The sequence below is a fragment of the Heterocephalus glaber genome, unplaced genomic scaffold (assembly GCF_053883595.1).
Source record: "Heterocephalus glaber isolate CG9 unplaced genomic scaffold, H.glaber_assembly_v1.0 deba00001523, whole genome shotgun sequence".
Taxonomy (NCBI): domain Eukaryota; kingdom Metazoa; phylum Chordata; class Mammalia; order Rodentia; family Bathyergidae; genus Heterocephalus; species Heterocephalus glaber.
In genome coordinates this window covers 29,545,785-30,699,217 of record NW_028258327.1, presented here as the reverse complement: position 1 = coordinate 30,699,217, position 1,153,433 = coordinate 29,545,785, and the positions used below count along the sequence as shown (strand labels likewise).

At 38.9% G+C, this 1,153,433-nt stretch overlaps 7 protein-coding genes, 2 long non-coding RNA genes, 1 other non-coding gene and 4 pseudogenes across 30 annotated transcripts; 6 read left to right on the top strand and 8 right to left on the bottom strand.

Annotated features, from left to right (window-relative positions):
* Positions 1-87,110: 87,110 nt before the first annotated feature.
* LOC147825023 (uncharacterized) lies at positions 87,111-93,154 on the bottom strand. The gene is made up of 3 exons (XR_015441465.1): positions 93,101-93,154; positions 88,243-88,467; positions 87,111-87,277 (listed from the first exon to the last, which is right to left on the bottom strand). It is a non-coding gene; the product is annotated as an uncharacterized LOC147825023 (long non-coding RNA).
* Positions 93,155-106,066: 12,912 nt separating this feature from the next.
* Tram2 (translocation associated membrane protein 2) lies at positions 106,067-186,415 on the top strand. The gene is made up of 11 exons (XM_004869036.4): positions 106,067-106,309; positions 151,750-151,813; positions 168,748-168,857; positions 169,262-169,378; positions 175,412-175,470; positions 176,168-176,252; positions 177,208-177,278; positions 178,532-178,636; positions 178,873-179,016; positions 179,899-180,062; positions 181,243-186,415. Exons 1-11 carry the CDS (start codon positions 106,190-106,192, stop codon positions 181,314-181,316), a joined length of 1,113 nt encoding a protein of 370 aa, XP_004869093.1. The 5' UTR covers positions 106,067-106,189; the 3' UTR covers positions 181,317-186,415.
* Positions 186,416-190,781: 4,366 nt separating this feature from the next.
* Efhc1 (EF-hand domain containing 1) lies at positions 190,782-317,204 on the bottom strand. Of its 3 annotated transcripts, none has more exons than XM_087188144.1 (11): positions 315,509-317,204; positions 254,036-254,257; positions 240,101-240,388; positions 234,901-235,050; positions 233,290-233,482; positions 225,181-225,401; positions 219,283-219,420; positions 199,860-200,073; positions 199,290-199,437; positions 192,505-192,715; positions 190,782-191,026 (listed from the first exon to the last, which is right to left on the bottom strand). In XM_087188144.1, exons 1-11 carry the CDS (start codon positions 315,836-315,838, stop codon positions 190,955-190,957), a joined length of 2,187 nt encoding a protein of 728 aa, XP_087044270.1. In that variant the 5' UTR covers positions 315,839-317,204; the 3' UTR covers positions 190,782-190,954. The 3 variants fall into 3 exon arrangements, with proteins under 3 accessions (XP_087044270.1, XP_004869092.1, XP_087044271.1); XM_004869035.4 differs by lacking the exon at positions 315,509-317,204 and adding an exon at positions 257,526-257,726; XM_087188145.1 differs by lacking the exon at positions 315,509-317,204 and adding an exon at positions 257,518-257,632.
* On the bottom strand, positions 253,269-253,439 carry LOC147825022 (U2 spliceosomal RNA; annotated as a pseudogene).
* On the bottom strand, positions 274,249-315,636 carry Paqr8 (progestin and adipoQ receptor family member 8). 3 transcript variants are annotated; one of them, XM_004869038.4, is made up of 3 exons: positions 315,509-315,626; positions 280,540-280,666; positions 274,249-278,877 (listed from the first exon to the last, which is right to left on the bottom strand). In XM_004869038.4, the coding sequence occupies exon 3, from the start codon at positions 278,857-278,859 to the stop codon at positions 277,795-277,797; it is 1,065 nt and encodes a 354-aa protein (XP_004869095.1). In that variant the 5' UTR covers positions 278,860-278,877; positions 280,540-280,666; positions 315,509-315,626; the 3' UTR covers positions 274,249-277,794. The 3 variants fall into 3 exon arrangements, with proteins under 3 accessions (XP_004869095.1, XP_004869096.1, XP_021103442.1); XM_004869039.4 differs by lacking the exon at positions 280,540-280,666 and having other exon boundaries at positions 315,509-315,636; XM_021247783.2 differs by lacking the exon at positions 280,540-280,666 and having other exon boundaries at positions 315,429-315,512.
* Positions 317,205-334,316: 17,112 nt separating the features above from the next.
* Positions 334,317-334,504, top strand: LOC147825021 (U2 spliceosomal RNA). The gene has a single exon (XR_015441597.1). It is a non-coding gene; the product is annotated as a U2 spliceosomal RNA (small nuclear RNA).
* Positions 334,505-386,335: 51,831 nt separating this feature from the next.
* Mcm3 (minichromosome maintenance complex component 3) lies at positions 386,336-405,535 on the top strand. 2 transcript variants are annotated; one of them, XM_004869040.4, is made up of 17 exons: positions 386,336-386,566; positions 387,604-387,716; positions 388,153-388,361; positions 388,842-388,972; positions 391,588-391,826; positions 392,327-392,435; positions 393,263-393,416; positions 393,680-393,811; positions 394,396-394,604; positions 397,163-397,337; positions 397,707-397,833; positions 398,670-398,820; positions 400,798-400,938; positions 402,350-402,453; positions 403,084-403,169; positions 403,630-403,726; positions 404,278-405,535. In XM_004869040.4, the coding sequence occupies exons 1-17, from the start codon at positions 386,489-386,491 to the stop codon at positions 404,474-404,476; spliced, it is 2,454 nt and encodes an 817-aa protein (XP_004869097.1). In that variant the 5' UTR covers positions 386,336-386,488; the 3' UTR covers positions 404,477-405,535. The 2 variants fall into 2 exon arrangements, with proteins under 2 accessions (XP_004869097.1, XP_087044269.1); XM_087188143.1 differs by lacking the exon at positions 386,336-386,566 and adding an exon at positions 386,872-387,034.
* A 22,586-nt stretch (positions 405,536-428,121) lies between these two features.
* Il17f (interleukin 17F) lies at positions 428,122-434,998 on the top strand. Its single transcript, XM_004869060.4, has 3 exons — positions 428,122-428,214; positions 432,877-433,097; positions 434,187-434,998. Exons 1-3 carry the CDS (start codon positions 428,188-428,190, stop codon positions 434,422-434,424), a joined length of 486 nt encoding a protein of 161 aa, XP_004869117.4. The 5' UTR covers positions 428,122-428,187; the 3' UTR covers positions 434,425-434,998.
* Positions 434,999-479,475: 44,477 nt separating this feature from the next.
* Il17a (interleukin 17A) lies at positions 479,476-483,069 on the bottom strand. Its single transcript, XM_021247777.2, has 3 exons — positions 482,986-483,069; positions 481,717-481,928; positions 479,476-480,384 (listed from the first exon to the last, which is right to left on the bottom strand). Exons 1-3 carry the CDS (start codon positions 483,010-483,012, stop codon positions 480,147-480,149), a joined length of 477 nt encoding a protein of 158 aa, XP_021103436.1. The 5' UTR covers positions 483,013-483,069; the 3' UTR covers positions 479,476-480,146.
* Positions 483,070-519,860: 36,791 nt separating this feature from the next.
* LOC110346530 (uncharacterized) lies at positions 519,861-533,542 on the bottom strand. 2 transcript variants are annotated; one of them, XR_002390639.2, is made up of 3 exons: positions 533,392-533,535; positions 532,730-532,896; positions 519,861-521,227 (listed from the first exon to the last, which is right to left on the bottom strand). It is a non-coding gene; the product is annotated as an uncharacterized LOC110346530 (long non-coding RNA). The 2 variants fall into 2 exon arrangements; XR_002390640.2 differs by having other exon boundaries at positions 519,866-521,227; positions 532,730-532,878; positions 533,392-533,542.
* Positions 533,543-542,728: 9,186 nt separating this feature from the next.
* Positions 542,729-546,291, bottom strand: LOC101696985 (AP-1 complex-associated regulatory protein pseudogene; annotated as a pseudogene).
* Positions 546,292-581,929: 35,638 nt separating this feature from the next.
* Pkhd1 (PKHD1 ciliary IPT domain containing fibrocystin/polyductin) lies at positions 581,930-1,095,109 on the top strand. 15 transcript variants are annotated; one of them, XM_087188162.1, is made up of 67 exons: positions 581,930-582,099; positions 584,239-584,330; positions 585,853-585,930; positions 586,542-586,686; positions 594,903-595,011; positions 599,138-599,195; positions 609,544-609,622; positions 610,854-610,928; positions 612,039-612,103; positions 612,617-612,656; positions 613,483-613,553; positions 617,858-617,959; positions 618,645-618,740; positions 620,980-621,121; positions 627,003-627,117; positions 628,047-628,325; positions 629,358-629,447; positions 629,549-629,639; positions 630,279-630,421; positions 644,480-644,610; positions 645,337-645,512; positions 648,421-648,559; positions 650,856-650,980; positions 653,295-653,479; positions 654,365-654,487; positions 656,028-656,133; positions 656,613-656,888; positions 657,570-657,700; positions 660,889-661,024; positions 664,788-664,983; positions 665,654-665,721; positions 666,961-668,562; positions 670,029-670,172; positions 684,237-684,387; positions 714,539-714,632; positions 743,258-743,414; positions 760,454-760,666; positions 783,765-783,975; positions 784,353-784,510; positions 786,649-786,840; positions 790,177-790,302; positions 792,695-792,751; positions 793,015-793,145; positions 802,306-802,418; positions 804,886-804,991; positions 810,900-811,034; positions 821,473-821,614; positions 823,814-824,060; positions 834,835-835,012; positions 836,355-836,550; positions 853,711-853,779; positions 857,446-857,574; positions 894,706-894,843; positions 911,097-911,210; positions 915,050-915,137; positions 949,223-949,377; positions 951,602-951,754; positions 955,800-956,675; positions 957,513-957,681; positions 960,049-960,206; positions 1,037,010-1,038,027; positions 1,047,310-1,047,445; positions 1,048,824-1,048,911; positions 1,056,363-1,056,470; positions 1,064,979-1,065,137; positions 1,069,416-1,069,538; positions 1,088,256-1,095,102. In XM_087188162.1, the coding sequence occupies exons 2-67, from the start codon at positions 584,279-584,281 to the stop codon at positions 1,088,615-1,088,617; spliced, it is 12,018 nt and encodes a 4,005-aa protein (XP_087044288.1). In that variant the 5' UTR covers positions 581,930-582,099; positions 584,239-584,278; the 3' UTR covers positions 1,088,618-1,095,102. The 15 variants fall into 15 exon arrangements, 14 of the variants coding, with proteins under 14 accessions (XP_087044288.1, XP_004869099.2, XP_087044289.1 ...); XM_004869042.3 differs by lacking the exon at positions 714,539-714,632 and adding an exon at positions 677,326-677,545 and having other exon boundaries at positions 1,088,256-1,095,101; XM_087188161.1 differs by lacking the exons at positions 581,930-582,099; positions 714,539-714,632 and adding exons at positions 582,135-582,879; positions 677,326-677,545 and having other exon boundaries at positions 1,088,256-1,095,101.
* Positions 641,380-643,339, bottom strand: LOC101719721 (apoptotic chromatin condensation inducer in the nucleus pseudogene; annotated as a pseudogene).
* LOC106008058 (cyclic AMP-dependent transcription factor ATF-4 pseudogene) lies at positions 766,113-783,757 on the top strand (annotated as a pseudogene).
* Positions 1,095,110-1,153,433: the final 58,324 nt, after the last annotated feature.

The window sequence follows — 1,153,433 nt, the reverse complement described above, 5'->3', positions numbered from 1 at the left end:
GGTACAAGATCCCAATGATGAATGTAACTGTATTGTATACCTAAAATGAACCAATAAACTTAATGAAAAATAAAAAGAATACAGGTTCTTAAAGTAGGTATTGATGACATCCTGGATTTCTACAGGATCTGTTGTGATTTCACCCTTTTCATTCCTAATTGCATGGATGTGAGTCTTTTCTATCCTTCTTTTGATAAAATTGGCTAAGATTTTATCAATTTTATTTAATCTTTCAAAGAACCAACTCTTGGATTCATTGATTCTTTGCACTATTTTCTTAGTCTCAATTGCATTAATTCCTGCTCTGATTTTTCTAATTTCCTCCCTTGTACAAGCTTTGAGCTTGACTTATTCTTCTTTTTGTAGATGTTTGAGGTTCAACATTAGGTTGTTTATTTGAGCTTATTCTGTTTTCCTGTTGTGAGATTTAACTGTTATAAATTTCCGTTAGAACTGCTTTCATTCCACCCTATAAATTCCAGTATGTTGTATTGGTATTACCATTTAATTGTAGAAACTGTCTAATTTCTTCTTTAATTTCATCTATGGCCCCTTGGTTGTTCAGGAGGGGTATTATTTAATTTCCATGTGTTTATGAAGTTTTTATGGTTTCTTTTACTGTTGATTTCCAGTTTCATTGCACTACAGTCAGATATGCATGGCGTAATTTCTTTTCTTTTTCTTCTTCTTGTTTTTTTGCAGTACTGGGGATCAAACTCAGGACCTTGTGCTTGTGAGACAGGCATGGTGCTACTGAGCTAAATCCCCAGCCCTGCATGGGGTAATTTCAATTACTTTGCATTTACTTAAGCATATTCTGTGGACTAGTATGTGGTCTATTTTGGAGAACATCCCATGTGCAGCTGAGAAGAATGTGTATTCTGATGTTGGGTGGACCACTCTGTAGACATCCACTAAGTCCATTTGTTCACGTTTGGTTCAGTGCAGATATTTCTTTGTTGATTTTTTTGTCTAGTTGATCTGTTTACTTGTGGCAGTGGGGTGTTGAGGTCCCCCATTACAATTGTATTAGTGCTTATTTGATTTTTCATGTCTGTTAATATTTGTTTTAGTGCACTGGTATTTGGTGCATTTATACTTATGATTATTATTTCTTCCTCTTGGATTGTTCTCTTCACAAGGATGTAGTGACCTTCTTTGTCTCTCTTAATCAGTCTTGTCTTAAAATCCACTTTTTTGCAAACAGAATAGCTACCTTAGCTTTTTTCCAGGTTCCTGTCATATGGAGTATTGTTTTCCATCCTTTGACTTTTAGTCTATGAATTTCTTTTTGAATTACATGTTTCTTGTATGCAGCATATTTTTGGATCTTGCTTCTTGATCCATTCTACCAATCTGTTTCTTTTAATTGGCAAATTGAAACCAGTTACATTGATGGTTATAACTGATATGTATTGACTTATCCTTGTCGTATTATTTTCCGGCTGTTGGTTCCCTGTCTTTCCTTTCTGTTTAATTGCCTGCCCTGCCTAGTGGCTTCTTTTTATTGGTGTTCTTGAAATTGTGGTCTTCACTATCTCTGTCTAAAATATCTTTCAGGGAATTTTCTAGAGCTGATTTAGTGGTCATGAATTTCTTCAGTTGTTCTTTGTCATGGAAGTATCTTATTTCTTCATTGAATTTAAAAGATAGTTTCGTAGGATACATGAACCTGGGTGGGAGGTTATTTTCTTTCAGAACTTGAAATACTTCACCCCAGTCTCTCCTTGACTTAAAGGTTTGCCTGTAGAAGCCTGCTGTGATTCTAGTGGGCTTTCTTTTTATGAGATTTGTTTCTTTTCTCTAATGGCTTTTAATATTCTGTTCTTGTGCTGAATTTCTGGGATCTTGGTAATTATATCCCTTGATGTAGATTTATTTTGGTCATGGCAAATTAGAGTTCTATATGCCTCACTTATTTCTGTGTCAAATTCTTTTTCAAAGTTTGGGGAGTTTCCAGCCATTACTTCTTTGAACAGGCTTTTTGTGGCATTTGAACTATCTCCAGGTTTCTCATTGACTTCAGTCAATCTTATATTATTTTTCTTTGTATTATCTTGCAGCTGTTGGATTCATTTTTCATGGTCTCTTGTCATTTTAAAAATATCTTTCTCTTCATGGTCATTACCTGCAGTCCTGACTTCTATATCAGAAATTCTGTCTTTCATTCAATCTATTGCATATACTTCCAATGGAATTTTTAATCTCCTGGATGTCTGTTTGACTCCGTTTCATAGATTCTGTTTCTTTCCTATGTTGGGCATTCATAGTTTCCATCATTTTACTAAGCTCCTGTAGTTGTTTTTTTTTTAATCTGTGTCTACTCTAGATTCATTGAGCTTGTCCTACATTTTGAGCATCATTTCTTTTTTACCTGAGAGATCATTCTCTGTATAACCTCATGCATCTGGGGTTTTTTTCTTTTTTTCTTTTTTCTTTTTTACTTTTGCTATCATTTCAGAAAATTCAGGTGGGTAGCTTCCAAATTCCTCTATCTTGTAGTCCCCTAGACTTGTCCTAGGTGGGTTGGTGGTCTGGGATTGCATTTTGCTTATGTGTCATGTCATTTTCTTTTTTTGTTGTTGTTTTATTTTGTTATCTGTGCTGATGCTTGTAAATTTCTTATGCCAGATAGTTTTATCACTAATATCTAGGCTTCCCTACAAAATGTGTATTCCTCTCAGGTGTCTTCTGGGCATATGTGGTTCTTAGTCTTTATGTCTGTCCCAAGATCCTACCTTCCCAATTTATTAAAGATCAGAAGTTGCTATCTATGTGGCTCAGCATCCAGTCCTTTGGTACTAGACTGTGGTAGTAGTTATGTCCTAAGACAATCATAGTGTTGTCATACAAGGAAGAACAACTGATTACAATAGGTATGACATAGTGGCTAAAGTAATACAGTTAGCATTATCAATAGCATCAAGCACAACCTAGAAACTGACAAACTGTGGTAACTATTAATTTGTTACCTTTAACCATATGAGCAAGATCTACCATTACATAACTCAATCCAACATAAACCAGGAACTTATATGCAGTGAGTTTCCCCTTAGTCGAGTGATTTTACCCTGTGTGTCCATGGGGGGTGGATTTAAGAGGAATAAGGAACAAAACAGAGAGATACTGGAGGACAACAGATGATCACCCAAGCTTTGGGAAACTGGAGAAGGGGTCAGGAGAGAAAGCATGAAGGATAAAGCAAAAGACTATCAAGTGAACAGAAAGACAAGAATTGCTTTTCACTCACATGAAAATATCATAAAATGACCTTTAGTTGAGGAGAGAAAGAAGATGAGTAGAACAAGATAAAAATAAAGGTAAAAACCTAAGTAACGAAGGAAAAAACAACAGACAGAAAAAGGAAACAAAACCAACAAAGAAAAAAATTCCTCTGGAGTCCAGTTCTGTGGTGGTGTCCAAGGCAGGTAGTGTCCCAAAACTGTGCTATGTAAACCTGCCAAGTCTGCAGTAGGATTAGTGCTGGGTACTCGTTGATCTTGTGGGAGCTGGGGTTGGTCTTCAGCCAGCAGCTTTCTGCATGTCTCTCTCCATCCCACCCAACCCTCCTACCTTGAGTTGTGTGCCCTCAGGGAGGGACAGCCTGGGGCTGCTCCCAGTCCTATGTACAGTTGGCTCCACTTGGTCTTTGCACACCCTCCTCTGTTTCACCCCCACTGGTGCTTCTCTATCCTGTCCTACTGCTTGTTGTAGGTTGGGGGTTGAGGGTAGGAATGGCTGCTGGGTTCTCCTTCAATCTCCTCTCCAGTAGGTTAAGTGCTGACTTCCCAAGGCTGTTTAAATCCTGTGCATACTTCTGTGTCTTTCTCTCAAGCCACTGGTCACCACTCACTTCTTTCCCTGCCTCTGTTGCTCTGCAGTCCCTAACTTTGTCGTTGGTAGGTTTTCCAGTTAACTGCTATGACAAACAACAGAAGAAAAAAAGGAGAGGAGCTGGCAGCCCATCCATTGGAGAGGGAGCAGATTTCTGGTCGCTGCCCTCTGTGTGTGCAAGCGAAATTTGCTGCCAGGCTGCAGGATTCTCTGTTATGGAGAAAGGCAAAAGAGGGAAGAGGTCTTTTTCCTCAAATCTATCCTGTGGCTTGAGTTAGCTGCAGTTTTTCAGTCCTTCAGTTTCTTGGGGACTTCCAGTGTGGCGATTCTTGCTTGATGCTGCCTGCACAGCTGGTAGCCCTGCAGGCTGATGCTTTTTTTTATGGAGTCCTGTGCCTATGTTTTATTTGATCTACTAGTCTCTTATTTCAGGTTGATTTTGTCATCAGGATGTATATCCCTCTCTTGCTTCCATTACCTGTGTTTTTAGTTGATTTGTCTCTGAGTAGGTCCAACATGACTCCTCTTCAGCTGTGTCGAATCTTTTGCCCATTTTCTAATTGGCTTATTTATTTTCTTACCATTGAGGGGTTTTTTGCTACCAGGGATTGAACTCGGGACCTTGTGCTTGTGAGGCAGGGGCTGGAACCACTGAGCTAAATCCCTGGCCCTTACCGTTGAGCTTTGAGAGTTCTTTGTATATGCTAGATACTAGTCCTTCAGTAGTACACATAAGATATGCAAATGTTTTCTTCCAGTCTGTAACTTCTATTTTCACACTCTCCATAGAATTTTTTGCAGAGCAAAAGTTTTAAATTTTGATATAGTACAATTTTGGAATTTTTGTTTTCCTTTTATGGATTGTACTTAACTCTCTGGCATTATATATATACAGAACAACCATTGAATCAAAGAAAAAGTCCCTCATTATGAATAGTTTTCATATTGAAACTTCCCAAGCAGATGAGGATGTCTACTTCTACTTTGTTTTATTGTATTGGCTTTTGAAATATGTTTGTGGTTTCAGAGACTCCCATGAGATTGTAGGTAGGTTATACCTTCCAAATATTTGAATTTTGAGGCTGCTATTGCTTAACATCAGACCTTGTTCTTGACATTACAGAAAAACTCCTAACAAAGAAAGAGCTTTCTATTTGTGGGGATATGAAGTTGATAGATACTGGGTTGTCGCACACAGGCCATACAACCTCACTAAATAAATAGTTCATCGTGTAAAGAAAAGAAAGGAATTCTTGCCATTATGAGAAGAGATCAGGAGAAGATTCAAATATCCCAATTGGAGATACTATTCATTCATTTAAATGGATGTACTACTTATTCATTTGAATAATAGAACAGAGAAAACATAGGCACAGTTCATGGAGATTAAGATTTATGGACATTATTTAGAATCTCAAAGAGGAAGAAGTTTTGTATGGGCAAAGCAAGGAGTTTTGTTACTGGAAGTTTTCAACCAGAATCTGGACTTAGCAGAGCTATTGTAAAAGTAAGTCAGGCACTAGAAAGAAAGGTAAACTAGATGAACTTTGAGAGCCTGTGTAATCCTGAATGTCTAGGATATAATTCAGTAAGATTCAGAAGTATCTTGGAGAAGAATACAGGCGGGACTAATAAAGTTGGGCAAAGCAGTAAGAAAGAGCCAGATGACTGGGAGAAGGGTTTCTCTATATTCTGTTAGATTTATGGAAGTAAGAAACGACTTAGGGGGGGAATCCATCTCTTGATAAAAGATGAGGAGAAACTGGTCAGTCAGATAGGCTGGACTATTAAGCACTTATAAACTATGAAATCTCAGTGGGTTAATACAAGAAAAGTTTACTTCACAGTTGTGCAAACTCTACCATGGATGTCCCTAGTCAGGAACTGTCCTCCAAGAGTTGACTCAGTGATCCAGGATCCTTCCATCTTGCCTCATGACCCTTCAATACATGGCCTCTAAGGTGTAAATACTTTAGGTATCTCACCCTGGACTGTGACATATATCACTCTCACTCACAACCATAGACAGAGTCAGTTGCACAGCCCACATAATTGCAAGGGAGGCTGGGAAACAGGGAAGACCATACAGAGATAGGTATCTGTACCACAAGCAACCAAAGCCCAAAAGGCTACTATGATTTTACTATGACTCTTGTATTAGTGTTGACGGAACTAAGATCAGATTCCTGATAGGATAACCTATAAGGGTTAAGATGATGGTATTTGAAATCTTCCATGACCTGGTCCTGGACATTGCTTCATCTTTTTCTGCCACCTGCCACCACTACCAAAACCCCCAGAACTGCTTATAGTTCTCCATGCCCATTTTCCCGATACTTTGCCCATACTTCGCCTTACTTAGTTGTGAATACATTCTTCAACTTCTCCAACTCCTCTTTGTCAACTCATTCTTTCACACTTAATTCAAGTATCTTTTCTTTCTGGAAGCTGATTCCAAATTCCTGATCCCTATTCCCTAAATTAGGTTAGGTACCCCTAACATGGTTCCACATTATCCAACCTAGGTCACTACCATCATAGGTACTAAACACTATGTCATCAATTTATGGTTCTGTTTGCCACACTGGATTGTGTGCTTCTTGTAGGAATATTTAAATATCTTAAATTAAAATGTAATCAGAGTTTTTTTGGATGTACACTTACTATATATATATATATATATATATATTTTTTTTTTTTTTTTTGGTACCAGGGATTGAACTCAAGACCTTGTGCTTGCGAGGCAGGCACAGTGCCACTGAGCTAAATCCCTGGCCCACACATATTTTAACACATGCCCATATGTATTAAAATTAAAGTTTTCTTGGTTCTTTGTATGCTGAATAATTTTGGACTATATCCTGAATATTTTGAAAAATCATCTTAATAGACTCTGGGTCTTATTTAAATCTTATGGAATGTTGACATTTTTTGTTTTAACAAGCAATCGACTCAATTGGTTTCAAGATGCAAGTTCTGACCAATCTTTTTGTGAATTGTAGTTTCTGTCAGCTGTTTTGAAAGCCCTTGCATTGCTACTCAGAACCAACTGATGTAATTGCTGCCTAGTGGCAAGTCTGTGTTTGGGCAATGCTCTCTCCCTTAGTTCCTTCTCCACAGTCTATCCAATGGTCCTTAAGTTCAGATCCATGCACACAGGGCTTAAAAATAAGCCCACATTCTTAAATAACTTGATTGCTAGATTTCCAGCTCCCTAGTGACTGAGATCTCCCTGCTATGTTCTGGTTCCCTGATGTTTTCCCCATCTGCTCTGCATTTCCCAACTGTGCCCATGCTTGGGTGGTTGTGGTCACTCACATAAGCAAGATGGACCCAGCACACCAAATTTGGCTTAGATATTGAGACTGATGATGTTGCATATGCAGCAAAAGGTTTAGAAAAGTTTATCATTCATGTGATGAAGCTTTCTTGAGAGGTAAGGATGACCCCCAAGCTGATCTAAACATGGCTGGAAAGAGTCAAGGAAAGAGGCTGGCTTGGTTTCATTGATGGCTGGGGTGAGTGTGTGTACATGTAGGTGGGGCTTGCATGGTCTGAACTTCTCACTGTTGCCAATGGAGCAGCTCAACTGTCACACCAGCTGTGGGATGAAAGGGAGAGGACTTGAAATCTTTCAGCAAACATCAAAACTAGAATCATATTCTTTACTGCAGGGGCTAAGTGCCAGCCTTTTGGGACCACAGGTCTTCCAAGCAGAAAGGAAATTTCCTCTCCCCCAGGGATTCAGTGCTTCTGGGCCATTGTGGTCTGCATTGTGAGAGCTTAGAGAAAAGAAAGTGGAAATGAGGAATTTTCCCCACTCTTGTCAGAACTAAAGGGCTTCTCTCATACCTCTCTCTGTCCCTGCTAATGGCCACTTTGGGCTGCCTTGAGTCCAGGCTAGGGAATACCAAAGGAAAAAACTTGTCAGTCTTTCCAGTTTAGTGCCATCTCAAATTCTTGTTTTTCCCCAACTCATCTATCAAATACTTTTCATGATATTTAAATACTTTGTATATGTAGTCTGTCCAAGTTTTATGAAATAACAAGGTTACTTAGTCCATCTCATACCATCTTATGTACAACCAGAATCCTTTTTTTTTTTTTGAGATGGGGTTTCTCTGTGTTGTCCAGGCTGGCCTTGAACTCATGATCTTCAGCCTCCTGAATGCTGGGATTACAGACATTCCCCACCATGCCTGGTAGACTCTGTATTATTTGATTTCATACATCCTGTGCTCAGCACATGAAAGGGAGTTAATATATGTTCTTTGAATAAACAAAATGAGATTAATGAAGGAGTGAACAAATCAAAGTCTTGTGGTTTATTTACAAATAACATAAAAATACTCTTGTTCCAAAAAACAAATTTCCGCTAACCATGCCATGGTCCATTTTCCTCCATTATCTTTCTGGGAGAATGAGGGACATTATTCAGAGAGACTCTAGCTTAAGTTAATTAAAAAAGAAACAGCAAGTTTTTTATTGTTGAATCCTCAAATCAGATAAGCCTTTGAAAACTCCAAAGCTGATATATCTCTAGAAAACCGGTTTTGAATAAGCTTTCTTAAATTCATTTCCTTCCCCGTTCCAGTATTAAAATAAAATGAAACAAAATTGACACAGCATTTTGATACCAGCAATTCCTTCCATGGCACACTTTATAGTTTTTGCCAAAAGTAGGCTGAACGGCATGTTCAAAAATGACATCATGGAGCCTTGCTTTTCATTCATGCCTTCTCAGAGGTCTGCATATAAATTATTGGACCCATTTGCCATCAGAACTTCCAAAGCCCCATGTAGTTGAACAGGAGGCTCTTTTGTTTCTGCCTTTTTCATGCTAAGCTGCTCTGACCTGTGACTGCAATAGAACTTAGCCAATGAGTCTGTCACGAAATAGACTGCAGCTCAACTTTTCCATTCTCGAATGTGGCTTTGACAGGGATCACAGGAGTCAATGGGACCTATGTGTATGGATGAGATTCCCCAGAGAGTGAGGAAGGGACTAGTGAGTCATGATGTAAAACATCCCAAAGGGAGTCTTCTTCCCTTTTGATTCTGCATCAGGGTGAGGAATTTTGAAAAATTATTCTGATAAGCACAAAATTCCCATTGAGTACTAATAGGGTCCCTGATGGTGAGGAAACCTGAGCATCTGAGAACTGGGACCCATACCCCTTTGACCAGAGGCTACATCAATGGAGAAGGCACCCAGCCAAGTAGGGTGTTCACTCTTCTGGATGTTCAGGGATTGACTTCTTTTGGAAGCACCTTTCACTCTGTCTGATTCCATAAGAATAAATCAGTTATCTACTCTGAGTCATTAAGTGCCATGCTTTTTCTGAGTCTGATTTTCTTTGCTTCTTTTTCTTCTGGGGATGCTTCAGCTTCTTGAATAGCACGTTCTGTCTCTGTTTACCGCAAGTACAAATTGCATTTATATCAGGAGTCCGCTCTTACGGCAGGGTTGGCACCACAAAGAGAAGCTACAATTTTCCATAAATCAACTCCAGTTCCAAGGAGCTCCAGGGAGCCATTCAAGTACTTTTGTTTGTTTGGCTTTTGGTGTTTTGAAGCAGGGTCTCACTATGTAGTCAAGGCTGGCCTTGAGCTCACTATGAAGCCCAGGCTGGCCTTGAACTTGTGATGATTTTCCTCTCTCACCTTCCTAAGAGCTGGGATTACAGATGTACACCACCATGCCTGGCTTCATTCAAGTACTTTGACAGAGTGAGTTTTGTTTTATCTGAGCTTCTTGAGGTTTGCTGCAACCTGGAACTTATTTGGTTATACAAGAATTTTTATGGACAAAAGATTAGTTTGGTCACAAAATCCACTTTCCTCTCGAAAGCACAGTAACCTGCTGAGGTCATCGTCCAGGCAGGCTATTATTTCATCTGCAGTCACAACCTGAGGAGATCTTTGGTCCTCTGAAGGCCTGGTCCCTTCGGGACCTTCCTGCCTCTGCTCCATGCTGGTTGCTCCCTGGGAATGTTCATTCTTTCTGTCTGGATTTAGCTAATGGGGAAGAGAATAAAACTTTCATGGTTTGTGCTTTTTTTTATTATTCCCTTTACTTCTTTTCCAAAATGCAGAGAAAGGGAGATTAGAATCATAAATTCATCTTTACTATGAGCATTGTGAGTCCCCTTTCATGGTAGAGGTTTTCCTTCCTTGTAAAAAAAAAAAATCCACAATTATGCCACATTTGTTACAGAAAAATTAGAAGAAAGAGAGGAAAATAAAAATGAAAGACCATAACCCCCACCCCGCCACCAGATTTCCCAAGTAGAAATCAGGCTTCACTGTTCAGTCTTTCTGAAGACACAGTTTCCTCAGACTAAAGGCCAAAGGGAAGCAGGGATGCCTCTGGGGATGCCTTGCGTGCACCAAAAGTGATGGAGACCAGGTGAGTCCCCCAGGGGTGCATGTATGAAAGCCCCACGTTGACAAATCCTGTCATTGATGCAATGGAGGTTTGAAGTAGAAAATAAGTTGAGTTATATAATAAAACAAAGAGTATTAAATTTCTCACATTCCTGAATTTTTAGATTGAGGTTTGTATGTGCTACGTACAAGTGGAGTTTATAGGGGTTAGAACGTTCAAGGAAAGGAAACCTTTCACAGGAGAGAGAGGCAGGACAGACTGGTCAAGCACAGGGGTCTAAGAAGGGAATTCTAAAAGTCGGCCACGAAATCCAAGTTACCCAGGAGTCAAGAAACAGAAGGACTGAGGCTGGTCAGAGGGAGCCTCCCAAAGAAGCAGGCAAGATGTAGCAAGGCAAAGCTTCCTTAGAAGAGGGTTGAGTATGCACAAATTACTCTTTAAAATATTGTATTCTGTTTCTTTTGTACTTATGTGGGAGACTTCCAGAGACAAGGCCAAGATGCCTTCTGTTCACGAAGGCATCCCCTGAGGGATCCCTGCTCCTTCCTGGCCTTTAGTCTCACTTCTCAAATCACTGATAAGTGACCCAAGGATCCCACATTTCCAGCTCTCTCAGCTCAATTCTTTACTTCTTTGAGATGCAAAGGTTGGATCTTCTCTTTCCACATAAAGCTGGAGAGAGTGAAAGCCACAGTTAAAACTCTGAGGCACAGAGGTCTCTGAGGGCTGTTTCCAGCCTGTGTGCAGGTCCAGCCACATCATTTTCAAACCTGATGTAAAATGCAAATTTGGGGCTGGATATTGGGGGAATGAACCTCCTCTTTCCATGGGCCTACAAAAGACTGGCAACCCAAAAGGAAATAAAACTTCCTGCTGTATGCACTTAGCCCCTGAATTGGGGATGGGCAAGATGCTCTATGGATTGTTTACCAGATGGCTGTTAGACCCACAGTTTGGGGCCAAAAAGCCACTGCCTTGACCCCAGCCCCAGATGCAAAATAGACTCTGATCTTCCATGCACTTGTGTCCAGATCCCCGCCAGATGTAGAGGAAGACAGAGGATTCGCAGCCAGGCAGAGGAAAGTCAAGAAGGGAGGGGAGGGCATATTGTACCAGGAGAAAGGGAAACAGATGGCAGAGAACCCATCTGAGGCGGCAGTGGGAGGCAAGACTGCACTAAGCCAAGGCTTTGAGTCCCTAGAGTTCACAATATTGTCCAGTTAGACTTTACAAGACTAAGAATTTCAAGACATTCACCAAAGACCCCTACACCTGAGTGCAGGACCCTTTTCTGAGCATGGTGCCCTATGTATCTGCACTGGCCACATGCCTGCTCCTCTTTCCTGAACACACAAGAGCCAAGAAAGAGAATCCTCATTTCTCTACATGTACTGTGCCATCTCTTCCTTCTCTTCCTTGATGCAGTGAGATGAGAACAGTTCCAACTGTTGACTGGAGCCGGACGTCATCGCTCACACCTGTAATCCCAGCACTCAGGATGCGGAGGCAGGAGGATCACTGAAACTTTGGCTGCATAGTGAGCTCAAGGCCAGCCTGAACTACATAGTAAGATCCTGTATCAAAAGACCAAACACACACACACATGCAAAAAAAAAAAAGAAAAACAACTATTTTCTGGAATGGGGGACTGGGCAGGGAAAGTAGGGATAACTCCTGAAGTAGTAGCAATGATGCGAAAGCAAAAAACCCTAAATTCAAAAAATATTTTCCTACCACCCAAGCATCAGCTGATTGTAGCACTTCTGAACTCCTGTATATAGTCTGGCATTTGATTCACAGGTGGGCTCGCCTTCGGAACAGCAAAGCCCCTGCCTTGTCCTCCCACCATAGAACTCTTGCTCGTATCTATGCTGGGTGGTCCTTAACTTCTGGGACTGAGGCAGAACAGTTTTGAGGCTTTATGCTACCTGGCCAACCTCCTTCAGAGTTGTATGTTTAAATATAAACAATGATCTTCAAAGTGTGGCATCCAGACCCACACCAGCACCACTTGGGGACTTGTTAAAAATGCAAGCTTTCAGGCTTCACTGAATCTGAAACTCTGGGGTAGAGCTCAGCCATCCATGTTTTGTCTCCAATAATTCTAATGCACAAAGAAGCTTGAGAACCACTGCTCTAAACTGTGTTAGATGGGAGACACATTTCAGGATTCTTCAGTAAGTTTTCATTTATAATCTTTTAAAACAAATATTGGACCTAGTACTCAGGGTTGGCAGTTCAGAACATTCTAAGAAGGTTTGGCAACTCCAAAGTCTAGCCACTAACCACATGCCACAATGCATGGAATTCTTGCATTAGAAATGTATTTCTTTGACATCTTTTCACTGTTTTCTTTTAAAGATAATGGTTCTGTTTATTAAGTTCACATAAAAGTACCCATGATATATATCATATTTTGCTTACCATGGCCTAGGAAAGGAGAGAGAGGACACACAGAAAAGGGAAATAGCTAAACAAAGACGAGTGTTGTCTAGGTGGCAATTTTAGGAAGGCTGGCATTTCTAGAGATTATGGCATCACTAGAGCAAGACAGGTTTTGATTTTTTTGTTGTTTTTTTTTTTTGGTGCCAAGGATTGAACTCGGGTCCTTGCGCTTTTGAGGCAGGTGGCGGAACCACTGAGCTAAATCCCTGGCCCCAAAGACAAGTTTTAATTGAGCCCTATATATTAATTTAAAAATAAAATGGAGAGACTGAAAGAGTGGGTTCAGAGGGCTGGGGATTGAGCTCAGTGGTTCTGCCGCCTGCCTCAAAAGCGCAAGGACCTGAGTTCGATCTCCGGTACCAAAAAAAAAAAAAAATAGTGGGTTCAGAGATGAAAGAGACACATTGTAGATGAGATATCAGTTCATATGCTGCCATTAATTAGCTATAGCCTTTGGTTTATTAAACTCTATTCAAATAAAATGTGGTGGTACATGATATGTGAGACATTATATCAATTAGAATTTAATTTTAAGTGACAAAACCCCCCACCCCAATCTGTACTGGTTAAACTGTTAAGCAAAAAATTAATCTTTTGACTTTTATAATAATAAAAAGTCTAGAGATAGTTCCAACTTCCAAAACAGCTTGACAAGCATTCAGAAGAGGCCAAAAGAATCCAGTTATTCATTTCAATGTCTGCTGACATGGGTGTTAGCTTCATTTTCAGACCACATGGTGACAAGATGGTACCCCAACGCCAGCCAGCATGGCTACATGGTTTACGTCTGGATTTGAGGACAAACCCAAGAGTCCCAACAAACCTCCAAAGTGAGACTGATTAGCTCTGATTTGCCTCCCTTGAATAATGTATGTACCTATCCCTGAGCAGTCACTGACCACAGGAGAAACTATCCCTGGAATGGGTGGGAGAGGGAGGTACCATCAACTCAACTAAAGCCACAGGGGCTGAAAGTGAGGAGCACTGGTTTCCCCACAAACATTCGAGGCTGTTACTGGAAGCAGGGTAATGGATAGGGGTTGATCAAGAAGCCACACTAATCCACCACAAAGATCTCAGTTCCAGTGTTCAGCAGTTCTGTGAAGTCCTGCCATGGCCCAGAGTGCTGGCATAGATGTCCACCAGATGCCTTCCTGAAAGCGCAGGAACCAGGCTGGTGAGGAAGGATTCTTTCTTCTGCTTAGGATAACAACACACATAACCTTCAGCAGTCCTGCCTGATCCTCATATCCTTGTGAAACAAGCCTACAAAATTATTCCACACTCCTGCCTATTCCCTCTACTTGCTGTTCATCCCATCTGTCGTCTGTGCTCAGCAAGTCTCTCTCACTTTGACTCTATCTCCTGTCTGGCTCTCTGCTACCTTGCTCTGGTTCTCCCTTTTTTCATGACTCCCTCCCACCATCTCTATCCTTTTTCTGGGTTTCTCCATCTCTGCCTCATTCTTTGTCTGACTGTTCTGTATCTCTGGCCCCTAAGGACCTACCTGTCACTTTCTCTAACTTCCTACTGCATTCTTTCTGTCTATCTCCCCTTCTCTGCTTTTCTCTGTCTTTCTTTCTTTTTAAAATCAACATTTCTTTTTAGAGTCCAGATAGGACTCTGAAAATGTCCACAAGTCCTGCTTGTTCCAAATGTTTATCAGCAGACAGACCAACACTTCATGAGGATACAGGAGCAATCCTGAAGGGAGGGGAACTTAGGAAAAGGAAGCACTGACGGGCACAGGGGTTATTTAAGTGCAAAACTACATAGCACACATACATGTTAGAGTCATAAACCACCTTTCAGCAGGCACTGAGTGTCTCCATCACAATTAAAGTTGGGTTTGGTTGAAGTTTTGTTTTCCTTAGTTCAGTTTTCCTTTACTGAATAGCTGCTACGTGGATGAAACAGTTTGGACATCTGTAGCTGTATACAGTCTTGGTGCTGCAGCTCACCAGAATACAAAAGGGACCTTGAGCTAATATTACCACAATGCACCCTTGGAAGTCCGACCCTGGTCATAAATCAGCCCCTGTTTTTTTTGTGGTGGTTGTTCAAGTCCTGCTTCTTTGTGGCTAAACACATCTCTGGTGCCCAAATCAATGAGGGCTAACCTGGGCTTTTCTTAGCATTGACCCACAATTTCCAAGTAATAGGAGACATTGCTAGGTTATAAAAATACAATGGGGGCAGGAGAAGGCAATGTATATCCAACAGGTTTTGCACACTGATTTTATTTTCATATGGCTTTTGAAATTTCACATTCTATCCCTAGGACTGGTCTAACCTTGACTACAATTATTCTTTATTTAAGTGTCCCTTCATTTTCAAAGATCAGAATGTTGGTTTCTGGAGTCACCAGCATATCCTTTAATTACTACACTGTAAATGTCAAAACGATTATAAGGTCATAGACTTTAATTAACTTTTGCTTTCCAACTTTGAAACTTATGTGCTTTTTAAAATCAATTTTATTGGTGCATTTAAGGTATACAATATAATGACATTCATCATTGGAAATTTGCACCTTTACATAATCTCTCTTGGTTCTTATTTTTTCCCCATTTCCCTGCCCTCCCTTCAACCCCTCCACCCCTCCCTATTTACAGAGACTTTGTTTCCATTTTTTTCTCATATTAATTCCATTCCCTTTGTTCTTTTTCCCCTACCCCTCCCATTTCCTCTTCCCCTTTGCACCTTTTCTTCCTATTTCATGTTATCTATTATACCTTTTAGTCCTAATTTACACTTTGAGTTTCTCACACTAGAGAAACTATTTGGTATTTACACGTGTGTCTTATTTATTTCACTTAAGAGTATCACCTCAATGTGCATCCATTTAGCTATAAATATCTCTAATTTTTCATTTTTTATGGCTGAGGCATACTCCGTCTTATTAAAGAAAAACTCACATTTTCTTTATCCAGTCTCCAGTTGATGGGCATTTGGGCTGTTGCCAAGTTTTAGCTATTAAAAACTGTGCTGCTATGAATATGGGTGCACATAATATCACTGTGGTATGATTCTTTTAATTCTTTGGGGAAGATACCCACCAGGGGAATAGCTGGGTCAAATGGGACTTCCAGTCCTAGTTCTTCGCGATATCTCTATATTGATTTCCACAGTGGTTGCACCAGTCTACACTCCCACCAGCAGTGGAGCAGGGTTCCTCTTTCCTCACGGCCCTGCCCACATTTAATATTGGGTGATTTCATGATAGCAGCCATTCTTTCTGGGGTGAGGTGGAATCTCAGAGTTGTTTTCATTTGCATCTCTCGAATGATCAGTGATGTTGAACATTTTTTCATATGTTTATTTGCTATTTCTACTTCTTTGTTTGAGAAATGTCTATTCATTTCAGATGCCCATTTTTGTATTAGGTCTTTAAATTTGGGGGGGCGTCTAATTTTTTAAAGTTCTTTATAGATTCTAGATAGTAGACCTTTGTCTGAGGAACAACAGGTGAAAATTTTTTCCCACATTGTGAGTTGTCTCTTCACACTGTTGGTAGTTCCTCTTGCTATGCAGAAGCTTTTTGGTAAGAAGAGATCCCACTTCTTGATTGTTTGTGCTAGTTTACAGGCAACTGAGGTTTTGTTCATAAAATCTTTTCCTACACCAACGTCTTCAAGAGTTCTAATGTCTGTTAGAACTAACCTCTGTTCCAGCCAGTTCAGCATTTCTGTTTTAATATTTAGATCTTTAATCCATTTTAATTTTAGTTTAGTGCATGTTGAGAGATATAGGTCTAGTTTTAATCTTTAGCAAGTTAAAACCCAATTTTTCCAGCACCATTTATTAAAGAGGCTATCTTTCCTCCAGTGAGGATGTTTGGCTCCTTTGTCGAAGGTGAGGTGGCTGAGTGTGTCTGGAGTTGTTTGTACATCTTCTAATCTACTCCACTGGGCTTCAGGTCTATTTCTTTGCAAGTACCATGCTGTTTTTATCATAGTAGCTTTGTAGTATAGTTTCAAGTTGGAGATAGTGATACCCCCTACCTTGTCTTTATTGCCTAGTATTGCTTTTGCTATTCTAGGTCTATTCTTCTTCCAGATGAATTTTTGGATTGTTTTCTCCAGGTCTGTGAATTATGCTGCTGGGATTTCAACTGGGATTGCATTGAATCTGTATAGCAGTTTTGGAAGTATGGCCATTTTCACTATGTTGATCCTTCCTACCCAGGAGCAAGGGATATCTTTCCATTTTCTGATATCCTCTTCAATCTCTTTTTTCAGATTGCTATAGTTTTCAGAGTAGAGGTCTTTGATTTCTTTTGTTAGGTTGATTCCTAGGTATTTCAGTTTTTTGGGTGCTATTATGAAAGGAATTGTTTGCCCCGTTTCTCTCTCAGTGAGTCTGTTATTTGTGTACAGGAAAGCTATTGATTTTTGTGTGTTGACTTTGTATCCAGCTACTTTACTGAATTTGGTTATTAAGTCTAGAAGACTTTTGGTGGAGTTCTTGGGGTCTTCTATATAGAGTATCATGTCATCTGCAAATGATGGCACTTTGACTTCTTTGTTTCCTATCTTTGTTCCTTTTATTTCTTTCTCTTGTCTATTTGCTGTGGCTAATGTCTCCAAAACTATATTGAACAGGAGTGGATATAGTGGACATCTTTGTCTTGTTCCTGATTTTAGTGTGAAGGATTTCAGTTTTTGACCATTGGCTGTTGGTTTTTCATAGAAGGCTTTTATCAAATTGAGGAAGAGACTGTCTATTCCAATTTTTGTAGGGTTTTAATCATAAATGCATGTTGGATTTTGTCAAATGCTTTTTCGGTATCTATTGAGATGATCATATGGTTTTTGTTGTTGGTTCTATGGATATAGTGTATTATGTTTATTGATTTGTGTATGTTGAACCATCCCTGGATCCCTGGGATGAATCCCACTTGGTCAGGGTGTATGATCTTCTTGATGATATTCTGTATTCTATTTGCCAGTATCTTATTAAGGATTTTTACATCTATGTTCATTAGTGAGATTGGCCTATAGTTCTCTTTTTTGGTTGGGTCTTTCTCTGCTTTGGGGATCAAGGTGATGCTTGCTTCCAGGAATGAATATGACAGTATTGCTTCCCCTTCAATTTTGTTGAAGAGTTTAAACAGTAGTAGCAGTAGTTCCTCTCTAAATGTTTTGTAGAATTCAGCAGTGAAGCCATCAGGACCCGGGCTTTTCTTATTTGGTAAGTTTTTAATTATGTCTTCAATTTCATTGATTGATAATTGGGTTGTTTAGAATTTTTAGGTCTTCTTTATTCAACTTTGGTAATTCATACATATCTAGGAATCTGTCCATTTCTTCTGTGTTGTCCATCTTATTGGAGTATAGGTTCTGGAGGTAGGTATTGATGATCCTCTGGATTTCTGCTGTGTGTGTTGTAATTTCACCCTTTTCATTCCTAATTGCATGGATTTGGGCCTTTTCTTTCCTTTTTTTGATAAGGTTGGCTAAGGGTTTGTCAATTTTGTTCATTCTTTTGAAGAACCAACTCTTGGCTTCATTGGTTTTTTGTATTGTTCTCTTAGTGTCCATTGCATTGATTCCTGTCCTGATCTTGTAATTTCCTCCTTTCTGTGAGCTTTGTGTTTGTCCTGCTCTTCTTTTTCTAGAATCTTGAGGTTCAGCATCAGGTTGTGTAATTGAGCTCGCTCTATTTTCCTAATATGAGTATTCACTGCTATGAATTTCCCTCATAAGACTGCTTTCATTGTGTCCCATAAATTTCCGATATGTTGTAATGGCATTGTCATTTAATTGTAGGAACTGTCTGATTTCTTCTTTAATTTCCTCTGTGACCCACTGGTTATTCAGAAGTATGTTGTGCAGTTTCCATGTGTTTATGAAATTCTTGTGGTTTCATTTGCTATTGATCTCCAATTTCATCACACTATGGTCTGATACTATACAGGGATAACTTCAACTCCTTTGCACTTACTTAACATGTTCTATGAGTGAGTACGTGGTCTATTTTAGAGAACCACCCATGTGGAGCTGAAAAGAATGTGTATTCTGGTTTTGTGGTGTCAAACACTCTGTAAACATCTGTTAAGTTCATTTGTTCAAGAGTTTGATTGAGTTCTAGTATTTCATTGTTTATTTTTTGTCTAGTTGATGTATCTGTTTGTGACAGTGGGGTATTGAGGTCCACCACTAATAGTGTATTAGTGCTTATATGTTTTTCATGTCTATTAGTATTTGTTTTCTACAGTTGGGTGCACTAGTGTTTGGTGCATATATATTAATGATTATCATCTCTTGCTGTTGGATTGTTCCTTTTACAAGGATGCAGTGTCCTTCTTTGTCTCTTAATCACTATTGGTTTGAAATCCACTTGATCCACAGAGGATAGCTATTGCTTTTTTTCAGATTCCTGTCACATGGAGTATTGTTTTCCACCCTTTAACTTTCAGTCTTTGAGTTTTTGTTTGAATTAAGTGTGTTTCTTGTATGCATCATATTGTTGGATCTTGCTTCTTGACCCATTCTGCCAGTATATTTCTTTTGATTGGTGAACTGAGACCATTAAAATTGATGGTTATAACTGATATGTATTAACTTATTGTTGTCATGACTTTTTCTTTTTGTTGAATTCTCCCCCTTTGTGTTTAATTTCTTGTTGTGCCTTATGGATTCATTCTACTGTGCTTCCTGGGGTTGTGATCCTTATTGTCTTTTCCTAGGATATTGTCTAAAATTTTTTGGAGTGCTGATTTGGTATTCATGAATTTCCTAAGGTGCTCTTTGTCATGAAAGTATCTTATTTCTCCATCAATTTTGAAAGATAGTTTTGCAGGGTACATCAGTCTGGGTTGGAGGCCGTTTTCCTTTAGGGCTTGAAATATGTCACTCCAAGCTCTTCTTGCCTTGTGGGTTTGTGTTGAGAAGTCTGATGTGATTCTGATGGGCTTTCCATTTTGTGTGATTTGTTTCTTTTCTCTAACTGCTTGTAGAATTTTGTTCTTCTATTGGGTTTCTGGAATCTTGACTATTATATGCCTAAGTGATGATTGTTTTTTATCACAGCTTGTTGGAGTCGTATATTCTTCATTTATCTCTATGTCAAGTTCTTTCCCCCTATTTGGGAAGTTTTCTGCCAGTACTTCTTGAACAGTTTTTTTATGTCACCTGCACTCTCTTTTGTTTCTTCATTGACTCAAGTCAGTCTGATGTTATTCTTCTTTGCATCATCTAGCAGCTGTTGGATTGATTTTTGGGTCCCTAACTATTTTTAAGAAATTTTTCTTTTCCTCATCACTAATTGTAACACTGTCTTCTTTATCTGAGATTCTATCCTCACACTCACTCATTCTGCTGTGTAAACTTTCAATGGAGTTTTTCATCTCCTGGAAACCTGTTTGCATCTGTTTTATGGATTCCATTTGTTTCCTGTGTTGCGATTCCATCATATTCCTCTGCTCCTGTATTTTTTATCTGTGTCTGCTCTAGATTTATTAATCATGTCTTGCACTATGGGCACAATCTCTGCTGTTATCTGAGAAATTATTTCTGATTTCATTTTTTCGAGGCCCTCTTTCATTGCCTGTCCAGGGAGTCCAGGTGGTTCAGTATCAGATTGTTCCATCTCCTTTCCCTTTGGGATTGCCTTAGGTCATCTGGAAGTCTGGTTTTGGGACTTATTTACATGTTTTCTCATTTCAACAGATGTAGCATGCTGTGTCTTTGTTGAGGTGAATCTTTTCTCACCCAGTGGTCTTAAATTCTTAGCAAGCCACTGAGCAGCCTTTACTCTGCTGCTCACCAATACACCAATTCCTGGGTTCAGAGTGCTGGCCTTCTGGATCCCTGAGCTGACCTGTTGCCTGGGTGGGCTTCTGGCTGGGGTCTGTGCACACTTGAGATGGTATCTAGGTGTGCCTCTCACTGGGGCCCATATGTAGCTATTGTCTGGGAGGGCCTTTGGCTGGGGCTTGTGCACCCCAGTTCCTGTTGTCTGCACATGCTTTGGCTAGGGTCACCATACACTTATCAATGGTATCAGGCAAGCCTCTGGGTATTGCTTGTGTGCTTGTACAGCTCTTCTCTAGGCAGGTCCCTGCCTGTGGCCAATGGTATGGCGGACCTCAGGCTGAAGCCAGTGCACCTTTGCAGCCCCTTTCTGGGCAGGACATTGGCTTGGGCAGGTGTGCCCAAGCCTCTGGGATTGGGGAGGACCCCCAGCCGGGATCTGCCTGCAGCTGTGCAGATCTGGGCCACACAGCTACTTCTGGGGTCTGCACGCACTCACCAATGGAATGGCGGGCCTCTCACTTATGAGTTCTAATACAGTAAACAAATTAATTCCTCTGAGTTCCAATTTTCATGTTAGTAAAATAACATGATATGCAGTATGGTGATTGGTACTGGGTGCTAATTAAATATGTTCATTAATTTTAAGACAGTAGTGGTCAGATTTGATTGTCCATTAGAATCTCCTGAAAAGCTTCAAAAAACTTAGAAGCCCAATCTATAGATTAGACCAGTTACATGAAGAATGTCTGGGTCTGAGACCCAGGTAGCAGTGCTTTGAAAACTCTGCCACACATCACTCCAGGGGGCCACACTGTGCAGCAAGACCTGGGAACCAGGGTCTGAGGAGGAGGTTTACATCACCTGTGTGCTTACTTTGTACTTCACCAAGGGACAGAGGCCCTTGTTTTGAAAGTATGTTTCAGGACCCAGAATTTAAACTTTCCTATTCCTATAAACTTATTTAAAATTAAAAGAAAAAAACAATGGGGGGATAGGTAAAAGGTCCTTTATTTGGTTTAACAATACCATATGTATTGAGTATTTCCCAGGTGCCAGTTGTGTGTGCCTTGTAAAATTCTTGCTATCAAGAGTGGGATTTGGGATTTTTAAATTTTGGAATATTTGCATACACATAATGAGACATCTTGGGGATGAGAACTAGGTCTCTACATGAAATTCATTCACATTTTGTACACATATATATCTTATATCTCATACACATAGCCTGAGGGTAATTTTATACAATATTTGTAGTGGACCTGCATTTTGACTCACCTGTCACAGGAGATCAAGGGTGGAAATTTCCACAATGGTATTATGTCAGTGCTCAAGAAGTTTTAGATTTTGGATTAGGGATGTTCACCTGTAGTGCAAACTAGGAGTTTCTGTCTTCAAAAAGTAATCTTTAATTTCAAAAGACACACCATAAGTAAAAAGCAATGCTTTATAACACAAAATCAAAACTTCTCTCTCAGAAGTTGATGTCTGTAAACACACACCATGTCATGTTAATTTTCTGCTGATTATCAGCTCTTCTGCAGGCTGTAATGAGTGTTCTGAGAAGAAGACCAATAGTTAGGAACAGGAAGTTTGCAATAATGTGGGAAGTTTGCTAAAAAAATTATCTGCTAAGGAAATCATTGCAGTGGTCAACATTGCTAACAAAAATACATCAAGCTGACAAAAAAATTTGAACAATCTTTGTGCTCAGTGGGATATGGTGTTTGTTTTCTCCATATTGAAGAATTTAATTTCAAAGGTACTGAGGCCCTCTTATGAGTAGCAAAATACAAATATATTTAAAAGCCTTGCTGAATTCATATTCAGATATTGCTATATAATTTCTCAATCTGTTGCATAGGGTTGAATAATTTTCTCAGCTTTATTGAGGTATAATTGACAAAATGTTCTGATGTATGTATACATTGTGGGTTTTTGTTTGGTATTTTTTTGGTACCGGGGATAGAACTCGGGACCTTGTACTTGTGAGGCAGGTGGCAGCACCACTGAGCTAAATCCCTGCCATACATTGTGAAATTATTACTACATTCAAGCTAATCAACATTTCCATCCCCCCACAAAGTTGCCATTTTTCTTTTTGTGGAGAGAACATTTGAAATGTACTCTTTTCTCAAGTTTCAAATATGTAAGCCATCTTACTGACTATATTCATCATGCTGTACTTTGGATATCCAGTTTATTTACCCTCCATTAATGAAACTTTGTACACTTTGAGTAGCATCTTCCCATTCCCCTTTCCCCGGCCCAGCAGTCTAGTTTACCTGGCTTCTGGGACAGTGTTTTTAATCTAAGAGAGGGCAGGAGGAGGGAGGAAGGGAGAATATTATGTGATTATGTATCTACCTTTATGAATTTCTTCCTTGTTTTGATGGTACTTTGACATCCTCCAGAAATGATACGTGTGTCTTTTTTTCTGCTCTCCACTCTTATTTGTACCCTGTCTGGAGAAGAGATGTAACCTTAGAGAAGAGAGAAGAGGAGGATCCAACTCAAGAGACTTCCTAAAGTGTGGATTGATGAATCCTTGCTCTGCAAACAATTGCTGTGGGGTCCATGTGCAGAGTCTGAGGTCCAGTTCCTGCATCTCCACTTCTCATCATCACTCTCTGGATCTTTATTGTCACAGGCGATACTTGAGGGACAAGCACTCAAGTCTGTTCTGCTGGCTACTCAACTAGACTGCTCTCAGAGAACTTGAAAGTGGCATCCGGCCCTGGTAGCCAGTCTAGTGGGAAAATAGTTGGAGCCAGAAGACCAGGGTTTAAGACTTGGTTTTATTCTTTACCTTCTATATAATACCAGGCAAACACAATCTCTTTGAGCCTTAGTTTTCTCATTATAAAATGAAGGATACTCTATTAGTGTGTTTTCTGTTGCTGTAACAAAATACCCAGTGCTGGTACTTTATAAAGGAAAGAGATGTGTTTAGTTCTCTGTTTTGGAGGTTGAAAGTCCGAGTTGGGCAGCCTCATCTGTTTTGCCTTTGTGTCATAACAGAGAAGAGAAGCAAAAAGGAAAACAATGGGCTGCTTGCAGAAGAGGTCAAACCAAGGAGTGACCTTGGTAACAACCCACTGTCCTCAGAACTAACAGAGTCCATGAGAACTACATTTTTCCCCACTGGGGCCAACACCCGAAATGATCTAATCACTTTCCACTAGGGCCCACCTATTAAAGGTTCCACCACCTCTCAACACTGCCTTACTGAAGACCAAGCCTCTCTCACTTGAAGCTTTGGGGGAAATCACATACAAACTGATGCTAATGTCTGCCTCACAGAATTACAAAGGTTTAGTGAAATATATGGTTAGGTCCTAATGTACAAATGACCTATGTTTTTAACACTTTGAATCTTTAAGTTAGGGAACATCAAGCTTAATGTGAGGAATTTGTAAGTGACGACTAAAGTGAACCAAACTTTTTCTACAAACTTTAGCCTATAAACCTTCCAGTTCTCACTTGGCACCTCCAGCAGATAACACTGAATACTCCAAAAAGAAAGGCAACTTTCACAGCACTCAAGCTTGTTCTTTTCTCTTTTTTTCAGCCGTGGCCTCCAAATCATTCTTTACAAGGGTAAGGCTGGACTTTACAGAGAATGAAGTCTTGTGGCCCTGCAGGGAGTAACAAAGGCAAAAATGGGTCCTTTGTCTATATCAAAACCAAGGAAGGGGAGAGAGCCATGTTTGGGTGCTGCCTGTGCACAGACTGTGGAGCATAGAGTAGGCTGTGGCAGTCACTGCCACACCTCTGCCACCAGCTCACACGAACACTGGCCTCCCAGACAGCAGCTGAGTCCAAGATCAGTGCTTCCCAGTAAGCAGTGGAAACAGACACAACAACAAGGAATGGCTATCCAGAGACTCGCTCAGAGATCAGAAGAGAATGCAAACAGTATTTTCAGCATTAGTTGTTCTAAGATGTTCACGATGTTCCAAGGAGATTAAAGGTGAGAATCAGCCCTCCCAGCTTTACCCACTTTAACTCACCCATCTCCAACTTATGTGTAAGAGTTCACATTAGCCAGGTGTGTTGGCTATCACCTATATTCCCAGCACTGTAGGAGGCCGAGGCAGGAGGATTATAAGTTCCAGCCCAACCTGGGCAATTTACCAACTTAGTGAGACTCTGTCTCAAAATACTACTACTAACAATAATAATGAAAAGGACTGGGGCTGTAACCTAAGGGAAGTAGTGTCAGGGCACTTTGAAATAGGTTAGATATTGCTAGATGACTAATAATGTGGAAACTGTGAGAAATGTATTCAAGGTCACATCACAAATAATTGGGAAAAACAACATTCTAACCAAAATCTGTCTAATTTTTCCATTCATTCATCTTCCAAAACAAAAATGGAGAAAAGTGTAGCATTGACTGCCAAAGTAGTTCTTCCTTTATAAAATGGCAAAACATAGTGAGCTTGCTTCAAAAATCAATCCTGGTCACTCCCTTCTAAAAGGCAGGGTTCACTGGTGAAACACCCTGAAAGATGGAGCCCTGCTGACACTTGAAAATGACCAAGTTTTTCAGTAGGTCCCAGTGGGTTCAATTCTGATGTTCCATTGAAATCTCTGGAAAGGCAAGAAAATGCTACCATTTATAAAGCCAGGAGACCTGTTGAGAGGAACAAAAAAGCTTTTCATTAAAAAGTGAGCACACAATCATTCTTGCTCATGAGCTTGTGGGGACCAGTTGTGATGTGTGTCTTAAGCAATGTATTGCCAATAACTGAAGTTAGCAAATAAATATTCTTAATAGTATGGAGTGCTCATTAGATTAACTTTCTGCTTTTTTTGCGTATTTGAAAATTTACATAATAAAGACTTGTTTCTTTTTAATTTTTCCGATATGTATTGAAGTATGATTTACATGGAGTGAACCAACAAATCTTAAGTCTACAGTTCAGTTAGTCACAGATGTTGGATACAATGTTCTCATCAATATAAGAATATTGCCATAATCCCATCCCAGTCAACCTCTGCACACTCCTACCCCACCCATTACCACTGACCTGGTCTTTTGTCATAGTTGGTTTTGCCTGTCTAGAACTTCTTATAAATGGAATCAGACAATACATATCCTATTGTTTCCAATTTTTTTTCACTCAGTATAACATTACTGAGACTCATCCACATGGTTTGTGTATTAGGAGTTTTATTTCTGATATTGCTGAGTAGCATTCCATAGAATAAACATACACAATTTGTTTCTTCACTCTGCTGGTGGACATTTGGCTGTTTCTAGTTTGTTGTTCTAGTTGTTGAGACCAGAGCTGGGAAAAGAGAAAAGAATAAGGTAAAAGTTTCTGTTGGTGCTTTCTTTTGGTGGGAGCTGCTTGGTTTTTGTTTTGGCGCTGGGATGAAACCTAGGGCCTCATGCAAGCTAAGCATAATCCCAGGCTGATAAAGATTTTTGAAATATAATTTTCTTCCTGAAGTATTCAGTATTATGAGTAGGGCTTCTATGAGCATCAATCTACAAGTCTTTTCTGTGTTCAAATATTTTCATTTCTCCCATATAAGTGCCTAGAAGTATATTTGCTAGGTCATAGGGTAGGTGCGTGTTTAACTTCATTAGAAACTGCCAGACCAATTTCTAAAGTGGTTACACAATTTCACATGCCCACCAGTAATGTATGAGAGCTCTTCTTGCTCCACATCTTGCCAGTATTTAGTACTATCAGTAGTGGTATCTTATCAGGGCTTTACTTTTCATTTCTTCTTCTTCCTCTTTTTTTTTTTTTTTTTTTTCTCTGAGACAGGGTCTTGCTGTGTAGTCCAGGCTGGCCTTGAACTTACTATGTAGGTAAGGCTGGCTTTGAATTCATGGCAATCCTCCTGCCTCAGCCTCCTGAGTGCTGGGATTACAGGCCTGTGTCACCATGCCCGGCTAATTTTCGTTTCTTTAATGACTAAAGGCGTTGAGCACTTTTTCATGTGCTCATTGGCACATTTTCCTTTGAGAAGTACCTATTCAGGTGTTTGCCCACTTGTTTCTCATTTTTGTTTTTGTTTTGTGGTACTAGAGATAGAACTCTGGGCCTTGCACATACTAGGCAAGCACTCTACCACTGAGCTACCCTCAGCTCCACTCACTTGGTTTTTCAACTTAAAAAAATCTCATAATCTCAACCCAGCTATTACCCTCATTAATATCTTGGACTTTAGTCTACACATTTACTTATATACACCAATGTATTTTTTAAAAAATGGATTCATATTGTTATAAACCTCTTTGTAACTTTTTTCCATTTAGTAATTGATAACATATCTTTCCCTATCAGTAAATATTCTTACATGCCGTCTTTATTTTTTTTTAACCATCAATATTCATTGCAACTTTATTCTCAGAAGCCCAGACTGGAAACAATCCAAATGTCTTTCACCTGGTGAGTGGATAAATAAAATATGGTGTCCAGCAATACAATGGAATGCTACTCAGCAATAACAAAGGAATGAATACTAATAATTGTAACTTACATGCCAAACCTCACTCAAGATTCTGCTGAGTAAAAGAAGTTTAAGCCAAAAAATGTAAATCAGGGTTTTGTTTTTTTGGTTTTTCGTGGAACCAGGAATCGAACTCAGGACCTTGCACTTGCGAGGCAGGCACTGGCACCACTGAGCTAAACCTCTGGCCCAAAAATGTAAATCAGAATTTACAAAAATGTAAATCAAATATAGTGACAAAAAAAGCAGTACAAATTCCGTATCATGAATGTTACCATTATGTATATCTAAAATGTACCAATAAAATTAATTTTTTTAAAAAGGTGACAAAAAAGGCACTGGGGCTGAGAGTTGAAGGAAGGATGGACTGCCAAGAGGCAAGATGAAATTTTTTTTTTTGGTACCGGAGATCAAACTCAGGACGCAAGGCAAGCGTCAGAACCACTGAGCTAAATCCCCAGCCCCAAGATGAAATTTTTGAGGGTGACGAAAATGTTCTAGGACTGGAAGCGTAGCTCTGTGGTTGAGCACAGCATGCAAGAGGCTGTGAGTTTGATCTGTGGCATGTATTTGGTACACAAAGAGAAGCATTTGGCGAATTTTGTTTTTGTTTGCAAACTCTGCATCAGGTGATGAACACAACCATGGCTATCTTTTCCAGAATTGTGGACATCTATCTATCTATCTATCTATCTATCTATCTATCTATCTCTATCTATCTATCTGTGATGATTAAGGAAAGCTAGTTAACATATCCATCAGCTCACCAGCCTTTTTTTGGGGGGGGGGCAGATATTTGAAGAAATATTACATTTTGAGCAGCTGAATATTGCAAGAAACTTATAGCAATAAAAACTAATTTATATAAAAAACTTCATAGAGTGATGGCTAGTGAAACTCTTGTTATTCCAGCCCTCAAGAGGCTGAGACAAGAGGATCAAGAGTTCAATCCCAGCCTGGGCTACATAATTCAAATCCAGTCTGGACACATAGTGACACCCCACCTCAAACAACCAAAAAAGAAAACCACCACCAAAAGACAAGAATGTAGTAAGGAGCCTGGAAACACAGGAAGTTGAGGTAAGAGAGGATATGATAGAGTTTAGGTCATAGCAAAAATAGTTTCAATTTGGATTAAACCTATATAATTTAGATTGAAAAAGGTTATTCATCAATAATCCATCATATAATAATGGATTGAACAATTGGAATCAGAGGCTCAAGTAAAGCCAGGACTTTTCCTCTAGTGCTCTGAACTCTGACAGCACCCTAAAGGCATCAGGGGGGTGCTTTATAACTTCCTGTCAGATCAGCAGCAGCCTTAGATTCTCATAAGAGCGCAAACCCTACTGTGAACTGTGTGTGGGAGGAGCTAGGATGTGGTGCTCTTATGAGAATCTAATGGAATAGTAAGAGCAATAAAGTGCACCATGTAATAACAATGGGAATAAACTGCACAATAAATAATGTACTTGAATCATTCTGAAACTTTCCCCTTGCCCCTCATGGAAAAATTGTCTTCCACAAAACCCATTCCTGGTGCCAAAAAGGGACCACTGCCTTATGATTCCAGCTATCATGTTTAGTGCTATGATCTGTTTAAATTAGTATTTGTGTTTGCTATGAAGTTGCTTTTTCTGCCTAGATAGGCAATTGTTCCAACACCATTTGATGGAAATACCTTCTTCCCCTTTGTGTCTTTGGCACTTTGATCAAAAATCAAATATATAGGGACTACCTTTGTACTACATTGTAATCTAGTGATCTGTCATCTGTCTTTATGTCTATGCCACAGTCTTGGTTACCATATCATCAAAGCAATCTTGAAATTAGATAGTGTACATATTCCAACTTTGGTTTTTGTTTTTGTTTTCAGAATTGCTTTATCTCTTCAATTTTCTAGAAAAAAATTACACTCTACTTGGCAATTTCTGTTAAAAAGCCTTCTGGGATTCTGATTAGGCTGTGTTGAATCTATAGATAAATTTTGGGAAAATTTCCATCTTAATAATAAATGGTATGTCTGCCCATTTTTGTTTTTGAGTTTTAGCAATATTTTGTAATTTTTAGAGTATATGGCCTATATTTTATTAAGTGCATTCTTAAGTATTGGGGGTTTTATTATGGTATTCTAAGTAGTTATCAAGATTTCACTCTAATTGATTTTTAAGAATACCATATTTAAGAAATCTCATCTCTGTTTCAGAAGATCAACTTTACTTGCACAGGAGAAACATGAGAAATACCCCAGGTTGTATTCTGTGTTTCTAAATAAATAAATGCTCTGAAAAATCTCCTATATGCAAATAAACCTCCTTTTTTTTCTGACAAAGAAAAAAGATTTCAGCTCTCAGACATTCATTTGCTAATATATAGAAATATAATTGCATTGTGTTTATTAAACTCATACTGCAACCTTCCTAAACTCACATATAACTCTAGTTTTTAAAAGTTACCTAGGATTTTCTGTATATTTGATCATGTCATAAATGAATATAGCTTTATTCCTATTTGCAGTGCTGTGTCTTTTGTGTCTTTTCCCAGTATTATTGCATTGTTTAAGACCTCTAATAGAAGTGTCTAAAACTTCTACTATACATGATAAGGGGGACATATTTGCATTGATCTTAATCTTAGGGAGAAAATGTTTTAATTGTTCACTATTGAATATGCTGTTAGCTACTAATTTTTCATAGATCTTCCTTATCATGTTGAAGAAATTTCCTCCTGTGGTTATGCAGGCTGTTGAACTTGTCAAACGCTTTTCTTGCATTACTGAGATGATCATTTCTTCTTTATTCTGTTAAATTGCATCAATTCATATTCAAATGTTAAACTAACATTGCATTTCTGGAATAAACTCCATTTGATCACTATATTTATTCTTTTTCCATGTTGGTGAATTCAATTTGCTAAAATTTTAAGGAGTTTCCATCTATGTTCATAGCACTGTTGGTCAGTAGTTTTATTTTTTGCAATGTTCTTTTCTGATTTATGTATCATAATCATCTTTGCCTCATAGATGAGTTGCTGAGTGTTTCCTCACTGTCACTACCACCACTTCTTTTTTTCGAAAAAGTATTGTGTAGGGTGGGTATTATGTTTGAAATAACTCATTAGTGAAGCCACTTTGTGTGTGTGTGCATGCATGCGTGTGTGTGCATGTTCACACACACAGCTTATCTTGTTTATGTACATGTTTTCAGGAATCACAGTCTTCCCTGATTACTATCAAGGTCTGCAAACAGCTCTTTTACGTATTTTGTGTGATATGTTAGCTTTTCATCACTGGGAAAAATGCCTGAGATAAACAATTTAAAGGAGGAAAGATTCATTTTGGCTTACATTTTCAGAGGTTTCAGGTGATAGTCAGCTGGCCCCAAGATGTGGAGATATCATTTTGGAAAGGGACAATCAAGGAAAGCTTCTCACTCCATGCCAGCCAGATAGCAGAACACAGAGGAAGACCCAGAGAGAGGAGAGGCCATGGACAAGGCACACCCTTCAGAGCTACTAACTAGACTCGATCGTTAATAACATTATTTCTACTCACTTCATTTCTGATCTGATTTTTTTGTTTTTGAAACATAGTCTTGCTATATGCAGTTCAGATTGTCCCCAGACTCATGGCAATCTTCCTGCCTCAGCCTCCCAAGTGCTGGGATTACAGATGTGTGCTACCATGCCTGGCTTTGATCTGCTTTCTTGTATGGAATAAAAAACAACAAATTTATAGGTGGAGTTATTCTACATAGCTCTGTTATGCTCCAGGAATATGTCTTACATTTTATTCATTATGCTTATTAACAGTAGATTTAAAATTTGAAGACTTTTTTTTAGAGGTTTACATTTTCCAAAAAAGTTATCATTCAAAGGCAAAAAAACTTCTTCTCCCCCCCCCCATTAACTTTATTGGTACATTTTAGGTATACAATACAGTTACATTCATCATTGGGATCTTGTACCATTACATGAGTCTCTTGGTTCTTATTTTTTTTCCCCTTCCCTTGCCCTCCCTTCACCCCCTCCACCCTTCCCTATTTGCAAAGACCTTGTTTCCATTTTTTCCTCTTCTCATATTTTTTCCTTTCCCTTTTTTCCCTTCCCCTAACCCTCCCAATCCCCCTGCTCTTTTAGACCTTTTCTTCCTTTTACACAATATCAGTTATACATTTTTAAAATTACAATATTAAGATCTATGAGACATTACCACAGATTTTACAGAATTTAAAAGGATAGAGAAAGCATATTACAAAAATATTTTTTGAAATAAATTTGACAACTCCTAAGAAGTAACTTAGAAGACAAATTAATGAAACTAACTCTGGAGGAAATATAAAATTTGAATAGCACCTATTAAAGAAAGCATATTCCTAGCTTGAAAACCTACCTATATGACAACAGCAGGCTCATAAACATTTTAACTGATAAATTATATCAAACATTTAAAGCAGAAAAATGAAGGAACACTTCTCCCCTCATTCTAGGAAATCAACATTGTGCTAATCCTAAAACTGGATAAAGATAATAGAAGAAAAAGGTATGAACATAAATAGAAATTTGTTTAACAAAACAAACTCTTAGAAGTCAGATCTGGCAGTACGTAGAAAGTGGTTTTATTATAGGGATGGCAGTGTTGGTTCAGCATTGGAAGATCCACCCCCAAAAGTCATCATTTTAACAGAGGAAAGGAGAAAGCCATATGATCCTGTCACTAGTTGGAGAAAGAGTATTGGACTAAATTCTACAGCTGTTCATGGTAAAAGCTATCAGGAGACTAGAAGTAGAACAGAACCTTCTCAACAGATCAAAGACATGTACTCCATATTTCCAACAAAAACTCCTTCTATGAATGGAGATGATACAATGCTTTCTCCCTAAAGTGGGGAGCAAGGGCATATATGCCTACTCTTCATCTGTCCATTAGACTTTGAAACATAGGTCTAAACCAAAATAGTCTGGCAATAAAATGACACAACTAGGATAGGATTGACATGGCAGAAGCAAAATCTTTATATGTAGATGAAATGATCATCTACAGAGAAAATACTAAGAAATCTCTAGGAGCCCCTAGAACTTGTACTTGAATTTAGCAGGATTAGAAAACACAAGGTATATATAAAAATTCAGGTCTGTGTATACTTGCTATAAATGAAGAACTGGATATTGAAATTTTAAAGTTATGTAGGAGTAAAAAGGACCCAGAAAAGTCAAAAACAAAAACAAAAACAAAAACAAAAACAGTGTTGGAAGACATTTAGCACCCAATTTTAAGACTTCTTCTAAAGCTACAGTAATCAAGGCAGTGTTGGTGTAAGGAAAGACATAGAGATCATTTGAATAAAACAGAGAATCTAGAAATAGAACCACACATATATGGTCCACTGAGTTTTGAAAGATTATTTAACATTAGCATTTTATAGAATATAAACTTGATTCAAGAGCCGAGGAAGAGATAGTGTCTTCAGCAAATGGCACTAGAACACCGGTATCTGTATATAAAAAATTAATCTCAACCCTTTTTTTCCATACTTGAAAATAACTTGAAGGGATCTATGAACCTAAATAACAAAGCCTAAAAGTATAAAATTTTAAGAAGAAATTATAAGGGAAAATATTTATGAATTCAGGGTAGGCAAGAACTGCCTAGGACACAAAAAGCATGATGTATAAAAGAAAAAAAATGATAAATGAGATTCCATCAAAATTTAGAACTTTAAATGACATCATTAAAATGAAAAGTAGTCCTTAAACAGACCATATTTACAATGCATATAACCTATGAGCAGAATATATAAAGAATTCTTAGAGCTCATTAATAGACAACCCAATTAAAATGTAGACATAAGATGATAAATAGCCACTATAGTGCAAGGAATGGTGTGCAACTCTAAAATCAGAAAAATACTAATCAGTACAATAATAAGATTGAATTATACACTCATTAGGGAGATGAAGTCAAAAGTTTTAAAAGCCTTGTCATGACTGTTTCTTTTTGTTGGATTCTCCCCCTTTGCGTTTAATTTGTCACACCCAATGGATTCATTCTGCTGGGTTTCCTGGGGTTGTGATCCACATTGTCTTTTCCTAGGGTATTGTCTAAAATTTTTTGGAGTGCCGGTTTGGTATTCATGAAGTTCCTGAGGTGCTCTTTTTCATCAAAGAATCTTATTTCTCCATCAATTTTGAAAGATACTTTTTCAGGGTACATTAATCTGAGTTGGAGGCTATTTTCCTTTAGGGCTTGAAATACATCACTCCAAGCTCTTCTTGCCTTGAGGGTTTGCATTGAGAAGTCTGCTGTGATTCTGATGGACTTTCCTTTGTATGTGATTTGTTTCTTTTCTCTCAGTACTTGTAGAATTTTATTCTTCTGTTGGATTTCTGGAATCCTAACTATTATATGCCTATGTGTAGATTTTTTTTTGATTAAGGCTAGCTGGAGTCCTATATGCCTCACTTATCTGTATGTCAAGTTCTTTTCTCCTCCTTGGGAAGTTTTCTGCCATCACTTCTGTGAACAGTTTTTGTATGTCATCTGCACTCTCTCCTCTTTCCTCACTGACTCCAATCAGTCTTATGTTATTCTTCTTTGCATCGTCTAGCAGCTGCTGGATTGATTTCTCATGTTCCCTCACAATTTTAAAGCAATTTTTCTTTTCCTCCTCACTAATTGCAATCTTATCTTCTGTATGTGAAATTCTATCTTCACATTGGTTCATTCTGCTGTGCAGACTTTCAATGGAGTTTTTAATCTCTTGGAAATCTGTTTGTATCTCTTTTATGGATTCTATTTGTTTCCTATGTTGGGATTCCATCATGTTCCTCAGATTCTCTATTTTTTTATCTGTGTCCTCTCTAGATTTATTAATCATGTCTTGCACCATGAGCAAAATCTTTGCTGTTATCTGAGTAATTATTTCTGATTTCATTTTTCCCAGATCCTCTTTTGTTGCCAGTTCAGAGAGTGCAGGTGGTTGAGTATCAGAGTGTTCCACCTCGTTTCCCTTTGGGGTTGCTGTAGGTGATCTGGAAGTCTGTTTTTGAGGCTTGTTTATGTGTCTTCTCATTTCCACGGGGCAGGGGGGTGTGCTTCTGGCACCCACGTGGCTCACCTTCTCTGCCCTAGGAGCTTGGGATGGCAGCGGGGGAGCTTCCTTCCGGGTGCTGGGACCCGCTCAGCTTCTCTGCCCTAGAAGCTTGGGATGGCGGTGGGGGAGCTTCCTTCTGGGTGCTGGGACGGGCTGAGCTTCACTGCCCTAGGAGCCTGGGATGGAGGCGGGGAGCTTCCCTCCGGGTCATCTGTTGGATTTTTATTCCCTGACACATGTACTTAAGTATCCAAAAAAACTTCTTTACCACCACCAAAAATAACAACAGTGTGTATATGATCCTGATATCTTAGCAGAAACAAGGTATTTCCTAGTGGAGAGTACAAGGATTGTGCAATTATGTTTGAATCTCCCGCATGTTTTGTCCCTGCTGCTTCTCATCATAGAATTAGGCCATGTAGAAAAGAATCATTTTCTTTTTTCTTTCTTTTTTTTTTACATTGTCCCACAGTACATTTTAATGCAATATTTCTTGCTATAAATAAGATCTTACTGATTTGTAAACTGAAATAAGTCTACAGTTCTTCAAGGTAAAGCAGAATGACATAGTAAATGATTATTTAAAAATTTTAAATCCAGATAAACATATGGCTTCATTATAAACATCCTGTGTAGTCCATTACCAGATTATTTCCATGGTCAACACCGTAAAGATTCATTCTTAACATTGTTTTGGTAAGTTGAAATACAGCAGAAAATTAACATAGTTCAGAAATATTAAGCATATATTTTGGTATATTTTAAACTGTATGGTTACTCTTCCATATTTATAGGGTTCTGATTAACGTTTATTACCCCAAAATTTGTTTTCAATTAATTTTTTACTATTTTTTTTATTAAATTCTTTTATTGGTACATTGTACGTATACAACACAATTACATTTCTCATTGGGAATTGTACCTTTACATGATGCATCTTGGTTCTTATTTTTTCCCCATTCCTAGCCCTCCCTTCCCTATTTACAAAGACTTTATTTCCATTTTTTCCATTTCTCAGCATTTTTCCTTTCCCTTCTTTCCTTTCCCCTGCCCCTACCACTACCCCTACCCCTTTGGACCTCTTCTTCCTATTTTGCATTATCTATTATTCATTCTAATCCTTGGTACATTTTAGGTATACAATATAATGACACTCATCATTGGAAATTTGCACCTTTACATAGTCTCTCTTGGTTCTTATTTTTCACCCTTGCCCAGCCCTCCCTTCAACCCCTCCAGTCCTCCCTATTTACAAAGATTTTGTTCCTATTTTTCCATTTTCTCATATTAATCCCACTCCCTTCTATCCTTTCCCCTACCCCTCCCACTTCCTTTCCTTTTGGTCCTTTTCTTCCTATTTCACATTACATATTATACTTTTTAGTCCTTATTTACACTTTCAGTTTCTCACACCAGAGAAACTATTTGGTGTTTATACATGTGTGTCCTATTTATTTCACTTAAGAGTATCACCTCAGTGTGCATCCACTTAGCTATAAATGTCTCTAATTTCTCATTTTTTATGGCTGAGTAGTACTCCATTTTATTAAAAAACCACATTTTCTTTATCCAGTCTCCAGTTGATGGGCGTTTGGGCTGTTTCCAAGTTTTAGCTATGACATACTGTGCTGCTATGAACATGGGTGCAGATATATCACTGTGGTATGATTCTTTTAATTCTTTGGGGAAGATCCCCAGCAATGGAATAGCGGGGTCAAATGGGACTTCCAGTCCTAGTTCTTTGAGGTATCTCCATACTGATTTCCACAGTGGTTGCACCAGTCTACACTCCCACCAGCAGTGGAGCAGGGTTCCTCTTTCCCCACAGCCCTGCCAGCATTTGTTATTGGTTGATTTCATGATAGCAGCCATTCTTTCTGGAGTGAAGTGGAATCTCAGCATTGTTTTCATTTGCATCTCTCAAACGACCAGTGATGTTGAACATTTTTTCATGTATTTATTTGCTATTTCTACTTCTTTATCTGAGAAATGTCTGTTCATTTCAGATGCCCATTTTTGGATTGGGTCTTTAAATTTGGGAGGTCTGATCTTTTTAAGTTCTTTATAGATTCGAGATAGTAGACCTTTGTCTGAGGAAGGGCTGGTGAAGATTTTTTCCCACATTGTGGGTTGTCTCTTCACACTGCTGGTGGTTTCTCTTGCTGTGCAGAAGCCTTTTAATAAGAAGAGATCCCACTTGTTGATTGTTTGTGCTAGTTCACTGGCAACTGAGGTTTTGTTCATAAAATCTTTTCCTACACCGATGTCTTCAAGGGTTCTACCTAACCTCTGTTCCAACTGGTTCAGAGTTTCTATTTGAATATTTAGATCTTTAATCCATTTTGATTTTAGTTTAGTGCATGGTGAGAGACATAGGTCTAGTTTTAATCTTTGGCAAGTTGAAGCCTAATTTTTCCAGCACCATTTATTAAAGAGGCTATCTTTCCTCCAGTGAGGGTGTTTGGCTCCTTTGTCAAAGATGAGATGGCTGAGTGTGTCTGGCATTGTTTCTGCATCTTCTAATCTGTTCCACTGGTCCTCAAGTCTGTTTCTTTGCCAGTACCATGCTGTTTTTATCACAGTAGCTTTGTAGTATAGTTGCAGGTTGGGGATTGTGATACCCCCTGCCATGTCTCTGTTACCTAGAATTACTTTTGCTATTCTGAGTCTCTTCTTGTTCCAAATGAATTTTTGGATTGTTTTCTTGAGGTCTATGAAGTATGCTGCTGGGATCTCAATTGGAATTGCATTAAATCTATATAGCAGTTTTGGAAGTATGGCCATTTTCACTATATTAATCCTTCCTACCCAGGAGCAGGGGATGTCTGTCCATTTTCTGATATCATCTTCAATCTCTCTTTTCAGAGCGCCATAGTTTTCAGAGAAGAGGTCTTTGATTTCTTTCGTTAGGATGATTCCTAGGTATTTCAGTTTTTTGGATGCTATTGTGAAAGGAATTATTTGCCCTATTTCTCTCTCAGTGAGTCTGTCATTGGTGTAGAGGAAAGCTACTGATTTTTGTGTGTTGACCTTGTAACCAGCTACTTGACTGAATTTGGTTATTAAGTCTAGAAGACTTTTGGTGGAGTTCTTGGGGTCTTCTATATAGAGTATCATGTCATCTGCAAATAATGACAATTTGACTTCTTCATTACCTATCTTTATTCCTTTTATTTCTTTCTCTTGTCTAATTTCCGTGGCTAATGTTTCCAGAACTATATTGAACCAGAGTGGTGATAGTGGACATCCTTGTCTTGTTCCTGATTTGAGTGTGAAGGATTTCAGTTTTTGACCATTTAGTTTGATATTGGCTGTTGGTTTTTCATAGATGGCTTCTATCAGTTTGAGGTAGAGACCATCTATTCCAATTTTTTGTAGGGTTTTTATCATAAATGCATGTTGGATTTTGTCAAATGCTTTTTCTGCCTCTATGGAGATAATCATATGGTTTTTGTCCTTGGCTCTATTGATATAGTGTATTACATTGATTGATTTTCATATATTGAACCATCCCTGCATTCCTGGGATGAATCCCACTTGATCAGGGTGTATGATCTTCTTGATGATCTTCTGCATTCTGTTTGCCAGTATCTTATTAAGGATTTTTGCATCTATGTTCATTAGTGAGATTGGGGTATAGTTCTCTTTTTCAGTTAGGTCTTTCTCTGCTTTGGGGATCAAGGTGATGCTTGCTTCCAGGAATGAATATGACAGTATTGCTTCCCTTTCAATTTCATTGAAGAGTTTAAACAGTAGTGGCAGCAGTTCCTCTCTAAATGTCTTGTAGAATTCAGCAGTGAAGCCATCAGGGCCCAGGCTTTTCTTAGTTGATAAGATTTTAATTACATTTTCACTTTCATTGGTTGATATTGGGTTGTTAAGAATTTTTAGGTCTTCTTCGTTCAACTTTGGTAATTCATATGTATCTAGGAATCTGTCCATTTCTTCTGTGTTGTCCATCTTATTGGTGTATAGGTTCTGGAAGTAGGTATTGATGATCCTCTGGATTTCTGCTGGGTCTGTGGTCATTTCACCCTTTTCATTCCTAGTTGCATGGATTTGGGCCTTTTCTTTCCTTTTTCTGACAAGGTTGGCTAAAGGTTTGTCAATTTTGTTGATTCTTTCAAAGAACCAACTCTTGGCTTCATTGATTTTTTGTATCGTTCTCTTGGTCTCCATTGCATTGATTTCTCCTCTGATGTTTATAATTTCCTCCCTTGTATGAGCTTTGTGTTTGTCCTGCTCTTCTTTTTCTAGAAGCTTGGGGTTCAGCATCAGGTTGTTTAATTGGGCTCCTTCTGTTTTCCTAATATGCATATTCAGTGCTATGAATTTCCCTCGTAAAACAGCTTTCATTGTGTCCCATAGATTCTGATATGTTGTATTGTCATTGTCATTTAATTGTAGGAACTGTCTGATTTCTTCTTTAATTTCCTCTGTGACCCATTGGTTATTCAGAAGTGTGTTGTTCAATTTCCATGTGTTTATGAAATTTTTTGAGTTTCTTTTGCTATGGATCTCCAATTTCATCACACTATGGTCTGATAATGTACAGGGGATGACGTCAATTCCTTTGCACTTACTTAAACATGTTCTATGTGTGAGTATGTGGTCTATTTTGGAGAATGACCCATGTGCAGCTGAGAAGAATGTGTATTCTGATTTTGTGGGGTGGAAGACTCTGTAAACATCTGTTAAATTCATTTGTTCAAGAGTTCGATTGAGTTCTAGTATTTCATTACTTATTTTTAGTCTTGTTCATCTATCTATTTGTGACAGTGGGCTGCTGAGGTCCCCCACTACAATTGTATTAGTGCATATATGACTTTTCATGTCCATTAGTATTTGTTTTATATAGTTGGGTGCACTAGTGTTTGGTGCATAGATATTTATGATTGTCATCTCTTCCTGTTGGATTCTTCCCTTTACAAGGATGTAGTGTCCTTCTTTGTCTCTCTTAATCAGTGTTGGTTTGAAATCTACTTGATCTGCCAAGAGGATAGATACTCCTGCTTTTTTTCGGGTTCCTGTCACATGCAGTATTGTTTTCCACCCTTTAACTTTCAGTCTATGAGTTTCCTTTTGAATTAAGTGTGTTTCTTGTATGCAGCATATTGTTGGATTTTGCTTCTTGACCCATTCTGCCAGTCTATTTCTTTTGATTGGTGAATTGAGACCATTAACATTGATGGTTATAACTGAAACATATTGACTTGTCATTGTCATGACTTTTTCTTTTTGTTTGGTTCTCTCCCTTTCCATTTAATTTCTTGTCATGCCAGATGGGTTCAGTCTGCTTTGCTTCCTGGGGTTGTGATCCTCAATGTCTGTTCCTAGACTATTGTGTAAAATTCTTTGGAGTGCTGGTTTGGTATTCATGAAGTTCCTAAGGTGCTCTTTGTCATGAAAGTATCTTATTTCTCCATCCATTTTGAAAGATAGTTTTGCAGGGTACATCAATCTGTGTTGGAGACTGTTTTCTTTTAGGGCTTGGAATATGTCACTCCAAGCTCTTCTTGCCTTGATGGTTTGTGTTGAGAAGTCTGCTGTGATTCTGATGGGCTTCCCTTTGTATGTGATTTGTTTCTTTTCTCTGACTGCTTGGAGAACTTTGTTCTTCTGTTGTGTTTCTGGAATCTTAACAATTATATGCCTATGTGTAGATTTTTTTTGATCAAGGCTATTTGGAGTCCTATATGCCTCACTTATCTGTATGTCAAGCTCTTTTCCCCTGCTTGGGAAGTTTTCTGCCATTATTTCTGTGAAGAGTTTTTTTATGTCATCTGCACTCTCTCCTCTTTCTTCATTGAGCCCAATCAGTCTTATGTTATTCTTCTTTGCATCATCTAGCAGCTGCTGGATTGATTTCTCATGTTCCCTTATAATTTTGAAGCAATTTTTCTTTTCCTGGTCACTAATTGCAACCTTATCTTCTATATCTGAAATTCTGTCCTCACATTGGCTCATTCTGCTGTGTAGACTTTCAGTGGAGTTTTTCATCTCCTGGAAATCTATTTGCATCTGTTTTATGGATTCCATTTGTTTCCTATGTTGGGATTCCATCATGTTCCTGAGCTCCTCTCTAGGTTTATTAATCATGTCTTGCACTAGGGGCACAATTTCTCCTGTTATCTGAGAAATTATTTCTGATTTCATTTTTTCCAGATCCCCTTTTGTTGCCAGTTCAGTGGGTCCAGGTGGTTGAGTATCAGATTGTTCCATCTCATTTCCCTTTGGGGTTGTTGTAGGTGATCTGGAAGTCTGGTTTTGAGACTTATTTACATGTTTTCTCATTTCAACTGGGGTGGGGGCTGTTGACGACTGCACAGATTACCTCCTCTGAGCTGGGAGAGGTGGGACAGGGGCTGGGAGCAGCGGTAGGGATGGTGACCCAAAAGCCCTTTCCTGTGGGCTGGGAGCAGCGCGAAGGATGGTGTCCGGGAAGCCCCTTCCTCTGGTCCAGGAGCAGTGGGATGGCGGCACAGCAGCCCCTACCTCTGGGCTGGGAGCGGTGGGAGGGATGGTGGCCTGGAAGCCCCTTCCTCTGGGCCAGGAGCAGCAGGACAGAAGGTGGCCCAAAAGCCCTTTCCTGTGGGCTGGGAGCAGCGGGAGGGATGGTGGCCAGGAAGCCCCTTCCTCTGGACCAGGAGCAGTGGGACGGCGGCTCAGAAGCCCCTACCTCTGGGCAGGGAGCAGCAGGACTCAGTACCATGGTCTGGTGGTCCAGTGTCCTCTGCGTCTTTGTAGTGTGGAACCAGGTGGCTGTATAGAGGACAGGGGGTGGGGGTCCAGTGGATTGTTGCTGGGGTGCGAGCTGATTCTGCGTGTTCCGCGCGACTCGGGACCTCAGTAAGGCATGCACAGACCTGCCTGTCTGCGGAAAACTCCAAGAATCATTTTCTAAAATGATTCATAACATCCAGTTTAAGTAGGAGGATTATTGGGTTCATGTCCTTCTGCATAGGAGCTACGTGGAATTAAACCTAATACTCTGCTTATCAGGTCTCCTCTAGGCCAAATCTACTTTCTTAGACAAACAAATATATTGTTTCAGCTTCCTTTTTGGTTTTTAAGTTGAAGTATTAAACAAATGATAAAGTAAAATCAAAAGCCACTAGGCACTGTGGCTTTTTCTTCCTTCTATTTTTTGAAACAGAGTCTCACCATGTAGCCAAAGCTGGCCTGCAACTCACAGTGATCTTCCTGCCTCACCCTGCCCAGTGCTTGGATTATGGGTGAGTATTGCCACAAGCCCAGCTCAGCACCATGGTTCTTGCCTTCTCTTAGGGTAAATGAAATAGTTTGGCCATTGGTCACTTAAAGCACTGCTCAGTGCACTCTGGACCATCTAAGGTCTGAAGGCTGCAACCCAACTCTGGGGCCAAAGGGAGAAATCCTCAGAGCTGGGGGTTACCATGACATGCCACTGTGAACCTTGAAGCAGGAGTAAATCAAATAATAAGGGCATTACAGATTGTTATATTGATACTGTAATTAAGGGTAATGTAATTAAAGGTTAAAAATCTTAAGAGATATTATAGTGTAGAAAACATGTAAAAACATACTAACTGAATGGTTAACACTTAGGAAGCGGTTTTCTTAAAAAAATGCATTATAATGTAATGAAACGATATATTCCTTTGTTAGTGGCAATGGTAATTCTATGATTGCTCCAGATCTATCTTCGTTACTTTTCTCATTGCTGAGACAAAATATCTTAACACCCACAAGTTAAAAGAGGAAAGGTTTATTTTGGCTCACGGTTCTTAGAGGTTTCAGCGCATAGCTGGCATGTTCCAAGGCCGGGTGGTGTTGGGTCCAGTGGGTGGTCTGGCGGGGGGGTAGGTTTCCCCCATAATGACCCTATGCCTCTCTTCAGGTCCTTGCCCTCACTCCAAGGAATGAAGAAGTGGGGCTTTTAACAAGAAGTAGGGAGTCAAGACTGGTATAGTGCAAAGTGAAAGTTTATTTAAAGTGTGGCAAATGCAGAGAAAAGAGAAGAAGAGCTGTCTTAGCAGCAGAGTGATGCTACAAAATAGAGGACATCCCACTTGGGATGCCCAGTGAGTTTGAAGTGTACTTCATATTTATAGGGGTAAATTGGTTTCTAAAAGTAACTGTTTCACTGATTGGGGTAGTCCAGGCCAATCAGGGTCTTAGCCTTTGTTTCTGGAAAGGGGACAAGGTCATCATACAGTAAATATGAGCAATATAAGGACACAGTAGGGTACGTTTTCAGAAGTACATGGTACACAGATAAGCATGTGATGACTTTATAATGTTAGTCATTGTGTTTTGCCCTTGATTTTTATGTTCCTCTAATCTGCCCCTACAGTGGCATGGCAGAGGGGGCATGGCAGAGGAAAAACAGTTCATGGCAGGGTAGGCATGAAGCAGCAGCAGCAGCCTATCTTCCTTCTTTTCCTTTTATATTCCATCCAGGATACAAGCCACTGGTTGATCCCACCCACACCTAGGGTGAGGAGTCCCATTTTCTGCACTCAGAACTATGCTAAACCAATCAGTGGACTAATTTAGTTATCACATACCCTTAATCCAAGTTTACACAAGCCCACAATGGTTCAAAATCATCTGAGCCTTAAAAATTTCAAGTGCCCAGATCTTATACCCAGATATTTGGATTTTTTCTGAGAATTGATTTATGCTGTCCCAGAGGGGTGACAGCTATCGTGTTTCAATGTCTGTTAAGTGAACATACTCTTTGAATAACCTCCATCAATAACCCATCCTCATTCTAAGTAGCTCTCCTCACCTCACCTTCCTTAATCTACCAACTCTGCTCCTTTTATAACTAGATTTTAAATCCCCTGGATTCTCAATCCCACCTATACCAAATTTCTGATCTGTCTAAATTCTGATTATTCCACTTAAGGATATTTCTTAGTGAATCAGGGGAACACACACCATTTCTAGATCAAAAACTAGAAAGCCTTTGTTGTTTTTGATTGTGTAGTAGATTGGTTTGGCTTGGTTTAGTTCATAGATTGGTTTAGTTGAGTTTAGTTTAGTTTAGGATAAGGGTTAGGTTTTTCCTTTTGGCTCTTGATTTTTGCCTTTTTGATGCACACCATTTTCTAGAGTTGACAAAAACACTATGAAATCTAAAGGGAATGGAAGGCTATCTCATTTTAATATTTTGGGGTCCCTTGATAGCTAAGTAAAGCCATGAGTAGCAAGAGATACTTACTTAGGAAGTTGTCCTGAAAAATGGTCAGTCTCTGTGTGTGGAGAAGCTTTGGAAGATAGCTAACACACAGATTCACCCATGGCCATAGTCTATCCATGATTACACTTCTTTCCCATTCATCTCTACATCTTTGTAGGCCCTGATACCATCTACACCACTGAAATTCTAATTCACAGAAACTACTTGGAGATTGGGGAGCAATCTGGATGATTGGGACACTGATGGAGAAATTACCTCCTCAGAGGTAATTCAAATATAGGTCCAAAGGTCTGATCTTTTTCCTGCTGCAATACAAATGGTGGATGATGTTCACAAGCATGCTACTCTTTCACGAACTACCCAAATATCGAAAAAAATAGAAATTTTTCATAGGAAAGTGAGAAATTAGTACAATAGACCTTTTGTCTTTATTCAATATTCAAAAAAATCACTTTATCCATCTGATCACTCAGGATTTCAAAAATTATAACAATATGGAAAATATTGGGATTGTCTAATTTTTAAACTTTATTTAAAAACCAAGACAAGTTATTTTTCAGTATATTTATCCATAGATACATTAACAAGGCAAAGCATTAGGTTGAAGAACAAGTATAAAGTACTTCTGTACCATCTGTTCTATTTTTAAACAATAATATAATAGCATTAATGCAAATTTCAGTCATAACATTGGTTTGAAAATTACATGTATTAGGTAATTATATATATTAATATAAATGCTTATTACATCATTCATTTTTATGCACTACTTAATGCATATTTTGTCTATCTTTTATTCCTACAATAGATCATGTTTTTCACTTAAAAGAAAAAAAGAAACTACAATGGGGTATAGTGATTTCCAGTTTTCTTAATTTTCAATGACACTTTAATAGTGAGGGCCAATTTAGGGCTTTGGAGAAAATAGGGCAAGATATGTGCTTGTTTTCTCTACTTAAAAAAAAAAAAGCATGCCACTTACATCAGAAGTGAGAGTGATTCTATTAAAGGGGTGATCCAGGATCTGCTCTGATTTTTAGTTGGGTGTGTTTTTTTAATCACTAAGGCCATGTGCTATGTATGTGTTCTAACACTGAGCTATATTGCCAGCCCTGCTCTGACTTTTTAAAATCTCAAACTGATATAGTACTTCACTATTATTAGTAAAATAATAAGTACAACGTATTTCAGTTAAAGACCTGGCTTCTATAGTGAGTTCAAGACCAGTTTGAACTACATAGCAAGACTGTCTTAAAAAAAAAAAGACATATGACATGATGGGGAAGTAGAAAAAATTAAAATATACATATTACGTGCATGTATCACCTTCTCATGATGAATGTAATTATTATGTACAAGTGTATGACATGAAAAATGTTCATTATGGTTAGATATTACTCAATACAGATGAAATAAATTCAGCATAATGCTAGGTGAGGCCTAGTTGTAGTGGGCCAAGGAGTGTGACCTGGAAAGATATATTTTCCTCTGCCATAATGTTAGTATCTTGGAGCTAGAAGGCCATGAACTGAACCATCTGAAACTGTGAGCCAAAATAAACTTCTTTAAGCGACGAGTTTCAGCTGTTTTGTCCCAGCCAGGCATGGTGGAACGTACTTCTAATTCCAGCCCTCTAGGAGGCAGGAGGATGGAGCCCAGCCTGGGTAACTTAGTGACTTAAAAAGACTTTGTCCCAAAAGAAAAATTTAAAGGGGTAGTATATACTAAGCTTAATGTGAAGGCCCTGGATTCAATCCCCAGTATGGAAAAAATGTTTTTTGACCTTTAGAGTATATATATTATTTCTCAATCTTTTAGTGTTCTATTTATGTTTTATATTTTCCAATGTAATGGGAATAGTATATATTTTTCTTTCATCTCATGAAGTGAGTCATGATGTTCAAGGGAGGAATCAACAAATTTCTTTACTTGACTATTGGTAATTTTTTTCCAATAATTGAAATTTTCCACTCTGGTGGAAATGAGTTTTCAGGTGTATCCATTCTGTAGCCTGTAGGTTGCTAGCCCCTTCTTTAATATTATAATAACAAATATAAAAATAATGGAAGTTTTGTTACTTATATACATTAACTATAATATATATTTTATATGAGGCTAGGCAATTCCTCTCCACTCAGTGCCAAAGGGGTGGATATGCCTGAAAGTCCTATTTGCAGTGTATATATCAATCAACACTAAATCTTCTTGGTAGATGCTACTTTTGAAAGTTGCACTGGCCATGGTAGAGCACGTGTATTATCCCAACACTTGGAAGAATGAGGCAGGACATCACCTTGAGGTCAAGTCCAACTGGAAGTAAATCATGAGATCTTGTCTCAGCAAAACAAAAAACAAAACAAAAGTTGCAACTTAACTCTTTTCTTCTGATTTATTGGTTTGATGGAGTGTTTTGTTATATTCTTCAGATAACACCTATAAAATTATTTTTTAAAGTATCAAAGTTTGAAACCAGGCAACTCCTGTCTCTCAGGAGCTATTCTCATTCCCCATTCCTATTCCCCCCAAAATTTTCCTACTCTTCACCCTCATTGTTCCTTAGAATTCATCCTTTGACTTTGGGGAACATGAACTCGGGGTAGATGACATCTCGCAGGTTGGGAATTACATTTATTTCCCCTATTTCATTGCTATATCAGTCCCAGCACTTGGGAAAGCTGAGTAGGGAGGACCAAAAGTCCAAGTCCACCTTGGGCAATTTAGTGGGACCCTGTTTCAAAATTAAAATTTTAAAAAGAGCTGAGAATATATAGTTCAGTACAAAGGTCTTATGTTCAGTCCCCAGGGCTATAAAAAATAAAATAAAGGGCCGGGGATTTAGCTCAGTGGTGCTGCTGCTTCGCAAGCGCAAGGACCCGAGTTCGATCCCTGGTACCAAAAATAAATAAATAAAATAAAGTTTTTAAAAGGTTTGAAACCCTGGTTACAATATCAAAGTCCTTAGTATCTGGGATAGTACAGAGGAGTCTGTTCTATGATTCAGTGGTCCCTAACCCTTTTAGCAGCAGGAACTGGGTTCATGGAAAATAATTTTTCCGGGGACAGAGGTGGGGAGGTGAGGGGTGATAGCTTTGGGATGATTAGAGTGTATCAAATTTATTATACCCACTTTATTATGTTATTATATTGTGTACTTAATTTCTATTATTACATTACAGTCTCATAAGGAGCTAGCAACCTGGATCCCTCCCATGCACAGTTCATAGTAGGATTTCCATTCCTATGAGAATCTCAGGCCTGCTGATCTGACAGGAGGAAGCCAGCCATGGGGAGCAGCTGTAATTACAGAGGAAGCTTCACTCCCTCGCCCACCACTCACCTCTTGCTGTGTGGCCCAGTTCCTAACAGGCCAAGGACCAGTACCTGTCCATCACCTGTGGGTTGAGGACCCCTGCAGTAGCTGATAAATCCAGACAAACCTCACCTTATACTGCTAATTCAGCCTATATCCCATCACCTTCAGCAAACCTACAAATCTACAAGTTACTATATAAAAACGTTAGCATTATATTTTCTAATCAAAACTATATTGTACCTGTTACAACTCTTAAGAAATTAATACAATGACTGTGAGCATTATGTATATCTAAAATGTACTAATAAAAATTTTAAAAGGGATTTAGCATTAAATTAAGAATAGTTTAATTGAATAAGGGCATGAAGGAAGCATACATACCCTCCCTGTTCTCTCCTGAAATATGTCCGGATAATCCAAATTTATGATTTACGTAAACCTATGTACAGAGAAGATAAGTTGTAAGGTTCGTGTGTGTGTGTTTAAAAAAACACGCACATAAAATAAATTTTTTCATCTTAACCAATCTAAGTGTTTTGTTTGCTGGTGTTAAGTACATTCACATTGTTTTGCAATAGATCTCTAGAATTTTTTCATCTTGCAAAACTGAAGCTCTGTAGTCACTGAAAAACAACTCCCTGTTTTCTCTTCCCCTAGTCCTTGGCAACCACCTTTCTACTTTCTTTCTCTATGAATCTGACTACTCTAGGTATCTCATTTAAGTGAATCGTACAGTGTTTGTCTTTCTGTGACTGACTTATTCCACTTAGCCTAATGTCCTCAGTGTTCATCCATGCTGTAGCATGTGATAGGATATTGTTCATTTTAAAGATCTAATAATATTCTATTGTATGTTTATCTATTGATGAACATTTGTGTTAATTTCACCTCAGTCATTGTGAATAAAGCTGCAATGAACATGGTGTGTATCTTAGTTACTTTTCTCATCGCTGAGACCCAATACCTGACATCTACAACTTAAAGGAGGAAAGGTTTATTTTGGCTCACAATTTGTAGAGGTTTCAGTCCAAACTTGGCTGACTCCAAGGCAGAGCAACATGGCTGAGGAGAAAAAGCTCATGTCATGGCAAACAGGAAGCAGAAAGGGATCAAGGGAGGGTAATCAACCCTTCCATACCATTCCCCCAGTGATCCACCTCCTCTGACTGGGCTTCACCTCCCAGCATCATATTTAGCTATTAGGACTAGTCCACTGATGAATATCATGCCTCCGTGATCCAATCCCTCCCCTCAAAACCCCTACCTATGAGTGTGTGAGGCTTTGAGGGGGACATCTAGATATAAACTATAACAGTACACAAATAGCTCCTTGAGATCTTACTCTCAGTTATGCTGGCTATACATCTAGAAGGGGATTGCTGGATCATATAGTAATTTTATTGTGGGGCTAGGGATGTAGCTCAGTGGTGCTGCACCTGCCTGGCAACCACAAGGTCCTGAGTTCAATCCCCGATAACAAAAAAAAGCAAACCAAACAAACAAAAAACCTCAAAACTTTGTCAAGGTCATGAAAGTCAAGGAAATTCTAAGGAACTGTCTAGATTGAAAGAAACTAAAGAGACATGACCATAAATACAATGTATGGTAATTTTATTGTGAATTTTTTTGAGGACTGTTCTACCATTTTTCATAGCATCTGCCTGTTTTACATTCCCATCAACCTAGGTTCTAATTTACCTACATCCTCACCAACACTTCTTGTTTTCTGGTTTTTGTTTTGTTTTGTTTTGTTTGATAGTATTCATATTAATAGATGTGACATATTTCTGTATGGTTCAGATATGCATTTTTCTAATGATTAGTGATGATGAGAATCTTATATGCTTATTTTTCATTTGTATTGTTCTTTGGAGAAATATCCAAATCTCTTTCTCATTTTTATTTTATTTTATTATTTATTTTATGCTTTGCTACTAGGGATTGACCCAATGCTTTCTCACTGAGCTACATCCTCAGCCCTTTTTAAAAGATATTTTTATTTCGAGACAGAGTCTTCCTAAATCACTATATACCTGGACTGGGCTCATTCATACATACTTGCAATCCTCCTCCCTTAGCCTCCCAGAGTGCTGGGATTACAGGTGTGTGCCATCATGCTTGGCCTTTACCCACTTTTAAACTGGGTTATTTCCTTCTTTTGTTGTTCACTTGTCATTCTTCACACTCTCTGTATTGTTATGGTTTGTGTCTAGATGTCTCCCCAAAGCCTCATCTGGTCATAGGTGGGGCTTTTTCAGAGGTGGCTAGACTTACAGTGTGTGCCACTAAAATTTGTTCATGGTACAATACTAAGATCAAGGGCACTAAAATTAAGGGTGTGAGCACTACCTGCCCTAAATGGCCTCGATAAGAAATGAGATTAAAAGAGCTGCGGTAGTCCCTTTGCTTCTTTTACTACCTTCTGTCTGCCATAAACTGTTTCTCCTCTGCAATGCCAACCTGCCTTAGCGCCAGCTGATTATAAACTAAAACCTTTACAAACTGTGAGCTAAATGAACCTTTCCCCCTTTAACTTTGGGTGCGGAGTATTTTGTCTCAGCAATGAGAAAAAAGTGAGACATGTGTATTATCCCCTAATCAGATACATGATTTGCAAATATTTTCTCCTGTTCTGCTTTTGGACTGTGTTCATTGTTTCCTTTGATATACAGAAGTTTTAAGTATGGTTTAGTCCTATTGTCCACTCTTGCTTTTGTAGTGTGTGATGTTGGTGTCACATCCAAAAGATCACAGCCAAATCTAAAGTTGTGATTTACCCCATATTTTCTTCTAGGAATTTCAGATATTTTAGGTGTTATATTTGTATCTTTAATTCATTTTTAATTAATGGCTGTATATGGCTTAAATTTAGGGTCCAACATCATTCTTTTGGACGTAGATACACACTTTTCTCAGCACTATTACTCAGAGAGATTGTCCTTTCCACACTGTGTGGTCTTAGCACCCTTGCCACAGGTCATGTGACCATATACAAAAGGGTTTACTTCTGGGCTCTCTATTCTGTCCCACTGGTCCATATGTCTATCTCCATGCCATTACTAAGTGTTTTATAGTATACCATCATTTCATACCATAATTTGGGACTATAAAGGAGATCAAACACTTGTGTTGAACAAATATATAACCCCTCTTTTTTTTTTTTTTTTTTTTTACAAGTTATCTGTTTATGTCTTTTCCATTTTCAAATTAGGAATTTTTTTTGTTGTTGCTATTTGTGTGTTTGGGGAGTCTACTTGTCTTCTTTTGTTTTTGAAGATACTAGGGATTGAGGGCCGGGGATTTAGCTCAGTGGTTCTGCCGCCTGCCTCACAAGCACAAGGTCCCGAGTTCGATTCTTGGTACCCCCCCCCAAAAAAAGATACTAGGGATTGAACTCATGGCCTTCACACTAAGCTATATTCCCAGTTCAGTTTGTTTGTTTGTTTTGAGGCAGGGTCTTGTTAAGTCACTAAGCTGCCCAGGCTGGGCTCAAATTTTCAATCTTCCTGCCTCAACCTTCTAGAGTGCTAGGGTTGCAGACATCCACCACTGTATTTGACTAGGGATTTGTATGCTTTATAACTGAACTCAAAGATTTCCTTTTGTGTGTGGCAGACACCTACTGGCTTCTCTGACTAATACCCTGCTTGAGAATTGCACTGTCCTCTATCCGTATGATTGTCGTGAGACAACCACAATATCACAGTGAACTTCTGACTCTCATTTCCACTCTACTCTTCAGTCAGTTGCTCCTGGTATGAGCATAAATCCAAACTGAGTCCTTCACCGTCTTCCCCAGGGACTTGGAATGAGAACCAACAGAGATGAATCATCCTTTCTCCACATAGGTGGACCAGTTACAGGAAAACTTGGGTGCCATTTGCTCACTTGTGCACTGAGAAACAAAGGTGGGGGTTACATGGAAAGGTAAGTATGAACCAGAGAAGCTCCTATAATGCTCTAGTCTCTGGTTTTAGTAACTGAGGTCCACCCTGCCCTCAGAGCTAAAATTACCCTTTGAACTTAAATTAGTTCAAATGGTTCACTTTTACTTGTAATAAAAAGTACTAACCAATATATATATTTAGTCATTTAGCGAATAAATACAGAATATGTGCAGGTACTGCTCCAGATGCTGAAAATTTAGGAGTCTTGAAAGATGACTCAGTTCCTCTCTTGTGGAGCTGAGTTCAAGAGTCATGGAGGTGGAAAACAAAGAAACAAGTACATACATATGTCAGTTGGGTCAGTGCCGTGGAGCAAAATAAAGCAAGAGCCAGAAGAGAGGCAGCTCAGACCTGGATCTCAAAAGCAAGTGAGGAGGAGAGCCCTAAGGCTGAGGGGACAGCAAAGCAAAGGCCAGGGCGTGGGAATTAAAGCAACAAAGACCAGTGCAGCTGGAGTGGAAAGGAAAAGTGCAGAGGTCAGAGAGGTGGCCTTAGGATACTGAGACACTGGGAAGCCTCTGGCTTCTGCGGGGTGTAGGATGGAAGCCACTGATGTGATAGAGAAAAGAGTCTGCTGGGTGGAGAAAGATGACTCTGTCAGATTCTTTTTGTCACAGATGTTGAAATGCTTTTCAATTCTGCCTTTATCTAATATGGGATAATGGTGGTTTTTGATTTACACAGACAAGACCCTGCTGCCCCTGTGCAGGCTTAAGGCATTTCCAAGTCTTTCCCTGCAACTGTGCAACTCAAGCCTGGGAAAGAGTTTGACTTTTTCTATGTTCAAAATGATCTTTCCTTGTATGATCTCTTTCTTTATGCTTAGAATATCCTTCTCTATGAATAGAAGTTATATTTTTATTAGTACATGTTTGCATTGCTTGTTTTTTTCAAATAAAAATATGTAATTTATGATTATATGGAAATTTTGAGGATGAAACACTGGAAAAAAATGTTGATTTTGTTGTTATTTTCATATGACCAATTTTTTAAAATATCAGTTGAACAGGGCCAGGGATTTAGCTCAGTGATTCCACCGCCTGCTTCACAACAACAAGGACCTGATACAAAAAAAAAAAATGAGTTGAATAATCTTTCTTTTCATCACTGGCTTGGAATATTTCTCTCAAATGCTGTACGTGAATAGAGATAGACTTTTAGACTATGTTCTATTCTATTGCTCTAATTCTTTTGATTTTTATGTCAATATCACCAAATTTTAAAACTAAGGGCTGGGGTTTTGGATGAGCTTTGTGCTATGTTTTAACACAGAATAAAGCGAGAAAAGTCTGAGATGGACATAGTGTCTGTCACTCTTGGAGGCTGAGGCAGGAAGATCACAAGTTTGATCCCAGCCTGGGCAACTTAGTGACTTAGAGAGACCCTGTCGCAAAAAAAAAAAAAAAAAATTAAAAGGGCTGAGATAAAAAGAAGCAAAGCAGAGAAAAAGGACTGAAGATGTAGGTCAGTGTAAAGGCCCACATACTGAAAAAAAAAGTCTTGATTTTTCTTATCAGTCTGTTCTTTGAAGTCAATTTTAGAATTATGTCCTCAACTTCCAACAATAAGACAAAATTTCACTGGGATTTTCATTGAGACTGCCTTAATCTTATAAATTAATTTGAGAATGACTTATTCATCCTTTACAACAATGTGTTTTCTAACAAACAACATAATGTTTATTTATTTCAATTTTATGTTTCCTAATTAAATTTTTGCAATACTGATCCTATGTACTCTAGGATGCTTTATACTTTTCTGCTGCTATTATGAAGATAATTCTTTCACCTTTTAAATTACTAGTCAGTAATTGTTCATCTGTTAGAAAACTAGCCATAACTGGATATTTTATTCACTGTCAATTTGGAGGGTTATTAATTCTTTAAATATATTCACCAAACACTTCCTCGTAATAAAAGTTTCCGTAAGAAAGTCTTCTGCATTTCATTTAGTTATTTGTTTCATGGTTTTAAAACACTAACAACTGAAATTTCTCCTTGAGAAGTCTAAATTTCTTATTTAAATTTTCTTTCTGCAACTAAGGGCAAAGCTCAGTGGTAGAGCATGTGCTTAGCATGCCTGAAGCCCTGGGGTTCAATCCCCAGCACCAAAAACAACAACCCCTCCCCCCCCAAACCACAATTTTTTTCTTTCTTACATGGATTTAGCAGATATCTGGGTGGGATTCTCATCCTAAGTTCTTTTCAATTTAAACTATTAAGACTGATTTGATATTTATTACTATTTTATAAACAAGCAACAAATGCATGAGTACATCTCCTTGTAAAACTTAAATATTATAAATAAAACTAAAGTCCCTGTTTGTCCTTATTCCTTATCCAAAGGAATCAGTTTACTTTGTATTCCAGTGCATTTACTCTCAGAAAAGATAGAGGGCTGGGCAAATTTAGTTTTATCTTCTGTTTTTTGATACATAAATATGGCCAAACTATACACAATTTTCTTCCATTTGCTTTTCTTATTCAACTAGATAACACAAACAGCTATCCATTTGAGTACTTACTAGTATCCATTATAATTTCCTTTTTCTTGTTCATTCAGTTCCACAATATGAGTACTTAAGTTGTTAGCCTTCTTCCATTAATGGATATTTAGGTTGTTTTCCAGTTTTAGTGACTATATACATTATTACAGTATTTATTTGTGTACCTACTTCTTAGGATTGATGGTAATTAATGAAATAGATATTGTGGTTTTTCATTAGGTTCCTAATCTATTTTCAAGGTCTTGAGTTCTGGATTTTTATTCTTTTTTGCACTTTCAAATGGTAAAGCCATGTTAAGCCCTGGAGTAGGACTCCCAGACTTGAACTGGTTAACTCGCAGACCTGGCAGTTGTTTTCTTTACTGGGCAGGGTGATTCCTGGAAATAGGCAAGCAAGCTGCTGCTGTTTGTTTTTTACCCTGTGCCGTTTGACTTGGAACAGTTCTGAAGTCTCTCAGTTCCTGTACATCTAAATGAATGACTGTTTCTGGATACAGGTTGGTTGGTGGTTTTAAAAACCTGGACATAAGCCTCTGTTTTTGGAGGACTCAGTTCTATGTACTTGCTTAAACCATACAAGGGAGCCTTATGTAAGAAACCGTTCGTGACACATCTCAAATGAGCCATGGGAGAGAAGCAATTTCACTGCACCCCACTAGTTATTACCAGAAGACTTGGGTCTAAGATGAAGTTAGTGAGAGAAACATTAAACTACTCATTTTTCACAGTTTAAATTCTTCTGTCCAATAGCTCAGTAATACAAATCACCCTAAAATGCCCCTTACCTCCCTGGAAGGAAGGACCCTTCCTTTGCTCATTTCTGTGTCCAGTGCTGTATGTATTGTTACATACCTACCCCCCCGCCCCCGACAAACCGAAGGGTAGCCTACATGTTTGGACTTATGAGACACAGTGACGGAAAAGAAAGATTCTCAAGTATCTTTGTTTAATATAGAGTAAATTACAACCAAACAAAACCTTGTACTTTGACAACAGATAGTACTAGGTTCAAATACCAGGTTTATTTATTCATAATAAGCAAACATAACCCTAAAACCCCAAGCCAGTTACTTATTCAAGACTCAGTTTTCAAATCTACAGAATGTTACTATGGTTTGAATGTGCCCCCCAAAGTTCATGTGTCTTACACTTAGTCCCCAGTGCAGCAGTGTTGCCAGGTATGATCTTTAAGAAGTGACTAGATTGCAAGCACAAGGTCCCGAGTTCGATCCCTGGTACCTAATGAATAGATTAATGTCATTATCAAGACAGTGGGCTGGTTATCATGGGGGGGATCCCTGGTAAGAGATGAGTTCTGCCCCTTCTTTGCTCCCCTACCCTAATGTGCACGTGCTTTCTTTCCATTGAATGATGCAGCAAGACTACCCTTGCTAGACATGCCCTCTCTACCTTGGACTTCCCAGCCTGCAAAAGTGTAAATATTAATAAATCTAAAGCTGGTGGCACATGCCAGTAATCCTAGCATTTGGGGAGGATCCCAAGTTTGAGCCAGCCCTGGCAGCTTAGTGACTTATGAGGCTCCATTTAAAAAAATTTAAAAAGGCTACAGGTGTAGCTCAGTGCAAAGGCCCCAGGTTCAATCCCTAGTACTGAAAAAAAAAATCCTCTGCTTTTTATAAATTATCTAGTGTCAGGAATTCTGTTAGAGCAACACAAAGTGGGCTAAGAGAAATTTAGTACTAGGAAGTAGGACTGTTACTATAACAAATACCTGATAATGTGGAGACATGTTTGGGACTGGACAATAGGCAGATGCTGGGAAGAATTTGAAGGAGCAGACTAAGAAAAGTCTAGATTTCCATAAGAAGCATATTAAGGGTAATTTTGGTGAGGGCTCAGAGAAAGAGAAGAATTATAGGAAATGTCTGAAACTCTGTAGAGATTACTTAGATGGTCACGATCAGAATGTTGGTAGGAGCCTATAATCTCATAGCACCCAGCAGGCTGAGGCGGGAGGATCACTGTGAATTCAATGCCAATCTGGGCTACATAATGAGTTCAAATCCAGCCTGTATACATACCAAGATCCTGTCTCAAAAAGCCAAAAAAAAAAAAATGATGGTAGAAAGATAGACAATAAAGACAACTCTGAAGAGGTCTCCAGTACAAAAAAGGAACAAGGCACTGACAAAAGAGGTAAAGGCCATGCTTATTATGCAATTGCACCCCGGTGTCCTAGGGCTTTAGGGAAGGTGGAGTTTAAGAGCAATGGGCTAGGATACTTGGCAGAAAAAACATCTAAGTAGCAAAACATTAGACAAATGGTACACCAACACATACTTCACATAGGCTGGCATGAAAGTATGATGATGCCAGTGGCAAATATAATCCTTACCATAAGAATTTAGTAGAGAGTCCCACCAGTAACATACTTATCTGCATTGCTTTAGGAAAACTTCCCATATGATTCTTCTAAGATTCTATGAGAGCTGGAATTTTCAAGGAATGATTCAGTTGGATTTTTCATACTTTGTGGACTAATACAGAAAAATAGATCAGAGATTTTAAAGTTATTAATAACAACCCTAGAAGGAAAAGCCTTATCTGGTAACTTTTCAAAACATTCCATCCTTGTCTCTTCATTCATCTGACAAATATTTACTAAACACCTATTATGTGTGGCTGTATTGTGTGGATGTTATAAGTCATGAATTAGCAAAGTACATTTTGCAGGACAAATCTAGCTTCCTGCCTATTTTTATAAATAAAGTTTTATCAGAACATGACCATTTGTTTATGTTTTATTTATGGTTGTGTCAGAAACCATCTGTGGCCTGAGTACCTTAAAACATTTACTATCTTGCCCTTTATAGAAAAAGTTTGCTGATCCCTATAAGAAGATATATAAGCATGATATTTTTAGGGTTATGAGTATTAGACATATAAGCAAAATTGAATGTCAAGGCAAGCTAATGTATGATTATTAGTCCAAGGTGCTCAAGTAAACAAGAATTGATGACTGCATGCTGGAATGTTTAAAAGAGAGTGAATACAAAATGTGAGGCTTAGAGGGTCGAGGATTTAGCTCAGTGGTTCCGTCGCCTGCCTCGCAAGCGAAAGGTCCCAAGTTCAATTCCCGGTACCAACAAACCAACAAACAAACAAATGTGAGGCTTAAATTTGAAGAGTGGGGAAGATCTGTGTAAAGAGAGTGAGAAAAGAGAAGGGCCGATAGGAACAGTAATGATGTATGGGACAGGGATGTGACGTTCTCTAGATGGCAGCCAAATCTGATCATGACGCTGCTGCTCCAGACCTGTCCAGCCTGAACTCCTTAATCTGGATTATGAGTTACGTAGCCTTGATTCCCTCTTCAGCCTTTCCTCTTGCATTTGCCCTGACACACACATGCACACGTGTGCACGCGCGCGCACACACACACACACACACTTTATTCCATGTTCCTGGTTTCTTCAGTTACTCAAATCCATCATATTCTCATCACCAGACCATTGACTATACCATTTTCCTGTCTGTTACACATTTTCTTCAACTTGTTGCCTAACTTCTGCTCAAACTATGTCACTTGATCATTCAGTTATTAGATTTGTCACTTTCTCAGAGTGACATTCTTTAACTTCTCCAAGGCTACGTTAAACACAGTTCTGTGGGCTCCTGTCATAGCTAGAGCTTTGTTACATCCAATCCTCCTGTCATTGCCATGGTTACTCTTGTTTATGTCCTTGATGAAACAAGAAGCTTGGAATTCAGAAATGATGAGGGGCTGGGGATTTAGCTCAGTGGTTCCACTGCCTGGCTTCCAAGCTCAAGATCCCCAGTTCAATCCCTGATACCAAAAAAAAAAAAAAAAAAAGATGACCCAACTCTTATCACAGCATTGCCACACAAAGGCATCTAATACTTTCTTTCCTTTTTTGGTACTGGGGATTGAACTCGGGACCTTGCACTTTCGAGGCAGGTGGAGGAACCACTGAGCTAAATCCCCAGCCCATCTAATACTTTCTTGACTATATGAATAGAGTGGTGTGCAAGAAAAGGATAGTGATGTCCTTTAATATAGTAATACAGCCAATATGTCCAAGCAGAAATTTTATAATACTGGGGGGTTGTGGGATGTAGGATCAGCAAACAAATTCATTCCAGATTTTAGAAGCCTTTAAACACTCAAATTAAAGATTCACCTTGATCCTGTGATCAGTGAAGAACTATGGAAAGGTTTAACTCCACCAAATGACATGACTAAAACGTTTAATTGGGAGTATTAATTTTTCAGTAGAGTGCTTGATAGAGCAAATGACTAAGAGATTGCATATAGGGGATTAGACTCCAGGAAAACTCCTGAGGATGTGGCTCTTAAGAACCTTTAAGATTCTTGAAGCTTCTTACTGGTGAGCAACAAGTCTTATTCTTATTTCCATCCATCCTAGCTGATACATGGCTTGCATTTTACTGAGTCTCCATAACAGTCACTGAGTGGATGGATGAGGTAGATCAAAAAGGACAGATGCACAGGCTTTGGAAAGGAAGATTTGATAAGACTTGAATGTTTGGTGCCTCTGGAAAGGTGTCGAGTAGAAAATGGTCCTGTTGCTAGAAACTGGGGAGACAGGAAGAGGATCCAGTTTAGAGTACACACTTTTCAGCTTATCTTTTTCCTTGAATCAATGGATGAAAAGCAATTCATTGTCACAACACCCTTATGCCCAAGAAACAATTCATACTATCCCTCCTCTCCCTGGCACATGTAGTGGCCAGAGGAGAGTCTCCAGATGGGGAAATGAGCCACCCAGTCATAAAGCCAGGGGGACTGTCCTAAGAATGCAAGCCTAATGCCCTCCAGGGCTAAAAACTCACTGCACTGAAAAGCAAAGCAAAGGGCATTGTGACATTGGTCACTTTACTTGTTCTTCAGCTTCACATCTAGGTTGAAGGAGATGAAATTCTAATCACCTGTCATTTAGGTAAATGGCAATAGTAAAAGAAAATAAAAACCATGCTGTTCCTAATAGAACCCTTAGTTTCATTTTTTTTGAGAAAAAAAACTTGAGTAAAGAAGTGAAATGTATTGAAAATGGTTAAGTTCAACCAAAAAGAAGGGGTTCATCCAGAAGAGACCCAGAATAGCAAAAGAAATTTTAGGCAACAGAGATATGGCTGGGGGTATTACAATCCCCAATGTGAAACTATATTACAAAGCTACTGTGATAAAAACAGCATGGTATTGGCAAGGAAACAGACCCAAGGATTAGTGGAATAGATCAGAAGATGCAGAAACAACTACAGATATGCTCAGCCACCTCATCTTTGACAAAGGAGCCAACCATCCTCACTGGAGGAAAGATACCCTATTTAATAAATGGTGTTGGAAAAACTGGATTTCAACCTGCCAAAGATTAAAACTAGACCCATACCTATCACCATGCACTACATTAAGATAGAAGTGGATTAAAGATTTAAATATTAGGACAGAAATGCTAAATTTGCTGGAAGATAAGTTAGGTAGAACTCTTGAAGATATTGGTATAGGAAAAGACTTTATGAACAGAACCTCAGTGGCATGGGAACTTGCACAAAGAATCAACAACTGGGATCTTATCTTATTAAAAAGCTTCTGTACTGCAAGAGAAACTACCAACAGAGCCAAGAGACAACCTACATTGTGGGAAAAAATTTTCAGCAACTGTACCTTAGACAAAGGACTACTATTTAGAATATACAAAGAACTGAAAAAAATCAGAACCCCCAAATTCAAAGACCCAATTCAAAAATGGGCATCTGAAATGAACAGACATTTCTCAGACAAAGAAGTAAAAGCAGCAAATAAACATATGAAAAAATGTTCAACATCACTGGTTATTTGAGAGATGCAGACGAAAACAACACTGAGATTCCATCTCACCCCAGAAAGAATGGCTGCTATTAAGAAATCAACCAATAACAAATGCTGATGGGGCTCTGGAGAAAAAGGAACCCTTCTCCATTGTTGGTGGGAGTGTAGACCGGTGCGACCACTGTGGAAATCAGTATGGAGATACCTCAAAGAACTAGGACTAGAGGTCCCATTCGACCCAGATATCCCCCTGCTGGGTATCTTCCCAAAAGAATTAAAAGAATCATACCACAGCAATATATGTGAGCCCATGTTTATATCTGCACAGTTTGTAATACTGAAAGCTTGGAAACAGCCCAAGTGCCCATCAACTGGAAACTGGATAAAGAAGATGTGGGTTTTTTATAAAATGGAGTACTACTCAGCCATAAAGAATGAGAAACTAGAGACATTTATAGCTAAATGGATGCATATTGAGGCCATCCTCTTAAGTGAAATAAATAGGACACACATGTGTAAATACCAAATAGTTTCTCTAGTGTGAGAAACTGAAAGTGTAATTAAGGATACACATGGGTGAAATTGCCTAATAACATTTCTCGGATTGTGTTTCCATCGCGTGTCATATGACTGTATCGAAATTTACATTAGGGAGAAGTTTGGCTTATGTGGAGTCTGCTAGCTAACTGGAGTTTTTTCCCAGACCATTATTTGTTCAGTGTTGGTTTTGGGGATCTTTCTGAAACAAATCACATCCTCTGGTGTCTTGTTGGTGCTTAAGGTGCTTTTTTAAGTTATATGGAAAAATGTTTAAGTGCTTTTCAGTTTTGTTTTGGTTGAGTTCTGCTGTATTTGAATATTATTGTAGTTTTTTTCCCCTTGCATTGTTCTTCTTTGAATGTTTTAATTTTTTGTATCTGTGTGTGTTTGATAATAGTTATTTTTAAAAGTTAAAAAAAAAGAAGGGGTTCAAGTAAAGCCTGGTAAGCTATGTAATCCAAGTTGGAGTTAGGTAAATGGCAATTACCCTCCATACAACTTTAATCTGAGATTTTTTTCCTTTAAGCATAAAAAAGTTGACTTTCATACGTACTTGGCCTAGGGTCTGCGGACGTTGTGTGGCTTCTGTGAACCACATGCTACCCACTGAGACTGCCTGCAGGAACTAGAAAGAAGCCTTTCCCCAACCCAGTCAGGGTGATACACACCTGTAATTCCAACACTCTGGGAGGCTGAGTCAAGAGGGTTGTAAATTTGAGCCAGCCTGGGCAAGTTAGCTACTTAGTGAGAGCCTGCCTCAAAGTAAAAAATAAAAAAGGCTAGGGAAGTAGCTCAATGTGAAAGCCCTGGTTTCAAAAGCCCCAGTACAGAAAGAAAAAAAAAGAAGAATGAGAAAGGGAAGAAGAAGGAGGTGGAGGAGGAAGAGGAGAGGAAAAGGAACAAGGAGAAGGAGAAGAGAGAAGGAGGAGGAGGAAGAGGAGGAGGAGGAACAAGAAGGAGGAGGAGGAGAAGGAGAAGAAGAAGAAGGAGAAGAGGAGAAGGAAGAAAGGGGAGGAGAAGAGGAAGAGGAAGAAGGCAGGAAGAAGGCCTTTCTTTCACAAATGAACTTGCCAGGTCACTCTCCTATTCTGGAGACTCATGGCCATGATTGTTCATTCACTATGTATAGAGGCTTACTTTTTGACTTTTTGTTTTCTTTTTGTTTTATGGGGGTCTCACTATGTAGCCCAGGGTGACCTTGAACTTGTAGCCTCCTTTCTGCCTCAGCTTTCTGAGCGCTGGGATTACAGGCATGTGTTACCATGCCCAGTAGGCTTACTTCTTGTATAGCATTGTGCTGTCTTCTGGAGGTGAGAGGGGATGATAAAGGCTAATATGGATAAAATATCCCCAAATACCTTACACTCTGCTCTGACCCACAGAGTGTATTACCTGGGAAGGCAAAGAGCATAACATTTTAACCAAACACTATGAGGTGCCTCCAAGATATTATATTACCATTTTACAATGTGTTGGAAAATCAAGAGATGATTCAAGTTTGTAGGACAATCGCAAAGCTGTTATGGAGGAAAGAGCTGAGCTGTATTCTTGTTGTTATTATGCAAACCTGGACTGAGGCTAAGCAAAAAGATTCTCGTTGAGTCACCAGGAGATAAAAGTAATTAAGAAATAGATTGCCAGGCTTGTACAACCCCACACTTGGTGTGTAGACTTCCTCTGAATGGCCAATTCTGATATTGCACTGTAGCTTCAGCTTACCAATGTACCCTTTACTGTTTCATTTGTTTGGTTTTTGTTTTTGTGACAGGATCTCACTATGTAGTCCAGGCTGGCCTCAAACCCACAGCGATTCTCCTGCCTCAGACTCTCAAATTCTGGGATTACAGGTGTGTGCCACCATGACCAGCTTTCCTTTACTGGTTTAAGACTTTAACTTACTGAACTATTTTAGAGCAGGTGTGGGCTTTTGATTATTATCATGAATGATTAATTAAGTACCTGGATGACTGGCCGGCAAATGCAAGCCAATGCATTTTAGAATTCTGGATTTTCAAGACCCTTTAACAGAAAATCAGTAGAAAACTGAACACGCTGGACCTGATGAGCAGCCTCAGTGCTGAGACTCTAAAATCAAATAGGAGTTCAAAGGCTGCCACTTCTCTGCTGTGCAGGGCATGGCAGGGAGGAAGCACACTAAGGTGGAATGTAGGGAAGGCTCCCAGCCCCTCCTCCCACACAGGAAAGACACTTTTAGGTACAGAACTGTACAAGGTTGCTCATCTCCTATTCCAATGTAGAAACCATGAGAAATTAAAACTCCAGTACAAGCTTTCTGACGTCATGGATGCTATAGAAGCAGGGAGAGGAATTGAGACCTTCTACTTAAAACCTTGGACAAAAGTAGGGAGAAAAGGCCTCTAGAATCCATCTAGACCTTGTGGTCTGAAGTAGGCAGAGTGATTGGAGTGGTCTCAGAAGCAAGAGCACATCCTCAAGGACAGGCACCACCAGGCCTTTTGTTCACATACAAACTCCTAGCTTCTTAGTCTTCACAGCCTATGCAATCTCCTTACCTTGAGCAAGTTGCTTCTAAATTATACAGTAAGACAACACTGAAGATGTGCCACTTCCATTACTACCTTAGAAAAGTTGGTAGCTTCCATTCTGCTAGAGACCTTCCTGGCCTGAGTGCTTCAATGAGGCAAGGTGTGATATTGGAAAAGCTCACATGGCAAGGTGCTGAGGGTGTCCTCCAGAGGAGCTGAGGTTCAACAACCCACAAGGAACTGAATTCTGCAATCCACCACATGAGCCTAGGAGTGGACCCTTCCCCAGTTGGCCTCTGATGAGATCCCAGCACTGATCCCAGCCACATTACAGGTGCCAGGGCAAAGGACTCTCAACAAAGCCATGCCCAGATGTTGGACCTCACACAGTGAGAGGTAATCAGTGTGTAGCTTTAAGTCTGTCGGGCTTGACCTGGTTGTGAAATGGTTAATGAATATGCTCTTTAATCCAAGCTACATCTGACAAAATACAAAAAAACACAGCAAAACAGGCACCAAATACAGGTGCTGTCTCCCCCCCGACCACACAAAAGCTGTGCTATCTCAGAGCAGATAGAGCACAGAACACAAGATGGGATGTTCCCAACATAGAGATAACAACTACAAAGTACAGCATCTTTTCAATGCCAAGTCACCTGAAAATATCCACACATCTGGCTTGATCACTGCATGAACCCCAACCACAAATATTTTCTCTGACCCCTATACATGATAGACATGCCAGACCTCTCTTCCACTGCCCTATAAAGCTTTCTACTTTTTTTTGTTCAGGGCTGAGGACCTCTTGCTTGCTGTCAGTTCACTTCTGCCCAGGTAAATAAAGTCTGTACCTCTTTGCTTTCACTAGCCTGCTCAAGTGGTCTCATTCCTCTGCTGCTTGTTACAAACCCCCTAAATTTTGGGGTTAATTTGTTACACAGCAATAAATAATTAACACAATAAACAAATGAATACATCCACAAATGAATGAAAGAAACTGAAGGCCTTGCCAAAAGAAGGGGGACTTCAGACTGGAGGAAGCAAACAGAGGTGTTAAGAAAGACAATTGTTAATCCTTTGTGTCTGATGATGTTTCTCTGAGCTACAGAATCTAGAAGTATGGTTGAGGTAAGTCTGGGGATTTAGCTCAGTGGTTTTGCTGCCTGCTGCGCAAGCGCAAGGACCCAAGTTCAATCTCTGGTACCAAACAAACAAACAAACAAAAAAGAAGTATAGTTGAGGGAAAAACTCTCAGAATTTTAGGAATCAGAACTTTACCAGGTCAGCGGATATTTTATATTTCTGGGCCCTATCATATTTCATGAGAATTTGTTTTTATAGATGAATATCAAAGATATATCCTTGATGATGCCAATTTGGATCTGATTTATAATTAGGGAAATGTACAGTCTGGCTTTGGTGACCTTTATTTTGAATGGTCTATATTTTAATCTTGATCCAAGTGGCCCTTGGCTTGAGTCTCACCTCACATATGTTTAGCTGCAGAATAGTCTCAGATTATGTTAATCTAATTACTTTGAGAATGGAAATAGCATTAATGAATTGGAATGGGTTGGTGGGCTTTGATTGTGTCGATAGTCCAAATATAAATACCAACTTTATAAATAGTTATCATAATTAAAAATTTCTCAACACATTTTAAAATGCCAATTCTTACCTTTTCCCTAAATTGATTTCCTTGCTTCAGAGTGATAAAAGGGTATAGAAAAATAAGGATGTACTTTAGAGTACATTCATGTTCCAGTGTTCAGTTTCAATGGATGCCTACAAAAAAAAGTTGCTTTCCTGCCTTCTCGGGTCTCATATTTTTCCTGCCCAGTTACACATGGGAAATGCAATTGCTGATGTAGTTTCTCCTGGGGAAAGCTGTTTAAATAGGAATTGCTAATTACTTTATCACTATGTTATTGTAACCTGCCCAAACAGGTGGGCTAGGAAACCAGGGCTCCTGCTCTGTACCTCCCATTGGTCTGACTTCCTCAGAAGCCCTTGGACACTTGATTACCTTAGCCTGCTTCTCTGAGTTAAACAGTGCTGGAGCTAGGCATGGTGGTGCATGTCTGTAATCCCAGCACTTGAAAGGCTGAGTCAAGAGGATTGCTGCAAGTTTGAGGCCAGCCTGAGCTACACAGTGAGACTCTGTCTCAAGATAAACAAACAAACAAACAAACAAATAATAAATAGTATTGGAGGTAAAGTGCTCAGTCCTTCTCAATCCCTGACCCTCTTCTCTGCTTCAACAAAGTGGAGCTGGGAGTGAGGGACATGTTAGCTACTTGAATCATCATGAAATTAAGAGTAAAGGGGTTCTGGGATTTAGAAAGGGCACTGAGTGCCTTGGTCAGTCCTTCCACAACCCTACCTTCCCCTGTTGCCCAGTTAATCTGGGACTCCCCTCCCCACTGATCCTCGAAGCTAAGTTAGCTACACAGATGCTCCAACATCTGGCCTCTTTCCGGGGTTCTGAGACAAGACCTGGTGCTCCGCTCCTCCAGGCCTCTGGCTAGTATCAAACCATCCTCCACATGGCCCCTGTGGTAGGGTCATTTCCTTTGTCACAGTGGCCCACTCCCCACTCAGTTACTTTCTCTCTTGCCTCAAGAGGGAACATCTGGACTCCCTCCCTATTTTATGGGAACTGAAATGGTCACTGTGACCCCAGATTCCTCAGAAATGGCCCTCTTGCAGAACTTGTATGATCTCCTCCCAGAGTCCAAGCACAAACTAGAAAAAACAAACTAAATGCCTCTGCTGTGGGTATTCCTCTCCACATGCCTCAGATTTTCCCCAAAATGCAGAGATGAGGAATCACAGAATTCACTTCTGGCCTCACATGATGTTCCCCTCCTCCACTGTCCATTCAGGTGGGAGGGAACCTTTCTTTCCGCTTTCTGAATACCTGAAACTTCACTATGTCAAAACCCTTCCTTGCCAACTCATCTCCAGGCTGAAGCTTAATGACGGACAGAGACAGTATGTGAGAAAGACCCACTTACCCTAAAGGAGCTACATCAAGAGACATTTCTAAAATAGTATACCTCTTCTTCAAGCCAACAGGAAATATATCATCTGGTTCAGGATTAAAAAATTCTAACTTGATTCAGATCCAAATGCAGTTAGGAATTTATTAAATGCCAAATATCTGTCAGCCTTTAAAAACGATGAGTTTTCTGCTAGGTACTATATGTTTCATGTATTTCCATTTATATCACACTCTGGGCAAGACAAAAATACAGGGACCCAAAACAGCTCCGTGGTTTGCCTGGGGGTGGAGAGCAGGTGTGATGACAAAGGATCAGAGAGAAACGCTTGGGGATGGCAGAGCTGCTCTTCAGAGTGATCGTGGCGGTGGTTAGGTGATTTCACAGGTTGAGCATCCCTAACCCGAGAATCCAAAATGTTCTGAAATCCAAAACTTTTTGAGTGTGACGGAACATTTCACATTTCCAGATTAGGAACATTCAACCAGTAAATTCCATGTGCATATTTCAAAATCTTAAAATTCCAAAATCTGATTGTTTCTGGTCCCAAGCAATTCAGATAAAGGATAGTTGACCTGTATGTGTTAAAACTCATAGAACTGTGCAATAAAATGGATGGATTTTTTCCTATGTAAATTAGAACTCAACAAATTTGACTTTTATTTTAAAACAATGATAGGCTTTCATATTCATAAGATTCAACTGACAGTTGTTGAGCACTTACAAAGTAATGCAGTGCTGGGGAAGGTGGCACACACCTGTGATCCCAGCACTTAGAAGGCTGAGGCAGGAGGATTACCATGAGTTCAAGGCCAGCCTGAACTACATGGTGAAACCCTGCCTCAAAAAAAAAAAAGTACTTAATGCATTTAACCCTCACAATAATTCTACTTAGAAAGTACTCTTATTATTATCATTTCCATCTTTTAGATAAGGGAATTGAGATCCAGAGAAGTTAAATAACTTGCCCAGGATCACACAGCAAGTACAGCTGGAATTTGGACCCAGATATGTCTGATAACAAAGTCTACAGGATTAACCACTATGTTATATGATCTCTCAAGATAGGTAAATGAGTAACCTTATGTTTGGCCTTTTTAAAGTCTTTAATTCAATTACATTTACTCTCATATCAGATTAAATAAAATTGACAAACCTTTAGCCAACTTTATCCAAAAAAGGAAAGAAAAGACTTAAATCCATACAATTAGGAATGAAAAGGGTGAAATCACAACAGATCCTGCAGAAATCCAGAAGATTATCATACCTATTTCAAGAACCTGTATTCTAAAAAGATGGAAAACACAGAAGATGTAGACAGATTCCTAGATACTTATAATTACCAAAGCTGAATCAAGTATAAATGGTCTTTATCTCAATCTGATAAAAGTCAACAGCCAACATCATACTAAATGGACAAAAACTGAAAGCTTTCATTCTAAAATCAAGAACAAGGGCCTGGGATTTAGCTCAGTGGTGCTGCCATCTGCCCTGCAAGCGCAAGGACCTGACCGAGTTCATCCCCAGTATCAAAAAAAAAAGAAATAAAATCAAGTACAAGACAAGGTTGTCCACTGTCACCACTCTTATTCAATATAGTTCTGGAAACATTAGCCAGAGCAGTTAGACAAGAGAAAGAAAGAAAAGGAATAAGGACAAGAAAGGAAGGAGTTAAATAATCATTATCTATGGATGACATGATACTATACATAGAAGACCCCAAAAACTCCACCAGAAGACTTCTTGATTTAATAACCAAATTCAATAGCATAGCTGAATACAAAGTCAACACTCATGGCCTGGGGGTTTAGCTCAGTGGTGCAGCACCTGCCTCACAAGTGCAAAGTCCTGAGTTTGATTCCCGTACCAAAAAAAAGTCAACACTCAAAAATCAATAGCCTTCCTGACAACTAATAGCAGTCAATGAAGTTGAACATGTAATTAAAAACCTACCAAAAAAGAAAAGCCCAGATCCTGACGGATTCACTGGTGAATTCTACAAGAAACTAGTGAGTTTGTACACAAACAACAAACTCACTGAGAGAGAAATTAGGGAAACAACACCAATCACAATAGCACCTGAAAAAATGAAATACCTAGGAATCAATCTAATGAAGGAAGTAAAAGACCTTTACATGGAAAACTACATTACTCTGAAAAAGGAGATTGAAGTGGGTATCAGAAAATGGAAAGATATCCCAGGCTTTTGGGTAGGAAGAATCAACACAGTGAAAATGGCCATACTCCCAAAATTGTATACAGATTTAACACAATTCCAATCAAAATACCAATAGCATTTCTCATAGAATTAGAGAAAACAATTCTAAAATTCATTTGGAACCAGAAGAGACCTAAGATAGCAAAAGCAATTCTAGGCAACAAAGGTAAGTCAAGGAGCATCAAAATCCCTGACTTGAAATTATACTACAAAACTACTGTGATAAAAACAGCATGGTATTGGGGATTTAGCTCAGCTGTTTCACCACCTGCTGTGCAAGCGCAAGGACCCGAGTTCGATCCCCAGTACCAAAAAACCCCCCAAAAACCAGCATGGTACTGGCAAAAAAATTTAAAAAAACAACCCACAAATAAACAAACAAACAAAACAACAAAAACCAGACCTGAGGATCAATGGAACAGATTAGAAGATGCAGAAACAACTCCAGACATACTCAGCCAACTTATCTTTGACAAAGGAGCCAAATACCTTTACTGAAAGAAAGCCTCTTTAATAAGTGGTACTGAAAAAACTGGCTTTCCACATGTTGAAGGTTAAAACTAGACCCATATCTTTCATCATGCACTAACCTAAAATAAAAATGGATCAAAGATCTAAATATTAAAATGTTAAAATAGAAACACTAAATCTACTTGAAGATAGAATAGGTAGGACTCTTGAAGACATTGACGTACTCAAAGACTTTATGAACAAAACCCCAATCACACAGGAAATATCAGAAAGAATCAACTGTGATCTCATCTCATTTAAAAGCTTTTGCACGGCAAGAGAAACCACCAACAGAGTGAAGAGACAACTCACAATGTGGGAAAATTTTTTTTACCAGCTATTCATCAGACAAAGGACCACTATCTAGAATATGTAAAGAGCTCAAAAAAAATCAGACCCCCTAAATTTAAAGATCTAATCCAAAAATGGGTATCTGAAATGAATAGACACTTCTCAGATGAAGAAATTGAAACAGCAATAAATATATGAATAATTGTTTAACATCACTGGTCATTTGAGAAAAGCAAATTAAAACAACTCTGAGATTCCGTCTCACTTTAGAAAGAATGGCTGTTAACAAGAAATCAGCCAATAACAAATGCTGGTGGGGGTGGGGGAAAAGCAACCCTTCTCTACTGTGGCTGGGAGTGTAGACTGGTGCTATGCTGTGGAAATCAGTGTGGAAATTCTTCAAAAAACTAAAACTAGGGCTGGGGATTTAGCTCAGTGGTTTCGTTGCCTCCTGCACAAGCACAAGGACCCGAGTTGGATCCCCAGCACCCAAAAAAAACCAAAACAAAACACTAAAACTAGAGGTTCCATTTGACCCGGGTAGTCACCTTCTTGGTATCTTCCTGAAAGAATTAAAATCACCATACCATAGCAATAAATGCACACCCATGTTTATAACAGCATAGTTTGTAATAGCTAAATCTTGGAAACAGCCCAAAGGCCCACCAACTGACAAATGGATAAAGATGTGGGGGTTTTTATACAACGGAGTACTACTCTGCCATAAAGAAGGATGGGTTTCAGACATTTATGCCAAATGGATGGACCTTGAGACCATATTCTTAAGTGAAATAAACTGGACACACATGTTTAAATCTTCACTTTTTTTTTTTCAGTACTGGGGATCAAACACAGGACCTTGCACTTGCAAGGTAGGTGGCAGCAGCACTGAGCTAAATCCTGGGCCCTGGACACACATTTAAATACCACATTGTTTCTCTGGTGTAAGAAACCAAAAGTGGAAATAAGGACTAAAATGTATAACAGATACTGGGAAATGGGAAGAAAATATTCAAATGGGATTGGGAACAAGGGAGGAAGGAGCAAGAAAGGAAGGAAGGGACAAGAAAAAAAAGTGAAAATAGAAGGAAAAAATGTAAACAATGCTTTTGTACATAGGCAGGGGAGGGGGCTCACTTCACTTGGAATCTGAACCCAGAGAGGGGGAATGGGAAAAATGAGGCAGGATGTATCATGTACAGGTGCAAATTCCCTATATGAGTGTTATCATTATGTAAGGCTATGAAATGTACCAATAAATGTTTTGCTAAAAAAAAGTGTGGACAGAAAAAGGGAAGTATATACAAAGCCTGTTTCTCCTTCTTTCTCCTTATAAAATTCTTTGCCCTGTTTTCTGATCCCTTCACTCTGAGCCCGGAGTGGGTGTGGCAGAGTTGGAATTTAATGCAAGATCACAGCTCAAAGTCCCTTCCCAACTGTTTTGAATCAGGTAAGACATTTCCAAGAAACACAGTTTCCCCATTTGTGTCTTCTGTTGTGGTTTGGGTCTGAACAGGTGTGTGAAGAGGATGCTGAGAAAAATACAGTCTTCCTTCAGCCAGAGTGGCAGAAAACTTTTCGAACCGCAGATCCTCAGTTGCTACCCAGGCCCACTGATTATGAATCTGCTTTTTATGGAATCCCCAGATGCTCCCAAAGGGGGCCCCCTACCTTTGAGAAACATGGGCCTGTGGAGCCCCTTCCCGGCCTTCTTCAGGTGCTATGGGTTGTCAGGATTTGCACCTCCTTAATGGCGAAACTAGCAATAAAAGTCCCACCTCAGGGGCAGTGAACACCTTTTTCTGGGGCCACCGCCCCTGGTTCTTTGGGGAATCCTTCTAAATCTCCTGACAGTTTGGGGGAGTGCCCAAGAGAAGTTAAGGGACGAAACTAACTCTTTTATTTTGGCGCCCCATCAAAGTCCATTTCAGGATCAGAGCTGGTGTGTTTGCGGGCCCCTTAAGTTATAGCAAATCATTCAGCCAGTGGGGAGCAGGAGGGATATTCACCAAAGAGTTCTTTGAAGTCTGCTGGGGAAGAGCCATAGTGTCCACCACCCCTTCTCCACCATACGGGCTTTTAGTTCCTGCCCCAAAGGATTCCTTTATCCCCTGCTTTTCCACCAGGGGGCCCCCGGAGGCCCAAGCGGGTGTTTGGTGACCAACCCGAAGTGAGTGAGCAGAGATCAAGGACCTTCAGCACACTGCTAGAGAGAAGGAAATAACAGAAGCCAAAACATTCCTAACTGTCCAGTCTCCAGTCACAACCCTGTGTGTTCCTCAGGATGTGTGTCTGAGAGGGATGGGCCCACAAGGGTTGCTTCCCTTAAGGCTTCACTTGGAATCTGAACCCAGAAAGTGTTCCCAGGCAGCCATGCGAAGCTCTCTGCAGAGAGCAGCACCCCCCCTTCCAACACTAGCTGCTCCTAGTGGCAGTGTCACTTTTTGCTCCCCTCATCTGCCTTCTTACAAACTTGACAGGTAACACCCAGCCTATGTGCCCAGGTACTGCGGCTCCTTCTGACTTCCGGCATTTGGTCTTCCCTTCTCTCTTCAGCTCCATCAGGCAATCCTGCTGGTACCCAGCCCTGACCTTGACTATCAAGCCTTCATTTGCCACCTCTCCTCTCTCTTAGGCCTGTCTTCTTAAGCTCTTGGAAACTGACTTGCAAATCTTTCCATGGGAGCATGTGTGACACTTGTGGGGGTTCAGTGCCTGATGCCAAGGGAACAGACTAAGAATGTATAAGGACAACTTTTCCCTGACCTTGGGGAACTTACAAATATCACCCAATTGAACCCACTTGTTTATAAACTAAGCAACTATGTTGGTCTTTTTCTTTGCAGGGGTTGCAAACTCAGGCCCTGGGGTAGCAGAGAACTGCATTCACATCCTAGTTCCCTCTTCTTTAGCTGAATGATCCAGCTTTGTCCTATGAATTTTTAGGCCTCAATTTTTCACTCTTGAAAATAAAGAGAAGCTGGGCTTGTTGGCACACACTTGTATTCCCAGCACCCAGGAGGCTGAGGCAGGATGGCTGCCATGAGTTCAAGGCCAGCCTGGGATACATAGTGAGCTCAAAGCCAACCTGAACTACATAGCAAGACTGTCTCAAAAAATAAAACAGAGATAGCAAATATTTATCAGTTGTTAACTATGTAGAAGGCACTAGTGTACGTGATTTTGTGTTAACTCATTTAATCTTCACTGCATCCTAGTTTTTCAGATGAGGAAACTGAGGTACAAGGGTTAAGGGTCAAGCAGCTAGAAACAAATGGAGCTGGGATTGAACTCAGGCAGTTTCGCCCCAGAGTCTGTATTCTTACTCTTCCTACTACCAAGAATTGAATAGCGTGATGATTATAAAAAAATGCTTTGGGAATGGGAAGCACTGTATAAGAGACTATTACTATTTATCCAACTCTTTTGATATTTGATTTTCAACTGGAATCCTGAATATTGCCTGGCAAGTCATGGAGTTAGGGAATTACTTTAAATTTTCCTGGGCTGGGGATTTAGCTCAGTGGTGCCGCCAACTGCCTTGCAAGTGCAAGGTCCTGAGTTTGATCCCCAGTACCAAAAAAAAAAAAAATTCCTGAAGCCTTTAAATCACTGCTTGCTGTTTGTGTTCCAGAAAATATATGTTGAAGTTCTAGCCCCTCAAAATATAATCTCATTTGGAAATAGAATCAAGTTAAAAAAAATAATCAAGTTAAAATGAGGTCATCGAATGGACTTTATCCAACACGAGTAGTGACCTTATAAAAAGGGGAAATGTGGATACAGCCATGCACCAAGACAAGATGTTGTGAAGACACCAGGAGGAGCCATGGGAAGATAGGGCACTGCAGCGATCACCTCCAAGCCAAGAACACTAAGGCTGCCAGAAGGTAGGAGCAGTGGGGAAGAGATCATCCTAGCCCTCCAGAAGGAGAAGGCCCAGCTGACACTTCCATTTTGGATGTCCAGCCTCCAGAACTGTGAGACAATACATTTCTGTTGTCCTAAACCATCACTTACTGTGCTTTGTTATGTCAGCCATGAAAATGAATGCACTAAGACAATGAAAGGCAGTGGTGAGGGAGGAGAGGGTGAGTGTGATAGCCAGATTTCTGTGTGTGTGTGTGTGTGTGTGTGTGTCTTGATGGTGTGAAAGCCAATCTGTGGGCTCGCCATGCCTGGAGCACTTTCTTCTACAAGGACACATAAGCTAAATCATATATGACCTCCACTGAAAAAGGTAGGAAAGAGAAAAATTCTCTGAGATCATGTACTCTTATATAATCAAATCTGACCCTTTTGGTTCCACAGCGAAAGAAGCAAGCAACAGGGGAACAAAGTTTCCAAGACCCCTTTACCAGTGAGGAACAGAAATGGGACTGGAAAGCTAAGTATGGTGACACATGCCCGCAATCCCAGCACTCCGGGAGGCTGAGGCTGGAGGATCACAAGTTCAAACCCAGCTGGAGGAACTTATCAAGATCTTGTCTCAAATTAAAATAAATGTTAAAAAGGGTTAGGGATGTAGCTCAATGTGAAGGCCCTGGGTTCAATCCCCAGTATCTCAAAAAAGGAAGAAAGGAAGGAAGGAAAGAAGGAAGGGCGGGAGGAAGAAACGGAAAGAGATCTCAACCACCCTCAGAGGCTTGTTTTTGATTGGCAAACAGTTTATTCTTCCTGTGACCTCTGATTTCACAAGATTACATTCTGGTTCCTTCTTTTTTTCTAAGCTTTGGTTGAAATAAGAAAAAAGTGTATGCAGACCTGTAGTGGACAGCCCAGAGTGCCCATGTCCATGTGAGTAGCACCTAGACCCAGAATTAGTGTATCACCAGTCCTCCTGCCCCTCCCGGCCACTGACCAACAAAGAAGCCACTATCCTGACTTCTAACATCGCAGATTGGTTTTGCCTGTTTTTGAGCTTGCTATAAATGGGATTTCACAGTACTCTTTTGTGTCTGGCTTCTTTGCTTCACATTATGTTTGTGAGATTTGTCTGTGTTTTGCGTATCAAGTAGTTCGTTCTCACTGTGCGATAGAGTATCCTACAGTTCTGCTCTTCTGAGCCAAAACAAGATGTACACACACAGAAGTGCCCTTAAAGGAAAAAAAAAGCAACCAAGTTGTTGAAACACACACATGAAGCTGGTTGAATTTACAAATTGGATCCACTTTATTAGCCATCTACTAAAAGCCGCTTTCCCCAGATTACTCCCATATTCCTCTTTCCTTCCTATTTCCTTGGGTTCCTAGAGCTGTGTCACACTAGACTGACCCTAGCAAGGGACTGGAGGTTACCTAGCTGTGTTCCACATGGGTAAGCCCATCTGGACCTCAGGCCTAGATTGTCTCCCACTTGGCCAGTAGGGTTCTGACATCTTCAGCAGCATCATGGACACCTTCATCCACAGCCAGAGAAGCTGCTTTGTACATTTGCAGTTTTGGAGTTATTCCTCTTGACCCTTATTACAGTTGTCAGAGTTTGCCTTTGGAAAAGGCTAGGGCAGACCCAGGTTAGTGAGAGATAGATAGTGTTACCAGCCGCTAGTGATTCAGCTGCTTGCCACCAACCAAATCAAAGGAGGCCATATATTTGTGTAAAAAGAAAAAATATTTACGTATTCAAAGCTAGCTCCAAGGAGATGGAGGGACTTATTTGCTCCCAATCCTCATCTCATCAGGTACAAGTGTGTTGGGGTCTTTTGGGACAATAGACATTTTTAGGCTAGTTTCACCCCTTCCTGAACCCAGACCTCTCTGTTGCCTAAAGGAATGAAATTGGACTTGACCTTCTGGTGTCAGGAGCTTATATTCTGCCCATTCCTCTTGGAGGAAAGGTTGGGGAGCCATGTATGCCCCAGGCCGGAGGAAGTTTGGAAGCCACTTAACTCCAAAGGAAAAAAAAAATCTAACTTCAAAAGTTCCATTTTGCATTGCCAGTTTCAGTAGGGTGAATTCTGCAGAAGAGGCTGGTCCTCTGCTATGTGCCTTCCTCCCCTGGCAACCGCTGTTGTGAATCACTCCCACAGCTCTCTCAGGCTCAGCCTTCCTTCGCAAGCCTGGCCTGTCTGCAAGGGGCTATTTCCTCCTTCTCTCATATCTTCCTTGCCAGACCACAATTTGTCCTGATTTCTTCATGATGACCAAATTATCTGGGGTCTCCTTTTTGCTGGTAACAATGACTTAATCCCAAACTAGGATTTTAGAGGAACCCTGATGCAAATCAGCATGACTGCCTGTCGGAGCTCAAGTCCATATATGGTACAATCTCTGAGCCATGACACTGATAGGGCAGACTGTAATGTAACACAGCTGGTTCACCAGCTGTCCCTCTGCTTGCTGAGTTGTGCTGGCCCACTCCGGTTTCCCCTAAGGTCACTGCTGCACCTATACAAAAGGTGAAGACAGCTACTGCACAGGTCTTTGTGCCCTCAGGAGGCTGCAATTTACTGTTCCCTTCTTGGGCTCCCCAGTTCCTGAGAGGCTGAACTTTCTGGAATGCAACAATCATCTGACTGGCACTTTTCTTCAGTACTCCTGTTGTGAGCATGCCCTAGGAGACAGCTCCACTTAGGGGCTTGTTTAAACTCAAGTGCATAGTACAGTTTTGAACTGGAAGCAGTCACAGGGCCCCACCCTGACCTCAGGCAGAGGTCAGTATTCACAGCCCATACTTGAAGCCCTAGTTATCCTTTGGTCTCCACCCTCAACTATTTTTTGCTTGGCTTTTTGTTCAGTATGAGAAATAGAACTAAGAAAATGTCAGACAGAGAAAAGAATACTGAAATCCGGATTACCAGCTGCATTCAAAGCTCTTAAGTGGATAATCATGTTCTTTTTATTAACATCCTTACCACCATTCCAAACCTATTAAAAGTGAAGCACTATACTAGGCTCTAGCAGCAGTGTGCTGGAGCTGGCTCAAACCAGTTTGTGAGTCCCATTGTTAATTTTCAGGAAATTTGCAAGGTGATTGTTAAATATAGTTATTTAAGATTACACTGCATAAAATTACCAATGAATAAATTAGATTTAAAACAGGTAATAAATATCCCACCTCACCACATCCTAATTATTGCACTCTTGAGGTTATTCGCATGAATGATACCTGTATGGTGGAAATACTGGCTACGGCACATACCCTCCCAACTCCTTGCTCAGTGACATCACAATAGTACCTAGAAACAGCCACAATGGCAGTACACTTAGAAATAAAAGGGCTGAGGATTTAGCTCAGTGGCACTGCGCCTGCCATGAAAGCACAAGGTCTTGAATTCAATCTCTGGTACTACAAAAAAAAGAAAGAGAAAGAAAGAAAGAAAGAAAGAAAGAAAGAAAGAAAGAAAGAAAGAAAGAAAGAAAGGAAAAAAGAAGGAAGGAAGCTGGGTAAGCCACTCCTTTCCCACCATTTAATTCTAAACAGCACCCAATGGTTATTCCTGCTTCCATTATCCTAAGAGAGGTACAAAATCAAATAACAAAAGCCTAGGAGATTGCCATGCTAGGTGGCAGGACATTGGTGCCAAGAAAGATTCAGTAGGAGGCGCCTGAAACTAGAGGTGTCTGGACTGAAATCCTGAGTTATTGGCTCCCTCTTTTCCTTTTTTCCTGTTGCTGCTGCTACTTTTCCCATGATCTTCAATAAACATAGCTATGTACTACTTGCTACTGGGCATGCTTGGCAATTCTTTCTTCGTCATGCAGAAGAACCAGGACTCTTATTGGCCCATTCAACTGTAACAGTGGGATTTGGAAATGTGAGTTCAGAGTGGCCCCTCCCCCCACAAAAGTCGCTCCTTAACCATATACCAGCTTTCCACTGACTTTAGGGGTCAATAGCAAATGAAGCTCAAACCCTGCTTTCAGAGTGCCAGGAGGAAAACAAGTCCTTCAAGTCTTGGGCTGGGCACAGTTTCCTCTAAAATGCTAAATGGGGATGGTAGTAGTGAGAGGACAAAAGAGAAGTCATCCAGAAATCCAAATGAGAGACGTATAATAGCATACTGGTTCTGCCATTCACTAGCTGTGACACCCTAGATAAGTGCCCTCATATTTTGTTTTTGTTTTATTTTGTTTCACTGTACTAGGGATTGAACCCAGGGCCTTCACACTGAACTACATGCCCAGCCCCTTTTGATTTCTTATTTTGAGACAGGGTGTCACAAAGGTGCTAAATTTACCAGGCTGGGCTCCAACTTGTGCTCCTAGCTCAGCCTCCCAGAGTGCTGGAATTAAGGTATGCACCGCCATGCCTGGTTGTTACCATGTGTTTTTAAATCACTTGCAACATAGGGATAATAGCACCTCTACACAAGATCATTAAGAGAATTTAGTGATAAAGATACAAGGGTGTAGAATGTATATATCTGATAGAGGGACCAGTATAAGAAATGGTGTAGGATTAGGGAAGTCAGAACTCAGAGCAGCTCTGGGTTGGCTCCATCTATCAGGTCTCAGTGTCAGGGTGAGGTGCAACCAAGTTCAAGTTGGCAGGAGGTCAGGGAGCTGAGTTCAAACTGGCAGGAGTCAGTTGGAGTGTTGTATGCTGAAAAACTTGGGTCCCAGCCTCACAGCCAGAAACCAGAAGCAGCCTGAATTTCAGTGGAACTAAAGGCCCAGTTTTGCTGGGATTGTCCACCACAGCCGTACTTCTACAGCTGGTTTGCTGGGATCAATCAACATGGATCTTGGCTCTATCTGCCCTCTCTGTCAACCAGGGACAGCAGAGACATGCTCAAAGAGAATATTTTTTCCCTGCTTTTCTACCTTTCTTTGCTTTTTTGTTTTATTTTTTGGCTATTTTTTTCTCTTTTTCTTGATTTCTCTTATTTTAACATGAGTAAGAACATTGTTTCTAGAATTTTTGTTTGTTTGTTTTGTTCTATTCTTGTTTTTTTAATTCTTTCTTTCCTTCCTGTCTTCTTCACCAGTTCCCAAAGTTTGTATACTCTTCCTTTGATCTCCAGCCTTGCTTCTCCTTCCTTTCTCTTCTTCTATTTCTCTATTTTTTCCCCTAACTCATTTTAAGTTATTCCCCCTGAGGATAAAATCACTATACTGAGGGGATTTTTACTGTACACAATTTTCTGGTTTGTTTTAAATTTGGTTATATAACTATAAATCCTGTTCATATGGTTAAAGGTGGCAAATTAACAGTTACTACAGTTTGTCATTTTCTGGGGAGTGTTTCATGCTATTGTTGTTACTGATTGTACTGTTTTAGCCAAGGTGACATAATTGTTCTAATCAGTTTTTCTTCTTTGTATGCAAAGACTGAGATTACCTGAGGGTCATAAACAATATTCTAGGTCAGTGCCAGAGAACCAGGGGCTAGACCAAATAGGGTGCAGTTTCTCATCCCCAATAAATTGAAGAGATAGGATCTTATAACAGACTCAAAACTTGAAAGCCAGCTACATCTGGAAGAAATCTCTGAGAAGTAGTCGTTTCCTAAGGTTTCTCAATATTAGCAATAAAGATACCTACCATAAACAATTTATAAGCATAAACCCAGGAATTAAACTTAAAAAAAGAAAAAGAAAATGAGAAAACATGGAACTAAGCTGCATCCCTAGACTTCCAGCTCACCAAACACAAATCTAGAGGTCAAGGAGGTGGAACAATTCAAAAGGCATCCATCTGAACTCTCTGAAGTGGCAACAGTGGAAGTAACAAAGCAAATCAATGAGGCACTAAAAAAATTAAATCAGAGGGCCTGGGATTTAGCTCAGTGGTTTTGCTACCTGCTGCGCAAGTGCAAGGACCTGAGTTCAATCCTCAGTACCAAAAAAAAAAAAAATTAAATCAGAAATAATTTCTCAGATAACTTCAGAGATGATGACCATAATGAGAGCATGATTAGTGAAGCTAGAGAAGAAACAGATTTTTTAAAAAATAGAGGAGCTTTGGAAAATGATTGAAACCATGAATGCCCAACATTGGAAAGAAATGGAATCCATGAAACAGATTCAATCAGATATCCATGAGACTAAAAATTCTATTGAAAGTATATGCAGAAGAATGAACCAGTGTGAGGACAGAATGTCAGATTTAGAAGATAGGATTGTGGTTAGCAATCATGAAAAGAAAGATTTCTTAAAAATAGCAAGGAACCACAAAAAATCAATCCAACAGCTGCTAAATGATGCAAAGAAGAATAACATAAGATTGATCAGAGTCAATGAAAAAGCAGGAGCTAGTACAAATGACATAAAAAACCTGTTCATAGAAGTAATGGCAGAAAACTTTGCAAGCAGGGAAAAAGAATTTGACATACAGATAAGTGGGGCATATAGAACTTTAATTAGCCAAGGTCAAAAGAAAAATACCTCAAGGCATATAATAGTCAGGGTTGCAGAAATTCAACACAAGAGTAGAATATTAATAGCTGTTAGAGAAAAGAAACAAATCACTTGTAAAGGAAAGCCCATCAAACTTGCAGCATAGTTCTCAATGTAAACCCTTAAATCAAGGAGAGCTTGGAGTGAAGCATTTCAGGCCTAAAAGAAAACAACCTCCAACCCAGATTGATGTACTCTGAAACATTATCCATCAAAATTGATGGATAAATGATACTTCTATGACAAAGAACATCTGAAGAAATTAATAGCCACCAAACCAGCACTTTGAAATGTTCTGAAGAATGTTCTAGAAAGAAATAAGAAAGACTACAATTCCATGAACCTCAACAGAATCAATCAACTAGGCAAGGCAAATAATTAAACAGAGGGGAAAGAAAGGGAACCAAGAACAGGAAAATAACATGACAAGGTTAAGTCAATACATATCAGCTATAACTATCAATGTAAATGGTCTGAATTCACCAATTGAAAGAAACAGCCTGGAAGAATTTATCAAGAAATAAAATCTAACAACATGCTGCATCCAGAAAACACATTGGATTCAAAAAGAAAGTCATAGACTGAAAGTCGAAGGATAGAAAACAATACTCCATCTGGCAGGAACCCAGAAAAAAGCAGGGGTAGCTATTTTATTTGCAAAGTGAATTTCAAGCCAAGACTGATCAAGAGAGACAAAGAAAGTCATTACCTCCTTGTTAAGGGTATAATCCAAGAAGAGATAACAATCATAAATATATATGCATCAAATACCAGCACACTAACTATATGAAACAAATATTAACAAACATGAAAAATCAAATAAGCACTAATACAATTATAATGGGTGACTTCAGTATCCTACTGTCACAAATAAACAGATTAATTAAACAAAAAATCAACAAAGAAATATCAGAACTAAACCAAACTTTTGAACAAATGAATTGAATAAATGTCTACAGAGTGTTCCACCCCACAACATCAGAATACTCATTCTTCTCAGCTGTTCAAAATAGACCACATATACCTCAAACAAAGGATTACTACCTAGAATAAAGAACCGAAAAAAACCAGACCCCTCAAATTTAAAGACCCAATTCAAAAATGGGCATCTGAAATGAACAGACATTTCTCAGACAAAGAAGTAAAAGCAGCAAATAAACATATGAAAAATGTTCAATATCACTGGTTATTCGAGAGATACACATGAAAACAACACTGAGATTCCACCTCACCCCAGAAAGAATGGCTGCTATATCAAGAAATCAACCAATAACAAATGCTGGCAGGATTGTGGGGAAAAAGGATGTAATACACCATATTAACAGAGCCAAGGAAAAAACCAAAAAGTATCTCAATAGATGCAGAAAAGGCATTTGACAAAGTCTGACACCTATTCCTGATAAAAATTCTACAGAAAATTGGAATAGATTGCCTTTGTCTCAATATGCTAAAAGCTGTTTATAACAAACCAATAGCCAACATCATATTAAATAGTCAAAAACTGAAATCTTTCACTCTAAAATCAAGAACAAGACAAGGATGTCCACTGTCATCACTCTTACTCAGTATAGTTCTGGAAACATCAGCCAGAGCAATTAGACAAGAGAAAGAAAGAAAAGGAAGAAGTTAAATTATCAGTATTTGTGGATGATATGATACTCTTTTTAGAAGACCCCAAAAACACCACCAAAAGATTTCTGGAATTAATAACCAAATTCAGTAGCATAGCTGGTTACAAAGTCAACACTCAAAAATCAAGGGGTGGGGATGTAGCTCAGTGGTGCCATGCCTGCCTGGCAAGTGTAAGGTCCTGAGTTCAATTCCCAGTACCAAAAAAAAAAAAAATCAATAGCATTCCTGTACACAAATAACAAACTCATTGAGAGAGAAATTAGAGAAACCACATCTTTCACAATAACACCCCAAAAATAATGAAAAACTTAGGAATCAACCTAATGAAGGAAGTTAAAACCTTTACATTGAAAACTTCAGTACTCTGAAAAAGACTGAAGAGTATATCAGAAAATGGAAAGATATTTCTTGTTCTTGGGTAGGAAGAACCAATATAGTGAAAATGTCCATACTTCCAAAATTGTTATACAGATTTAATGCAATTCTGATCAAAATATCAATAGCATATCTCACAGAATTAGAGGAAAAAATCCTAAAATTTGTTTGGAAGCAGAAGAGACCGAAATAGCAAAAGAAATTCTAGGCAACAAAGGCAAGGCAAGGGGCATCACAATCCCTGACTTGAAATTATATTATAAAGGTACTGTAATAAAAACAGCATGGCCTTGCAAGCACAAGTTCTTGAGTTTGATCCCTGGGACCAAAAACAAAACAAAACAAAACATCAAGAAGGGGCTGGAGATGTAGCTCAGTGAAAATCTTTGGGTTCAATTCCCAGTACTGAAAAGAAACAAAAAAACCCTAAACAAAACACACTTTGAGCCAGGCATGGTGGCCTACACCTGTAGTCCCAGCACTTGAGAGGCTGAGGCAGGAGAATTGCTGAGAGTTCAAGGGCAACCTGGGCTATATAGTGAGTTCAGGGCCCAGCTTGAACTACAAAGGGAAACCCTGGCTCAAAAAAAAAACAAAAAAACCCATCACTGTACTGACAAAAAACCAAAAAACAAACAAAAAGAAAAACAGACCTGAGGATCAGTGGGACAGATTAGAAGATGCAGAAACAACTCCAGACATACTCAGCCACTTTATCTTTGGCAAAGGAGCCAAATATCTTTACTGGAAGAAAGATAGCCGCTTTAATAAATGGTACTGGAAAAACTGGCTTTCCACATGCCAAAGATGGAAACTAGACCCATATCTTTCACCCTACACTAAACAAAATCAAAATGGATCAAAGATCTAAATGTTAAAATGGAAACACTAAATCTTCTGGGAAAATAGAATAGGAAGGACTCTTGAAGACATTGATATAGTCAAAGACTTTATGAACTAAACACCAATCACACAGGAAATATCAGAATCAACAACTGGGATCTCATCTCATTAAAAAGCTTTTGCAGGGCCAGGGATTTAGCTCAGTGGCACCACCTGCCTCATAAGTGCAATGTCCTGATTTCGACCCCAGGTACTGAAAAAAAAAAAAAAAAAAAAAGTTTTTGCACAGCAAGAGAAACCACCAACAGACCACAACAAACCACAGTGTGGGGAAAAAATTTTACCAGCTCTTCCTCAGACAAAGGACTATTATCTACAATATATGAAGAACTCAAAAAAAATCAGAACCCCCAAATTTAAAGATCTAATCCATGGCCAGGGATTTAGATCAGTGGCACCCCTCCTGCCTCGCAAGAGAAAGGTCCTGAGTTTGATCCCCAGTACCAGAAAAAAAAAAATCTAATTCAAAAATGGGCATCTGAAATGAATAGACACTTTTCAGATGAAGAAATAGAAACAGCAATAAATATATGAAAAAATGTTCAACATCACTGGTCATTCAAGAGATGCAAGTAAAACAACATTGAGATTCCACCTCACTCCAGAAAGAATGACTATTATCATGAAATCAACCAATAACAAATGCCGATGGGGCCGCAGGGAAAAAGGAACCCTTCTCCACTGTTGGTGGGAGTGTAGACTGGTGCAGCCACTCTGGAAATCAGTGTGGAGATTCCTCAAAAAACTAAATCTAAAGGTTTCATTTGATCCTAGTATTCCCCTTCTTGGAATCTTCCTGATAGAATTAAGAGCATCATGCCACAGTGATATATACACACCCATATTTATAGCAGCACAGTTTTTTTTGTTTTTGTTTTTGTTTTTTTGGTACTGGGGATTGAACAAAGGACCTTGCGCTTCCAAGGCAGGTGCGCCACCACTGAGCTAAATCCCTGGCCCAACAGCAGCACAGTTTGTAATAGCTGAATCTTGGAAACAGTCCAAATATCCATTAATTGACAAATGAATAAATAAGATGTGGGTTTTCTTTTAACATAATGGAGTATCACTGTGCCATAAGGAAGGATGAACTTGAGACATTTCTAGCTAAACGGATGTACTATGAGACCATACTCTTAAGTGAAATAAATCAGACAGACCTGTTCAAATATTGCATGGTTTCTCTGGTGTAAGAAACCAAAAGTGTAAAAAAGGAGTAAAATATATAATAGATATTTTGAAATAGGAAGAAAATGTTTAAGTGGCAAGAGGAAATAGGAGGGAGGGGGAAAAAAAGAAGGGAGAAGGAAAAAAGAGAATAGAAAAATGGAATCAAAGCTTTTATAAAAAAAAAGGGGAATAGGTATTGAAGAAAAGGGAAGAAAGAGAAAAAAAGAATTAAGATCTATCTTGTAGAGGTACACATTTCATATGATGAATTTTATCATTAGGTGTATCTAAAATGTACCAATAAAATGAATTTAAAATAAATAAAATCATCCATACCCCTAATTGAATCATCCAACCACCCTGCTGGATCTGTCTCCATCTTTCTCAGATTGCAATCACAGGGGCACAGCCCTAGCTGAAGGATCTGACATCAGACCCCCCAGGGGCACTAAAGGATATCAGATAAGCCTTAAAGTCTCACTGACTGTGGCAGTGGGCCATAACTGGTCCTTCCCAAAATAGACTTCATCTCATCTAACCTGATCCTCTGTGGATTTCTTGAGGCAAATAAGATCACTTTACCCAAGTTGGCTCTTTAGATCCCTCCCTCTACAAAGCTACTATCCATCTCCTCCCACCTTCTGATCAGGATACCTTTAACCATCTGGGAACTCCTTTACAGGTATCTAGGTACACTTCCTTCCAGGGCAGTTTAAATGCTATCACATCTGAATATTGCCAAGATAGGGGAAATACCCCTGAAAGACACCCCCTGGCCCAGGGAGGTGCCCCAAAATGCAAATGCCTCAGTGCACCTGATGGCAGAGTCTTCCTAAACCAAAAATTTGCCACTCTTAGCCAAGTGTGTCCTGCACTGTTATAACTAGCCTCACCCCTTGCCCCCTTGATAGTTGCAACTTTTAGCTCTTCCTTCCATATATGGTCCAAATTTGAGGCAGTCCAGCATTTACTCCCTAAACCACCCCCAGACCTCCTCCTCCTCTTGTCCTGATTTGATCACATTAGCTGTCTTTCCCTAGAGACTGGCATCTTCTGGATGTGTGGAGACAAGCCATACATTTGCCTACATACCAAATGGACTGGAACCTGTACATTACGCCTTCTCATTCTCACCCTTTCCTAAGCAACGTCTGATCTACCCATCCCTATCTCCCCCAATGATATACGGCATATGATATAAGACCTCCAAATAATCCAAATAATGTAAGGGAAATATTATAACTCCCAACCCGCTAGATGTCTGACATGCTGAGTTCGTGTTCTCTAAAATCAAAGAATGAATTCTAGGAACAATGGAGATGAAGAGTAGGAAGAATTTATTGAGAGACACAATTTAAGAATTTCATAGAGACAGAAAGGAGACCAAAAAGTGGGTTTCCCACTCATCCCACTTCTCAAAGGTGTTTTATTGAGCAAAGCCATGAGGTGGGTCAGATACAAGGCGGGACAAAGCTCCACCCAACTAATAAGATTGCAAGTATAGTTGTTTAGGTAATATTGATCCAATGGGAAATCATGAGGTGGGACAAAGCTATGATCAACCAATAAGATTACAACTGGTATAGTCACTTAGGTAATATGATTAAATGGGAATCAAATGGGGAAGCTAGTCATATAGCTAATGTACATGGACCAAACAAAGATTTCCCAGAAGGAATGGGCTAGGGAGGTTTTGGGTCCCACAAAAAGTGATTGATTCCTATTTAGAATATTAGTCACTGCTGTTCACCCCTAGAGAAAGTATGTGGATATAGTTGTTCTTTTGCTTGAAGCCTGGCCTTTAGTGAATGAGCCTCAAGCCACAATTCTCTTCAGTGCTGAGGGCCTGGCCTCATAATATTTTCTAACTAGTTTAGCTGACTACAATACCATAATCCATGTCAAGACACAATGCACTGTACAGCTAGTCCCCTTAATGGCCACCCTGGGAATGATCACAGAAACTGTAACAGGAATCAAGACCCTAGAAGTCTCTCTTTCAGAGTTCTCCAGGCTGTCAAAAGAACTCGCCAAGGAACTCAAAGAAGTCTCCAACCAACTGGGACACTTGCAAGACCAAGTAGGCTCCCTGACTTCAGTTGTCCTCCAAAGCCGCGGAGGCCTTGATCTCTTGACAGCTTCACAGGGCAGCATATGTACTCTACACCAAGAACAATGCTGCTTTTACACCAACAAATCTAGTCAGAGACAGGGTAAAATGCCTTTGTGAACGGGCTTCCAAACTCCTTGAGGGCTCTTCCAATTATCTGTTTCCCCTTCCTCTTCGTTGGCTCCTATCCCTCCCCACCTCCTTAATGAGTATTACTCTTTTCCTACTTTTCCCCCCTGTATAATTAATCTACTCCAAAGATCTTTTTGCAGGAATGAATAGTGGCTATCCTGCAGACGACTACTCAAGAACACCTCCAAAAGGCCTTTGCTTCCTCCAAAACATTAAAAAAAAAAACCTTTGTTGCCTCCTCTCAACAGGAAATAACCAAGAAAAGAATGATGACCCATTTTCTTATACCCCTTTTTTAAGGGTAGGAATGATATAGCCTGGACAGGAGCACTGCCAGTTCGAATGAGCCCACCTGTCATCTTAGATAAATGCAGGTTTCATTTCACTTGGGTCACTGAGAACATGTCAGTAGGCCATAGAGAACATGTCAGCATGATATAGGGGAAATAAATACAACTCTCAACCTGAGGATGTCAGATACGCTGAGTTTGTGTCCTTTAAAATAAAAAATGAATTTTAAGGAACAAAGGAGATTAAGAGAAGGAAAATTTATTGAGAGACAGCTCTTGAGAGGCAGGCAGGGACCCAAAAGTGGGTTGCCACAGAGCCCACTCTTTTGAGAGTTTTATAGAGCAAAATCATGAGGTGGGTACAAAATGTGTCAAATTATAATCAACCAATAAGATTATTAGTATAGCCCCTTAACTAATATTGATCCAATAGTAGCAAAGTCATATGTAAGCTATCATTAACCTTGGTTGATAGTCTATAGTTTTAGTAGTTTTAGTAAATGGAAGAAGATGGCCCAGCCCTAATGAAAAATGGTTTATTTATATGGGAAATCTCAAAAAGGTGGTACCAATAAATCTCAAGCTTTTGTTTATCCCTTAGGGAAGAATGTAAATCTGGCCATTGTGATTTTAATCTTTTTCAGATGTGCCTTTAGCCACAGTTTTGATGTGTTTTCCGTCTTTTGCAAAGACTCCCTCCAGGGCCCAGCGCTATAATATTACTATCTAACTTAGCTGTCTATACAAAGCACGTCACAGAGAATACATCAGCAAACCACAAGCACATTTCTCTCACCCACCCTCTCAAAAGCCTGCCCTACCCCCAAAAAACACTATAAAAAAGTCTGTATGAGACACCTCTTTTCTGCTCACACAAAGAGGGCCCTCTTAGGTTTAGCAATAAAATAGCTTGTATTGTAGAGTTCATGTCCCTTCTTTTCTGCTCATAAAAAATGGCCAGTGATTTAGTGAATGTGAATATTAAGACATATTAAGGCTGGGTCTGGGGGTCCCTGAGGCTGAAATAAAGAATGTAGCCAACCCTTTTTGTAGAGTAAATTTGTGGGTTTGCCAACTCTCATTGCAGAAAAAAAAATTTTCAGGAGGCATCAGTAAGAGGCAAGAGAAGTCTTTATTTGACAGAGATAGGATGCACTGGAGAGCAGAGTCTGGGTGCTTGGAGAATTGACACTACAGTTGAGAACTGGGGATATTTTATGTGTTGTGGGTGGTGGAAATCTGTGGAATTTGATAATTTATAGTCTTAGTCTTGTCCAGTCTGTGCCAGAGGGTGGCCCACCTATAGCAAGATAATGGTCCATTCATATGGGAAATCCTAAAAGATGGTCAATTCACAGATAAAATAGGACCAGCCCTGACCTCAGAAGCTAAGCAGGGTCAGGCTTGCTTAGTACTTGGATGGGAGATAGATAAAATACCATTAAGAAGTGAAAAGGGAATGGGCAAACCCATTTGTAGGTGAAAGGGAGTTGCTCAGGTTTACTATGTTCTAGAAGAAGAGAAAAAAAATGAGATTGTGTCTTGATGCTGCATTTTTTCTCAAAAATACAGTTTTTAAAATCCTGATTTCCTTGTTTTCATTGTACTTAGCTTTATTTCTTCTATCCTACCTCAATATCAGGAACGTCGAGATGGACGGAGTGTGGGTATGATGTGACCCTGGAAATTTAGGGTTAACAAGGAGGGAAAAGCTAAGACTGAATGGGACAAGGCTGGGCAGAGTGAGCCACTGTGAAGGCAGCTAGCCATCCAAACAGCCATGTTTGAAGGACAGTGAGTTCTGTCACTGCATGGGTGAGAGTGAGACAGGGAGGTATGGCATGGCTAAAACTGGCTGGGCAAGGAGGAGTGACAAGATCGTGGACCACATGCATAGAACAGTTCCCAATGCCCTGCTCATGGATTTCTCATGAGAACTCAAGCAGGTTTTCAATAGGGTGGTCTAGGCCTGACATCAGCCTGAGGAGTGGTTAATATAAAAAGACAGTCCACATTGAGTTTTTGTCACTGTGTTACCTTGCATGGTGGCCCACCCTCATGTTGTAGGTCGTACCTCTTTTCCTTTTACTTGGCCCAAACTCACTTTGCAGAGCCTGTTTCTTTTCTACCTTTAATAAAACTTTGCTACTGTTTGTACTTGTCTGGACCAATTCTTTGCTCAGGACAGAAAGAACATAGAAATCACCTTCAGAAGGAGATTCCAGAACCCCAAAACCTAGTAACAAGAGTAGGTCCCCCAAAGAGGAGACTGAAACCTTAACTAAGCCTGCCAAATAGATTCTTGACTCTTCTCAAAGAAAAAGAATTTTGGAAGTCATAAGTGAGAAGCATAGAGTGGTTTTATTCTACAGAATTAGAGAAGTATTCACTTACTAACCCTGTGGCGCATGCTTGTAATCCCAGCACTAAGGAGGCTGAGGCAGGAGGATTAAGACTTCAAGGCCAGCTTGCCAGCTTGGGCTACATAAGAGTTCAAATCCAGCCTGTAGTAAAGAGCAAGATGCTGTGTATAAATAAATAGTATTCAGAGAAAAGAGAGTAAGGATGTTATTAGGTTTGGGGGTGCTAGATCTCCCTTCTAGAGGTGTTTTCTAGGTTCTTTCTGTCCAGAGCAAAGAATTAGTCAAGACAAGCATAAGTACACTCTACAGGAGACTGTGGGCTACTGCGAAAGCACACAGTAGCAAAGAGCTCAGTGGTAACTGTCCTTCTCTCTCCCACTGCAGCAGTGGCCTATGGTCTATGCTATCCTATCAGAAACCTACTCTAGTTCTCACCAGATGTCCATGTGCAGGGTTTTTGGGAACTGTTCTGCACATATGTCCTGGGATTTTGTAACTAACAGGTTATGCCTGCTTTCCCAGGTAGCCTTAGCCACGCCATAGCCTTCTGCCTCAAGGGCCCTCAAGAGTGAGGAACACTGTGGCTTGGGGAATATCCTCAACCTCAGCCCATAGCACTTTTCTCTACAGTCTCCTCTTTGTAGTCTTAGAGGTTTCCTTTAAAATGGGTGATCTTGAGGTAGGAGATTAGGGCATGGCAAAGCTGGCTGGGGAAGTAGATGTGACTGTTAATTACAAGATCCCAGAACACATGCACAGAACACTTCCCAAAGCCCTGCACCTGGACCTCTCATGAGAACCCGAGCAGGTTTTGGGGTTTTTTTCATTTTTTTTTGAGGCAGGGTCTCCATTTGTAGTTCAGGCTGGCCCTGAACTCACTATATAGACCAGGCTGGCCTCGAACTCACAGTGATCCTCCTGCCTCAGCCTCCTGAGTGCTGGGATAACAGGCTTATGCCACCACACCCGGCTCTGAGCAGGTTTTCAATGGGATGGCCTAGGCTTGACATCAGTCTGAGGCGTGGGATCCCAGCACTGGCTCTCAGGGCCCATGTACAAGTTCTGGTGGGTTTCCTTGAGATTTGGACAATATAAAGGATGCATACGCGAGGAGCCTGCTGTCATGGCTTTCCTCACAGTAGCCCGACTCCACTTTCTCCAGGGTGTACTTTTATGATGCTTTTTCCTCTTTTACTTGGTCCATGCTCATTCTGCAGAGCCAGTTTCTCTCTTACTCTTCACTTTCATTTTTTCAAATAAACTTTGTCACTGCTTTTTATTTGTTTCATCCAGTTCTTTGTTCAAGATGAAAAGAACCTGGAATCCAACTCCTGAGGGAGAAGAGACCAATTTAGAACCCAATAACATTTAATTAGTGAGCCAGTTTTATTTATTTTTTTAAGCAAAACATTTATTGGTACTTTTTAGATATACCTAATGATATCATAGGGAATTTGTGCCTGTACATGATGTATCTTGCTTCTTTTTTTCCTATTCTTCTCTCCTCCCTTTGACCTCTCTTCCCCTCCTTATGTACAAGTTTGTTTCCATTTTATCCTTCTATTCTCTTTTTTTTCCCCTTGTCCTTCTTTCCCTTCCCTCTCCCCCCTTGTTCCCCTTCTCAATTTGAACATTTTCTTCCCATTTCCCAATATCTACTATATGAGCCACTTTTTTTTTTTTTTGCTACTGGGGATCGAACTCGGGTCCTTGTGCTTGAGCAGCAGGTGACGAAACCACTGAGCTAAATCCCCAGCCCATTTTTTTGGTTTTTTGAGGCAGGGTCTCCCTTTGTAGTTCAGGCTGGCCCTGAACACACTATGTAGCCTAGGCTGGCCTCAAATTCACATCGATCCTCGTGCCTCAGCCTCCCAAGTGCTGGGATTACAGGCATGAACCCTCACACCCAGCTCTATGAGCCACTTTTAGAAGGATCTATCCAATAACAATCTGAGGTTGGCTGTGGTGGTACACACTTGCAATCTCAGCACTTGGGAGGCTGAGACAGGAGGATCGCTGTGAGTTTGAGGCCAGCCTGGGCTACATAATGAGTTCAAGGCCAGACTAAATTACATAGTATATAGTGAGAGTGTATCAAAAATAAACAAGCAGAACAAAAGAGAAACCAAGATGAGTGATCTAAAATGTTTTTCCTAAAACACTCTTGGTTTTTGTTTTTGTTTCTATTTATAAAATGTGGGCTGAGGATTTAGCTCAGTGGTGCTTCACCTGCCTGGCAAGTGCAAGGTCCTGAGTTTGATTTCCGGTACCAAAAAAAAAAACTATTTTAAAAATGTAATATTGAAAACACTGTACTATTGAACTAAAAACTTTGGTTGAGAAGGATATGTACATTCTATATCATAAATGTAAAGTAAAAACTGCAAGCCAATATTATATATTGTGCATCAGCAAACTATATATATAGCAAAGGAATCCAAACATCCATACAAATAATTCATATCAAATTCTTAGAACTGTTCTGGTGAGGGAGCACAGAAGACAGAAGCAAAGAGCCAGATCAATTAAAACAAAATATTCAGGCCTGATGAAGCAGAGTGAGAAGGACAGTGAATATATTACTCTCAAAAATTTGTGTATGTTTTCTTTTTGCTTCCTCCTTAATTTGTTAGTCTGTGTTTGTAACATGTAATAAATACATTCATCATGGGATTGGCACACAGATGTACCACATCGTGACCCTTTTTACTACCCCCCAACTACCTCTGTCTGCATCTCCACATCCCCTTCCTGTCTTCAAAACACCCTGAATCTGCTTCAGCCTTAAGGTCACGTTGCTGCCCTTTACCTTATCAACTAGATTAACTTATGGATTTCTAGTATCTTTGAGGGAGTTGGTTGTGATGGGTCTGGATAGGAAAAAAAAAAAGCCTAGGGAATAAAAGATGAGAAGTACAGATACGGATAACCTTGAGTGACTGACTGTATCCTGAAGTTGCAGTCTTCTTAAAGGCATAACTTTAAAATCACAACTTTCCTAGTCTCCTTTTTTTCCTATCTTTATTTCTTCCATGTTTCCTTAGTTCAGATATAATTCAATCCTTTCCCCAGGACAATCTGCAGGCAGTGTCAAGGGTAGTGGGAGATCTGCCCATTCAAGACTATTCCCTAAGCATAACCAGAAATATAAGGGACACACTCTGCTGCTAAAGAGGGAGCCAAAAGGAACTAGACAGGAGGTCAGAACCAGACAAGTGTGGTGACACACGCTTGTGGTCACAGTACTTGGATGGCTGAGATGCAAGGATCTTCTGAGTCAATGAGTTCATGATCAGTCTTGGGAACATAGAGAGACCCTGTTTCAAAAGAAAAAATCTACAAAGATGAGGGAGGAGGTGGGTATCAGTGCTATAATATGTTCAAAATACTAGGTAGGACAGGCAAGGAGACAGCCAAGTAGCAAATCAAGGCATATTGGAATGGACCAATAATGAAGGGACTGAATTGCAGCTAGGGTAAGTTCAGCCATAAGTAAAAGAACATCTGATTTATGGTAATAGCAATAAAGACACTTAAGTGTGTCACAAGAAGCCTAGAAGTAGATGGTTGTAGGTTAGTTCAGTGGCTCACCACTGGCATCAAAATGTCAAGCTCTTTCTAGCTTTTCACTCTGATCCTCTCACTGCTGGGTTTGGTGTGTCAGCTCTTATCTTGGCCTTGATGACTTATGGTCATATAATAGCTGCCATACCTCATGCCACCTCATCAAAGTAGATAGGTGTAGGGCAAATGGCAATGTTTCTCTTTGTAATCAGGGAGCAAAATCCTTCCTTCAAATCTCAGCAGATTTTCCTTTCATTTCTTTGGCCAGAATGAGTCACATATTGTAGAAGGCAGAATAATACCTTCAAAGATGTTCACATTCTAGACCCCTGGAACCTGTGACTATGTGACCTTACACCACAAAAGGGACTTGGTGATCAAGGGCATGAACTTTGAGATGGCAGGCTCCCCTTGGTTATCTACTGTGCGCAATCTAAGAACACCAGCCCAGCTGCGGGAGGGAAAGGAAAGCATGAGAAGAATTTGTTACTGATTCGGAGATGTAGGGGCCCAACTAGCAAACCAGAGAGAAACTGCTAGGAACTCATAGAGGCCTCCACCTGACAACCAGTAAGAAAATTGAGACCTCAATTCTACAGCTTCAAGAAAGTAAAACCCGCCAATAGATTTTGCTCTTTCCTTAAAAGAGCAGGGAAAACAATCCTCTCCTAGAGTCCTCAGAAAGGACCATAGCTCTGTGGACATCTTGATTTTAGCCATGTTAGACCCACCCTGGACACTGAATCTACATAACTGTAAGAAATAAAATTGCGTTGTTTTAAGCTAAAGTTATAGTGATTTATTACAGCAGGAGTAGAAAACTGGTACACAGGCCTACCACTAAAGCCAGCGATGACAAAGGAGTCTGGGATAATCATGCTTGGCTTAGACTAATTAGGAGTTATCTTCTGAGATTGGCTGACAGGCCAAATTATATGAGTGTGCTATCAAATATCCAAAGAAGGAATGAGGGCAAATTGGTAAAGGGTTAGGAATGAACAAGTAAGAAGTATGGTAGCAAGGGTTGGACAGGAGCAGATAAGCTCCAGGATAGACATGCCAGTTGTTTTCAGCTGTCTTCTGTTCTAATTGATTTGGTTGTTAAACACTTTGACTATTACCCATGTTTGCAGCTAGGTGGCTATACTAATAGGACCCAGAGATCACCCCCTTACATTAGGACCCAGCCCTTATTGTAGTTAAAAACTCAGGGAATGGATATAGAGGTTCTCAGCCTATAGCTGAGCTTCCAGAGTTTAAATGTGGAGAATTCTATTTACTGTGCTTCATCAAACTTGAGATGCTTTCAGTTATATGACACACTATTATTTTATGAGGGGGAAAATGCTGTGAAATAAATAATGACATGATATTAATTGCAGCAAAGACTTCTGAGCAGGGTGTCTTAGTCACTTCCCTCATTGCCAGGACACAATCCTTTGGCTCACAGTTTGTAAAGGTCTCAGTCCATAGTCAGCTGGCTACAAGGCAGGACAGGATAGCCGAGGGGCATAGTGGAGAAGAAGGTACTCACAGCACAAGAGACTTGAAGCAGAGAGTTGAGGAGGAGCTGGGAAGGGAGATGTACTCTTTGGGACACATCCGCAGTAAGCTACCTCTTCTGAGCAGACCCACCTCCTAACAGCAAGTCAGTTATACTGCTCCCATAATCCAATCCCTGCCTATGAGGGCCTGAGGCTTTGAGGAGAATTTCTAGCTATAAAGCATAATACAGAGTGTGTGGTGCTGGTGTCTGATCATATGGACCTTGGTATTGGAAACAGTATTTATGGCTCTGATCAAAGCATGAAAACCACTGCCTAAGATGGTTGGAGAGGCCAACTCTGAGATCACCTTTGAACAGCATGGTCAGCATGTTCACCTTTGCCCCAAAGGAGAGGACACGCTCAAAGGAAAGTTTTCTACTCCTTCCTTTTTTCTTTCTTTATATTTTCTTCTCTCTCTCTCTCTCTCTCTCTCTCTCTCTCTCTCTCTCTCTCTCTCTCCTCTCTCTGTCTCTCCCAACACGATGTCAAGATGTTATAACTTTATTAAGGATAGACACAGTACCTATGTCAGACCAAGCTACTATGGTTACTCTTTTGAAATACCAAAAAAAGATCCTAATTTTCAGAGGGTATATTAGTCAGCTTTCTTGTCACTGAGACATAATACCAACCTCTTATAACTTAAAAGAGGAGAAGTTTTAATTTGGTACAGATTCAGTCCCTGATCTGCTGGCTCCAAGGCGGAGACATCATGGTGGAAGGGGATGGTAAAGCAAAGTGGCTTATTTTCTGTTGGCTGGGACACAGAGCAGGGGAAGAGTGCCAGAGAGGAAGGGACCAGGGGCCAGATATAGACCCCAAGGCCACAGCTTAGTGATCTACCCAAACGTACCCAGAAGTGTGCTCCACCAATTTCCTGAGATCTCAAAGCCAATTAGGTTGAAATGCCATCCTAACTGGCATAGGTGGTAGCACTGTTAAATTCATAACAGCATTTGTGATGTCACAACTGCTGTGCTTCAGGCTCAGACTGTCCTTGATCTGCACAAATTTGCTTGTGACTTAACCAATATTATGTCCTTAACTTCCACACCTGTTTCATCAACCTCCTTCTCTTCACTCTCCTCTTATACAGCTACAATCTGTTTTCTTGAGTATCTGAGACAGCTTCATCTTGAACTTTGAATTCTCAGCAGCTGCTTGCTGAGATAAATCCTTGATTTTGGCTTCCCCCAAAATATATTGGTATCTGAAGCTTTGCTCTTTGTAGACAGCTAGTTTTGTGAGGAAAAAGAGGAATGTCTTGGACGTCTAATGACTAGTAACCCCTGTAACTTGTTGAAGACCCAGTTTGGACATAGCCTTTCGGGGCTTTCTTTTCATTCTGACTCTCTTTTGCTTTTCTGACTCATACTTCAATTTCATGTGCTCTACCAGCCAAGCAGGCCATTGCCTTTTTTTTGTTTGTTTTTTTGTTACCGGGGATCAAACTCGGGTTGTTACGTTTGAGAGGAGGCCATTGTCTTTTAATAACAAGCTCAGTTTGCTTGCCCTGAAGTGCAGGGCATATGTGTCCTTTGAGTCATTACATGATGGACAAGCCATCTTTGCACCTTCCTTGGGATTCTGCCTGGGCTCCAAGGGACAGCAGGGGATTGATCTGGACTATGGGAAAAGTTGCACAGATGGGAGGCTTTAGGGCTCACCAAAGGTCAATGTAGCTTCTATTTCATCCCTTTGCCTAGAGTTGGCTAGGTCCGGAAAATTTGGAGATATGAGTACTTTTATAATTAGGAAAAAAAATCGCACCATCATTGTAAGGTAAGAGCTCTAAGAAATCACCTTAAATCCTTAATTTTTTTTGATTAGGAAACAGGATTGAGAAAACAATGTGGCTGGCCAAAAGTAACTCACCTGAGGAATTGCAGAGCTGGGCTGGAGTCCAGGTTTCCTGCTATCCCCAGGGCACATCAGAGAGGTAATGAGTAATATAGAAATCCCATCCCTGCACACTCTGTATCTGCCTCTTACTAGCCTGCAGCCCCGGGCAAGTTCCTTAATGTCTCTGTGCTTCCATTTCCTTGTTTATAAAATAGGGCTAGTGATAGTGCCTACTGCAGAGCACTGTTGCAATGATGAAATTTAAAAATTCACATGCAGAGCTTAGGCTATCCCCAGCCAGCTGGGGATTGCTCCACAGAGAGTGGCTATCACTGTTATTCTTTTGTGTCTCCTTGGGCTGCCTCCATCTCCTTGATTCTGCTATCAGGTCTGAACTTTGAAATTTAGGGGCAGAGGCACCTATGGAATTTGCTCTGCTTGCTAATCTGGCAAAATCAACAACTCATCTCTGTCCAGCCCTAGCAGAGCCTCTGGAGATGTTAGATCACGGCATGGAGCAGTTTTGTGGGAGAGGCATGGCGTGGGCTGGGAAGGGAAGAGGCTTCTGAGGCTGGGGGAGGGAGTGAAGCACGAAGGGGAAAAGGTGTATGAGCCATGAGGCACCGGGGTGGGCGCACTTGGCATGGGAACAGGGTGTGGAAGGCCAGTAAGGGGGATGTGATGTGGGCATTATGGCTAGAAAGGAAGGAGACTCAGAACCTATGAAAAGGACCATTTTCTGTGGAGCTCAGGAAGGGCCTCTCACAGGGGATTTCCTACCCGGGGCTCTGGGCCTTGGCTGCCTTCCCAGGGCAAGGTGGTGTTTGCTCTGGGAGCTTGTGTACTACATGGCTTTGGTTCAGACACAAACAGTGCCTGCTTCCTTCCCTGGTGCTGCTTCTCCCCAGCCTCGCTCAGCCAAGAATGAACATGCTCTTTCCTTGAACCACACACTCATGCCTCTGCAAGACAAGGACACTTCTGTCAAGGCAGAGTAGAACAGAGGGCTTGGGAACTACAAATAATGCTGTAGGATGGGGAACTCAGAGCTGTGCGGGACAGTTTCAGAGGAATGGGCCCTAAGCATAAGGCATTAGTGTGGCCCCGAGATTGCTGGCCAGCCCAGACCATGGCTATTCAAAAGAGTTCAGAATGGTTTGAAGCAAGACCTTTACTGGTGAGAAGAACCTTAAGGTTAAAAACAGGACAGAAAGAAAGGACAATCAGCTTCCTTTTCCTTTTCTCCTCAATCCCAATCAAAAAATACAGTATGCACTATTGAAAAATCACGTCTCAGAAATAGCGTGTACTTTCTGACAGCATCTGCCAAGATTTCTGATGAGGCTGATAGAAATGTGTTCCATTTTCATGTTGTATAATGAGTAGATGGGAGTCCTTGCACATCTGTTCAGGCAAGATAATGGTCATATTATTACTTGAGGCACTGTGCTGCAAATACAGTCTATTTTTTTATTTCTCCCACCCTGCTCATACCCAGCTTCACTCCTTTTCCTCTCTTCTTTCTTCACTGTTGTGTCTCCTTTCTTCTCATGTTTCCTTTGTTATATTCAGCTTTCCTACTCTCTCTTCATTTCTGTCCACATCTCAGTGCTCTGCTCAGTTTGTAGAAAAGTGTGAGAAGCAGGGACTGAGAGAAAGAATTGTGGCCAGGGGCCGGCTGCTAAGGTCATGAGAGAGGGAAGCCTGTGAGTCCTTCCTCAGTCCTGGTGATTCTTGAATGAAGGGCCCCTCCTACTTGCCAGTCAGAGTCTATCATCCCAGTTAGAGAAACCCCTGGATCTGCCCCATGCCCAACTTCATCAGGGAAGAATCAAGGAATGTGATCCACTAATTCTTTCCAAAGGAAAATCAGATGGAAAGGGTTTAATGTTTTTAACATCTAGGAATATTTTGCATCATAGAAAGATACTTCTGGATACCAAATTGATTTATAAAGTAATGAAATTTTAGTGTTGGAGTATAAGACTAGAGAGTCAGCATATAGGGTTGGATTTCAGAGTCAGCGGAAGCTATCTTTGGGTTTCTCAAATCATTCATTCACTCATTCATTTTTATTTGCTACTATCAGCTGTGTCCCTACTATGTGGCAGGGAATAAGCTGCTTCCTAAGCCACAGAGACAGAAAGATATGATTGTGCCTTTTAGAGCCTGAAAAGACATCCCAGAGTAAACTTCTACTGAACCTAAACATAGCTTTGGTCCTGAACTTATTGCCTGTGTGAAAGCAGAATCCTTAGGACCCTTTCACTACAGAATAACCTTGGGTATCACTTTTTTTTTTCGGTACTGGGGATCAACTGCATTTGCAAGGCAGGGGGTGGCACCACTGAGCTAAACCCCTGGCCCCACCTTGGGTATCAATATAAGGTCGCAATGATATACCTGGTATGGTGACACACACCTGTAACCCTAGTACTCTGGAGGCTGAGCCAGGAGGATCACTGTGAGTTAGAGGCCAGCTTCGCCTACATAATGAGTTCAAGGCCAGCCTGAACTGCATGACAAGACCCTGTGTCAAAAAAAAAAAAAAAAAAAAGAAATAAAAAATATAAAATAAAACAAAAACAAGCATACAGTGACAGTGATAATACACTCCTGCACTTGATCCAGGAATCAATCCATTGACCCATCCACCCTTCCATATATCCACCATCCATCTTTCCAACCATCCATTTATTCATTAATCCATCCACCTACCCATTCATCCACTCAGCCACTCTTTCACGCATCTGTGTATCCATCTACCCCCTACCCATCTGTTCACCTACCTATCCATCTCTGCACTAGTCACTTATCCAGCATCCTTCCAAGGATGTGGTTAAAGTCAATTAGTCAGTGAGGGTCAGGGCACACCTAACCAATTATTGTGGTAGGGAGCCGTGCAAAGACAGGACCCTGGTAGTTGCATGGAGTGTCTACACCTGACAGTCACAAGTGAACAGCTCCTGAACACAGAGCTGTAACCTGAGAAGCTGGGTTCGGGTAAATTTCAAGGACAGGTAACAAAGTTCAGAAGGAGGTGCCTGCATTTAATCAGGATAAGCTTCTCTCAGTATATGAGGCAGCTGCTCAGAGAAGACAGCATGAAAATCAAGTAACAGGGGTTCCTGAATTCTATTTGCCACTGAAAATTTTCTTTCTACAGAGTTGTTTCTTTAGTTTTCCCCAATGCGAAGCCCACTACATCACACTGCTGCCACTCTGGTCATTAATACTTTCCCCTTGTACATAGAAAAATTAAGTACAAGCATTTTCATGGGCAGTTTAAAGTTCTCCATTTTTTTTCCACCCAAAGATGCTCCCCAAATTGGGGAGTTCAGTGCCTGAAATTGTTCCCTGTCTTCTCAAATATTGTATTTTAGTATTTTTTTCTTACGAGAATTCTGATTGAAGTTTACTGTCTCTAATGTCAAGTTGTGTTTCCTTCTAAAAATGCCACCCAAGCAAGCACAAGGCCCTTGGTTCAATCCCCAGAACTGAGGAAATAAGAAAGAAAGAAAGAAAGTCAGATGGTACATTCATTAGTGGTTTGGAATTAATTTGGAAAAGGGAAGTGGGGGGCAGTGGTTAGAGTCTTGGTACTGGCAGGAGTCCTGATTCCCATGCCTTACTCTGCTACTGAGTCACTAGCCCACATGGATAAGGGACTTGGTTTTTCTGAGTTATTGCCTGTCTGCTAAAAGAAGGTGGACATGGGAATGGGATGCATCTTAGTTTCACTCACTCTCATGCTTAGTGTATTTAATACTGAGGCAGGAGATTTGAGCATGGGAAAGCTGACTGGGGAAGTAGGTATGAGCTGTTAATTACAAAATTCCAAGACACAAGTGCAGAACAGTTCCAAAGCCCTGCAAGTGGTCTTCTCCTGAGAAGTCAGGCAGGTTTCAATGAGGTGGCCTAGACCTGACATCAGCCTGAGGAGTGGGTGATACAAAAAGGACAGTCCATATTGAGTTTTTGCCTCTGTGTTCTCTCTCACATGGTGGCCCACTCTCACACTGTAGGGTGTACTTCTTTTTCTACTTTTACTTGGCCCAAATTCACTGTGCAGAGCCTGTTTCTTTTCCTATTTTTAATAAAACTTTGCTACCATTTATGTTTGACTTGATCAGTTCTTTTCTTAGGACAGAAAGAACCTAGAAATCACCTCCAGAAGGGGATTCCAGCACCCAAAATCTGGTAACAATATCTGGAGCATGTACTTTTTTAAACATTCTACATCTCTGAAAGAAGAAAAAAAGAATTCCAGAAACAATCATGCCATGAAAAAAAAAATGGAGTGTGTATTCCATTTCACGGTTCTAAATTTTAAACACAAATGAAAAGTTCAACTGTTTAATGGAAGAATTAAAATAATTTAAGTTGTTTCTTCATTGTCACAATCACTGTGCTATCATTGCTTGTTTTCAATTAGTAATATAAACTGCAAGAATCTATAGTACCATGGATTGAAGACACAAATTGGATAAGTCCAGTCAGATCTGAACAAATGTGTGCATCTGAGACTTCATACTCATATATCTCAGCTGACTGTAGAAATGACAATTCTTAGGATTCAGTGCATGAAGAATGCAATGTTTATCATATGATAAGTCCCTAGAATCTGCTAGGTTGAAGGATGTATACATATATGACTCAACAGTATCTACAACAATTGTTTAGAAGCTGAAGCAGTGGCACAGGCCTATAATCCCAGCAGGTGGATTACAAATTGGAGGCCAGCCTAGGCAATTTAGCAAGATTATCTCAAAATAAAAATAAAAAGGGCTAGGGGTATAGCTCAGTGATAGAGTGCTTCCGTAACATGTGGCAAAAAGAAAAAAGGAAAAAAAAGAAAATTTAGAATTTAGACCATTTGGGGAAGTAGAGGGGAAAGAGTACTTTATCATTGTTTATAATTGTCAATGCATGGTGATAACAAAAAAGCAGATTTAGTCAAGCACGGTGGTGCATGCCTACAACCCCAGCACTCTGGAAGCCTGAGGTAGGAGTATTGCAGCTTTGAATCCACCTTGGAGGATTTAGTGAGACTGTGTCAAAAGGGCTGAGAATGAAGCTCGGTGTAAAGGCCCTAGGTTCAACCCAAAGTACCAAAAGAAAGAAAAGAAAAAGAAAGCCTACTTTAACTTTAACTTTTCAAAAACATTTCATTTTGAAATAATTTTAGATTTACAGGGGCGCCAAAAAGTTAGTATAGAGAGTTCCCATATACCTTTCACTCAGTTTATGTAACTGTGGTGTATTTATCAAAACACAGACATTAACATCAGTGCAATACTATTAATCCAATTGTGGATTTTATGTGGATTGTACCAGTGTTTGCACTAATATATTTTCTTTCTACCCCAAGGTTCAATCTAGCATTTTGCATTGCATTAAGATGTCTGTCACTGTTTTTGAAGTCCATTTACATGTCTATAATCCCTTGTTGTCTGCTCTGGGAGCTACCCACCACAAGCTCCTCCATTCCTTGGTGCACCATTGATTCCATGAAACCTTAGTGATAGTGTGGTAAGGAGATCTGACAAACATGGAGACTCACCCTTTGGTGAAAGGTGCTATAGAGTCTGATACAGTATAGTCAACTTCCAGAGTACAAGCATTTCTATTTTGTCTACGTGGACTATGACTGTTAGGTAGGCGATATTTGCAAGGATCATGTGCCTAGTATATGGAAATCAGAAAGCAAGGCTTTGGGGCAAAAGTGCACATGTCCCGTGAAACGAAGAGGCAAAAATGTGAAAGGTGAAACATTGAAAAAAACAACCGCAATACAGATATTTTGAATGCTTGCTCCATACCATTTCTCCCTTTCCCTTGTCATTGGAATTCTTATTTTGTTCACCCTGCAATATTGGTTTAGGAATGGGCTTGGAATGCAATTCTAGCCAATGAGGTGAGGGGAGGTCTGGGGTTTCTGGGAAATTTTCTTTCACTAATCAAAATGCCCTCTCTTTCTTGCCTAAATTTTGGTCTTGGTGTTTGGGCTACTCTTTGTTGAAGAATAGAATGTCTATAGCTGTGGCAGCTACTTTGTAACATGAAAGACAAGCCTGAAACAAAAGTAAACTCCAGTCCAAAGTGGAAGGAAAATGAGACTCTGGTCATTGATGCATTACTTATTTCTGGGAATGAACTAACTCTCCACTTCTTGTTATATGGGAAAACACATTTTTCTCTTTTTGAGGAACCTGTGGTTATTGACAACAAATGGAAAGGCTTCATCAACACAAAAGCATGCTGTGCTCCATGTTGACAAGGATAGAGATGGCGGTCAGTAGTTTTAGAGCCCATAGCAGCAGCATCTCTCAGTCAATCATGCATTCAACCAACACTATGATAACACAGAGTGTGAGACTATTGTGCTTGGTATTCTAGGAATATGAGAGTACTATATTGCTGTAATCCTAGGGAAGGATTCCTGCCTTGAAAGGCCACACCATCCAATGGGGCTAAAACGCAGAGGCAAGCACACTGATTACAGGAGTCTTGTTATTACGTTAGATATACTGTACTCACAAGATGCTGTGGAAGCCTCCAGACTAGTGCCTTGAAGTTTAGGAAAGGAAAAAGTCCACACTATACTGAAAGGTACTTGTTAGGCAAAGAGAAATGGAACAAGGCAATTGTGAGGGAACAAAGACAGAGAGATTAGAAGCTACAGGTCTGTTCTGGAAAGAGGGAACAGTTCAGTTTAGGTAAGAGTTGATACAGCTGACTTATTGGCAGCCATGACTGGATTGGTACAGAGGAGCACCTGGAGTTTACCTGACAGTGCCATGCTTTGGGAAGCTCGAGAAGCCACGGCATAATCCAGCATAGGGAACTAGGTGCTGGGAGCCCGACTCTCGTCTGAGGCCAGGTTCATTTACCTACTAATTATGTGGCCCTGAGTCATTCGCATGTCTTAGAACAGCTACAAGAAGAGCTTGATTGTAGCTGTCTTGCTTCCTTCACGGGGCAACTGTAAAGTGCAGTATAAATGTGGTGGGTTATTATTTCTTCCACCTCCAGATGTAACTAGATATTTACCCATTCTTAGGTCCTGTGCCTGTCTCAGAGTTTGTGTCTTGGTTCTATTGTGGAGCTGCTCTTTAGCCTCCCCTTTGACCTCACCAGTGTCCTCCTACACTTGTAGTACCTGCAGTATCTTCCCTTGTCTCTTTCCTGGATTATTCTTCTGTATCTCCAAACATATTCCAATCTCAAAAATTAAATACAACTTAGAAATCCTTTCTTAGGTCTTCAAGATTCCTCAAAACACCATTCTTCATTTTCCCCTTTCTTATGAAACCTCTTTAAAAAAAGACTACTATCCTACCTCTTTCTCATCTTCTGCCCAGAGTTAAGTCTATTCCAATGTTCAATTAAAAGTGGTCACTCAGAGGTCATTAGTAAGCCAGGCATGGTGACACATGTCTGTAATTCCAGCACTTGGGAGGCTCAGATAGGAAGATCAAGAGTTTGGGGTCAGCCTGGAACAAAGCATGCCCTTGACAAAAAACCAACCAAACCAAACCAAACAAAAACCCATTGGTGGATGAATCTAGGGTCTTCATCTTCTTGTCCTGTCTCATTTAACTCACCCTTCTACAATGCCTGTGTCATGCCTTTCCACCCACTCTTTCTTTCCTCCTCCTCTTTCTCTCCCTTCTGAGTGTTAGGGTTCACTAGCATTATGCTCACCTCAGGCTTTTTCTCTCACCTAGGAACACTTATTTAATGCTATAGCTTCAACAGTCACACTGAAGAGGAGCCACAAATAGCTTTAGTTCTGGTTTTCCCTCCCCAGTAGTTTCCAAATAAATTGTCCAAGTATGGATTTGAATGTTCTGTGATTCCTCAACCCCAGTTTGGTTTTTTTGTGTGTGTTTGTTTGATTTGCTTTTTGTTTTTTGAGATAGGCTCTTGCTATGTGGTTCAGCCTGGCCTTGAACTCACTATGTATCCCAGGCAGTCCTCAAATTTGCGGTGATCCTCATGCCTTAGCCTCCCAAGCATTGGGATTACAGGCATGTACCACCACACTGGCAACTCCAGCTTGTTTAAAGCCACTCCCCCCATATATATACATATATATATATATATATATATTATCTTTGTGTATACACACACATACACATACACTTTTTTTAGTGTTCATACCATCATTTATGCCATCCTATCCTAAAATTTTTATTCATTCAATTCCCTCATATATTTAAGCAGTCATCAAATCTAATTGTCTAATCCTTGAAACGTCTAAAATAATACACTTATCTTTTACTTTTAAGACTTTGTTTTTTGAGAAGGGGTCTTCCTATGTAGTTCAGGGTGACCTCAGACTCACAGCAATGCTCCTTCCTCAGCCTCCCGAGAGCTGAGATCACAGGCGTGTGCTAACACACCCGGCCAGTGCTCATTTCTTTCTTTCTTTTTTTTTTTGATACTGGGGATTGAACTCAGGACCTTGTGCTTGAAAGGCAGGGGGCAGAACCACTGAGCTAAATCCCTGGCCCCAGTGCTCATTTCTTTGCTGAACTGTTGTAATAGTTTCCCAAGTGATCTTCTTGACATCATTGTACTTAAGTCAAAGTGATCTTCCACATTCCTGATAGTTTTCCTCCAAAGACAAAGCTAGTCATGCTTAAAAATTATCTATTCCTTCCCATTGTTTTAGAATAAAGTCATATTTCTTATGGCATTCAAAACTCATTCTACATTCTTTGTACTAGCAAAATCTGTCAGATAAAGGCTCAGCCCAAATATCCTCTTCCCTACACATTAGAGAGAACTGACTTTCTTTGTACTTACAGTGTACACTTCTCTAATTGTTCTTAAGAGTCACCATCATTGCACCAAATTGTAATGTCTTTGTTTCTTTGAAAATATTACAAGCTCCATCAGTGTGTATTAGTTTCCTCTTACTACATATCAAAACATAAACTCTAGTGGCTTAAAACAGCAAACATTTATTATCTCATGGTTGCCACAGGTCAGGAATTTGGAAGTAGCTTAGGTCTGGTTTGTTCTGGTGTAGAGTGTCAGAAGATGTCAAGAGATCAGTCTGGGCTGGTCATCTGAAGGCTTCCTGGGGATGGAAACTGCTTCCAAATGGCCTCCCTCTCATATTTGGCAAATTGGTGCAGGCTGTTGACAGGAGGCCTCACCTCTTGCTATGTGAACCCTTCTACAGGACCTCAAGTATTCTCACAATGTGGCACATGGCTTCCTCCATAGTGATCTAAGAGAAAGAGAGGAGAAACCCCAAATGCCTTTTGTAGAATAGTCTTGGAAGTCACAGTCTTAGTTACTTTTCTCTTGTTGCTGAGACAAAATACCCAACACCCAAAGTTAAAGGAGGAAAGGTTTATTTAGCTCACGGTTTGTACAGGTTTCAGTTCATAGTTGGCTGGCTCCAAGGCAGAGTGGCACATGGCAGAGCCGTGTCACAGAGAAGAAACAGTTCATTGCATTCAGAAGACAGCAAAAGCAACAAGGGACCCGAACAGAGTCTTTCTGTCCTTTTTATCTGATTCAGACTACTTAGGGTGGGTGGCACTCACACCCTTAATCCTAGTGCCCTTGAGCCTAGCATTGTACCATGAATCAATTCTAAAATTACATACTCTAGATCCAGTCACCTCTAAAAAAGCCCCACCTATGACCACATGAGGCTTTAGGGGGGACATTGAAACACAAGCCATAACAGTCACACACCATCATTTATACCACAGTCTATTTGTTAGCAGTGAGCCACCAACTCCAGCCCCCACTCATGGGAAAGGGAATGAATTGCCAGTTCTTGAAGAGGAGGGAGAAGTATCAAAGAATTTGAGGACCACATATGGATTGTCTTGTATCTTAATATCTTACAACTAGCATGGTGTCTGGTACATAGTAAGTGTGCCACAGACATTTCTTAATGGAATGAATGTGAAAGGGAGATAACTGTAAACAATGGGATCCATGGGTAACTTGTGTGGGGTACATGTAGAAAGGTGGAAGTAGTGGTTGGTGGGAAAGATTCTGAGGTAAGAATTCATGGGATTCACTGGGGATTTAGCTCAGTGGTTCCGTTGCCTGCTTTGCAAGCACAAGGTCCTGAGTTTGATGCCTGGTACCAAAAAAAAAAAAAAGAATTCATGGGACTCAGTGATTGAAAGGAAAAGTTTGGAAATTTCTCCAAGAGGTGAGGTGTTGTCAATTTTTCAGCATTGCAAGTTTAGGCTAAAAGTCCTGGGAAAGTTAACCAATCATATGGGTTGAAATGTTTTTTGGGAACTTGAACTTGAAGAGATATCAATGATGGGTGAAGTAGGCATCTAGTACCCCCTCCCTGGGCTTTAAAATGGCAAACCATGCCTCTTAGAATCTTGTTTCATTATACTTCAAAGGTCAGACTGGTTGTCAGCAGCATGCCAATGTCTATGCCAGCCCCTTACCTCAGGTTTCTCATTTATAAACGTGTTGGATATTAATACTTATTTTCTAGGACCTTGGGCCTGAAGAAACTGACAACATACCACCTTATGCAGGAAATTACCACCACCATTATTATCTATAGGTTGTTATGGAGGAAATGTTACTTTGAAACATTCTGAAAACTGGGATTCCACAGTTTTGACCTATAAAGAAACAAATTTCTTAGGGTTCAACCTAATTGACAAGGATGCCAGTTGAAAATTTGAACACAGCTCTTCACAGAAAATCACTCCAAAATCAGTGATCTTTCTGTTCCTCACAAGGCTAAGGGCCAATTTTAAGAAAAGTAAGTCTTGAGGTTTAATGAGATTTAGTTCAACATAGGCATTACTGTACGTTTTAATTTCCTTGAGAGCCCGATAGGGGAATTAAAGACCTAAGACTGTATGCTAAATGCGCACAGAACAATGTGGAGTTTGGAAGCAAACTTTCTCTAGGAACTCCATCCAGTCTTGGTCACATTTCAGACACTGTCATTTTTAAGAGTTATATTTACTTAGAAGAATAAGCGTGGAACTATTTTTTTTTAAAGGAATAGAAATTAAATACTTCTTCGTTCATTTGCATTTCTATACATCTAGAAATGGGTTAGTTGGCTCCTTCATTACAAGTAGGATTAAATTCACTATTTGCCAATATAAATGATTAAAAAGTCCGTTTGTTTTTCCAGGAGTACTTTTAAGACTTAATACTAAAAAAAGAAACGAAAAATGAGGACATTTCCTTTTTCTTCTGTAGTGTTTATTCCTACACTTCTTCAGATCACCTGGCACTGACGGTAGAATTGGGGTGAGACTTGGAGCACAAATTCCTGGTAGCATGCATAGACTGATGCGGGTCTCCCAGGTCACAGGGCAACCGCAGGCCTCCTCGCTCTCCCCGAAGCGGAACGCAGCGGCCCTGGGGTAGGGCCTTTGTTGCTGGCTGCACAGCGCAACACCAGAGCCGCGCCTTGCCTACAGCCAGCTCTGCGGGGCTGGGTTGGCTGCCCATTCATTCATCGACAGTGCAGGCGCGGCGGCCAATTGAAGGCCCGCCCGAGGTCCCCAGCTCCCGCGACCCCGCGCCGCCCTCAGCCCCCCGCAGGCTCCCCAGCATATCCGGCCCCGGCCTCCGGTCCTTCCCGCGGAGGAGGAGCGGGAGCGCGGAGCGGGTCTGGGCCCACTTCCTGTCCGGAGGGGCGCGCGCGGTGGGCTGAGCACCGCCCCGGACATGCGGCCGGGCGCGGGGCGGGCGCGGGGCGGGCGCGGGGCGGGCGCGGAGCGGGGGACACTAGAGTCACGCCCGGAAGCCCGCAGCGTGGCCGCAGCCTCCCGCGCGGCCCCGGTGGCGCGAGGGTTAAACTCCCGGGGGCGGGGCCGCGGGAGTCGCGTTTAGAGAGCCGGGGCGGCGGGCGGGGGCTGAGGCCCGGGGCCGGCTCCGAGCGGTGGGGTGGGGCGGAGCGGGCGGAGCGGGCGGAGGAAGGGGGCGGGGCCCGAAGTTGTTCCGTGCTGGGCGGCGGGCGGCGGGAGGCGCGGGGCTGGCGGGTTGGGGCTGACGGATCCGGGGCTGGGGAAGTTTGCGCTGCCGCTGGGAGCCAGGGTGCGGGCCCCGCCGGCTGTGCGCGCCCGCTGCCATGGCTTTCCGCAGGAGGACGAAAAGTTACCCGCTTTTCAGCCAGGAGTTCGTCATCCACAACCATGCGGACATCGGCTTCTGCCTGGTGCTGTGCGTCCTCATCGGGCTTATGTTCGAGGTGAGCGGGACTGGGGAGGGGTGCTGGTGCGCCGCGGCGCGCACTCCTTTAGGTCCCCAGGCCTCATCCGAGCCAGGGAGTCTGGTGCCTTGCACGTTATCTGTGCCTCTGGCTTTGTGCACTGTGACCCCCGGCCTGTCCTCAGGTCAGCCCAGAGAGCACCTCACGGCTCAGCTCCCTGCACGAGGTGCCGTGCTCTGTCGCCCCCTCGGGCACCCACCTTATTTCTGCAGCTCGCTGTAGCCCTGAAACCCTAGCCTAGTATCGAACCAGCCGCAGCTCTGCCACCCTGGCCCGACGCGTATGGCTTCCTTTCTGGCGTCCGGGAGCCAAGCCCTGAGACTCCCAGACTCTAGTCATTGCACAACCCCCCTCCCCCCAAGTAGGGGCCACCGGCTATCTTGAGTTCTTCCAGGGGGCGGAACCCTGGCCCTTTCCCATCTCCCTTCTCATTTTCTGGTAGTTTGCATCCTTGCCGCCTCCGGACCGAGCTGCAGGTATTCACGTGTGGCCCTGGCTCCATCCCAGTCTGGCCTTCTGCTGTCCTCTTTTTTTACCATGGTCTAAAAGGCCAGTTGTGAGAAACCCTATGTCACTTTGTAGACTGTCCGATTAGGTCCATGTGTGGCGGACCCAGAGCTGCACCCTATTTACGGGGTGGAGGAGAGGGACAGGGACAGTCTCCACTGTAGCTGCAGGGATGGGGGCAGAGGATGGGATCCCTCTCAGAGAGCAGTGTAGGCCACAGCACAGGAAACTCTAGTAGGCTAGGGTTCAAAATCCAAGGGGACTGATGGGAAGGACTCTGCACTCCTACAGAGTAAGTGAGTTACCCAGAAGTTGGAAGAACTGGAGGAAATCAGGAATGAGTTTGAGGTGGTCTGCCTTGTCTCAGAGTGAGATGTGTAAGTGACGCTTCCCTAGTCTGTTTGGTTCTTCTGTGAGGACTCCTTGGCCTTCCTTTGGGCAGGTTGTTATCTGCTTTCTGGGGGATATGTCTGGAAGCTGTAACCATTTACAAGCTGGTGTAGATAAGAAGGATTCCCGTGGGACTTATTTTTCCTTCCATGACCCTCAGTTGCTGGGTTCCTTGTCTCCTTGTTACAGATGACAAGGGCCCTACTTGGCTGGTGGAGCTGCCCTCAAGCTGGGAATGTTCTTGTGGCCAGGTGAGGGTTGGATGTGTGCATGTGGGCTTGCCTAGGCTTCAGGATGTATCGGAAATAATCCTGATTTGTTTTTGACGGTGCTCTTTCAGTTCAGTGTTTCTCCTCCTCCACTCCATGGCTCTCTGTCATGTATGGGATAGGTCTGGGTCCCACTCTCTGTTGCATTGATGCGCCTGAAAATGGACTGCAGCCTCAGTTCCCCCATTGTTGAAGACATTGGTTAAATCTGTTTTCCTCATAGGAAGGTTTTAACTAAGATCATGTCAGCCAAAGAGACCTGTTTCCTACCAGTAGGAGAGTCAGTTTCTTTTTCCTAGAGCCCTGATATTATTTATAACCATAGTAGCTTAATGAAATAACCAAGGATTTGTTTTACCCAGCTAATATCCTTGTGTCTGTTTGCTGTTCTCCATTCTAAGTGGCCTCTCAGTACCATGTCTCCAGGTTTAGAGGGTATGGCTGGAAAGACACACGTGTCAGCCATAAACCTCATACCTACTGGCTCTGGGGCTGGCCATGTCTCTTACATTGCCTAGGACTTTATGTCTGTGTGCAAGAAAAGGCCGCCTAGCATTTGAGCTTCATAACCACCCGCGCTCCCACCCCCCCACCCCCCAGTCTTGTGGAAAGACCTATGTATTAAACCTGCCTGTCTGTGGAAGTTGAAGGGTGGTAGGAACTGTTCTGCCCTGTACTGATGCATGAGAGAGGCCCGTGGTGAGGAAAAACAAACACAGCTGCTTTCTCTCCCCCTTAGAAATGGACTGGGGAGTATGGAAAGGGCTACCATCCCTGCTTCTCTTTCTGTAGCACCTTGGATGTGCAGGATGTACAGGGCAGGTATCTCCTTGGAGATGTTATAGGATCATCTGGACTGGTCTAGGAATAAGCAGGCTTTGCCTCAAACCTCCAGTATGAAGGGCTTGTGTTTTGTGCTGGGCACATAGGTCCTCACTGTTTCCACCACCAACTGACTGCAGAGATAGGGACTTTGTGTGTGTGTGTGTGTGTGTGTGTGTGTGTGTGTGTGTGTGTGTGTGTATGGGCTGGGGTTGGAACTCTGCTACTCCTACCAAGTGAGAGCAGAGCCTGGTGTGGTGGTACATGCCTGTAATCCCAGCGCTTGAAAGGCTGAGGCAAGGAGGATTGCTGTGAGTTTGAAGACTACATAGTGAGTTCATGGCCAGCCTGAACTACATAGCAAGACCCTGTCTCAAAACAACAACATAAGCATCTTGGACATGATGTGAACATTTTCACTTCATCTTCAGTAAAATGGGGCTCGTAAGAGGATAGAATGTGGAGGTGCCTCAAAACCTAGCACAGGGCTGACTGGATCTTACGCAGGGTCTTCCACATTCTCCCCTAGGGGTGTGTGGGTATATGTGTGCATGTGTAGGGATGCATGTGGCGGGGAGGGTTGGAGTCCAGAACCTAACACAGTTTTTCCTAGAAGGAGGCCAGAAGGAGGTGCTGGGGAATAGGAGGAAGGCAGGGCCAGTAGCCTCCTGACTTTCTGTTTTGGGCCAGGCTAGGTACAGTTCCTTCATCCAGAAGCTGACTGGGGAAAACTCGATTATAATTCTTCCCACCAAGAGTGACCCCCACTCCCCACCACTACTCCTTCTTCTGGGGTCCCTGCACAGTTTGTCAATGAGCTGGGCCCCATGTCATGTACCAGTGCACAGTCCTTCATTGGGCAGTCACAGTCCTTCATGCCCATCTCAGCCCTCAGCAGTGTTCAGGGGGCATTCATTTCCTTGGAACCCTAGGACTTCAGTTGTCTGTCTTCAGGGAGAGGTTGACTACAAGTTCCTTCCCTTGGGATCGCTTCCTTTTGGGAATACCCAGCCCCCTAACTACACACACACACACACACACACACGCGCGCGCGCATTTTGCTTTAGTTTTGGGTCATTCTGTTTCCAAGGCCAGGTTCTTCCCCCTGAACCCAGGTTTTCTTCTGTCATGCAGACTGTTTGGAATAGAGCTGTTCTGTGCAGCCACAGCACTTGGCTAAAAAATGTCAGGAATGTGGAACTCTATTTTCCCCCTCCTTCCTTTCCAGCTTTCTCTTTCTTAACTTTACTTTTGGAGAGGTGGCACAAGGGGGAGGTTTTTCTTTCACAGTTCTGTCCTTCAGTTCTTTCTTAGGAGGAGTCAGGGCAGTGGATCCAGCTGTGTGCGGGTATCCAGTGGGGTGTGTGTATGTATCAGTTTGAAAGTAGCCTCCCCTCTGCTTTTCCTTTCAGGGTCCTGTCTTGTGCCATATTTCCAACAGAGAGAGACAGGAGAAGAGGAAAACTCTTTCATTAGCGGATGGAGCATGAGAAAAAGGGGGGTTCAGGAAGAGAGACAGGAAGCAATTTATATACTACCTTTAAATGTCATTTCAAGACAGAAACTTTTCTTTTTTTTTTTTTTCAGTCTCTGCCTCTGCAGCTGCAGAGAAATGGTTCTGAAATTCTGAGCCTGTCATTTGTAGGTTGGTTTCTGTTTGGTCTGTGATGCCTTGAAGGTTTAGGACCCAGAGGAGCTTTTGGGTTTTGAGCCTGTGACTGCTTTTTAATTGTTTTGGAGGCAGGTGTGGCAGATCTCCCTTTTCTCCAGGACCTATCTTGTTCCCTATTCCTCACACCATGATTACTTGTCAGAGTGAAGAGTTTGCAGCATATACAACGGTAGCGCATTGCCTGCGTCACAGCCTTTAGTGTGTAGGGTCTCTGGCTCTGCTCACAATCTCCTGGACATACCTGTATGTTTCATAACCTGAAATGAGGCTCCCAGTCCTGTCTCTTAATGGTAGCATTGTGAAACAATTCTGCTCTGTCTTGTGAGATGTATGTAAGTGGCACAGACATGCATCTATGGCCATAAGTTGTCTTTCTTTGCCTAACTTCTGACGCACATTTGAAGAAGCTTCTTTGCCAGTATTTATAGTTCCTGATTTTGTGCACCTTGCTCTTTAGCCTGTGATGTCATTCATGAGTGTTATAGAACAGTCAGAGGTCACTTCATTCTCTTGGGTTTGGTGTTGGATTCTCTTGTTTGGTGGGTGGATTTCTATATGCATAGCTCAGTGATTTGAGCAACAGAGCAGAAATTTGAAGCTAGATTTTGATCTGGTCAAGCCTTCATTGTAGCCCTAGCCTATGGTATGCAAGACACAGGCTTATTCCTGTTTCTTCCCTTGGCAGAAAAAAAAATGTGATAGCCAGAAAGGTAGCATTGATCAGTTTGTGAGTTTTTGACCCTAATTGCAGGATGAAGACTCACGCATTTGAAAACACCCAGTATGGTGGCTGGCACACGGGCACTTCTTCCATGGGTCCCAACAGCCACACTGATGATGGATGTTGTTACTGCCATCATCGTGGGATTGGGGTGTTCACCTCCCACCCTCAGATGGTTCACCGGGCCACCCTAGTTATGTTTCTCTTAAGGATGACATGTTTTGAGATGGAGACATTTCCCCCAAGTTCTCCAGCCCTGGCCATCTACTCTTCAAGTGGCCTGATCACTGGCTGTACCTTGAGCCCCTCTTTCCCCTAGGGATCCTTGCGGTGTGGCTGCTTTATGCAGAACATCATTTTTCTCTGACATCCAGCATACAGGCCTTGGGTTCTGGAGGGTCCTCTGTGCTGCTGCTGTGAGCTTTGCAGAGGAGTAAAAACCATGAGGAGACTGCCCCAAAAGCTAAATAGGTGCCACTTTTCTCTTGCTTGCTCTGTTGTCTGAACCTCAGTCGTGCATTTCTCGGAGGCACTATCCAGACTGGTCACAACAGAGCGCCTTAGTCCTGACTGTTTGTAGAATAACATGTGTTGCTATGGTGAAAGCTTCACTCTGGCAGGCATGAACTCCTTTTTGATCTGCTGCTTCATGGGCAGGGGCCCCAGAAATCACTCTGTGGCATAGCTGATGTACCTCTCATTCCCACCCTGATAAATGACAAAGCCAGAGGTTTGATAAGAGTGGATTAGAGTTCCCAAATGACAGAAGTGCTTTCTAATCAGTGGGAGCACTATTAGCAGGCTTTGGTGGGAAACTTTCGTGATATTATCTCTTAACCTTTTTTCCAGCGCTGTGTATCTGGTATCCATTGGTACCTAATAGTTAAAAAGAGTGGGACTGGGAGGGGGCGGTGGTGATGGAGTAAACAGTAAAACTAACGTTGTTCCTGAAAAGCCCTTCTTGTTTCACAACCAGACCTTTATTTTTTCCAGGCTGCTACTTTGCCTCAATTTATCGTCACTGTCTCAAATCTCTCGCAGTAGAAGAGAACCAAACTTAACTTTGTTATAGCTGGTTAATGTTACAATTTAACTATGGTGTAAAGAGCTTTGCAAGCAATTCTTCTGGGTGGTATAAGTTCACATGGCTTTCCCTGCTTTTCAGCAGGGAAGAAATGGGGGCCGGGTCTTGAGGTGAGGGGCTCTGAGGCCTCTAGGCCTTCTGTGAGTTTGTAGGAGCCCAGGGTTAGAAGAGGGGCTGCTCTGTGGTTTGCCACCACAGCCACGTTGCCTCTTGATGTCTTCCCTTGTTTGGCTGGAGGGGTTGGCAGCATTTTACATCTGTGAAATGCTTTACTGGCCTCACCCTGTAATCGGGATGGTTTATGGGGGTTGTCATAACCATCCAGAGCCTGGCTTCTAGAGGAGAGACTTGGCCAAGGACCATCCACTCTGCGTTAGAGACGGAGCCAAAATAAGAATTCAGCAACGTCTGGCTCACATTTAGAGCTCCGCCTGATGCTTCCACGAATGGAGTGTCTATGGAATGTAGCCACAGGCTGCTTTATTTTTCTTTGTCTGAGTGGAATCTGTTTATTACCTGAAAGTAATATCTGTGGGTTGTTGTTCCACATGGAGGCTTTCTGCCTGGAATAATCATTGAAATTTGCATCTCCCTGAAAGGGTTACAGAAAATAACTCAAATGTATGTGTCTATCACATGTGAATATGGGTGAATGGGCAGAAGCTTTACCTACCATTGAGGTTACTGCCTGCTGATACCCAACATCTGTATAAGAAAAGGTGCTTCTGGCTGTCATATGTTCACAGCCCTTATCCTCAGGTTGCTATTGTGGTTGTAACTCAAGGGCACATCTTTTTCCTTACTTTACAAACTCTTAAACTTACATAGGTTTCCCTTAGAAGGAAACCCAAGAGGTCACCTAATGTTTACAGAAGAGAAAATTATGCTTCCCACTCCTGGTTTGGGAGATTGGCCTAGGACACTAATATGAATTTTTGGCAAAAAATGGGGGCTACATCTTCTGACCCATCTCATGCATTTTCTACGCCTGTGCTCACTGGAATTCTCAATTCTTTGAATGCCAGGCTATGTGTAGAAGTTTTGAAATTATATCTTTTTAAAGAGCTCTATGCTTATTTATTTAGCATCTTTTTATTGAGTGCCTGAGTACCTGCTGTGTGACTGTGTTGAAATCTGGGAATGCAAAAACGAATTGAGTGGTACCTGTCCTCAGAGAGATTACAGCGTAGTGTATTAAAACTGATAGCTGGCTGGATGTGGTGGTACATACCAGTAATCCTAGCATTTGGGAGGCTGAGGCAGGAGGATCACTGTGAATTACATAGTAAGTTCAAAGCCAGCCTGAACTACATAGCAAGTAGTCTCAAAAAATCAAAACTAAAACCAACCAACAAATTAAAAACCACTACCCTCTTTGTGGGTAGGAGTCAGGTCTTAAATGAGATATGAGTGGCAGGTGCAACCGTAGACACTTAAGCCTCAACTTAAGTCACTGCCCTTGGTGGAAGGGGTGTCTTATTAAATTGAGACTAACATTCTGAACATGGGGTTGTCACCATTCAGAGAAGAGTGGTGGTTATGCCAAGATACCCTGTGAGGCACCATTGGTACTTTTTTTTTTTAAGCCCGGATCTCACTATTGCTTCTCAGCCTTTTGGCTAAGATCAAGTGAAGACAGGATCTCACTATGTAGTTCAGGCTAGCCTTGAACTCATGTGTATCCCAGGCTGGCCTCAAACTCAAGACAGTCCTCTTGCTTTAGCCTCCCAAGTGCTGGGATCACAGGTGTGTGCCCACCATGCCTGGCTCAGCTGGTACTCTTAAGGCAGTCTGTTGGGGCTGCTTTGTCACAAAAATTCCATAGATTTAGAGGCTCAAGAAACCAATACCTGTTTCTCACAGTTCTGCAGTCTGAGCAAGTCTAAGTTCAAGGCCTGGCAGATTCAGTGTCTGGAAAAGATCTGTTACGTGGATCGTTGCAGCCATCTCTTCTTTGTATTCACACATAGCAGAAAGAAGGGAGGGAAGGGGAAGGGAGAAGCTAATCTCCATGGCTTTTTTTTTTTAATAAGGGCACTAATCCCATTCATGAAAGTTCCTACCCTATGGTCTAATTTCCTGAAGACCTTCCTCCATATGTTGTCACACTGGGGGTTAGGATTTTAACCTAGAAATTTTAAGGGAACACAGACATTCCATCCGTAACAGCCAGTGTGTGCATCCATGTGCTGGGAAGCCTTTTATTGAACGAAAACCTGGCTGAAGTTAGGAGGCTCATCCAGATGTTTTCTTAAGGTTTTGACCATCAAATCCCAACATTATCTGTAACGTTCCTGTTGGGTTGTCAGAGATGATCATCATATGTAGGTGGGAAGGACAAAGTTCTCTGAGTCTCCACTGCTCTGCCTTTGAAATAGGGAGAGGACTTCTTAATAAAACACCTGAATTTTCTTTTCTTTCTTTTTTTTGGTACCGGGGATCAAACTCAGAACCTTGTGCTTGTGAAGCAGGCAACGGAACCACTGAGCTAAATCCCCAGCCCTCTTCTTTTGTTTTTTGTTTTCATTTTGGATGTCATTTTTTTTTTTTTTTTTTTGGTACCGGGGATCGAACTTGGGACCTTGTACTTTCGAGGTAGGCACTGGAACCACTGAGCTAAATCCCCGGCCCTGGTTTTGGTTTTAGTATCAGGGATTGAATTTAGGACCTCAAGCTTGCCAGGCAGACACTGTGCCACTGAGGTACATCCCTGGCACAGCACCTGAATTTTGCAAGGACAGAGGTTTTATTTAATCAATGTGTTCCTTCATCTTTATTATAAAGGTGCAGTAGATATTCTTTCAAAGGGAGCATTTAATTGTTTTTTTTTGGGTACCTGGGATCAAACTTAAGACCTTGGACTTGAGAGGCAGGTGTGGCATCACTTAGCTAAATCCCTGGCCCTTGACTTTTTTCTTTTTAAGGAGAATTCTAAAGGGTTTACTGAGCAACTCACCACCATTATGGAGATTTCTATGCTATTGGGAAGGGAGAAGGGTCTGTCTTGCTCAGGACAATGGGTAGTGATGGAATGTGTGCAGTTGTGCCCCTGCTTCCTGTTTGGACTGCCACCTGGTGATTTGAGGGATTGCAGGACCAGGCAGCACGTGTCAGCGTTCTGGTCCGGGTGCCTGGTGTAGGGCCAGAATCTTCGAGAGAGTAGCATTCAGAGTGAGTGAGAGCATGACTTGAGCTTTGAGGTGCCAGTGATGTGTGGGCAGCTTTTCCTGAAGGTTTAGAGCAGCCTGGGACTCCTGGCTCAAGGAGCAGTCCTTGGATAATAGGCCTCCCCTCCAGCCATTCCTGGAGTCCTGCAGGAAATCACAGGGCCTGTTCCACAATGCCTGGTTTCCGGCTGGGAAGAATTCCTTGGAACTTGGACCAGAATTGAACTTTTTAGCTCTTACACTTCTGGAGTTTAGGGTATGTTTTTTAGTTTGTAGTCTGACTTTGTACCAGATCAACTTTTGACCTCAGTGGGCAAGGAGTAGCTTGTTTGTATGGATTTTGTGACTGTTATTTGGAAGAGGGATGTTGAGATGGAAAGGAGTGGGTGATGGCTTTAAAAAAATTTTTTTTTCTAATCTAGCAGTTTTGTCTCTGGTTTGGGCATGAGGGCAGGAGCATGTGCTTCTCTCCAGAGTCTTCAAGGTGGAGTTGTGGCTAGTGCCCCATAAGGGCCCACCATGGGAGGTGTATGATAGAAGGGGTGAGGACTGGGCCTGGAGTCTTCCAGTAAATAGCAGTGTGGCCCATGCAACACCTTCACCCCTCCTGGCTGCACCTGCTTCACTGGAGTATTGACTGTCCTGTGGCTTGGTTGCACCTCTGGACCATGAGCAGATATAGCAGGGACAGAAAATGTGCACAGGGCTTAAGTTGCCAGTCAGGAGTTAGGAGGAGACTGAAGGAGGCACCTTCCTCTAGCTGTACAAAGACTCAGGACTAGTAACTAGTATGCCTCTGTCAGGTTAGGAGGCTCACTTTCCCATCTTGATTTCATTGCTTATTTGAGTTGAACGGAGGTTCTAGCCCAAATTTAGGGTTGGCATGTAATTACAGCCTAGTGGAACTCAGGTTGGGGGAAGGAAAAAAACCCCATAGATTAGAAAGAAATTGTGGGACCAGGGATTTAGCTCAGTGGTTCTGCTGCCTGCCTCACAAGCACAGGCGCAAGTACCCCAGTTTGATCCCCGGTACCAAAAAAAAAAAGAAAAAAAAGAAATTGTTGTCTGGGATAAGGGGTTGGTGGACTTGGCTTTATGACTTTCATGTTAGGCACCCAGGGCACCTGGGAAGACTAAATGGTGCTCTTTGCGTGGGTAGGTTGGTCCATGGTTTCTATTTTTGTTTTGTTTGTTTGTTTTGAGACAGGGTCTCCCTTTGTAGTTCAGGCCGGCCTCAAACTTGCCATGATCTTCCTGCCTCAGCCTCCTGAGTGCTGTGATTACAAGTGTATGTCATCATGCCCGGCGTGGCCCATAGCTTCTGCTCAGCTAAATCAGGTTTTTTCACCCTAGCCCTCTGAATGTGGTGTGGGGCCCTGGGCTGGAAGGAGTTATTTTCATATTTGATGAAATGGTCATCACATACACACAAGCACTTCTGTGGCTTATTTTTTGAGATCAGTAGGGTGAACCTAGTGACTGAACCTGACCTGTGATCTTCTATCCCCCCAACTCTACACCTCCAGTAGTGTTCTGAAGGCTTTGCTCACCATCTAATACTGTTACTTCTGCAAGTTCCCACTTCATCTCCCATCTCTCTTCAACTGCTCTGACCAAAAATAATGTGCTTTCTTCCTCAAAAGTGATGGGAGTGAATTATAAACAGTACCAGAGTGGAGAAAATACTGTGGCAGAGATGCATCAGTACAATTTTTTTTGAGACAGGGTCTCGCTAGGTAACCCAGGCTGGACTCAAACTCATGAGGATCCTCCTGCCTCAGCCTCCCAAGTGGTGGGATTACAGGGGTGTGCCACCATGCCTGGCTGCATCAGTGCTGTTGACTCTCCATACCTGCACTGACCAATGTAGTAGCTACTTTCAGATTTAGCTATTTAAATATAAACTCATTACAGTAAAATGGAGTTTTTCAGTCATACTAGCCACATTTCAAATACTTGGTAGTACAGATATAGAACATTTTGGTTATCACTGACAATTCTGTTAGACAGTGCTGATCTTCACATTGTCTATGAATTTCTGTCTTAATTACTTTTTTGTTGCTGAGACAAAATACCCAACACTCAAAGTTAAAGGAGGAAATGTTTATTTCAGCTCACAGTTCATAGAGGTTTCAGTCCATAGTTGGCTGACTCCAAGGCAGGGTGGCATGGCAGAGGGGCGTCACAGAGGAGAAGCAGTTCTTGGCAGGCAGAAGACAGCAAAAGCAGTGAAACAGTGAAGCAGCAGCAGCTGCTGCCTTCTTTCTGTCCCTTATATTCCATTCAGGCTGCCTGCCCAAAGGGCAGGTAGCACTCACACCCAGGGCGGGGCACCCTTAATCCCAGTATCACACATCCTAGATCCTGCCACCTCCAAAAGCCCCACTATGACTGCATGGGGGGTTATCTAAATACAACCTATAACAATTTATATTTTGCTTTAATAATAACAAATAGTAAGGGATTCTTGTGATATGGTTCTGTTAAGAGAATGAGAGGGGTCCGGGGATTTAGCTCAGTGGTTTTGTCGCCTGCTGCACAAGTGCAAGGACCCGAGTTCGATCCCTGGTGCCAAAAAAAAAGAAACCATTAGAGGCCATGGATCACAGTGGTTAAGAGCTCACATGGCCCTAATACTGCCTGAGTTTGAAATCTGTTCTACATTCTAGCAGTGCCATCTAGGTAAATTACTTAACTTCTCTGTGCCCCAGTTTCTTCCTTAGTTAAATGGGAATACAGTATGTCAAAGAGTTGTCGAGAGTACTAGAAGTGTTAATACAAACATAGCACTTAGCAGAGGGCTTTGTACAGCTAAGAGCCCAATACATGTTACTTATTGTTATTACTACATTTGCAAAGTGGTGGAATAATACATTAGCTGTGTGCATTTCCTTTCTGTGGCTGCCTCATCTATTGGGAATATACAGTCATACCTTGGTGCTTGACTGCTTTAAAACTTTTCTAACTTGGTAGTCAACGCATTTTGATAGGAAAATTTTGATCTGATACTCATCCTTTGGTACTTAAAACACAAGTTAGAACTTACTGGTATTTTTTTTTCTTAAATTCTTTTATTGGTACATTTTAGGTATACAATACGTTTACATTTATCATTGGGTGCCTGTACCTGTGCATGATGTATCTTGGTTCTTATTTTTTCCCCGTTACCTGTGCACCCTTCACCCCCTCCACCCTTCCCTATTTACATAGATTTCATTTCCATTTTTTTTTTCTTTTCTCATATTTTTTCCTTTCCCTTCTTTCCTTTCCCCTTCCCCTCCCTTCACTCCTACATCTTTGGACCTTTTTTCCTATTTCAGATTATCAATTATTCATGAAAAATTAGAGTCATTTATAGATAAATGGATGCATATCGAGGCCATACTCTTAAGTGAAATAAACAGGACACACGTGTAAATACCGAATAGTTTCTCTAGTATGAGAAACTGAAAGTGCAAATAAGGGTTAAAATGATTAAAACTTACTGGTATTTTAAAAAAATAAATTTTATTTTATCCCATCCCCCCCCAGCCCCCTCTCCTCCCTTTGTATAAAATCTTTGTTTCCATTTTTTCCTTCTATTTTCACTTTTTTTTCTTGTCCCTTCCTTCCTTTCTCCCTCCTTCTCTCTCTTGTTCCCTTTCCCATTGAATTTGTTGGTATTGATTGCCTCGTAACTAGCTACTCTTCCCAACCAAAACAATTTGCGTGGAACTCGTCATTTTTGCTACTCGTCACGGAGGACCAAAACCAATCAGAGTACTAGGAACAATTAAGGATAAGTACCAAGGTACTGCCATAGCTGAGAAACAGGATGCAGGATGGAGCAGCCTGAAAGATGGTCCTGTACCTGTCCTTGGGTGCCGTGTATTCCACCTGCACACACTTCACACAGCCTGATAGAGCATGGTTATCTATTTTCCAAGCTTATAAGAGAGAAAAGAACAAGAAAATGGGGAAAGTGGCTGGGGTAGGATAGGAAGTAGTGGTAGCTGAAAGCTGGGAGGGTTATCCATTATTGAATTCTTGGAAGTCATAAGAAATGGAAAAAAACCCCAAGACTATTTGATATCATTTAGTATATGAACAAACAGCTACAGTAGATTTTTTAAGTTGTTAGGATAGACTAGTACAGTATAATACTTGCTCATAGTGATGCTGTAGTTCCATGACGAGTAAAGAGCATGCAGCACAAGTTGAATATTTCTACTCCCTAAATCTAAAACCCAAAATGCCTCGGAGCTGAAGAAACTTTTTGAGCACTGACATGATGACATAAATGGAAAATTGCACACCGTGAATGAAGCTTAATTTCATGAATAAGTATTAATAATTATTTATAAAAGTATCTTTAAGCATTATAAATGAATTCATTTTTAGTCTTGGGTTTTATTCCCAGGATTTCTCATTATGTATATGCAAATATTCCAAAATCTGAGAAAATCTGAAACCCAGAACACTTCTCACCCTGTATACTCATATAGATTTTTAGAAAGATACACATCCACAGTAACTAATGTTAAAGTTTCAAGCCTAGATCTTTAGTCATACGGAGAATTTGGCTTTCCAGAGTGAGTCATCTTCAGACATTTCTGAGGAGCTACAGTTTTATAGCCCTGAAATAAAAGCAGAGTTGATCTGCAATATACAATATGGATAGCACCCAAGAAATGTGAAAGAAGCATTTTTGGCATTCTAAGTACCCAGCCAGAGAAGTATCCTCATTCAACACTATTCAACCACCTGACCTTTCAGTTTTTTGTTTTTTTTTAAGTCATTCAGCAAATATACCTTCTGTCTTTGAGGCTGTGAAATCTGAAGTGGAAGGCAGCTGACGCATTTGTTGATACAGCTTGCTCTGCTGTGATCATTACTGGAGCTTGAGAAAGAAGAGAATGTGTTGCCTCGAGGCTACTCTTTCCTGCATTTCTTGGGTCCAGATAACTCCAGGCACAGCAGTTATGGCCTTGCCAGATGTCACTGACAGCTTACCACACCTTTAATCTCCAGCTGCAGTGTAGCCAACTGTCACTTGGCTGGTGCCGCTGGCTTCTCAGTCCCAGCCTTCTATGGTGTGGTGCACATGGCCTCCAGGAGGTGAGCTGGTTCTTGCCCCCTCAGTGTAAACCTTGATGAAACAGAGCTTTTGTGAGAGCCATGTTCTAGATGTTGGGGAGACAGGGGAAAAGGACATAACGCCTAATCACAAGGATCTTACTTTTCCCTTTTATAAAGGAGATAGGAAAGAAACAAGCACAGTCACTTGAGCTGAGTCCTCCAGATGAGCTGCCTCACTGGTCACTCTGCCTTGCACATGGTGGGTTCAGTACATGGTGGTCTTCCAGTGGGGCTGCTTTGGGAACATGGTGGAAGGGCTCCCAGCTCAGAATCAGAATAGGTAGATGCTAAGTAAGACAGAGTCAGAGGAGATATGGGAGGATCTGGACAGGGAGCAGCATGTCAAGAGGCTGGGGCTGGTGTGGAGCATTGGGGTGCTCAGCAGGTGAGTGATACAGGATGCACTGGAGGTAGAGACCCATCACAGAGGGCCTTGTGGGTCCTGCCTTGCAGTTCAGACTTTATTCTGGAGGTAATGGAGAGCTTTAGCGTGTTGGAGAGGAGAGTGATATAATACGATTGCTCTGGAGGCTACCATGAAAATGGCTTGTAAGATTGCATGAAGCTAGGGAATCTTGAGTGGAGGCTATGGCACTGGTCCATGTGAGAACTTCCACCTGGAGACCTTTCTGTCTTGATGTCCAGCCAGGAAGTTAGCTCCAGGGGACAGCAGGGACCCACACACCTGCACGTGCACTGGTATTGCTTCTCAGCTCTCTTCCCCATACATTTCATGTGACACAAGCAAGCAGCAAGGCACTTATGTGGGGCAGACATGATGCCTAAAGCTGGGAGGAAACAGCTTTTCCTTAGACATAATTAAAACACAGGCTGCATCGGTGTGGGTCTTGACCTTGAATATGTATATCATCCTGCTTGACTGTCTGTTATGTGTTGCTTTTGCTTGCCTTATCACTAAATCTTCAGGCTTATTAAGATATTTGTTTGCATGTAGTGTGATTTCTGATTTTTTTTAAAGGTAAGATTTTAGTGAGTTAGGACATCTTTTCCCTCTACCTTTTATTTTTTTGTTACATAAGCCATGAAGAAGGTTGCATGTATCTTGACCTTACCCAAGGAAGCTGGTTTTGTTTCTAGTGCTAAGTGGGTGCAGAAGGAATGGGAACTTTCTTTGTGGCAGTGTTTCTTGGGCTAGTGGGGATGAAAGGAGACACAGTGTGGCTGGTGGGCAGAAGAATGTAGGCATAGCCTGTTGTAGCCTTCATTTACCATATGTTGGGTTCTGTCTGTTGTGTACCTGACAGTACCTAATGGAGGTGTCAGTAAATACTTTTTTGAAATGTGTTTGACATAGTGATCTGTCATGTGCTGTCCATCCCTAAACTTTTTTTTTGGTACTGGGAATTGAACTCCAGACCTTGCGCTTTCGAGGCAGGCGGCTGAACCACTGAGCTAAATCCCTGGCCCCCATCCCTAAACTTTTGTAGGCCCCTAGAAATAGATGCAGTGAGGTTTCCCCCTGCCAGATAGAAATTCACCCTAGCTGAATATCTAGGGTCTTCTTTTTTTTTTTTTTGTACTGGGGATGGAACTCAGGACCTCGAGCTTGTCAGGCAGGTGCTGTGCCACTGAGCTACCTCCCCAGCTCCCCGTTTTTTTCTTGAGACAGGGTCTCATGTAGCCCAGGTTGGCCTTGAACTCTCAGCAATCCTCCCAAGTGCTGGGATTGCAAGGATTCGCCACCACTCCTGGCTCTAGGGGTCTTCTTATCAAAGCCAGTGATGACACCCTCGCTTCTATTAGCTTCCCACTCTGATGCAGAACTCTACTCTGCATAGTCTCCAGGGCTGCCATGGAAACCGTCACTTATTCTCCCTTGCCTTGTACCCCATGTTTGTGGCCTGAGCCTGTTGGTTTTACTCCTGAATTGTTCCTGTCTGGTCTTGCCCTTAAATGCTCTTTAACTTAGCTCAGACACTTTCCAGCCCTCACCCAAATGGCCTGGGGCCGGGGCTCCTAGCTTCATCTTCTCTGGCCCTCCCTGTACCCAGCTTCCGAAGATTGTCCTTAAACACAGCTGAGCAAGCAGCTCTCCTACTTGACTCCTCCCAGGTGCCACCTAAAGGCTTGAGGCTTCCTGCCGTCCCACCAGCCTTCCTTCTGGACTCCTCTGGCCCCCTCAGCCCTCGACCTGCCCAGCCCTCCTTGTAGCCAGCCTCCCTGTTTCTGAGCACCTACTTCTCTGCCTTTGTTTAGGCACTGCTGTCTCACATTTCCTTGTCCTTGTCCCTCCTATGTTCTATGAACTCCCTGCCTCAGCCTCTCTCGCTTACTCATTCCTCTAGACTTGTTCTGAGTGCTCTTGCTAAGTGCTGTGCTTGGGGTTGGGCATGAAAGAAGAAAGGCCAAGATCCCGCTGTCTCATCTGGGAGCCCAGAGGCTTTAGGGAGATGAGCCCACTTGTGGGAAGGGGGCATATGTGCTGTGCGCCAGGAAGGGAGCATAGCCCCTTCTGGGAGAGTGAAGGACAATGTACTTGAAACAGGAGAAGTCAGGCTGGGCCTTGAGGCCAGGCAGATGAGCTGGGGAGAGGGGGTGTTCTAGGTAGGAAGAGGGCCCCCAGGGACAGGGCAGGGGTTTCCGCGTTGCTGAAGTGTGTGTACCTGGGAGTGACATGACCAGATTATGCTCTATAAGGTCGGTAATAGCTCCTTGTACTTGCTGTGTGCTTGTTTCCCCTCACCCCAAAGGAATTAATTGTTTTACCCTTTCTCAGTGTGCCCAGAACCTCTGTATCGAACGCATAGTTGATGTGAATTTGCTGGGTTCAGTCCTGGTTATCCGTAGAGCAGCGTGTGTCTTAAGTGGCCTCCCTACTGCTGCTGATCATGTGATGCTTTGATATCCATTCTGTCTCTCCTGGGTTGTCAGGTAACCAGTTAAGAGATGCTTGTGAGAACATCAGGAATGCTGGCTTCTTTAGCCTGTGCCTGCACATGGAGAACCGTAATCTTTTAAGCTGAGAAAAAAAAAATGTTTTTGAATAAGTACTGTTTGTTGGTACATTCACATGACTCAAAAAATCAAAGTCATATAAAAAAAGAATGCATTGTTCTCATCCATTTCTTTCTTCCCAGCACCAAATAACCACTTTTATTAGTTTTGTTACACATCTTCATTGGTGGGGTTTATTTATGCAGATATAAACAACTATAAATATGTAAGGTATATATAGTCTATCAGTATCTATACCCACGTACATATTGTCCCCTTATATAAAATAAGGCATATTGTCTCCAGTTTCACATCTTGCCTATTCAATTAACTCCCAAGTATCTGGGAGGTTTTCCTATGTTAGTATGCAGACAATTTCCTAATTCATATGTAAAGTTGCATAATAGTCATCCATTGTGCAAGTTCACCTAACTCTTTAACCAGTCCCCCTTTGATGGACACTTGGGTTGTACCCAGTTTTTTTTTTTTTTGGTACTGGGGATGGAACTCGGGTCCTTCCTTGCTTTTGAGGCAGGCAGTGGAACCACTGAGCTAAATCCCTGGCCCTAGTCTTTTGTTCTTTTCTTTTCTTTTTTTTCCCCATTAAGTTTATTGGTACATTTTAGGTATAAAATACAGTTACATACATCATTGGGATCTTGTACCATTATGTGAGTATCTTGGTTCTTATTTTTTTCCCCTTCCCCTGCCCTCCCTTCCCTATTTGCAAAGACTTTGTTTCCATTTTTTTCCTTTTCTCATATTTTTCTTTTCCCTTCTTTCCTTTACCCTACCCCTTCCACTTTCCCTGATCCTTTAGACCTTTATTTCCTATTACACAATATCCATTATACATTTTTAAAATTATAATATTAAGATCTAGGAGACATTACCACAGATTTTACAGAATTTAAAAGGATATAGAAAGCATATTACAAAAATCTTTTTTGAAATAAATTGGACAACTTCTAAGAAGTACCTTGGAAGACAAATTAATGAAACTAACTCTGGAGGAAATATAAAATTTAAATAGCACCTATTAAAGAAAGTATATTCCTAGCTTGAAAACCTACCTATATGACAACAGGCTCGTATACATTTTAACTGATAAATTATATCAAACGTTTAAAGCAGAAAAAAGAAGGAACACTTCTCCCCTCATTTTAGGAACCCAACATTGTGGTAATACTAAAACTGGATAAAGATAATAGAAGAAAAGAGTATGAACATAGATAGCAATTTGTTTAACAAAACAAACTCTTAGAATTCAGATCTGGCAGGATGTAGAAAGGGGTTTTGTTTTAGGTATGGCAGTGTTGGTTCAGCATTGGAAGATCCACCCCCAAAAGTTACTATTTTAACAGAGGAAAGGAAAAAGCCATATGATCCTATCACTAGTTGGAGAAAAAGTATCAAACTAAATTCTACAGCTGTTCTTGGTAAAAGCTATCAGGAGACTAGAAGTAGAACAGAACCTTCTCAACAGATTAAAGCCTAGTGTTTGTTCTTATAAGGAACATTGCAGTGAGCTGAGTGTGGGGGCTAGATATGGATAATCCCAGCTGCTTGGGAGGCTGAGGCAGAAGGATTGCAAATTCAACACCAGATTGTGCAGTTTAGCAATACCTTGCCTCAAAATAAAAAAATTAAAAAACAGGGCTGGGAATGTAGCTCAGTGGCAGTACACCTGCCTAGCTTATCTTGCTCCTTCCCTACCGCTTTCTCCTTAGCCCCCGCCCTCTGGTGCTGGGGATGGAACACAATCTCACACATGGCAGACAGGCAGTCTACCACCGAGTCACATTTCAGCCCCTGTCCTTGTCCTTTTAAATACCAGGTTCAAATCATTAGCCATAGACTTTATCATTTACCCATGAGAAAAAAAAAAAAAAATATATATATATATATACATATACACACACACTAGAAGCTCTACCAGTGCCCAGATCTGTCTCACTTGCTCATGTGTTCTCATTTAGCACAATGCCCAGTATATAATGGGAATCAAATTCTTGTTGGATTTTTAAAATTACAGGGGCTGGAGATTTAGCTCACTGGTTCCATCACCTGCCTCGCAAGTGCAAGGACCCGAGTTCAATCCCTTGTACCCCCCCCCCCCCAAATTTCCATCCTTAGGGGCTGGGAATGTAGCTCAGTGGTTTTGCCACCTGCCTCAGAAGCGGAAGGACCTGAGTTCGATCCCCCATACCAAAAAAATAAATAAACAAACAAAAATTACAGTGTTTGGCACACCTGTATAATGGAACTCTTACCTGTTGATTTACCTTCCAGCTCCTCCATGATGCTTCTCGTGCCTATGGCTCTGCATATGAGAGTTCTTTCCTCTTTTCATTTGGCAGCTGTTCCTCATTTACTAGACCACAGTCCACCTTTTCTGTAAAGCATCCCCCATCCTCAGGCATTTGCTGTTGCCTCAGATATCCAAATTCTGTGTGCTTCCTGTGTTGTACTTCCGGGTTTTTTTTTTTTAATTTATTTTTTGTGGTACCAGGGATTCGACCCAGGGTCTAGCACATGCCAGGCATACACTGAACTACTTTTGCAGACTTTTTAATTTTATTTTGAGAAAGGGTCTTGCTTAGCTGCCTACCTCAAACATGTGATCCTCCTGCCTGAGCAGCGGAGATTACAGGCACTTGCCATCATGCCCAGCCTTATCATGGCTCTGATAACCCCACTCTGTGTGAGGCCTCATCTCCCCACACAGGTTTCCCATCAGTTCCTTGAGGCAGCAACGCTTGCTCACCACTGTATCTCCAGCCCCCCAGCGCAGCACTTGGCATTCTGGTGGCTCTTGTGTCATGTTTTTAGTAAGCAAACCTTAAAGTAAAATACTATATTGATAACTGCTTTTCAGAGTTTTTTTTTTTCCTGCATTTTTAGTTGAGCTATTTCACCATTAGCCATTTGAGTATATTCATCAAGGTTTGTACCATCACCATTATCTGATTTCAGAACATTTCCATTATCCCCCAGAGAAGCCTGAGGGCATCTATTTCTCATTGCTTCCACCTCAACCCCCATTCCCACCCCAGCAACCAGTACTACTGGATCTCTACTCTCTCTCTCTGGACATACCATTCTAGACATTTTATGTAAATGGAATCAACACATGTCCTTTTTTTGTCTGGATTCTTTCACTAGCGTAATGTTTTTGAGGCTTATCAATGTTGTAGCACGTATCAGTACTTCGTTTTTATGACTTATGTTCCATTGCGTGGAGATACCATATTTTGTTTATCCATTCATCAATTGATTGACATTTGGGTTGTTTCTGCTTTTTGGAAATTGTGTATAATGCTGTTCGGAACATTCATGTACAACTCTTTTGTGAGGGTATCATGTTTTCAGTTCTCTTGGGGTATATTCCACCTAGAATAGAATTGCTAGGTCCTTAAATAATTTTAATATAGGCAGGGTAACTATATTAAAGTTTGCCTTTTTGATGTAAGAGTTTTATCATAGGCTACTATTGCTCATTATTCTGGGTTCACTCAACAGTTTTTGGAGTTTTATTTGATGGGCTGTGGGACAGTAATTGTGACTCAGGAAAATGGCAGAGTTCATAGGATGGAATTTACTGAAACCTAACCATGTGCCCTGTGCTAACTTTGTGGAAATCCCAAACTGTTCCTTGCTCTGATGCCATAAATTCATTTGATAATAATCTATATATGCATCTACATTGAACCAATTAGGTGAATTATGGTATAGCCACACAATGGGACACTCTCACTATTTAAAGAAGTGGATTTCCACTTTTATGTATTGGCATGGACTGATGTCCTAGAAAAGAACAGGTTTCAGATTAGCGTGTATAGGATGAGCCCATTTTAATAAAAGAACTCATGTTTACTTATGCAAAGGTAAAACCCAGAAAGATCACAGCAGATTGTCAACATTGATTTTATCTCTAAGGAGGTAGATTGTAGAAGACTTGGCGTTTAACTTTGTGTTTCTCTTTTGAAAAGTTTTCTTTTTACAATAGTGCATATAGCTTTTAAATTTATGTGACTCCTCGTAATTCTATTTTGAAGAAAATGCACCTAAGAATTCCATCTTAAGCACTAAGTAGCAGTGTAGAATGTAATACTGTGTATTGGCATACAACTAATGCCTGTATGAATGTGGTGAGCAAAGTAGGCTTTTAAAGCACTCAAGTCCAGAAGTGAGAGAGTTTTTAGATTTTAGCCCTCAGGGAATCTTCCTGAGAGAATGGGGCTTGGCTTGGCCCTTAAAGAATGTAGCATTTATATAGCACTTGACAGTTTGTAGAATCTAGGATAACAAACATCTGTTGTGTTTTCAGTGCTTCCTCTGACTGAGCATGGTAACAAGCACTTTGTCTGTTTTCTGGCCTGGACCTCATAGTCACCCTGGGAGGTGGATACTGTGATCACTCCCATTTCACACATGAGTGAACTGAGGTTTAGAAAGCCTGACCTGACCTGGCTAGAAAGGCCAGGGCCAGAATTCAGAACCCTGTGTCGGACTTCACAGTCAGAGCCTTATACACCATTTTAAACAGGAGACCGAGATCTAGGGAATTCAACTGTCTTGCCCAGGATAACACAGCTGTAAATCAGGAGCGAGGATCTGAACTCAGCGTGGTCTCAGCATCATGTCTATGACACTGAGGTTTCCTGATGTGGGGTCCAGGCTGTTGCAATCCCTGGAGTTGGCAGTGGAAGGCTGGGACATTCACATGCCATACACATTTTTGAAAGCAGTGGCCAGCTTTCTCAGATCTGTGTGACCATCACTTCTAAGTGGTAGGTAAGAGCATCCTACCAGGAAGCTCCTAGTACAGGTTCATGAACCTCCTCCCTCTTGCTGTCACTCGTTCTTTGCATTGCTTGGGTAGGTTTAGAGCCCCATCTCTAGCCTCTTAACACATTTTATTGAATCTTTCCGCTGTAGGATATGGAGGAAAGCCAGGTGAGAGAGTCCCAGTTGCCATCTCTTTGTGACTTTTTGTTTCAATAAATCACAATTCACTGTTGGTAATAGTTGCCTAATTAACCTTCCTGATAGTTCTTAAATCTTTCAACCTGTGCTCTACCAAATTTCATACAGTGAGTATTGGAAGGATTTGAGGACCAACACCTCTTGTTTCTTTTGTTTTGTTTTTTGGTCTATAATTGTCATTATTGTGGTTTTTGAAATTGTGATAAAATACTTGTAACATAAAATCTACCATCGTAACCATTTTGTAATGTATAGTAAGTAGGGTTAAGTGCATTCACATTGTGCAGCCAGTCTCCAGAACTCTTCATTCATTCCACAAACATTTGTTGAGCATCTACTCAGAGATGATTAAGATACACTCCCTGCTCAGACTGATGGGGAAGAAGCATTGGAAAACCAGCGGTAACAGTTCATTATGGCTGGAGTGGTGAGTGCTCCTTGATTCTTGGGATTCCATGCTTGCAGGCAGGACGAGTTATACCTACCCAGTGCTTCTGAGTTGCTGCTCCTCGGGCTTTCTGCCTAGTTGCTTAGAGACTGGGTATTTCACCCCATTGCTCCCTGGAGGAGTTGTGCCATCTCAGCTCTCCAGACCCCCAGGGAGACCAAGTCGGCAGATTTTGCCTGTGTGAGAACTGCTCTGTAGCTGGATCCATGTGGCCCGGGCAGGGGCGGGGCAGGGGAAGGGCACCACTGCCAAAGCCAGAACTGCACCAAACCCCAAATCAACGGTTTGCCCAAATATAGTATCCCTGACTTTCTACCATCATGTTTAAGCTAAATATACTGCCCTTCAGCTTGCAAGCTCAGCTTCCTTCAGGAATGGCTTCTGTGATTATCCCCAAGTGGCTTTTCTCCTTTTCTCATCGAGAAAGTGACCATGGTGACGTGGCCAAAGTCTCAGAGGAGTGACGTGTAAAGCTAAACAGATCAGAGAGGGCTGGCTCCAGATTGCATTTGGTTTTGTGCATTTCCATGGCGACCTCGGCAAAGAGCTTCTTACTGAGAAGGTGTATTATGATTATTAACTCACAGCTCTTCTTCTCCAGAAAAACAGGCTGCAGATATGAGACTCCATTGACTTGCTTGTCTGCAGATGCACTTGGATTCTCTATTACATGTTTCCATGTCCTGTCTGGCTTATAAATACTGGTACATGTGTACAACCCAAGTACAGGTCTTGACTTCAAATTGTCTGATTTTTTCACCCACTCTTTCACTTAACTAGGTAACTTGGTTAAAATATTTAACTGTACCTCAGTTTTTTGTTACTAAAAGGGGGATGAAAATACTTGTACCTACCTCATTGGGCTTTTGGAAGGATCAAGTAAGCTAATAATGCATACATAGCATTTTTACAGAGCCCGATGTTTGTAGTACATGAATATTAATTAATTCCCTGAATTTTGCAGCTGTCATTAAGCAGCCCTTTTCTGCACCTCTAGGTTTTGGTTTTTTTTGGTACTGGGGATCAAACTCGGGTCCTTGTGCTTGTGCAGCAGGTGGCGAAACCACTGAGCTAAATCCCTGGCCCCTGCACCTCTAGTTTTTATATTATAGATTATATGTAGTCTGCACATCCTGGTGCGTCCATCCTCAACAGAAATGGCTTCCATAGCCAAACATTGCTGCCTGCAGCACCAAGGCTGTTCAGAAATGCACAGGATGAGTCAGTTTGCTCAGGGCTTCTCCTTGGTGGCCTGGAGCCCCTTCTCTGTTGCCCCTCTGAGCCTAAGCCCCACAGCCCATGACCTTTTGCATCAGTGGCTCCTGCAGATGCCGAGCCCCAGGTTCAGCCCTGGCCTCTTCCCTTTCTCAAGGATCCTAGAGCTTTGGTATTGCTGTCTCCCTTTCCCACAGGGAAGAAAACTATGAGGTTAAATTACATGGAGATCAGCTGCTTGAACTCCTTTATACTGAAGCGTGACCTAACCACCATAACATTTTTTAAAATAATAGGGCTATTGCGTTTTACAAGTTGTTGTTAAAGGACTCTTTTTGCTGTTTAAATATAACTTATAAAACAGATTTCCTCAAGCTTTTCCACTTAATGCAGTTGATTTAATTTCTGCTGTTTTTATGGCCAAACATTATGGCTTTTCAGGGTTGTAATAAAAATGCACAGATTGAATTCTGATTCTTTTTTCCTCACTCAGTAGTATATCCAGCTGGGCACAGTGGTGCACACCTGTAATCCTGGCACTCAGGAGGTTGAGGCAGGAGGATTGCCATGAGTTCGAGGCCACCTTGGGCTACATAATGAGTTCAAGGCCAGCCTGGAATACATAGCCAGACCCTGTCTTTAAAAAAAGAAAATTCGGGCCGGGGATTTGGCTCAGTGGTTCTACCACCTGCCTCAAAAGCGCAAGGTCCCGAGTTCGATCCCTGGTACCAAAAAAAGAAGAAAGAAAATTCAAATAGTTTGAGATGTGAGCATTCTTAAAAGATGAAGTTATTTCTGAATGCCTGCTAGTAAGCGATTGGTTAGATGAATTTAAAATGCTGACATAAATCTATGTGTGATATCTAAAATAGAGTCATTTTTAAAAAGCAGATTAGAGAGTGCCATATTTATGTGAATAGTTTTGGAAAAAGTGTTTTTGTTTTTTTTCACATTTTTATAGATGATCATCCAAATAATATCAGTGAGAGCTAGGGAGTGTAACTCGGTGGTAGCACACTTGCCTACCACTCGTGGGGTCCTGAGTTGTGTTCCCAGCACAAAGAAGGAAGGATAGAAGGAAAGAAGGGAGGAAGGAAAAAATAGTGTCAGTGGTTTTCTTTGTGTGATAGAATTTTAGATAATTTTAGTTTTTCCATGCTTGTCTCTATCCACTCATATACATATATATTTGTTTTATATATGGACGATCAGAAAGGGGCACATTAAGGCTGTTTCATTTTGGCAGTGGAAAGATGGAAAGCTTGGCTTAGTGGCAAAGCCCTTTGCTTGGAGAGGAAGAAAGGACCTTGGAGGGAGTCAGGAAGGAGCTGTCTCAGGGGCCCAGAGTGGGTGTTATGGGGCAGCAGAAGGGGCTGCAGCAGAGCAGCTGCTAGGTGCTGGAGAGAGGAGCCGCGCCCTTGGTAGGTTCTCACCTACCATGGATGGGTGACAGCTTTGCTTTTTCAGATGCCTTTTGAAGAGTGGCTCTGAGAGTGAAAACAAGTATTTTAAACCGTTCAGCAAAGCCTTTACAAAAGCATCAAGAAAAACTCAAGGTTGATGAGAAATGGAAATGAAACTTCTCAGTTCTACATATTAATAGCACAAGTCACATGAATGAAATGGTCTGTAGTAAAATTTTAAGATTTTAAAAACAGCAATTGAAAATTTCAAGTTGGCACCCTAACACTTAGACCATTGTTGTCCGTTGATAGGCGCTGGGAGTTCTGTGAAGTCAGAGGACTTGATTGCCTCAAAGGATCTCCGGATGCCCAGGGCTGATAGCCTTGGATGGGTAGTGCAGTTCCAGCAGGTAAAAGGTACACATTTACCTGCTGTTGTGTGGAAGAGGAGCTGCTGGTGGTTAGTTATCAACATGTATTTGTTAAAGCCAGTTTATGTAGAGAGGGCAGGGAAATGAAAAGTGCTCAGGCTTGGACTTCCTATATAGAAGATGATATTGAAAATCATAAATAACAGCAACAATTTTTTTAAAAAGTGAATAATTGTTGCTTACTGAATATCTGTGATGTGCTAGGTTAGAGTTTCTAATCCCATAAATTCCCTCAACAATGCTTTTTCATAGATCCCATCTCTATCTACACTGACCAAGCTGAACACTTCTGTTTTAGCCTGAGTGTGGGCAGAATTGGGAACTTAACACAAGTCTTTCTGAATGCAAAATCCAGGGTGCTTTGTACTCCCTGCAAGGAAGTGTGGCCAGGGAATGCTCTGGTGTGAGGGAAGAAAGCAGACAAGGGGCTGAGGTCAGGATGGGGAAAAAAACTAACCTTCAAGGGTAAGTCAAGGCAGAAGAACATGTGGCAGGGAGAACAGAGAGGGGGTGTTCCAGGCAAGAAGAGGGATTCAGAGAATGATTGCAAACAGTTAACAGGTGTGATGCTATGGAAGGATTCCTGGGACAGAAATGCCAGGCCAAACATGCTTCTTTGCATCAGGACTGGTGAAGAGCCTTTAGTGTACTGGAAATGAATAATTGTATATCTGCACCAAACATGTTTGTTGACCTTAGTATTTCATGGAATAATGTCAGAATATCCTTTAGGCCATCCAGGGCAGTTGTACTGAGTTTGTTTGGAAAGTTGTCCTATCAATAATAAAGAGGGAGGGAGGTTCACGAATGCAAGATGGAAGAGTTAGATGTTATCCTTTAAGCAGCAGAGAGACATGGGAGGGGCTGTCTGTTGTGTGTATATGTGTGTGTGTGTGTGTGTATGTGTATATGTATGTGTGTATGTATATGTACATATTTTGCCTGGCAGTTCTAGCTAGTATAGTGGCTGGAGAGGAGGAAGTGGGTTGAGTCCTGGGCAGAAAATCCAACCTCTTCTACAGCCTGCTGAGAGATGAGGGTGTGCAGCTCTTCTGTAGCAGTGGAGTAGAGATGATGGATTTAATAAAACAGTGAAGAAAAAAGCTAATGGAAGCCTGTAGTAGAAGGTGGGGTACTTGCGCTGATACTGGTATACCTGCTCTGCACCTGCTTTGCTGAGTGGAATGGTCCTTAATGGTACACTGTTGGACTTTCCCTAGGTCAGAGGGCTTGGTAGGAAAACTAGATTCGAGCCTCTCTGGGATGGAGGTGGCCGCTGAAGCAGGAGTTCCCAAGGGAGCAAGAGGATCAGAGGCTTGAACCCTAGGTCTGGGGATGAGTCACTGTCCTGGAAGCCTGGGAATGAATACATGGGGGCAAAGGGACCTCAGAGAACCCACTTTCAAAGATAAGAAGGTCTAGGAGGGTGATGGGAGTGGCTGAAGCTGCATGGAGCGGTTAGAGCAGGCCTCCTGAATCCTCCCTTCCTCTTTCCTTGGCTGTCCCTGCTGTGCTGCCTGCTTCCTCTTCCAGATGATACACGTCTAGCCCTTTGAGGTAGATAGACATCCACAGGTGCCTCCGTGGGCCTAGGTGGCTTTCAAACAGGTGTGGCCTTCAGGCCCACCAGCATTCTGACTGAAGTCTGCTTGTTGACAGCCGCTTAGCTTCTCAGGGCAGTGGAAGGGCTAAGTAGCCGGCAGGCCCTGTCCTGTGCGCTGTCCCCTCTGCATCCTTGTCCTCTAGACCTTGCCAGGGAGGCCTGAAGTCTCTCTGTAAGGCTGGAAGCCAGCCTGGCTGCCTGGGACTGCCAGCTGTCTGTGCCCTCCCCTGTCACTGGCCTTGGTTTGGGGCCGGCTGTGGCCCAAGGCCTCCTTGTCAGCACGTGGCTTGGGTTTCCACGTTAACGTTCCCAAATTGGGATCACAGGAGATCAAGTGTCCGGAGTAGTCTGATCACACTGAGCCTTCTCCAGCTACCAGCTGTGAACTTTTCAAAGGGCTGTGTGTAATTGGTTTGGGAGATGCTGCAGGGGACTGAGACAGGGACAAAGAAGCCAGTTTTTGAAAGGAAAAAGAACACATGAACATAACCATCTGGGGCTGTTCGGGTGGGGCAAGGTGCCTAGGCAAGTAGAAACCCCTTCGTATTTTTCCACAGGCTGAGTGAGCCTCCTGTGGTCATCATTGCTGATTCCCCCCAGACCCTCTCTGTGTAAATACAGCCTCTGTCTCCCACCCCCTCCCTCATTATGCATTCCTTTAATCTGACCCATCTCCAGGTCGCCAGCTGGCAGAGATTCAGCAGATTCCAAACCCCAGCTGGTGCCAGAGTGTTTACACAGGCGGGGAGCTTGGCAGACAACTTGCCCCCAAGCTACTCAGCTGTAGGAAAAGGTAGAAAGACATCCCCAGATAAGTGGCCCATTTGTTTGCAGACTTTCCCTCCTTCCTCAGTCACCCTCCCCCTAATGCCCACCCTCAGCCCATTTCCTGCTCTGCCCTTAAAAAACTCCAGCGAAGACTCCCTTTGTGAAAAGGAAGTGACGGGCTGGGGACTCCCTGAGTAATCCCTTCTGTACAGCTACCCTTTATGGAGCATCTGAGGTCCTTGACTTCCTGACTGGCAGCAGATCAGATATTATTTAAAAGACCTTATTCATCAGCATAAAGCCAGTTCCCACTCATAATGGGTGTGGTTATTTCTAAAATAATAATAAAAGTTATGTGGCTAATCAGCCATGTTGACAGTTGCCTGTGATCCCAGCACTCTGGGAGGCTAAGCCAGGAGGATCACAGGTGCAAGCCCAGCCTGGGGCAACTTAGTGACTTAGTGAGACCCTGTCTCCAAAAAAAGGGGGGGAGATGTAGTTCAGCGTGAAGGCTCTGGGTTCAGTCTCAGTGCTGGGGGGAAAAAAGGTATGCAGCTAAGTGTCCACGAACCCAGGACTGATTTATCACTGCAGCCCGAGGTCAGTAGGGTCTTTGTGATCCTGAATCTCCTCATTTCCTTAGCAGAGATCCCCCCCACCCCTACCCCAAAACACTCATGAGGCTTCTGGCCACAGTGGTAGTTCATCTCGATCAGTGTGGGAACAGCCAGTTTTGGGGTGTTCTGCACAAACAGAACTATTGCAGACATTGGTTATCAACATGTGGGTGTGAGAACTTAGGTGACCTTAAGAGTGGCTGTTGGTCTGCTGACCACTGGTTTCATGAGGGATAATACTGGCAAGTGTACATAGAAGGAAGTTTTTCTCAGTGTGTATTGCCAGGAGTTCTGTTGGTGAGGTTAGTTATTATCATGTGGTGTTGGCATTAAGCCTTTAATTTGAGGAACCTGCCTGCAGTAGGGTCCTATTAGAAAAGAGATGGGGCTATTGAGGAATGGTTATTGAAGGGGGCACTGTTAAATAGGGCATGGATTAAATCAGGGGGAACAGATAGGGAACAGTAAAACACTCCAGGGCTTGCAGAAGTGGGGAGATAACCTAAGCCTGGAGGGGCAGTGTGTGGAGTGGACAAGGAACTAAGGCTGAGAACCGAGAGATCCAGAGGTAATGCTGGTGAGAGCTGTAGTTAAAGGAGCAGGGCTGAACCCATGTAATCCCAGCACTTGAGAAGCTGAGGCAGGAGGATCAATGCAAATTCGAGGCCCTGTCTCATAAAACAAATGAACAAACAAGGAGAAGGGCTGGGCAAGGGGCAGATAAGGGGCCGAAGAGGATCACTACCAAAGCTGCCCTGGAGGGAGGAGGTTGTGTAATGGATACCTTCCTTGTGCCCTCTGATCCTCTGCAGATCTGACCCAAAACCCATGGATGTATTCCATAGAAGCCACACTGTGTGCCCAGGGACACTGGGCAGGGTGGAGAATCATTCTGCCCGGGAGCACATACAGATTCTGCTCTGCCTCCTGTTTGAATCCTGTCTCATGGATAATGACATACAGTTGGAAAGGGTGGCAAAGCAAAACCAATGTTCCCCAAATACTACAATCTGTGATGTAATAAGTCAAATAATTTAACACATCTACTTTAAGCTCCTTGCCCTGATTTCTGGTGAGCCCCAAATACCCCTGGTTCGTGAAGAGGCAGCACTGCCTCCTCTTCCTGCTTCTGCTGCTGATTCAGATAATACTCAAGTACCACTTAAACCCATTTCCTTCTCTTACCCTGGTGCTTCCCACACTCAGCCCTTAGGGACCAACGAGAATTTCCAGTGCAGCATAAATGGGTTTCTAATCACTGTATCCAGTTTCCACTGGTCTTTGAATATTTGTCTAACAGGAAACTGCTTCCTTGACAGTTTCATATAGAGGAGCTGAGACTCACTGGTCCATTAGGAAACTGATAAAATTTAATCAGTAAATTATGAAATATGGAACAGGTTTTAGTGGCTACAAAGGAAGAGTTTAAATTATTACAGTGTTATCTCCTTTGAACGATATAGTCATGTCTTGGTGTTGAGTCATTTGGGGAAGCCAAACTTTAAAGTGTGCAAGGTGCTTAATGGTGTCCTCACTAATGAACTCTGAGACAAAGACAGTCTGCCTTGTGGCCCAGCAGCTTTTAAAAAAATTTTTTATTTTATGAAAAAAATGAAACAAATTTTCATAACCAAATAATAAGAAAATAACAACAGTTATTACACTGTGTATTGTTGTGTCTTATACTGAGTAGTGCCTTGAAGATAATGATACCCAGCAGTTTTTTGAAGGAAGGAAGGAAAGAAGGAAGGAATAAATGAATGAATGAATACAATCTTTAAAGGGTCCGAGGGCTGGATTCCTTTAACTTCCCACTTTAGACTAGGTTGTTTGGGACTGATGGGCAGGAGAGATCAGAAATTGGACCACATGTTGAACAGTCCCCCAGAACCACTGTGACTGTGTGAAGCCGGACTGTTCCATCTCCAGGTCTCCTCCGGTGCTGGTCTAACCTTCACCCTGTACTCTGTACATCCTCCTGCCTTAGCTCACCTCTTCCTAGGAATCTTGCAGAGGAGATCCAGGAGTCCCTTGCAAACCCAGAACACTGACAGATATTTACTGTGTTTTTTCTTTGTGCCAAGCACAGCTGTGAATATAAAGACAAATGGACACATGTTCTCCACTCCTCAGCATGGGGAAGTCTCCATTTGCTCTTTGCTTAATCCAGCCTTGACCAATGACATCTTTTCTAATCTTAAAACTGACTCTTCCTGCAGGTAGCATGGTGTTTAGGAGACCAGCTGTCACAGATTGATGAGCGTGGCTTTCAATTACTCTTCTGGGGCTTATTAGCTTTGTGCCTTTGGGCAAGTGCTTTAGCTCCCTGGGGCTCACTTTCTCTGTACATTAGGGCATCTGGGAGGACTAGATGAGACCGTTTGTGTCTCAGAGTGTTCAGAGCATTTCCTGGCTTTTGTAGGTGCTCAGTAGCTAGGAGTGGAGTGGTTCCTTGTAGAATTGGAAGGGGAATGAGGTCATCTCTGGTGGTAGGCACAGTGCCTGGCATGTTGTAAGATCTCACACATTAGATGTCATTGTTACTTTTTGGGGGGTTGTGGCAGATTATTTGAGGTAATTATGTAAAAAACCATAACTTTGCTAGACTTGGAATAAATGTTCAAGGAAATGTGGTTGGTTTGTTTCTTTAAAAGGAAAGTTAGATTGATGGCATAGCCCCTGATTTTTGTCTCCGAACCTTTGCTCTTTTTTTTTTTTTTTTTGGTACCGGAATTCCAACTCAGGACCTTGCACTCTTGAGGCAGGTGGCAGAACCACTGAGCTAAATCCCTGGCCCTCTTTTTTTTTTTTTTTGAGACAGGGTCTCACTTTGTAGTTCAGGCTGGTCTTGAATTCACTATGTAGTGTAGGTGACCCTTGAAATTGGAGTGATCTTCTTGGCTCAGACTCCCGAGTGCTGGGATTGAAGGCATATGCCAGTACACCTGGCTTGTCTCTGAGCCTTTGAAAGAAGGACATGGGTCTTATAATTTTTTGCACCCCCTGTGGCATTGTGCCTTGCCCAGAGCACATCTTAATAAGTATTTTGTGATTAAAGGATTGATTTTTTTGTTGCTGGTGTTATTTTTGTACTGGGGATTGAACCCAGGGCCTTCACACTAAATTATATCTTCAGCCCTTTCATTTTTCATTTTGAGACAAGGTTTCATTAAGTCAGCAAGTTGCCTAGGTTAGATTTGAACTTGTCATGATCCTCCTGCTTGAGCCTCCTGGAATGCTGAGGTTATGCTCTACATTTTTAAAATTCCATTTTATAGAGAGTATTACATGAAGACATGTTTCTGGGAGGTGAAACGGTGTCTTAATGGCCAGCTTTGCGCATGTATGTTCATACACTTGTGCGTGCACACCCGGGCGCACACTTTCTTACTTCTAATGCTTTCCTTGATGCATCTGTTGAGAAAATGTAATGTAGCTATTATGAGGTCCAGGAGGAAGCTGGCAGCCTCACGGTGGCAATCACAGCCACCTTAGTGCCTGGGCCGTGGCTCATGGCCAGCTGCTTATCTGCCTGTCTGAGGATTCTGATTCCAGACCGATCAGTCTGGCCAGAAGGCAGTTACTGCTGAAGACCGATGGGAAACTGGAGGCCTCTCATGGTCCTGGCCCTCTGCATCCTAATCTCTCCTCCTGGGAACACTGTGAATCCATCTGGTGGCCCTGCCCTTCCCTCTGAGGAGGAATGAAAGTGAGGTCAAGGCTGCTGAGAGTGGCTGTATGCATTGGTTCTAAAGAATTCATTCAATTTTCCTAGACCTTTCGTTATTATAATGGGAAGAGAACATTAATTTTGTTTTTGCTTCTCTCCCCCTAAATGCCTATATTCCTCCTCAGCTCCCTGCTGAATTACATCAGTTTAAGGGGTGTTTTCTCAGCTAAATTTTCTGTATATCTAGTTCATACATTGAGATGAGACAAGTGTCAGAATTGTAGAGGGAGCAGGGGCCTTGGAGGGCCATGCTGTCCTTTGGGTATTCTTTCCCTACAGTTCTGGACTTTCTAGAGAAGTAGCTCTGGTGTGAATGTAATTCAGAGAAGCTCCTCCTTCCAGCCCTTTGTTTCTCTGAATACTTAACCTTTCCTCTGCTCTTCCACTTACTAGGTGTATAACCTTGGGAAAGTTGCTTCATCTCTCTGAGCCTTATCTGTACAATGAAGTGCAAATAATATTCCATAAAAAAATATTCCATAGCATGGGTATCGGAATTAAAAAAAATAATAAAGGGCTGGGGATTTAGCTCAGTGGTTTCGCTGCCTGCTGCGCAAGCGCAAGGACCCGAGTTCGATCCCTGGTAACAACAACAACAACAAAAAATAATAAAGTACCTTTCTCCCTATAGCACACAGGCTCAGGCTTCTCCCCTGCCGCCTCTGCTCCCCATCTCTTTGGCTTTCTCTCAGTCGGGCTGCCCTAACAGGCAGTGTACACCCTCCCTGCCTCCCATTCTGTGCACATCCACACGTTTCAGCTTCTGCATCTGATGGATGCCTCATGTATTCCTTCATCCACAAACACAAGGTGTGATAGAAAGATATAGTGTTTAAATTTTTAAAAATTTATTACAATGAAAGATCCATTGCCATTGATCCTCCTCAAAACACACCGCCTCACTCTGAACGAACTTACTCTTGCCATTTTCTTTCTTTTTTTTTGGTACTGGGGATTGAACTCAGGCCCTTGGGCTTTCAAGGCAGGTGGCGGCACCACTGAGCTAAATCCGTGGCCCTTCTTGCCACTTTCTGAAGCAGTTCTGGAAGTCTTCTTTTTGAGTTGATCTGTCATGGCTGCCTCAATGTCTTGAATCAATTCAAAATGCTTGCCTTTCATGGCCATTTTGACTTTGGAGAAGAGCCAGAAGTTGCACGCTGCCAGATCTGTTGAGTAAGGTGGAGGAGGGCACACTGTAATGTTTTTACAAGGCCACCTTTCTGTTGGATGGCACTTGGCCGCAGCATCCACTGTATTTTTGATCAAACCTCATAAAGGCACTCAGAAAAGAGGACTTCCAGAACTGCATCAGAAAGTGGCATGAACAATAGGATAAGTATGTTCGAGAGAAGGGGAATAAAGTATTTTGAAGTAAAGTATGGCAATGTGTCTTTTGTTTTAGTAAATTCTTTAAGCATTCACTATAGGTTTGTATTACACCTTGTATTTCCTGAAGCCCCACTGTGTTCCAAGCACTGTTTGGTATATTGGGACCTGTCCATGAACACAATAAAAACCCTGCCCTGGTGCAGCCCCCATCAGTGTCTGAGGTTAACCAGAGCACCTGGAACATCTGGCACTGCTGAGCAGGCTCCTGGAACCTTGTCCTTTCCTGGCTGCGAGACCCCCTTCTGATGTTCCTCTGGCTTCTCCAACTGTCTCCTCCCTTCTGCCACCCCTAGCTGCATGGTACCCTGTGAATGACTGTCATCACACCCTCACCTTTTATTAAAATTACATGTTTGTTTGTCTGTGTTCGAGATCTGAGCACCATCCTTGACCACACTTAACTTCATGTGCCACCGAGTCTTCTGAAAATCACCCAACACTGTCCCAAGTGTGTCGCTGCCTTTGCGTCCCTTATTTTGTAGCCTCCCAGCTGGTCCTCACTTCCCTTACCTCCCTTCTCCAGCCATCCTGCATACTGGGGCCATGATGAGTTCTCTGCAGAGCAAATCACAATATATTAAACATTGTGAATGCTTCAGAACCCTACATGGCTACCTCTCTTGTGTAGAATAAGTCCAATATTCATACCTGCCATCAAGGGCTCTTCCTAGGACCTGGCTCCCACCAGTCTTCCAAGCTTCCTCTCCTTTCACACACACAGACCATTTCCCTAGGAGTCTTATTTTTCCACTTCTCTGCCTTCATGCTGGTTCCCTCTGCCTGCAGTGCTTTTCTTGTTTCCTTTTTGCTTCAGGATTCAGGTCAGGTAGAATCTCTTGGGTGAAATTTTCTGTGAGGGATGGGGTGGCTTCAAACCCTTTGTTGGGCTGGCCTCTCTGCTGGTCTCCTGCACCACCTGAGTGTGTCCTCTCATAATGATGATTGATAGCTTTCTATCTCTGTAACAAAATACCCAAGATACCTATAAAGAAAAAAAGGTGGTTATTTTGGCTCTTACATTGGTAGATTCCAGTCCATGACTTTGCTTTGGGACTGTGGTAAGACAGCACAGTACAGTGGGAACATATGGTTGAGCAAAACTACCTACTTCATTAAGAGTTAGGGAGCAAAAGAAAAAGGAGAATTGGCAAAAAAGACTCACCTCCCAAAAGTCCCACTAGCTCCCTTTAATGCCACCCTGAGGAGCAAGCCTCAAACACGTGGGGGTTTCAAGGGATTTTAAGATCCAAACTATAGCACTGATTCTTTTGGGTTATGTATTAGTTAGGATAATAAGATTCCTGATGTAGGCCATGTGTGAAGTATAGAGATGTCTATTTTGGCTCATGGCTCTGGAGTCATGGAGTTTGGGCCTCTGGTGGGGGCAGCACTGTGGTGGGACTGTGAGTCCGAAGGAGAGGAGAAGAGGCCTCCCTGTAGGCCTGACCTACTAAAGGCCAGACCACCTCCCAGTAATGCCATCCTGGGGACCAAATCTGTGATACATGGGACTGGGGGATATTTAAATTACACCCAAGCTGTAGCAATTGTAAATGATCTTTTGCATACTGATTTATCTGACTGGTCTCCAAATCTGGCTGCTGTTGCCTGTTCTGCCTGGGGTGGTGTTTAGTGTTTAGTGAGAGAGCCAGCGTTCTGATGTCTAGAAGTTGAGGTGGGAGCCTCCTGTGGAGTCCTGGGATGCCAGGTGGGGTTCTTGATTTTTTTCTCTTGCAAACGCAGGCATGGAGGACTATGGAACAGGATCGTGTGTAGCCCAATGCCTGATCAAAGTAGATGGCAGAAACTATATCCAAAGGTAGTTCTTTAACCTGCCCAGTGCATGCTTTGTGGCCTTGGTTCCTGTCTAGGGGTATGAATGCAGCCAGGGTGGGGGACCATAGCAGTGACTGAAGGAGAACAGAAAGAGCCTGCCTCCTCCCAGGCTTTCAAGACATTGGCTGGGGAGATTCTTCACTCTCTCCCTCCCCTTCTGTGTGTATCTCCTCTCCTCAGGCATTCACCATGGTTGTCTTGGAGAGAGATTATCTGTCCTTCTTGAGGAAAGCTTAAGGTCTCTGGTGGCCAGACAGTTTGGTCTCTACCCATACTCCCTGAACTAGTGTTGTTACATGGGCCCAGAGTCGGGACACCTGGCTTCCTGAAGGACCTTGCTTTGAGACTACATTCATCATCAAGGGGGTTTTGCACATTGAGCCTTGGATGAGGGTTTCTGACGTCTCTCATCAGTCCTGAGGAGCAGCACTAAGTTCAGATGAGTCCCGTGATGCTTGATTTTCTTCCTGAGCTGCTTTCTTCTGAGGTCACAGCCAGACTGCTAGGGTACTGAGGGGCTGAGGCGGAGCCTGGATGCACCAGGCTGAGGAAGAGCACTGTCTTTGTTACTTTTTTTTTGTTGCTGAGACAAAATACTTGACACCCAAAGTTTAAGGAGGAAAGGTTTATTTCGCTCAGTTTGTAGACATTTCAGTTCATTGTTGGTTGGCTCCAAGGTAGGGTAGCATGGCAGAGAAACAGTTCATGGTGGGCAGAAGGTAGCAAAGCAGCAAGATGAGGCCATAGCAGCTTTTTTCTGCCCCCTTTATATTCTATCTAGGCTACTTGGGTTAGGGTGGGTACCAAACCAATCATCCTAGCATCACACACCCTAGATCCAACCACCTCTGAAAAAGCCCCAGCTATGACTGCATGAGGTTTGGGGGACATCTAGATAAAGCCATAACAAGCACCAAGTCTTTTTAGATGTTACTTATAACATCACTTTGAAGTTAATATAATATTTTATAGTAATGTATATAACTGTGTGTGTGTCTGTGGGAGAGAGAGAGAAGAGAAAGAGAGAGGGAGAGAGGGAGAGAGAGAGAGAAATCTTGGGATATGGCCTTTAATCTAAATACTGACTCTTGCCCACACTGAGCTTATTGGCTTTAGGGGTTCAGGGTGACTGGCTGTGGCAGAGGGTGGGTGGTGTTTGCCTGAGCCATGCAGGTGGCAGTAGATCTGTATTCTCTGTTCCTCTGTAGAGGGCTTCCTGGGAGCTCCTGCCTTTTATGATGTCCTTTCCCGTTTCCTCTTTGAAGGTGGTTCAGAATATCTCATTGTGAATACCATTTGCTGAGGAACCCCTAGGGATGTTCGAGTATCTGATGCTTTTCTTTTATTATGGTGTTGGGAATGCAACCCAGAGCCTCCCTCGTGCTAGGCAAGTGCTCTACCACTGAGCTATAACCCTAGCGCCTGGATGGTTTTCACCAACCTTCTTGGCCTTAGTGTAAATCACCTGCATCAGACCATTGCCGTTAAGTTCTGACTCTTAGGTGCCCTAAGGCAGGTGGTGCTTGTTGGGTCTTTGTAGACTCAGGGACTCACTCATGCCAGCCCAGACCGATCCGGTGTTTCCTTAAGGAGCGAATGTGCTGTAGTCACACAGAGTGGTAGATATTGGAGGTGATGCAGGCTAAAGCACACAGAGCAGAGCTCTTGGGCCATGGCATCTTCTAATGCTACCAGAATGGTTGGGGGGGCGATCACGGATCCATCATTTGATGTCTTTTACTGACACCTGCAGTGGAGGAGGGATGTGGGGACTGGGACAATAGAGACTACATCTGACATTTCAAAAACGTGTATATTTGCCTTCCAGCCCCAGTTCACTCAGGTTAAACCTTACCATGGAGGACCCCAAGGCTTCTTGTGAGAGTCACCCTCAGTCCTGCCACCAGGCCAGTGTATGGCCCCTGCAGTGGTGTCACTTTGCTCCCTTTTGGTAGACTTAAGGGTCATTTTCTTGGCAAGCTGGAATGCACATGCTCATGTTCCAAGTAGTAGACTTTCCAGATGCTAGAAAATTCTTGAAAATGATCGTAGATGATGGTCTGCAGACTTGCACCTTCCCACAGTGCAGACACACACATGCAGGTGAATACACCTAGGCCCTCTTCCCTGCCCAGCAATGCGGTCGGAGAGCCCTCGAATAAACTTTTCATTTCACCGAGTATGAGGGAATGCCAGAAGTTCCTTGGGATGATTCTCCCTGGCACTCACTCTTAACACTTCTGATTGACTGGATGTCCCCTATCACCTATAATGATTAGAATTACCCTTGCTTTGTGCTTCTTACCTTATGGGGCCAGTGGCTTTAAAACTGCAATTTAAATGACACTATGATATATTGGTGGAGTGCAGTGAGGTCTAAAATGCTATCTAATCTTAATTGTAAAGGTCATTTACAAGTGAATATTGTATATGCTAAAACATTTTTTTCTGTTTTTAAGTTTTAATTCATTTTAAAGCTGATAGTGATATTCTTAGATGGCCTTTGACCTAATAAAGTAAAATTTTGTCCTGACCACTGTGTGTTTTATTAATATCCACATGCTTAGATTTGAACTCTAACATGTGAGGCAGGAGAGCCATGTTTTAAGAAACTCTTAAAAAAAAGAACATTGATATACTTAAAATTATTAAAAATATTTTGCCAAAGCCTTTTTCTTTCTTTTTTTTAGTGTTTAACTTCCAAAAGGAATGGTTTATAAGCATGTTGTGCTATCCAAATAAGGGAAAAAGCTATGGGAGGAGGCAATGAAGGAGAGTGAATATAAATAAATAATGAGTGTTAGGAATACCTATCCAGAGGGCCAGGGATTTAGCTCAGTGGCTCCACACCTGCCTGCCAAGCGTATGGTCCTGAGTTCGATTCCTGGTACCAAAAAAAAAGAATGAATGAATGAATGAATGAAAATACCTATCCTGGACTCTTTATTTGAGGACAATGAGGATACATGTGTATATGTATCAGGGCATGTATATGTGCATATATAAAATATATACATAATATACATATATACATAGGCTTTCAGAGTGTTCATTTATAAAGCATGATATTTACAAGGCTTTCAGAGAAGGAATGCATTTTGTGCAAATGCATATATTTTATAAAGCTATCTATGGGGCAGATAGGTTAAGTTCAGTTTGTGTAAGAATAGATGATATTGATACAGAGTCTTAAAGTTTAAGTTGTGGATACAAAGGAAGTGGGGATGGGCTGTCCCCAGGTAACCTTCTGTTTTTCAATACTTGATTAACTCCCCAAATTAAGAGCATATAAAATGGCAAGTTTGAGCTCCATGTGTATCTTCTTTTTAAAGTCTCATGTCACAAAGATTTTAAAAACTTCCTGTGTCCCTTTCTAAATTCCTCTTTATCCTACCATAAAGCTTAGACTTTGAACCAGTGAATACAATAAAGCAAGTGATATAGTTTTATTGTGGCTATTCCTCTGGCAAGTTTTCTTAAGCCTTACCTTGTCATTTTTAGTCTAGTACAAGACTACACCCTGGCTGTTGTTAGCGAGTGTATGGAGCGTTGTGATCCCAGCTGGTAGAGTTTGTTGAGGGGTAGCTGTTTTCCTCTGCCCCATTTTCTCTGTCAAGGCAGTTTTTCAGGCAGGGACACCAGAATCTCCAGGTGTTGCTAACAGCCACACAGAAAGGTCCGGTCAGAACTCTGGCCCCTGCATTTCAGACACTCGGCCCTTCCTGTCAGCTGCTCCTCATCCAAAACAGATCTTCAGAAAGTAAGTGAAAAGCATCATTGTCACAGCTTTCTGCCTTTTATTGAGCACCAGAAGGCTACACACCCACATACTTGTGTCCTGCCACCTACACTGTGCATGGAGGTGATCAGTGGACCCATGGGCTCTCATACAAAGCAAAAAGCTCAGAGTGCCAAACTCTCCAGGGGAAGAAAGATTTTACTTAAAACTTATTTTTTAAAAAAAGTCCATTAGTTGGGTATAACTTTCCATTGTTTTCTGTCTGACTGAAATTTTCCTATCCAGTGGCTCAGGAGAAAGATGCAAAATCCATTTTGGGAAAACTTGAGTGGAGATCCTTTGGCTTCTTGAGAACAAGGCTCAGCTGGGGGAAGAGGGGAATTTTAAGTGCTTCCTTTGCCAGCCTCAGTGGGACAGTTCACTTGGCTTTAACCTGTGCTTCTGATGAAGAGAAAATGAGTGCCCTTGCTCTCAGTGATGAAACCGTGCCACTGTATGTCACCCCTGACGTATGACAGAATAGTTCAGACTGGAGCTGCGTCTGTGACAGTAGGTCCTCATTTCCCATCCTAGTCTGTTCCGCCCACATAGCCTCTTCCCAGGGCCAGTGTGTGGATGTGTCTGCTGAGAGAAAAGCAGGATACACTGGACTGCACACAGGGTTTAATTCCTACAGGGAAGTCATGAGACTGCTTTCATCCAGGCTCTCTCTTGTCTTTGGTACCCCATTATCAGCTTGCAAGGAAAGGAGAATGGACCAGGGACTTGGAAGCCAGGGTACTCTGGTGCCCAGGGCTGGCAGGCCAGCAGGTCAGCCCAAGAGGTCTTCCCCTTCCTGGTCACACAGAGATGATAACCAGACCCCATCTTTACTAGGTACAGAAGCAACAATAGATTGTGAACTTTTGGAAAGTTTACCCACCGGAGGCTGTGTTTTGGGCATTGAAGGCCATGTGGAATGAGGAAATGATGATCTTTGAAGCTGAGCGTGGGAAGGGTCTTCAAGGACATTCATTCTAGTGCACTCCTTCAGCCTTATCTTTTCTGAGCCTGTCTGTAAAATGGAGCCATTTCTAGTATTTGCCTTGTAGCATTGTTGAGAGAATGACACACGATAACTTACAATGTCCTGAGAACTGTACCTAGTACTGAGTGAGCCCTTGACGTTAACTGTTGTTACTGCTAATGGATGAGGAAACTGGGGTCCACAGAGGTAAAATAGCTTGTTCGAGGTGACTCAGCTAGCAAACAGCAGACCTGGGAGTGGAATCCACATCCAGTACACTGAGCTAGCAGCAGCAGTTTCACCAGCATTTTAAAGTCATTTTGTAACCAAAAGCTCAGGTTCATGTGCCTGTATTAGAACGTGGCATGTGGAAGAGTTTGGGTTGTGTTACAGCTGTACTAGCACACATAATACATCTGCCTTTGTGTTTGATGCCCTGTTTGAGTTAAAAAGTTTAAGGAAGCCTTCTGTGTGTGTGTGTGTGTGTGTGTGTGTCTGTGTGTGTGTAGCTTGTGGCCCCTCTTACGTAATTTAGTGTTTTCCCTTTGCATTAGTGTATTAGCACATTGTCACTTTTAACCTTTCACCTACTGAGCTTGGCATTTAAAATGCTATTAAACTCAATAATGTTTCCTATAAACAGCCTTATAGGGGTGAGAGATAATTGGAGTGACATTTTTAATAGCCTCTGTTTCTTAGCTGTTTGTGCTGTATAAACCCAACCAGCACTTGTAGAGAGGGACTTGCTAATTATTTGGTCCCTGCTGTGGGTCAGGAAAAGGTTATGGAATGAAGATTTGGAGTGCCACAGGGCCTTTGAAAGCACAAAATGGTTTTTATGCTATAGCTGTGCAAGTAGGATTGCTCTTTTTGGCTAGTGCCTTTTTCTTTTTTGTGTGTATTAGTTGATGTGATGAATTTAGAATATGATCACTTTTTCCTCCTTTGGATGACTGAAAAAGCTAACAGCCAAATTTCTCGCCACTTTTAGCCAATGAATAGGACTTCCTGGAGTGTGTTTTTGTGTATCAGCCTCAGTTTTTGCTCCTTCTCTTTGCCTTTGATATATATCTTATTTTTGCTAGTCTTCCTTTTGATCCTCTCTTCCATTTTATGTTACTGTTCTATGTTATGTTCTGTATTGCATTTGCGCTATATTTGTTTTGGGAACAAGTTTGTAAAAAACCAAATTGGCTGCTGCCTTTTCTGCTTGTGTCATTGTGAGATCTTGAGAGGCTGCTTTACTTCTCTATGCCCCAAGTTTAGTTTCTTCATCTATGAAACAGAAACTGACACCATCTGGCTGAGAAATGGTGAAATGGGAGCAAGCCTAACTGCTCACAAGGAAAGACGCACATTTTAGAATTGATTTCTGCTGCCACTGCCAGGAGGGTAGGGATGGAAAAATACTGGAATCTATTATTTTTTGCCTTAACTCAGAACCCCAAATCCTGTTCTCTTAGACTCATGTTCGGAAACATGTGTTAAGCATTCATCTGTGGTTACCAAATATTATGGCTGCTTTCAGCATGAGTTCATCAAATGGGCATTTATAAGATAACCTACTACATGCCCAGCACTGGATGGAGCCAGGGAGAGAAAACACGTGTGTAGAAGTATAAATGCAGGTGGGTGACAGGCTGAGGGTCAGAGAGCTGAGCACAGCTCTCATGCTCCTGCTCAATTGCTGTGTCCTGGAAATAAGCATATATTACTGAGTCAGCTCTGTCTTTCGCCCTATTCTCCTTCTCCTACAGCTTAGATGCCCATGAAGGAAGAGACAGTTTTAAAAGGAAGGTAAATCCCTTAGAGCTGTACATATAAAATGGGAGAATTTTATGATGTGTAAATTATACCTCAATAAAGCTGTTAAAAAAGAACTTGGCCCTCCTGGAACTGACATTCAGGTTTGCCCTAGTAAATTCGATCCTCATTATTTGTGGATTTTATTCCTGAGAATTTGCTTACTTGTTAAAATTTGTTTGTGACCCCCAATATCAATACTTGGCTCTTAAGGTCAGTCACAAATATACACAGAGAGACAAAAGCTTTTGAGTTTTGTAACATGAGTGCTTCCAGCTGAGGTAAAGGAGGCAGTGTTCTATCTTCTTGTTCCAGGTCTCATACTGTAAATCAGTGTCATTTTCACAGTCTAGTTAGTGTCACAAGGGTTTTTTTTTTTTTTTTTTTTTTTTTTTGCATATTTGTGCTTTTTATTGGGATTTCACTAATCTGGTCCCTCCTCAGTATAGTGCTGAAGTGCTGTCTAGTGTTCTGCGGTAAGTGCTAGAAGGCTGCAATGTGCCTTTTGGAGAAAGTGTGTTATGTAAGCTGCAGTTAGGCCTGAGCTATATATAGTACAACTATTTATCATGAGTTCAGTGTTAATGAATCAACAATATATATTAAATTAGGTGTCTTTGGACAGAAGCACACGTAGCAAAAGGTTATATATTGTATTGATCTACTGGCAAAAATGTGACCAGAGGGCTGGGGATTTAGCTCAGTGGTTTTGCCGCCTGCTGCACAAGCGCAAAGACCAGAGGCTTAGAGGAACTTAAGTTTGTATTACTCCTAGATGTAGCACTTTAATATTCCCTAATTCAGTTTTTGTAGTGACTTCATGAACCGTAGCTACCATGAATAATGAGAATTGGCTATGTACTGTATGCAGGGTTATAGCAAGACTACATGTGGAGCCCCCATACCAAATATCTCTCTAAGAAAAGGCAGTGGTTCTCAACTTGGCTCCATGTTGGAATGCTCTGGGGAGCTGGACAAAATGCCAGTGCTCTCATGGGTTTGATTTAATTTGTTGGGGTATGGCCCTGACATAGAGATTTTAAAAGCTCCTCCAGGAATTCTCATTGAAGCCAAGGTTGAACACTGGTATTCTGCATGTCAAATAATGCTTCTTACAAATGGACACTGGCCATCTGAAGGAGGCTTTCTAGGGGCCCACACAGCTGATGGGAGGCTGATGACCCAAGGGCACTCCTGGGCCAGTACTTCAGAAACCACAGGAGAACTCCATAGGCTTTTGGCCCTAGTCAGCACTTTCTCTGGTCCTGCCCAGCAGACCCAGAGCTCAGGAGAGGGTGTCCACCTGGCTGGGCTCTGACCTGGGAAAAGGATCTCTTCCCTTCATCCTCTCAGGAAGGAGGTGGGCACCAGAAGTGAGCCGACACATAGCCTGTGCCCTAATACATTTGGGGGAGGTGTTTCCCGGGGAACTAGTGCTGTTAGAAGGGGAAAGTAGCTGTCAGATAGGCACAACCTTGCAGGAGAGCCTCCACCCCATGTCTTAAAAGACATGCATTTCTTGAATTGAACCAAATGAAAGACGTCAGCTGATGCTTTGTAGAGTGTTTGGCGAATATTTTCGTTTTGCCTGCCCATCTTTCACCTCTCTCTTTTCTCTCATTTCCATCAGTTCCTCTGACCCACCCTCACAGAGATTTTAGTCTGTGAACACAAAGTGTAACCTCAAAGGAGTCATGGCAGATGACAGAGTTAGATGATTGAGTCCAGGATGAGAGGAGTTCAGAGAGGAGGGCCACTGTGGCAGGAATGGACAGGAGGGCCTTCACGGTGGAGCTAGGTCGAGGTGGTGTGACAGCTGGACAGTTCTCCAAGAAAAGTTGTTGATGACAGAGGACAGCTCAAGTGACAGCCCTGGGGGCAACTCCTCCTGGAGATTGGGAACAAATACAGTTTTGCGAAGCAGGCTTTATTTTTCATCTTATTCAGTAAGCAGGTACTGAGCACTTACTGTATGTATCTGCTTTGTTACTTGAGGGGACATATGAGGATAAGGAGGCAGTGTGACCTCTCCTTGCAGGAGGTGACAGTTTGGTGAGAGCTGTTGGCAGCTCTGTGGAAATGATGACCCAGCAGAAGCATGATGCACATGCTTCTAGTGATGAGGTCATTCTCTGGAGTAGCTAGGAAGCTTTGTGGAAGAGCTCCCCGTTGAACTGGGTCAGGAAGGAGGAGTGAGATTCTGATTGATTCATGGGGGAGGGGTTTATAGAAGGAGGAAACAAAGTGAGAGGGGCCAAAGCCCCTAAAAGGATATAGTGAGTGGAACAGTGGCTGAAACCAGGCACATCTATTAAAGAAAATACAGAGAATTGGTCAGGAACACTTTAAAAGGTCTTAAGAACCAAAGTACTAAATTTTAGGGTGGGGGTTGGGGAAGACCTGTGTGTATAGATGGTGCTTGGATTTCCAAAAGTCCTTCTCATGCCTAACCTCATTTGGGATTTCCCTGCAAGCTTGGTTGAACATGTTTAAGGGATTGGCACAAATACACAGAAAGGACCCTTGAGCATTACTGCCTGTGAGAAGTACATAACACCCGCTGCAGAGTCACAGGTCTTGTTGACTAGGGAGAGCTTTTCTCTTCAAAGAAGAGAGTTGTCTCTGCAGGGTAAGCTGAGGACAGTCACCTCTTACTGGGTGTCCAGAGTTTTATTTGCAATTCCACCCCCCGTGTGCATCCTTCTGACCTCTGTCCTTAGAGAAGAGCCAGTAACCCCTCGTGGGAGAGGTATCTTCAGAGGCCACCGGGGAAGGTGCCTCCTCCTCCCTGGCCTTGGGCCATTTCTCAGAACAGTGTGGGTGGTGTTCTCAGCCACAGCTGCACATCTGGGGAGCTGTAAACAACATTTAACTGGGCCAGTGCCACCACAGTCTGCAGTGCCCAGACCAGCTGAGGTACTACAAATATCCCTGATTTGTAGGCAAGGAACCCAGGCACAGAGTGTGAAGTTATTTGCTCATAGGTACATGGCCATAGAACCAGCATTTGAACCCAGGCAGTTGATTCTAGAGTCTAAGCTTCAAGCCCTCCATTGTTATTTCTCCCCTACTTGTGAAACTGTCATAGTACTGATTTGGCTATTAATAACCAAGTGACAACCACAGTTTTTTCACAGTACAACTAAAATTTTAAAGGAAGCTTTCGAAATAAGCAGACCAACAGTGTTGAGTGTACTGTCTTGTCCCATATTCCCTAGTTGAACAGATATGAAATTAGCAGCTACAATTTTCTATTCCAGAAGCTAAGATTGAAGCTTTTGATGCTGCTGACCAGTGTGCAGCAACGAAAGTGCTAGGGAAACCCAGCTGGTCCTAAGCCCCGGGAAGCTGTTACTTCATTTTCTACAGCTCTGGGTGCACAGAGCTCACTTGATAATTCCGTGATTGAGTGAATGAGTGAATGAATGGCAGGCAGTTTTGAACCCCTTGCTTGGAGCTGTTGGACTGTCAAGCACAGCTTGTTTCTCCACCTGTAGTGAATATAGATACTTTAGGGCCCAAAGTTTTTTGTTCTGTTTTTTGGGTTTTTTTTTTTTTTTAGTGCAAGTATTAGGAGGGGAGTCATGAAAGAAAAATGGAACAAAAACTCGGCAGGAGGTAAAGTCCCTCCTCCAAGAGGTATATGGTCTAAGACGTAGAAGGAATGGGTAACTGCAGTGGTAGATGGCTCCATGTGGCTAAGAAGTTAAACTGGAACTTTTTCCCTTGTTTTACAGGTCACAGCCAAGACTGCCTTCCTATTTATTTTACCTCAGTATAATGTTAGCGTGCCTACAGCAGGTAAGAAAAGTGCTGGTCTCCATCTCCCCTGTTCCACTTAACCCCACAGGACTTGGAACCCCCCCCCCCCAGCAATTGGATAGATATACAACCTGAGTTTCAAGTGTCCTCCTCCCACCATTGTAGCAGTGGCATAGTGGCATCAGCTGGGAATTTTACCCTGTTTACCAGCTGCAGCAATCAGAGGAAAAGCCCTGCCACCTCTGCCCAAAAGCATCCTGTGTTGGCTTCTGTTGAGAACAGAACTTTTGGCACTGTGATCTTTGATTTCTTCTTAAGAATGTGGTCTCCTATTAAATTTTTTCAATGAGGAGGGTGAGCAGGGTGTTTTACTTTGATGGTGCATGGAAATGTGGCTTGGGGATAGTGCTGCCTTCTGACTGAGCAAGATCAGGAGTAGGCCCCGGCCTAGACATGTGTCTTGACACAAGACCATCATGAAGGCCACTAACTAACCCCAGCTGTTGCATCATAAGCAGGCCTGTGGTTTCTAAATATTTCCAAGAGACCAGGGAGCTAGCTAGCTTGGTGCCAGCCATCATACAGTCATTCCAAGTAGTTTCTAGCTCTGGAGCAGCAGGGCCAGGCAGGTGCAGAGCTGGGCTGAGCTGGGGAGAGAGGGGGTCCATCTAAATGGGCAGCTACTACTCCCCGCCAGCCACTCGTTGGCATATAAGTGGTTGTAAACACAGAGTGGCTATGAGTTTTCATATTTTTTCCCAAGAAAATTGGAAGAAATCTCTTTTTAGGTAGAAATACCCCTATTTTTAAATATTGACAGTTAATTTAGGAATTTTGTGCACATCCTGAGGCCCAGCATTAGATGGACTAAACCAGCACATCCGCACACTAGTCCAGCCCTTGGACTGTGGGCCTCAGCCTTGGGGTTCTCAGGTTTACCCCAGAAACCAGGCTTCATTCTTTCTTAGCTGCCTGCCCACGCCCTGACCCACTCCAGCACTGGTGGAAACTGGATTCTGTTGCTCTGTGTCATGTGACCCAAGGTCAAAGTCAGACTTCTTTTTTTTGTTTGTTTGGGTTTTTTTGGTACTGGGGATCGAACTCGGGACCTTGTGCTTGCAAGGCAGGTGGCGGAACCACTGAGCTGAATCCCCGGCCCCAAAGTCAGACTTCTTTTATTCCTGTTACTTGAAAAATCCTAAGATAATCTGTAGATTTGGCTGTACTTATGCTTTAGTGATTATTTTTAAAAATTGTTTTTAATTGTGGTAAAATAGCTGGGCTCATTGGCATACATTTGTACTCCTAGCTACTTGCGAGGCTGAGTTAGGAGAATCACTTGAGCCCAAGGAGTTCCAGTCAGCCTGGGCAGAACAGCAAGAGCCCATCTCAGAATCAAAGATTAAGTTTAACATTAGGTATATTTTGCCATATTTTTATTTTCTTTTTTGAAATGGGGTATTGCTATGTTACCCAGGCTGGCCTGGAACTCCTGGGCTCAAGCAAACCTTCTGCCTCAGCCTTCCAAGTAGCTAGGACTCCAGATACATACCACTGTGCCCCGACCAAAATTTATCATCTTAGCTGTTTTTGAGATTATATTGTAGTGGCGTTAAGTACATTCACATTGTACTACCGTCCATCTCTAGAACTCTTTTTGTCTTGCAGAACTGGAACTGTATAGCCAATAAACAATAACTCCTTATCCCACTCTCCCCCCATCCCTTGGCAACCACCATTCCACTTTCTGTCTCTGAATCAGATACACCTGGTACCTCATATGCATAGAACCATACGTGTTTGTCCTATTGGAACTGGTTAAGAATTTATTTTTAAATAAATATTTTTTTAAAAATAAAGTTACATAAGCCATGTAAAAGACATAGCTAAAATATATGAAATACAGAAAAACATAAGATGAAAACCACACATGACCCCACTGCTCAACAAAAACTGAGGTGTTTATAACACTTTTTTCCCATGTGGACTTTTCCTCATGTCATTAATTACCATTCCATTCAACAAGACATTTTGAAAAGGTTCAGAGTATTTTAAACAGAGACTGCTATAAATTATCTAATCACCTTTATATTATTGGATATTTACATTTCTAGTTTTCTTATTGTAAACTACAGTGAAGAGTCTCATGGCTAAATTTTTGCATTCATTCATGATTATTTTCTCAGGATAAATTCCCATTAGTGGAATTTCTGGGCTCAGTAGCATGTAGATGTTAAAGATCTTATATATGCATTGTTAAAATACCTTCATTATCTATCTAATTAATTGATCAACCTAGACAAAAATTTGTGTGCCTGTTGTGTGCCTGTGTGTAAGGTAATTTAAGGGAAGGATGCATAATAAACAGGTAAATTATACTGTAATGGGACAGGGTGGTGAAGGAAATATGAAAGGCTATGTGATCTGCAAAAATGAGAGTGATGAGAGGAAGATGTCTCAGAAGCTGACTGTTGAGCTGTAGGGGCTTAGGGAGGGTTGCATTGTGAGCATAGGAAAGAGTCTGGGCAGAAGAAGGAACATCCCTGGTACAGGGCACAGGGTCTGCAGAAGCCCTCAGTGAGATAAACACCAGGTGGGCTGCAGAGATGGAATGCAGGCCTGTGCGCCTGGAGCCTTTTTTCAGGGTGAGACTGTTGAATTCTGCTTCTGGATCCTTCTCCCTACCTACAAGAGGCCTTGGTAAGGATACATTAGAAGCCATGCTAGATTGAGGGGGTTTCAGTTACTGTAGAAGAAGAAAAAGCAGTGTTAAATAGTATATCTGTTGTTTGAATCTTGCCATTTGGGGTTATTTGAAATATGACAAGCAAATAATCAAGAGAGACAATGAAATCAGAAGAGCCTGCTTAATTTTGTTTGGAGCTCCTTAATCAACAACCTAATATGGTAATGTTTGGTTTGTAAGAACTGAAGGAAAGCAAACTTCTCATGGGGAAAAAAACCCCCCAAACAACACTTTAAATAAGAGGTCTATTAAGGTTGTGATTTCTAAAGATCTCCTTAGGGCCTGAAGTACTTGGAAATGTATCCTTTTTTGTGTAACGGGTAAATTCTGACTTCTAAGATTTCTTCTTTAAATAGTGTGTAACTTGCTCAACTCAACATTTAAAATCGAATTTTAGTAACATAGGAACTGTTTTCATATGAAATGGTCTGTCATTTCTAAATCCCTGAATCTTCCTCAGCTGAGGCCGTCCAGTGCTAAGGTGAAAAGCTATCATGGCAGTGTCCATGAGGCTCTTTTGTGAATGCTTTCACTGTAACTTTCTTTCTCTGCTGTTTCCCAACTCCCATTCATACTCTCCTAGGGTTGGTGTAACAAACGTACCACAAACTCAGCGACTTAAGCAGTAGAAACTTATTGTCTCACAGTTGGGAGACTAGGAAAAGCCCTTTCTCCAAGCTTCCCGTGGTTCCTTGGCTTGTGGAAGCCCTGCCCACCAGTCTTCACGTGATGCTCTCCATGTACACATCCATCTCTCTGTCCAAGTAGCCCTACTCCATTAGGGCTTCATCTTACATCTGCAAAAACCGTTTCCAGGGGTGGGGATTTAGCTCAGTTCTGACGCCTGCCCTGCAAGCTTAAGGACCCAAGTTTGATCCCTGGTACCAAAAAAACCACAAAACACCCGTTTCCAAATAAGGTCACACTTGAGAATGCTGGGCATTAGAACATGAATATGTGAATTTTAGGAGGGATGTAGTTCAGTCCACACCACCAGCTATAAATGTATGTTTTTGTTACATTGTAATTAGCAAATTAAGATTAAGCTCCATTCAGAGACAGACAGAGTAGTGACAGTGATACAGCCATACATCCTAATAGAGTGCCTGCCATGCTTGTATCCTTCTGGGATCTTTAAGGTCAATAGTGATGAAGGAAGAAAGGTCTTTTTTTTTTTTAAGCCAAATCCTTACTCTGGATTTTTACTTGCTACCCTGTCAGGGTCACCAGACTTGGCAACTACAAATCCAGGACTGCTGGTTAAAGTTGAATTTCAAACTGGGCGTGGGGTGCATGCCTATAATCCCAGCACTTGGGGGGCTGAAGCAGGAGGATTGCTGAGTGTTGGAGGCCAGCCTGGGCTACAAAGTGAGTTCAAGTCCAGTCTAAACTACATAGTGAGACTTTGTCTCAAAAAAAAGGTTGAATTTCAGATAAACAAATACTTTTTTTTGTTTTTAGGATGAGTATATCCCAAGTTATATATGGAACAGAATTACACTAGAAATTCACATTTAAATGGCCACCTCAGAGTTTTGTCCAGTAACCATGCACCCTACCCGGCTCTGGAAAGAAATAAAATGTCAGGTTTCCCATGTTGCCATTAGAGTCATTAGGCTCTTCTTTCTGCTTAAAGTATCCCAGGATATTATGTATTATGGTCAGAAATATATAGACTAAAAGGTCAGAAAGTAATAGGAGTTTGGTTCTTCCCACAACCCTGCTGGCCTCTCTCTCCCGTTACAGAACGGGTGAGCTTACAGGGCACCAAGCATTTATTTACATGGATACTGCACTGGGTTGTGTGCTGAATTGTCCTGGGCAAATGATTAGCATGTGGGGCTCCATCCCTCATCTACAGTGATCGTAGAGAGCAGTGGTCACTGCCTCACCCAAGGGTTACGAAGGGCAAGGTGCCGTGGAGTCCTCTTAAGTGTGTGCTCCTGAGACTTTCCATGGACCAGTATCATGAGCACAACCTGGGAACTTGTTAGAAAAACAGACTCTCAGTGCCCTCACATACCCCCCACATTCGAGTTATATTCAGCAAGGTCTTCAAGGTCCCATTAAAGTTTGAGAAGCTGGCTCTAAATTGCATGGGTGAAAAGCTCCTGTTAGGCTTTCATATAATCTTGTGTTTTTAACTTCCAAGTAAGATAAACCCACTAAATCCAGTAAGTCATTTGCATCTTTCTGTCTCATTTGAGTTTTGATTTTTCTATAAATATTTGGTCTGGGGAGGCTGGGGGAGGTGGGGAGTATCTGAGTGCATTAGGTGCCACTAAGGGCTACAGCCCCCTCAGAAGTCATGAGCATGTTTGTGGGACGGTTGGGTCAGAGTCTTGGTAGCTCAGCCGAGTGCTGCGGAGCCTGCCTGTTCTTCGACACCTACAGCCTAAAGCCGGCAGAGAAGGGCTTGTTTTGCAGGGATCAAAGGCGATAGGATTCCTCCCTTGGCTTTGTGGATCCCATTGGTTTTATCACTAGCATCTGCTGTGTTGCATTTTGCAGCTAGAGATGAAAAGCCCAGGAGCCTTGGCCCTTGTTCTCACAGCTCCTTTAAGGCTGAGATGTGCTGCCCATTAAATGAAAAGCTCAGGCAGATGGCTTTCTTTAAAGCCCCATTCAGCCAAAGGCCTTTGTTCGGGCTCAGAGTGGTTCTTGTTTCCTCTGCTGGTTGGCAGGAATTGGTGTTTTCTCCTGCTTGTGTCATACCCTTGAAAGATTGGCGTCACATACCAAACTGAGCTCTTTTTGTAAGATGAGCTCATGGGGGGCAAAAAAGGAAAGAGACAGGTGGGCAGCGGTAGCTTTGGAGATGGAAGCTGAACTTGATTACAGATGAAAGCTACCCAATCTGGACTTGGGGCCCTTGTAGCTTGGAAGAGACTTGGGTCTCATCTATCCTGGCCCCAAGGGAAGTGGTTTCAGAGTTAATTGATGTACCCAGTGATGCACGGGTGAGAGCAGAGGAGGGTCTGGGCTGCCCACAACCCTGCAGCACCAGGTCCTGGAAAGCTTCAGAAAGGCTGGGTTTGTGGGTGGCATAGTGGGCATAAGGGGACGCTGATCAGGGAGGCAGGGACCTGGCTGTCTTCTGGCTGTGTTGTGCCAGATAGCCACTGAGATCACCTCTGGCCCTCAAGTCCTGTCTGTATGATTAAAGAAAAATAAATCAGTGTGCCTGGCTGTGGGAGCCTCTATCCAGGACTTATCGGCAGCCTGATTTTATTTTTGGCTGATCTTCACCTCCCCATTTCTCCTGATCAGATCTTTACTTCTCTTGCCCAACTACCATCTTTTTTATTTTGGCTAATCACTTTGTTCTTACTGAAATTTTTGTCCTTAGTTTAACAATGGGTTTGTTGAAATTTTTATTTATTTATTTTTATTCATTAAGTTTATTGGCACATTTTAGGTATACAACACGATGACATTCATCATTGGGAATTTGTACCTTTACATGATATATCTTGGTTCTATTTTTTTCCCCTAAATTGTTATTTTTATACAGGCCCTGATTTGTTTTTTTGTTGCTATTGTATGTGATCTTTGAGAGATTATTTTTCCTTGATGGCTTTTAGTGAATATTTGTCTGAAAGTTCACCCCTTCCTACATCTGTAAGCGTTCTTCAAATGTTACAGCCTCCTGAATGCATTTGTCCTGTCCAGTTGGGTCTTAAGAACATGCAGATTTGTAAATTGCAGTGATGTTTTTCCCTTCCTCTCTCCATTTTTTCTTCCCTCCCTCCTTTTCTTCCTTTTTTCCTCCCTCCTCCTTTTTTCTTCCTTCCTTTCCCCTCTTTCTCTTTTCTGCTTTTCCTTGCCCTTCCTCTCCCCTCCACTGCCCTCCTGTCCCCTTCCCTTCCCTCCACCCTATTTTTTCTTTCCTTTCCCTTCCCTTTTTTATGTGGTATTGGGAATTGAACCCCGGGAGTGTCAAGTTACATCCCCAGCCTATTTTATTTTATTTTATAATTTAGTTTAGTTTAGTTTAGTTTGAGAAAGGTCTCCCTGGATTGCCAGACTGATCTTGGGATCATCCTGCCTCAGCCTCCCAAGTAGTTAGTATTATGGGCCGGTCCCACTGTGGCCAGCTATTGTATTTCTTTCTCGAAGGCAACAGAGAGTATTATTACTCTGTACAAAGGAATGGAGCCTCAAGAAAACAGTTCAGAACCTATCAGCTTTCCAAATTCTCTTTAACCCCTTTCTCGTCTTTGCTACATCTTTTCACAGTGTAAAAATATGCTTTTAAAAAATCTCCCTATGGTACTATAAAACTGGAGAAAATGTATTCCAGAGCACCAGCACGAGGTTAAAATGGTAGCTTTGAAAACCTGTCAGTGAGATCTTTAATTCTCTGGACTGGACTGTGCACATGCATGAGTGTGTGTGTGTGCTGTGATAAGAGTGGAGACTGGCTGGCCTAGACAACCGAAGTAATCTTCTTGCAAGTGCAGAAGACCACAAGTCTGAAATCAAGGTGTCAGCAGGCATGGCTCCTTCGGAGGCATCGGGTGAAGGTCCCTTCTAGGCCTCTGTATGGCTGGTAGATAGCTGTCTTTTCCCTATGTCCCTTCACATTGGCTCCCTTCTGTGTCCATGTTTACTTATTTATTATTTGTGGTACTGAGGATCAAACCCCAGGTCTTTCACATGTTAGGCAAGCCCTCTTAACACTAGGCTACAGCGCCAGCCCCCCCCCTTTCCTCCTCTTTCTCTTTTTCTTCCTCTTCCTTCTCTTCTTTTCTTTTTCCTCCTTTCTCCTCCTCTCCTTTCTCCCTTCCTTCTCCCTCATCCCTTTTCCTCCTCTGCCTCCTCCTCTTTCCATGGAGTCTGTGATGCCCAGGCTGGCCTTGAACTTGCCACCCGGTTGCCTCAGCTTCCCAAGTAGCTGGGATCACAGACACGGGCTACTGTGCCTGACACGTTTCCTGTTTTTATAAGGATAGCAGTCATATTTGAACTGCTCCCACCCTAGTGACCTCATTTAAAATTGTTAGCCCTATAAAGACCCTACCTCCAAATAAAGTGGTAGGGATTAAAGGTGTACATACTTCTTTGGGAGGACGGGAGAGCAATGCAACCCATGATCGTGTACCTGTGTGTATGTGTGTTTGTGTGCACATGTGTGGCTGAGACCATCACCGTGCCTGTGGTTAAAATGTCCCTGCTGTGTCTTCCAGGTAGGGAGGCTAGCGTGACCAAGTGGCCTGGGGCCTGGGCTAAGGGACCTGAATTGAGGTCAGAATGCTGCCCTTTGAAGCATGTGTGCCCTGCTCATCCTTTGTGCTCCTCTCCTCCCTCCCACCCTGGGCATGGTGGGGACCTGGTGGGCTTGGCCCCTGGTACTGGCAGGCCTGAGACCTCCACAGGTCCTGTGGGCTCATCTGCTGCTTGTCTCTGAGCCTCAGCTGCTGTGTCAGTAAACAGGGATAACACTCAGGATTACTGTGAGGAGTACATGATGTCATTTTCTAGACACGCCAGTAGAATGCATGGCCAATAAATGGCTTGTAACTGCCATTTGTATTATGTACCCTACATGAAAACTGTAATAGGTGGTAGGGTTTTTTGAGGGGAGGGGGTTGGTGCTGCATAATAACTGCTCTGTCCTTTATCTTCTGATTCTTTCTGTTGGAAACAGTCATACTGATTTATCTGTTTGCACAGCACTACAGTTTATGAGTCAGGTATGTATTTTATTCTTACAGCTTGTGAGAAAAGGTAGTCTTATTCCCATTGTCCAGAAGTATATCTGAGGAGAAAGATGTTGGGACACATGCTAGGTAGTGGCAGCTCCAGAAGTGAGCATTAGGTATTGTCACTCATGTTCCGGGCCACTATGGGAAAAGAAGGGAGGGAGTGAGGAAGGAAAGGAAGGAAAGGAAGGAGGGAGGAAGGAAGAGGGGAGGAAGGCAATAAGGTGAGAAGACATCATTTTAAAATTTTATTTGTGCACATCAGGGAGAATCCGTGGATGCATTTATTTTAAGTTACTCTTTGAGCAGAAGGTATGCTCACGCGGTTCAAGTATAAGCCTGTTTGAAAAGGAGCAGAGAAAAGTCTTGTTCCTACTCTGTCATGTCTTCCTCTTATGTGTTGCACATTCCAGGATTTCTGTTCTGCCTCTAATGTTACAGCACACAATGCAAATACCTATTTTTTTTTCTCTTTTTTTCTTGCAGGTGAAATAGTATTTTTTCTTAGGTATATCACTTCTTTCCACTAAGTAATTATCTTGGGTACCATTTTATAACAACATACAGTACATTTGGTGAAGTATACATATTTTTAATAGTACAGCATGCTGAATTTTTAGTACATACACACCCACATGATCAGAAGCTAGATCGAGACACCACATCCCCTGCTTCCTTATCCCTGTTTGAGGCAGTACCACCTCCCAAAGCAATTGCTGTTCTAAGTCCCCTAATTAGTTTTACCCATTTTTTTTATTTGTCTCTGATTTGCTGGGGGGGGGGGCGGTGTCAGCATTAGTCCTTCTTTAATTTTTAAATGGGTCAGAATCACTTAGAGGTGTTGTTTAAACACAGATTCTGGGTTAAATACAGAAACTCCAGAAGCGTTTTGGATTTCAGATTTTTTAAAAATTTTGGAGTATTTGCGTATGTGTAATGAGCCATCTGACGATTGGACCCAAATCTAAACAACAACATTCATTTATTTTTCATATCTACCTTATACATATAACCTGAAGGTAACTTTATCCAGTAGTTTTAGTGTGCTCACGTTTTAACTTTATCCTGTCGCATGAGGCCATGTATGGAATTTTTCACTTGTGGCTTCATGTTGGTACTCAAAAAATTTTGGATTTTGAAACATTTCAGATTCTAGATTTTCAGATAAGAGGTGCTTACCCTATATATGTGTAGTTTATGTACCAGTTCCCTATAGATTAAAACATGGTAGGTTGTTTTCATTACATTTACTGTTAAAAGGAATGCTGTCAGTGGCAAGTACCTGTAATAATCCCAGCACTGAAAGGCTGAATCAGAAGGATCTTAAGTTCAAGCCCAGCCTGGACAACTTAACAATTTAGCAAGATCCTGTCTCAAAAATTTAAAAAAAGGGATAGGGAGAGACCCCATTCAGTCTGCATACCACAAAACAAACAAACAAACAAAAACAGTGCTATGGTTCAGTGATGGCAGACCTTTTAGTTTTCAGTGACACAAATAGCCCACCGAGACATGTGTGCCATAGGTTTGCCACCACTGCTATCACGCATGGCTTTGTACACATATCATTTTTGTCATGGCAAGTACTAGTTATAGGATAAATTTCCAGAAGTGGAATTGCTGCATCAAAGGTTGATACATTTCTAATCACAGAAATTGCCAAATGCCCTACAAAGAGGTAGTACCATTTTGCACATCCTCACCAGAGTGTAAGGGAGCTTGTTTCCCCACCACCTTAGCAAGAAGTGTATTGTCATGCTTTGGACTTTTGCCAATCTGATAGGTATCAAATGGAGTCTCTGTGTAGTTTTAATTTGCATTTCTCTTCTGTGTAAGGCTGAGCATAAATGTGAAAGAGCCATCTGTGTTTCCTTTTTCTGTGAATCGTATGTTATTGTCTGTTTCTTTTGCCTATTTTACTGTAGGTTTTTTATCTTTTTATCCTTAAGTTCTAGAGGCTTTTTACATATTAGCAAGATAAGCCATTTATGTCTGATCTGAATTGTAAATATGTCACCACATGATCATTTGTCTTTTTTTTTTTTTTTTTTTTTTTTCAAGTATTGCTGGGGATTGAACCTAGAGGGCCTTGACCATGCTAGGCAAGCACTCTACCACTCTGCTACCAGTCAGCTCCATTTGTCTCTTGATTTTGTTCATGGTTCTTGATTTTTTTCTTATCTATATTCTTGAAAAGTGAGATTTGAAATCATAGGAAAATAGAGTTGGCCGTCAGCACAGAAACCTATAGAAGTCAATTTTACAAATCCAGATTGGCAAGGATTAGCAGCAAAGCTGGGAGAGATCGAAGGATCGAAGAAGTTCAGTGATGCTCTTCAAGCAACCAGTTTTTCAGACAAAGGGAGAAGCTTTCTGTGCAGATGCCAAGAGTCTAATGAGTTCTGAAAAGCAGATGGGACAATGGCAGTGAGTAATCACCAGCTCAGGTCAGGAGGAAGCCAGAGGCTGTCCAGTAATATTCAAACAGTGTTGGAAAACGTGAGGCCAGGCAGGCAGGTGAAGCTGCTTACAGTGCATATCTGAAGGAAATAGGAAAATATCTGTTAGTCATAGGAAACAAAACAGGAGGTCAGGAAGAATGTTACTCCCCAAAAGAGACAGCTGCTCACAGAGGTCATCAAAACAGCCAAGGCTCTTATTGATTATTTCAGGTCTTTTAAAACTATGATCAGAGATAAGCAGGCCAAGTGTCACTTTTAATAGGAAGTGGGGTAGGCCTTCTACAGGGGCAGGCTCATTGAAGGCACTTTGTTCCAAGGCTAGATTGATTCCTACAGTAGTAAGCATTTGTGTATCCTGCGGGGAGGTGTTGGAAGAAGACTCAGACTATTGGTGTTGGGAAGGTGTCAGGGTCATCTTGGCCAAAGGTTACAATTCATGGCCTGTGGTCAAAGTTGGCCCATAGGTGTGTTTCCTTTGGGCAATTTAGTGTTGGCCCGTATGATGTTTTTAAACATTTTGAATTAGTCACCAATATTTAAAAATCAGATGATCTCTTGTCAAGATTGCTTTGCCATCTGCCCACACTGGGCTGCACCTCTCCTTTGGCCACAGTGGCTGAGAAGCAGCTTCCCCAGGACCTCCAGCACTCCATGGGACATGAGTTTTGGAGTTTTCTAGTTGCTTTTCCTCTCTGGTGTGCCCTTGACACTGAGGCTGCCTACCAATTGCCATTTATCCCAGTTTTAACTGATGTATTTCTAAGTATTTCTTAAACTTGTCTCTCAAGTGGAGATGTGAAAGATGGACCAAGAACAGCTAAAAGCGTATTTGTGGAAAGGAAGACTGTGGCTTGCTCCCTGCAGTGGGCCTCCCTGTTAAAAGGACATCTCTTAAGACTCCTGGACCACTGTGTTCATTTGTATTGCTGAAATTTTACCTTTTGAACATTTATAATAGGTTACTCCCAAGCAACTGATGTTCTTTTTGAGAGCCTGTGCAGGAAAGGGACCATCTTTGGGGACCAGGAGCTCTAACTTGGATCATGAGAGCAGTTTTATCAGAATTAGTGAAAAAAAAAACCCTCCATTTTTAAAAATTAAAATCACCAGTTGTCAGTTTGTTTAAACAAAGTTCCAATCACTCCAGCTGTCTAGAAAGCAGAATTTATTTTCCTATTCTGATTAAAACAACAAAAAAAAGGAAGATAGCAGATAAGAGTGAAAGCAATTAAGATAATTTGTGTGAATCAGAGGACAGTTTTCCGAATCTGAGTATGAAGTTGTGAGGGACTGGGGAGGGGTAGAGGCCAAACTGGGGCCAGAAACTGGGAGACCTGAGAAATGGGCCATGTCCTTTTGTCTCTGAACTCTGTCTCTTTTTCCACTTCCTTTGCCCATCACATGAGATGATTTCAAAGATCAAATGAGATAATACTTGTTGAAGAATTCTGAAGTAAAAAAGGAGGGCTGCAGAATACAGCTAAAATCCCAGCAGGGACTTGAGAATCATGACCCGCACCTGGTCCATCTGCCGATTCTTTTGATTCCATCACCCAGATCCATCTGATGAACCTGTCTCTCCTGTCCACTGCCCCCTTTTTCCAAGAGGTGTAGGGGTGTCCTCACTCCCTGATCTCCTGTGATCTTTGAGGAGACTTTCTGAATGTCCCACTCCTGCAGGCCCTACCGACCCCAGCCTTGGCACAGATCGCTTATCACACCTGCCTGCTGGTTTTTCGACTGTGTTTTTTAAATTATGGTAATATACATGTAACATAAAATTTACCATCTTAACCATGTTTTTTTAAATAACTTTATTATCACACACACATATAGAAAAAATTAAGACCATTCAAAGAAGAACAATGCAAGGGGATAAAAACTACAATAATATTCAAGTACTGTAGAACTCAACCAAAACAAAACTGAAAAGCACTTAAGCATTTTTCCATATAACTTAAAAAAGCATCTTAAGCACCAACAAGACACCAGAGGATGTGATTTGTTTCAGAAAGATTCCCAAAACCAACAATGAACAAATAATGACCTGGAAAAAAACTCCGGTTAGGTAGCAGACTCCACATAAGCCAAACTTCTCCCTAATTTAAATTTTGATATAGTCATATGACACACGGTGGAAACACAATCTGACAAATATGTTATTAGGCCATTTCATCCATGTGTGTCCTTATTTACACTTTCAGTTTCTCACACTAGAGAAACTATTTGGTATTTACACATGTGTGTCCTATTTATTTCACTTAAGAAGATGGCCTCAATATGCATCCATTTAGCTATAAATGTCTCTAGTTTGTCATTCTTTATGGCTGAGTAGTACTCCATTTTATTAAAAAAACACATTTTCTTGATCCAGTCTCCAGTTGATGGGCACTTGGGCTGTTTCCAAGCTTTCGCTATTACGAAGTGTGCCATTATACACATGGGCGCACATATATCGCTGTGGTATGATTCTTTTAATTCTTTTGGGAAGATACCCAGCAGGGGAACAGCTGGGTCAAATGGGACCTCTAAGCCTAGTTCTTTGAGGTATCTCCATACTGATTTCCACAGTGGTTGCACCAATCTGCACAGCTAATTGCATCTAGAAGAACTGAAACTCTGTATCCCACTGAACAGCAGCTATTTCTTCTTTACCCCTGACCCCAGGCAACACCCATTCTACTTTCTATTTCTATGAATTTGATTCCTCTGGGGACCTCTTATCAGTGGGATCCTGCAGTGGGATCCATCCCATGTTGCAATAGGTGTCAGAGTTGCCTTTCCTTTTCAGGCCGTATAATATTTGATATGTATATGGACCAGATTTTGCCTTATCTGTTCACCCATTGATGGACACTTGAGTTGCTTCTAATGTTTTGCTGTTGAGAATGTTGAACATATGGATGTATAAATATATCATTCAGTTCTTTCACTTTTATACTCAAAAGTTGAATAGCTGGATCACATTGTAATTCTGGTTTTAATTTTTTGTTTTTTGAAACCACCATACTGTTTTCTGTCATGGATACACTAGTTTTCATTCCCTTCAGGCCACAAGGCTTGTAGTGTCTCCACATCCTCACCAATACTTGCTATTGTCTATTTAAAAAAATTGTAACCATCCTAGTGCATGTAAGGTAGTTCTGATGTGCCAGTGACTTGTGATACTGAGCATCCTTTCATGTCCTTATTGGCCATTGGTATGTCTGCCTTAGAAAAATGAGTCCCTTGCCCATGTTTTAATCAAGTTGGTTTGTTTTTGCTTCGATTTGAAGTTTCTTGGCCACTGGTTTTGAAGTACGTGAGAATTTGATGTGTGCTGCTGAGCTCTGAGAAGGCAGGAGCTGTGCCCACTGCTCAATGCCATCTCCACTCCCAGCCCAGGGCCCTGTGTGTGCCCCTGTGTGGCTGATGAGTACACATGGATGCAGCTCTCACAGGGAAATACAGCATGGGCCTGTTCATACAATATTTGTGTGTGTGTGTGTGTGTGTGTGTGTGTGTGTTTTAATTCAATTTAATTTTGTTTTATTTTATTTTACTTGGGGGAGGGCCTAGGGATTGAACCTAGGGCCTTGAGAATGCAAGGCAAATGTTCTACCCCTGAGCTGTATCCTCAGCCCCCATACATTCACTCTTGTTTCAAGAAAGATTTACTTTGGAACCATAGTATCTGGAATAAAGAAAGGCAGGTAGCCCTCAAAAGGCATTAGAACAAATAACTCAAAGCCTGTGATGGGCATTATTTCCCAATTTCAGACAGTGCTTGTTTTGTTGAATATAAATCCAATTTTACCTAATAATAATGATGATGGCTTAATGATGAATCTTCGCATGTGTTTGGTTATTTTATAGTTCCAATCACTTCTCGGCCTTTTGGCTAAGATCAAGTGTAGTATAGTTCCAAACTGTGCTGTTCCCATAGCCCAAGGTAATGGGAGGCTGAGGCAGGAGAATCACAAGTTCAAGCCAAGCCCGGGCAACTTAGTGACTTAGTGAGACACTGTCTCAAAAAACAGAAACAAAAACAAGAAAACCACAAAGGGAAAAAGGGATAGGGATGTAGCTCAGTGTGAAGGTCCTGGGTTCAGTCCCCAGTAAAACACATGCACACACACTCACACTACCATCTAGTTAGTGTCCTTTGAGCCTCCCTTAAGAAGGCATGGAAAATGTAATGGTGTAAATGGTGGGCAGAGGCAAGAGTCTGAGTCACAGGCGTCTCTTCTCCCTCACCTCCAGTGTCTGACCCTGTCAGGTAGGTCAGCTGTCATGTCACCTCCGTTTTATCCCGTGGACTGCCTTCCTCTGCCCTCCTCTGTCTCCTGACATGATTCAGGCCCTGTTGCTCCTTTCCTGGATCACTGAGCAGCTTCCTCTCGGGTGGCCTGACCTCCAGGCATTGCTGCTGTCTGCTCACAGCTGGCAAGTAAACCTTACCAAGCACAAGTTTCATTTTCCTGTTTAATTTGAATTTTGGGTGTTTCTTTGTTGTCTTCAGGGTAAAGGCCACACCCTTTCCATGCTATATGGGCTGTTCATGTCAGCCTCACTGCACCCCCTGCCTCTCTCCGCACTACCCCAGCACCCCCACAGACGCTGCTTCCTGAGCTTAGGATGCCTCCATTACTACCTGCCCATCCCCTGGCTTCTGTGACATCCTATTCATGCTGACCAATGCCCACCCGTATGCTCACCGCAGCTAGAGCTGAGCCCCGACTGTGCCGCCCACTGTGTTTGCCTCTTGACAGTCTGGCCTGTCTGTAGGGTGATTGTCCATTTGTCCACCCCTCTGCTGAACTTGGCCACTAAGGGCAGCAACTTTTATCTTCCTGTTTCAGCTGTGTAAGCCCAGGGTCTCTCCCAAAGTAGGTCTCAGTGGAAAGGAACAGGGAGAGGGAAAAGGAAAGTCTGTCAGATTTTAGAGTTCATGTTCTCTGCTGTTTACTCTGCTGACTGTCCCGTTCTCCCTGTCCAGGGTGGCTGGGGTTAGAGGTGACTCCCAGAGAAATTCAGTTTGGCTTTACTTTGTTCTCTGGCCACCCAGAGACAAAATGACCTGACCTACCTTCTGGTAAACGCATCCCGGCAAAGGGATGACTCATATGCGTGTGACTCAGGGTGAAGCAGCACAGCTGGCCAGGCATAAGAGGACGTGGTCACAGCACTGTGAAGCCCAGGCGGCCTTTCTCCCATCTACTGTTGGCCTGCAGCTGGCTGCTGGGGCCAGGGCTGAATTCTCATCTGTCCTCTGCAAATGAGGCCACAGTGGCAGGGTATTATGAGACTTCAGTCCCTGGGATTCTAATATATCACTGTCATATAGATGATAAGCCCCCATTTGTTGTAAGCTTCTTGTAAGTTAAAGGTACTGTGATAAACATCCACACTACAAATTATCTCATATAATCCTTATACTATTCCAACAGGAAAAATAACAGCAGATACATACATGGCACTTACCATGTGGCAGACACTGTTCTAAATACCTTACACTTATTAATTTATTTATTTCTCAGAATAACCCTATAATACAGGATCTGTTCTCACTTTGCAAGTGAGGAAACTGAGGCACAGAAAAGTTATCTATAGAGGAACTTCAAGGTCACATAGAATGTAAAGGACAGAATTGTAATACAAACTCAGGCACTTCAGCTTCTGATTCCACACTTTGAACCCCCATACTGTGCTTCATCAGTGAAGTGTGGCTGTAGTCCTGTTTTACTGGGCAGGAGATTGAGACTCAGTGGCTTTATTGCTTTCCACAGTCACACATCCAAGGAGTCATGGACCCAGTGGGAGTGTTGATTGCCTCCGCTCCTTGGCTCCTAACTTCTGAGCTCTTGTGCCCAGACCCAGGAGACATATGGTCATAATACCATGAGACACTTCGTCCTCCCCATTGGTGCTTCCCGAAGGCCAAGTCCAGAGTTTGGGTAGGATGTTTGGGAAGAAACTTTCTTTGAAGTTTAGGGCTACAGCAAGTGGGTGGTATTTGATGGCACATTCTACTTCTCATCTCTTCACTTTGGGGTCTGACGGGATCTTCTCACCCCACAGACAGTGAGATGGTGTACTACCACTACGGCCTGAAAGACCTGGTCACAATCTTGTTCTACATCTTCATCACCATCATCTTGCACGCTGTGGTTCAGGAGTACATTTTAGATGTAAGTGACATGTCTAGATGGTGCCACCCTCTGGCGGGTCCTATTGACTGAGCTTCCCTCAGCACATTTTGGTCTCTGCCCCCTTCTACAGCCTTCTTTAATCAGCACAGGAACAGTAGTATTTATTACATTGTCTGAAGGATGACAAGACAGTGTCCTTAGGGATCTGTCATACATAGCATACTTGGGGGATGTTTTCTTCATGTGTAAGCTAAAGATGTTAATCTTGCCTCTATTTCAAAATGTTTGCCTTAAACCAGGCTTACAATAAATGACTTGGGTTATAGACAGTTTCAAGCTTTTAACAGTGTTCACCCACTTTGTGGGGAGGAAACAGGACTTGGACATCTGGCCAATATGGATATACTCGTATATTAATGTGTTGGGTTTTCTTTATTCATTAGAAAATCAGCAAACGACTTCATCTCTCCAAGGTCAAACACAACAAGTTCAATGAATCCGGGCAGCTGGTCGTCTTTCATCTCAGCTCAGTGATATGGTGCTTCTATGTGGTGGTGACGGTGAGTGGTCCCCAGGACTGCAGGACAGTGAGAGCCAGGCACGAGGCAGCCTTACCTCTTAGATTGCTGATAAAAGGCCTGCAAAACCTTTATAGGGAAGAGAAAGAGCCCATTTCTCAGGACTGAAACTCTATTTGCTTCCTTGTGGTATTGCAGTGAGAGGCCAAGTGTTATGGTGCTATTTTATAGCTGGAAAGAGTCACTGTGTTCAAAATAAACACTTGCTAACCTGATATTGCAATAAGCATACCATGTATCTACTTAAGGCTGTATTGTTTTACTTGCCTGTGTATACATGCTATCAGAGGGTAAATATCATGTTCACGCCATTACCTGTATTATTAGATTGAAGAGTCCCAAGCTCAGATTTTGCAGTGTGGCCACAGCCATATGCTTTTGAAGTGGCAAGGATGGCCTGGACTTGGAGGTCCAGCTCCAAGTTCAACACACTTTCTGTTTTCCTGCTTTGGCCTTCCCTAGACAAGGCCAGCATTACCCTGTTCACACGCCAAATCCTGTGAGCGTCAGTGCCAGTCCCACACTTGCCTGCAGGACCAGAAGATTTATCTACCTTGCCTTTCTGCAGTAGGATTCATATTTCAAGTGACTACTGATATAGCACAATTCCTTCATACAAAGGAATATGGACAGTCCTCCGGGTTTTGCTGTAACAAGACTCTGCCTGTCATAGTAGGAAGTGTTTAATTAACCCCACCCTCACCTGGAGCCTCTTCCGTCTAACCTGGTCCAATGAGAAGTTCAGGCCTGGGGCTTGGAAAATTCAGTGACCCTATGACTTCTGAGATTTTCCTTCCTGCCTCCTGCAGATCCTGTACCTTCTTTTTCTGCCTTTATGACAGTGACAAGCTCTCATCACAAGGAACTCTTGTTTCCAGAGCTGAACATGGAATTCTTATTTTCAAAGCAGGAGTCAACATGTCTTTTTGTGTATTGGTTTCATGCCTAATATCATTTCATTACAGAACAGTTTTTCTAAGCAATACTTTAGGAATTTTAAATTTGGGAACTAAAATTTCTTTTCCTCTCAAGCTGGGTACCTTGTTATCCTCCTGGGGGAGACAGGACTACACTGCTTGAGGGGTGCTTCTGCCTTGAACAGAGCACAGGAGTCTCCCAACCCCCTGATGAATTCATGGCCACCTTGAGATGTGGGCTGTTTGAGGCACAAAGGCCTTTGGATACCAAAGGGCACTGAGCTGATGTTTATGAGAAGCACTGCCTCATCTCTGAATCACTTTTACCCTGTCAACCTCACTCCTAGACATTCCACCCAAGCTGTGACACATGGAGACCAGATTTGGAGGCCAGAGCCAAGTTACTAACACCCCTTCCAGCGTGTGACATGCTCAGCTGCTCTGTTTGCTTCTTTCAGTCCCTTAAGGATTGAAAACCTTGATGAAAATTAGGTGGGGAGCATGTAGGGCTTTTCTCAGAAAAGCTGCTGACAGCCTTGTTTTGGTGAGAGCCATTTCCTTACCAGCTTGTTCTGTAGGACATGGGGACCAGGGAACCTTGCCAAGAGAGAGCTCCAGTGACCCCCAACTCCTAGTGTCACCATTATTCCTTGTCTCACCTCCTCTGCCCACATCATCTGTTTAGGAGGAAAGTGATGAACCAGAGAGAGGTAGTTTGTAAATGAGATTTTTTAAAACAGCGGATTTTTTTTACATCATGGTTTTTCTGTTATGCGGCAAATTTTTCACAGTTCTCTTTCTTTCACTCTCCAGCAAAGTGAGTTTTTCAGCGGATCCTGCCAGCTCTACCTTCAGAATGTTCTGGGATGCTGTCCATTGCTTTCTACTTGCTCCAGTACCCTGGGGTGGTGGGGAGAGTTTGCCCCTCAGGGGACATCTGGCATATGCTAGTTGCATTCCCTGAGTGGAGGCAAGGGGTGCTACTGATGTCCTTCATTGTGCTCCACGACAGTCATCTGGCCCTAGATGTCAGTAGTCTCACAAGATATGAAGCCTAAGCCCCCCTCATCTCTTGCCTGGACCACTGATTATCTTCCTTCAGAAGGAGGCTGTTTCCACCCTGGGCTCTCCCATCACATCCACTGTCTGTTTGGCCAGATGAGTCTGTTTAAAACATAAGTCAAATCATGCATTTTCCTGCTTAAAAGCTTCCTTCACAGCTTCAGTGAAATTATTTTTTCTTCCTCGCTCATGTGTCCTGGGTCCTGCCAGCCTTGGTGGTCTCAGCTGAGTGGACACAGCTGTGGTGTTTTCACCCCTGCTCCTCCTGCTGTCCTGGCCATTCCTGCCACCTCGGCTTTGCAGTGGAGGTTCCTCTGCTCAGGTTCTCCAGGCACAGATGTAGTATGGCCAGCTTCTTCCTGCCATCCAGTCTCCACCTAAGAGTTGCATTTTCTGTACTGCCTCTATTACTGGCATCTCTCTGATTTCTGTGTTTATTCTCTGTGTCTGTTTCTCCCACACTGGCCCCTGAGCTACTAGCTAGCAGGCACCATGCTGATTGCTGTACCCCAGTATAATAACTTGAGTATACTAAATGCTCTTGTGAGGATGATAAATAGTTACAAGTGTGTCTTCTTTCTCCAACTTTCAACAGCTTGTTCATAATTAATTGATGTTTTCCATAAACATCATAGATTATTATTTTTTTTGAATACAGGAAAGTTCAAAAAAGAAAGCAAGGGCCCGGGATTTAGCTCAGTGCTTTCGCTGCCTGCTGCGCAAGCACAAGGACCCGAGTTTGATCCCCGGTACCCGCCCCCCAAAGCAAAAATGTACCCCAAATCCCACCCACCAAAAATACCAGCTTCATTTGGGTGTTTGATTTGGATGTTTTTCTCAGCATAGATTCAGGGGCAGTAACAGGACTATGGGGTGATTTTCTAAGAATGTCAACCTGTATCTTTTAATCTGTTTTCAATATACCACTCATTGTTCAAGAAAGTAGAGGGAAAAATAACAGTAAAACTCTTCCACTGGAGAGTGCAGGGTGGGTGGACATTTGGTTTCTTGTCTGATTTCCTTGGGGTGTCTGACTTCATAGTTTGTTGTTGTTTTTTGTATTTTGGTACTGGGGATCGAACTTGGGACCTTGTGCTTGCGCAGCAGGAGCTGGAACCGCTGAGCTAAATCCCTGGCCCCTGACTTCATATTTTAAAACCTAAAATCCATTCGTTGATGAGAACCTGGTGGAAGGAACCCACTGTTCAGAACTGGTTGCTGCTAACAGACTAGTCACTTTTGGAGCAGGTTGGTTAGGTGCATAGTTCTTCAGATGATACAGAGTACATCTGCATCTAGGTAGTGGCTGCCTGTGTTGTCTGATTTCTGCTGTATTTGTGGTTCTTTTTGTTCATAGACTAGCAAGGAATGCTGCTGGGAAAATAGGAGGGATCGCTTCAATGTGTTGAGGCCTTGCTGAGCTCATGGGGTCATGTGGGGAATCAAGAGAACAAAGCACTTCAGGAGTTCCTCCAAACCATCCAGTGAGGCCTGGACTATAGAAGGCTTTGTGGGCACGCACTGTGCTACATTCGGCCTGGGAACTCAGGTACCTTGGTTTTTGTGCCTGAGCTCAGAAGCTGCCCAGCCCCAGTGTCCCATAGACAGCTGCCTGGAGAGAGGGCTAGAAAAGGCTGTTCTCAGAGCAGTGAGTCATTTTCTTCCCACTCCCCCACTGTCCTCCCTCCTCCACCTCCTGCAGTCCCTGCAGGCTGGACTCTTGCAAACAGGCAGTATTTTCCTGGGGAGTTTTCTTGCCTTGCTGTCAGAGTTCTGGCTTCTGTCTCCAAAGTAAGGAGGCCACTCCAAGAGGGCTTCTGTTTAAAGAACTAAGTCCCTTCAGGCTGGAGAGTTCTTGCAAGCTGCTGCTCTTGGCCAAGTCTTTTTTGGGAGGGGAGGTGGAAGGCAGAAATACACCCCCCTTCTCAGTCCCAGAAGTGCCGTTTTTCCTGTGAAACACATTGCTGCTTCCTCCAGAAAGGGACAACCCCCCATTTCCCTGGAAGGAGGCAAAGAACATGTAAGACCAGGTGTTGTGTGCCTGGGGTCAGAGATCCATGAAGGCAGATGTGTGAATGGCACAGAGGGGTGGTGAAATAGCCACAATGTAGTTGTAGGACAACTACAACTCTGCCACCACAAACCACCACCCTAGCACCCAGAGCCTCCCACCTCTGCACTCCAGGGAGGAAGGTATGATAGTGAGATGATAGGCCATAAGATTTGGGTGACACCTTTTCCTTGCAGTCTCAGAGTGACTATAGTGCTCAGTGCATCTGATTGAACCTACTAGTTAGTCACTGTGCTCTTGGAGGCCCAAGGGTGTGGCACCAGGGCTGTGGACTGTAAATGGAATGTATGCTTACAGGTCAGAGGGCACCTAGTGACTCAAGGGTGGTTGGATCAGCTTTCCCTTGGAAATCCAGTTGCACCTCCCAGACACAATGCCCAGAGGGCTTCCCACTAAGCCACGTTGAGCTTCTCTTTCTCCCAAGGTTATAAAGCCCCTTGCCATTAATCCCAGGTTGAACAGTTGAGGTTCTCACCTTTCTCCTCAAAGCTGGAGTTTAGCTGACTTTTTGATTGGTGGAAGGAACTTGCCTGAGGTTCTAGGACCAGGACGTTGGCAGGTCAGCTAGACTTCAGGTGTGCTGAAACATCATCTCATTTCAGGGATGGTTCCCATCGGTTCCTTCATTTCCTTCTTCCTATAAGAGGTCATATTAATCTGACCTTCTCTGAGTGACAAAAGCTCTTGTTTTTCTTTAGAAGAAAAAAAATTGCCTAAAACCTTCATCATCCATTGGTTCACCCAACGTGTTTCTTGGTGTCTTGTGGTATCAGCTGACTCTTGCTGGAGGAGTATTATTTCCTCCTGTGTCTTGTAATCTTGGATTGTAAGCTCATCTTTGACATCTGTGCATGCTTGGGTGAGGGTGTATACCTAAGATATCATGCCCACAACACTGTTGATATGAATTTAGTAGCCTGGTGGTTTCTGGTGTCTATTTAAACTCTAGACCTATAACTTGATGTCACAAGATTTTAAAGTGCATGTTTTTGTTTTCATCCTAGGCCTGGCTGAGCAGACATCTTTTTATTTGTTTATTTGTTTGTTTGTTTATTTTTATCAATAAACACTTTCTACATTATTCTTTCTCTGAAATTGAAGCCCTTTAAAGGGTCCTGATTTTACACTGGGGTCTTGGGTTTCTCCTCCCCAGTACTATCTTCTATTTTGACCTGGGCACAGAAACCTTGGCTCTGAATATGGTAATCCATGCCTGTAATCCCAGCACTCTGGGAAGATGAGGCAAGAGGATCAAAAATTCAAACTTAGCAAATTAGCAAGACCATGTCTCAGAATAAAAAATGAAAAAGGTCCGGGGATGTAGCTCAGGGTGAAGGTGCTAGGTTCAATCTTCAGTGCCACTAAATGAATAAACAAGTAAATAAAGACAAAAAAAATATGCCTTAGTGTGAAGGAACTCACAGCAGTAGAGATACCTGGTGAAACTGATGTAGTGTGATGGGTTCTGCATCTGGATGGATGGGGAGGCCTGCAGGGTCCTGCCATTCTTTTCATCCTGGTGATGTGCAAAGCTTGGCTTGGATTTTCAGCTTTCCAGTGGGTGGAGATTCTAGTGCATCTGCTTATTCATTCTGTAAGCATTTCCTTCATGCCAGGCATAGTATTAGAGACTGCCACACAAACTGTCACATTTATTTCCAACAATAACTGTGAGGGTGGTATTTTTATCCTCATTTTACAGACAAGCTCATGGGAGCTTAGGGTTACTCGTGGACTTGTTCAGCATTTGCAGCTGGCAAATGTCAAACTTGAGTTGAGGCACAGGTCTTCAGACACTAGAGCATGATGCTTCCTACTGCATCGTGACTCTCACCACTAGACAGGTCCTGCCTTGTCACGTCTGTTCCTTCCTCTTTCTAGCAGGTGGCGGCTGAGTGCATCTATGACCCTGGGACTGGTCACATGTCCACATCTGTAAATTCCCTCTCTTCTCTCCTATCACAGGAAGGATACTTAACGAACCCAAGAAGCCTCTGGGAAGACTATCCACATGTGTACCTCTCGTGAGTATTTGCCTGCCTTGGTCTCCAGGGAAGGGTGAGCTGAGCTTGGCTTCTCAGTATGTGGCCAGCTGGTGTGGGGACCAGATCATGACCTGAGCCTATCAGGGCATGGCGTGAGGACAGTAGGCCCATCAGTGTGCTTGACAGGAGAACCCCAGGTGGAATGTCACCTGCACTGTACAGAGCCCCCACAGAACCTTAAGTGCATGGGACAGATGTAAAGCAAAACCCTTTGTAAGGGCCTCTGGCTTTGTGCCTCCTTGCTGACCCCTCACATTCATAGCAGTCTTTGCTGTCTCAGATGGAGCATCCCTGGCCTCTCTGCTGCTGCCAGGACCTGTCCTGACTCCCTCAAGAGGCTGTGCTGTGTTTCTCATAAGGCCTTTCAGAGCAACAGTAGCAAAAAACAGAGAGCTGGGCTCAACCTTCCATTGCTACAAGGGCCACAGTGGCTCACTATATTCAGAGTGGGGGGTTCTGTGTTAGCAGTATGCTGTAATATGTTTGTCTAGACTGTAGAGCCCCCGCGACCCCACAGACTTTAAAGTACTCCTGATTTTTTCCTTGGCTTTTCCTTGTCCCTGTATATGGTCCTGGGTCTTCACTCAGCCTTGGCCATCTTTTCTCTGTGCACTCAGTAGACCCTTTGGGGGCATTTTACTGGATCCCACCCATGTGACTTGCTTTCTGCCTCCAGCTTCCAGGTGAAGTTTTTCTACCTATGCCAGATGGCCTACTGGCTACATGCCCTTCCTGAGCTTTACTTCCAGAAGGTACGGAAGGTGAGTACTCTGCCCATCCTCCTGAGGCCCTGTTCTCCACGTTCCTCCTGCTGTTCCTGTGGTACCCCCTTCCCTTCTTCCAGAAGCAGGAGTGTGGCGGGGGATGGGATGTGCGGGGCTTAAGGAAAACTCTGGGTGAGCCCTGTAGAAGTGCCACAGAGACCCCCAAGAGAGTAGAACACCAGTGTCAGTCCATAGTCTGCATCTTCCACTAGGCATGTGACTTTGGGGAAACCTGACTCCTAGAAAAACGGGAGAGGGTTTTTGCCTTTTTCGCAGCTTTAAATTTTTTAAAAAACATATAAATTTATTATCATTCACTAAACACACACATATACAAAATTTAAAATTATTCAAAGAAAAGCATTGCAAGGGAAAAAAATTATAATAATATTCAAATATAATAGAACTCAACCAAAGCAAAACTGAAAAGTACTTACACATTTTTCCGTATAATTTACGAAAACATCTCAAGCATTAACAAGACATCAAAGGATGATCACATCCAGCCAGCCTCCCCTGCTGTCGCAGCCACTCCTGCTGGGGTCCATGCCTGCTGCTCTGCTGGCTTCACCCCCTGCCTTCCCCGCCGCGCTCCACACTCAACAGGCCCTCCCTCTGCTACAAGCCCAGCCTCTGTCCTTGGTCACCAAGCCAGGCCACTAGGCTGCCCCCGTCTATGCAGGCTGTCATGAGACTCGTCGAGTAGTAATGATGCAGAAGAAGGAGAAAAAAGAAGAAACTTTATTGGTCAGTATTTGACCACTCTGGACTGTTCTGTAAAGTGGCTGGTAACAATAGCACTTTACATTTTGTAGATGTAACCAGTAGCTGGTCTTTAGGCTTTTTTTTTGCAATTGCAATTTTTATTTTATTTTTCGTCCTTTCACATTTCCCCTCCATACCCTGCATCTTCAGCAGGGAACAAGCAGTCACTGTCTGCTCTTGTTTCTAGGAGGAAATTCCTCGCCAGCTCCAGTATATTTGCCTGTACCTGGTCCACATAGCCGGAGCGTACCTCTTAAAGTAAGTGAGGCCCTGAGCAGCCAGGTTTCCTTGCCCTTTTACACCCTTGTGTCTATCCATACAATCATTCAATTAGCAGGCATTTAGTAGGTGCCACCTGTGTGCTGATACCATGCTAAGACTTAGGAGTACAAAGAGAGATAACAATTGCTTTGTTTTCAGTGGTTCATCCCCACCTAGTGGGACAGACAGACTAGGTCAGGACAGTTTACTTCGAGAGGCCCTGTGATTAAGCATGTATCATTGGCCATGGGGAGCCAGGGAAGACTTCTGATGGATGTTGGACTTGAACCATAACTTTGAACATTGAAGGCAGCTGAAGCTGGATTCCTGCTTCACAGGGTCCAGATGCCACTAGAGTTCATAGCCCTGGGCTTCTCTTTTCTTTGGTTTGTAATGAAATGGAAAGTAGTTCACTGTGTGGTGGTTCTAGAAGTAGAAAGCATTACTGTAATGTTTGACCTATGCTTTTATGAAAAGAATCATACTGATGAATAGGCTGCACCATTGACAAATTTGGAGTTGTCTTGGTTTTTATCCCTGCAGGGTAGGAGAACAGCTGGTATTTTCTGTAGGCTGGGACTTGAGAGCTCGCTATGTGTAACTTTTGCTGAGGGCCTGGAGGTCCCTGGACCTGTCTCCAGGGTCTTCATGGTGGTGTGTTGTGAAAATGACTGACTTGGCTTAACAGAGTCTTAGAAGCCTCAGCTTCCATTCTGTCTCCTTTCTGGAGGCCTAAAGCCACGTCAGTTCCCAGATGGGACTTGGAGGGGCACAGGCTGTGTGGCCCAGCTCTGCTCTGGTTTTGGGTGACATGGTCAATGCAGAGTGGGTCTATGGAAGCTGGTCTGTGCTTCCCCCGGCACTGTGTACTGAGGACCACGTAGGAGGTCGCCTGGTGCTCTGCAAGTGGGATGACTGGGATAATGAGAAGCCACACAGCAGGAACCCTTTGTATTTCCACAGTCAGGGCTCAGCAGACTTGATCTGAGCTTCTGTAATGGTCTTGGTTCTGGCAGGGTGCTGAGTGGAAGGTGCAGAGCCTCAGCCAAGGCTGGAATCGGGCAAGGGAACCAGACCTGGATGGGATGAGCAAGACCAGGGGCAGTCTTAGGGAGAATTCCTAAAGGTACAACAGCTAAACTGCATCCTAAAGGACAGGACAGGGCCAGTGAGAAAGTGGAGTCCAGGCACAGGGTTCAGCATGAGCCCAGAGAGTGTGATGGCTTCCTCCCTGCCTTTCCCCTCTGCAGCCTGAGCCGCCTGGGCCTCATCTTGCTGCTGCTGCAGTACTCGACAGAGTTCCTCTTCTACATGGCTCGACTCTTCTACTTTGCAGATGAGAACAATGAGAAGCTGTAAGTGAGGCTGCTGGGGGCCACTTGGGGGGGCTGAGCATTGGAGGCTCCCACCTGGGTGTAAGCTGCTCACCCTAGGTTACTGTCTTCCTGGAGCATCATATTCTAGATATCTTGAACACCTTCCCAGGCCACCCTTGAGGCCTTTTCCTACTCAGGGTTGCTTCTGGATACATAGGTGAGGGTTGCTTCAAGGATCCTAAATGCTGATGTCACTTCTCTGCCTCTGCGAGCAGGTTTAATGCCTGGGCTGCTGTATTTGGGGTCACACGCCTCTTCATCCTCACTCTCGCCGTGCTGGCCATCGGCTTTGGACTGGCTCGCACAGAAAACCAGGCGTTTGAGCCTGAGAAAGGGAACTTCAACACCTTGCTTTGCAGGTAAGTTGGACAGAAGCCTAAGGTGGTGAATCAGGGTTCCCTGGAGCCCTGCCAGGAGCCTCCTGAACTTGGCACAACTTCCATAAAAGGTCAGGAGGTGGCAGACCCTTGAGTCTCCCATACACTGATATTTAGCTGGAAATCTCCAGACATCAGGCCTAAAGGAAGAAGATGCCTTGTCCTTCCTTCAAAACCCTTGTCACTCCCTGGCTGTGGTCTGCTCAGGCTTCAGTCAGGGTCTTAGTCAAGTGCAGATTCCCTTACCTATGCCCAGTTTGTCAGGAGTTTTTCATCCAGTCTCTCACCTGATCATTACAACCATGCATAAGCTCTTTATTGCCAAAATGAAACCCGTTAATATGTACAGCTAGTATGCAAATAATCAAAGATTGTGTATAGGGAGGAACCTGTGGTATCCATGGCTTGGCCAGTGGCCTTCCCTACCAGCAAGGATGGCAGCCAGGAGGCATGTGTTTCCACGAGCCCACAGGCCCTAGAGAGTATGTGATTGTCCACATTTGCTCTACCTTTGAGTGACATGCCAGACAAGAAGCTACTTTTGAAGAATTATTTCTGCCATATCATAATTCAGTTCATTTGAAGCCCACCAATATTTGTGGAGCTTGTATCAGCCTTACGTGATACTGTGGATACTAAAGCAGTGTGGCTGGGGACCCCTGGGCATGGGAGTCATGGGGCTGTGGGCCTGGAGGGCCCCTGTCACTGCCTCCTTCCCATCTCCCCGGATAGGATAGTCCCTTCACACTGCCAGTGTGGCAGAGCACAGCCTTACGCCAAGGCTCCACTCTTCCTGGTAGTAGTAGCCTGCAAGCTGCAGGGTCCCTGCCTTGCCTCCCTGGAGCGCCCCTCTGCCTTCTGCAGGCTCTGCATGCTGCTGCTGGTGTGTGCTGCCCAGGCCTGGCTTATGTGGCGCTTCATCCACTCCCAGCTGCGACACTGGCGGGAATACTGGAATGAGCAGAATGCCAAACGGAGAGTCCCAGCTGTCCCCAGGCTCCCAGCCAGGCTCACCAAGAGGGAATCTGGTGAGTGCCAGCCCCCGCAGCCTGAAGAGCGTGGGTGAGGACTGTTGGGATGGTGGGGAGGACCCAGGGCTCTTGTGCACTTCTCACGCCAGTCCTCCTGCTCCTCCTTCCCGACTGCTTCCCCGGGCCTAGGGCTCCCTGAGTGGCGTGTGGCTGGGCATGGGCCAGGGATAATGTGGGTGGGGCTGGCCCAAACTAGGCCCAGAGCCCTGGTACTTCTGGGCAGGGCAGCAATGGGTGAGGACCTCTGGCGGGAAGCGTGTCCTCAGGGTAGCTCCTGGAGCCCAGCCAAGTTTTGTTGCTGCTGCCACCGCCCATGCACTGTACTCTAGCAGCCAGCTGTGTCCTCATCTGCCCCTGTGCCCTACATCTGGGCCTGCCCCTGCCTCCCGGGTGGGTGGCTCCTCTCTATGCAGAAATGACTCACGGTGACACAGTGTTTAGTGGGCCGCAGGGGTGGGACACCCACTTCTTTGGCCCTTGCACACACTCCAGTAATTACCTGGAGTGTGTGCTTTTCTGCTGTGTACTTCCTGGCCAGCCTTGGGGGCCTGTCTGCAGCAGGATATGTTTTCTGACTCATCTGCTCTTCTCCAAGTGGCCACCTGCTTGGCAAGGGCTCCTGTGTTTGAGGCAGACTTGTGCATAGCTGGGTGTGCTGAGGAGGCAGCCTGGGCAGGGGCAGGGTGTGAGCTCAGCAGATCTAGCACATGGAGGTGTTTCACGGTAATAAAAGATAGCACGCTGTTTCTGCCAGAGTGTTGGGCATCCAAGGAAGGCCTTTCCCTGTGGCCTCCTGTGCCTACTTTTTTTCTGTTGCCACTGTTCTGAGTTGCTAGTGCCCTGAGGGACCTGAGAGGAACCGAGGATACTGGCAGCCTCCAAGTGATGCCAGCCAGCTTCTGCCCTGGTCCAGGGCTGTTTCTGGGTTTCTGTATGTCAGCTGAGGCCACACTGCTAAAGGACAGATAACCAGGCTCCTCAAACAGAGGCACTTATCCAAGACACAGGGGAAGCAGGGCCCTGCTGGGAGCGGTCTGCTGGCTTCCACTGCTGCAGGGAACCACAGCCTGGTGCCCTCCGGCACCCCCACACGCCTTCTCTGGCGCAGGCTACTCTCCATTCTCCTCCACAGTCCCAGTAGAAAGCCCACATGTGTCTCTCTCTCTCCACTCCCCAGGTTACCATGAAAATGGAGTAGTGAAAGCAGAGAATGGAACCTCCCCACGGACTAAGAAACTCAAGTCTCCTTAAGGCCAAAGTGCTGAGAACAGGAATCCTTAGTGGGGGCCTGGCCAGGAGGCAGAGCCCGGGCCCCGCACTGCCTCCTCCTTCCTCCTCGAAGTGCTCCATCTCAGTCCGCAGGAACCTGTCTTCAAAGGGGGTTCTCTTTCTTCTTGGCTTTCTCTTCTTTTTCTTCCACATACCTTTCTCAATAAAGCCAAAAATCTTTCTCTTTCACTCCCTCAAGCCACCTCAAGGCTTCACCTCTGTCCTGTGTTGGGTTTTCTTGAAGCCTAGATTCTCATGGTTCTCCTTCAGCTTACCTCTTCTTTCTCTTCATTCATGGCTGCTTCTTTTTCTTTTTATTTCTTAATTTTACCTTAACGTGCAGTTTCTCTGTCTGATTTTTACAATGGGAGGGAGCTACGGTTGCAGTCCTGCCTGTGAGTTGCAGGAGCTGTCAATCTGGAAGCCTCATGCCAAGGAGCTTTGCCTAGGGCCAGTGGCTGGCCCTGCAGTAGTCCTTGTGTGGAGGGGCAGGAAGAGGAGGGCCGCCCTACTGGATCACAACCTCCTTGGTGCTGATTGATGTGGAGATGTATGATTCCGGTCCCGTGAGAACCAGCTAGAGATGTGGCAGCTGCTGCTGGTTGGGAATGATGCTGAGGCCTTTGGCTCTGGCTTCCAGCAACTCCATCTAGGACATTGTTCGTTCTGTAGGTCTCATGACTGCAGAGAGCTCCTCAGTGCTGGGCTTGGGCTGGAAACCGTCTGCCCTCGATGTGGGGGTACATGCTGAAGGAGGACATGTCTTCCCACTTGTACAGCACGAGCCAAGCGTGGTAAGCAGCCGGCACTTCTGGAAATGTAACGGACAAGACAGGAAGGACTGCACAGTCGACTTGGGCCTTTCTCCACTGGTGCCAGCAGCCATGTGTCTTCCACCATTCACCAGCATTCAAAACCAAACCAAACAGCTGTTAGCAACCTGCCCCAGATGTGCCGGTCTAAAGTCTAGAACCAGCCAGCCCTGTCAGGGCCAACCTTGCTACTTGGACTTCATCTTTCTATCTGCAGAGACCCTAAGCCCCACACCAGTCCCCAGTGTCCCAGGGAGGGTCACCTGGCCACCTTCCCTTTGGCTTCACTTGTTGAGTGCTCTTTGGAGTTGTCATTTGCTGATGTGTGTTGAGCACACCACAGTGTAGAACTAGGACTGATTCAGAGTCACTTTTTGGTTGGATGAGCAGATGGAGCCATGTCGACAGGAATCTTTCTGTCCCCTCCCACCAGTATTCTTTCCTCCCTGTCTATGTAAAGATGGGGCTGTCAGGTCCTTATGGTGCTTTGTGAGGACTTCCAGAGGGGAGGTAGGCTTTCAGAGATCCTGATTAAGAACCTTGAACTCTGTGCTGAGGCAAAGGGGAGCACAGGGTGGCACAGGAATGTTAATGTCACCTGGCATACTAGCGCTCTAGCTGACATCATAGTAGAGACCAGACCTTGGGTTTTTACTGAAAAAGGAGGAGATGGATCTTTTCCTCAAGGGACCTCCCCTTCTCTGTCACCTGCATTACAAAGTCAGACTTACCAGTAACTGAGAGATTTGTTTCCAGACACCATTTTAGACTGTTATCTCTCTGCTCAGGATAAGCACATAGAATTGGGAAGAATACCCTTGGTTTCTTTTGATTATCTTTAGGAAGCAGGATAGCATTTTTGAAAGTAGGCATCTCCTGCTTCCCTCTCTTTCCTTCAGGTTGGTATGAACTCAGAGCTGACGGGCCCCTTAGCCACATGCTCCCTGCCCTGCTTGGAACTGCTTGTGGAGGTGGGGTGCAGCCAGCAGCCTCTAGACCCCCCTCCTCCCCTAGGAGCCTAGCTGAGCTACTGTTGTATGCTGGTGATGTTCTGTGAGAAGGGGACTTCATGGTAGTCAGCCACTGACATCTTGGGTCTAGCAGCCCCATTGTGCATGTAGATCTCCATTGCTCTGTCCCTGGATACTTGGGTACTAGAGATGACATGTCTTCATTCTCCCTAAGTCTTCCACAAGCATCTGGTGCTACCAGTTTATTGTGCCTTGGGTGTGGTACCACAAACCCAGGGGCCAGGGTTGCCTTAGGGACTGTTCCCTAAAGGACAAGTATTTGCTCAGTGACAGGAGATGGTAAAATCTTTCCTGTGTTAAAAGAAAAAGCCATGAGATCATGAATAAGAGTGACTGCTCACCAGCTTGGGCCTCAGAGATGTTTGGGGCGCTTAGAGGGTAATTATAGGCTACTTCCTCCCTGGCACAGTAATGTCATAGCAAAGCCAAGTCATTATCAAGTTGGCACCAGCCAGGCTTTAAGTCACTCAATTCCACTTTATCCTGTGAGTTTGTTGGACTAGCTTGTACCAATTTGAGCATGTTGGCTACTTTCTTCATTCTTGTGAAAGCCCTGTCGGACCCCTCCCGGTTTGAGAGGCCAGCGCAGCACCATCTACCAAGGGGAGAAGATGCCTATCTACCTCAGCAGCCAAGGTGCCTCTCAACATCCCTCCCTGGCCCACCTGTGGGGACACCAGCAGATGGCAGTGGTGGGAGAGCTTGGCCTTTGGTGGAAGGAGCACTCCCTAGTGTTGATTCCCCTCTTGGGAGTTCAGTGATGGGAAAGTTATTTTTAGCATCTGGGCTATGATAGCTGCACTATTAATAATTCTGTGTTCCTCTTAAAGGTTGGGTGGCTCTGGGGGAAAGGGGAGCATGCATAGCCAGGAGGGAAGCTGTCTCTCCCCCTGGTGTCAGTCCTAGCCCTGAGTGTTCCTGGGCCACCAGACATAAAGGTTGCTGAGAAGGTTGCCTATTCCTGTCCCAAAGCAGAACCAAGCAACTCCTAGGAAACCAATTTAGACACCTGTGCTCTGGCCACCTTCATGCTATTCTCAGCTGGAATCCTGGGACTCTTGAGAGCCCTTGGCACCAGGGACCTCTAAGGATGTGCTTCTAGGTTTTCTTTTGGGACCTCCTTCCTCAATCCACCTTGACCTTTTTCTAAGTGGTAAATAAGAGGTAGGAACAGAGAGACAGTGACCTACGGAAATTCCATCATTATACTGTTTCACAGATGCTTTTCTTAAAAGAGGCTTGTTGGCCCCCTGTGGCTGGGGAAGGCCTTCGGGTTTATTTTCTGTGCTTCAGCTTTCCCAGTTGGTTTTGCTGAGGTGGGAGAAGGCCTGGGAGTCTGGACTTAGCTAACTTCCCTTCTCTGCCTAGGAGCCTCCATGTCCCAAGGTAGACAGACCTCAGAACTTAGCCTCCTGTTCTTGCTAGAGAGTGGAAAACGAGCTGGGTGGTCTTTTGCCCTAGCTGCCTCCCAAGTATACAGCCCTTTTCCTTGTGAGAGGCCTTTGGGGCTACTGGACAATGAGGTCATTGTTGGATCACTTAAGTACCAATAGGACCCCTCTCCAGCCAGTGGTTGGCCCTGCTAGGAAGCCTTTGTAGCCTTTCACCCTTCACCCTGCTTCCTGCATGAGGATTACTTCCATGTTCCAGCTCCTGTACCTTCCACCCCACACTGTACAGAGGTCACCCATCCTCACAGCCATGGGGCAGTGGGACCCAGAGGCTGTCATCATTTCATGCTCGGGGCTTCTGTCCTGGTCCTGACAAATCATTCCTTTTGTATCAAAAGTGCCTTACATTGCTGTGTGCCTTCATCTGTACTGTGTGGCCAGCTGGCAGCTGTGGGGGCCATAGAGCTGTTGGGTGCACGCAGCCACAGACACCGTACCTCAGCAGAGGTAATGCAGGAAAGGGACATAGTGACTGACAGTGTCACCTCATCTGTCCCCTCCCCCCAGAGCAGTAGCCTCTGGTGTGATCCCTGCATTGTTTCTGGTTTTTCCCTTGGAACCGCCCCACCATCCCAACCTGGCCAGGTGGCCAAGAAGCCTGTTAGGTAGCTCAAAGTAGGGCCCTGTGCCTTGTACTTTTTACTGAAGCTCAGAGGCTTCAGCACACCTGGCCCCCTGTGCCTCTGGCCCTGCATGGTCCCTCCATCCCAGGGTAGAAACAAAGGTGGCCTTGCTATATCCTCCTCCCACCCATATCACTTCCTAAACAGCCCAAAGTTCCTACGAGGAGGATGTTTACTGGTACTCCCTAGTCCAGGGGCTGCATGTAGATAACCTGTTTGACGGTGGGTCTGGACTGCAGCTGCAAACCTGCTGACTCCCGAGTTAGGTAGACTTGTGTAGCAGCAGCCCTTTCCTGCCCCTTGCCTGCCTGTTCCCATTCCTCCGGGTTGTGCAATAACTGTACCCGCCAGTGGTCTTTCCACAGGCATGTCTGTCCCTTATAACACCCTGCAGTAGGGGGAAAGGGGACCCATGGGAGGGGCCATTATTCCTTACAGAAGATGTGTCAACCGCTTTTCCTTTGTTGCTGTCATTCTCATGATCCTGGGAGGGTTTCTGTGGCACTATTGTAGAACATGTACTATTAGAAGTCCTTACATTAAAAAAATATGTTTTGAAAGGAAAAAACCATCCTCAGGATGGGACCTAAGTCAGTGTCTGGGACTAACATCTGTTTTGATGCCACTGGCATCACCACCACTCTGCTTAAGAACATTCCACGGTTTCTTGCTCCTGTGAAGATGGGAGATGTCTTTTGAGAATTGGCCATGGGTGGCAGGCCCTGTCCACTTGCTAGGATCTGGCTGTGGTGGTACCACCATCTGCTGGGTACAGATTCCAGTGTTTGATGAGACTATAAACCTCACTTTTCAGTTCCTCTGTTTAATAAACGCCTGAAGGATGAGCTGAGGCTGCTGGTACCCAGAGCAACTCATAATGCAAACGTGGGCACATTGTTTTTCTACTTTAGCCTCTTCATGTTATGGACCAAATTGCAACAAGGAACTCAAGGAACATTTGTACCTGCCGTATTTATGCCTTCGTGTAAAAGGGTTGGGGGGAGGGGCATCTTTTTACTTTTGGTGAACTTTTTTCAAAATCCTTTTTCCACTGTTTCTGTCTGGTTTTACAGCAAATTACAGTTTTGTATGGGTTTTTTAAATGTACATTTTTAAACAAATCAAATATTTTCTGAAATAACAATAAAAGGCATAGAATCATCAGTCTGTTCTCTCTGGTCTAATTCCTTCACATGCTTTTATATAATGCTTTTGGCTTTTACTTAAAAATGAGTTTGCATCAATTTTAGCCCTGTTGTCCAAAGTTTTCCACTAGTCATTTCTTTTGTTGTTGTTACCGGGGATCAAACTCTGGTCCTTGTGCTTGGGAGGCAGGCGGCGGCACCACTGAGCTAAATCCTCAGCCCCCACTAGTCATTTCTTACATTGAGATATGGCTGTCCATTGCAGTAATATGAATCAGGGAATTGGAATTAAAGATGAAGAGTCAGTTATATCAAGTACTAGACAGTAATAGGCATTTTCATTTATTGCATAACAGTAAAGTGGAAAGGGGGGTTTTCTTAATGTGGGCAGGATGCTCCAGAAGGAAGTCCAAGTTTAATGCCTGATGTGCTGTGGAGTTATTTGCCTTGGAGCAGATGGGGTTCAATGTATATGGAAAAGGCACTATGTTGGTGACTACCAGAAGATGCCCCAGTATTAGTAATACTGGTGGGCAGTGGGGATTGCTGCTGTCACTTAAATAGCCAGAGCTGTTTTGCTTTGTTTTCCAGAACCATGTGAGAGAGTTTAGGAGATGAGTGCGGTTACAAGGGGGACACTCACAGGGCGTGAGAATGACAGGACACGCTTACTTCAGGTGAGGGTGAGTGCTACTAATACCAGGCACAGTTTGGTGCAGACTTTGCACTGCATGAGGAGCTGGGTGACCCAGCAGTTAACCTTTCTTAGCCTGTTTGTTCATCTGTGTCTTCTCGGTTCGTTTTTGTTATCTGGGGAATGGTCAATGGTGATAGTGAATACTAAGTTCATGGCACAAGTTAAACAGTCAATATATTTTTTCAATGAATGTATTCATACTTAAGTGTCATCAGGTTGCTCCGTGGTCACTTACCCAACATTTAGAGAAGTTTTCTCTACTTGTTGGTCTCATATAGATACAGATTTGATAGACCTTAGTTACCAGATGCTATTTTCGAGGCCTCTAGTGCTACATTCAAGTACAGCCTCACGACTCAGAGCAGCTAACAGGGCCAATCTCTGCCTGACCCGCCAAGCTCCACAGGCAGTTTTTTTTTTTTTTTCTTTTTCTTTTTTTAGGCCTGAAGCCCTTGAAGCCTTCAGCCACCCCAGTCAGTTTTAGATAACATCCTTCAGGTAAATTTGATAGCCAGAGCTACCAGTGTTTCTCCACTGAAAACAGTAACTGGTAATGCTAATATGCTCTGATTCAAGTCCCAGGTGGCCAATTTAATGTGATCATTTCTTCTTCCCACAGCATTGATTGGTGCAGGCCAATGTTCAGCTCTGTTCCATCACTTGAGCTCAGGACTCCAGATGTATGACAGCTGTGACTGTAGCACGTGGTGACTAGTGATATCTAATTTGCCCTGACTTCGGTGGTTCCTATACTTGCTGCCTTGTATAAACTAACAGGTGATAAGTGAGTATGAGGATGCCACATAAATGTCCTGCTGGCTGTGGTCCTTCCCAAAGTAGCTTTCATACCTCAAAATGGTGCTATGAGAGCTTAGCACCCAATCATGGGTAAACTCGGAAGGAGATGGAAGACAAGGAGTGGAAAGTAAGCTTAAGACTTCTAACAACTGGAGCTTCTGACAGTGGGGCTGGCATTGTAATACTAGGCCCCACTGCAGTCACCATTGTACCTAGTGGAAAAAATAAAGGAAAAGAAATGAGTGGTCAGAACTGAAGTGGAAGGGCTGTGAATGCTTGGATTTCAAAGTGAGGGTAAGAGGGTATTAAATGAAACTTTCCCAAATCTCCCTTTCAGCTAAGGCCCAAAGCTGAGGATGAAAATGGGAAGTACTTCCACATGCTGCCAACTGGGTGGATGTTCTGAAGAGGGGCCTGAAGCTTCGGTGAACTTTTCCGCAGGAGGCAGGAGTGATGGAGAGAGAACTGAGAGTGCTATTTTCCTGGTCAGGCTGTCGGCATCTGTGACTGAGGGGATGCTTTTGTTAAAGCAAGACGTGTCCCCTGGACTTGGAGAGCACAACATGCAGGCTAGCTGATTCTCACCTAAAACAAGTCTGAAGGGCAGGGGTTGAGCTGCTTAACTGCACAGCTGAATCAGTCTCTCTGTCTCTCTCTCTGCCCTTTAACTATTCCCAGACCCTAATAGCAGCATGGCTGAATATGGACAAGGGGAGCAGAAGCCAGAGAAAGGAGTAAGTCTGTTCCTCTATCTCAACACATACAGCACACTCTTTTTACTAGAGCCTTCCAGGCCTGGGATAGGCAGGGTACAGCTGAGTATTTAGTTTGTTTAGTAGTGCTGGAATCAAACCTAGGGCCTCGGGCACTGAGCTATGTCCCCACTTCAGCATTTAGTATTTTCTGGATTGAAATGAACTTTTTAATACAGGAAAATGTTTGTTTGTTTGTTTGTTTGTTTTTCGAGACAGGGTCTTGCTTTGTAGTTTTAGGCTGGTCCTGAACTCACTATGTAGCCCAGGGTAGGCTCGAACTCACAGAGCTCACAGCCATCCTCCTGCCTTTGCTTCCTGAGTGCTGGGATAATAGGCATGTGCCACCACACCCAGCCCAAATACATGAAATTTAAAAATAGTTATGAGTGATTTATAAAAGTGAAATGAAATACGGGTTCTTCCTGAGGTACTGTACCAATCTGGAACAGAAAGGGAGTCAATATATTTATAGCCCTTAAAGGAAAGGAAAAAGCAATGGAAGCTCTCTAGCAGTTGCAAGGGGACCCAGGCATCTTGGATCCTATACAACTCTTTTTTTTTTTGGTACCAGGGATCGAACTCGGGTTCTTGCGCTTGCGAGACAGGCGCCGGAACCGCTGAGCTAAATCCCCGGCCCACAACTCTTATTCATTTCACATTTTGGCGTACATGGGAGGAATTTGAAATGTGTGTTTTTATTTGTTTGTTTTTTGGTACTGGGGATCGAACTCGGATCTTTGTGCTTGCAAGGCAGGTGGCAGAACCACTAAACTAAATCCCCAGCCTTGTTTGTTTGTTTTTGAGTCAGGGTCTCGCGATGTAGTTCAGGTTGGCCTTGAACACACAGTGACCCTCTTGCCTCCAACTCCTGAGGAGATGGCATTTTTAAAGATGAAGGTGGTGGCTGATTCCAACTAAAGAGGAGTCCTAGCTCTAAAAGTCAGAGCTCATTAGAGAACTGGTACTAGTCTTTCCTTTCTGGCCACGTTCTCAAAAAGCAGTGTCTGACTTTCCTTCCTTCCTTCCTTCCTTCCTTCCTTGCTTCCTTCCTTCCCTCCTTCTTTCCTTTCTTTCTTCCTTCCTTCCTTCCTTTTTCTCTTTTTCTCTCTTTCTTTCTTTGCTGAAACTGACATAAACAAATACACTTTACATCATAATCAGTAAACATGAACTCAAGTGAAGTTTCATAAAAATATACACCATGCCATGTGTACTGTGCTGATCAGTCTAGAACCACAGCTTGAAAAACATGTAGAATACTTCCCTATAATATTTTGTTCTTTCTTTTTTCTGCTACTGGGGATCAAACTCAGGACCTTGCACTTCTGAGCTGGGTGCAGTGCCACTGATCTAAATCTCTGGCCCTAAAAGACTTAGTTGTTTTAGTTTTTGTACCAGGGATTAAACTCAGGACCATGCACTTGGAAGGCAGGCACAGTGCCGCTGAGCTAAGTGCCCGGCCCTGCTTCCCTATAATACTGGGGGAAGCAGACGGATAGTGGTAGGCCACTGGCTAGTAGCAGCAGTGATACTGTGCACTTATTTCCAACATTGCAAATGTTTCTACAAAAAAATCCACCATTTCTCCTGCTCTTAATTACTCTACATCTTTATCACGGTTTTCCAGAGAAACATAACTACTAGAATTTAGGAGGCAAGAGGGTAAATGTGTGTGTATGACACACAGAGACTGGCTGATTATAAGAAATGGCTCCTGTGATCACAGAGGCTGACAGTTCCCAAGATCTGCAGGGTGACTTGGCTACCTGGAGGTCCAGGAAAGCAGAGGGTGTAGTTCCATTCTGAGTCCAAAAGCTTGAGACCCAGGAGAGCTGCTTTGAAGTCAGGAAAAGGCCAAGTCACAGTTGGAAGGCAGTGGGGCAGGAATCCTGTTATTCAAGGGATGGTCAGTTGGCCTGTTCTATTCAGGTCTTCAGGACTGAACGAGACCCACCCACTTTAGGTCAGGCTATCTGCCTTACTTAGTCACCTATTCAAATGTTAATTCCATCCCAAACACCCTCACACACACTCAGAATAATGTTGGTGGATACCTGGACACCCTATGACCCAGTTAAGTTGACAAAATTAACCATTACAATAGCCCTAACTACCCCTAAAGAGGCACCAGTATAAAATATTTAATCTTAGAATCAATTTAATTTAGACTTCAGCAGTTGTGAAACAAGAACCAAAAAAGAAATACAATTTCAGGAGCTCTATAGATGCCTCTATGAAGAGCACAAGACATATTTCCAAGTTTAGGTCCAACATCAAAAATTTGTATTGTGTTCTCTCACCATCCAGGTCAGTTTGAGAAAGCACGAACAAAGTTATAGTAGTTAATCCTGCCTTCTCCAGGAGAGCACAACCTGATTAACTGCAGAAGAGAGCAGAGAAAAGAAGTAAGACAGACATGCCGGGCTTCCTTCCACTTACTGCACAGTGTACTTAAGCAGAGCTCAGGTTTTATATCCTCGGGATTCTGAAATGATCCTGTGAACCTGGTAGGTAGGTTAGACATTATTCTTGTCTTACACTTAATGAAACCAAAGCTGGATGGAGTAAATGGCTTGCCCGAGAATTCAGGGTTTACATCCATATTCATAAAGGTTTTGTCCTTTGTAACTGTTTTTATATCCAAATATAAGACTTTGTCTATGAAGAACTAACACTCTTAAAAAGCAAGTTTCTATTATCACAGCCTAATAGAAACATCTAATTATGTTACTGCTTAACCCATGCCCCCGGAACTCGGCTGTGACTGGTAACAGAATAATTGTGGTCATCACTATAAGATACATGCATATCTGCCCCCACCCCTTCCATCCCTGTCCCACTTTCTATGATTGCTTCCCATCTCCCATGTCAGTTCCGTGTCTTAAAATTTCTTGAAAATTTAAACAATAACAACAACAACAACAACAACAACAACAAAAAACTAGGCATGTATTCAATCTCACATTTGGGGGACTAAATGGTTTGGCTCACAGGAACAAATATCCCTCCACAGCCCCTCCCCAACTCCCTGCAAATGTTCCTGTCTATTAAAACCAAAAATCATCTCCAAGCTGGTCATTTAGCCCAAACAAAACTTGCCTAAGTAGATTTTTAGCTTCTGAATTTTTTTTTTTTTGGTACCGGGGATTGAACTCAGGTCCTTGCACTTGTGCAGCAGGCAGAGAAACAACTGAGCTAAATCCCCAGCCCTTAACTTCTGATTTTTTTTTATGCTTAAAAACCTTTAAGAAGTTCTGCATAACCTTATTCTTCTTAATCAGTAAAAATGTCTTAAAAGTAAACCAGGGTCCTTGACAATTGGGAGGGTGGATTTTATTCTAACTTCCAAGGGGAACCCTGAGTAAAGAGATTTATAAAGCAAGAAAGGCATGAAACTCCCTCTTCAACTCACTTATGAGAATTCTTGGAGTAAAACTTCATGCCTTCTCCACATCTGCAGCTACTTGTTGCCCATTTGGACAGTGGCCACATTGTCCTTCATGCTGAGCCTACAGACAGGCTCAGATAGGTTCTGGCTATGAAGGGTATCAAAGGCCACCGACTGTCTCATTTCATCAACTTGTCTTTGAGTGTCCCCTTGGCAGCTGTCCCTGGAGGATCATCTCTGCTGCCCTATTTGGTCCTGGCATGTTGGTCTAGCAACCAGTTTGTGTTGTCTAGTCCTGGGCCTGTTTAAAGAGATGCTCTCCAGTAGCAACTTAAAAAAAAGTCAATGCTAGAATTAGGGAAATAGCTATATCAAGGACAAAATAGGAGATCTGATTAAAACATCCTAAATCTTCCCCAGCTAAAATAAATACACATGTGAGTGTCACCCAAACAGCAATCCATACTGACCTCCTTGACCACAGAGTCATCAACTGGGACATTCAGAGAATCACAGATTTTGAAGAATGTCTCTCTGTCCATGTATCCTGAATCTTCCTTGTCATAAATTTGAAATGCTTCATGAATGTTGTCTTTGCATGGATGATCTTTTAGTTGCTTCTGGATTGTGTCTATTAATGCTTCTAGTTCTTGTGTGCCTGGATCCTCTTCAGTTTGCTTGCTGTAAAAAAAGGAAGGAAATGACTGGACATTGGTATTTATTCCTGACAAATCTTATCTCAGTAACCAAAGTTCTTACTCACTGAAGATGAGGAAGCGTCTGATGACAAACAGCTTGACACTGAGGTGACCAATAAGCAAACACTTGCCCACAGAGGCTGCCAGATGACCACCCCTGCATCAGGAAGGCCTGACTGGGCAGTTTTTGAACTTCTCCCTTCTTGCCATCTATTAAATCACTGCACCATAAAGGCCCAAAACTAGCACCAGCACCACCCCAAGTCCGGAATTTGTGGGAATCACATGATTGTCCCTCAGTGCTGTTGCAGATTAGCATTACCTCATGTAAAAATAGATGCATGACTTTTGAAAAATTTATATATAACTATGCAACCAGGAATCTCTTTTAATGTTGTCTCTCAAATTCTCTCTGGTTTTTGTGAAAAGTCATCTCTAGAAGAGACCACTCTGTGTGGTGGTGAGTTTAGGCTTAGCATTTCCTAAAATAGAGATTAGTAACACAAAGCACTAGCAAGGGGAGGGGGTTGTCTATTCTTTCAAAACACAGCCATCAGAAGGAGAAGCTCAATTTCTATTTCCTTTGAAAATGAAGCCACAGTTATAAAATTAAAATTTTTATTAAATTTTTTTTTCTTGAGACAGGGTCTCACTATGTAGTTAAGCTGGTCTTGAACTCACTATGTAGCCCAGGCTGGCCTCAAACTCACTGTGATCCTTCTGCCTCAGCCTCCTGAGTGTTGGGATTACAGGCGTGCGCCATCATGCCTTGCTACAAAATTAAAGACTTTTAGAGCTGGAAAAGACTCCCTCATATTTGTAAATCTTTACAGAATAAAGTGACCAAGCTAAACCCTGTAAGCACACTTCCCTTCTCCAACCATGAGAAAACAGACTTGGAGACCAAGTGACTCATCCCAGATCCCAGCCAGGGCTGGGACCATTCTACTCATCCCAGCCAGGGCCCCTCATTCTACTCCCAACATATTTTTTCAAATATGCCCAGCTCCCTCTTACTGGCCCCACCATTACTTTTTTGCTCTTATTTTTTCATGTACAAAATATTTTAAAAGTTCATAACTGCAAATAACTTCTTTTTAACTTAGTTGCTCTTTTTACCTGCTCATGGCTGCTGCTAAGGGAGGCAAAGAGTGGCATAACTTTTCAGAAGCCATTTGGAAAAAAGGAACAAAAGCCCAGCATGGAATTTCAAAAAAATCTATCTTAAGGAAATAGTCATGGATTGGATGTAAAGATAAATCTATTAGACTATTTTAAGACAGCCTAAATGTTCAAAAATATGGAATTATACTATAGTAAGTTATACTATACTATACTATAATCAAGCAATGGAATAATAATGTAATCACTGGCAATGCTGCAGGAAGAGTAGACTACTCTTAGTGAGAAAATCGCAGCACAAAAATGTCATCATTCCACCATTTTTGGGAAAATGGCAAATAACAAAGACAATAACTCTCCCTCCCTAAAGAAGCCAGATATCTATTACCCTTCGCACAGCAGGGAAAATCCCACAGCATCAGCTGCCTTTGAGCAAGCTGGAGTAAGTGTGCAGACAGATGGCAACAGGTGGCACTGTATGAGGCAGAGTCAGTTAAAGTCACAGCCCCTACTCGATTGTCAGGACCCAAGCCAGGGCCCATTTTGTGAGAGCTCCAAGCTCTGGGGCAAGGCTTGGTTCTCAGGAGCCAACAAGGGAGCACAGGGGCCAGCTGGCTGTGTGCATCAGGGACTGCCAACGAGAAGGGACTGGGGGTCCCAGCATGGTGGGTGAAAACTGTGCCAACACTTTGGCACAAACGTAGCCTTCAATGTGCTACCCTTCTTTTTGTAAAAGAGCACGTGAGTTTGAGTGACTCTACATAAGAGGGATGTCTTGGTTTTTTAATCTACTATAATATTCTGTTATAAGCACCTTTGACAAAGTCTTCCACTTAGCAAGAACTGTTTTTTTTTTTTTTTTTGGTCTTTTTGAGATAGGGTCTCACTATGTAGTTCAGGGTGGCCTTAAACTCACTATATATCCCAGGCTGGGCTTGAAGTCAAGGTGATCGTCCTGCCTCAGCCTCCCAAGTGCTGGGATTACGGGTGCGCACCACTACACCTGGCCACAACAGTATTTCTTTTTGGTGGCAGGCAACTCTGATACCAACACTGTGTGAGAGCTTTAAAATGACCATTTCTACTACAAAGACTCAGCATGAATCACATGCTCCAGTGATGTCAAACCCATTTTCAAGACAGGCAGTCATCTGCTGAGAGATGTGTGGTCAAGACTTTTTGCTAAATAAAAGCAACCCCAATTAATTGGTGCTTTTCTCTGATACAGCAGAAGATTGTATGTAGTACAGAGCCTGGGCTCTGCAAACTGACCACCTGGTTCAAAGTCTCAGCTTTGCCACTAAAAGGCTGAATGATCTCGACTCTTTAGTTCAGTTTCTTCACCTGTAATGTGGGGGTTTTTAAAGGAAGCCACCTCATAAAGATTGTTGAATTAAATAAATAAATTATTACATATAAATCACTTAGTGCCTGACATGGCAGAAACATAACAAATGTTAGTGTTTAACACAGTTTCTTTGACATCCTTGGTAGAAATATCCGTTCACTCATTTAACAACTATTTATTGGACATGTTAGGTTCGTGCTAGTTTTTACATGGGAAAGGAAAAAACTATTGAGTATGATAGCATTTTTTTTTTTTAGTAAGGATACTTCCTGTCTAGTAGGGGAGTTAAGGCAGATTTAAAAGTCACCAAAGGAAGAAATATAACAATTCTGTTTAAGATGGGTAAAGAGGATAGGAAAGCTGGGAAGAGCTGAACCAAGAAGGTGGCACCTGACCTAGACCTTAAAGGATGTGAGGGTTTGGATGTTCAGAATAAAATACACTGTAAATGACAGCAACAGCCTAAGAATGCTTGAAGTTAGTGCGACAAACCCATCTGTCTGGAGTGTAGAGTATGTGGAAATGTGAAATAGAACACTAATTTTGATGGTCATTGGGAACACATTATGGAGATTCTTAGATATTAGACTAAGAACTTCAGAATTTTATTTTTAAGTGATAGCAACTTTTTTAAAAATTAATTTTATTGGTACATTTTAGATATACAATAGTTACATTAAATTTGCACCTTTACAAAATCTCTCTTGGTTCTTATTTTTCCCCCCTCGCCTGCCCTCCCTTCAACCCCTCCATCCCTCCCTATTTACAAAGACTTTGTTTCCATTTTTACATTTTCTCATACTAATTCCATTCCATTCTTTCCTTTCCCCTACCCCTTCCACTTCCCCTTCCCCTTTGCCCCATTTCTTCCTATTTCACATTATCTATTAAACCTTTTAGTCCTTATTTACACTTTCAGTTTCTCACACTAGAGAAACTATTCGGTATTTACACATGTGTCGTATTTATTCCACTTGAGAGTATGGCCTCAATGTGCATCCATTTAGCTATAAATGTCTCTAATTTCTCATTTTTTAGGGCTGAGTAGTACTTCATTTTATAAAAAATCCACATTTTCTTTATCCAGTCTCCAGTTGAGGGGCAACTGGGCTGCTTCCAAGTTTTAGCTATTACAACTTGTCCTGTTATGAACATGGGCGCACATATATCACTGTGGTATGATTCTTTTAATTCTTTGGGGAAGATCCCCAGCAGGGGAATAGCTGGGTCAAATGGGACTTCCAGTCCTAGATCTTTGAGGTATCTCCATACTGATTTCCACAGTGGTTGCACCAGTCTACACTCCCACCAGCAGTGGAGCAGTGTTCCTCTTTCCCCACAGCCCCACCAGCATTTGTTGTTGGTTGATTTCATGATAGCAGCCATTCTTTCTGGGGTGAGGTGGAATCTCAACGTTGTTTTAATTTGCATCTCTCGAATGACCAGTGATGTTGAACATTTTTTCATATGTTTATTTGCTATTTCTACTTTTTTGTCTGAGAAATGTCTGTTCATTTCAGATGCACATTTTTGGATTGAGTCTTTAAATGTGGGAGGTCTGATTTTTTAAAGTTCTTTATAGATTCAAGATAGTAGACCTTTGTCTAAGGAACAGCAGGTGAAAATGTTTTCCCACATTGTGGGTTGTTTCTTCACTCTGTTGGTGGTTTCTCTTGCTGTGCAGAAGCTTTTTAATAGTAAGAGATCCCACTTCTTGATTGTTTGTGCTAGTTCATAGGCAACTGAGTTTTTGTTCATAAAATCTTTTCCTACACCAATGTCTTCAAGAGTTCTACCTAACCTCTGTTTCAGCCAGTTCAGACTTTCTGTTTTAATATTTAGATCTTTAATCCATTTCAATTTTAGTTTAGTGCATGGTGAGAGATATAGGTCTAGTTTTAATCTTTGGCAATTTGAAACCCAGTTTTTCCAGCATCATTTATTAAAGAGATTATCTTTCCTCCAGTGAGGGTGTTTGGCTCCTTTGTCAAAGATGAGGTGGCTGAGCATGTCTGGAGTTGTTTCTGCATCTTCTAATCTATTCCACTGGTCCTCAGGTCTGTTTCTTCACCAGTACTATGCTGTTTTTATCACAGTAGCTTTGTAGTATAGTTGCAGGTTGGGGATTGTGATACCCCCTGCCATGGCTCTGTTGCCTAGAATTGCTTTTGCTATTCTCGGTCTCTTCTTGTTCCAAATGAATTTTTGGATTGTTTTCTCAAGGTCTGTGAAGTATGCTGCTAGAATTTCATTGGGATTGCATTGAATCTATATAACAGTTTTGCAAGTATGGCCATTTTCACTATGTTCATTCTTCCTACCCAGGAGCAAGGGATGTCTTTCTATTTTCTGATATCATCTTCAATCTCTCTTTTCAGAGTGCTATAGTTTTCAGAGAAGAGGTCTTTGATTTCTTTTGTTAGGTTGATTCCTAGGTATTTCAGTTTTTTGGATGCTACTGTGAAAGGAATTGTTTGCCCTATTTCTCTCTCAGTGAGTCTGGTGTTGGTGTATAGAAAAGGTATTGATTTTTGTGTGTTGACTTTGTATCCAGCTACTTGACTGAATTTGGCTATTAAGTCTAGAAGACTTTTGGTGGAGTTCTTGGGGTCTTCTGTAGAGTATCGTGTCATCTGCAAATAATGACAATTTGACTTCTTCATTTCCTATCTTTATTCCTTTTATTTCTTTCTCTTGTCTAATTGCTGTGGCTAATGTTTCCAAAACTATATTGAACAGGAGTGGTGATAGTGGACATCCTTGTCTTGTTCCTGATTTTAGTATGAAGGATTTCAGTTTTAGACCATTTAGTATGATATTGGCTGTTGGTTTTTCATAGATAGCTTTTATCAGATTGAGGTAGAGACCGTCTATTCCAATTTTCTGTAGGGTTTTTATCATAAATGCGTGTTGGGATTTTGTTGAATCCTTTTTCTGCATCTATTGAGATGATCATATGGTTTTTGTCCTTGGCTCTATTGCTATAGTATATTACATTGATTGATTTGTGTATGTTGAACCATCCCTCCATCCCTGGAATGAATCCCACCTGGTCAGGGTGTATGACCTTCTTGATGATCTTCTGCATTCTATTTGGCAACTTCTTAAATGTGAATTCAGAGCCAAGTTCCAGGATGACTGGTCCAGTAGAAGTGTGTAATGAGTTAAGGAAGAGCAAACATGGTAAGATTAGTTAGCAGGTACTGTGGAGGAGTAGGTAAGCAGCAGTGGGTGTACTGAGTGACGGTGGTGCTTACCTTCCCAATATTCATCCTTCCGCTTCTTCCTAATACATTTGGAGCAGCAATTAGGAGTGGCTGTGTGTTATGGTTTAGATCTAAAACATCCCCTAAAGTCTCATGTGTATGGAAGGTGAGGGGATCATAGGGACACTATACCTACCAGTGGATTAATCCACAGATGAGTTCATAGCTGACTGTGCTATAAGGAGGTGGGGCCTGGTTGAGGAAGGCCACTGGAGGGTGTATTCTTACTCTCAACTCATCCCTTACCTGTGTTTGTTCAATGTTACATTTTCAAGGTGGAGCCACCCACCCTGAGCAACTGCAACCCACTGTCACTCTCCAGAAACTCTTTTATTTATTTTTGGTACCGGGGATTGAACTTCGGTCCTTCCACTTGCGAGGCAGGCAGCAGAACCTCTGAGCTAAATCCCTGGCCCCAGAAACTCATATCATCTATGTTGGTTCCATTTTTCCACACCAGTTATCACTTGATCTACTTAATTTACTTATTTGTGTGACTGTCTAGCTCCTGCTCCTTAGTAGGTTAGCTCCACGAGGGCAGCAACTTGTCTATTTTGTTAATAAAGCCCAATGGCCTAGTGATAGCATCTGAAACACAGTCATTCCATTATGATTACTTACTAAGCAAATGAAGTTGAACATTTTTAAGTTATTAGTCATTATAATGGACCCAGGAAACCTTCTGTGTAGGTCTAATAACTCCCACCTCGTGAAAGAAATTTGAAAATCTAAAATGATTACCAATCTGTTTTAGCAAGAATTACTTCCTGAATAGCTTGTGCGTACTGAAGCCAAAAAGGACCCTCAGCAGTCAGACATACTTTTCCAACTCTGGTGCAGCAGCTTCTTGCTTTTGGATACGGTTCTGAACTGATGAGAATGCTTCTGGTGAAAACTGGGCAGCATTGCTCTCCATGTATTTTAAAACATACTCATCTGCATCAAGGATGATGAACCGGTGGCCAAATACTGAGAAAGAATAGCAGTACACTTGGTTTGATTACGTTTCTCTCATGGAATCAGGAGTAAATAATAGGAACCCTCAATGACAAATCCACAGATATGCATTTGTGGCCCAGACTAAAGAATTTTCAATAGCTGTATAAATTTATATGCAGCAGTCTTCTTAGGGTTTAGGAAGTTCAGTATCAACATCTAATAAATGTAACCAATAAATGCAACTGATTTTGCGGGGGGAAATGCACCAAATACAGAGTTTGTTTAAAAAGGAAAGAGATTAAGACATTATGTCATTTATATAAAAATATTAGCTTTATCTCTGCTGAAATATAGCCCAAATGACTCTTACAAAGATTAAGTGAATTAAATCACAATTAAGAAGAACCTATTTGCCCCGCCAGTAGGAAATTCTGATCTGTATTTAGACCCACCCTCAATCACAGCACCAATGAAGAAGTCACCAGGGCCATAGTAGATGGGGTTGTCCACTGGAGAGAGAGGCTTCACAACTCTAGACCTGCCCAGGTACTTGCCCCCAATGATACCAGAATTCCGAACAGGAGGCTCAAAGATACTGATCATATCAGTGGCTAGAAAATAAGAGAAGATAAATCGACGATCTTTGTCTTCTGGAATAGGGGATTCCTAGAAAAGGGAAGAAAGCAGGATTTTATGAGGGTTCATCATCTATCCAGATGCCCCAAATTTAAATGCCTGCAGGAGCCAGGTGTAACATATAAAAGACGCAATTTGGATTCAAGTAATCTAAACATACTGTGTGGGGCGATGGGCACACTGGGAAGGCAGCCTCATCTATGGAGACCTCCTGAGGGCGCTGCCCAACTCATCTCTAGCTGATTGCTGCTTTACGGGAATGTAGACCCAATATTGTTAGATCTTCCCATTTTTCAAGGGAAGACAGAAATTCAAATTACAATTTAAAACCTTTGATTTTTTAAAAATACTGACTCGGGGTCGGGGATTTAGTTCAGTGGTTTTGCTGCCTGCTGCGCAAGCGCAAGGACCCAAGTTTGATCTCCGGTACCAGAAAAATAGTGACTCAACTGTTTTAAAGCAACATGCAGCCCAAACAAAACATACATGTGGGCCACATTCTACCCACAGGCTGCCAGTTTGAGATCTTGTGGCTAATGCTTTATCTAACTTCCTGGACACTAAAACGACTTACGTAAAGTTTACCATTTCTTAAACAATTCCATATATATATGGAATATATGTATATGTATATATATGCATATATATCTTTAGAAATAAAATTTGACAACAGAGGAGTGAGTAATACAAAATCACAAAATTGAAAGTGATCCAAAAAAAAAAGAAAGTGATCCAGAGAAACTATTTGGAGACAAGACTTTTACTAAATCATGTCACTGAGAGCAACTGCACAACTCTTACAGGATAAATTGTGTCTCAGCCAAGTCTTAATACAGTCATGCTTATTCCTGACTAAAATCCTCTCATATTTCCTCTCATATTGCGACTCATCACATATATCCTCATTCAGACTATGCAATAATTAGAGCAATAATTTCTCATGTGTTGAAAAAAAGTCTTTAGGTTTCTCCTTAGTAAAATAATTTTCTTATACAATTCCCTAGTCTACTTTTGATTTGATGCCCATGTAATAAAAAATAAAATTTAAACAAACATTATGATATAATTTAATAAAATTTTAATAAAAAGGGCCGGGGATTTAGCTCAGTGGTTTCTCCGGCTGGTGTGCAAGCGAAAGGATCCGAGTTCGATTCCCGGTACCAAAGAAAAAAAAAGTTTTAATAAAAAGTCAAATCACAAGGGCCGGGGATTTAGCTCAGTGGTTTCGCCGCCTTTTGTGCAAATGCAAGGACCCGAGTTCGATCTCCGGTACCAAAAATCAATCAATCAATCAATCAATCAAATCACATTGCTCCTCCGTTCTTCAAGCATCAGAGGATTTCCATCATACTTCAAACAAAATACAAAGCTCTACGCAGGGGCACATCATGAGGGTTGGAGAGTAGGGGCAATGGTTTACCAGGGTAGGAGAAATATTTCAAAGCTTAAAAGGGTATAAGTTTTTTATTTTGAACTTGGTTTACACTTATAGAAATGTTGTATAATATGAAGAATTATATATTCCTCACCACCCTTCCTCTTATGTTAGCATCTTACTTAATTTTCCCATTAACTTTAATATACATTCACGAATGGATCTCATCTCTAGTGATTATTGCTGTGGCATGTGACTAATGGTAATTTGCTATTTCCCTCTTTTCTCTCACATGTATTAATTAAAATTTTACTGTATGGAGGAGCTGTCTCTTTGAAGATGAGTATTTACTACTGATACATCATTTACTACTGATGTATAAAATATGATCACATGACAATAAAAAGCAACATTGAGTTGGTTTTATTTTTAAATTCCCTGCAATACTGTTGTTACCTGCAGCCTTAGTTACTCAGGGTGCTGTTACTACCCTAGCCTTCAGCCTGGCTACACCATGGATCATGAAGCCTGGTGCTGGCTCTTTTAGTTTTAATTTTTTTGGGGGGGGTGCTACCGGGGATTGAACTCCCGTCCTTGCACCTGCGCAACAGGCAGCGAAACCACTGAGCTAAATCCCGGCATGGTGTTGGCTCTTGTCCTGCCATTTCTACCTCTCTACCCCTCACTTACCACACACTGCACACTGCTCTGGCTGACATGCAGTTCCTCACACCTTTTCTGGTTGGGTCACTCAGTTATTCATTCCATCTTTGCTCACCTGTGATCTCCTCAGAGGAGCTTTCCCCAATTTGCCAGTATAAACAATTTCCCTCCTACCATTCTCTGTCTCTTACTTAATTTTTTTATAGCATGTGTTACTACTTGTCCTTTTATGATATATTTCTTTATAGACTACACTGTAATGCCAACTAGAATGTAAACTCCATAAGGGCAGAGGTTTTTCTATCTTGTTCTCTCCTGTACACTTTATATCTGTTGAAGAATAAACTAATAATTAAGCATATTTGTCCGTACATTTTGTGCATTACAAAGCATATATAACATATCAGGGGCAATGAAATAAGCATACTTATAATAAATAAGAGGTAAGATAAAATGAGCCTATAATATTTTCTTAATACCACAGATGATACTTTCCTGTATGCCTCTTGGAGGGTATACATACTGTTTTAGAGATTATCACTTAAATCATATTTCTTATGTCCCTGTAATGCCTCCCCAAGTTCTTTAGCTAATATGCAAAACAAATTTTGCAGACTTTTTGTTTTAGCCATTTGAGTGATTGAACTTTGCCCCTCACTTGTGAATAATAGAATTATATATTTTGGGCAGGACACAACACAGCACATTTCAAATTTGTATTGGAAAACCATCAAAATAACGTGTAGTATCTAGTGTAAATGAGCTTTGTTCAGCTTTCTTCCATGTTTTTCTCTTCAGTGATTCCTTGGTGGGTAGGACACATATCAGAACTGATTTTTCTTGTGTGGTGGCACAGTTTCTCTCTTGTGCTCAAATTATGTTTCCTAAGCTCTTCTAATGCTTCCCCAAGTCCCTCATCCAGCACTCCTCTCTGAGCCCCAGGCAGTTCACCAGCGTATTTTTACTTAGGCACCAATTGTCTGTCTGAGTTCAGTATCTTTTGTTTTCTCAGAACATGTCTGGTGTCCTTGTCTGAACCCATAGGACTTAATTATGTCTGTCTTTGATCATTTCTCCAATATACCCCCCTTTTAAAAAATATTTCCATCTTATGAAGTCTCACTTCACTCCTAAACCTTTTCCCCTTTCTTTCTTCCTGCAGAACTTTTGTGATGAGCCTAATAAATACAGTTTCTATTTCTGCATGTAGGTCAGGGAAAAACATCTGCAAATTACCATGCCCAGAATATCACTTCTTTTATCCTGGGCATACAAAAATATCCACTATTTCTTAATAGTTCTAAATCTTTTTACTGTGAACTATGACATAGAGAAAACTTCAAAAAACCCCAAAGGTACAGCCTGAAATATTTCCTTACAGTGACCACCCAAGTCAGAAAAACAGGACCAATAGGTCACAGAAGGTCCTCCTCCCATCTGTATTGCCTATTTTTAAATCTTCATATAAATGGAATTACATAACATGTATATATTCATTTGTGTCTGGATTCTTACAATCAAAGTTATGTTTATGTAACACAGTCATTAAAGCTGCCATGTTGAATACTGGGATCCGCTCCAGCAGCTGTTCTTTAATGTACTTTTCCACTAGAGAAATATATTCATTAAAAATGGGAGTGCAGATGAATTTATTCTCCTCTATGTCTTCAAATTCCTGGTTGTACTTGCCCGTGAAATCTCTCTGTAGTAACTAAAACTTGTCATCCATGCTAATGTTCTCTAAATACCCAAATACATCAAATTCTGCATCAGCTGCAAAGGAGGACAGCGCCAAGTTCTCTTCCTCTAGGGTGTCCATCTTCACAGAGCTACATCTACCCATGCAGTGGGTGGGCTGCTCGGGATCTTACCACACTCAGTCCAGGCCCAGCCAGGCTCTGCTCTGTGGAGCCCTCAACCACCTCAAGAGCAATGCAGGTGGCCAACAGGGTGAGGCCTGGCCCAGAGCTCAGAACTTCTACACAAGGGCGGGTTTCAGGGTCTCACCCAGGCCAGGACCCCTTGGTTGGCCAAGCTGCTCCATCCACTGATCTTATTCTTTCCCAACAGTGTTTGGGCAGTTCTTAGTGTTTTGCATCTCATACAGGTTATAGAATCAGTTTGTCAAACTCCGAAAAAATAAAAACTTTGGGATTTTGGTTACAACTGCTCCCCCCCCCCCCATTAAGTTTACTGGTACATTTTAGGTATAAAATAGAGTTACTTTCATCATTGGCATCATGTACCTTTATATGAGTATCTTGGTCCTTATCTTTTTCCCCTTCCCCTGCTCTCCCTTCACCCCCTCCATCCTTACCTATTTGCAAAGACTTTGTTTCCATTTTTTTCCTTTTCTTGTATTTTTTCTTTTCCCTTCTTTCCTTTCCCCTACCCCTCCCACTTCCCCTACTCCTTTAGACCTTTTCTTCCTGTTACACAATATCAATTATACATTTTTCAAATTACAATATCAAGATCTAGAAGATATTATCACAGATTTTACAGAATTTAAAAGGATATAGAAAGCATATTACAAAAATCTTTTTTGAAATAAATTTGACAACTTCTAAGAAGTACCTTGGAAGACAAATTAATGAAACTAACTCTGGAGGAAATATAAAATTTGAATAGCACCTATTAAAGAAAGTATATTCCTACCTTGAAAACCTACCTATATGGCTCATATGCATTTTAACTGATAAATTATATCAAACATTTAAAGCAGAAAAACAAAGGAATACTTCTCCCCTCATTTTAGGAAATCAACATTGTGCTAATCCTAACACTGGATAAAGATAATAGAAGAAAAAAGTATGAGCATAGATAGAAATTTATTTAACAAAACAAACTACTAGAAGTCAGATCTGGCAGTATGTAGAAAGTGATTTTATTATAGGGATGGCAGTGCTGGTTCAGCATTGGAAGATCCACCCCCAAAAGTCATCATTTTAACAGAGGAAAGGAAAAAGCCATATGATCCTGTCACTAGTTGGAGAAAAAGTATTGGACTAAATTCTATAGCTGTTCATGGTAAAAGCTATCAGGAGACTAGAAGTAGAACAGAATCTTCTCAACAGATCAAAGACATGTACTCCATACTTCCAGCAAAAACGCCTTATATGAATGGAGAAGATACAATACTTTCTCCCTAAGGTGGGGAACAAGGGCAGATATACCTACTCTTCATCTGTCCATTAAACTTTGAAATATAGGCCCAAACCAAAATAGTCCGGCAATAAAATGACACAATTAGGATAGGATTGGCAAGGTAGAAGTAAAATCTTTACATGCAGATGAAATGATCATCTACAGAGAAAATACTAAGAAATCTCTAGGAGCCCCTAGAACTTGTATTTGAATTTAGAAGGATGAGAAAACACAAGGTATATATAAAAATTCAGGTCTATGTATACTTGCTATAAATGAAGAATTGGATATTGAAATTTAAAAGTTACGTAGGAGTACAAAGGACCTAGAAAAGTAAAAAGAAATAAATAAAACAGTGTTGGAAGACATTTATTACCTCATTTTAAGACTTCCTCTAAAGCTACAGTAATCAAGGCAGTGTTGGTGTAAGGAAAGACATACAGATCATTGAAATAAAAAAGAGAATCTAGAAATAGAACCACACATATATGGTCCACTGAGTTTTGAAAGATTATTTAACAGTAACATTTTAGAGAACATAAACTCAATTCAAGAGCAGAGGAAAAGATAGTATTTTCAGCAAATGGCACTAGAATACCCGGTATCTGTATATAAAAAGTTAACCTCAACTCTTTATTTCCATACATAAAAATAACTTGGAAGGATCTATGAACCTAAGTATGAAAGACTAAAACTATAAAATTTTAAGAAGAAATTGTAAGGGAAAATGTTTATGAATTTAGGGTAGGCAAGAATTTCCTAGGATGTAAAAAACATGATGTATAAAAGAAAAAAATTGATAAATGAGATTCCATCAAAATTTAGAACTTCAAATGACATCGTTTAGAAAATGAAAAGTAGTCCTTAAATAGACCATATTTATAATGCAAATAACCTATGACCAGAATATATAAAGAACACTTGCAGCTCATTAATAGACAACCCAATTAAAAAGTAGACACAAGAAGATGATAAATAGCCAGTACAGCACACAGAAAGGTGTGCAACACTAGAATCAGAAAAATACTAATCAGTACAATAACAAGATTGAATTATACACTCATTAGGGAGATGAAGTTAAAAGTTTTAAAAGAACAAATGTCAGCTTAGGTGTGAACCAGTACAACTGCTTTGAATACACAGATCAATTTGGAGCAAATATTTTTATAAAATTGAATTTTCTACCCAATGAACATGATATGTCCCTTCATTTATTTAAATCTTTTAAAATTTTCTCTTTAAAAGTTTTAGGTAGTACATACTTCTTGTTTTATTTATTCATAGAAATTCAGTATTTTTGATGCTATAATAATGTATGGTACTTTTAAACTTTATTTTTTGTTTAATGACTTTGCTAACATTGAATATAGATTCTTCTTTATTTTCTACATATATAATTTATTTTAAATAAAGTTTTATTTCTTCTTCAATATTTATACATTTTTATTTCCCTTCCTGTTTTACTGCTGTAGCCAGGAGCTCCAGAAAAATGTTGAACAAAAGGTATAGTAATAGTCTTGCTTTGTTCCTAACCTCAGAGAGGGTACTCTCAACATGTCATCACTATCTGTTATGTGTATAGCAGATTTTTGGTAGATACCCTTATCAGGTTAAGAAAATTCTCTTTTATTCTCTATTTATTAAGGGACTTGTTTTAAAATCATAAAAGATTATTTTACCAAATGCTTTTTGGAACCTATTTTTTTCTATTTTATTCTATCAATGTGTTAATTTTTCACAACTGAAAGAGACATTTTTGGATTTTCATTTTCTGCTGAAATTTTCAATATTACTCTTTATCACCTTAAACATAGTGAACACCATTTAAAAAAAACTTTAAGTTTTAATTTAACATGTCTGTTTCCAAAATTCATGCTCTTAACCACTGATTATATAACCTCTCAAAGGCAGTGTCTATTAAATTAGTCTAATTCAATTTATTACATATAGTAAGTATAAAATGTATTACACTTGGTATCACAGCTAATGCTAAAATTTAATAAGACGTGGTGTCTACTCTTAAGGAAATTACAGTACCTTGTAAAGGCACACATATATATACAAATTATTTAAAAGTAGTTCAGAATTTCACTGATGCTTAATATAGGTTTGTCAAAATTTGAGAAGTACAAGGGAGAAATTAATGATCTAGGAAAGGTTTATGGGGGAGACAGTACTTGGACTTGTACAGGTTCTTGGTTTGGGGTTACTATACCTAATACTGTAGAACCTTATTGAAGGCTGGGTACTAGGTCTAATACTTGTTTGAGAAAACACACAACTCTGGCAGCTGTTATTCTACAGTTTAGATACAAAATGGACAATTGTACAATATGGATAGAGAATAGGATTTTACTATCTAAAAAGTAAAACATCATACTGAATGAGAAAAAACTGAAAACATTTCTTCTGAAGTCAGGACCGAGATAAGGATGGCCACTTTCATTATTTCTGTTCAATATATTACTTGAAATTAGCCAGAGTAATTAGGCAAGAAAAAAGAATACAAATAGGAAAGGAAGAAGTCAAACTATCCCTTTTACTGACAATACAATCCTTTACCAAAAAGATCCTAACAATTCCACCAGAAGACTTTTAGATCTGATAAATTCAGCAAAGTGGCAAGGTACAAATCAACATTAAAAATTAAATACCTTTTCTATACACCAACAATGAATTTGCTAAGAAAGCAAGAAAACATTTTTATTCAGAATGGCTTCAAAAGCTTTAAAATACTTAAGAGTCAACCTAACCAAGGAGTAAAAGACCTCTAAAATTAAAATTACAGAACCTTGAAGAAGACACTAGAAGATGGAAAAACTTCCCATGTTCATGGATTGGCAGAATGAATACTGTTAAAATGGCCAAAGCAAACTACAGATTCAATGCAATTCAAATCAAGATAGCAATGATACTCCTCACAAAACTAGAAAAAAAAAATCTTAAAATTCATATGGAAACACAGAAGACTTAGAATAGCCAAAGCAATACTGAGTAAAAAAGAACAATACCAGGGCCGGGGATTTAGCTCAGTGGTTCCGCTGCCTGCCTTGCAAGCGCAAGGACCCAAGTTTGATCCCCGGTACCAAAAAAACAAAAGAACAATACTGGAGGTATCACAATTTCTGATTTCAAAATATATTTGAAACCAAATACAAGTACAAAACATAGCATGGTACTGGCAAAAAAAAAAAAAAAATCTCACATAGACCAATGGAATAGAGGGTGCAGTGGGGCTGAGGATTTAGCTCAGTGGTGCTGTGCCACCGACTTTGATCCCCAGTACCAGGGGTGGCGGGGAGACTTGACAGCAGAATAGAGGATGCAGAAACAAACCCACATAAACTACAGCCAACTGATTCTTGACAAAGAAGTCAAATACATACTTTGAAGACAAAACAGTCTCTTTAACAAATGGTACTGGGAAAACTGTATATCCATATGTCAAAGATTGAAACTAGATCCCTATATCTCACCCTATATCTCATAAAAACACAATTCAAAATGGATCAAACAACCTACATATGATTCCAGAAACTTTGAAACTCCTAGAAGACAACAGGGAAAACAACTGAAGTCATAGGTACAGGCAAAGATTTCCGGAATAGGACTTCCAGTAGTACAGGAAATAATAGCAAGAATCAAATGGGATTACATTAGATTCAAAAGCCTCTGCACAGCAAAGGAAACAATTAACAAAGTGAAGAGACAGCTGACAGAATGTGAGAAAATCTTTGCTAGCTACTCTTTCAACAGAGGCTTAATATACAGAATATACAAAAAACTCAAAAATTTTTCTTTATCACTATTAATTTCCTTTTATTCCTTAATAGGACCCCCCATCTTACTTTTTCTCCTCCTTCTCATATCCCATTAATTTTTCAAATTATGCTTTTTTTCATTTGCCAATTTCCTACCCCCCCTTAACTATCATAACTACTAAGCTTTATGAATCTGTAGATAAATACTTAACTTTATGCCACTGTTATTGTTAGTAGAAATAAAGTTGTTTTATTTATTGGATATTTACTGTAGGTTAACATTAGGTCAATTTTTGGAATCCTTTATGTTCATATTGTAATTATTGATACCTTTTCTATGGAAAAGGGTAGTACTTTATTGGTCCTTAGGATTTGTCAATATTCAGTTTGTACTTAATGATACAATTGATGCTGACTTTATTAATATAGTCAAGGTGTCATAGCTGCTGCTATTAATTGGTTTTATTGAGATGTCAATTTTTTTTTTGGTATCAGGGATCAAACTCGGGACCTTATGCTTGTGAGGCAGGTGGTGGCACCATGGAGCTAAATCCCTAGCCCAAGATACCAATATTGACACTGTCTAGGTGTCATTAACTGTGACCCATTCCAGGAGAACTGGGTATTGGGCCAAACATGCTGCAACCTCCCATCTCAAGAAAACAGAGATTGATGGATCCTGGGACAGAGGCAAAAGCCAGTAGTTAGCCACACCTACAGAACACCACTGAAAAGTAGACACTAAATAAAGAGGTCACCGTACTAGAAACAAAAATTTCCACTACAATAAACCCACAAGCCTCAACACAAAACAAACAAAAATAGAAACATAAGAAGACAAGCCAACAAAATGCCTCCAAACAATCTTAACTCCCCCAAAGTTGATCTATGAGGCATCAAAGGGGAAGAAACCAAAAGCCTCGCACTCAAATTACCCAAAATGGTATCAAGAGATATTGCAAAGCATGGGGCCAGGGATTTAGTTCAGTAGTTCCGCTGCCTGCCTCGCAAGGACCTGAGTTCAATCCCCAGTACCAAAAAAAAAAAAAGAGATATTACAAAACAGTTCAATAAAGCAAGTGGCAAGATCATAATAGATATAAGACACAAGATATTGGGCCAATTAAAATCACTAATGAGTCTAAAAAAGGCACTAATAAAAAGATAAAAGAGCTAAACAAAATGATGGAAAACATCCATCACCACCATAGAAAAGGAATAGAGCCCATAAAAAGGTTCCAAATAGAAAATCAGGAGATTAGAAATTCTATTGAAAGTACTACTCAGCCATAAAGAATGAGAAACTAAAGAATGAGAGACATTTATAGCTAAATGGATGCACATGGAGGCCATACTCTTAAGTGAAATAAATAGAACACACATGTGTAAATACTGAATAGTTTCTCTGGTGTGAGAAACTGAAAGTGTAAATAAGGATTGAAATGTATAATTGATAATGTGAAACAGGAATAAAAAGTCTAAAGGTGAAGGGGAAGTGGGAGGAGTAGGGGAAAGGAAAGAAGCAAAAGGAAAAAATATAAGAAAAGGAAAAAATGGAAACAAAGTCTTTGTAAACAGGGAGGGGTAGGGGGGTTGAAGGGAGGGTAGGGGAATGGGGAAAAAATAAGACCCAAGATATATCATGTAAAGGTACAAATTCCCAATGATGAATGTCATTGTATTGTATACCTAAAATGTACCAATAAACGTTATGAAAAAAAAATTTTATTGAAAGTATTGACAGAAGTGACCAATGTAAGGACAGAGTCTCTGTCGTCAGTGACCAATTACTGACAAGCATCTTAAAAAACAAGAGAACATGAAAAATCAAGCCAACAGTTTCTACATGATGTGAAGAAGACTAATCTAAGATTAATTGGAATTAGTGACAAATCACAAAATAACAAAATTGCATAAAAACCTGTTTACTGAATAGCTGAAACTTTCCAAATAAGGTAAAGGAATTTAACATAAGATAAATGAGGCTTATAAAAACCCAAATAGCCATCGTCCAGAAAGAATCCCTCTATGACACATTACAGTCAAACTCCTGGAAGTCTAACATAAGAACAGAATCTTAAAAGTGGCTAGATAAAACTAGCAAATCACTTAAAAAGGAAAACTCTTTAGAATTACAGCAGACTTCTCAACACAAACCTTAAAGACAAGGAGAGGCTACAGTGTTTCAAGCCCTAAAAGAAAACAATATCCAACCCTGGCTGACATATCCTATAAAACTATCTTTCAAAATTAATGAAAAAATTAGATACTTTCATGATAAAGAGCACATAAAGAGCTGCCTGGAAAAGAGATGTGCAGGCACTGAGACAAGCAGGCCCCAGCCAGAGCCCCGCCTAGATACCATCATTAAGTGCATGCAGACCCCAGGCAGAAGTCGGCCTGGACAACAGGGGCAAAGGTGATCGGGCCACAGCCAGGGCCCTGCCCAGACACCTGTGGCTTGGGTGTGTAGGCCCCTGCCAGAAGCCTGCCCATAAACTCATAAGCTTTCCTTAAGTGTGTGCAGGTCCTAGCCAGAAGCCCGATCAGACTCCAGCAACTTGGGTGCACAGCCCTCAACCAAAGGCCCTCTGGAACAACAACTATGCAAGCGAGCAGGCCCAAGCCAGAGGCCCGCCTGGAAAACAGTGCAGTACAGGGATCCAGAAGGCCATCGTTCTGGTGTTCTTCCCATCAGCTCTTTTTCTTTCTTTTTTTTTTTTGGTACCGGGGATCAAACTTGTGACCTTGCACTTTCAAGGCAGGCAGTGGAACCACTGAGCTAAATCCCCAGCCCATGGGCCACCATTCTGAACCCAGGAATTGGTGTAGTGGTGAGCAGCAGAGAGAAGGCCTCTCTTAGGCTTGCTAAGAATTGAAGCCCACTGGGTGAGCAGAGTCACCTCAACAAAGGTGGAAATGAGAAGACACATAAACAAGATGCAAAACCAGACTTCCTGATCACCAAAGGCAACCCCAAGGGGCAACAAAATGGAACAATCTGATATTCAACCATCTGGACTCTGAACTGGCAATGAAAGAGGATCTGGAAAAAATAAAATCAGAAATAATTCCTCAGATAACAACAGAGATTGTATCCATAGTGAAAGACATGATTAATCACTCTAGAGCAGACACAAATAAAAAAATAGAGGAGCTGAGGAACATGATGGAATCCCAGCACAGGAAACAAATGGAATCTATAAAGCAGATGCAAACAAATATGCAGGAGATTAAAAGCTCCATTGAAAGTTTACACAGCAGAATGAGCCAATGTGAGGACAGAATATCAGATATAGAAGACAGGATTGCAGTTAGTGACCTGGAAAAGAAAGATTTCTTAGAGAAAGCAATCCAGCAGCTGCTAGAGGATGCAAAGAAGAATAAAATAAGACTAACTGGAGTCAGTGAAGAATCAGGAAATAGTGCAAATGACATAAAGAAAACTGTTCACAGAAGTAATGGCAGAAAACTTCCCAAGCAGGGGGAAAAAATTTGACATACAGATAAGTGAGGCATATAGGACTCCAACTAGCCTTGATCAAAAAAAAAAATCTACACATAGGCATATAGTAGTCAAGATTCCAGAAATCCAACAGAAGAACAAAATACTACAAGCAGTTAGGGAAAAGAAACAAATCACATACAAAGGAAAGAGCATCAGGATACAGCAAACTTCTCAACACAAACCTTCAAGTCAAGAAGAGCCTGGAGTGAAGTACTGCACGCCCTAAAAGAAAACAATCTCCAACCCAGATTGATGGACCCTACAAAACTGTCTTTCAAAATTGATGGAGAAATAAGATACTTTCATGACAAAGAGCACCTGAGGAACTTCATGAATAACAAACCAGCACTCTAAAAAAATTTCAAACAATATCCTAGGAAAGACAATGAGGATCACAACCCTAAAAAGGCCAGCAGAATAAATCCATCATGCAAGATGAGAAATTAAATGCAAAAGTGGAGAATCCAACAACATGAAAAGGTCATGACAACGATAAGTCAATACATATCAGTTATAACCATCAATGTTAATGGTCTCATTTCACCAATCAAAAGAAATAGACTGGCAGAATGTGTCAAGAAGCAAGATCCAACAATATGCTGCATATAAGAAACACACTTAATTAAAAAAGAAACTCATAGACTGAAAGTTAAAGGGTAGAAACAATACTCCATGTGACAGGAACCTGAAAAAAGGAGGAGTAGCTATCCTATTTGGAGATCAAATGGATTTCAAACCAGCATTAATTAAGAGAGACAAAGAATGACACAACATCCCTGTAAAGGGAAACGTCCAAGAGGAAGAAATGAGAATCATAACTGTATATGCACCAGATACTAGTGCACCCAACTATATAAAACAAATACTAATGGACATGAAAAATCAAATAAGCACTAATACAATAGTAGTAGGGGACCTTAATACCCCACTGTCACAAATAGATAGATCAACTAGACAAAAAATAAATGATGAAATACTACAACTCAACCAAACTCTTGAACAAATAGACTTAACAGATATTTACAGAGTCTTCCACCCCACAAAATCAGAATACACATCCTTTTTGGCTGCACACAGGTCATTTTCCACAACAGACCACATTCTTGCTCATAGAACATGCTTAAGTAAATGCAAAGGAATTGAAGTTATCCGCTGTATATTACCAGGTCATAGTGAGATGAAACTGGAGTTCAATAGCAAAAGAAACTTCAAGAATTTCATAAACACATGGAAATTGAACAAAGCACTTCTGAACAACCAATGGTCACAGAGGAAATTAAAGAAATCAGACAGTTTCTACAATTAAATGACAATGCCAATACAACATATCAGAATCTATGGGACACAATGAAAACAGCTCTATGAGGGAAATTGATAACAGTGAATACTCATATTAGGAAAACAAAGTGAGCTCAAATAAACAACCTAATGCTGAAACTCAAGCTTCTAGAAAATGAAGAGCAGGACAAACCCAAAGCTCATACAAGGGAGGAAATTACAAAGATCAGGGCAGAAATCAATGCAATGGAGACTAAGAGAATGAAACAAAAAAATCAATGAAGCAAAGAGTTGGCTCTTTGAAAGAATAAACAACATTGACAAACCCTTAGCCAGCCTTATTAAAAAAAGGAAAGAAGATCAGGAATGTAAAGGGTGAAATTACAATGGACTCAGCAGAAATCCAGAGGATCTTCAATACCTACTTTGAGAACCTATATGCCAATAAAATGGAAAACACAGAATAAATGGACAGATTTCCAGATACATATGAATTACCCAAGTTGAACAAAGAAGACCTAAAAATTCAAAACAACCCAATTATCAATCAACAAAATTGAAAACGTAATTTAAAAACTCACCAACTAAGAAAAGCCCGGGTCCTGATGGCTTCACTGCTGAAATCTACAAGACATTTAGAGAGGAACCATTGCCACTACTGTTTAAACTCTTCAATAAAATTGAAAGAGAGGCAATACTGCCAAATTCATTCCTGGAAGCATCACCTTGATCCCAAAAGCAGAGAAAGACCCAACCGAAAAAGAGAACTGTAGGCCAATCTCACTAATGAACATAGATGCAAAAATCCTAAATAACATACTGGCAAACAGAATGCAGAAGATAATCAAGAAGATCATACACCCTGACCAAGTGGGATTCATCCCAGGGATGCACGGATGGTTCAACATACACAAATCAATAAATGTAATACATTATATTAATAGAACCGAGGACAAAAACCATATGATCATCTCAATAGATGCAGAAAAAGCATTCAACAAAATCCAACATACATTCATGATAAAAACCCTGCAGAAAACTGGAATAGATGGTCTCTGTCTCAACTTCATAAAAGCCATCTATGAAAAACCAACAGCCAACATCATACTAAATGATCAAAAATTAAAATCCTTCACACTAAAATCAGGAACAAGACAAGGATGTCCAATAGCACTACTTCTGTTCAATATAGTTTTGGAAACATTAGCCACAGGGATTAGACAAGAGAAAGAAATAAAAAGAATAAAGATAGGAAATGAAGAAGTCAAATTGTCATCATTTGCAGATGACATGGTACTTTATATAGAAGACCCTAAGAACTCCATCAAAAGTCTTCTAGACTTAATAACCAAATTCAGTAAAGTAGCTAGATACAAGGTCAACACTCAAAAATCAATAGCCTTCCTGGGGTAGGGTCTAAATACCTCACTATCATAAATAGATAAATCAACTAGACACAAAGAAATGTCAGAGTTGAACAAATCATTTGAACAAATGAACTAAATAGACATCGACAGAGTTTTCTATTCAATAGCAGAATGTACATTCTTTTCAGCAGCACATGGAACTTTCCTCAAAATAAACAATATACTAGTCAATAAATCAGCATTAAGTAAATGTGGGTGCAAGGACTTTTTTTTTTTATGGTACCAGGGGTTGAACTCGGGACCTTGTGCTTGCGAGGCAGGCGGTGGAACCACTGAACTAAATCCCTGGCCCAGCATTAAGTAAATGTGAAGGAATTGAAATTATACCATGCTTATTATCAGACCATAGGCAATGAAATTAGAAATCAATGACAAAAGAAAACACAGAAATTATGCAAATGTATGGAAACTAAACAATATACTCTTAGCTAAACAATGGGTTATAGAAGAAATCAAGAGAGAAATAATACAGTTTTAGAACTAAATGATAATGCCAGTACAACATACCAGAACTTATGGTACACAATGAAAGTTGTCCTAATAGGGAAGTTTATAGCTATGAATGCCCATATCACAAAAATAGAGCGAGCCCAAATAAATAACCTCATGATGCATCTCAAGGTCTCAGAAAAATAAGAACAATCCAAACCAAAAGTAGAAAGAAGGAAATTATAAAGATTAGAGTAGAAATCAATGAAATTGACACCAAAAAAAAAAAAAAAAACCAAACCACACAGAATTAATGAATCTAAGAGCTGGTTCTTTGAAAGAATAAACATAATAGACAAACAACCAACCTAACAACAACAAAAAAGAGAGAGCAAAGACCCAAATCAAACCAATTTGAAATAAAAAAGATAAAATCATGATAGACACTGCCAAAATAAAAAACATACTTAACAATTACTTTGTAAACCTGTATGGCAATTGTTTTAGTTACTTTTCTTGTTACTGAGACAAAATCCCTGAAACCCAAAGTTAAAGGAGGAGAGGTTTATTCGGCTCATAGTTAGTAGAGCTTTCAGTCCACAGTTGGCTGGCTCCAAGGCAGGGTGGCACATGACAGAGGAGCATCACAGAAGAGAAACAGTTTGTGGCAAAGCAGAGAAGGCAGAAGGCAGCAAGGAAGTCCAAGTGACTTCAACAGCTTCTTTCTGTCCCTTTTATAGTCGATCTAGGCTACTGAGTTTAGGGTGGGTGCCAAACCAATCAGTGGACTGATTTAGTAATCACACACTCTTAATCCCAGCATCACAAACTCTAGGTCCAGCCACCTCTGAAAAAGTCCCCCTTTATGACTGTATGAGGCTTTGGGGGGACATCTAGACACAAGCCACAACACTGATAAACTGGAAAATTCAGATAAGATGGATAGATTCCTAGATAGATATGAATCATGAAGACCGAAAGAAAATTTTAAAACTCTGAATAATCCAATAACAGGCAATGAAATTGTAGCAGTAATAACCTACCAAGAAAAGACCAAGTCCAGATGAGTTCACTGCTAAATTCTACAAAAACTTCAGGAAGGTCTAACACCAATACTCCTGAAGATTCTTAATGAAATTGAAAGGGAAAGAGTACTCCCAAAGTCATTCCTGGAAGCTACCATTACCCAGATTCAAAAACCAAACAAGAATCCAACCAAAAAGAAAACTATAGACCAATCTCTTTAATGAATACAGATGCAAAAATCCTCAACAAGATACTGGCAAACAGCATGCAATGAATCATCAAAACAATCATTCATCATGACCAAGTAGGCTTCATCCCAGAGATGAAAGGACAATTCAACACACACAGATCAATAAATGCAATATATATCACATAAACAGAAGCAAGGACAAAAATCACATGATCATCTCAATAGATGCAGAAAAGGCCTTTGACAAAATCCAACGTCCTTTCATGATAAAAACATTGAGGGGCTGGGGATTTAGCTCAGTGGCCCCTTGCCTGCCTTGTAAGTGCAAGGTCCTGAGTTCAATCCCCAGTACCAAAAAAAAAAGTAAAAAAATAAAAACATTGAAGAAAATAGGTATAGAAAGACATCTCAATCTGATAAAAGCCATTTGACAAACCTAATGCCAATATCATATTAAATGGGGAAAAACTGAAAGCTTTCCTTCTAAAATCAAGAATAAGACAAGGATATCCTACATCACCACTCCTGTTCAACACAGTACTTGAAACATTAGCAGAAGCAATTAGGTAAGAAAAAGAAATAAAAGGGTTATGCATAGCAAAAGAAGAAGTCAAATTATCATTATTTGCTGATGAGATAATCCTCTACATAGAAAAAAATCTACTAAAAGACTCAGAATTAGTAACCAAATTCAACAATGTAGCAGGATATAAAATCAACACACAAAAATCAACCGTATTTCTGTACACTAACAATGAATCCACTGAGAAAGAAATCAGTGAAAAAATATTCACAAGAGCACCAAGAAAAATTAAATACTGAGGAATTAACATAACTAAGGAAGTAAAAGGCTTTACAACAGAAACTACTATACTCTGAAAAGGAAACTGAAGAGGACATCAGAAAATGGAAAGATACCCCCGTTCTTGGATAGACAGTCAAAATATCCATACTTCCTAAATTGATATACAGATTTAACACAATCCCAATCAAAATTCCAACAGCATTCTTTTCTTTTTCTTTTTTTTTTTTTTGTCATGCCACTCTGTCCCTTCTAGCTCTTCCCTTGTGACCTTGGCCAGGACTATAGACCACAATTATGGGTCCAGCCAAGTGTGTGGTTGCCCACCTGCGCTGTCCGCTTCCTCTCCCTGTGACCACCCTTGGAGCCCTCAGCTTCTCCTGCACTGCTCTCACAGCCCAGACCTATCCTCCTGCAGGTGGGCAGAGGGAGCCCCAGTATCAGTACCTATCCCCTCCAGAGTCCCTGGGCTCCTTCCAGTGGGGACAGGGAAGTCAGAGCCTTCAGCCCTTCCCAAGGGGGACAAGGATGATGATCCAGTAGGTGGAATGTATAGTAGGAGATACAGATTTCTGGGTGGAGATTTTCAGGGATGATCCAGGGGGAACAGAGGCCTGGTCAGAGTCAGTCTGCTCTGGAGGACTTTAGTCTGCTAGTGGTGAAGTGGGGCTTGCAGGGTTGTATTCTCCACAGACACAAAGTGGCTGTCAAACTGCCTGCTTTCCCAGACCTCTGCCCAGGGCCTGGCATTTTGACCCTTTATTTCTAATGCCCCACACTGGAGACCACTGGAATTACAGAATCAGAGCCAATAGCCTAGAAGCCACTCTCCAGGACAGCCCCTCAGCCCTCTCCTGGGCATCCTTTCACTGCTAGAAGGCTCCCCAGTGCCCATGTCCAACAGCATTCTTTACAGAACTGGAGAAAACAGTCCTAAAATTCATAAGGAATCAGAAGAGACCCAGAATAGGAAAAGCAATCCTAGCAATAGCAAGAGCAAAGTGCAAGGATGGGGTGGGTGGAGGAACTACTCTTCTATACTGTTGGTAGAAATGTAAATTAGTACAACCATTATAAAAATCATCATGGAGGTTCCTCAACAAATAGAGCTAAAAAACAAAGCTACCATTTGATCTAGCTCTATCACTTTTTGTTATAGTCCTGAAAGAATTAAAGTCTGCATACTATCCAGTTATCTGTATACCTATGTCTATTGCAGGACAATTCACAATAGCTAATCTGTGGAAATAGCATAAGTGCCCTTCTGCAGATAAATGTATAAAGAAAATGTGGTACATATACAGAATAGAATAGTTCAGCCATAAAGAATAAAATCATGTCATTTATAGAAAAATGAATGGTACTGTAGACTATCATGTTAAGTGAAATAAGCCATGTTGAGAAAGTCAAATATAGCGTATGTTTTCTCATAAGAAGAATCAGGGGGAAATTAAAAAAAAAAATGACAGGCAAGTAGAGGAGGAAGGGGACTGGGGAGGGAGAGGAAAGGGCAAGGGGATTCTGGAGCTGTAAGTATGTTATATACGTGTACACATGTACCAAAATGAAACACACTATTTTGTATAACCAATATGCGCTAATTAGAAAAATAAAATTTTAAAATTAGCCTTACCAGTGCAGCCAAATAACGAAGCACCTTGTTGTCACTCAGCAGCATTTTAATATCTTTTTTTGGAGGTTTTGGAATGAGAGCAAAGCAATTCTGAGCAGAATCTTCAACTAGTCCATAACCATTATACGGAGGTAATTCCTAGAGAAATATAGGGAGCAAGAAGTAAAACAGAAGTCATTTGTGTTCAAATATATTAAAGATAACTATAAGTGTCTTTTAAAAATTATAGGAAACACATTCAAAAACAATTCCTATATATTACAAATGTAGTCAGGAAACATGACCTCACTTATTCTTTTCTTCTTTATGATTTTCATCATGTTCACTGATGACTGAAGTGGCTGACTAATGATGCCACAAAGCAATTGCTAGGGCTAGGTGGAAGCTATTGATGCTGTCCACTGACCCTTTCCTATCAAAGCAGGCCTGATCCCAACTTCTCCCCCAAATGCAGATGACCCTGAGTCATCCTAGGACAATGAGGTCTGTGGGTTTGTCTGTGATCACTTTGTTCTGAGGTGTGGGGTTTTAGCCTGGCAGATTTGGAAAGTGTTCTCTCAGATCACTCAAGTGTGTGTGTTGGATTTGGAGAAGGGTTGATAACCTGATTCATACTTTTTTTTTCTGCCTCCATATTTCTATTACTTTTATTTCTTGGTTTTTGCCTCATAGAAGAAGATGACAGATAAACTTTTTTGGGATCTTGAACCCTTTGTCCACATAGGACTCTCCTAAGGAATCCAAATTTCAGACACAAAAGTTATTTGACAAGCTGCTGTGAAGGTATACATTGAGCTTATATGTTTCATTCAGGTTCCATGAAGTGCTTAAAGCATCCCTGTAGGAAACTAAGATTCATTTACCTAAAATCTTTAGGTGAAAGGCTGTTTTCTTCCTTACCAGCGTTCAGCAAAGAGCAGCAGGGTTCTTTTTCCCTGATTCTTTTTGGCTGTCCTTTCTCAGCAGCCTCAGCTTGTATACCCTTTTACTTGTAGATAACTTTCTCAAAATCTAGTTTTATATTGCTTTCAGGTACTTCATCAAATTAGTCCATACAGTTTGTAGTGCCATTCATTATAGGATATTCCCTCTCGAGAACAAATGATCTAACCACATTCGTTCAAAGTATACTAGTTGGAATACTGACCTCCCTCATCCACTTGCAAGGACTATAGTTAACTATGACCAGAATATGACTAGTGGACTCAGCAGATGGACACTGACCTGATTTGCATCAGTTGTAAAACCTACCCAATGAGGATACAGGTTATTATGAAGAAAGGGACCCAGGGTTGAGATACAACATGCTAAACATTTGCGTTTCTTAGTAGGTTAGGCAGAAACTGCAAGGTAGTGTAACCTGAACTTGTTTTGCATTTGTACCAACATACAATGAGCATATCATGGTTGGAGGTGGCCTGAGAGTTGAAGGATTTTAAGCTTCTGAGTTTTCTCCTCAAATTGCTACTTTGTTTTTCCTGAATCACAACTCACTTCCCTAGCCTGTGGTAAAGACTATCCCTAAACATAAGTCCACATGCCTGAGGTTCTGGTTCCTTTGTTTTTTTTATACTTTCAGCAACTGCCTGGGTTCTGTTCCAAATTAGATAAGCCACTCTGACTGTGGACATCATCACACATCTGCTCATATGATCCACCTACCAGTGTTTCTCCCTGAGCTTTCTTAGTCTAGTACACTTACAGCCTGAGTTTTATAATCCCTCAGATACTCTTTTAGGGGCTACCCCTATCACAGATAAGCTCTTTTGGCTCTAGCTTCCTCCTCCTCCAGATGGAGCAAGCCTAAGATAAAACATATTTGTCCACATTCACATTTACTTACTGCGGACCCAGCAAATCAGTTTGACTTACAAAATTGTCATAATTCTCAAATTAAATATACCCATTTTATCTTCACTTCTGTTCCTGATCATTGGCTTGGCTCTAGCTTTCTCTCTTGACCTGGCTACAGATTCCCATCCTTGGTTTCTTTTTTCTTGGTACCAGGAATTGAACTCTGGGCCTCACACTTGCCAGGCAGGCACTGTACTGCTAAGCTACATCCCCAGTCCATTCCCATCCTTGGTTTCTGTTTATATTGGTTAGGATTAAAATGACTGAAGTGTAATGACTAGGGACATTAACATAGTGCTTAAAAAGTATTGGCTTCTTGGTAAGCAGTGCTCTCCTACTCCTTTTTGACAAAGATTTTCAAGGATGACCTGAGATAGCTTATTTATATTAGAATTACATATTGTGGAGAAGTCACTAGAAATAAAGCCTGAATGTTTCATTATATAGACTTAGATTTATTAAAACAGAGGGGCTTGGATGGGGAAAAACAAACCAGGCAAAATCTACAGAGATTCTTTAGTTATCTCTAAAATAAGCTTTCTCTCCCTTTTCATTCCTTAGAAGATATAAGTAATGAGGATGAGGGACAAAATGTTCTTAGATGCAAAAGCTTTCATTGGATAAAAGAGTGTTGCTATGTGGCAGTCCCTCCCCAACTTACTTCCTTCTTGTATTAATTTTTGACATATAATAGAAATGTCCTTGTACCTTACATTGTGACCCTAGGGAAGTTAAGAGAGAACTTAAACTGTTATCTCACCCTAGCCTTATCTATAAACTAAATTGGTAGAATAGGCTGCTTGATCAAAATCTAGATCTATTCCTAAGCTATTTTCCCCTGGAGAGTACATCATGTGCTGCAAAACAAATTTAGGGGCAAAGGGCTTATTATAATTCTTAAATAATGAGCACATTTTTTGATAAAGAGTTCTATCAGAGAAAAAAGCCTGACAGCACAGGGGTACCACACTTCCTTCCAGAAATTTTATTGCCCCTGGGAACTACCAGCATACCAAAACACAATAATTTGGTTTTGTAATTGTTTTTCTGAAGCTTTGTTTATAAAATTCTTGCCTAGGACATCACTACCTTTCTGGGAAACACTGTACATGTTGCACAGACAATTTTCCTTGGTCCAGTTGAAGAAACACATCACCTGCCTTCTGTTTGTGAGATACTATATTAGGTGCTAGGAGCAGAAAGAAAACTAGGACATAGGACCTGGCCTCAAGGAACTTATAGTCTGGTAGAAAAGATTCTTAAGCAGATACTTAAATACAATAGATGAGTGCTACTGGAGGGAGGTAGACAATATTCCCAAGAACAGAGACAGAAAGCTTTTAGCCTTGCCTGGAGCTTTAGGGAATCCTTTTTGGAGGAGAAGAGGCCCAAGTACTAAGTACTGAAGTATAAAAAAGAGCCATGTGAAGGAATGATGGAAAGGCAGTTCAAGCAGATGGAAGAGAACCAGAAAAAAAATCCAGAGAAACAGAACAGAATCACATGTAATTCAGAATGATTGGTGGCTAAGCACAAGCAAGGCAGGAAGCAAATGTGGTAGAAGACAAGGTCTTGGGCTGGAGGAATTCAATGATTCCACCTTTTTTCATCTTTTCTTTTCATGAGAAAAATCCAATGACATAGTTTTATGTAGATAGCAGCAGTAAAAATATGGAACACAGGTATTCATATCCTATTTTATACATAGGCAAGAGACATAGGTTTGTACGAGTTGCTCCTGCCCTGTTATAGCTTTTAGTCCATGATACTGTACCATCCTACATATAATTTTTATTTGAAATTCTTTACAATATGTGTCTTGGCTAAAATTATTAAGGATCAAGTTTATCAGATTACTACTTTGGAGCATTAAAACTGGCATGAAAACTCAGGTCAGAGGGCAATTTTGTGGTGCACAGAACTGAATTGTGTGGCTCTGTATGGTTCTAAGGACAGCTACGTTGCAATGAAAGAAACACATCTTCCAACATTAATCAGTCTTTCTTTTGCTCCCATTTTTTAAGTGAAAAGATTTGATAAATGGGCAAAGGACAAAGAAATGCCATGGAGTCTGTAATTTCAAAAGATGTCTTTGTTAAAAATCAAAATGAATTAGAATGTTATAAAAGTAATACAAAGGAAAACGCTAAGAAGATGATGGAGTAGGAAGCACCATCTCCCTATCTAAACAGCAATCGGATTGGCAGAATCTACCCAAAGTAACCATTTCAAAACTCTGTACTCTACTGGGGGCTTCTAACTTTCAGGGCAAGGCATGGACAATCAACTGCAGTTAATTTTCACACAGCTCTACCCATCCTATACCCCTAGACTATGGTAGGCAGCCCATGAAACCTGCGCACAGCCAGCGGGAGCCAGATTGGGCAAAAAAGCGCTCTGTCCTCCAAACACTGGTGATCTGTGCTCTGATCAGTAATTGCTACTTCTGATCAGAGAGGTGAAGATGAGAGGCAGTTGGCCACTGTTTTACACCTCACCTGTGGCTGCAAGCCTCTTCCTCTACAGCTGAAATGACTTTCAGGGGGAACTAAAGGGCTGGCATACTATTTTCCACTATTTCGTTGTATTATTTTCCTCTTTTGGAAGCTAGATATTAAAGAGTAGGATATTCAAAAATAACTGCATATATGAGGAGAATTAGAAAATGAATGTGCATGGACTGTTTAATACCACTGAACTATACACTTTAAAATAGTTAAGAAGGAAGGAATATTGTGTATATTTGATCACAAAAAAAATTGGAAAATTTTAAAATAAAATAAAACTTTCAGCTGGGCATGGTGGCACATACTTGTAAACCGAACTTCTTGGGAAACTGAGGCAAGAGGATCACAAGTTCCAGGCTAGCATAGGCAACTTAGTGAGATCCTGTCTCAAAATTAAAATTAAAACAGAAAGGGAGACTGCTCAGTGGTACAGCTCTTTCCTAACATGGGAGAGGCCCTGGGTTCAATCCCCAATTCTTTGAGGAAAAAAAACTTTAAAAAAAAGTAATATAAGGGGCTGGGGATTTAGCTCAGCGGTTTCGCCGCCTGCTGCGCAAGCGCAAGGACCCGAGTTCGATCCCTGATACCAAAAAAAAAAAAAAGTAATATAATCTTTGCTATGAAAAAAATCCACAGAAAGCATAAAAAGGAAGTTTTCTGGTCATTTCCCTCTTCTCCTTCCCATTTCTGCATGTTGAACCAACTACCATTAATAATATGGTAAATACTGTTCCGGGTCTTTTCCTAACCATACATAAGCAGATACAATATGCTGAAATTCATAAAAATAGGACCACATTATAGATACATATTCATTTAAAAATATATTATGGTCGTGCTCACTTCGGCAGCGCATATACTAAAAAATATATATTATGGACTTTCCCCATGTTAATATGCATAGATTTACTTCTTCTTTTATAGGCCTTATACTCTAATTTTATGGATAAATATAATTTATTTTGTCAATGTTCTTATACTTCATTTCACTATAAAATGTATCACTTTATAGTCCTCAGAGCATATTTTCTAGGCCAAAGATATGCAACATTTTATTCAAAAAATTAAAATGATGACAAGTTACCCTTTAGAAAGGTGGGGAGAGGAAGGGATGTAAAAAGAATTATGATGTGTTATGTACATATGTCAATTCTCCATGATGATGAATGAATGTAATCATAATGTACTACAAACATGTACTAACAAAAATTAAAAATAAAAAAAGAAAGGTTATTCTGACTGGCTTTCCTACTAATAGTATATGAAAATTACCATTTCTTCACTGGGAAAACACTAGATACGGTATATCTTTTTAAATTGAATAGATTTTAATAAACCTCATTATTTTGATTTTATTTCTTAGATCACAAATTAGACTGAGGTGCTTTTCATTTGTTTTTCTTCTTTTCTGAACTACTCTGCTACTATACTTTGTCCATTTTTATTAAATACTGTATTCACATAGGGGTTCATTTTCTTTAATTTCTACATAAAGGAAATTATCTTCTCATCACACTCAGAACTACTACTCCATTACCTGTTTTACAGGAGGTGGTTCCGGCTTGCTTACATCTATGCGTGGTAAATCAGGGATTCCAAACTTTTCTCTGTAGTACTGTCGAGTAAACTGATCGCAATCATAAATGAAGAAAGTTCTCCCGAGGATAGTGAGCGGTTTCCCCACAATGAAGTCTTTGGCAGTGTACCATTCTAACACTTCCTGATCAGAGATCTCTAGCACACACTGAGGGAAGTTCTCTAACATAAAGTGGGGTTGGAGAGAAAAGAAGAAGGAATGAGTATAAGAAGAAGGACTGACACACAAGCACCAATATTCTTGAGACTAGGGAAGTACACTCGGGTCAAGAGGCACGGACTCTCCTACATTCTCACAAGAATGTAAGGCTATATATTTGCATCTGTTGACAGGACACATAAATAATATCCCAGATGGTTTTTGTAAAGTCTTTTTCCCATATTCAGCTAGATCTACTACTACAAATCACTAAGCTTAGCAGAATTAATTCTTAGAAGAAATCATTAAAGGAGGAAAGAACAAATGAACTTTTATAGGACACATAAGAGTCTCAGATCTAGGAAGGATGCAAGTTACTTGGTTTGACTTCTCACTCATTCACGTGTGCATGCAACAATTCTTAGTAACTACTCATATGCCAAATATATTGCTAAATACTAGAATTAGAACAAGTAATAATATGGACACAATTCCTGCCTTTGTGGAGAAAATATTCTGTTTGGGAAACAGACACTAAACAATTACATAAAGAACGGTTTCATTTCAGTTGTAATCACTGCTGTTAGGACAGTGTGACCTAGTCCTGGAGGCAGAGGGCAGAGACAGTTAATGAGATGATTACAGTAATCCATTCCTGTGAGAATCAACAGATTTTTAAATGTAGAGTCAGTCTTGCATATTTGGAATAAATCTAGTTTTGTCAGAGTGTCTTATGAGAACTAAAGGTTAACGTGTTTAAGATTGATTCCCTACAGCTTGGCCTTCACAGAAACCATGAGTCAATAAATTCTGGTAGAGTGCTACATCTTAAAGTTATAACCAGCAAGTTTGAATGCAGAACCTTGATCACAATGAGAATGAAAAGTAGACTTGTATTTTCCTAAGTGGTAATTGCTAAGACAGAAAAACAAGAGAAAGACTGTTTCTGCTATATCAGAAATATAAGACTTGATCCCCAGTCTGTTTTCATAGTAAGGAGGTGCTATTATTTTCCCAAACATGCATTGTAAAAGCTCTTGAATCCAAGGATCTTTCTTTGGTGTCTAATACCTAACCCTACCAGATCCTTTTGAGTAGCCCCAGCAAGCAATGGGCAACAGCAGACATAGTTCATAACTGCTTGAGTTTCTCAGTATACAGTGTTCTAGGAGATCTGGTATTTGTGTGTATCCTATCCAGCCATTTGCCTTTTTTGCTCAACAAATTATTTTTTTCATGTATTACCAGGTTTGGTTTACAAGTTACTTTAGGATTTTTGCATCTATGTTTATGAGTGATATTAACTATAGTTTTTCATTCCTATGATGCCTTTGGTTTCACTCACCTGTTTTAAATGAACTAAGGAGTTCTTTTTGTTTTTCTCTGAAAGGGCTCGTGTTAAGCTTAAAAGCTTGAAATTTTCTTTGAGTGTTTGGTAAAAACTATCTATAAAATTTATCTACATCTGGTGTTTTCTCTGTGGGGAATTTAAAAACTGAAACTGTTTCTTTAATGGTTACAGACATTGGTTTTCTATTTCTTCTTGAGCAAGTTACAGTATAGTTTTCTGAAAATTTTTCAGAAATTTTTGAAAATTTTCATTTTCAAATTTATTGGCAGAAACTTTGTATTTTCTTATGTTTAATCCCTGCTGCGTTTTCAAAATATAACTCCTTTTTTATTTTTAATATTTTTTATGTATGTGCCTTCTTTCCCTCACCCTCTGGAAAATCTTATCAATAGTTTGTCATTTTATTAGTCCTTTCAAAGAAACCACCTTTGGTTTAACAAATCACTGTTATATTTGTTTTCAATTTCATTTTTTTTCAGGTTTATTATTTCTTTCATTTTTTTCACTTAAATTCCTTTAGACTTACTGTCATTACTTTTCTTTTAGTGTGTATAAATTATGCAACATTATTGAGCATATACTGCTTCTCCTTTATTTTTCATTAGTTTCTCCAACTAGAATTCCAACTAGACCTATTATGTTTCTGTTCTCCGTATATCTTAAACCTTTTATATTGTTCATCTTCTTTCAGATTGAGCCAGTCTAACAACATACTGAGACTTTCAGAACCTCATGCCCTGTATTCAGCAATATATAGAAGGCATTTCATGTAAGCCAAATAAATACCCACTTTACCTTACCTACAACATAATGGTAACCTGTAGTTACCCTCAACAGAGAACTAGAAACCTTGATACTATAACTCCATCCACAATAAATGTATAACTTTGATTCATCTTAACTATGTAAAAGAAGGTCCTGGAACAGAGAAATTTTGAAAGATATTTGCATAATTTTCTATTAATGTTGAGCCTTGGTATCTACAGATTCCATATCTGAGGATTCAATTACAGTGCAGACTGGAAATATGTTTTCAAAAATATAGCATGTGTATTGAACATGACAGACCTTTATTTCTTATCATTATTCCCTAAACAATGCAAAATAACAACTATTTACATAGCATTTATACTGTATGAGGTAGTTTAAATGATTCAGAGCTATTAAATATATGAGAGGATGTGTATAGGTCATATGCAAGTAGTAGGTTATTTTAACTATTTTATTATAAGGTACCTGAGCATCTTGCAGATTTGGGTTTCCTCAGTGAGATCCTGAAACGAATCCCTTTTGGATACTGAGGGATGAGTGTACTGCCAAACAAAAATTTCCTGCCAGGCTATCTCCTGGACACTCCCAAATATGCCATACTATTCCTAATTCCCAACCCTTGCTCTTGTTGCTTTCTCTAGAGTGCTCTTTCCCTTTGTTCTCTGCCACTCTCAATCTGGGTCCAATATCAGCTCTTCCACAAAGTCTTCTTTAGTCTTTCTGGCCCATATCTCTCTTCATGACATAACTAGATACATAATTAGATAATTAGATACATAATTAGATAATTAATTACATAATTAGATAATCTGGTAAACTTGTGTTATTACTTGATACCTTTATGTATTTATATGATTTATCTCTCCAGTAACAACAAAAGTATCTGAAGGACTGGAGTTGTAGGTGTAGGAGTTAAATTTTCATTTTATCCTCTATAGCTCTTAGCATGTGAAATGGTTGCTATAGCAGGTATTTTACTTATGTTTAACTGAATTTAATAAAAATCAACCATTGGATAAATGCCTTTCAGACTCACTTAGATGCCATTTCTTTACACCACCATTCTAGTTAAAGGAGTTATTTAACTGAGAGGAGCGTACGCATTTTCTATACTGCTGCCTTATGACTAACAATGACTTGCAAAAAGAGATGTTTCCTACCTCTTTTTTTTTTTTTTCCCTAAATTCTTTTTTTTTTTGGTATCGGATATTGAACTCTGGACCTTGTGCTTGCGAGGCAAGCAGTAGAACCACTGAGCTAAATCCCTGGCTCCTTAAATTCTTTATTGGTACATTTTAGGTATACAATACATTTACATTTATCATTGGGTACTTGTACCTGTATATGATGTATCTTGGTTCTTATTTTTTCCCTATTCCCTATCCTCCACCCTTCCCTATTTACAAAGACTTTGTTTCCATTTTTTCCTTTTCTTATAATTTTTCCTTTCTCTTCTTTCCTTTCCCCTTCCCCTCCCACTTCCCCTATCCATTTGGACCTTTTCTTCGTATTTCAAATTATCAATTATTCATTTTAATAATTTTAATCCTTATTTATACTTACAGTTTCTCACATCAGAGAAACTATTTGGTATTTACACATGTGTGTCCTATTTATTTCACTTACGAGGATGGCCTCAATATGCATCCATTTAGCTATCAATGTCTCTAGTTTCTCATTCTTCATGGCTGAGTAGTACTCCATTTTATAAAAAAACCACATTTTCTTTATCCAGTTTCCAGTTGATGGGCACTTGGGCTGTTTCAAACTTTAGCAATTACAAACTGTGCCGCTATAAACATGGGTGCACATATATCGCTCTGGTATGATTATTTTAATTCTTTTGGGAAGATACCCAGCAGGGGAATAGCTGGGTCAAATAGGGCCTCTAGTCCTACTTCTTTGAGGTATCTCCACACTGATTTCCACAGTGGTTGAACCCTACATATGTCACCATGCTGCCTCTCCATACAACTCTGATGAATAATACTTACTGATGAGGCAGAGACAAATCTGGAACCTGAGATTTCAAAGGATTCAGTTTCAGTGAGACTCTACTGTCCATTTTTTAATGGATTTGTTTGTTTAGCTATTGAGAATTTGAGTTCCTTATATATTCTGAATATTAACCCTTTGTCAAAGTTTATTTTGCAAATATTTTCTCCCACTCTATAGGTTGTCTCTTCACATTGTTGATTTTTTCCTTTGTGCAGAAAATTTGTTTGACATAATCTCATTTGTCTAGTCCCCCCCGCAACCCCGTGCTTTGGGGGTCTTGTCCTTCCCAAATCCTTGGCCATTCCAATATCTTAAAGTATTTCCCCTATATTTTCTTTTAAAAGTTTCATAGTTGCATGTCTTACACATTTAGGTCTTCAATCTATTTTGAGTTGATTTTTGTTAACTAGTAAGAGACAGAGGTCTAATTTCATTCTTCAACACATGGACACTCAATTTCCCCAGAACTATTTATTAAGATCTGTCCTGTCTCCAAGTATTCTTAGCACTTTTGTCAAAAATAGCTAGAGGTATGCATGCGTGTGGGGGGGGGGGTTGTTAGGCTCACTATTCTATTCCATTGGTCTATACATCTGTTTTTATGCCAATACTATGTTATTTTGAGTACTACAGCTTTACAGTATATTTTGACATCAGGTAGTGTACTGCTTCCTGTTCCATTCCTTCTCAAGACAGCTTTGGATATTTGCTTTTGTTTGTTTTGTAGTTCCATACAAATTTTAGGATTTTTTTCTAGTTCTGGGGAAAATGCCATTGGTATTTTGATAGATTTCATTGAATCTGTAAATTGTTTTGAGTACCATGGACTTTTTCTTTGAAGACAGGGTCTCTCTGTGTAATTCAGGTTGGCCTTGAACTCACCACAGAGACCAGGCTGGCCTTGAAGTCACAGTGATCTTCCTGCCTCAGCTTCCTGAATGCTGGGATTACAGACGTGTGCCACCATGCCTGGCACTATGGACATTCTAACAATATTGAGTCTTCCAATCCATGGACATGGGATGGTTAAATTTATTCCTAGGATTTTTTTGTACCTATTGTAATTATGATTGATTTCATGATTTCTATTTCAAATAATTTGTCATTGGTACATTGCAACACTGCTGACTTTATAAGTTTATCTTCTATCTTGTAAATTTGCTGAATTCATTCATTGGTTACAGTAATTTTTGGCAGTGTCTGGGGTTTTCTATATGTTTAAGATCATGACATCTGCAAATGACAAACTGACTTACTATTTTCCAATTTGGATGCTTTTTTTTTGTCTTGACTGATCTACTCTGACTAGGATTTTCAACTCTATATTGACTAAAAGTGGTAAAAGTGGAGATCCCTATTTTGTTCCAGAACTTAGAGAGTGTTCTGCTTCTCCTCCATTCAGGATAATGTTAGCTATTGGCTTATAATAAGTGGCCATTATTAAGCTGAAGTACACTCATTCCATATCAATTTTATTCAGTGTTTTTATTATAAAGTGATGTTAACTTTGATCAAGTACTTTTTCTGCATCTATTGAGATGATCACATGGCTTTTGGCTTCATTCTGTGATGTGGTGCATCATATCTATTCCTTTGTATATGTTGAACCATGCTTGCATTGGTGGGAAAAATCCAACTTAATCATAGTCATCTTATTAATGACCGCTAGATTTAGTTTGATAGTATTTTGTTGAGGATTTCTGTATCTATGTTCAATAAGGATAATAACCTGCAGTTTTCTTTTTGTGTGTATCTTTGAATGGTTATTCTATTAGTGTAATGCTGACATCAAAGATTATGTTCGGAAGAATTCTTTCCTCTGTAATTTTTGGGAGGATAATTTAAGAATAACTGGTATAGTTCTTCTTTAAATGTTTGGTATAACTCAGCAGTGAAGCCCTCCTCTCCTGGGCTTTTCATTAGTAGGAGACTTTTTATTAATGCTTCAGACTTGTTACTTATTATTGGTCTATTCTAGTTTTGTATTTCTCATGTCAATCTTGGTAGGATGAATATGTTCACAAATTTGTCCAGTTCTTCTAGGTTATCTAATTTGTGATCATATAGTTGTGCATAATAATTTTAATGTGTCCGTTTTCATCTCTGATTTTATTTGAGTCTTCTCAGTTAATCTAGTTTAGGGTTTGCTAATTTTGTTCATCTTTTTAAAGAACCAGATTTTTTTTCATTGATCCTTTGTAGTTTTTAAGTCGCCATCTCATTTATTTCTGCTCTGATCTTCAGTCTTTCATTGATCTTTTTTAGTTTTTAAGTCTCCATTTCATTTATTTCTACTCTGATCTTTAGTCTTTCCTTCTACTAATTTTGGTTTAGTTTGTTCTTATTTTCCTAGTTCATTGAGATATAGCATAGTTCATTTCAGATCAGCATGAAGTAGAGAGTACCTAAAAAACGGTAATCCATCCTCATCAAGCCTCTGTCTGGGATTAGGGTGGGTCCAGGTGCCTCATTCATAGTAATTCTGTGGTCAAGCACTGTGGGATTCTCACTAGATCTGGGCAGAATCACCATGGTAGCCACAGTCCCCTGTGCCAATAATGTGCAGCTTTTTGACTGAATATGTACCATGTGTACTATGTTGTACATAGATTTCACATTATGTAAATGTTATTGTATTATTTCATTTTACTTTTTTTTACACAGCACTATGCTTTTAACACTCATCTATTTGTTTTCTGTATACATCTTGTTTGTTGCTTCTAACTACTGCATATTCATCAAGATGTACTTTCACTACATTTTGATTATCTTATCTCTCAATGATAAAACCCTCCTAACTTCCCGTCCACAAATAACACCCTTTTAAAATAAAATACTTGCAGGAGGCCAAGCAACACATGTGGCTTGGTTGAATTTAGCCTTTAGACTGTCAAATTTGTTTATAGCCTTTAACCTACACAAATCTCTTATTCTATATGTAGATTTTTTTTTTTTTTTTGGTACCGGGGATTGAGGCGGCAGGTGGCAGAACCACTGAGCTAAATCCCTGGCCCTATATGTAGAATTTTTATCTTCTATTTCCCAAAAATACAGTAAAAAGAAAAAAAAAATCAAGAAAATATTTACAGAATTCTGTCTCCCAACCAAACATGAGAGATGTTATTACATGTGACCAAGAAGACATTTTTGTGGGAGAAAAATTCTTTAACTGCTAAGTGGATAACTAATTCAAGACTACTTATCCTAACAGTAACAGCAGGTATCCACTTACATTTTGTTGCCTTCCCACTCTCCAACATACCAAGTTATTTTAAACAAGCAAAGAAAGAGCCAGAGTCTACACCATGAGACTCTACCTTTGCAAGACATTGGTATGCCTTTCCTGATCTCAAGTTAACTCATACAGAAACTTCCCATTTAGAAAGTAGTTAAGATAAGAACCAAAGTCAGGAAAGCATGTAAGGAAATGCTAAGCTATATTCTTAGATGAAAACAGAGCTGTTTGAAAAATACATTAAAAATCTAATTTTAGATTGCTTCAGTTTTTAATCCTCTGTCTACCTTTCTTAAACGGATCTCCTACTGCTATTTTGTTTTTGTTACCTTGTTCTGAATATCAATCATCCCTACCAGGAGGCATGGCTTAAGTGGGGAGCAAGACAAAGGCAGTAAGTTGTGAGAAAGACATTTGCTGAGCACCCAGGAAAACACAGTGAGAGCCTCTCAAGGGTAAAGAAATAACCACACTGATTAAGTAACTCCTTTAAGATCCAAAACAGCCTCAAGTAACAGAGGATAAATTTATAAGCCTTATATTAAATCAAACATACTTGCATTCTCCACCAAGACCTTGGGAATGCGCTGGCGGTTCATCAGAAGTGGAAAAGGATCTCTCCCATCATTTCGTTCATGGACCTCTCGAATTTCCACCGTATCATCCATAAGATAGTAATGAATAATGTAGTTCTGACATTCACCAAACATGTTGTCAGTATCATCCCAGATCGCATAGAACCGAAGAACCTTTGAGGAATCCAGAGTAGTGACTTAAGTAAGAATCCTAAAAGTGAAGAGTTTAACTCAGCTACATTGGCATTTATATATCAGACAATGATGAAAAGACTAACTGGAAAGACTACAAAGTAATCTCAGATGGTAAAGTGAAAAAAGAAATATTCATCAAAGATATGAAAACACTGGAAATTATGTACCAGATGTCAACAACTGCAAAGAATAATAAAAGATTTATAACTTTGTGCCAAGAAGAACTTACTCTGACCCGAAACATTAATCAATGAATGAGAAGCTGAATTAAAAGAGCAATGGGGTTCTCTATACAGTGGTTTATATGCATTTAAAAAAACAGAGGTGTGGCTGGGGATGATGGTGCACCCCTGCAATCCCAATACTCCGAGAGGCTAAAGCAGGAGGATCACCACAAGTTCGAGGCCAGCCTGGGCTACATAGTGACTTCAAGGCCAGATTAAACATAGCAAGACCCTGTCTAAAAAAAACAAAAAAAAGATACAGGTGAATGGTTTATATATAATTAGTATGGAAAGAATTTTCATTTATTAGCCAGTCTTCTTTTTTTTGCTCCCACACATATTGTAGTAACTGTATCAACACATTCTTTAAATACAAAGTAATAACATATACATAACTAATAACATGGTCTTCTAACAAAATCCTTAGAAGACCATGCTAGCACTAGGTAAAATTTTCTCAACTAAAGAAAGTTAAATTTATAAGGGGGAAAAAAAAGAGCAGCATCCTTCTTCTCTTTCTCTTTAGTACAGAAAGAGAATTCAAATCTGTTATGATTTAAATCTGTTCATAAGGAGGAGGATTAAGAATGTTGGGACAGAGTTGGAAAGTGCACAACAATTTTGTACTAATATGTACTAATAGAAATAATAATATGACATTTAAAAAGAAAGTATTTATAATCCTTTCTCTGAAATTAACTATTTTGATATCAGAGACTGACAAATACACAATAGCTTTGATATTTCCCAATTAATTCACTTAAGGTTTCCCAAAGGATTCCATGAGATTAACTTATTTGGGGGAAAACAAATGGTCAACAGAAATGTAGTGAGAAGCAGACACACCTCGAGTGTTTTAAGATGAAAATATTTGACATGACTCATATGACTTAATTCTACAATGTCTAAAGATCTAATAAAAAACTTAGAGCACACTGCTCGCGAGCAAGGTATATATAACTTACAAGTGCTTAAAAAAAAACAAAACTTAGACATCTCTTAATTAACCCTTCTCTTAACTTCTCTTTCTGTTAACTTCTTAACTAACTTCTCTTAACTAATGCTAGAGGAAACCAGAAAGATAGCTCTGTACACATATGGTTAAACTATAGGTACAATGTTTCAGCACAGAAGGCTTGCCAACAAGTAACCCTCCTGGCCAAGGTCACTTACTTGTTTGTCAAAAGTGAGAAATCTCTTGAGCTGATCAAAGTCCGATGGGGTGACATACTTGCGAAGAGGTTGTTTCCGGAGCTCAGTGTAAGGGTCAAGGACCATCTTCTCTGGTGGATTTAATTCAATTCCTTGACTTTCTAAAAATTCCTAAATATTTCCAAATTAATAATGATCATACTTCTTAGAGTTTCTTAAAGTGATATGTTGACAGTATAAAAATAAGTGTAATAATAATTTCTATGCTATTGCTCAAATTAAACATTAGTTTCAGTTTAAGCTCATCTTAGAAATAAATACTGTCTCCAATTGACTTAATTATATAATGCAGATTATAATTGATAATTTCCTGAAGTATAGTATTCTATATCATAAAATTGCTAGCTGGGTGTGGTGGCACACACCTGTAATCCTAGCACTCAGGGCAGCTACAGCGTAAGGAACACAAACTTGAGTGCAGCCTGGGCAACATAGTAATTTAGCAAGACCCTGTCTCAAACTAAAAATAAAGGAAAAAAAAAAAAAAAGGAAAAAAAATCTAATATGGTGACACTGGTAATATGCTAAGCTAATTGGAAAATAGGCTGGTAAAGAAATTAGATTTGCGGGCCGGGGATTTAGCTCAGTGGTTTCGCAGCCTGCTACGCAAGCGCAAGGACCCGAGTTTGATCCCCGGTACCAAAAAAAAAAAAAAAGAAATTAGATTTGGATGTAAATGTAGACCAATCAAGCAATTAAGTTGGGTTCCCAAGAACAGAGTAAGTTCTAAGATTGAGTAAATATCTGGAACCTAACAATGCTTTCAAACAATAAGTAATTCATACTTGGTATGGACGCAAGGTGCACAATGCCCAAGTTAAACTGAAATCATATTCCAACTTTTCTAACTCCCTTAGAACAAGTATATGACTAAGTTTTTCTCCCTCACCAAAAAGAAAACAAAGTACACCCACTAGTTATTTTAGATCAGAAAATGTTTGAGCAAAATAGGAAGTTTAAGCCGAGTGCTCAAAGCCCACTAGAAAAATAAAAAGAAAGCACCTGAATTTGACAAGATCTTCACTTTTATTTTGCTAATCATAAATATATAATTTAAGAAGGATTATATCTTTTAATACAACTTGACATTTAATCTTCTTAAAAGCACCACCCTATACCTTTGTTGATAATTAGAAAAGAATAATTTTATGATAACCTTATATTCTGTAACTAGAAATCAACCTAAAGAAATCTTTGGGTTTCTTTTAGGAAGTGTGCAGTTTTCTTTTGGACAATTCAACAGAAGATACACAGAACCTGGGGTCAAAATATTAGGGTTCCAGTGATAGCTCTGCTGCTACTTAGCTTGTGGACAGATTATTTAAAGTTTTATTAGGCAGTCTCCAGTATCTGTTCACTATAAAAATATTACAATTTTACCTTGTATTTAAATGATTGAGTTGGAGTTAATGACTAACAAAACTTTCCCCTGAAATAAAGGATTAGAATAACAGCATAATTGATTGAGGAATCTAATGGATGTTTTACTTTACTCCTTTCTCTTTCACCCAATAGACAATCAGGCCCTTTTTTAATCTTACTTTAGGGATTCTGGCAGGAATGACATTTTCCTGAAGTTGACTGTTTTTCCTACGTTTTAGAAAAATCTAAACATTTTGAAGAGATTTGAAAGTATCCCAAAGCAGGAAGAAAAAGGGGAATGCTTTTGAGGCAATAAGAGGAAAGGGAAATTTCCCCAGACTAGAAAGGACACAGGTTGGTGGGTTTAAGAATGGCAGGGCCCTACACATCCCCCATGAGAGTGCTCTGAGCACATGTGCAGCTATAGTTAGGACCATCCAGTCTCAGCCTTCTGAGTTCCAGGATCTTACCTAGTACCAAGCATCAGGAAGGAGCCCCTGGCCATTGCACAATATGGGCCCTGCCTGGATGATGTCTTCAGCCCAGGAGTGGAGCTGTTTTCTTACTATGTTTAGGGCTGGGAATCACTGGCAGAATGGAATGACTAGGAACATGAGCTGTTATACAGAATATTTGCGTGCCCCTCAAATTCATATGTTGAAGCCCTAACCTAAAATATAACTTGTTTGGAGATAGAGCCTTCATTAAAACAAAGTTAAATGAGGCCATAAGGGTGGGGCTCTGATCCAATAGGATTAGTGTCCTTATAAGACACACCAGAAAGATACATGAACTAAGAAAAAGCTATGTGAGCACACAGGGGGAAGTGGGCTGTCTGCAGGTCACGAAGAGGGCCTTCACTGGAACAACCATGGTGGCAGCTCTGATCTCGGAGTTATAGCTTCCAGAATTGTGAAGAAATAAAATTCTGCAGTTTAAGCCACCAAGTCTATGTATTTTTGTTACAGCGGCCCTAATTGTATTTAGGCTCAATTGGTTTTACGTTATTTTTAAAAAACAGTATTTCCTACACATTAGCATTTGTGGAATAGTATTCATATCTGCTCCACTAGCACTAAGGATTCAACAAAAAAAAATTCTAAAGCGGCAGTTTCTGGGGCTTTATATTTTATTTAGAAAAGCATGCAAGGGATGAGGATAGTAGTGCTTCCCTATTCAAATCATCCCATAAAGACAGCTATCTGCCTTACCCACTCATAGGTCCAGCCCAAATGAAGAACATGAAATTGGCTGTTTTATTCTACAGTTTAGACCCAAAGTGTCCTCCAAAAGTCTCATGAGCTTGTGGAAAATGAATGGATCGTGTGGGCTGAAAGTCCTGTTAGGAGGTGGGGCCTGGATGGAAATGGGTCAGTGAGGGGCGACCTGGAAGGGTGTATTTTTTTAAATTTATGTCAGTAACCTAACTTTCTTTCTTTCTTCTTTCTTTCTTTCTGTCTCTCTCTTTCTTTCTTTCTTTCTTTCTTTCTTTCTTTCTTTCTTTCTTTCTTTTCTTTCTCTCTTTCTTTATTATTTGGTACTGGGGATCGAACTTGGGACTTTGCACTTGTGAGGCAGGTGCCAGAACCACTGAGCCAAATCCCTGGCCTTGGAAGGGTGTATTCTTGTCCCCTTGCTTCTCTCTTTTGTCTCTTTGCTTCCTGGCTGCCACTGGGTTGAGCAGTATTCCTCTTTCATGTTCTTCTGCCAAACAGTTTCTGGCTTGGAGCCAGCAGACCATTGACTTAACCCAAGGAAATGGTGAGCAAAAATAAACCTCTCATCCTTTAAGTTACAGGTGTTGGGTAATTTGTCCCAGTGACAAGAAAGTAACTAATGAATTTTATTTAGTATATTTATTTACTTTCTTTGGTGGTACTTGGGATGGAACCCAAAGTCTCACATATGAAAGGCATACTCTATCACTGAGCTACAGCCCTAACCCAGATGTGTAAGTTTTAGATTGTTGAAAATATAATTTAATCTAGTCATTAGTATCTCAAATATACAGCTCTAATCAAACATGTTATTAAAATACTGTACATTGATCTCCATTATTCATGGATTCCAGATTCATGAGTTTCTGTACTTGCTAAAATATATTTGTAACCCCAAAGTCAGTTATTGTCAATATGTAAATTGTCATTTGCAGACAGGTATATAGTGCCAAAGATTTGCATTGCCAAATATATTTATTCTCAGCTGAGATACAGCAAGATGAAGCTCTGCTTTCTTGTTCCAAGTTTCAGATTGTACACAAGTGTCCTTTTTGTATAATGCCATAAGTTTTGCATTTTTTGCTGTTGTTGGTGATTTTGATGTTTAAAATAGTACAGTATTAAAGTCCCCAGTGCAAGAAGGCTGTTACATGCCCTATGGAAAAAAATATGTGTATTAAATAAGCTTCATTCAGGCATGGGTTATATGCCTGTTGGCCACGTGCTCAATGTTAATGAGTTAGCAATATATATTAAACAAGGTTATGCACTGTTTATCAAAAATGTTGTGACCAGAGAGTGGCAAAAATCTAAACCTATACTCCTCCTGGGAAGAATGGTTTAGTATTTGCTAACTTAGTGTTTCTGGTGACTTTACTGGTCACAGGTACTGTGAATAACAAGAATCAACTGTAACTGGGTTGCCTCAACTGGTCAGTAATAAATGTGCACATGCTCAAATTTTCAAAAATATAACTGTAAAAATACTTTAAAGTTTAGATAACTTTTTATAATTTCTCACTGCTGGTATAACAACTCAGAAGCTTCCTATGATAGGTGGATCTCACAAATCTAAAAAGCATGAGATCCAAATATGGTTGAAGGGGACAATATCTCAAAGATGGCCTAGCATCTCTACCTTCTATACTGTTTTTCTCTGATACTATGGAATGTACTGATGCAATGGGTCACTTCTTCACTTCCTTCAAGTCTCTGCTCACAGTGCCTTGCACATGGCAAACAATAAATATTTGTTAAATAAACTGCTAAATAAAATAGAATGAATTCATAGGAGCTTGGCAAACGTAAAAATTAGCCACATTTGGGATGATAAAAGGCATAACATTTTTGCTGTTAGAAGTAATTTTTTGAACTAAGACAAACTTGAGATTTGTACTAAATAAAAGGCCATTACTTCCTCCATGTATGTAACTTAAAGAAAAGTTGTCTTTGTATAAAACAAAATCTAAATTTAAGAAATAGAGAAAGTGAAGGACTTTTCTTGATAGAAAAACTTTTTCTTCATTTAAAATGGTTTCATTTTTTTTTCTCTCTCTCTTTTTTTTTGGTACCGATGATCGAATTTGGGACTGTGCACTTGCGCAGCAGGCGCCGGAACCACTGAGCTAAATCCCTGGCCCAGCACATACTATTTTTAAATGTATATATAAATTGTACAAAAATTGAGGCTTTTATTTGCTAACAGAGACACTACTATTATTATAAACTCAAACTTAAATGGCCAATGCTTTTTCCCTACTTGCACTCCATCAGGGTTATTACCTCCCTGACTCTATTTGAACTATCACTGGAAGTATTTCTTAGCAAATGATTCAGCTATGGTGGAGTTTGATTTTGACTGGATATGTATTAACATCATTCTGGAAGAGTGATGTTATTACATAGCCTTTTCATGTATCAGCACATACACATACACACACATATTTAGTTAACCTGAAAATAATAATTTATGCAGGACAGAATACCAGCGTCTTCCCCTTACCCTAATAAGTGAAAATGTACCTGGGCATAAATTAGAATGATGCCTCAGACCCCACAGCTTCCAAAAACACATACTGTACCTGTGTGAATTGGTCACAGTCGACAATGCGAAAAGTTTTGCCATAAATTGTAATGTCTATTCCTCGATTTAGGTCTTTCCAATGATAATGGTCTCCTACATCATTCTTGGGTAGGCAGTGGCGTTTGATTAACTTGCCTTGAGGGATCCCAGAGTTTTCCACAACTGGCTCTATGACAGACATGCTATCATCTTCTAGATAGTAGTAAATATTCACTTGACGAATTCTATAATGTTCCTCAGTTGACATAGGAACATTTTCTTGGAAATAAGCATCAAATTTCAGCACCTATAATACACAAGGGAAAAAGAAATGATGTGGCATTAGTTTGTCATTGTCATTTGTTATGGTTTGTGTCTAGAGGTCCCCCCAAAGCCTCATGCAGTCATAGGTGGAGTGTTTTCAGAGGTGGCTGGATCTAGAGTGTGTGACACTGGAACTGATTTGTGGTGCAATGCTAGGCTCAAGGGCACTAGGATTAAGGGTGTGAGTGCCATCTGTCCTAAGTAGTCTGGATGGGGCAGAAAGGGGCAGAAAGATGCTGGTAAGCTTGCTTGCTTTGCTTTTGCTGTCTTCTGCTTGCCATGAACTGGTTCTCCTCTGCAATGCCCCTCTGCCAAGCCACCTTGCCTTGGAGCCAGCTGATTGACTGAAACCTCTGCAAACTGTGAGCTAAATAAACCTTTCCCCTTTTAACTTTGGGTGTTGAGTATTTTGTCTCAGCAACGAGAGAAAAGTAACTAAGATATCATCTAAAAAACATAAAATACCCCTCTGAAAAGAAAACCACACAGGGAGTTCTGAGTACTCATCAATCCTATCCTCTAAATCAAGAGTTGACAAACTATAGTTCATGGGACAAATCTACCCTGCCACTCATTTTTTGTATGACCTGTGAGCTATTTTTTTTTTTTTCACACTTAAGTGGTTAAAAATTTTTAAGAGTATTTCATAACACATGGAAATTATATGAAAACATGGAAATTCAAATTGCCCGAAAATAAAGAAATTATGTAATTAATTAAGACATATTTATTAATGGTTGGTCCTCCATTATAAGGAGTGATAAACAAATATGGGCTGCTACTATGGACTGAATTATGACCCTCTTCCCTCTGCAAATTCATGTATTAAAGTCCTAAGGCCAATGTGACTTCAATCTTTAGGAGGTAAGTAAGGATAAGTAGGTGGAGCCCTAATCTAATAAGACTAGTAGATTTTTAAGAAAATAGAAAAAAAAAAAAAAGGCAGCAATTAGTGTAAGCACTGAGAAAAGGCCATGAGAGGATACAGAAAGAAGACAGCTATTTGTTAGTCAGGAAGAGAGCTCTAACCAGAAACAGAATTGGCTATAGCCTTGAACTTCCACTTTGAGCCTCCAGAATGGTGAGAAAAATAAACTTCTACTGCTTAAGTCACCCTGCCCATGGCATTTTGTTATAGCAGCCTAGGTAGACTAACATCACTGTAACAGAGAAAGCAGAAGAAACCCAAAATATTTACTATTTGGTCATTTATAGAAAAGGCTTGCTGACATCTGCTCTCAATACTCAATTTACTCTGTGTTCTTTGGTAAGACAGCTTAAAGGACTTAACTCTACTAGCTTCACCTCCATGTCAAAAGTCTCTTGCAAGCTTTGAATATAATAAAAAACAAGTTTTGGATAGGACCACGATTTTAGGTTTTAGTGTGAAAATAAAGGCTCAAGTCCAATTCTTTAGAAAAGGAGTCCCTTGTAGATACATATTAATGACATACTCATTCTTATTCTATTTGAAATCATCACAGACTATTTGGAGAGTGTGTAAATGCTCTCACAGTCCTCAGAAACATACATATTATACACAACACACCCTTGGTCCTCTGGGAAGCAAAAACATCAACATGAAGTCAAAATGGAACATCTATTGCACATTTTCAAAAATATAAAACAGATGGGCACCATGGCTTGTGCCTATAATTCTAGCCACTTGGGAGGCTAAAATGGGAGGATCACAGATTCAAGGCCATCCTGTGCAACACAGCAAGACTCCATTTCAAAAAAAGAAAAAGCTATATATATGAAACAGTATTATGAAATCATGGTTTGTTTTGTTTTGATAACACTAGGAATTGAGCCCAGGGGTACTCTATCACTGAGCTATATCCCCAGCCTTTTAAAAAATATTTTTTAAATTTTGAGATAGGGTCTCACTAAATTGCCCAGGCAGGCCTCAAACTTGTGATCCTCCTGCCTCAGCCCAAGTAGTGAGAATTATAGGCGTATACCACACACTCAGCTATGTTGAGATTAGTTTTTAAATTTCTGTTACTCTTTTTATATATTTAATATTTGTTTCCAGAGAGAGAAAGTACTGCAGTGATATTTTATGTTGGCAAAAGAGCATACCTGAAACAGTACAAGAACAAGAGAAACAAATCAAGAAGACCCTTAAATATGAAGACACAAGTATAGCTTGATGATTGGAAAGATGAAATAATTCTATGTATGAGTGTTGTTGCTAAAAGGGGTATAGTGTCTACTGTAAAGGACAAAATAGAAACCAAAAGAATAGTGAGACTGTCTCAAAATAAATCAAAAGAAAACTGGCTATCACATAGGAGAAATATAAATATAATGGAATGAAGTCCTTGAAACTCATAAAAAGATGAAATGGCTATCTGCACTAGAATGTTTAAAAGAAAAAATAACAATAAAAGCACAAAAAAGCAAAAGACAAAGATAACATTTTATAAAATAGGAATATGATCATAATAACTGATATATGAAATAACCTGTATTTGAGCCACAGACTAATAAATATGCAAAATGTCAAAGCTAGTCTAACCATATGTATTTTACAAAGAAATGTAGACCCATTCACTGGCTTTAGCTGACTTATTTGGAATTTCCTTCCCTCTTCAAAGCTCATCAAACATCCCACACAGGATGAAAAGGATACAGTCTTTGGTTTGTTTCATGCCGTTTTCCTAGGTCCCATCGAGGGCACCACATAGATAGATACTCATTAAACTGTCATAAAATGATGGACCAAGAAAATGAATGTTTTGTTTAAGAGAGAGTCCTGCTATGTAGTCCAGGCTGCCCTCCAACTTGCAATCCTCGTGCCTCAGCCTCCCAAGTGCTGGGATTACAGGTGCATGTCATGACACCCAGGCTCATTAGTACTTCTTAAAAATCTACTTAGTGGGTTTTGACTACAATCAGATTTTTTAAAAAGAAGTAGTTGAAGTATATATAGTAGAAGTATCATGATGCATGTTATGTTTTATGGCTACAAATAATTCAGTGAAAAAAGTTCAAGATATATGCATATACACATTCATACTGTGGGTATTTATAGTGGTTTGTCCGAGGCCATAAAAGGGGTTAGGACCAGAACTGGGACTGAAACTCTATGAGTCTATTGACTTATAGTCCAATGTTTTCTCCACATATCACACTACTACCCAGATAATAGATACTACAGTGGTTCAAAAAAGGAATCTATGGGGGCTAAAGTTACCAGAGAAAGCTTAACTCAGAAGAAACAGAAAATTTATTAGACTTTGAAGAATGGGAAAGTTTTAGCTAAATAAAAGGGACCAGAGATTCTAGGCAATGGTAACAACAGAAGCAGAGGAAGGAAATCCAGCAGCAGGATGCAGACTATAGTGCAGAGGGAAGTGCTAGGCATGGCAACCAGATGGAAAGCCCCTCTGATATTTCAGATCTGAGTTAATAAATTATCATTAATGGAAAATCTGAGCAAGCCTGCCTGGACTACTAGTGAGCAAGTGGTGAACGGAAGCTAGGAGAGAAAAACACAGTACTAGAGATATAGTGATGACCCCATAGAAATGGAAACTTAGGGAGAAGATATCTTGGGTAGGCAGATGGAGAGCTTGATTTTAGACATCTGAATTTCAGTGATAGCACAAGTTGATATTGTTGGTGGTGATTTAAAATGCACGATTGGGTTTTGGGAAAGAAGCCAACGTTAGAGGATAGAAAAAGATGACTCAAATATTTTGGGCCCAAACAACAGAAAGGATGAAATTACTATGAACTGATAATAATGGGGACCGCTGCAACTCAGCAGATTTGGAGAGGGGATGAGGCAAAATCAGGAGTTCAGTTTGTTTGGGATATCTATTAGATATCAAATAGGCAATTACAGTACATATGTTCAAAGGACATTCAGGCCATGAATCTGGAATTTACCAAGAGTGGGCAGAGATGGAAAAGAGGCCCAAAGGCTGATTCTGGGGCCACAGGTTTGTGTGTGTTAATATAAAAGGCTTATATAAGCAGAATTTTTCTATTGTTTTAAAAATATCTAAGTGACAATGAATTCTTTATGGGCAAACCTAGATTATGCCATATGATCAGTATAGAATAATCCTAATCTCCTGTATTTGTGCATCTATAGAATTCTGACCACATGTTCATTTTCTAAAAATCCAAAAATTTGCCAGGCATGGTGGTGCATGCCTATAATTCCAGCACTCAGAAGGCCGAGGCAGGAGGATTGCCATAAGTTTAAGGCCAGCCTGAATTACATAGAAAGACCCTGACTCAAAAAAACCCCACCCAAAATAAAGAAATAAAAATCTAAATATTCCTTTTGAACCAAAGAAGGCCTAAATAATATACATATCAGTTCTGCTTTATATTCATTTTGTTTCTGTACAGACACGAAATTATGTATATATGGTATTTTGGGAACTCGTCTAAGAAACTGACTACTCAATTAACTGGTTATTTGAGCATTCACTGACATAAAATTTTTATTTTATTTATACTAAAAGCTGTTAAAGAAACAAATCATGTATAAAGGAAAGCCCATTAGAATCATAGCAGACTTCTCAACACAAACCCTCAAGTCAAGGAGAGCTTGGAGTGAAGTATTTCAAGCCCTAAAAGAAAACAACCTCCAACCCAGATTGATGAACCACGCAGAACTATCTTACAAAACTGATGAAGAAATAAGATACTTCCATGACAAAGAACACCTGAAGAAATTCATGACACCAAACCAGCATTCCAATATGTTCTGAAGGACATTCTAGAAAGAGATAACAAGGACTACAACTCCACGAACCCCAAAAGAATGAATCCACCAAACAAGGCAAACAAACAGAGGGGGGAAAAGGGAACCAACAACAGGAAGAATAACAGAACAAAAATAAGTCAATACATATCAGTTATACCCATCAATATAAATGGTCTCAATTCATGAATTTAAAGAAACAGACTAGTAGAATGAATCAAGAAAGAAGATCCAGGAATACTCTGCACACAAGAAACACATTTAACCCAAAAAGAAATTCATAGACTGAAAGTCAAAGATGGAAAACACTACTCCATGTGACAGGAACCCAGAAAAAAGCTGGGGTGGCTGTTCTTTGCAGACAAAGTGGATTTCAAGCCAAGACTCACTAAGAGAGACAAAGAAAGTCACTACATCCTTGTAAAGGGAACAATAAAAGAGTAAGAGATAACAATCATGAGTATATATGCACCAAATACCAGTTCACCCAACTATATAAAACAAATATTAACGGACATGACAAATCAAATAATAATAATACAATTATAATTGGGGACCGCAATATTACATTGTCACAAAGAGATAGATGAACTAGGCAAAAAAATCAACAAAGAAGTATCAGAACTGAACCAAACTTTTGAACAAATGGACTTAGTAGATGTCTACAGAGTGTCCCACCACATAACATCAGAATACACATTCATCTCAGGGGCACACGTTCTCCAAAATAGACCACATGTTAGCTCATAGAACATGCTTAAGCAAATGCAAAGGAACTGAAACTATTCCATTCATATTATCAGCCTATAATGCAATGAAACTGGAATCCTATGAGAGAAATTCATAGAAAAACAGAGCAAATTCATATGAACAACCAAATGTTGACCTCAAGATTTTAGAAAAAGAAGAGCAAGTCAAGCCCAAAGCTCATAAAAGGGAGAAAATTATAAAGATCAGAGTAGAAATTAATGCAATGGGCTAAAAAAAAATCAATGTATCAAAGAGTTGGTTTTTTGAAAGATTAAATAAAACTGACAAAGCCTTAGCTAACCTTATCAAAAAAAGGAAAGAAAAGACTCAAATCTATGCAATTAGGAATGAAAAGAGTGAAATCACAACAGATTCTCCAGCAATCCAGAATATCATCAGTACCTTCTTCAAGAACTTGTATTCTTACAAGATCAAAAACACAGAAGAAATGTACAAATTACTAGATACATGTGAATTATCAAAGGTGAACCAAGAAGATATAAAAATTCTAAATAAACCAATATCAGTCAATGAAATTGAAGATGTAATTAAAAACCTACCAACAAAGAAAAGCCCGGATCCTGATGGATTGACTGCTGAATTCTACAAGAAATTCAGAGAAGATATAATGGTGCTACTTCTCAAATTCTTTAATGAAATTGAAAGAGAAGCAGCATTCCCAAATTAATTCCTGGATGCAATCATTACCCTGGTATCAAAACTAGAGAAAGAGCCAAACAAAAACAGAATGCAGGCCAATCTCCCTAATAAACATAGATGTGAAAATCGATCTTCAATAAGATACCAGAAACAGCATGCAGCAAATCATCAAGCAGATTATACAGAGGGTCAGGAATTTAGCTCAGTAGTGCCACCACCTGCCTCGCAAGTGAGAAGAAGGAGGAGGGGGAGGAGGGGGAGAAGGGGGGAGGGGGAGGAGGAGGAGGAAGAGGAGGAGAAGAAGATTATATACCATGACCAAGTAGGATTCATCCCAGAGATGCAAGGAGGGATGATTCAACATACACAAATCAAAAAATGTAATACACCATATTAAGACAGCCAAGGGTAAAAACCATATGATCATCTCAATAGATGCAGAAAACACCTTTGACAAAGTCCAACACCCATTCATGATAAAAACCCTACAGAAAATTGGGATAGTTTTTATTTCAATCGGATAAATGACAAACCAACAGCCAACATCATACTAAATGGACAAAAACTGAAAGCTTTCATTACAACCAGTAACAAGCCAAGGATGTCCACTATCACCTAGCCTATTTATATAATTCTGGAAACACTAGCCAGAGCAATTACACAAGAGGAAGAAATAAAAGGAATAAGAATAGGAAAGGAAAAAGTTAAATTATCGTTATTTGTGGATGTCATGATATTCTACATAAAGACCCCAAAAACTCTAACAAAGGACTTCTAGATTTAACAACCAAATTCAGTAGCATAGCTGGAACAAAATCAACACTCAAAAATCAATCATATTCTTGTACACAAATAAGAAACTCACTGAGAGAAAAATTAGGGAAGCAACACCTTTTACAATAGCATCTGAAAAAATGAAATACCTAGGAATCAATCTAATGAAGGAAGTAAAAGACCTTTACATGGTAAACTACATTATTCTGAAAAAGGAGACTGAAGAGGATATCAGAAAATGGAAAGACATCCCATGCTCTTGGGTAGGAAGAACCAACATAGTGAAAATGGCCATACTCCCAAAATTGTTATACAGATTTAATGCAGTTCCGATCAAAATACCAATAGCGCAAGTGCAAGGACCTGAGTTCAATCCCTGGTACCAAAAAAAAAAAAAAATACCAATAGCATGTCCCATAGAATTAGAAAAACAATCCTAAAATTCATTTGAAACAAGAAGAGACCTAAAATAGCAAAAGCAACTCTAGACAACAAAGGCAAGGCATGGGGCATCACGATCCCTGGCTTGAAATTATACTACAAAGTTACTGTGATAAAAACAGGAAGGTACTGGCAAAAAAACCAGACCCAAGGATCAGTGGAACAGATCAGAAGACACAGAAACAACTCCAAACATATTCAGCTACCTTATCCTTGACAAAGGAGCCAAACACCTTCACTGGAAGAGACTGCTGGAAAAACTAGCTTTCCATATGCTGAAAATTAAAACTAGATCCATATCTTGCACCATGTACTAAACTAAAATAAAAATGGATCAAAGATCTAAATATTAAAACAGAAACACTAAATCTGCTGGAGGATAGAATAGGTAGAACTCTCGAAGACACTGGTGTATGGAAAGAGTTTATAAACAAAACTCTCATTGCATAGGAAATATCATGAAGAATCAATAACTGGGATCTCATCTTATTAAAAAGCTTTTGCACAGCAAAAGAAACCACCAATAAACTGAAGAGACAATCCACAGTGTGAAGAAAAAAAATGTTTTTGTTCCTCAAAGGACTAATGTCTAGAATATATGAAGAACTAAAAAAAAATCAGAATCTCCAAATTTAAAGATCCAACCCCAAAATTTGCATCTGAAATGAATAGACACTTCTCAGAAGAAATAGAAATGGCAAATAAATATATGAAAAAATATTCAACATCACTGGTCTTTTGAGATGCAAATTAAAACAACACTGATTCTAACTCACTCCAGAAAGAATGGCTGTTATCAAGAAATCAACCAATAACAAAAGCTAGAGGGGCTTTGGGAAAAAGGAACCGTTCTCCACTGTTGGTGGCAGTGTAGACTGGTGCAAGCATTGTGGAAATCAGTGTGGAGATTTCTCAAAAACACTAAAACATTTCATTCAACCCACCTATTTCCCTTCTTGGTATCTTCTCAAAAGAATACACTACAGTGATAAATGCATACCCATGTTTAAAGCAGCGCAGTTTGTAATAGCTAAATCTTGGAAACAGCCCAAATACTCACTAACAGATGAATGGATAATGATTTCGTTATTTTATACAATCCTGCCATAAAGAAGGATAAGCTTCAGACATTTATAAATAAAAGAATCGACATTGAGACCATACTCTTAAATGAAATAAATCAGATACATATGTTTAAATACCACATTGTTTCTCTGGTGTGAGAAACCAAGTGTAAATGAGAACCAAAGTGTACACAATAGATATTGGAAAATGGGAAGAAAATGTTCAAATGAGAAGGGGGGAAAGGGAGGGGGGAGGGGGAAAGGAACGAAAGAACAAGAAGAAAAGAATAGAAGGAAAAAATGGAAACAAAGCTTTTGTAAATAAGGAGGGGAAGAGAGGTCAAAGGGAGGGGAGGGAAATGGGAAAAAAGAAGCAAGATATATCATTTATAAGTACCTATGATGAATGTTATCACTACCTATACCTACAATGTAGCAATAAATGTTTTGCTTCCAAAACAAATGTTGTCAGGATAATATCAACCTTTCCAGGTAGAAAAAAACTTGATGCATTATGGAAAAAAGAAGGAAAAATAATGGGTAGATACTGTGTTTCAAGTTTATTTTTCAGGTGTGGTGGTGCATGCCTATAATCCCAGTAGCTGAGAGGCTGAGGCGGGAGGACCACCACAAGTTTGAGGCCAGCCTGGGCTACATGGTGAGTTTAAGCCCAGGCTGAACTACATAGAAAGACCCTGTCTCAAAAAAAATGGGGGCCTGGGATTTAGCTCAGTGGTTCCGCTGCTTGCCTTGCAAGTGGAAGGTCCTGAGTTTGATCCCTGGTACCAAAAAAAAAAGTATTTTTCATAGACTTTTGCAGAAGACTAGGTGCCCAGTTATACTTTCTAATCTTCTGCATTTATGGATAAGGAAATTAACATTGTGCCTTTCCACATTTACAGAGCTATTGGTAGAAGACCCAGAATGAAAACTCAAGTCTTCTAACTCCTAGGAAACACTTAGAATGCCATAATATGAAAATATCTGTGCTTACTTCAAGATCGAGAGGCAAAAACTATAAATATAAATATTAGTTATAATAAGCCATAATTTTTATTTTACTCTATTACACGTATGTGTCGCATGTTAAGCTTATCAATTTTCAGCACTGACAGAGACAAGAAATTAGTGCTTTGAAGAAAATAAAGGGAAGTGTTAAGAGAATAGAAAGAGACTTGCTTAGCAGAGTGAACAGGAAAAGCCTTGTGTAAGCCACACTGAAAGATGAGATGGAGTCAGCCACTGAAGGGCAGAGGGAAAGTAATCCACATTGGAGAAAGAGCACATGTACAGATGCGGAAGGGTGGAGAGGCTTACAGTTTCAAGAAAACAAGGAAAAGAAATCCCCTGAAACTGAAACACAGTGGGTGAGGAAAAGAGGGGCCCAAGATGAGGCTGGAGAAACAACAGGGAGGGCCAGTTCTAGCTGAGGCTGTGAGGAATTTGTAGAACTGAACCTTGTTCTACGTGTGATAGAAGAGTTTTAAATCAGTATTGACATAATCCATTTTTCAAAAGATAAGCCTGCCGGCTTTATGAAAAGTGAATTTATATTAATAGTGGAGACAGAAGTAAACGGACAGATTAGTTACATGTTTTAGAGGTAGAAATGACAATCTGTTAATAGATGGGATATGGGTTGTAAAGGGAAAGAAGAATCAAAGATGACATTCAGGTTGGGGCCAGAATGCTAAGTAGGTAGATAGTGGTCACATTTACTGTATTGGTTAGCACACTATGATGGCATTTTCCCAAGACATTATATAATCCGAGCTGTGCTTTGGGAAATAAATCAGGCAGTAGACCTCTTATACATACAGACGACATGTGAGGCTAATGCCCCAGGTAAATGGTCATATGGCTTATTTGAACTATAAAAATGATAGAAGAAATGAAAGTGGAACACACGAACTCACTGAATGTGAGAAGAGAAGGAATGATGGCTCAGGTTTCAAGCTTGGATTGCCTGGTGAGGCTACTCAGAGAGCAGATGGAGGGGAAAGGTGATGAGGGGAGTTGGAGACATACGGAATCTGAAGTGCTAACAGTGCATCTAGGTGAAGACATCCCATGGGCAGTGGGATATCAGCCTGGAGTTTCACAGAGGCAGAGTTGAAAATGATACTGGCAGTTGTCTAAATTGAGAAGATACAGTAGTTGAAACCATAAAAGTGGACTACATCTCTCAAGAAAATAATATAAAGAATGAGAATAGAAACTTGAAAATGCTTACAATAACAAAGTTGGGGGGGGGTTGCTGAGAGACAGCAGCTAGATGAGGAAGAAGAAAGTCAGGAGTAGTCTTGAGAGTGACAGAAGAGCAGAGTTTACAGAAGGAAGGGAGGGTCAATAGTACCAGACGCTACAAACAGGCCAAAGAGAATGCTGGCAAAGTAAACCTGTCAAGATTTGTAAAAGTGACAATGGCCACCTAGGAAAAAGTAGTTTTGGGCTTGAAGGTGAGGTGGGTCAGACTAATAATCTGACAGTCAGGTGAGGAATAAAGTTCTCTTGCTTAAAGGAGTCACAGGTAGAAGGGGGGTGTAGGATAGCATAATATGACTCAAACTGGAGAAGGAGTCACAAATTTGTTTTTTTAAATGTATGAAAGTTGAAGATAAAAGAATAACATTGGGAACCCAAAATGGAAAGTTAACCTGGAAAACAGATTATCACAGGTGATGAAAGAGAAAATTATATGAGAAAAAGGAGAAAAGACCAGGGCACACACAGTAGACATCCTGGTCTTGATTATCAAAGAAAAAATGAAGTTATATTCTATATTCTATAAGAAACAGCCCTAAGAATATTCAAAATATGGAGGGCCAGGGATTTAGTTCAGTGGTGCCACTACCTGTCTCATAAGTGCAAAGTCCTGAGTTTGATGCCCAGTACCAAAAAAAAAGAATATTCAAAATATGAACAAATATGTTGGCTATGAAGTACGCTTCCAGATACTCCTTAGAAAATTTGAACTGGGCTGGGGATTTAGCTCAGTGGTTCTGCCTCCTGCCTCCTGCCTCCCAAGGGCAGGGACCTGAGTTCAATCCCCAGTACCAAAAAAAAAAAAAAAAGTAAAGAAAATTTGAACTGACTCAATTCAGAAAAACCATAATGCCCTTATTGTAAACAGTTTCAAAACCACAGATTTTTGGTAAGTATTATTTATATAGAAATTGTAAACATCCCAGTAAATTAGAAAATAAAAAATTAAGTAATATTCTTTTTTCTTTTTTGAGGGGGGACAGGGTCTTACTATGTAGTCTAAGAAGACCTTGAACTTGCTATGTAACCTAGGCTGGCCTCAAACTCATAATCCTCCTGCCTCACAGCCTCCCAAGTACTGGAATTACAGGCATGTATCATCATACCTGGCTTAGTAACATTCTTCACATACACTATCCTTAAATTATGAATATTAAATTAGTATAAATTAATTAACGACAATATAAAATAACAGAAAAATAGCCTATTTCCTACTTATGTATAATTTTCCGTTTGAATTTCATTAATACTTTCTTATGCTATATATCACTTTATCACTTTCTACTTTATAATAGTTATTTGCTATTCTTTTAAGTAAATACTGAATATACTAGAATTTATAACTTGATACATCATTAACCTTCTATCCCATTATTTTCACTATTCTCCCCTTTGTTACCGATTTTACAGTGCCACTGAGCTATAAATAAACATGAGAAAGAAGCAAAAGGAAAACATACAACCAATTATAATATTTGTATTGTTAGTGGATGTTTAAGTTCTGTCTATGAATGGATGTTTGAACACATTCCTGTAAATGAGTTAGCTGAGATGGTAAAGACCAAATGACATGGATTCTGATTGACAGAATGAAAACAATTTTAAACAAAGTGATTATTAATGTAATAGTAGTTCCTCCCCAAACTCTAGCTTACAATAAGCACTCAATAAAAGTTGGCTGACTGGTTGAAAAATGTGGCAGACATTTAAGAGAAAAAATAAAAATTAATATTTTAAAAAAACTAAAAAGGAAAAAAGGCAGATGTGGCAGCCCATGCCTGTAATCCTAGTATTCTGGGAGGCTGAACCAGGAGGATTCCAAGTTTGAGCATGGCCTGGACAATTTAGCAACTTAGTGAGACCCCTGTATCAAAATTTAAAAAAAATTTTAAAGGGCTGGGATGTAGCTTGCTGCAAAGACTCTGGGTTCAATCCCAGTACGGAAGGAAGGAAGGAAGGAAGGAAGGAAGGAAGGAAGGAAGGAAGGAAGGAAGGAAGGAAGGAAGGGAGGGAGGGAGGGAGGGAGGGAGGGAGGGAGGGAGGGGAGGGAGGGGGAAGGGGGGGAGGGAAAGGAAGGGAGGAAGGAGGGAGAGAGGAAAAAGAAAAGAAAAAAGGAAGGAGGGAGGAAATAGTCCGGTAAATTAAGAAAGCTAACATAAAAATTGATTAGTAGTTCTCAGATCCAGTTATATATATATAAATCAGGTGGAAATTAGAATCCACATGAGCTATCATGACATCTGATTATTATAAGTCTATTGATTCTGATGCATAGCTAGTGGTAGGACTACTTCTTTATATTGAAAAGGGATTTACTACACTTGATCTTAGCCAAAAGGCCGAGAAGTGATGAAATGAGATTTACTGACAAAGAAAGCAAGGTTAGTGTGGAAATATCAACAGCTGGAAATAAAAATAAACTCACACTGCAATGCCATAAGGAAATTAAGAAACAATCAAAACTACTACACTACCTTCTGATTATGTAATATCAAATGTGAAATGTTCCCTGAAAACTTACTAAGACAGCCTAGAGAAAACTGACAATAGATGGAATCACTGTTTTCATGCTGTTACCCTGTATTTCACAGATTAAGGACTTGTCATCATTACACAATACAGTATTTTTTAAAAGTGGAAAGCACAGAGCAGGTAAGCATAGGGCAATATGAACATACAAATTTAGATTTCATCTAACTTTTCTTTAACTGTATTTGGAAAATATTCTAGTGAAGTCTACAGGGAGTTATTTTCTGCAATCAGCTTCCGGACTAAAGAAAGCTTCTTTCAAGCCTGAGTTCAGCTGTCTGTGACTAAGGGCTGAGGCATTTGAACAATTTTATCCTCAGAGCACTCTGGGAGCCCTGTGGTTTACTGTTAACTTTCTGCAAGCAGTTGGCTCACAGACATTTGAATTCAAGGAGTTCCCTAAAATCCCAGATGATACCTTCTTGTCAAAAGCCACATATGCAGGAATAAACTCTACAGGTGGAGCCTGCTTAGCTTGGCCATAAGTTAGAAATGGTGCTTTCCTGGCCAACTCATCCAACTCAGCCTGAGACAGCTGCTTAGCCTGAAGCCCGTCCCCACCAATTCCAACTGTTGGGCGTTGTACAACTGCATAGCCATTCCTGTAGCCCAGCGTCTGGCTTCTATGAAAGGCTGTTTTCTAGGGTAAAAGAAAAGAAGTATGTCATTACTAACATTGAACAAGTATTTCTAGGTAAAACAACTAACTTTTTAAAATGTTATAACTTAAACCTTGCTTACAAACATCACAAAACTTATTTCAAAGTTTATTGACATTAAAAGGTTCTGTATTTTAAACTAAAACACTTGAACAAGAAAGGAAGGAGTAGCCATCTGAGCTTAAAATAAAATTTAAAGCTTTACTCTGTAAATGCCCATTTTAACTACCTGCTCATCTTACATAAGACATTAAAATACCATCTCATTTACACTCTTCATTTTTCAATAGTCCCCCTGTTTTTCCTCTTCTCTGAATATCACAAACCATGATCTGGTTCTGTGAATTTTATTTTTGCTATCTTGTTGCAGGGACACATACATTCATGCAACTCTTTGTAAAGCAACTGGATAGCATACATTTAAAGTTTTGAACTTAATAATTCTACCCAATCATTTATTTCAAGGACATTATCCAAAATTATGGGCTTAGAACTATATGCCTGAAGCTGGCCTTAACAATGTTATTTATAAAAGTAAAACTTTAGAAACAATCAAACGATGTGAGTATATGATGGAAATCTCAATGGACTATTATGTAGTCATTAAAATAATGGTTTTAAAAACCATTTAGGAACCTGGGAGAAATGCTTATGATATAGTAAGACCAAAAAGACAACAGGTAAAATTATATGTATACTACAATTATAAGCTTGCAAGCATTTGGATGAAAGGAGAATGGATTTGGTGAATGTCCTCTGTATGTATTATATATTTGTAAATGATGTTGATTTTTTACAATAAATATATTTTTATTGGTAATTGAAAAAAATAAAAGATTAAAAAAAGAGTAGAAAACTCAAAAGTTAACTTGGTGGGTTATCTTTTTCTGTTCTTTTAATATAAGGTCACTTTCAAACTTTATGTAATAATTATAGTTATACATATATATTTAGAATTAATCATGAAATATATATATATATATATTTTTTTGGTGCTGGGGATCAAACTCGGGTCCTTGTGCTTTTGAGGCAGGCAGCGGAACCACTGAGCTAAATCCCCAGCCCTTGAAATATATTTTTATGAAAAAAAAAGTCTTACTAGCCTACTTTCTAATTCCTTTTCTGTCCAGCATACTATCTTTTGAGACTTGTACTAACACAAAAGGTACAACAGAATAAAATTTGCCAAAATACTTATGACCTGTGAACTCTTTAAAAAGTGTTATACAAGCTCAGGGTCACAAATCAGTTGGCAAGAACTCCAGATCCATAACACACAAGATATAGAACAAAATGGGCTGAGCTGACTTGCTCACTGGACAACCTGAATAGCTTCAAATTTCTCTTTTTCTCCTTCTAAAGACAGAAACAGTATCAGTAGGGGCTGAGGATGAGCTTGGTGGTAGAGTGCACACTTAGCCTGTTCAAGGCCCTGAGCTCAATCCCCAGCATAAAAAATTAAGAGACACATCAATGACTGTAGTTTGCTTTTCCTGCTTTGGACAGATGTCTCCAGCATCACTCAGCTATGAATCACGGAGCACATGGTCAACCCAGGCAAGGGCTCCTCATGCCTTCACACCCTCCTTAACATCGTGGCTCAACTTCTGAATACTTTTAGAGTTACACATATATATCTATTCTGTCTCTGCTGAAGTCAGTGACTATGCTTTTCAAATGTCAATTAAGTTAAATTGGTGGACACTCAATCAGATTTCTACAACATGAAGTATGCCCAATGCACAGCTCATCTTGGTTGTACTATAGAAATATATACTGAAGAGCCTGTACTTCCATCTATGTTTATAATCCCCTGAATCAACTCAACCCTGTCTTGTCAGCCCCACTCACTGACACCAAACACTTAAGCTCATTCTGTACATGGCAGGAAAATGCCTACATTTTCTAAATTACATAGAACTGAAGTCCACTGAAACTGAAAATCTGTGAAATTCTGTCTCACTGCAAGAATAACAGAAAAGACTTAGAATCCAAATCCTCTTACCACACTTTCAATTTAAATTAAGATTCATTATCCTGAAGAAAAAAATTGATTAATATTTTATCTTAACTTTATGATTGTGAAGAACTTGAGTTCAAATTATTAAAATATATAAATCACTATTGGCTCATCAATGATAATCATTCTGAATCTCCATAATGATTTTCCAGAACATGTATCTTAGCAACACTATTAGCATTAAAACAAATACTTTATTTAAGAGCTAAACTATGTTAAGAGGAAAAAGAAAACCCAAGAACCTCTTGTTGCATTTGTTTAATTTTGCCTAAAGAACGTGACTGGAGAGAGCAAAACATAATCTAAATAGAAATATTTAATAGAAAATGTCAGAGGAAAAAGTACAGGGCTAACAGCAACTAATCCACTGTAGTTGAGGAAACCCGACTAGGATACCTATCTCTTACAGAGCAGCGAAGGATGGTTTGGTAGGAAGATGAGCAAGTTTAGGAGAAACCAAAATGGAGGAAGGGGAGGGAAGGGGGGAGGAGAGGGAAGAGGGAGGGGCAGGGGGAGAGAGAGAGGAGAGTGGCGGGGAGAGAGACTGGGATCAGATTATAAAAGAGAAGCCGGAGAGAAAAGGGATGCGGTTAAGTGGAAGTTTAAAACAGAAGAGTGGCGATTGCGGAAAAAGACCTGGCAGAAAGAAGCGAATAAGTGGAAATGACACAGAGACAAGACAGGAAGTGGAGCTGGAAGTGGAGAGATTACAAGGTCCAGGATTTGGAGGAGGAAGAGGACAGGACGAGAATGATGGGCCTGGGGAAACTGGACAGGAAGAACCTCAAAATGGAGGGAGCCCAGTGGGTGAATGGGCGGAGGCTGGGGTTAAGGAAGATAAGCAGAGAGACAGGGTCTGGGGTCAGAGAATGAGCTAAAGGTTAGGGACAGCTTGGGAGCCGGGGAGCGGAGGGCACACAGGGACCGACGGGGAGAAGGGGTAGGGGCTGGAGGAGCAGAGCAGTACGAGCGCGACAAGCGGGCTGAGCACGAAGGCTGCCCACTGCCGAGGTGCAGTGCAAACACTAAAGAGGAATGGAGCGGAAGGCAGAAGGCAGAGGGAGGGTGAGGGAGGGTGTGCAGGAGAGGACATGGGAAACTGGGTAGGGAGGAACTCGGAATCGAGGACAGGTTTGAAGAGAGAGAGCGGAGAATAGAGATGCACTAAGTGATGAGTTTTTCGGGGCCACCAGGTGGGGACAGATTGGGGTGGGCACCTACGTCCTCACCGTGGAGTCCCTAAAGGATGTGCCCGGGAGAAAAGGCAGGCCATGCACCGATTTGGACATCATCGCAGCCAGTACGGCCGCCGTCCTCTGAGTCTGGTTTAGCTGAGTACTCTCCGGTTGCCCTGGTGACACGCAGCGTCGGGCGGGGCTCCGTGATCCAGGACCGCCTCCAACAAAGCAAGCCCGCCAGCAGGGGCGGGGCCTGCGGCGCGAGTGAAACCGTCTGCGCCTGCGCCTTCGCCTTCGTTTGCGAGCCCTCAACTTCTCGCGATACTATGGCCGCGGGAAAAGGGGGTGTGTTAGTGGGCACTGAAGAGATGGCCCCGCCCCTTCATCTTTGCTTGGCCTCTCCTGGATCCCTAAAGATGCGGTGGGAGGTGGTGTACTGGGGGAGGATGGGTACAGTCTGGCCTTAGCTCATGCGTGGAGGTCGCGGGCCAGAGCAAGTAGGCAGAATCCTCACCGACCTCACTCCGTAAGATCAGGCACTCCTTTCTCCCAGTTCTGGAAAAGGGATGCTGTCCAGGTTCACACGGAAGGGTAAATAGTTGGTCAGGGTGCAAGTGTTAATATACCCGACACATGCTTTTGTGGAGTGGAGGTTGCTCAGGGATGGTCAGTGAACTGGGGAAATCATCTCGTCTCTAATCCGTGCAGCAGCATCTCTCCACCCTCCCCAGCTTTCTTTATTGTACTGACAATCTCTGACAGCCCCCTCTGTATGGCTTCAAGCCAGCCTTGCATACTTGCTGCTGTTCCCAGTGCAGATAGGTCCGAGATTTTTGTTGGCTGAAGGACTGGAGGGTGCTTATCACGATCTCTGACTTATTCCTGGAGCAGCAATGACTAGATCAGAACCACAAGTGGGAAAATGCAGCTCTTTCAAAGGGAAAGACTTAAGTCATGAGAAAGAAGCAAAAACAGATGAAATACAGTGGGCACCATGGGCATTTTTCACTTGGTGCTTTGTACAGAACTTTTATAGGTTGTTTTTTCCTTAAAAGAAATATAACCCTATTCCTGAAACATTTTCAGGGAAAGAGATAGATATCCAGCAGCATTGGGGAGCTAAAAAATAAAAACAAAAAGTAAACAACCCAGGTGTCCAGAGATTTGTTGAAGTGGGATCCAAAAAAAAAATTTGGTGTTTCTATCCAGCCAGTTTTGGTTCCATAATAGAGTAATAAGCTTGACACAGAGGGCATACCTCAGTGTCATGGGTAGTGTAGTGTCAGTACAGACAGCTGCTTTTTACTTTTACTGCTCCTTGCCAAAGCAAATCTTCCTCTTGGGTTTCACTAATTCGTGTGAAGCTTAGGCAGCCCAGGACATGAATGCAGTAAGTGACAACTAAAGTAGTTAATCGGTGACATTCTATCACACCCTGCCCCAAAGTTACTTTTCAAATAACTCTTCCTCTTTTTTTGCAATAAATATAAGTTTAATAGTATAGATCAACAGGGGAAAAGAAATAAACAGCAGCCAATATTTGATTTTTATCCTTATTACTTTTTCTAGGTTCCCTCTAACTTGATGTAAACTTACAATTTTCAAGGAAATTCCTATTCCATTCCCATTTTATCATAAATAAATTGAATAGTTTTTCTGTTTGTATGATAAAACAGGAAAGACTGTTACATTTGAATAGAAAAGGCACTCCATTTGTGATCAATATCACACAAAATCACATTCCCATTAGAAAACACACATCAACATCACAAAACTAAAAATACACAGGAGATCAATACCATTCAATAAACATTCAAGCTACTTCAGTCTCCCCCCAAAAGGACCAGTACTTCAAAAAACCATAAAGAAAACCCCTGTCCATTTCCAAGTAACTCAAATAGAAGAGACAGCAAGATGCTATGTGTGCTATTTTACCTCTCTCCTGGTCCTTCACTACTTAGAAAACTGCCTGCTCTCCACAGAGACCAAAAATGGGCCTCATTTCTTCTTGGGGGAGAACAAATTCGCTGACACCCTTGTGCAATATGCCCTGTTTCTCAGGAACCCTGGCCCTATACCTAGTTCTGCTTCCAAAGCCTCTTCATGTAGTTCTGGGTAGGACTTGGGATCTGTTCCATTAAGATGGGCCATATGAACTAGGAGTTTCATCTTGCTGGTTTCAGCATGGGCCCTGGACCCTACAGGAAATCATAGCGAGAAGGATCACTGTTAGGAATCTGCTGGTACGTCAGGTACTCTTCCCGTACTAAATCCACAGTGATGAATATCCAGGCTTCCTCAAAATGAATATGCTCAGAGTGAGCTAACATGTCCCATCTTTTCACTTTTTCAGTTAGGTCCTCCTCATTGATATGGTTGCCCTCTATGAAGATTAGAGACAGGGTGAATATAATGATGTCGATTTTGAGAATGATTCTTTCATCATCGCCATCTAGTATCCTACTGTATGTAAGACCCAAAATGGGGACTAGCTCATATGTGTTGCCAGAGTGATTCACTTTCCTGATTTTAATGCCAAAGCCCAGATACATGGACTTACAGAGTTCCCAAAAGTTCAGAGGGAAGTTGTTACAGTAATCATGGGGCAGAACATGCAGCATTTCTTTCATGGTGACCTACTCCTTCTTTTGATACTTGTGGAGCAGAAATGACACCAACTCTCATAACTTGGCATTTAGCACATTTTGCAGGATGTGAGAGAAGCGTGCATCCTGCAAGGAGCTTGAACCCTCACAGGATTGACTCCTTTGACTGGAAGCCATGAGGACAGCAAGAACTTGTTGAGGATCAGAAGCCTTCAAATCTCCAGTGCTGAAAAATAGAGTGCTGAGCAATAGCAATTCAGCTGCTTCAAGAATCCAAACCTAGTGCTCGCTTCGGCAGCACATATACTATAATAAGAATCCAAACCTAGATTTTGAAAAATCACAACTGAGAATTCTCCACTGCACAGTGCAAGGCTAGCAACAGAGGCAGGAATGGGTTATTTTCAGGGTCTCAACTTGGAATGTGGCCTTCTCTCTCACCTTCAGCCCCAAATAACTCTTTCTTTTCTCTTACTACTTCTGGTTCCTGTTCTTGTCCTTTTAAAAAATACTTTTTTCATTTTCTGTTGGTAATGCAGGACTTTAAAACAATAAGAAAAAGCTACAGTGAATTGGTTAGCACTGTTGAACTACTAAAAAGTTTGAAAGTACCCGCCCATTACATTATTATTATTATTAGCCACCAACATAGGATGGAAGCCAGCTAGTGGGAGAACTAATCGAGATGGCAAGATCAGCTTTTCAAATGAGATCAGGTGCATTCAGGGTGGTATGGCTGTAGAGAAGATCGGCTTTTCAAAGTGAAGGTGCTCTGTGACTTCTCTCCACCTCATTGATGTTGAGTACCCAGAATTGTTGGTAACTATAATTTTCACTGACTCTTCATGATAACCTTGGATGTTTGTTAAAATTTACATGATCCTTCCCTGTTCTCTTACTAAAAGTAAATTCCATGCCATGAGGACACATGTGGAAGGACCCTTCCTACCTAACTGCATGAGCGGGTAGGGAAGGAGTTGTGGGGCTTGTGCCTCAACTGACACAACTGTTTCTATGTGAGGAGTGACTTCTGCTCAGATATTGTCTTTCTTTCCCAGAAAAGCATGCTAGTTAAGTGGTTAATAGAGTGTGTTTTACCTACCCTTGTACACCAGAAGTGCATGGGTGCAGAAAACTGTTGGTCTGTGGCCTCATAAAAATGCCACCCCCCTGACAAGCCACTATTATTGCTACTGTTGTTTGAATATGATTTTTTCACTGTGAAACTCATATTGAAATTTGATTGCTGTTGTGGTGGTGTTGGAAGGTGAGACTTTAAGAAGAGACTGGATCATTACTACACTAATGAGTGGATTAATACCTTTCTGTTATGAGTGACTTCTTACTTTCATAGGAGTGAATTAGTTATCACAGAGTAGTTGTCATAAAGCAAGGCTACCCGTCATGTTTGCTCTCTTCTACTTGCCCTTTGATTTTTCTGAGTACTAGGAAATAGAATGTAGCCCTTACCAGAAGCTAAGAAGATGCCAGCACCATGCTGTTGGACTTCCCAGCATCCAGAATCATGAGTCACAATAAACCTCTAGTCTTTATAAATTACCCAGTCTTGGGGCTGGGGATTTAGCTCAGTGGTTTCACCTCCTGCTGCGAAAGCGCAAGGACCCGAGTTCGATCCCCAGTACCAAAAAAAAAAAAATTACCCAATCTCAAATATTCTCTCATGAAAACAGAAAATGAACTATGACAATTATGTCAGTGCTAAAAAGCACAAAGATATATCTGTGAAAAAGGAAACAAACCAGTAAAAATGTCAGGGCTTCAGAAAACTACCTGGACCCTGAGAAGATTTGGTGTGATAAAGAGTTTATATCTGGGGCTGAGGATTTAGCTCAGTGGTTCCACCACCTGCCTCGCAAGCGCAAGGACCTGAGTTTGATCCCCAGTACCAAAAAAAAAAAAAGAGTTTATATCTGGGGCCGGGGATTTAGCTCAGTGGCACTGCGCCTGCCTTGCAATCACAAGATCCTGAGTTTGGGCATCTGAAAGGAACAGACATTTCTCAGACAAAGAAGTAGAAATAGAGCTCAGTCAGTCCCAGCACCTGGAAGGAAGCTCCCCTGCCGCCATCTCAGGCTCCTAGGGCAGAGAAGCTCAGCTGGTCCCAGCACCCAGAAGGAAGCTCCCCGCCTCCATCCCAGGCTCCTAGGGCAGAGAAGGTGAGCCAGTCCCAGAACCTGGAAGGAAGCTCCCCCGCTGCCATCCCAAGCTCCTAGGGCAGAGAAGTGAGCCACGTGGGTGCCAGAAGCACCCCCACCCCATAGAAATGAGAAAACACAAAAACAAGCCTCAAAAACAGAGTTCCAGATCACCTACAGCAACCCCAAAGGGAAACGAGATGGAACAATCTGATACTCAACCACCTAGACTCTCTGAACTGGCAACAAAAGAGGATCTGGGAAAAATGAAATCAGAAATAATTATTCAGATAACAGCAAAGATTTTGCTCATGGTGCAAGACATGACTAATAAATCTAGAGAGGACACAGATAAAAAAATAGAGGATCTGAAGAACATGATGGAATGCCAACATAGGAAACAAATGGAATCCATAAAACAGATACAAACAGATTTCCAAGAGATTAAAAGCTCCATTGAAAGTCTGCACAGCAGAATGAACCAATGTGAGGATAGAATTTCACATACAGAAGATAAGATTGCAATTAGTGACCAGGAAAAGGAAAATTTGCTTTAAAATTGTAAGGGAACATGAGAAATCAATCCAGCAGCTGCTAGACAATGCAAAGAAGAATAACATAAGACTGATTGGAGTCAATGAAGAAACAGGAGAGAGTGCAGATAACATACAAAAACTGTTCACAGAAGTGATGGCAGAAAACTTCCCAAGGAGGGGAAAAGAACTTGACATACAGATAAGTGAGGCATATTGGACTCCAGCTAGCCTTAATCAAAAAAAATCTACACATAGGCATATAATAGGATTCCAGAAATCCAACAGAAGAACAAAATTCTACAACCAGTGAGAGAAAAGAAACAAGTCACATACAAAGGAAAGCCCATCAGAATCACAGCAGACTTCTCAATGCAAACCCTCAAGGCAAGAAGAGCTTGGAGTGATGTATTTCAAGCCCTAAAGGAAAACAGCCTCCAACCCAGATTGATGTACCCTGCAAAACTATCTTTCAAAATTGATGGAGAAATAAGATACTTTCATGATAAAGAGCACCTCAGGAACTTCATGATACCAAACCGGCACTCCAAAAAATTTTAGACAATACCCTAGGAAAAGACAATGAGGATCACAACCGCAGGAAACCCAGCAGAATGAATCCATTGGGCATGACAAATTAAATGCAAAGGGGGAGAATCCAACACAAAGAAAAAGTCATGACAAGGCTTTTAAAACTTTTAACTTCATCTCCCTAATGAGTGTATAATTCAATCTTATTATTGTACTGATTAGTATTTTTCTGATTCTAGAGTTGCACACCATTCCTTGTGGATACTGGCTATTTATCATCTTCTCATGTCTACTTTTTAATTGGGTTGTCTGTTAATGAGCTCTAAGAATTCTTTATATATTCTGCTCATAGGTTATATGCATTGGAAATATGGTCTGTTTAAGGACTACTTTTCATTTTAATGATGTCATTTAAAGTTCTAAATTTTGATGGAATCTCATTTATCAATTTTTTTCTTTTATACATCATGCTTTTTGTATCCTAGGTAGTTCTTGCCTACCCTGAATTCATAAACATTTTCCCTTATAATTTCTTCTTAAAGTTTTATACTTTTAGGCTTTCTTATTTAGGTTCATAGATCCCTTCAAGTTATTTTCATGTATGGAAAAAAAGAGTTGAGGTTAATTTTTTATATATGGATACCAGGTGTTCTAGTGCCATTTGCTGAAAACACTCTCTCTTCCTTGGCTCTTGAATTGAGTTTATATTCTATAAAATGCTAATGTTAAATAATCTTTCAAAACTCAGTGGACCATATATGTGCGGTTCTATTTCTAGATTCTCTGTTTTATTCAAATGATCTCTATGTCTTTCCTTACACCAACACTGCCTTGATTACTGTAGCTTTAGAAGAAGTCTTAAAATTAGGTACTAAATGTCTTCCAACACTGTTTTTGTTTTTGTTTTTAACTTTTCTGGGTCGTTTGTACTCCTACATAACTTTTAAATTTCAATATCCAATTCTTCATTTATAGCAAGTATACACAGACCTGAATTTTTATATATACCTTGTGTTTTCTAATCCTGCTAAATTCAAGTACAAGTTCTAGGGGCTCCTAGAGATTTCTTAGTATTTTCTCTGTAGATGATCATTTCATCTACATATAAAGATTTTGCTTCTGCCATGCCAATCCTATCCTAAATGTGTCATTTTATTGCCAGACTATTTTGGTGGGGCCTAGGTTTCAAAGTTGAATGGACAGATAAAGAGTAAGCATATCTGCCCTTGTTCCCCACCTTAAGGAGAAAGCATTGTATCTTCTCCATTCATATAAGGCGTTCTAACTGGAAGTATGGAGTGCATGTCTTTAATCTGTTGAGAAGTTTAGGTTCTACTTCTAGTCTCCTGATAGCTTTTACCAAGAACAGCTATAGAATTTAGTTTGATACTTTTTCTCCAACTAGTGACAGGATCATATGGCTTTTTCCTTTCCTCTGTTAAAATGATGACTTTTGGGGCTGGATCTTCTAATGCTGAACCAACACTGCCATCCCTATAACAAAACCACTTTCTACATCCTGCCAGATCTGACTTCTAATAGTTTGTTTTGTTAAACAAATTTCTATCTATGTTCATACTCTTTTCTTCTATTATCTTTATCCAATGTTAGGATTAGCACAATGTTGAGTTCCTAAAATGAGGGGAGAAGTGTTCCTTCTTTTTTCTGCTTTAATTGTTTGATATAATTTATCAGTTAAAATGTTTATGAGCCTGCTGTGGTCATATAGGTAGGTTTTCAAGCTAGGAATATACTTTTTTTAATAGGTGCTGTTCTAATTTTATATTTCCTCCAGAGTTAGTTTCATTAATTTGTCTTCCAAGTTACTTCTTAGAAGTTGTCAAATTTATTTCCAAACAAATTTTTGAAATATGCTTTCTATATCCTTTTAAATTCTGTCAAATCTGTGGTAATGTCTCCTAGATCTTAATATTGTAATTTAAAAAATGTATAACTGATATTGTGTAACAGGAAGAAAAGGTCTAAAAGAGCAGGGGAATTGGGAGGGGTAGGGAAGGGAAAAAGGGAAAGGAAAAAATATGAGAAGAGGAAAGAAAATGGAAGCAAGGTCTTTGCAAATGGGGAAGGGTGGAGGGGGTGAAGGAAGGGCAAGGGAAGGGGAAAAAAAAGAAGAACCAAGAGACTCATGTAATGGTACAAGATCCCAATGATGAATGTAACTGTATTTTATACCTAAAATGTACCAATAAAGTTAATGGGGGGGGGGAAGAAGTAGAAATAGCAAATAAATACATGAAAAAATGGTCAACATCACTGGTCATTCGAGAGATGCAAATGAAAACAATGTGAAATTCCACTGCACTCCAGAAAGAATGGCTGCTATCATGAAATCAACCAATAATAAATGCTGGCGGGGCTGTGGGGAAAGAGGAACCCTGCTCCACTGCTGGTGGGAGTGTAGACTGGTGCAACCACTGTGGAAATCAGTATGGAGATGCCTCAAAGAACTAGGACTGGAAGTCCCATTTGACCCAGCTATTCCCCTGTTGAGTATCTGCCCCAAAGAATTAAAAGAATCACACCACAGTGATATATGTGCACCCATGTTCATAGCAGCACAGTTTGTGATAGCTAAAACTTGGAAACAGCCCAAATGCCCATCGACTGGAGACTGGATAAAGAAAATGTGGGTTTTTAAAAAAATAAAATGGAGTACTACTCAGCCATAAAAAATGAGAAATTAGAGACATTTATAGCTAAATGGGTGCACATTGAGGTGATACTCTTAAGTGAAATAAATAGGACACACATGTATAAATACCGAATAGTTTCTCTGGTGTGAGAAACTGAAAGTGTAAATAAGGACTAAAAAGTATAATATGTAATGTGAAATAGGAAGAAAAGGACCAAAAGGAAAGGAAGTGGGAGGGGTAGGGGAAAGGATAGAAGGGAGTGGGATTAATACGAGAAAATGGAAGAATAGGAACAAAACCTTTGTCAATAGTGAGGAATGGAGGGGTTGAAGGGAGGGCTGGGCAAGGGTGAAAAATAAAACCAAGAGAGATTATGTAAAGGTGCAAATTTCCAATGATGAATGTCATTATATTGTATACCTAAAATGTACCAATGATTAGAATGAATAATTGATAATGCAAAATAGGAAGAAAAGGTCCAAAAGGGTAGGGGTAGTGGGAGGGGCAGGAGAAAGGAAAGAAGGGAAAGGAAAAATGCTGAGAAATGGAAAAAATGGAAATAAAGTCTTTGTAAATAGGGAATGGTGGAGGGGGTGAAGGGAGGGCTAGGAATGGGGAAAAAATAAGAACCAAGATGCATGTTGTAAAGGTACAAGTTCCCAATGAGAAATGTAAATGTGTTAAAAAAAAGAAAAAGCACAAGATCCTGAGTTTGATCTCCAGTACCAAAAAAAAAGTTTATATCTCATTTCTTCCAAACATGACCACTGAACATATATTGTACTCCATCTGTACCTACCATTTCCCACTTTGTGGAACAGGAGAAGGCAAGAACCTGACCATCCCTGACTAATAAAGTAGGAAGTGCTATGTTTGGAAGATCATTGCATAAGGCTTGAACTCAGAAGACCATAGAGATATTGTATAATTTTATCAGGTGTTTCAAAGCTTGGAGAATGAAAAAAAATTGAAAAGATCATGCTGGCAGCATCCAAGCTTGGAAAGAGATGTTTGCCAGAGAATCCAGATGGAAGACATACTGCTGGGACAGGCCATGAACAGTCACCAAAATAAACACCTCCTTGTCCATTTTGCCCAGAATTTGTTTTCAGCTCTGTGACATTCTTGCCCTTCGGTATCTGAATTCTCGGGAGAAATCAAATGGTGTTGTCTTTGTGTCCTGGATTATTTGGCAGTTATTTTGGTGTTCTTCCTCCATCTGCTGGATAAAAATGGTACAGTTTGATTTCTGGGGGTGGGAGTGGGGGACAACTGCTAAACATCTACAGGTTTGCAAGTGCTAGGAGTATGGAGAGTGTGTGACTATGAGGATAAGATGGCCTATGAGGATAGCAATGCCCCTCGGTCAGAGTTCTCTCTAACATGCATTTCCTTCACCCTCTGGTTTCTGGAATTTCTTATCTTAAAAGAAGGCCTAAGGGCCAGGGATTTAGCTCAGTGGTGCTGTGCCTTGCAAGCACAAGGTCCTGAGTTTGATTCCCAGTACTGGAGAAAAAAAAAAAAAAAAGATGCCCTGGCCTAGTCAACTACTTTAATCTTTGCAAAGTATGGGAAAGGGAAAGAGAAATATCCAGTAATTGTCAAGCTGATTCTCCAACAGACTTGATCCACAGAAAATCAATTGACATAAAAATGACACAAGTTGGGGTTTAGACTATTCGTGTCTTACTGTGATTGGTTGGCTGGGGTTTGGGTTGCCTGGGGTTTGGGTTGCCTGCTGTTTTTTCGTTCCTTAAATTAAACCCATTCAATGGTTTTAGCTGATTCAGTTGGAATTTCCTTCCTTCTTTGAAGTTTATCAAACACACCACACCAGATAAAAGCTTCTTAAGGACAAAGTCTTTGCTATTTTCATAACATTTTCCTGTCTCCCATCTATGGCACCTTGTAGATACTCATTAAACCATTATAAAATGACCAACCAGGTAAATGAATGATGACTTTTTTCAAATTGCCAATGAATCCTCACTAGTGCTTCTTAAAATTAAGATAATAGATTGTGTCTATGACCAGATTTTTTAAAAGAAGGAATAGAATAGACATTCTCGAGATGCATCCCATGTTGTATGAGTAAATAATAATTCAGTGAATAAGGTTTGAGATGCAAGCATACACACACATTCACATTGTGGGTATTTATTGTGATCAAAGTCAAAAAAGCTTGGCGAACCATTGATGTAATCCAGCCAACTCATTTTACTAATGGGAAATCCCCAGACCAAAAGAGAGTAAAGAACCATTGGTTAATGAGTGGTTCACAATTGAGTATTTCTTATACTCAGTTCTCTCACAGCTATGAAAGATGTTCTTTGTTTAGCACAGGAGAAATGATTAATCTTGGCATCTTGCTTGTGAGAAATCGCCATCATATAGAGAAAGAGAAGTGTGAGAATGATGTGGTCATCATATTGAATACAGTTTTGGATTCCAGATATAGGCAGATAAACGGCATCTTTGAAACGACCAGAAAATGACTTTGATAATCTTTATTCCTGCCAAATACCTGAACCTACTCTTTTTCTCTTAGATGTATACATTATGGAATGGAAAATGAAGCACGGGTTGGATTCTTAGAGTCATATACTTGTTGTGACTGTGTTATGAATATTTGGGTGAATTTGAAGAACTTACCTACTTGAGTCCATTGTTTTTCATCTCTAAAATGACAAGCCAGGATAAGTTAATAATCATGGGGTCGATTTGAAAATCCTGAAAAAGCTGCTGACTCTGGCTCTCTAAGACATATAACATATTCATATATAAATCTTACTTGTAATTTCATGGATTTAATGAGTGAAATCCAGTGGGTCTAGGAATGACTCCAGTGAGCTCTATCCTCTTTGAAATCCATGGAATGAGAAGACCATAATATAGCATCCTAGAAGCAGGATGATGTAATATTTAAGAATATGGCCTACAGCTGGGCTTGGTGGCACATCCACCTGTAATCCCAGATTTCTGGGAGGCTAAGGCAGGAGGATGGCAAGTTGGAGTCCAGCCTGAGTAACTTAATGACTTCGCAAGACCCTGTCACAAAATTTAAAAACATAAAAAATGGGTTGGGGATATAGCTCAGTGCAGAGGCCCTGGTTTCAGTCTCTGGGACTGGGGTGCAGTTGGGAGAGGTATGGCCTACAAGAAGCTCTCCAAGACAAATGACTCCATTCTGACAGTGAATAACCAGGGATATGGCAGGGGAGAGTGATACAGAAGGGGGAAGCTATAGATGAAAAGAGATTTACATAGCATGTTAATCAATTGCTTTGTGGACCCTATTGGGATCCTGATTCAAACAAACTTTAAAATAATTATGATCTTTATGAGATGATTGGGAATTTGATGAACAAGGAACTGTTCAATTTTTAGACATGATGAAAGTATTGTCTTTCAAAGATACAGAAACAATTATTATGGAGAAATTTTTTTTCAAATTAATATGTAAAGGAGCAAATGAGTGGGGATATAGATGAAACTAGATTGTCCACAAGTTGATCATTATTAACATGACCACTTGGGAATTCATTATACAATTCTATATTTGTACATGTTTGAGGTCATCACAGTAAGAAAGCTAAAGTTCTTATCGAGCTTTCCCACAAAAAGAAAAGAGACAGAGGAGGTGGTGGAGGAGAAGATCCAGTTAACAAGTCCAGAAGATTAAGAAGGATCCACTACAGTCTTTTATACACATTCAAGAAATGTGGGAAATAGTTTGAGGACAATGGTTCTTAAAGCAGGTTTAATGGTCTTTATGGATAAACTCTGACATGAATGTTTGTAATATGTCCAGGTCTAGGTTGGATTCTAGAAAAACTATGTTGAGGAATCTCATCATTCGTGTCATTTCAACAGTAGCAAAGTAAGGACTTTTACTTGGCCAGTGTGCCTAGAAATGAAATGAAAACTTTATCTTCAAGCTTACTTCATTTATCAGGGTGAAAGATCTGCATCAACTTTTCTAAACTTTAAACTTTTTCTGAATCACACAATGGTAATAGGGAAATAAACTATGGTTACTTAGTTTTGGTGGTTACAGATATGGAATTTTGAGTTCAAAGGCCTGAGTTTCTGTGAGATTACATTACTTAACAACCAGTAGTCTTGGGAAAATTTACTTCATCTATTCCTCACTTTCCTCACTTGTAACACAGGGGCAATAGTACCTACACAAAGAGTTACGAGAGTCATATGAAAGAATCTAAGAAAACAGCCCAGCTTAGTCCGTAGCAAGTAATGAATACTAAATAATATAAATTGTTGTTGTTATTCCCTATTTACAGACTCTGTCGTGGATGTGTCATCCCATTTCTGCCCAGAGCATTTCCCAGAGCACAAATTAGCATCAACAGAGTGAGGAGATATTCAAAGCCTTTCTAGGAAGTGGAATCCGGCATCTCAGGAACTTTAAAAATACTCTGGGAAGAATCCTGCTATCCTGAGAGTGTGTCCATAGGAACACATTGTTGGGCCAGACTCACAGTTGAAATAATTTAATGATAACTTGGTTTTGTGTAGGATGCAGGAAATAGAATCTTAATATGCAATTAGTAATTAACCCACATAAATAAACAACTACATGGAATTTCTTTGTCATATGCAATCCCCAACACCACAAAAACTACCCAGCATGCCCCTTCCTGAAGTCACAGTAAGTCAAAGTCCTCATAAGGCCTTCAGCCATCCATCCTCACCTCCTGTTCTACTTATCTTCCTTGGTCACGCTGACTTCGTTGCTATTCCTGCCACGTCTTGGCCTAAGAGCTTTCCTCTGGTTGGGTGTGAAACATTAACTAACTTTCCCATGTCTCTTGGTGGTCCTCCCTGATCTTATTTAAAATTGTACACTTACTCCAACCCTCCAGCCTATCCCTCTTTCTTGTTTTCTATTTCTCCTTGGCACCCCATCATCTTCTAACATATAATTTATTTACTTGGTTCACTGTTTTTCCATTGTGGTGGTGTTATGGTTTGTGTCTAGATGTCCCCCCAAAGCCTCATGTGGTCATAGGTGGGGCTTTTTGGAGGTGGCTTGATCTAGAGTGTGTGATGGGGGGATCGAGGTTGTGATGCTGAGATCGATTCACGGTGCGATGTTAGGATTAAGGGTGTCCCACCCTGGGTACATGCTATTTGCCCTAAGGTTGGGTAGCTAGGATAGAATATAAAGGGACAGAAAAGGGTTGCAGTTGCTGCTTGTTGCTTCTCTATTTTGCTGCTTGTGGCCTTGCTGCCTTCTACCTACCATGGACTGTTTCTCCCCTGCAATGCCCCTCTACCATGCTATTTTGCTTTGGAGCCAGCCAACTAGGGACTGAAACCTCTACACACTAAGTCAAAATAAACTTTTCCTCCTTTAACTTTGGGTATCAGGTATTATGTCTCAGCAATGAGAAAAGTAAGACAGGAAGAGATTTTTACGTTTTATTCATTACTGTTTCCTAGGTGCCCAGAAGGAACATAGCCTAGTTACCTAGTGGTGCTCACCATTTGCCAAATGACTTTCAGTCCAAACTTTCATTAATTCAAAAGGCTAGGCCTTGCCTTCAGTGAAGATCTTTCCAGCACAGTATCTCTGGGGGTTTGATTCAGAAAAGGCATTTTATACAACTCTTCCAACATGAGAGATAATGTATTATTGGCTTTGTTTTATGAGCTGGTATCTCAGCCTCAAATTACCTACATAATGTAATTAGAAGGGAGTGTAATGTAACTCTCTTAGTATGCCTGTAAACTGAACTGAAGACCAATTTTGTACCTTGTAAAATGAAAGTATTAGGTTACTTGAATTTGTTAGTTCCTAATTTCTGGGTTTTCAGTAAGTTTTACCTGATACTGCTAATTTACCTTCTGTGATTGACAATATGTTGACAAAAGCCTTATTTTTCCCCTAAAAGGGATTTAACTTTAGTGATGGGGCCATGGATTATCTTTTCTTCTTACTTTTCTACATTTTTCTTTAACAAGCATGTGTTACTTTAAAATGAGAAATAGTTGGGGATGCAGTTCAGTGGTACAGTGCTTGTCTACCATATGTGAGGCTCTCCATTCAATCCCTAGTACCAAAATAAAAAATAAAATTAAAAAATGAGAAATAACCAACAACTTAAAAAACTTATTACCAATCTACTGAGTCTGTATAACTCTTTTATAAAATCCCACGTTCAAATCGCTCTCATTTAAGTTTGCGGGAGAGCAATTCTTTGAGGAATTAACAATCCCAGTGAAAGAGGAGAGGGGGTTTTGGGGATTAGGCAAGATCATCAAGACAAAATGAGTTTCTCATCCAGATTCAAGGTGTTTTCAAGAAACTCACTGGAGAAGAGGATTTGATTTTGTAATCTAGGCCAACAGTGGACAATGGACAATAGACCATGGAACACTAGACAATGGACCTTTGGTGTTTCTGGAAAGCATTTGTGGGGCGAGGAATGTTTTTATTTGGTATCCAAGGAAATCAATTGCATGGATTAAAGTCACTTAACTAAAAAATAGTACAACTTTGGCTACTGATAAGGCATTTAGGGTTAGAAGTTAAAGTAAGATTGTGTTAAAGTATACATAGTGCATAAAAGTGCTTCATACACTGTGAAGGATTACAAATATTTGGTGCTGATGTTTCTGATTAGCTTGGCTCTGAATTATCTAATGGAAAAATGAGTTTAAATGGTACAACTAGTTATGTGACTTCAAACCAGTCACTCTTCCTTTGTTTTCTAGATCAATAAAGACCTTCTGGGCTAACTTGCCTCATACAGTTATTTAGAAGCCTAAGTGGATGTGGAAATGTTTGGGAAAGCATGATGCATGCTAAAATCTGAAGTGTTATTCTGTAGCCTCTGATTTGGCCAAGACTTGCTAGAATCTTAAAATACAGTGACACTACTTATGATGTAAAAAAACCCCTCACATAGGCTGGGGATTTAGCTCAATGGCACCATGCCTGCCTCCAAAGTGCAAGGTCCTGAGTTCAATCCCCAGTACGGGGAGGGGGGACCCTTACCTTAGATATGCTCCCATAGTTAATATGTAAGTGTAGCGATTTTTCTTTTCATATTATTTCCATAAACTTCCATAAAGAATAAAGTTTTTTTTTCCCTTGTTTGTTTTAAAGAAGACAGGTAGAGTGCAGCATGCTGTTTGCAAATTGCCAAATCAGGAACCTATATTCTGGTTGAAGCCTTACATACTCTTCCCTGAAGGATGAAACTTTATGTACCTGGGAGCTCTATATTGCTAGAGGAGATTTAGGGCTTTACACATCTCTGTATCTGGATGTGTAAAGAATCCTCAGACTCAAAACAACCAGAGGACTGTAAGAGGGGGTAGCAAGGCAGCAAAAGTAACAGGAGGTTGAGGTGACTTATGGTGACTGGCTGGTGCCACCAACAGATGCTTAATAAATTCTTCCTGACTCAATAAATGCAGGGTGGACGGTTTGGACAGGAGAAACACTTGTAGTTCTACTGGAGGCTTTACACACAGAAATGCTATTTTATTACCATTAGTGTGATAGTACTACAGACTAAAGCAGCAGTAAACCAGAGAATCACCTTTTGCACAGCTATTTAAATCTAACAGTGAAGACTACAAAAGTCATTTGGTTGATAGATGCCACATTCCACAACATGTTTTATAGTACTTGTTATAGTAGACTTATAGTATAATTCACAATTTTTAATTTAAAATTGTAGCCCATCAATTCAAAATTTTGATATCTTTAATGCTATTGCTTGTGAAACTAGACACATTTATTCAATTAGATTGAAATCCTCAGAGAAACCAACTCCATGGCTTTTTAAGGGGCAGTTTATTCTACTCATAGGTAGGGATTAGGATGTGTGTGTGTATTTTGCGGGGGGGGGCTGGGTATAGAGACTTTAAAAAAAAATTTTTTTTTTTAGAAACTTTTTAAAAAGCTTTAATGTTGGGCTGGGGATTTAGCTCAGTGGTTCCACTGTCTGCCCGGCAAGACCAAGGATCCGAGTTTGATTCCTGGTACCAAAAAAAAAAAAAAGCTTTAATGCTTTTTCATCTAAAATGTATCCTGACCTCCTTCTCCTGGCAATCTTTGTCTAAATAAAATCTTTCTTTAGGATGAGCTTTATCAAGGTGATCCTTGTCAAGGATCTGGTCAAAAAAGGTAGCTGTTTCTTTAAACTATCAACACTACAACAATCTCAATAAAAAATCCACTTAATAGTTATTTGTGTAAGTAGATTTATAGGGAAAGAAAATATTTCCACCTTTTCTGTGCCAAGCAATCAAGCAAAACACAAGAGTGGTACAATTTTAATAGGGAGAAGCTTGGGGGGGGGACAATGGCTGTGCCCTGAGAAATACATGATCGCCATCTGGAGGATTCATTTGAAACAACAAGCAGTAACCAAAGAACCTAATGTTTTCAATAATTAAGGTACGATTTATCAAGAAGTAGGCAACAAAGCCAGGGATAAACTACCTTCTTTAATGTCCCCATACTCCTATTTCAAGCTTCCAGTGTGTGACTCTTTCAACATTGTTGAGATACTTCCAGTCAAAATTGGAAATGAAACTCTACCATTTAAAAAAACCATTTAATTTAAATCAGCTCATCAGCAAATACAGTTCAGGAAGAACTAGACAGGAAGGAATTAAATAGACACCTGTGTTCCTAGTTTACTGTCCTGCTATCTCCACTCCCTATCCTAAGTAATGCCTCATACAAATCATCAGAATTTTATTCACCCAAAGATATAAATGACTTACATTTTAATCAGAAGCATTCACATTTAATAGGTTGAAAGCCTTAATTAAGAGAGGGAGACAGGGAAAGATAATCAGAATTTCTAGTAGATGTCAATTGTTGGAGAGGCTATGGTAGAGTAAGATGACCATCTCCTTTACAAAATTCTTAATTGTTCCTTTTAAACTAATTAGGGTGTCCCTTACTGATACACTTATTTTAATTAAAATGTTTTAAAAGGAGTATTACCCCTCCCCCTAAAAAAGTCTGAGTAATTTAACAACTGCACTTGTTTCTACATTTCTAATGAGATACTAGTATTTTGGGAACATATGGTTTCCTACCTCAATGCTTCTTAATTACCTATTATTAAACAACTTTCTTTTTTCTTTCTTCCTTTCTTTTAAATTCCAGTCATTTGAGGCAATACTTGTGTAAGTATATAAAAATTGTATGGCAGTATCTCGAAGTTTAGTGCTTCTTTCTGTACTTACGGTGCCCTAGACCAGCATTAGTAGTGTGTAGACTGGCAAGGATTTGTGGATGCACTTGAGGGTCACTATCTAGGTCCTGTTGTCTCTTCTAAAAAACATCTGGATGAATGCCGGATATGGTGGCACATGCCTATAATCCTAGCACTGGGGAAGCTGGGGCAGGATCACAAGTTCAGGGCCACCCTGGACTACAAGTGACAAGCTACATTGTCTTAAAACAAACAAAAATCTGGACGATATGATCTAATGATTTCTGCCCACCAATACCACCATAGTTATTTATATTCAAAAGCTTGTTTCACACCTCCCTCCCTTTGTTTTTCTCTCACTTCTCCCATCAGTTTTTTAAAGAAGTTTTTTAATTCATAGTAACAAAAACTATAAATTTTGTCAGATCCCCATTTTAAATTGACCCTCTATGTGAAATGTTTTCACATTTCCCCTATAACTTCGTTTAGTACATGCTCACTTGAGCAGCACATATACTTCGTTCAGTTCAACCCAGTTCAGTTTTGTTAACTTTATTTGCTGTAAATTTGGCCTAGACAACCAGAAACTTGTGTAAGACACTTAGGTAGCATAAAAAGTTCAGCCATTTGAGGACTAACAAGAAATTCATATAGCAAAACAATGTAACTGACAGGATACATGCTTTCTTGATTTAAAGATTATAGGACATCTTCAGGTGACGTTTTTTGCTAAAATACAGATCAAAAGTCTTGATTGATAAATAATTATAACTTTCTGAAGTTTCTTTCAGTCATTGGTTAGACAACAATTTTTTCTATCTCAATAACTCTAAACAAAAAGTTCCATATATGCATATATTAAAGTGTTCATACATTTCCATTTATAAGGCACAAAACTCACCAATCTCTCAAAGAAAAAAAAAGCACAAAAATTTGAAGACAACAAAGTAATTTCATAATAGAGGAGGCTCATCAAACTGGAAGTTAAAACAAGCCACTTCCATTTCTTAGTAAACAGGGATGTTATACTGCTGGGAAACCTAGCCTGTGAAGAGAGGGCTCCTCAGCCCTTTCTTTGATGCAGCTGTTTTCGCTGGATTAGTGCAGAAGTCAGTTCTTAGAGGGGGCTGTGTGGCCAGAACACATTAACTGCAAGTACCACCTATCCCACAGAAGCTGCTGGGCAGCAATGTTACAAACAGAACACTCTGGCTGCAGGACGCCTAATTCACTCATTCCTACTCAAAGGAGGCTTCAGGGACCAACCATAGTGAGCATACATATTTGCTTGTCCCAGGACTTAACTATTTTAAGGTTTCTGCTCTAAACTGAGGCAGAACTGCTTGACTGAGAACCCTGTATTGGGCTAGGTAGGTTGGTCCTTCATGGGGCAGCATCTACATAGAAGACTTGACCTTAAGTTCCTCTTGAAGTAATCAGATCCCCCAGAGAACACTTAGAACAAGTTTACCCTATTAAAGGTGTTTTAAACATGCTAGTCAAATCTGCAGATCCCTGGTGCAACCCCCATATCTACTGGCCTGTAAGGCAGCTCTATTTAATAGCTCTCAAGGCGCTGGGGATGTAGCTCAGTGGTGCCTCACCTGCCTCGAAAGTGCAAGGTCCTGAGTTCAATCCCTGGTACTGGGGGCGGGGTGGGAGGAATGAGTGGAGAACAGAAAAACAATGTTAAATTTGGGCTGGGGCTGTAGCTCAGTGGCACTGCGCCTGCCTCACAAGCGCAAGGTCCTGAGTTTGATCCCTGGTACCGGAGAAAAATAGCTCTCAAGTAATCCTGCAGTCTGCAGTATAAAACAGAAAGGTCCATGACACAAATGGAGCAAGGATATCTATGCTCTGTGGGTGGGCCTCCTGGTGGCTCTTGGCACTGTTCTTTCTAGTACCGTTTACATTGGCATTATATGGAATAAGCTTTCTGAATGCTTACATGGCTCCAAGCATTTCCTAGAGTAAAATTGCTTCATAGTCCTTTTATATTATCATGCAAAATAAGGATGGGAGTAAACAACCAGGCAGACAGTTGTCCTGAGAAAAGGGTGTTAACAATGGATGACAGTAGGGACCAGAAGTCAGATGAATCATGTAATTCATTATGTGTAAGGGTTTCACTGAATCATCTTGAATATTGTGACTTTTCCAGCCAAGGTAATCTGAAATCCAAATAAGACAGGGTCCTCAGCTTCATATGTTCAACTGCCAAAGATCAACACAGTACAGCTATTCCAGTAGGATGAGGACCAGCCCCCTACTTACTTCCCAGCCCAATTCTATTATCCATTTAGTTCTAGGACTTGCCTCTGGAATCCATCGTGAGAATTCTGATAAATTTTCAGGCATGAAGATGGTTCTTTCTAGTTCTGTGTCTCATGAATCTTATCCAAGGTACCTTCCCTTGTAAGGCCAAGACCCAGAAGAAAAAGGAATATTTCTTTTATTAACAACAAAATTCTCGAATCCTTTGGCTTTGAAATGCTGCAGCCATAGTGTATCCTTGGAAATACATATTGATTTAAAAATCAACACTTAAAAATGAAAAGTCAACTTCTATTGTTGCATCAAGTATTCCCCAAATCACAAAGGATCACCTCTATACCTTGCCCCCACCTGCAAACCTCAGGACTCTTTCTTGGTCAGTCTGGCCTTGATTTTGTGCCTCAGAATGGCTGCAGTGGCAGCACTGCAGGCAGCCAAGAAGAAGAAGGAGAGGCAGGCTGTGTAGACAGATGTGGGGCTATGACGCTGTAAGAAGATCTCGTGTCTACCCTGGTAGTCCAGGAGAATGGCCTCCAGCTGTGAGAGTGTGCAGATAGACAGAAAGGCATGGAAGATTTGATGCCCATGCCCCACTATGTCACAGGACCCGGGGAAGTACTTCTCAGGCACTGGGCAGGAGAAGAAGTAAGCGCTGACCAGGAAGAAGAGGATCTGGAGGGTGTGGTACCAGGCTGCCTGTTCCTGGCAGCCAGCCAGGTGGCAGAGAGCCACTCGGTGTGCCACAGGGCTGATGTCTAGGATGAAGGCCAGCCCTGCTGGTACCACTTGACAGATCTTCCTCATAACTGGGTAAGGCCTTCGGTAACGGTACTTGGCGTAGCAACAGCCAGCACAAGATAACCAGCCACAGAAGGCAGCTGCTGGCAAGAAGAAAAGCCAGAACCGCTCGTACCAGGCCTGGTCAGAGCTGTAGAAGAAGTGCGCCAAGGCGCTGCCATACTGGTAAACGCTGACACCAACATAGTCCACGAAGTAGAAGGTGTAGTGGGACAGCTCCGACTTGGACTGCAGCAGGTGAGCCAGAAGGCTGCACGTGAGGTAAGTGATTGAGGACAGGATAAAGAGGAGCAGGGGCAGGGAGTGCGGGGAGGTCCAGGGCAAGGCCACAGCCTCAGCAAAGGCCCAGAATCGCAACAGGACGGCCAGGGCCGCCAGCAAGTGTGTCCAGACATTGACCACCTCGTTGTGTTTCTGAAAGAGGCTGAGGAAATAGTAGCGCCACTCGTGGCCTGTGGGGCGGTAGCCGGCGCGGATGTAGGGTTCTCGGAAGAGCTGGGGCACGTCGGTCTCCGGGACAGTGCGAGGCATCTGGGGAAGGCCTCCCTCCAGGATCTTGGGCAGGCGGCGCAGCTGCGGCCCGCTCACAGACAGTGTGCTCAGGCGCTCCAAGATGGCGGTCGTCATGGCGGCGCCTGGTGCCACCTGAGGAAGAGAGGCAGAGGCAGGTTGGCGAAACTGAGGTGAGAAGGCCAAGGGACTGTCTTATCTTAATGGAACGTGGATTTCTAGTGCGGGAAGGGAAAGCAAAGAGCTGCGGGTAGCGTCTCCTTCACCTATGTAATGATGGTATTTGGAACAACATCCCTCATGACTCCCAGTGTTCTGATTCTGTGTCACTACCCTGGACAATGTGAAGAGGCACACGCACATCTTGTAAAATGAGAGTGTTAGCTACTCTAGCATGATTTTGTGCTAAACAAGATTTAATGATATCTGAAAGGTGATAAAGGCTACTTTTGAAGGATATAGGGTTTTCTAGATGTTATTAAAATGTAATCAACAAGCCAGGTTTGGTAGCAAATGTCTGTTATCCCAACAGGGAAGCTGAGGCAGGAAGATAGCAAGTGGGAGCCCAGCTGGGGCAATTTAGTGACTTAACAAGACCCTGGGTCAAAAACAAAAAGATTAAAAAAAAGTGCCGGGGATGTAGCTCAGTGTGAAAGCCCTGGGTTCAATCCACAGTATTGCAATAAAAAAAGTAATCATTGGGCAGGATTGAAATATTATAAATATACTGAAATACAATAATTGTGAATATTGATAATACTAATGGTAGCCTCTATTTCTTTAGCACCCACCTAATCTTAAGCTATCCATTAAATGCAGTCACACTGGTCTTTGAGTCTCCTGAGTATCTCTGTCCTCTTTGTTGTATGCACAGAGAGACCTGATAGTCCAGGGACACAACCACTGTCACCTTCAACTATCAAGGACTCGACAACAAATGCTGGCCAGGTTGTGGGGGAAAAGGAGCTCTTCTTCATTGTTTGTGGGAATGTAAACTAGGATAACCACTATGGAAATCAATATGGAGAGTCTTCAAAAAACTAAAACTAGAAATTCCGTTTGATCCAGCTATGCCTATTGTGGGTACATTCCTAAAAGAGTTAAAGTCATGTCACAGTGATGCATGCATACCCATGTTTACAGCAGCAAAACTCACAGTAGCTAAATTATGGAGTGGTCTATATGCTCATCAAAAGATGAATAGATAAACTGTGGAATATATATACAATAAAGTACTACTCAGCCATAAAGAGGGATAACTGAATCATTTGTTGGAAAAATGGATGCACCTTGAGACCATACTGCTGAGTGAAATAAACCAGTGAAGGTTAAATATCACATGGTTTCTCTAATATGAGAGGCCCAAAATATAAATATTTTTAAAAATTAAAATGAAAGAGAGATAGTAGAAAACAGAAAGGTAGGCTCTGTGGAGCTGGGAAGGAGATCTAGGAAACGAGGATAGGGGAAGGAGGAGTGGGAGGAGAGGGGAAAGTAAAAATGATCAAGATGCAATATGTATACTTATTAATTCCCCAAGATGAAAGTTATTATTATATATCACAAACATATATTGATTTTTTTAAAAATACGATTCCTTATCTCAGCAATGAAAATGTTGCAAAGATGTAAGTCCTCTATCTGTGTGAAATGGACTTAAATTTCCCTTTGGAAATGAAGGAATGTGAAAAGTTTAAACTTGTGGTCAGAAAGAGGGGGTTATTTTTCCTTTCCTTCACAACTACCTCTTCCCTCACAACCACAACAATGGTAATGAGTCACAATTCTTTTATTTACATTAAATTCAGAAGCCACAGTCTAGTGGGGTCTTGTTCTCCCTTCCAAAACAGGCCTTCTTTCACCAACCCAGAGTGGTCATTGCTTCCAGAAATAGATTTCAAAGGGCCAACTGCAAAGTTTGAGCCTATTTTGGAGGAAACATATTGATTATCATACAGGCACACCCTTCCAGCCTTTGTGGATGCCACTAAAGACCCCTCTCTCACTCCTAGCCTTTGTCTGGACACACTGCCACCCAAGCTAATATAATTTTTTAGCTCAGAATGATATCCCTTGCATAGGGTTCACAACAACTCTGGGACACTTGAAATTTAAATCTTCATTGAGAATCTTCATGAACAGTATAAGTTCAAGTCAATCATTTTGATCAACCTAAGATTTTTAAGAGTGAGGATTATTTGCTCACACTGTTCCAGGCTACAAAGGCCACAGAGGAAAAATAAACTAAGACCCCTGATACCAAGAAGTTTGTAAGAAGACAGCCAAAACCATCAGATGGCATGCAGTTGCATGAAATACAAACAGGTCTGTCTAGAGTACAGCATGCTGGAGGAGCCATGGGAAAAATAGATTTGTATTAGGTCAGAAAGGCTGAATAGAGCTTAGACAAAGAGGATGTTACATCTCAAGAAAGAAGCAAAATACTGAGACAGAGACCACCATAGGAACAGATGACAGGTTCCTAGGCCATTAACCTGTTACTCATTAAAAGCATGATTTGTTTTCTTTTGAGTCAGTGAAGGACTTGAAAACTGCTTTTGCTATTAAAACAACAAATAAAGCAAGACAAAACAATAACAAAAGTGACTTTTCACTTGGGCTTGCTGATACCCAAATAGGTAACTAAAAGCAGAATTTGTATCTTCCTCCTTTACTGCTTTAAAATTTTGAGTCAGATCCTTGCACAAGTCTGCATATAGCCATATTAATCATTTAGGGAGTATTCATGTAAAAATTGGTAATACAGGGTTGATTATCCCTAAATTTATATAACTTATTGCCTTTCAAAAGTGAAGACATGAAGTTCAGAGATTTACAGAGACACTCAACTATCAGTGAGCACGCAGAAGTCTCTAGTCATTGCCCTAAGCCTTGGATTCCAGCAGAACCTCCTGAAAACTGAGACTGCCTGAAACAATCATCTAATAGAGACCAAATTGCCCTCTCAAGTAATGAGTTCTCCAGACCTTCCAAGACCCCAACTGAGGTAATAACCATTCCCTAGCTCACCTCAGCCCCTCTATTAAAACTGACCTTATTCTTCATCAGAGCTCTGCCCCTTTGGCTCCTCAAGATGAAGTCCTTCCCATACTCCCTTACTTTCTTTTTTTTCTTCGTTACTTTCTAAGTCTACCTAATAAATCAGCCTTTACCTCTCACTGACACATCCTGAATTGCTTTTCTGCAGTATTAAGTCAAGGTCCTGCCCAGGCCAAGTTGAGGTGCCCAGTTCCTCCTCAGGGGGACTTCCTTATGTAACCAGCACCACAAAATGGAACTTTAGAAGTTACATTTTTTTCTTTTAGAGATAAGTGACTTCTCTAGACTTTCTCAGGCCTAAGACATAAATGGCTACCTCCACCTTTCCTCAGCCCAGATGAATAGATAGAGTCTGCACATGCTGGCATGAAGAGGTCAAGTCCAATTTCATTTCCCTAGGCAAGGGAGAGAGAGATCTAGGTTCAGGAAGGGATGGAACAAGCCTGAACGTAACTATTGTCTCATTGTAGTCTCTCTCTGCACTGTCCTTTGCTACAAAAGACCCTAACACACCTGTGAGATGGTGATTTGAAGCAAATGTGCCGTTCCATCTCCTTGGAGATAGCTTAGAATAAATCCTTTCTCCTTTTCACCAAAATAAATGGCCCCCTTTTGTGATAGGTAGTATAGCCAGTTAGGTTATAAGTAGAAAACAAGTAAAGGACAGATCCTAAGATGGAATTAGTCTGGTCAGCCTTAAAAGAAAATAGCAGGTATATAGGTTAAGGGTTAACTCAACCCATATAGATCACTAAGCTAAGGAATGTAAGAACAAGGGAAAGGGACCATTGTAGGCTGATTCCCCTTCTCTTTTACTTTCTTCTGTTACACAGCAAGGCTCCTGAGTGGCCCAAGGGTGTATGATGAGTGCATGGTCACTACATGCTCTGTTTCTCTGTAGGTCCTGTTAGAGCATGGACAATCCATACCTAAATTACATAGGCTAAGCCCACCTTGACCTGTTATGACCAGAGACCTGGCCATCTAAATATAAAAGACCCTAGAGAGCCCACTCTGGCAGTCCTTTTTCAGGTCCCCTCCCAACTATTGGGATCTTTCTTTCTTCTTATACTTCCAATAAACACTCCTCTTAACTGCCTTTGTCCATGATTTGATTCTTTGACTTTGTGAGACACCAGCCCAGTTTGGATAGCAACACTTTGATTTCATCAGCAGCAAGCAAATGAACCTAAGCATATGAGCCTAAATGGCTAGAAACACTTGGATCCTGTCCACTGACAATATGAGCGTGGGAATTGAGTGGCTTTTTGGCGAGTCCATCAGCAGAAGGGCTGTTGAGAAATAAGGAAGAGAGTTAGGTAAGGCAGTGGCATTAGTGGAAGCTTAGGTTTGATGTTACAGAAGGAAAAATGGGAATCATTTCTCTTCCCTGAAAGTTTTGGCATTTTAAATGCTTATTTCCCTTGAGCTCTGCAGGATTCCCACAGCTACTCAAAGCCTTCTTCTTTCTGGCTCTGCCTCCACTTTCTTCTCCCACCATCCCTGTCAATTGTGGTATTCCCAAGCTCACCATTGTTTGTTTAAAGTGGAAACTGTAAGCTCTTACCATGCAAACATGACCTTTCTCTGTTGACTTCCTTATTCCAGCCTCCTTAGTCAGTCTATACTCCCCCCAACCCAGTTTTCATGGCCTGAGGCCTGAATCATAATGCTGAGACTTGTTCCAGAGTGCCTCCCACTCTCTCTTCCCAGCAACTCCAGCTCATATTCAACACTCACTCTGCTTAGGAACCAACTCTTCCAGGAAGCCTTTCTTTTTTTATTTGCCTTTGGTTTTTTGAGACAAGGTATTACTGTGTAGTTCAGGCTGGCCCTGAACTATGTTACCCACACTGGCTGATCCGCCGACCTCAGTCACCTGAGTGCTGGGATTACAGGATGTGCCCCCACTACCAGCTCTGGAAGCCTTTCTTAGCCCTTAGAGTGGGTTAGGGCTCTTTCCAGCTCCTATAGTTCCTAGCTTTGCTTCTCTCTATTTGTTCTTTCCTAGAGCCATGATGATTGATTTATTCCATTACTCCTCCATTAGCTACCAGCTCCTTTTAGGACAGATTGTTTAGTGTAGAAGTTCCTATGTTTTAAATAATGTCTGGCATATTGATTATCTACTGAATAAAGACTGACAGGAAAAAGAAATGAAATCTGGCTGTTAATATTTGCTCTACTCTGTTAAACTGTGTGACCATGCTCAAACATTTAACTACAGAGTGTCATTTTTCTCTTTTAAAAGGTGGGTTGGAGGAGGTGATTTCCTATTGAAGATGGACAGGAGAAATAAGATAGGTAAAAAGGAGAAGAGGAAAATTGTAATTTTAAAATTGTACTTTTTTTTGGTACCGGGGATTGAACTCGGGTCCTTGCGCTTGTGCAGCAGGCGGTGAAACCACTGAGCTAAATCCCCAGCCCTAAAATTGTACTTTTAATGAAAAGTGCAGTTAAAGGACATAAACCTTGTCAAAAATTCCTGTGGTCCTTAAAGACTGTTATGGCTTGTGTTTAGATATCTCTTCCAAAGACTCATACTTTTTCGGAGGTGTCTGAATCTAGAGTGTGTGTGATTGATTCATGGTGGGGTTAGGCCCAAGGGCCCTAGGATTAAGAGTGTGAGTGCTACCTGCCCTAAGTAGTCTGATTAATATTAAAAAAGTGCAGAAAGATGCTTAGACTGAATAAAATAAAAGGGGCAGAAAGATGCTTGTAAGGCCCATTGTTGCTTTTGCTACAGTGTGGGCCCCATGAACTGTTTCTCCTCTGTGACGCTTCTCTGCCTTGTGACACTGCCTTGGAGCCAGCCAATTATAGACTGAAACCTCTACAAACTGTGAGCTAAATAAACCCTTTCCCCTTTAACTTTGGGTGTCTGGTATTTTTGTCTCAGCAATGAGAGAAAAGTAACTAAGACAGGACACAATAAATTTCAGACATTTCCTTTTATCTGTAAATGGCTCTTTTTCACCGTGAATAGACCATTTCTTTTTCACCTGTAAAATAGCCTTTTCCCTTATGGATGAGCTACAGCTCTAACACCTGTGAATAGGCCATTACTCCACTCCCCTGCAGAAAGAGCTGTGGCCTTTCATCTGTTTTTTATTTTGTACCAGGGATCAAACTCAGGACCTTGCACTTGCGAGGTAGGCATGGTGCCACTGTGTTAAATCCCTGGGCCTGGCCTTTCATCTGTTGAACCCCCTCTTTCTATAGATTCATAAGTTCTAGAGATTTTCACCCCCAAATCCCCCATAAATATACTCAATTCAAGGCTGTAAGCACCTCTCTTTCCCTTTTGAGAGCCGGCACTCTATTCTTTGAGTGTGTGCTTTTAAAATTCTGCATAATAAATCCCTTTATGCCTCTTACTGATATATCCTAAATATTCTTTTTCTGTGATGGAAGTCAGGGAACCTCAATCTGCCCTTTAGTGGAGTGAATCTAGGTTCCTCACCTCCACTCTGGGGGCCTCCTTGGAACACTGTCCAGTGACACTATCTATTCACTTCTCTGGGAAAACAAAAAGAATAAATAATAATAAAATGGACAGTAGTGTACTAGTACTTTGGAAAGGCAAAACATGAACACTGGAATTCTAGTAATTTATGGAATAAAGAACTCACTGGAGGATATGACTTAGAGTCATGTATACCCTTTTCTCACACACATGCATATGCACAGTTGGCCGTCTCTATCCATGGGTCCTCCATCCACAGACTGAATTAACTGAATTTAAAAAAAATTTGAGAACTCTGTATTAGGTATTATAAACAATCTAGAAATGATTTAAAGAATATAGGAGATGTGCATAGGTTATATGCAAATACTATATCATTTATAAAGGAATGTGAGCATCTTCAAATTCTGGTATTTTTAGAGGCTGTGGAGGGCCTGGAACAAATCCCCCACAGACACCAAGGGCCAACTGCATATATTTTTTTACCTTATAAGTGATTTTAGTGCAATTTTTGAAAATTAAAAAGAAATGAATTTTTTTTTTGGTTAGACTTCAAGTAATCCTTGCCATCTTCCTCCTCTAACTCTCCTTTAAAGATGTGTGTGTGTGTGTGTGTGTGTGTGTGTGTGTGTGTGTGTGTAGTGCTTCGGATTGAATTCAGAGCCCATGCATTCAGCATTTTTAGTTAGACTCAATATATAATGGAATTAGAATTGAAGTTCTATTTATTGAGTACAAAAAGTATACCATGAATTCATTTATTTATAAAAAGTCATAAAATATTACCTCACAACTTGAACTGTGTAGGGATCCAGTCTTAAAGCTTTACCTTAGGAGTCTCTTTCAGAGTATTTAGAAAAAAAATAAAATTCAGGAAAACTGGAGAAAATATTCACAGCAATAAGAAAACTATGGCCAGGCATGGTGGCACATGTATCCCAGCACTCAGAGGCTGAGTGAGGCAGGAGGATTGCAAGTTCAAGATCAGCCTGAGCTAAATTGTAAGACCTTGTCTCAAAACAACAAAAAATAAAAGAAAATCACAGCATTAAATTTGTTTTATTTTTGGCAGTAGTGGATATTGAATCCAGGGCCTATGCAATGAGCTACATTCCTAATCCTTTTTGCATTTTTTATTTTGTGAAAAGGTCTCAGTAAGTTGTTAATTTTCTCAGGTTGGGCTCAAACCTGCAAAAATCCTGCCTCAGCCTCCCAGAGAGCTTGGATTACAGGTATGCACCATCACACCCAACTCAAACAGAGTACTGTATTCTCTTTTTCCCTTTCACTTTTTTTTGGTCATAAATTTATCAGCACATGTTTGCAGTTACATTCACTGTCGAGTTGGTACATGTATATAGCACACCTTAATTCTTTTTATGTTCCCTCCCCCTCCTCTTCTTCCCACCTCACTCCAGTCCCCTAAAATTCCCTAAATTCAGTTTTTTGGTGTTTTTTTGAGACAGGGTCTTGCTTTGTAGTTCAGGCTAGCCTTGAACTCACTGTGTAGCCTAGGCTGGCCTCGAACTCCTGGCAATCCTCCTGCCTCAGTTTCCCAAGTGCTGGGATTACAGGCACTATGCCACCATGCCCTAAACTGAGTATTCTTAAGCTTTGGTTTTTATTATTTAGCTTAGACTGAAGAAAGCTACTTAGAATACACTTTCCTTTCAGTAATGTTAAATAAAACAATGAAATGACATGTTTCTGGTGATTATTGTGATCCCATGAAAACAGTGAAAATATGTTGAATATCCTGAGGATAGAGAGAAAAAAAAACCCCACTTTCTACTACTATACAGTCATAACACTTCACTTCTGTGATCCCCAAATGTGTAGCAGTTTCCTCCCCACCAGCAAATGAGCACTTTACAGCAGACACCAGCTAGGCATCCTCTAATCCAGTTTCATTGTGAAGGATGGTATCAGATCTCACCAGCTGAGGTCTCAGTCATAAGACTGCCCTCCCTCATTTTGATGCTAGTTGCAAGTCTGGGCTGCTAAAACTTCTGACCGACCAGCTTCAAGTGGGGGTTTCTATGATCCTTCTCTTTAGGCTTGATTCATTTGCTAGAGAGGCTCACAGAACTCAGGAAAAATACTTATGTTTACTGGTTTATTTTATAGGACACAAATAAACAGCCAGATGAAGAGATTAATCATATAAGGTCTGGAAGGGTCCCTAGTACCTGTCCCCACTGAGTTGGGCTACAACACCTTTCCAGAATATGGATGAGTTCTTGTTCACATTCCTGAGAATGTACGGAGAGAAAGAGAGAATAATTTTTTTGTTTTTTTTTGAGACAAGGTCTTGCTGTATAGCCCAGGCTGGCCTTGAACTTGAAGCAATCCTTCTACCTCAGCCTCCTAAGTGCTGGGATTACAGGCATGCATCACCACATCTGGTGAGAGAATAATATTTTTAATATTATTTTATTGGTACATTTTAGGTACACAATATAATGACATTCATCATTGGAAATTTACACCTTTACATAATCTCTCTTGGTTCTTATTTTTACCCCTTCCCCTGCCCTCCCTTCAACCGTTCCAGCCCTCCCTATTTACAAAGACTTTGTTTCCATTTTTTCATTTTCTCATATTAATTCCATTCCCTTCTTTCCTTTCCCCTACCCCTCCCACTTCCCCTTCCCCTTTGCCCCTTTTCTTCCTATTTCACATTATCTATTATACCTTTTAGTCCATATTTACGCTTTCAGTTTCTCATACTAGAGAAACTATTCGGTATTTACACATGTGTGTCCTATTTATTTCACTTACGAGTATCACCTCAATGTGCATCCACTTAGCTATAAATGTCTCTAATTTCTCATTTTTATGGCTGAGTAGTACTCCGTTTTAGAAAAAAAACACATTTTCTTTATCCGGTCTCCAGTTGATGGACAACTAGGCTGCTTCTAAATTTTAGCTATTACAAATTGTGCTGCTATGAACATAGGTGCACATATATCACTGTGGTATGATTCTTTTAATTCTGTGGGGAAGATACCCAGCAGGGGAATAGCTGGGTCAAATGGTGAGAGAATAATTTTAATTAACACAGGTCTCACTTTGATTTGGTCTTAAACACCTGGCAGACAAGTATAACTAAAAAGATACATAAAAAAATAATAATACAGGCTATATTAAAAAAGGGGGCTCCAAGAACTACCCTGACCCCTGCTGACAGCTATGCCTGTAACTTAGGACTATCATGGTTCAATGAGGCTTAAAAAAGCCATAGTGGTAGCTATAGAGACATAATAAGTCTTTAAGTTCTTTAACTACAATAGTCCTTCAAAACTACAGAGCCCTCAATCTTCTTATGGCTGGAAACTAAAGCAACTTCCACCTTAAATAACTCACTTCAGGTGGAAGAAGACCTTAAAACCATAAAAGGAAACATCATACTTATAGATGACCTCCATGAGCTGGTAGTCTAGGACCCAGCTGATTTTAATCACTACTCCACTCCTTTAAAAACTGCCTGAAAAGCCTCCACCAGATCAACAAAGTTGGGAAACTCACATAGTTTGGTAAGAGGACATTTTAACTGGTGGCCACATAGATGTGTTCCAAAGCAGTGGCGTTCCCTAACCCATTACAAGGATCTTACGTGATCCTACCAGACTTGAAATACTTGACTCCCTGGGATGAACACTGGATAAGAAATGAGAAGTCAAGGCTGGATGTGGTGGAGCGTGCCAGTCATCCCAGCACTTGGGAGGCTGAGGCAGGAGGAGTGCCATGAGGCTGAGGCCATAGAGTGAGTTCAAGGCCATCCTGAACTACAAAATAAGACCCTGTCACAAAAATCCAGAAAAAGAAAAAGAAATTAGAAGTCCTAACTTCTAGTTCCAGCTCTACAACTAACTGTGACTTAAAAGAAAAGTCACTGACCTCTCTGTACCTCAGCGTCCTTTTCCATAAACTGAGGGTACAATCTACATAAGCTCTACTACTGCCAAGTTTTATAATTCACTTAGGTTATGTTTTGCTTTGTACTGAACATCAAACAGGGTACTGGAATCACCAACAAACAGATCCTAGGACATTACCTCATGTTACTGTGTTTAGGACTCATACACATGGCAGGAAGGTGGCCTGCTGACCATTGGACAGAGAACAAAAAACAGGAATTCTCAACAAAGGGAGAAAAAATGCTTTCCAAAAATCCCAGAAGACCAGCTTCACAGGTCATTGCATAACCATAAATGGGTGAGAAGGAGCAGCAGCCAAAAGGACGACATGATGTACATTTCTAAGGACTACAGCCATGCTTTGACCTGACTTTGAGATAGCAGTGGAGCTGGAAACAATCTCAACTGCCTCCAGGATCCTCCACAGTCATCCATCAAGTGAGAGACTGCTGGGCCCACACTGATCTTTGTAGCCACTTGTGCCAAGAATCCTATCACTGTTTACCAAGTCATATTTTAAAGAGTAGCATCACCAGCAGAGATAATTTCAACATGGATTTGTATTCACCAGAGCTCAATTTATATTTAGGAAAATGTGACAGTATCTCAACATCCCAAATGGAAGATCTGATTGAGAAAATTACACTATATCTATGCAATAGAAGTTTATGTCCTTATGAAATAATTATGTAGTACATTTAAATTTATGGAAAGATATACATGCATATATATATGCTGTATTTTCTGAGATCTCCCTGCATTTAGAACACTGACTTGTACATCAGACATGCTCAAAAAGATTTGTTAAATAAATGAAAAACATTGTTGCAAGGAAAAAGCAGAGTAAAAGTATATGTCCTATTTCTGTAAACATTTAAATATAGTACAGCAAGATTATAGATGTGCATATCATCTGAACAATATTGCTATTTTTAAAATTTTTATTAGTACATGTACATGGCTCATCTTAACTCTTTTTATGTCCCATTCCCTTCTCCTCCCTCCCCCTTCCCTCCATCTGTTGGTCCCCTCCCATTATTGCTGTTGATAGGAAGTGGGTTATAGGGAATGTTACTTCTGGGGCAGATACAGTTATTGGACTGTTTTTAAAACAATGAATCTTTAATTTTGCAATTGGAAAAATAAGGTGTTGTTATTCCGCAGATAGGGATTTTTGATATAAATATGCAAAAACTAGTAAAACTAGTAAATGTATTTTACCAAATAAACTTCCAGTCCTCATAATCACTATCCCAAATTTTGGTAAACCTTGCCTTTGCTATTTATTGATCTTATCATTTGTATCTATTTATAAACAATATAGGGATTGACTTTGCATGATTTTTAAAGTTTATTTTGTTTGGGATTCATTGAACTTCTTTAATCTGAAGGTTTATAGTCAACAAAATTTAGAAAAATTTTGACAAAAACTTTTACTCCTCAAATAACAATCAAGCATTATAGAGAAATACATACATATGTTCATTACTCTGTGGATCTTGAATTTGACTAGTTAGCATACCATAGTATGATTAAAATTATTAAGAGTAAAGTGACTATATTTGCTATAACGTAAACTAATGGTTATGGGACATTACAGGGAGTAAAAAAAGGTCACATATATTAATGCAGCAATCCTGTTCTCTGAAATTGGGAAAGCTTGTATTATACACAATATTGTCAAGAGAGTTTTCCCACAGCATGCAAATCCCAAAGGCCCTAGTAAGCAAATCATTCCAGACCACGTGTGTTTGTGGCATGGGCCGATCCCTGCCTATTAGAAAGGTGAGGTGCACCTGTGTGCCACAGCTATGGCAGGAGCGTGTCACCTTTTGGGATCAGTGACCTCTCCTCTGAGTCTTCTCCTCCATGGCTCCCTGTAATATTCATAACAAGGAAAAGAAAAGACAACCTTTATTTGCTGCTGTGCTCCTGTGGGAAGATAAGCAGAGCACAGTTCCTCTGAGTGTCTTTTTCTCTTGCTCCATCTGGAACCCTTTGGCTAAAATTCCTGACTGCTGTCACTTCCTTTTCCTCCCACACACATGTCAGCTAATCTCACCTGACCAGGTACTGTTTTCAAAACAAACCATTACAGACACAGAAGGCATCTATCCCATGGAATAAATAGCATCTGTGTTGTCTGTCAGGTGGGAGAATTCAGAGGAGCTGGGAAATTTAGAAGAACCCATTAAACAGTCTAAAGCCAGTCAACAGGTCAGCTGCCTGAGGATTATTTTTCTTTTAAGATTTGTTTGGGTAAAGGTAAGCTCTGCTGTCTGAGACTCCTGATAATTAAAGCCTAGGGATAGAAGTCTCCCTGGACTTTTCCATCAGAGTGTACTGACTGGCTTCATTAGGTGGAGTTTGGCTTCAGTCCTGAAGCTGAATCTAGTCTTCAGCCAGCAGGAAGCTTCCACTGATGAGCAAACCTGCCGGGACCTGGGCCAGCCCAGGTGAATCCTGAAGGCAGCTGCTGATTTCCGTAAGCAAGAAATCAATCTTGGAATTGCCCTTCCTATAGCAGAAGAATCTGGTACCAAATGAAGCTGGAGCTTGAAGCACTACATAGATTGCTGCGTTCCCTAGCAACATTAAAGTTAACATTAATCCTTCTGCAGCTGATAAGGTACATTCTCCTGAGGGCACCCAGACATGGCCTTTTAATTTTCTAGCTAGAAGGAAGTAGCTCTATTCTGTTTCTCCTTAGACATCCCCAAGGCCTTAGTTCAAATCTGAAAACCTGGAAGCTGTCTCCAGGACATTTTGATTTCATTTCCCCTGAAGTTACTTGTTCCATCTGTTTCGGTAAGTACAACATCCCACATTATCTCACTACTGTGTCACTTCCGCCTATCTTTAGCCTACTGAGTTACAAGTTCCTTGAGGAACACTAACTTACTCTTCTCCCTTCTCTCCTGTCAGCAAACTATAAGAGTAAAGGTGCCTTAGAATTCATTAATAGATAATAATTATTAGAAAACAAAGTAAAATAAGACGATCTTTGGCCTGCTTCTAAAGATAAAAGCAGTAAGATTTTAGATAATAAAAATGTGGAGTATTTCTCAAAAGGAAAAACCCTTTCATTTGGACATTGTTTATCTGTATGTAGTTCATCTATTCAAAACAATATTTAAATTGCTAATTGGACTTCTAATTACCAACATGTATTTTGGACTTTCATCCCTACCATTGGTATTTATGTGTCCAATAATGCCTAAGCAAAGATTCAGGAAATGGAGAGGCCAGGCAGAAAAAAGATGTAAAATAAAATCGGAGAGAATGAGGAGACCTAATTTCTTACTCTTGTTGCATAGAAGAAAGCAGAACAGTGTCTTGGTTCCCTGAACAAACTCATCCCTTGACTTCTCCAATGTTACTGTACCCTGCTGTGTCTGGCAAAGTCTGCTTCTCTCTTCAATTCTGTTCCAGACAGAACCTCTTCTGTGAAATGCAGCAACAGCCTCAAGCACAATTAAATCACATCCTGTTAGACCTGCTGTCTTAGTCCATTCAGGATGCTGTAACAAAATACCATAGACTAGGTGGTTTATAAATAGCAAATATTTATTCCTTTCAGTCTGGAGGCTGGGAAGTCCAAGGTCAAAACACCAGCACATTTGATTCCTGTTGAGGACTTTTACTTCATATGTTGCTGTCTTCTAGATGTGTTCTCACATGGCAGAAGGAGCAAGGGAATGCTCCACTTTTATGTAGGCATTAATTCCATTTGTCTGATGACCTAGTCACGAAAGGCTCCTAATATCCTCACATTGGGACTTAGGATCTCAACATATGGATTTTTTGGGACATAAACATTCAGTCATTGTGCTCTCTTAACATTATGCTGTAACTGGCTGTATATGTGTCTTCTGTTACACTAAATTGTGAAATTCATTGAGTTGCATAAGGAAGTTACTCAAGACATTTTTAAAAAATATATTTTTTGTTACTTGATTGTGAGTTTAATTGAGGCCCAGATAATTTAAGTGATCTATTCAAAGCCTTAAAGCAAACCAGCAATAATGTATGGTCAACCTCCCTACCTCCGATTCCTGCATCACAAGAGTCCAGCTGGCTGACTGTATCTCAGTAAAAGTCAGTCAGCTACGAAGGAAAAGGAAGTGCTAGATGACAAGAGGGTGTCTTTTTGCCTCTGAGCTGATGATGGACTAGAAATCTTGGATGTCACACATGAGCACCTTTCAGAGCCTCCTTTCCCAGGATATTCCATGAGGAATCTCCTAAAGGTACCCTTGAAGACCACATTCCACTTCCCAGGGTGGCCTTTCTCACAATTTGAAATGATAATTTATAATCAATCAGTAGTTCATTGATCTGGTTAGAAAAATCATTGCAATTGATCTAGTTAAAAAATTATTAGTCATAACGAGGTGTGGTGCATGCCTATAACTCCAGCACTCTGGGAGGCTAAGGCAGGAAAATGGCAAGTTCAAGCCCAGCGTGGCTACCTTAGTGACTTAATGAGACCCTGTCTCAAAAAATTAAAAAAGGGGTGGGGATGTAACTGTGTCAAAGCCCTAGATTCAATCCCAGTACCCCCTGCCCCCCTGAATCCTTTAGGTATCCAGAGGACCTTCATTTGAAAAGTCAATCTACTCAGTTCAGATCAGTCATCAAGAACTATCATAGAACTACAGTTTTATTTCCATTGTGTTACAACTACCCACATGTTTAGTCTGCAATTTCTACAAGTGTAATAATTACCACTCAATTAATTAATTAATTTGCTCCATGAGCTCAGGTTGGAAATTCTTCCTTCTTGATTGCAACACTCCTGATTTCCACCTGTAATATTTCCTCACACCTGCTGAACTCGATCTCTGGGCTCCCCATAACCTCCAGTGCCCAAATCCTTCTTAGTCCACCCACTTCATCTGACTCCAATGCCATCGAATCACAGACCTCACCTGATGCCATGTCACTTGTACTCTAGCCAGAACTTCTCACCCTCCACCGCTATACATTTGCTGAGCCACCCTGCCTAGCTCCACATTGATTATAGTTGAGCTAATTTCATTTTTTTCCCTCACCAAGTATAGTGTAGTGCTATGAGAACTCATAACCTTATGAGATCATTATGATTTCATGCCTTTTAGTCTCAATCAAGACACACTGTTTCCATCTGGAAGTCTCCATTAGAATGCTCAAAACTGTTTAAATGCCAGGCACATGCTTGTAAACCCAGCACTCGGGAGGCTGAGGCAGGAGAATTGCTGTGAGCTTGAGGCCAGCCTGGGCACATAGTGAGTTCATGACCAGCTTGAACTACACAGTGAGATCCTATCTCAAAAAAAATTGTTTAAAGACAAACTTCTGCTATACATACCTAGTTCTGCTATTGATGTGACCAACCTCCTAGTCACCAAGACTTGAAATCAGGAATGAAATTTGTCCTTTCCTTTAAACTCCAGTCATTAAATCTTTTTTTTCCCCACTCAATGCATGTTCCAAAACCTGTTCCTTCTTTCTACTTCTGCATACTTATATCCTATCCCAGCTGCACTGTTAGTGATAGCCTCCTAACTTATCTTGGATCTTCTCATCTTGGGCCCCAGTAGATCTGTTTTTGATTAGACTAAAGTTCACCTCAGAAAAAAAACATCTCCCAAAGCCACTGGTGGTCTTCTCCTTCGTGCCAACAAAAGCTCACATTCCTGAGCCTGGCAGCCAAAACCTTCCATGACCTGGCTCTAATCTGCATCTGCAGGCACCCCCCACTATCTGATTTCAAGCTGGACAAAAGACAGTAAGTAGAACAGAACATGTCAGAGTATATCCCATATGGTAAGAATAAGTACTATTATGAAAGTCCTGCTTCCTAGGTAATAAATGTAAAAATCCACATATCTACATCATTTGTTATTCCTAAACATGCACCAAGACTTTCTTCTTCATCTTAAAATTATGAAGTATTTAAAGTGTATAAGAAAATATAGAGGATAATATAAAAGTTGTTTGTCAAATCTTAGCAAGACCTATTTACTTTAGATTTTAACACATATGTGTGTGTGTGTGTATATATATGCATGCATCTGTCTTATTCATCTATCTCTGTCTATAAAACATACAATGGAGCCAGGTGTGGTGGTGCACACCTGTAATCCCAGCACTCAGGAAGCCGAGGCAGGAGGATCGTCTCGAGTTCAAAGCCAGCCTGGGCTACATAGTGAGTTCAAGGCCAACCAGAACTGCACAGTGAGACTCTGTCTCAAAAAAACAAAACAAAACAAAAAAAACCCCAAAACAAAACATACAATGGAAACTTAGCTTCCCTTCTCTCCCACCAGCAGCAGTCACCATGCATCAAATTGAGTGATTTTCATTCCCAGTGTTTTCAAATAAAAGCATTATAAATTATATATTCATAAACAGTATATACTGTTTTGGATATTTTAACCTTTATACAAGTTTTGTAGCCAACATTCTATAGCCTTCTTTTATTTTGTTTGGTTTTTTTAGCCTTCTTTTATTTAATAAGTTTTGTGTTTTTTTCTACAACAAGTCCTATGATATTCTATTTGATTTTCTCTGCTGAATATTTTCTATTGTGTGAATATACCACAATTTATTTGTCCATCCTCCCATGAATATAAATGGAGATTGTTTCTACTTCTTCATTATGGCAAACAAGGTTGCAATGTCCTTGTCTTCTTGGGTATATGACTATAAGAGGATTCCTTTTCATGTCTTTGCTCAGGTGTATTCAGACTTCTTTACCTGAAATGGCTTCCTCCCCCTCTCTAGCTTAGAAAGTTGTTTATCTACCTCTGAAGGAACCTCTCAGATGCCAGTTCTTCCATGTTTTCCACTTCATTAAGTCAATCCACTATCTTCATCCATTCTCCTGCAACCTTCAGTTTATCATCAGTTAAATTATGCTACCATAAATAACCTTGTCTACAGTTGTCTGGGTATTTTCTCAATGATCCTAGCAGGCCATGAGTTTCTTAGGAAAAATACTGTGTTGCATGGTATTAAAGTCCTTCTCTCCACTTAGAGCCCGGCATAGATGTCTGCCCAGAGTGGACCTTCAATGAATCCCTAATCTGCTAAACTTTCCTTCTTTTGTATTAAGTACTGCTGTCACCATCTAATAATATATACTTATTGATAACTGTACATACCTAGTGGTTGTTAAATTCCCATGTATTATAATTTCAGACTTGTGGGTGTAAAGAAGCTTATCTATCATCAACAGTGTGTGCTGGGAGAAACTAGAGGTACAGGAAGTGTGTTCCCTGAGCTCACTAACTAGCCAGGACTTAGGCAGCTACCTATCCATAAAGAACAAGAAAAATATTCTTCCTCTTTATTGTTAAATTATCCACAATACTTCATTTATGCCAATAATTTTATAAGAATTTTGTTCAGAGCTGGGAATATAATTCAGGGTAACACATGTGGCTAGCCTGCACATGGTCTGGAGTTCAATCCCTAGGATATTCATACTCCCACACACTTTTTGTTGTTGTTCACAACTAAAAGAAATAAAATATTGGACAAATAGGTTACCAAAAACTAGGGTGCGGTGCTTTTCTCAGCAAAGCAATGCTTATTGCCAAAGTGTATAAAGGATGGAGAACAAGTTTCTTCTTCCCCTGTCTAGTTCCTGTAACCTTAGGAAATATTCTACAGCTTTAACCTGATGAGGTTACAAATAGCCACATGTATTTTGAATGGCTTCTAGTGTAGCTTCAGAATCCTGGCTAGGGGACAGGATTGTAGAAAGATACCTGCCCATCTATAGATGTTAATTCCTCCCAATTTCAATGAGAGGAGTGGAGAGGAGAATATTTCTTTCTAGTTCCAAAATAGAGATTCATGCTCACAGTACTTCTTTTTTATTAGAACTGGAAAAGTAAGGTTAAAAATTGCTAAGTGGAAAAATCAGTTCAAGAATCCAATGATAAAACCTCTTTCAGTTTTTTTCATGAGTACAAAGTATTGGCTTAAATGAGGGCAAGTTGATACTTAATTATACAGGCCTCATAAATTCATAACAAAACATGTCTGGGTCACAGAATTTTTACAAGTAGCTCACCATTCCATACCATATGACCTATCATATAGAGAATAACTGAAATAAGTACATTTGAGCTGTCTTTCTTAGTTATGAGTTAACAGGAAGGTCAGCTAAAGCTTTAAAAATTAGTTGTTGTTGTTTATTTTTTTTTGATAGCTGGGATCAAACTTGTGACCTTGCGCTTGTGAGCCAGGCAGCGGCACCACTAGGCTAAATCCCCGACCCAAAAATTAGTTTTACGAAGGTCTAAAGAAGTAAAATTCATACTAGAAAAGAAAAGAATGTTTTCTCAGCTGCCAAGAAGCTATGACTCCTTAGGCTAAATGACAACATGGAAACTTACGAGTAACTGAAAAATAAAACTCCTGGTTTTTACTTCTAGGTTATAGTTTCATTTTAGAAAGGGCCACATATGAGAACAACCATTTATTTTTACAGTAACACAACTCAAGTCTCAGATGACACCTGATTATAACCTATGCAAACGCTACATGAGTGCCTGGATTGTTTTTCCAATCAAGTTGAAATACCTCTGCCCACAGTTCCCGAATCAGCTGTCCACCAATGGATACTTTGCAGACATACACCACATGGTCACTGCCCAGGCACTGCCACGCCACATGTGGAAGAGTTAGACAGATTATAAGAGCAGCCAAGAGACAGTTCCTTCCAGCCCTTCCTCAAATCTCACCTTTTCAAGGAAGCTTCCCAACCACCTCTTGATTTAATACTGCATTTGTAAACTCTCTATCTTGCTCTACTTATTTGTTTTATATAGTACTTGTCATTTTGTGACAATATATATATTACTTTCTCATACTTTTATTCACTGTGTTGAGATACACATAAAATTTATCATCTTTAATGGGCTGGGGGCCAGGGATTTAGCTCAGTGACACTGCACCTGCTTTGCAAGTACAAGGTCCTGAGTTTGATCCCTGGTACCAAAAAAAAAAAATTTATCATCTTAATCATTCTAAGTGTGTAGTTCAGTAGTGCATTCACATTGTACAATAGTACAATGTACATTCACATTGCTGTGAAACCAATTTCCAGAACTCTTTTATCTTCCAAAACTAAAACTCTTTAAACAGCTCCTCATCCCTCTCTCTCTACTATCTTTCCACTTTCTGTCTCTATGAATTGGACTACTCTGGAACCTTATTTCCATGAAAAATCATAGAGCATTTTTCTTTTTGTGACTGACATTTCACCTGAATAATGTCTGCCAGGTTCATCCATGTTGTAGCATGTTTGAGAATTTCTTTCCTTTTTAAGGCTTAATAATATTGCATTGTGTGCATATACCACATTTTGTCTATTCATCCATCTATCAGTGGGTTTCACCTTTTGGCCACTGTGAATAATGTTATGAACATCGGTGTACAAATATCTCTTCAAGGCCCTGCTTTCAATTCTTTTAATATAGACATATCCAGAAGCAGGACTGCTGGATCATATGGTACTTGTTTTTAATTTTTTGAGGAATTACCATACTATGTACATAACAAATTTGGGACCTTTAGAAAGCAACTGCCACTTTAACAAATACTTGCTGAAAGTCTATTTACCATTATTCATTCATATTCAGATGGAAATATGAAGCAAGTAGAATTTGATTTTGTGGAGAGCTGATAAGAAGTCCACGGGAAACTGGGTTGGTAAGCACACACCTGTAATCCCAGCATTCTGGGAGGCTGAAGCAGGAGGATCACAAATTCAAGCCTAGCCTGGGCAACTTAGTGATTTACCAAGACCTTGTCTCAAAATTTTAAAAAGGGCTGGGGATATAGCTTAGGGCCTCCTTCGGTTCAATCGCCGGTATAGAAGAAAAAAAAGTTCCATAGGAAAACTAAAGAAAGGATTTGCAATATGCAGAAAACTTAATTATCTGGAATGGGGTATATCCAGTGCCCACTTAGTATCTCTGCTCAGCCAGAGCCAAGGTTTCTCAAAATGAACACTTCAAAAGGGAGTGAGAATGAAGCTTCCCTCACTGATCCTATTTCTGTACTGTGTTTCTTATTCCTGAGTAAATGGCACCTAGGTGCTCACACTAGAAACCAGAAGTATTTTTTCCCTCTTCTTCACCCAGCACGCCTCTTTATCCAGCTGCTGATAATAATTATCAGAACACACATCAAGCACTTCCTCTGTGGTAGGCTCATTCTATATATTAGCTCATTTATTCCTTGCAGCTAAATGAAATAGAAATCTACTATATTCAGCTATGGTATAGATTAGGAAATAGATAAAGTTCTTTGCCCAAAGTCAGGCAGAAAGTGGTGGAGCCAAAAATCTGTAGCCTTGTAGCCAGGCTCCACAGCCTATGTCCTAAACTTTTATGCTATATGGGAAATGCTTTCTGTTTCAACCTCATTTATTGGAAATCATGCTAAAATGTCTGAGTCCATTTTCCTAAGTGGTAGGTGAATACAATTTTGATAATTCAGAACAGTCCACATTAATATGCAGCTTGGCTAACAGAGATGCCAGTAGTCAAGAAGATTGAACTGTATCTACAGTAAATCCATGACCTAAGTTGTTTAAATAAAAGTCCTAATACCATTGAATTTGCCTATGTTTTGATGATTTTTCTTCAAAGTGGAATATGTAAGTAAAAGTTTAACTGAACACTGTTTTATCAAAGCCATATTGTAGTAGATAGTCATCAATATCAACAAGCCATATCCATTATAAACGCCATAAAGAAAGTTTTCTTCTTTGAGGTTGTATTGATCTTGGAGGCAAAGTGGGCCAGAAGGAAGACAGCCCAAACCCTACTCTTCTCAAATTAAATGAAACACATACTTAAAAATAAACCACAATCCTCTGGCACCAACAGTACCATCTATAAACAGAATAATAATAAAGACTCACAAGTTGGGATTTCTGAGTTAAAGTTGAAAAAAATGAACACAATTACAAGTGTTATGATTAAAGTTCTAGCAAATGTCACTTTTGAATTTTAAGCTTCATTTTCTAATAGCTGATATTATATGTTTATCATAAATTAACATTCAGATAAGGTACACTTTAAAGCCAAAAGGGTATCCTTATCCCCAGAGTGCCATTAGGAAACAAAGGGTACAGTTCCAGTAAGAAACACTTTGGGCCAGTTCACAGATCATACGGGCTAGGAAGACACAAGAACTCAATGTTACCAGAAAGTTCGAGGTCAGCACTTACAGTTTCAATTCTATCATCCAGTGCTCCCTTTGACAAAGGACTGCCTGTATCCACTGAAAAGCCACATTCATTCCCCAGCTCACTACTTCAACTTCACCTGCCACTTATCCCTCCAGAGAATTCAATTCACCATTCCCAAGCAACAAGCAAATGATTATTTGTTGACCTCTTTTTATATGTCATCCGAAAAGATACAGAAAGTAAAGAATAACAGTAAGCCACAAGTAATCTCCACTGAAGTATGACTTTTAGATAAGCATTAATAGATAAAAATGTACCTTTAATTGGAGGAGAGGGTCTCTAAATCTTACCTGAATTTAAAAAATATTCTTAAAATACTTGGCCAATCTAATGAACTGTCTGACCTCTCTGCATCTTTTTCTTCTCCCTCCCCCAACACCTAAGATATAGTTGAGACTTCTAAATGGAAAAGTACTTGTCTGTTCTTACTGTGTTAAAGCATTCCAAAGTGCGTGGGTTTGACTTTTCCTTGCACAAGACTGTAGTGTTGGTTAAAACAACAAAAGAAACCCACACCAATGCACACACAGCATGATCTCACCACCCAAAGACAGCCTGGCATCTTGTCAGTGTTCCTAGAGACAGCCACACTTGAAGTAGCCTGTGCAGCTTATCAGGTGGAAATGATTTCCAGCGACTACAGACTGACCTAAGCCATCCCCACTGTGCAATATGTTATGTGTGATATTGTCATGATCACTTAAAACAGCTTCTGTCAAGGAAGTCTTGTTCTTGTAATGTCTTCAAACTTCTTCAAAAGTAGACGATTATATTAACTGATAATGAGTTGTTTATAATTAGGCAGTGTTTCTTGTTTTCTCATTTCACTAAACTACACTGAACTTAAATTCAGCTTAATGCAATAGCTATACTAGATTAGGAACTCCTCAAAGACAGGCTCTGGTGTTTGATTTCCTTTTATTCTTCTTGAGATTACATTAAGTGTTCCATTTCTCCCAAAAAGGATGACTTTATGTAGTCTTACCGACTAACCAACCCATGTATAAACCCACTGAATGACGTACTGTGAGTTGAAAGGGAGAGTTGGACCTCCAAATACTCTATGAACCATCAGCATTTAAAACATTTGCTTTTGTCCTCTGCTTTTCAGAAATGGTTTGGCATCCCTGAAGGATTCTTAGTCAAAGAGGAGAACTTTAGCTGTTAAGGACCTAATGTGACCACAGGCAAAATGGCTCACAGAGTTTTAGTGTGGGAAGGGCTTTACAGATGTCTTACTGAGGAAATGGCAAACTGAGTTTGGCATTCGTGCCAGCCCTTACGCTTGATGGTTTCCTGGAGTCATGTACTGGGGGGTGTTCCAGGCCTGGACTGAAGCTCAGAGGAAAGGCGTGATGGATTAACAGTGTCTGCCACAGGCTCAGGAGGGAGCTGGGACACAGAGTCATAATTTGCCATCCCTGAGCTGACTCTACTTGAGACAGCTAAGTGGCTTGCACCACACTGTTTTTCCCAGAAGACATTTTTAAAAAGCAGAAGTCATATCAATAGGGAAAAACTGTTTTAAAATATTTGCCACAATAAGTGTTTAAAGAAAATACATGTCTTCTGAAAAGGACATTGACTGAGGTCTTTGTTGGCTTATCCCATGGAGGGACAAAGGTGGAATTTCTGGGCTTTTCCTCAATTGCATTGTGATAGTTATCACTTTTAATGCTCCATGGGTGAGAGCATTAAGGGTTAGTTCTCCAGCAGTTATTTGGCTTTTGTGACAGAGTGGGCAATAAGAATCAAGCAAATGTCAGTGATTCCCAGTGACAAAGTATTAAACAAAAAAGTACTAAGCAAAAAAGCTTGTTTTCACAGGCAAAATATTGAGAATCGGTTTCTTGGACTAACAGAACTCTTTTAATCAATTAATAAACAGTATTTACTTGCTTTCTGCTCTATTCTTGACACTGTGATGGATTAAGTGAATGCATTTAAGGCAAAAGACATGGTCGCTCCCATAGTCAGCTCATCTAATCTCTCTCTTTCCTCTACTGTGGGTATTGAAGTGTGTATGGAGGAGTCAGATCTCTGGAGAGGCAGAGTTGGCCTCACAATATCTCTGTGTTGTCAGCCAACTGGCTCCCACGTGAGGACAACATTTCTGGCAGTAAAAGCAGTATACAGCAGGCAAGAGACCTTGAGAAAAGGCAAGGGAGAGAGAGAAGGCAAGCATGTGATTCTGCAGACAAATAAACGCAATTAACCGTGCTAGAAACCAACTGAAAAGACTCAATGAGAAGACTGATTCCTCCTGCCAAGGGAGAAAACTAAAGGAAAATTCATTTTAAGAGAAACTTTTTAATTGCCTTGGTAACTGTAGCCCAGTGATAGTTGTATTTTCTGCTCTGTTCTTTTTCATTATGGATTTCTACAACATTTTAAACACTATCACAATAATGGTTTCACTGCTTTATCAGTTTTTCTGCCTAGATCCCATTAACATTTCGAGATGATCCTTTCACACTAGAGATGAAACTCAGCCATTCTGTTCCTCTGTACCTAAATAGGCCCAGTTTGCAGCAGTAGTTGGGTGAATTTATGATAATTAGTAGCCATGTCCCTGGAAGTTTGCTCTTCTAGTCTCAGGATCCAGTTCTGTAGTGTAAGGATTAGCCACAGCAGAGGGGTCTAGTGGCAGCTATACGGCGTGGTGATTAACAGGTTCTGGGTCAGGCAGCATGGATAAGAATGCTGACTCTGTCACTTACAAGTTGGGTGATCTGGATCAAGTCAGTTAACCTCCTTATGTCTCACTGTCTTCCTTTAAGAGATTAGACCCCATGGTACCGCAGTAATTGGGCAATTGCAAAATTTAAAGAATTATATAAGAGTTTTATCTTTTAGAATCACATTCTGGAATATTCACAAATGATATGAAATCTGAGATTTGCTTCAAAACAATCTGGAGGTCCTTAGGGTATATAAAAAAGAATTGGTCACAACTAGATAATTATTGAAGTTGGATAGTAAACCCGTGGGGGTTTATTCTACCATTCTATCCACTTCTGACTACTTGAAAATTACTGTAATACAAGTTTTAAGAGAGAAATAGAAGATAATACACTGAAACTGTCAGTATACAACATGTGTTTAATAAATGTAATCTGTTATAGATCAGGGAGGGTCTTGTAGGCATGGTTCCCAGATCACAGAGGCACCCCAACGCCAGCCTGCCTCTCTAGAGACATGGGTGGGTTCTCAGGGGAGAATGGGGTGGTCCCACTGAGAATCTACTATTCACCATCAATAGGAAGTTATTAGCCCTCTATACTTCGGAAGTGTAGTCAGTCAACCACATACATCAAATATTAGTTGCCCTATATCTTTTACAGATACACATAATCACAAGGCAGGAGTAGAGGAGCTGCTAGGTGGCTCCAAACTGATCTATCACCCCAGCGAAAAGCCAAGCACTTCCAAGTTCTAATGGCCTGTGCAGCATGTTTGACACATACATGTGGTTTTGTGGGTATATAAAAATATGCTCAATGAATATGCCCACCCCACTCCACCCCAGTCTATGCATCCAGTGGGTTTAGGGAACCACTTATATGAATTCAGAATCAGTTCCAGAAACTCCCACCTTCCAGAATTTTTTGGATAGGGTGCTGAGCTGGATAGACTGGAAACCTCACCCTGAACTAATTCCATGCTAGATATTAAGAACCCTTAATTAAGTCACATTCCTACCCCACAAGGAACTTGCCATAGGAGCTCTGACACTTACTAACTGTAATGACCTGTTTTCTCATTTGTAACCTTCTAAGCTTGTTGTAGGGATTGGAAATAATGCAATTAAGTGGGAAATACTAATTGCTCAATACATTGTAGCTATTTTATGTCTCTGTAAGCTTTTATGTCTGGATAGATGTGTTATTACCTTTTCTTGTTTGGAATTTGGCTAATATTTAGACCCAGTAATTCTCCAGGGCACAAGATCTACCACAGTCACACAATTATAAATAGTTTAATATTTTCTATTTCATTTTACAAAATGTTCATGCAGCTGCACTCAGTTTTCTTCTCCACAAAGTTGATGTATAGATTAATATGTTGCTGTCATCAGGACCTATATGTTCTCTCCCATGTGATTCATACTTCTGTAAATGCCTGTTGACAGTATCTTTTAAGCTGAAAGAAAAAGTCAGAGGTAAGAAGTAAGGAGAAAAAATGTAATCCAATTTAAGTCCAGCAAGACCACTGTTATTATTATGAATCACTTGCTGACTATCACAGTATATATATTGCTGAGTGTCAGTAGGCAAGATGAGTATAAGAGGGCTGGGGCTTTAGCTCAGTGGTTCTGCCGCCTGCCTCGCAAGTGCAAGGTCCAGAGTTTGATCCCCGGTACCAAAAAAAAAAAAAAAGATGAATATAAGAGATAACTATTCCCTTAGCAAATACCTTTGGTCTTTGGCTTCTCTATGGAAGGTAAGTATTATTTTAAAATCTTTATCTTATCATTACCTAAACTGGCACCCTTTTTCCCCTTATCCTGCTATATTTTTCTGCACAGCAATTTTCACTACCTAACAGTATACATTTACTTCCTGATTATTTGTTTATTGCCTCCTTTGTCCCCTACAAGAGTATATTATGTTACACATGGGCAGCAATCTTGTTCATGTTTGAATCTCTTGCACCTAGAACTTTGCTAAACATGTAGTAGGTCCTTGAGAACTATTTCTAAGGCATGATTTAGTTTCCTTTTCCTTTCTCCAGACACCCTACTGCAAAAAGGGAATTTAAATCTGTGGTCCAGTTTTATATGTATTTCTTAAATACCTGACCACCATGACTCAGTGCAGAATGTGACATGGTTCTAAATAATATGAAGAAAAATGAAACAGAATAAAGTGATTGCCTCAGGTACCATATACCATTCTGATTTTGTCACTTTGCTATTCCTGAAGGCTGTGTTTCCCATCAAAAATATTCTTCTATCTAAATGATACTCCTCTTTAAAAATCTCACTAGGCATGTTTCTTCTGAATTATACTGTGTCAAGAGATCATACTGAAGTCATGCTGTCCTAAACTGAGTGGTGCTGCATCTACCACAAGGGTTGTATGGTCCAGCACACAATTATAAACAGTCCAGAGTTTTCTTTCTCTTTTATAAGAAAAATGTTGGATGCCCCAGTGTCTTACAAGCTCTTAAAATATATATATATAATTTATAAATATAATTTTCTTGTGTCCCTCAAAGTATCTACTACATGGTTAGGTACTTATTAAGTGCTAAAAAATCCCTACAGATGAACTAACAGGCTTCCTATTTGAATCCCACCTATGTGCCTGATTCCTTTTATACTCCAGTAGCACTGGTTTCCTTTCCCTTTCTCTCTTCTCACAAATTCCCTTCTGTGTTAGAGTAACTCTCTACCTGCAGAAGTCTAAGATATTAAGATCCCAGATGAAACAGAAAATCATTAAGGGACTTATGAGTTGACAGCAGCATGTCAGAAGGTGGCTGGACCTCCACGTATATGTCATGAGCATGTTGTCATTCAGGATGTTTTGAGTTGGGGGAAAGCCAGGCAATCCAAGAAACACCTATAGCACTTCATGAACTGATGCGAACTTCTTCATCAAACTGAAATTTGATGAATCAGTTCTAGCTTCATGAAATGCCACCCAGGATCGGTGACATTCTTGAAGCTGTCTATATGACATTTTGGTACTGCAGCTAATCCTATATTAGTCTGGGCATAAAACTGACTCATTCCACTTACTAAAGTTCTTGGGTTCCCTGGCAACTCAAGAGAACCTTGAAAAATCATGTTATGACTTTATCTTAAGTGCAGGAGAAGGAAACTAAGGTGTATGGAATGAATTCACTATGCAAAATATAAATTTTATAATTTGAGAGCCATTACACCCTACCATTAACTTTATATTATCCTTTTTTTCCCCTTTGAACCCAGGGCCTTCATGCTGAACTACATTCTCAGCTGTTTTTTATTTCTCATTTTGAGACAAGGTCTTGCTAAGTTGCCCATGCTGGGCTTGAATTTACCATCCTTCTGTCTCAGCCTCCCAGAGTGCTGGGATTACATACATGCACCCCCTTACCCAACTTCCTCCTCATCAGTTGCTTTAGAATGAGTCCAAGAAGAAAGACAGTTTTCACCAATGAAAAGTTTTGTTTCAAAGGGGATATATATCCCCAGTTGAAGATGGAAGAATATATACATTTCCCATATATTCCCAAGAATATATATATTCTTTTCTTCCATCTTCAACTGGTTTAAGGGTATGCCTGTTTTATTTATCTGACTTTTCTTGAACTTCTTGGATATACTCTTGGACTCAAAACAGCATATGTTAAAGGTAGGGCAAATACATAGTTTCAAGACACTGATGAAAAACATCACATTTTCTATTGTTTGTAAATACAGAATTTTTTCTTCTTTGCTCTTTTTCATTTTTGAATACATTACTCTAGAAGAATAAATATCACCACTTCTGCTGTGAGGTGTGTCTCCAGACCAACAAAAACTCTAAAATCAGAATCCCTAGTTATCTGGTCTCCCTCAAATTCTTATACTGTTAGGAAACAGGGCTTAAAGTCAGGAACCAGGTCAGCCCAGAAAGGAAAATAAGCCTTAGTGCCTCTCCACATATGTTCATAAAATTCTGACATCATTACCTCTATTAAAATTCATCATAATATCATTAATTTATTCAACACGTACTGTTCTGATATGGCATTGAGTCCTCCTCACATAGGAAAGCAGGCATAGTCTATATACACGTAGATGGCTGGGAAGCTGTGGTTCTGTAACTGGCACTGCAAAGTGGAACTTTAAAAGTTAGAATTTTTTCTTTTAGAGATAAGCAGCTTCTCCAAACTTCCTCCTGCTGAGCACATAAACAAGACCTTCTCCTCTCCTCACCCCAAAAGAAGTGACAGAATTCAGATGCCAGGCCTGGGAGCCCAGAGCCCAGTTTCCTTTTCACAAGAAAGAGCAGGAGGAGCTGAAGATGGCTGGAGGCGATAGCTGCACTGTCTCTCTGTGCTCTCCTCTGTTCCTTACTATAAGAGACCCTTGGCCACCTGTAAATGGTGAGATGGTGATTCGAGGCAAATGAGCCCCTCCATCTTCTCAATAGCTTTGAATAGATCTACTTCACCAAAACACACAGCCTCCTTTGACTTTATCAGTGGCGAGCAAATGAACCTGAGAATATGAACTATGACTCTTTACCTGGGCCTACAAATGCCCAATAGATCACTAAAAGTAGATCATCTAAAAGTTGGCAAAACACACTGGGCATGGTGGCACATACCTGTAATCCCAGCACTCAAGAGGCTGAGGCAGGAAGATCACCATCAGTTTAAGGCCAGCCTGACCTACACAGTGAAACCTTGTCTCAATTAATCAAAAAATTAAAAGTTGGCAGAACAAAGTTTATTAGCACTAATTTGCCTAGCCTATCTCATCCCCTTTTAAGAAGAATAACTAAAGTAATTTTCAAGATTCACAGGGACAGCCAGTTATGAGCTTTTACAACATCCAGTTACAGACTTTCCTCCCTGGGAGCAGAGAGCACCTAAAAGTCTTCTTCAGCCATTGTCCTGAATAGCTAAGGGGATCACCTGGCCCCAGAAGCAGCAGAACCTCACAGGACTGAGGCTGTCGCGAAGAAAGTCATTTCATGGGAATGGAACTGCCCCCTGAGCCATGAAGATTTCTCCAGGGCCAGGAAACCAACTCCTTGGCCCAGCCCTGCTAACCCTTCAAAGCTGGCCTCCTGCTTTTGTCAGCAGGTCAGTCTGAACCCCTGCATCACGGTGCACCCCCTCCAGCTTCTACTCAAGCTGGAGTCCTTTCCCTGTCTTCTCTCTTACTTTTCAGTTAAAGCTTCCCCTGCAAATTCTTGTTTTAGTTTTAATTTCCATTATCACTAAAAGCAAGGACCCTATGCTAGCCTGTGACATTAGGATCTGCTAAGTCAGAAGTTCAGAGATCTAGACAGAATCCCTGGTTTGCCATTTTCTCTTTGTGACTTTGAAAAATTTCTTATACACTCTACCTCTAAACTGTAAATTTATTGTCTATTATAAAATCCATGATGATATCAACTTTATGTCTCATAGGATGGTAGCAAAGTCATATTTGACAAGGTATATAAAAGCACTTTGAAAACTGTCCAGCAGTGTACACAAAGAATTATTGAACAAGGCAAATATATCGATATTAAACACTGCTAAAGCTCTAAAACTTTTTCAAATTTCTCTGACTATAACCCATTAGAAGAAACATTCTACACTGCAAGCTACCATATATACCCATTACTAAAGCAGAAGCTTAACAAAATAATACTTATATTATTTTGATATTTTAAATTCTGTTCTCTTTTCTGTTTTTAAATGCAGGTTGTTAATTTCATAAGGCAGTAGTCCTTGACTTTCAGTTACCGGGCATCAGAATAATCTGAGAAGCATTTTACAAAACTGATACCCAGGCCCTACCCACCAAGAGTCTAATGAGTGGTTTTGGGGAGGGCAGGGCAGCTATAGCTGCAGGTTTCTATTGTACACCCAGTACAGAGTCCTATGCATTTCTAACTCACAGGCTGAAAAACCACTTATTTACATTCCTCTCTCCTAAACACTGTCTGTGGCCAGGAAGTTGCCTTGCCCCCAGTCCCACACCCACCCCGCTAAAGATCTGCTTGTTACGGCAATTTGATTACTCTCTGGGCTCCCAGGTGGGTGAGGAAAGCACAGAAGGAAGGGTACCCAAGGAAATCCTGGGCTTCCCCTCCCAGATGGCACGGTAACATCAGGCAAAGCAAAAGCTGGAGCAGATTGAAGTACTTTGTTCACAGTAAAGGTACCCCTACAAGAACGCCTTGCTCAAGTATGAGGGGCTAAGGAAAAACAAAGGGAACCTGCCAGGGCTCCTTGCTGCTCTGAGGAAGCTTGGATCTTGTGCAGACAAGGATATAAGAAGCACCTTCTGAATCCTGAGAGATAAGGTCAGTGAGAGAGGGTTCCGCATTCCAGGTATAGCCCAGATCCAACAGAAAACACTTCTGTCCTCAGTCATCTTTCCTCTATGCAAGAGAACTCTTGGAGATCATCCTCTTTACTTGGTTGGTGAGACCTGCATACTACTCTTAGCTGTCTGGCAGAACCTAGGCCAGAAGCCAGGAGGAACCTTAAGTTTATGCCCTGCCCTACCTTTGGGTATGTGGATGGATTAAGAGACCTGGGTTCTTTCTGTACACAATGGGTTAAAAACCCAGAGCTAGCCATGACAGTGATGCAGGCTTTAATCCAGCACTCAGGAGTCTGGGGCAGGAGAATCAGTGCAATTTTGAGGCCAGTCTGGGCTGTATACCAAGATTCTGTCTTATACCAAGAGATAAGCAACTATATCAAAACAAAACAATAAAACACCCCCCCACACACACACACACACAAAGCTGTGTCTGTTTAAATACAGTCCCTGAATTTTGACCCTGATCTGCTAACTGGTGATTATACTAAGAATGACCATTTGTTGAGTACCTGCTGAGTACTAAGCACTTCATGTACTCTATCTTACTTAACTCCACAGTATGTCTGCAGATATCCGTTTTCTAGATACTCAGGTTAAGTAACCCAGGTGCAGCAACTACCTGATGGTGCTGGGATGCTATCACACTAGGTCCAAGGTTATAGGCAAGAATTTCTCAGAATTATTGACATCTTAGACCAGATAGCTCTTTGTTATGAAGAGCTGCATAATATGCCTAGGGGCATCTTGGTGTCCACCCAGTGGATTATGACAATCAAAATTGTCTTAGAAGGGCTGGGGATTTAGCTCAGTGGTTCTGCCGCCTGCCTCTTATGTGCAAGGACCTGAGTTCAATCCCTGGTACAAAAAAAAAATGTCTTAGATATTGCCAAAAGTTTCCAGGGGTAGGAAGGATCAATTCCCTTCCTGAGAACCACTGGCTAGGCCAAGCTACCCTGTGTGTTGTTTCTTGGTACTTTACAAGTACATAAGCCACATCCCTCCAGGAAAATATGGTGCAGCTATAATACCACCCTAACCTACAACTGTATATCACTATACTGCTTGCCAAGGACTTTTAGAGACATTATCTCTTTTCATGACATATGAGTGCATAGTGAGTCTAATCCTCAAAGAGTTAATCTACCTCAAAAATATGAACACTCTTAAGAGATACTGTACCTGTCTAGCCTGCTACAAGAAGTTGAGGGAAAAGAACATGTAGTGAAATCTGTATTAATCTTCAGCTGCATAAATCATACGGAGAAAAAACGCTTGCTAATGCACAATGATGAGAGCATATTATGTGAACTTCAGCAAGGCAAAGCCTGTGTCTCCATCTCTAGCACCTGCTTGCCTAAAACGTAGATGTCTTAGTCACTTTTCTCATTGCTGAGACAAAATACCTGATACCTGAAGTTAAAGGAGAAAAGGTTTGTTTGGCTCACAGTTTGTGGAGGTTTCAGTTCATAGTTGGCTGGCTCCAAGGCAGGGTGGCATGGCAGAGGGGCATCACAGAGGAGAAACAGATCATGGCAGGCAGAAGGCAACAAGCAGCAAGCTACAAGCAACAAGGATCAGCCCTCTTTCTGTCTTTATAGCTTATCCAGGGCAGGTAGCACTCACAACCTTAATCCTAGCATTGCACTGTGAATCAGTCCCAGCGTCACATCCTTGATTTTGGCAGCTCACACATTAGATCCAGCCACTTCTGAAAAGCCCTATCTGTGACCGCTTGGGGTTTTAGGGGGGACATCTAGATACAAGCAATAACAATAGGGAACTCTCTTAAAATGTTGACATTTTACAAAACATCTCTTTGTAGCAACCCCAAATCACTTGATTAAAGTTAAAATTATTTTCCCATGGGGCCAGGAATTTAACTCAGTGGTTCCGCCACCTGCCTTGCAAGAGCAAGGTTCTGAGTTCCATCCCCGGTACCAAAAAACCCCCCCAAAACAACAAAAAAAGTATTTTCCCACCTTCCTAATTTATATTTATACATAAAGTAAAATTCACAAATTCGAAAAAAATTAATGCCAATATATACAAAACAGTTAAGAATTTACTGCCAGACTTATTCTTCCCTGTTCTTTAAAAAACAAAGCAAAGAAAAGCTCTTAATTGAAAGGAATGTTTACCAGAATTGTCTCTTTCAATACTTGCCAAGAGAACTATAGCTGTTTCATTAGAAAAATGTTTTCATTGGATCCAAGAAAAGAAGTATAAGAGAGACTTTTAAATTCCATTTTTTCTTCAGATTTCACTACTATATCAAACTATAATACAAGCACAATAGGAACAAATGTTCATTTTAAAAATATCTGAATTCAGCCAGGCATAGTGGTGCACATCTGTAATCACAGTACTTGAGAGGCTGAAGCAGGAGGATAGTTGCGGGTTGGAAGATGGCCTGGGCTACACAGAGTTCAAGGCTAGCCTGAACTACATAGCAAGTCCTTATTTCAAAAAAGCAAAAAAAAAAAAAAAATCTGAATTCAAAATAAAGTAACTAGCTCTGGCTGCTTTTAAGGGGACCCTTTAAAGACAAAATGCTACATGGGTAAAAACAAAATTTCTTATTTACATATTCAGTTGAAGTCCAATTGAAAGGAATCATTACCTGAGAATTAAAAATTTGCACACTTCAAAGGAATTTTAATATAAAGGTACCAATAAATAATTTTACTAACAAAAATAGCTAAACTTTTTTGAGCACTCATTATGTGTCCTGCACCAAACTCCGAATTCTATATGCCTTAATTGTATCTAATCTTCATCACAGCTCTTTGAGGTACATATTTAAGAGTATCTTCATTTTAAGGTAAGAAAACTGAGGCCAAAGGAGGGAAAGCAACTTGCCCAAGACTATGGTTAGATACAGCTATGGTTGTATGAAGTTTTATGCTATATAACCTGGAAAAAACTGGAGGAAAAGAAAAGAATATATTCTATTAGTTTCTCGTACTGTGTGACCTAGAATCTTACAGTTGAAATGGACTTTCAGAAGTCATTCTCACCCACTTTCTTTCTTCCATATAAATCCTTTCCCATCAAAACTCAAGCAGCAGGTATTACCTACATGTGGGGTGGCTTTCTGGGTACCTTTGCTTTTTTTTTTTTTGGTGGAAAAACAAGTCTCTGGTTTGTTTTGCTTTCTGTAAAAAGGTGTAGTCATGGAAACTTTTTAGCAGAGTATCAAGGGGTAAAGAAAAGCTTCAGCACAGTACTATGTAACAAAAAGGGACACAATCAACCATTTTTAAAAACACATACTAGAGCATAACCGTCCAAATAAAGATTGTGCTTTTATTATGGTTCAGATCTTAAATGTCCCCAAAAGGCTTGTGTGTTAAAGGTTTGGTCCCGGCTAGTGGCTCTAATGGGTGGGGGTGGACACTGAGGGAGACCTAGTTGGAGTAAGTAGATCACTGGGGGATGTGCCCATAAAATGTATATTGGGACCCTGGACCCCCATCCCCACTCCAGCTGCCAAGAGCTGAACAGCTTTTCTCCATCACATGCTCCTTATTATGAGGCTCTGTCTCATTGCAGGCCCAAAGCAACAGGCCCAAGTGACCAAGGATTGAAACCTCTGAAACCATGGGCGAAAATAAAGCTTTCTTCCCTCTAAATTGATTATTTCAGGTATTTTGTCACAGTGACAGAAATATGACTGTGCTCTGGAGTCATTATTTTCCAATCCTTAATATATACACCATATCTTTACTGGATACCTGTTTTACAACTACCAATTCTTCAAGAGAATGTTCATTATTTTAATGAACATACTCGATCTTACCACCTCAGTTCTCCACCTCAGAAGCCCAGTTTGGCCCCCACTAAGCATTTGGTGCTTTCCCAACTGAGGAAGTTTTGCCATCACTGAGGCAATTCAGTAAACGTGTTGCAAACTGTAAAAGTAACTCTGAAGCAGGAGATCCAAAATTATTCTCAGTCATGACAGCTTCACTAGAATTAGTATACAGCGTGCCAAGAGGAGGCTTCTGAATGGGAGAAAAACTCATCAGAATGTATAAATACAGGCATATTTATTTTAACATTTGGATAAAGAATTGGAATCCTCGGATAGCTTTATGTCCAAGTGAATAAATAATGATGCTGTAATAATGATGATGCAGATTTTTGGTGCAAGGTTCTTACCATTCAATAAGCTATATACACCCCTTTAATGGAACAAAGCCTATCCCTGAAATGATACTTGCAAAATGAATACCTCACTGTCCATTTAACTTGTGCAATTATTAGAGATGTTCTTTTCATGAAAAAACAAACAAACAACAACAACAAAATAGAGGCAATAAATGCTAGTTGCCAGAACTGTCCTTGGTTCTCCCAGGAGGCTCCCTTCAGTAGGACAGAAAGTTGGACCTATCTGCACAACCCAGAAAGGATAGGTAGAAAGGGTAGGTCTTCTCCCTCTCTCTAACTCAGATATCTTCCACTAGAGAAACTCACTTCATAGAATTCCCAGACCCTGGGTCTTCCTGAATAAGTTGCATAAGAAACTAAGCATGCATACTTAACAATATAGGGTAAGTTAATATACTATAGTCAATATTACTTAACTAACTGAAGGTAGTTGTACACCAAAGGCAAACAACAGAAAAATAAACAGACCATGCCCTGGTCGTTTGTTTTTAGATACACATTTAGATCTGCTGAAGTGCTAAGGCTGGTCAGTCTGGCTCCTTTTGGTTGACTTGGTCAAGGGTACAAGGTCCGGGGTGGGTACAGGTGTGGACCATCTTAATAGGCAGTCAAGGGCAGTGTGCCATTTATGCTGGAAACTTCCTACTACCTGTAGTGAAGGAAGCCTTCACTGACATAGACAACCCCAAACTGTCCCATATACCTCCTGTTTACTTGATTCTGGAAGGCAGTGCACTTGTGGGCATGTATGGGTGTGTTGCTGACTTTCCTTCAGTTTTTACTCACAAACGGCCTCTCAGAGTACAGGAGCAAGTTCTACATGTGGTTCTAAAAATTACAAACATCTTTATTATATGAATTATAATAGGCACAGACAGGTGGATATTACTATTCTTTTAGCCCAGGCTCTTCTCTTGCGCAAAAATCACTTCTAACCCAGTTCAGAAGTATGAATAAGATTTAAGGCAAGACAAAGAGGGCGATCCTTTGGTCCATGCACGGGGGCAGGGTGGGGGCGCCCACAGCTGCGCTGGAAGCTCTGAGATCTAGGCTGCTTCAGGTCCCTGCACGAGTTGGCTTGCTAAATTCCCCATATTCCCGGAGTTCGCCTAGTCCTGGGTTCCTAGTCGCCCTTGTCTGGGGTTGACCATATTTGTTGAGGCGTCCACGACCCCATTCCACCAAGGTGACTGAGTTCCCGTGGCTGAAATGTCAGGGTCTCCACCTCACCTGCCACCTCTGACCTTCGGGAGCGTCCCCCCCCCCCCCCGGCGCCGTGCTCTTAAACCAGTCGCCCCCATTTCTCAGCACCACGACTCTCAGCGCGCCCACCGCGAAGCCCCCTCCATCGTTTCGGGGAGAGGCCACTTGATCTGCCCCGCCCTAGTCTTTCCGGGGCTCCCCTCAACGCCCAGTTCTTCCTCTACTCTGGGGTTCCATTCCCCTCTGCCCTGCGGAGGGCGCCCCAAGAACGAGAACGGGACACCCCTGGATCCGCCCTCCAGGGCTCCCCCTCGCCACGGCCCTGACACCTACATTCACTCCCCAGCTTTTCGGGCTCCAGCACCGAAACTCCCAACATCGCCGTCCTGGCCCCTCAGCATCCCTGCCCCAGCCCTGTAGGGCTCGGGGCTCCCCAACACCACGGTACAGATCAGCCGTCCTGCTTCCAGCCTGGGAGGCTGAAAGTCTCAATATTGGGGTCCTTAACTCGCCTTTCCCCTCTCGGGTTCCCAACATTGCAGCTGTAGAACCTCCCTCCAGGCAGGGGTCCTAGGGTTCTCCAACCTCGCGATCTTGGCGGCCCGGGCGGTCCTGATCCCCAGCTGGACCCGCTCCTAGCTCCCTGCTCCCGCGGCGGGACTCACCGTCAGGGGCGGTGGCCGAGCCCCCAGCACCGCCCAGCCCAGTCCAGCCAGGCCTGCAGTCCCACTCCGACTCCCGGCTGAGAGGTTGCAGACGGCTGCTGTAACCACAGAGGGCTTGGTGCGCTGGAGCAGCCGGGAGGAGGGGACCGCGGGGCTGTTGACGCCCGGCTCTGCCCCTCCCAGGGGGCGGGACGCGCATCCCTGCGCACCCCGGCCGCCGAGGAAGTTAACTGACGCCGCTTCCTCCACCTCCGGTTCTGACCGTTGCAGCCCCTCATTGCTCTGCAAAAAACGGGAGGTCTTTGAAAGGCATGGGTTAACTGCTCTCATAGTCTTTCCCTAGTCGCTGGGAGTGTGTGTGTGTGTGTGTGTCGGGGGGACAACTAACTTCACCTGCCATCTCAAGACCGATTTAAATCCTGGCATTCTTTCTCTCCCCGTTCTCATGCGAACCTTCGGAGCCATGCCTATGAAGGATGTCATGCTGTAGTACACATGAAGGCCTTTGAGGACACACTGTCAAACCCCGGGGATGCGCCTGTGCAAGACTCGTGGCTCTGCCATGACTGCATCGCACAAATGCAAACATACACTGCCTCACTGGGAAACCCAAAGAGCCCAGTTCCACCCGTAGATCCCCCAACCACAGCGGTCCTGCCAACGGGGACTCTGCTTGCTGCTCACCCTCTATGCTCTTTAACCATGGGAAATACATCTGGGAAGTAGGGCCATCCACTAACAAATCGACTTAGCTCTGTGGTCAGAAAAGCATGCTGCACTGCCCAGAGAAGAAAGAAGCCCATCAGGGCTGGGAGAGGCCTGTATGGATGTTACTGTAAGAGATTTATCTGCTTCATTACTATTCCAAGACAGACCTAATTTTGGTCTGTTGATTCCTAGCACTTTTTCTTTACACCACCCTGTTTCAGTGACAGGTCTAACAGCATCTCAGTACAGTGTTTTTACTGTTCTACACATTTGGAAATCCACTGTTGGATGGACTCTTCAGCAAAATATCATGAAGCAAAGAAAGTAGGTTCTCTCATAGGATTATTTCATTTCCTTAAGTGAAGATGTTTGGGTTCTGAGCAGGTTTGAAACAGAGTCACAAGCAGGAAAGGGTCCACGGGCCTGTCTTAGGACCATTGCTCTTCTCACAGGATCCCAGTCCAGCACACAGAGACTGGTGGAAATGAAATGGGAGGTCTTGAGCAGTTTTCTGCCTCCATCTTTGCTTCACTCGAAGATGTCAGGGTACTCTCCTATATTCCCCAAAACGTGGGCCTTTGACATCAGCAGGCATTCATTTTTCAGCCAGGGTTCATAGCTGTACAGCAAAGATGATTAAGAGGTGAAGTGAACAGAATTACAGGTGAGCAAATCCAAAGGCCCACCCACAGGCTCAGTCCAACTGAAGCAAGCTACCTAGTGAGAGCTGATGAGCCTGTGAATGCACTGATGGCTCTTGCAGCTTTTTTCTCCTCAAGAATTCTTCTGCCTTAAGAGTCTTACAAGGTAATCACATGATCTTTCTCAGTAGTGACAAGGGTCCCTTTCTAGCCCTTTATCAAAAGTCAGATGTAACCATGTAGGTAACCAGAAGGGATGGTGAGCATTATTAGCTGTGTGAGAGGGGCTTCTGTGTGAGAGAGCCGCTAGATACTAATGGTGTTTTCCCACCTTTTACGCCTCCCTGCCTACTAAAAGAAAAAAAAAAAAAGAAAAAAAAATGACTTTGTTCCTGTGCAAATTCTTTCCACTTTCTAACACGAGGTAATAATCTGCTTCAGTTTGGGCGGTAAAAGTGATGTTTTAGTAATTCTGGACAGGAAAAGTTCTAGAGTGAACTTTCCATTTTGGAATCACAACAAAAGCCAGTTGGATCCATCACAAAGGACTGGCAGAATGGCCTTTGGTATATGGAAATTCACAGCTACCTTCCCTCGATGTAACATTCCCATCAGGCAAAAAATTTGATCTTATAAAAGCTAGCGACCGGCAAGACCTTGGATCTTGCAGTGTTTCCTCAAGAAGAAGGCTCCACTGCTAATCCAGTCAAAATTCTATCAAACACCATTTCCTTTTCAAATTGTCCTGGATAGCTACACACAGACGAAATGATTTAAAAATAGATATGCAAGATTAAAGAGGTATTTTGTCTCCATCTTTTACAAAGTAAGTAGGTCTATTTTATGTTGTATACATACTAAACTGACACTGTTTTTATAAAACTTCTACTTTGTGTTTACATAGCATTGCTTTTCCAAGAAGCTCAGAGCACATGTATTGGCATCATATTGTGAAGCATGATACATTTATGTGATGTAAGAAAGGTAGGAACTGTTAGCCTTACCATAATGAGAAGAAGTGGAAATGTGACTTAGATAAAATAATTTGCCTGGAACATCATATAGTAGTTTATACTTGTCTATCCTATAAGACCTACACGTGAAAACATGCAATCAATAGAATTATTTAAAAGCTCTAATCATTGTTGTTTTCTCTTTCCATTGAATGGAAGAATTGTGGGTCATTAGTTTCTTCACTGACTTGTCAAAGAAGAAGAACTTAGGAGAGGAATAGTGGTTAAAATTGTCGGCTTGGAAGCTAGTCTGTCCTGTGTCTGAAACCCAGTATCATGTCTTTAAACTTCCAGAAAGTAACCTAACCTTTCTGTGCTTTAGGATCCTTATCTGTAACATGGAAGTAACTACCCACTTTCTCTAGTTATTGCTAGAACTAAATGAAATGACACACCTTACACATTTAGCATTGTACATATCACACATGAAGGGTAGGGTTTGAGAATTATGAGTAAAAGGACAATAGCTTGACTTAAGTAGTTGTTTCTGGATCTTTGTTTCAATACTTTCTACTTGAAAACAAGATATAATTTCTCAGAGGACTGCGTGGGAAGAATTCAGGGAAACTTATATAGCTGTATTTTTTTAACCCTAAAGCCAAATCTGTGTTTTCCCTGACATTCTACCTTCACAGAGCTATCCATCCTGGCCATTCCCTTTAGGCTCCCAACCAGCTGGCCACCTGGGGAAAGCAACCATGCTGCTAACTGCATCTGTTTCACATATAGCATGCTAAAGAATTGAGGTTGAATCAGGTTTTTTTCCGGGTATGTGCCTGTTTCTCTTATTTAATTGTGGAATGGTAGGGATTCACTAAAACTAATTTGATTTTCATCTGGAAGTGCTCACTTCTTTTTTTTTTCTTTTTTAATAACAAACAATCAGTTAATTCTGGAAACAAGTAAATTAACACAAGTAGATAGTAGAAAGAAAATGTAGAAATTGCTCCTGGGCCTTCAGTAAGCCTGAGCACATTTAATGTTGTGAGGCTTTGTATCTGATCCCCCACTGTCTGATGTAAAGAGTTTCAGAAGGCAAATACCTAAGGATAAATGATAAAGTGGCCGACCAGGAACTTTTTATATTTTTTATAAAATAGAATTCCTAAATTGCAACAACATCTGATGTGTGGTGTTAATTTTGTTTTTGTTTTTTTATACAGGGTCTCTGTATACAGTGCAGGCTGGCCTTGAAGTCGTAGCCAGGCTGGCCTCAAACTCATGGCAGTCCTCCTGCCTCAGTCTACCAAGTGCTGGGATTACAGGCTTGCACCACCATACCCAGCTGTGTATATTAATTTAATGCTTTTTCCTAAAGTTATAATTAGGAAATACAGTATATAATTGGATCATAGTAATTTAATGGCAAATGAAAGTATGGAGATGAAAAACATGAGATCTTTTCTTATTCTTCAGCAAAAATTTGAAACTAAAAAGCTTTATAACGAATGGCACTGATTGCGCCCCCCCCCCATTAAAAGTTCTGAGAATTTTATTTCTTCTGTTCACTTTGCTCCTGTAGGAGGAGAGAGGAACAAAGGCAATTCCTAAACATCTGGAAAATCAGAAGAATTGGGCCCCAGACTGATGTGAAAAATTTAAAGAAATAAACATTTTTCACTCTGCCCAATTCAGTCTGGACTATGTAATAGGAGAAGATTTTGAAGGGAAATCTCTCAGATTCAGGACTAGAGAAAGAGTCATGTGAACTCATCCAGGACAGAAAACCAAGGCTTGGCCCTGTGGACTTTGTCCCACTGTCAGTTAACCTATGACAGCTATGTGGAAATACTCAGAATCCCCTGAAGGGATGGAGCATTCTCTTCATAGATCTTACAGTTTAAGCCTTTCTCAAGGAGACTTATCTTGGCTCTCAGCTCTTTCAAATAGGATGGGAAGATGAAAATGGCAGTTTTGGACAAGATGAGTAATGATTGCATTATTCATGCTTGATTCTGGCATGGTTTTAGGGTTTTAATGATTTACAAAGGAAAAAATCAATGCATAAATTGACCAATTTAATTCAGCTCATGTTTACCAAGTCTATTTACACTGTAGATGGGTGAGCTAGGGAGCCAAACTGGCTTGTGTATATGGCCATCTCAAAAGCTTCTGAGAATAGATAAAAGTAGGCTGTAACCTTGTCCAGATCTCAGAACAGGGGCACATAAGTTTGGGGTCCTCTCCAGTTCATATTTGTACCACTCAGTGACCTAAATGTTGGGTGATGGTTTGATCAAGGGTGACCTTTGGTTAAAAAAAACACATAGCATTTTGAGTTGACGCCTCCTATACAGGTATATTATCTTGTATTTCTCTTTTTACTTCTTCAGCTCCTCCACTAGACTGTCAGCTCCTATAGAACAAGGTTTGTGTATCTGATATTCACTGTCAAACTCATATGACAGGTTGGTCAGCTTTCCCACTGCTGGACAAGACATCTGACACCTGCAGCTGTAAGGAGGAGAGGTGCCACCATTTCAGAGGATTCCATCTCTGGTTGGCTGGCTCCAAGGCAGGAACATCATGGTAGAGAAGCATGGGAAAGCAAAGTTGCTCACTTTGTGATGACTAGGAACCACAGCAGGGGAACAGCATCAGAGAGGAAGGGGCCAGGGATCAGATACAGTACCCAACATCACTCTTCCATGATTCACCCCACATGCACCCAGAAGTGTCTTTTATTAATCCCCTCTGGGCAGCTTGCAAACCAGCCCAACTGACAATGCAGCTTAACATAGCATATATTATGTATCAAAAAATATTTGTTGAGTGAATGAACCAAATAATGTGAATGCTTCTACTTAGTCAAGAGACCATGATCAATTACTCCAGAACTCTTAGAAGATACTAATATAATCTAGAAATGGACTAAAAGAGAATATGCTGTGGGGTTAGAAACAACAAAGATAGGAAAAAACAAGGAAAAGCATGTTCCCACCTAAGAGAGAGGGAGAAGAAAAAAGGATGAGCAGCAGTAATTGTGGGTCCCCAGCAGGATGTGTTACAGTAATAGACTATTCGGTTTTTTAAAGTGCCACATTGAATAAAGTGAAGTTGCAAAAATTTGACCTACTGAGAGATCATCCTGGATAGTTCAAACTAAAGTAAAATTTTCTTTCATTCTCCCTCCCAACAAGTTTCTCTGATCACTCTCCCCATTAGTCTGAGATCCTCCACTCCATGAGGACATCAGAGAGAACCTGGGGACCCATTCTGGATATGAAGACCCCATTTTAAAAATCCTCTGTTTTCTTTCTTTTTTGCTTTTTGTGGGGTTTTTTTGTTTGTTTGTTTTTAAGACAGAATCTCGCTACGTAGTTCAGGCTGGCCTTGAACTCACTATGTAGCTCAGATTGACCTCAAACTCATAGCAATCCGCCTGCCTCAGCCTCCCTGGTGCTGGAATCACAGACATGCACCAGCACACCTGGCTGAAGACCCCATTTTGGGGCGGGGGGATAGAACACAGGACCTTATGCTTTCAAGGCAGGCGAGGTGCCACTGAGCCAAATCCTCTGCCCATGAAGACCCGTTTTTATTGGGGTTTTCTTCCTAATGCTGCTGAGAGTTTCTGTGAATCACCTGACAACCTGGGATTTTTGCTAGTCTTGGAATCTTGGCAATGCCAAAAGAAGTTCCAGGAAGAAGTAGTCGTAGGGTAAGTAGTTCCTACAGTGAGATAAATGGCTTAGGACTAACTTAACTAAGGTTTATGCATGTGATGGAATATTGTACAGTCTTTCAAAATCATTTAAAGCACATGACAGAGAAATATGCAATCTCATTCCATGGGTTAACAAAGCAAGGCAGGTAAAAAAATATACATATGTATTGCAAAAATACAAAGTGGTGGGAGTGTAAATTAGTACAGTTACTATGGAAATCAGTGTGGACATTCCTCAAAAAAATAAAAATAGAAATTTCATTCCACCCCCAAAAGTAAATAAATAAAAACAAAGAAAAGAAAAAGAAAGCTATTCATACATATTTCCAGAACTTAATTTCCTTTTTATAATTTTCAAAATATCTTTAATAATATAAATACATAAATATTATTCACTGCCCCATGCCAAAGCATAATTTGAATGAGCTATAATTAATTGAATATTATTATAGGAAAAATGGAGTTGATTATAGCAGTTATGACAGTAATATTGAAGTGCTTTATGGGCACCTGTACTTATGAGGTCATAACAAAAACAAATGAGAATCTTTATTCACTTTTAGATTAGATGTTCAAAGAGGCAACCTGCTAAAGGCAACTGTCAGTCACTCATCACCCATGGCTCTCAGAGTGGGTGGCAGAGAGGTCAGACTCTGCCTGCTCAGACTTCTAGGAACCCGAGGTTCGTGGAGGGCACACTGAGTGGAGGACAATGTGCCCTTTTCTTAACAGCTACTAATGGGCACAGCTGACTCCTTCAACCAGTTCCACTGAATCCCGACCAGCTCCCCTCCTCCCACACTCCGCTTTAAAGGCACAATCAACATCTCTTGTCCATGCTAGTAAATCAAGGTGGAAAGAGCATTGTGCCACCTGATTCAATTTTATTGCGATTGCATCTAGCAAGCATTGCAGCAGAATGGTCCTGGCTGCTTTAAATCTTTCTTTCTTCGCCTTTAGGCAAATCAAGTTAGCCCTGATCCTTCTATGTTTCTGACAAGGGGTCAACAAATTGTTCTGGTCAGAAGGGAAGTACCTTATTAAGATACCCTGGGGACACTAAATAAGATTTAGTCTGAGATAAAGGGATACAAGGCTATTATTCAATTTGTGATATTCTATTGTTAATTCTTTTGTCTATCCGAAAATATTTATTGAACACCACCCAGGTGCTGAGAGCATTTTGCTAAGGCCTGAAGATAAAGAGACAAACATGATGTAATTATCATCCTCCTGAACAGTGAAAAGACATATTAAACAATCACAGCACAGTGTTACAAGGGCCGAGATGAGAGAGAGAGAGAGATACACTGGACTGTACAGAAAAACAGAAGAGGGCACCCAGCTCTTTAGCCACATTGCTTTTTAGTGTAGGAGGGTCAGCACAGCTCCAAGGTGAGTCAGGAAAGATGAATGTAATACCCAGCCAAGAGGGGAAGAAAGCCTTCCAGGCTGAGGGAGCAGCAGATACAAAATGCACAGAAGCTCCTAACAGGGAATGACAATGGATAGTGTTCATGGCACGCATGACACTTGCAGGAAATGACAATGCGTAGTGTGTAGGACACATGTGAGTGTGATCCTGGTCACCCCTACAATGTGGAAGGAAGAGGTGGTACAGTCCATGACCAAACAGACTTACTGCTGGTCACTTAATCATACAGAGGGAATTTAAAAGAAGGTAAAACTTTGGTTTCTAGTGGGATGTTCTGACTCACATACAATTCTCAGAGAACAGGTGTTCAGAGGCAGCTTCTCTCTTTTACTCACCTTCCAGTTTCTGTAAGTAGCACCAATATTTAGCATTAATTCTCACAGAGGCCCTGTGTCCGGCACTTTGTATAAAAAGAGCAGGAGAGTTGTCTCTCTATGTCTCCTTTCTCCTTCTCCAGTTCTTTGGTCTATTTAAACTTGTTCCCTCCACTTCCAACTCTGCCCAGGGCCCCACCTCCTTTCATACATTAGTCACTCAATTGCACCCACTTCCTGCTATTGGACCAGGTCAAGTGTTTCAAATCAAGTGGGTGGGGGAGAGAAATCATGAACTGGTTTCAGGATCAAATATCTAAAGCCTGTCATCAGGCCTTTCATGTGGTCTAGTTTAGCACTTGCTAACAAAGAATTTGAAAATCATCATATGAAAAGAAAACCTGACAACTTATTTTCTTTAAGGAGCGTTCTCAACTCAGTGATACATTGACCATGGGGACTGGGGAAGATTGAGGAGAAAGAAAATCTATTCCACCAATGAGAGAGGAACAGTGGCATGTAATATTAGAGAAGGAAGGAGGGATCCTATTGTGAAGAACTTTGCATTTTAGGGAGGAACTTGAACTACATTATGATTTTCCCCCAATATTGGAGAAGAAAGGCAAACACTCCTTCAGGCTTCATGTCATCAAGCACTACATTTGTGGGCCTTTGTTCAGAGGGATCATTTTATAGACTGTATTAGTTAGCTTTATTTTTTGAGACAGGGTTTCACTATGCAGTTCAGGATGGCCTCAAACTCCCCGTAATCTTCATGTTTCAGGCTGTTGAGTGGTGGGATTACAGGTGCATGCCATCATGTCCAGTATTAGTTAGCTTTCTCATCACTGTGATAAAATGTCTGACACTACTTAAAGGAGGAGAGGATTAATTTGGCTCATGGTTTTGGGGGATTCAGTCCATGGTCAGCTAGCTCCAAGGCAGGAATATCCTGGTGGAAGAGCATGGTGGAACAAAGGTGCTTAGTTCATAGCAGTGGGAAAGTAGATCAGTGCCAAAGAGGAAGGGGCCAGGGACCGTACATAGACTCCAAAGACATGGCTCCATGACCCATTCAGATATCCCCATAAGTGTGCCCCACCAATCCTCTGTGTGGATCCCAAAGCAAATCAAGTTGATACTCCATGCTAACCACCACATGGCCCATAGATGTTGGATTACTTGCTATGGAAACAAAACATTATAATCAGGGAACTTATTTAAGAGGATTTTTATTTTGAAAGATCTTATTGGCAGCCATGTGGATAAAGGATCTGAGACTAGCAAGGCTGGGGACAGAAGAAACAAGGACAAGTAAACCAGTTAGGAATGATGTGTAGTACTGTAGAAGAGGGGCAACGTGCACTTGATGGAAGGTGAGGTGCTGTGGATGAAGAGTAGATGCCAGATGCAAAAGGCATTTAGAAGGCAAAAGCAATAGCATTTGGTGACTTATTGGAGATAGGAGGTGGGGACCCATGCTATGCATTCACATATGTTTCCTACAGTGCATTTTCATCTCACTGTGTTGGAATATTTGATTAAGGTCTCCTGTGCAAATGTATGCAGGCTAAAACAATGTGCATCCTGTTCACAGCTGTGCTTCTACTCATAGTCCTGTGACTGATAGAGACAGATCTTTAGAAAGCCTAGATGAATGGATAAATAAATAAATGACATAAAGAACAACCCACACATAGCTGGCCTAAAATACTGAAGCTATCAACTAAGAGAGAAAGTAAAGGAAGAAGAGGAAGTCTGAGTCCAAAGTTGCACCTTTATTTTCATCATGTGGGGTTTGAGTTGTCCATGGAATCTCAAGGGAAGGATTTTAGTTTGATCCAACAGATTAGGGAGCTGTCAGTAAATAGGTGGCCATTCATAGCACAGGGGTAGGCAGGACAACCATATGAAGTGAAGCAAAGGGCATAAAAGTTGAAGTTATTTCTAACCAGAAGGGTGTAGTTTTGTTGGTTTGTTACTATTTTTATTTTTGTTGAGATATAATTCACATACCATAAATTCCTCATTTTAAAATATTCTTAAGTGGTTTTTAGTATTTCCACAGGGTTGTACAATCACTATTTCCATCTAATCTAGAATATTTTTTATCATTATCAAAAGAAACCTTATGCTCCTCCCCTTTTTCTGCCCCCACCCCACCTCTTGGCAACCATGAATTTTCTTTTTGTATCTATGGACTTGTCAATTTGGGATTTAAAAAAAAAAATACACGGAAATCATACAATCATACAAAGCATTTGTGTCTGGCTTTTCCCACTTAGAATAATATTTTCAAGGTTCATCCGTGTTTTAGGATGTATTAATACTTAATTCAGAAGACTGGTATTTAAGCCTGTTGTTTGTTTGTTTCAGTTTGGCTCTTGCTATATTTCCCAGGCTGATCTCAAATGGTGGGTTCAAGTGATCTTCCCTCCTGAGCCTCCATACTACCTGGGACTATGGGTGTACCAACATGCCGGGCTGGTGTTTAATCTTTAGCAATGTTCTTTGCATGCTTATCCTTGACTCATCAGGTTCTCTCAGACCTTTTGAATACATTCCTCAGAGTCCAAATGATAGATACCTTTATCAACTCATAAAATTTAGAAAATGTTTATGCTTAAAAGAGCCACAGAAAATATTCTCAGGTACTCCTTAAAGGCACCCTGCCTAGTCCGGCCGGTAAAATTTCTCTGTCTTCTTAGAATGCAAACTCTTGGGGTCAAAGCTTAGGAGGAAAAAGTGCAGTAATACCTCTCCTTTTCGTTGTTGTTTTTTTTTTTTTGTACCGGGGATCGAACTCATGACCTTGCGCTTGCAAGGCAGGCACTGGAACCACTGAGCTAAATCCCTGGCCCTAGTAATATCTCCTTTAACTAGTCAAAATAATCAGGGTGATGCAAACACTGATTCTTATTTCTTAAACAATTAAATAGTGCAAGCACAACACAATTAAATAATGCAAGTATATTCCATATTTGCATTATGCCAGAATGAGAGTCAGAGAAGGTGAGGGTGTTGGAGAGAAAGGCTCCTAGAGTGAATACAAAGAGATTTACAGTCTTCAACATGTGTGAGTGATATCACACATGAATCTTTAGCTTTCTAGATCTCAGTTTCCTCAATTGTCAAGTGATGATGTAATTTTTAATTTCTCTTCCAACTCTATTTTTAAAGATCTTTATGTATGTATTAAAAATATTCTGCATGCTTTTAATTTTTTGCATATGTATATATATATATATACATACATATATATATATATATATATACTTTAGGGTATGAGTGTGGACACACTGAAGTAGTCCTGGTTGAATTAGTAAGAGACTTTGACTGTGGCTGAGAAGCAGGATTTAATGTACATTTTGGTATGGCAGTTTAAGTCAGTAATTATTAATAAAGACTGTGAATTGGCTAGAGCACATTAAAAGGATTTTCTGCTCATTGCTTTGCTACTGTCAAACCCTTTGAGCATTAAATGATTATTCGACCTTATTATGACATACCCTGTGATTATCTTTTCATCTCATTATGATTTGTGCTGCCACTTTGTACATCCTCTATCCTATTGTAAAGTTGGCAAAGGAAAATGAGGAAACCTAGAATGACTCAAGTCCCCATAGATTTCTGTATCCCTATTTGTGGGACAGTTCTTTTAATGGCTGACTCTCAACCAGGTTGCCAATAGTGTGTATCCTGCCAGGTATAGTAAATGCCTAATGTCTATCCAGATGCTTTGAGGTGCCAAGGTGGAAGAAACATGATCACGGCATGTAGCTACTCCCCGTGTCTGCCAGGACAGAGTGTCTTGCATCTAAAGGCCCATCTGGAATGCTAAGCTGGATAAACTCAACTCTGTCAAGATGTGGACCATAGATTTTTTTTTTAATTTTACTTTATCGGTACATTTTAGGTATACAATATAATGACATTCATCATTGGAAATTTGCACCTTTACATAATCTATCTTGGTTCTTATTTTTTTCCCCTTCCCCTGCCCTCCCTTCAACCCTTCCAGCCCTCCCTATTTACAAAGACTTTGTTTCCGTTTTTTCCCCTTCTCATATTAATTCCATTCTCTTCTTTCTTTTCCCCTACCCCTCCCACTTCCCCTTCCCCTTTGCCCCTTTTCTTCCTATTTCACATGATCTATTATACCTTTTAGTCCTTATTTACACTTTCAGTTTCTCACACTAGAGAAACTATTTGGTATTTACACATGTGTGTCCTGTTTATTTCACTTAAGAGTGTCACCTCAACGTGCATCCATTTAGCTATAAATGTCTCTACTTTTTCATTTTTTATGGCTGAGTAGTACTCCATTTTATAAAAACAAAAACCACATTTTCTTGATACAGTCTCCAGTTGATGGGCATTTGGGCTGTTTCCAAGTTTTAGCTATTACAAACTGTGCTGCTATGAACATGGGTGCACATATATCACTGTGGTATGGTTCTTTTAATTCTTTGGGGAAGATCCCCAGCAGAGGAATAGCGGGGTCAAATGGGACTTCCTGTCCTAGTTCTTTGAGCTATCGCCATACTGATTTCCACAGTGGTTGCGCCAGTATACACTCCCACCAGCAGTGAAGCAGTGTTCCCCTTTGCCCACAGCCCCACCAGCATTTGTTATTGATTGATTTCATGATAGCAGCCATTCTTTCTGGGGTGAGGTGGAATCTCAACATTGTTTTCATTTTCATCTCTCAAATGACCAGTGATGTTGAACGTTTTTTCATATGTTTATTTGCTATTTCTACTTCTTTGTCTGAGAAATGTCTGTTCATTTCAGATGCCCATTTTCGGACTGGGTCTTTAAATTTGGGAGGTCTGATTTTTTAAAATTCTTTTTCTTTTTCTTAAATTCTTTTATCGGTACATTTTAGGTATACAATACATTTACATTTATCATTGGGTGTTTGTACCTGAACATGATGTATCTTGGTTCTTATTTTTTCCCCATTACCTGTGCACCTTTCACCCCTAAACCCTTCCCTATTTACATACTTCGTTTCCATTTTTTTTTTCTTCTCTCATAATTTTTCCTTTCCATTCTTTCCTTTCCCCTTCCCCTCCCACCACCCCTACCCCTTTGGACCTTTTCCTATTTCAAAGTATCAATTATTAGTTATTAATCCTTTTAGTTCTTATTTACACTCTCAGTTTCTCACACTAGAGAAACTATTTGGTATTTACACATGTGTGTCTTATTTATTTCACTTAAGAGTATGGCCTTGATATGCATCCATTTAGCTATAAATGACTCTAGTTTCTCATTCTTTATGTCTGAGTAGTACTCCATTTTATTAAAAAAAACACATCTTCTTTATCCAGTTTCCAGTTGATGGGCATTTTGGCTGTTTCCAAGCTTTAGCTATTACAAACTGTGCAGCTATAAACATGGGTGCACATATATCACTGTGGTATGATTCTTTTAATTCTTTTGGGAAAATACCCAGCAGGGAAATAGCTGGGTCAAATGGGACCTCCAGCCCTAGTTCTTTGAGGTATCTCCACACTGACTTCCATAGTGGCTGCACCAGTCTGCACTCCCACCAACAATGGAGAAGGGTTCCTTTCTCTCCACACCCCCGCCAGCATTTGTTATTGGTTGATTTCTTGATAGCAGCCATTCTTTCTGGAGTGAGGTGGAATCTCAGTGTTGTTTTCATCTGCATCTCTTGAATGACCTGTGATGTGGAGCATTCTTTCATATGTTTATTTGCTGTTTTTACTTCTTTATCTGAGAAATGTCTGTTCATTTCAGATGCCCATTTTTGAATTGGGTCTTTGAATTTAGGGGGGGGTCTGATTTTTTTCAGTTCTTTATATATTCTAGATAGTAGACCTTTGTCTGAGTTACAGCTGTTAAAATTTTTTTCCCACATTGTAGGTTGTCTGTTAGCTCTGTTGGTGGTTTCTCTTGCAGTGCAAAAGCTTTTCAATAAGATGAAATCCCAGTTGTTGATTCTTTCTGCTAGTTTTGTGCTACTGAGGTTTTGTTCATAAAGTCTTTTTCTATGCCAATGTCTTCAAGAGTTCTACCTAACTTATCTTCCAGCAAGTTTAGTGTTTCTGTCTTAATATTTAGATCTTTAATCCACTTAGATCTCAGTTTAGTGCATGGTGATAGATATGGGTCTAGTTTTAATCTCTGACAGGTTGAAATCCAGTTTTTCCAACACCATTTATTAAATAGGCTATCTTTCCTCCAATGAGGGTAGTTGGCTCCTTTGTCAAAGATGAGGTAGCTGAGTTTGTCTGGAGTTGTTTTTGCATCTTCTAATCTATTCCACTGATCCTCAGATTTGTTTCTTTGACAATACCATGCTGTTTTTATCACAGTAGCTTTGTAGTATAGCTTCAAGTTGGGTATTGTGATACCCCCAGTCAAGTCTCTGTTTCCCAGAATTGCTGTTGCTATTCTAGGTCTCTTCTGGTTCTAAATGAATTTTTGGATTGTTTTCTCTAGCTCTGTGAAGTATATTAAAATTTAAATCAGCATTGCATTAAATTTGTATAGTAGTTTTGGAAGTATGGCCATTTTCACTATATTGCTTCTTCCTACCCAGGAACAAGGGATGTCTTTCCATTTTCTTATATCCTCCTGGATCTCCTTTTTCAGGGTGCTGTAGTTTTCAGCATAGAGGTCTTTTGCTTCCTTTGTTAGATTGATTCCTAGATATTTCATTTTTTTGGATGCTATTGTAAAAGGAATTGTTTCCCTAATTTCTCTCTCAATGAGTCTGCTATTTGTGTATAAGAAGGCTATTGTTTTTTGAGCATTGAGCTTGCATCCAGCTACTCTACTGAATCTGTCAATTAAGTCCAGAAGTCTTTTGGTAGAGTTTTTTGGGTCTTCTATGTAAAGTATCATATCATCAGCAAATAATGAGAGTTTAACTTCTTCCTTTCCTATCTATTCCTTTTATTTCGTTCTCTTTTCTAATTGCTATGGCTAATGTTTCCAGAACTATATTGAACAGGAATGGTGATAGTGGGCATCCTTGTCTTGTTCCTGATTTTAGTGTGAAAGTTTTCAGTTTTTGACCATTTAGTATGATGTTGGCTGTTGGTTTTTCATAGATAGCCTTAATCAGGTTGAGATAAAAACCTTCTATTCCAATTTTCTGTAGGGTTTTTTTTTTTTATCATGAATGGGTGTTGGATTTTGTCGAACACCTTTTCTGCATCTATTGAGATGATCATATGGTTTTTGTCTTTGACTCTGTTAATTTTAAGTTCTTTATAGATTCGAGATAGGAGACCTTTGTCTGAGGAACAGCAGGTGAACATTTTTTCCCACATTGTAGGTTGTCTCTTCACTCTGTTGGTGGTTTCTCTTGCTGTGCAGAAGCTTTTTAGTAAGAAGAGATCTCACTTGTTGACTGTTTGTGTTAGTTCACAGGCAACTGAGGTTTTGTTCACAAAATCTTTTCCTACACCAATGCCTTCAAGAGTTCTACCTAACCTTTGTTCCAGCTGGTTCAGCATTTCTATTTTAATATTTAGATCTTTAATCCATTTCAATTTTACTTTAGTGCATGGTGAGAGATATAGGTCTAGTTTTAATCTTTGGCAAGTTGAAACCCAGTTTTTCCAGCACCATTTATTAAAGAGGCTATCTTTCCTCCAGTGAGGGTTTTGGGTCCTTTGTTGAAGATGAGGTGGCTGAGTGTGTGTGGAGTTTTTTCTGCATCTTCTAATCTATTCCACTGGTCCTCAGGTCTGTTTCTTTGTTGCATAGATATTTATGATTGTCATCTCTTCCTTTTGGAATCTTTCCTTTACAAGGATGTAGTGTCCTTCTTCATCTCTCTTAATCAGCGTTGGTTTGAAATCCACTTGATCTGCAAAGAGGATAGCTACTCCGGCTTTTTTTCAGGTTCCTGTCACATGGTATTCTTTTCCACTCTTTAACTTTCAGTCTATGAGTTTCTTTTTTAATTAAGTGTATTTCTTGTATGCAGCATATTGTTGGATCTTGCTTCTTGACCCATTCTGCCAGTCTATTTCTTTTGATTGGTGAGTTGAGACCATTAACATTGATGGTTATAACTGATACGTATTGACTTATCATTGTCATGACTTTTTCTGTTTGTTGGATTCTCCCCCTTTGCATTTAATTTCTTGTCAGGCCTGGTGGATTCATTCTGCTTGGTTTCCTGGGGTTGTGATCCTTGTTGTCTTTTCCTAGGATATTGTCTAAAAATGTGCTGGTTTGGTATTCACGAAGTTCCTAAGGTGCTCTTTGTCATGAAAGTATCTTATTTCACCATCAGTTTTGAAAGATAGTTTTGCAGGGTACATCAATCTGGGTTGGAGGCTGTTGTACTTTAGGGCTTACAAAATGTCACTCCAAGCCCTTCTTGACTTGAGGGTTTGTGTTGAGAAGTCTGCTGTGATTCTGATGGGCTTTTCTTTGTATGTGATTTGTTTCTTTTCTCTAACTGCTTGTAGAATTTTGTTCTTCTGTTGAGTTTCTGAAATCTTAACAATTACATGCCTATGTGTAGATTTTTTTTGATCGAGGCTAGTTGAAGTCTTATATGCCTCACTTATCTGTATGTCAAGTCCTTTTCCCCTGCTTGGGAAGTTTTCTGCCTTCAGTTCTGTGAACAGTTTTTTTTATGTTGTCTGCACTCTCTCCTCTTTCTTCATTGACTCCAATCAGTCTTATGTTGTTCCTTGCATTGTCTAGCAGCTGCTGGATTGATTTCTCATGGTCTCTTACAATTTTAAAGAAAATTTTCTTTTCCTCCTCACTAATTGCAATCTTATCTTCTATACCTGAAATTCTATCCTCACATTGGCTCATTCTGCTTTGTAGGCTTTCAATGGAGTTTTTTTGTTTTGTTTTGTTTTGTTTTTGGTACCGGGGATCGAACTCAGGTCCTTGTGCTTGCACAGCAGGTGGTGGAAACACTGAGCTAAATCCCCAGCCCTCGATGGAGTTTTTAATCTCCTAGAAATCTGTTTGCATCTGTTTTATGGATTCCATTTGTTTCCTATGTTGGGATTCCATCATGTTCCACAGCTCCTCTATTTTTTTTATCTGTGTCTTCTCAAGATTTATTAATCATGTCTTGCATTATGGGCACAATATCTACTGTTATCTGAGAAGTTATTTCTGATTTCATTTTTTCCAGATCCTCTTTTATTGCCAGTCCAGGGAGTCCATGTGGTTGAGTATCAGATTGTTATGTCTCGTTTCCCTTTGGGGTTGCTGTAGGTCATCTGGAAGTCTGGTTTTGTTTACATGTGTTCTCATTTTGACCAGGGTTGGGGGGGCACCTCCTCTGCTGCTGACACCTCTTCTGTGCTGGGAGCAGTGGCACATTGTCCTGGAAGCCTCCTCCTCTGTGCTAGGCGGACCCTAGATTTTGACCTCACCTGAGTTATGACTTTCAATGTACTTGTAGATACATCATTTAAATCTTCTGTTTCAATTCATTTATATAAAATATACTGTTGATTTACTTCTGAAAATCTGTTATTTAGAATCTTATCACTTTGATAGTTTATTAAATATTTTCTTTTGTCACCAAAATAATTATATCTAACCTATTATTTGTTCCCTTCTTTCTATATATGTATATGTTTGGGGTAATACTAGAAATTGAATCTAGGGCCTTTATACTGAACTATATCCCAGGCCCTTTAAAAACTTTTAATCTGAGACAGGGTCTCACTAAATTACTGAATTTCCCAGTCTGGTCTTGAGCTTTCAATCCTCCTGCTCCAGCTTCCCAGAGTTCTAGGATTACAGGCCTTCACCACCATGTTGCCCTTTTATGCTGTATATTTCTTGAAGGAAAAAATAATTAATTATTTTGTATACTGCCTAGAATGCTACCAGGATAGCAGCATTTAACACTAAATCCACTAAAATCTTAAGTATCATAATCATTCATAATGCTAATTTAGCAAAGTTGTATTGACTTTCCCCTAAAGTGTGTATCTGCTTTTGCCTGGCATCTTTTCATTTAGGACCTTGCCCTCCTTTACCTGGCAGTGCTGACATCTTATTCTCTGGCTTATGGAAAGGGAATGGATCCACGATAGCCAGAGTTCCTACCTTCCCCAGTGGCCACAAGGATGGAAATGTACTGCAAAGGAGACCATTTGATGTTTTCTCTAGGACTGTGAGTAGTCATCATTGAAGAGACACTTTTCCTTTGCATCATCCACTTGGCAAGGAATATGCAAACTTAGTGCTGCCACTGGGATATAGACTGCCATTTTCAGTGACCCTGAGACTGAGGCTGTGGACTCAGTTCTGGTGTGCACAATTTAAAGACAATATGCTGGGGGCCGGGGATTTAGCTCAGCGGTTCTGGCTCCTGCCTCGAAAACAGAAGGATCTAAGTTCGATCCCTGGTACCAAAAAAAAAAAAGGAAAGACAATATGCTGGGTGTGGCTTGGAGAAACTTTTGTTAGAAAAAGAGAGATATGGTGCCTTCTATTTTTCCTTCTTCCTGACTTGAATGAAAATATTATGGATTCTCAAATGCAAGAGAATTGCAGAGATAAAAATCCTAGTATCCAGCCACTCAAACATTACCTTGAAGGGTGGCAAATAAATGTAATCCTAGCACTTGGAAGGCTAAGCCAGGATGACTGTAAATTGAAGGGCACTCAGGGCTACATAGTGAATTCAAGACCAACTTGGACTTCATAGCAAGACTTTGTCTCAGAAACAAAAAAGTATTTGTTTCCAGAATAAATCTTTTCCATGAGCAAGGTGCTAGTGATACCATGGAGTGCAGTAGAAGACCTTGGACACAAAAAGAAGCAGATCCCACTGGAATAGAAAAGGAAGCATGGGATATACACAATAATGACATTTGTATTTACTGGAAAAAAAAAAAGAACATGCCTTTCTAATCTCACCGTTTCTCGAAGGAGTTTGGACACAGCTGAAGTAGGTTCTCTGCAAGGCTGAAATCAAGGAGTTTGTCAATGGTAGGGTTTTATCTGGAGGCTCAATTAGGACAGGGCCTGCTTCTAAAATCACTCAGGTTGTAATTGCTTCTCGGCCTTTTGGCTAAGATCAAGTATAAAATCACTCAGGTTGTTGGCAGAATTAATTTTCTTAAAGCTGTAGGACTGAGGTCTTGGTTTGTTGCTGCCTATTGGCTGGAGACTGCCTTTAGCTCATAGTTCCTTGGCAAGTAGGCTTCCTCATTATGCCTGCTTACTTTGCCAAACAAGCAAGAAAAGTGTTCAGGACAGATCTCCCAGAAAGAGGCATCTTATACATAATGCAATGGGAGTGAGATTCTATTGCCTTTGCCAAAGTTTATTGGATTAAAACAAATTATAGATCTCCCCATACTCAAGGAGAGAGAAGCACACAAAGGCATGAACTCCAGGAAACTGAGGTACCTAGATGGGGTGCAGGGGGGCTTATCATCTATTCATCAAACACCACCAGTAGCCAGACCTGGGCCAAATACCCAGCTCAGATACCAGAAGAAGGAGGATGGTAAAACATTCTCGGAAATTAAAAATACAGCTTTCAGTTCACATGAAAATGAAAGACATCCTGGAAATAGAATTGCTGTGATTTGTCAATGACTGAGTATGGAATAGGGAGGGGAAGAAATAAAGATGACTCAGGGCTTTAAAACCAGTGACTGGAAAGAAGACAGGTTATTACTGAATTTGGGAACTCAAGCAGAATGAGAGAGAAGGGAGGAAGATGGAGATTCACTTGAAGCTCCCATAGGATACCGCTGTGGAGCTTCCCACCTGGAGCTCATGACAAGAGGCCCGAGACATATATTTGGACACCGTTTACCCAGAAGCTGATGACACAGCTGAGAGAATGGAAGGCATACTTTTGTATGTAGCAGTGGGTGACCACTTCCCCATACTCTTCCGCTAAAAAAGCTTTCAAATTGCCACTGAAACTCCTTAAGCTTACAGGTCTGTTATGGTTCAGCCCTTGCTTACCTTTCTAGATTTTTTATGGATGATCTCCCTGCAATTCTGTTAAACTACTGACAACCCTAAAAAAAAAAAAACCCAAAAAACGAAACAAAATAAATATGCTTTCTGTTTTCTCTGAGCTTTCTCTTACGATTTTCCCACTGTGTGAAACACTCTCCACTCTTCCATAATCACTGCCTGACTATGTATCTGTCAGGTCTTCATAGAATATGTCTTCCAGACAGTTTTCCATGATCCCAGGGTCCTTTCTTTGTGTTTCCAGAGCATTCTGTCAGCCCCTTTCTGCAGTTCTATTGACACAGTATTGTCATTACCTTTTTTTTTTTTTTTTTGCGACCTGTAAGCTCCTCGCAAGTAGCCATGAGGCCAGGCCTAACATATCTGTAGTTCTTAGTGCAGTTCTCAGTATACAGAAGATGCCCAATAAACATTGCTGCATAATAAGGAATAATTGTTAACATATTTCCTTTTCAGTTAAAACTATTTTGCTTGTTAAGTGCCAGAAAATCCAATCCAAAAAGCTCAAGCAAAAAGGAGCCTTAATGGCTCAGGCAAGTAAATAAGTGCAGACATTGCGGTGCTATCAGGCATGACTTTATGTAGAGGCCCAGATGATGTCACTAGGACCCATGTTTTCTTACCCTATCTTGGTTCTGCTTCCTCTGGCTTAGCTCCATTCACAGCCTGGGTATCATGGTACAAAATGGCCACAGTAACTTCTGGTTTTAACAGCTTTGTACATGCAAGCTCAGTTAAAAAAAGCATTTACTTCTCTTCCAAAAGCATCAGGGAAGTTTCACAGAGTCTTAGTGACTCTGAGGAGTCCTGAGCCCATTTGTGAACCTGTCACTGAACAAAGGTCCAGGAGAATGCAAGGCTCCAATGGGCCAGGCCTGAGTCACATGTCATCCTCAGATCTGCCCCATGAAAACCAATGAGTCATGGGATGAGGGATGAAACTGGAGGTTGAGAAAGGTAGACTCTCCACACAGAAACATTAGACTTGCCCTAGAATTTTATTGAGGGGATCCTGGGTGGTCCATCAAAATCAAATTTCAATTCTTAATGCCTAGTTCATGAGGAAAGGGAGGAAAAAGATCCAGCAAAAAAATTCTAAGTCAAGTGGTCAAAGAAATAGGCAAAGAACTATCAATGTATAATATCATTCAAGAAAAGATGACTTAATATTTGTTTATCAGCTACCATGTGATAGAACTTTGCCTGCAATATTTCCTTTAATCTTCATAATAATCCTGACATACAGACATTATCAATCCAGGCTAACAGTCTCAGGGTAAACTGAGTCTTAGAGAGGACATATGATTCACTCAGGCCACACAGTTAGTAAGTGGTTTAGCTGGAACGGGAGCCTGCATCTGTCCCTGTCTCCTTGAAGTCATGCTGTGAGTGACAGTGAGGCCTGGGCACTTGGCATTTGGGAAGCCAGAGCTGACTTCTATAATGGAAACTTCTATTTCAGGAAAGCTGTGAGAGCCTAGGGCATTGAGTGGTGTAACAATGATAGGAGAAATGATAGAGGCATCAGTAGTTACCTGATTAAATGTGAGTCAGAGGCTGAGACAGGAGGACCTTGAGTTCAAGGCCAGCCTGTACTACGTAATAAGACTCTATTTCAAAAAGGAAAAAAATTAAAAATAAATAAATGTGTTACTTCAATCACAAAATGGGCTCCTCAAAGGCAAGGACCAAGAAGACCTTGTTTGTTTTCACATCTCTAGCCTGGGAGGTGGCCTTGCCATAGTGTCCATCACTAAGCATTTGTAAATTCATGAGTAAAAGCTGTATGAGTGTGAAATGAAAAACTATGTCCCAAGAATAACTGAAGAGATAGGTTAGATTTGCACATATTTCTAGGGCAGGTGGAAAGAGGTTGACAATGAAAGAATGAGTTGATGATGAGGTAAGTCCTCATAAGGTTCAAGATCTGAGGAGGGAGAAAAGCTTTCAGGAAAGTATGGTCTATGGTCTTTGGAAACTCTGGGGTGTAGGGAAGGAAAACCAGAAGCATTCTTATCTAGCATTCCTTAAAAATTAAAAAAGGAAAGGCTTTTACTTCTACAACTCTGTTGAACAGACCTTCAAGACAGACCCAATATTTTAATTCATGTGTCATTCACACAGATCCAGGCATAGAATAGGCACTGAAATAAATGTACAAACTCACTTGATTGAATTGGATATAATTAAACAATCTCTTAAAATTTGAGTACAGCCTATGAAAAGGGCAGCCACAATATAAGCATAATTTGGTGACTTGCAGGGACTTTGGTGGAGTGTTCTGGGAAGATGGCGGATGGCAGTACAAGGTATACGAATGTTTTTGCTGGGCAAATATCTCTTTATTGTTTTCCTTAGCACAAGCTTACAAGCTACTTCTTTAGAACTCCTGGACCAAGGCAGTGATTATTAGGTTGAACATTTGTAACAACAGGTCTGTCTTGGGAAATTACAGTATGTGAGGTCTCAGAGGTTAGTAATCAGGAGGGATTTATAAGCCTCCCCTGGGCCAGAACCAAGGCCGTCCCTCTTAGTGACTGACCCAGCCAGCATTGCCACCTGTTCAGCAGGTGGCAGAGCTGGTCATGCTGCCTCAGCCCACAGGCCCCACTCTGCCCAGCCTCTACATGCCCCTCACAGCACCCAAGAGAGTAAAGCCCCAGCAGGTGCCTCCAGCTACAGAGGGCAGCCTGACCTTGAATTCTTCAGGCTTTAAATTTTGCACCTCTTAGAATGAGGTGACAGGAAAGATGGATGGATGCTGATTAGAACACTGTGAACTGAAAAAATTAATCCACAGTGAAAAACTCATTTCCTCGGCAGTGTTGAGTTTCCAACAGGAATAAAGATAAAGTAAATGGAATGGGGGGTGGGCAGGTTGGGATGAGGGTGCCATTAGTGGGTCCCCTTTGGCCACTAGTAGGTGCTTTTATTGTTATGCTACTGTGATAAAGAATGAAGGAGAAGGGGCTGGAGAGAATAGAGTTTTAATTCTACCTCTTCCTGGTAGTGGGGGGCCAAGGGCAGGGCTGGGCTAGGCAGGAAAACTAGGAACTAACTTGCCCTCCTCCAGGGATTTCTGACCTCCCTGTTTGTACAGGAAGATGGTTTATTTTCAATTATGCTATTCTGGATTCTTTCTTTGCACAGAGTTTGTACATGTTTTCTGCAAAGGCCCAGGGGAAGACAGGCAGGGAGGGAAGTTTGGCGTTGAAGTCAGACAGAATGAGGCTTTGGATATATGAATCTTCTTCAAGCAATGTATTTTCTGTTCCCTTTATTCCTTTCACTTTCCCCAGCTCTGCCAGACACCCTTTCCCCCCGAGCAGGTATATATTAATAAACTGCCCATGTATGGTAGAGTGTCTATTATTGTAACAAAGGCCAGCCCTGGAGAAAACTGCAATAACTTGAGCTTATTTTCACCTTCTCCCCTTCCTGCTGGCTCTGCCCTCCCCACCAACTCCATAGCATAACCCAATTACCGAGGAATTCAGTGAATTTCTGGTTTAATGTGTGACCTTCCCCATGGTATATTTTCATCCTAATAATAGATCTTACATTTTTCTTTCCTGTACATTATCTCATTTGGCCAGCAACCCTATGAAGAAAGCAGTAATAGGCATTATCTCTCAAGAGGTATTTTTATCCACTTATAAAATTTACTGAGTGCTTTTGACTTGCCAGTCCTTGTGCTAAATGCCTTACATACCGTAATAAATCACCAGAGCCATTCTGTGAGGTTGGTAATGTTATACTTTTTTGAAGATAAAAGTAGGTGTAAGTAACTCACCCAAAGTCATACAGCTGACTGGTCGTAAAAATTCAGGACCAAAGCCTGGTCTGGGTAAGCCCAAAACCTATGTTTGTATCTCCTATGCTAGTCCTCCAGTGCAGAAGGCAGGCTAGGTATTAGTATGGCATTTTCTAAAGATCTTTTTCTCTTTTAAAAATGAGAACTATTTTACAGAACTAGCAAATGGGACAGCTGGAGGTGACACTCCTTTCAATAGATGACGCCAAAAGGCAAATTCTTACATTTAGATTGGACCACCATCTTGGATTTCAGGCATAGTTATAAGCAATGGATAATCTTCCCTAAACTCTCAAACCATGTAGCCAACTTCAGATTCTTAAATTGAGTCCGAATAAAGTAGAAGAATCTTCTGAATCTCTTGTAATATGGCTCCTCCCTTCCTAGTCCCCTGAAATTGTTCTGTCAAAATTGGCTGTGGCTTCCTAAGTTATTAACTTTCTGATTATATCTGTGTCAGCCTCTCTAGAGGATTTCATGGCTGACCACTTATTAAAACTCTCCCTTGCCTTGATTTCAGGGTAGCAGTGTTGGTCTTGTTGCCACTTTTCTGGCTCATCTTTCTCAGCTTCTCAGCCTCTTTCAAAGGCCCATGTTTCTCTGATTATCTTAGTCATGGTTCAGGCTCCAAGGACAAAATCCACTTTAGCTAGTTTAAGCAGACAGGAAAATCGCAAGATACTCTTTGGCTTACAGAATTAGTGAAGAAGTACACTCTAGACTGAATTACTAAGAACAAAGCCACAATAAGAACTGAATTGCAGGGGAGTGGCTGCTTCGGCCACAACTAGAAAGTACCTGCTGACTAAGGAACTGCCTCTGCCACTACCAACTCAAGAGTTGGAGTTGCTGTGCACCACACCCACTATAGGGAAAGGGTAATGGGAGTTGCCAGAGACCCCTGCAGAGGTCCTGGCCTCCTGCAAGCCAATACGACGTCCTTGAGATAGAAAAGTGGGAATTGAAAGAAACACAGAACAGAGACTTGAGAGAAACTGAGTCTTGGGCTGATCTAAGCTGCTCTGGGCAGCAAAGACAAAGGACTCCCAGGACGTCCAGTGTTTATTCATTACAAGTGTGGGAAGGGGGGAAGCTGGGCAGGCCTGGGAGACGTGCTGATAACCAGTATCAAGCAAGCAGGACTGCAGACGAGGACACAAGCGTATCTTTGCTGAAAAGAACAGTTAATTCAGAAGGGAAGAATTTAGCTGGAGTCAGTTGATCTTGACTGGGAGTGAACTCAGCCAAGCTGTTACTTCCAATGTAACACAGTTGAATTATGGAGGGGCAAGAAGCTTGTGCCACTGTATCTTGCTAATACTGGACAAAGGTGTCTGCTACGCCCACACAGAGACTGCCTCCTGCACTTCCTGGACCCCGACTTGTTCAGCTGTGGCCTCAGAGCTGTACATAAGCAGTCTAACTGACAGAATCTAAATCACATCCTTGGACACCCTGGCTTCAAGGAGTCTAGGAAATGTAGTTTTTAGCTTTGCAGTATGTGAGGGCACACTAAAAGGAGATTGAAATAGTCATTGAGGCACATAGGCCCTTACATTTTGGTGTTCCTCAGGTTTGTATTCTTAGCCTTTTCTCTTTTGCGATACTGTTTCTGGGTAATTCATGGTTTCAACCACTACCTGCATTATAGCTAACTCAAATCGTTTGCCCGTGCTCCAGACTGGAATGACGAGCCAGCTACTAGATATTGCAGCTCCACTTCCACCAGAGTCATCCTCTCCTTTTTTGTTTTCTGCATTAGTGAGTGGCACAGCCATCTACCCAGTAAACCAAACCTGAAACATTTCTCTGTTCCTCATCTGCTTTACGCACATGGTTGTTGCAGTATGTAGCTGGTCTATATTTTGCAGTTTTCCTACAATTACGTGAGACTACATGGCTACTATGTCCTAATGCAAACATAGGTAGCATGATAAAATCCAGGAAACTGCGCAAACATCATCCATGTTCTTTCCTCATCTGCCAAGTAAATAGAGAGAATGACAGGACACCAGAGGAGAGCACAGTCATAGATGCAAGGAGCCTTGATCCCTGAATAACTCAATGGAACTCTGTAGCCCCAGAACTAGTTTGTTTTGTACTACAGTGTGGGGGTATGTTGGTCAAGAAAGTGCTACTCAGAGCTCCTCCTAGTAGGAGGGACAGAATTTACTATGGCCCCAGCTACTACTGCATTGAACCTGTCATTGTGCTTGTTCCAAGGCTACAATTTCTGTGGACTCTCCCATCCAGTGACTGATACTAATTCAGCCCACCCTTGGAAGACACAGAATTCTTCCAACACTTGGCTGCCTCGTGGATCCATTAGCCTGGCTGAGCCTTTCTTGACTGCACTGACACTTAGGACTCCTCCAATCCAACTCTCCTTCCTTGGCCCTCGCTTTCATGGGTGTCACATTTGCATCATGAAAAGCTCTCTTTGTCTTTTTTATCTTCTTCTTCCCTTTCTTTAACCTTCACAGGCACTCCTTCCAATAAACTCCTTGTGTCTCTAATCTCCTCCAGGCAGCTACTTCTCAGGTGACCCGAACAAAAATAGAAAGATGAATATTTATTATACTGTACTACATAGATTTGAGGATTGTTATGATAGTCTTCCCTAACTTAATATTTATACATTTTAACTTATTATTGAGTTTTCATCTTGTGAAATATATCATCATCAAATATAGTATTACCTCTGTTCATGAACTTAATTCTTTCTATGATTCTGGTTGCAACCAAATTGTAGTGCAATTCTGCAACCAGAATCGTGGAATTAAGTTTGTGAACCAAGGTACCACTGTATAGCATTAAAATATAACATATTTACCAAATCAAGTTTGACAGGATCAAATTTTACACCCCCTCAGTCTATTAAGGAATCTATGTTTTCCCTGTGAGCATGACCCACTATAATGAGGAAGTAAATTTTTTTAAATGCAGAGAAGGAACTAAGAATGTTGCTCAGTGGTAGAACACTTACCTAGGATGAGTGAGGTCCTTATTTACCTCCCAGCACCACAAAACAAAATAAAAAATCCCAAATCCAAAAAAAAAAACCAAACCAAACAAATGGGAAAAAGCCCCCCAAAACACCCCAGAGAACACTAACTTGATTTACATACAAAAATTAAGTTGCATATATTGTTGGCAAGGAAAGGAACAAAGCCAAAAGGTGGGGAATAGGGTCTTTTAGAGTTTTGTACCAGTGGCAAAGAGAGATTTGGAGAGCAGCAGCAGATAGATGGAACCCAGAAATTTGCTGTCCAAATAGGATTTTTAGGAAGTATAATTTTTTTTTTTTTTTTTTTTGGTGCTGGGGATCAAACTCGGGTCCTTGCGCTTGTGCAGCAAGTGGCAAAACCACTGAGCTAAATCCCCAGCCCCCTAGGAAGTATAATTTTTTAAAGTGTAATAAAACTTGCTTTTCATCAGGTTTCTGTAAAGTCTTAAGTTATTCTTCAAGGGCTTGATAGTCAGATTTATATTGTGCATGATATGTGGTGATAAAGCTCAAAGCAGAAGTGTGCAGTCCCAGATTCTTTGCTGGGCTGCACAGGTTTCCCCTGCTTGTTCTGCTACAGGAAGCCTGAAGTGCACACCCTGCCTACTTTTAGCCTAGGTTAGATTCGTGGGGCAGATGAGAGGCCAATTGGCCCCTTATCAGCAGCTTCACTAAGCAAGCCACTCCCAGATTTTTATTTGTTTTGTGGGAGGCCTAGGTCATTCTTCAGGTGGGGAAAATTCCTTGGGACAAATTACTAAATCTGATCAAATGAACACAAAGGGTGTTGGCATTTTCTCCTGAGAAATGTTTTTAATGACTCATTTCTGTCACTACTAAAATGCAATTACAATTTTTTTTTTTTTTTTTTTTTTTTGCGGTTCCGGGTATTGAACACAGGACCTTGCACTTGCAAGGCAGGTGCAGCACCACTGAGCTAAATCCCCAGCCCGCAATTACAATTTTAACCTTGACTGTAGTGGACCCTGTGGTGTTGTGCTGCAGAAGGGCTAATAGCTGACTGCTCCCAGGTAAGCCTTTCTCTCTGTCATTATCCTTAACAAGGGAGACTCTTCAACCATGGTCACTTCCTTTTGCCAGAGATAGCTCACATCCAGTGACTGACTGGTCAACCCCCCCCCCCCCCCCCCCCCCCCCCCCCCCCCGCCGACTATGGGGAAAATTTTTCGGGACCATCTTAGTTCCAGAGAATCAGCTGCAGTGTTTATTGTAAGGGTGTCATAGTCAAGCTTCTCTGTGCTCAATCCTGCTTCTTCACTCTCCTATAGATGTTTATCTAAGAAAAACCCATTCCCAGTATGCCTTATACCTATCAATCTCCTCTACAGAATTTGCTATCCAGGAAACCTAGATTGTTGCACTTGATGGTAGGAATGATGAAAAGCAGCTCTTAAAGGTAGGTCACTCATCAGCTGGCTGGAAATAGAACCTATCGTGGGTGGTTGGTAGAACACTGGTGAAGATGAGCATACAATGGCATTATGATCGTTGACAGTCTCTGCAATGGCTCTTCTTTGGGAAGGAATGCACTGGCTAGCACAATGGAATAAGTATTTGAACAGCAAGAGGGAATTTAATAATTCTAAAGACAATGAAATCAAATGACTGTTCCTGGGGAACAAGTTTTCCTTGGAGAAATATTTTGGTTTACTACCTCTCCCTAATCCACATAATTTTTTTGTGTTTCTCTTTAGTTCTTTTCTCTCTGTCTCAGTTTCTCTCCTTATGTTCTTGTATTTTTGTGATTTTGTTTTTGTATGCCACTGGGGATTGAACCCAGGGCCTCATGCATGCATGGAGCTACATCTCCAGTCACTGATTGTCTTTATTTTTTTTTAACTTAATAGTATGTCATAAAGTGCTATTTTCATATATTATTACATAGTCATCATAATTATATTTTAGTGGTGGCATAACACTTCTTTCAGTTGAGGTAGCATAATTTTTTAAAAACCATTCTTACCTGGGGATGGTGGCTCATTCATTGAGAATGTTTTGGATTGCTAAAAATTTGAAAGACTTCAAAGTGGGGCAAATTTTATTTTGATTCTTTTTAAAGATTCTTTTCAATTCAATTCTTTTTTAAACATTCTTTTCAAAGAAGGTTGAGAAAAACAGAAACCAAAGTTTGAGACTGGTCAGAAGGATTTCAGTCCTCTTGATGCTGTGTTACCCAGTACCTAGAAGTACACACATGATTTCTGCCTTCCACCTGGAACTCCTAGTCTTCAACTCTCCAGGCGTCCAGAGCACTGAACACTGAGAGGCACAGTTCATTTCATTTTGGGCAGATGGTGTTTGGTGACAGAGGAAAGTTCTTGGGTATCTAGAGCAGGTACTTAGCCGGCAGAACTGAGAACTAGACTGAGATGAGATGTTCTAACCTAAAAAATATCACATTATAACCCAGGACTTCAGAAATTTTAAGAGAAATAGATGAGTTAACATTAATGCGACTAGCATTAATGAAACTAGCAGACACTATAAATTATAGTTTTTTTTACCTACTTAGGGTTGGTTGCTGGTGGGTTTTTTGGTGCCGATTGTTGGTTTTTTAGTTTAATTTATCAACAAACATTTATAGAGAAACTAAGCTAAGTGTTGGAGATACAAACATGAATAATAGCTCCTGCCCTCAAGGAAGGTCATAATTTAGTAATTCAGACTGCCACCAAGAGGATTATAACCATATGATTAAAAGACAATGTGGTAAACACAGCTGTAAAAATGGCTTATTGTGACTCATGTGTTTTAGGGTTTGTATTGGTCTGGTTTTCAGGTTTCCACAGCTGAGATAAAATGCCTGACATAAACAATTTAAAGGAAAAATATTTCAGTTCACATGGTTTTAGTATTTTAAAATATCTGGAATTTGCCAGGATTACACACCTGTAATCCCAGAAGGCAGGAAGCTGAAACAGGGAGATCACAAGTTTAAGGCCAACCTAGGGCTACCATAGGTTCAAGGCTGGCCTGGAGTGTACAGTGGGACCCTGACTCAAAACAAACAAAAACAAAATCATGTGCTCAGTTGAAGCAAAATTTAAAAATTAGAGGCTTAAAAATTAGAAAAGAAGCTGGGTATGGTGGCACACACCTGTAATCCCAGCACATGGGTGACTGAGGCAGGCGATCATCATGAGTTTGAGGCCAGCCTGAACTATATAGTGAGGTCTTGTCTCAGAAGTCCTCCCCCAAAAAATTAGAAAAGAAGGGGTTGGGGCCAGGGATTTAGCTCAGTGGCACCACGCCTGCCTTGCAAGCACAAGGTCCTAAATTCAATCTCCAGTACCAAAAAAAAGAGGGGGTAAAAATATTGCTACCTCTAAGTGACATAACTGTATACCTGGCAACTATAAGATAATCAATTAAAAAAACCTATTAACAACAGTAAGAGAATACAGTAAAATGACTCTGTGCAAGATTAATATACAGAAATAATGTACTATCATATATACAAATAAGGAGTTAGAAATATATAGATGCTATCCCACTTACAAAACCCTTAAGAAGATAAAATACCTGGTAGGAACTTAACAAAAGATGCATACTTATTTAAAGAAAAATGTAGAACACAACTGAATAATTTGAATACAAAAGATAATTTGAACAAATGGAAAGTCAAATTATATTCTTGGAGACCATGATGACTCAACATCCAAAAAAGCCGGTTCTTTCCAAATTAATCTATAGATTTAATCCATTCATCCCTTTTTAATTTAAGTAGCAAGCTAATCTAAAGTTTTATGTAGAAAAATGAACCAGTAAAAATGACCAGGAAAAACCTGAAGTTAAAGAGAAGGGACTAGCATATTAAATATAAAAAGTATGCTAAATATTAAAGCATATTGTTAACACAGTTGCAATTTTTAAACAATACTGTATGCTAATGACTAATGAACAAATAGATCATTGGAAAAGAACAGAGAAGCCTAGAATGGACCCAAACCCATGTGAAATCTTGTACTGCATAAAAGTGGCACAGAGCTGAGTTAGTCAGTATGTACTCTCAGGAAGACAGTGCAGCAGACACAGTGGCCTGCCACCCATAGGCACTGTTCAGGACCAACCCGTGGATTCCCCCAAGGCCATAACTGTTGCTAACTATAGGCTCCTGTTGAGTCCCTCCTCAGGAAATGTTCTCAGCAGAGGAAGCTGCTTCACCTAATATTATATCCCAGAGGTAGCTCATATCTAATGCCTAGTTTATTCTCGGGTATAAATTCCTGCTCCCTTTCCCTCAATTTAAGAAAATTCTAAAGCACAATTCCAAGTCCAGAACTCATAGAACTGGCTGACAGCTTTGTTGCCACTGCATCTTCATTCATCCCTTTCTGTCCAATTTTGTTTTCTTTATTCCCTAAGAGGTGTGGAGTAGTAAACTCTTCCTGTATGCAGTGGGTTTCAGAATCTGTCTTTTGGGAAACCCAACCTTATTGGTTTCAAATTTCATGTGTTACACTAGAATAAATTTGAAATTTTATTCTAGTGGATCAAAATTTCAAATGTAAAATTTGAAATTAATTATTTTATTCATTTATTTTTGTGGCACTGGGGATTGAACCCAGGGCTTTCCCACTGAGCTATATCCTATCCTTTTTAATCTTTTTTTTTAAAGTTTTGAGACAGAGTCTCACTGAGCTGCCCAGGTGGGACTTCAACTTGTGATCTTCTTGCCTTAGCTACCCAGAGTGCTCAGATTACAGGTGTGTGCCACCACACTTGGCTCAAATGAAAAAAACCTTAAAAATTAAACTATAAACATTGTAGAAGAAACTAGAGAGGATTTTAAAAATAACTTTAATTGCTTTAATAAGTCTCAGAACCAATTGTTTACACTAAAAAATTTTTTTACACTAAAAAAATTTTGATGAATGAATAAACAAGAAGTGGTATATAGATAAAATGAAATGTTATTCATCTTTAAAAAGAGGAGATTCTTATATAAGTTACAGTATGAATGAACCTTGAAGATATTATGCTAAGTGAAATGTTAAGTAAGCCAGTTACAAAAGGGCAAGCATGGTATAATTCCACTTACATGAAGTCCCTATATAGTCAATTTTTTTTTTTTTGGTACCGGGGATTGAACTCGGATCCTTGCACTTGTGCAGCAGGCAGCGAAACCACTGAGCTAAATCCCCAGCCCAATTTATAGTCAGATTCATAGAGACAGAAAGTGATATGGTGGTTTCCAGGGTTAGGGGAGCAGAGGAAAGAATGAGAAGTCGTCACTGTGCGTGTGGAGTTTCAGTTTGGGAAGATGAGAAGAGCTCTGGAAGACAGATGGTGGCAGTGGTTGCACAACAATGTCAATGTACTCAATGCTACTGAACTGCACACTTACATAGCTAAGAGGTAAATTTTATGTTAGGTGTATTTTATGACAATAAGAAGTTTTAAAAAGAAATTAAATTCTAATATGTGCTGTGATGTGGATGAGACTTGAAAACATACTAGGTGAAATAAAATCTAGGTGCAAAAGGATTCCACTTTTATGAGGAATCCCTAGTGTATATGAGGTACTTAGAGACATCAAATTCGTAGAGACAGGAAGTAGGATAGAGGTTTCCAGGTGCTAGGAGAAGACATAAATGCAGTGTTATTGTTTGATGAGCACAGAGTTTCTGAATGAGATTTATTTTCTGGAAAAGGGTGGTGATGATGGTTGTACAATGTGACTATATTTAATGACAATGAATTGTACACTTAAAAATGGTTTAATTGCAGGGTACTAGAGGCGTAGCTTAGTGACAGAGCATGTGCTTAGTGAGCATAAGGCTCTGGATTTAATCCCCAGCACCTCCTACTGTAGTTAAAATGGTAAATTTTATGATATATATGTTTTATCACAGTAAAAATACATAAGTAAAATTCTTGGCAAAAAAATCCTCCAATTTAAAAGAAACAAAATATTTGCAAATTCTTTTTTCTAAAGGTAGTGAGGTTTTACATTTATTAAAGATATTAAAGATAGGAAAAGAAATACGCTCTGCAGAGTAAATGTGGGCCAATTAAAGTAGGAAAAGAAGTACACTCCGCAGGGTGAGAGTGGGCCACTGAAAGGGGAAGATCACAACGGCCATGAAGTTAATGGCCTCTAGCTTTTGTATTACCCATTCCTCAGGCTGATGTCAGATGTAGGCCATTGTATCAAAAACCTGGTTGATCTCTCACAAGAAGAATTGAATATAGCACTTTCTGGTGGCTCCAGGTGTGGGGCTTTAGGAACTGTTTTTTTCTGAGCACATGTCCTGGATCTCTGTGATTAATATGTTGTTCTTACTTGCCCAGCCACTTTGCCACACTCTAATCTTCTGCCTCATTTCCCCCGAGAGACATAAATCCTCCTAATTCTTTATGAGGTGCTGAGGGTATGGAGGACTCTGTCTTCATATACTTACCCCTGGCTGAAAGGGGCTGTAGGCCCTACCTGCTGGGGATTATGTTCTCTCCAACTACCTGGGATGTTGTGGCTCATTGGCTGGGTTGAAAACCCTGTGAGAAGACAATAAGAAAGAAGTTGGAGCCGGGGACTTAGCTCAGTGGTTCTGCCACCACCTGCCTTGCAAGTGCAAGGTCCCGAGTTCAATCCCTGGTACCGAAAAAAAAAAAAAGAAGGAAAAAAGCAAAAAGAAAAAAGCTGGTGTCTATATGTCAAGAGCTGTTGAGTTACCAGTTCAATGGGAGAAAGTTTGGTGAATTGTCTGGAGTCATGGGATGTAGACTGGATCACCATATGAAGCCTTGAATGGATACACTTTACTATTAAATTGAAGACACAGAACCCAAACATGAGAAGGATCAGAATATTTCCATGTTTCCTGTGGAGGAGAAACTATGGAAAAGAGGGATATTAAAGAGGCTAACAGTGCCCATTTAAGCTGTGGTGGGTTAGGGTCATTAGTGACCCTACTTGTCTGCACCTGAAGCAATACTGGAGTCTTGTTCTTTTGGGGGTTTTTTTGGTACTGGGGATGGAACTCAGGACCTTGCGCTTGTGAGGCAGGTGCCAGAGCCACTCAGCTAAATTCCCTGGCCCCGGAGTCTTGTTCTTTTTGAAGAGGATCCTCCAGTCTTCCAGAGGTTCACAGAGTATGGTAACTTTCTTCTTTTGAGTAGTCTTTTTTTCTCAGACAGTTCAGGTGGGGCTAGTTTTATAATTGCAAGTCAGAGTATGTTTCTCTCCTTGTACAGATTCTAACAAAGAAGATGGTCTGAGCTTGCCAGGGTTAATGTAAGCACAGAATGGGCAAGCTTTGCAGACCCACTGGGTGGTTGCTGCCAGTCCTCATCCAGTGAAAATTCAAGTGACCATTTCCCATGTAGGGTTTTTATAGCTTTTCACTGTGTCCTTGAGGAAAGATCACTTTATTTTCTAGAGTGGTTTTAATAGTTCCTCAGGAACTAGGAATAAGACTACAGTTTTCAGGGAGAGTAAGGGTGCCCTTTTTGCCTCTCTATCAGCTTTTTGATTTCCCAAGGAGACTTTATACATATCTCTTTGGTTTCCTTTCCAATGAATGACAGTGACCTGCCTGAGAAGATAGACTGCCTCCAATTTACTACTAAATATCTTCCTAGTAAGGGAGTAGATCACTGTGAGACAATTAAAAACTCATAGTTATACATTTGGCCTTCTAATTGACATGTGAAAGCAGAAGTAAAAAAGCTCTGACTTCGGCTGTCCTTGACTGCAATTATGGCTATAGATCTAGAAGAAGGTTCTCTAGAGAAGGAAGTTACAACAGAAGCCAAAGGAATTGAAATTGCTTACCCATGACATCCAGGGTCACCCAGGATTTCTTGGACAGGGGAATTGCAGGTTGTCCCAGGCCCCTTTAGCCTTCTTCATAACAGTGGGAGATGAAATGGAAACAAAGTCTTTGTAAATAGGGAAGGGAGCACAGGGAATGGGGAAAAAATAAGAACCAAGATACATCATGCACAGGTACAAGCACCCAATGATAAATGTAAATGTATTGTATACCTAAAATGTACCAATAAAAATTTAAGCAAAAAAAAGAGTGGAAGATGAGGGCTGGCCTAGCCCCTTTCTGGGAGTGGGAACAATCAATCCTCTGGTGCCATGAGTAAGGCAGATTGGCCATCTGACACATAGAGCAGGACCCAGGAGGTGGCTTGGTATAGTCATGTGCTCAGTGTCAAGTTTTCTTGCAGGCCCTGATTGGCCCTGGGTTTTCCTTTGGATGTGCTTAAAGCATTGCCAGTTGCAACATTCATAATTTTGGCCCATCTTTTTTTCTTGGGCCTTCTCCTTTTATCTTCATCTAAATCCCAATTGTTGAACCCAGAAAAGGCTGTGTACAGCAGTTGGATTTGGAGTCTGGGGTATAGCAAGTGACCAGACAAATTAGATGTCTTACCATGAGAGGTCAAAAGCAAGGATCAAAGTTTGAAACCTATCTGCAATCCTACCAGGATCTTCTGAAAATCAGCCTAGCCATTCTTTGCACTGATGGGTATCTGCCACTGAGAAAGGAACTGTACTTGAGAAGTCCTCTCTGCTCCTGGAACCTCTCTCAGAGGCAGGATGAGCTATGACAGGGGTAAGGAGCTCTACTCTGAATATGCCTAGGGGCTTAAGGCTGTCTGAGAAACAGGAGGAGGGAGCCAGAGAATACTGGGTCTCTCTGGGGCTCTAGACTCTGGTGGGGATCTTGAGTCACTTGAAGGCACTGATTTACTGGCTTAAGGAGGTGGTCAAGGGCACCACTCAATGTGATTGCTTTCTAAACAAGTGTGAGAGAGAGTCTCATATCCTCCTGAGAGACAGATGAACATCTGAGGACAGGATCATCAATAATACCAATTCCCTCTTTCTTAGAGGCCTCTTTAAGCACCATAGTCCTTGGGCCTTTCCAGACATAAAGAGCCATAAAAGCCCGAACATAAGGGATTTCACACCACTTTCCTTGTCTTTTGCAAAAAAAGATCTAACTGAAGAATAGTATTGTAATTTAGACTGCCATTTTGTACCTATCTTTTACCACTTCCTAATTTATATTGGACCCACACAGTAATGAAAGTTGTTCTTTTCTCAGATTGTCTGGGTCAGATTGTTTCCAATTTTTAAGGACACAGCCTGATGGTGAAGCCTCTGGGATCTGGTGAGGGTGTTTTCCATGGTGAATCATGGGGCCTCTTCCTGGCTGGCTTTGCCAAATGTTAGCAAGGCTTTGGGGTGCTGTGGACAACTTCTAGGGATGTTTTCTGTGTTCTTGTCATTTTGAACAAAGAACTGGTCAAGACAAGCACAAAAGGTATCCAGGTTTTGCATGTATTAAAGGTACCAAAGGTAAGAAAAGAAATATGCTCCGCAGAGTTAGTGAGGGCCAATTAAAGTAGGAAAATAAGTATGCTCTGCAGGGCAAGAGTGGGCCACTGAAAAAGAGAGAGCACAGTACCCAATATCTACAAACTCTATCAGAATCAAGGGTTAATGTCCCTACAAGGCATTAAGAAAAGACTCAAAGCCCAACAGATAAATGAGAAAGTAACAGAAACAGAGAATTCACAGAAATAAAAATGGCTTTTAAATATATAAAAACATACTCAACTTCTCTTATAAAAAAGGGAAATGAAACTCAAATCACATGAAGATATCAATTTTCAGGTATTAATTAATAAACATGAAAAATGTTTTGTTTTAATGAGCCAACAAGGGTCTGAGGAAACACACACATATATGCCACATCATTGAAGAAAAGTATGGGAAATTCTAGTCCAGGAATTTATCCCATAGGCATATTGTACTTTTGATATAGTACATGTCTTTAAAAAATCATCATCATCATCATCATCATCATTTGTGATACTGAGGACTGAATATTATGGTGCTCTACCACTGAGCTACATCCGTAGCCCATTTAGTTCTATTTTTTTATTTTGAGACAGGTTCTTGCTAAGTTGCTCAGATTGGCCTTGAACTTCCAATCTGCCTGTTTCAGCCTCCCAAAGTATTAGGATTACAGGTATGTGCCACTGTACCTGGCCTTGCAATGTTTGTTGTGATAATAAAAGTTTGGAAATTTGAAAGTCCATCAACAGAGAATTTGTTAAGACATTTAAAAAAGGAAAACAAGTAGCCATGTGTGCTGGTGCACGCCTCTAATCCCAGCACTCCAGAGACTGAGATCAGAGAATGATCTCAAGTCAGTATTCTGCCTGGGATACATTGAAAACAAAAGAAAAGAAAAGAATCTTGTTAGGGGATTTGTGAATTGTGGAGACTCTCACCCTCTTCGGAGAGGATGCAAGTCTCTGAGAAGTTTCAGACCTTATTTGAGTAAGTGGACAAAGCTAGAGATTTTGAATATAGTATATTCAGGAAGGTTGAGTCCTTTCTGCTCTGCAATAGTGCTAAGGCCTGGAGAAGAAATACAGGAACTTTATGGTTAAGATTTAAACAGTTTATTGGGCCGAGGATTTAGGTCAGTGGTTCTGCCTCCTGCCTCGCAAGCAGAAGGACCTGAGTTCGATCCCTGGTACCAAAAAAAAAAAAAATTTAACAGTTTATTAATTCTGAAAAAGTCTATTAATTCTGAAAGAAGTTCCATTTTTCTACACAAAGACTTGCACACAAATATTCACAATTGCCCCAAACTAGACACAACCTACATGTCCATCAGCAGGTGAATTGTAGATGATCTGTGGTATATCCATACGATAGAAACTCACTTAGTAATAAGAGGAACAAACTATAGACAAATCTCAAAAATCTTATGCTCAGTGAAAGAAGCCAATCACAAGGCACCACCATTATGTAATAGTCCATTTACATGAAATGTCCATAAAAGGCAAAGCTGCAGAGACAATAATCAGATTTGTGGGTCCCTAAGGTGAAAAGTGGGGACGGGGTGGGAGGGATATTATTAGGGTGGTGAAAATATTTTCTAAAGCATGTTTATGCTGCTGGTTGCATAATTTGATACTTTTACTTTAAAAATATTGAATCAAGCTCAAAGTGAGTGAATTACAACTTGGAAAATGTGTCAATGAAAGTCATTTTTAAAAAAGTTCCAGTGGAAGATGGTATCTACTTTTGTGGCTTTCAGTCCTCTCCAGTGAGACTTGGTAGGTGGCCCTTTTCTTTTTCTCTTACCTCATAGTTTGCTTTTGCCTGATAGAATTAGCCTCCAGAAGGACTGGAGGATCCAGAGAAAAGATCAGGGAAGTGGGGAGGCCTCTCAGGAGGAGGCCATAGGAAAGGGTGGGTAGGGTTAGGGTGGAAAGGCCCGGGCCAGGGGGAATCTCAGCTTGAGGGGGACTAGCTTCTTCTGCCAGTCTCTGAAGGGAGCTGAGCACACAGTGCCTGAGGCCAGGAGGGGAAGGGCAAACCCACACTGCAGCCTGTGTGACATGCAGGGCTCCTTCTGCCAGCTAAGCAAGGAAGGAGATTATGACTATGTGTTGGAGGTGGAGAAGCTTCCTGTTTTGATCAGTCTTCTTCCTGGTGGTCAAAGAGTGGAGTGGAAGAGTGACAGGGAAAAATAACTCTCAACCTGCCAGATGTCAGATATGCTGAGTTCATGGTCTTACAACATTGAAGAATGAAGTCATGAACCAAAGGAGGAGGTTAGGAATGTTTTATTGGAAATGATAACAAGAAGAATAGGTGCTGGGTTTCCAGGATGGATCCCGAGTGGGTGGCCAATGAGGCTCTTTTTTGGGGGTATTTTATACAGCAAAATCACAATATGGGTCAAACTACAATTAACCTATAGGATTACGAGTATAGTTGCTTAGTTAATATTGATCCAATAAAGAAGGGAAGTGCGTAGCAAGGGTATGTGGCAAGCATCATTTATCATTAATCTAGCTTATGTGTCACTTGTAATCCTAGAAGGAACAAAGACAGCCCTGGAAAGTTGGAATGTATGGGTTCAGATGTTCTGGTCACTCACCTAAGTGTCTGATGCCAATCTGGATTCCCTGGACCAGGTGGTGCTAATTACAGTACAATCTCAAGCTGCTGTTTATCTCTAGGGAGGCTTGCTGGCCTGGCTATCCATCTCCACCCTGAGGCCTGGTCCTCTTCAGATTTGCCTCCAGCCACAATCTTGATGTGTCTCCTCTTCTAAACTGACTCCCTCAAAGGCCCGATCCCTCTCTGCCTATTAATTTCTAACTTAACTGTCTATAATAGAGAAATCAGCTCAAGTCCTGAGCCTGCAGAGGTAATGCCACTCTGGAGCGCACTACTAGTGACAGATGCAATTTGTAAGACAGAGTCAGGGTGGAGCAAGAGGTGGCATAGAGGCCTTGGAGACGGTGATGAGTTCAGGAATTTCAATATGCTGCGGCTGATTCTGTGAGAGTCTAGCAGGAACATTTGACCCAAGCTAGGATATTGCTTTGAGACTGATGGGAAAGAGGGGAAGGAGGGAGGGAGGGCTGAGAGGTGGGAGTGGAGAGGAGAAAGAGACACACACACACACAGTGACACAGAGAAGCAAGGGGACATGACAGTGTTGAAAGGTTGCAGTGTTCCTTAGGAAAAGTGCTACTGTTACCGGACTCTGGGATTCTTGGGAGTCCTTCTAGAGATTCTTTCTAGGTCCTTGCTGTCCTCAACAAAGAACTAGTCAAAACAAGCAAAAAAAGATAGTGAGGTTTTACATTTATGAAAGTTAGGAAAAGAAATATGCTCTACAGAGTGAGGGCGGGCTAATTAAAAGTAGGAAAATAAGTACACTCTGCAGGGAGGAAGTGGACCACTGTGAAAGAGAGAACAGAGTGGCCACCAAGCTTAATGGTGACCATCTTTTGTATCCTCCACTCCCCAGGCTGATGTCAGATCTAGGCTGTCGTATCAAAAGCCTGCTTGATTTCTCACAAGAAGAATTGAAGATAGCATTCTCTGATTGGTCCCAAGTGTAGGGCTTTGGGTGCAGGTCCTGAATCTCTGTGATTGACAGGTCATCATTCACTTGCCTAGCCAGCTGGCCATGACCTAATCTCCTGGATCACTGTGAAAGAAAAGTAGATGGAAGAACCTACAAGGAAGGTGCCAGGTGTGGCATAGGGGCTCAGTCCTTGGCTTTGTGGTCATTCTGATTGGGGCTTTAGTTCTTGGCTGCCTCCCCCTACTTGTTCATCCTTGAAGAAGTCATGCAGCTTTTCGGAGGTTCAATTTCCTCAGCTGTCCAAGGGAGAGACAGCAGTGACTTTTGCACAGAATTTTCAAGAGAGCAAAAGAATGCAACCTGGGCATGGTGTAATCCCAGTATGCCTGTAATCCCAGCACTTGGGAGACTGAGACAGGAGACTCCCCTGCAAGTTCAAGGCCGGCCTGGGCTACACAGTGAGTTCAAGGCCTTCAAGGCCAGTCTGAACTATGTAGTCAGACTCTGTCTCAAAACACCAAAACCAAAAAAAAAAAAAAAAAAAAAAAAAGCATCTAGTGGTTGGTGCAATTCCAGGCACATAACGTATGCTCAATAAACGCTAGAAATTATTGTTATTATCATTTTTTCTTCCTGTCTTAAAAGTCATGAGATTGGGCTGGGGATTTAGTAGCTCAGTAGTTCCGCTGCCTGCCTCGAAAGTGCAAGGTCCCAAGTTCGATCCCCCGTAACAACAACAACAAAAAAGTCATGAGATTGGTCAATGGATTGCATCAGTGTGGCTTTTCCTCTTTCAGAAGCAGCAAGAAGCAGTCACCCCACATGGTGAGAGGTGTCAACATTTCTAGCCCATGCTCTGAGATATGGGTCCCGAAGGACCTGTGTGCCCTACACCAATGAACAGGTGTCCAAAGGCTTACTATTTCCCACCCTATTTTTCCAAACTTGAAACCAGCCAGACATAGGACATCTTAATGACTCATAGCAACCATCTGCAGAGGGGACAAAAGTGCTTTCTGCTCTGGACAGAGGAGGAATTCACAGGCTGTTTTTTACTGCAAACTTCTCCATTAGAATGCCAGGTCTGGCTCCCTGCCTTGGACCTGAACATTGCCAATAACTCACTCTAACCTTTTGAAAGTCTTAATAGCGGCTTCAGTGACTGACAGATTGGCAGGGAGGCAACTTTTTGAGCCTTAAATCTGCACAAATAAATTAGGTGGCTATTTAATATTGGGCATGTTAATCTGTATTAGTAATACAACAGAGAGCATATATACATTATTTAAATGTCTTCTGGCTTCAGTTTTGTAAGATTTATGAGATGGTGGATGTGTTTGCACTTGAATTAAATTAGAAAGATTGGTCATCATCATCTATCGTGTAAACTTAATTTAAGCCTTGAGGCCATTGCTTCCTATTTTCATATGCCAGAGCCTTTATTGCACAGGGGCACACCAAGGTCAGCAAATTGCCTTAGCCAGTAGGTTTTGTTTTCTCTGGGTAGTTCTACTTGTAAGGCTATAGAACCTGAACTTCCTAAGAAATGCCAGTTCTGCAAAATGAACACTGAGCCTGATTTTCACATCTTAGAAAACTCTGACTTTTTAAATAGTTTTAAAATTAATCCCTTCAGTTAGCTGGAGTTGGCTTCTGTTGCTTACTATGAAGAAACTTGAGTGATATAAACTTCTCACTGAACCAGCTTTATCATGTAAAATATGGGTACTGTTAATTACACATTATTTGCCCTCAATTGGATATTAAAATGTTGAATAAGTAGTCTAACTATTTTTCTTGCAAATAATTACCAAGAAATTACTGAACATTTAAAATGAAATTAGACCACTTGTTTTCATCATCACCATTCTTATTTTTTTTCAAAGAAATTTACAGATATTAAAATAAGTAAAAACAATGTCCTTGAGTGGGCTGGAAAGTGATTAAAATAGCCGTAAAGTATTTTATATATCATAATACCTTGAAATATTATAATATCTTGAGTATTATGGACATTGAAATTTTGCTTAGTGAAACAGGCATTATTTCTGAAAAAATATAAGTAGCTTTGAACTTCTAGGAAAGAAGATGATATAAAATGTTCTTGTTTAAGTGTATTACCGTAGACACATAAAAGACTTAGACATATGTCCACATCTAGCCATAAGAGAAAGTAGAAAAGGCAGTCTTTGTTCCAGAAGGCAGGTGGCCACTGAGGATTTTACCTTATGGACCCAGAGGAAAATGGAAATGGGGGTCACTGCCATGCAGGATTCTTTCATACCAGAAAATACAAACACAGAGCTGGGTGCAGTGGCACATGCCTCTACTCCCAGCTATTTGGGAAGCTGAGGCAGGAGAATGAGAGTTTGAAGCTAGCCTGGACAACTTAGCAAGACTCTATCTTAAACAAAAACCCAAAATACAAAAACACATGTACAAGGCCCTGGGTTTGATCCCTAGCACTACATCCACTCCCACACACAATGTGAACAACACTGTCATTTTTCACAAATGCATAGACATTTGCATTTCAGATTCCTCTTTAATTCAAGGTCTTTTTAGTATAAGTTTTGTGTCTAACATGAAATAAGCATTATTCTCACTTCATTGAGTCCTTAAGTCAAAGAAAAAGTATAAAAGAAGAACTAGAAAAGATGAAGACACTTATGGAGACACATGGTCAGAGGACAGCAGTAAATCTAGTGGCTTCCAGAGCCTCCCTACTCAATGATTAGTACTCTGTTGGTAGATGGTGCTATGTCAGGCACATGAGAAAGATGGCAGCAGTATTTGGGCAAGAAACACAAATAATGGAGACTGAAGAACCGTGTCCTTGATTTAGTGAGAGGAAATGTAAACTCACATGCTAGTTACCTCAGATACTTGATGACAGGACATGAAAAGAATAAACCCACGGTTCAAATTGCTCTGAAATTTCACAGGAAACTTATGCTTGTGTTTTCACACTTTTTCCAGTTAAATATTATTTGATGTATGCATGAGATGTTATGTTTTCTTTTCTTTTTTTTTTTTTTTGTATGGGGGATCAAACTCAGGACCTCGCGCTTGTGAGGCAGGCGCCAGAACCACTGAGCTAAATCCCCGGCCCGAGATGTTATGTTTTCTTATCTATGTCAGCTATGGTTCAAAGTCTGAAGTACTTGGAATTTAATAAGATGTAATGATGGATGTAAAAGAATTAAAATTAGGATCCCTGCTTTCAAAGAGCACTTTGTGTCTCAGCCAGGATGACTGCAAGGTTCTGCTGACTAGTCTCCCTGAACACTTTCTCTGCTCTTTGCCCAGTTCACTCTCCACCCTACAATTCATTTCCCACCGCCCACACCTGGCTTCTCATTTCCCTTAGATTCTAGGCATTTCCCCACTGCTGTTTAACTGCTGTTGGAAAATGTGCTTTTCCTCTCTTATTTATTAAACAAATGCTTAATAAGTCCTTACTGCCTGCCAACTGGTACAATTGGCCCTAGATATATAGAGGTGAGCAAAATAGACCCGGTTTCTACCCTCATTCTTCCTTTTGTGAGGCAAGATAAGCTGTAAATAAATAGACAAACATAGATTAGCTCCACATGTTAAGTTCTGCAAAGGCAAAAACAGAAACAAGAACATAGGGGAGCTATGAAATAATCACAGAAGGTACATAAATTACATGGGGTGGAGGGAGGAGGCAGGGGGAGATGAAGTTATCTGAGGGAGTGATATTTGCAGATGCCTGAAGATGGCAGGAGGTAGATCGCCATGCAAAGAATGGCAAGAAAAATATTCCAAGGAACAGCATCTGCAAAGGCCATGAGGTAGGAAGGACAGAGCTGAGTGACTAAAAGAGGGCAAGGAAGGCAAGTAAACTTGGGGGAAGATGAAGCCACTTCTCATCAACTTGAACTCCTCAAGCTGAAGACTTCATTTCACCTTTTGTGTATCATGCCTCACTCTCTCCTGCAGGGGACTGTAATATTGATTATGCTCAAAACAGGCTGTGAAGAGTTAACCTCACAATTAGCTTGTTTTGAGAAGTGAGGCAGGCCAAAGCCCACGTGCTGAGGTCAGAGTAACTTGCACCCGAATTCCGTTCCCACAACTAAAACCTTGTTAATGGAAGGACGTTCTAATTACAACCATATATTTTGTCTACTCTGTTCCTAATTCGAGAATGCTTTGTCTTGTCCTTTATGAGCCTTGTTTACATTAATTTTTATAGAAACTGCACGTAGCTTGCCTTTATCCCAATTGATTGCCAATAAAAGTCAGTGCCTGGGACTGGCCAGGGCCTTTGTCGGTTGCACTGGCATTGATCATCCTGGCACCCCGCTTTCTCTCCTAGTTCTGTCTTTTAATTTTATTTCTCAGGCCTGCATTGTATACTAAGTAGGATACTGGAAGGTAACAGCAGGGGTCTCCAGAACTCATTCTGTGCTAAGGGCAGTACTTAACACATAGGAGGTACAGAGTACGCTGAAGGATTGGACTACCTGTTGATTCATCTTATAGTGACATCAAGCATACATGAGAAATTAGAATCCACTATATAATCATGCATAGCCAAGCAGAAAGCAGTCTTAACACTGGTAGACATTCTTACTCTCAGAGGTGCTACTTTTCTTATGTTGTGAGACATACTTCACTGAACTCACAGTGTACGTCAGTCACTTACGTCGCCATCTATGAGTTGGGTTGTAGGTTTTTTTCCAGGTTTTTTGTTTGTTTGTTTGTTTGTTTGGTACTGGGGATCGTCCTTGCACTTGCACAGCAGGCGGCGAAAACACTGAGTTAAATCCCCGGCCTCTTTTCCAGTTTTTTGAGACAAGGTCTCACTATGTAGCCCAGGCTGGCCTCTAACCTGAAACAATCCTCCTGCCTCAGCCTCCCAAGAACTGGGATTACAGGTGTGTACCACCCTGCCTGGCAGGTGATAACTTGTTATGGCTTGTGTCTTGATGTCCCCCCAAAGTCTCATGCAGTTGTCGTTGGGCTTTCTGCTGAAGTGGGTGAATCTAGAGTGTGTGATGCTAGGATTAAGGGCGTGAGATTACCCACTACATGTGAGTGATTGGTTTGGCACCACCCAAATCTGGGCAGTCTGAACAAGATAAAAGGAGCAGAAAGAAACTGTTAAAGTCCCTTGTTGCCTTTGCTACCTTGTGCGAACCATGTTGTTTCTCCTCTGCAGTGCCTGTTTGCCATCCCTGCCTTGGAGCCAGCCAATTATAGACTTAAACCTCTACAAACTGTGAGCCAAAGAAGCCTCTTCTCCTGTAACTTTGGGTGTTGGGTATTTTGTCTCAGCAATGAGAGAAAAGTAACTAAGATATAGCTATCTAAATTTCATAATGTTAAAATTCTTAGACTTTAAAGATACATACATTAATTTTGATTTTGTAAGGGATGTTTTGTTTTCGTTTTTGAGACAGGGTCTTGCTACATAGCCCAGGTTGGCCTTGAATTCATGATTCTCCTGCCTCAGTCTCCCATGTGCTGGAATTATAGGCATGTGATAACACGCTCATTTTGCAAGATTTTTTAAAAAATATATTTTCGGGCCAGGGATTTAGCTCAGTGGTTCCATTGCCTGCCTTGCAAGCATAAGGTCCCGAGTTTGATCCTCGGTACCAAAAAAAAAAAAAAAAAATACATATATATATATATATATATATATTCTTCTGGGTCTCAAATATTTTTGTAAATCATGGGAAGAACTTTAGGTCCTGAGGACTTTGCCTATATGGGTACAATTCCCTAGAATTAAGGGCTAGACTGTTCAACAAAAACTGTCAGAAGGATTCCTGGAAAGTAGGTATCGGGAACAGGAAGACTCACATACTGTACTCAGGACCTCCTACTTTGCCTGGCCATCAACTACAGATCCTAGTGAACAGAGGGAGTAAGAAGTCACTGCTGGCCTGAGCCTAAATTAAACTCAAAGTTTCTCGAAGTAGAAACTAGTAGGTCAATTTGAAGCACTAGGAAACATAGTTAAAAAGTATCCCTGTCTTTTTAAAGTTTGGAGTACCCAAGATTGTCAGAGTCAGGCATTATGAAGACCAGTGTCAAGCCATTCAGAGAGAAAACACAGGTCTGCTTATATGGTACCAGACACTAAACAAGAGGACATTTCCAGAAGATAAGAGAATTGTTGGAAACCAAAGACAAGACACCATGCACACAGTGGAAGGCAGAAAACAGCCCTGGAGAGACAGATCAGGTTGACAGGCAAGTTCATTAATCAGCTCCAATTTGAAAAATGCCATGTAGAGAAAGGAGGAGTATAGACACAATAAAGGTTATCTTCATCTGCCCAGGCTGCTGTCCTAAAATGCTGTGGACTGGATGGGTGGAACAGCAAAAATGTATTTCTTATAGTTCTGGGGGCTGAAAGTCTAAGATCAAGGTCCTAGCAAGGTAGGTTTCATTCTGAGGCCTCTTGTGTTGGTTGTGGTTGGCCACCATCTTGCTGTGGGCTCACATGACTTCTCATTTATGTGCTGGAGTATAGGGGAGCAGGCTCTCTGGTATTTCTTCTTATAAGAACACTAATCCCATTGTGAGCTTCCAGTGCTCACAACCTCAGCTCAACCTGAAGTACCTTCCAAAGGCCTTACCTCCAAATACCATCACATTGGGAATAAAGACTTCAACATAGGACTTTTCAGTAGGCACAATTCAGGTCATGGCAAAAGGATACACCTAAATTGGGACATGGCTTTTCACAACAGCTGTCATGATGGACAAAGACAAGAATGGGATGCTTAAGAAAACTAAAATGAGTCTTTATAAAAAGGTGGTATAATATTGCAGACAAGAACCAGGGACTTAAGATTCAGATAAATCTGGACTGAATTCCATTTACTAACCAAGTAGGCTTGGATAAGTTATTTAAAATCTCTGTGTGTCAATTTCCTCAGCTATAAAATGGAGATTCAAAATCTCCACTGTAATTCTAAGAATTAATGACTTGAAGTAGCTGACACAGAGAAAAAGCCTTTTAATGGAGCATGGAAGAGACAGGCATGTTGTTCAAGAGCAGTTTGTGATGGAAACCAGTGAGAGAGGACCTGGCTTATGCTGACACACACTGTTCGGTGAGTACTGCTCTCACTGAGTACCTTCCAACTCTGGAATCCTATCAGTCCAGAGATCTGTGAGGAAGCAGACCTTTCATCTCATATGCTTTGTTGTTAACTATCAATCTGTGCTCAGGACTCTCACCCATACTATTTAATCTTCACTACAACCTGACAGCCTAGCAACAACAACAGCTATTATTTTCTCACTTCACAGATGAACAATCTGAAGTTCAAAGAAATGAATAAACTAGCCTAGCCCCTAGAAATGAAATAACCTAGCACTTAGAGGTTCAAAGGAATGAATGACCTTGATCATAGCTCAGAAACGATAGAATCTGGATCTGCACGCAGGACTTCTTGGCTCCCACTTCCAAACACCAGCTTCCCACCTCCAAATACTGTGACATTCAATATTTTTCATCCAAATATTAGGAAGAGGACCCTGAGGCCCAGAATGTGTGGAGCATTGTAAGAGAATGCTGGCTTTGGATGCGCTTATGTCTCCAAGCTTGGACAAAATCCGACTGGGGTCTCAATAGAAGTTATATATGAGAAGACTGTTGGCAGTTGTTCAGGGAGTGTGGAGCCAGGGAGAGCTGCCAGAACACTGTAGATGGGTACACACTGTTCCGTTTTGTGAAAAAGGGAAGAAAGTTGATTCTGCAAACCAGAGATGTGAGTCCTGGGCAATGTTCTTCAAGGTCAATCTACAAACATAAAAAAAGGAAGTAACTGCTGTACCAGCAACTTTTCTCTGAGAAGAAATCATTCTAATTGAAGCTAACTTCCCTTTGTGACGAGGAAAAAGACTTTTATTTAAACAATGCATTCTGCTCATCACAATAAACAAGTTGAAAATGTACAGACAGGTGAATTCATAATAAGTAGAAAAATGTTTTCTGAAATTAATGAAGAATATTAAATTTCATTGTTTCAAAAAATATACTATTTTGATTATTCAATATTTAAAAAATTTGATGTAATTGTAGATTTACATTCAGTAGTAAGAAATAATAAACACCCTGAACACTTCGTCCATCTTTCCCTAGTGATTATATTTGGTAAAACTATAGTAAAATCGGGATATTGATGTTATTACAGTCCACTTATCTTATTCAGATTCCCTCAGCCTGCTTGTACTCATTCACATATGTTTGTGTGTTAAGTGCTATATAATTTCATCACCTCTGTAGTAATGCCTGTCCAACCACTGCAGCCAAGATCTGAACAGCTCCAGCTGAAGAATCATTTTCACTGGGGGAGATGGAACTTTAAGCTGTAAAGGACAAAACAGGGAAAAGAATACTGCAGGTGAGAGAAGAGCAAAAAAGACAGCCAGGGGCATGGACGAATATTGGGTGTGAGGGAGGGCATCTGCTCAATCAAAGGGGAGGATTGCTAAATTATAGATGAGGTAATCAGGTCAGTTAGGCAAGATGCATAGCCACATTATAAACAGCCTGGAACATCAGGAACTGTACCACTTAGACATAAAATAGTATGCTGCCCACCTCTTGGAAGGCATTGAGATACCATTCCTGTGGCCAATGGTGCAAAGAGTCATCGGTGTTTTTGCACATCCTGTTTCTTATGTGTAGAATACTCTTTTCCAGATCCTCTTAGTCCAGCTCCATCTCACCACTCATGTTTCATCTTAAGACCACCTCCTCCTTGAACTTGAGATCTTCCTGCTTCAGATTCCTAAGTGCTAGGATTATGTAAGTCTGTGCCACTGCACCCACCAGAACTTATTTTTTAAAAAATCATATGTATATATTTATCTATTTGTTATTTCTCTCTCCTCACTAGCATATAAGTTTCCCAAGAAAATCAGTCTTGACTCTTTTGCTTACTGCCATAACCTAATGCCATGTAGAATATTGGTGCACATTAGGAACATAATAATAGTTGCTGAAGGAATAAACAGGCTAACAGGCTCTCTGTAGAAGCTGTGCTGTATCTTGCTTTGGAGTTTCCATGAATTTGCCTCTCTCTTTGTTTTCCTGCATTTTATTCTCCCTGACTTTGTGGATTCAGAATGAACAACATAAAATGGGGGAGTTTCCTCATTATGCTAATGAAGACTTTCCACGTTTTACTTCTAACCATACAAATAAATGTCTGTGAGGCATAGTGAAAGCATAAAGGGGTATTATTTGTTAACATGTGATATGACCAGGCTCCAGAAAATATGGTCATGGACTTACAGGTTTTGTGCCTTTATTGAATATTAGGCAGTAGCTGAGTTGCCCTGACTCATAGAGTTCTCCCTCTCTCCCTCTCCCCTCCCTCCCTTCCCCTCTCCTCCTCTCTCTCCTCCTCCTTTTCCCTCTTCCTCTCCTTCTTCTCTCCCTCTCTCCTTTCTCCTTTTTCTATCTTTTCCATCCTAGCTTTCCCAAACCACAGCATGCAGCTCCGTGTCCCCTGCCAGGTGACAACCCATCCTCACCCAGGATCTATCCCTGCATATCATGTCTCCTCTGGCTTGAGGATATGGTTTCAGCTAAGCTCCAGCCTAGAATAAGTGGATAAACTCATGTCTTTCCATTGCTAGGAGCAGAAAGTTCAGTAGCACAAGTGTCCAAGATCTAAAATGACCCCTGTAGTCATGGGTAGTGACCTCTGGAGGACACTTGCTTTTTAATATTCTTTTGCTCCAAAGCCAATTTTGCACCTGGAAGTGCAGACCCCTCAGAGGATGGCAGGAGAGATCCTGAGCGGCCTGGAGTGAAAGGGACCTTGCTGGAGGGTAAAAGAGCCCAAAAGTGGGGCCAAAGGAAAAAATTGCTGAGTCCAGATGGGAGGCAGTCTGGGGCTCCTTGGGCTCTTCTTGAAATTTGTGCCAGCTGGAAATCCTTTTGAAAAAGGAAGGTGGGAGGTGGTGGGAGGAGGAAGGTGGGCAGGGTGGGGTGTACACTTCCCAGAACTTCGGCTGGCTCATGATGCCGCTGTTGGTGCTCAGCGGGAAGCTGAGGCGGATGAGAGGGGGTGGGGACAGCCACTAACTGGTCTCAGTGGTGAACCAGGGAGACAGGTCAGCTAGGCATTTGCAGTAGGTCTTTGGTTCATCTGGGCCCCCAGGTGTACTGCAGGCCTTGACAATCCGAGGTTTTCAAGTGTATAAAAACAATTTTGGGGAGCCAGGGATTTAGCTCAGTGGTGCTGCCACCTGTCTCGCAAGCCAAGGTCCTGAGTTTGAGCCCCAGTACCAAAACCAAACAAACTTTTTTTTGGAAGCCACCGAGCCATGAATAAGATGCAGGTGGAAAAACAAAACTTCGGGAGAATGAACAGATCAGAGCTGCTACTAAAGGTGATCTGTGGAGCAGCTTCTGTGAGAGAAGCTGCAAAACCTAAGTGGAAAAAAAATAAAGCTTTTCTTTTGTACATAGGGAGGGGAGGGGCTTGAGGGAGGGAATGGGAAAAATTTATTTAAAAAAAGAAAAAACTAAAGCTTTTAATCTGTCTTTGTCCACTTCTGTTTTTTAAAGCCACTTGGGAGAGCCCTCACTTTCCCTCCTCTGTTCCCCAACCAACCGATAGAAAGCATCTTATTAGCAAGAGGAGAGCTTGCTCATAGGAAGGCAATGGAATGGGGACAAACTCAGCTGGGGGTGTCCCTCATGAAGCATTTAGAGAGCTTTAAATGGCTTTGTGGAAGGACCTGGCATTTAGGTGGTGACCTGAATGAATAGCTCAGAAGGAAGAAAACTGACTCACTCAGCTCAGACTTGTAAATGTGACTAGGAGGAAGTATTGTAAAGATTGATCCTGAAGATGTCTTACATCAAAGGAAATCACAAGGCAAAGAAAGCAGAACAGAAACATTTCCTCAGAGGGAGTCAGCTAAGTTGTCATTTTATTGTGGACCAGTAAGTCAGGTAGTTACAGGCAGTCCGACAGGGTTAGGCCCAGGGAGAAGTCGGTGCAGAAGATGAGAACACATTACAACCATGGCTGGAGGTGCCTTCCTTCTCAATGAAGGGCAGGCTTCAAGATAGAAAATTGACGACACCCACATACTTCTCCTAGGGATGAACAGCAGTAATTGAAATTCTAAATAGGCGTCAATCACCTGAAGGGGGAACCAAGACTGTAACCCATCCCTTCCTGGAAAGGTCCTCATTCTATCTTCCTTTTCTGCCTGTGACTTGCTTCCCCTTCCAATCCTCATTTAATGAATATTACTTAAATGACTATGTTGTGCCCAGATTACGAAGTCCCAAAGCCCACCAGGAGGCCGTTTCCGATGTAAGCACATGAGGGTCATTTATTCAAGCTTAAGCAGGGACTCCCAATTGTCACCGACACAGCGGATCGAGATTGAGAGCCCCGAGTTCCAAATTAGCAGGGTTTTTATTGAGATTACAGCAAGCTTCGGTCATTAGCAGCCATATGATTGGTTAACATTTAGCAAGTATGAAGTGTAGAATTTTGATTGGCTAGGCTCATTGAGGGTTGAAGGGGATTACGTATAGGTTTTTACAAGAAAAATGGGGACAAAGGTTAGTGGTCTACTGTCACATACTGATGGTCAGCAGACATCCTGACTAATGGTCACGACCACCCTGTGTGGACAGTCAGCACGTTAACAGATTGTCCTATAGATAGTGGGCCCAGGACATTTGTTTCTAGGGCAAACAGATGGCTGAGTAATAAATTTAGGAATCTTGTGTTACAGATTGTGTCTTTTGTCCTAGATCAAGCATATTTTAATCGTTAATGTGAGAGGACAAAGGAGACTACTCCATTTTGGGCAAAATGGAGTCACTCTGGTCTCACATTAGCAAAATGGAGTCACTCTGGTCTCACATTCCCCCCTTCTCATGATACTATAGAGGGCCAATCATGGGCCTCTGGGGGTTAATTCTATTAGATCGGTGGGAACTGGCTGGTATTGAGACCTGAGTACCATCAACTGAACAGTGTTAATTCGTTCCCTGATGAATGAAACTAGTCTATTGAGTATACAAGGTCCAAGGGTTAACAGTAGTAACAGGATAAGCAAGGGACCTAGCAGGGTAGAGATTAGGGTAGTTAGCCATGGGGAGGAATTAAACCAGGATTCGAACCAGTTTTGAGATTGCTCTCTTTCTCGTTTGTGTTTGGCGATACCCTCTCTAACTTTGGCCATAGATTCTTTGACCACCTCTGATTGATCTACATAGAAACAACATTCTTCACCTAAGGTGACGCAGAGTCCTCCCTGTTGAAGAAAAATTAAATCTAGCCCCCTTTGGTTTTGGAGGACTACCTCTGCCAGGGAAGTTAGAGACTCTTGGAGGTGGGAGATGGAACTCTCTAGTCTTTCAATATCTATATCTATGGCTGCCCTTAAATCATTGTAATGTTTATTGTGTAGCACTAGTGATGAAATTCCCGTTCCTGCCCTGTTAGTCCCAAACCTAGGAGAACGGTCAGAGTGATGGCCATTACAGGTTCTCGTTTAACCCTGACTTGGGTCTCAGTCAGGCGACTAAGGATGTCTTTTTCTGAGTGATATAATAGCCGGGGGACTAATTGTACCAGTACACAGAAATCCCTAGTCCTCCTGAGCACTTCTCCATGTACACAGGGGGTGAGTCCAGAGGAGCAGGCCCACCATCTGTCAAAAGGGGGAATGAGATATTTTTTTGATCTAGGCCGAGACGTTTTGTTACAAAGGTGTCGGTGGGAGGCCGGGACACTGCCGACACAAGTTCCTTGTCCAGTTACCGATTGTAGGGTCAGCCTAGCTGTCCCTTTTTGTTGCCATCTGCACTGAGTTGGACTGTCTGATTTAGTGAAATTGTCTAGATAAGCTATTGCCTCATAATAAGGGGGCTTGATATCATAGCATAACCAGCAAGACTGAGTCAGGTCTGGCCTAGACGCATTTAGGGCCTTAAAGGTGTGGACCATCAGTCCCCAAAGGGGGTCTTGGTCCTGGCTACGGTCGACTTTTTCGGCCTGGGTGGCCATTCGAACGGAGGGCAGGAATGTGGAAGTGAAGGTTAGGTTTGGTACCTGTATGGAGGTATTTGTTTCTGGTGGCACAGTCGAGCTTTCCTGGGGAGGGGGCTTGGTAGGTCTGGGAGGGGCTATAGGGACTAGTGCCAGATTTGGCCCTATCAGCTGGGGAGGCCCTATGGCGAGTGGCTCCATTTTTAGTTTTATAGTAAAAAGTAACCCATTATCATATCCACTTTCATATAATCGTAACCCCCAACTGAGGCCTGCCTCCCAATTTGTGAACTTTTTGCTTGGGTCCGTAAAAGTAATACGGATGGGGTTACATAGAAATTGGGTACAGCGGCCGAAGAGAGGGTTGTGTGCCAACTTCTGTTGGGGAATCTTGTTGACCGAAATAAAATCAGTTGTAATGGGGGGTTTCCAAGTTATGGCCCCCGTTGACACACAACCCCAATTTTTGCAAAAGAACTGTTCAGCACCCCCACAAGTTACAATTTGACTTCTAGTACGCCCCCTCCTGGACAGACGTAGAAGGGGGTATCTTGCAATATTGCCCTGCGAATTACATGGTTGCAACCCGGTTTTCGTGAATTGACTGGGGGGAGTGTACATCCCTTTCCTGTCTCCCCACATTCTGGCCTTCCCCTCGACTCTAGGCTCCAGTGTCTGATATCCCAATTGCCGGTGGCCAGCCGACAAAGATCAAACTCTAGGGCAGGTCACCAGGTCAACGGTGGACTCACTTTGGATGAGCTGTTAATAATGTCACCCGTGGAGGTACTAATGATCATCCAAGTTAGATTTAGGGGAGCATGTGGGTTTTGTCCTCCTAATATTGGTGTTAAAAGTACAGTTACCACGATCATGACCGTCGATGACGCAGCTTGAGTTTGAGAGGATTGTCTTGGTCCTTGGACACCTGCCATGATGTAACAAAGTCTTCTAGGACAGCGTGTGGATCCACAGGGCGGACGTGGGTGTAGTGCACCCACGAGGCAATCCCGTCGACCTTGAGAGCAGTGGGCGTGGTCAGGACTGTGATGTAGGGTCCTTTCCAACGAAGCTGAAGGTCCTTCTGTCTGTGTCTCCGGACGAAGACCCAGTCTCCTGGTCGATAGCGATGGGGCTCAGGAGGCGGTCCAGTCTGGTACAGGGCTTCTAATTTAGGCCAGATGTCCTCATGTACACATTGGAGGCTTTTTAAAGAAAGTAGCAACTTTTGGTCATCAAATTCAACAAGCATATTCGATTGAAGGTTGGGAACAATGGGAGGGGGAATTCCAAACATAATTTCAAAGGGAGTTAGTCCCATCTTATAGGGTGAGTTGCGTACCCTATAAAGGGCAAAGGGAAGGAGAATCACCCAGTCACCGCCAGTCTCTAAGGCTAATTTAGGTAAGGTCTCTTTTGGGGTCCTATTCATTCTCTCTATCTGTCCTGAACTCTGGGGTCTGTATGTATAATGTAATTCCCAATCTGCCCCAGTACCTGCGCTAAGCTTTGACTCACCTTGAAAATGAAGGCGGGTCCATTGCCTGTCCCTAGCATTACTGGGAAACCATACCTTGGTAGGATGTCTTCTAAAAGCTTTTTGGCCACAGCCTGTGCCATTTCGTGCTAGGTGGGGAAAGCCTCTGTCCAGCCCAAGTCCTCATGCAGGGCTTCGTCAAAAATGGTGGGAGAGTTTTTAAATCCTTGAGGAAGTCGGGTCCAGGTCAGCTGTCTGTTGAGGCCTCGTTCCGGGTCACTCCATTCAAACGCAAAGATGTGTTGGCTTTTGGGTGTCAGTGGAAGGCTAAAGAAAGCATCTTTGAGACCCAAGACCGTGTACCATTAATGGCTCGGGGGAAGTGAACTCAGAAGGGTGTATGGATTAGGCACCGTAGGGTGGATATTTATAACCCTCTTGTTTACCTCACGGAGGTCCTGCACCGGCCGATAGTCATTTGAATGAGGTTTCTGCACCGGCAGCAAGGGGGTGTTCCAGGCTGATTGACAAGGCCTTAGAATCCCCTGAGTGAGCAACCTTCTGATGTGTGGTTATTCCCTTATGGGCCTCTAGGGGCATAGGGTATTGGCGGACCTGCACAGGGTTTGCTCCTGGTTTTATCTCTACAAACACTGGTGGTCTGTGCACAGCCAGTCCCATGCCCCCAGTCTCTGCCCATGCCTGCGGGAACATGGAGAGCCATTGTTCCATGTCAGAATCAGGAGGGGCCCCTTTCTGATGTAGCAGATATTCATCTTCTAAGCTTATGGTTAACACCTGGATGGGCTTTCCCTCCTGATTAAGGACCTTTGTGCCTCCGGGCTGAAAATGAATTTGGGCCCCTAATTTAGTGAGCAAGTCTCTTCCCAATAAGGGATGGGGCAGTCTGGTATAATCATGAATGAGTGGGTTACCCGGCCCACTCCCAAGTCTACTGTTTTTCGGGTAGTCCATGAATACTTTTTCATGCCTGTGACTTCTTGAACCCAGGAGGTTTTATCAGAAACATGGCCATATGGTTCAAGTAGGACTGAATGTTGAGCCCCTGTATCCAATAGGAACTCGACAGGTTTCCCCTCCACTTTTAGGGTTACCCTGGGCTCGGGGAGGGATGCCGAACCCCATCCCCCCTAGTCATTCAGTTCATCTACAGCCAGGATGGGGGCCTTGGGGTGACTTTCCTGTTGTTTCTTTTTGGGACAATCCTTGGCCCAGTGGCCTTCCTCTTTGCAATGAGCACATTGATTTTTCCCCAGCTGGGGACACTCTCTGCGTCTCCCCTTGTTTTCTCCTTCCACCGCAATCTTTCTTAGTCTACGTTCACATTCCTTTTGTTCTCCCGCAGTGGCAGCCAGAAGGATCCGAGCTAAGTTTCGGGTCTGGCGGTCATCAGCTTTTTCCGTTTCTCCTCTGCGGTTTCTCTATTTTTATACACTTTCTCTGCCGCTGTCACTAAGTCCTGAATACTTTTCTCTCCTAACCTGTCTACCTTCTGTAACTTTCTCTTAATGTCTGGTGCCGCCTGGTTGACAAAATGTATTATTACAGCTGCCTTTGTCTCAATTGCTTCTGGGTCCATAGGAGTATACCTGCGAAAGGCTTCCTGAATTCTTTCTAAGAAAGCAGCAGGGCTTTCATCTAACTTTTGTTGTACATCCCCTACCTTAGCCAAATTGGTGAGCTTCCGTGCCGCCGCTTTGAGACCTCCCAGCAGAGCCTGGCGATAGACCCAAAGTCTCTCCTTACCTTCTGCCGTGTTGAAGTCCCAGTTGGGTCGAGACAAAGGAAAAGAAGTGTTGATAGTGTCAGCATTGGTGGTGGGTTGACCATTGTCACCAGGAACCAATTTCCTGGCCTCATTTTGGATCCTTTCTCGTTCTTCGGTGGTGAACAGAACCTGAAGGAGCTGTTGACAGTCATCCCAAGTGGGCTGATGAATGAACAAAACAGTTTCTAACAGGTTAATCAAATCTCTAGGGTTATCAGAGAAGTTGGCGTGTTGACGGCACCAGTTATAAAGATCACTGGTGGCGAAGGGCCAGTAATGGTGAGGCTGGTTACCATGCTCATCAGGGGGCCCTATCGCTCACAGCGGACAAACAGTAGAGTCCGCCGGACCTGCCGTCGAGGTGGCACGCCGGTGGCAAGTATTCTGGGCAGGGCCATCATGGTTGCCGGCACCCGGTGCCGGCCCTTCTTCCTCAGCCCCAGCTGGGGCCAGGTCATTTCTTTCAACCTGCTGTTGTGGGGGAAGAGAGAGGGAATAAGGGGGAGGGAAAATAAGGTCTTCTTCAGTTCCTCCTTGGAGGACCGGGTAAAGCGGCGCGGTCAGCTTGGTTTCGGTTTGCTTTTTGTCGTCGCGCCCTTTGGGAGTCTTTTCACAGGCTGTCAGGATTATCTTTGGTTGCTGTTTCTGTGGAGGCAAAAAGAGCTTAACCCATGGGGGTGGGTTACAGATTAGAAATTCCCAAATGGCAATGTAGAGAACCTGGTCAGGATGAAGGATGGTTTTACAAACCGTGCATACAACCTGCAAATCAAAAGTTCCCTCGGGGGGCCATCCTACCCCAAGGGTGGGCCACTCCGAGCTACAGAGGGTGATGAACTTAGTTTTTTTAATTTCTAAACTTAGGTTATGAGCGCGGTCCCTAATTTCTTTGAAATGGTCCTCCATGAGGGAAAGAGGGGTAGTCACAGTCTGTCCCATATCTCAGTCCAAGTCAACACAATAAACAGACAAACAAACACAACAGAAAAACACAAAGCAAGACAAAACCATCCTCCGCCCGATTGGAGGCAATGAAAATGGGACGACGGCCTCACGTCGTACCTCGGGAGCGACCCGCACCTTCCCGCCAGGAGTATCACAGACTCGTACTCACAGGGCACTCCGTCCTCCCCTGTGGGATCCAGAACATCTTCCAGGATCCTGGGTTGGCAGCCCTCGCAGCGCGTCCACCTAGACCATCTGCCGACCTTCCCAGAAAATGGGCCCAGACTTTACAAACACAAAAAACACACTCACCAGCCAGCGTTGACCCTCCGGCATGGAGATCCTGAAGGTCTTGGGATCCTGGACGAGCCCCCAAATGTTGTGCCCAGATTACAAAGTCCCAAAGACCACCAGGAGGCCGTTTCCGATGTAAGCACAAGAGGGTCGTTTATTCAAGCTTAAGCAGGGACTCCCAATTGTCACCGACACAGCGGATCGAGATTGAGAGCCCCGAGTTCCAAATTAGCAGGGTTTTTATTGAGATTACAGCAAGCTTCGGTCATTAGCAGCCATATGATTGGTTAACATTTAGCAAGTATGAAGTGTAGAATTTTGATTGGCTAGGCTCATTGGGGGTTGAAGGGGATTACATATAGGTTTTTACAAGAAAAATGGGGACAAAGGTTAGTGGTCTACTGTCACATACTGATAGTCAGCAGACATCCTGACTAATGGTCACGACCACCCTGTGTGGACAGTCAGCACATTAACAGATTGTCCTATAGATAGTGGGCCCAGGACATTTGTTTCTAGGGCAAACAGATGGCTGAGTAATAAACTTAGGAATCTTGTGTTACAGATTGTGTCTTTTGTCCTAGATCAAGCATATTTTAATCATTAATGTGAGAGGACAAAGGAGACTACTCCATTTTGGGCAAAATGGAGTCATTCTGGTCTCACATAAGCAAAATGGAGTCACTCTGGTCTCACAACTATACTTGTAATCTTATTGGTGGACCATAGTTTTGTCCCACCTTATATCCACTTTGTGAGTTTCCATTGGATGAATGTTACCTCAGCAACTATACTTGTATTCTTAATCGATGGGTATAGTTTTATCCCACCTTATACCCGCCTCACCTCATGGTTTTGCTCTGTAAGACTCCCTTGAGAAGCTGGGTCCCTGGCTGCCCACTTGGGACCCCTTCTGTCTCTCTTGGACAGAACCTGTCTTTATCTCAATAAATCCTTCTTACTTTTAATTTCTGTTGTTCCTAGAATTAATCCTTCAATTTTAGAGAATACAAACTTGCCATGTTGGACTGAGTTACATGCCCATATTTTTTATTATGTTTCGTTTTGAGACAGGGTCCTACTAAGCCCCTTAGTTGCCTGGGCTCAAACTTGCAATTCTCCTGCCTCAGCCTTCCAGAGTGCTGTGGTTACAGGTGAGCACCACCAAGCTCGTGAATTTCTCTTCTTTCTTTACAACCTCAGCAGGTGATAGAAGGGTCAGGCTTAACATTCAGAGTGGCTGGTCTGGCAATGGGTGGGGAGGCAATGTTGCAGAGGAAAGGACCCCCAGGGTAGGCTCCACTGCCTCAGAATTTGCTGAGGCTGCTGCTCTTTGTGCTCCTTTATCTTCTGCAGATTGTAGCAGAAACTGCTAGGTGATTCTGTGCAGGTTCTAAGATAGTTGAGCTTGCTAACATCACACAACCCATGTTCTGCCACTAGCTTATGCTAGAGCCTATGATAGGGAGGGACAGAACCAGAGTTATTCTCCTGGCTCCTGTCCAACTAGGCTGACCCACCCCGATTCCAGACTTGTGTAGGATCCACAGAGACTGGCAACCACATGAGGAGTCTCCTTCACTGGTCACAGCCACCTGGATCTATGGCCAAGGAGTGATAAGCATGGACCTGTTAGTCTTGCCCTCTTTTGAAGCAAACAGCAGATTTCCTCTATATAAGCTACAAGTATCTGTGTGCCTCGCTCACTGCAGGGCACTATGCAGCAAATATAACTCACAGTGTTGCAGCTCTAGGTGGTAAAACAGTCAGGCTGAGAAAATCCAGCACACGCCCTGGAAGTTGGAGGCAGATTTATTTCACTGGCAGACTGATGGGGGATTTCTCCACAAAGTGATCACCTGCGTCTTTATATAGATTTGGGAAAGGAGAGGTAAGGATACAGTGGGAAGACACTCAACATTAATTCATTGCTTGAGGTAGATACATTTAGCTTATACAATTGGATAGGAAGGTACACTAGGATTTACCTTATTTACATATGGTGGGAAGCAGGGGTCACAGAAACCCTACTAAGAACAAAGGATGGGGGGGGAACATGTCCGGCAAGTCTGAGTGAGACTCAGATGGACGTATTTTAGGTGTGGGAGTGTTCAGAGCTAGGAGGAGCCATTTGTTTGCTACCCAGTTAGCTACAGCACAGGCTCCTGGTCACAAATCATTTCCTTGTTCAGTACTACTATTATAGATAGGTAAGTTAATTATATATCTTGTTGGCAGGTAGACAGGGGCTCCCTTAAGGCGCCAGCCCTCCAGGAGCCAACACAGCAAGGAACCAACATGAAGAACAATTGAGGGACATTCATTGGTTAGCATTATAAAAAGGAAAAGAAGTACTACTTCCCCTAGAGATAGATAGCAGTGATTGATATTCTAAATGGGAAATTCCTTGTATGTGACTTGTCTTCCCATTTGATCCCCATTTAATCAATATTACCTGGGTGACTGTACTTGTAATCTTATTGCTTGGTCATGGTTTTGTCCCACCTCATGCCCACCTTGTAGATTTCCATTGGGTCTTACAGTTTTGTCCCACTTTGTACCCGCCTCACCACATGGCTGTGCTGTATAAAACATCTTTGAAAAGTGGGATGGATGGGCAACCCACTTTCCAGTCCCCTTTCTGTCCCTCTTAGGCAGAAGCTTTCTTTCTCCCAATAAATGTTTCCTACTCTTAACCTCCATTGTTCTTAGAATTCATTCTTCGATTTTAAAGAACAGGAACTCGCGTTTTGGATATCTAGCAGGCTTGGGAGTTACATCTCTTCCCCCATATCACTACGGTGACTTAGCAAATATCCAAGCATCAGGGCCAGGGATTTAGCTTAGTGGTTCCGGCGCCTGCCTTGCAAGCACAAGGTCCCGAGTTTGATCCCCGGTACCAAAAAAAAAAAAAAAAAAAAAATCCAAGCATCATTTAACCTTCCTCCTGACTTTTGGGCACTTCAATACAGCTCCTAAACAGCACTGCTGGAAGGTCAGCAGGTTTTGAGTTGGCAGGCCAGGGAGGAGGCAGGCTGAAGGTGGGGTCAGCTGCCCTCCAGCAGACCTGTTGCACTCTACATCTTTGTTGGGAAATCCCTTGAGTTGCAACTGAAGAGAACATAGAGTGCCAAGCACAGATAACAGAAAAAACTTGCCAGGTCACACTGCTTTATTTCTTAGAGTAGTCCCACCCATGGCTGTAAGCTCAGCTGACTTCTCTTGAAAAAAATATTGTTATCAAATAGGCCTGGGCTAGCTTTGGAAGGAAAGGCCGGTGTGAGAAAAGGCTCCCGGAGGTCCAAATGTCATCCTGGAACACAGGGAGAGGAAGGATATAAATACTAGTATCAGTATTGTAGATAGGTAAGTGAATTAGATATCTTGTAGGCAGTTAGACAGGGCCAGCACATGAGGAGCTGGCCAACAGGGAGGACAATCAAGACACATTCACTGAAAGCCAGCATTGTAAAAGAAGAGAAACTACCACACCCATGAGCTTCCCCTAAGGATGAATAGCAGTGATTGAGAGTCTAAATAGGTATTAATAACCTGAGTGGGGGACAAAGATCTTCCAAGAAAGATCCCTGACTCACCCCTTTCCACCAAAAATCCTTGCTCATTCCTTGTATGCTTGCTACGTGACTTGTTTCCCCATTGGCTCCCCATTTAATCAATATTACCTAAGCAACTACACTTGTCATAGTCTTACTGGTTGTTCATAGTTTTGTCCACCTTGTGATTTCTCATTGGATCAATGTTACCTAAGTGACTGTATTTGTAATCTTACTAGTTAACTATAGTTTTGTCCCACCTTGAACTCACCTCACCTCATGGCTTTGTCCTATAAAACACCTTTGAGAAGTTGGGTGAGTGGGCAACCCATTTTCTGGTCCCTCTTCTGTCTCTCTTAGACACAAGCTATCTTTTTCTCAATAAATTTTTCCTACTCTTAACCTCTGTTGTTCCTAGAATTCTTTTTTCAATTTTAGAGAACACGAGCTCGCACTTTGGATATCTAGCACGTTTGGGAGTTACATCTCTTTCCCCTGTATCATCAGGACTGCCACAACCCTGTCCTCCGTCTTTGCTACCATGACTCCCTGCCCCCCTCTCAAGAGGTTAAAAAAAAGTCAGGCTTAGGAATCTGTGACATTCCTGGGACCCAGAAGAGGTCCTGTTTCTGGACACTGTTTCTTGACTGTCTTTCTCATCTTCCTGACAAGAGACCTTGTGGGCCATCTAAAACCTGGCTTGATGATACAGCATAGAGCCTGTGAGACCAAAGTGACTCCGTTTTGCTTATGTGAAACCAGAATGACTCCACTTTTGCCCAAAATGGAGTAGTCTCCTTTGTCCTCTCACATTAATGATTAAAATGTGCTTGATCTAGGACAAAAGATACAATCTGTAACAAACCAAAGTTCCTAAGTTAATTACTCAGCCATCTGTTTACCCAGGAAATGAACATCCTGGGCCCACTATCTGTAGGAACCGTCTGTCAATGTGCTGACTGTCAGTGCTGAGTGGTCGTGACCATTAGTCACCGTGTCTGCTGACCATCAATACGTGACAGTTGCCCACTAACCTTTGTCCTTCTTTTCTTTTGTAAAACCTATACGTAATCACCCCTTACCCTTGATGAGTTCACCCAATCAGAAATGTACACTTCATGCATGTTAAGCGCTGACCAATCATTGTAACTGCTAAGTAGAGAATCTCCAAACCTTGCTGTAACTTCTATAAAAACCCCGCTAATTTGGAACTCGGGGCTCTCAATCTCGATCCGCTGTGTCGGTGACAATTGAGAGTCCCTGCTTAAGCTTGAATAAACGACCCTCGTGCGCTTACATTGGAAATGGCCTCCTGGTGGTCTTTGGGACCTCACAATCTGGGCGCAACAAGCCAAAGATGAAAAAGGCTTAAACGTTTCAAATTTTGAGGTCTTGAAAGAGGGCCCATAAATGTGATAAGGCAAAAAAGCAAGGGTTGGAAATCTTAGAGGTTGAATTGGTTAGATTTCCCCATTGCTAGGACAAAATATCTGACATCTACAACTTAAAGGAGAGGTTTATTTTGATTCACAGTTTCAGTGGGTTCCGTCCACTGTTAGCTAGTTCTAAGGCAAAATATGGTGGAAGGTCCTGGCCGAGGGAAACTTTTCACTTCATAGTGGCCAGGAAGGAGAGAGAGAGAGAGAGAGAGAGAGAGAGAGAGAGAGAGAGAGAGAGAGAGAGAGGGAGGAGAGGGAGAGGGAGAGGGAGAGAGAGAGGGAGGGAGGGAGAGAGGGAGGGAGGGAGAGAGAGAGAGAGGGAGGGAGAGGGGCCTGGGATAAGAATACAACCTTTCAGGTCACACCTTAAGTGATCCATCTCTTCCTAATGCACAGTCAGCTATGAACTCATCCATCAATGGACTAATCCACAGATAAATATAGCACTCATCACCTTTCAAACACATGAGACTTTTTTTTTTTGGTACCCAGGATTTATCTCAGGACCTTGCACTGGAGAGGCAGGCAGCACCACCACTGAGCTAAATCCCTGGCCCTAGATATGAGGCTTTTGAGGGGACATTTTAGAACTAAACCATAACAAAGAGCCAAGAAAGCATTTATGACCTGAAGTTATGTATTTAGTGTTTTAATTCAACAAATTAAGGCTGAGTCTGCACTGGACGCTGTGCTAAACACTTAGAGTAAGAAACAGAATATGACACAGTTCTTTGGGAAAGTCAGGTATATAAACACTAATTGTAATAAAAGAAGCCCCCAAGGAAAAACATAAAAGCAAAAAGATGAGGTCATTCTGTACCATTTCTTCTATGGGGGATATGTTGCTGGTGGCTCCCTTGTAAGTAAAGGCAACTGAGATCTGTCTATAACAACCCTTTCTCCTTTTGTCCTCCCTCTCCTTTTTCACTGTTTTCTTTCTCTGTTTCTTTCTCCTTCATTGTCACTCAAGGGTGCTCAAGTGTCACAGTAATAGAACACAGGGTTAAATGAGTTGCTGACCCTTGTTCTGAGGAAACATTTCCCAGTGGAACAGGGACACTCACCTCCATAGTCCTTTGCTGTGGGGAGGGCTTATTACGTTGGCTTATTATTTTGTGAACGGAAGTTTCTCAGGCAATAAGAAATCCAGTTTAATTCCTAATATCTAAACCCATCATAAAAATAACCCAACACGGAGAAAATGAATGGTTTGACCTAATGTGTTTCTTTTGAATTTTAGTTTCTATTATGAAAGGTAAGACTTTGCAACTATTATCAACATCAAACAAGATATTTGGAAAGCCATACTCACCACTTAGATTTTATATATGTTAATATTTTGTCATATTTGTTTCAAATATTTAAAAAGTTAATCTAGTAAGCCAGGTATGGTGACACGTGCCTGTAATTCCAATTTGGGAGGCTGAGGCAGAAAGATCACAAGTTCTTGACCAGCCTGGGCTTTGTATTGACTTCAAGTCTGGCCTGGACTACACAGTGAGACCCAGTCTCAAAAATAAGGGATTAAAAAAAAGGAATTGGGGTGTTTTCTGTACATGTACCAACTCCACACGAGGAATGTAAACTTTATGTCCTGCAAACATGTACCCCCACCAAGAAAAGGAAGGGGATCAAGAGGTGGGTGGAGGGAGGAGGGAGGGAAGGGAAAGGGGGTGACAGAAGGAATTAAGATGTGTTTCGCCGCCTGCCTTGCAAGTGCAAGGGCCCCGGTACCGGAAGAAAAAAAAAAAAAAGAAGAAGAAGATGTGTTACGTACATGTACCAACTTCCCACAAAGAATGTAAACATTATGTACTACACATATGTACTAATAAACTAAAATAAAAATGTAAAAAATCTAATACTATAAAAAAGATTATTGAGAGCAATTAATAATTCATGCCTCTTACTTTGCCCTTCTTCCTTATGAAGTCTCTATCCTGAAGTGGGGTTTGTGTCATTTATTCATATATATATGTGTATATATATGTATATATTAATAACTGTATGTTTTGAAACCTTACTTACATAAAACGTCTAATACTGTGCATATCTTTGCTTCCTGGTTTTTTTACTCAGTGTTCTCTTGATATGGTACCTCCATTGTAAGAATGAACTAGTTTATTTATTGTGAAAAAGGGTCTCCCCATGTAGTTCAGGCTGTCCTTGCACTCACTATGTTGCCCAGATTGGCCTCAAACTTGCGGAAATTCTCCTATCTCAGTCTCCCAAGTGCTGGGCTTACAGGTGTGTGCCATGACACCAGGCTATTTCTTATTTCTTTCTATTATATTTCTTATGTTATTTACCAGGCTTTCCTGCTTTCTTTTTTTCCATTTCTTTTCCTGCCTTCTGTGCATTTATAGTGTCTTTCTTATTCTTTCCACTCTACTGCTTTGGTAATGTATATTCTATTTTAATTTTTCTAATACTTGCTCTTCAATTTTTATTATTAATAACTTCCTCAAAATCTGCATCCTTTTCCCAAATAATACAAACATCTCATGTTAGCATTACCTAAAGATGTGCTGCCTAACATAGTAACTGCTAGCTACTATATTAAATTAATTGATGTTGCATAAATTGATTTCCCTAGTTGCAATAGCCACATTTCAAATGCTCAGTAGCCACTTTTTGCTAACAGCTACCATATTGGACAGAGTAGATATAGAACCTTTCCATCACTATTAGGCAATGCTAGTTATTCTCATCTAGTTTCTATTCTCACGTTAATTGTCATTACTAGCAATATGGATTTTTTGAGTCAATGCTTCATGTTTACCTATTTCTTTGCCCACCATTTTGCAATTATAGGAAAATAAAATATAAATCCTAAGCAAGGAATATCAAATTTTTTTCAGATTATACTTTCCTTTGCCCTACTCTGATCCATTATAGATAATTTCCAAAGCTTTTAACCAATCTATTCATTTATTCTCTCAATTGTAAAAATTTAATATGCTCAAATCTACCTTGTTAAATTTCTCAGGCAGGGGTTGAACTTCCAATCTTCCTGCCTCAGCCTCTCAGAGTGCTGGGGTTTCAGGTGGGTATCACCACACCCAGTTTAAATGGTGGCTCTTATTTCAAGCTGTTATGGGTTAAATCTAAAATATTCCCCAAAATTCTCATGCACTCAGAGGTGGGGCTTTTGGAAGGCAATTGGCATCACGAGGGTACTTTGCTCATCGCGATGGGGCCAGTGGAGGAAGTAATCACTGAGGGTGAGCCTCTGAAGGATATATCTTTCCTCAGGATCCTTCCCGATCTGCTTCCCAGCTGTTACCAGGGGAGGAACTTTCTTCCACCACGATGTTTCTGCCTTGGAACCAGCCTGACATAAATTAAAACCTTTTCTCCTTTAGGCTGTGTATATCAGGTATTTTGGTCACAGTGACAAACAACCTACCAATAGACAAGCTAAATCATAACCTATTTCAAGAGATAGATTTCTGTACTCTAAAGCTATTCAGTCTCAAATGGTAGCCACTAGCCAAATGTAGTGATTGAGCATTTGAAATGTGGCTAGTCTGAATTAGTCTGATGCGGTTAAATATAAAATACACACTAAATTTTTAAGACAGCACAAAAAAGTATAATATTTTTTACACTGATTACATGTCAAAATAGTAATATTTTTGATTCATTAAAACATATTACTAATTTTACCTTTTAAAATATGGCTACCAAAAACTTAAAATGTATCTTTTTTGTTTGTCTTTGAGACAGGGTCTGCTATGTAGTTTAGGCTGGATTTGAATTCACTATGTAGTGCAGGCTGGCCTCAGACTTGTGGTGATCCTCCTGTCTCAGGCTCCTGAGAGCTGGGATTACAGATGTGCACCACCATGCCCGGCTTTAAAGTTGCATTATATTTCTGTTGATCAATAATCATCCAAAGACTCTGGATAGAATTAGTTATACAGACAATCAACTAATGTTTGATTAAGTCGCTTTATCATTTTGTTACCTTAAATTACTGTGACTTTTTAAATGTATCCTTATGACAAAAGCAAACAGATTTATAAAATGGAGTTATTATTGTAAAATTTCATATACTGCTTTGTATTCACTCAATTAGATTTTGATAATTTCTTTCTGCGAATCTGTAGCTTTAAACACTGAAGCGAAGCTCTTCAAATAGATCCTCAGTGAGGCTTTGTGCAGCTGGGAATGGGGATGACTTCTCAAGACTTCTCAAGGATTAAGAAATCAGATCACTGAAATTAACCTTGGTGAATGACAATGAATCACAAACTGTTGGTAGGCCAACTATGCTGTCAAATCTCATGGAAAAATCAGGATGTTCTCTGGCTCCTGAATTTTCCTGCTCTTTTAGCATTTCTAACCTGAAGGACTCTAGGAAGGAAAGGACAGTAACGTAGGAGAGGTAGACTCCAGGGACCATTTGGTATTTCAAAATATCCTTTAAGAATGGAAGAAATGCATCTTCTCCAATTCTACTAATATGGCTTTCCACATTGGTAGAGTTGAGCCAAACAATATCTTGTCTGTGAGTGTGTTACTCTTTTAGCTGACTGGCTTTTGAGCAGACAATATCTTACTCAAGGAAGTATCTGGGTTGGTTCTATTGTAAGTTTTGGGTGGAAGTGGAAAGAGGGCTTGGATTTGGTTGTCTGAATTGTTCCAGAATGCCCTAAAATGCATCCTCACAGTTCTCTCCCCATCCTGTCACCCCCAACCCCCTCCAACCACCATGACCACTAATTAACATTTATTTAATGCTTACTACATGCCCAGAACTTTTCTCAATATTTTACATCTGTTATTACAACACTGAAAACTCAAACAATTCTTTGAGCTAGATGTACCCCATTTGAAAGGTGAGGAAATTGAGGTTTAGAGGGGTTAAGTAAATTGCCTATAGTCACACAGCTAATAAATGGAGAAAACAGAATAACCAACTTTGCCTGTCTTGGTGCTTCACAACTTGGACTACAGCATCTGGAAAAGTTTCTGACTAGTTCATACCAATGCAGCAGACCTACTTGACTGGGGCCATCCTGCACTGGCCAATTATTTCTTAAACTTCCCTAGCACATGGAGACACAGAGTATCCGAACTTCAGTCTTTCGTGGCCCAAGAGTGAGTGTCAAAGGATTGACAATAAGGTAGGTGAGGGATACTTCTGGGGGAGGGACACTCCTAATACAGTGACACCATCATTACTATACACAGAACCAATCAGAGAAGTGCTATTTTGGACCAATCAAAAATTTGTTATTTTCAGGGGCTGGGGATTTAGCTCAGTGGTTCTGGCGCCTGCCTTGCAAGCACAAGGTCCTGAGTTCGATCCCCAGTACCCCCCCCCTCCCAAATTTGTTATTTTCAATCTTTCATTTTAATCTGGTGCTGTTTGCAGGACCAATCAGAAGATGCTCTTTTTCAATCCTTCATTTGCATGTGGGGATAATCAATCAAAAGAAACTAATTTCGATCCTTCATTTCCAAGTAACAGGAAACCAAATGAATTTTTTTCTGACAAGACAGTTTACAGAAGGCATGATGCTAATTGAGTACTTGATAGGCCCACTTTATCAATGCTTTATTTATATAAAAGAAAGATAACCCGAGAATTTTGGATACAGAACACCCCTTTCCCTTGTCCTCAAGAGGGTCCCATGGTAAGCCTTTGTTTATTTTTCCCCATTGGCTCACTGTCTGCAGAGTGTACTTCTTTTCTACTCTTTCACTGCCTTTTCCATATGTCTTGTCCAATTCTTTGTTGTGGACACCAAGTACCTGGGAAGAGCCCTGTGGGATCCTCCATTTGGTAACAATAATGCATTTGATAATAACTAAAACAAGTTATTAACCACAGGGCATCATTTGAAATATTTTTCAACATATAATGTTTATTGGCTTGTATTTTAAGAAGTATTAGTAATGTTTCTTATGGGCTTTGTATTGTGCCTTTGAGTACTTTTTGGTTTCTGAGGATATAAAAAAATGGAAATATTACACATATCTTGCAATCTTTGTTTTCCTCTAGCTTGCTGTAAGCTTCAGGTTTCGAGGGAGCTCTTTGTGTTTGTTTTGCCTTGGCAATCAGCTTGGCTCTACATATACAGGCCTATGTTGGAGTCCAGAGAGAAAGCAAGAATTTGAGCAAATGTGGAAACCATAGTATTAGAGTATATGTGTTTCATTTTGAGTCAGAAGTATGGCAGGTAGTAGGGGTAGCTAACTCACCTGGACTTTGAATAAGATATATACAGATACCCCTAATTTTTCTTTAGGAACAACCTGGTTTCTCTCTGAGCAATTTGGAGGAGTGGGAAATATACTTTTTCTGCTTAACGATTTTTTGTCCTCATGAAAGCAGGAAGAAATATCAATTAAATATCCCTGGACCTTCGTGGCTGGAGATGATGACATTAGGGAAAAATCAAGTCTTTAACAAGGGCTATGGTATGATTAATTCATTAAATGGAATAGTCTTTGCATTCTAAATTTGACATAGGTTCACGGAATGTTATGGTAATATAGATTTACTAGAGATTGTCTAATTTAATTTTACTTATGAGGAAACTGAAGCCCAGAAAAAAAGTGTTAGAATCATAGATATGGGGTCCAAACTGTCACTCCTTTGGACTTTTCAGTGAAAATGACTTGATTTTTTTGCTTAGTATGAACTAAGCTTCCTGGTTCTTTCTTGGTACCGGGGATCAAACTCGGGACCTTGAGCTTGCGAGGCAGGGGTGGAACCACTGAGTTAAATTACCAGCTCTGAGCTAAATCCCCGGCCTGCTTCTTTTAGTGTGAATTTCAAGTTGTTTCCACAGCAGAGATTATTATCAGTATTGCATCCAATATATTCATATAATGAGAATTATAATCAAGTGATAACGATATTAAGTTAATAATTATCTCTTATTGTATTATATATATATATATATATATATATATATATTTTTTTTTTTTTTTTGGTGCCGGGGATTGAACTCAGGACCTTGTGCTTGCGAGGCAGGCGACGGAACCACTGAGCTAAATCCCCGGCCCCTGTATTATGTAATTGCAGATAGGATGGATCTTTATTCTAGGAATCCCCTTCCTCTTTGCCTGTTAACCTATACAAAAGCAAGTAGCCAAGTGAGATTTTTTTTCTTTGATTAAGGTTAGATTAATTTGCTCACTAGGTGGCACAAAACATGAGTAACTAAAAACTGGATAATGATAACTAGAAGTATGTATACACATACAAATAAATGGCACGTGTATTTTGCTTAGACTGATTATACTTAGGATATTTATCAGCACACAGTGGGTCCCAGAGACCTCCAAACACAGCTGTAATCAGTTGGCGAAATTTCAGGGAGTTACCAAATATTTTCTGGGCAATCTGATACTTTAACTTCATGTTCAATAAAATTTAAAAGACATGGGCTGGGGATTTAGCTCCGTGGTTTCGCCACCTGCTACGCAAGTTCAAAGACCCGAGTTCGATCCCCGGTACCAAAAAAATAAATAAATAAATAAAATAAAAATAAATAAAAGACATGTTGGGGCAATGGGCATATTCTTTATTGTATACTGCGTGGTTACACGGGTGTATACCTAGGTAAAAATTCATTGAGGTGTACACTTCAGATTTGTGCCTTTTACTGTATATAAATTGCACCTCCAAAATAAAAATATGATAAAAAACCAACCTCAAAGGACTAAAAACAAACAAAAGCCTGGATATGCAATTGAACTTTTAATAATTATAATTTCGGACTTGCTACAGTTTCTTAATTACTGATTCATACTTAACCAATGGTAGCATGAAACACTTTTTTCCTCTCGTGTTAATCTTTCAGTAAATCAAGTTAAAAGGATCAGTGATCTTTTTATAATGCGAGAAAGTCTTTCATTTAACCGTTTCCAGCTAAGATGGTGTAATAACTTTGTCCAGAATTTTGTATAACAACACGAGACAGTGTGTGTGTGGGATACATACTGAAAATTTTTCTTTCACTTCGCATTCCTCTGTGGCTTTATATTTTTATAGGCAAAAGAGTTCCGAACTAAATAACCTCTTCCTGAGATGCTAATGATCCTATTTTCTGTCTCATAGAGTCTCAAAATCCACCTTTCCCTCCAGGATGCCACTAGAGGGAAGTAAGGATTTGGATACGTTGTAAAAAAGATTTGATTTTACGTTTTCAACACTGCGTTATATTCTTTGACATTTCTTGACGTTTCGTCTCCTTTCAAGAAAAGTCCAAGGGCCGGGGATTTTGCTCAGTGGCACCGCGCCTGCCTCGCAAGCTCAAAGTCGTGAGTTCCATCCTCAGTACCCGCCCCCCCCGCCCCCCCTGCCCCCTCCGCCGCCCCTGCCCCCTCCGCCCCCTCTCCCCAAAGGCAGCATATCACTGGCAGTCAGTGAGTCATATGAAACAGAAATGAAGATATGATAAGTATTTGAGGCCGGAGATTCAGCTCAGTGGCACCGTGTCTGCCTCGCAAGCGCAAGGTCCAGAGTTCAATCCCCGGTACCAAAAAAAGAAAAAGGAAAAGTCCAACTACTGGGCTAATTTGTATTCCGCTGCGAGGCAAAGAACTGCATTTTGAAGACCGGAAAAAGGAGAAAAGGAGAGGACTACAACTCCCAGAATGCAGAGCTTCACCGTCTCGCAGGGCCCTCCTTCCAGCTGCCCAATGGTCAAGGGTCGCGAGCCATCTCTCTGCCCCATTGGTTAGCCTTCCTCCCATTGGTCAGCCTTCCGGTGCCCAGGGCCAAGCAGGGAGGAGAGAAATCTAACACTCCGGATGGCACATTTCCCGCCATTCCGAGGAACCGGGAAGAAAACTGCAAAACGAATCTCCTCATTGGGCACTCGCTATTTCGGCGTCAGAGAATTTATCCAGTAAGATTACATAGCTGCTCCCAGAGTCCCCGCCTCTTCCTCTTGGTACACTTTGGTGGCGGGAAAAAATTGGGAAGTTTTCGCGCTGGGAAGGAGGCACCCACCGGGCAGCAGGCATGGCAGGGACTGTGGTGCTGGACGACGTGGAGCTGCGAGAGGCTCAGAGAGATTACCTGGACTTCTTGGATGACGAGGTGAGGGGGCGCCGGGACGCGGGCTCGGGGCGGCAGTCTGCAACTCGGCGGAGGGAAGCCGCCCCGACCCCGCTCCCAGCCCTGCAGCCGGGCCGGCGTCCTGCAGGGGAGCCTTCCGCCCGATCGGCGAGCCTTCCGCCCTATCAGGCGACTTGCCCGTCTCGCGAAGGGGAGAGTCACTTGTGTGTGTTCAACAGGTGAACTTCCTGCCACTCGCTCTGCATACAAGTTGATGGCGGTGGCGCCCAGGGCGATAGGCCTTAGCAAGTGCCAACAGAAGGGCAAAGCCCGCCTCGCCTTTCGGCCCTTCCGGCCATGTCTGAACTACGGCAAGGTGGGCAGGACTGCAGTGCAGTCGTAGCTGTGGGCCACTTTGTAGAGTGCTTTCCTTGCTGTGACTGACAGACTGTTGGAGGAAAATGACTTCCTAATTTGGTTGCTTTTTTTCCTATACCAAATAAGATACAGGTAAAAAAAATATTTTTTTATATGGAGCTGAAAGGGGGTTTTGTGTGCAGCTCCGTATTTAAAGCTACAAAATGTTAATACAACATCTTGAAAATCTGATTGTAAATAAAAAGCAATTTTTATCTGAGTTTTAAGTTTGCTTAACGTACCTCTTTTATTATTGTATGTATTTGTGTATAACAGTGTTTTGGTGTATAGCAAAATGGCACTACAGGCAAGCAAGTCTTTCTCTTTTCATTAAGTTTACATTTTAGTACAGTTTTTACGAATTGTCCTTCTAGCCTTCTTATGAGCTCATTTTAATTTCCCACTAAATGTTGAGAAATGACAGTGAATAGAAAAGCTCTTGATAACAGAATAAGAACATGGACCATGAGGCAGCCATAATTCTTTACAGGCTCCTGAGGGTGTGGAGTCTGAGGCTAGTGATGAAAGTAAGAAATTGATGAATACCTACTTGGAATTCAGCTCTGCTGCAGAGATTGACTTACTTTATTGACTTATTTACCTGATTTGCTATGAGGTTTTTAAATTTGTGGCTGTTGTGATATACGGTGGCTGTTTTGCAGGAAGATCAGGGAATTTATCAGAGCAAAGTTCGAGACCTGATCAGTGACAACCAATACCGGCTGATTGTCAGTGTGAATGACCTACGCAGAAAAAATGAAAAGAGAGCAAACCGGTGAGTACTAAGGATTTGGCGGGTGGGGGGTATCCTGGCTCTTAAGTGAGAAGGCTTCAACTCCCTTTTGCTGACTGAAACAGACTTCCCAGGAAAGGTCACAGATGGCAGAGGGTTTACCTAGGAGGCCTCATTGCCTCACCTGCTTCTGCATTTTATTTTTATTTTTACTTTTTTTACTTCTAAAAAAGGACCTGGGCATTTCCCTCTGAAATGCCCTTCCAGTGTTTAATCAAATATTTTTACATCTTTGATAAGTTGATTTGGAGTTTGTCCTTAGTTCTGATGTATTTTACAGTCTTACAGGATTGCAGGAGAAAATAGGAGCTGGATTTTCTTTCCTTGACCGTAGTGATCTAAGAATGTTTACTTCTGTTTTGAGGGTTGCTGTTTTTTTGAGTTCTTCCTAATTATTCTTTCTTTTGCCCATTCACAGCCTTCTGAGCAATGCCTTTGAGGAGCTGGTTGCCTTCCAGCGGGCCTTAAAGGATTTTGTGGCCTCCATTGATGCTACCTATGCCAAGCAGTATGAGGAGTTCTATATAGGATTGGAGGGCAGCTTTGGCTCCAAGCATGTCTCTCCCCGGACTCTTACTTCCTGCTTCCTCAGCTGTGTAGTCTGTATGGAGGGCATTGTCACTAAATGTGAGTGGGGTAGACAGGGCACTAAGGAAATAGAAGTAGGATAGGCTTAAGGAGGCTGGGACTGCAGGAGAGGCAGAGTAGATCTGGATAGTTCGTGGCTTCAACGAGGTGGAGCATTGGAATTGTGTCATGAGACTTGGAGGAGCTCAGATGTGCACAATGATTAGGGAGGCTTTGAGTGAGTACTGTGAGCTGGCAGAATAATGAATTTGGCTCAGAGCTGTAGGAGTCTTAGCTCCTAGCAATCTCATTCCAGTACTGAACACCTCCTGTTTCTTAGTCAGGATCAAGGATACTTAACTTTTGCATGAGTTGAGGTGTTCTATATATAAATACAAGAATGAATGACGGATAGTATGGAAATAGCTTAACCTAGTTGGGAAAACAGTATTTGGAATCATCACTGGCTTGTGTGGGTTTGGAGGCCACCTCTGTCATTGTCTAGTTGGATGATTTTATATATACATTTTCCACTTCTAGGCTCTCTAGTTCGTCCCAAAGTTGTTCGCAGTGTCCACTATTGTCCTGCTACCAAGAAGACTATAGAGCGACGTTATTCTGATCTCACTAACCTGGTGGCCTTTCCATCCAGCTCTGTCTATCCTACCAAGGTAAAGGCTGTGAATTAGTTGCGCCTCCTTGGGGTTTGAAGTCACAGATACCTGTTGTGTCCTGTGTATTCCCCCCCTCACTCCAGTAGTGCTGGGAATCAAACCTAGGCAAGTACTCTGTCACTGAGCTATGTCCCCCAGCCCAAAGATGCCTATTTTAATGAAAGTAATTGTGTAGTATCTGAAGTCATCTGGAAGTATGTAGTGTGCAATGTAAGGATTAATTCAAAGGAAAGATTGATTATAAGCTCAAGTTTAATGTGAAAACTCTATAATTTTTCCTTTTAAAGAATTAGCCAGATGTGGTGTTCCATGCCTGTAATTCTAGCACTGGGGAGGAGCATCACCTTGAGTTCAAGGCCAGCCTGGGCTACATAGTGAATTCAAGGCCAGCTTGAACCACATAGTGAGACTCTGTCTCGAAAAACCAAATAAACAAGAAAGAATAAATATTTACTGTAGAAAATTTGAAATATTATGGAAAGATATGGGAAAGCAGTTATCTATATAGAATTTTTAGCAAAGTTATTATAATCAGATATAACTTACCTGCTTTTTAAAAGTAAAATGGGAGGTGTGCTCTATTAATGGTATTGTGTAATCTTTGCAAAAGTTTCACTGGACTTGGGAGAAGGCTGGCATAGAAGGGGCCTCAGACTGCTCGGATCTATCTGAATTGAGAGCAGTGCAAGGCTTTCTTCTTTAATGAGACAAAAGATCATTAAAATTGATTGCTTGATGTCTGAACTCATTCTGTCAAAGATACTCCCCATTCAAATTTTAATCGAGTGCCACTGTGTCCATAGTACAAGTACTCTTAGGGACCATGGGAAACAGGTATGATAAATAAGAGCTAGTTGTCAAGACTGCTTTCAAAGGGAAATCAGACTTACAAAGAATTAAAACAAGACTATCTTAGCATTATAACTGAAATATACTTCAGTTTCTTTTGTCTACCTCCAGATGAAATTGCGAAATTTAAGTGACTTGTTTTTGGTTCTAGTGAGTGATGACTCTTAAGAACTAAGACCCATGTGTCTTGAGGTCAGTTACATTTTCTTTTCTTTTCTTTTCTTTTTTTTTGAGACAGGCTCTTGCTGTGCAGTTCAGGCTGGCCTTGAACTCTTTGCAGCCCAGGCTGGTCTCGAACTTGGAATGATCTGTCTGCCTCAGCCTCCCCAGTGCTGGGATTACAGGTGTCTGCCACCACGCCCGGCTGCCAGTTACATTTTCTAAGTCACCCTGTTCTCTTTGTTATTTCTGCTTTTTACAATTTCTTCTTCAAGGAGTACTCTTCTGCTGATTTCTGTGGCAAGTTTCCTTGGTTGAGAGCAGACACACTAGGCTGTGTCTCCTGGAGATAATCTGCCTTAGAGCTGAAGATCCTGGACTTTGGAGTTTTCACTTGCATGAAGTCCTGGCCCAGCTACTTACTATGTGACCTTGGGAAACTTATTTAACCTCTTCCAGTCTGTTTCCTTGCCCATAAAATGTGGAAAATGCCTGCTTTCTAAGATTTTTTATAATATAATTACATGAGATAATTTTATAAAATAATAACAGTTCCTGGCACATAGCAAGTGTTCAGTAAATGATGGCTATTTTGCTTTTAAAACTTCAAATATCAAAGTGAAATTTCTTACAGAATTTAAGATACATATAAGCTGCTGTAATATAAGTATATAACTCGATGCATTTTTACAAGCTGAGTATATGTGTATAACCAGCATTCAGGCCAGGAAATGGGAATTTACTGAGTCAGAAGTCACAGGGCCGCACCATCACAATGGGTAACAGCACAGATTATTATATAGTATTTGTGTGGCTATACCACATTTATTTAACTATGAACTATTGATGACACAGATGCTTTAGATTTCTGCTTACAGTAAGTCCCTGACTTACAAATGAGTTCCATCTGGGGAGAACGTTTGTAAGTCGGATTCATTCATAAGTCCCAACAAAATGGGTCTTATATACCTTTGACACAGATATACAATGTAAAGCATAAAAGAAACCAAACTTGTACATTACTGCGTTTCCTCTTGCTTCCGGACATGCTGGGCTCTGATTGAGCGCTGTGCTACTGTACACTACTGCACTGTACAGTAAGCACACAGCATCACAACTGTGACAATGTCCGACAGACACGTGAACTACTTCCCTGATTTGTTCGCACCTGGGTAGCGCAAGGTGTGTTCATATCTGTGAAAGTTTGCAACTCGAGTGTTCCTTGTTGGGACTTAATGTATTAGGAATAGTGCTGCTCTGAGTGTTGCAGTGAATGGCTTTGCGTGAATATTTGTATTGAGTGTTACCAAGGGTGGAAAAACTGTCAAGAGTGTAACCATGTACTCACCACCTTTAGTAGGGGGTGTAAGAATCCTAATTTAAATATTAATACAGCTATGGTTCCATCTGAGTATGTGTTGTCCCTTCCATTGATAGTTACTGGGCCAGAGATAGGTAAGGAAGAAGCTGGGGAAGATACTTTTAAAAAATTTCTAGATACTAAAATTTCATGAAGTCATTGCTGAATTATGTTTCCTATACCAAATGAGTGGCATTTTTAAGACTAGATTAAAATAATAATTTTTCTGTGTGCCATTTTCTAGGATGAGGAGAACAACCCCCTTGAGACAGAATATGGCCTTTCTGTCTATAAAGACCACCAAACCATCACCATCCAGGAGATGCCAGAGAAGGCCCCAGCTGGTCAGCTGCCCCGCTCTGTGGATGTCATTCTGGATGATGACTTGGTGGATAAAGTGAAGCCTGGTGACCGAGTCCAGGTGGTGGGGACCTACCGTTGCCTTCCTGGAAAGAAAGGAGGTTATACCTCAGGGACCTTCAGGTAAGAGGACTGCTATGAAGGGTTTGGAATACTGGTGGCAGCTTCTGTTTCCGGTATTATTCTTCCTCCAGTTTGACATATTTCACAGAGCCCTGGCTGACAGGTAGAGTACCCTGGCATTTGGGGTGGGAAACCTCCCTGCCTCTTGTCTGTCAGGTAAAGCTATGTCACTTAAACCATCTTAGGCCCAGAGTAGGAGCTACTGGTGATACAATTATAGCCTCCTGGGACTTTCCTACTTATTCCCCAATCCTCCCCATTTATACTTCTGTCTGAATCTCTGAGTCAGCAGGGATAAATAAATTTCTGAGGTGGGGTCATCAACCTATTTGGGTCATGGACAGAGACTTAGTTGTCGAGTTCAGAACAGCCCCCCCCCCCGCCATTTGATGGTCTAGTTTCATAGCCTTAGATGGCTTACTGCTGCTGGAAGCACTAGCTACTGATTTTGGGAACTGAATGTTATAGCAGGCTTCCTCCTGCTCTCTTCTTTGTCCCAGGACTGTCCTGATTGCCTGTAATGTGAAGCAGATGAGCAAGGACATTCAGCCTTCATTCTCTGCTGAGGATATCGCCAAGATCAAGAAGTTCAGTAAAACTCGATCCAAGGTCTGGGCACCTTTTAGGGATTGGAGGGTGGGAGTGGATTTTCAAGAGTTTTGTTTGAGTGTATGGCTGTCTTTGTACTGAATCAGGAGGAAGGTCAGGGTTTTTTTTCCCTCTGAAGTATTTGTTGCTAGCTTCTTCCAGTTTTGTTCCAATCAGTAAATGAATGAATGTTCTTGCTATTTGGTCTGTAATGTTTCTGTTTAGCTACCTGCTGGACTCCTAAGTGAACCTAATGGAAATGTTAGGATAGGAGATACAATATCAGTGTAACCATGGAGTCTTATTTATTAATAAAGATAACAGCATTGTTACTTAAATTTAAAATGTTATGTTACTTTTGTTTCAGTTCTCCAACTGTTACTCTTTTTTTTCCCTGTAAAGGCAGGCTGTCTCCATTGAGAACTGAACAATATGTACGAATGTGTTGTAAAAGTTACTGGTAAAATGCGGTGTACATTCATATTAAGCCTAAAAAGTTTTGAATTTGGGAAAAATTCTTTTTTTCTTGAAGATTAAACTTCTAAACAAACTTTGGCATCTGAGTTACTTTTGTACATGCTTTGACATTGGTCTGCAAAAGTGATTTATAGCAGAAGCTTTAACCATTAAAAACAACATTTAAGGCCCAGGGATTTAGCTCAATGGTTCCAGCACCTGCCTTGCAAGCGGAAGGACCTGAGTTCAATCCCTGGTACCAAAAAAAAAAAACCCAGCATTTAAATTTATATATTTAACCATTTTCTTTAAACAGAAATGTAAAGCAGAGCTCTGGGAAACCACATTGGTGCTTACCAGGTACTTTACTCCACGGGTTCCTTCTCTTCTAGGATATTTTTGACCAGCTGGCCAGGTCATTGGCCCCCAGTATCCATGGGCATGACTATGTCAAGAAGGCGATCCTCTGCTTGCTGTTGGGAGGGGTGGAACGAGACCTTGAGAATGGCAGCCACATCCGTGGGGACATCAATATTCTTCTGATAGGTATGGTCTTGGGGATTTACTTTAGACTCTTTCTTGCTCTTAACAACGAAGAGTGGGGTTGTGAGGACCTGTAATATGTAAATTGTGTGTTCTGTACATGGTAGTGTTTTAGTCTCATCAGAGAGCAAAAGGCTAAAATGAGTCTTTTTAAAAATCAACCAGTTAGTATGTGTCTCTGTTGTGCCAAGACCTGTGCTGGACAAGCAGAATTTGGTGGGGTGGGAGAGAATTCCTAGAGAATCCTTGTTGTTCCCGTCCCACAGGAGACCCATCAGTTGCCAAGTCTCAGCTTCTGCGGTATGTGCTTTGCACAGCACCCCGAGCTATCCCCACCACTGGCCGGGGATCCTCTGGAGTGGGTCTGACGGCTGCTGTCACCACAGACCAGGAAACAGGTAAGGGTGTCTGAGTCCTTGGCAAAGGCCCAGTGTGGCATTGAGCAGATTCTTTGAATTGGTTTCAAATACTGGCTTGTGTTTGAGGGATACAGTTGAAAGGGCAGTTAAGCTAGATTATTCAGGACTGAGTACCTGAAATGGTGGGTGAATTATTCAAGAGTTTGGGTGACACTCATAAGAATATTTCCTAGAAAGTGATTTGAAAGAATTTCAAAGGAGGAAGCTCAGCAGTTTGGAAGTGCTGTAAAAATGAAGATTGGACTATTATGCACTAGAGGAAGGATTTAAAGACCAGTGAAAAGAGAAGTCTAGTTAAATATTGCCTGAGTGTGGGATGAAGAGACTCTATAAGAAAGTTTATGAGAGGCTAGCTTAGGAGTCAAAGTGAGACAAGAAGATACTGTTCCGATGAGAACTAAAAAGGTGACCCACCAGGTTTCCTGTAAGCCGTGAGCTGAAATTTCTTTAATGTATCTTTTTTGATGCTACGGTGAGAGGGACCTAGAAAGGAGATTGAAATCCCTACCCCCTGTCTTCTATAACCTATGCCATGCACAACTTTTGACCTCTTTTCTTCCCAGGGGAGCGTCGTCTCGAAGCAGGGGCCATGGTCCTGGCGGACAGAGGTGTGGTTTGCATCGATGAATTTGACAAGATGTCGGATATGGACCGTACAGCCATCCATGAGGTCATGGAGCAGGGTCGAGTGACTATTGCCAAGGCTGGCATCCATGCTCGGCTGAATGCCCGCTGCAGTGTTTTGGCAGCTGCCAACCCTGTCTATGGCAGGGTGAGTGGCATCAGGCCCTTAACTGTTGTCCTCGTCTTCATTTGAATTTGCTAAATAACTGAGCCGAGTTTATTCTAGGAGAATAAGAGGCTCAAGACTAAAAGAAATTCATTAACTTACTGTCTTTGGTTTGGAGCACTGGCTCCTGACCCATTCTTACACAGCAGACTTCTGGAGAGCTGTTTATAAATAACTTTTTTAGAAATACAAAAAAGAAGACAAAGTGATCTGTGGTCTCAGAATCCAAGGAAACTCTATTGCCATTAAATTCAAAGTACTACATGCACAGGACAGGAGAATATCTGAGCAAAACCAAGACATAATATGCAAATTAAAAGCCTTGTGTCTTCTTTCCTATCCCTTTTCTAAGAGATATAATCACGTTTGGAGGTTAAAAGAAACAAAAATTTAATTATGTACTGTACCAGCAAATACACTATCTGATTGATAAGAATTACCTCTTTATCTTTGTTTTTAGCATGGCTATGATATGCCTGGGTATAGTCTTTTATATTTAGTCTGCTTGGAATTTACTGAGTTTTGCCTTTCTTTTAAATGATTTTCCAGTATTCTGTTGTATAGACCAGTGATAGCGAACTTTTAATTATATTATTTATTTATTCATTTATTTTTGAGGCAGGGTCTTGCCATGTAGTTCAGGCTCAAACTCACTATCTAGCCCAGGCTGGCCTTGAACTTGCTGTGTTCCTCCTGTCTCAGCTTCCCAAGTGCTAGGGTTACAGGTGTGTGCCACAGTGCCCACAATGCCTGGATGTGGCGAACCTTTTAGAGACCAGGTGCCCAAACTGTTTACGATGTCATCGCCTGACTACTTCTTTCCAAGCATGCACATGGGCCCCGTGTGCACTGTTATCCGGTGCTCTGCTGCTGCGGCACTGCTGGGGTGACTTGGCTCGTTTGCCCACAGAGAGGGCTCTGCGTGCTGGCTACGGCACATATGCCGTAGGTTTGCCACCACTGGAATAGACCTGTAGTAACTTATTGAACTATTTTCTGTTTGATGGGTGTTTGTTCCCCAACCCCACACCAGGCTATTATGAATGAAGCTGTCATGAATATCCTTTTAGCTGTATTTTGTAATACTTTTGGAATCTATAGTCTGAATACCTAGCAATAGATAGAATTACTGGATTAAGTGTTACATGCATTTTTGTTTTGGCAAAGATTGACATTTCCCCTTTTTAAAGATTGCATCATAGGGCTGGGGATTTAGCTCAGTGGTTCTGTTGCCTGCCTTGAAGGCACAAGGTCCCAAGTTCAATTCCCAGTACCAAAAAACCCCCCAAAAAGATTACATCATAATACTTCCATTAACTAGTACTTACACATGCTTTAAATTTGTCACCGTCTTTCCTTCTGTCAGTAATGCAAGATAGATATTTTCATTTTATGGATGAGAACCTGGAGGCACAGATTATATAATTTGCTCAAGAGCCACAAACTAGAAAATGGCAGGGCTGGGATTTGACTCAGCTCAAGCGGTACCCTGGAGTATATCATCCCACAGTATATGGAACACTTACTTTGTGCCTCTTTAAACATACAGATATATGGTTCTTGGGCCAGAGTTTCTGAATCGAAATCTCTGGGTTGGAGGTTTTATTATCTATGATTTAGAAAGGCTATACTGTGTAGCCTGGGCTGAGAACCATAGGTTTTTAAATTAATGGTAATATATGTTTGACCCTGAAGAATGATTAAGAAAATGGTAGGATCTGAAATGTGGTCAAAATCATTCTTATTTCCCACAGGTTGTTAAAATGCTTCTGACTGAAGTGTATGTGAGTGGGTAGGCATCAGTCCAATAGGTTCAGAGTTGGGGCTGTGGATTTAGCTCAGTGGTTCCAGCACCTGCCTCGTAGGTGCACGGTCCCAAGTTTGATTGCCGGTACCAAAAAAACCAAAAACCAATAGGTCCAGAATTGAAAGATAAAGTGTATGTCCTTAAGTCCCACGGAGAAGCTTCCTAGATTGCTAAGACATAATCGCTTATAGGTCACTGGCTGTCTTAGTTGAGATTTATCCTCTCAGCAGGAAACTCCATAGATCCAGGTGACCTCCCAGCTAGCCCTATCTTTATGCCATGTAGTGGGGGAGGAATCATCTTTCAAAGTTGATCCCTCCTTGGAAATGAGAAGAGTAAAATCAAGCTTGGGAAGAATGAGGCTGAGTGTGATACCACACAAAGTCTGTGAGCAGCTCCTGCATGAGGAGGTGGGCTGCTGAGTTTGCCAGGTTACCTGGGCTTTAGCTAAAGAAAGGTTGCAAGTGGAAGAGAGATTTATGAATTTTTTTTTTTGGTGCCGGGGATCGAACTCTGGTCCTTGCACTTGCGCAGCAGGCGGCGAAACCACTGAGCTAAATCTCCAGCCCTATGAATTTTAATAGCTTTAAAATCCTTTAGTTTTTCAGTGCTTCTTGTCTGTTTTGTTCTTGATGATCTAACCTTCCATTCCTACTCTCAGAATGGATCAGACCTCGTTTTGTTTTCTTTCTGTTAATGTTACCTCCACTTTTTTCTTTCTTGTGTTCCCCAGTATGATCAGTATAAGACCCCAATGGAGAACATTGGACTTCAGGACTCACTGCTATCTCGATTTGACTTGCTCTTCATTATGCTGGATCAGATGGATCCTGAGCAGGATCGGGAGATCTCGGACCATGTCCTTAGGATGCACCGTTACAGAGCGCCCGGGGAGCAGGATGGCGATGGTGAGGCCAAGAGAAGAATAGTGCTATGGAAGGCCCCTAAACTGATAGCATTGTCCCAGGCCCAACCCAGGGGAAGGTGGTTCAGTGTCCTGGTTGATGTTGCAGTTGCCCTCGCTTGCCTACCCACCTCCCTTCCTTGCTCTTTGGAGGTTATTCCAAGGAGCACATTTGTTTTTGTGTTCTAGAATACCTTTGAGTATCTTCTGTGGGCCACTCAGTTCTACCTTCATTTGTCATTTCCATGAGTTTGTTTTCTTCTGGGTCCTTGCTTCGTGATTCTTGGTCTCTTTCCTTTGTGTGCTATAGAAGAAGCAGTTTTCCTTAGGTTAAACTCTCTTCCTCTCTTTTCTCCTGTCTTGGGTTTACCAGCTATGCCCTTGGGTAGTGCTGTTGATATCCTGGCCACAGATGATCCCAACTTTAACCAGGACGAGCAGCAGGAGACTCAGATTTATGAGAAGCATGACAACCTTCTGCATGGGACCAAGAAGAAAAAGTGAGAATTCCTTGTATCTCTCAGTGGAGGGAACCTGAGATGAACACACATATGTCTGAGTCTAGTCAGAGTATTATATGCTCAGGCCAAGGGCATGAGTGGAGTCCAAACCATGTGGGCCTGTTTTCTGGGTCCACAGATACACCAGTTCTGTGTATCCTGGCCAATTCTTGGTGGGGGATTTAGTCCACAATCAGATGTTCTAAGGTTTTGGTGACATGCCCATTGGCGGGTGTGTGGTATCTCCCTTATACATGTCATATCATTGTGATGAATTTATGATGAAGGCAGTGGAGACTTTGCAAGTAGATTTGGTTGAAGGAGACGTGATCTAATGCTCAAAGCTTGAAATGTGTGCCTCTGTTTTTGGCCATGATGCAGTAAGAAGCACAGCATAATCTCCAAAGCTGTTTGGTTTCACTACACAGAATTTGGAGTCAGAAAACTGAATCTGAGTCCTCATTGGCTTCCCTGAGTCATAGATTTCCTACTTATAAAATAAGAGAGAAGGGCCGGGGATTTAGCTCAGTGGTGCCAGCTCCTGCCTCACAAGCACAAGATCCCGAGTTCGATCCCCAGCACCAAAAAAAAGAACTAAAAAAAAAAAAGAGAGATAAGATTTACACTCTACTTCCTACCTAAAGTAACTTAATATAAATAACGTGAAAGAGCCTTGTGTGTGTTCCATATAAATGATATTTATGATAATGGGTTCTACGTGGCAGGCATCTCTTTTCTGCTGCTTGGTCTTGACTTCTCTGAGGAGAGGCAAAGCCACTATCCCAGGTAGTGGTAAGGTGTGGCAGGGAAATGGAACTCACTGTGTATGGGTCCAGGGAGAAGATGGTGAGCGCAGCATTCATGAAGAAGTACATCCACGTGGCCAAAATCATCAAGCCCTCCCTCACACAGGAGTCAGCTTCCTACATTGCAGAAGAGTACTCACGCCTGCGCAGCCAGGACAGCATGAGCTCGGACACTGCCAGGGTGAGTGCCCAAGGGCAGCATGGCCTTGGGAGGCCCTTATCCACGTGGTTGGGGCAGGAATCCCTGTTATCTGGAGCTTTGGAAGTATTTAATTTTGTTACTCCTTCTTGGTCTGAAGGGTTCCGGTTGATACAATTTTGATCATTTTGTTCTACAAAGGAAAATGAAATAAGGACTCCAGAGTAACATGGGTATCATTGAGCAAATGAGTGACTTCTGGGAACTGTTCTAGTCTCTCATCTAGGGTGAAAATAACAGCAGCTATCCTCAAGGAGCTCAGATTTGAGTTGAGGGGAAGGGAGAAAGGTAGGTAGGAAAATCACAAATACATATTTATAAATATATATGCCAGTGTGATTCTTGTAAAGGAATGAGTGAATGTGAGTGCAGATGAAGATAACTGATTTTTCCTATATAAGTCCCTGGTTGGGAGGATATGAATGTCCCGAAGGAGTGCCGGAGTGTACAATGTTTGGTCTGGACTTTTGACAGATAACTAGGAGTTAAGTGACCATGATGGTTACTCAAAGCAGTTTCTACTGAGCTAATTTACCTGCCCTTGAATTTATCTAAATCATTTGGGAGCGTTGCAGTTCTTACAGGATTTCACAGTAGAAAGACCCAAGTTCAATAGGCTCTTAGATTTAGACATAATCTCAGGCGATCTACCCAGCCTCACACCTATTGTGTGTTCTGGTATTCCTGCTAGGAACACTCCAGGGACAGCATGGTCAGAACACTGTTGGAATCTGAGAGTAAGCTTTTAGATAAAGCTGCTTTCCCACAACTGCTATGCCTGGGTGCCACTTGTCTTCTTCATGTTAAGTAGCACCCTTTGTTTTTAACTGTCTCTCCCCACACATGAACGGTTCCAGTGTGAAAAAAGATGTTTCACTAAACCGAGAACTGAGCTTAGTAGTAAATCCCTTGATTTGGATTCTCTGGTTCCACTAGTTTAGGATAGGATTTCACTGGGTTTTCAGGTGATTCAGAGAGTGGAACCTGTAATGGCGTATGTAACCTTCAAACTCTGTTAGCTTTTGAAATTATTGAAAGATCTGGGGAGTGTACAGTATTTAAATGTCAGTTTTTTTTTTTTTTTAATGTTGGTTTGGATATTAATAGACATTTAGAAAACTTGGAAGTCGAAGTGAAGAGGATATATCATTGAAGTGTTACATATGGGAGATGGGGAGGCATGATGGAAAGAACCTACCCTGTGTTTGATCCCAAGCCAGCAACTAACTTTTGAACCTTGTACTAATTCTTTCACTGCAGGTCAGTTTCCTTATTCATAAAATTAGGTTAGATAATATCAGGATATATCAGGATTAACTGAAACTTATAAAATACAAAGCCAAGTCATAAATATAGAGATTATGATTTACTAGGCAAGGATCCCATTCAGACAATAGCATTTGAAGAAGAAAAGCACCCTAGTTTGGTGTACACCCACCTCATAAGAACCACTTTCTCTCTGGACTTCAGTGATTATATCCAATTTGTAAAAAGGTGTCCTCAAATTACCTCTCATGCCCCACCCCTTAGTATGACCTTGGACAAATTACATGATGCTCTTGAATATCCCTCATCTGTAAAACTTCTCTAAGTTATTAAGAGGGTGAAATATTAGTGTGAATATTAAAGCAAACTGGCACATTGGAGGCCTGCAAGGAGTTTTATCCTGTCACTTTTGTATGATTTTTAGCCTTTTATCTTTCCAGCTGTTAGTTGCCCAATTTTCTCCTCCCTTGTTCATCTGCTCTTCCCTCCCTGAGCACTCCCACGTACATTTCGTCCATCAGTTTTCTTACTCTTTGAATTTTAAACAGTATCTCTAGAGAATAGAGAGCTCTGAATTCTTTGCTTCGCTCCTGGAGCTTTTCTGGTAGTGTCTTCATTTGCCTTTCTCTGCAGTAGGAATAGTGGGCTTGGCCCAAGAATTCTGTATAAATAATCTTCCTTTGTTCTCCCCAGACATCTCCAGTTACAGCGCGGACACTGGAGACTCTGATTCGATTGGCCACGGCCCATGCAAAGGCTCGAATGAGCAAGACTGTGGACCTGCAGGATGCAGAGGAGGCCGTGGAGCTGGTCCAGTATGCTTACTTCAAGAAGGTGAGGACTCAGATGCCTGGGTGTGAGAGGCTCTTTTTATTAAGTCGCAGGGTGTGCTGGCTTCTCAGCTGACATCTGCATTCGGATTTTCAGCAGAAGGTAGTATCTATGGGGCTAGGGATGTGGCTCAGTGGTAAAGAGCTTGTTTACCTAGCATATATGACGCCTGGAGTTCAGTCCTTAGCACTACACAACAAACAAAGCAGAAAGTTGCATTTGCCTGCCAGTGTTCAGTTTGCCTCGCTCCTGCCTCTAAACATGCAATGGTTCTCAGCCTTGGGTGCACCTGAGACTGAAGTCCAGAGAGACAGAGGTTCTCATGAAATGGGTGTACACCAAATCAGGTGCTTTTCTTTCTAAAATGCTATTGTTTGAATGGGATCCTTGCCCTAGTAAATCATAATCTCTATATTTACAACAGGGCTTGTGTACTTTGTAAGTTTCAGTTAATCCTGATATACCCTGATACTATCTAACCTAAAATACTGATGGCAGGACTCTAGAGATTCTGGTTTAATTGATGTGCCACACATTCAGTCAGCTGCTTCTGTGTCTGGCCTGCTTCCTTTGCATCTTTAAAAAATTTGTGTTTCCAGAGTAATTACCTTGATAATCATCCTCTTCCCTGTGTGTCTTTCCCTGGGCAGTCTCCTCCACTGTCCCACTGGCACCTCACACACTGATGTCAAAAAGAACTTCACAACTTCCTCTCCTTCTCTTCCCTGATTTCTATTTGTGACATTGCATCTGTCATTTTAGAGCCCACAGATCTTGATGCGTTGACTCCCTTTTCTTCATTGCTCACCCCTCCCCCTAGTTGATAATTTGTAGCTCTTGGGGATTTAGTTGTGGACGTGATAAGCTTTTCCTCTTTTGGAGTTGTCCTAAACTTCAATTAAACACCTGGTTTATAAAGAAATGAATTGTTTCCACCTTACCATTATGATTCGGACACCTCATTTGTTTCTTTACTTGGTAAACATTTATTGAGTACTGGACTGTGTGAAAGGCCTCCTACCATTTTTTAACATGTTCAGGATAAGGCCATAATTAGGGTCTCACTACTATGATTATCCCATTGGGCAGCTATTTATTAATTTTATTTGTAAAAAGACCAATAAAAAGTGAGTAGAGTAGATCCGCCTGTATCACCAGTGATGTGATACAAGCCACTGATGGGATAGTCATGCATGTACCACTGGTGGTTCAAGCTGGAGGAATGTGTTAAAGATGCCTCTCAGGCTCTCCTGTTGCTCCTGGTCCTGGAATTTGGGGACAGAAAGGCTAGGGAGGTCACTAGAAATGTGGCAGTCATTTCTGCTGGGTGTAAAGGGGACTCTTATTCAGATTTCTTAATTCAGTTCCCTGCCATCTTTGACCCTCCCAGCTCTCACATTTGCCTTGGTTTTAGGTTCTGGAAAAGGAGAAGAAACGTAAGAAGCGAAGTGAGGATGAATCAGAGACAGAGGATGAAGAAGAGAAAAGCCAGGAGGACCATGAGCAGAAGAGGAAAAGGTGAGGTGGGGCAAGGGGAAGTAAGATGAAAGACTACTGCTGGGGCTTGGAAAGGGGTGGAAGATGTGTCTGGTGCTGCTTGTTGACATCAGGTTCTTCAGGCACCTGCAGGGTTTGAGGATGAAGATAACCCGAGCAAAGGAAGGAGGGAATGAGCCCCTTGTTGCATTTAGTATGATGCTTTGGATCTCATTTCCTACTTTCAAGACATGCTGAATAGCAGGAGCAGTAATCTACTCACTGAAGATTTTGAATAATATATTTCAAAATTCATGAGATTATTTTTTTTCCCTTGTGCCTATGACTGAATTTATAAGAATGGGTGATAGGGAAAAAGAGTCACGGGTGTAGGCCTATTTGCATTCATCCTAATCTGGAGAATGTCTTTCAGAAAAAGTGGCAGTTTGTACAGGCCTAAGTCTGGTGTTTCACTTTGATTGTAGATGGTTTCTTGCCCCCCCCCCCTTTTTTTTTGGTACTGGGGATCGAACTTGGGTCCTTCTGCTTTCAAGGCAGGTGGTGGAACCACTGAGCTAAATCCCTGGCTTCTTGCCCTTTTCGTGGAGGTCAGAGATACAGGGTGGTCCTCCCCAAAGCCTTTTTTTCTTAGCTGCTGTGTGGGTATTTTAGGAGGAGGACTCGTCAGTCGGATGCCAAGGATGGGGACTCCTATGACCCCTATGACTTCAGTGACACAGAGGAGGAAATGCCTCAAGGTGAGCAAGAGTCCCCCAACTGATCAAAGAGGTTGTTACTCTGACTCCTGATATTTTCAGTTGCTCTATGCTCTGTATTTTCCTGTTTGGATCCCTGTTTAGAAACTTGTGTCTAAGAGGCTTGTTCCAAGTGAACTTCAGGGAAAACTCACAGTGAAAACTTTGGAAAACAGGCTTTGTTCATTGTTTGCCTCCTTCTGGATAAACTGCAGTCTTCTGCAAAGCCTAAATATAAGAACCCTTATGTTGAGGATCTCTTACCTCACTGAATCTCTTTGTCATTCCAATGGGGATTTCTCTTTCTTAATTGTTGTACATGGCCCTATAAGAATCACTGCAAGTAGGAGTGTTCACGTGTTCAGTGAGGGGTGGGGAGTGGAGAAGATGACTTTCCTGGTGTTACTGGAAATGGCTTGACCTTGCCATCTTCCCCATTTCTGCAACCTTTAACCCTCTGAAGTGCATACCCCGAAGACTGCAGACTCTCAGGAGACCTTAAAGACTGCAGAATCACAGGAGACCCAGGAATCTCAGAAGGTGGAGCTGAGGGAGTCCAGGTGAGTTGGGGAAGTTGCTTCTGTACTTTGTCAGTTCCAGCCAAGGTGAGGACTGGCCCCAGGGTGAGGGTGTGCAGCACCCACAGAGCTCAAGACTAAAGGCCCTAGGGCAGCCAGTGGTGGCGAACCCAAGGCCCATGTGCTGTAGCCATACTGCAGCTGGCTGTAATCATGGAAAGCTCTGAAAGGTTCAACATCACTGCGCTAGGATTTTAAAACATTTTATACTCTGACTATACTGTCAGATTACAGGAAAGTTGCAAGGATAGTAGAAAGAAATCCTTATAGATTTTACCCAGAATTTCTGTCTTCTGCATTTTACCATCTCCTTGTGGGGTCAGGAAGAAGACTCAGCAAGGTCAAAATTTCTATCGTCTTCCTATATAACCTTGGATCCTTCTCATAAAATAGATTTTTTTCTTACAAATTCTGGCTTTTGTTTTGAGATGAAGAATTTTTACTAAAGTTTCAGAAAACGGTTTTTTCTGTCTGTAAGGAAAACCTCCCTAGCCAAGGTTAACCTTGTCTGTCCTTTCTCCTGTTGTGGGCAGGTTGAAGGCCTTCAAGGTAGCCCTCCTGGACGTGTTCCGGGAAGCTCATGCACAGTCCGTGGGCCTGGCTCACCTCACGGAATCTGTCAACCAGGACAAGGAAGAGCCCTTCTCTGCAGAGGAGATCCAGGCTGCACTGGACAAGATGCAGGATGCCAACCAGGTCATGGTGTCTGAGGGCATCGTCTTCCTTATCTGAAGTCTCATCTCTGAACGCTTTCCCTTCCCCACCCTTGTCTTTGCCTTCATTCCCCAAACATCCGTGTGTGAGAAGCACAAGGTGATGAAGATGGATTGGGACTTGCTGGCAGCTTTGAGAATGGGTGATGATAGCTGTCATCGGGTAGGGTGAGCAGGAAGTGGGGAAGGACTCTGCATCTTCATGGAAGAAGGACTGGGTCACACACCCGCTTCCATCCCCAAACAGACCCAGTGTTATTTTGTGTAAATGTGACTTTTTTTTTTTGTATTAAATTCTTTTATTGGTACATTGTAGGTATACAACACACTTACATTTCTCCTTGGGAATTGTACCTTTACATAATGCATCTTGGTTCTTATTTTTTCCCCATCCCTAGCCCTCCCTTAACACCCTCCACCCTTCCCTATTTACAAAGACTTTATTTCCATTTTTTCCATTTCTCAGCATTTTTCCTTTCCCTTCTTTCCTTTCCCCTGCCCCTCCCACTACCCCTACCCCTTTGGACCTTTTCTTCCTATTTTGCATTATCGATTACTCATTCTAATCATTGCTACATTTTAGGTATACAATATAATGACATTCATCATTGGAAATTTGCACCTTTACATAGTCTCTCTTGGTTCTTATTTTTCACCCTTGCCCAGTCCTCCCTTCAACCCCTCCAGTCCTCCCTATTTACAAAGATTTTGGTCCTATTTTTCCATTTTCTCATATTAATCCCATTCCCTTCTATCCTTTCCCCTAGCCCTCCCACTTCCTCCCCCTTTGCCCCTTTTCTTCCTATTTCACATTACCTATTATACATTTAGTCCTTATTGTGTAAATGTGACTTTTGAGTATGTTTGTGGGCACAGAGGGTTTCTGTTTATCTTTTCTGGTTTTTGGCTTTTTTAATTCTCTTGAGCACTTTGGTCTGGAAAAGGCTTTGAGCTGTTCTGTGCTGGTAGTGGCACTGAGGCAGGCTATGCAGGCCAAGAAAGCTTTCTTTGCAGATTAATGTATGTTTTTGACCTGAATATTTAGGGCACTGAATAAATGGAACTGCTTTGTACACTATGCCTTAATACTTTATGCTTTTTATGTACACATTTAGTTTTGTTTTTCTGGGGAGCTCTGCCTCCTGGATTTGCTGCTACTGTATTTGTACTATGCGACCACAAGGTGGCAGCAGCCTGCTGTGATTTCTTTGGGGATTATGTGTTTTAGCCCTCAGCAGCATCAGCACTTACCACTGATTGAACAAACCAAACCCTGCTGATTTTGAATAGTTACATGACCACAGGAGGCTAGTGAGTGAAAGTCCAGAAGAAAAACTGACTGGCTTTTCTGAGCCTGCATTAAAACCCCAATGTAGAAAAATGATGTGTTTTGTCACATACACTCAAAATCATGAGTTCTTACCCACAAAGAAATCCCCCTATGAGATGCTTTAGGATACCTAGTGTCCAGCCTTTGGGGTTTATTAGCCTTTTGGACAGATGTTTGTGGAAGTGCCAGAACAAGACTTCTCTACTACTGTTGTGTGGTTTGCACAGCTTCCAAAGAACTTCTAAGGTTACTTACAAAATAAAAATTTAAAAATGGGTGACTTTATGGGGGCCTGGGTCACATGATTGGAGGCCATTGCCTGGGGGGCGGATGTGGTTGAGAAGTGCTTGCTCTCGGCTGTAAGATTGTTGAGGTACTTTCTTATCCCTTTTTGCTGGGCCTAGCCCTTTAACCTGAAACCACAAAGCAGAAGGTTTTCTTTGCCTTTTTGTGACAAGAGTATTTTTTTTTTAAAGGGAGGATGAGATTATTGGGGAGTTCAGTTTCATCTTGGTGATTTTTTTTTTTTTTCCCAGATGTGAAGTCCAAGTCCTGTTCAGGGTAATCTAGAATACAATTTCAAAGGAGGGGGCCATAGTCCTGGGAGGAGGAATTGGACCTTGAATCTGGCAGTGAGTCAGAGTGGTGCAAGGTCTAGCAGTGGAGCCACAGTAGGACTTACAGCTTATAGCCACTTACAGTGAGTTAGGGACATGCATGTGTAATATGTGAGCATAAAATAAGTCTGTTACATACCAAATGAGGGCACATACAATAACAGGAATTGAGGGATACTGTATCAGGAGGAGGGTTGCTACTTACAGGATACAACTGTGAAAAAAGGCTAGGGCTTTAGGGGTATCCACACATGATCTGTTCCAAAAGAGATTCTTTATCCTTTGCCTTGGAGGAAATAGGCACAAAGGGGAAAATAAGTGTACCCATCATTTTGGCAATTACAGGTGTCTTAGTCACTTTCTTCTCACTGGGGAAAAATATCTGACATCTACAACTTAACGCAGGAGAAGTTTATTTTGGCCTTCACTTTTTAAAGGTTTCAATCCTAGTCTTCAGGAAGGGTCTGGGTGGAGAAAAGCTGTCATGTCTCAGCTGCCAGGAAGTAGAAGGGAGGAGCCCGGAAGGGAAAGGCACCCTTCCTGGTCACACCCAGAGTGACCCCCATCTTCCAACGAGACCCCACCCCCACCAGCACCTTTAGCCCTGGACTTGTCAGTGGATTAATCTGAGCCTACTATGAGTAGAGCAGCCTCATTATTCAGCCACCTTCCAAAAGCCCCATCTCTGAACACATGAGGCTTACGGGGCATCTAAACCATAGCGCAGGTCTACCTTGTTGACCATTTCCGCCCTCTTCCATCTAGCCAAAGAATAAAGATAGTATATTCAGCTCTCATAATTGATGTTATTTTGTTTTTTTCTGTTTTGGTTATTTGTGGTGCTGAGGATCAATCCCAGGGCCTTGTGAATGCTAGGCAGATGCTCCACTGCAGAGCTACATCCCAACCACACAATAGTAGGTGTTAATTGTATTAAAATAACTTGATTCAGTTGGGGATTTAGCTCAGCGGCACCTCGCCTGCCTCACAAGCACCAGGTCCTAAGTTTGATCTCCAGTACCAAAAAGGAAAAAAAAACAAACTTAATTCAGAAACTCAGTGAATATGTATATTATATTAGTTCTAAGGAATTGCATGTGTAGTGCCCCAACTTGAAGCAACATGAAAGAAGTTGGTAATTGTCAAGTGGCTCTCTGCAGGACCTGGCTTAGGGACCTAAATGAGCAATTCAGGCAGGTGCTCAGCCCACAGGCCAGTGCCACACACTGACCCAAGTTGGTCAGAAAAAAATACTCTTTGCTACATGCTTCATTCCAAAGGGGAAGTTTGCTAAGAAGTAGGTGTACCATCCGAAGTAGTGAAAAAGTGATTTGTGGGGCTTAGAGGAATAAGTTTTTCTGTCTTGAAAAATCATGGTACCTTATTCCTTAACTCTCCTGGACAAATGAAGTGTCAGCATGAAAAAATAGTTTTCAAAATAGTCTATTTGGTGAGAGTTGCTAGATTGTCAGTCTCTGTCACTTACCAAGTAATGTCTGGTGAAACTTGAGCTGCTCTTAATTTCAGGGTTAAAATAATCACTGCCTTGCAGGATGTGTCTTGAGATGAGATCTGAACAGGAGAGCAGGTAGCAAGTGCCTACCTCACATGTAACTACTCCATGGTAGCAGTATTACTGCTCCAATTCCCAGGGCCCGCTATGATAAAAGCATTCGTTTTGGTAAGAATTTCAGACAAAATGCTTTCATCAAACAAGTAGGGGATAGAGGCTCAGTGGTAGGGTGCTTACTTGGCGTGCCCAGGGCCCTGGGGTCAGTCCCCAGCATTCCCCTCTAGAATCTAAAAAAACTAAAACAACTGATTTTGCCCTGTGGTGCATTAACTGATGGTTAACTTGGAACTTCCCAGCTGAACTTAATCCCTGTGGTCTGGGCGTGGAAGACCCACCTGAGCATTGTTGCCAATGGCATGAAATGAGAACAGGAGGGGAAGATTGTTGGCTGTTGATTTTCTGGAAGCTTGCCACAGCTGGTTTTCCTGATGTGAACTTGGCCGTTGTTGTTGAAGGAGCTTGGGGCCTCACTGTCTCTGGGAAGGGCTGCTGTTCTCAAGGGAGTCCTGATCTTCGCCTTGAGCATCATTTCCTGGCCCCAATGCAGATCCCTCAGCCTGGTGGCACAAATCCTTCACCCTGCAGGCGCAGGCTTTCTAGCTTCCACCACTGGCCCTTGGGCCTTCCCGGTGTAGATCCTCCATACGGACAAGCATGAGACATTGCTGTGGGCTCTAGGCCATTGGCTGGATTCGTGGAGGACATTGCCTTGGACTCCAGGCCTTCAGCTGGACTTGTGCAGGACACTGCTGTGGGGTCCAGGCCCTTGGCTGGATCTTTTGGATCTCTGGTGTGTCGATAGATCTCTTGCACTCTGCATTTGACTTTCTGGGTGAATATTATAAAATAATCCTACAAATTATGTGTCCTGTATTAAATCTATTCCCTTGCAAACCCTGACTACAACACATCCTTGCCCTTGTGGTATCCCTGACCTCTTCTCTCTCCTGGCTTTCTCCTCCTTGATGGCACCTGTCCTCCAGTCAGTGTGGCTTGTACTCAAGTACTTCTCATAGGGAAGACCATTACCTAAACCTTGTGTCAGCAGATTCTTCAGCTTTCCTACAATAGCTTTATAAGGTAGAGTCATTCAGAAAACATGGAGAAAGCAGAGCAACTTACAGAAACTAAAGAATCAGCTGGTTATTGTCTTCTCATTTCTCCTGAGTGTCCAAACTAAACCTGCTGTCTGAAAAGATCCCAGACTTCTTGAGGTGAGGTCTGTCCAGAGGGTTTGCTCAGTGGGGTAAGGCTGACTGCCTCGAGATACTCAGTACCAGGAACAGCTCTGTGTTGAGTTTACCCCCTCCTTGCCATCCTCTCCCCTCTCGAGAGCCAGGTAGCACCACTTCTTTCTGGAAGGGGAAGGTGGAACAGTTTGCACAGGCTGCAGAGGAAACGCACCAGAGAGCCCACAGCTGGCAAACGGTAATGAGCCCTGCGCTAGTGCCTTCAGGTTCTTTTTCCGGCGCTGTGTCACCGAGTTCCGTGCCCAGCGAGGTCAGCCACATCCTGAGGGAAGTGCATGGTTTCTTTGTCTGGAAAGTGAGTGGTTGAACTGGGTGGTCTCTGAGGTCCCTCTGGGAATTACACGTATGACTCAATGCCTACTGTCACTTCTACTCACAAGGCGAGTTAGTCCTGCCACCACTATAAACCTGAGTCAGGCTGTGCAGGTCAGAATGGGTCTTTTTTTCTTGTTAGTCATCCCTCCTTATCCTCAGAGGATGCCCAAGTATTTGCATATAACTGACACACATCCTCCCGTATACTTTGTTGTATAAATTATTCATAATACCTAGTAGAATGTAAATGCTATGTAAATGATTGTTACACTGTATCATTTAGGAAATGATAAGAAAAAGGATTTTTCCATTCATCGCAAGGGATTTTACTTAATCCCTAGAAAGACCTTAGAAAAAAGTTAATTTTAATTTGCTGAAATATATACCTACTTTACTTTCTTTCTCAGATCTGACACCTCAGTGATGAGTCTTGGCTTCTAGCTGGTCCATTATTAACCAGCATGCGATCCTAGCTTATTCTCTTCAGTCTTTCCTCGAGGGAGAGAATAAAGATTCTAAATTCTTTTCCTGAATATTTTTACTATTAAGTCCCAAGTATTTTCCCACAGCTTGTAGGAGGATATTAGCCTCTGCTGAGATTTACCATTCTGATAATAGTTCTCCCAGCAGGTACTTTTTGCAGCAAACTAAGCCTTCTATGTTTAAGTACCACTGTTTAACCTTGCCGAGCACCTTGCAATAGAAAGGTCAGCTCTCAGAGTATGCTGTTTCTAATTTAAGTGAATGGACCCTGGAGTGAGAGCTATAATAAAGCCCAATAAAAATCTCCAGAAAACAAGACATACAGTTGGAATTTAACTATGTACATAGTTCCGTTGTTTTGAAAGTACAATTAACTGGCACTGCAAAATGGAACTTTAAAAGTTAGATTTCTTTTGTTTTAGAGAAGCAACGTCTCCAAGTTTCCCCCTGCTGAGCACATATCCAATACCCTCTCCTCTCCTCAGCCCCAAAGAAGTGATGGAATATGTAGATGCTGATGATGCAGGCCGGGAGCCTGGCACCTGTTTTCCTTTCACAGCAGGTATAGACCCCTGCTATGTCCTTCTGCGCCCCGTCCGCTCTGTTCCTTACTATAAAAGGACCCTTATCTACCTGTACACAGTGAGATGGTGACTGAGGCAAATGGGCCCCTCTATCTTAGAGATAGCTTTGAATAAAATGCTTTTTTACCAAAATATGTGGCCTCCTTTAATTGAGTGAGCAAACAAACCTGAGTGTATGGGCCTAAGTGGCCAGTAACACTATGACTAACAAAATAACGGAATATTTGGAAAAATAACAAAAAATAATCACCCTAATGTAACTAGTATAATTTATTTTTGATGAATTTTAAAGCCAATTTTAAGAGTGATTCTTCACATATTCAGTTGTATCAGCAACTGAATTTCAGATTAGCCATTTGAGACTGAGGTCAATCAACAGTAGTCTGTAGGAATTTAGAAACAATATTTTTTAAACTTTGAAAATCTGACGGCAGAAGAAGTGCAAACATTACATATCACATTTAACTCTAAGGATAATACAAAGCAAATTAGAGTCAACATGGAACAATGTGTGCAGATTTCCAAGATCCCAGGCAAATGTTAATTCCCAGAAAGAACAACTTCGTGGACTGAGGTGATTAGGTGAGGAGTGGCCATGTTAAAGTGCTAAGCACCATATAAATGACCTCATTAAATTTTCCTTACCTTCCTGTGAGAGGAATTTTATTATCTCAGTTTTACAGAAAATAGGTCCCAGAAGATTAGATAATTTTCCCAGGATCGCATAGCTAGTAGGGGTGGAGTCTACATTTACATTTAGGGCTGCTTTGATTTGTACCTACTATGTTCCAACTAGCAAAATGTGCCGCTCCCTTTGAAGGGGAGCTGCAGGGATCAGAGCTACATCTGAGTGAACCTGGTGGACAGATGACCCAGTCTAGTCTGCTGAGTCTGTGGGTACCAGTGTTCAGAGATAAAATCGAAAACCTTCCAGAGCTGCTTGAGCTCTGAGCCATTTCAGAAATTTACTCTGAGGGCAAAGAATTCTATCTGACAGTGACTGGTGTTTGCTATTCAGTAGTACCTGAAATTCAGAGTTATTAAGATGGTTTTTTTTTTTTGGTACTGGGGATTGAACTCGGGATCTTGAGCTTGGAAGGCAGGTGGCATAACCACTGAGCTAAATCCCTGGCCCGGGGTGTTTAAAAATTCTCCTGCCAGGTGTGGTGGCGTACACCTGTAGTCCCAGAGCTCAAGAACAGAGGCAAGAGGATCGTAGCGAGTTTGAGGCCAGCCTGGGCTACATAGTGAGATCCTGTCTCCAAAAAAAAAAAAAAAAAAAAAAAAAATCCCCTATCATTAACTTATAGTAAATGTAGAAAAGACAACTTCCCATCACTATGTAATTGAAGACAAGGTGAGAAGTCGGTAGAGGACAGTATCTTAAGAGCTATCATTGAAACCACTTGGCCTGATCTTGTTTTTATTTATCTTAGTACAAAAAAAGTATATAAGATGACATGCAAAAGGTAAAAAGTGTTCAGAATTTAAAAGTAAAGACTGGTTTCATTTCCCACCATTACAGAGAGGAGGCAGAGATGCTGGTTTCTACATGCTTGATCCTGTGGCAGCCTCTACTTTTCCACCTTGTGCTGGCAACTGTGTTCTAGATACCCTCTAGCCTGCCTCTGAGGAATGCAATTTTCCTTCTCTGGGCTTGGAGCTTGAAGATCTGGGGTTTTCAGCTCTGCTATTTAATACCATAGTAGTGCTACTTGGAACAATTTTCACGAACTCTTTTAAGTCTCAGTTTCTTAATTGGTGCAGTAGAGATTTATCATAATCTCATGGAATTCTTGTGAGAACTAAATAAAAAATGTGTCTGAAAATGCTTTGTGAACTAACTATATGGCTTGATTTACAAAGTAGGCTACTAATGTAATCATTTTCCTCCTTTGTCCAAGAAAAAGCTGTTAGTGCTAGATCAGAGAAAAACAGCCCTGGAATTGGAGAAAAGCATCCTCTTATTTGTAGATGAAGACAAGGCATCAAGAGGCTGGGGCCAAATTGCACAGCGGCTATCTGAAGAAAAGCCATTCAACCTCCATCATCAGCCAAGAGGGTTGAGACAGCTTGGTTGTGAAGATCTGGGCATTCCTGAAGTTTAGTGGAGCAGGCAATAAAGGTGAGCTGTTTTGCCTGCCCCTAACTTGGGTACCAGCTCTAGTGGTGCTCTGTAGGGTGTCAAGTGCCAGAGGGTCATAACCAGCTAGGGCTTTCTCTTGAGTTGTTTGCTTAGCATAAAATCCACTTAATTGAGACACCAACACATACAATCTATAGGAAGCTTTTTTTCCAGTTTAAATAAATGCTGGGGTCTGCAGTGCCAAGAATCTTCTCAGAGTCTTTATTTTTCCTATGTCTTTCCTTACCCATCTTCCTATCTCCCAACCTCCATCAAATGCAGCAGAGAGCATCAGAATGAGCCCTTGATTCTTCAAGCTGAACCCTGGCCTGGATCCTTCTAGCTGTCACCTCTGCAAAGGTGAACTGTCCCTCATAGGAAGCCCATTTCATCCTGTCTTACAGCATTTCTACCCAAATTAGGAGAATGTAAGAATCACCATTCTGATTCACATGTAGGCAGGAGTGAAAGTGACACATTTCTCACAAGTGCGGTTGTCTCAGTGCTCTTTCTGGTTCTCCTCCACTGCCTATTATTTTCATTTTAATCAGGATTTTCATGAGAATCACAGTTATTACACAGAATTTTTAGCATTAGGAATCATGCATTTTTCCACAGAAAGGGGAGAAAACCTGAAGACAGAGACAGGAGCTATGCTACCCTGCTTCATATACATGTGCATGTGAATCCACATATATAGGCTCCTACTTCCATGTCATGACTGAGGTGGTGTGATTAATATTTTGTTTGTTTCTGTAGGATCCTAAAGTGGAAGGGACCTTGGAGGTGGTCCAGTTAAAAAGGCCACGCCTGTGCATGACTCTCCCTGGAACATCACTACCAGATGCTCAGCAATCCTTTGTGTGACCATCTGATGACAGTTCAGTCTCTCTCCCTTTTGAAAAACTTCCCAAGTATTTGAAAATATTACTGTCAGTATTCTCCAAAATATCCTCACCTCCATAATTTGGCTACGTGTGTGAGATATATTTGGAATTGAAACCAGTAAGGAACTGGATGCAAGAGGAAATAAATTAATATCAATAAAATCAAATGAAGTGAATATTTATTGAGTACCAGTTATGGACAGAATAATTTGCTGGGGCTCTAAGAGGGGTGGGAACACAGAGAGACAGAGATCATCATTGTCTTTTACAGAGTTTAAAATCCGGAGGACAGATCAGGAGTAAACACTTGAAAACTTAAAAAGCCAAAGTCTATACAAATAGCCATTCAAATGGGCAATAGAAAGGTTGTCTCTGGTTAATTGTTAAATTAAATGTCATGAGAGCAAACTGAGAGTTCCGAAGAGGGAAAGACAAGTGGATTTTCAGTAGGAGTTCATAGATGTTGTGGATGAGGCTGGGAGTTTGTGTAGAACTCAGATGAACAGAGAACTGAAGTGGTCATTCCAGAATAAGAAATTACCCTGCACAGGATGAGGACTCAGAAATAGAAAACACTTTGTGGAGCAAAAGCTGAAAACCTAGCTTGCTTTATGTTATGGTTTATGTCTAGATATCCCTCAAGAGCTTCTTGTGCTCATAGGCAGGACTTTTGGAAAGTGATTGGATCATGAGGGCTTATAGCTGACTCCCTGTTAGGAGGTGTGGTCTGGCTGGAAGAACGGCATGGCCTGGAAAAGTTTATCTCCTTCCCTGGCTCTTCCCTTCACTCTCTGCTTCCCAGCCGCCATGATTTAAGCAGCTTCCTTTCCTCTATGCCCCTTTGCCATGCTGTCCTGTCTTGGAGCCAGCAGACTCTGGACTGAAACCTTTACTGTGAGCCTAGATAAACCTCTCCTTTAATTTGTGGGTATGGTGTTTCAGTGATGAGGAAAATGATTAAGATAGTTTATGTGGAAGTTTTGGGAAAGGAATCTGCTTTAATAAATTCGGTCAAGAACATGCATGAGATTTGAGCCAATGTATAAGGAATTGGTAATTTAATCTAGGGCCAAGAATGGAGTGAAAGGTCTCTTTCTGGCCTGGGACTTGCCAGCCCAACTCATGACCCCACAACTTTGTTGGGTGTCAGTATGATGATTGTGGGGGAAAGCACAGGAGCAAAGTTGCTGATTCCTGGTTCCTGCATAACCCTGGTAGAAACAAGCCGAGGAGAAACTTCAGTGGGAGGAAGCCAGGAAAGTTCGACAGTATTTGGCAGACACTCAGCAGGGCTTTCCCCAGGCATCACATTTTGGTGATGTTTTGACTAATTTGATCCACTTCAACACAGGAAATGAGCCTGGCTGTCAATTAAGTCAATATGTGTATGATACTTCGTGGAGCTGTAGCTGGCCTGTAGTTACTAGAATAGGCCATGCTAGGGAAGCCTTGGCAGAATTTTGACCCAGAACAGCCTCAATTTCCTATTTATACCCACATTTGCCAAAGAAACCTCCAGAGTATAGAGTAGGTATGGTTTTAGCTAGGAGGAAGTGAAGCCCTGAGATTTAAGTTTTCTGCCTTCTTACCTCAGTAGCCTTTCAAGGATATTTGATTGTCAGTTTCTCAGTTTTAGAAAACAATGCATTCAGTGACCCCACTGCAATTTTGTGAGGTTTGTAACTCTTTTCCTGATGTTCCTTAGAGCAGTGCATCTCAGACTTTCATGTGATGTGAATCTCTTGGGTATTTTGAGAGGCCCAGGTTTGTGATTCAGTGTGTGTAGGGTGTGGGCCTCGAGGGTGCTTTCAACAAGCTCCTTAGGGCCGACAAGATAGATGTTGGTCCTGGGATCAACTCTGAGCCGGGTCCTCCTAGACTGCAAGGTCAGGGGTAGTGCTTGCTTTCTCATTCCAAAACTTGCTTGACCCAGTGCTTGCTGCCTCCCCTCCTGAGGCCATGGTCATGGTCACTTTATGTAAAAGCCTTTTTTGTATGTGGAGAATGTTACCTTAGACCTAGAAATCATGAGAGAATTAAAGGTCAATGTAGACAAGGAAATAATTTGAATACTAGACCCAGAATTTAAAAGTTATGTAGTTGTATTAGTCAGCTTTCATCACTGTGACAAAATAACTGAAAAAAAAAGCAATCTAAAGCAGAAAAGGTTCATTTAGGCTCAGAGTTTAAGAGGTTTCAGTCTCTAGTCAGCTGACTCTATTGGGCCTGTGATGAGGCAGAACATCCGGGCAGCAAGGGCAGCAGAAGTGTGTGGCAGAGCAGAGCTGCTCCCCTCATAGCAGCCAGGAGAGAGAGACAGAGGGAGTGAGAAGGGGAGGGGGAGAAGGAGAGGGAGATGGAGAGATGGAGAGGGAAAGAGGGAATGAGAGGAAGAGAACAGGTTACTGGGACTCTTCCTCTTTCTACTTTTGTTCCATTTGGGCTCCCGTTCACCTATTGGATGGTGCCACCTACATTCAGGGCAGGTCTCCCCCATCAGTTTACTGTCCCACAAAACAGTCCTCTCTGCAAACACACTCACTGTGATATAGACACAAGCCGAATAATGAGTATCTACTACCAATATACATTTATGTAACTCAGAAGTGTGCTTTGCTGATTTCTTAGACATTCCTCAGTCCAATCAAGTTAACAGGCTGAACCATCACAAGTTTACCCCTTGTCATCTTGACACCTAATCACATCCCCTTAATCATAATGATCTCCAAATAAATAGTTGTGAAGTCATAATTCTTCCTAACCTGGTATGATTATCCCATGTACAATTGAAAACATCAATTTATTTTCCAAGTCTCATAGTTCTACCATTGTTCAAAAAGCCAAGTCCAAAATCTCTTCTGAAGTTCAGGGCAAACTCAGAGTTGTTTTTTTTTTTAACATGAATTTTTTTCTTCCTCTTAGCACAGAGAGGTTATTTAATAAATGGTGTTTTTGCTGATAAAGAGATAAAATTCAGGCTCAAAAACCTCCTTGGGTCCATGGAATAGATTAGATGTAAAGGGTTCTTCATTTGATGTGGATGTTTCTCCCGTGACTTAAACCCTATTGCACCCAGGATTCTTGTGTAGCAATCTTGAGAACTTCCTTTCCTAAGTCTTCTTTTTCTCTCCTTTTCTTTCTCAGCTTTTGCCTCTGATCCTCTCCCCTGCCAACACCTCCCCACCCTACAATTCTTTTTTATCAGATCAGGAAGTATACTCTTTTAAAAAAGCAAAAGTGGTAGAAGAGAAAGGGCAGAAGGGAGGGAGGGAGGGAGAATAGACAGTCAGACCCACAGAGAGAGAGAGAGAGAGAGAGAGAGAGAGAGAGAGAGAGAGAGAGAGAGAGAGAGAAAGAGAGACTAAAGACAAGTGAGGAAAGAAGGGAAAGGAGGGTGTTATGGTTTATATCTAGATCCCCGAAAGCTTTTGGGAGGTGATTAGATTATGGGAGACTATCCCTGACTTGCTGTTAAGAGGTGAGGTCTACTTGGAAGAGGTGGGTCACAGTGGGCGTGACCCAGAAGAGTGTATCTCCCTTCCTGCTCCTCCCTTGCCTCTCTGGTTCCCTGCCATCATGCAGTGAGCAGCTCTCCTCTGCCATGCCATCCTGCTTTGGAGCCAGCTGACTACTGACTGAAATATGAGCCAAAATAAGCCTCTCCTTCCTTAAGTTTTTGTAGTTGGTTATTTTGTCCCAGGAATGGGAAAGTAACTGAGACAGAAAGCTTTTATTCTTTGTTTACCTAAACCCCAAATAATTCCTAGTCTCATAAACATCACCATATGACAACTCCAATGCTGCATTTTCTTTATTTTATGAAAATAAAATTTCATAACAAAATAATAAGAAAAACAACAGTTAATTCACTGTGCATCATTATCTTTGAAGTAGTTATTCAGGAGTACAAGACATAGACAAGATTCTCTCTTACAAAGAAGAAACAAATAACAGCACAAAACATTCTTTTCAATGAACTAAGAGAACTAGTACTGCATTTTCATCTAACAAATAATCATTACATTTTAAAAGAAGGCTTACATTGTTGTGGTGTGATTTTGTGGAGACTCTAATGAATTTGAATATTTGTTTCAAATAAGAAAAACTTAACAGGTTCAGAGGATCCTAAAAGTAGAAACATTCTTTGGGATTAAAGAACTTGAAAAAATCAGACCGCCCAAATTTAAAGACCCAATCAAAAAATGGGCATCTGAAATGAACAGACATTTCTCAGACAAAGAAGTAGAATTAGCAAATAAACACATGAAAAAATGTTCAACATCACTGGTCATTTGAGAGATGCAAATGAAAACAATGCTGAGATTCCACTTCATTCCAGAAAGAATGGCTGCTATTAAGAAATCAACCAATAACAAATGCTGCCTGGGGCTGTGGGGAAAAGGAACCCTTCTCTACTGTTGGTGGGAGTGTAGACTGGTGCAACCACTGTGGAAATCAGTATGGAGGTGCCTCAAAGAACTAGGATTGGAGGTTCCATTTGACCCAGGTATTCCCCTGCTGGGTGTCTTCCCCAAAGAATTAAAAGAATCATACTACAGTGATATATGTGCACCCATGTCCATAGTGGCCTAGTTTGTAATAGCTAAAACTTGGAAACAGCCCAAGTGCCCATCAACTGGAGACTGGATAAAGAAAGTGTGTGTGTGTGTTTTGTTTTTAAATAAAATGGAGTACTACTCAGTCATAAAGAATGAGAAACTAGAGACATTTATAGCTAAATGGATGCACATTGAGGCCACACTCTTAATATAAATAGGACACACACATGTAAATACCAAATAGTTTCTCTGGTGTGAGAAACTGAAAGTGTAAATAAGGACTAAGAGGTATAATAGATAATGTGAAATAGGAAGAAAAGGGGCAAAGGGGAAGGGGAAGTGGGAGGGGTAGGGGAAAGGAAAGAAGGGAATGGGATTAATATGAGAAAATGAAAAAATGGAAACAAAGTCTTTGTAAATATGGAGGGATGCGGGGGTTGAAGGGAGGGCAGGGGAAGAGGCAAAAATAAGAACCAAGATATATTATGTAAAGGTGCAAATTTCCAATGATGAATGTCATTATATTGTATTCCTAAAATGTACCAATAAAACTAAAAAGAAAGGAAAAGGGGTTTGTGGGGTTTGTAGTTGCTTAGTAACAGATGCTGTCATGTTACCACAATATTTTTCTTCAGAAGGTTACAGAGAGATAGGATTATGAAAGGCAATGGGGTCTAAACGTCTTGTTCTAGGAAATAAGAAGATAAAAACACCATATATTTCATTAGATTGAAGAATTTTTGTGTTTGAGAGAGCAAAGAGCTACAGGTTGAGAATAAAAGCCGTGATATTTTGAGTCCTTTCAGTCTTAATGATCTAATGCTCAATTCACTAATATATAGTGTCCAGGGAAATTAGAAAGAAGAGTTTTAGTATCATTTGGACATAAGACTAGGGTTAAAATAAATCATACAAACAGCTTTTCTTTGGTGAGTAAGATACTGTGAGCTGCAGTTTATTTTTTGAATTTAATTCTTTAGAACACTCTTTAAACCTAGTGTATAATAATGCTATTACCTGTTTTAATGAGAGATCAGAGCCCAGGTGAAAAGTAAAAAGAAACAGAAAATCTTGCAAACTTCTTTAATGTCTACAGCAGTCACTTTAGACTCAGATATGCAACAGAAACAAATAATCTCCTAGTGCCAGGGATTCACAAGACCAGAGGCTCATTTCCTGTCCTTGCTGCCAGACCCAATGTCAGGCCTGGCTGTCAACAGGGAGAGGGCTCAGGAGCTCATCCAGAGATGCTAAGAGATGAGGCACCACCCTCGGACCGTGCTATAATTTTCCCATGTACTTCCATAATCCCAAAGACAGGAGAAGTGAAGTCATGGTGAGTGATCATACATGCATTTTACCTTCTGCTTGGAAGTGACTCATTTCACTTTCACTCACATTGCATTGGCCAAAGCAAGCTGCATAGTAAAGAGGCAAAAAAATAAAAATAGTGTTATACTCTCTTCCTGCAGGTAGAGCAAAACAGCATTTTGGTGCTTTGATGAATGCCTACCATGTTCAACTTTCTTTTCAACAGATATTTGGTTCTCAATCCTTGCGTATGCAACATCTTTACTCTCTTCCCAAGGAAGACCCAAACATTTCATCCAATTACAGTGTCTAGCTCAAATGTAGGGTTTCCAGGTGGTAAACAACAAACAGTTCATCACAGAAGGTCTGGGTGGGTATAGTGGAAGTAGGGAAATAGCAATAAGTACTTCACCTTGGAAAGAGAAAGAATGGGAGGTACAGAGGAGATCTGGTCTTCATCAATTCTGAAATCCTACTCAGCTGGATTGTGGAAACTCATAGCCAGACAAGTTGAATAGCCTTCGACTGCACCCTGCTTCTGTTTTTTGTGGCCCTGGATCTACTTCCTTAGAAGTTTAAATTCTTTTTTCCCCTCCTAGTAATCTCTTTGGTCACATGTGAAAAGGTATTGGTTAATAAACATTTCTTGGGGCCTTAGTTGCTGGTCCTCAGTGATTGGGGACTGAAGATTGGTTCCTGATTAATTTTGGGAACTCTCTCAAAAACTTAGTAAACTTCTTATCTTAGTCAAACATTTTTAAAGACATAATTCCCAGAACATCTGTATTTCTTTGCTGTTTCATTTCTATAACTCTTTCTTCATCTCTTGATTTAATGAGAGATTACTAGAATTATATTCTACATTTTAACTACATTTAAACTACATTTTGTTCTTGTTTTATCTAAATAAAGGATTTTACTTCATGCTTCATCCTGATTCTTGCCCTTAGGAAATTTATTTGGTTGAAAAGTTTTAGTAGGTATTTATCTCTCAAAAGATTTTTCAATTTTGTCTTTTACTTTGGAGGATAGAGTAGTTGTTTCTTTAAACTTGCAGGATGCTAGATTTTTGGATTTTTAAAATTTCCTTTCTGTTTTGTTTAGAAACGTGTCAACTCATTCCCGAGCTCATCTCTTTCTTCTATTCTTTGTCAAAAGCAGAAAATAAAGGGTGGGGATTTAACTCAGTGGTTCCATCACCTGCCTCGAAAGCTCAAGGTCCCGAATTTGATTCCCGGTACAAAAAAAAAGCAGAAAATAATATCCAACACATGCAACTAATATTCTGTTTTTACCAGTTTCTTTCTCTAGAGCTACAAGTTTATTAGGTTCAAGATCTGCCTCCTAAGGTATTGTAGACAATAATTTTGCCAAATATTTTGCCATTATAAAGCACAGATTGTTATTTATCCAGCCTACAGTTTGCCCTTGCAGCTACAGCTGCCACTTGACCATTATTATAACAACACTGTTTAGCCTTTTGTTTTGACAGCACCTCACCTCTGGCATCAACTTCTGTAGCTGAGATATATTTCTATGATATGGCAGCATATCTTGATTAGATTCACCTTTTTTGAACGAGGATAAAATCCTTTGAAGCTGGATTTGTATAAAACTAAATGGGTACATTTATTCCATCAATATCCCCAACAATCTCATGTCATTATGTTGGATTTTAAGCTTATTACTATAGAGCCTGTAATAATATAGTCTATTACCTGCAATAGCAGCTTCAACAAACATGTTTACAAGGTATGATCAAAATATATGTTCAATGTTTAAACGAAAAGAAATTACTACAGCCAAGACATTTTGCCATCAATCCCCCTCAAAATACTCCTCCTTGCTTCAACCAGACCTATCCTCCTGCTGTTGCCACTTTCTGAAGCAGTTCTGGAAATCCTCTTTCATGAGTGTCAAAAATAGGAATAAATATGAGAAAAGCAAAACATGGAAACAAAGTCTTTGTAAATGGGGGGGGTAGAGGGGGTAAAAGGAGGGCAGGGGAAGGGGGGAAAAATAAGAACCAAGATGGATTATGTAAAAGTGCAAATTCCCAATGATGAATGTCATTATATTGTATACCTAAAATGTACCAATAAACTTTTCTTTTTTTTTCCCCCCATTAACTTTATTGGTACATTTTAGGTATAAAATACAGTTACATTCATCATTGGGATCTTGTACCATTACATGAGTCTCTTGGTTCTTCTTTTTTTTCCCCTTCCCTTGCCCTTCCTTCTCCCCCTCCACCCTTCCCCATTTGCAAAGACCTTGCTTCCATTTTCTCTCCTCTTCTCATATTTTTTCCTTTCCCTTTTTCCCTTCCCCTACCCCTCCCAATTCCCCTGCTCTTTTAGACCTTTTCTTCCTGTTACACAATATCAGTTATACATTTTTTAAATTACAATATTAAGATCTAGGAGACATTACCACAGATTTGACAGAATTTAAAAGGATATAGAAAGCATATTTCAAAAATCTGTTTTGAAATAAATTTGACAACTTCTAAGAAGTAACTTGGAAGACAAATTAATGAAACTAACTCTGGAGGAAATATAAAATTTGAATAGCACCTATTAAAAAAAGTATATTCCTAGCTTGAAAACCTACCTATATGACCACAGCAGGCTCATAAACATTTTAACTGATAAATTATATCAAACAATTAAAGCAGAAAAAAGAAGGAACACTTCTCCCCTCATTTTAGGAACTCAACATTGTGCTAATCCTAACACTGGATAAAGATAATAGAAGAAAAGAGTATGAACATAGATAGAAATTTGTTTAACAAAACAAACTATTAGAAGTCAGATCTGACAGGATGTAGAAAGTGGTCTTGTTATAGGGATGGCAGTGTTGGTTCAGCATTAGAAGATCCACCCCCAAAAGTCATCATTTTAACAGAGGAAAGGAAAAAGCCATATGATCCTGTCACTAGTTGGGGAAAAAGTATCGGACTAAATTCTACAGCTGTTCATGGTAAAAGCTATCAGGAGACTAGAAGTAGAACCTAAACTTCTCAACAGATTAAAGACATGCACTTCCATACTTTCAGTGAGAACACCTTATGTGAATGGAGAAGATACAATGCTTTCTCCTTAAGGTGGGGAGCAAGGGCAGATATGCTTATTCTTTATCTGTCCATTCAACTTTGAAACCTAGTCCCCACCAAAATAGTCTGGCAATAAAATGACACACCTAGGATAGGATTGGCATGGCAGAAGCAAAATCTTTATATGTAGATGAAATGATCATCTACAGAGAAAATACTAAGAAATCTCTAGGAGCCCCTAGAACTTGTACTTGAATTTAGCAGGATTAGAAAACACAAGGTATATATAAAAATTCAGGTCTGTGTATACTTGCTATAAATGAAGAATTGGATATTGAAATTTAAAAGTTATGTAGGAGTACAAACGACCTAGAAAAGTTAAAAACAAAAACAAAAACAGTGTTGGAAGACGTTTAGTACCTAATTTTAAGACTTCTTCTAAAGCTACAGTAATCAAGGCAGTGTTGGTGTAAGGAAAGACATAGAGATCATTTGAATAAAACAGAGAGTCTAGAAATAGAATCACACATATATGGCCCACTGAGTTTTGAAAGATTATTTAACATTAGCATTTTATAGAATATAAACTCAATTCAAGAGCCAAGGAAGAGAGAGTGTTTTCAGCAAATGGCACTAGAACACCTGGTATCTGTATATAAAAAATTAACCTCAACTCTTTTTTTCCATACATGAAAATAACTTGAAGGGATCTATGAATCTAAATAAGAAAGCCTAAAAGTATAAAACTTTTAGAAGAAATTATAAGGGAAAATGTTTATGAATTCAGGGTAGGCAAGAACTACCTAGGATACAAAAAGCATGATGTATAAAAGAAAAAAATTGATAAATGAGATTCCATCAAAATTTAGAACTTTAAATGACATCATTAAAATGAAAAGTAGTCCTTAAACAGACCATATGTCCAATGCATATAACCTGTGAGCAGAATATATAAAGAATTCTTAGAGCTCATTAACAGACAACCCAATTAAAAAGTAGACATAAGAAGATGATAAATCGCCAGTATAGCACAAGGAATGGTGTGCAACTCTAGAATCAGAAAAATACTAATCAGTACAATAATAAGATTGAATTATACACTCATTAGGGAGATGAAGCTAAAAGTTTTAAAAGCCTTGTCATGACTTTTTCTTTTTGTTGGATTCTCCCCCTTTGCTTTTAATTTGTCACACCCAATGGATTCATTCTGCTGGGTTTCCTGCGGTTGTGATCCTCATTGTCTTTTCCTAGGGTATTGTCTAAAATTTTTTGGAGTGCCAGTTTGATATTCATGAAGTTCCTGAGGTGCTCTTTATCATGAAAGTATCTTATTTCTCCATCAATTTTGAAAGATAGTTTTGCAGGGTACATCAATCTGGGTTGGAGGCTGTTTTCCTATAGGGCTTGAAATACATCACTCCAAGCTCTTCTTGCCTTGAGGGTTTGCATTGAGAAGTCTGCTGTGATTCTGATGGGCTTTCCTTTGTATGTGACTTGTTTCTTTTCTCTCACTGCTTGTAGAATTTTGTTCTTCTGTTGGATTTCTGGAATCCTAACTACTATATGCCTATGTGTAAATTTTTTTTTGATTAAGGCTAGCTGGAGTCCTATATGCCTCACTTATCTGTATGTCAAGTTCTTTTCTCCTCCTTGGGAAGTTTTCTGCCATCACTTCTGTGAACAGTTTTTGTATGTTATCTGCACTCTCTCCTGTTTCTTCATTGACTCCAATCAGTCTTATGTTATTCTTCTTTGCATTGTCTAGCAGCTGCTGGATTGATTTCTCATGTTCCCTTACAATTTTAAAGCAAATTTTCCTTTTCCTGGTCACTAATTGCAATCTTATCTTCTGTATGTGAAATTCTATCCTCACATTGGTTCATTCTGCTGTGCAGACTTTCAATGGAGCTTTTAATCTCTTGGAAATCTGTTTGTATCTGTTTTATGGATTCCATTTGTTTCCTATGTTGGCATTCCATCATGTTCTTCAGATCCTCTATTTTTTTATCTGTGTCCTCTCTAGATTTATTAGTCATGTCTTGCACCATGAGCAAAATCTTTGCTGTTATCTGAGTAATTATTTCTGATTTCATTTTTCCCAGATCCTCTTTTGTTGCCAGTTCAGAGAGTCCAGGTGGTTGAGTATCAGATTGTTCCATCTCATTTCCCTTTGGGGTTGCTGTAGGTGATCTGGAAGTCTGTTTTTGAGGCTTGTTTATGTGTTTTCTCATTTCCATGGCATGGGGGTGCTTCTGGCACCCATGTGGCTCACCTTCTCTGCCCTAGGAGCTTGGGATGGCAGCAGGGGAGCTTCCTTCTGGGTTCTGGGACTGGCTCAGCTTCTCTGCCCTAGGAGCTTGGGATGGTGGTGGGGGAGCTTCCTTCCAGGTGCTGGGACCAGCTCACCTTCTCTGCTCTAGGAGCCTGGGATGGCAGCGGGGGAGCTTCCTTCTGGGTACTGGGATTGGCTGAGCTTCTCTTCCCTGGGAGCCTGGGATGGAGGCAGGGAGCTTCCTTCTGGGTGCTGGGACCAGCTGAGCTTCTCTGCCCTAGGAGCCTGGGATGGAGGCAGGGAGCTTCCTTCCAGGTGCTGGGACCGGCTGAGCTTCTCGTACCAATAAACTTAATGAATAAAAAATACAGTGAATGTAGCTTCCGAGTGCCATCCAGTGGAAAGACAGGCTTGTAAAAGCATTAGTGTCCTTATCAGTCTTACCCACTGGGTCTGGCACTGTGTGGCTTTTGGCTCTTCCACAAAATCAAAATGACCATGAAAGGTAAATGTTTTGATTTGATACAAGACATTGAGGCAGTCATGTATTGCCACTAAAGACAGAAAAGAGGACTTCTAGAACTGCTTCAGAAAGTGGCAAGAATGATAGTTTGTATTCAAACTGAGGGGGAATATTTTGTGTTCAAAGAGAGGGCTATTAATGGCAATGTGAAATAAATTTAAAAATGTGAAGATTCATCATATTTTTCAATTACATTGCAGAGTTCCAAGGACACCATGAGGCATAAAAAAAGTTTGTTGCTTACACCTGTAACCATAGCTACTCAGGAGTCTGAGGAAGGATGATAGCAACTGTGAGGCCAGCCTGGACAATTTAGTGAGACCCTGTCTCAGAATAAAACTTAAAAACAACTGGGGATATAACTCATTGGCAGAGCTCTTGCCTAAGCTCAAACAAGCCCTGGGTTCAAGCCCTAACAGAATAAACCAATGAGAAACAAACAAAAAACTTACAGAGCCAGGGATTTAGCTCAGTGGTGTTGTTGCCTGCCTTGCAAGCATAAGGTCCTGAGTTCAATCCCCAGTACCAAAAAAAAAAACAAAAACAAAAACCCCCCCAAAACACCCCAAAAACAAAACCTCAAAACTTTCAGATCTGAATGTTTGACCAGCTATAATATTTTACCACCTACAAATCTGTTGGTAAATAATACCTAGAACTACAGAGTTTTCTGGTGTCTTCTTCTATAGGCTCTTGGAAGTGTTGGACAGCTGAATGACAGCTGTGATGCATTACTGCAACTTCAAAGCTGGTGGCAGCATCGTCCAGGTGTATTACAAGGCCAGTCTGTGAAGTATTGTTTCCACATTCTGCTGCATGCTCATCATATATTCATTATTATGTCCCCAACACTATCACATGATTACAGTATAAGAAATAATAAATATTAGATGGCCTAATGATCTGGATATGATGACTCTGTTTAAACTTAGTACTACCTGATTCCTAATAGTTTGGGGTCCTGATAAAATAGTTATTTTTACTCCAAGAGGGGAAACTTTGTGACCATTGGCTGTAAAGGTCAATGTTGCTTCCTTCCTACATAAGGAGCTATTTTGTTTCTTTTGCAAATCATCAAATTCTCTTATATTGAATAAGGTGGTCTCAGTTCATGTGATTTACTTGTTACTCGTTTTAAGATAGCTGGTGTACTCCTCCATGCATCTAAGGATGGCTCTGAAAGGTGCAGATCATTGCAGAAAGTGAGCAACTCAACCCATTCAATTTAGTCCAAGTTAGGGGTCTATTTCATATTTTGCTTTGGTAGCCTGAGTGGCACAAGTAAAGCTATAAGCTAAAAGCGTGCTTCTTAATATCATGAAGCTAGCTTCACTGTGTACATGGAAGGTCGTATCTGATGAGGCCTTAAAGTTCTCTATAAGGTGGGTTTAGGGATTTCAATCTGGCTAGAAAGGGGTCAAAAGCAGACTAGTCTTGAATCTGTGGTTGCATAGAAAATACATTGTTTTAAAAAAAGAACACATTGTTTACATTTAGATTGTATATTTGGGGATGTATATTTGGAGAAAGAGGCTATAGAGATTTTGGGGGAGGGGCTAAAGTTACTCCAAATCTATGAAGCACTAGAAGAATCACCCTAAAACAGGTAAGTTAGTACAAGATAGATGAAATATGAAGTAAGTGTATGAGGAAGGGGCAATGTCTGAAGAGATGACTTGAGAAAGTTCTCTTAGCAGTTAAACTTCTGCTTGTTCCAGAGGCAAAGTCTGCACAGATTCCACAGGTATGAGAGGAGCTATGTGGACCACAGAATTTTGATCAATTTTGGAGCTTCTTCCAAGGAACCCAAGGACAATTTCCTCTTTTTCTTCAGTTAGAGAAAGTGAAGGACAGTTGTTCAGGCTTATTACAGTAGAGGAAAGTAACTATGCTGCTAGAATGTTCTGCCTTTTAAATTAGAGCATGTGTAATTTTACCTGGTCCTAACAGAGATTTTAAAAGTTATTGTTATTTGTTTTGGGAAAATGTCTGTATATCCCTAGAGTATAACACCTGCGTAGAGCATGTGCTAAAATAAGTGTTGACCTCAGCCTAATGTGAAAAAGGAAAAAATCATTCAGAAATTCACAAATCACAAGTAAGAGTGTTTAAAGGCTTCTGTGTGCTAATTCATTTTGGTGAAAAAAATGATCCTTAATCAGAGCTAGCTAGGATAAATAGCCATTATATGAATAATGACTGCAAAGCACTAGTTGGGATCTAATCACAGAGTTAAAGGAAATTAGTTCAGGGAGACCACAAAACCACCTGGGGATATAATATCTGAATCTCTCAATGATGTTATGGTTTTGGGGGGTTTTGTTATCCCATCCATAAAGTGGAATTAAAGACAGTCCTCTTGTTTAATATCAAGTCTTGGTAAGAACGACTTATCTCCTGTTTAAATCATTGTTCATGTTGCATGACTGGAAAGTAGAACATACATTGCGTGACACAAGTGATGGCAATTTGTGAAAGAACCTAAACAATCATGACAGTAATTCATCCCTTTGTTCATCTCTGTAGTCAGTTAAGAATTTTGTAGTCATGAAGGTGATCGGGGTAGAAGTAGGGTAGAAGAACAGGAAGATTTGACCCTTTTTCCGTCATCCCCTTTTAGGGTCCCTCTTTGGTTACCCTTCAGGAAGTGGAATAGAAAAAACGAACTGCATTCGTCAGTGACTCTGGGCCAACCACAACTTAAAGACAGTAAGCAGGTCAATTGAAACAGGGGCACTGATTGCTATAAAACCAACAGGTATTCTCGTTGACACACACAGGCATACCCAGGAGGCCATACTCAGAACAACCTTCCTGTACAGAGCAAGCACCAGAGGGAAATAGCAATGAAAAGCCTGCACAACCCAACCATGGTGAGTAGTAATAATAATTCTACCTTAAGGATAATCAATGCCTAGGATTTCACAAAAGCAGGTAGGCTTCATTGGAGTCTTTAAGAGTATTTTTTAAAAGAAAAAACAAAGCTGACTTTTAATTTTGACTTTTGCCCATAGAGAATAAGAAAAAAATCCCCAAAAAGTTATAATGGGGTTCAAAAAGTATTTCCTAGCCTGATGGTTGCTGCCCAGGTGGTGGTAGCATGTGAAGTCTTTGTTATCACAGACAGGAGGCATGGTCTCTCTGGTGGCCGAACACTATGGAGCTAGACGGCCAAAAACTCTTATTTTATGGTGGGAACCTGGCCAGCCCTTGAGGGGTGTGTACACGTGTATTTTATCCAAGGAAGCTGGGCCACCAAAGGGTCTAATGACACTCCCCTACACTAAGACTGGAGCATGCCCTGGATGGAAGAAGTACAACCACCCAGTGGTGAGCTTTTGGACAGCTCCTACAGAAGGGGAATTTCCTGCGTCTCTGCTAGCCATCATCTTATTCTTCTTAGAGTCAAGATGGGTGCTAATTCCGTGGAAATCTACCCCCTTCTCCTTGGGTTTGGATTCTTGCCTGACCTTAGTCATATAAGTCCTGGGAAGAATTTAACACAGAAGCGTATGAAAACAAGGCTTAGGAAATCACACATCATTTTATTTGCCTCTGTAATTCCTCCTTTTGGTCGTTTTACAAGCTATATAATTTGAAAGAGTTTGGATTTCATGAAAGGTTCATGGCACATGGCAATGATAACACTTTGGTTTTGTATTTATATGTTATTTTAAGGATTACAGGGAATGTGGCAAGGTGCAGCATTTAGGGGCATAGGCTTTCAAGTCAGACAAACCTGGTTCCAATACTCGAAACATGAGGAATTTTGGATTAGTTACCCTCTCTGTGCTTCCTTTTCTTCAAATGTACAGTAAAAAAATTATTGCTTATCCTTCGTAGCATTTTTTGGGGATTAATTGATGTGACTGAGAATAAACAAATCTATTATGGCAAATCTGTGCATGCTTAGCTTTTACTTAACTTGGCTATTGTAATATATAATAACAGGTAAAGATAGAGAAATAATTCAGTAAGTGTTAATTATTAGTTCTATTGTTATTACCTCTGAGATTCTGATCAACCCACTAAAGTGGAGATTACTTTCCCTTCTACACAGAGGAGGAAGAGCTCAATTAAGTGATTATTTAACATCACTGAATACTGTAAACAGAATAATTAAGATAGGAATCTAGATTTTCTGGCTCCAAGCATGGTATGCTTCTCTTTGAATGATTCAGAAGCAAGATTTCTGAATTTACAGCATTTCAAGCAAAACTGCTGAGTAGTTCTGTGCTCCAAATCCATTTGTATTTCTCATTTCTTTGGAGAAATCTGTTGGATTGACAAGAAGGAACATGACAGTGCAAGGGGGATTGGAGTAGGATCAGAAGCTGGGCAGTACAATTGGATAGGAGATACTCAGTAAGTAGTTAAGGCAAATTTTCATGGAGCTCAGAGTGGCTACAATGGGGAGGGTGCAAACTGTTGATGAGCAGAGATGTGAATGTTGAGGTGTTTCTTAGCTAGGCTCAGCTGGAGTGAGGTACAAAGCTAGGGTGGAAAGGTTTGTGTCCTGTTACAGCCCACCTGGAGTTGCTGCTTCTCCTTCCCCTGTTTCCTATTCTGCAGGATGAGAGTGCTATCTGGTTACCTGCTTTATAAAGGGCCTATGAGAATTCAAACCTACAAAATGCTCTGAACTTCTCCCGGAAGAAACAGAGGCAGCCTTATCAGGGCCCCTGCTCTGAATCGCATAACAATTATAGCTTCATGGACACAACAGAGTAACTTGCAGACAGCATCTGATTTTCTGACAAAGGACCATGTTATCTACAACACTTATGCAATTCTGATAGAGCTGCCACGTTGAGTAAAATGCTTGGCTCCTCTAGTGGGAAAAGCTAAGATTAATCTTGATAATAATAGTAATGACATTCAGTGGCAGAAGCACTGACTCTTGACACCTAGGTTAGATGTCTGTTTCCAGAATGCCATAAGCTGGTGAGCCCAATCAAGGTGCTTATTGCCTCTGAGACATAACTCCTTCCCCCAAAGGGGACAGGTGAGACTAACTTTGTGTACTTCACAAAACAGTTGTTAGAATACAATGTTTAAAGAGCTATAAAAGCATTTGCTAAAATACTCTAGGAATATGTAAGTGAAAATAATAATGACTTGTTAGAAGCATGGTAATTTTTACTAAATCACATGATCTGAAGACACAGTTACTTTTAAACTTTGAAATTGAAGATTAGAAGTGATTTAGTGAATACGATACAGAAGAAGAAAAGAAAACTGAAAGGAGGAATTTACTTGAGAAACCTAAGAAAGTGATTGATAGACATGGGAAGCAACCTTAGGGGCTTCTAATTTAAGCTGACTTTTTTGGAAACTTCATAGCACTTTGTCAAGACAGAGGTACATGAAGGTAGATTTCACGTCTATCTTATCTACTGTGTAGTGTTAGTATAATGTCAATGGCTGCCACCTATATGAAATGGTTGTCGTGTGCTGGCAGGACTCTTTGTGCTTTATATGCATCATCTCATTTAATCTTCACATTTTCTCATGGAGGAAACTGAGTCATTCCTGGGAAAGTCCTGGAAGTGAGCGACAGACCCTGGACATTTGACTCTAGGGACTGTGCTGTCAGCCACCACACCGTAGCCAAGTACTGGTTGTTGCATGAATGTAGATGAAGGGAGATCAGCCTCATTTTAGCTTATTTCGGCTGGTCTTGCTTTCAACTTAGTTTTTGCTTAAATTCTTTTATTGGTACATTTTAGGTGTACGATACATTTACATTTATCACTGGGTGCTTTTACCTGTACATGATGTATCTTGGGTCTTATTTTTCCCCCATTACCTGTGCGCCCTTCACCCCTCCACCCTTCCCTATTTACATAGACTTTGTTTCCATTTTTTTCTTTTCTCATAATTTTTCCTTCCTTCTTTCCTTTCCCCTGCCCCTCCCACTTCCCCTACCCCTTTGGACCTTTTCTTCCTATTCCCAAGTCCCCATCAACTGGAAACTGGATAAAGAAGATGTGTTGTTTTTTTTTTAATAAAATGGAGCACTACTCAGCCATAAAGAATGAGAAACTAGAGACATTTATAGCTAAATGGATGCATATTAAGGCCATACTCTTAAGTGAAATAAATAGGACACACATGTGTAAATACCGAACAGTTTCTCTAGTGTGAGAAACTGAAAGTGTAAATAAGGATTAAGACGATTAAAATCAACTTATTTTTAGTATCAGCTACCTCTGTACAGCAAGCTGATCTTTTTATTTGTACTTAATATTTTTTTTTTGCTTCCAGCATCTGCAAAATTTAAAAAAAAAGGCCTTCTTATCAGCATGTCTAATTATCATCCCTAGTTGAAAAGCACAAACCTGAACCACTTCAAGCCCAGAGAATGAAAGCAACTCAGCTTCAGCTCCTGTTCTATATTACAATGGGCTTCATCCATCCCTAGTAAGGGCCAGTGGTGATGGCACAGTGAGCAAAGAATAGTTGAGACAAAGGGAAGCTGGAAAGGATTTTAACTGTTCTTTTGGTTAGGTCTTCACAGACCACTTCCTTTGTTTGTGCATTCCTGTAACACCAGATAAACTAGTGTTTCAATGTTAGCATAAAACATATACATTCCAAAGCTAAAGAGAAATAGATTCCATATTCTCTGTTATGCAACATTAGTGCCCCTGCTTCTTTCAATTACCATGGATAATTGGAACTTTGCTATAGTTGGATTTGCATAATGTTTTTCTTAATGCATTGAGTTAGACTATTGTGTAGTTTAACTATATTGTTCATTTAACTGCATCCTTTCATTCATTCATTCATTTATTCAGAAAGTGCTTATGGAGCACCCCTTCTGTCCACATTGTTCTGCAGGAAGTTACGAGCCAGTGGTTGTAAATCTGACATGGACAAAAATTCTATATTTCTAGGCAATATGAAAATACTGTTTGAGTGATAAATGGTGAAAGCTTTATTATTCAACAATGGTAAACATACTTTTAATTGAAGCACATCTGAGTAGGCCTTGATGGAAGAGTAGAATCTGACAGACAGAGGAGGGGCAGGGGACTCTAAGAGGAGGAATGGGGGAGGAAGGATTCTGTGGGGATTTGTGGGGCATGAGATTGGAATTAAAAACAAAGTATATTATTTATTAATCCTCTCCTTTGTTAGACAGGTTTGTGAGTGTTTTACATTAAACATTCCATTACTCTTTTTAGCATTATTATGAAGTGAGTATTGTTATGTAGTTGGAAAGAAGAGAAATCAAGGGCTTAACAGGGAAGCCAGGATAAGATTTAAACCCAGGCCCAGACTCTGATACCTCTCTGTCTCTCCTTTAGGGGGTCTCAGAGTATAGAGGGCTTCAGTCACCAGGCTAATGTTAGTTTTCAGCTGGGCACCCTGATATATTCAGTATGACTGGTCCCATTCCCAGTCGGGACCTGAGGTCTAGTGAATCCCTAGTCTGATTAAAGAACCAAGAATGCTAGAGCATGCATTGTGTCTTGCCAGCATATAACACCACTGTCTCTAAGCAACTGCAAACCCTCTCTATTTTCCAGGTCAAGTCCCTACTGCTATTGATGCTGGGGATCACCCTCCTAAGGGAGGCGGCAGCTTGGAAAACTCGCGGAGTGGGCAATACTAGTCTCCAAAAGCCTAGCAATTGCCCTCCTCTGGAGGGCAACACTGTGAGGGTCAACACTCGAATCCTCAATCAAAAGCAGGGCATTCTCATCACACATGACTTCCGGAACCGCTCCAGCTCCCCGTGGGATTATAAGTAAGTGCATGGGAGACAGATCTTCACAGTCTTTTGAAAAATATATTAATTTATTTTAACCATTGTCTTGGTTATTTTCTCATTGCTTTGACAAAATATTTGACACCTACAAGTTAAAGGAGGAAAGATTTGTTTGGGTTACAATTTGTAGAGGTTTCAGTCCATAGTTGGGGAGCTTTAGGGCAGGGCAACATGGCAGAGGGGCATCACAGAGGAGAAACAGTTCATGGCATGGCAAGGCAGGCAGAATGCAGCAAAACCAGCAAGGAACAGCAGCAGGAGCAGCAAAAACAAAAGCAGCAGGTCTTCATTTCCCTTTTTTCACTTCCAGGATATCTACCTTTTAGGTGGTGCCACCCATACCCAGGGTGGGCCTTTCCATCATCCACACCCAGAACTATGCTAAACCAATCAGTGCACTGATTTAGGGACAATTAAGAGTGCTTTTGGAGTTGCTTCACAACTCCTCCTATGACAGGAGTCTGTACAGTGGCAGACTAGCTGATTGGCTTTCATGCTTTTATGCTACTAGGCAGTGTTGACTATTGAGGGAACAGTTGAGAGAAGCTGTGAGATTTGCAGATAGCTTGGTTTTCCTATCCATGCAGCAGGCTTCATAGATTGTATGTTGGAAGACCTACTGGTGATGCTCAATCTTTAGGTAAAGGATGAGGACTAATTATCACAATAAAGCCAATAAACATAAACTAAAAGATCTAACATTAATTGTATGTTAATGTTGTCCAGAGGGGTGATTTATAGGCATTTGTATTACTGTTCTCAACAGTTCCATGAGAGAATGATATATGAGAACCCCACTTTCTATTTGAGGAAACTGAATGGCAGGTAGTTAAGCAACTACCAGTGGGTGGCCCCAGTGCCTGTGCAGCCTGGGTGTCTCCAAAGTGCCCATAGGGGGCCGGGGATTTAGCTCAGTGGTTCTGCTGCCTGCCTCGAAAGCGCAAGGTCCCGAGTTTGATCCCCGGTACCAAAAAAAAAAAACCAAAGCAAAGTGCCCATAGGGCTGTGGCCCCTGTTCCTCTTCTCTCCCTTGTCTCACCCTTCTGTCTTGGCTTGCTCCTCCTGCAGCATTACCCGAGACCCCCACCGCTTCCCCACTGAGATTGTAGAGGCCCGGTGCAGACACTCAGGCTGCATCAATGCCCAGGGGCAGGAAGACAGCTCCATGAGCTCTGTTGCCATCCAGCAAGAGATCCTGGTCCTCCGGAGGGAGCCCGAAGGCTGCGCTCACTCCTTCCAGTTGGAGAAAATTCTGGTGACTGTTGGCTGCACCTGTGTCACCCCCATCATTCACCATGTGGCCTGAGAGCTGCACATCAACTCAGTTGGAGAAGCTGGAGCAATGCCATTCCTTATCCAGTGCCCTGCAACAAGTCCTGTCTGATTTCCCATTCTCTCCACTTCTTAAGACTCTTAATAAGCTCTGCATGGAATTCTCAAAGCTTTGTCGTAGATATAGTATTACTTTTCTAGAATGCTTCAGACATGTTCCAGTTCTCCATCCTCCTGAAAGTGCATGGAGGAGCGTTAAGAACCCCATGTCCATTATGTTACATGATGACCACCTCATCATCACGATGACCACTGTGATCTAGTGCTATTCCCTGGGATCTCTGTTCGTGAAATGGAAACAGAAAATACAATCATAATGAATGAGTGTGTGGAAGGGGCTGGGTAGGCTGGGGTGGGATGGTAAGGGTGGGGATGAGGATCTGGTGAATATGTCTATAGGAAGCATTTGCTAAAACGATATTGGTCGGAACTAGTAGGTATTTATATTTGAAAAGGAATTATCCATATATTTATGATCTATTAATCATATAAAAGTTAGCAGAAAAATTAATATATCCAGTAATAATGTAATAAAATATTATTAACTGAAAAATGTTTGAGGTGCTTGTTTCTAGTCTCAAAGATCTCATAGCCCTAAAGATCTTGAAATCCTATATACTGGTCATTTGTGTTTTGTATTTCTTCATTAGAGCACTGGTGTTAGAGTTACTTTATTATTAATGATACCTGAGTGTTAGTTACATGGAGAATTCAGGAAAATGGTGCAAACAGAACTCAGGTTCCCAAGTAACACTTTAATGTTCGAACCTTCTGGATATTTTCTTTTACAAAGCAGATTCTGGCTACATTCCACAGGTGCTACAGAGTAAAGTAAGAAATATATACAGAAGGGCCACAGTGTCAGCAGCTGTCATCTCTGAAACCCCAGTCATTAGGGCCATGTGGTCACTTTAAATCCTCCTCCTTATGACTTCTGTGTCCTTTGAGGGTCACTGATAGTCTTTTGTTCTTCTGTAGGCTTCTTGGGAGCACACCAGCTTCCAGAGAACACCAGGCTTCACGCCTCTCTGGGAAACTCAGAGGTCCTCTCCTGCCTCCCTTGCCCAGACCCAACACACCACATTTTCTCCTTTACTGCCATCATGCTGCTGGCTCAGGGCAGTTCTGCATTGCTGCCAGCTTCCAGCTTCCAGAGAGGAAGTGGAATGTAAGCTCCCCTGCCCATCTGGGACTTGGCTTGAGGATGGGCAGATAGCAGGAGCCTGGCTCCCATTTCTAATTCTGTAATTGGTTGGTACGAGAACAAGAGTGATTGGGGAGGCAGAGTCTTCATTTTTTCCACTTTAGAATCTTCTGCTTAAGGTATAAATACTGGCTTTTGTATTTAAAAAGGTCAGACTCTGGAAATGTAAAAAACCTTTCTTAGCTATAATAAGTTTGCTATAAGCTCCAGAAGTCCATTTAGATGTCCGATTCTGTCCACAGAATCTTCCTTTCTTTGGTCATGTTGGCAATAATAGTTCTATCCCATGGGCCATACATGGAAAAACCCCTCAACCTGGACAGTGGGGGAAGCAGAAAGATGAAAATTGCAGGAGGAAGAAATCACATCTCTGAGTGTATCAAGATACCATCTCATTACGCATGTACACATGTAATTTTAAGGCAGGGTGTTAAATACTATGATCAAGGCAAAAAAATGATAGGAAAACACAGAAAATGAGAGCTGGGAAATTTCAGGAAGGAGATGATATTTGAACTGAGGTGAAGACAAGTTGATCTAGAGGAAGATGAAGGAAAAGAATTTCTTGCATGGGAACAACATAAGCAAGGACATGATATGTTAAGGGGACAGCAAATAGTTTCAAGTGCTCTGATAGTGTTGATATGGGAACACAATGGGGAACATATAGCAAATATTTCCTTAGAATGAATGAATGAACACAGCTGTAGATAAAAAGCAGTAGGCAAATGGACCAATTTTGAGTAGTTTTGTGTACTCTATTACAGGAGTGACAAAGGTAAGGCTGTATTTCACAAGAAAACTTTGGTGATAGTGCGCAAAAGGATCAGAAATCTGAAGGCCAGTTAATATCAGAGAAGGCATTTTTTTTCCTGATGGTAGACTCACATTGTTAGAGTCAGATGGACTCCTGTGGATCACCTGGTCTGTCTTTCTTTTTTGCCAATGTGGCCTGGAGGAATTAGGCGAGTTGCTCACCAACTCCAAGTTCCTGAATTTTCATGCTTCTTTTACAGCAATTCCACAGTTTGTCCAATAAAGACCCACTTCAGTTGCTTCTTTCTATGGCCCAGGGCTGCCCTTGGGAGAGTGTACAGAGGAACTCCATACCCCACATTTTCAAACACACTGTACACAGAATTACCGTAGGCTGGGGCCCCGCCTGAGAGCTGCTTGCCTTTCGGGCTTGTGCCAGGGCTGGCATTTAGGCAATAGCATGGAGGAAGGGAACGGGAAGTAAAAGGAGTTAAGATGTGTTATATACATGTACCAAATCCCCACGATAAATATAATTATTATGTACTGCAAACACGTATGTACTAATAAAAAATTAAAAACAAATTTAAGAAAGGAAATTGCACAACCTCTCCTGCTCACAAGATGGCGCACTGCACCCGTTCAGTCTCAAATTGCTTACCGAGCGGAAAGGAAGCAAATGGCTGCTTCGTGGAAGCCCTTGTTTTGAGACCATGCTGAGCAGAAAGAGCAGGCTGTGTTCTTCACCTGTGGGCCCAGCTTGTTTTACCTGTAGGAGAAATGGACTAGGTAGAGGGTTCAGGTGTTCAATATAATGTTTCCATAGAAAAGTGTGAAGGAAGTGTGGGGAATTATGGTTATTTTACCATTGTTTCTTTGAAGAAACTGACTGGTGAGGTGAGCCTGTGGTATAACATTAACTTTTCCGTCCATTAACTATGCACAAAAACTCTGCATACAGTGCTAGATGCATGGGAGCTTGAAAGAATACTTTATTTTTCAGTGCCAGTATAACATCAAAAGTCCCTTTCAAGTACAAACATATATACACTGTATATATTTTATTCTGACCCCCTTGACCACTAACCTGAGTTATTGTGTACTGTACATATTTATTAATCAATTTTGCTAGGAGAGACTATTTCTAGCTCTGCCAAGGGTTTCTAGCTGTGCCCTGTAAAACAAAGACATGCCAGTCTTCCAAAAATACCTGGCACTCCTTAGAACTGAGATGGGTGGACAATAGAACCACTGTGTCCCGATGAAAGTGTTCCTGGGATGACGTTTCCAGGCTCCCTCCTCACATTAAAGTTAAGTACACAGGTTCCTGCTTTCTCCCTGTTGGTATGCTTCTCCTTTGTACTCGCCTGCGGCTCTCTTGCAGTGTATTGATAAACTTTAACTTTTCTATTTTCCTTGACTATTGGTAAATTCTTTTCCCTCTGCAGCACTGGCCTTCACATGTGCTGTAGGGAGGAGCTTTTCTTTCCAGGGGAGCACCCCATCTGTATTAATTCACATGGTTATAAAATTGCTTTATCCACTTAGTTTGTACATACATACACACACACACACACACACACACACACAGTAGGTTTAAACAAAGGATCTAGTATACTACTCCATATGTGGTTTGTTACTACTTTTCCATTTGTGAAAAGTCAAGGAAAGTACAGATTCAGCACATTGCTGGCCTCCCGCCCTGTTCAATTGTTCATTGTAATTTACTTCCTTGGTATAATTAGGAAGAAAAACATTTTTAGTTCAATAAATTTCAGGAGTGGTACATGTTCAGCTGGTGGTACACGTTAAAGCTGTATGCTTTAAAATATTGACCTATTGCCAGGAGGCCGAGGTAGGATGATTGAAAGTTTGAGTCCAGCCAGGGCAACTTAGCAACTAAGTAAGATACTGTGTCAAACTAAATTATAGAAAAAGGGCTGGCGATATGGTGATATAGTTCAGTGTGAAAGCCTTGGGTTCAAAGGAAGACTATTTTTACATTAAGATGTTTTCCTTGGTATGTGAAATCTAAACAAGAGACAAGAAAGTAGGAGGGAGACTATTATCAGACAAGAGGAAGGGAATAAAGGGGGGGATGTAAGGGTAGGCGCTAGAGGGGACAGATAGGAGTAAAATATAAACATTGAACTCCCCTCAAAGGTGAAACTAAGCGGGGAGGGTGGGGTAGGAGGAGTTGAGGGGGAGGGGAAAACAATGAACGTATGTTATATGTATGTACAGATCTACCAGAGTGAAATCCATTGATCTGTATAACCAATACAAATGTGAAAAAAGATGTTTGGTCTGAAAAATACTGATCTATTCTCTTAAACTCTACAGGCATTGCAGTGATAGCAGAGATCACAGCATAATGACTAAGTGCAAGGATATTACAAGCAGATTATAAGGTACAAATATCAGTTCTAGGGTTTGCTAGATGTGTCTGTTACTAATGATCTGAGCATATTACCTAGATTCTCTTCACCTGCTTTTCCTCAATTATGAAATCAGCATGATACCAGTACCTACTTCAAGGAGGTTTTGATAGGAGAGAATAAAGTAATTCATATAAGATGATAGTGCCGGACAAGGTAAGTGTGTTGTTTAGTGCATTAGATAAAAAGAGAAAAGCCAACCATTGTTCCATCACAATCACATTTCACTTTCAATACTTCATTTTTTGTGTGCTCATTTGTTTCAGAGATATATACAGTACTTTATAAGGCTCTAATTGCAACATACATGCAATTTTGTATTTGGTAATTTTTAACTTGTTATATTTCATATATTTCCAATGTTTCCATAGAATTTTCATAATGGCTTTTAGTGGCTACATAATTCTTTCAAATTGATGAGCCAAAATTTCTTTATTTCTGGAATATAATTATTTCCAATTAAAAATTAAATAATGCTTGTAGCTATTTTAGTTACTTTTTATTGTGAATAATATAATACAAACAGAAGTGTCTCTCTCATTGATTTGCATATTACAATCTTGTTTGTCTTCAAATCTACAGTGTACCTTGGGAAAGTTACTTTCTTTGAGTGTCAGCTTTTCTTTTCTTCTTTTTTTTTTTTGGTACCGGGGATTCAACCTGGGTCTTTGCGCTTGCGCAGCAGGCAGTGAAACCACTGAGCTAAATCCCCAGCCCACAGTGTCAACTTTTTGACTACAAAATGGGTTGATAATAATATCTGCCTAATTGGATTGTGATATGGATATAAAAAGTGGATATATACTTGCAATTATTATCTTCTCTTTGTGAATTGTTCCATTTACTGGTATATAGTGAGACTCTGTCTTTTCCAAACAGTTTTGAAATCAACTTTGTCAGATATTAGAGTAGGTTTCAGCTGTGTGGAGTACATTTTCCATTCTTTCAATCGCAGATGGTGAAACCACTGAGCTAAATCCCTAGCCCCAAATGTATAATCTTTTTTTTTTTTTTTCGGTACTGGGGATCGAACTTGGGACCTTGCACTTGCGAGGCAGGTGGCGGAACCACTGAACTAAATCCCCGGCCCATGTGTTTCTTTGTGAATGAGGTGAGTCTCTTGGGCTAACACAAAGTCAAGTTTTGTTTTTTGATCCAATTTGTCAGTCTGTGTCTTTTGATTGGAGAGTTAAGGCCATTTACAGTGAGTGTTATTATTGAAAGGTATTTACTTACTACTTTTCTAGTGTTGGGCTGGGGATTTAGTTCAGTGATTCTGGCACCTGCCTCACAAGCACAAAGTCCCGAGTTCGATCTCTGATACCAAAAACAAACAAACCAAACTTTTCTAGTGTTTGATTACATTTATTTATTTGTTATTTATATATATTTTTGTTTACCTACTCTCCCAGTGAGATTTATTCTTTCCTTTGAGCTCTTGGGTCATGTTGGCCTTGTCTCTGCTTAGGAATCCCTTGAGTATTTTATTTTTAAATCAAAGCATTACCCAAAGATGGATTTATGAGATGTCCTGGGGTTGTGGCTAACACAAAACTCAGACTTTTGACTCCATTGTTTACCTCTGTGGTTTCCTTGCGTGCTATTTGTAGGTGACACACCACAGCCCTTTGTATGGCCTAAAGACAAGGACAAAACCTTTTTTGTAGTGGTGACAACACCAGAAGCCCTATAACCATTTTCCCCCAACCACATGTTAATGACTTTGACGGAAACCAGCTCTGGGAGGCACAGCTCTGGAAGGGCTTAGTATGCTGAGTGCAGGAGTAGGATCTGAGTGTGACTGTCCCCCTTGGAAAGGACAACATGCTCATGGGAAAGCATTAAATTTTTTTAAACTGCTAATCCATCAGGCTAAAGCTTCCTGGGATTCTAGGTTGCTGTTGATTCCAATTCCTGGGTTTCTCAACATCTGAAAAGAAAAAAACCCCAGATTTCCCACAGACCACTTGTCAAATGACATATTACCTTCTGTGGTCACCTCAAACCCCAAGTAGGATCTATTAAGAAAGCAAAGTTTGCTTCTGCCTCTTACTTTTGACTATGTCTGTATATGAGATGCCAGTTTTCTGGATGTTATATTTGAAAATATGTAGAAAATAGAATTAAGAATAAAAGAAAACAAATCCTTTCTTTTAGATCTGTGTTGCTTAGCTTTGTGAGATCTATCATATAGGATGATTTGGGTTTAATAATTTGGGTGAATTACAGTTCTTGTCATATGGGAGTGAATTTTATTCAGTGAAGTAATAATATCATTACTTCTATTTTACAACATGTAAGGGCCAGGGATTTAGCTCAGTGGTATTGTGGCTGCCTTGCAAGCACAAGGTCTTGAGTTTGATCCCCAGTATAGCCAAAAAAAAAAAAAAAGGTAGAAGTTATTTTACAACATGTAAATAAGGGAGCCCCGATTATTCTCCTTAGTACCAAAGCCCTAACACTTGTTCACTGGTAATAATAGAATAAACCCTCTTCAATTTTTACACACAGTTTTTCATTTAAGCATCATAATTCTGTGAAGTGGGAAATATTAAGTAGCCTCATGAAATAAGAAAAATGAGGCATAGTCTGTTAGTAACTTTCTTTTTTAAAATTTAATTTTATTAGTTACATATTTGCATTAACTCTTTTTTTGGTACCGGGGATTGAACTTGGGTCCTTGCGCTTGTGAGGCAGGTGCTGGAACCACTGAGCTAAATCCCTGGGCCATGCATTAACTCTTTTGGGAAGATACCTAGAAGAAGAATAGCTAGTTTGAAAGGGATTTCTATGTTTAGTTTTTGAGTACCTCCATACTGATTTCCATAGTGGGTATACTAGTTTACATTCCTACCAACAAGGTGGAATGGTTCCTTTATCCCACGGTCTTGCTATTAGCTATTATTTGATTTCTTGATGATAGTCATTCTTTCTGGAGTAAGATGGACTCTCAGTATGGTTTTAATTTGAATTTCTCTAATGGTCAGAGATATTGAATTTTTTTCATATAGTTCTACTTCTGAGAAGTGTCATTTCAGTTGCCCATTATTTGATTGGGTCTTTTATAGTAGGGGCCTATTTGTTTTTAGTTCTTTAATAATTCTAGATATTAGTTCTCAGTACAAGAAATGGATGGAAAAAGTGTTTTCCCATTGTGTAGCTCATTTCTATACTTTTGTTGGTTGTTTCTTTTGCTGTGCAGTTTTTAATTTGACGTAAACCCATTGTTGATTCTCCATGTTATTTCTTGTACAATTGAGGTTCTGTTCAGAAGCTCCTTGCTTACACCTATGTCTTCAAGAGTTTTATCTATTTTATCTTCCAGCAGATTATTTCTCTTTTAGTATTTAGATTTTTGATCTATTTTGATTTTAACTTACTACATGGTGAGAGATATGGGTCAAGATTCAATCTTCTGCATGTGGATAGTTAGTTTTCCCAGCACCATTTGTTAAAGAGGTTATTTTTCCTCCAGTGTATGTTTTTGGCCCCTTTATCAGAGATCAGATGGCTGAATGTGACTCAAATTGTTTCTGTATCTTTTATTCATGTCTGTTTTTGTGTCAGTACCATGCTGTTTTTATCATCATAGCTTTGTAATAGAACTTAAATCCAGGATTGTGATGCCTCCTGCTTTTCTTTTGTTGCCCATGATTGCTTTTGCTATTCTGGGTCTCTCCTGGTTACATAAGAATTTTATGATTATTTCTCTAGTTCTGTGAGCAATGTCATAGATATTTGATTAGGATTACATTTAACTTGTATATCAGTTGTGGAAGTATAACAATTTTGATGTGTATTCTGCCTATGAAGGATCAGGTATATCTTTCCATTTTCTAATATCCTCTTTAATCTTTTTTAGAGTACTGTTGTTTTCGTTTCCTTTTAGAGGTCTTTCACTTCCTTGGTTAGGTTAATTACTAATTATTTAATTTTTCTTGATGTTATTATAAATGGTATTGTATTCCTAATTTCTTTCTCAGTGAGTTCATTATTTGTGTGCAGGAACACTATTGATTTTTGTGTGTTGATTTTGTATCCTGCTACACTGCTGAATTTAGTTATTAATTATAGGAGTCTTAGTGAAATTTTTTGAATCTTCTATGTATAAGATCATATCATCTGCAAATGATGATAATTTGACTTTTTCTTTCCTGTATGCATCCCTTTTATTTCCTTCACTTGTCCGATTGCTCTGGGTAATGTAGAGTACTATTCTAAACAGGAGTGGTGATAGTGGACATCTTTGTGTTCTTCCTGATTTTAGAGGGAAAGCTTTTAGCTTTTCCTCATTTAATATGATTTTGGCAGTAGGTTTGTCATAAATGACTTTATCAGATTGAGATAAGTTCTTTCTATATCTATTTTCCTTAGAGTTTTTTTTATTATGAATGATAAAAAAATGCTAAATTTTGTCAAAGTTTTTTTCTGCACCTGTTGAGATGATCACATGATTTTTGTCCTTGCTTCTGTTTATGCAGTGTATTACATTTATTGATTTGCACATGTTGAACCTTCTTTGTATTCCTGGATGAAGACTACTTAGTAATAATGCATAATCTTTTTAATGATTTGTTGCATTGTTTTTGCCAGAATCTCATTTAGGATTTTTGCTTCTATGTTCATTCATTAAAAAGATTGGCCTGTGGTTTTCTGTTTTAGTTAGGTCCTTGTCTGGTTGTGTAATCAGAGTAATGCTAGCTTTCAGGAATGACTTTGGAAGTACTCCTTCCTTTTTAGTTTCATTAAAGAGTTGAGAGCATTGGCCTTCTATCTTCCCTTAGGTTCTTGAAGAATTCATCAGTGAAACCATCAGGTCCTGGGCTTTTCTTACTGGTAGTTGGTAAGTTTCTTATATTTGCCTCAATTTCATTGCCTATCATTGGATTATTCAGGGTTTTTATATCTCCTTGGTTTAGTTCTGGCAATTCATATGTATCTAGCAATCTATTAATTTCTCCTACATTCTACATTTATTGGAGCACAGGTTGTCAAAATGGTTACTAAAAACCTCTGGGTTTTGGAAGTGTCTGTTGTGATTTCACCTTTTTATTTCTAATTACATTGATATGGATTTTTTCTTTCCTTTTTTGGGTAAAATTGTCTATGTTTTCAAAGAAACATACCTTTGATTCATTTGTTTTATTTTTTGGTCTCAATTTCATTAATTTCTTCTGTGATCTTTATAATTTCCTTCCTTGCATTAACTTTGGATTTGGATTGTTCTTGTTTTTTTAAGAACCTTAGGTGCATTATTAGGTTATTTGGGCTCATTCTGTTTTTTTGATATGAGCATTCATGGCTATAAACTTCTCTCTTAGGAATGCTTTTATTGTGTCCCATAGGTTCTTTTTCTTTTTTTTCTGGTACTGTGGATCGAATTTGGGACCTTGCGCTTGCCAGGCAGGTGGTGGCACCACTGAGCTAAATCCCTGGCCCTCCCATAGGTTCTTATATGCTGTATTGGCATTATTGTTTGATTCTAGAAACTGTATAATTTCTTTCTTGATTTCTTCTGTGATCCACTGATTATTCAAGAGTGTATTATTTAATATCCATGTGTTTACATAATTTCTGTGGTTTCTTTTGCAATTTATTTCTAGTCTCATTATCATAAGATCTGATAGTATATATGAAGTAATTTCAATTCTTTGGTATTTATATAAGCATGCTTTATGGCCTACTATTAGAGCAAGTTCCATGTGCTGCTGAGAAGAGCAAATATTTTGTTGTTGGGTGGAAAACTCTGCATATATAAATTCCATCCTTTTGTTTGAAGGTGTGGTTCAACTCTGACATTTCTTTGTTGATTTTTTTTTTATGTAGTTGATCTACCTATTTGTTTTAGTTGGATATTAAGATCTTCCACTGTAAAATCATGTTGATGATAATCTGATCTTTTGTCTAGTAGTGCTTGTTCTATGAAGTTGTGTGTGCCAGTGTTTGGTGCATATATATTTATAATTGTTATCTCTTCCTTTTGAATTGTTCCCTTAACCAAAATGTAGTGACTTTCTTTGCCTCTTTTGATCAATTTTGACTTGAAGTCCACTTTGTCTGAAAATAGGACAAAATAAAGAAAAAAGAACAAAAAGAAAAAACCCTAAACCCCTAAAACACTAATGACAAAAAGAGAAATGTAGGGCAGGAGATTTAGCTCAGTGGTTCTGTAGCCTGCCTCACAAGCGCAAGGACCTGAGTTCGATCCCCAGTACCAAAAAAAGAGAAATGTACCCAAAAAATTCCTCATTGTGTTTGAATTAGAGGTTTCTTTTCACAGTTTGCAGTATTGGAATCCAGCAAATATGGGGGAGGGATAGTGAGTCACTACTAAGATTTATTTTATTTCCACTAGCATGTTTTTAATTTATGAATTCTGAATCCTTCCCTGTGTTTTCTGCTATGTATTGTCAGTCAGTGGTGTCCACACTAGGGCTATATTCACTCTAGCCACTCTCAGTTTCTTTGTCCATTGGTGTGCCCCAAGCTTTCTGCACCTAGCTTTATAGTCTGTGAGTTTGTGAGGTGCTACCAGTCTACACTGACATTTTGTAGGAGAACTACCACAAAGCACTGTCTGGTACTGGAATCTATCAACCACAGAATCTTTGAGGATCATTCTCTCTGAGTGCTCAGAGAGAGCATGCTACTTTCAATATTTGCTTAGTTATACAATTATGGAATTTTAAGCTTTATAGAAAGATCATTAAAAATGTAAGTAACAGAGCTTTTGGTCCATCTTCTTTCATAAATATGTGAAATTATAATGGACCTCAACTTGTTGGCCTAGAGGAAGTCCAGTCCTTTACCAGACCCTCTTCACAAGGGATTTTAGAAATCTCTGAGCAATATCCTCACTTCCCTCTACTTTTTTCTGAGGTTGTTTACCATCTTGGCCAACTGTTTGGTTTTGGAAACTAATCTCTGCCCTACCCAGGTACCTATGCTAAAGGCCCGGTAACTTTGATGATGTCTAAGACCAAGTTACAAATATTTATAATAGCTTCCACCTTGTTTTTGTTGGATGCTCACTCTAGGGGAGCCAATTGCCATGCAAGTAGCCTAGCTGCACTGAGACTGCCATGCTGGAAAGGCCAGATTTGGGTGTGTGCTTGAGAGTCCCAGATGAGTTCCCAGCTGACAGCCATCATCAACTACCAGGCATTATGAAGTAACCATCTTGGATGCTTGGCTGAGTGGACTTCAATTAATGCAGCCCCAGCCAACATTTGTATGCAATCTGATGAACAGGACCAGCTTCAAAATTTGTGAGTCCCAGAGCAAAACTGAAATGTGTGGCTCCTTGTTAAAAAATTGGGAATGTCAAACAGAGCATTGAAGCAATCATGGATCTCTTTTAAGGATGGGGCTTGGTTTGTCCACACAGATTGTATACCCATGGAGTCAGACTGTTCACAAGAGTCCAAGAGAAAACTGGACCCTTTAAAAAATTTTTTTATCAAAATAAAATGCTTGTGGTTTCACAAGAAGAAATTTTGTTAATAGTAATCACATCAGGCCCCTAATAATAATAATTATTATTTTAGACTCAAAATTATTACACATTCTAAATGTTCACTTAGCCTTAAATTTATGAGTGTAGGTGACAAGATTATGCCTAATTTAACTCTATTTTCTGTTCTTTCATCCACCAGGAATTGAAAATTGTGCCTTTATGTCTCTGCTGAATTTTTGGCTACTTTAACAAACAAAACCTTCCTGTAAACATGCATCAGTATAATAATAAGTAACAGGGTACAAAATATTGATAGTTAGAAAGGTGTTTTTCTACAAAAGGATAGTCTGCAGAGATGTAACTCTGCCTACAGTATTAATGATCTTCTATATCACCTTTGACAAAAAGCAATTTAATCCTCAGAAACTAGCTTTCCAAGTCACTCCATTTTACACTTGTACAATTAAAGTGCCCAACTGTGTGCATTTCTCAGAAAAGAAAAAAAGATTTCAAGACACAGTCCATGCAAAGCAGAGAAAATGTTTCCTTCTTGGAAATGCAGAATTTCTAATTCTGTTATTTACATTCAGATGCTGAGCAAAAAATAAGCCCTTACTTCAAAATTCACTCTGATGTCAAGTAGAGCTGAACTTCTGTTTTTATTTATTTACCAGAACTCTGATTAACTTCTAAGTATTGCTGTGACCCCACAATGTAGTGATGTATTGATATTCATAATGATAACTATTTTGGATTTTTTTCTATATCCTCTAGAGAATATTATGTTCAGTTGTGTTAAAGTACTATGTGTTTCTGAGAGTCTTTGAAAGTAATTCTTGCATAATGTATCAAGCTGATAAAGAACAAATGACTCGCAATGATATCTACAATCTAACATCTGGAGCCTGTGGATGCTACCTTATGTGGCAAAGGGACCTTGTAGATGTGATTAAATTGAGGAGTTTGAGATGGGAAGAGTATCTGAATTATCCATGTGGGCCCTCAACATGATCACAAGGACCCTCAGGAGAGTGGGGCAAAAGGAAATCTGAATACAGAGACAGAAGGCATGTGAAGATGAGATGAGATTCTATGTAGCAGTCTCTGAAGATGGAGCAAAGGACCACAAGCCAAGAAATCAAGGACTGCATTCTTTCCATTTATCCAGAAGCTCATAAAGGCAAAGAGATGATTCTTCTCCAAAGCTCCTAGAGGGAGGATGGCCCTGCTGACACTTTGACTTTGGCCCAGCAGACTGTGAGAGAATAAATGTGTGTTGTTTTAAACTACCATTTTTGTGAACATTTGTTATGAGAGACTAATAAAATGTTATGTGCATCTGAGTATTTTCTTCTTTGAAAATCTTTCTTGTTGGAATAATTCTTCATTGACTTGGATGTGTGATTAGCCTAAGCATTCTGTTCCCTGGCTGGAAGAGCATTATGCAGTCTAGGAATGACTAGGCACAATCTGTTTATAATCTCTATACCACCATTTCATGCTGCAAAATAGTAATTCAGGTGCATTGTCTCCAGGTTTAATTCTATTCAATTATTCTATTATGCCAATTTTCTGTAAACAGTGGTCAGCACGCAATGCAGGCTGGGAAATGCTTCTGACTCAGCTGTCTGGCTGATTCTGAAAGGAGGCACCAAGGATGCCGTTTCAATTTGACTGCTGCATGCTGTGTGGTAGACAATGAAGAGCATTCTGGGATCTGAAGTTGGCTTCTCACATCTGGCTGACATAGGCAACTTTTTACAGTAACCAGAGGGGAAGGAAGTCAGTGTTGGGGGAGTGCTCTTTCCACGAACTTAAACTAAGATGCCTGACCTACATTGCTGGCCTCTGAAATGACTTTCATAGAGGTTCAACCACTCAGAGTGGTTCAAGGTTAAATGCATAAAAGTAAACATTGCATGCCAATCACATTTATATAAAGATTACTTGAAATCCTTTATACTCATCAAGCTTTGAGTTTTCCACTGAAAGGACAACAGGGCAAAAAGTTGAGTGGGTGATTATTTGTCTTTGTGGTCATGCTGTGTTGTGTCATTAGGAAAATCTGCCCCCTCCACGTATACGGGGCACTGTTCTTTCTCCTCTTTGTGAGGCTCTAGAGATATCAGCTATAGCTAAGTCTCAACTTTAGCAAAAGCAACCATTTTCTATATGTGATTTGTGGGACTGTGGGAGGAAATTGTGTCTCCAAAATATGTTTGTGCTCTGGTGAAATACTTTTTGGAATATTACTTTTGAGAGTTTTTGGAAAAACCACTTTTAGGAGGATGATACATGAATGTAGAAAGGCAGATTCCATTTTCTATATCTCCTTCAAAAACTTTACTTTTAAGAGTTCAGCACTATGTCAACCACTGGTGAATTAGAGAACAAGGAATAATACTTTCCATTTATATCATGCTCATGATCTAAAAAGGGAGATAGATTAGCTCAGTGGCACTCGCCTGCCTTGCAAGTGCAAGGTCCTGAGTTCGATCCCTGGTACCAAAAAACCCCAAAACCCCAAAAAACCCAAACCAAAGCCAAACAAACAAAAACATAAAAAGGGAGATAAAAAAGTCAGGAAATATGACCCCTGGTGGTTGAGGTCATCATATTTATTAAATTGATAGATAACAGTTGAAACAAGTTGCCATCCTCCCATCCCTGTGATGATTCTTGGTAGAATCTCAGGTTTCTTCAGTAGCCTGGTTTCTTAGGGAATTACAGTCCTGGTTTGCTCTCCTGATCAACTCCTGCAAGATGCCTGTGCTTGGAGCTGACCTAGATGCTTTGCCTTGTGAGAAGAGTACACTGAGCATTCTTACATCTGATAGAGGTCCCTGAAGATGTGGAGTGACAGAGGGAGGTATCCATAGCACTATGGTGCCACATACTCAACACAGTAGATATTCTTGTTCTTAAACAGTCTTCAGCCACCCCTAGCAGAGAGAAATTCTCAGAAGGAAGCTACGGTGTCTCCCTATAGCTCTGCCCCTGATTCTACCTGTCCTCTTACCTGTACCTCTCACATTCTAGTACTTTCCTTTTGCAGTTTTTTTTTTTTTTTGCTATCTCTTTGTTTCTTTGTTGCCTGCTAAAACAAGTTACCTTGCCTTTTGCATCAAATGTTGCCTTTCAGTTTATCTTGCACATACTTCTTCTCTGGGGACATAATTATGGAATACTTTTAGGGAAAAAGCAGTTAAGTTGGTTGAGGTTTTAAATATAAATTTCTTCTTTCACATGGCTACAGCAAAAAACTCCAGCTGTTCCTGATAAGCTTGCGAGGAGCTTCTCATGGCTATAAGAAAGACGTCTTCTTTAGGGACAACTGAATCCTCACACCCATGAGGCATCATTACTGTTTCCAGTGTTTGTGAGTGCACTGCAAGGTAGCCAGTTTTGCTACCTACTCAATTCTACTAAGATTTCCTCAGATATATCTAACAGACATTCTCATTGGGAGAACTTTTACAAAAGTCACTTGGGTTGTAGACTGTATCACCTGGAGCATCAGCCAAGAAGGGAGAAGTAAACTGCACTTTTACTGGAAGTTCACAGCTGGACCAGCATGAGGCTATGATCCCTGTCATACAAGCATGGTTTGTTTGGCGAAGGAAAGAATAAATGAGAGACCTGGAGTTTGGGGAGTTCAGTGCTTGTTCTTTTGATCCTGCAGTCCCTTTCCCTTCTCATTTACAGGAATCAGGGTGTGTCATTTTGCTAAAACTGAGTTGAAGACAAGCCCCTGTGACATATTTTCTTGCAGAAGAAAGAGGGACTATAAGAGGAGACCATTTCACTGTAAATGAGAGTCAGAATGGTGAAATGCTGGGGAAACCAAAAGTGGTGACATTTTCCAGGAGTATCTAGAAAGTGACCCTGGAAAAACCAATTCCAATTACACTATTGTCACAGAAGAGAAATGCAAGGGTTCAGGAGGCAGGAGTTAGAGGTAGGAGTTAGAGGTAGAAAGCACTGACCACTTCTTCTTTAGATCCAGCCTAGAAAGATGCATCAGTGGCTTCAGCCATTACCATAAAGACTGGAAATGTACCCCCATAAAAAAGACAGACCCCTCTTAGACCCCTTGTTTTAGAGTGGGCTGCTGCTGAATGTTGTACAGAGATTTCGCTAAACAAGTCAGGGCATTGTTTCCTTAGGTAATTTTTCTCAAAATATTGTTGTAACACCTTTGTGCTTGATAAAGTGTTCTCAGAGTTTGTCTGCTGGACATCTTCAGTGGCTAAACTTCTTTTAAGCAGTGGGATCCCACCTAGAAGAAGGAAAAAGGGAATAATGAGTGGCTTCAAGGAAAACGCAGAAGCTGAAAGTGCAGACTTGGGGCAAGGTGCTGGCGGGGGAGGTGGGGCGCAGAAAGGAGCCCTTTACTGAAGGAAAGCATGGATGCTTGGAGGTCTGCAGTTCAGAAAGGTTTTCTGGGGAGCAGAAAGAGAATGAAAGTGAGGTTGGGATCTTGAAGAGAATGAAAATATTGGCACAATGGGTGTGGGAATTGCTCCAGCAGATGTTCCAAAATATGCTCAAATGACAGAACACCCAGGGATCATGTCTGCTGAGACATACTGATAAATTTAATACATATACATTAAGAGTTTCTATCTCAATGTTACATGTTTGTCTGTTTTAAGTTTGCATTGTTCAGACAGATCACATTTGGCTAAATTTACATGCTATAAAATATACTCTGAATCACATGTACTTGAACACTATGTATCACATTGTAAGATGAAGCATGATGCATGTCTTTGAAATTTACCTTTAATGATTTAATGATTTGGCCTGATGAGAGATGAGAGAGCAGCAGAGTCATGCTTATACTTAGGGTATTAGGCCCAATTCACTAAGATGTACTGCTGACATAAACGTGGGCGATTAAGGTCACTGATTATTTCATTCACATTTGGGTATTGAGCCTATGGATAGACTCTGGCCTTATTCTAGTTTTCTCCTTAGTAAACTGCTGAAACCCACTTCAGGGCATTTAAAGAGTAATCCAAAATGAATATTTAGAAGTATCATGCATGTTAAGTAGCAGTTTCTCCATAAGACTAACCAGTCAAACTCCCCCCTCCCTTCTACCTCCCTTCTAATCTTTTTTTGCTTAGGAATTATTTGGGTTTTTTGATCAGCCAGTTTTAGAGAAATTTAGAAAAATCACAACTACAGTAATACCTCAGAAGTATTCCAGGTTGAGTAATGAGTGTGGAATACTTCACTTTTTCAAAAGTGATGAAAAGTTTGTTCTGTGTAGTTTTTCTTCAGCCCTCACCTTGTAGCTGGTGTTGAAGCAGACAAAAGTTCTTAAAAGGAAGGGGACTCCAAAGTCAACGACAGGGGAGAGGGTCTTTTCCTGGCCATGCTATTTCGCCCATGAGAATTTCTACTTTGCTGCAACGCGCAGGGCACATGGTTTGTTTTTCTCCCCTCCTTCCATCTGGACCCGAGAACAGGGCTAACATACTATTGTGGTAAACAACACATGGTGAGCTACAAATTTATCACGAAGGCTATAGACAGTTTGGTTAACCACATGGCTTGCTGAGAGATAAGGGCACCAAGGCTGGAGAGCTGGGGACTTGCTGGGCTTGTGGGAGTCAGCTTGAATGTCATGCAGAGATGAAGTCTAGGTTATCTGGGCCAGTGAAGAGCCTCATTGCTATTTTACTCAGTATAGCTCTCAAGGGCAAAAGTTAAAATCAGATACTATACTACGTGCTCTTCATGTCTTTTTAAAAACTTTGGCAAATAATCTGAAACTCTTGGTTAAAGAAATATGAAACTAATGCTTGAGCCCAACAATTGAAGATATAGTATTTCCCAAATGGAAAAAAATTTATAAAATAAACTGTTGCCTGCAAATATTTTTCTTTTTCTTCTCTGGAATTTATTCTTTGGAAAAATTGTTTGCTCACCTTGGATATAGTGAGATAATATTCTGATTCATAGAAATACAAATATTTTTCTTTTTAAACAGTGCTTTTGCTAAAATTTGGCAGCTGTTAGTTTGAGGTTATATTCTCTGATGGTTGCTTCTTTCACTTCAGCATAGTGCTTTTAAAATTCAGTCATATGCTGTGTTATTAGTTTGTTCTTTTTAATTGTTGAATAGTGTTCCATTTTTGATTACATTCAAATATACCTATTTATATACCAGTTGATAAACATTTAATTGTTCATACATAGTGTTTGCCTGTTTTTACTAAAATTTACATATAGATATTTTGTTGTTTTGGCTATTTTTTTCATTTCAAATACCTAAAAGGAAGATTGCTGAAACTTATGATGTCCGTTGAACTGCCAAACTATTTTCAAAGTGACTTGTCCAAAGACAAACTACAGCAAACATTCTTTAAGAGAGCCTAATTGATTTTATTTGTGATTCTGTTACCTTGTTCTGATCTTATGAGAGTACCTAGGAGCCTTTCTCCTCAGAATATGTGTTTATGATATTAATTTGGTTCTAACTTTATTCTATAGCGCTAAGCCTGCCTTTTACTTTTTTCTTATCTCCAGCTGGGTCATCATTCATCTTTTTATTTTTTATTTTTTTATCATCACTCATCTTTACTTGGAACCCACCCCAGTTGATACTTTTGTGCTTGCTGCCATCACTTAATCTTGGTCATATATCAGAGACTTTGGTCAGTCATCATTACTCCTTCCCATTCTCCTACTGATTTGGGGCTATTAACAATGCCTGCAGATTCTGATAGATCTGTTCCATTTTTGACAAATGTCTTAGAAGAGAGACCTACATTACAGAGGACAACTGAAGCTATGTGATAAGGATGAGAAAAACTTCAAAGGCCATGTTTGTAAACATGACAGGTGAAGTCACAGATGTTAGGAGCATGTCCACATTTATGACTCAAGATAAAGAAGTCAAAGACATACATATATAGAGTGAAAAATATTAGGGAGATGAGGTAGAATGTCACAGTGTCACAGAAATCAAGGCAAGAAGGAAGGAGAAGGCATTTCACAGGGTTAAGGATGAGCAGGGATTTAGGAGATGAGAACTGATAGGATTTCCCTAAATTTGAAATTGAGAGATTATTTGAAATTTTTGAAAGCATAATTTCAGCAAAGTAGTAGAATCAGAAACCAACACACAGAGAATTAGGTAATGAGAAAGTAGAAGAAATAGGGCAGATGTATCTCTCCATAAGTGTGGAGGACATGCACTTACCTTCATCTGACGTACTTTTGGCTCCTTTCAACAGAGGAAGAAGTGGATGTCTTTCTGTGCTTTAGACTTCATCTGCCTCTGTCCAATGAATCTCACTCTCCTGATTGTTCTCCTATATCTTCAACCTCTGACCTTTTCCTCCTAGTTTAATAATATATTCAAGAATTTTCATTTTCCAAAAAATAAACCCCCAAATCTACAATTCACAGGTTCCCATGGTCATTCGTCTTTCACCTTGCTTTTTATAGCCAAGTTCCTAGGAAAAGAGCCTTTTAAAATGTCTTCCATTTCCTACACTTCCAGTAACTCTTTACTCTATTTTGGCTTCCGATACTCCAAAGAAACTTTTTCCTGTAGGATTCAATGACTTCTCATAGCCAGCAGATGCTTTTCAGGTCACACTTACTTGACATTTCTTGGCATTTGTTTCAGCTAAACACTTCATCTTTCTTGGCATTTGTTTCAGCTAAACACTTCATCTTTCTCTAAGTACTCTATTCTGTTGGCTTCTTTTTTCCAACCTTTTTGGGGTACATTGTGAGTAGTTCTTTCTTTGTCTCTTTCATGGACTCATTTCTCTCTTAATCCTTAGGCATCACAGTTATGAAGGGTCAATTTGTAACTGTCAGAATCTTTCATTTTGTAACACCAACGAACCTATGATTTCTGATAATTACATGCCCACACCATGCTTTAGATCCCACCTGCTTTTGCTCAAAGGGCTGTACTCACCAAAGATCTTCAAGTTTAAACTTTTCCTGAGCTTAAGACTCATTACTCCATTTTCCCATGGGACATCCCAACAGGTATATTCCACAGATATCTTAAGCTCAACATGTTCAAAGCGGATTCACCACTTTCATTGACTCCTACTCTCTTGCTCATCTTCCATTCATTATCCTACTTAAAGGCATTGCCTTCTACCCCACTCACTATATTCAAAATATTTCTATTTGGTTCTTTCCAACAACCCTATCAGGCCCTATTGATATTATCCTTACTATTTTAAAAGTACATATCTTCTTGCAATTTCCAGTGCCACTTCTTACCTTCTCCCTCAGGAAAAAAATCACATTATTTTCAATTACTCCATTCAATTTCATTCTTCAAATATATTCTAAACCTACCTGTTATATATGTAAGGTACCACGATAGCAGGGCATACCATCTTCTAATTAAGGATTTTATTCCACCTTGGATGCTTTCTCTTGACTACTTCCTCACTCAGCCACAGATTAGGAGTCTAAACTCTAACTGAGCTTGCTCATTTGCACCTCACCCCACACCCTGGACTTGCTTTTGTGCACATTGTGAAATCCATAATTCTTTAGATTGGATTGGAGTCAGATACATCAATTATGTGATTAAATTAGTATAGCTTCACTGACGTGCAAGTGAAATGGAAAATTCAATAGTCATTGGTGATTATATATCAGAGTTGAGGACTCCAACTCCAACAATATTTAAGCCCATCCCTATTAAGTTCTATAATCATTTTACTATCCTTTGTCCTTATGTTCTGTTTTCCCCCTTAACCAGCTTGTCTCTCATGGCCAATTATCGAAATCACTCTTGTGCATATGTTGTCAGTCCTTTGCCTTTTTTTCCTGGTAATTTTCAACTGGTAAAAATCCCAACCCCTGTTACATTCAAGTCTCCATTTACTGTGTGCTTTAAACTGCGCTGTTGATTATGGCTGGAGAAAATCATGCAACACAGCTGACTGATCTCATTTTAACCCATTAACCTCAACTGGGCCCATAATGCTACTCAAATATCTACTTACCCTCCCACTCTCCTACATTAATTACTATTTCATAGTTTTCTTATCTCCTTGTGCCAGTTATCAATTTACTGGCTTTAATCCCCCAATCCATCTTGGTATACCCTTCAAATCTACAATCCTACCTGCACCATTTCACACTCAGCAGGTGACCTTATTTCTTATTTTATGCAGAAAATAAAAACAACCAGAAGACAATGTCTAAAAGTCCTATACATCTACTTAGAACTCTTGATGAACTGACTGTACTCCTGGCTGAGGTCAACTCCTCCATTTGCTCCATGGTTCCCATCCCTTCACACCTTCTCAGGTTTATTGCTCCAGAGTTCTTTCCCAAAAAAGTGTCTCTGTAGTTCTTGCTTAATTCACATTACTACAGATCTTCCCAAAATGGGAGTGCCACCATGCTATATAAAATTTGTTGGATACAATTAAATGAATTGTTATATTCTTATATAATTCTACTTTCTTCTTAAATCAGTTATATGTGTTTATTTTTCTAAATTAAAAGTAAGGTTATTATGGCTGCTTTGATATCTTGTTGCATCTTCCCCAAGGTAAAATTTTTTAATGCGCTTTTATACAGTTGTACATGATCCAAGATTTTAGTCAGACATTAAGGAGGACTTGCTTTTTTGGCATAATAGATCACTAAATTATGAAATTTTTATATTTGGAGTTCTATAAAAGTACATTTGATTATATTTTTGATCATGAATAATATCATTTTTATTATCTTTTGGCAGAGAAATACACTGGAAGATCATTCAGACTCTTTCCTGCATAATTATTTCATGATTATAACCATATAGTAAGAGTCAGCTAAGGCCTCATTTCTCTATGAGGTCACTGGGTAGGCAAAGGTGAACGAGGCAGCCTTCTCATTTTTGTCTTTCCAGTAATTAACATAGGATCAATGACACATGTGTCCTCAATAAATGTTAGTTGATGACTGAGTCTTCATCACCATCATCATTACCATCACTATCATTCATATTTGGCACATATATGGGTATGAGCAAACTACCATGCATTGTACTCTTTCCAGGAACTTATGAGAGTAACCTACCTGTGGTATTCTGGTGTAAGGCACATGAAACACAGGTCACCTTTGATCTGAGCCTTTTGAGAATGCTTACTTTTAACCACAGACATGTGTAGACTTCTTAGACATCACCAAGAATGAGCTTCAAGCTTTGCTCTCGTGTCAGCTATAGCCTAAAATGTACACCCCTAAGAGCTGGTACGAGAGAATGTGAGGATGTGTAGGACTAAATAAGCACCCACGAAATCTTTAGGCATCTCTATATTTTCAATAGTGAAATACATTTCTTTTGAAAGTCTTTAATATATTTATAATCAGTGCCAGTAATTTAGCCTATGTTTGCTGTGAGATTCAGTCCTTTCTTCACACTTGTTTTCCAACCTCACCCCTTATTTCACTAGACTGTTACCTCTTTGAGAATAGGAACTTCTTTCCTAATCTTTAGATCTCTTCATGGTTTGCTTACTCGAAGTAAATGCTCAATGTAACTTTAAAATAAAGTAATTAGTTTTTATTACATTTGATCTGTGGTACTGTGGAGGAGAGTTGTTATATCTGAGAAAAAAGTAAAGTGTATTTTGTTATTTGGGTTTGCTTTGATGAAGAACAACCCAGTGATGCTGTTCAGTTAGTGAAGCTGTCTCTTCTCTGCAAGCCCATCCATCACTCAGGCTCTGAGATGCCTCATTTGGGTCCAGTCCTTGTTGTACAGGCCCACTGTGAGCTTCTTTTATCACTGTGATAATTTGCAGCACCCCTGCCAAGACATAAGAAAGCAAAAGTCCTGAGACATGGAACACAAAGGGATAGGCTGTCCATGAATGTTGTTGTTGCAGAATTCAAAGCATAAAGTTGGAAGTATGAGACCAGGAATGAATAGTAACAAGCATGCTGTGGTTTGAGAAAGTGTCTTCCAAAAGCCCAATGTGTTGATGGCTTGGTCCCCAGCCTACGACACTTTTGAGAGGTGGTGGAACCTTTTGGAGGTGAATCTAGAGGGAGGAAGTTAGGTCTGAGCAGTTTTACTTCAATGATAAGGTGATTGAAATTCACAGAGCTAAGTAATTTATTCAAATTTACAGAGCTAAATAACAGAGCTAGAATTTAAATCCAACTTCAACCGGTACTGTTTTGTCCAGTAAGCTTAGGGCACAGAATGAGGGACTTTTAAATTTTTACTGCGTAAGAATTTTTGAGAAGTAGAAAAGAATTAATTGGCTGCAAAATGCCAATGGAAGCCAGCAAAGTCAAAGTGAAGTTAAATTACATGCTTTTTCATAAGTGATGAACATGTTAGTAACTGAAATTTATTCAAATAAAATATTTATATATAAATAATGTTTGGGTGTGAAGACATTTTTATGATCGGTGCTAATGTACATGGGCCTTCAAAAGAGAGGTTAAGTCTTTAAAAAGTTGCAAAATGGACTTGTCTATGTACCCTCCCCTCATCCCATGTCTTTTATTCTTTCTGATGAACTTCTATCTCAAACAAACAGACCAGTCAGAAGGAGGGGGAGAGGGAGAAGAAGGAGGAATGGTAGATATTATCTCCTCTAGAGAGATAGTCTCATATTTCCTTTTTACTGTCCATAAGGGCCTAGTACAAAAACATGCACAGTTTCAACATCCAATAAATATTTGAAAAAATGAGAAAACTCATCAAACTACCAAAAAAACAAAAACAAGGACAAAAAACCCACCAAAACATCAAACATGATTAAACTGACATTTCCAGTTCCTGTCACTGATGCTTGATTAGGGCCAACTACAGGGTGGTGACTTTAGGGCAGACTGACCTCCAAGTGGGATAGAAACCTAAGCAAGAGGGAATGGCTGGGACTTTGCAGCAGGAAAATAAATCACCCCAGTGACAAAACCAGACACAGGCAGCAAATGTGGACCCAGTTTGGTTGCCTTTTCCCTGTCCACCCTGACCAGTGCATCAGTGGTGGCCCAGGAGATCTTGTTGGCCATTTTCATTTCCTGGGCATCATCAGCAGTCTACTAGTGCAGTAAACATTAGTTCTTATAGTTATCAAAACAAACATCATTTGTTTCTATTATTATTTTACTTTCTGGATGTGAAACAGAAGTGTATAAATATCAAATAAATTTCCTAAACTCAAAAAATTACAACAGCTGAGGTTGGATTCTGATCAGGAAGGAGTTTATCCTCCTGTATAAACTCTGTATAAAGGGAAGGAGTTTATACTCTGAGCTCTGGTTTGTGGTGGGCTAGAAAAGGCCTCTCTGCCCCTCTGGCTATTACTTATCCCTGTGGGTCTCACTGTGGAAGTAATTATTTTGGGTCATTGGAGATCCACTCTGGAAATTGAAATGTGGCGGGAGTGATGACATGTTAGTGTAAGTCACTCATACCCTGGTGCAGAATGGAAGCCTTCCTGGTATGGAAACATTTCTTGCAAGGAAAGATAGAGAACAGAAAGCTAGGTTTGTTGGGGAGAGGTAAATATAGGGATGCCTTTGGAAGAAGAGCAACCCTGTGTCTCACAATTGTGTAAACCAGTTCAAAATTTACATATTCTTCCTGTTGCACTATAAATCATAGTATCTGTTTTGAAAATGTCAACACTTTGATAGTTACACATCTTATTCCTAAGTTCTTTTCCTCTAGAGGTGGCTCACAGTCACCTCAGTTCTTGAGTTATTTCCCTTGGAAATACAGTCACAGCATGGGGAACTGCAGTTGGCTGTCTGTGACCAAGTGCTGAGAAAGATCCAGCCCAGCCAGATTTCATCTCATTCACAATTTTATCAAGGGAAGACCTGGAGGGCACTTTGAGGATCTTTCAGAGCCCAAGATGTTTGACAATAGATCCTCAGGGAGAGTAGGTGATCCTCCCAGTATGAGGTCAAGCTAGGGGCACTGGGATAACAAGTGAGGGTACAAGCTGTACTTGGAGGTAGAGTGGGCTGCAGAAGTGGAGGAGGCACAGATTTTTCTCTGCCTCTGTTTCAACGTAGAGCCTTTGCTTTGGCTCTAGAAAGTCAGGTCAGACTTTTTTGCTGACAACATAGGAAAGAGCCTGCAGACATGGCCTTTCCCCAGTGCAGCCTGAAGAGGAGGGCTGAGAAAAGGCTTGGCTAGGCCTTCAATTCAGGTATCCCTTCCAGGTATGCCTTCCTCAATGCTGAAGACAGAGGAAGCCCAGCTATGAGGACTAAATGTGGTAACATTAGCAGCATACCAGGCCCTGGCCTGGTACATAGAAGAGCTTGGTAAGTGTGGGACTTCCTTACTTCATCTTCCCATTTGTCCTCATACTTCGGTTGCTGTGCTTTTATATCTGAAGCAAACCTGCTGACAGGAAGGTGAGCCATGGAAATGGAGCTTGGGGAAAATAGAGGATGAAGGAGGGCATGTTTATGGATGTCACATGCTGATGAGGGGTGGGGCAAGATGAAGGCTGAGAAATAACTTGGAATTTGGTAACTTGGAAGTCATTGGTGATGGTAGCAGGAGCTATTCTGGGGGAATAACTGGGTACAAAAGCTTGAATAGAGTGGGGGTTAAAATAGTTTAGGGTCATTCCCAGTTTGAGAGGTGGAAAATTACCATCTCAGCACTTCAATTTGTGATATTTTGATACTTAAAAACTTCTGAACACAGTTTTTCTGTGTCCTTACCTTCATTCCAACACTACTTTTGATACTCTTGAATTGATTTGTCACCTCAGGTATGGCAAGGCTGAGGACACGATGAAGATGTGGCACTGATGACTTCTTTTGATCATTAGTCTATTTGTGTCATTTATGCTCTGAAGTAGACTTGTCAAATTCTTTAATGTGAATGGTTGCTTAATAGTGGTGTAGACACAATACAATACACATGGCTCCAGGCCTTTAATTGTAAGCAGGGGATATGGACAGCATAAAAGGATGAAAATATATGCTTATTTCACTATTGCTATGTGTGTATGAGATCTTTTTCCTGATATTTTTGAGAAGATTTGTTTTTAGAGTGAAGTATTTGCTAGAGTTTGTGGCTTTCTCATCTTGAGTGGATTCTCACTTTGCTTTTTGTCTACTTGAGTGTGCGACCACCAGGGGGTGAAAGAGACCATACCTCTGGTGGCTTGTTTTAGCTGTTCTTGTTTTGTCAATTTGAGGGTTCAGAATTCAGTTGATTCTGTGTTAAGGACATTTTTATAATCTCATTTTGCCCATTCATTGTACTATTGTTTTAAGAATGGAAATAACACATTTAATTCACAAAAATTAATTATTTTTAAAGCTGCAAATTTTCAGATCGTGGGTACTGCTTCGTATTTTAAAAGAAATAGTCACTTAAAGTTAGAAATCATAAAGAAAAAATTTTCTATTCCCCATAATACAGAGTAATTCCTGTTAACATTTTCATGTATTTACTTCCTGTTTTTCAATGTCTTATTTCAAAAAAGTTGAATCAGTCTTTCTCTTACTCATGATTTTTACCTAGGTACTACATTTTGAACATTTAAGAAGGTTTCATGGTCATTATATGCTATGTAAGTTTTTTTTTTTGATATGCTATGTAAGTTTTATTTACAGCGTTTTGTTTTTCTATACATTTTAATTTATTTTGCTGTAATTACTGGGCCAAAAAATATGAATATTTAAAAAGCCTTTAGATAACAATTCCTTTTCACTCTTTTATGGTTACTAGCAATGAATAATTGCTCAATTTAGCACATTATTGTCAACACTATTAAAGTTAAAAAGTAAACTATTTTAATTTGATAGGCAAAATACTGCTTAATGTGAATTTATTTGGTCCATAATGATACTCAATGTAGGAAGGATCAACATAGTGAAAATGGCCATATTTCCTAAACTGCTATATAGATTCAATGCAATCCCAATTGAAATCCCAACAGCATACTTCATGGGCCTTGAGAAAAAAAATCCAAAAATTCATTTGGAACAAGAAGAGACCCAGAATAGCAAAAGCAATTCTAGGTAACCGAGACATGGCAGGGGTATCACAACCCCCAACTTGCAACTATACTACAAAGCTACTGTGGCAAAACAACATGGTATTGGCAAAGAAAGAGACCTGAGGACCAGTGGAACAGATTAGAAGATGCAGAAACAACACCAGACACGCTCAGCCACCTCATCTTTGACAAAGGAGCCAAACACCCTCACTGGAGGAAAGATAGCCTCTTTAATAAATGGTGCTGGAAAAATTGGGTTTCAACTTGCCAAGATTAAAACTAGACCTATATCTCTCATCATGCGCTAAACTAAAATTGAAATGGGTTAAAGATCTAAATATTAAAACACAAATGCTGAAGTGGCTGGAGCAGAGGTTAGGTAGAACTCTTGAAGACATTGGTGTAGGAAAAGATTTTATAAACAAAACCTCAGTTGCCTGTGAACTAGCTAGCACAAACAATCAACAAGTGGGACCTCTTCTTACTAAAAAGCTTCTGCACAGCAAGAGAAGCCAAAAACAATGTGAAAAGACAACCCAAAATGTAGGAAAAATATTTTCACCTGCTGTTCCTCAGACAAAGGTCTACTATCTCGAATCTATAAAGAACTTAAAAAAATCAGAGCTCCCAAATTTAAAGACCCAATCAAAAAATGGCCATCTGAAATGAACAGACATTTCTCAGACAAAGAAGTAGATGTGGCAAATAAACATATGAAAAAATGTTTAACATCACTAGTCATTCGAGAGATGCAAATGAAAACAATACTGAGATTCCACCTCACTCCAGAAAGAATGGCTGTTATCATGAAATCAACCAATAACAACTGCTGGAGGGGCTGAGGGGAAAGAGGAACCCTGCTCCACTGCTGGTGGGAGTGTAGATTGATGCAACCACTGTAGAAATCCGTATGGAGATACCTCAAAGAACTAGGATTGGAGGTTCCATTTGACCCAGGTATTCCACTGCTGGGGATCTTCCCCAAAGAATTAAAAGAATCATACCACAGTGATATATGTGCACCCATGTTCATAGTGGCCTACTTTGTAATAGCTAAAACTTGGAAACAGCCCAGGTGCCCATCAACTGGAGACTGAATAAAGAAAGTGTGTGTGTGTTTTGTTTTTAAATAAAATGGAGTACTACTCAATCATAAAGAATGAGAAACTAGAGACATTTATAGCTAAATGGATGCACATTGAGGCCACACTTTTAAGTAATATAAATAGGACACACAAGTGTAAATACCGAACAGTTTCTCTGGTGTGAGAAACTGAAAGTGTAAATAAGGACTAAAAGGTATAATAGATAATGTGAAATAGGAAGAAAAGGGGCAAAGGGGAAGGGGAAGTGGGAGGGGTAGAGGAAAAGGCAAGAAGGGAATGGAATTAATATGAGAAAATGAAAAAATGAAACAAAGTCTTTGTAAATAGGGAGGGATAGAGGGGTTGAAGGGAGGGCAGGGGAAGGGGAAAAAATAGGAACCAAGAGAGATTATGTAAAGGTGCAAATTTCCAATGATGAATGCCATTATATTGTATACCCAAAATGTACCAATAAAATAAAATTTAAAAAGAAGATTAAAATAAAAGCAAATTAGAATCTCAGTATATATAGGTCAATTTGTGAACTCTAAGCTTCACTAAAGAGTGATAGGGTCATTTGTGGGAGACCCCTAGGCTGGTCAGAATCCTTAGTATTTTACCAGCATGTGCAACTGTTGTTGCTAGTGTTCTGGACACTGTGAGTATAAAGAGATCTGAAGGTGAAAGTTCTTTTAGCCTTTAGAACCTGTAAGATCTCTTAATCCTTCATTTTTGGAGTCCATTGCACCCACACCTGTGCTGATAAATCAATTACACAATACAAAGATATGCACAGCTCATAAGCATACCAGTCTACCTAATATTGCAAATGTATCACTGAGTGGTCCAAGAATATTTACTCATCAGGTACTGTCTGATCTCTACTTTCTCCCCTTCTGTGTCTTGAAGCCTACTCCATTACCTCTCAGTGTCTGCTATGAAAAAGTATAATGTAAATATACATTTTGGTTTCTTATTTTATATATTTTTCCTGAATGAGTCTAATATGTTCTTCCTTCCTAAAATAAAAAATATTTACTGCATTTGCTTATGGTCTCATAATTAATTTTCTCTAAACCTAGTTTTCAGAGTTAAACATTTCTGTAACCTATGAATCTTTTCTCCTATTATAATGGCCCTTATTTCATCTTAATTTATTCAGGTTTCTTCTTTCAAATTTCTGTGGCTCACATATTTTATCTCTGCTCCCTAGTTTTTATATCTATAATCAGTTTATATTCATCAAGTTATTTCTTTTTCAATATTAATCTGAATTTTTAGAAGATCAAATTGATCTTCTCTATCAGTGATTTTGAAAGGGTGATCTAGGGATGGTTGCTAAGGAGAGTTCATTAAAACCAACTGGAGAGATTGTCCCAAGAACAGTCTCTCAAACTCCATCTCTAGAGATTTGATTTTATTTCATCTGAGTTCTAGAAATGCGTAAATATTATGCCAGTTTAATGATGATGAGAAATGGGGAGACTAAGAAGGATAGTTTAGGTAAACAAGAAGCTTTGTTTAACATTGAGTATTAGTCACAGGGAGGGATGAGAAAGGAAAAGAGCCCTGAGAGAGATGTGCTGGGCCCAGCCATGGAGGTATTTTTTTATGTTATGCAAGACAGTTTGGACTTTACACTATAGGTATGGGAGAGTACTGAGGAATGATTAGAGGAGTAACATAATCAGATTTACATTGTAGAGAGAATGTTCTTTCTTTTTTTTTTAAATTAAATTCTTTTATTGGTACATTGTAGGTATACAACACAATTACATTTCTCATTGGGAATTGTACCTTTACATAATGGATCTTGGTTCTTATTTTTTCCCCATTCCTAGCCCTCCCTTCATGCCCTCCACCCTTCCCTATTTACAAAGACTTTATTTACATTTTTTTCCATTTCTCATCATTTTTCCTTTCCCTTCTTTCCTTTCCCCTGCCCCTCCCACTACCCCTACCCCTTTGGACCTTTTCTTCCTATTTTACATTGCTGATTATTCATTCTAATCATTGATACATTTTAGGTATACAATGTAATGACATTCATCATTGGAAATTTGCACCTTTACATAGTCTCTCTTGGTTCTTAGTTTTCACCCTTGCCCAGCCCTTCCTTCAATCCCTCCATTCGTACCTATTTACAAAGATTTTGGTCCTATTTTTCCATTTGCTCATATTAATCCCACTCCCTTCTATCCTTTCCCCTAGCCCTCCCACTTCCTTCCCCTTTGCCCCTTTTCTTCCTATTTCACATGACCTATTATACATTTAGTCCTTATTTACACTTTCAGTTTCTCACACCAGAGAAACTATTCGGTATTTATACATGTGTGTCCTATTTATTTCACTTAAGAGTATCACCTCAATGTGCATGCACTTAGCTATAAATGTCTCTAATTTCTCATTTTTTATGGCTGAGTAGTACTCCATTTTATAAAAAAAACACATTTTCTTTATCTAGTCTCCAGTTGATGGACATTTGGGCTGTTTCCAAGTTTTAGCTATTACAAACTGTGCTGCTATGAACATGGGTGCACATATATCACTGTGGTATGATTCTTTTAATTCTTTGGGGAAGATCCCCAGCAGTGGAATAGCAGGATCAAATGGGACTTCCAGTCATAGTTCTTTGAGGCATCTCCATACTGATTTCCACAGTGGTTGCACCAGTCTACACTTCCAGCAGCAGTGGAGCAGTATTCCTCTTTCCCTACAGCCCCACCCGCAGTTGTTATTGGTTGATTTCATGATAGCAGCCATTCTTTCTGGAGTGAAGTGGAATCTCAGTGTTGTTTTCATTTGCATCTCTCAAATGACCAGTGATGTTGAACATTTTTTCATGTATTTATTTGCTATTTCTACTTCTTTGTCTGAGAAATGTCTGTTCATTTCAGATGCCCATTTTCAGATTGGGTCTTTAAATTTGGGAGGTCTGATCTTTTTAAGTTCTTTATAGATTTGAGATAGTAGACCTTTGTCTGAGGAAGAGCTGGTGAAGATTTTTTCCCACATTGTGGGTTGTCTCTTCACACTGCTGGTGGTTTCTCTTGCTGTGCAGAAGCCTTTTAATAAGAAGAGATCCCACTTGTTGATTGTTTGTGCTAGTTCAGGGGCAACTGAGGTTTTGTTCATAAAATCTTTTCCTACACCAATATCTTCAAGGGTTCTACCTAATCTCTGTTTCAACTGGTTCAGAGTTTCTATTTTAATATTTAGATCTTTAATCCATTTTGATTTTAGTTTAGTGCATGGTGAGAGATATAGGTCTAGTTTTAATCTTTGGCAAGTTGAAGCCAAATTTTTCCAGCACCATTTATTAAAGAGGCTATCTTTCCTCCAGTGAGGGTGTTTGGCTCCTTTATCGAAGATGAGATGGTTGAGTGTGTCTGGCGTTGTTTCTGCATCTTCTAATCAGTTCCACTGGTACTCAGGTCTGTCCTTTGCCAGTACCATGCTGTTTTTATCACAGTAGCTTTGTAGCATAGTTGCAGGTTGAGGATTGTGATCATGTCTCTGTTACCTAGAATTGCTTTTACTATTCTGGGTCTCTTCTTGTTCCAGATGAATTTTTGCATTGTTTTCTCAAGGTCCATCAAGTGTGCTGCTGGGATCTCAATTGGAATTGTATTAAATCTATATAGCAGTTTTGGAAGTATGGCCATTTTCACTATATTATTCCTTCCTACCCAGGAGCAGGGGATGTCTGTCCATTTTCTGATATCATCTTCAATCTCTCTTTTCAGAGTGCCATAGTTTTCAGAGAAGAAGTCTTTGATTTCTTTTGTTAGGTTGATTCCTAGGTATTTCAGTTTTTTGGATGCTATTGTGAAAGGAATTATTTGTCCTATTTCTCTCTCAGTGAGTCTGTCATTTGCATGGAGGAAAGCTATTGATTTTTGTGTGTTGACCTTGTAACCAGCTACTTGACTGAATTTGGTGATTAAGTCTAGAAGACTTTTGGTGGAGTTCTTGGGGTCTTCTATATAGAGTATCATGTCATCTGCAAATAATGACAATTTGACTTCTTCATTTCCTATCTTTATTCCTTTTATTTCTTTCTCTTGTCTAATTGCCATGGCTAATGTTTCCAGAACTATATTGACCAAAAGTGGTGATAGTGGACATCCTTGTCTTGTTCCTGATTTGAGTGTGAAGGATTTCAGTTTTTGACCATTTAGTATGATATTGGCTGTTGATTTTTCATAGATGGCTTCTATCAGTTTGAGGTAGAGACCATCTATTCCAATTTTTTGTAGGGTTTTTTTTATCATAAATGCATGTTGGATTTTGTCAAATGCTTTTTCTGCATCTATGGAGATAATCATATGGCTTTTGTCCTTGGCTCTATTGATATAGTGTATTACATTGGCTGATTTTCATATATTGAACCATCCCTGCATCCCTGGGATGAATCCCACTTGATCAGGGTGTATGATCTTCTTGATGATCTTCTGCATTCTGTTTGCCATTATCTTATTAAGGATTTTTGCATCTATGTTCATTAGTGAGATTGGCCTATAGTTCTCCTTTTTGATTGGGTCTTTCTGTGCTTTGGGGATCAAGGTGATGCTTGGTTCCAGGAATGAATTTGAGAGTATTGCTTCCCTTTCAATCTCACTGAAGAGTTTAAACAGTAGCGGCAGCAGTTCCTCTCTAAATGTCTTGTAGAATTCAGCAGTGAAGCCATCAGGGCCCGGGCTTTTCTTAGTTCATAAGTTTTTAATTACATTTTCAATTTCATTGGTTGATATTGGGTTGTTCAGAATTTTTAGGTCTTCATTCAACTTTGGTAATTCATATTTATCTAGGAATCTGTTCATTTCTTCTGTGTTGTCCATCTTATTGGCGTATAGGTTCTGGAAGTAGGTATTGATCCTCTGGATTTCTGCTGGGTCTGTTGTAATTTCACCTTTTTCATTCCTAATTGCATGGATTTGGGCCTTTTCTTTCCTTTTTCTGACAAGATTGGCTAAAGGTTTGTCAATTTTGTTGATTCTTTCAAAGAACCAACTCTTGGCTTCATTGATTTTTTTGTATTGTTCTCTTAGTCTCCATTGCATTGATTTCTCCTCTGATCTTTATAATTTCCTCCCTTGTATGAGCTTTGGGGTTGTCCTGCTCTTCTTTTTCCAGAAGCTTGAGGTGCAGAATCAGGTTGTTTAATTGGGCTTGTTCTGTTTTCCTAATATGCATATTCACTACTATGAATTTCCCTCATAAGACTGCTTTCATTGTGTCCCATAGATTCTGATATATTGTATTGTCATTGTCATTTAATTGAAGGAACTGTCTGATTTCTTCTTTAATTTCCTCTGTGACCCATTGGTTATTCAGAAGTGTATTGTTCAATTTCCACATTTATGAAATTTTTTGAGTTTCTTTTGCTATGGATTTCCAATTTCATCGGACTATGGCCTGATAATAAACAGGGGATAACTTCAATTCATTTGCACTTCCTTAAACATGTTCTATGTGTGAGTATGTGGTCTATTTTTGAGACTGACCCATGTGCAGCTGAGAAGAATGTGTATTCTGATTTTGTGGGGTGGAAGACTCTGTAAACATCTGTTAAGTTCATTTGTTCAAGAGTTCGATTGAGTTCTAGTATTTCATTAGTTATTTTTAGTCTAGTTGATCTATCTATTTGTGACAGTGGGGTGTTGAGGTCCCCCACTACAATTGTATTAGTGCATATATGACTTTTCATGTCCTTTAGTATTTGTTTTATATAGTGGGCGCACTGGTGTTTGGTGCATAGATATTTATGATTGTCATCTCTTCCTCTTGGATTCTTCCCTTTACAAGGATGTAGTGTCCTTCTTCATCTCTCTTAATCAGTGTTGGTTTGAAATCTACTTGATCTGCCAAGAGGATAGCTACTCCTGTTTTTTTTCAGTTTCCTGTTGCATGGAGTATTATTTTCCACCCTTTAATGTTCAGTCTATGAGTTTCCTTTTGAATTAAGTGTGTTTCTTGTATGCAGCATGTTGTTGGATTTTGCTTCTTGACCCATTCTGCCAGTCTATTTCTTTTGATTGGTGAATTGAGACCATTAACATTGATGGTTATAACTGAAACATATTGACTTGTCATTGCCATGACTTTTTCTTTTTGTTGGGTTCTCCCCATTTCCATTTAATTTCTTGTCATGCCAGATGGATTCATTCTGCTTTGCTTCCTGGGGTTGTGATCCTCAATGTCTTTTCCCAGGATATTGTGTAAAATTCTTTGGAGTGCTGGTTTGGTATTCATGAAGTTCCTAAGGTGCTCTTTGTCATGAAAGTATCTTATTTCTCCATCCATTTTGAAGGATAGTTTTGCAGGGTACATCAATCTCGGTTGGAGGCTGTTTTCTTTTAGGGCTTGGAATATGTCACTCCAAGCTCTTCATGCCTTGATGGTTTGTGTTGAGAAGTCTGCTGTGATTCTGATGGGCTTTCCTTTGTATGTGATTTTTTTCTTTTCTCTAACTGCTTGTAGAACTTTGTTCTTCTGTTGTGTTTCTGGAATCTTAACAATTATATGCCTATGTGTAGATTTTTTTTGATCAAGGCTATTTGGAGTCCTATATGCCTCACTTATCTGTATGTCAATCTCTTCTCCCCTGCTTGGGAAGTTTTCTGCCATAATTTCTCTGAAGATATTTTTTATGTCATCTCCACTCTCTCCTGTTTCTTCATTGAGTCCAATCAGTCTTATGTTATTCTTCTTTGCATCATCTAGCAGCTGCTGGATTGATTTCTCATGTTCCCTTATAATTTTGAAGCAATTTTTCTTTTCCTGGTCACTAATTGCAATCTTATCTTCTATATCTGAAATTCTGTCCTCACATTGGCTCATTCTGCTGTGTAGCCTTTCAATGGAATTTTTCATGTCCTGGAAATCTATTTGCATCTGTTTTATGGATTCCATTTGTTTCTTATGTTGGGATTCCATCATGTTCCTGAGCTCCTCTCTAGATTTATTAATCATGTCTTGCACTAGGGGCACAATTTTTCCTGTTATCTTAGAAATTATTTCTGATTTCATTTTTTCCAGATCCCCTTTTGTTGCCAGTTCAGTGGGTCCAGGTGGTTGAGTATGAGAGTGTTCCATCTCATTTCTCTTTGGGATTGCTGTAGGTGATCTGGAAGTCTGGTTTTGAGACTTATTTACATGTTTTCTCATTTCGACTGGGCCAGGGGGCTGTTAGCACCTGGACGGATTACCTCCTCTGAGCTGGGAGAGGTGGGACAGGGGCCTGGAGCAGCAGTAGGGATGGTGGCCCAAAAGTCCTTTCCTGTGGACTGGGAGCATCGGGAGGGATGGTGGCCAGGAAGCCCCTTCCTCTGGACCAGGAGCAGTGGGATGGCAGCTCAGAAGCCCCTTCCTCTGGGCCAGGAGCAGTGGGACAGAAGGTGGCCCAAAAGCCCTTTCCTCTGGGCTGGTAGCAGCGGGACTCAGTACCGTGGTCTGGTGGTCTGGTGTCCTCTGCGTCTTTGCAGTGTGGAACCAGGTGGCTGCCTGTCTGCAGCGGGGTGACTGGTTGTCTTCCGCATGACTTGGGACCTTGGTAGGGCGTGCACAGACCTGCCTGTCTGCAGTGGGCTGATCTGGTGTGTTCCGTGTGACTCAGGGCCTTGGTAGGGCGTGCACAGACCTGCCTGTCTGCATTGGGGTGAGAATGTTCTTTCTTGAGAGAAGATTTGTGGGGTAATATAATCATATTTATGTTTTAGAATGTTCTTTCTTGAGAAGTGGTGTTGATCAGTGTTGACTGGGTGTCCTCTGCATGACTCGGGACCTTGGCAGGGCGTGCACAGACCTGCTTGTCTGCAGTGGGCTGAGAATGTTCTTTCTTGAGAGAAGATTTGTGGGGTAATATAATCAGATTTATGTTTTAGAATGTTCTTTCTTGAGAAGTGGTGCTGATCAATGTTGATTGCAAAACACAAGTGAGCTGAAATTTGTTGGGAGACATGTCATAAGTAAGTTATCTGCCTTTTTTGGCATGTTACAATGTGAAAATTTATAAAGGACATTTTAAAAAATTGGTATAGATGCATAGGGATTTATATAATTATACAACCCTCACTTGTAATGTAGGCTTTGTTCTTCTAGAAAGTAGCCCCATAACATCTTAACTGCTTGGAATTGTTTGACTGTGATAATATGTCATGCATGGGCTTTCTTTCATCCTGTGTGTGATGGCAGAGGTAATGTTATGTGTTTTTTTTTTCTGGGTCCTGAAGAAAGGCTATCCTTCCCACTCTTACTGGCATCTTACTTACTTGGTTTTTGTGACTCAGTTCTGGCCACTGGAGATTGGTTCTTCAACACTGCATCCATAGTTTTTAGACTTGTCTTTCATTAGCTACTTGTCTAACAGAAATATAACGCTACCAATTTTAATGATAAATTTATAATAGCTGCATTAAAAAAGTAAAAAGATAGCTGGGTATGGTGGTGCATATCTGTAATTCCAGCACTTGAGAGACTGAGGCAGGAGAATCACAGGTTCAAGGCCAGTCTGGGCTACATAGTGAATTCCAAGAGGGCCTGGACTATATGGTGTGACCATGTCTTATAAAACAAAAACAAAAAAGTTAAAAAATGTAAATTTTTAACATATTTAACTCAACAGATTTAAAACATTTCAACATTTGTAAACATAAAAATTAATAAGACATTCTACATTTAAAAAATTATTTATAGAAATTATATACTAGAAATCTAATATATATCTTATACTTATGTCACAACTCCACTGAGATGTTCCAGATTTCAAGTGCTCAATGGCCATCAGTGCTTGGCAGCTGTTGTATGAGACAGTGCAGCTTAGGGTGAGCTGATCTGAGAAGGTGGAACCTGGCAGCCTGGTCCTTCAGTGATGAGGTGGACCAAAGCTCCTAAAAGGACTTGTGTTGGATAGTAACATGCACAGGAATGAATTTTAATTTGGGCTTTACAGAAGCTTTTAATTACGTGCCTTGACTAAAGTCCCTTGAACATTTGAGAGATGTTGAGTTATTAAGTAGAAGAAGCACCCTCCCCCAGCACAGAGGAGGTGAGCAGCTGCCAGAGTCCAGGAGGAGGCTTCCAGGCCACCGTACTACCCCCCTCAGCACAGAGGAGGTGAGCCTCGCAGGTGCATCCCCCCTCCCCTGTCAAAATGAGAAGACATGTTAGCAAGTCTCAAAACTAGACTTTCAGTTCACCTAAAGCAACCCCAAAGGGAAGCAAGATGGAACAATCTGATACTCAAAACTGTCTGGACTCCCTGAACTGGCAACAAAAGAGGATCTGGAAAAAATAAAATTAGAAATAATTTCTCAGATAACAGCAGAGATTGTGCCCATAGTGCAAGACACGATTAATAAAACTAGAGAGGACACAGATAAAAAAAGTAGAGGAACTGAGGAACATGATGGAATCCCAACATAGGAAACAAATGGAATCCATAAACAGATACAAACAGATTGCCAGGAGATTAAAAACTCCATTGAAACTTTATGCAGCAGAATGAGCCAATGTGAGGACAGAATTTCAGATTCTGAAATTTCAGATTCATGGAAGATGAGATTAGAATTAATGACCAGGAAAAGAAATATTTCTTAAAAATAGGAAGGAACCATAAGAAATCAATCCAGCAGCTGCTAGATGATGCAAAAAAAGAGTAACATAAGAGTGTTTGCAGTCAATGAAGAAACAGGATAAAATGCAGGCAACATAAAAAAAACTGTTCACAGAAGTGATGGCAGAAAACTTCCCAAGGAGGGGAAAAGAACTTAACATACAGATAAGTGAGGCATATAGGCCTCCAACTAGCCTTAATCAAAAAAAAATCTACACATAGGCATATAATTGTTAAGATTCCAGAAACCCAACAGAAGACCAAAGTTCTACAAGCAGTTAGAGAAAAGAAACAAATCACATACAAAGGAAAGCCCATCAGAATCACAGCAGACTTCTCAGTGCAAACCCTCAAGGCAAGAAGAGCTTGGAGTGATGTATTGCAAGCCCTAAAGAGAAACAGCCTCCAACCCAGACTGATGTACCCTGCCAAACTATCTTTTAAAATGGATGGAGAAATAAGATACTTTCATGACAAAGAGCACCTTAGGAACTTCATGAATACCAAACCAGCACTCCAAAAAATTTTAGACAATATCCTGGGAAAAGACATTGAGGATCACAACCCCAGGAAGCACAGCAGAATGAATCCTTCAGGCATGACAAGAAACTAAACGCAAAGGGGGAGAATCCAACGAAAAGAAAAAGTCACGACAATGATAAGTCAATATGTATCAATTTTAACCATCAATGTTAATGGTCTCAATTCACCAATCAAAAGAAATAGACTGGCAGAATGGGTTAAGAAGCAAAATCCAACAATATGCTGCATACAAGAAACACATTTAATTCAAAAAGAAACTCATAGACTGAAAGTTAAAGGGTGAAAAACAATACTCCATGTGATAGTAACTCGAAAAAAAGCAGGAGTATCTATCCTCTTTGCAGATCAAATGAATTTTAAACCAAAATCTGAAACACTTCTGGTCCCACGAAATTCAGATAAGGAATAGTCAACTTGTATGTACAAATCTGTTGTGAACATGTGTTTTCATTCCTCTTAAGTAAAAACTTAAGAACAGAACTATTGGTTCTTAACAGTAATACAAGAAATTTCTATATTGTTTTCCAAAATGGTTTTATCATTTTACATTCACATTAGCAGTATTTCAAAGTTCTAAGTGGTTCACACCTGAGCTGACATTTGTTCTTTTAAAACTTTCAATTTCATCTCCCTAATGAGTGTATAATACAGTCTTGTTATTGTACTGATTAGTATTTTTCTGATTCTGGTGTTACACACCTTTCCTTGTGCTGTACTGGCTATTTATCATCTTCTTGTGTTTTATTTTTAATTGAGTTGTCTTTTAATGAGCTGCAAGTGTTCTTTATATATTCTGGTTATAGGTTATATGTGTTATAAATATGTTCTGTTTAAGGACTACTTTTCATTTTCTTAATGATGTCATTTAAAGTTCTAAATTTTGATGGAATCTCATTTATCATTTTTTTTTCTTTTATACATTGTGTTTTTTGTATCTTAGGAAAATCTTGCCTACCCTAAATTCATGAACATTTTCCTTATAATTTCTTCTTAAAGTTTTATAGTTTTAGTCTTTCACATTTAGATTCATAGATCCTTTCAAGTTATTTTTATGTATGGAAATGAAGGGTTGAGGTTAATTTTTTACATATGGATACCAGGTGTTCTAGTACCACTTGCTGAAAACACTATCTTTTCCTCTGCTCTTGAATTGAGTTTATGTTCTATAAAATGTTAATGTTAAATAATCTTTCAAAACTCAGTGGACCATATATGTGTGGTTCTATTTCTAGATTCTCTGTTTTATTCCAAGGATCTATATATTTTTCCTTATGCCAACACTGCCTTGGTTACTGTGGCTTTAGAGGAAGTCTTAAAATTAGGAAATATCTTCCAACACTATTCTTTTTTCTATTGTTTTTCTTTTTACTTTTCTAGGTCTTTTGCACTCCTACATAATTTTTAAATTTCAATATCCAATTTTTCATTTATAGCAAGTATACATAGAGCTGAATTTTTATATATACCTTGTGTTTTCTAATCCTGCTAAATTCAAATACAAGTTCTAGGGGCTCCTAGAGATTTCTTAGTATTTTCTCTGTAGATGATCATTTCATCTACATAGAAAGATTTTACTTCCACCTTGCCAATCCTATCCTAACTGTGTCATTTTATTGTCAGACTATTTTGGGCCTAGGTTTCAAAATTTAATGGACAGATGAAGAGTAGGCATATCTGTCCTTGTTCCCCACTTTAGGGAGGAAGCATTGTATCTTCTCCATTCATATAAGGCATTTTTTCTGGAAGTATGGAGTACATGTCTATCTGTTGAGAAAGTTCTGTTCTACTTCTAGCCTCCTGATAGATTTTACCATGAACAGCTGTAGAATTTAGTCCTAATACTTTTTCTGCAACTAACGACAGGATCGTATGGCCTTTTCCTTTCCTCTGTTAAAATGATGACTTACGGGGGTGGATCTTCCAATGCTGAACCAACACTGCCATCCATATAATAAAACCACTTTCTACATTCTGACTTCTAATAGTTTGTTTTGTTAAACAAATTTTTATCTGCATTCATACATTTTTCTTCTATTAACTTTATCCAGTTTTAGTATTAGCTCAATATTGAGTTCCTAAAATGAGAGGAGAAGTGTTCCTTCTTTTTTCTGCTTTAAGTGTTTGATATAATTCATTAGTTAAAATGTATATGAGCCTGTTGTTTTCATATAGGTAGGTTTTCAAGCTAGGAATATACTTTCTTTTTTAAAAAATTTTATTTTATTGATGCATTTTAGGTTTACAATATAATGCCATTTATCATTGGAAATTTGCTCCTTTACATAATCTCTCTTGGTTCTTGTTTTTTCCTCTTCTCCTGCCCTCCCTTCAACCCCTCCAGCCCTCCCTATTTAGAAAGACTTTGTTTCATTTTTCCATTTTCTCATATTAATTCCATTCCCTTCTTGCCTTTTCCTCTACCCCTCCCACTTCCCCTTCCCCTTTTCCCCTTTTCTTCCTATTTTACATATTTATTATACCTTTTAGTACATATTTACACTTTCAGTTTCTCACACTAAAGAAACTATTCAGTATTTACACGTGTGTCCTATTTATTTCACTTAAGAATATCACCTCAATGTGCATCCATTTAGCTATAAATGTCTCTAATTTCTCATGTTTTATGGCTAAGTAGTACTCCATTTTATAAAAAAACCCACATTTTCTTTATCCAGTCTCCAGCTGATGGGCATTTGGGCCGCTTCCAAGTTTTAGCTATTACAAACTGTTCTGCTCTAAGTATGGATACACATATATCACTGTGGTATGATTCTTTTAATTCTTTGGGGAAGATACCCAGCAGAGGAATAGCTGTGTCAAATGTCACTTCCAGTCCTTGTTCTTTGAGGAATTTCCATACTGATTTCCACAGTGGTTACACTCATTTTGACGGGGGGTGCAGGGGTGAGTTGGGTTGTGGGGATGAGGTGTGTGTGTGTGTGTGTGTGTGTTGTTGGCATCCATGCAGCTCACCTCCTCAGTGCTGAGAGCAGTAGTACTGTGGCTGGAAGCCTCCTTTGTACTGGGAGTGGTGTTACAGTGGCCTGGAAGCCTCCTCTGGGCTGGGAGCAGTGTAGGAATATACTTTCTTCAATAGGTGCTATTTAAATTTTATGTTTCCTCCAGAGTCAGTTTATTTAATTTGTCTTCCAAGGTTCTTCTTAGAAGTTGTCAAATTTATTTCAAAAAAGATTTTTGCATTATGCTTTCTATATCCTTCTTTAATTCTGTAAAATCTGTGGTAATCTCCTCTAAATTTTAATATTGTAATTAAAGCAATGTATAATTGATATTGTATAATAGGAAGAAAAGGTGTAAAGGATTAGGGGAAGTGGGAGGGGTAGGGGAAAGGAAAGAAGGGAACAGAAAAAATATAAGAAAAGAAAAAAATGGAAACAAAGTCTTTGTAAATAGGGAAGGGTGGAGGGGGTGAAAGGAGGGCTAGGGAATGGGAAAAAAATAAGAACCAAGGTACATCATATAAAGGTACAAGATCCCAATGATGAATGTAACTGTATTTTATACCTAAAATGTACCATAAACTTAATGGGAGAAAAAAAGAAAAAAAAAGTAGAAGAAACAAGGCAGAGACACCAGTAAGGATCATATTTGAGTTAGTAAGCTTTCTACTGCTGTGAAAAAATAGTAAAGAAAGTCAACTGAAAGGAGGAGAGTTTATTTTGGCTCACAATTGCAGAGGTTTTAGTCCATAGTTGACTGGTTCCATTGCTGTGGCCCTCTAGTGAGGCAAAGCATTATGGCAGAAGGGAGTTGTAGAGCAAAGCTATTTTACTTCATGGCATCTGGGAAGGTGGGAGAAAGAAGGCATCCTTCTGCTTTTGTTGCATTGGGCCCCCATTCTATTGGATGATGGCACCCATATTCAGGTTGGGTCTCCCACATCAGTTGGCTGACCTACCTGCCAATTATCTCTGGAAACACCCTCATAGACACACTCAGAAGTATGCCTTACTAATTTCCTAGTTGTATCTCAATTCAATCAAGATGAACCACCCAAATATTATTATAAGGTAACTGCAATGGCAACCTTGGAGTTGGAGAGGAGGGAGAGGACAGAAGAGATGTTGATGAAGAGTTCGTCACTGACTAGATGAGAGGAATGATGGGAAGACAGAAAGCTCAGTTTCTGGCTCAGATGAGTAGGTGAGGCCATACCAGGAGCCAGTTTGGGAGTAAGTTTAGTGAGTGTAGTTTTGTCTCTGTTGACTTTAAAGTGTCTGTGGACTACTGATTCAGATTCAGTTCAGCATTGACTTTCCACTATGTGCCAGATCAGGTGTTGATGTTGCTGGTCTCAAGGGACCACAAACTGGTTAAATAAATGAAGCAGATATAATCTGTGGGAGAAATGATGAAAGATATCCAAACTCATCTTGGTATGCAGAAAAGAAAGACCTAATCTAGGATAAGAGGGACTGATGAGTCTGAGAAGCTCTTTAGAGAAAATGATACCAGGCAGGCTATGCATAGAGGTCCAGTACAGCAGAGAGTGGTGAGGACATTCAGGCAGAGAGGAAGCACAGCACAGGAACTGAGGTCAAGAACAGCATGGTGGTTGCCACCAGAACCTTATTACTACAACTGGAACATAAAACACAATGGAGGTAGTGGTATGAGAGAGCAGGAGATGGTTACTGAGAGCACTTTCTGCCACGTTTGACTGTGCCCTGGGCCGATGTTGCAGGATGGGACAGGAGTAGTGGTGGGAGAAACAAGTGGGCAGTTGCAGCAATAACTGAAGAAAGAAATGAGAAAAGATGAAGTCCTGAACCTTGGCAGCATGGTATTGATGGAGTGGAAAGGAGTCTGTTTGAAACATTTGGGAGGTGAAAATAGCTAGTTTGGTGATGTGGGGATGTTAATTATGAGGGAGAGAAAGAGAAAAGATGAGATGAAGAAGGCTCACTAGTTCCTAGCTTGGATGACTGTGTGGACAACAGTGCTGAATGGGGAATGTGAAGACAGAGAAATCAAAGCCTGTCAGGGACGGGAGATGTAGAAAGTGCTATGGTTCAGATATACATTGTCTCCAAAAGATTCTGTGTTTGACTCTTGGTCTCCACTGGGGCAGTGTTGAGGTAGGGGAACCAGTAAGAGGCAGGTCCCAGTGCAAGGTACTCAGAAATGGGGCATCATTGTCAAAAGGGATTAACACTATCTCATGAGCATGCACCAGGTCTCATGAGACCATCTTGAGAATGGATCATTATAAACAAGCTTGGCACCTTCCCTGAACCCTTGTTCTTCAGCACAGGCTCTTGCTATATGATGCCATCCACCACAAGGTCCTTTCCAGAAGCTGAGCAGATGCTGTTGCCTTGTTTTTGTATATGTGCTGCCGAAGCGAGCACATGTTGCCTTGTTTTTGAATCTCTAGAATTTTGAGCTAAATAAACTCCTTTTTCTCTTTAACATTTCCAGCCTCAGGTATTTTGTTACAAGAACACAAAATGGACTAACACAGAAGGCAACTGCCTCTTTGCATCCTCCAAAAAATCTAGTGTAAAATAATGGTTCAGGACCATAGACATATATACGCCCTTCTCTCACCTGTCCTGTAAAACAAAAACAAATTTTTCTTTTCACCACTCAGGGAAGAATAAATAATGAGCAGGTGGTTTTTAGGATGAATTTTGAAGCATGAAGCTGTGAGAACCTGTTAGTGGCAGCTGTATGTCTTTAGGAAGCTGATGACTGAAATAGCCACAAAAACAAAGATGTAAGAGCACAACATAATACTGAAGGGATGGGGGCTGGAGAATTTGACCCCTGGATGTGGAACTTGGAAAGAAGTAGAGAAAGGCTGTAGGCCCCTAGGTGGAGGGACAGCAGGTGGAGGAGCAGGTGGAGGGGCAGCAGGCTGAGGAATGCAGGACTGAAGGGGGGAGCCTTCCAGGAAGCAGGTTGCTTGTGGGTCTGGCTGGAGAATCTCCAGAGACCTCCAGAAGTAGGGCAAGATGGGACATGAGAGGGGGTGGTTATGATTTGAAACTTAAAGCTACTGTGACATTGAATGTGATTCAGTTTTTATTTTACTTGCACTGAACTTTTCTCATGCTTCAAGCTTGTCCTGTCTCACAGGCTGCTTTCTGTGTCCTTGGGTGTGCTGGATCAGAGAAGACAGGTCCGAGGAGTATGGCTGCTGTTACTCTGATGGACCTTAATCTTCAAAGGAAGCTGACTTTGGAGCAGACCCTGGACATACTAGTTTGAAAACAGCATCTCCTCACAGTGCTTCCTTTTTTATGTCAAATTTTAGGTTATATTTTTGGGAGGTTCTTTTATTTTTTCCCAATTGATCTTTTAGTGAATTTTTCATGGCCATTATTTTATTTGCTTAATATAGTTTGGAATGCTTCTGCCCACAGCACTACCTAATAGTGTGAAAGCCTTGCCCTAGGTTGTCTGGAAAGCATCTGAAATTGAGAATTTGTACTTGAGTGGTTCTAGGGCAAGCTGCTCAAAGCCATCTTTTGCTTTGCTCTATTGGTGAATTTGCATACTCTTCTCAGTAGGGAAGAGCTGAATTTGCTGAAGTACAGTTGTCCTGCATTATCTTTGGGGGATTTGTAACAGGCACCCCCCCCCAAGATAACAAAATCTGTGGATGCACAAGACCCTCACATAAATTGATAGTATTTGCATCTAACCTACACACATTCTTTTGTATACTTTAAATAATCTCTAGATGACTTATAATGCCTCACTCTATGTCAGTGCTATGTAAATAGTTCTTGTAGTGTATTGCATAGGAAATAATGACAAGGAAAAAAAATCTGTACTGTATTCAGTACAGATACAACCAACATAGGCCTAATTACATTTCTGATCCCTAATTGGTTGGCTCCAAGGATACAAAATGTATGGATGTGAAGAGCAAAGAATGCTTTTAATGAGAAAGAATAAGGAAACAAATTTTCTTCCCAACTTTTATTATCACAGAGTGATTGTATTACAAAGTTTAACAGAACAGAGTTAGACTTGCCATCTCTCTTATGGAACCTCAATAATTTAAAAGTTTAAGTTAATAAATATGAAACTAGGCTTGTCTTTCTTTTCAGTCACATCATGTACTTCTAAGAGACAAAAAGGAAGAAATCATATACTCACATATATAAAAGCTCAGAAATTTCCAGTTGCCCTTTAATCCTATCTAGGATTTCCCTAGGTGGAACTAACAATCAAACTTTCACCTTTCTCTAAAGACTTAGGAAATAGATTCATAAATAGCTCATATAAATATAGGTTTTACTTTTTAAATAATAAAATTTCCAAGACAGATAATTCATTAAAATGAAATCTTATGCCCCAAAGTAATCTCAGGACATATTAAATACATAAATAACTTGAAGCCCTTAGATAAGCAAACAAGAAGCAAATTAAACCCTCTTCCCTGTTGAGAGAGGACAGTGATTCCGATTCCATCTTGGAACCTTATTACTTCCCACATCTCAATAGGACGAATTGTTTTCAGAATTCTAGTGAGTTTGGTCTGAAGTGGGCTGGGCCTTAGCAGGACGAGAGATCTTCAGCGCTGGGCCTGCTGGACAGAAGCCTAGCTGCTTCTGGCACGCTGTGCTTTGACCAAAGCTCTCAGCCCACGTGGCGGACGACAGGAGTGACACAGGTGCAGCCCACAGTCACCTTCATCTTCTCCAGGCGGAAGGAGAGTGGGCAGTTCTGAGGCTCCCTCCGCAGGACCAGGATCTCCTGCTGGATGGGGACAGAACTCACGTGGTAGTCCTCCTTTCCCTCCGCGTTGATACAGCCGGAGAAGCTGCATTCTGCCTCCCAGATCACAGACGGGTATCTCTCAGGGTCCTCATTGCGGCTGAAGGGGAGACAAAAGTCATGGGGAAAGTGAATTCCAAGTAAAGTAGAAAGTGAATCAAACATGAGTAAACAAAAGGAGGAAAAAAATATCATAAGCACGCAAACTTTCAAAGGGACTGTAGTCTGAAGAACTTTGGGGAACACTTGGACTTGTAACAATTAATTGCAGTGCCAGTGATTGAACTCGCCTTGAGCATGTGAAACACGTACTGTACCACTAGGCTACACTTCCAGCCCCCAAAATTGGATTTTCAAGCACGCTAGTTATTACAGAAAAGAAGACACGATCTTTTCTCCATCTAATTTCTTTGAAGAATGAACAAAATAAGATAGATCACAGAAAGGATTTAAGTGTGACACAAAAGAAAGTTTTAGGGTACATTTGATTGATGAAAAAGTACCAAAGGAAGAGTAGACTTGGAATGATCTAGGAAAAAGGTACATAATTGTCTGTCTGATTTGATGAACTCTGTCTCAGGAAGCAAGGCTACATCAGAGTTTTAATCTCCAGCATTTTCATGAGAAATAGCTGAGAGGAGATATGAAGGGTTAGAAACAAAAGCTTAAGTTCCTTTATTACCTTTCCCTTCCTTTCTCCTCCAGTTGAATATATGATTTTCTTTGACTTTTGATTTATTGGGATGAGGCAAAGAAATCTTATAGGCAGGTAAGTCTGTACATTCCTTATAACTAAAGCTTATTTGCATAAAGTCAAATGATCAAAGTTCATTTTTTATTGACTCTTTGATGGGGTCTAAATACTGGGAATAGTAAGAACATAGCCAGTATAGATGTATTAGGAATTTAGATCAAGACCATCTAATTCAATAAGGAGTAGAAATACCCAATATGATACTTTCTCCCTTATGATTGAGATATATTTTCCCAGGGTTTATATCTCCTTTCCCCAAAAGATAAGCACAAAACCCGGAGTTGATTATTAGTTATTTTCAACAAGTACTCTTAATCATAGGTTTAGTAGAGAGAATTCAAAAATTAATACCCTACATTAAATGTCTAAATTCTTTGAACAAATAAACAATAGACTTGAGGTTTCATAAATATTCAAATAATGACTACTAGTAATTTGGGTTAATGTTTGATGCGAGTGCCTATGAGTTCTAACAGGATAAATGTTAGGAGGTGGGGTGGCCTGTGCTCTGTCAAAAGCAGTCTGCACAATGCAAGTTTGAGAATCACAGCTCTGCACAATCACCCCTCCAGGTTTTGCTGATTTCTGAGTAATATCAGGGTCAGGGTGACTTAACTGTCCATGTGATGCATAGGAGAATTGAAGAACACACAGATTTTATCTGAGACTCTTACATACTGGAGAGTCCAAGGTGATGTGGATCGTTTGTAGTAGTCTGAAGACCTTCTGGAATTCACTTTCTGGGCAAGGGGATTAAAGATGCTCAGGTTGATCTTGACATTCTGGAGAAAGTTCTTGCCCTCAGTAGTTGGACATCCTGGATTTCGTGGGATTGGTATTCCCGCCTTCACTACAGCCATTAGACTCAGCAGCAGCAGCAATGACTGGAACTGCATGGGAAAAAGGAGAAAGATGGGAGACTAGATTAGCCTGTGATTTTTGTTGACAAATTTATTTTGATGACCATATTGCTAATCATAAGACACACTATATTCTGAGAAAATCTATATTAAATTTCAGATAAGTTAAATGAAAAACGACTTAGATGACCCAAATCATGTGAAGACCATTGAATATTACCCATTTTTAATGTCTTTCTTTTGACTTAGGAAAAATATATTATACATTGCCTGGCAGTAATTTCAGTAAAATGCCAAGGCACACCATGTCATCAGCCTGCCAGCAAATACATCAATGTCAGGTCAACGGAAGAATAAATGACTTTGATTTTTCTAGGAGGAAATGTCTTTCTGCACCATTATTCTTAATTCTACCATTCTGCGAAGTCCTATGTGAAGTTAAACATGCACCTTGGAAGAAAGGGCTGTAGAAAATAGATGCAGTGTCAGTAACATGCAACTAAGAGCTAGCACTCCCGTATGTTTTCTGAATACATTTTTCTGAATTCATCATGCATTGATTCTGTAATAAAATTATATTTCAAAATAGACTTTTAAGTTAAATATTTTATAAACATAAAGTCCATTTATTCTAAAGCACAGTTAAACATAAATCTAACTAAAATACAGACTATGGCATAAATATAATGGAAACAAAGTTCGTTTCTACAGGTTTGAAGTTCTCAAGGATGGTAACCCATTTTATTATAGATAAAAAATGCTGTGGGAGAATTGTATTAAATACTTTGAACTCAGGAAAACAGATTGTCAATAAACATTCTTTTTTACTGCACAGCATCATGAGACACTTTTTATGTGGTTTAGCCACAATATAGCAATCTTTCAGTTTTAATCTCATCTTTCAAACTGATGTGTATCAGTTCTTGAAAATGCTGTACAATGATTTAAGTATCTACCCAATGTTTCATTTCTTATCCTACATATACAGTATTCATGGATTTCTACAGAGTCCAGCGTTTCATGCCACAGTCCAGAAATAGAATCTGGTCCAAGTCTAAAGCACAGTGCACATCTGTGCAGTACTCACCATTGAAGAAGACCTCCTAGGAGACATCGCTGCTTTTCCTGGTCAACTGGGGCTGGATGACCTTGTGTCTGCCGTGAGGTGGGCAAAGGGCAGCATTACGTTCTGTCTTTTTATAGGCCTTTGCTTCTTCTGTGGTCACTTACGTTGGTGTGTAGCAGTGGGTTGGGGGGTGACACTATTTTGGTTAAAAGTTCCATCCCCAAATGAGGTCAGAGAAGAACCACCCTTTTATGACGGGTAAAATCTGCTGTAAAGGTAGGTGGGAAGGGCAAAAATTCATGTTTCTAGAGACTTTATCCTCCCCTTGTTCATCAGAGAAATAGTGTTTGTTGGAAGCTGAGCAAAGATGCTTTACTAAGGGTCAACATTTATATTTAAGGACATGTCCAAAGCTGCCATAGAGCTATGCTTTATTTTAGTGGCTCTTATGGAAATAAATGTTTGACATAATTTACAGCTCTTCTGGTGCCATGTGCCTTGATTTGCTACTTGAGCTTTGCTTTCCTCACTAGAGTCCCTGTCCAGAAATTGTAGAGATAATTCCAGAAACTACTTAAGGCCCTGCCGTATAAACAAACTAAATAAAATAAATAATTTAACAATAGGATATATTATATTTAACTGAATTTAACAATTTTGTTGTTTGTTGTATCAGTTGGTATTTACTAGAAAACATATATAACAGATGATATATAAATATATATATGAATTTATAAGATTGGCTTATAGTGGCCACCCACAGAGTAGGATGAGGAAGAGTCCAGAGGGTCTGCCTGCACACTGGAGATTGAAGGATTTAGTTGAAGGTCTGGAGCTCACTGCAGTGTCATCACTGTGGGAGTCCATATCAGGAGGCTGATGGGGCTGTGATGGAAGGCTGAAGAGTCTAGCCAGAAGGCTGAAGGATCCATGCCAGAAGCTGAAGAGTCTGGGCTAGAAGGCGTGACGTCCGAGGTGAAAACGAGAGCTCCTCCAAAGGAACAGAAGCAGCTCATCCTTCCTAATTTCCTCTTTATATGTCTTTATAACAGCCAGATGATGAACAGCTCTAGGGTGGATCTCCCACAACTGAGGGCATGGAATTGCTGAGCTGATTTAGCTAAGCTTGTCTTAACCAAATTTCTCAAGTTGACACAGTCATTTAACCATTACAATTCACCCCTTGTCAACTTGGCACCAGACACATTTCTTTAAACCAGTCTCCAGATATAAAGATGAGCTCATAATTATGCCTAACATGTTATAACTATCCTTCAAACAAACATAAATGCACTAATTCCTTCCCTATAACAGAAGAAAAGTTTTCTTTGGGTGATGCTTGCTCTTAACATTTCATAAAGTGAACATTAAAATGTAGGTTTAACAATCCTTAAGAAGCAATATTAGGAAAGAAATAATACAATTACAGTCCTCATTTCTGTAGCTGATCACAGGGTCCTAGCTGGTATTTAGAACTATCTTCTACTACCCATTCTGTATTCCCTCAGCCTTCAGCAAGCACCTCAGAAGGTCATGATGGAGTGACTCATACTTTCATTCCTGAAGGGTCTGGACCATTTGTCATTCTTCCTGGATTAGGTTGTTGTACTTTTCTACTGACTTTAATAACAGTGGGTGGTAATACTAAGAGGCACCTGAAGGGATCTTTTGCACTTCAAGTATATTCTTCCTTTCCTCCATTATGGAACAGTAGTCCAATTTCCCCTCAATAGTCTGGGTGTATCACCCCTGACAACACTGTGACTCTCTTTTTAGCTTGTTTCCTCAGAGGCATGAGGAGATCAAAATGACCAGGGAGGGGAAAGTCTTAGCTTCCAGTTCAATGATATTGTTGTACTTTCTGGTACAAGCCTTCCCCCTTCTGGAGCTAATACTTCTAAGCCAGCAGAACATAAGGTCATGGGAACAGGAAGCAAAAATTTTGCTAGTGGATCACTGGCCCCTTAATTCCTGGACCTGTGATTCCTAGCTATGTGTGACACAGTACTATATAGTGGATGATGATTCAAAGCATATACAGTCTTTTGAAGAACCTTGCCCAAGCCCTGCAAGCTATTGCCACCTTGCTGGCACTGTAGCTGTGTCTTCAAAAGACCATTCCACCTTTTTATCAACCTAACTGCTTCTGGATGATGAGAAACATGGTAAGACCAGTAAACTCCATGAGCATGAGCCCATTTACTCACTTCTTTAGCCATAAAATGTGTTCCTTGGTCAGAGGAAATCCTGTGTGGAATTCCATGATGGTGGATAAGGCATTCTGTGAGTCCACAGGTGTAGTTTTGGCAGAAGTATTATGTGCAGGGAAGGCAAATCCATATCCAGAATACATGTCTAAGTCAGTGAGGACAAAGTGCAATCCCTTCCATGATGGAAGTGGTTCAATATAATCAACCTGCCACCAGGTTACAGGTTGATCACCCCAGGGAGTGGCACCATGTTGAGAACTCAGTGATTGTCTTTGCTGCTGGCATATTGGGCATTCAGTAGTGGCTGTAGCAGCCTTGGTGAGTGGGAGTCTGTGTTGCTAAGCTCATGTATAACCTCCATTCCTGCCACCATGGCCACTCTACTCATGGGCTCACTGGGCAATGACAGGGGTGGCTGAAGAAGGAGGCTGGCTACTATCCACAGAATGAGTCACCTTATCCACTTGATTGTGAGCATTCACATGGGAAACAAATATTTTTACATCTTGTGCCCATATGGACAGGTCTATCCACAAGCCTCTTCCCCAAATATCTTTGTCACCAATTTTCCAATTAAGTTCCTTCCAAGTTCCTGACCATCCAGCCAGACCATTGGCTATAACTCATGAATCAGTATACAGTCACACATCTGGCCATTTCTCCTTTCAGACAAAATGTACTACCTTATGCACTGCCCAAAGTTTCAGCCACTGTGACAGTCTCCCTTCACCACTGTCCTTCAGGGGTGTCCCAGAAAGGGGCTGTAATGCTACAGCTGTCCACTTCTGGGTAATGCATGCATAATGTACAGAGCCATCTGTAAACCAGGCCCTAGCTTTCTCTTCCTCTGACAGCTGATCATATGGTACACCCCATGAGGCCATTGGTGCATGCTGGGAAACAGAAGGCAATATAGCAGGTGTAGGAGCCATAGGCATCTGGCAACTTTCTCATGTAATTTATTTATACCCTCTAGACTGCTCTGGCTCTTTCGCATATACACCATTTCCATTTAATGATAGACTGCTGCTGTGAGCATCCAACCTTATGACTTGGTGGATCAGATAATACCCAGATCATGATAGGCAACTCAGGGCGCATAGTGACCTGGTGTCCCATGGTCAAGCATTCAGTTTCCACTAAGGCCCAGTAGCTGGCCAAGAATTGCTTTTCAAAGGGAGAGTAGTTGTCTGCAGATGATGGCAGGCCCTTGCACCAAAATCCTAAAGGCCTCCACTGTGATTTACCTATAGGGGCCTGCCAAAGACACCAAACAGCATCTCTACCTGCCACTGCCACTTCAAGTACCATTGGATCTTCTGAATCATATGGACCCAGTGGCAGAGCAGCCTGAATAGCAACCTGGTCCTGTTGGAAAGCTTTTTCTTGTTCTGAGCCCCACTCAAAACTAGCAGCTGTCCAAGTCACTTGGTAAGTAGGCCAGGATAAGACACCTTAAGTGTGCAATGTGTTGTCTCCAAAATCCAATAGGCCCACTAGACATTGTGCTTTTTTTTGGTTATAGGAGGAGCCAGATGCAGCAACTCATCTTTTATCTTAGAAGGGACATCTCTACATGTCCCACATCACTGGACTCCTATAAATTTCACTGAAATAGGATGTTGAATTTTCTTTGGATTTATTTCCCATCCTCTGACTCTCAAATGTTTTACTAACAAAACCAGAGTAGTTGGTACCTCCTGCTCACTTGCCCCAGTAAGCATAATATCATCAATGTAATGAACCAGCATGATACCTCGTGGAAGAGAAAGGCAATCAAGATCCCATTGAACTAAGTTGTGACACAGGGCTGGAGAGCAAATTTAACCCTGAGGAAGGACAGTAAAGGTTCTTGCCAGCTAAAAGCAAATTTTTTCTGATGGTCCTTATGGATAGGTATAGAGAAGGTGTTTGCCAAATCAATAGCTGGATACCAAGTACCAGCAAATGTGTTAATTTGTTCAAGTAAGGAGAACACATCTGGTACCACAGCTGCAATCGGAGCCACCACTTGATTTAGTTTATGATATTCTACTGTCATTCTCCAAGACCCATCCATCTTCTGGATAGGCCAAATGGGAGAATTAAATTAAATGGAGATGTAGTGGGGACCACCACCTCTGCATCCTTCAAGTCCTTGATGGTAGCACTAATCTCTTCGATCCCTCCAGGGATGTGATACTGCTTTTGCTTTATGATTTTACCAGGCAAAGCAACTCTAATGGCTTCCATTTAGCATTTCCAACCATAATAGCCTTCACACTACATACAGGTTAGGGAACCACTGTGAGGATTCTGCCAAGTACTGAGTGTATCGATCCCAATTATGCATTCTGGAACAGGGAAAATGACTACAGGATGGATTCAAGGACCTATTGGACCCACTGTGAGTCAGAGTTTTGCTAAAACTTCATTGATCACCTGACCTCTATAGGCCCCTACTCTTACTAGAGGGCCATAGTGACATTTTAGATCCCTTGGAAAAAGTGTTAGTTCAGAACCAGTGTCCAGTAGCCCTTGAAATGTCTTATCATTTCCCTTCCCCCAGAGTACAGTCACTCAAGCAAAAGGCCTTAGATCCCTCTAGGGAAGGATGGGAGAAAGATTGACTGTATAAATTTTTGGTGTATCAGGATCCTTTCCCAAGGAGATTTGGCCTCCCCTTCATTCAAGGGGTTCTGGATCTATAAACTGGCTCAAATCCAGGAACTGGGTGAGGGGCCATGATTCCCTGTTATTTTAATTTGAAGCAGGTTTCTGTTCATTTGCCCTTAAATTGTTTAGATTATATAAATCTAGTAAAAGTTTTATAGGCTTCCCATCTATTTCACTTCTGGAAATACCATGGCTGATCAGTCCGTGTCATAGATCTACACATCAGATTATTCTGGTCATTGTTTCACTTCTGCTGTCCATTATGGTAAGTATGTGCACCCTGCATTTGGTGATTAAGTGCTGCCATTTGACCTTTGCCACTCCAGGATGCAATCAAGGCCACTGTCCTTAAATTTCCCAATTGAGTAACTGTGATCCCCACTGTAAGATATGGCATACAGAGAAGAGCAATGACAGGGCTCTTCAGGGATGCTGGTTCTTCCCTCATGAATCTGTTTCTCAAGGTGTTAGTGAAGGGTACATTTTCTGGATCATCTCAGTGTAGAGGATTAGGTTTAATATGACAGATCCACTCCAACATTCCCATTTCCCTAAGCTTTTGAATTCCCTCATCAACAGTAAACCACGGAATGTCGGCATCTCTAACTCATTCACAGTGGGCCATCTTTTGTTCCACACTTTTCCCAACCCGCCAAATAAACTATTAGCACCTTTCTTTACTCCACAAGCCGCAGGACTAAATTCAGAATCCCTGCTTAATGGACCCATATCAACAAACTCAGCCTGATCCAGGTGTATATTTTTGCCACCATTATCCCACACCCATAAGATCCATTCCCACACTTGCTCATCAGGTCTCTGCTTATGAGTTACAAAACTCAAGAATTTTTTGGGAGAACAGCAGATCTCTTCATGGGTCACACTATGTACCTCATCTGTATGAGTCTTCTGTGATTTGAGCCTGGTTATAGGCCTGGAGGCAAAAGTGGGTGGTGAAGGGGGTCCTGAGGAGTGTCAGTATTATCTTGCTTGGTCAACACAGGATTAGTTTCCTCAGGTATACTAGAAGAGGCCAACAGCATAGGGAGTGGGGATGGGGATGCCTCTGCCACTGTGGGTGGGGAAATAAATCTCTTCTGGCAAAATAATGTCATTAGGATCTAGAAACTCATCAGCCTCAGCTTCCTCAGGATCCTCCCAAATATCTCCATTGTAGTTTATAGGATCCCATTCTTTACCGATCAGTGCCTTCACCTTTGCTTCAGATACCCTTTAAGACTGGGCATTAAGCTTACATTGTAGTTCAGCCAATTAAATGATGAGGGTCTGTGTTTGGGTCTCTGGAATCTCAGTCCTGTGGCTAAAAGAGGAGATTTTCCTTCAGGACACACTGAGAAGCTTTTAGATTTCTTATGTGTGTCTGGAGCTGGAAATTTGAATCTTTGAGCTTCTTATTTTCCTGTACTACTTTGTCTAGAGATGCTAAGACCAACCAGCTAGCATCATTGTTTCCCACTCTTCCAAAAATATTCAAAATGTTCATGTATGCAGTTGCTAAATTCCTTACATCTCACAACTGGCCAATTAGGATAATCAAATTCACATCAAGGATTATAAGTATTCCCCATAGGAGTAGGAGGAGAGAGAAGACGCATCTGTAGGTCTCATTAAATTAGAGAGCTGACTCTAGGAACCCCTAAAGCCATTAAAGAATTCCATCTTTACAATTCTGTTTCTCTAGAGCCACTTCTGGTACCAAAATCTGTATCAGTATTTACTAGAGAAATGGATAGAACACCAAATATATAAATATATAAATATATATAAGAATTTTACAAGATTTATTTATAATAGCCACCCAAAGAGTAGGATGAGTAAGAGTCCAGAGGGTCTGCCTGCACACTGGAGACTGAAGGATTTAGTTGAAGGTCTGGAGCTCACTGCAGTGTCACCACTGTGGGAGTCCATATCGGGAGGCTGATGGGGCTGTGATGGAAGGCTGAAGAGTCTAGCCAGAAGGCTGAAGGATCCATGCCAGGAGCTGAAGAGTCTGGGCTAGAAGGCAAGAGATGACATTCAAGGTGAAAATGGAAGCTCCTTCAAAGGAACAGAAGCAGCCTGTCCTTCCTCATTTCCTCTGTATAATATCAGCAGTTCTAGGGAGGATCTCCCATGCCCCAGGGCATGGAATTGCTGAGCTGATTCAGCTAAACTTGTTTTAACTAAACTTCTCAAGTTGATACAATCACTCAACCACTGCATATGTCTACTTAGCTCAAGGAATCAAAAATAATGTTGAAGAGACATGAGATTTACTATTTAGGCATGTCTAGCAACTATATATATTTCAGTACTGGGGATCAAGCCTAGGACTTCTCACATACTAGGCAAGTGTCCTACTGCTGACCTATACCCCCAGGCTGGTATATGGTGTTTTGAGATTCAATATCATGAAATTCATTAAGGAGGAGTGAGATGGATATTAAAGAATAAAGGAAGATAGCTGGACACAGTGAGGAAGGAATTGGAGAGGGAGACTAAAGAAAGGTGATAGAAGTGGAGAAAATGAGGCAGTGGGGAGTGGAGAGTAAGAACAAGCAGGAAGAGGATGAATTAAGAGGGAAAACGCAGGAAAGAAAAAGGGATATCTTTCTGTCTTTTTCTTTCTACTCTGTCAGTGACATGACCTTTGACTTCAAAACTTTGAGAATAGTTTTGTCTCAAAATCAGAAAACCAGGACATGGATAATAAAACTAGGGAGGAGGCACCAGTGGATTCAGATGTGGCTGGCTCTATGTCTCTCTTCTTTGTAACTCTCATGGTGCCAAATGTAGCCTTTTTGTAACATGGGTCTTCCCAGTTAGCTTTCGTGTTGCTTCTTCTTTAACACCTGGCTGGGCATTCATATGTCTGTTTACACATTAACTTTTTTGCTAAACTGTGAGCCACTTGAGGACAGATAATTACTGTATTAGTCTTTGTATCATGTAGCAGCATATGTAGTCAATAGCACATGCCCAGTACAGTGGACCCTTGACTTAAGAACTCAACTTGTTCTTGAGGGGTCTGGTTGTAACTCAAGTTGTCACTTGAAGGCTCAGGCTCCTCTACACAGCCTTCAAAATCTGTCTCCTGAATATAGGCAGATCTCAGTGTCCTTATAGAGACCTTGGCCCCAGACTTCTTAATTAACCCCACATAGGAAAAGATGTTATAATGTTCCTTCCAGAACTCTTTAAGGGTTAAATTTGTATCTGAGACCATCTGGAAGCAGAAATGACTGGCATTTGGTTCATAACTCAAGACTTTGTTTGAAAGTTAAAATTAAAATTCCAGTCATAACCCAACTTGTTTGTATGTCAAGCTGGTCATAACTCGAGGGTCCACTGTATTTTGACTGATTGACAGTATGAACAGTACTATTTCAGAAGTTCAGAATCCTGTTACTTTTAATTATCCACCTGCATCCCAATGACCTTGGTAAATATTTAATGCCTTGGCTCTCTATTCTGATCCTTTTGAACATAGTGTGACAAGTCTTACCCTGTTTTGGACACCCTAGAGTGGAGATTCCCTCTTGGTGCTTTTGGGAAGGATGAGGTGGAGAACAATATTCTTGTTATCACTTTCTTTGATTGATGGTGATGGGGGAAAACTGACTAGCCATTCTCCCCAGTGCTGTTTTCCACTTTCTCACATTCTTCCCAGCACTGTTTCCCAGGGTCAGTGAAATTGAGCCTGTGTGCTGTCCTTTGAAATGCCAATTCTTTTTTTGAAATACAGGTGGAGAAATAAGAACACAACAGTGAAATGATTATTTTGACATGGAGGTTGAAGCTGGGGATAATTTCTCAGCAACAGGCTTGAATTGGAAGCCTCTGTCCTTCCAACTAGAGGAGCAATTTGAAGCACAAAGAAGGTGTGCAGAGTGGCTGGGCCTGTTCCTCTGTTTGTCTACAGAGGCAGCCGGCTCAGGGTTGGACCCAAGTCTTGAGATGGAAGGAATGCTGGACTGAGGATTAGAGTGGCTAGAAACTGGATGAGAGGACACCTCTGTTTTCATTGTGGTTCTGCATCTTTGAGGCTTAGTTCACCTTTTTTGAGGCTTAGTTTTCTGCTTTATAAAGTGAGTTTTTGTACCAAGTAGTTTTTGATTGTCACTGATTTTTTTTTTTTTTTTGGTACTGGGGATTGAACTCAGGACCTTGCACTTGTGAGGCAGGCGGTGGAACCACTGAGCTAAATCTCCGGCCCATAGGTCAGGCTATTTTAATCTGATGGAATTTGATCACAAAACTGTTTGGACATCTTTAAAAAAATAAAGCAAATTTTTATGGCCAAAATAGCCTTAAACAACCATGGCATTATTCATGTGAGGTGTCTGATTAAAAAACCTTCTGTCTTTGGTAAGTTCCAAATAGTGTGCAATGCCTGTGTCACTTGGTCAAAGGGATCTTGCTCTGAATACATCCCCCAGGATGACTCAAAGCATGGAGAGTATGGAAGTATGGAAGCTGAGCAAGAGGCCGGAAGATGGATCACATCACATCATCTCAAAACAACCACACTGAATCAGTTTCCCCAGTTCCTAAAGTCTATAATCAAACAGGCCATATGAGCATGTCAATTTCTCCTTTTAGCAATAAATGTTAACCTCATGGAAACCAATCCTCTTCCTTAGGTGAATTTCTCACTAATCTTTTACTGAAACACTGATTTAAAGTGGGTCAGAAAACTTTCCATTTTTTTTCAAACAGATAAATTTAGAATTACATATGTACGCATTAGCAGGTACATGCAAATTTGTTTTACTGATGGCCTTCCTTTTGGTAATGCTGACTTCATCGGATAGTCAAAGAATCAAGGTCAGCAAGTGACTGGTTTCAAGTTTGAACGGATGTCACTGAAAAGCTTGGTCTAAAATTAAACAAGCAAACCAAACCACACATTGTGGTTGGGCTATCAAGTATCAGCTTTATTTTCTTTTGAGCAATTTTGAAGTTAATATGATTTAGACAACCATAGAATGTATTTAAAAGGAAAGATACAGCATTTGAATTTGGAAAAAGTAGATAATTGGTTTTTCGTTTTTAGAGAGAGAATGATATGGTGACATGGTAGCTCCATGAGTTGGAAATATGGTAAAATCAGGATATAATGACGACATATCCCTTAACTTCTTTGGAGGATTTGAGATGATTTATAGCAAAAACTTGGGTAATAAAGTAGAAGCAAATATGAGCCAGGCACAGGGAATGTAGAAATAGAATTGAAAGACAAGATCTGGGCCATATCCAAAGAGAAAAGGAGATATGCACAGTAACATAGTTGTCATTATCAGAAAGAAGCTAGTGAATTCTTTAAAGAAGACATATATTTTTCTTTATCATTAGATTTTTTTTTTTGTACTAGGGATTGAACTCAGGACCTTGTGGTTGGGAGGCAGGTGGCAGAACCACTGAGCTAAATCCCTGGCCCATTTATCATTAGATTTTGAAATAAATTTTCATCAGGGCTTATAAAAGACCTTGGATAGTATAAGGACAAGTTAAGTATGTTTTAAATTCAGATATTCCCCAGGATTGGGTTGCAGCTCTACCTTAGTGACTATATGTCTTTGAGAAAATCACATCATCTACATTTCAGTTTCCTTACCTACAAAATGGAGATAGTAATGAAACATGCCCCATTGGTATGTAGGTGTGACAAATAAATTAAATAATACATGTGGTCTGGCATGTACCATGTGGTCAAGGAATGCTGGTATATGTATGTTTATAGATTTGCTTAGGTGTGACAATTCTTCTGAAGGAAGAAGAACATTAGGTCTGAGGAATACTGGTTGCCTACTCATTTGAATGTCTACTTCTTCTGATTAACAAAGCAGTCTTCTCAGGTAGATAAATTGGAAAACAGGGCTCTAGATAGCAGACTCAAGCATGCTGGTGACTAGAAAAGTCCCTGTTACAAATTATTAGTTTGGATCTTCCAGTTTATGTATTGTTGCATGGAAAATAAATGAATTTTTAAGTTTATATAGTATTGAACTTAACCGTGAACTGTCATTCCATATGTGTCTATAACTCTATTATCTATCTATCTATCTATCTATCTATCTATCTATCTATCATCTATCTATCATCTATTGTCTGTCTAGCTTTCTTTTCCTATTTATCTACTATCTATCATCTATTTCATAATTTCAGCTTTTATTTTTATTTATTTTTAAAACTTTAAAAATTTAGTTTTTAAAATTATAGCTTTTAGAAAAGCTTTTGAAGTATACTTTCTGTTGTTATCACTTGAAATGTTTTGTTTTAGGAAACCTATTTTATTTTACAAAATTAGGCAATATTATAATATTGTTTGTAAGCATTTTCCTTCCTTGCTATACCTTCTAAACAGTTTGCCCCTCAGTTTTAGGTGAGAGAGAGAGAGAGAGATTAGCTACCTAACATCCTGAGAAGTAGAAGAGGAACAGACTGTTTAACCAACTGGCTACTGTTAAATATTAATTTACTACAAATATATATTTTTTTGATTCTCCAGACCATTTCTCCAGAGCAGTAATAATTTTAACAGCTAAGTAGAATTATGTTAGAGCTCTAGATTTGCAAAGTGATGGCATTTGGTTGAAGAGGAGTGTTGTTCATACCAAAAAGCAAAAAAGGTAAAGACACACAGGGTTGTACATGCTTACTTTCACAAGTAGAACAGCCTTTTAAAATTCATAGCACTTGGAAATCATGACTGTTTTTAGTTATAGTTCTACCTCATAAGTGAGCTACTGCAACTCAACTTAATAATAATAAAAAAAAGCAGTGGCAAAATCCAACAGAATGGGTTAGGAGACCAAATCTTGCTTTGTAGTTCTAATAGTATGACATTTTAAATTATAATGGAACATACTTAATATTTAGTGGTTATAGCAGATTAGAATGAAAGATTTCTTTGTTCAGAATCTTACAACTTGCAGTCTTCTGGCTTGTACTTTGCCATGGTGGAGAAAAAAGTATTTTGGTATAACATACTTTCTTACCAATCTTTGCTTGGTAAGAATAATTATAAATTGTGCTGATGCCAGCAGTTTTATTAAGAAAAGTACACTGTCTTGTCCATAAGAATATGAATATAATATAGTATAATCTATTCACAGATGCACAACAATCAAATACAATTATAAAAATATACTTAAGATAAATTGACAGGATCATGAAGCTTGTTAAGAATTCTAGATAATATTATTTCAAGAGCAGTAGTCATTAAGATATCAGCAAAAGTGTTTACAACAAAAAGGGCAATGAGTGCATAAAAAACCAGTAGTTTTCCATAGGGTAGTTACCAAATGTAAATCATATCAATATTGTAACATCAAAGAGCAAGATTGTAATTATTCATTTACTTATTTTATTTAGTCTCTACAACAATGTTCTGTGTATCAATGTTTTCAGTTTGTTACAGAAAAAAAGATCACAGACTTGAGAGTCAGTACTGTCTCTGGTCAATCTCAAGGCAACATCTGTCAACATCTGTCAGCTAGATGATATTCAGCCAGTTCCTGAAACCTGATTCTTAGTTTTCTTGTCTATAAATTATTTTCACCCAGTAAATCTATTTGGTCATATTACCTGAATTTATCCTTATCCATCGTCTCTGTTTTATTGACAGTGTTTGTCTAGTCTTATGCCTATTTCTAGACTGAGAGTACCCCAACATATAATACCCCAAGGATTTTATGATCCTTGCAATGTAGAGATTTCCAGAAAAACAAACAAAGGGTGGTCATAGGGAGGTACCTATATGTCTGTGTTTCACTGAGGATCAAGATAAGATAACTAGTTATAAGGTAATCTGTTAGTGGATTAGATTTTTTTTTTTAAAGGAAAAGTGTTGGAGGAAGTAGAATTTAGGTACACAGAGGGGAATCTTTTATGATGGGTATGAATCAGACTGGTTCTTTGTGTTTTCTACTGAAATAGGACATTATAGTCATAATGCATTTTCAGTATGGGGAACAACTTTGCAGAAGTCATGGGTTTAAATATGAGATCAGTACTGACTTAAACTTTATGAACCTAATACTGAGTATAAGATGGAAATAGGTGAAGATAAACTAATTTTGAAAACATTCTGATGTATATATCATTGTTTTTAATATTAGGCTAGAATTTAATTATCTGTATATGTCATTGGTCTCCTATCAATGCATTTTAAATTCATTCTGCAGTGTTCACAATTCATCAATGCAACAATAAAAATCTTAATTAGATCTTTGCTTAAATACATATTATTATGACATTTTGCATTATTGCTTATATTTTACTTAAAATATTAAAGATTATTGTTTCTTTTTCTGTAATAGAAACTCAAAGTAGCCTAAGCAGAAATGTGAAGTTAAATTACCGGTATAAAGATGCCTCAGTGAAACAAAGGTGAAAATTACAAGCAGGAATTCAGGAAAGTTTTGAAAAAAGAACTAAAAAGCAACATCTTAACTTCTTCTCCTTTGAGGTCTATCTCTCCTCTGCAGATTCTTTTGCTTTCTGTGCTTGTGGCTCGTCCAGTTTCACTCATTGGCCTAACATGAGCTGCCTGTCTCACCAGCTATGGTTGAACAGGATCATTTAGTTCCAATGGGCTGCTGGGGCTACAGCCTGTGGTCAGGTGAATCTGTTCTCAAAGATGCATGGCCTGGGAAGACATTTTAAACAGTATGTGTACTCTATTTTTCTCCTAGAAGAGAGAAAAAACCAAGTAGATGGCAAAGTAGTTTCCTTGCCCCATATCATTAAAGCTTGTAGGCAAGCACATCTCTGGCTCACTGAGCTTTGTTATTCCTTCTCAAAGTGAATGATGTGCCTGCTTTTATTTTGTTAGTGACATTATATGTCAATTGTGTATGTCTATGTGTTACATAATTTACCTATGTAAATATATGTATTTATATAAGTGTACTTATATGTATTCATATATCTGTAAGTTTTTGGTCTCTTGCTGCTTAAACTTTTTAAGTTGTAGTTCTTAGCATTGTGCAAATGGTGAATGTTTAATCCAAGCTTGTTGATTATCTTCTCAGGATGCTCTCTCTGTCGGAGAAGGTTGAAAGCAGACCCATCTATCACCTTTAAAACTAGTTTTGTGGTTTGTGCAGGTCCTTGTGGATTCTTCTGCACCTATGTGATTTTTAGATTTCTCTTTGGTGAGATCTGCTGAATAAAGTTTTGAAACCAAATGTGGGGAGCTTAACATTCAAAAGTGAGAGCCAGGGAGCTAGGGTCCTAGCTGGGCTAAACACAGAATCTGCCAGAGATGATGAGTAAACAGTTATCACAGATGGAATAGTTGCCACAGGTAAGAGACTCACTAATATTCTGCCAGAGAGGTACTTCAGCTAGGTGCTTGGTGTATATATAGGAAGTCTCTACAGAAGCTTTTGTCTAGGAGACTAGATCTCAGCAGAAATGTATTAGTCAGTGACTGCCCTAATTCATTAAACATCTCCATCCATCCATCCATCCACTCATCCCATCCAATAAACATTTGTTGAAGAATTTCCATAAAAGCAGCAGAAATGTACAGAGTTAGAAAAAGTATTTGTTGAGACCCACTCAGAAAGTTCATACACTAAAGGAAAGTTTTGGAGTTTGACATACCATTATTGCAGATAGCTAAGTTATTTAGAAGGTATTATAAGGCAGTTGGGCAAAGCTGGGCCCACAGCATAGAAAACAATTGAGGCACATTCACTGGTTAATAATATAAAAAGAGAGAAACTACTACACTCATCTACTTCTGGGGATGAATAGCAGTGACTAATATTCTCAATAGACATCAATCTCTCTAGCCCATTTCCTTTCTGGAAATTCCTTGTTCATTCTATGTACACTTGCTATGTGACTTGTTTTCTCACTTGATCCCCATTTAAGCAATATTACCTGGGTGACTGTACTTGTAATCTTATTGGTTGATTGTAATTTTGTTCCCCCCTCTTATGTCCACCTTGTGATTTCCCATTGGATCTTATTAATTTGGCTATAGTTTTGTCCCACTTTGTACCCACCTCACCTCGTGACTTTGCTCCATAAAACCCCCCTGGAAAACAGGGCCCCAGACAACCCACTTTCCAGATGTTCTTTCCTGTCCTTCTCAGGCTGTAGCTGTCTTTCCCTCAATAAATAATCCTTACTCTTAACCTCCATTGTTCCTAGAATTAATGCTTCAATTTTAGAGAACATGAACTCATGTTTTAGATATCTAGCAGGTTGTAAGTTATAATATTTCTCTTGTTTGGATTTTTTTTGCTTATTTGGATTACTTGGTGTCCTATATCACCATGATTTTCTGTTACTATTTGCTATGTGACCTTGTCAAATTACTTAATATTCTAAGCCTCAAAGTTCTTCAACTTTGAAATGGCAATAGTAATGATATTAATATCTATATCATAAATTTATTATAAAATTATAATAAATACTATCTAATGCTCTTGGGACAGAGTCATAAATATATTATTATCTTAGATCATCATATTCACCATCAACAACAATGAATTCTTACTAAAATTCAAAATTTTATGCATCATGGATTACATGGGAAAGTAAATTCTGTCTCCTAAGAGCTGCCACTCTGAGCAGGAGATGGCTTCAGATGGGGAGTGTCCACAAAATAACAAGACACCTGAAGAAAGGATAATCCTGGTTATCAGAATGCTACTTATTGCCAAATATAACTTACATATATACTGTGATATAAATATGGACTAGTTTGTTCACTTCTTGTCTGTAGACAGCTAGGTAGCATGTAGATATGGTTCTATATTTATAGTCTGTGGAATGAAAACCAGAAATAATCCCAATAGTTTATCCAATCAATCTTCTACATGTTAAAAGTGATTTTTAACCTCTTTTTCTATCCCTCTCTGTTTGTGTGTTTATCTTTTTCATTAATACCTTAAATTTTTTCAGGATAATTAGACTCAAGACTCGTGAGTTAAAATACTAGCTCTTGTATAACCTATCATATTTAAAGTGAACTATAAAAACTTACTAAACTATAGTTCCTCATCTTTAATTAATTAATTGGTAATTTCTGAAGATGTTATAAACTCACTGTAGGCATTTAAAAATACTGGCTATTGAAGAGAATTGAGATTGGTAATATTTAAGGGGAGAAAATTCGTATTTAGAGATGAATGAGTGGAAACAGTGTATCCTAAATTCTCCATGTACTAAATGTTACAAAAGTAAAGCTTTTTTTTTTTTTGAAAAGGAAATACTTGGGCCAGGGATTTAGCTCAGTGGTTCTGCTGCTGCCTGCCCTGCAAGTGGAAGGATCCAAGTTTGATCCCTGGTACCAAAAAAAGAAAGAAAGAAAGGAAATACTTCAGAAGTAAATGTGCTCAAATTTAACTAAATGAAATTCATTAGTCAATTAGATCTCTTATAGAATTATAAGGTATAAGAAGAGAGTACTGGATGGGTGTCAGGAAACTAAGTACAAATAAGGATAGGGAAAAGATACACATATAGTCTTTATACATATGTATATTGAAAGCTTCATACATAGTTGAGATACTTTCAAAGGTTTGTGAATATGAGAAAAATGACATGTAATGGGGAAAGTATATTGAATAAGAAGAATCTATTGATTTTGAATTTATGCCTTGAGCAACATCCAGTTAGAAAACAATCTGGAAAATGTGTCAAGCATAAGTGTTGGAAATAAAAGAGGGAATGTGACTATAAATAGAATTTGATCTTCATTGTTAGAATAATAAAGATTTTATTATGTGTCTTTAATAAAGTACTTATTTAGTGTCTGTCAGCACTGGGAAAAATAATAATAATTCTTTTTTTTTGAAAAAATAATTATTTTGGGCCAGGGATTTAGCTCAGTGGTGCTGCCACCTGCTTTGCAAGTGCAGGGTCCCAAGTTCGATCCCAGGTACCTAAAAAAATTACTTTTCAAACATTTAATGAAATTTTTAAATAAAAACAGATATATAATTGTGTTTTCTTCTTCCCATGTCTTTGATATAAGATATAACAGTTTTTTGAACTATGATTCATGGTCTACTTAAAGCCTGCCAAAAAAATAAAATCAGAAAGTTTATCATAGTTGAGAATTGTTGGGGATATATAACATCTAAAAATATTCTCTCAATCTAGAGAGCTACTCCACAGAATTAGAAAAAGAGAAAGCAGTGGTCAGGATTTTAGCTCAGTGGCATCATGCCTGTCTAGCAAGCTCAAGGTCCTGAGTTTGATCCCCAGTACTGCAAACAAAACAAACAACAACAACAACAACCACACCAAAAAGAAAGCAGCTTGGACTTTGCAAGAGTAACACCAGAATCTGTGGTGTGCATTACAAGAAATCACTATGGGACTGAAGACAGAAAGAAAGCTTACCCTTTTATAAAATATAGTACACACATGTACTCAAGACAAATAGTAATTAGTCTCCAATAAAAGGTTTAGATGGTATCATTTGTCATACACTTTTCATCTTAATTCACTTGGTAATTAGACTGTATATCTGTGTTAGCTATGGGGTTTACTCAAGGGAAGAATAAACTCATATTTTTATGATAGGGGATAGTTTAGTAGCTTAGAGTGAGATGCCATTTGAAATGAAGTTAGTTCCTACTGCAGAAACTCTGACATAGGGACAATTGTTCCCTTGGTAGTTACACTTCAAAGATACTTTCCAAATTCTTCTAAAGGTCCCAGGTCTTGAAGCTGATAAGAAGCTGTGTTAATATTGATTGTTAACTTGACAGGTTGGGAGATACCTAGAAAAATGGTAAAGCCCACTTTTGGATGTGTCTGCAAGGGTATTTCTTTCTTTTTTTCTCTTAAATTAAAAGAAAGTTTTTATTAGTACATGTTTGGAGTATATAATGATTGCATTCATCATGGAAAGTTGGTACATGTACACAACATAGCTTAATACTTTTTACATTTTCCTTTCCCTCACCTTCCTCCCTTCTCCCTCCATGTCTTGCTTTGTCCTCTTTCCATTTGAGGAAGGTCTATCACCCTGTTTTCTACTATATATCTTTTATTTTGCACTTTAATTTATTTATTCTCTAGGTTTCTCATATAAGAGAAACCATTAGATATTTAAGCTTGTGTGTGATTTATTTAACTTAAAATTATGGTCTCAAGGTCACCAATTTTCTTACAAATGACTCAAATTCATCATAATAGCAGAATAGTAATCCATTGTATATAATTAGTACATTTTGTTTATTCATTCAGCTGTTGATGGACATATAGCCTGATTCCAAGTTTTAGACATTATGAATTGTGTTGCTGTAAACATGGATATGCATGTATCATTATAATATGATGTCTTTAACTGTCTTGGAAAGATATCTGGAAAAGGAATAGCTGGGTCAAATGGAATTTCAGTTTATTTATTTATGATTTTTTTCTTAAATTCTTGTATGGGTACATTTTAGGTATACAATACATTTACATTTATCATTGGGTGCTTGTACCTGTACATGATGTATCTTGGTTCTTATTTTTTCCCCATTCCCTGTGTGCCCTTCACCCCCTCCACCCTTCCCTATTTACATAGACTTTATTTACATTTTTTTCCATTTCTCATAATTTTTCCTTTCCCTTCTTTCCTTTCCCCTTCCCCTCCCTTCACCCCTCCCCTTTTTGACCTTTTATTCCTATTTTAAATTATCAATTATTCATTTTAATCATTTTAACCCTTACTTACATTTTCAGTTTCTCACACTAGAGAAACTATTCGGTATTTACACATGTGTGTCTTATTTATTTCACTTAAGAGTATGGCCTCAATATGCATCCATTTAGCTATAAATGTCTCTAGTTTCTCCTTCTTTATGGCTGAGTAGTACTCCATTTTATAAAAAAAACCACATCTTCTTTATCCAGTTTCCAGTTGATGGGCACTTGGGCTGTTTCCAAGCTTTAGCTATTACAAACTGTGCTGCTATAAACATGGGTGCACATATATCACTGTGGTATGATTCTTTTAATTCTTTTGGGAAAATACCCAGCAGGGGATTTCAGTTTATTTTTGATGAATCCTGATACTGACTTTGACAGTGGTTGTACTAATTTACATTCTCACCAACAATGTGGAAGAATTCCTTTCCTCCCCTACCCTGTGGCCTCTCCAGCACTTGTCTGTTTTGATTTCTTGATAATAGCCATTCTTTCTGGAGTAAAATGGAATCTTAGTGCTGTGTTAATTTACATTTTCTTGAAGGCCAGAGATGTTGAAATTTTTTTCATGTATTTATTGGCTATTTTTACCTCTTCTGAGATGTGTCTGTTCATATCTGTTGCCCATTTTTTAATTAGGTCTTTTATTTTGGAGAAGTCTATTTTTTGAGTTTTTAAATTATTCTAGATATTAATTCTCTGTACAAGTAGTAGCTGGTAAGTTTTTTCCCATTCTGTAGGTTGTCTCTTTACTCTGTTGGTTATTTTCTTTTCAGTGCAGTAGCTTTTTAATTTGAAATGATCATATTTGTTGGTTCTTGACATTGTTTCTTGTGCAGTTGGGTTCTGTTCAGAAATTCATTGGCTATGCTTATGTCTTCAAGAGTTGTACCTATTTTATCTTCTAGTAGATTAAGTAATACCTACTTTATCTCCCAGCAGATTTGATCTTTGATCCATTTTGAATTTTAGTTTGGTACAAGGTGAGAGATCTAGGTCTCGATGCAATCTTATGCATGTGGATAGCTAATTTTCTCAGCACCATTTGTTAAAGAGCCTATCTTTCCTCCGGCATGGTTTTGGTCCCTTTATCAAAGATGCCCGCATGTGTTTGAAGTTGTTTCTGCATCCTATTCTATTCTATCCTATTGATTCACATGTCTGCTTTTGTGACAGTACCATGTTGTTTTTGAAACTGTTCTATTTTGTTGTTTATTTGTATGTTTATATATATTTTGTGTTTCTCATATATGGGAAACCATGTGATATTTGAGCTTGTGTGTCTGACTTATTTCACTTAGCATGATGCTCTCAAGTTGCATCCATTTACCTACAAATGCCTTGAGTTTCTCTTTATGGCAGTATAATATCCATTGTGGATAAATACCACATTTTCCTTATCCATTCATCTGTTGATGGACATATACTCTGTTTCCAAGATCTAGCTATGATAAATTGTGCTGCTATAAACATGGGTATGCATGTATACCTATAATGAAATGATTTTAAATCTTTTGGGAAGATACCTAGAAGGGAGATAGCTGGGTCAAATTGAATTTCTGTTTTTAGTTTTTTGAGCAATCTCCATACTGATTTCCTTAGTGGCTACACTTGCTCACATTCCCACCAACAATGCAGAAGAGTTCCTTTTCCCCCATATTCACACCAGCATTTGTTATTATTAGATTTTTTTGATGATAGCCATTCTTTCTGGGGTAAGATGGTATCTCCATGTGGTTTTAATTTGCCTTTCTCTGATGGTCAGTGATGATAAGCATTTTTCCGTACTTATGGTCATTTGTACTTCTCCTGAGAAGTGTCCATTCATTTTTAGTTGCCCACTTTTTGATGGGGTCTTCTACTTTGGGGAGTGTACTTTTTTTAGTTCTCTATATATTTTGACTTTAGTCTTCTGTTCATGGTATAGCTGGCAAATTTTCCTCCCATTCTGTGACTGTCTCTTTACTTTGTTCGTTGATTCTTTTGCTGTGCAAAAGTTTTTAAATTTGATATGATCCCATTTGTTGATTCTTTTCTTTTGTTGATTCTTGGTATTATTTCTTGCATCATTGGGGTTCTGTTGAGAAAGTCCTTGCCTCTGCTTACGTCCTCAAGAGTTGTGCTTATTTTATCTTCTAGCAGATTAAGTGTTTCTGTTTTAACATTTAGATCTTTGATCCATTTTGATTTTAATTTAGTATGTGGTAAGATACATGGATCTAGACTTGATCTTCTGCATATGGATATACAATTTTCACAGCACCATTTACTAAAGTGCTTTTTTGATGCTATTGTGAGTGGTATTGTTTCCATAATTTTTTTTCAGTGGGATCAGCATTAGTGTATAGGAATTTTACTGATTTTTGTGTTTATTTTGTATCCTGCTACACTGCTGAATTTGTTTAAGAATTCTGGGAGTCTTTTGGTGGAATATTTTGGGTCTTGTATGAAAAGGATCATGTTATCTGCAAAGAATGATATTTTGACTTTGTCATTTCCTACATATATTCCTTTTATTTCTTTCTCTGGCCTGATTTGTCTGGCTAATGTTTTGAGGACTATGTTAAATGGGAGTGATAATAATGGACATTCTTGTCTTGTTTCTGATTTTAGAGGCTTTTTTCTGTGTCTATTGAGATGATCATGTGATTTTTGACCTTGCTTCTGTTTATGTGTTGAATTGCATTCATTGATTTGCATATGTTGAAACATTCTGTACAACTCCAGGATGAAACCTACTTGGTCATCAAGTATGATATTTTTGATGATTTGTCACATTCTGTTCGCCAGTGTCTTGTTAAGGATTTTTGCTTGTATTTTCATTAGAGAAATTGGCCTATAGTTCTACTTTTTGGTTGGATCCTTGTCTGATTTTGGGATTAGGATAATGTTAGCTTCTGGGAATGATTTTGGAAGTCCTTCCCTTTCAGTTTCATTAAAAAGTTTGAGGAGAATTGGTATTATATCTTTCCTGAAGTTCTTGTAGAATTTGGCTGTGAACCTATCAGGTGCTGGGATTTTCAAAGCTAGTAGATTTTTAAAAATTACTACTCCAGTTTCATTGCCTTTTATTGGATTATTCAAGATTTTTAAGTTTTCATGGTTCAGTTTTGGCAATTTATATGTATTTAAGAATCTCTCCATTTCTTCAGAATACTCCAATTATTTACCATATAAGTTTGTAAAGTAGTTGCTAATAATTTTCTGGATTTTTGGCAGTGTCTGTTGTGATTTCACCTTTTTCATTTCTAATTGCAATAATTTGTGTCTTTTCCTTTTTTGGTAATATTGTCTAAGGATTTGTCTATTTTGTTCATTTTTTTTCAAAGAACCAGCTCTTTGCTTCATTGATTTTTTTGGAGGGTCTCTATTTCATTTGTTTCTGGTCTGATCTTTATAATTTCCTTTCTTGTAAAAACTTTAGGTTTAGATTGTTCTTGTTTTTCCAAGACCTTGGTTGCATCATTAGGTTATTTATTTGGGCTCATTCTATTTTTCTGATGTGGGCATTCACTGCTGTATACTTTCTTTGCAGGATTGCTTTGTGTCCCATAGATTCTGGTATGTTGTACTGGCATTATCATTTAATTCTAGGAACTGTCTTGTTTCTTTCTTAATTTCTTCTGACTCATTGATTATTTAAGAGTGTGTCATTTAATTTCCATACATTTGCATAGTTTCTGTTGCTACTGATTTCTGGTTTCATTGCACTGTGATCTGATAATATATGGATCACAACAATTTTGATTCTTTTGAATTTATTTAGGAATGCTTTATTAGCTAGTAAATGGTGAATTTTGGAGAAAGTACTATGTGCTGCTGAAAAGAATGTGTAATCTGTTGTTGTTGGGTGGAATACTCTGTAGATATCTATTAAGTCTATTTGTATTTGGTTCAGCTCTGGGAACCTCCTTGGAAAGCCACATTCCATCATTCTTCACTTCATATAGCTGCAGATAAGTGAAAAGCATGTAAGTCTCCTATTACAGCTTCAGCTCTGAAGTGAGATGCGGATTGAAGAAAATTGATACAGTTTACTAATCTTTAATGAGATTCATTTCAATTTGTGTAAGGCAGACCCAACTAGTCCGTTAAGCACTAGGCCATGGATACTAAAGACTTACAGACCTTGGAGGACTAAAACCCTTTTGCTCCCCACAGAGAAAGAAAGTAGAATGGTCCTAGGCATCTCTGGTCACACATCCATGTTTGTTGTTATTGACTTGTTGAAGAAGTAAAGCAAATTACACTTCTATGTGCATTTTGAAAAGTTGCAGCATGTAGAAAAATATTCATGTGGTAAAAAATTTTCTCATCATTCAACATCTCAAGATGAATCTTGTTAATATTTTTGGTGTATTTCCCTCTGTCCATTGCCTTATGTATTTCAGATTAGCCTGGATATATAATTTTATATCTAACTTTAAAAAATTTAAAATTGTGTGATATTAACTTTTCCATGCTATTGAGTAATGAGACTATTTGTAGTATTCGGCTTTAATATTATGATGAACATCTCTGCAAGAATGTTTCTCTACATTTTAGATTATTTTCTTAGAATTCTAAATATGAAATTTATAGGGTCTGATTATTCATATTTTAAATTTTTTTCATTTTTAATTTTATTGGTACAATTTAGAATTACATAATGATCACATTCATCATAGGGAATTTGTACCTGTACATGATGTATCTTGATTCCTTTTTTCCCCCATTCTCCTCCTCTTCCTTCAACCCCTCTTCTCCTTCCTTATTTACAAAAGCCCTGTTTCCATTTTTTCCTTCTTTTCTCATTTTTTTCTTCCTTTCCCCCTCCCTCCTGTCTAGTTCTCCCTTACTTTTGAACATTTTTTTCTTATTTCACATTGTCTATTATACATTTTGGTCCCTATTTACATTTTCAGTTTCTTACATCAGGGAGACATTGTGATATTTACACACGTGTGGCCAGTGATTCTTCATACTTTTCAGAGTCATGCTATAGCTTATCAAGTTGCTTTCTGGAAACTTGGGTTCCCATTTATGCTCCTACTTGCTGAGAGAGTACATACATGATTTAATTTATTGAAGGAAAGAAAAGATGATTATCCATTTCACTGACTTCTTCCAGGTACTGTCATTATCATAAATAATCTAAACTAAAAGCAGCACTGTCATCAATAACAACAAATATTTTTTTCTTTTTTTTTTACAACAAATATTTTTCTAATTGACATAAGGAACTGTGCTTAACTATAACTTGCATTTTCTTGAAAACTGTGTGAATGGATGATTTTTCTTATGTGTATTAGCCCTTGAATTTCCTTTTCTGTGAATTATCAGCTATTTTTCTGGCCTGGAAATTTGTGGAAAGTATTGTTTCTATTCTGACACCTGGTGCTATGTGAAGGCAGGCTAACATTTGTAAACGGACCTTGTAGGTATGAATAAAGATTTTTAAAATGGGCTCAACTGCAAATCCTAGAGTGATCTTCAAAATCCACTGGAATCTCCAAAGATGATTTCAAACTCTTGGGAAGTAGTGCTCACTATTTTCCAGGGATTTTCTAATTGGCCCATTGGTTTCCAGCATTGACCCTCACTAACCATTTTCCAACTATCTCGGAGGAAGATATTATTATTGTCTCTATTTTTCAGGTGAGGAAAATATAGAATAAAATGCTTAAACAACATGTCTCAAATCAAATCATGAGTAGACCACATAGTTGAACTTTGATCTCTACAATCTGTACATGGAATCCTATTTATTTATTTATTTAGTACATTTTAGGTACACAATATAATGACATTCATCATTGGAAATTTGCACCTTTACATAATCTCTCTTGGTTCTCATTTTTTCCCCATTCCCCTGCCTTCCCTTCAACCCCTCCATCCCTCCTTATTTACAAAGACTTTGTTTTCATTTTTCATTTTCTTATATTAATTCCATTCCCTTCTTTCCTATCTCCTACCTCTCCCACTTCCCCTTCCCCCTTGCCTCTTTTCTTCCTATGGAATCTAATTTTTCACCACTGAGATCATATATCTTTCTGTCCAATCACGTTCCTTTTTTTGAAATCATGTTTCAGCATAATTATCTATTTCTTTCATCAGACTCAGCATAAAAATACAGTTTCCCCGTCTTCATTTCTGGAGGCTTCCATGTCATGTAAAACTTCAGTTAAATAAAGGTGTTACATTTGCCTCTTACTCTATCTTTTGTCATAGGAGTATCTAGAAACTTTTCTCTCCTACAAAGTTCTAGAGAGAGGAATTTTTTTCTGACTCATTAACAAGGCTTTACAAAGGCATGTGCTTAAAAAGGCCATTATAAGATGATCTTGTTGATGCTCCAAGTGGAGGAAGCATTAGTGAACTTGGGCCTGAACTATCTTTCTTATTATCAACTGCTGTCATCTGGTGGCAAATTTGAGGAATAGCAGAAGATTTAGGTGAGACAGTAATTTGCTCTATTTTAGCAAAGTGGACGGAGTATTTTATTGTGTTTGCTTCTAGCTTCAATTGGACCTTGTTTTAAGTGCTTTTCTTTCTATGGCATATTTAGATTAGGCATTTATAATATGCGTAAAATTTTGTCCATGCAAAGTACCTAAAAGAAAAACCATTTATTTTATATTTGGGACAGGGTAAAGACTTAGAGGCAAAACAGTTGCTTTAAGAATTTTTAAACGTGTGTGTGTGTGTTTGTGTGTGCTTGAGTGGTGGTGATTAATTCAATAGAAGGGGTAAAGAAACGAAACAAAACATGCAAGATTAGTCTAAATGTTCCCCATCATATTTTTTGCCTACAAAAATGCATCAATAATTATACGTATATTTATATATTCTTTAGTTACTTAAAGGATATATAGCCTTTGAAAGCTGTTGTCTTGGGTGGTAGGCTTTATCTCTAATATTGGAATCTGCACCCACTTCTACCACAGTGCTTGTACAGCAGGAACTTGTAACTGTGAAGAAAGTGAATGCTCTGTGAGTAAAGGAATGTGCTATGTTGGAAATGGTTCAATTTTATTTTTTGTCTTTTGGGCCTACTGAATGTTCATTTACTTGTAAAATTAACTGTTTTTAAAATTTTAATTAATTTACTGGTTTTCTTCATTGTATAGATATAGAAATTGAGGACAGGAAAATGACATTATTTTGAAGTGTTATGGGAAGTCAGTCATAGAGAATTAGAAGTGAAGTTTTTCACATGACTCTGAATCAGATCTCTAAAAATCAACTTCCTGAAAGCGAAATTAATTAGTCAATTGATCAGTGTATCTTATTTGTTTCTCTGAGTGGCCTAGTTTCATTTTGCTGCCATAACTCTTTGAAAGAATGACATGCTGTTTCCCCAGCTCCTGCTGCCACTGTTGTCACTGAGGGGCACAGGGAGAGCTTGGGGATAGGAGGCAGGGACTTATTCATAGGAAAAGATTCTTTTTGCAAGAAATCTTCATATACAATAATGCATTCATGAGTTTTCATGCTCCTTTCCACTTTTGGATCACAAGGCTGAGCTAATCATTCTCATGTTATTAATCATTAACTTTGGTTTGTTCAAAGCCTTTCTCTCTTTCCCCTTTAGTCTTCCTCTTATTTCCACAGCCTCTGCTCATCGTCTTCCATCTACTCTAGGCAAACTTAATGTTCAATGTGTTTGCTTTGCTTGGATGAGTCCTGACAAAATGTGTATTGATTTGTGCACATGTATTCTTTTTTAAAACTTACCTACGTGATACTCTGTTATTGATCTCACTGATTTTCTTCCCAGGTCACTCAGGACATTCAGCTTGCTGTGTGCACACTGTGGCCATTGCTTCTTACCCTCTGATCCGCATCCATCTTCCTCCCAGCCTCTCTTGCAGTGATGGGTTCTAGGTCATTGCTGGCACCCTCAGGCCCCTGCTTCTACCACAAGTAAGACACAATAAACAACCTGTGCGTGTTCTTTCACATAAGAATGAGAGTTCACAGGCACAAAATAAGGTCATATCTTTTTCACCAAGATGGGCGAGAACTGTTTGGTCTTCACACCCTTCAGAAGTCCATGAGGGATCCTAGATCTAGCTCTAATGTTTTGCAAATCTGGGATGTGTCAAGTAATATCTCAGTTGTTTTCATTACCATTTCTCTGATTACAACTAACTTTTCTTAAAAAAAATCTTTTATTGGTACATTTTAGGTATACAATACATTTATCATTGGGAACTTGTACCTGATTACAACTAACTTTGAACATCTCTTTTAAGACTTGTCAACTTTTTGGATTTCTTCACTTTATTACAGAGTGCTGGGATTTACTTGCACATTATAAACACAGTATCAGTTGTTTAAACTTGTAATACTTGTTTTATGCTGTAAAAGTTCTTCTCTAAATGTATGGTGCATTTGTTAATACTTCCACGGATGTCCCTTATGAACAGAAATCCATAATTTTTATGCAAACAATTTATCTTTTTGCTTTTTGCAGTACTGTGGGTTAAACCCAGGGCCTTTGCACTGAGCTAGAGCCCCAGTCTTTTCTTTAATTCTTCTGCCTCAGCCTCTCAGAGTGCTAGGATTATAGGTGTGACCACCATGCCCAGTTTAAACTCACCCATATTTTTGCTTTTTGGTTGGAGATTTTAAGGAGTGCTTTCTAATAGCTAGGTATCAAAGTTGTTCTACATTTTCTTTTATAACTGTAAAGCTTTACTTTTCATATTAGAATCTTTACTTATAGCCTATATTTGTATGTAATGTTAGACAGAAGTCTGGTTTCATAACTTTCCACAAGATCCAATTTTCTCTACATCATTTTCTAACTACTCCATCTTTCCCCCACTGATATATGGTGTTATTTTAAAAAATCATATTAAGTTTCTCTGTGTATGTAGGTCTATTTGCAACTCTCTCTCTTTTTTTTCATTTGTTTAATTTTCTATTTTGCATCATTCTTACCCTGAAGTAGTTTATTGCTAGAGTTTTATGATAGGTCTTAATGTCTAGTAGGGCAAGATACTCATTTTTTAGGTTGACTTAACCAGCTGTTAACATTTATTCTTTCCTTAAATTTTGACTGAAATTTAATTGGTTCTTAAAAAATAGGTACCAATTCCTTTTGGATTACATGAAATGTATAGTTTAATAGGGAAGATTGACCTCTATATGATATTAACCCACTATTCAGCCCATGGGCAAAGTGTAATTTATTCATATCATTCTCAGTGTCCTTAACTGAATTTAAAAGTTTTCTTCAAAAAGTTCTTGCTTATTACTACGGACCCAACCCACTCTCTAATCTCTGAAAGCTTCCTGCTTCTTTGGGGTGGGGTAATCTGAACCCCTGTATTAGAGTTGCTCCCTCCTGCTATTTAAGGTGGAGTCTTTTCCCCTCTTTTCTTTGACTTTCCAACTAAAGCTTTTTTTTTTTCTTTCTGTTTTTTAAAACTTCTGGATAGTTTTATTGTAACTCCAAATTGTATCTTATTTTTTAAGGGCTAAAAGGTATAACAGATAATGCGAAATAGGAAGAAAAGGGGCAAAGTGGAAGGGGAAGTGGGAGGGGTAGGGGAAAGGAAAGAAGGGAATGGAATTAATATGAGAGAATGAAAAAAATGGAAATAAAGTCTTTGTAAATAGGGAGGGATGGAGGGGTTGAAGGGAGGGCAGGGGAAGGGGAAAAAAATAAGAACCAAGAGAGATTATGTAAAGGTGCAAATTTCCAATGATGAATGTCATTATATTGTATACCTAAAATGTACCAATAAAATTAACTAAAAAACAAATTGTATCTTATTTTTAAAACAAATCTTGTAGTTGGTTATTGCTGATATTGAGAAATGCTATTCTTTTTTCTTTTTTTAACCTTGGTCTTAAATCCTTCCACCTTGTTGAATGTTCTTTTTATTTTCTTTTTCTGTTTTAAAATAGTTTCTCTACTGATTCTGTTGGTATTCATTTGGCAAATAATCATATCATATACAAATAGAGTTTTGTGTCTCTTCTTCCAATGCTTAAATGTCTCCCACACCCCTGTGTCTGGGATTATCAGTGCCCTGTTTGACATAATAGCACAATGGGGTTTGGGGAAGTTCTTTACTTTGCTCCTCATTTTAAGGAAATGCATCAGAGTTTTTCAATGAAATAGTTTGCTTTTATCAAGTAGAAATATAACTTAGTTTGTTAAGAGTTGTTTTTAAAGTTATAGAAAGTTCATGAAGTTGGGTGAATATCTTTTCTGTACCTACTGAAGTAATTATTTTTCTTTCTTACTCAATTAATTCTACCTTTTTTCTGCTAGAGATTGAACTCATGGCTTTGCACATTAATATTAGTCTTTATTAATGGGTTGGAGTACATTGATAGATTTTTAAAATGGTTAGCTATCTTTATCATTTTTTGGAGTCTACCTGATAATGATATATTATTATATTATTAATGTTTTATATTACTATCATTTTATTACCACTTGGATTTAGTTAATATTTTACCTAGGATCATCACCTCCATATTCATAAATGGAAGTGATAATAGGCCAGGTGTGGTGGAGCACACCTGTTATGCCAGCACTTGGGAGGCTGAGGCAGGAGGGATAACTGTGAGTTTGAGGCCAGCCTAGGCTACACAGTGAGTTCAAGGTCATCCAGACTACACAGCAAGACCCTATCTCAAACCTGTACCCCCCAAATAAACAAAAATTAAAAAAATAAAATAAGAAAAGAATTTTCTTGTTTGAAAATTTTAAATGATTTTGGTATCAAGATTATACTCTATTCTCATAAAATGGACTGAATAATATTTGTTCTTTTTCTATTCCCTGGCCAATTTTTAAAGTGCAATCAACTCTATCTTGGTAGCATTCACTTGTAGAGGCTTTTGGGCTTTTGGGTGGTTTTAGAGTACCACTGACATTTCTTTATTACTTTGTTGTTTCATTATTATACAAATTATATTAATAAGATTATAAATTATATATTAATATAATCTAATTAATATGCCACATAATTATATTAATGTTATACATAAATATGTTTATAAGAAAAATACTAAAAAAATGTGTATTCCTTGGAGATTTTTGTGGTCTCTTAGTATGCTAGATATTGGTAGATTGGCCTCTTTTTTTGACTATTGAGCTAGATGGCTTTTGCACATTTACCACCAGTCTGTTATTTTTATGAAGACAATTGTACAACCCCTCTTGAAATGAAACTCTTTGAAATGAGTGGTTGTATTGATGAAAATATATGTTTCAGAAGTGCTGGTCTGTTTAGGAGGTGGGCAGTAAGAATCACCACTTGGGTTCCATTGAGAGACATGAGACAGAAGCTCTAACTCTGATGGTACCTTGACTCTGAAGAAATAGCTTTTAGCAAATTTCTACCCAGTAACCACCAAATACAGATGATTCGTGAAGCAGTAGGCTAACAATAGAATTGCTAAGCTCTTTAGTTTGCTGAACTGTGTTGTATTTCCTCATTCCCTTGGCTATTGGAGAGCTCCTGGTTAGGTTTAATGTTTGATTGGTGTGATCAATTTTTCCCCAAGTTCTGAGTTTCTTCCTGCAGATATTTGAGATCATACTCTGACTTTCTGTGTTTAAGTGCTTGAAAATCTTTGAAAATACCTGTATCTCAAGTACCTTATTCTAGTATTTGATTTTGCAGGTTCATCATCTTCAAAATAGAGACACAGACAGTCATCTGCTAAGCTGTCCTCAGGGTTATATATGATATCGTGGATAAAATGAGAGACCCTAAAGCTGAGGGGCGGATGCAGGGCAGCCTGCTGGGGCTCACTCATTTCCTAAATGATTCACTTCTGCACAACTGCCTGAGAAGGAGAACAAATTCATATTTCAGCAAAATTGTATGTTACTACGTCATGGGCTTTTGGAGTCTCTTATGAAGTGTCAAAGCCTCACTTCGAGAGGTCTACTCACTGTATATGCTGCTGGAGGGAAGGAGGTGTGGTATCAATGGTGGACACAGATGCTGGTTGAGTGTCCTAGCAGGAACGTGCTCTTTGGGGGCCCCCCCTACTCACTTCAGGTCTCACTCCCATGATGCTCTTGGCTTTTCCTGATCTGCCTTTTTTTACCCTTCTTCCCTTCCACACTAGTGCAGAGGGAAGACTTGCTTACTGAGTCCTCCAGTACTTCAGCCACTTTGAAGCTTGGGTGCTCTGTAACATTTCCGCAAATCACTGAGCAACTAGGAGTGAGGTAGTATGCCGGCTCTAGGAGGAAACTGAGGCTCACTCCTGGGGGTGACACTTGCAGATATGGCCCAGCCTGTGAGCCTGTGACCTGTTATGATGTGCAGAATTAAAGCAGAGGCATCCTGGGAAACCCAGCGAAGTGGAGACAGAGGGAGACATGAAGAAAACAAGAGAACGGAATAAGATAACAAAGAGAAATACCTGAAACTAGTAAAGCACTTGGAACTTTTTAGTGTTTACTCTTTCTAATGGATTTTTCTTTTCTAAATTTTTTGCCTCCTGATAATTCTCTTAAGTCAGTTTTCCTGGAAGTTTTTTTTTTTTGAATCTTCTTTCTTCATTGAACCGCCTCTGGCCTACCTTGTTAAGAGTGGCAAATTTGTGTGTGAGAAGACATTACCTCCTTAAGAACTTCCCAACAAGCAACTAGTTATGTGGAAGACATGCAGTACAAGAATATAGTCTTGTATCTGCTTTCAGGGTTTAAAAACCTGTTTTCTTTTCTTTTTCTTTCATTCTGTATCCCATCCTTTTTCCATTTTTGTGCATCCCCTCATCCCTCTTCCTAACCAAGGACACTCTATTCCTCGCACAAGTGTGTGGGGATGAATACATCCTGTTGATAAACTTCAATGGAGGGTGACAGAAAGTACCATTTGCTGTTTGGAAAGGCTAGAAGCCAAAGGAATGTCTGTAATATAAGAAGGTTATTTTCTTGAAGATTCCTTTTCTCTTTTCTTCTTGGGACTTCATTTCTTTATTTCTAAGGAGAGAGAGAGAGAGCGAGAGAGCGAGAGAGCGAGAGAGCACTGTTTTTAGAGTTATGAAATAGGTCTAAATGTCCAAACATCTTGAGATTAAAAAACAGTTGTATCAAAATGGCCACAATAACATTTGGGTACTTGACTAATATGAGAAGAAGAAGAGAAATAAATAAAATTTAAATAACAAAATTAAAGATAAAAGTCTTTTTCTCTCATACAGGTTAATTTTTTTTTATAATTATGAGAAAGAGAGAGAGAGGGAGAGAGAGACTGTGAGATTTCTGCTGCCTAGGCCTCATGGCACACACTTTAGGCCACAAAGGGAGTTCAGTGTTTGGGCACCTCAGGTAGAGCTGTGGGTCACTTGACTCATTTCCTGTTGAGTGCCCTTGGTTTGGGAGGTTGAAGCCCAGGAAAAGCATATTGACAGTTGGCTGTTTTTCTGGGATGGCATTTTTCCAGATATCCAGGGTGTCTGCAGCTGTAGGTTCTGAAAGAGGATTTGGAAAGGTGGGGGGTATGGATGGAAGGGACAGAGGCCATGAGGAGTGTAACGTGTGCAGGACAGCTGAGTTGGGCAGGTCAGGTGGCTACGTGTGCATACTTAATATGAGCAGAGGCCATGGGGTAGAATGACTTCTCCATGAAGCCTAAAGAAGAGAAGAAGTGTGCAGGTTACCTAGAGGACACTACTGGTCAGAATCTGATTGTTCCCTGGTGGCCATCACATCCACTGAGACCCCTTCCTTCAGGTACCTCCTTTGGTCCTGGCCCTCAACGCAGGTCTCTGTGAATGCTGACTGAGAAATATTTAAGACTGTTGTGATAAAGCTACTGGCATATTTCAATAAGGACTAAAGAAAGAGGCACGAGCCTTGAGCTTTTCTTATAAGAAACATGTTCTCTCAATCTGCCCACATCACCTTCACTACCTTCTTTTGACTCCAGAGGCAGGGAGAGAGAAGGCTGAGGTTGGGGGAGGTTAGGAATAGGTTGGGATCTGGGGTGGGTTAAGGTCCAAGCAGGTATAAGTGTGGTGGTAAAAGTAATTCGGTAGTAAGGAAAAGTTATTGGCTTCTTTTTTGAGTTATGAAATGAGTTTAAATGTTCAAACATCTTGAAGTAAAAAACAGTTATATCAAAATGATCACACTAACATTTTAGGCTAATATGAATAGAGAAGTAAGGAAATTTTGAATAACAGCATTAAAAATATTTTTTCTCTCACACAGATTTTTTTTTAGAATTATGAAAAAACAGAAGCTATTGTATGTCTTTCCTAAGTGAAAACAAAATTCATTGTTACTGTTAATTTTATGTTTTAATTTGGGTGCGCCAGAAGGTGCCCCACCATTTGTTCAAACATTTTTCTGGATGTTTCTGTGAGGGGTGAAATTAACATTTACACTGGCGAACTGCTTAATGCTGGTTATCCTCTAATGTGAGTAGGCCTCATCCACGCAAAGGTCTAAATAGAACTATAAGTTGACCCTTATGTGAGAAAGAGAATTCCTCCTGCTGCCTGACTTTGGGCCAGATCTTCTAGATCTATAGCCTCTTGTGGGTCTTTCTCTTGTCAGGTTTCATAATTGTGCAAGCAAATTTCTTACACACACTTAGTCTTACACACACACACATATACACACACATACACACACACACTAATGGTTTTATATCTCTGGAGAGCCCTGACTATTTTATCTGTGGAATGATTTAATTATTTTGCAAAGAAATCACTCTGGTCTGGTTTCCTGAGTGAAGTTGTGGGACATTAGGAAGTTTGGGGTGTGTACTTGTACTTCTTTATTTTGTACATGTAGTACCATAAGTATACTATCAAGAGAACAAGAATTCCTGATATTTCAATTGAAAACCCTAAGTACATGAGATCCATTTATTGACCATGGATAACTAGAAACTATTTGAGGTAGATGAAAATACAATTAGTTTTGCTCATAGAAAAACTCAAGGGGAGATGGGTTTACGTGGGATAGGGGCTGCACTTGGGGAATGGAGGGGAGCTTTCTGGAGTGAGGCTCTGCCAGCTGTGCACACAGAGTTTCTTTCCTCCAAAGGCAGGGCAGCCAGCAGAGAGCCTGTGCTGGGTCTTGCATGGAGTGGCCTCTGCAGGGACCCAATCACCTTCTTCCTGCTCACCCTGCCTGTAGGGACTCAGGGGGCCACTGCGTCAGGGGTGTGTGTACGAGTGTGTGTGTGTGTGTGTGTGTGTGTGTGTGTGTGTGTGAAGTCAATGTCAGGACTCAGCCTTTGAAATAGTAATCAGGCTTCTACCCTAAAGAACAGTCATGTGTAGAACAGGGTTGGCAAAAGCTGATTCACAGTCAACTCCAAACTGAATTTCCAGTAATGACCTCTGTTTTCACCTTCAGTATTTTTATTATTTTTTTCTTTTTTGGTGGGGATCAAAGTGTCTTGGGCTTGCTAGGCAAGTGCTTCACCATCAAGCTACACCCCCAGCCCTATTGTTTTAAATGTAGCAGCTGCTCAATAATAAAAATTGGGGTGAAGAAGAAGGCTACTAGTTTTCATTATAAGCTTTAGAAATTCAAATGTTGAACATGTGTAGCTTTGAGAAAAGTAGAAAATATAAAAATAAAAACCTCTGCTGCTTATTTTTTGCTATAAGTAATACATGCTAAAGGGGCAAAATTCAGAAAGCTTTTCTTCAAAAAGCCACTATCTAGAAATATTTACTGGGCTGGGGATTTAGCTCAGTGGTTTCACCGCCTGCTGCGCAAGTGCAAGGACCCGAGTTTGATCCCCAGTACTGAAAAAAAAGAGAAAGAAATATTTACTGTTGATCTTTGTTCCATATTCTTCTCAGTATAGTCATATACATATTTTATCATTGCATATTAATTATACAGAATAATAGGTTTCATTGTGACATATTCATGCATGCATATATCATACCTTGGTATTAACCACTCCCTATTTTTTAAAAAACAAAAATGGTTCATGTTAATTTGTTTTTGTGACTGAAAAGTGTGTCTTTAGATATACACTAAGTGTCAAAGGGTATTTATCTTATACCTGTGAATTACAATTGTTTGTTTCTAAGTGCAGATTTCAGTGGTAAGTACTTTAGGTAAACAAGGATGTAGGCTATAGGAACTGGGTCTTGGAAACAGCTGGGGCCAGGATTTAAATACCTGCAGGACTTTATGTCTCTTCTTTTTGGTTTCTTTTGGTTCATTCTTCTCTCTTACTGAACACTGCTGAAAAATACTGGGAGCAGTTGTGGAGCTTCACACCTAACCATGTTGGCTTTCCAAGGAAATATACCCCTTATTTTTGCAAACCATGAGTCTAAACTACTCTGCGGGATTGTTTGCATTAGACAGTGGTGCATTAGCCGTGAGAGGCTCTTGTGGAAACCTGGTACTGGAGGTAGGAGTGGGCCCCATTAAGGAGAATGGTCAAGGAAGGGAGGATTCTGGGTAGAGAAGAAGTAACGTCCTCTATGAATGCCTGTTGGTTAACTACACTCTAAAGAGCATATGCCAGTATTCACCCTTGCCAGCAGTGCATGAGCTGCCTGCTGGCTGACAGTCTTTCCAGCATAGGGAATTATCACCAGGAAGAAAACCTATAATGACCTGCATCCAACAGAAACTTCCTGTTTGTCCGAATTTCTGTCAGGTAGACACTGTTTTCATGAGCACTTTCTGGGGAAGAGCTCTTTCTGACTTTGTGTGCTATCTATCATCTTTCACTCTCAGAGATAACGCTCCCCCAATGGCGGGTGGTGAGATCCATTTTGAGGGTGACCCAGAGTCATCCTGCCTGACTAGTGTGACGTCCCGTGCTGCTTCTTACTGGCACAGCAATGTGATTATACAGGAATACACATGAAGGGATGCACAGCCATAGTGAAACCACATGGCCCACTGGGTGGCTTAACCTAGATTTCTGCCCTGCAGTGGGGCTGTGGCAAGATGAGGTGCAGCAGCCCCGGGGCAGGCTGCCCAGGTCTTTGATTTTGTTTGATTTCTTATAAAAATGCAGAGATTGGACTTGTGGGACTTCAGCCACAGAGATTAAGACCACTCAGAGTTATCAGGAACTATGTTTTCTTAAAGGTCCTGTCTTTTCAGTGGTGAGTGCGAGCGGGAACATATTTGCACCCTTCCTGGTTTTATAAAAATGAAACAGAGACTCGAAGGGTGCACTCCAGAGGGGCCAGTGTGCCACCTTGACTTTGGATGCAGACTCTAACTAAAACTATTTCTATCTTGTGGCCCTCAAAGATGTGGCCAACACACTTGTAATCCCAGGATTTGGGAGGCTGAGGCAGGAGGATTGCCATGAGCTCCAGGCCAGCAGCTACATAAAGAGTTCAAGGCCAGCCCATCTCAAAAAAAAAAAAAGATTTGGTGAAAGGATTTGGATGGGAATGTTTTTCTCCTGTTCCCCAAATACCTATCAGAAGTTCTACCACTTTCCAAAGGTACAAAATTGCTTCCCCAACGCTCCAGTAGGTGGGAGGTGGCTGGGTGTCTTCCAACTCCAGCAGATGGTGAGTTCGCTTCTTTTTTTTTTTTATTCCAAGATGGTACTCTTTTATTTTTCCACTATTGTGCATTTTTTCTCATAAAACAATTATATTGGTCCATTTTAGGCATACAATATAATGACATTCATCATTGAAAATTTGCCCCTTTACATAATCTCTTGGTTCTTATTTTTTCCCCCTTCCCCTGCCTTCCCTTCAACCCCTCCATCCCTCCCTATTTACAAAGACTTTGCTTCCATTTTCTCATATTAACTCCATTCCCTTCTTTCCTTTCCCCTTCCCCTCCCACTTCCCTTTCCCCTTTGCCTCTTTTCTTCCTATTTCACATTATCTGTTATACCTTTTAGGGGTTGGCTTCTTTAGAACACAGAGGAAGACATTATTTGGACTAAAGCCTTATGTTGTTTTGTTCAGCATTATCAGGCATTTTAACCCTAAAATATCACATTTGAGAGTGACTCTTCCTCTGCTCTCCTCTTGCCTGTCTCTGCTAGTGTTCATCTAACCTTTAGGTACCTGACCTCTGCCCTCCCAGGTGGAAAACCTCCCCAGGGTTAAGTACACCTAGGCAGCACTGACCATGCCACATGTGTTTTCATGTGGTTTAACCTTTTTGTTCTTTCCATGTCTTCCAGGTGACAGCTCTGCAACTGTGCTTCCAGATCACCCTGCTTCTACCCCTGGAAGTGGATACCTAGCTCTTGGAGAGGCTCCATCGTACCATACAACTGGGGAGGAAGAGAGAAGTGGCCACTCCTTCCCCTTACACTTGCTTGAACCAGTGTGCTATATTTAAGGAAATAAGCAGGGATATTGTAGTTGAACCAGAAGTTACACCATGCCATAGTTTGTGTTTAGAATGAACACGGAAGATGAGTGTTTATTAAGAAGTTTTTATTGAACATCAATTTAGCTTCAGGAACATTGCCAAAGATAAAACCTCTCGAGAACTTATTGTGTACCCAATACTAGTTTTAGGCCTTTACATGTATTTTCATTTCATTTCCATGAATACCCTACAAGGTAGATACTGTTATCAGTGTTCCCACTTTGCTGATGAGAAAGCACAGGTCCAGAGAGGTCAAGCAACTTGCCCAAGGTAGCACAGCTGGTAAATAGGGATTTGAGCCCAGGCAGTCTAGTTCCAGCACACACATCTAACCTCCACTCTGGATTGACTACAGGGCACATACTCCATGGCTTTCTAATACAGGAGGAGGTGTGGTTATGGACTAGATCATAAGAGCACTTATTAAAGAAGGCTTCTCAGACCAGATATTTCAGATAGCAATGGCCGTCTCATGTATGCAGCCGGTCTTAGTAAAACTTGTTATATTCTAATAGGACAGACTAGGAGGAACACATTTTGCATGCTAGTAGAATTAATGGTTGGAATAAAAATAACCTAAAATAAAGTTTTATTTTTTTGAGTACTTCTATTTTTAAAAAATTTGGCCTTCCCCTTCCAGATATGAATACCCCTGGACAAAGCCTTGTCCTCATGTTACTGCCATTTACAACAGCACAATGACAGCAGCTGCCATTTCTTGAGGGCTTATATTTGACTCTTAGCTTTTAAAAAATCTTATAGCTACTTTGAAGTAGGTGTCATTGTCCCTATTTTACAGATGAGAAAACAAAGGGTTATTTGAAGTTAACTGAAACAAATATGTCCTAGGTGTACTTGGTGCGCTATTTAAGAATCACGTCTTGGAACTAGCCATATTCTGACTTGCAGTTACATTGAATTGTGCCATAGTTAAAGTCAATTTCTTTACCTAGGTCACTGACAGCCCTGCCTTCGATGTCTGAGTGTCTTCCCCTGGCTGGCCAGGCCTGCACAAACTCCATCGTGAAAGCCATTACTCACTGTGTGTGTCAAGTTCACGTGTGGCTCTGCTTGTGGGTGCAAAAGATCTGTGTGTTGAGCACCTTGCTCTCATTTGAACCTAGGGCTTCTCTTTTCTGCCTTCCTTGGGAGCATGCAGATATGATGACCAAATGAGAGTTGTTTTTACATGAAAAGTTTTAGCAGGTAATTTCAGCCACAGGTGAGTCTCTTCTGTTTCTCGAAGGACTGGGCATTGCCAGCCCTGCTGTAGCTGGTTGAAGGGGACCAAACCTCTCAGGAAGACGGACTTGGTTCCGTTTGACCAGCCAGAGCAGGGGGCAGTTCCCTCGTGAGGTGATGCAGCCTCGAGAGCAGATACTTTGGAGAGTCCACTGTCCCTCGTCCAGGCCTGTAACACAGAGAGAACCAGTGTTAGCATGTACCCAACCCCAGGATATCCTCGCACAGCAATCAGATATAATTTGTGACAATCTTACATAATTTGTATTTTGCATTGCATGGTTTCAATTTATTTCCTTTCATTTTAATTCTTTGTCAAGTGGAAACATCATGAAGAATAAAAATGATATAGAATTATAGAATATGGAAAATGACAGAATTCCATGATTCTTCCTCTTCCCGTCTTCCAAAGTAAATTTTTTTTTTTTTTTGGTGCTGGGGATCGAACTCGGGTTCTTGCGCTTGTGCAGCAGGAGGCAAAACCACTGAGCTAAATCCCCGGCCCTATTCCAAAGTAAATTTAACATTTCAGTGTACAGTCTTTGAATAGCTTGCATTTTATTTTAAAAATATTTAAATTCAAGTATGACACCTAAGAGAATATATACACATGTATACTTAATGCATATATATATATATATATATATATACACACACCAAGATGTCAAATTTATTTTGGAAGATGGGAGAGGAGAATTATGGGATTCTGTCATTTTTCATACCTATATCCTGTATAACTTTTCCTTTATATTTCTACTTGAAAAAAATTTAATAAATAAACTTTAAGTTGAAGTAATTATACATAATGGTAGAAACATACTCACAAATAACCATCTCCCTTAAAATAAATTTCACTGTTCTGTACTGTACCGTTGAGGATTCCTGAATAGTTTCCTCATTTATCTCTTTATATTTTTTCCCAGACATCACTATAATACCATTTCTTTTTTCTTATAATTTAAATGTTTTTCTTTATAGTTTTTATCATTTATGCATTTCCCTAAAAATATATATACATTTTAATATCATAGATATTTTATGAGTTGATATTTTCATTTAAAATAATATCATTAAGATTCATGCATATTGATGTGGTAGCTATAGTTTATAAATTTTCATTGTTTTATAGTTCCCTATTATGTGAATATACTACAATTGATTTGTTTGTTCTCCCAGCCATAGTCAGTTTGTTTGGTTTGACAAATGGGTGCAACTGACTAAACAGTTTCTCAAGGGAATGAGAAAATCTTTGATTCCTGTAGGTTTTAATGAATACAGTAAGAATTTGCAGGCTGACCTTATAAAGGAAAAGTAAGTGTTGCTTTTCCAGCCCGAAACGTGTGTGGGGAAAGAAACTTATGCTGTGACCTGCCTTTCAGGTGGCACTGAAGCAGCAAGGTTTGAGGTCCATGGAATGGCAGGAGTACCACGGGCTTCTCCCTGTTTCTAGGGAGGTGTGATGAAGGGAGCTGGAGCCATTTAAGGAGACACTCCCCAGAAAGGTGGCCTGGCAGTCTTCATAGTAATGGCAGCAGGGCAGGGAAGAGGTGGGCAGAAAGGATTGTTTGAATGATTCTAGAAAAACTACTCTTTTCCCTTGGGGATAGACATTGCCTGTCCTTTTCTGTACTCTTCCCAATGAAGAGAAATATTATTCAGTGGAAACCATGTGGCTTTGGAGTCACATTTATTTGAGTTAGGATCTCTTACTTTTCTGGTTCTCTTGCTTTCAGGAAGTTGCCTGACATCTGTAAGTTTTAGTTTCTGTGTCCTATACTGTGAGAGAGCATACCTAGCTTACCTGCTTGTCTTGAGGCTTAATGACAAAGAGGGAATGAGGCTCTGGGTCCCTAGTGGGCACAGAGGAGACCGACAGGGGTGGTGGGAAAATCCTGAAGATAATTAATTCTGACTGTTTTGGGGGCCCAGAGTTTCAATTCCAGCCTGTCCTGGGGACATTTCCCTTCCCTCAGCTGCAGGTATTTTCATTCATCCCTGAAGCTGTTCAAAACACTAGTCAGAGAACCTGGTAGTAAACCAGCCAAGAAGATTCTTCCAGATGGACTCCAGTTTGGGAGTTCTGTCTGTCTAGAATAAATAAGATATCCTGAAAGAAAGGCACTCAAGAAAACACTGCTGAAATGGCAGCTAGGTAAAAGCACACTGTGATGGTGGTAAGAAAGCAGGAGTTCTACAAAATATGCCATGGTTTTAGGAGGCTCTGTGCAGGGTGGGGTTGAGGTCTCCTTGTACTGAGTAACCTCCTCTGTTGTGTATCCTTCTGGCTCTGTGGTCAGCATCTTACCTGCTCCATCCTCCTTCCCCCAATGACATATGTGTCTTGGGGCACTGCCAGCCAGCTCGTCCTATAGCCATCTCCTTGCCCCTGTCTTCCAGCTTCTCCTGGGGGAGCATGGCAGTAGGCAGCTGTGAGAGCAGAGGGCAGCTGCACATTCTGAAATCAGGACTGGATAACTCACGTCCAGCTCATAGGTCAGAAGGACCACCTTCGCTCAGGGCAATTCTTCTTTCTAGAAGCTGTTCTTCCACAATCTTTCTCCTCTCCTTTATCCATGGTCTGCTCCACACCCAGCAACAGACGCACCCATGCAACATACCCCCAATTTCTGAGGTGAACCCAATGTCCAGAGTAGGAAAAGGAAAACTCTTTTTACAGTAGGTATGATTTAGGAAAGGGAAAGGGTTGTCATTGGAGGTAAGTACAACCTTGAGGCATTCTCTTATTCTACAAAACACGAAGACCAAGGTCTGTAGCAAAAGGGGCAGCAATTTCTTTTGGAAATATAGGGTACCATGAAATGCCAGTGTCAGACACCTTGTTTATTGAAAGCATCACTGTCAAAGGCAGGGGTTTTTCAATCTTAGCATAGGGACCTTTTGGGGATGGATAATCTTTTGCTGTGTGTGTGTGGGGGGGCTGTCCTGTGCACTGCAGGATGTTAACAGAATCCCTAAGTGCTGCAAGGAAACTCCCAAGTGTGACGACCAAGAAAGTATGCAGGGTTGGCAAAATGTCCCCTTTAAGGTGGAAAGTTACCTCTGATTGACTTAAAACCTTATGCTTCTGTATTTGGTCCTGTAGCTGCCCCAGCTGTAGCAATTCCCTATGTCTTTCTACACCTCTCCCTCTAAGAGTATGTCCTTGGCATGTCTTTGGGTGCAGCTACAACTGCCTGGCTTCTGAAAGATGCCACTGAGTGATGTCTGTGGTGTAGCTGCAGCCTGTATGGGGATCCTGTGCCCTGTGTGCTCTGCATGCCGCCTCTGAGGGGATGGCATCCCAGTCCCCACCTTCCACCCAGCAGATAGGCATGTGCCCCCTCTTCCCACCTTATCTCTTCCCCTTGTCCTCGCCCTGTGCTGCCAGTTCCATTTCACATCTCCCTCCCAGGCATGTCAGCACATGTCGTCGAGCCCTGTGGTGTTGCTTTTGTGATTCTGCTTATGAATTTGGTATAAATTCAGTGAGGTCCCACTTTTATCTCATACATACTCACCCTAAAAACAAGGAGGCAGGGCCTCCAGAGGACATGAAGCCATCTTGGGGCTGGAGCTCAGCGAAGGAAGGACAACCCTCATCCTTCTCCCTTCCTCAGAAGCTCTTTGGTGGGTGAGGCACAACTTTGGGCCATGTGGGGTCTCCTCAGCTCAGCACTGCCCTCTGAGAGTTCAACTCCCTTTGGGTTTGGACTCAGACCTCTGAGAGTCAGAGTTGAGAACACAGGGGTCAGGGACAAAGGAAGAAATGAACTTGGCCATTAGGTGAGAGAATTACTTTTCTTTTTTCTTGTGTTACTGGGGATTGAATCCAAGGCCTTCACACTGAGCTACATCTCTAATCTTTTATTCATTCTTTGTTTTGATACAGGGTCTCACTAAGTCACCAAGTTGCCCAGGCTGGGCCTGAAAGTGTGATTCTCCTGCCTCAGTCTTGTAAAGTGCTGGGATTGAATTCCTATTTTGCCATCTCAACCTTTTCCTCCAATATCCTTGCCTGGAAGTGGTACTCTTCGACAGGGCTGTGGCAGGTAGAAAGAATAGCAGAGCAGGGTCAGAAGATGAGGACCTGAGGTGAGTCCCTCACTGCCGCTGAGGTTTCCTGGGCCTCAGGATGTCTGCCTTTTGTCTACAGTGAAAAGCTTCAGGAGGCCACAGACCCATAGTATAGTTGGTCATTAAGGAGCTATGATTCCGCTTGGTTAGCACAAACAGCCCACTTCAGGAGCAGTGTGAACAGAGGAAGAAGCGAGGAGGGTGCAGGGAAACCTTTGGGAAAGGTGTCCTCTCCCCCTAGCTGGTGTGAGGAGGGGGCATGGAAGGTGGCCACAGACAGGCCTTGTGGGCACCAACCAGTGGCCTGAAGCCCTGGATGGAGTGACGATCTCAAGAGGGGAGAAGGAGGTGTGGCTTGTTGGTGAGGGGGTCAGGGCTGGCTGGTGAGGAAGACGTCAGCAAACCTGTGCTCTGGGCAGGGCCTTGGGGCCGTGAAGAGGCACTTGCCAAAGCCACACACTTCCTTACATTCCATAGTAAAGTAATCCCTATGGGGATATAAAGAAGCATGTGGTCTTGGGAAGCTGTGTCATCCAGAAGCAGCCCAGCTCCTCAGAAGGGGGCCACTCGCCTTTCCTCCTTGCCTAGGTGGGGACCAAACTGCATGCAAACCTAATCCTCCCAACTCCGAACCATTCTGTACTAAATCTGCACTGAGGGATGGCACTGCTTATTGGGACAGAATTTCCTTCCCTACTGTTTGTTCAGAAATAAATGCCAGCAAGTTTTATGGGCTTATTTTGGCACAGTTACCATCTAGCAAATCCTTTGTCATTACCACTAGCAAATTCACTGGTGTTGTACTGTGCATTTCAATAGGATTCTTATTTTCATGTTTGGAATCAGCAAAGAGAAAATTAGACAGAAGAGAGACTCCCAGCAGAGACCCATTCCTCATGTGCACAGAGAGCTACTCCTGTTGAGGGCGTGCCCAGCCCTACTGCACTTCCCACTGCACGCTGCTTGTGAGCTGGGATGCTGCAGCTGCTGCTCAGCATTCCAAGTACAATTGCTCATTGTGGGGATGATTTTTTGTTTGGTTTCTGCTCCCCCAGCCCATTCATCACTCACCCCACAATCTGTGAGGCCCAAGCTGCAGGACAAGGGGGATACTGACAGCTGCGAGACCCTCGGGCTCTGGACCAGCCACCCAGCTTCAGGGAGGTGGGGATATGGGCTTCATGGCATTGCTTTTCTGCCAGAAAACAGGGAGAAGTATGTTAAGAGAAGAATTAGGCCCCAAAGAAGGTTTAAGGCTCAGTGTTGGTGGGAGTGGCTAATGAGATCTGATAACCACAATGGCACTAACAGGTAACTTTCCCAGCACATTTTCTATGGCAGGATTTCCAGTGTTCTGTGTATGTAGGCTCCTTGATTCTTCACTGCTCTATGAAGTAGGAGCTGTTTTATCTGGTTTTACAGATGAGGAAGAGAAGAGTCATAGAATTTACATATAGGTAAAAATAATTCCTTTAAAAAACTAGTCAGATTGGAGGGACATTCCTGAGTCAACATACAGAGAGAAGGTTGGAAGGTAAGAGGTGTTGAGAAAGAAGGAGGGAAAGGAGGAGGGAGAGAGAGAGGCAAGAAGGAGGGAAGGAAGGAAAATACAATGCACTTTGCAATCTGTGTACTGCAGCATTCTGCAGCTTTGCACTTGGGGTACTGGTGGTGGTGATGGCTTAAAAATCATAGTTTTCCTTAGGAAAACAGAAACATCCTTGGCATTCCAGTCAAAATCTTTCTGGCTTGGAAATGGTCCAGTAACTCACTTAATCCAAACCAATGTCTACATGAGGTTCTGCTCTGAAAACAGTTTCTCCCCAGAGTGAAGCACAAGCTTCATATGAGTCAGACTTGGGGGCTGCTCTACCTCCTTCAAGTTTGGGAACAGTGGTCTATGAAAAACACAGTGGCCCAGCTGATGGGGAGGGAAGGGGAGGGACTCAGGTCAGAGGAGGAAATGTGGTTGTGTTTTTGTGAAAATGAAAATGTCTCATATCTCCCAAAGACCCAGAGAGCTTCAGAGCAGGGTCGATGTTCGTTGTGACTAGTAAATGTGGCAGATCAAATCCTCTGAAGTGTGTGGCTTGTGGGTGGTTAGCAGTGAGGATCTGCTTAGATGAGAAGAACCATTCATTGAGTTTTATGTCCAGAGAACTGCAAAGAGCCAGCCTTAAGAGACTTAACTATTCACAAGCCAAGTTGAAGCCCAGAAGGTAGAGAATTTATATAAGAACACAAGTGAAGATTGCCAGGGAAACTATTTGAGATAGCCAAAAGAGTGCTAACCACCCCATGATACTGTCCCCAACACTTGGGTGTGAATTGTTTTGTCTCCATTAAGCCCACTCTCATATGATCACAAGGTGACTTGAAAGTTCACTTCAAAATCTTCAGGAAAGACTTTTAAAGTATTAATATGCTGCTTGGCATGGTAATGCACACTGGTAATCCCAGCACTCTGGGAGGCTGAGGCAGGGGGATCATGAGTTCAAGCCCAGTCTGGGCAAGTTAGTGACTTATTTTGACCCTGTCTTTAAACAAAAGAGGCTGAGGCTGTAGCTCAGTCTGAAGGCCCCCAATACCACAAAAACAAAATAAATTTTAAATACTGTTAATAATCAATTACTTGACAGTTCATGGGTCCAGGAAATGAAATTCTTGTCAATTTAGAACACACAAAATATTCTGAAAATGAAGAGAAAGTTGGGAATATCTATTATAAAAGACTTATTTAAACCCTTGTTGCTCATTCCCTTAAGACAGATTTAAGATTTAAAAATGGAGTAACGGGCAGACAGGGGTGGGGGGTGGGGAGAAACTAATCAACACATTTCAGACAAGGGAAAAACGGGAGGAAGAATTCTAGGATGGGAAACATAAAGCCCTGTTTCTCTGTTCTGCTTAGGGCAGAGGGCATGGATGTGGGGCAGGTGGGTGTGGGGTTTTCCACATTATTTATTTAGTTTGCTATCTGCCTGAATCTCTTGAGTTTGGCACATAGTATTCGTATAAAATATCATGAAATGTGGCATGTTACCTGGTCACTTGTGTGCTGTGTGATGTTGGTAAAATCATCACCTTTCTCTTTGTCCCTTCTCTGGATCCCAGCCCACTTATCTGAAAGTAGCAGTTGTGTAACCCCATCTGCCCTCCAAAGGGTAGGATGAAGATTAATGAGATAACACATGTAAAAGTCTTGAGTTTCTTAAGAGACAGGACAACAGAGCTATAAAATGTCACTCGACATGTTATTGAAAAGATTTATTCCCTACCACGTAACTTGCCCCATAATTGGATAATTGTTCAAAAGCCTTAAATCACTAGGTTGTCCTTTCCCTTGTTCCTGAGTAGTAAACAGCATTTAGAGTCATTCAGGACTTGAGTAACAGTAAAAGTAGCATTAAAAGCATGAGTAGCAATCATGGTTTATTTCCTTAGCTGAGCAGAACATTTACGTATTTGAACATAAATGACCAAGACACTATATTGCGGAGACATGAGGATGGTGAACTCCCATTTATGGCTCTTAGAAAGCCTCTTGGATCTGAGAAAAATCAAGGGAAGGTTGAGACAGGGAGTTGGAATTATAGACTAACACAAAGTTATAGTCTTCAAGGTTATTGGCCACAGAGGGGTACAGGGAGGAAAAGCATGGCTTGGGTGCCTGTGACCTTGAGCAAGCTACTTATCCTTTTTAAGGCTCGGTTTCTTTATCTGCAAGGGGGAATAATAATTCAACAGGAGACTTCAATGAGATAGACTTATACAATGTGCTGTGAACCTACTATTAGAAGTCTAATAAAGGGTACCCTTTTATTTTTAAATTTAATATATTAGTTAATATTAAGGCAGAAGCTGAATCAACCCACTGCATGGAAGTCCTTATACAGTACTTGAATTACTTTAAAGGGTTTATTAACCTAATGGTTGTTTTTATTTAAGAAGTGATTCAAAGATATTTGGGAAAGCTTAAATATTATCAAAATATATTCTTCCTGCAATTTTAGTCTGTTTTAAAAACACAAAAAATGTCTTCATTATGTTTGAAAAGACTTTGTTAAGGAAGCATATTCATCAATATAATCTAACAAGATATCTAATAAGATACTATGGATGCTGAGTTCCAGGGCCTCAGTTCTGTTTTCAGGACCTTCATGAAAGGATTCACACGGTGAGGGGCTTAGACTGTCTGCTTATTGACTGCAAGGCATTTGCTCCTTGACAAAAGCTCTGATGAGCTTGCAGGACTTCTTAGGGTAAGGAGGGGAGACCAGGGCTGTCTGCAGAACCGTTGCCTATAGCTCAGTGAATTAGCTTCCAGTGTAGGCAGCTTCACTCTCCCTATTCCTTAGCCCAGCCAAACTTGCAAGCTTTAAAAAACCTATAATAGTTCGTTAAAATGTGTTTAGAGTGGCATATTTTTAGGGGGGTCAGGGTCCTGCTAGTGTTTGCACAGAGAGAAGCCTGCAGAGACACAGACAATGTCCAAACACACCCCAAATCCAAGGGCTCCTGGCCTTAGGCACCAGTATTTACTCCTGGTATTCTTGGTGCCTGTCCATGAAACAGAAACTATTCTGGAATTGAGCAAGTCAAATCCAAATTATTTGAAACTTGCCATCATCTAGCTGAGGAGTAGGAAATAAAGTAGCCCCCCACTCTCCCAGACAAGCATGAGATTGTATGTCAAGATAGGACTTTATTTTTCCTGGAGCTCAGCCAGAATATCTTGCTATTTCTAAAGGACTGACTAGTTCTGAGTGTTGACTCAGTCATGGGCATGGGTCCCATTTTAACTTCCCAGGGGCAGTAGGAGCACTGCCAGCCCCAAGAGCTGAACTGCTCTTCTTGAAGGAATTCTGCCACCTTTCTCAGAGGAGATGAGTATCGGTGACATCTCATAACCCCTGTTGTGCTGCTCTGATTCTCATCAAGGAGACTTAGAGCCAGAGCTTCAGGGGGTATGGATCAAGAGGAAGAGAGTGCACCACCATTATACTAAGCCATTTACTTGGAGTATTTATCCTTATAACAATCCTTTGAAGTATATTTTATAGGCAGAATGAAACTGTCTCAAGGAGGTTAATAACTTTGGAGGCAGGAAGTGGTTAACGTGAAAATCATACAGCTAGTGAATGGCAGACTTACGACTTGATGTTTCTTTCTAACCCAAAGCACACATTTATCCTAATATGCTATATTTCCTGACCTTGCCTGTCTTAGTACCACTGAAGGACTTAGTAAGAATTCTGTCCCTTACACTCCACTCTAGAGCCATGCAATCAGAATCTCCATGGGACTGGCTAGGAGTCTCCTTGATGACAGGTACTTCCAGGTGAATTCTATGTTCAATAGATTTTGGGAAAGAACCACTGTAAGGGAGGGAGTTGCTTTCAAATCTGAGTGCCATTAGAATCATAAGAGTGTATGCAAACTTTCTGACTTGCTTTTAAACATACTCTAATGAGTGAACAAGGGGGAGAGCCCAGAAATTGTTACTTTTGCAATTACTCCCATCTTACTACATTGCAGGTAGTCAGAGGACTTGGAAAGGTATTGATTAAGTAATAAATAAGAAAGACAGGGTTTTTCAAGTAGCAAAATCATTAACATTGGAAATGACTCACTTCACAACAGTGCAAGGAAAATTATTTAGCTTGGATTAAAGGACGAATTTCTGCAAACATGATGATAAATGGTTAGACCCAGACAAAAGGTAAGAATTAGTAACAGAAAAATCATTCTGATCACTAATATCTTTTTTCCTCCAATGTTCCTGATGCTCAGCTTTCACCTGGAATATTCTTTTCCCTTTTCCCATATTCAGAGTTAAAATGAGTCTTTCTTTAAGGCTCAGTTCACACAACACTTTCTTCTCCAGGTTTTCTGTTTTTCATGCCTATAGTTTGTAACTGGTTGTACAGCGTGCCACATCTATCTTGCAGTCTAGTTCCTGTGTGCCTGAAACGCATGCCTCTCACCCCTCTTAGAGGGCCGGCATCTGCACAACTTTGGTTTTGATTTCTCAGTCTCCTTGGAAAGGTCTTTTGTGGTAAAGAAGATGAAGCTCCCAAAGCCTTTGTTGAGTACCTACTATGTGAAGGTACTGTTCCAAGCAGTGTAGCAAGTAACTTATATTAGAACTATTCCTATATTACAGATGAAAGAAACAAAGAATTGGAATGGAGAAGTTGCTGCTTGTTGAAGATTTTTTTTTTTAGATCTACCCCATAGGTATCACATTTGTTAGGAGATTTGAACACTGTGGGTTCAAGAAATAGCACTTTAAAAAACTTTTACTTTCTAACCTAGAAATCACCTGGATAGCTTCCTAGAATGCAAATTGCTACATCCTCCCACCAGAGCTTCTGATGCAGGAAGTCTGGGGTAGAATTTGAGCATTTGTACACCTAGCATGTTTTAAGTAATGCTTATGCAGGTGGTCTGGGGACCATGCTGAGAACCATAGCCCTAGATCAGTGATCCTGATTCTGTGCAAGCTGAGGGTAGGGAACTGGCCCTTACATTCTCAGATGCATTAAAATGAAGAGGTGATGAGAAGTCAAAGCCAACAGAAGCCAGGTATGAACCCTTCTCATAGGTGTGATTGTCAGTACTTTTCACCAACGAGGGGGCAGACAGGTGGTCAACCAACACTCCAAAGACAGGGAAACTCTGTTCAGGAAGTTGCCCAGGGTTTTTGGCTTGCACAATTCTATGCTCCTTGGAACGATTTCTTTGGTTCCAATATTTACCAATACAAAATGAAGTGACTGTATTTAGTGAGAAGATAGCCTAGCCGAGGGCCCACCGACTCATGACCTTACATAATATGTGCAGAGGGATCGTGATGACAATATGATTCACTGTAATAATACAGAACAACAACAAAGCTTATTAGCTCCAAAATATCTTCCTTTTTTAAAAAAAGTGCTCCTATTAAGTTCAGTGAGGATTAAGAATGGCTTCATGTCTAAGAAGCAAGTCAAGAATCTTGAGTTTTTTTGTCCTACCTTCCCAAAGAAATTCATGGCTCAGGGACTTAGTTTCTTAGTTTTCCCCAAAAGTGTAATAGTTCACATTGTCTTAGTGGGGACACCTGTGGGGTCATCTGAAACCCAGCCTCGTTTACCAATTGAATATTTGAGATAAACGAAAAACTAAAAATAATTTCTTTTAGGTAATGAACCAGCCACTTGAATGAACATGGGAAATCTCTCCTTTCGTTGTCCCTGGGTCTTTCAGGCCCACTCTCTTGGCCCTCTCTGCCTCTGCTTCAAGCATCAGCCAGCACACAGAAGCAGGTCCACCATCAGTATTAGCCAGCAAGGGCTGTTTCTGTCATTCATTTCCCCTCATTACTCTGCCTGTTGGCCCTGAATTCTTGCCATCCTCTCCTGCCTGTTCGAGACACAGAATTTGTAGTTTCACCTGCTTCTGTAGAATGCCATGCTGGCTTTAGATGATAGAAGCAGATCACCTGCAGGTCTTCCCAAAAATTCTCAAAGAAAGAAAGACAGATGGGCGAGGCAGGAATGGCCAGGGGACGATTAGAGGAGAAAGCAGCATGCGGAGCAAGCTCAGCACATACCTGGGGAGAGTCGCAGGCAGGTCCCTCCTTCTCTGTGGGCTTTCTTCCCGCAGGCTTCTGTCCCCATTGACATGTTTAGTAGAGTGTTATTTATTTATTTCCAGGGCTGGCGGTGTTGGCTTGAATTTCTATGCCATCCTGTCAGAATCCTCCCAAGGAAACAGCAGCTGGTGAGCTCAGAAATGTCAGTCAGAATCCTGGCCTAGTTTGGGGCCTTAAAGATTCTTACAGAAAGTTAAAAAGGTTTCTGGGCCAGTGTCTCCTTTGGGCTTTTCCTCTCCTGCTTCTCACCTTTTCCATCTTCTATTTTTTCTTTTCATTTTTTTTTCTACCCCAGTGGCTAGCTGCTTAAATTGCCTGCTTCTGTCTTTCTGATGGTCCCCTCTTGGGTATGGCTGTGGCTCTTCTGGCTCAGCCTGGTGATTTTCTAAGCATTTAGATCTGCGCTTGTGTGCTGATTACTTTGTCTCCTTCTCTTTCCTCTTTCCCTCCTTTCCCTTTCACTCTTATCTCTTTAATCCCTATCCTCTTAGTCACACAGGGAAACCATCTTTTTTATGCACATTGCCTATCCTTACCAAACAGTTGGTCATTTCCCCATCTGGGTCCCAATCACCCATTTGTCTTTATTCTTTCCTCCTGTCATTTTTTTCTAGCTTTACCTCTGACTTGCACGCTGTCTAGATGTGACCTGTGTTCAGATTTCCGCTCCTCTCCTCTTTCTTCTCCTCTCCTTTCCTCTCCCATCCTCTCCTCGCCCATCCTCTCCTTTCCAGCCAATCTCAGTCCCTGTCTCCTCTGTCTCTGCTTCCCAAAGGCTAGCCTCCGCCTTTTTGTATTCTCCAGCCCGCTGCCCACCCCCAGCACACTCTCCCACCTGTTTGTGTCTTTTAAGAGCCTTGGTCATGTCCATGCCTTCTGTCCACCTCAATCACCCTGCTGACGGGCTTCTGAAAGCTGTTAAATTACACCTCTTCAGCTGTCCCATTGCAAAGAGAAATGTCCTTTGCTAAACCCTTTTTCAGATAGGCAGAGCCATATTAGTGTTTCTATTTATGGAATATACTTAAACCATGGATATATTATTTTAAAGAGTAAGATTATTAATTTTTTGAAATGAATGAATACCCATCTTTGATATTGGATTTCTTATAGGGTGTATCAATGTTATGCCACTAAAAATACAGTTCATTTAGCTTGAGTGTAACTTATTTTGGCCGCTCTTCAAATGGGAGAGTGGGTGTGGTGGAGTTAGAAAACATGGGTGGTTTAGGATTTGACTTTTTTCCCCATTTAGTTTATTAGTACATTTTAGATATACAATACAGTTATATTTATCATTGGGATCTTGTACCTTTACATGATGTATCTTGGTTCTTATTTTTTCCCCATTCCCCTGCCCTCCCTTCACCCCCTCCACCCTTCCCCCACTCCACCCTTCCCTATTTACAAAGACTTTGTTTCCATGTTTTTCCTTTTCTCATATTTTTTCTTTTCCGTTCTTTCCTTTCCCCTACCCCTCCCACTTCCCCTACTCCTTTAGACATTTTCTTCCTATTTCACAATATCAGTGATACATTTTGATTCTTATTTACACTTTTAGTTTTTCACACCAGAGAAACTATTCAGTATTTACACATGTGTGTCCTATTTATTTCACTTAAGAGTATTACCTCAATGTGCATCCACTTAGCTACAAATGTCTCTGGTTTCTCATTCTTTATGGCTGAGTAGTATTCCATTTTATAAAAACACCCACATCTTCTTTATCCAGTCTCCAGTTGATGGAGCTGTTTCCAAGTTTTAGCTATTACAAACTGTGCTGCGGTAAACATGGGTGTGCATATATCACTGTTGTATGATTCTTTTACTTCTTTTGGGAAGATGCCCAGTAGAGGAATAGGTGGGTCAAATGGGACTTCTAGTCCTAGTTCTTTGAGGTATCTCCATATTGATTTCCATAGTGGTCACACCAGTTTGCACTCCCACCAACAATAAGGAAGGGTTCCTTTCTCCCCACATCCCTGCCAGCATTGGTTATTGGTTGATTTCATGATAGGAACCATTCTGTCTGTGAGGTGGAATCTCAGCATTGTTTTCATCTGCATCTCTTGAATGACCAATGATGCTGAACATTTTTTCATATGTTTATTTGCCACTTTTACTTCTTTGGCCCAGAAATGTCTGCTCATTTCAGATGCCCATTTTTGAACTGGCTCTTTATATTTGGGGGGTCTGATTCTTTTTAGTTCTTTATATATTCTAGATAGTACACCTTTGTCTAAGGAACAGCTGGTAAAAATTTTTTCCCACATTGTAGGTTGTCTGTTAGCTTGGTTGGTGGTTTCTCTTGCGGTGTGGAAGCTTTTTAATAAAATGAAATTCTAGTTGTTGATTCTTTGTGCTAGTTCCCATGCTATTGAGGATTTGTCCATAATGTTCTTTCCTATGCCAACATCTTCAAGAGTTCTACCTAACTTATCTTCCAGCAAGTTTAGTATTTCTGTTTTAATATTTAGATCTTTAATCCACTTTGATTTTAGTTTAGAGCATGGTGAAAGATAGGGGTCTAGTTTTAATCTTTGGCAGGTTGAAATCCATTTTTTCCAACACCATTTATTAAAGAGGCTATTCTTCCTCCAGTGAGGATCGTTGGCTCCTTTGTCAAAGATGAGGTACCTAAGTATGTCTGGAGTTGTTTCTGCATCTTCTAATCTATTCCACTTATCCTCGAGTCTGTTTCTTTGCCAGTACCATGCTGTTTCTTTTATCACAGTGGATTTGTAGTATAGTTTCAAGTTGGGAATTGTGATACCCCCTGCCGTGACCCTGTTGCCTAGAATTACCTTTGCTATTCTAGGTTTCTTCTGGTTCCAGATGAACTTTTGGGTTGTTTTCTCTAGTTCTGTGAAATAGGGGATTTGGCTCAGTGGCACCATGCCTTCCTCTAGTTCTGTGAAATATTCTGTTGGGATTTCAATCGGGATTGCATTGAATCTGTATAGCGGTTTTGGAAGTATGGCTATTTTCACCATATTAGTTCTTCCTACCCAGGAACAGGGGATGTCTCTCCATTTTCTCATATCCTCTTTGATCTCTTTTTTCAGAGTGCTGTAGTTTTCAGTGTAGAGGTCTTTTGCTTCCTTTGTTAGATTGATTCCTAAATATTTCATTTTTTGGGGGTGCTATTGTGAAAGGGACTATTTCCCTAATTTTTCTTTCAGTGAGTCTGCTATTTGTGTATGAGGAGGCTATTGATTTTTGAGTATTGATCTTGTATCCAGCTACTCTACTGAATCTGTCAATTACGTCTAGAAGTCTTTTGGTGGAGTTTTTTAGGGTCTTCCATGTAGAATATCATATCATCAGCAAATAATGACAGTTTAACTTCTTCCTTTCCTATCTTTATCCCTTTTATTTCTTTCTCTTGTCTAATTGCTGTGGCTAATGTTTCCAAAATTATATTGAACAGGAGTGGTGATAGTGGACATCCTTGTCTTGTTCCTAATTTTAGCATGAAGGTTTTCAGTTTCTGACCATTTAGTATGATGTTGGCTGTTGGTTTTTCATAGATAGCCTTTATCAAGTTAAGATAAAGACCATCTATTCCAATTTTCTGTAGGGTTTTTATCATGAATGGGTGCTGGATTTTGTTGAATGCTTTTTCTGCATCTATTGAGATGATCATATGGGTTTTGTCCTTGACTCTGTTAATATAGTGTATTACACTTACTGATTTACATATGTTGAACCATCCTTGAATCCCTGGGATAAATCCAACTTAGTCAGGGTGTATGATCTTCTTGATGACCCTCTGTATTCTGTTTGCCAGTATCTTATTGAGGATTTTTGCATCTATGTTCATTAGGGAGATTGGCCTGTACTTCTCTTTTTTGGTTGTGTCCTTCCCTGGTTTTGGAATCAAAGTAACACTTGCTTCCAGGAATGAGTTTGGAAGTATTGCTTCCCTTTCAATTTCATTGAAAAGTTTAAAGAGTAGTGGCAATAGTTCTTCTGTAAATGTCTTGTAGAGTTCAGCAGTGAAGCCATCAATCCCTGGGGTTTTCTTTGTTGGTAAATTTTTCATTACATTTTCAATTTCACTGATTTTAATTGGGGTGTTTAGAATTTTTATATCTTCTTCATTCAAATTTGGTAAATCATATGTATCTAGAAATCTGTCCATTTCTTCTGTGTTTTCCATTTTATTAGAGTACAGGTTCTCAAAGTAGGTATTGATGATCCTCCAGAGTTCTGCTGGATCAGTTGTGACTTCGCCTTTTTCATTCCTAATTGCATGGATTTGAGCCTTTTCTTTCCTTTTTTTGATAAGGTTGGCTAAGAGTTTATCGATTTTATTTTTTCTTTAGAAAAACCAACTCTTCGATTTGTTGATTTTTTTGTATCATTCTCTTAGTCTCCATTGCATTGCTTTCTGCTCTGATCTTTATAATTTCCTCCCTTGTATGAGCTTTGGGTTTGTCTTGCTCTTCTTTTTCTAGGAGCTTAAGATTCAGCATTAGGTTGTTTATTTGAGCTCATTCTGTTTTCCTAGTGTGGGCATTCACTGCTATGTATTTACCTCATAGAACCACTTTCATTGTGTCCCATAGATTCCTATATGTTGTATTGGGATTATCATTTATTTGTAAAAACTGTCTAATTCCTTCTTTAATTTCCTCTGTGACCCATTGGTTATTCAGGAGAGTGTTATTCAATTTCCATTTGTTTGTGAAGTTCTTGCAGTTTCTTATGCTATTGATCTCCAGTTTAATTGCACTATGGTCTGGTAATATACGTGGGATAACTTCAATTCCTTTGGATTTACTTAAACATGTTCTCTAAGCTAGTATGTGGTCTATTTTGGAGAATGCAGCAGAGAAGAATGTATATTCTGATTTTGTGGGGTGGAACACTCTGTAGACATCTATTAAGTCCATTTGTTCAAAAGCTTGGTTCATTTCTATTATTTTGCTGTTGACTTTTTGTCTAGATGATCTGTCTATTTGTGACAGTGGGGTATTGATGTCCCCCACTACAATTGTATTAGTGGTTATTTGGTTTTTCATGTTCCCTAATATTTGTTTTGTATAACTGAGGGCATTAGTATTTGGTGCATATATATTTAGGATTGTCATCTCTTCCTGTTGGATTGTTCCCTTTACAAGTATGTAGTGTCCTTCTTTGTTTCTCTTAATTAGTTTTGGTTTGAAATTTACTTTGTCTGCAAATAAGATAGCCCTGCTTTTTTCCAGATTCCTGTCACATGGAGAACTGTTTTCCATCCTTTTACTTTCAGTCTATGCATTTCTTTTTGAACTAGGTGTGTTTCTTGTATACAGTATATTGTTGGGTTTTGTTTCTTAATCCATTCTGCCAGTCTATTTCTTTTGATTGGTGAATTGAAGCCATTAACATTGATGGTTCTAACTGATATGTATTGACTTACCATTGTCATGTTACTTTCCTGTTGTTGGTTCCTTTAAAATTTTTTTCCCTCTCCCTTTAATTTCTTGCCTTGCCTGATGAATTTGCTCTGTTGGGCCTCATGGAGTTGTGATCTTCGTTATCTTTTTCTAGGGTATTGTTTAGAATTATTTGGAGTGGTGGTTTGGTATTCATGAAGTTTCAGGTGTTCTTTGTCATGGAAGTATCTTATTTCTCCATCAATTTTGAAAGATAGTTTTGCAGGATACATCAGTCAAGGTTGGAGGTTGTTTTCTTTTAGGGCTTGAAATACCTCACTCTAGGCTCTCCTTGACTTGAAGGTTTGTGTTGAAAAGTCTGCTGATGTCTTTCCTTTGCATGTGATTTGTTTCTTATCTCCAATTGCTTGTAGTATTTTGTTCTTCTGTTTGGTTTCCGGGATCTTGATTATTATGTGTCTAAGTGTGGATTTTTTTTTGACCATGGCTAGTTGGAATCCAATATGCCTCACTTATGTGTATTTCAAATTTTTTTGTGCTGTTTGGGAAGTTTTCTTTCATTAAATCTGAGAACAGTTTTTTCATGTCATTTGTACTTTCTCCTGTTTTTTCATGGACTCCTATCAGTCTTATATTATTCTTCTTTGGGTCTCCTAGGAGCTGTTGGATTGATTTCTCATGGTCCCTTACTATTTTTAAGAGATCTCACTTTTCTTGGTCACTGACTGTCATCCTGTCTCCTATATCTGATATTCTGTCTTTAGATTGGCTCAGTCTGCTGTGTATGCTTTCAATAGAGTTTTTAATCTTCTGAATATCTGTTTGAATCTGCTTCATGGTTTCCATTTCTTTCTTATGCTGGGCATTCATGGCTTCCAGCATGTTTCTGAGCTCATCTATTTTTTTATCTGTTTCTGTTCTAGAGTCTCTAATCATGTCCTTCATCCTGCTCACCATTTCTGTAATTATCTGGGAAATTATTTCTGTTTTGAATTTTTCTAGAGCCTCACTCATCTGTTTTGTTACTTCCTGTGCTATCAGTTCAGAGTGTCCAGGTTGATTATCAAACTTTTCCACCTCATTTCCCCCAGAATTTGCCTTTTGTGAGTTGGAAGTCTGAGTTTGTGCCTTGCTTAAATGTCTTCTCATTTTGTTTTTGGTACTGTCCTTGGTTTAATTCCTGGGTTGATACTTCGAAGTTTTTTATTGTAAATATCTTTGTTGATGTATTTAGAACACTTATAGAATGATTGCTTCTCAGAGGTGTCTTCCAGATATAGCTTGTCTTTAGGCTTTGTGTCTCTAATGGCTCTGAGGCTATCTCATTTTCATTATACCAGGAAGGTAACTGATTAGATCAATCACAACACCTTAGCCCAAGTGATACAATCAGAAACACAATAGCATCAAGTACCTCTTAGAAAATGACAATTTGTGGTAGTTATTAATCTATCACCTTTAACTGTGTGAATTAAATCAAAATCAAGGACCAATCCAACATATGTTTATAGTGAATAAATTCTTCAATATAGCAACTTTCCCCTTTGGGATGGGGAGTTAGAAGGAGTTGGGGAGGGAGGAATAGGTAAGTAGAAGGATAGGGGAAGGTTAGCAGTGAGGCCAGAGGGCACAGCCAAGAGAAGGAAAGAGAAGAAAAGAAAGATAAAGAAGAAATACAAATTAGCAGCAGAACAGGAACACAAAGGGAGATGAAGAACCATGTGGGACAGCAAAGGAGTAAGGCAGAGAGAGAGAGAGAGAGAGAGAAAGAAAAGAGAAAAGAAAGAAAAAAGTAAAATAAAAATTTTAAAAGAGTAGCAAAGAAGAAAAAAATTAAAAATAAGAGCAAAAAAATAGTGATAATTTTGAAAATAACAAATAAAAGATAAAAATGAAGGGCCTCCTTCAGGGTATGTCTCTGCTGTCACAATAGGCAATTTGGGCAGCAGTGTGCAGTTATAAGTCCATGAGTCTCAATAAGCCAGTACAGACCCGTGAGATTCAGGCAGATTTCTGTCTGCAAGTCCCAAGTTGAGCTCCCTGTCCTCCTGTAGGGCTGAACTCTGCAAGAATCTACTGCAGGTTCTAGCTGCCTTTCCCCTGAAGATAGTCCAGGTTCCAATGGGAGATGATGATCCCTCCAACTTACCAAGCATGGTGGTCTGGTGTGCCTTTATTGCAGAGATTCTCTTCACTTTTCCAGTGGGCTTCAGTTTTTATCAGGGAGCCTGAGAGAGGCCCTCTATCTGTTGTTCCCTTCTGCAGCTCAGGACAATGGTCTTTATGACCCCCTGTGCCTCTGTAGGGTGGACCCAAGTAGCTGTGCAGCTGGGGTGGGGGGTGGGGCCCTGTTGTTGCAGGCACCTGTGCGGCCAGGCTGGAGGCTGGTGGGCAAGCCCAGGGGTCCTCACCAGCTTTGTCTACAGCTTGGTCTCCTGGTTGGAAGTGGGTGGAATGAGCCGGACTGAGCAGGGCACACTTTTCTTTTCTTTTCTTTTTTCTTTTCTCTTCTTTCCAGCATAATGTAAGGCATACAGAGGGCTCTCAATAAGTACCTGTTAAAATAAAACTGGATCAAAAGATTTGCTAAAATTCTACAGTAAAACATAAACCCAACAAAGGATAGCATCTATTAAATGTTGGATTAATCTTTTAGTTCTTTAGAGCTTTACTTGAAGTCAAGAAGGAGCTGATATTAATTTATTAATTTAATGATTTATCTGTATAGGATTCTACTTTACACTTTGAAGCTGAAAAATGAGCCTCAAAGACTTTTGGGGGTGGACAAGTCAGAGAGATATTGACGTTCAAATTTGGAAGATGAAGAATCAGATATATAGGAATGAAGGAACTGCATTGCTAGTTACTGAAAAATCATGGAATCAGACCAAATCTTAGGACCTGAATTAATTCTGTCTTCACCTTTCCCTGCTTTAGGTCAAGAATCTTGGCAATCTTGAAAATTGAGAAAAGAGCTACTTTGTTTTCCCTAAAGTCTCATCTAAACCAGGCTGGTTTTTTTTTTTTTTCTAATGTAAAATTGTGTTTATTCACAATCCTTGAGAAGTTACCATTCCATCAGAAAATTCTTTATGAACCAAAAAGAAGAATTACAATATTAGCTTACGGCAACCAAAAATATACATCTGATGTACATAAAACTTAGAAAGCATTACACAGACAATGTGAAGAGAGTACCTTTAAATATTTCCAGGGACACAGCTGCAACTTAAATTGACATAAATAACAGCATTAGATAATTACTGTATTTACAAATTTCTACGAGATTAAAAAAAGGACAAAATAAAACTACAGTTGTCATTGCCTAGCAGTTCAAATACTGAAAGGGCCACGTGATTTTTGTTTTAATACAGCAAGAACTTTAAATTACTATTTATTTTTGGACCTTCCTATATTTTTGAGAACATGCACTGTCACTGTTGCAAGAGAAGGTAAAATAGAAAGTCTGCTTACTAAAGTCATACTCAGTCCTCAGCAAAATCAAGGAAAGCAGTTAGGGGGTGTTTTACATCTCCTACTTTTCTATCAATGCATAAACTTTAGGGCAAAGAGAGCTGAATTTCCATCACAAAATGTAGTTATGCATAGTTCACACTGCTCTCACCCCTCAGAGCACCTTGTGCTACAAGGCAGAGCACCTCGTGCTACAAGGCAAAGGAAAGGGTAATAAATCAGGGTCTTTCACATTAGAAGGGGTTTTATTTACTTTGAAATACCTTTTTACATTTTCCTTTCTTAAGTCATTCAGAGAATAATATTCTGTGTAAAATCTTTCTAAGATCACTCATTGGAAATACGGAAGTAAAAAGACACCCTAAAAACTTAATATATCAATTTAAAATCAATATAGTTGCATGTAAAAGAAGTATAAATCCTAAATATATTTTTAAAATATTTATTATTAACAACTTAAAACGTCCAAACTCTGAAAGCTTTTTTTTTTTTTTTTATATTTTGTTCAGATTGAATCAGTATCATTATACTAGGATATGTAACAAATGAGAAAGAAACTGATCTTTCAGCATTTCTTAGGTCATCTACTCAAATCAACTGTGCTTCCTATTAGAGAACAGAATTCTAAGAAGTCCTAGAACAAACACTGGTAGGAAAGGGAAACCATCCTATATCTGAACCTGACAATCCCTCCTCATGCTCCCTTCACATCTGCTAAGAATTCACGAAAAAATTCTGTAATATTTTCACAATAGATAAAGAAATAGGCTTGGGAAAGCATTCAAAGTAAAATTAATAAAGATTTTTAAAATGTGAAAATCTCCAAGAGTGAACAGGGATGCTGTATAAAGTTAATAGAAATTTAATTGATAACATGACATTAAATTGGTCTGAAAATGCAGAAGGCAGATGATAAAATTGCACTTAATTCTAAAGCAATTCAGATCTATCCTACCGCTCTTACACCTTCCTAATAAAATGACCATTTGCAGCATGGCTCCTCACTACCCCTTACACAAGGCTCAGCAAACCACAGCTACATTCTGGTTGATTTTTAACATTTGGTCAGAACTGATGAACAGGGTCAAACAGTTTTACACTATCGAATCTGCTGATCGGCATCAGACTGTTTTATGCCAGAATCAGACAGTTCTAACACAGGATTTACAAATCCGGAATACTTGGAATTGCCATTGTCGTCCATTTCGGCCCTGACGAAGTCGTTCTCCCTCTCCAGCCCGTTGGAGTCCTCGGAGGCGGAGATGTGGTTACTTCCGGTCTTCCTGCGGCTGGACGTCAGAGCTGCCAGAAGGATGTCCTTCTCTCTCTTGGAGCGTTCTCGCACCGGAAGCATTCTGTTCATCCCTTCCTCATCTTCCCACTCCAGTTCTAAAGACGTGTTGTTGTCATTTCTACTGGTGGATCTTATTTTGGTCATGAAGTCACAGCTGCTTTCTGTACTTGGTGTCAGCACTGTGGCATCTGAGGAGAGTCTACTACTTTGAAAAACTTCATACCGTGATTTTATATTTCTCATACAAGATTCAAAGTCATCTTCTGGTCCTGAACTCAGATGGTCGCCATTGGTGGGGTGGTGATACTGATGCACAACTCTCCACCTTCCTTGCTCTGTGAACTTTTGCTGCTTTGCTGCCCTGGCTGCTTCACGCTGTGCAGCGTATAAAGCCGCTTCTTCTAGTCTTAACTTCTTTTGTAAGGCTAACTGTTTCCGGATTTTCTTATCAGGATCTTTCTGCTTTTCAGCAATAGAATAATAATGCCTCTCTCATAGGTCAACAGTTTCTTCCTCTGTAAGAGGCCTATGACTGCTTCCTGGATTCTCTCCTTCATCACTTTGTACTAGATTCTCAAACTCTATAGTCAAGTGTTCACCCCTGGAGCATGTTCTAAAGTACTTGGATATTTCAGACCTCTCTGCGTTGGTCACACCATTCTCCCTGCACCACTCCCTGTTTTCCTACTGTCAGATGGCATAGAAATTACATCGTTTGTCTTGGAGAATTTCTCACTTTCTGGGTTTGGCTGTTAGTTTTCTCTTGGCTTTAACTTCTTTCTCTTTCCCCTGTACTTCTTGCACACTCAGAATTGGATTTAAAACCATGATTAGACTGAGATTTAGTTTTGAAGGCAAGAGTCCTTCATATGCAGTCTTCTGTGGAATCAAATCATGAGGGAGCTTTCCCTCCTTTTCCTACATGGAGGTTCAGGTACTGTCAGCCGGATCTACCCACTGAAAGTTCCATTGCATCTTATACCTACTGGTTTTGACAGCCACTGATATGTCCACTGTTCACTTGGCGGGTACACAAATCATGGTTTTCCAATTCTACCATTCTTTACGAATTTATTAGCGATATTAGGAACTTCACAGGAGGATCACAAACAGCTGAGCTGGTCTGTTTTAAGAGGCTGACAAGGGCCGGGGATTTAGCTCAGTGGTGCCGCTGCCTGCCTCGAAAGCTCAAGGAACTGACTTTGATCCCCCATACCCCCCCAAAAAAGGCCGATGAGAAGGCTACTGTAATGGAATGGCAGAGAAATGCTGCCAACTTGGATCATGTAACAGTAGGGGGACTAAGGAGAAGTAGTCTTGAACACCAGGCTGACAGGATTTGGTCATGTACTAGAGGTAGGAATGCATGTCAGGGATGCTGCCCAAGTGTTAGGCCTGCACAAGTAGAGGAATAGAGGTGTCATTTCCAGAGATGAGAGGTAGGAGGTCTGGATTTTTAGATGCCTTGAGCTTGACATTCACACAAAGCTGTGTCTGGGTGAGAGTCCTTCATTAGAATTCCAAGTAGCTCCTAGAAGTTTCCGTCCATAATCAGCTGCTCCAAAGCAGGGTGGATGGCAGACCGGCGTTGCAGAGAAGAAACAACATGGTGCACACATGGCAGCAGAGGCAGCAAGAGAGACCAGGCTGTTGTTTCATGATACAAGTTGATGAGTGAAGTAGGTGTGAAGGTGAAGAGCAGGAGGATTTCCTCCTGAAATTTTCCTAAGAAGGGCTTTTCCCTGTGGACATTTCTAGAAACCAGAAAAAAGATAAAATTAGAACCAGTGTGAACACATTTGCTCACTATTCTTCAAGACTGTTTCATTCAGTTACTTCATTTAGCATATGAAGGAAGCAATGCCAGGTTAACAGTGATACTTTCCCTTGGTCTCAGGATGAGTCTCTGGATAATATGATGATTGCATCCTGTTCAGTGAAGAGCCCTTGGAAGAGCCTTCTCTTTCTGAAGGCCACCACTGAAAGAATGTGGTGAGGGGGTGACTTATTCTTAGAGCCCTTCAGTAGCAAGGAGAACACTTTGTATGTGTAAAGGGAGAGACTTAAGACTGTGGAGGAATGTAGAAAACAGACTACACAGATACAAAATAATTCCAATGCTTTGTAGTGGGCTCAGGTAGTGAATTTCCCAAGGGTGATAGTAATAATAATAATAATAATAAAGAAATCATGGGATGATAATAAAACCTTTGAAATACTGCCAGTGCTACATATTGCAGGGTTTAGACACCAGTGGGCAGCTGTTTGGCTAAATGTGGTCCCCAGTTGTCAAGGACAGACCCTCCCTGATACAGAAGAAACAAATCAACCACGGGTTGTGGAGCACACACACGGTAGTGCCACTTAGGGGTGAAGACTTCAATCATCTCTGCCCTTAAGGAATTAGAAATTTGAAAATTTGCTTGAAATTTTAAGCTCAACCTTAAAATTTTAATTTTGACCATAAAATGGAGGCACACAATGGCTTTGTGAGTGGGGTTGTGTGGATCAAAAGTCAAGTACATTATCATGTGTCTTAGTTGATTGTCCTGTTTCCAACCAAATGGTTGACAGTTGTCAGTTACTCTGGAGCTAGACATCTATGAGGGTATTGTTAGGAATGAACTTGTGTTTTTCACTTCCAACGTGTTTAGTTTCCTCAGACCTAGAAGGTAGGACTTGCCACCTACTGTGTGATTTCCAGAAATCACTGATTCTCACCATAATGTTTTCTTCTAAAACCCAGAGGTGCTAATGATGGAAGTCCATCTCCTATTAGATTTTTTTTTGAGAATTAAAGGAATTAGCTTATTTTGTTTTGTTTTGGTTGTCCTTCTGACATGGTAAGAAACATGTAATGTGTTACAGGGAAGAGAACTTTGGGTTTCATAAAGGTGGACTTTGAAGTAGGTAGAGTTAACCTTGGTGACTGTGGGTTTGAGACATTTGCCCATAACTGGAAAGGGAAGATTTAGTTCAGGCTTGTTATTCTGTAGTAAGGAAATGAAGCCTTGAGAAGAGTTAAAGAAGAGAGAGAGAGAGAGAGAGAGAGAGAGAGAGAGAGAGAGAGAGAGAGAGAGAGAGAGAGAGAGAAAGAGCAACCGAGCTTTCCAATGTCACTCTTGGAATTAGCACCAGAGCCAGGGTCAGAACTCACCAGACCTTTGGCTCCTGATTCATAATCTTATATCCAGCCAGGTTCATTTTTGTGACTAAGATTGTAGAAGATGATTAGTTGTTGGTTAGTGGTATAATACTACACAAATAAAAAGTGTTGTTTTATTGAAATATGTCTCCAATGGGTGGTGGCAGAGGCATGGAGCCTTGGATACCAGCTGCTCCTGGAGGGTTTTTCCAGCTGCTACCATGGTCAGCTCTGTGGTGAAGAATCCCAGAAGTTGGGCATTCAGATAACATTGGGCCAAAGCAGGTCAAAGGCAAAACAGTTGAAGCTATTTGAGGAACAGGTGTAAAGAATGGAAAATTCATTTGGTCAGATGTGTGCTTAAGTCAGCACCACCCCAGTTGCTTGATTTTGGAAGAAAAAAAATCTTTATTCCATGTTCTTTTTCTCCTTTCCTCTTTCCTTTTCATTTTCTTTCTTATTTCTTCTCCTTTCTTTTTTAAATTAACATTTGTGGGTTCTTAAACATTTAAAGAAACTGGAAAAATCATTTCTCTTTAACTTATGAAGAGATATCAAAGGAAAATTGATTATTAGTCAAGTGATCTCTCTTTGCCCTATGCCAAAAGGACATATGATTTTAATGTAGCAAAAGGATTTTAGTTGTTTTATGAAAATTAAGTTTTTTGGCTCCTACTCTGAGACAACTTAATGTTTTCAGATATTTTTTCTCATTTAATTGAACAAAACTGCTGTGTGCTTCATATACACACTAAACTCCAGAGTGGGGTTTGTTTTCTTTATCTTTCATATTTTGCTGCAGTTCTGTATTCAGATTATTATTTTAAAATACATAAGCTATGACTTGCTTGTATATTATTGAATTTTTAAAAATGACATCCCCTAAAACCTTTTAAAATTTGTATCTGAATTTTAAAATTATAACTGTTCAAAGTATTTACTTTCTGTATTGGAAATATGGACATTTGTAGTTCAAATGTCATATTATCTTCAAAGTTACCCAATGAAGTGCAATCTATAGCAATTTGACACCCACCATCTTTCATTAATGAATGACAGAAGCAAGCAAGAAGATTGAGTTGGAAGTAGGCAACATTTACTTTTTTTTCTGGAATCTGTGTTTCCTTGCTTTATTTCCTACAGTACATTTTGTTTTAATGTAGTGTACTGTGTTTGCAAGTGTTTTGTGTGTCATCCTATCAGACTTCTCAATGGCAATGTATATACAGATATTGAAATTAACTTCAGAATAAGACTTTCTAATTAAAAAATAAAAATAGTTTGAATTTCTTGTGAGTCTAGAGCTAAATTTTAATTTTAATTTTGGATTGAATTATCATTATATTTATTACTTTTATATAGTTATGAAAAATAGTATAAATATATTGCCAACAATAATTACAAAATAGAAAAATTAACATTTTGGAAATTTATCTTTTATGAAGTTGGTAAGGCCTTTTGTTTTTCTGGGTATTCATAAATATAGGAACAGATCTCACTAATGGTAAGAGTGAAGGTTCAGTGTAAACTTAACTTTTTCCTTCCACTTACAGACGTGAGCACCAAGAGCAGTTTTTTCACAAATAAATAAGAAGATGGGAATGGAAGGTCTTTTATTGCGGCAGTTTCACAAAATTCTTTGAACTACAAGGGAGTTTTTGACCAAAAACACATAGTATTCTATTATCAAAATTATTATTAATGATCTATCACTTACAACTTGATGAGGTTCTATTTAAAGTTTTTAAAGTTAGAAGATGGCCTGGGATTTAGCTCAGTGGCACTGCACCTGCCTTGCAAGTGCCAAGTCCTGAGTTTAAAGTTGGAAGATGAACTTGTTACCCAGCATGCGAGTGTCTTGCTGGGAGGGGCTCTGGGCCCTGAGTGGGCCCTGCACATCCTTCCATCTGGACCCTGCACATCCTTGCAGAGCACCCCCAGAATGCAAGGCCCTCAGCTCTTTTCACCAGGGCTATTTATTGGAGTAGGTGAAGACCAGAGTAGCTTTTGCTTATATAAAAGTAGTGACTCCCTCACATTCAGCATGACCAAAAGCACAGTGTGTGTAGTACCTATTTAATTCATTCCTGTGTTGCTTGGGAAATAAACACAAACCAACATGCTGCGGTGCTTCTTGTTGTGCTGACAGTAATAAAGGTTGTAGACTCTGGCCCTGGAGTTTCACTGCTTGTGCCAGCATGTACAAAAACAGTCACAGATTATCTTATTTGCTTGAAACCAGGGTAAGTTGCAGGTCTTTACAAACTCTAAGATATTTATTATAATTTCTGAGGATAATGCAAAGAAGGCATTTCTAAGTTTCATTGAATGATGGTTAATGGCACCAGTTAATGTTTCACACAGAGACACTCTGTTTACTATGATAAATTCAAAGTATTGGAAAAATATAAATTTTATTAGCTTCAATGTATATTTTGTCTATATGATATTTTATAGAACATTTAAAAATTTTACTATGTACATGAAGTATATGTTCATCAAAAACTTGGAGCCATAGATTTAGTTAATTCCATTTTTGGGAAAGTCTGCCTGTATAACCACCCATTGACAAACTCAGTTCTTATTGGTCAACTCAATCAGCCAAAATCAACTTATTTGATATCACTTGCCTATCTTTATTTTTTCAATTGAAATAAATATGTTAATGCGCCCTTCTTGGACAACTATTTCATTTCTGAATGTAACAGCAAATTATGAATTTCCTCACATATCTCCTCAAAAACATGGAATTCAGTTCCCCTAACTTCATAACATTTGTTACATTAAAGGCAACATACAGTCTTCTGTGGAAATTTAGACTCAACTTTTTGTCAAATGAAGCTTGTTTATGAATAAAACAGCCTTTCACTGGGGATTTAAAGCATGAACCTGAGTAAGGAAGCCCCCACCCTACTCTGTTTCCGGGCATTGGAACAGCTCCACGGATGGAAGTACTTCACTCTTTCCAAAGAAAGGTTAATCAACACAAATAAAAGTATCAAAATTTGAAAATCACTTCCCTATTATACACCTAGAAAGCCCTTTGCATACTACAATTTTTAATGATAATTCTGCTTTCATGCTGTAATGCTGAACATGGATTATTAACTGGCATTGGAAATATCGCTGAATTCATTAATGTGTAAGGGAGCTATTTTGCCTACTGTAATTTTTGCCACAATTTGCTGAATAAAGTACATAGTGTCTGAATAGAGAACCAGTTTACTGTCAGAAATACTGTTTTTTAGATTCCTGAACCACATTCAGCCCTGCCTCCTGAATATCTCCCTCCACATTTCCAGTGGACATGTCAAACTCTGCATCTCTAGAATTGAGCTCCTAATCTCCAATTCTAAAATAACTATATCTTTAGCCTTTCCTCTCTCTGTTGATGGTGACATTGTTTCATTATTTAGGCCAAAGTCATCCTTAGTTCCTTTCTTCATCTTCACCCCAAATTCAAATTATCAGGAAATCTTATAGGCTCCCCTTCAAAATATATCTAAAGTTGGTCATTTCTCATAATTTCTACCATATCTACCTTATTCTGGGGCACTATCTTCTTCTGTCTGAATTATTGCAATGACCTACTGAAAAACAGCAGAGCCTTGCTTCTGCCTGAGTCTTCTTATAGCTTATTTTCAAGTGAACATCCCAAATGATCATTAAAAAACATATGTCAGATTATGTCCACCCTTTGCCCAGTTCCTTGTAACATGTCCCTCTTTAGTCACAATAAAATCCACTGTCTTTACAATGGCCTACAAGATCCTACATGGTTCTCTCTCTCTCAATTTCCCCATCTCAACCTGTAGCACTCTTACCTTTTTCCTGCCCCCTTCACCACCCTGACTGGAATCTTTGATGTTTCTTCTGCATGACAAAGCTACTTCCACTTTGAGATTTTACTATTCATTGTTTCCTCTGTCTGAAATGTTTTCCATAAATAATACTATGGCTGACACTTTCACCTTCTTCAGGTTTTTGTCACTTTGATGAGACTTACTCTGAGAGTGCAATTAAAAATTGCTACCCATATTCCCTGCCTTAGCACCTGTATTCCCTTTTACCCTCTGTAGGAGGCATCTCTAGATATCCACAGGAATATTCCCCTCCAGGTCTCCACCACCAGTGTAATTCCTTCCCCTTCAGTAACTTGTTTCTAACTGATAGAATATAGCAAAGTTGAGGGATATTACTTTTGTGATTAGCTTATATGAGCTTTTTGTCACTATACTTGACCATGGCAGGACAAAGGATGAAAGATTACTCAGAGTCCATGTTTTACCTTCAAGAGCCCAGAGGGAATGCCTTTTGCCTGTGACTGCTTAGCATGAGAGTCTCAAAACAAAACAAAACAAAACAAAACAAAAAACAGCCCTGAACTGAAGCTTCTGTGGCTTTTTATTGATAGAATCAGGAAGCAAGGATAAAGGACAAAAGGTCAAGAATTCATGTAGAGGACAAGGTAAGGACAGGGTAGTCTGTTACATGACTGACCTTAGGGCTAATCTAAGTAATTAATCAGAGTTTGGGAGGACAAGGCCAGAGCATACATTCCTTAAGGCAATATGTTTTCATCCTACTTGGACTGTGGCCCTGTAGGCTTTTTTTTTTTTTTGCTACTTTTTTTTATTCATTAAGTTTATTGGTACATTTCAGGTATGCAATATGATGACATTCATCATTGGGATTTTGTACCTGTACATGATGTATCTTGGTTCCTATTTTTTCCCCCTTCCCCTGCCCTCCCTTCAACCCCTCCACCCCTCCCTATTTACAAAGACTTTGTTTCTGTCTTTTTCTTTTCTCATATTTTTTCCCTTCCTTTCTTTTAATCTGTAACTATGCACTCTGGGAGGTCTGGGCTTGTGGGTCCAAGGTTCCCTTATCTCTGCCATTTCACACATACCTCTGGCCAATGCTCCCACAGATTTTGACTTCTGTTTTGCTAGCAGACTCTCTATATCACCTTTTCAGTTTACACATTTTTATAAAGTAAGTTTCCATGTGGGAGAAGTTCATGTAAGGGAGAAAATGAGGGACTCTGGTCAGCAACCTGATAGTAACTGAGGCAGTCAGTCAAACAAGTTGTACAGAACTGCACACTGTCTACCATTGCTAAATGAACTTAGAAGTGGATCCTGCCTATCAATTCAGCCTTTGGGTTAGACTACAACCTAGGGCTGACACTCTCATTGCAGCCTTGTGTAAGGCACTGCATGCAGTCAAATTGGGCCCAGATTTCTGTCCCACAGAAATTATGAGATAAAAGTGTATATTGTTCTAAGCTGTTAAATTGCATGGCAATTTGTTATTCATAGTAGATAACTTATACTTCTCTTTATTTTCCCCTGCTAGATTATACATTCAATGAGGGCAGAAGTCTTTGTTTGGTTGATAAGACAACTTAAGTACCCTCAATAGTGCTTCATATTTAGTGGTTATGCATATTTGTTGGATGAATGAATGAACAAATCACTGAATTAGGGAATAATGCTCTTGGCATTTAGCAACATCGTAGCTATCAACAGTATACTAATGTAACTTTTTTTTTTTTTACAATCGTGTAACAGTTTCCATCTCACATGATAAACATTGCTAAATTGTAATACTCTCAGTTTTCATTAACAAAAATGTGTTGGTTTTCAAATCTGGATGTTTGAAAATAAAAGATATTGCAAGACAGTTTATTGTTTATGTCTAATCTTAAGTGACTCTGCTTTGAAGTAATACATTCTTTGATAGTAAGGAAGTAAAAAGTTGCAGTTATTAAAGTTGTCATCACTCCTACTTTTTTTCTATATGCATGTATGTAAACTCTGAACATCCTGGCATCTGTCCAAAATCTGTGTCTAATGGCAGACTATGTACAAACAGAAATACATTAAAGATGGGTAAAATAGGAAGCTTTATTGTAGTTTCATGGAATCTTGAATGAAGAAGGTTTTGCAGACAATAACATTTCAAATTGTTCTTTTGCTTGACACCTCAGAATTTTTTTTACAACTTGAAAAACTTCAACATAAGAGAAACCAAGAGGATTAAAGGTATAGATTTCTGTTTGTGAAGTGTGAGAAACAGAGCTCTGAAAGGAGGTGAAAAGGACAACTAGACAGAGGTAGCAGATGAGTCTCAGTATGGTATATATGAAAGCCAAGGACTAGAAAGTGATTCGCCTAGAACTTTCTATGTCCTTATATCTGGTAGACCGACCCTGTTTACTCTAGTCCTTTGACAACTAACTAGCTGAAAAATGTTTTCGTGGGCTTGGAGCAATGTGGAAAAGATTTGAGGAACGCAGTGGGTATTTTTTATGGCACTCTGGGATAACTTTCTTCACATAAAAAGATTTATTATGGCATGGAGCTAAAATTTTTGTCATTCTCAGAGCTTGTGACATTTGAATCACAAATTCTGTAGGTTTAAGTGAACTTGCATATAAAATGGTGACATGAGTTCCCTCCAGTGGAAAATGTTTAAGATTACAAAAGGAGGCAAACAAATCTAAACTTGAGGCAGAGTCCAGGAGACTGCTCTTTACATTTCTCAATTGTTGTAAACAGTTTCATTCAGAACATCAGATTGCATTGCACCATACTGAAATATACTCTATTTTCAAATAATAGAGTGTTAGTTTCATAAATTCTTTCATATATGTAATTTACATTCCATCTGGAAGTCTTATCATACAAGAATAAAGAGGCTACATTTCTTTCTCTCTCTCTATATATCTCATTAATATTTAATTTGTGTAAATGAATAGACACTAAATTTGTAGAGTGATGTGATCATAGGGAGCATTGGTTATATTGTACAGAAAGTAGTTTGGCATCATTTATCCACTCAGCAGTACTCAAGGAAGGGTGAAGAGGATCTAGCAGAGGCCATTGCAGCTGGTGCATTTATCTGCAACCATATAAAAACCTTCCTGAGAAGTATCAGAAATTTTGGCGTATTTAGCGGGGCACTGTAGGGAGCTAAATTTCTGCTGAGCTTGTAGATAAGAGCAAGTGCAGTGACACTTGGTTAATGATACCACATTTGCCACCACATTCCAGTGAACACTGGGGTCCTGTGAAAACTCAGGTTACATATAAAAACCTTGTGAGCGACAACTGGTAAAATCCTTTCCTTTTTCCTATCAGCTGCTTCTTGAGTTACCAGTGGCCCCCCACCTCTTTCACTAAAAGCAGGGTTAGGAACCACTGTTTTTGCAATGACTCTGGATGAAGTAAGTCTTTCTCTCCTTGATCAGAATCCTCTCCCGAAACCCTCTGGTGGACTAGTTGAGACAGGACTCTGGTGCTCCCAGAAATCATCTGAAGGCCAAATGGGAGGGTGGTCCCCATGATGGTGGCAGGAGAGTGAGGAGGTAAACTGCCTGGCCTTCCCCGTCATCACACAGAGTGGCACTCCCTCCCACCTGTTTCTCCACTTGGCCTGCCCTCCAAGACCAAGACTGGCGAGTTGCCTAGTTAATGTTTAAACCTAAAACCTGTTAAACAGAAGGAAATTCCCCACAGCACAAAAGGCTTTCATGCTGAAATCTCTCTTGTGTTTCTCTTGGGCAGAGAACACTAGACTGTTATCTCAATAATCCCATTTATTCTCTCAGAGAAGAATGTTATTAGCATTTATGCGGAGAAAGAAAAAATTCTAAGACTCTAGGATTTTAAGGCAAGGGGAGGGCACTGAGAGATTAATGGAAGCTGACACCAATGTGGGTCTTGTGTTCTTTGAACACAAACTAACTACAAGGTTGTCCTTGAGGTGTAGTCACAGAACAGCTGGCATTCAATGGGAGACTCAGTGAGAGTAGTTTCTAGAAGGGCCATACCCTGAGCTCTTTTGTGATAAGGTAATCATTGACCTGTCCTAACCACACTGGAAGAATGTTTTGAAATTCTGATTAAATATGGTTAATGTGGGCAACAGGAGAAAAGAATGAAGTAAATGTTTGACATTTAGCCTGTGTACAGGAGGAGAGAAAACTAAAGAAAACTCTACTCAAATAAACTTCACTTTATTTGTAGCTGTATAATAAGAACAAAGGAATATGTATCAGAGGAGTCCACACCTTTTTCCCCTCCTTGGAGTATCCTGCACACCTCTTCTAAGCCTCTATCCTTTCTCCTAGGGGTCTAGAAGTTGGTCTCCTGAGGGGCTGGGAAATAACAAGGATTGATCCCACAGGCAGAAGAAGAAATGCTTATTAGGGTACTTTTCACTGTAGTGTCATGGTCCCTTACAAGCAATCTCTGGAAAGTGGATAGGTAAAATTTCAGTGCAAAAAAGGGATGATGGCCAAAAGATAAATTAATATTTTGCTTACTGATGTCCCCTAATGTATTAGAACTACTGAATGACCGGTTATATTCTCACAGTGGTTGACCTGCTAACGCATCCCAGCTTCCAGACACCTGTGTGCGTCACACAATGCACTGCTCTCCCTCTTCCACACCACAGTTCCATTTTTATCATGGCTCAGGTATATGGCCCAGATATGCAAACTTCTGCTCAGTTCCAGTGGCCTTTCCCTGCCTCTTCCCTAATGGGTCACTCTTGTGCCTGATCATAGCCCCTTCCACAATAAAAATCAACTGTCTATTACATCCATTTTCCAAGTGGTAGTATTCCTTCTTCCTATTTTAGGAGAGCTGATCCTAACCTCTTCAAAGAGGAACTACTTCAACTACTTCACAGTTTTAAGATGAAAAAGGAGACGTGCAACTTTATCTTTTATTAGGGTTTTTGCTATTGTGTAAATAAATTACCTGCATGTGAAATTTGCCTACCCATTTCTGGGCTCCTGCTCTGCACTGAATTTCTAGCAGATCTCAGGGGGCATAGATGTTATTTATGAGTATGTTATGGAATAGATGACATGACAAGCTTCATTCTGTAAGTGACAGTAATTGGCTCAACACCTGCTAGGCTGATGCATCACGGGTAAATAACAAAAGTGCAGGACTGAGGAGCAGGGACACAGAGAGGAAATGCTGTTCCTTCTGGTTGCCAGTTATTGCACTGATTTTGTGAGACGTAATATCGTTATAAGGTAGGGAATGAAGAGACAAGATTACTGTGTTCCTGGCGCTTAGAATTTGTCAGAGAACTTAGACATGTCCTACTCATGCCAGCGATCATCTGGAAAGGAGTCAGAGACAGCCAGGAGGCCTGTGGCAAGCTGTGAATTCTTACAGAGGAATCTCTAAATAGAAGACTGCGAGAGCTTGGGTGCTAAATAAGCCAGTTGTAATCAAGATCATGCTAACTATTGGACAAACTTATGGTGACCCCTGGAAAAGAGTTTAAGAATGATGCACCAAGAAGTTTTCTAATCAAATATGGGAATGTCATATTACTTTTTTAAAGGTTCAGGTTTAGCATTGTAACCATTAAGCTAAACTGAGGGGGGAAAAAAAGAAAAAAACACTTGTATGGTAGAAAAATACAAAGACTATCATAAAAGAAAAATTACATACAGGGAGAAAATATCTGCAATATAAATATTAATTAATAAAGAGTGAGGTATCCATAATACATTCTATGTAGATTTTGAACAAACTGATTAATATATAAAGTGAGATTATAATATAAAAACAGGCAAAGGTTATTCTATCAGCCAAATCTCAGCAGGAAGCAGTGGCTTTCTAAAAGGATTTTAGTGAAGAAGAGTTGAACAAAGGGGCTATGTCCAGAACAGTGACCAGGATTGATAGGATTGTGCATGGGGGCATATACTTGTAATTCCAGCACTCAGGAGGCTGAGGCAGGAGGATTGTCACAAATTTAAGGCTAGTTTGGGCTACATAGTGAGTTCAAGGCTAGCCTAAACTATATAAAGAGATCGTGTTTCAAATAAGTAAGTAAGTAAATAAATAGGGAAACACCTGGAGGCAGAAGGAGAAGGAACAGTGTATTGGAGCTTGAAGAGATCTTGGAGGACCAAGGTCTTCTCTCCTCAGCCTGAGCCACAGCAAGACATAGAAGTAGAAGGAAGGAGAATGGATCTGTGCTGCAGGCGGGTAGACAGAATAAGTAGGATGGTGTTACGGTTTGTGTCTAGATGTCCTCCCCAAAGCCTCATGCAGCCATAGCTGCAGCTTTTTGGAGGTGGCTGACTCTAGGGTGTGTGATGCTGGGATTAAGGGTGCCCCACCCTGGGTGTGAGTGCTACCTGCGCCCAGGGAGGGTAGCCTGGCCTGGATGAAATATAAGGGACAGAAAGAAGGCTTGGTTCTACTGCTTCACTACTTTGCTGCTTTGCTGCCTCGCCTGGACTGTCTCTCCTCTGCCATGTTCCTCTGCCATGCCACCCTGCCTTGGGGCCAGCAGATTGTGAACTGAAACCTCTACAAACTGTGAGCTGAAGTAAACCTTTCCTCCCTTAGCCTCTGGTGTTGGGTATTTTGTCTCAACATCAAAGAAGTAACTAAGACAGACAGATGGTTACAACTAGGAATGATATCTGGAAGTGTAAATAGGAATTATAACATAGTTTAAATGACTTACTTAAAGCCCCTCAATCTTACTAAAAATAGTGAAATGTAATTTTAGCAATAAGATACTATTTTCTCACATTAGACTGGCAAAACTTAAAAAAATATAAACAAAACAATAAACAACTCCATAGTATTATTGAGGATAAGTAGAAATTCCCATACATTATTATTGATATAAATTGAATATTCTCCAGTCTTGGAGAATAATTTGCCATTAACTCTCCATTTTAAAAATGCTCTTTGACCCAGAAATCCAACCTGTAGCAGCAGCACTCATTGAGCAACAGTGGAGCTGAATTAGTGGAACTGACAGTTGTTCTCAGAAGGAAACACCATCTCTGCCCTTCTAGAGGTGACAGTCCCTAAGGGAAGATATCATTCCTTACCCATTGCTTGTAATTTGTGTCCCAATGATATAGGTCAACAAACATTTATGGAGTGCCTGCTGTGTGCCAAGTTCTTATCAGACACCAAAAATACAAAGAAAGTAAACTTGGGCCCTTGTTTTGAGGGCTCATAATCATGTAGTAAGACAGTTATAAGAAAATTTGAATATAAGGCGATAAAGAGGAGGAATAGCAGGAACATTCACAACAAAATTTGGGAGTGAGGAGGAGGAGGAGGAGAGCAACATTCCACCTTGGGATTCAGAGAGGATGCTCTTAGGGAAGTTAACATTTGAGTTTTGAGAGATAAGCAAGGGTTATTCAGGTTGGTGAAGGGGAAAAGGCACTCCAAATGAAGTACCATGGTCAAAGCCTCAAAGCAGGAAACAGAATGGTGTGTTCAGGAGAAATAAGATAGCTTAGTGGATATTATAGCTTCTGCTAGGGTGCAATCACAGGAGGACATATTTTCCTGAAGTTCAGACAAAAGGTACAGAACACAGTTTTAAAGAGATTGGGCATTAGCAAATGTGTAACAGTCCTTGAGAGACACAAATAAATGAGGGGAGTTCTAAGACATCCCCAGATCTCTGTTTTGCAATAGTGTCCTGGGTTTGGTATGGGGAAGGGAACCCAAATAAACCCCAGTGGACTCTCTGAGTTGAGGATGCGGAGTTAAGAATCTTAAGAAACCAAAGTGGTTATATTTCACTGCAAATTACAAAACACTGCCAAGAAAAATGAAAGGAGACCAAATAATGGAGAGATAGGCTATGCTTATGGTTTTGAAATCTAGTATTGTAAACATGTCAATTGTTTTCAAATTATTCTATAATACATTGCAACCCCAAAGAAAATTCCCTAAACTGAGCATCCCAGTAGAAAATGGCAAGCTCATTCTAAAATTCACAAGGATCAAATAATAATTTTTAAAAAGAACAAATTTAGAAGTCTAATATTATCTCATTTCAAGATTTACTATAAAGCTACAACAATCACCTTTGTCTGATATTGGCATTAAAAGAGACAATAGCATAGGATAGCGAGTGCAGAAATAAGCCTATACATAAATAGGCAACTGATTCTAACAAAGGTGGAAAGGAGATCTAGTGGAGAAAGGATAGTCTTTTAACAAGCGAGTCTGGAACAGCTGCATATGCATGTGGTAGGGGAGGGCTGATCCATAGTCTAGCCACATAAAATTATCTCAAAATGGATCATAAACCCAAGTGTAAAACCTAAAACTATAAAACTTCTACAAGAAAAATCCAAGGAAATCTCTGTGACCTTGGGCTATACAAACATTTCTTAGGTACCAAAAGCATGATCCATAAAAGGGAAAAAAGAAAATTAGTCTTCATCAAAATTAAAACAATTGGTGTTTACAAAACCCACTATTGATGGAATAAAAAATAAGAGACTGGGAAAATATTTGCAGATTTTTATAGCTCATAAAGAACTTCTTTCCAGAATATATAAGAGAAATGAACTATTGATAATGTGAAACAACAGGAATACATATAAAAATAATTATACTTAAAGAATTCAGGCAAAAATAATAAACATTAGATAAAAATTAGAGAAATAATTTATTTTAAAACTAGGAAGTACAAGCTAACGCTATAACTACAGGTAGCACATAGTTATTTGCTTGGGGAGATGGGGCTGGAGATGGTTGGGGAGGAGGTATTACAAAGGGCCATGAATGAACTCCTGGGAGTACTGTATAGATATTTTCACTATCATGATACTAGTGACAATTTCAAGGATGTACACATCTGGCAAGAAAGTATCAAACGGTACATTTTAAGTAAGTATAGCTTATTATAAGCCAATTATACTTCAACAAAACTATTAAAATATTGACAGTAACATAATAGAAACTAAGATTGGAAATATAGGAAAAGGACAGATGGTGGAGGGTCTCATATACCCCAGTCTTTACCTCATGCCATACCTCATTGGTTGAATAGTGGCCAGATCACATTTTGAGCCACAGCTTCTGGCAGTTGTTTAGGGGATAAACTGGAGGGCAAGACTAGAAGTATAGTGACTTCCTGCTATGATTTAGATATACATTTTCCCCCAAAGTCTCATATATTCAGAAGTGGGGCTTTCAGAAGGTGATGGAATCAGTGGACTAATCTATTGATGAGTTATAGCTGAACATACATCTGGAGGGGGGGCCTGGTTGGAGGACATGGGTCACTGGAGTCATGATCGGGAAGGTGTACTCTTTTTCTTATAACAACTTCTCATTTTATTTATTTATTTATTTAGGTTTTTTTTTGGGGGGGGTACCAGGGATCAAACTTGGGACCTTGAGCTTGCGAGGCAGGTGACAGAATCACTGAGCTAAATCTCTGGCTCTGGAAGGTGTGCTCTTGTTCCTGGATCCTCTTGTTTCTTTCTGCTTCCCAGCTTCCATGATATAAACAACTTTTGTCCACCATGCCCTTCTGCCATGCTAGTACTGCCTTGGAGCCAGCCAACTCTAGATTGAACCCCCTGAAAGAGTGAGTCAGAATAAATCTGTGCTTCTTTAACATACAGGTATTGAGTATTTTATTCCAGTAATGGGAAAGTGACTAGCATAGAAAATTGGTACCAAGTCAGCGGTGTGACTATACCTGACCATGTATCTCAGAAGCCTTTGGAACTGGTTTGAAGATGTTTGGAAAAGTTTGGAGATGTGAGGTAAAAAAAACCTAGAATGATGTAAGCCAAGTTTAATTGGTGATACTATTTGGAGCTCATAAGACCGAAGAACTCATAGGAATGTGGACAGCAGAGCCTAGGCTCATAAGGTTTTAGTTGGGAAAGAAATTTCTTCTGAAATTTGGACTAGAGGCCATGCATGTTAAATTCTGACAAAGAGATTGTCTACATTTTGCCCATGTCTTAAGAATATGTTAAGGTGATTTGTGTGTGTGTGTGTGTGTGTGTGTGTGTGTGTGTGTGTGTGATACTTAGAATTGAACACAGGGCCTCCCTTAGGGATTACAGTAAAGGAAAGTGTCTGGCTTTTAAAAAAATTTTTTGAGACTTTTTGAGACCCCTACACACTCTTTCTACGTAAGTTGGTCTGGCTTCATAATCATGATCCTCCTGTCTCAGCCTTCTGAGTGCTGATTTGCAGGTGGTGGACTAATTGATCTGGTGGAAGAGATTTCAAGACAGCTCCATGTTCAGAATGTAGCACGGACACTCCTGGCTGCTTTCAGCCAGATCTACAGTGAGAATCAGAAGAAAAAAAATCAGAGTCAAAGATTGTAAAAAAAAATTGGAGTTTGGCAAAAAGAGGAAGTGCCTATGTAATTGGGGCCAAGGAGAACACATTGTGGTGGCACATACCTCTAATCATAGCATTCTGGGAGGCTGAAGTAGGAAGATGGCAAGTTTGAGCCAAGACTAGGCAACTTAGTGAGCTCCTGCATCAAGATAAAATATGTTTTTAAGAAAGGGTGGAGATGTAGCTCAGAGCAAAGGCCCTAGGTTCAATTCTTAGTATCACACGCAAAAGGGGCCCCAGGGTTCCTTGCTCATTCAGGGCTGCTTGCAGTGATTCAGGCACTTAGAGGCTGCTACAGATGTGATTTGTGGGGCCCAACTACTGCTTGAGCTGGCAGCAGACCTTGGAATCCTTGGAAGTGGCAGAATCTAAAGAACATTTGTTGGAGGAAGAGCCCTCATTGATTTAGAAAGAATAGAGGGTAGAGAAGAAATTAGTGGAATGAAGGGCTTTCAGAATGGTCAGGCAAAAGATGTAAGGCTTGACTAAGAGTAGTGGGTGTGGAGAAGGTGAGGTTGCCTGGGTTTGAGAGAAGGGGGGAGGACTTCATTGACTGTTGATGGAGAGGGAGAGTTTAGAAAGATGTCCATTTGGCGAGAATAAGTTCAGTTGGAATATTTTGTGATGCTATCTAGTAGGGTGCATGATTAGTGGCTTTAATTATCAGGGAAGACTTGATTAATTTGCAGATTTGAGCATCAGTGACATCTTTACCATAAGGCAAAGGAGTTTATTGATCTGCTCTTCTATTCCTACAAATATGTATCATGGAACAAAAAAAAAGTGTGAGGAAGAGGCAGGTATAAATCCATCTTCCTGGCTTATTTTTGATCATATCTGCAGAAAGCTAGAGTTGACATTCTATGATGTTTGAAAGGTGATGGCCCAGAAGGAGAAACCCATTAGTCTCTTTCCTTTCCCAGAACATCTTTTATCCTTCTGCTGGGGGTGGCTGGTAGCACAACTCCTGGAAGATATAGGATGATGCATGAGGCTGAGCTGATGGCTGAAATCAAAGAAGCCCCAAACCTGTTCTCAGAGAAGCTGCAGGAGCCATAAATTGCTGGTAGAAGCAGACCCAGTGGCTGGTGATCAAGAGTCAGTGAAACAGAAGCACTCACAACCAGTAGGTTTCCCTTTGGTCCTTGATCCAGCTCAGAGCAGGAGGATTCCAGGTTCTTATTCAGGCCTTATTTTCCTTTGGATTTCCTTAGTTAGGGTGGCAATTTCAACACTCTGCAGAGTGATTCTGCTATTGTGCTGACTTGCATTCCCAAGAGAGCATTGAAGAGCCCCGATCTTGCAATGTTTTCCCCTGGGATTTTCAGGGGCTTCTTACAGTGTTGGTCTTTATGACCTCATAGATGTCATTTTTGCAGATGAGGGAAAATAATCCTGTGAATTTGTCTCTGCTTTCTGGAAAATATAAGATAAAACTTTCACCAACCACATTGAGGGTCTCTTACTAGTCTCTAAGACAGATCATATACTATGCATAAATTGTGTTTTTGTATGAGTAGTGTGTGTATGTGTTGAAAGAGGTGGATTAGTGATGAAGCAAAATTTAAACAAGCATTTTAGTTTACTTGATGTTACCAAAGAGTTTTAAAGAAAGAAGCCATATTGGAACTCACCCTGGACTTTAAAACCACGATGAGGGCAGTAACCTTACATTTTACATAAGCCCTCCCTTCCTCTTCCTATCTTTTACTCCTTCCTTCCTTCCTTCCTTCCTTCCACAAACTTTTATTGAACATCTTCTGTGTGCCTGCTATTAGAGTTAGTGCTGTGGCTATGGAAATGAATCAGAGGCATTCCTTGTCCTTGAGAAGATATGGGCCCTTGCTGTATATTGATAATACCCTCTACACTCAAAAGCAGGTGTGTTTTGTAGACCAGTCAACAATAACTAGCTGTATATTACCTTAGTGCTGTAGCTGACTCACCTTCTTGGTGGCCTCCATGGAGTTCTCCCCTAGCTATGCTATTGGATTTGAGTTGATCCATCCACATTCTGTCATCCATGCCCCTGATGATGAAGGGCAGTCCTTTTATTGATGACTGATTATAGCTGGAGTCAGAGTCTATGGTTCTGGAGGTAGAAAAGTCAGCTGGAATGCAGCTTTGAGAACTTGAATTAATTAATATAAAATCTGAACAATGCATTAGAATTAAGCCCCTCATGTATAATCCATTTATCTTTCTCCTGGGACATCACCATTGTCATATTAGCATGTTCCAAGATCACTAATAAAAATAATACAAACCTGCAGAGGGGAACTTCTCCAAAAAATTGTCTATGGCCTCTGGATCCATGTTCTCATCTTTTACTCTCTCCTTTCTCCAACAGTTGGACTTCTGTTCTCTCTGCAGTGAAATTAAACTTGCAAGGTCACCAATGCTTTTCATACTGCTAAATTCAGCTGTTGTTTTTCTACTCCTATTTATTTGACTTGTTTGGACCACTTGTTGTATCTTCTCAGTTATTTTCTTGGCTATTTCTGTGTTTGTCCAGTAAATATTAGTATGATCCCGGAACCCCAAACTCTGCTGCAGTTATGATCTCTCCCTGGTAATTCTATAGAGCCCAAAGCTTTACATAGTACCCACATGCAGATGACTCAAAGTTCACTTCTCCTCAGCCTTTCTCCTCAGACATTCAGCTTCCTACTTGAAGTCTATGTTTGGAAGTCTACGAAGTAACTCAAATTTAACTGTTTATTCTCATCTCTACTTTATGTTTTTCCCTTCTGCTTCCATATTGCAGGAAATGAAATTCAATAGCTGAGGCCTGAACTCCAGTTTGGTGTCATTTTGTTCGTTTTCCTCACACTCCACAGCCACATTCTCCAAAGTATATTACATAACCATCTCCTCATTCCAGTACTGCTTTATTCCAACATTGCTTGTCCGATTTACGACCAGTTTTGCTTCCCTTCAATCTGTACCTAATCAGCCATAAAAGATTTAAAAATCATAAATCAGATTATTTTAAGATTTAAAATCTTGCACTAGAGTTCCATTTTACTTAAAACAAAATGTGAAAGCTTTATCATGACTGCTCCATAAATTACATGGACCCTGCAGTTTCTCTCAGGTCAGTCCCCACCACCTCCACTCATATACTGTTTGCCAGCCACACTGGCTCCCTTCCATTATGTGGATATTGCAGCTCATGCCCACTTCAGTACCTCTGCATTTATTCCCAGGTGTCCCTGTGGCCATCTTCTACTTTACATTTTCTGTCTGGGTGAAAACATCATTGCCTTAGAATGGCTTTCCCTGAGCTCCTGAAAATGTGAGGCAGCCTTTTCACCCTAGTACCTCATTATGTCTTAATTTTATCAGTATTGGTCATGACCTGAGATTACCTTGTTCACTTATTTATTGTGCATTGCTTATTAATTTTTTGGTACCGGGGATTGAACTTGGGACCTTCTGCTTGCAAGGTAGGTGGCGAAACCACTGAGCTAAATCCCCTGCTATTGTGCATTGCTTATCTTCTGCCAGTAGAATGAAAACGTGGTGCAAGCTCAGATCTTGATACTGTTATCCAACACTCAATTTCCAGGGTCTACAACCAATCTCCAGAGCAGTAGCAATTGCCCTATGTCACACCTCTGCTCATGACCGCTCACATCTTCCCATTTCATGCTGAGTGAAAGGTCTTGTACATTTGATGACCTAAATATCCTTCATGATTGGCAACATCTCTCCTACCTGCCAACTACACTTGCTGAGCTCACTCTTGTCACACTAGCCTGCTTACAAAATGCTGAACATGTGAAGTACGATGCTTTCCCAGAGTCTGTTCTCTTTCTGTCCCTGTGTGAAATACCTGTCCCTGGTATTTGGATACCGACAAATGGATGTTTGTTTCTTCACTCTTTCCTGTCTTTATCTGAGAGCTTCCCTCAGTTTTCTATCACATATTTTAGTCTTCAAAGTGTTATATATTTTACTTATTTTGTTTTCCAAATTTTCTGTCTCTACTTCTAGAATATGAAGGCAAGAATTTTTATCTGTTTCACTCACTATTGTATTTTAGTGCTTGGACAGTGCTTTGCACATAGAAGTTCTTAGTAAACATTTATTGAGTGGATGAAAAATTAAGGTGAGTTTGATAGCCAAATTCTGGATTTTATTAGAAAGTCATTTAATTATTTTAAGAGAAAAATACCAGTTTTATACTTAAAATGATAGATTTAGAGACTTGGGACAAGAGTAAGTGTGGACATCGAGATTTTGCAGGAGTTTGAGAAAGAGATGGTAACCACTTATCTGGGGGTGTGGCAATGTGGATGGTGGAAAGGCATGGATTCATACCAGTCAAGAGCCGGAATCTGCAAGGCTTGGTGAGTAATTACAAGCAGGAAGTTAGGCTGTGTCAAGAACAAATCTAGAGTTTCTGGTTTGAGTACCTGTGTGAATGGTCATTCTATTCCTGGAGACTGAGAACATTGCAGGAGGAAGAGGTTTCAGACAGAAGCTCAAGGGCTCAAAGTCTTTGAATGTGCTGTGTTTCGAGTGTCCGGGAGACAGATGAGTGAAAATACTGTGTTGGGAATTGGATATTCAGGTCAAGAGCTCAGAAGATTTGAGTCATCAGCACATAGTGCATGCAACCATGGAAGTGGATATAAACAAAAACTGGTATCACTCACCTGTGAGACCAAAACTCGACAAATATTTTCACAGTTCTAGCATGGCTATTTCTCTCTGGGAGGGGTCTCTTACTGTATTGCACGTCATGGTACTCAGTGTCCAACCAAGCTCTTATTCCTGCGGAATTCTACCTATGAGCCTCTCATCAGGGTTACTTGGGACATACAGTCAGCCCTCCTTATCTACAGGTTTTGCATATTTGGATCAAGCCAACGGAGGATAAAAAATATTAGAAAAAATTTTTATCTGTACTGAATATGTATGGAGTTTTTGTGTCCATGATTTCCTAAACTATACAGTATAAAATATTTACATAGTATTTGCATTGTCTTGGGTATTATGAGTGATCTAGGGATGACTTAAAATATAGAGGAGGATGTACATGGATTATATGCAAATACTATGTCATTTTATATTAGGCACATGAGCACCCCTGCATTTTAGTATTCTCAGGGGTCTTGGAACTGATCTCCCAAGGATCCTGAGAGATGGCGGCAATTGCAATCCTGCCTTTAGACTCAGTTCAGTTTTAGGTCATTCTGCATTACTCTAACTCTACAGCAGTAATGGTGAACATTTTAGAGACTGAGTGCTCAAACTGCAACCTCAAACTTACTTATCGCAAAGTGTCAACACTGCAATTAAACCTGAATACTCAGGTTTTAGTTTAGAAAAAACAACTGTTATCCAGTGCTCAGCTGCTGGGCTGACTTTATTCATGTGCTGACAGAGAGGTAGCTCGCCACCACTGCTCTAGAGTCAGCTCCATCAACCAAGTGGGTGTAATGGAGGAATGAGGGCATGGTGACAGTCACCTAAACCAGCTGCAGATGACAGGTTTTTTTCCCTTTGGGGCTTTTGCATGTATTGTGTGTAGGACCCCGGTGCCCAGTAGGACTGGAAGCAGGGGGGGAGTAGATGGCTCAAGACATCAAGAGGGTAGGACTAATACAATTATCTCAAATTGCAAAAAGAATCTTAGTATAGGTCCATGAAAACTGTGATATCTTTCAATCAAAATGAATTGGTTGTGGCAAAGCATGCATTAATTGTTTCCCTTTTTCTATTTAAAAGTTTAAAAATTATCTGCTATAAAAATTTTAGTTTAGAAGGGTATATGTGAAAATATAATTCCTTTTTGCTCCTCCTCACATTTTTTTAAGATAGGGTCTCACTATGTAGTTTGGTCTGGCCTTGAATTTACTCTGTAGCCCAGGCTGGCCTTGAACTTGAAGCGATCCCCTGCCTCAGCCTCCGGAGTGCTGGGATTCCAGTTGTGCACCACCACACTCAGCTCCTGTGCTTTTCTTAATAAAAAAAAACAAGAAAAACAACAACAACAAGAACAGCAGCAGCAGCAGCAGCAAAAACTGGTTCAGTTGATTATCCTGTTAAATTTTATTTTAAATTCACTTTGTTGGGTTCATCAACTCAGCATGATTCTCTCTGATTCTGCTCTGGTTTCTTTGGAGCAGCTGTTTGCTATGAATGAATATCTTGCTTGTGCTGTGGTCCTCTGTGTGGCTCCTCTAGGCATCCTCTGACTCCACAGCACCTGGGCATACAGTCAGACCTTTTAATTCTTGGGCAGGAGATGGCATGCTCTGAGGACAGGCAGCTGCCTCCCTTTGGGAGCAGAGGGAGCAGGTGGAGCAAGAGGGCACTGTGCCACCAAATCCTCTGCAGATTTTCCCCCTTCCTCAGCAGAGACTGCCAATCAGGCAGAATACCACAGTGAGATTTTTTCCACTGTGAACAACTGTCCCTGGGACTGTGAGCTGGGGATCACATTTCAGGAATCTCATATTGCCCTTGAGAAGCCATGCTGATGGCTGTCAAGTGTGTGCAAGGGATTAGCAGGCTCCAAAGAGAGGTGATGAGTCACGAGGCCCCAGGGTGGAAGGGGGTCTTCTGAAGGGGCAGCTGGGTGGAGGCGGGTCAGATACTCTCAGTGTTCATTTCAACTTCATGGAAATGAATTATCAAAATCACAACTCACATTTTGAAAAATCGTTTCATTTCAGCTTATTTTTTTGCTTCTCATTTCATTTAAATTTAGTTTCTATATTATGGAATCTAACTTATTTACTAATTTGTCAACATTAACATTGTATTATATTAATGTACCCATTCTTTTCCCTTTATCATCATTTGTCTCAGAAATATGTCATTAGAACCTTAATTCCCAGTATCTTCCATCTCAAATATTTAAATTTCATGTGACATTATGAACGAATACATCCTCTTAGTAAAGATTTCAAGTAACACTAAACTACAGCAGTTGAGGGTACTTTACAGTTTGCATTGCATATTTGTATTTATTCTCTCACCTAATATTCAAAAGAAACAAATCAATGACCTTGGTCTGGACTTTTTGTGAAGTATCTGAAAAATAGAGAGAATGAGAGATTGCAGAGTCTAAGTTTTTTCCTCCTCTGCCCAGGAGCTTCCCCACCACCATGTGTCTGCAGCTTGGGGAAATCAGCTCCCCAAGAGGGTCTCATCCACATGGGGGTAGAGCAAAGAAGTTATTTACTGAAGGAAGGAGTCCTCAGCTTATGCTGGGCATCCGCGTATCTTTTGAAAGGCCCTAGGAAAAGAGTCCCTGCTAATAGACCTTTCCACAGCATTCTGGGGCAAAGGAGGTAAAGGAAGCAGAAGAAGGAGGCTGCCTGTTGGTGGGAGGTGAGAGGCAAATCTGATCTTGTTCCTAAATTAGCTCAGAGACCTTCTGTCACTGCTTAGGAGTCTCTGTGTGGCTCCTGATCCTGGTCAAACCCTTAAAGTCATCCAATTTAATTAAGTTCACTTTTTAGTTCCCATATTAGGGGCTAGAGGCTGTAGGTAGTGATGGTGCACTGATTTGGTGAGCAAGGGCATGGACAGGGATTTCAAGGAGGCGGTCAGTTGGAGTGAAACAATGCACAAACAACCAACACAGGAAATGACACACATCCTGGGTCCATAGCCCTTCATGCCCCTGCACAGCCAGCCCATCATCACTAAGGCAAACCAACCAGGTGGGACGGCTCCTCTCCATTCCACTCCCACCCACTCCCCTCAAACTCTGTTGCACATGTCTTTGAGCTGTTTAACTCATTTTGCCAATATTTCACCTTCAGAAGCATGTTGTTGGGAAGACTTTGAGGTAATGGAGACGAAACTCAGAGAAGGATTTATCTGAGCCTTGCACTGAAATATAGGGCCCAACCTTATCTGCATGCCACTCTCCAGGGTTTGCCTGGGTACAAGGTAAAGGGCTTTGGTTTCATCCCATTCTGTTCCCTGTCCTGATAATATAAATTACTAGAATTATTTCCAATTGCTCCTGAAGGGGGGAATGGGAAAAATCAGCTTATTCTTAAAGCATGGGGTAAAGTGAGGCTCAGGTTTAGTAAAGGAGCGAATGCCAAAGCTGCCAGAAAACTTATATACAGTGTGTCTCAGTTTCCATTTGTCAAGAGCCTCTGATAAGAAAGGGGAATGGGCCTTTGGGAGGCAGTTAGGATGCTGGGCCTCACTTTGCCTCAGCCAGCAGTGTGGGTCTTTGGCAAGTTATTTTCTGTCTCTGGACCTTAGTTTCCTCATCATTAAAATAAGGGGATTAGATGAGCTGATTGATATTGATTATTTTGATAGCTGATAGATTGATAATTTTAATGTCCTTTGATGCCAAATGATGAGCCTCCCAGCCCAGGGTAGCTGCACACACACAGAGCACACGGACATCTTTCTCAGCTTTTAAGCACGTGGGGCTCACTTTTGCTTAGCAACCCCTCCTAGGCTCCCTTTCTTCTCACTTTCCACGAATATAGAACTTTACAGTGACACCTGCTCTCCTTCCTGATTGGATCCCTTCCATCTGATGCCTCTTATCCTCTGAAAATACATCCCTGCTGAGGGATTGCCTGGTGACGATGTCTTTGCTTGTTACCTCAGTTTACCACATGAGACTGAGAAGGACCACTTGAAAAGATGCATTGGAACCTGCACACTGTTACTTGATACCTCTCTGTAGAAGGCAGTGCTCACCTCTTGGGTCCTCTCAGCTCAGAGTTCAGTGAGAAGAATCCTGTTTGCAGGAAAAATGGTGCTGCTGCTTACTTCGAAGGATGTCTTTAAGCTCACTTATTGGCCCTATGTGCACATGCTTTACAGATTAGATCTCTGTGCTTCTTGGGAGAATGAAAGATGCATTAGTATTCAAAAGAATAAGCAGCCTAGACAAGGTAGTTAGTTATTCTAGAAATGATTGAACTCAACCAAACTACAGAAAAATCAATTTTTAAAATCCCACCTAGTGTTTGTTGAATCTATTACTTCACTCAGATAACATATTGGGGCTTTTTACATCCAACTGTGTAAATCAGAATTTCCCAAAGAATGTTGGAAATGCTAGTTCCAAGAAAAATAATGGATTTGTGATGAGACAACTATTTTGGAATTATGTGAATGAATTTCAATAGGATTTCTTTCTTCTGAACCTCTCAGTGGCTCTACGAGGTTGCTATACTTTGTAAGTCTTTAAGAAAGGGTATGACTGAGAATTTTCCAAATTTAATTGACCACAAAACTTGTTCTTTCTTGAATCATTGTATTGGTCAGGGTTCTATAGAGGAACAAAATCAATAGAAAGTATATGTGTAATTTTGTAAAGGGATCTGTTAGGTAGCCTTATAGGATCAGAGATGGGAGCGTCTACAATAGTTGCCCATGGGATTAGAAGCAGAAGAAGCCACAAGGGTCATCTGTATGCTGGAGAACTGGAGGATCCCGTAGCCACTCAGCCCAAGATGCTGGAAGCAGCAGAACAAGAGACATCGAGGATGCAGCACCATTCTAAGGTTGAAGGCCTGGAAGCTTACTGTAAAGTTGTCAGTGTGAGTCTGCATTATTAAAGCTAAAGAAGCTGGAGACTGATATCCAAAGGGTATAGCAAAGACTGGAGCTTTTCAGAAATGGGAGTAGCTCCTTCTTCTTTCCCTATTTTATTTCATCCAGGCCAAAATCTTATTGCTTGGTGCCACCCATATCCAGGGTGGGTCTTCCACTCTCAGTTTGCTGGTCTATGTGTAAATCGTCCACAGACTCATCCAGAACTGTGCTTTACTAATCTGCTAAGTATTTCTTAATCTATTGAAGCTGAAATATAATGATTAATAGTCCGAATAATCTTTCTGAATTACTAAGTTGCACAGAATTTAAGGACAGTCAAATGAAAGAAGTTGCTGTAATGCTACTCATTGAAAATGATTGGTAGGAAGATATTTTTGGGCCAGGCTGGGCACTAAAGAACCTAAAATTTTAAATTTTTGATAGATAACTTTTGTTACTGGGATTTATCTACAACAGTCTGGTTCTATGTTCATCTTTAAGAGCTCAATATTGCTCCAAGAGTGTCAGTCCAATCATGAATTTTCTGTGTAATTGTCTTAAGCTTGGGAAGTGACTTTAGCAGCTTCTTCTTCAAAAAGATTTTTTTAAGTCATCAAAAAGATAATGCTGTTATTGGGCATGGTAACACTTAAAATCTTTTGACAGAGATAATATATAATTGTTTTAAAATGAGAGAATAGAGGTAAACAAAATGAAAAAATTAAAAATAACAAATAATCTTACTGCTTAACAGCTAACTATTACCATTTTGGTAAATATATCCTTTCAGTTTTTTAAATCTACATATGTACATACAAATTCATAGCATCCCACCTCCAGTTAAAAACTTTTCTTGAATTATTTCGGGGGTACATTTTATTTAAATCTCAGTTAAGAACCTGTTTCTTGTATATTTTTGGTCCTTTTGAAGAGGGTGGGTTGAGAGAGAGAGAGTGTGCAATACAGAAGGGATAACTCAGAACTTAATTACCCCACTATTTTATGGATAATTACACCAATGTTGCTAAGAGGCACACATATACTTCTTTTTTTTTATTCTTAAGTTCTTCTGTTGGTACATTTTAGGTATACAATACATTTACATACATCGTTGGGTGCTTGTACTTGTACATGATGTGTCTTGATTCTTATTTTTTCCCCATTCCCTGTGCGCCCTTTACCCCCTCCACCCTTTCCTATTTACATAGACATCATTTCCATTTTTTTCTTTTCTCATAATTTTTCCTTTCCCTTCTTTCCTTTCCCCTTCCCCTCCCTTCACCCCTACCTCTTTGGACCTTTTTTCCTATTTCAGATTATCAATTATTCATTTTAACCCTTATTTACACTATCAGTTTCTCACACTAGAGAAACTATTTGGTATTTACACGTGTGTGTTCTATTTATTTCATATAAGAGTATGGCCTCCATATGCATTCATTTAGCTAGTAATGACTCTAGTTTCTCATTGTTTATGGATGAGTAGTACTTCATTTTATAAAAAAGCCATATCTTCTTTATCCAGTTTCCAGTTGATGGGCACTTGGGCTGCTTCCATAGGCACACATATACTTCTAATGGCACCAAATGGTAGTCTTTCCTGGCTATGTTAGTTCCCTGTGACTGCTGTAACAAAGCACCACAAACTTAATAGATTAAAGCACCACAAACTTAATAGATTAAAGCAACATATCATATAATTCTGGAGAATAAAAGTCCAAAATCAATCTCTGAGTTAAATTGAGGTGCTGGCAGGGCTGTTTCCTTGGGGAAGCTTTGAGGGTAGGGTCTGTTTCCTTCCTTTTTCAGCTTCTGTAGGAATCTACTTTCCTTGGTTCATGGCCCATGTCTTTCATCATCACACTTGATCTGACCTTGAACTTCTTGCTTCTCTCTTAGGAAGACCACTGTCATTACATTGGGCCCAACTGGGTTATCCAGGGTAATCTCCCTTGCCCAGATCTTTAACTTAGTCACATCAGCAAAGTCCTTTTTACTATATAAGCTGACATAATTAGAGCAGGGCTGATTTTCAGCTCTTTATCCTGGCTTTTTATTAGTTTGTTTTAAAATAATTTAAGGTGAAAATTAGGTGTTCATTTTCTGGAAGTCACAGACTTTAAGGCCATGGATTAGTCTGGTAAATCAGAGTTTGTTCGATGGTAGCAGAAAGTCAAGTGAAGCCCTCTCTGTCATCTGCCTTGGCTGACAGCTGTACTCTGGGACTGACATAAAGGGCTTTGGCTATCTACCATACTTGGGCACAAGTGGGCATTCCTGGCATGGTTCAGAGGTAGGTCCCAGAAGCTTTTGTGTACTGTCCTTTCATTCTAAACTTGGGAATTCAGAACTCCAGAGTGTTCCTTCCATATCTCTGCCTTAGCTACGTGTGTTCCCTTTGAAGTTCTGTACCAGTTGTTGTCTATAAATAAGGCATGCCCAGTGGTATCAAAGCCCTGAGATGAAGGAGATGGCTCAATTGTGAGAATACTGAAAGTACAGAACAGTGTTAGGGAATCATCCTGGTTTCATATTTCTTCCTCGATCCTTCTACTTTCTACCTTCAACTTGGTATAAAAACATACATGAAGGCTCCAGAGAGCATAATTAAAGCTCAGTCACACTTGTCAGACTCTTTCTTGCTTCCCTTTAATAAGAAGGAAGATAAAAAAAAGATACAGGTATTTGGATGGAAGTGTAGTAGTCCACATTAGTTCACTTTTCCCGAGCAGCAGGATTCCCTGAATGTCTCCTGGGGAGGTAGCACTAATGAAGCTCCATTTATTAGGCTGACTCTTGTCTTCTTATCTTTGGCTCTGCTCTACTAGGTTATCTCATCTCATTCTCCTAACTGCACTCTAGGGTTGGAGTATAAAAATTTCTGCTTTGCAGAGGGGGAACTATGGCTGTAGAGAGTTTCTATTTCCCTAATATTTCCCTTCTAGGAACACATAGAAATTATTATATGTGAACCTTTCCCTGAGATGAACTGAAATAGCTGCTTAAGGTAGAGTTAACTGGCCTTGGTCTTCAACTGCCCCATGCTGAAGTCAGCAAGAATTCTGCACAGCTGTGGCTGGCTCAAGGTTAAGCCACTTGTCCAAGACTATAAGATGAGTAAATTACAGATTTGAAGCTGTATTTGTCTCATATTTGATTCAGATTCCTCTTTCCTTTTTTAAATAATCTCTTTGGAGGCTCAAACTGAAATCATCATCTTGCCTTTAAACCATCAGCTCTTTCCACATATCTTGCTGTTTTAGGTTGGCTTCCTTAGAAACAGAGCCTGTGTAGGTATTCTTAGACAACATGTTTATTGAGGGAGTGGCCTTTGGAGATAATTTGTAAAGAGACTGAGAAAGGAAGACGAGCAAAGATGTGGTTTAGCTGAAGCCTAACCTCAGCCTGATTCCTTGAGGAGCCCCAGAGAGTAAATGGCACCACAGTTGTCTGTCTTTGAGGCAAGGGGCCCACCTTTCATGTTCCACACAAGTCACTCAATGTTGGGTTGGTTTGAGAGAAGGGTGTAATTTTCAGGGATTGCAGGGCAGTGTAGGTCCCAGTGCAGATGATGATTCTTCAGAGAAGCGCACAGAGAGAAAGGAAAACACACTCACAGCAACCAGGGTGGCCTGGTAGAGGCAGCCTGAGCTGAGCAGCAACATCCCCACTCTATGATCTCAGTGATAACACTATTATCTACGCAGTCGCCCACATCAGGGATCTTACTCAGCTTTGATATTTATGTTGCATTATGTCTTGGTCAAGTTCTCTTGATGTGCACTGGACATGCCAACTTGTTCTTGAGGGAGTTATTAGCATTATAGTATAACTACATCACCATCATTATATTTGCTCTTTTTTCTTGGACCATTTCTTGAACCTCGTTTCCCTTTTTGCAGCCATTTTCTCCTCTTCCACCCTATACAGCCTCCAGAGATAACCTTTTGTGCATGTTTATACCATTATGTCTTAAAAACATGGGTAGCTTTCTAAATCCTATAGAATATAACACTGTTTCCATGGCATGGCCAAACATGCTCTTAATAAGCCACCCTATGCCACATGTTCATTTGTATTTCTCTCTCCCAGTGCTTCTCACAGCCACAGGAAAATGCTCATCTTTTCTCGGATGTCTACTAAAGTTTTGTTGGATGAATTGAATAGTGGCAGATTTGTGCAGAGGTTTACATTTTAGGTTAATAAATGGAGAAATGGTTTATTTCTGAGGGAAAGTATAAAAACCAGGAAACTAGGAAAACAGGGTGCTCTCATTTTGTTTCTAGGTCTGAACCATGTTACCATGACAGGAATTCCACTTTATTTTGTGTTCTACTTGCTTTAACTTAGAATAATCTAATGAATATCTTATCTGATTAAGGTTTACAAAGAGTTAATATTAAATTAAAAAATCATAGTAAAAGACACATTGTCATTAATTCCCCTCAATATACCTTTCCTGGTTCAAACACACTTATCGCATCATTCTTGTCACTTTCTGATGCAGTTCTGAAAGTCCTCTTTCATGAATGTCTGTACGAGTTGTGATAAAAAATAGGGCAAATGCTGCTGCCAAGTGTCATCCAACAGAAAGGCAGGGTCATAAAAGCATTACAGTGTGTAGTACATGTTGAATAAATGATACATTTTTATCCTTAGCTTTCAGCCACAGTAGCCAAATTTGGGGCTGGTGCTTTCCTCTAGTTTTAACTGAGTCACAAGTCGATAAAGATTCACGTGAGATGATTGACAAAATTGGTGACGATTTTTTTCTAGAACTGCCATACTACCCATCTTCCCAAATAAGCTATTCAGATGGTTTGCTGGAGTATGTTAATAGCTTTCAGTCTTACTGAGCCATTTGGCCCATTACTGGATGTTTTCATTATTTGGATGTGAAGACAATCTGGTTTCTGAAGTTTTATAGTTCCTTCACTTTCACTGCTTCACTGTCCCTCAAATCAGGTATTGGGCTCTGTGCTGATTTCTCAGCTATGGAGCATTTTCCAGAAAAGGAGCAAACATTTTTTCCATTTTAAAAATAATTTCTTTTGAGATATAAAACTTGATAGTATCATAACATTCTGCTGCTCAAGCAAGCATTCTATTGAGCTGTAGAAATGTGTCTTCAATGTCACTCATAATTTAAAAACTAATGGTGAGATACACTTCTGAAATCTCAGTTGGGTTTCTGGACCTCAGATAGTAACATGGTATTAAACTAGAAAAAATTAATTGCTTTCCTGTTGTTGCTCCCTCTGGTATAATTTATTTTAAATTCTGCTGAACCCAGAGAGAAGGAGCTGTATTATAATTCAGAAACTGATGCATGTCTTGCCTACATCTTGCACAGATGCTCAACAGTCAAAGAAAAGAGTGCTTCTGTGATTTGGGAAACACTGGCTATTGAAACATCTATTTTATATGACATGGCAGGAATTGAGTTACTCTACATGAGTGAATTTTGTGACCAACTGAAGTCTAACCACTTTGAATGCCAAGTGTTTTGGAAAACGTCTGTTTTTTTTTCTTTCTGGAACAAATCTGTCTAATGGATCACAATCATTTCCTTTTTAAAAAAAAGATGTACAATGACCAACCATTTTGTTGTGCCTGAGATTTTATTTGTTTTAGCATTAAAAGTTCCATGTACTGCATTGAGGCGATACTCTTAAGTGAAATAAATTGGACACACTTGTGTAAATACCAAATAGTTTCACTAGTGTGGAAAACTGAAAGTGTAAATAAGGACTAAAAGGTATAATAGATAATGTGAAATAGGAAGAAAAGGGGAAAAGGGGAAGGGGAAGTGGGAGGGGTAGGGAAAGGAAAGAAGGGAATGGAATTAATATGAGAAAATGGCAACAGTCTTTGCAAATAGGGAGGGAGGGGTTGAAGGGAGGGCAGGGGAAGGGGAAAAAATAAGAACCAAGAGAGTATGTAAAGGTGCAAATTTCCAATGATGAATATCATTATATTGTATATCTAAAATGTACCAATAAAAGGATATACAGTTAGAAAAAAAGTTCCATGTGCTGGGAAAGCTCCCAGTCTCGGGCAAACCAAGACAAACTGATCTTACAGAAAGACATGAATTGGATTTCATGGCTTTCTGATGACTCTGTGCCAACAGTATGAACTTGCTGCATTGAGTATTGTAATCCAATGATACCCTTAGATCGACTGAGGTCTATAGCATTATATACCTCCAGTCTCCATGGTGACAGAAACCCAGGTAACTCTGGTCATTCGAGAGACTCCCGTACTTACTCAGGGGCCTTGGTGGACTTCAGAACTCTCATCAGAGGTATGAAGGTCATTATAGTTTCCCTTCTGGGTAAGTGTTATCAAAATATGTTAATGATCAAAAAGGACTTAGGACAGAGACAATAATCATAATTTACTTTGTGGCATTTTTTTTTAAGCAGGAAGGAAAACAGTAAAAATACTATGAAGTACACATTTCACCCATAGCTTAGACCTGGTAGAACAGATTAATTTTGTCTTCAAATTTGAGTCCATGTATTTGTTATCCTCAGGGTTTCAATTTAACAAGGAGTATGGCATTGAACCAAAGAGAATGTAACTGCCTTAGTTTTGTTTCTCTATGAAGAAAGAAGACTAGGGAGATGAGGAAAAGGAAGGAAGATGAGGTGAGTCAGTTCTAGAGAGGTAAAAGGGATTTGCCTGGGGAGAATTCTGACCACTCAGAAAGTGTGAGGTGCAGCTGTACATCTTATCACACATGTGTCTGGAGAACAAGGGAAAAGCTTTCTTCAGGGGTCCTCTTGGCAATGCAGTTCTTATCTAGATGGAAGGGCCCTGTTAGTGTCCTGTTACCTTGACAATCTCCTTGCCTGCTATCAGAAATATGCCTTACATTGTAGAAGGTATACATTTTTAAATGATGAGGGGAAAGGAAAAAACAGACAAACTGTATTAAATATTCTTAGTTTCCATTAACAGCTACTTTTGGCTTTTTTGCCCTTATCCACTCCAGAGTGCTTTTCTTCAAATGGATTCATTTTATTGTGTGCATACTGTATATAAGGTACAGTGCAATATGTTTTGGGGGCACAGGCGGATAAGATAATTCTTTTCCTTAAGAAATATATCATCTAGTTTGTGAATAACATGTATAACTCAAATATTGCCAGGCAGCAGTAGCTTGTGGATATTCATGAGGTCACATGCACAGTTACTTACAAGTTTTGATGACATTGAGCTTCACAAATGCCCATGTGGGAAATTAGCTATCTCTGAGTTTATGTATCAGTTAGAATCTCTGTAGGAAATAGATGGCACATGTGGCCTGAAAAATTAATAAAGGATGATTTTTAACAGGTGAGGCAGTGGTTTAGAAAAAGCAATAAGGCATGGTACTGTGCATGTAAGCTAGCAGCAGTAGGAGCTATTAGCACGCTTGTCCTGAAGGAGCATAGAGAAGAAGGGTATCAGAACCTGCAGAGAGAGTAAGAGAGCAAGAGCAAGGGAGGGACGCTTTCTTCTTTTTGACCTTCTGGAGATCCTGTTCTTCCTTGACTTGTGAAACCAAAAAGCCACCAAGAAAGCCCACTGGTACAATCCACATAGGTCACCCTCCCAGGGCACAGGGCAGTATGGGAAAGAGTAGTGAGTAGATCTAGAGGATCACGTAGATGATAACAAGCATGCTGATGTCAGAAAGCTCTTTAGATGGTGCCTCTATTGTCCTTCCTCTGTCTCTCAGCTTCCTTTGTTTCATGCCCCTGGCCTGCAAAGCTATCCAAAGAATCTTTTCCACTGATGCTGCTCCTGGGGCCACCAATGCAAAGTCTGAATTCCTCCTGATGATATTTTCTTCCCACGTACTTGTCTGTGTCCTGTGAGAAGCAGATACTAAGATATGATAAAATGTACAATGATTTTTATTAGGGAAAGGGCTTGTGAAAGGAGAGGGAGATGGAAGCAGAGAAGGATGAGAAATGTCTGACCCTGAATAGAAGAGAGAGGTGTGGAAGGATTGTAGACTGCCATGAACTCTAAGGAAGATTCAAAATGTTGTCAGTCTTTATGCCAATGTCATTGTCAGTGAAGTCTCAGATTTCCTCTAAACACATCTCTGTCTTACTAGTCCTACCACATTCTGCCATTGGTTGGGTGCAGCCTGTAGATGTGTGTGCTCAGACCAAATGTTGGGATGAGTTTCAGAGCACAGCAGATAGACTCCTGACCAGTAATATTTCCTGTAATTGGAGATGTGCAAGGCACATTCACACAGGACTTGTACAGTTCCCCAGGAATTCAGAAGTGGATTGGGATACAAGAAGAAGGAATCAGAGAGTGACCTTCTTCCTTGAGCTACCTGAGTTTACTTCCTGGGGCTCAGTAGTAATTTCATGCTGCAAATTTTACAAACATTCATAGAAATATTCCTGTGGAGTATTGTCAATATGCGGAGTGAGCATGACTACCTTCCTTGGAGTGGCATGGGAATCATGCTTAGCCTGTCTTCTAAGGAGCCTTTTTCTTCATCCGTAGGTAATAGACGTGAGCCTAATATAGTACAAAGCAATAGTGATAAAAACAGCATGGTACAGGAACAAAAATAGATATGTGGATTAATGAAACAGAATTGAGGGTACAGGAACTTCCCCAGACACATTCAGCTATTTGATTTTCAACAAAGGGACCAAAAGCATATGTTGGAGATACGAGCTGTGGTTTGCACATGTAAACACTCCCCAAGATGATTGTAAACTGCATGAACACCAAATATGTACTAATCAAATACAAAATTAAAAATTAAAAAGAAGACTTGAGTTTAAGATTTTGTTTAGAATTTCTGTGTGATCTGGGCTTTGGAGAATGATTAGATGGAAAAGTGAGGCTTGTCTGGAGGTTGTGTTTGCATAGAAAACTTAGGTATGTGCGTACATATGGAGGTCTTAGGGTCGATGGTGGAGCTCACAGAAGGGCTCCTTCATGTGGCATAGCCACTGGCTATACAGTTCTACAACTTTTCATTTTGGGTGTGAAATGGCTCATTTTATTTCTTTAACAATAATACTTGATTGTCTTCCAGGCAGTTTATAGAGCTCAGAGCCCAGATACCAAAGTCTTGGATATCGTTAGATATCCAAGTGGATATCTACTGCTCCAAGAGTGAAGAGATTTATTTCTTCCCATAAGGAAGTTGAGGTGCTTTTGGGATGAGGTCTTCATAGCTAGGCAGCCAGAAAGAACTCTAAATATCCATTATATGCTATCTATCCAAGGATAGATGGGATTAATTTTTGGAAACCTTTTGCCGAAGCAGCAAGAAATAAAATGAGTTAAGTCTCATGAGACTTCTGCTATGATTTAGATCTAAAATGTCCTCCAAAAGTCTCATGTGTTCAGAAATGGGGCTTTTGGAAGGTGATTGGATTGTAGGGGTGGTATACTCAGGAGTGCATTGATCCATAATTGAGTTTATGGTTGAATGTACTGTTAGAAGGCGGGGCCTGGTTGGAGCAAATGGGTCAGCGAGGGTGTGACTTTGAAGGGTGTATTCTTATCTCCAGCTCCTCCTTGCTCTTTCTGCTTCCTGACCATGGATTGAGCAACTTTCCTCTGCCATGCCCTTCTGCCATGCCATTTCTGCCTTGGCTCTGGCCAGCTATAGACCAAACCCTTTGAAATTGTGAACCAAAATAAGCTTCTCCTCCTTTAAATTGTGGGTGTCAGTTATTCTGTTCCATTGACAGGAAAGTGACTACTAGAACTTCTCAGGAGATTCTACAATATACTAAAATAATCTGATTATGTTTCTGTTTCTCTTGCTCGATAGCAAGCACTCGGAAGACCAAAACTGTGTTACATTTTTTAAAAAAGTGATTTTGAATCATCAAAGTGATTTGTGAACATAATTTCTCCTACAAAAATAAAAAAATTACCAATAATGTTGAATTTTACTTGACTGTTTCACCCAAACAAACCTGGTCTTCTTCCCAATGCCTTCCAACTACATAAATGTAATTTAAATGATGGTTGTTGACCTGCACTAGAGGAGTCCAGAGTGGAAATTGAGGCTCAGTGGGAAGGCAGGTTCTGAACTTTTACTCTGGCTTATGTTTGACTAGGACACAAATGAGTTAGGTGAGTTATAGTCAGGGAGATTTACTTCCTGCTGCCCCAGCCTGGCCAGGCACCCTCTCTCTGCTTTACTAGCTGTAGCTCCACAAAAATCCTTAGATTTATCACTGATTGCCAAGCTGTAGCTTGGTATATACACAGTTGGTATAAACTCTCTCTTTCTAGAGGATGGTTTCACACTCTCAGATTTGTGCCATCTTTCCATGGATTAAATCTGATCTTGCTGAGAATGCTTCTTCAGGTCTCTTGAGGATCCTTGGAGGTAGAAATAAGGCCATTGATTTATACTAAAATGACTTCTCTCCCAAAATGAAAATGTGAGGAAAGAAGATATCATCTTCTGACCAGGTATCATGGGGTATAGACTGATGTGAACAGGTGATGTAAATTGTAACGGACAGTAGGACAAGGACAGAGAAGTCAGGTATAGACTAAATTAAAAAGGTAGCATTGACCTTCTTAGTTCTACTAGTTTTTATTCTTTATCAAGAGACTGTGAAACCAATGACTGAGACTTACTGTCATGAAAGGTGATGGTGCAAGTTAAAGACTTCCTCTTAGTTTAGAAAGCAAAGTGAAAAGGGATGAAGAATGGTGAAGAATCAGACAGCTATCAGCTCTTTCTCAGAAGGACGTTGAACAAGGCCCTTCCTTTCTCTGCTTCTCAGGGCCATACCCTTGATATGAGCTTACCAGTATGAGCCCATACCTAAGCATGTATAAATCTCTCTTCTTGAGGAGCCATAGAGTGCTCATAAATGGGGATCAGCTCTCCAGAGGATATTTCTCCTCCCCCACCACTCAGTTCAGTTATTGACTTAACTGGTAAATTCTTTTTTTTAATTTTTAATTTTTTATTAAATTCTTTTATTGGTACATTGTAGGTATACAACACAATTACATTTCTCATTGGGAATTGTACCTTTACATAATGCATCTTGGTTCTTATTTTTTCCCCATTCCTAGCCCTCCCTTCACGCCCTCCACCCTTCCCTATTTACAAAGACTTTATTTACATTTTTTCCATTTCTCATCATTTTTCCTTTCCCTTCTTTCCTTTCCCCTGCCCCTCCCACTTCCCCTACCCCTTTGGACCTTTTCTTCCTATTTTACATTGCTGATTATTCATTCTAATCATTGGTACATTTTAGGTATACAATATAATGACATTCATCATTGGAAATTTGCACCTTTACATAGTCTCTCTTGGTTCTTATTTTTCACCCTTGCCCAGCCCTCCCTTCAACCCCTCCAGTCCTCCCTATTTACAAAGATTTTGTTCCTATTTTTCCATTTTCTCTTATTAATCCCATTCCCTTCTATCCTTTCCCCTAGCCCTCCCACTTCCTTCCCCTTTGCCTCTTTTCTTCCTATTTCACATTACCTATTATACATTTAGTCCTTATTTACACTTTCAGTTTCTCACACCAGAGAAACTATTCAGTATTTATTCATGTGTGTCCTATTTATTTCACTTAAGAGTATCACCTCAATGTGCATCCATTTAGCTATAAATGTCTCTAGTTTCTCATTTTTTATGGCTGAGTAGTACTCCATTTTATAAAAAAACCCCACATTTTCTTTATCCAGTCTCCAGTTGATGGGCATTTGGGCTGTTTCCAAGTTTTAGCTATTACAAACTGCACTGCTATGAACATAGGTGCACATATATCACTATGGTATGATTCTTTTAATTCTTTGGGGAAGATCCCCAGCAGTGGAATAGTGGGGTCAAATGGGACTTCCAGTCCTAGTTCTTTGAGGTATCTCCATACTGATTTCCACAGTGCTCTGGCAAATTCTTTCGATGATTGAATGTCTGTTTGTCTCACTGGGTGGAATTTTATTTAAAATTCTTTTCTGGGGCACATGCAGTAAGTGGAGAAAAATGCAAGACCCTTTCCTTGGTCATTAAAAAGGGCCCCAAGGAAAAAGCCAAAGTAGCTTGTGTTAATCATTAAATGTTGCCTTATGGCCAGTTCTGAACTTTCACTGTGGTTCACGTTTGGCCAGAACGCAAACAAGTTAGGTGGGTTATATTCCAACATGAATGAGTTACCTGTGTAATAGTGTCTGGCTGGGTTCTAACCAGATGACACAGTCGACGGTTCTTGGCAGAGAGAAACACATCACCTAGAAAGGAAAGATAATTCCACCCTTGAGTCACAACGAGGCAGAAACAGAAAAAGGTACTGTTTGATTCAGAAAACTGAAGTGTTTTCTGTCTTCTAGGTTTTGGATCTCTCTCTAATTTTGTGGTGGACTTTGTTTTTCAAAGGTGGGAAACCAGGAGAGGAAGGAGTAAGAAAGGAAGAGGAGGGGGAGAGGGCAGAGGAGAAAAGAGAAAAGAGGAGAAAGAAGATTGACTAAATGCACACTGCTCTCCTGTGTGGTTGAAAACTTTCTAGTTTAAAGAAAGAAAGGGAGACTAAGTTTATCCTTAGGAAGAATTAGTGGATTGATTAATCCATTCTAAGACAAATTACATTTATTATTGATTAGACTGCTATCTTTTAAAGGAAATAAGGCGTTCTGAACATAGAGTTTTTAGAAAACACATGCAAAGGTTTACTTCCATTGTTTTAAGATTGGGAGTAGGCACCAAAATGAAATATTAATCTTGCAGGCAGATTGAAAATAAACTCTACTGTGCTCAGTATATTATTTTGTGTGAAGAAACAAGCCAGATACTGTGCTTTTGGACTATGTAGTGAACACTCCTGAGTACTCTTCTCTATGCAATAGATGAATTTCTGAAAAATCAAATGGTTGTTAAATTGAATTATATTCTAAATAGAACTAAATTTTTTTTGTAGGGACTTTTGCAATTTAAAGAACACACAAATCTACTTGGAAATTGTAGAACTCCTTTCATAAGTGCAAACAACCTCTATTGCTACCCCATTTGCTTATGGCTGAGGGGAGGCAGGTACACTGATTGTCTGTTTTCTCAGCTCCTGGCACATCTGGTGAGCATACAGTGAATCTTTATAGTGCTGAGTTAATAGAATGATTTTATATTGAGGGCTACCTTTTTTTTTTTTTTTTTTTTTTGGTACCGGGGATTGAACTCGGGTCCTTGCGCTTGCGCAGCAGGCGGTGAAATCACTGAGCTAAATCCCTGGCCCTATTGAGGGCTATCTTAATCAGTACATACCTGGGTAATAAGTTTACCACAAGTTTTTTGGAGATAGTATTTTTCTAATTCTACTAGGACTTCAGTGTTTTCTGAAATGGCGCAATGCCTACTACTATCAGTGTTCTTTTTAAACTTTAAGTTAAATGTGTATCTAGTAAAACATGTGCGTATTTAATACTTTTATTTTTTTGGAATTTCAGAAGACCTCAGAACAGCACTAAGGAGAATTTTGTATACTCTCTGGGGCTGGAGAGTGGCTTAATACCCTTTCTAAAGTAGGGACTCTGTGGGCATCACGGGGGGCATAAGAGGCTTTAGCCAGACTTCTGTGGATTCTACCTATCTCATATGGATGTGAAAACCACTTTTCTCACTTGAGGCAAAACCCAGATTTATAGTATTTAATATGTATTCATCAATTAGAATTTACTGGGCATTGTGTGAGACCTTTGCACTGAGAGGGTTGTGGAGATAGAAGACCGGTCCCTGGGTCTCTTCAAGGAAGAGAGAAGGTACCTTCTGAAAGATGAGTCATGTGTGGTGGTCAGTCCCATCTGGCCAGGCTCACAGGACATGAGCTGGAAGTTTCAAAGGAAGATCAAGGAGAACTGATAAGGCAGTGGAAAGATTTGGTGGAGGAGGGAGGGCAGGCTCTCATGGAGCCATGGAGATGGGATCTAGGAAGGGACCAGGAGGAGCCAAAGCAGAGGCTGGTGTGTGGAAGACATGCCTGAGAGATAAGAGGATACCACATCTGTGGTACAAATTTTAAATTAGAGAGCCACATGAAGGAAAGTGTGTAAGTTAGGATAAGGCAAAAGAAAACAGGACTCCTTCATTAATCATATTCTGAAACTTAGGATTTATTTTTAAAGTTCAAATTTTATTTAATAACAAGTTAATGAAAGAGATTATTTTTATTTACCCTTCTTAAACATGCATAAAATAAGCTGGGGTAATAAGAGAAGCTGAATGGTGATGGTTTTCCGTAAGATTCATAGTTGATCCCTTTCACTCAACCTTGGAAAGATAGTGGGTCCTTTTCAAGACACTTGTCTTATCTCCTTAATGTTCTCTTTCAGTAGAGCAAAGTGATAGTATGAAAGAAAAATGATAGTATTTTTTTAAGTTTATTTTTTATAAAGCATAAAAGCCATGCCACTCCAATCAACACTGAAAATGTTTTTAGGGCCTGAGCAATCTTACAAGAACTGACTTAACTGGACACCATGCCTGGCTGGCTGATCTCTCTGATGACCATTGAAGTACTACTTTTGTCAGGTGAGTAGAATGTGTTTGAATGGATTATAATTAGAGCTCATTGGGTTACCTTTCTTGAGAACTATTATTACTAATTAAAATATTTTGGTTGAACACTGAATATATATAAATTTTTACCTGTCAATTAAAAACATAAATTAAAAATATTATTTTGGAAGGAGATATTTAAGTATTTGCATCTGGATTTACATTTTTTGTTTAATAATTGTTTTTTCTGATTAATGTCTGTGGTTATATACTCATTTGTTGTGGATAATGATGTCAACTTCTAACAGCCATTGAAGGTTACTGTGATAGTTCAAAGCTTTCAGAAATAATTTGTAACTTTTCTTTTTGGGCTGTATGATGTAATTCTTTTTAGATTTTATTGCCCTACCATCTCTAAGATGTAACTCATCATAGTGATTAATGTTTGCTTGCATTACAATCTCCTTTTCTTAAATCATGCCTACAGTTTTTTTGTGAATTTAGTTATCCTCTGTATCTTCTCATGACATTCATTTTTGTCTTTGACTGAAAACACCCAGTCATCTCTGAGGGGCAGGGATGGATGGTCTGGCTGGCTGGGGCTGCCATGACAGTCATACTAATGTGACTGCTACCATCTCCCTCAGGTGTGACACATACCGCCTCATGAATGACTATACATAGGGTTCTGAGCTAGTCACAGGTAGCATGGTGTGGATTATCCTTTAATTTTTCTGCCATGGAAGTGAAAAGGTGTCCCATAAATTATATTTTCCTTGCTTATTACCTCACAAGGGAGCTGTCTGATTTTTTCCTGGATTCCTTGAAGAGGTTTCCCTTTGCTAAGACATGTCCAGGAGCATTATCAAACATAGAGGGATTTGTTAAGGTCAGGCTTAGCAGATGGTCTGTTGGAAGAACCCAGTCTAGCCTACCACAAGAAGTCAACATGGATATATTTAAAGGAAATTTTAGCAAAGATTTATGCTTTAGCCTTTTCTGAACAGTCAAGGCAAAAATCTAGAAAATTTTGTATTGATTTGGGGAATCATTCATGTATTTTAAATGGAAAACTAGAGGACAGGGTACTGAGCAGGAGAATCAAAGTAGGCATGGCTACCAGAAGTTTCTCCCCTTCATAGGAAGTGGAAGTACAGTGGTGGTGAAGTGGATATAAGTGGTGGTCTTTTATATTTAAATATGGATGCTTGATTAAAGGTGGGAAAGAGAGGAGAGATAGCATGGATTCAATTAGGAACGAATTGTGTCCTTAATGTTACTTCCAAAGGAAGTAGAAATCTAAGGTTGTCCTGGTGAATGCTGGGATTCTGGATGTCTAAAATAAAAGGGGTTAATTTCCATAAAATGGGAGTTCTGAAGCTGTGTCCCCCAGACCAGTAGCACCTGGTTAGAAATGTTAATGTGGAACCAGAAACCCTGGGGGTGGGCTCTTTTGATGATTCTGATTCACACCAAATTTTGCGTTAAAGTACTGAGGAAGCTAGTGAATCAAATCCTACATTCAAAAACCATCGTTTTTCTTACTTATTTATAGTACCTCACCTGAGTTTACGGATTGAGCCTGAGGAAGGTAGCTTGGCTGGTGGAACATGGATCACAGTAACATTTGATGGTAGGTTTGTGTTTTACCAAGTATGAGTGTCTTATCTATCGGCCTCCAGTTTTAAAGAAAATAAGTTCTTGCTTTCTTTGCTTAAGGGTGGGTGGAAAGGACAGTCTGAGAGGGATGGACAGATTGGCTTATTCTATCTTTGGAGATACTCATTGATAGGTTAATGTCATAGTAGTCTCATAGTACCACTGTACGTCAAAGTCCATTTTCCTCTCTCAAGCTGGGGATGGGATTCTAGGAACCCTAAATGAGATATTTAGAAAGTTCATGGCATTATGGGTTTTGGCTTATTCCTTTTAGATGATTCTGTGGTTGAGATCTTCTAAACCATGGCTTAATGTATCCATTTCTAGCATGGTACAGAGTAACTTTGAGGGTTGAAAAATTCTTTCCTGGTTTTAGGTAGAACTGAAGAGAGGTTAGTCTTTTATAAGCCCATACATAAAACACCTCCATTACATAGCAACCACAAATCCCTTTGGAAACAAAAATTAATTTGATCCTTAGATAAACTGAATGTCTTACATTGCCCCCATGTGGCCACGTTTTTGCATTAACCTGTATGGATTACAACTGATTAGCTTGAGATTTCTTCTTTCCTTTATGTTCAGGTTTGGACTCAGGTATCCTTTACCCCACCAATGGCTCTCAACTGGAGATAAGCCTGGTGAACGTGGCAGTGCCTGCATGGCCAAGTGTCCCCTGTGACGTCTCTCCTGTCTTCTTGGATGTGCCTGTGGTGATGTGCCAGACCAGGTATACCTATCTGGAAGAAAAAGACTAGACAGAATGAGTGGGTTTTGCTCAACTCAGTAGCCTGTAGTGACATATTAGAGCAATTCTTGCTGTGACTACAAGTATCAATTATAGTTTTTGGAAATTTTCTGTGTGAACATACTTTTTAAAATGTTCCCACAGGATCTCTAGGGCTTAAGGGAAGATGAGAGAATGGGGTAGAATTAAAAAATATTTACAAGGAGGGGCTAGCTAGTGTTTGCATTTGATTTTTGCTAGGAACCTTATAGCTATTAATATTTCAATAAATAGTGACACTTTGCAATGTAAAGTACTAATCATTTGGAATGGGTATGATTGTAATGACTGTGTATAAATCCAAAACCAGTTAGGAAAGAAATTTGCTTTGACTCAGTTTGTTGCTCAGTTTGATATTACTGTACTTCTTGTACAGTAATACTTGAGGAAATACTTGTATAGGACTATAGATAATCTATTGTTCTACTCAAATTTTTGTTTACCTGTGAAGTTTGCATGAGTTCCTTTTTTCTTTACGCATGTCTTAGAGATGTTGCATGAAAATGGATCACTGGGGAAAGGAAAGACATTGTCATTTCCTTTTGGTTTCTATTTCTTCGTTCAGGAAGACTTCCCTCCTCCACATTTGCTGATAGAAATCCACTGAGCATACTACAAATGCCATCTCATCCCACACCATCCCACTCAGTAGAATCTTTTCCTCTTTTTTTAAAAAAATATATATTTATTGGTACATTTTAGGTATAAAATACATTTACATTTGTCATTGGGTGTTTGTACCAGAACATGATGCATCTTAATTTTTATTTTTTCTCCCATTACCTGTGCACCTTTCACCCCCTCCACCCTTCCCTATCTACACAGTTTGATTCCATTTTTTTTCTCATAATTTTTTTCTTTCCCTTCTTCCCTTTCCCCTTTCCCTTCCACTATCCCCAAACCCTTGGACCTTTTCTTATTTCAAATTATCAATTGTTAATTTTAATCATTTTCATCCTTATTTACACTTGCAATTTCTCCCACTAGAGAAATTATTCAGTATTTACATATGTGTGTCCTATTTATTTCACTTAAAAGAGTATGGCCTCAATATGCATCCATTTAGCTATAAATGTCTCTAGTTTCTCATTCTTTATGGCTGAGCAGTACTCCATTTTATAAAAAAAACACATCTTCTTTATCCAGTTTCCAGTTGATGGGCATTTGGGCTGTTTCCAAGCTTTAGCTATTACAAACTGTGTTGCTATAAACATAGGTGCACATATATCACTGTGGTAAGATTCTTTTAATTCTTTGGGGAAGATTCCCAGTAGGGGAATAGCTGGGTCAAATGGGACCTGTAGTCCTAGTTCTTTGAGGTATCGCCATACTGATTTCCACAGTGGTTGCACCAATCTACATTCCCACCAACAATGGAGAAGGGTTCCTTTCTCTCCACACCCCCACCAGCATTTGTTATTGGTTGATTTCTTGATAGGAGCCATTCTTTGTGGGGTGAGGTGGAATCTCAGTGTTGTTTTCATCTGCATCTCTCGAATGACCAGTGATGTTGAACATTATTTCATATATTTACTTGCTGTTTTTACTTCTTTGTCTGAGAAATGTCTGTTCATTTCAGATGCCCATTTTTGAATTGGGTCTTTGAATTTGGGAGGTCTGATTTTTTTCAGTTCTTTATATATTCTTGATAGTAGACCTTTGTCTGAGCTACAGCTGCTAAATATTTCTTCCCACATTGTAGGTTGTCTCTTAGCTCTGTTGGCAGTTTCTCTTGCAGTGTAGAAGCTTTTTCATGAGATGAAATCCCAGTTGTTGATTCTTTGTGCTAGCTCCCATGCTACTGAAGATTTGTTCATAAAGTCTTTTCCTATGCCAATGTCATCAAGAGTTCTACCTAACTTATCTTCCAGCAAGTTTAGTGTTTCTGACTTAATATTTAGATCTTTAATCCACTTTGATCTTAGTTTAGCACGTGGTGATAGGTATGGGTCTAGTTTTAATTTCTGACAGGTTGAAATCCAGTTTTTCCAACACCATTTATTAAATAGGCTATCTTTCCTCCAATGAGGGTGGTTGGCTCCTTTGTCAAAGATGAGGTGACTGAGTATGTCTGGAGTTGTTTCTGCATCTTCTAATCTATTCCACTGATCTTCGGGTCTGTTTCTTTGCCAGTACCATGCTGTTTTTATCACAGTAGTTTTGTAGTATAGTTTCAAGTTGGGGATTGTGATGCCCCCAGCCATGTCTCTGTTGCCTAGAATTGCTTTTGTTATTCTAGGTTTCTTCTGTTTTCAAATGAATTTTTGGATTGTTTTCTCTAGTTCTGTGAAGTATATTGTTGGAATTTCAATTGGCATTGCATTGAATCTATATAGTAGTTTTGGAAGTATGGGCATTTTCACTATATTGGTTCTTCCTACCCAGGAACAAGGGATATCTTTCCATTTTCTTATATCCTCTTCAATCTCCTGCAGAGTGCTGTAGTTTTCAGTGTAGAGGTCTTTTGCTTCCTTTGTTAGGTTGATTCCTAGATATTTCATTTTTTTAGATGCTATTGTAAAAGGAATTATTTCCCAAATTTCTCTCTCAATGGGTCTGCTTTTTGCATATAAAAAGGCTATTGTTTTTTGAGTGTTAACCTTGTATCCAGCTACTCTACTGAATCTGTCAATTAGGTCTAGAAGACTTTTGACTGAGTTTTTTGGGTCTTCTATGTAAAGTATCATATCATCAGCAAATAATGAGAGTTTCACTTCTTCCTTTTCTATCTTTATTCTTTTTATTTCTTTCTCTTGTCTAATTGCTATGGCTAATGTTTCCAGAACAATATTGAACAGGAGTGGTGATAGTGGGCATTCTTGTCTTGTTCTTGATTTTAGTGTGAAAGTTTTCAGTTTTTGACCATTTAGTATGATGTTGGCTGTTGGTTTTTCATAGATAGCCTTAATCAGGTGGAGATAAAGACCTCCTATTCCAATTTTCTGAGGTGTTTTTATCATGAATGGGTGTTGGATTTTGTCAAATGCTTTTTCTGTATCTATTGAGATGATCATGTGGTTTTTGTCCTTGACTCTGTTAATATAGTGTATTACATTTATTGATTTACGGATGTTGAAACATCCTTGCATCCCTGGGATAAATCCGACTTGGTCAGGGTACATGATCTTCTTGATGATCCTCTGTATTCTGTTTGCCAGTATCTTGTTGAGGATTTTTGCATCTATGTTCATTAGGGAGATTGGTCTGTAGTTCTCTTTCTCGGTTGGGTCTTTCCCTGGTTTTGGAATCAAAGTAACACTTGCTTCCAGGAATGAATTTGGAAGCCTTGCTTCCCTTTCAATTTCCTTGATGAGTTTAAATAGTAATGGCGATAGTTCTTCTTTAAATGTCTTGTAGAAATCAGCAGTGAAGCCATCAGGACCTGGGCTTTGTTTTGTTGGTAAATTTTTTATTACATTTTCAATTTCACTCATTGTAATTGGGATGTTTAGAATTTCTATATCTTCTTCATTTAATTTTGGCAATTCATATGTATCTAGGAATCTGTCCATTTCTTCTGTGTTTTCCATTTTATTAGAGTACAGGTTCTCAAAGTGGGTATTGATGATTCTCTGGATTTCTGCTGGATTTGTTATGGCTTCACCTTTTTCATTCTTAATTGCATGTATTTGAGCCTTTCCTTTTTTTGATAAGGTTGGCTAAAGGTTTATCAATTTTATTTATTCTTTCAAAAAACCAACTTTTTGATTCATTGATTTTTTTGTATCATTCTCTTAGTCTCCATTGCATTGATTTCTGCTCGGATCTTTATCATTTCCTTTCTTGTATGAGCTTTGGGTTTGTTTTATGCTCTTTTTTTTCTAGGAGCTTGAGGTTCTGCATTAAGTTATTTAACTGAGTTCTCTCTGTTGTCCTAATATGGGCATTCACTGCTATGAATTTCCCGCATAGAACTGCTTTCATTGTGTCCCACAGATTCCTGTATATTGTACTGGCATTTTCATTTACTTGTAGAAACTAATTTCTTCTTTAATGTCCTCTGTCACCCATGGTTGTTCAGGAGGGTGTTGTTCAATTTCCATGTGTTTGTGGGTGTTTTGCAGTTTCTTATGTTATTGATCTCCAATTGTATTGCACTATGGTCTGATAATATACAGGGGATAACTTCCATTCTTTTACATTTACTTAGATATGTCCTATGAGCTAGCATGTGATCTATTTTGGAGAATGACCCGTGTGCAGCTGAAAAGAATGTGTATTCTGATTTTGTGGGGTGGAACACTCTGTAAACATCTATTAAGTCCATTTGTTCAATAGCTTCATTTAGTTCTAGAATTTAATTGTTAATCTTTTTCCTAGTTGATCTGTCTATTTGTGATAGAGGGGTGTTGAGGTCCCCCACTACAATTGTATTGGTGCTTATTTGGTTTTTCATCTCCATTAATATTTGTTTTGTATAGCTGGGGGCATTTGTATTTGGTGCATATATATTTAGGACTGTCATCTCTTCTTCTTGGATTGTTCCTTTCACAAGAATGTAGTGACCATCTTTGTCTCTCTTAATTAGTTTTGGTTTGAAATCTACTTTGTCTGCAAATAAGATTGCTACCCCTGGTTTTTTCTGGGTTCCTGTGGCATGGAGAACTGTTTTCCATCCTTTTACTTTCAGTCTATGGATTTCCTTTTGAGTTAGGTGTGTTTCTTGTATACAGCATATTGCTGGGTTTTGCTTCTTAGTCCATTCTGCCAGTCTATTTCTTTTGATTGGTGAATTGAGGCCATTAACATTGATAGTTATAATTGACAGATATTGACTCATCCTTGTCATGATGTTTTACTGTTGTTGGTTCTTTTCTTATTTCCCCCCCTTTTGCTTTAGTGTCTTACCTCATGTGGTGACTTCTCTTTGCTGGGCCTCATGGAGTTGTGACCTTCATTGTCTTTTTCTAGGATATTGCTTAAAATTGTTTGGAGTGCTGGTTTGATGTTCGTGAAATTTCTCAGGTCTTCTTTGTCATGGAAGTATCTAATTTCCCCATCAATTTTGAAAGACAATTTTGCCAGATACAACAGTCTAGGTTGGAAGTTTTTTTCTTTTAGGGCTTGAAATACTTCACTCCAGGCTCTCCTTGATTTGAGGGTTTGTGTTGAGAAATCTGCTGTCATTCTGATGGGCTTTCCTTTGTAGGTGATTTATTTCTTTTCTCTAACTGCCTGTAGAATTTTGTTCTTCTGTTGGGTTTCTGGGATCTTGACTATTATATGTCTAGGTGTAGAATTTTTTGGTCATGGCTGGATGGAGTTCTATATGCCTCACTTATCTGTATGTCCAACTCTCTACCTCTGTCTGGGAAGTTATTTACTATTATTTCTGTGAACAGTTTTTTTATGTGAATTGTACTTTCTCCTGTTTTTTCATGGACTCCTATGAGTCTTATGTTATTCTTCTTTGCATCATCTAGCAGATGTTGGATTGATTTCTCATGGTCCCTTACTATCTTTAAGAAATCTTTGTTTTCATGGTCCTTAACTGCAAACCTGTCTTCTATGTCTGATATTCTGTCTTCAGATTCTCTTTGTCTGCTCTGCATGCTTTCAATGGAGTTTTTAATCTCCTGAATATCTGTTTGAATTTGTTTCATGGATTCCATTTCTTTCTTATGTTGAGCGATCATGTTTTCCATTTCTTTCTTATGCTGGGTATTCATAGCTTCCAGCATGTTTCTGATCTCATCTATTTTCTTATCTGTTTCTGCTCTAGAGCTTCTAATCATGTCTTTCACTCTGCTCACCATGTCTGTATTTATCTGGGAGATTATTTCTGTTTTGAAATTTTCTAGAGCCTCATGCATCTGCTTTGTTACTTCCTGTGCTCTCAGTTCAGGGTGTCCAAGTGGTTGCTTATCAGACTTTTCCACCTCACTTCCCTCGGAATTTCCTTTTTGTGGCATGGAATCCTGTATTTGTGCCTTGTTTAAGGGTCTTCTCATTTTTGTTTTTGGTACTGTCCTTGATTTAATTCCTGGGTTGATATTTCAAGATTGCTTAATGTAGGTGTCTTTGTTGCTCGTGCTTAAAACCCTTGTGGAATGATTGCTTTTCAGATGTGTTCTAGATATGGCTTGTGTTTGGGTTTTGAGACTCTAATGACTCTGAAGCTATTTTTCTTATACCAGGAAGGAAAACTAATTAGATCAATCACAACATGTTAGCCCAAATGATATAGCCAGCAATACCATAGCATCAAGCACAGCTTAGAAAATGACAATTTGTGGTAGTTATTAATCTATCACTTTTAACTATGTGAGTTAAATTAAAACTGAAGACAAACCCAACGTAAGTTTATAATGAATAAACTCTTCAATATACCATCTTTCCCCTTCAGGGTGGGGAGCTAAAAGGAGTTGGGGAGGGAGGGACAGGTAGAAAGAACAGCTAAGATTAGCAGTGAGGCCAGAAGACACAGAAAGATCACACAAACTCTAAGAAGTTGTTAAAGGCAAGAGAAAATGGCAGAATGAAAGAACAAAGATGTGAATAGAACCACCTAACAGCAACAGGGAGGCTAGATACCAAATTTACTTTCCTTTAAACCTAATGATAATCAAGAGAAGGAAAAAGAGAAGAAAATAACAGTAAGGGAGAAATCCGAATTCAGTGCAGAAAGGAAAAATGGGGAGATGAGGGGTAATGTGGGACAGTGAGACAATGAGGGAGAGAAAGAAAAGATAAAAGAAAGAAAAGAAAGACAAGTAAAACTTTGAAGAGTAGACAAAAAAAGTAAAAATTAAGAATTAAAAATAAAAATTTTTTTTTTCTTTTTTGCAAATAGCAATAGAAATTATGGGCCTCCTTCAGGGTATGTGTCTGTTGTCACAGTAGGCAACTCAGGAACCCCTGTGCATACACAAGTCAATGAGTCTCAGCAAGCCAGCAGCAGACCAAGTACAGTGGTCTGATGTGCCTTTATTGTAGAGGTTCTCTTTACTTTTCTGCTTAGCTTCAGTTTTCTTCCAGAAGCCTGAGAAGCCCTCGTTCTGTTACTAACTTCTGCTCTATCTTGTGGCGCTCGGGACAAGGGTCTTTAAAATCTCCCGTGCCTCTGTAGTGTCAGACCAGGTAGCAGAAAAGCCAGAAGGTAGGCGGTGCAGGGTTGGGGGGGGTGGGGGGGACCGAGCGTTGGAGGCGCCCTCGTGGCTAAGCGGACTTCACTGTGCCGTGGGCGTGGCCCGGGCCGCCCGCAGGAGCCCCAAGCTGCTTCCCTTGTCTCACCGTGGCCAGTCGCTGGTCGCTGCAGCTTTTCTCTTTCCTTTTTTTAAAAGGGGAGAAGGAACCCTTTTAGTTATTCAATCACAGGATGTGTATATGCCCACATACTTTCCTGTGCTCTCATCCTGAAGGGGAGATCTTTTTGTAATTTACACGAAGATACAACATGTGTAGCCTTAGTGACCTTGTTTCTTCAGTCCTGCGTTTTTCATGATACTTGGCCAGCTGCCCATTTGTTAGATTCAACCTCATAGAATTAAGTGCTTCAGACCCAAGGGGTGTGTTCACTGTCACCATTGTAGTGCTTATGGGGCATTGTACAATGCCTTATAAATAGACAATCCTCAATCGATATCTGCTCCAAGAGCATCGTGTAGCACTATTGATTTTAAAACTGAGTTATTATTTTTTTCTTAGGTTTCATGGTGTATGTAGGAATAGACTTCCTACAAGTACTTGACATGAAATAAATCAAATTCTAAGGATTTCTACATTTTATCTCCTCAATTCCAACATGTTAATGACATTAAGATGCGCCATTGGTTTTATGTCATCTTTGTAGAGAAAAAGAAATATATCCTTTTAATTATACTAATTGACTGGAAGATGGATGTCAAATTCAATTAACATTCAAGTATAAAAATGTATAGTTTGTCATCAATGAAATAGTGTCATATTCATTATCATAAAAAGATATAACTGCTTTCTCTGAAACAGTCACTGGAGCATTGAAATCAGCACTGTTCAAAGATCTAGTTTTTAAAGTATCGTAATTATAAGTGAACTCAGGAAGTGGAAGATGAAATATAAGAAGGTTTTGTTAGCTCTGTTTCACAAACGCAGGGAGAAAATCTGAAGTGGTCAAGTGAGCTGCTTGCTTGGGAGTTCAAGGTTTCTGATTCCTAAGGGTTTCCACTTTCTGTCCTCAGATCTCTGCTATCTGAAGCACATGAGGGTCTGTACTCCCTGGAAGTGCGCTCTGGTGGACAGGTGGTGGGTAGCCCAGATCTAGGACCACAGGACAGCTGTACTTTCAAGGTGAGCTCAAAGGATACAGAAATGTGTGTTTGCCTAGTCTGAGTGTGCTTGTGTTGTGAACAAGCAAGTTATAAGTCAGCCGGATAGTCTACTTTCACAGAATAAGAAGAAAGAAGGATGACATTAATGGAGTTACTAATGAAAGACAAATATCATACACTTTGTGTCAGGCTCTAGCTAACTGCTTTATGTACATTGCTAAATGTGTAACACTCACACCAATTGTATGAGGTATCACTCTATTATCCTATGTTTACGGATGAGCAACTGAGCCTCAGGGAGATTAAATAATTTACCGATGTCATCCAAGGCATTAAATGGCCAAACCAGGATTTGAACCTGTCTCTGACTTTAAATCCACACTTAACCTGAAGTTCACAGAGGAGCCACAAAGGTTACCTTTGTGGGTTAGTGTTTCATTTAAAGTTGAGCTCAGTGAAGGGACTCAGGGACCCAAGTTTCCTGGTGAAGAGACCCATGTTCTACTTGACCCTCTGCTTCATGGCAGATTTCTGCTACTCTTTCCAATTCTAGACTGAAATGGGCATTTCCTGGTGAAATTCTCTTTTATGGGGGGATGTAGAGAACAAAAGAGAGAGAGAGAAACAGAGAGAGAGGAAGAATAAAAAGAAGAGGAGGAGGAAGAGGGAGGCAGTAGAAGAAGGAGGGAGGAGGGGGAAGAAGAAAGGGGGGGAAGAAGAAAGGATGGGAAGGAGGGGGAGGAAAAAATTAATGAGGAAGTGGCTGACTTAATTTATAGCCTCTGTATTTATACTGGGACTTAACTTCAGGTTTGGTTCATCTAAGGTCCATTTCCGGTTAGTTTTACACTAAAATGATCTCTGAAGGGTAAGCTCTAGACTTTCCTTAAAAGACAGAGCTTTGACAGTGATCCTGGTTGTAAAAGTTCCCGTTTTAAGAGCAGTTCCAAAGGACTCAATTGAGTTACTAACTGATGCTCTTTTAGAGCAAGATTCCACCTTCCAAGTTCATCTCTAACATAATTCACATTTTTATGGGCAATTTGGTTTTGAAGTTTGGAATTTGCTGTCCATTTATACTTAACAGTTTGCTTCTCAGTCCATGAAAATCTTGTTTTCTGTAAGTTTGCTTCTGCACGTATACAGCAGAAAGAAAAATAGCTGTATCAGTCTTTCCTATTAAAAGCTGTGCCACCTCCTCCACACTGTCTCAAGGAATATAAAAGAAGAGAGATGGCCAAGCATGCTCGTTAATCATCATGCTCCTTTTCACCCCAGACAGTACTTTTCTTATTAGAGGATTAGTAAGGAGAGAGGGAGGAAAGAAAAAAAACACTTCCTAAAATTGCACATCAAAGAAAACAAGTGTAATGTTTGATAAAAAATCACCAGGGATGCAGTTAATGAGAGGTATTCCAAGCTAAATAAAACACTTGTGTCTCTTTGTTTTGGGACAGGGACTAGGGGAAACATGAATATTAAAAATTAATTCCATCTTTCCAGTCTACTCCAAAGAGCCTGCTGTGGGGATGACAAGTTTGAGCAGCTCACAGAAAGTTTATAAAGCAGCTGGTGGCTGTGGCTTTATCATTCTAATCCACTGCTTCCCCTCCCCATCTTGCTGACCTCACTAGGGCTCAAGGATCAGCATGTGGGAAGCCTGATTTAGAAGCTCATTAATTTTCCACTGTCATGTATCTTGCCTGGTGGGTAACTAGGGCCCTGTTTCCCTTAGAAATGTACCATTCTATGCTATGTCAGTTCAGAGAGAATCATAAGTGAAGCCCTTTTTGTGACTTAACCCTGAGCACACTCCATCACTTTCTGAGGCCTTGGGAGGGATCAATGATGGAGTTGCTATTGTGCCCACAAACTTCTGGTGGAAGGATTAGAGACGGTGAATCTTATATTTCAAATTGGAAACTGAGAGGCATGCTTCTTTATTTGGTTTGAACTCTGTTGTTCCATTTTCCACATTTTCTAACTTGTACAAGATGGGGCAAGGACCACAGCCATCCCTCCCTATGCTCCCATGGTAAATTTCTGATTGAAATGATGTTAGCATGATGGCCATCCCAGTGGGGATGGACTGTTTGGCAGGTATGTGTGCATTTTTATCTTTTGATGGGATCAGAGCCAGTTCCCAATCTATAAAGTCACAGCAGTCTGATCCTGTTTTCTGTGAACTATTTTTTAACCTTTTCCTTTAGTGAATGAGTAAGATAACCTTGATGACACACTGTATAGCTATGTGGATCAGTACTGAAAACCTACATTCCACAGGTGCCATCGAGTTTGTTAAATGTCTTCTGATTCTCAATGGTTGTTTAGGGTTGTTGATCAACAAATTATTCTCTGGTGATATTCTCCCCATGAAGGTGGACTCCTGTGGTGCTGGACGCACATCAAACAGAGCTATTTGCTTTAGTTTGTCCCACAAATGGGAAGCCCTGTAGGCAGTGTGGAATGGAGGCAGCTAGAGGTCCAGAGAAGGTGGGTTGGCTAAGCCTCTTTCTGGGTGGAGGATACATTCATGGGTCAAACCTTGGTCTGGTCAGTTCATCCACCCTCCCTGCCTCATCTCCTTAAACACTTGTATTTCTATATGTTGGGAAACTTTGAACTCTTCCCCCAAGTTTTAAATTAAAATCTGTAATAAATTGTTATGAACTGTAATCATCCTACTTGTGCTATAGAACACCAGTGCTTATTTCTGTCTAACTGTATTTCGGTACGTGTTAATCTGACCTCCATCTAACTCCTGTCTCGTCTACCATTCCTGGACTCTAGTTGGTCAGTCCATCCCTTATGCTTCTCCATTTATTCATACTGGCCCTGGTGTAATTTTCTAATGGAGTGGTAACTAGTTTTAGGCTAACCCAGATGCCTGTAGGTGTAATAGAATTCCTCAAATAGTCTCAGCCCACCTTTCCTTCCTAGGTTGGGCTACTCTATTCATTTACAAAAATTCAAATGTCTTCTACACATCAGGCTATTGATTCTTCTATATGGAACTTGTGGTTAACATGCTGTATTTCAAGTGGGGAGGCATTGTAATTTGATTTGGAGTGCTAGGATCAAGCTTTGGGAGGCTCATACCTTTCCTCTTGTTACCATTTTCCTCCTTCTTGAAGAAAAATGTTGCTCCCCATTTCTTGAATCTTTTGAATCATTTTCCTTTCAACAGGCACATTCAAATTCTTCATTAAGTACCTCTCTCGTGTACATCCAACTACTCATTTTTCATAGCTTGCTGATTCCTACTAAGATGCTGTTTGATAAAAAATTAAAACATAATCCAAAATGAAATTAAAACATTGACCGTAGGGGACAGGGAAAGGGGACGTTACTATAACCTCTGCAGTTAAGTCCTAGTGTCCTGCGAGCTATGGCAGCTCAAGGCAAATTACAGGAAAGGTAGGAAAATGAGACTGAGAAGAAGCTGAGCTTTGGGTCTGATCAGTAGCTTACCGTACCTTTTATTCAGTACATCAGGAGAAACAAATGTAACAAATGACTTGCAGAGAGTTCAGTACATCTGCATAAACAAGATGTAACAGTCTAAGAACAATGAGGAACTGAGTAGATGTTTGTTCCTCCCAGGATGTTTTCAGCTCCCAGGATATTTCTTGTCCTGTAGAATCACAGCATCACCAGATCAGTGAGGTCTCAGTTGTGATCCGAGGCCAAAATGGAATTATGTCTTGGAATTCCATAGCTAGGCTGTGGGCAGGAGAACTAGGCTAACCAAATGATTTTTTCCTAAAATTATGTAGCATTGCTCCCGACAATTGACATGTTGGATGATGACTCACCTACTTTTCTTTCTGGTAAAACGTGTCCCTGAGTATGGCAGGTGGGCAGGTATAAACAGGCTTGTCAAGATTTGGACAATATGGTGCAAAATAGAGAACTGTGTAACCTTGATCAAATTCCCTTTACTTCATATGTAAAAGAAATGTAACAGTATCTGTCATTTCTGCTTCACAGAAATATGAGGATAAAAATAAGTAGACATGAAGGTGGTTTGAGAAAATATATCAATTTGCTATGTTAGACTAATGTTTTAGGAAGAATGGCTAGTGCCTCTTATGCTCATGGATGTTCTAATGGAATGCTCTCTTGTGATCATATTTTCTAAACAGTTTTCTAAGGCACAGACACCCCTTATTTACCAAGTTAATCCACCAAGTGGAGTTCCAGGTAAGACATTTTCTGTCAAATTGAAATAAAACGAAACTTGTTGGAAACTCTTCTGTCTAGCTGGGTGGTCTCAATAAATGGGACTATTTAGCTTCTTTGCTGATGTTGTTTTGAGGACAAGTGTCAGCTTCTGGTTCATTTTTAACCTAGTTTGGCTTCACCTTTGGGCACTTTTGTTCTATTGCTTCTCTTAAAAGAAATCCAAACATGATAAGAGAAAAAGCCCAACAAAATCAAACCAGTTAGTGCTAGAGAATGGAGGAAATAGAAATCATCATCACTCTTAACTTTATAATCATTCACATAATAACAAACTTTTATTAAAACCCTACTATGTGCCAGGTTCCATTCTAAGTTCTTCATGTATATTATCTTATTAGGTTTTTATAGAAGCCCAATAATAGAAGAGTTATTATTTTCATCTTGACAAGCTGAGATTTGAACCCAGAGTGGCCCAGAGGCCTACCATTTTGCTTTGTGTTGAGTGGTGTAAACCATTTGGAAGGCCATTAGCCCTGATCTTCATTTAGGGAATTTGTGAGTTAGAGAACACACAAATATATAAAAGGCAGTAGGGTTGAAGAGAAGAAGATTATATACAGTTATGGGATTTAAATAAAGGAGAAAGGATTGCTACTGATGGATTCTGGAATTGTGAAATCAGTATTAAAACAAAGTAGTAAACACAGCTAGGATTATATAATTTGCAGTCTTATTCTTTGAAACTTCCTACCCCAATTTTGGGATTTTCATTTGGTTAGAGTTTCCAGAGTGATCTAAGTGTAGAAATATAAGTTGTTAAATTTTTATATATGGTTGTGTCTAAAAGCATAAACTGATCTAATTGTTTTGATTGGGTTGATTCATTGTGAATGCCAGAATAAATATCTAAGTTATTGAAAATATTTGTGTTGTTTGAACATATGTGTAGACACAGATTTTATATATATATGTATTAATCATAGTCTGAAGAAATGAAATTAGCATTATTTTACTCATGTGGGTTTTTCACAGATGTGTTTCATTCCATTAGCCTGAGTAACTAAGACATGAAAATATTTTATTAAAATTAAAATCACATGCAGATATTTGGTTCCCTACTGCTTGAGTGTTAGGAAGCTCTTGTTTAGATGGCATAAGTCTTGTTAGGGTGAGGGATGAGGAGGGACCCAGTCTTTAGAGATGTGAAATGAGATGTCAGTTGGCGCCCGGCTCTGTCAAGCTTGTTTCCCACTGAGCAGAACCTCTGCACACCGTGTCTTCCACCTTCTGGGGGGCTGAGTGGTGGCTGGCCTGGCTGGAACAGTCCCTCCAGGCACGAACTACAGGGCTGGATCTTTGCAATCTCTTTCCAGATGATTACTCTCGTTTCATGTGGGAAGCCTGCCCAGTGTAGCAACCAGCGAGATGGGGGAGGATGTGGGGACAGGAGAGACAACTTTTTTTTATGAGCAGTTGGAGTTCTATCTGTGGTTAGCAGTCCTTCAGTGTGATGCAGAATCCCCTGGCAATGCACTGTGGATTGGTTTAGCCATTCATCAGCCTCGGTGGTGCTTATTTGTTTAGAAACAAAACAAAAACTCACAGGATTTCCTAGTTTCTATAACCTGGTATTTGTTTTTTGAATTGTGCTTATTGAAACTAGAAGTCTGGCCCACTGACACTAGAAAATCAGTCGTTTTGCTCTATTAATTAGAGAGAATGATTCAGCCAGTTTTTAGCAGAAGCAGAAAATTCTTGAGACTTTCATGAACTCTATGACCTTCGTCTAAATCATTAGGTTCCTACTATTTCTACCCATCTACCCTTAAAATGGCTGTAATTTCACTTGAAAGGTTCCTTTTATTTCAATGCAAGCCATCCAGTGTAAGTCATTTCCTGACACAGTATGAAAGGATAATCTTTTTTTTTTTTTTTTTAAGGGTGGTAAACATTTGTTGGGGAATAGGAATGGCTCTCGAGAGACAGGAGGGGTCCCAGAAGTGAGTTGCCATTGAGGCCCTTTGTCAGGGGTAATTTATACAGCAAAGTCACAACATGGGTACAATGTGGGTCAAACTTCCATAAACCTATAGAATTACAAACATAGCTGCTTACCTAATATTGGTCCAACAGGGAAGTGGATCACGTAGCAAGGGTACATGGAAAGAACAAAGGCATTTTGAGGAAAGGATGGATCCAGATGCTCTGATCACCCACCTGGTGAATGATGTCTATCTGGACTTTACTATACCAGGTGATGCTAATTATAGTATAATTCCAAGTTACTGTTTATCCCTTAGGGAGGCATATAGGCCTGGCCTCTGCATCTTTATTATGACGCCCAGCCTTCAGATACCCCTCCATCCACAATTCTGATGTCTTTATTCTGAAAGGATAATCTTGATACTGTTCTTTAATGGTGTTAAATGTTCATGAAGAAACTCATAAGTCTTGTGGATTCGGTGACCTCATGAACCCTACAGAGACCTGTTTCTCTTCTACTTTTTGAGGTTTTATATCACTAAATAATATCTCTCTCATCTCTAAACATTTTCTGTGATATAGAAGGTCAGAATATGTGTTTGCCTAAAATTTTGTCTTGTGCGGTTGCTCAGGACTGAGTGTATCTATATTTCCAACTGGAATAAATCAGCTCATGTAGTATCTGATAGGGGCTCACAAACTGTTTTTGAGAAGGAGCTAAGTTAGATAACTTTCCCTGCTCCTACAAGTAGTGTGAGATAGCGCTGAGAGTGTGTCTTGTTAGCGGGTTTGCTGAAGCCTGTACTCCTATTCTTGTAGACCCAAAGAGGAGAAGATTAAGGAGAAACTTGCTTACCCAGCGGAAATCCCAAAAGTTGTGTAGAGGAGATCTGAGATAGAAGCCATCATCCCTATATCAGTGGGTTAGGCAAATATAACTGCCTTCAGATACCCAATTTGCTCTCCCCCCTGCTTTTTTTTTTTTTTTTTTTGGTACCAGGACCGAACTCAGGTCCTTGCACTTGCAAGGCAGGCAGCGGAACCACTGAGCTAAATCCCTGGCCCCGTTCGCCCCCCTTTTTAAGACAGTGTCTTGCTATGTTTCCCAGCCTGACCTCAACCTCTTGAGATCAAGCAGTTCTCGTGCCTCAGCAGGAATAGCCGGGACCATGGGTACATGCCACTATGCCTGGCACATCCTATCTTTGGGGATATTTGTTGGATGAATGAGATGTGCCAGTTGTCCTTCCTCTAATCCATAATGCATGCTACTTTGTGCCCTTCTTTAGTTCCTGTTCATTTGGGTCATCCATAGTATTTATCTTTTGTACTTTGAGATCTGGAAAACAGTTTAGAATCTCTGATCAGATTTTATTATTTTAATTGACACATAAACTTGTACATATTTATCAGGTACCAATTGATGTTTCAAATCATGTATACATTGTATAATGCTCAAATCAGGGTAAGCATATTTATCTCCTCAAATATTTGTCATTTATTTCTCATGAAGACATTTAAAATTCTCCTAGCTTTTAATACAAATACAGTACATTATCATTATCTACATTCACTCTATTGTGCGATGGAACATGCCAGAACTTATTTTTTCCATCTATCAGAAATTAGCTCTTTTTTTTTTGTATTAAATTCTTTTATTGGTACATTGTAGGTATACAACACAATTACATTTCTCATTGGGAATTGTACCTTTACATAATGCATCTTGGTTCTTATTTTTTCCCCATTCCTAGCCCTCCCTTCATGCCCTCCACCCTTCCCTATTTACAAAGACTTTATTTACATTTTTTCCATTTCTCATCATTTTTCCTTTCCCTTCTTTCCTTTCCCCTGCCCCTCCCACTACCCCTACCCCTTTGGACCTTTTCTTCCTATTTTGCATTGCTGATTATTCATTCTAATCATTGATACATTTTAGATATACAATATAATGACATTCATCATTGGAAATTTGCACCTTTACATAGTCTCTCTTGGTTCTTATTTTTCACCCTTGCCCAGCCCTCCCTTCAACCCCTCCAGTCCTCCCTATTTACAAAGATTTTGTTCCTATTTTTCCATTTTCTCTTATTAATCCCATTCCCTTCTATCCTTTCCCCTAGCCCTCCCACTTCCTTCCCCTTTGCCTCTTTTCTTCCTATTTCACATTACCTATTATACATTTAGTCCTTATTTACACTTTCAGTTTCTCACACCAGAGAAACTATTCAGTATTTACACATGTGTGTCCTATTTATTTCACTTAAGAGTATCGCCTCAATGTGCATCCACTTAGCTATAAATGTCTCTAATTTCTCATTTTTTATGGTTGAGTAGTACTCCATTTTATAAAAAAACCATTTTCTTTATCCAGTCTCCAGTTGATGGGCATTTGGGCTGTTTCCAAGTTTTAGCTATTACAAACTGCGCTACTATGAACATAGGCGCACATATATCATTGTGGTATGATTCTTTTAATTCTTTGGGGAAGATCCCCAGCAATGGAATAGTGGGGTCAAATGGGACTTCCAGTCCTAGTTCTTTGAGGTATCTCCATACTGATTTCCACAGTGGTTGCACCAGTCTACACTTCCACCAGCAGTGGAGCAGGGTTCCTCTTTCCCCACAGCCCCACCAGAATTTGTTATTGGTTGATTTCATGATAGCAGCCATTCTTTCTGGAGTGAAATGGAATCTCAGCGTTGTTTTCATTTGCATCTCTCGAATGACCAGTGATGTTGAACATTTTTTCATGTATTTATTTGCTATTTCTACTTCTTTGTCTGAGAAATGTCTGTTCATTTCAGATGCCCATTTTTGTATTGGGTCTTTAAATTTGGGAGATCTGATCTTTTTAAGTTCTTTATAGATTCGAGATAGTAGACCTTTGTCTGAGGAAGAGCTGGTGAAGATTATTTCCCACATTGTGAGTTGTCTCTTCACACTGCTGGTAGTTTCTCTTGCTGTGCAGAAGCCTTTTAATAAGAAGAGATCCCACTTGTTGATTGTTTGTGCTAGTTCATGGGCAACTGAGGTTTTGTTCATAAAATCTTTTCCTACACCGATGTCTCCAAGGGTTCTACCTAACCTCTGTTCCAACTGGTTCAGAGTTTCTATTTTAATATTTAGATCTTTCATCCATTTTGATTTTAGTTTAGTGCATGGTGAGAGATATAGGTCTAGTTTTAATCTTTGGCAAGTTGAAGCCTAATTTTTCCAGCACCATTTATTAAAGAGGCTATCTTTCCTCCAGTGAGGTGTTTGGCTCCTTTGTCAAAGATGAGATGGCTGAGTGTGTCTGACATTGTTTCTGCATCTTCTAATCTGTTCCACTGGTCCCGAAGTCTGTTTCTTTGCCAGTACCATGCTGTTTTTATCACAGTAGCTTTGTAGTAGAGTTGCAGGTTGGGGATTGTGATACCCCCTGCCATGTCTCTGTTACCTAGAATTGCTTTTGCTATTCTGGGTCTCTTCTTGTTCCAAATGAATTTTTGGATTATTTTCTCAAGGTTTATGAAGTATGCTGCTGGGATATTGCATTAAATCTATATAGCAGTTTTGGAAGTCTGGCCATTTTCACTGTATTAATCCTTTCTACCCAGGAGCAGGGGATGTCTGCCCATTTTCTGATATCATCTTCAATCTCTCTTTTCAGAGTGCCATAGTTTTCAGAGAAGAGGTCTTTGATTTCTTTCATTAGGATGATTCCTAGGTATTTCAGTTTTTTGGATGCTATTGTGAAAGGAATTATTTGCCCTATTTCTCTCTCAGTGAGTCTGTCATTGGTGTAGAGGAAAGCTATTGATTTTTGTGTGTTGACCTTGTAACCAGCTACTTGGCTGAATTTGGTTATTAAGTCTAGAAGACTTTTGGTGGAGTTCTTGGGGTCTTCTATATAGAGTATCATGTCATCTGCAAATAATGACAATTTGACTTCTTCATTTCCTATCTTTATTCTTTTTATTTCTTTGTCTTGTCTAATTGCTGTGGCTAATGTTTCCAGAACTATATTGAACAAGAAAGGTGATAGTGGACATCCTTGTCTTGTTCCTGATTTTAGTGTGAAGGATTTCAGTTTTTGACCATTTAGTATGATATTGGCTGTTGGTTTTTCATAGATGGCTTCTATCAGTTTGAGGTAGAGACCATCTATTCCAATTTTTTGTAGGGTTTTTATGATAAATGCATGTTGGATTTTGTCAAATAATTTTTCTGCGTCTATGGAGATAGTCATATGATTTTTGTCCTTGGCTCTATTGATATAGTGTATTACATTGATTGATTTGTGTATATTGAACCATCCCTGCATCCCTGGGATGAATCCCACTTGATGAGGGTGTATGCTCTTCTTGATGATCTTCTGCATTCTGTTCGCCATTATCTTATTAAGGATTTTTGCATCTATGTTCATGAGTGAGATTGGCCTATAGTTCTCTTTTTCAGTTGGGTCTTTCTCTGCTTTGGGGATCAAGGTGATGCTTGATTCCAGGAATGAATTTGGGAGTATTGCTTCCCTTTCAATCTCACTGAAGAGTTTAAACAGTAGTGGCAGCAGTTCCTCTCTAAATGTCTTGTAGAATTCAGCAGTGAAGCCATCAGAGCCCGGGATTTTCTTAGTTCATAAGTTTTTAATTACATTTTCAATTTCACTGGTTGATATTGGGTTGTTCAGAATTTTTAGGTCTTCTTCGTTCAACTTTGGTAATTCATATTTATCTAGGAATCTGTCCATTTCTTCTGTGTTGTCCATCTTATTGGTGTATAGGTTCTGGAAGTAGCTATTGATGATCCTCTGGATTTCTGCTGGGTCTGTTGTCATTTCACCCTTTTCATTCCTAATTGCATGGATTTGGGCCTTTTCCTTCCTTTTTCTGACAAGGTTGCCTAAAGGTTTGTCAATTTTGATGAATCTTTTGAACAACCAACTCTTGGCTTCATTGATTTTTTTGTATTGTTCTCTTAGTCTCCATTGCATTGATTTCTCCTCTGATCTTTATAATTTCCTCCCTTGTATGAGCTTTGGGGTTGTCCTGCTCTTCTTTTTCTAGAAGCTTGAGGTTCAGCATCAGGTTGTTTAATTGGGCTTGTTCTGTTTTCCTAATATGCATATTCACTGCTATGAATTTCCCTCATAAGACTGCTTTCATTGTGTCCCATAGATTCCAATATGTTGTATTGTCATTGTCATTTAATTGAAGGAACTGTCTGATTTCTTCTTTAATTTCCTCTCTGACCCATTGGTTATTCAGAAGTGTGTTGTTCAATTTCCACATGTTTATGAAATTTTTTGAGTTTCTTTTGCTATGGATCTCCAATTTCATCACACTATGGTCTGATAATATACAGGGGATAACTTCAATTCCTTTGCACTTACTTAAACATGTTCTGTGTGTGAGTATGTGGTCTGTTTTGGAGAATGACCCATGTACAGCTGAGAAGAATGTATATTCTGATTTTGTGGGGTGGAAGACTGTGTAAACATCTGTTAAGTTCATTTGTTCAAGAGTTCGATTGAGGTCTAGTATTTCATTACTTATTTTTTGTCTAGTTGATCTATCTATTTGTGACAGTGGGGTGTTGAGGTCCCCCACTACAATTGTATTAGTGCATATATGACTTTTCATGTCTGTTAGTTTTTGTTTTATATAGTTGGGTGCACTAGTGTTTGGTGCATAGATATTTATGATTGTCATCTCTTCCTCTTGGATTCTTCCCTTTACAAGGATGTAGTGTCCTTCTTCATCTCTCTTAATCAGTGTTGGTTTGAAATCTACTTGATCTGCCAAGAGGATAGCTATTCCTGCTTTTTTTCAGTTTCCTGTCACATGGAGTATTGTTTTCCACCCTTTAACTTTCAGTCTATGAGTTTCCTTTTGAATTAAGTGTGTTTCTTGTATGCAGCATATTGTTGGATTTTGCTTCTTGACCCATTCTGCCAGTCTATTTCTTTTGATTGGTGAATTGAGACCATTAACGTTGATGGTTATAACTGAAACGTATTGACTTGTCTTTGGCATGAGTTTTTCTTTTTGTTGGGTTCTCCCCCCCCTTTCCATTTAATTTCTTGTCATGCCAGATGGTTTCATTCTGCTTTGCTTCCTGGGATTGTGATCTTCAATGTCTGTTCCTAGGATATTGTGTAAAATTCTTTGGAGTGCTGGTTTGGTTTTCACGAAGCTCCTAAGGTGCTCTTTGTGATGAAAGTATCTTATTTCTCTATCCATTTTGAAGGATAGTTTTGCAGGGTACATCAATCTGGGTTGGAGGCTGTTTTCTTTTAGGGCTTGGAATATGTCACTCCAAGCTCTTCTTGCCTTGATGGTTTGTGTTGAGAAGTCTGCTGTGATTCTGATGGGCTTTCCTTTGTATGTGATTTGTTTCTTTTCTCTAACTGCTTGTAGAACTTTGTTCTTCTGTTGAGTTTCTGGAATTTTAACAATTATATGCCTATGTGTAGATTTTTTTTGGTCAAGGCTATTTGGAGTCCTATATGCCTCACTTATCTGTATGTCAAGCTCTTTTCCCCTGCTTGGGAAGTTTCTGCCATTACTTCTGTGAAGAGGTTTTTTTATGTCGTCTGCACTCTCTCCTGTTTCTTCATTGAGTCCAATCAGTTTTATGTTATTTTTCTTTGCATCATCTAGCAGCTGCTGGATTGATTTCTCATGTTCCCTTATAATTTTGAAGCAATTTTTCTTTTCCTGGTCACTAATTGCAGTCTTGTCTTCTATATCTGAAATTCTGTCCTCACATTGGCTCATTCTGCTGTGTAGCCTTTCAATGGAGTTTTTCATGTCCTGGAAATCTATTTGCATCTGTTTTATGGATTCCATTTGTTTCTTATGTTGGGATTCCATCATGTTCCTGAGCTCCTCTCTAGATTTATTAATCATGTCTTGCACTAGGGGCACAATTTCTCCTGTTATCTTAGAAATTATTTCTGATTTCATTTTTTCCAGATCCCCTTTTGTTGCCAGTTCAGTGGGTCCAGGTGGTTGAGTATCAGAGTGTTCCATCTCATTTCCCTTTGGGGTTGCTGTAGGTGATCTGGCAGTCTGGTTTTGAGACTTATTTACATGTTTTCTCATTTTGACTGGGGCAGGGGGCTGTTAGAACCTGGACAGATTACCTCCTCTGAGCTGGGTGAGGTAGGACAGGGGCCGGGAGCAGTGGTAGGGATGGTGACCCAAAAGTCCTTTCCTGTGGGCTGGGAGCAGGGCGAGGGATGGTAGCCGTGAAGCCCCTTCCTCTGGACCAGGAGCAGTGGGATGGTGGCCCAAAAGCCCTTTCCTCTGGGCTGGGAGCAGCGGGAGGGATGGTGACCAGGAAGCCCCTTCCTCTGGAGCAGGAGCAGTGGGACAAGGGCTCAGAAGCCCCTACCTCTGGGTCGGGAACAGTGGGACTCAGTACCTTGGTCTGGTGGTCCATTGTCCTCTGCATCTTTGTAGTGTGGAACCAGGTGGCTGACTGTCTGCAGCGGGGTGATTCGTTGTCTTCTGAGCAACTCAGGACCTCGATAGGGAGTGCACAGTCCTTCCTGTGCGCAGCGGGCTGATTCGGCGTATTCCTCACGACTGGGGACCTCGGTAGGGCATGGGCAAACCTGCCTGTCTGCAGCGGGCTCCTCAGTACCAATTCTCATGCCTCAGCCTCCAGGGTGCTGGGGTCACGCTGTGCACCACCACGCCCAGCTGTACTTTGACTATTTTCTGTAGCACATCTGTAATACAGATGTTGGTGGGTGGGAATCCAGCGCCCCAGTGTCACCCAAGGCTGTGCCGGGTCCTGGCTCCTCCTCCACAGGAAGTTCCACCCAGCAATTAGCTCTTGATGGCCAACTTGTTTTCGTGCCCCATTCTCCCCTATTTCTGTTAACCCTATTCTATTCTCAGTTTCTATGAAATCAACTTTTGTTAGGTTTCACATGACTGAGATCACGTGGTACCATTTGTTTTAGCAAATATCTAGCGGAAAGTCTCATGAAGTGGAAGCACCCCAAGGCAAATTGTTTTTAAGTCCTACTTTGGGTAGGTGATCTACACAGAGTAGACAGGGTAGTGTGCAGAAATCAGCCATCCTTCCTGAAATCTTCCCACTTCATGGAACCGGGAAGACCTGTTATCCCTTCTATGCTTCATGCATAGACAGTTGAATCTGTGTTTAAATAATTGCTTATTTCAGCCTTCCTAGTGTGTCATAATTATCACTGGATCATATTGTTGCCTTTAGTATCATATAGTTTATAAAAAATGTTAGTTTTATGCATTGTGACCAGCTTTGCCATGTTGGGTACATGTAACCCCAAACAAACAGTTTTGTCACACATTTGGAGTTTGAGCTAAAATTTTTACACTGAAATTTAAAAAAAACTTTCTTAAAACAGGGAAATTAATACATGTATATGGCTGGATTATCACTGGAAGGCTGGAAACCTTTGATGTTGATGCTGAGTACATTGATAGGTAAGCATGTGTTTGTTTCTGTGTTCAACAAGTTACATGTGTGCTGGATGACTTCCTGGGGCCAGCCTTCATGAAGCAATAAATTTTAAGCTGCTGGCACAGAATTGCGAATTTTTCTCTTTGCAGTTTATGTTCCCTGGTGAGCTGGGCTTCAGATTTTATTTTGTTAGTGCAGTTGCATCAATTAAGCTGGTCCATTTATTTACTGACAACTAGTCACTCTAGGCTCTGTATGAATTGTTCGGTAATTGAATCTGTAGATTTTCCTTTCTGATTCTACCTTTCTTCCCCTTGTCTCTCAGGCTAAAGCAAATTCTTTGTAAAATGATATGTAAACCTGAAATCCCATTAAAACTTTTTTGTCTAATTATTGTCTATTTGTGTATTTAGAAATTCTGTTAGTGGGATCAGAAGAAAACATGGGCTCAGGTACTAAGCGCCACTGAACTTTTAGTGTTTTCTGGGAGTGATTAAAATGTCAACACAACTTTCTTCATTGGAGTCTTGTTATGTGGAAAATGTATCATTCATGGTGGGGAGAGAGGAGAATAAGATGGAAAACACTGAAATTGTGGAGTTTGTGGGACACTAAGAAAACTCCCATCTTTCAGCAAATAAACTAATTACCCTAAGGATTTATAAGGTAGAAGAAGCATAATCTCACCATTTACAAAGCTGTGCAGAGGCTTCACACTGTGCCTGATTTTTCCTTCATCCCTGGATAGGTTGAGTCATTCTCCTCTGTTTTCTATCTCTTTGATTCTGACCTACATTTCTGGAATTAATAATGGTCACTTTGTCTCCTAAAGAACGTATTCTTCCTGTTGGGGATAGAAATCCTAAGTACATCCTTGGCAGTATGCTAATTCATTGGTTCCATGTTAGCCTTGGCCAGTGATCCAGCCTTATAGAGGGGGGATAAGGCATAAATTCCACAGTTCCTCTGTGGGGACCCAATATAGTCAAGTGATGACGAAGACTTTTTTGGGAGGGAAACCAAATGCCCCCTTGGCAGTGTGAATGCAGTGTGGGGTCTGAGCGCACCCTTTCTCTTTGCCTGAGAATTTGATTTAAAATCCTTTAAGGGCACAGCATTCAGCACCCTCTGCAGTTGTGCCCCATGAATCCAGAGGAGAATGTTCACAGCTACATTTCCTCTGATCTTTGGCATGAATGTTTACTGAGTTCATTACATGATTGTCTCCCATCTTTTCTCTCCTTTTTTATCCAGCCCATTGGTCTTGGAGGCTCAAGGAGAAAAATGGGTCACTCCTTGTTCTCTTATAAACAAGCAGACCGGAAGTCAGTGAGTGTCTTTTTTTTTCTTGCCAATGTATGTGTTTTAGGTTCTTTCACATGAATATACACTCACACACACACACACACACACACACACATTTTGAAAATGTAAATCACTCATAACTATTTAACTACCTTATCTTTAGACTTAGTGGAAAAGACACAGAAATTGATTCAAAATGTAAAATGAAGTAGAATCTGGAAGTGGCATCTTTCTTGAAAACAAATCACTAATATTTATTAAGGACTTCTTTAGGCCAAGGCTTACTCTAATGCTTTATATTTAGGACACTCAATAATTTTGTGAATATGTACGGTTATTAGTCTATCTTTACAGATGAGGAAACTGAGCCACACCAAGGTTAAGTAACTTGTTTAATATCCCATAGGGAGGAAATCACAGAGCTGGGACTGGAACCCTGTCTGACTAACCAGCCTCTAGATGCTCTTAACTACTATATTATATTATGCTCTATATTATATTATAATATAATTATATTACTATATTATAGTATGCTCTTAACTACTTTGCTCTTATGCTCTTAACTACTATATTATAAGGACTAGCCAAAGAAAAAAGTGACTAATTTTTAAAAAAATGAGTGTCTAAATGCTCCAGTTCATATAACCAGCATTTTGATGGGTTTTTACCTCACCCTGAACTAGGTGGATTAATCTTGCTTTGAGGACATTACAAGACTTACATTCTATGGATTAGCTTTTTGAGACTAGTATTAAATAGAGCCAGACTCTATAATGTAGCTTTTCCCGGTACCTTTAATTTGTTTGCCCAGGGTTGTCCTTTTGGGGTTCAAACATTTTTTTTTTTTATAAGAAGTTTGGTATTCTTGTCATATAATAGATTTTGGAAAGAAAGCGAGTCACATTTTGTCTCTCACACAGTGTGTTTGACTGGTAACATATATATTGATTATTCCTGTTAGTATTACCCCCCCCCCAACCAATTTGCCTTGGTGAATTCATTTTACCTTCAATACCTATCAATTTTCTCTGGCTAATTCACCTCTTCTTTTATGTATTCTTTTCCTGGTTAAAGAGCCAGAGCTTATGAGCTGAGTTGCTTGGTAATTCTCACCTATGTTTGTTTTCTCCTTAGCTACCCTCTTCAGGAAGACCATGGTCTTGGGACTCTGACATGCCGTGTGGAAGGCCATTACATAGGTCTGGTAGAGAAGAAATATAATTTTAAAGTCTTACTCATTTCTTTCTCTGTATCCAGAAAAAAGGAACAATTTTAAGAGTTAATTATCAGAGAATAACAATAATGATGATAACTATTTATTGAGAAAACCTTAGACAACACAGTACATAGCAGATTTTATATAAACTAATTTGATCCACACAATAACTTATGAGATTGGTGGAACTATTTTCATTTTATAGGTGAGAAAATTTGATCTGGTAACCAGTGAATCAGGATTTAAATCATGCTCAGTCTAAATCTATGCCTGGGCTCTTACGTGGTATTAAATACTGCATTTGGCCTCCTGTTGTTGGAAGTACACATTGTCGATGATGCTAAGCCTGTGAGATGATTCTTTTGGGAACCTCTGAAGAAATGATGTTTAGGTGGCAACGTGATGGCACTGGGGTCTTTGGGTGTGTGATAGCAGCAGCCTGGGCCAGGAGGATCAAGCGGATTTCTGTATTAATATCTGCTTCTTTATGTTTCAGGCTCCCAGAATATTAGTTTCTCAGTATTTAACAAAGGAAAGTAAGTACCTAGGAGTAGGCAAATTTGCCTTCATCTTATATTATCTACCTCTCTCACCTTGATTTCTTTAACCTTTTATAATAGATAATCCAACCATGCACCAATGTATTTCTTGACTTGAGTGAACATAATTATGTGCTGTGCCTTACTTGTAGGCATTGTAAGTTTTTCAATGTGGTGATGGTACAGAATTTTGGGAATTACCTCCTAAGCAATCTCAAAGTTATGTGAACTATTATTTCATGAAATGCATTATAACATTCCAGGAACTGCCTTCTTCAACATGGAAAGGGGTCAAATTTCATCGAGCTGTGAAAGATAAATTAGGATTCTGGATTTTTGTGTGCTTTTACTCCGTATTCCTTCTACTTTATAGTTTGCTAGCTATAGTAAACTTGAAAGTGTATTACCTAACTGATATTAGTTTCATTGTGATGATAGTGACACTTTATGTATAGCTGCACAGCCCAAAGTATGGAATTTTTTCTTTCTCTCTTCCTCTCAGGAATAAAACTAATGTCTAATGTCTACTGCAGGCCATTTTAATACAAGGCCTCATTCATCGTTCCGTTTAATGCTGTGATAGCTATAAAGCTTGTTAAAAAATAGCTATAAAGTAGCTATTTTTCCCAAACAAAAATTTTGTGTATTAGAAAACATACTTTGTCCCATTGATATTGTTCTATGGTTACTGAAGGCTGCTGGTATCCAGGTGGTTCTGAAGGTCACTAGAGGTTAGTACATGATCTTCTTTTCCAGTAGGCAACTTAAAAATGCAATTGCAGATAATGCTGTATCACAAATCACAACTCTGTCTGTTTTGAAGGTCAATGGTAAACAAAAGTGCATGGGTGATCAGTGCTAAACAGGACCTTTTCCTGTACCAGACACACTCAGGTACTATTTCCCTTCATTCTGGAGATTGTGTTCCTGCCCCTATGCTTCACTGTTCCTCCTGGCATTTTATCTGTGGCCATTAACATTTGAAGCCACCCCTGCCATCACGGGTGGCCCCGTGGTTTTGGTTGAGATTAAGGGGCTCGTATCAGTTCAGCTTTAGTTCCTATAGTCATATATTGCTTATTAATGTTTTGAGAAGTGAATCATTAAAGTGACTTCATCATTGTGAGACCATCACAGAGTGCAGGTATACAAACTAGTATGGTACAGATCAATCACTTCACATGGCTTCTTAGTGTAATCAAGACACAAGGCAAATATGCGATCTATGAGACTGCTCCTAGTGTAGCACCTCATATTGTTTAAAATTTTTTATTTACATTTTGTGATATTGGGGTTTAAACACTGAATTACATCCCCAACATATTTGTTTATTTAGCAACAAGGTGTAGCTTCTTAAGTTGCCCTGGCTGGGCTTAAACTTGTGATCCTCCTGCTTCAGCCTCCCAAATTCTGGGATTATAGTAGTGAAACACTGCTCCCATTTAATTTTACAGTGAACCTTTTATTTTATGAATTGTTACCGTGTCAGTCTTAACTGTGAACTTGATTGGCTTGGGAATTGCCTAGGGGATTAGTAAAGCACACTTCTGGGTGTGTCTGGGTGGGCCTCAGAGTCATGACCTTGGGTACTGTGTTTAGTCCTGGTCCCTTCCTCTCTGGCTCTGTTCCCCTGCTCTGCTTCCCTGACATTATGAACTAAGCAGCTCTGCTCCGCCACGCCCTTTTGCCATACTTGTATCTTGGAGCCAGCCAATCCCAGATTGAATCCTGTGCAACTGTGAGCCAAACAAAGGTCTCCTTTAAATTGTATTTGGTATTATGTCCTACTAATAGGAAAGCTACCACGTAAATAGAAGAATTACACTCTGAGATAATGATGAAAAGTATATATATATATATCAAAGACATAAACTAGTAGCAGTGGTTGCTTATTATTATCATCAAGTATTATTGTACATAATTGTATGTGCTATATTTTTACATGACTGAAACTGGAGTAGGTTTGTTTACACCAGCCTACCCACAAACATGTGAATAATGCAATCTGCTATGTGTGTTATCCTTAGAACAGCTACAGCATGAGTAGCCAATAAGTAATTTTCAGCTTCATTATGATTTTATTTTACAACTGTTGATTGATACATTGTTTTGTGCTGCATGACTGTACGTTAAAAGAAGCATGCTCACAGACTTCTATACAAGGTCTAGGGATATAGACTGAATGAAAGGGGAGTCATACCTTCTTCTATGTTACAAAGGAACCCCCCCCCAGAAAATCTAAAGCACATCTTTCCAGTTACTCTAGAGCTCCATCTCTGAGCATTATTCAATAATTTCTGACTTGTGGATACTAATGCTAAGCTATTTTTGTTGCCATCTTATGAATAAACAGTATTTAAAAAGGAGTGCTGAAAGTTGGAAACAAAATCGTGAACTCAGGTCAGAAGTAGAAACTTGGGTACTAAAGAAGAATATCTAGATTCTAGATTTCAATGCAATCATGGTGCCACTAAAGACATGTCAATGAGGTATGCTTAGATTCCAGAAGCAATCAAAATCTAGCTTTGCTGAAAAATGCAAGATATTTATACATCATGGAAAATGACATTCACTCTAGATAGTCTTCCTGTATTTTGACTCTTGCCTTTCTTTACTTTCAACAGTGTAGCTAGAGTGTTTGTGGTAAGTCAGAAGAAGCATCTGAGGTGATGCTGATAGTGACAGCAGCAATAAGAATGATAAGTCCTTATTGAATGTATTACATATAACTTCAATATTTTATTTAACATGAGATAGGTAATAGCCACATTTTATAGGTAAGAAAACAAACTGAGAGAGGCAAAGTAGCTTGTCCAAAAGTCTTCATGTCGGAAAGTGCAGGCCTAATTCCAAATCTTGTAGACATAGCCAGTGTAATCTGGAAAAGACATTCTCCTTCCAGCCAACTCTGAGTTTCTCTGTGATTTTGTCATCACTGTGGAATGCTGGATAGGCTGATAGTACCTCTGATCACACCGTACTTTGTATTTCCAGAGTCAGTGTCTCTTGGCATGAGGAGTCACAGGCTAGGACTTTTCTATAGCAGAGGAGGCAATAGGGAGAGCAGCCATGGGAGCCCCAAAAATCCTGGGCTGATTTTCAGTCTGGAAAGGGCTGGCATTCAGTCCTTAGTCCAGTGTGGCTAAATCATATAGCCTTTCTGATCCTCAATTAAACATTTATAAAATGGGCAATTAAACATTTATAAAATGGCCAATATGCTGTATGTCCTTCCTACTTCAAAAATAAATAAGTTAATGAGCAAAAACCTTGGAATTCATGTAAAATTTGCCTCTCCCTCTCATTTCTATATATATCAACAACTAGTCTCCCTCAGTTTCATCTCCCATGTTTTAAAATTTTGGTTTATTAGGACATGTGGGTAGCACATAATTTTCACATCCCTACATGTGCATAACATACCTTAATTCCTTTTTTTCATCCCCTTTCTCTTCCCTCCCTCCCTCCTCCACCCATCCATTGGTCCTTTTCTTTTCTTTTGTATGTGTTTGGACTGCATCCAGTCATTTCCTGCATAGTATGTTGCAGTGGTTTCTAAGCAGTCTCTGATCTGGTGTGTGTACCCTGCTAATGTATGCTTGGCGTTAAGCACTCATCTGACACTCTGTCCACTAAGGGGACCTTCCTATCACCTACAATAAATGATCTCAGCTTCTGCCTCCTCCTTGTCTGCTCCTCCAGCTCCATATTTCTCTATGCATGTTCCAGCAACACTTACATACTCTGTTCAATTCCTTCTGTCCATGTTCAGCTTACCTTTGTATTAAATGTTCTTTCTCTCCCCTCCACTTACTTCTAATTCAGTTCAGATATTATCTCTAGAAAATTTCTTTTACTCTTCTCCATTCCTAAACTTCTCTGTACTTCACACATTCTCTCTAATTTTGTTAACCTAAAGCATTAGAATAATACTCTTATATACCTGCCCTTCCTTACTATGCTGACCTCCTTGAAGACAGGAACTATTTTGTATTCATGTTTATATTCCCAATACCATAGAGTAGATGTTCTGTGAAAGTTGAAAAATATTATAAATATTTACAATTCTTTTGAAAGCTGAAGAACTTCCTAAATTGTTTTAGTCTATGATTTGTGTAATTTTGAATGGATAGTGAAATAATGTGTTAGTCAAGCATGGTTATGTGTGCCTGTATTCCTAAGTACTCTGGAGGCTGAAGTAGGGTGGTCACAAATTCAAGATCAGCCAGGCTACATACATACAGAGATGTCACCTAAAAAAAAAAAAGAAATGTATTAATCTTTTCATAAGGTAATGGAGAAAATTCCAATGTCAGTATAAAAAAGTGATAAAAAGTCAGTTAAAAGAATGTTGTTATTATTGGTGGTAAATTTTGATATTTGAGTGTGGGAAATCAGTCCTTGCTCCCATATATTATAATTTGTCTTGTAGGGAAAATCACTGGAAAATATCTTCATAAAATTCATTTTTGAAGTGGTATTCATCCATGATTAGCCCTTCCTTCAGGTTGGCTTCAGTTTGTCCAAGGACACAACTCCTCTTGTCCCTAGAGGGAATGACACTTCAAACTGCCAAGTTTGATTGTGGGAGAGGAAAGGATGTGAGAAAGTGAAATTCTTGGGGATATGTGGCACATTGCTGACCAGTCTACAATAGCACTGTAGCCCGGGTCTACAGTACCACTGTAGAGCATTCAAACAACCAGGAACAGCAGGGAAGAAATGGGTAGGAGGTGACATGGAGAGGGGCCTGTGGCATGGAGCGGGGTGGAGGGGCACTGGAAACTGGGAACTGCAGTCCTTTGCATATTCCTATGAGTGAACTGAAGCCTGGCTCAGAGTGTCCAAAGCTGACTCCTCCATGTGGCCTAACATCCTCTTTGCTGCTTTGTAAATACAGTCCTTGTGCTCAAGACAGGTTTCCTAAGGAAGCATTATGGCCTGTAGGGGCTTTCACTCAGACAGTGAGTGACTCTGCATGTCCCTTTCTTTTCAAATACTGATTCTGTACAATATATATTTATGGACTTTTTTTATTATGTATCCTTTTAAGATAACTATTATTAGAAAAAAGTTCCAACTGTTGCTGGACTTAGTTAAAGTAAGAAATAAATTATAATAGCTTCTATTATTACCTTATTATCTGGGTCATATGCTGATCTATATTTGGAAGCTAACTTTTTTAAAAATTCTTGCAGAAATACTATCTGTGTTTCCAGAAACTGGGAGCCTTGGAGGAAGAACAGACATCACAATTACAGGCGACTTCTTTGACAATTTTGCTCAGGTTACCATTGCAGGTAGCTGTTGAAATAACTGGAAATAGTTCACAGTCTTAAATGCTGTAGGACCTTGTTACATATCTTATGCCTGGAGGCTGCAAGGGGAAGCATGTATTCCTTTCCATTATATCACGTCACTAAGATCTTTACCTGTTTGTGTGAGGCCAGGTGGAATTTTGTTCCTGTCACACTGCAAGTGCTCAAGTGCAATTTCCTCTTCTTGGGAGTGAAGGAAAAGCCTCTTTACAAAGGTCTACCTCTACTAAAAGGCAACCCCTCTCCCTACCTTCTCGCCTTAGCTGGAGTGGGTGGGCATTTGCTCGACAAGTTCCCCTGAAATGTCCCAGGCAAGGTCTCATAGTACCTGTCTAGATCCTTTTCTCCTGGGTGGGATGCTCCTCTAGTTGGTGACACACAGCATACAGGCTTGTGTCCTAACACTCAAGTCACACTCACCGTGCTCAGCCGAGTAGTTCAGCACAACCCTAATGAATCTGACTACCATGAGCTGCCCTATGTGTACCTGCTCACTACTCTCCCTTTCCTGGCTTCTTTCAATTGGGTAGCAACTTTTACTATTCTAGCCACATCCAGCTTTTGCTTTAGAATGAGACTCTCTTGACTTCACTCTGTTCCTGCCATCATATTGCTCCCTGGGTATCTAGATCTGTCTGTAATCTATGAAATTAAAAACTCTCCTTAGGCATTCCATGTGATATTAGCCACGTGTCTCCCAGGAAGATTGAATGCACCACCAGGGCTCCAGGAAGAGGTATGAGGCTCACTGCTCCTCAGGCAGGTAAGGAAATCACCAGGGCTACTCAATGAACTTGCTTAATCATGAGAGTCTAGGAGTAGACATAAATGTGTTTGGATTCTGTCTCAGCTGCCTGACTGATTAACTCAGTGAATGCTGGGTCTATAATACCATTGTCAAAGCTTTCATATCTGGGATGCTTATACCTTGACTCAGGTGATTAGCAACAGTGTACTCATCTCCAGTCAGGTGTGTGGCTAGTGGAGCTCAGTGGAGACTATGATCCAGAAAGCATATCAGCCACAGTACTGTAGCTCTGGGAGTAGACTCCCAAAGTGCTTCCTTATATATTATGGGTTGGGCTTTTCTGTGCTCCTAGCAACAGTATTAGACAAGGCTAGAGACTGGAGCACTAAGGGGTGCATTTAAATGTTGTTTTGCTCCTCTGTGGGTATCTGTCTGATGTTTTGAGAAATAGAGATGTGTGTGACATTGCCAGTAGCATATACCTGTAGTCAGCAGAAGTGGAAGAGGCACTGTCCTCTGTTTAAAGCTTCCATCATGGCTTATGGCTGCAAGCACTTTTCTGCTAAGCATTAGACCTGGAGGCTGGAGGGTAGTTGAGGATTAGGGTGGCTGGCATTGTTTCCACCTGGATCCACAGGTGCACTGTCTTGCACTGTGACCAGCTTCATGGTTAAACTACAAGCAGTGAGCGTCAGCTTTAGAGGCTCAGTACCTGGAAGGAGAGTTGCCCAGCAGTGGGGAAACTTGTAAAGAAAGGCCATTCAGGTGAGAAAATACATGCAGAGCTTTGGCTTGAGAGCTCTCCAGCTCCCAGATCTGTACCTTTTATTTAAGGAAGGCTCCCATCCAAGGAAGCAAAACAACTAAAACAAGTAATCAGGAGAATGTGTTTCCTGCAACAGGAAATAGAAAGCTTGCTCCTTCACTGAGGGGCTCCTGCTTTTGTAATTCAAGTAGTGGTGAGATAATTACTGACTGCTTTTGAGTTAGCGATACCCCTTCTGAAAAGCTTCCGAGGTTTCTTCCATGGGAGTAGGAGGACACAGTATTGTGCAAATCAGTTCCACAGAAATGGCAGGGTGTGATTTTGCTTCAAGGGGACATTTGGCAATGTCTGGGGGCAGTTTTGACAGTTACACCTTGGGATGGTGGTGGTGCTGCTGGGATCTGGTGGGTAGAGGCCAGGGATGCTGCTAAACATCTTGTAATGCAACAAGGTCACCTGGCCTAAAATATCAGCATTGGTGAGGTTGAGAAACACTGGGTTAAAGTAATGTTCTTAAAACATGCTCTCCATTTTCTACTTATCCCTTATCTACCTCTCCATTTTAGTAAATGAGAAACCATGATGGTAGTTTAGAAGACTGGCAATTATCATAGCTGTCCTTTATAGTGCACTTATTGTATTTCAGGCTGCTTTTGTATGTATCTCCAGCTCTCTCCATCCTAGTACATTATCTTTATTTGTTATTTGCCCCATTTTGATGCATGAGGAAATGAAGGCACAGGGGCATTAAGCAATTTGCTCATAGCTACACATCTAGTAAGGTTAAACCTGGAATCTGAACCCACAGCAATATGAGTCCAAAGATTTTACCTTCAACCCAAATCAGTGTCTGATACTAATTGCAGCTGTGCCTTTGGCCTCTGGCTTTGCTTTCCATAAAACACAAATTGATAAGTACAACATCACATAAAATGTCACACGATAGCAGTATGACACATAATTAGGTGTGTAGAGGTCTGTAAATTGAGATCATGGCACTTACAAGTTTTAAGGGTTGCCAGATTCTGGGAAAATGATTTCATGGAATAAAATTCCCAGGCTAAAGGTGACCTTAAAAGAGGCTGATGTGCACTTCAGGCTTTGGGGCACACAAAGACCGGTCATGTGCAGGCACTTACCCTGCTCTCTTTCACTCAACCGCAGTGTGCCTTTCTCTTTCACATTTTCTCTAGGACGTGGCTCTCTTCTGAAGTGCTCCCATTAGAAAGGGCTTCCTACTCTTTGATGTAAGAGTCTTTCCCTCACTTTTTCTTATCAAGACCCTCTTTACAAGAGGCTGAATTCTACCCAAGGGCTATTTTCTGCTTTCCAGATATTTGTAATATCTGTAGATTATCTCATGTGACTTCGCCATTGGGGTTTATAGATTGTACCTGGATCATCTTTCACTCTGTAATTTGAAATAGAGTAGTCCCTCCGTTTGGAGAGGAATGCTTCTGGTGGTTATGAGATACATATATCTTATAGGAAATCGAGGGCTTCTTTTTGAAGTTGGAGATGCTGCCGAGGGCTTGGAACTGACTGAAGCCACCCCTGGGTACAGGAGGAAGATTGTACCTAATGCTAGTTCTTCATTTGGATTTTGGTCAAAGGAAGGACAGCCTTTCAGGTATGTTGTAGGAAAAGCAGGCGTTCACTTCAAATTCATCTTTACTAGCTCAGCTAAAGCTGGGATACAGATAAGGAAGTCAGTGAAATTTCCAAGGGAGAATTTATCACTCCAAACACTTCAACAACAGAACTTGAGGTCTTTTCTACCATCAAGTTGACCAAGTTTTTGGCCATGCTAGCAATTTGTAGGCCATTTGTAGGTTGTCATCCAACTATTGATCAGTATGTAAAATTTATATATTTTACAACTCTGTTTACAATCTGATTTGGAAATGATTGCAAGCTGCAACATTGAGCTGAGCAGGCCAGGAAACTTGGTAGGCAGCGGGGTAAAACTCGCTGTAGGTGTGTAGTTGAGATGAGACTAACTTCTGCCCGAAGCCAAAGAGAGATGCAAGAACTTGCTCTTGGGGTCTCTGAGGGAGCAACAGTTCTGCTGGAACAATCATCCTCTAATGAAGGTTGACCCAACTGCCAGTGTATGGATGGAGGACCTCTTGTGGGCTCTTGAGATGTGGTTTTCTGTAGTAGCAATTGCTTGTGATTATGATTTTCCTGGTTAGTTTTGTTTTGATTCTTTAGATTTCTTCAATGCCAACATTTATAGCTCTCTATTTTTTTTTGAAGCAAAACATTTATTGGTACATTTTAGATACACAATGAAAGCACTCATCATAGGAAATTTGTACCTGTACATGATATATTTTGCCTCTTCTTTTTTTCCCATTCCTTCTCTTGACTCCCCTTCCCTCCCTATATACAAAAGCTTTGTTTCCTTATTTTTATTCTATTTTCACTTTTCTTTCTTGTCACTTCCTTCCCTCCTCCTCCCTCCTTTGTTTCTCTTCCCATTTGAACATTTTATTCTTGTTTCCCAATATCTATTATACATTTTAGTCCTTATTTCCACTTTCAATTTCTCACACCAGAGAAACAATACAGTATTTAACCATGCGTGTCCAATTTATTTCACTTAAGAGTGTGGTCTCAAGGTATGTCCATTTAGCTATAAATTAGATTGAGACATTTATAGCTTTCTAAAGTGATCTCAAATATACAAAAAGCATGAGAGTTGATTAGACACTGCTTCCTCAGTGCTCCCAGTGTACATGTGGAAGGATGGATCCTATAGGGCGTGATGAATCTCTTGCTCCTTCAAATCTTCCTCAGAGGGCTGGAGGTGACTTCAGAGTGTGAATTTCAGCCAATTTGTTAACTTCTCCAGGGAATGTACCATAGATCACAATTCAATGGTGGAGTACAAGCCAAGGAGAGAGAGCAACCAGTGAAGGGAAGGGTGCCTTCTAAGCCTTACTGGCTAGGTACTTTACACAAAATTTATGGTTTAAAAGTGGTACTCATTTGAGGGTCCACTGCAGTGCCTAATATGAATCTTTTGCATACTTTTAAAAAATGTTTTTATTTTATTGGTACAATTTAGGTATACAATACAATGACATTCATCAATGGAAATTTGTACCTTTACATAATCTCTCTTGTTTCTTATTTTTCCCCATTCCCCTGCCCTCCCTTCAAACCCTCCACCCCTCCCTATTTACAAAGACTTTGTTTCCATTTTTTCATTTTCTCATATTAATTCCATTCCCTTCTTTCCTTTCTCCTACCCCTCCTACTTCCCCTTCCCCTTTGGTCCTTTTCTTCCTATTTCACATTACCTGTTATACCATTTAGTCCTTATTTACACTTTCAGTTTCTCACACTAGAGAAACTATTCGGTATTTACATGTGTCCTATTTATTTCATTTAAGAGTATTGCCTCAATGTGCATTCATTTAGCTATAAATGTCTCCAATTTCTCATTTTTTATGGCTGAGGCATACTATATTTTATAACCCCCCCCCCCCCCATTTTCTTTATCCAGTCTTCCAAAAGCCCTTTCCTCTGGGCCGGGAGCAGTGGGAGGGATGGTGGCCCGGAAGTCCCTTCCTCTGGGCCAGGAGCAGCGGGACAGAAGGTGGCCCAAAAGCCCTTTCCTCTGGGCTGGGAGCAGCAGGAGGGATGTTGGCTGGGAAGACCCTTTCTCTGGACCATGAGCAGTGGGACGACGGCTCAGAAGCCCCTACCTCTGGGCTGGGAGCAGTGGGACTCAGTACCATGGTCTGGTGGTCCGTGTCCTCTGTGTCTTTGTAGTGTGGAATCACTTGGCTGTACCGAGGAGCCAGGTGGCGGGGTTCCAGTGGATTGTTGCCGGTGTGCGGGGTGATTCGGCATGTTCCGTGCGACTCAGGACCTCGATAGGGCGTGCACAGACCTGCCTGTCTGTAGCAGGCTGATTCAGCGTGTTCCCATCCCTTTCAATTTCATTGAAGAGTTTAAACAGTAGTGGCAGTAGTTCCTCTCTCAATGTCTGGTAGAATTCAGCAGTGAAGCCATCAGAACCTGGGCTTTTCTCAGTTAGTAAGTTTTTAATATGTTTTCAGTTTCATTTGTTCATATTGGGTTGTTTAGAATTTATAGTTCTTCTTCATTGTACTTTGGTAATTCATATGTATGTAGGAATCTGTCCATTTCTTCTGTGTTTTCCATTTTATTGGGGTATAGGTTCTGGAAGTAGGTATTGATGATCCTCTGGATTTCTGCTGGGTCTGTTGTCATTTCACCCTTTTCATTCCTAATTGCATGGATTTGGGCCTTTTCTTTCCTTTTTCTGACCAGTTTGGCTAAGGGTTTTTCAATTTTGTTTATTCTTTCACAGAACCAACTCTTGGCTTCATAGACTTTTTTTGGTATTGTTCTCTTAGCCTCCATTAAATTGATTTCTGCTCTGATCTTTGTAATTTCCTCCTTTGTATGAGCTTTGGGGTTGTCCTGCTCTTCTTTTTCTAGAAGCTTGAGGTTCAGCATCAGGTTGTTTAATTGGGCTTGTTCTGTTTTCCTAATATGAATATTCACTGCTATGAATTTCCCTCGTAAGACTGTTTTCATTGTGTCCCATAGATTCCAATATGTTGTATTGTCATTGTCATTTAATTGAAGGAACTGTCTCATTTCTTCTTTAATTTCCTCTGTGACCCATTGGTTATTTAGAAGTGTGTTGTTCAATTTCCACGTGTTTATGAAATTTTTTGAGTTTCTTTTGCTATGGACCTCCAATTTCATCTCATTATGGCCTGATAATATACAGGGGATAACTTCAATTCCTTTGCACTTACTTAAACATGTTCTCTGAGTGAGTATGTGGTGTATTTTGGAGAACAACCCATGTGGAGCTGAAACAAATGTGTATTTTGATTTTGTGGGGTGGAAGACTGTGTAAACATCTGTTAAGTTCATTTGTTCAAGAGTTCGATTGAGGTCTAGTATTTCATTACTTATTTTTTGTCTAGTTTATCTATCTATTTGTGACAGTGGATATTGAGTTCCCCCACTACTATTGTGTTAGTGCATATATGATTTTTCATGTTGGTTAGTATTTGTTTTATATAGTTGGGTGCAGTAGTGTTTGGTGCATAGATATTTATGATTGTCATCTCTTCCACTTTGATTGTACCCTTTAGAGGGATGTAGTGTCCTTCTTTGTCTGTCTTAATCAGTGTTGGTTTGAAATCCACTTTATCTGCAAAGAGGATGGATACTGTTGCTTTTTTTCAGGTTCCTGTCACATGGAGTATTGTTTTCCACCCTTTAGCTTTCAATCTATGAATTTCTTTTTGAATTAAATGTTTCTTGTATGCAGCATATTGTTGGATCTTGCTTCTTGACCCATTCTGCCAGTCTGTTTCTTTTAATTTGTGAATTGAGACCATTAACATTGATGGTTTATAACTGATATGTATTGACTTATCATTGTCATGACTTTTTCTTTTTGTTGGATTCTCCCCCTTTCCATTGAATTTCTTGTGGCGCCTGATGGATTCATTCTGCTGTGCTTCCTGAGGTTGTGATCCTCATTGTCTTTTCCTAGGATATTGTTTAAAATTTTTTGGCAGGCTTGTTTGGTATTCATGAAGTTCCTAAGGTGCTCTTTGTCGTGAAAGTATCTTATTTCTCCATCAATTTTGAAAGATAGTTTTGCAGGGTACATCAATCTGGGTTGGAGGGTGCTTTCCTTTAGGGCTTGAAATACATCATTCCATGCTCTTCTTGCCTTGTGGCTTTGTGTTGAGAGGTCTGCTGTGATTCTGATTGGCTTTTCTTTGTATGTGATTTGTTTCTTTTCTCTAACTGCTTGTAGAATTTTGTTCTTCTGTTGGGTTTCTGGAACCTTGACTATTATATGAATATGTGTAGATTTTTTTGATCAAGGCTAGTTCGAGTCCTATATGCCTCACTTATCTCTATGTCAAGTTCTTTTCCCCTATTTGGTAAGTTTTCTGCCATTATTTCTGTGAACAGTTTTTTTTTATGTCATCTGAACTCTCTCCTGTTTCTTCATTGATTCTGATCAGTCTGATGTTACTCTTCTTTGCATTGTCTAGCAGCTGCTGGATTGATTTCTCATGGTCCTTTACTATTTTAAAGAAATTTTTTTTCCTGGTCACTAATAGCAATCCTATCTTCTGTATCTGAAATTCTATCCTTGCATTGGCTCATTCTGCTGTGTAAACTTTCAACAGAGTTTTTAATCTCCTGGAAATCTGTTTGCATCTGTTTTATGGATTCAATTTGTTTCCTATGTTGGGATTCCATCATGTTCCTCAGCTGTTCTATTTTTTTTATCTGTGTCCACTCTAGATTTATTATTCATGTCTTGCATTATGGGCACAATCTCTGCTGTTATCTGAGAAACTATTTCTGATTTCATTTTTTCTAGGTCCTCCTTTATTGCCAGTTCAGGGAGTCCAGGTGATTGAGTATCAGATTGTTCCATCTTATTGCCCTTTGTGGGTACCTTAGGTGGTATGGAAGTCTGGTTTTGAGACTTGTTTACATGTCTTCTCATTTCAAGAGATGCAGCCTGCTCTGTCTTTGTTGAGGGGACTTTTTGCTCACTCAGTGGTCTTGAATTCTCAGCAAGCAACAGAGCAGCCTTTACTCTGGTGCTCACCAGTAAACCAATTCCTGGGTCCAGATTGGTGGCCTTCTGGGTCCCTGAGTGGATCTGATGTCTGGGTCAGCTTCTGGCTGGGGCCTGGGCACACTTGGCATGGTATCTAGGCATGCTTCTGGCTGGGGGCCCTATGTAACTGTTGGATGGGAGGGTCTTTGGCTGGGGGCTGTGTACCCCAGTTCCCATTGTCTTTGTAGGCTTTGGCTAGGGTCTCTATGCACTTATCAATGGTATTGGGGTAAGCCTCTGGGTATTGCTTGTGTGCCTGTGTAGCTCTTTTCCAGGCGGGTCTTTGGTTGTGGCTGATGGCGTGGCAGGTCTCTGGCTGAAGCTTGTGCACCTCTGCAGCTCTTTTCAGGGCTGGAATCTGGCTTAGATGGGTGTGCAGGAGCCTCTTGGGTTGGGGCAGACCCCTGGCTGGGATCAGCCTTTAGCCATGTCAGTCTGGGCCACACAGCTGCTCCTCTGGATCTGAGCACACTTGCCAATGGAATGGCAGGCTTCTGGCTGAAGCTTCAATCTTGCTTTATTTCTAATAACAAGAATAATATTTGATAGTGACTGAGCCACTGTGATGGTCCATGGCCTGCACTGCCTGTGGCAGGTGCTTTTATCAGGTGAACTTTTGTACAGTCCTATGCTGTGGCTGCAAACAGATCTGTGGCTGTGAGAAGACAGATACTGAGACTATGCTGTATGTCATATTGTGGCTCATTTTAGAATGCTCTGGACAAGCATATGCATAAGAATCAGGTTTTTCTTTGTCATTACCAAAAGAAATGCAAGGTGCAAGGGCAACCATTTGTTTGTTGCATTGGTGATTCAGGACTTGGTTACTCTTACTTGGCTCTGTTCTTTTGCTTTACAGAGCACGACTCAGTGGATTCTTTGTGGCTCCAGAGACAAATAATTACACATTCTGGATCCAGGCAGACAGCCAAGCTTCCTTGTATTTCAGTTGGTCAGAGGAACAGAGGACTAAGGTACTCACTTTCCTTTTGTTTTCTTTTTCTTTGTGTCCCCAGTCTTATATTCTTGACTAAAGGAAGAAGAAAAATTAAAGCTCTCATGTTCTATAGATAGTTTTAACACACCATTAAGCGACAAGGGGCTTTAAATTTTGAAAAGGAATTTGGCTGAATTATAATAGTATATACTATCAATTGAGCCTTTACTTTAAACCGAGCATTATATTTTTTGTCTTCACAGTATCTTTGTGAAATATGTGTATTTATTTCCATTTTCCACATGAAAAAAAATTGAGGCTTTGAAGGATTGTGTGGCCAATCCAAGATCACTTGGGTAATAATAAGAGGCAGGATTCAAACTCAGGTTTGTCTGACTCCAAACTAATTTCTACTGAATTTGGGCAGAGATGTAGCTAACCTCATGCAGAAATCTCACCAAGAACTTTGAAGGATAAGAAAAGATGCCTCTAACAAGCAGCCAAAATTCTCTTGTGACTTTGACAAAGAGCCACAATAATTTAATAAACTTCTTTGAAATTGATGTGCTAATTGTTTAGAAAAAGGTAATGGATTTTTATGTAGTGAAGTCATTCTAGGTCTCTCAGGGGCTTAATGCTACTTTTTCACAATACAATGTGTGTTAGGTTGGCTGTTTCTGCTCTAACTGTGGACCATCTAGCCTCATTTGAATACTATTCAGCTGATATATATATATATATATATATATATATATAGAGAGAGAGAGAGAGAGAGAGAGAGAGAGAGAGAAACACAGAGTGAGGCAGACAGACAGAGAAGCATAAAACCATAGGGCCAAATTAACTTGTTGGAAAAGGCTGACTGGTTGAAACACATCAAAGTTAGGGCTTTGCAGATGCTCACTACTTGATAAAAAATGCCTTAAAGCTTCATAATGTTGATTCTGATATACTTACTGGGCATAGGTGAAAGTGGCCTCCATTCAGGTTGGCACTACTGACTGGTTTGACTCCTGGGAGCAGAATGGGAATGAAGGGACCTGGCAACAGAAGACTCCCAAGTTGGAGCTGGTGGGTGGAGCCAAGTACTACCTGGAGGCAGAGCATCATGGGATAGCCCCCAGCAAAGGAATGAGAATTGGCATCCAGATCCACAACACCTGGCTGAATCCTGATGTGGTCACCACTTACCTTCGGGAGAAGCACCAGATCAGTGTCAGAGCCCAGAGACTTCCAGAAATACAGGTCTGCCTGTCTTTCCAGTCCTATGGACTTGAACTCTGGAGAGAGGAAAGGGTCCTTTCTTGCTTATAGAGGATCACTAGTTGAGAGCCAATGAACCTGAGTTGTAATTACAATTCTGCTGACAAATATTTAGGATATCTATTCAACTGGGCTGTATTATTGAGATTACCCTATTCAATGACTTAGTTTTAGGAATTTAAATTGCAAGTTAGTCCTTTACTTTTTTAACTTATTCTCCAGATACAGTTGAGGTCCTTCAAATACACACACACACACACACACACACAAACACACACACACAGACACTCACACCACCACCACCACCATCACTATAGCTGTTTTTTTTTTTTTTGGTACCGGAGATCTAACTCGGGTCTTGCATTTGCGAGGCAGGCAGCAGAACTACTGAGCTAAATCCCTGGCCCCACCATAGCTTTTTAAATGATTCAATTCCTAGTTTTAAGCTTACTTTGTAAAGGGCTTTATATATGCCCCATATTTTTGTTGAGCAATTTTGTTGTACTTTTTGTTCACTTTTTGATGTATAAAGATGAATCAGTATGGGACTCTGTCTTCTAAAGCTCCCATCTAACAATAACATGTATATGAATAACCATAGAACAAAGTAGAAAGTAACAAGTGATTTAATAGATGAAAAGCTATGGAGAGCTTGCTGTAGTACATACACGTCCTGCAGAGAATGCATTGGAAGCAAAAGACTGCGCAGGCACCAGGATACTATGGGTGCCACTGCCTCCAAGCCACCCTGGGAGAAAGCATTTGCTGAGGACTGAAAGTGTGGCAGACTTGATTTTGTGTACTCTAAGAAAAGGGACAGAAAAATAGTGAGGAAATTTAACAACACATTTTCATTAGGTGATGACACTGTGTTCTTTCTAGATGGTGATGCATTTAAAAAATTGAAATGATAACAAAATGGAAATAGCAAGCTTAGGAGTTCTATTCTGTGTTCCTAATCTGTCCCTTGTGTTTCACTGGCACATGTCAGTCTTGTCTCTCTTGACTTCTTAGATGCTGAATGTGTCAGGCAGAGGAGACTTTTTCCTCACTTGGGACAACGTCTCCAGCCAGCCAATCCCTGCAAATGCCACAGCCCACCAGGTGGGATCCTTCTCCGAATAGGAGGGGTAGAGGTGGGAAAACTAGGGGTGGTCATTATGTCAACTACACGAACTTATGGTATTATGTTTCCTTTTAAATAGATTCAAACTACCATTGAAAATTTACTTGCAGTAAAATGCAAACTGGAACCACTTTCGGCTAACATCCTACTCCGGCTTGGATTTGAACAAGGTGTTCCTTTTTACTCTCTAGAAGATAGGATCAATCCTCAGTTTCCCTCCAAGATGCTAACACAGTCAAATAAAAAGATGAAAATGGATTTTGGACATGGAGTGGCCAAGGGAGTTGCTCCTTGCCTTGGAGGGAGGTGCTTGGTGTAGGGGCTAAGGAGAGGAGAGCTTGTCATCTTGAGCCCCTAGGGGAATAAAGCACTGCCCAGATGTTCCCACACTACACAGTGGGAGAGGGTGCAGATGGTGGTGAAATGCAACAACTGTAAAATCTTGTTTAATTCAAAATCCCTCTAAAGCTTAGAAATTTTTAAAATGTGAAGGTGTTTTAAAAATTACACCAAGGTGAACTAAATTCCATTTGATTTTTTTGTCTCTCTGGTTCTCAATTGTTGTTGGTGTCTTGGTACACTGGGGAAATGGTAATAGATATTTCATGTTTGGGGTCAGGCCCAAGGATTTGTCATAGCTGGAGCCTTCAAGCTGGAAGATGCTGGCCACTGAAGCCCTGCTTAGCTCTCCCGAGGACTGAAGAACCAAGATCACATCGAATGCACACCCCCTCCCTGCACACACATTGAGAGGCTGTGTCTAGTTTAACACCCATACTTGTCTTCCTGTTTTATCAAACTACATCCAGGCCTAGAAGGCTCCAGGTCTGATGGGGACCTCACCAGTGGGACAGAGCCCTTCTGTGGCAGATTCAGCCTCCATCAGCCTCGACACCTTGACCTGATCCTCCCTGCTACACAGAAGGGCTATCGGCTGGATCAGTACTCACATGTGAGTATAGTTCTAAGGCTTCCAGTCAGGTGGGTTGGGAAGGGTGAGTATCTCTGGGTTGGAGACAGAAAAACAAGCACAAAGGAGTGATTGCTGTGATTTTCCCAGTGCCTTTTGGGCTAAGGCTTTTGGTGTCTTAACTGGTGTTTCAGGTATGAACAAATGCACCTAGCCCCCACTGTGGAGTTGCTACCTGAAAATGCCTTTGTACTAGCTTTGATGATGGAAGTTTTTATATGGCTAGCATTTTGTTTGATCTCTAGGTGTAAGTGCAGACTTTACAATCTGTTTTTTTTTCATTAAGTTTATTGGTTCTTTTTAGGTATACATTATGATCACATTCATCATTAGGAATTTGTACCTGTACATGATATATCTTGGTTCTTTTTTCCCCATTTCCCTTCCCTCCTTTACACCCCTCCACCCCTCCCTATTTACAAAAAGCATTATTTCCATTTTTTCCTTCCTTTCTCATAAGTTTTTCTTTTCCTTATCCTCCCCGCCCACTTCCCCTTCCATTTGGACATTTTCTTCCTATTTCACATTATCTATTATACATTTTGGTCCTCATTTACACTTTCAGTTTCTCACACCAGAGGAACTATTTGGTGTTTACACATGTGTGTTCTATTTATTTCTCTTAAGAGTATGGCCTCAATGTGCATTCACTTAGCTATAGATGTATCTAGTTTAATCATTATTTATGGCTGAGTAGTATTCCATTTTATAACCCCCCCCACATTTTCTTTATTCAGTCTCCAGTTGATGGGTATTTGGATTGTTTCCAAGATTTAGCTATTATAAATTGTGCTACTATAAACATGGGTGCACATATATTGCTGTGGTATGATTTCTTTAATTCTTTTGGGAAGATACCCACCAGGGGAATAGCTGGATCAAATGGAACCTCTAATTCTAGTTTTTTGAGGAATCTCCGTACTGATTTCTGCAGTGGTTGCACTAATCTACACTCCCAACAACAGTGGAGAAGGGTTCCTTTATCCACACAACCCCTCCAGCATTTGTCATTGGTTGATTTCTTGATATCAGCCATTCTTTCTGAAGTGAGGTGGAATCTCAGAGTTGTTTTCATTTGCATCTCTTGAATGACCACTGATGTTGAACATTTTTTCATATGTTTATTGCTGTTTCTACTTCTTTGTCCGAGAAATGTCTGTTCATTTCAGATGTCCATTTTTGGATTGGGCCTTTAAATTTGGGAGGTTTGATTTTTAAAAGTTCTTTATATATTCTAGATAGTAGATCTTTGAGGAACAGCTGGTAAAAATTTTTCCCACAATATGGGTTGTCTCTTCACACTGTTGATGGTTTCTCTTTCTATGCCGAAGCTTTTTTTTTTTTTTGGTACTGGGGATTGAACTCAGGGCCTTGCGCTTGTGAGGCAGGCAGCAGAACCACTGAGGTAAATCCCTGGCCTAGCTTTTTTTTTTGGTACTGGAGATTGAACTCGGGACCTTCCATTTGCCAGGCAAGTGGTAGAACCACTGAGCTAAATCCCTGGCTCAGTGCAGAAGCTTTTTAATAAGATGAGATTCCAGTTGTTGATTCTTTGTGCTAGTTCATACATGACTGAGGTTTTATTCATAAAGTCTTTTCCTACACCAATGTCTTCAAGAGTTCTACCTAACCTATCTTCTAGCAGGTTTAGTATTTTTGTTTTAATATTTAGTTAGATCTTTGGTACATTTTGATTTTACTTTAGTGCATGATGAGAGATATAGGTCTAGTTTTAATCTTTGACAAGTTGAAACCCAATTTTTCCAGCACCATTTATTAAAGAGGCTATCTTTCCTCCAGTGAGAGTGTTTGGCTCCTTTGTCAAAGATGAGGTGGATGAGTGTGTCTGGAGTTGTTTCTGCATCTTCTAGTCTGTTCCATTGATCCTTGGGTCTGTTTCTTTGCCAGTACCATGTTGTTTTTAATCACAGTAACTTTGTAGTATAGTTTCAAGTTGGGGGTTGTGATACCCTCTGCCATATCTCTTTTGCCTAGAATTGCTTTTGGTATTCTAGGTCTCTTTTGGTTCCAAATGAATTTTTGGATTGTTTTCTCCAATTCTGTAAAATATGCTGTTGGAATTTCAATCGGGATTGCATTGAATCAATATAGCAGTTTTGGAAGTATGGCCATTTTCATTATATTGGTTCTTCCTACCCAGGAACAAAGGATGTCTTTCCATTTTCTTTCTTCCTTTTTTAAATTTTTTTTTTCTTGGTACCGGGGATCGAACTTGGGACCTTGTGCTTGCAAGGCAGGCAGCGGAACCACTGAGCTAAATCCCTGGCCCTGTATTTCCATTTTCTGATGTCCTCTTTGATCACTTTTTTCAGAGTGCTCTTGTTTTCAGAGTATAGGTATTTTACTTCCTTTGTTAGACTGATTCCTAGGTACTTCATTTTTTAACATGCTATTGTGAAAGGAGTTGTTTCTCCAGTTCCTCTCTCAGTGTGTCTGTTGTTCATGCACAGGAAGGCTATTGATTTTTACGTGTTGACCTTGTATCTAGCTACTCTACTGAATTTGGTTATTAAGTCTAGAAGACTTTTGGTGAAATTCTTGGGATCTTCTATATAGAGTTTCATGTTACCTGCAAATAATAACAATTTAACTTCTTCATTTCCTATCTTTATTCCTTTTATTTCTTTCTCTTGTCTAATTGCTGTGGCTAATGTTTCCAGAACTATCTTGAACAGGAGTGGTGATAGTGGACAACCTTGTCTTGCTCTTGATTTTATTGTGAAGGATTTCAGTTTTTGACCATTTAGTATGATGTTGGCTGTTGGCTTTTATCAGGTTGAAATAAAGACAATCTGTTTCAACTTTTTATAGGTTTTTTTTTTTTTATCATAAATGTGTGTTGGATTTTGTTGAATGCCTTTTCTCCATCTATTGAGATGATCTTATGGTTTTTGTCCTTGGCTCTATTAACATAGCGTATTATATCTCTTGATTTGCATATGTTGAACCATCCCTGCATCCCTGGGATGAATCCTACTTGGTCAGGATATATGATCTTCTTGGTGATCTTCTGCATTCTGTTTGCCAGTATCTTATTAAGGATTTTTGCATCTATGTTCATTAGTGAGATTGGCCTATAGTTCTTTTTCAGTTGGGTCTTTCTTTGCTTTTGGAATCAGGTGATGCTTGCTTCCAGGAATGCATTTGGAAGTATCGCTTTCCTTTTAATTTCATCGAAGAGTTTCAACAGTAGTGGCAATAACTCTTCTCTAAATGTCTTGAAGAATTTAGCAGTGAAGGCATCAGGATCCGGGCTTTTCTTTGTTGGTAAGTTTTTGATTATGTTTTAATTTTATTGATTGATATTGTGTTGTTTAGAATTTTTAGGTCTTCATTCAATTTTGGAAAATCGTGTATCAAGAAATCTGCTTATTTTGTTTGTGTTTTCCATATTTTTTTCATTAAGTTCATTGGTACATTTTTGGTATAAAATACAGTTACATTCATCATTGGCATCTTGTACCTACCTTTACATGAGTGTCTTGGTTCTTATTTTTTCCCCCTTCCCCTGCCCTCCTTTCACCCAATCCACCCTTCCCTATTTGCAAAGGCTTTGTTTCCAGTTTTTTCCTTTTCTCATATTTTTTCTTTTCCCTTCTTTCCTTTCCCTACCCCTCCCACTTCCCCCACTCCTTTAGACCTTTTCTTCCTATTACACAATATCAATTATACATTTTAAAAATTACAATATCAAGATCTAGAAGACATTACCACAGATTTTACAGAATTTAAAAGGATATAGAAGCATATTACAAAAATCTTTGTTTGAAGTAAATTTGACAACTTCTAAGAAGTACCTTGGAAGACAAATTAATGAAACTGACTCGAGGAAATATAAAACTTGAATAGCACCTATTAAAGTATATTTCTAGCTTGAAAACCTACCTACATGACAACAACAGGCTCATATACATTTTAACTGATAAATTATATCAACAATTTAAAGCAGAAGAAAGAAGGAACACCTCTCCCCTCATTTTAGGAAATCAACACTGTGCTAGCACTAAAACTGGATAAAGATAATAGAAGAAAAAAGTATGAACATAGATAAAAATTTGTTTAATAAAACAAACTATTAGAAGTCAGATCTGGCAGTATGTAGAAAGTGGTTTTATTATAGGGATAGCAGTGTTGGTTCAGCATTGGGGTATCCACCCCCAAAAGTCATCATTTTAACAGAGGAAAGGAAAAGGCCATATGATCCTGTCAGTAGTTGGAGAAAAAGTATTGGACTAAATTCTACAGCTGTTCATGATAAAAACTATCAGGAGACTAGAAGTAGAACAGAACCTTCTCAAAAGGTATTCCATGTACTCCATACTTCCAGCAAAAATGCCCTATATGAATGGAGAAGATACAATGCTTTCTCCTTAAGGTGGGGAACAAGGACAGATATGCCTACTCTTCATCTGTCCATTAAATTTTGAAACCTAGGCCCAAAATAGTCTGACAATAAAATGACACAGTTAGGATAGGATTGGCAAGGTGGAAGTAAAATCTTTCTATGTAGATGAAATGATCATCTACAGAGAAAATACTAAGAAATCTCTAGGAGCCCCTAGAACTTGTATTTGAATTTAGCAGGATTAGAAAACACAAGGTATATATATAAAAATTCAGGTCTGTGTATACTTGCTATAAATGAAGAATTGGATATTGAAATTTAAAAGTTATGTAGGAGTACAAAGGACCTAGAAAAGTAAAAAGATAAAAAAACAGTGTTGGAAGACATTTATTACCTAATTTTAAGACTTCCTTTAAAGCTATAGTAATCAAGGCTGTGTTGGTGTAAGGAAAGATATATAGATCCTTAGAATGAAATAGAACCACACATATATCGTCCACTGAGTTTTGAAAGATAATTTAACAGTAACATTTTAGAGAACATAAACTCAAGTCAAGAGCAGAGGAAAAGATAGTTTTCAGCAAATGGTACCAAGACACCTGGTATCTGTATGTAAAAAATTAACCTCAACCCTTTATTTCCATACATAAAAATAACTTGAAAGGATCTATGAACCTAAATATGAAAGACTAAAACTATAAAACTTTAAGAAGAAATTGTAAGGGAAAATGTTTATGAATTTAGGATAGACAAGAATTTCCTAGGATATAAAAAACATGATGTATAAAAGAAAAAAATTGATGAGATTCCATAAAAAGTTAGAACGTTAAATGACATCATTAAAATAAAAAGTAGTTCTTAAACAGACCATCTTTACAATGCATATAACCTATGACCAGAATATATAAAGAACTCTTACAGCTCATTAATAGACAACCCAATTAAAAAGTAGACACAAGAAGATGATAAATAGCCAGTACAGCACAAGGAAAGCTGTGCAACACTAGAATCAGAAAAATACTAGTCAGTATGATAACAAGATCATATTATACACTCAGGGAGATTAAGTTAAAAGTTTTAGAAGGACAAATGTCAGCTTAGATGTGAACCAGTTAGAACTTTCTAATACTGCTAATGTGAATGTAAAATGATAAAACTATTTTGGAAAACAATATAGAAATTTCTTGTATTACTGTTAAGAACCAACAGTTCTGTTCTTAAGTTTTTACTTAAGAGGAATGAGAACACATATTCATAATAGATTTGTACATACAAGTTGACTGTCCCTTATCTGAAATTCTTGGTACCAGAGTATTTCAGATTTTCATTTTAAATCCACTTGATCTGCAAAGAGGGTAGCTACTTCTGCTTTTTTTTTAGGTTTCTGTCACATGGAGTATTGTTTTCCACCATTTAACTTTCAGTCTATGAGTTTCTTTTTGAATTAAATGTGTTTCTTGTATGCAGCATATTGTTGGATCTTGCTTCTTGACCCATTCTTCCAGTCTATTTCTTTTGATTGGTGAATTGAGACCATTAACATTGATGATTATAACCCATACATATTGACTTATTGTCTGGACTGTTTCTGTTTGTTGGATTCTCCCCCTTTGTGTTTAATTTTTTGTTGTGCCTGATGGATTCATTCTGCTGGGCTTCCTGGGGGTGGTGATCCTCATTGTCTGTTCCTAGGATATTATCTAAAATTTTTCAGAGTGCTGGTTTGGTATTCATGAAGTTCCTGAGGTGCTCTTTGTCATGAAAGTATCTTATTTCTCCATCAATTTTGAAAGATAGTTTTGCAGGGTACATCAATCTGGGTTGGAGGCTGTTTTCCTTTAGAGCTTGGAATACATCACTCTAAGCTCTTATTGCCTTGAGGGTTTGTGTTGAGAAGTCTGCTGTGATTCTGATGGGCTTTCCTTTGTATGTGATTTGTTTCTTTTCTCTAACTGCTTGCAGAATTTTGTTCTTCTGTTGGGTTTCTGGAATCTTGACTATTATATGGGAATGTGTAGATTTTTTTTTTGATCAAGGCTAGTTGGAGTCCTATATGCCTCACTTATCTGTATGTCAATTTCTTTTCCCCTGCTTGGGAAGTTTTCTGCCATCACTTCTGTAAACAGTTTTTTTATGTCATCTGCACTGTCTCCTGTTTCTTCATTGACTCCGATCATTCTTATGTTATTCTTCTTTGCATTGCCTAGCAGCTGCTGGATTGATTTCTCATGGTCCCTTACAATTTTAAAGAAAGTTTTTTTCCTGGTCACTAATAGCAATCTTATCTTCTATATATGAAATTCTGTGCTCACATTGGCTCATTTTTCTATGTAGACTTTCAATGGAATTTTTAATCTCCTGGAAATCTGTTTGTATTGTGTTTTCCATCTTATTGGAATATAGTTTTTCAAAGTAGCTATTGTTTCTCCTCTGGATTTCTTCTGGGTCCATTGTAATTTCACCCTTTTCATTCCTAATTGCATGGATTTAGGCCTTTTCTTTCCTTTTTTTTTTTTTGATAAGGTTGGCTAAGAGTTTGTAAATTTTTTTATTCTTTTGATGAACCAAGTCTTTGCTTCATTGATTTTTTTTGTATCATTTTCTTAGTCTCTACTGCATTGATTTCTGCTCTCATCTTCATAATTTCTTCCTTTGTATGAGCTTTGGGTTTGTCCTGCTCTTCTTTTTCTAGAAGCTTGAGGTTCAGCATTAGGTTGTTTAATATGAGTATTTACTTCTACGAATTTCCCTCATAAGACTGCTTTCACTGTGTCCCATAAATTCCAGTATGTTGTATTGGCATTGTCATTTATTTGTAGAAACTTTCTAATTTCTTCTTTCATTTCCTCTGTAACTCTTTGGTTGTTCAGGAGAGTGCTATTCAATTTCCATGTATTTATAAATTCTTGTGGTTTCTTTTGCTGTTGATCTCCAATTTCATTGCTCTATGATCTGATAATATACAGGGGATAACTTCAATTCCTTTGCACTTACCTAAACATGTTCTATGGATGAGTATGTGGTCTATTTTGAAGAATGAGCCATGTGCAGCTGAAAAGAATGTGTACTCTGATTTTGTGGGGTGGAACATTCTGTAAACATCTGTTTGGTTGAGTTCTAGTATTTTTTTTTGTTGGGATTTAGTCTAATTCATCTGCCTATTTATGACAGTGGTGTATTGAGGTCCTCTTATACTATTGTATTAGTGCTTATTTGATTTTTCATGTCTGTTAATATTTGTTTTATACAGTTGGGTGCACTAGTTTTTGGTGCATATATATTTATGATTGTTATCTCTTCCTCTTGGATTGTTCTCTTTACAAGGATGTAGTGACTTTCTTTGTCTCTCTTAATTAGTCTTGGTTTGAAATTCACTTTGTCTGCAAATAGGATAGCTACTCCTGCTTTTTCTTCGGGTTCCTGTTGCATGGAGTATTGTTTTCCACCGTCTGATTTTCAGTCTATGAATTTCTTCTTGAATTAAGTGTCTTTCTTGTATGCAGCATATTGTTGGATCTTACTTCTTGATCCATTCTGTCAGTCTATTTCTTTTGATTGGTGAATTGAGACCATTAACATCAATGGTTATAACTGATATGTATTGACTTATCTTTGTCATGATCTTTTCTTGTTGTTGGATTCTTCTGCCTTTGTGTTTAATTTCTTGTTGTGCCCAATGGATTCATTCTGCTGGGCTTCCTGGGTTTGTGATCCTCATTGTCTTCCTAGGATATTGTTTGGAATTTTTTGGAGTGCTGGTATGGTATTCATCAAGTTCCTCAGGTGCTCTTTGTCATAAAAGTATCTTATTTCTCCACCAATTTTGAAAGATAGTTTTGTAGATACATCAATCTTGGTTGGAGTTTGTTTTCTTTTAGGCTTGAAATATTTCACTCCAGGCTCTTCTTGACTTGAGGGTTTGTGTTGAGAAGTCTGTTGTGATTCTGATGGGCTTTCCTTTGTATGTGATTTGTTTCTTTTGTCTAACTGCTTTCCAGATTTTGTTCTTCTGTTGGGTTTCTGGAATCTTGGCTATTATATGGGTATATGTAGATTTTTTTTGGATCATGGCTAGTTGGAGTCCTGTATTCCTCACTTATCTGTATATCAAATTCTTTTTCTCTATTTGGGAAGTTTTCTGCCATAACTTTTTTCCCCCTGGTACCAGGGATTGAACTCAGGACCTTGCACTTGCAAGGCAGGCATGGTGCCACTGAACTAAATCCCTATCCCTGGCCCTCTGCCATTACTTCTGAGAACAGTTTTTTTTTATGTCATTTGTGCTACCTCCTACTTTTTCATTCAATCCAATCAGTCTTATGTTATTCTTCTTTGCATCATCTAGCAGATGCTGCAGTGATTTCTCCTGGCCCCTTGCTATTTTTAAGAAATTTTTTTTTCCTGGTCACTAACTTAAATCCCGTTTTCTATATCTGATATTTTTTCTCACATTGGCTCATTCTGCTGCATATACTTTCAGTGGAGTTTGTTATCTAGTGGATATCTGTTTGAATCTTTTTTATGGATTCTATTTTTTTCCTATGCTGGTCATTTGTGAATTCCATTATTTTTCTTAGTACCTCTATTTTTTTTGTGTGTGTCTGTGTCTTCTCTAGAGTTATTAATCATGACTTTCACTATGGTCACAATCTCTGTTGTTATCTGAGAATTTATTTCTGATTTTATTTTTTCCAGATCCTTTTTCATTGTCAGCTCAGGGAGTCCAGGTGATTGAGGTTTGGATTGTTCCATCTTGCCCCCTAGATTTCCCTTTGGTGATCTGGAAATTTTGGTTTGCATCTTGTTTAGCTGTCTTCTCATTTCTACTTTTTTGTTATTATTGAAGCTTTTGGTTTAATTCCTGGGTTGCTGTTTATAAATAACTTATTGCAAGTATCTTTATTGCTAGTATTTAGAGCCCTTAGGGAATGGCTGCTTCTTGGATTGTATCCCAGGTATAGTAGGCTTTTGTGTTTTGAGTCTGTAATGGCCCTAAAGCAATCTCAGTTTTGGTATGCCATGAAGGACAGCCGACTAGTTCAATCATGTCACTTTGGCCAAAATGATATAATCAGCATCAAACGATAGCATCAAACACACCTTAGAAAATGAGAAATTGTGGTAGGTATTATTCTGACACCTTTAACCAGGGACTACACTTGTGGTTATATTTCATAATCAAGGACCAACCAGATAATATGTTTTCTGTAGATAAGCCCTTTAATATAGCGGCTTTACCCTCCAGGAAGAAGACTTAGAAGAAGTTGAAGGGGTAGAGAGGCAGAAAGAGAAGGAGAGGTTAGAAATAGTGATAGAGGGCACAGGAGGATCACAAAAGCTTTGGGAAACTGGTGAAGACAGAAGGAAAAGAGAGAAGGTAGGAATAAAAGAACAGCAACAGAAAAACTACAAACTGTATTCACACTCCTATAACAATAAAAGCAATCAAGAAAAAAATGGAATAGGAGAAAAACAGTAATAAGAAAGGGGAGAAATGGAGAAGAAAAGAGAAGTAAAAGAAAAAAAGAAAAGAAAAGAAAAGGGGCCCATCAAGGCGTGTCTCTGCTATTGCTGGTATACAACTTGGGCAGCAATGTGTAGAACTAAATGGATTAATCACAGTGAGCCAGTTATAGTCCAGAGATTCAGGGTGGTTTCTGGCTGCAGGCTGGAATTGAGCTCCCTGACCTCCTGTGGGTTAGAACTTTATATGGTTCTACTATAAGTTTGAGCCACCCTTCTTCTGTAGCAAGTCTGGTTCAGTAGGAGGTGCTGGTCCCAACCATTGACTGACAGCTGTAGTCCACTCCATCTTTGTTTTCCCAGTGGGCTTCAGTTTTCAACAACAAGCTTCAGAGAGGCCCTTTCTCTACTATTCACCACGGCATCATCTTCCAGAGCTCATAGAAATTGCCTTTCTGGCCCCAGATGCCTCTGCTGTACGGATCCAGATCCCTGTGCAGGAGCGGGAGACACACTTGTGGGTGCGGGCGGCAGACACATGTCTCACAGTCTGCATTCTGGTTTTGAATACTGATCCTCTGTGCCCTCAATGTCTTTTTTTTTTTGCTAGTTAAAACTAAGTCAGATTTTTATTTTTTTTCATAGACCACATCATTTAATAATAAAAAAATAAAAATAAAATTGAACAAAAAGAGAAGGTGGATATAAAGTGGAACCAGTGAGAGGCAAAGGCTGCAGGACAGAGTGGGAACTGCTGGGGCCCAGGACTCAGGAGGAGATGCTGATTCAGCTCATAGGTGACCCAGTCCTGGCCCCAGCTGTTCCCAGAGAAGCTGTACCGAGGGAGGCAGTGAGCGGGATGGAGAGGCTGGGGCACTGGGCTGTTCCCACCTCTGGCCGGCCACCTCCCTCCTAACCCATCTCTTCCCTCTCACAGAGGATGAGCAAAGAGAGGGAGGAGGGCTAGGCCCCAGGGGATAGGTTGAGGAGGAGGCATGGGGCAGAGCAGCGGCTGCTCCATCTGGTACGTGGGGTGGGGATAGGAGGCAGCCCTAATCAGCACTGGGCAAATGGTGTGAAGACCGAGGTTCAAGGGGTGGTGACCGTGCCTACCCCGCTGTGGCCTGTACCCCTGGAGCGCAGTGGCTGGTACCTGCAGCTCTCCTAGTGTTGTCCCCGCTGGCGGCGGCCACCCCGGTCCCGCACAGGTGTGCGCGGACTCCGGCGTCTGCTGTGGCGCTTGGTGTCTCTGCGGTCCCTCTCCCTGCCTCGTTGCCGGTCCCTGTCCCTCTCCCAATCTCGGTCCCCCCGTCTCGCTCCCCGTCCCTCTCTCGGCTGTGCTCCTGACGTTTCTCCCGCTCCAACTGTCGGTTCCGTTCCCGCTCAGCTTCCTTTTCCTGCTCCTTCTGCTCTTCTCCCTCTTGTTCCTTTCGTCACTTCTCCCGCTCCTTGGCCCGTTCAGCCCGCTCTGCCTCCTTCTGAACAATTTGGCTGTCAGGTCAGTGGGAGCCAATAGATGCAATGAGCTGCCTTCGTCTTTCGGAAAAGGTCGTCCAGCAGCTTGGCAGGTGGCTCCTCTTGGGCTTTTTCTTTCTTCTCACTCTTCTTTTCCTTAGACTTTGCACGTTCTTTTTTGGCGGCGGTCACGGGACCTTGAGCGGGAACGTGGCCCCTCGCGAACTTTGCCCTGATGCCATTCACGCTCTGATCGCGTTAGTTCCCACCGCTCCATTTCCCATTCCCGCTCTGCCCACTGCTCCCTCACTGCCCTCTCCTGCTCCCGCTGCTCTGTCCGAGGGTGCTGTGGTGGCTGGCCTGGGGGTGGGGGTGGGGGGTGCAGGGGCCGAGGTACCCCTTGCTCCTCCTTCTTACTTTCAGAGGGGCGGTCCACCAAGAGGCCCCGGTGATAGTCCAGCTCATCTTGCTCAGCAAAGTCAGCACAGAGGAATTTAGGATTGGACTGGGGCCATTTGACCCCATGTAGAGCTGTGCGGGTGGCAATAGCTTCCTCTACTGTTGAGTACGTTGCAAAGCAATGAGATTTGATCATGTCAATCCAGAAGGCCTCTTCCACCAAGGTTCCTGTACGACCTAGCAACTCCTTTAGTTGGCCCAAAGTGAAGGGACGAGCCAAATTGGAGATATGAACAATGTCACTGATCTTGCCCCGGGGTGGGGAGGGCACCTGGGCAGTTCGGACTGGGTCATCAATTGTGAAATGGAAACTCCCGACTTCTGCTGGCTAATGGACCGACAGGTTAAGGTATCTCCTAATGTCACTTTCTTTACTTCGTGTTCCACGGGTGGGGGCAAGGCTACCTCTACTGACACCTGGGGAGGTACAGCGGGTTCTGCTTCAGGCTCCTTCTCCTCTTCCTCTTCCTCCCTCTGCCCATTCTCCTGGCCCTCTGCAGGTACTACCTGAGTGACTGTCCGGCATATTTTCAGTCCCTTGTCATGGGTCCCATCATCACCATTATGCTCTGTCTTGTCCTCAGAGATGCGGGAGTCATCAGCATGAAGATCCACAATAGCCTCCTGCCCCGCCAGGGGTTTGATGTCGGGGATGGGGCTCTTGAATGATTCAGTGATGACACTGATGGAGGGTTTCTTCTGTGTGGTGGCTGTGCTGGCTCCCCAACGTCGCTTCCAACCAGGCTGGGCCCCCTCTGTGTCGCTGTTTCCAGCTGGCACCCCCTTGGTAGCTGAGACAACAGAGATCTCCCTCTTGAATGATTTGGGCAGCGAGCTCTCTTTCTTCTCCTCATCTTTAGCACTGCCCTCTGGGCGGTCATCATTGCTGACTTGGTCGGCATTAGGCATAGGAGGTTCCGGAACCTCATTTTCAGGTCTGCTTTCACTTGTGTCCATGGTCACTTCCTCCTTCTCCTCACCTTCTTTGCTTTCTGATAACATGATTTTTTTCTCCCCCTGGAAGTGCTGTTTATTCCTTTGGCAAACCCCGAGTTCGGCTGGATTGGTCTCTGGAGAAGGAGGAGGAAGAGGGCCAGGCTGCTGGTAGTGGCTGGCTCTATTGTACTGGCGGAGTGGCAGCGATCAGCTGGAGACATGAAAGGGAGCCATCTTGCCACTTACCCAGCAGCCCATGTGTGCGGATGGGGGAGGGCCCCGCTGCAGCAGGGGAGGGGAAAGAAAAGAGCCCTCAATGTCTTACTTAAGTACACTGTGCCTTATTTTATTCATGTATAAAATGGGTAATTATATGGTCAAACTCTCAGGTATGTCATGAAGATTAAATGAAACCATCTAATAAAGTACTTGCACGGAGGCAAAGGTATGGTGGAGCCTAGTTATTGTTTTTATGGTTAATGTTACTGATGGATTGAAAGACACATTTTTTGAATACTTCTTATGCCCTTTGCTTTAGTACCTCTACTATTCTTCATAAAACAGATGTAGCTCATTTTTCCTTTGTGATCTAGAGTGGGTCTTTCTGGGGTGGCAGAGCTCATGGTAGTAGTTTTAAGTCTTTTTCTGATCCAATTATAGTGGAAGTTGGGGATAAATGGTTCTCGTCTGGGGCCTCACCTATCTCCAGCCTCTTCTCTACTACAGGGTCTCCCAAGGGGGAATTGGCTTTGTCCTTTCAGGAGGGAGTTGGAAATACATGCAAATATGCTTGGTAGTGAAAATATGCTTGGGAAATGCTATTGGCATCTACTCTAGTAGATAGTGGCCAGAGATGCTGCTGAAGGTCCTGTAGCATCTGGACAACCCTCACATTAAATTACGCAGTTCCCACAGTGTTCATTATGCCCACATTGAAAACTCCTGCTCTAATCTCTTCTCCCACCAAATAACTTTGTACTTGAGTTAGAAGGCAAGGATCCTAGGGTGTTAAAGAAAGACTCAGAGAGGGTAAGTGACTTGCTCAAGTCTCCATAGGTTAAGCAGAGATTTTCTATTTGAGGTACTCTAAGATCCTCACAGCAAAGCACAGTGTTAGGCATTGAAAAACTCTGTTTTATTACATTTTTTTGACCTCAGAAGAAGAATTTATTATGTTTCTCCCCAGCTTTATTAAAGTAAGTAATAATTTGTTCTAAAGTATTTGTGTCTTCAGCTAGACTGATATGCTCTGGGAGGGCAGGCACTGGACTCTTGTAGTATGAGGCTGAGTCTCACTGCACATTGTTTAAAAGGCTGATTTTTGCCGTGATGGAACTGAGGGACTTGTTTGGTGTCCACAGCTGTGCATGGCATACAAAGGCCACAGGAATATGATCCTGAGGATGACTGTCTCTTTTGTAATCGGCTTTCAAAACATCACAAAGAAGAATAGTACCTGTGACTGGAGTCTCACAGGGACCAGCCCCAAGAGGTAGGATGGGAAGAGTGTGCAGGAGGTAGGATGGGAAGACTGCCTGCTAGAGGAGGTGGGATTGACTGTCATGCCAACAGTGGCTCACAGGAAGTACTAATGATCTTACATTTGGGACCCAACTAACTTGGGGCTTTGAACTTAATCTATTTGACAGAGTATTATGACTCAAGAACAGGTAGCTGCTAAGGACACAACAGTTCTTAGCAGGACTCTGACATTTCTCCTAGGCACAGAATCACAGAATATCATATCTGGAAGAACTTAGGGGACATTCTTTGCCACAGGAGGAAAATTGGGGCCCAAGAATTCATCTATATGCAGTCAGCTTGTGATTCTGAAATAAAATTAAGGCACTTTGATCCCTTGAGTCAGTTTCCTTTGTACATACTTCTTGTGGTTTGTCTAAGTGATTTAAACCTAAACAAGTCAGTAATGTCCAGGAGCATTGATCTTCCCTGTGGTTAGAACCTAATATACATTCTACTTAACATGCACAATTAAATTGTAATTTGAAAATGCTGCTGACACTGTGTTGTGAATGAATGATTGACTTAAACTGTGACTCACTAGTGTTACAGCCACAGCTGCATGGAGTACATCTTGGGTGGGGTCCGTACCTGAGGCACATGGGCCATGTGGGTAAAGGGCTCACAGCCTCTCTCTCAGCTCATGAGAGGACTGTAGGTCTTACCAGAAGCCCCTTACACCCTGTGTTGTTTGCAGCTGGAAGTTCACTTGCACAGATCTTTGGGACATGTGTGTGCATCGCTCCGGGGATCTCCAGCTGCCTCAGGCAAATGCTCCTGTGCTGGTTCATCAGATTGCCCTCCACTCTCTGGCCCAGGAGACGGGCCTGCTTTGTGTGGATGAAATTATTATTGCAGACACAAACCTAACAGGTGATCATCACATCTGCTGTCCTCCATGGGCTTGTCTTTAAATTCCTGCCTTCAATTTTCTGGTAGAGGTTGCTGTTCTTTTAATAAAGAGGAGATAGATGATTTTCCATCCTGTCTGCCTATTCTGCAAGCAGATGGAGTTAAAATTCCTGCCTTTGGTTCTTCATCTCTCTAGCTAGTCCCTCATTTCACCTATTTACCTCATTATTTTCTCTTTCTTCTGGTGCTTGTACTCTTAACTCCAACGTTTATACCTTCTGGTCAGGAAGCTTTGGTTTCCTCATATGTAAAATGGGTATAATAAGGGCCCTGCCTCATTAAATTACTATGAAGATTAACCATAGTTTAATAGAAAGCACTCATGATAAATCCTCACCATAACGAGTGCTTAATAAAAATAAGCAATTATTAGTAATATTGTTAGGCCAGCAGGATTTCTCCATCTTTCCTCAAGTTAATATATCTGTCCTACTGAGTGCTAGATGGAACACAGCAATATTTGGTCTTACGTCTGATTTAACCTTCAAGACAGAAAGCAACACTGCAAGGGGGGGAGGAGTGTATCTTTCAGAGAGAATATCCTTGTCTTTCTGTCTATCCAGACTCCTCCCAATCATTGTTCAGGCCTCAGACCTGGCCCCTTTTCCCACAGAGTTTCATTTGCCCACTCTTGGGCACAAAGCCCTCACCCAACTCTGCTTGTCCACTACCCCTAGGGACAAAATGCACACAGGGGCCCTGCTGGGAGATCTCATATATGTGTGTGTGACCAAGTGCTCAGAAAGAATGGTGCAGCTGGCTCTCAGGGCCTCTAGACTCCTACTGTTGCTTCTTTCCTTTTATGTCAAATCCTTTATGACTTTGGGGCTCAGCTTCCCTGTTTGTCATAGCTTCTCTCTCTCCAAGGAGAAAAAGATGATAAAGTCACTTACGTTTTGATTTTGAAAGGTGTGCAACTTTTGAGCTTTCTGCATAAAAATATCAGGTGTGAGGGCAGGAGAGCTTGGGGGTGAGTGGCAACAAGGGTCCACCAGCCCTGGCACTGCATCATCTTTGGTACTCATTAAAATTCTGTCTATTTGTTTCAGTGTTTTGGGGGGCATCTAGGATTGCTTATTGTCCAAAGTTTGTGTTTTGGCGCACATAGAAAATGACACTATTTAAATGGCCTGCTGGGATAACCACCTGAATTTGTTAGCTCTAAGACAATTGGGTGGGGAAGTTTGGTGACCCTAAGTGCTGCCTAGATTTCTAGAGGGCAAGGGGGATCAGTAATCAGTATTTCACATACTTGAACATGCTGATTGGAAAACTTTAACCGATGACAGGTACCATTTCACTTTTTCCTCTGTCTCCCTTTACTGCCATCCTGTCTGTCCAACCCCTTAAAGCCAAGAGTCCAGAACACACTTTCCTTGTCCCTACCTCTGCTACCAAATGCTCTGTGGATCTAGAATCATCCAGAAGCGAGATGAAGAGAGGAGCAGGAATGGGAGGTTGGGTGCAGAAAGAAGAGTGGGGTTGGCTTGGGGGAGATGGTTTGCTTCTCACTTTGTCAAGTTTTTGTACTGGGAATGACTCTGTGTGTGTATGAATGCACATGTGTGCACAAGTGTACACACACACACACACACACACACACACACACACGCAGTGCTGGGGATGAAAGCCAGGGCCTCAAACTTGCCAGGTAAATGCTTTACCAGAGGCCAACATTCTCAGCACAACAACTTTGTTTTGAGGATTAGTTACTGGAAGCATAGAGTCTGTACAGTTGGGCTCAATGTTCATGGTTAATTGTATGCCATTTATCTGATCAATTTATTTTTTAGTTATAGTCTCTTACCTAATGTCCTCTATGGAAGTTCTTTTTAATCTAGCAATAGTTCTCATTTATTTTTTCATTTAGTTCTCAGAAGCCCATGGGATGGTCTGGTATCCTACTGTCTCATGCACTCTATGCATGAGGAAACCAAAGCTAAAAGGAGTTTTTTTTACCCCTTCACTTTTTCCTTTCTTTCCCCACAGTGCACAAAGCTGGGATGTGGGGGAGATCAGAACCTAGGCATCACTAACACTCTAGCAGGACCTTCAAGGACTCCCTACCCAGCTGAGCAAATCTTCACATACTGAGCACCTCTTCTGTGCTCAGTGTTGTGTTAAGCATTAGGCATGCAAAGATGAATAAGACCAAGATATTGTCCTTGAACTCTTTATAGTCTGAGCTATAATAAGTTTTGGGAAAGAAGCTGTCTTTTTACCCATTGCCTAATACTTTAAGAGGACAAAAGGATATTAAAATATATTGCATTGGCCCTTTTTAGTCCTCAGACTCACTAAACTTCCTGCCATGTGTATTGCTGTCATTTGTGTATGTCATGATCTACAACTTACAGATGAGAAACTGAGTCTTTGGGGCTTATGTTGATTAGCTGAGCAGGTACCCGACAGGAGTAGGAAATCCAGATTCAAACAGTGATGTCTCTGAAAGCTGGATTCATTCTGCACATTCCACCCTTTGTATAAACACAGAGGTAGCCCTGGTATGTGCCGTGTGTGCTGAGTGCCCCCGAGGAGGAGCAGTTGCACATCCCTAGAGTTGCCAGAGGTCGTGGGAAGGGAAGGAAGAATGGGGGCCATCTACACTGTGACAGAGTATCTGGATAGGGATGCCTCTAAGAGCACAGTTGGTGACATTTGGCTTATTGAACTTTGCTGTGGAATTGATCTTCATCTCCTTAAATTTTATTTATGGTACTTGCATTTTATTTGTGGTACTAAACCAAATGATGTGTCTCCTGCCTCCTCTCTCGTTACTTTATTTATCAGCAGATGGGTAGGAATCTATACTTTAAGTGCAGATCTTCATCTTGAGTTATCTGATGCTAACTGGATCCCTGGTCTCTAGTTTCCCAAGATGATTCTGCAACAGCTCGGCCAGGTGGAAGTCTGGTAGAATCAGTCTCAGTGGTGGGATCCCATCCAGTCTACAATGTAGTCTCCTGGATGACAGGATGCGGCATGGAGCTCCCACTCATCGCTGCACGGTAGGGAGTGGTTTGCGCATGGCTCCTCCTCAGGAACCACTGACTGTGGGGTTTGGGACAATAAAGCCACCTCTCTTATTGCTTAAAGTGGAGTTCTCCTCTTGAGAATATAGCACTATCCTCACCTGGAAGTCTGGGCCCCACCTAAGATCCTCTAACATAGGCATTTTCGGGCAGGGTCTGAGAATTTTCAGTTTTAATGATTTCCCTGTTGATACTAATTATGCTACAGTGGGGACTACATTTGAGAACTAATTTCTATTGAATTTATTAAGAATGTTGATTTTTATGTTGTTGAGAGCTTTACATTAACACTATTTTCTATTTATTCCCCTCATTCCACTTCCCATATATTGATCTTGTTGAAATTCTGTGAAGTGAAATGAAACACTATAATCTAAGAAACAAAAATAAGCATTTTGAGAACTCACCACCAGATGGCACTAGAGCCCCATAAGGTTGGATTTTCAAACATTTCTAGCCATAGAGTGCAAAGCAGTAACTAAGGATCAGATTGCTTAAAGTCCTGGAACACATGGATGTTTTAATTTGTTCCTTTAATTTTTCACTTAAACCCAAGTAGTATGGGAAAAATTGAGATGCGGTTCTTTTTACATATGCACTGTTTGTGTGTGTGTGTGTGTGTGTGTGTGCGTGCGTGTGTGTATGCTCCCCCATCCCTTTTCCTTTCTCCTATTTCAAATGAGTTCTCATACCTACAACATGCTGGTTAGTGTATTAACGGCATGTAAAGAAAGCTTGAATCTGTGTTCCACTTTTATTGACTTAGTGTTTGTTTTGTGACCCTATGGTCAGGAAAGATGCAAAAACCATGGATAGAATGAAGAAGTGAGAAAACTTCAGTGGTAGAGAAGAAGCTACCATACTGGCTTGCTCTAAATGGCAAAGTTATTAAATCTGAAATGGCAGAGGTTAATTTAGGTTACTTTGAACAGGTTTGCACTTAGAGTGGTCCTACCAACCTTCCCTTCTGAGTTTTCCGCAAGTACCTTGGCTCCTCTGGAAGCCCCTGGCCTAAGCCAGGCAGAACATTCTCTAGATTGGATTTTCTTGAGCATGTAGTCCAACCCAGGCAGTGCCACTTTGTCATTCCTTTCTGTGTTTAGGTTGCATATCAATATGCAGTGTTTAAATAATACTTGTGACAGAAACTGTATATATCCATTGTTGAAAATTTGAAAAACATAAATAAACAGATAAAAGATAAAAAGTGATAGTCCCAATGCTGGGATGATGTCTGTTAACATATTTGGTCTGTATAATATACATATTAGCTTTTTAAACCTTATATTGGGATTATATATTACATGTTATATGTGTAACATATCCTTTTCACCTAATGGCATAGGTTGACTGTTTCCCAAATTCATTAAATCTCCTGCTGAAATGATTTCTAATGGCTTCCCTGTCTACTTTTCTAGAACAAAGCAGCATAGATGAGGTATTTTATCAACAACACATACTTATTTCTCCCAGCTCTGGAGGCTGGAAAGTCCAGTACCAAGGCTCTAGCAGAGCCAGTGTTTGGGGAGGGCCCATTTCCCAGCTCATAGATCGCACCTTCTCATTGTCCTCACATGGTAGAAGAGAAGAGGATCCCTCCTGGAGCCTATTTTATAAGGACACTAATCTCATTCCTGAGGTTCTGTCCTCAGAATCCAATCACTCCTCCAAAGGTCTTACCTCAGAATGCCATCACCTCGGGATTAGGAATTCAACATGTGGATTGTGGGGAACACAAACATTCAGACCACAGCAGTGGCCAAATAGTATTCCACCTCATGCTGTGTCGCCATTTATTGGACCCACTTATATGAAAATCCGGATGGGGCAGGCAGTGTCTGTACAGGGGAACTATATAAGAATGCAGTTAGTGAGAGGGGCCATGCTTTAGCTGGAGGTACTGGGTGAGGCAGTACCTGTGCACCAGGAAACACTAACTTTTTTTTGAATAGGTAAGTGGGACTAGAGAAAACCAAGTACTCTTTCAGCTCTGCAGAACCAGAGCTGTGGTGGCTGAAGTCACTTATTGCTCTGTATCTCTGTGCTCTCAGAATCAGTGTTTAGTGAAGGGAAGATGCTCTTAAAGAATCCTTATATTTCTACTATACTTTTTCTGCTGTGACAGGAGAAGGACACCCAATATTTGGGAGCTTGGGCTCATGGCCTGGAAGCAAGGGTGATGAACTGGCCTTTGAAATGGAGCTATGATATATTTGGATTGGCACATCTTGATGGCTACTGTGGTTAATGTTTTGTTTTTGACACACTGCAGCTCCGTGCCCACTGAAGGAACAGAAGACTCTGGACTGGTTCAGGTGACAACACAAAGACTGCAGAAGACAAGTCCACCTTTGGGAGGACACTTTCGCATCCAACTTTCTAACACAGTGATTCCTGGTAAAGGCGCAACAGTTCTTGTTTGCATATCTAGGGGCATTCTCAGGCAAACAAAGTCCTATGAAGTTGTCTGATAGGGTGACAGTTTTCAATTTATTTTGTTTATTTTCCAGTATCTGAAAATGGTCTTTGAAAATTGAAGATCTGGAAAGGGATTTACATATTTATAATCCCAGCCTTTAAATTTTGTACTTATGGAAATTGAGTGGATTAGGTTCCTGGGACTGTCATAATAAATTATGACAAAATTGGAGACATAAACTGCAGAAATTTATACCTTTCCAGTTCTGATGTCCAGTAGCCCATAATCAAGTTGTTGGTGGGGCCACCCTCCCTCCAGCAGGCTCTAGGGAAGGACCAGTTTCCTGCCTCTTCTGGCTGCTGCTTGGTGCTGGCATTTTGTGGCTATGTTCCCACCCTCTGCATCTGTCCTTTGTGAAACTTTCCCTGACTCTCTTCTAAGGATATATATGATTAATTTGTGGCCTTCTGGATAGCCCAGGATGCTCCCAAGATCCTTAACTACATCCTTTGCCACATAAGGAAGTAGTCGTTCTTTTGCCTTATAAGGTAACATTCATATGTTCTGAGGATTAGGACATAGGCATGTCTCCTGGGGGCCACCATTTAACCAGCTACATTGAGACTTGCCCAAAGGCCACATAAATAGTTGACAACAGGGGTCTCAACGTGTGTGTGTGTGTGTGTGTGAATCTCATGTCAGTCCTCTTCTCTCCAGGATTTTCTAGACTAAGATCAATGGTAGCAGTGTGCTCAGAGTTAACCTCATTGGTGACACCATATACTGCTGAGGATTTCAGTGGTTTCTGCAAATGTAGGAAGAGGGTGCAAATTGAAATTATCACAGTGTTTTAAAATCTTCAACAATATGGGCCCAGGATTTAGCTCAGTGGTTCCTCCGCCTGCCTCACAAGCTCAAGGTCCCGAGTTCGATTCCCAGTACCCCAAACAAAAACAAAACTTCAACAATACCCATATTTTAACAGAGGATAAGGATTAGAAGTGATAACAATATGTTACTTATTTGATAGAAACATTGGAGAATCAGAAAGAGGGCTGAGGGGAACTTAGGAGTGTGAAGGTTGGTACATGATCCAAATCCCCCTGCCCCCAGCAGACGGACTAGGCTTGCAGGGGATCTTCTTGAGTAGGAGACACAGAGGGGTGTTTTTAAAAGTGTAGGGAACCTTAGGACAAGTTGAAGGCCCCTCAGCTTTTGGAGTCTGATAAATGAGCAAGTGCCAATGTGCTCTGCCTCCCTGAAGCCCACCACTGGGCTCTGCGTCTCTTCTCACAAACAAGACAGATGATCTGTAGAGATTTTCTGGTACCAAGCTTTATTGCTAAAGTTCCTCACACCACTGCCTACAAAACTCAAGGAAAGTCAGCCTTACCTGGCTTTTTGAAAAGGTGATGACCCAAATTATGGATAACTATAGAAAAGTGTTTTTTAAATGATGAGACTTTTGTTTGCGTTGCAGAAATATAGTAGTACTTTATTAACCTTTCAGGGCAGTGTGAAAATTCAAGAAGGGAGCTCTGGAGTAGGTAGAAAGCAACTTGGGCTTTATTCTAAACCTGTTGTATTGGCTTTGTGAGCTTTTGAATATCGTTAGGTTTAATTTTCTTCATCTGTAAAGTCGGCATTAGGGTACCCAAATGACCCACCTCACAGAGCTGTTGGGAGTAGCTAATGAAATGGAAACTTTTGGTAAAGCATGAAGCAGGGTTCAAACACATCGCTTTGTTTTTTTCTCTGTGGGGATGTGGAATGGGGAAGCAGGTGGTTGGGCTTAAAGGAAATTCTAATAGAGAAACCAAAGTTAAATGCCAACATTCCTCAGCTGGGTTGGCTAAGTTTTATGGGTGTCAGCTGCTTTGTGCCTCCCTACTCCTTGTGAACACTGGCCAAGTTTCCTCAGTTCATAGGGCTGGGTAAATTTTTCCAGGGAAAAGCCAGATTTAATTGGACTTTCAGCCATTACAAAGGTGTCTGAAGTTTACATTTCGAGTTGACAGTTGGGATTGTTTTGTCTGACATACTGTTTTCTCTGCTTGTTCTGTGATGTGATACTGAGGACAGGGTATTCCAGTGTAAAAATGTGGGCATCTGCTTGTGTTTGCCTTGGGGGAAAGTGGAACTAGGGCTGAAGGTTCTCTTGGAGTTATATTTTGACCTTGACAGTCTCCTTCAAGCAGACAACCCAGGTTTTGTTCGGTTATCCCTGATGAGACTCTGTAAGATGGTTTAATTAGTGCCTTATATTTTCTGTAATAAAACTTTCCATAACAGATGTCCCTGTGCACATTTCTGCTGGTCACCTTTACAAGCTCTTTCAGGACAATGCCGATGACTTCACATCTAGATACCTCAGTGTCAGTGACTTCACTGTAAAGGAGGATCTAATCTCTTGCTATGAACATGGATGGACCCTTTCCTGGTCCACCCAGGTCGGGGACTTGCCCAATTTTATTGAGGTACGTATGGTGTCCCTTTGGTGGATTTGCTAACCTGGAGAAATATGGCTGTAAAGAAAAACAGAATTATATGAGTGAAAACTGTCATGGATTATTCATTTTGTAGGAATGGTCAAGTAAAAGGAATTTAGGATCTTTCTTTCTAGAAGTTTTCAACACATACTTTGGATTTCATTCCCCAAGGTCTCCTTTCCTAACTCAGTGTGGATAGCGAAGTTGTGGATAGGTCAGTGTCCGCCACACAGTAATTCCACATCTGTTATTGGATAATTTAAGCAGATGTGACTGACTTCGATAATCATAGAGGCAGATGGCATACCATAAGGAAGTTTAGAAAAGAGTTTGCTGTCTTTGGATAATGATAAAACCAGACGCTCTTGCATATTTAGGGCTTTTAAAAATAATCTAATGATCATCTAGCATTTGATTGTTATAAATGAGCCCCAAGATGAAATTTTATCCTAGTTATGTGGTATTATAGGTCATCTGGTTTTCAAACTAAATCCTAGGGTGGAGATGGAGGAAGCATGGCAGTCTTTGTTGTTATCTCAAAGCATTGTTTACTCATATTTTATTTCAATATGTTCAATTCAAAATATATAAAGTAGAGAAGCATATGAATCAAAATAGCTCAAGACTTAGAAGATTGGCATGTTATGTCTCTTTTGGCCTTTCCCTTGTAATAAATACCCTGCTAATTTCCTGGTGCTTCCATTAGTTATTACTTACTTTTTGTTTTCTACATTTCAATTTTTGTCACTTTCAATTGTACTTTATAGCTCTCTGATGTGTTTCAAGCACAATGTGCAAAAGCCCTTATCAATTATTTTAATCAAGAATAGATTTCTCTTTCATGACAGTTTACTGGAAATGTACCCGTCCTAGGTTTCTGACCAAAATCTTACTGGGATGAATCCTTCTGTAGCCATTCGTGTGGTGTATGATGGTGGAGTTTTCCTTGGACCCATATTTGGAGATATGTTGGCTGTTGCTCACCAGCATACTCAGGTGAGTGGATGGGCTGCCCAAAGTACAGGCATTAGCTTCCAGTCTATCTCACTGATTTGTAATGTAGGCCAGTAATTTAGATTTTTCTGCCTGGTAGAATGGGGGCAATTATGGTTGTCCTCTTTCTAACTTCCACAGGGTATATAAAGCACTATGAAAATAATATAAATGCCTTGTAACAGGAATATTGTAATTATTGATGTTATTATTATGGTGCAAAAAATAGAGAACCTCTATAGCTAAATATAATTTGTGGTTCCACACAGTGACATTGGAAAATCAATGGGAAAAGTCAACACCTTTTGTCTTTAAAAGATCCTTTTCCCTTTTCCATCTACCCATATTTCTGTTATAGTATCTGATTTTAATTTGAGAAAAATTTAAAATATAAAAATGTAAGGAATACTAGTTTTTAGTTAATGACTGACACATGGGTACTCAAATTGAGGATTAGCAGTTTTCAGTGTTCTAATATATTAGTACTTTTTATAAAAAATACAAATTTTTACTTTTAGTTTACTCTTTATGAAAAATAAAACATGGATGAATTAAAGTGTTATTTATTATTTAAGCAATTCAGCTATCTCTTCCTTTCATAAGGAAACACTGTCATAAATATTGTATGTGGGTTTTTAACTCTTTTTTATATGTAGAGATTCAATTGAGTTGTGTATTTTTCACTTTCCTCATTTCTGAGTATTGTTTGAGATAACATTAGTTCTTGTAAAAGGGAAAGACATACAGTGTTTTCTTAGGGATTTGTCTCTTTAAAACAAAAAGCTCCCAAATCAAATTGTCCAAATACGCTTTGGTCTTTAGCTATATATTCAAGTATTCAAGTGGTAAAGGTGAAGGAAGGTCTCTATTTTATTGAACTTTACTAGCAAAGAAAGGGTGTTCCACATGAGATGGTGAAAATAGAGTTGGAATGACTTAACTGAAAATAGAGGGATAGGGCTGGGGATTTAGCTCAGTGGTTCTGCTGCCTGCCTTGCAAGTGCAAGGCCTGGAGTTCGATCCCTGGAAACAACAACAACAACAAAAACCTCAACAAAACAAACAAACAAGCAAACAAAAAATAGGGATAAATAGACGTTGTGCAGTTTAAATTTATGAAATTTACTTCTAGATGACAGAGGAAATTTACTAAACTTTAGCATATTCTGCCATGTGTGGTAGCATGCACCTACAGTCCCAGCTACTTAAGGTAGAAGGATCACCTGAGTTCAAGAGTTTATGACCAGTTTGGGCAACATAGTGAGATGTCAAGTCAAAAGAAAAAGAAAAGAAAAGAAAAATAATTTAGTGTATTTAATTAATTACATAAATGGATTTTAGCATTTCTACCACCATTTTAAGAAAGCTTAACCTGTTTCGAGTCACACATTACAATTTAAAGTTTATGACTGGGAAGAAATAAATGAGAATAAGTGGATTATTACCACATTTTAGTTTGGAAAAACTTTATAACCATTTTATGGCTCCCCTATGTGCATATGAAATGAATGCATTTGCTTTTAATTCTTTTGTTTTCTTTTAGGTGGTTGTGCGAGTGAATGACATACCAGCTCAATGTCTGGGTTCCTGTTCTTTCCAGTACCTCTCAGGATCAACTCCCAGAGTCCATTCTGTGTGGTATTCTCTTGGTATGATTTGTGACTTGGCTTTGATCCTCAGTTTTAGATTCAGTGATCTTGTTAGAGACAATGTTAGTGGTGATGGGTGGGTAGGAGATGCAATAGTTCTTTAAGTGGATGCTGAATGCTACAGCAGAAAGTGCTTTGTTTGGTTCATATAAGAGATATAGTTTTTAGTTGAAATGGGGGCAAGAAGGTTTTTTGATGACTTCAAGTGTTTTATTTTCTTTGTCCCTTAAAGTATTTTCAATTTTGATTTTCTCTTTCTTTCCCAGTGACCTCTCATTAGTACTTTGAGAAAATTTAAAGTGGAGGCTGTGGACTATAATAACAAATGCAGTTGTCCAATATTTGAGTTGGCATTCAACTCCCTAAATTTTGGGAAGAAAAGTTGAAAGAGACCAAATGTTGGATGTTAGGGTAGTCTCTTACATGAAATTATATCACTGAGAGATGATTTTGTTTCTAAATTTCTTTCTTCCTTTTAGATGGTGAAACCAACCTACTGGTTTATATTACTGGAACTGGTTTCTCTGGTGATTCCCAGTCCTTACAGGTTGTGGTGAACAAGACAAGTTGCAAAGTTAGTTTTTCAAACCAATCAACTGTGGTGTGTCAGATAGACCTGTTACCAGTGGGAGTGCATCAGGTTTCAGTGTTGGTGAGACCCTCTGGTCTAGCTGTCAATGGCAGTGGAGAAGGCCTCCTCTTATATGTGGAACCCAGACTGGATGCTGTGGAACCTTCCCAGGCTGCAGAGATTGGTAATCTGCACAAGACTTCTGATCCTCTGAATCTAGTGCTCTTGCGAATCACAGGGATCTAGTTCTGCAGTGTAGCTGATTCCATATACACTAGACTCCAAAGCTCTTTGTTTTCTATTTCTTCTAATAGGCAATAGTCATTTAAGCTCTGAAATGAACTCACTTGTCATGGAAAAGACTATAGTTTGGCTGGTCATGTCAGGCATAATTGGTTAGAGTGTCAAACATTGGGTCTATTGGCCTAGTGGAAATGAGGACTGGTGATCTAGAGATACTACTACAAATGACCCGATTTAACCCTCCCATCATGCTCTCCTATACTTGGTCTCTCAGAAAAATAATACATTTTATAGGACTGGCAGAAATGATGTTTTAGAATTTAAAGCAGAAAAAATTTTCAGAGACCACTTCCCTAACTGGTGGCAATAGTGCATCCTTATGTTTTTCTTTTACAGGTTAGTAGTTCTTCTGCCCTCTGGCCACTATTTATTTTTCCTCTCTATGTATGGTAATTTATATATTTCAATTCAGCCTTTTTTCTCAGTTTGACTATTTCTGTGTGTCTTGACTAAAGAGCTTTGTATTTTAATTTAATTTTATTTTTTCCTCTCTTGTGGATAATTAATTTTTTTCAACCTATATGGGTTTGGGTCCTGTATGAAATTGCTACTTTTGTTGCAGGAGGGCTCTGGGCCACCATCCGAGGCTCTAGTTTGGAAGATGTTAGCCTTGTGTTATTTGGATCTCAGTCTTGTGCCATCAGTGTCACTACAAGAAATTCGCATAGAATTCAGTGCAAAGTTCCACCTAGAGTAAGTGGATTTCTCTGGTCATATCTTTCTGTCTGGGTAGGCAACCATTATTAATATAACATTTTCAGAAAATCACTTCTTAGGACTGAATTAACTAACATGAACTTCTCATTAAGACAATGTGCTTTTATTATATGTATTGTCTGTTTTGCTACGAGGTGGGAGACTGTACCTACGGGGCTTGAAATTAATGCAAGTTGATTTCTTTAAAACCAGAGCAACCCAGTCAGTCTTTTTATTAGTTAGCTTGTTTGTTACTAGCTGACTACCTGGCATACGTGACTTAAAAGAGAAAAGGATTATTTTTGCTCTGTCCATGGTTAACTGGCTCCAAGGCACAGACATCACAGCAGAGGGGCATGGCAGAGTGAAGCCATTCACCTCATGGTGATCAGAAGCAGAGAGAGAAAGAGAAAGAGCAGTTAAAGGTAGGGGGAGAAGGGGTTGGAGACAAAAATATATCTTTCCAGGTCATGCCCCAGTGACTCACCTCCTCCAAGCAGGATCCCACCTCCTAACTGCACACCTAGCTATGAACTCATCAATAGATTAACCCACTGATGAGTATAGCTCCTTGTGATCCAGTCACCTTCCAAAGCCCCACATCTGCATGCATCAGACCTCTGGGAGACATTGTAGATCATATCTTAACACTGTCCTAGTCCATACTTTCAGTGAATATTAATACCACAGCATAAACAAATTCATCCAGTACACATTTTGGTGGTGGTTTACAAAATTTATATATCTTGCAGTCTTTCTTTCTTAAGCACATGACAACTTAGTTTTTGACAGAATTTTGTTTTCTGGCATGGATATGAGTGATAGAACATAGAAAATTCTAGAATGTCTGATTCCTATGAAATTTCTTTCTAGTTATTCTCTACTGCTTTCTCCTTAAAGGTAAATCCCTACACAGAGCTTGGTGGTACACACCTGTAATCTCAGCACTTGGGAGGCTCAGGCAAGAGGATGCAAGAGAGTTTGGGACCACCTTGAGCTACATAGTGAGTTCAAGTCAAGCCTGAACTACATAGTGAGACCCTGTCTCAACAAACAAACAAACAAACAAACAAGTCTCTGAGCTCCCCTTTCTTTTCTATTTCACGGGCCATTGAGGAACTTGAATTGGGCCCTTCCCTGGTGCACTGGTGAGAATCACACATGCAGATGCATCTGCACTTTCTGTTTGGGATTTTCGCCAATGTCGACAGCATTCCTAATACACCCTTGGCCCCAGAAGATAGCTGTATACCGAACACATAAAGATCCCCTGCTGCATAGGGTCCAGAATACCTTTTGACCACTTCAATTTCATCTTAGCTAGTTCTCTAAATATTATGAAAAGCTAGCTTTTCTATATAAACTACATGCAATTCCAATATATGGTTGTACTGTAATTTGTTCAACTATTCCCTATTATTGGGAATTTAGGTAATTTCTAAATTTTCTCTCTGTAAACAACATAATTTGATCATCCTAAAAACTACATTTATGAGCACATTTATTTTCTCAGGATAAATTTATCTAAGTTCTAAAGCTTTTGACATGTAGCATTCAGTTATTTGAAATCCCTTTTCAATTTATACTCCCACAATCTTCATGCAAGTGTTTGATTCCAGACATTATCACTTTAGTGTATATTTGCCACTTTAATAGGTAAATTTTGTACAGTTCAAGTTTCTTTTATAGAGAAGTTAAACGTTAAATAAAGGAAACTTAATTTTGATTAAATTAAATTTAATTTTGTATTACTTTTATACATGCAAAAATACAAAGGAAAATAGTATAACAAACATATTCTCCTATACCCCGTTTCTCCTTCTAGTGTTCCTTTTTGAAACAATCGCTTCTAATTCTTTTGACTATCATTTAAGTAATTTCTGTTAAATGAATAAAATATGTTTACATTGTTATAATTATTTAAATGATGCTGGCAATATCGGGCAATATTTTTTATTTTGTAGTTCTTTGTTTTTTTCCTGGAGTTCTTTTTTTCTACTTATTTGTTTATTGCTTTACTTTTATTAGTACGTATTTGTTTTATGTATTGATCACATTCATCACAGAGAATTTGTACCTGTACATAACATGCCTTAATTCTTTTTTCCCATTTCCTTCCCCACCATTCCCATTTACAGAAGCTTTGTTTTCATCTTTTTCCTTCCGTTCATTTTTTTCTTTTCCCTTCCCTCCCTCACTCCTCTCCTCTCCCTTGTTCTCCTTCCCGTTTGAGTGTGTTTCACTTACTTCCCAATTTTGATCCTCCATTATGCTCCCTATTTACCCTTTGAGTTTCTCACACAAACGAAACAATGCTGTATTTCCACTGTGTGTCCAAGTTATTTCACTTAAGATTGTGATCTCGAGGTGCATCCATTTTCCTACAAATAACTTAAGGTTATCTTTCTTTATGGCAGAGTAATACTCTATTGTATATGAATGCCACATTTTCTTTACCTGTTCATCTGTTCATGGGCATATGATCTGTTTCCAAGATTGTAAATTGTGCTGCTATAAACATGGGAATGCATATATCACTGTGGTATGATAATTTTAAATAACCCAATATCAGTCAATGAAATTGAAGAATTAATTTAAAAACTCATTTTTTCCTTAACATGTCTTTTTTTAATTATAGAAATTTACCACTTTTTAAAAAAGTTCCATTGTGTAAGCTACTCTTTTCTTTGAAGCTCTGTTTTTCTGCTTCAGTCTAGGTTATTTTCTAAGTTTATTCTATAGATTTCATCTCATACTTCCTTTGATTCCTCCTATGTGTACATTCACTGTTATTTGGAGTACATAATGTCTTCCTTTTTATTGTTACCTATCTATGAGAGTATAACCTTCAGAAACATTCTGCAAAAGAGTGGGAGAAGATTTTCTGAGTGCTTATATATCTGAAAATACTCTTACACTTGATAGATAGTTTAGCTAGGTATCGACATTTATTTGGACTTGCCTTTTATTTTCAAAAGCATTTGGTGGTTAATTGCAAACCATCCTTATTTGCCTTTTAGAACAGATTCTTCTGCATCTGTTCAACACAGCAACTGCCTAATTTAAGCACTTGTGATTGTGTGAAGCTTGTAAGTCACAAATAGAACCCTTTATCAACTAATTTTATAGGGACTTTTCTTTCCTCAAAAAACCCTGAAATTTGATATTAAAAATTGATTTTTCAGGAGAAAGATGGTTACACTGTGAATGTGACTGTGTTCAGCAGGGATCATTCTGCAGTTCTTCCCAGAGCATTTACATACGTTTCTTCATTAAATCCAGTGATTGTGTCTCTAAGCAGAAACAGAAGCAACATAGCAGGTAAAATATGATGCTACTTGATTTTTTTAAATTTTAGAGCATTTATCCTATAAAAGCTCAGCCAATGGCCTGTGAATTTTATTGCATTTTGGATAGGTTTTTGTTTCTGAAAACCAGAAGACTCATTTTTGATGTTAGCTGCCATTGAATTATTTTTATATCCGTTTTTCCCCTCTGTAAAATTTGGACCATTTCCATGCTGAAAATGATGTGAGAATTCAAAGGTAATAATTCAATAAATATTTATTGAGTACCTAGTATATGCTAACTATAGCATAGACATGTAATCTTTAATCCTGACAAAAATTTATAGGATCAATAACTTCAGTTTATAAATAAGGAACCTCTGGATAAAATACTTTTCTAAACTACTACCTGTAGTAAGTAATAGAGCTCGGATCTGAACACAGGCAGTCTGTTTGCAGGTCCCAAGCTTTTAGCCTCTTACAGTTAAATATTGTTTTGGGCAGTAGGTTCTATTGTAGCAATTATTTAGTACAGTAAGAGAATAAGGTGTTCTAAATTAAGAATGAGCCTTTTTATGTAAAAAAAAGATTTTTTAGCATCAACTACATGAAATAATTTAAACTTTAGTGATCTAGGTGATATGATGGGATGGAATTATAACAATTTCCTGTCATGACATAACAATATAGATTTGGAAAAGTAGCAGGTAATACATATTTCTGGTTAATTGAACAGCAGATAATAAAGAGCTAATGGCAGCCATAATTAAGGGTTCATTATAAAAAGACCATCATATTTCCCAAAGAGAAAGCTTTAACTCAATTTTTTCTGGTACTATTTTCATTTTCCATAGCTCAGGAGTTCATAAATAAAAGGAAGTGTCCTTTAACTTCTCAATATTATTCAACTCAAAAGAACAGCACAGAAGAATTTGCTGCCTCAGGCGACCAAAGTGTGTAAAATTCCCCGGTGGTATAGATTCTTCCCAGTGAGGGAGGAAAGGGAAGAGAGAGCTCCATGTGATATTCAGATTTCAGTGATTTTTAGCTTTTAATAGACTTTTCAACACACAATGAAAAGAATAAATATACTGCATCAGTGCCTCAAAGGCATCTAGGATTAGCTTGACAATTGACCAGAAGCCTAAGGAATTTATGCTATTGATACATATAATGGAATGCATCCTTTTTAGAACTTCACTTTTATTTAAATCTTCCTATGGGCAGAACAACGAAGAACATGTCCTAAAAGCCACAAAGTGTGGAGGAAGTTGGAAAAGTTTCTTAAGTTGACATGCTTCATATTTCCATCCAGAGATGGTATTGACAATGACTGTGAAGCCAAGATGGAATGGAAGAAAAAAGGAAGGCGGGATAGGGAGGAGGGGAGGAAGAATGTGATGTGCAGGACTATTAGTGCTAGTTTTTGTAATTAGAAAGAACTGGATCTTAATGAATCCAAGCTCAACCCCTTGTCCAAGAAAAAAAGTTGATACATTAAATTAACTATTTGAGTAAAAAAGGTTTTGTGAAGTTTTAAGCCCTCAGAGCCAGAAGAACTTCCCAGAGCCCCACTCTACAATGTGGACAGGCAGCATATGTAGACAAAGTGAGGTACAGAAATAGCTTGGTTGGTGGGAGGCTGAGGCTGGAGGATTACTGTTAGTTTGAGCCCAGCCTGGGGCTACATAGTGAGTTCAAGGCCAGCCTGGCCTACACAAGAAGTTGAAGGCCAGCCTGGACTACATAGTGAGACCCTGAGAGAGAGAGAGAGAGAGAGAGAGAGAGAGAGAATAGAAACAGCAGCTTGGTTGGTTACATCTAGACATTTGCCATATTTGAGCATGTCTGATCACTTGACAGCCTGTAATTGGCTGTACTGCTCTGATTGGTTTAGACTCAGCTAGTTGTTACAAAAACTGTACTCATAAGCTGGGCTTTCAGTATTTTTGCCGCTGAGTTAGGTTGCTCTATTTTATACCTCGGGACTCAAGGTATAGGGGCAGCCTCAGGCCGAATTTAGTTTAATTCAGGATGCAGCTATAGCCTTCCAGAGGTTGATAAGACACAAAGAAGAGGATGAGAAAGTGAGAAAGAATAAAAAGTTAATTGAGATTGTTCTATATTCTGCAACATCTATTCTTCTCCAGGATGTCTCAGTTAATTCTTACACCAAACCATATGGGATGGACTTTATTGCCATCTTATTTATGAAAAGTCTGAGAGTCTTTGAAGGTCCAAAGTAAGTCCCTCAGAGTCGCAGAGGTGGCTAATTGGCAGATCAAATATTTGAATGCAAAGTCACAGTATTCTCATCACTTCACACCCCTCTTCTTTGGCTTTTCATTTTTATACAACCTCTCTGCTGTTCATCTAATTGGCCATACCTTGTAGAGATGCCAGCTCTGCCAAGGCCCTAAAACATTAGAGGCTAAAGGAACATCAGAAGCACTTTGCACTGAGCTTGGGCACACTGGTTTTACTCTTGTTGCCCACCTAGTTTCTGACCTTAGTTAACGCTGGTTGTCTGTAGATTAGATCTCTTCTCCCCTTATATTTTTATTTTGCCTTATTGACTAGAAGAACAGCTTCAATTATGTCTTTGCTTTGCTTAGAAACCTTTGGAGCTCTCCCCTGTCCACTGAATTAAGTAGAAACCTTTCAGAATTATTAGCCATTCCTGTGCTCAGCCACAGAAGGACCACAGGTGATCTATAAAAATCCCATAAAATCCCTACCTGTATCTACACATATTCTGTCTTCCACAAAGTCGCCAAATTCTCTTCCTTTCCCAGCCACTAGATATTTAAATGAAGAAGTACAAGACTTTAGACAAAATCATGGAAGTTTAAAAATTGAATTGTAAGTCCTAATTTCTCTTGGGCTTATCTTTCAAATTGGAGTTCAAGTCCCATCATGCCTTTATTATAAGGTTTTTCCTTCAGAATGGTGCTCTTATTTGAACCATCCCACAGCTTAAAAGTCTCCTATCTTAGTATGTCTTCTGTTGATGTGATTTTCTCACTCATTCTACTAACTTTGAGTTCTCTTTGAAGGCCTGGTCTGTGTTATTTTTTGCCCCCTGTAGCATCTTCTTCATGGGACTCAGTAAGTATTTGAATTAAAAGGAATTGAATTTAATTGTTCATAGTATATACAGTATTTTAGTAGAGTTGCTAATTACCCTAAAAGCTATTGAAATAAAAGACAGAAGGTTGGACTTGGGCCTTAATTCTTCCATCAATTAGCTGTGAACTTCAGTTGCTAAGCCTCACTTTCCTCAAATGAAATGCTGGTCACATTAACTGGGCCCTGTATATCATCAGGACATGGGAGGATCAAATGAGAGCATGCACATGAAAGTGCTCTGCAAACTCTGAACTTTGATGCGCACATATGGCATTATTAAATAGTAGAGTGCACACTGGAGATACACTTTAGACTTCTGTCTGTAAAAAAGTAGAGGTTTAAAAGGATACAAAGATTTCCTGGTTATGAAGACCATTAGCCTTACAGACCATTTCTCAATTTGCCTTAATATAGATATGTTAGTGCCTCTTGAGTACAATTGCCCTGATGATTTTGCTTTTTATGTCATTGGGGTTTTAGGCTATAGTTCTGTTAAAAGGCTTGTTAGAAATTTCATTAAAATTAATTTGGTATTAAAATTCTTAATTAGAAAATTCTTAGAGTGTTATGTACATATGTGTTAAATCCTGAAAGACAGTGTTAGACTCGAATGGTGGTTGAGGCCACAAGCCCACATCATAGGCATTAATAGACTTTTGTCTATGCAGGAGGTGAGACCCTGTTCATTGGAATGGCACTTCTGGGAAACTACACAGATCTGGATGTGGAAATCCATGTCCAGGATACCTTGATTCAGGTTCACGCACAGACGGCTCAGGGCCTGCAGGTGGTGCTGCCCCCCCTGCCCGCTGGCCTCCACAGCCTTTCGGTCTCCATCAACGGCATCAGCATTCACTCACAGGGGTAAAGTGGATGCTTGCTATTCATTCTGTGTCTGTTTGATGGTCTGGTGACTCAGTTGAGGAACTCTCTTTTGAGTTAGGTCCTTTTCTTTTTTTCTTTTGAAATGAGGGGATAAAGACATGAAAATTGTGATATTTGAACAAATCCTGGAAACCCTACAGATGGTTTACTTATGAGACGGATATAGAGAAGATTTTTCTTTTACTACTTAAAGGTGGACTTTCTGGAGCTTGATTGGGGTGGGGCTAGGGTAAGCATATATGTCTGAGGAAGGAAAGTCTATGCTGTAGTTTTTGATGGATGATGCCTTGGGCTTTGAATATGTGGTTTACAGTGATTACACAAGTCCTCCCCTTCCTCGTTGTCCTAAGGTTGTTTGCCTGGTATTTCTCTAGATGTTTTCTTTACCAGTTCTAGAAAGTAAGCAAACTGTATGGGATTGATGTCTCCACATGAAAATGGCCCAGAAAAATGCCTCACACAATGTCTTTTCTCCACCATTTTCTTTTTCTTTCTTTGTAAGGCAGTATATCCATACTTATTTCCATCATTGCTCCATTTCTCTTTTCTCTGTTAAATACAACAATCTCTTCATTTGTGCTCTTTTTTCCTCTCTGTCTAGCTTTCACAGTTATTTCACAGTTATTAACAATGTCCCTGTGTTCTGTAGGGTTGTTCTCCATATCTGGTACATCACAGAAGTCTTCAGCATTGAGCCTTGCTGTGGTTCTCTTCTGGGTGAGTGGTTCTGACATCTCTAGTATCCTTTACTTGGTGAGTCTACTCATTGGACATTCAGATTTTGTTCCTGGATTAATTATCTGGGGAGGTACAGACAGAGGCAGTGAGAAGAGATTTATCTAGGCTCCATGAGCTGAGTGCTGTACTTAAAGGTGTGAAAACCTGGTGATACCTAAGCCCGATGAGCTCAGGAAATTAAAAAGCTTTTATGAACTTCAGATGCACCTGTTTTTTAATTAATGGAAAAGCTGAACATCTAATGGGCAGCACTCTTGAGCAGATATTAGGGAAATAAGGGAAGAGCTTCCTGTAGCCTTTTAGACACTGCATGTGCAAAGAGAAGAAATGAATCTTTGGTGCCTTTACTTTCCCCTAGGGATGCAGATGACAGAACAGGAGTAGTCAGAAAGACAAATACCACTATGGGTGATGTAAAGAGAAGAAATATAGAGCGATCATTAAAACTATTCATTTCAGAAAAATGTAAAAGCTACATATTGGCATATGAATGATGGTTATAAATGCACGAAGTAGCACATTATCCTCTTTAACATAGGAAAATCCTTATTAAAACTTGTTGACAATACCATAGATTTGTTTATAATACGGGTTATGTTGCTCCAAACTCTGTCCTAAAGATGGGGTTTAATCTTTGATCATCTCTCAACTAGAGAATAAGACAATGTCCATGAATGTAATAGTAAATTCATCAGCATAATTTAGTGGTTTTTGATGCCTCATATATATAGTATAGAACATATCTGAATATATAATACTGTATATAGAATGCTGAAACATTAGTTAGAATAATATGGAAGATAAATAGAAGACCTCAGTGAATTTTATTCCTTTAGCATGTTAGTGGAATGCATATAGAATTGTGTATGTATGGTGCACTCAATAATCTATAGACTAGATGACAAGAAGACTAAAGCATTTGATTTTTCACTAGCATGTAAGTTGATTGAAGTGGTGGCTTCTAGGGTAGACAAAGAGACTTGTAGAGTTTGTCTTAGATATTTTCCCTATAAAACAGTTTATTTTATTTTACCTTTTCTGTGAATTTTGGTGCATCAGACTTTTGTCCAAATGAGCATGAATTTAGCGTTATGTGGGGTGGGATGAAGTCACTGAGATTTCCGGGACCCCACTTTCTACTTAATTGCATCAGAGCTACACAGCACTGTGGGTTCCTAATAACAGCTTTTAACTTTTGTTTCCCATATTTACGCTTAGGTGGGACCATTCTCAGTATCTCTGGAGTAGGGTTCAGCAGGAATTCTGCTTTGGTTTGGGTACATGTGGGCAATCAGCCCTGCGACATTGTGGACTCAAGGGAGATGAGCATCCGCTGTGAGACCTTGCCAGCCCCCATGTTGTCCAGTGTAGACTCTCTTCCTTTCCCTGTGGTGGTTTGGAGTGGCAACATGTCCTTTCTCCACGGACCTGCACCAAGCTTGGTGGGGAAGGGCTTTACTTTCACATATGAATCAGCAGCAACCCCAGTGGTCAGTGCCATGTGGGGAGAAATCACCAACAGCAGCCTGAGGTTTTATGTGGAAGGAAATAACCTCTCCAACTCAGTCATCCTTCTGGGGAGCTGGAAATGTGACCTTGAGACACAGTCTTTTGGTGGCAACATGAGCCTGTCTGGGTGTGCTTTTCCTCTTCACGATCTGGAGGCCGGCATCTATCCTCTCCAAGTACGTCACAAGCACATGGGGTTTGCCAATATGTCTGCAGTGCCTCAGCACTTTGCAGTGAATCCTTGGATAACCAGCATCTTCCCAATGCACAGTTCGGCATGTGGTGGGACAGTACTCACTGTGAGGGGGACGACCCTCAAATCTAGAAGGAAATCTGTTCGTGTTGACTTTTCTGGTCCTTTTACTTGTATAATATTGAGCTTGAGTGATGACACAGTTATCTGCCAAATCAATCTGGTGGGTGACCACTTGGCTGGAGCTTCCTTCATGCTCAACGTCACAGTCCTGGTCAATGGACTAGCCAGCAAATGTCAAGGGGATTGCACTGTCTTCATGCAGGAGGAGGCAACTCCTGTCGTGGACACTTTGACTGCAGGCATCAATGGGTCTGTGGTCACCATTCTAATGAGGGGTCAGAGGCTGGGCAGCACCACTGATGAGCCTAAGGTGTTCGTGGATAACAAACTTCCTTGTAACCTGACATTTTTCAATGCAAGCCACGTGGCATGCTATATTAATGGCTTGACCCCAGGACTCCACTACCTGTCAGATGTTCATACAAGCAATGGGTGTGCTTGTTGGGGTAATGTTTCCAGGCACTTCTCCATCAAGCCTCAAGTGTTTTATTTTTACCCTAAGAATTTCAGCATACATGGTGGGAGCCTCTTGGCCATAGAGGGTGCAGCCCTTAGAGGGCAGAACACCACCTCAGTCTATGTGGGCCAGCAGGCCTGTTTGACCATCAACATCAGTTCTGAGCTCATCCAGTGCATTGTTCCTGCAGGAAATGGCTCTGTTTCTCTGGAAATAGAGGTGGATAGAATTTTGTACCATATAGGAGTCATTGATTATAGTGATGGCTTCACCCCGGAATTGATCTCTGTTTCTCAGATTGATGACATCTTAACCTTTACAGTGATCCAGATATCAGGAGCTGCAAATATGGACATTTTTATTGGGACGTCACCCTGTGCGGGTGTCTCTGGTAACCACACGGTTGTCCAGTGCACAGCCCCTTTACTTCCTGCTGGGGAATACCACGTCAGAGGTTATGACCATTCCAGAGGGTGGGCCTCATCTGCTCTCGTGTTCACAGTGAGAGTTACTATTACAACAGTGACTGAGAATTTTGGTAAGTCAAACAAACAAGACAGAGTGCTTCCCTTATGTAAGTGGACTAATAGCTACTCTCTCTTCTAGGAGATAGAAACCAACATCATTCCATATGACAGGAGGAAAGAGAAGCCTAATTGGTCTCTAATAACCCCAGTTTCTTCTTGAGGCGTGTCTTTGTGATGTTCCAATTATCAGCTTTTTTGTCGATCAAAAAAGTTGAGCATGTTCTCTAAGTATTTGACTGTATTTTAATTTGATGCATTAGCCATTTTTAATTTATACACCAATTTGCCTTATTTAAACATTACTATGACTAATTATGTTGTACAGTTTAACAGATGATTTCATGTTCCACCAATAATGAGCAAATGGTATAATACTGTTGTGCTGGTTGAACTTTTTTCAACTTTTAGATATACAGAAATTTGTCTGGTGTTTTCTTCCAATGATGGCTTAGGTTTCTGTTCACTTAAAGCCTTACTACCCTTGAAATAGCTCAGATTTGATTATAATTAGAAAATTATGGAAGCAGACTTTTAGACTGGTGAGGTACTTACCAAGCCATTTCTTAGAACACATTAGCCTCAGCTAGGTGGACTTCAGTGGGATTAGGATTGACCAACCCTCAGCTTTCTTATTTGAGAAAAGAATTTGGACTGGATGCTTAGTGAATTCCCCTTTATATTCCCTAAGATTCTGTGACCATTAGGATGAAAGAACAATATAAATTGCGCCCTAAGCAGAAAACATTATTCTTGAGTTTGTCAGGCAGCTGTGTAGTTATCTCTACTCCCCTCATGGCGTGAAAACAATAGAGATTGGAATTGTATCTCAGAGTGAACTAGAGGTATAGATTAGCTTTATTCATATATATGTACCTAAAATATGTAGTTATCACAGCACTATTAATAATAGCAAAAGGGGAGAAATAAGGGAAGACTCAGAAAAATTTAAAAAATAAATTGTGATATGATCATTTAATGAGATTCTAAATAGTTATTAAAGTGAGCTGGTTTGGCAAGGTATCTGTACTGTCCTTTGAAGTAAAGAATCAAGTTACAGAATAATGCATATGGAATGATCCCTTTGTATCAGAGATATATACGCTTTGAAAATTCTGAAAGGGGTCACTAGAGACTCCATCTGTGACACGTTTGAGGAGTGATACAGGTAGTTGGGGGAACTTGTATTTTCACTTTCATTAACATTTATCAGTAATCATGACTTTCCTATGTGAGATAGTTACATTGAAAATTGAAACTTTAACATAGTAGGTTGTTAAATATGGTTGGGATCTGGCTGCACCCTGGAGGCCAGAGCCTAGGTGGGGAGGAAAATGAAGCTATCAGGGACCTGAAGTCAGTGATGCAGATTCTGCAGGACATAAGGAGGAGGTACAGCAAGAAAGCAAAGCAAAAGTTTGAGTTTTGACTTAAGAGGGATTTTCCTCCAAGAACATAACTTGTCATTCTGTCTTTAAAGGCTGTTTGGGTGGAAGGCTGGTGCATGTTTTGGGAGCAGGGTTTTCTCCAGGAACTGTCTCAGCAGCCGTGTGTGGCACTCCCTGCCAGGTCTTGGCGAATGCTACAGTTTCTGCTTTCAGCTGCTTGGTTCTGCCCCTGGATGGTGAGTAAAAATGTCTCATATATTTTTTAAAGCCTATAAATATATATTTGGCTCATTCTTTTTGTGTCCTTAATGCCATGCTGACCATTAACTTTTCAATGTGTTCCTTGGAATAGAATTTCTCCATTCTTCATAAAAAATGGTAGACTCTGGGGCCATCTATTAAAATGGGTCATAATACCTTTTGTTATGGTCATAGGTCAATATTACATGAACACTGAAAAATTTATTACTTATGCCCTTGACTGGCATCATATGATGATGGAAAAAGTAATTCTGTTTTTTAAGTATTAGTTTCTATGACAGCCATAGGCATCAAGGAGGAAACAAGCTCTTGGTCTTATTCTGAGGTAAGACTGCTGAAGACATCTGTTTTCTGGAGGTAGCAGTAGAGAGGCAGAGATTATCAACCTGGACATCTTGAATTTTTATGGACAAAAGAGACAAGATGGACATTACTCTCTTGTTCTGCAGTGTCTAGGTAATTATTACTCAATTAAAAAATCATGAAAGATACCATGATAAAAATAGCACGGTACTGGCAAAAACAAAAAACAAAACAAAACCCAAAAACAACAAAAAATAAAACAACCAAAAAACCAGACCTGAGGATCAATGGAAAAGAATAGAAGATGCAGAAACAACTCCAAACACACTCAGCTATCTTAACTTTGACAAAGGGGCCAAACACCTTCACTGGAAGGAAGATAGCCTCTTTAATAAATGGTGTTGGGAAAAATGGCTTTTCACATGCCAAAGATTAAACCTAAATCCATATCTCTCACCATGCACTAAACTAAAATTGAAGTGGATCAGAGATCTAAATATTAAGCTTACAGAAGATAAAACAGGTGAAAGTCTTCAAGACATAGATATAGACAAAGACTTTATGAATAAAACCCTGATCACACAGAAAATATTTTAAAGAATCAACAGCTGGGATCTCATCATATTAAAAAATCAAAAGAAAATACTAACAGAATTAAAAGACAAATCACAGAATGGGAAAAGATCTTCCTAGCTATTTCTCAGACAAAGGACTTACATCTAACATATAGAAAGAACTCAAAAAAAAAAAAATCAGACCCTCCAAATTTAAAGACCTAATCCAAAATTTGGCATCTGAAATAGACACTTCTTAGATGAAGAAGTACAAACAGGAAGTAAATATATGAAAAAATGTTTAACATTACTGGTCATTCATGAAATGCAAATTAAAACAACACTGAGATTCCATCTTACTTCAAAAAGAATGTCTATCATCAACCAATAACAAACCCTGGCGAGGCTGTGGGGAAAAAAAGAAGCTTTCTCCACTGTTGGTGAGAGTGTAGACTGGTACAACCAATGTGGAAATTCCTCAAAAAACTGAAACTAGAGGTCCCACTTAACCCAGCTATTCCCCTTCTTGGTATCTTCCTGAAAGAGTTAAAAGCATCATACCACAGTGATATATGAACACTTATGTTTATAGCAGCACAATTTGTAATAGCTAAATTTTAGCAACAGCCCAAATGCCCATCAACTGATGAATGGATAAAGAAAATGAGGTTTTTATGAAGTACCACTCTGACATAAAGAAGGATGAGCTTGAGACACTTGTAGGTAAATGGGTATTCCTTAAAAACCATACTTTTAAGTGAAATATATCAGACACACGTGTTTAAATAATCACATTGTTTCTCTTGTGTGAGAATACAAAAGTGCAAATAAGGACCAAAATGGATGATAAATATTGGGAAGTTTGAAGAAAATGTTCAAATGGGAACGGGAATGAGGGAGTGGGGGAGGGTGAATGGAAGGAAGGGGAAAGAAAATAAATGAGAATAGAAGGAAGAAATGGGAACAAAGTTTTTGTAAATAAGGAGAGGAATAAGGGTTGAGGGAAGGGAGGGGAGTGGGGAAAAAAGAATAAAAATATATTATGCACAGGTACAAATTCCCTACAATGAATGTGATCATGATGTACATCAAGTGTACCCAAAAATTAATTAAAAATAAAATATTCACATAAAAAACATTATGATGGCTCACTACTTTAAGGTGCATAGCCATTATGCAAATTGTGGCATGGAAAGTCGAGTATTCATAGGTGGAGAGATTACACGGGAAGGTGCAAAGCACATGGGGATTCACAGCACATGGTAATTACCCATTTGAGCTCTAGGGAAAAACAAATCAAAGGGAAGAAATTACCATCATTACTGCAGGAACTTGTTGTACTTGCGAGGCCTCAAATTTATCCAGGTTATTATCTTATTTGCATAATCTTAGGTCTCATACCTTTTGCTCTTAAAACCATTTACACATATGCTTTCAGAGTAGTGTTTTGAGTTACATTCCTAATTCTTGATCTGCAACTTAAAGTTAGACTAGGTATATACAAATTGATGAAAAAATCCCTTCATCTGAGCTTGGAAAAAAATTCTATGATAGTTAATACTATTGTGATGGCAGTTTATTCTGGATTGTCTTAGAAGAGGAGGAAGCGGGTGGGGGAGAGAAGCTATTTTGTACTAGAAGTACAACATAAAAATCAACGAGATTTCAAGGCCAGGTAAATTGTAATATATTTGAAGTTGTTAACTCTCAGGGGAAAAAAGAATGAAATCGTTATATTTAAAAAGTTTGAGGTCTAGAAAAAGGATATCAAAATTTCTTGATTTTTTCAGTTGGAGGTGTAACTTAGAATTACCACTAGATGTCACTAAACACTCATCAATTGTGAAAAATCACATTTAGAGAAATGCATCGTTGGACCACTGTATTTTCCTCTTTCATAAACAAGTCTTCAAAAGACCTTTAATCACATTGTCTAGAGGTGGAGAGGAACTTGTGAGAACCAGCTCCAGATATTCCTTGCTGAGGATCCAGATGAGATTTGGAGATTCTGTCTGCCTTATGAAACTGGATAAAATATTTTGAGTATATGATTGGTTGTTTCTCCCTCTTCTTTTTCCTTCTTCTAGTTCTTTTTTGAATTAGTTCTGTAATTATATGGACATTGAATGGTCAAAGGGGCTTTGTTCCATAAATTACTAGAAACTACTAAGTCTCTTTTTCAGATAGGATTGCATATAATCAACTTCATTAGGATTATGATCCTAAGCTGGTGGTCTTTGGAAAGCAGAGCTGTCTCAGTCAGTGAAGGCTGGAGCTCTCAAACTGCTCCAGGAGCAGTCATTGCAGCACTGCTAGAAATGTGAATTCTTGGGACTCACCAAATCAGAAACTTTCCAAAGAAGCATTTTTGTCGATCTTTTCTGCTCCTTCTCTGAAATCCTACATTCTTGCCTACTTTGAAGGCCCAAAATAGGTAGTTCTGGGTAATCAACTTCGAGCTGTAGTAGGCAGTATCATACCCTGTGTGTGTATAACCTGGTCCCACATTCGTTTTAAAATTACACTGTTGTCCTGCTGGTTTATAATCTTTCTGTTACCTACTCTAATGCCAATCTCTCTGTGTATTTCTTTTTTTTTTTTTTGCTTTTTTTTTGGTACCGGGGATTGAACTCAGGACCTTGCGCTTGCAAGGCAGGCGGTGGAACCACTGAGCTAAATCCCCGGCCCTCTCTGTATTTCTAACATGGCTGTGCACAGCAGGACTTTTCTCATGTTCATGTAATTTGTTTGTTTTTCTTCTGTGGTTTACTGCCTTGTTTTTTTTTCATTTGGCCTTTTGTTTATTTCTGTTAATTTCTTTAATTTACCAAGGTTGCTTTGAATTCTGACTCTTGCTTTGAATTTTATTCTTCAATTTGACTTTGCATGATAGAGTGATGTTTCACATTCCAGGTTATAGATGGTGTCTTTGAACCCAAACTTTCCCAATTTTGTTTTGATTTTTCCTGTATGACAGCTCTGGTATCTTTCCTTTTCATGAATGGGGCAGCAGGAGTTAACTACAGATGGAGCTCAAAAAAGTTCTTTTGCTACTTTTGGGGTCACTGATCTTTACCTTCCCCCCCAAATTGTATTTTTTACCAAAGAATTTTACTTTTTCATATAATGAGTTGCTAAAACATCCTGTTAGATGAAAAACTAATACTTTGCATTTGTTTAAAATGAGCAAGAACTTTGATCTTTGAGTTTCTTGCATTTATACCTTGAATTATACCAAATGACTTTTTCATGGAAACTTTAACTTTTCCACGAGGCGTGAAAAGCTAAAGCGATTAAGGTCACAGAGCTATTTAGTGGCAGAACTTTGAGTAAAACCCATGGATTTTGATCCTCAGCCCTGGGTGCTTTTCATAATCCACCTTGTCAATTTGCATCCACTTAATCATCTATAATGAATTCATTATTTTATAGGTGTTGAGCCTGTTTTTATTTGCCTTGGGGCCTACTAACTGACAAGTTCTCAGGTTTTGTCTATCCACAGGAGAATCCTACTGTCACTCATTTTTCTTGTTATTGTTCATTCAAAACACAGTCACAGAAATCTTTCTAGGTGTCCGGTGCTTTGGAAAGGATCAGCAAAGGAGAGGAGATTTGGGTGTGACTGCAGAACTGCAGACTCCGTGCCTCACACTTGCCTCCTGTCCTCGGCTGGCAGCACAGGGATGAGGTGGGCAAAATGGAGCTGAAGACCATAGTCCGTGACAGTTGTTGCATGCCTGTGTGGACAGGGTAGCTGCAGAGGGAGAAGGACAGACACAGTTTTCTTTTGTAGATTTTTTTTTCAGACAGAGTTGCTCTTAAACCATCTCATGTAGAAATTTGTTCATCTTCCAGTTAAGAACAGTTGTCATTTTGCCTTAGTGATGCTTTTGACATGTGTCCCGTGACCCAGAGTAAAATAGCTTGAGATTTAAAAAGCTTTGAGTATTTGCTTTTCCTTTTTATGCCAGTGGTCATAATTATATGACAATTCAAGAACATCTCTGAATTGATATCTCATGAAGAGTGAAAAGTCTAGTCACAAACTTGGAAAAGGTAATAGTAGCCAGTCAGGATGGTGGCACACACCTGTAATAGCAGCATGTGGGAGGTTGAGGTAGGCAGATTGCTCTGAGATGGAGGTCAGCCTGGGCTGCATAGTGAGATCAAGGTCAGGCTACAATATCCAGTGAGACCCGAGAGAGAGAGAGAGAGAGGAGAGAAAGTAAAAGAAAAAAGAAAAGGTAATTGTAGTTATATAACATCCAGAGAATTAATGCCCAAATATACAAAACAGCTCAATAAAAATTAGTCAGATGACAGAATAGGAATTTTGAGGGAAAAAGGTATGAATTATTACTACACATAAAATATTTCTCAGCCTAAAAATTAATGATGAAAATGGAAATTAAAGCCATGGTGAGATATCATTTTATGCACACTTAGATGAATGAAAATTAAGTCAATATTTTCAAGTGTGATAATTGTGTGGAATAATGGCAACTGATAAACATAGCTGTAGGAATGTAAAATGGCACACCCACTTAAGCAAACAACATGGCACTATCTTGTAAAATTGAACTTCTACCTACCATTTGAAAACAAGGTGTTTTCTTTTTGTTTTTTATTAGTACATGTTTGCATAAGGATTATGATTATGCACATAGTACATAATGATTATATTCCTCATGGGGAGGGGTTGCTTCCAAGATTCACTATTGTGAGTTGTGCTGCTATAAACATGGGTATGCATGTATCACTGTAATGTCATGTTTTTTCTCTTTCAAGAAGATACAAGGGAGCAAGGTCCTGAGTTCGATCCCTGGCACCAAAAAAAAAAAAAAAAAAAAGATACAAAGGAAATATCTATGTAGAAAAGAATTTCTAGTTTTTTGAGGAAACTCCATACTGATTTCCACAATAGCTATAGTAGTTTACATTCCCACCAACAATGTAGAAGTGTTCCCTTTCCATCACAGCCTCCCCAGGACTTGTTATTGTTTGATTTCTTGATGATACTATTCTAAGATAGAATCTCAGTATTGTTTGAATTTTCATTTCTTTGATGGCCAGAGATGTTAAATATTTTTTCATGTATTTGTACTTCTTTTGAGAAGTGTCTGCTCATTTCAGTTGCCCATTCTTGGATTGGGTCTTTTATTTTGTAGGGGCCTAATTATTTTGTGTTCTTTACATAAGTATTAGTCCTCTGTCTGAGGCATAGCTGGCAAACTTTTTCCCCATTCTGTGGGTAGTCTCTCCACTCTGTTGGTTGTTTCCTTTGTTGTGCAGAAGCTTTTCAACTTGATATAATTCCATTTGTTGAGTCTTGATGTTATTTCTTGTACAACTGGGGTTCTGTACAGAAAATCCTTGTTTACACCTATGTGTTCAAGAGATGAAAACAAGCTATTTCCTTTACAGGCTATTTTAACTCTAGAGAAAAAATTGTATATTTTTATAGTAGCAAATATTTGAGAATACTAGAAATTCTATTGGTAAAAGCATGAATACATTGTAATACTTTCATGCAATGCAGTATCGAACAGCAATGAGAATGTGTTGACCATAGACACAAGCAGCAATAGGGATCAATCTTAGAAATATGATATTGAATGAGAAAAGCAGATCCATGAGTTCACTGTCATATATTATATTTTATAAAAGTAAAAAACAAAACTGAATAAATTCTTATTTAGTAATACAAACCTATTTGATAAAACTATTTTAAAAATGCAAAGTGGTTATTTCTGAAGAAGAGGAAGAGAAGGAACCTGGAGAGGAGCAAGCAGATTGAAGTGTTATTATAAAGTATAAACTTGAGTCATTGATAGGAAAATAGATGTACTCTGAGACCATAATTTTAAGTGGAATAAAAAAAGCACTCAAGCTTAAGTATTGCATGGTTTCTTTTATATGAAAAACCCAAGCTATAAATGAAAAGCAACATAAAAGATAGAACACAGGAAATAGGGAGATAGATCTTTTGCAAATAGATAGGGGACCCAGAGATAGAAGGAGGGGAAGGAGAGAAGGGGAAGTGGATGTAAAAAGAATTGAGATGTGATGTACATGTACCAACTCCCCTTGAGGACTCTAATCACTAGGTACTACAAAAATGTACTAGTGAAAAATAAAAATTGAAAAAATGTATTATAACTACTTTCAGTCTCACTTTGGCTGGTATATTCACACTTCATTCATGAAACAGCATGAGGCCTTCAGTTCTTTCTGTGGATTTACCTAAGCTAATGGTAACTATTTCCCACAGTGTCTTTGGCTTTCCTTTGTGGCCTGAAGTCGGAAGAGGACAGCTGTGAAGCCACCGTCCACACCTATGTGCAGTGTGATTTGACTGTCACTGTGGGGACACAGAGACTGGCTGAGTCCTGGCCTTACCTTTACATGTGTGAAGAGGGTTCCCAATGTGTCCTTATGCCAGATCCATGGACAGAGCCAGCCTTTCCATCCTTTTCAGGCCTCTTTGTCAGGTAACTCCGTCTTCCGTCATCGTCTCTGACCTTCCCCACCAAGGCCAAAGCCAGCGGCCCCTCAGAGAGCAGCCTGGGTGGGTGGGGCTGAGGCCTAGGACTGCTTTGAAGGGCCCTTCTACCATGGATTCCAGTTAGCCTGCATATCAAAGCATCTCCTGTCTTTTTCAAGTGTTCAAGAGAACATCTGAAAAATCTGTCCAGTAAACAGCTCGCTTTGTTCTTTCTTAGATTTTAATATTTATCTTCTGATCCAAAGCAACATCTGGTGAATGCCAATGGGGAAAAAAGATTAGACATTATGAAAAACAGAAGGCTTTTTTCCTTTTCTTTCCAAACAGATTTACAAGTATGAAAAAAAATGGTAGAGAAATCCAGCAGATTGCACAATGTTTATTCAGGAGGGGGGCATTGCACAGCTGAACTACTGTAATCTAGGATTTAGAAGCCATAAGCTCACAAGGATTTTTTGAAGTTAAAAAAATTAAAAAAATAAATACCGCAGCTTTCCAAGCTAAACTACTTCTCAACGAAATTTAAAAAAATGTGATTGTGTTGTTGGCTCTGGATAGCCTTAATTTCATCCAGCAATTTTTTTCCTGTGCAGGTAGTATTGCAAGGCTGAACATTACTCTTTCTTTATTATCTAGATAGAGTGATTGTTTAATGAAGATCTAATTTCCTTTTAAAATATAAAAACACAGGGCCAATTCCAAGGGAAGAGAGACAACCAGTTTTTTCTATGGGAATGCGATTTCTTGGTGTCCTGAGACATTCTGCTATAAAAGGAACTTGACACTGGAATTTAGTGTTTAGCCAGAGGAAAAGGCAATCCTCCTTGCTGTCTGGGAGAGTGTGAAGAACTTTGCTTAGGTGGTGTAGGACATGGGCCATGAGGGTTGTACTAGGGTGAGACTCGATCTCAGAACTCACTAATGGCGGTTGTGGAGAAGATGTCAGCAGTACCTGCTCCACTGAATCCAGAGACTTTATTTGAATCCCCAGAGCTATTCCCTTGGATTCTCCCCTGCCCCTCTGCATTGCTCTAGGAAATGGCTGAGGCAACTGAACCTCAGACTTCACTAAAAGTTAGAATCTTATCTATCAGTGTCATTTAAAAAGGCCATTCAGTGTTCTGGCTATTGCAACAGGCAAAAGTGGGTGTGTTTACCTGAATAAAAATTAAGTGCCTTATGATTTGAACAAAGTTTATACTTAGCGTAGAAGAGGGTGGGGATAACCCACACTGTGCTTTGTGGTTGGTTGGAAGGCAAGTTAGTATGATCTTTAGGGGATGATTTGGCAAAACACTGATAAAAGCCTTAGAATTCTCCATATTCTGTGACTCAGCAATTTCACTTCTGTGATTTTAGTAAAGCAGATAGGAGTGTGTAGTATTTACAAACTACCATGCTCTGTGAAGTCTTAGGTACACGAAATATTAAAAATAAGTTTAAGTTTAAAAGAATGCATCCAAATAATATGATACCAAGAAACCTTTAAAAATCATATTTAGCCAAATAGGAAATGAAAATCAAAGTCCACAAATTAATATATTAATATACATTAATATATTAGTTTAACCCCATTGTTATACTTTGTATATGCATTTTTGCACCCAGGGAGGATTCGAAAAGACTGGAAGGATGTATTCTAAATTGCTGAGAGTGCCTACTTCCAGGTGGCTGAAGTAATGATTATATTTATTTTCTTCATTAAGTTTTTATGTATTTTTCTAGTGAGTATGTGTTGATTTAGTAAATAGAAAACACACTATATATCATACAAGGGTCATGTGCCAAGTAGCTTGCTTGTTTTTTCTTATGATTGTTCCTGTGAACCTAGAGAACTTGGATCTTTTCATGGAACTCACTTCCATTCAATGCTTTATCACCCTACCCGCACTAGCACTGTGGCTTTGCGTCATTTGGCAAAGGCAAAGATATATCTGTAGCATAAGTGTGCCCTGTCCCTCATCCACCTGTCCCGCCATCATCCATCCATCTTTTGTTAGTTGCCCACTATGCTGTAGATGTTGTGCCAGATGCCGATGACTCAACAGTGATGAAATAGGAAAGTCCCTGCCTTCAGGAGTGGAGGAGAAAGGCAATAAACAGGATGATAGCATGTCATGGTAAATGCTCTAAAATGATAGAAAATAATAAGGTTACTTTATGTGGCATGCCTCCTGAAGAAGTTTCTCTTATCAGCCACATTCAAAAATTATGGTTAATGTTTAAATAAAATTATAATAGTAAAGGGTATGTTGCCATTAATCCCATTCAAAATACCCATACCCTCACTTCAAGCACATATATCCCATTTTTCTTGCTCCTTTCGGAGGCAGGTCTGGAAGTTCTTTCAGAAGTGTATTTAGTTGTGATATCATGGCTACCTTGATGTCCTAAACCAAGTCAAAGTGTTTAACGTTCATGGTCATTTTGACCTTGGGGAAGAGCCAAAGGCTGCTGCTCAGTGCATGTGTATATGCATTTGTGGTTAAGGTGGATGAGGACATACTATAATGTTTTTATTTGACAGAAATTGCCATAAATGGTTTATCAATGGAAGTGATCACGAAATATGGTGAAAGTTTAAATAAAAACATTTTACAGTAAAAGACACATTGTCATTAATCACTCTCAAAATTCTCTCCTTGCTTCAAACCCACTTACCCATCATTCTTGGCCATGCCTCTTTTACTATCATGGGGTTTAAAAAAAAAAAGAAACGTTCACTATATTTTTGATCACCCTTGAGTTTTAAGTCAAGAAGAGAAGAAGGTAGCCAGGTATTAGGGGACCTTCAGGTTTTACAAACTGTGCAAAGACCAGTAGAGCATGAGAAGAGGGAGAAGGAAAGGAAATGGCTGATTTAGTAAATAGAAAGCACACTATATATTATCTTACAAGGGTCACGTGCCAAGTGAGGGAAGGGAAGGAAACGGTCTTGGGGAGGTGTGTAAGGTCTTGAAGGCCAAAGGGTTTGGATTCTCTTCTATATGAAGGTGCAGTCACTTTCCAAAGTTGTACAGTCAAGCCAGGCAGTGCTGGAACTGGAACTACAGGCTTCTGACTCAATGTGCCGTCAGCATCTGTGGTGAGAGATTTCACTGAGCTCTGTGGTCAGTGAGATCAGGGCCTTGGGAAGCAAGTAGGGGAGGTAGACTCCCCACATGTGTTTACTACCTGTCCCCAAGAGCACACACAAGAAGACTACTTGCTTATTTCAGGATCCGATGAGACCAATTGGAAGAGCCATAGATTGGGAGGCAGGAATCTTAAGTTCTAGAACTATCTTGGCCACTATTTGAATCAAATTTTCTTAAATATTTGTGTATATACATGTGTGTATGTGTATACATCTATCTGTACCATATCTATATTGTAGATATATTGGTATCTATATTTTTATTTAAGAATGGTCAATTGTATTCTTTTGGTGTTTTGGTTTTTTGGTTTTTTTGAGGCACAGTCTCCCTTTGTAGTTCAGGCTGGCCCTGAACTCACTATGTAGCTCAAGCTGGCCTCGAATTCACAGCAATCCTCCTGCCTCAGCCTCCCAAGTGCTGAGATTACAGGCATGCGCCACCATGCCTGGCTTGTATTTCTTAATTTATAAAATTATTGTGGAATAAAAGAGGGAATTATAGCTAATTATTGAGAAACTTTGAAATTTTATGAATGTTAATCACTTTTTGATATCCTGATGTGTCGGATAATTCTGTTGATGGTCTTTTAAAGAAAAAAATCTCTAGCAAAGTAATCAGGGACAAGTCAAAAAAATGTCTGGCTAACAGAAAGGTGTTTAACTCTGTCCAGAGAGGGAAGAACATGACTGGGAGTGACAGTGTATTCCTAACAGGCAAACACACGGAGGGTGGAGTGCCGTGGCCTACTTCACTCCCACATTTGCCGGTGGAGCCCAGCAACAGAGAAAGTGATGGCAAACATTCTGTGAATTAACTAAAAAGAGAAAAAGAGAGGGCCGGGGATTTAACTCAGTGGTTCTGCCACCTGTCTTGCAAGAGCAAGGACCTGAGTTCGATCCCTGGTACCGAAAAAAAAAAAAAAAAAAAAGAGAATGTTGGAAATCCAGGCAACTAAGCTTGATATTATCCTTGACAAAATTCTAGGAAGAATTATTAAACAGGTGGTTTGTGAGTGCAGTGGTTTTGGAAACGAATTCACAGAGCGGGTGATGGTGTGGTAAATCAACTTTGTTTTTTTTTTCTTTTTGATAGGTTTGTAAGTGAGGGAGACTGCCTTGGATTATTCTAACAGCCTCTCCACCTCCAGTAGCAACAAAAAAATTCTAGGCGCAAAGCCCAAAGTGGCCTAACACAAACCTTAAATTACTTTATAGTCAGATGTTTTAAAAGTCTGTTTTGATTTTTCATACTATTCCATCATATTTTAATATTTGCATTTTAATTTAGAAGCTATATTATTTGTTTATTCTTTCTGAATCTTGTATGACTGATACTGCAGGAGTGAATGTGGTATTTATCTGGAGGTTTTGTCGACAGCAGGGATGCTGGCTCAGCTACATGGATTTATAGCCAGATCATAGGATCCTGATTCAAAGTGTATTTGAGCAATGGTTCTACATCAGTGAGATGAAATCTAACAGCAACGAATGTTAATTCCCATATCTACATTTCAGCAACAATACCACCACCATGATCACCAGTAAAAACTGTATTAAAAGGTGCCTTTATCAGACTCTTATTGTGTACCAGGTTTGGTGCTAATCTACTAATCCTTTTTTTTCACTGTTGGGGACTGAGCCCAGGGCCTTCACACCAAGCTACATCCCCTGGCCTTTTTTATTTTAAGACAGAGTCTCACTAAGTTGCTAAGTTGCCCAGACTGGGCTCTAACTTTCTACCCTCCTGGTTCAACCTCCCAAAGTGCTAGGAATACAGATGTGTGCCACCACACCCAGCTGCTAGTACTTTTTTATTTTTCATTTTCCTTTGCTCAATATCTCCACAAAATAAATATTCAGTTATTGGTAACTCCAGTTCACAGACATGGAAACCAAAGAGTAATATTTTCAGTGTCATATAGATGGTAGGAACCGGCGCTAGGATTAAAATGAAACTGATCAGCTTCCAAACCTAACCTTTGCATGCTAGTGCTTCTCACAAAATCAGTTGAGAAAATATGGCATGGCGAAATCTTCAAGCAATTGCAACTCTGTCTTCACTGCTGTCTTCAAATAAGGATGAGGGGTACAAAATGATCATAATTGGTGCCATGGCTCATGTAAGAGCCAGAGTCTCACTGGTTGGTCTGAATTTTGCTCAGTTTTGAGTGGCATGAGGTTAAAATGCTAGCACCCCTCAACAGGCTTAGGGGACAGTGGATGTGGGAGTCATGGCTTAGGTGGATGCAGAGCTGAGAATATTTTAACATGAAGAAGAGACGATTGAGTGGTGAAATGTGATAGCTATTCTGCTCATTACTTCTAGCATATTGTGGGAGAAACCATTTCAACTTTGATTTGAAAAAAGATGCTGTAGTTTGACATGATTTATAGTTTCTCAATTGATGACCTTTTGCCCTTTCTTCCATCCTTCCTGGTCTACCACCTTTATCTCTGATGTTCAGTTAGGAACCAATATTTGAAAACTAGAGAGTACTGCTCTAGGACACCTGGCTTCTTGTCTTGGTGCTACATAATATTGTATTTGACTGTATGCAAATCCCCTGATCTCTTTGGGTTGCATGTTTTATACCTCTACCTAATTTACAGATTGAAATGAGATCTATATGATACTGATGGGAATTATAAAACATCAAGCATTATTATTACTAATAATATTTTAGTTAGTTGTAACACTGCCTAAAGCCAAGATTATTTTTGAATAAATATCACACCTGTTGGGGATGAGGTCCCTCAATATCCATGCTCCCATCTCCTCTAGACTGCATATTTTTAGACTTTTGGTGATGCTACATTGTTGTTCTTCATTTTAAATGCAGCCTGGCTTCTCTTCTTAAAGGAAAAGGACTTTTAAAGTGAGTGGCTGGTAGTATAACTGGCACATATATCGAATCTCTTTAGTCTGGGCTGTTAAGTAAGTTTAATTAATTTACTAAGTTAATGTTCCACTGCTAGCAACAGAGCCTCATTGCCATCAGCTGGGGAGAGGGAATTGAAAGCCTAAATGAGCTCATTTTTTCACAGTTGGAATTAGGGACCAGTTAGCCAGTTGTGTGGGTTTTCCAATTTCTCCATCTGCCCTGGAGGGATTCAGGCAATTCACTCCCCCAACACTAAGTGTGAGTAAGATCAGGAAGAGAGAAGGGGAAAAGAAAAAGATCAAAATAAAAACTCTGCCCAACATCAGCTTCCATTTTTGGAACTGGAAGTATTGTCTGTTCGTTGCTTGTTAAGTTGGGTTTGTGGAACCTTTTGCTAATGTTCCTAATAGATTTGGAAAATAAGAAAGGCCTCAGTGAAAGATATTTACTATGTGCATTTTCATTGCAGGGTGAACAGATAAAGGAAAAACAAATAAACAATAAAAGAATGGAAACAAAATTACAGAAATTTGCAAAATTTGACAAATGGTGGTCTGTAGTTGCCACAAGCTAATGGCTTGCAATGATTAATAAGAGTAAAAATAATTGCATTTCATTAAGATTGATGACACCCCATTTAACCTCCCCTCTCGTTTCAGCCCTAAAGTGGAAAGAGATGAAGTTCTCATCTATAATAGCTCCTGTACCATTACCATGGAAACTGAGGCAGAGATGGAGTGTGAGACGCCTAATCAGCCAATTACCACCAAGATTACTGAGATACGGAAAAGCTGGGGCCAGAACACTCAGGTATAATCAAATCTTTTTTACAGACTGATTCAAACAGCTCAAATTAAATTTGTAATATTGTGTACATTAAAAAAACAATTTAGTCCAAATGGCAGCGATATATAATATTAAATGCTCTCAAACTTTGAGGAGCTGGCCTAATGCACAACATCTGAATTCATAGTGAACCATGGTCAATCATATATTTTCTCAAAAATAAATGAGTGCTGCCTGGGCTCTTTTAAAGCAAATTCTGAACAGATAATCTCCTCAGCATTTTGTCCTGATTTCTGGATGCACATTTGTAAGGGGCTCTCTGTATCTTTTTTCTTCATAAAATAAATGGCTCACAATTTTACCAGGCCTTTCTGGAAGACTTCCAAATCACTGAGCCATCCTCAGCATGATGGGACAGCAGTGTTGCTCATCTGTCCGTTTCTTCTCTTTCATGGGGGAGCAGGGTGGAAACACCAGAACGACATCTGGGAAGGACAGTGCAGCCTTGTGGTCCAGCCTCTTTACCTCAGTTTATCTGTTTTGAAATCATCTGCACTACTCCTCCCTCTGTCGCTTTTCTAAGAATGTGTCCTTAAAGTGCCCAATCAGAGATTCTACAGCCTCCCCAGTGAATTTGTGAGGACTGAAATCAGAGGCTAAGAGCTCTTTGGAAATATATCAGATAATCTTTCACAACTCCCAAGGCTTCTCACTGCACACAGACAAAAATAATATTTATTGAGCAGCTACTCCCCTAGGTGCCTTTCTCTTTATGAAAGCAGTTCTTAGAGTTTTCTCTCTTTGTCTCTTTTATTTGGAACAAACATTTATTAAGTGCCCATTATATGCTGTACACTAGTCCAAAGTCTCTCATGAGTGCTGTTTCAGTTGTGCCATCCCAATTCAAAACTATATACTTTCTGGGTTTGTCATCTGTGTTTTTGTATAACTTTTGCACTGGTGCTGTAAATGTATGTAACTACAGAAAAATATTTTTCACCTGTCCTTCCTAAGCTGGGTCCTGCCTACCTACTGGTCCCTCTTTGCTTCTTCTCACTCCTCTTTACTTTCTTTCTTCTTAGATGATTACACAGGGCTGTTACTTCCTGCTTCATCATGTCCCCACTTCCAAATGCCTTTTTTAAAAAAATTTTATTTTATTGGTACATTTTAGGGATACAATATAATGACATACATCCTTGGAAATTTGCACCTTTACATAGTCTCTCTTGGTTCTTATTTTTCCCCCATTCCCCTGCCCTCCTTTCAACCAACCCCTCCATCCCTCCCTATTTCCAAAGACTTTGTTTCCATTTCCTCATATTAACTCCATTCCCTTCTTTCCTTTCCCCTACCCCCCCCCACTTCCCCCTCCCCTTTGCCCCGTTTCTTCCTATTTCGCATTATCTGTTATACCTTTTGGTCCTTATTTACACTTTTTCCAAATGCCTCTTGCTTGCGATTAGATGCTGTGGTTAATTCTGCATTTCCAGAAACATCTTTGCGAATCCCAGACTCCACTTTACTCTGGGTCTCTTCTCAGCAGTCAGCTCTCAGAGACGTTTGAAAAGTTCTTTGTAGTGAGGCAGGACTGCTGTGGGACACAGAGCAATTGTTAAGCTTCTCTGGGCCTCAGTTTCTGGCTGGGCAAGGAATAGGCTAGCATTGTTGGAATGTTCATGGGAGCAAATGCTGGTAAAAGGGAAGGAGTTAGTACAGTGGTGATGTGTGCGAGCTTTGGCGCTAGATCATCCCAGTTTGAATGTATCACTCACCATCTGGGAAGACTTCAGGCAAATTATGTAACCCTTCTGTGCCTCAGTTGTCTTATCTATAAAATGGGGATAATTTTAGTTGCCACTTGATTCAGTTGTTGTGAGGCATACAACGTATGAGCCACTGAAAGTGATCTTACACAGAGTGAATTTTCAGTGTTAGCCCTTATAGGCAATGCTAGTTTACTAGTAGTCTTACTAACAAGTGATGTAGAATTATTTCTGTGTAGTGCTTGCTGTTTTAATGAGATTACTTCACTTCTTAGATTTTATTTGATTTTTTCATCATCTCAGAGCTTGAGATTTTTTTGGAAGTTAAATGCCTCACCCATTTATAAATATTTATACAAAACATAATTATTGAGTTCTAAAGAAAATAATAGGGAAAAGGGCTCCCATCATTGTGTGAGGCCATATCCAGAATAGATAAGGTTCAAAACAGTGTGTACCTGAAGTTAGTTCATCACAGTTGGAGGGAGTATTGCACACCATCTTGACCAACTATCTCATTTCAGAGATGCATTAACTAAGATTCTTCTAGAAAGGGGTGGCCAGGCACATAGCTTGTTATCTGACATCATAACTCAAGCCACCTTAAATCATTGTGGGGGAAGTAAGCTATTTAATCTTCACAAAGCAGGTAGCATGTCTGTCAAAACACACTAGGCTAGCACTAGTACATAGGAAACTCCAGTCCTGAAGGGTGAGGGGGAGAGAGGTACTACACAGTTTTCAGATGTGGTAAGTTGCACTCAAGTGTAATAATGTCATAGTTTAAAACAGTCTATTTGGGGCAGGAGAGTTTATGAAGTAAGCCAGAAGGACATGGGAAACCATATTAGGGATTTGCAGCAAACCATTAGCATTTAAGGCCTGCGTTAATCCCCTTAGGGTTCTAAAGAGTGAAACAAAGGTCTCTGGGTACAATTCCTATTATCCTGACCAGATCAGTAAGGCGAGAGTTAGGGAAAACTGTAGCTAAGTAGACACACACAAAAACCCCCCAAAATTCTAGATAACTGGAAAATAGTTGGTTCTGCATTCCACTCTCAGGTAGGGTGACTTGGTTGGCTTTAGGAATTGGATATAATGAAGACCATTAGTAGAAAGTTTATAATTAAATGACCATGTAATTGATTGATTAACCAATCTAGGATGCTTTTGAGAGTGCACGATCCACAATTAATAATTATGTTTGGATAATATGTTACTCTTGGGATACGTGTGTACCCTACCTGGGCTTGCGAACAATTTGTCAACTATATGTGATGCGTTACACTGCTCATGTTTGGATGTTTAATTTTCTTACTTTGGCCTGGGAATAACATGGCACCTTTGTTAGGATGTGTGGCTCCCTTATCTGAGCCCAGGCCTGGGGAAGATTTGTACTGACAGCTGCTTAATCAGATATTGAACCCAGGTTCCACTTTCAAGTTCAAGAATTTCCCATATGAGAGCCTTAGTACACTGATTCTACAGAATGAATTTAGCAATAAAAGATTTCCAAAGTCAATTTGTAAAAGCTGAGTTTAAAAAATTGCACACACATATCATGTATATGTGTATACCTTGAAACACTGTGATAGATTCGGAGAAGGAAGAAATAGCAGTAGAGAGAATATAGAAATGTTTTTTCCTACCAGAGGATATTTAAGAACATTTAGTATACAAATGCATAATGTGAATTTTTATGGAGAGCTATGGTACGGAATATTACCCAAACTTACTTGTCTGTGGAACTACTTAATCTCAGAATTTCTTGTGGGCCTAGCACCTCTGCTGGTGCCCTCACTTGGCAAGGGTTGCCCGAATGGTGCCTTTCCCCTATTACAGAGTGCAGGCTCTGCCCCATCATTTTCAGATTGTCTATCAACTGATGTCTATTGAAGTAGGTGGAACTTGCATTGTGCCATGGAGACCAGTTAAAGTTTAGATGTTTAGGGGATCAGAGGAAAGGTATTTCTTGTATAGCAACCAACATGTACACAACACTGAGACAACAATTCCCAGAAATAGTGAGAGGCGTATGGTGCATGTGTAGGATGCCATTGAGTTGCAGGTTGGTTGAGATTGAAAATTGTGATCAAAGGTTGTGTTTGGTCTCTTAGTTCAGCAGGTGACAAATAATCCTGAGGGAGCCATTCATCAGAGGAGTGCTTTCATCACAATAATCTGGTAGTTGAGTATGGGATGACTTGATTTGCAAATCCACAAGGAGCTAGAGCTTATCCAGGTGAGAAATAACTGAAGTAGGGAAATAGCAGAGGCAATGGAGAGATGGGACACATTTGATAGTCAAGACTTGATAACTGAAATAAACACATATAGATATAAGTATACATATACCTATTTGCACACAAAGATGTTTTATGCTACTTATATTGTTTTTCTAACTTGTATTTATAATGTACGCACACCCCCTTATAACGACCTACCTGTTTAACAACTGTTCAGACTTAATACTGAGGTACACTGTTCAAACTTATGCCTCACTACTGGGTCTTATGACCTGCATTCAGACTTGGGACACAGAAATGTGAGCTGAGTGCAGTCTTATGGTGGCTTCTATAGTACAGTACTGTAATTTTTGCTGATTATGCTGTACAGTAAAGTACTATAGCTTTATGTTCTGTTATACACTACAGTAGTGAATGTAAGAGTTATGCAAATAAAAAGAAAGTCATCAAATTGGAGTTTCCTTTGACTATTTCTTTGTCCTGAATATTGCAATGTACATAGTACATACAATTCCTCCTTTAGGAACCAATTCATTGAACAGCCTAGTTGCAGGAACATAACTTGATCATTAAATGTGTCTATATAGCATTCCATGATGTTAGCTACATGAGAAGAACTTTGTTCTTCACTGCTATTTCCCCAAAGCTTAGAATTTTACTTACTATAATAATAATATTCAATTACAATTATTGAATGGATGATTTATAAATGAATAAGTACAATCTGGTCATATTTTCATTTTAGCAAATGTAAATTTTTTTCTTTGATTATCATACTATGTATAAGACACTGTGACGGACTAAAACAAGAGGAAAGATATTAGAAACAGAAAAAAATTCCAAAGAGTTCTGGAAAATACAACAGAATATCACAAAGAAACCAGAGGTTTTGAGGGATTTCTGAAGCAGAAGTAATAAATTTGGTTGGATGGATAGAGAAACTACAGCATAATAAACACAAACCAAAGCATTTTTTAGAGACAACTATAGAGTACAGGTATAGTTTTCAGTAAATCTCTCTAAGAAATTTCAAGAGTAGAATGGGGAAGACATCTGGAAATTAACGAGAACTGCCATGTCAACATTCTCCTGCCTTTCCTTTCTCCCTTTTATTTTATCTGTCTCTCTGTATATGCAGTGTTTGGATCTGTGAAAAGTGGCTCATAAAACCAAGGGGGATTGTCTGGGGACAGGAGATGGATTTGGTCTGTTAGGGTTGTTAGGACTGATATGGAACTTGACCAAGCCCAAGGCAACCTCGGAAGCCCCTCATAGACTCAAAGAAAAGAAGGGAGGGCAATGGAAAGCAGCTTCTTTTCATTTCTGCCTCCAGAAAAGTCTTCGTATTTCACTCAACTTATCCATGTTTTACCTAGCAATATCAGTAGTAGTAACCTGAAGAGGTTTCTGTGAACATCTAATCTGCTATATCAGTAGAAAAGGAAGTTTTGAAATAATGCTGTTAAAAGTATCTGGGAAGTGATTTTGAATCGAGAATACTATATTCATTCAAATGCTATTTGAAATAAGAATAAATAAAGACATACAAGTTATACAAAACTGAAAAAGTTTATCACTGTTGTGCACACTCTGAAAGATGGTCTGATCTGACAAATGAAGCAAGGATGGATTCAGGTAAGATGATACAGGGTACAAAAACCACTGATGAATAGAGCTTCTAAAAATCAGTAGCAGTAGAGTAAAAGTTGTTGATATTATGTTTGTGAAGCTTAATGTAATTGTTAAGAGTGAGTTAAGTACAACAAAAAAGCAAGAACCTCTTGTTTTAAGCAGGCATAATAAAAGGTGAAAAGAAATAGAGACATAAACTCCTTCATTGAAAAAAATGAAAAGACATACTACATGGTGTGAAAATGAGAAGTAAGTAGGAGCATGGTAAATTCCTTAACCGTGTGGATAAAAGTCAAAATTAAGTGTCTAAAAAGGAAATTTAAATAAAATTTAAATAAAAGTATGAAACAAAGACAATTTACACCACAGAAATCTAGAAAAGCTTTGAGTTTAGAGAAAATTAGGCAACAAATTTGGATATGAGGCAAGACACTAAGATGAGGGGGTTGCTTAATGTCTATAGAGCATAGCGTAGCTATAGCCCCAGGATATTATTCCTTCCTGACTAAGTCAAACATCTATTCCTACCTCACCCGCCAGAAAGTAGAAACAAAATTTGTGGATAAAATAAATTAGTGAGATTTTATTTAAGTTCTTGATAACAAGAACAGGAGAGAGGGGGAATAGAGAATGTAACTGATATCTGCAAGATGCTTGGATGGTGTGATTTTTCCTTAAAAAGAAGGAAAAATACACCATATTTCTGTTTTCTACTCAACTTTAGAATCCAGACAAATAAAATTCCACCCTTCCAGGAAGAATATTGGACGACACTTCTTGGGAGAGATTATATCAGAGTAAAGACTCATAGGTACTGGCATTCAGAAGGCTTATGAAGTCCTGATTACTCAGATTGACCAATTTAAATATGAATGGACAAAATTTTGTTTTTTTCTAGAGATAGTAGTGAATTTCAAGCTTACCTCATGCCTTTCATGGCCATGAAACTTGTGGAGGTATTTTCAGGCGTTGGTCTACAGAGAGCACAAGCCTGTGATCCTTGGGAGAAGGGAGACACACAGGGAGATTGAGCTTCTATCTGAAAACACAGTACAGGGAAATTGAATCCAACCAGAGAGCAACAGTCTCACTCTGAAGAGCATTCAGAGATGGAGACCAGGGCTGCTCATGCTGGGGTGATTTGCAGAGCAGGGTACCAGATAGAAGGCTCTGTATCAGGGTATCAAATACAAGGCTCTACAGAGAGTCCCAGAAATCTTCATGGATGTCTCTTGTGTCTTTGGCCAAATAATTGTACAATCATGTAGTGAGTATAGTTCTGTGAGGTCTGGTATAGAATAACTACTAATATGCTTGAAGTCAACATACATTGTAAAGCAATTGAACAGCACAGAATTGGAAGATTTTTAAGTAATGATCAATTAGAGTGAAAAGACTTACCCTATATCAGGGCATCGATTTGAAAAAGACCACATTTTAGGAATGAGGATATTTTATTTTATTCATATTTTATTTATTAGTACATCTTTCCAGTTATAAGTTTATAATCATTTTGGGGTGTTCACTTTGGCAGCACATATACAATCATTTTGAGGAGTGATTACATGTACATACCATAGCTCGTTTCTCTTTTTATTAATCCTCTTCCCTCCCCCTTCCTCCAATTCTCTATCCCCTTTTTCATTCTTGCTGACATTATTAATATTAGCTCATGTTATGGTATTTAATGTTCACATTAACTGAAATTGTTAGGTTCCTGTACATGGCATAACTTTATTCTACTTATTTCCTATCCCCTCCTCCTCACCCTTTGTGCTTTTTCCATTAGACCATTTCCCTATTGCAAGAGATCCATCTCCTTGTTCACTTCTATGCACTGTTTATTATTCTCTTTATACTTTGCCTCACTCAAATGAGAGATATCATATGGTATTTAAACTTGTGTCTGGTTTATTTCACTCAACATTATATTTTCCAGGTGCATCCATTTTCCTACAAATGTCTCAAATCTGTCATTCTTTATAGCAGAGTAGTATTCCATTATATATGGATACCACATTTTCTTTATCCAATCATCTGCTGATGGATATACAGGCTGTTTCCAGGATTTAGGTATTATGAACTGTGCTGCTATAGACATTGGTATGCATGTATCATGTAGTATGATGTCTTAAGCTCTTTGGGGAAGATACTTAATGGGGATCACTGGGTCATGTGGAATTTCTAATTTCAGTTCTTTGAGAAATCTCCATAATAATTTCTATAATGGTTGTACTAGTTTACATTCTCACCAACAATGAAGAAGTGTTCCTTTTTCACCACAGTTGTTATTGTTTACTTTCTTAATGATTGTCAGGAATGGGGGTATTTTAACCCTAAAGCAGTGATGGTAAATCTTTTAGAGCTTTCAATTATAACAAGCAGCCTGCTGTGGCACATGTGCCATAGGTTCACCACCACTTCCTTAGAGTAAAGCTACTTTAGACCCACCCAAATGGGTCCTGAAAATAGGGTTTAACAAGAATAAACTATTCTTCAGTAAATTAGAGTGAAATTCTTCAGTAAATTGCTAGAGTGAAGCCAAATACTCATTAAAGGAAGAGAAAATCCACATTTCAGAAACATTGTATCCACAAGGTTTAGCTTACAATAAAAAACATGAAAAACAAGAGAGTAAAAATAAAATCAATGGATACAGAATGACAGATATGAATTTGCTAGAAAATACTTTAAAACAGTTATTATAAATATATTCAAAGTTTTAAAGAAAAAGATACAACAAGTGAAGTTATAGGAAATCTTAGCAAAGAAATTGAAACGATTTTAAAGAATTAACAAAAATTGTAGAACTGAACTTGTGTCTGTAATGAAAATTTCAAAAGATAGGCTGAACACTAGATTGGACTCTAGAGAGCATAAGAGCATAAGACCAGTGACATTGAGAACAGCTATCCAAAAAACTGAAAAGGCTGAAAAAGCTATCCAAACTGAAGAACAGGAAAAAAAGGAGATGGAATAATACACAAATACTCAATAATCTGTGGTACAGTGTTAATCAGTTTAGTATTTGTGCAGGTGGGATTGCAAAAGGAAAGACGAGGTAGGAGAGATGGAAGAAATATTTAAAGAAAGAATGACAACGATTTCCTAAATTTGGTGGAAACTATAAACTCACAGATATAAACTTAAAATCAGAAATATAAAGAGAATCATTGACATTCTTAATGTTAAGATGTCACTTCTCCCAAATTAAAATGTAGAGTCAATGCAATTCCAATAAAATATTTGGTTTTCAAATTATTTTGGGGGTTGTAACTCTAAGTTAAATTTTGAAAAATGATAGAAACACAATGATCTAGAATGACTAAAGCTATCTTGAAAAAGAAACTGCCTAATATAATGTCTGTTAATATAAAATGTTCAGGGCTGGGGATTTAGCTCAGAAGATGCTGTCACCTGCCTTGCAAGCAGAAGGTCCCGAGTTCAATCCCTGGTATCAAAAAATAAAAAATAAAAAAATAAAAAATAAAATGTTCCCGAAAGTCTCATGTGTTCAAAAGTGGGGGTATTGGAAGGTGATTGGATCTTGGGGGTGCTATACTTATCAGTAAATTAATCCAGTGATGAGTTCATAACTGAATGTGCTATTAGGAGTGGGGCCTAGTCACTGGGCCATTATCTAGAAGGGTGTGTTCATGTCCCTGAATCCTCCTTTCTCTCTCTGCTATGATTAGCCCTGACTTTATGGTTCAGAAGCCTTTGGAACTGGTATATGGGAATTTAGCAAAGTTTGGAAATGTAGACTAGAGAAATCCTAAAATGTTATAAGTAGAGCTTGATAGATGATTCTGGTTGGAGCCCAGAAAACCAGAATGCTGAGAATGAGGACAGTAAAGGCCAGAGTCATGATGTTTCAGATGGGAATAAGGACTCAGTTGGAAACTAGATTAGAGGCCATAAGTGTTTCATTTTGACAAAGAACTTGCCTACATTTTGCCCATGTTCTAAGACTATCTGAGGCTGAATTTAAAGGTGGCAGACTAATTAGTCTGGCGAGGAAATTTTAAGGCAAGCATTGGAAATTTCCAGTGTTCAGGTTCTGGCATGGATACTTCTGGCTGCTTTTAGCCAGATTTGTAGTGAAAATTAGAAGAGAAAAGCAGAGTGAAAAGATGTGAAAAGTTTGCAGTTTCATCAGAAAAGAAGCCTGTGTAAAGTTGGGGCCAAGAAGAATGTAGCTACTGAAAAGATGAACAACACTAAACAAGAGCCAAGTACCTTGTTCCAGAACAATAGAAAAGATGCCTTGAGGGCATCTCAGACTTGGGCCAAGATTCCACCTCTCACAGGTTTAAGGATGTAAAGGGTAAACTCCTTTGAAAGACTTTGCTTTAAGATTAGAACCCAAGGACAGCACTCTTTTCACTCAGGGCCACTTAGAGGCCAAGTTTATCCATTCAGGCACTCAGAGGCTGCAGTGGTCTCGACACAAGGGAGCCCAACCACAGCTCAAGTTGGCAGCAGACCTTGGCATTATCTACATGGTGCAGGTTCTACAGGCTTGCAGAATTCAAGAATTGTGGAGTAGTGGAGACTTCCACCCAGATTTCAAAGGAATGTTGGGAGGGCAGAAAATGTGCTCCTGAGAGGGTGATATGTGAAGCTGTGAGTGAAGCTAAAGGTGTGGTGGAGATCCTAGGAAGTTGGAGATACCAGGAATGTCTGCTGAAGAAAGCCTTAGTAGTGAGCAGAACCAGCTCAAGAAAGAGTTCATGTGGGCTGCAACTTGCAAAGCCATAGAGGCAGGGCTGTCCAAACCCTTTGGAGCTCACATCCTACCACAACTTGCCCCACATGCTGGACATGAAGCTACAGGATTTAAAGTTTGCTCTGATGATTTTAGGTCTTGCTTTGGTTTGACTCTTCTCTGTTCTCTGATTCCTCCCTTTTGGAATGGGATTGTGCCTCTGTATGTTAGAAGTCTTTAACTTTGCTTTTGAGTATTATAGGACAGTGTTGGCAAACCTGTTATACATGCCACCGGGGGCTGTTTGTACCATTGAAAGCTCTATGTGGTTCACAATCATTGTTATAAGTGTTCACAGCCGAATTTGCCTTGAGTTTCAGAGGACATTGGGCTTGGACTTGTAAGTACTGCTGAAACTGTTGACTTTGATAACTCTTAGAGATAAACTAAATGCATTTTGTGTAGTAAGGCAGATGTGAGCCTTTTGGGGACCAGGGGAAGAATGTTATAGTTCATATCTAAAATGTGCCCCAAATGTTTCTTTTGCTCAGACAGGGAACATTTGGAAGGTGATTGGATCATAGGGGTGCTATACTCATCAGTGGATCTAGCCATTAATGAATCATAGCTGCATGTGCTGTTAGGAGGTAGGTCTTGGTTGGTGTTACCAAGAAAAAGCTTGAAAAGGTGTAGTTCTTATTCCTGGCTCCTTTCTTCTCTCTCTGCTTTCTGAACGCCACAATTTGAGAAGGTTTGCTCTACCCCTTTCACCATACTGTTTCTGCTTTGGAGCCATCTGACTGTGGACTAAACCCTCTGAAACCATGAGCCAAACTAAACTTCTTTATTTTTTTATTCATAAAGAAAATATTTTTAAAAAACCGTCTTCTTATTCCTATGAAAAAATAAAGCAAATTTTTATATCAGATTACTTAAAGAATAACATTAGTAGGGCTGGGGATTTAGCTCAGTGGTTTCGCCGCCTGCTGTGCAAGCATAAGGACCCGAGTTCGATCCCCGGTACCAAAAAAAAAAAAAAAGAATAACATTAGTTAATACACTGTATACCATAATCTTAAAAGAATGGCCAAAACGTTAGAGTACAAGTCATAGACAAAAAAAGACTCTTACAAAAAAAGAAACAGATAATAGCACAAAAAACTTCTTTAAATTGCTGGTGCTGGGTATTTTGTCCCAGAGATAGGAAGGTTACCAACTAGATGTCTTACTATAAAGCTATAATAGTAGTCAAGTAGACAAGACCTCATATGTAAGACAGGTTCTTTTGATGAAAGTGTGTTTGAAGCTCTAGAGGTAATGTCAGATCTAGACAAGGGGAGAGTCTAAAGGAAATGTGTGAGAGGCATAAAAACATATTGTAACAATGAAGTCTTTGTGACCTTTGAGTCTGTAGGAGAGTATTGGTGGGGGAAAATACTGGATTTTGTGGGGCTGAGGAGTAAAAGAGTGCCAGGGAAATGAAGACAGCTGATGGGGATCAGAAGGGAGCTAGAAGGGAAGGAATGAAGCAGCTAATTATTGTGTTTGGGCAGTGCCTTCCTCATGTCAATACCTACTATCAAGAGTTCTAGACATAGCTTTTAATTTTAATTTTAATTTTTTTCACCAACTCTCAGCAAGTGGTGAACTCTTTTTTTTAACTTTATATCATTTTATTGGTACATTTTAGGTATACAATATAATGACATTCATCATTGGAAATTTGCACCTTTACATAATCTCTCTTGGTTCTTATTTTTTCCCCTTCCCCTGCCCTCCCTTCAACCCCTCCATCCCTCCCTATTTACAAAGACTTTCTTTCCTTTCTTTTATTTTCTCATATTAATTCCATTCCCTTCTTTCCTTTCCACTACTCCTCCCACTTCTCCTTCCCCTTTGCCCCTTTACTTCCTATTTCACATTATCTATTATACCTTTTAGTCCTTATTTACACTTTCAGTTTCTCACACTAGAGAAGCTACTCAGTATTTACACGTGTGTCCTATTTATTTCACTTAAGAGTATCGCCTCAATGTGCATCCGTTTAGCTATAAATGTCTCTAATTTCTCATTTTTTATGCCTGAGTAGTACTCCATTTTATAAAAAAGCCCACATTTTCTTTATCCAGTCTCCAGCTGATGGGTATTTGGGCTGCTTCCAAGTTTTAGCTATTACAAATTGTGGTGCTATGAATATGGGTGCACATATATCATTGTGGTATGATTCTTTTAATTCTTTGGGGAAGATACCCAGCAGAGGAGTAGCTGGGTCAAATGGGACTTCCAGTCCTAGTTCTTTGAGGTTTCTCCATACTGATTTCCACAGTCGTTGTGCCAGTCTACACTCCCACCAGCGGTGGAGCAGAGTTCCTCTTTCCCCTCAACCCTGCCAGCATTTGTTAATGGTTGATTTCATGATAGCAGCCATTCTTTCTGGAATGAGGTGGAATCTCAGCATTGTTTTCATTTGCATCTCTTGAATCACCAGTGATGTTGAACATTTTTTCATATGTTTATTTGCCATTTCTGCTTCTTTGTGTGAGTAATGTCTGTTCATTTCAGATGCCTATTTTCGGATTGGGTCTTTAAATTTGGGAGGTCTGATTTTTTAAAGTTCTTTATAGATTTGAGATAGTAGACCTTTGTCTGAGGAACAGCAGGTGAAAATTTTTTCCCTCATTGTGGGTTGTCTCTTCACACTGTTGGTGGTTTCTCTTTCTGTCCAGAAGCTTTTTAATAAGAAGAGATCCCATTTGTTGATTTTGTTGATTGTTTGTGCTAATTCATGGGCAACTGAGGTTTTGTTCATAAAATCTTTTCCTACACCAATGTCTTCAAGAGTTCTACCTAACCTCTGTTCCAGCCAGTTCAACGTTTGTGTTTTAATATTTAGATCTTTAATCCATTTTGATTTTAGTTGAGTGCATGGTGAATGATATAGGTCTAGTGTTAGTCTTTGGCAAGTTGAAACCCAATTTCTCCAGCACCATTTTTAAAAAATTTTTTATTAAATTCTTTTATTGGTACATTGTAGGTATACAACACAATTACATTTCTCATTGGGAATTGTACCTTTACATAATGCATCTTGGTTCTTATTTTTTCCCCATTCCTAGCCCTCCCTTCATGCCCTCCACCCTTCCCTATTTACAAAGACTTTATTTCCATTTTTTCCATTTCTCAGCATTTTTCCTTTCCCTTCTTTCCTTTCCCCTGCCCCTCCCACTACCCCTACCCCTTTGGACCTTTTCTTCCTATTTTACATTATCGATTATTCATTCTAATCATTGGTACATTTTAGGTATACAATATAATGACATTCATCATTGGAAATTTGCAGCTTTACATAGTCTCTCTTGGTTCTTATTTTTCAGCCTTTCCCAGCCCTCCCTTCAACCCCTCCATTCCTCCCTATTTACAAAGCTTTTGTTCCTATTTTTCCATTTTCTCATATTAATCCCATTCCCTTCTATCCTTTCCCCTAGCCCTCCCACTTCCTTCCCCTTTGCCCCTTTTCTTCCTATTTCACATTACCTATTATACATTTAGTCCTTATTTACACTTTCAGTTTCTTACACCAGAGAAACTATTCGGTATTTATTCATGTGTGTCCTATTTATTTCACTTAAGAGTATCACCTCAATGTGCATGCACTTAGCTATAAATGTCTCTAATTTCTCATTTTTTATGGCTGAGTAGTACTCCATTTTATATAAAAAAACACATTTTCTTTATCTAGTCTCAAGTTGATGGGCATTTGGGCTGTTTCCAAGTTTTAGCTATCACAAACTGTGCTGCTATGAACATGGGCACACATATATCACTGTGGTATGATTCTTTTAATTCTTTGGGGAAGATCCCCAGCAGGGGAATAGCAGGGTCAAATGGGACTTCCAGTCCTAGTTCTTTGAGGTATCTCCATACTGATTTCCACAGTGGTTCCAGCACCATTTATTAAAGAGGCTATCTTTCCTCCAGTGAAGGTGTTTGGCTCCTTTGTCAAAGATGAGGTGGCTGAGTACACACTGAGTACACACTGGAGTTGTTTCTGCATCTTCTAATCTGTTCCACTGGTCCTCAGGTCTATTGCTTTGCCAGTACCATGCTTTTTTTTTTTTTTATCACAGTAGCTTTGTAGTATAGTTTCAAGTTGGGGATTGTGATACCCCCTGCCATGTCTCTGTTACCTAGAATTGCTTTTACTATTCTGGGTCTCTTCTTGTTCCAAATGAATTTTTGGATTGTTTTCTCAAGGTCCATGAAGTGTGCTGCTGGGATTTCAATTGGGATTGCATTGAATCTATATAGCAGTTTTGGAAGTACGGCCATTTTCACTATGTTGATCCTTTCTACCCTGGAGCAAGGGATGTCTTTCCACTTTCTGATATCATCTTCAGTCTCTCCTTTCAAAGTGCTATAGTTTAGAGAGAAGAGGTCTTTGATTTCTTTGTTGGGTTGATTCCTAGGTATTTCAGTTTTTTGGATGCTATTGTAAAAGGAATTGTTTGACCTATTTCTCTCTCAGTGAGTCTGCTGTTCATGTAGAGGGAAGCTATTGATTTTTTTGTGTTGAACTTGTATCCAGCTACTTTACTGAATTTGGTTATTCAGTCTAGAAGATTTTTGGTGGAGTTCTTGGGGTCTTCTATATAGAGTATCATGTCATCTGCAAATAATGACAATTTGACTTCTTCATTTCCTATCTTTATTCCTTTTATTTCTTTCTCTTGTCTAATTGCCATGGCTAATGTTTCCAAAACTATATTGTAGGAGCGTGGTGATAGTGGACATCCTTGTCATGTTCCTGATTTTAGTGTGAAGGATTTCAGTTTTTGACCATTTAGTATGATTTTGGCTGTTGGTTTTTCATAGATGGCTTTTATCAGATTGACGTAGAGACTGTCTATTCCAATTTTTATAGGGTTTTTATCATAAATGCATGTTGGATTTTGTCAAATGCTTATTCTCTATCTATTGAGATGATCATACAGTTTTTGTCCTTGGCTCTATGAATATAGTGCATTACATTGATTGATTTGTGTATGTTGAACCATCCCTGGATCCCTGGGATGAATCCCACTTGGTCAGGGTGTATGATCTTCTTGATGATCTTCTGCATTCTATTTGCCAGTATCTTATTAAGGATTTTTGCATCTATGTTCATTAGTGAGATTGGCCTATAGTTCTCTTTTTCAGTTGGGTCTTTCTCTGCTTTGGGGATCAAGGTGATGCTTGCTTCCAGGAATGAATTTGGAAGTATTGCTTCCCTTTCAATTTCATTGAAGAGTTTAAACAGTAGTGGCAGCAGTTCCTCTCTAAATGTGTTGTAGAATTCAGTGGTGAAGCCATCAGGACCTGGGCTTTTCTTAGTTGGTAAGTTTTTAATTACCTTTTCAATTTCATTGATTGATACTGGGTATTTAGAATTTTTAGGTCTTCTTTGTTCAACTTTGATAATTCATACATGTCTAGGAATCTGTCCATTTTTTCTGTGTTTTCCATCTTATCGATGTGTAGGTTCCCGAAGTAGGTAGTGATAATCCTCTGGATTTCTGCTGAGTCTGTTATAATTTCACCCTTTTCATTCCTAATTGCATGGATTTGGGCCTTTTCTTTCCTTTTTCTGATAAGGTTGGCTTAGGATTTGTCAATTTTATTCTTTCGAAGAACCAACTCTTGGCTTCATTGATTTTTTGTATCATTTTCTTAGTCTCCATCGCATTGATTTCTGCCCTGATCTTTATAATTTTCCTTTCTATGGGCTTTGGGTTGGTTCTGCTCTTCTTTTTCTAGAAGCTTGAGGTTCAGCATCAAGTTGTTTAATTGGGTTTGCTTTGTTTTCCTAATATGCCTATTCACTACTATGAATTTCCCTCATAAGACTGCTTTCATTGTGTCCCATAGATTCCGATATGTTGTATTGTCATTGTCATTTAGTTGAAGGAACTGTCTGATTTCTTCTTTAATTTCCTCTGTGACCCATTGATTATTCAGAAGTGTGTTGCTCAGTTTCCATGTGTTCATGAAGTTTTTGCTGTTTCTTTTGCTATTGATCGCCACCTTCATCGCCTGGTCTGATAATATACAGGGGATAACTTTATTTCCTTTCCACTTACCAAAATATGTTCCATGAGCCAGTATGTGATCTATTTTGGAGAATGACTTGTGTGCAGCTGAAAAGAATGTGTATTCTGATTTTGTGGGGTAGAACACTCTGTAAACATCTGTTAAGTTCATTTGTTCAAGAGTTTGAGTTCTAGTATTTCGTTGTTTGTGTTTTGTCTAGTTGATCTATCTATTTGTGACAGTGGGGTATTGAGGTCCCCCACTACTATTGTATTAGTGCATATATGATTTTTCATGTCTGTTAGTATTTGTTTTATATAGTTGGGTGTACTAGTGTTCTGGTGCATAGATGTTTATGATTGTCATCTCTTCCTGTTGGATTGGTCCCTTTAGACCATTAACATTGATGGTTGTAACTGATACATATTGAGTTATCATTGTCATGACTTTTTCTTTTTGTTGCATTCTCCCCCTTTGCATTCAATTTCTTGGCATGTCTGTTGGATTCATTCTGCTGGGCTTCCTGGGGTTGTGATCCTCATTGTCTTTTCCTAGGATTTTGTCTAAAATTTTTTGGAGTGCTGTTTCGGTACTCATGAAGTTCCTAAGGTTCTCTTTGTCATGAAAGTATCTTATTTCACCATCAATTTTGAAAGATAGTTTTGCAGGGTACATCAATCTGGGTTGGAGGCTGTTTTCTTTTAGGGCTTGGAATATATCACTCCAAGCTCTTCTTTCCTAAAGGGTTTGTGTTGAGAAGTCTGCTGTGATTCTGATGGGCTTTCCTTTGTATGTGATTTGTTTCTTTTCTCTAACTGCTTGTAGAACTTTGTTCTTCTGTTGGGTTTCTGGAATCTTATCAATTATATGCCTATGTGTAGATTTTTTTGATCAAGGCTAGTTGGAGTCCTGTATGCCTCACATATCTATATGTCAAGTTCTTTTCCCCTGTTTGGGAGGTTTTCTGCCATCCCTTCTGTGAACAGTTTTTTTTTAATATCATCTCCATTCTCTCTTGTTTCTTTGTTGACTCCAATCAGTCTTATGTTATTCTTCTTTGCATCATCTAGCAGCTGCTGGATTGATTTATTGTGGTCCCTTACAATTTTAAAGAAATTTTTCTTTTCCTGGTCTGAAATTGTAATCTTATCTTCTATATCTGAAATTCTGTCTTCACATTGGCTCATTCTGCTGCTTAGACTTTCAATGGAGTTTTTAATCTCCTGGAAATCTATTTGCATCTGTTTTATGGATTCCATTTGTTTCCTATGTTGGGATTCCATCATGTTCCTCAGCTCTTCTATTTTTTTTATCTGTGTTCTCTCTAGTTTTATTAATCATGTGTTGCACTATGGGCACAATCTCTGCTGTTATGTGAGAAATTATTTCTGACTTCATTTTTTTCCAGATCCCCTTTCAGTGCTAGTTCAGGAAGTCCAGGTGGTTGACTATCAGATTGTTCCATCTTGTTTCCCTTTGGGGTTGCTGTAGGTGATCTGGAAGTCTGGTTCTGAGGCTTGTTTACGTGTCTTCTCATTTCGTCGGGGGGAGGGGTTTTGCTGGTGCCCACATGGCTCACCTTCTCTGTGCTGTGAGAAGTGGTAGGTTGGCCTGGAAGCTTCCTACTCTGCATTGAGAGCTGTGGTATATTGACTCAGTAGCCTCCTCTGCCCTGGGAGCTGTGGCTCGCCTACCTGGAAGCCTCCTTTGAGCTGGGAGCTGTGGCACATTGATCCAGAAGCCTCCTCTCTGCTGGCAGCTGTGGCACATTGACCCGGAAAACCCCTCTGCACTGGGAGCTGTTTCTAGACATAACTTTTTAAAATGAAGTGTAGTTTGATTAAAGCTTTGATATATAGTGTGTCACTTGATTAAAAAAGATTAATACTCCAAATGTCTCTCAACTCATCCACTTTTCTAGGGACTACAAAATAGCTTTTTAGACAACCCTAATGCTTGGCTGGTTAAATTGCCACCAGTTGTTTTAAAAAATATTTATATTTTTAAATTCATTTAGCTCTTGTATGCATTCCTCCCTTGGGAAGTTTTTTGTTTCCTAAAACATTGAAGACATTTTTCATGGGAAATCCCATTGTATTTTATTGTACTTGTGGACTTTATCTTTTACACATTTAAATTACATGTATTTATTTAACTATCTTATTTCCAAACTAGAAACTAAATTCTCTGAGATTGAGATCTTTGTTTGATTCCTCTGATGAATGAATGGATGAAGGTATATATCTGTGCTAGATTACTGATATTAAATAAACACATTGGACCAGGTGATTCTTTTAGAAAATTCATGCTATTTGTAATACAACTAATTTACTTTTCTGAACAATGTCTATAACTATTTAGAAGATTATTTGAAAATACTTTGTATTCCCTAATCAATTTTTTTCTCTTATTAATGAAGTCAAAAGAATTTTCCCCTGTCTTTCATTTACTTTTGAATTTTCCTCTCATTTCTTTTCTCCCTTCCTCTTCTTCCCCTCCCTTTCCCTTTCTCCCCTTCCCTCCTCTCCTCTCTTCTCCTCTCCACTCTTCCCTCTCTCCTTTCTGTTTTTTGTACCAGGGATTGAACTCGGGACCTTGCACTTGTGAGGCAAGCACCGGAACCACCGAGCTAAATCCCCGGCCCTCTTCCCCCTCTCTTTTCCTTTCTTTCCTTTTAGACTCAGCTCTTTTATTCACTGTGCATCTTCAGGGTTTTGTGCCTGCAGACAGAAGTCCTTTGGAAAGCAAGGTTGAGTTGGTTGCTGTACTAGGCCAGGGGTATAAGATATAAGAACTTGATGGTTCCCCAGCTGATCTGGCTAACCTCTTGGAGACTTATTTGGTCCCTTGTGTCAGTATTTTCTTAGTGAAATGAGATTCCTGCTGTATGGCAATTATCTACTGCATGGGGAGAAGGGGTTAAGAAGGCATAGTTTCACATATTAAAGAGCTTTGCCTCCTTTACATAATTAGGCAGGCAACACAGACAAATAGGATACACCATAAACAGGACTCCTGGGGCCTGGTTCATGTTGTAGCCAAGTCTTTGTTAATGTGTGGCAACTCATTTAACCTTTTCAGTTGATTAGTAGTGCTACCTGATAGCCAGCTTTGGAGGAAGGAAGGCAGTGAATATAAAACGGATTGGGAGGAAGAAGCACAAAATGGAAAAGAGGCATTGTACTATAGTAGTTGTGAGCTTGTGATCTTGGATGAAGTTAAATTTGAGGCTGATTCTTCTACTTGTTATATAACTTTGGGCAAATTTTGTTAACTTCACTGATTCTGTGAATTCCTACTTCATATGGTTATAAGAATTATATAAAGTATGTAGAACACTTAGCACACTGTCTTATTTGTAGGTAACCCTCAAAATATGCTGGATATCATATTATTTCTTAAATACTTAATGAGATTATACAATTGAGAAAGACAATAAATTTGTGCTCTGAAAACTGTTGTGCAAGGTTAAGGTGTGATAATATATGTCTTTGCTTATACTATTGTCATAACCAGAACTGCTGTGTGAAATGGGCTTTGCCACTCATTTGAACCTAAAATCTTGTATACATTTTTATATTGCTCTCTTTTTAAAAGAGGAAATTCAAGAAATATTTAGTATGAATGCAGTCTTTAATTCATCTGAAAAAGTTAATTGTGCCATTTTTGTTTCTCAGTGACTCTGTATTGAATAAGTTCATGATATTAGCCTGTTCCTTTCATATTAAGGATTATTAACAGTGATAGAGCTTGTAGTTTCACTATTTGCTTTGTTTTGGACAAAAAAGTCCTTATCATTCTAGCTTTTATAATATTACTGAGTAATTATTGTATCAATATACAGGAGTCTGAATCAGCTCAGGTAAGCTGCTCCTAACTTTTACCTGAGAGTTATAGTTTCTGGCCTCAGTGCAAAACAGTGACCTCTGTAAGTCCTGCAAAAATGACCCAATTAATGATTGGCAGAGGGCATTTTCCCTGGGACCTGACATGATTATTTCCTTCTAAAGTTACAACTTCATCAGCTGGAGCCATCTTGGTCTAAATAAACACTGAGTGGAATTTTCTTGGTGAAACCTGACACCATGCAGAAATATGAATGCTTGTTTTGCATTTGACTGTGGGAATATAATGATTAGATTTATTCTGAGCCTTTCAAAACCTGAAACTTTAGCCGACCAACAGATAGGCATGATGCTATGACACAGGTTTGCGTAGTAGAATAGCCCCATATTAGGAGCCTTTTGAGTCTACAGAGGAAGTGAATGAAGAACAAAAGTATTCAAATTAGTTTGTTGCCTGATTTATTGAACAACATTGGATAGCTCATTTTTAAATCTTGTGTTTCAGTGTTTGGATCTGTGACATAGAAGGATTATATGAAAGTCTTTATAACAGAATGTAAACATGTTACATTATAACATGTTACATTGTTGGTGTATTTAATTTTTCATGAAGAGAAAACTTACTTTGTCACAGGTGCATTTCATGAAGAAAATGTAGTAAAGCATCATCTTTCTGAAGCCAGATAGAGAATTAAAATAAAAAACACAGTTATGAGCAGGTTCCCTTTCTATACATGCAGGATCTCAGATAGTAGTTGAATGGATGTCAGAAATTAGATGTAGTTTATGTTGTGTGTACATGTGGTATGGTGATAGTGTGTGCATGTATTTGTGTTGAGAAGTAATCATAAGTTTTGTTAGTGTTTGGCTATGTGGTTCTTTATCAGACATGTTAAGCTTTTTTTTGCTAAAAGCAATGAAATGTTATTAGTTTTGAGTATAATATATATTGCATTTCTTTTTGTGAGAGCAAATAGTCATATTTGTCTTGAGATAAAAAGGCAATTCAGTAAATTTGGTGAACTTGAATTTTCTCCTTAGTGATGCCCCCTTAAATCTTGCTTCCAAGGGAAAATCTTAATCCACCTGGACAGAAGTCTACTCTACCTGTGAAGAACCACAGCAACTACCTCTAAAATGCACATCTTTGTGGAGAAATGTAGGAAGTCTGACCAGAGAGCTGTAGAGCAGCTTGAGCCTGGAGGGTGAAGAAATTTGAGTAACAGTGAATCAGAAGGATATTTCACTTTGGATGAAGAAGAATACAGTTATTCAGATATTGAAAGTGTTATGTATACTGACTTCATCAAATCAAAAATCAGCTCAGAGAGAAAGAATTCCTGTCTCCTAGGAAGTTACTTTAGAGGAGAAGAGAAGGAGAACCAGAAGGAGAGAAGCAGAGGTATTGGATAGAATTATGAGTATTGAAGTGGTTTTGGTCAAAGCTGATACTCAGAGATAGAGGTTATTTATATGATATTATCACTTGTACAAGTGGATGTTAACTTGTTATTGTTTCAGGTATGAGCTTTTTCTGTATGATGTCTGGACATGCTGCTTCTTTTCCTACTGGTGCATTCTAGCTCTAAGGGAATTGAACTAGTCTTAATCAAGGGTATATATGCACTACTCTGCTAAAGGCTAATCTAGTTACTGTCATCCTGATGTCTTCATGGATTGCTTTTATCACTGGCAAGAGCATCAGACAGGACTGCTTTTGGCCCTTTAGTTGTTTTCTAGTAAGGTTAGCTGATAATCAGACTCATGGCAGGGGAGTTGATAGAGGAACATTTGACCCTACAATAGCAAAAAGCATCTCTCTGGTTGCCTTTCTCTGTAGAGCCAACAAATACAACAAATAAAAATACAAACCAGAGGAAGAATGTCTCGGTGAGGGAATCTTTTCAATAAAATATACAAGAGATCATTCAGCTACTCCTGAAGAAAGAAAATTTGTTCTTTCTAAGGGAAGAAGAAAAGAAGTAGGCAAAAACAGCCTTTTAGTGAGGAAATAAGTTGTTACTAAGAGCTTACTGAAAAACAGCAGGAACGCAACCAAATGAAGTATGCAATTAAACAGGCAAAAAAGGTGTGTTTTGATCCTGTGGGTTTTCCAGAAGAACATCTAGCTTTTCTAGATATGATACTCACTAAGATAGTTTCCTCAAGTTTTTCACATTGGGTGGAGAAGTAGAACAACATAAAGTGGATCATTTTGAAGTTTCCTTACTTCTAGATAAGTGTTGGTAACTTCTTCCTTGAATTAATGAATATTCAATTGATTCTCCAAATTTCTCTCATTTATCTCAGAGAATGCATAACACCTTGTAGTTATTCTCTCTGTGACCACTGCCTCCAGTGTCCACTTCTCCTTTATTCTGAGAACGAGAGGCACTGCACTTGTTGAGCATTTTGAAGTTTGATGGGTCCATATGACTTGCTCAGAATGTGAGTAGAAGTATCGCACTTGGTGCCTTGACTCTCCCACCATCTTTTTTCCTTTGACATATTGACTAAATATCTCAGAGCGTAGCCTGAATATATGCCAACACACGGGGGATGGTTATTCTGCCCCAGAGAGTCACTAATATTTGTTGTGGACATTGTGAGAAGAAATAAACTTATAAACAAGAACCATATTTATACCACTGACTGAATAAACTATCTTTAACAAGTGACTCTTCACCCTATGGCTGACTCATTATATTCCACATGCTTTTTAAAATTTTTATTTATTAGTTTACATAGAATAACAACCTAATTTGCATTCTTGATGGCAAATATGACAAATGAGGCTATGAAATGGAACTATGAGGCAGAAGTTGTGGACTGATGGTATTGGATGGGGAAAAATGGTAGAACATTCAGCTTGTACCATTCATTTGGAGTCTCCCTCTTTTCCTCTTTCACCAGTGTTTTTCCAGTCTTACTCATAGTTCCTACACCCTAAAGATCTTTGTGGAATTTTCCAGTGCTGAGAGATGAATCACCCTGTTTTGTAATGCTGTTGTAAATGGAGATGGGAGGGTTGTGGGAAATAACTGCTCCTTGCATTTCTGCCTTGCTCAGTCTATTTATTTCCCCCTAAGAAACATTGGAATACTGTGTGTTAAGAAATTTGTCCAAATGAAGCAAATGTCTATATCTATAGTCCATATCCATATCCATACTTCTATATAACCTATTTAAATGTATTTTCTGTACACTCATGTTCTCTCATGTCTCTTTCAGTTTTATTTTTAAAAATTTTAGTTATGAAGACTTCAATCATACAGGAACAAAGTGCCTCAAAAGGACTTAGATGATAAAGAGATGAGCTCACAAGAGAGCTCAGGTATCTTAGGACTGCTGGGATTTAGCAGCTTGGGGCTCTTCCTATGTCTCCACTTTGCCTTCCATAGCATCAGACTCAACCTAAGCTTGCTTCTCTGTGGCCACAAGATGACTGACTGTGGCTCAAAAGGGCAACTTGCTTTCCAAGTCACATCACATGTGAACAAAAGAGTCTTTCATGGGCACAGTCTCAGAAGGAAGAAGCTTTTTTCCCAGACCTCAACAAATGTCTCGTTATTCATTGCTCCAAACTGAGTTACTGATTACCTTGTTCTCTGCTGAGGGTGATAGTTTTGCTGATTGGTTTTGGCCAGTGAGTGTCTACTGTGGGACTTAGAATGGACTTAACCCCATCTCACTCATGTGGGTAAGAAATGTGACCAGTGAGGCCTGGAAGGAAAGTCTTGAGGTTGTTGATGAGTGAGGGGCTGGAGAGTGGTAACTGGGTAGTTCTTGGCCACAGTGGCTTTGCTTTTCTCTTCATAGCTCCACACTGAGACTTCTGATTGTCCTCACTATTCTTTTTTGATAATAGAAGGCATTGATCTTGGATGGGATTTTGAGAGGCGTAAAAAACAAGGCACTTATTCTGTATAAGAGAATCAGCTAAGTTACAAAGAGAAAGGTTGGTAAACTTTCTTTAGAATTTTGTAGAAGTGTTTGCTATTAGTAAACAAACAACTCAGAAAGCATAATAGCTACGCAAAATACCCATGCCTCCCGTGATCTCAAAATCAATTATGTGTTTCTTTTGTGATGTACATCTTTGATTCAAAATGACAGTAGTTTTTTTTTAAAATGATGCACCAGTTCCCAATCAAGATGGTTCATTCAGATCTATGCAGGACAATTCTCCTCTAATACCAGAAAAGACCAATCTAGAGAGAGAAATGATCTGTTGCTTCCTGTAATGTATCTTCCCAAACATACCACCAAATACTCCCAGTCTACCTATGTAGTGAATATGTATTTATACAAAGCATAGTAGACAGAGCCAACTGACCAAGGCCCTCCTTGCATTCTTGTCTAAATTAAGGGCCATGACAGTTGGGGTTCACAGCTGCAGAACCAGCCACCTGAAAATATTGTCATTTAACTTCTTTCTTTTCCAGGGAGGAAAATATACACATAAGGAACAAATATGTTTTCTTTTGTTTCTTCCTGGTACCATTCATATAAATCTGAAGGACATAACCTGATGACTTTACTAAGACATGGTAGTAATGGAACAATATGACTAGCAGAGGGGGTATGGTATTCCTATGGTAGGAAAATGAAAGGCTAGTTCTTTAATCCTTGGACATTATTTACAGATTACCAAAGGTTTTAGTCATTATGTTAGCCACTCTATAGGATTCTCAGATTATTCTCACTGCTGGGAATCAAACCCAGGGCCTCACATACACTAGGCAAGTATTCTACCACTGAGCTACAACCCCAGCCTTCAGATGATTCCTGAAATTATATGGACTATGAAATTATTGAGGACTTGCATTGAAAATCCAGAATTGTAGAACTGGTTCTGTCCTTTGGATTTTGAAAAGGTTTTACTAACTCTACAGAGGAGTAAGATATAGCCCCTACCTGTGGAATGTACTATTTAGTAGGGGAGGGATAAAAATCCAATAACTATATATAAGAAAAATGTCATAAAGTGATAGCAAAGGTATTTGTGGTTCAACATGGAAAATTAGTGACAGCAAAGAAATCTGTTCAAAAAACCACCAGAAACTCCCTAGGGATATGGCATTTGAACTTCCAGCCTAAAAAGGATGCACAGGATTTGGATAAGGGGAGATAAGGATCAGTGGTTTACTAGTGCCTAGTCTTACAGAGTCCCAGAGGTAAGAAAGGCAGTTTATAAGAAATTGTATTTGGTTGGAGTGTAAGGTTTGAAAGAATGTAATCAGGATGGAAGTAACTAGAAACAAAGACATCCCAAGTGGTCACAAATGCCAGACTAAAGAGGGTAGATTTAATCCAGGAGGAGATTTCAGAGGCTTTTAAAATTTCATAGCCACCCCATTGTCTCATAACAAGCCCCTTAGACCCCATATCAGAATCAGAATGCTAGTCTTGCCCACTGTGGCCTGACAATAGGTTAGTCCTAACATGTAGGTACAGTTCTAGGAAGCTCAGACGCAAATCCATGAAAGAAAAAGCTATAATAACATTAGGAATCTGGTGTTGAGGCTGTAGGTGAGAGAGGGTAAAGAATATCCTGGAGGCCATGTAGAGAAACACTGAATGACTTTCTGCATGATAGAGAGCATGAATGATTTTTGTCAGGTGTCTTTGATTCTTGCTGAGTTACAGAGAGAGGGGCACTGTGGTAGAGTGGTCTGACAGTGGTTGATCTGATCCTACCTCTCTGAGTTTGGTATTACCTACCTATGTGATTGCAGGCAAGTCTGTGGGAAAACTTCAGCTCCCTGACTCTAATGAGGAGTTGAACTAAATCCACATTTTCTAATGTGAATATTCTTGGCAATTAATAACATAGGGTACCCCAATAGAAAATAAACATTCAGTGGTTAAGTCAAAATGCTGCAGACTCAATTCTATGCTAGGAGTTAGGATGCCAGTAGCACCCAACTTAGGAAATAAAAATATTATTTACATTTTTTCTTCCATGCAATGTCTGTTGGCTTTCCATGAAATGCCATGGAACATTTTGGACTAGGTTTTTTGCCCATGTCTTTCCACTCTCATTTGCTCTAATTCTGTGTTACATCTGAAATTTTCTTCCCAGTCTCAGATTTTATAAATACAAAGGAAATTTGCTTCTCTACCCTGGTAGAGTGAATTTTTCCACCTATAATGCAGGATTGGCTACTGCCCTTGATCAACTTTCTTGCAAAGTTGAGGCAGAAGTTCTTTAAAAGTGTTTTTAAAAGAGCTTAGAGATCCTCTAAGAAAGGTGATCCCTGGTGGATTTGTCATATGACTTCATTAGACACCTTGTATGCTAAGGAGCTATCAACTTCAGCTTCCAGTTTGGAATCATCATTTTTCTAACTTACTCTATTAACCAGGAAAGAGCTACGGGATTTTTTCCTTCTCTTTTTTGCATCTGTATATAATATAATTTAACCTAGCAAGAAAGACACTGATTTTCTGTCCCACAGGACTTAATTAACTCCCAGCTCCATGGTGCTCCATGGAAATAGTAAGAAAAGTAAAAGTTCGAGTGTTCCATACCTGTCCACTTCCACCTCTGGTGCATAATGAGATGTCAGGAACAGTGACACTGATGAGATGTGTAAAAGATGCTCATTGCAGGAGGCTGTGAGCTGCCTGCTTGGCTTCTGGGAGCTCTGGCCAAGTTGGAAGAATTGTGGACACAGTAAGCAGCCCTTGTCTGCAGAATCCAATTTCCAACATTCTCCCCACTCACCTCCCTGGCACCTGAGCAGTGGTTTTGTTAACCTTTAGCTCTGCCTTCTGCACCCTGGTTGGATGTGATGACAATTGTCATGGGACAGATGCCATGTTTATTACACTGCCTGTAGCAAATCTGGACTGGAAGTGCAGGATTCTACCAGCCAGCCCTCAGGGGAGCCCATTAAGAAATTGCAAGGCTAATAAAAATCATGCTGGATGAAATTACAATCCTCTGGTGCCACTCTGTGATGGGTTGAATCTGGTTTTACATTTTAATGGAGGCAGTGACTGAAGGCTTGAGCCAGGACATTTATATCAGCAGTATTGAAGGTTTCGTACCTTCTTAACCAAGAGCTGGAAAGGGCAACAAGAAGATGAGCTTGCTCCTCTCTTTGTGTGAGGTTTCTGTGCATGTGAGATAGGAATTTATTAATATTTTGGGTATACTCTCAATGTTTTCCTGCCAGAAGAAAGGTTCACTCTGGCATGTGGCATGAAATTTGGGCCACAGTTAGTTTTCTAGCCTCTTTTAAGCCTTCAGTGGCTATGCCCAAGAGGAATCTGGAGAACACATGGATCCAATTCTTGTCTCTTAGTAAAATACTCAAAACTTCCTTATACTGGTGCCTTCGCAGAAAGGAAATTGTGTGAAAATAAGAAGGGCTATTAACCTTCACACTGCATCATATCTCCCCGGGGAACACTGCAGGGAGGGGTGATTCTACATTCTCGGCTGCATCGCTTTAGCAAAAAGCATTTATAATTTTACTTGGTTAATTGATTGTTTTAAAGCACTAGAATAAAATAACTAAGCATATTGGGAAGTATATGTTGTATTGGGAAGACTGAGGAAAATAGAAGGAAGAACATAATAGTGTTTTCAGTACTAGCTATGTGTGATACCATCAAGAGAAGCATAGTCAGTGTTTTATTGGAAAGAAATACTACTGCTACTACTAAGAGGAGATACCACTAACTGAACCATGAGAAGCCCTTTACATGAACTACTCATTTAATCCTCAAAAGAATCTTTAAAGTGATTAGCATTATCATCCTCATTATATAGATTAACATCTGCTCAGAGATGCTTAGCAGCTTGTTTCAGGACACACAGCTAGTTAATAACAGAACAAAATGAAATACAATAACTCCAAACTGAAATTCAATAATTCCAGAGCCTGTACTATTACTGTTAATTCTCTTTTGGAAAATAATTTTAAAAGAAGAAAGAAAATCTATTCTCTTATGTAGACATTTTCCAAGATAAATCTGGGAAATTACTATATAAATTTGTGGAAGTAGATCATTGAGTAGTGGAATATATTAAAATTTATCTGCTTTTCTCCAGCTACACCTGTGAGCCTGGGTCTGGCTCTGGTGCCCTTGCCTGCCACTGTGTCTGTAGCTCCTGTCTGTTTATGGGTATTGTCCTGTCACTTGTGTTCTAGGTCTTTCCAGTGAGTTTTCTGCTTCCTCTATTCTTCAGCTCTAGTAATTATTTGAGTGTGTGTGTGTGTGTGTGTGTGTGTGTGCGAGAGAGAGAGAGAAAGAGAGAGAGAGAGAGATCTGATGTTTATATCTTTGCTGAAACTACTATAATAGCAGACAAAGTTTTGTTAAGTGAATTCCTGAATGAACATAATTAAGACGAATGTGCCCCATGATTGCCTGTAGTGCCAGCTACTTTGGAGGCTGAGACAGGAAGACTGCTTGAGTCTAGGAGTCCTTGGCAAACTTGGCAATCTAGTGGGAACCTAAAAACAGAAAAATGCTCACTAGCCTGTTTTGAAAGCTTTTGGAAAGAGTTGCTGTAAATATTGAGAAATAAAAGGACAATACTCTGATCAAAGGCAGGAGCTACATCCAGGGTGATTGTATTCAGAAAGGCTTTATCAATTCAAAGGAAGATGGCTTCATCAGTTTTGCCATTTGCCATCTGGAGTTTTTTGCAGGTTGTAGAGGTGGAGACATGCTTGACATAGGTCATTTGATGATATTACTCTAAACTTGTTTGATAAGTCTTGATAATGTGAGTAGTATTTAGGAGAAATTTTTATTTTTCAGTATAGGAAGAACTTTATACTTTCCTTTTCTGCTATTCTACTGAAGAAATGGGTGGCCAAATCTGTAGTTCCAGGATGCTTAGTTTAATTTTGTACTTTAAAAATTTTTCTGGGAATGAGTCAATGCATCTTGTAACGTAGGAATAAGGGGTACTAGTGGGAAGCATATGAAAGTTTCATAATATTTAGGTGTCCATCAGTTGTATGTTGCCCCATGCTTCCAGCTTTTCCTTCCTACTGTTTTGGCCTCTCTATGGTACTATTGCAGCACTTTAATGTACAGGATGAATTAAAAAAAACACTTTTTCATCTTTTAATAAAAGATATATACTTAGAATCAATTTTAAAAAGAGGTCATTGAAAGAGAAAAAAAGTGATCCTCTATAATTTCAGAATTCAGTTCTTTTCACCTTGGATAAGAAAATGTTGGTCAGTGAGGTCATGAGTTGATAAATGCAGCCTTAGCATCTTTATTCTGTAATCTAGGAGATAGAGAGTGTAGAGATGGCAACTCCTGATTTCATTAAGTATAAGCATTGGGTGCAGAACTATGAAGTAATTACAACACATTCTCTGTACATAAAATAAGTAAATTTCAATAGTGGCAATGCTGGGGGTGATATATTTGTTTCTATGTTTACTACATATCTATCCATAAAATTTATTATTAAGACTTTTTTAAGATTTCTGTATGCTATTTTAAGAAACTTTTCTTTTCAACATCATGGAATGTGGACCCTGTTTTTTACTGGGCTATCATATACTTCTGTGGTACAAATGAAATCAAATCACAGTTCGCTTATGTAAGCCAGTGTATTTGTTGGGCTTGTTTTCTTTTAACTTTTTAAGTAGACAATTTCAAATATAAAAAGCATATTTTCAGATATAAAAACCACACTCATCACCCCTGCTATGATTAAGATCTAAAATGTCCCCCCTCCCAAATCTCATGTATTTATAGTTGGGGCTTTTAGTAGATGATTGGATCTTGGAGGCACTGTACTCATTAGTGGATTAATCCACTGCTGAATTCTTAGCTGAATGTGCTCTTAGCAGTGAGACTTGGTTGGAAGAGATGGATCACCAGGTGTATATTATTCTATCCTGTTTCTCTCTTTTCTCTCTTTCTTAGCTGCCATGGGTTGAACAGCTTTCCACTGCCATGCCCTTCAGCTATACTGTTTCTGCTTGGAGATAGTGAACCATGTTTTGAATCCTGTGAAATTGTAAGACAAAATAATTCTTTTCTCTTTTTAAATTGTGCAGGTTATGGATCTTGTCCCAGTGATGTGAAAGTGAATAATCTAGATAATTAGTACCTGAGAAATGAGGTTGTCATTAAAAATATACCTGACCATGTGGTTCAGAAGCTTTTGAAACTGGCTTGAAGAAGGAGTTTGGAAAGATTTGGAGATGTAGGCTAGAGGAGCAGAGCTTGCTGGACAGTTCTGGTCAGAGCTCAGAAGGTCAGAATGTCAATTGAAATGTGGACAGTAAAAGACTTTCTCATGAGGTTTCAGATGGAAATGAGGCTCTACTGGGCAAAGTACTACAGAACACTTGTGTTAAATTTTGGCAAAAGAATTGGCTTCATTTTGCCCATGTCCTAAGACTGTGTGAGGCCAAATTTAAAGGTAGTGGTTTAATGTATCTGTTAGAGGAAATATGAAGGCAGCCCAACGTTCAGGTTGTGGCATGAATGTTTCTGAGGGCTTTGATCCAGATTTACAATAAAAATCAGGAGCATAAAGCAGAGCCAAAAAATGTAAAAATGTGCAGTTTGTCCAGAAAAGAAGCACATGTAAAATTGTGGGCAAGGAAAATGTGGTTGGTGAAAAGATCAGCACCATTAAAAAGAAGTCAAGAGCTGGATGGAATGGGAATATTTACTCTCTGTTATTTTCCTTTTGGTTTTGATAGGGCCTCACAGCTAAGGGTTTGTCTTGAGTTTTTCAGAGAATACTTTAGACTTGGACTTTTCCACAATGCTGAAACTATTAAGTCTCTGGTGATTCTTAGGGATTAATTAAATGCTATTTTTCTTTTGGTGGTACTGGGGATTAAATCCAGGACCTTTGTACTTAGCTATATCCCCAGTCTTTTATTGTTATTTTAATTTTTTTTTACATTTTTGAGACAGGGTCTTGCTAAGTCAATAAATTGTCCAGTTTGGGCTTGAAATTGCAATTCTTCTGCTTTAGCCTCTCAAAGTTTTGGGATTACAGGCATGTACCACCACACCTGGCCCTAAGGGCATTTTGTATAATGAGATGGATATGAGCATTTTAGAGGCTAGGGGCAGAATGTTATGGTTTAGATCTAAACGGTCTCCTCAAAGACTCATGTGCCAGTGGGTAAGCATTTCTAAATGATTGAATCATGGGGGCAGTATATCAGTAGATTGAACTATTGATGAGTTTATAGCTAAATATGCTGTTAAGAGGTGGGGTCTGTTTAGATGAGGAGGGTCACTGGGTGAGGAGGGTGACCTGTTAGTGTGTGCCCTTCTCTTGGAACCTTCCTTCTCTCTCTGCTTCCTGACTGCCATGCTTGAGCAGCTTTTCTTTGTCATGCTCTTCCACTGTGATGTTCCTAGTTTGGAGTCAGCCAGTCATGGATTGAATACTCTAAAATCATAAATCAAAATAAACCCTTCTTCCTTCAAGTTGTGGGAGCCAGGTGTTTTGTCCTGTTGGAGGGAATGTGAGAAAACACCGACCTTCAACAGCTATCAACTAATTTATTTTTTAAAAAAAAGTTTCATTGTAGACTATTTTATAGTGGTTATACTTTGAAAAGAGGAGTCTAATGATAAGAGTTTCAAGAATGAAGGCAATGTTTTGACCTGGGTGCCGCATAATTTAGTATTAAAAGAATTGCTACATTTTATATTTACTTGAATGTGCAGAATCATGATCCAGCTAAGGCTTAGATTAAAAATTAGAGCAAAAGTTTTCCTGATCCCCTTTCATTTTCCTTTTCTTGCATTTCTATTTTCTAGTCTGGTCCTAATTGAAGGTTTAGATTGATAAAGTCTAAAACTTTCTGTTGTATTTATATTTTAAAGCAGATTTCTTGAAAACTCAAATAAGTGAAGTTATAGTGGTAGAAAAATTACAATGGAAGATGATTTTTGTGTGTAGGATTTTTCATGCTTCGTACCCCATGAAATTCTATTGCCTGAGCAACTATTGCAATAAATGGTAGTGCAAATATGTTGAACATTTATTTGTGACAAGCACATAGCATATAAATATTTATTTTTTGCAGTATTAGGGATTGATCCCAGGATCTTCACACTGAGCTACATTCCCAGCAACCCTCTCCCCACAGCCCTTTGAAAATTTTGAGACAGGGTCTTCCTTAGTTGCTATATTTGCTGCTTAGGCTAGGCTTGAACTTGTGATCCTCCTGCCCGAGCATCCCAAAGGGCTGGAACTACAAGTGTGTGCCACCATGTTTGGCTTCCATATGAGTATTTTTCTACATTATTTTCACAGCATGATGGAGTGGATATTATTAGCTCCATTTTATAGATAGGAAAATGAATGCCCCAAATTTTTAGGAGACTTGGCCAGGGCTTCATGGATTGTTAAAGTGGAGCTGGGAGTTTGAAATGGAGTCTGCCTAATATTAACCTTTTTCTTATCATAGTGTTGTCTGCTGAATAAATAACTAAAAATGATAAGTGAGTGGCACTACTGGGCTGGGAAGAAGAAAAGATAGAAGGGATAGAAAAGAAATTTGTGTTAATCAAAAGAAAACTCTGGGTAAGAAAATCTCATATCTAGTGAAATGCAAGCAAGGCTACATGAGTTCACTTTAATTTCAAGGACATGCCTGTATTTTCTAAGTGACAATGGAATTTTTCTTTTATTTTGAAAATTGCCCTAAAAGCAAGTTTCTTTTTATAGCCTATAACTGTTTCCCTGGCCCTGGAAAATAAGGGAGGCTCTGAAAGAAGGGAGGGGTTCCTTCATTCCTATCCCGAGTTCGTATGAAAAGATGTCCACTGGAATAAAACAAAGAATTATCCCAAACAAGGGAAGCAAAAGGACTTGGGGAGCAGATACTATCAGTGAGGGAAGAGGCCACATGTGCACCAGGTTGTTAAAATGTAGCAAGTCAAGATGGCCGCCGCAGTAACCACGGGCTATGCAAGGAGATAAATGGTTGACCCCAGCCAGTGTCAAGCTACGATTGATGCTACTATCAGTCCTAGTGCCTTCCCAGTGATTTTTTAAAAAAATCTTTGATAGAGTGTGTTATCTAGTTACTGGCACTAGGGCAATAGCCTGGAGGGGTGAAGGAAAAGGAAAGAATAAAAGGTCACTCTAGGACGACAATCTCAGTTCAACTAAATGAGAAAAAAAGGATCTAGCTAAAAAAGGGAGAGAATAAATAAATAACAATAAAGCAGTTGCTAGGTGCATTGGCAGCATAAGTGAAATTACTGTTTTCCTTCTCTGTCTTTCCCTCTCATCTCCCTTTTCCTTTCTCTCTCCCTCTTCTTCCATTCCTCACTTTTTTCTCTCACTCCATTATTCATCCTTCTCTTCCTTTGTCCCCTCTTTATAAAACAGATAGTAGACTGAGCCACTGCAGAGGTGGTTGGATTAGAAGATATAGCTATAGATTCTTTCTTTGATTTTTCTCTTGAATTTTTATAATACTCCAATTAGAAGTAAGTCTTTTCGTAAATTTCTAGGAGAAATGAAAATAAAGGCCTTAGATAGCTCCCTGTCTGTAAAATAATGATTCAAGAATGAAAGTGAAAAACCAAATGAAACAAAATTCTTACAGATAACGGAAAATATATCTATATAATATGCCATTAATAATTTATTTGTGGGAATATGGGAATCCAATTCTGTGAAAACATTCCTGCCCTGCCCTACATACACATGTACACAGGGACAGCCCACAGGTGTGCCCATCTGCACAGCTTTTTCCATGTGTACCTATATAAACTTTTGGAAGGACAGGAATAAAATTGTTTCTGCTTAGGACTGCCGCACCAATAATTCTATTTCCTATTAGTAATAACTTTAATTGTCTCCTTTTAGTCTCAAAGCAAAAAAAAATTTTTTTTTTGTAGCAGGGATTGAACTCAGGACCTTGTGCTTGCAAGGCAGGTGCAGAGCCTCTGAGCTAAATCCCCAGCTCAAAGCAAATTTTTGAGAGGGAGATAAAAAAAAAGAACTAAAAATTTTGTTTTTTGATTTTTGGTTTAACAGAGTATGGCTTTAAGTAGTCAATTTTTTTTCTTTTTATTTGACCTGGAAAAACCTAGACCTACCTGCTATGGAGTTTTTTGTAGCAGGTAAATGGTGATACCAGGGCAAGAAACCTGAAGCTAGAGTAGATCTAGAGTATACTTTCCTTCGAGTAGAATCATAGTGGATATAAAAGTAGTAGCCCCCAAAACAACTCTGGAAAGCATAGAGAAATATATCTTTTGGCAGATTCTTCCTTTTCTAAAGCCATAGGACATTAGCAATGTGACACTCTGGCCTAACATCATTGGTTCTCACTAAGAATCTTTGGTTGGCATAAACTGGAGGATTTGCTTTGTCATCCTTTCCTTTGTCAGGTGCATCAGAGTAACATAAAGACCCTGAGCCTTCATGCTGGGAGACTTGAGTTCTAGTTTTTGCCAACACCATCATATGCTGGGTCCTTGACTTAATTTCCCAGAGCCGTAATTCCTCTTCATATATATGATATCAGTAGTGCTTAACAATATCTGCTTGCGAGGTTTTTGAAATTTTAAATGGATCTGCAGGTGTGAAGACCCTCTAGAGGTACTAATCTATGATTTAACTTGTGATTCTTCATCAGCGTGGACTTCAGTGGCCCCTGATGGTGAAGGTTAGCTATAATGTGACAAAATGCTTACATAAAAACCTGTCATGCAGCACTTAGATTATAGGCTGATTAAACAGTGGTTCTTGGATGCTTCCTTAGGATTGTTTAAAGTGTGAGCAAGATAGGGAAATGAAATGTTAGAGCTGGATGAAGAATATGTAATATGTAGTTTTTGAACATTTAATAGTTTCTAGTTGGCAACATAAAATAGATGCTGTGTAGTTTGGTTTGTTATTCTGTGATTAGAATGTTTGAGATACAAATTTAAAATTAAAGTTTATTCTATCAATAATTTGTCTTTTATTGAAGCATAATTTTATTTAATGAAATATTCAGATCTTAAGAGAGTACACTTAAGGTACATATGCATAACATACATATTAAAATACCTATACATTAACATATGTATATGCCATAAAACCCACATTTCAAAGTCAAGACATAAGCACATTTTAATCACTGGGAAAGTTAATTTTATTCCTTATTTTATTTCATTTATTTTATTTGCCATAAATATTGATGTCAACAATTTAATCTTAAGAAATTGGTTTTCCCTCTTGTTTTTGTTTAAGGAAAATATGGAAAAGGTGAGGAGTGACTAGAGATATTAAGCACCTGTTATGTGTCAGGCTCTGAGTCGGTCTTCACTAACTCAGTATGAGTCCTTGAAAAACAACCTGAATTTTATGGTTAAAGTGTTGAACTTCAAGGTGACTACCAAAGGTTACACAGCAAGGATAGAGTGGAGTTAGGATTTAAGTTTGTGTTGCTGCCTCCAGGGCCCATTTTCTTCAGTTGGCAAAATAAAACAATTGCTATGATTTGGGAACTTGAGAGTCTTTTGTGGACTCAGAAATATAGAAAGTTAATTTTCAGGATAAAACTAAAGAAAAAAAAAACTCCTTGAGGGGAGAAAACTGATTGGGCATATTTTCTGATTGGAGATTCAGTCTGATTTGATCATCTTTCTGTTTCTGAGGCTATATTTTTCTCATCACTTCAAATTCATGAAAGCGTTACCATTATTGAGACTAGTTTTTATGTCACTCAAGGGCATAGACTACATAGGTCTGAAAACAGAGCCCCTGGCTTCCTGACTTTTCAACATTTTGTCTCTGGCATGTTCCTTTGCCTTTGCAAGACTCACTTTTCTCATTTGTAAATAAGGCTAATAAAGAAGATCCTCATAGAGTTTGAGGTCTAAGCAGGCTAAGAAAATGAAGGCTTTAGTGCTTGCCATCTACTAAATGCCCAGTCAGTGCCTATTATTGTTGTTACCATCAGTCTTCAAACCCTGAATCTTTGGCCCTGATTATTATTGTTGTTGTTATGATTTTCATTTCAATATTTTCCAAATCCAGATCATTGCTTTTAATGCTCTACCAAAATTGGAGGGGGGCATCTGAGTGGCTGATACAGTACTCAGACTCTGAGATTCTGAAACTGTGCCTTGTACATCTTGCCCCAGCCCATCCTACTCGCTGGGGCTTCCATCACAACCTCATATCCTCTGTTCTCCTGCTCTGCTTAGAGCCTGTTATTGCATGTGATTCCTGCTAGCTGATCTACGTGTTCAGTCTGAGTACCAGGTACCATGCCTGCCATACAGTCTATGCTGTGCCATGGTTTCCAAGTTTCATTCCCAGACCAAACTCCTCATGCTCTGTAATGGCTTTTCTGCACTTTTAACTGATTAGAGAATGGGTTCGAGTATTTTCTTGATTCTTCTAGACCAGCAGCATAAACTTCAATTATTTTGCTTTTTAAAAATAATACCTTGGGGCCTGAGTTCGAGCCCTGGTACCCCCCTCCCCCCCAATAATAAAAATAATACCTTGGACGGGGCAATAGCTCAGTGGTAGAGTATATGTCTGGTATGGGTGAGGGCCTGGGCAACAGTATTGAAATTCCAGGAAAATGTGTGTGCCTCACTAAATAGCACATGATTATCTGGACAGATTTCATTGCTTCCTTGCTGTCATACTGTAAGTTCTATGTCTGGGTGTTGCCAGGAGTCCCCAGTTCCTTCTAACTGATCCTCTGTTCTCTTCACCAATTGACAAAATAAGGAAAATTTATAGATATATCTGCAGAATTAGAGCAAAAAGATCCTGAGTACAGCTTTGAAAGGCACTTGGTGAAGAAGTGCTCAGGGTTCAGTGAGTAGATAATGTGGCAATCCCCTCCCCCGATTCTTACTAGTCATCTTCATCATAATCATCCCATTGAAAATATGAGAGATCAGCTTTGTGCCCTTCTACTTTCAAGACCTGATACAGTGTTTCCATAGCCGTAAGCCAAATGCTGTATATTACTGATACGTCTGTCTTTTTTCCTAATTTAAGAATTAATTACAGCTATGCACATTCCCATTGCTTACTTAAACTGGAATTACACAAAGATTAAAAATAAATTGTTAATGTGACTTGTGCCATTTTTAATTAAAAAGTATCAAAAGTATATTCTGATTTAATAATGATTACTATAAATTATTTTCAAGACTACCGCTTGTATACATGTTAGAAATAATTTAGAAGTCATGTAGTATGGGAGAATAAAGGAACATATGAAGACTTTATTTGGTATTTTAAAAGAAATTATGATCCAATGTTTCTGGCCGTTTCTATGGGAAGACTATCTAGAAATAACAAAAATATCTTTGGACAAAATCCAACTTTTCTGCTTTCTCTTTCCTCCTCCTCTAGGTATAACTCTGAAATGTCTTTTATGACTTCACTTCATCCTTGGGCATTTTCTCCGTTGTATTACGAGGGTAGCTCAACCTTCGTTTGGTGAATGAAAACCTTGAAATTATATGTCATTTCCAGTTCACAGATTCTGAACTTCCTTTTCTTTGTAACTGAGATTTCCTCTCCATTCCTCAGAGGCACTCCAGATTAGGTTATAATTTCTGCTTTTACTTTTAGTTGGTCCAGAAATGCCTCGGGCAAAGGATACTCCTCCGTTCTCCAGCATAGCAGTGGCTTCAGGGAAAGGGTGGTGGTTCTGAACTCCTAACTGACATTGGCATCCAGACATGTTCAAGGTCAAGAATCTGTACAGGATCACTGCACATGGAACGCTGCCTGTGGGACTGTGGTGTGAGGTTAGGCTGATGCTCCCACTTTGCTTTAGTACATCATGGGGGTGGAAACTTACATATCAATTTGTTCAAGAGCAGGGTATGTATGAGTATCTTTTTATTTCAAGCTCATTCCCTCTTTTTCACTTTTTTCCTTCTTCAAACAAATCAGAAAGCCTCAAGCCTTCTTTGTTAAGAAGTAAAGTGAAGAGCTTCTTTCTAGGTCTTCCTTTTGGGGAAACTATTTGGTTAATAATGGATTCACTTTCATTCAAAGAACTAGAATTTCAGCTAGGAAGAATCCATACCTTTCCCCCAGATTCACTGATAATTTTAACGGAATTAACAGTAAAGTATACCTATTTTCATCTTGCTTTCTAAAAATCAGTGGCTGGAACTGGAGTCTCTGTGGGCTGTTTGTTTTGCCAATTGTCATAGCTCAAAGTTTTCAGATCTGCCTTTATAATCCAGGTTGCTATAGAGCAAAGAATTTCACTAATGTTTTCTTACTAGACTTGAAAACAATTAGAAAAGTGACAAGAAAGAGTTAAAATCGTCCCTTCTAGTCCTGAAACCAAACAGACATCACAGAACTGGGATAGCAGGTAAAGGACTTGTTATAAACACTTTCTCTTAAAAGCTGTGTCTTTTCAATAAACACACCGTTAGGCCTTGGCAAAATATTTCCAGTTGCCTTCATGGGTGGTGCAGCGCTAGGAGCTTTTAGCTCATGCTCGGTTAAATTTCAAATGTCAAAGCTCATTAATAGTGATTTTAGCCAAAGACAGCTTATAAGGAGCTGGGCAACTTAACTTCCTCACATAAAATGGGAAGAAAGATGACCATTTAACATTGCTTTTCCTTCCCCTGCTTTCTTCACCTCCGCTTTGAGTTTGTTTTTGGTTTTATTGACAAGTAGGTTTCAAGTTTATATTCCACATTTCCCTTAATTTGCCTTGTCCTTTTATCCCCCCCCCCCATAGGCCTATTACAAAGGTGTTGCAATGTTTCTTTGGGTTTTAGGTGAAGTGTTTTGTCTGTTTGAAGCAGGCCTTGAGGAGTCTGTGAACATATTAAGACAGTAAGTTCAGCTTTTGAAAGAGAAAAATGTACTGTGATATGATTACATGCTAAGATACTGTTTCAGCCCTGTCTGAATAGAAATGCAAAAGGAGATTCCATTTATACAATAATAATTTCCTAAACTGAAATAGTCATACAAATAAGCACCTCTATTATCTGTATCATGGGTAATTCTCACCGTGCTAATTACCTTGAAAATTAAATGAAAAAATAATTTTTAAACTGGTGGAAATTTACTTGTACAGTTACCACTGTGGGTCAACCAGCTGCTGTGTTAGATTCTGTGACAACTAATTAATAATTAAGCCACCAATTAGAAGCTCCACATCAACTTGGCCTCTCTTTGATTTTGTATCTTGCTTGCAGCCACACACTGTGCTATGGTGAATGTGCATGGAGGAAGCCCTGGCTGTGACTTCTCCTAAGGGGACAGAGGCCCAGGAGGCAGGGAGAATGAATGCTTTAGCGGTGGTTCCTCAGAAGATGCTTTGGAGCTTCTTTAAAAGCCACAGTGCTTTTGAGGAATAGGAGCTTAGGTTGCACTGTGATGTTTGTGTAGTTCTAATCCGAGTAGAGATAGAGTGCAGTGGGAAGAAAATGCAGGTGAATATGTATCGGGGATCCTGGTGCATCAGAGGCTCCTTCTGAGGAATTATAGCAACTCCCTCTGGGGGTGGGGCTGGCAAAGATCCCCAGTACAGATTCTGAACCTTGTGGCCTTTTTTCCAGTTTTGACCAAAATAACAGAATTTTACCCCCTTCCCAGAAATCTGTTTAGATTTCAAGAAAGTACCTGATTTGGCAAATGTTGCCATGCTTCCAAAGGCCACTGATGATGAACAGTCAACCACCTTGGCACCAAGAGAAGTCCAGTTATTTTATTTAGGTGGACAGTTTCCAGTAATTGTTCAGGGATTTCAATGATACTTAGCTCAGAGATAACAGTTTTAAGAACATGAGACCATGTTGAAAGCTGTACTCTTCAGAGTACTAAAAGTTTGCATGATTTCTTTAAAAAACCTTAAATATCTCATAGATATTTTCTGCAGTAGTATCATAGTCTGGAAGATATTTTGAAAAATACCATCTTTTAGGGTTTTTTGTCTCTACTTTCTTCTAGAAACATCTAGATTTTCTCCTCTAAGAAACAACCCTGTCTTATTGGAATGATTGGCTTGTGTATTAGTTCCTTCTTGACAGTGAGCTTTCTCAAAGCAAGAAATTATGTTACTTATCATTTTATCCTCAGGGTCTGGCATAGTACCTAGCTCAATAAATGTTTATTGGTTGAATATTTAGTAAAACTTCATTAATTGATACACCAACATTGTAGTTAAAATATTTAACTTAAGAGAAAAATCAATTTTATGGACTCTAACACATTAATTATCTGCATGCAAATAGAGGCTGTAAATTACAAATAAGAGCTATCAGTTTGTTGAAGCAAGTCTGGAGGCATTCTGTTAGCAGACACAGTGCCAGGAGTTTGAGTTATGTCTGGATAAATATTCTTTACAATCTTTTAAAAAACATTAAATTTTTTTTTGAGGCAGGGTCTTGCTATGTAGTGCAGGCTGGCCTTGAACTCACTGTGTAGCTCAGGCTGGCCTTGAACTCATGGGGATCCTCCTGTCACAGCCTCCTAAGTGCTAGGATTACAGGCATGCACCACACCTGGCTAGAAAAAAATTAAACAGTTTTTTTAAAAAGACAAATAATTGTAAAAGTTCAGGCAAGAGAAAGCTTTTTGGTGTCACTGAAATTCACTGGTCATTGACTGTTCCACATAGTCACTAGGATGGCCCAGTTCATTAATTTAGTTTGGTTATTTGATTATTGTAAATACCTATAGTGTGCCAGTGACATGTAGTGCACAGGTGACTACCATGTTGTCTTTAACCTTGTGGAACTCAGCATCTAGCAAGATAAAGCATGAAGTAACTATGGAGCATAAAAGCTAGTAAAAGCACAGAGGAAAGAACAGCTTTTCAGAGAGCTTGTGAAAGGCTACCACAGGGAGATCTGAAATGGAGCCAGACCTTGGAAGATGCTCTCAAAAGAGAAGGAGCGAGCTGGGGATGTAGCTCAGCAGCACAGAGCCTGCCTGGAAATTGTGAGGCCCTAAGTTCAATTCTTGGTACAAAAAAAAAAGGAAAATAAGGGAGAGAATGAGCATAAGCACATGAGGATATGGGAGGGGACAGTGTGACTCCTGGTACAGCTTAAGGATGGTGTATGGGAGGAACAGGAGGAGCTGGAGGTGAAGCTGGAAGGCCACCTGTGGTAGAGGCCCATATGCTTATTGGATCTTTTTTTTCTAGGTGCTGGACATGAGCTCTCATCTGAGATCTACACCTGTGTATTCTAAGTGTGTGTGTGGAGGGGGGATGAGGGGAGGCTGTGTGTATATGTGTGATATGTCTGGAGGTAGAGTGGGGGACAAAAAGAGGAAAAGGAGGGAGGAGAGGGAAGTGTAGGGAGGGAGGGAGGAAGAGAAAGAGAATATGAATCAGATTAATTTTTCTAGGGAGACAATATTAACAGTGGGGAGGAGAATGGAAGGATGGGACGATGCTAAAAGCAGACAGACCGGAATGGTTATTGCAACAAATGGCCATTCATTCATTCATTCGTTCATTTTTTAAAACCTGCTATGCACCAGCTATTTATATAAACTCTAGGTGCCTAACAGAAATGCTCTATGCTCTCGTGAGGCCTGCAGTCTAGAAGATCCAGGTGAGAGATGAACTTCTCTTAAAGTAAAGCAGTTGCCACACATATGAAGGAAAGAATGAAATACGAGACACTTGTGAAGTAATTGCTACTGTTCGGTGAGCTATATCAGTCATGGGCAAGGATTGGAGGAGATGTAGATGACTGTGGTTTTGGAGCAGTGAAACTCTGTAACTGGGTGGATAGTGGTGTTACTAAGTAGTATTCAGGTCCTGATGGCCAAGGAAGTCTGTGGGAAGAAGAAAGTAATGTGGTTTTGCAAGTGTCATGGCTGTGTGCTCCATGTAACCCACTGATAGGGGTACTCTCTCTCTCAGCTCAGAGTTTGGGATACAGGTGTGAGAGCTGTTATAAGGGAGGTGATAACAGAGGTCAATGGAGGAGGTGACAGTATCAGAAAATATGTGCAGATGGGAAAGGAGAAGATAGATGCCTGGGGCCTGCCAGAATCTGTGGAACCAGCAGAACAAAGGGCTGATTCCTACCTGTGTTTTCAGGAGGATCCTCTCCCTCTTCAGCCACATATGATATCACAGTGGCCTTATCTCTTTACTGCATTCTCATTCTTTGTTATTTACTTAGCTCATTTTCTTCAGGGAATAAATTGTTTAATCTTAAATAAAGAACCTCACTGTTTCTTTGTGCATTTATTTATTTATTTATTTACTCATGACTGATCCCAGAGTTTTGTTCATGGTATGTTCTAGGCAAGTGCTCTACTACTGAGCTACATCACCAACACTTTTAATGTTTTCATGAGACAGAGTCTTGCTAAGTTGCCCAGACAGGGCTTGAACTTGGAGTCCTCCTGTCTCAGCTTCATGAGGAAATTGGATTATAGGTATATCTGTGTCTGCCTCCTGACCCTCTTTTGACCGATTTAGAAAGTAGTTGAGTTTCCTTTTCCCTCATAGCCATTGTTGGGGTTGAGCTGAAGGGGTACTTTCCTAGTAAAGATTCCCCAAGGAAAAGAAAGTGCTTAGAGCCAACATAGCAAAAGCAGCAGCAAGCATCTTTATTTCAAGCTCCTTATATTAGCCATTATCAGACATTTCCAAACATTATGACATTGTATCCTGACATGTCCATGTTTCACATGTGTGATTGTCTATGCTAAGTCATTCTTACATAAGTAGGCCCTGTGTGCACCTATGCTAAACAATGAGGTCACGTCCTTATGGGTCCTTAAGTGCCCTTGGCTTTGAAGTGCTCTGAAGTGGCTCTCTACAACCATGTTTGTTGAAAGGGTAATGACATTGGGTGTTTCTAGGTCCTGAGCTCTAGTCCATCCTCCCCACTGGCCACTTGGCTTTGAAAGCCTCTCTACACTGAACTTCCCTGGCCAATGAATGACTCCACTACGTGATCTCAATTCAGGTGACCCTCTACTAAGCAAAAACTGCTTTGAAATCCCTATAGTATTGTTTTGATTATATGTCTTGGTGGGCTGTAATCTCGTAACTCCAGTTCAGTCCAATGTCATTTTAAAACCTCAAAATATATTCAATCTCAATTAAAGACTGCCCTGTGTGTGGGCTGGGAGATGGTGACATCTCTCTTTCTCCATTTCTTTCCTCTCTTCTTCTAGAGGTTAGTCAAGAAAAAAGAGAGGTAGGGCAAAAGGAGACGTCTTGCATTGCAGCCGAAGTGCCAACCAGGTGAGTAATGCACAATTGTGAGACCTCTCTCATGGGCCTTTTTGTGTGTTTATCAGAAATTGCTGCTGGGGTCTTTGGTTTGAAACTCTGCCTTGCTGGCTTATCATTATGGGGAGCTTCACTTCTCTCTCAATAACCTTGTCTTTTGGGAAATATACCTGTAAACCACAACAGACCTGTTTCCTTTAGTGGAATCCCCATCCATCTTTGTCCCTCCAGTGGTAACTGCTGCTTGCTCCCAAACCAGTGCTTTGTCTTCCCTCTGCGACCAGGCAGGGACAGCTCCTGCCAGTCTCTTCCCCTTAGACCTTCTCAGCTGTGAATCAAATTCCAGTGACTTTTCCAATCAGCTGTCTCATTGGTTTCCTTGAAGCTCCTCTCATTTGTCTTGGGTGCCACCGGAGTGGAGATAGAAAATACCACAACATACCAAGTACTGCAGGAGCAAAGCCCAGGAAGTGCAAGGGGGTGGTAACAGCTCTGCTGCTGGGAGAGGGGACACTAGCAATACCTTCACAGAGAAAGAGGGCTGATCTGGCATTGAAAGAATGAGTTTGCCTTCTCGACGTGGTTGAAAGCACCTTCTGGATGAGATAACAGAGGTAACCTCAGTGAAGGAAGGAATGGGTACATGAACTGGCAAAGTGTGCCTGAAAATTATGTTGGATTCTGTGTGCCCTAATGTAGAGAGCAGTGTACTAGTGAAGAGGTGAACAGGGACTTGAGCAGAAAGAGCTTGTAGATAGATACACACCTGTGCACACACACTCACAGAAGCAGTGTACACACCACACTCCTCAGAGCAAAGACAGCCACACCCATTGAGAGTTTTCTTCTTTTTGTTTTTCATTTGTTTGCTTTGACCTTGAGAAAAAGTCTATTGATGTCTCTGGCCTCCAGTGTCCTCACCTAAAAATGAGGGTATTGGATGTTCTATAATTTCTCAGTATCAAGCTAGGTTCTATAGAAGTACTGAATTAATGGGGAGGTTGAATTTTTAATCTGTTGGTATGTTCTAGACAAGTAGGGAACTCAAAAATGTTGATTTTATTAAGTACGAAGAAAGTTCTTTTTCAAAAGTTTTAAAGTTATAGTAAAGCCTACACAACCTAAACTATGCAATTTTAATCATTTTAAGTGTTCAACTAAGTAAATTTACATTAATGGGTAACTGTCACTATCATCCATTTCCAGAATAGTTTCATCGTCTCTGAAAATTCATCTTCATTAAATAATCAGCACCTGATGCCCACTTCTCAGTCCCCACCCCAGGCAGCATTCTATTTTCTGTCTCCATGAATTTGACTCCATGAATTTGTCTCCATAAATTCTCAATGAAGTGGAATTATGCAGTATTCATTCTTTTGTGTCTGTCTTGTTTCTCTTAGCATAATATTTTCAAAGTTCATCCATGTGGTAGATGGCATGTACCAGAATTTCCTTCCTTGTAAGGCTGAATAAGATTCCATGGGATATACTAGTTGCTTCCACCTTTTATATATTGTCAATAATGCAGCTATGAACATGAGGGTATAAATATGTCATTGAGATCCTGCCGTCAATTATTTTAGGTATTTATCCAAAATTACTTGATCATAGGACCGGGGATTTAGCTCAGTGATTCCGCCCCTTGCCTCGAAAGCACAAGGACCCGAGTTTGATCCGCAGTACCAAAAAAAGAAACAAAATTACTTGATCATAAAATAATTCTATGTTTATTTTTTTTAGGAGCTGTCTTACTATTTTTCATAGTGACTGCACCATTTTTTGTTGTTGTTTTGTTTTTTATGAAGTCACTGGTTTGCTTAAATGTTTTAACCTTTAAGGTTTTAAAAAAGATGTAATTGACCAGGTGAAGGGGCTGGCATGTATTTTCCAACTCTACTCAAGTTAACTCAAGTTTTAGGTTCATCTTTGGAGTAAAACTTCTCTGTTGACAAGGTTTTTCCCAAATTACGAAAATTCTCCATTTTCCCTCCAGACTCCCCACTTCAATCTTGACTCCAACAATAACACAGCAGAAAGGATTTTTTTCTTGCATCTATAGTGGAAACCTTACCAAGAGACAGGAACTGCTCCAGGTCTGTCAAATAAATGCATACATTGGCTGCAGCATTTTACATGTACTTATACAATGTACTGGAGTTCTAGTTATTTCATTTTCTTTCCAAACTTATTTTCTGTTTTTGTTTCAATAATAGCCCTAATAGGCGTGAATTAGTATTTCATTGTGATTTTATTTGCATTTTCTTAGCGATTAGTGATGTTAAATGTCTTCATGTGCTTAGTGGCCATTTGTATGGCAAAATGTTTGTTCAAATCATTTGCCCAGTTTTAAAACTGGGTTGTTTTATTGTTTTTGAGTTGTAGAAGGTCTTTATATTTAATGGATACTAATCTCATGTGATTTGCATATATTTGCATATATTTGCAGACATATGATTGGCAAATATTTTTCCCATTGCATGTTTATTATTCTTTTCTTTGATACTGGAAAGTTTTTAATTTTAATGAAGTCAAATTTACCTATTTCTTCTTCTGTTGTTGTGTTTTTGATATCTTATTCAAGAAATCTTTAAATACAATTTATCTGACATACATTGAAGAATTTTTTTCATAAAATGAAGATTTTTCTGTGTAAAAACAACAAAAATAATCTTATATATTGCCTAATAATGGCCTACATTATATTTTTAAAATCCAGCATTTTAATCTGTACAATGTAATTAAACTTCCTTCATTTTCTATTTTTTACCTTCTCTGTTGGTAACATACTTTGGGTGCCTTCTTGGCATAATCATTCTTTAGAGAATCAGAAAAGATTTCAATCATCTATCCTCAATATATTGTCTTCAAATGTTCTCAAAAGGTTTAAAATAGTAGTTTTTTTTTTTTTTTGGTACTGGGGATCGAACTTGGGTCCTTGCACTTGCGCAGCAGGCGGCGAAAAAATAATGTTTTAAACTAAATATAGTTTAGTTTGTTTTGGTCTGTCTATATGAGGCGCTTAAAGGCCAGCAGAATAGGTTAATATATTGGGAAGGAGGAGAGGGTAAGAAGGAAAGGTTGATCCTGGTACATGTGATTGATAAAGAAGTACAGTGGTTTTATTCTCCTATCCATTAACAAACAAACAAACAAACACACAAAAGGCAAAACCTGACTTTGAATAGATCCAGACAAGAGAAACTTCATTTGAGAGAGGCTATCAGAATACTGTCAATTATTTGAAATTGGGAAATGTGAGAAAGCTTTGCTACATGCTTGCCAAGGTTTTCATGGAGTCTATGGATGTGATCATTCCTGAAATGCATAAAATTAAAAACTGCAAAGATCACATTGAGTTGTCTTTTGTTCTGACTCTACCCCTGCTCAACTTGTTGAATAATCTTGTAGCAGCTACTTATAAAATGAGACGAATATATAGTTTCATTAGTCCTGAATGAATACAGGGGCCTTATTGGAAGCTGTATTTCTTCCCATTGAAAAATAGGGAAAGAAGTTTATATTTTCTTAAGGCCAATGGGGGCCACATGAATGAATAGTCTTTAGCAAGTTTGATTTTCAGCAAGGGTGTAATTCTTAAAGTTGGGAGTATTAGGCAAGGCATTTTGCACTTGTTTTGGAGAGGTATTGTGGCCTCTGATAACTCTTCAATACAGCTTATTGAATTAGCCTGGCCTTCCGTCCCTGTATAGTTGATTTCTGCTGTTTTAGGATTTATTTCATGGAGGTCTCTGTGGTTTTCAACCTTCTAAACTGTGAAGGGGTTTTTTAATAACTTTGCCTATGGATTCTTGAGTGTTGGCCTAGGGTTCTGAGTGTTCTTCCTTAAAAGACGTAATAAAAGTTTTTCAAGTGTTTGTATAAACTTATGTGTATATGTTATATGTCCATGTTTATATATCATGTGAATTGCAAACAATGGATTCCAGGTGACTGTAAAGCAATTGGATAAAGTGCATTTTACTGTGTGGAAATTATAGTGAACTTTGTGAATTTTTGGAAGGGCTTTTGAAGATGTTTGCTTTATGGGGTTTTCTCTGAAGAAGACTTCACTACAAAGGAAAATGAATGTATTTAATTAATCTTATTCAACAGAAGTCTAAACAATAAATTAGATATGCATTTTAAAAAACATCTTTGAGCACATGTATATATTACAGTTCATTTTTGGATGTTTTAATCACTGTATATTTAAATTAACTCAGCACCTGCTTATTACTTCTTCTTGTATTGATAATTGATCTGAAAACTTGAAAAAATAAAATGCAGATTTTTTTCCATAATGTCAAAATGGCATGTGGTTTTGATCCTGAGAATGGAGGGTTTCCATCAGACTGCTCTATCTGAAATCTCTGGGTCTATTTCCTCCCTTGCCTGCACCGCTGTTACTGGTAGTTGGTGTTATTCGATTATCTCTACATTTTAACCTTGGTGTTTACCTCTAATGCCGCTCAAGTCAGTAAATGATTCATTGCATCTGGAATCAATAAATAAGGTTTGGCAGAAAAGGGACAATGTGTGGCGGATACATTTGGACTAAAGCAAACAATGGATTTGAAACTGGGCTCTAAGAGCTTAGAAATGCAATTATACATTCACAGGTATAAGAATAGGTACCACAATGCCTGGTTCATAGTGACCCAGTGATTATTTTATAAGACTAATGGTGACTTTAACCAACATGCTTTGTGTTTACAAGAAAGATATTTGCCTTGTAGTGGACAGGAAAGTTCCTCAAATTTCACCCTAATGCTGAATTACAGCTTTCTGGGTTTCCTTATTCCTTAGGCAGAACTAGTAATTTTTGGCATTTGCACTAACAGGAATGACCTGTGTGTTGCCAAAAATCAGGCAATATGCTTGACACATATCAAATGCTTGACACACAAAGCTACTTTTAGGAGATCTAGAAACTTACAGTAGCATTTTTTGTCTTCTCTAAGAGTATGTAAAACTCTTCTCTGAAGCTTAAAGAAGTAGGGAAAAATTAGTCAAGGCCAGTGAAAAAAGATACCAGGCATACAATGGATTTCTCCTGTTTCTGAGTTTGGTTCTCCCTGTAGGACACACTCTCTCTCTCTCTCTCTCTCTCTCTCTCTCTCTCTCTCTCTCTCTCTCTCTCTCATTTTCCCTCTTTCTCCCTCCTTTCCTTCCCTCCCTCCCTCCTTTTCTCCCTCCCTTCCCCTCTTCCTTCCTTCCTTCCTCCCTTCTTTTTTCCCTTCCTTCTTCCTTTCCTTTTTAAATGAGGGAATAAAAAGTCAAATCGTCTTCTCCCTTCAGGAAGCAATGCTTGTAAAAGAGTAGTACTGCTGGGGCTAGGGGATTTAGCTCAGTGGTGGAGCCATCTGCCTCGCAAGCACAAAGTCCTGAGTTGGATCCCTAGTTGGATCCCTGGTACCAAAAGAAGTGTAGTACTATTAATGCCAATTATATCCAAGTATTATTTTCAGAAATAAAGTCAGACTATGGATTTTCTAAAATCCTCACTTTCTCTCCAAGGATATATGTCATGGCTGTGGTTAGGATCAGGAAAATTTTTCATTTCTTCAGCATTGAGAGAGGTTGTGATGACATAGAAGTCCTTTTGGCATTTGTGGCATAGTTTTAGTAGTCATGACTTTCCCTGAACAAATGAAAAGTCTGTATCCGGTCTTAATTTACACTTCTTGCCATCATGAATTCAAAATTTTATGTTTTATGTCCTGGGGTGGGAAAAGTCATTTGTGTAGTGAGAGAACAACCTGGCCTTCTGCCCTTCACCTGAACATAATCTTTTTCTATTCATATGAGCAGTACTTTCAATGAGGAAGGGAAAAAAACAGACATGTTCTCTGTGTAAGTTGCTCACCAAAGAAGGCCAGTATAGTGGCATATCAGCTGCTATTGCTGCTTAATAAATAACCGCGTTTAGGCAACTTAATGCCTATTGTCTTAGTTATTTTTCTCATTGCTGAGACAAAATACTCAGTGCTTAAAGTTAAGGGAAGGAAAGTTTATTTGGCTCACAATTTGTAGAGGTTTTGGTCCATAGTCGGCTGGCAGGGTGGCACGGCAGAGGGGTGTTGCAGAGGAGAAACAGCTCATGGTGGGCAGAAGGCACAAAGCAAGTGAAGGACAAGACAAACCTCTTTCTATCCTTTATATTGTATCCAGTCTCCCAGGATTAGGGTTGTGCCAAACCAATCGGTGGATTGATTGAGTAATCACTCACCCTTAATCCTAGCATCACACACTGTATATTAAGCCACCTCTGAAAAAGTCTTACCTTTGACCATATGAGGCATTGGGGGTGACATCTAAACTTTAACAAGCCATAACACCTATCTAGTATATCACAGTTCTGTGGGTCAGAAATCTGGGCACTGAGTAGCTGGGATCTCTGCCCAAGGTCTCATAAGGCTGAAATCAAAGTGTCAGCCCAGCAACCCTCTCATCTGGAGCTCAAGGACATCCTCCAAACTCACTCAGGATGCCCACGAAAGTCAGTTCCCTGAATCCATAGGAGTTAGGTCCTCCTTTTATTGATGACTATTGGCCAGGGGCCACTTTCAGCTTCTGAAATCTACTGTGGAGTCCTAGTCACATGGCAGTTTGCCCCTTCAGTATAATCGGGAGAGTCTCTTTTAAGGACTCTCTGGATTACATGAGTCCATTTCCTTTTTCATGAGGTCAAAGTCAACTGATGCGTGGATTGAATTACATCTGCAAAATTCTTTCCCTACTGCTATAAACATAACCTAATCATAAGAATGATTTCCCCTCATATTGACAGGCTCTGTTCCTACTAAAGCGGGGAGAATTGTGCGGGATGTATATACTGGGGGATAGGGGTCCTGGGGTCTTCTCAGAATTTTGCTTAGTGCAGGTAGTATGTTTAGGGATTTGAGAAGGTCTCTGCCTTGGTGAAAGTCAGGGTTCATCTGCTGGCATTGCAGGGGTCTATTCCAAGTCTCCTTAGACTCCATCTATCTCACTTAGGTCCAAGGGATGGACTTATTCTGGATCATTTCTGTTTCTACTGAGTCTAAATTGAATCTAGCATTCTTTCAAGTGTTCAGCCCTGGGCGTGGTATGGTGGTAGTGGGTAAAGGGCTCACTCTGTGACATAACCTTGGAAGAATACTCAGGCTTGTGTTCAGTGTTTGTCAAAGCTAGGACATACATGATGCCAACAAGAAGACAGGCAGAAGACTTAACCTTGTGTGGTTCTGATCCAAATGTTAGTAATTATTGTGAAATAATCTTATACCCAGAAATGTGTCCGTCCAGTCAGCTCCTTGCCCTCCATGAGCTATGGGCGTAACTCCTCCAAAGTGCTGAGAAGAAAAAGGAGGAGCCGCTAAGGGATTCAATTTATTTGAGCTTATCAGAGGTCTACCCATTGTCCAAATTGATTGTTCACTACAAACTAGCTTGATACTTCTTTAGTCTGGGAGGTAAATGTAATCAACTTTTGTTGTTTCTGTTAAATTTTTTTTTTTGCCCTTGAGGAGATGATTATTTCTATTGTATGAAGATAGTAGCCCAAACATTAGCAGTAATTAGAGCAGATGGCTGTGAATATTTCTATGGTAAAATACACTGATGCTTAGTTTTCATTCTCTGGATTTCTTCTTTTTTTACTCTGCCAAGATGTATTCATTTTGCTTCCCTTTAGGTATAAAAGGGAGGGGGGGAAAAAAGAAAAGGAGGAAAAATAAAGGTTCCCCTGGTGTATAAAACTGAGAAGCTGTCAAAGGTTCATAGCAGGGAAAATGTGCTCCTGTGTATTCAATCACTGAAATTAAGTGTTTTCCGAGGCGGTGCAGTCATGGGTCCATTGCATGGGGAAATAACATGTTGTAGTCCATCACTTAAAATGTTAACCTTGTCTCTTACTAGTGACTGGGAGCAGAAACATGTGCTGCATGCACGCTGGTTAAATGGCAGCATGTCAGCTTTGTGAAAAAGGCTAGCATGTATCTGTCAGTTTTTTGACTTGACTCTGTGTGTATGTGTATATATAGACACACATGTGGGTGTGGGTGGCATACATACACACATTCACATACACATACTGGCCCACACTTCCAATTGCTTTTATGTGGCCTTCTGAGACCTGGCTTATTGCTTACGGGAAAATGAGAAGAATTGAACCAATTTCCAGTACCTTCCAGTATCCTTTACTAAGATGTTTTGGTTAGCTGTCCTCAAACTTTTAGGTAGCTATTATAGTTCAGATCTAAAATATCCCCCCAAAGTTTTATGTGTTTAGACATCGTGCTTTTGAAAGGTGATTGGATCATGGGGCATTATAATCATCAGTGCATTAATCCATTGTTGAGTTCATAATTGAATGCACTTTTAGAAGGTGGTCCTGCTTAGAGGAGTGGGTCACCAGGAACATGACCTGGAAGGGTATATTCTTGATTCTGGCACCTTCCTTTTCTCTTTACTTCCTGGCTGCTCTTTTGCCGGTGCACTTTCTGCCTTGGAGCCAGATGACTGTGGACTGAAACCTCTGAGCTATACAAACCTCTCCTCCTTTAAGTTTCAGGTCTTAGGTGCTTTGTCTTAGCAAAAGGAAGGTGACTGATGCAGTTGCTATATTATAATGTTTTAATTTTAGTTACAGAAAGTTCTATTTTGAATGCATTTCATTATTGGTGGAGTATTATATACCATACTGAGCAGATCACTGATACTATACTGATAGCATGAATCTGAATACAACAGTGGTCTCCATTTTCCATAAAGTACTAGGTAACAAACACTTTAGGCTTGATAGGACATGTTCTGCCATGAACTGACAGTAGACATAGACAATACATACACAATTCATAAATGGTTGTTGAGGCCATGTGCCAATATCAAAATACTGGTTTGGACTGTAGACTGGTTTGTGTACTGTTGTATAGTATTGAATGTTTCACTAAATTCTTTGTTCTGTGGCATAGGAAGAACTTGATATCCATGAGGTCTTTATGCAGCATCCCTCCCGTCCTTCTGGCAGCAGTTTTGATGCTCCTCACACTCCTTCCCCAGGGTCATCCCTCATAGCCTCTGGCCTGCACTGCACTTTCCTGCTCTGATCCTTCATCTGAGATGCTGACCCATCACTCAGAATCATACAGTTCCTCCCAGCCTGGCATTTCTGATCCACTTTCCCCTGCCTTTTTTTTCTTAGAGCCCACTACTTGTTTTATATATTTGTTGTCTTCTTAAGACATAAACTCCCTAAGCTCAAAGTTTTGTTTTGTTTTGTGCTTAAGCCAGTGCGCATGGAGTACAATTTGTGCTCAATAAATATTTGTAGAGTACAGAAATTCATCTGTTCTTTTGTCCTTGACAAAGAGCCTGAAAAGAATGTATGAATATTAAGTAAAATATAGGATATTAGAGAAATCTGAAAAGGGTGTATGATTATAAGTAAGACAATACTTATTAGGTACATTCAATAAATCTTAGCCACTATTATCAATTTTTAAAAATTAAACTTTAAGTGGTGAGAGGAGTACCTATATTTTTTTAGGTATGAGGATTAGGGATCCTGTAAGTCAAATATATATCACTGTGGCTGGGGGTATTAGAGGTGATTGGTAAACAGTAGCTGTTATTTCATTATTATTTTCTCTAGCAAGTAGAATGATCTTCAGACTTCAAATTCAGAAGAGACACTGTTAGAGGAGACTGAGGATTCAAGTGTAGGAGAAGATAAAGCTTTTGTACTTTTTTTTCTGTTTACCCACTGTGATAATCCTCTGAAGCTCCAAAGAGTGCTGATACTTATCTATATGAAGCATTGACCTGGAATCAGTGATCTTTGAGAAGTTCCAGAAGTTGGGAAGTATGTAGAACCATGAGATAAGACAATGCGTAACCTAGTTTTCTAGGAAGACAGGGTACAGTGGAACTGGGCACAAGTCTGTGGCAAAAGTATTGCTGACATTTCTATGACTAGTTGATTGCGGAGCACTGTGGGCTGACTTTCTGCTTCTATTTTCTCACTGTGAAGGGTGATAAGCATCGAGAAAAGAAAGTGATCACTGAATGCCAGTGTAAGCTCAACAAGAAAATTATACAAACTAATTTACTTTTTATTTTCTAAAGAGTTATTAGATTATAGATCAAGGTTTCTACTGGTAATGCTGGATTTGGACATGCTTAGCTTTTCTGCAGTAAGTATATTTTGTTTCATAATCAACTAAAAATTTCTAAATTATGTATGGTGTCCAGATTAGAAAAGAAAAAGTGATTCATGCATTAGATTTCATCTGTAAGGTAGACTTCCAGGGCCAGCCATCTCACCTTCTGAATCCCATAGCACCTTAGTTATGTTTTTCATTATTGAATCAATCACACTTTAATTATCTGATTATTTGTCTTTTTCTAAATGATAATATAAGAACCTTAAAAACAAGAATGAAGTCACATTTCTCTGGGAGATTTGCCCTTGTATTAGTACCTATACAAAGTGTTTGTAATTTTAATTAACCAACAAGTTTAACATTACTTAATATTATAATGCAACTATTAAAATAGTCAAAACTATTACTTGCTATAGTAAGTATTATCTAATAAGTGCTATGAAAACCATTTAACTATTTAGGGGTAAAAAGTAAGAATAAAAACAAAGAAAAATGTAGAATTTCCCAATAATATAAATTTCAAGTTATTAGTAATAACATGCATATATAAAACCCAGAAAATCAAGAAAATAAAAGTGATATTTATTTCAGAGTAAAACAAGGATGGCCTCTGTACAAAATAATGAAGAGGTTACAAAAGAATAGGTAATAAAGTTAGAATTTGAATAGAATAAATAAGAATTAGAAACAGTTTTATATAAAGGGGCATTGGATGAAAGTAAAACAACAGCTTCACATTAAATTATCATAGCTATTAAAGTATTTTAAATTATGGCTTAGTTATTATAAACCTAAAGAAGAGTGGACCAATTGTTTTTGTTTTGTTTTGTTTTGTTTTTTGTTTTGGTACCAGGAGGATCGAATTTGGGACCCTGCACCTGCAAGGCAGGTGGCTGCACCACTGAGCTAAATCCCGGCCCTGAACCAATTATTTTGTCAAACATAATTTGGGGATCCCTGCTATAGGCCAGGCCATGTTGTAGGTAGTGGGGATCAGCAGAAAGTCAAGAAGCTCTTGTGAATCTTCAGTCTGTTAGGGATTGGCTGAGTAGGAAAAGTATTTTAGGCGGTAACAAAGGCTTTGGAGGAAATAAAGGAGGGTAAGAAGGTGAAGAAAATGTTAGTCCCTGGGATTTGTCTTTTTCTGTCCAAGACTTACATACTGAGCAAGAGGCATTGTGGTAAGGTGTCAGAACTATTCTTCCTTGTATGTCAGCCAGGAGACACTGGGAGTGGAGAGATTCCCAAGCCCCTCCCCTGCACTGGCCCAGCTCAGTGCACACTCTCACCAGTAGGTCTTTGCTTTGCCTGATGTTCCAACTTGCTGATCAATGACTTCTTTCAAGATAACTCTGGTGGTGTTGCAAACACATTTAAGGTGACAAGTGAATTTTGGAGACACTGCACATTCCCTGAAGTTTAGAGAAGTGCTGATGTACTGTTAGAAGAAAACAAATTGCATAAGCTTCCTAGAAGAGGCAGGAAAGTTTTTGATTTTTTTCCCTCCTCTTTTGCATTATTTGGGGCTGTATGTTTTGAGGTAAAGATGAGGGGATATTCTGGACAGTTCTTTTGTCTCTATTTCCATACCTGCTCGCCTGAGCTTGTAAGAAAATGATTTGTTTCATCTGTAGAGTAGAAATGACTGATCTGTATATCTCAAACTATACAGAGGTAATGACTGAACATCTTGGGATTTATAGGGGAAAGAACCTATATTAGGTAGAAGTGAAACCCACATTAACCTATGAGCTAGGTTAATGATACAGGTGTCACCTTGATCAAAAACATCTTGTTGGTATCAACAGAGAAGTTCTCAAATATATTTTGAGAATATATTGATAAGAGCTCTTTTATAAATGCTGTAAGCATTCTTTTTTGTTTGATTAGATCAAAGTAAGATACACTGGAGGATGAAGATATTGAAAGGTGAGTCATCTCCTTTTGTCCAGGGGGCACTGGCCTGGGCGTCCTGTGTAGGAATTATACCTCTAGTTCTGTTCACTGTGAAAATGCAGTGGAGCTAGAAACCTTATGGCAATAAGCTTATGATCATGGATAATAACATCTTGCAGTCATGCAGATACATTGCTCCTTTACTTCCCTGGGTAGCTGTTAAGTAGTTGAGGCTACATTAATTTTTGACCTTTTGGTATTTAGTCACTTTTTAAATACAAAAGCATGTATCATCAATAAACACATTTCCTCAAGATGTCTTTATGAGGCTGAGGGAGCATTTGAGCCCAAAGGAGTTTATATCTCTTGAAACTGAATGTTTAACATTTGAATTTATTTGAAATTTGCCACAGAATTGAAAATCAAATCAATGAGACATTTCATAGGGACTCTGCATCTGAGTCACAGGTTCTAATTTAGCTCTTTCTATCATTTGGTTTATATTTAAAGAGAGCTTGAAAACAGGAAAAGGAATGTGAAATTGTATAGACCAACCTTGTTGCAGTAGAAAACCCAGGGAATGCAGCATTTTAAAGCATTTTAGGCCTTAAAATCTATTTTTCACCTATTGTATCAGAAAGTGTGTGTGTGTGTAATATTTACAAAAGTATGCATGGGATTATCAGATAGAATATTAATTTAATAAATTATCTGAACAATTTATATTGAGACATATTTTAGGGTGTGGGAGGATAGCAATAATCTAAGCAAAGTCCTTGCTTCATTTGGGTAAACTCAATAAATGATAAATATTCAAGGATTATCTTACCTAATACCAGAATGAAACATTATTAGAGGAGAGAGAATAATTTGAGGTACTGTTTCAAAAAATAAAATACAGGGAAGAAGAGGATACCTAAAGCAGAGACATGGGTGAAGTAATGGAGAGTCATACTGGTAATTGGGGGCAGGGCATCCCAATAGAGGACCCAGTAAGTGGAAGATTTCAGGTGAGAATTTGCTTTGCATGACTCCTCTCTGCTTCTATCATTTAAACACCTTGAGCTTGGCTTCCTCAACTTTAGCACGGAGACAACAATATTCGATCTTCCCATCCACTGGGGTGGGGCTGAGTGTAATGATTTTTGAAGGTTGATGGACTCAGGCCAAAATGTCATATCACACGAAAGGTAATAAATGGCATACACAGGTGCATCAGAGAAAGGCAGAAAATCTTTCAAGCTCACTCAGAGGTTAATGACAGATATCAGTGCTAATTGTAACAATTCTCAAATTAATGGGAGACACCATTAAATAATTTTCCATTGACTCCCTCAAGTACCTCATTATGTTTAGTTGTTCTTTACCTTTTTGCTGTGTCATGAGCCCTGGTTTTCTTCATGGTTCTGTGGCTGGGTTGCAGATCTACTGCTAGGTTAATATTTCGGAAAGAGTTATACTGCTGAAGTCTTTGTACTTCTTACAGCTCATGCCCACCCACTCTGCTTACTTGCTAGCTATTGAGTGATTCTGACTAGAGACTCTGAGCTTCATATGTTAGCTTGAGGAAAACATATTGCTGGCTTTTTGAGGTGTATCTTCCTCCCCTCCTTTCTAGATCTTGCCTTGACTTGGTCCCTTGAAATAGGATTGTCATCTGAGGAGACGACTAAAATCATAGATCCCTGGGTCCCACCTCCTGGGCTTTTGATTTCCTAGTTTTACAGTGACACTGAGGGGATCAGTGTTTTGTAAGTTCTGTGCTGAGAAACACTACCTGAAACACATTTAAAACAAATAGGACTTTACTAGAACCTTTCTACCTCTAGCCTGGAAATCTAAGCTTTTTCAAATGTCCTTGAGCTGGGGACTCAGGGCTGACAAGAGAGATATCCTGGCTCACTCTTCTTTGCAGTTGACTGTACTGTCTTGATCTTTTTCATCTTTCTACCATGTTGTTTTCCTCCAGTTTCCTGAATTAAACTTTGTAAGAATGTATAATATATATATATCCTTATAAAAGTTATTTTATCTCCCTTATAACTAGCTGTATAGTGAAATCATCAAGAGAGTTAACCTTCCCTCTAATTTTCCTTGTCTTATGTACAATCATTCTTTTTGCTATTCTTCTAGGACTGGTTATCACTATGTATTCTGCCTTTCTGTTCCTTATTGGGATAAGTGAGACTTTTGTTTCTCCTTTGCAGATATAGAAAATGGACCACGCTTTCTGCTATGCCAAAGATTTGGTGATTGAATTGGGGCCATAATTCAGAATGATTGACCTAGGGGTCCATACCCTCTTCTGGAAAATATACTGACTCTTCTGACAACACAATTTTCTATTTTCTCCCTCAGAAATATTGCAAGGCACAATTCTACGGCAGGTGTAGTTGGCACTACAGATATGTCTGTCCTGCTCAAGGATCTCCTCCCTACCTCTAATGTTTCACAAGAGGGTCTTCTAAATACCTCACTTTGCAGGAACTCATGCTTCACCTTTGGTTGGAATCCGAGTGAGATGTAGATGCTGTGGCAAGAGGCAGATGCATGTTGTATGTTTTCCCTTGAGGGGATTGCCTGCTCCATTCAGATTTTATTAAACTCATCATAAATATAGCTCCATAATTTCACAAGACATTTAGGCATGTTCTTAGCCCCTTGCATGAGTTGAATTCTACTGTCTGTGGTTTTTTATGTCCTTGTTTTGAGAGACACATGACTTTCGAGTGACCATGAGTTAATAGGAAAGCCAGAATCCTGAGAAAAGGAAGGAAAGCTGAGCTGGCAGGGCTGCTGCCTCCCCTTGGCCATCTCTCAGCTCTGCTCCTTGCCCCTCAGTAACTGTTGTAGGCTATTCTATTGCCACCTGTTTGTGTGAGCTGTGCTCAGCACCAACGCACCATGCACAGAGGAAAGGCTGGGATGATATCACCAAGTGCCAAAGGGGGAATAGGTCTGAACAATGGGCAGAGCAATGTTCCTATCAAACAGGGACACTTGGCAGTAAGACCGGTGAAAAATGATACTAATTATACAAAGCAAAATGCCACCCACCCACCAAGCAGAACATTTTAGTTCTCCCTATTCCAGACTATTTATGACTTTTTGTCCAAGATACAGCACATGTCTGTAAAATTAAAAAGTGGAATCACCTCCATTTGTTGGGTAGAATGGGAGCCTGTGCTGAAAAATTTTAAAGAACAGTAAATTCCTGGGGCTGAGCAACTTTACCTATTCCATATTTTCTCCTCTTTGCTTTAGTTGTATGAGGAAGAGGGGTGGTTAATTTTATTGAAACATTGGAAATATTTAAATTAATCTAATTTATTTGAAAATATTCTGTTTTGGTTGATCATCTATACTATCCTTAAAAAAAAAAAAAAAATCTCTTCCAGGGCAACTATTCCCTGCAGTTTTGCCTGAGATGGTCCAGGACTCACAGCTGGTTTCCTAACAGACAGCCACAAGATGGCGACAATGTCACAGTGGAGAAGGGCCAGGTGCTACTGCTTGACAGGAATACCAGCATCCTCAACTTACTGCATATTAAAGGTCTGTGAAGTTGAAGATCCACTCTGTACAATTCTGTGACTCCTGGGGAGCAGAAAAGAGGGGAATTTTTTGGGATAAATTCCAGAATTTGGTTGATAATTTATTCTAAGACCAGATTTTACTAGGAAAAAGAAGTAGTCAAAAGGTTCAAAGTAAAAGGCCATCCTTTTGGCTCTTATAAACACGGAGCTTGATTATTTTAATTTTTAGAAATCAAGAAAGTTAACAGTGTTCTCAAAGAAAATGCTTCTTTACTCCAGCCCTTTGTAGTCATGCTTATCCAGGGAAGCCCCCACAATACAGCAAAATCCCTGAAATTGGTTAATGCTGCTGGCTTTGAAATTCCCTGCCAAGAAAGCGATGTCTTCCTGCTTTTACCCTGTTGTGGTTTTGACTTCTTGGTCTCATGGAAAGTCATATAAAAATAGGCATTCTTATTACAAAACTGGCCACATAGCTCTAGGGCCTAGGAAGTTGGAGGAGACTTGGGAATTCGAATTTCAATTCTTCCACCACATGGTCAAATGACTAGGACAGTTATTTCACCTCTCTGTGTGTTTGTTTCTTAATCTGTTAAATGAGAATAAAAATGATTGCTTTCTTCAAGGGCTAATAATAAGGGACAGATATCAAGGTACCTTTGTGCATTGACAAATGAATGTTTGGGAGATATGATTATTTATGAATGCCTCTAAAACTCAAGATTAAAACATCCTTTACTATAAATATGAGGTGTGCTGGAAATATAAGGTGACTGTTTAAATTTTAAAAATTGATTACAGTAAAAGACACATTGGCATTAATCCTCCCTAAAATAGTTCCTGTCACTTTAAACACACACATCTCATTGTTCTTGCCACCTTCTGAAGCAGTTCTGAAAGTTTTCTTTTGTGAGTGTCTTTATGAGGTGTGATTAGAAATGTGGTGAATGCTGCTGCCTAGTGCTGTGCAGTAGAAAGGCAGGCTCCTAGAAACATTATAGTGTGTTCTCATACACCTTATTTACTGGATCTGGCGTGGTACAACTTCTGCCTCTTCCTCAAGGTGAGAATAACCATGGAAAGTAAATGCTTTGAATCAATTCAGGAGATGGAGGCAACCGGTACAGTACACCTAAAGACACTCATGAAGGAGGATTTCCAGAATTGCTTCAGAAAGTGGCAAGAATGACATCAAAAGTGTGTTCTAAGCAAGTGGGAGTATTTTGAGGGAGATTAATAGCAATGTGTCTTTTACTGTAACAATTTAAAAAATGTAAACATTCACCGTATTTTTTTTTTTTACTATACCTCACACAGCTAACACAAACATTTGCTCTTGTTAAAGACATGGCAACAAAATAAGATATTTTGAATAGAATAAACTCATATAATTTTAATACCTGTCTCTTAAAGATGGAATCAAATTTTTCTGATGTGGCACTTTTGTCATTCTAAATTTTAGGAACTTTTTTTCTCTAACAATGAGAAGTTTTTAGTACAATCAGTTAATTAGCATTCTTTAGGAGAAAATTTGTCTGTCAGCTTGGACTTTTGCCCTGTAAGTGTGATGTGGTGTGTGTGTGTGCACAACTAGTAGCCATGGGGGATGTTGATCTATTGACAGCTGTCAACTACATAAGGACTTGTGATGACAAAGGAAAATTATGTACACAAAGCCTCATCTCAGAAAAAGATTCTATTGTGAAGTATAACCTGTGCTCTCCCATAGGAGATAAGTTATACTGGGGAATGGGGTACCCTTCAGGTGTACAAAGCTCTTGACCTTATTTTGCTACAACCATTTGGGAGAAATTTCCCAGCTCAAAGTCTTAGGTTAAATAATCTCTGGATGTATTATTACTTCAACTGCATTCAGTCAAGGAATGGAGTTGATAGAACAAGATAACAAAGACAGTGAAGAGGGATTGGAGGCACATTAGAAGGAGAGAGAAAGGCAGGGTGATGTATATATGTAGCTCCTCACCCCTAGAAATTTTAAGATCTGAAAGATTCAAATGCATTGTCTTCAGTAGTGGTTTTTCTTAATATTCCTGGGTTAGGTAATATTTTACTGTCATCTTATTTAGAAGAAGTGAGCTGTGCTTGGAAAGATCAACCCTCATCCTGTGGAGAGCAGGGGTAGTTGTCTGCAGGATCTCCTCTTTCTCCCAGAGAGGAGGATGACTGGTAGGAATGTGAAGAGAAGCAGTGGATAAGAGATTCTGTACAAATAGCACATAGGAGTGTTGGGAAGGGAGCATGCTTGCCAAGAGAGAAACGCTGAGACTTTTGTCATAGAGATATGGGTTACAGCTTCCAGAAATAATGAGAACAGAGAAGTGACACAGATCAGATAATTTGAGAATTCTTATTAAATGGCATAGGAACTCTGCAGTACAAGAAAAAATGAGGAATAACAATGTCAATAATATGTAAAATGATTAAAGAAAAAAATCACTGGTAAGTAAACAAAGACATATGATTTCTAGTTCTAAAATAGGTGGGGCCACAGTGAGGCAGGATGTAGACTGGAGTAATCGAGATGTCAAGGATGTGGGATTACAGGTGGATCATAGACAGGATGGAGAGACGATCGTTTGCATCTGAGGCATGTTTTGGTCATATAAACATCAATGTTTGCACAAAATCAAAGTTTAAGGAACTACCCCTCTCAGTTATTAAGACTGTGTCCAGTGGCTCAGGTCAGCGACATCAGAGGCATCGTATGCTTCTTTCTTTTTCTCACATACTGTGACCATCCCATCAATGACTCCTGCTGGCTGGCACTTTAACATATGTTCCATATATCAACACTTCCATCGGTATCAATCTAGTGTTAACCCACATAATTTGGCCTAGACTATTACAAATTGCCTCTAAATTGGTTCCAGTGTTTCCAGTTCTTTGTCTTCCTCATAAGTAGAATCCTGTTTTCATTTGCTGCAGCAATACACTTAGTTTAAATGCTATATTGTTTGGCCTACCTTGTAGCTAGACATAGTCTTGCAGCTAAAAGCTGAGCAATGAAATATAAGAGGAATGCTGAGTAGGATATCAGGGAAATTCTCTAAAGTGCAGCTAACCAGGTAGGAAGTATATTTGTTTCCTCTTCTTCCTCTTCCTCCTCTTCCTCTTCCCCTTCTTCTCCTCCTCCTCCTTCCTCCTCCTCCTCTTCCTCTTCCTCTTCCTCCTCCTCCTCCTTCTCCTCCTTCTCCTCCTTCTTCTTCATCTTCTTCTTTTCTACTTCCTTGTATGCACATGTGGCAGTTAAGTTTTCAGCCACATTTCAGATCATGATGTTACTTGTTAAGAATAAAGAAGCAACAGAGTAGGGGAACCCAGGAGACTAGGGGACTTTGGAGTTGCCATGTTGGTTGCCCACTTCAAACTGCATTTATTTTTGTTAGAAAGACAAGACTTCATGTGTTTAAGTCATTGGTATTTGGCTTTTATACTATATGCTATAAATTCTAACACTTCATAGTTTATGCCCTTTAAAAATAGGTCGGATCTTGTTACTCTCTTAAAAACCCTCTAATAGCTTCTGATCTCATGAGGAATAAAATTCAAAGTTCTATAATTTAACCTCCAATTCCTTCTTTTAACCTTGCATTCTTTATTCACTCTGTTTCAGTTCTTCTACAAATATGCCCACCTAAGGACCTTTGCCTATAATGTCCTTTGCCTGAGATATTTGTCCTCCAGATTTATGTGGTTGACTCTCTTATTCTATTTTACTTTGAGAAAGTATGAGAGGGCTTTCCCTGTAAGTGTGTCAGAGAGGGCTTGGTGGCCACCTTTTCCAAATTACAACCACTCCCCATTATTCTCTTTTCTTTTGTTTTACTTTACTTTTCTTCACAGTTCTTATGATCAAATGACATATTACAAATGTATTTTTATTGTCTTCTCTACTAAAATAAGCTCAGAGAGGAAAAGAACTCATTAATTTATAGACTATTTTCTCTTCAGGGTCTAGAATGGTGCCTGGCATATGATGAGGGAGAGGTCAAAATTATATGTTGATTATTGAATGAATGGACAAGTAAATGGTACAGAAAGAAGTCAGCTACCAGATGAAACAATACATATATTTAAAAAATCCTTTCTCTTTTAAATATTGTTTTCTCAATTAATTTACTTTCACCATCCTTTGCTGTTCTCAGTGACACACACCTCTCCACATACACATACCCATGCTCACACATATGTATACTCGTATGTATATCTCATATGTATATACATGCATACACTAACAAATATGTACATGTTCATTTCTATTCCCACACAATATAATTAAGATACACTTGACACACTTATATGACCATACATATCATTATGAGTTCTTAGGAACATGAAATTCATTGCTAAGTTATTTTTCATTTCTGAAAGTCATTTGAAGAATGCTTTTATGATGAAGAATCCCAATTCTCAAATATGTGGTTGATACAGTATAAGTCTCAACCTCTAATATCTTTTATGGTCTATAATATGTGTGAAAGCCCTATTCAAATATGAGATTGAGTAATTATCATCATCATCACCAACAGCAATTCACTCTTTGGATGTGTTACTGCCTGTCTTTTTCATATCCATTCATCGGATCAGAAAAATAACTGAGTGGAATTTTCTTTATTCTTGTGATTATGTACACAGGCTGAGATAAAGCATGAGAAATTTCAAGTCCAGAAATAATTTCTTCAAAAGATTTTAACCCACAAAATAAAAGGAATTATGGTGGAAGTTCATTCTTGGCTATTTTTATGTTATACAGAATGCATTCTACAGGAAGTAGATGTACTTTGAAAGGATTAATGCTAAATAAAACTGAAACTAGGTCACCTACGAAGTACATTTGGAACTGCTTTATGAAAAAACATATTCTCTATATTATTTTCTGTTTATGTAGAGAACTAGGCTCTGAAATCGAGGAAACTAAAACTTTCACTTGTGAGTCTTCAAGAATCTTGAACTGTCTGTGCATGACTCATATTTCCAACTTTCAAATAGAGTTACATTTTTTCTTATACATGTGAGTTATATAGTGGAAAGGATTGTACATTTCTTTGTGGTGGTTGGAAAATAGCACCAGAAATAAAGGTTTTCACCATTATTTATGATGCCATGTATACCAATTCTCGAATTTTATTGACAAATGCAAGATATTTTTGTCATCATGATATAAGATTTAGCTATATTTATTATTTTTTTACTTTAATTAGAGAAAGATCCAACATTGATCTATTTATTATCTTTAGGTATTCCCTCCTACTCTTTCTCCCTCTCTTTAAAAAATATTTTAGGGGTACTATAAACAGAAGAGAATTAATCAATTAATACTAATAAGCTGGTGTACAAATAGGCATATTGCCTTGATTTTGTCAATTATATTTTTTGTTCTTTTATGTTAAGATGCCCAATGGCAATAGGCATTCCTGAATTAAAATATATTATTTTTATTACAAGTAATTATAATGAGTCATAGTAACAAGGAATGTTACCCCTCCTGACAGAGCATTGTGCATCCCAGGCAAGGATCTTGGGCTACAGTTTGTAGTGAGGTCGCATTTATATTTCCTGAATGAAGCAATGAATCTTTTTCTGATCTGGTAAAGTTAACTTGACATGAAGTGACTTATAGATAACGAATAGTAAAGAGTCATTATGGGAGGAAGAACTGTCCACTGGTGTTAAAGTTTTAGATTATAAATATCTCTCTCTCCTCTCTCTTCTCCTCTTTCTCTCTTCCTCCTACCCATACATATATACATACAACATATGATAACTGAGTTGATACATGTTAATTTCCTTGACTATTGTCATCACTACATATAATATATATACTATATATATTATATATAAGAGCATGTTGTATATCTTAAATATAAACAATGAAAGAGAAAGACATTTTGTAGTTTCTCACCACTCACAACGCCATTGCTTTAAAATGCTTGCGCAGAAACTTGTTTCCAGTCTCTACTGCTGCTTAATAGTGCACTGGTTCCCTTTAATGTGATTTTCTATTTCTTGGTCTACTGGCATATACCAAGGCAGTTAAATGCTTGGCAGGCTTTTGAGCCAGAAAGAACCAACTGTGAATTTAGGCTTCAGCACATACCCTCTCTGTGACCTTGGGGAAACAGAGACCCTCTGCACACCTCCGGTTTCTCCTCACTTGGAAATGCCTAATTATAATGACAGCAACAATTAAAAAGTAGCTAGCATGTATTGTTTATTTTTTGTGGCAGTATTACAATGTGTGGACCATCTCATATGGGAAGTTTGACTATTAAATGAGGATAGAGTAAAGACTCAGGAAATATTAATTGTTTCTTTTGCATTCTCAGAGATAACAGAAGAGAAGGCTGACTATCAGGCCTAACTTACAATTTTATTTACAGATAGTGGCTGCTTCTGTATATAAAGTAAACTGGATTACTGAAAGAATTAGCTGAGTAATAAAGAGCATGGATTTCTTTTGCCCATGCTATGTTCAGTGTGCATATTTAAGCGTTCTTCTTTCCATTGTGAGACAGGGAGGGGATACCCAGGTAGGAGTAGCAGAACCTTTCTGTTTTAGTTTGCTTCCATTCTTTTTGTTACTTTGACTTCATGGCAGCAGCATGATTTGCTTCTGCAGTTTGGAAAGTGGTCTTGTTTTCTTTAGATTCTTGCTTTAGTTCAGTTTTAAGGACACTTGGATCTTTCTGTTACACCTGAGGTTTCTATAGTAGGTAAATGCATATTCTTGATTTATTGAGATGAAACATCTTTTCTTGACCCACTGTCAGGTTCACTGTTGAATTTCTTCAAGCTTTGGAAGGGTATGAAGACTTCAGGGTGAGGCACCAAGTGCTATACCCAGGCAGTCTTTATTCCAGGGATTATGTACATCGCTATTCCTAGTTACCACCAAACTAGCCTCAGATTCAGTGGAGATGTGCCTCAGGTAACACTTTACAAAGCAGTTATCTAGGAACACTAGGAAAAAGGGCTTCCCCAAGGTATCATTGTGCCTCTCTGTCATCAGGCCTGTGTGAGTCACTTAGATGCCTACAGAAAAAATGCCTACAGAAAAAAATCCATCAGAAAACAGGCAAGAGTTTTGATAAAAATTAAATGTTCTGCATTAATGCTTCCTACTGTAACTGTTGAATATCTTGGTCACATGAGAGGTTTTGTAAAAATGGTTGCAAAATTTAAAATAATAAAATTAAAATAATTGATCTTCCAAAGAAGGTAAAATATTGAATTTCCTCTTTTCTTAGTTGAAACACAATTATCCTCAAGGCAGGGGATGGAATGATTACCTACAGATAATACAAGGTTGGTGGCATTTTGGTAAGCTAATGGAGCTTGAGTTCAAATTTGAGGCAGTCACAGATTCTCAGTTAACTTTGGGCAAAGCTTCTTATCTTTGAATCAAAATACAAAATGAAAGTGACTCTGCTCCCCTTCCCTCTGTAGTAAGAAAGTGGCCTGTAGAAGCCTCTAATGAATGATAAGATTGTTTCTGTGTGTAGCCATGTGGAAGAAGACCAGAAGAGGAGTGAGTAAACTTTCTTCCTATCATTCCAAGCATTGTGCTCAGGAAGGGGTCAGCCTGTACTTATCCAAAGGGGAAGCTTGATGCAGAATCATGAAGAATTAAACTGAGTATATTTGAAATCCATTTTTTCCTCTTTTACCTTGTATTCCTCCATGTGTCAGGACTTTCTTGCTAGCAAGTTGGTGTTACTTATTTTATTGGGAAGAGGCTTTGCCTCTATCCAAAGCTAAGTGGATTATTGATAGGATTTTAATTGCCTACGAACTTAATTTACTGTTATATTCAGTTCTTCACAAATATAACATCAATATGTCTTTTCCTTCCCTCTACCTTTGGAGAAGCTTATGGAGATCGAGGCTATAAGCTTAAGAAAGTAGGGGCCAGGTCTGTTTCTGCTTACCTTTGTATGGTCAGTGCCATCATGTCCCATGTAATAGGTAGTTGAGTAATTGTTAAATTAATAAACCAGTGAATGAGTTTCTGACCTAACGAGGCAGATTAATGTTAGTTGTGAATTTCTATATAATTAGAGATCTTCCTGGTACCCTCAAATGTTAGTGGGTCAGTCCAGACAGGGACCAATTTCATTTACTCCTTGTATATCAGGAGATCAGAGACAAAGGCTTTTTAACGTGGGGGGCACTTGGCTCTGAAACCCCTTATTTTCCCCAACCAGACAATGACTTACATTATTTACCTCCAGAGAACAGGCCCAGACACACTTGATTAGCCTTAAATGAAAGATAAGTCATTGCTGTGAGAAAAGACATGCTTTCAATAGATAGGCAGACAGACAGATAGACAGATATTTAACAATTTACAGTTTTATATCTTGACAACTTGTATATTGTAATATGAAAAAGGCTACCAAAAGGGACCAGTCTCTTCCTAGCACAGAAGCTTTAATATTTTCAGTAATGAAAGATAAATGTTTCAAGCTTCCTTACTTAAAACCCTTCATTGGCTTTCCATTAGCCCTTAATTTCAAGTCTAAACTTAATATGGCTTACAGAATCCTTCAGGACTTGGTCTCTCCTTACCTGTCTCATTTCATGATTAATGATCCCTAGATCCTATTTAGCGAGACTGGAAATGGAGCTAGAAATCTGGGATTCTTGTGCAGATGAAAATGTATTGGAGACTGAACATTTCATTACTATTGTTTCTCGCGTCACGTATAATATTTCTGGGGCCAGGTAAAGGTAGGAGATAGTCTCAATTTAAAAAAAGTACCATAAGAAATATCTAATGCTATTATGTTATAGCCTAATTGTGTTTACAGTACTCAGAAAATAATTATATTTGATACCTTCCAAAAAAGTCTGCTGAGAGAAGTCTATCCAATTGTAGGCTGATCAGAGATGTGATTGGGTCAGAGCTAAAGGAACATTGATAAAGAGAAGGAAGAGTATTATTTGAATGAATTTGGTAGCTAGGGAGATTTTTATCTGCTTAATGCAGATGTTGGGGAAAATAGGGTTTTTTAAGTCTTTTTTTGTTTATCTTTAGAAACAGTTTTCTTTCTGAAAGCTTAACTGGCATTTTAGACAGCCATGGAATAGCTTCGGCCCTGAGCACTTAAATGAAAGAAGCCCTGTTGGTAAAAGAATGTAAGAATTTTCGGGGTATAGAAAGAAAATCAAGATTTAGTTAATAATTATTAACAGCACTAATGACAGATACACTTATTTATAGCTGTGTATGACTTTTAAAAATATTTCTATATAACTTTTCTTCCACAAACGTCTATATTTTTCAGTTAGTATAGAGTTAGTTCTATTACCAGATTAACTTAATGAGTTTTATATCTTGTAGAAAAAAGTAATAATCTGACTTGTAACCTTCATCTGCTCTCTCAGTTATCTGTAAAGTAGGCCACCTCACTAAAACTAGGGTATTTCCTTTTACCTGGAACAAAATTCCACATCACTGTGACCATTTAGAATAAAAACTGGGTTTTTTTGCTTTGTTTTGTTTTTTTTAACAGTTTTACTTCAGCTGCCAGCAGAAGGACAGGACAATAACAGTAAATGTTGGTGGAATGACTAATGGAATTAATCCATAATTACAGGCTTATTACTTCTTAACTGGGTTAGATGATGGCAAGCATCACAAGACTATGAACACTGAGTCCATAGCACAATCACTTAATTTACCTATGTACAGTAGAACATGAGAGTCAATAGTGTAGCCTGGGAACTTGTACGTAACACACATTTCTGAGCCCCAGAGCAAACTGACTCTTTGGGTGAGCCTTTCCTGCCCCCTCAGCTGTGTTGTAAGATTTCCAGGTGATTCTGGTATGTGCTCAAGTTTGAGAACAGCCTAAAACAATAAACAGAACCCTGTAGAATTGTCAGAACTGGAAGGCAATTAACCTGGCCCAGCTGCTCTTTTCCCAAAGGCTGTGTGATCCCTTGCGAAGAACAGTGGAAACTAGGCTGGCTGCACAGAATGGGCTGATCACGGGCATGGCATTTTCAGTTGGATGTAGTTCTCTCTCCTGCCAAGGAAATCTGAGCTGATGAAAACTGTTTTTCCAAACTGCTATTGTTTGTGGCTTTGAGTCAATGCCTTTATTTCATATATATATGTATGTATATATATTTTCTTCTTTGCTGTTTCCCACTTGAATGCAGTACCAGGCTAATTAAGGAGTTAGTGTGTGGCTTCCATTCTGGGGAGGTGTATGATTCTTTTCCTGCATCCTGAGAACGTTTTGCAAATGCTTTCTAGTTCATATTTTCTTTTTTTAATCAGGCAGAGACATTACAATTAAAATACACTTAAAGTGATTCTGGCAAGTATTGCAATAAGCATGTTTTTAATTAAAGGAAGAACAGGGAGATGCATAAGCAGCATCAGCTAAAGGGGAAAATTTCACCCAATATCTATTTTAATTGAAATGAAAAAGAAATGGGAAGCACAGAAGCAGCAGCCCTGGCCTACCTGTGTGCACAGCTCTGTCCCAGGTTGCTGGGGTTAGGTGGTCTGTGCTTGATTAATTAGTAGCCAGGCAGAGCGTCCATTCCCTTTGCCCCCAATTCCTTAAAGCCTGATTTATGCTTCACACCCCCCATGAATATGTGAGGGCTCAGGCATCTATTTCCTGAACTGCTAGTGGATAGGATTATGGCGCGTGGACTGAGCTCTTGGGGGCTCTCGTTTGCCAGCCAAATTGATTTTCCGCCTCTGTAGCCGGGGACAAGCCCACCTCGAAGGCTTCTGAGGCTGTGCTCCAGTGAATCAGGCACAAGTCTAATCCGGATCTTGCCAACAAAGGAAACTGTTTGCATCCCCATCAGAATGAGGGCTGCAGGCTGTGGCTGCCTTCTCTAAATGTGGATCCCCTCTCGTCTTCCTCTCCTTTGCCCAGCTCCCACCCCTAAAGCAGCACAGTGGAGTAAGGGGAGGCCATGTGGCCCAGCTCTGCCCAGGTCACTTAGCCAGCACTCTGCATTGAGACAGGTAGTATCTGTCCATCCTGAATGAATGATCATCTACAGTTCACCATGGGCAGGCAATTCCACAGGCTTCTGATTATTGACTTGGGACTATTTACAGTTGAAAAGTAATGAGATACAGGCTGCTGAAAGTTTTATGGGAATAAAACTGAATGAAGGTTAGTCAGTGTAGGTAAGTAAATTGGATAGTTTACATCTCAAAATTTAGGTAGTTCAATGCTTTGAGTAAACGCATTATCTAGTTTGGTGATATAGATCAATCAGCTGTGGTCCTCAGATACCTGCCTAGGTCATGTTCAACCTCTCACCTTTCCTCTCCTTACAGAGGAATCAGTCTTCCTGGATTCACTTATTACCCAACATTTACTCCTTGGCCCTGCACACTGGCTCTGAGGCTTTAATCTTCCTAAACATGACATTAAGGATTTGACACCCTCATTACCATATTTTCAACTCTTAAATCTTCTCCTGCAAGCTGCTAAGATTTCTTCCAACTCATCTAACACCCTCAACAATCTTGCTACTTCTTCTTGCTCTAGTCTTTAGATGTGGATATTTAGTGATGTTGTTCCTCTCATAGTTCTCTTCTGTTCTCAATCTACCTGTCCTCTTTGCAAAAACTCATTTACTTCCATAGCTTCATCTCCTATTTTCTTGACAAATATTTAGTGATCACTTACCATGTATCCCATGTGCCAGGCACTGTTCTAGGCCCATGGATTATTACTGTGGAAAAAAATAGATCAAAATCTTGCTCTTATGGCGTTTTCTTCTCTGAGGGAAACAGTAAGTAAATGAATTATAGTTTGATTAGACATCCTTAGTACCACAGAGCATGATGCAATGAGAGGAGGGTAGGGAACACACGTTGGGAAGGGGTGACTAGGAGGATTTGCACAGTGAGGGCAAAAGCTGTGAGGTAGGGGGAGTAAAGCATGTCAGCATGGTGGGAGTGTTGGGAGCAATGAGGAAAATAGAGGGAGCCTGAGCAGAGGCTAAACCCTAAAGCGGTTGGCAGGCTTTCACTCTGAACATGATGCCAGCCACTGGAGGATTTTGAACAGAGAGATGATATGATATGGTTTATTTTAAAAGGAAAACTAACAACACTTGGTGCTGTTTTGAGTGCTGGGCCTGAGGTCTGGTGGGGGCAGAAGCAGGGAACTTAGTTAAGAGGCTGTTACAATAATCCAGGGCTGAGAGGAGAATAATTTAAACACCAATGTATATATGGAGGTTGTGAACAGTGGTTGGATCATGGAGAAATTTTGAAGGTAGAATGCATAAAATTTTCTGATGAATTGGTTATAGGGTGAGAGTGAAAGTTGACTCTACTGTTTTCAGACTGAACAACTAGAAGGATGGAGTTAACCATTCACGGAGATGGGAAGGACTACAAGAATATCTGCGCAGCAAGCGGAGGAGTTTAACCTTTGATCAGAAGCTCATGAGACATCCAGGCAGGGGTGTTGAACATGTAATTGGCATATGAATCTCAAGCTGAGGCCAGAGGTCAAGCTTGAAGATACACATTTGGGATTCATCAGCAATTAGATACAATGGTGTTTAAAAATCTTGAGGCAAGATGGGACAACAAAGCAGTGTGCATAGTGATAAAAAAGTGGCGAGAGGGTCATGTCTACAGATACACTAAGTGCTGGTGGTATGGATGATCAGAGAAATCTGACAGGTAGCTGAGAAGGGGCCACCTGGAAGGTGGGAGACCATCCAGAAGATTGAGGGGTGAACAAGTGAGGGGAAGAGGTTTCAGGAAAAGAGTGACCAATGGTCATGATGGCCACTAGGAACACGGATTCACCAATGTGGCTGCCACATGTGACTTCAACCAGAATAGTTTAGGTGGAAAAATCAGGGTAAGGATTGACCAGGGAGGATTCAAAAGAGTAGAATGAAAGAGTTGAAGGCAGCAGGGGTAGCCAGATCTTTTGAAGAGTATTATTATATGATAAAATATGCTCTCTATTTTTTTTCTGTGGAGGAAAAATAGTTAGAACTCTGTGTTTGTTTTCTTAAAAAACACAACAAGTTATTTTGTGGTCATTATAGAGGTTGGTTAATTGGAGGGTTAGTCAGAAGTAGGTTTTGATGTACTTTGCAAACATTAGCTAGCTGCTAAAAGTCTCTTTTACTTCCCTTGAAAAGAAATAAAAGAGATGTTTAATGGAAAGAAGTGATTACATGTAAAAAGCTATGTTCATTTATTTATTTTAGAGGGGAAGTAACAATAATGATGGTTGATTGATTTTTATAAAATTACTCAAGGTCACTTGTGGGACATAGTCAGCTTTCATGAAATTCGTAACAAGCAATTTACGGGTCAGAGCCAAAGGCTGATTTCAGCCCTGCTCTTTATTTTAGCTTTCAGAAATGGGGCTAAGCTCTGTAAAGTGGAGAAAGAAAGTCCTTCAATTGTCCTCCTGTATTCAAGTAACTGTCCTGTGAAGCAGCCCATGTATATTTATTTTAAGCTAATAAAGTGTGAGGATAGAAAACTTGAGAACTTTGCACAGAGATAGATGAACTAGTTCTAGATTCTTTCATACAGAGAAGCTTTTACTTTGGTTATAACTTTAAATAATTTTAGGCAAAAATAGCAGAATTCCTCATCATGCTCTCTTAAATTACGTAGATGTATGTAGATTTTCCACTGATAGGGTGAAGAGGGGTTGCGTGTTAGCAGGGGTTAACGATGACCATATTAATCAGCCCTGTTTATAGCACCCTTGACAACACGAATCATTCATTTTCCTTGGGCTGAACTCCTCTTCTTTCATCAGCATCACTATTAGTTCCTGTCAGTAAATGATGTGTTCAAATTTCTACCAATTTGTCTCAGTGTATTTAATATTTTGCTTAATGGCACAAGGGCCAAAACCCAGGTTTATATATTTACTACTAATCCTTGTAATCTGCTTCAATCCTTTCTGGAATGAGGGGAGGTATATCTCCATTCACAAAATTAAAATAAACCATATATAAACAAGCCATAGGCAAACTTACTAAGGTTAACACATGTTTTTCCTTAAATGTAGCTATGAAAACAACCCTAATTAATAAAAAAACTACCAAGAAGGGTTTGTGGAAATGGATAAAATATGAGATTTTCTGTCAGGTGGCCTGAGTTGCAAGGCTTGGCTCTGCCACTCCTGGACAGGAAGAAGTATGAGCTGCTCTGTGCCCAGATTCTACTCTATGAAATATAGAATGGCGTGCTTATATATATATGTGTGTATATATAATATAATATGAACAATATATAATATATATAAATACAGAATTAGGGGCTGGGCTCCAGGGTCATTTCAGACAAAGTACCTGTAGCTTAGGCACATGGTAAGTGCCTAACAATTTCTAGCTCTCTAGTTTTCCATGTAGTCTTATTTGAATGTTTGAGCATGAATATATCTTTCTCAAGTGGAATTCTAAATTCACTGCAGCATAGTTGGTGTTGGGAAAGCATAAAGTTCCTGTCTCTGTTCATATCTAATGAACATTTTATGGCATCCTAAGAGGTGTAGACCTCAAATGTTTCAGAGTTGGAATGCCATACAAATCCATGGTCGACAAGTTGGGTATGATTAGTTAGGACATTAATGCCATGTGTCAGTGTGCTAAAGAGTTTTTGTTAACATATATAGATGCAGCACATGTCACCTTTCTTCTTGTTCACAGTGGGATTCACTTTTTTTTTTTAACTGCATTTCTAGGAGCAATGACAATGGAAGGGAAAATTAAAGTTGAAATTTCTAGTGGATTTTGGTAGTCTAGTAAGGAGAGTGCTATTGCTTTGGTATTGAGCCTATAGCTTGGCAGAAGTGTTAATGTGATGGGGGAAGTGTAGCAAGTGAGCAGATCTTGGTGGTGTTGGGGTCACCGTAGATGCTAAGTGTGATAGCAACAGTCACCATTGCAGCATCTCCATTAGGTTTCAGACCCTAGACAAGTATTCTATAAGCATTATTTTAATTAGTGTCACCACAATTCTCTGAGGAAGGAAGTCTGATCAGGCACATTTTACAGAGGGGGAACGTGGACATCTAAATGGGGTATGTCATTATGGTTTAATGGTCTCACAAGGGATCTAGTCCAAGTAAATATCTGGTGACTATTACCAATGGTGAGGGGCTTGGGTATTAGACATGTAAATATGGAAAGTGCCTGTGGTCAAATGTTATGGAAAAATATATATGATAAGAGGCTCAAAAATGCTATTTATATACATTGGAGCGGGAAGGTCTCAGTGAGGAGTTCACAAGGGGGAGCGAGATACATGAATGTCTGACAAAAGAGCATTCTAAGTAGAAGAAGAGCATATTACAGATTTTGAGGCCTGTTTGAAAACAGGCAGGTCATTGTGTCTGGAGCAGGTATTGGCCAACTGTATAAAACCCGAGGCAAGTTATTTTATAAAACAGTTTATTTTAGCTCACAGTTTTGGAGGCTGGAAGTCCAAACAGCATGGTACAGGCCTTTGTGAGCACCGCCCCTCGCCCCGCACACAGTAGGCTGCATTACATCTTTGTAGGATAGGGTCATGTGCATTTCTTGTCCTGATAATGCAACCCAAAAGATCCATTTCTAAACACTGTAATTGGATTAAATTTCCACCCTCTTAATACGATTGACATAAGACCTTAAGAAATAAACTTCTATGTGAGTTTTGCGAGAGAAATCTATGCACACCATACCAGAATGGGACCATGTCAGAATAGTCATAAAAGATGATGTGGCCAAGGTGATGTGGATGGGTGGCAACTCATGAGGGCCTTTTGTAGCCCAGTGTAACGACTTTGACATGCACTGTGAGCCAATGGGAAACTAATCTAGGGTATGGAAAAAAGGACCGCTGGAGTTTCCCATACACAGTCACAACTCTGACTGCTTTGTTATAGGGTGGAAGACTAAAGTGTGGCATTTCTAAAAAAGAGTCAGAGCCAGGAGAGAGATTTAATAACTCACCCAGGTCATAGGGCTTATGTGAGTAGCTTTTGACATGATTGAGAATGTTCCATGTGAAATGTAAATATTCTAAATTCTTTTAAAGAAAGGTATTATAAAGATGAAAATATTCTTTTAATATTTAATTACTCTTATGTCATAAAATACTTTTATTATAAAGTTATATTCCTGTGTTACAGAAAATTTGGACATTAGTGCAGAATAGTATCTGAATCTGTTAAGGTTATTTGGTTATATATGATAGAAATAAACTATTCTTGGAAATAGGAAGTGTATTGGGAAAGTATTGGGTAGCTTATTGAATCAATGGAAATTAGGCGCAGAAACAAATGGAAACCAGGGCATCGGAGATGAGGGGTTTAGCAGGTGGGGCACCAGAAGCAGGAACTCTGCATAGGCTCATTAGAATGCTGCTACTGGATCTGAACATTTCCTGTCTTTCTTTTTGCTCTGGATTCCCTTTGAAACATTAATATATGACCCAGGCTTTGGTCAGACAAGAAGTCTTGATTGGCAGTCCCCTTCCAAACAAGGAAGAGCCATCAGGGAAATTTGAATCTAATGCCAAAAGAAAGTATAATCATGAGGCCAGTTAAAATGCTACAAATGCCATGATGTTATCCCTAATTTTCTAGGACTTTTCTTTTTAATTCTCATAGTTTTGGCACATTTTCTTCTACCCATATTTCTTGTGAACTTCTTTCTCTGTCTTTCTAAGCTTAATTTTATAAACTGCTTTAATCTGTTGCTAAATGGTGAAGTTAGTAGCCTTCTCATCCCTTAGTTAGCCAGATCTAAACTGTTAGTCATTTAGATTATTGTCACAAAAATACTATAAACAAAGCTTCAGTGAATATTAATATCTAACCTAAACGGGCTTCTACCCCTGGGTGTCCTGGAGACCCTGTTGTGCTTCTAGAAATGAGTGCCAGATAAAATAAGTCTAAAAGCCAGAATGAGCATGTAAATGAAGGAGTTTTCATCAGACATTGGAACTGTCAAGATCACATTGTAACTGGGAGCCTCATCCTCCTAGAAACTGACCATTTTCTTTTTGTCCGTTAGGAGGCAAGCTGGTTTTCATGGGTCCAGGACCTATTGAGCTCAGGGCCCATGCCATCCTTGTTTCTGATGGTGGAGAGCTCCGGATTGGATCAGAGGACAAGCCCTTCCAAGGCAAAGCTCAGATCACACTCTATGGGAGTTCCCACTCTACTCCCTTCTTTCCCTATGGCGTCAAGTTCCTGGCTGTGAGGAATGGAACTCTTTCACTGCACGGTGAGTTTAGCAACTGACCAGAAGAAATGAAATAGGGCTGTGTCTAACAAATGCTTGAGCAATGGCAATTGATAAAACTATTTAAAAACACCTGGCTATTAGTTGCTGAGGCAACAGGTCAATTAGAGCATAACATGATTTCCTTAAACAACAAATAAAATTGTTATGGTTCCTATGGCAGATTATGCTATGGCTCTCAAATATTTTTTCCTTTTCCTGGGAGAGGATTGGAGCCTTTGCCTACTGTCAGGTGCTCAGGCTCTATGTGGGTGGACATACTTCCCTGTCCCACTGAGAGAGGGCTTAACCATAGACTTGTTTTGATTATTGGCATATGAAGAGAAGTGATAGATTGCATGGGCAGTGGAAGTTTTAACAGTTGTGATGCTTTAGCCATTTTGCTCTTTTATTCCACTTGAAAATAGCCTATCCCTGATTAGGGTGGTTCCTTCAATGTGGGAAACTAAACTAAGAAAGCATGTGGCAGAGCTGATGACTGCAGTCTTGTTTATGGGTAAAGAATTAGAACTTTTGGACCGGGGATTTAGCTCAGTGGTTCTGCTGACTGCCTTGCAAGCGCAAGGTCCCGAGTTCAATCCCCAGTACCAAAAAAAAAAAAAAATAAAAAAAGAATTAGAACTTCTCTTATTATAAGCCTATGAGATTTGAATTTGTAATTGCAGCATAACCTGGCAAAAACTGACTGATACTTAGCATACACTAATGTTTTTCTACATGTAATATCCTGGCATTACAAATCAAATGAGGTCAACTTCATTTTGTTGTTATTGTTGAGCCTCTTCCCTCCCCCATCACTATGCTGTGAACAGAGTTCAATTATATTTGGACTCAGAATCCTCATACAAATGGGTTGGATGTTTATGGATTACTAGAAGAAAACTGTGATTAGGGTAAAGTGTTTTTCTGCTTCACCTTTATTTGCCTTCTGATCACCTAATTCTACTTTGCAAAATGGACTTTTTACTCTTAAGTTTTGGGAAATTACTAAGAGTGCCAGGATCAACTGGACAATGTAAGAAAAAATTATGAGTGTTGTGTATATTTCTGTGGATACTTGCATACTTTTGGTTTCACAGCATGTGCCAAAGGCAGATCAAAGTGTGGGCTTAATATCTCAACTTCCAGAAAACATGGTGTTTTCTACATTGGCATTTCTGTATTAGCATGACAAAATAAAACCCACCTATTATAGAGTGATTGTTCTAGATGTGTGCTAAGGAGATTGACATTTTTCTCTGTCCAGGCTCTGTCTATAACAAACTGTGAGTCTCAGTCATTGTTTACCAAAAGTACATTCTGGCCTCTCTTGTTTTATTATAAGAGGAAGCAAGATCTTTTCCTAGGGTGTTTAATTAAACTAGACAGTGGAGGTCAAATTTTTTAAGGTTTAAAAACTCAGTAACTATTGGGCAGAAGTTCAAAAATGTGCTCTACTGATTTTCATATTCTCCTTCCAAAGAGGTCTATTTTCTTCCTACTTTAATCAGCCAGACTTATGCTGATCTTGTAGCCCAGGACCCATGAGCATTTCCTGTCCATTCACAAATAGCAGTGATCTTCAGGTGTGTGCTCTAGACTGATGGTCACTTAAGACATCAAATCACAGTCTTGCCATTTACCCCATGGGACAAAAATAGCTGGAGAACAAAAGGGCATGGAACAGGGTTTTGTCTAGGCTCTTGATCATCCAAAGGACCTGAGATTCCTCAGATTCAAGAGCCAATGTCCTCTACAATGCTGTTGTCCTCTACAATGCTGATGGTACAACTCCTGCTAGAAACTGGAACTCAAATGAGGGGTGAAACTGTCCTAATTCTTTTACTTTGCCCTTTTCATTGTAACTGCTTCTTACTCTCATGTTCAAGTTATGAGAGATTAGTTAAAAAGTACATAAGCACAGACTTATATACCTGTATTTTAAATAAACTTTGTCGTTTGTTTTAAGTAAATACTTAGTGCCATTGTTTATAGCTAATATGGGGCAATTAAAGCAAAATGGATACTTCTAATGTGTTTTGAGAATTTTGAAAGTTAAAAAAAGTTGCTACTCTCCCTGGGGTGTTGTAGATACTTAAACCTCCTTTCCCTCTGCTTCTCTCATTTCTGTCTCCCCCCTTTCCATTTCCTTTTTGCTGCCTTCTCCCTCCTCTTCCTCTATCCCTGTCCATATTCTCCTCCTATATTTTCAGACCTGCCAACCATAGCTGTTTAACCCATTCCCTAAGCCCCTTCTCACACAGGTGTGACTAGGATCTCACATGAGCCATAGGACTTGCATATGGAACACAGGCAGAATCAAGCTCTTGCCTCTCTGATATGACGCTGCAGAGGCATATTCATTTGAAAGAGATGTTATGTAGAAGTCAGCTTAGCATCAGGGCCAAAGGGATCCCTTTCCTGATATATCTGTCAGAGACACACAGGCCCACGTGTGGCTCATCCATCAATCCTGCCCCCACTGTCCCTCACCACCTGGGGTCTGAAACAGATTTCCCCTCTGGCACGGCGGTCTATCAGGCTTAAAATCGTTACGTAATTTCACTGGCATTTTCCCAGGGCCAAAGGTGGGTCTGGTGACACCCAGGCTTCTCTCGTTTTCTCTAAAGAGAAAAACTAATTTTCTTTTGCTGTCAAATATGTAAAGCTGTGAAGAACTTGATTCACTGCCTTGTATCCAGAAAGTCCCTAGTGACCCAACACTTACTCATCCTCTCAGGATAATGTGGTGTGGAGAGTCACCAGTTTTGGTGCAATAGGCTCTTCTGGAGAGAGTTTATGGGTCTAGATTTCTAGGTCCCACCCCCAGAATCTTATTCAGTGGGCCTGGGGTGGGCCCTGAGAATGAGCATTTCAGTGCGGCCCTCTGTGATTTGATTCAGGCAGCCCCTTGGCTGTACTTGGAGACTCACTAGCTTTAGTGGTTGATATTTGGGGACTCAAATATCAGTTCAGTTCTGCTGCTTATGAGCCATGACCTTGGGCAAACTGATCTCTGAAACCAGCAAACACATCACCCCTTCATACTCTTGGGTCATGATGTACTTCATAGTCTCCAGCACATGGTGACTCACAACTACTGGTAGTTCTTCTAATTATGATTCTATTCTTTTCCAATGCAATTAAGTATTCAGTGCCAATAATCTTATTTTTTTAGGGGCGAGGAAATTTTAAAGAGGGTTAAGAGCAGGGAGAGCCTTTTTTTATCTCCAAAATTTGTCACAGGGCCCTCCCTTTCTGCCTAGCGATGTTTCTCCCTATTAATTTTCAGGCCTATCTCTCTCCAGCAAAGCGAGAGAGGCTTTATCCTTGGAGATCACGAGGTAGCAACACTCTCAGGCACCTGCTGTTCTGTTCCCACAGCCAACAGATACCTTGAGATTTTATCTCATGGTACAGCAGCTCTCAGCACAGGACAACCTCTGTTCCCGGGGGTGGTTACAAGCAAATTCTCAGAAACCACCCTCCCAGGCCCTAATGCGGTGAGAAGCAGGCCACTGCCCCCTAAAAAAAGGTCCTTTGTGGTTTGATTCCTGACATTCAGCAGAGAGAGAAGTGATGAATTCTAATCTGGCTCTGACTTGGATTATATAGAATCACATAAATGGGTGTGCATGTCAGTGATACCATTCTTCCCACTTCCCTTCTTTCCCGTTCTTCATTACCACCCTCTGTAACCTTTCTGCTTTAGCTGATTTTTATCATAGATTGAAACCACTAAGCAAACAGCAGACAGACTTTGTTGCTCAGCTGTCACAAGGAAAACTGGAGTTGAAAGCATGTTTTATGACTTTCTTTTAAGGCAGAAAAATTCATACACTCATGTACTCATGTACACACACACACACACACACACACACTTGCACCCCCCCCCCCATACCCACACACACACCTGCAACCCCTTCCCCCACTGTCTTTCTGTGTCTGGTAGTGGGTCCCAACAGGGAATGTTCTAAATCTCAGGTGGAGTTCATGTTGTTTAGTAAGTCCTGTCACCTGCTCACTTTGACATGTTAGTATGACCAGAGTCTCAGGATTCCTCCCAAGGAGGTCTGGGGTTTGAGTGGTCATGATCAATAAGGAAATTTCACTCTTGCCTTTTGCGTTGGCTCCCCCATCTGCCAATCCAGCTTTAGCACCCCAAAATGAGTGTCAATCATGTGTCACTTTTCAAGGGGGTCACTGTCAGCTGGGCCCACTTGAATTTTTGACAATGTAATTATGGCTCTTGCTTCCACAGTGGGAGTCTGAGCAGGATGGTGGGGCTTTTATTGATTGTTCAGCAGGGAAATTTATCAATGTCTCTCATCTCATTTCCAATTCCTCCCTGAGAAATTTGGCTGACAGTTTCTTAGGAGAAAAGCAGTCTTGTGGCCTTGACTGGACTTCTTTGTCCTTTTCAAGAAACTACAAGATATAGGCTTTAAATATCAATGGACATTTCTGAGAAAAACTAGTACATGGGACATGATGAATGAAAACACTAGTGCAATTGGTATGAACATACAGATTCATTAGGAACAAAGAAAAGGATCTAATAAGCAAGTTTAGTGGTTTGTTTTCTTTCTATAAGTACAAAGTGTCTGTATTTCAGTTCCATGCTGTTTACAACCACCATATCATGTTCTATTACTGAGGTTTCTAAAGAGTATGTGCTGTGTTTAAGCATGGTTTAGTGTGTGTGGACCAGGCTATGTATAAGAATATATTCCTGGTCAGTGATTTTCATATTGTGCTCTGCAGAATTCAAATGGGTCCTGGAGGGGCTTCAGGGGTTCTGCAAACAGTGAAGTTTTGGGGGGTCAAGCAATAAAGGCTTGAGTTGTTCAATTATCAATTCATTGCTTTTATCTTTATTGTGTATTTACCTTCAAAATAATATTTTATTAGAAAAAAGAGCTCCACTGTTAAAATTGTGACTGAAAAGCACCATGGTAGGCCAACCTTTCACTTGTGGTGTGTAGATCCTCACTTGTGGGTGAGGAGCCCAGGGCCTTTCTGTGCATGATTTGTTATTTGGCCAAGACTGATTAGGCTCAGACATTTTCTATAGTCTGTCCTCTGATGTAAGATGAAACTTTCTAGAGCCCATTTTCATTTTATAACAGTTCCTCTATATCTACAACTTGGCTTTTAGATCTCTGTTCTTTTGTCATCCAAGCTATCATTTCTAGGCTGGTCTCCTGTCTATCCATAACATCTCCTTTTTCCTCTGCTCTTTACCTATTTCTTCTTGAATACAATATTTCTCTTCTGTCTCTTACTCTCTTGGGCTAGGCTATAGACCATAGCTGTGACATAGCATTTTTTTTGGTATGCAGTTCTATAATTCTTAAATAGTTTGGTTTTAAGGAACAGGAGCCCAATGCAAACAAACTTAGACAAAATAAAAAAATGGATTTGTAAAGTTTTGTAAACCAACCATAGGATGGACGTGGAAGCACCTGGCCTTGGACATGAGATCCTCCAGCATTTCAAATGCATCGGACTCACTCTTACCTCGGTTATCTATGCATGGTTGGCATCTCGGATCTCCTACCCACTATGGACTTCTGTATGGCCATTGGTATTTCCAGATTTTACAATGACTTCTATTTTCTGCCACCAGGGAAGGCAGGCTTAAAAAAAAATCTGGGAAGGCCTCTCAAAGTCAGCTTGATTTACCTAGCAGGCTTAGGATCTATATGGCTCCCAGTGGGACAGAATACTGTGATTGTCCTGTTTAAAGTTACCTTTTTCACTCTTTTCCCGTTCCCATGTGACTGAAACTTAGATGTAGAAATATTCAGATATGATACGACATCTACTGTTGTATAGACTCAATATGTGAAATTGAAATAATTTGTCATTTGCACAACAGGTATTTGGGGTCAGGCAAATAAAAATATCCATCAAATTCCTAGTACAGTGCTTAGAACACAGAGGGATCCTGTCAAATAGCAGAAGAGATTAAAAAATTGCTAAAATCTTTTGCTCTAATTCTACTTAAAATTTCAATGTTTTCCAGACTTTTAACAGCTTTATTTCTTCAAGGGTCTTATGGAATATAATTTTCTAGCATGTATTATAGTTTTTATCCTGCCTCTCCAGGGACCTCAGATTTCCTTAGTTCAGTGTTAAAGAGGTTCTCTGTTCTTCCCTAGCATTTATCATCACAAAGCACTATCTGGGATTTCACAGGAAATAAGTTGGTGCGGTATGTAAATCTGCCATAGGTTCTACGAACATTCCAGGCAGAACAAACTGCCTTTCCTGTGGTCACTATCTTCATCCATTTTCCAGTGGATCTTTTTACTTATCCTTTGACAAAGAGCCTCACATTGCTTCTCATAGCTTCCTAGTTAACTTCACGTATTAAAAAGGCCAGTACTATTTAATCCATTTTAAAGTTGTTAATTTAACATTCTCCTCTCACTAACTTGAGGCACTTGGAGGGGTAGGTGCCATGTCTGCTCCTTCATTCTTCCTCCTGTCCTCCCCATTTTACGCTCTCTTGGTATCGGGGTGTGTGTGTGTGGCGGGGAGAGGTCAGGCAAGAAGTTTAACAAGCTTGTTACTTAACCATGCAGCTGTGGCATCTGCTGAGTGTTGCTGCCTTTCTGGATAATACTGGCTGACTGCTGATTCTCTCTCCTTAGATGCCTGCATGGGACAATTGCAGCCCTGAAGGAGGCTGCTGCACTACAGTTTCCCATTGGGGAACTCCATGTGGGTTTGCAGGCTCCTTAGCTTCCACCTCAGTGTTGGTCCTGGGTTGGGTATCAGAAAGTTTGTTCAAACCAAGCTACCTTCCTCAGAATCCACTTTGTCTAGAAGACACTTACAATCCCTTCTATACTACAAATGTGCCACTCCTCACCTCTTTCTCTTTTCTGGATACACACTCTTGGTAAAATTCTTTCCCCTGCTCAGCAATGCATGAAGAGCTCCACCAATATGTTACAAATGAAGGCATCCAAAATGGAAGAAAGAAGCCCATCTCCCCTTCCTGTAGGCAGCTCTGTGATTACACTTGTGAAGACCTCTCTCTTTGCTCGTGTGGAAAGAAGTACCTTCAGATCTCCCTCTCTAGAAGGCCAGCTCATCCAGGCTGATGGTTCTCTTTTTACTGTCCACATAGCCTGGGTGGAGTCTGATTCCAAAATGGCTAAGATAGCAGAGTTACACTAGCTTCTTTTTAATATGCCCTAAGGAGACATCTACTCCCCAACTTTTTATGACTTCCTTACATGATGGGGTGCTTTTCATCTCTTTGACCCTTGCTTGTGTCCTATTTGGCTTCATGGGAGCAGAGGTTCTCCTTACTACCTGTTACATATCTGGAAAGGCACTGGCAGGGAAGTTGATTGTAAAGGGAGAGCCATTGTTATTTTGTTGGATTTTAAATTCTTTTGCTGTGTTTTTGTTTTGTTTTCATTTAGAGCTGGGAAGGAAAGATTAAATAGAGGGAAAGACTGAAGGATGAGGAAAACTTAAAACCAATTTCTTGCTTCTTAGCAGCATACCTTCCAAACTTAATCAGCATCATTAATGAAAAATAAGGTGGAATTTTTTCCATGTCCTAGCCAATAATGCTTCAAAAGTTCCAGAATATCACCATTCTGTGTAAAATGGCTGAATCATGGCTGCTAAAAAAGTAACTGGGAAAAAAGTAACCTTGGGACAATCTATAAGAAAAGGTCCCTTAAATTAAGAGTAGAACCCACACTTTGATGGACTTGTTTAAACACGTTTAAGTGAACATGCTGTTTTTAAGGTCTTTAATTTTAAGTGTTTACATGCAAATGTATACTTCTAATTAGAAATGAGTTCTAGCTATTCAATAATCTGAGTACAGCAGGAACCCCACTTAGAAACACATTGTAAGGTACTTCAAGTTTCTATATATACTTGAAAATGTTGGCATTACTTAGGTCTTTTGGTTGCAAGTGACAGAAAATCCAGTTCAAACAAAATATAAAGGCACTGATTGCCTCATACAACTGAAAAACTTAAGGCACAGCTGTGTCCAGGTGTTGTAATGAAGTCGTTAAGACTTTGCTTTTCTTCAGCTCTTGATTCTGCTCTTCCCTGAGTTGGCTTCTTTTTCAGTCAAACTCTTCCCTCGCAGAGGCAGAAACAGGGACTTCAGGCTCCAGATACAAGACAGTGTGTATTCTCCAAATTTTCCTAAGAAAATCTCAATGTTCCCCTCACCTTATTTCACATCCATTCTTTCTCCCCTGTCCCTTGGTTTAACATTCTGTAATACTTTATGTTTGGCTAATTTGTAATTTTTTGGCACTTATTCTACTGTTCCTCCTAGGAGAATATATACATCATTTAGGCAAAGATTTTCCTTTTACGTCTGTTTTGTTTTCCATTTACAAATCCCTATTCCCTAGAATAGTGCCTGGACTCATAGTAGACTTTTGAGACTTTTGAGGTTTTTGTTGCATGAATAATTGAATGAAAAGCTTCAGTAAAGCCTTGGGATTGAACTGGCCCCATTTAAATCATAAGCTCTTTGGTCCACTGTTTGTGGCTGGGGAAGTAGACCTTTGAAGCCCAGAAAGAGCCAGGAGGGCCTTGTTGAAGCAGGATGTGGACAACTAGCCAGAACTACAGAGTGTGAGGGTACAGCATTTCTTTAAATAAGAGGTGTATTATCTAACCAGAATAAGAGAATGGGAAGCTAAAAAATAGCTTGTCCACTTTTTAAATATTTGAAAATCTTAAAATTTTTACTATTTTACTAATTTAGATGTTCAAATTAATATGATTTAAATAGATTGCTTATGCTAATATATTTTAAACTTGTTTCATTTGGCTAGGAAAAATCCTATTAACCACTTCACTAGAAAAAAAGAGCCAGAATTAGTAGTAAATTTAGGATTAAAAAGTATATAATAACATTATAATTTTTTCTAGATTTATTTTGGAAATGTTAAAAGGGTGAAGATGATTTTAAAATAATTTTAATTAGAGGATCCAGGATCTCAGGAATATTGACATACAGAGGAATGGGCAGCAAAGGCATCAATATTATTAGGATTTAGTTCCAAGCCAAAAAGACAATTGCTATTGAGCAATGATATACCACGTTACACATTCTTGTCTAAGCTATGAATTAAGGGATGAATAGCTTGCTTCTTCCTCACTTAAAGACCATGCACAAAATTAGGACTTTACCACTTAAAAGGCAGTAAGTCCAGCACACCATCTGGTCTGAGAAGTAAAGGGAGTGAACTTATTCCAATGCTAGGAGAGAGCTGGTCTAGTTCACCTATTTTAGGCTTCATAGATTACAGTACAGATTGTAGGGAGCTACTTCCAGGATCCTTTCCCTATCTTTGTGAGGGGAGAGAGAAAGAAATAGACACCATTTCTTTGTCCCATCTAATGGCTTTTCCATTCCCTGAGACTGTTAGAAATCAATCAATGGCAAAACAATTTCTCTTTATGGAATTGAGGCAGTAGGGCAAGGGAGGAGTCCTGTGTTTATTAGTGATAAGAAAATTCCTGTTTTATATCAAAAGCAGAGTATTCATAATACTATAAATATTAATATTATAGAAAAATATTTAGATACACAAAAAGTAAATTGGGAAGGTGTTTTTCAAATTAGAACAATGGATTATTTTTAAAAACTATGAACCCTTTCCTTCTCAAGTCAATCAACTATTGGTAGAATGAATAGTAAAAATAGTCCCCAAGTGTTTCATATAGCTCTATACTTTTTCTCCTAATTTATATTGACTATATTATTCATGAATTAATATGTCTCTATTAATCAAGGTTCTCTAGAGAAACAACAAAGAAGGAGAGGGAGGGATGGAGGGATGGAGGGAGAGAAGGAGGGGGGAGGGAGGAATGGAAAGAGGCAGGGGAGAGAGAGAGAGAGAGAGAGAGAGAGAGAGAAAGTTGTAAGATCTGCAGTCAACAAAGAGAAATATTGTGTAGTTTCCTGTCCAAATTCAAGTTCAAGAGCCTGAGAACCAGGAGAGCTGATGGCATAAATCATAGTCTGCAAGCAGGTAGGCTGGAGAACCAAGAAGTGCTAATACTTCAGTCTGAATCTGAAGGCCAGGAAGCCTGGTGTCTCAATTCAAGGGGTCAGGAAGAACTCTTGTTGTTCAGCTCTTTAATAGAGTGTATGAGGTCTACCCACATTATGGAGGGCAATCTGCTGTATTCCTATCAAGTTAAATGTTAATCTCCTCCAGAAACAACCTTAGAGAGACACTCAGAATAAAGTCTCGCCAATTGTCTGGGAACTGTTCGATCCAGCCATGTTGATTCACAAAATTAACCATCACAGTTACCAAAGTGGACCCCATTTTCTAAAACTGACTCTATATTGATCTTGGACATATAATCCAGAAAGATATCCAGCCTCTTATCTTGACTCAGAGCTTCTCAAGGGAAAATAACTAGTTCCGAGATCTATCTCTCCCTCTGAAAAGTTCTATAGTTTCCTTTCTTTCCCCCTCTAAAATGTGGCCGAATTAATCTTCCCTAGATGAACTTGACTTTGCTCAGCCATAGAATCTCCTGAATTAGACTGCATGGGTACCAATCCTGTCTCTACCATTAAGTGGCTGTTGGACCTTCAAAAATTAAATTTCAGCTTCCATATCTATAAAATGGAGGTGATGTGAAACATTCTTACTGTTTTATGTAGTTTAAGCCAAATAAAATATATAAAGTAGTAAACACAATGGCAATCTTCAAACAACTACTCAGTAAACTTTATTACTTTGTTACTATGTATCTACAGTTTTGATTTGATGAAATTATCTCATTATTATAATAAAAAGGATGAGAGTTGTTTATTATTTTCCAGTAATCTGTTAACCAGAAAAATGATTGTTATTCTTGATATCTCATTTTTTCTCATTCCTCATATTTTGTTCACTACCACATCTTGTTTATTTCAATTTCTGGGGAATTTATGAGACCATATACTTCCCTCCATTTCCATTATTGTGTCTGGATTATTATATAAGCTTTCTAATTTATCTTTTACTTGACACTTTTGTCCCTCTCCAATTCATTCTTTGCCCTGCAGTTAAGGTCATCTTTAAAAAAATCAAATCTATTTATATCAGACTATTGCTCAAAACTCTTCAGTGGCTTCCCATTGTTCCTACAATAAAATCCAGAATTTCTATCATGGCTGTAATGCATCATTTTAGATCCCTGCCTATACCATCTGTCTTGTTTTCCTATCACTTGAGCCCAATTCTTCAAGAGTAACCCTTTTTTGGTTGTTTATTAACTAGTTAATAGAGTCCGGCTTTTATATTTTTTACATTTTTAAATAATAAAAGAAGTTCAAGTCTGTTAGGTAAATGGAAAGCTACATAGGCAGAAACTTGTAATTTTTTTCTTCAAAGAGCATTCTTTCCCATGTACCATCAAAGAAAAACTATTAATAGCCTGGTCATGGAGAAAGAGTATCATTGAATTGGGTATTATATTCAAAATTTGTTAAAATTGGATTTTACCTAGATCCTAGCACTTTTTAATGTTCAAAGCTAATTCTCATTTTTTCCTGTTATCCAACTCTCACAACAACCCTGTGAAATGGGAAAGATGAATTATTACTTTCATTTTAAAGATGATGAAACTGCAGCCCAGAGTCGGAGGTAACTAAAGTTTGTTCCATTCTGTTCACAAGCTTAAGATATACTTAGGGTGTGTCTGTTTTGCATATACATAGCTGACTTTCTCCTGTGAAAGACATAAGGAAGAAACTCCTTCTGGAACTATCTTTTCAATTTTAATTTTTAAAGATTATTTTGGGGTTCTAAATGGGGCTTTACTCTTTATGGCTCCCTTTGTACCATTCTTGACAGAGCCTGTTTCTTTCCCAATTTGTTATGTTTCAGTATTTTTATGGGATTCTCTGATCTCTGAAATAGCAAATTTGCAGATTATTTTTATGAGTATTGCCTTTGGTTTCATGTTTAGAAATTCTGTAGAAAAGACTAAAATATTTACTTATTGTATCTTAATACTTTTCTTTTTATTTATCTTTTAACATTTATGTCTTTAACCAGGATCAGCAAACTATAGCCCATGGACTAGATCTAATTAATTATGTTGCATTTATAAACAAACATTTATTGAAGCACAGGAATGCTCATTTGTTAAGGTATTATCCAAGGCTGCTTTGCACTACAGTGACAGAATTGAGTAGTTATGACACAGATCAAATGGGTTGTAGATCCCAAACTCTTTGCTGTCTGGTTCTTTACAGGAAAATGTTGCTGACCTCTAAACAATCTAGAATTTGTTTGGATATAGTTTATAAGTTAGCTGTATATTTTCTTCAAATAGCTAGTCATTTTCTTCACACTATTTATTCAACAAGTCATTTTTAGTAGGCTGGAAGATAATCCTTAAGTAAGCTCATAACCTGATCTCCATAACCCATGACTCATACCTTATTTGGCAAAAGGGTCTGTGCAGATGCAATTAAATTAAAGATATTAAATGAAGAGATTATCTGGGATTATTATAATAACATTGGATCTTGTAAGGATGCAAGAGGGCCTGATCAAAGAGGCTGATAATGATGAAATGGAAATAGGAATGATGTGATTTAAAGAAGGAAAGGCCTACAAGTAAAAAACTACATACAGTTACTGGAAGCAGAAAAAAGCAAAGACATAGATTTCCCTGAGATTCCAAAAGCAGCAGGTATGACAATACCTTGGCTTTATATCAGAATTTGGATCTCCAGAATTGCAGGATTAGAAATTGGCACTCTCACTATAGTAAATAAAAGGAATTTACAAAAACAATGGTATGCATGTTCTAGTCCACCTGCCCTAGATGTAGAGCTCTCCACAAATGTGTACCTTCCCTCTCCCCTCCCACAGAGTGCTTGGCTGCTGTGGCTTAGCAGAGGCAACAGTCCTTCCAGTGTTGGCTTTAGCATCGGGTGGCAGCCATGGAGCTTTGGCAGCCTCCAGAAGCAGCCTTGTGGTAATCCACCAAAACACCTTAGAATTGGGCACATTCCTCGATTCCAGTAGTCTCACAATACAACCAGGATCAGATTTCTGAGCAAGTCACTGGAGGGGACTTGATGTCTTCCTTCTATCAGATCTCTTAGATGACTACCTTGAGGTAGCCAAACATTTCAAACTCATAGGTTCTCCAGTGGCAAGGTTTAAGCAGACTCCACTTCTGAAGGGCTGGCTGTGAATGGGCTGGCTAATAACTCAGATTAAATATTGGGGAAAATGGATCTAAGGGAGTTTGGCTTTGGTGCCTTTTTGGGTATAAATGACCTAGAAACATATTAGGTGAGCTTTTGGTCGTATTGGGTGACACATGTGACCTCTTTGACCCTTTAGTCCAGGAGACCTCTCTCTACGTAGTGGTGAACACAGTTGGGCATCTCACACAAAATGTAACAAAGCCAACCACGTTTCCCCCTCCACCTTCCTGTAACCTCTCCCCTTTCTTCCTGGGCTCCTATCCTTCACTCCAGATTATTCCTATAGTTTAGAGCTAGGAAGTAAGGTGGAAATCTCTGAAGGAGATAAGGAACTTGAGCCTAATGCTTATATTACTATGATCCTTCAGTGAGAAAGAAGGGTGAGGCCCCTCAGATAATAGTGGCATCTGTATGAGTTTTGAGTTCTACCTGGGCTCCACCCAGGATAGCTCTGCTACTAGGGGCTCTCTAAATAGGAGGTTACCATCTCTAGGTGTCCCCTGTGACTCTGCCCACCCCAAACCTTATGACCACTGTAGTGAGAAAATAGTAACAGTAAAAAAACAAAAGGTGAGAAACTGGATGAAAAGATTAAAAATATTGAGCAGAACAAGATAGCAGCTATCAGGCAGTGTCAGAAAAAGAGGGCAGAGAAGAAGACCCTCACTAATGAGTGTAAAGAATTATAAACAAAAATCAAAGCTCTGAAAATGAAAACAGATTCCCTAACTGAGGAAAACTCCCAATATCTGAAATATTTGACAGAAAAGCTCTACAAAGCAGCAGAGAGGAAAACAGTACCCTGGTAAGCTAGTCAGGAGTGTTATACACCTCTCTATAGGAGTCTTGCACTAAATCTCTGTTGTAATAAATTATTTTCTAGTGCAAATAAAAAAAGGAGAAAAAATATATAGCATTTTTGTATAAATATGAAATTTTGTCAACATATACACATAGGAAAGGAAAGATAGGAAAGGCATGTACTAATCTATTGCATTAGGATTGGGAGTGATTCTATTGTCTTCTTTTTTTCCTCTATAATAGTTTGTACTTCAAATATACTGTTTTTGTTTATCCAAAAATAAATTGCTATATAAAATTAACCCTTTTTCTTTTATTACCTTTACTCCAAAGCATAAAGCCTAGCGATGATTATCAAAATGGTTACCAATCTAATAAAAATGATATTTAAATTTCTATATATTTTTGGCATGATGAACGGTTAAGTGGGTGTTAAAGGCATTCCATACAAGCCTTTAGCTCTACGCACATGGACTTTGCACCACTATTGAAGGACATTTCCCTGGAATTCTGCATGGCCTCAGCCTGGCACTCATTAGAGGAGCCTAAGATTCTCACTGGAGCATGAAAGGCCGTGATATTTCCACTTACCTTACAGTGTACTCTTTCTTCTCAGTCATTTATTTTGAATCAAAGCAGCAAAAATCTAAAGTTCCAGTTGCATCGACCCAGAAGTTAGCTCTTCTTTGATACCTCTAGAGGAATATGGTTCAACATGCCATCCAATAGCTGGGTCAGTTTAGTTAGTCTAAACCCTGTTGCACAAGAAGAGCGGAGGCCTTCTTAGAACTGGAATACTTTGCCAGATTCCCTTTCTTTATAATGTGGAAGTGTGTGCTGATCAGCTGTAAATGGAGCTAGCTGATCTGCACATTCAGAGGACTGCTGTGTCCACCTTATTCTCCATATAGTCATGTTCTCTACTCAACAGGACCACTAGAGACGGACCAGTAATGATGCAGAAGGTTTACAGTCATACATGGTGGTACTCATGTAGGCCGCCCCACCAGGTTTTGTCCATATCCAAAGGAGATATCATAGCAGGTAGTTCTGAAGGGCAGAGAGAAATGCCACTTGAAAGATGCCTCTATTCCATTTCTTCCCATTTTGTTATCTGGGCAACTGACTCATTCTTCTAAATCCAGCTCAGTTATCACTCTTCTGGGAAGCTTTCTCAGAAACAACCACTTCCTTGCTGTGAGTGAGATGACCCATGTCTGTGTATAGCTGAAACTCTGGGTGTCCCTCCATCTTAACACTTAACATGCTGCATTTTTGTGTGTGTATGCTTGTACTAGTAGTGAGTATTGGACAAAAGAGACTCTGTTCTCTTCATACTTGTCTTCCCAGTGCTTACCAAACTTTTATCTACGTATAAGAAAATACAGCAGTCATTGTTTTGCTGTAGACATTGGAGAAGCTGAATTCAGAAACACAGAGGAAATTATTTGTGTATGTTTGAGAACAATGTTTCTAGTTGTTTTGTGAGTTCCTTTGTATTTCCATTCTGATCTGAACATTATTTTAATGAAGTGATTCTTCTCTCTCTCCCATCTTTTCCTTTCTTCCCTCCATCCCCTCTAATTCTTTGGAAAGGTCTTGGCAGTTATTCACTTGGAATAAAGATTTAAGTTTTACAGAATAAACAGGACAATTAGTGACTTTAAAGTGTGTCAACCCACGAAGATTACTTTTTTCTCTCCATGCCCATTTGGTAAGACTGGTTTCCTAGGACTGGGTAATTATGGATGAACGACACTGAAATGCTTGAATAATAATTTGTAGGAAATACAATTATGAGTAGCAGTTATTAGTGGGAGTAAACGAATAGTTTGTTGGCTAACAAACATTGAAAGCCCAGTGTGGTTAAACGTTGTATTAAATTACATTGTGTCATTTGAACATATTTATAAATTATGGAGCTTTTAAACTTGTATTCATATATGTCTTTTTAAAAATTTGTGGTATAGGAAGGAAGGGAGAGGCCCAACCTAGGTTTCAAGAGTCCTATGAAGAGAAATGACTCATATTTGCCATGTGTACAAGGCTTTCTTCATCAGAGGAGGCACTTGGTCCATCCACCTTACACGGCACTTATATAGCATCTATAACATATAATTTTTGAGACTCAAAAGCTAATTGGTCATAATTAATACACACTTATCTTCAAAGGCTAGGAACTGCCTTACTTGTGTAGAACTCTGGTTCTGGATTCAGAAGACCTAGTCAGCAACTGGTGCTGATATCTCATTATCCTTGTCCTCGAAGAAATTTAGTTTCTTATCTATACAATCTGTTAATAAAAAATAAAAAGCACCAGCAAGCAGAACAAAACAAAATCAGCTCTTACATTAGAGGGAAATTACTTCGCGTAGGGTAGGTTTATTTGAAATTCTCCATAAATGTTTGTGTTGTTTTTCTGTTTTTACATATTAGATATTGCACACTTACTTAGGTGTACATATAATGGGGCTTAATATTAAAAAAGCAATTGTCCAGAAGGCAATATTTAAAGTAATTCATTTAAACCAATATGAGTTGAATGTGATGTTGAGTCCTGGGTTGTGTTCAGAACTGTGACAGATGTAGAAGAAACACATAGCAGTGATCCTACATTCTTGGCACTATTAAGACTAGGAGATAAGAGGTATGATGGAAAAATACAGTTAATGTTTAAATATAAAAAATGTATTACAGTAAGGTGCTTATTGTCATTAATCTGCTTCAAAATACTACCCCCCCTTGCTGCAAACACACTTATCTCATCATTCTTGTCACTCTCTGAAGCAGTCCTGTAAGTCCTCTTTTTTAAGTGTCTTTAGTTGCACTGTTACAGCTTCCTCAGTGTCTGGAACTGATTCAAAACGATGACCTTTCACTGTCATTTTGAGTTGGAGAAGAGCCAGAAGTCACATGGTGCCAAAACTGGTAAATAAAGTTGTTGTAGTCAGCAGGATTTGACAATGGAATACATTAAATACAGGACCCATAACTCATAAGATTATTTTATGATAATTACCCAAAAAGTCAAATGCAAAGGAGTACAAGAAATTAACCGCACACTAGAAGCCCAAAGGATTCAGCTGATGCCCTAGATCCCAGCAGTTTCCCACACAAGTCCAGCTAAAGGCTTAGATTTCAAGGCAATGTCCTCCTCAAGTCCAGCCAGTGGCCTAGAGCCCATGGCAATGTCTTATGCTTGTCCGTATTGAGGATCTGCACCTGGAATGCCCAAAGGCCTGTGGTGGAAGCCAGAAAATCTACACCAGTGAGATGAAGGATTTGTGCCACCAAGCTAAGGGATCCACACTGGGGCCAGGAAGTGATGCTCATGGTAAAGATCAGAGCTCAGCGACAGCAAGGCACTGAGCTCCTCCTCTGATGAGAACAGCCTAGTTTGCATCAGGAAAACCATCCACAGCAAGCTTCTCCTAGAAAACCAACAGGCCATGATCTTCCCATCCAGTTCTCTTTTTATGGCTATTGGTAACAATCTTCAGGTAGATCTTCCATGCCCAGACCACGCTGATTCAGTTCAGCTTGGCATTACAAGTTGACCATTAGGCAATCCACCACAAGGTGGAAAAGAACACACCAGATGTTTTTATGTGACATAAATGGCCATAAATGATTGATTGAAATGGAGCAATCAAAACATACACTGAATATTTAACTAAAAACTTTATGACAGTAAAAGGCACATTGCCATTTATCCCCATCAAAATGCTCCCCCTTGCTTTGAACACACTTCTTATTGTTCTTGGCAATTTGTCTTTTACTGTAATACATTTAAAAAAATTTAAACATTAACCATATTTTTCAATAGACACCTGTATATACACAGTAATAATTAGAGAAGGATTTAGGATTGAAATGTATGGTACTGACCATAGGTTATATAACTGTATAAGCCTCTCCAGGTCCCCCTCAGCCTGCTCAGCTTGGGGGCATTTTAGTAGTGATGACAAAAATGTTCCTTCCTGCATCCTCCAGCTCCTACAGAACCTCTGGCCTTCCTCAGCATTCCTATCTGCTGGCTGTGGATATTCTCATGACATAGTTCATGTGAGTCAGTCAACCAGTTTGTCAGCCATAGTTACCAGGAGGCCTCTTTCATGCTGTTTTCCTTCCACTCTGTCTTCCTTCATCATTGTCTCTGTCTAGGAAGGTTCAGGAGGATGCTTCACCCCTGCCCCACTGCTGGTGAGCATCATGAGGAAACTGAACCTGTTACTCCAAAGGTACAGGTTTCATTGTTCCCACGTGGTCAGTCCCAAGTGTAGGAGTGTATGGTGTCCTAGAGTGGAGCATGGTGACTGCCTTTCCAAGCCACTCAGGGTCCAAGCTAATTGCCTGGACATCAAATATCTTGTTTCTCCATGTCTTGTTCTTGATTTTTCTCATCAAGAATGAGTTTAGGAAGTATTTACTACACGTTAGACACTGTGAGTGGCTTTGGTGTCATAATGGTGAACAAAAATAGAGGTGATTTTGATATCATGTTTAGTGGAGGACACAAATAGATTATTGCTGAAATAGAAGTGAAAATACAGTTGTGTTAACAGTAGAGAGGAGAAAGACATGGTGAGGTAATGGATTATGATACAGGGTTTGTTTAGTTAGAAGGGGTTGGAAGCTTCTTTAGGAATCAAGTTAAATATCATTCTAAGGAAGGCAGCAAAGCCTAACAGGAAAATCCCAGGCAGAAGAGCATCAAGTACAAAAGCCATTTGAAGAATTCCTTCAGGCTCTTTCCTCAGGGCCAGTCTGCTCCATGTGGTCAGGGAAGGGCCAGTTATCTGAGACAGATGCCATGTCATCCTCTTCTTTTTAACCTGCTTCTTTGTGTATGCTTCTTTTCTTAGGCAAAACAACTCAAATAAATACCAGCTACCCAGAGAACTTGCTATGCTTAAATCCCATCTGTATCTCTAGCTTCTCTCTAGTAAGGATCTCATATCACTACAAGCTCTGGAGGAAAAGGTACAGAATTAGCATCTTAAGGAGGAAGCTGATGTTCTCTCCGACATTCAGTGGAAGAGCTGGGGCTTGAACTATGTTTTGGAAGGATAGGTGAAAACAGACAGCAGGGTACACAGGTAGAAAGGACAGAGTTGGCCACGCGGAGAGGTAGGAATGATCCTGTTAAATGAGAAGAAGTAGAGAGACTGGGCTTTCTGGAATAGAAAACTTGTTAAGAAGTTAGAAAGTATAAAGAAGGGTCAAGTTATAGAGAATTTGGGAAAGTCAGGAAAGGGATTTGGGGCTTGATTACTTAGTACTCTAGGGAAATACTGCGGTTAATGGACAAAGAAGCAATGTAGATTAAAAAAAATTAGCAAAACATTTTTTAAAAGAACATAACAAGAGGGCTGGGGATTTAGCTCCGTGGTGCCATCCCCTGCCTTGAAAGCTCAGGATCCTGAGTTCGATCCCAGTACCAAAAAAAAAACCAAAACAAAAACCCAAAAGAACATAACAAGGAATTGTTAGAACAATAAAAGCTGTTTGCAGAGTATCTCCCTCAGGTGACTGTCACACTTATTTATTTTTTTTATTTTTTATTTTTTTATTTTCAGCCCTAGTAATAGCTTTGTTTAATTCTAAGATGCCATCATAGTGAACAACCTTAACTTTTATGCTACATAATTATATTCAAAGCTTTATGTATTTTTGTTTATAATTACACAGTAATTATAAATGTTTAGTACCAAAGTGATGACAAACACTATTTCGTTGTAAAGACCTTGCATTTAAAAGAAAAATCTGTAAAACCCAAGACACTAGGCCACAACCAATATCAGAATTTTATGAAATAATTTATAATGGGGAAAAAATGGGATCTCATTTCAAAATGCAGCATATTTGAAATAATCTGAAAATAATATTGTAACTCAAAATCTTCAAGACAGGAAATAAAAGTACATATATTTTTATATCTTTTAAAATTTTTCATAATTGAAGTACCTTTTCATGTGTTCAAAAATGAAATCAGGAAACACTGAAAACAGCAGGATTCTTCTCCTTTTTTTCTTTTAATAACTAATTCCAATAACCCGAATAGAAATTTTCAAATTTTTCTTTTGGTAAAATTACATTCTTGAATTAAAAGTTATGACTGGAATATTAATAAAATATCTCATCAATTTCAAAATTATGTAAAGAAAAAGCAATTTTAATAAGTCATTGTTTCTTGAAATCACTTCTGCATCAGCATGAAATGTGCTGCTATTCTGAAGTGCATTCCTTTATTGATATCAATGCTAGGCCCTAAAGAGTACTCGGATATACCAGGCAAAATCTGTTCCTAGTAAAGGCCATGGTGATCCAAACCTTGAAGTTCAGCATTTTTAAACTTGCCTTACAGAAATGTTTAAGAAAGCAATTAACCCTTCTTCACATGACAGTAAGTAAACAAAAATGAGCAATTTAGGCAAGAAAGCTGTTCATGGGTCCCCTAACTAGAAAAATAAAACCAAAAAACCAAAAACAGTGGGGGAGGAGTTCCATACAAGATAGCATTCTGCTTTGATGTTTCATACTTATTTTGGAGTTTGAGGTGATGGCAAGTCATCCACATGTCAATATATCTATCTACTATGTGGTTGGACAAAAGAGACTCGCACTCATGAAACATCCAAGATTAACATTTAGTTATATGCAGAGATGTAATTTTTCTGGTGAGAGTGAATATTTTCAAATACATTATGACTTTCTAGAGGTTCTGTTACCATGCAAAAGGATGTAAGCTAAACATACACTTATAGATTCTGTGATTTTTTTCATTCATTCTGACTTGACCGTTACTTTTAAGAATGACTAGTTGAAAAATGTTTGTTGTCACTACTGTTGGTTCTACCGTATGTAGCTTGTAGGTTGGTAGATACATAATTATTACACATTGATGATCATTGATAATTACATATTGATGATATGTAATCATATGTAATGACAATACATATTGATGATAATTATTACATATTGTTGAAGTATCTGAACAACTGATCACAGAGTTGATAGCTTTGTATCTTATTTTTTATTTTTTGTTTTTTGGTACTGGTGATCAAACTTGGATCCTTGAGCTTGCGAGGCAGGCGGTGGAACCACTGAGCTAAATTCCCGGTCCGATAGCCTTGTATCTTTGATAAACACTTTTCTATGTTTGGTAAAGACTTTTCTGTATAGATAATCAAGAACAAGTCAGAGAAATTCACACATATGCATATGTGTGAATAAATAAATTTTATTTCATTTTATTGTTCCCAAAGGTTAAGATATACAAATAAAGACTAAAATTAAAATTATTTTCTTTTGGGATGATTTATGTCTTAATTTTCACCTGCCCTATAATTAGAAATTTTGAACTCTGTGAAATTTTTTTAAGATTAAAATTATTGCCTGAGTAAACCTCAGGAATTATATCATTAACCCAAAGACCTTTCTAAGCATAGAACAACATTATTGGCCCAAGTGCCTGCACACATACAGAAAAATAAAGAGGAAAGTTTAAAATAATTTGAAATGATTTATTGTTGGCCACCTCTGTAGTTAGAGATGTTAGTATTATTACTTTACTTCAGTGCAACAAGGGAGGACAGAAATTTGCTGTGAGCTGGTAAATTATGATGTATTACAAAGGAGGAAGGAAATGCACTCAGGGTGTAGAAAGAAGTTGGCAGTAAGCCATATGTTTTCTGAAATATTGCTTTAGATAATGCCTTAAAAATATTGCTTTGACCCTTGCTGGAGAAGTCTCACGTGAACTCTGAGGCAGACGACCTTCTTAAATCTCATGTAGTTAAGGACGAGCGTGCTTGGTATGGGGACAGTCAGATGTACTATCAGATGGAGGCCAGAGTACAAAACACACTAAGATATCTAGAGTCGCCAATTTTCTCTTCTTTGAGTTTGCTTGCTAATCCTGTCCTAGACACACCCAGTTTTAGAGTTTGAAGGGGTTATTTAAGACACTCAGACTTACGGCCACCATTCCAAGGTAGTTCTGATTTTCTATCCTGCTTTCATGATTTGCAAGGTTGGTTGATGTCGCTTGTGAGAAATTAGTTGTAGACTTCTATATCAAAGTCTACCATTTTTTTCTTTTTGGAATAAAGAAGAAGTAGTAAGATCTCATCCTCAAGACACAATGTGATATAAGGAAGAAAGAAAAAGGACTAATATATTGAAGGTCTATTATGCAGCAAGGTTCAAGCTGTGTTTCATAAATATTATCTCATTTAATCCTCCTAAAACCCTATTATAGAACACCATGCTACTTCTGTTTTAAATTGAGAAAATTGAATCTAACCCATAAGTACATGATGCGATCAAAATATACAGTGAATGTTTAAATTAAAAACTTGTTTCAATAAAAGACCCATTGCCATTAAACTCCTTCAAAATGCTCCCCCTTGCTTTGAATAAACTTACCCCATATTCTTTCCATTTTCCAAAGCAGTTCTGGAAGTCCTTCTTCATGATTGTCTTTACAAAGTATGATTAAAAAAGGTGAATTCTGGTGGGAAAGGCAGGCTCGTAAAAATATTACAGTTTGTTCTCATCTCCTCATCCATCTTATTCACCACAACAGCACAACTGAAGACACCCACGACAGAAGACTTCCAGAACAGCTTCAGAAAGAGGCAAATATGATGGGATCAGTGTGTTCTAAGCAAGGAGGAGTATGCAGAAGGAGATTAATTGGAATGTGTCTTCCTGTAATACATTTTTTATAAATTTGAACATTCACTATATTTTTAACCTCACATGTTACCCAAAGCAACCTTTGACTCAAATCTAAATTTAGTATATCAGACCTAAATGTATTGTTTTTCACACCTCACTACTCTATTCTGTATCACTTTTATGACACCCTTTATAGATGAGAAAAATAATGTTGCCTCCCAAAACCCATCTCACACTAAAAATACAACTAGTCACAAAACGATACTAAATGATTCTGAGGCTTACTTTACCAGATTCTTTTTTTTCATAGAATTATTTGAATGACCTCACATTCTTATTAATTATTAAAATGTCTGAGCAGTTTTCCTTGGGTGGCTTTAGGTTCCCTACCGGCAGTAACCGTCACCTACCTTCGAACAGCCAGCTGTGCTGAAGACAAGGTGTTGGCTCTGGAAGATGCTGTGGACTGGCACCCAGGGGATGAAGTTGTCATTGTCAGTGGGACAGGAGTTGAAGGTGTCAGCCTACTGGAAGAGATTGTCACCGTGGAGACCGTGCAGCATGCAGACCTCCATCTTAGGTCACCCCTGAGGTATAGATGGTCAGCTTGGCTAAGTTACATGGAAGAAGACAAGATCCTAACTGCATTAGAGTCTGGACATTTTGTCTTCTGATGTAGCTGTACATTAGAAATGTTAGACATTTTGATAAGAAAATTATAAAATATGGAATGATTTGAAGATTTAGAACTCAGATAATTTGTGAGGCACTAGAAGTCTATTTTACAGCAAGTGGTCAGTGCAATAATCAGCATATTTTTACATTTTTACATGGTTTGCTCAGTCTTTGGTATTTGAGTTGCTAAAGAAATAAATCTCAAAGGAAGAATTTTAATCATCTCAGGACTTGTGATTCCTAAGATTTGGAGTGATGTCCTCAGATATACCCTCCTCCTTTTCTCTTTCTCAGATATTCTCACAACTGGACAGAGAGCTGGGTGGCTGGAGAGCACCGAATTTTAAAGGCCACAGTTGCTCTGCTCAGCAGGAGTATTACCATAAAAGGAAATCTCACCCATGAGAGAAGGAAGCTTCTAGCTTCATGCCAGGAGACCAATGTTCCAGAAGGTAGAGAAATATTTTGTTAGAAAGTCTCATGAGTGAAAAAGAATGTTTCCACGTGGCACATGGTAATGCAGCGGTTGACTTCCTTCAAAATAGAATAAGCTTTTGATCTTTGGATGTCCATGATATTCTGTAATTTTCAGAATGTTCTTGACAAATTGTCATTTCATTCCCCTCTTCACTTCCAAACAAACTTGTGAAAGAGACCAAAAAAAAAAAAAGACAAAAGAAATAATAAATTAACTAAGTTTCTGGGGGGAAATTCTGTTAAAGAATTAAAACTGGAGAGCTGAATTGCATTTCCAGGTTAGATATAATCTTAACTTTGATTCTAGGCTTCTTCTAAGATTTTCAAGGAAACCCTAATGCCAGAATCATAGACTCAGGGAGCATATTCTTATTGATTAGACTTGCTCTCCCACTCCTTTTGGGGTTTGTTTTGTGAGTGACCTACCACATACTTTGGGTAAGTCCTGGGAAAAGTTCATTTATCTTCTAGCAAAATAGCAGGCACTGAATCACACTGATGTGCCTATTAAACATCGATTTCAGGGATGGTTAGTTTAGTAGGTTATGTTTTGGTTTCTCAGGCTGTAGATTATGAGGCTTTCACATGTTGTGAAGACATCATTTGTCAACTGTGGTCCAGGATGGGGCGGGTGTCAAGGATGACTTCCAGGCATGAGCTCTGGATGGATGATGAGGCTATTTATTGAGATAGGAAAGGGAGCATGTTTTGGGGTGGGAGGATGATAATCATGTGTTTAAATTTGTGTGCGTTGAAACAGAGATGGCAGGCCAGCAACATGCTAGAGATGTCCAATAATGTCTGAAACTCAGAAAAATGTCAAAGCTAAGGTTAAAAATTTGGGTGGCATCTGCATGTAGTTGCAAGTAGGTGTAATGTAGCAATGTATTTGGGTGTGGAGAGAGATTTTTTCTCATCTTCCTCCATCCAAGTCATTGACTCACAAATGTGCCATTCCGTAAACTATGTCCGAATAACAGTGGGTTAGAATCGATTCAGTGCAAACTTTAAAAGTTTTGCCAAACTGGGATCTGCATACCATTCAAACCCACTTGATAATTTTCATACAGATTTTCTCAGATCACACTTTGTAAAACATTGAATTTGATCGTGTAACCAATGAGAACATGCCTCTGGATTTGAACGTTTTGGGTTTATTTTGGTTTTTCAAGCCAGGATCTTATTCTTTAGTTCAGGGTGGCCTTGAACTCACTATGTAGCCCAGGCTGACTGATCTTGAATTTAGAGTGATCCTCCTGCCTCAGCCTCCCAAGTACTGAGATTACAGCCATGTACCATCATGCCCAGATTAAGGTTTGAGCTATTTGAAATCTGTTAGCTCCTACTAGAATACATCCTTGATGTCATCATAAATCTTAAATGTAGCTACAGTATTCTTAGAATAAGTCACTTAGCCTTTTGCACAGGACTGAAGTATGGAACATGCTAGCTAAATCTTATAGTACGAAGTCCGGCCATTTGAAAATGTCATGGATTACTGGTGCAAATGATAAAGCATGCAAATGTAAAGCATGTCTTTATTTACCTTTTATATATTCATTTCGGTATAAGCAAATGGCTAGATTCTGAAATTCACTGTGGAATGACACATTGTTTTGCATGACTGCCACTTCCTTGGTTCATTAACATGAATAATAAATAATCAATTCAGGAGATCATTTCTTCTCTATCCTGAGGTTAGTTCCCATCACCAAATGTCCTGTGTCTACAGAAAGTGCTGTAGATCCTGAGGTCCCAACACTGTAGCAATAGAAGTTGTGAGAAGGTCTCTTACTGTACATTCTCTCCAAGGGTCTCTTATGTTGAAATAATCATCTCTTTAGGTTGGATTTGTGGGTTATAATCTATCACTTTGTGCAGTAATTAAGATGATTGTTTTAAGGGTTTCTGGAAATAATAAAAGCAACGTTATGCTGAGATGATCAGATCTTTTAATTAATAATCCACAGAAGGGAATCAAAGTAAAAATAAGATTATTACATGAAAGAAATAATCATGGATTTCCATTGTGCTGGAAGTGCCTTCTAAACAGAGATTTGTCTTGAAGCGTGTTCTACTGGTCTAGGTCCCTGGACTTCATTCTGTGTTTCAGGTAATCTGCAGCACTGTTTGTATTCCAAGAGTGAGAAGGTGCTGGGATCCAGGGATCTGGGGGCCAGAGTCATCATTCAGTCTTTCCCAAAGGAGCCCAGCTGGGTCCAGCTGAAGGGGGTGCAATTCCAAGACATGGGGCAAACCTTCCGGAAGCACCTGAGCTCCATCACTCTGGTGGGAGCAATGAGAGGTAAGGGATCAAAAAACTTCTTACTTTCTGTCTTCTCCCCTAAGGCACTTATGGGTTGTACATAATAGGGGATTTGTGGGATTTGAGGGATTTGTAGATGGATACTACTTTATATTCAACATCAGCATTTTTCAACTTTAGTGTACCCAAAAAATCATTTGTAGAGTTTAAAGTTGAGCCTAGGTATCTGAATTTTAAACATGCTCAGCTTATTATTCTGGAAGGAGTCAGTTCAGGAGTAAAATTTGAGAAACATCACTGATATGTGGAGAGAGCTGCACAGCCTTGTGCCCTGAATCTTGCCACTACCACTTACCAGTGCTGTGACTGTAGGCAAACTGACATCGAACAGCATAGATAATCAACACTATGGGAGTCCAGGCAGAGGAAAAGGCATTTCTATGTGAAGTTGTCCAACTTGGAGGAGTCTTCTGCCTCAGAGCATGGCAGAGGAAGAGCTGAGACGAAGGTACTTTTCCTGGGAACATGGAGCAGACAGGTGTGCAGAGCTTGGCTAAAGCTGCAGATACAGAAATGAGCATGAAGCATCAATTTCAGGTGAGAACCACTCAGGGAAAAATAAAATCGGAACCAGAAGAAAAGAATATGGCCAGATGTACTAATAAAAGTTCTGAAACTGAGGTCAGAGAGATGTAGGAGCTTCCAGGATGCAACCCTAACAACAAAGCTGATATGCAGAGAGGAAGAGGTACAGATGCTAAGTAATGAGAACAAGAGCTCCATTTCTGAGTGATCCTCCAATTCCCCAACACATCTAATACTCACGCTTTCATGTTTTGCCTTTGTTTAAAGGGTGCTGCTCTAGGAGATTCAAAGGTTGATGCCTGAGCAAAAGACATCAGGTCAACATGTGTTGCCCATGGGGCTGGAGAAATAGGGTTGAACCTTTACTAGAGTTTCAATGGGTAATGAATGACAGAGTGAGCCTTGAAACTATTAAGAGCAGAGTCTCTTGCTAGCCAACTACAGTTTTTTTTTCCTCTTTTCAAATCATCTGCATATCTTGGGTGTCTATCCTAATTTGCTAGCTATTTCTTTATTTATTCCAGTCATTTAGGTTGATACTTCTTAACATGGTCCCTTTCCTACTACTTTGGGTCAACGGGTACTTTTGTGTCCTTCTCTCGAGTACTTTGGTTGTCACCTGCATGCAGAATATTTGATGCAGATGCCAGTGAAAGAGAGGGTTATAATCACACACAAGTTATCATTTGGACATAATGAACCCCTCTTCTTCAAAATTCACTGATTTTACCTAACCTTTTTTATGGAGTAGGTACCCTTTTAATCAATTTCTATATATTTGATTTTGTTTGATAAAAGGATTTAATGCATATTTTTAGAAATCACTGCATTAAGATATTATCCTCTAGAAGTCCCTGTTGAAATAAAAATATATTTCTTTATATAACAAGGAATAAAACATTAAACCTGGTGTCAGAGACTTCTGGCATGTTTACACCAAAGAATCTTTTATCCTGTGTGGCCAATTGCACCCAGCCCCTAGAGTTGGAAGGAACTGGAATCTTTGCACAGTACTTTAAAGGGTTTACCAGTTCTTGAATTCTACCCATAAGAGCTACTCAGATATATTAGTTCTTATTGGTTGTCCAAATGGACAGGCAAATTATGATGGGATCATATCCTGGAGATTCAGAGTTAGGAAATCATCTGTAGCAGGTAATGTTTCTGAAAAAAGTAGGTTTGGGTGGGTTAATTAATAGAGTGGATCCTTTGTAAGTAATATAAGGATCCCTACTACTAAGGGAGCTGAGATTGAGGGAAATTAGAGATCCACTGTCTATAAGACATTATAATTGAGAATTTTCTGGGTAGTTCCAATTTTCAAAATATTCTATAAACCAGTATCCTAGATATATGGCATCATATATCTCTCTCCCTTCCTGGTAATAATACTAGGCTCCTTTATATGGATATATATTTTATTATCCAAATAATAAATTTTCCTCCACCCGGTTGAAGATACACAAATATGAGTCTACTTAGTTTTGCTCATATTTATATCTGTAACTTACTGCACAATCCCTAAAATATAAAGTCATGCATTTTTTATCCATGAGGGTACATTTTGAGAAATGTGTCATTAGGCGATTTTGTCACCATGTGAATATCATAGAGTGCTCTTATACAAACCTTGATGGTGTAGATCAACAATGTCCAGTGGCTTCTCCATGCAATCAAGAAAAGAGGAAAACATGAGATGTATGAAGCTACTGTTGGCATAACATAGCATACTGTTTTATGGAAAAGTTTTTTATTTTTATAAGTAAAGGAATACACTCTAAAATAATAGAGTAAACACATAAACCAGTTACACAGTCATTTATTGTCATTATTAAGTGTTATGTATGCTACATAATTATATGTGGTGTACTTTTACATTACTGGTAGTGCAGTAGGTTTTTTTTTTTTTTGCCAGCATCACCACAAACACATAAATAATGTATTGTGCTTCAAAATTTTGACTGCTGTCCTGTTGTGATAGGAGCTTCTCATTCCATTATATTTCATGGGCCCACCACTGTATATGCAGCCAATCACTGACTGAAATGACATCAAGTGCAGTGTGACTATAGTTGATTATCAGGGAATATTTATTCATTGACTGATCTAGGCTGTATAATCCAGTTCAAGGGCCAGAGATATAAAGACTAGATCCAGTGATTTTCCTAAATGTTGATTCTTTTTAGCATTACAGAGGATACTTTCCCTCTAACTTCATAAACTTTCCATATTCAAATGTAAGAGCCATGATTACCAGGATTTGCTAACAATTTGGAATAGAAATCTCTGTCCATCTTGGGCTAAGACTGTCACTGCTTTGCAAGTTACAGATATTAATTTGTTTATAAGATATAGCTCAAGAAGTAATGATGACACCTCCTTATCAAGATGTAGCTTTCAAAGATCAGAGTTTATCCATAAGCATTACTCTCCATAGTCCTTACCCTCTCATTTACCATATTGGGATGAGAATTTCCGCCAAACCTGGTAGTCAGGTGGAAATCCTGACAGCCATGGGTTCTTTTGTGGTTTGGCCATACTTTCTTTTTCTCTGATGATTTTCTTTTCTGAGACTTAATCCTTGGATTTCAACCTGTTTATATTTGAGGACCATTAGCCTGAGTTGCCCATTTTCCTGATTTAATTGCCCCTTCCAACTCAACTTTTGAGTTTTCTTGTTATCAGGAAGATATTTTTAGTTATGGCATAGCTTACTTTGGATATGGTCAGCAGAATCCAAGGAGTGTGTGAGATCTAGTTGTGATTTCCACCTTACTCTTTCTTGTTCAGGTTCCTACATCAGGGGCTGCACAGTTTGGAGCTCTTTCAGCAGAGGTCTAGACCTGGGCAGGACCTGGGGCCTGGAGGTGGACAGTAATGTGATCTATAAGATTTTAGGCCATGCACTGCTGGTTGGTAAGTAGAAGGAGCTTGTTAAATTTCTGCATGCTTGAGAAGGATGCCTAGTTTTTTCAGAGAATTTTCCCCAAATCTTTAATTCCCAATTTATAAAATTTTGGCTTTCTGAACCTTACAAGTATGCCATGGTTAAAAATTCTGAACTTAAATGTAGTCATCACTGATTGACTTACTAAACTTTATAAATAAGAAATTGATCTTTCAAAGTTTTAGTTCAGGTTAACAAATATAAAATGGGAGGTTTAAAGCTTACTGCCAGATATTTTCACAATAATGTTAAGTCACTTAAATATGTGCATGTACAGTCTCACAAACTTGAATGAATCTGTCACACTTGAATGTTAGCCAAAGGCTTAAAAAGTCTTTAACTCTGTCCTTAGTTGCTCTTGTGGCTTGGGAAGACATTCATGATTCAGAATCTTTTAACTGGTGACTTGTTTTCACTTTTTGTCTCTTACAGTTCATTGCAAAATCTAGAAAAGTCTGAAGTTGTATCATATCATTCCTCCCCTTAAAACCCTTTAAGAGTTTCTTATTGCTGTTAGAATATAAACAAAGATTTTAATATAGTTTGAAAGATTGCTTCAGTGATTTTTTTTGTCTCTGTTAATCTCTGTAAACTTGTCTTGCTCTTTTTCTCTCCCTCTGTACTCTAGTGACACTGATCTATTTCATTTTATCCTTTCAAAAAAAACCATACTTTCTTTAGTCTCAGGATTTTGCTTAGCTCTTTTTCTTTGTTCAAGCTACTCAGTCTCAGATTCACCCCACAATACCCCCAAGTTTAGTCCTTCCGTTTAAGCTCTTTAAGCACCAATCAGCACTTCTTGCTGTAAAATATGTCATGTTTCTGATCATCTGATTATCATCACTTTACCACCAGATTCCATGAGGACATTGTTTACTTAGCATTTAGCATATTAACTCATACATTGTAGGTCTGTCAGTTGAAAGAAATGAATGAATAAATGAGCAAAGGGTCTCTGGTTGTATCCAAATGATAAAGCAAATCAGGTTCACTAAAAGGAAGAATATAATTCTATTTGGTAAATAGATTTTTATATTTAAATTAACTCTGATATTATTGGGGGAAATGTACATTTTTTTTTTTTTTGGTTCTGGGGATTGTACTCAGGACCTTGCACTTGTGAGGCAGGCACCAGAACCACTGAGCTAAATACCTGGCCCAAATGTACATTTTATTTAAGAACAATCTGTTGAGATAAATGCTTCAAAGTTTCTATGTGGACATGGTGGTTAACACTAGTAATACCAAGTCTTGGGAGGCTGAAGCAAGAGGATCACAAATTTACGGCCAGCCTGGGGTACATCATGAGTTCAAGGCTAGCCTAGATTACTTTGTGGGACCCTGTCTCAAAAAATCAAAACAAAATAAAGGCTGCAAAGCTTCTAATCCTGAGAGGGAAACTGTTTACCAAGGAAATATCGGTCATATGAACTTGCTTTACTCAAGCTCTAAGAGGCAGAGCTGATACTTGAGGTTATCAGGGACTGAAAAATATGATGATTAGAAAAAGACATACACAAGGAAGGCAAAGTAGCACATGTAGGATTGACTTTGCTTAGTGTCACTTTTGTCTGTGTAAGGAACAAAACCTCTGGCAGTAATTCAGGAAGATATCCTAACAATATTCTTTTAGCAGAAAACAAAGAGATGAGATAGACATTAGCCATGCAAGAGAAAGAACATTTTTGGTCTTGGATATTGCAAATTATAGACTCCTAACCTCGAATGTATTGCAAATGAGGAATTAAAATATTTGTTATTATTATGCTATAGGTAAAGTACTCTATCTTAACAACTTTGTACATCCAGACTCATGAAATGACATAGGAGACAGAGGTACACAAAGACTGAGGATCTCATAAGGGGTTCTGTGCGCCTGCTCCCTGTCACTATCTCTCAAGTGACTCATCTCTGTATCTCATGGCCCACGTGTGCTCTTCTACTCTTTCACTGTGTGTGAGGGTCTCTGGTCTCATCCAGCCTGTTCCTCCAGAACATTCTAGACCTTCAAGGGGAAGAGGGAAGGATGTAGATAGCTGGTGGTCAATTTGAAAACCTAAGAACAAGGCTGAGGCTGACAAAGAATTTGACAGAGGAGACGGTCACTTAGACTCCATCTAGGAAGTAAAATAAAAGATGTATTTCTCTGCTCTTCATTTTATTGAAAGTGAACCTTTGACCCATGATACTCTTGAACTAAAAGTCCATATGATCTATATCTCTTTGTTTAGTTTATAGATAAAAACACACACAAAAAAAAATCAAAACAGCCAACACTCAAAGAATAAATACTGTTGCAGTGTCTCTTGTTTTCCTGAGTGGCATCAGATGTTCTGAAGTAACATAGTCTTTTGTTCTCAGGGACATATATGGAGATAAGCTATATCCCTTGGGAGTTTATTCCTGGAAGAAAACATGGTAAATATGTAAACTGATTTTTAAATCTATAACAATCCATTTATAGTGGTCATGTATTTTATAAGAAGATCTGATGGCAAAATGTTAGATATTTTAAATTTGTTGAGCTAAATATCTTCTAAAGCTGTACACAAACATATACACATTTATATGAAATATATTACATGAACTGGGATGTATATTAGTAGAAGCAAAAGTGTTGGGTTGTGTAAATTTTAACTGTATTTGTAAATCCTTGGGTTTTATTTGTTTTTAAAAACTAGGCTGGTCAGAACAGGGGAATATAGTAAGAAACAACGTGATAATCAATGTTTCTGGTGCCGAGGGTCTCTCCAGTCCTGAAATGTTGACACCATCTGGCATCTACATCAGCAGTCCCAACAACGTTATAGAGGTAAGAGCTTCAGCTCCACCAGAGGGTCACAGCTGAGAGGGCATAAAATTCATTCCAAATGCACACTGGAGCAGCAGTGTCAGTGATATGGTTTGAAATGATTGCTTGCCACACATTAATATCAAGAAATTAATTTATGACTGCATTAAACTTTAGAATAACTACAATCATTTTCTGAGTATTCCTATAAAGCCTCTTTGAAGAAATGCCTATATGGAGCAAACAAAGTAAATATTAATCATTTTCTGGCTATTTAGATTAATGCAAACTATGAGTATCTTCCTGAATTACCCACCATGGATGCTGATTTTATTTCTTCTGATTCTAGTACCAATTGCTTTTACTCTCTTACTATGTTAATGTGGATATATCATTTCCTTATAACAGTGTTTCAGACTGAATCATGAGGTGTATGAGATCATGTAAGATTTTTAGGAGGATATAGGATTCTTTGATGATCTTAATTTTTTATCATTATTTAATGCAACTTAACATTAATTTCTCTTGGGAAAATTTTAACCACTTTATGAAATTAAATTACAGTTAACTGTACACTTAGCTGTACAGCTTAATCATAGATTTGAGAATGAGGAATTGCATCAGAACAATGGAAGAGCATTTTTTTTCCCTTTTCCAATTCTTTTATCTCATGGACCATCCATGGAAGTGGTTAAGGGCCTCTTTCTTTCAGGACACTGCTCTGAGGATCTATTGTATCAGGACAATTATGTCATGTTTCTGAGGAATTCAGAGGATTAGTGTCTTTCTCACTGATCATCTATGTTTAATTACCTCCAGCTGAATCACCCACCCTCATAAAAGTTGTGGTTATCTGTTCAACCCTCCTTAGACTCTTAATAGCACTTACGCTGAGCACAGCACTTACACACCATTTTAGGTGCCTAATAGGGGTGGCTAATATGTCAGTAAGGAATGGAGGCAGAACTGCATGGATTGTAAGAAATCCAAATCTAGGCAAGTTGCATTTAACTTGACTTCAGGGCTTGTTGCATAGTTTGCCAAAAGCTTTGGGGCCTCATGCACCATGTTTATGTGCTCTTTCCTGGGTAGCAGTCCTGACTACCTTGAAATGTCTATTGGGAAGGACACCATCAGGGTTGACCAGCTCATCCTCTTGCATGAAGCTGGGATACCTATCTCTCTGGCTGAGTACTGCATTGTCTCCAGGACAGATGTCCTTGTCCTGGCCACTTGCTGCTAGGAAGAAGAGGAATTGGCTACGAGCCAGGAGCCATCTGAAAAGCTACTGGGTCACCTTAGCCTTTGTGGGCTGACCTGTAGAAAAATACCCAGCCAGAAATGGGAAAATTGTCTAGAACTAGCTATTTTCTCTGTCTTCGAATACCTTCCACATCTATCCATTTGCGTCTTTCCTCTTCTATATATAGCAATTTACAAAACTTTAAAAACGCAATGCATATGTTTTGAGAATGTTATGTTGGGGGTAAGTTGATAATAGATTCACTAGGCATATTTCTAACGTATTCATCTTTAGCAACCTTAAGATTTTGTAGTTCTCTTTTCATTTGCTTATTAGCTTGTAGGCCCTAGCACAATCTCTAAAACATTGCTCAATAAAAATGTGCTGAATATAATGAATGAATGTTAGTATAAATCTATAATCAAAGAATGGGAAGGAAGGAGAAAGACAAAAGAGATTCTAATATTCCAAAATAATTTTGATGACAAAGATAATTTTAATCAGTGGCAGCATTTGAATCCTATGGAACTTATCTGTTAGTGTTAAATCTTGTGAAGTTCAGCTCAGTTTTTTCAGTTGTCCCACTACCTTTCTGTTATACTGTGGCTTTTTAAATTCTGTTTTCTAGAATGTGCCATCATTAAAGGTGCAAGAGATAGCAGGGAAGATGTAGAAAAACATAAAAGCTATGAACTTCTTTTGACCTTTAGGGCTCATGAAGGTCATTTTAGTCATTGAGCAAGTGGGACATTAGTGTTTATTAAGAATGTCCTGTGTGGGTGATACCCTTAGTATTTTGATGAATATATTCTAGAGATATACCTTTATTCCAAAATAATAATGAGGAGTTGAGAATAATAGCAACATGTATATATTTGTGTGCATGTGTGCAACGTGTGGAACAGAAAGAGATGTGGTGGAGAGACCTGCCCCACCCCAGGTAGTTCTGGGGTTCAGGAGATCGAGGAGCTGTTTCATTGGTGATGGCTTTCGTGTCCTGCTGTGTCGCTGGTTCAGGTTGGAAATCTCCTTCAGGGAATGTACTCAAGCCTTGTATGTCATTGCATTCCTGTGATTAATCAGGATTGTCTTTGTTACTATAAACTTTTAATTTTGAAATGATTCCAGACTTCCAAGAAGTTGTAAAAATGTAACAGTTCCTATGTGCCCTTTACCCAGCTTCCTCCAATGATAACATATCCAGGGTCATGAAACAGTGTCAAAACCAAGACATTACATTGGTGTGATGGTCTTAATTGAAGAAGATGGCCTAATCATCTTGTCTGGGTAGCTACAAGGAAAGGAATTCACCTTGGCTTCTAGTGAGTTGCTGTTACAGTTCATTTACCTTCAACCCTGCAGAGTACAAAGGGATTTGAAGTGCAGCATTTCCTTTGTTTTCCATCTACAAGTGGTCTGCTGTCCTCCTGCCCAGGCTGCTGTTGAATTACATCCAGGGCAGTTTCTTTGAGGAGCAAAATCTGAGCTCTGTGCCATCTTACCAGTGAGGACTCACATGTAGTATTGTGTTTGAGTCTCTAGTGCCCTATGACATTCCTCCTTTGCACACTCCTGCATCCCTGTACCCTCTGAGAGGACTCCATGCCCAGCCTGCTTTCCCTCAGCAACCCCAGCATCGGAGACCCTGGCCTCTTTCACAGAAGTTCCTTGTATCTGTCCATCTTTCCAGAACACAAAATCTGTATGATCCTATTTCCATCTCCTCAGGCTGGAAAGGTTTTGCTCTCAGACAGCAGGATAGTTCACACTCAAGAGTTTCAGTTTCCCATGTTTATGTAGTGCTTGGAAATTTCCTAGGAGCAGACTCTTGTTTAGGATAGAATGTGGAAAAACCCCAAAGAAGAGCCCTTTGGAGACATTCATTTAATTTAAGGGGAATTTGTTCTGGTTTGTGAATCAATTTCATAAGGAATACTGTGTTTAAAGGCCCAGCCTCAGTTCTCTAGTTCTCTCCACTCAATAGGTAATGCATATTTAAGAGCTGCCTGAAGGGTTAACTCACTTTTTTTTTTCCTGGTGACTATAGACACACACCTCAAGGAGCTGGCTTACTTGGGCAGTTAATTTCTCTCTGGAATCTCTCCTGCTTGAATGTCCATAATACATTGACTTCTGCAAAGAATTGATTTCCACACAAAATTCCCTGCTTGCCTTAAACCCTTCCCCACAAGCCGCTGGCTGCCTGCATAAATGTGTGGTTTCCTCCTGAATCATTTGTAGCATACCTAATTGGAACTGCAAGTGAAAGAGCTGGGAAGTAATGTGATCTGACTGCTGATGTGCTTTTTTCATAAGAAAAGTGAGCCTTATCAGTTAAGGAAAGACTGCATTTGAGATCTCCTGCCCAACTATCAGTGCATTTGGAAAGTATTTATATATGATCACTCAGATGTTCCATAAATGTGAATGGTACTGTGGCAGATGAGTCAGTAAATTCATTCATTCACTGGAAATGCATGCTTTCCCAACACTTCTTCTGACAATGGTGATGAATAAGGATGTAGTTCCTGGAATACTTTTTTTTTTGGTATTGGGGATTGAACTTGGGACCTTGCACTTGTGAGGCAGGCAGTGGAACCACTGAGCTAAATTCCCAGGCCTGGAATACATTTTTGAAATGTTGGAAACATTCTTCTCCTAAAGTCTTGGCAATCAATGAGCATTTCACTAATAATGAAATAGCTGTACATGCCCAAGTGAGAGTATCACTTTTAGCCTGTAGTGTATACTTCTCATTGTTTGTATATTTGCAGAAAAGGTGGGTCTTCAAGGACCCTCCCACCCCCTTCTCGGACCTTCAGTTCTCAATTCTTCAGACCTATGGATCACAGATGTAGGTCACATGTGTAGTGGAGACACAGCCACTAGGCATAAGTTATCTAGAAGGTGGATCTACATATGTACTGTTCTGGGAAACGTTTGAGTTGTGTAATCGTAACTGAGAAAAGTGGCTCTGGTGTCGCTGTGTGTATCTATAAGTGCTGCAGAGATCTATTGGGCATTTTTATTTACCAACTCAGAGATGGATTCTTCCTGTGGCTGAGACTCATTAGTGCATATCCTGTTTTCTAGGACAAGGGAAGAATTGAGATAATTGATTTAATGCTAGTAAATGTTATTTTTGGGAATGACTAATGGCAGCTTTGCTTGTTTTAAGAGATATAAATACCCTTCTCTTAGAGACTATTAAAGCATTTTTATTATAATGGACTATGTTTTTATATTTAGGTTGGGGATACAGACTCTGACAAAATTTGGAGCTAGAATACTGACAAGTGAGCATGAGTTATTTTAATAATACATAGCTCCAGTAGACTGTAGAACAGGGTATGTCTGCTGTGGTAGTTGCCATTTGGGGCCAGATGATCCTTTGGGGTTGGAGCTGTCCTCTGTGTAGCAACACCTCTGGTCTCCACTTACTGAATACCAAAACCAGTTTCTTCCACCATTTTAATTGTGACCCTCAAAAATATCTCTGGAGATTTTCAAATGTTCCCTGATTATCCTTGATTGACAACTAGTACACTAGGCTATGTCTCCCAGGATCATTAATGTCTTAGAGATAGCCTGGATTCTCTGAAGTTGTGTTAATATTTTGAGTGTAATTCAACTTAATATATCAATGATAACCCAAAAGTCACTTTTGCTGAGTACCATGTGGAAAGACATGTGACCAGAATTGTACATGGCCACCGGAAATTGGAGAACTGCTCAGAATTCAAATAATGAAGTGCAGTAGAGAGTGGACTGACCAGTCCACAAAGAAAAGAACATTCAGTAATTCGGTAAAAAAAATGAGGATTAATTGTCTATTTACAAACACCCAGGCAAAAATAATCTTTGGGTCTGTGGCAGATAACAAGCTAAAGTCTGGTAAACAGCGGTGATTATTGCTGATTGTGTCTGCATGGGCTGCCCCTCCAACCCCCTTAAATCCTCTTTTGTAGGGGTGCTGCTACTTTGTAACTGCCACATGTCACTATAGGTCAGAGAATTACCTTTAATAAGACTCAAGTTCTTTCATTTAGGAATTAACGTCAATAAAAATATTACTCTAGAATAAAGCCATAGAATGAAATGTGTTTACTCAACCTATGGAAAATAGAAAACAGTATAAGTAGAAGGATGTAAGTTCATTAAAGGAGGAGGAAGGTCCAGAAATTCCAGCAATATAGGGATCCAAATGTCATGTCCTCTTTTTTCTACTCTTGGGAAATGCCTCCTGTCCATGTCTATGCGTGCCCTGAGCCAAGAAAGGTTTTCTTGCCATGTGGTAAGGTGGAAAGGATTTTATATTATTGGTATTCTTGGTGTGAAAAAGTAACTCCTTAGTTTAATCTGACCTAGAAAATTCTCTCTACTGTTGGGGAAACATATTTATGTAACAATATCAAAAATATTACCCCAGTCCTGTCCAGCAGGTTACTGGTACCTAAAAAAGTTAACTTACTTTTTCCCTTGTGATTACAGACACACATCTCAAAGAGCTAGCCTACTTGAATAGTTAATTTCTCTTGCTTGAATGCCCCTGATGCGCTGATTTCTGCATTGCTCAGTATGTGATGTCCACTTCTGAAGAGGCCACAGAAAATGCCTATTCTGCTCCTATCCTGGTCATAGGACTTTGTATTCTACAGTTTATGTTGCTTTACTTGTATGCTATCCTTCAGCATCTTGACTCTGAGTCTGGCCTTTGTTCTTCTATCCTAGACTGAAGTCTCTGACATTTCCAGACTTGGGCTTGGGTGGAGTTGCTTTGACATCTATTGATTTTATGACTTTCAGAAAGTTACTCAACATCCCTGAGCTTCGGTTTCTTTGCTGTGACAACTGTAATAATAATATATAACTCATAGAATTGTGCAAATGAAAGACACTGTAGAATCTGGTACCTGGACTGTAGTGGCTTTTTTATAAACTTTCTCTACAAGTGTTATTGTGATGATGATGATGCTTGTTCATAATTTCAAAAAAGAAATATCACTAAGGAAAACAAAATGATTGGATATAACTGTAGGTTGTACTGAGCTGGACAGGCTTTTAGATTCTCATCCTGGTTTCCTAGGTTTCTTTCCTCCTTCAGTTTTTTGTCATGGTTTCCATTTACAGTGGGTTCTCAAAGCAACTCATGGTAAAATCAGCAGGAAATGGAGACCTGCTAGTGTCTCTCCTCTTTGAACATCTTCTAGGACTCTGTGTAACTAGACTGTCCAGGTTTACTTTCTTAATGGGCTCCAGAAAAGCAGTTCTCCTTGTGAGGTCAGAGATCAGCTGCATCAGAACCTTCAGACCACCTTACAGTGCTCAAGATGCACAGTACTGTTCCCCTAAGTCTTAGTTACTGTCTTGTTGCTAAGGCAAAAAACCCAACACCTGAAAGTTAAAGGCAGAGAGATTTATTTTGGCTCACAGTTTGTAGAGGTTTCAGTCCACAGTTGGGATGGTTCCAAGGGAGGTAGTCATGAAGAGGAGAAACAGTTCATGGCAGGAAGCAGAGAGCAATCAATATCTTTCCAAGCCATACCCTCAAGGCCTCACCTCCTCCCTCTCACCTCCCAGTATCACACATAACCACAGCCCATCAGTTGAGTAATCCAGTGTCACACATCCATGAGCCAGTATCACACAATTATGATCCAGTCACTTCCCAAAAGCTTCCCCTATGAGCACATGAGGCTTTGGGGAGACCTTTAGATATAAGCCATAACATCATCTCTTCACTGTCTCCACCTACTGAGCAGAATATCTAGTGGCAGGGCCTGGAAAGCTGTGCCTTATCTACCCCCATGGTAGGGTTCCCAGATAAAATACAACATACCTGGCAACAAATCAGTTTTAAGTATAAGTGTGATCCATACAGTGGTTGGAATACATTTACACTAAAAAAATTCAATTTTGAATCTGAACTTTGAATGTCACTGGGCATTCTGTGTCTTTATTGCTAAACCTGAAAGCCCTATCCAGATACACACTAAAGCTTATGGAACTAGGAAGATGCTCCTAGCTGATCCCCTGTGAGCCCTGTGTATAGAGGCAACAATTGCATAAAAATGTTTTTTTCAGAAAGATGTTTGATGCCTAACAGTGCCACAATCCTCCCTTCTCATTCTCTTCTGTGCTCTGAGGCCAATATTCAGGATAAGCATTCCAAATCATGTAGTGTTTATTCCTGGGCTTGAGTAACTTTGAGATGAGACACCTGGTGGTCTTTGTCCCGTACCATTCAGGCCACATCAGACCCTGACATGATCAGGGATGGACCAGGTGGGATCCTCAGATATTCACTCTATTGGGGTGGCACAAGGTTTAGTCTGAGACAAGCTGAGCAGACTGTTCTGAAACTTCTCTTCTCTGGGTAGATCTGGATGGGTTGGCCTGGGACTGGCCTCTCAGGCTAAGAGAGACAGATCACATAAATACGTAGGAAGTAGTCCAGCAGCTCCATCAATTGGCCTTTCATTTTGCTCACTAATAGTGGCCCCTGGGCAGCAACCTGATGGGGCCCTGTATTTTATCAGAGTTCTGTCTCCCTGACAGAGGAAAGAGAAAAGAGAGCTTAGGGTCCCCTGGGGTTTGAGAGGGGACTCAAATGCAATTCAGGACAAGATACATAGAACAGCCAACATGGAATTTAATTTATTTCTTGGAGTTAGGAAGGTACAAATGCAAATGCCTACAGTGGTTGGGTGGGTAGCATCAGCAAGCAATGCAAAGAGGTTGGGACCACTGCAAAATAATCCATAGCCCAAGAAGGCAGGATCTTGTCATCTCCAGTTGGTCCATGGCTTTCCTATAGCATTTTAGGCCAAGGAAAGTTGAAATAATGAATTTTTGTACTGTCTCCTAATTTTAAGATGTTGGAAACAAAATAAAAATTTTTGTAAACATTGTGTAGGTCAAGTAAAATACATCCGTATATGGTATCAGATGCTTTAGGAAGTCAGTTTTCTCCTCTGTCTTTTCGTGTATTACATAGCAACAAAAATGTTACAGATAGTTCATAGCATTTATAAAGATAATCTCATTGTATTTAATTTGATCAGAATTAGATTTTCAGACACATGTGGTTCAGTGGAAAATTTAGATTTTATATGAGCATATAAAAGACAATAATTATTTAGATATTAAATCCTATGAAGAAATATCAAGGTGATTTTATAATCTAAGTAGCGCAAGAGTTGTTGAAGAGATTTGGGTTATAGTTGAGCTCAGCCACTGTCTCAGAGCTAAGGCTTGGCTAATCCAATCACCTGACCTTCAGTTCATTGCCGAATCATTGATTTGTTCCAAAGATCAGAGAGAACATTGGGTGACCTTGGCTTTGAGATGTGTCATTGCCTTGACAGTCACTATGTGTATTTACATAGAACGTAGAGGAGAGGCTTAGGTTAGGTGTCACTTGTAACCTCACTGGAGAAGCTTAAAAGAAGACCTTCACTTGAGATACCAGCTGTTGAGATGGGCAAGTTAAAGTCTACTGAGAGCTGCCTAGAGAAAGGGTAATGGGAAGATAGTTTCATTTTGAGGGGGAAAACTAAGACCGAAAATGTTTCAGGATTAGACTCTCTTGCTAAATGAAGTAAATCAGATGCAAATGTTAAATATTGGCTTCTCTTATATGAGAAACCTGAAATATAAATAAATGAATAAAATAAATGCAAGATGATAGGAAAATAGAAGGCAGACTCTTGGAGACCAGGGAGGGGATCAGAGGTAGAAGGAGAAGGGGGTTAAGTGATTGAAAATGACTAAAACATGGTATATGCATGTATGAAATTCCCCAAAATGAACATATATTATTCTATATTGCAAATATATATTATCAGAAAGTACAAAGTGCAAATACGAATTTTTCTTTTCAGCAACCATAGCACACACGGAATAACTATTTTTTAAAACTATTCTTAATTTCTGTAGGAGAACAGAGTTTGTGCTTCTGGTTATGGCTATTTTTTTCATCTTGTGACCAGCCAAACATCGCAAGCTCCACTCCTCTCATTCACCCAGAATGTTGCACATTTCTGCGTGAGGTAACTGGGAATAGTTACCTACATTTGGGGTATAATGACTCTGATTTATCACTTTTCTGTGGAATACTCGCAAAAGAGGTATAACTTTTGGCATTGTTTGAGATCTGGTGATGTGACAGTATAAATATTTCTTAAGTCATTTTAGTAAAGTATGATTGACATACAAACATCTGTACATATTTAGCTGTACAAACTTGATAAGTATGAGGATATGTATATACTCGTGAAACTAACCTACAATCTATTCCACAAATATATTCATCAGCTGTAAAAGTTTTTGTTCCTGGTATGCTTATTTATTTATTATAGTAAGAACCCTTGAAATAAGATAGGTAACCTCTTTGTAAAATTGTGGGTATACAATACAATACTGTTAAATATAGGTGCTATGCCATATAGTGTATCTCTGGGACTTATTCAACTTTCATAGTAAACTTTTGTATATTTTGACTAATACCTCCTTGTTTCCCTCCAGCCTCTGGCAACCACCATTTTATTTTCTGCTTCTAAAACTTGGAATATGGTAGATTTCTAAGGGTATATGCTCATAGGGTAATGCTAATATAAGGGTAGCATTTCTTCTTCTGCATTTTCATTCAGCCTCACCCAACACAGTGTCCTTAGTTTCACCCACATTGGCACAAAGAGCAAAATTTCCCTGTTTTGAAGACTGAGTGATATCACATTGTATGCTTATGGCACATTTTCTGTATTCATTCATGTGTTGATGGACATTTAGGTTGCCTCTTTGTCTTCCCGACTATGATGAGTAACTGCGTAAGTATTTTAGATCATAAAAGTTTGGTGGTTATGGAAAGAGACAGGAGTCACATGACAAACCGTCAGAACAGCATGTACCTTTTGTAGCTAGTTAGTATGGGAGAGCGAGCGAGCGAGAGAGAGAGAGAGATAGAGAGAGAGAGAATGAATTTCAAAGTGGTTGACAACAACCAGTAATGCCAGGCTGTAGGGAGCTGGTAGGTTTGGCTCAGGACCCCAGTGGAGAGATCAGTCTTGGAGAAGAGACTCTTTGCAGGTGACTTACTTGCTTTCTGAATGAAGAGACTTGTTCATAGTCTTTGTTACATGTAGGGTAAGGCCATCTGCTAAGAGTAAGGACATGTGAAACAAGATTGGGTGGAGAATTTGAAACACATGGGAAAAATACTGACTTCAGAGCCTGTCAGACCTTGAATCAAATCCTAACTCTACAACTTATAAATTCCTTTTATTTTTTTTAATAGTCTGACCCACTGAGCTGAGGGTGTAGCTAAATGCTTATCTACCATGTGCCAGATCTTGGTTCAGTCCCCTGTACCAGAAGTATCAGATTCCTTATTTGTAAAGTGGGGACAAATCTACATTGAAAGTTTGGTGTAAAAATTAGAGATGATTGATATATTGCATCAAGAAGAGCATCTGGAATATAGTAAGAAACTAATAATTGATAGCAATAAATAATTATAATATTAGTAATATTGTTAAATCATGATAGGAAATCATAAGAAGAGTAGAATAAAGAATATGAAAAATTGTTAAGCAATGTTGAAGCATCAGTCAAGGCTGAGATTAGTTCATGTATGATGAAATTATCATTATGAATATTCAGCAGCTTTGAGCAGTCTGGAAAGGTGGACTGTAATGGTGTCAGAGGACAGCAATTGTAGGACACTGCAAGTAAAAGAACAAAAGGTGAAAGAATTACCAGTGTTGGTATCCACTCTCCTGTGTGGAGGACAGTCTAGGGAACTGGGTAACGTAGCATGGACCATGGCAATTGCCTTGTGCAAAGATCTTGGAGAAAGTTACAGACTGAAATAGAGAGGAAAGTCTAAGGAATGAGGAATTACACTTAGAAAGGGTCACAGGCCTTATTTATTTTCACTTCTCTGTATTCATTGGTTTTATATCTGATAAGGGGTTAGTTAATATCCAGAATATATAAGGCACGAAACTCAACAGTAAAAAACCAAATAATCCAATTTGAAAATGGACAAGAGACCTAAAGAGACATTTCTCAAAAAAAAATAAGCAAGTTGCCAAAAAGTATATAAAAATGCTTAAAATTATCAATAGAAAATGTAAATCAAGAAAATGTAAATCAAAACCATAATGAGATATCATCTCCTAGCAGTTAGAATGAATAACATAAGTATGGGCAAAGATAAGGAGAAAAAAGAAAACTTGTACACTGTGAGTGTCTTTATGAGGTGTGATTAAAAAAATACAGTGTGTGCTGCTGCCCAGTGCCATCCAGCAGAAAGGCAAGATCATGCAAACATTATGGTGTATGCGTTGGTATACGTTTGAGTATTGGAACATTATTGCATGTTGCACATAATTATGTGTAATCACTATGTATCAATTTAAAAAATATGTACAAAAACTTTTTTAACTCCAATGAGAAAAAATTGAATGTTAAAGACATAGCAGTTGGCTTAATTTCATTCTTTTTTTACTTTTTAAGGTTTGGGCTCTTTGTATATCCTAAATTTCAGCCATCTTGGGATCATAACACTGGCCCCACTCTGTTCCAAAATTTCAGGGTTTGGGGAAGTGCAGGTGGTGTTCAGGTAAGTTTCTTAAGCTTTTTAAAAACTGAAACTGTTATTTGATTTTTTTCCCGATAATTTGTTGTCATCTCTATTGAAAGGGGAATGATTTGCTGAGGAGAGGATTATAATGTTATCACAGCTTAAAAGACCCAGTGGCATCACATCTATGTGTGAAATAGTTGCTGAATAAACAAATTCCTTGAAAGTAGTCTGGGGGTAGGTCATTTCCTGTATGAGACTTCTCAGAAGTCCTAAGAGAGATCAGATTTATAACTAGGAGGGATGCTAGAGGTTCATCCATTCTTCCTTTCTAGACCTGCTTACAGATAATAAATTATGGCTCAGAAAGTAGAGAGACTTGTTGGTCATCACACAGTCGATTAGCAGCACAATAAGGAAGGTGCAGAATCTAGACACAAGCATTATGCATTTAATATTCTAATATCCTGAGTAGCACATACTTCAGCCTTGAAAAACGCATGGTTTATCATTGGAACACAATTCCAGCTCAAGCTCTCATTCTTACTTTAATCAGTAAATTACATTTTATTCCATTTTTAAAAGACAAAGTAATTCATACATAATTATTTTTCTTTTTATTACTATAAGAATTTGCTTACAAGGAAGTTTTGTATGCTCATTGTTAGTAGCAACATATACAAATTATCCAAGGTGACCATTTGATTCTATACAGAGAAAATATATCATCTCCATGAATTAAAAATCTGAAGCCTAAGATACATAGGTGAAGAAATATGTTTACATACAGAGCATTCAGGAAGTAGAATAAAAGAATATAATAAAGTCAAAATTAAAAAGCCAAAACTTTAATACATAAATACAACATGAGGAAAAGGAAAAAATTTCTGAATGAGGAAAAATATATAATTAGAATATATATAATTAGAATATATATAATTAGAATAGCTATCAAGAAGATTCCCAGTTGTATGTAGTGCTTCACTTTCATAGCATTTTATAAATTGCTGGTTTCTTATAAGCATTTTGGGTGGGATGACAATTTAGTAGCAGCATCTATGGCATGCCCTCTTTATACCAAGAAACAGGCTTAAATCCTGTCTTCTTGTTCCATAGTAGCCCTGTTCTAGAGGCAATCACCTTAGAAAGAAATAAATTAAAAGGTGCTTACTGAAGCTGTTGTTTTTTCAGAGTCTACAATCAGATATGCTAAACCTGAGAAAGAAAAAACAGAACTCCATAGATTAAGCTTTTGTGCACTCTAATTTAATAATGAGATATCACTGGAATTTCACTCTTATGAAGAATAAATTAAATAACTTGATAGTGGGGAATTTTAAAAGTGATCATCTCTAAAATAATATTGGAAGAAGAATGAAGTAAGATATTTATTCTTTGCTTCTTCAAAACTTCCTACAAAGCAATGATAATCAAGACAAGGATGATATGGACAGAAGAATATAGTAAGCTGTGGAATAGATTTGACTGTCTAGAAATTGATGTAGACATTTATAATCAAATGAGTTTTGGTCAAGACCATTCAATGGTATAAATAATAGTCTTTCTAAAAATGGTGCTTGTATACCTGGATAGCTTCATTTAAAAGACCAAAGTTAGAGCTAGGTATTGTGACTTACACCTATAATCCCAGTGCTCTGGGAGACTAAGTGTGGAGAACCACAAGTTTGAGCCCAGCCTGTGCAATTTAGTGACCTAGCAAGACCCTGTATCAAAATTAAAAATAAAAAGGTCCGGGGATGGGGGATGTAGTTCAGTGTGAAGGCTCTGTCCCAGTACTGCAAGAAAAAAAAAAAAGTTGGATCCTTACCTTGTAATATTTACAAAAATTCAATAAAAATGAGTCAGGAACTTACATGTAAGAGCAAAAACTATAGCACTCATAGGAGTAAGTGTTCCTGACTCTCATTTTAGCAAAGGACTCTTAGATGTGATGACAAAAGCAACCACAATAAAAGAAAAACAGATAAATTGGATTTCTTAAAAATTAAAAAATATAATACTTCAGAGGACACCATCAAGAAGGTGAAAACACCACCTACAAGAATTGGAGACTGCAAACCATACTCCCGATAAGAGACTTGTAGTGCAAATATATATAGATTATAGTTTGTTGTTACAGGTCAGCAGTTTAAAAAACCCAACTAAAAATGGAACAAATTATCTGAATAGAAATTTCTCTACATAACATATCCAAATGATCAATAATCATATGAAGAGGTTTTTGACATCACTAGTGTTTAGCTAAATGAGATCCAAGTACGACCCACCAGGGTGCCTAGAATAAAAATAACACCAACTGATTAATAAGGATGTGGAGAGATTGTGAGCCTTAACACTAATGGTGAGAAATCGAAAGGGTCTAGCCACTTCAGAAAGCAATCTGGCAATTCCTCAAATAATTAAACATAAAGGTACATGAGCTACCAATTCCACCTATAGTAATATAATCCATGAGGAATAAATAAAAAACTAATATGCCCAAACAGAAACTAGTACACAAATGTTTAGAGCACTGTCCTTATTCCTGATAACCAAAAAGTAGGAAAAACCCAAATGTTCATGGATAGATGAATGGGTAAAGGATAGCATATCTGCAGTGGGAAATTATTCACTCAGAGCAAGGAGTGAAGTACTTATATATGCTGTAACATGGGGGAACCTTGAGAAAATTACACTGAGTGAAAGAAACTGATCAGAAATATACATACCACATGATTTAATAAAGTCACGAAGAGGAAGATTTACACAGAATATTTGTGTTTGCTTAGGGCTGGAGGATGGGCAGTACTGGTGGGGAGGGAGTGAGAAGTGACAATAGCTAAAAGCTTTCTTTTTGAATTGATGAAAATATTCTAAAATTTTAGTGATGTTGGCACATATCTCAAAATATAGTAGAAGCATTGAATTATAAAATTTAAGTACATATTGAACTATACCTCAATAAAACTGTTTATGAAAAGTAACCCCCTGTATACACAGCCACACGAATTCTCCAATAGTCCCAAGTCCTGTCTGTGTGACCTTGGAAAAATCTCCTAACTTTTCCTGCTTCATTTGTCAAATGGAAATAGTAATAGTACTTAAAGGATCAATGTTTTTGAGAATTAAATAAGTCCCTGAATGTTAATTGCAGTTAGATGGGAGAAACAAGTTCTGGTGTTCAGTTTTACAGTAGGATGGTTATAAATAATGATGGTGTCCTGTATATTTCAAAATAGAGGAAAGGATATTAAATATTTCTCCCCAAAATAATGATAAATGTTTAAGGAGAAAGATATTCTGACCCTGACTTGAATATTACACATTCAATGCACACCACATATATGTACAATTTTATGTGTTAATTAAAAATAATAATTAAGTCCCTGAATAAAAAGTGCTAAGATCTTCATCAATACTCAATGACATTAGCTATTATTTATTATCAATTTTAGTAAAAAGAATTGGGAGTGGTAGGCTGATGTTGATGATGACATTTTTGGAAATTATAATATCCAAAAGTTCCTTTTGCATCACAAAAAGTACAGTTTGTTTTAATTTCATGAACTTTATTTCTGGTCATTTAGACATGATTGTCATGTATACAGAAGCTTAAACATAATATTGCAGTAGATAACATTCTTATATTTCTCATTGGATTAATTTAATTTTACTAATTAACACCTTTTTAATTGACAAAAATTGTATATATTTCTCATATGCAATATCATGTTTGGAGGCATGTACACCTCAAAAAATGGTTAATTGGGTCAATTAATATAGGCATTACTTTATATACCTTTTTATTGTAATAAGAGAGACACTTAAAGTCTACTCTCAGCAATTTCCAAGAATATAATACATTGTTAATTAACTACAGTTACTCTGTTGTACACTCCATCTCTTAAAAGTACTGTTTATATCTAACTGAAACTTTGTATCCTTTCACCAACATCTCTCCAGCCTCTGCTATTCCCCTTTCAAACCCCAACCCTTGGTAACTAATTTCTTGTTTCTGAGTTTGACTTTTTTGAATTCCTTGTATAAGTGAAAGTATGTGGCTTTTTGTGTGTCTGATTCCATTTAAAATAATGTCCCTCAAGTTTGTCCATGTGGTCACAAATGGCAGGATTTCCTTCTTTTTTTTAATGCTGAGTAGTAGTCCATCATATCTATATATAGATATAGATAGAGATAGATATAAGTATAGATATAGGTACAGATATAGAGATATCTGTGTCTATATATAATCACATTTTCTTTATCCATTCATCAAGTTGATCAATTTAAGTTGATCACATTTCTTGGTTATTGTGAATAATACCGTGAACATGGTAGTGCAAACATTCCCTTGACATACTGCCCTTATTTCCTTTGAATATATACCTAATAGCATGGTTGATGGATCATATTGTAGTTGTTTTTAATTCTTTGAATAAAATTCGTATTATTTTCAACAATGACCGTGCTACTTTACTTTCCCACAAACAATGTATATCACAACTTTTCTTTCTCTTCTAATAGTAGCCATTCTGACAGGTATGATGTGATATCTCACTGTGATTTTAATTTGCATTTCCCCAATGATTAGTGATACTGAACAAAAAATTCCTATGGTGTATCAACATTACTTTATATCTGTAGTTTTAAACATGTCCTCATTTAGTCACCTAAACTTTCGGGGGAGATATACCATTATTTTTACTTCTTTTGTAGATAAAACTATCAAGGGATAAAATACTTCCTAAGTCTCACAAGTAAGAACTTTTGGATTCTAACCAAGTGAACTGACTCTTCAATTCCTATTTTAAATAAGAGTCAAGAAAATACCTTTTTTCACTAAGTTTCATAAAATACAAAAGAATTCATCTAGACAAGCGAAAGATGAGAGCAGACTGTGAACACTGTGGGAAAAATGAGTTTATTTTGCAGTTTGTATGTTGATTTTGTTTTAAAATTCTCAAGTTCCCTTGCCAATGCTAGGTGCTAGCTGTCTTTTGAATATATTTGCAAATAGATATATTTGTGCATGTCTGTAATTAACAGTTGTCAAGATGTCAGTAGAGCTCCTACCTATTTTCAGATAAATCTATGTCTTCAAAGAACTGTACTTTTATAAAAAGATTAATGCATACATAACTCAAAATCCATGATAAAAAGATGATCAACATATAAAAAAGTGTGATGGCATGATAAATCAGGGTACTTTGGCCTTAATTAATAGGAGATTTCCAGTTACAGTATTTAATGAATAAAGGGTTGACAGTATTAAATTAATTTCTAGTCCTGACCTCCACCCTGATTTTTAAAGGTGGTTGAACCAAAGCCAAGGAGAAGTAAAATGTGTTGCCAAAGATCATACTGTTACTATCAGGGGTAGGTGAAAACCGACAGCCCTGTTTCTCAGACAAGAGGGATTCTTTCACATCTATCATGCTAATTTTGTAAATATTTGAACTCCACTTGGGCGTACTCACCGCAGGTGTCATAAGTTAATATAACGTGTTGAGTCCATACACAGTGAATCTGTAGTCATGATGAATTACTTCTTTATATTTGTGTTTTTTTGACTGTGAGAGTTAATATATAACTACATTGAGCTAATGTTAAGCCCTGGAGTTCTTGATGCTGTGTTTTTCTGCATTAATTTTGTGATTTGGCCCCTGCAAGACTATTTTAAATACATGGAGAGTTCACATTGACCTTCTAATGTATTGTTTATTGTAAGGAGAAATGTAAAGTACAGAGAGGTTTAACCAAAGGGGACTTGTTAATACTGACCTCATAGTCACTTTGGGATGTGTGCACTGATATTGATGAACAAAACCGTTTTAAATATGGCATAGCATACTTATTTACTCACAATCAATAATTAAAGAAGTTTCAGGAAATCTGCAAGCAAACTAAGCCTCAGACCTCTTCCATAACATATGCTATTATTTTATAGATTTTCAGAAGTAGCAATCTTCACCTGAAAAACTTCCAAGTTTATTCATGCAGAGATTTTGGAATTGACATCTTGGAAAGTGATGCAAATACTTCAGTTACTGACAGCTTATTACTTGGTCATTTTTCCCATGAGGTAAGTGCCTTAGTGTGGTTGTTTTAAGCTATTCATCAAAACAGAATCATGAGTACTGGGATCCCTGAGGATACAGAATATGTAATTTTAATAACTTATTTTAGTGAATCTTGTATTGGTAAAAGCCAAAGGAGCTTTTTATTTGTAACAGTGATGATATTTATAATAAGGCTAAAATATATTTTGTGTTTCAGTGCTTATGAGTCCATATAAATTGTAACAGTCATGAGTAGGTTAAAGAAATCTTATTTACAATTTGGACTTATTATATAAGTAAATTCAGTATTAAACCTAATAATTTAATTCATTTTCTCTAAATTCAAAAGGATTATTATAAAAGGGAATGATTCCATAATATCTCTCTGCTCTGTGGGTTGCCAAGTTTCTTCACCAGTATTTCGTTAATAGGGTCCTTACTGCATTTAGGGTTCCCACTAAAAATAGGTTGAATCCAGTAATATAAGTGTGCATGACTTGTTATAGTATCATGAAATTTTCAAAGTTATTCTCTAGTACTTGACTAATTGTAAGTTTCTTCATGATAAAAATGGGACTATAGATGACTTTTCCACTATTGCATGGTTGGGGGACCAGAATATAGAGGCAAAGATATTTTTCAGGGCTTCCCGGCCACCATCCATCCCACTGCTCCTGGTCCAGAGGTAGGGGCTTCTGAGCCAACATCCCACCGCTCCTGGTCCAGAGAAAGCGGCTTCCCGGCCACCATCCCTTCCGTTACTCCCAGCCCACAGGAAAGAGCTTTTGGGCTGCCTTCTGTCCCACCACTTCTGGCCCCTGTCCCACCTCTCCCAGGTCAGAGGAGGTGATCTGCACGGGTGCCAATAGCACCCCCCAACCCCCAGTCAAAATGAGAAAACACGTAAATAAATCTCAAAATCAGACTTCCAGATCACCTACAGCAACCCCAAAGGGAAATGAGATGGAACACTCTGATACTCAACCACCTAGACCCACTGAACTGGCAACAAAAGGGGATCTGGAAAAAATGAAATCAGAAATAATTTCTCAGATAACAGGAGAAATTGTGCTCCTAGTGCAAGACATGATTAATAAATCTAGAGAGGAGCTGAGGAACATGATGGAATCCCAACATAGGAAACAAATGGAATCCATAAAACAGATGCAAATAGATTTCCAGGAGATGAAAAACTCCATTGAAAGTCTACACAGCAGAATGAGCCAATGTGAGGACAGAATTTCAGATATAGAAGATAAGATTGCAATTAATGACCAGGAAAAGAAAAATTGCTTCAAATTTATAAGGGAACATGATAAATCAATCCAGCAGCTGCTAGACAATGCAAAGAAGAATACCATAATACTGATTGGGGTCAATGAAGAAACAAGAGAGAGTGCAGATGACATAAAAACAGTCTTCACAGAAGTAATGGCAGAAAACTTCCCAAGCAGGGGAAAAGAGCTTGACATACAGATAAGTGAGGCATATAGGACTCCAAATAGCCTTGATCAAAAAAAATCTACACACAGGCATATAATTGTTAAGATTCCAGAAACTCAACAGAAGAACAAATTTCTACAAGCAGTTAGAGAAAAGCAACAAATCACATACAAAGGAAAGCCCATCAGAATCACAGCAGACTTCTCAACACGAACCATCAAGGCAAGAAGGAAGAGCTTGGAGTGACATATTCCAAGCCCCAAAAGAAAACAGCCTCCAACCCAGATTGATGTACCCTGGAAAACTATCTTTCAAAATTGTTGGAGAAATAAGATACTTTCATGACAAAGAGCACCTTAGGAACTTCGTGAATACCAAACCAGCACTCCAAAGAATTTTACACAATATCCTAGGAACAGATATTGAGGATCACAACCCCAGGAAGCAAAGCAGAATGAACCCATCTGGCATGACAAGAAATTAAATGGAAAGGGGGAGAACCCAACAAAAAGAAAAAGCCATGGCAATGACAAGTCAATATGTTTCAGTTATAACCATCACTGTTAATGGTCTCAATTCACCAATCAAAAGAAATAGACTGGCAGAATGGGTCAAGAAGCAAAATCCAGCACTATGCTGCATACAAGAAACACACTTAATTCAAAAGGAAACTCATAGACTGAAAATTCAAAGGTGGAAAACAATACTCCATGTGACAGGAACCCGAAAAAAAGCAGGAGTAGCTATTCTCTTTGCAGATCAAGTAGATTGCAAACCAACACTGATTAAGAGAGACAAAGAAGGACACTACATCCTTGTAAAGGGAACAATCCAAGAGGAAGAGATGACAATCATAAATATCTATGCACCATACACTAGTGCACCCAACTATATAAAACAAATACTAACGGACATGAAAAGGCATATATGCACTAATACAATTGTAGTGGGGGACCTCAACACCTCACTGTCACAAATAGATCAACTAGACAAAAAATAAGTAATGAAATACTAGAACTCAATCGAACTCTTGAACAAATGAACTTAATAGATGTTTACAGACTCTTCAACCCCACAAAATCACAGGTGAAGGTTTTTTCCCACATTGTGGGTTGCCTCTTTACACTACTGGTGGTTTCTCTTGCTGTGCAGAAGGTTTTTAATAAAATGAGATGCCAGTTGTTGATTCTTTGTGCTAGCCCGTGCTACTGAGCAACACAACACTTCTTAATTCTTTGTACTTTCCCTTCACTTTACCTCCTTCCTCCCTTCCTTCATCTCTGGATTCCCTTTCCATTTGTAAAAGATCTTCCTAATTCCTATTATCCATCCTTTATTTTGCTCTTGAAATTATTTATACTTTGGGATTCTCATATAAGATAAACCATCAGTATTTATGCTTATGTGTATGAACTATTTCACTTAACATTATGGTGTCAAAGCTAAATCTTCAAAGTGGCCAATGTATCTAACAACAGGTTAAGGGATACAGAGATATGTGGTATATTTATACAATAGAGCACTAATCAGCCATAAAGAAGCTTACACTTGAGAGACCTGCAGGAAAATGAATTCCCCATGTTCTTATTTCTAAAAGAGTAGTGTGAAGGGGTGGAATGTGGCTCAGTGGTAGAGCACTTGACTACCATGCTCATGGCCCTGTGTGCAATCCCAAATACCTAAAAAGGTAAGAGTAACATATACATTAATAATCATGTTGTTATAAAAATCATTGATGGGAGTGACCTGCAGAGAGTCATGGAAAGAATACTCTCTTCAGTTTATTTCAATTGAAATTTAATAATTGTTGACTCTTGTACTCCCATTGGAGATTATTTAATAATCATAGATCAAAATATTAAAATTTTAAAAAAGATTTAATATTAAGCTATGTGCTTTTATATTTGGTTCTCAATTTTTTCTTAATCTCTTTTTAGTTTTCCTTTTGAGGCGGTAAATACCTGGCAGTTCTTTTTCCCTGAAAGGATTACCACTTTGAGAAATGATTCTTCTTTTAAGATTGCCCAGTTTTCATGAGAGGATGGCACTTAGATTTACATTCTGTAATGCTGGTATGTCTAAGGCTTACATTTCTCAGAAATAATCTTAGAGTAGATGCTGAAAACGAAATGCCCATCAAACTGAGTAACTAACTGTCCTGGTAAATTAATGTTGCAGCATCATAATTGATGTTCAATATACATCATAATTAATGGGAAAGTGTCATCAATTAAGATCTAAATTATGACAAAAGATCCTTATCTTGAGACAATTAAAAATAATCACACCCCCAGGGTATAATTCACTAGAAATGTAGTGCAGCTGAGAACCCTTTAAACTCTTGGCAAGTGAGTGCAGGACAAGAGTCTCCTGATAGAATATGTCAAACAGCTTTGTTCTAGAGAAGTGTAGATACTGGTTAGTTCTCTAAATCATAAAATTATGCAATTTCAGACTAAGTGTGGCCTAGAATATGATTTAATTAGATCTGAATTTACAGGTAAAGGATATAATCTGGTAAATCAGACAATAGCTTGAGACTCATGACTAGTATCAAGGACCAACTTCTGACTAAGTACTCCTCATCCCTTGTAGAAAATGACTTTGCAGAGGACAGTGATTTGTGCCCGCACGATATTCTCAGAAGTCTTTTCCGTGGAAGGCTAGAGCTAGACTCAACAGTGTCTTGGAAAATGGGATTATTTGGTTAATTACATTTATGCTGTGATGTTTACCATAGTGTTTCTGTTCTTTGAAATTTGAAACAAGTCTAGAAATCAATGTACATGAGAACTATAGTTAATAAAATTGTATTTTACTAGTGATTTTGGTTAAATAAGTGCATTCTAGGTGCTCTTGTCACAAAAATAAAAATTTGAGGTGATAGTTTAATTTGTATCACTACAACTATTATACTATCTACATATATTTCTTGTAAATTTCAAATATACACAATAAAATTTATTTTTAAAAATAGAAAAGCATTTTAAAGGCTTTGAGAAAGCCTAGGATCAAAATAAACATGAATAATATCCATTAATCTTTAATTCACACATTTCTCAGATTTACTTGGAAATTCCTTTATTGCCAGTTGTCAGTTGTTTAAAAAAATGAGTATGCCAGACCTCTCTGTGGCTTTGGAGCTATGATTTTAGCCTCTGTGCTTTGTGCCTGATACTCTTTTGGCAACTGAGATTTTTTCAGTGGATTTTGCCTTTCCATCTGTAGACCTCCCACCCACATTTATAGCATAAAATTACTTAGATAGTGATATCCTCAAATAGACATACTTTCTGGAGGAAGATTTTTATCATTAGAAGGGATTGTTGTGGTACATGATGTTTACATTCCTTATGTAGAGTTGGTACATGTACATAACCCAACTCGATTCCTTTTTTCATCCCCTGGCCCTCTCTTCTCTTCCTTCTTGCTCCATCATTTGATCTCCTTCTCATTTGAGAAAGATCTATCTCCCTAACTCTTACTATCTATCTCTTATTTTGGGTTTATGTACAACTTGCATTTCTCATATAAGGGAAACCATGTGGTATTTAACCTTGTGTGTCTGATTTATTTCACTTAACGTAATGGACTCAAGGTGCATCCATTTTCCTATGTATGACTCAAGTTTATCTTTATGGCAGAGTAGTACTCAATTGTGTGTAAATACCACATTTTATTTATTCATTCATCTATCAATGGACATATAAGCTACATCCAAGATTTAGCTATTATGAATTGTGCTACTATAAATGTGGGTGTGAATAAGGTATTCATTTCCTTTAAAGATACTTATGTATGTGTTGGTACCTTCACACCTAATAATATTACCTCTATGTCAAAATGGATACTAATTTTAATATACATGAAAAAGAAATATACTGTAGCATTACTATACCTCTTTGGTTTGGCAATTTGTTTATACCTGCGGCCCCAGCACTCTAATTGGCATCTCTTTTCACACTCATAAATATCTCGATTTGGATTTAAATTATGGTCATTTTACTTTTGAAATATCTGTAGGATGACTGTGCCTCTGTTGCTGTTATAATTAATTTGAGCAGATGATGTTACTTCAAAAATATCTTATTCAGACAGGTGCTGATAGGGCTGCTTTTTTCTTCCTCATTTTTCTCTAAGGGTTACTTCTCAGTTTCACCTGTATATTTGTCTTTTTCCATTTAGAACTTTTACCTTTTATTTCCCTAAATTCTGTTGCAGGGCCCCTTCTTTTCTCAATATACTTGCTCTCCCTGGAAGAAATCTCATTTTCTCTTATGGTTTCAATTACTATCCACATGCTGATGTCTCTCATGATGTTTGCAATTTTTTCTACCGTCTTATTTTGTGGTTTGTGTTTGCAACCCATTTTCTTTGTTTCTCCTTTTGCATTTTCCTAACTTGGTTTGTTGTGAATTGCATTGTATCTTTTTTATAGCTTTGCATTCAAAAGTTATTCATTCTGCTATGATTATTTTAGTTATTGGCCCTAAATTTTTAACAATCTTGATTGTCTTAATGGAGTCTAAATTGCTCCAGCACTGTTGAACTTTACCTGAACAATTCAAATACTTCCTTCTGCTTTAATTTCATTCTCTACCCTTGGATCTTCTATGTTGCTTTACTATTTGCTCTAATTTTTAAAGTTAATGTTTTATGGAAATACAACATTTATGGAGGAAGTACACAAGTCACAAGAGGAGAGCTCAATATATTTTTAAGAAGCAGGCCAACCATGTGTATACCACTAAGATCAAGAGTAGAATGTTATTAGTTACTGGGAGGGAAGGCCCTTCACACCTCTTCCAGTTCCCAGCCCTGCCCTCAAGTCCCCAGCCAAAGGAGAAGCATTATTTAGATTCCTGTTGATAGATTCACTTTAACTTTCTGTACTAGTCACTTTCCCACTGCTAGGACAAAATACCAGACACCTACAACTTACAGGTTTATTTTTGCTCAGTTTCAGAGAATTCATTCCACAGTTGATTGGCTCCAAGCAGAAATGGCATTGCAAAAGGGCATGGAGGAGAAAAAGTGCTCAAAATATGGCAGTCAGGAAGCAGAGAGAGGGCCCAGAAGGGAGGAGCTGGGGACAGGAACATACCTTTCTAGATTACACCCCTAGTAATCCACTCCAACCAGGACCCAGCTCTAATTGGACATTCAGCTGTGCCCCCATGATCCAATTCCTTTTCACATATGCCACATCCAAATGCCTGAGACTTTGGGGGGACATTTTAGATATAAGCTATAATACCACCCAGCCGAATATATAGAAAGTTACCAGTGCCTTGGAAGCCCGTTTATGCCTTTGACTGTTCCTAGCCTTGTCCACAAATGCCCAGCCAAAGAGAAAGCGTTATTCAGACTCTTATCCACACAGAATCATGTTTTATTCTTTGAATTTCATATAAATGGAACCATAGAACATGCCATTCTATTTTATCTAGCTTCTTTGGCATGATATTAAGTCTATGAGATTCACCTGTATCTTTGTGTGTTGCAGCAGTGTATAATTCCAATCATTATATAGTATTTAATTTTATGACTGTACCACCCAATTTTTACAGCTGTGTTTCTTTTGGGGGCCATTTGATGGCTATCTTTTATATAAACATTCTACTGTATGCCTCTTGGTGTTTATTTCTGTTGAAATATGTGAAGTTGTAAAATTAGTGGTTATATGTTATATCTTCATCTTTAATGTATACTGGAAGCAACAATCCAGAGGGTTTGCCTTTACACAGCAGATAAGGAGCAGACTGTGTAGTGGATTGTCCTGGAATCTCTCTTTACCAACATGCTGGATTTCTTTCATTTCTTCGTAGTATTAGAATCCCTGTTCCTGATTCTTATGTCTTCCTTTCTTCTGATTTAAGTTTTCATTTTATTAGAGCATAGTCCATAATGACTTTTTGGAAAAAGGCAAATCTTTGGAAGGTAAGTGTTTTGAGCTATATATGGGAACTCCCTTACTTGCAGGCTGTCAGTTACAGAATACTAGGTTGGAGTTAAGTTTGCCTTAAAATTTGGAGGTGATATTCTATTGTTTTCTAGCTTCTAGTCTTGAGGATTAATAGTTATAAGATATTTTGATTCTGGGTGTTTTACATGTAACTTTTAATTTTATCCTCTCAGGGAGCTTTTTAACTTTGTCCTTGTCTCTCGTGTTTTGCAATTTCTTTGAAAGTTGTCTCCTCTATATTTTCCTCTTTTTTATTTAGAATATTGCTATTTGTATATTGGACATCTTGGATTGCCTTCCTAATTTTTCTAGCTCTGATTTTCCATCTCATCTTTTTTCTACATTCTAGGATATTTCCTCAATTTTTCTATTGTATTTTTAAATTTTTCTTTTAAAAAATATTTTTAAACTTTTTTTGTTCAATGGATATTATGTACTCACTTCTCTGAACCCCCTAATGTTTAAGTTTTTCTCTGATTTCTTAATTAGCTTTGTTTATTTTTTGGTCACTGTTTTTCATGTTGGAGGTTTTTGAAAAAATTCAAAGTGATCCTCAAGTAAGCAACTATTTTTAACAATGGAACAGTGAAACACAACTTGAATTAATGGGGTTTGCTGAGATTTTGTGGAAAGTATTTGCAAAAGCAATTTTATTTCAGGTATATAATTAAAATTTACTTTTTCTATACTAACTATAGAGGTGGCTTTTCCAATGTTCCATTTTTGAAAATTTAACATGTGTAAGTTTGTGTAACCACCCCCCCACCCCACCCCACCGCCACCGGTATCACAGTACAAAACAATTAGAACAGAAATGCTTAAAATGCTGAAAGACAAAATAGGTGAAGCTCCTGAAGACAGAGCTGTAGGCAAAGGCTTGCTGAGCAAAACCCTAGGGGCACAGGAAATAATACCAAGGGTCAACAAATGGGATCACATCAGACTAAAAGGCTTCTGCACAGCAAAGGAAGCCATAAATAAAGTGAACAGGCAACCTACAGAATGGAAAACAATTTTGCCAGCTACTCCTTAGCAGACAAAGGACTAATATCTAGAATATATAAACAACTCAAAATAATTTGACTTCCCAAAGTTAAAGACTGAGTTAAGAAATGGGCTTCTGAAATAACTTCTCAGATGAAGAAATACAAATGGCCAATAAATACATGAAAAAATGTTCAACATCACTGGCCATTTGAGAAATGCAAATTAAAACGACACGGAGATTTCATCTTACTCCAGAAAGAAGAGCTACCATTAAGAAATCAATCAATAGGGCCGGAGATTTAGCTCAGTGGTTTCACCGCCTGCTGCGCAAGCGCAAGGACCCGAGTCTGATCCTCGGTACCAAAAAAAAAAAAAAAGAAAAAAAAAAAAAAAGAAAAGAAATCAATCAATAACAAATGCTGGTGAGGCTATGGGGAGAAAGAAACACTTCTCCATTGTTGATGGGAGTGTAAACTGATATAACCCCTATGGAAATCAGTATGGAGATTCCTCAAGAAACTAAAAATAGAAATTCCATTGTACCCAGCTATTCCCCATCTAGGTATCTTCCCAAAAGACTGAAAGACCGTGCCACAGTGATGTGTGCATACCCAAGTTTATAGCAGCATAATTCATATAACTAAATCTTGGAAACAGCCTATATGTCTATCAACAGATGAATGGGTAAAGAAAATGTGATATTTACACACAGTACAGTATTACTCTGCCTTAAAGAAATTTAAACTTGAGTCATTTGTAGGAAAATGGATGCAGTTTGAGACCATAATGCTAAGTGAAGTAACTCAGACACACAAGTTAAAATATTCCATGGTTTCTCTTCTATGAAAAAAAAAAACATGAAAGATAAGATAATTGGAAAGAGAGAGAGAAAGAGAGAGAGAGAGAGAGAGGATAAATCCAGTATGGACAGTGCGTCTAAAAGCCTACCTTAGCTTAGTACAATTGTCTTACATGTTTTACATGTTCTTTAGTCTATTAGTCAGATTTTCAACCTATATTTATATAATTAATTTTATAAGCTCTTATAAGATAAATAAATGAATCTGATGCTGGAAACCGAAAAGGTGCGTGGAAGGGTAGGAAAAAAAGAATTGAGATGTGTACTGTACAGTGAATGTAATAATTATGTGATGCAAACATGTACTAATAAAAGTAAAAAAAAGAAAAAGAATAATTGCATCAACCCTAACTGCCTTGAGCTCTATCTTTGTGGCTGCCTCCTCTGCTCACTTCTAACTCTGGACAATTGCTAATCTACTCCCTGTTACCATAGTTTCACCTTTTCAACAGTTATATAAATGGAATGATATGGTATGGGAATGGCTTTTTTCATTCTGACATGTGTTTGGAAATTCATCCAACTTGTTGCCCATATGTATTTTATTCCTATTGTTTCTGAGTAGTGGTCTACTATATAGATGTAATGTTGTTTATGCATTCATTTGTTAAAGAGTATTTGAGGAATTCTTCAGATTTGGTGATTACAAATGTAATCGTTACAACCATTCCTGTATGATTTTTTAAAAAAATGCATGTACGTTTTCATTTCTCTATGATAAATACGTGAGGGTTGCACTGCTGATCATATCAGAAGACTGTATAGAGCTTTGTGAGAAACTGCTGAACTGGTTTCCACAGTGACTGTCCCATTTTGCATTCTATGAATTTTAGTTGTTCCTCATCAGCATTTTCTGTCAACATTATTTTTATTTAGCCTCTTCATATGTGTACAGTATTATCTTATTGTGATCTTAACATGCATTTCCCTAATGTATATCATGTTAAACATTTTTTCATGTGTTCACTTGTTATCCATGTATGTTCTTTAGGGATGTGTCTTTCTGTTTCTTTTATTTTTTAAATTGAATTGTCTGTTTGTTTTTTTTACTATGAAGATTTGTAGGTTCTATCATATTCTGGATACAAGATATTTGTCATACATAGGTTTAGTCTGTAGTTTGTTTATTCTCTTATTTTTATTTGTACATTATGAACTATTATTTCAAGTGGCTAGCTCTTACTACATTTTATTCTTTTTAAAAAAGTTACAGGAAAGATTATGTATGTCAGCTGGGATTAAGACTCCCAAAAGATGGGAATTGATGATTTCTAACACAACTTTTGTTAATTTTGATCTCATCGACTGTGTGGCCATCAGAACCTGTTCGGGCTGTTCCCAAGGACAGGGTAAGTTTGAATAGACAGGACAGATGGTAAATAAGGTCAGTGCTCAAGTGAATATGATAGAGTCTTTGTGAGACAATATTTCTTTTAGTTACAAGATTGTATCTAAGAAGCTATAGTTCAGATTTCCTGAACAAATCCTAGAGGAAGCAAATACTGTCAGTGTGGTTTTTACAGCTCCTGTCCTCTGCCTGTCCTGGTGCCCATCACATTCTATCATTGCGTTGCTCTGTCTCTCTGAACTCTGAGCCTTCATAAAAGCAGAGCTCACATCTCCCTATCTCAGTATTTTATTATTTGGATATAGCAGAGAACCTAGGGGCTAGTAGGCAGTTCACTGATAAAATGAATAAATGGAGTTAAATGGATGGACACATGGAGACAAATTAACCTGAATAAATCTCTTCTGAAGGAGCCAGAGTTTCAGTATTTATTGTTTTCAGCTGCTCAGGGCTTGATAGAGGCACAAAGAGAACCACAGGAATTCTTGTGTACTTGTTAAACACATCTCAGAGGTGGTGAGCAATGCCTCAGAGGACTCACAGGCCAAGGTGAAAAAAGGTAGAGAGCAATCTAGTTGATCTGATCACTCTAAGCAGCCAAACCAAGTAATTCAAGTAAATATGCTCTTGTGGTTTGAATCAACAATTTAGATAATTGTTTGTTTTTTTAATTAAATCAGTAATCAGCAAGTTTCCACTCTCCTTGTTTTCCCCAAGTAGGGAGAGCCAAAGAATGTTTTCATTTGGGGGACATCTGAGTTTAAAATTGTAAAAATAATAATAGGAATAAAAAGTGCCTCAGGGCAGATCATATTTCTTCAATTCTTTAATAGCTCCCTATTTCATATCATTCATAAAACACTGAAAAAAATCACATTGTTCATTATGAGCACTAATCCCTTCTTACTGGATCACTTTGGCCAAACCATCTCTTCACTTGTTTAAAAACTATTCTAGGCTCTACTTAAGGAACAGGAAGTACAAAGATGAGAGATACACAGTTCCTGTCTTAAGTACAAAATAAATGTCTAAGCCCATCACTGAACTAGAGAGAATGCATACAGTACAATAGAACCGCACATGGTCAGTGAAGGGACCACGGAGGGGTAAGGTCAGATTTCATAAAGGTGCCTCTTGTGTAGAGATTTGAGAGTAAATATTTGCAAGGGGAAAGAGACAGGGAAGAGTTTAACAGTATTAGAAATAGCATAAGCCAGAAACAGAGATTCTAAAGAGCAGGTTGCACTTGGGGAATCACAAAAAAGTCCAGCATGACTGAAACATAGAGCCACAGGTGGTTGTGGCTGTTAGGTGAGCTGCACAACTTGTAAGAGGTGGAATTTGGAGTCTTTCATGCAAAATTTAAGTCCCTGCACGCACCACTGTCAACTAGCAAGTGGAGCCCAGGGGTGCTGTTAAACTTCCTACAATGAACAGGGTTGTCTAGAGAACAAAAAATTACTTGAACCAAAAAACCAGTAGTACCAAGTGTGAGAACTTCTGGTCTCATGGAAAATTTAAACACAAAGCATTCATTTACTGATAATAAACACAACAGGTGCTACACTCTAGCCTTTCCATCTTTTATCTTCCATTCATCAATGGTGAGTCTAATCCCATCAAAAATACTTATACCTGTGAGGTTTATACTTTGAACAGTTACCTTAAAAAAAAACTTTCAAAAAAAACCTGACAACACCAACGAATCATGTGGTAGCAGTGTTAGAGAAAGTATCAAGAAGTGTAATGCCAGAGCTAGTACTTAGAAAGGGGTTACTATTACTACATACAGAAATGATTGATTGAAGAATATTGTAAGAAATTTAGCAGGATCCCTGGGCTCTACCTGCTAGTTGACAGTAGCACTGCTAACACCCAGACACCCCATGACAGCCAGAAATGCTTCCAAATAGTGCCAAATGTTGCCTGAAGGGCAAAAGTAGAAATTGCTGCCTTGGAACACAGATTGCATGAAGGCTGGGCCAGTGCTGCTCTTGCATCACTCAGGATCTCTCGCATCTACAGCCTGACTTTCAGTGAACACTAATGGTATATTTTTCTTGTATGGATAAACAGTGAATTATAATACTGAATTATAAAATTTGCAAGTTAAAGTACTGAAAGGACTTCAGTGAATTTAATTTGCCTTTGTGATTGTTGTTCTGCACCTTTGTGTAACTTTCTGTGTTCTAATTTATAGGTGGATTTACTGTGAAGACCAACCATTTGAAGTTTACAAATTCTCCAAACTTAGTAGCATTTCCATTTCCTCATGCAGCAATTTTAGAAGACTTGGATGGATCTCTTTCTGGGAAAAATAGAAGTCACATTCTTGCTTCTATGGAAACCCTTTCAGCTTCTTGTTCCCTCAATGCAAACTACAGTCAGATTGTCGCTGGCAGTGTCTGTGGGGAAGGTGTTCTCTTTCATCGTATGTCTGTTGGTTTGTAAGTGGAATTAACTAGATATTTTAGCTTCCCAGTGAGAATGTGTACATCATTCAGACTACTGAGGGTTGTAAGAGGGAGATTGTTTTCTGATAATTTAAAGTATTTAGTTGCATAAAAATGAAATGGGGATAGCTGACCATTGGGAAGTCATGAGTTTATGGTAGTTTGGGGCTGATTCAGATGGCAGCTGTCAATGTCATTGGACCAGATCTCTTATAGCCCGTGACTTCTTATTGACATTTTGAGCTAATAGCTTATTCTTTAAAATATTTACAACCAACAGAAAATTTGAAATATATTTAAAAGTATTATTAAAAAATTCCAATAATGTCCATTCTCATTTATATACATATTCTCTCCTCAAGCTCTTTTTAAGTGCTCAGTATGCTCCAGGGAAGCAATTGCTGGTGTCTCCTATTACTTGCAAAGTTTCTTCACTCCAGTTCATTTTCCTTGTTAATTTCATGAACTATTGGATTCGTACAATACCTTTCCTATTAATATTGGAGCAAGGACTCTGTGGTTATGCTACTCAAACTGCCATTAAGTCAGCAGCTGGGCTGTTTATAATGCATAATAGGATTGCTTCTGCCCTCTTTAATTTCCAGGTAATGAGTGCCGAGTGTCTAGGGTTCTCTCTTTTACCTATTTCAAATTCATTGTATATATTTAGCCACACTTATTTCCTTCCTTTGTTTTAAGTGTCTAACTCTATGAATATTAAGTCACTAATTCAATCAGACCATGTTGGCATCTTATTTGAATAGGTAAACTACAGAAAAGGAGACTCTTGTGGTCAGGATTCCACTGACTCCACATTTTGAATGCATGTGGAATCAGCATCTTATTACTCTATTTTGGAAGGTTCAACAATACACTGCTAGCTTCAAATAGTCCAAACATTTTTCACTTTTCCTTTCTGCATTGTTTATTATTCTATCTGGTATTAATGGGCTTGATTCCAGTGAATAAAATAGCAATAATGGAGGGATATATTTTCATTTCTAACTTTGGTTGTGCAGAACATGACTTTTTTTTATTTTCAGGGGGATAGCCTGATGTTTTAATGTCATTTTAGTGCTTTTAACTAAGATGATTTTAATGAATATTTAAGACTTATGAAAGCTAGTGATTTATTTCTTACATGCATTGTCTTAAGTGAGGAAAATAGAAAAGATAAATGCAGTTAAAAGGAGCATTATATGCTTATATGATGCTTATTCCTATGTATTTTTGATACTCTTGTTCTATGCCTTTGAGAATTTCGTAGGCTGTCCCCTGGATAGGCCCTCATCAATGTGGTGGTAGAAGGCTCTGCAGAGTCTCAGTCTTCTCTGGGTGTATGCTCCTTGAGCTCTTCAAGGAAGGATGTGTAGAGGGCTGCCTTGGCAGCAGGTCATGATCTCAACACTCAGAGACTGACAAGGTCAGGAAGACTATAATCCTGATGCCATCTTCTAAGTAGATTCAAAGAACTCCTAGTGGGCTGAAATCCACTTTGGTTTTTCTGGATATTCCCAGTTACAAAGTAAAAAATTCCATGTCCCAGAAACCTCTTTAATACCATAAAAACTGAGATAATTAGCCACCCTGTTTCCTATATGTCTATTTACAATTTTCTTTATTTACAGGTCTATGGACAAACATGCACCTGTCTCAAATTAGCTCTGGGAAAGCCTCAGTTTGCTTCCACTTATGTCTCTTGGTCCTTGTATTCTTAGCTGCAGGATAAAGCCTATAGGTCTAGATGGGTTAGATGAGCTCTGAGGCCCTGGCATTCAAAGGGCAGTCCATGGCTGGCAGCCTCAGCACGGCCAGGGAGTTCCTGAGAAATTAAGTGACTGAACCTCAGACAATCTAAATCAAAATGCCCAAGTGCTTCATATTAAAGTTGGAGTGGCATTGCTCTGAGGTCCTTCTAATTTTATCATTCTATGATTCTATCCCTAGCTATTTGTGCTCAATGGCTTGATCTTTGTCCCAGAGCATTATAACCTCATTAGGAACATGTCAGAGCTAATGAGCAATTTGAATTCAGTGTAGATACAAACTTTTCATTTCATGAAGAAAGGATTAATTTGTTGTGCTATTTGCCCTGGGGCAAGCACCCTAAGAGTTGATTTACAAATCTCCACATTATGATCTTTTGGGGTTGCATGTTGATGGAGATCCAATATGGCATAAGTGCCCTGCTGTCTTCACTTTCAACTGTTATCCCCTCCCTCTGCAAGAGGTCCCTGGAGGGCAGGGAGTGAGGCTTTATATAGCTACAAAAACAAGGGTACCCACTTTCCCTATGTGCTAAAATCCAAGTGCTTGAAGTGTGATTTCTTCCTTGTTAGACCCCCTCTGGTCCATTTTGACAATAGTAACCTTCTCTTCTTGTCCCTCACTGCCTTATTTAAATCTGACAGGTGCCCATAGATGTGGTTTCCATGACTCACTTCTACCAACTGGGTTGACAGAAGCACATAAATATATGAAGATGTCCATAATATTTAATTTTGAGTAAAAAACAAACTGCCACCAAGTATAAGGCAGTGAAGTTTGATCTGTTAAAGTGACAACATGAGCGCTGCTTATGTTGTTAACTTTCTTATCAGTTCTAAAACATGCTTTCTGCAAGAGCCACACTGTTCTGGACAGTGCTTCTTTCACAGCTGCCATTTCTACTAAACTCCCATGAACTCCAGTCTTCTGAAAGAGGCAAAGGTGATGATGTGTAGTCAGGGCCTCCTTTTAGAAAAGCAAACCTAGAGTCCTCTAGTACTTCATGCCTCCCAGGATTCTTGCATCTATGAATCCCAAAGTCTGAATGAATGATTTCTTTTGTATAGAAACACAAGGAGTGATCAAAATATACAGTGAATATTTAAATTTAAAAAATTCATTATAATAAAAGATATGTTGTCAACAATCCCCCTCAAAATACTTCTTACTTGGAGCACACTTATCCCATCATTCTTGCTACTTTTGCAGCTCTGGAAGCAGTTCTGGAAGTCTTCTTTCACGAATATCTTTATGAGATATGATTAAAATATGGAAATGCTGCTACTGTCATCCAAAGTAAAGGCAGAATCATAAAAATATTATGGTGTTCTCATTCACCTATTCACTAGTTCTTGTACCATGCAACTTCTGGCTCTTCCCCAAAGCCAAAATGACCATGAAAAGTAAACATTTTGAGTCAATTCAGGACATTGTGGTAGCCATGACAGCACAACTAAAGATACTCATAAAAGAGGTACTTTCAGAACTGCTTCAGAAAGTGGCAAGAATGATGGGATATGTGTGTTTGAAGTAAGGGGGAATATTTTGAGGGGGGTTCATGATGTTATCTTTTATTGTAATAAAGTTTTTAAAAGGTTAAACATTGGATGTTATCGATAGATTTTTGTGTTAACCTTCTAGGTCTTTTTTATTAGGCCCCCTCTTTGTCCTTTAAATGCCGGCATTCTTTAGGGTTCTGTGAGCTTTCTTTTCTTCTCAAGCCATATACATTGTCGGGCAATCTGGGTTATTTTCACAATTTCATTCAGCATTCACTGAAAAGTCCCAATTTTTTCTTCCTGTCTTTACTGCTTTACTACACTACAGACTTGTTTATCCAACTACCATTAGAGTCTATACTGTCCAGAACTATAGTGACTGGAAACGAATGGCTACTGAGCTCTTGAATGTGGCTAGTCCAAATTATGATGTGTGTAAATATAAATTATACATCATATTTCTAGAAAATACAGACTTCGTATGAAAAACCCAGTAAGAAAAAATAATATAAAGTATTTATATAATTTTCTTATTTTGGTAAGGTGGGTGAGAACAGGGCCTTGTTTGTCTTGTTGTTCCAGTACCACAGAGAATGCATAGTTACTCAAAGTTAGTGTTTTATAGGTTAATATAAATAAAAACTTGTGGACTCTCTCAAAATCTTTCTTCACTATCATCATAGTCCATTTCCCCATTTCCCTTAGGACATGTTCATGAAGAGTCGATGATTTTCAATCCTTCTTCAGAAGACCCAGGGATTAAAAGGCTATTTCCAGTTTTTATGTCTAAAATTCCTAGAAGCCTCTAACACTGTCCTTTCAGAATGTCTTTGGGGCTTTTGCTTTCCTGGAATTATCAGCTGATCAAATGATTCATTTTACCTGCAGATTCCTTTTCCATTGAAACTGCACCCCAGCACTACTCAATCAGTAGCTTGCTTAGATTTGCACGTGTTTTCTTGCTTGGTGGTTGAGATACACAGAATTGTTGTGGGGGAGAATGGGAACTCAGTCTCATGATTTTCATCAGAAAACTGTTTTTGGCCTACAGCACTCTATCTTTTTCAGTTGTCGTAGGCTTACTCCAGTATCAACAAATCAGACCTTAATTTTGCCTTTCAATATTCACCTCACCAAGTGTGTGGGAAATTAGAAGCTTGCAACATGTTGTAGGTTGGCCATCTAATCCTGAGTTTTTGTGGGTTGTACATAAAATATAGTCAGGATATTTACATCATGTTTGAAATTATTTTTCAAAAATTTGAAAAATAGGAGTGTTCTGAATCATTTATGGGTATAGGTCACAGCTCCTCTACTTCCTATCCATACTCCTTTGGGCAAATTATTTACCTCTTTTTGTTTCAGTCCTCACATCAGTAAAATGGGTATCAAACAAGGTCATTGCTGGGCAGATAGTAAGTAAGTGCTCAATAAATGCTGCCTTTATTTTCCATTTGTTATTTACAAAACAGCATATAAACGTATTATTAATTTAATATAATATTATAAATTTTATGCTTCTGAGAAACAAAGGCTTGGCAAAGGAAGCTCAAATGGAACTTAATCCAATTCTTCAAAACTAGGGAATAACTTCTAATAATCATATGGCATGATGCCAACCCAGCAAAACTTCCCAGGTGGTCACAGAATCTGGAGTCCTCTGAACCCAGGCATTGATTCAATGTGCTGCATAGTTCCTGTTTCTTCCTTCCTACTTCTAGAAAAGAAAAGGTTAATGTTCTTGTTGAGTACTTTGATTCTTAGACCTTGCTTAATATCCTCTCCTGTAGTGCTTGCGTTCAGTTTTTACCTATGTAACTGCTCTTAATGTGTCAGTGTTCAAAGCATAAGGCACCCCCTGCCTCTGTGAATGCAAAAGTAAAGAAGAGTTCAAATGGAAATTTTGGCCTAGCTTCTTGTCTAATAATCGCCTAACTCTCCTTCCTAGGGATAAAAAGGTATAGCATTACTAATGGTATCTTTTCAGTTCTTAAAAAAAAAAAAGAACCCTGTGAGGCAGGAAAACTCAAGATAGAGGATCTTTTCTTGGTAGCAGAGATTGCAGAAGTAAAATCTAAACTGATCTAAAAAAATCATAATGGACCCCAAACTAAAGACTATTATCAACAATATTACAAGATTATTAATTTCATGATTCACAAAAAGTATAGCGTTACATCAGTAAAGGTTTGATAACTAGCTTTCCAGAATAAAAAGCCCTAGTTTACAGCATTTGCGTAATTCTATGAGGAATATACTCGTAAATGACCTATCCGAACATGATACTGAACATGGAGAGAGGCTGAAGATAGGCTCCAGTGAGCTGATGTCAGTTAGCTCTACCCCCGCACCACAGATATCCGTGTAAAAGGGAAGACAGGATTCTTAGTCTACCTTTTCAATTGATGCATACAGTTGATTGTCAGTGTTTCTAACAAGTGATTGCCTACCTTCTGGATTCCCTGTTCTAGTGGTGATATTGTCCTGTTCTGAGGCAGCCTTTGTAGCTGAACTCAGAAGGTGGAGATCATCTAAAGCTGGATAATAGGCAGCTATTGATTTCCTTTAGAGTCAGGCAAAATGAGCAACAAGTCATATCCTAAAAGGATAGCACACAAGTCTGTTGCAGAAACAGTAGATGCTACTGTTGAGTTTCCAGCTTGGTTCTTAGGCCCTTTATAATAAACGATTGTGTTAGCCAACTCTAAAAATGGTAGAAATACACTTCTGAAAGGTCATGAAGGACAGATAACCAGGTGCTTCCACCAGAAACACAGTATTAGTCATCATATAATCTAACTCTGCCTACGATGTTGTGGTTTCTTTCCTTACTTTAGGCTTGCTACCTTACTAAGAAGAATACTGAGTCAATAAGGCTAAATATAGAAAACTGATGGGCTGGGGATTCAGCTCAGTGGCACCGCACCTGCCTCAAAAGCGCAAGGTCCTGAGTTAGATCACTGGTGGTGGTAGTGGTGGGGAACTAAAGCAAATATGGAAAACTGATAGGCACTGCATTTTTCTGGATGGTTGCAGTACAGCAGACAAGATAATAACAGGGATTGAGCTCAGTGCATTTTCAAAGGCTGCTATGCCAGGATTTTGTTGGCTATGCCCAAAATTTCGATTTTGTCTTTTTAATGCAGTAAAAGATGAGACTGACAGGAGCAAGCACAAATATTCAGAAGTTGCTTGCAGCCCTATTTGAAGCTAGCTATTTTGATGTGTCTTGCTTAGGAGATGTGTAATTATAAAGGGCTTATTTTACAATTGTTCAGAATCAAGAGCATTTAGAGCTCAGTGCAGTTTTTTTGTTAATACGCAGAGATATGGACCCTCAGGAAAAGTAAGCTAATGGTAAACATGAACCAGGGAGTTAATATTTGTTCTCATTGGTATTGCTGATTGCCTAACAAATCCTTCGTGGGCAGTATACATGCAACAGTCTTGTACAGTACATAGACACTAAATTACATCACTAAGGAGCTACTGTAGTCAATTGTTACTTTGATTGGGAAGTTCTATCAAGAGATAGTGTTATATTTTTAATGGAACATGCCCCTTAATTAAAAAGAGATTTTGTCATTTATGCACATACACAAAGATCAAAAGTCAAGAAATCCCATAGAAAAGCAGAAGCAGCATGCAAAGTTTACAGTCTTTTGTCTTTTTGATTGCATATAGGAGCTGCTGCTGATGCAGAAGGAAGGGTTAACTTTTAAAATGGACTGGTTGCCTCCTGATTTCTTGCACATAAAGCCATGAGAAGTTCAGGGAGAGGCTTCTTCCCCTAGTAATGAAGCTTTCTGATGCTAATGGCCCATGCAGACTCCCTTGGCTCCTCCAAATTAGAAATACTTTTGTGCTCCTTTGCTTCATTAACAGTAAAGAGAGGGAGATTGGTGGCTATTTAGGGCACAGGGAAATTGGTGGCTATTTAGGGCAAGTGAAAATCGTAGTAATTATTGTTGGTGAATTCTCCTCATGGTGTTCTTTGACTCTTGATGTTCTTTTGGTGCTTTTTAGAGGAGTCCACCACTATAAATGTTGGCATTTGGCCTAGAAGAGTAGGAGCTGATCTGATTTTGAAGTTTGGGCCCCTAGTAATGGTCAATCCAAGGCATCTTGCCTGGTGGGAGATGGATCTTTTACATTTTGATTTGCTTTTTAGAATGTACCATGTGGTCTTTTCCACCACCAACTGTGATGAAGGTATGTTTGGAAACCCCCTTCTTCACTGGCACTCGAGAAAGCTGGTGCTGCACATGAGTACCTAGGAAACTGAATCCCAAACACATCTTGGTTGAGACAGATGAGGGTGGCTTGATGGGATCAGGCATCTGGGAAAGTGGGCCAGGCATGAGGAAAAGAGAGAAAAGGTAATTCAGAATCAAAATTGCTGTGATTGGTCTCTGGTTGACTAAGAGGCTGGGAGCACATTATTGGAAGCTCTTTGGAAGAAGAACCTCAGAAGGAAGACACAAAGGTCTCAAAGACAAGTAATGCTTCATTACTGGTAGCATTTACTGATGTGATAATATTTGAAGAAGGGGGCATGTTTGGAAGGGCCTTCAGAAACTGGGGAAATGATGTGAAAATTACTTCTTTCAAAATGAGACCTGCTTCACCATGTGGATAGAGTATCTCAACAGTCCCTTCTGTACCTGGAGTCAGAACTGGCTGGACAAGGGACAGCCCCAAGCCCAGAAATATAAAGGCCCATTGATCATCCAGTTCAACTGGAGCAGGAAATCACCACCTGCTCCCACCTGCTAGATAACAGAGAGGACTTCAAGCTCTACAACTGCCTGGGCAGTTGCAACTCCATACAAACTGCCCAAAAGGCTACCACCTGCAGGCTCTTGGGTGACAAAATGGTACCTGAAACCAGTAACACCAAAGTTCTGAAGCTCTGAGGGAGCAGGGCAGGGTTGTCTTTAGGGAGCAAGGGACCAATTAAAATGTATCATTTGATATTAAAACAAAGAAGAAAAAGAAACTCTTTTGCAAAATGATTTAACTGAGAACATTTTATTAGGTTAGAAGAAATATGAATTCCTAAGGAAATCTTAGCATTTTCCTAAACCAGAACCCACTACTAGAGCATACTTCGTACATGCCCCCAAAAGGTTTTGTGTCTACTAGGTGTTCACATCTTTTTGGCAAATATTCCGCAGATGTGAAGTTAACTGTGTTAAATTCTGATAACTTATAATCATGTGCTTATCTCCTTTATTAACAAGTTTACAGGAAATCTGACGTGTGGTTGTCTGAGTAGTCTTTTCTGTTGCAGAGAAATATTAGCCAGTTGGAGTGTTCTGGTGCATGTATCACTTGTTTATTCACTCGACAAGTACTCGCATGATATGAAAGGCCACTTCATTTCTTTTTGTAAATCATGAACTGGAAATTCTGATTTATCAGTTAGTCTTTCCTGGATATAGGTCTTGTGACTTACTATTTGGGCCCGTATATCACTGTAGAAGCTGTAAGGAGGCATTTTCATAATCTGAAACACGCAGAATAATTCTTTGGACTGAGGGGGGTCCAACCCTATATACTGACCAAGTTACTGACTGCAGTAAACTCTTGTACCTTTCACATATTTCTTAGTTCCAACTTATCTCTTTTTATCACATTTGTTTTACATTTATTTTTTGTCAAATATAGTAGTTGGGCAAAGTGTGCTGGATAGTCTCTTGGGACACATGGTTTCAATCAGGGAAAGAGACAGGATGATTGAGTACAAATAGCTAAGAACACTGAAAGACAATTTAGCACTCTAAAGGGTTTCTAAAGATTACAATTTTAAAATAAATTCTACAAATAGGATAGTGTTCTATTTGAGGATGTGAACACCAGTCACTAGGATTAGGGACAGGATGAATACCAAGGGGGGAAATCATGGAATGGATTGGAAATTAGAACATTGACCTTAAAATCCACTCTTATTCTTGGAATATGAATTAAGGATTATCCAGTATTTCCACCTTAAATCCTGATTTAAATGGAGGAGATAAACTCTAACTGTCCCAAGCGCAAATGCAGGAAGAAATTCTTTCTTCCTCCAAGATTTCTAAAAATTCAGTTAATGCTATGTAATAGTTCTTCTACCCCAAATGTCCCAAGTACTTTAATAACAGATGAAATAAACACATTAATTTCACAAGAAGTGCTACATTGCCAGAGTCAGTACTCTGTTACATGAAAATTTGGGGGCATGTTTTTAAAAGTTTCCCCTTTTATCTGGGCATGGTGACACAACCCAAGTGCCAGCTGCCCAGCAGGCAAAGGCAGAAGAATGGCTTAAGCCCAGAGCTCACAGCCACCCTGGGCAACATAGTGAGACCCAATCTTGAAATATTTTTATTCCTTCTCATAATCTACCACTGCATTATAAATTGGCTTTAGATATACTCTTCCTTCTTCTCATTTCCCTCTACTTTGAGAATTTATTTATCTGCCTCCAGCAAAATGTCACAGTTAACGATTCTCATGAAAACTAAACCAAAGGAGGAAGACAATAATAATGTCTGTTGATTTCTTAAAAACTTTTTTTAGGTCCACTTTGGCTCACTTCTAGAGTTTTAGCATGTGATTAATTCTATTTCTGTTTATATAATTTTTATATATTTGAAGTCTACAAAATCACTTTCTGGGATGTCGAGGACAATTTGTAGGACCTTGGAGCCTATACATATTACTTCTGTCATACACTGCCTCAATTCCTCATTTGTTAAAATGTGGTTCTTCTTGAAACCCTTTATATAAATTAGGAAGATGACTGCTTTTGGAATATCTCTTTGTGCATGCTTCATTCATATAAAAACATGAACTGAGTGTTTTTGTGTGCAGGGACCTGGGCCAGTGGAAGTTGCCCAAGAAGAAGGAGAAAACATCTCCAATTTAAGGAGCACACCATCTATATTTTTAAAACCAAAATTCTGGAACACAGAAGTGCTGCAGTGGCAGTGAGCACGGGGCATCAGGCAGCCCACAGGATAGGGGTCTGCTCACTACTCCATTCTACCCTGGAGTGTGGAGAGGACTACTGGGCCCTTGGGGTAGGGAGTCTGAGAGTCTAGGCTGTTAGGTCCTGGGCGTCTGTCATTGCTCCCCACGGGAAAATCCAATTACTAAAGATAACATGTTTTCTGCTGGTGATCAGCTTGGTATATGACAAAATTCTGGCCATACATATTTCTTTGTTAAATTAATGGCCTATGTGAACTCACTAAGGTGACATTTATTAGTGCCTTCAGACCTGAATATTCTACCTTCAGTCCACCAGGCCAGTGTTACATACATGGAATCCAATGTCAACTTCCCTTGGGCTATTTTAATCCACACAGCAATTACTAAGCCCACATAGACACACAGACAAAGGGCCTAAGATTTGCAGGAAAGAGCAGATGACTACAATTGATAGAATGGGAATGCATTAGGCTTAGAATGGGAAAATAACTTTAGAACTCAATTTTTTTCTTTTTAAATCACTCCAGACCTAATGCTCCTGATGTTTCTTGTGATTTAACCATCACTGACAGCAGAAATAGGACAACCACCGTCAATTATGTCCATGACACATTGTCTAACCATTATGGCTGGATGGCTTTGCTCTTGGATCAAGAGACTTACTCATTGCGATTTGCGGATCCTTGTATCAACAGATCTTTGCAGGTAACTGTAGGATTTCATTCATTGATATGCACCATCCCATAATAAGGGGTTCTTACTTTCCTTCTTTGTAGTTATGTTTGCAAATATTAGCTTCAGCTGACGCTGATAAATGGCAGTAGCATTTTTTGCTAGACGAATATGCCCTGAATATGAGATTGAGTTAATCTAAATTCCATCTTGAACGCAGAATAGTTCCACTTGAAATGTTAAATCTACTAATTCAATTGGAAAGAGCCTCTAAGAATTCTCTAGCATTGAAGTTTTTAAAATTACAAGCTGAAAAACAACTTTCCTCAGTTATAAGTGTTTGTAGCTGCAGAAAATGTCCTATTTGTACATTTAATACTGCCACCTTGTGGCCAAAGATTAACTTGCACACAGAGTTCATGATCCCAAGCTTGGTTGGAGTTGACAGGTAGCTAGCAGGAGGGAGGAGGAAGAGCGATGTAAAAAGTGGGTGCATTTTCTGGAAAGAAAGAAAAAAAGAGACAGAAGAAGAGAGGAGAGGAGAGGAGATAGAAAATAAATAGCCCAGGGAACTAAATAAATAACCCAGGAAATTTCCTGAAGCTCCTTCTTTCATCTCATCTTCTTTCGTATTCCCCCAAACAGTCCTGAGAGTACATCCCAGTGAGATAGGAGCTTGGGTGTTATAAAGAATCCAGGGAAGATTCTCTGATCTTCTCACCATGGCTCTCAGAAAAGACATATGCCTCTCTTTCCTCTTTTGTGGTTCCTGTGAGAACATTCTGGGATTTTCAAAAAGTGTAGGAGTAGAATGTGACTCTGGAGGGGGCCACCTTGTTTTTATTTTCTGGCTCAGCACTCTGCTGCTTTATGATATGAGGAAAGTGCCTGAACCTCTGCCTTCCTGGGTTTCTTCAGCTGTTAAGTGGGTCCATAGGAGCAGCGGATTTTCCAGCAGTGTGAGCTATGACTGGTATCAATGCACGATGCTCCTATCAGTGCTGGATTTTCCAAGCTGTGAGAAAAGTAGGAAGGAATTCTAGACCCAGCCCAGCCTCTCCTCGCTGTCTGACCTGAGACAAGTCAGTTCACTGGTCTGGGCCTTTGTTTTCTCTTTTGTTAATTCAGGTTGATAAATAAGAAGAGCTTCGTACTTTATTTCACCTTGCACATTCTATGATTTAATGGCTCTAGTCACAAACTTATTGTGAAATAGATGTAAGGAGGCTAATTTTTTATAACAAAAATACACTTTAGTTCTGTACTATCCTATTTCTGAACTATTTCACTTGCAATCTTTAGATCTTTGGGTGGGGAATTGCTCACTAAATGAGCATTATTGTGGTTTTTCTTTCCCCCTCTTGTACCCCCGAAGTACTCAGCAACATTTGACAACTTTTCTCCGGGGAATTACCTCCTGCTGGTGCACACTGACTTGCCATCTTACCCTCATATCCTCGTGCGATGTGGGAGTCGAGTGGGTTGGTCTCTTTTGTCTCTTCCATCACCTGGTCAAGACCAAGGCTGTGACTGGTTCTTCAACAGGCAATCAAAGCAACTCACCTATCTAGGTAAGTTTCCTACTAGATGTGCATTTTAAGAGCACAAAATCAAGAGCCACCATTTATTCTTGAATTCCAGGCATTGTGCTGTGAAGTGAGGGACTGAAGGGGACAGCTTGTGCTATAATTAAGCAAGTGGGCTCTGAAATCGGACTATTCGGATTTAAATTCCAGAGCCAAGTCTTATTAGGTTGGGACATTAAACAGGTACTCTTTCTCTTTTAAGTCTTAGCCTCCTTCCTGTGCAAAATGGGATGCTAAAAGAAACTATCTCAAAGGATAGGAAATTACATAAAGGATAACCTTTAAAACTCGTGATCTGAGTACCTAGTCCAAAGCAATGGTTAATAAACATTGGTGTATTAGTACCTGTAATCCACCTTAGGGCAGTCTTGTGTTTGCAGTAATCAAGTGAATATATAATGGCAGCATGTCTGACCATGACTGTAGACATAAGGAGGACGACTTGAATGTGCAAGGTGAGAAGGGAGCCTTGGAAGGGAAGCTGAGGTTAGGAGGGGAGGTGGCACAGAGGGCTCATCTGAGGACTGCTGTGTGCTGTGTCTGTTTTATGTCAGGATTACAGGAATCTCCTTTTAGGGAACAGAAGGTGAAAGAATTTCCTCACCTTCTTATTGAACATGTTTAACAGAATCACAATGCTGGGATTGGGACTATCCAGTTTTTTTTTTTGTTTGTTTTGTTTTTTTTACTCCCTGGAGTCTGTTTCATATTCTTTTCCCATTCCAGTGTCAGTTCTAGAACGAACCACATCAGCCATGGTGAGATCATTTCCTACAATGTCCTGTAAGAAAGAGACCAAATGGGTGTCTAGAATGATAATTATGTTAAAAATTGGTCTCGATAGGTCCTGGCCAAATTCAGAGAACTATATCATCACGGCAGGATCCAGCCCCTGCCACAAATCAGATTTGGCCTAAGGACTTTCAGGCTGGGATGCCATCCTGAGTTCCTTGTCTCTTCCCCTTGTGCCTGACCTACAATAACTGGGTTTGATCTACAGTTGAGCCCTGGGACTATTGAATTTAGTATTACCAGACAGAAGAATCTGGTACTTTCTTGATGTTTTTGAAGTTTTTGCCAAATTAAATGTCATATATTTTCTTTGCACTGAAATGCATCATTCACATTTTATTTCTAATCTGACCTGTCCACAAACATAACTTGTAATTATAAATACTTAGGATGGACAGAGATTGTTGAGAGTTTACCACTAGAGCTAAATACAGCCATTAAGTAACAGCAAATAGTTGCCACTAACTTTATGACTATTCACGTGTCATGTAGTCTAGAAAAAAATTTTATTTCAATTGGTCTTTATTACTTAGCATACTTCTGAGAAGCCTGACTCATTCATTGGTCAGGTTTTATTCATGAACTGCAAGCTAATTCAAATACTCATGTAAGCCAAACACCATACAAGAACATTTAGGATACAAAGAAAGACAAACAATGCAGCTACAGATACTTTATCCTTTGATAGCATTCTTAATTAAATTAATACATACATTTATGGTCTAAAAGCACCTCTGTGTAGGTAGCTGTTTGTGTGCATTTATATTGACATATGGATATGTATCTGTAAGTGTATATGTGCATATATGACATAGATAACTATTTTCATAGGACATTTTTACTAGGTAGATAGCTTTTATTTATTTTAAAAGATTTTTTGTATTAGAGCATCTAATGTATCCACTTTTGAATAAGATTTTGAAAAGCAACCATGAGTCTGAGGAGGTTGGTTGAATGTTTAATAAACTTGGACATCCTTCGTCCTTGAGGAGGATTCCTAGCAGTAACTTGTATGGTCCATGGTACTTCTTTTATCCTCCGAGTGTGGGGCAGATGAGTGACTACATCACTTTTATTCATTTCTGGGCTGGCCCAGGAGGATATGAGGATTGGAGGAACTAAGGCTCATCTGCTCTTCCATGCAGCTATACTGGGCTGTATAGATTTAGTCATAACTGTGGAGATCCTTTGTGTAAACTTCACAAAATCTATAGGAAAGTGATAGTTAGGCTACTGTGCTTTCTGTACATCTGTCTGCATTCTCAAATGGTATAATGACAGTGAGATAGTTACTGTAGCCAGAACCTTCTCAAAATCCCAAGAATTGAATTCCAGTTCTGTTTGACAGACTGGTTGGATTGTTATCTTCACTTAATTGTTTATTTCAGATTCTGTGACTTATAGTATCAGAACCAGGATAATTTACATAAAATACACTTAAGAAGAAAAAATCATTGGTCGAGAGGTCAAGCATATGTGGACAAATGCTGTGTGGACACGACATGGGGAAACTTGTGTCCATAGAAGTTTCATTGTATTACATGGAAACTGGTTGACTTCTTTCAGACGCACCAAATTATGTGCCAGATTTTCTAGGGTATGCTGCCCTTTCTCCCAGCTGCTGATTCATTCAGCTGCTTCACTGACATTTGGCAGTATATCATTCATTTTTTGACCACTTCTAAGTGGACCATCTTTTTATTGTTTGCAAGCATACCACATCCCCCAGGATAGGAAGGTTTTTAAAAAAATGACAATTATCTACACTTCCTCCAGTTGGCTGCTTCCTATGTGATTTAAGATACCTGACTAATTTTAGTCCCAGATGAGAATGGAAAAGATAAGGACCCAGGCATTCTAGCTCCTGGCTGTGGATCCCTCCACTAGAGTGTGCTGCCAACTAAATAATCATTGATCATTGACTGAAAAGGATGAGGGGGTGGGGGTGCCTGCTAGGCAGGGTTGTGGAAGAAAACTTCCCATAGATCCCTAATGACAAAGAAAAAAAATATTGCTTATACATGTTTTGACCCTTGCATTTCTCTTTTCTATCTAAGGCAAGTTTTGCCTTTGTTCAGCCAATGTCTTTACGGAGTGCTGGATTTTTGGAAAGCTCATGGCCAGTGCTTGGGGCTTAGGGTTTTAATCAGGGGCTGACTGGCTGCTTTACCTAGGGCAAGGCATTGTAATTGCTCCATGCCTCAATAGTTTCATTTATACAATGAAGTTAAGAATATTTACTTGTCTCTTAGAAATGTGGTACAAAACACTTACATGTATTAAAGTGTGATCATCATGCCATTTTACTGTACTCAAAAATTCACCCAATAGAATATTTCTCTGGGATTTTCTCTTCCGCAGAAGATTAACAATGGTTGTATCTTGATTTCGGTATACATATGATAACATTTCTGAAAGTATCCTTCTATTATTTTAGCTAGATTTTGAAAGATACTTGATATGCATGATCAAATGACTACATGGTGAATTGTTGCCATAACTGAAATTTAATACCACTTGGAAAATTGTTGTCTATACAATAAGACAAATCCATTCATTTAAAAGATATCTTTTAAGCAGACTGGTTTGGGTTGCCTTTCCAAAACCACTGAAAATCTCGCTCAAGGAACTACTTATCAAAGAAGCCACAAGTGAAGTCCTTGTGTGGTACATAGTATTTTGTGTTAGGACATAGCAGGAGCAGTATTTGATGGGATAAACCCTTAGGAATGGCCTCTCCCAACTGTAACTTCTACACTGACCTTGGGAATGGGTATGACTGTAGAACAAGTGTTTGTTTTTATCTGTAAGCCAGGAGTCAAATCCAGCAAGCCCATTTTTCTGTTCACGAAATTGGACTCATTGGCAGCTCCCTTCTCTGCCTTACAGAGCCAGTTCCCCATTGCCTCTTTCCCGGCTGTTTTTTTTTCCAGGGATGTTTCAGTTCATGGTGAACTATTTTTATTTTTTAGTTACATTAATGCTATGAAATAATTAGTCAGCTAATTAATCTGGTTTACAAGCTTTGTAGGATTCTTCAGCTGTCAGTCAGGCCCAGGCCTGAGGCCTCCATCTAGTCTCAGCTCTCCTGCCCATGTGATTCCTGTTGCCATGGCTACTGGCTACATCTGCTGACACCCCAGTCTCTATTTATTGCTTAATTAAGAATTTCACGCTCAGCCCTTATCTGCCTCTAAGAACAAGTGCACACTGTTAAGAAGTTCCAAATTTAGGCCCAGACACAAGGAAAGCCTTTCTTACGGGCTTGGCTGTGTGGAGCCTCTCCAGCGATTCCCAGCATCCCAGCCGCCACCCTTCAATCAAAAATCATTAAATGGGGCAGAGATAATGAGCATGTAGCATATCAAAAGAAGGATGTTTGCTTGGTCCAAGGGAGGAAAAGCTGCTAGTCCCCATGCTCAGCTCCACTTCAAAGAGAGATGAGACCCCTCATCACTGGGGCCTGATAAAGCCCCATTTGTTCTGGGCTTGACTTATGCAAAAGGTCTGGCATGTCACAGTCCCATCTCACAGACGTGGGTTCCCCCACCTCTCTCCTCCACCTTCACCAGCCCCCTCCCTGGCCTTCAGCATGCTCGTGTGTCAGCACTTAGGCAGCTGGGTCCTCCAAAGCATCAGGCCAAGCGTATAATCACTGACTCTCTACTCACAATGGCCACTTGTAGGGGGGTGGCCAGGAGGAGGTCTTCATCACAATAGGAGCACAATTATTGCAGCTGCTAGGGAAGGCTATGCTTCTTCCTGTAGAAATATAATAGGACTTGCCCAAAACAGGAGGTGAAGGTTTGGGGGAGGTGGTAGGGGTGGAGAGGGGTGGAGGAAACAATCTTGAGTTGATTATTCATACTCTGGCTCATGGAAGCCCGATGTGGAGCCAGTGGGGTTCCAGCAGCTGCTTGTACACAGCCCTCTTCTAATAATTGTACATTCTGTCAGGGGTCAACTTACTTTTGACCCTGTCCTTTTATATTGGTAAAAGGCTCTTTGGGGCAAACTGTCAGGTTGTGGCAGGGTGCGTTAAATACTCAGAGCCCCTTCCCCTTGCTTTATCCCCCGCCCAACCAGCAGCCGGTGATAAATTCATATCAGATGCTGCACCATTCACAGTTGCCCTCCTGAATTCACACAGCCCCCATTTTCACAACAGTGATGCGGCTGAGCTGGGACATTGTGTGGGTGACAGCTGAGAAGGTCTGGTCCCGAGTCTCCGAGGCTCCTGCTGCACTGCCTCCTTCTGATCCCACCAAAAAGAACATGCCTTGGCAGGCTGGCCAGAGCATTTGTCCAAATGTCCCCCTCATAAAGATAAAGACTAACTGTATGTCGAGGAGCCATGGCAGTCACCTCCATGGGCAGGAGGGCTGTGGATAGAGTGACAGATGGATTTTATTCAGAGTGCCAAGTTGCTTTGAAGAACTTAACTCACATCATACAGATGGATCAGAAGAGATGCTGCTAACTGGGGAGAGCCTGAAAATAGGATGCTTTTGTGAGTTTGAGGCGAGGTTCTCAATCATGGGTCATGTTGACCATCTAGGTTTTCTATTCTCTATACAGCTGCTGCCTAGACTCATCGGTGGGCCTAGAAGATCCTGTGCAATGCCTTGAAAAGGAATCCTGTTAGGATCTAAAGATGAGACAGGATTCAAACAGTTCCCCAGAACTCTTGGGAGGATTTTGTCAGCAGAGTGGAATCATAATCTCTTGCAACTCTGTACCCATTCCCATGCTGAACCCCTCTAAGGCAATCTATAGCATTCTAGTTAATAAATTAATTTACATTCTTATAGAAAACTCATTCCCTAAAGATCCCCAAGGACTTTTACCAGTAATGCAGAGGATTGACTTGAGGGAAATGTACTAAGCTTTTCAGTAAAAATATAAATAATGGAACAGGAACCGGGGATGTGAGAAAGGATTCTGCCTCTTGGTTAGAAGCAAGGGAGGAAGGCAGAAAAGAAAGGTAAGAAGGAAGGAAAGGAGGGAAAAAGGAAAGAAGCAAAGAAGGAGGGAAGGAAGGGAAAGAGGGTAAACAAGGGAGGAGTAAAGAACTCAGAAGTAAGAATTAAATGATTTTCTAAAAATCACTTAGGCTACAGAACTAACTGTTAGCAGTGCTGATTGGCTAACTTTATTCACACAGGTCAGAGGTGGTGCAACCACTATTCAGACTCAGCTTTTCTGAATCTAGGTTCAATGCTTCTTTTTTTAGTATACTATTTTTTAAAATCTAAGCTTACATACCTCCCCTTATAAACTAATTTTTTCCTTTTATTTATTAAAAAACCCCACTTATTAACTACCACTGTGTTTCCTAAACTTCAGATAGTTGAGAACTGTTTTCATTTGTCACATTTTATGCCTCTTGTGCCATTATTTACTTAGTATACTTTCTTTCTTTTTTAAAATTTTATTTTATTGGTATATTTTAGGTACACAATATAATGACATTCATCACTGGAAATTGCACCTTTACCTAATCTCTCTTGGTTCTTATTTTTCTGCCTTTCCCTGCCCTCCCTTCAACCTCTCCATCCCTCCCTATCTACAAAGATTTTGTTTCCATTTTTTCATTTTCTCATATTAATTCCATTCCCTTCTTTCCTTTCCCCTACCCCTCCCACTTCCCCTGCCCCTTTGCCCCTTTTCTTCTTATTTCACGTTATCTATTATACCATTTAGTCCTTATTTACACTTTCAGTTTCTCACACCAGAGAAGCTATTCAGTATTTACCCATGTGTGTCCTATTTATTTCACTTAAGAGTATCTCCTCAATGTGCATCCACTTATCTATAAATGTCTCTAATTTCTCATTTTTTATGGCTGAGTAGTACTCCATTTTATAAAAACCCCCACATTTTCTTTATCCAGTCTCCAGTTGATGGGCATTTGGGCTGTTTCCAAGTCTTAGCTAATACAAATTGTGTTGCTATGAACATGAGCACACATATATCACTGTGGTATGATTCTTTTAATTCTTTGGGGAAGATACCCAGTAGGGTAATAGCTATGTCAAATGGGACTTCCAGTCCTAGTTCTTTGAGGTGTCTCCATACTGATTTCCACAGTGGTTGCACCAGTCTACACTCCCACCAGCAGTGGAGCAGTGTTCCTCTTTCCCCACAGCCCCGCCAGCATTTGTTATTGGTTGATTTCATGATAGCAGTCATTCTTTCTGGAGTGAGGTAGAATCTCAGCATTTTCATTTGCATCTCTCAAATGACCAGTGATGTTGAACATTTTTTTCATATGTTTATTTGCTATTTCTACTTCTTTGTGTGAGAAATGTCTGTTCATTTCAGATGCCCATTTTAAGATAGGATCTTTAAATTTGGGAGGTTTGATTTTTTAAAGTTCTTTATAGATTCAAGATAGTAGACCTTTGTCTAAAGAAAGCAGGTGAAGATTTTTCCCACATTGTGGGTTGTCTTTTCACACTGTTGGTGGTTTCTCTTGCTGTGCAGAAGCTTTTTAATAAGAAGAGATCCCACTTGTTGATTGTTTTTGCTATTTCATGGGCAACTGAGGTTTTGTTCATAAAATCTTTTCCTACACCAGTGTCTTCAAGAGTTCTACCTAACCTCTGTTCCAGGCAATTCAGTGTTTCCATTTTAATGTTTAGATCCTTAATCCATTTTGATTTTAGTTTAGTGCATGGTGAGAGATATAGGTCTAGTTTTAATCTTTGGCATGTTGAAACCCAATTTTTCCAGCACCGTTTATTAAAGAGGCTATCTTTCCTTCAATGAGGGTGTTTGGCTCCTTTATCGAAGGTGAGATGACAGTGTGTCTGGAGCTGTTTTGGCATCTCCTAATCTGTTCCATTGGTCCTCAGGTCTGTTTCTTTGCCAGTACCATGCTGTTTTTATCACAGTAGCTTTGTAGTATACTTGCAGGTTGGGGATTTTGATATCCCCTGTCATGTCTCTGTTACCTAGAGTTGCTTTTGCTATTCTGGGTCTCTTCTTGTTCCAAATGAATTTTTGGATTGTTTTCTCAAGGTCTGTGAAGTATGCTGCTGGGATTTCAATTGGGATTGCATTGAATCTATATAGCAGTTTTGGAAGTATGGCTATTTTCACTATATTCATCCTTCCTACCCAGGAGCAGGGGATTTTTTTCATTTTCTGATATCATCTTCAATCTCTCTTTTCAGAGTGCTATAGTTTTCAGAGAAGAGGTCTTTGATTTATTTCATTAGCTTGATTTGTAAGTATTTCAGTTTTTTGGATGCTATTGGGAAAGGAATTGTTTGCCCTCTTTCTGTCTCAGGGAGTCTGTTGTTCATGAAGAGGAAAGCTATTGATTTTTGAGTGTTGACCTTGTATTCAGCTACTCAACTGACTTTGGTTATTAAGTCTAGAAGACTTTTGGTGGTGTTCTTGGGGTCTTCTAGACAGAGTATCATGTCATCTGCAAATAATGACAATTTGACTTCATTTCCTATCTTTATTCCTTTTATTTCTTTGTCTTGTCTAATTGCTGTGGCTAATGTTTCCAAAAGTATATTGAACAGGAGTGGTGATAGTGGACATCCTTGTCTTGCTCCTGATTTTAGTGTGAAGGATTTCAGTTTTTGACCATTTAGTATGATATTGGCTGTTGGTTTTTCATAGATGGCTTTCATCAGATTGATGTAGAGACTGTCTATTCCAATTTTTCATAGGATTTTTATCATAAATGCATGTTGGATTTTGTCAAATGCTTTTTCTGCATCTATTGAGATGATCATATGGTTTTTGTCCTTGGCTCTATTGATATAGTGCATTACATTGATTGATTTGCATATGTTAAACCATCCCTGCATCCCTAGGATGAATCCCACTTGGTCAGGGTGTATGATCTTCTTGATGATCTTCTGCATTCTTTTTTTTTTTTTTGGTTTTTTTTGGTACCGGGGATTGAACTCAGGTCCTTGTGCTTGCGAGGCAGGCGACAGAACCACTGAGCTAAATCCCCAGCTATTCTTCTGCATTCTTTTTGCCAGTATCTTATTATGGATTTTTGCATCAATGTTCATGAGTGAGATTGGCCTATAGTTCTCTTTTTTGGTTGGGTCTTTCTCTACTTTGGGATTCAAGGTGATGTTTGCTTCCAGGAATGAATTTGGGAGTATTGTTTCCCTTTCAATTTCATTGAAGAGTTTAAACAGTAGTGGAAATAATTCCTCTCTAAATGTCTTGTAGAATTCAGCAGTGAAGCCATTAGGACCTTAGCTTTTCTTAGTTGGTAAGAATTTAATTACATTTTCAATTTCATTGATTGATATTGGGTTGTTTAGAATTTTCAGTTCCTTTTTCAACTTGGTAATTCATACATATCTAGGAATCTGTCCATTTCTTCTGTGTTTTCCATCTTATTGGCATATAGGTTCTGGAAGTAGGTATTGATGATCCTCAGGATTTCTGCTGGGTCTGTTGTAATTTTACCCTTTTCATTCCTAATTGCATGGATTTCGGCCTTTTCTTTCCTTTTTCTGACAAGGTTGGCTAAAGGTTTGACAATTTTGTTTATTCTTTTGAAGAACCATCTCTTGGCTTCATTAATTTTTTGTATCGTTATCTTAGTGTCCATTGAATTGATTTCCGCTCTGATATTTATAATTCCCTTGAATGAGCTTCGGGTTTGTCTTGCTCTTTTTTTTCCAGAAGCTTGAGGTTCAGCATCAGGTTAATTGGATTCACTCTGTTTTCCTAATATGTGTATTCACTGCTATGAATTTCCTTTGTAAGACTGCTTTCATTGTGTCCCATAGATTCTGATATGTTGTATTGTCATTGTCATTTAATTGTAGGATCTGTCTGATTCCATATTTAATTTCTTCTGTGACCCATTAGTTATTCAGAAGTGTGTTGTTCAATTTCCACATGTTTATGTAATTTTTGTGGTTTCTTTTGCTATTGATCTCCAATTTCATCTCCTGGTCTGATAATATACAGGGGATAACTTCAATTCCTTTGCACTTACTTAAACACATTCTATGAGTGAGTATGTGGTCTATTTTGGAGAACGACCTGTGTGTAGCTGAAAAGAATGTGTATTCTAATTTTATGGGCTGGAACATTCTGTAAACATCTGTTAAGTTCATTTGTTCAAGAGTTCGATTGAGTTCTAGTATTTCATTACTTATTTTTTGTCTAGTTGATCTATCTCTTTGTGACAGTGGGATATTGAGTTCCCCAACTCCTATTGTATTAGTGCATATATGACTTTTCATGTCCATTGGTATTTGTTTTATATAGTTGGGTGCACTAGTGTTTGGTGCATAGATATTTATGATTGTCATCTCTTCCTGTTGAATTGTTCCCTTTACAAGGATGTAGTGTCCTTCTTTGTCTGTCTTAATCAGTGTTGGTTTGAAATCCACTTAATTTGCAAGGAGGATAGCTACTCCTGCTTTTTTTCAGGTTCTCATCACATGGAACATCATTTTCCACCCTTTAACTTTCAATCTATGAGTTTCATTTTGAATTAAGTGTTTTTCTTGTATGCAGCATATTGTTAGATTTTGCTTCTTGACCCATTCTGCCAGTCTATTTCTTTTGGTTGGTGAATTTAGACCATTAACATTGATGGTTATAACTGATACATATTGACTTATCATTGTCATGACTTTTTCTGTTTGTCAGATTCTCCCCCTTTACATTTAATTTCTTGTCACACTCAAAGGATTCATTCTGCTGTACTTCCTGGGGTTGTGATCCTCATTGTCTATTCCTAGGATATTCTCTAAAATTGTTTGGAATGCTGGTTTGGTATTCATGAAGTTCCTAAGGTGCTCTTTATAATGAAAGTATCTTATTTCTCCATCCATTTTGAAAGATAGTTTTGCAGGGTACATCAATCTGAATTGGAGGCTATTTTCCTTTAGAGTTTGGAATATGTCACTCCAAGCTCTTCTTGCCTTGAGGGTTTGCATTGAGAAGTCTGCTGTGATTCTGATGGGCTTTCCTTTGTATGTGATTTGTTTCTTTTCTTTGACTGCTTGGAGAACTTTGTTCTTCTGTTGTGTTTCTGAAATCTTAACAATTATATGCCTATGTGTAGATTTTTTTTGATCAAGGCTATTTGGAGTCCTATATGCCTCGCTTATCTGTATGTCAAGTTCTTTTCCCCTGGCTTGGGAAGTTTTCTGCCATTACTTCTGTGAACAGTTTTTTTTTTATGTCATCTGCACTCTCTCCTGTTTCTTCTTTGATTCCGATCAGTCTTGTGTTATTCTTCTTTGCATCGTCTAGCAGCTGCTGGATTGATTTCTCATGTTCCCTTACAATTTTGAAGCAATTTTTCTTTTCCTGGTCACCAATTGCAATCTTATCTTCTATATGTGAAATTCTGTCCTCACTTTGGCTCATTCTGCTGTGTAGACTTTCACTGGAATTTTTAATCTCCTGGCAATCTGTTTGTATCTGTTTTATAGATTCCATTTGTTTCCTATGTTGGGATTCCATCATGTTCCTCAGGTCCTCTATTTTTTTTATCTGTGACCTCTGTAGATTTATTAATCATGTCTTGCACTATGGGCACAATCTCTACTGTTATCTGAGAAATTATTTCTGATTTCATTTTTTCCAGATCCTCTTTTGTTGCCAGTTCGGGGAGTCCAGGTGGTTGAGTATCAGAGTGTTCCATCTCGTTTCCCTTTGGGGTTGCTGTAGGTGACCTGGAAGTCTGGTTTTGAGACTTGTTTATGTGTCTTCTCATTTCAACGGTGTGTGTGTGTGTGTGTGTGTGTGTGCTGTTGGCTCCTGCACAGCTTACATCCTCTGTGCTGGGAGTGGTAGAATTGCAGCCCAGAATCCCCTACCTCTGGCCTGGGAGCAGTGGAACCATAGCCCAGAAGCCCCTTCTCTGAGCTGGAAGCTCTGGAAGGGTGACCCGGAAGCCCCTTCCTCTGGGCTGGGAGCGGTATTTTCTTAAATTGATTTTTGCACTGTTTTATTTTTAGAATCTAACTTCTTATTCAATACCATCCACAAAAGATGGGTTTAATGAACTGGTGTTTTTTCCTAAAGTACATTAAAATTCAGTCACTAAAATAAGTTTTATGCCATAAAATCATCACTATACATTTCATATTTGGCAAATGTAGTATGATCTGCATAGTTTTGGTTAAACTGATAAAAAGCGAACATTTTGAACAGAAGTCTCTTTTCCTTCAGGTTCTTTGTCTTCATTTGTTAAGAACACCTGCTTCTGAGAACAAATCATGTTCTGAGTACAGTATAAATTACGTAATTCCTTAAGTCAGTGTTTTGAAAATTTGCCTCACAGGTGAACAGGTAGAATGCTTGTTCCCAGGTCCCTCCCTGGAGGTTCTGTAGATCCTTAGGAGTGCCCAGGATAGCACAAATGCCTTCATCTCAGTGTGGTAAACATCTCTCTGAGTCAGATTCATAATTATTATTGTTCTCTGAGTTAAGAAGGTTTAATTGATCTAACTCTCAGGATTCTGGCTAATGTAGTTATATGTATTGGTGTCTTGATCAAGTTCTTTAATACTTAAAAAAATCACACCCTTCCACAAATGAATATTACTGGGAATAATAGAAGACCTTAAGGCATTTACAGGATTTTCACATAATATTTCCATGAAACTCTTTTAAAGATCATGTGTTAAGAGGGCAATCGTGACTTTCATGACTGTCTCTGTGAGGCTGAAATTAGACAGGAATGTGGTCAAGTGAAAGGGCCCAATTGACAAGTAAGATTTCTGCACCTCAGTCAAAGAGGTTAACCTCTGGGGAATGAGGTCAACCTCTGGGGAATGAGGTCAAGGTCATTGAGAAGGAGAAGAGAAGCAGAGTAGGAGTATGCAGGTGTGTTAGGGAGATGGGGAGGAGAGGTAGGGGTAAGCAGATATAGCTGGCTAAGATGAAAGTTGAGAGGCAGGACCAAGTCCTACAGCCAGCTCAGGAAGTCAAGGCTGGCATCTGGGTCCAGAGCAGATAGAGGCAGAAAGAGTAGCCACAAGTCAGGGTGAGACTGGATAAAATTTGCAGACATCAGGTGCAGTTGTTTTATGTTCTTTCATTGTGTAGTGAGGAGCTGACTCATGCTAGATAAATGGAGACTGAATAGTGAGTTCTAATATGTGAATAAACTCAAATGGCAAGGTAAGAGTGGGATATGAATGGAAAAGTGAAATAGGGATGAAGCCTGTGGCTCACTGAGATGTGATGTAGTTTTCCTTTTTAAGTGAAGGGGCACTTATTTCTCCCTCCAAAATTTAAAAACAGTATTGCTTGGGGACAGAATTCATTTTTCCTCTCCTTAGCACCCTGGAGAGGATGAAATGCACCAGGCCCAGCCCCTTACCCTGTAGGCACTCACATGACAACTAGTTGAGTAACTCTTAGATCCTCTTACCAGGAGCTCGTTTCTTAGCACATTTCTCTCTCCCTCCTATCTGTCTACATTTTTAGCAAGTTTAGACCAAGTAGCGCTCATCAGAATAACTTGGCAATAATTGACCCAAAGACTTTTCTTCTTTTTGAGGACCAATTCTTACAATCTGGGAAAGATCAACTATAAGGAGGCTTCATTTATAAACAAGGCAGATTAACTATTCTCAAAGTACAAATACAAAATCAGAAATCACGAGCACCAAGAAGACATATGTACAACATTACAGCTTGTGTAAGGCTTTTAAACTCTTCCCAGGACAATACCTTTATTTTTAAATGATTTTCATCCCTCCTTGTATTTATTCAAATTGGAAATGACACTTTACATTTACAGTCCTTTAGAGTCAAAACACTTAGCAAACTTTAGCAGATCTCATCAAATTGCTTACAACTCTGTAATACTACAGCTCATCGTGATTAAGTGCAGCTGTGAAAACAGCAAAGGAGTAGAAGCATATTTCTTCAGCCTTGTTAATTGACGTATAGAATAATGAACATGCCTAATGACATTATTGGTCATAGCTAGTGTTTATTGTTCACTATGTGCTATGTTCCATGGATTATCTCATCTTTCTCTCCCAAACTATCCTGTGAGGTAGACAGTATGAGTTTCTCAATTTCAGATGAAGTGAATGAGATTCATTTGTTCCAGAATTCAATTTTAGAATGTTGGTCTCCAGCACCCATATTTTCTCAGCACCCTCTATTGTCTTTTATGACCTTAGAAATTGTATGTAGGGAGTTTTTTGTCTCTTGATCCATACCCACATGCTCTGAGCCAGCCCCACAGGAACTTGTTGGGTGGTGATACAGGGAATTAGACTGATAATTTTTTCTGCTTTTGATAACTTTTTCTATCTTCCCTGATACTAGAAGTGCTTCTCTTCTCTGTGTGGCATTCACATACTTAACTTTAATAAAATAAGCAACAAAGTTTCAATACACATTTTAGCTTCCCAATATCTGTGTGGGGAAGGGCTCCTTCTGGAAGTGAGAACCATGTGTGCATGTGTAGAGATGGAAGAACCTCAGAGGCAGCTCAGTCCTAAAGTCACCTGCACAGTACAGTGAAAAGAGCAGATGCTGAGCCAGGAAGGCATGGCTTACAAAAAACAGATGCTGGGGAAGGAATGATGGGACAAAAAGAACAAGAGGAATAGACTCTGATGGCAGTTAGGTATGTTCAGGGCTGGTCTCTTCAGTCTTTGGAAGAATCATCATAATGATAACGGCCATGTATGAATGCTTGTGGTATCCTTTTACACCCAAGGGATTTGAGGTGCATTGATTGTCTTCCCTGTACTTTAAACTTTTCATTTATGTAGTGGGAAAAATGTTGCCATTATTCATTTTCCCCAACTATTCCTCTTATGGGTATAATTGTACTTACTTGGGGTTGAATGACTCCTTATAAAATGACTGGAGTTGCTTTGGAAAAGACTTGATACGTATTTTCTCTTTTTTTTTTTTTTTTTTTTTTTCTGGTACTGGGGATCGAACTCAGGATCTTGCGCTTTCCAGGCAGGTCACAATGCCACTGAACTACATCCTGGGCCCAAGACTTGATGTATAGTTGTTATCACTTGCCTTACCTCATTGTTATTTTTTCTTTTTTTGAGACAGGATCTCAGTAGATAGTTAAGGGTGTCCTTGAACTCACTACATAGCCCAGGCTGGCCTTAAACTTGAGGTGATCCTCCTGCCTCAGCCTCCTGAGTGCTAAGATTACAAGTGTGTGCTACCATGGCTGGCTACTTCAATGGTTTTGTCCTAAAGAAGAGGTCACAGACATACTAAAATCTATGGTTTTGGGAAATCATGAAAACAGAATGAACTGATTTCTTTTTCAAATGTTTTCTAAGATGTTTTCTAATTTGTCTTTCTTAAGCTTTGGCTCTATGACAATATTCAATTCTTTTGCCTGTGGAAGAGCATTCTATTGCTACTGCATTTTGCATGTTTTCTGATGACATCATGACTATATTGTCTTTTCTTTTTCTTCCAGAGAAACTTTTTTCTTTCTTCCTTTAGCCTTTTTACCCCAGGGGTGTGAGCAGAATGTGTTTAGATTGTCAGTTATATGTTAAGTGCTCCACGTAGAGCCCCATAAACTTGGGATTCTAGATTGGTGTATGAAAATAAAATATATGCATTTCTAGCAATACCTAGATCATATGATAAATTAGAATGATCCCTCAAAAATTTGAAGATAGGGTTTATGGTTCAGTGGTAGAGTTTCTGGTTAGCATGCACAAGGCCTGAGGTTTGATGCCTAGTACCACAAAACACAACAACACCTGGAGACAAAGATAGTGAAAAAATCCTAAATTGATAGATGCCACTCAATAAATATTTTTTGAATTAAAAAAAAACTTGGGGTAGATGTCACAGTATGGCATTTGAAGTACTTGTCATGGTATAGAATTTGAATTTGAAGTTCTTCTCAACTTTAGAGAATGCATAGATCAATATAGACAGAGATGGTAGAGCTAGATCTTATTAGAAAAGAGATGTTAACTGGTGGCATTAGTATTATTGTTACTTTTTTTAAGTTATAAAAGTGCATAGAATATGTAGTAAAATAAAGGAATAATTTAAGTATAGTATTGGAAATGATGATAGACATGGAATATGTCAAGAGGAAGAGCATGTTGCCATGTACCTAGTCTCAAGATGTAACAGTATAAGGAGACTGTATATATATATATATATATATATATTTTTTTTTTTTTTTTTTTTTGAGACAAAGTCTCACTATGTAGTTCAGGCTGGCCTTGAACACACTATGTAGCCCAGGCTGGCCTCAGGCTCGTGGGGGAACTTTCTACCTCAGCCTCCCAAGTGCTGGTATCACAGGCATGTATCACCACTCCCATCTTGAAAACAATTTTATATGAGAATATGACCAAAATAAGATAGAATTGGAGAGGTTGCTCCTGGAACTCTTCAGAGGTTATTTTCTTTCTCATGTTCTGAAGCTTATGCTTTGTGGTTAAAAAGAATGATTTTTTTTATCTATCCCTGTGATGGAAGAAAGGTTTTAGGGTCCTAGGGAAACAGAAATGGTGGAGAGCATAAGTTTGGCTAGGTCCCTGGAGGTATAGCCTTGGGCAGCTTTTGGCCCCTCCAGCGGCAGGAGGTGCTGGCTCCCATGACACCTGATAAGGCAGAAAGGTAATTAACCAATAAGAAGCAAGGTGTTACAGGAAAAATGAAGTTCACGCACCTGATTACTAATTAATCAGGCGTGAGAGCACCTTGTAGATGTATTCACTATTTAATTATAGCAGACTCTCTTGGCAAAGGAGCATATGTTCCCAGCTTAATCTACTGGTTTATACTGACATCAAATTGTCATTATCAGAAAGTATCAGGGCTTTTGATTATTTCCACTAATTTATTGAACACTTAAAATTAATGAACCCCAGGCCTTTTAAATGTGCTCAGTTGGTTTGGAAGATGGGAGGAGAAAGGACAATGGGGAAGAGCCTTCATTAAAAGGACAATTTGTTTGGATAAAGGTAAAGAAAATACATTTCATGGGTGATCTGAACTCCACTGGTGAAAAAGAGAAGAATTCTAAAAACTGAGCCTACAAAATGATAGAGAGGATATAGGATGTGAGGTATGGCCTTGTGGACACTATTGGTTTCCAAAAACATATGGCTAAATGGTTCCCTCCTTAACTACTTATGTGCCAGTACTCTTAGAGAACCTCACTGCAATTAAGCTTTATTAAATAAAAGCAATAAAAATCAAATATTAGAAATCGATTGTTAAATTAACTAACAAGCACTCCTTTTTATTGTGAATATTTAGTTAGGGTGAGAAGAATATTATATAAAGCCATCTTTCTCACAAGTAAATATCGTTAACATTAAGGCTATCTTTTTGCACCTCCACACTGTAGCCTTTTGTATTCAGTTTCAGGTGAAGATCAAGTTCAAGTGACTGTCCAGGTGGAGGAAGGCGTGGTGCCCCCAACTATTGCTGGTGAGTATTAATGCACAAAATAGAACCCCGTGGTGCAGCAGAATGTCCTCTAGTGGTTACAAGTTCATTCTCATCATGTTATTTATAAGCAGGCAAGTATCAGCCCTGCTTTTACCCTATAATTAAAATATGTGTCAACATGTCAAGGAAAGATATAAGGGTGCATTTATTTTTCAAAACAATAGAAAGTAAGAATTGAAACATGTAAATAAGCACACTTCATAAATTATGGACCATATGTGCACATAGGACTGCGGATCTGCAGATGGGCCATTAGACCCCCTCCAAATGGAAAGAAAAATCCAGGGTATCTCTAAACTTTAATTGTTCCTGGTAATTTCAGGAAATCAGTGTAAACAAATCCTCCCCAAAAGTCAGATGGTTCTGTGAAACCTTTCTAACTCCAAAAAACAAAATTCTCAAACAGTAAACATCTCCTAACTGCTTTCTAATGTATTTCATTGTTTGTTTTTGTTTGTCCTGAGTCAGTTTGCAGGAGGGATAAACCTTTTCAAAGGCAGAGATTTCCTTTGATTTTCAGTGCCATTTTTGTGTTAGGTCAGAGCAGAGTCTCTGCTAATTAGAAAATGATCTAATAATTCTTCCATTTAAATTAATAAATAAAAGAGGTAATAGTACTAGATAAAACTGTAAACTAGAAGAACTGATAGTTTCTGCTCTATACTTACTGTAATATGAAAAGAGAAATTCAATATTACATTCTTAACAGATTCTGAACTCCATCAGCACTTCATTCTTTGTGTTTCTTGTCTGTATTCCCTCTTTCTTCTTCAGGTGCTATGTTCATAGAAGGCTCTGAGTGGGGTGATAGGGCTTACAACAGTGGTCAAAATGGAGTGGCCTCTGACTACATGGGGTTTTATTGTCTCTTGGGGATGTTAAACAAATGATTTACTAGTTAATTTATTAATTATCTTTAAAATAATTATTATCAAGGAAGAAATATCCTATAATTTGCAGTACATAATGTTCACATTGTTTGTGTGGAGTTGGTACATGTACATAACATATCTTAACTCCTCATCCCCTTTCCCTCTCCACCCTCTCTCTATCTCCTTATTTCCTTCTTATTTGAGACAGATCTGTCTCCATACTTCCCATTATTTATCTTTTATTTTGCTCTTTATTTGTTATTTGGGTTTTTAATGTAACAGAAACCATATAATATTTATTTTGTAGAGGACATATCTTTTGGATAAGCTCTTGTGCCAGACCACCTTAGTGAGTAATGGAGTATCTCTGGATGACCATTTCTGGCTCAATCAGCCATTGTCAGAGTGGCATTGCCACTCAGCACCTATTATGGAGGAGATTTCTGTGTTAAGGACTCTTTGGAAAGATAGCATGAGTGGCTAGCATCCCGGAATTTCCAGAAGGAGTCAGTATAACTGGGAGATGCTTCACTTCTGTTAATTACAACATGCTGAGTAAATACAAACCTGATGTTTTATAGAGTGGTAGAATTATAACAAGAGGAGGAATGTTATAGGCTTCCCTTTCTAATTTGCTTTATTTTATGTGTAGAGTCATGGATGCCAAGAGATTAAACCATTCATATAGACATATCAGTACTCCCTGCTTGAGCCTAGGCAAGAACTCACATGCCCTAACTCAGTCTAGTGTTCTTTCTGCTACATCATGCAGCTTTTAATGCATTTAAATTATTTGGGGAGCATTTATTAGTCTATGAGTTAAAGTAAAATTTATATCCAGTTTTCCTATCTTATGTAGTTTGGGGCAGAAAAGTATTCCAAAACACAAGAAATTATGGAGTTAGTACATTAATACTCCTTCTGTAAACTTCTCAAAAAGACCTGATATAGAGCCTCAAAATGTAGAGTAGATGAAGAGTGAAGACATGGAGGACAATATGAGGCTTGTCTAAGCTTGATATCACCTCAGAGTTTGGCTGCTGTTGAGTGACAATGTTTTCTAGAGAAGCATGGTTCAATTGCAAATGTTGGTCCTCAGTAAAATTCATGTACTTCAGTTTCAAAATACGTTAATATAATGATTGGGAAGACAGACCAAAGGTTGATAGTCTCCAATCTTAAAGCTGTCCACTTCTCAAGGAGATTTTTGGGAGATTGGACCCAGCGTCTTCCTGTCCTCACCTCTCCTGCATTCTTCAACCCAAGGTAATATGGTTCCACCTAAACTACACCATGAGAGTGGGACCAGTTTCATTCTGTTCACCCATGGCCTGACTGCCAAATTCAACAGTTGTTTCTGATTCTCTGTCTTACCAGAACTTTGCTTATTAACAAGGCTACTTCTCCTCTCTGGAGTAGCTTTATTTCTGAGACGTCAAGCAAAGGTAAACAATACATCTCTGACAGCTTCTTCTTTAACTCTTATTATTTTCTTTTTCTTTCACCAACTTTCGGTGTCAATAATAGTCATTTAAAAGCTTAGTATTAACTGTATAGAAATTGAATAACTCTAATAAGAGATGGAAACATGTCCTTATCTGAAGGCAGGATGTATAGAACGATCAAATTGGTGCATAACATTCTTTCATTAATATAGTTACTTAAGGTTCAATTTATTAGATTAAAAATAATTGGACCCTCCTATGAACCAGAATGAAGATGACATAAGTGAAGAATGTTTATTTCCACTATCTATGACACACAGTTGAAATAACCATGGGTTTCTGAGGCTTGGCAATGGGGCATCAGAAACATCCTGTCTGGCCTTTGTGGAGGCAGACTGGTCACCCCAACAAATACCCTTATTCCATCCCTGTTTTGATATTTATAATGTTAAGAAGGCAAAATTGTAAGAAAACTTAGGAAGTTATCACAGTATTGTTTATAAAACATAAGTTTTTTTCTAGGCTTATTGAAGACATTGCCATATTTCCATGGTGTGCGGTTTACCTTGTACTCAATAACATGAGTTCTGCTTGGCCACAATCTGTGTACTTTATGTCTGCTAGGTCTCTAGACCACGACTTCTGGGAACTGGGTCTGGTAGAATGGCTCAGTGTTCCTTGTGATTCTTGCATCAGGCACTTTCTCTTTCCACTTCATGATCTTTGGGATTATCAGTTATCCTCGGAGATTAAAATACAACCTCTTGGCATATTATGACAGAGCCGAAGTGTCAAATATTGGAGATAAGTAATTACACATTTTTAATATATAGGCTGTTAGGAAGTCACTAAAATCATGTTTATAATGAGTTTAATGACTTTAGAAAATGCACAGAAAAAGTGGCTAAGCTAAGCAAAATCACAATTGGATGCAAACATAGGAACTGGATATGATATAATCTTAATTACATAGAAATACAGAGAAATTCTAGAAGGAAACACAAATGAAAAGTTTCCAGCAGTCATCACTATGTGGAAAGATTATGGAAAATTATTATGTTGTCTTTTCTTGCATTTTCCAAATAATCCATAATAGGCATATGTAATATTTATAATAAAACAAAACACAAATGTTTGAAAAGATTGAAATATGTTTTTCCCAGAAGTGGGAGGTAACTAAGGGTTGGATAATTACTTGGCTGATAAATATTTTTATGGAATATTATTAAAATGTATCTATTTGGGGAGGTAAAAATACCACCTGCTTCCTAAAATAAGAACAGAATTTGGAAGTTATCATAATGAATTGGAGCTTTTTTATTTTCTAGCTTCTACCTCTGCACCTAAATCAACCTTAAAATGGTCCTTCCCTGAAACATGGAAAGATGTTGAAGAAGGCTGGGGAGGATACAACCATACCATTCCAGGCCCTGGGGATGACGTCCTGATTTTACCCAGTGAGTAAAACAACCTATGAGATTAATCATAGGCAGACTGAACCAGGGCTAATCTGACTGGAGTTTATGTTTAATTTATGTAGTACAACACAGAAAGAGAATAGAAATAAATAGACAATTATTTGTCACAACCCTTTTTAGGAGACTAATATAGGAGAAGAATTTCACGGCTCAGTGAAATCCAGAAATCCAACCTTTATTAAAAGTGAATAAAGTAAGCATCATCCTAAAATGGGTTCAGATAACTGCTAGCTTTATAATGTGTTTCATGTGTCAGAAGAACAATTTGCTAGTATTCTTAAGTTTCTAGTATTAAGTTTGAAGACACAGATGGTATGGAAGAAAACTTCATAAATGTCTATTTTCTTCCACTGTGAATTTTTACATATAGGGCTGAGAAGAATGTAAAACTGTTGTCTAATCACACAAAATCCCAGAGAACTAAAGTAGAAAAACATCTATCTGGGCCGGAATTTTAGCTCAGTGGTACTGTGCCTGCCTGGCAAGTGCAAAGTCCTAAGTTCAATTCCCAGTACCGAAAAAAAAAAAAAATCTATCTGTCTGTCTGTCTATCTATCTATCTATCCATCCATGTATCCAGAATTACTTCCCAGTATGTGCAATATAGAACAGTGCTGGCAAACCTGTGGCACGCATGCCACAGCAGGCTGTTTGTATCGCTGAAAGCATTAAAAGGTTTGGCATCACTGACATAGAAAAAAGTTAATTCCTAATATATATAGAAATAAACACCCATACTTAAAACATTCTGTTTTACTTAAAAGTGAGTTTTTACGAAAATCCTAGGAAAGGGGCTGGGGATTTAGCTCAGTGGTGCTGCACCTGCCTTACAAATGCAAGGTTTTGAGTTTGATCCCCCCCACCGCCCCCATACAAGAAAAAAAAAAGCCCTAGAAAAATTTCACTTGCCTGAGATAAAAATATTTTTATAGAATAAATATATTTCCTCCAAATTCCATCAAATTCCATTTATGGTTTAATTGGCACCTCTTAAGGTAATGGTTCAAATCTCCTTTGGTCATCCATGAAATAATAATGATAATGTCAATTTTCCGCACCCTAGCAGTGTACCAGGAACTCTTCTTCATGTCCTGATTTAATCCTCACGGTGACATTGTGAAGTAAGTGGTATTACTATCCTCCTTTTAAAGACAGAGAAACAGAGGCCCAGGGCAGTTAAATAACTTGTTCAGAGTCACAGAGCATGCAATTCAGCAGAGTTAGGATTTGAACCCAAACAATTTGACTCCAAGTCCTTATTCTTAACCAATAAAGTACATTCCCTTTCTTAAAGGACCAAAGATAAAATTTTTTAAAAAATAGTTATATTGTTTGCTTTATTTACAATGGCAGAGTGAAAGTTGAATAATACAAAAACACAGTGGCCTTTTACTGGAGATTGGTCTGTGTACAGGAGATAGGTACAGGAAGGAGTGGGCTGCCCCCAAACAAACTTGAATTGTTGTTATCTTCTAACGTTCCCATCATCTACCTCTCTTCAATGGAGGATGTAACTTTTTGAATAAACAAGCTCATGAGTCATTCCTACACGGAGAAGAAAAATCTGTTCTGTCTTTGCCATCTCTTTGATAAATCTTGCCATCAGATTCTCCCTGAGCTATGTTTTTTCCCACTAAGCAATCTGTTGCCCCCCACACCACGCGGGAAGCAAGAGAAGCTTTTGAAGGCTGCCAAGCTTTTAGCATCCTTTAGGGCTTTCATGCTGAGGCGCAGTCTCAGCCATCTTGCTTGGCATTGTGTTCGACGGTATCTGTTGCTGTCCCAGCTCCTAGGGCCCCAGCGTTCTCCATTGTCCTTTACTCCTCTGCTCATGATCTGCTCAAAGAAAGAGGCCTGAGCTCTCCATGAAGCTGCCCTTTGATAACACAAACCTATCCTGTGGGGCAGAGATCAGTGGCAGGGTAGTGTGTGTTCATGGACATTGGTTATAAAAGTTACCTTAAATTAGCCCTTCAGTATTTGTGTGATGATGAGGGAAGTAAATATTTGAAACATATTCAGTTACTGTTCACGATTTTTAGTTTTCAGGTGAAAAGATAGGTGAGTGGAAGATATACGTGTATAGAATGGGATCCTTGCTCTGTGCCTGTTTCTCTCTCTCCTTTTCTCCTGTTACCTTTCTTCTAACCCTGGTATTGGGCAGCACTGGAATCCATTGTGCTGTTTGGGTTTGTATCTTATGCAAGAACTGCACTGCTATACTTTCCCTTCTGACTTTTGGTAAATCTTACCTAATACTTTGACTTTCTTGTTTGGGTCTTTGGGTTGAGTCTCTACCCTCTTTCTACTTGTGGCTTTGCCTCTCACTGAACTCTTCACCTTTGCGGGGCTTTCCTTATTTCCTTTATTTCCAGCCTTCTTTAAATCAAGTTTGCTCACCTGAGTTTGACATAGGATGGATACTTAGGAAGTGTCGCTTAGATGAACTTTGTGTGCTCGATGATGTCATCCATGTTTAATAACAAAGGTAAAACTTTGAGTTTGACAAAGTACGATAAGACTTTATGTGTTTGTGGAAAATAATGTCTTACCTCTTGAACAGCTTCCTAAAAATTATGAAAGGATTTTGATGATAGGGATAGTAGCAAGTGTCACTTGAGTGCTCTGTGTGTGCCATGCACTGTACTAAGTGATCTACATTAAATTTTCTCACTTAATACTCAAAACTACTCTATAAGATGATCCTGTTTGTATTCACAGCTTTAACATCTGAAGAACATCAGATGCAGAGAGATTACAGAACTTGCTCAAGTTTTACCCAGATAGTTAGTAAAGAAGGCTGAGCAGGAAGTCAGAATTTGGTTCAGAGCTCTTCAGCATGTCTGCTTTTTTTTCTTTTCTTTTTGTTTAAAGTTACCATCTCTACTTGCTCTGATAGAAATCAGGTACATAATTTACTAAATTTATACTCCACTGTTCAGTGCTTACATTAACCCCTTAACTAGGGATGAAAACAAAAATACTACCTATTGAATATGTATGGATGTCATATACTCTACTTGAGGAATTTAATCTCATCACACACTCCTTGAAAAACTAGAGAAACTTTCCACATAGGTATCCAGTACGTGAAAAGAGCATGAGCCTTGCATCTGGCAGCAGATGTAATTGTGTTTCAAATGAATAACCCTTTCCAATTGTGCTTAATATTTACTGAACACTTCCTGTTTTAAAGGTATGGAACCAGGTATGCATAATCTGGATGCCAGAGGGAAGTGAGATATAGCCATAACCTCAACAGTTGGTGATTTACCTGGCTTAATAAAAGGCACAATGCAAAATAACAGAACAAATAGCCATAATAAACAGAATATGTTTAGAATCATATTGTCTCATGTGAGTAGAGGAGAAGGGGCTGCATGGAAGAAGGGAGAATTGTAATGGACTCTGAAAGATGGGGTAAGAATTTAAAGCACAGTTATGAAACAAAAGGGGATATTGAGATCCTTTAGTGAATATAGGATAAACCTGAATTCATGCTTGGATTTTGACATTTACCAACTGTGTAACATTGTTGCAAAGGCTTCTGACCCTCATCTATACCATGATGGCTATAATTAATATATATCACAATCTTAGGAAGATTAAGTGAGATAGCATCGGTGCACATGACCGCCACATAGAGTATTGGAGGTAATGGAATTATATATGAAAGCTGTGATTTGTAATGTATCAGGTGCTCTTTTCCTTCATTTTTTTCATCTGGCTGCCCCCTTGGCCTCTAGTATTAGCGACACTTTGTATTTGCTTTCCAATGGCTTATTATTTAATTTTCACAACATCCTTGGGAGCTAAATAGGTAATAACTATTATTACAGTAAAAACCCATTTTTACATAATACGATTTTAATGGAACTGCTGATTTTACAAAATGAAAGTGACTGGTAAAGAAGATTTAAGTGATACTTTTGAACCTCTAATATAATTTTATGGTGTTTTGTGTATTTTAATTCATTAATAAAGGAAATGTGTAGAACATTCCCATCATTATTCAAATAGAATAGCATAATTTTTCAATAAAATTCGTAGGGTAAATTGCCTCTTTCCATTTTCTGGGAAATCAATTTTATGGAATGACCTCAGACCCATCCTATTCCATAAAAATAGGACTTTACTGTACTAATAAAAGATATCACTATCTTAAGCATGGTACCATTTTCCTTCAAGGCGTTCTGTCTTTATAGACATTGGATTTTGAAAGAGCTGTAAATTTTCCTCCACAGTGTTATACGGAATAGGCTGAGGGGATCATATAGACTTTGCTCTTGTGGTTTAGTTTGTGATAACTTCGCTTGATACAAACAAACATATCTGACTACCTTTCCCTTCTAAGTATTGCAAGAATTGACCCGATACAGTCTAGATTTTCTAATTAGTAGGCACATGTTCTATCTAATTTACTATGCAAATCCCAGACCTCCATAAGAAATAGTCAGTCAACAAGGAAGATGATCTCTCTATTGTCTCTTTCATGCTTGCTTTGTCCTGAAATGACCAGAGAGGATTCATATAAGACACATTCACTCCTTCCTTTGAAAGAATCCCAGTCTTGGCAGAATGACACCTTTTTTGCACGGGACAGACTTAATGGAAGGAAAATGTTTTATATTTCCAAATGAAAGGATTCTGTCTTGAAGAATACAGATATGATATCATGTAGCCTCCAGCATTTTTTGATGTGTGTGTTGTGGTAGAATTCATTTTTCATTTTCTTTATTACTTTGAACTGTACTTATTTGAAGAGATGAATGGGAGAGTACTGTTTTTATTTTATAAGGGCTCTTCTGTTTGTTCTGATTTTCAATACTTGGGTATATTAAATGGCAGAGAAGCTCATCAAAGCCATGTGATATTCAAAGACGGCAATTTTTAATGCATTTCCTTCTTTAATTATAAGGCAATATAATAGACTGGAGATATAAGGCAAGATGATCATAAATCAGGAAGTATTTTTGAGGAAAGGAATTTCTATAAATGTGATTATAGAACTTTTGTCTTGATTTACCTTTTTATCTGGGATTATATCTAATTTAGAATTTACACACACATAGAGATTGAGGTGTGCAACACTAAATAGAATCAAAACATAAATATTGTTGTTGTTTTTGTAGCTGGAGTAGTTCTCTTAAGTTTGTCCTTATTCCATTTGGATGGAACAGAAAAGCCTCTCAGGTCACCAACCAGTTATTCTTTATTTCTAGCAAATGGGAGGGGAAGAAACTTAGGTTTAAATTACTGGGGTTCTTTCTGTGATACATGGCATTAGAATGGTGATCATCTGAGTATGGATGGATGAAATCTACCGTGACCTACCAAACTACCCAGAAACCTAACAGCTCGACATACACATTTCATCTTGCTCATAACTTTGTGTTCTTGTCTAGATGTTCTTGTTTGGGTTCCTTCACAAATTGCAGTCAGTTCACAAATTGCAAGATATCATCTAAAGGCTCAGCTTGGCTGCACGCTTTAAGATGACCCACCCAAGTGGCTGGCAGTTAAGTTTGTTTATTGGCTGGAGCTTATCCAGAGAAATTAGCTAAGAGGCCTGAGTTCCTCTCCGCATAGACTTCTCTGTAGGGCTGCTTGTGCTTCCTCATAGGATGGTGGCTAGATTCCAAGAAAGACAAACTGACAGGGCTACCCACGAATAGGCCATCTAAGAGAACTGGATGGAAGCTGGTGATTCCTGAGTCTACCTTAGAGCTTTAAAATGTTATGGCCTCACATTCCATTGGCAGAGCAAAAGGCACAAAGGCCACCCTAGATTTAGGGGAGGGAAACTAGTCTCCATTTCTTATGGAGAGAAGAAGCAAAGAATTTGCAGCTGTCTTTAATCTACCACTGTGTGTGTCTGTGCATGTGTGTAATTAAAAGCAGATGTATTTGATTTAATTCAAAGGTGTTTTAGAGCCTGCTAAATTTGTGCCTCTTCTCTATCTAGGCAGACTTTATTTAGATTCTGTTGGCTTGCATGAACCAGAAATTATAGAATACGAGGGGACAGATTGGTCAAAGGACTTCAATTCCCTTATTTTTCTTATTTATAATGCTTAGTATTATGTATTGTACTGCTTCTTCTTTGCCTGGAAGCACTATTCTTCAAGTCTCCAAACATAATTGAAGCTCTAATTTGGGACTACCCATTTTGAGATGGGGATGGACAACATTATTTGGGCTATACACATGGTCAAATGTGTACACATAAGACCAGGATCTCTTCTTGGGAGAGCGGGGTATGCTGGCATGAGGGGAGAGATGGAGGGAAAGTATCTTAAGCCTTTTGTTTTGGCACAGAAATTGAAGGTCCAAAGAGACAATAGTCAAACTTTTCTTTGGTCTTACTTAAATGGAAAATCTATTCTTCAAGATTTTATAGGGAAGAATGGACAAACCCTTGATTTAAGAGGTACTTTTGACACAGAAGATTTAGCCAGCATCACAATCAAATAAACAAAAAGAAATTTTGCAAATAAAGAGGATCTTTAGGAGCTACATAATTTTCCCTTTTTGCCAGTTGGTTAGAGAGAGATCTTAGTGAATATGGATTTATAGTAAAGGGTATTAAGATCATGTCCTTCCCATGATAAAAAAAAAAGTCAGAATTTTCAACTTCATGGAACAAATATTCTTTTGGACACATTCAGGTAGTTAATTTTTGAAATATTGAATATAAGTTGACTTTTTGTGTATCAAATCTTTAAAAAAACTAGGAATTTACTATTTAAAGTAATTTAAATACAAAATCCTTTTTAATATGGAGTCCTTAATGAACTGAATGGTTAGTAATTTATTTACTTTATTTTGAGGTGGGTTTACTTGTATTAGGTAAATATTAACATGTGGAAAATACAAAACTTGGTATGAAACTTGGTGGCTGTTTAATCCAACTAAAATGAGCTAAGATAATGCAAGCATTTTTATAAATAGTGAAATGCTATGAAATGTGTTAATATTATTGCCCCAAATTATATGATGTTTGGTACTATATATCAAGAACAGAATTTCAGTCTCTTTGTTTTCAACTCAGTGTTGCAAATTGCTTCTTAGAATTTATAAGAGGGAACACTGGAGCTTTATTTGTTGTGTTTTAGATGCATGCCCCTAAAATAGGGTTGTGTTTGTGAATCATCACATGTGAAGACTAGAGAATCCCTTCTGAGATGAGATGAATGTGATTCAAATGGTGTCTCTAACTAGTGCCCTGACTGACCAAGGCTTGTGACACAATTCCCTTGTGCAAGAATGGACGACTGGGAGATGGCATTAAAAAATGTTTTCACCTAAATATATTTTCCCCATTAAAATATTTCAGTTAAAACAACAGCAAATCTTATTTCCCATAAGTGACAAAAAGAACATACAAATGTAAATATGTTGAAACAAGCTAGCACACTTGCTCTAATCTAATTTGTCAATCTCTGCTAGATTCAATCATAGCATTTGTTTTTGGGCTAATTAGAAGTCACTTAGAAACTTCTCTTGGGATGCAAAGTCAAGTAGGCCCCTCTACTCTTTATGGCTTATTAACTTGCTGGAACTAATTAGAGTTTTACTCTAATCAAGTGGGGTTTTCAAACTCTTTCTTGTTTTCACTCACCTGAGAAACATATTCATTGTCCAAATCCATTAGTATTTGTATCAGAAATTGTAGTAATTTTAGGAAGGGGCACAGTAATTTTAGGAAGTACAAGGATTATAACTTGGGTAGTTGTAGGGGAGTAGATTTTGGCAAGAAGGAGATTTATTAAAGTCCCATGTTTATTTTGATATTATGTTCACATCAGGGATCACTGTTTATCAACTTCACTTCAGCCTGTCTTCTAGAGATCTGGCTTGCCTGGGTACCTTGGATTCCAGGCTAAGAGTAATGTAGCAAGAATCCCTGAAAAATGCCACTGGTACACCTTTTTGCTTGCTATTGGTATAATTTTACTACTATAGCAATGATTTTCTCATGCATAACGATTATAGATTTTTATTTGTAGATACAGCTACATACTTCCTAAAGAAACTATGCATTAGTCTCATCAGGATTTTTATGTATACTTTGACCTTAACAATGCAAATCATAAGCTTCGTGGTAGCAGTAAGTGTAGTGGTTTTTACTATGGAAAATATATTATAAATTTAATAGGAAAGCAGAATTGGTAGGATGTGATAACATCATTTATGCAAGGTAAAAGAAAATGAAGCTGAGGTTGACCAGAACATTTACATGCAGGTGACTTTTGAAGGATGTCATCAATAAGAATAGAAGATATGAGGGAAGAAACAGGCTTAGTAGGGAGGGTAATAACTCCAGCATAGACAGAGTAAATTCCATGTGCAGATCCCTAGATGATAATAGCAAGTATGATCAGAGTTGGGGGGGATCACACAAAATTGGGAATCTGGATTTAGATTTTGTCATCCTCAAAGGAGTTGACTAAAGGAAGGCTTCAAGATTGAAAAAGGGATAGAACAAATTTGAGAGCATTGAAGAGAGATATAAGGAAAGGTAGAGGATAATGTCTTGTTGGAAATCCCTGTTTGAGTGGCAGGAAACCTTATCAGAGAAGAAACAATGACAGAGATTATTAACAGTAGACCAAAGAGGATTAAGAGGATGGTAATTTAGAAATTGCATGAGAATAAACTATATACACTCAGGTGGCTCCTACAAATCAAATGCAAAATCTAATGTAACATCTCTTGCTAGTTTTATAGTATCATGCATCTGGATTGGATCCATGTCTTCAATTATCCACTATTATCTTTGTTAAAATTAAAAGCAATTACTTTAGAATGAGATCACAGATTTCTTGTGTGGTAGCAAGGTTGTTATTGGTAGTTTTCTGGTTAGAATATTGCTAAGTGATCCAAATTAATTGGCTCATGTGAAAGGCTCAGTCCAGCTGACTTTGATAGTTTGCAAGTTCAATTCCTTCATCAGAAAATAGAATAGGTTAGGGTCAGTGATTTAGCTCAATGGCACTGTACCTGCCTTGCAAGCACAAGGTCCTGAGTTCAATCCCCAGTACCAAAAACAACAACAACAAGAAAACCAAAAACCGAATAGGTTATGCCCTATAAAATATCACTGTTATTTCCTAAAGAAGTACAACATTATGAAAACATAAAACATCATGATAAATATTTTTAGAAAAAATTGAGGGATTATGTATAATTCCTATAAGGAGTTCAATTCTGGTAGAACTGAAGTTTGTATTATGTAAAACAGGTAGCATTTGTCCATTGCAGCACATTGGTCAGTTTTTCCCATTTTTCAAATATTGACAGAAGCATCCATGAATTTTGATATTTATTTTGAGATGTTGATATTAGGAACTAATCTCTTTAAAATCATTCAAAACTTAATGACCAGTTACCCTGATTTGTCTAGGACTGAGTAATTTCCTCAGACATAGGACTTTTAGTGATAAAACCTGAAAAATCTGAGACAAACCAGGGCACGTAGGTCACCCTGGTGAGAATCACCCTTAAAGTTCATACTAACCCCATATCCTATGATTTGCACTGTAACAAATTTGCTGAGGGTTAAGGAAATTTTTCCTCAACTTAAAATACATAAACATATTATACCTAGTTTCATTCCTCCACAAAGTTTCTCTCATGGAATTAATATTTTTTGAGGAGACAGCATTTCTCACAGGAGAAGGGGACTTGAGTGATTGCACATGTGCTTTATTCTCCTCGTAAGGAGTGGGGAAGCAGAGCCAGGGAAGGAACACTGCCATGGAGGTTTTAATGTACAGCAGGGCTTTATTCACTTGCTCTAATTGAATTACTTCTTATTCTCTTTACTGTATGGTATGATTTCCACACAGATATTTTTGGAATGTAGAATTAAATAATTCATGATTTCCCCATTATTGGTTTAGGTATAGTTGCCATTTCTTGAGTTGATTATACTCCCTGGAGGGGCTTTTGTAGTCTCCTCACAGGCAGAGGTTTAAAGGTAGGAATTTGGCCACATGATGAGGCATTACACATGGTGATGGGTCAGTGGGGCAGAGATAGCATAGTTGGCTCCTGCTGACCCTTAGGTCTCTACATATTACTCTGCCCAGGGGTTGCTAATATTTTTGTGCCTAGGTTCCTTTCAACAGTCGAGTAAAGCCTCAATCCATTCTTAATGTTTTTGACACATAAAATAATGCAGTTAGGATTACAAAAGAAACCAGTTATATAGATACAGCTATGAAAATATTAAAAATAAGAGTTGTGATATAATAATATGTTTTTATAAAAATTCAATAACAATAACTGTTGCTAGATCTAATAACTATCATGATTTCAATGTCATCATTGCCGGTATTCTCCAGGAAGGGCTGCTATAAATTCTGCATGCATTCTCATGGAGAAGTAAAGGCTCATTCCCCTCCTGTGGATCTGTGTTGGATTCAGTGACTTGCTTGACTGGCAGAGTGTACAAGTGAAGTTGTGCGAGCTCAAAGACAAAGTTACAAGAAGACCCTTTCGCTGGGTGTCTCAGTTGCTATTGGGGTGCTCCCTTTTGAGAATAGTCCTCAAGCTCTAGGAACGTGGAACCATGTGGAAAAGCCCATGTCTGTCAGGCTGCTTGGGAGCCCCAGATAAACTCCAGCCAGTGGCCAACATTAATTTCCTGCCACAGAAGTGGTCTTAGACATCCAGGATAGTTGAGCCCAGAGGTGGGTCATGCTGACATTTCTGAGGTTTTCTTTCTATTGTTTCAAACACATTATAAATCTCCAATTTTATCCTTAGGTCTATGTTACTCAGGATTTGTTATGTGTATTAAATAATATTTCCTTAGAAGAGGAATCTCTTGTTTGGTTCATTAGGATTACATGGAACCCTAGCAGAGTTAATGCCCCTCATGACTATGCAAAAGAGCTAAAGAGCTAACGAATTAGAAGCCCTCTTTGAAATAAGCATTGTCTTTTCTCCAAAATTGATTTATGCTTGTTCCATAAGTGCCCTTTGCAAAATATGTGTGTTATTAAATTGTGAGCTCAGGTATCATATATTCATTGAGCAACTGTTTACTGGACATATAATTTATTATGTGCCAGACGCTTGGCCTCATGTTGGGGATAAAATGGTAAGCAAAACAGTTCCAGTATCTACCTGAATCTTACTGCCCAGAGGGAGACACAGAATGTAATCACACAAGTAATTATCAACTAGTAAATCTGGCATGTGCTATAGGAAGCATTCAGAGTGATGAAAGCACCCAGCATGGGGATCTGAGTTGGAAAGGAAGTGAATCCAATTACAGTTCATATCATAAGGCTAAAAACAACCTTTTAGATATTAATGATTACTCACAATAAATTTGCTCAGCATTTCTCAAAATGTTTCCCAAAGAACTAATGCCCTATAAATATCACAAGATAAGTCGAATAAGTGTAGACCATTGTGGATTAAACAGATAGATAAATTTATTTGCATCTGATGTTTTCAAAGCCTTTTACGTGATCCTATGAGTTGTATATCTTCCAGAAGAAGACGCAGTATGTGCTGCTTCTCAAATGTTTATGGTCATATGTAAGTGGAAAAGAATATGGGAAATGTAGTCTTTCTACTAGATGACTGTGTACTCGGCTGAAAGCTAGACTTCTCATGACTACAAAGGGGAAGATAAATGCTGAGAAGAACTCAAGCTCCCTGCCAGTTTTTTCTCATTTAAACCTGAGGAGAATGGGCTCAAAGAGACATGCCCAAGAAGCTCAGAACTCATAGAGATGGTACAAAGTCTTGGCCTCTGGGTTCCTTGCTCTTTTGAATTCATTACACTGATCATGCATAAACATAAGGGAGGAATTAAACAGAGCCCATCAAAGGCTGTGACACAAGGTCAGGGCAATATAGTTAGGTAACACCCTTGTGAAGTCGATGTTAAATGAAAGGTAGGTAGGAATGCATGAGTCTTACAAGCATTTCTTGAGATTTGGAAATTCATGATACATGATTAATAAAATACTGTTTGTGGTGTGTGGCTCTTTGATTTTAGTTTCATTACTTGGGTCAGGACTCTATTTGCCTGGCTGCTGTGCATTCTGGAGCCTGCTCTGCGTGCCTAAGGGCTTGTCCTCACCTTTCTTCATTTGTCACATCAGTAATGCTGCACGAGCCCCAGATCATCTACAGCATCTGTTTGCCTCTCTTTATTTACATGATAACATCACCTGATGGCAATTTACTGTCTTGGAAAAGAGCACTGCTCTACCCAGATTGTGCTGGGGTTTTGTCTGCTTCAGCTACGGTGGGCAAGGCCTGGCAGTGTGGAGAGGAGGTGACTGCAGAACCACACAGGAGAGTTGCCCAGATGTGCTGGGCTTTCTGCACTCTGCCAGGCCTGGCCCAGCTAGCTCAGAAGTGCAACGGACAAAACCTCTCTGCCATCCTGGAGCACATTATCAGGACCAGTGGGTTCTCATTGTTGTGACCACTTTGTCAGAGAAGCTTCAGGAAAGTGGATGTGTGGAGAGATTCCCAGGAACTGTTTAAGTGTTGGAAATTCCAGACCTTCCATTCGTTTAGATATTGGTAATTCCAGTCCTCACCACATTGGCAATTTTCTTATTAAAGCCTATGGAAGAGAGAAGTAGATATTATCCAATGAAGGAACATTTTTTATAAATAGGAATTTTGTTGAGCAAAGCCACCTCTAGCAAAAGAATTGATATACATACCTCTAATGTAGACAGGTTCCCACATTGCTGACTTCTAAATTCTCTGGGTGGGGGGCAGAAAAATTTGCTCCTCAAAAACCAAGTATGTCTCTGACATGCAAGACTTCTAGTAATGCAGGAAGAACTTCTTCTTCTTCCTCTTCTTCTTCTCCTCCTCCTCCTCCTCCTCCTTCTCCTCCTCCTCCTCCTTCTTCTCCTCCTTCTTCCTCCTCCTGCTCCTTCTCCTTCCTCCTCCTCCTCCTCCTCCTCTTCCTCTTCTTCTTCTTTTTTTTTTGGTACCAGGGATTGAACTGAGGACCTTGTACTTGCAAGGCAAGCAGTGGCGTGACTGAGCTAAATCCCCAGCCCTGTGGGAAAAACTTCTGAGCACAGACTCTCCTAGGAGCCCTGTAAGTGTCCTGGCTCGCAGGAGGAAACATTTTGCTTCCACCACTTTGACTCGCCCTGAGCTGCTCTTCTTATACTAGAAAGAGGACCAAGAGCACCCTTGCCATCCCTGCCCTCCTTCATCCCTGCTGATGCCAGGGAAGAGGTTGAGCTTCCGTTTAGCCAACTCTGTCGTCCCATGGATGTGGGCATGTCACCTAATCACTGTCCTGAATGAATCTTCTTCTCTCTGCTTTAATTCATTCAGTTGATTTGCTTCACTGAATGGCATGCTGACATTTATTTGAGTTTCAAAATTATAGTAGTGTTTATTATAGTAAGGGTTCCCTTTAAAGATATGTGAGAATAAAATATGTGCTATATATGGCACCCTTGTATGTATGGTATATTCTATGTAATATTATGTTCCATATAAAATTTTAAAATTAAGTGACAAAATATAAAATTAACATTATGAAATCAATGGTACGGTCATACTTTGAACTTAAATGATCTTTTCTCCTGTTTTCTGTTGAAAATAGGTTAATTTTTACAGAAACCTAAAGAACCCAATTGTCAAAAGGAGCAAATTTAATTTTATAGTGCCTATTGTGCCCAGATCGCGAAGTCCCCAAAGACCATCAAGGAGCCGATTCCGATGTAAACACACGAGGGTCGTTTATTCAAGCTCGAGCAGGGGCACTCAATCGTCACCGACGCAGCGGATCAGGATTGAGAGCCCCGAATTCCAAATCAGCAGGGTTTTTATTGTGGCTACTGCAGGGTTTGGGGATGTTTCATTTAGCAGTTACATGATTGGTTGATATTTAGCAAGCATGGGGGGTTGAGGGGTGGCTACATGTAGAGTTTATGGGAAAAAGGAACAATCAGCACATTGACAGAATGTTCTATAGATAATGGGCCCGGGAGCATCTGTTTTTTGGGCAGACAGAGGGTTGAGTTAGGAGCTGTGTCCTTTTTTTATCTGTTGTCCCACAGCAAGGACATTTTATCATTAGTTTATGGGCACAAAGGAGACTAGAGGAATAGTTGACTTCAGTGAAGTGGAATTTATGTCAAGGCCATTTTACTGTCTTATATTTAAGATGGAGTCAAACTTTAAAATGGAGTTAGTTAGGTCTCACAGTGCCTAAGTTTTGTGTGTCAATGTAGAATATGTTGAGGGCTCCCTGAAGCTTTCGGGGTAAATTTTAAACTCCTCTGTGTGGCCCGCAGGGTCCTCTGTGGCCTGGCCTCACTGACCCTCCCTTCCCTATGTGTATCACTGTTCAGTCACAGTTACCCGAATGACACTGCTCCACAAAGCGTTGATGAACAGATGTTGCTCCTGCCCACTTACACTGGCTACTTTCCCTACGTATAACTTTCTCCTCCCCCCTTGCTCCTTTCAGCCCCACTACTCCCTCTTGGCTTACTCCTTTTTGTCCCTTAGCACTCCATTTAGTGTCTCCACTTCTGGAAAGTGTGCTTCAATTCCCATTTAATTCTCCTTCCCCTGGGTTCCTACAATATCTTGGGGGTATTCCTATCATATACCCATATTCTGTAATAGTTACTTTTATGTTACCTGAGAACAGATGTGTCTTATTCAATCACCCCTCCTAAAGTATTTCTAGGGATTTTGGAAGTTTAAACGGGACTTAGCCACTGTCACACTAAGAATCTTGGCAAACAAAGAATAGGTGGAGGGATGTCATCCCTAAAATCCTTAGTAACTGATTGGGAAGTGAGGATTTTGTTGGAAAGTCTTTGTGGTCTGTTGAAATACCTCATCTGGGACTCATTCAACATGGTATTTATATAGAATCCCTGGGCCAGAAACTTACTCTGCAAGATGTGGTTTCCTGCAGGTAAGAAGACTCTGTGCAAGACAGGGTGTGTTCATTCCTTTCCCTGCTGGAGCTCTCTGAACTCTGCTATTCCCAGTGGGGGCTTCCAGTCTGCTGGTGGCCTTTCATTCAGGCTCCTGCACGCAGCTTGCCTCCTCCCTCCTCTGGGCACCTTCCACCTGAGCAGAGATGGGCCCCCTGTGGCTCAGCACCTGAGGAGCTGCTGGGCCTGGTGGAGCTTGCCAATCAGGAGTTTACAGCTCTCCTGGGAGTTGCTGCCTTCCCAGCCTGCAGGCCTCCTGTGGCTTAGCATCTAGGTGTTGACACACCTCCTGTGGTTTTAGCTAGTAAGCAGCTTGTGGCTCTTCTGTTTGCTGTGAAATAGTTTCAGAGGTTACCTCTTCTTATTTGCATAGAGTCAATGCACCTGTTTCTGTTTGTTTTCTTTTTTGGTGAAATTAAAAAGAAAGAAAGTAAATGAGCAAAACGTTGCTGCAGCCACAGAAAGGGGCCCAAGTTTTACTCTTTGGAAAAAAGAAGAGACTTAAATCCTAGTCTTGGTGAGGAAACTGTGTATCCTTGACTGAGGGAACTGAAGAGGGGCAGTGACTCTTGCAGGCTCCCAGTATGCATAGCTGGTGTGTATTTAGTGCTATTTCACCAGTCTGAATCAATCAAAAAAGCATCTAACACTTCCTAAATTATCTTCATCAGACCACTGGAGCAGAGGCTTCAGGCAGAGAAAGCTGGCCAAGGTAGTTTAAGCAGAAGAGGAAGGAAATAGTTAAAAGATTTTAAAGTGCTAAACAGGGCTTTTACATTTTTCTGGAAAGGCAGCAGTTTGTATGGAAATCACAGCTTTTACACATTAAGTATGGTTATGAGTCTCTTCCCTAAAGCACTGTGAGAAATGTAGCCCCCCCCCACAAACACACACACACACACACACACACACACAAAGAAAAAGAAAAGGAAAGAAAAAGAACTGGAACCAAAGACTCATGAACTTCTTGTCAAAAAATTTCAGGTAACAAAGAGAAGGCAGAGACTAGTTGGCTCCTAGAAAACAAAACTTTCATTGATAACATAGTTTCTGCCGTAGCATGTTTAGTTCAAGCCTTACCTAGAGAAGGTGGAGGGAGAGCTTCCCAGTTCATTCTTAAGCCTATAGAATTGATTATAAATATAGACCAAATAGTACAAAGAAAGAAAATTAGAGTCTAATGCAATTGACATTGATGAGAAACCTTAGTAAATCAAATAAATGTACCTGTACTTCAGAGGAATAATAAGTAATGATTACATAGAGTTTAATCCTAGGAATGAAAGATTCTTCTGTTATTACTACAAAATTGGAAGTCTCTTCTCCTGCTGACTGTACTTGGACTTTCATAGCAAAGAGGCATAATTTTCAGGATATGAGGAGCCAGAGAATGGGCAGAAAACATTTCCTTCTCCCTCTCCTCCTTGTCATATTCAATGCCAACCTTCACCTACAGTTCTGTCTCTCTCCCTGGCTATGGGCTACTTGAATACTCCTAACGTCCCAGTTTCCAGAGTGCATAAGGCTATGTGGTGAACGGTGGAAGTGCTGTCTATTGGGGCAATTAAATGTGAGTAAGAACCTGAAACTTTCTAGTGCAGTGGGGCAGAAAAGGATGGGATAGGGCAAGTTGAAGGAGTAGGTGAATAGAAGACAAAAATTTAAATTTCTAATGATATCTAATTACAAGTCTGTGTGCGTATTTGGGATACAGAGGGGGAAGCTCTCTATGTTATTTCATAGAAGTCTCTAAAGCAAAAAAAAAGTAAGCAGATATTTAAGGAATATTTTTGAAGGCATTTCATGGCTTTTTGTAATTTGTTTGTTTAGTGAGGAAAGTATGCAGTCTTCTTCTTGAATTGGCTACAAAGTTATTTATATCCCTTCTTGGAGGGCAAAAAGTTGACAGTCAATGTGTCAAACTCATCTTTTTACCATCAGAAGAAAAACAAAGTTTGCTTGGTGTTATCAAGTGAATTTTTTAGAGCATTTTCTCAAACGCTCCTGAAACCATAAGGGAGAGCAGGTTTAAAAAATATCTGCTTCCTCAACAACAAACTATTAACATAGTAATAGAAGAAATTTTCCTCAACTTGCTAAATGATATTTATAAAAAGACCATAGGAAACTTCATAATTCATGGTGAAAACTTAATTTCACCCTTGTTAAAGGAAAGAACAAGCAAATGAATGCCCACCGTCATTTCCAGTGTTCAGAATACCAGACACTGAAACAGAAAATAAAAATATAATAAAGGACATAACCATTGGAAATATAATGATTAACAATTATTGGTAAGCCTACTTTTTTCTAGAAAAATGCAAAGGGTGCAAGTGAAATACTGCTCGGAGAGGTCTAAACAACTGCAAACCACCAACAGACAATGTAAAGTAATATTTTTGTATATTGTCAACAATTAGAAAATATAATAAGCCAAAGATTCTACTTTTGATAGAAAAGGATAAAATAGATAAAATATGCAGATAAAACTAAAAAATTAATCCTTTTATGCCTAGTGTCCATGTTTGTAATCCCCTTAACAGTGGAACTTAATAATTTTTTTTTCTCTTCAAATTCTTGTTTCTTGAATTTTTCTAGGTAACACATGAATTTCATGCAAAAATTCAAAAAATGGCAATCTTTGGTATAAATGAGTTAATGTGTCATATAAAAAAGCAGCTCTCATGACTGTTTAATATTCTCCACAAGGAATATAATTATTAAGTACTTGAAACGTATATTAATAAAAAAAACTGGAAAAAATATTTTTAAAAATCTCCATTCCGTTCTGTCTTCTGTCACTGTGTATCATTTCCTGGAAACAATGTTACTAGATTTTGTGGTTTTGTTTCCTTCTGGAGATATTCTGCTACATTTGTAAAAATGAAAACAAGATTATACATTTATTTTTCTTATCCCCATTCTCTACATAAATAGCATGTTGCAAACTGTTGTACCTTGCTTTAAAAGATACAGTATTTCGAAGATTGTTCCACATTAGTACATAAAATTCTTAATTTTTTAAGAGCTTTACTGAGGTATAATTCACACATCATATAATGCATCCATTTAAAGCATACAATTCATGGTTTTTAGTATATTTACAAAGTTGTGTAACCATCACCACAATCGATTTTAGAACATTTCATTACTTTAAAAAGAAACCCTGTATCCCTTAACCGTAACTCAATAATTTCTCATCTTCCCCAGCTCTAGCCAACCACTAATATACTTTTTTTTTTTTTGCCTATTCTAGACATTTTATATAAATAGAGTTATAGAACAGCTTTTTACACCTGGCATAGATTTTCCAGGTTCATCCATGTTGTAGCATGTACTCAGTCTCTGAGAATGGATAGGTGTGCAAGAAGATCACATATGTGATATATATGTTTTGTTTGATTTATGGACTTACAGACATTCACTAATTATATTAACTATTACATATATTTATACAGCAACCATTAATTCTTATATATTAGTTCTCATTAATTACATCAAGGCAAATTTCCCATCATATGGATGTACTTCACTCAGAAAGTTCTGTAACTGATCATCCCTAATTGGCAGGACAGATCTAATGTTCATATTATATAACTTAGTGATGAACTGAAAATTTTCCAATTTCAGAGTCTGTTACAGGTATTTGAATATTAACTCCTTATACCAATCCTGTTTCCCTTTTACATTTTTTTTATTTTATGAAAAAATAAAACAAAATTTCAGAATAAAATAAGAGAATAACAATAGTTAATACACTGTATCATTATCTCAAAGTAGTTACTCCGAGTACAATGCATAGACAAAAACAATTCTCTTTTACATAGAGAAAAAGACAATAGCACACAAAAACTTTCTTCTCAATGAAATGAGAAACTAGTAGTATAAATGAAACAAATTAGCATACATATTAAACTATTTTTGAAAGAACCAGATAGGTAATTTGGGGAGTTATTTGAACTCCCTACTTCCTGTTTATTTTGTATTTAAATTTCTCTCTCTCTCTGTGTATATATACATACACATATATATTTATATATACATATATATTTTCTCATGTAAGAGAAATCATGTGATATTTAAGCTTGTATGTCTAACTTATTTCACTTAACATTACGTTCTCAAGTTATATCCATTTATGTATGAATGCTTCAAGTTAATCTTTGTGACAGAGTAGTACTCCATTATATATAAATACCACATTTTTCTTATCCATTTATCTGTTCATGGACATATATGCTCTTTCCAAGATCAAGCTATTATAAATTGTGCTGCTGTAAGCATGATTATGCATATATCCTTATAATATGCTGATTTTAACTCTTTTGGGAACATTCCTAATAGAGAAATAACTGGGTCAACGGAAATTTCTATTTTTAGTTTTTGCGGAATTTCCATACTGATTTCCTTAGTGGGGTGATGGCAAACCTATGGCTCACTTGTTAGTTGTTTTTCTTTTAAGATAAAAGATATTAATGTATGAATTGTTTTTTCTAAACGAAAGCTCAGTATTCAGGTTTAATTGCCGTGTTGGCACTTTGTGAATTGTGTTGAAGTTTGAGAACTTGTCTCTAAAAGGTTTGCCGTCACTGCCATAGTGGTTGTACCAGTCTGCATTCCAACCGACAATGTAGAAAAGTTTCCTTTCACCACATCCTCCTCAGGAGTTGTTATTATTAGATATATTTTTTTGATGATGGCCATTCTTTCTGGGTTAATGTATCTCAGTGTAGTTTTAATTTGCATTTCTCTAATGACCAGTGATGTTGAACATTTTTCATGTATTTATTGGCCATTTTTACTTCTTCTGAGATGTGTCTATTCATTTCAGTTGCCTATTATTATTATTATTATTATTATTATTATTATTATTTTGGTATCGGGGATCAAACTTGGGACCTTGCACTTTCAAGGCAGGCACTGGAACCACTGAGCTAAATCCCTGGCCCAGTTGCCTATTATTTTTGATTGAGTTTTTTATTTTGGAAGTCTAATTATTTTTGTATATCCTTTTATTGGTACATTTTAGGTGTACAATATAATGACATTCACCATTGGAAATATGCAACTTTACATACTGCCTTGGTTCTTATTTTTTACTCCTTCCCCTGCCCTCCCTTCAACCCCTCCATCCCTCCCTATTTACAAAGACTTTGTTTCCTTTTTTTCATTTTCTCATATTAATTCCATTCCCTTCTTTCCTTTCCCCTACCCATCCCACTTCCCCTTCCCCTTTGCCCCTTTTCTTCCTATTTCACATTATCTATTATAACTTTTAGACCTTATTTACACTTTCAGTTTCTCACACTAGAGAAACTATTCAGTATTTACCCATGTGGGTTCTATTTATTTCACTTAAGTGTATTGCCTCAATATGCATCCATTTAGCTATAAATGTCTCTACTATCTCATTTTCTATGGCTGAGTAGTACTCCATTTTATTAATAAACCACATTTTCTTTATCTAGTCTCCAGTTGATGGGCATTTGGGCTGCTTCCAAGTTTTAGCTATTACAAACTGTGTTGCTATGAACATGGGTGCACATATATCTCTGTAGTATGATTCTTTTAATTCTTTGGGGAAGATACCCAGCAGGGGAATAGCTGTGTCAAATGGGACTTCCAGTCCTAATTCTTTGAGGTATCTCCATACTGATTTCCATAGTGGTTGCACCAGTCTACACTCCCATCAGCAGGGGAGCAGTGTTCCTCTTTGCCCACAGCCCCCGCCAGCATTTGTTATTGGTTGATTTCATGATAGCAGTCATTCTTTCTGGAGTGAGGTGGAATCTCAGCATTGTTTTCATTTGCATTTCTCGAATGACCAGTGATGTTGAATATTTTTTCATGTGTTTATTTGCTATTTCTACTTCTTTGTCTGAGAAATGTCTGTTCGTTTCAGATGCCCATTTTAAGAGGATCTTTAAATTTGGGAGGTCTGATTTGTTTTTAAGTTCTTTATAGATTTGAGATAGTAGACCTTTGTCTGAGGAAAGCAGGTGAAGATTTTTTCCCACATTGTGGATTGTCTCTTCACACTGTTGGTGGTTTCTCTTGCTGTGTAGAAGCTTTTTAATAAGAAGAGATCCCATTTGTTGATTTGGTTGATTGTTTGTGCTAGTTCACAGGCAACTGAGGTTTTGCTCATAAAATTTTTTCCTACACCAGTGTCTTCAAGAGTTCTACCTAACCTCTGTTCCAGCCAGTTCAACGTTTGTGTTTTAATATTTAGATTTTTAATCCATTTTGATTTTAGTTGAGTGCATGGTGAATGATATAGGTCTAGTTTTAGTCTTTGGCAAGTTGAAACCCAATTTTTCCAGCACCATTTATTAAAGTGGCTATCTTTCCTCCAGTGAGGGTGTTTGGCTCCTTTGTCAAAGATGAGGTGGCTGAGTGTGTCTGGAGTTTTTTCTGCATCTTGTAGTCTGTTCCACTGGTCCTCAGGTCTATTTCTTTGCCAGTCCCATGCTGTTTTTATCACAGTAGCTTTGTAGTATAGTTTCAAGTTGAGGGTTGTAATACCCGCTGCCTTGTCTCTGTTTCCTAGAATTGCTTTTGCTATTCTGGGTCTCTTCTTGTTCCAAATGAATTTTTGGATTGTTTTCTCAAGGTCCATGAAGTATGCTGCTGGGATCTCAATTGGAATTGCATTAAATCTATATAGCAATTTTGGAAGTATGGCCATTTTCACTATATTAATCCTTCCTACCCAGGAGCAGGGGATCTCTGTCCATTTCTTGATATCATCTTCAATCTCTCTTTTCAGAGTGCCATAGTTTTCAGAGAAGAGGTCTTTGATTTCTTTTGTTAGGTTGATTCCTAGATATTTCAATTTTTTGGATGCTATTGTGAAAGGAATTATTTTCCCTACTTCTCTACCAGTGAGTCTGTCATTTGTGTAGAGGAAACCTATTGATTTTTGTGTGTTGACTTTGTTACCAGCTACTTTACTGAATTTCGTTATTAAGTCTATAAGACTTTTGGTGGAGTTCTTGGGGTCTTCTACACAGAGTTTCATGTTATCTGCAAATAATGACAATTTGACTTCTTCATTTCCTATCTTTATTCCTTTTATTTCTTTCCCTTGTCTAATTGCCATGGCTAATGTTTCCAAAACTATATTGAAGGAGAGTGGTGATAGTGGACATCCTTGTCTTGTTCCTGATTTTAGTGTGAAGGATTTCAGTTTTTGACCATTTAGTATGATATTGGCTGTTGGTTTTTCATAGATGGTTTCTATCAGTTTGAGGTAGAGACCATCTATTCCAATTTTTTGTAGGGTTTTTATCATAAATGCATGTTGGATTTTGTCAAATGCTTTTTCTTCGTCTATGGAGATGATCATATGGCTTTTGTCCTTGGCTCTATTGATATACTGTATTACATTGATTGGTTCATGTATATTGAACCATGCCTGCATCCCTGGGATGAATCCCACTTGATCAGGGTGTATGATCTTCTTGATGATCTTCTGCATTCTGTTTGCCAGTATCTTATTATGGATTTTTGCATCTATATTCATTAGTGAGATTGGCTTATAGTTCTCCTTTTCGGTTGGGTCTTTCGCTGCTTTGGGGACCAAGGTGATGCTTGCTTCCAGGAATGAATTTGGGAGTATTGCTTCCCTTTCAATTTCATTGAAGAGTTTAAACAGTAGTGGCAGCAGTTCCTCTCTAAATGTCTTGTAGAATTCAGCAGTGATGCCATCAGGGCCCAGGCTTTTCTTAGTTGATAAGTTTTTAATTATATTTTCAATTTCATTGTTTGATACTGGGTTGTTCAGAATTTTTAGGTCTTCTTCATTCAGCTTTGGTAATTCATATGTATCTAGGAATCTGACCATTTCTTCTGTGTTGTCCATCTTATTGGCGTAAAGTTTCTGGAAGTAGGTATTGATGATCCTCTGGATTTCTGCTGGGTCTGTTGTAATTTCACCCTTTTCATTCCTAATTGCATGAATTTGAGCCTTTTGTTTCCTTTTTCTGATAAGGTTGGCTAAGGGTTTGTCAATTTTGTTGATTCATTTGAAGAACCAACTCTTGGCTTCATTGATTTTTTGTATCATTCTCTTAGTCGCCATTTCATTAATTTCTCCTCTGATCTTTATAATTTCCTCCCTTGTATGAGCTTTGAGCTTGTCCTGCTCTTCTTTTTCTAGAAGTTTGAGGTTCAGCATCAGGTTGTTTAATTGGGCTCATTCTGTTTTCCTAATATGTGTATTCACCGCTATGAATTTCCCTCGTAAGACTGCTTTCATTGTGTCCCATAGATTCCGATATGTTGTATTGTCATTGTCATTTAGTTGAAGGAACTGTCTGATTTCTTCTTTAATTTCCTCTGTGACCCATTGATTATTCCAAAGTGTGTTGTTCAATTTCCATGTGTTTATGAAATTTTTCATTTCTTTTGCTATTGATCTCCAAGTTCATTGCACTGTGGTCTGATAATATACAGGGTATAACTTCAATTCCTTAGCACTTCCTTAAACATGTTCTATGTGTGAGTATGTGGTCTATTTTGGAGAATGACCCATGTGCAGCTGAGAAGAATGTGTATTCTGATTTTGTGGGATAGAAGACTCTGCAAACATCTGTTAAGTTCATTTGTTCAAGAGTTCAATTGAGTTCTAGTATTTCATTACTTATTTTCTGTTTAGTTGATCTATCTCTTTGTGACAGTGGGGTGTTGAGGTCCCCCACTACAAATGTATTAGTGCATATATGACTTTTCATGTCTGTTAGTATTTGTTTTATATAGTTGGGTGCACTAGTGTTTGGTGCATAGATATTTATGATTGTCATTTCTTCCTCTTGGATTGTTCCCTTTACAAGGATGTAGTGTCCTTCTTCGTCTCTCTTAATCAGTGTTGGTTTGAAATCTACTTGATCTGCAAAGAGGATAGCTGCTCCTGCTTTTTTTTGGGTTCCTGTCACATGGAGTATTGTTTTCCACCCTTTAACTTTCAGTCTATGAGTTTCCTTTTGAATGAAGTGTGTTTCTTGTATGCAGCATATGGTTGGATTTTGCTTCTTGACCCATTCTGCCAGTCTATTTCTTTTGATTGGTGAATTGAGACCATTAACAGTGATGGTTATAACTGAAACATATTGACTTGTCATTGCCATGACTTTTTCTTTTTGTTGGGTTCTCCCCTTTCCATTTAATTTCTTGTCATGCCAGATGGGTTCATTCTGCTTTGCTTCCTGGGGTTGTGATCCTCAATATCTGTTCCTAGGATATTGTGTAAAATTCTTTGGAGTGCTGGTTTGGTATTCACCAAGTTCCTAAGGTGTTCTTTGTCATGAAAGTATCTTATTTCTCCATCCATTTTGAAAGATAGTTTTCCAGGGTACATCAGTCTGGGTTGGAGGCTGTTTTCTTTTAGGGCTTGGAATATGTCACTCCAAGCTCTTCTTGCCTTGATGGTTTGTATTGAGAAGTCTGCTGTGATTCTGATGGGCTTTCCTTTGTATGTGATTTGTTTCTTTTCTCTAACTGCTTGTAGAACTTTGTTCTTCTGTTGAGTTTCTGGAATCTTAACAATTATATGCCTGTGTGTAGATTTTTTTTTGATCAAGGCTATTTGGAGTCCTATATGCCTCACTTATGTGTATGTCAAGCTCTTTTCCCCTGCTTGGGAAGTTTTCTGCCATTATTTCTGTGAAGAGATTTTTTTATGTCATCTGCACTCTCTCCTGTTTCTTCATTGAGTCCAATCAGTCTTATGTTATTCTTGTTTGCATCATCTAGCAGCTGCTGGATTGATTTCTCATGTTCCCTTATAATTTTGAAGCAGTTTTTCTTTTCCTGGTCACTAATTGCAATCTTTTCTTCTATATTTGAAATTCTGTTCTCACATTGGCTCATTCTGCTGTGTAGACTTTCAATGGAGCTTTTCATCTCCTGGAAATCTATTTGCATCTGTTTTATGGATTCCATTTGTTTCTTATGTTGGGATTCCATCATGTTCCTCAGCTCCTCTCTAGATTTATTAATCATGTCTTGCACTAGGAGCACAATTTCTCCTGTGATCTGAGAAATTATTTCTGATTTCATTTTTTCCAGATCCCCTTTTGTTGCCAGTTCAGTGGGTCCAGGTGGTTGAGTATCAGAGTGTTCCATCTCATTTCCCTTTGTGGTTGCTGTAGGTGATCTGGAAGTTTGGTTTACATGTTTTCTCATTTCACCTGGGGGTGGGGCTATTGGCACCTGCACAGATTACCTCTTCTGAGCTGGGAGAGGTGGGACAGGGGCTGGGAGCAGCGGTAGGGATGGTGGCCCAAAAGCCCTCTCCTGTGGGCTGGTCACAGTGGGAGGGCTGCTGGCCGGGAAGCCCCTTCCTCTGGACCAGGAGCAGTGGGATGGTGGCTCAGAAGCCCCTGCCTCTGGGCCGGGAGTGGTGGGAGAGATGGTGGCCTGGAAGCCCCTTCCTCTGGGCCAGGAGTAGCGGGAGGACAGAAGGTGGCCCAAAAGCCCTTTCCTCTGGGCTGGGAGCAGCAGGAGGGATGGTGGCTGGGAAAGCCCTTCCTTTGGACCAGGAACAGTGGGACTGCGGCTCAGAAGCCCCTACCTCTGGGTTGGGAACAGCAGGACTCAGTACCGTGGTCTGGTGGTCCAGTGTCCTCTGTGTCTTTGTAGTGTGGAACCAGGCGGCTGTACAGAGGAGCGGGATGGGGGGGCGTCCAGTGGATTGTTGCCCGGGCGTGGGCTGATTTGGCATATTCTGCATGACTCGCGACCTCGGTAGGGCCTGCGCAGCCCTCTTGACTCCATTCTTTTGCATCCACATGGATATCCATTTTTTCCAGCATCATTTATTGAAGAAGTGATCTTTCCTCCAGTGTATGTCTTTGTCAAAGATTAAATAGTTGAATGTGAATGAGGTTGTTTCTGCTTCTTCTATTCTATTCCTTTGATCTACTTGCCTGTTTTTGTGCCAGTACTGTGTGTTTAATCACCATAACCTTAGAGTATAACTTCAAGTCTGGGATTGTGATGCCACTTGCTTTGCTTCTGTTACTCTGTTTTGCTTTTGCTATTCAAGGTCCCTTCTTCTTCCATATGAATTTTAGGATTGTTTTGTCTAGATCTGTAAGAAATGCCATTGGCATTTTAGTTGAGATGGCATTAAATCTGTATATCAGTTTTGGAAATATAGCCAATTTGATTACTTTGACTCTGCCTATCCAGGAAAAGGCATTATCTTTCCATTTTATGATATCATTTATGATGTTCTTTTTTCACAGTGATGCAATTTTCTTGGTAGAGGTCTTTCACTTCTTTGGTTAGGTTAATTTTCAAGTAATTTTTGGATGGTACTGTGAATAATATTGTTTTCCTAATTTCTATTTCAGTGAGTTATTATTGGTGTATAGGGATGCTAATGATTTTTGTGTGTTTATTTTGTATCTTGCTACGTTGCTAAATTTGGTCATTACTAGGAGTACTTTGGTGGAGTTTTTGGGGCCTTAAAAAAAGATTTTGTCTTTTTCTATATGTATCCTTTCCCTTTTTCCCTTACCTGGTTGCTCTGGCTAATGTTTTGAGGAATTTGTTGAACAGGCGTGGTAATAATGAACATCCTTGTCTTATTTGTGATTTTAGAAGAAATGGTTTCAATTTTTCCTCATTTAATGTCATGTTGGCCATAGGCTCATCATAAATGTGTTTTAGATAGCTATTTTCTTCAGATTTTTTTTTAAAATCATGGATGGATGCTGGATTTTGTCAAAGCCTTTTTGTGTTCTATTGAGATGATGTGATTTTTGTCCTTGCTTCTGTTTATGAGATGGATTACATTAATTGATTTGCATCTGTTAAAACATTCATCCCTAGGATGAAGCCTAGTTGGTCATGGTGTATGATCTTTGTGATAATTTATGGCATTCTGTTTGCCAGTATCTTGTTAAGAATTTTTACACCTATGTTCTTCAGAGAGACTAGTCTTTTGGTTGGATCTTTTTTTGATTGGATTCTGATCTTACTTAGGGATCAGGATAAAGGTAGCTTCTAAAAATGATTTTGGAAGTACTCTTTCCCTCTCCATTTTGTTAATGAGTTTGAGGAGTGTTGGTGTTACAGCCTCCCTGCAGCTCTTCTAGAATTTGTCTGTGATCCATCAGATCCTGGCCTTTTCTTAGTTGGTAGTGTTTTAAATAACTGCTTCAGTTTCATGGCCTGTTATTGAATTGTTCACAATTTTTAAGTTGTCTTTGTTAAGTTTCATATGTATCTCAGAATCTCTCCATTTCTTCTGAGTTCTCCAATTGTTTGGCATATATGTTTGTGAAGTAGTTGCTAATAATTTTCTCAATTTTGATGGTATCTGTTGTGAAGTTTTTTATCTAGTTACATTGATTTGTCTTTTTTCTTTCCTTTTTTGGTAAGATTGGCCAAGGTTTTATCTATTTTGTTTATTCTTTCAAAGATCTAGATCTTGGATTCATTTTTCTTTGCAGATTTTAAATCTGCATTTCATTGATTTCTGCTCTGAACTTTATAATTTCCTCCCTTATACAAGCTCTGGATTTTCATTGTTCTTGTTTTTCTAGGACCATGCAATGCATTGTTAGGTTACTTATTTGGGCTTGTTCTGTTTTTCTAATGTGGGAATTCATACTATAAAGTTTCCTCATAGGACAACTTTCATTGTGTCCCATATGTTCTGGTATTTGTTCTGGCATTATCATTTAATTCTAGCAACTGTCATATTTCTTCTTTAATTTCCTCTGTGACCCATTGATTATTCAAGCATCTATTGTTTTATTTCTGGGATCTGATAGTATGCATGATAAAAAATTTCAATTCTTTTGCATTTACTTAGGAGTGCTTTATTAGCTAGTATGTGGTAAATTTGAGGGAAAGTATTATGTGCTGCTGAAAAGAATGTGTGATCTATTGTTTTATTGGTTGGAACACTATATATATCTATTAAGTCTGTTTATTAAAAGGTTTTATTCAACTCATATATCTTTGTTGATTTTTTATTTAATTTATCTATTTGTGATAATGGGGCGTTGAGGTCCTTCATAAATGTAGTGATGTTTATCTGATCTTTTATGTCTATTAGTGTTGTTTTATGTAGTTGGGTACACCATGGTTTGGTGCATATATGTTTATAACTGTTATCTCTTCCTGCTGAATAGTTCTGTTAACTAATATGTAATGCCTCACTTTGCCTCTTTTGATCATCTGTAGTTTAAAGTCCACTTCGTCTGAAAATGGACTAGCTACTGCTGTTTATTTTTGGGTTCTGGTTCCATGGAATATTGCTTTAATTTTTAGTCCATGATTTGATTTTTAGTCTATGAATTTATTTTTGATTTAAATGTGTTTCTTTATACAGCACATTGTTGAATTTTGTTTCTTTATCCATTCTGCTAATTGGTGTCTTTTAATTGCTGAATAAGTCCATTTACACTGATGTTTATATTTGATAGCAATTGACTTACACCTGTCATTGTATTATTTTCCTATTGCTGTTCTGCTTTCTTTCCCATCTACTTAATTGGTACTCCTATTTGATATATACATTTTATTGAACCTTTTGGCATCATTAGCTTCATTGTCTCCTTCTAGGATATCCTTGAGAATTTTTTAAAGTGTTGTTGAAGGGGTCATGAATTTCTTTAAATTTTCTTTATCATGGAAATATCTTGTTTCTTCATTGATTTTGAAAGATACTTTTGTAGGATTTAATGGTCTGGGTTGATGGTTTTTTAATTTCTATTTTTATTTATTTTTTATTCATTATTTTTGCACAAAACACTTCATTCCAAACTCTTCTTGCCTTTAATGTTTTTGGTAAGAAGTCAGTTATAAAAGAAGTCAGTTACAATTCTGGGTTTCCTCTTATAGATAATTCATTGCTTTGTATTTTAATTATTATGTGGCATGAAGTTTTTTTTTATCATGAGTATTAGGATTTCTATATGCTTCACTTATCTGTGTGTTAAATTCTTCATACCTGGAAAGTTTTCTATTACTTCTGTAAACAGGTTTTTATGCCTTTTGTGCTGCCTTCTGATTTTTCATTAGTTATAATCACTCTTCACATTAGTTTTCTTTGAAACATCTAGCAACTGTTGGATCCATTTTTGTGTCTCTTTATGTTTTTAAAGTATTTCTCATGCATTAATCATTTCCCACAGCCCTGTCCTTTAGATCTGACACTGTGTCTTTCACTGGTTGTTTCTGCTGCCCATACTTTTGATCTTATGTTTAACCACTTAGATTTCTATTTGGAACTTTTTAATGAACCTTCATTCTTTTCTGTGCTAGGCATTCATGGTTTTCTCATTGTTATTATATACCTGCCAGACTCTGACCTGACCTGCACTCTGCCTGCTTTTTCAGCTTTCATCTCCATTTTTCTTCTATGAATTCTGCAGCTCAGTTGTTCTTGCAGATTCACATTCTTTTGAATATAGACAGTTTTTTTTTTAGCCACTTCTCACTTTTCCTATTTCCTGTTCCTCTAAATTAGTTAACTGCTACTCATACTTCAGGTATCAGTCTTTTTATCCTTGGTACCTCACTATTACTATATTAGCATTATACATTTTCCTTTCTACCAATTTATACAGTTTGTTCCTTTGTAGTTATTTGTGTGATTATGTTTAACATCCATTTCCTATATAAAATACGCTTCACAAGGGTTGGATTTGTGTCCCTTTTGTTTAGTCAACAGTGAAATAACAGGTATACTCAAGCATATGTTTGATATAGGAAAGAGGTGATAGCTGATATTGAATGTGCTTTATTTCATCTGATCTTTACTACCGAGTCCATGAAATATTTCTCTACATAGTTATGTACCAGTGAGCATACTATAGAAGAAATTGGGACACAATTCAAAAATGTCTGAAACTGAAGCTACTTAGACTCTTGGATATGTGTTTTGTAGATAGATAGTCAGGGGATTCTGGCCAATGGGAGTTATGAGCAAATTAGGGCATTATTTCTCAGAGATGGCTGGGCATTAGAAGTTCAGGAGAAACAGACACAATCTTCCTTGTTTTGAAATATTGCCTGGACCTTGACATGGTTATTCTGCTTATTGACTCGTACAACATTTTAAAAAAGCTTCAAGTCTACTTCTTCCTTCCACCAAAACTCACCTGATCAATCTTATCAGTATATTTACTTCTGTATACAAAGGGGGCCTTATTTTAATTAATGATTTTTTTTGTCACACATCACAGTGTCTTGACAAGGTCTCAATATTTGCTGAATGCATGAATGAACAAAATTTTAGTCATTTGTAATGCTTTTCTTTATACACTACTGTGGCACCTCAGTTCATGAACTTGATTCTTTCCAAGATTCTGGTCGCAAACCGAGTTAGATGAGAAGCAAATCAAATTTACTGGTTAGGTTCAATATTGACCTTATGGGGAAATTTGATTCAGGGTTCTCATCCAATTTGGTTTGTGACCAGAATCCAGAATCGTGGAGAGAATTGAGTTTGTGAACCAAGGTACCATTGTATTCTCTTGGAGACTGCTGGACACTCTGGATTAGAAAGAGGATTAACTGTAAAGATAAGGATTTTAGTATCTTGGCGAGGCAATATGAAGATATTTTAGAGTATTGGGACATTGGAAAGATATTGCAGAATGTGGATATTATTGTTAGAATACTTAAAATTATGAATAAGAATTCTATGAAATTTCATCACCTCCAGGACAGTATTTGAACTCAAACAGAAAGCAATTGATTTTGAAAACTCTACTTTGTGTTGAATACATGTGGTTTATTGAAATTCAGACACATATACATCTTAAAGTTTTAGGACAGTGCAAAATTATGGAAAGTATGGAAATATTGAAGACATTGAACATCTCTACAGGAATTATTTTGAATTTATATAGACTATAAGCACTGCACAAACTTAGGAGCATAACATATAGACTGGTTTGCTCAGAAATTATAAAATTGAGACAATATATTAAATGTGCAGTATTTATTCAATATTTATTAGATAGTATATTCTAAGGTCTCTCAAGCATCAATTATGTATTTATAAAATAATTATTTAAAAAACAAATGTATGCATGTATTTATCTTTAAGGATTTTAATAATGTTTTGGTATTTTGCAGCAAGAAGAAACAATTGAAAGCTTAAAAATTCAATAATATTGAAGAAAAAGAAAGAACCTCACAGTTTGCTGTACTTACTGCCTTTTCTATTGTTGAGCAGAAATTAAAAGAGATGATTTATTTTTAAGAAAAGAGCTGATGGGGGAAATAAACACATTTAACACAATGTTTGTTACATGGACCTTGGTCTAAAGAGCTTCATTCAAGAATGCATTACTTCATTTTTTTTCTTCAGGGTTAAAGTGCAAAAGTATATTAATTTATCATAAGTTGGTCTAAATGTTTTTTAAGGAAACAAATGAAAATGAAAACCCTCATAGGAGCTAAGTTTGATGCCTAGTTTGGCTTTAACACAAATTATAACATGTATAAATTTAATAATTGGATCACTTAAGAATTAACAGTCTAATCTTGTCACATATGTAAAAATATTCACCATTAGAATTGGAAAGTGATTTTATCCTCAAACTGCAGATCAGTCTAGACTCAATGATGAGCACATGCAATAGAATTATGCAGATAAAGCCAAAGTATAGTTTAACATTTGAACTCAAACATGTAAGAATACATGTTCTTTATTTTTAGGCTTTCTAGGCAATATAGAGTTTTGGTGTTTTGAGTTTTTTCCCTTCTTTCTTGAGACTTGACCTATCTCAGAGAGAAAAGCAACATGCACCTAGTTTCAAACAGCAACACTTAGCTGCTCTGAAATCTTTGAGGGCTTATAGAGAGAAAAGCCACAAAACATCATCTCTAGATGAGAAGCAAAGCAAACCTGGTAAGAAAGAAGGCACAGGTTTTCTCTATTTTTATGAAAATAGCAATACTCTCTGACATTTTCCTTTCAGAATTTGGGATGCCCTAGATGGATCTGATATAGTTGGTAATTTTACTTAAAGATGTTCCTACTAAATAGATTCAGAATATTTTTGAAGAACAGATGGTATAGTCTAGAGGAAGAGATAAACATTGTATGTTAAACATTTTATCGATCAATTAAAATATCATAATTTAGAGTGTTGATTCTACTATGTGAATTATGCATGTCTGTGTGTGATTGAGAAAGACACAGAGAGTGTATATAGAAGGTGGAATAGGAATTTATTAAACAAAGTTCAATGGGTCTCTTCCTATTGAGTGAGGAGGGTCATTCTACTTTCATCCTCTCTCTCTCTCTCTCTCTCTCACACACACACACACACACACACACATGCACATGCACACACACACACACACACACACACAGACACCCCACCAGGTAGGTGGATGGCAGATGGTTCTTTGTGAAGGTGTTAGAAAACTGGCTTTCAGTCTTGAATCCTGTGCCTCTGGGTACTTTGCAAACTGCCTCTTCTGCCTATTTTTAAGACCAGTTTGAAAAAATGGTATGCAGAATAGAGTAAAAAAAGCCCACCTGTGAGGATTTGATGAAATTGGCAGGCTATAAAGTTTGCAGCTCTTTGAAAAGAGTTCATTTATAGAAAGACTGCATCCTTATCTTCTAGCACTTTTTTGTCCAATTTTTTTCCACAAAAGAAGGAAAACTTGAAAACCAAATACCTTCATTTCAGTAAATTAACCTACTGGACACTAATTTATAATCATGTTAACCTTTCATTCCTCTGAATGAGTTACATATGAGAGCTTCCATGACTTTTGGAGCCCGTTTCTTTGGTGTGTTAGCCATCTTTATAAATTGTGAGACTATCTGAGTGAATCATAAGATTCTCCAAAAGCTGAATAAGATTATAAAGGAAAGAAAACACCACAAATCATTGTGTAAAATGTATTTTAAAAGTATTTCAGGTAGTCACTTTTGAGCTAAAAAAAATCTTCTCTTTTTAAGAAGGAGGATTAGATCAGTTAATAGTGACTCAAATGAAATTAAAACTCACTTTTCCTTTGGTTCACATATTTATAGAGAAATACTGCAGCCAAGACTAAACATAGAAACAAAACCATGAATATGGAAGGCGCAGGAAAATAGCAGTGTACAAATGGTTCTTGTATGTCCTGCTCTGCCTTTGCGTGCCATTGCTCTTCCTCAGAAGTCTCAACAATGTCCAAACTTGGTGCAGGCTGTCCTTCTGACAATGGCAGGGTTGTAGTGGAAACTCTTCACCACCTACGTTATGGGGCCTGATACAGTGAATAACATACAGACAGTGGCTCTGCCTCCCCTAAATTATTCCTGTGACCCTATCATTATTCCAATGATCAGTGCCCTTTGCCCTTGATCTCAATTCTACAGGATTGAGACAAGTGTCAGACCCTTGGAATGCTACACAATAGTGACCTTCATTCCAAAACTTTGCTGGAAATAAAAGAGTTTAAATCTAGTGCTGAAATTACATTGGGTGCTTTGTAACTATTGCCATCAAATTATTCCTGATACAAAAGAAGCCCTAGCCTTTTGTCAGCGACATCTGTCTTTTGATTTGGCTTAGGTTTTCTAGTCTGGTGGGTAGTTAATGCATTTATAAAAGACTAGATCTTCTTTGTTATTATTTTTGTTGTGATTACATTTACTGCATGGAGAAATTGAGGGGATTCTTCTTAGTGTTAAATTTCCAATGTTTTTCTAAAGCTTTATCTTTCTAATTGTCACAATAGAACTCTTTCAGGAACAAAACCACACATTTTTTGGCAAGGTTGCTAGGATAAAGATGGTGGGTGTTTAGTGCTTGATGGATGAACAAGTGATAAGAGGATATAATTCGGAACCAAGAGGCACCACCCCATGGCTGGTCCTGGGCCCCTTTGGGGGGAAAGCAGTCTTTAATTACATCTGTAACTCATTAATTCTTTTTGGAGTCTCTTTCCAGATCAGCTCCCCTATCAGCCTCCCATTGAGCAACAGAAATTCCAGATGGTTCCCTCCATATGCCAGGGCTCATTCTCTCGAGTAGGATAGATTGGTCATTGACAGAGTGGGATGGAACAGCCATGGCCAAGTGGGGATGAAGTGAAAAGCACTGGGCCACAGTTAAATTAGAAGTGTTCCATCATTAATGTTTATTTAGTGGGTTTATAGTGATTCTTGAGTGATTCCTCTGAAATGTGTTGGGTAATTTCACAGAAAGGATGCTGCTTCTAAAGAAAAGTCAGACTTCAATTCTGCCAACATTTTATTGGAAATAATTCATATGCCTGGAGAACGTGCCATATTGATCCCAACTCACACCTAGAATAAAGAGAGCACCTTCACAGCTGTCATCATAGCTGAAAAGTGGTCAATTTGGGCTAGCAGCTGCTCTGCTCTGGAGGCTTCATTATTGTGAATTCTTTTGCTTATGTTATTGTAATCTTTATTGTTGTGATTATAAGGAAAATCCTCTTATAAAAATTTTAGAAGGCATATGCTTATTTAACTCCAGAGAAATTGTGTTAGACACATTGACGGACTGCAATTTGAAGTAGCTTGGGATGAAGATAGGATCAACCTCCATAAAATTGAAGGCCATATAATTATTTCAACACTGTCTTATTGTACTTATTTTGTTTAACTCTCTTTGTCTGATGATGGTAAACACATTTCACTCATCTTTGATTTCCTACCAATTTATCAGATTTGGCATGCCTTGGAGAAGGAGAGGAAGGACAACAACAACAAAAAATGGTGGATAGATGAATCCAGGAAATTGAAATGTAAAAAGTATGGCATCAAAAGAAATAAGAATAATGTTTCCACTCTTGTCTTCATCTTACCATTTTCCTCTGATAGCCACTGGACTGTATATACCTATGTATCTTTTGATGGCTGTTCTTTTTGAGAATCTACTGCAGGCTAGATATTCTTCTGCACCTTGAGAACATAGAAGTGAGGATGGCCAGCTGTGGCTCCTATCCTTATGCACTTATGATGGTTAATCTCTCCATAACTGCTGGGAAATTTGTGGTATACTTGGAGTGGGTAGGACAATTAAAAAGAAAAACCTTTTTATAGGAGGGGTAGTATGATAAAGACCAGAAGGAGAAATTTAAATAATCATATTTTAGCTCAGAAGCATGTTCAGAGCACCTGCTCTGTGTGTGTGTGTGTGTGTGTGTGTGTGTGTGTGTGTGTAACTCTGTGGATGACAGAAAGAGTTCATTGAATCAATTCTATTGTTTTGTGCAGTCAAGTTCAATAGCTCAAAATTGGTGAAATAGGCCATAGTTTGGTGCAGATGAAGTCCATTTTTATGAAACTCTTGTTTTTAAAAATATCTGCTTTACATGGTTTTTATCTTGAAGCCAAAATCCCATAAAATGTTCACCAAACTTAGAACATTCTCTTGATACTTCATTCTTTCGTTTGAACATTTTGAAAAGTAAGATGAGATGAGAGTGAGATATATATTTGTGTTTATTTAGCCCGATCATCCATTATCAGTCAGTGATGAATTCTTTGAATTCAAGTTATGTAGGGGACTGAACTCAACAGATTTGTGCAACATTTATTTAGTATCTTTATATTACAATAAGCATACAGGATTTTAAAAAATGAATAGTCTCTTCCTCTAACACTTGGAGAGGAAAACATAATTACACTGATCACCAGCCCAGTAGGAGTTACTGTGTTACACAAGCAATGTATGTATGTGATATCAATAATGTATTTTTGTGCTCTGATGTAAGTATGCTTGAAGGTGTCACTGGAGTTTGAAGAATGAGTTGCACTTGTTGCTCGCCCCCCACCCCCTCAGTTGGACACAGAGTAGTGGTTCTCAAAGTATGGTCATGGTCCAGTATCATCAAAATCACCCACTGCCCATTAGGATGCAAGCTGTTTTGCCTGTGATAATAAGGCATTCCCGGTCTCCTCATTGGATCCACAAAGCCCTCTGCCTACATTTGATTGGTCACAACTCATAGTGATGAAAAGAGGCTGCAAAGTAGACACTTACTGATGCCAAGAGGAAAATTACAGTCCTACTCCCTATGTTGCAGGAGTCATAGCTAGTCTTATAACTAAAGAAGCAGATAAGGGCTAGGAAAGATAACTTATGAGAAGTTAATGTGCTTGAACAAGTCCTTAAGAGCAGCAGGGTGCATTGTTTCCTGGAATGACAAATTAGATTATGTTACCAAAAGAATGCCTTAAAAATCTTTACATATGTCAGTGATTATGGTACTTAAAATTTAAGCAGAAACATTTACTGGAATTACCACTAAGCTTCAGAAAATAACACTTAATACTTTTGCATACATGAAATATTTACTATTTCAGTTGAGAGGTTTCATTTATATGATACTTTATTGTTAATTTCAGACAAAAATCTATGATTGTTTCTTTTGAAGTTTTATGGAAATGGCTTTTCTGAGATGGAAGTTGAAGAATTATGGTTTTGGGTGGGGATTTAGCTCAGTAGTTCCACTTCCTACAAGGTCCCAAGTTTGATCCCTGGTACCAAAAAAAAAAAAAAGAATTATGGTTCTAAATTGTCCATGAGCAGTATCAGTATGCCAAACAAATGGACAGTGTGTACCCCTTACAGAACATGGATGATGCCCTTTGCCTTGCCCAGTGGGAATTAGGGAATAGTAGGAGGCTTACTAATATTTTATAAGCACTTTAGATCTGTTAATTCATTTCACCCTCCCCCAAACCCTATGCATGAAGTATTTTTGTTCCCATTTCACAGAAGAGATAACAGATACAGTCTACATGTATATTAAGTAGCAGGGCTGGGATTTACATCAAAATAATCTCTCTTCAGAGACCAATGTCATGTACCTTCCTGAAACTGGGGCCAAAAATGAAGGGAAAGGGACAAAGGGTAGGAAGTTTGCAGTGTGGTGAGCTTGCGGCATAAGCCATGCCTTCTGGCCAAGACATTTGTTGTATTAAGCAATGGCAACACTTACTAATCATGGCCTTTAAAATAAGACCTTGCCTCTGGCAGACTATTTGTTCTTTTAGTTGCTGCACATGTCCTGGCGTAGGCTGTAATGTAAGCAGCTCTTGAGTTCCCAGGAGAATGCCAGGAAAAATCACTAGAAGAGAGAAGATGATTCCTGTTTTAGGTATACATCTGAGCAATTTCCTTTTCTTTTCCAGACAAGACTGTTCTCGTGGATACTGATCTTCCATTCCTCAAGGGCCTCTATGTGATGGGGACTCTAGAATTTCCTGTGAACAGGAGCAATATTTTGAGTGTGGCATGCCTGGTCATTGCAGGAGGGGAGCTGAAAGTGGGTGAGTAAAGGCTCGAGGATTCAAAGCGCAATGAGGATGAAGCTCTGTGGAAAAGGATTCTGGAGCAGGAAGGGTAGCGTCAAGTGGCTGCTTAACAGAGGTGGGGAGGGTTAAGGCAAGAAGTGAGTTTGCTAGAGAGCTTTAGATGTGAACAGAGGTGGCTTCTGTTGCTCATTCTCTTATGCCCACCCTCTGTCATCAATCTGTGTTTTTGATCATTTCAGGGTTTCTTTCCTCACCAGGTTGTAAATCAGTTCTCCTGTTAGTTATTTGTATCAGAATTTATGTGGCTCCCTCTTGCAAGAGATAGCATAGGATAGACTTGAGTTCCTCTAATCACCTACCTCAAAATACAATTTCAATTATTTTGTCAATATAGTTTTCTCAAAATTCAAACCTGAGACCAAAGCTTGTATGCTAATATTTTGCTGGGAGCAGACAATTCCAGTGGCCTGAGAGAGAGAGGAAAAGAGAAGAGAGGGAAAACAGAAGGTGCCCATAGCCTCTCAGGGAAACACGGCTGTTCCCTTGCTTATGCAGGGTGCCATGAGAGAAGCCTCATAGAGTTAGCATATCTTGAGACAATATTGATCAGATGGTTGGGAGAAAGTCAGCAATACATCTGATCTACCTAGACCCTGTCCTTTTTTATTTTTGTACCTCTGTGGGAAGCTAGTGGAGGAGCTAGAAAACATAGTAGGTGCTAGGAGATTAAGATTATCTAACTAGAAGTAAGGTATGTGCCTGAGGCCCCAGATGTTCAAGTTGGGTTGGATCTGGAGTGGTGTATTAAGCAGATCTGGTATGTTGGCTTACTTGTATTAAACAATGATAACAAAACAACTGCTGAAAAAAACCCCCCAAACCCCTGAGGTGTTATAGGTAGACTATGTAGTTGGAACTAATATAGGTAATGAGTATGAATGCTGGAAAGATATGTACCCTGCTCCCAAAGGAACTGCTTTTGAATGTAATAAGCCATTCTACTTTCCCTGCAAAGAAAAGTTAGAAAAGAATTGTCAGAAACAATAATACTTTATACCAGAGAAAGAAATCTCTGATGGGAAGGAAATAATTAGATGTCATTGTTTGGTTTCATCTACATTTTATTATCTCTGGTATGAGAGAATCCTATGCTTAACTATTTGTATGAAGCTCACATGATTATAAGAAGATTCCTGAAAAATTATAGTCAACCTCTTCTTGGATACTTGCAGAAATAGCAAAATTAAGCCTTTTGAGGAGAACTTCTTCCATTGATTAAAATCTCAACAGAATTCTCCTTTTATTAACCAATCTCCCTCTAATTTCTGAAGGTTAAGGCTCTTCTTGAGCCTTTCAAGATAAACTTAAAGCCCTCTCCTCCACAGCTTTCCAGCCACACTATCTTTAATGTTCTCTTTTTCAGGTTTTATACCTAATAATAATTCTTATTATTTCAACAATGGTTCATAGTTATTTATTGGTGTTTTTAAACTTTTTATTTCCAGTGTATTGTATGCAACTAAAAAGTTTAGAAAGTTGTGCAGAAATAAATGATCACTTATATTCCTAAATGTAAATATAATCACAGTTAATATTCTGTTAATATTCTGTTGTTTTATTTCAAAATCATTTTTCATACATATATATATGCACACACACACATGCATGCACATATACACTTTAAAACATGGAGTGCATAGTTTGATAATTTTTGGGTGGTATATTAACATTGTAAGAATCTCTCAATCTCTTTAAAGACACAGTTTTCATAGTTTTTATATTTCACAGTATGTATGTGAATATGTACATATACATAGATATATAATGATTCATTTAAGCATTTCTATATTGTTAAACATTTAGATTATTTCAGATTTCATCCATGTAACCCACTCACCAATGAACATCCTAGAAATTGTCACTGTTCATATTTCATTGCCTTGGGATAGACTTTTATAAGTGGAACTAATGGGCCTAAGGATAACAGCATGCTTTTCAGGTCCTTCATACTTATGCCAAATCGCTTCCCAGAAAGTGTGCAGATTTGCACATTCTACATATTTCTCAGAGTTCTAAGAGCCTTCCATTCTTCTTAGCTTGCGGTACACATATCTTTGTTTTAATTCTTCTGAATGTAAAAAGCCAAGGTGAAATCTTTTCCTACACCGATGTCTTCAAGAGTTCTACCTAACCTCTGTTCCAATTGGTTTGAGTTTCTATTTTAATATTTAGATCTTTAATCCATTTTGATTTTAGTTTAGTGCATGGTGAGAGATATAGGTCTAGTTTTAATCTTTTGCAAGTTGAAGCCCAATTTTTCCAGCACTATTTATTAAAGAGGCTATCTTTCCTCCAGTGAGGGTGTTTGGCTCCTCAGTTGCCCATGAACTAGCACAAACAATCAACCAGTGGGATCTCTTCTTATTAAAAAGCTTCTGCACAGCAAGAGAAACCACCAGCAGTGTGAAGAGACAACCCACAATGTGGGAAAAAATTTTCACCAGCGGTCCCTCAGACAAAGGTCTACTATCTTGAATCTATAAAGAACTTAAAAAGACCAGACCTCCCAAATTTAAAGACCCAATCCAAAAATGGGCATCTGAAATGAACAGACATTTCTCAGACAAGGAAGTAGAAATAGCAAATAAATACATGAAAAAATGTTCCACATCACTGGTCATTCGAGAGATGCAAATGAAAACAGTGCTGAGATTCCACTTCACTCCAGAAAGAATGACTGCTATCATGAAATCAACCAATAACAAATGCTGTGGGGGCTGTGGGGAAAGAGGAACCCTGCTCCACTGCTGGTGGGAGTGTAGACTGGTGCAAGCACTGTGGAAATCAGTATGGAGATACCTCAAAGAACTAGGACTGGAAGTCCCACTTGACCCCGCTCTTCCACTGCTGGGGATCTTCTCCAAAGAATTAAAAGAATCATACCACAGTGATATATGTGCACCCATGTTCATAGCAGCACAGTTTGTGATTGCTAAAACTTGGAAACAGCCCAAATGCCCATCAACTGGAGACTGAATAAAGAAACTGTGGTTTTTTAAAATAAAATGGAGTACTACTCAGCCATAAAAAATGAGGAATTAGAGACTTTTATAGCTAAGTGGATGCACATTGAGGCGATACACTTAAGTGAATAAATAGGACACACATGTATAAATACTGAATACTTTCTCTGGTGTAAGAAACTGAAAGTGTAAATAAGGACTAAAATGTATAATAGGTAATGTGAAATAGGAAGAAAAGGGGCAAAGGGGAAGGAAGTGGGAGGGCTAGGGGAAAAGATAGAAGGGAATGGGATTTATATGAGAAAATGGAAAAATAGGAACAAAATCTTTGTAAATAGGGAGGAATGGAGGGGTTGAAGGGAGGGCTGGGCAAGGGTGAAAAATAAGAACCAAGAGAGATTATGTAAAGGTACAAATTTCCAATGATGAATGTCATTATATTGTATACCTAAAATGTACCAATAATTAAAATGAATAATTGATAATGTAAAATAGGAAGAAAAGGTCTAAAGGGTTAGGGGTATTGGGAGGGGCAGGGGAAAGGAAAGAAGGGAAAGGAAAAATGCTGAGAAATGGAAAAAATGGAAATAAAGTTTTTGTAAATAGGGAAGGGTGGAGGGGGTGAAGGGAGGGCTAGGAATGGGGAAAAAATAAGAACCAAGATGCATTATGTAAAGGTACAATTCCCAATGAGAAATGTAACTGTATTATGTACCTAAAATGTACCAATAAAAGAATTAAAAAAAAAAAAGCCAAGGTGAAAGTTGCATTGTCAAGTGAGACCTGACCTATTCTGAACAGTGAGAAGGGCACAGTGGCTACAAGCACAGGCTTTAAGTCACATTACTGGGGACCAAATCCACATTGAACACCCACTTTCTCTTTGACCTCGAACACGTTAACCTCTGGCCACGCCTCCATTTCTTTATCTGTAGCACATGCAAGATAACAATAGAACTCACCTCAGAGGGATATTAAAATCATTAAATGCAACAGCTTATGTTAAGTGCTTGGCATATGACAGATATATAACAGTTTATTAGCCAGGATCCACAAGTAACATAGATGTCATACAAATTAGACAATCTGAGGAGATTTAAGTAAAAGGGCTATTTGCAAAATATCCAAAGGGGTTGGGGCATACCTGAGGGTAGTAATGCAGAGAATCCCTACCACCCTTTGCTGTAAAGGAAAGAGAAAAAGAAGTTGTTATTGAAATCCAGAGATGGGAGAGGAGGTGATGAATGCAGATCATTGTTAGACAGTGGAATGGCCTTTTGCATGGCCAGGACTCAATCAGCCATGGAAGGACCTATAGGATAAGTACTCTGGCCTCTCTCCTGTCTTCTGCTACCACATAGTCAAACTTGAGTGGATGTCAGAGTTAGAGAGTACTCCATCTTGTAGTGCATATGGACCAGAGAATTGTGGGGCAACTAGCAGGGCAGAGAAGCACAGACTGTGGAAAGGAAGGTGTCAGCAGGAGTTCTCCAGCACATTTTGGGTCCCAGATATCCACACAGGTACAATTCTTCTATTAATAGAGCCAAAGATTCAGTTGACTTTTTCCAGTCATATCATGCTGTTAGCCTTGCCAACTACATTGTCAATTCTAATTCCTAATCTTTTAGGTGGCACCTCCAATTCATATCTCGTTTCACACTTGTGTAGGGTTTATTTTATTTCGTCTTGGGCTTCAGGGGAACTTAATGCAATACCTCTTAATTGTTTTATCATGTTATTATTTCAGTCTATCTGTGCACACTGGGGAGATACTTTTAGATTATGACCTTTTCCTCCCAAATTAGTATTCTTTGCCCACTTAGAGAAATACTTAATGAAACTGGGCCCTGTTTGTTGCTAGAAAACTTATTTCAGGTTGACATCTTTTATTGCTAAATTTGATCTTTTTAAAAAGTTATTTTTAGGTTTCTGGCATCACTTATTATTACAATATTTAACTTATGTCCTAAAAGTTTGGGCCTTTGAAGGAAAGTAACACAGTGCCACTTTTCCAATTTTGCTTTATGCATTGCAAGTCTTATTTTAAAATTTCTCTATTTCCAACTATATTTTTACCCATCACTAGATAATGGTAGATTCTTTTTCTTTGTGTTGTATGCATGTTTTCCAAGCCTAGAGGTTGCTTATTGGAACCCATCTGCCCAATCCTATGTGCATTATGCCTGAAGGAAGGCTTTCAACCCATCTGTCCAATTTTACCACACCCTAAAGAAATCCCAACATGAAATAGATAATGTGACTAGTTAGTAAACAAACTTAATAGATGTGGACATTGGCATGGAGTGCTGCCAGAATATGTCTGCTATCTGATGCCATTTGATCCAAATCCCAAAAGAGTGGAATTGCATTTCTAGGTGGTCCTGCTTTTGAGGCAACTGGTGCTGGCAAAAGGTATCATTTGAGTTTTCGTAGAGTGGAATCATAGGATGCTAGAATTAGAAGAAAATTCAAGATCAAAGCTTTGCTTAAAGGGCTACAGCTGAATCACAAATACCAAACTCAATTTCATACTTTGTTTAGTGCTTGTCTCATTAGTCTGATAGAATACTAGAGATAAGCATAAAGCATCTTACTTGTGTGTCTGTCTTTCATTCATTGTGCCGAGTACCATGGAGACACAGAGAGTACAAAAACAGAAATTGTGAACCCTAGCTTTCCAGGGACCTCAATAAAAGAGTTGAGACATAAAGATTAAAAACAATTAGATAGGTTATATCTTTTAACCAGTAGATGGTTTAAAGATGAAGGACATGCCTGAAAAGGCACATACTTGTGGATTAGCATTATACCTTTCAGGAAATTTTAAGTATGCCTTATGTTTGCACTGGTAGGTGATGGAAGATGAAGTTTCTTTGCCATGCAAACTCTGCTCATGAACGAAGTGGGTAGACACTGGATAGCTTTCAGCAAGGATGTAACATGCTTAGGATTGGAGAGATCACTCCTGGCAGTGGGAGGAATGTGTTAGAAGGGGCACAGTGAAAAGGAGAAAGCTACTGAGGTGTTTCAGGAAAGAAATTAAAACTGATTGAACTAAGGTAACAGAATTAACAAGGAAAGAATGAATTAGAAAGATACTGATATTTAAAAATCAGTAGAATACACTGGCCACTTTGATATGAGGTGCAGAGTAGTTCAGGATTCATCTTAAGACCTTTGTCAGAATGGGTAACCTCTGAACACCACTCATTAGTTTAGTGACCCTGGGCAAGTATCATCAACTAGGTGTCTCAGTTTCCTTTTCTGTAAAATGGAAATAGCAGTAATGCTTATTTCATAGAGTTTTATAAAAATACAATAAGATAATATTTATTAAAATGTTAAACAATTGTGGGCACATAGCCTTATACAGTACATAGATTCATACAGCTTAAGTTTACATTTCAATGGAATCTTTACCTGATAACATGTGAAAAGCAAATAAATTTATAAAAAAGAAATCCAAGAGAGGTCTTAACTAAAGACGTATGTGTGTGTTTGGGGGTCCTTAGCCTGAATTTGAGATCAAAAGTATAAATAAAATTAACCAAATAGTGTTTGGGGAGAGAAGGAAATTGACCAAAGGTGAAAATTTGAGGAGCATCAGCCTTTTAAAGGTGGGAGAAGAAGCTGAGCTCGGGAAAGAGAATAAAAAAGAAACTAACCTATAGACAGAAGGAAAATGAAGTGATAAGAAAATAATACCTTAATACAGAGGAGAATATTTATAAGAAAAGGAAATGGTCAGTTGTATGGAGTATGGTATAGAGGACAAAGAAAGGGAGAAAGTGTCTATCTTATTCTGACTTTTTGTTGTTTATAATGGCTAGTACAGTCTTGATTAAAAATGTTACTTTGCATATAGAATAAAGAAAAATGCAACACATATTTCTTTAGAGTAGTAACTTTTAATAAAGTCAATGCTATCTATCTGTTCTTTAACAACTGCATTTTTTTGGATTTAATATACTCTTAACATACCGTTTGGATTTTAACATACTCTTAAGGGTCATTGAAGATATTTAATATTATGGATAAGAACTTACAGTTGTCCACACTAAAAAGTGATCTCATAAAATCTTCATAGAATTGCTTTTGTGAATAAGTTTTTTGATTAAAAATGGAGAAAATAACATATATTAAGGAAAAAATATTCCTCTTATAAGATGATTTTCCAATTTCATCTATAGACTTGTCCCTTCCTTTCTTCCCTCCTTCTTCCTTTGTCTTTTATTGAATGTCAATTTAGTGGCAAGCATTGGAATATTCATCACTGAGTGTGACAGGTAAGATTCTTGCTTATATTCTTTTTTTGGGGGAAACAGACAGTTTCATAGTAATATTAGGATAAGTGTAGATGACATTACGTGCGCAGCAAAAACTAAGCAAAGGAATGATTCCAAGAGAAGTTCAGATGTTGGGCACCATAATTTAGGTAGTTTGTAATGATCTTTCCAAAGAGTCAATGTGACCTTAGACCACAGTGAAAGAAAGGAACTGTACCTGCAAATATTTGGACAAGAGAGTTTCAGACAGGAAGAAAAGTTAGTGTAAAAGTCCAGAGGTAGGAAGACACTTTACATAGTGGTGAGGCACAAAGGCAGCTACTGGATCTGGAAAATAGTTATGAATGGTAGGAAATTTATTGTGCGCATCATGAGTTTCATTATGTAGGCTGGATTTTAAAATATGCAATACTTGTTTTTCTTTCCAAAGCATTGAAGAAAAAAAAAGATACAAATTGTGTTAAAAATGGCTACATCTTAATAGTCTTATGAAAATGGCTTTAAAAACAGAGAAATTAGATCAGGATCTTCATAAATATGGAAATTCTCGATACTTAAATTATAAGTCTAGTCTAGCAAGTTGTTTACCACTTCTGGAAAACTCCCCACTAGGAGATTCATAAATGTGATGTTGAAACCTCTGTGATAATGTGAATCATCTGTCTTTCTGTATAGGTAAGGTAACAGATCCAGAGAGATTGTTTATTTGTTCAAAAAACAAGACCTAGGTTAGGGACTATTTTAGCTACCTCTGATACTCCTCCTTCAAACCTTTCCCCAAGGACCACTTTTTCTCTGAAGCCTTTCCTGTCTCTATTCAACAGATTTCATTGTATCTTTTTTCTGGTCCATTATCATTTACATTGTCATTACTTCATTCATTGCAGGTCTGTGCTCCAAAATGTTTTCTCCATTACATGTTACACTTCTTTAGGACACTTTGTGTAACCTTAGTAGGTACTATGTAGCAGCTTTCTGATAATGTGACACACGTGGGCAAGTGGGCATATGTGTGTATATCTAGTATATACATATATGCATGGATAAATCTGGGTCTGTTTTTCAGCTCAATGCCTTTCTCTTGTAAAATACCATTCTTAAATTACTACATCTGCAAAAAAGGAATTGCAGTTTTAATATTTAAATGACTTCAATATGTTTATCTCCTGTATGAAAGGAACAAAGCAAATATAATTGCACATTTTAAAAGTTGGTGATTTTCTACACATGCAAATTCAATTTTTAAAGCCTGTCTAGGACTGATAAAAAAAATAACCCTCAACTCAAAAGTTAGTCAGTAAACACTGAATTGTTGATTATTTCAAAAAAATTTTTTGCTCCATGTGTTGCTGTCTAAACCCATCCTTTTCATTTATGTCTCCTCTTAGATGAACTATTGTTCCTATGCTTCAACATATACTGTTACCATGTATATCAGTGATGTTAAGCCTGTTATTGGCCCAAATATTCAACTCACTGGAGACTTCTAATCTTGTAGTGTTAAAATTGCATATGAGATATTTTCTTGTATAATGTATAAGATTTCAGAGATAGATAACCAGTAATAACATTTTGTATAATGTATTATGAAAATAATAATACAAAATATCATATAAATATAAATATCACCTTTATACAAATAGCAAAATTATATAAATTTATATATTTATTTTATTCAAATAAATTTGTATAATATATATTCTGATGAATATTTAAAACTTAATAGAATCTTCTTTATTCCCTAAGTCAGCAAGATAAAGTCTACCTATGGTTATAACTGGGAACACTGCAGTTCATTGTATTTAGCTTGTCACAAGTAGGTCATTCATGTGATATACTGCCTAGTTGACCAGTAATTATACTAAGAACTTTGGCTTTTGTCCTAAAACTTGTCACATTTTGTTTTTCAGGGCCAGTGATGGTTATTTGTCAGCCTTGTCTTGCCTTTTTAGACAGAAGCCTAAGGTTATCATTAGCACATGCCTTTGATTGTCAGGAAATGAAGTACTAGGTATATGGAAGTTTCTTTCATTGTTTCCATGGTTGGGACTTTCTCAATCCTAAAGAAGAAGAAAAATCCATACTCAGTTTATTGCCTCCAAACTGACAGTTCTATAAGGCTCATTGGATGATTAAGTAATAAGAAGGAGACAAACCTGAAAAAAGTACAGATTAAAACATATCCTCAAGCCTAAAGCCACAATACCGTTGAGCAGTCAGAATCTTATGTGTGATGTTTGTTTAAAAATAATATTTTAGGTTAAAGAAATTATATGAATGCCCACTTTCAAGTTTAACTAATTAGAAAATAATACAAATATTAACACATTTAATGTGTAAATGTAAGTGTTACACAGCTATCCACAAATAGATGGTTTGTAAATTAGTTAATGTGGGTCAGAAGTCAACATATCATTTTATGTATACTGCCTGGCTGATATAATAGAAGTGACAGCAAAGTGAGGTAACTTTTAAATAATATATTTAAAGTCTTATATTTTAAAGCTACAGAAAACATGAATTTCCATTTCTGTGCTTACAGAGTCCATAATGAGGTTGATAGACTATTGTTAAATGTGTTTCAAAGCAAGATTAAAAATAAAAAGATCTCTTTATTTTCAAGGGATATCATTTGTCCACAAACATCACATTATCCTTAAAATTTTAAAGCAAAATACCAATATAAATAATCTTCTGACTTATTTGAAGTAATCATCAATAATATTTTCCACATGAGTGTTTCCTAAGCTCTACTTTTAACTCGTAAGCCTCTGCAACAGTGATACAAACATTATTGAAAATTTATCAATTTTTATTTAATCATAAATATAATCATATAATAAATTAATATGTGGAAATCAATGATTTTAAGAAAAATTGGGAAATGAATGAATTAATTGCTTTTTTGAGTTAGAGAACATTTAGTGATTCAGTTTAAGAGAAATTTTCTTCATCTTCCCTGAAGTCCTCCGGCTGGACATTCAAATAAGTTATCATTTAATATTTTTAACTTTGAAATTTTAGTTTCTAGCCTTTTAGAAATTGGTCATTACTTGCAAGGAAGAGCTTGTCATATTTTTTTTAAATTTCTAAATACAAAGGTTAATTTTGAAAAACATTTGTGTCTCCATTGTTACTATTACTAGTTGTTAGTATTATTACTATAAAACCAACATTTTAAAAATGTATTTTATATACAGACATTGTGTCATGCACTGTTAACATATACTAAATCATTTAACCCTCACAAAAAAATGTATGATATTATTGTACCTATTTTTACCATTGGGGAAACTGAGGCTTACAGAAGTGAAGTAATTTGCTTAACCTTTTCTATGAAGATTTACACATTTTGTAAGTAGGGAATGAGTAACATATTCCCATATTTATTTTAATATTCCATCAATTGATTATAAATTGAAACAGGTATTGATGACTGAAATTTGATAGCTTAAATACAATCAGTCTATGGGGGGTTAGGCATAATTATTTGACAGTGACTATACATTTTTATAACCAGATTTTTAAGAAAAATTTTAAAAATTGTACATATTTATGGGGTACCATGTGATGTTTTTATACATGAATATATTTTGTGGTGTTCAAATCTGGGTAAACATATTTATCTTCTCTAACATTTCTCATTTCATGTGCTACAATGACATTCTTCATGTATTTTCTTTTCTTTTCTTTTCTCTTCTTTTCTTTTTTTGCTTTTGGTACTGGGGATTAAACTCATGACCTTGCTCTTGCGAAGCAGGTGGCAGCACCACTGAGCTAAATCCCCAGCCCTCTTTATGTATTTTCTGATGGAATGGATTCTGTTAGAAAGACGTATGTTAGGGGTAAGGGGTCAACTATACCCTGGGATAAAAAGCTAATTCAGAATAAACAATTTGATAGGTGTAGCACTTACTTGCTAGCTAGAATCTGACAGTAGGAACATTCTGGAAGCTCTGCTCTGGAGAAAATAGTTATGTATAGCAGGACCTGAGAATAACAGTCATGCCCTAAGCAAAAGCTCAACTTCCAAAGTCATCACTATATAATATAATCTACTTCTAAGAGCAGGCATAAAATGAGGAATAGTAATTTGGAGTTAATCGTTCAACCTATCTTTCTAGTGCATTCATTGTATTTGTGAAATGTCAAGGTTAAGTCAGATAGGAATAGAAATTTTTTTTTTTTGGTACTGGGGATTGAACTCAGGACCTTGCGCTTGCCAGTTGGGTGCAGAACCACTGAGCTAAATCCCCAGCCCAGGAATAGAAATTCTTTAAAAAGATACTTTATTGCTTTGGAAAAATTATTCAGAGGATATGTCTACAATTTTGGGCAGTTTCTATCTGTATCTATTCTATTGCGATCTTGTGAAATCTAATTATTGTTTTAATTTTAATTTCTGTTATTTTCAATGTGATTGTGCACTTAGAGTCATACATGTATTTTTTAAGATGATCTTGTGAAGTAGCTGTTTTTTATTCTGTTAAATGAAAGATTACTTGTTTTATATTGATTTATTGATGTCCTTGTACATTTTCAGTACTGATTATATGTATTACAATTATCTTTCCCCACTCTGTGGGCTGTTTTCTTACTGTCTTTATGGTATCTTTGGATAACTGGAAATATTAATTTTAATATAGCCACTTTATAAACTTTCCATTATGAATTGTACATGTTAATTGAACTAGGGCCAGAAAGTATATTCTATATAACTCCAATCCTTTTAAATTTGTTAATCTTGCTTTATGGTCATTATAAAATCAGTTTTTATAGATGTATTGTGCATGCCTGAAAAAAATGTGCATGTTTTGTAGCAGGGTCTAGTTTTCCATCTCTATTATGCCAAATTTGTTTACTGTATTTTTCAAAACTGCCGTATCTTTAGTATTTTTTTATTTTATGAGAGTTTTGTTAACTTTACCACTGTTATTATACTATATGTATATTTTCTTGTAGTTTTCTCAATTTTTGCTTCATACATTATGAAGCCATGATGCTAGGAGCATAATACTGAAAATTGTTATAACTTACAGATAAACTAATATTTTATTGCTACGGGGTGTTTCTCTATATTTCTAATTGTTTTCTGCAAGAGAGTTAGTTAAAATTAACTATTTACCACTTATTGGCCACATCTGTCTGTCTGTCTGTCTATCTATATCTATCTATATGATATTTTGTACAATTTCTGTATAAAATATTTCAAATGAACTCTATTAGCAGTGTGCCATTTCTTCTCTCAGCTCACCAAGAGGAGACAGGTAAAAGATATGTATAGTATAGTTTTAAAAGTATTGGGTTCAATATGGTATGCTGTGGTAGCTGAAGAGGAAAGATTTAGTTGACAAGGAAAGAACTGAAAGGAGGTGGCATTTGAGCTAGTTTTGAAAATTAGTATAAGCTGTGCAAGAAAAGGGGAGTAGTAGTGGTATTCCAGGGAGAAACTTGTAGGATTATGTGGCTCAGCTACTGAGCATATTAGAAAGACTGGGGAAGGCCAGGGATTTAGTTCAATGGTGCCGCCTGCCTCACAAGCACAAGGTCCTGAGTTCAATCCCCAGTACTGAAAAAAAAAAAAAAAAAAAAGAAAACGAAAGACTAGGGAGACAGGTAGGAGTTCTACAGGAATGAAGATGTTTCTCGTTGTTTGCCATTTCAAAGAATTTTGAAATGTTAGCTCTTATACATAAAGACTACAACAAAGAACTTTGGGCGTTAGTCTTTGTCCATATTCCATACTAACTCTTTAGGACAAATACCTTGAAGCAGAATTACTGCAGTAGGGACACCTGCATTTTTATGCACATAATAGGCATCTAATTCAAGATCACAGAAGGCTTTTAGAAATCAATTAGAATGGAGCCAAGTGTTGAAGGAAGATTAAGAGTCAGGAAGAATGAAGGTGAAGAATGTAAAAGACAAAGGGCTCTCATATGGGCAGAAAGGGTTGAGAGACTGGTCAGTAACCAGTACGGTCTAACTGAGTTCGAGATGTGAGGAATCATGTGGATGGAGTGGGCTCAAGTATAAAGTAGGCTTATCTTGATTCTTTCAAAGAGGTTTAGTTAATAAAATTGTAAGAAGTCCTTTTCCTGTTGTCTTACCTTTGAAGTCCAAAGAATCCATTTGTACCATGTACCCCGAGTCATTATAAATGGTTATCTTTTCTATGCCAAGCATATTTTTTTCCATCTCCCCAGGTGATTTTAGCATCTGAAACCTATGCTGTTTTCCCTCCATTAGCCAACATCATGCTGAGTAGTATTGACTTTGCTTTACTTTTCTCCTGTATTCCCGTGTATCCATGAGGCCTAGAATGGTACTTATTAAGTTCAAGGCCCAGATTCACCACTTAATAGCTATGTAATTCCTGACAAGTTACTTAACCTCTCCTTGTGTCGGTTTCCTCCTGAGAACCTCTACAATAGCCATCAAAGGCCTGTGAGAACTAAGTGAAATCATGCCTGTGAAAACATCTGGAATATCTTTGCAGCAAAATGACAGTAACTTCCCTTGGCATTATGAATACATAAATTCCTCAAGGTTTTATGTGCTTCTTGCTATAGTGTGGAGCAGGTTTACCTAGGCAAACCAAGGACAAACTGCCTTAGCCTGAGCATCTTCTCTGAAGAGGTGGCTGTTCTCACACAGGGGCAAATTCATCTTTCTTTGATTGCCAGGTTTGAGAATATATTTTATCTCAGTATCTCAGTCTTTAAAGCTTTTCATTCACTAGCCTTTATAAATACAAGAAGCACTGCATTTTCATGTTAGAATAGCATATATTTCTTCTTTTTCCCTTGCCTTGTTTTTTACCTAGTCCTTATCCTCTTCTTTTCCCTTCCCCCAAGTTGACAAAAAATATCTCAAACTCTGGTCACTTCAGATACCAAAAATCATGGCAAGGTGATTAATTTTGCCCAGACTTTCTGGGAAAACTCCGCATGTGCTGCCATTCTGGGTTGCATAATTGACTTAATCTCTGATTTTAGAGAAATGCTGAACTCTTTTTGTAGGAGTCTGCATACATTTCTTTAGGGCAAAAACTGTCCTACTTTTTTTCACTCTGGTATCTCTTTAGTACTAGGCCATTTTTCCTCAAGACTTTCAACTACCCTCCGTGAAATAAATGAAATCACAGTTGCAAAACGGCTTACTGGACAGACTTATAACTGCAAGATAAGAGCTGCACCATACACATTTGCTTAACATTCTCCTCCTTGCCCACTTCCCTTCTTCTTGCTCTATAACATCTTTGTTTGGGCTAAGAGGATACCTTAGTCACTCAGCTGAGGGTTGGCATTACCAGCAGCATACCTTAGTGTCATATTGGAAACACACAGCCTGTGGATTCTAATCCTTGCTCCATATTGGCCCACTATAACTTTAGGCAGATTTCCTTGCCTCTCATGAGTTTTGCTTTCAACAATTCTTTCAAAAGAATGGCTATGAAGGCTGGACTGTAAAGACAGAATGCAGCAGGCTCAAACTCACCTGGAGCCTTTTGGCTAACCAGGTATATATGAAATGCCAATGGGAGGGAATGGTTTATATTGCCTGAAAAAATACCACCAACCAAAAGAACAAGTAGATAATTTTAAGTTCACCAGTTATTTCAAACATATTTGACAACCTCATTGTTGGTTATGTTCTCAGGAAATTTCTGAACTAGAACATCTCACTTGATAGCAGATAGCTTTTGGGAATCTGATTGATCCATTGTATAGTTTGGGGACTGCCTTTCTACCAGTTATTTCTTAAACAACTAACTCTTTGTAATATTTTCTGTATTCTTAGAAGTATTTTCAAAAAAAATCACCTTCCTAGGTCCATATTGACTAACACATTTTAGCATATTTCCCGAACAGTTCTTGTACTGTAAAAGTGACCAATCACCTCTGTTTATATCAGTAGAATAAGATTAGAAGCAATTTTCTATCTGCTCAGTATCATCTCCTTATGCCTTGTCTTCACATTATAAAAGAATTTGTATAAAGTAATTTCTTGTTTAATAAAAAACCACAAACATACCATTGTTTAAATAGACTTTGTTACTTAGTAGTTGGATACATTTAGATAAGTCACTTAAATTCTAAGCCTCTTTATGGATGAATATTTAAAATTGGGAGAGAAATATACTTCTCAGTTTTACGGTGAGAATTAAATGTTAAAATGTATCTAAAGGCATTTGTGCATCACTTAGACATAGACAATGTATCAGCCAGGTTCTACTGTAATAATAGCAAGTAATAAATCATTTTTGAATCTCAGTAGTTTGTGAAAACAAATATTTGTATTAGACTTGGTTAGACTTTGCTCTAGCTCGTGTGTTCTTTAAGATCTGTTCTGTGTCTCTTCATCCAGGCACTAGCAGCTTTCATGCCAGAGATCATTGTGAGGTCCTGGTAAAGCTTACCAAGTCTCTTAAAAGATCAAGTCTCTTAAAATACCTGAGAACTGGTATTACAAACACTCCCACACAAATTTATTTATTTATTTAAAAAATTAATTTTATTCGTACATTTAAGGTATACAATATAATGATATTCATCATTGGAAATTTGCACCCCCACATAATCCATCTCGGTTCTTATTTTTCCCCCTTCCCCCGCCCTCCCTTCAACCCCTCCACCCCTCGCTATCTACAAAGACTTTGTTTCCATTTTTTTCCCTTTCTCACATTAATTAGCCAAAACAATTCATGTGATCAGGACAAATGTTAGTAGACCAGGAAAGTATATGACCTAATGAATAAAGAACAGAGAATATTTGTTGAATAATAATCCAGTCTCCTTTGGAGAAGTTTACTGAATCTCATTTGCCCCCACTCTTATTCCACCTATATGGCTGTTGTTGACCCTTCTCTGTGTAGTTTGCTCGGTAGCATCCATTTTGCATTCTCTCCTTACTTTCAAATTACTTTGTATGATATTCTTTTCTTTGTAAACAGGTACTTTAGAAAATCCCTTAGAAAAAGAACAAAAGCTTGTGATTCTCCTTAGAGCCTCAGAAGGAATCTTTTGTGATCATTTCAATGGAATTCGTATTGACCCAGGAACAATTGGTAAGAGTACAAAATACTTTTATTAAAAATCAAATAAGTTGTGTGTGTGTGTGTGTGTGTGTGTGTGTAGAGAGAGAGAGAGAGAGAGAGATCATTCATAGAACATCTGTTAAATTCCAGGCACTCTTCTGGATAACTTATATTTATTATTTCACTTGTTCTCTTGTGAGCACTGTCCATTTTACAAATGTCAAAACTAAGACGCAGATATAACCAGAAGCCAGAAAGCCACACAGCTCTGAAGCGTCAAAACTTATATTTATATGCAGATGTGGCAAACACCAAAGTCTAAACTAAGGATGTATATTATCAACTATAAATATTATGTGATTATTGAGGCATTTTATACTGATAGATCTATAGGTTTATAGAACTCATTTAGTGTTGATAGTTTTTCCATTCCACATTGCCATCTTATTTTTAGAACTGGCCTATAGAAGAGCACAGAAATTGATGTTAGCCTTGAATAGCCGTGATATAAGAGCTCCAAAACTACTCGGTTTCAAGAGATAAGAGAATGTTCATCAGAGTTCAAGTACTGTCTCACTGGCTCTGTGTAGGCATTGACAATTTTAAAAGGGAAATGGGATAACTCTTCATGTGAAACAGCTCCCTTTTCTGTGGTGATACACATCTGTAATTACAGCACTCAGGATGTGTATACAGGAGAACAGAGAGTTCAAAGCTAACCTGGGCTATACAGTGAGTCCAAAGCCAATGTGGACTATGCAGCAAGACGGTGTCTCAGAGGGCTGGGCAAGGGTGAAAAATAAGAGCCAAGAGAGACTATGTAAAGCTGCAAATTTCCAATGATGAATGTCATTATATTGTATATCTAAAATGTACCAATGATTAGAATGAATAATTGATAATGTAAAATAGGAAGAAAAGGTCCAAAGGGGTAGGGGTAATGGGAGGGGCAGAGGAAAGGAAAGAAGGGAAAGGAAAAATGCTGAGAAATGGAAAAAATGGAAATAAAGTCTTTGTAAATAGGGAAGGGTGGAGGGGGTGAAGGGAGGGCTAGGAATGGGGAAAAAATAAGAACCAAGATGCATTATGTAAAGGTACAATTCCCAATGAGAAATGTAATTGTGTTGTATACCTACAATGTACCGATAAAAGAATTTAATTAAAAAAAAAGAATTAATTTACCAGTTTGTATGTGGTATCTGAAAAAAGCATATATTCATTAAATAGGACTGTTTTCATTTAATCCTCACAATAAGTTTGATATTCCTGAAGTATTAACCAGTTTAACCAGTGATGGGGGAGCGGGTAATAGAAAATTTTAACATAATAAAGTTACCCATCTAGAAAAAAAAAAAAAGAAAAAAAGAAAAAAAAAAAGTTCAGTTTTCAAAATTGGATTCTTTTTAGTTTTTTCTTTCCCTCACTTATAACATTTTAAATGAGCCATTTCACTTTACTGTCTTATATTTTTAGATACTATATTGTCATATGGCTTAAATAAATTACTGTCACCATGCAGGATACTGATTTTTTTTTTTTTTTTTTTGGTACCGGGGCTCGAACTCGGGTCCTTGCGCTTGCGCAACAGGTGGCGAAACCACTGAGCTAAATCCCCGGCCGGATACTGATTTTAAATGGTTCTCCATTAGATGCAATGTTGTGTTGGCTTTTTTCAAGTGAGTCACTTTATGTTGTAGCACAAGAGAAAAGACCATTCTATCAGAGGTTTCTGAGCATTGTGAGATATAAATATTAGGACAGTATGACATTTGCTAACTTAGTTCCCAAACATCTATTATCGCCCTACTTTGATAGCGCTTTGCAATTTCCAAAGAGGCTTTCATGTATGCTATTTATTTTATCTTTCCAACAAGAGGACATTGAACAATTTTTGTTTTTTTCTCAATCAATAAACTAGAAGAATTATAATAAGAGCATTTGATTTCTCTCTGTTCTATGGAGTAACCATATTGGATCAAACTTTTTGTTTGGAGTGAACATGGGTACGTGTCCTGATGTCTGACTCCAAACTCTTGGTTAAACTAATGTTTTGAAATTTTTTTCTGATACTAAATTTAAATAAATAATGAAATATTTGCTTTACTGCATGTTTAAATTTTTATGATATCCTAATAAATTGACAAATTTTAATTCTTTTCAATCCTTTATAATCTCATTGAAACAACTAAGAAATGGTTATCATTTTGCAGTAAACCTCTGAAGTTTGGAAATGATCAAGAAATGTTTTTTTTTGTCAATTGAATTTTCTGGATAAATCAAACTTAAAGACATGAACTGATTTTTGTTATAAATGTTGTTGTTGAAAATCTCTGTAAATTATTTCAGGATCTTTCTTTGACCAGCTTATGTCACTTATGATGAGAAAAGATTTTTTATGATATGATTACTTGTGAATTATATTGATAAAAGTATATGAAAGATTGGCCCCGAAATATGTGCTGAAAGTGGGTTTTTTAAATATTCATTAATCCCTTTTTTAGTTTTGTCTTCTGTTTTATTTCTGGATTGGAATATGAAATAAATTACAGATATTGTTATAAACAATTGACTAGGTTCTAATTAATAGAGATTTTATTATTTTGGATCATACTGGATGAAAAGCCAAGGTATATTATTTGTATTTTGCTGGTGTTTACTTCTTTTATTCATGTAAATTTCTGAATATTGTGAAATTTTTATTTTTTGGATTACTGATTTGCAACAAAGTAGGGTGCACTAACCCAGGAATATCCAAACAATCCACTGGAATACAGGAGGAAAATACTGAAACTTCTAGTTTAATGTATATATTATATAATTTTATATTATATTTTATAAATTTATTTCCCTAATCTAATAAATATTACCTAAAGTGATCTGAATAAATATACATATGTTGAAAGTACATAATTATAATTATCTTAGTACTGATTGGGTTCATAGACACTTCTACAGCACTTCTAGGCCACTATAATATCAGAAATTATGCTTAATATGGTTGAAAATAGCAATAAAACATGCAAGAAGAAAAAACCTAAAGGAATAAAACTAGGCTGTGTCAAGCATGTCCCTGGTATAACTTTCATTTGTGAGTCTAAAATAGGTTTGATTTTGAAACAAAGCCCTAAAGATTTCTTCCTTAATATCTACAAAAGGATAAAATATCAAATCTAACTACTGAAAATGAAGCTAATTGCACCAAAAACCCATTTTCAGGAAGTCGAATTGGCCTTCTTCCTTTGAGAATCAAGTGTATGATATAAAATATCAAAACCAGTTAATTTTCAACAAGATTGCAAATAGTTTTAAGTCACTTAATAGTGGAAAAGAATGCCCCCTTGAATTTAAGTAACCATTAGAGTGGTGTGCTTCCCAGACTTTAGGCTATTATGATGTGGTGTGGTATTCGTTTCTCTTTGAGAGTATATGCTTTGAGAGAATACATGCCGTAAACATGTGAGATATATTTAATCTACTGGAAAACAGAGCACTTAAATATTATTTTTTCTCATAAAATGGACATATTTATATACAGATTCTATATTATGTATTTTGCACAACCACCTCCAAAGTGAGTTTTATTTACATGGATATAATGATTATTTTATGTATTTATTTTTCCATTAGGTTTATTGGTACATTTTAGGTATACAATATAGTTACATTCATCACTGGGATCTTGTACCTTTACATGATGTATCTTGGTTCTTATTTTTCCCCATTCCCCTGACCTCCCTTTGCCCCCCCACCCTTCCCTATTTATAAAGACTTTGTTTCCATTTTTTTCCCTTTCTTATAGAAGGGAAAAGAAAAAAATATGATGATTTTGGAAGATTTTCCTATCCATCTGTTGCTTGTCTTATTTTCAGGGGTTTATGGGAAATTTCAGCTTCACAGTGCTTATCCTAAGAAATCCTGGACACATCTTGGTGCTAATATTGCCCCAGGAAATGAGAGGTAAGAAATGAATCTTCACTTTTTGGTTTAGTTTGTTTCTGGTTGACATTAGTTATCATATGAAATTTAACTTTAAACATTTTAATTCAAGGTTGAGTAAGTAAAGAATAATGGGATACCAAGGATTTAAACATTCTTTTTTTTCTTCCTTATCTCATATTTATTTCTTTCCCTTTTTTCCTTTCCCTTACCCCTCCTACTTCCCCTTCCCCTTTAGACCTTTTCTTCCTATCTCACATTATCTGTTATACATTTTGATCCTTATTTACACTTTCAGTTTCTCACATCAGAGAAACTATTCGGTATTTACATGTAAGTGTCCTTTTATTTCACTTAAGAGTATGGCCTCAATGTGCATATAATGTCTCTAGTTTCTCATTCTTTATGACTATTACTCCATTTTATAAAGAAAAACCGCATCTTCTTTATCCAGTCTCCAGTTGATGGGCAGCTGGGCCGTTTCCAAGTTTTAGCTATTACAAACTATGCTACTGTAAACATGAGTGTGCATATATTGCTGTGGTATGATTCTTTTAATTCTTTTGGGAAGATACCCAGCAGGGAAATAGCTGGGTCAAATACACTCCACGTAGTCATCAGGAACAAAAAGCTGCTTATAGGTAATTGTTCTTTCTAAGAACAGGCTACAGTAGTTACACTAGGGAAATAGTGAAAACTCTAACTCTTAACACCAAACTTGGGAGAAGTTATATGTAATTTAAACATCAAATAATGATTATGGTGTCACATTAGCCTCATAGTACAAAAAAAAAGTGAAAAAAGATAAAAAGAAAAACAGAGGTACATAAAAGTTTTCTAGCCTTAAAATTCTCATCTATACCAATAATAGATAATAATAAAACATCTATAAATATTCAAGGAAAAAAGATAATAACCATAGAACTGGACACCTAGCTAAGATGCCATTCACATGTGAAAGCAAACCAGAAATCTTTTGCTTTGGAAGAACTGACAAAAATACAAAAAAGGAATGTTATGATAAAGGGACCAAACAAATTTTAAAATTCAAAAGCAATATAAAATATTGATGGTAAGCATTAAAATAATTTAAACATAATGCTATAAATATGACACAGTAAAATCCTTAAAACAAGACAAATTCTAATAATTGTTTTTATAAAGACACAATTCAGTGTAAAATTTGATAAGTTATTCTGTTAGTTCGGCTTCTGTTTATATGAAACATATAGCCTAGCCACAGGTCGTGTGTGTGTGTGTGTGTGTGTGTGTGTGTGTGTGTGTATGTGTGTCTGCCAGGCAAGTTTGAAACCAGAAGGTTGGGCAGATAGGTTGCAAAATCCTGAGCAGGAGCTGATGCTGCAGTCTTGAGGCAGAATTTCATCTTCCTCAGGGAAATCTCAGGTTTGCTTCAAGGTCTTCTAGCTGATTGATGAGGGCCCACTCACATTATTAAGGGTAATCCCCCTTACTGAAAATCAACTCATTGTGTAGACCACATTTATGAAATACTTCCACAGTAATACTTAGATAAAAGCTTTCTTGAATAATTGGATATTATAGCCTAACAATGTCGACACGTAAATTAGCCATCACATTCAGAATTCTCGGATAAAAATCTGAGACTATAGTCATGGGAAGGAAACTGGAGATAGCACATAAAGAGTGACATAGGGAATTAATACAAGTTAATTCTAATATAATTTAAAATAGGAAATATACCTTCAAATCATCAGTGGATTCAGAAAAAAGAAAAAAAAGACATCATAGATAGGAAAATAGGAAAAGTGAAGAAAATGAAATAAGAGAGCAAAACAACAAAAAGGTTATAAAAAGAAAACAAGAAGGAATAAAACTGCCAGTTATGGAAATAAATATTTAAAATTACTCCATAAAATAAAATTGATATAAAAATTGAAATGTAATATAATTTTTTTAACTAGGGGAAAATGTAAAATCAGTCCTTAAAAATGTAAAGTAAATACTACATAAAATAAATAATTTAAATTTAAGAACAAAAATGGAAGAGCCTCAAAATTACTAACCAAAAAGATAAAAATTTTAAAAACTGTCAAACAGGTCAGGAAGGACAATTAGGAAAACTTATTGTATAGGGCCAATAAAAGCAAAATTATAAAACACTATTCAGAGACATAAAAAGAGATGAATAAATGGTGATGCATTATATAAACTGAAAGTTCAGTATTTAAAGATGTAATATCCAATACAAATTTAATTATAAGCCAAGTATATACATTAGCATCTAGTCATCAAGTCTAAGTTGTTTGGAACAATAAACACTTGGAGGTAGCCAAACATTAGCAGTAGTTTCTTTTAGAAATATATACTGTATCTTTAATATGAGTAAAGTAGTGGAATGTTGGCAGGAAAACTGAAGAGAATATCTAGAAATAAACCCGAGCATGTTCTACTATATTAGAATTTGAAAAAATAAAAACCAAGAGAGAATATGTAAAGGTGCAAATTTCCAATGATGAATGTCACTATATTGTATACCTAAAATGTACCAATGATTAGAATGAATAATCTATAATGCAAAATAGGAAGAAAAGGTCCAAAGGGGTAGGGGTAGTGGGAGGGGCAGGGGAAAGGAAAGAAGGGAAAGGAAAAAATGATGAGAAATGGAAAAAATGGAAATAAAGCTTTTGTAAATAGGGAAGGGTGGAGGGGGTGAAGGGAGGGCTAGGAATGGGGAAAAAATAAGAACCAAGATGCATTATGTAAAGGTACAATTCCCAATGAGAAATGTAATTGTGTTGTATACCTACAATGTACCAATAAAAGAATTTAATACAAAAGAAGAATTTTAATAAATTAACATTTCAGTTTAGTTGTAAACATGCTGAAATATTTGATAAATATTTTGAAAATATATAAAATTAGATTTTCATTTTATGTGTTACACTAAATCAAATTATAGATAGATTAAAACTTAAATGTAAGATGGGTGTGGTGATGAACACCTGTAATTCCAGCAGTCAGGAGGCTGAGGCAGGAGAATTGCCTTGATTTCCAGGCCAGCTTGAACTACATAGTCAGACCCTGTCTGAACACCCTTATCCCCCAAAATTAAAAAAGAAAAGTCAAATGTGAAAATACCATAAGTGTATTTGAAGAAAATATAGGTAAATATGTGAAAAATTAGGGAAGACTTTTGGTCATAACAAGCAAGACAAAACACTAAGAAATCATAACATTAAGAAGTGATAGGACTTTCATGAAAAAAACCACTGAAGAAAATAGGTATAGAAGTACCTTATTTCAACCTGATGAAAACCATTCATGTTAAACCTACTGCCAAAATCATATTACATGGGAAAAATCTGAAAGCATTCGCTCTAGAGTTGGGAATGAGACAAGAATGGCTATTATCACCACTTCTGTTCAATATAGTCCTCGAAACAACAGCCAGAGCAATCAGGCAAGAGAAAGAAATAAAAGGGATACATATAGGAAAGGAAGAAGTCAAATGATCATTATTTCCATTATGTATAGAAGACCTGAAAAAATTCATCAAAAGACTTGTAGAATTAATAATGAAATTCAGTAATGTAGCAGGATACAAAATTAATAGAGTTCTTGTACACTAGTAATGAACCCACTGAGAAAGAAATTAGAGAAAAAAATGCCATTTACAGTAGCACCGAGAAAAGTTAAATACTTATGAATAAATCTAACTAAGGGAGTGAAAGACCTCTACAGTGAAAACTGCAGTACTCTGAGAATGGAAATTGAGGAGGACATCAAAAAATGGAAAGATATCCCCTGTTCCTGGGTAGGTAAAACCAATATAGTAAAACTGTCCATACTGCTAAAATTTATGTATAGATGTAGCTCAATATCAATCAAAATTTCAACAGTATTCTTCACAGAACTGGAGAAAACAATCCTAAAACTCATATTGACCCAAGAAACCCAGAGTAGCAAAAACAATCCTGGGTAAAAATGGCAAAGCAGGAGGAAGCACCATCCTGGACCTGAAGTTATATTACAAAGCTACTGAGATAAAAACAGCATGGTACTGGCACAAAAATAGATATGAGGACCAACAAAATAGAACAGAGGATACAGAAACAACCTTGAGTACATTCAGCTACTTAATCTTTGACAAATTGGCCAAAAAGATACAGTGGAGGACAGATAGCCTGTTTAATAAATGGTGCTGGGAAAACTGGCAACCACATGCAGAAGATTGACTCTAGATCCATATCTTTTCACCATATACTAAACTAAAATCAAAATGGATCAGAAAACTAATGTTAAAACAAACATTTAATCTGCCAGAAGACAAGATAGGTAAAACTGTTGACATAACAGGCATAGGCAAGGACTTTCTGAACAGAACCCCAGTTGCACAGAAAAAAGTTCTGAGTATCAACAAATAAGATCATAGCAAATTAAAAGAAACAACTGAGTGAAAAGACCACCTACAGATAGGGAAAATTTTTTTGCCAACAACTCTTTGGATAAAGGCCTAATTAATATAATAATATATATAATATAATTATATAACATGTAATTATACAATTTTATGTATTATTAGGCCTTTATATAATACATAAAATATAATAATATAATATACAATATATTATACAATATATAATAATATATATTATAATTATTGCATATCATTATATTATATTATATATATAATATATTTTAAAAGTTAGACCCCTCAATATAAAAGACCTAATCCAAAAAAGGACAAGTTAAATGAATAGATACTTCACAGAAGAAAAAGTACAAATGGCCAATAAATAGATGAAGAAATGTTCAACATCACTGGTCAATAGAGAAATGTAAATTAAAACACTGAGATACCATCTTTCTCTAGAAAGTATGGCCATCATCAAGAAATTAAATTACAACAAATTCTAGAGAGGCTGTAGAAAAAAGGGAAACTTTCTATCTGTTGATGGGAATGTAAACTAGTCCACCACTATGGAAATCAATATGGAGATTCCTCAAAAATCTGAAACTAGAAATTTCACTCATCCAGCTATTCCCATTCTAGATATCTTCCAAAAAGATTTAAAGATATCATGTTACAGTGATACATGCATATTCATCTTTATAGCAGCACAATTCATGATAGCTAAATCTTGGAAGCAGCCTATATGTCCCTCAGCAGATGACTGGATAAAGAAAACGTGGTATTTACACACAATGGAGAACTACTCTGGCATAGAGAAATATAAACTTGTGTCATTTCTGGAGAAATGAATGCATGTTGAGACATAATGTTAAGTGCAGTAAATCAGGCACACAAACTTAAATATCACATGGTTTATCTTATATGAGAAAACCTAAATAATGAAAAAAAGATAATAGAGACTCAGGAGATAGGACTTTCTCAAATAGGAAGAGGATCAAGAGATGTAGGAAGAGGGGAGGGAAGACAGGGATGGGGATAAAAAGGGACTAAGATGTATTATGTCCATGTCCCGACTCCACACAGGGAATTTAAACATGTACAAGAAATACGTACAAAAAAGAAAAAAAGGAAGCATATCAAGAGATGTGTGGTAGGGGGAGGGAGACAAGGGGAAGGGGATAAAAAACTGGCATTGAAATATATTATGTATGTGTTCCACCTCCCCACAAGGAATGTAAATGTTATGTATTATGAACATGTACTAATAAATAAAAAATTAAAAAAATAATAGGTCTGATGATATAAAATGTAGTATTTCTCAATATTAATTACAAAATGTAAGCGAAAATGATAAAAATGATAAACCAAAATGAACTTGCACATATAATAGTACAGATGGAGGGCTAATATTTTTAATATGTTAAAAACTCAAGAACAAGAAAAGTATGAACACACCAGAAATATCTCTAAGCAGTTTCAATATGTGAGTTCCAAAAGAAATGTACATCTGATTAGCATATAGAAAAAATGTTCTTTTTTACTAGAATTGAAATAAATGTTAATTAAAGTAGAAATGAATACCATATAAAACCTGAGATGGTAAATATATAGAAGAGTGAATATTGAGTTGACAGATGTAAGGAGATAAAGACATTCAGGCTAGAACTAATATTACATAGGAGCCTGATATCTTTGTATGCATATATGTGGATAGGAAATATCTAGAAGGTTGTACAGTAGGAAGTATCATGTTGGTGAGATGACAGGTAGCTGGTTAAATGTGCTTTTTTAATATACAGAATTGTTTATAGAGTAGATGTTACTTTTGTAGTTATTTTAAACAATTATTCAACACAACTTTCATGAATGCATAGTCTGTGTCAAACACTGAGCTATGATCTCAAGATGCAATAGCAAGTAAAAACTGACACGATCCCTTTCCTCAAATATTAATCATAAGTATTAAGTGTAAAATTACATATAAATATATGTATAGATATATATGATAAATTCTTTTTTTTACTTAAATTCTTTTATTGGTACATTTTAGGTATACAATACATTTACATTTATCTTTGGGTGTTTGTACCTGTACAGGATGTATCTTGGTTCTTATTTTTTCCCCATTACCTGTGCACGTTTCACCCCTCTACCCTTCCCTACTTACATACTTCATTTCCATTTTTTTTCTGTTCTCATAATTTTTCCTTTCCATTCTTTCCTTTCCCCATCTGCTCCCACCACCCCTACCCCTTTGGACCTTTTCCTATTTCAAAGTATCAATTATTAGTTATTAATCCTTTTAGCCCTTATTTACACTCTCAGTTTCTCACACTAGAGAAACTATTTGGTATTTACACATGTGTGTCTTATTTATTTCACTTAAGAGTATGGCCTCAATATGCATCCATTTAGCTATAAATGACTCTAGTTTCTCATTCTTTATGTCTGAGTAGTACTCCATTTTATAAAAAACCCACATCTTCTTAATCCAGTTTCCAGTTGATGGGCATTTGGGCTGTTTCCAAGCTTTAGCTATTACAAACTGTGCCGCAATAAACATGGGTACACATATATCTCTGTTGTATGATTCTTTTAATTCTTTTGGGAAAATACCCAGCAGGGAAATAGCTGGGTCAAATGGGACCTCCAGCCCTAGTTCTTTGAGGCATCTCCACAGTGATTTCCATAGTGGTTGCACCAGTCTGCACTCCCACCAACAATGGAGAAGGGTTCCTTTCTCTCCACACCCCTGCCAGCATTTGTTATGGGTTGATTTCTTGATAGCAGCCACTCTTTCTGGGGTGAGGTGGAATCTCAGTGTTGTTTCCATCTGCATCTCTCAAATGACCAGTGATGTTGAACATTTTTTCATATGTTTATTTTCTGCTTTTACTTCTTTGTCTGAGAAATGTCTGTTCATTTCAGATGCCCATTTTTGAATTGGGTCTTTGAATTTGGGGAGTCTGATTTTTTTCAGTTCTTTATATATTCTAGATAGTAGCCCTTTGTCTGAGTTACAGCTGCTAAAATTTTTTTCCCACATTGTAGGTTGTCTGTTAGCTCTGTTAGTGGTTTCTCTCGCAGTGCAGAAGTTTCTAATAAGATGAGATCCCAGTTGTTGATTCTTTCTGCTAGTTCCTGTGCTACTGAGGTTTTGTTCATAAAGTCTTTTCCTATGCCAATATCTTCAAGAGTTCTACCTAACTTATCTTCCAGCAAGTTTAGTGTTTCTGTCTTAATATTTAGATCTTTAATCCATTTAGATCTTAGTTTAGTGCATGGTGATAGATATGGGTCTAGTTTTAATCTCTGACAGGTTGAAATCCAGTTTTTCCAATATCATTTATTAAATAGGCTATCTTTCCTCCAATGAGCATGGTTGGCTCCTTTGTCAAAGATCAGGTGGCTGATGGGCTGGGGATTTAGCTCAGTGGTTTCGCTGCCTGCTACACAAGCACAAAGACCCCAGTTTGATCCCCGGTACCATCTTCTAATCTATTCCACTGATCCTTGGGTCTGTTTCTTTGCCAGTACCATGCTGTTTTTATCACAGTAGCTTTGTAGTATAGCTTCAAGTTGGGTATTGTGATACCCCCAGCCATATTCCTGTTGCCCAGAATTGCTTTTGCTATTCTAGGTCTCTTCTGGTTCCAAATGAATTTTTGGATTGTTTTCTCTAGCTCTGTGAAGTATATTGTTGGAATTTCAATTGGCATTGCATTAAATCTATATAGCACTTTTGGAAGTATGGCCATTTTCACTATATTGATTCTTCCTACCCAGGAACAAGGGATATCTTTCCAGTTTCTTATATCCTCCTGGATCTCCTTTTTCAGGGTGCTGTAGTTTTCAGTGTAGAGGTTTTTGCTTCCTTTGTTAGATTGATTCCTAGATACTTCATTTTTTGGGATGCTATTGTAAAAGGAATTGTTTCCCTAATTTCTCTCTCAATGAGTCTGCTATTTGTGTATAAGAAGGCTATTGTTTTTTGAGTGTTGACCTTACATCCAGCTACTCTACTGAATCTGTCAATTAAGTCCAGACGTCTTTTGGTAGAGTATTTTGGGTCTTCTATGTAAAGTATCATATCATCAGCAAATAATGACAGTTTAACTTCTTCCTTTCCTACCTTTATTCCTTTTATTTCTTTCTCTTTTCTAATTGCTGTGGCTAATGTTTCCAGAACAATATTGAACAGGAGTGGTGATAGTGGGCATCCTTGTCTTGTTCCTGATTTTAGTGTGAAAGTTTTCAGTTTTTGACCATTTAGTATGATGTTGGCTGTTGGTTTTTCATAGATAGCCTTAATCAGGTTGAGATAAAGACCTTCTATTCCAATTTTCTGTAGGGTTTTTATCATGAATGGGTGTTGGATTTTGTCAAATGCCTTTTCTGCATCTATTGAGATGATCATATGGTTTTTGTCCTTGACTCTGTTAATGTAGTGTTTTACATTTATTGATTTACAAATGTTGAACCATCCTTGCATCCCTGGGATAAATCTGACTTGGTCAGGGTGTATGATCTTCTTGATGACCCTCTGTATTCTGTTGGCCAGTATCTTGTTGAGGATTTTTGCGTCTATTTTCATTAGGGAGATTGGCCTGTAGTTCTCTTTTTTGGTTGGGTCTTTCCCTGGTTTTGGAATCAAAGTCACACTTGCTTCCAGGAATGAGTTTGGAAGCCTTGCTTCCCTTTCAATTTCCTTGATGAGTTTAAAGAGTAATGGCATTAGTTCTTCTTTAAATGTCTTATAGAATTCAGCAGTGAAGCCATCAGGACCTGGGCTTTTCTTTGTTGGTAAAGTTTTTATTACATTTTCAATTTCACTCATTGTAATTGGAGTGTTTAGAATTTCTATATCTTCTTCATTTAACTTTTCAATTCATATGTATCTAGGAATCTGTCCATTTATTCTGTGTTTTCCATTTTATTAGAGTACAGGTTCTCAAAGTAGGTATTGATGATCCTCTGGATTTCTGCTGGGTCTGTTGTGACTTCCCCTTTTTCGTTCTTAATTGCGTGGACTTGAGTCTTTTCTTTCCTTTTTTGATAAGGTTGGCTAAATGTTTATCGATCTTATTTATTCTTTCAAAAAACCAACTCTTTGATTCATTAATTTTTTGTGTTGCTCTCTTAGTCTCCATTGCATTGATTTCTGCTCTGATCTTTATAATTTCTTCTCTTGTTCAGGCTTTGGGTTTGTTATTCTCTTCTTTTTCTAGGAGTTTGAGGTTCTTCATTAGGTTATTTATCTGAGTTCTCTCTGTTTTCCTAATATGGGCATTCACTGCTATGAATTTCCCATGTAGAACTGCTTTCATTGTGTCCCATAGATTCCTAAATGTTGTACTGGCATCATCATTTACTTGTAGAAACTGTCTAATTTCTTCTTTAATTTCCTCTGTGACTCATTGTTTGTTCAGGAGGGTGTTATTCAATTTCCAGGTGTTTGTGAGAGTTTTGCAATTTCTCATGTTATTGATCTCCAATTTTTTTGCCCTATGGTCTGATAATATGCAGGGGGGTAATTTCAGGTCTTTTACACTTACTTAGACATGTCCCGTGAGCTAGCATATGGTCTATTGTGGAGAATGACCCATGTGCAGCTAAAAAGAATGTGTATTCTGATTTTGTAGGGTGGAACACTCTGTAAATATCTATTAAGTCCATTTGTTCAATAGCTTGCTTCAGTTCTACAATTTCGTTGTTAATTTTTGTCTAGATGATCTGTCTATTTGTGATAGTGGGGTATTGAGGTCTGCCACTACAACTGTATTAGTGCTTATTTGGTTTTTCATGTCCATTAATATTTGTTTTGTATAGTTTGGGGCATTCATATTTGGTGCATATATATTTAGGACTGTCATCTCTTCCTCTTGGACTGTTCCCTTCACAAGGATGTAGTGACCATATTTGTCTCTCTTAATTAGTTTTGGTTTGAAATCTACTTTGTCTGCAAATGAGATTGCTACCCCTGCTTTTTTCTGGGTTCCTGTGGCATGGAGAACTGTTTTCCATCCTTTTTCTTTCAGTCTATGAATTTCTTTTTGAGTTAGGTGTGTTTCTTGTATACAGCATATTGTTGGATTTTGCTTCTTAATCCATTCTGTCAGTCTACTTCTTTTGATTGGTGAATTGAGGCCATTAACATGGATAGTTATAATTGATAGATATCGACTCATCCTTGTCATGATGTTTTATTGTTATTGGCTCTTATTTCTTTTTCCCCCTTTCCCTTTAGTTTCTTACCTTGTCTGGTGGCTTCCCTCTGTTGAGCCTCATGGAGTTGTGACCTTTGTTGCCTTTTTCTAGGATATTGCTTAGAATTGTTTGGAGTGCTGGTTTGGTGTTCATGAATTTTCTCAGGTGTTCTTTGTCGTGAAAGTATCTAATTTCCCCATTGATTTTGAAAGATAATTTTGCAGGATACAACAGTCTAGGTTGGAAGTTATTTTCTTTTAGGGCTTGAAATACTTCACTCCAGGCTCTCCTTGACTTGAGGGTTTGTGTTGAGATGTCTGCCATGATTCTGATGGGCTTTCCTTTATAGGTGATTTGTTTCTTTTTTCTAACTGCCTGTAGGATTTTGTTTTTCTGTTGGGTTTCTGGGATCTTGACTATTATTTGTCTAGGTGTAGATTTTTTTTGATCATGGCTGGTTGGAGTTCTATATGCCTCGCTTATCTGTATGTCCAATTCTTCCCCTCTGTCTGGGAAGTTTTCTACTATTACTTCTGTGAACAGTTTTTTTATGTCAATTGTACTTTCTCCTGTTTTTTCATGGACTCCTATCAGTCTTATGTTATTCTTCTTTGCATCATCTAACAGCTGTTGAATTGATTTCTCATGGTCCCTTACTATTTTTAAGAAATCTCTGTTTTCATGGTCCTTCACCGCAATCCTGTCTTCTATATCTGATATTCTATCTTCAGATTCTCTTAACCTGCTCTGCATGCTTTCAGTGGAGTTTTTAATCTCCTGAATATCTGTTTGAATCTGTTTCATGGATTCCATTTCTTTCTTATGTTGGGCAATCATGGTTTCCATTTCTTTCTTATGCTGGGCATACCTGGCTTCCAACATGTTTCTGAGCTCATCTATTTTTTTTATCTGTTTCTGTTCTAGAGCCTCTAATCATGTCTTTCACTCTGCTCACCGTCTCTGTAGTTATCTGGGAGATTATTTCTGCTTTGAATTTTTCTAGAGCCTCATTCATCTGTTTTGTTACTTCCTGTGCTATCACTTCAGGGTGTCCAGGTGGTTGATTATCAGACTTTTGCACCTCATTTCTCCCAGAAATTGCCTTTTGGGGGATGGAAGTCTGGGTTTGTGCCTTGCTTAAATGCCTTCTCATTTTTGTTTTTGGTACTGTCCCTGGTTTAGTTCCTGGGTTGATATTATGAAGTTGTTTATTGTAAGTATCTTTGTTAATCTATTTAAAACTCTTATGGAATGATTGCTTCTCAGAGGTGTCTTCCAAATATAGCTGGTCTTTAGGTTTTGAGTCTCTAATGACTCTGCGGTTATCTCATTTTCATTATACCAGGAAGGAAAACTGTTTAGATCAATCATGACACCTTAGCCCAAGTCATACAATCAGCAACACCATAGCATCAACTACCTCTTAAAGAATGACAATTTATGGTAGTTATTAATCTATCACCTTTAAAAAATAACGGGCCTCCTTCAAGGTGTGTCTCTGCTGTCACAATAGACAATGTGGGCAGCAGTGTGCAGTCTCAGTAAGCTGGTCCCAGACCCGTGAGATTCAGGCAGATTTCTGGCTGCAAGTTCCAAGTTGAGCTCCCTGTCCTCCTGCAGAGTTGCACTCTGCAAGTTTCTACTGCAGGTTTCAGCTGCTTTTCCCCTGAAGAAAGTCCAGTTTCCGATGGGAGCTGATGATCCCTCCAACTTACCAATCACAGTGGTCTGGTGTGCCTTTATTGCAGAGATTCCCTTCACTTTTCCAGTTGGCTTGTTTTCATCAGGGAGCCTGAGACAGGGACTCTCTCTGTTGTCCACTTCTGGAGCTCAGGACAATGGCTTTTGTCCCCCTGTGCCTCTGCAGTGTGTAACCAAGTAGCTGCACAGCCAAAAGGCCAGAGGCCAGGGGTGGGGGCATTGTTGGAGGCACCTGCGTGGCCAAGCCATCAGCTGGTGGGCCTGCCTGGGGGTGGGGGTGGGGGTCCGCCTCACCCTGTCCTGGTGGCTGGTGGCAAGCTGGTGGAGCAAGCCGGAGTAAGCAGTTCTGGTCATCCTGCAACTGCTCAGCCCCACTCGGCCCCAGCCCTGCGGGCTCCATTCGGGCAATATATGATAAATTCTATGAAGAGTGGTTAGATGGATCCCAAAAACATGCATATGGTAACTTGAGGCAGGGAGGGAAGTTAGAGAAGGCTTTCCTAAGAAGTGATTTCAGAAGTGGAGACTGAAAGACAAAAGGGTAATAATAAAGTAAAATTGGGTGTGTGTGGAAAGAGTGTTGTAGCTAAAGGAAGCACCCTTTAGTCATTCAGCAAGTATGAGGAATGCTTCCTATGAGATAGCACTAGAGACATAAAAGTAAATAAGAAAGGATTAGTAAGTTCTAGAGCTTATACATTAATAGGGAGGAAGGGAGAGAGAGAGAGAGAGGAGTAGAGAGAGAGAATGAACAAGCAAGTGCAAAAATTTAAACAATATATCTGCAGATTATGCTATATGTTAGTGAGGAAGTTAGTAGGAGGGTAGGATTGAAAATGGCTGGTGTGGAGAATGTGAGATTAATGTGAGATTGGATGAACAGGAAATTTCTCTCTGGGGAAGGGAAATTTAAGCTGAAATCTGTCTGTGTAATGTGAATGGAAAAAAGTGTACCATGAAGAAGGACATACTCTGCTGCCCCTGATGTGGCTCTGGGGAGCAGAGAGGGCAGGAAGGAGGTTAGTATTGGCAGAATAGTGTGAGCAGAGAGTAGAGATATTTGATGTGCAGGGTCAAGTCCCACAGGGCATCCTCGTTCAGCTATGAGAGATCAAAGAGAAAATCTCTGCATGTTTTATGTAGATAAATAATGAAATCCAACGTGTGCTTAAGAAATACTTCTGGCTTTGTAGATGTTAAACTGAGGGGACAAGGGGAGAATTGGGGTGTCAGAAGACCAGTCAAGGCAGGAAAATACGGTGGCTTCAAAAGTGGAGGAGGTGGTGGAAGTGGGTAGAAGAAAAGGATGTGTTGGTGACTGCAGGTTGAGGTGCAAGAAGAGGGCTGCACATGTTTTGATAGTGCAACCTTGTGGGTGGTAGAAATACAGGCAAAGTGGAGAAGACTGGGAGGTGAACAGGTTTGTTGTGGTGGAAAGTAGCGGGACATGCTAAGTTGGAGACACCAAGCAGAGGTGTCATGAAGGCAATTAAACACACAACTCTAGGACTCTGAGGGAAAGGGGCTGGGAGTCATCCTGGATGTGGCTCATGTCCCTAATGAGAAAGGCAGAGGTGGAGGGGAAATTTGAAGCCTTGGAATGAGATTGAGGCCACTCTAAATTTTTAGAATGTAATGAGAAAGAGTCAGTGTAGGAGATTACGAAGAATTAGGGGCCTGGAGGTGGTTCTGTGGTGAGAAGGAGATAGAAAAGGGGCTGGACCCATTCTTCTCTTGTGCTCCAGGCAATGCTGCCACTCACTGTCCTCGAAAAATCAGACTTTAGGGTAAGGATTGGGGAGGTACCAGGGCCACTGTTGATATTCTTGAGTTCCTTTAACTCCAGTGGACAAAGATTAACTGTACAGTTCTTCCTGGAAATGACATGAAAGTCATAGAATCAGCAGTTTGGGACCCCAATGTTTACGGGCAAAGTGTGGAAACTGCCAGAGCTTCTGCTGTGACAGCACTGGTGTCCTAGTTGATTTGCTCTAGAAGACAAGGGCCCTGATGCCCTGAACCTCATGCACTTCAACAGCAGACCTGTCTCAGACGGCCTCACCTTATGGCCACTGCAGAGAGTGCTGCCCTGCAAATGACCCTCTAACCTCTGACACTATTCCACAAGATCTGGAACAGGTCAAGAAATGCAGGAAATTGCACATGCACAGACCGCTCCTCCTCTGTATAAGCAACTCCCTCAGCCTCCCCTCCTACCACCCCCAAGAGGGTTGGGCCAGCATGTTGCATCCTCTGGGCAGCCTAAGTCCTCCTAACGAAGGCCTCAGTGGGGTGGGCCCGTTCTGTGCTGTGATTCTCATTTCCAGTACACTGGGTTGAGCAGGCTGCACTGAAAAGGCTTGGTATCCCTAGGTATAATTAACCCTGAAGAGTTCCAGGGAACCAGAAATTAGTGGCAACTTTGGCAAGTGAAAGCCTTGGCCAAAGCCCAGGGAGGCCCAAAGGCAGCCACAGAAGGCCCAAGGCTGAAGCTGAGGTGAAGCCTTAAGCAGTCCCCTTCCTCAGCTACCAGCAGAGGCCAAGGCCAAGACTCCAGGCTGGAAGAGAAGGCCTGGGCTGAAACTAGGGAAGGTGTCAGGCGTTGTCCTAGAGGTAGTAAAAGGTGCAGTAGGCTCCAGAAAGATGCAAAGAACCCAGCAGCCTGGGCTGCAGTGGAGCTGATGGGGTGGCTGGAAGTGGGGCAGGGGGTGGGAGAGGGAACCTGTAACACTAAGAACTATAAACACCAAGAGCTGAAACACCGAGAGCTGAGAGGTTGCAGGCACTCAGGGATCAGAGATGCACAAGGCTGAGAGTCATTGGCACTGAGTCACCAGCCACCCATGTCAAGGGAGCAGCCCTATACCAATCTGAGATTTCCATTCGAACTGGATGAAAGAACCCAAGGTGGAGTAGTAACTGTAAGGAAGAATGGAGAGAATGCCATGGTGTTTGAGTGGAGAGCAGGAGCTGAGCATGATAGGGTTCCAAGGACTTGCTGAGGGTCAGGGCCATATTCTTTGGTAATATCGAAAGTTTTAATTTTTACTGTAAGATGATATATGGGAGGCAATTAATTAGAAAAATTAAACACAATCCTGGAGACTGAGAAGAACCATGATATGACATCTGCAAGCTAAGGAGCAAGGGAGGCTGGTAATTTGACTCATTTCAAGTCAAAGGCTCAGAACCCCAGACAACTTGTGTAACTCTCAGCCCAGTGCTGAAAGTCTGAGTACCCTGGGGACTAACGGTCCAAATGTCAGACTTCAAAACTGAAGATCCTGAAGTTCTGATGTCCAGGGGGAGGGAAAGGAGGAGAAAGGGGAGGAGGAAGCACATGGAGTTCTGATATTCAAGGGAAGGAGAAGGACGTCCAGCTTCAGTAGAGATAATACACCTTTCCATTGCCCTTGTTTTCATCTAGCCCCCAAGAGATTCCCTGATACACATTCACATTGGAGGTGGATCTTCTCCCCAGTCTACTGATTTATACACCAGTCTTCTCTGGAAACAGCCTCACAGATACTCCAGAAATTATGCTTTATCAGATTTCTAGGTGCCACTTAGCCCAGATGAGAAATTTAAAATTGGCCATCACAGACACATCGGGTGCGAGGGGCTTTCTTGGTGTTTGGCTTATATCAACGCATGTGTTATCATTCACTAGAAGAGAATGAAGCTTAGGGGAAAAGATTGTGAATTCAGATATGGTCATGTTGAGCATAAAGTGCCTCTTGGATACCCAAAAAGATTTGTGAAGTAAGCGTTTCTAATTGGGATCAATAAGAAACTTTAATTATAATTAAAAGGTTAGCAAGATGGAATTTGGCAGGAGCCATGTGAATGGATTTTTCTTATAAGAATGTGTTAAAAGCCTCATTCAGAGTTTGACCTACAGGCTATTTGAAAGAAATTCAATTTTATTAATTAAAAACTATCCATAGTCATTAACTAGCTACCATTTATTAAGTTTTTATCATGTACGTTTGCTATATGTCAGGCCTCTACTAAGAATTTTACATACATTATCTCATTTAAATCTCTCAGTGCTGTAAGTTAGGTATTATCTGCATTTTATGGATAGGAAAACTGGGGAGAGAGAAGTTAAATAAAGTTTTCAAGTTAGAGGGCTAGAAGTTCTTGTGGCCTAATTTTTACACTAGTTGGCCTAATTCCACTGCTTCTGTTATACTCATTACAACTATTATAAAGAAGATTTCTTCCATCTTTCTAGAGGAGCAGTATTTTCATGAGATTGTGTAGGTGCTATGTAGTTATATGTGCAATATACTGGTTTTACGAATATCCTGTCCTTTTGAACATTTAGAAATGATTTAAGATTCACAGGAAGTTGTGAAAATAGTTCCCTTATACCGAGGGCTCAGCATTCAGTAATGATAACATCTTACATAACCATAGAACAGAAAATCTGGCAAGTTGATATTGATTACTTGCCTTTCCAAGCTATGCTTTAAGCATTCTCCTGCATTCTTCCTTAGGTTAGATCAATTTAGTAATCCTTTCTAATATATTGTGGAGATATTTCATTTCACTTGGACCTCTTCATAAATTTCATGAATAGAATTAGAGATCCAAATTCATTTATATATAACTGATTTATTTTGTAAATAATATCAGTGTGAAAACTTCAGAGGAAATGTTTCATGTTAACTTTATAAGCTTGGATTCATTTCTTAAACTGTCAGCCAAAGTAAACTTAGAAAAACATTGTGAAGAAAAAAACTTTCTTTTTGTTGTTATTTATAAATTTATCTCTAAATTACTATTTATTGCAATTGCTCTTTATTACGGTTGTTTGCTTTAGTTGACTTTGAGGCTGACAGACTAACAATAATGTTGGATTGTTTTATATTATAAATAAGTCAAGACTTTTTGTCCCTTAAGCTACAAGTGTTTTGTCCCAGCAACAGAAAGGTGATAAGTACAAGACTCTTTTGCAAAGCTTCTTATTTTTGCTGATCCTGTGTCTTATTTACCTTTTCAAGAAAGACAGTGAGTAAGGCATTATCCAGTTTTTGTTTTGTTATCCTATTTCTAAAGTGACTTACTTACACCTTTATTTTTTAAATTGACAAAGTAAAAGTTATATATATGTCATTTATGAAATTTGAAATATGTATATTTACACATTATAGAATACCTGAATTGAGCTAATTAACACATGCATTACCTCACATACTTATTGTCTTGTGATGAGAACTATTGAAATCTACTTGTCAAGCTATTTTAAGCATACAGTATAGTGCATTGTTATTAACTATAATCATCATGATGTATAGCAGACCTCTTGAACTTAGGAATTCTTCCTAACCGAAATTTTATATCCTTTAACAAATATTTCCTCAATTACTCATCATTCTATTCTCTGCTTCCATGAGATCAACATATCTAGATTCAGTATATAGGTGAGATTAGGTCATATTTACCTTTTTGTACCTGGTATATTTCATTTAACATAACATCATCCTTTATCCATTCATCAGTTGAGATATTTAAATTGTTTAGATTTTCTGGCCATTTAAATAAGCTATGATGACCATGGCAGCTCTCTCTCTCTCTCTCTCTCTCTCTCGCTCTCCCTCTCCCTCTCTCTCTCTCCCTCTCCCTCCCTCTTTCTCTCTCCCTCCTCTCCCCTCTCCTCCCCTCCCCTCCCCTTCCATCCCCTCCCCTCCTCTTTTCTCCTCTTCTCTCCTTCTTCTACTCTCTTCTCTTTGTCACTGGGGATCAAATCCAGGGCCTTACATATTCTAGGCAAATTCTCTACTACTGTGATACATCACCAGCCCAGATAACTCTTCAACATACTGATTTCATTTCCCTTGGATATATACACTCAGTAGTGAGATTTATAGACCATATGATAGTTATACTTTTATTTTTTTTGAAGATCTTTCATATTATTTTTTATGTGGCTGTACTACTTTACATTCTTATCAACAATGTACAAGCATTCTCTTTTCTTTGTGTCCTTATCATCATTTGTTATATATATTTTATAACTACCATTCTAACAGCTGTGAGGTATTTCATGGGATTTATAAATGTAGTTTGTTATTTACAAGGAAAATGACTCTGAAATGAAGAACAAATCAAGTCTTCTGTTACCTTACGCTTTTCCTTAGGACTTAGCCCTTTAATTTGAATGTCATCATTGATAATGCCTCTTCCAATAGCTCTTGTATCAAATTAGTGGTATATTTCTCAAATATTTTGTTTCAATTATTTCTCATTCTTCTCTTCTCTGCTACATTCTCACCTAAGTACCACATACCTGGTTGCTACACTACCCGTATTATTGGCTCCCTAAATATTTAATAAATGAAATTTTGGGCTAGATTCAGAATCTTTGCATTTCCTTTTTATTTATATACATTCTACTTATGCTTAAAGATTGCATCACATCCTTTACAGGGCTTTCAACTTCCCCTCTAGCACAGATTTCTCTACTATAAAAACCACTATAATATATGGTTTTATGATTTATAATTTCAGTAACGACATGTTTCTTAATGTAGGTGAATTTTTTAGCCTGGTTTCTGGAACAAAGTAAGGCACATACAAGGTAGCTTGTATAGTAGCCAGGATTCTTTTAGTTGAAGGTAAAAGTAAAATTAACTTTCTTATTCCATTTGGGAGATTGTATTAGGCCCTGTTCTTTACTCCTACATACTGCCATTTGTATTTCTCTCTTTCAACTTCATTTTCTCCGATGAAGAATAGTTTCCTTACTCTTGTGGGCTACAGAGTTGTTGAAGTTTTCCAAGTTTCACCGCCAGAGAGAACATTAGTCTCCACTCATTCCAGGAGAGGGATTGTCTCACCTTTGGAACATGTCTCACCTTTGAGAAGGATTTATGTGACTATAATATAGACTTCTCACGAGAATCACTTAAGTAGTATGGTGGATGGAGTGATCTGTTTCCAGGGAGGTATGATCGATTTCCTGAAATAAGGGAGAAAAGAGGCCAGTAGACAAATAATTGATATCTCCAATAGCTATTACTGTTGTCCCCATCATTTTAACATCATTACAGAGTTCAATTTTTTCAATATCCAGCACAGTCTGATGCAGTCTGAGAATCTTTATTATGTTTCAGTTTCACTGACAAGATTTTTATTTTTTTTTCCTCTTTGGCATTTGGTTTTAAAATTTTTTATTTTTATTCATACATATTTGTAGTACATAATGATTACATGCATTGTGGAGAGTTGGTGCATGTACATAACACACTGGTTTTTTTTCTTAAATTCTTTCATTGGTACATTGTAGGTATACAACACATTTACATTTCTCATTGCGAACTTGTACCTTTACATGATGCATCTTGGATCTTATTTTTTCCCCTTTCCTAGCCCTCCCTTCACCCCCTCCACCCTTCCCTATTTACAAAGACTTTATTTCCATTTTTTCCATTTCTCAGCATTTTTCCTTTCCCTTCTTTCCTTTCCCCTGCCCCTCCCAATACCCCTACCCCTTTGGACCTTTTCTTCCTATTTTACATTATCGATTATTCATTCTAATCATTGGTACATTTTAGGTATACAATATAATGACATTCATCATTGGAAATTTGCACCTTTACATAGTCTCTTTTGGTTCTTATTTTTCACCCTTACCCAGCCCTCTCTTCAACCCCTCCATTCCTCCCTATTTACAAAGATTTTGTTCCTATTTTTCCATTTTCTCATATTAATCCCATTCCCTTCTATCCTTTCCCCTAGCCCTCCCACTTCCTTCCCCTTTGCCTCTTTTCTTCCTATTTCACATTACCTATTATACATTTAGTCCTTATTTACACTTTGAGTTTCTCACACCAGAGAAACTATTCGGTATTTATACATGTGTGTCCTATTTATTTCACTTAAGAGTATTGCCTCGATGTGCATCCACTTAGCTACAAATGTCTCTAATTTCTCATTTTTTATGGCTGAGTAGTACTCCGTTTTATAAAAAAAAAAACACATTTTCTTTATCCAGTCTCCAGTTGATGGGCATTTGGGCTGTTTCCAAGTTTTAGCTATTACAAACTGTGCTGCTATGAACATGGGCACACATATATCACTGTGGTATGATTCTTTTAATTCTTTGGGGAAGATCCCCAGCAGTGGAATAGCAGAGCCAAATGGGACTTCCAGTCCTAGTTCTTTGAGGTATCTCCATACTGATTTCCACAGTGGTTGCACCAATCTACACTCCCACCAGCAGTGGATCAGGGTTCCTCTTTGCCAACAGCCCCGCCAGCATTTGTTATTGGTTGATTTCATGATAGCAGCCATTCTTTCTGGAGTGAAGTGGAATCTCAGCATTTTTTTCATTTGCATCTCTTGAATGACCAGTGATGTGGAACATTTTTTCATGTATTTATTTGCTATTTCTACTTCTTTGTGTGAGAAATGTCTTCATTTCAGATGCCCATTTTTGGATTGAGTCTTTAAATTTGGGAGGTCTGATATAGGAGACCTTTTTCTGAGGAAGAGCAGGTGAAGATTTTTTCCCACATTGTGGGTTGTCATGAAAGTATCTTATTTCTCCATCCATTTTGAAAGATAGTTTTGCAGGATACGTCAATCTGGGTTGGAGGCTGTTTTCTTTTAGGGCTTGGAATATGTCACTCCAAGCTCTTCTTGCCTTGATGGTTTGTGTTGAGAAGTCTGCTGTGATTCTGATGGGCTTTCCTTTGTATGTGATTTGTTTCTTTTCTCTGACTGCTTGGAGAACTTTGTTCTTCTGTTGTGTTTCTGAAATCTTAACAATTATATGCCTATGTGTAGATTTTTTTTGATCAAGGCTATTTGGAGTTCCATATGCCTCACTTATCTGTATGTCAAGCTCTTTTCCCCTGCTTGGGAAGTTTTCTGCCATTATTTCTGTGAAGAGATTTTTTATGTCATCTGCACTCTCTCCTGTTTCTTCATTGAGCCCAATCAGTCTTAGGTTATTCTTCTTTGCATCATCTAGCAGCTGCTGGATTGATTTCTCATGTTCCCTTATAATTTTGAAGCAATTTTTCTTTTCCTGGTCACTAATTGCAATCTTATCTTCTATATCTGAAATTCTGTCCTCACATTGGCTCATTCTGCTGTGTAGACTTTCAATGGAGTTTTTCATCTCCTGGAAATCTATTTGCATCTGTTTTATGGATTCCATTTGTTTCCTGTGTTGGGATTCCATCATGTTCCTCAGCTCCTCTCTAGATTTATTAATCATGTCTTGCACTAGGAACACAATTTCTCCTGTTATCTGAGAAATTATTTCTGATTTCATTTTTTCCAGATCCCCTTTTGTTGCCAGTTCAGTGGGTCCATGTGGTTGAGTATCAGAGTGTTCCATCTCATTTCCCTTTGAGGTTGCTGTAGGTGATCTGAAAATCTTGTTTTGAGTCTTATTTATGTGTCTTCTCATTTCAACTGGGGGTGCAGGGGGCGGTGCTGTTGACGCCTATATGGCTCACCTCCTCTGACCTGGGAGAGGTGGGACAGGGGCCAGGAGTGGCGGAAGGGATGGTGGCCTGGAAGCCCCTTCCTCTGGACTGGGAGTGGCAGGACAGATGGTGGCCCAATAGCCCTTTCCTCTGGGCTGGCAGTGGCAGAACTGATGGCGGCCCAAATGTGATACATCTTCTTTATTTAATCCCACACTCATCCTTCCCTAGAGAGTTAGAAATTACAACGTTTCAATGTTAGCAGAGTTCAGAAGCCTGTGGCTATCCCAATTTCTTGGGGAGAAACACTATAAAATCTGTTCAGAAGTTAGTGACCATTCCTATTTCTTGAGAGAAAGACATCTGAAGCTGTGGTCAAAAGCAGTTATTATAATTAAAATCTCCCAAAATTTAGTTTAAAAATTTAAGTTGTTGACATTTATATATGAATGCTTTATACATGGTTGTAAGAACTTCTAAATCAAATTTGTATTTTTTATTTTTTGTAACTAAATAAGCATTATATTTTGACTGATAAGCATTATATTTTCCCTGAACTAGGCCTGATATTAATGCTAAAATAATGGAAACTGTGCTGATTATTTTGTTCATTATTTAAAAAGTTATCTTTTAGGAGACTTTCACAGTGATTATTTTTAGTTTGCTCCCTGTTTTCATATGGTTTCCATTTAGGTCCAAGCATTTTGCAAACAGGTCTTTTTTTAATTCATTATTTTAGGTATGTTTTGCTCACAATATGCATGTTTCTCTTCTTCCCTATAGCTATAGGACTCTCATTGTTATTCATCAGAAACATGGAATACAGCTGGAATTCTTATTCACATAAACATTGTTAGGATTTCTTGAAATGACTGAAGGGTAACCATAATAGTAGAAGGCAGGGACTAGGAATAATGTGAGTTAAAATTTAAGGAAAACTAGGGCAATGATACTGGGACCACAATTTTCTCTGAAGTTAACACTGTTACTATGTGGAAATAGAAATGGAAGGAGCTATGCTCTGTTAATATCTGTGTACTGTTCTCATGGAATGTAGAATTCTTATACTTTGGGAGAATGGAAGAAACAAATTTTCATGAACTTATACGGTTTTGGAAGTCTTAATTGAAAAAAGTCAGATTACACTTGTTATGGTTTGAGTCTAGATGTCCCTTCAAAGCCTCATGTAGTCAGGGGTGGCTCTTTTAAAGGTGTCTGAACCTAGAGTGTGTGATCCTGGGATTAAGGGCATGTGATTACTAAACAGTACACTGATTGGTTTAGCACTGCCCTAATCCCAGTAGTCTGGATAAGATAAAAGGGGTAGAAAGATGCTCTTAAGGTTCTCTTGTTGTTTTTGCTATTTTCCACTGCCCTGAACTTTTGCCCCTCTGTCATGTGCCACCCTCCCTTGGAGCCAGCCAATTATGTACTGAAATTTGTACAAACTGTGAGCTAAATAAACCTTTCCTTCTTTAACTTCGGATGTTGAATATTTGTCTCAAGAATGAGAGAAAAGTAACTAAGACAACATGCATTAATATTTTTAACATAAAATTTTGAATAATAATTTCAACAATTCCTTTTACTCATCATACATTGGTAGGTGTTTTGGAGTGTGCATAGTATATGGTTAAATTCATTAAACTTTAAATAACAATATCAAAGTTGGGTAGCTACAGAAGACAAGAGTATAAAACAGTCACAAGTCAGTAGTATTTATTTTGTCAAAATTTTGCTGTCATAGAAAATCTTAAGCATTCAGACTCCCATGAAAGACTTCTTGAAGCAAAGTTACTCAAGTTGGTTTTCAAGGATGAGACGAGGAGCGTGTACAAATTCATCTAACTAGAGCAGGGTGAGGTTTTATTTTTTTTCTAATTTACATTAAGGCATATTTAATAATGTATATTCTCTGCCTGCTGCACAAGTGCAAAGACCCAAGTTCAATCCCTGGTACCAAAAAAAAATGTATATTCTATGGATTTTGACTTATGTATAATGACATATATCCTCCCTTATGCACTATTCTAAAGCTCTCTGAATTCCATATCAAGCATTTTAATCTCACTTATAAGGAGCTTGTCAGAATATGATAGTGACCTAAGGAGAACCAAAATTGTAGAGTAGTGATCAGCAATAAAATATACCCTCTTTGGGACCTGGAATCTAGACACAACTTGACAAAAAGAAAAAAAGAAGTAGGGGGAATTGATATGAAAATTAGAACCTATAGAGAAGTAGGAGAAAGGGACTGCAATAGAAAGAGAGAGAGGGAAGGGAGGGAGGGAGAGAGAGAGAGAGAGAGAGAGGCTTCCAGAGGGGAAGATAGATAAGGGAACCTCATCTTTGCACAAGGTAATTTCCAAGGGTCAGGAGCTGCAGTACTAGCCCCAAGAAAAGCCCATGGCTATTGTACACTGCAAAAACAGCACGGTATTTTACTTCAAAAATAACTCCTTCCACATGTCAGACCACAATTGGAGAAGGAATCTATTGCAACACCTGCCATATTGCCAGTGTTTAATTGTGTGACATTTTGAGAAAGGGTTGATTACATAAAGATAAGCCTCAGGACAACCTAAAACATTCAGTTTCCAATTTTACCCTCTCACAGTGACTGGGTGATAGACAACTACAGGAGACAGTAATGGAGAGGGTATGGGCTTGACATGGACCCCCTGAGAAGTTTAAGCTCAGGAAGGGAAGGACATGGAGCCCCACCAGGCTCAGTGTGTGTGGCTTTCAGAAGAGGCTACATCTGAAGGTGCTGGCATTAATTACAACAGTTTGCTTGAACCCTTGCCCTGCTTCCTACTTCCAGGGCAGGTCAGAAGTGTGACTGCTTTCCCCATCTACAGACATGAGCAGACACATACTCCAGCTTGTGCAGTTTCCACAGTTTGCAGTGAACAGACAGAGGAGCCTCAGGAACAGGAGGGCACTTAAGAAACTCACAGGCCATACAACTAGGCAGAGAAAACTATGACTTGCTAGCTTCTAGGAAAGAGCCACTCATTCAAAAATAGAGAAAAAATATTTTCTGAGGCTCATTTTTTTTTCTTTTTTCTTTACTTTTTTTGAAATTTGGAGAATTTATTTTTCCATTTTCTTATTTTTTCCTCTCCATTTTTTGTTTAATTTTTAAATTCCTTTTCCTTTTCTTTCATTTTTTCCTTTTCTTTCTTTTTCTTATTTTTGTCTGCTACCCTTATCTAATTCTGTCAGTTTTCTTCTACACCTTAATAGGATTTTTTACCTCAGTTTTCCCTCCTCCTTCTCATCTTCTATTGCTTAATTGTTCTAATTTTTTTCTTTCACTCTCCCATCCCCCACTATCTTATTAGTATGCCCATTAAATTTTATTATTTAGATAGTTAACTCTATATTATTACTGTTGAATTCTTTTCTGTTGTTAGAGGAGGTATAGTTGTCCATTTAGTAGATATTTACTGTATGACAATATATGGTTTGTCTTAGTGTTTGTACTATATACATTTTTTATGGTTAAGGGTGGTACATTATTATTTCTTATGGTATATAAACATTCAGTTTGTCTTTGATGGTGTTACTGTTGCTGCTTTATTTGTAATTGCCAAGGTGGTATAGTTGTTGCTATTAATAGATATTCCAATATCTGCAGCATCTTTGTGTCATTAATAATACTATAGTCCATTCCCAGAGAACTGGGTACTAAGCCAATTACACTGCATCCTCCCCTTAAGAATTAATGGTGGTGGTCAGATCTTGGGACAGAAGAAAAGGCCTATAATTAGCCAAGCAGAGAGTACAACACTGAAAAGCAGACACTACTAAAGAGATCTCCATATTAGCAAAAAAGCCTTTCCACTATAAGTGCCCATAAACTTCAGCAGAAAACAAAACAAACAAACAAAAATATAAACATGAGAAAACAAGGCAACAAAATGCTTGCAAAAGCTTTCAGTTCACCCAAAGATTATGCATGGAACATTGAAGGGAACAAAATCAATAGCCACAAAGCTGAATTATCTGAAAAGATAACAGAGAAGACAAAAACATCTAGATCAATAAGATTCTTGGCAAGCTCCAAAAAGATATAACTAAACAGATAATGAAATTGATAAAATTATCAGTGAGTTTATAGAAGATATTAATAAAAAGCTAGATGAAGCTAAAAAGTGATACAAACTACGAATGACCAGTTTAGCAAAGAATTAGATTCTATGACAAGGTAACAAACAGAAATCTAGGAGATTAAATTATGGGCAGCAGAAATGGCCAATGTGAGGATAGTGTCAGTTGTAGAAGAGAGGGCTGCTTTCAGAGACCACTTGTTTAGATACCTTAAAAACAATAAGAAAGCATGAAAAATGGATTCAACAGCTTCTAGATGACACAAAGAAGAGTAATATAAGGTTACTTTGAATTAGTGAAAAATCAGAAGACAGCAAACGTGGTATAAAAAACATGTTCATAGATATAATAGCAGCAAATTTTCCAAATATAGAAAAAGAAATAAATGTACAAAAAAGTGAGGCATGTAGAAATGCAAATAGCCATGATCAAATGAGAACTCCACCACACATAGTAGTCAAAATCCCAGAAATCCAACACAAGGACAGAATATTAAAAACTGTTAAGAAAAAAACAACAAATCACTTATAAAGATAAACCAATTAGAATTACAGCAAACCTCTGAACACAAACCTTAAAGGCCAAAAAAGCTTGGAGTGAAGTATTTCAAGTGCTAAAAAAACCAAATCCCAACCCAAACTATATATCACATTAATGGAGAAATAAGTTTTTTTCCATGACAAAGAACACCTTAAGCAATACACAAACACTTAACCAGTACTGTAAAAAAATTCTCAAGAATGCCCTAGAAAGTGACAATGAAGCCAACAATGCCTCTAATAGAATGAATATACTGGGTAGGTTGCGGAGACAGGGAGAAGGAAGGGAAAAGAGGAAATCAGTGACAGAAAAATAATTCAATAATAGGAAAAGATCAACAACTTTCAGTAATAACTTTCAATGTTAATGGTCTGAATTAGCCAAATAAAAGACACAGATTGGCAGAATGGATCAAAAACAAATCCTAGTGATATTCACATTTAATTAGAAAACATATTTAATGATACATTTACAGATAAAAAATCAAAGGATGGGAAGTAACATTCCATGTAACAGAAACCCAAAAGCAAGCAGGAATAGCTATACTATTTTCAGATAAAGTGGGCTTCAAACAAAAACTGATCAGAAGAGGCAGAGAAGGTCACTATATATTTGCTAAGGGAAAAATTTACAAGAAGAGATAATCATCATAAAGATACATTCACAAAACACGGCCACACCCAACTTTATAAAACAAACACTATTAGACATAAAAAATCAAATAAACAGCATTATTTATACTGAGGGACCTTAATATTCCACGATCACAAATGAGCAGATCAACTAAACAAAAAAATCAACAAAAAATATCAGAGTTGAACAAACTTTTGAACAAATGGACTTCATAGATAACTATAGAGTGTCCCACTGAACAACAGAATACACATTCTTCTCAGCAGCACATTTTCCAAAATAGACCATGTGCTAGTTCATGAAGCATGCTTAAGTAAAGGAAAAAGAATTGAAATTATCTCATGCAAAATTATCAGATCATAGTACAACGAAAGAAAACAGTAGCAAACCATAGAAATTATGCAAATACATAGAAATTAAACAATACTCTTCTGTTTATTTATAAATACACAATAATAAATGGGTCACAGAAGAAATCAAAGAAGAAATTAGTGTTTGGAATCAAACAATAATGCCAATAAATCATGCTAGTACTTATGAGACACAATAAAAACAGCCCTAAGAAGAAGTTTTATAGCTGTGAATGTGCACATTAGAAAGACAGGGCAAAGCCAAATTAATAACCTAATGATGCGCTTCCAAGTCCTAGAGAAACAAGAAAAATCCAAATGCAAAGCTGGTATAAGGAAGGAAATTATAAGGCTCAAAGCACAAATCAGTGAAATTGAGACTAAAGCAAAATACAAATAATGAATTGAAGATCTTTGAAAGAATAAAAAAAATAGACAAAACCTTAGTCAATCTTACCAAAAAAAAGAGACCCAAATCATGCAACTAGAAATAAAAAGGGTGAAATCACATTGAACAACACCAAAATCCACAGTATTATTAGCAGCTACTTTGAGAATGTGTACTCCAATAAATTGGAGAATTCAGGTGAAATGGATAGATTCCTAGATACATATAAATTGCCAGAACTAAACGAAGAAGATATAAAACCCCTGAATAATCCAATAACAGGCAATAAAATTGAAGCAGTAATAAGCTACCAACTAAACAAAGCACAGGACCCCATAGATACACTACTGAATTCTATAAGAACATTAAGGAAGAGTTAATGCTAATACTGTTCAAACTCTTTAATAAAATTGAAAGGGAAAGAGTACTCCCAAAATCATTCCTGGAAAGTAACATTACCTGATTCTAAAACCAGAGAAAGGAACAATCAAAAAAGAAAACTACAGGAAATCTCTTTAATAAGCATGTACCCAAAAATCTTTAATATGATACTGGCAAACAGAGTGCAGCAAATCATCAAAAATATCATATAATGTGTAAATACCAAATAGTTTCTCCAGTGTGAGAAACTGAAAGTGTAAATAAGGACTAAAAAGTATAATAGATAATGTGAAATAGGAAGAAAAGGGGCAAAGGGGAAGGGGAAGTGGCAGGGGTAGGGGAAAGGAAAGAAGGGAATGGAATTAATATGAGAAAATGAAAAAATGGAAACAAAGTCTTTGTAAATAGGAAGGGATGGAGGGGTTGAAAGGAGGGCAGGGGAAGGGGGAAAAACAAGAACCAAGAGAGATTATGTAAAGGTGTAAATTTCCAGTGACAAATGTCATTATATTGTATACCTAAAGTGTGCCAATAAAATTAAATTTTAAAAAAGATCATATATCCTGACTATGCTTCATCCCAAGGATGCAGGGATATTTCAACATACACAAATTAATAAATGTAAACAGAAGCAAAGACAAAAATCATTTGATCATCTCAAAATACACAGAAAAAGCCTTTGACAAAATCTAACATCCATTCATGATAAAAGTTCTAACATAATGGGTATAGCTGCACTTCATCTCAGTATGAGAAAAGCCATTGTAACAAACCAATGGCCAACATTATATTAAATGAGAAAAAGCTGAAAGCTTTCCCTGTAAAGTCAGGAACACAGAAAGGATGTCCACCACCATCACTCTATTCAATATGATTCTCCATACATTTGCCAGAGAAATCAGACAAGAGAAAGAAATAAAAAGGTGTATGTGTGGGAAAGGAAGAAGTCAAATTATCATTATTTGAAGATGACATGATCCTCTACATAGAAGACCCAAAAAAATTCCACCAAAAAATTCTAGGAATTAATGACCAAATTTAGTAATGTAGCAAGATACAAAATCAACACACAAAAATCAGTAGCATTCCTGTGCACCAATAATGAACTCACTGATAAAGAAATTAAGAAAACAATAACATTCATAATAGAATCAATAAAAATTAATACCTACTAATTAACCTAACCAAGGAAGTGAAAGACCTGTCCAACAAAATCTGCAGTACTCTCAAAGAGGAGCTCAAGGAGAATATCAGAAAATGGAAAGACATTCCCTGTTCCTAGATAGGCAGAACAAATATTGTCAAAATGACCATACTTCCAAAACTGATATACAGATTTAATGCACTCTCGCATCAAAATACCAATAGCAATCCTCATATAACTAGGGAAAACAATCCTAAAATTTTTATGGAACCAAAACTGGCCCAGAATAGCAAAAGCTATCCTAGGCAACAAGAGCAAAGCAGGAATCACCATAATCCCAGGCTTCATATATATATATATATGTGTATATATATATATATATGTGTGTATATATATATATATGTATATATATATATTTTTTTGTTGTTGTTGTTGTTAAATTCTTTTATTGGTACATTGTAGGTACACAACACAATTACATTACTCATTGGGAATTGTACCTTTACATAATGCATCTTGGTTCTTATTTTTTCCACTTTCCTAGCCCTCCCTTCACCCGCTCCACCCTTCCCTATTTACAAAGACTTTGTTTCCATTTTTTCCATTTCTCAGCATTTTTCCTTTCCCTTCTTTCCTTTGCCCTGCCCCTCCCAATACCCCTACCCCTTTAGACCTTTTCTTCCTATTTTACATTATTCATTCTAATCATTGGTACATTTTAGGTATACAATATAATGACATTCATCATTGGAAATTTGCACCTTTACATAATCTCTCTTGGTTCTTATTTTTCACCCTTGCCCAGCCCTCCCTTCAACCCCTCCATTCCTCCCTATTTACAAAGATTTTGTTCCTATTTTTCCATTTTCTCATATAAATCCCATTCCCTTCTATCCTTTCCCCTAGCCCTCCCACTTCCTTCCCCTTTACCCCTTTTCTTCCTATTTCACATTACCTATTATACATTTAGTCCTTACTTACACTTTGAGTTTCTCACACCAGAGAAACTATTCGGTATTTATACATGTGTGTCCTATTTATTTCACTTAAGAGTATTGCCTCAATGTGCATCCACTTAGTTATAAATGTCTCTAATTTATCATTTTTTATGTCTGAGTAGTACTCCATTTTATAAAAAACCCCACATTTTCTTTATCCAGTCTCCAGTTGATGAGCATTTGGGCGGTTTCCAAGTTTTAGCTATTACAAACTGTGCTGCTATGAACATGGGTGCACATATATCACTGTGGTATGATTCTTTTAATTCTTTGGGGAAGATCCCCAGCAGTGGAATAGCAGGGTCAAATGGGACTTCCAGTCCTAGTTCTTTGAGGTATCTCCATACTGATTTCCACAGTGCTTGCACCAGTCTACACTCCCACCAGCAGTGGAGCAGGGTTCCTCTTTCCCCACAGCCCCCACCAGCATTTGTTATTGGTTGATTTCATGATAGCAGCCATTCTTTCTGGAGAGAAGTGGAATCTCAGCATTGTTTTCATTTGCATCTCTTGAATGACCAGTGATGTGGAACATTTTTTCATGTATTTATTTGGTATTTCTACTTCTTTGTGTGAGAAATGTCTGTTCATTTCAGATGCCCATTTTTGGATTGGGTCTTTAAATTTGGGAGGTCTGATCTTTTTAAGTTCTTTATAGATTTGAGATAGTAGACCTTTGTCTGAGGAAGAGCAGGTGAAGATTTTTTCCCACATTGTGAGTTGTCTCTTCACACTGCTGGTGGTTTCTCTTACTGTGCAGAAGCCAGGCTTCATAATGTAAAACAAGCCACAATGATAAAAACAGCATGGTATTGTAAAAACAAAAGACATGCAGATCAGTGAAATAGAATAGTGGATACAAAGACAACTCCAGTCACATTCACCTGTCTAATTTTTGACAAAGAGGCCAAAAGCATATGCTGGAGAAAAGATCACCTATTTAACAAATGGTGCTGGGAAAACTGGCTATATGCATGCAAAAGATTCAATTTAGACCAAAATTTCTCACCATGTACTACACTAAAATCAAAATGAATCAAAGATATAAATATTAAAACAGAAACAATCTGCTGGAAGATAAAATTGGCAAAACTCTTGAAGACTGGTACAGGCAAGGACTTTCTGAACAGAACCATAATTGCATGAAGAAGTATAAATGGCATTTATACGTAGTAGAGTACTACTCTGCCATAAAGAAGGGTAAACTCAAGTCATTCCTGGGAAAATGGTTCTGCCTTACGACACTAATATTAAGTGAAATAAATTAGACACACAAGCTTAAGTCTAAGGAGTAAACTAAGGAGTAAAATTATAACTAAGGAGTAAAATAAAAGATAAGAGGAGATGGGTCTTTTGAAAAAGGGAAGGGGACCAAGAGATGCAGGGGTGAAGGAGAAGGGAAAGAAATGAAAAACAGGATAAAAGTTGTTACATACATGTTCCAGCTCTCCACAAGGAATGTAAACATTATTCATTGCAAACATGTACCAATAAAAAATAAAAAAATAAAAAATATTATAGTGACAGTATCTTAAGAGGTTTATTGAACAATACAAATAATGAAATGACTATATGATAATACATGTTATAAAAAAGGGATGATTTCAATTATACTGCTTTATTGGCTGGTGTGATTTTATAGTCATTGCTATACTTTCTTTTTAAATATATTCTTTCTTGTTGTAATGCACTACCTGGCAAGTTAGAAAATTTAGATTTTATTGAAAATCACTAATAGACTCACTATATGAGCCTATGCTTCATGTGGATTCTTCCTGTCTTCTATTTACTATGCATGCATTAGTTTTATTTAAAAAACATGGCATATTATTTCATATCCTGCTTTTTAATTCAGTACATCATGAACAAAATTCTTTGTAATTCAGTGCTCTTCTACAACTTACTTTTAAATTCTGATATTTTATTTTCTAATTGCTATAAATAACCTCATTTTATATCCTTCTATATAACAGAGATATTTTGTGTGTTTAATAATACAACAGAAACCTAAATAAATATTATTTTCATAAATGCATTAAGTTTTAGGATATTTCACAGACAATAGAAACATAATACCAGTAGAAAAATAATAGTTTCAAAAAGATGTTTCTCCAAACGGCAAATTCCAGAAATTACTAAGAAAATTCACATCCTAAATTTACGTTAATTAGATGCATATTTAACCATATCACCTTGACCTCCAGAATGTTTTCCTTCTTCAAAAACTTTCTGTAATACACCTATAAAGGAGAGATCTAAGATCTGTTAAAAAATCTACTATGTAACAGTCCTCATTAAATCTTCAGAATCTCTTCATGGTACATATTATTGTCTTCTTCTATAGTTGTTGAATTACATTTCAGAATGTAAGACACAGTTGCTGCTTTTAGGTAAAATCATATTAGGAGGAAAAGATTACAACTTAGTTTTAAGATGCCCACAAAGTATTCCATTGTGTGGATCATAGAGTTTTTAATTATTTCAAGGTTTTCCATAATATCATTATGAAATATAGGAGTACCGTTTTTCAAATTTCTGGTTAGGAGGTAAAAAACTAAGAATCAGGCAAGGTGATATTATTTAGTGGAATGAACCCTGGACTTGATCTGGAGCCTTTCTTTGTCCCAACTCAATCTGGGACTCCATTCAATTACATAACCTTGAATTTTACTATCTAATCTCTTTCTATAATAGTTTATTTGCCTTTAAATTTATCATTTGTTCTAATACAGTGGTACCTTGGTCCACAAACTTAATTTGTTCCAAGATTCTGGGGAAGATAGCCGTGTTTGTGTTTGTGTAGGGAAGATGGCTACAGTCCTGTTGCGGAGTTAAGGAAAGAAAGCAAAATTTTGCTGAATGCTTCTATTTGCAAACCAAATTGTTCATGAACAATGTGTTTGGATGAGCATTTATTGGTAGAAAAGATTCTACTGTCAAAGCTTGCTAAGATTTGGGTGTTGGCTAAATAGATAGGAAATTAAAGGCTATTGAAGTTGATGATGACTGTGAATGGAGAATAAAGCCATCTTATTCACTAGTTATAACAAGGCAACAGGGATAGACTGAACAGAAAATTTACTGAAAGTGAATTTTAAAAAATGAATAAACCCATATTGTTTTATAACATAATGAAAGCAAGGTGCTTGGAACAGAGCACACTCCAGTAGTACCTGTCCTTTCGCCCACATAATCAGGTTGGGATGTTAGAGGGAGCATTAACTATCGTACTTTTCAGATGAGGATGTAAAACTGAGAAAAGTTCATTGGCTTCTAGTAATTGTCAGCTTCAAGATTCACACTTGGATCTATCTGATTGCAAAGATATTAGGCTTAACGCATAATGACAAATTGTCCAAAAATGGTAATGTTAAGTCTTCAGGAAACATGAGAAAAGTTCTCTGGAAATGTCTTTATTATTCAAACATTTTCCAAATTAAGCAGGAAGATTGCTATTATAGAAAACCATGTGAGAACACATACAATAAACCCTAGAACTTTTACTATTTCTGATTCTATTGCTTTATACTTCCCAACTAATGGAATATCTTTATGATCCCTGTAATATATATATATATATATATATATATATATATATTTTTTTTTTTTTTTTTTTAGCCAGAAAATGGACTCCATCAGTATTGAATTTTTTGCAAAAGCTTTTTTCTCCGTCTTGTCTTTTTTTTTTTCAACTTCCCTAGTGACACTGTTGGCTGCAATGGATTTTTTTCTCTCTCTCTGGAGTTAGTTGATGATCTGTGTTGCACTGTCAATATATGTGTTTACCATCTTTTCACCTGTTACAGAATTATAGTAGAAGATGCAGTGGACTGGAAACCCCTTGACAAAATCGTCCTTAGTTCTTCTTCTTATGAGCCGCATGAAGCAGAGGTCCTCACTGTGAAAGAGGTCAAGGGCCACCACATCAGGGTCCATGAGCGTCTTCAACACCAGCACATCGGTAAGACTTTGGTTTGCTGGGTTTGCTGGTTAAAAGAAGTGAGTGCTCCATGAGTACTGGGTTCAGTACCAGCCTAGAGATCTTGCATCTGGCCACCACTCAAGGGGAAAGGACATGCCTTATTGAAACCCTGTGCTTATTCTAGTAGACCTTTTTTCTTCATTAATTAAAAAACAATTTTGATTAATATATGCTTGTGATGCATATTCAGTATATTCATCATAGGGAATCGGTATATATACATGTTACATCTTGATGCTTTTTACTTCCCTTTCCTCTTTCCTCCTTTTCACCTCCCCCAGAGTCTTCTTTTTCCATAAAATCTATCTCTTTTATTTTGCTCTTTTACTTTATTTTTATCATCTCTTTTATTTTGCTCTTTAAATTATTTATACTTTAGGTTTCTCATATAAGAGAAACTATACAACATTTAACCTTCTGTGTGGTAAACCTTCACTCAGCATGTAGTCTCAAGTGCATCCATTTTCTTACAAATGACATATTATGTATATATTATATATTATATATATATATACTTTCTACATCCATTCATGCATTGATAGGCACATAGGCAGCTTCCAAGATTTAATGATCATGAGCTGTGCTGCTAGAAATGTGGGTACACTGTATTACTGTAATATGATGCCTTTAGCTCTTTGATTAATCTTACTACATAATTTTTAAAGAATAAACAGATATGAAGGACTTAAAAATTCATTATGGCAAATCTAAAAGCAGAAGGCTTGACAATCTCACTCAAGGTCACTGGGTGATTTCTTGGCTATGCTGGAATAAAACTCAGACAAGGAGTTTCCAGTTCATTTCCTGGCACAGTGGATCATATAATCCCTTAGAACATGGTTTATAGTAAAAATATAAAATAATTATTGTAAAAATATATTATTATGTTAAACTACTGCTATTATCTCTGAAAATAAGGAAAATTTCAATGTCTTTTTATAAAATCAGATACTAAATATTTTATATAATATACTCAATGCAAATTAACTGTACATAAATAGCAAATAAATATAATCTTCCTGATCTGGTCCAATAAATAAATCTAAATCACTTATAGCTATTTGTAATAAAACTTGTAAGTAAATGGAGTTAGAGAATTTGTTTTTGTAAGTAATATGTGAGCAGAAAGTGCATATTTTCACTAGGACTCTCTAAAGTTATTTCTACAGCATAGATCAAGGATCATATAGTCTCCATACTTCCTGGATTGTTTTTCTGAGATGAGGTCTCACAATATTGTTCAAACTGGCCTGGTACTCCAGGCCTCTAGCAGACCTCCTGCCTCAAGTTCCTGAGAAGCCGGCCTACTGGCGTATGCCACCATTCCCACCTTGATTTCACTTATAAAAATGTGACACAGAGCTTGCCATGGTGGTGCATAGATCTAAGCCCTGCTACTCTGGAGGCTGAGGCAGGAAGATGGCATATTTGAGTCTAGTCTGGGCAACTTAGCAAGAACCTGTCTCAAAATTATTATTTTTTTAATGAAAGAATGAACATGTGGCTTACTGGTAGAACACTGCTAAACATGAAGTTATGGGTTCAATCCCTAGTACTGACAGTAAAACAAAAAAGTATGGCAGAGAAGAAATCTTCATCAGTCTTTGCCAGTGAGAGCCAACATGAAATGCTAATAGAGTCCATGAGACAAATAAGGAGCAAGGCCCTTTTGTCTCCTGCTGTGGACCCTAATTCTGGCTGTGGAGCATTTGAGACCCACCATGAGAGGGTGCTGCTGTTCAATGTTGATCCTTTTCTCTTACAAATATATGGCTGTTTCTGCTCTGTCATTGCTTCAGCTCAGGTGGGATTCCTCACTCTCAGGAAGGAGGCCCATGGACAATGTGTAGCCAAATACCACTGTCTTACACTGCCAGGCTTAAGGAAGGAGGTTGGGGACCCCCAGTAATTGCACAGGTCTGCCCTGACTGGTTGCACAGTAACCTGTTCCAGTTCCCACAGTTATTGAGAAGAAATGAATTATTGCTCAAACATTCACTTTGATCCCAAGGAGAGACAAGTGAACAGATTTTTCATTTCTCATCTGCCATCTGTAGAGAATGCCTGAGGAAAAGCAGACCTTAGTGTTGGTAGGACTTCCAAGGGAAAGGAATATTTTCATTTGTGAGATGTAATGGTCCCCAGCTAGCAGTTTCCAAGACAGGTTTTTAAAGGTTTTTTCTCCCTACTCCTATTGCCCCAGGAAGTCCCCATGTTATGGAAGACGGCAAGCGTATTCATTTGGCTGCTGAAGTTGGACTGCTGACCCGGAATATACAAATCAAACCAGACACATCATGTAGCGGAACACTTCTTGTGGGGTCCTTCACAAAGTCTCCTAGAGAAGAATTTTCAGGTAAATAAAATTTTAAGTCCCTAAACATTACCAATTTGGGCCTATGTATTTGGAACACTCAGAAATCCCAACTGTGAGAACTTTTACTTATAATACAAAGTGTTCAAATGATTATGGTTCCTTTGGGTTATAAGAAGCTATGAATTTTCAGTTCTAATCTGTGCTTAATTATCAGTGTGGTATTAAAATAGTATATTTGAGATCAGCACATATACACATTTTTACCTCAAAGAAAACATCTTCAGCGATGTGAAATTCCCTCTGTTTTGAAATTATAGATTTAATGACCATTTGAATTTTACCTCATTCCTGAGTTTCTATTACTCTTTTGCAGTAGCATGCTATATCTGATGGCAGACATCAGCTTATACTATAAATTAATGGCTTGAATTTAAATAAAAATGATTTTCATATTCTGGAGTGTTTTTCTGAGCATTAGCTCTCTTGGAATGCTGCATTGTTTTGTTAGGACCTCATTTCTTAAATTTATGTTCCTTAAACATTATTCTAAAATTGGTTCCTGATCAAATAGTTTGGGAAGGGTTGTCACTGTAATTCCATCTTAAAAAGTCACCGTGTACATGAATATCATAAAAGCTCACAGAGAGCCTAGAATAAAGGGCCTAACTACTTCCCAAATATATTTAGCATGAGACATTTTGTTGGCACATCTCTTTCACCTGATCAATAAAGCAGTGTTTGCATCTTAAATCATAAGCTTGTAGAATAAGGTCTCTCTTCATAAGCTCTAGCTTCATAAAATTTTTTGAGAGGTGATTTTTGCCCGCTAGAAGACAATCAGCAATGCTTTGAGAATTTTCTGTTGTCAGGTCTTGGGAGAGCTTCTGGCATCTAGTGGGTAGATGCCAAATATCTTACCACGCACAAGACGGCCACCTACAAGAAAGGACTATCTGGCTCAAAATGTCAATAATGTTCAGGTTGAGAAATCCTACTTTAAAAGACTAAGACAAAGGCTGTGACTAGTCTTATCTGAATGAGACTGTGCATAAAAATGGAGGATAAGGGAAGGGAGAGCAACAGAGGGCCTCAGTTAACTGGAACTGTAGGTCAAGCCGGAAAAGGTCACAGGGACAGGACAGAGGTTACTTCTTAGAGTTGAGCATGAGGACAGTTTATACAGCAGAGAGGCTGGCTTGATCTTAAACCTTCAACACTGCTGCTAATCTAGAGCCTTTAAAATCATCCCTAATGAAAAGGAAAAAGTAACTACTGTGTATTAAATGCATCTTAAGGTCCAAAAACTATGCTGATTGTTACACTGTGGAAATTTTGTCTTATTTAATCCTAATATCTCTGTGAAAGAAATATCTTATGTTCCTGTTATAGGAATCAGAATCTATAAGACAGTACATAACTTCTTCATTAACTTCTGAAATCCTTGAGGGTAATATTAGATCTTTCATCTGTTTTCTAGTTTGATGACTACCATGTGTTAGGTGCTCAATAAATATGAATGGATAAAATTAATTGAGAGGAAGAGAACTCATCTAACCAGTAAATGGCAGAGTTAGATGCCTAACTCTGAAACTTTTGTTACATAAACTTTTACTTTTGTAGTAAGTTTGGATTACAGAAAAGTTGCAAAGATTGTGTGGAGAATCCCTTTATGTCTTTCACCCAGTTTCCTCTACTGTTAATACCTGACATAGACTGTTACATTTGTGAAAAACAATAAATCAACATTGATACATTAATATTAATTAAAATCATTTTTATACTTCATCAAAAATTTCCACTAATGTTCAAATACAATTCAAGTTCCCACACTGCCTTAAGAACTCTTGCTGTTTAAAAACAATGATATATGTCAGAGCCTGGATGAGATTGGAAATGCAGATGTCAGTCAGGGATACATCCATAGGTGTTGATTAGTTATGGAACTGAAAAGTAGGCCAGGTCAGTTCCTACTTTTATACTGAAATGCTCCATCATGATCCTCCTTCTGACCAATAACATCCAAATAGAAGGTTTTTCAGAACTGTAAATTCAAGAGGAAAAATAGAGAAGCATTTATGAACAAAATCACTGTTTAGTTCTTCATTTAAATGCCTGAGATATTTTTAAGTATTTACTATAATTAGTTCTGGCCATTCGTTAATGTGCATGAAATTAAAATGATCTTGAACATTTGAAATTATAAATTATAACTGCATAATTGTAAGATATTAAAAATTAAAATAATACTGATATGATACCTTACTGAGATGCTAGAACTACCACCTATAATAGAAAATAAAGTATATGTGTATAAACTCATTCTTACATTTGGTGCCTTTTGTGCCAGAGTTTTATACAAAGGTCAGGTTCAAGAGACATTTCAAGTATGTGCCATTGGCAAGGGATATTACCAAACATCTTACAGATGTTTCATTGTGTGAATATTCTACACCATGTCCCAGTACCTCCTCAATCAGTATCAACTGAGATATTTAGGTATGTGGGAACGCCATTGTTTGGTCATAATGAGACACAAATGGTTTTTTATTTTGCCTGCTTTTTTGTTTGTTTGTTTGTTTACAAGAGCTTGCTTCTTCATGGCTGCCAGTTTTCAAAGGTGTTAGTTTTACATCTGAGAAAAGGCAGTGGAGAAGTAGAGGGTTTGGGCTGGATCAACACTGAGTTTTAAATACAATTATTAAAACAGTGTAATTTAAACTTCAAATGTAAGGTGTCCCCAATGTTTTTGAGAAGTACCTGTATACTCTACCATTGTCAGAACCTCAAAAAAACTGTAACAAAAGAAAGGAATGAAGTCCCAAATTGTGACCTATCTGGCAAAGAATATATAACCAATTATAGACATATAGTTATAGCCCAATTACTTGAGTCCAATGCAGAGTTACTCCCTTTATACCACAAAGGCTCCTACATTTGCTAGTATGGCTCCATGAGGTTAATAGTACAGCTTCTCATCCATATGGAAGGCCAAGTCCTAGCTTGGTAGTTAGCTCTTTTCTGCCTCAGTTTCCTACCAGCAAAATAGGAACACTAATTGTACAAACCCCATAGGATTTTTGTGGAAATTAAAATCTCTCTCTCTCTCTCTCTCTCTCTCATTTAGAACAAAGCTTAGCATATAATGAGCATTGTATGGAGAGTTAGGTATTATAGCTATTAATTCATATTAATTCACCTGTAGTCATGTAATTATCTATTTCAGGAATATATACACAGACTTACTAATATTCAATTGTATTTTAAAATCCGTGTATCAGTTGCATTTTATTCTAGTGTAAAAGTACAAATAAAATCTCCAATGAGATTAAATGATGCACTTTATCTGCTAATATAAAAGCTGTAGAAAATATTATTAATATGAAAATAAAGCAAAGAATATAATGTAGCTAGAAGTAAAATGTAGAAAAAGATTTATAGGGTCTTTAAAATGATTTTAAAATTGTTATGGCTTTTATTATGTTTCATTAATAAGCAAATATAAATATCCTATTTATGGACATCAGCTATGCAGAAGTAAATTTTGCACTTCTATTCCTCTTAAGAAATGATTGGAATGTTTTATAGAGTTGTCCATTATATTCATTCATGCAGTATCTTTGTGGAGATGGCTGTGACCTTTTTAAGGTCACTGAGGTCACTCAGGTCACTGAGACAGAGTGGGACACTTGACTTTGAGGTATCCAAGGAATTCATGTTTCCTTTATTCTTATCCAAGTGCTAACCCAACCCTCAGACAAATGCACAGAATCTTTAATACTTAGACTAATCTCCAAAATTTGTCTTTTCTCTGTATTTCCTCTCTCCTCATCCCACACCAGACACTTTAAACTGCCCATGAAATATTTTTAGGCATTAATGTGGATATTTACAGTGATTCATATTTACAGTGATTCATATTTTTATTGAGAATCTATGATGTGTGATATAGTCCTAGTGCTTAGTATCAACTATTACATTTTAATTTAAAAATCTGTATTTTCTGATGTCTTAAAATGGACTATTTTGTGTTAATGCATTTTGTAGGGAAGAAGAAAGTATCTGATGACATGTATTTTGTTTGTAGGTGTTCTTCAATTTCTAAATGTGGAAATTCAGAACTTTGGGTCACCATTGTATTCATCCATTGAATTCACTAATGTATCATCAGGATCTTGGATATTATCTTCCACTCTGCATCAAAGCTGTGGTGGGGGCATTCATGCATCTGCCAGTCATGGGATAATTTTAAATGAAAATGTAGTGTTTGGTACAGCTGGCCATGGCATTGATTTGGAGGGTGAAGCCCATTCTCTCACTAATAACCTTGTAGTTCTGATGACACAGTCAGCATGGTCCACAACTTGGGTAGCAGGGATCAAAGTGAATCAGGCAAAGGATATCCTCCTCCATGGAAATATTGTGGCAGGATCTGAGAGACTTGGCTTCCATATACAGGGACAAAGGTGCTCCTCTGACGTGTTTTGGTCTGACAATGTGGCCCACTCAAACCTTCATGGACTTCATCTCTATAAGAAAAGTGGACCTGACAATTGTACCAGTGTCTCTGGCTTCCTTGCTTTTAAGAACTTTGACTATGGTGCCATGATACAGATAGAGAATAGCGTGGAGATAGAGAACATCACTCTGGTAGACAACTCTGTTGGCCTTTTGGCAGTAGTGTACGTGTCATCTGCTCTACAACACTCCATCAAAAATGTGCAAATTGTCCTTAGGAACTCAGTCATTGTGGCCACCAGCTCTTCTTTTGATTGCATTCTGGACAGAATGGAGCCTCACTCAGCCAACTTGACATCAACAGATCGAGCGCCTCCCAACCCAAAAGGAGGCCGAGTTGGTATTCTGTGGCCTGTATTCACCTCAGTACAAAATCAGTGGCCTCGGGACCCATGGCACAAAATAAGAAATGGTCACTCAGTTTCAGGAATCATGAAACTTCAAGGTAGGATGTGTGAGTTTATGTAAGCAACATAGTTTCATATACCCATGCATGGAATTTTTAACAGCATTTTGAAATTATGCCAACCAAAAGGTACAGTTTAGTGCTTAGACTCAAACTGACAGCCTGCTGTTACTGATAACCATAATGGTAGTTTATAAATGACATGGAATGATTCCCTGCACATCATTACCGTATACATGTTAGATTTCATAGCAATTCTTTAACTTGATTATATGGCAACTCTCTTAGTAGGTGTTATTTTTTCTGTTATACAAGTGAAGAAAGTGAGATGCAGAAACTGTGCTTCATCTGAGGTTGTCTAATAGCTATTTGAGCATCTAGGGCAGCATTCAAAGTTTTACCAAAAATTGTGTAGTTTATTTGCTATCAGATCCTTTTTGTAGTACTGAACTCATTCTCCATTCACTCCTCATTCCAATCTATCTAGAAGTTGGCTTGATTCTGTAAAACGAATGGATTTTTTAATCAAATCTTTGATGAAAAATACTGCTCTGGGGTGGAGATTTAGCTCAGTGGTGCTGTTGCTTGCCTTGTAAGTGCAAGGTCCCGAGTTCGATCTCCAGTACCCGCCCCCCCCCAAAAAAATTGCTCTGAAGGCTTTTACTGAGTTAGAATTCTCTTCTCTTTTGCATGCAATGCCCATTTATTATAAAAATGCAGATATTTTATATCAAGATTTATGTAAACTTCTGTACTATCCTGGATAGTATACACTGACCCTTGGACATACAATATAAAAATATTTAGTTGTATAATTTATATTTGTAGCTGATGGTTTCATGATGTAATATTGTTATACATTCTGTAAAATTTCAGATGTCACTTTTTCTAGTTTTGTGAAAAGTTGCTATAGTGATGACCTGGATATCTGCATCCTGCCAAATCCAGAGAGCACTGGAATGGTTCATCCAATAATAGCAGAGAGGACCAGAATGCTCAAGATGAGAGATAAGAACAAATTCTATTTTCCTCCATTGCACCCAAGGTACCACTTTTAGTACTGATAAAAATCCTTATTTATGAAATATTTGGCAATTCGTTAAATTCCTAAACATTACAAAAATAAAATTATCAAAGGAATAAAAGTAAGTTCTTATAGAATGGGATGGTATATTGATTTAATGGCCATGATCATTCACCTTTCCTATATTCATGCTGTTATGGCTTGTATCTACATGACCCCCCCAAAGCCTCATGTGCCCATAGGTAGGGCTTTTCAGAGAGGCTCGATCTAGGGCATATGATACTGGGATTAAGGGTGTCTGGTACTAAATTAGTCCACTAATTGGAATTAGCATAATTCTGGGTGTGAGTGGCACTAATCAATAGGCTTATAGCTTGGATGGAATATATAATAAAGAGAGAAAGAGAAGGCAGACTTGCTACTGCTGCTGCTTGCTACTGTGCTGTTTCCTGCCTGCTCTGCCATGGACTGTTTCTCCTCTGCAATACCCTTCTGCTATGCCACCCTGCCTTGGAGCCAAGCAACTATGGACTGAAACCTCTACAAAGTATGAGCTGAAATAAACCTCTCTTCCTTTAATTTTGGGTGTCTGGTATTTTGTCCCAGAAATAAGAAAGGTAAATAAGAGACGTAACTTTTTATGTGATTTTTGAAATATTTTTTCAAAAAAAATATTTCAAAAATAAAAATTTTTGAAATTTTTACAAAGAGGCAGTGGCTATTTTTCTCATAGTAGAATCTAAACTCAGCCAACTGACTTTGACTAACAAAAGGGTAGAAGTTATAGAGTAAAATTTTATTGATATCTTTTTTCTTAATTTTACTTTTGGGAAGTATTTTCAAAGTCACTAGAAACAGATCTACCCTATTTCTTCTCTCTCTCATAGAAGACAGCATCATTGGTTGTCTGTAGGGGCCTTGGGAACCTTGTGGAGTGTGCATAGAGAAAAGTAATGTGTGTCTGTTGCCAGGACTTTGGGAGATACACAAGAAGACATAAATAGATGTTGGCAATCAGACCAAGTGTAACTACCATTCTTGGATATAGAACCTGAGAGCTTTATTCAAGGATATTAAAACTAGATATGGACTTTTCCTTAAAAAGAGTGGGAACATGATGAGCAGGGAGAATGAGTTAATTTTGGTTTCCCACAACACCAGAGAAAACTATTTTGGTTAAAATAAAAGATTCTAAAGAACCTCCTCATCCCATTAGGAAGTTTATGTGTTTGACATAAGACAACCTAGCCTGTTTTTGATGCCCATTCTTGGACCATTTTAGGTGTCTCAACACATTTATTTATGCAATTTTCATTTTTCTTTCTACTGTCCAATGTTCTCTGTATTCTTGTATTACTTATAGGCTGTGGCAAAGCTACATGTCATAGTCAGATTGTGGGCCTATGACAAAATGCCATAGATGGGACAGTTTATAAAGACCAAAGATTTATTTCTTATAGTTCTGGAGTCTGGGGATCAAGGAATTAGCATGATTGGTGTCTGGTGAGGGTTGGTGTCTGATTCATCCTTCTCAGGGGGAGAAACGCTATGTCCTCACATGGTAAAAGGGAGATAAGAGCAAAGAATACTTCTTTCAACAATGAGTCCTTTTATAAGTATGCTCATCCCATTCATGAATACTCTAGCCTCATGACCTAAGGCCACACCTCTTAATACTTTTGCAGTGATATTAAGTTTTAACATTTATTTTGGAGGAGCACTGTCATTCAAACTATAGTGCTACATGGCATTAGTGGTTGATTCTTTGTACTATTAATACCTAATACATGGTTGGGGTATAAAAATATTTAATGTTATTACTTCTGGTACCTAAAAGTATTAGATCAGAAGAAATCAAATAAATTTTCTGTTGTAATTACCTATATAATCTTGTTTATATATCCCACTTGACTCTAAATTTTATGAGGGCAGGGACAATATAAATCTACATCAGCACTGCATTCCCCAACCTGTCAGTAGCAGGTTTTCAATAGATATTTGTTGAATAACAATATTTATTTTTACTTTGTACATAGCACAAACATAACTGATATTTATAGTTTTAGTCCTAAAATATTGCAAAGGTATGAAGTTCCATAAAGAAATTATTATATTGTATTTATCATCTATTGGAATCAAGAATATTTTATTGTTCTTTACTCCTTAGAAAATCAGCAATCTATATAAAATTTACATATCCAGACATCTAGAGTATTGGTTAATAAAATTGTCTTTTTATATACCATATAACTTGGAAATAACTATTTCACGTTTATGTAACACATGTTTAGTAAAATCCTGTTGAATTTATTTTATATAAGATCAGTATTACCAATATACTGTCTTCTTCCCATCTGTCATGAAATGAAAGAGTTGCTTTCTTCTTAGGAAAGACTTAGAAAGAGTGATCTGCCCTGAATCAGATTGTGAAAGTCCAAGAAAATATCTCTTCAAGGATCTGGATGGTACAGCACTGCGTCTGCCTCCACCAGTTTCTGTATTTCCTAACACTGAGGCAGAGTGGACTGGATCCTTCTTCAACACAGGTCAGTTGTATCACGCATGATACCTGTGGTAGAGGCTACATATGTGAAGGAGGTGGTTTGGCAGGGTTTTCTGATAGGAATAAAATATATTGGATAGGAACTGAGTTCTTAAAATTGGAGTCCCTGCTGATATGCTGTGAAATCACACATATCACAGGAACCCTAAGTCCTTAAGAGATAGTGTGACTTTTCTTCTGTGGCTTCTGGGAACTGCTTGTTTCTTTGGAAAGGTGGATATTGCCAGCACCCAGCTCTGTGCACAAATGAGAGAACAGTGCTCTTGCTAGCTTGGTCTCCTAGGCCAGAGGCAGCACAGAAGCTCCAATGTGTGCCCTGGAACAAGCCCAGCTGGCCCCTGAGCTTACCTTTTTTATCTCTCAGGATTTAAATGCTCTCACTCTGGAGAAAGTGCTAAAGTAGTTGCCAGAGAGTTTGTTTCCCTTTTCTCTAACTGTCCCTTGAGCTGTGCTATTCGAAACTCTTTCCTTCTCCTTTTTCTTGTTTGTACAACCAAAGACCCTTTGTATACAATTTTTCACGCTGTGTTCCTAGAAATAAAATTGTCCTCCTATTTTCACTAAAAGTGAAGTTTGAATTCAGCTAGAACCTGCTGCAGGAAAATCTTAAGAATTTTCCCCACTGTCTCCCTGAATCAGTGGATGATTCTTTTCAGATTTCTTTTCTTCTGTACCTTTTGCTTTTCAAATTCTGAATGTCTGATCATCCCAGGATATATTCACAGGCTATTTTACTCCTTTCCCTAATTTTGTGCTATCAGACCAAGTTTGAAATACCATTCAGTGCTGATGATTTCTGATTTTTATCATCAGTCCAGACTCAATCCTGAAACCTGATCTAGTATTTGCATCCAACTCTACCAAGAAGTATAATAGGCATTATACTTCTTTTCTTCTAACTTTATTTATTCTATTCTCTTCTTTATTCTTCTTTTCTCTAACCCACACTCTCAAACTTTTCATTTCCTTCACTACCACAACTCTCATCTAGCTATCATCATCTCCCTCATCTGTCAAGGGAATAGCTTCCTCACTGATATTCTTTTTTTCATTCTGATATTGTGTAGTCTATTCTTCACACAATAACCAGGATATTTCTAACTTTTCAATAGGTTTCCATCCACTCAGAATGAAATCCTGACTGATAGCCCACTAGACTTGTAGTATTAAGTTCGTACCTTCTCTTTCTCATCTCTTGTGATATCCCCTTTACTTACATATCATGCTCTTATTTTTACTTTAACCTGAAAAGCTTATCCCCTACCTCAGTCTTTGCACTATTTTCTCTGCATGAAATACCTAATTATCACTTCTTTGAAAGGTGATTCCTTTTGTTTAAATAATGACTCCACAGAAAAGTCATCCTGACCATTCATCTAAGATACTCATGTGTCCATTATTTTCTAGCTCTTCTCTGCCTGCTCTGTTTTTTGCAGAGTCCTATTACTTGACATTATATTATGCCATATTATAGCCTACTTGATGATTTACTGTTTGTTCCTTAAGAACACAAACTTGATGAAGGCTGGAATTTTGTGTTGCTAACATGTATATTTTGGAAGATGCTTAGTAAATATTGGTTGATTGATCAAACAAACTGGTTATAGATACCAGGAAGAATATTAATGCGATATGTTCCAAGTCATTCCAGAGCATGCAGAAGGAATTAGGGCCTTCAAGTTACTTGTTTAAGGACTTAGGTCTAATATGAAAGCCTGAAATGCAGGTAGTTCTAGGTATCTTTTTATTTCCATCTTTATTCCATCTGAACTACTGCTATAATATAGCATTTGCCATTTAGATCTTTATATACAATTCTTTTGATTTCTATAAAATTTCACATTTAAACAGTTATACTTCTTTTGTCTTCTTCTATTTTTCTATATGTTGAAGACTTTTATCTTTGCAATAGAGTAACAGCTGTGGGTATTAGAGAATAGGCCTTAAAGTTATGCAAAGTATATATAAATTCTGAGTAAACAATTATTTTGATATATTGGTTACATTTGTGGAAGAAAATAACAAATACATTTTTGCATAGAAAAATGAAATCCAGATACACATTTAAGGTACATATATATTGAGAAAATAAATGGTGAAAAGGAAAATTAAACAAAAATAAAAAGATAAGCAACTACTCATCTATTTGCCTTTACATTTACTTGAGTAGTTTTTCTGCAGTAAGATTTTCTGTTGGTTTTAAGAATCATCCCACTATCATATGTGTTTATACTATGGGGAAAACATCCTAATATGAAAGTTTATCTGGACTCGATTTTTGGTGAGAATCACGGTTCTGTGAAATTAATAACAAATAATAATTCTTCTGGAGTATTTAATAAAAGTATAGTTCATCCTAATATAAAAGACTAAAGATAATGTCCTATTTTGGGTTGACCCAGAAGCAGAGCCTGATACAAAGCTTAGAATCCAGCTAGTTTAGGTGAGGGATGATCCTAGAAAACAGCAGTAGGGAACTGGGGAAATAAGACTGGGAAAGAAATAAAGCTGAATGTAAAACTGGTTATTACGGTGGAAGCTGAAGCCCAACTCTGACAGGGAACTCTGGAAGACCATTACCCTACCTGATTCCAACCAAGCCACAAGGAAGCTAGTGTATGTAGAGGTTATGTCCCTGCTCACCATGGACTGAGAGATGCTTCGGGGTACATGACCTACTCAGCACTTTGACTTACACTCAGCGCAGGCCAAGGGTGCTCTTTCTGTAGCCAGAAAAAAAAAATTCTCAGCAGGAAGCCATAGGTTTTTGCAATAGAACTTTTGGGTGTGTGAAGGTGAGTGCCAAAAACATATGGGTGTGGCACTGAAAACATCTGTTTCAAATAGAATTCTCAAGTGTAGGTCAGTGGCTCCATGTTTAAATCATGAGAACATTCTTTGATGAACTTTTAGATGGCTGCTTGCCATGTGATATATTATTTATGCACCAATATGCTCTTGCTGCTGGTTGCAATGCTGGTATGTTTGATTTTTCTCAGCTCTCTGCTTCGACTGTTAAACATGATTTGATGGTAATGCTCTGGAGTATAATATAATATTATGCATCATTTACCATCAGTGTTTGGACAAACATGTGGCTGAATGTATGTGTGAAGGTATATATGACTATCTAAACTCCTGATGTTCTAAAATTTTATAAAATTTTAAATGAGGTTGTTATAGATGCCAACTACAAGAATTCCTATAGTAAAATCTTCTGTTTACTGCATTAAAAATGCAATCCATGTCCTCTTGCAGTGAGGAGACAGCACAGAGTAAACGGTGCCTTCTGGGTGCTTGTATAATGGTTAATGTTTTCCTTTGACTTCCAAAGTATGAGTAAATCCCTCCTTCCCTAACACAAGACTTGTTTATTTTTAAACCATTTTCTCTTAGTTAATTTCCAATTTCTGACCACAATCTGGTGCATAAAAAAAGCAAAAATTTAATCTTAAGAGAATTAATGTCCATTTTGCATTTTCCCTATTCAATAAAAATCTATGATCTTTTGTAAACCAGAAAAAATAAATGCAGTGAGTATGAAAATGGAAACCACTGGAACTGAATCTCATATTCATTCCTAATGTCATCATGTTTGACACATGTTTGTGTCTTTTCTCTATTTTATTAATTAATCTCTCCAAGTAATTTGGAGGACATTGTCTTTGGAGGTTTGTTTTTAATTTGGGATAATAGATTTTATTTGCACATATAGGTTCACAAAAAAACTTCCTACTCAGCTATATATTTACAGTTCCAAGCATATTGTCATATGCTCTTGCATCGTGAGTGAAAACCATCCATGTTGATTAGCTAGAAGGAACACTGTTCCAGTGGGCTTTGCTATCTGTATAGTGCAGGATGTTAAGCCAGGGGAAAAGTGAACTGTTAATTTTGCTTTAGATCTATCTGTAAGTTTGCATTTGCAGTCAACTTTGAAAAATTCATGGCAGTGTAGTACAAGGCAGCTGATCCCAAGCAAGTGACTCTCTGAGAGCTACTTATGTTTTATTATAGAAAGGATTTCTTTTGATTATGGAGGCATCTGATGATCTGAAAATCCAAAATTATTTAGAAAACACAAAGTCTTGAAGTTAATATCTCACCTAGTTAGGATATTAACACTGGGCTGGTTTTCCACTCTGGCTTCTAACTCATTTCCCATCTGTCTCTGATTAGAAATGGACAGCATCACCTCATGGAGTGGTTCACACATATAGAGGATCAGTGCTGTTGAGAGGGGCTGAGAGAAATCAGAGATGTAGTTTTAATGGCATTTAACAATTTTTCAGCCATGCCAAAGAAAATAGGAGGGAGGTAAAATGGAAGATGGCACAACCAAACACCTTTTGCATACTAAGAGCTAAAGCTGGAATTTTTCTTTGTCAAGTAAACTTTTTTTGCCCATCTATTACCTATGACTATCTTCATAAGCATGGAGACTGTAGTGTTGAACAAGACAACATCCCACCTTTAATCAAGCTTTTGTTTTGGTAGAGAGACATATATAATCAAGTAGCCATAGAGATGAGAGAGATGAAGAAAATAAAATAATATTTTGGTTTCAAGAGGTAGTCTGAAGTGTGTGTGTGTGTGTGTGTGTGTGTGTAGGACCCTGCTCTTTGAAATAGAATTGGATTTGAAATAAGAGCTGAGTGGTGGGCCGGCTATGTTGGCGCTTGCCTTGCCTCCTGTAATCCTAGCACCAGCCTCCAGCTGAGGCAGGAGGATTGCCTCGAGTTTGAGGCCAGCTCCTGTCTCAAAAAAGACGTAGGAGATCCTGTCTCAAAAAAAGAAAAAAAAAAGTGAGTGGGGAGTGAGGAATCAAGACTTAGCAAACAAGACTGAGCAGAAAGCAGAGAGGTAAGAGTACAGGGGAGACCAGCTGAGCCAAACCAGCGACTCTGAGGCCGGGGACTGTGAGACCTCTGTATGTCAGAGGAATGAGTGGGAATGATATATAACTAATGATAGCAGGAGTTGCAGGAAGACAAGAGCAAGCTCTTTTATTGGCCAAGTTTAGGTTTGATTAAAATTTATTATTTATTTTTATCTTACATATTTAATGTGTACAGTATGGTATTTTGATACACATCATGAAATGACTGCTATAGGGAAGTAAATGAACATGTCTATTATCTCAGTTACTCTCTCCTATTTTTTGTCATCGAGAGCATCTAAAATCTCTGCTCAGCAAAAATCTCGAATACAGGACAATATTATTAACTATAGCCTTTGTATTTTACATTAGGTCTCTAGACTAATTCATCTAATATGTCTGCAAATTTGTGTCCTTGAGCTACTGTACATCTTCTCATTTCCTTCCCCCTCTATCCTCTGCCCCTGGGAACCACCATCTTATTCTCAATTTCAGTGGATTGTGTTGCAGGGCTTAAGAAAGGTGGTGACAGGATTTTACCCATTCTCTACATGTAAAGGTCATACCATTTGCTGTGGTGGCAGAAGCCTGCAGGAGGGTGGTTGGGGGGTTCCCAGGATGAGACAGCAGGGACTTTGAGAGGGGTTGCTCCAGGAGTGGCCATTTTCTTGTACTGGCCCACAGGCTTTTGATGCCCTGTCTGAAGAGAGATAATTAAATATTTTAACATAGAAACATAGTAATTTAACAGAATAATTTTATGTCTATTGGGTCTAACTAATAAAATGAAGTGTATATGTCTAATTTGTATGATGATATACAATATATTTTTAAAAGTGTGGGTTTTCAATACACAGAAAATTTTAAAACTAAACAAAAACTCCCCATTCTTCATGATGTGGTCAGGACAGTGGATCCCAGGGCTGTCTTATAATTATAATCACCCAGGGCATTAAACATTCACTTGAATATGGGAGAATTCTGAGTCAATATAGATGTGTAAAGTTATATTCAAACACACACACAAACAAATTAGTCTCTATAAGTGATTCTGTTGTGTTAGAATTGTGAATCATTGCTATAGAATTATACACTCCCATTTAAGTAAATAAGCAATCTTAGAATTTTAATACATTTTAAATAAAAAGTGGGCAGCTTTATTTCTCATGAATAATCAAGGATTAGTTCTCTGTGCTAGATACCAATAGACATAAACATACTAGCCTAGATGTACATTGGATATGTTTCAGACAGACAAAACATTAAAAAGATACAGGAGTATTTGCAACTTAAATTAAGCCTTTGAATAAAAAGAATACATTAAACCTTTATTTTTTATTATATATCTCTGAACATTATAGTGAGTTAAATGACCTCAAAATGTCACTTTCATAATATATTACTGGATAAAAATGGGTTTGATATTAGGTTTATTTTTCACATTCCACATTGAGTTATTATATTACAAAGCTAAATCCATGATAAGCTTTTCCCACACTTTCCTTTGACATTACTCTCAGCAAATTACTATGGTCTGACTGGGATTTCTGACCAAATCTACCTTCAGGGCAGGTGATAGTTTCCCATTCTTTACCATGGGTGAGTAAGAAGCATTTTTCAAGTTGTTCCACTTTTCTTGGACACTTCTCAAGGAAGAAAGTTATAAACCATTATGGAGACCTTAAAAGTGACTCAACTCAAATCAAAAATAAAGGTTAGGTTGATAAAAGAGAAAATAAAGTTGGCATTTGGCTGTCAGAACATAAAGTGATGAAGTGGTTTCTAACTGAATAACAGGAGAACACAAGTTACTGGAGACTTCATGTTCAGCACTTAACAGAGTGGCAAGCATTTCCTCAACTCTGTTGCTAGATCTCAAAATGCCTTTTCTCTAAGCTTTCTAGGATCCTCGTTCTTTCCATTTGTCCTGAAAGTGACAGCAAGATGGTATTATAAAATGAGAGAATGGAGAGAGAAAATGAGAGGACAGAATGGAGAGAGGAAACGGTTGTTAGATAATTTGTCTGCCGATATCTGTGCTTGCGGAGATCTTTTTCTTCTAGCTAGAGGGGGAAATACCATTCTCTTTTCCCAAGCAATTATAGGCCCCAAAGATTGAAACTTGGTATATAGCTCTTTAATCTCAGCAGATATTTATGGTTAAACATTAGACTTTTAGGATTCCAGATGTCAGGGTATTAAAATATACAGGCACAGTGGAGTCTCAGAAAATATTACTCATTGGGGTACGTAGCTGCAAGTGATTTTTACTCCAAGCAGAAGGGATAAGGCATCTAGTGGTACTTTGTAAGACCCAAAGAGCAACTTTCCTCCAATATATTTTTTCCCTCTCCCAGGACTTGCCTGGTCTCTAGCCAATGAGTGGCATAATAATACTTGATTGTTTTTTGGATTAGTCTATGCTGTGGGTCAGAATGATTGCTATATAAGATTTGTAAAGGATGATGTGAAAAGGCATGTGATGCATGGGGACAATTTCTTTCACATTTCCTCAATTTAAATAGTTTATAACTGTAATTGTTTTGCTTCTAAAATCTTCCCTTAACAACCAGACTTAATACTTAAGTATTCACTGTGTTCTTTCCTCTCTGTTAAGACCTTTATATGAATTATCTATTTAACATCATTACCAGGATGTGTCCAATGAGATACATATTCCTACTGCCTCTGTTTTATAGATATAGAAACTGATGTGGATAGGTAATTTATTTAAGTCATAGGGATAATTGGCAAAACATTCAATACTGTACTATGATCTTGCAATTATGCTATACATAGAACTTATCACTCAATTTTCTTGCCTTCTTTCTCTTCCTTCTTCTATGTTAGCTTCCTTAGAGCCATCACACTTTTCACATAGAACAAAACAAACCAAGATGGTACAATTGTCCCAGCAATTATCCATCCAGATATGTAGTAATAGTTACCATTTATCCAGGACACTCCACATGCCAGTCATTATGCTCTCTAGTTTATGAACATTTTCATTTCTCCTTACCACAACCTTAATGTGTAGGGATTGTTATTCTTTTAAGTATTTAGGGAAATAGGATTTTAGAGAAGTTAGCTAATTTTTTATGGTCCCATAACTAGAATGTGCAGAACCAAAATTAAATCTGTTTTTGTCTGACTCCAAATCTTGGGTTTGTAACCACTTCTACATAATTATCATGTGATCTGAATCATCTGGTGCAACTCTGTACAGAGATATAATTAACTACATAATTCATATATTTCCACTTTACTTGGTAGCAAATAGATTTTTAGATTTTAAAAGTAATTATCAATTACTTTAGCACTTTTGAAAGACAATGTTAATGGATGCACATTGAGGAGATACTCTTAAGTGAAATAAATAGGACACACATGTGTAAATACCGAATAGTTTCTCTAGTGTGAGAAACTGAAAGTGTAAACAAGGACTAAAAGGTATAATAGATAATGTGAAATAGGAAGAAAAGGTGCAAAGGCGGAATGGAAGTGGGAAGGGGAGGGGAAAAGAAAGAAGGGAATGGAATTAATAAGAGAAAAAAAAAGGAAACAAAGTCTTTGTAGATAGGGAGGGATGGAGGAGTCAAAGGGAGGGCAGGGGAATGGGGAAAAAATAAGAACCAAGATGGATTATGTAAAGGTGCGAATTTCCAATGATGAATGTCATTATATTGTACACCTTAAATGTACCAATAAAATTAATTAAAAAACAACCACATAAAGCCTGATTTATTTTCTTTTCTTCATGTGTGCAATATAAATATGTACTTACATAGAGCCATTTCTCCGTGTACAAAATAAACATACTATATTGGATCTGTGATAACAATGGACTAGTCATGCTGGTCATGAGATCAAAATTTTATTGTGGCCGTAGTTTTGTAGCTCCCCCTTTTCAATCAATGAGTTGATATAGGTTTATTTTTCAAAGTAGACAATAGTTTTCAAGTACCCAGTAAAAGCAAGGTGCTATGCACTGTTAGACTATCCAGCAGGGCTGCCAATGTGAATAAGAGACATTCCTGTCCTCATGTGTGTGGGGAGACTGCTAGACCAGGACTAGGGGAATGCAGTTTATATGAACGTCCCATGGAATATACTGAGATGGCATAGAGGTGGGGATGGGGACAAAGTTACCGGAAAGGAGATTGAATTTTCCATGAACTTAGACCTGTAGGTAAAGCTGTGAAAAGGCATATACAAAAAGTTAGGGAAATACAGTGTATTTAGAAGTAGGAGAGGTAGGTTTGTGTCTTCTGTGATGCAGCATAGCACCTGCCTTGGTGAAATGCTTGCTGGCTTCCACAAACAGGGTAGACCTCTGTATCCTGGTGACCCTCCTTTACCTTTCTGTCACTCCACTCCCATTTGTCATGGTTTTCTGCCATCATTGCTCAAATTTGCCTTCTCATTCAGACTATAACTACCTTGGAGGCAAGTATTTTTAAGTTTTTGGCAAAATCCCTAGAATATAATAAATATGCAGTAAATGTTTATTGAATGAGTAAATAAGTGAATAAATGTGTGAAAAAGTAAAAAAGTGTAAAGTGTATTGAATAGATTCAATGAATGCATAATATTTTTGGCATTTTCAAAGAAAATTCCCCACTCATAAAACTCAGGAGATTGTAAAATATACAGTCTATGGGTAAATAAAGTTTGAAAACTCTATGTGATATTTGGAGATTCTCTGTATAAAGAAAAATATTAAAGATTCTAAGTTCAATTAAATAAAAATAAAAGTAAGTAAAAATATTTACTTTTATGTTATTCAGTATTTTTTAAGCTTTTTGAGTACATTTTCACACTACACATTAATATCTCTTAGAATTAGTGTACTTCAGAAAAAAATTGTGGAAATATTACCTCATATTAATCCCTAAGTCAACAGGAATGCATGCCAGTTGGAAAGAAATTATGATTACAGCATCGCATCGTTGATTTAGGTGGTCCCTTGAAGATCAATCAGTTCCAGTCCCCATTCAATGCATATATAGCTTCTGTCTTCAATTTTCTCAGAAAGTGGGAATTCATTTACTTGCAAGGCTGCCTAGTATGTTTTGAATAATTTTAATGGCTGGAATCTTCCTACTGTGACTTTTATCCTGTGACCTAGTTTGCCTTCTAGCCTGACAAAATCTAATTCTTTCTATACTATATCATTTCACATAGACAGTAAAATAGTGATTTTACAAATGACCAGTAAACCTCCTTCAGTCATAGCCATCCTGAATCCCTCCTGTTAGTCAATACACGACATGTTATCTTTAGTTCTTTAATTTTAATTATATTGTAATTAGTGCATGTTAATATACAATGGTGTGGTTTGTTTTGGGAAGTTAGTACATGCATTTAACATATTTTAATCAATTTCAGTCCTATTTCCCTCTTCTCCTGTTCTTCCCTTCTCTTGCTGACTCTTTTCTTCATCTCTAAAAGTCTGTCTCCTGTTTTCTTGTTATCTCTCCTGTCTGTGTGTATTTTTTTAGGTTTCTCACATAAGAAAAAATACATGATATTTAACTATCTAAGTCTGACTAATTTTAACACAATAGTTTCTAGTTCCATTCATTTTACTGGAAGTAATATGACTATATATATATATATATATATATATATATTCTTTATTCCCCTGTTGATGGGCATCTGGGCTGTTTCTACAGCATAGCTCTTGTGAATTGCAGTGCTATAGACATGAATATGCATGTGTCACTATAGTATGCAGTCTTTAGTTGTCTCAGGAATATGCCTGAAAGTGGTAAAGCTGGGTCACATGCTATTTCTATGTTTAGCCCTTTGAGGTATTTTTATACTGATTTTCACCAATATTGTAGGTAGTTTTTCATATTTTAGATTGGTTTTTTAAAACTTTTGGTAAAATGCATATAATGTAAAATTTACCATTTTAACTATTTTAAGTGTATAGTTCAGTGATATTAAATACATTCATGTTCAGTGATATTAAATATACTCATAATGTTGTGCAACCATCACTCCATTCATCTCTGTAATCTCTTCAGCTAGTAAATTGAAGCTCTGTACCCTTGAAACAATAACTCTCCATTCCCCCTTTACCTTCGTCCCTGACAGCTACCATTCTACTTTATATCTCTGTGATTTTGACTACCTTAAGTACCTTACATAAATAGGATCATGTGTTTTTTTTTGTTTTTGGGGTTTTTTTTTTTTTTGGTACCGGGGATCGAACTCAGGTCCTTGTGCTTGCGGAGCAGGCGGCGGAACCACTGAGCTAAATCCCCAGCCCATAAGTAGGATGATACGGAGTCTTTTTTGTGAGTGGCTTATTTCAGTTAGAATATTATTTTTAAGGTTCTTCTAAGTAGTAGTATATTACAGAATTGCTTTCCCTCTTAAAGCTAAATAACATTCTATTGCATGGATGTACCACATTTTACTCATTCATTCATCTGTCCATGGACCTTGAAGTCATTTCCACATTGTAGATATTTTGAATAATTCTTTTGTGAACATAGACTTAAAAAATCTCTAAGAGATTTTACTTGTAATTGTTTTGGGTATATAGTTATATACCCATATAGATCATACGGTAAATCTATTTTTCACTTTTTGAAGAAATAGTGTGTTCTTTTCCACATAGCTGTAAACATTTTACATTCGAGCTAACAATGCACATTGCTTCCAATTTGTCCAAACGCTTGCCTGCCTGCCTTTCTTCTTCCCTCCCTTCCTTCCTTCCTTCCTCCCTTCCTTCTTCCCCACTCCCTCTCTCCTCTCTCCTCTCTCTCTCTTTCTTTCTCTCCCCTCTTTTCTGAGTAGCAGTCTTAGTGAGTGTGAAATAGTATCTCATTGTAATTTTTATTTGATTTACCTAATGATTCATAATGTTGATTGTTTCTTCATGTGATTATGGCCATTTGTATACCTTCTTTGGAGAAATGTTTATTGAAAATTCTTGCCAATTTTTGAATTGGGTTTTTTTGTTGTTGAGTTTTGAGCGTTCTCTAAAATACGTGTTACAGATGTGAAATCTTTCATCAGATACATAATTTGTCAATGTTTCCCTCATTCTGCCTTTATTGTTTTGGTAGGTTTTTTGTGAATATTTTTTTAAAAATCATGAAGGACTTGCTCATGTTTGATGTAAAAACAAATGCTAGTTGATGATAATTTGAATTTAATCATTGAAAGTAACCTGGAAATTGATATATTGATAGAATAATTTTTTTAAAAAACAGAATTAATTTGTCTATCATTTCTCCAAAGAGTAGAAATAAGAACTGAGTATTACCTTCAGAGCAGCATTATTCAGTAGAAATATAATGCATGTCATGAATAAAATTTAAGTTTTCTGGTGCTTAGGTTTAAAGAAATTAATAATGTGAAAAGAAGCAGATAAAATTAAATTTAATAGTATATGCTATTTATCTCAATATGTACAAAATATTATTTTAAAATGAAACATGCAAATTGATATACTGTATTTTATATTCTTTCTCATAATATGAAAATTTTTATCTATTTTATAGGTATAGAATAGAGCAATTCATAAATACATTTTCATAAGAAATATTTTCTCTGTATCTAGATTTCATAAACCTTATCTTTGAAGAAGATTTACATTCATAAGTTATTTCAAAGATACCTAAAGATGTTCTAATAACTCTATGATGTTTTACATTTTAAATTATAATTATTTAAAAGGACATATAATTTAAAATTTTGTTCCTCTATGTACACATTTTATCAGCTAAATGGCTACCCATACCTGCAGCTACCATGTGGGTACATTTCTTCCCTTGTTCTAGAAGAATACATATTAGAGAATTTATTTATGTTTTTAACCTGTGGACTAGACTCCATTCATTCCTGTTAAATTCCATTTCTATTAGTAAGTGGTCATCAGATGCAACTTAGGTTCTTAGCAGTAGAAACTAGTCACCAAGAATTCTTCTGGAGGTTACCTGATTGGTTCTGGGCATCCAATTCAGACAATCAAAGAAAGGTGCTTTTGTAGCCTTGGATCATCTGCCATTACTAGCAGCTACTATTGAAGTACTCAGTCCTATGAACAAAGCACCAGGTTTTTCTGAAATGGAATTTTACTATCCATGTTAGTAATTCTTTATGAGAAGGCTTATTCACATTTATAAGTTTTATTGAATTAGAAGCAGTAATATCAGTGTTCCACAAAAAGAGGCTTATTTTAAAAATGCCTGTATGTAAATGAAATTACACATCATTTTTGTGATAATATTCTTGGTTTCTTTCTCTTTTGCAGTTACATTTGCTTCCTTTCTCCCTTCTTTTCTGTATTATTTTTAAGACTTTGTTGAATAGTTAACTGTATTCTTAGTCTTAAAATTTTTAAAATGGAGGAATCCTTAATTGATACTCTTATTATTTTGGCACAGTAATATTGAAAGATTTAAATAGCGTATTTTATAACTAAGACAAATGGACGCATGACTATTTGTCCATTTGTGTGTGTATGTGTGTGCATTTTAATGGAAAAAAGTACCTGAGAAGTTTTCCTACTAATTTAAACACTTATTTGTTTTACTAATACATGTTTACAATACATAATGAACGCATTTATTCCAGGAGTTGGTATATATACAAAAATGCTTCTTGATTGCTCATAATCCCAATTGTTCGTGAGGTTGGATCAGGAGGATTATAAAAATTTAAGATTAGCCTGGGAAATTTCATGAGATCCTGTCTTAAAAATAGAAAACAAACAAGTAAAAAAAAAGAGAAGAAGAAAAGAAAAGAGAAGAAAAAGGGCTGGGGAATGTAGCCTTAGTGGTAGAATGCTTGTCTAACATGCACAAAGCCCTGGGTTCAATCTCAGTATTGCTCCTCTACCAAAAAAAGAAGCCTGTATTTCTTTCTCAGCTCTTTACTTTTGAGAAATTATCCTAAAGATTTTGTTGGATGAATTAGATAGTAAAACATATACAATGAGAAAGAAAAAGATCTTTCAGTATAATTGCTCAGAGGCACAATTTGAGATGTTGCTGTTTAAAAGAAATCATGTATATGCATTACTTATTATTGTATTAATACTATAACTCATTGATTTGACCAATAGGAAAACTGAAAGAAAGAGTTAGTTATTATGTAAAGCATGTCAAGGAAGGGGACACTAAAGAAAAGATATTGTCCTAGATCTACAGCCAATCTTTCTACTACAGAATTAAGGGCCCTCAGTGGAATCCAGTTCCAATTTGTCTAGCTCTATTATAGGAGACATATTAATAAAAATTGACTGTAAGTTCCTGAGAGTAATTGCCATGGAGAATGAGAGTTGAAGCTATTTTTTAAATATGGCTATGGAAAATAATCCTTTTGGGTGATGTTCCTTGGATATAACTTTCGTTGAGCATTGCCCACATAGAAACCAGAATATCCATATAGATAGGCCATATTCTGTCTCTCTATTTAAACATATTAGGGCCAAGAGGACAGATCTTAGAGTCTTATAGCTTTATAGGCAGAATTCATGTAAAAGAGTAAGTCTAATACCTAGCATGGCATAAGGACTAAGAAACTCTTAATGACTGTTTTCTGTTGCCATCACTAATACCTTTCATCATGGCTCTGCTTGAGAGGGGAACTTGAACATTTGAGTATCATACCTTAGTTTGTTCTTGTACTAGTGTTCTGTTGATGCTATAACAAATTATTCATCATTTAGTGGCTTGAAATGACACTATGTGTTGTCTCATATGTTAGTAGATCGCAAGTATGATGGGCTTCCCTGATTTCATTTTTCCCATACCTGAAAGTTGTTGGCAAAAATGTATTCCTTTCTGCAATTTCTGGGGCTGAATCCACTTCATATCTCACTAAGGTTCTTGGGGAGGTTCAGTTATAGGACTGAGACCAATTTTCTAGCTCAGTGTAGGCCAGAATTTGTGCTCAGCTTTAGGCTTGCCTGCATTCCCTGACTTGGGGCTGTCTTCATACTCAAAGTACGTGTCAGAGAAGTGTGTTCTTATGCCTCGAATCTCTCTTACCTTCTCTCCTACACCTCTTTGATTCCAGCCAACAAAAGCTCTCTGTTTCTAAACATTCATAATCCAGGATCATCTGTCCATATTAAGATCTATGACCTTAATCATGTTGGCAAAGTCTTTGCCATATTCACGTATTCAAATGTAGGAAATAAACATGCTAGGTTTTTGTATGGCCTTTGTTTTAGTTGTCCAAGGTGAAATAATATAAAATTTCAATGCTGATGCTATCTCTGCAAGATTTTTTCTCTTTCAGGAAAGAAGTTAGACTTCATTTATCTTGTTTCAGAGGCACTATGGAAATGTGGAAGAGTCCATATGAACTCTGCAGGGTAAACATCAAGTTTTGATGGAAAACTTATCAGTAATGCTAGTTGTACTTGACATGATTATTTAATATTATTAATCTTAACCTGACCTTTGTTTCATTTGTCACAAGTTGAAGTAAGATTTTATTTTGATATGTATTTACAATATGTGTTTTACTATTTAAATTTTAAAATATGATAGTTTATTATAACTTATCCTTAATATGTTTATCTACTATGCTATTGGTTCAAAATATAGCCAGCATTTGCTTCACCTACCAATTGCCCCGAGTTAATGGAATCAGAATGTAAGCATTAGGAACTTCCGAATGTCCAGTGCCTGATGATGCTTAGTGACACAAATGTGAACTTCTATACTAAAAGACAAAAGCTCATTTTCTCTGGATCCCTCAAACACATCTATGGCCCACCCAAATAGCTGAGTATGAGCTTGCAAGAGCTTAGATAAGACAGCATCGCATTTTGCAGCAATTAATTTTGCAGAGAAAGCAGTCTGTTTAAAGATGCCTGCAGCACTCATTCAAATGGGGGTTGTTTTTCAAGGCCACCAGATCTACATTTGGCTAAGGCTGGCTCATCAACAAAACAACAATGCTAAAAATATGGCCTCCTGGGTTTTGCAAAAGAAGGAACTAGAGGGGTAATGAATTATACTCACCTGCTAGAACTGGGTGAAGACTGTAATTGTTTAGCCCCCTAGCACAACACTGCAAGGGTTAAAATGACAGCAATATTAGTTTGTGATGGCTAAAATTGTTGGTTTGAAGCTCTCGGCAATAGACAGACTGTTATTTACCGGACTTGGTCGATTTACTTCTTAATGCAATAATGACCTGTGAAATGAAACGTGAGCTAGACAATTGTTCCTCATTGTTTCCAGTAAAACATCCTTTCATACCCCATTAAACCACCATTAATTCCATATGAAAGAGAGTCACGCACAAGCACTTGATGGCCTCTGTCTTTCTTTCTTTCTTGGACTTTCTTTCCCCCATACTTATTTTTTTCTTCTTTGTATTTTCTTTTTTCTCTCTCTTTATCTCCATTTCTCCCAATGAAGTATGGAAACAGTGGGATATATGGGAAGATTCTCTTTTGAAAGACATCTTGAGTCACATCTCCAAAATAGGAGTAAGCTCTCAATAGCTGAGCACCCACATGGTTCTCCATTTCCTTGGACACGAGAATAGCAACAGCAACAGAAAGATTTTTCAAAACCAGGGCCAATTGTTCAGTCCTGGTTAAAAGAAATCCAGATGCTTCTCCAGACGGGTGACTACACATCCTCCCACACTGCTGTGCAAATCACCACCAGCGGGAAAGCCAGTTGTGTCAACTGCCTCAGCACCTTGACCTTTCTGGGGAGGGGGATCTAACTCAGGCTGGAATATATGTAGGTCACAAGAAGCCTCTCTCTTTTCCAGCAGCCTGATGAGCCTGGAACTTCTTCCTCTTACTCCTGGGCTACTCAACTTTTTATTTTTTTGATAAAGGCCTCAACCAAAAAGAACTCAGCCATAGGACATGATGTATTTTTTTCCCTGACACCCTTCTTCCTACAGTATCACAGCTGGGGGGTAGCTATCTTAATTTTTTCACTACATGATAGGAACTTTTTGCTACATTCAGTTTGCCCCCTTGTTATCAGTATGATCACAGTGTCATTCTTATCTCTGTCCCTGCTGTCATATTTCCACTCTTTTTCTGCAGTCAAATTTCTTAACCTCCTTCTCCTAAGGACACTGGCTACATTCAGGGCCCACCTGGGTGATTCAAGATACTCTTGCATCTCAAAATCCTTAATTTAGTCACATTCACAAAGTCTCTTTTTCCATAGAAGGATATAAGATAACATACGTAAGTACTAGTGGTTAGGAATGGATATCTTGAGACCGTTATTCAGACTAACTAACGTGCACAGTTATTCCAGGATGCCAAGATTAAACACACCACGTAGTACCAAGTATTTGGAAGGCTCACATTGATCATTTAGAGTATTTGCTCTCTTTTTCCATTTGAGGGGTGAACAAGAAAAGGGAAATATCCTTACTAATTCTTTTATTAATTTATTTAGTGTATTGGTACATGTTTGTAGTAAATGATGACCACATTCATCATGGGAAGTTGGTACATGTACATGATACTTCTTATTTCTTTTTTACAATCTGCCTCCTCCCCTTCTACTTTCTCTTTGGCCTGACTCTGCCAAAGTAGCCTAAATAATTCTTGAGCGCACACACGACCAAAAATAAAACCTCACCATCAACTGTTTTTTGTTAAATAGCTATTTACCTTTTAACTTCCAGTTTGGGAGGTAGGTATGACAACATTTTTTGAAATTCTCAACAATTAATTTTCCTGTTTCCTCTCAAAACTGTTCTGCTTATCCTGGGTTGTTCTTCCATCCTGAGTTTCTGGATATAAACTAGCACTGTTCTGTAACTTGTAAATAGAAGGCCTGACTGCTCACATTACAGCCTCCAGACAGGACCATTTGTACAGGGGCTGAGTTGTGCAATGGGTTGAACACTGTTTATGACAGGGAGAGCAAACGTACCCTATGAACTCCCTTTGAACTACTAGTAAAATGGGGTTGATAACCTCACTCTTTCCTAGACATTTCCTGTAGAAAAAACACCTATGTTTCCTATGTTACAACTGATATTATAGAGGTCTTAAAAGTAAATGTCGTATATCATATAACATGTTAGGCTAGACTTTACACTTGATCTTAACCAAAAGGCTGAGGAGCAGTTCATACCAGGCTTTTAGTCTCCTTCTCAAGGCAGTATCCATCCCCATATTAGAGTTCTTTTAATAAAAAGGTAATTTAAAAAGACATCAGCAAAGTAATTAGTGAAGTAAACAAATGATTAATGGCTCATTTAAACTGAATTTCATTTTATTTCTTTTAAGAAAAAAACAAATGAGTAACCCTTTACTGTTCACCATAGGCCCATTCCTGTTGCTGTTCCATGTTTCAAGAATTTGTAGAGGCTATGTGTCATTCAGGAGGATACTATCTTCTCCCAGAGGGAAGAATATTTTCTCTCACACAATCTGAAATTTACTGGTGATCTCATTCATTCATATTACATTTTGCTTAAAATGGCTAATGATGTTAGCATGTGGTGGTGACTCCTTTCCCTGATTAGATTATAACCTCTTGGAAGGCAGGAAAGATTTATTATGCTAATTTTAGTTTAATTTAACTAATATATATAGATTGTTTATTATAATACAATCAAAGTTCCAACTATTACAGTAGCTTCCATTTCCTGAGTATCTCTTATCCACCAAACACTATGTTAGGTTCTTTATATTTTTTACAATAACATGTAAATAAACCACATTTTCATCATTCTAAACAGGATGAAACTGAAGTTCATAGAGTTTAAGGATTATGTTCAGGATTATATATCGAGTTGTAAAGCCAGGAGTTGTGTACAGGTCTTTTTAACTTTTTTTTTTTTTGGCACCAGGGATCAAACTCGGGACCTTGTGCTTGCAAGGCAGGCACCGGAACCACTGAGCTAAATCCCTGGCTAAAGAAGGTGTGATAGTTTGGTGGGGTTTTTTTGGTACAGGGGATCAAACTCGGGACCTTGCACTTGTGAGGCAGGCGGTGGAACCATTGAGCTAAATCCCCGGGTGTACAGGTATTTTTAAATCAATGCCCATATATTTTTTTTTCTTCCTTTGATGCCTAGGACCCTTAAGCTCTCTAGAGAATTTACATATAAGTGAGGGTTTTTTCTTGAATCTCAAGCAGTTAACAATTTAGTAGGACCAATAATGCTAGGAGCTGACTCTTTTATGCAACAATGTAACACAAGAACCTACAAATATATAAACAACACCCTAAAAGCATTTTTTTGGCCTATGTACATGAATTTTGGCAAGAGGAGAGAGGGCCTTCCACTTTAAGACAGGCATGAAGAATGAAGTCATATTACAAGATGTGTGGTACTTTCATAGTATGAAAAATCAGTTGAACAGAAAGAGAGAATGGAGACATATATCATATGATCAATCTATGCAATGAATGTTTAAATTTTTAAAACTTTATTACAGTAAATGTTTTTATTTCTCAGTGCATATTTGCAGTACATAGTGGTTATATTTATCATGGGGAGTTAGTACATGTACACAACACACAGTCTTAATTATTTTCTTTAATTATCCTTCCCCCTCAAAATGGTCTCCTTTGCTTTGAGAATACTTATCTCATAATTCTTGCCACTTTCTGAAGCAGTTCTGGAAGTGGTCTTTCATGAATGTCTATGAGATATGTTGAAAATTACAGTGACTACTACAGCCCAGTGCCATGCAGTGGAAAGGCAGACTCATAAACCTGCCTCATCCACCTCATTTGTGCAACTTCTGGCTCTTCACAAAAGTCAAAATAACCATAAAAGATGAATGTTTTGAACTGATATAGGACATGAAGGCAGCCAGGACAGGGGAGCTAAAAATACTCATGAAAAAGGCTCTCCAGAACTGCTTCTGAATGTAGCAAGGGTGATGGAATAAGTGTTCAATATGAGGGGTAGTATTTTGAGGCAGATTAAAAACACTGTGTCTTTTATTGTAAAAAATTTTTTGAAAATTAAACAATCACCATAGTTTTTTATTGTGCGTCATATTTTTGGAAAGACTAAAGTACTAATAGTACTTCAGTTTAATTCAGTAACCATTGAGGAGGCCTTAAAGCTTTCAGCGGAGGACCCTGTAGGTAGGAAGCTGGCCTTCAGAAAGATTAGACAAGCAGCAGGAAACAGGATGAAAAATAGGTTGGAACATGGACCAAATGGAGAGACTTACTGGAACACTGTTTCAATTGTTTAGATTTAGAGGAAGTGCATTGATCTGGAGGAGATTAATGACAACCAGGGTGGAGAGGATGGTATAGACCAAAGAAATAAAAGAAAGGAAATAGAGTTTAATTACTCCTGACTTTGAGCTCTGTGGAGAAGAAGTCAACAGTGACTCCATTGTGCATAGGCAAGAGATCCTGAGGAAGAGGGGTTCTAACACCAGATACTGGGAAATAAGAAAAAAGAGGATAATTTCTTCTTTTTGCCTTTAGTAAGATTTGGGTGCCTACTATACGAGAGAGAGGAGATACACAGATATTCAGTGGTTGGTACCTCTGGGATTAGAATTTGAGAGATTGATTGCAGCTGGAGTTAAAATTGAAAGTTATCTGGAATAAAAGGATAAGCCAAACAATATAGTAAATGGGACTGGTATGGAAGAGTGAATGAGAGTACACTAAAGTGAAAATTTGGAAGACTATGTGGCATTTAAGAAAGGAAAGCCTTTGTTTGGAAGTGTTTGTAAGTAGATGAGCAATGCATAGCATTTTACTATTTGTCACCAAAAGAAGAGGGGACAAAAGGAGAAGTAGCCCCTGGGAGCACAAGTTATCATTGTGTGCATATTTGCTTGGTTCTGAGGTACTTTAAGGAAAACATAATCTGTGACAAAGACTGTGAAGGCCCCCCCATCCAGAGGAGAAGGCAGACCAATGTTTTGCACTAATGGAAAATGTGTGATTTGAAAGTTGGTCCTCTTCAGCCTCTAGACCCTCAGATCTTTGCCATCCTGTAAATTTTCTTCTTTATAGCCTAAAATGGCTATGTTTGCTTCCATGTACTTCATATACAAAAATTACTTAATCCCTATTAGGGAAAGAAGGCAAAAAGACAAATTGTGTGTGCATGTGTGAATGTATATTTATAAATAAGAAACATGGGAGCACCGTAGTATAGTATAATTAAGGATGCTGATGGTGGTGGCAGTAGAATAAGGTTGCTTTCAGAAGTGATACACTGAGAATAAAATTGAATAATAATTGGTCACTTAACATATGGAAAAAGAAGCTTTCCAGGCCAAGTGTGAAGTTTTTGAGGGAGCTCCAAGGTGGGAAGAGGCTGAGCATGGAGGTAAGAAGGGTGAAAGGAAGGAATGAGGGTGGAGGAGCACTAAGCAGCCTATAGTAAGAGCAAGCAACTGGATTGGGCCAAATCCTGAGAAGTCTTGTAGGACATTTTTAGAAAACAAGATTTTTATTCTACTTGTAGTGGAGAATGATATGATTTCCTTTTCATGTTTAAAGCTCTGAAAGAGTGAATGGAGGTTTGTAAGAGTGGATAAGAGAGATGAATTAGCAGTTCTGTCTCAGTGATCCATCATGGTAAGGTGGATTACTCTGGTATTAGTAGAAATCTGAAAATTCTGAAAATATTTAATATAAGATCTAAAATTAAAGCTTATAATAGAATTGATTAAGGATGTTCCTTTAGCAATTCCCCCATTCCATGCACATACATTTGAAAGTTTCTTAATGTTGGGGATGCCAAATACATGTGATTCATGAGGAACATTAAAGAATTTTTTAAAACAAACACAGTAAAATCTCTTTTAAGACTTTCATTCACCAGAGATTCATGTAGATGAGTTGTGTGTCAGGAATTGTACTAAACTCTGAGGTTTGAAATGTGAATAAAGAATGATCTTGGTTTTGAAGAGCTGATAGACCTTGCTTTTGTTGTTGAATTTTTTAAAAAATACAACTACATTTTTGCTAAAAGAAAGCAATATTTTTATAATACAATTTCCCAGTTAAAAGATTAGAATATTAGCTCTATTAAAGAGATAATATCTGCAAAGTAATTTGTAATTTATAAAAAAAGTAACACATAATCACTTCTCATTCTCATAAGACACCTCTAAGTCAGTGATTCTTAGGATGAGGGAGATATCAGAGATTAATTTTCCCCCTAGGTGGTTGCAATATCTGAGGACATTTGTGTTTGTTGCAACTTGTCTTAGTTATTTTCTTGTTTCTGGGACAAAATACCTGACAACCAAAGTTAAAGGAGGAAAGGTTTATTTGCAGCTCATAGTTTGCAGAGATTTCAATCCATATCAGCTGGTTCCAAGGCAAGGTGGCATGACAGAAGGGCATGGCAGAGGAGAAACAGTTCTTGGGAGGGAAGGCAAAAGGCAGTAAGTAGCAGTGAACAGCAGCAGCAAGCCTTCCTTTCACTTTTATCCCATCCAGGCTGCAAGATTTGGGTGATGCCACCCGTACCCAGGTTGGGGTTTCCTATTACCCACACCCAGAACTATGATAAACAAATTAGTGGACTAATCCGGTACCACACACTTTTAATCCCAGAATCACACCCTTAATCCACATTCACACACACTAGATCCAGCCACCTCCAGAAAGCCCCACCTATGAGTGCACTTGGGGGTACTTCTAGATACCCATTATAACACAACTGGAAAGAGTGCTGCTGGTATCAGGTAGAGTTCAGTAAAACTGTAAACATCCTACAGTGCAGAATATAGCCTTTCAACAGGAAATTCTCCAGCCCAAAGGTCAATAGTTCCAAGGGTGAGAAAACCTGGTCTAAGTGATTGTTTTTTTGACATAGGAAAATATGATCTATTTTTGATGTAGAAAACCAGAATTTATCTTCTAGTTTTACCAATTCTCTATTATACTACACAACGAATTTCAGAAGCTGCAATATCTGACTGATGTTCAAGTTGAGTCTGCATATTGTATAAGTACTTATAATTGGCCATTTCCACATTTCTATGAAAATGTTGTGTCAATATATTAGTATGTGGTCATCCTAGATAACTGGAGTTTTTATGAGCTTGTGTGGGGTATACACTGAATTGAATAAAGTGATGAAATGTTGGGACAGCTTAAGTAAAAAGAATACAACCCCCGTGCCATATTGTAAGTACTTAAATGATAATTCCTCACAACATAAATAGGAAATAAACTCCAAACATATGATCATTGGATTTGTATTTACGTTTCTCTTGATGCAGTTTGTTTGCAATGTATCATCACATTGAACTGCATTATCAACTTCAAATTCCATTTACATGTTTTTTAATGTAATTATAGCTCCATTTATAGTGCTCCCCTTTTATGTGAAAGAAGCTGGAAATATCATACATCACTTTCATTGGGACCATCTCTATTTATCTATAGATCAGATGGCAGATAATAAATGTTATTTAATGATTGTGACATGGTATAGCAGTATAATCTTCTCTCGGTGCTCAGCTTCAAATCCTTCTAGTAATAGCCTTATTGCCTAAATTTCAAGTAGATAATTTGAAAAGGCTTTTCTCATATTTCTATGTATCCTCTAGAAATTTTAACTCTTAAGATACAGTGACTAGACTCACATTCCTCACCAGCAAACATCAGTGAGATTATTTTGTGATTCAGTTGAAGCCTAAAGAGCATCCTCCCTATTTTTCTGTCCCAAAGGAAATAATTATCGTAGAATAGGTGTGCTTATGATTTGTAGAATACAGGAGAATGTCTCACATCATTGGATGAATGCAGGAAATTGCACACAGTGGAAAATCAGAGAAGGAGAGAGATCGAGACTTGCTTGTAGGACAAGTGAGCCACAGTTCACATGGCATGATTGTGAGGACGCTGGAGAGGGGCTCCTGTCTATTCAGTACAGAGACTACTCAGCCCACTCACACTTAGGCCTTATATTCCAATAAAAAAGGTGGACCATAGGATATATTAAAAAAATTTGTTTTGACCAGGCTACTATTAAAATATTAATGATCTGAGATGAGGCAGACATTTTTTACCATTAGAAAATAAGAACTTAACAAGGCTTTATTTCACCATAGTTTTCTGTACTGAAATACTTTGTTGAGAGTAAGGCAGTGAAAGTCAAAGTAAATAAACATCTTTTTTCCTGGCCTCATTTGTCTACTCCCTGGCCTTCTTTTCTTTTCTTTTTTTTCTTTTCTTTTCCTTTTTTGCTTCCCTTCCCTTTCCTTCCCTTCTCTTCTCCTCCCTCCCCACCCCTCTCTTTCTTGGCATTCTTTCTTAACAGATTCAATTTTTTCATCACTAGGGTGTTCTCTTCTGTGAGGCTGCCTTATGCTGTCATTCATGTGCTGTTCCTTTCTTCCTAGAACTTCCTTCCTTGCCCTTCCTGTTAGCTCATCACTTACTCAGAATATTAATTGGGGCCAGAAACAATTCACATGTCTAAGAAGCTTAAGCAACACATCAATATCTGACTCGTGTCTAGGCAGTTCTTAATAGGATTGAAGGTATAGAAGAACCATGGCCTTGAAAAGCACCAGGAACTGGGGTCAAGTGTTCAGTTCTATCATCCTTCTCTCTCTTTTCTGTTCATTTCTCCTCCTTGTGACTCTTGGCCTCATTTATTCCTATTGGCAAAAGACTTTTCCTATATATAGAGGTGGTAGAGAAGGTATTGCCTCAGTAACACCAGTTTAGTAATCTCAGGTGAATAAACAATTTTTCTCCCAATGTCTGTGTATTATCCTTGAGGAACTATTGATGATTCATGCTTGTCTATAATACCCATTTCAGGATCAGTCATTGGATCTGAAGGGATAGGAAAATATGGTTGATCAGATCTTCATTATAAATAAATCTGTGACAAAGGCCAGGATCTATAACTAGGAGAAAAGAGAAGGGAAAAGACCTTCTGGATAGCCAGATATTAGCTGCACAGTCTGCTATAGTTAACATTTGATACCAAGCTGAGGAGGTACCTTACACAGCTTTTCCTAACTGTGAGGTGACAATGACCTCCCCTCTTTCACCTTTGCCTATCAATAAACCAAAACCATTGTATTATTTGAAAGCTTCCTGAAGTTGGTGGTGCTCTTGGAATAGTTACAACTGATCTATCCCTTGTTCCTCCACTTAGAGGAGGTATGGACTAAGAGTAGCACTGGCTTGTAAGGAGGATGTGGTCAAATTAAGTGAAAAGAAAATCATTTCAACTCCACACTATATGGATGGTATACATGGGCCAAGCCATCCTTGAGATTGTTCTAGATTTTAGCCTTTTGTTGGCTTTGTAAAAATACCTCAGTAAAATAATATAAGCAAAAATTGTTTTCACCAAACAAGACCAAAGAGCCTATAAAAACAATCTATGTTCCATTAAATTAGCCTTTAGTAACTTTCCTTTTTATTTTTAAAGATTCATTTGATTTTTGAAAAATATTGCCTTTCAACAATAGAAAAAAAATAATGTAATGTGAAATAGGAAGAAAAGGGGCAAAGGGGAAGGGGAAGTGGGAGGGGTAGGGGAAAGGAAAGAAGGGAGTGGAATTAATATGAGAAAAAGAGAAACTGGAAACAAAGTTTTTGTAAATAGGGAGGGAGGGAGGGGTTGAAGAGAGGACAGGGGAAGGGGGAAAAATAAGAACCAAGAGAGATTATGTAAAGGTGCAAATTTCCAATGATGAATGTCATTATATTGTATACCTAAAATGTACCAATGATTAAAATGAATAATTGATAATTTGAAATAGGAAGAAAAGGTCCAAAGGGGTAGGGGTAGTGGGAGGGGCAGGGAAAAGGAAAAAAGGGAAAGGAAAAATTACGAGAAATGGAAAAAATGGAAACAATGTTTGTGTAAATAGGGAAGAGTGGAGGGGCTGAAGAGAGGGCTTGGAATGGGGAAAAAATAAGAACCAAGATGCATTATATAAAGGTACAAGTTTCCAATGAGAAATGTAAATGTGTTGTATACCTACAATGTACCAATAAAAGAATTTTTTTAAAAAAGAAAGAAAATAATGAATCATGATGAACATGTATGAACCCGTCATCTACCACTAGGAGTAAAATTTTTCAAACTTCTGATGTGTGAAGCTACTTTTATACTTTCTGTTTCTCACTGGATTATTTTCCCTGTCCCTTCCCAGAAGTCATGGTATTGAATTTGATATATTTCTAATTCTTCTTCATTTCTTACTTTTTAAAATTAAGCATTGTTACCAAAATTGAATGGGCCATTGTGGTGGCAAATTCACATAATCCCAACACTCCGGGCTGAGGCAGGCAGTTTGAAATTTCAAGCCCAGCCTAGTCAATTTAGCAATTTAGAACCTCTAAAAAAAAAAAAAAAAAAATAGTGTGGCATGTAGCTTAGTGGTAGAGCATTTGCCTAGCATGCACAAGGCCCTTGGTCCCCCGAGTTCAATCGCTGGTTCTGCAAGCAAACAAACAAAATAAAATAAGAAGGATGAACTCATATCTGGGTTCCAGTGTCTCTCCCTATTAGGGAGTACATTTCTTCCATGTTCTTCCCAAGTACTGACATTTACTCTGTTATTGAATGAATGAATGACAAGAGATATAGAAAGGGAAGTGGGCTGAATAGCAAAAATGACAAACAAAACACTGCTCTTAGTTTTGCTAAAGAAAATGGAGACCTATCAGTGTGCATTTTCCATGTGCTTCATCAAACGAGGTGTTTTTCAATATCCTGCTAGTAAAATAGCCTGGAACTTGAATTTTGGTCATGGCAGTTATCTGGAAGAACATACATAATTAATAAATCAAAATTGTGGTGACTTTTGACAACGGTTCAATCCTAAACTCTTACTCTATGTTAGTATATTTCATTTTTTGCTTGTTTGTTTGTTTTAGAATTAGTCCTGCCTTTCAGGAAGAAACAAAATGAGGTAGAAGGGACTTTAGAATACTTGGCTTTCCCATTACTGCTTTCATCACCTTAAACCAGTCATTTTTATGTTCTCTGAACTCAATTCCTAATCTGTAAAGGCTAATAACTTTGCTGCCTTTCTTAGTGTTGCTTTTAGAAAAAAGAAGGAATTTATATAGTTTGTACACTATAAAACATCATAAATCTAAAGGATGATAGCTCTGATAGATAACTATTCCATGTCCCATTATGAAGTTAGGAAGAAATACTTTGATGTTTTTCTTTTTTCTTTTTTCTTTTTGTTTTGACTTGAGGCTCAATCATAAGAATTTTAATTATTTTCATTTTATCTATGATAAAAGCATTGTGATAAAATGGTCTTGAATTCATGTGCTTTGATGTATCCCTAGGCCAGAATTCAGATGTTAAAAATCTACTTACTGATTATATATTCACTGGTTAGTAAATGTGATTTTTTCCGCTAGTTTTGTGACTACAGCACAGGTTCTAAGGTCTAAAAAAACCCCAAGAGATAATAAAATATTTACAATCTTAAGAGAGATTCTAGAGTTCTAGCCCTGTCACTAAAATTTTAAGCAATGGTAGAAAATTTGATATGCCCATAGCCACATGTGGGTACTTAACATTTATTACGTGGCTAATGAAATTGAGAAATTTAAGTTCTCATTTTATTTTGATTAATTAAAAATTAAACTTACATAGCCACATATGGTGAATGCTACTGTGTTGAACAGTACAGACTCAGACCATCCACATTGATCTTGCAAAGGAAATTGCTGAGACCTAGTGTGGTCTCTGCTTATCTAGTATATGTGAGTATATATGAGAGAGGTTGAGAATTCATTGGGAGGTAAAAGAAGATGCTGTGAAGATCATTGGTAGATAGTTTCAATGTGTTATAACTTCTCTACCTCTTTTCACAGGGGATACAGGTATAGTGCCTGTCTTCATATTTTGCACCAAATGAACTGGTTTTTAAAGCACCACAAGAGAGGAATTGCTGTCTGATGTGGGAAGAAGAATCTATAAATAAGAGACTGGTTGAAGCAACTTGTGCTCCAACTTGGGCTCCACTTACAGCTTGCTAAGTAAAATACCTGGCCAGCTTTAGGGCAGATATTGGCTTGTTAAGGAAGTGTCTCATGGATCAATGTTAACAGAGACCCAGTAAGAGGTTCGAGGTTACCTCAAGTGAGATATAAGCACTAGAAACAAGAGAATACCAGAGAAGTCTTTAAAAGGCAGTAAGAATGGGCATTGGCCATGCCACATGAAGAATTTCAGATCCCAAGTGTAGATTTCTATACTTGGCCTGACTCCAGAAAGAGTCAATTGTAGGCATCTACAGTACATAGGGGAGGTCAATGTCAGATTATAAATATTACTCAAGGAAGATCTTTTTTGTACTATTTTGCTCTCTCTTCTCTCAACATAAAGTTCCCAAGCTTAAACCTGGACCACTATAAACCTCACAGTGAATGGAGGAAGAGGAATCAGGGAAAATGGTGCAAAGGCAACCAAACATTTCCCCCATTATAGATTTTTCAGGCTCAGGCAGAGGTCAGGAAGAAATTTGGGAAAGTTTTGAGATTACATTATATTGGCCTGGAAATTTCCATATTTGAAAATAATGAAAGAAATTCTTCTAGGATATAAGAAATGTCATTTGACATCATGAGTTTAAATGTGAGTTGTTTTGAAAGACTGAATTTCCTCTCTTGTACTGGCTGAGTCTAGCAGATTCAGTAAATTGTTAACAATAATGATAATTGAACATTATTAATGATATATGTATTAATAATGTGGTGATGAATAACTAACATTTATTGTTTCCCACATGCTAGCCAGTGGTGGCGAACCTATGGCATGCATGCTGTAATGGGTATGCAGAGCCCTCTCTGTTGGTATGTGAGCTGAATCATCTTAACAGCTAAGGATTGGATAACAGGTTTTTTTTTTTCTAAACTAAAACCTTAGTATTCAGGTTTAATTGCAGTGTCAGCATTTTGCATAAATAAGTGGGTTTAGGGTTGCAGTTTGGGCACTCAGTCTCTGAAAGGTTCACCATCCCTGTAGCTAGGCTCTCTTCTAAGTATTTTATCTGTTTTAACTCCTTAGTTGAATATGCATATGGAAGTGATTTCTCTCTGTCTGAATTAGATCAGAGAATTGGACATAAAGATGTCTCAATCACCCTGAAAATCCAATCCCACTTCTGGAACACCATGATCATCCACTACTTGTTAAATCCACTTACGAAATATTTCATATGCAACATTTCATTCACTACTTTTATGGTATTCTGAGATAGGCAATAATTTCATCCATTTTAAGATAAGGAAATTGAGATTCAAAGAAGTGTAGTGAGTTGACCTTTCACATGGCTGGGTCTCTCTGGCCGCAGTGCTTCAGTATTTATCAGTGATGTACACGAGAGAAAAGGGCGAATCATTTGTTTTCTTTTACTGTTTGCTCAAGCAAAATAAAGTTAATGTGTTTGAATATTGTAAACTACATTGAGTATTAAACAAGAGATAGTTGTAATAATAAAATGTGCTTCTTTGACTTATCTTAATGATAAATTCTTAACTTTAGTATGTGTGGGAAAAGAGTATAGAGAAAATGGCTCAAATTCCCACCGAACATGTATTACTACACACATACTGAAGAACAGAACCAAGGGGAACTTTTCATTTCTGACCCTCTAAGTACTACTGACCCTCTCAAATCTTCTTCCTCTCCACTTTATTTCATTGTTGTTTTTATCATGAATTTCAAAACTCAAGAGAGGGATAAGGCTCTTACCAAGAAGAAAAGGAAGAAGCTATGCTGTTACGGTTCAGAGTATTCTGAACTCTTGAGATTTGGGGCCTATTTATACCACAAGACAAACAGAGATCAAGTTAACAATAACAGATGTTGCAAGGAAGCATAGCGGTTATTGTAGGCTCGTCTATGTGGGATCAGAAGCAATAGACTTTTCCTGTGGTGGAAGTCCAGTGGGCTGCTGCAAGTTGGCCAAAAAGAGATCATAATTATATTACAGCCTGGCTGAGCTTGAGAGCACAGTGTAGTGTCCCACTCTGTTGTTTGGATGCACATATACCTTTGCTATTCCTGGTACAGTTTTCTTATTGGTTGCAGACATTATTCCTGATTTTGAATAGGTTACTCGAATGTAAGGAAAATCCTGAACCACTTTGAAGGGGATAAGAGATGCCTCATATTTGCAAATATGATTGGAAGCATTTATCTTTCTTTTCCCTCCACATCTTCTAAATATTAGCATTTAATAAAATACACATTTCTTCATTTATTTTGAACTCCCTCCAAACCCAGCAAATACCAGAACCTCAAATGTTATGATAGGATAGGTTCTTTACTGGTTTGTTTTCTTTTCATTCTTTCTGTTTTTACTGTGTGATTCCTTTTCATTATAAATCCTTATGTTTCCAACTCAAGGAGCCTGACTAATCAGAAAGGCTTCCAGCAGAGGTAGACAAATATTCTCAACATGGTCCTCAGACCCTACAGATGCAGATAGCCCTGCTATCCACAGGAAATGAAGAAGTCAGGTCCATCAGAGACGGGATTTCCTCTTCAGATAAAAATATGTTGGCTGTTGCATATTAGTTCTATAAAGCTGAGGGATAGAGACAAGATGATTTCAGATGGTGATGGAAATGGCTTCTTCTTATCCTGGATGCCATTAAAAGCAGAGCCTGAGACAAAGCCTTGCAGATAGATTATTTATTTGCTAAGTGGGCCCAGGAAATGGGGGAAGCCATAGAGAGAAAAGGGAGGGCAACTCAGGATTACTACAGGAAATACTTATCTTGTGAGGTTTTCTTAGGACTCTTATAGAAAGCATCTTAAAACTGCTCACAGGCAAAGGGGGAAGACATAGATTCATGGCCAAAGTCATCCTACTGCACATGTGTGAATACTGAGTGATTCATCTCATGTATAGTATCAGAGAGGCCCAGGGGCAAAAGGCAAGACATAGTTCACTTTCTCCTGCATGAAACTTGTTTCATCGCTGACTGGGTTCATGTGATGAGACTGAGAAGATCTCATGAAGCAAACAAGAAGTATCTAACATAGGTTCCTAATGAAATGGTTATTATAGGGCAGTGGTTCCTGTTTAACTTGGAAAGGTCTCAGTCAAGCCCTGTCTATATCACTTGTAAGCCATATATCTCTAGGTAAGTTATTTGCTTTAGCACCAGTTTTCTCATTTGTAAATTTCCAAAGTGGTGGCACTTACCTCAGTTGGTTGTTCGAGATTAGAAGAGCGACATAAGTTAGCACTTAGTACTTTGTAAATATTCACATTTACTATCATTATTATCACTGGTGTTAGTAACAGATGTATATTTGATAAGTTTGGCCTGGACCACAGATCAGTAGTAGCAAAACAATACAGTGGAGACTCAAGTTACGACTGGCCTGACACACGAACAACTTGGGTTAAAACTGGAATTTTAGTTTTAACTTATGAACAAAGTTTTCATTCATGACCCGAATGTTGGCTGCTTCTGCTTCCAGATCGTTTCAGATACAGATTTAACCCTTAAAGAGTTCCGGAAGGAACATTACAACATCCTTTCCTATGTGGGGTTAATTGAGAAATCCTGGGCCAATGTTTCTGCTTATACAAAGGAAAGAGACTTGAAGGTTATGTAGAGGAGCCTGAGGCTTCAATTGACCAACTTGAGTTACAACCAGTCCTCCCAAACAAATTGAGTTCATAAGTTAAGAGTCCACTGTATTTAGAGAAGAAATGAAAGGGAAATTTAAAAAAAAATCTGGAACTTGTCCTTTCCATTGGATCGATAATATTCATGATTGCACAAAGTGTGTGGTTAGATGAATCTGAACCATAAGATTGTAAAGTGATTTCCAAACCATTAAAAAATAAATAAAATATAAATATGGTATTTGATTATTAAGTATTTTCAATTTCCTTTAAATTTATTGGACAATATTTAAACAGGTCTGTTGTTGATTCCAGAGGAGACTTGTCTACTGCAGGAACATTTGTTTCTCTTATCCTTCCATATTCCTATCCATGAAATACTGATAATCAGCCAGGAGATTCCTAAACTTAATTTCAATTCCTAAATTCTGTATTCCCAAATAGCTCTTATTTTATAATTCCCAAATATTGATTAGCTGGGATATATGATTTGCTAGTCATGTCAGAAAATAAAAAGAATAATTCAACTGTATATATTATGCACAAAGAAAGAAATTATCACAAAGATATTCATTAAATGTAAATATACCAACTGCCCCAAACTCAAGATGGATTGATTTCCAAAAATTGGTTATTTGCCCTGTGTTTTCACACAATGACTTTTAAAAAAGTAATAAGCTCATTTCTACATCAGTACACAAAAGTCTCTTTTGATCATGGTGTTTCATAAATGTGGTATTTTACTAATAGTTTTCTGGATTCTGAACACTGTATGTTACAATGATTCTTTTCCTCATAGGAAGCCTTCTGCCTTTTCATACAAAGGTCACTATCAATTCTGTAACAGTGGTCTAGGAAAGTCTTTCACCATAAGTAGTTGGAGCTATAATTTTTTTTCTCAGTATTTCAACGTCTTCTAAAATAGGACACTGTGAGGTGGGAAAGGAGGAACCATTAACAATTTTTCTTGGGCAACAGGCTTAAGTCATTATTGTCCTAAGGAAATGGAGATGGAGATATATGCTTGTCCTAGTCACACACCCCTGGAAGTATTCTCATGGCCTATTTGTGGACACCAGCATGGTGAAAGCTGTCCTATATTTTTATTTTAATTTTGATTAATTCAGTGAAAGTTTGTTGAGATTCTACCACGTACTAAACACTTGGGATATAGTATGATAATGATGGACATGGGAACTATGCAGAATTTAGAGTCCAGTGTGTAAAGGTGATATGAACCAACCAACTGTAAAAAAAAAAAATCATGAATGTGATAAATGGGGAAGTTCAGGACATCAGGGGACATAGCAAGGACTAGCAAACTTTTCTGGGAAGCATCAGATAGTGACTATTTTAGTTTTTAGATTTAAATGGCTATATCTGGCCTTTGTTTTTCCTTCTCCTTCTTCTCCATCCCCCCTCTTTGTTCCTCCTCTTCCTTTTCATTCTTAGTTTGAGAGTTGTTCTCAAACAGACCGTGGGAAACTTCTTATATTTTGGAGGAGATTCAGAATCAAACTTTGGCAGGCATTGTAAGAGTTTGACTGGGATGAGACCATAGGGAAAGGCATGATAGGTAGGTGATGCAATGGCACAGAGATAGGGGACTCAGGAGGACTGTAGTGGCCAAGTGGGTAACAGATTGTTCCTGGTATTTCATAGTTCCTCTTCCCTCTGCTCTTTCTCATCCTTTCTCTTTCTCATCCCTATTTTATTATTCATACCTATTTTCTATCATGGACCAATCCTGAAGTGAGGCGAGAATAAGATGATGTCTCTAAAGTTGTCCAAGACAGGAATGGAAAGGATATTCAATTTGATATAGAAAGAAAGGACCGTCTTAGGGCTGCAGTATCTCTCAGGCAGCTTAAAATAAAAGCATTATTTCCAGTTGCTCATATGCACAGAGACATGTATTGATTGGGCATACATAAATTGCAAATGGCCTGCCTAAAATATAGGAGAGAACAAGACTGTTCCCAAGGACCTATGAGTAGAAGAAAGAGAATTTGGGATGAGGATAACAGTAGACATCCAGGCATCAATGCATTATTTGAATTGCTGAACATATTTTGAGGGAAAAAGTCATCTAGTTACTAGATTTCCTTATAGCCTTCTTTCTGTGATGTTAAATTTTAGGGAAAACTACATTAATTTTCAGAAGTCTGAATCTGAGGAATTTAACATTTGTATGCGCCTTCTGTATCATATTAATAGATGTGATCTTGATCCAAATTAGTACTAAATTTAAATCAATTTTTAATTTTTATAATTGATACTCTGTGTAAGATACCTTGCCATAGATAAGGCAAGAAAGATAACTTCAGCTAACCAGTACCAGCAATTAATGAGAACTTTCCTTTTCTGCCCATAGTAAGCACACAATTTTCTGTTATCAATAGTGATTGAATTCAGGACCAGTTCGGGCAAAGCTGTGGAGCAGGCAAAAGTTTTCTTTTCTACTTTTGCATTTGCCTTCGACTTCCCTTTATACTTCAAGCATTTATCCTGGTCTCATTTCCAGTTGTTACCTGGATATTTGCACTTTAATAGAAAATTGCTACCAGTAAAATGCCTTTAAGGTCCAACTAAATTAATCTTTCACAGTGGACTTTTTAGATGGAAATGGAGTCCTATGGGAGAGACATTTTCTAGAGAAGGGCAGCCATCAATTTGTGCTGCTGGCATTGTAGGTACATTGCATCTAGTTCTGAGAAGTAGCTCTAAGACAGGACTTCTACTTGTGTTGTCAAAGTATTTTTGAGGCTCTTTGACCCAGCATCCCCTGGAGCTACTGGTATCTCTTCATAGACAAAGTAAAGGAAAATCTGGACTCATTGACTCTTTCTTACTTCTTATTCAGTCTGTCCTCACTGTGACATGACTTCCTTCCCATTATTCCACTGAAATTGCAGCAGAAAACATTAACAATTGCAAAATTAGCTGGAGTGTTTTTCCTTTATCTTTATGATCTTTGGGGAATCTGACACTAAGTCCAACCCCTGCTTCTTAAAATCCTGTCTTGCTCTGATTTCCCAGGCAATGCACTCTCCCCATTCTCCTACCAGTCAGTACCAGGGTGGCTGAAAGGTGGGGCTCCTCTGGGAATACTCATAGAATGTTCCTCAACTGCCTCAATTCTTTGATATGAGCAATTGAGCTTTCTCAATTCTTATGTCAAGTACTAATCATCAAATAACCCACTGACCTGATCACTGGTCTGACTCTTTTCCAAATACAAATCTGGAAGCCACCACTACCTCAGCCATTGCCTCTTTGTTAAATTCTTCATCTGATTCCTTTTCTACCCTTGCCTTTAACATTAGTATTTTTGAAAGTCTTGTTTTTAACCATCTTCTCATTCTCCTCTTTTTTTCCCCTCCTGGTTTTATCAGTGTCCTGGTTTTTGACTACCAGGTCTGTGCTGAAGACCCTACATTTCTATTTCGATTCTAGACTGTCCCTTGTTCATATCCCCAGGTCTAAATATCCAGCTACCCAATCCAGTATCTATTCTGCTTATTTTAGGATGCCCTTCTTCAACCCTCCAAAGTCTACCCAGTCTCCCATATTAGTAGTCACTCGTGATGGCTCCGTCTCAGTTGCTTCCTTCATACAATCTGAAAGGCTTGCCAAATCTGTCTTCTTAATACCTATGAAATCCATTGTCTTCTTCCATTTTCTCTCTACTGCCTTGGTATGGGCTTTTACCTGAGGCATAACTGTAAGTGCCATTCTCTATTTTGCTTAGTCTAAAACTCTATAATTCTACAGCTTGCACAGAGAAGTGCTCCTTCCAAAATGCAACTCTGGTCCTATGTGTGTCAGCATAAAACCCTGACTGACTTTCCTTTATTTTGGAGAATAACATTTTGTTTTATTAGCATTAATATTTGATGTAACTTGTGATCTAAACTGCATCACAAGTCCCTGGCCTCCTCTTTGGGCACCACTTCCTTTCCTAATAAAACTACTTTGCCTTGTTTGGACCCTCTGTATCTTCAGAAAGTATATTATTCTGGATCAATCTCTTCATTTCATGAATGATAATTCATATATTTACTCATGTAGATACACTTTATCTACATATTTAGAAAATAGATTCCAGAGTAGAAAGGATTGTGGAATAAGCTCCCCTTTCATAGGTGTTTATTAGTGAATATTAGGGGAGGGATAGAGACAGAGAGGACATAGCCTTTCTCATATGGGTGCAGCCTCCATCCAGTATCAGCATGACTGGTGCGATAGAGGTAGGAACCATGTTTGAGTGTGTCTCAGGCACCCTTCCGATAAAGATCATTAAAGCAGAGTCGAGAATAGCCTGCTTTCCCTCAGCAACACCAGAACAACCTGATGTGTTAGTACATAGGCTTATTTCCAGGAAAGAGAACACCAAAGGTGATCATATACATCCTTTTAGTGTGTTACAGAGAGATGCTGAAGTCATCAACTGATTGATAAAACAAAATTGTTACAAGTTTCTTTACTATTACATCTGATATGTTGCTACAGTTAAGGACATCTTTAGGACAGAACTCTTCAGGAGGGAGGAAACTTATTTTTGAAAATTTTAACATTTTTTAAATCAAGTAATGTAACTGTTTGAAATAGGGAATTTGTAGACAACTGGAGAGGTAAGTAAAGGATTCTTTTATTATGATAACCTGTGAATAAAACCAAGACTTTGAATTTCACTGAAGTTTAGCACCAGACTACAACTGGTTTAAAACCACTCTCAGCACTGAGATGCCCTGAACATGTTTCCCTTCAGAGTAAAAACAGTAGCTCTATCCCAGCCTGACAGTGGGTATGCTGAATTCCACTGTGTGGGACACCAGCACCTCCTAAAGAATATAGTTAATGAGAGCAAATGGGCCTTGCAAGAGGGAGGAAATTTGACACTTTAGTTTTTTTCTGAATTTATGTAAAAATGTGTAGCTTTTGTAGCTTATTATATGTTATGCTAATTTTTTAAAATTCCTAGTGCTTTCTGGATGTAGCAATTTGAAAAATAGTAAAAAAATGAAATTAGTGTTATATTTTTCTTCTGGCTTGGAATTAAATAATCTGGGTTTTGATTTATTCTTGTCAATCCTCTTTTTAATTCTTGAAACTGCTAAGGAAAAATTCTCCATTAACTGGAGCCCTCAAAGAATCAGAATCTTAATTGTCAGAAGAAAATAATTATTGTGGTAGAGATGGTAAAAACAAAAAGTAAAATTCTTCTTAAATGTGTCACCATTGCTCCTTCCAATTCAGGTAAGACCACCTGGAAAATCCAGTGCTATAAATCTATATGATGAAAATAGGTCAGAATAGTTATGCAGAAGCAACACATGGAGACTTCATTACTTCAATATTCTGCAGATCTAGTGTCCAATGCTAAGAATGCAAGGAAGAAATATACATGGTTAGAAAAACCTTCACAAATATTTACCAAGGTCTTCCACTGATATTGTGTCGCACTTTAAGCAAGTGTTTATGGAAGACTGTGTACATGCATCCTAGCATGCTTTTCATGCCATTATTATACCTTGTTGTTCTCCTCTTCAATTTTAGCATTTTGAGAGAAGGGCCTCTTTGTGTCTTCATCACCTAGCACAAATTACAGAAAAATTTAATACCTATTGAATGGAAGGCAACTACGAGAGAGAGAGAGAGAGAGAGAGAGAGAGAGAGAGAGAGAGAGAGAGAGAGAGAGAGAGAGAGATATGCTAATTTTGAGTCCCAGAGAAAATTTGGTACATTTGACTTCTCTATTCTTTATTGGAGTTTTACAAGATAAAATATGCAGTAATTATTCTACTAATTACATTACATTGTTTGAGATATTATAAATCTGACAGATTTTAAATTTCATAAGTAAAAATTGTAGAAATTTCTTTTCTCTTACTATATAAATATGCACATGATATCTTTGATTTTGCCACTTGATCCACAAAGCTAAAATGCTATCTGCTTACTTACAGAAGTTTGATGGCCTCTGCCTTATAAAGTACATATATTTCTATAAAGTTGAAGAAATAATTGGTTTCTAAAAATTTCCCTAATGCCATATTTTGTCACGAGAATGAACATTAAAAACATGAATTCTATGTCACACCTATATCTATGTCCAATTCTTCTTTTATATATCATTTTACTTGGAATAGGGCTGAATGCATAACAGATACTTAGTAAAAATGGGTAAATTGATTTATTTCTCTAGATGGTGTTTTAGGAAAACACTTTGCCTTATCTCAGAATTTTTCTTAATTGAATCTTTAAAAATTCAGTATAAACACAAGTATATAATGAGGATTATTTAAATGACTTGGTTGGACTAAGAGTAATATGCTCAGAAAGAAATGGTAAACTCTTCAGACAAAGTTAACACTCAGCCAAACATTAAAAGTTGTTGAAGGCTTAATAACTGAATGGTGGTAAACTCAGCTTAAGAAATGTCTTTGAATTAATACATGAGAGAATAGACTGATATTTATTTAATTCTAGTTTAATAATTTCAAATACAGCATTACCAGTGACACCAACCATAAAAAATATTTAAATGATCTCAAGATTAGGTAACTATATAACAAGGGCCAGGGATTTCGCTCAGTGGTTTCCCTGCCTGCCTGCCTCACAAGTGCAAGGTCCCAAGGTAACTATATAACAAAGGAAATTTCATTGTATAAAATATAACACAGACTTAATGTCTTGGTTATTTAAGGCTAACATTTTAATGGAACTTTCCTCTTTCCTTTTTGGTTAGGAGGAAGTCCACACTAATTTCAGTTGTTAAAGAGTGCATTTTTAGCTGCCTTGATAAGGCCTGTTGTGTTGTAAATCCTGCCTAAATTTAGCTTGAATAAACCAGTCAAGAATTTAACCTCTGTTTGACAAACTAATTGGCTGGAGGTTTAAGACCATCAGTTATGTAATAAAACTGTATGCAATCAATTAGGGTGAAATGATTATGTTCAGGCGGCTCCATTTTTGAAGAATCTTGTTAGCAATTGAATTCTGAGTAACTCCTAGAAAATGACTCAGCCTTTTGTATAAGCATGAGCTTTTCAATTCCTTGCAAATTTCACAGGGCTTCCAGGTAAGGGGCTGGGTTTTACTAAGGGAGCAATGTTAAATGCACACAGATGCGATGGTTCTGGCCTATTATCCCTTCCTTAGAGAATAAAAATGAGGTATTAATGTCAGATTTCCCCTCTGAGTGACCTGAATGAGGGGCTAGGGTATAATGAATTAGGATTCTGAGATAAGGAAAGATCCCTTCACTAAAGTGTTGTTACCTTCCACTGGGAAGTGCAGATCTAGCAGCAGGGAGCCATCCACCCAGAAGAATTAGAAGCTGAAGAGCCTTAGGAGGCTCACCATGAGTTCAAGGCCACCTGGGCTAACTAGTGAGTTTAAGGACAGTCTGAACTATGTAGGGAGACTCTCTCTCTCTCTCTCTCTCTCTCTCTCCCACACACACACACACACACACACACACACACACACCACGGAAGAAGAGCCTAGTACAAAGAGATGGAAAGCTGGGAATCCAGAAAATAGAGAGCAGAGCTTTCAAAGGAAGATGAAAAGAAGATGGAATTTGGTGACTTTCCTCAGCTGGGGAGGGGAATTCATTTGTACCCATTAATGATATACAATGGCATCAGTGACGTACAATGGTATCTTTATTTATCAAAAAATGTTTAATATTTTTTAGTTTAGTTTCTGTCCACATTCTAGACCTGCTTTTAATTAGTTTCTAAGTTTTGCTAATTTCTCAGAAACATCTGATAATTTCATTATTTGCTATGAAATCAGAATTAAAGCACAGTTACTACTTTCTGCTTATATTTCCTATGAGTGAGTACATGGAATTGATCAAACCAAAGTCAAGGTCTCTAAAAATATCCTCACCTAACATTTCCTATGTTCAACCTTATAATGAATAAATATTGATATAATTGAATATCATCATTTATACCTTGAAGCACATACATGCTTTGTCTTGTAAGGACAGAGGCCAAATATGTCCTATTCACTATTATCCTCAGCATAACTGTCTCCAAATACTTACTGATTTAATAAATGCGATTATATCCTTGTTAACAGCCCTAAAAGCAAGAAACGCATACTTATAGTTATCACAGATATAACTGTATTACACACATAATTTATGGCCAACACAATTTCCTCTGACGAATTACTATATAACACATTTTTAAAGATCTTATAATATTGAATAAAACACTATTGGTTTCAAATGTTTGATATCGAAATATTTTCTACAGAATACCTTATTGAAAAATATTGGTATTTTCCAGTTGGACTGCTAGCTGCTTTATAATGGTGTGTCCTGTCTTATAGAAGTTGATAGACACTTGTTTTTAATAAAGTCCTCCTACATTATTAGAACTGTCAGCCTATATTACCCAGTGCTGGTGAGGAAGTAGAATCCATGGAACTGTGAGACAGTGTTGGTCAGAGTGCAAAATTGTACATACACTCTGGAAAACAATTTGGTAATTTCTTTTAAAGTTATACACATGCTTAACACATGCCCAAACAGTTCTAACTCAAGATTATTTATATTACAGAAATGAAAACTTAGGTTTAAAACAGAAATCTGTAGGTGGCTATTCATAGCAATTTTATTTGTTAATAGTTAAAAATTTTTAAATTAAGCAGTCTTTATCAGTAGTAGGGATAAAGTTGTTATTTCTAAACATTTGACTGGTGTTCAGAAGTAAAAAGGAACCAACTATTGATGCATGCAATAAATTGGATGATCCTCAAAGACATGTAGAGAGAAGCCTCATTATAAAATGGTACCACTGCGTATTTTCTAGTAGGTAACATTCTGGGGCAGGAAAACTGAGGTAGTAAAATGATGTGTGGCTACCAGGAGTACTTGCATATGAAAGTTTACTGTAATGGTTAGCCAGAGGGAGTTTTGCGGGATGATGAAATTGTTTTATATCCTGATTGTAGCTATAGTTACCTAAATCTATACATTTGCTGAAACCCATAGAGCTGTATGCTAAAAGAAAATACTACCACATGACACTTTAAAAAATAAATTAAAAATATCTCTTAGCCTATAGGATTTAGAGTGCGAGTCAGGTGGTTTCTTCTCAGGCATAGCATGACTAAAGATCATGGGTTTTAGAGGCAGGCCACAGCATAGTTATCTGAGAGGTATAAAAGGGGCAAAGTCAGCTATAATATAATTTAAAAGAAAAGATAAAACAGTTACAAATAAAAAGGAAACTTGCTTATAATTATTCAAAAAGTGGAGTTGAGGGATCTTGCTTGAACCTATTACTTTTTGTCCAGTTATATGGATTTCTTCCTGGTACTTATTCTGGCATTAATATAATAGCATGTGAAATACAGATTAGAAATGTGTTATATTAGAAATAGCTTGCTTTAAGGGACGTGCATATTGATACACTGGGAAACGTGGGCAATTTTCTCACTGCTGAGATTTTTTTCACCCACTCTGTAGTACAATGGAAACCACATATTTATTAAATGATTAATGCTTGTGCTCTTAGGAACCATGGGAATTACCATGCTAGATCAGATCATTAGTCTGCCTCGTCTAACATCTTGCTTCTGGCTTAGGTAATTATCTGATGCTTTTGAGGGACATTTAACTCTTCCTTATAAAGCTTTTGACCAGTGTTTCACATAGCGTTGGTTCGCATTATTGAAGTATAGATGAGGAACCTGGACAGAAGAAAAACTGTGTAGCCCAGCTAAGTTCTTTTGTAGTTTTATAATATATATACATTCAAATAAGGACAGCAGATTTTTCATTGTGAAAGAAGACAGGCTAGTGAGTAGTTTACTTTAGCCCCAAAGTGGAAGAAATTGTTTTTTTAAGAACCAAAAGCACCCCCAAAAGCAAATTTTTCTACTTCAAAATTTTACTTTGGGCTTTTGCCATTTTTCTTCTGTTCTTCACATCCAGATGTACACAGATATAATATAGGAAAGCGGAGAAGATATGGATTAAGATTTTCATTCTAGAATCTATTGCTATGCAGTATAGTTTTATGTAGTTTATAGCCTCTACAAAATCAATAAATTTATAATTATTATGATTCCTGGAAATATGTATACCAAAAACATTGTAAACCAGTGATAGTGCCAGCCATCAGTCTTCATTTAAAAACCTATAAAAATATTTTCAGCATATCAGTTAAATGCATCCTTGCTTCAAGCTGAATAACCGTTAATATACATCCTAACAATAAATTGGATGGGTAAAAGTTGTGTCTTAATTATTACCAATTTAACAGATCTATGGACTTCCGAGTTTCCTTTTCTTCTTCTTCCTACCCTTTCCCATCTTCTCCATTTCTTCGACTTTTTATTGATCCTTTTTTTTTTTCATTTTTCAGTGTAGACTTTGTGTTTAAGAAATAATAATATTAAGTACTATGGAGAAAGGATAGAAGGTAGAGAATGAGGTTACATTATAAAGATGAGTTAAAAGCTTTAATTTATACTTGAGAAAAACAAGATATGAAAGGATTTTTTGAAAATCCTTTGTTCATTAGACGATGTTTATTTAACAAGCAGAGTGTTTTCAATAAGATTAAACTGTGGATTTTGTCTGAAGAATTCTTAGAAGTAAAGCCTCTGTTCTTTAAATCCTGCTGACTTAGAGAAATATTACTAAATACTTTTAAGTCTGTTTTTATTCAGTGTTTTCTATTTACCATTAGTTATGATAGACTTAGGACTTCAAACTTATTTTTTTTTTCTTTATTTTATGTTTTAAAATTTTGGCAAGATTGTTTCCTTTGTGCTTGTTGTTATTCAAAGATCACAGCAGAATTTCAATCCCTCCGCAGGCAGCGCTATTGGAGAAGCCATGATCTCGTGGCCAGTGGGAAAGTTGTGCATGAGGGTTTATCCTCAATAACTGTGTAGCTGTGCAGCTGCTTTGCTGCTTTGCTTTTATAGGTTAGAAGTAACATGACTGTGTCACAGCTTCGCTTAGCATACTCCAAGGTTATACCTGCTGCTTCAGCATCACTATAACAACACTCACTCCCCATAGTATCCTGTTTTAAACCATAGGTTTTAAGGTTGATCTAGATTTACAAGGCTATAAGAAGTGGTGACGACCTCATACTTTTTTTCATTTTGTTTTTGGTCATGGTGATGGTGGGATGGTATGGTTTGTGCAAAAGGTTGGTGAGATTAGTTGATCCAAGATAAGACAGAACACATTAGGATTTGGAGAGAATTGAAAGAAAATATTTGCTGATACTGTGATAAACCAAAAAGCCAAAAGCAGGTAAGGAGGAAAGAAAAAAAGAAATTATAACAGTAGGGCTACTAATTATAAGGGTAAATTCAAGTGAAATGATAGTGGTGGTTAGGGAGTAAGGGAGAGGGTACATAGGACCCAGTACTTAATGTTAATTTAAGAACCATAGTGGCTAACTGTAGAGTGAAAGAATCTAATGTAGAAGTCAAGAACATGAGTTCTGAAATCAGGCTGCCTGGTGTTCACTCAAGCTATTTAAAAATGGAGGAATTTAAACTCTATACACCTCATTTTCCTCATCTTTAATCTGCCCTATGTGCTGGACCTGGACTTATAGGACTCAATATTTTTCCTGAAGTGTTTTGTCTTGCTTTGATCCAAAACCTTTCAGTTCCCCTATTTCTCCTTTTGTAAAGGAAGGAATATTTTCTCTGTGTCATTGTATATTGGAAGTATTTGACTTATTTTCATTTTAACAGGTTCTCATAGGTAAGACTTTGCTTTTGGTCTCAGAGGGGACTCTGGACTTGGACTTTTCAGCAATGGTGAAACTTTTAAGAGTTTGTGGACTCATAAAGATGGACTAAATGCATCTTACATAGTGAGATAGAAATGAATCTTTTGGGGGTCAACAATAATATTACTAGTTTATACCTCAAATATCTCCCAAAAGTACCATATGCTCAGAAATGGGGCTTTTGAGAAGTGACTAGATCATAGGGATGCTATACCAATCAGTGGATTGATCCATTGATGAGTATAGATGAATGTGCCGTTAGGAGATGGGGTCTGGTTAAAGGTTCCACACTGGAAGTATGTATGAACTGGGAGGGTGAATTGTTTTCCTTGGCTCCTCCTTTTTCTCTCTGCATCCTAAGTGCCATGGGTTGAGCAGCTTTCTCTGCTATGTACTTCAGCACTGTTTCTCCTTTGGAACCGATCGACCATAGACTGAATCCATTGAAAAACATGAGCCAAAATAAACTTTTCTTCATTTAAACTGAAGTTGTCAAGTATTTTGTCCCAGCAATGAGATAATGAGTAATACAACATATGCTAGGCTGATGGGAAAAAGATTGGATATCTCAGAAATAAGGTAAGTAATTGATGAGGTTAATTTATGAATTTCAAGGAGAAGAGCTGGACATAGACATAGGTGTAGACTTCAGCCTTGAGAAAGAAGAATGATACCTTTAACCAGATGCCACCTCCTAACTGGACACTCATCTATAGTCATGAATGGATTAACCCAGTGATGAGTATACCATCCCTATGAGGAGAGAAGAATGAGTGAATATTTGAAAAAGTTTGGGGCAATAGTGAAATTGTTAATTCCCAATGACCTCAGATTTATTTATGAAGTTTGTGCATGGGTCACAGAATAAAAAATAAAAATAAGATTTCTAAAGCTTTGAAAAGAAAATAATTTTAACTAGAGATGAGTGGAAGATGGATAGAATAGTACCTAAGGCTCAGTTAAAGTTTAAGTGCAGATGGTCTTCAATTTGCAATGGTTCAACTATATGATGGAGTAAAAGCCATTTGGCTTCAGTAGAAAGTGTACTTTCAAGTTTGATTTTTAATTATTTTACAGGCTAGAAATATGCAGTAGGATATTCTCTTATGATGCTGGGCAGTGGCAGTGAGTCACAATTCCCAGTCAGCCAAACAACCACAAAGTTCAACAACCAATGCTTTGTGGTGTACTGTGTTGCTAAGCTGTGATTTTTGGTAGGTTAGCTGTACTAAGTGCATTTTTAACATGGCAATATGAGGCCATAGCCCCATCACAAGTTAAAGAGTGCCTGTATTTAGAGTACCATCAAATGACAAAAAAAATCCTGTTATGTCTTTAATTATGTGACTTTATATATGATTCTTAAACTTCCCAGGAGCAAAGGTGATGGAAATGTATGCAGTTTTGTCTCATACAAAGGGGATTATCAGTGGACACAGGGAAAATCAGAAATGAGAGACTGGGGAAGTCTGGTAATGCTGTTGGAGGGGCCAAGGAAAGGAGAGAGAAATAAACATCAGGTCAGAAATAAAAAGAGAGTGTGTTGAGTAAAAAAGACTTAATATCAGTAAGATAAAGGAATGGACATAACAGGAGTACAAAAACAGCAAGATAAATAACAGGAGGTTTGGTAAGACAGACAAATATGCATGTATAGGTTGTTGGACCTGGAAGCATGCTGATAAATGGAAAGAGTTACAGTTATAAAGATGAGTTGAAGTTACACTGGACACTAGCTTGGATATCTCTAAGTGATAACATTTTCTGTTGGGGAATGTGGAAATGAACCTCAATGGTAATCTCATTTTTAAGGTAGTGAATCTTAAGCCACAAATGCTAAAGCAACTTTATGCTAATACAGCTCAGAATCCACAAAATGGGGTGCTGTCTAAGTAAATCATTATATGCTTGAAACAGTGAAGTCTTGATTTCCTCAGCAAAAATAAAAACACTGTTGTGTAAAATGGCTCAGATTGTGCTTTAAAACTGACCAACCATTGATCTCTTTTTGTACACTTCATCAAATAAATTCTGTGTCAAATCCTAGGAGCCTTCTGTGACCAATGACATGTACATCATAGAGAAAATGTAATTCAGGTGATATGTGACATAAAATGATCTCATTGCTTACCATCAAACTTTGCTTAAATTAAATTAATTAGTGATATCTTTTCATTAATTCTAGTGGATGGACCTCAAGGCCATACTAATTGTGGAATGCGGTTTGGTAGTTTATTTGGTCTCTATATTCTAATTTAAAATACTTTCATTATTAACTGACACGGTTTGTAAATATGAAAATATCTTCAAGATTACTTTGGAGATTATACAGTATCAAACCTTAACTAATTTAACCTCTCTTGAATCCATCCACTACTTCTGAGACATTACTTTTATAGTCAATACATAGGTCATTTTGTAGCAAAAAATTAGTTAAAGATGTCAGAAGGCCAGTATTTTTTATTAACTCATTCTATTTTTGGTGAAGTACTGAACAAACTATGTAAAACTTCACTTTGTCAGCTGGCAAATGTCAGTACTTACCCCTCACAGTTGTATGAAGAGCAAATGTTGACAGGTGGCATAGTGGTAAAGTATGTTATATCAGTTAGGGTTCACTAGACTAAAAGATTTAATACTATATATAATAATTTATAATATATAAAGGATTTACAGAGTAGGCTTACAAGAGCCACCTGTGGAGCCAGGGGTAGAAGAATACAAAATGACTCTCTATGTGCTGGGTCCTTTCAAAAGTTGAAGATCTGGAGCTCGCTGCAGAATCTAGTGCAAGTCCATGTTGGAAAGCTGAGGGTTCTGCATTGGAAGGCTGAAGAGTTTGCACTGGAATCCTGTAGATGAATATCCAAAGGTGATGGCGAAGCTCAAGGCTCCTTCAAAGCAGCAAAAAGGGAACACTTCTTTTGCTTTTCATTCCATCCATTCTACAAGCCTATTGGTTGGTGCTATCCATATCCAGAGTGGGTTTTCCTTTCTCAATTTGCAGCCTGCATATCAGTCCCCAGAGATAGACCCACTCCACTAATCGACTAGGAATTTCTTTTTTTCTTTCTTTTTTTTTTTTGTATTAAATTCTTTTATTGGTACATTGTAGGTATACAACACAATTACATTTCTCATTGGGAATTGTACCTTTACATAATGCATCTTGGTTCTTATTTTTTTGCCATTCCTAGCCCTCCCTTCATGCCCTCCACCCTTCCCTATTACAAAGACTTTATTTCCATTTTTTCCATTTCTCAGCATTTTTCCTTTCATTTCTTTCCTTTCCCCTGCCCCTCCCCCTCCCCCTACCCCTTTGGACCTTTTCTTCTTATTTTACATTATCGATTATTCATTCTAATCATTGGTGCATTTTAGGTATACAATATAATGACATCCATCATTGGAAATTTGCACCTTTACATAGTCTCTCTTGGTTCTTATTTTTCACCCTTGCCCAGCCCTCCCTTCAACCCCTCCATTCCTCCCTATTTAAAAAGATTTTGTTCCTATTTTTCCATTTTCTCATATTAATCCCATTCCCTTCTATCCTTTCCCCTACTCTTCCCACTTCCTTCCCTTTTGCCCCTTTTCTTCCTATTTCACATTACCTATTATACATTTAGTCCTTATTTACACTTTGAGTTTCTCACACCAGAGAAACTATTCGGTATTTACACATGTGTGTCCTACTTCTTTCACTTAAGAATATCACCTCAATGTGCATCCACTTAGCTATAAAAGTCTCTAATTTCTCATTTTTTATGGCTGAGTAGTACTCCATTTTATAAAAAACCCACATTTTCTTTATCCAGTCTCCAGTTGATGGGCATTTGGGCTGTTTCCAAGTTTTAGCTAATACAAATTGTGTTGCTATGAACATGAGTACACATATATCACTGTGGTATGATTCTTTTAATTCTTTGGGGAAGATCCCCAGCAGTGGAATAGCTGGGTCAAATGGAACTTCCAGTCCTAGTTCTTTGAGGTATCTCCATACTGATTTCCACAGTGCTTGCACCAGTCTACACTCCCACCAGCAGTGGAGCAGGGTTCCTCTTTCCCCACAGCCCGCCAGCATTTGTTATTGCTTGATTTCATGATAGCAGCCATTCTTTCTGGAGTGAAGTGGAATCTCAGCATTGTTTTCATTTGCATCTCTTGAATGACCAGTGATGTTGAACATTTTTTCATGTATTTATTTGCCATTTCTACTTCTTTGTGTGAGAAATGTCTGTTCATTTCAGATGCCCATTTTTGGATTGGGTCTTTAAATTTGGGAGGTCTGATCTTTTTAAATTCTTTATAGATTTGAGATAGTAAACCTTTGTCTGAGGAAGAGCAGGTGAAGAGTTTTTCCCACATTGTGGGTTGCCTCTTCACACTGCTGGTGGTTTCTCTTGCTGTGTAGAAGCCTTTTAATAACAAGAGATCCCATTTGTTGATTGTTTGTGCTAGTTCACGGGCAACTGAGGTTTTGTTCATAACATTTTTTCCTACACCGATGTCTTCAAGGGTTCTACCTAACCTCTGTTCCAACTGGTTCAGAGTTTCTATTTTAATATTTAGATCTTTAATCCATTTTGATTTTAGTTTAGTGCATGGTGAGAGACATAGGTCTGGTTTTAATCTTTGGCAAGTTGAAGCCCAAGTTTTCCAGCACCATTTATTAAAGAGGCTATCTTTCCTCCAATGAGGGTGTTTGGCTCCTTTGTTGAAGATGAGATGGCTGAGTGTGTCTGGTGTTGTTTCTGCATCTTCTAATCTGTTCCACTGACCCTCAAGTCTGTTTCTTTGCCATTACCATGCTGTTTTAATCACAGTAGCTTTGTAGTAGAGTTGCAGGTTGGGGATTGTGATACCCCCTGCCATGTCTCTGTTACCTAGAATTGCTTTTGCTGTTCTAGGTCTCTTCTTGTTCCAAATGAATTTTTGGATTGTTTTCTCAAGGTCTATGAAGTATGCTGCTGGGATCTCAATTGGAATTGCATTAAATCTATATGGTTTTGGAAGTATGGCCATTTTCACTATATTAATCCTTCCTCCCCAGGAGCAGGGGATGTCTGTCCATTTTCTGATATCATCTTCAATCTCTCTCTTCAGAGTGCCATAGTTTTCAGAGAAGAGGTCTTTGATTTCTTTCATTAGGATGATTCCTAGGTATTTCAGTTTTTTGGATGCTATTGTGAAAGGAATTATTTGCCCTATTTCTCTCTCAGTGAGTCTGTCATTTGCGTGGAGGAAAGCTATTGATTTTTGTGTGTTGACCTTGTAACCAGCTACTTGGCTGAATTTGGTTATTAAGTCTAGAAGACTTTTGGTGGAGTTCTTGGGGTCTTCTATATAGAGTATCATGTCATCTGCAAATAATGACAATTTGACTTCTTCATTACCTATCTTTATTCCTTTTATTTCTTTCTCTTGTCTAATTGCTGTGGCTAATGTTTCCAGAACTATATTGAACAAGAGTGGTGATAGTGGACATCCTTGTCTTGTTCCTGATTTGAGTGTGAAGGATTTCAGTTTTTGACCATTTAGTATGATATTGGCTGTTGGTTTTTCATAGATGGCTTCTATCAGTTTGAGGTAGTGACCATCTATTCCAATTTTTTGTAGAGTTTTTATCATAAATGCATGTTGGATTTTGTCAAATGCTTTTTCTGCATCTATGGAGATAATCATATGGCTTTTGTCTTTGGCTCTATTGATATAGTGTATTACATTGATTGATTTGTGTATATTGAACCATCCCTGCATCCCTGGGCTGAATCCCACTTGATCAGGGTGTATGATCTTCTTGATGATCTTCTGCATTCTGTTTGCCAGTATTTTATTAAGGATTTTTGCATCTATGTTCATTAGTGAGATTGGCCTACAGTTCTCTTTTTCAGTTGGGTCTTTCTCTCCTTTGGGGATCAAGGTGATGCTTGCTTCCAGGAATGAATTTGGGAGTATTGCTTCCCTTTCAATTTCATTGAAGAGTTTAAACAGTAGTGGCAGCAGTTCCTCTCTAAATGTCTTGTAGAATTCAGCAGTGAAGCTATCAGGGCCCGGGATTTTCTTAGTGGATAAATTTTTAATTACATTTTCAATTTCATTGGTTGAAGGAACTGTCTGATTTCTTCTTTAATTTCCTCTGTGACCCATTGGTTATTCAGAAGTGTGTTGTTCAATTTCCATGTGTTTATGAAACTTTTTGAGTTTCTTTTGCTATGGATCTCCAATTTCATCACACTATGGTCTGATAATATACAGGGTATAACTTCAATTCCTTTGCACTAACTTAAACATGTTCTATGTGTGAGTATGTGGTCTAATTTTGAGAATGACCCATGTGCAGCTGAGAAGAATGTGTATTCTGATTTTGTGGGGTGGAAGACTCTGTAAACATCTGTTAAGTTCATTTGTTCAAGAGTTTGATTGAGTTCTAGTATTTCATTACTTATTTTTAGTCAAGTTGATGTATCTATTTGTGACAGTGGGGTGTTGAGATCCCCCACTATAATTGTATTAGTGCATATAGGACTTTTCATGTCCATTAGTATTTGCTTTATATAGTTGGGTACACTAGTGTTTGGTGCATAGATATTTATGATTGTCATCTCTACCTTTTGGATTCTTCCCTTTACAAGGATATAGTGACCTTCTTCATGTCTTTTAATCAGTGTTGGTTTGCAGTCTACTTGATCTGCCAAGAGGATAGCTGCTCCTGCTTTTTTTCAGGTTCCTGTCTCATGGAGTATTGTTTTCCACCCTTAACTTTCAGTCTATGAATTTCCTTTTGAATTAAGTGTGTTTCTTGTATGCAGCATATTGTTGGATTTTGCTCCTTGACCATTCTGCCAGTCTATTTCATTTGATTGATGAATTGAGACTATTAACATTGATGGTTATAACTGAATCATATTGACTTGTCATTGCCATGACTTTTTCTTTTTGTTGGGTTCCTCCATTTCCATTTAATTTCTTGTCATGCCAGATGGGTTCATTCTGCTTTGCTTCCTGGGGTTGTGATCCTCAATGTCTGTTCCTAGGATATTGTGTAAAATTCTTTGGAGTGCTGGTTTGGTATTCACAAAGTTCCTAAGGTGCTCTTTGTCATGAAGGTATCTTATTTCTCCATCAATTTTGAAAGGTAGTTTTGCAGGGTACATCAATCTGGGTTGGAGGCTGTTTTCTATTAGGGCTTGGAATATGTCACTCCAAGCTCTTCTTGCCTTGATGGTTTGTGTTGAGAAGTCTGCTTTGATTGTGATGGGCTTTCCTTTGTATGTGATTTGTTTCTTTTCTCTGACTACTTGGAGAACTTTGTTCTTCTGTTGTGTTTCTGAAATCTTAACAATTATAGGCCTATGTGTAGATTTTTTTGATCAAGGCTATTTGGAGTCCTATATGCCTCACTTATCTGTATGTCAAGCTCTTTCCCCCTGCTTGGGACGTTTTCTGCCATTATTTCTGTGAAGAGATTTTTTATGTCATCTGCACTCTCTCCTGTTTCTTCATTGAGCCCAATCAGTCTTAGGTTATTCTTCTTTGCATTATCTAGCAGCTGCTGGATTGATTTCTCATGTTCCCTTATAATTTTGAAGCAATTTTTCTTTTCCTGGTCACTAATTGCAATCTTATCTTCTATATCTGAAATTCTGTCCTCACATTGGCTCATTCTGCTGTGTAGACTTTCAATGGAGCTTTTCATGTCCTGGAAATCTATTTGCATCTGTTTTATGGATTCCATTTGTTTCCTATGTTGGGATTCCATCATGTTCCTGAGCTCCTCTCTAGATTTATTAATCATGTCTTGCACTAAGGGCACAATTTCTCCTGTTATCTTAGAAATTATTTCTGATTTCATTTTTTCCAGATCCCCTTTTGTTGCCAGTTCAGTGGGTCCAGATGGTTGAGTATCAGAGTGTTCCATCTCATTTCCCTTTGTGGTTGCTGCAGGTGATCTGGAAGTCTGGTTTTGAGACTTATTTACGTGTTTTCTCATTTCCACTGGGGTGGGGGGCTGTTAGCGCCTGCACGGAATACCTCCTGTGTGCTGGGAGAGGTGGGACAGGGGCTGGGAGCAGCGTTAGGGATGGTGACGCAAAAGCCCTTTCCTCTGGGCTGGGAGCAGCCGGAGGGATGGTAGCCGGGAAGCCCCTTCCTCTGGGCCAGGAGCAGTGGGACAGAAGGTAGCCCAAAAGCCCTTTCCTCTGGGCTGGGAGCAGCGGGAGGGATGGTGACTGGGAAGCCCCTTCTTGTGGACCAGGAGCAGTGGGAGGACGGCTCAGAAGCCCCTACCTCTGGGCCATGAACAGCAGGACTCAGTACCTTGGTCTGGTGATCTGGTGTCCTCTGCATCTTTGTAGTGTTTAACCAGGTGTCTGCCTGTCTGCAGTGGGGTGATTCAGTGTCTTCCGTGCTACTCAGGACCTTGGTAGGGCACACACAGACCTTCCTGTGTGCAGCGGGCTGTTTTGGCCTGTTCTGTGCGACTCAGGACCTCAGTAGGGCAGAAATTTCTTAATCCATTCAAGTTGACATCTCAATTAACTATTGTAATCCACCCCTTGTCGCCTTGGCAACCGGACACATTTTCTCAAACAATATTAACCTCCAAATACTATACAATAGCAAGTTCATGATTATACCTAACATGATATTACTATCCTGTGTACAAATGGAAATGCACTAATTCCCTCCTTAGAATAGAAGGCAAAGTTTTTCTTTGGGTGATGCTTATTCTTCTCCTAACATTTAACAATGTTAAACACTATTATAGACTTAAAAAAACTTAAGAACCAATATTAAGTCTATCCACATTATGTTACGAAGAAAGAAAGCAAAGCTACCTGCTCAATATATGTGTATACATGCACAATCATATTAACAAAATAGGACAGAAAAATTGCAATTTCAATTCTCATTTCTATAACTGGTTACATTATTGTAGTTGGTATTTATAACTACCTTCTACTACCTATTCTCTATTTCCTTGTGCTTTAACAAGCGCCTCAGCAGGTCTGGGTTATTTACCTAGTGAGGTAACCTATCTGAAAGTTCTGTGCCATTTGTCATCTGCCTGAATTGGGTTATAGTTTTCCATTGACCTTAATAACAGGGGATGGTAATACTAGGAGGTGCCTTAAGGGATATCCTGCACTGCAATTTATTCTTCCATTTTTCCATTGTGAAGTAATAGTTCAAATTCCTCTTGGTAGTCTGGATCAATCATTACTGCCAATACCATAGCTTCCTTTTTAGCTTGTTTACTCAGAGGCATTAGAAGCCCAAAATGGCCAAAAAGGAGTCATAGCTTCCAGTTCAATGGAATCATTTTACTTCTTGTACAACCATTCTCCCTGTAGAAATGAAGACTTCTAGGCCAAGCAGAGCATAAGGTTGTGAGAACAGGTAGCAAAAGGTTTGTTAATGAATCACTAGAGGTAGTGGTGAATGATACCATCCCCAGTTCCATCCCTTGATTCCTGGCTGGGTGAAAGAATACCATATAATGGGTGCTGATTCAAAGCATATAAATTCTTCTGGAGAATCTTGCTGCACCCCTGTAAGATTTTATCACCTTGCTGGTGCTGTAACTACACCTCCATGAGGCCATTCCACCTTTATGTTAATCCAGCTGCTTTTGAATAGTAAGGAACATGGTAAGACCAGTTAATTCCATGAGCAGGAGCCCATTGCCTTGCTTCTTTAGCCGTGAAATGTGTTCCTTGGTTAGAAGTAATGGTGTATGGGATACCACAACAGTGGATAAAGTATTCTGTAAGTACACAGGTGGTAGTTTTGGCAGAAGCTTTATGTGCAGGGGAGGCAAATCAATACCTGGAAAAAGTGTCTATGCCAGTATGGACAAAATGATGCCCTTTTCTTGAGGGAAAGAGTCCAATATAATCAACCTGCCATCAGGCCATAGTTTGATGCTGTGCTGTAGGGTGCTATGTTAGGTTCTATATTAGGGGTACAGTGTTGGTCTCTGCTGCTGGCATATTTGGCATTCATCAGTGCCTATATCCAGATCAACCTTGTTGAGTAGAAGTTCATGTTGCTGAGCCAACATATAATCTCAATCCATGCCACATGGCCAAATTGTTCATGAGCCCATTAGGTAATGATTGGGGTGGCTGACAGAAAAGCTTGACTACTATCTAAAGAATGGGTCATCTTATCCACTTGATTATTAAAGTCCTTTTCTGCTGAGGTCACCTTTTGGTGAGCATTTACATGGGGCATAATTACCTTTATATCCTTTGCCTATACAAATAGGTCCAACCACATAACTCTAAATATCTTTGTCATCAATTTTTTAGTCATGTTCCTTCCAAATCCCTAACCATCTGATTAGACCATTGGCTACCCCTCATGAATTAGTATGTAGTTGTACATCTGGCCATTTTTTCTTCTAAGCAAAATTACAGCCAAGTTTATTGCCTGAAGATTTTCCCACTGAGAAGATTTCCCTTCACCATTGTCCTCCAGAGATGTCCTGGAAAGAGGGTGTAGTGCTGTAGCTGTCTACTCTTGGGTAGTGCCTGCATAACATGCTGAACAATGGGTAAACCAGATCCTAGTCTTATCTTCCTCAGTCAACTAATCATGTGGTATATCCTATGAAGTCATAGATGCATGCTGGGGGACAAAGGTGGTACAGCAGGAGTGGGAACTATGGACTTTTGGGAAACTTCTTCATGAAACTTACCTGTGCCTTTTGTATCTGCTTGACTTTTATCACATATATATCATTTCCATTTAATGATGGACTTTTGCTGTGCATGTCCAATTTTATGACTTAATGGGTCAGATATTACCAAGTTCATGATGTACAGCTCAGCATGTCCCATGGTCAAGCATTCAGTTTCTACTAAGATCAAGTAGTAAATCTTCTAGTAGAGGAGAAGGGGAGGGCTAATCCACATAACAAATAGGTTATCAATAAGTATGTTAGAAAGCAACAAAGTGCTGCAGACAAAATAGTAATGTAGAGCATGACAGGAGGCCATATGATGGTGTATATGCATTGGCTTATCAGAATGGGCCTTGCTGAAAAGAAGACATTAGAACCAAGGAGAAGTCAGTGTAGGAATAAGCCACACAGCCATCTGAGAGATTAGAGAGTTCCATTTTGGCAGATACCCCAGTGGGGTGTGCATTTGAAGTGTCCGAGCATCAGGCAGGAAGTCAAGAGTGGTCTGACCTAATGAGAGGTATACGAGCTAAAGATGAGGTCAGAGGTGAAGCCCCCAACTTCTCTGAAAAGCTTTTTGGCATGAATTTAAAGATCACAGAGTCTAATCCTTTTAACATATAAAAAAGTTCAATCATCCTGCTTTATAAGGGGAGCATGACTCATTGGTTCAAAATGCTTCTCACACTAAATCATTGCATCCAGGGTAGGTGTGATTTAAGGGTTTTCAGCCAAACCCACCATCCATCAATGGTAATGTTGTCATTTTTAGAGTAAATTATGGAATGAATTCAGTTTGCCAGTAATCAGCCCAAGAAAATCTTTTTAGAAGCTTAGAAAGTATCAGAATGTGAGGAAACAATTTGAATAGAACGATGGGAGGAACAGCAATATCAAAAGTTCCATGAATATGCTGTGGAATGTGCCACTGCCACAAAAAGGCATCAGTCCTCCTTAACCAAAAGAAGTTGTTTTGGAAAGTAGCAAAGAGAAACAGTTGGCAAAAGGTCTTGGACTATAAAAGTTGAATTATGTACCCATGGATCAATATAAATGCAGGCAGGACTTTTGGATGACAAGATGAGAGAAAGTAATGGTCTTGGAATCATTAAGAGATAAGAATAAAACTTTTCAGATTTCATTAAAGTAATAAAACATTCTTCTTTTCCTTTTTTGTTAACCTATTACATAATATGGGAACAAGTATGCTCTAAATGAAATTAATAGTGGGAAAATTTAAAACAAATAAAAGGAAATACTTCTACATTTAGCATGTAATCAGCTCATGGACTTTTCTGTTGAGGAAGGTCAGGAAGTGAAACACTGAAGAGAAGAAAGAAAAAGAGAAGACAATCTGGTTAATTTTATGACCAATAACAACACTGTAATTATGCCCTAAGTGAAGCATAATGAGGTTGAAGCTGTGGGGTATAAAATGATCGTCTCAGAGGACAGGAAGGAATTCTCCCACTCTTACCCTTAGCACTTTGAATGACACCAATGAATTGGCCGGATGCATTATGGGGTGTAGTATCTTCCCAGAAGGCAGCTCCTATTAACCTGGAAAACCGTTCTTGAAAGACAAGTGACTGGTTTTATCTGGAAAATCCTGTATTTCAAGGAAAATTAGCCCCTGAATCCAAGCAAAAAATATTTCTGTAGTTGTGAGAATGATAAACACCCCAATGATGGACATAGTCCAATTTTGCTTTTGATTCAGTGTGTAAATTTTTCTAAACAAAATATTCATATGACTTAGTATATTATAATTGATGGAAATTGGCCTTTGACATAGAGCAGGTCCAATAGAAAGCACATGAGCTGTCTCTTAGGAATTATAAATATGCTCTTGCCTTTTTGCCAAACTTTTTTAAAGTTTAAAAGAACAGCTTATAGCCTCTGACTTTGTGGCTTGGTGTACAGTATGTGGCTCAAGTGCTTGTATTCCAGACCTCAGGGAAACTGAATCCTTAGCAGTCTCTAAGGGCTCCCAAATTAATTTTGAGCTGGCTGCCAAGTGCAGAATGCCTCGAAGGGCAAAACTCATACTGTAGCCACTTTTTAATGAACTTACAAGAACACAGAGTGAGGCAGTAATGCCCTACAGACAACCCTGGTGAAAGTAGCCTAAGTTGGAAAGTCATGACACCTGTGTTTTCCTCTTAATAATGCGCCTACACTAATGGGTATTTTAGCACTCTTTATGCTTTGTCTTTGTATATATTCACGTTGACATTTTTACTTCATTTGTTCATGTAAAACACAGGAGATGTATGAGGCAAAGTTAGCAACTCCAGTTAATACATAATCTCTACATCTCAATTGTTTACTAACGACAGCAACAACAACAAAAACCTTTGTTTTGGACACAATTTAGCCTGAAAATCAGGGGGCTGCTCCAGTAGCTGTCTTCTTCATGGTGATGCAGGGATCTAGGCTGCTTCTCATGTCTGACTCTGACATCTGCTGTACTTCAAGCCTAGTGTTTTTATTTGCAAAGTGGAAGAAATAAAAACACACTTATCAGTTTTTTGTGCTAATTGAAATAGAGAGAGAGAGAGAGAGAGAGTGTGTGTGTGTGTGTGTGTGTGTGTGTGTGTGTGTGTATGACTCTCATAGTACTATACACCCAGGAAATTTTGATCTTTTTTCCCTTTTGCTGGGCTTATCAGGCCCTAATATGAGTGTATGGGAGAGGATAGAGATTTGCAAAGATGAGTGAGACTGTGAGAGCAATTAGTTTCTAGAAATGTGACACTAAGTAAGCTTCCTTAAGGCAAGCACTCTGCTTTTCCTTTTCTTTTTAAGCATTATATGTATTCCCAAAGTCTATTTCACTACCAGAATAATGGTAAATGCTCAATAAATAGTGTTAAATCTATTTTTTAAATGTCAGAGCTATACAATGGAAGGGCTAGAAAATGACATTCTTTCTAGTTTTCCCTTCTTGTCACCCACCATTACTCCATACATTTATAAAAATCTAAGGTTATGTGATGAAGTTTAGTATCACTATTGATTTCCTGAGTCTATGCCAGGTTTCATCCAAATTGAAGAGCTCATTCTGATGTATCCCTATATGTGGACCATACCACACAGCTTGTTCTATTATTATTATTATTCTATCTAGTTAAATATAACTAAAGTTTTGCCTAAAAAAATATTCATTTTCACCTTGAGTCTGTATATGGAATTTATTGTTGACTGGTATCTGTAGCTGTATTGTTCAGTACTTGTTCTTCATAGTTTATCTGAAGCCTTTGTTATAAATACTGTGAGCTATCCTATCTCTGAATATTCAATGCCAATTTTGTAACTCAGTGATTAGCTATGTTTTGTTGCTCAAAATTGAATACCTAATTTTCTTTAAAGCTTATTTATCATGCTCAGTTATGCTGTACCAGCTTTTGGGAGGAGTCACTGAAATTAAAGTATGACTTTGGATAACTTACCTGGGATGCCCTGGCCTATCATCTTATTTATAAGAATTCTAAAAATGGATTTGTAAGAATCCTAATGGCTATTTGTTCCACTAACTAAACAATATTTGGTTGATTTTTCCATGGTTCCCATCTATTTTCCCTTCTGGCTCCTATATATTACCGTTAGTGAGTAGATTGCTTGGGAAACTGACTCCTCTTTCAATCTACATTCCCCAGCTATTTCTCCAGGACATCAGTACAATTAATTTTTATGCAACCTATTGTGTTGGATAAATATTCACATATTTTGTATACATGATAAAGACACTGAGGTTATCTGCTAGCCTGTCAGTTGTCAAAGTTCCAAGAAGAAGGAAGAAACTAAATTGGAATATGCAGTTCAAACTTGTCTCTGTTCATCAGGACACAGCACTGCTCCTACTTAGCAAGAAGCTCCTAGGCTCTGCCTTCTATGACTGATACCAGGAACACAAAGCTCAATGCTCTCATGGTCTCAGTTCCTCTCTACTTCCAAGGAGCAGCAGCCGTGACAGCATGTTTACTCAACTTTCCCTTCTGTGAAGTTGAAGGACCACTTTGTTCTCTACAAAGAAACAGTGCTGTTTTTATCCCTACAAAGAAGAAGATCTGTATATAGCAAACTGAGCAAGTACAGCCTGTTGTATGTATGTTTCACTCATATTAAAGCTGTCAAAGGGCAAAGATGAGAGCTCATCCTGAAAAGCTTTCACATGCCACTTCTAGGCTTATGGAAATATCTCCCTCATCACTTCAGTAATGTTTTGTGTGTGCAGTATATCAGAGAAATTTCATCTTTATAATGCAATGGTAAAGAAGGAAAATTTGTAGAAAGCCATACAAATAGCTTTCTGAACGTTTCTAGGTTCTCAGACATTAGATGAAGCAAATACTGGGATAAACTTTGTAGGGGAGATTTGTGTTTGAACAGGGAAATTTTCAGTCAAAACACAGGCTAAGAATGCAAATGTACTCTGTCTTCATGTTAAATCTCCTGAGGACTAAAAAAAAAAAGACTTCCCTTATGCTCTTTGTTCTCTTCCCTAAAGCAGGATGTATTACATATGTTCAGAAAAATATGTGCGTCTGATTATGGCATAGAGACTGGGTTAGAATGCCATACCTCACAACCCACAAATCTCAACAGCTTACAGTAAAGGCTTATTTCTGGAGTGTACTCCTTGTCCATCTATAGTTGGCAGGGACCCAGGATAAGAGATCAGCCTCTATTGTCTACTCGTGTAGTCACTGCTGCGGAGACGAATAGAACTCTCAGAGCAGAAGGTGGCAAACACTTTCTGGAAGTAAATATTTTCAACTTTCTAAGCCACAAGTTTCTGTCACAGTTAACTCATGTCTGCTTTGGTAGTGCAAAGAGCCATGGAGAATACATCAATAAATGTGTGTGGGTGTGTTCCAGTGAAATGTGCTTTCTAACAATGGTCAGCAGACTGGATTTGACCTGTGGCATATGGTTTGCCAACTCTTTAAATTAAATTATATAGGACTGGGGATTTAGCTCAGTGGTTCTGCTGCCTGCCTTGTAAGCCTAAGGTCCTGAGTTCAATTCCTGGTACCAAAACAAAATTAAATTATATAGTCCCAAAGGGACATTTGTTACCTCTGCTCAATGGCTAATGACTAATTAATGCTCCTGCCCAAACTTAGGAGTGTAGGGTAGTACCGGCTACTTCTTGAAGTAAGGCTAGGCTTGTGTGTATTCACACACATACTCAAAAAATAATGAAGAAACAGCTGAGCAGTTATTTTCACAGATCCACAATGCTTGATTAAGGATGCTGGTCTCATAAAATTCCTCTATCCCCTTATGTTTTTCTTTTAATCGAGAAAAACAGAATTTACAAGGCTACAGTGTTCACTTGGTAATTAAAAGGCAGTAGGAGTGGCTGGCCAATAAAAGAAGACACTAATTCGTGCCTGTGTTTATTCATCCTTGGTGGCCCTCTGCTGTAAATGTCTGGAGTTATTCGTAAATTTTCACCTTTGGCGATCCTAAGGTGCGTTGGGTAATGCATCCTAGAAGTAGATCTTGGAAAAGAATCTGGAAGTAGCAAGAGAGGCATTTTATCAGATGGCATTCTACAACAATGAAATTGTCTAGGGGAAAAAGCTATTTTCTCACATACCAGTTTCTGAGAAGCTTCCTAGATATAGCTGTGCACTTTTACATCTAAGCAATGATACATTGTTGATTTTATTATAAATGCAGTTGCACTCAAACTTGTTCCATGATAGAAGGATGCTTCTCATGTATCTAGTAGCCCTCATACTCCAGCTCACAAGAGCATCTTTTTAACTGCATATTTATTCTGTCCCCTTCAGGTTCATCATTGTTTTATAAAGTTACATTTGCCTTCGTTGGTACTTTTTCAAGTTGAATTGATGCTGGTCTAAGAGGAAAAAACTTTGAGTATATTTATTTTTTACACAATTCAGTCATTAATATTTCAGACTTTTTTCCAAACTTTGACTAGATATGGAAAAATATAAATCCATGTGAATTTGTCAATTAGTTAAAATAAAGACATTGGAAACAAATTGTATAGGTGGCAGGATCTCTATAAGAAAATATCTGGTCCTAGTGATTCTAATCCATACCTGCTAAAATTTTAAAATACTTCTTATATATTACTAATTATATAATTAAAACACATTATTGAACCAATTTTAATAACTAAATTAAAAATAAAAACAAAACCTGGATTACAATCTGTTAATTGGTGATAGCACTTGAATTTTATTTTCCTAATCAGTAATATTTTTGTTAAATATGGGAAAATTCTAGAGTCAATGATTACTTGTCCATGACAAAGTATACCACCTGAAAACAGTGAAAATAACTTTCATCTAAAGAAAAATTTTAGGGTCAAATGATATTTTTATTTCAAGTGGTGCTGCCCTATACTTCGTAATTAACTGTCATTGACTTAAATGAAGTTACTAGTATGTTTTTCTCCTGCAAGTTTTACATTTTATTTCCAAGATTAGCCACCAATATCAAGCTGTGATAGAAAAGAGATCTAGTACTTGTAAGGAAACTATTTTTTAGTTTGTTTGTTTGGGCTACTAATAAGAATAACCATAACAACAGGTATTATGTGACAAGTATTGTTCTGAACTTTTAAAAATACAATTGTCGGGCCGGGGATTTAGCTCAGTGGTTCTGGTGCCGGCCTCACAAGTGCAAGGTGCCGAGTTGGATCCCCGGTACCAAAAACAAACATACAATTGACTCTCTAAAGCTCATGTTGATATTTAATTGCCAATGCAAGGATATTGAGAGTTGCAGTGAGGGTTTAAGAGGCGTTTGGGTGATAGAAGGGTCTTTGAAGGGATGAGCATTGTGTTTGAAAAAGTGACTTATCCTGGGAGCAGTGTGTTGTTACAGAGTGTGCAGCCCTCTTTTTTTTTTTTTTTTGGACAAGCCTACTTGCCATTCCACTTTTCTGTCATGCGGGGAACAACATGAGACTCATGCTAGAAGGTAAGCAGATGTGGTCTTCCAATCTTGGATCCAAGCCTCTAGATCTGTGAGTTAAATGAACTCTTCTTTATAAATTATCCAATTTTGAGTGTTACAGCAACAGAGTAGATTAAAGAATATCATACCAGGAAACTTTCCACTTTGCAAAGGAAGAAACTGAGGCAGAGTGAAGTTCAGTTACTTGGCTAAGGTCACAGAAAGAATAAGTAAAAGAGCTAGGATTTGAACCTGGACAGTTTGCATCTGAGTCCATGTAACCAGTGTCAAGATAGTAACCACTGTGATTTACCATCCTTCACAGCAGGCACAACAGGATTGGCACTGAAATGCCAGAAGAAGAGCGGGACTATTTAAGTCTTTCAAACAACCAATCTATGTAATTGAGGAAAATTAAATGCTTTTTGTTTATCTAAATTGACCACAAATCCACCAAATATAGGAGATTTCATATTATTGACACTATAGGGAAAATGCTAAGTCCCTTTCTTTTGAGAACTATTTGGTTCAGAGATTTTTTTGTTGTCGTTGCTCTTAAAAAAAAAAAGACAGTAAAGACGGAAAGGACACATTCATAAGGTCTAGTTTGCTGTCAACAGGTAATCAGTGAATTGGGTCATTACAGACACCTCTTTCTTTTTCACCTAAAGTATCCTACTTGGCTTTTCTGCCACATGCTTCCTTTGAAACTCTTTGATGTACCTGAGTTCCCATACTCGACAGTCTTGACTTACACTGAAGATTAATATAAAATATCAGTCAAAAGCTCTGTATTCCCAGCCCAGATCTTATCTCAAAATAAAGGGGGGAAATTTATCTCCTGTGACTCATGGGCAGTGAGAAGCTGGGAACGTTTTCTTGGCACTGAAAATTGGCAAAAATAGTCCTAGTGGATTTCAAGTTAATTTGACTAATTCTTTCACCACTTGTCAAATGAAACTACTTTTGTTTAGGTATCAAAACAAGCTGTTTCCTCTGCCATTTCTCCAGTGAGCAGCATAGGCACTTGTGGCGAACACACATTACTGCTAACTGTTATGATGTTTGCTGTCAAATTCATTTATTTATACAACTGCTGTAAAAAGCCTGAGGCCCATAAGCAGCCATGAAAGATTTCAGAGTCATGGTGTGGGGTCATGAGAGGGAAAAAAAGTCTCCACTGGTTATGAGAAAGGAACTGACACAGGAAATGGTCACATATGGCGCAGATTTATTGTGTCCGGGGCTTCCCATTCAAATCTCATTACAGCCACAGCTCAGAGCAGACCATGGCACAGTCATATTCATTTCAGTTTTGGCATCCAGCAGAAATTACTGCTCCTGCTTCAAACCGAGAGCTGGAGAGGTGATAAGTTTATCATTCTAGGGGAAGAGTGTGCCAGGGATTGTATTTGTAGAGAATGCTGTTGGCTGTCCATGCCTCTAAACTAACCTGTGAACATTGCTTTGTTTAAAGTTAGCAGGCAAGGTTTGCTAGCAAAAGAGAAATAGGAGGTGGAGAGAAAGGGTGGGGAGGGGGTGGAAGGGTGGAGAGTATTACAAAAGGAATGAAGAAAAAGTTAAGACTACATGAAAGGAAAAAAAAACCATCTTGGATTTTGCAGTGTTTTTTTTTTTTCAGTAATGAAAAATGTATAGGTGCCCAATTCCTGGACACACATGTGCACACACACTATGTATATACGTATATGTATTTCTCATGCTTGTATTTTCTAAATACAGATTCTCATGCCCGTAGTTTAGCATTTGTGACTTGTAATTGCCTCTTTCAACACTATTCATATGAATGGAATACTTACAAGCACTGTTCCAGACTATGAGGCAAATACTAGTTTGAGTTGAAGAAAGAACCAAAAAAGACAAATGGGATGTGAAAATTTTTTTTAAATAACCTTTTTCGATTGTGGAGAATGTGACAGCTTATATGTATTGGCACTTGTTTGTCATGGACTCTGAACATATCTCATTTAACTCTGTCTGTCAATCAGCCTATGAACTGTGTACAATTTTTAATCCCTTTGACAAATGAGAAAATTGAGGTGGAGAAAGGATACTGAACTTGCCCAGGTTTTGTGACTAGACAGAAGTAGAGGTGACAAGCAATGCAAAGCTCTCCAACTCTAAACCTGATCTCACACTCACTAAGCTGTACTTCCTGAGCTTGAATTTGCTGGGGCTGTTTTCAATGGAGTATTAAATGAATAAAATTTATAATTGGTACCATATCCATTGATGTTTGTAGGTAAAATCATATTACAACAAAGTAACAAAAATACAAAAACTTTCTAAGTCACTTATTTCAAGTAGTATGCAGATAGTGACATTTCAGCATTGTGAAATAATATAAAGCAGTCCCTGGAATTTGTTTAAATTTTCTCCCATCAATGAAAGTAAGTTTTTTGATTTTTAATTTTAAAAAGTAAACAGTAAAAATGTCTGATTCAGAAGAAAGATCTATTGGATATATGTGTTTCTACCTTTCTCATCCCCAATTTCATTGTCATTCCACCACTTATTTTTGTCTGCTGTTTATTATGCTTCTCAAAGTAATACTTTTATCAAAAGGTAATAGATATTCTGAAATACTCATCAAGTGAACTTGTTAAAGATAGAAGGTATCCCCTTGCTACAAGCAATGGCTGATTTTATGTGGTCTGTCTCAGATTAATTTGGAAATGTGTCCCCATGGAAAATAAAGCTAAGCACAAGAACTCTGGTGAAATTGCTCATGGAATTGTGTGAGAGGTTATGATCTGTAGTTCCTATAGTTTACTAGCTCCTTTCTTATCTGCAGATGTATATGTTCCTCATGGAAGAGCTTCCCGCTACTGAGTGTTAAGTCCTTTAAAACTGTCTCCGTGCCTTTGTATTGCATCATCCCCAAGTGCTGAAAGCCACTTTACTCCATCAGTCACTAAGTACTAAAGCAGGCTTACTCATGGAGAATGGTGCCAGAGGTGACTGTGCTGCTAAGTACCACTGCCTAGCAAGTGCTGAAAGCCAATCTGGAAATGCATTAATTTTAAAGTTCTAAGAACTAACTGTTGAATACATGTTACACTTTTTTCAGTTCAGTGAACTTAAATTTCTCAAATTGCTTATATATATCTTATAACAACTACTATAATTACACTTTAGTTACTTAAAGCAATAACTATGTGCATGAATATATCAGAAAGCTTATGTCTCTTTTATAAGCACAACTACCATATATGGTCACTCGGTAGACTTTAAAGACCTCTAATTCTTAACTTTAAATTAGCAAATTTGTATTTCCTGTCATTTATTTCTACTTTCTTACATATAAAGGACATTACCACCAATTTACCTTCACTTTACAAAATAACATACACTTAATTACTTCGGAAGAGTTTTTTTTTAAAAAAAACATTTAACTACCATTCTTTTTGGAAAAACAGATTATTTTCCTGCATTATTTCTAACATGATCAAAGCATGTTTTCTTTAATAATTCTTTTGAAGATCTCTGTTACTGCCTTTGTACAACTGGGAACACAGCTTTGAGATTCTACAGTGTTACTCCTCACAGCTGGAGAATCTGTGACAACAGGTATAAGAGGATAAATTCAACCTGACTTCACTTTATTTGATTGTGGCCATTTATATTTGTTAAATTAGAAATAATGAGGTATAAATGTTGTTTGACAGAAAGGAATTATAAAAATTTCTTTTTGTTTTTGAACATAAGAGAATTATTACATATTTTGTTTTTGTCAAAGTCTCCTATTTTTACTCTACCATGAATTGTGAAATCTATCACAAAATGGCTAAAAAAAATTATTGTGGGAAATGATAGTCTTAACCTCCAGGAAAATAATCATTAATGTTGATGTATTTCATTTAATTTTAAATGTAGAAATATGAATTTTTCTCTTTTGTTGAAAAGAGGAAGATGGAAAGATTCTATGTGCCTTTGAGTCAAATCATTTATTTTAAAAATACTTGTTTTTTCACTTCACATCCATTTTTCTAAATAAAAGATAGAAGTTGTTTCTCTTTTTTTTGTCTTTTAATTTTTTTCCTTAGCAAAGACAACCCCTTTGGCATATTTTCTTTTCAAATGTGAAATGAGGTGGAAAATCCTCATTTCACGACAGGAAGGACAAATATTGACACAAAGTTAATATTTGTTAGAACCCTGGAAGCAACCTGAGCACACACACATGCACACACACATGTGTGTGCGTGCACATGTGCGTGCATGCACAAACACACACACGCCCATCCATGATCTTCCTCCTCCTCCATAAGATACATCTAGTTCTCTTTTCTAACTGTTGAGGCCAATGGATTCCAGGCTAGGGAAAGGTGTGCAAGATATTTTAAGAAGGTGAAATATACATAGAGCAAATATTCACGTATACACATGCACACACAAACACAGCCTGCTTAATCTAATTTCCCCCACTTAGAGAAGGGTTTCTGGACTTCATCACTGCTCTTGTCCATGTTGCATGCAATAGCATATGCCAAGCCCACTCACTGGTCACTCAGCATTCATTAGGTCCTGTCCATTCTTGCCTTTTGGAGAGGAATGCCCTGGGGTGACTGAGTGGCTGCCCTGACAGGCTGTATCACTTATCTATTCACATTGATTATCAAAGTCAGCTGTGGCCAGACCTTGCTTTTTCTCCTTCTCCTCTCAGCCCTTCTTACAAGCACCCCTGCCTGGATTTTCATGAGGAAATAATCAGATTAGGCCTTTCACGGTGAGTTCATATGGAGTTCTCTTTCTCCAGTGTGCTACTAACTGAATAAACGTGTTTAGTGGTAAATTGTAAATGACATTATGATTACCAAAGCCAGCATGGGTTTCATTTAAAAGTGATCAGAATTGCAGACCACAAAAATTGTGACTGGCAGATAAGGCCATTTGGCTAAGTGGGAAAAGAAAAGACAAAAACAAGTGAGAAAGATAATCATTACTCAAAACTAAACCTTCTCCATCTGAGACAAGCAAGAGGGAAAGAAATCTGCAGTAAGAAAGATGGAGCGCTCTTTGGAAATGATGCCAGTGTCACTGTGGGCCCCTGCTGGCTGAGGCTGGGGGTTTGAACAATGACGTCTGTCCAGCTGTGTGTGTAGCTTTCTCTTAAGTAGCTAATGTGTGCTCTTTGCTGTAATTAAGAACTGTATCTATTTAGCACTTCTGAAACCTGAATATGTTACTTACATGTGCTTTATTTTTACCTGCCAAATTAAAATATTTTCACTGATTCACTCTAAGATGACATAGGAAGATAAATAATAAGATACTGATAACCTCATATCCCAATAATTAGTAAATTCTGGAGAAATAAAAATTTCTAATTTATGAAGATTAAGATTCCAAATTTGGTTACAAAGCTGAATAATTAATATTACATGTTGATAATGTTTGGACTCTTACCTTTGTTAGATTTGTAATTATATGTTTATATTCCCAAGATAGTATGATAAAATATTTATTTAAAAGGTCAAAAAATAACATAGAAAGCAAATGAATTCTCACCAAATATGATTTGCAAATAACCAAAAATCTTTCCATGTGTACTTTTTAATAAATTGTGCACACAGAACTCCTAATTATTACAACCCTTCTCTCGTATTAATAATCACACCTGACCCTTAAATCTAAATATAATCCAAAAGAGAAGTTATTTGGGTTACGTTTCATTTTGCCAAAGGCTTAGGTAGAAGTTTAGAACTATGTTCCCCTCTTCCTTATTACTACCAAATAATTATATTAACTCAAAATTGCTGTGGCTCGATTTCTTTTACCTATAACGTAGGACCAATTAAGCTTGCCATTAAGAAGTTTTAAGTAAAGGAAGTAGGGAAGGAAAAAAGGAAGAGAAAGAGGGATGAGGGGAAGGAAGGAGGGAAAACAGAGGAAAGAAAGAAGAGAGGGAAGAAGGAAGAAAAGAATGGAAGGAAGGACAAAAGGAAGGAAGGGCAGAAGGAAAGAAAGCAGGAAGAACCACTAACCTTATGGTGTCAGGGTTTCTGGGCAGTAAAGTCAAGACTTCTTTGCCATTCTATTTCCCTCCCTATGCAGCTGACATAAGCTATGCTTCCTTTTAATTAGTTCTTTCCCTCTTCAACTCTTCCCATTCCAGGTACCACTGCCATTCGTCTATGGGCTTTCTGTCAGATATGTCTGTATCCTAAGCAACAGTATATGTTGGCTGAAATGACCATATAGTAACCACCGTCTTGCCACACAAACCTGCTTAAGCAGTAACTGAGAGCCTCTTCCACTGACAAAAAATATGAGCCCACAGAACCCCTTTGATATACCCTAGTCTCCACACCACCATTAGTGTGAATACACGGTGGGTTTTTCCTAACATCCCTACTTGCCTCAGTCACTATCCACAAGTCCACCACACATTATCTATTATCTTTAGAATACACCTCTTTCCTTGATGTTCAGGAGCTCATCCATCCTTTCATTTCCTTACTCCAGAATTTGTTCCCAGTGCTTCATGGAATTCTGAGGTTGGAATCAGCACCATCTTCATTTTCAAAGAGCATTCTTTTCACTTTTTATTTTTTATTTTTTTGCTTCCACTGAAACCTAGCCAAATGCCACTCTCTTTATAGCCTTTTAAGTCACACCCTTAAGTCCTGAGTTTCCCTTATCTTCTCAGGCTATTCCCAGGCTCTGTGTAATATCCTTTGGGTAGAACATCTGCTCCTTTGAGGCTGACACCATCTGGCTTGCTACCTGCTCCCCCTACTTCATATGTCCTGTACTTACACAGTGGGCCTTGCTTTTTATTTCCCTAAGGTCATAGCAACTGGCTTACTCCTTTCTTCTCCATCTTAACTCTACCATGATTCTTATCAGGGTGAATAATTTGCCCAAATGCTTGATTCCTATGGAAATAAACAAAAACCATCCAAAGGAGAATAAGCAAAGGCTATTTATTCTGAATTTGCCACAGCAAGGAAGTCAGATACTGTTACTTGCATTTGGCAGAGACTCGAAGGCAGAAGCTAGAATGGGAAGTGTTATAGTGGAATGAATTAAGAAAAGGCTCCAGGTGTGCCCAACAGAAGGCTGCTGGGCTAGGGAAGCTGGACATGGGCTAACTGAAAATAGGGCATCCAGTGTGATTAGTTAGGGCACATATGTGGCCTCTTTCAATTGGTTCCAAGTTGAAAGCTGGGGGAAATTAGGGAATTATTGAGGAAAATTGGGAAACTATCAGCTATTAGTCAAGTACTGGCTGGACTGATTTTTCTGGAGTTATTGTTTGGTCTTGGACTGGTACAGCAGATAGGAATTTGACTTTGAGAGTGACTGTGACTGATAATGGATTGACGTTCTGAACTGGTTTCTGTAGATTGTGGGCTTAATTTCTCTTTTTTCTATATGACCCAGCCATTGTGTTTGTATATTCAGACTCTCATTGCTGACCTCATCCCCAGATCCTCTCTGGAAGAATAACTAACACAGAGAAAGCCTTCAATAATATTTGTTGCTATTTTTATTTTCACCAGGTGTTTTTTTTTCCTACTGTATTTTGCTACTTATAGATGCAATCATAACATTGAAATTATCACCATCAATCTTCAAAATCCTAAATTTAAGTATGCCGTTTTCAGGTGATGACTCATGAGTTTATGCTTCTTCCTCAACTGGATGTTTTACACCATTTTCTCAAACCACAAACTTTCCACCAACCTCCTTCACCTAAGTCCTAACTTTCCCATCCCATCCTCACACTTGACTTTCAGCTGATGACCTTGCTTTGTCTTCAGTCTCCCACCTACCTCTACTTGGTAGTAGACACACTGCCCTCCTTCCCATTCCATGGGAGATGAAGTCTTTCAATCTATTCAATGCCACCTGTTTTTAGATATTATGTATTTATTTTTTATTAGTACATATTTGTGATACACAATGAACATGGGTACTTTATAAGAGCTCTAGATTCTGTTCTTCCTTAGCTACCCAAGGAACTTACTCTATCAGTCCCTCACTCCCTCCACCATCGGTTTCCCCTTTTTGGGTTCTGCAGAACTTCAGCTTGCATCTAAGTAAAACCATCTCTCTCTTTTCTTTTCTGGTACATTTTAAGATGCTTTGAGTTATAGGCATACATTATCTTCTTTTCATAATCTCATTCTCACTGGCAGGCTGATTTACTCTAACAATGTTACAAACTTATAATAACTATTATTTTTAGGGCTGAGAATTTGGCTCAGTGGTTCTGCTGCCTGCCTCGCAAGCACAAGGTCCTGAGTTCGATCCTCAGTACGAAATATATATATATATATATATATATATATATATTTAGTGCATGTTAGCATTACAAAATGGTGGGGTTTCTTTTAGAAAGTTGGTTACATGCATTTAACATATCTTAACCATTTTCAGTTCCATTACTCCCTCTCCCTTACTGTCTTTCATCCCACTTAATTTTGTTCCCATCTTTAGAAATCTTCCTCCTGGTTTCCTTTATCCTATCTGTCTTGTCTGTCTGCCTATCTACCTACCTATTTATCTGGTTTTTCATATAAGAGAAAACATGTAAATTTAACTTTCTGCGTCTGGTTTACTTTATTCAATATGATGGTTTGGTTGAATCAATAGACATGCAATGCGAAGAACTGACTTTTCAACCCGTATAGAGCATCTGCTTTGAATAGAATCCTTACTGTCAAAACTCCTAGAAGTTCCTGCTAGAAATAGGCTTGTGCTACCAGGAATGATAATGTAATTGTTTGGAGGGATTATAGTTTTTTTATTAGTACATGTTGATAGTATGTAATGATTACATTCATTGTATAGCATAAGTACATGTACACAATGTATCTTTATTATTTTTATTGCTCTTTCTTCTCTACCCCCTCCACCTCAAGATCCTCTTCACATTGACAGAAGATCTACCTCTCCTTCCTATCATCCATTTTTTCTTTTGCTGTTTAAGTTAATCATACTTTGAGTTTCTTATATAAGAGAAGTTATATAATTTTTAAGCTTGTGTGTGTGATTATGGTCTCAAGGTACATATATTTTTCTACAAATGATTCAAATTCACTCTTCTTTATGGTACAGTAGTACTCCATTGTATATAAATACCATAGTTTCTTTATCCATTCATCTGTTAATGGACATAATAGATTGCTTCCAAGATTTAGCTATTATGAGTTGTGCTGCTATAAACATGGGTATGCACATATCACTGTAGTATGATGTTTTTAAATCTTTTGGGGAGATACCTAGAAGTGAAATAGCTAGATCAAATGTAATTTCTACTTTTAGTTTTTTGATGAGTCTCTATACTGATTTCCATAGTGGTTGTACTAGTTTACATTACCTCTAACAATTTAGAAGGGTACCTTTTTCCCTGTCACCTTGACAGCATTTGTTATTATTTGATTTCTTTATGGTAACCATTCTTTCTGGATGAAGAAGGAATCTCAGTATTACTCTAATTTGCATTTTTCTGATGGCTAGGGGTGTTGAACATTTTTTCATGTATTTATTGGCCATTTGTAATTTTTCTGAGAAGTGTCTATTCATTTAACTTGCCTATATAAAAGGAAGATTATTTAGTTACATGCTGTACAGTAATGCTCTACTCTCTAAATCCCACCTCCCACTGTATAAATGCTACTTGCAAGCAGCTTTATCTCCTTTATTAAGAGGTTGAGGAAGTCACATTCTAATAATCACTACTGTCAAAGAAACTTCAGCTCTGACTGCTGAATCATAGGGCTAGAGAAGTACTGTGGCTTTCATACACCTTGATTAATTCATTATTTATTATAGATTTTTGTATCATATTGTTTCTAGGATAGCAAAATTACCCACATTTGTTTGTCATAAAGATCTGAACCAAAGAAATAATTTTAAATATTTGTTATGCCTCCACTGGATAAAATTATGAATGTTCTTGATTTTGTGGGAATATGGGAAGAAAGAATGATTAGAACATTTTATAATAACCAATGTTTGTTGAAACCCTTCTTAAAGTGACATGCTATGGTTTGAATAGGTTTATCTTCTTTAGAAACATATAAAAATGTAATCTCCATTGTGAAGTATTCCTAGGGTAGACACTTAATGGGTGTTGAGAGGCGGGGCCTCTGTGAAGGGATTAAGATTAAAAGAGGCAATCAGGGTGGAGTCCCCATGACTGGCCTGGGATACACACACGTGGCCCCTGTCTCTCCTGACATACTTCTCTGTGCCATGTCAACACTCTGCCAGTGAGAAGGCCATCCCCAGCTGCAGGCCTTTGACCGAGAGCAGAACAGTGAGACAAAATAAATCTCTTTCCTTTACTAGTTAATTGGTGGTGGTGGTGGTGTGTATGTCTTTGAGTGTGTTTGGGTGTATTATGAGCAACAGAAAACAGACTAACATAAGGCAGTGATTGTCAACTTTAAATCATCAACTTTGTGACAGTCATAATGGTGAATCTTCTAATATTACAGAGATCAGAGTACTTTGACTTTTTTTTTTAATAAGCAGTATGCACAGAGGTTGAAAACCAAACAAGGGGGAAAGATTAGGACTAGAAACAATGCATGTCATTGGTGTCACATTTGTTCCTCTGAAATCAGGAAGACAATCAACTCTGTTCAAGCACACAAATAGATAACACAAACATATTTAAGAACCCACATGTGACAGGTATTTACAGTAATCCCAGAATATTGCTTGATGATAATAAAGCAACTAGGTTTTTATTATTGAAGAAACAGGTGACATAGTAACAAAGCATTTACTGTTAGCAGGTTAAGCATGCACAAGAAATCTCAAGGGATGTTTATTCAAGTCTTCTCTGTTTTGAGGGTTTGTAATCCAACTCATTCAAAATTCCAATGAGTCATGAGAATTTATTGTTTTTCATATTCTGTTACCTCATTCCTGAGTTTGCTCATGGGCAAGAGACCTTAGCTAGAGTCTGCAAAATGTACCTGAGTTTTGAAGCACATATCTTTAGCAGATATGGTGCCCTTTCATACCCTCTCTTCTCAATTCAAACCCTTCTCTTCTCTTTCTTATTCTTCTGCACAAGATCTTGCCTTTTCTGTGTTGACTCTGCAGCATGAGTAATCAGTCACATTCTTCTCTGTCCATGTAATTGGTTAATAACTAAGTAGAGGCTTTGGATGCTGAGGCTAGAGATGATTTTGGGATCAGACTTTGTGGCGAACTGACTTCTGGATGGAATATGTAAAAATAAATAAACAAATGAAAAGAATTAAATTACTGGACCTCTTCAAAGGTACATATTCTACAGGTAAAGCTCCAAAAGAATACTTGAATCCTATTATAAATGACTCACTTTTGTTATTTGATTCTTAGAACACATGTGTCATAAGGAACAAAAGAAGGAAAGAAAAATTCATGTTTCCCATGTGTATTCATTTAATATATGAATGAATGATTCAAAAAATATTTTATCACAACAGAACCTGGTGTGAATAAATCAGTTGTGTAACTGATTAACAAAATTTATATTATGATCAGGAGTATTGTTATTTTGAGTCGATTTAAGAAATATTTCAGCTATAGAATAACAGTCTTATAACAAGCTACCTAGAAAGAATATACAGTACAAAAATGACTTGAAGAATAAGAATTTCAAAAAGAACAATATATAACAACCAAATATTACATATTAAAGAGCATGTACTATGTCTGAGGTAGAATGTTAAATCTTGTGGTAATTTACATGTGATATGTGGTCTGTGTCCTTGAGAAATAACCCCTTAAGGGCAGAGATTCCTACTAAGTTATGTAGTTTATCAAGTGATATATTTGAATGATTTAGAAATATATTAACTAAGAGAATGGTTGTTTTATTTAGGGACAGTTCTTAAGTTTAGCAATCTGTAGAGATCACTTTGAAAGGCATTATGTGTCTTAGGTAAGAAGCAGGAAGAACAAAGCCAGAGAGATCTGTAAAATTGGATTGAATATGAATGATTAAGCCATTGTATCAGCATAGCAGGAAAATGTGTAAAACTAAAGACAGTGAGATGCAGAGCTTAGAAAAGGGAAACCTATGTGGCTGACTGATTTTCCACAGGGAAACCATCTAACTATCTCATTTGGAAAAGGTATAACTACTACAATTGGTCATCAAGATCTCAAGGCAATTTGCATAGCCAGTAAGATCATGCAATGAGTTTCTTTCTACTGGAGCCATGCTTTTGAAAACAATCTCTCTCTCTCTCTCTCTCTCTCTCTCTCTCTCTCTCTCTCTCTCTCTCTCTCTCTCCTATACAAGAGATTAGACCCAGGGGCTTCACACCAACCTACATCCCCCACCAACCTACATCCCCAGCCATCTTTTAGTTTAGTTTTGTTTTTATTTTGAGACAGGGTCTTGTTAAGTCACTAAGTTACCCAGGCCTGAGTTGAGCTTGTGATCCTCCTGCCCTAGCCCCCCCAAAGTGCTGGGATCATATGTGTGCTATCCCATTCAGCTTGAAAATAATTCTTAATTTAGTATCAAATTTATCATATTATAGGTGCATAGGGAGAAAAATGTTGTGTAAAACTGATAATTAAATTTTTATTTAAATTCATGATTTAGCATTCAATTTTAAAAGTCCAATTCATTTAGGAGACAGAGTAAAGATTTATTTTATCTTGTGTCAGTTTTCAAAGACTTTGTCTACTTCATCTATGTGGTTGAATTTGTTGGCATGAAGTATCTTATTCTTTGACTGTAGCATCGATAATAATAAAACTGCTGAAATTGATGATTTACATTCCTTGGGTCTAGTAAGGAGTTAATTTTGTTGACATTTTCCAAGAACCATTTTATTTACCTCCTTTTATAAAGACATTTTTTTGTGGTAGCCATTTTTTTATTTCATTAATTTTTGTTGTCTTATTTACCATTTTCTTCTATTACTTTGAGTTTGCTGTTTTTCTAATTTTTTTTAACTTTTGAAATGTAGTTCCTTCATCTCTTCCAGCTTTAATGAGATATAACTATAAAGATAATTGTATATATTTAGAGTATAATATGATATTTTGATGTATATGTGCATTGTAAAATTATTGCCATTAACGTTAACTAAGATATACATTGCCAGTTATTTTGGGACTGTGTGTGTTAAAACTATTTAAGATCTGCTGTCTTAGCCAATTACAGATATACCTTACAGATATACTTAACTATAGTCACCATCTTGTATATTAGACTTTTTTCTAAATTCTTAAAGAATACTATAGGACATTGCTTTTACATAATTCTTTCTTATATAGCCATTTAATACCATAAAATTCTCTGGAGGCACTATTTTAACTATATTCTACAAATATTGACATGTTAAAATTTTCATTATTATTGAATTTGAAATGTTTTCTAATTCTGCTGTGATTTTTTTTTTTTTACCGTCATTGCTATAATTGTTGTCAAACTATGTCCTGAAGTAAAAGTTTGGTAGTTAAATTTGGACAACATGGACAACTCTGGCAGACATTTCTAATAATACTATTTAGAAGGAAGTATGTAAGAAAAGCCTAGCTCATGTTTGAATGAAGTATTTCTTGCAATAGAAATAGTTTGATTTTTGTTTTTGCTGTTCCATTCCTTCAGCTACTTTGGTGAACTTGAACTAAAGTAAATTAAAAATATCTAGAAAAGTGCAAGAAGACTATGTGAATATCAATTTTAAATGAAAAGGAAATCTTTGTTGGAAGATGAAATGTCCTCCCTGTGGATTTAAAAGAAGTCTTCTTTGTTCATGGATAAGGGGATAAAGAATGATGGCAATCATGAATAACAACATTTCTTTAAAATGTGTTCATTAGCCTGATTAGCCTTCACTTGGGCTCTATTTAATGTTAACAATTTCCCAAATTACTATTTTCTTTTTTCTCTGTTCTTGTATTTCTTCATTCTTTATATGTAAGAGAGAGTGGGTGAAAATCATATAGTACACTAAACTCTTTCACTGTCTGATCACAATACATATTTTCAATATTAACAAACCTGCATCAATTTTCTCTTCTAGTCCCCTCAATCCACCTCTGTTTCCATTGATTTGAGTCCCCTTCTCCTTTTTCCTTTTTTCATGATAGAGAGGTGACATTATGATGTAAAAATACACATATATGTGTCTGTTATTGATTTTTTTTAGGTAGAGATCTGAAAACTTTTTTAGATACGGGTGTTAGGAAAATCTTTTGTTCCAACACTCAGAGCTCCTAACCCAGAACTCCTAAGATCATTGTTATTTTCTGAGTGACAGATACTTCTGACGCAGAGCTCTGAAATTACTGGGTCTTAAGAACGACTTTGGTCCTACTAAGGTGACCCCCACATACCTTGGTACTAGAAATTGATCCCAAGGCCTGTACACTGAGCTACATCCCCAGAACTTTAAAAAAATTTTTATTTTTGCCACATGGTCTCACTAAGCTGCTAAGTTGCCAAGGCTGGGCTCTAACTTGCCACTATCCTGCCTTAGCCTCTGATAGTGCTGGGATTACAGGCATGCACCACCATGCCATGTCATAAACCAGTGATGACTGAGGATTGGACTTTTAACCCCATCTCTATGCAACAAAGTAGGGGAGAGGGATTGAAGGTTGAGACAGTCTCCAATGGCCAGTTATGTAACTAATCCTGCCTTCATAATGAAACTTCTGTGAAAACCCAAACAGGCTTTGGAGAGTGCCCAGGTGGCTGGACATGTTGGGTGTCTGGTGGATGGCAAAGGATGGAGAGGGCACAGAAGCTCCATGCTCCTTCCCACATGCCTTGTCTTCTGCATCACTTCCATCTGGGTGTTCATTTATATCTCTTGTGATATCTTTTATAGTAAATGGAGAAAGATCAATGATGATGTAATTCCCTTAGTTCTGTGAGCCTCAGAAGCTGAGGAGAAGTTCAGAGGCAACCTTTTTTTAGCTTTTGGTCAGAAGCACAGGTCATGACGTGGAACCTATGACTGGCACCTGCAGTGGGGGCAGTCTGTGAGATTAACCTTAACCTATGGGGTCTGATGCCAACACTAAGTAGTGTCAGAACTGAGTTAAATTGTATGGTATCCAATTGTTTTCTGATGGAGAATTGGTTACTGTTGAGGAGAAATACCCACACATTTTGGATTATGTATTCTGTGTTATACTGTGTGTGAGAGTAATATTGTTTGGTTTTTTCTCAAGAGCTTTTAGTGTTTATTTCTATTATCTTAGCCACTTTCCTCCTTGCTGAGACATAATACCTGACATCCAAAACTTAAAGGCAGAGAGGATTATTTTGGTTCATGATTTCAGTCCATAGTCAGCTGGCTCCAAAGCAGGCAGGGAAAGGAGGAAGGGTCTGGCAGAAAAAAGTGATGCACATTATGGTTGCCAGGAGGCAGAGAGAGAAGGTTGGGACAGGGTAGGTAATATATCCTTCTAGCTTACACCACCAATGACCTACCTTTTCTAACCAGGCCTTACCTCTTAATAGCACATTCAGCTACAAACTCATCCATAGATTAATCCAGAAATGAGTACAGTGCCTGCATACTCCAATCACTTTCAAAAACCATGCTTCTGAGTGCATGGGGCTTAGGGTGACATTCAAAATCCAAACCACATCTATCTTAATTCTTTTACTTATTTAACTCTTCTTAGACTTAACTATTATTTTCATTAACTTTAAATTGTATATATCATGGAACACAAAAAATTAAAATATGTTAAATAACTATTATTTAATGCATATATCTTCTCATATTTTCACCAAGATTTTTTGTACTCTTAATATCTGGTATACTTAGATATAATAAATGTTCTATACATATTCTGTATTAAGTCCAGTAAATAGTCTATGAAGTTACAGATGATGATAAGATTGTTAAATTGCAAATCATTGTTGAGAAGTTGTGAATTATATGTCACTTGCTTATTTTCCTTTATAGGTACATTCAGAGAAGAACAGAAATGTACATACCGACCATTGATACCAGGCTTCATCTGCAAACAGACTGACCAAGTAGTCTTGACTCTTGATACTGTCGGTGGCCCTTGGGCAATCCAGAAGTTATATCCTGTAGTATCAGTTACTAGTGGTTTTGTTGACACATTTAGTGGTATAAATGATAATACTCTTTGCTCTACCTCTGAGTCTGTGTCTACCTTTTATTCCATTTTACCTACCAGGCAAATTACCAAGGTGTGCTTTGTTGATCAGACTCCTCAAATTTTGCGTTTTATTCTAATAGGGAACAAAAGTACCTCCAAGATTCTCTTAGCTGTATTCTACCATGAACTCCAGAGCCCTCATGTTTTCTTACGCGGAAGTTTTATTCCACCTACTTTAGTGCAATCGGCTTCATCCTTGCTAGATGAGTCTGTTGGTGCCAACTATTTCAGCATTATGGATAACCTCTTGTATGTTGTTCTACAAGGAGAGGAGCCCATTGAAATACGTACAGATGTTTCCCTTCATTTGGCCTTCACTATGACATTTTCAGTCCTGGAAAAGGGCTGGGAAGTTGTGATACTTGAAAAAGTAACTAACTTCTTACAGATTGAGCAAAACCAAATCAGATTTACTCATGAGATGTCCGGCAATGAAAGAACCCTAAAGGCCATTGCTGACAGTAAAGCAAAGAGAAGACACAATTGTCCAACTGTGACTTGTGCCAGTCATTATAGAAGAGTTGGTCAACGTAGACCCCTCATGATGGAAATGAGTTCCTATAGGATCTTTCCACCAACCACAATGGAAACTATCTCAAAAGTGATTGCCTTTGAAATTGGTGATCTGCCAATATCGAAGAGGACTGGACTAAATCCATCCTTATCGAGTAACAAATTACAAAGTTTGGCTCACCAAATCATCACTGCTCAACAGACTGGTGTACTGGAAAATGTTTTGAATATGACTATTGGTGCCCTACTGGTAACTCAGTCAAAGGGAGTCATTGGCTATGGGTAAGTACCACTTATAATAACATTAGAATGAGTGTTGATATCTTGAGTTCATATTAGCATACATCACAAATGTCAGCCTTCTTACACTAACTCATATATCCCATCTGCTTGTTAAGACAAGAATAAAAACTCAAAACTATTTTAATATATATGCTAATTTGTTTCATTGTTACTACAAGTTTCTCTTAGTTCATTGAAAAGAAAGTTTTTTATTATTATCTGTTTGCTTTTTTGTAAGAATCTTTTTTGGCTTATGTCTTATACTCTGAGTAGCTACTTTGAAGATAATGATACATAGTATATTTACTATTGTTATTCACTTATTATTTTGTTATGAATATTTGTTTTATTTTTTCATAAAAACTCAAAGAGCCATTTAAAGAATTAAATTCTCAGTTTTAAAATTCATTATTAAATCTACTTTCTTCATGATTATTTTATTAATCAAATGTCAGAAGACTTTATATGTTGGTACCTTAAAGCTAAAAGTACATAGAGGAGATTTTTCTGAAAGAATTTGCTTTCAATTTATTTATTCATTCACTTATTCATGTTAAATTTAAACAGTGGGCTAGGTTTTCATGTTATTAAGGTGGAAAGATATACTCTTCTTATTGCATGTTCATTTTTTTTGTTGTGGTGGTAATAAATAAATAAATAAATAACATTTAGTGAGTAGTAATTACATCTATACAGCCCTGTCTCCAATTGATATGAGATTCACTAGAACTGAAATAAAAAGCAAAAAGGTTCACACATAGGAGCATATTCAACTAATACATCGATTGACTTGATGCACAGAGAAACCTATCCAAATGAAAGTTTAGTGTTTTTGTATATATTCTTTCTTTCTCTAAAGTGGACATAGGTCTTCCTTTTCTCTACTATATGTTAATATGTATGGTAGAGTAAAAGAGAACTCTAGCAATATTTATAGAAATGATGAATTTGATGGGCTTTGTAAACTGTTAACCTTGGCACTAAAAAGTACTTACATTTCATGATTGCTCATGATCTATTAAATCTTTGCTATTATTGCCCACCACTAATTTTCACTTTAATAATTATATTATTATGTTACACATCCTAATATGAATATCAAGAATCTGAAAAATTTATGCTAATATATTTTGTTTATGTTTTAATTTTGTCTTTCCTCTGGCTTAATTTTACTTGGGTTTCCTTGAATTCTTAGAGAGAAAAAGTTTAGCCTACCTGTTAACTTTAATTAAATTTACAATACTGACCTTTCTCCATAGGTCATTATTCCAAGGTGACTTTTTAAAATATATATAAAAATATGCAATGAATACTTAGCCCTTAACTAGAAGTAAAGAAAATTTAATAAATGAAAATAGTCAAAGTACATCAGAGAAAAATCTGCAAAGTGAATCAGGGACAAGTTAGATATATGCACACATATAAGGGGGGGATATCATTTTGTCATGAAGAAGTGAGACAGCGTCAATGAAAAGATCACCTTTATTTGTCTCTCATCATCTGTCATAGCCATCGTGTTTTGACTTTGAGCTCAGTTATTTTCGATAGAGTAAGAAACTGCTGAATGTGTATATTACAGCATTGATTTTTCTGTTGGGGTGTGTTATATTCTCCATCTCTGTTTTTCTAGAGTTTTAAGAGAGATTTTCTAGATAGAAGGTAAAAAGTAAATCTTCTAAAGATAAAGAAAGGCTGCTTCTTAATCATATCTGGACAATCTCTGCATAATGAGCAATATCATGTCCTATGGCAGTGAATGAGAATGAACAAATTCTCTTATTTTCCTAAGAGTTGCACAGTATGGGTTTTGGTGGCCCAAAGGCCAGCTATGATCAGTGTCAGTCTAGACTTCCATGGAATTCACTGCAGAGCCATTGCCAAACTTATGAATTAACCTTGAGGTAGCAAAAATAAGTCTATGGTCAGCTCTTTCAGGACAAGTACCAAGGATGCTTTTCAGAGGTTCACTCCTTACGTTCATGGGGTTGCATGCATTTCAATAAGTGGGCACTCACATTTCCAGGAGAATATTATAGTTCTTATTTTCAAGAAAGTACAAGCACTGGCTTTGTGAGGAGAATAGAGTTGGCATCTGCTTTTTAAACTGATAGTCTGTAGTGAATTCCCTTCTTCTGTTCTTTGTCATCCTCTAAAGGCATCCGGATTTAAGCTTCCTTATTTAGTCTGTCAGCTCTGTGAACCTGTTTTCTAACTTTTAAGATTTTATTGACCTCTGTTGGCATTTATTGTCTCCTCACCTGTTTTTTATTCCTTTTGATTTATACTGTTTTTACTCATTTTTATTATTCTTTAGGGAATTTCACTGGAGTTCTTAGGTGGAGGAGAGATAAACACATGTTAAATCTTTCCTTTATAAGTTAGAGGTTCCCCACCGGTATCTTATTTCCACACACTGTCTTTTACCTGAAATCCTGTCCGCACCTTGAATGAGTCTGGATGTGGATTTTTCCTGGTAGCCTCTTCATGAGTGCTGCACCCACCCAAGCTTGTTTAGACCCCTGATCCCCCTTCCAGGAGATAACACATTTGTGCAATTCTGGGTCACTAACTTTGTGTTCATCTGTTTTGCAGCAAAGAAAACTAATCCTTTATGTCATATAAAGCTCTTGGTTTATGATACTACTATGAACCTTGGGGTCTGAAAACATAGTGAGGGAGGACATGAAAATGCAGGAGTGTGTGTGTGTTTGGCAGGGTGTGTGTGTATGTATGTGTGTGTGTCTTTACAGTATAAATGGTTTTTTTTAATTCCTGGATTCTGTATAAGCAGCACAGAATCAAGAAGAAAACTAGAAGAGCCAATAGGTAACAGATAGAAGCCTAATTGCACTAAGTCTTACTAAACACTTTCTCTTTCGCAAACTCTGTATCTCCAAAGCATCTGCTTTCTAGGAAATAGCTGTTTAAAGTATGCCAGGAAGAGGCTTTCTGACAATATAAGATAACATTCTTTTCAAACCTGGCAGAATGTTCATGCTAAAAGATGTTCCTGTATTGTTAGCCTGACTCTTCCTTTTTCCATGACAACACCACAACTTTTCCAATAAAAAATATTTTTTGGATCATTTCTTCTTTTCACTACTATACAAATCCACTGCTTTGTTGAGTTAGGAGAATGGAAAAATTATTTTAATAATATGTTGTATATCTGACTTTGTGGAAAAATGTGTTCCGTGTAGGCAGGCTTTCTATACAATTCCTATTTGTTCTTCTAATTATTACCATTTTAAGTCTTGAACTGACACTTAAAAAAAGACAAAGAGATTACACAACATCTAGTCTTATTCAAAGGGACATAACAGAATATTCACGTTTTTATTGATGATTCATGATCATCATTAAAACTATCATTTATTTCATAGCCCTATTTCTGTGGTAAAGCCCTTAGGGACCCTTGTTCTTATACTAAACGGTCTCAGACCACTACATCTTTGATTCTTGCTCTGTAGTTTATATCTTTCTGTTATTTTCCTTGTGAATGGGGTGTTAGTTCTAAACTATTGCTGCTGATGCTGTGCCTGCATCCAGCAGTTCCCTTCCCTCACGAACATGAGGTTCTAATTCCAAAATCAAATGACACTATCTTAAAATCAAAGAAGCTAATATTTATACTACATACAGTGAAATCCTAGATAAATATAATAGACTAATCAAATCCTACCTTTCATTTTTTTTTATTTTCCAAACATTTGATTTGCTATTATGTCCAAAGAGTTATTTGGTTCCCATTGAAACCTAAACACTTTAAAATTATTTTTTCTCTATTTTATTGGTATACTTTAGATACACATGATGATAACACCTAACATAGGAAATTTGTACCTATATATGACATATCTTTGTTATTCTATTTTTTTCCCATTTCCCTCCCCTCCCTTCAACCGGTTTGTTTAAAAAAGCTTTATTTCTATTTTTTCCTTTTATTCTTCTTTTTTGTCCCTTCTTTCCTTTCTCTACTCCCTCTCCCTTGCTCCCCATGTGATCTGAACATTCTTTTCCCATTTCCCAATATCCATTGTACAGTTTGGTCCTTATTTACCCTTTCAGGTTCTCACACCAGAGAAACTAATATTTGAACATGTGTGCCCAATTTATTTCACTTAAGAGTAGGGTCTCAAGGTGCATCCTTTTAGTTAGAAATGTCTCAAGCTTATCCTTCTCTGTGACAGAGTAGTACTCCATTGTATAAAAAAAGCACATCTTCTTTATCCATTTATTCACTGATGGACATTTGGGTTGTTTCCAAGATCTGAAATGAATAGACACTTCTCATACAAAGAAATAGATATGACAAATAAATATATGAAAAAATGTTCAACATTACTGATCATTTGAGAAATGCAAATTAAAACAATGCTGAGATTCCAGCTCACTCCAGAAAGAATGGCTATTATCAAGAAAACAACCAATAACAAATGCTGGTGGGGATGTGGCAAAAAAGGAACCCTTCTCCACTGTTGGTGAGTGTAGACTGGTGAAACCACTGTGGAAATCAGTGTGGAGATTCCTCAAAAAACTAAAACTAGATGTTCTATTTGGCCCAGCTATTCCCCTTCTTGGCATCTTCCCAAAAGAATTAACACTTTAAAATTAGTGAGTATGTAAAATAACATTTACTCCACTATTTAATGAGAATATGTAATATTAAATCTTATCCCATCTCATTATAAAGAAATCATTAATGTAGTATTAACTAGCTTATCCATTAGTCTAGTTTTCCATAAAACTAACTTGACTATATTTTTAGTTTAACAATATTTATTAAGTAGTCACCTACTATTTTATTATTCATAAGCGTATCTACTCACATTTCCATTCACAGTAAATGATCATTTAATATTTTTCCAAGTAGGAAAATGTAAGCTGTTTCTCTTCCCTGCTGTTCTAATTGTCCTTTGTAATCTATATGTTGTCTTTAATCTGTTTCATTAGAAAGACCTGGAGTGGCTTGTTTCTTTCTTTCTTTTTTTTTCTTGCTTGACTAAGCCTGCTATAGCCCCCAAAATACACAGGAAGTTTGAATATTTGTGTACAATCTTTAAAAATGTAGTCAGATTTTCCATTCTCCTGGATAAAATATTCATATTACATTTATTATAATATTATTTTAAATCATTTACCAATAAAAATACTTTGGTTTTTGTTCTCTGAATTTTTATTTCTCTAATTGACATTATTGGAAGATGTATCATATTTATTTGTTTTTATATAGTCCTACATCTAGGGTTACCCAAAACTCAATGTGAAATGACTACTTGCTGGAAATCACAAGAGTTTAGCCCTAAATATTCTTTTGTTTTTGTACCAGGGATCAAACTCAGGACCTTATGCTTGTAAGGCAGGTAATGGCACCACTGAGCTAAATGCCCGGCCCATCCATAAGTATTAAGTAGAGCTGTAAGAATGTGGATTGAAGAGTGCACCAGATCTTGAAGTTGGCAAGGAGAAGATGGGTGGTAGCTTTTGAGAGGTGATTAGTGACTTAAGATCAGAGGAAGTACACAGTGGGTACTGCATTGGCAAAGTGGTACTGTAGTTACATGTATTGGGTACTTACAATGTACCACGCTTGGAATCACTAAGCTACAGTGGCAGAAGGAAACTGCTAGGTCATGTAGCATTTCTTCCTTCCTAGGGAGCCTGTCTTGGATTAATAGGGAACATAAGGGTGATGAAATATAAGTAAGATGGTATACATCAACTCAGAAAGATAGCCAAGAAAGTCATTCTTGTCTTACAAACAATAGAGAAGACTATTACTGAGGGACAGAGGTCATACAATATTATTTATCTTTGTATATTTTATAGTGCCTTGAACAATGTTTATATATAATAGGAGGGTTAACCTAGGTTTGTCAGATGGAATTGACTAGAGAAGTTATTTTTTTCTCCCAGGGTATAGAATCATTTGAACTCCTTTAAAATCTAAGTCCTCTCATGGTACATATAGACTATGCTGCCTTATCCAGCCAATATAAAACAAGAGAGGCCAAAAATCAGGAAACCCTGAAGCATTTAATCAAAACATGAGGTTCTTTTATGGGAACCTGGCTAGTAGTCATGAGGAAGAGAAGGTTTAAAAGCAAATATCTCCAGTCTCCAACTTCACCTTCATCTCAGGACAGTGGTTCTTACCCAAAGCCAGTTTCCATCCATCGGGTTTATTTGTTTATTTATTTGCTACATTTGACATGCAAATAGAAATGATCCCATTTTCCACATAGAGAGGGCAGATTTAAAAACAAGAATAGGAATGAATAGTGGTGATCTCGGAACTGGGGAATTTCTGTATTCTCTTTTTCTTTCTCTGTTAGCCTGCACTTAAGTATTGGGATAAAGGGAAAAAGAATTCTTGCACATACCTGACTGGATATTGGAAGCTGTTAAATAGTGGTTAAAACTGGGAGAGATGGAGGGAACTTTCCTCCCCCATTTTTTAAAGTTTGGCTGTAGGTCCTTCTGCCTGCAGGCTACAGTCACATTAGCTGTTGGAAATTGGATAACGACAGCACAATGACAAATCCAGGTTGCTTGCAATAAGTTGCTAATCCTTTTGCTTTAATATTGGAGCAGCGTGTAATGATGTTTGGACATCACTCCAGTTTACTGACGACCCCACTGGGGCCAGCAATAGAACCTTACAACTGTCTAACAAGGTGTCAGGTGACTCCCGTCGTCACAGCAACGGACACTGGAATCTAATCTTCCCTCCATCCCTTCTAGCACCCAATAACGCCTAGATTATATAAGTGGCCCATCATTGCTTGGTAACTTGAATCAATTAACGTTAATTCGCACAATGCTATGATGTATTGTGATCACTTTCATTTCAGGGAAGGGGGAGAAATTGCTATAAGTCACCTAAAATGAGGTTGTCTGTGGTACTGAGGTATTAATTGGGTGTCCATATTAAATGCAAAAGGAGCCCCATTGTGAAAGAAAAGTGGATGAGCGACTCTCTTGGCTGCTATTGACCTATCAGAAGAAGACAGTGCCCTTTTCCTTTGCTTTTATCTATTACAGTTTTCCCTATTGCGTGTCAAGTTGATGTATTATAAAAAATTCATTTGGTGACCTTTCACCCCCTGAGCAGATTAAACAATTTCACTTCGATGGCATCATTAACAGGACCCTGCATTTAATGATGATTTCTCTAAAAGGCCACAGAGATTCGATTTTAAGCTAACAGATTTATTGCACTATTATAACATATCGTAAAAAACTGTACCACCTACGGTCAGGTTTTAGGATAGAAACTGCTTAAGAGTTTATGTGGAGCTTAAAGTGGTATTACCTTGGGATATGCTGCAGCAGCAAGTCTCTGACCTCCAGTGAGATGCTGTTTACATTTAATAAGAGATGTTTGCTCACAATAAACTTTAAAGTGTGTCAGGGACGGGACTTTCTGTGAGTGTGCAGGCAGTTGTTTCCCATCCTTTCGTCTCCAGACAGCAATGTACTTATGTCAGATTCTTTAATGGGTCTTTCAGTTTCTTTAACCCAGGCTGCTTGCCTGCACCCAGCCCTCATCAGAATATACTTACAGACTAGGTTAGGAGAGAAATAGGATCTGGTAATGATTTAAAATTTTTTCAATAACCTGGGACCCATCGAAGGATAGAATTAATAGCAGAGATTTAAAAAATCTGGTTTAAATTGTTCCCTTTAAAAAAAGGAAAAGAACCAAGGCCTCTCAGGCTAAATAAACTAATAAGTGATGATTGGGCTCGTGTGTACTGAACTCCCAGGGAGTGAGGCTGGAGGGAGACCAGGGTATTGGCTGGTGGAATGAAAAGAGGCTTCTTAGGACCACATGGTCCCACTCTGCCTGCACTTCCAAGGTTTCGCAGGGCAGATTGTGCAATTGCTTCCTACAGAAACTTCAGATTTTGGGACCCATTGTATTTGCTTTCCCATTACTTTCCCTTTCAGGCTAATCATCAACTTTACCTGACATGTAGCATCCATGATGGATAAATTCTTTATCCTTTCCTGCACACACGGGGGAAGGGAGCAGTTGGATAACAGAATAAATTACTCATAAATATTTAGTGGGGGAGCAGAGTAACCTATATTTTAAAAAATACAAGCCTTTTTAGACCTGGTCTAGGCTATTTTCAATGATACTTTATTAAAGGATGCTGTATGTTAGGGTAAAATATATACAACATGTGATGCCTATATATATATCCATGTGATGCCTATATATATCCATTGAATCATCAAATATCTATTGCATGACTATAATGTGTAATATACAGTCAGCTTAATTAAATAGTAAGTGTATACTTTTTTATATAAAGCTAGTTTGCTCATCTAGCATACCAAAGATGTATAGAGGTATCATGAATTATATAACTATAATATTGCTAAGTCACATCAGCAATTAGTATACATGAACAAGGTGAAAAGCAATATAGCTCATTGTTTAACCACTTAAGATTTTGGTTAGGATTTACTGTGGTTAAGACCTTTGACAAGTTACTTAAGCCTTTTTTGGACCTCTTATTCTTCATATATAAATAAGAAAACCTACCTCATAGTGTAATTTTAGAGCTGCAATGAGTTTATACATTAAAAGTTTATAATAATATCTGGCACGCAGTAGTGCTCAGTGAATATCTACTGTAAACAAGATTCTTCAGAAGTTCTTCTTGGAATTAAAATCAATTAATCAGTTTAGTCCATAGTTGTTGGCTCTACTTAATGCACACATAACTGGAAGATATGTAATGGTGGTTGCCAGGATTAAATGTGTATAACTGTAGTGTTTTAAGGATTTCTGCGGCCATCTTCCCAGCTCTATTAGATGACATTATCTTAGTATCTTGGAATTAGTGGTGGTGGGAGAGTATTTACACCACATAAACTACAACACACAGCAAATCAAGGTATTTCCTGGAAGAGCTAGTTTATTAGTTTCCTGTTGAACAAATTCCCGACCTCTAAATATCTTACTCTGATAATTTCCTTTACTGAGGAATTTTTGACTGATCTCAATATATAGTGATAAAAATATAAGTTCATAATTTGTGCTTCTCCCTCACCCTTCCCAGTCCATATTTTACTATGGCAAAGCAAATATATCAAGTAAGTACATACTTTATATAGCAATATATAATTATTCACTATACAGTATATCATTGTTTCTAGAAGCATAAACAATTGTAAGTATGTTCAAGGGTAATAATGTCTTATTGAAAATAGTTACTGCAAAAATATTTGTAATTCTATGTGTGTATTCTGTTTGTTTCTTTACAGAAATACAAGCAGTTTCAAAGTTGAAAACCTAATATATGTCCAGCCCTATGCTCTTTTTGTCTTGGTCCAGCCTTCAGACGGAGAAGTGGGAAAAGAGCTGTCAGTGCAGCCACAGCTTGTTTTCCTGGACAGGCAGGTAACGTCTCATCAGTGGTGATCTTCACACAGCCAGGCTTTAGGTTTCCTTGTCACTGACCCACATCCACAGAGTGAGCACTGCGTGTACTTTGCTGCTCTCACTATTTTTGTCATTTTGCTTTCGTGTCACATGCTGTTTTCTCTTTTTGATGAATTCTTCACAATTTTGTCAAGGATAAAAAGAAATTGCTGATGCTTTTCTTCCCTAAGGAAATTATTATTGTTATTATTATTATTATTATTATTATTATTTTGGTACCAGGGGTTGAACTCAGGACCTTGCGCTTGCGAGGCAGGTGGAGGAACCACTGAGCTAAATCCCTGGCCCCCTAAGCAAATTCTTAAGTAGGTCTCTCATATCTTTTCTGAAAGCAAGCCTTCTCAAAGAAGCATGTCTATACCTGAAGAAGGTGTGATTTATATACACAGTTAATGTTTAAAAATACTATTGCTGTAAAAGACATTTTTAACCCCCCCAACACACTCCCTTTTGCTTACAACACAATTATCCCATCATTCTTGTCCTTGTTTGTTTGTTTTGAAGAGGGTCATGCTATGTAGTTCAGGCTGGCCTTGAACTCATAGTGATCCTGCTGCCTTAGCCTTCCCAGTGGAGTGATGAGGTTACAGGAATATACCACCACACTTGGCTCTTGCCACTTTCTGTAACAGTTCTGGTAGTCCTCCTTTATGTCTTTAGGAGGTATGATCAAAAATATGAATGCAAGGCCCTAAAATATTATGGTATATCTTATCTGCCATATTCATCAGCTTTGGCAATGTAGGACTTCTGACTCTTGCTCAAAGTCAAGATAAATGTTTTGAATTGATTCAGGACATCAAGGCAGCCACAACAGTTCATCTAAAGACACCTGGAAATCCATCAAATTTGATCCAGTTGGAAATGTCCCCAACTACACCCGTGTGTGTGTGTGTGTGTGTGTGTGTGTGTGTTGAATCCAGGACCTTCACACTGAGCTTCAGGATCTCACTAAATCATTAAGTTGCCTAGGCTCGGATCTAACTTGGTATCCTCCTGACTCTGCCTTGCAGAGTGCTGAGATTATAGGTATATGCCACCATAACCAGCTGCTTCTGCTTCTAACTTTTCTTGTTAGCTTTCAACTTAATGTCATCCTCCTCTTCCATAGACAGCTTTCATTTCTCCTCTTCACTGCTCTTTTCTTGCAATAATTTTTTCTTTTCTTTTAATAAACTATATGCTTAATATGAAAAAGAAAATATTTACCATGTTTCTTTATTGCTACTGAATATGCATTTTATAAATGTTTTGGTCTAAACACTCTTTTATATAACTTCACACAATACACTTTTGAACCCAACTTTTTGTTTCCCATTCCTTTCCCCACTTCCAGAATCAAAGAGTGGAGTCCTTGGGTTCCCCCTCAGAGCCATGGACCATTTCGGTTTCCCTGGAAGGGGCATTGGATTCAGTGCTAAGAGGTTGGTATCTGAGACTTTCAGACATCTATTATTACTTTGCACAGAAAATGTTTGCATTTGTCTTAGTCTGCTTTTGTTAGTATATCAAAATACCTGACACTGGACATAGAGTTTCAAGGGCCATATCTAATGGTGACCTTCTTGTTGGCAGAGTCCTGTGCAGCACAGGGTTTCACATGGCAAGACATAGGGAGTGCACATGTGTGTGTATGTCTGTCTGGACTCGCTTTTTATAAAGCTACAAGTATTCAATCAGAGATGTTCCACCCTGGTGACTTCATCTATTCCTAGTCACCTTCCAGAGGCCCCTCCTCTAAACAACATAGCCAGATTAAGTTCCTACCCTCTTAGTATTTCATGAGGGTTACTGAATTTCAGTGCATGATCACGTGGAGGACACACTCAGTGTATATCCAAACTATAGTAGCAGCCGTTAGGAAATCGTAGCAAAGTTCATGCTCAATATATTCAGTGATTTGGAAGGATTCCCATGTCAACAGGGCCAGTGTTATAAAAAGAAAGATCAGACTGGCAGTGAATACTTAAGGTACCACCTTCTCCTCTGCTTATCTTTTCATGATAAAGAAGTATTTTCATCCAACTTGTGTTCTCAATATGGTGTAAAGAAAGGGGCACTGGGACTTTGGCTGGATATCAAATCTGTTTCTCTACAGAATACTCTGTGCTCCTGGTTCACACACTCGTTTGGTACACTGTCATGGACTGGCCTGGGGAGAAATTTACCCAGTATAATATGGTTTTTGTGTGGAAACAGAAACACTTGCTCTCAGAGTTGTGAAGAATAAATGCATTTATCAATACTAAAGCATCTGACCCAGAGTAGGCCCTCAGAGTTAGTTTTTTCCTTTCCACATTGTTGTGCTCTTCTTTACCTTCTGTTCAAAGCTAGAACAACTGCCAGCTCCACTTACTTTCCTTGGAACTTGTGTATGAAAATGAAAGTGGGTTTTATTTAAAATACAGATTTCCCAAGTCCTGGCCCAAGAGAGTTGGACTATGCACTCCACAAAGTAAGCCACGAATGTGTGTTTTAGGGTCTGACCCAGAGAGAAACAGGCAGATGTAGCATGGCTTTTGTGGGGAGCATAGTTTCTATGTTCTAAATTCTTGACCCTAGGGCCCACAAAAATATCTTTGAAATCCAGGCTACTCAAAGAGCTGATAAGGTGCTTGCAGGTAGGCCCCAGTGGTCTGTCACAACTCAGAATCCCTAAGGATTAGAAAGTACATATTCTTTTATTATAAAACAGGTCAATTATTATATTTTTAATGTTTTAAATGTGTAAAATGTGGTCTAAAGAAAATATTTTAAGGAGAATGTGTTTGAGAAACAGAAAGAAAGCAAAGAAACCAAATAACTATGGGAGATGGTAAAGCCAGAAAGGTGGGCTGGAGCCCTTCAAAGGGCTCTGGAGTCCCTAGTGATGGGTTTGGGTTGTACTCAGACAGATTCAAAGCCATTGGAGGATTTTAAACAGGCAAGTGACAAGGTCTCGCCTCCATGTTACATGACTGCTCTCCTATGAGGAATGAATTGGAGGATGAGAGGAATTAATTTACCAAGCCAGGTGCTTCTAGAAGGGCAAGCAAGACATGATGGTGGAAATAAACAAGGAATTGATTTAATGTGTGTTTAGTAGTACAATCAACAGAGTTTACTGGAAGTAAAAGAAACAAGGATTTAAGGATGATTTTTAGATTTTGAGCTTGATATGTTGGTTGGATATTGGTGTCATTTACTAAAATGAAGACTAGAGAAACACATTAAAGTAAATATGACCTGGCTGCTGGGCCTAATTAAAATGAGTCTTTTTGTAAGAATGATTTAAGGCAAAAGGAAAAAGATGTTCTGGCTTACATTTGTTGTAATTGTATTCCAATGAGTTAAAAGAGCTTCCTGGTCTCTTAACTGCCTCCTTCAACCTGTCCCCAAATTATTAATCGTTTTTCCCACAAGGAGTCTTCTCTCTATTGTGTGGAGTCCAAGGGTATAGCTCCCAACACATATTCTTCACTGAATGCTTCAAATTCTGCACTCAGGGCTTTCCTCTCTGCACAAAGGGCCTCAGGACTTTCCCTGGCTGCAGGTAGAATTATGTGCCTTTTTTTCTATTTGTACAATCTACTTGCTTCTTTCTCTCCAGGCTAGACCCCAAAACACACATTCCTAGCTCTCTCTGAGGCATATATAATCCAACTCTCTTGGGTCAAATCTTGGGAATCTTTATTTTACATCTATTTCCTAAGCGTGCATGATCATAGTTCAATTCTCAGGTGTCACCCTGAGGTGAAGAGAAATTCATTTTAGATCAAACTGGTCTAATTGAGAACAGGATGCTTCAATGGAATATTCTAAATTCATTTCATGTATTTAAATAGAAGGTTAGAGATTTTTAAAGTCTGAAAAAATGAACCTGTTGATTACATTTAATCTTTCTAGCTAGTTCCAATGAGTAAATTAATAAAGTATCACGTAAACTTAAACTGATTAAAAGAATTTTTAAGGTAGGTCATAGAAAATTTTTTTAGAAAAGAAAGCATTCATCTTCATCCCCATAAACTCCAGCCTGGTCACCTTTCTCAAGAAAGTCCTTGCAGGATAAATAATTAAAAGGCATAGAAGCAATGAATTTTGTTTTTTGTCTTTGAATTCAGAATTTTGGGTAATTTTGACAAAGAGCTAAGACTCAAGTAAATCTCTGAATTATAAATTTATATTGTTGTTTTAGATTAGAAACAGTTTCTTAGTATTAGCTTAGTTATTGTTTGCGTATGGTAAATGTGCCAAAATATGCATATTAAAGAGATATCTGACAGTAAAATAACAAGAAAAAAAATTAAAATTATCAGTTTTCAAAATAATTATCGCTAATTCCCATGATATTTACATAGGATAACAATCCAGGAATCTTGTCAACTCTTGGCAATCTCTCTTTTTGGAAATATGGTTTCAAGCAGCGGCTATTTATGCAGAATTACTGATACTATGGTAATGATGCACCTGCCCTCTGAGATTTGTCAGTAACATGTTAAAAGGAAGTTCCATACCAGTAATCACTGGCAGTTTTAAACTACTGTGGTGTGTATATATCTTTTTATAATTTTTTGATCAAATATCTTTATCCTTATTCAATTTGAGAATAATAACTCTTTAAAGATTGACTTCTTATATTCTTCATGAACCAGCTAGGGCATATCTGTTGGTTTTGTGTTGTCTGAAATGTTGTTTTTGCAGACTTAGAGATGATTTGTGTCATTTCATGTATCAGCCTATCTACAAAATTGCTCATTTTCAAGGGTAGGCACTGAGTTTACATTTATTTCTTTCTCTATCTTAGCTGTACGTCTAAGATTGTCCATATGGTTCCCTAGTATATTAAATCCTAAACTGAATAAAAATAAATCAATCATAGACATGCTAAAGCTTGTCTCTGCTGCTGGCTGTGTTTATTTTTTTACTTAAAACTCTTTCTATAATCTGGTTCACAGTTCCTAGTATATTCAGGATATTGTTCTTTCATTTTTTACTGTTTGTCTCTAAAAAAGGAAGATATAAAATTATTATGATTAAGTTTCCAGGTTAATCAGGTTTTATAACTTGGTCTCAGATCTCAGGTTTTTTAGTATCCCCATTTTATTTAGCTCATGCCTTTTGTTTCCTGCAAGGCTACACCTCATCAACTCCAGAGAACAGAACTGTCTCCTGAAAACTCTCTTGAGGAGGCAATCGACATCTTGTGATTAAACATTTCATAGCTTCAAAACCCTTACTGCTTAAAGCTTGTTGTTTTCTTATTAGAGCTATAAATTTTCTGACCATCTCTTTTCAAGTTGCCTTTCAATTATTTTGGCTATAAATTCCCTGCTTCATCTACTTACTTATTAAGAGACCAAATCTTTTCAGTCTGTTCACAGAAATAATTTGCTTCCAAATTTCCAAAGTCTCTTTGCTCCCCTTAACACTCTCCCTGCTCTCTCTATGTATAATTTAGTTTTACAGGCACAGGTAACACTGTGTGTTTTGAAAGAATTTCTTCATATGCTTTCCAATCTATTTTTGCTCACTTTGCTAAAAATAACAACCATATTTCTGACTCTAGTTTTGCTCTTAGTCATTTCTTTACCCAAGTAGCAAAGTCTAAAACTCCTTAGTTTAAAATCCCAAGGAAAAAAGACAGCACAAATATTCCCTGTACAAATTTTCAGAAACAAGCTTCATCATTAAGATAGTAAAGCAATAAGAAAAACTACCCCAGGTTGGTCAGTGTGAAAGTTAAGCATTCAAAGCTGCATTATAAGACAGTTTTGAACTGCCTGCTATGATACTGTCATTCTGCTCTCTGTTCAATGTCATTTTGTTACTTTTGGTATATCAGCACTGAAAATGCTTCAGATACAATACTAACTCATCTTTTGATCTTAATACAGCAACATTAAAAATATTAATTTCCACGCTGGTGCATGCTTGCAATCCCAACACTGCTGACCAGACCCCAACCCCTAACAGCACACACACCTCTGAACTCATAAGTAGATTATTCTACTGATGAGTGTAGTTCCCCCATGATCCAATCACATTCCAAAAGACTCATCTCTGAACATATGAGTCCTTTGGAGGACATTCTAGATCTAAACCATAACAGTAGGCCATATTTCATAGCTCAGTAATACTTTAGTCCCTTACCAATACTTCATACCATAACTATACTCTGTTCTTTACCCATAGTCTCTGCCTCACTCATACTCCATACCTTGCCATACTAATACACTACCACATCCAGTGCCTTACCCATACTCCATACCTTCTCTTATGCCATACCTAACTCAGAGCCCACATTTTGCCCCACTCCTGACACTTATTCACCCCATTCCTCTCTAGTGTTCCCATCCTCGGGACGTCCTCATTGACCAGCTTGGACTCATCTTGTGGCCATGAAAATCACTGAGGCCTGAAAGAGTTTGCATTTTTATTCTACTGATATCAAGCCACCACACTAAGACCAAACTGTGCACATGAATCAGTATTATCACTGTTATCCCTTTCAGGAGATCAGGAGATCTCATGGGAAAGTATGAGGAAGAGGCTGAGAATTTCTTCTATACATGGCACTCATATGTGTGTGTGTGTGTGTGTGTGTGTGTGTTTGTGTAATGAATTAAGGAAGAAGTCATGTGTACTTTTCTGTTTTTAGAAAGTTCACGTTAGGCAAAGTACCCTATTTCTTATAATTGGACATTTCTCTGGAAGCCATAATGAAATATTTCTCTTTAACTTCAGAAAGAATAGCACCAAAACCATTTGGGATGGATTAGCTAACTTCTTCTAAGTATTTCCTGGAGAAAAATAAAAGTAACAACTGCAAACCTGTACCTGTATGTCTAGTCTAAATCTTTTATTCTGCAATTTAATTTCATGTTCTTTTTTCTTAGTAGACCCTCCTGAATTAAAAGATGTTTATTACCCCCAAAAAACAGATTCAAAGACAGTTATTTAGGGGTCCTCCAGGTCCTTTGGTATTTAATTATAGATCATTTTTCCAGGAAAAATTATTCATATTTTTAAAGATAATATCTTACAGGAGATATAAGAGCTTACTAGTAGATATGTGGTGAGTGAATGAGTGAGTTGAGATGGTTGGACAGCAAAGGTATTTTAGAAACCATATACCCTGAAGAAATACATTTGAGAAAGTTTCCCTAGTGGCTGCGTAATCAATTTCTGTGCTGCTTCCAGCCCAACACTCTACTTCATCCCACATTCCCCCAGTCAGTGGCTTATTTATACCAGCTTGATCAGGGAGCCTGTCATGGTGTTTGTGTATTTTATAATTCCTATTCCAAGGATATGATGAACCCTGGAGTAATGTACTGTATTTGGCAGCAACTGCTTCAGCTTTTGGGCACATATGCTTCAAATCTGAGAATATCATAGATATATATGGGAATCTTTGTGGAGATCTCTAAGGCAAGCTGGTATTTAACGCAAAAGTAAACCCATTTGGAGCTAAAGCACTTTCCATTAGGCAGTTTGGCGGCTGTTCTATGAGGCAGACTCACTGTGCTCCACGGACACATTCCGATTAAATGCTGCTTTGTATTCTTCCAAAGATGGGAACAATAAGGACGTTTGTCAAAGGAAAAACTGCAACAAACAATTTCAAGTTGAACATCTGTACTCTGCAGTTCATTGTTTGCAAGTGTTTATTGACCATAATTTTGATGCATATAGGTTTTAAAGAGTATAAACTACATTTATCTTGGATGCCTATCATTTATTTGAGTCTTGGCTTATTTATTTCCATTTTGCTGGGCATTTTATTTATTTTGGGAGTCTGAAGAGATGAAATAAAAGACGTTTTCCAAAAAGGAAGTTTTAGTCAGCTCTGCAAAATTGATGAAGCAAAACATTGTTTTTACAAAAAAGATTGAGCAATTGAATTGAAAAATGTAACTCTAAGCATATTATATCGTTATGAAACCTTTGAGCTTTAGATATCTCAAACCAATTTAAAAACTTTAAAACCATTCTCCTAACTCTTTGTCCACTGCAACAATTGCAGTGACATTTCCAGAACGAAATTTAGTAGCTATTAATTAGCAAAGTAATTTAGGGGTAGTGGAGTCAAAAGATAATTTATGGTATTGGGAATGTGATCCTGAGTTATGTTGCCTCCTTCCACTTTATAGTGAATGTTTTATTGTTTGAAGATGTAAGCTTTAATTTTTGCCTTTAATTCAGGGAAACTAAGGCCCAGGAAATCCAAGTTGTTAAAGCAGAGCAACTACATTAGTTATGATTTGCTAATAAGTTGTTATTCCAATCTAATGGCCAAACTCTGCTACCACATACATATAGATTCTCTGAATAAACAGAGATACTGATCTCTTGAAAAAAATAAAATTACTTTCTCAATAAATATCTAATAATAAAATATTCAACATATAGTAGTGGTTGACAATACAAATTTTGAAATCAGGCAGATTTGGGCTGTAATCCCAGAACTAAGTAATTTCATTTTTTTACTCTTTTTTTTTTCTGGTACCAGGGATCGAACTCAGGACCTTGAGCTTGTGAAGCAGGTGCAGCACCACTGAGCTAAATTCCTAGCCCTTTTTTATTCTATTTTTTATTCTGCAGGATATTAACAACAGTATATTTTATGGCGCTGTTGTGTAGGCATTATACAATGATGTCCACAACACACAGTATCTGGCATATTAAACTTTCAACATATGTTAGCAATTGTTGTTTTATATTGAATTATTTGGCTCTAGGACTTGCCTAAGAAGAATTTGATGGGTTGGGTCACCTCTTTAATTTTTGAAACATTTTCTTTTAATGTCCTATTTCCTATTTTCAGGTAAGACTTGGAGACATTGTTCTTGAATGGATAACTCCTACCTCCCTTTTGTTTTATGTTTGTTTGTAGGGTGCACCCAGGCAAAAACACAGGATGGTTATGTGAGCTTCTCCAACTTGGCAGTCTTGATCTCTGGGTCAAACTGGAACTTTATTTTTACTGTTATTTCCCCTCCAGGTAATTTCAGCAGATTTGTTTCTTGTGAAAAAAGTAGTCTTTTCTCCTTAATAATGGGTATGACTTATTTCATAAATAAGAAAACATCATGGTTTAGGAAAAAAAATTCACTTGGGTATATGATTAAGACACGAGAAAAAGGACACATGTAACAATTACTTCTTAGAAACTCCCAGTGAACAAGAAGACAAATGTATATTTTCCTCTGATACTTGTGTGTTTGATTTATTTCTTTTTCTCTATGACATTTAGTCAGGTAATAATAAGAAAACTTTTAATTTATAAGCAAGAGGGGCCAAGGATTTAGCTCAGTGGTTTTGCTGCCTGCTGAGCAAGCGCAAGGACCCGAGTTCGATCCCCGGTACCAAAAAAAAAAAAAAAAAAAAAGGAAATTTATAAGCAAGAGTTTTAGGATATTGGATATCATGTCTTTGGGTCCTCTTCTCCTCTTGATCTCTTATCTGGGAAATGGTGAAGATGTTTATTAACATCATGGTACTTTAAAAGCACAGGGAGTTGTGTGTAAATTGCTATATGAACCAGTTATTCTGAAGTATTAAATGGTCTTTTGTGAAACTATATGATGAGCATTCCACACAGAGTTATCTAACTCATTAATATAGGACATATGAGAATTGCAAAGCTGGTTTAAAAAGCATTTGAGGTATAACATCGCATAGTCAGAAATGTTGAAATAAGCTTGTCAAGCTGTACATAAGTCAATAAAACCATAGCTTTGAGGTAACGTGTTTTCAGGTATCATTGTACCTTTACTGGACAAAAATCAGTTGCAGCTCATGAATATTATACAAATTAATAAGTATAAGCCCTATTAATGGTAAATATTAGCATGTGCTGTTAGGCTCACCAACTCCAGAGAATGAAGCAGGAGGATCACCTGAGCCCAGAACATGAAAACCACCTTAGGCAACATACTGAGAATACTCTTTAAAAAAGACCAATGTTGGGCCAAACAAAATCAATTCTAGAGAATTTGATATGACTTTGGTGATCCTGTTTGAAAATGCTTCAGTGTGACATTGTGAAGTTCTACAATCATCTTTCTTTAATTTCAAGTTTTGGATCATTGTTTTAACAAAAGTACTGTCTTCTAAGGCTGAGTAATGTGAAGTTTGATCTAGATTTATTGCAGTAAAAGACACACTGCCATTTATCTCCCCTCAAATATTCTCCCTCAGTTTGAATACACTTATGCCATTAATCTTGCCACCTTTTGAAGCACTTCTGGAAACCCTCTTTGATGAGTATGATCAAAAATATGACAATGCTGCTGCTGAGTGCCAGCCAATAGAAGAGCAAGCTTCTTCTAAAAACATTACTGTGGGTAATCATCCACCTTATTCACTCGATCTGTCAACTTGTGACTTCTGGCTCTTTCCCAAAGCCAAAATGATCATGAAAGATAAATGAGTTGGATTGAGAAACAAAGGAGAAATATTTTTAGGGGTATTAATAACAATGAGTTTTTTATTGTAATACATTTCTGAAATTTAAAGTCATGTTTTTCAATCATACCTCAAAATAAGTATTAATTTCAAAAGGTAGGTATCTTTTTAATATCTATCAAAATATACAAAGTATCCTAATATAAGTTCATGGAGAAACAAATTCAGTGTCCTTAACCATGTAATTTCTAGAGTTTTGCCTTATGTTTTAATTTTTTTGTTTGTTATTTTTGGTCCTGGAGATCAAACTCGGGACCTTGCACTTGTGAGGCAGGCGGCTGCACCACTGAGCTAAATCCCCAGCCCTTGAGTTTTTGAACAGATATGTTTTAAAGGGTCACAAATGCAGGATTGGGTATTTTGTCATAGTTTTGTCTGACATTTAAAAGATCTTTGACTTTGAACTTCCTTAGAGGTTATCTTAGAGTAGCCAAATATTTCATGAAGATTATTTATTTATTATTTTATAATTATAAATTTATATTAATTCTAAAATTCACTGGGTTTCCCTGTGAGATTCTCTCTCTCTCTCTCTCTCTCTCTATATATATATATATATATATTGCATTGATTATATTTCCTTTCCATTTTACTAATAGTCTCACTACACTACTACTTTTTATGGGAAAATGACCTAAGCAGACACTTCTCAAAAGAAAAAATACAAATGACCAATAAATATATGAAATATTTCTCAATATCGTTACCTATCAAAGAAATGCAAGTCATCAAGGTATTTTAAAGAATAGATTATAAAATCAAATATAAAACTCGTTGCAGACAAAAACTTCTCTTTACAATGTGTGATCTTGAAAGTGTCTTAGTATTCATATTGATGGATCATTTTTTAGTTTCCTATGATAACGTTTAAAGTAGATTAATGTATTAGTGAGTTGTTTATTCCTTGAACAAGATATCTGACATCTGCAGTGTCAAAGAAAAGAGGTTTATTTTGGCTCATGGTTTTAGAGGGTTCAGCCCATGGTCAGCTGTCTCCAAGGTTCCAAAAGCGTGGAAGAAAGGCAGGTAGAGGAAAGCTGCTCAACACATCACAGCCATGAAGCAGAGAAAGAGATACAAAGCTGGGGATAAGAATACATCCTTCTAGGTCATAGCCCATGTTGTGGTTTCCCTTTTAACTTTGGGTGTTGGGTATTTTGTCTCAGTAATGAGAGAAAAGTAACTAACAGAAATTTGGTACCAGAGAAGTGGGGTCATTGCTGTGACATTACCTGGCCATGTGGTTTAAGCATCTTTGGAACTGGCTTGTGGGAAAGGGAAGACTTAGGAAAGATTTGGAGATGTTGGCTACAGAAAGTAGCGCTGGAACACCTTAGGCTGTTTTGTATGGGAGATTCTGCTCTGAGCTCAGAAGACCAGAAGGCCGGTAAAAGCCAGGCTCCTGAGGTTTCTGTTAGGAAGAAGGACTGAATTGGCTGTTGGACTCCAAGTGATGTGCTTTATGGCTTGGCAGAAAGTTTGTCTGCATTTTGTGTCCAGAGACTTTGCCTGAGACTGAGATTAGGGGTAGTGGACTAATTAACCTGGCAAAAGAAATTTCAAGCCAGTCTAATGTTGAGGTCATGCCATGGCTGTGGTTGGGGGCTTTTAGCCAGATCTATGTTGAGAATCAAGAGCAAAATGCCCAGAAGAATGCTTTAAAATGTCTTGAGTTTGGCCAGAAAGGAAGCACCAGTAAAACTGTGGACTGCAAAGATAGAGCAGAGGAGATCTTGATTGCTGAGAAGGAACAGAAGAATAGAAAAGATGGCCTGCGGGCATCACAGGAAGCAGAAGGACTCCATTCTTTGCAGCCTCAGAGTTGTAAAGGTAAAAAAGATTTTGCTTTGAGAATAAAGCCCCAGAGTACCACATTTCAGAATGGCGACAGCCTAGGGAAGTTGTTCCAAAATGGCAGCTTAGGGAAGTTGTTCCTCAGGATTTGGTTCATAAATCCTGGACCCCTACAGCCAAGAGATAAGGAAGCCTGGCTACAGCTTCAGCTGGGAGCAGACCTTGGAGTCATCCATGTGGTGCTGGTTTTAGGTGCATGCAGAATGCAAGAGTTGTGGGAAGACTTCCACCTAGATTTCAGAAGAAGGCCTGGGAGGCCAGGCAATGTGCCTCTGAGAGGGCAGTGTGTGAAAATGTGAGTGTGAAGCCAAAGGTGTAATGGAGACCCCAGAAGTTTGGAGAAGCCAGGATTGTGGATCATCTGAGGAGAGCTACAGGGAGGGAGCAGAGCCAGCCCAAGATGGAAGCCATGGGAACTACAACCACCAGAAGTGCCAAAGGGGTGGAGTCACCCAAGTCCTTTGGAGTTTACAACTTGCTACAGATTGCTTGGGATGCTAAAAGTGAAACTGTGGAATACAATGTTTGGCCTTCTGGATTTTGGACATACCTTGGTCCCATGCCTTTATATCCTTCAGTTTGTACCTTTTGTAATGGTAATGCCCATCTTGTGCCATTCAATGTTGGAAGTGTTTGACTTTGTTTTTATTTGTATAGGAGCTTGAAGCTGAGTTTGTCTTGGATCTCAGAAGAGACTTTGGACTTGGACTTTTCAGCAATGCTGAAGCTATTAGGGCTTTGGCAACTCTTAGAAATGGGCTCAATGCTTTTTTGTATAAAGGGATATGCATGACTCTTTGGGGGTCCAGAGGCAGAATGTTATGGTTTGTGTTTAGATGTCCCCCCCAAAGCCTCATGAAGATGAGGTAGGACTTTCTTTTTCAGAGGTAGTTGAATCTGGAATGTGTGATGCTGGGGGTAAGGGTGTGTAATTAATAAACCACTACATGTGAGTCATTAGTTTGACACCACCCTAATCCCTGTAGTTTGAATAAGATAAAGGGGGTAGACAGATGCCCTTAAACCTCCCTTGTTGTCTTTGCTACTGTGTGTGCCCCATGTTGTTTCTCCTCTGTGATGCCTATTTGTCATCCTGCCTTGGAACCAGCCAATTATGGACTGAAACCTCTATGAACTGTAAGCCAAATAAACCCCTTCCCTTTTAACTTTGGATGTCTGAACTAACACCCCAATAACCCACCTCCTCCATGCAAGCACCATCTCCCAACAGCACATTTAGCTATGAACTCATAAATTAATTAATCCCTTGATCTAATTACCTTCAAAAAGCCCATGTTTTACCACCTAAGCCCTTTGGGGGGATTTTTGATCCAAATCATAATATTTAACTAAGGTATTATCTTGAAAGCTTTTCTGTAAATTACTCTTTGTAATGTTCAAGACTAAACTACAATCTGAGGGTTTGTAAGAAGATGATTTTTTCAGTAGTGTAAATTTTTAAAAATAGATGGAGAAAAAAAGAAAGACATTAAACAGTTTGCACTTTATAGATCCTAAAAGTAACTCCTTGTTTCCAAGGAATCAATTTTCATTACTAGAATATTTATAAAGAAGTCCTTATTAGGCCAATCAATGAAATTTCTTATTTTTTTTAATAAGGCTTCAGAATAATAGGCTTAATGAACATTGTGTTGTTTCAGTTATATGTGAATCAGGCAGAGAACTTGCAATTATATTCAGTATCTTCTCTCTTATCTCCAATTTCTTAGACAAATGAAAAAGCAATTATTCCTATTTTAGAACTATAGACATTGAAACTAAGGTCAGTAGATCTGACCAAGTGGGCATGGAAGCCTCATGAATCATACTATATATAAATGAATTCAACTCACTCCTCTCTTGTGAGCTTTCTGAGATTTGCCAATAGACAAGAGTGTAAGTTTGTGGTCCCGACTTGCTATCTCACCTCTCCACATTCACTGTTACCACCAGGGCTGAGGGTGCAAATTTTCTGACCATCTTTTGGAGGCTTGGAGTTATCAGGAGGCTGCTGAGCTGAAAAAAGGTCAAGGGAACCAGGTTTTCTCCCCCTACATGTTACCCCGTTAATGCAGAGAAATTCGACTTGTAGTTGCCTCCTCTTTGCCTGTAATATTCATTCTCCAGAAGTTCACATGGCTCACTCATCAGGTTTCTTTTCAAAGTTACCTCCATAGAGATGCCTATTTGGATCACTCAGTCTACAACACCATCCCCAATTTTGCTTCCATCTCCATCTGTTCTCTGTCTTCTCTCCTTAGTTTTCTCCCCAACACTCACTATCTGGCATTAGCACATCATTAACTTGGTCTTGTTTATCTTTTCCTGTTTGCCAAGTCTCCCACTAGAACCTAACTTCCAAGAGGGACAATAATTATGCTTACATCAACAATATAGCCTCAGGGTACAGAAAAGTCTGGCCCATCAGAGACACAACTAAATATTTGCTAATGGAAAAGTGAGTATATTGATATTATTTTTAAGATTCTATTTTGAAACATGTTCTGCTGCTAGAAATATTTGAAAATCATCTGTCTTTGTTGTTGACTTACCTTACTGCTTTCAGTTTATAAATAGGACTCCTTGACTTCAGCTTCTGTGTCATTGCATGAGTTCTTTGCACCTTATGGACTGACCTGAACCTGTTGTGACTCATATCCCTTCTCAGTTTGGAATTTTCCCTCTGTGCCAACTCATTGCCCTATAATATCGTTTAGAACCTTTTGCCTGACATTTAATGCCCACCATAATTTTCTCAGATGACTTCTAGAATTTCTCAACATTTTTTTCTTAAATGGTGATTACTGTTTTCTCCTTTCTGTCTTCATTCATGTGTATTTGCTCAGCCTTCAATGACTCAGTTGGAGTCCAACTGAGATTATTCCACTCAGATTCTCCAGGATGCTTTCCTTCATCTTATCAATGGAAAAGAACCTTCCAAAGCAATTGATTTGCATTATTCTTGTGGCATGTGTCACATTCTGATTTGTTTTTATAGACCTTCATCATATATATGTTATTGCATTTACTAGTTCCTAAATACCATAATGGGAACAGTAACTTAGCCCGTTAATGAAGTAAACAATCACTGAGCAATCACTGAAGGAGGAGGAGGTGGGAGAAGAGTTTACTTTTTACTTCTGTGGGTCTCTAGTAAAATCTATTCTCCATTGTCTGGGCTTGATTGCACATATTCAGATCCCCATAAAAAGCAGCCATTTAATAACAAGCAACCAAAATGTGACTCAAATGTAAGAGCTAATTTCATTTTTATAATTCATTAAGTTGATTGGTACATTTTAGGTATACAATATGATGACATTCATCATTGGGAATTTGCACCTGTACATGATATATCTTGGTTCTTATTTTTTCCCCATTCTCCTGCCCTCCCTTCAATCCCTCCCACCCCTCCCTATTTACAAAAACTTTGTTTCTATTTTTTCCTTTTCTCGTATTTATTTCTTTCCTTTCCTTCCTTTCCCCTACCCCTACCCGATCACTTCCCCTTCCCCTTCCCCTTTGCCCCTTTTCTTCCTATTTCACATGACCTATTATACATTTAGTCCTTATTTACACTTTCAGTTTCTCACACCAGAGAAACTATTTGGTATTTACACATATGTGTCCTATTTATCTCACTTAAGAGTGTGGCCTCAATGTGCCTCCATTTAGCTATAAATGTCTCTAGTTTCTCATTCTTTATAGCTGAGTAGTACTCCATTTTATTAAAAAAAAAACCCATATCTTCTTTATCCAGTCACCAGTTTAGAGCTAATTTTATTGTAGTAATTTTGAAACTGAGTATGCCAGAAGTCAAGACATTAAAGATTGGACAGTGTGACTTCCAGTCTGATTGCCAGGTTCAGGCCATGCAAATCACAGCAAAGAAAATCATGCTATTTCTTTGAGTAGAGAAAATAAATTCCGATTCTATTTGAGTTCTTTAAAGCAAAATATAGATTTAAAGTTTGTTTGTATTGAATGAGTGACTTTAAAAGTGCTGGCTGTAAGTAAATCATGTATATAACTAAAGGTTTTAACTTTTCAATTTTTCTACTGAGACATAGTTGAATATGATAAATATGCATATTTAAAGCATACCACTTGATAAATTTTGAGGGATGTCTATTCTCATGAAACCATTCTCACAATTAAGATAATAAATATATTCATCACCCCAAGATTATAGGTGAGTTTTAAATGTTTTCATTTTTTAAATTAATATATGGTAATACTGACTATTTTGGCATGTAGGATTATAAATTCAAATGCATGTATAGAATCATATAACCAGCACCATAATCAGGATATATATCATTTCAATTACCCAAAAGAAGCCCCTTCATGCTGTTCCTCTATCCTCCCATTCTCTTTCCCACTCCATGGCAACCAGCAATGCTATCATCATCTCTGCAGTTTAGTAGTTCCTAAAATGTCATACAACTGGAATTATATAGTGTCTACCTTTTAGAGGTAGGTTGGGGTTTCTTTCACTCAGCATAATGCATTTGGTACTCATCTTGGTTGTTACATGTTGTTACAATGCTCTCTATTTGTTTCATCCTTTCCTTCTTTTCCCTTCCTTACTCGTCCCTTCTCTTTCCTTCCCTCTTCTCCCTCCCCTTCTGCCCCCCCATAGCAAGTTCCCCAACTTGCCCTTTCCTCTACAATGAAAGAGAATCTATATGCCACTATTCTACTCCTGTTTTCCATAATTCTTTTGAATTTTAGAAGTCTCTTGGCACACTAGACGGGAGTCCTTTTTCCCCTATTTTGATGTGTGACATGCTATATTTTAAGTAGACACATATGTCAGAGCAAGTAGTTCCATATAATCTGGAGCTTTGAGCATTTTTTTTCTAATTAGTAGAACACAGCAGTGAATGTAACTGCAACTTTGCACTGGTGGAGAAGGCAACTCTGTGAATAAAATGAGAGAATTTGAAGAATTCTCCATTTGTAATGGGCAAAATTATTAAGAATGATTATGATTTGATGTTGGAATCTTACAGTTTTTCATGAATATAAGTCTGGGCTCTATTATTGTATCATTTATTTATTCACTTAATCCAATAAATATTTGAGTATCTAGTATGTTCCAGGCAATGTCATAACCATATCTTTTCTATAATATTCTTATTACGTTAGCATCATAATGTATTATTGGAACTTTCTTAAAAAACAGGAGCCAATTTTACAGCTCGATCCAAGTCCTTTGCTGTATTGCCTGAGACTGGCAAGGAGAGGTCAACCGTCATCCTGGCAGCTTCCCTGTGCTCCGTGGTCTCCTGGCTGGCGCTGAGCTGTCTGGTGTGCTGTTGGTTTAACAGAAGCAAACATAGAAGTAGGTGGATTGGGTGGCAGGGTGGGTGGTGTGTGCGGAAATACCTGAAAATCATGTACAGTCATTCTTTTTATTCTTCTGCAGAGAAATTTTATGAGCTTTTTCAATACATAAAATTACATAGTGCTGTCAGCCTGAGTACTCAGGAGGCAGGAGGCTCATATGTTCAAGACCAGTCCACAAGACTTAGTGAGGCTGTTTCAAAAAATTAATTAATTAATTAATTAATTAATTAAAAAGTCAAGCTGTAGCTCAGTGGAAAAGCACTGTGGGTTCAATCTAGATAACTACAATCAGCAAAACAAAATAATAACAGAAAAAACTATATGAAGCCACATTGTTCAGTTTATGTAATAGACACACAGACTTGGCTAATTTTAAATAATATTGAAATAATATTTATCGAAATAAATAATCATCATGGACCAAGTGCATAATCACCGTTGTCCAAATTTAATCCTCACAATAACTCAGCAAAGTAGTTGTAAATATGCCAATAATATGGACATAAAGACACAGAATGGGTAAATAATTACTCAAGGTTACACAGGCACAAAAAAGCCAGGTACTTTATCTCTGAAACACATGCACTGTCATTCAATGTCCTTCAAAAAAGGGAAAAGAGTCTTGGGTATTTTTCCCTGTAAGAATAGAAATTAAATATGTCCTTGAACATTTTCCCAGAAACAGATTCAACTTTTTGTTAGGCTGGAGTCATAGAGTCACAGAGTCAGTGAAGGAAAGAAATTCTCTAAAACGTCTTCTTTCTACTCTGTTCTTAGAGAGAAGAGAGGGCCAGAGAGGGCATTGGTAAATGCCTTACTGCACCCAAACTCCATGCCACAGACTGTCAAATGGAGAAGAACCACTAGCGATCCTAAGAAGTATTATGACAAAAGTTTAAACAAGAATTAATAATAAAGAGCTAAAATGAGAAAAAGCAGTCTTAAAGCACACATACAGAAAGAAAAGGGAAACTAGCATGGCCCACTGCTAAGACATTGAAGCAGCACCACTAGGTGGACACTATATCTGAACTTTGCTTTCCACCGCAGTTATTGCCTCTCTTTCATCCTGATGATCTTGACTGGACCAACTACAAGGAACTCTCTGTCTTTCTCAAGAATAAGATCTGGACCTGATTCTGTCTTGCATTGCCTGTGCTTTGTTGAACTACAGTTTTTTTTGTTTTGTAGTTTTCAATCTAAAGTCTGCACTATCTCTGTGTAATACTTTTGGTTTTGAAAGCAGATTTTCATAATTTTTTTTAATCATGTGATCCTGGTCAGTAGGTGATTTAATTTTCATCCACCATTTAATATCTAAACTTACAAGCCGTTTCGGGACCTCTCATTAAGCTCTGCAATCTCCATCCCTTCCTTTTATCTTCTCAGCTCTAGAAATAGCATCTTCCTACACTTACTAACATGTTACCAAATTCCTAATTTTGTTCTTTAAACCTTTCAATATCTGTGGACAAATTTGCTTGTAATAAATTGCTATATTTTTCTGAGTCAACACAGACTCCTAACCATGTTAAAAATAATTATAGAGAGATTGAAAGAAACTTTATGGGCAAAAATTTCAGAAGTAGGCTCTATATGAGTAATCTGTTTTTTCTTCTTTATAATTTCTGTACCTTGTATTTTAAAAATTTCTAAAATTACTATTAATTACTTTCTAGAATTATAGAAATATACTGTTCCTCAGCTTCCTCATAGAAGACAATTGTCTGATTCAGCTGTATGTATATTTTGTCAACTGTTTTTGGAATGTTTGTCTCTGGACTACAATATAATATCAGTAATTACTGAAAACAAAGAACTCTTATCTATATGAATCTTATCCATCCATATTTATAAATTGAAAACTAAAACAGGAAATTTTAAATAATTTTAATGTAACAATATATACCGTGAATGTAAATATAGTCATATTATTTTTTAACTATTATTTAAAAATAGTGAAAATCATGACATTTTTACAAACCTGTTTTAATGTCCTCTTTATTAGACCTTCTTAGTAGCTTCTGCATTCAATTTGTTGCATTGTATTGGTTTATGCTGAAGTATATGATGAAAATCCAGCCTCACATTGATATTAAATGGAAAAGGGAAAATATTTTTAAAATCTTTACAAATAATTGTAGATATTCTTTGATTTTACTCAAACTTTGTAAGTTTACTTAAAGGCCGATCTTTTTGTAGTCTTTTACATGAAAATATACTAGCCTATTTTGTATTTCAAGTGAAGGTTTTAAATGCATGATTTTGAAACATTATGCTTTGGCCATTTGGAAGAGCACTGAGATCGGCAGAACTTCTACATGTTAGCATAATTCAGTCTACAGTTTAAAAAGTCACATTGGTTAATATCAACCTGGACTTTTAAGAATTAGAAAGGTTAATTAATGGAAATTAATGTAAGTTTTCCAAAGCTCTGAATTTACTCTGAAAGCTTAAATTTGATCACAAATAATACTTTTTTCTACAAGCTTGTTATTTATTTTAAAAAAGAAAATCTACCAAAAACCAAAGTAAAAATAATCATAATTTATTCCCTCATTTTTCTAATTCATTTAGTAAAAATGGTGTTCCATGAAGACATCAACTAGTTCAACTTGAAACTCAATCACAGAATTGGTTTTCTTTTAGAAAATCACTATATACATTTTAACAAAATTCTCTTTGCTGCTTCATCAATAATCTTAAGTGAAACAATCTTTTTCTTTTTTGCCCTTGTTGGTTTTTGTTTTATTTTACTGTAATTTTATCTCAGGTTATATCATTCTTGTGATTACATCTATTCAAAAAGATCTACTTCCACCCCTGTAATTCTCCTTTTCATTGTACAGCATGGCATTACTCGACATTTTATTGCAAATGTATTTGTTTATCTTCTGCCATCCAAACTAGAATAATCACTTTACAAAGGCTGGAGCCAAGTCTTTCTTACCATGGTCCTCACGGCCCCTAGACAGTGTCCTGGCATTAGGAATGTAAATATATTTTTGATGACTACATTTATTAATGAACAGAAGATGAACTATCTCTTCAGGCAAAGATAGACTGAAGATACAAGTTTTTCTATTAAAAGCACACATCTGCTCAAATTCTATAAATTTGTACCAATGAAAGTTTGCATGCTCTGATACAGTATTAGCCAGCTTCACATTATTGGCATGAAACAAAAATTTTCACCTGCTGTTCCTCAAAGGTCTACTATCTAGAATATATAAAGAACTTTAAAAAATCAGACCTCCCAAATTTAAAGACCCAATCCAAAAATGGGCATCTGAAGTGAACAGACATTTCTCAGATGAAGAAGTAAAAGCAATAAATAAACATATGAAAAAATGTTCGACATCATTGGTCGTTTGAGTGACAACTTTAAAAGAGAAAAGATTTGTTTGACTCACATTTCTGGAGGTCAAGTTCATGACCAAGTGGCCCCATTGCTTTGGCATCCAATGAGGCTGGCAGGTGGAGTACATTGATGTGGGTGCCCTGTACTAACACATGACTATATCTCAAACTGGAGCAGAGACAGAGTAGAGGACCAGAGACCAGCCTCCCAAAAGCTTCTTAAGGGTGCATCTCTAATGAACCTAGTACCTTTGATTAGACCACACTTCCTGAAGGTCCACCACTTCCCAATTGCCTTCAATCATGACCTCTAATGGACACTCTATCCAATATTCAAATAGGCTGCTGAGAGTGGAGAAACTGCATGAAAATTCGTAGGTCTTCCATGTGCATTTCCTTTGAATCTGTCATTATTTTAAATTGAAATGTTAAAAAGCAGTCAGTAATATCTTGTTACTAATAGTTGTGTCCCACAGAAGTACAACATAATCCTCAAATATGAGGTGCATAGATAATTTTCTAGTGACCATTTATCCTAACATATCAAAATTATTATTTCAGTGTATAATAAAACATTGGATATTTCACTTTTGTCAAAATCAGGTTGTTTTTACACTTATAATTTATCTCAATTTAAAATAGTTACTCTTCAAATGCTCAATAGCCATTATTGTATTGGACAGCTGGATTTTAGACCATGAAGTTGCTAGTTGGTGTATGGGATTTTATGGTATTATTTATTAAGCTCCAAATATATTATATATATTATTTTGCATGCATATCACTATCATGGTGAGGTGGGTATACATGAGAAACACCTTAACACTTAGGGCCCATTTACAAATAAAAATGTTCTTTTTATCTAAAAAAACAAAAACATTTCCTTTTTTTTTTTTTTTTTACATTAATACAGAAACAAAACCTGAGGAAATTTCTGAGTCCCAGGCTAAGGATGAAAAGAAACAGATCCATGTCTCATCCAAGCGCCGAGCATCACAAATAGAGATAGAAGAGGAAGATTCCAGGAAGGCAGAAGGTAAGTGTGGGTGAGAGAGAGGATTCCCACAGAGGAGAACCGTTGAGGATTCACTTGTTCTCCTGGGTGTCAGCTTCTGAAGCAATTTAAAGCCCTTCTGTAGTTGTTTTGTTTATACTTTTTCTAAAAAATATTATACCTTACCACAAGAATACACAGATCCAGCTGATTTACTCAGTAACCAATTCTAAAATTGATGTTTATGTATTTTTTTCTTAGTAGTAGATTCTTGGTTTAACATTTGAAGAGGTTCTATCAATAAAGGGCAAACCAGAGTACTGCCATACAATCTTCCCCTTATCTGTTCCAAAGCTACCAATTTGGCAACCTTACTGAATATGAGAAAGCAGTGAGTGTAGTTGTCAAATACCCACTATGCAAATTAGATTGAGTACAGAAACCTCAAGAAATGAATCAGCTTTTTATTAAACTCTATTTTGTTGTTTGGCTGTACATTCATTCATTCATTCATTCAGTTTTGAGACAGGGTCTCAGGGTCTCCAGGGTCAGCCAACTCCTACATTAAAAGGTAACAAGGTGTATAGGAAAAGCTAGAGGTAGAAGTGCTGAAAGAATGGGGACTGAGAGAAGGGTGCAGGAACTCTTTCCAGATTCTGCCTAAGATCATTTTAATTTTTCCCATATTATTATATGCGAACCCAGGACAAGTATTTGAAACTGCCATCTGAATCTAGCTTCTTCTACATTCAGCTTCATTCTTCAGCAAACAGCAGAAATGATGCTAATCTCCCCTAATCTAATATGGTAATCTACATGATTCTCAGTCGACTTGCTTCAATTAACTTCATTAAGCAGTCCACGATGCCTGGGTGTTTTATTAAGAAACATTTTTATATGGTGGCATATTAATAATTATCAGAAAGAAAACAAGGGACAGAGTTTTGTGGAAAAGTTTAGATTGAAGGAGCACCAAAGAGCCCATTTTATTAGGACATCCAATCTGAAAATAGAAAGATTTGTTATCCAAATCCTCCCTCATGGATCACAGTTGACTTATTGCCTTATTTCCTAAGCTTTGTCCAAATCTGAAGAGCATCTTTTACAAGGCAAATAATGAGGCATCTCCTGTTTTTCTTTGGAAATTATTATTAGTTGCAAGCACATAATTATTGCTAGCTTTAAATAAATTATATTATATCCATGGCATTTTAGTTTTCCTTTTCCCTCTGTGTTTTTCAACTTTGACATTTGCTAACTGAGTGACTGGATGTCTTACTCATCAGCATCTTGTCTTCACTGAGGACCACCATATCATTGAAGATTATTTAACTCATGGAACTAAATATCACTATGAAATTTAGATTCTAAACTTAGCACATTACTGCTTTTACCAAAGTTTTTGTGGATGCACTGGAAGTACTAGAGTTGCCATGGAGGATGGAGGGAATAAAGTATATACTCTTCATATTGCAGTCTTGCTAAAGTTTTTGATATACAGAGCCATCTAACTCACCTCTCAAAATCCATATCTGCTCATGTTGTTCTGCTGCTCATAAGACTGAATGAGTTTCAACTCAGGAGAAGGTGACAGTCAAGGGCTTAGAGCAGAGGAGCCAGAGGCTAGGCTTACAACTTCCCTGGTGACTGACTTTATGTCCTCAAGCAAGACAATTAATCACTCTGTTTCCTTCCATTTCCTCTTTGCCACAATAATACTATTCAGAGTTGAGGAACAACTCCTAGTATATTGTATGCATTATTTATTAGTGTTTTTTTCTCATAGTTATTTAAGACTTCAAGCTTTCTAAGATTTGACTGTATCCTATCATTGTAACCTCATTGTGGATTTCACACTCCCATCCGATGGTCATCTTAACACACTAACTTACTCGTCCTCGTACTTGTATAACTTCTTCCTGATCATTTGCTTACACAGCTTCTTCCAGCTGGATGGTGTGCCTTCATCTCTTAAATCAACCTCAATCTTGAAGCAAGTGTGGGGATGCACTTTTCTTCATAAAGTTTTCTCCAATGTTCCAAGCTTTGTCAAAATGAATATTTTTCTCTTTGGGTTAAAAAAATTACTCAATATATGCTTCCATAGAAACTTATGGTCTTGGCAATTCATGGTTTAGATGACTGTTCCCACAAGCCAATGTTTACCAACCAGAGCTAGCCCACCCCTACCTAACTCACCCTCCCCAAGAACTGTTTTAAAATTGGAAGTTTTTGTGTCCCAGACATTCCCTCAGAAATATTAAGACATTTGGTCACTCTGACTTCAGAGAACATTTGCAATGTCTAGAAGCATTTTTTTCTTGCCATAGCTTGGGAGAGTTGGAGAATTATTGATAGTGAGTAGAGATCAGGGACCCGGGAAACATCATATAGCCCATAATTCCATCCCCACAATAAAAATATCTGGATCAAAATGTCAGTAGTACCAAGCATGAGACACCCTGGAAGACACTACTACTCATTGTAACTCTTCAGTGAGAACTTACTGGAATTACTACTGCAATTAGATTTTATCTCCCCATGAATATTAAATAAGTATTTATTTAGCATATTATAAGATCCTGTCTATATAATTGCAAAGAGTTGATATTGGTTCTCTGTTCTGTATGAATTTCCAACGTGGTTAGGAAATAAGAAAATATTCTGGAGATGATTAGAGAACAATTCATTATAAAGCAACCAGAACAAATAATATGTATTTGAATAATTTAAACATGGAAGGGAATGGAAGGAAAGAAAATATGTTATCCTGAATTATAGATTTAGCCACTATAGATCATAAATCATGTCACATTGCCTCAAATCCCATTTGCTAAGAGCTTAGTTGATCATTTTGCTGAAACTTAGATTAACAGAAATGCCAGGGAAGGAGTCTTGCTTTGCTCTGTCAAAGTTCAATTGTGTGTCACTTTTTCTGTCACAGTTCAATTTTGTGTCACTTTTTTGTTCCCTTATATTGGTTAATAGTACCCAAATCTTCCAGCTTAGACACCTCAAAGTTTAATTCCTAGCTTTCTTCTTCAGCTCTGTCCTCTTTTTGCTCACCAAGTTTTATTAGCTCTACTTCTTCAGGGTCCTAAGCTTTCATTTCTCTGTGTCTTTGCTTCATTTCACAGATACGCCTTCAGTTCATTCACATGTAATGCACAACTGGCAGGTATCTACTCCTCCTCTACCTGATTCTCTTCTCTCCAGGAGAGTATTCCCTTTATATAACATAGGCCTTCACATTCCAAAATGTTCTTCTCTAATATATCCACATATCCAGTGCCCTATTCCTCCCAAACTTAAATGAAATACTTTTAGTCTTTTTCAAATTATGTTATCTAGAAGGAATAGTTTCTATCTTTGAATTTTTGTAACACTCCTTTTGTGTTTACTTACCATGTCTTATATGTGGCATAATTCTTTTTATTCATCTTATCTTTGGTATAAATTCTATATTTTTTATAATCCCAGTATCTGTCTTACTGTAGAGATCTATGATATAAAACCACTGATAACTATTGAGTGCATGATGAAGACAGATGAAATAAGTTCTCCCTTCTCTAAATTTTCCTGTGCAAGGACCCCTGGAATTCAACAGTTCTTCCAACTTGAAAAAAGTAGTCCTCACTTTTTAAAACTGTATGCAGTTTACGTAATTAATACCCGGGGAATGACTGCTTAGCTTTTAAGTCATAACAATGGGGAAAAGGTGACTTCTGCTTCCAGAGAGTGTGTGCAGGTGGCCACTATAGCTTCCTCTTTCAGTTTCTTTGCCAAGCCCAGCTGCTGCTCAGATCTCAGAATTGCTTGCTCCAAATCATGAACTGATAGTTGGCCACTTGCCACTATTCTTTGTTAAATACCTGCACCCAATGCTGGGGATGGAAAACTGATGTGTAAAAATGGCTGCCCATTGTGCACATATGACTATAAACATCAATTTCAGGAATTTCTCATCTCTACAGTATACATCTCTAGACTGTAGAGACCTGTTGAATACATGTGATAGGTTTTATAAAGGTGAAATAAAAAGATTTGCCAGCAAGTTTACCTTTTGTAAGTATAAATCTATGAGAATGCCAGGGAAAGGAGTGAAGCCAAATAGCCTGAAGATGTTTAGAGAATCAAAACTGGGAAGAGCGAAACAGCTGAGAAATTTTCCTAAGCTCCCAGAAAAGTAGATTGTATTTGGAAATCATTAATACATATAATGTTTATATCACATAAGGAAAAATATATGACTGCCTCCTACTCTAAAAGCATGAATAAAATCTAGGTATTTATACTTTAAGAAAAAAATTCTAAAAAATTGCTAAATGAAATGAGTTCCCACACTACACAATATTATATTTAGTGATGGAACATCAGTGGCATCGTTATTCAAATGAGGACAAAATACATAATACATTCTTATTGTCTTATAACTCATTTTACATGATAAAGAATGCAAGTAGACATAAAACAAAGGAGATGGTTTGTAGATGACATAGTTATTTGAAGGATAATTTAAAAGGTTTAACCAATAGCTTATAATTTAAAATTAACTTGAGTAATTTACTCATTAATATCAATCTGCGAAATAGTAGTATTATAAATTCTAAATAAACCTCTTGTCTTTATAAAGTTAGCTTGTCTAAGTATTTCATCATAGTAACAGAAAATGATCTAGTTGTTATGTAGTTAGAAAATATGATGAAATCACCAGCCATAGTGGTGTGCGCATGGAATCCCAGCACTCGGGAGTCTGAGGCGTGAGAATTGCTCAGAGTTCAAGGTCAACCTGGGCTTCGTGAGTACAAGGCCATACTCAACTATAAAAAAACAAAAAGAAAAGAAAAGATTATGAAATATAAAATAGTGGCCGAAATATGTGCTATCTTAGAAAATAAATATTAATTAGACACATGCTAGAAAATATAAAAATAAATGATATTGTACTGAATCGTTTAAATAGAAGATTTGAATATATAAGAGGTTATGTTTATATTTGGATTGACTAAAATTGCAGAGACATCAGATATTACTAAATTAACTTGGATCTAATGTAATTTCAACCACTTTGCACAGTGGAAAATGACATAAGATGACTCTAAAGTTCATCAGAAACTATAGACCAATGATATAGAGCTAATATTTGAAAATAAATTGATTTTATGTCAGTGACTCTAGGAGAGAGATTATATTTATGTTACCATTCTTAAGACAATGTGATAATGACCCAAGAGTATATGGGCACACTAATGAAAGTAACCCAATTATATTAAATGAAAGCCAAATAATTTAGATAGAACACAGGCAATGGTACTTATTAATTATTGGATATAATATTCTCTGATAGGTGAGCAAGACTTACTTCCCTTAGTGATAAATAGTAGAATATATCCTTTTAGTTGGATGATTAGTTATCCACCTCTCTGTGGCAGAACCTGTGGAGCCTCAAAAATGGGCCTGCTATGGTGAATCCAAGTTATGCAACACTGAACACTACACATAAAATTGAGTTGAGAAAAATGAGCAATTCGAGGAAAGGCAAGGAAAGAGGAATAATTCATTGTTAATGTTCCTAGCTGTAAAAGAAGCCAGGAACTAACTCTCAAACACATTTTACAAATCAGGGGCATAGTGTCTGTTTGTTGCTCCAGAAAGTTTTGGAAGTCAATAGGAGTTAAGGAAATCTGGAAGGATTTACACTGACAATGAGTGAGTCATCCTTTTTGTTAGAGAAGAAGGGATGTGCTCCCCATTTTTTATCTCATTGCCTGTAAAACTTGATTAAACCCATCAGTGGGACTCTAAGACATATGGGGTGGGGCAGTTTGAGAATCCCCTCTTTTCTTTTTAATGGGACTCATCAGCAAGGCAGAGATGGGAAGGAGACATTAATTCATATGTTTTGATACTCACTATCCTTCCTTTCCTAAAACCCAAACATTCAGCTGAATGCCTTAGGACACATATCTGCTATAAATTCATTTTTTTATCTAATTTGTCTGAGATCTAAGCTTCTTGTGGAGGTCTGAGATCAAAGGAGTTGATTCCTTCTGATGTCGGCACTGACATATAATGTGTGCTGACTTAGTTCTGTCTATAACCTCACAGTGGGAGGTTGCCGGCCTCCCTGGGCACCTTTACACAGTGAACTTTCATTTCAGCTGGGGAGTCTGTCAGGTATGTTGCTGATTGGAGATGCCATGTAAATAATTCATGGGAGATTTTTAAATGTTTTGGGGTTTGCAAAAGAGAACTAGGCTAGCATTAGTCTTTTATGAATAGATGCAGAATTAAAAAACAAGGAGGAACATATTTCCAGTGAAAGTCTCTCAAAAACAGGGTAACAATATCTTCAATAGATTGAAAATAGGTGACGTGTAGTGTTTTATTCCTCTTATATGAAGTGATGTTGGTTTTACCAAAGGATTAAAATTTTAACAACTCTTTTTCTTTTTAAAGTTTGATTCTATCTGATAATTTATTATTCTTGTTCTTTGGTTATTTGCTGATCCTGATAAACTATGGGTTTTCCTCCTGGTGAGAGCAGTTATTATGGAGATAATAGCAAACACTTGGCTTGGTATATGACTGGGGCTAACAAGGGGATGACATTGATGGTGCAAAATAATTCTTTCCTTGAAGGCACTCTTAAGTCCTAAGAGAAAGATCAGACTGTCACAAGGAAGGGTGACTGGTAATAGAGGCAGTTGCACAGGTCAAATGAGAAACTCCAGTCAACAAATAGTGAGGCATTAATCAATGCAGCTGACTTGTCAAGAAATACTTCTGGAAGGAATCTCAGGTCCAATAGGAAAACTAGGAAACCAGATAGTTCTCATAGGTCTAAGCAAGAGAATTATCCTGAGTTAGGTGGCTGTTTCAGAAAAGTGGTAGAAAAAAGACTGTGAAAAGGAGATAGGAGATCTCTGTAATGAACACAGACTTCTCAGAACACTAATCCATGCATTGGAGGAGTAGTACAAATACCATGATTACTTAATCTCATTTTAATTCTCAGTTATGGTTTATATCCACATGTCCCCCCAAACCCTCATGCAGTCACAAGTGGGGCTTTTTCAGAGATGGCTGAACCTAGGTGTGCGATGCTGGGATTAAGAGTATGTGATTACTAAATCAGTCCACTGATTGGTTTGGCACTGCCCTAATCCCAGTAGCCTAGATAGAGTATACAAGGGGCAGAAAGAAGCTGCTAAGGTCCTTTGCTTTCTTGTTTTTACTGTCTTCTGCCTGCCAAGAACTGTTTTCTCCTATGCAATGTCCCTCTGCCAAGCCACCATGCCTTGGAGACAGCTGATTATGGACTGAAGCCTCTACAGACTGTGAGCTAAATAAACTCTTCTCCCTTTAACTTTGGGTATCAGAAATTTTGTCTCAGGAATGAGAAAAGTAACTAAGACATGCTCCAAATAAAAAGCATTTGCATATAGTTTTTATTATCACATTCTTGCATTGTCACTTCATTGTCCATCCATTGTTAGATTAAATAGAAGTAGCAACTTGGTAGTTTTTACCTTCTGTTTCCTAGAGTATGATACAGACCCAATTACTGACTCCAAACACAAGCCCAAACTGCTCCCAATAAACTGAGAGAATAATACCTAGCTTAATAAATTAGCACATATATTGTGTGTAAAAGAGTAGTAAATTAATTTGGTGGTGAAATGTGTGATAAACAGGCATGGTAAATGTTGATAACAAGTTACCACCTATCTTCTGTGGGCTTAGGATGGGTCTTGGCTTTCTTCATTCAACATAGGCATATGAAAGATAAGCTGTATAGAGCACATGTTCCCATGAATGTATTCAACTAAGTGTTCTTTTTAATTCTCCATTGCTGTCTTTCACTTTATACAGTATTGTCTGTTGTTTACAGCACAAACTCTAAAGCCCAAAATCATGAATTAGTTAAAGTGTGTAAAATACACAACTGCTTTATTTGTGGTCTTGGGAAGTTACTTAATCTGTCTTAATTGCCTTCCTTCTAGAGGAGACATAATAATAGCACTTAATTCAGAGGGTGATTGTAGGACTCAATTATATATATAACATATATGCCTGTGGTAATACATGTACTAATTGGTGTAATTGCTTTGTAAATATTATTTTAAATTGTTAAAGCAAATTTGAGAGAAAAGACATTCCAAAGTTAGACATATAGAGTTTATCTTATTGATATTGCATATTTGCTTATTGTAATGTAAATTTACATGTTTTTCTCTATGTGTGAAATGAAACTATCCTGGGGATATTATTTAGGGTATATTTTATTAAGGTAAATTATAGATAGACCAAAAGTGTACTTGTGGTAGAATCATAGTTAATAGTTATGTTAAATGGTTAATGCATGGTGTTTGAGCCAGATTAAGTTTGGTCCTATATCAACTCATAAAAATTTTACAATTAGGTCAAGTAAACCTTTCTACATTGATTTGAATTTTTTATTGATTAATTTTATTGGTACATTTTAGGTAGGCAATATGATGACATTCATCATTGGAAATTTGTACCTTTACATGATATATCTTGGTTCATATTTTTCCCCCATCCCCCTGCCCTCCCTTCAACCCTTCTGCCCCTCCCTATTTACAAAGACTGTTTCCATTTTTTCCTTTTCTCATATTTATTCCTTTCCCCTACCCTTCCATTTTAGACTTTTTCTTCCTATTTCACATTATCTATTATACATTTTGACCCTCATTTACATTTTCAGTTTCTTACACCAGAGGAAATATTTGGTATTTACATGTGTCCTATTTATTTCACTTAAGAGTATCTCCTTAATGTGCATCCATTTAGCTATAAATGTCTCTAGTTTCTCATTCTTTATGGCTGAGTAGTACTCCATTTTATTAAAAAAAAACCCACATCTTCTTTATACAGTCTCCAGTTGATGGGCAATTGGGCTGTTTCCAAGCTTTAGCTATTACAGACTGTACTGCTATGAACATGGGCACACATATATCGCTGTGGTATGATTCTTTTAATTCTTTTGGAAGATACCCAGCAGGGGAGTGGCTGGGTCAAGTGGGACCTCTAACTCTGGTTTTTTGAGGTATCTCTGTACTGATTTCCACAGTGGTTGCACCAGTCTGCACTCCCACCAACAGCTGAGAAGGGTTCCTTTTTCCCCCACAACCCCAGCAGCATTTGTTATTGGTTGACTTTTTAATAGCAGCCCTTCTTTCTGGGGTGAGGTGGAATCTCAGTGTTGTTTTCATTTGCATCTCTCAAATGATCAGAGATGTTGAACATTTTTCCATATGTTTATTTGTTATTTTTACTTCTTGTTCTGAGAAATGTCTGTTCATTTCAGATGCTCATGTTTGTTTGTCTCTTTAAATTTGGGAGGTATGACTTTTTCAAGTTCTTTATATATTCTAGGTAGTAGACCTTTGTCTGAGGAACAACTAGTAAAATTTTTTCCACATATTGTGGGTTGTCTCTTCACACTGTTGGTGTTTCTCTTGCTGTGCAGAATCTTTTCAATAAGATGAGATAGGGCTGGGGATTTAGCTCAGTGGTTCCGCCGCCTGCCTCGCAAGCACAAGGGCCGGAGTTCAATCCCCAGTACCAAAAAAGAAACGAACAGTCAGTAAGATGAGATCCCAATTGGTGATTATTTGTGCTAGTTCACATGTGACTAAGGTTTTGGCAGTGAAATCTTTTTTCCTATGCCAATGTCTTTGAGTTCTATCTAATCTCTCTTCCAGCTGGCTTAGTGTTTCTGTTTTAATATTTAGATTTTTGATCCATTTCAATTTTAGTTTAGGGCATGGTGAGTGAAATAGGTCTAGTTTTAATCTTTGGCAAGTTGAAACCCAATTTCTCCAGCACCATTTATTAAAGAGGCTATGAGGTGAGGTGGCTGAGTATGTCTGGAGTTGTTTGTGCATTTTCAAATCTGTTCCATTGATCCTTGTGCCTGTTTCTTTGACAGTATCATGATGTTTTTATCACAGTGGCTTTGTAGTATAGTTTCAAGGTGGCAATTGTGATATCCCCTACCTTGTCTTTGTTGCCTAGAACTGCTTTTTTTTTTTTGGTAGCAGGGATTGAACTTGGGACCTTGCGCTTGTGAGGCAGGCAGCAGAACCACTGAGCTAAATCCCCGGCCCTAGAATTGCTTTTGCTGTTCTAGGTCTCTTCTGGTTCCAAATGAATCTTTGGATTGTTTTCTCAAGTTCTTTGAAGTATGTTGTTGGAATTTCAATTGGGATTGCATTGAATCTATACAGCAGCTTTGGAAGTATGGCCTTTTTAACAATATTGGTTCTTCCTACCCAGGACCAAGGGATATTTTTCCAATTTCTGTTATCCTTTTCAATCTCTTTTTCAGAGTGCTGTAGTTTTCAGAGTATAGGTCTTTGAATTCTTTCATTAGTTTGATTCCTAGGTATTTCTTTTCTTTTTTTTTTTTTTTTGATGCTATGGTGAAAGAGTTGTTTCTCCAGTTCATCTCTCAGTGAGTCTGTGGTTCTTGTGGAGGAAGGCTATTGATTTTTTTTGTGTTGACCTTGTATCCAGCTACTCTACTAAATTTGGTTATTAAGTCTAGAAGACTTTTGGTGGAGTTCTTTGTGTCTTCTATATAAAGTATCATATCATCTGCAAAAATGACAATTTAACTCCTTCATTTCCTATCTTTATTCCCCTTATTTCTTTCTCTTGTCTAGTTTCTGGGGTTAATGTTTCCAAAACTATATTAAATAGGAAAGATGATAGTGGGCATCCTTGTCTTGTTCCTGATTTTAATGTGAAGGATTTCAGTTTTTGACCCTTTACTATGATGTTGGCTGTTGGTTTTTCATAGATGGCTTTATTGGGTTGAGATAGAGACCATCTAGTCCAATTTTCTGTAAGGTTTTTATCATGAATGGGTGTTTGGATTTTGTCCAACGCTTTTCCTGCATCTATTGAGATAACCATATGGTTTTTGTCCTGGGCTCTATGAATATAGTATATTACATGTATTGATTTGCATATGTTGAACAATCCCTGTATCCCTGGGATAAATTCCACTTTGTCAGAATATATAATCATCTTGATGATCTTCTACATTCTGTTTGGCAGTATCTTACTGAGGACTTTTACATCTACGTTCATTAGGGAGATTGGTCTATAGTTCTCTTTTTGGTTGGGACTTTCTCTGCTTTGGGGATCAAGGTGATGCTTGCTTCCAGGAATGAATTTGGCATTTACTTAAAATTTTAAAGATAAGGTGTCATTATGTTGTCGAGGCTGGCTTTTTTTTTTGTATTAAATTCTTTTATTGGTACATTATAGGTATACAACACAATTACATTTCTCATTGGGAACTGTACCTTTACATAATGCATCTTGGTTCTCATTTTTTCCCCATTCCTAGCCCTCACTTCATGCCTTCCACCATTCCCTATTTACAAAGACTTTATTTCCACTTTTTCTATTTCTCAGCATTTTTCCTTTCCCTTCTTTCCTTTCCCCTGCCCCTCCCAATACCCCTACCCCTTTGGACCTTTTATTCCTATTTTACATTCTTGATTATTCATTCTAATCATTGGTACATTTTAGGTATACAATATAATGACATTCATCATTGGAAATTTGCACCTTTACATAGTCTCTCTTGGTTCTTATTTTTCACCCTTGCCCAGCCCTCCCTTCAACCCCTCCAGTCCTCCCTATTTACAAAGATTTTGTTCCTATTTTTCCATTTTCTCATATTAAACCCATTCCCTTCTATCCTTTCCCCTAGCCCTCCCACTTCCTTCCCCTTTGCCCCTTTTCTTCCTATTTCACATTACCTACATACATTTAGTCCTTATTTACACTTTCAGTTTCTCACACCAGAGAAACTATTCAGTATTTACACGTGTGTCTTATTTATTTCACTTAAGAGTATGGCCTCAATGTGCATCCACTTAGCTAATAAAAGTCTCTAATTTCTCATTTTTTATGGCTGAGTAGTACTCCATTTTATTAAAAAACCACATTTTCTTTATCCAGTCTCCAGTTGATGGGCATTTGGGCTGTTTCCAAGTTTTAGCTATTACAAACTGTGCTACTATGAACATGGGCGCACATATATCACTGTGGTATGATTCTTTTAATTCTTTGGGGAAGATCCCCAGCAGGGGAATAGCGGGGTCAAATGGGACTTCCAGTCCTAGTTCTTTGAGGTATCTCCATACTGATTTCCACAGTGCTTGCACCAGTCTACACTCCCACCAGCAGTGGAGCAGGGTTCCTCTTTCCCCACAGCCCCGCCAGCATTTATTATTGGTTGATTTCATGATAGCAGCCATTCTTTCTGGAGAGAAGTGGAATCTCAGTGTTGTTTTCATTTGCATCTCTCAAATGACCAGTGATGTTGAACATTTTTTCATGTATTTATTTGCCATTTCTACTTCTTTGTGTGAGAAATGTCTGTTCATTTCAGATGCCCATTTTTGGATTAGGTCTTTAAATTTGGGAGGTCTGATCTTTTTAAGTTCTTTATAGATTCGAGATAGGAGACCTTTGTCTGAGGAAGAGCAGGTGAAGATTTTTTCCCACATTGTGGGTTGTCTCTTCATACTGCTGGTGGTTTCTCTTGCTGTGCAGAAGCCTTTTAATAAGAAGAGATCCCATTTGTTGATTGTTTGTGCTAGTTCACGGGCAACTGAGGTTTTGTTCGTAAAATCTTTTCCTATACCGATGTCTTCAAGGGTTCTACCTAACCTCTGTTCCAACTGGTTCAGAGTTTCTATTTTAATATTTAGATCTTTAATCCATTTTGATTTTAGTTTAGTGCATGGTGAGAGATACAGGTCTAGTTTTAATCTTTGGCAAGTTGAAGCCTAATATTCCAGCACCATTTATTAATGAGGCTATCTTTCCTCCAGTGAGGGTGTTTGGCTCCTTTATCAAAGATGAGATCGCTGAGTGTGTCTAGTGTTGTTTCTGCATCTTCTAATCTGTTCCACTGGTCCTGAAGTCTGTTTTTTCACCAGTACCATGCTGTTTTTATCACAGTGGCTTTGTAGTATAGTTGCAGGTTGGGGATTGTGATACCCCCTGCCATGTCTCTGTTACCTAGAATTGCTTTTGCTATTCTGGGTCTCTTCTTGTTCCAAATGAATTTTTGGATTGTTTTCTCAAGGTCTATGAAGTATGCTGCTGGGATCTCAATTGGAATTGCATTAAATCTATATAGCAGTTTTGGAAGTATGGCCATTTTCACTATATTAATCCTTCCTACCCAGGAGCAGGGGATGTCTGTCCATTTTCTGATATCATCTTCAATCTCTCTTTTCAGAGTGCCATAGTTTTCAGAGAAGAGGTCTTTGATTTCTTTCATTAGGATGACTCCTAGGTATTTCAGTTTTTTGGATGTTATTGTGAAAGGAATTATTTGCCCTATTTCTCTCTCAGTGAGTCTGTCATTGGTGTAGAGGAAAGCGATTGATTTTTGTGTGTTGACCTTATAACCAGCTACTTGACTGAATTTGGTTATTAAGTCTAGAAGACTTCTGGTGGAGTTCTTGGGGTCTTCTATATAGAGGATCATGTCATCTGCAAATAATGACAATTTGACTTCTTCATTTCCTATCTTTATTCCTGTTATTTCTTTCCCTTGTCTAATTGCCATGGCTAATGTTTCCGGAACTATATGGAACAAGAGTGGTGATAGTGGACATCCTTGTCTTGTTCCTGATTTGAGTGTGAAGGATTTCAGTTTTTGACCATTTAGTATGATATTGGCTGTTGGTTTTTCATAGATGGCTTCTATCAGTTTGAGGTAGAGACCATCTATTCCAATTTTTTGTAGGGTTTTTATCATAAATGCATGTTGGATTTTGTCAAACACTTTTTCTGCATCTATGGAGATAATTATATGGTTTTTGTCCTTGACTCTATTGTTATAGTGTATTACATTGATTGATTTGCATATATTGAACCATCCCTGCATCCCTGGGCTGAATCCCACTTGATCAGGGTGTATGATCTTCTTGATGATCTTCTGCATTCTGTTTGCCAGTATCTTATTAAGGATTTTTGCATGTATGTTCATTAGTGAGATTGGCCTATAGTTCTCTTTTTCAGTTGGGTCTTTCTCTGCTTTGGGGATCAAGGTAATGCTTGCTTCCAGGAATGAGTTTGGGAGTATTGCTTCCCTTTCAATTTCATTGAAGAGTTTAAACAGTAGTGGCAGCAGTTCCTCTCTAAATGTCTTGTAGAATTCAGCAGTGAAGCCATCAGGGCCCGGGCTTTTCTTAGGTGATAAGTTTTTAATGACATTTTTAATTTCATTGGTTGATATTGGGTTGTTCAGAATTTTTAGGTCTTCTTCGTTCAACTTTGGTCATTCATATGTATCTAGGAATCTGTGCATTTCTTCTGTGTTGTCCATCTTATTGGAGTATAGGTTCTGGAAGTAGGTATTGATGATCCTCTGGATTTCTGCTGATTCTGTTGTCATTTCAGCCTTTTCATTCCTAATTGCATGGATTTCGGCCTTTTCTTTCCTTTTTCTGACAAGGTTGGCTAAAGGTTTGTCAATTTTGTTGATTCTTTCGAAGAACCAACTCTTGGCGTCGTTCTCTTAGTCTCCATTGCATTGATCTCTCCTCTGATCTTTATAATTTCCTCCCTTGTATGAGCTTTGGGGTTTTCCTGCTCTCCTTTTTCTAGAAGCTTGAGGTTCAGCATCAGGTTGTTTAATTGGGCTCGTTCTGTTTTCCTAATATGCATATTCACTGCTATGAATTTCCCTCGTAAGACTGCTTTCATTGTGTCACATAGATTCCGATATGTTGTATTGTCATTGTCATTTAATTGAAGGAACGGTCTGATTTCTTCTTTAATTTTCTCTGTGACCCATTGGTTATTCAGAAGTGTGTTGTTCAATTTCCACGTGTTTATGAAACTTTTTGAGTTTCTTTTGCTATGGATCTCCAATTTCATTGCACTATGGTCTGATAATATATAGGGGATAACTTCAATTCCTTTGCACTTACTTAAACATGTTCTATGTGTGAGTATGTGGTCTATTTTGGAGAATGACCCATGTGCAGCTGAGAAAAATGTATATTCTGATTTTGTGGGGTAGAAGACTCTGTAAACATCTGTTAAGTTCATTTGTTCAAGAGTTCAGTTGAGTTCTAGTATTTCATTACTTATTTTTAGTCTAGTTGATCTATCTCTTTGTGACAGTGGAGTGTTGAGGTACCCCACTACAATTGTATTAGTGCATATATGACTTTTCATGTCCATTAGTATTTGTTTTATATAGTTGGGTGCACTAGTGTTTGGTGCATAGATATTTATGATTGTCATCTCTTTCTCTTGGATTCTTCCCTTTACAAGGATGTAGTGTCCTTTTTCGTCTCTCTTCATCAGTGTTGGTTTGAAATCTACTTGATCTGCCAAGAGGATAGCTACTCCTGCTTTTTTTCGGGTTCCTGTCACATCGAGTATTGTTTTCCACCCTTTAACTTTCAGTCTATGAGTTTCCTTTTGAATTAAGTGTGTTTCTTGTATGCAGCATATGGTTGGATTTTGCTTCTTGACCCATTCTGCCAGTCTATTTCTTTTGATTGGTGAATTGAGACCATTAACATTGATGGTTGTAACTGAAACATATTGACTTGTCATTGCCATGACTTTTTCTTTTTGTTGGGTTCTCCCCCTTTCCATTTAATTTCTTGTCATGCCAGATGGGTTCATTCTGCTTTGCTTCCTGGGGTTGTGATCCTCAGTGTCTGTTCCTAGGATATTGTGTAAAATTCTTTGCAGTGCTGGTTTGGTATTCATGAAGTTCCTAAGGTGCTCTTTGTCATGAAAGTATCTTATTTCTCCATCCATTTTGAAAGATAGTTTTCCAGGGTACATCAATCTGGGTTGGAGGCTGTTTTCTTTTAGGGCTTGGAATATGTCACTCCAAGCTCTTCTTGCCTTGATGGTCTGTGTTGAGAAGTCTGCTGTGATTCTGATGGGCTTTCCTTTGTATGTGATTTGTTGCTTTTCTCTAACTGCTTGTAGAACTTTGTTCTTCTGTTGTGTTTCTGGAATCTTAACAATTATATGCCTGTGTGTAGATTTTTTTTGATCAAGCCTAGTTGGAGTCCTATATGCCTCACTTATCTGTATGTCAAGCTCTTTCCCCCTGCTTGGGAAGTTTTCTGCCATTATTTCTGTGAAGAGATTTTTTATGTCATCTGCACTCTCTCCTGTTTCTTCATTGAGTCCAATCAGTCTTATGTTATTCTTCTTTGCATCATCTAGCAGCTGCTGGATGGATTTCTCATGTTCCCTTATAATTTTGAAGCAATTTTTCTTTTCCTGGTCACTAATTGCAATCTTATCTTCTATATCTGAAATTCTGTCCTCACATTGGCTCATTCTGCTCTGTAGACTTTCAATGGAGTTTTTCATGTCGTGGAAATCTATTTGCATCTGTTTTATGGATTCCATTTGTTTCCTATGTTGGGATTCCATCATGTTCCTGAGCTCTTCTCTAGATTATTTCTGATTTCATTTTTCCCAGATACCCTTTTGTTGCCTGTTCAGTGTGTCCAGTTGGTTGAGTATCAGTGTTCCATCTCATTTCCCTTTGGGGTTGCTGTAGGTGATCTGGAAGTCTGGTTTTGAGACTTATTTACGTGTTTTCTCATTTCGACTGAGGTAGAGGGCTGTTAGCACCTGTACGGATTACCTCCTCTGAGCTGGGAGAGGTGGGACAGGGGCCAGGAGCAGCGGTAGGGGATGGTAACCCAAAAGCCCTTTCCTGTGGGCTGGGAGCAGTGGTAGGGATTGTGACCCAAAAGCCCTTTCCTGTGGGCTGGGATCAGCAGGAGGGATGGTGACTGGGAAGCCCCTTCCTCTGGACCAGGAGCAGTGGGACGAAGGCTCAGAAGCCCCTACCTCTGGGCGGGGAACAGCGGGACTCAGTACCTTGGTCTGGTGGTCTGGTGTCCTCTGTGTCTTTGTAGTGTGGAACCAGGTGGCTGCCTGTCTGCAGCGGGGTGATTCTGTGTCTTCCGCGCAACTCAGGACCTCCGTAGGGCGTGCACAGACCTTCCTGTGTGCAGTGTGGTGATTCGGCGTATTTGCGCGACTGGGGACCTCGGTAGGGTGTGGGCAAACCTGCCTGTCTGCAGCAGGGTGATTCGGCGTCTTCTGCGAGACCCAGGCTGGCTTTTAACATGTGGGTGTGAAAGATCCTCTTGCCTTAGTCTCCTAAGTAGCTGGGACTACTGGTAGGCACTCCGACACCTAGCTGTACTTTTAGTATCCATCTGTGAGGTAAGAACAATAGTACTAGACTCTTGAGGATTAAATGGATAAGGATTAAGCACTGAAATAAATTATTGGCAAATATGAATATTAATCATTAGCAATTTGAATAACGATAACTGTCATGGTAATAGCCATTATAATGATAATCTTTACCATATTGCAAGTCTGGGCAGTGTTCTGAATGCTTCATCTATTTAATCTTTAAACAAGCCTATGAAGAGGTAGCATTATTAGTCTTTTATACATGAGGAAACTGAAGTACAGTAAGATTAAGTATAATTCTCATATTCCGCAAATAAAAAACCAAATAGGAAATCTAACTACATTTATTTGATTCTAAGAGTAACCTATCAGTTGCTATATCATACAGTTTTTAGGGATCATGTTTTGCATAAATAACATAAACAAGTGTTCTGGTAAGTCTTACTAGTGTGTCAATAAAATTGTGTATACTCCCAGTTTATCATCATTTTTGTTCCAGTAACATGAGAAGTTAGTTAACTCATTTACATCTGGCATGATCACTTTTTAAGTGCTTAAACACCCTTCGAAGAATTGAGAGAGATTAGGATAAAAACACATTAGTTTATCAATGATGTACATTTCTAAATTGAATTTGAATTGAATTTAATAAGAAAATAAAATAACAATGAAGTGTCAGGTAAAGAAAATAACTAAAAATGATTGCTAAAATTAAATACATTTTCATAAATTAAGTAGCACCTAAGAATGATATAAAATTGTGTAGCTAAAGCCATGACAGGCCAGGTGATAGGATGGAAATCATACTACCATTTAGCAAGAGAAGGGGAGCTTCAATATTAACTTTACAACTCACATCTGATGCACTTTCTTTTTTTCTCACTGTTATACATTCACATAGAGATAAATATTTATATATTTATATATTTATACTCTCTCTATATATATTTATATATATTTATATTATATTATATTATATATTATATTTATATTATATTATATTTATATTATATATATTTATATTTATATAAATATATTTATATTCCCGTTTTTATGAAGTCAAAGATAATTTAAATTTGGTATAAAAGCCAAAATACTAGAAAAGACTGGTTTTTAGAGTTCACATTTCTTAATGCAAGTGTGGGTTTCTCAATAGTTAGGCCTGGCTCTGGTCTTGTTCTCAAATTTAAGCCTTGCTGCTTACAATTAAAAATCTTTATTGATCTAATAACATCATAAAAGTGTTTTTCTGCTAAGTAGTATTACCAAACTTTTATTGAATGATAAGTATTAGTTACAAATTGGGCATGGCATATGGTACTTTCTTCTAGAAAAAAAAAAAAAAAAAACTTTCCAAAGAGATTTGGTAATTGTTGAGCAGATATAATTGAATCTGTAACTATTTAACAGCATGTTATCAGAAATGCTAAATATAAAAAATGTGTAATCAACTGACTGGAAATTAAATTCACTTTCCCCCTACTTTATTTCTCACAGAAATGAGGATGAAGGTCCTGCGGGGCAGACTGAATCAGCTCCCACACCAGACACTGGACGGAGTGTCCAGAAGGAAGCTTGGCCACCGCTGTGCTGCTCCAGCGGAGGAGTCCACTGTGCCTGCTCCCAGCACTGCCAGCCTCACATCGCAGGGGTACACCTCTGCTCTGGGCTCTCCTGCTCGGCAGGCACACCCACCAGAGACTAAGAACTGGAACATGGCCCAAGAGCTGGCAGGTCCAAATCAGCTACTGCTGCTGGGCCCAGACCTTGGCCAAGACAGGCAGCAGTGGCAGGGACAGAGTCAGCAGAGTGAGGAAAGGGGCAGCTTAGGCCTTTCCCAGGAGAAGAATACCCTGTGAGACACAACTGGAACATTCTATTTTCATTCAGCACAGCCAGAAGCTATTCAGGAGCAGCTGTGACCAGGGAGGGATGTGGCCATTTGTACTCAAAGATAGAATGTTCAAAATATTTCTAGGTGATAAGGACGCAAGAGAACGTCTGACCTGTGTGGACCAAAAAGGAGGAATGTGGAATCTGAATCAAATTTTTAAAGTATAAAAGGGAAAGGCAGTCATATAAATGCTTATAGACAGAAAGAGTGTCTGATGGTCTTTTGTGTCTTATCACTGATCCTACTCCAATGCCAGACAAATCATATGTTTTTAACCAATTGTTATTTTTTTACTTAGTTTTAAAGTAGCTATGATTCTATTTCACCAATTTAATAATCACATAGTACTGATTTATATTAGAAGGATTTTTTTCTTAAGCTTCTTCTGGGATGAGGACCTATAAAAGTTTGGGCATGTCTTTATGGAAAATCATGAAAAGTTCTCGTCAGCTACAGCTACTTCTTCAGTATTACAGAAGCACATTCCTTTACCCTGTAGGAACATCGGAAGGGCAGGAGAATGTCCTGCTCCTGATTTATCAGAGATTACCTTCTAACCACAAGGCCACTTCCTGCTTTTTCACAGGTGGATTTTATTTCATGGCTTAAATTCAGTCATTATTGGGAGCCCACATCAGTGCAAGCGTATGAAGTTTGTACCTCAAAAGTGCTTACATTTGAAAATTTTATTTTCATGGTCTTCACTGAGGTTTTAGTTAAAGACAAAGATGTAAAAGTGCTAAGTTTGGAGAAGGAAATTATCTGCGGATCACAGTTCTATTTTTCAATGGTTTTCTCCATTAGTACCTGGATCAAATTTGCAACTAGACGAAAATTATGTTCGGAGACCACAGATAGCCAGATGGCCAAGTGGATCATCAACTAATTGTTTCATTAAGCAACTACTTTTTCAATAAGAAAATGCACAGAGCTACCCAAGAAATGTAAGGAAAGATTGCATCAGGCATTATTATTCTAGGCTGTTCTAAGACTCTAAGGGAAAGCAGAGCAAAGGATCATGTGTTGACAAATCGAGTAAGGATATAGAGCTCATTTAACCTCATTTACACATTTGCATAGGGCCTTTTTCTGTTCAAACTAAAGAATACATTTGGTAGCCTGTTTTTGTCCTTGGTTCTGTACCTACAAGTCTTGACACTCCAAGAATATAAAGCAAAGGCAGCAGAAATGAGAAATTTCACAGAGTTTGCTCTCAGATTTTCCTAAGGTATAAACCAGGATATCTCAATCTCTGAAAAGCTAAGGTTCCATCTTGCATTGGAGCTGGAACAGGGGAAGGAAACATGGTCCTCTGTTGATGAATTTTAATAATGAATCAATCTCTCAAGTTAGGACCCATTGGAGGAACTGGCAGGAAGCCATCCTCTGTGGTATGTCTATGGGGAGGTATATCTCATCTTAGCATGAGTTACCAGGAAGAGTCTAAGCCTCTTTGTCTATTCGCAAAAGTCATGTAAATGCCTCCATCCCAAGGCTGCCCCTGAGTGGAGGTAGGCAGCTTCTCTGTAGCACCATGTTGGATTCTGAGGGAGATATAAGTAGATATTGAGGTTGGTGTCTAGGAGATTACAGTCTATGCTATTTTTGCATAAGGAGGCTACTGAGGAGCAATCTGGTCTGTAGAAACTTACTCTGAAGGTGATAGCTGGATGCCTGAAGGGAAAAATCCTCTTTGCTGATGTGTTTTGGGGGCCACCAACAGTGCCTGAAAACAACAAAGCAAAAAAAACAAAAACAAAAACAAAAAACTTGAATGACTTAGGAAGAATATTGCTATTATAGTTTAGTCTATGTCATAACATTATGAAAGTCATTTGCTTTTATACATTTTGTAGTGTATACATTGGATTCTCACAGAGCTCTAATTTTCTTGCACAGAAACATTTCAGAAGTTAAGTCTTTTGAGGAGTAGAACATAACGGCAGTCTTAGTCCTTGCACTATCTGCTGAAAGCTGAGGGTTTACCTAGGAATACACTTTCCCATGTCACTCCAGTAACTTCCATTACCCTATATATTTTAGCCTAGGTCTTTCCGATGCTCTATAGTATAGTATAGTATAGTATAGTATAGTACAGTATAGTATAGAATTTATACCATGAGTTTGAGTTGCATAGTGAGAATTTCAGTAGGGTATCTCACAGCCACTGTAGTACCCTAGCCCCCAAAATTGTTCTTCTTCCTGATTTTTTCTAACTCGGTGAATAATATCACTGCACTCAGTCCAACCATTATCCATGGTTCCTTGTTGAATATTACTCTTCCCAGTGAGATACCAGGTCTGTTATTTTTACCTCTTCTCCCAATCTTTACTTTCTCCTTATGTATCCTCCATGTGCCATGAAACTAATCTTTCCAGAAGGCAAATTTTATCTTACCTATCTGTTTAAGGATAACCACAATTAACTTTTTAGTTCCACCCAGCAAAGCCTGGAATCCCTGTGGAGAGACATCCAGAATACCATTCAGAGCTATAGCACATGGTAAGGAACTTCAGAGTGTATCAAGAATCTACCTCTCCCCCAACTCCTAGGTAAGCTAGTTCTCATTTTCTTCCTCAAAAAATGGGAGAACTGGGGAATCCTTGGAGGCAAAGAGAGCAACTCTTGGTTCATTTATGTCTGAAGATAAGTCAATTAAATAGAACACCACAGTAGGCCAATCCCAAACTTCTTCAGACCATTAACATGTTAACTAAGTAAATACTTCCCAGCAGCATAAAGCTACACCCTTTATCCAAACAAATAATTGAAGGATAATTATGTTATTTCAAAGAATCTCTTTTTGTAGTCAATTCCTGATTTTTAAAATATGACTGACTCCTTCTGTTTGAGACTATCCTAAAACTCCAGGGTGTTAAAAAATGTTGGAGAGCAGATTTTCAGTGTTCTTACCTAAAAAAAAAAAAAAAAGTGATGTGCTGCTTGATCGAGCCTCTCCACAGTGTGTGCATATTTTGAAATATGTTGTACACGATAAATATATACAATTATTGTGAAACAGATACGAAGATCTTTATAAATACTTACGCATATCAAACCTGAGAAGGAAGTTTGAAGGGAGCTAGAGAGTTTGGACTGTCTCTCCATGCTTTTGGGATTGTGTCCAGTGAAGGTACCAGAGTGACAGATGTCTTCCAGAGTGAGAGATTGAACTCATCTGACCATCTGACCAAGATATATTCTGCAGCATACCCGCCCATGTTATTGCCCCATGAGTTTGCCAAGAACCAAATAACGTTGAGGTCTCCAAAGGCCAGTTCTTTGCAAAGATTACTTAGTTGAATTACTCCCTTACATCTAGTAGTCTAACTCCAAAGGTATAAAATTACTGTCTATTGAATTTTGCAACCTATATGTAAAATGAGTGTATAAAAATGTAATATAAATCACATGCAAATATTAATGAACCCAACATCTATCAAATTGTACATGACAATAAGTGAAGGATTTTAATGAATTACATCATTTAAAATTCATGTAGTATTCCATCTTTTGCTTCCAGAATGTTTTTAATGTTATTCTTGAAAAAGCTCTAAGTAGAAGGAATTAGATACTATTGAATGGAGAACAGTTTATTTCAACCTATATTGTAGCACTGTGACATATTTGAGAGACAAATCATTTATCACCAGGATGCACTTTTTTACAAAAAGAATGAAAGATTTTTATAGTGTTAAATGGGGCTTATATTGTACAATACAGAGATTTTTGTGTTAACAAATATTTGTTAACACTTGCTATATTTATGCTTAAATAACTTACTAAAATGATTGGGATCCCTTTGCTTGGAACAATTCTTGCCATCAATCTGGTTTGCTTTGAGATAGAGGATTCATTTATTGCATTCATGGAACTTTCTAAAATTCACTGGAATTCAAAGAATTGATTGTTTTTATGTCATACTTTATTTCAGTCTCACTTATTATGTCTTTTACTTCACAATTAGTAGCTGCAACAAGAAGATGAAAAGTCAATTTGCTTTTAGAAAGTGGCAAATAACCACTCTTTTACTCCATTTCATAGGTGAAGAAACAGAGTCAGTTGCCATTATTGTCTTTGGTCCAAGGCAAATTGAAAATTTGCATCTTTTTCCCTTTTATAATTTCCTAAGGTTAATGATACATCCATCTAGTAAAATAACTGATATAAAAATTATTTGTTATACTATTATATTAATAATTATAAAAAATACATAGCCTGTGCTTTAGTAATTTTTTTGAACATAGAAAAATTATGGAGAGGTACCAAAGAAGATTTGGTAAATAATATTTATTTCTGAGTAAGGAATATGGGTTGATTTCATGCTTCAAATTTTATATCCTTTGTATTTCAGTATTTTTATAAACACATTACACTATGAAGATAAATTTAAAGCTATTTTCTTTAAAGTATTGACTATAGTTTGGCAATCTCTTTAGGTTACAGACAGAAATGCAAAATGTTTACAAGAAATACCCCTAGTCCTTGAAGGAATAGTGGGACACGTACAGAGAAGGACAAGAATACAGAGAGTAGAAAATAGGTGTGCAATGATGCCAAGGAGGAATAAAAGGAAAAGTAAAGAAAATCTATAAATGAAGAAAAGATGCACTGTGGTAGGCAGTTGGTAAAATGTGGCCAAATCTACTTTCCCAGCACAGTGTCCCTGGCATTTGAGAGATTCCCCCAAGGATTACTTCATGTGTAGGGCTTACAAGACAAAAAAGTATATGGCTATGACCTTTACATCTCTCAATAAAATTCAGATATAAGAAGGCCACTTTGCCACTTTCCTATCACCCATGTGGAGGAGGCACTGGGGAGCAGACACTCATTATACGTCAAGCATAGATCCCACAGGATACCTGAGTACTGAGAAGGGCCCATGTGAGTGTTCCTTCCTCCATCAGGTTAAAGCCACATTCCATGCTCATTTCAATCCAGGCCCACAAAATGTATTCTAAACCTCTACTGGGGAGTATTACTCTGAAAATAAATAAAGTTAGCAGCTATCACTGCACACTTATTAGGAGGTTCTGGAGATTAAGATTCTTGTGATAAAGGTGAAGGTCAAGAGGCATAGACTTTAGTTTGCAAATAATAGATGTGAGAAATAAGATGCTCCAAAATTTTCTCAGATTTTCAGATGATTGGATAATCCTATGTGCATATCCACCATTTTGCAAATCTAAGAGACCTATGAATTTGGGCTACAAGTACAGTAATAGCAAATATCAAGTCTCACCACCCTGCATGTTTATATTCTATTCTTCATGAGGTCACTGCCTTAATTATCATTTCATTTTTCAACATCCTCAGTGTCTCTCCATCTACCAGTTTATTCCTATGATTATCCAACATGGTTAAGTAGCTTCCACCTGAAAAATGAAAAAAAAGATTCTTTGATCCAATAGCCCCCTTCAAAACTCTTTCTCATTTTTCTAATCTCATTTCAGAAAAATTGTAAGATTTTGTTGTAAATCATTTCATTACTTCTTTTGTTTCCACTCGCTATACAAACACTTTAATGTGTCATTGAGCTCCTCCAGCGTAAAGACTGTTCTAGTGAAGATCATAAGTGGTCTCTATGTTGCCAGTTGTGAGGAATGATTCTCTGTCTCATCCTTCATGACTTCCAGGAGCATCTTTTTCTCAAGCACCACTATCCTCTGTTGACATTTTCTTTCCTTAGTTTACTCAAATGTATCTGTATATATGCAATTATCTCTCTATAAACAATAGGGTAAAGGCTCAAATAATGATCTCTGATCCAAAACTTAGGTTCTTGGCTAGCCCAGTCTAACATAGTACTGAGAAAAGACATGTAAAAATTCAGGGCTTTTAATTCAAGTTGCCACCTGTCTTGCTATGGACTAATTGTATACTCCTCAAATTCTTACATTGAAACCCTGGTTTCTAATGCCATGGTATTTGGGAGTAGGGCTCTTAGAAGGTATGTAAGATTATATTTGAGGAAGGGGTCTTCATGATGGGATTAATATCCTTATAAAAGAGGAAGCTATATGAGAATCTCTCTCTCTCTCTCTCTCTCTCTCTCTCTCTCTCTCTCTCTCTGTGCCATATAAGGGCACAATAAGAAGTCACACATCTGCAAACCAGAAAAAGAGAGCCCGCGTCAGGAACTAAATCTACTGGCACCTTGATTTTTAGATTTTCCAGTTTCCAGAACTATGAAAAATAAGTGTTTTTTGTTTAAGCCATTCGTACTCTTATAACTGTTGTAACAGTCTGAATTGATTAAGACACTCATGAATACTCAGATCAATGCACAACATGCCTTTTCTCTATATTCTTACAGTTCTATACTTTAAAGGTTGGCAAATTTAAAATGACATCTTATTATTATTTCTAATGCATTAAACTTAATAAATTTTTATGCTCTTGCCTCAATCCAGTCTCACCCATCTGATTTTTTATTGGATAGTGTAATCAATAATCTCAAGATTTTATTAACAGTCATGTTAAATTCTTCTTTTAATCTTTGTATTTCTTCTTTCAATCTTTGTATTTCTTCTTTCAAAAATAATTGTACTATTTGAATTTTGGTTTATAAACAAATGTTCAACAACTATTTAATATATGTTTATACTTAGTTTGCTTCTGTGTTCACAGATAATCTATATAATGGTTCACTCATTTATAATCCATTAATTTTATTTTATATGAATACATTAAAATACATTTTCTAGTCTTTTTTCAAGGAAAGACAACTTTTTGAGGCCCTTTCATACATAAAAACAACTTGGCTAAGTATAAAATATTTTCATCACAATACTTTGCAAAGTTAGGGAAACATTCCAGTACTTTCTGATTTTAGTGCCTCAGAAGAGAAGACAAAAACCAATGTGGGTTTTATTTCTGTCTAGAAATAAGACAACCTTTCTTCTATGTTATTTTAACTTAAACACTTTGATAATTCTCTGGGTAAATCCAATTCTCTCTAAGGCTTTCTATTTTTAGTCTATTCATACGCTAGGCAATAATTGCAAAGAGAAGGCCATAATGTTTTTAACAAAAGGAAAAAGGCTTCATAGGGAAGAAAAACTTAAGTGAGACTTAGAAAAATAGGTAGAATTTAAATATATATAAAGGACATTTTAGATAAGGGAAAATGTGTAATTGTGACTAGAAGAATTCCTCACCCCTACATCATAGATTCTTCAATGTTGAATTATTTCTGTTGCATACAAGAAATAAAAGGCTGAATGAATAATTAATAACCATTTTAGACATGTGAAATTATATTAAAATATGGTAGAAGTGGTTTCAACTTAGACTGGGACAGATGAAAGGATATTCACTATAACAGATTAGGCTTTAGGAAAAAAATTGATTGCTTGGAAAATTGTCAGTAAATATTCTGAATATTTCACTATCTTACTCTTTTGAGACTTTTAAGGCGTAGCTAAATTCTACTTCTCTAATCTAAGTTATACACTGAAAGATCATGGCATAAATAACCTTAAATTTGCTCCTTTCTTCGTATGTCAAATGAGGCTTGGATAATAGAGTCCCAGCTGGTACTGCCATCAGATCTAGTCTGTAAGCTCTTTTGCCCCAGAAACTGTGGTCCTGAGGGCTCCACTTGGTCCTTAGAGATTTCCAGGTGCATCTCACACAGCTGGATGCCCACGAAGCCATGAGGATGTATCCACTACCTACCATGCCCATCCTGTCTAGACCATACAGGGGACAACCATGGTAACCTTGTTTTGTCTAAACAGCCTGAGGTCCCACCAGGATTTTTAGAGGCTGTTTCTCTAGATTCTTCATTTACTTATTAAGTCCAGTGAAGGAAAAACCACTTTGAGTTAGATAGATATTATAAACAAACCATATTTTTGTTGATACATCATTTTTGTTCTATAGAAGGTAATTACAAGTTCTACATCTCATTTTGTTTTTATGAATGACATGAATTGAGACATTCATAAATATGCATCTCAAATATCTTCTGACTCAATAGACTCTCATCTGTGTAATAAGATCTTAGTCCCCTTTGACAAAATAATCTTTATTATTACTGAAGTTCAACAAAAACGTGGCCCAGGTGAGATTCTATCTGGGATTCATAGTGGACTTTTAGGCCTCCCTGATTCTCAAATGCCCATAAGGGGAACTACATTAATACCTTCCTTGCTAGCCTTCTGAGTCACTGGGATTCTTAGAAGTCATTAACTAACATTAGTAATAGCAATGTGCCATTCTTCCTCATCCATAGATTATACATGAGACAATATAGTAAGGGGATTTAAGATGACCTCCATAAGCTCAGTCACCTGATGTCACATGTATGACTAACTTAAGTAGCAAAAGGACACCACAAATGTGATTAGGCTTACTAATCAGTTGAGCATAATTAAAGGACATTTTTGAGTGAACCTCATCTCATCACAGGAACCTTTTAAAAGAAGAAAGTTTTCACTAGATGATGGTAGAGAAAGTTAGACTCATTTCAAACATAGAAAGGATTCTGTGACCATTGCTTTGAAGACAGAAGCCACCTAGTGAAGGATTCTTATGGGTTGCCCCCAGAAGATAGGCAGTATGGCAGAAGGGACTGCAGTGCAGTCTCTACAAGGAAATTGGTCCTGCCCACAGCTTCAGTGAGTGAGGCTGAATAGGCCAACACTTCCCCCTAGAAACTCCCAATAGAATCCCAGCCCAGCTAACATCTTGATTTCAGCTTTGTAGGAGCACATGAAGAAAATCCAGTTGAGCAGCCAGCCAGTCTTCTGTCTTATAGAACTGCAATCTAATAAATAGGTGTTGATTTAACCAGTGTTTGTGTGGATAATAGAAAGGTAACACAGATACAGTGGTTTCACTGAGAAAACAAGAATTTAATTCTTTCCGTTTGTCTTTGCGCTTATCTCTTAATGGTCTTCTACCGCCGTGAATCATTTCCAGTCGCCTAGAAATGTAGACTCTTTGTGCAATCTGAAATTTCCCCTCCCTGCAGGCAGCAGGATCACATTCATTTCCAGATGCTTCCCTGACACTCCACTGGTGCACCAGCTCGATCCAGTATGGAGGGGACCAACTACCCAGTCCTCTAGCCTCAGTAGGTTTGTTTCCATCACTGAAATCACAATAAAACCAGCTAAATCACTTCCTCTTCCTTCTCCCCCTTTCTGACTTCTCATTTCCCAGTCTCGTTCCCAAACTGGATTCTGACAAAAGTTATTTGCAGCATTCCCATCTATTCCATGAGTGACAGGAGACTAGTGTCAAGTGAGAAAATGAAATGTAAATTTTATTAAACATCCCTTCTCATCTCTGCGTATCAATCCAGATTCCAGCTGAACATAGCAAATCAAATCCTGTCTACGCCAGGCCTCAGGGCACACGGAAAATCATTTCTCCTTAATACCATTCCCTCCTAGTAAAATATTTTTCTGTTTAGTAAATGAAAAATTTAAATGCAAACCCCATATTAATCCCACTGAAAAGCATATCTTCAAAATTAACATTTGAAGGAGGGAGTAGAAAAAGAAGAGGGAAGATTTGGGGGCAAAGGGAGAGAAAAGGGATAGGAAAGATGGAATTGTGTCTAGCTGTGTCTTGTGCAGTCTTGTCTGGTAGCTGTGCAGGGATGCATATACATAGAATAAATGGCAACATTCTTTGAAAGCTTGGACCGTGAGAACATTTATCTACATGCTGTCCTGTCCCAGAGATAATAAAGATCTTAAATCTGATACACTGCCTTGAAATAGCATTAGAAATATAGATGCTTCATTTTGGATGTGAATTGCTGGCTTCTGTGTGATTTTGACAGGTGGTTCTGTGCCTAGAAAAAAAATCTTGATCTGGGGCCTTAAAACATGGTTAACTTAAAAAAAAAATTTAATTCCATACTGAATAAAAACAAAATTTTAGATATAATTAAAGTAGTATTTAAATATCAGTACTACTTAGAATACTATTTTCTGTGTTCTGCTTTGTTATTATAGATGAAAATGATAAATACTATTGTTTGTTTAAAACAAAAGTACTGTATTCTATTTTAAAATTTAAATATTAAAGATAATTGTCTACAAAAATAAAATCTCTTGTAAAAATATGAAGATCCAATGTATTTTTTCCATTTTATTGAAATATTGGGTGTGATTTTTTTTCAAGAGAAAAAACATTGCGTAAGAAAAATACTAAGCAGGTTATCATAGGTTACTACTGTGTGTCCCTGAAAATAAGACCTAACTAGAAAATAAACTTCACCTGTGATCAACAGCTGGTCATTACCATGATGATGGCCAGTGTCATGCCGAAGATTATACCTCACTATTCTTTTGCTTGGTGGCTATTCTGTAATAGCAAGGAAGGGAAGGATAGGCCGATTGGGGCTGTCATTTTTGACCTGTACTTAGGTCTTATTTTCAGGGAAACACAATAGGAGGAATTTTGACAATTAAGTGATATAACATCCACATGAGATAATGTGAGCATATGTAATTTTACTGTGTTTTATCACTTATACATTTTAATATCATTTTCTGGTCATGTGTCTCCCTCTTTCATAGAAAGATATTTATCTATGTGCAATAATTATATATATTCTTGAGGTACAGTGTGATAATTTGATACATGTATACAACGTGTAATAATCAAATCAGTGTAAGTACAACTTTCCTTAGATTTTTTTTTTATTTTCCTGTGATAAGAAACTTTGAAGTGCTCTGTTCTAGTTATTGCTAAAATATATAATTAATTGTGAACTATTAATTGTGAACTGTTGCACCGTAGAACTTTAGAATTTATTCTCTATATTACTATAGTTTGGTAATTATTATCAAACCTCTGTCTCTCCCTGCTTTTCTTTCCTAATCTCTAGTGACCACTATTCAATCCTCCATTTCTACAACATCAACTTTTTTATCTTTCATATATGAGTAAATGTGGTCCAGTACGTTTTTGACTTTCTGTGCCTGATATATTTCACTTAATGTGATGTCCTCCAGCTTCATCTGTTATAGTAAGTAACAATATTTCAGTCTTTTATATAGATCAATAATATCCCATTTTATATATACATTGCATTTTCTTTATCTATTCCTCTGTTGGTGAACACTTTGGATTGATTCCATGTCTTGGCTATTGTAAATAGTGCTGCAAAAACATTGAGAGTGCAGGTATCTCCTTGATATGCTGATTTCATTTCCCTTGGATAGCTGGGTTATATGGTAGTCTTATGTTTAGTTTTTGAGGAGCTTCTGTACTGTTTTCAGTAAAGGCTGTAATTTTGAGGAACCTCCAAAATTTTCCACGATGGCTATACTAATTTACATTCCTAGAGGAATCAGAAGAGTTACCCTTTTCTACATCCTTGCAAGTTCTTATTTTTTAGCTCTTTGATTGTAGATATTCAAAGTGAAGTGAGATATCTTACTATACTTTTGATTTGCACTGTACTGATGATTAATGATATTGAATATTTTTCATATATCTTAGCCATTTATATATCTTCTAGGAAATGTCTTTTCAGATCATTTTCCCCTTTTAAATTTAACTGCTTTTCTCACTATTTTGTTGTTAAGCTTTTTGAATTCTTTGTATATTACACATATTAGTCTCTTGTGTGCAAATTTCTTCCATTCTATGGGTTGTCTCTTTACTGGATTATTTACTTTGTTGTACAGAGATTTCTTAGTTTGGTATAATCTTACTGTTTTACTTTTGCCTGTTTTGAAATATTACACAAAGTTTATTTCCTAATCATTTAAAAATATTTTTCTTGTTTTAAGCAGTAAAAAAAACATTTTAGAAGAGATTTTATGTCAGGAGATTTGTATTTAGGCCATATATCCTGATTTACCTGAGACTCAGAGGTTTTGCACTATATGGAGCTTTCATCGATAAAACCAGGAAACCCCGAATGTCCCAGACCAACCAAGAAGAGCTAGTAACCCTAAAATAGTAATTCCTTATTCTTTAATAAATTAATATCCTAAACCATATATATTCATTGCTCCTCCATGCCAAGAGTGTAGTTTTTAGCTTCATGACAGCATCTTTGTTTCAGGAAGAAGAAAGGAGGGAGAACCAATGAAATGGGGGCTAACAGCATATGCGCCAGCTGTCCACAGGGAAGATTCCTAGAAGCTGCTAATGTGGTGTTTCTAGTTTTATCACTTTGGTAGAATTAAGTCCTGTGGACATACATATCTTCAAGGGATCTGGGAGATGCAGTTTCTATTTTTAGTGAACTTGTGTTCAGCTGTGTACAAAGGGGAGAATAGGGACTGGGGTACAACTTTTAGCCTCTGAACATGTGCCTAATCAGACAGTGACTTATTAGCAGAATGAATATGAACCTTGAAGAGTGAATATAGGAAAAAATTTCTTTCTTGCCTCAGACTTAAGGCAAGAACTATGTTTTTAACACATAGTAATCTTTCCTTATCTGTGGTTTTTCTTTCTGTACCTTTGGTTACCCAAAGTCAACTACAGTCTGAAAACATTAAGTGAAAAGTTTTAGAAATAAACAGTTTGTGTTTTAAATTGTATGCCATTCTAATAGTGTGGTAGAATTTCACACTACCCTGCTCTGTCTCACTGGGGTGTGAACCATCCTTATGTGTAGTGCAGCTACACTGTGCACTAGGACTGTAGAAGGTCCCTTAGTTACTGGATTGGCTGTTGTGCAACTGCAGGGCTGGTATTCAGGTAAATCTCAGGTAAATCTGATTTTACTTCATAATGGCCCCAGAATGAAAGAGTAGTGATAACAGCAATTAAGACATGCCAAAAAAAAAAAAATCCGTGTAGTACTTCCTTTAGGCGAAAATATAGAAGTTCTCAACTTGATAATGGAACAAGAAATTATATATGGAGATTGCTAAGATCTACAGGACAATAAAATATTTTGAGACATTTATGAAACTTTTATTACAATATATGTTATAGTTGTTTTATTCTATTATTAGTTATTATTGATCTTTTACTGCACTCAATTTATAAGTTAATTTTATCATGGGTATGTGTTTATACGCAAGAGTCAATACCATGGACAGTGTTAGGCATCCAAAAGGAGTCTAGAAATATATCTCTTGTGGATAGAGGGAAGACTAATATATTTGCAAATAAAATTTTAAATATTTATGATTCTGCTAAGCAGTGAGAAGCAGAATAAGTTCTCAGTTAATATTTGTTTATTGTTTGCTATTGTAAGTCCTATGGAAGAAAAATAATTCTGGTTTTCACTTTTTGCCTGCAACACCTAGATTTATTTATTTTTTTAGAATGTTCTGTGTCAAAAGGATTGGACCTTTAAGTGTCAAAACAAGTTTAGGCATTCCTATGCAAAATAACAACAGAAAATTCCCTATCGACAAAAGAGAAATGGTTAAATCAAGTTTGGCAAGTCCATATGATTAAAGATCCATTAAAAATTATGCTTTCAAATAATACTTCGATTATTTTTAACATTAGGTGAAACATATAACATTCAAGTAGGATATGATCTTACCTAAATTTGTGTTTATGTTCATATTTGTATTTGTTTTTGTAACAGTTGACAGGAGTTATCTCTGAAAGATGGTATTATGTACATCTTTAATTTTTCTGTTTTTGTACTGTTCTGAAATTTAAGCAGTTTAACATGTTACCTTTTAATGAGATAAAAAGAATCAGGTAAGCGGTGTTTAAGTGAGGGCTCGAAATCTCAGCCTCTACCCTAACAAATCAACCTCTCCTAAGATGCTGCCCTGGAATGTTCACTGCAAATTCACCTACTCTCCCTGTGGGTGAGTATGCTGCAGGAGGTTGAGCAGAGTTTGGAGCCTGGAGAAGACTTGAGGCACATTACAACACTGAAGACGTCATGCAACCCATGGCCCCTTGACAAGTCTCTCTTATTTCCTGCTTTCACTCCACTTCTTCATTGTCACTCTTGTCCAAAGTTAGTATGAACATGGTCTGCTCATCAAAGTACAATGAAGGAATTTTCCACCCCTCCAGTTGGGGATGTGTTATTATTACTCCTCTCCAAACAGTTGTCTAACTGGGAAAGGATGGAAAAATATGTGTCAGCATGCAGCCTGCAGAGGATGGCAGCATAATAAACAGGAGCCCTGACTAGACCCAATATTAGTGATGGTGCTGGGAAGCCAGCCTGGCTTTGGACTGCCTGAAGGCAGTGGTGATTCCCTGCTTGTCCTATCTGTCAGTCTATTTGATCTCCAAATGAATTGCTTTTGATAACAGCTATATAAATGCAGAACTGATCCGCTGGGCCTTCTTAAATGAGACTCTTCCCTTTCATCTCCCAGTCATTTCAGAAAGCAGATAGACTTGTTAGAGGTTTTAATGCAATGATTTATGTTTTATCTTGCCTGGTTTGAGGCAGCATTTATTTAGCCCTAAATTCTTCCCAAACTTCTATGTGAGAAGAAAAATATTTCAACACACAATATTTGGGGCTTCTTCTTGTTTTTTTAAAATAAATTTAATAATGTGTTTTCCTCTTTTGTTTATGAAAGGCAGTAAAGTTTATTTTAAGGAAAGGGAACAGGAAAGAAAAAATCACTATACAAAACATTTTTATTATCACACCCTTGACAATATAAATTTTAAAATAATATAAAACTAATAATTATCCTTCCACCTAATGACTAACAGAAAAAGAAGTTAATTAGAGCGAAGGAAAACAAAATTTTGTATAGTTTTTCACATGTTTACATAATCTATAAAGAACATTCTATGGAAGTTTTAATTATTTCTCTCCTAATCTCTTTTTACTTTCTCTCCTTTCTCCTTTAGGATTGAAGGAAAGTTTTGGTGGTGATGCAGATTGAACCTAGGGCCTCATACATGCTAGACAAGCACTATACCCTTGAGCTATAATCCCAGTCCAGAAGACTCTTATTAAAGAGAATGTAGTATAACTCATAATGCAGAGGATTTGTATGAAGCTTTGATTATTTACCTGTCATGTGTTAGAAATTATTTTCTTTAAGAGAACCTACTTAAAGTGAAATGCACAAGGGGAAATGCAGTCTACTTAAAGGGAAATGCAAACATTGTAGCTGGATAATGAAGTAAAATTTGATTTCCTTTTAATTAAACAAATATCTTCATGAAATTGTTAAAGAAAACATAATGCAAATTGTGTTTTGTGTATAATTGAAACTGTCTAGTTGAATTGGGACAAGTTGTATTTTAAATTATGACTTTCAAATAAAACAAATACATGCCAAAATGAATTTTTTTAGGGATTATGTTTTATACAAATGTAATCATTCATTTATTAAATACCATACCAGTTTATTCCAATCAGTAAAATAGTCTGCAAGAACACTTTCTTTAAAATGATATATAATAGACCAAAGAAAAAGAAACTACATACTGTTAAATACTTAGCATCTTTATATCTAGGAGATGAAATTTAGTTTTTGTGTGGTGAGGGACCTCATAATTCCTAAGTGGCAAAGCTAGAGGAGGCTTAGTAGATTTTTTTCTATACAGTAAAAAAATACATAGGTACATTTTATAAGAAGTTTGATCTTTTTTTTGGTACTGGGGATTGAACTCGAGACCTTGCGCTTGCGAGGTAGGTGGCAGCACCACTGAGCTAAATCCCTGGCCCTTTTATGAGTTTTATTTGTATTTCTTTTTGAGTTAGAAGAAATGGTAAAAGAAGCTTTTAAAAATGCTGAACATTTGGTTAAATCAGCCTATATTGTAGTCTGAGCATTGTTTGCAACAGGTTACAGCTGTTGTTAATTAAATTGCCCCCATGAATTCTTTTTCTTGTTACTCTTTCTAAATATGTATATAAATACTGAAAAACTTGTTTCTTGAAACAGAATATCCAAATTAAAGGAGAATTGACAAATACATAGCTTTCTTTAAAATGTTGTCTATCAATAATTGGAAAAAAAGCCCAGGTGATGGCACACACCTGTAATCCCCGTATTCTAGGAGGCTGAGGCAGGAGTATCACAAATTCAAGCCTAGCCTGAGCAACTGAGTGATTTAGTGGCACCCTGTCTCAAAATAAAGTAAAAAAAAAATAATAGAAAAGGTGTAGCTCAGTGTCAAAGCCCTATGTTCAAGTCCCAGCATAAAAAAAAATTTTGTAAAAGTGTCAACAATAGCTTATAGTGATAAAAAATTCTCCAATAAGGAAAATGCATTAAGAAATAGTTTCAAACCTATATTTTTCAAATGAGTAAGCAATCAGAGTTAATAAAGGCTATACATCTTGGAAACAAAATCAAAATGACTGTGTTTCCTGATAATGACTTTCCTGGTCTTTCAGTGGGACACAAAATGGCTGGTACTTTCTTCTGAGTACAGTTATTTTAAGTAAACATAGCCATATAAATAGGCTTAGAAAATTATGTTCTTAAAATGTGCAGTATCATTTTGTATTCTACAAAAAGAAATAACAGCAATAATTTTTAAAACTTCATAAACCACAACATCAAAACTTACTTTTAAAAAATCAAACCCATTTAACAGATAGAGTGCCTATGATTAATCCTATGGTATACAATATGAAATATTCTATTGCTATAATTATTGACAGCACTGGTTTCTTTGCTCTTGAAAATACCAAAGCTCTGAAATGTAAAGCACTTTATCTAATACATACAGTAAGACACATTAGAATTAGTTCTGCTTTTTGAATAAACTTGGGTCTTTTGACTTTAAGACCACCAATGTCCAAGACACCAATGCTTTAGTTAAAAAGAACTCAACTCAGTCTCAGGACATGGTCTTCTGAGGTGGACAGCATGATAATGATCCACATGTTCCAGCAGAAAAAGTCAGGCCACAGGTGTTCCCATAGCTTACTCACAGTGGTATCTATAGATAATGGAATACTACTTAAGCTACACAAAAGTATAAATTTAAGACATTTAAATGTTTGTAGGAAAATGGGTATACCCAGAAAACATAATAGTAAGTGAAATGAGCCAGAAACACAAGCTTAGCCACTGTGTAGTTTCTCTCATTTGAGTAAAGCAAAGTACAAATAAAGGGAAAAATAAAAGATTAATAGAAGGAATCAGGGAGATAAATCTAGAGGGAAGAAGAGAAAAGGAAGGCAATGTAAAGAAATTTAATGGGTGTCATGTATATACATGTACCAAATACCCACAATGAATTTAATCATTATATATTGTAAACCTGAACTAAAATAATAATGATGAGGACAATAATAACAACAATAATGATGAAAATAGAGTAAGGAGAACTAGGGATAGAGAGAGGGAGGTGAGTGAGGAAAGGAAAGGGAATAAAGTGAATCAATATACATCAAGTACATGTACTTACTCTGTAAGATGAATGTAAACCTCATGTACTCTAAACATGTACTGATAAGTTAAAAAAATTTTTAAAGTATGGTGTGAGGATAATATAATATAATGAAACAGTCAACCCACTCTCTAGTTGGATTTAGCTAACGTCAATATTTTTTGTAGATGCTTCCAAACTTACACAGAATTAAAGAGTACCAATATAATTGTTTCTGAGGTTTTTTTTAAATTAAATTCTTTTATTGGTACATTGTAGGTATACAACACAATTACATTTCTCACTGGGAATTGTACCTTTACATAATGCATCTTGGTTCTTATTTTTTCGCCATTCCTAGCCCTCCCTTCATGCCCTCCACCCTTCCCTATTTACAATGACTTTATTTCCATTTTTTCCATTTCTCAGCATTTTTCCTTTCCCTTCTTTCCTTTCCCCTGCCCCTCCCAAAACCCCTACCCCTTTGGACCTTTTATTCCTATTTTACATTATCAATTATTCATTCTAATCATTGGTACATTTTAGGTATACAATATAATGACATTCATCATTGGAAATTTGCACCTTTACATAGTCTCTCTTGGTTCTTATTTTTCACCCTTGCCCAGCCCTCCCTTCAACCCCTCCAGTCCTCCCTATTTACAAAGATTTTGTTCCTATTTTTCCATTTTCTCATATTAAACCCATTCCCTTCTATCCTTTCCCCTAGCCCTCCCACTTCCTTCCCCTTTGCCCCTTTTCTTCCTATTTCACATTATCTATTATACATTTAGTCCTTATTTACACTTTCAGTTTCTCAAACCAGAGAAACTATTCGGTGTTTTTTCATGTGTGTTGTATTTATTTCACTTAAGAGTATCCCCTCAATGTGCATCCATTTAGCTATAAATGTCTAATTTCTCATTTTTTATGGCTGAGTAGTACTCCATTTTATTAAAAAACCACATTTTCTTTATCCAGTCTCCAGTTGATGGGCTTTTGGGCTGTTTCCAAGTTTTAGCTTTCACAAACTGCGCTGCTATGAACATGGGTGCACATATATCACTGTGGTATGATTCTTTTAATTCTTTGGGGAAGATCCCCAGCAGGGGAATAGCAGGGTCAAATGGGACTTCCAGTCCTAGTTCTTTGAGGTATCTCCATACTGATTTCCACAGTGCTTGCACCAGTCTACACTCCCACCAGCAGTGGAGCAGGGTTCCTCTCTCCCCACAGCCCCGCCAGCATTTGTTATTGCTTGATTTCATGATAGCAGCCATTCTTTCTGGAGAGAAGTGGAATCTCAGCATTGTTTTCATTTGCATCTCTCAAATGACCAGTGATGCTGAACATTTTTTCATGTATTTATTTGCTATTTCTATTTCTTTGTCTGAGAAGTGTCTGTTCATTTCAGATGCTCTTTTTCGGACTGAGTCTTTAAATTTGGGAGGTCTGATCTTTTTAAGTTCTTTATAGATTCGAGATAGGAGACCTTTGTCTGAGGAAGAGCTGGTGAAGATTTTTTCCCACATTGTGGGTTGTCTCTTCACACTGCTGGTGGTTTCTCTTGCTGTGTAGAAGCCTTTTAATAAGAAGAGATCCCATTTGTTGATTGTTTGTGCTAGTACATGGGCAACTGAGATTTTGTTCATAAAATCTTTTCCTACACCGATGTCTTCAAGGGTTCTACCTAACCTCTGTTCCAACTGGTTCAGAGTTTCTATTTTAATATTTAGATCTTTAATCCATTTTGATTTTAGTTTAGTGCATGGTGAGAGATACAGGTCTAGTTTTAATCTTTGGCAACTTGAAGCCCAATTTTTCCAGCACCATTTATTAATGAGGTTATCTTTCCTCCAGTGAGGGTGTTTGGCTCCTTTATTGAAGATGAGATGGCTGAGTGTGTCTGGAGTTGTTTCGGCATCTTCTAATCTGTTCCACTGGTCCTGAAGTCTGTTTTTTTTTTTGCCAGTACAATGCTGTTTTTATCACAGTGGCTTTGTAGTATAGTTGCAGGTTGGGGATTGTGATACCCCCTGCCATGTCTCTGTTACCTAGAATTGCTTTTGCTATTCTGGGTCTCTTCTTGTTCCAAATGAATTTTTGGATTGTTTTCTCAAGGTCTATGAAGTATGCTGCTGGGATCTCAATTGGAATTGCATTAAATCTATATAGCAGTTTTGGAAGTATGGCCATTTTCACCATATTAATCCTTCCTACCCAGGAGCAGGGGATGTCTGTCCATTTTCTGATATCATCTTCAATCTCTCTTTTCAGAGTGCCATAGTTTTCAGAGAAGAGGTCTTTGATTTCTTTTGTTAGGATAATTCCTAGTTATTTCAGTTTTTTGGATGCTATTGTGAAAAGAATTATTTGCCCTATTTCTTTCTCAGTGAGTCTGTCATTGGTGTAGAGGAAAGCTATTGATTTTTGTGTGTTGACCTTGTAACCAGCTACTTGACTGAATGTGGTTATTAAGTCTAGAAGACTTTTGGTGGAGTTCTTGGGGTCTTCTATATAGAGTATCATGTCATCTGCAAAGAATGACAATTTGACTTCTTCAGTACCTATCTTTATTCCTTTTATTTCTTTCTCTTGTCTAATTGGTGTGGCTAATGTTTCCAGAACTATATTGAACAAGAGTGGTGATAGTGGACATCCTTGTCTTGTTCCTGATTTGAGTGTGAAGGATTTCAGTTTTTGACCATTTAGTATGATATTGGCTGTTGGTTTTTCATAGATGGCTTCTATCAGATTGAGGTAGAGACCATCTATTCCAATTTTTTGTAGGGTTTTTATCATAAATGAATGTTGGATTTTGTCAAATGCTTTTTCTGCATCTATGGAGATAATCATATGGTTTTTGTCCTTGACTCTATTGATACAGTGTATTACATTGATTGATTTTCATATATTGAACCATCCTGCATCCTTGGGCTGAATCCCACTTGATCAGGGTGTATGATCTTCTTGATGATCTTCTGCATTCTGTTTGCCAGTATTTTATTAAGGATTTTTGCATGTATGTTCATTAGTGAGATTGGCCTATAGTTCTCTTTTTCAGTTGGGTCTTTCTCTGCTTTGGGGATCAAGGTGATGCTTGCTTTCAGGAATGAATTTGGGAGTATTGCTTCCCTTTCAATTTCATTGAAGAGTTTAAACAGTAGTGGGAGCAGTTCCTCTCTAAATGTCTTGTAGAATTCAGCAGTGAAGCCATCAGGGCCCGGGCTTTTCTTAGTTGATAAGTTTTTAATTACATTTTCAATTTCATTGGTTGATACTGGGTTGTTCAGAATTTTTAGGTCTTCTTCGTTCAACTTTGGTCATTCATATGTATCTAGGAATCTGTGCATTTCTTCTGTGTTGTCCATCTTACTGGCATATAGGTTCTGGAAGTAGGTATTGATGATCCTCTGGATTTCTGCTGGGTCTGTTGTAATTTCACCCTGTTCATTCCTAATTGCATGGATTTGGGCATTTTCTTTCCTTTCCTTTTTCTGACAAGGTTGGCTAAAGGTTTGCCAATTTTGTTGATTCTTTCAAAGAACCAACTCTTGGCTTCATTGATTTTTTGTGTCGTTCTCTTAGTCTCCATTGCATTGATTTCTCCTCTGATCTTTACAATTTCCTCCCTTGTATGAGCTTTGGGGTTGTCCTGCTCTTCTTTTTCTAGAAGCTTGAGGTTCAGCATCAGGTTGTTTAATTGGGCTTGTTCTGTTTTCCTAATATGCATATTCACTGCTATGAATTTCCCTCGTAAGACTGCTTTCATTGTGTCCCATAGATTCTGATATGTTGTATTGTCATTGTCATTTAACTGAAGGAACTGTCTGATTTCTTCTTTAATTTCTTCTGTGACCCATTGGTTATTCAGAAGTGTGTTGTTCAATCTCCATATGTTTATGAAATTTTTTGAGCTTCTTTTGCTATGGATCTCCAATTTCATCGCATGATGGTCTGATAATATACAGGGGATAACTTCAATTCCTTTGCACTTACTTAAACATGTTCTATGTGTGAATATGTGGTCTGTTTGGAGAATGACCCATGTGCAGCTGAGAAGAATGTGTATTCTGATTTTGTGGGGTTGAAGACTCTGTAAACATCTGTTAAGTTCATTTGTTCAAGAGTTCGATTGAGTTCTAGTATTTCATTACTTATTTTTAGTCTAGTTGATCTATCTATTTGTGACAGTGGGGTGTTGAGGTCCCCCAGTACAATTGTATTAGTGCATATATGACTTTTCATGTCTGTTAGTGTTTTTTTAATATAGCTGGGTGTACTAGTGTTTGGTGCACAGATATTTATGATTGTCATCTCTTCCTCTTGGATTCTTCCCTTTACAAGGCTGTAGTGTCCTTCTTCATCTCTTTTAATCAGTGTTGGTTTGAAATCTACTTGATCTGCAAAGATTATAGCTACTCCTGCTTTTTTGGGGGGTTCCTGTTGCATGGAGTATTGTTTTCCACCCTTTAACTTTCTGTCTATGAGTTTCCTTTTGAATTCAGTGTGTTTCTTGTATGCAGCATATTGTTGGATTTTGCTTCTTGACCCGTTCTGCCAGTCTATTTCTTTTGATTGGTGTATTGAGACCATTAACGTTGATGCTTATCACTGAAACGTATTGACTTGTCATTGCCATGATTTTTTGGGATTTTTTTTTAAAGCTGCAGAATTTTGGCTTCTTAAATTCTAAATCTGATCACTTCAATTTGTGTGCTCAACCCCTGCACAATCCAAACTTATTTCTGTAGGAAAATGCCACAGATTTTATTATTCACATGTATTTCTAAAATGATCTCTATCTGGGATCAGATCATATCTCAAATAAAATATATTATACTCTTTCTTGACAATGTACTAATCTCTCCAGTCTATAGCATGATTCATACATATTATCCACTTTTATAGCCTCATATTGACCATTTCTTGTTGTATATATCTGACTATATTGGTCTTTAACTTGTAAATAGATTTCATAGGTGTCTTGGTTTGTCTTCATAGACTCAGAATGTAGGAACTTATAGGATTGCTGAGAACTTAAGGATGTCTCCTCATCTAATGTTCAGTTAGAGATAAAGATAAAATCTAAAATAATTATTTCATTCAATTTCTCAAAGAAAGAAGAAAATTTTTAATTTCCTGGTCAGTAAGCCTTCTATTTATCCACTCAAAAGCGTTAGTGATGGCTTTCAAAAATCATTATAATGCTCATAAAATTTTCTATGGATTTCAGCCATAAAGTAGCTTCTCTCCATTGTTCCCTTTTTCAGTTTGTTTTTTACACATGCTTAGCTTAATGAAATCAAGTGCCATAAATCGACCCACTGGTTAGAAGAGGAGGTTCTGGAGTCAGATAATGGGGTGTGAATCTTCACCACTTACCAACTCTTCAACCTTGAGTAAGTTGGGTTAACTTCCCTTTTTTCTTCCAATATTTATTTACTTTTAATTAACAAGTGAAAAAAGTATATATTTATGGTGTCCGATTGTGGAATGACTCAATGAAGCTATTTAACATATGCATTACCTCATATTATTATTATTCTTTTCATGGTGAGAACACTTAAAATGTACTCTCTTAGCAACTTTTAGGTATACAATAAGAAGTATAATGGAAAGATATGATGAATGTTTAAATTTATAAAAGTTTCTTACAGTAAAAATCGAATTCCCCATAATCCCTCTCAAATACTTGCCCTAGTTTTGACTACATTTGTCCCATCCTTCTCGACACTTGCTGAAGTAGTTCTGGAAGTCTTCTGTGGTGTCTTTAGTAGTACTGTTGTGGATCCCTCCATGTTCTGAATCAATTTAAAACTATTCTTTCATAATCATTTTGACTCGGGGGAAGAGCTAGAAGTCTCAGAATGCCAGGTCTGGTGAATAAGGTGAAGACAGACACACCATAATATTTTTACAAGCTTGCTTTTCAGTGGATGGCACCTGGCAGCAGCTTTCATCATAGTTTTGTTCTTACTTCATAAAGAGCCTGAGGACTTTATATGTCTCATATTTTTAATCTATTCCTATATTAATAGATACTTAAATTGATGCTATCTATCATGGCCATTTTGAATAAGACTGTAGTGAGCACAAAAGTGTGGCTAGTTCTTCTACATACTTCCTTTGGCTATACACCAGTGTTGAGATCGCTAGATCATACCTTTTCTATGCCTTATATTTCTCTTACGTTAAATGGGCATAATTGAAACTTCTGAAGTGGATTGTTATCAGAATTTTTTTATCTAAAAGAAGAATAAGACTTCTGTACCTGAAGCAAAATAATATTCAAAAAATGGTAATCATCGTTGTTATTGTAACGAAAGTTATTATCAAAATGTAGCTCATGTTGGTCTTTCACCACCCTTTTAAACTTCATGAGCTGTAGAAAACATTTCTTTTGCCACTAGATAACAGAATATTCATAGAGATGTCCAACAAGGTCAGGACAGCAACATGTGGAATAAGAATTTTAACATAGAAATGGAAAATACAAAAAGCACCAAATAGATGTCATAAAAGTGAAGAATGGAATAACTGAACTAAGAAATTCAACAAAGGGATCCAACAACAGACTACAACAATCAAAAGAAAGACAGAAAACTCAAAAATAGGTCATTAGAAATCATCTAATCAGAGAAGCAAAAATATTAGAAAATCAAAAAGAGTAAAGGTTGTTTATGTGTCTTAAAGAACACTTTCTTAGTTACTTTTCTTGTTGCTGACACAAAATACCCAACACCCAAAGTTAAAGGAGGAAAGGCTTATTTTGGCTCACAAGTTTGTAGAGGTTTCAATTCATAGTTGGCTGGCTCAAAGGCAGAGTGGCAGGCATCACAGAGAAGAAATAGTTCATGACAGGCAGAAGGCACAAGACATCAATTAGTGACATAGTGAAGCAGCAGCAGCTTGCTTTTCCCTTCAAGGCCACCCACCCTTTGGTGGACCAAAGGTGGACCTTCCCATTGTCCACACTCAGAACTATGCCAAACCAATTAATGGACTAATTTAGTGATCAAATACCCTTACTCCCTGCATCACACACTTAATCCCAGAATTGTACATTCCAGATACAACCACCTCTGAAAAGCCTCACCTATGACTGTATGAAGCTTTGGGGGAACATCCAGAACAAGCCATAACAAACACCATCAAACAAATTAATACACATGTTATAAGAATCCCAGAATGAGAAAATAAAGAGAAGGAGCAGATTATTTATTTAAAAATAAAACTGAAAGCTTTCAAAACCTGTGGAAAGAAAACATTCAGATCTAAGAACTCCTAGGCCACCAAATAAGATAGAATCTTTTTGGACTGTCTCCAAAACTAATTATAATTAAATCATTAAAAGATAAAAACAAAGAATTATGGAAGTAGTGAAAGAAAAGGGATTTGTAACAATACAAGGGAATATCTATAAGGCTATAAGTAGATTGTTTTGCTGTTATTGTTGTCGTTGTTGTTTTTACAGCATAAAGATTGCATTTCAGAAGGAAATGAAATGAAACATTTTAGGTATTGGACATGCCAAACAAGAATACTATACCTAGTAAAATTATCCATTACAAATGATGGGACAATAAAGAGTTTATCAAACAAATGCTGAAGGAGTTTATTAACTTTAGCATTGCCTTACAAATAAGGTTAAAGGAAATTCTTCAAGGTTAAATGAATGAATGCTAAACAATGAAATAGTATAGTGTTATGGTTCATGTCTACATGTTCCCCCAGGGCTTTTTCAGAGGTGGGTGAATCTAGAATGTGTGATGCTGGGATTAATCCAGTGTGATTACTAAATTGGTTCAATGATTGGTTTGGTACCATCCTAATCCTAGTAGTCTGGATAAGATAAAAGGATCTGAAAGATGCTGTGAAGTTCCGTTGGTGTTTTGCTACCTTCTGTCTGCCATGCCACCTCTGTTGATCCTCTGCCATATGTGCCCTACCTTGGAGACAGCTGATTACAGACTGACACCTCTACAAACTGTGAGCTAAAAAACCTTTCCCCTTTTAACTTTAGTTGTCAGGTATTTTGTCTCAGCAACGAGCAAAGTGACTAAGATGTATAGGAAACTAGGAAATTGTTAGTAAAGATAAATATATGCACAAAAATAAAATCCTCTATTAATAAAAAGTGTTTTTGAGTTCCACTATGAAAGGTAACAGAAAAAAGTATTATAACTATAATTAAATTCTGTTAATAAATAGATCTAATTTTGGACATCTAAAGCATGCAATGTGGAGATGAATACGTAAAAGTGCAGGCTTAATGTATATAGGTAAAGTTAAATTGTAACTAGTTTAAAATAGATTGTCATTACTATAATATAGTTCATATAAACTCCTGACTAGCCACAAAGAAATACTACTGAAGTTACATAAAAGAAAAAGAGAAGGGAATCAGAACTTACCCAAATAAAACAAGAAAGAAATGCAAAAGATTATAGCAAGGGAAAATAAAGGGGAACAAAGGTCTATAACACAAGCAGAATATAGTGGTCAAAATGATGGAAATAAATCTTTTCCTGTCAATATTACTTTACATAAAAATGGACTAACCTTCCCAATAAAAAGATTCAGTTACTGAATGGTTAAAACCAAGTTCCAACTATACATTGTCTAGAAGAAACTTATTTTATTTTATCTTTGTTCTGTTTGTTTTTATTTTTGTAGTGCTTGGGATAAAATCCAGGGCCACACATATGCTAAGTAAGCATTCCATAATTGAGCAACACCCTCAGCCCCAGAAGCTCACTTTAGATCTAAAGACACAGATAAGGTAAAAATTAAAATATAGTCCATGTAAACAGCAAACAAAAGAATATAGGAATGGCTGTAAGTATATCTGGTAAAGTAGATATTAAGTCAAAAACTGACAATAAAGACAAAGAATGTCATTGCATAATAATAAAATGGTTCATTCACCAGGAAGATATGACAATTTCAAAAATATATGCATCCAACTTTAAAGCCTCTAAATATATAAAATAAATATTGACAGACCTAAAAACATTATAGCAGTCTGACAATAATAATATAATTCATTACCTCACTTATAATGATGACTTGAACATCTAGACAGATAATCCATGAAGGTATATTGAACTTGAAAGAACACTATCCATCAAATAGAGCTATCTAACAGGTTGTTATGGCTTGTATCTAAATCCCCCCTCCCATAAGCCTCATGTGGTCATAGATGGGACTTTTTGAAAGTGGCTGTATCTTGGTTGTGTGATGCTGGGATTAACAGTGTGATTCTAGAATTAAATGTGTGATGCTGGGATTAAGGGTGCCCCACCTGGGTGTGGGTGGCACTAATCAATGGGTTTAGAGCCTGGATAGAATATGAAGAGACAGAAAGAAGGCATTAGCTGCTTCTGCTGCTGCTTCTTCAATACTTCACAATTTTTTTGCCTGCCTACCCTGCAATGGACTATTTCTCCTCTGCTGTGCCCCTCTGCTGTTCTGCCCTGCCTTGAAATCAGCTAACTATGGACTGAAACCCCTACAAACTGTGAGCTAAATAAACCTGTCCTCTTTTAACTTGTGGATGTTGAGCATTTTGTCTTCACAATGAGAAAACGAAAGTACAAGCATATACCAAAGTTTTTTCCCAACAGGAAGAGAATCACTTTTTTTTTTCAAGTGGGTATGGAACATTAGATCACAGAATAAACCTTTAAAAATCAAAAAATATCAAAATAATATCAAATGTTTTTTCTTATCACAATGGAATAAATTCAGAAATCAATAACAGCAATAAAATGGAAAAATTTACAAAGACATAGAAATTAAATAATACATTCTTGAATAACCACTTTGTTAAATAGGAAATGAAAAGTTAATTTTAAAATATTTTTAGACAAAAAGAAATGAAGAAAAAGAATGTAAAAACATATTATGGATTGTATTTAAAGAGAGTGCTTGATTTATAAAATATCTATTTTTGCATCTTTTAGACAGCTTAAGAGGGTATGTTTATTTTCAAAGTTGAATTGAAGATAAACTATTACTTCTGCTTCAGAAATTCAGATTTTGTTATGGATAACAACTTTTACTGAAAATATATCACAAACATGAACTTCTTTTTTTGCTTAAATTCTTTTATTGGTACATTTTAGGTATACAATATGTTTACATTTATCATTGAGTGCTTGTACCTGCACATGATGAATCTTGGTTCTTATTTTTTTGCCATTCCCTGTGCTCCCTTCACCCCCTCCACCCTTCCCTATTTACAAAGAATTTGTTTCCATTTTTTCATTTTCTTATAATTTTTCCTTTCCCTTCTTTCCTTTCCCCTTTCCCTCCCACTTTTCCTACCCCTTTGGACCTTTTCTTCCTATTTCAAATGATCAGTTATTCATTTTAATGATTTTCATCCTTATTTACACTTTCAGTTTCTCACACCAGAGAAACTATTTGGTATTTACACATGTATATCCTATTTATTTCACTTAACAGTATGGCCACAATATGCATCCATTCACCTATAAATGTCTCCAGTTTCTAGTTCTTTAAGGCTGAGTAGTACTCTATTTTATAAAAAAAAAACAATCCACATCCTTTCTCCATTGCTGGTGGGAGTGCAGACTGGTGCAACCACTGTGGAAGTCAGTATGGAGATACCTCAAAGAATTAGGATTAGAGGTCCCATTTGACCCAGCTATTCCCCTGATGGGTATCTTCCCAAAAGAATTAAAAGAATCATACCACAGTGATATATGTGTACCCATGTTCATAGCGGCACAGTTTGTAATAGCTAAAGCTTGGAAGCAGCCCAAGTGCCCATCAACTGGAAACTGGATAAAGAAAATGATTTTTTATAAAATGGAGAACTACTCAGCCATAAAGAATGAAAAACTAGAGTCATGTGTAGCTAAATGGATGCATATCGAGGCCATACTCTTAAGTGAAATAAATAGGACACACATGTGTAAATAACGAATAGTTTCACTAGTATGAGAAACTGATAGTTTAAATAAGGGTTAAAATGATTAAAATGAATAAATGATAATTTAAAATAGGAAAAAAGGTCCAAAGATGAAGGAGTGAAGGGAGGGAAAGGGAAAGGAAAAGAGGGAAAGGAAAAACTATGAGAAAAGAAAAAAAAATAGAAATGAAATCTATGTAAATAGGGAAGGGCAGAGTGGGTGAAGGGTGCACAGGTAATAGGGAAAAAAATAAGAACCAAGATATATCATGTACAGGTACAAACACCCTATGATAAATGTAAACAAATTGTATATCTAAAATGTACCAATAAAAGAACTAAAAAAAAGAACAACCCACATCTTCTTTATACAGTTTCCAGTTGATGGGCAATTGGGCTGTTTCCAAGCTTTAGGTACTACAAACTGTGCTACTATAAACATGGGTGTACATATATAACTGTGGTATGATTCTTTTAATTCTTTTGGGAAGATACCCAACAGGGGAATTACTGGGTCAAATAGGACCTCTAGTACTAGTTCTTTGTGATATCTCTGTACTGATTTCCACAGTGGTTTCACGAGTCTGCACTCCCACCGACAATGGCGTAGTATTCCTTTCTCCCCACACCCCTTCCAGCATTTGTTATTGGTTGATTTCTTGATAGCAGCCATTCTTTCTGGGGTGAGGTGGAATCTCAGTGTTGTTTTCATCTGCATCTCTAGAATGACTAGTGATGTTGAACATTTTTTCATATATTTATTTGTTGCTTTTTCTTCTTTGTCTGAGAAATGTCTGTTCATTTCAGATACCCATTTTTGAATTGGGTCTTTAAATTTTGGGGGTGGTGTCTGATTTTTTTCCAGTTCTTTATATATTCTAGATAGTAGTCCTTTGTCTGAGGTATGGCGGCTAAAATTTTTTTCCCACATTGTAGCTTGCCTCTTAGCTCTGTTGGTGGTTTCTCTTGCAGTGCAGAAGCTTTTTAACAAGATGAGATGCCAGTTGTTGATTCTTTGTGCTATTTTCCATGCTACTGAGGTGCATGGTGATGGATATGGGTCCAGTTTTAACCTTTGGCAGGTTGAAATCCAGTTTTTCCAACACCATTTATTAAATAGGCTATCTTTCCTCCAATGAGAGTGGTTAGCTCCTTTGTGAAAGATGAAGTGGCTGAGTATGTCTGGAGTTGTTTCTGCATCTTCTAATCTGTTCCACTGGTCCTCAGGTCTGTTCCTTTGCCAGTACCATGTTGTTTTTATCACAGTAGCTTTGTAGTATAGTTTCAAGTTGGGGATTGTTGTACCCCCAGACAAATCTCTGTTGCATAGAATTGCTTTTGCTATTCTAGGTCTCTTCTGGTTCCAAATGAATTTTTGGATTGTTTTCTCTAGTTCTGTGAAATATATTGTTGGAATTTGATCATCATTGCATTAAATCTATATAGCAGTTTTGGAAGTATGGCCATTTTCACTATATTGGTTCTTCTTACCCAGGAACAAGGATGTCTTTAAATTTTCTCATATCCTCTTTGATCTCTTTTTTCAGAGTGCTGTAATATTCAGTGTAGAGGTCTTTTGCTTCCTTTGTTAAATTGATTCCTAGATATTTCATTTTTTTGGATGCTATTGTAAAAGGAATTGTTTCCCTAATTTCTCTCTCAGTGAGTCTGTTATTTGTGTACAAGAAGGCTATTGTTTTGAGAGTGTTGACCTTATATCCAGCTACTCTACTGAATCTGTCAATTAAGTCTAGAAGTCTTTTGGCAGAGTTTTTGGGATCTTCTATGTAATGTATCATATCGTCAGCAAATAATGACAATTTGACTTCTTTATTTCCTATCTTTATTCCTTTTATTTCTTTCTCTTGCCTAATTCCTGTGGCTAATGTTTCCAGAACTATATTGAACAGGAGCAGTGATAGTGGGCATCCTTGTCTTGTTCCTGATTTTAGTGTGAAATTTTTCAGTTTTTGACCATTTAGTATGATGTTGGCTGTTGGTTTTTCATAGATAGCCTTAATCAGGTTGAAATAAAGATCTTCTATTCCAATTTTTTTTGTATCATGAATAGCTGTTGGATTTTGTCAATTGCTTTTTCTGTATCTATTGAGATGATCATATCATTTTTGTCCTTGGCTCTATTAGCATAGAAACCAAACTTCTTTATAAGAACTAACTCAATAATGGCTACCTTCAAACAAATAATTCATACTTTTACTTACTATTTTCAAGTCCTGTGTTTACTAAAGTAATGAATGTGACATATTTGACAGTAGAGTATTACTGAACTTTAGTCAACATTAACTATACTTTTCATTTAGTTTTGCTTTAGTCTATATTTGAGTCTTAGCATCATATGTCTTGTAGTATAATCCATAGCTACTTCTTTCTATTAATTTTAAATGACTGATTAAAGCTAAAGTTTTGAAATACATGTGTAAATTTTTGTGAGAAATATATATATTATGAAATCTATCCAATCATCAAATAAATGTGATTAGAAAAATAAATTTTACAAAGTTGTTACGATTTTAGGAAAATATATTTTTTATAGATAATACAGTATGTTAAAATCACAATAATTGTATAATCAATTAATATAATCAATTATAATAATTATTATTAATCAATAATAATAATTATTATTATAATCAATTATAATTTGGTTTAATTTTATGACAATATTATTTAATAGTGTGATTCAACATCTTCCATATTATAATTTTGCTTCATGGTGATAAAAACAATAAGTCTTGTAAGTCATAAGAACAGTGAGAGAAAATCAATAGCAAAGTTTCTGTAATTTTTTCCAAACTGCCCTCTTAATATTTTGGAGTATTCATCTTCGGATAGTCTGTGATGACATTATCACTGCAGGTTTTCTCTTGTCTTATCTGCTCTATCTCTGTCAGACTTTATTCCTACAGATGTTTCATTTGCACTCTCCACAATGAGCAGTGTCATTTTCATTATAAAATCCAACACTGAACATTATCAAGTTCAGTGTACCAGAGAATGCTCTTTACTCCCAAGAATTCTTTAGGGGTCAGAGTGCGAATGTTTGGGCTGGGGATTTAGCTCAGTGGTTCCGCCGCCTGCCTTGCAAGCAGAAGGATCCGAGTTCGATCCGAGGTACCAAAAAAAAAAAAAAAAAGAATTCTTTAGGGGGTCTTCTTGGCTCACTACTGTGGGACCACCCTGTTTCCTAAGGTAGACTAGGCTGGACTCCATATTTTCTTTGATAGTACATGAGGAATTTTAAATATCTTTTTTTTTTCCAAGAATCAACCAAGAAATTGTGAAGCAAAGAATTCTTCCTTCACAGTCAAAATCTTCCTGAATATTTTACTTTTGACACTCAGGATTTAGGGGCTCAATCTTACAGATCCAGAGAGAAATAGGATACATCTAAGCTATATGAGCTACAAATCTTGAATGCTGATGTGTTTTAGTTGCTTTTCTCATTGCTGAAACAAAATACTTAACACTCAAAGTTAAAGGAGGAAAGGTTTATTTCAGCTCATAGTTTGTAGAGGCTTCAGTCCATAGTCTACTGGATCCAAGACAGGATGGCAAGGCAGAGGGGCATTGCAGAGGAGAAATAGTACATGGCAAAGCAGGGCAGGCAGAAGGCAGCCAACAGTGAAGTAGCAAGCAGCAAGCAGCAAGCAGCAAGTGAGGATGGCAGACTCTTTCTGTTCCTTATATTATATCCAGGCTACCTGCGCTAGAGCCAGGTAGTACTCAAACCCAGGGTGGGGAACCCTTAATCTTGGCATCACACCATTAATACCAGCATCACATCTTTAATTCCAGTATCACACACCCTATAACCAGCCACCTCTGAGCACATGAGGCTTTAGGTGGACATCTAGCCACAAGCCATAACAAAGAGTCAATATTTTAACTAGAGTATGGTAGAAGTGCTGCATCCCAGGAAATTCTTCAATTTTGCAATAATTGGGACAGTTAGTCATCTTTGAGGATCCCTAAAATTTCCTGAACTGAACTAGATATAACTCTCATCATATTTTTTATATTTATTTAAGTTTTACTTCTCAAATTATAGATGATGTTATCTTCCATTGCTGTAAAATTATTCCTAGAGAAAAATACAAATAACTCAATGGAAATAACTTGTATAGTCATATTAAGTTGTTTAGTGAAAAATATCTCCTTTATATGCAAGAGGAATGAGAGGAAATGCAGAAATCAGATAACAAATATATTAGTTTTTACAGATGTAAGGAGAAATACAAACTTCATTGACTCAGTTTATTAGAGCAGCTTAAGGTGTTTAATACTGTACTCTGGGGTCTGATTCAGATGAAAATTGAGTTTTTAAGAGTTCCAAGTGAGAAGGGAGTACAGAAACAGAGCTTCTAGGTAGCTAAGAGCTAGAACTTAGTTCAACTATGTTATCAACAAGTAGAATATCGATATATTGAGCATTAGGTTGCAGGTCTCTTCTCATTTGGAAAAATAAGTTGGCAGAAAAGCATGGAGAAAGACAACTGTTATGTAGTTAGGAGTACCATCTTTTACTTTGAACATTGCTCTTTTTAAGTCTGATCTTTTCAGCTTATTAGCATTCAGATTTTGATAAGGCATTTTCCCTTAGTCATCTTCTGTTGTACAATGAGGCCAGTAGCAGCACTATTTGATAGAATACTGTGAGGGTTAAATGAACTACTCTAAGTGACTCATGTAGCAGAATACTTGGCACAAAAAAGACATTGAAATGGAATTCGATATTAGCTCTAGTTATGTTATCTTTTAGTTATATTATATATTATATAATTATATTATCTTTTTCAAACCAACGCTGTAACATGCTTATTATTTTTCCAATTTGTAGTAAATATTTGTACTATTATTGCTTATCTAAAAGATAATAGTTGACTTTTTTATTTGCTTCATTTTCTGTGTTCCTATAGATAACACAGCCACAAACTTTCCAATAGAACCAGAAAATACCTTCCTCATAGCAAACAATCAAATATTTTATATTTCCACATTGTTTTGGAAATAGGCTGAAGCTCTGTGTTCTCTTCTCCCAGTTTGAATGTGTTTGGACCATTATCCTGGACTGATGATACCCTTTTCTTTCCCTTGCACTTGATCTCTTTTTCCTGGACCCAAATTCTTCTACTTGCTTGGTTCGATCTTTGAGGAAAAAACACTCTAATAATTTCCTAAGAGTATATGGAACAATCAATTTCAGAAATTGCATGTATCTAAAAATATGTCTATTCTATATTCACAATGTATAATTTTAGTGAGTTTAAAGTAGACTAGAAATAATTTTTTCTCAAGATTTTAAAGCCATTGTACTATTTTTTAACATTTAGAAGTTGATACTATTCTGATATTAATTTTATTTTCTTTTAAGAGGTTCTAAAATCATTTTTTCATCAATGTTATTCTGAAGTTAATTAATGAATATCTGTTTTCCCCAGTAATTGTACTAGACACTCAATAAACTCTCCCAACCTGAAACTCTAGGCCTGACAAATCTTCTTGAATTACTTCCTTGATGAATTCTTTCCTGCTTTTGCTGTTACTTCTTTTTGGTACTTTCATTTGTTAGATAGTGGATATCTAATATGAATGCTCTAATACTATTGCCTCCCCTCAAAAATAATTTCAGTTTTGCCTTTTTTCTGCTTTTTGGGAGAATGCCTCTAATTGTTTCAACTGAAACATTTTCTTGACATTTTTGATGTTATTTTCTTATTTTCTGCTATCCTTGTTTATAAGGGAGCTTAAGTATTTTCTTTCTTCAGTGTCATTTTAATTTTCTTACTAGAACAAGCAGTGATAAAATATTGCACTCAATATGCCATAGATTTGATTTCTAGTTCATCTATTGTGAACCAAAAAATTTCACCATAAAAATTCTTTCAATCCATTCTTTCCTTTATCTCTTTGCTCTAAGTCATATCCCTCCCCCTTTTGTTTTTGTTCTTCTTCCATTTTTGTTAGTTATTGAGAAAAGATTTCACCAGGTTGCCCAGCCTCTGATCCTCCTACCCTCAAACCTACAAAAAGAACCTGGGATTCCAAGCTTCTGCCTTCACACCCAGTTTAATATCCTTCCCATTTTGTTTACCAGAAACCTCTCTGTTTTTAGCTATTGCCTTTCTTTTTCAATCATACAAACTACTTGGAAAAGTTATCTTTATTTTTTAATTTTTTAAATATGTGTTTCTGATACATAGTGAATATATTCACCATAAGGTAATGGTACATAAACATATGAAATCTTGATCCTTTTACTTTCCCTTCCCCCTCACTCTTTGTCCATCTTGATTCCCTTTTCATCTCCACAAAGTCTGTCTCCCTGTTTCAGTTCCCTGAGTAAACCCTTAACTGTAAAGGCAGTGAGAACTTCATACTGTGATACGTTTTCTGATTCCCACTTGCCTAGACTTTCCTTACTACATTTTTGAAACATGTTCAATTCATACTGATCTCTTTTATATTCTCCAAATGAATTTTCTCAATCCTCTATCAAAAAAAATACTTTCCTTTTCCTTTCCTGACTTATAAATTAATATTTTTTCCTCATAAAATTCAATTCAGAATTCACCTCCTCAAACAAAATATCCATCTCTCGCCCACCATATTTCTATGTGTCCCCAGAGTGTCCTCTGCATCCCTCTTCCACAGCAGTTATCTGAGTAGGCCAATACACAATGCTATGAGATTTCTTCACCCCTCATGTAGCTTTTCTCTGATCACATTACCTGTCATAAAGTAGATAGATAGTAAATGTTTGTCAAATAAATGAGTAAATGAATATGTTGGCTCTTGGAGAGGACTGTAGCAAGAAGGTACAGATTAAAGAAAAAATACAAAGTGTAAATTTACAACATAGCACTGGATCCCAATCTTTAAAATTATTCAAGATTGGTCTGAGAAACACACTGCTAAGTTAGATTTAGACACTTCTCATTGTATTGTTTATTATTGGTCAGCTGTTTTAATTGTTTACGACAGATGAGTAATACAGTGGAGGGGATCAGAGTGGGCAAGTAGCTTAGAATAAATGAAACTAAGAAAATATTGAAAAACAAGGAGAAATTGCCAGAAATGAATGATCTTATGAGTCCATGAATGCCTGATTGGGCTGAGACCTTGGTCAGTGCTTTAGCTGCCTTTAAACTCTCATGGTCTGCCAAGTTACAGTAGGACAAATGTTCCTTCTTCAGGAAACTACACTGGTTACTCCTGTTACCATTTTGCTGGGATTTCTAAAAGGCTGTTAGCTTTTATGGGTGAAGAGAATGGACAAGTCCATTTGTCATTGTGAATCTTTTGTGTTCACTGCATCCTTCACTACTTTTCAGCAGCAAATAATACAATTTTCAGTATTGTTGCCTGATTTTAGTAAAAGAAAGTTAACATTTACTCTGTTGCTTGTTTTACTTAATGTCAGCTCCCTTCTTCTCCGTTTTCTTACTGTTTGCTTAAAACACCTTTTGTCAGCATTGAGGAGGTTTGGGTGATACTTTAAATAAAAAGAGTAGAGGAGCAGGCCATGGTGCTTTTGTATTTCCTCCTATGTATCACTTATTAAACTCCTGTTGCCCTGACCATTGTTGCTTCCCACTGAAGTCTGGTTTATTTACTTGAAAATCTGATTTGTTTCATTTTATTACTGTGTTTGCGAAGTAACTGATATCAGATTCGGAGGGAAAGAACTGCCATTTACCAGCAGGCTGTGATGGCTTTGCCTCGGTCTGCAGGCCTGATTTTGAGGCCTCATCTGCCCTGGGGCTCCCACAGAAATAAGATTACTGGCAATAACTGCTTCAACTGCTTTGAATAACAGACACAACTCAGAGAGCATAAAATTAGCATAAACACAGCACTAGTGTGTTCCCTCAGCGGATATGAGACAGGCAGGCTATGGAAAATTGACTGAAATGGGGTCAGACAATGTAGAAATCTGAAACATAGGAAATACTGCCTAAGAGATATGAGGTATTACCACCTCTCTCGATTTCTTTTATCTTTCTCTATATATATTCATGCAGTTTTAATGATAAAATGTTAGAACTGATGAAAATTAAAGATGCAAAATCACTACCCCCCTAAAATGCCCACATTATCTTTCCAGACAAATTATTATTAATCATTTCTCAGCTTTTTAATCCTGAGGGTAGAAAAATAAACACATTTTCACAGTCATTTTAAATTGATTTTTCTTTTGGGGGGATATTAGTTTGAGGTTAGAGAGTTTTCTTCAGAGAGGAGGTGAACAGCTGAAGCTGTACAGGATTGTAGCTTGAAACAATTCTTCCTATCTATTTATCAAATATTAAAATGGAATATGCTGCCGACAAATGCAATAAAGTCTAACATTACAGGAAAGAGAGTGACGCTGTGCCTCCCAACAGGCAGATGGAAGCTATGATTTTGCTGTTTTAATAATATGTTGTCACATATGGAATACAGTTTTGGATACAGCTGCATATAGATGGGTCCCTTTGCTTATTTATTTATTTTTGGCAAAGATGTTGGCAAAGACCCAAGTTACCATTTCAAAAAATGGAAATACAGTCAGAACTTAGCAGTTTCTAGTTTTATTCTGGTCAGAGGTAGTAGCTTTTAAATGTTGATAACCCAATACTCCAAATTTAGATTATGGAAAATGGGCTTAAATGGATAGTAGCATCCTCTTCCCACAAGACTAGCCTCAGGTTCCTGTAGCATAGTTTGAATGGATTCTATTTCATATTACCCATTTGTAATTATTTAATTATTATCAGTCTTCCCAGTTAATCTGTAAGTTCAGTAAGGCAAGGCATTCCTGTTTGGGTAATAATCACTATCATATTCTTAATGCCCAGCACTATGCGTAGTATTTATTAGGCACTTAGTAAGTATTTACCTAATGAACAAATAAAGTATGACTGAGTGATGGGGCGTATAATACCACGAGGGACAATATAAATTTTAGATGAAAGTTCTTATACTATCTCAGAATTTTGATTTCAAAAGGATGATGACAATAGACTTATTGCTGTTGGATTTTCAAAGAAGAACATGTCTTTAAAATTTATAAAAATAAAATGTAACTATCACTGCTTCCTTAAACATTTGTAATAGAAAATGTATCCCACAGAATAATTCCAAAAGATTCCAATGTTATGAAGTGGAACAACATGGGATATTATTTCACTTAAAGTATTTGTAAACAATTAGCAATTTCCAGTTTCAGGAATATGCTTACATAGTATAGTGGCATCAAATAGTTCCAGAATATCGGATATTATTTCACTCCATGTTTCACAGGTTTTGGTGAGTTACTCATTTTTACCTTTAGAAGTGTTTAATTGTACCTTATCAGATACTGCAATTGTTGAGCAAAGTCCACATTCAGTTTTCCTTTGTCTAGTTATAGTATTCACTTAATTCTTGAGGAAGAACTCAATTTATATTTCAAACAAATTTTAGTAACAAGGGATCATCTCCTTTGATCTCATAATCACTATGATCTAAATCAAAGAGCTATGGAAAAAAACCCTATAACTTAGCATTATTAATTCCTTATATGTCTATAGCTTGCCTCCCTAGGTCAATTATAAGAATCCAAGAGCAGATTATCATGTCTCATATCACTTATATTTTTCAAATCTTTGTATGTAGGTAGTATCCATCTGAAGGTTATACTGAATGCAGAATGTACCCACTAAATCTACTCTCAATATCATGTCAAGTAACACATATACATACAGAAACTCTGAAAAGTAAATTCTAAACCAAGGACTCTCCTATGTATACATTTGATCTTAACTTATTTTGCAAAACATTTGTTTTCCACCCTGGAGTGTTCTCTACAAAAGGGAACGTAAATCTTCAGGGAGAATTATATCTGTGTATATGTAATAGTAGTAGAGTCACATCCTGCAGTAAAATTGATTGTGTCTAAGTAGTGCTGATAGTCACATTGTTGATCTTTGTGGTTTATTCCAATGGTTCACATTGTTCTTTCTTTGTGATAGACCCTTTCCTCCCTTCAGGCATGGGGCCTTGTCAGCCATATGTGTCTAAGTTACTCTGATCTTGCACATAGTTGTTTGGACCAGCCAGGTTAATCAGATCCTTTCATCAATAAAGTTCATCTTGAGGAAATCTTCCAACAAAAGATATAAAATAAATGTGGATAGTCAGTAAATGTGAATTATGTTGTTGACCATATGAGAAAGAAACCCAATTACTGTGTTGTAAATTTTAATTTTCTCCCACATGATGGGTGGTACAGTGATGGGCAATCCTGGGCTAATAAAGAACCCAGATATTTTTTGTTCTCTGCACCATTATCCTTAGCCTGTGGCTCTCATACTGATGGTCACAAGATAGTTATTCTATTTGAGGGCATCATACCTATATTCTGGGCAAAAGGAAAAAGTTCCACACCATCAGAGTTTGCCTTCATCAACAGCTTCCTGAAGGCCAGGGATTTAGCTCAGTGGTTCCACCGCCTGCCTCACAAGCATAAGGTCCCAAGTTCAATCTGCGGTAATAAAAAAAAAGAAAGAAAGAAAGAAAGAAAGAAAAAGAAAACAGCTTTCTGAGATCACCACCCTGTGACTTCTATTTCTGCTTGTATCTCTTTAACCTGACAATGTCACTACATCAATATCTACTTGCAGATATATCTGTGAAACTAAAATGGGGAAGGGGCTAAAGATATTTTCTCTCTGAACAAAATTATGATGCTACTAGTAATAAAGAAAGGTAAAACATGCATAAAATAAACATTGAACAAGTAACTATCTGTGTAGGCTAGAGAGAGAAATACCCGGAGCAGAATCCAGGGACTAGGTCATTGAGAATAAAGAGAATAAGAGAGTATGCATTCCAGATAGTTTTCTTATTTTCTGCCCCAGTCACTAAACAGGCCTGGCTACAATTCTACCCTCAAATCGTTATGATTGGCAAGGCAAATTACTTCTTTTTTTTTCTTTCATGGTCTAATCAAATTGTTTTACATTATTTGCAAAAAACAAAAGGAAGGGGAGAATCTCATTAAGAAAGTGGTCTTACAAGAAGAAAGAAAGATTACTAGTTATTCTTGTTCATTTTTTAAAATAAACTTTATTAGAAAAGTTTTATGTTCACTGGAAAATTTAGCAGAATCTTTCCACATACTCCCTTATACCTCCTGTACTAGCCCACTCACAGCTTTCTTCACAATCAATATTCTGCATGAAAGTGGTCCTGCTTATGTTTGTTCTTAGATGTACCATGATAAAGTACAGTTGTGAATCATAGTCACACAAAGTCTATAGTTTACATTAGGGTTGACTTTTGGTGTTGCACATTCAATAGATTTGCACAAATTTACAGTGACATCTATTGATAAGTATAGATATAATGAGTATTTTCACTGCTCTAAAAATACTTTGTGAGTCATCAACTCATCCTTCTGTCCCCTTAACCTCCACAGCCACTGATATTTTCCCATGTCTATAGGTTTTCCTGTTTTAGAAGGTCATATGTAGACATTAAAAATTAGGATCCTTGGGCCAGGGATTTAGCTCAGTGGTTTTGTCGCCTGTTGTGCAAGCGCAAGGACCCAAGTTCGATCCCCGGTACCAAAAAAAAAAAAAAAAAAATTTAGGATCCTTTAGTTAGTGCTATTTATTTATGTTTATTAGTACATGTTTGCAGTAGATGCAGTTTACAAACAGCTTGGGGAGTGGGTATGCATATGTAATATAGCTTGGTTCTTTTTAAAAATAACTCCTTTTCCTTCCATCCTGCCTCTGTCCTTCCACCTCTAAATCCCCTTTCTCCATTTTCTTTTTTCTTTGTATTAATAATCTTATCTCATATTTATGACGTATAATGTTTATACTCATTGAGGTTATTAAGTTCCTGTATGTAGCACATCTTAACTCTGCTTATTTCCCCTTCCCCTTTCTCCCATGTTCTCAGGACACCTTCCCATTTGCAAGAGATTTACCCCCTTGTCCCCTTCTATCCATCCTTTATTGTGATCTTTGTTTTTACCTTGCCTTATTTAAATGAGAGATACTATATAGTACTTAAGATTGTGTGTCTGATTTATTTCACTTAATACTGTCTTTTCCAGGTGCATCCATATTCCTACAAGTGTCTTAAATTTGTCCTTTTGTATAGCAAAGTAGTATTCCATTATATATAGATACTACATTTTCTTTATCCAATCATCTGTTGATGAGTATACAGGCTGCTTCCAGTATTTAGCTAGTATGAATTATGCTGCTATAAACATTGATATGGATATATTGCTATTATATGATGTCTTTATCTCTTTGGGGAAGATTACTAGAAGGGGAATTGCTGGGTTATATGGAATTTCTAATTTTAATTCTTTGAAAAATTTCCATACTGATTTCCATAATGATTGCACTATTTTACATACTCATCAACAATATAGGAATAATCCTTTATTTCTCCTCAGTATTTGTTATTCGGATTTCTTGATGTTTGCCATTCTTTCTGTTGTTAGATGAAATCTTAGTGTAGTTTTAATTTGCATTTCTCTAATGGCTGGGGAATTTGAACATTTTTTTCATATATTTTTTGGCCATTTGCATTTTTTCCTGAGAAGTGTCTGTTCATACCACTTGCCCATTTCTTGATTGGATCTTTTGTCTTAGATGCCTAATTTTTAAAAATTTCTTTATATAATCTAGATGTTAGTCTTCTATCTAGGGAATAGCTGGCAAAATTTTTTTCCCATTCTGGAGGTTGTTTCTTCTCTCTATTAACTGATTCCTTTGCTGTGCAGAAGCTTTTTAATTCGATGTTATCCTATTTGTTGATTCTTGTTATTTCCTGTGCAATTGCAATTCTGTTTAGTAATTCTTTCTTACACCTAAAACTAAGTGTTTTATCTACTTTGTCACCACCCCCCTTTCTTTCTTTCTTTTTTTCTTTTTTTTTTCTTTTTTTGCTCTTTCTTCAATTTATTCTGTGAAGGAATGGGACACAGCTGAGTGGCCAGCACTCATCCTGGCTGTCACATGCCAGGGCCCCTGGTTCAACCTGTTCTAGCCAGCCTCTGCTCTGACAGAGGGAGGGTCCTGTCCTTTATCACAAATCCCTGAGCTGCTCCCAGACTCACTGGCTGGGCAGGTGCTCTGAAGCCACACACGTGGGTGGACATGTTGACAGCCAAGGTGAGGGTCAAATCACTTACCCCTTCCTTTGGAAAGGACTAAATTTTCACACCCTGCCCCACAATACCCGAATCTTTTCCTAACTGTCTGGCTTTGGGTTAGGCTGGGCCCTCCTAGGGGACACAAGGGAGGGCAGCCCCAGACTCTCAAGGGCTTTCAGGGACTCTTCTTGCTATACCCTACAACAACCTTTCGAGGTGGGCAGGCAGGAGGGGTGCTCCACTGACAGGGAAACTGAGACTTAAGGAGGTGATGTGTTGGGGCCAGGAGGGAGTGCATCTTCCATGCAGCAGGTGGGACTGGGCCAAAGGACAAAGAGGCCTGGCAGACACAGCTGGACAGTGCCACACTCTGGCCAGGGACAGGCAGCTCTGCCCAGAGGGCCAAGGGCCCACCATAGGCCTCCTGAGATCTTATGAGGCCCCCAGCCCACCACCAGAGGTGGGGGTAAGTCACAGCCCCCCTCCCCCACAGGTGTGGACAGAAGTGGCAGGGGGAAGAGTGCTTCTTCCTTCTGGGGCCAGGGGCCCACACTGTGATACAAAAAATAAAAGATTTTGAATAGTAACCCCAAGTCCTTGGTGGTGATCTGGGGCCTCACATTCGGATGCCTCTGGCATGTAATAGATAAAAGATAAGAGGGGGAAGGGGCAGGAGGAGAGGAGGGATCAGAAGACCAGGGCTGATGAGGAGAGAGAAGGGGAGAGAAGAGGAGGAGAGAGGGAGAGAGAGGCAAGTGAATCACAGGCTGCTTCAGGAGGAAGAGTGAAGCTGAGTCCCCCTCTCTCACAGAAGGCAGAGTCAGAACCATGGAGGAGAAGGGAGTAGGAGTGCCCAGTTAACCCATCAGGAGCCCCGAGCCCAGTTTGGGCTGGGTGCCAACTGCCTGGAGAGGCGGGACTCTGGTGGGGACAGGGCTGGGAGAGGGGTCACTGCTGTCCCCTGGAAAAGGATTCACACAGCAGCTGTCTGAGCCCATTTTAGAAAAAAATGAAGCCCAGACTTGCCTAAAGTCACACAGCTGGCAGATAAGACTGAATGGGGGCTTGTGGACACCTGGCCAGGGCTTTTCTGCTGCTGTCCCATCCTTAACTGGTTCTGGTGGCTCTTCATTGGCCAAGGGTGTTGACATGTGGCCTGGCCTCTCCACTCCACAAAAATAGGGGACCCAGTGGCCCTGCAGTGATGACAGAAGCTCTTGAGGTAGCATGGATGAGGCCAAGGTGTGGGGTCTGGCTCCCCCTCCCCTAGCCTGGCTCAAGTTCAATGTTTCTCTATTAATGTTTAGATCTTTGATCCATTTTGATTTTAATTTAGTACATGGTGAGTGATTCGGGTCCAGTTCCAATCTTCTGCAGATATCCAGTTTTCCCAGAACTATTTGTTGCATAGGCTATCTTTCCTCCAACATATGCTTTTGGCTCCTTTGTCAAACTTCAAATAGCTAAATGTGTCTGGGGATGTTTCTGTACCCTATATTCCGTTCCATTGATCCATGTCTGTTTTTGTTCCAGAATCATGCTGTTCCTATTACTGTTGCTTTGTTGTATAGCTTGAGGTCAGGTAATGTGATGCTTCCTGCTTTGCTATTGTTGTCCAAGATTGCTTTTGCTATTCTGAGTCTTTTCTGGTTCCATATGAATTTGAGAATTGTTTTCTCTAGGTCTTTGAATTATGCTGTTGGTATTTCAAAGGACTGCATTAAGTCTGTAAAATAGTTTCGGAAGTATGGCCATTTTGACAATATTGATCCTATCTATACAGGAATAGGCGACATCTTTCCATTTTCTAATGTCTTCTTTCATCTCCTTTTTCAGATTACTGTGGTTTTCTTTTGAAAAGTTTTTCACTTCCTTGGTTAGGTTAATTCCTAGGTATTTCATCTTTCTTGATGCTACCATGAATGGTATAGTTTTCCTAGTTTTCTTCTCATTGAGTTCATTATTAGTGTAGAAAAATGCTATTGATTTTTTAGGTTGATTTTGTAATCTGCTATATTGCTGATGTTGGTTATTAATTCTAAGAATTTTTGTTAGAATTCTTTGGGATATATTATCATATCATCTGCAAAAAATGGTAATTTGAGTTTTCCTTTCCTATATGTATCTCTTTTATTTGTTTCTCTTGCCTGATTGCTCTGGATAATCACTGAATCAAAGAGCTGGTTCTTTGAAAGTATAAACAAGATAGATAAGCCCTTAACCAAAATTACTAAGAGAAAGAGAGAAAAGACTCACATCAATGCAATTCAAAATTAAAAGGTGAAGTCACAACAGACATTGTTGAAATTTAGAAGATAGTAAACATTATGAAAATTGTATTCCAATAAATTGGAAATTTTTGAAGAAATGGAAAAATTCCTAGACTCATAGAAATTACCAGTGTTAATTCAAAAAGACACAAACATTCTGAACAATACATGAATAAGCAATGGACTTGAGATAATAATAAAGAATCTACCAACTAAGAAAAGCCTAGGACCTGATGGATTTATGGGTGAATTCTACCATACTTTAAAGGATAGTATATTACCTATAATCTTCAAGCTCTTCAAAGAAAGTGAAAAAGATAGAATGTTTCCACATTCATTCATGGAAGGTAGCAATACTCTCATTACTAAATCTGATAAAGACCCAACTGAAAAAGAAAATTACAGGCATATTTCCTTAATGGACATAGATGCAAAAATCCTCAACAAGATATTAGCAAATAGAATGCAGGTCATCATCAAAAAGATCATAAATCATGATTAAGTAGGTTTCATCACAGTTATACAAGGATGGTTCAACATCCCAAATCAATAAATGTAGTATGTCTCATAAACAGAAGAAGCAAAGTCAAAAACCACATAATCAGGGTCAGAGATTAAGTTCAGTGATTCCACTGCCTGCCTCCCAAGTGCAAGGTCCTGAATTTGATCCTGGTACCAAACAAAACAAAACACATGATTATATCAATGGGTGTAAAAAAGGCATTCAACAAAATCCAACACCCCTTCAGGATAAGAACTCTGAAAAAAATAGGTCTACAAGGACATTAACTAAATTTGATAAATGCTATTTATGACAAATCAACAACCAATACATTAAATGGAGAAAAACAAACAAAAAAAACATTTTCTCTAAAATCAGGAACAAGACAAGGATGTCTACCATCATCACTTCTATTCAAGATAATACTCAAAACTATTAGCCAGAGCAATCAGTGCTATGTATTTAGTTTCTCTATGTCTTTTCATTTCTTGACAGCATATTGATTTTTAAGGCTAATAGTATTTCTTTGTGTGGACAAACCATAGTTTAACTATCCACTCACCCTCTATTTTGACTTAGATTTTAAACATCTCCCAAAAGTCTGATAGGGTCAGAGGTGGCATGTTTGGAAGGTAACAGGATCATGGGGTGTTTTATATATCAGTGGATTAGTCCATTGATGAGTTCATAGCAGAATATGACATTGGGAGGTAGAACTTAATTGGGAGAGATGGGTCACTGAGGTTGTGCCTTTGGAGGGTATATCTCTCCCTCTGGCTCTTGCTTTCTCTCTGCTTCCTGAGTACCATGGGCTGAGCAACTTCCCTCCACCATGACCTTCCAACATGATTTTTCTGTTTTGTAGCCAGCCAAGGGTGGATTGAAACTTCTTAAACCATGAGCCCAACTAACATTCTCCTTCTTAAACTGAGTATGTCAGATATTTTGTCCCAGTGATGGGAAAGTAACTAATACACCTACTAAAGGATATCTTGGTTGCTTTCAAGTTTTGGCAATCATGAATAAAGCTGCCATAAACATTCTTGTACAAGTTTCTGTGTGGCCACACATTTTTAGGTCATTTGAATAAATTTCAAGGAGTGTGTTCACTGGATCACAGTCTCATTTCTACAAGTGTAATTTTAAACATAAATTTCTGCAAGGACCAAGACTACATCTCTGTGTATGCCCATTATCTATGTTATAATCTACTGTTTGCAGCTTGGGTATGCAAGGCACAATCAATCAGGTTTAATTGCCAATCTAGAACCTTGCTGTAACCACTATAAAAACCCCTGCTGATTTGGAGTCGGGGCTCTCAATCTTGACCTGCTGCGGCAGTGACAGTTGGGAGTCCCTGCTTGAGCTTGAATAAACGACCCTCGTGTGTTTACATCCATCCGTGCCACTTTACCCTGTCCTCCAAGGAGGAACCGAGGAAGATCTCCTCCCCCCCCTTACCACTTTCTCTCCACTCCCCCACAACAGCAGGCAGGGGGAGAAGTCCTGGCCCCAGCCGGAGCCGGGAAAAGAGGGCCGGCTCCGGGCACCAGCAGTGGGGATGGCCACACCCAGAACACTCGCCACTGGCGTGCCGCCTCTCTGGCAGGACTGGCAGACTCCACTGTTCTCCCACCAAGGGCGACAGGGCTCCCTGATGAACATGGTAACCAGCATCATCACTACTGGCCCTTCGCCACTAGTGACCTTTATAACTGGCGTACTCAACATGCCAAATTCTCAGACAACCCTAGAGATTTCATTAACCTGTTAGAAACTGTTTTGTTCACTCATCAGCCCACCTGGGATGATTGTCAGCAGCTCCTCCAGATCCTGTTTACCACAGAGGAGTGAGAGAGAATCCAAAATGAAGCTAGGAAATTGGTTCCTGGTGACAATAGTCAACCCACTACCAATGCTGATTCTATCAACACTTCTTTTCCTTTGTCCCGGCCCGACTGGGACTTCAACACAGCAGAAGGTAAGGAGAGCCTCCGGGTCTATCGCCAGGCTCTGTTGGGAGGTCTCAAAGCAGCTGCTCGAAAGCCCACCAATTTGGCCAAGGTAGAGGATGTACAACAGGGGCTGAATGAAAGCCCTGCAGCCTTCCTAGAAAGAATTCAGGAAGCCTTCCATAGGTATACTCCTATGGATCCAGAAGCAACTGAGACAAAGGCGGCTGTTATTATGCATTTTGTCAACCAAGCTGTGCCAGATATTAGGAGAAAGTTACAGAAAGTAGACAGATTAGGAGAAAAGAGTATTCAGGACTTAGTGATAGTGGCAGAGAGAGTGTATAACAATAGAGAAACTGCAGAAAAAAGACAGGCAAAAGCTGGTGATTGGCAAACTAGGAACCTAGCTCGGATCCTTCTTGCCACCATTGTGGGAGAGCTGAAAGAACGTGAACGTCATCTGAGAAAGATTGCGACTGAAGGACAAGGTAAGGGGGAACATAGAGATCGCCCCCAATTGGGAAAGAACCAGTGTGCTTATTGCAAAAAGGAAGGCCATTGGGCCAGAGAATGCCCTAAAAAACCAGGAAGTAGCCCCAAGGCCCCCATCCTGGCTATGGATGAACTGAGTGACTAGGTGGGATGGGGTTCGGCACCCCTCCCCGAGCCCAGGGTAACCCTAAAAGTGGAGGGGAGACCTGTTGAGTTCCTAGTGGATACTGGAGCTCAACATTCGGTTCTGCTTAAACCACATGGCCATATCTCTGACAAAACCTCCTGGGTCCAAGGGGCCACAGGCATGAAAAAGTATTCATGGACTACCCGAAGAACAGTAGACTTGGGAGTGGGCTGGGTAACCCACTCATTCATGATTATACCTGATTGCCCCTATCCTTTACTTGGAAGAGATTTGCTCACCAAGTTAGGAGCCCAAATCCATTTTCAGCCCAGGGGTGCAGAGGTCCTTAACCAAGAAGGAAAGCCCATCCAAGTGTTAACTATAAACCTAGAAGATGAGTATCGGCTACATCAAAAGCAGCCCATGCCAAGCCCTGATATAGACCAATGGCTGACTATGTTCCCTAAAGCTTGGGCAGAGACTGGGGGTATGGGGCTCGCCAAGCACAGAGCGCCTGTATTTGTGGAAATAAAACCAGGGGCAGACCTGGCACAGGTCCACCAATACCCCATGTCTCTAGAGGCCCGCAAGGGAATAACTCCACACATCAGGAGGCTACTTGCCCAGGGAATTCTAAGGCCATGCCAGTCGGCCTGGAATACTCTCTTTTTGCCAGTACGGAAACCTCATTCAAATGATTACAGACCTGTACAGGACCTCTGTGAGGTAAACAGGAGGGTCATAGACATCCACCCTATGGTACCTAATCTGTATACCCTCCTGAGTTCTCTGCCCCCAAACCACCAATGGTACACAGTCTTAGACCTCAAAGATACCTTCTTCAGCCTCCCACTGGCACCCAAAAGCCAACATGTCTTTGCATTTGAATGGAGCAACCCGGAACAAGGCATCAATGGACAGCTAACCTGGAGCCGATTGCCACAGGGATTCAAGAACTCTCCCACCATCTTCGACGAGGCTCTCCATGAAGACCTGGGTGAGTTCTGCCTCCAGAACCCCCAATTAACTCTGTTACAACATGTAGATGATCTCCTTATAGCAGCTGAGATGAGAGAGGACTGCCTAGATGGAACCAAGAAACTCTTAACAGTCATAGGGGAACTGGGATACCGGGCATCTGCCAAAAAGGCCCAAATCTGCAAACCTGAGGTAAGCTACCTGGGTTACATACTTTAAAAGGAGCAAAGATGGCTATCAGATGCTAGAAAAGAGACAGTTCTTAAGATACCTGCACCAGATTCCCCTCGGAAAGTTAGAGAATTCTTGGGATCGGCTGGCTTCTGCTGTTTATGGATACCAGGGTTTACGGAACTAGCAAAGCCCCTTTATAAGGCAACTAAAGACAATCAGGCCTTTCAATGGACAGAAAAACTACAAAAGTCCTTTGATCAAATTAAGGCTGCCTTGTTGTCAGCGCCAGCCTTGGGCTTGCCCGATGTCACTAAGCCCTTCTACCTTTACATTGATGAAAACAAAGGAGTTGCCAAGGGCGTCCTAGTCCAATACCTGGGCCCATGGCGCTGACCAGTAGCATACCTGTCCAAGAAACTTGATCCTGTTGCAGCTGGATGGCCCCCATGCCTGAGGATGATCACTGCCATAGCCCTGATGGTCAAAGATGCTGATAAGTTAACCTTGAACCAAGAACTGCATGTAACCACCCCCCACGCCATTGAAGGGATTCTAAAACAGCCTCCAGATGGAAGGCTCAGCAATGCCCGCCTAACCCACTATCAGGGCCTGCTTTTAAATCCAACCCAAGTTGTCTTCCAGATGCCGGCTGCCCTAAACCTGGCTACATTATTGCCTGACCCAGACCTAGAGGCCCTGCTGCATGACTGAGCTGACATCTTGGCTCAAGTACACGGGACTCAAGAAGATCTGAAAGATCAGCCATGGCTAGATGCTGAAGATACCTGGTACACCAATGGGAGCAGCTTTGTTCAGGATGGCCGAAGGTATGCAGGGGCGGCTGTGGTCACTGAAACTGAAGTTGTTTGGGCTGAACCCTTGCCCACTGGAATGTCAGCACAGCGAGCAGAGCTCATAGCATTAACCAAAGCACTCACTCTGGGAAAGGGCCGAAAGCTAAATATATATACAGACAGTAGGTATGCTTTTGCTACCACTCACATACATGGGACCATTTACAGAGAAAGGGGACTGTTAACAGCTGAAGGAAAGACTATTAAAAACAGAGAAGAAATTCTTGCCCTACTTGCAGCCCTATGGCTGCCAAAGAAATTGGCTATTATCCACTGTTCCGGGCACCAAAAAAATGATACTCCAATTGCCCAAGGAAATAACTTGGCTGACCACACAGCTCGAAAAATAGCCCTACAAGCTGATCTGACCCTGACCACTCAGCTGCCCGATCCAGGGGGTGCTGCCTTACCAGAAACTCCCCAGTATACTGAGGCAGACTTAAAGTGGATAAAATAACTGCCCATGGCCCAGTGCCTCAAAAGATGGTGGAGATCATCTGACTGTAGAGTCATCCTGCCTGAAGCACTGGGAGAACAAGTTCTCTCCAAAATGCACCGGGCCACCCACATGGGCACTTGAAAAATGCAAGACCTCCTGAGACTTGGGGTGCCCCCTCCCATTATCCCTAACCTTCAGTCTAAAGTGCTCGCTGAGCTCGATGTTCAAAAACTGTTGTCTTCCTTACAAAGCCTCCAACCTGTTCACAAAGACATCTGGCCTAAATTGAAGGCCCTGTTCGAGTCCAGACCACCTCCCAAGCCCTATCGCTATCAACCAGGAGACTGGGTCTTTGTCCAGAGACATCGACAGAAGAACCTTGAGCCTCATTGGAAAGGACCCTATGTTACTGTCCTGACCACGCCCACTGCTCTCGAGGTCGACGGGATTGCCTCATGGGTACACTACACTCACGTCCGCCCCCCAGATCCACACGCCATTCTAGAGGATTACATCTCCTCATGGCAGGTGTCCAAAAGCTGCGACAATCCTCTCAAGCTCAGACTGTGTTGTTGACGGTCATAATTATAAAAAGACTTTGTGCTGCCCTCGGTAAAGAGTGTTGTTTCTATATCGATCCTTCAGGGGTAATCAAAGAGTCCATGGCAAAGGTCAGAGAGGGCCTTGCCAAATGAAAACGAGAGCGAGAACAGACTCAAGGTTGGTTTGAATCCTGGTTTAATTCCTCCCCATGGCTGACTACTCTGATCTCTTCTCTACTGGGCCCCTTGCTTAACCCTTGGAGAACATGTTAGCTCTGTACAATTAATGGTGCTTAGGTCCCAGTACCAACCAAGTCTCAGAAAAGATTTGACTCCCTGAGACCCATGATTGGGCCTCGATGGTGACATAAGAAGGGGGGGATGTGAGACCTAAGTGACTCCATTCTAAAATTTGGTGGCATAAATTTCAGTTCTAAGAAAACCCACAAGATGTATTTTGACCACCTGCATGTGATAGTGTTCAGCCATCCCCTAGCAACAGCTAATCAGTAGTTAGCAACTGTTTGCAACTTGGGTGTGCAAGGCACAATCAATCAGGTTTAATTGCCAATCTAGAACCTTGCTGTAACCACTATAAAAACCCCTGCTGATTTGGAGTCGGGGCTCTCAGTCTTGACCTGCTGTGGCGGTGATGGTTGGGAGCCCCTGCTCGAGCTTGAATAAACGACCCTCGTGTGTTTACATCAGAATCGGCTCCTTGGTGGTCTTTGGGGACCTCAAAATCTGGGCCCAACATCGGGTACTACATCTCAGTGATGATCCCTTTTCTACTTTTATCACTTTCCAAGCCAATAATAATTGTAATTCCTCTCCAATTTTGGGTATTCATTCATGAGCTATTTCTTCACATAAGGACTCAAGATCTACACACTGTTTGTTTTTCTTTCTTTCTTTTTACAAATTCCATGCATTTATTAGTTTTTATGTTTGCAGTCCATTGTTCCAGGCACAATAACAATAGGACTCACCACTGACTACTAAGGCCACTTTCTGCCATGTCAGCTGGTGACAAGGGAATAGAAGGCATTTGGCCATGGTGTGAGTTGAAGGACAAGTATGATGTAACAGTAAGTTGTTAATATGAGAGTCTAGTACCTGCTTGTGTAGCTTGCTGTAGCCTTTAGTCCTGCTTATGTTTGCTCTTAGATGTACCAGTCACATTAATATTAATTGGTCCCAAAGGATTTGAACTCATAATGGGTAGTTCTAATGCTAAGGTCTTCCACAGGTCATGTGTTTCTTCTTAACCAGTGTCCTGCACCAAACCAGAAGCTGACTTTTAAATGCTTTATAATTCTCCAATGTAGGTGGCATCCTTTGTTTCAAAACCTCAAAAAATTTGCATGACATCATTCCTAACATATGAATCTCCAAGATTATAAGGCCTGCTGGGTCATATGACCCAAGCAGCAACAATTGTTGTTCAGTACCCTATTTAAACCATGCCACTGAAAAGCATGCTTGGGTACAGAGCACGCTACTTTGAAAATCCAAAGAATCCTGCCAGGCACTCACTTTGTTTTCATTGTGAGAGATGCGAACTATAATATGTTGTGCTTTATTTTAAATGAGATGTTCTTGAATGTTTCTTTCCACTGCATCCCTAGACATTTTGTTGATGCTGTGGGCTTCAGAATATTCAGGCCTTGTCTTCCACCTCTAGAGTGCATGTGTACCACTGAATATGCTACTTCCTGTGCAAACGGTCCTGTTGGCATTCTGTACTTAATGAAGTAGACTGGTGGTATGTTCTGTTCCACACAAGGTATCCAAGTCTTACTGTGAGAAGTTTGTCACTACCTGGCCTATTATTTCTGGAGTTCATCACCCTCCTACATATCATCGAGCCCTGTGGTTAAGAGATATATTCAACCTCCTATGAACTCCTCAATGAACTTGTTGACCCTCTAATCAGCATTATTTCTACCATTTTTGAAAATGAAGTATCCCTCAGGCTCTCCTATGGTATCAGAATCACTTAATGCCTTGTTCATTTTTCATCTTTACATAGTATATCCACTCTAGCATGCTTACTTTTCTGAGCCTTTGATTCACTCTTCCACCATTGACCATGGCAATTATGGCTTTGTGCTTCAGTTTGTATACACAGTTTGAAAGTTTTAACTTTCTCTAAGTTTCAATAAGCCATCCCAGCAGCACATGGGTACCATTTTCTGGAGTCTTTGCCAGAATTTTAACTCCTGTGTCATAACAAAGTGTTTCCCTACCAAAAAACTCCCCCATCTAACACTGTGTTCTTCCAGCTTTAATTCAGTGTTAGAATCCAGTCTCAGATGAGCTCTCTGGCACACTGCTGGTCCTTGATGGCTAGGCACTACAGTTTCTTTGCAGTGTGGTTCTTTACTTCTCTTAGAAGGCCCAGCATTTCCCCAGCTGGCTTAAATGTGACTTAAACTTAACCACTGCTTTGGGAGCTATGAAGGCAGATAAAGGTATATCCTGAGTGGGGCACTAAGTTTTTTTTTTAAGTAGAATCTCTATGTTGTCTTCAAGCAAAGGTGAAATACTAATTTCTAACAAGGAGAATTAGGTCAATACTGCTGGTACAAAGCAGATTAGAGCACTGGTTTCAAATTAATATTTGAGGAGACACATGGCCATTCTGCAAACATGTTTTGATTGTCACAAATAGAGGGAAGGGCTACTGGCTACTGGCATCTAGTAGGTGAGGCTAGGGATGTGGCTAACCATTGTACAATGCCCAGAACAGCCACCACAACAAAGAGTGATCTAGCCCTAAATGCTAATTGTGTAGAGGTTGACACATATTAGTTTAGGTGAACTTAGATATTTATTGTTTGTGATCATGCTGGATGTCCTTATAATTTATTACCAGTTCCCATTCCTTTCTAGTCAAGTCCCTGAACTTGGCATAGCATACCTGTTCCAGATGACCATCTGGAGTTCTGCAATTACAATTAAACCCTGAAGTTGTCCTCAGTTTATTCTGTCATTTAACGATAAGAGATGGCTGGGAATTATCCCTTTGTAAGTTTCCAAGGAACTTTTTAGCTTTCATGTCTATCTTTTAATTCCTAATCAATCATTCTCAGCTTTTCACTATCTGTTTTCCTAAAAGTCAAATATCCCCAACAAAACCTATTAATACTATTATTCCTCTAGTTGGTACTTTGTCAGCATTTCTGATACGTTATCTCCATCAGTGGATTTCCTTCCACCAGTATGCCAACACAGTTCCCCCAGGTAAAAGATCTAACAACTGCACCTCTGCCTTGTGCCAGGTTATCTGTACTCCATCTTCTTCCAGTGATGGGCAACCCCATACCCTCTGGTTGGCAGGTAAATCAGCTTCAGAAATCCATGTGAGCATCTACTTTGTCAGCCTCCTGATTCTGTTACCAGTCAGTTTTCCCAAGAGATAAAAGCAAAGTAACTCTGAAATGAAGGGTTATATACAGATTTATTAGAGGGTGTCCAAGTGATGAGCTCCTATGGAAGATGCAAAGAAACCAGGGGCAGGAGAGGAGAAAGCCTACAGCAGTACAGGGACAATCAAAACAGTAGCTGTCGGGCATTTTCAAAGAGATTCGAAACTCAGATATCCCTGCATAGCCAACCAACTTGAAATAAAGGACTGGTCCTCTGCTTTTGTGAATCATTCCATCATTTGGATAGCAGCCACAGCTCTTTTTAATGGAGGAAAAATCCTGCAAAGGGCAGAAAACAGAAAAAAATTGTAACTGGTATGTCCTATAGGTTGGCAATAGGTGCTTCAATCCAGAAGAGAGATCTAGGCAGCAAAACACAGTGTAACAGCTGATAACTCACCCTGGTGCATTAAATACAATTACTGTGCATGCACACTCTCAGCAGCTGCAGGTAGTAAGGTAGCAAGTGAATATTTTAAGGAGATTTTTCTGCAACAGTGCAGAAGTCAAGAAATTCAACAGAAGGAATATAGGCCGAATATTGAAACACCAGATTAGAATATAGATCTGTAGATCACAGAAAAAGTAACATCACTGGGATCCCATACTATGGAATAAATGAGGGTATTTGCCCAAATAGAGCCCACTTGGCCAACTAGAGAAAATTGTACCCACCTTAAAGAATTTTTATCAGATTAGATGAGATACATGAGGACATCCTGAAGTTTCCTATTAACTCCCTGCTCTAACAGGAGATACAGTTCTCTGTAAAATTAAGGACCTACTGTTATTCTTTATATCTAGATGTTCCCCCTAAAGGGCTCATATCTTCCTAGGTGGGGCTTTGCAGGGCGTGATTGTATCACGGGTGTATGATATCCATCAGTGGATTAGTCTGCTGATGAGTTTATAGCTAAATAAGATGTTGGGAGGTGGAGGCTGGTTGGAGGAGGAGGGGAAAATGGGGGGCGTGGCCTGAAAGGGTAGATCTCCCTCCCTCCTCTCTTGATCCTTCCCACCCTGTCTTGAGATCTTTGTCCTCTGCCATGCTCCTCCACCACGCTGCCCTGCCTTGGAGCCAGCCTGCTACAGACTGAAACCTGTACAAATTGAGACACAATAAACCTCTCCTTAGAATTTGGGGTGTTGGGTATTATGTCTCAGCAACAAGAAAGTAACTAAGATTCCTGCCTTTGGTATCATTTAATTATTGCCAGTCATGAGATACTGGTATCCTTTGCTGTTAGGCTTCATTATTTCCTGAGGAATTCCTCTGTATCATCTATAAATCAGAAATCCTCAAATTTGCTTTAACCTGAGTAATGGATGTGTCTTAGACTGAGTCTGAAACTCCATTTCATATAAACAATAAGAAAGATAAAATGTTACCCATAAATTATTATTAGCTTATATGGATAGATTAAAATATATACTATGTATAACATATAACACATAATATATATATATATATAAGATATATATTCTAGGTCTAACACTCAGTTTAAGCAAAAAATATCACCAGTCTGTTGTGTGTCCCACCTAACTGCATCCTGCTATCTAATCATTGGTTACTGCGTATCTTTACCACATAGCAGTCTTGATTTGGTGTTAATCATTTCCATGTTTTTAATTTATATTTTTATATATTATGTCTTCTGTGATGATACATTGTTTAGCTACATTTTTGATCCTTACACATTATACAGTCTACATTTTATTATGACTTGCTTTTTCTCATAGAAATTATATTTTTCTGATTTCTACATGGTGAAATATGAAGCTGATTTTATTCATTTCATATTTACTTTTAGGAAGAAGCATACATTTTTTTTACTAATGTTACACTTTTCTAATAAACCACAACTAATTTGCTCATTGTACATGAACATTATTGAAGTTTTTTCCAATATTTTTCTATCACAAATAGTGAGAGCATAACAAATGTGAAATATTCTCTTTGTAGTTCTCTGAGTATATAATTAACAGAGTGCTGGGTGTCAGAGGGTGTATTTATTCAATGTGGCAGTAGAAGATGAAAATGTTTATTATTCCTCATGAAGGCATTACTCATTCTTTTACTTGTTTTCTAATTTAAAATATATTAAGTACTGATTTCTTTTGGTTTTAATTTGCATTTCCTTTTCACTAACAAGGTTGAATGTTGTTAATGTTTTTTTGTTCAGTAGTGTTTCCTGTTAATGGCTATCATGCATTTTTTTCCTACAAATTTGATGCAATTCTTTTTTTTTTTTGACACTGGGGATTGAACTCGGGTCCTTGCGCTTTCGAGGCAGACAGTGGAACCACTGAGCTAAATCCTCGGACCCTTGATGCAATTCTTTATGTAATCTGTATATGAATCCTTTTGCTATGTGTATTTCAGGTGTTTTATTGCCTTTACAGTTTTGTCATGGAATCTTTTCTTAAGTAGTAGATCTTAAACTTAATGAGATAATGTAACACCTTTTTATCTTAGTCCTTAAAAATATTTTCCAAATTATTTTAAATTATTTTTTACACTGTATATTGATGAGTTTTTGGATGGCATGGACCACTGATGTTACACATTTGTCATTTGGGAATATTTCACTATTCTTAATGCTTTTCTCTTACATACACACTTTAGAAGCATCTTGCCAATACTCATTTTCAAAAATTGTGAGATTTTAACAAAAATTGTATTGAATTGTCATAATGAATTTAGGAGAATTTGGCCTTATATCATTGAGTTTTTGCATTCATGAACATAAAATATGTCCCTACTTATTTACAATTTTAAAATGTTTTATAGTGAAGTTTATGATATCTTTCATGAAAGTCATACATCATATTATAATGAACTTATTCCTAGATGTGATATTTTAGAGTATTATCCTGACATTACTGTAGGTGGGTAAGTTAATTATCTATCTTGTAGGCAGTTAGAAAGGGCAGGCCCTCAAGGAGCCAACATGGAGAACAATTGAGACACATTCACTGGTTAGCATTTTAAAAAAGAAAAATGGTACTACTTGCCCTAGAGATGAATAACAGTGATTTATATTCTAAATGGAGAAATTCCTTGAACTTGACTTATTTCCTCATTTGATCCCCATTTAATCAATATTACCTGAGTGACTGTACTCATAATCTTATTGGTTGGTCATGGTTTTGTCCCACCTCATTCCCACCTTGTAATTTTCCATTGGATCTTATAGTTTGTCCCACCTTGAACTTGCCTCACTTCCTAGCTTTGCTCCATAAAACCCCCCTGGGAAACAGGGTCCTGGGCAACCCATTTGCTGGTCCCCTTCTGTCTCTCTTAGGTGGAGGTTATCTTTCTCTTAATAAATTTTTCCTACTCTTAACCTCTGTTGTTCCTAGAATTCATTCTTTGATTTCAGAGAACAAGAACTCATGTTTTAGATATCTAGTAGGTTTTAGAGTTACATCTATTCCCCCTACAACAACATCATTTAAAATTCTCATCTGTTACTAGTCTAGAGCAATGTCATTACTATGTGACATTTCTCATACTGTGTGTATGAAAAAAATCAAGATAGTGTATGATCTCTTGATTATACAGAAAATAATCAGTTCTTAATATGCTATAATTCATATTTTTGAAAATAACTTTTTAATTTTTTTATATTCTCTTCCATTACATGGTGGTATTTCTTAGATTAATTATTGTTGCAAATGACATGTATCATAACTTTGATTTTATCCACAGTATGTTTCACGGTACAACCTCCATAGGGTATTTTCTTTTCATCTGTGGGACAACATCTCTAATTAAGATCTAATTCTTTTATGGATGTCTTTCATGGTAACACAAAATAGGAACTAATACTGATATATTTAAACTTCTATAGTGAATTAACTCAATGGGGTTACATTTACATTTTTATTCAGGCCATGCCTCATCTAATAACAATTTTAATAGTTTCTCCTTAAGAGGGAGTATATTTGTATTTCACAACACAGTGACTTCTCTGATTTGGCATTTTATTACAGAACCATCACTGCTTCTTTGTTTTACTTATTCATTTATTTGTGTATTTATTTATTTTTGAGACTAGCTGTCACACTGTAGTCTGGGCTGGCCTCGAACTCATAGCAATCCTCCTGCCTCAGCCTCACAAGTTCTGGGATTACAAGCATGTGCCATCACACCTGGCCTTCTTCACATCTTTAAAATATGAAATTTTCTTAGTCTAAAATTGTACTCTTCCTTACAAAAGGATTTTTAAAAAAGATAATTAGTAAGTTTTCTAGAAAACTCATACTGTCCTATGTTAATTTACCACAACTCTTTCTCCTTTTCATCTTTCCAGCTTAACACTAGCAAAGGGAAATAGAGCCTAGAAGAGCTGTGTTTTCTTAACAAATATAGTTTGAGAAACAGGATTTAGGTTAAACATTGATAGTTTAAGTCAAAGTGTGTACCCAACTGTCTTCTGTTACTTATGGGCAGGCACTACCAACAAAAATCAAATAAACAGTAACCTGTTCTCTTTCTAGATCTGAGGGCATTTAACTTGTATTTGGATCCAGAAGCTTTTCTTAAGCTAATTCTATTTTTATTGGCCAGTTCTTCTTTGATTATTTTGATAAAAACTAATCAGTGTAAGCCCTTGTCTAGACAGTAGAATCAGCAAGAGCCCCTTCCATGCCCCTCTGTGTGGCATCCACAGGGCTGCCACAGTGTGTTTCTAAAGGATACCTATTTAAATTAAAACTTCCTGTTAAGTTTATTAGAAATCAAAGTAAGGATTAATTAGAGATCACATAATTTCTGGCTTTTCACACCATATTCATTTACATCTATCATTCCTAATTACTCTTTATTTTTGTCTCATGCCTCATTCATGTAGGCTTTACAGCACACTTGCAAACTAGGGAGCTAATGATAGTTACATAATGATATATAACCCGTGTTCTGTAACTCATCAGAGGGAGAAAAGTACATTGGGTTTTCTTTTCTCTACTATTCAGTTAGATAAATCTCAGTTACCTCTCTCTTTGATCTCCAAGACCTAATCCAGCAAAGCAGAGGAGCTCTAGAATGATTCCTTCTTTACCACCATTCTGCGTTTTATATCCCATTTTAACTGACAGAGGAGGAAAGAGGGGAAGTGTTACTTATGTTATTTCTCCCAGGCCAGATGAAATAAAGCTGGCAGGAGCAGATGTTAAATTGAAGCCTATGAAAAGTTACACTATCTCCTGTAATTGAAACCTTAGGGAGGAAGAGTTGAGACAATTGCCAATGGACATAGAATACCAATAGCAGAATTTATTCCCAGGGTCATTTCTTGGGATCCCTCTAGTTTACAAAAACAAAGAAACCAGTTTCTGGGCAGTAGGGAAGGGCAGAAAGTGATCAGCCTTAATGACTGGAAGGCCTCAAAAGCCCTCCCTCTGCTCTAGTTTCCAGGAACCCCACCATGACCCTTTTCCAATGGAAATTCCCCAAGCATTTCAGGGAGAGGAGCCTCTTTCAACTCACATCCCTGTATCAAGTGGATTTCCTTCCCAAATATTCATGGAATGTTTGGCGTTTGGTCTTCATTCTAATGTTTACCTACATGACCAACACTCAGGGCATCCATCTAGATCAAAACTGCTGAGAATAATGTGCTTTTTAGCCCTTTTCATTAACATTTTTAGTCCTATTGTCATACATTAATACTCAGTTCTTCCAGACTCTTATTAAATATCTATTGATGGTATATATTACTTTTGCTTTCAGTAACTCTTTTGCTTGATGAATAATCATTGTGCCTAAATAAAAGTTCTATATGTTTGTTGCTTTGGATTATTTGCATATTTGGGGTATGTAGTCACATATTTCCAACTTACAGCTTCTAAAAGCAAAAATATTAGAAGTTATTGAGAATCAGTACTGTGAAATCATGGGTTATAGTTATTGTTTCCCTTCTTTCTAGCTGGACAAACCATGTACCTTTCTTATAATTCAGTTTCCACCTTAGTAAAATGAGGATAATTATCACATTTACTTCCTAGCTTTATTGTTAACATGAGAAAAGTACCCAGGATAGTGCCTGTCTCCCAGAAAGATTTAAAAACAATTAGCTTATGATCATTTCACTTGACTTATGTAATAATATATGCATGATATAATAATGATCCAGTATTTTAAGATGCAACATAAAATGAATCATTATTACTTCATGGTCTCATATACACCTTGGCACACAAAGGAGAAGCAAGCTCAAGAAGTTTTCTTTTTGTTTGTTTACTTACTATATTAAAGAATAGAAACTTCCTTAAGAGGAAAGGAATATTCAACATCATTTTAAATACATAGTAAACTTTAAAAAAGCAGAAAAAATGCAGAACCAAAAATCTAAAAAGACAGAATTATTTTCAACATGCCCCATATTTGTGGCCCACATGTTTCGATGAAAAATTTGATAGCTAACACTCTCTGAAGCAAGTCTGTTGGAAAAACAATTCTGCAGAACATTGCCTAAGAAATGAATTGCTTTCAGCACCCTGGTGTTGTGGCTGAGAATTATATTTAGAAGGTCTGCACATAGGTGGAGCTGTACCTACATCAGGATCTGCAGGAGAGCTCTTGGCTATGGTCACACCCACTTGTTCCAGGGCAGAAACAATGGCATCAGAGCTCAGAGAAGAGACCTAAGAAGTTGTTTCTTCACTTATATTTTCTGCATTTCCTTCAGGTGGATTTTGCCCATAACGAAAGTCTCCCAACTTTATTATTTCCATCCCATCTTATCCTCATTCTTACCAAGTCTGTCTTCTTTGATTCCCTTCAGTTCTCATGCATCCTCATTTTTTACTATCTTTCCTTCTTTTAAAGTTCAATTTTTGGCTCTCGTTTTGTAGAATATACCTTTGAGTTATTCTATACTTTTGTGCTTCATGTTGATCTGAGAAAAAAGTTGCACAGGGATATTCTCAAAGGTGTAAGATAAGCCCCTACATAGTATTCTTGTTGGATCATAACTATTACTAGAACTTCACTACACAAGATCTACTTTAAATTACCCTATTGATTTAGACTTTAGAGCATTTTCCAGGTTTAAATATTGCAGTTAGTTCTTTTGGTGCCATTGACTCTTGTCCTTTCTCTTTTCTTTGCTCATTTTCTTAGGTCCATGTTTCCCTTTGAGGAGAAAGCATTCGCAGAATCAGTGAGGCGTCCAAGCCAGGGTCCAGACATTTCAAAAGGCATGGTGTGCTTTCACCTGGCTGAATCTGACAGCACCTCCTCCTGCCTAGAAGGGACCATAAAGAATTAGACTCCCAGGAGTAGGTTCCGGCAGAATTGGAGACATAGCTGATGGCAGATCAGCTGCACCTTCCCAGGTGAAGGCAGCAGCAGGAATTCTCCTGTTTAGAGGTGGATATATTGTGTTGGATTCATACCCTTTCAACTTTTTCCCCTTTGTCATCAATCACAGGAATGGCATTGTGGGGGATTCAGGGTTAGTAGAAATTTACTTTCCTTTTATTGTAAAAGAGATAAAAATGCATTTGATAAGAGGAACTCAACACACATCACCTTCTTTGAACTGTAAATAGCAGAGATTCCATTCATCTCTGTGGCAGTCCTTAGGAGAAGGACAAAATATTTGTAACCCCTGCTTTCTTTGGGGACAGGCATGGAACTTCGGAAACATTTTGAGAGATATCATCACCTTTATATATATTTTAATGATAGTGTGTGCTCTGTTGAAGATATCTCAATTTCTACTAACTCAGAAATAACTTTTCCTTCAAGCTAGCAATAACCTATTGTAAGTGTAGTTGTGTTATTTTTAACTGAATATTTACCTTTTTGTTTAATTGGAGAGAGTCTAGGAAAATTGACTCGGCATTTTTTATTAAGTGATCTTTGCAGTTTCTTTGGGAAAATGTTCTCAATGTTACCCAAACCCAGTGGCTTCCTGGCTTTGTCATTCAAATCCAGCTTCAGACTTCACAGTCACCTTCCCTGACCACTTTCACTTCTTTTTTTTCTTATTATTTCTTTGTTTTCAAACATATTTATTTTTTAAATTGACAGATTAAATTGTATGTACTTACTGTGAACAACATTGTTCTAAGCATAACACATTGTGAAACGGTGAAAATTAGAAAATTAATATATACATCACCTTACTTAGTTATCATTTTTGAAAGGAATGGGGAAAAATAAGAATCAAGATATATTATGTACAGGTACAAATTCCACTTTGCCACTTCTTATAATTTTCTTCCCTTGTTTGCTTAGAAAGATTCTAGTAATCAGTACTTTCTGGTAGATTTTTATAATGCCAGAGCATGCAAAGTTTGGAGTGTCTAAACGCAGCCTTTGAGACTTCTTCTGAATTTGTTACACGGCATCAGCATGATGCTATATATATATATTTTTTTTTTGTTAGTTTCATAAGTGTGCATGTTTTAATTTACTCATTCAGTTGTACACTATTAAAGAGCAGGAATTTTATCTTACTCAATTTACTCCACACAATGGTTTAAATTTAAACTATACCAATAGCATTAATGTATGTAGTTTCACTGAGAATGTGTCAAAATGAATTTATCATACTAAATACAATATTAGAAGGAGGGTTGGCCTGTAAAGTTCCTTAATAAAGAAAAATAAAACATAACAGCTGTGTTTATTGTTTTTGAATAATTGAGAAAAGACAAGAGGAAGGTTCAAATCAATGGTTATCGTTAAATACTGATTGACTTGGGGTTAGGTATTCTCCTAATAGTTTGGTACACTTTCTTTTAGGGGATACTTTGGATTCTTTATATTCTAACTGCCATCCATTGTGGTAAAAGTGAGTACTGAGAACTGAAACCTAAAAATTATAAGGATGCCATAGGACATCTTGTTGAACAGAAACCAATTTTCCTGGTGAGAAACTTGGTTTCATTTTTTATTTTATAAATGTTGGCTTAATACTGATTATATGTCATGGAAAAGCCCCACAACATTCGCTATATCAAAAGCTGTGAAAATTATCCAGCTCATATTATACCTCTCAGCACTTCACCAAAATGTAATAATTTCCTGAAACATAAAAGAAACTTTTCCCCATCTTTATTTTTTGTCAAGTGAGAGTACTGGGTTTGTACTTTAATTCTACATTCAAAACTAGAAGCAGTGAAATCACTCTATTTTTTTACTGACAGTGCAGTTGGATGGCTGATAGGGTGAACTGAGAGCTCTGAAATTTCTGCCCCTAGGATCACTGGTTCCAGCTCTCTGGGTATCAATGGAGGCAAACCATCTTTGTGATGCCCAGACAAGATGAGAATCCAAACCACTGAGTTAAGAAACCAGAAAATCCAATTTCCGGGAGGTTCAAGGCATATATTTCCATGGTCTGGAAAGAATTTGTGTAGCTACTCTATAAAAAGAGCGGTGCACTCTTCTCCAGGAAAGATGGCTCCTCTGCCACCCTTAAGTCAACAGAGGAGCCTTTATGCTGCTCTGGGACCTGGACTCTTACTTCCAGTGATTAGCACACACACATTGCTTTCCTACCTAAAGTGCATCACGGTGCACTCCAGAGACATGGGCTGGTAAAAGCATTTAAAAGTAGCCAAACATCCCTCTGCAAATAAACTACTAACAAGGATCTTTTCACAAAACATGTATCTGTTCAGCTTTCTGATGTTCCTTCTCCAGAGATTATCGGCTTTGAATTTCTTGAGGTTTTTTCAAAGTTTAACTCTTTTGAACAGAAATACTCTCGATTGAGACTTCTGAATGATTTCTACACCTCCCTAATTTCTTCTCTCATCATGGGCTTAGTTCACACATTGCATCTTAAAAGAATGGATGTGGCCTACTATACCTTCATTACATACAGTTAAGTTAATATACAGTCAGAAAGGGACTGGGCTCTCAAGGCAGTCAGGCCCCCAAAATAAAGACATCTCAAAATTGTGGCTGAACACAAATCTAAAGAGAGCCAGGCCTCAGGATGCAGAAGTAATAGTAAGGCCTACCTGCCTCCTTAAAGGGTAAATTAAACAATTTGAGATTATGCTGTAATTGACACCAACCGGTCCAGTGAGTCCAGATAGGCATCAGATGTCTGTGGGTGAATAGAAAAGTCTAGACGCATCCCTTCCCCCAAAATGCCTTTGTTCTTTTTATGTTAGAAGCTATATATAAGCTAAAGTTAATGATGCTAGCCATGAAGTCTACAGATCCCTATTGGATTGATATTAGCTAAGTGACTGTACTTGTAATTTTATTGATTGTAGTTTGACCTCAGTTGTACCTCCATCATGATTTTACTGTATAAACTACCCTTGACAAAGGGCCTCCATGGCCACCCGCTCAGGTCCCCTCTTGGAAATACAGAAGCTATTCTCCTTATTTCCAATAAAACTCTCCTAACTTCCTCCTTTGGTTCATGACTTCATTCTTTAATGTGAGACCACGAACGCAGCACATTTGACATCTAACAGGTTGAGAGTTATATTTTTCCTATATCACTTTGTGTCAGATTGGCCAGTGACTTTTTTTTTTCATGCTGTTTATTCTTCACAAGAAAGCCTTGTGAAGCCTTCTAAGCCTTTAGCCATCTTCCTAGTAGATTACCTCAGCCCTTATATTCATGATGCCAAACTTAGGATAGTAGTAGTGATTCTTTGCTTTAAATTTATCTCATTTTCTTTCCCTTCCTCCCTACTTCAGTCTTCTTTCTTTCCTTCCTTCCTTCCTTCCTTCCTCCCTCCCTCCCTCTCTCCCTCCTTCCTTCCATCCTTTTTCTTTTCTTTTTTTGTGAGGTTGGGGGAAAAGATTATTTCCCACATCATACTTAAGATAATCATTCCCGTACTTCTTCACTTGTCTAAATACAGGTAATTTCTATTGACATTTATAGATAGCACACCCATTTCTGCCTATTCCCACATATCCAGTACTTACTTTGTCCCTAACATCTTTATTTAGTGGTCTTATTCTGTACTCCCTTCCGTATTCCTCCATTCTCCAAAATGATAGTTCTAAGTTAATATAGTCAATCTTATTTTTCTTGCAAACAATTGCTCTAAAATGGCATGTGACTCTATTCTGGCCTATAAGGTTTTAAAAGTCCAGGGGCTTTTAGTAATGTACAGTTTTGCAGATTTTGTTCTCAGCAGTTTACCAATACTTTCCTTCCCATATTGTTAAAGACTTCATAATTTTTATTTATAAATTTTTATGTGGAAAACCTTCAGATTTGCTTAATTACTTAAATGTTGAGCCACACATATGTATATATGATATAATCCTTTCATATCATTTATATTAGATTTATATCATTACATTAGAAGTAGAATTCTAGCTCACAATTAGACAACTTTGATATCTATTAGTTTCTGAAGTTTATATTGATCTCAACTCTGATTAGATGTTTAGAAATTTTCAGTCTAGCCTCAACTTTGAAAGTACTACATATTACTTATTTTTGCTAATTTGTTTGAATTTGCATTTTTAAAAATCCTTGGCTGGTTAGAACTTTTTTCTTTTATACATTTATTACTGCTGTTTCTCTTTGGAAATTTTTCATCCATTTTCTTCTGTCAATTGTCTATGGGATTTTACTATATTTTAAATGAATATTTTGGATCTTTTCATATGATATAGCTAATTGTCCATACCTTATTTGATGAAAAT

What these genes read in the sequence shown, in the direction of transcription:
- Tram2 (XM_004869036.4), top strand. Translation starts at nt 106,190, where the DNA reads ATGGCTTTCCGCAGGAGGACGAAAAGTTACCCGCTTTTCAGCCAGGAG. An exon ending in TCATCGGGCTTATGTTCGAG is followed by an intron (nt 106,310 to 151,749) that starts GTGAGCGGGACT and finishes CTTGTTTTACAG; the next exon opens with GTCACAGCCAAGACTGCCTT. An exon ending in GATGAGAACAATGAGAAGCT is followed by an intron (nt 178,637 to 178,872) that starts GTAAGTGAGGCT and finishes CTCTGCGAGCAG; the next exon opens with GTTTAATGCCTGGGCTGCTG.
- Paqr8 (XM_004869039.4), bottom strand. Translation starts at nt 278,859, where the DNA reads ATGACGACCGCCATCTTGGAGCGCCTGAGCACACTGTCTGTGAGCGGG.
- Efhc1 (XM_087188144.1), bottom strand. Translation starts at nt 315,838, where the DNA reads ATGAGAGCAGTTAACCCATGCCTTTCAAAGACCTCCCGTTTTTTGCAG. An exon ending in CTCGGCCACCGCCCCTGACG is followed by an intron (nt 254,258 to 315,508) that starts GTGAGTCCCGCC and finishes CTTTTACCCTAG; the next exon opens with AAAACAGCCTTTCATAGAAG. An exon ending in GGTCTTGGTGGAGAATGCAA is followed by an intron (nt 225,402 to 233,289) that starts GTATGTTTGATT and finishes ACTTTATGTTAG; the next exon opens with AGAACTTCCCTCAGTGTGTG.
- Mcm3 (XM_004869040.4), top strand. Translation starts at nt 386,489, where the DNA reads ATGGCAGGGACTGTGGTGCTGGACGACGTGGAGCTGCGAGAGGCTCAG. An exon ending in AATGAAAAGAGAGCAAACCG is followed by an intron (nt 387,717 to 388,152) that starts GTGAGTACTAAG and finishes GCCCATTCACAG; the next exon opens with CCTTCTGAGCAATGCCTTTG. An exon ending in CATGAGCAGAAGAGGAAAAG is followed by an intron (nt 402,454 to 403,083) that starts GTGAGGTGGGGC and finishes TGGGTATTTTAG; the next exon opens with GAGGAGGACTCGTCAGTCGG.
- Il17f (XM_004869060.4), top strand. Translation starts at nt 428,188, where the DNA reads ATGAAAAGCCTGCACAACCCAACCATG. An exon ending in GCCTGCACAACCCAACCATG is followed by an intron (nt 428,215 to 432,876) that starts GTGAGTAGTAAT and finishes TCTATTTTCCAG; the next exon opens with GTCAAGTCCCTACTGCTATT. An exon ending in AGCTCCCCGTGGGATTATAA is followed by an intron (nt 433,098 to 434,186) that starts GTAAGTGCATGG and finishes CTCCTCCTGCAG; the next exon opens with CATTACCCGAGACCCCCACC.
- Il17a (XM_021247777.2), bottom strand. Translation starts at nt 483,012, where the DNA reads ATGTCTCCTAGGAGGTCTTCTTCAATG. An exon ending in CTAGGAGGTCTTCTTCAATG is followed by an intron (nt 481,929 to 482,985) that starts GTGAGTACTGCA and finishes TTTCCCATGCAG; the next exon opens with TTCCAGTCATTGCTGCTGCT. An exon ending in ACATCACCTTGGACTCTCCA is followed by an intron (nt 480,385 to 481,716) that starts GTATGTAAGAGT and finishes TCTCCCCTTCAG; the next exon opens with CCGCAATGAGGACCCTGAGA.
- Pkhd1 (XM_004869042.3), top strand. Translation starts at nt 584,279, where the DNA reads ATGCCTGGCTGGCTGATCTCTCTGATGACCATTGAAGTACTACTTTTG. An exon ending in GGAGACCAATGTTCCAGAAG is followed by an intron (nt 784,511 to 786,648) that starts GTAGAGAAATAT and finishes TCTGTGTTTCAG; the next exon opens with GTAATCTGCAGCACTGTTTG. An exon ending in TGACGTCCTGATTTTACCCA is followed by an intron (nt 857,575 to 894,705) that starts GTGAGTAAAACA and finishes TTTCTTTTCCAG; the next exon opens with ACAAGACTGTTCTCGTGGAT.